The 1,153,433-nt window shown below is 42.5% G+C and overlaps 2 protein-coding genes across 4 annotated transcripts; one reads left to right on the top strand and one right to left on the bottom strand.

Moving 5' to 3' along the window:
• Positions 1-530,650: 530,650 nt before the first annotated feature.
• On the bottom strand, positions 530,651-1,044,788 carry BBS9 (Bardet-Biedl syndrome 9). 3 transcript variants are annotated; one of them, XM_040353183.1, is made up of 23 exons: positions 1,044,715-1,044,788; positions 1,038,286-1,038,408; positions 1,025,984-1,026,106; positions 1,020,956-1,021,106; positions 998,678-998,742; positions 995,203-995,316; positions 929,254-929,428; positions 916,968-917,052; positions 891,561-891,744; positions 885,751-885,880; positions 830,853-831,034; positions 819,972-820,048; positions 806,148-806,201; positions 799,013-799,115; positions 796,209-796,313; positions 786,837-786,851; positions 766,405-766,545; positions 764,615-764,710; positions 755,632-755,804; positions 740,022-740,174; positions 614,974-615,156; positions 541,715-541,937; positions 530,651-531,707 (listed from the first exon to the last, which is right to left on the bottom strand). In XM_040353183.1, the coding sequence occupies exons 3-23, from the start codon at positions 1,026,093-1,026,095 to the stop codon at positions 531,664-531,666; spliced, it is 2,565 nt and encodes an 854-aa protein (XP_040209117.1). In that variant the 5' UTR covers positions 1,026,096-1,026,106; positions 1,038,286-1,038,408; positions 1,044,715-1,044,788; the 3' UTR covers positions 530,651-531,663. The 3 variants fall into 3 exon arrangements, with proteins under 3 accessions (XP_040209117.1, XP_040209116.1, XP_040209118.1); XM_040353182.1 differs by lacking the exon at positions 1,044,715-1,044,788 and adding an exon at positions 1,044,451-1,044,566; XM_040353184.1 differs by lacking the exons at positions 786,837-786,851; positions 1,044,715-1,044,788 and adding an exon at positions 1,044,451-1,044,566.
• Positions 1,044,789-1,044,944: 156 nt separating this feature from the next.
• DPY19L1 (dpy-19 like C-mannosyltransferase 1) lies at positions 1,044,945-1,133,951 on the top strand. The gene is made up of 23 exons (XM_040353181.1): positions 1,044,945-1,045,037; positions 1,049,850-1,050,115; positions 1,055,408-1,055,432; positions 1,059,997-1,060,084; positions 1,066,835-1,066,972; positions 1,070,290-1,070,410; positions 1,070,487-1,070,580; positions 1,079,863-1,079,920; positions 1,091,973-1,092,064; positions 1,093,438-1,093,537; positions 1,094,869-1,094,946; positions 1,095,760-1,095,846; positions 1,096,027-1,096,083; positions 1,103,134-1,103,214; positions 1,106,073-1,106,174; positions 1,110,199-1,110,270; positions 1,118,010-1,118,068; positions 1,121,958-1,121,982; positions 1,125,064-1,125,183; positions 1,127,898-1,128,066; positions 1,129,304-1,129,403; positions 1,130,744-1,130,869; positions 1,132,952-1,133,951. The coding sequence occupies exons 2-23, from the start codon at positions 1,049,878-1,049,880 to the stop codon at positions 1,133,103-1,133,105; spliced, it is 2,184 nt and encodes a 727-aa protein (XP_040209115.1). The 5' UTR covers positions 1,044,945-1,045,037; positions 1,049,850-1,049,877; the 3' UTR covers positions 1,133,106-1,133,951.
• The last annotated feature ends 19,482 nt before the right edge of the window (positions 1,133,952-1,153,433 follow it).

The raw sequence follows: 1,153,433 nt of genomic DNA, 5'->3' as shown, positions 1-1,153,433 counted from the left end.
GAGGGATATCCCTGGAATCGCCCAGAAAGCCACACATGAGACAAGCTTACTGCTTGAACAACACAGACTTTAATGTTATAACACACACAGCTTATATGTCATTTCCAAAACTGTTACAATGACAAATCTCCGCCCCCCTCACACTGGGGCTTCCATACAGATGAGTAGGTAGACACGACGGGGCCGATGCTGAAAACACATTTTCTTTAGACAATGACATCAATGACGCTGAGCACTAGCTGTACTGAATACATTAACCAGACCGCTCGACCCCGCATATAGAGAGATAATTACCACAATGAAGCAATCAGAATAATTAACACAAGCCACTTAAACCCAGCTCTCCTTCACACAACACAATAGATCAATTAACCTTTAGAAATAGTGAGGGGACATTAGCACATCAATAACCTGGCTAGCAGGGAGCAGTAAACTGAGACATATAGGCAAATGTATCACAATGGCCCCCCTTTTTGCTCCCTGCTCCGGCAAACCCGGTTGGACCTTCCCTGGTCCAGTAGGGTTGACGGGTTCAGAGCTATTAGTCAGAGGTTAACTCCGTTTGGCATGACTGACCTCCCTTGGCAACTGCTTCAGACTCAGGTATGTCACCGGGTCGTCAGATCACACGCCGGTCAGTCCCCAAGTCTTTGTGCGATCTGCAAAGTCACCAGAAGTCAGTGTGAAGACAGCGAATGGGTCTGTGCGCCGCCGTCTAGGTGTCCCGCTATGGGAGGGGGCAGGTTATGGCTCTGAAGTGACAATCCCAGGAGATTCATAAAAAGAAAAAGTTATATTTGTTGAAATGCTGTAGCACTGGTGCTCAGAGTCCGGGGGGGGGGGGGAATCAGAGCCCCATAAGGTCAGCCACCCCCTGCTCCCTCCGCAGCCGCCGGTTCTCCTCTTGGAGCTTCTCCAGCTCCATCTCCAGTTCATGCTGCTGTGACCTCAGGTGGTTGTTCTCCTCCTCCATGCGGCTTATGCACTCCTCCAGCTCTATGTACTCACGGATCAGCTCCTGCTTGCTCATGTCCTGCAGGCTCTCCACGTGGTCCTTCATCATCAGGAACTGGGTGGTGGTGTAAGGGGCCACCGGTGGGCCCTTGGCGAACATCTCGGCACGCATCTGGGACGCCCGCTGCGACTCCCTCTCCTCCAGTCGCTTCTTCTCCTCCCAGGTCAGCTTGTTATACGGCTTCCAGGACCTCTTCTTCTTGAAGGGTGGCCGGCGGTGCCTCTTTCTGCCCAGCTCCCTCCAGGGCCCCTCCGGCTCAGGGCTGTCGCCCATGACCAGCTGACAATGGTGTTCCCTGTTGTCCGTAATAACAGATTGTACCATGAGGGCTTCGTAAGGGGTGCCCAATGGTTCTTCCTGACCCAGCTCCTTTGGATCCCAAGCCGAGTCTACACAATGGGCTGCTGCTGGTGGGCGGTACCCAGGTTGAGACCAATTTGACCTGGTGTTGTCATTCATGGGGCAATTCTGCTTGAAGTGACCCAGTTGTTTGCACCGGAAGCAGCGTTGTTCGTTGCCCTCCTGGCGATGATAGCGAGGGCTAGATGTCACCGGTCTGTTAGGAGGTTGGTATCTAGCGGTTGGTGGGTGTGAGGGCACCGTTTGTGGTGGAGGTTGTTCCTGTGGTGTGACCTGGTTCGTCTTGCGAGTATCTGCATATTCATCCGCCAACTTCGCGGCCTCTGGTAGAGTCATGGGCCTGCGATCTCTCACCCAATCCTTGACGTCCGTCTGGATGTGATTGTAAAATTGCTCCAGGAGCATTAGTTGCAAAATGTCCTCTGCGGTGGTGGCCTGGCTGCTGTTAGCCCAGTTAGAGGCCGACCGGGACAATTGGCATGCCCATTCCGCATAAGAGTCTTTCGTGGTTTTGCGTGAGTCCCTGAACTTCTGTCGGTGGGACTCTGGGGTTACTGCATAACGAGCCAGGAGCGCTTCTTTAACCCGGGCGTAGCTATGGATATCCTGATCTGGCACGGTACGGAAAGCATCAGAAGCTTTGCCTGACAGTTTGCCTGACAATATTGCAACCCACTCTCCTCTAGCTATTCGGTGCAGGTTACATTGTCGCTCAAAATCCGCCAGGAAGTTATCAATCTCACAGTCCTTTTCATCAAAAGCTTTAAAAGCGCTAAACGGAATCTTCCTTGCGTCTGCTGTGCTGTACTCACTGTTTGGAGAATGTGCGGCTGCTTGTTGGACTGCTGCCAGTTTTAACTGTAGTTCTGCGTCCCTTATTTGTTTAGCCTCCTCCGCTAACAGGTCCATCACTCTCAGCACCACATCTGCCGTTGGGTTCGGGCCGAACCACGCTAGCTTCTCTCTCATTAGCTTGTTGGCTGGCGATTCCTCCTCCTGAATCACTGGTGTCTCCATCTCTTGTACTGCTGGCGTTGCTGCAATCCCGTCCTCCTGGTCTAGCTCCATTGATTCTGCTATGATGACCCGCTTGGTTTTGTTGCTAGCAATCCTTCCACGAACTTCCAGTAGTTCTTCCAGTGTCTGCTTGGAATCCGGGTGTGAAGGGGAATAGAAGGGAAAAATCCCACTGCTACCAACCAATTGTGACGGTATCGGTATGATATCCCCGTCAACGTTCCCTTCTTCCCATAACGAAAATCACCCCAATATTCCACGAGGAGGGATATCCCTGGAATCGCCCAGAAAGCCACACATGAGACAAGCTTACTGCTTGAACAACACAGACTTTAATGTTATAACACACACAGCTTATATGTCATTTCCAAAACTGTTACAATGACAAATCTCCGCCCCCCTCACACTGGGGCTTCCATACAGATGAGTAGGTAGACACGACGGGGCCGATGCTGAAAACACATTTTCTTTAGACAATGACATCAATGACGCTGAGCACTAGCTGTACTGAATACATTAACCAGACCGCTCGACCCCGCATATAGAGAGATAATTACCACAATGAAGCAATCAGAATAATTAACACAAGCCACTTAAACCCAGCTCTCCTTCACACAACACAATAGATCAATTAACCTTTAGAAATAGTGAGGGGACATTAGCACATCAATAACCTGGCTAGCAGGGAGCAGTAAACTGAGACATATAGGCAAATGTATCACACGGATGTTTGTGGGTAGAGCGTTCCATAGCCGTGGTCCTTGGACTGCGATTCTTCGTTCTCCTTTGGATTTGTAGCGGGACTTGGGGATGTGGAGGAGATTTTGATTATTTGATCGGAGGGCGCGACTAGGGGTGTAGTGTTTTATTTTCTTGCATAAATATTAGGGCGCATTTCTCTGTGTGCATTTGTGGGTGAGGCAGAGGGTCTTGAATGTAACCCGATCCTTTACGGATAGCCAATGGAGAGTCCTCAAGGCTGGGGTAATTGATTCCCATTTTTTTTTCATGTTATCAGTCTTGCTGCTGTGTTCTGGATGACTTGTAGATGAGAAATCTGGTATTTGGGTAGACCTAGGTAGAGGGAGTTTGTCTAGACGAGTCGGGAATTGATGAGTGTTCCAACTACTACTGCTGTGTCCTTTTCCGGGATGAATGGGATGAGTCTGCGCAGCAAGCGAAGAAGATAGTGAGATCCGCTGACTACTGATCCTATTTGTGCTTCCAAAGTCATGTCTGAGCCAAGGAGGCCCCCGAGGCTTTTGACTTTGGTGCTTGGGGTGATAGTTTGTCCAAGAATGGTGGGTCGTGTCAAAGTCGTCCTAGAGTTTGTCTTTCGGTTTGCGTGGAGAAAGAAAAGTTCTGTTTTGGATCCATTGAGTCTGAGGGAGCTCTCCGTCATCCAAATATCTATAAACACTTTTGTTAGGGTAGAACTGTAACCATAGATATACCGCTCTCTCAATGAGAATTGGTGTTCCCAACAGGTAAAAAAAAAATTTGCCCATCCTTTTTTGGGCCTACAGCAAAATCAGTGAAAGCCTTGTTACCTTTTAGATTGGCATGTACATATTGTTCCAGGCTCCTTTGGTTGTCACATTTTATAGAAATCTGCAATGCATACAACTTTCATATAGAGGTTCAACCAATTACCATACCAAAGACTGAGAATACAATACAAAACATTTATATTTTTGGAAAAAAAAGTGATTTATCTTAAATTGTATTATAATAATGTGTCCATACTTTCCTATTAATGTGCCCATATATGACCTGACTATTGGACAGTAAAGGTTATTTTAGAAGTGTATTTATGGGCTGCCCAAGATCAAGCCAACAGACGTCTTCTTGGATATGGCTACAGTAATGATTGTACAAGAGCTGCACCTGCACATGAATGCATCTCTTGTACACTCATATATTATCCTCAGGATGGTACTGGTGTCTGATGTGAACATCTTTTATATCTCTCTGATTTGATTATCACTGTGTACAGCCATATCTATTGTAAATGAGGCCATTCAAAGCCAAGAACAGCAATTTTCATGCATGCAAACATTACAAAAAGTTAAATTCTGTGAAATGTTTTTTACACATTGGTGCAAAAGTAATACGCTGCATGGAAAAAAGGCAATACAATAAGTTACCTGTTGCCTGTATGTTTAATAAAAGGCTGCAGATTGTTCTAACAAAATACTAAAAATAAGTACAACAAGCAAGTGTAGAGAGAATTAATAAATACAGTTCCAGGGAACACGTTTTAAGGCTTTCATTAGAGAATAGCAAATACTCACCAGAACATTACACATATCATCTTAAAGCTCATGTGGAGCTCCATGATTCTGTCTTCCAATATTTCTTTGTGGTTTTGGCTACATTATCTGGCTTGCATAACAGAATATAAGCCCACTACACCAAGGTAACTTTCAATTTCCAAAACACATTCATGTGATACATCTGGGATTCTGTATGTCTAGTACCATTTTATTAAATAAGTCTTTGGTATTAGGATTGTGTCTATAAACAATAGAGAAATAAATTATTGGGGAAGTAAAGGTGCAGGTTGAAGCAGCTTGCCTTGTAATATTTCATTAGACATACATGCTACAAATTGTTGTAGGGGCTATGTGCTTGATTTGGAAGACTAGTTTGATAGCCTGCTGAACAAAATAAACCTATATAATTATGATGGTGGTGGTGGTGAAGAAGGGATTTTTAAACTCCATTTGTAGTTAAAAAATAAAGTAATTGTGCATAAAAACAGGGGTTTGTTTATAATAGAGTGTGGATATCGCTATCTGTGTATACATGCCACTCTTATGCCGCTTACACACCATCACTTTATGTGATGAAAAAAAAATGACATTTTTAAAAACGTCAATTTAAATGACCGTGTGTGAGGGAAAACGTCGTTTTATGTCTTGTGAAAAACGACCCAAAAAAATTGAAGCATGCTTCAATTTTATGTGTCGTTTTTTAAAACGTTGTTTTTTACTTCACAGAAATTGACCGTGTGTAGCAAAAAACAACGTTTAAAATTACGTTTTTAAACCCGCGCATGCCCAGAAGCTAGTTATGAAGCAAGCTTCAATGGAAAAAAGTGGTGAACGTAACCTCGCTTTGCTAGAGCATTGTGAAAAAACGATGGTGTGTAGGCAACTTCGTCTTTGAAAATTGAAGTTTCAAAAACGTTGTTTTTTACTTCACAGAAAATGTAATTTTTTTTCATCACATAAAGTGATGGTGTGTACGCGGCATTACAGATTGTTAAAGACATCTTTTTTGACTGGGGCCGAAAAAAACAAAAAACAACAGTAGGGGTGTATTTATAAAGCAGTGCATGTGACATTCACTAAAGATTCACTGTAAAGTTGGCCATAGATGAATGGAATTTCCATCCATCTGTGACCATTCCCGTTCCAGAGAACTTGATCTAATGATCGATTTTTCTTAACCTGGCTTGCTGGAAAATATTCCTTTAACCAGCGCTACAGCCAGCTCTGGCAGGGAAGGAGTCCCCACTGTCAGAATACAACAACAAAGGGATAAAAACGGATTCATGTATGGCCAGCTTTGGTGAATCTACCTGGAGTATTTTACATTACAGGTAATGATGAACGGCTTATGAATGTTTTATGGATGTATATGAGTATAAGTTTTCCACTTGCATTCAGCACTTAAGAGGAAAATTAAAAAAAAAAAAGCAGTGACTCTGGCATTCACTAAAACACTCACTGCAGGTGAATCTCATAGATGCTTTTGTTTTTTAACTGACAGTAATTGATTCACCACCAGTGAGTGTTCTTTGGAGTCATCACCAGGGGTGACCTAAAGTGGTTCTAAAGCCTCAAGTTTTTTTTACCTTGATGCATTCTATGCATTGAGGTATAAAACCTTCTGTGCTACAGGAGCCCCCCAGAACCTCCCCCCTTTTTTTTTGATCTGAGCCCAATCCTATCTAGCAACATGCAGATTGGGCAGGTTAATAGCAGCGACAGCCATAAAGGAGCGGGCGGGGGGGGGCATGGCTGAGTCACCCAGTCTGTGTCAATAGGGCACTCGCTAAAGTGGAGGGGCCTGGAGCACTTGCGGGGGGGCCCCCCAAAATCATTGCACAGAGCAGGCAAGTATAACATGTTTGTTATTTTAATTGAAAAAAAAAAAAGAGTTTAATGTTGCTCTAATGTTAACACCAATGGAACTGATTCTTAAAGGGTTTTCTCAGTTAAAATATTTGGCTTGGTACCCATTTTTTACTGAATGGGTACTAGATCTATCAACTTAGCATAGTGATTAGTGGATGTGGCTGCTGTATTTTAGTGTGCATGTGCAACAGCTATACTCTCCTCTGTCAAAAAAGTCAGTAACTTACATGACTGTACATGGAATCTGTTTTAAAGGGTAACTCCACTGTTGTCACAGGGCCATCCAAAGTGTTGCTATCTGCATCCTCCCCTGTCACAATGAGACTTTGTGGCCATGTGGAGGGAAAGGGGGATAGCTACTGACACAAGTTACAGCTGTGGCCACTAGAAGTCTGTGAAGGGACCATTAGACGTGAGAATAGTTGTGACTGGATGCATCCTCAAACTGAGGAGGAGACCTCAGCCCACAAGTTGGAGGATGGGATAAAGGCAGTGCATGTTGGCAAGCGAAATTATGAGGGAAGCAGGCTGAGGAAGACTGTGTGGGACAACAAGTCCTAGTTGAACATTTATTTGCTCTTATAACGGGTAATTCAAGCTTAAAAATAGCATAAACCAATACCCTAACCCAACAAGACCTTAAGCTATGGCACAATAACTCTTCTCCCTAATAGCACACACTTAAAGGTATTATAGTTGCTATGCAGAATTCCTGAACAAAATTTAATATTTCCTGTCTCTTCCAAAGAAATACATTCTTCTTAGGCCACGTACACATGGTTGATCCATCCGATGAGAATGGTCCAACGGACCATTTTCATCAGTTCACCGCTGAAGCAGAATGATGATCTGATGTGCGTACACACCATCAGTTCAAAACCTGATCGGGTCAGAACGCGGTGACGTAAAACACACGACGTGCTGAAAAAAATGACGTTCAATGCTTCCAAGCTTGCGTCGACTTGATTCTGAGCATGCGCGGGTTTTGAACCGATGCTTTTGTGTACTAACCATCGGTTTTGACCGATGGTCAGCCGTCCATCGGTTCGATTTTAAAGCAAGTTCTATAATTTTTGTCCGAAGGACAACAGACCGATGGGCCGTACACACGGTCGGTTTTCATTGGTTTGGACCAACCGTGTGTACGTGGCCTCAGGCCTCGTACACACGACCGTTTTCCTCGACAGAATCCATCAAGAAACTTGGTGGCAGAGCTTTGTTGCAGAGGAAAACGGTTGTGTGTATGTTTTTCATAAAACTGTTGTGTGTATGTTTTGTGGAACTCGATGAGAAAAAAAGAGAACAAGTTCTCTTTTTCCTCATCAGGAGACTCAATTTCCTCGTCGTGTTCCTCGTCGGGCTGGTTTTCGGCGAGAAACACGTTCGTGTGTATGCTTAGAAACCCGCACATGCTCAGAAGGGTGGCACCAGTGGAATCAAACTTCCCCTTTATAGTGCTGTCGTACGTGTTGTACGTCACCGTGTTTGAGAACGACGAGATTTTGTCTTGACGGTGTGTAAGCAAAGAATGCTTGTCAAGATTCTCGACAAGCCTGACAAGGAACTCGTCAAGGAAAATGATGTTTCATTTATGACGAGTTCCTCGGTCGTGTGTACGAGGCCTTACATGACTTTCATGTTTTTAAAAAGAGCTACAGTATTTGCTGCCTTTGCTTTCAATTTCCAAAGGAAATAACACATTGTCATGTTTGGCTGACATCTATCTGCTGTCCATATCAGGATTTAGTTCTAGGATATGCCCTGATTGGTGATATCTATGATGCTCTGTACAAAAGGTTGTCCTTTCAACGATGGTCTCCTATCTAAGAAGCAGTAGATAAGGCTATTAGTTTAAAAGGTTGTTTCCTTTCTCATGTGCCTTTATCAGACATGTTCAGTATATTATCTGTTGGAGAAAAATACAAGTGATTAAAAAAAAATTATATAAATATTAAAACATATTAAACAAACTTCATGTTAGGCACAAGTATTCTAAGCAGTGCGCAGGTGTTACGCTTACAAGCAAAAAGTAAATGCTTTCTCTTGCCTGCAGCAGACATAATAATTTTATCTAAGGCAGGTAATACATGATTCATTTTCTTTTGTTCAACCACTGGGTTGAACAAAAATAAATGAATCAATTCCTCCATCCACACATTTCAGGTGGATGGGGGAATCCACCATCAGAATACACTTGTCACCACCACCAGCTATAACTGGCAGCACTGATTGAGCAAACATTTTCCAACAGGCTGGTTGTACAGACATTGATTGAGAGATCACTTGTCGCCTGTCCATAGATGGATCACAATTTGGCTTCGATCCATATGGCCGGCTTTATTAAACTAGGCTTTAACCTAGGCAAAATGACTTCCTTGGAACCTAAGGACTCCTTTACAAAAGGTAGATTTAAAAAAAAATGCAGAGTTTTTACATACAGAGCCATGTCAAGTATATATTCATGTAGACTTACAAAGTTGCTGATAGGCTCGCTTTAAGAAAGAGGTATATGGTGAAAACTCTTTGCCAAAATAAATATATATGGAGTAAATTAAATAATCAAGCTGCTCCCCTAGAAGAGTGATGTGCTCCTAGTGATATGTGAAAAATAAAGGGGGCGCTAGTAGATGATTGAATGACAAGGATTAATAAGTTCAAACTGCTTGAAACAACCACTCCTTAGTTGGTCAACCAATTGGTACAAACATGTAAAATAATGAGTGAATCAATAAAAATCATACATTATTTAAACAAATAAAGTGAAAAAAAACAAAATTAAAAAAGTGACCAGTCCCAATAATTGGACCAAAATGACTGGTCAAAGTCCATCAACAAATCAGAACATCCATTTCATGCTGCTGTGATTGACTTCTATAAACGTGTTTCTTCACCAGACTGTGATAAGACACCCAAAGTGACTATGGGCCAGATTCAGTAAGGAGATACGACGGCGTATCTCCAGATACGCTGTCGTATCTCTGAGTTGCGGGGTCTTATCTATGCGCCTGATTCATAGAATCAGTTACGCATAGATTTCCCTAAGATCCGACCGGCGTAAGTGTCTTACACCGTTGTATCTTAGGCTGCATATTTACGCTGGCGGCTAGGTGGCGTTTCCGTATATTTACGCGAGGAATATGCTAATTAGGTATATACGCCGATTCAGAAACTTACGTCCGGCCGGCGCATTTTTTTACGTCGTTTACGTTAGGCTTTTTTCTGCGTATAGTTACCCCTGCTATATGAGGCGTATCCTATGTTAGGTATGGCCGTCATTCCCGCATCGAGTTTTGAAAATTTTACGTCGTTTGCGTAAGTCGTTCGCGAATAGGGCTGGACGTAATTTACGTTCACGTCGAAAGCAATGACGATTTGCGGTGGAATTTCGAGCATGTGCACTGGGATTTTTTCAAATACGCGGGGTCACAGTTAATATACATAAAACACGCCCACATCATCCACATTTGAATTAGGCGGGCTTACGCCGACACAGATACGTTACGCCGCCGTAACTAAGGGCGCAATTTGTTTCTGAATACAGAACTTGCGCCCTAAATTACGGCGGCGTAACGTATCTGAGATACGTTATGCCGGGCGGATAGATACACCATTGTATCTGAATCCAGCCCTGTATATGTAGTCTGCTTACCAGAAAGCATTGAATTCGTTACCCAAAAAGAAAGTCAATATAGGCTTGTGCAGAATAGTGTCTGCTCACATAGATTGTGTTTGGAGATAATGTACACCTTCCTCCTCATAGGTATCGGCCGACTATAAAATGATAATGGAAAACATCCATAGCATAATTCCGTTTATTTAAAAGAGCAATAAAAAAGATAGCCAAATGGCTACTTAAATTTAAAAGTGCCTAACCCGGCACTGGGGCTGCTAGCTCGTAAACTAGTACTGTGGGGATCTGCCGTGTTCCCACCGCCTCCGTGGATGGCGTGCGTTCCACCTGCTCGAGTCCGACAACCACCAGGGCCAGAAATGGCATGTATAGCGTGACCAGGTACCTCCTCGACGTATGTTTCGTGAGTACGTCCTCAGGAAGCGTATCTGGTCACTATAGGTCACGATTTAAATAATAAAAGACTGGGAAAAATTTGCATGCGCAGCCTCAGTGACGGTTTCGGCAGTACAATAGACTTCAACATTCAACCGATTGTCCAAAATGCTGTGCATCATAACTTGAAAAAAATGCCTAAATTTGAAGCACCCATACATTAGCATACCATGTAATAACATATGCATGACATTTGGAAACTGAATATTAAATTAGCCCTGAATTATTTAGAATGCAATATTATTCCTCTATGATATGGAAAATAAATGACTGTTAAATGACTGTTAAACTCTACCCATAGATGATTCCTATCTATGAATAATGGTCCCAAAAGGCAACTCCATCTTTATCTCCAACCCAAAGGACCACCATATAAATGGATGAATATACTGGACCTTAGATCGAAATGATCTAATAATGAATGAGAGTGAAAATAAAAAAATACATATAAAAAAATTCTTAAGAAACTAGTCATAATAGCATTAGTTTTCTATACATTTAATAATTTTTCTTAACATGCTTAACAGTTTACTATTTATACTTGTAAACATGTATACATATATGCAATATAAAGTTGTGCTTTGTATAATGAATGTATTCATGCTGTTGGACTATTCAATGCTGGCGCTGTTAGATTTTTCTAGTGGATCATGAAGGTGCAGAAGCCTCCATGTGTTTCCAAGTGTTCCCACCACAAGGTTACCACAAATCAGGAAAATCATATTCTCTAATTCAACTGTGTCATGTGACATTCAGAACTACTAGCTTTTAGACAGGGAAAAACAAATCTGCACAAATCTCTTGTGGCTTCAAATTAGTGGATCATATGACAATGAGTAGGCGGAGATCTTGAAACCAACACATGTGGCCACATCCTTCCAAGAATACAATTATAATACATCCGGGACAAGGAAATCTCACCCAAAAAAAGCAATAGCTTAATAATAACTTTAGCGTGCCTAGCTAAAATGTAACTAAAAAGCGTGTAATGTCAAATTCTGTTTGCACTTCCAATTATATTACATTTTAGAAGTAGCCTAATAAAAACCATTAACCATTTGCTCCCGTATTACTATTTTATAGCTTCATTTAACATTTTTGTTTCCTTCTAATGGGTTTAGAATTTGTTCATTGCATTAAAGCAACATATTTGTCACAATGCTAAGATTAAGGGCCCTTTCACACGGGGCGGATCAATAATGATCCGCCTCCGTGTGTCCGTCAGCTCAGCGGGGATCCTCCGTAAAATCCCTGCTGAGCCGTCGGCTAACAGGGCGGTCCCCGCACACTGTGCAAGGACCGCCCTGTCTTTTCTCCACTCTCCCCTATGGGGGGATCGGATGAACACGGACCATGTGTCCGTGTTCATCCGATCCGATCCGCAGACGGAAGAAAAAATAGGATTTTCTTCCGTCCGCAAAATCGGATCTTTGCGGAGGCGGTGATTACGGGTGTCAGCGGATGTTCATTAGCTGACACCCGCAATCACATAGGGACCAATGTATGTCCCGTTTTCATCCGCAAACAGATGGATGAAAATGCAAACATACGGTCCGCACATGTGAAAGGGGCCTAAGACTACAGGATAGAAGTAGTGTAGTAAGGCCTGAGTCCAGAGAATTTTAACAAATTATACAATTATTTCTAGGCAGGATTACAAATTTCATAACTATAATAAGATTTAAATATAATAATAAAAAATATAGATTGTGTTGTGAAGGAGATTATTACAGAAAAAGATAGATGATTACAGATCAAACTATACAAGTCTACAGTGTAGAAACTGTGGATAGCTGCCGATTCTGCAGTAAAAGTAGGTGACTAGGGATGAGCCGAACACCCTCTCGTTCGGTTCGCACCAGAACCTTCGAACTGACCGAACGCTTTCGCGCAAACTTTAGAACCCCATTGAAGTCAATGGGACTCGAACGTTCAAATTCAAAAGTGCTAATTTTAAAGGCTAATTTGCACGTTATTGTCCTAAAATGGGGTTGGGGACCCGGGTCTTGCCCCAGGGAACATGTATCAATGCAAAAAAAGTTTTAAAAACAGACGTTTTTTCAGGAGCAGTGATTTTAATGATGCTTAAAGTAAAATAAAAAATTGAAAACTTCCTTTAAATATCGTACCTGATGGGTGTCTATAGTATGCCTGTGAAGTGGCATGTGTTTAGAACTGTCCCTGCACAAAATTACATTACTATAAGAAAAAAGTCATTTAAAACTGCTTGCGGCTTTAATGTAATGTCTGGTCCCTGCAATATGGATGAAAATCATTGAGAAAAATAGCATGGGTTTCTCCCCCTCCCCCCAGGTCATTACCAGCCCCTTTGGCCCTATATACTTTGAACAGCAATATACAGGCGGTGCAAACAAGATCAGGACTGTAGGTTTGTTGTTAAGTAGAATCTGTTTGTAATTTTGAACTGGTACTTTTTTAAAGTGTAGCTCCAGCCAAAAAATCTATTTTTAAGCTTTTCAGAAAACATAGAGAAGGGTTATCACCCCTGTAACATTTGTTTTGCTGTCTGTGCGTATCTATTCAGAAGATTGCACCTCACTTTCTGTCCCAATGACAAATGATTTTTTGAAAATTTGGATTTTTTAGTGAAACAAGGATTGGTGATAAAGCATCAGTGGACAGGAAACACCTCTTACAGAAGACAATTTCCCTTCCTAGGGGTAGACAGTGCACCACGTGAAATTACTTGCAGAATGATCCCCTGCCTGTGGTATTAATATGAGCAGATCCCTGCCTCTAATATGAGAAACACCAGTTTTACATAGCTTTAGGTGCACACTGTGCACATGACACAGACAGTACACCACATGAAAGTACTTGCAGAATGATCCCCTGCCTGTGGTATTAATATGAGCAGATCCCTGCCTCTAATATTAGAAACACCAGCTTTACGTAGCTTTAGGTGCACACTGTACAGAGGACACAGACAGTACACCACGTGAAAGTACTTGCAGAATGATCCCTTGCATGTGGTATTAATATGAGCAGATCCCTGCCTCTAATATGAGAAACACCAGCTTTACGTAGCTTTAGGTGCACACTATACAGAGGACACAGACAGTACACCACTTTAAAGTACTTGCAAAATGATCCCCTGCCTGTGGTATTAATATGAGCAGATCCCTGCCTCTAGGAATAAATATGAGAAACACCAGCTTTACGTAGCTTTAGGTGCACACTGTGCAGAGGACACAGACAGTACACCACTTGAAAATACTGCAGCTAGCCTGCCTGCCTGCCTGCTCTATCTAACTGAAGAAAATGATACTCTCTCTCTCTGTCTCTCTCGTCTCTGTAAACCACCGCAACACACTATACAAGGCTGCCAGGGAGGCGGCCTTATATAGTGAGGGGCGTGTACTAAACCCCCTGAGCCATAATTGGCCAAAGCCACCCTGGCTTTGGCCAATTATGGCTCACCGTTATTTGCAAGCTGTGATTGGCCAAGCATGCGGGTCATAGTGCATGCTTGGCCAATCATCAGTCAGCAATGCACTGCGATGCCGCAGTGAATTGTGGCCCGTGACACGCCACTCAAATTTGGTGCGAATGGCCCATAACGTTTATTCTTCGACGAACGGTCGAACATACGATGTTCGAGTCAAACATGGGTTCGACTCGAACACGAAGCTCATCCCTATAGGTGACTATGCGGTTAATTTACTGTAGCACAAATAGGATCACGTGGTACATTAAAATAGCGCCCAATGTTGCTAAACTGCCTTACAGAGGTAGCTGGAGTTGCTGACTCGGATCTACCCTGGTTTTCCTCATTCCTGGAAAAATGATTCCAGACAGTGAAACTAGGACCTTTCACGTCTGAATCTCGTAACGTGGCTTGCGGAGTCCCCCAAGGGTCACCCTTATCTCCCAATCTTTTCAACATTTACCTCTGCCCACTCTTAAAAACTAATAGTAACCAAGGCCTTCTCTATCACTCTTACGCGGACAACACACAACTTTATTTTCGTATCAAAGAACCAATACCCCGTATTAGAACAATGCCTTAGTCAGATAGACAACTGGATGACGGATAGTCACCTCAAACTCAATGGAGCAAAAACAGAACTCCTTCAACTCCATGCAAACCGGAAATGACTGGCCAGGACTACCTGGCCAGTCATGGTTTGTCCCATTCTGAGACAAACCATCACCGCTAGCACCAAAGTCAAAAGCCTCGGAGTAATTTTTGACTTGGACATGACAATGGATGCACAAATAGGATCAGTAGTTAGCGGATTTCATCATCTTCTACGTCTCCTATGAAAAGTTGTTCCCTTAATCCCGAAAGAAGACATAGTAGTGGTGGTAGGAACAATTATTAACTCCAGGTTAGATTATGCAAATTCCCTCTACCTTGGACTCCCAAAATACCAGATTGCCCATCTCCAAGTCATCCAAAACACGGCGGTACGGCTGGTAACAGGGATAAAACCCTGGGAACCAATTAGCCCATGCCTGAGATCCCTCCATTGGCTGCCCGTAAAGGACCAAGTCCCATTCAAGGCCCTTTGCCTGATGCACAAATGTGTACACGGAACCGCCCCACAATATTTAAGTGAGAAAATAAAACACCAAAACCCCAATCGCGTTCTGCGATCAACTAATCATAAACTACTACAAATTCCAAAAGCTCGCTACAAGACCAAAGGAGAATGACGATTTGCAGTCCAAGGACCGCAATTTTGGAATGCATTACCAACTAACATCCGAACGGAAATTGATCACCTGGCCTTTAGAAAAAACTCAAGACCCACCTATTCTGAAGGTTAAACAGAATGATAAAAATAGATGCCAAGTGCCTTGAGGCGATTTAGTTCGCATTTGTAGCACTATATAAGTTATTCACTCACTCAATTAAGCCAATTAGGAGATCAAGTGGGAGCGAATGCCTATATGCGAAGGCCTATATGCAAACAATTGGCCAAAAAAGGGGTGTGGGGGTCTTGGTTCTGTCCTGGGGGTCCCTTTAGTCTGCCTGTAACGTGGCTCATCTGGCCGATGTGTAGAACAGTGCCTCAGCAAAAGGACATTTCTAAAGGAAAAATTGCTTGTGGCTGTAATGTATTGCCGGTTCCTGGCAATATAGAAGAAGAAAAAAATGAAAAAAATGGCGTGCGCCCCCCAGTCCAGTTAAAATTTTTTGGCATGGGGTCCCACTAAAAATCCATACCAGACCCTAATCCGAGCATGCAGCATGGAGGGCAGGAAGGGGAGGGGGACTAGTGAGCAAGCACCCCCTCTGAACTGTACCAGCCCACATGCCCTCAACATGGGAAGGGTTCTTTGGGTTCCCCCCAAAGCACCTTGTCCCCATGTTAATAGGGACAAGAGCCTTTTCCCAACAACCCTAGACTGTGGTTGTTTGGGTCTGCAGGCGGGGGGCTTATCGGAAACTGGAAGCCCCCTTAAACAAAGGGGCCCCCAGATCCGGTCCCCCCTATGTGAATGGGTATTGGGTACATTGTACCCCTCCCCATTTACCAAAAAAGTAGTGTAATGTGACAAAGACAAGATACTAGATACACTCTTTTGTCGGAGAGTATAGAGCGGAAACGCAAGGGAAGTTGCTGGAGTGGACAGTCCATTGGTTGAGAGCCACTGTTCAGAGATCGTATTTGTGTTTGCTGATTCTTGGAGAGAGCTGACTGATTACAGGCATACATTGATCCTCTGTCATGGGGGATCGTAGCAAGCTGGTAAGCAGTAATTTCTGCTGATTGGTGGTGGATTCTACACGATTGCTTTTTGGATACGTTATCTCACAATATACAGTATGGATGTCCTTCACAGAGCATTGGTGTTCAGTTTATTAATTTGAGCTCATATGCACTAATTTTATGGACATTAACTTCTTTTGGTTTCACGTATCAACACTTTGAATATTTTTCGTTTTATATATTTTATTCATTAATTTTTTAAGTTTACATTTTTTTAAGTTTATGAATTTATGTATGGGTCATCTATTAATACATTTTTTGGTGATCTTATTTGTATTTTAATTTTAATTTGAATGATCACTGGGTTAGCGCGATTTATTTTTAATCATATTATAATTAGGGGCGGGGCATGCGTGTGTAGGCATGTCTTATCCAAAAAAATAAAGTGTAAAAGTAGCGCGCCGCAAAAATGGCCGTGGTTTATATAAAACAGGGTACGTGGCTTAAATGAGCGTGGCTCAAATGTGGTGTGGTTAGAGTCTGAGATGAATGAGGGATGGAGAGGGAAAGGGGGAAAGGGGGGAGAGGGAGATGGATGGAGGGACAGCAGCCCCAGATCCTACACCACAATAGAAATGTGTATTATGGTGTCAGGATGATTAAAGCACATTGGCCCAGATTCAGGTAGATTTGCCCATTACTTACACATGAGCTGCTCAGCTGAATTTCTCTGCGCTGGAGCAATTTTGCCAAATTGCCACCTGATTCAGGAATCGTTTGTTCAGTTAATTTGCTCCTGTTTAAGGCAAAGCTGAGGGCGCAAGGCCGTGCAAGTCAAAGTGGGTGTGCCCCTATGTAAATGAGGAATTTTCGGCTCAGCAGAGGTTTGCGCCGGGCGCGCGCATGCGCAGTTAGAGCGCTGCCGTCTGTGCATGTGTCAAACTGCGCCTAGCATAATTTCAGGGCAAATCATGCTCAGCTGCTTGCATTGAGCAAATAAATAGGAGCAGACTTGCGCAGGTTCTTTGCTGAATTTCATCCTGCTTTTTCCTACCCCCCCTGAGCAAGGAAATTCAGCCCATTTTCAAGAGATGGCACCTCCTAAAGGAACCAAAAAAAGGAAGGCAAACTTTGTGGCTGCGGAGATGGACATCTTAATTGCTGCACTCCAGCAACATAAAGAGCTTCTATATGGTGCCCAGCGGGCAAACACCACCGTTGCCCAAAGGAGGGCTATATATGAAGCCATAGCCCTGGACATCAATGCCCTGGGTAATGAAGAGCGTACCTGGGATGACATCCAGAAAAAGCTCAACGATATGAGGCCCAGGGTCCGGGATAAACTGGCTCTTATCCGAAAATATACCGGTGGCACGGGAGGTGGCCCACAATGTAATATCCGCCTCAATCAGGAGGAGCAGCTTATTGCCCAAACGTTTGTGCAGGAGCAGGTGGAGGGACTTGAAGGGTACGACTCCACTGTCGGGAACTTGGGGACTGGTAAGTTATTTTTGTTTCATATCTGCTGTGCATCATGGGAGGGGGTAGAAGTGAACATATTTGTGGGTAGAAGTGAAGATGGAAGTATTATTTTTGTTTCATATCTGCTGTGCATCATGGGAGGGGGTAGAAGTGAACATATTTGTGGGTAGAAGTGAAGATGGAAGTATTATTTTTGTTTCATATCTGCTATGCATCATGGGAGGGGGTAGAAGTGAACATATTTGTGGGTAGAAGTGAAGATGGAAGTATTATTTTTGTTTCATATCTGCTGTGCATCATGGGAGGGGGTAGAAGTGAACATATTTGTGGGTAGAAGTGAAGATGGAAGTATTATTTTTGTTTCATATCTGCTGTGCATCATGGGAGGGGGTAGAAGTGAACATATTTGTGGGTAGAAGTGAAGATGGAAGTATTATTTTTGTTTCATATCTGCTGTGCATCATGGGAGGGGGTAGAAGTGAACATATTTGTGGGTAGAAGTGAAGATGGAAGTATTATTTTTGTTTCATATCTGCTGTGCATCATGGGAGGGGGTAGAAGTGAACATATTTGTGGGTAGAAGTGAAGATGGAAGTGTTATTTTTGTTTCATATCTGCTGTGCATCATGGGAGGGGGTAGAAATGAACATGTGAGAAGTGTGTTGCACCAGCAAAATATTTCGTTTTGGTGTCATCCACAGGTGGTGATGAGGAAGATGAAGCTGGGGGTCGACCCAGCCCATCCATACCAGAGCCAGGGGTCCAGTCAGGCCCCATGGACATTCTGTCTATGCTGGTCCAGGAGGAGATCCTACCGGGGCCAAGTATGGAGGAGGAAGTGGTATTGGAGGAGGATTCCTTTTTCCTCATCCAGGAGGAATCTGGCTCCCTCCAGGAGGATACCACCATCCCTGGGCAACCCACCACCCTCCCGCCCAGCACGTCATCCCCCTCCAGGGCAAGCCCCTCCAGGGCAAGCCCCTCCATTGTGGACCCCTCCCCTTCTCCCTCTGTCCGTGCCCGAGCCTCTCCTCCCAGGAAGGCTCAGTCCAAAACGAGGCATATATCCTCCAGCCTTCGTGGCGGTCTGCTGGAGGAGCAGGCCCTGCAGACCCGCCATATAGGGGCCATGGTGGGAGAGGTGCGTCGTCTGGCGGACAGCATGGCATCCACCTCCACCTCTGTGCAGCATGCCCTCACCCTGCATGCGGACCGGGACAAACATGTCTCACAGAGCCTGGGGAAAATTAGTGGCAACTCCAAGGCCATAGTCACCTGCTTGGTGGCTCAGGAGACCACACCCACTTTATTAAGCAGGATGACAGCTGCGGTGGAGGCCAATACCGCTGCTGTGCAGGCCAACACCGCTGCAGTGCGGGAGGAGGGGAGAATGACACGCCGTCATAAGCGGGATACCACCACCCGCCAAATGAGGATGTTGGCCCAGACCAACACCATCCTCGCCCGCCTGGCCAACGCCATGGAGGGCATGCAGCCACCACCTGCACGGAGTGTGGAAGTAGGGGTTGATGCTCCTCCCCCCCTCAATCCCCACCCCATGCCTCCTCCGCACCACAGAGATTGAGGAGCCAGAGCCGGGGCACCCTTGGCCCAAAGAAAAAAACCAAAAAATTATTTAATGTCTACATTTTTTTTATGCACAGAATATGATTTTATATTATTTTTTATATATGCTCAGGATATGAGTTTATTTTTATTTTATATGCTCAGGATATGAGCTTATATATTTATTTGTAGTCCCTACACACAGTGAGGAGTGTATACTACAGTGTGACTGGTGTGTGAATGGGGGGGGGTGGCACTCCTGCTGGAAAAGGGGTGTCACCCTCTGCCATGTGAAAGGTGTATGAATGGACAGCAACATAATTGGAGCCTTGACGCGGCGTTGCTGCTCCCTAATACCATGGGGTATTGTTGGGTCTAATCCAATTTTGGGTGCATGTGTCGGGTGTGTGCTAGGGACTACAGTGGTGTGCATACATGCAATATACTTGTGACAAGGTCAGGGCGTGTTTAATGTGCAAAGAGACGTTCCACAAGACCATTCCGGATTGCTCTTCCCTCAGAAGATCTGGTAGTGTTTCTTGGGGGGGGGTTGTGTGGTTCGGGGGTAAGGTCATTGCGTAGCTCAATGTGCATGCCCCTTCTTTGAGCTAAATTGTGGAGAATACTACATGCCCCGACGATTTGGCACACAAAGTTGGGTGAATACAACAGGGTCCCCCCTGATTTATCCAGACATCTGAATCGAGATTTAAGGATGCCAAATGTGCGCTCCACCACCGCACGGGTACGTGCATGGGCTTCGTTATATCTTTCCTCTCCTGGTGTTTGAGGGTTACGAAATGGGGTCATCATGTGAGGACCCAGGGCATATGCAGAGTCACCTGGAAGGGAAAAGACAGGAGGATGTTAGTCGTGCATGTGCCCCTTGTGATGTGTGCATCATGGGGGGGCAGTCATACCTGACACCCATGTCACTCACCAATCAGCCAGCTGTCTCCATACATGTTCTGGTCAAACTCGGTTGGGATGGGGCTGTGTCGGTAAATAAAACTGTCATGGCTTGACCCTGGGTGTTTGGCACGGACATGCCATATGAGGCCATGTGCATCCACAATCATCTGCACATTTATCGAATGCCAATGTTTCCTGTTGCAGTAGATATGCTCGATGCTCGAGGAGCCGGGGGGGGGGGGCGTAGTGCCACATGGGTACAATCTATTGCACCCACAGTGCGTGGAAATCTGGCTATTCCATAAAAATCACTGATTGCCTTCTGCCGCAGGTCATTTGATAAGGTTTGATAAATTGTGTGCCCATGCGTCTGAGTATTGCAGGGATCACTTGGTGGACACACCTGCTCATGCTGGATTGGGACATCCCCGCCACCATTCCACCTGTGCGCTGAAATGAGCCACTTGACAAAAAATTAAGGGTTGCCACTACCTTCACCAGTGGCTGCACTGTCCCCGATGGGTCGGGCTGCTGATGTCATCCTGCAGGATTGTTACCAACTCAAGGATGACTTCAGGGCTGAAGCGAAACATGCGATACACCTCATTATCACTCATCTGAAAAAGGTTGTAGCGCCCTCTGTAAATCCTCTCCCGTGCCCTCCTACGAGTCGGCTCAGTCAATAGAATATCAAGAACCATAGCTGCCCCTGGCATGTTGGTGCACAGATGTGAGGTCCCTAAAATGTGGGTGCTCTGCTTGTTCAGCTCGTCTGTCTAGGTGCTGCTGAAGTTGCGCGCTCCTTCAGATGACATTTGGCCATCTTTTGCTAACTTGCCCCTGCTTTTAGCAGGAGCAAGTTTGCCCAGGGAAAAAAGCTTGCGCGCTTCCAGCGCAAGATGCGCATCACACGCGCATGTTTCTGAATCATCGGCAGTACCTAATTTGCATATTCGCTGAGGGAATTCCATGAAGGCGCAACTTACACCCCACGCAAAATTGCGCGAAAAATGCGCAGGAGCAGCTAGGCTGCGTGTGCGGGAAAATGGCCGCATTTCAGGCTTAACTGGTTTATTGAATCAGCCGCAAATTTGCATGGGAGCAAATCAGTACTTGCGCGGCGCAAATCACACTTGCTCCCGCGCAAGTGCTTCTTGAATCTGGGCCATTATTTCTATTATTACATTGTAATATAAAATTAAATCATTCAACTCACCATAATACTGAATCAGTAGGACCCCTGAGCGTGTCACCTGCCACGTCGCCTACCACCAGCAGAGTCTGTCCTTGCATCAGGTGCCCCCAGCAAAGTCCGTCCTTACATCAGGTGCCCCCAGCAGAGTCCGTCCTTGCATCAGTTGCTCCCAGCAGAGTCTGCCCTGGCATCAGGTGCCCCCAGTGGAGTCCGTCCTTGCATGAGGTGCCCCCCAAGAAAGTCCGTCCTTGCATCAGTTGCCCCCAGCAGATTCCATCCTTGCATCAGTGTCCCCAGCAGAGTCAGTCCTTACATCAGTGCCCCAACAGAGTCAGTCCTTACACCAATGTACCCAGCCTCAGTCCTTACACCAGTGTCCCCAGCCTCAGTCCTTACATCAGTGTCCCAAGCAGAGCCATAGTTAGCCCCCTGTACTTAGTTACCCCTGTCCCCCTAGTTACCCCCTGTACATAGTTACCCCCCTCCTTGCATCAGGTGCCCCAGCAGAGTCCGTCTTTACATCAGGTGCCCCCAGCAGAGTATGTCCTTGCTTCAGGTGCCCCCAGCAGAGTCCGTCCTTGCTTCAGGTGCCCCCAGCCTCAGTCCTTACATCAGTGTCCCAAGCAGAGCCATAGTTACCGCCCTGTACATAGTTATCCCTCTCCCCCTAGTTACCCCCAGTACATAGTTACCCCCTGTACATAGTTAACTCCCTCCCCCTGTACATAGTTACCCCTCTCTCCCTAGTTACCTTCTGTACATAGTTACCCCCCTGTGCATAGTTACCCCCTGTGCATAGTTACCCCCCTGTGCATAGTTACCCACCCCTGTACATAGTAAACAGCCTGTACATAGCAACCCCCCTGTGCATAGTAACCCCCACGTGCATAGTTACCCCCCTGTGCATAGTAACCCCCACCCTGTACATAGTTACTCCTCTGTACATAGTAACCCCCCTGTACATAGTTACCCCCTGTACATAGTTACCCCCCCTCCATGCAGAGTTACATTGCTGCAGAACTGGGCTTTACACCGAGAGGGACATTGAGAGCAGAGAAAACTCCATGAGCGGCACCGTGTGTTCAGTGGAGAGGAGAAGGGCCGATCCGCGCAGCTAACCCCAGGTTCAGAATTGTGAAGAGAGAAGCCGATTCATTGGCTGCAAGGATTAAGCCCCCTCTCCTCTCCACTGAACACAAGGGGAACGATCTAGTGGCGGCACCAGCAGCCAATTTGTTGGAGCCAACTGCTGCAAAGCCAATCATTCCTGATTTTCCTGGGTAAAAAAGGCAAAATCCTGAATCGGGATGACCTCCGATCGGGATGTAGGGTCCCGAAATCGGGATTGTCCCAGGAAAATCGGGACTGTTGACAACTATGCTGCTGATGAAGTCATATATATACTGTATATACACTGCTCAAAAAAATTAAAGGAACACTTTGAAAACATAACTGCCTGTCAGATCTCAATGGACAAAAATCTCATGCTGGATATCTATACTGATATGGACTGGGTAATGTGTTAGGAATGAAAGGATGGCACATCATTTGATGGAAATGAAAATGATCCACCTACAGAGAGCTGAATTCAAAGACGCCCCGAAAATCAAAGTGAAAAAATTATGCAGCAAGCTAGTCCATTTTGCTAAAATTTCATTGCAACAACTCAAAATGGTCCTCAGTAGTTTGTATGGCCCCCAAGTGCTTGTATGCATGCCTGACAACACCAGGGCATGCTCCTAATGAGATAACCGGTGGTGTCCTGGGATATTTCCTCCCAGATCTAGACCAGAGGATCACTGAGCTTCTGAGCAGACTGAGGTGCAACCTGGCAGCACTAGATGGACCAAAACATAATGTCCCAGAGGTGTTCTTTTGGATTTAGGTCAGGTGAGCATGGGGGCCATTAAATGGTATCAATTTCTTCATCCTCCAGGAACTGGCTACATGCTCTTGCCACATGAGGCCAGGCATTGTCGTGCACCAGGAGGAACCCAGGACCCACTGCACCAGCGTAGGATCTGACAATTGGTCCAAGGATTTCATCCCGATACCTAATGGCAGTCAGGATGTCATTGTGTAGCCTGTAGAGGTCTGTGCGTTCCTCCATGGATATGCCTCCCCAGACCACCACTGACCCACGACCAAACCGGGCATGCTGAACAATGTTATAGGCAGAATAAAGTTCTGCGCGGCTTCTCCAGACCCTTTCACCTCTGTCACATATGCTCAGGGTGAACCTACTCTCATCTGTGAAAAGCATGGGGCACCAGTGGCGGACCTGCCAATTCTGGTGTTCAATGGAAAATGCCAAACAAGCTCCACAGTGTCCGGCAGTGAGCACACTAGAGCACACCATGAAGTCTGTTTCTGATTGTTTGGTCAGAGACATTCACACCAGTGGCCTGCTGGAGGTCATTTTGTAGGGCTCTGGCAGTGCTCATCCTGTTCCTCCTTGCACAAAGGAGCCGATACCGGTCCTGCTGAAGGGTTAAGGACGTTCTACAGCTCTGTTTAGCTCTCCTAGAGTAACTGCCTGTCTCCTGGAATCTCCTCCATGCTCTTAAGACGGTGCTGGGAGACATGGCAAACCTGGCAATGACACATATTGATGTGCCATCCTGGAGGAGTTGGACTGCCTGTGCAATCTTTATAGGGTTCAAGTATTGCCTTGTGCTACCAGTAGTGACACTGACCCTAGCCAAATGCAAAACTAGTGAAAAACAGTCAAAGAAGATAAGTAGGGGAAAAAATGCCACACACCTCCACCTGAAAAAACATTCCTCTTTTGGAGGTCGTCTCATTGTTGCCCATCCAGTGCACCTGTTGTTAATTTCAATTAACAGAAAAAGCAGCTGAAACTGATTAACAACCCCCTCTGCACACACCCCTCCCCCTCTGCTACTTAACTGACCAGATCAATATCCTGGGAGTTCTGATTCAAAAGTGTTTATTTAATTTTTTTGTGCATGTACTTTGCAAACTCTTACTACATTTCTTTGGAATAACAAATGGTTAAAGGAGAACTACAGATGAAGGTGTTGTCTCCCCCCAGGGCACAGTTTGTCTCCAGAGGGGTGTTCAGGGGTGAGGACAATACCCATTACCATAGTTATCGGCAGAGTAACTTTGTTTATTGTTTCTTTATGCTTAATTTTTCTACCCTGTCATATGTATTCACTAGATGAGTCTTGTCAAAATATCATAATGTATGACAGTCAATGTCTGTTGTTTGTTTTTCTTGATACACCCCAATAAAACTATTGAAACAATAAAAGGTTTTGTACTTCTCTTTTGATTATATATTTTTTTAAGAAGGTAGAAGGTAGTCAACAGACCAGTGAACAACAGATACAGTTGGCTGACTTGAATGAATTAAAGGGTGCTGACAACCTGAGGGACTGCATTGAATGCCTTTGATGTAACTTGGTGAAGAAAAGAAAAATGTTTGTCTTTTTTTACCACACTTTAAAGAAAATCTGGTGCTTTACCCTATATGGGCACGGCACAGGTTTACTTTAGGGCTCATGTTGAGGTACTTTGGGCCAGATTCTCAAAAGAGATACGCCGGCGTATCGCCTGATACGCCGCCGTATCTCTGAGTCTGCCCGTCGTATCTATGCGCCTGATTCATAGAATCAGTTACGCATAGATAACCATTAGATCCGACAGGCGTAAGGCTCTTACACTGTCGGATCTTAAATGCAATTTTTTTTTCGCCGCTAGGTGTCGCCGACGTCGTTTTTCCCGATCGAGTATGCAAATTAGCAAAATATGCAAATTCCCGAACGTACGCCCGACCGACGCAGTGAAGTTACGGTGTTTACGTAAGATTTGCGACGCGTAAATTTGCCCCTGCTATATGAGGCGCAGCCAATGTTAAGTATGGCCGTCGTTCCCACGTCAAAATGTAAAAATGTACCACGTTTGCGTAAGTCGTCCGTGAATAGGGCTGGACGCCATTTACGTTCACGTCGAAACCAATGACGTCCTTGCGACGTCATTTAGCGCAATGCACGTCGGGAAATTTTAGGGACAGCGCATGCGCAGTACGTTCGGCGCGGGAACGCGCCTAATTTAAATGATCCACGCCCCCTACCCGGATCATTTGAATTAGGCGGGCTTGCGCCGGGGGATTTACGCTACGCCGCCGCAACTTTACAGGCAAGTGCTTTGTGAATCAAGAACTTGCCTGTAAAACTTGCGGAGGCGTAATGTAAATCAGATACGTTACGCCCGCCGAGTTTTACACCGCTATACAAGAATCTGGCCCTTTGTTTTCATGTGCTTCAGTTGCTATTAATACAAATGCATGAGTTTGAATTTCAAGTGCAGTATTTGTCCTGCTTTGCTTGTAGTTCAAATGCACATCAAAAAGGCAGACATGCAGCCCAATTCAAAGCAGGTCAAACGCAGCCACTGTACTGTTAATATCAATGTCATTATTTCTTATAAGCAATTGTATGCGTAGTACTAAAAATAGATGCAGCATTTTACATTGTGCTTTCACATTCGTTCCTGCCCTCAAAGAGGCTTTCAGTCCAAGGTCCCTATTTCACATACAATATATACACATATTAGTGCCCGTTTAGACAGGCCCAAGTAACGTACCAACAGTGTTGAAGTTTGGAGTGTGGGAGGATTTCCCTATCCACAAGGAATCCTTCTCACTTCACTACTGTTTTCTGAGCGTAGGACTCCTCCGCTGTCAGAATACAATGATCAGCACTGCAGCTGACTGGCTGAAAATGTTTCCAGATTCCCGTTCGAGAGAAGTCGATCCTTAGAACTTGTTCAATTTAGCGGGAATGGCCAAAGATTATTCAAAACTCAGCAGGTCCCTACTGAACTGGTGAACTTTTGGTCTGTCTATGGCCAGCTTTTAAATTGAAGCCCTCACTTCTGTAAGGCAGAAGTGTTAGCCTCTAAGGCCCCGTACACACGACCGAGTTTCTCGGCAGAATTCAGCCAGAAACTCGATCGGAGCTGGATTCTACCGAGAAAATCGGTCGTGTGTACACTTTTCAGCGAGGAAGCCAACGAGGAACTCGTCGGGCCAAATGGAGAACATGTTCTCTATTTCCTCGTTGTTCAATGAGGAAAGTCGGCCCGCCGAGATCCTCGGCGGCTTCAACACTGAACTCGTCGAGGAACTCGATGTGTTTGGCACGTCGAGTTCCTCGGACGTGTGTATGGGCCTGAGCCAATGTGCTGCACTTTTGCTGACCTACATTTTATTTGTATTACAAATGCATATCAAAAGAAGAAATACAACGCTGACCGACTTGAATCCATACGTTTTTACTTTGTATACCACAAATATAATAGACCCCTATGAACTTTGCTAGTGGTTTACAAAATAGTCATAGTAGCTTTCTGCTGGATAGCCTAAGTAACCACAAGCCTATTCCTTTTTTTGGACATTTCAATAAAGGTTACATAGATTCATCCTCTTTTCCATGTTTCCAATATTCGGGCAACCAAGTGAAACTTTTCTTCCCCTAAAAAAGTAATATTCAATGGAAGATAAAAGGTGCCATTATGAAGCCAAAAAAGGGATTTTTCTCCCTGCTGTAATTTCCATGAAGCAAAATATATTTTTTAACCAGCAAGACTGAAACACTTCCCAATGGGTGCACTAGGATAGCAAAGTTGGAAACCTTATGATCTCAAGAGCCAATAGGTTGTTTAAACTGTCAGAAGTGCCCTAAAGTTGAAAGTGTATGCAGTCATAAGTATTTTAATGAAGATTCAAAAACAAAAAGCCATTATTATCATAAAATAGTGGATGAATTTAAACAGGAATCACATTTTACAAAAAAAGTACAATTTGTTCAGCAACACCATTACAAATGACTTTGTTATTTTTTAATTGCTTTACTGAAGTATGTATTCAGTATGGGCTAGATATAAAAAACAGCATCTGCCGGTTAAATCAATTGTGTATCATCCAGACATTACTAAAACAGACAGAACACTTGTTAGCCAAGAAGGTCTGCTACTCCAGGCTAACACTCTTTAGTTCACTTATGTAGCCTTTCAGTGTATCAATATATACATATTATATATATATATATATATATATATATATATATATATATATATATATATATATATAAATACACAGGGTACATATATATAAAAGCCCAAAGTAATGTAAATGCTAGATGGTTTTCGCATACGAGAAACCTTTAGAAATGACTATTATAGTATCAATCACATTGGTGATTCCCATCCTGTGCTTTATCTATCCTATAAAATCATTAATATAACTTATCAATTTGCAGTCCCAGTACAGCCTTATCTGAATTATTATCTGAATTTAAAAAAATAAAACAAAAATAAAACGATATATGTATATATATATTTACAGTGTATATATATATATATATATATATATATATATATATATATATATATATATATTTACAGTGTACATCATAAGGTAATGATTTTTTAGGATAGATAAAGCCCAGGATGGGAATCACCAATGTGATTGATACTATAATAGTCAATTCTAAAGGTTTCTCGTATCTGAAAACCACCTAGCATTTACATTACTTTGGGCTTCATCACCACAGTAACCAAAGACAGGAATCCTGTCCTTTCCGCTATAAAACCTGTTCTTCAGCTTAATAATGGGAGTACAATAGCTCTAAATTCCCATCTGTGTTATAAAAAGGTAATAAGTAGCCTCTCATCAGACTTATTGGTGGGTGGAAGTCCATCAAATGCAAGCAGATAAAAACCTATGTTCCATTTCTATGCAAAATGAAAAGAGCGTTGGTCTGCCAAAGGTTGCAGACTAGAAAGCAATTGCTGCACTTCAGCTGGACTGAGCTTGGAAGACTTGGCTGGCACGACATATTAGTCTGGAAATATCTGAAATGACCTTGCTTGTATTTAGCAGGTGGATCATGTGTACTGGCTTTGGAGAATGCAGTCTCTGGCAGAATTATTGCATTGGATGCTTGCACAACTGAAGAATTAAAGTAATACATTATATTTTCACCTTGCAATAGCAAGCGCTTTAAAGGATAATGATACTTTCAGAGAAACAGTTTCACTCCTCCTCTCCCCCTAGGCAGCCTCTCCATCTCTGCAATCTTCTGGGACATGTCACAGGTCCGAGAAGATTGCCTGGCCACTAGGAGAGTGCAGCGTGTCTCGCGCATGTGCAGTGTGCACACGGCTGTAAAGCTGCAAGCTGCAACAGCTGGGTGCCTGCAATGATGGAGCCACGGAGAGGAGGGGGGAGAAGAGCGAGGCATCATGGGGCTGCATTGCTGAACTATGGGACAGGTTAGTGTCTGTTTATTAAAAGTCAGCAGCTACTTTTTTTTGTTGCTGCTGACTTTTAATAAACTTACAAATGAGTGGAACTCCACTTAAAATCTCATACTCCCAACAAATGGAAGCATGAATGGAATTTTAGGAGAGCAGTTTAAATCCATCAGTGTTTAATCAACATTGGCATTGACTACCAAATGTGTATATTTTATAAATTTAAAAACAAATTGGATTGTTTTGTGTAAGATATTTAATTTCTGTTTTGTATATATATGCATTATATAATATATTTTACATTGCATGAGATCATTATTTTAGCCAAAGCAGGAAGAGGAGGAAATAGAAGCACAAAATCAGAAGGGACAGAAACAATCATAATAAAGTCCACTGTGATAAAAGAACACAATTCCAATCCAAAGATTATGAAATTGCCAAGATTATAGCCATGTTATAAAAGGGTGAATTTAGCTGGTATGACAGGGGTTAATTATCAAAAACTGGAGAGTGCAAAATCTGGTGCCGCTGTGCATGGTAGCCAATCAGCGTCTAACTTCAGCTTGTTCAATTACGTTTTGGCAAAAAAAAAACAACAACCTGAAAGCTGATTGAATACTATGCGGAGCTGCACCAGATTTTGCACTCTGCAGTTTTAGTAAATCAACCTTACAGTCTATTAAGAGATTTACCATTAATCTGACTAGAGAGTAAATACAGCCATGGAAGTGGAGTGAACAAAGTGAAGAGCAATGCATAATGCAGTGAGATAAACGAGTACAACATATATTCCAGACTTTGCATGCACTTCCTTAGAGGGTAGAGTCCACAGGGCTATGTTGTTTTTGTCTGAAATTGATCAAAGCTCCACACTGGATGAAGTGGTAGCTCATTTACAATGCCATATAGAGAAGTTGCCTCTATTTCTGAACCACCAAAAACATTCTTAACCCGAAGCCAATATGACGATGGGTCTGGCTATTCAGCAGTAGTCAAACCTGATTAGTTTTATCCTTAAACCTTTTATGCCAACATCACGTATATATGCGGTGGCAAGGTGGGTGGTCCCTAATGCCCAGCTGGCACATATTTGTATTACTGTCTTGTTCTAGGTTGAGTTCCATTGGTACCTCAAGACTGTGCCCAAGCTGTCACAGGCAACTCAAATTCAACTATAGATGACTTGGAGCTGGTAGTCCACTTGCACCTCAGAGAAGGTTTAGGTGATACACCTGCCCCCACAGTGAATGCTGGTATTGCCTCCACATGAAGAAATTGTCTTCTCTATGAAAATTGGACCTAAACAATCAAAAATAGGAACGTTCATATGAGCAGAGCATATAAAAGCCTTGATGTGACAACTGAATGGCTAGTGGCTAGAACCTTGTCCACTGTTTGGAAGTGTAAAACCTTGTACACACGATCCGATTGTTGGCAGGGGATTGTTTGATGACAGACTGTTGGCCTAAAATCCAACGGTTAGTACGCTCCTTCAACTTCCAATGTCCAACTTTCGGCCAACAAATGTTGGATGTCAGGTTAGTAAGTTTCCCCCAGACAGCGGTCTGTTGTCAGATTTTCGTATCATCTGTACACAAGTCTTTCACACAAAGTTAAAAGTACAAACACGCATGCTCGGAATCAATACTCACCAAACACGACATTAGTAGAAGGTGCCCAAAGGTGTTTGTTGACCGACAATTGTGTGCCATTAGTATGCAAGACAAAGTCCAGGCACACGCCCTTTTAACAAAAGTCTGACGCACGGTTGACCAACAATCTGATCATGTGTACCAGGCTTTAGGACATACACATACACTTGTTCCCAGTCCTGCTCATGCCCTGTTTTTGTCAGCTCCCCTTCATTTGTATATAGTGTATTCAAGATGTAGTTAGGTTTTGGTTTGGGTTTGTTTCGCATTTATTCTTAGCTTTTGCTTTGCTTATGGTTTGTTGGTGTTGGATTGTCTGCATTACTAAACTTTATTGTAATTCTGCTCAGTCTGATTACAGTTTTCTAAGTACAGTTATACTGATCTGCCCATCCCTGCTGCCACTGAATACCTGCACTCATTATCCCTTACAGATAACATATTGACCCAAAATCCCCAGACAAAAAACTGGATGCAAAAGGGGAACCAAGGGGGTAATCCACAAAAGGGATACGCCGGCGTATCTACTGATACGCCGTCGTATCCCTGTTTCTATCTATGGAACTGATCCACAGAATCAGTTTCACATAGATAGACAGAAGATCCGACATGTGTAAGGGACTTACACTGTCGGATCTTAGGATGCAGTACCTCGGCCGCCGCTGGGGGCATTTCGAGTCGAAATGCCGCGTCGGGTATGCAAATTAGCACTTACGGAGATCCACAAAGCTTTTCAGCTTCGTTTTTTCTCCGTAAGTATTAGTTAGCTATCGCAAAATTAGGGCTGCTTTTACAAGGTGTAAAGTTAGTACACCATGTAAAAGTAGACCCTTCTTTCCCGCGACGGTGTCTTTTTTTTTTTTTCCCCGCCGCAACTCGTATTTTTTTTTTACGCCCGTCGCGATTCTCAAAACCCAGCGCAACGTAAAACCGTACAAAGCGCGTCGGGAAAATGACGTCGGGAGCCTGCGCAGTACGTCCGGCGCGGGAGCGCGCCTAATTTAAATGGGACTCGCTCCATTAAATTAGGAACGCCTTTCGCCCGACGATTTTAAGTTACACCGCTGCAAATTTCAAGGTAAGTGCTTTGTGGATCGGGCACTACCTTGTGCAATTTGCGGCGGTGTAACTTAAATGACAAAAGTTACGTTGCGCCGGGTGTTTGTGGATTACCCCCCAAGTCTATATGTCACGTAGAACAACAACTGTTACCTGACTGCCCAGTGTATGATAAGGTTTTGTAAATGGAAGCTGGACTCTGAAAGTGACTAAATAAAAATCATCAATGCCCTTGTGTGTTTGCTTCAGGCATAGTGCTGCCTCAGTCAGAATCAACAGATGCTGAATTATTATTAGAGTGGTATTGAGCTTCAATAGAAAAATCTATTTCAACTGTTTAGTACCCGTTAAGGAACCAGGGTTTTAAAGTATTGGGAATACCAGAGCTTTTTTGAAAGGATTTCCTGCACAATGCCTGGCCTTCATGGAAGACTCAACTTCTGGCGTGGCCTCCTATTTTGGGAAACTGTGAGTTCTGGTGAAATATGTTGTAATATAAAGCAGACTGAGAATTATTGTTTATAAAAGTTAAAGGTCACAGAAGGTTGGAGCTTAGGGGAAGCACTCTTTGTCAGTGGCGAAGCGTGGGTTGTCAGCGCCCGGGGTGAGGTGAGTAATTTGCGCCCCCCAGACCCGCAGATTTACCTATTTCCAGCTAGTTCCAGTCTGGTCACATGATCCCCTGTGTGAGATAGCAGTGGCTGTAGGGGAGAGGAGAGCTTGATAATGACTGGTAAAGCCTACATAGGTTCCTATGTCCCATCTGTTGTTGACGCTCCCTACATACACCCTACATATACCACTGACTCATACAGGGGATAACATGACTGGACAGCCTGAACATAGGTGTTTACATCTTTTCTACACAGGTTAGCCATCATAGGCATTAGGAGGGGGGATTTAGTAATTATTCAGTTAATGGGAGCAACATATGTCATATTCACACTATAATAGTTGTTGCAGCACCGTGCAGATTGGGTCAATACCCAGTAGTTTTTTATATGTATATATTTTGGTATATAAATCTATATATAGATATCTATATATATATATATATATATATATATATATATATATATATATATATATATATATATATATATAGAAAAAAATCAAAAAGGTTAAATACAAAACCCTACTGGGTATTGACCCCAACTGCATGTTGCTGCAACAAGTATTAGAGACATTGCAAACAGAGAAGGTAAGGGGGGGGCTGGGAGAGGGGCCTGAGGGGGGGATGAGAGAGACTGCTAGCCCTACCCTCCATTCCAGTCTGTCTCTTTGATCTGGGGGTGCTTTGATTCTTCCAGTGGGTCCCAGGCAGCGTGCGCCTCCTCGCCCATCCTCTGGGTCCCCACTCAGCCTGTTCTCCGGGCCTCATGTTACTGCAGAGAGGAAGTTGGAGCAATCCATGCTCTGGAGGCACGGGAGATGCTGCGCTAACTGTTTCTCATCTTCGGGGCGGGGTCAGGGGGCTAGGTCATGGAGTAGGCGGCCACAGTGGAACTATTCTCCCCAGTTTCGGACTCTCAGGCGGCCAGCCTATCTGTCATCGGCTCGGCCCCTCGCTGATCACCACCGTTAGATGGATCCCCCAGCCGCCCGCCTGTACAACCAAGAAAAGCCGCTGTTGCTGAACAACGTGGACTCTCCAGCATCATAAGTTTAACAAGGGCCTTTTATCCCCATGCTAGACAGTCCACACTTTATTAGAAAATAAATAGTTAGAAGAATACCAGATATCTGTCATAGTTTTCTACATTCTGATAAAATGCTTCTTGTTTACAACTCTTGAGTTGTGTTGCATTTCTCTCTGAGTACCACCCATGTGTGCCAACTGGTTATAAGAGAGCAAAATGTAATTGAGGGTACTTCTTTACCTGTGTGAACTCTCTCTCTCTCTGTTTACATTTATCTTTGCTAATGATTGCGAATACATGACAGCATATGAATGAATGAATGAATGAAAAACTTATATAGCGCGGCACATGCAAACTGAATCGCCTCTGGGCGCATGATGTTTCATGTCTCATGACATCAAAAGAGCAGAGTTTTAATCCGTCTTCTGAAAGTCAGGTGGTTTTCCTCCAACCGAACGCTGGTTGGTAAAGCGTTCCATAGTCTCGGACCTTGAAAAGCAAACCTTCTTTCTCCTTTGGACTTGTATTTGGTTTTTGGAACCTTGACCAGATTTTGGTCAGTGGATCGCAGAACGCGATTAGAATTGTGAGGTTCTATCTTGTCGCAAAGATATTGCGGCGCCTTCCCATGGATGCACTTATGTGTCAGGCAGAGTGCTTTAAATACAATTCTGTCTTTTACTGGCAACCAGTGGAGGGTTCTCAGCGAAGGTGAGATTGATTCCCATGTCCTTTTCCCAGTCACCAGTCTGGCGGCCGTATTCTGTACGACTTGCAGACGAGCGATTTGGTACTTTGGGAGCCCGAGGTAAAGGGCATTTGCATAGTCCAGTCTGGAATTCACGATTGTTCCCACCACGACTGCTACGTCTTCTTTGGGGATAAATGGAATAAGTCTGCGTAGTAGGCGCAACAAATGGTGCGATCCGCTGACTACTGACCCTATTTGTGCGTCCATTGTCACGAAGGTGTCAAAAATGACTCCTAGACTTTTGACTTTGGAGCTAGGGGTGATGCTTTGGCCCTAAATGGGCGGCGGTGTCCAGGTTGTTGCCAGTTGACTCTTTCGGCTGGCGTGAAACATAAGAAGTTCTGTTTTGGAACTGTTGAGTTTAAGATAACTCTTAGTCATCCAGTTTTCTATCGAAGAGAGACATTTCTCTAAACTGAGATGATGATCCTTTTTGTTGCAGATGCGAAAATACAATTGCGTATCGTCTGCATAAGAGTGATAAAGTAGTTCTTGGCTACTGATAATATCAAAGAGAGGGCGAAGATAGATGTTGAACAGTACCGGTGACAGGGGGGATCCTTGGGGGACTCCACATGGCACCGTGCGTTTTTCCGACGTGAAAGATCCCAGTTTCACTGTTTGTGATCGGTTTTCAAGAAAGGAGGAAAACCATGGTAAATCACCTTCTGCGATTCTGGCTACCTCGGCCAGTCGCATCAGTAACAGTTTGTGGTCTACTGTGTCAAAGGCTGCGCTTAGGTCCAGCAGAACCAGGAGACAGGATTCTCCCTCGTCTGCGGCCTCGAGGGCATCGTCCCATATTTTGAGTAGGGCCGTTTCTGTCCCGTGTCCGGGACGGAAACCTGATTGAAATGGATCGAGTAGATTGTGGGTATCCAGATGCTGTTGCAGCTGTTGTACCACTATTTTCTCCATTATCTTGGAGAGAATATTTAGGCCTGTTATGGGGCGGCGGTGAGTTGGGTCCTTGGGATCCAAGTTAGGTTTTTTCAAGATGGGCTGGATTGTGCCCTCTTTCAGCACGGATGGCACTATGCCTTCCTTAAATGACTGATTTATAAGCTGTGTGATGGGAGGCGCCAGAATGTCGGCGCATTCCTTCAGCAGCTTGGTGGGAATGATGTCATTGGGTGCTGTGCTGTTCCGCAACGCACCAATGATATTTTTGGTGGTATCGATGGAGATGGGTTCCAGAGTGAACTTAGTTGATTGTAGAAGGTTTCTGTTGGTGTTTTGTAGTTGATTGAAGAGGGGGCTGAGGGGGGTTTTATTTTGCAGAATACTTACCCGGATTCTTTCGATTTTGTCGATGAAGAAATCCGATAGTTCATTACAGAACTCTTGGGTGTCTGAATTGGGGACTTCAAGACATCCCGGATTCATGGTCTGGGTGACCATCTTGAAGAGTTCTCGGGGGCGGTTCATGGCGCTGTTAATCGTCATAGAAAAATGATGTTTCTTGGATTTGAAGATTTCTTTATGATATCGTGTTGTTATTGCCTTGTAGATGATGAGGTGATCTTCTGAAGGGCTTCTTTTCCAGGCGGCTTCCGACCTTCTGCGCTCTTGCTTCAGTAGGGACAGCTGGTTGTTGAACCAGCCAGACTTTTTTTTCCGGATGCGGGTTTTGCGTTTCGGTGCTACTAAGTCGGCTGACTGTAGCAGAGCTGCATTTATGGCATCCAGTGTATCTGAGGCTGTTAACTGAGGATGAACAGTTTCGATTCGGTTTCCCAAGGTAGATTTGAAGAGTTCCGAATGGAGCTTCTTCTGAGATCTAGCCCAGTGTATTGTCACCGGCTTGGGTGCTTTTATAACTGGTGGAATTTTGGAAATTATGAAACTAATTGCATGGTGGTCTGTCCATGGCAAAGGTTCATTTCCCAAAATGTTTATTTTCAGATTTTGTCTGAAAATTAGGTCGAGTGTGTGACCTGAAGCATGTGTGGGTCCGCATATAAGTTGCTGTAGTCCTAATCCTTCCAGGTGATCGATGTAGGCATCCGCAATGGGATCCTGTGAGGAGTTGGCCCACAGATTGAAGTCCCCGAGCAGCAAAAGATGTTTGCTGTTAAGGGTATAAGTGGATATGAACTCCGTTAATGATGGTAGAAGCTGCGATTTTGGCCCAGGTGGCCTATAGCAGAGGAGAATGTGAACAGTCTCCTGGGGGTTAGTTTGAAGTTGAAGAGTAAGGCCCCATACACACTATCAGTTTTCCTGCTGGTTTTCTCTTCAGGTTTACCAAAACCATGTAGTACAAGGGCCTGCCTGATTGCATTCAAATTGAAACGCTTAAGGTTTAACCCCATATTAGATGGTTTTGGTAAACCTGAAGAGAAAACCATCAGGAAAACTGACAGTGTGTATGGGGCTTAAGGGTTTCCATAAATGGAAGAGGATTTTGAAGGACCGGCTTAGTGATTGCAATATGAAACTTATGGATCACCGCCAGGCCTCATCCTCTTTGCCCTATTCTGTTTTCCGTTATGATGCGATAATTTTTTTTTTTTTTTTTTTTCATTCAAATTTAAGTTTATTTTCAATAAAATAAATACATACATTTGTATTAAATTAGCAATAAATAAGTCAATAGCACGCAGAAATATAATAATTTAAATACATTTCAATTCATAATAATCATTCCTGTCTTATTAACTGCCACTTATATCTATCCATCCTATATGCTCTACACCGGGGATATGCAATTAGCGGACCTCCAGATGTTGCAGAACTACAAATCCCATGAGGCATAGCAAGACTCTGACAGCCTCAAGCATAACACTCAGAGGCAGAAGCATGATGGGACTTGAAGTTTTGCAACAGCTGGAGGTCCGCTAATTGCATATCCCTGCTCTACACCATGTGGTGAAAGTAAGGCAGTTCACATAAGCTAAATTAAAAGACTATTTCAAAGTAATACTTTTATAGTATTATATAATTATATATTATATATATAATTTTCTGGCACCAATTCTCCAAGAATGGTGTTGCAGTCGTCTGAAAGCCAGCTTTCTGTGATAAAGAGGCAGTCTAGATCGTTTTGTAGTTTTGTAGTGATCTGCCGATCTTGTGTTGATCAAAGCACATGATATGTGCTTGAGCTGGGTTAAATGGTTGAAATTTTTGATGGTCGATCGTCGATCGAATCTCAAAAGTTGGTCTATTTTTAAGGCCTTTTTGGTGACGGCTGGTAATACTGTTGCGAATTGTCTCAGACCCCAAATCGTTTCTGCAGAGTATCGCAGTTTAACCATTGTTGCCAGTCACCGGGGGGGGGGATTAATTGCAATAGAGGGAAGATTCGCTGAATCCTCACGCTTGGCCTTGGTCCAGAGGAAGGCAAAAAAACCCTGGCAGTGCTAAGCCAATGTGCTGCCGCAGGGAAAAAAATTCCTTCCTGATCCCTGAAAGGCGATCGGACGAAACCCTGGATCAAGTACTGTTTGGAATGGGGGGGGGGAGGGGGAGAAGAAGGGTGTCACTGTAGCTGAGGAATACCAAGATGGCCGCCGACCGGGCCACAGGCCTCAGGTTTGGGGGCTGTTTGGCTTGGTGGGTATGAGCTGGTTGTTAATCCAGGGGAGGATGGGATCCTCCAGGGATAGGGGGATGATCCCTGACAATTCCAGGAACATTTCCAGGCTGTCAGTGCTCCTTTTTGCGGCGCGCCGCTAGGCAGCGGCTGAAGCCACGGTCTTTCCTAATTGCGGCGGCCGCGAATAAGGCCTGGTCTGGCGTGGATGCGGGAAAGAGCCGCAGATTGCCAAAAAAAAGCGCTGCTATGCGCGGCGGGTGGCCGGGGTGATTATGGGTGACTGATTGGGGTGCATGCGGCTCTAAGAGAAGGTAAACAGCCGCAATTTTGATCGCTGGAGTGGCTGTCCTGAAAAGGACGGTCACTAGCGATTCCTGGGGGTGGAAAGATGGCCCTGAAAGACAGGGGCTTACCTGAAGAGAGGGGCCCACGAAGGGAAGGAAGGAGCCGGTCCTATGGGCTGCAAGTTGATTCATGCAGCAAAGATTGTAGGAGCCTGCCTGCCTGTCTGCGGTGTCTAGCTGGCTATCTGTCTGGTCCCTGGAGAGAGCAGACTCGTCGGGAAGCGTCCTACTCCCTCACTGAACTGACACTGACTGATTATGTTACCATAAGATCAGCTGTCAATGTAGATCTACCCGTTTATATCCAGTTAGTTGTAACAAACAGGTTGTGTTTCTAACCCTTTAAGTGGTAAAGACCCAATAGGCAAAAGACCTCCTCAGAATGCCATCCACAATGGAAATACTAATTGATTATACAGTTTTAATGTAATTTTTTCCTGCCCAGGCCAATTTTTAGCTTTCAGCGCAGTCGTACTTTGACAATTGCGTAGTCATGCACCACTCAAATTTTAATCATCTTTTTCATCATTTACAAATAGAGATTTCTTTTGGTGGTATTTAATCACCAATGTGTTTTTTCTTGATAATTAACGAAAAAAGGCCAACATTTTGAGGAAAAAAATATGTTTTTCTTTGTTTATGTTATAACATTTTGCAAATAAATAATCTTTCTTCAAACATTTAGACATTTTATTGGGTGAAAATAACTCAAATCAGTGTATATTATTTAGTCTGTAGGAAACTAGTGTATAAACTAAAAAAAAGAGACAAAGTAAAATCATTTCAGAACTTTTTCCACCTTTAATGTGACCTATAAACTGTACAACTCAAACAAACTGAAATCTTTTAGGTGGAGGGAAGTAAAAATAAATAACGAAAAAAATGTGGTTGCATAAGTGTTCCCCCCACTTAAACAAATTTTTTGTTGAAGCACCTTTTGATTTTTTTACAGCACTCAGTCTTTTTGGGTATGAGTCTTGGGTATGAGCATGGCACATCTTGACTTGGCAATATTTGCCCACTCTTCTTTGCAAAAACACTCCAAATCTGTCCTATTGCGAGGGCATCTCCTGTGCACAGCCCTCTTCAGATCACCCCACAGATTTTCAATTGGATTCAGGTCTGGGCTCTGGCTAGGCCATTCCAAAACTTTAATCTTCTTCTGGTGAAGCCATTCTTTTGTTGATTTGGATGTATGCTTGTTGTCATGCTGTAAGGTGAAGTTCCTCTTCATGTTCAGCTTTCTAGCAGAAGCCTGAAGGTTTTGTGTCAATATTGACTGGTATTTGGAACTGTTCATAATGCCCTCTACCTTGACTAAGGTCCCTGTTCCAGCTAAAGAAAAACAGCACCATAGCATGATGCTGTCACCACCATGCTTTACGGTGGGTATAGTGTTTTTTTGGTGATGTGCAGTGTTGTTTTTGTGCCAAACATATCTTTTGGAATTATGGATGTACTTTTGCAATGGAAGGGCGTATGTTTGGGCGTATTTATGCACTAGGCGTATCTCACTAATTACACCGGGCCTAGTTCATATCTCACTGAGCATGCGCAGAGAGGCGCTGAACATAGTCAGCGTCATGTGCGCATGCGCAGTCCGGCCGGCCCTTCATTTGCATGGGGTCACGGCTCATTTCAATGGAACACGCCCACTTCCTTCCCACTTTCAATAACACCGGCTTACGCCTCGTAATTTACGTTACGCCGGCGCATATTTGGACGCAAATACTCTGTGGATACGGTACTTGCCTCTCTAAATTGAGCCGGCAAAACGTAAATGAGATGCGATACGCTGGTCTATATATGCGCCGATGTACGTGGATCTACCCCCATATATATATATATACAGTATATATATATATCCTGATGTACTTACAGCCTTTCTTGAGACCCGAAAAATCCAGGACAGTACAAATATCCCCTAAATTACCTTTTTGTAAAGTGGACAGTTTGAGGTATTTAGTAAGAGGCATGGTGCATTTTTTAAAGATGTCATTTTTTGTCACAATTTTTTAGGAGATGAAGAAAGATTTTTTTTTTTCTAATTGTTTTTTTTTTTTTTTACATACTGTCACCAGTGCAGTAGAGCATCATCATATAACTGGTGTGGGGGTGACCAGAGACACTGATTGGTGATAGTATGTTAAAAAAAAAAAACTAAATATAACAAAAAAATTGAATAATAGTTTTTTAATTAATTTTTTTATTTTTTATTACATTTTTTCTAAAATATTGTGACCAGAGCAATACAGTTTTTCCATAGTAAGACTGTACCAGTGAGTTAATCAGGATTTCTATTTTTATTTTTTACATACTATGCAGTATACAGCTGCAAGTCTTTTTGGGGATGTCTCTACAAGCTTTGCACATCTAGAGAGTGACATTTGTGTGCATTCTCCTTTGCAAAATAGCTCACGCTATGTCAGATTAAATGAAGAGCGTCTGTGAACAGCAATTTTAAAGTCTGGTCACAGATTCTCAATTGGATTTAGGTCTGGACTTTGACTGGGCCATTCTAACACATGAATATGCTTTGATCTAAACCATTCCATTGTAGCTCTGGTTGTATGTTTAGGGTTATTGTCCTGCTGGAAGGTGAACCTCCGCCCCAGACTCAAGTCTTTTGTAGACTCTAACATGTTATCTTCTAATATTGCCCAGTATTTGGCTCCATTTGCCATTTTGAGTTGGTCTATCACAAAAAATCCCAATAAAATACATTTACGTTTTTGGTTGCAACATGACAAAATGTGGAAACTTTCAAGGGGTATGAATACTTTTTGAAGGCACTGTATAGCAGTGAATGTCACTGCTATGAGCACATACTGTATTTTTTGTAAATTACAGTCTCCAGATAATGGGTATTGTTGTAACTATCTGTGATTGGCCACAGCTAATCAGATGGTACAAATGGGCTGTGATTGGCCCTGTCTGTACCATGTGATCAATGTGACCAAGAATAGCTAGCAACACAATGGTATGCATACAATGGATGACATTAAAGGAAGCCATCCATTGTTTACAATTGTCATGTGATCTGCTTTGATTGGTCACAGAGTTCACATTACACTGGCAGCGGGAAGTGCAATGATCAGTCATTCTTTGTGTCACAGCATGTGACAGATCGCGCTAGAGTGCGGCCCAGAGAAACCACGTGAGAATCGTTCTTGGGAGGACGTCATATAATGTCCTTCCAGAGCAATAGGGTTCCCGCCAATGGCTTTGGGTGGGAAGCAGTTAAATATGGTGTAAAATGACTACCAACTTTAAAAAGATTCCTCATTTTTAAACCTGTAGACCAGGGATATGCAATTAGCGGACCTCCAGCTGTTGCAGAACTACAAGTCCCATTAAGCTACCATGGACCGATCATCATGCCATTAATTTTAAAATCACCATCAACGCCAGCCCAAAAAAACGACTAAACCGGTGACAAGTCACTGGACCAGATCGCAAAAGAAGCTCCATTTGGAACTCTTCAAAACAATACTAGGGAACAAAATAAAAACAATCCAACAAAAACAAACAGCCACAGAAACTCTTGACGCCATCAACAAGGCGCTGCTACAGTCAGCTGACCTAGTAGCACCAAAACGCAAAACTTGCGTCCGAAAAAACAACTCCAGCTGGTTTAACGACCAGCTGACGTTGCTAAAACAAGAGCGTAGAAGAGCAGAAGCTGCCTGGAAATGGAGCTCCTCTGACAAAAACCACAACATTTACAAGACAATAACAAAGAAATATCATAAAGAAATCTTTATGGACAAAATAAATCACTTCTCCAACATCATCGCAAATGCCCTAAACCGCCCCCGCGAACTCTTCAAGCTGGTTTCGCAGATTATGAACCCAGCTTGTTTAGAGGCCCCCAATTCTGATTCACAAGAATTTTGCTACGAATTATCGGATTATTTCATCAATAAAATTTAAAAAATCGGGAAAAGTATTCAGCAAAATGGAGTCGTCACTAACCCTTCCCTAAATCCCAAACCAAATACCCACATAAACCCGGCGCAACCCCCAAAATTCACTCTAAAACCCATTACCATCAATACCACAAAAAACCTCATCGGGACTCTGCGTAATAGCACAGCACCCAATGACATCATTCCCACTAAACTCCTGAAAGAAAGTGCCGATATACTGGCACCAGCTATCACGCAGCTCATAAACCAATCATTCGAAGAGGGCATGGTGCCCACCTTGCTGAAACAAGGTACAATAAAACCAATCCTAAAAAAAAACACCCTTGACCCCAAAGACCCAAACAACAGGAGGCCAACAGGTCTAAATACCTTCTCCAAGGTAATGGAGAAAGAAGTTGTACAACAGCTGCAACTGCATTTAGACACCAATAAATTACTCGACCCGTTTCAATCAGGCTTCTGTCCTGGCCACGGAACAAAAACGGCGCTGCTTAAAATATGGGATGACGCTTTAGAGGCCGCAGATGAAGGAGAATCTTGTATTCTGATCCTGCTGGACCTAAGCGCGGCTTTTGATACTGTAGACCACGGACTACTACTAGCTAGGCTAGCTGAAGTGGCCGGAGTCGCGGAAGGTGATTTACCCTGGTTCTCCTCCTTCTTGGAAAACCGATCACAAACAGTGAAACTGGGACCTTTCACTTCTGAAAAACGCACGGTATCATGCGGAGTCCCTCAGGGATCTCCCTTGTCCCCCGTACTGTTCAATATCTATCTCCGCCCTCTCTTTGAAATCATCAGTAACCAGAAGTTACTCTACCACTCCTATGCAGACGACACACAACTGTACTTCCGTATCTGCAACAAAAAGGTTCATTCTCTTGGACTAGAGAAATCCCTCTCTCTAATAGATAGCTGGATGACATCCAGTTATCTTAAACTCAATGGTTCAAATACAGAACTTCTTCTGTTCCACGCAAACCGGAAAAGTCACCCTGCGTCAACATGGATTCCCCCGCCCATTCTGGGCAAAACCATCTCCCCTAGCACCAAAGTCAAAAGTCTTGGAGTCATTTTTGACACCTACATGACAATGGATGCACAAATAGGGTCTGTAGTCAGCGGATTCCACCATCTGCTGCGCCTACTACACAGACTCACCCCCTTTATCCTAAAAGAGGACATTGCAGTCGTGGTGGGAACAATCATCAATTCCAGACTTGACTACGCAAATGCCCTCTATCTAGGACTCCCCAAATACCAAATCACTCGTCTACAAGTCATTCAAAATACGGCCGCTCGATTAGTGACTGGCAAAAAAACATGGGAGTCAATCTCACCTTCGCTGGGAGCCCTGCATTGGTTGCCAGTAAAAGACAGAATCACTTTCAAGGCACTCTGCCTAACGCATAAGTGTATTCACGCCCCCAATATCTATGCGAAAAAATAAAAGCCCATAACCCCAATCGCATAATCACAAATCAAAACCTACTTCAAATACCCAAAACCAGATACAAGTCCAGAGGAGATCGAAGATTTGCAGTCCAGGGACCTCGGCTATGAAATGCGCTACGAACTACCATCCGACTGGAGTCAGACCACTTGACCTTCAGAAGAAAGATTAAAACCCATCTCTTCTGAGGTCATGAAATGCGCTACCAACTACCATCCGAATGGAGTCAGACCACTTGACCTTCAGAAGAAAGATTAAAACCCATCTCTTCTGAGGTCAAGGGGCTTCCTTACCCATGAAATGGAACCAGCGCCCAGAGGCGATTCAGTTCGCATGTGTTGCGCTTTACAAGTTTCTCACTCACTCACTCAAGCATAGCAAGACTCTGACAGCCACAAGCATGACACCCAGAGGCAGAGGCATGATGGGACTTGTAGTTTTGCAACAGCTGGAGGTCCGCTAATTGCAGATCCCTGCTGTAGACTATCACCATAATCATTAATGGCAAAAAAAAAAGTACTGTAAGCCAAGTGAAAGAACAACACTTCTTTTAAATAAAATTAGACTAACCAATCTGGATATTTGAATAACTTCTCCTAAGACCCAGTCTACTGCTTGCATGCATTCTTGCTACCAGATCAGAAAATAAACAGTTAGAAAGGCAACGCAAATGTATTAGGAAGACTGATAATAAAAAGTATTTATTGCATCAACTAAGACATATATGTTACTCTTACTGTAGAGCTATTAGTGTTTTCCTTTTATCGCCAAGTACCTGCCTATATTTACACTGTCCAGGAACAATCTATAAACCAGCTGTTACTGGAAATCATTATACACCTTTGCTTTTGTATTAAGTAAATACTATAACTGCATTATAAATACAGGCTATTAGTTCATTTTAAATATGGTCAGAGACCAATAAAGAGGGGAATGACTTTCAATGGTGTAACTAAATTCGGTTAATCATAGGAAACCACCATTATTAGTAATTATTTGAATTTGGATGTGTATGATTAAATAGATGCCAAAGTGGTTGTTTCCACTGCACTAATGTTGAGTGGGAACTGGAGAGAAGATTGAAAAAAAAACTTTGTGTACAGTGCATACAGGTCTCTATTTTTGTCAAGAACCCATGTTCTTCAAATATAACGGCATCTTATTTAAACAAATGCAGCACTGTTGGATAGCAAATTTTTAAAAAGCGTTGCTTTTTACTAGGGTTGTCCCGATACCACTTTTTTAGGACTGAGTACAAGTACCGATACTTTTTTTCAAGTACTCGCCGATACCGAATACCGATACTTTTTTTTAAATGTGTCCCCAAATGCAGCCATGTCCCCCCACATATGCAGCCATGTCCCCCACATATGCAGCCATGTCCCCCACATATGCATCCATGTCCCCCCACAGATGCAGCCATGTCCCCCCACAAATGCAGCCATGTCCCCCACATATGCAGCCATGTCCCCCCACAGATGCAACCATGTCCCCCCACAGATGCAGCCATGTCCCCCCCATATATGCAGCCATGTCCCCCCCATATGCAGCCATGTCCCCCCAAATCCAGCCATGTCCCCCCCATATCCAGCCATGTCCCCCCCATATCCAGCCATGTCCCCCCATATGCAGCCATGTCCCCCCATATGCAGCCATGTCCCCCCCATATGCAGCCATGTCCCCCCATATCCAGCCATGTCCCCCCATATGCAGCCATGTCCCCCCCATATGCAGCCAAACTGATACGGAACGCACTTTGTTCCGTATTCCACGGTACCTTATTGGTGTACGTCACTTTCATCATGTAGTGACTGTCTGTGCGTCGGCGTCCCCTCCCCTCCGCCTTCTGACCAATTCCGCAATGCCGTGCCGATGACGTTGTGACGTCACGACGTAACCCCTCCCTGCGTTCCCCGCCCGGTGCCCACGGTACCAAGAAGAAGAAGAGAAGAAGAAAGAAAACGAAGAAGAAAGAAAACTAGCTGCTGCTGCAAGAAAGCGAGCAGAGCACAAGAGAAAAAAAGGTCAGCAGATAAGAGGAAGGAGAGTATCAGGAGAGCAAATAAAATGGGAAGAAGAGACAACAAAATGGGACAGAGAGCAGAAAAAAGGGAAAGAGGGGCAGAGGGAAGAGAGCAAAGGGAAGGAGAGCAGAGAAAATGAAAGGAGATTTAAAAAAGGGGAAGAGGAGCAGAGAAAGGGATAAGAGAGCAAAGAAAATGGAAGGACAGCAGAAGGAGCAAAGAAAAAGGGAAGGACAGCAAAGAAAAGGGGAAGGAGAGCAAAAAAAGGGGAAGGAGAGCAAAAAAAGGGGAATGAGAGCAAAGAAAATGGAAGGACAGCAGAAGGAGCAAAGAAAAGGGGAAGGAGAGCATAGAAAAGGGGAAGGAGAGCAAAAAAAGGGTAAGGAGAGCAAAAAAAGGGGAATGAGAGCAAAGAAAATGGAAGGACAGCAGAAGGAGAGCAAAGAAAAGGGGAAGGAGAGCAAAGAAAATGGAAGGACAGCAGAAGGAGCAAAGAAAAGGGGAAAGAGAGCAAAGAGAAAAGGGGAAGGAGAGCAAAGAAAAGGGAAATGAGAGCAGAGATAAGAGAAGGAGAGCAAAACATGGGGAAGAGGAGCAGAGAAAAGGGATAGGAGAGCAAATAAAAGGGGAATAAGAGCAGAGAAAAGGGAAGGATAAAAATAAAAAGGGGAAGGAGAGCAATAAAAAGGGGAAGGAGAGCAAAGAAAATGGATGGACAGCAGAAGGAGAGCAAAGAAAAGGGGAAGGAGAGCAAAGACAGGGGAAGGAGAGCAAAGAAAACAGAAGGACAGCAAAGAAAAGGGAAAGTGCAAAGAAAAGGGAAGGATAGCAGAAGGAGAGCAAAAAAAGGGGGAAGAGTAGCAGATAAAATGGTAAGAAAAGCAAAGAAAAAGTTATGGAAGTATAATTATATAAAGATATTTGCACTACACTTCCTTAAAATGTTGTCTTATTTTTTGCACAGGAAAAAACATCCCCACCTCGCCCACGCCGTCCGTATTACCCAAGAAGCGGGGATGCAACGGGATGCGGCGTGGCGGCGGCGGGGGGGGGGGGTAAAGTATTCTATTTAGGTATCGGGGGTATTTGCGGGAGTACAAGTACTCCCGCAAATACTCGGAATCGGTCCCGATACCGATACTAGTATCGGTATCTGGACAACCCTACTTTTTACATCTACTACCATATGTTCTAGATGCTGTGCATTTAAAATAAATTTTTGTCCACAAATTAGACATAAACTTGCAGCACAATTAATGCCGTAATTTGGGTTTGAATTGTGCATAAAATATATAATTTAACCACTTCAGCCCCGGAAGAATTTACCCCCTTCCCGACCAGAGCACTTTTTAAAATTAAGTAAAACAAATAATAAAAACATTTTTTTTTTAAAGAATTTACCCCCACCCGACAAGCTTGTGCACAGAAGCGAACGCATACGTGAGTGGTGCCCGAATATGAAAACGTTGTACAAACCACGCAATCATTAGAGCCAGAGCAATAATTGTAGCCCTAGACCGCCTCTGTAAATCAAAACATGCAACCTGTAGAATTTTTGAAACGTCGCCCATGGAGATTTTTAAGGGTAAAAGTTTGACGCCTTTCCATTAGCGGGCGCAATTTTGAAGCATGACATTTTGGGTATCAATTTACTCGGAGTAACATTATCTTTCACAATATAAAAAAAATTGGGCTAACTTTACTACTGTCTTATTTTTTTATTCAAAAAAGTGTTTTTTTTTTCAAAAAAAGTGTGCTTGTAAGACCGCTGCGCAAATACGGTGTGACAAAAGGTATTGCAATGACCGCCATTTTATTCTCTAAAAAATGTATACTGTTTGGGGGTTCTAAGTAATTTTCTAGCAAAAAAAAGGCATTTGCCCTTTTTATATACAGATTTGCAGGCTCTCATTTCTATTGTCTATTTCTTAAGCAAATGAGGGAAGGTTCAGGAATAATGTGATTGGCTTTAGCAGTGGCCAATGACAGTCCTCCGCCTGGAAACAGGGGCCGCCCCCCCCCCCTAGCAGAACTGCACCCAATCTCTTCCCCATCAAAAAAGCTGACGATCGCAGCTACTGTAAAGAGAATTAAATAATGTTTCCCATCTTTTACAATATGTGGGGACACAGTGCCTCTCCCTCAGTGCAGGTGCGGTGCGGGGAAGTCTGAAATTGGAATGCATTAGTGTCCCACTGACACTTGCCTGCACTGCTCTGCTGATGGGTAGGGAGTCGAGTGCCAGCAAAAGAGGCTTCGCGTGTTGCTTGCGGCCCCAGTGCCGGGGGTTACCTACCCCTGCTCTAGTGCTTGGGAAGATTTTCTCTGTTCTGAAAGGCCCATGGCATTTTTAAATTATGGAAATGTTGTAAAAATAAGCAGGTCTATCTGCTTTTAACCACTTAAGGACCGCCTCCTGCAGATATATGTCGGCAGAATGTCACGGCTGGGCACAAGCACGTACCTGTACGTCCTCTTTAAGTGCCCAGCTGTGGGTCGCGGGCGCACGCCCGCGACCCGGTCCAAAGCTCCGTGACCGCGGCCGCAGGACACGCAGACCCGATCGTCGCCGGAGTCCCGCGATCGGAAACAGTGGCTGCTTCATTGATGGTGTGTTCCCTGATATAGGGAAACACGATCAATGACGTCACACGCCCAGCCCGCCCACCTACAGGTAGAAAAACATACGAGGTCACACATAACTCCTACAGCGCCCCCTAGTGGTTAACTCCCAAACTGCAATTGTCATTTTCTCAGTAAACAATGCATTTTTGTAGCATTTTTTGCTGTGAAAATGACAATGGTCCCAAAAATGTGTCAAAATTGTCCGATGTGTCCGCCATAATGTCACAGTCATGAAAAAAAATGCTGATCGCCGCCATTAGTAGTAAAAAAATTTTTTATAAAAATGCCTTAAAACTATCTCCTATTTTGTAAACGCTATAAATTTTACGTAAAACCAATCGATAAACGCTTATTGTGATTTTTTTCTTACCAAAAATAGGTAGAAGAATACGTATTGGCCTAAACTGAGGAAAATAAATATTTTTTTATATCTTTTTGGGGGATATTTATTATAGCAAAAAGTAAAAAATACGGATTTTTTTTCAAAATTGTCGCTTTATTTTTGTTTATAGCGCAAAAAATAAAAAACGCAGATGTGATCAAATACCACCAAAAAAAAGCTCTATTTGTGGGGAAAAAAAGCACGCCAATTTTGTTTGGGAGCCACATCGCACGACCGCGCAATTTTTAGTTAAAGCGACGCAGTGCCGAATCGCAAAAACTGGCCAGGTCCTTTACCTGCATATAACTGACTTTGATTGGAAGCAGTGGGAGCCAGTGGCACCGCTGCTGTGTCTCAGCCAATCAGGAGGAGAGTCCCAGATGGCTGAGGCACTTGTGGCCATCGCTGAAGAGAGATGGGGCTCAGGTAAGTACTGGGGGTGCTGGGGCTGCTGCTGCTCATAACCCTACATTGGACTTGGATTCCAAAGGATAGCCCACTGCTGGAAAGGAGGGCAGCTGGAGAATCAGAGTTTGCTGGAGGGATTGCAGGGGGAGTAGAGGATCAGGTAAGCAAAGTCTTTTTGCTGTTCTCTAGACTAAAATAGCAGCTAACCCTTTCGGTGAAGGTGCATTCCCACTGCTACGGAAGACTTTTTAATTTTCCAGAGTAAAGCTTTGTCTTTATTTCCTGTCTGGTAAAAAGGTTGTCCCGGGACAGAAAGTAGGAAAAACATCTGTAAAAGCAACATAGACAGAAGTAAAAATGTTTTGTTTGTTTTTTAAAGTTATACAGTCCTGATCAAAAGTTTAAGACCACTTGAAAAATGGCAAAAAATCATATTTTATATTGTTGGATCTTAACAAGGTTCCAAGCAGAGCTTCAACATGCAACAAGAAGAAATGAGAGTGAGACAAAACATTTTTTGAGCATCCAATTTAATGAAAACAACGAAAAAACTGAAACATGCTGTTTTTCAGCTGATCAAAAGTTTAGGACCACACCTCCAAAAAAAAACCTAAACCCCCCCAAAACAGAAATCCAACTTCCAAACATGAACTCAGTAATGAGTAGCTCAGCCGTTATTGTTGATCACTTCAAAAATTCGTTTTGGCATGCTTGATGCCTCACGTTTCCATGAGGTGAGTGGGAACATTTCTCCAAGTGGTGAAGACAGCCGCACGAAGGACATCTACTGTCTGGAACTGTTGTCCATTTTTGTAAACTTCCCTTGCCATCCATCCCCAAAGGTTCTCAATTGGATTTAGATCAGGGAAACACGGGGGCATTGTGTACTGTAGCGTTGTCCTGTTGAAAACCCAGTCATTACCACACAGACGAGGGCCCTCAGTCATGAGGAATGCTCTCTGCAACATCTGGACATAGCCAGCGGCCGTTTGACGCCCCTGCACTTCCTGAAGCTCCATTGTTCCACTGAAGGAAAAAGCACCCCAGACCATTATGGCGCCCCCTCCACTGTGGCGCGTAGAAAACATCTCAGGTGGGATCTGCTTGTCATGCCAGTAACGTTGGAAACCATCAGGACCATCAAGGTTACATTTTTTCTCATCAGAGAATAAAACTTTTTTCCACCTTTGAATGTCCCATGTTTGGTGCTCTCTTGCAAAGTCCAAACGAGCAGTTCTGTGGCGTTCAAGGAGACAAGGTTTTTGAAGACGTTTTTTGTTTTTGAAGCCCTTCAGTCTCAGATGTCGTCTGATGGTTATGGGGCTGCAGTCAGCACCAGTAAGGGCCTTAATTTGGGTCGAGGATCATCCAGTGTCTTGACGGACAGCCAATTGGATCCTCCGGCTCAGTGCTGGTGGAATTTTTTTGGGTCTTCCACTTGACTTTTTTGTTCCATAACCCTCAGGATCATTTATGAAATTCCAAATGACTGTCTTACTGCGTCCCACCTCAGCAGCGATGGCGCGCTGTGAGAGACCCTGCTAATGCAGTTCAGCAACGTTCAAAACCGACCACGTTCAAAAAGGGAGAGTTTTTTTGCCTTTGCCATCACAACGTGTGACTACCTGACAGAAAATGACAATGAATCCACATCTTTGCACAGATTTGGCCTTTTAAAGGCATGTGGTCCTAAACTTTTGATCAGCTGAAAAACAGTCTGTTTCAGTTTAATCGTTATTTTCAATTAATTGAATGCTCAAAAAATGTTTTGTCTCACTCTCATTTCTTCTTGTTGCATGTTGAAGCTCTACTTGGAACCTTGTTAAGATCCAACAATATAAAATATGATTTTTTTGCCATTTTTCAAGTGGTCTTAAACTTGTGATCAGGACTGTATAAAGGGATGCTAAAAACTCTGTCAGCTTTTTTTAGTTGTCTGTTTCCCTGTTTCAATGGCCTGGTTGTAAAATGTCCTACGACAGAAAGTGAAGGTAAATCTCTCTGAAGGAGCCCAAGATAGCAGCACAACCTGAAAAGAGTTCTAACCATTACCCCTTCCACAAGTAACAAAAAAGTATTAGGTATAAATATACACTTTTACAGGCACTAGCTCAGTTATTATCCAATATTATTCTTACATAAAGTAGTGCAAAGGACACTAGGGGTGGACTGAATGAACCCCTGTTCGGTTAGCACCAGATCTTTCCAACACCGCGAAAGTTCAGACCCGAATAACGAACCCCATTAAAGTCAATTGGAGCCGAAGTCAAAAATCAAAAGTTCTAATTTTAAAGGCTTATATGCAAGTAATTGGGATTACAATGGTTATGGTGTCCGGGGCCTGCCCTGTGGGACATGTATCAATAAAAAAAAAAGTTTGTGAAAAACGTCATTTTTAAATGAGCAGTGTTTTTTTTAGATTTTAAAACAAATGCGTAAAAATGAAAAATTCCTTCTAATATACAGTTGTATTCAAAATTAATCAACCCCCACTGAAATTGATTTTTTTGGCCAGTTTGACATTGATTTTGATCATTCAGTCATCCTGCTTACAATTAAATCAAAGAGGCACGTGTAGGTCAGACAAATATAACATAACATTTTAACAAAAAAATGAAATAACCACAAATGTATTTTCTGTGCTCACATCATTATCAGTTTTATTCAACCCCCAAGTGGCATTCAATCTTAGTACTTAGTACAACATCCTTTTACAGTTATAACAGCTTTTTTTTTTTTTTTTTTATTGTTTTTATTTGAGAAGTTTTCATCAAACATACATTTGGTGCCAAGGTAGCAAACATACATACACAATACGGCAGCAAGGGAGCGGCCCCACACAATGGGACCACGACCCAATTGCCCATTACACTCCTATACAATATAACAAATTTCCATTATATGCATCCAAGGACACCAATGTGAGCAACTCAGAATAAATTGTTAGACCCTTCAGTTTATCAGTCCTCTATTGAGGTGGGATGAGATCGACAAAAAAAGAAGGTGCTAAAACCATAAGAAGTAAAACATGAAGAGAAGAAAGAGAGAGGGGAAACAGAGGAGAAGAGAGGAAGAGAAGGGGAGAGGGGGAGGGGAGGGGAGGGGAGGGAAGGCTGGGAGGGTGAGGAATAGGTTAGTAGTCATAAGTAGAAAGTCTTGATCCGCTTTTACGGGAGTAAACCGAATACCAATAAGTCAAATATCAGTTTTTAACCATATACCAGGTAGTCCATATCTTCCACAGGGCATCAAATTTACGTCGTACCCCTCTTCTATTGGCCAAAAGAGACTCAAAAGTGTATTGCGTCTGTGTCATAGGGAGGACCTCTGACGCATTTGGGGCAGTTATAACAGCTTTTAAACGTGAAGCATAGCTTGACACAAGTGTTTTGCAGCGATCTACGGGTATCTTCGCCCATTCGTCATGGGCAAAAGCCTCCAGTTCAGTCAAATTCTTAGGCTTGCGCACTGCAACTGCTTTCTTTAAGTCCCACCAGAGGTTCTCAATCGGATTTAAGTCTGGTGACTGCGATGGCCACTCCAAAATGTTCCAGCCTTTAATCTGCAACCATGCTCTAGTGCAGTGGTCATCAACCCTGTCTTCAGGGCCCACTAACAGGCCAGGTTTGCAAGATAACTGAAATACATCACAGGTGATATAATTTGCTGCTCAGTGATTGCAGTATTCTAGACTGCATCTCCCCAAGGAAATACATAAAACCTGGCCTGTTAGTGGGCCCTGAGGACGGGGTTGATGACCGCTGCTCAAGTGGACTTGGAGGTATGCTTGGGATCATTGTCCTGTTGAAAGGTCCAACGTCTCCCAAGCCTCAGGTTTGTGACCGACTGCATCACATTGTCATCCAATATCTCCTGGTACTAAAGAGAATTCATGGTACCCTGTACCTGCAGAAGCAAAACAGCCCCAAAGCATGATTGACCCTCCGCCATGCTTCACAGTAGGCAAGGTGTTCTTTTCATCATAGGTCTTGTTCTTCCTCCTCCAAACATAGCGTTGATCCATGGGCCCAAACAGTTCTAATTTTGTTTCATCAGTCCACAGAACACAATCCCAAAACTTCTGTGGTTTGTCCACATGACTTTTGGCATACTGCACTCGACTCTTTTTATTCTTTGGAGACAGCAAGGGGGTGCGCCTGGGAGTTCTGGCATGGAGGCCTTCATTACGCAGTGTGCGCCATATTGTCTGAGCAGAAACTTCAGTACCCACATCTGACAAATCTTTTCTCAGTTCCTCAGCAGTCACACGGGGACTTTTCTCCACTCTACGCTTCAGGTAGCGCACAGCAGTCGAAGTCAGCATCTTCTTTCTGCCACGACCAGGTAGCGTTTCAACAGTGCCCTTTGCCTTGAATTTGCGAATGATGCTTCCTATGGTGTCTCTTGGTATGTTTAACATCTTTGCAATCTTCTTATAGCCATTGCCCTTCCTGTGAAGAGATATCACCTCTTCTCTTGTCTTCCTGGACCATTCTCTTGACTTCACCATGTTTGTAACCACACCAGTAAATGTCTAGAAGGAGCTGAGTATCACAGTCATTTTAAAGCTGCCTAATTGGTGCTTATTAGGCTTTATTGCTGCTCCCTGACATCCACAGGTGTTTTCAATACCTGATTGAAAACACTTCAATGAACCTCTGTTCTTCAGAGTGGTAGTCTTTAAGGGGTTGAATAATTGTGTAAATGAAGAATTCACAAAATAAACATTTACTACTGTATTACAAAACCAATTGATGTCATTTTAGTTGCATATGGTTCTTTAAGAAGTCCTTGTAGGATTTCATTCTGAATACAATTACAAATGTACACTAAATTCCCTAAAACCCTTTACAGCATTGGGGGGTTGAATAATTTTGAACAAAACTGTAGTGCCTGTGGGAGGGGGGGGGGTCCTCCTTAGTCTACCTGTAAAGTAGCAGATCTGTACCATGTCTAGAATCTGCTGCAGCAATTATTGCATTTATAAAGCCCCAAAAAAATGAAATTTTACCTTAAAGCTGCCTTTTTTTTCTCAGCAACAGCTGGTGAGCCAGTGTGTATGATTAGGCCACTATGTAGTGCACTGGGAACACAATTAGAGATTTTTTGGATACATACTGGTGTCACTTTGACTGGATAGAAGTGACAGGTGCGCAAAAATTGCTCCTTGGGTGTCGGTGGTGCCTTCCCACCGTAACCCTATAGGGGTAATGTTAATGAAAGCAAAAATTGGCCTTGCTGTTAAAATTGCAATGATATGCACCTGTCAAACAGGTGCAAATAAAGCAAAATTAATCTTTGGGTGTCAGGGGTGCCTTCCCACCGTAACCCTATAGAGGTGCTCTTGATGAAGGCAAAAAAAATTGCAATGATATGCACCTGTCAAACAGGTGCTGAAAAATTGGTCTTTGGGTGTTAATTGTGCCCATGAAACCTATATCAAAAACATTCTTCCAGATGAAATGATTGCACACCCTAAAAGCTAGGCAGCCTCGAAATCCTGCAGAGATTCCACATTCCAAAAAATACTTATTTAGTGATCAGGGGCTTCATAGCTGGTAATCCAGGACTTATTCATTTTTTTTATAAAAGTTAAACTGTCTACAGAGTCTGTGGACAGACACATTCTATGATCAGTAATGAAACCTCCTGCAGCACTGAATGTCTGTTCTGAAAGCACACTGGATGCAGGGCAGCCCAACAACTCAATAACATACTGGGCAAGTTCTGGCCAGTGGTCTATTCTCATGACCCAGTAAGTCAGTGGATCGTTAGATGGAAATCTCTCAATCTCTGATTTGACCCGAGTGGCAAGGACTAATAAAATTCCAAAATGCCTCACTTAGGCAGACAACTTCTCCAACGCTCCTTTCTTGACCAACGGAAGACTCAAAGCAACGTTTTCCACCACTGTAACCTACTAGAGTCAGGAAAAACGTTCAATAAAATCCTCTTTAATGTGTCCTCTCTGTGGGGACAGGATGAGTTCAGAGACCTTCCCCTTATAAGGGTGGTCAAGGAGGGTTGCCAACCAGTAATCATCTTTCTCCTTTATGCCACGTATTCTTGGGTCCTTTCGCAGGTTTTGAAGCATGAGTTTGCCCATGCGCCTCAAATTTGCAGAGGCTTGAGAAGCAGACTTGGGGTCACTCAGGATGACCAGCATCTGGAACTTCCTCCTCCCAGCCACGTACTACTCCCAAGGACCATGGGGATTGAAAGCCATCGCTTACAGATTGACACATGTCTTCCTCTTCTTCAAAGCCTATAAAAGTGCCAGAATCCTCCTCCTCATCCATCCTCAGAGGTTACAGCTTATCCTTACCGCTCTCTGGCTGGTTGCTAAAGGTTACAACACATACTTTCTGCTTTCCGATTGGTTGCTAGAGGTTACTGCACATGATTAGCACTCACTGATTGGTTGCTATAGGTTAATGCACATCATTACCACTCACTGAGCAGTGGAGCAATCCCAAATAATTGAGCAAGTAAAGCGGCACATTAATGCACATACTACAGGAGAGGGTCAGAGAGTGCAGACATAATGCAGGAGATTACCAAAGACTGCAGACATACTGCAGGAGATTACCAGACTGGACACATACTGCATGAGATTACCAGACTGCGGACATACTGCACAAGATTACCAGAGACTGCGGACATACTTCATGAGATTACCAGACTGCGGACATACTGCATGGGGCTCATCCCTACTCATTAACAGTGTATTTTTTAAAGCCTAAGTTTGGACAAAAAAAAAATGAAATCAGCAAAAGGTGCATAACTTACTGAAGTGTAATTACATTAGCAACAAAATTACAACTACATTATTAGGGCTTCGGCCGTTCCTTATACAGTGAGAATTTCTTGAACTGTGCCATAGTCAATAAAACTCAACCAAAACAAGGAAAGGTATGCTATCCAAATTATACATATATACATATACATCTATCTATCTATCTATCTATCTATCTATCTATCTATCTATCTATCTATCTATCTATCTATCTATCTATATATATATATATATATATATATATATATAAACAGTATACTGAGCAAAATTATAAATGCAACTCTTTTGCAGCCACTGTGCCCTTCAAATGTAGCTAGTGTGCCCAGCAATTGCCGCCACTGTGCCATCAAATGCAGCCACTGTGCCCATAAAACGCAGCCAATGTGCCCATCAAGCGCAGCCACTGTGCTCATCAAACGCAGCCACTGTGCCATCAAATGCAGTGCCCATGAAATGCAGCCACTGTACCCATTAATTGCCGCCACTGTGCCATCAAACACAGCTACTGTACCCATCAATTGCTGCCAGTGTGCCCTTTAATTTCTGCCACTGTGCTCATCAATTGCTGCCAGTGTGACCATCAATTACCGCCACTGTGCCCATCAATTTGTGCCAGTGTGTCCATCAATTGCCACTACTGTGCACATGAATTGCTGCCAGTGTACCCATCAATTGCTGCCACTGTGCCCATCAATTGCTGCCAGTGTGCCCATCGATTGCCGCTTCCGTGCCAATCAATTGCTGCCAGTGTGCCCATCAAATGCTTCCAGTGTGCATCCCCAGCCCGCCCGGCACTTACCTTATCTCGGTGGGGCAGCGGGTCACAGTGGCGGTGTCCTCTATGCTCCTTGATGTCTTCTCCCATCCTCTCTTCCCATCCTCTGCTATGATTGGATGCCTGATAGGTGTCCAATCACAGCGCCTGTCGTTTCAGCCAATCAGGTGACAGGTAACAGATCTCAGCACCTGATTGGTGGTTCAGTGTTAGAAAAGCAAACATTAATTTGCTTTCCTAACACAAAGCTTAGTGAACTGCGAGCGCCCAGCATGGCACCCGCTGTTCACCTTTTTGGATGCCTTTTAGCGCCTACGGCTCTAATCAGGTGTTTCAAAAATACCCCGCTGCTGTAATTCAGACTCCCGGTGCCCGAAAAGGGGTCGGGCACCTGAATAGGGGGTGGCAGCAGCGACTATAGATAGATTCATGCAATGCATGAATCTATGGTGATAGAGGATTGACAGGAAATAGGGGGCGGTGACTGTGCACCCTTTATGGACGCACCGCCACTGCTCAAGTAGGTTATGATGACGAACTGCAGTCAGGTCGAGACCCAGATGAGGACAATGAGCATGCAGATGAGCTTCCCTAAGACGGTTTTTGACAGTTTGTGCAAAAATTCTTTGGTTATGCAAACCGATTGTTGCAGGAGCTTTCTGGGTGGCTGGTATCAGACGATCTTGGAGGGGAAGATGCTGGATGTGGAGGTCCTGGGCTGGTGTGGTTACACGTGGTCTTCGGTTGTTAGGCCGGTTGGATGTACTGCCAAATTCTCTTAAATGTATTTGGAGATGGCTTATGGTAGAGAAATGAACATTCAATTCAAGGGCAACAGCTCTGGTGGACATACCTACAGTCAGCATGCCAATTGCACACTCCCTTCAAACTTGCGACATCTGTGGCATTTTAGAGTATCCTTTTATTGTAGCCAGCCTAAGGCACACCTGTGCAATAATCATGCTGCCTAATAGACATGTGCACACTGAAGTATTTTGTTTCGGAATTTTGTTTTCGTCTGAAAAATGTATTATTTAATTACTCCCGAAATCCGTTTTTATTTATTTTGTTTCGTTAAAAAATGCATTCGTCCTAAAATCCGAATTAAGATCAAATCTGTCTGGCTTATGGTGTCTGTCGAATGTTCTAAGAAGATTCGATGAAGCAGCTAAAAGATTTGAACCCACAATCGTACATTTCCTGTCAAATGCTCCGCCCACAAGCTATAGTAGAATTCTAACGTTGCATAACTAGTAATAATGATATATACAGTATTAATTATTATTACTAGTCAACCAACATTAATATTCTTCTATAGCCTATGGGCCGAGCATTTGACCATAAATGTCCGCTCGCTGCAATCGTATGTTTTTAGCTGCTTTGTCGATTCTTCATGTCTCTATAATGTTGAATCTTTTCACTCTATGTCGAATAATCTTGGACTAATAGAGTTAGGTTAGGCACATTTAACCGCAGGTTCGATAGACATAGATCACTATTGTCACTGTCATGTTGAATCTTCTATCTATATCGAACTGTTGTCACAACGAAACAAAAATAAAGCATTTTTTATGTCGGATCTTTTGGATTTTGGATTCTGCACGTTCGTTATTGTTTGTTAAAACCCCGGAAATTCGAATGAAAATGCATTCGGACGAAAACGAATGCACATGTCTACTGCCTAATCAGCACCTTGATATGCCACACCTGTGAGGTAGATGGATTATCTCAACAAAGGAGAAGTGCTCACTAACACAGATTTGAACAGATTTGTGAACAATATCTGAGAGAAATAGGCCTTTTGTGTACATTCAGCTCATGATAAATAGGGGCAAAATCAAAAGTGCTGCGTTTGTAATTTTGCTCAGTGTATATATATATCAATACATGATATTAGTTTAAAAGGACAGCGCTATGAATGAATGAATGAATGAAAAATTTATATAGCGCGGCACATGCGAACTGAATCGCCTCTGGGCGCTTGTTGTTTGTGTCTCATGCCTTTCAGAAAAGCAGGGTTTTGATCTGCCTTCTGAAGGACAGGTGGTTTTGCTCCAACCGAATGCTGGTTGGTAAAGCATTCCAAAGCCTGGGGCCCTGGAACGCAAACCTTCTTTCTCCTTTGGACTTGTATTTGGTTTTAGGAACCTTGACCAGATTTTGGTCGGTGGATCGCAGAATGCGATTGCAATTGTGCGGTTTGATCTTGTCGCATAGATATCTAGGAGCCTTCCCATGGATGCACTTATGTGTCAGGCAGAGTGCTTTAAATGCAATTCTGTCTTTCACTGGCAACCAGTGAAGGGATCTCAGTGAAGGTGAGATTGATTCCCAAGGTTTTTTCCCAGTCACCAGTCTAGCGGCCGTATTCTGTACGACTTGAAGACGAGCGATTTGGTACTTGGGTAGCCCGAGGTAAAGGGCATTTGCATAGTCCAGTCTGGAATTCACGATTGTTCCCACCACGACTGCTACGTCTTCTTTGGGGATAAATGGAATCAGTCTGCGTAGTAGGCGCATCAAATGGTGCGCCCCGCTGACTACTGACCCTATTTGTGCGTCCATTGTCATGAAGGTGTCAAACGTGACTCCCAGACTTTTGACTTTGGAGCTAGGGAAGATGATTTGTCCCAGGATGGGAGATGGTGTCCAGTTTGTTGTCGGTTGTTTCTTCCGACTGGCATCGAAGATAAAGAGTTCTGTTTTAGCGCTATTGAGTTTGAGATAACTCTTAGTCATCCAGTTTTCTATTGAAGAGAGACATTTCTCTAATCTGAGATGATGATCATTTTTAAGGCAGATGCGAAAATACAACTGCGTGTCGTCTGCATAAGAGTGATAGAGTAGTTCTTGGCTACTGATAATATCAAAGAGAGGACGAAGATAGATATTAAACAGCACCGGTGATAGGGGGGATCCTTGGGGGACCCCACATGGCACCGTGCGTTTTTCTGACGTGAAGGATCCCAGTTTCACTGTTTGTGATCGGTTTCCGAGAAAAGAGGAGAACCATGGTAAGGCATCTTCTGAGACTCCGGCGACTTCTGTTAGTCGACTCAGTAGCAATTTATGGTCTACTGTGTCAAAAGCTGCGCTTAGGTCCAGCAGAACCAGGAGACACGATTCTCCTTCGTCTGCGGCCTCGAGCGCATCGTCCCATATTTTCAGTAAGGCCGTTTCTGTACCGTGTCCGGGACGGAACCCGGATTGAAATGGATCGAGTAGGTTGTGGGTGTCCAGATGCTGTTGCAGCTGATTTACCACCACTTTCTCCATTATCTTGGACAGAGCATTTAGACCTGTTATGGGACGGCGGTGAGTTGGGTCCATAGGATCCAAATTAGTTTTTTTCAAGATCGGCAGGATTGTGCCCTCTTTCAGCAGGGAAGGCACTATGCCTTCCTTAAATGACTGATTTATAAGCTGCGTGATCGGAGGCGCCAGGATGTCGGCACATTCCTTCAGTAGCTTGGTGGGAATGATGTCATTGGGTGCTGTGCTGTTGCGCAGCGCACCAATGAATTTTTTTGTGGTATCGATGGAGATGGGTTCCAAAGTGAACTTAGTTGATTGTAGAGGCGTTCCGTCGGTGTTTTGATTGAAGAGGGGGCTGAGTGGAGTATTGTTTTGCGGAATACTTACCCGAATTTTTTCAATTTTGTTGATGAAGAAATCCGATAGTTCATTGCAGAACTCTTGGGTGTCTGAAGTGGGGACTTCAAGACATCCCGGATTCATGGTCTGGGTGACCATCCTGAAGAGTTCGCGTGGGCGATTCATTGCGCTGTTAATCACCATGGAAAAGTGAAGTTTTTTGGCTTTGAAAATTTCCTTGTGATATCGTGTTGTTACTGCTTTGTAGAAGTTGAGGCGGTCTTCTGAAGGACTTCTTTTCCAGGCGGCTTCCGCCCTTCTGCGCTCTTGCTTCAATAGCGACAGCTGGTTATTGAACCAGCTGGACTTTTTTGCCCGGCTGCGGAGTTTGCGCTTTGGTGCTGCTAAGTCGGCTGCATTTATGGCATCCAAAGTATCTGAGGCTGCTAGCTGAGGAGGAATAGCCCCAATTCGGTTTCCCAGGGTAGATCTGAAGAGTTCCGAGTGGAGCTTCTTCTGAGATCTAGCCCAGTGTATTGTCACCGGCTTGGGTACTTTCATGACTAGTGGAGTTCTGGGAATTATGAAGCTAATTGCATGGTGGTCTGTCCATGGCAAAGGTTCATTTCCCAAAATGTTTATTTTAAGATTTTGTCTGAAAATTAGGTCGAGTGTGTGACCTGAAGCATGCGTGGGTCCGCATATAAGTTGCTGAAGTCCTAATCCTTCCAGGTGGTCGATGCAGGCCTCCGCGATGGGATCCTGTGAGGAGTTGGCCCACAAATTGAAATCCCCGAGCAGCAAAAGATGATTGCTGTTAAGGGAGTAAGTGGAAATGAACTCCGTTAATGCTGAAATCAACTGCGATTTGGGCCCAGGGGGCCTATAGCAGAGGAGAATGTGAACGGTCTCCTGAGAGTGAGCTTGAAGTTGAAGCGTAAGGGTTTCCATAAAAGATAGAGGATTTTGAAGGACCGGTTTAGTGATTGCAATATGAGACTTATGAATCACCGCCAGGCCTCCTCCTCTTTGCCCTATTCTATTTTCCGTTAGGATGCGATAATTTTCTGGCACCAATTCTCCGAGAATGGTGTTGCAGTCGTCTGACAGCCAACTTTCTGTAATAAAGAGGCAGTCTAGATCGTTTTGTAGTAAGAAATCATGGATTTCTGAACGGTGTTTAACTGCCGATCTAGTGTTAAGCAACGCACATGATATGTGCTTGAGCTGTGTTGAATGGTTGAAATTTTTGATGATCGATCGTCGATCGATTCTCAAAAGTTGATCTGATTTTAAGGCTTTTGTGGTGACGGCAGGTAATATTGTTGCGAATTGTCTCAGACCCCAAATGGTTTCCGCAGAGTATCGCAATTTAACCATTGTTGCCAGTCACCGTGGGGGGGTGTGCGGGTGTTTGGTGAGAGAGGATTCGGAGAATCCTCGCTCTCAGCAATCCTTGGTCCAGAGGAAGGCAAAAAAACCCTGGGCAAGCTGGCCAATGTGCTGCGGCAGGGAAAAAAATTCCTTCCTGATCCCTAAAGGCGATCGGCTCAAGCCCTGGATCAAAGACTGATGACTTAATGAGGGGAAAAGGGGGGGGGATGCTGGGTGTCACTGTTGCTGGGGTGCACCAAGATGGCCGCCAGGCAAAGACACAGGACCCAGGCTGGGGGGGCAATCAGGTAGGTAAGAAAATGATTCCACCGATCTGGTTGCTAATAGGGGGGTGGAGGGGACCTCTAGGGGTGCAGGGGCGATAAACAAAGAGAACTGCACTGTTGGTGGTAGGTGCAGGGAGAAACGGTCGGAGCGCCGGTAGGCCGCGGCTGAAGCCGCGGACTTTCCTGAGGCGCGGCGGCCGCGAAAAGTAGCAGGCTGGCGCGGGCGTGTAAAAACGCCAAAAAGCGCCGAAAAATACACCCAGGGGGGGTGTCTGGGGGCCACCACAATCGTGGGTGGCCGTGCGAGTGAGGATGCCGAGCAAAAGACGGAAATAGAGAGCCGCAGTGTGGGGTCTGTGTGACGGCTGCCCTGAGAAGGACGGCCGTCAGTGGTTCCCCAGGATGGTAGGCCCTGAGAGACAGGGTCTTACCTGCGGAGAAAGAAGGAGTCCACGAGGAGAGGAGAGAGCTGGATTCCTGGTTCCTAGGAGCTGTTTCTTGTGCAGCACAGGTAATGGAAGTCTGCCTAGTTTCTGACTGCCAGGTCTGGGTGGGAGCAGGCTCGTAAGCGGAAGGTCCGAAGCACCCTACTCCACCTCTGACACTGACTGACTGACTGACTGACTGACTGCTATCATTGTGCGCTATGGAGATATCATATTCAATACCCTTAAATCCTGTCAAAATATAATACGCTATCATTTTTTATTTATTTTTTGGAAACGTTTTTATTGTAGTATTAACCTTCCTGGCGGTGTTCCCGAGACTGACTCGGGGTTAGATTTTCCTGCTACGATCGGTAACCCCGAGTCAGTCTCGGGCTTGCCTCGCTAGATCCACAGGCACTTTTTACTTACCTTGTCCCTGGATCCAGCGATGCCACCGCGCTGTGTGAGCGAGCGGGACCTCGCTCGATTCACATAGTGCCTCCGTGTGACGCCGATCTCCGTTCCCTGCGACGTTACGACGCACGGGGACGGAGAACGGCGCCAAATTCAAAAAACGTAAACAAACACCTTACATACAGTATACTGTAATCTTATAGATTACAGTACTGTATGTAAAAAAAACACACCCCCCCTGTCCCTAGTGGTCTGTCCTGTGTCATGCATGTCATTTTATATAATAAAAACCTTTTTTTCTCCCTGCAAACTGTAGATTGTCCATAGCAACCAAAAGTGTCCCTTTATGTCAAAAATAGTTTTAGATCAGCTAAAAAACAGCGATAACAATCACTTGCAGAATTGTGCGATAGCGATTTGTGGGGAAATTCGTCATAAAAAAAAAAAAATAATGACAGCAACAATTCTGCAACTGAGCAAATTTCAGTGATTTTAATTTGATAACATTATTGAATAATTTTTATTATAATTATATTATTATTTGTTATAATTATTTATAATTATTTATTATATTATAATTTATAATTTTGTTTTTAAAAAAATGTCATACCCGGGATGCCTATTAGAATCTTGTTTGGTCAGATTTAAGTGAGTTATTTCTAAAAATTACAGACCTACAATATAAAACGCCAAATTTCCTTGCAAATAATGGTACCGCTTTCAGCATGTTTTTTCCGAAAGAATCATACCGCCAGGGAGGTTAAAAAGGCAAAACAAAAACAAAAATAGAAATTATATAGAAAGACATCAAATAAGCATGTAAAATTTGGAGATCCGCTAATGTAGTCAGGGAGTTGGATTTCCACCAAACAAAATTCTCGGGGATATGAAATGCTAAAGGAAACAATGGTTCTCCAAGAAAGGACAAGCCTGGAGGGGAGGGTGAAATTAATCCAAGTTTGTTTTTATAATGGTGCCAAAGGATAAGAGCATGGGAAACAATTGAGTTTGGGGCGCAAGCTTATGTATAACATTAGAGGGCGACCATAATATAGATGAGAGGCAATAGGGCAAGACGGAGTCAGCTTTGAATTTAACCCAGGGTACTTTTGATTTTGGAATGTTCCATTGCGCTATCTGGGAAAAGCGGGCAGCTAGAAAGTAAAACCAAAGGTTGGGGAGACCCAGACCTCCAGTGGGTTGTGATTTATAAAGAATATTCTTTGCAAATCTGGGGCGTTTATTCTGCCAAATAAATCTGTTAACATCCTGTTGAAGCTTGTCTATAAATGCTTTAGGGATATTGACAGGGAGGGAACGAAACAAAAACAGAAGCTTCGGTAAAAAGGTCATTTTGACCGCCATCACTCTACCCAAGAATGAAATACGATACAAGCTCCAAGTTCTAGGTAGGCTTCGCAACCGGGACACACAAGGTAAATAATTGGCAGCAAAGATAGACGAGTATTGTGGAGTGATAAAGACGCCAAGATAAGGAATCTTAACCTTTGACCATTGAAATGGGAAAGATCCACAGAGAGCCTCACACTGGGCAGAGGGTATATTAATGGGAAGAGCTGTAGATTTAGTCATGTTCACTTTAAGTCCAGAAATCGAGGCAAATGTATCCAAAACAGTGAGCAAATTAGGAAGGGAGGTTTGGGGCTGGGTCAGAAAGATCATTACATCATCAGCAATACATACAGAGTTTAGATTGGGGGGATTCTAAGGGATAACCAGCAATATCTGGGTTTAATTTAATGGCAATTGCAAGGGGTTCTAAAGTTAGGGCAAATAATAGGGGGGATAAGGGGCATCCCTGGCGGGTACCCCTGCCCAGTGTGAAGGAGTCCGAGTTGCATCCCGGTAACTTAATTCTCGTTTTGGGTTGGTGATAGAGGGCCTGCACCCCACAAAGAAATTCATCTTTGAAACCCATCTGTCGTAGGACAGAAAACTAATAAGGCCAGAGGACACTATTGAAGGCCTTATTAAGGTCAAGGCTCAAAAGGAGGACCTGATTGTTGTGTAGATTAGCATCTTGAAGGACATTCAGGGCCAAGCGGATATTATCTGTGATATAGCCTATTCGGGATGAAGCCCGATTGATCCGCGGAGGTTAAAGTTTCAATAATGTTAGCCAATCTATCTGCCAGGGCGCGACTGAAAATTTTAAGGTCATTAATAATGACCAAAATCGGTCTGTAGTTTTGCGGGAGTGTGTGATCCTTCAAGGGCTTTGGTAACAAGGACATATTTGCCAGGGTGAGATCCTAGGGAAAGTGTTCTCCCTTGAGGATTTTGTTAAACATGGCGGTAAGTCGTGGGGTTAAGATGGGGGCATAATGTTTATAATAGCTAGCTGTGAACCCGTTAGGGCCAGGGGCGACTGACCGTTTCAGGGATTTAATAACTTTTTTCAGCTTCTCCTCCGTAAATGGTGCATTCAGGTTCTCTATCTGAGTGGATGTTAGGGAGGGTAATGGTAGGGAGGATAGCCAGTCATGAGTTGATAATATGCTATCATTAAAGTGCAAAAGTATGTGTTCTCACTATTCTCATCAAACAGCCTCTGGGAGATGTCTGATGACAAAATGCGTAGGGAGGGGTTTGAATGTGACATCACCCCGCACGCTGCGATCCTGTTCGGGGATTTCAGCTTTTTCAGCCAGAGGCTAAATAGCATTTTTTGCTGAAGTTGTGTGTGTTCAATACTTTTTTTTATTAATAAAGAATCTTAAAGCGGGAGTTCACCCAAAAATCAAGTTTCTGCAGTTAGATCCAGCATACTGCTGACATCTGCAGTATGCTGGTCTTTTTTATTTTATTTTGGTACTTATCGTTATAGCAGTATTTTTTCTATGGCTCCGAGCGGGGAATCCTTCGGGGAATGGGCGTTCCCGAAGGCAAGCAAGTTGATTGACGGCCTTCAATAGCGCGTCACGGCTAACCCGAAAACAGCCGAGATGACACTTGGCTGTTTACGGCGCCTGCGCCTGCCGTGAGAGCTGACTGTGCAGGCGACGTAAATTGCCGAGCGTCACTCGTGTATCTTCGGAAGCCGTGACGCACTATCGAAGGCTGTCAATCAACTTGCTTGTCTTGAAGGGAACGCCTATACCAGGAAGTAATCCCTGCTCGGAGGCATAGAAGAATTACTGCTATAACGATAAGTACCAAAATAAAATAAAAAAGACCAGCATACTGCAGATGTCAGCAGTATGCTGGATCTAACTGCAAAAAGTTGATTTTTGGGTGAACTCCCGCTTTAACATGGTTTTTACTCTATGAGAGCCTCCTTTCTCTTTCCTCTTCTTGTTTATTTTAACCAGGCAGTCTCCTCAGCATTAGCCGTGTGTGCCTATGGCAATTTTTAGCAGGGCTTCTTGTGTCAGGGGTGTCAGGGAGTGCTGTTGCATCGGGTCCCAGGTCCTCCTCTGTCTCCCGGTGGAAAGATGAATTTGGCTGCCTTTAGAGGCCTGTCCTCAGCGGCGCCTTGACGACTCCCACTGCCATTTTGCTGAAGCCATTTCCGGACCTGAGCAAAGAATCTGAAAAGTTTCTAAAAAGGTGCGGCACTTCTCTCCGGGACATTAGGTGTTGGAGAGGCAAGGGGGTGTCCTTGCAGGCACAGACAGGATGCTGGGACTCGGGGATGGGCCATAGATCTCACAGCTTGGAGTGGAGCTATGAACTCATGCAGCCATCTTTTTTTCACAAGAAATCTCACGCAGCCATCTTAGTTGGCAGTCGCCACGTCCCCTCCTCCTTCTGGATGGAAGCTGTGAATTGCTATTCCTATATTGGTGTGCACTTTTTGCTGGTTTATAAGCTTACCAGTATTGTGCTCTGGTGAGTGTAATTAGTACTTGGTGGAGAGTCCTTTTTGGTAAATATTAGAAGAATTTAAGAAGAGCACATTTAAAATGCATGCTTGTTACGTGGGACAATTATGAATTATTTGCATGAACTTTAGTAGTTTTTCAGGACAGTTACAGTATATGTATTGATGTATTATTTTTTTGCACAGACATTTATATATTTTTATTTAGTTTTTTTGCACAGCGCTAAGTACTTTTTAAATTATTATGTTGCACATTTGGCATTTTTGCACATTGATATACTTTATTCTTTGTGAATAGAGCTATGTTTGGGGAGAGGAGTGAGGACACACAAATTTTTACTTTGCTAATGGCATATTATGTTTTCATGATATGAATTTAAGGGTATTGCATAGGATATCTCAATAGCGCTGTCGTTTTAAATTAAGTTTATTTTTTTATACAGTATATAACAAGTCTCTACCTTAAAATCTAAAGATCAAGTGGCAGTCATATGAGTGCACACATGCACACGCTAATGCTGCTTTCCTGCTAGAACTCAATAGACTTAAATTTCTAATATCTTGGAGTTATGATACGCACACAAAAGAAAACCTCAAGGGCCCATTCTCATCATTGGCAATTATCATAAACTTGTGTTATATCTAGTTTTAATGCAAGTGCCATTGCAATAGATCACCCTGGTGTGAATGGGCTCTAAATTCATACAAAAAACACACAGAATCCAAACTCCAGGACTTTGAGTATTAGCCACTTATTACACTACTCTCTTTAATACCAGGCTTACAAATATAATTATATGTTTTAGTTTTTATGAACTACAGTTTTCCATACACTATTGAAATTCTTCACTGCTTTTTCTATTATGGTCTTCACATGCAGAAGTTTCATTTTACACTGTCTGAAAAGTGTACAGCAAACTTTACGGAATTTAGCAACTTACGTTTCTTAATTTATATTTTCTAGATAGAAAAACTTTGTGAGTCATATAAAAAAATTAAAACTTGAACCTTTTTTTAAAAAAAACAATACAAGGAATAATTTAAGAGGATTTAAGTGAAAAGCAGCTTTGTAAATCTCAATCTGCATAACCTTCTTTTTATGGTCTATGCTAGGCTTTATAAAAGTGTTATAACACATAATGAAAGGTGTTTAATGTATTGACCTTTAATAGCTTGGAAGCCATACAACCATAAATTTGGAAAATACCAATGAGTTGAAAGTCTAGATTTAAAATTAGATTTTTTTTCATTTATTTTCAATAATGTGAACGTATAAAATTATTTTTCCATGAAAGTTATTCTTTGACTGGAGGTTATTTTGTATGTGAGTGTACACCACAAAAAAAAGACTGAGTTAGTGGCTTATAGCATAAGTCTGTATTAATTACCAAATTCAATCCAATGACAACAAGCTCTAGAAAGATGTTTCTCAAAACTGCCAAAATGTAGCAGCATGTGAACCTAATACATCAGTAATTACTCAATTAGTAGAATTTAGGGGCAGACATGGCACTACACAGCTCTTTAAATTAAAGGAATACTGTTCTCTCCTTGTATTTCACATAGTAACAAAATTTACTTCTAGAGATAGAATATAGATTTCTCTGCCTATTGCAGATTATCTGCAAACATCTAATAATATCTACTGTAATATCTAGCCAAAAACATAATATACTTTTTTTTTTTGTGTCTAACAAATAGAACATCTGTTACGTTTTTCACTTTCAATTGGTCTTTTCTTTATTAAAGATAAATGGTATAACCTGTACAAGTGTTCAAATGTAATCAACATTGTAACAAAAAAAGTACAGAGCTGAATACATTAATACACAGAATACAGTAACGACTATGATGATACAAATCAATAAGTATGGCATTGATATGCATTAGGTTTACATTAACAATACACTTATTATACAGGGATAGACAGGAAAGGGGAGGTTGAAGGGGAGGGGGGTCAAAAGTGTAAAGACCGTAAACTGGGAGTAACTCTCGAAGTAGATATGGAAGTCAAGTCTTGCACAGAGGATAATCAAGAGACTAAAGGTTCGTACACACGGTCGGACATCCAACAAAATTTCCCTTGGATTTTTGACTTAATTGATTTGTCCGATCACACCCATAGCATACACACACTCGGACTTTTTCGGCAACCAACACGAACGTAGTGACGTTTTAACATACGGCCACGCGATTCAAAGAGGAAGTTCAATTTTCGTACGTCACGCGTTGCGTTCCATCAGCTACTATATAGTTAGTTGACGTTTCGTGTGAGTGCTTTCCCGATTTCCATTTTCGTGCCTTTTTGGTCGTTACTTTGCGTGCGTTCGCTCGTTAACGATATGTTGCGGAATCCAGCGAGAGAACGGGCTGTTTATGGTCTTGGAGTTCTGGCTATTGCTCAAGCCCGGACCATGACCAGGAAGAGGAGGACTGTTTGGACCAAAAATTGGTTGCTTCATCGGGACCAATTTTCCCATATGTCATTGCTGAGGGAGCTGCAAGAAAATAATCCGAATGATTTTCGGAACTATCTTCGGATGTCAGATGCCTGCTTCCAGCGTCTTCTAAACTTGCTGTCCCCATATATTAGCAAGAAGGACACCTGTATGAGGCCTGCTATTCCTGCAGAGCAACGGCTCATAGCCACTTTGCGTTATTTGGCCACAGGAAGAAGTCTCCAGGACATCAAGTTCACCACTGGGATCTCTCCCCAGGCTCTGGGACACATAATTCCGGACACTTGCTGTGCCATTATTCAAGTCCTGCAGAAGGACTATATTCGGGTAAGTTGTTTTCTTTGTTTTCACATTTGATACATTTCATGATTTCTCCAAAATATTTTATTTGTACTTTGTCTTATTTGTATATATTATGTTATTGTCTACCCTCTGGTGTGACAATCACAAAAACCCAAGTCGGTTGCAACCTGATCCTTCATTGGTTCACCATATTGGTCCCATGGAAAAGGAGAGAGTTCTTAACACTTGCCAAGCTTTAAGCATTCAACATTATCTACCCAAAATGTATTTAATCTGCCACCAGAGGGAGTCAGGAAGCATATTATTCGCTCTGCTTGTTAATTTTTATTCCACAAATGTTTGGATATATTTTAGTGTTCTCTTGCCCCTATAATGTATGTATTAAAAATGCTGATATTTTGTGCTCAAGTATTAACTAATTTTTCTTTGCTTGACTTCACAGTTTCCTTCAAACTCTGAGGAATGGCAGGATGTTGCGGCCCAGTTTGCCAATCAGTGGAATTTTCCCAACTGTGGGGGTGCCATTGATGGCAAACATGTCCGAATTGTTCCTCCACCGGCCTCAGGCTCTTATTTTTATAATTATAAGGGCTTTAACAGCATAGTTCTGCTTGCTATTGTTTCTGCAAATTATGAGTTTTTATATGTTGATGTCGGTATGAATGGTCGTCATTCTGATGGAGGTGTCATCGCTCATACCGAATTCTATCAGCGTCTTACGTCTGGCACCTTACATTTGCCACCTGCGCACGACAACGTGGAGGGCCTCAACTTTGTTTTTGTGGCAGATGAGGCGTTTGCTCTTGGGGAACATCTTTTGAAGCCCTTTCCAATGAGGAACCTCACCCCTGAGCAACGGATATATAACTATAGACTATCTCGTGCCAGAAGGGTGGTTGAAAACGCCTTTGGCATTTTGGCCTGTCGTTTTCGGCTTTTTCTGACTGCCATTCACTTGGCAGAATACAAAATTAATCATGTGGTGTTGTGCTGCTGCATCCTCCATAATTTTCTACGGAGGAATGCTGCTAACTACATAGGTTCCGGCCATACTGATGACCCCTCAGGTGGACGGCCAGCTGAAGACGCAGTGATGCCAGCCCTGCAACAAACTAGACCTGCTGTCTCCTCCCAGAATGCCCGTCTGGTGCGGGAGCAATATATGGACTATTTTGTGGGTATAGGGGCAGTGCCTTGGCAGCAAGATCTCCTGTAGTTTTTTGAGAACCTTTCTGATGTTCCTTTTGAAAACCCAAAATTCATTTTCAAGATGCTGTTATGTGTGTTTATTAATATTATTTTACTGATTAATGAAATGTTGCTGTGATTAGCATTAAATATTTTGAACCAAGCAAATGTTGAATTAGCCTTTCTAAAGTTACAAACAGCTATGTGTATTATTATTATGCCTTTTGGTTCTGCTACACCCCTTTTCCATATGCAAATATACTGGTAGTAGTGATCAGATAAATAATAAGCCACAAAATCTTTGGAAAAATATAATTGTTCAATCCTACACAATCCAATGTCACTTTTTGGCAGTTTACAAAATCCAAAAACATTGGTAGTTCAGGAATAACACAATTGTGTATTTTTTTGGTTAAACGCTAAACATGCATCTTTTAAAACTCAGCCCTAGACATTGTCAAGTGTTTTGAGAAGAAATGTAACCATTTTCAGCTTTCTTCACGCAACAAAATCAAATTTACTAATGTAAATGTCTGTCCAGATGCACTTTTGTTCATTCTGTGTTCTATTTTTGGGTGTGGCAAAAATGCATGCACAGTGGTCTCTATGTGCTCCGTGGGTTGTGGTTGGCTGTAGCTCACAACATGTAGTCATCCTTATCACCGGAAACGGACTACCATGTTGTGAGCTAGAGCCGACCGGAACCATAATGGAGTGCATGTCAAACACTGTGCCTGCATCTTTGTCACATACAAAAATGCACACCAAAATGAATGGAAGTGCGTCTGATGTGAACTGACCCTTAGCACAGTCTTTATCAACTCTCCTTCTCCTGGTGCAATCCCAGGGTCAGAATGACAAGTTGTTCCACTTTTGTCCTCGATACATTGGGCATTTCTGTATGTGCATTTTTGTCTGATTTTAAGGTCAAGCCCTTAAAAAATTACAAAATTACATTTGTAGGCACCAGGAGAAGAAGAGTGGATAAACACTCAGCTGAGACCCAGAAATCACACATAAAGATTGTCATTTTGTGGTAATGACCAACCAATTAAAGTTTTGTTTTGGCGAAAAAAGACACATTGTCAAAAATGTGCGTAGTGCAAATAGAATTAGTGCAAATTCTTTGAATTCTCACAAACTGAGCATGTGCAAACAAGGCTAATTACAAATATTTCCATGATAAAACCTTGAACACGAGGGAACATTTGTAATTATAAAAGAACGATAGAAAACAACTACAATTTTGCTAACAGGTCGTAATAATCCCGGATTCGTCTCTGAACACCAGTGGCAGCCTCCTTGAGATTTTCCAGCTCTGTCATTGCCTGCAGCATTCAAAAACAACAAAAAAACGCGCTGGTGTCCCCCCCAACCCTCCAATCCCCGGCAGCAGCTGGCGTGCGAAAACACAAAACAAAATGAACAAAAGAAAAAGCCGAGCCACAAGAGTCTATTAGGTCACTATCAATAAAGATGTAATAAGTCCGTGGTTGATCAAATGGCACATATACGGTCACAGGTATTCTGATACAGTCCTTGCAATGGCAACTCCTACGTTCCACACCACCCAGTGACACATATGCATGAAGTGACCCTCCACCGGAAAATGGAAAGCCGCTTACCGGAAGGCAAGCGGTTTAGGGCAGATGGCTATAACCCAGCCTAGGCCTTTAATCCTCGGATATTTCCACCAGGAAGCTCTCCGTCCCCTGAGCGTGATGTACTCAGCACCACCGTTTAACTTTATGTCACCCGTCTCCTGAGTCTCATTCTCTGAATCGTCCTCTCCCGACTCAGATGGATCTCTGCTACGGAGATCAAATGGGCTCAGCATATGGAGGTTAATCCGACAGGCTCAGACTCTAGAGGGTTAATCCACAGCAGGAATCCTTTTCACCTCTCCAAGGGATATCACAGGATCTCAGGGTCAGCTGGATCTCTCACCCAAGGATACACACTCTCTGCTTGTTGGCCATTCACTCTGTACTACAATTCCCATAGTGCCTTGCAGAACCTCCGGTTGTCTCCCCTGTTCTCTCCCCTGTTGGAGCCCGGCCAAGGGAAGCCTCCCTTTGTCCCCTGTGGTGTCTTTCTCTGTGCCTTTGTCCTGTAGAAAAAATTAGAATACAGTATATTAAGGATTTGACAAAAGTAGCCAAGACATAATAAAAACTTTACAATTGTAATGAACTGCTTTTAAACTTCCATTAACTTCTTCTGTAGGCCCCACCAGAAAAAAAATCATTACATTTCATCCATCTATAATGTACAGACAAATAATTCTCTAATTACATGTACTTACTTCTTTTGATAATGGTGCGGTGAATGGCTTCAAAATTTTCTTGCTCTCTGTGCTTCAAATCTGACCATCGTTTGCGGATTTGGTCTTTCGTTCGTTGGATACCATAATCTCCTTCCAATACCGCGAGGACCTTCTCCAGAACCCAGTCTTTATGGCTGTTGGGCCTATCATAATTTTCGAGTTTACAATCGTAATCGTACTTCTCAAAGATGCAAACCATCTCCACCATCTCCCCCTTGCTCATGGGGGTGGCCTCCACTGCGGAGCCTATTCGTTTTCGTGGGTTCCGCCATCACATTCTCCCTCACACATCCCAGAATGTCGCATGAAGAAAAAGGATTGTGGTCCCGCCCCAGCGTCATGACGCACGTAGAGCGAAGCTTCACGCATGCGCAGGCTATATAAATCAAGAACGAGCGCTCGATGTCACGGACGCATGCACGAACCATGTCACGGAACGACTCTACGTGCAGCCGAAGGTATACGCGGAACGAAGGTAGGTGAATACATTGGGACACTAGTGGTTACTGCATGATTTAGCTTAGAGCAAACAGAGATTGTATAAGCAGGTTAGGAAGTTACAGCAAGCACTTATTGGTTGTATTGTATCCTTTATTGCAGATATCTCCTAAAAAACATGCCTAAAGCAAAGGGTGGAAAGCTGAATTCAAAAGCCTTCATCACAGCTTTTATTGATCTCTATAGATCTCACACATGTCTGTGGCAGGTAACCAATAAAGACTACTCAAATAAAAATAAAAGGCAGGCAGCAATTGATGAACTGGTGGCAGAAGCAAAGACTGTGTACCCCAGGGCCAACGAGACCCAAATAAAAGCCAAAATTGGGAGCCTGAGGAGCACTTTTCTGAGGGAGCTCAAGAAGATTGAGGGTTCAAAAAGATCGGGAGCTGCAGCAGATGATGTGTATGTGCCCAAGCTATGGTACTTCAGCAGCCTGATGTTTTTAAAGGACCAAACTGAGCCACGAAAACATCTGTCCACACTTGCATCCGCATCAGCAGAGGCCACAGATACTGAGGCTGAACCAACTCAGGATGAGGAGGAGGAGGAGGAGGAGGAGCTCAGCTTGACACAGGTATAGTATTCCTGAAAATATGTGCATTCAGATATACTATGATGTTAATGTGTTGTTATGATGGCAAGAAAAAAGAAATGATGCTCCTTTTTCAGACACAGGACATTGGCAGCCAAGAAGAGGCTGGGCCCAGCAGACAGTCCACACAATGTAGAATCCCTACACTGAACCCTCCTAGGAAAAGGGCCAAGAAGAGGCAACATCTGGATGATGCCACGGCGGAATCTCTGAGTAGGGCCACATCGGTCATCACCACAGCACCCGATAGTGCAGAAGGGTTTGGCTGTTTTATAGCAAACAAACTACGGGAAATTGATGCCGATCAAAGGGAGCTATGTGAGGGGATCATGGTCCAGCTCCTTAGCAAGGCCAGGAAACGGGAGCTAACCCCTATTTCACATGTCTGTGATTTCGAACACGCACCTCCAGCCAATGTACAACAGGCCTACCAAACACAGACAGCCTACCAACCCCAGACAAGCTTCCAAGCACACCCAGCCTACCCACACCAGCCAACCTACCCACACCAGCCAGCCTACCCACACCAGCCAACCTACCCACCCCAGCCAACCTACCCACCCCAGCAAGCCCACCCACCCCAGCAGGCCCACCCACCCCAGCAAGCCAACCCACCACAGCAAGCCAACCCACCACAGCAGCATGGGGGTCAGTGGCCAACTCAGAGCCCAGATTTTAGGGGATACTAATTTTTATTGAAATATTATGATTTGGAACATATTTTTTCTATTATTTGTAGTTGAGTATGTAATTTTAGGTTTGGCTTACCAAAAAATGCTAGAATAATGGCATAAAATCTTTAGTTTTAATCTATTATTGTTTTTTGTATTGTGGTGGGAGTGCAAAAAAATATAAGGCCTCAGCTGATGAGGTGTGAAGTGTGGAGAGTGTTGGTCGTGGTTCAGTTTGGTATGCAGAAATATCAGCCTGTTGAAGTACCACAGCCTGGGCACATATATGTCTGCTGCTGCTGCTCCCCATCTTTTGGAGACCACAATCTTCTTGGGCTCCTTATATTTAAGTTCATGCTCAGGTCCCCAAGTTTGCTGATTCTAACATAATATATGTATGCCCTGGGGTACAGGGGCTTTGCCAAGTCAACCAGTTCTTCAATTGCTGCCTTCCTGTTGTTTTGTATTTGGATCTGTCATTCTTTTTCCCATTTTTTTTTAAATAAAAGGATGATGCTAAAAACTCGTGGATTATGTGTGGAAAGTCAAATGTCAGTTTGTGAGTAGGCAGGCCCTTTGCTAAAATTGAAGGGACACAAATAGAGTAGTTATTACTTTGCCCAGCATAAAGAATTGGGGATATTTTTTGGTTTGGAATTTAAAAGAAATATAAAACAAAAGGCTGGATTCATATCAAGAAAATACACTAATCCAAAGTAAATACATTTGTTTTTAATCCGTCCGTATCACCAGTTGAGCAGATGTACATATTAGGACATTATAAAGAAAAAGAGAATATGCGCTGCTATTTGAGATTTCGAAACTTGCCGCGTGACGAATGAGCATTTTCGAATACGAACGCTAGTTTTACTAGACAGATGGCTTCCGGGTGCTCTTTATTTCGGGGCATGCGCATTTAGATTTTTTTGTAAAGTCCGATTGTTTTCTGTACACACGGTCGCACTTTGCACAATCGGACTTTTCGGAACAGAAAGTTGGTCCGTTCACAGACCCAACTTTTTGTCCGATCTAAGCCAAAAAAGTTGGTCCGATGGAACGTACACACGGTCGGAGAAATTAGAAAAGTGCCGGATTTTGAAGTTGGTTGGCCGAAAATCCGACCGTGTGTACAGGGCTTAAGGCTGCTTTCACATTGAGGCATGCAGCCGCGGTGATGGTATAGCCGCGCTATTTGTAGCGTGGCTATACCATCGTATTTACCGCGATATTCGGGCGCTAGCGGTGAGGTCTTAACCCCCGCTAGCGGCTGAAAAAGGGTTTAAACCACCCGCATTATTTTTATTTATTTATTTATTTGTTTTTGTAAATGTCACTTTTGTTGTAGCACATCTTGAACAGAGTTCCCCTCAAAATTCATACCAGTCGCTTTGAGTCTGGTATGAATTTTAAGGGGGTAATTCATGGAAAAACAAAAACAAAATTAAAATCCGACGGTCGCATATATCGCGTCACAAGTAGCCGAAAGAAGCCGAACGTCGGTGCGGCTCTATACGGCGCCTGCGCACCGACGATCGGCTACTTTCGGAAAATCGTGAAGCGATAGATGCGACCGTTGGAAGCCTGTCGGAAGCCTGTCAATCAAGTAGGAACGCCCAGTCCCGCAGCCCATACCCGGAAGCGGCGGAGAAGATGCATCTCTAAAACGGTAAGTACGGCTTTGATTTTTAATAAACTACTTGATTCCCCTTGACAAAATGAGCATGAATCTAAGGTTAAAAATTAACATTTCCGGGTGAACCTCCACTTTAATATTGTTTCAGGGAAAAAATAAACACTTTTAGGCTTCATTTAGATATGTGTTTGGAGGGCAGCAAAAATGTGTGTTTACATGCTGCGGGCATGAAGCATTCTGACATTTAGCAATCAGTGGGTGGCAAGCCCACCAAATGCTACACATTCTAACAAAAGGAAAAGCACCTCAAACTCCCTGCAACTGCATGCCATGCGCATGATTGCAGCGTGTTTTTTTTCAGCAAAAATAGGGTTAGGATAAGCATTGCTTCCTCACCACCTGTCAGTAGCTTCTGAAGCACAATCCACATGCAGATTGGGCTTCAGAGGAAAGGCAGATTTAGAAGCACATCTAAATCTACCCTTAGGTTGATCTCCGTTGTGCAGGCAGATGACAGGTCCGTCTTCGCTCGCTGTGCAGAGAAGAAACTGATAGAGTCCTGCTCTCCTCTATGGGGAAATTGTATGAAAACGGACTGCCCATTTTCATCCGATCTGATCTGCCAGATGGATGGAAAATAGGACCATCATCCAACAGGATCAAATCAGAAAGCAGCATGTGTCAGAAGACATGTCACTGCTAACATCCACCGCTCCATAGGGGTGAAAGGATGGTCCAATCAGACCCATCTGAAAAAATGACAGGTGGACCTGATCGGACAGCCCATGTGAAAGGGGCCTTATTGAGTATTGAAATCTTTAGCAACATTGTCAGCTCTGCCTGCTAGACTACAGAACTTCACCTATCCCATCCCATTCTGATCCTCACCACATGTATTCAATGATTTCTTTCCATGAAAAAAATGTTGGTACCTTTGCTCCCTAAAGCCTGCCCACACACTGATATTGATTAGCAAATAGACTGCTTGTTTTGCAAAAGAAGTTGCACATCACAAGGGAATTTTTCCCAGAGCTTAGTTGTATAACTTAAACGTTACCCAGTCACATGCAAGGAAAAAATGTTTTTCTGGTGTTTTATTGGATGATAAAAGGCTGCAGAGCTTCAACTCATTCATTGAGCTCTAGGGAAAATGTCCTTACGAAATAAACATTCTATTTGCCTTTTGCAAATCAACTCCATTGCGTAAAGGGTCAATAGGAAATAAGCTCCCAGCATCTGCCCCTGCAAATGTCTGGTAATAGTCACAGGGAGTTATAAAAGCTGTTTCTCACTACAGGAATAAAAGAAAAAATGAACGCTGAGACAGGATCTAGAGAGATGTTTGGGGGTAAGTCTGGGTCATGTCTCTACATATGCTTAAGCTAGATGTACTGTGCATGCATTAAAATACAGAAAATTACTAGAATAATTGAATCTTTTATTCCTAAAAAGAAAAAGAATGAAAATCCATAAATTAGCTATAAGCATATGGATTAATAATAGGAATCTGGCAACCATTATAGCTAAAAAAATCTATCAAAGTTAAGTTAATAAAAAAAGACTGAGTTTGGGGTCAAGTGGTACTGTGAACCCATCAAGTCATAATGATATTATTTGTGTTCAGAATCCTGTTATTACAGGACTTACCTAAAGAAATTAAGTATCAGAGGCTAGTGAGATTTAAGTATCAGAGGCTAGTGAGATATTGCATATGGGACTTTTCATTTGCCATAAAGTTGTAATTTTTTTATCCCAACTCAGCAATTTTTCATCTTACCTCTTGATTTTTAAGAAAAAATGCTTAACACAGACATGGCTCTATTTTTCAATACACATATATGGCATTCCTTTTCATTTCTAGCTGAATTGACAAGGAAGGATTAATAGAACTAGAACCTTCAAATTTATGGAATTAAAGACCAGCCAACAGCCACATCCCATTACTGTATCTTACCATTAGGCGCAACATTTTTCATTAGATGTCTTCATTGTGGTCATGTAGACCTTAGGGCCAGCCAATGTACATATATAAATATCCAAGCCAAACTAAAATTTGCCAGGCTTGGGAAATGTAAGGTGACATAGTACACTGTATCAGTAACAGTATCCAAAGGAACCTTTGAGAAAGTTGACCACACTTATTGGTATGTCTGAAACAGAACCTGGTCTAATCATTGCTGCCTTTCATTGACAAACACTCCGTTATATGATGAACTGTTTGGCACCTTAAATTCCATGACATAATGCAGAAATAACAATAATCTAGACAGTGGCTTAAAACATTAAGGGCAATTTTAAGCTGTTTATTAGCTTTGGCTTCCACTGTGCAATCTATTCTTAGTCTACCTAATAGTGTTTCAAATGTACAAACGTTAAAATCATCAATTTACACTAATTTAAATCTGCAAAAAAGGGCAGTTATGTTTTTTTATGAGCTGAAAGACTGAAACCAACATGTGTGCCAAGTGGACAATTTCGTGTTCCTGCAGTAAAAGTTCCACTTTCCTTTAAACTTTTGTGTTTGGGTTCTTTTGAGTGTCTGAGTACATTCTCTATTTTTGCAGCTTTTGTTAAGTAAGTGAAAAGAAACTTAAGGACAGAGGCATGTTGTATGGGCTTAAACAGTCAATCTTACTGATGGAAGTGGCAATAAATTCTGTATGTCATGGTAATTAAAATTAAAATATAGTGCACTGATAACACATCCTTAAATGTACTATTGTACATAAAGTATACTAGACATATGGCCAAAGCTTAGAGAGGCTGGTTTACAAATATACAGAGTACAAATCAACCATTATTGACCACCAACAGCAAACATTGTTTAGAGTAGCTAAGCCCATAAAATTGCAGCACATATGTGTCTACAGTTTGTGCTTTTGAGATAATTGTCAATATGCAACAATAAAAAAAAAAAAAAAGTTGCCGAATTGTTTCAGCAATTACATTTTTGTAATTATATTTAAAAAAATCCAAGGTGTCTATTTATAAGGGTTTTTAAGAGTATCATGCTCAGGAAATAGCCAATGGCTATTTTCCCAATTAACATTCAAAGAAATTTCACATCAGTTTCTGCCTGTGTTCTCTTTATTTACTGTACAACAGCTGCTGCCTGAATAATTTCCAGTATAAATGTCACTGGAATGTGTAAAGTACAATGTTGGCTATTTTTGGGGGTAAATACTTAGTGAATGTCACACAATACTTTTTTCACTCATTGAATGCTGAGCAAATCTCTATTAAAATAAATAAAGTGAATATTTAAAATCTTGGGTAAATATTCACCAAACTAGAAATTTTTCTTTAAATCTGTAATACATTTACCCTTTGTGTGGTGGTTATAATATAAAATACGTGGATTGGCTCAACAAGTATTTGTAAATGTATACATCAATAAACTTTCAGTTAGATATTTATTTTACAGCCAGATTACATTTGTGGTGAGAAGTGAATTACGACAACGTTTTATAGAACTTTAAATTTGTCCTTAGTGACAACTAATATTACAATCATATTTAAAAAAAAACAGGTTGTGTTGAACAGGAGATTCTGTTTAAAAAATATAAAATCAGGATATGAGTCATGAGAAATCATACTCACTTTAATTGTGGCTTGTAGTAAAAACAAGCAGTTTAAGTTGTCGATCCATTTTGTTTTTTTAGCACAGGCCAGTAAGCGTTTAATTAAGCAACCTTCAAACACAAGAAAGTTATAGAAATTGGCTAATTGGGGAAAAAAATATTGAAATAGGAAATGCAATTACTCTAAATGAAATTAATGAACACTTTTAGAAACAAGGTTTGCATAACTCTTACCAATCTGAGCCCTGAACTAAATCTCTAACAGCTTAGAGAGTTGATAACTCACCAAGGTCAGGGTGGGTCCTAAGGTGCCACAACCACTAGGTATAAAAATAATGTGTAGATATAGGAATGAAAGAATATGAACATACTCGAGTCAGCTAAACTGTTTCGCACAATAAGAATCATTGAGCAAATCTAAATACCAGTTTCTCTGTTTACTTGGGAATTGCACCTCCTTTCTCACTAGGGTGTATCTACTGTTTATATACACTTCCACTCAAGCAAACTGAATAGACATAGTCAGTGCTTGCCCAGTCCAGTACTGCAGGAAAGGCCACCACGTTATGCCAAATGAAATGTTCTGTCCAAATAAGAGCACGTTGAGAACACTAAGTTAGTTTTAGTGGAACTGTGCTCCATTTATAAAGAGCATTTCTGTCACATAAACAGTGTGAACTTCTACTGTAAACAAAATGCATAGTACGTATGTTTTAGAGGCATTTCCATATTCACAGTAGTGGATTTATGATTTAAAGGTCAGGATCTTTACATTAATAAACACTATCTGCTTTTTAGGCACAGTATTCCAGAATAATGGACAACTTTCTGCTGTTCCTAAGTTACGAGCTTTCCTTTATACTAGTGAAGTCTAATGCTGGTCACAAGCACAGCAATTTGCTAGCAGTTTCAACCATATTTTGATTACAAAAACAATTAAAACCATAAGGCAACTTCTCACAAAAAATGCATATATTTGTACAGTTATTTATTGTTGTATAGCAGAAATAATGGTAGGTTACCTGGATCCATTTGACTATCTTCGTTATTAAAAGTTGGGAAAACTGATAGAAAACATTTGTGTATATATAGCCAGCATATCAGTGATAAAAAAAAATTGTGCTTTGTGAACATCTCCTATTGAGACACATTTACTGTTTGGAGAGGCAGCAATGAAACCTTTCCAAGTGAATTAAGACAGAACTAAAGTTACAAAAAATGGTTAAAGGTCGAGTTTTCTGACTCCGTGGGTTTGATTTACTAAAGGCAAATAAGCTGTTCATTATGCAAGGGAATTTAAATATAGCATTCCTGGCACCTATAATATGCCAAACTATGTATCTCCTGTACGCATGAGGTATGTAAACAATGGCCACATATTGGTTAAAAAGAGAAGATTTCTGTACTGGGAGAACACTGAGAAAAGATGCCAGAGGCAGTGACAGAGCAATGAGAGGGAGCATGGACTTCACATTGCTGAAGGAGGCCATGGTAAAAGTTACATTTGCCATAATGTGCAAGTGCGCTTTGAGTGGTGACACATGTGGATACAATTTCACTTTAAATAAAATCTTTACTGAGAGAAATATGCAGACTGCCATTGCTAAGCTCCTTCTGAAAATGCTATATGCCTGGAGATCATGCTGTTGGGAAACGTCAATACTTTTTGAGTCAGTGGCCTGGAACAAGCATGCAAATCAGAAGTTCCAAATTCTGTTGACTTTGTTCATGACACACTTACACAGAAATGTATTAAGATTGGAGACAGGCAGAAAACAAGCATCTTTAAAAAAAAAGGAGAAACAACTGCCCCTATTTGTGTCTCAATATTGAGATCTTTCTTGTATGGGATCCTTATAGGGGCTCTATTACCTTAAAATCTGTGGGTTTTTCAAAATAAAAGTTGTTGGGCTAGATTCACATAGATTAGCAGATCTTTAGATCCGCGTAATCTATGTGATTTACGATCCGCCGGCGCACTTTTGCGAGGCTAGTGCAGTATTCACAAAGCACTTACCTCCAAACTTGCGCCGGTGGATCGTAACTCCCCTGGCGGAATTCAAATTCCGCAGCTAGGGGGAGTGTACAATTTAAATCATGCGCGTTCGCGCGCCGATTTAACTGCGCATGCGCCGCCGGCGATATTTCCCAGTGCGCATGCTCCAAATGACGTCGCTAGGACGTCATTGTTTTCGGCGGCAACGTAAATTCCGGCAATCCGTATTCCCGACCGACTTACGCAAACAACGTAAAAATGTGAAACTCGGCGCGGGAACGACGGCCAAACTTAACATTAGCTACCCCTCATATAGCAGGGGTAACTATCCGCCGGAAAAAGCTGAACGCAAACGACGTAAAAAAAAGCGACGGGCGGGCGTTCGTTTCTGAATCGGCGTATCTCCTCATTTGCATATTCGTCGCGAGTAAAACACGAAAACGCCACCTAGCGGACAGCGGAAGATTGCAGCCTAAGATCTGACGGTGTAAGTCACTTACACCAGTCGGATCTAAGGGAGATCTATGCGTAACTGATTCTTATGAATCAGTCGCATAGATCCGACCATCAGATCTCAGAGATACGACCGCGTATCAGGAGATACGCCGTCGTATCAGGAGATACGCCGTCGTATCTCTTTGTGAATCTGGCCCGTTGTGTTTTGTGTTGGAAGAATATGAATTGCCAGTTTTTGGTAGAGATCCCAGCTTTGTATATTTTTTGCAATATTAGGTTAAACAGAAAAGAAGATTCCTTTAAATTGGTAAAAAATGGTTTGTTTTGCTGATTTATATCCAATAAGTAAAGGGTGGATATGTAACAAATGGAATGTAAGATTGAGGAAAAAAATGATTGTCCTATCCATCAGCATATATGATCAAGGACAGGAACAAGCAACCAGATGTTTCAAAATCGAAGATTTTCTGGTCTATGGCCAGCCTTAGCTGTCAAAATAAAAACAACTATTATATTTTGACCTCTAAATTCAGTATATATTAATACATTTTTATGATAGGAAATGTACTGTAATTTAAAAGGGAGAACATTGTACCATTTGACGTATTGGAAAGTAATGTAAAACAAAAGGCTTTTCATCTTGCAGACACTATACATGTTGCTCCCCATTTCCTTACTGGCACTGTATTTATTGGCTTTAAAGCAATGAAATAATATATGAATTTTTCCAGAAGCATTCACAGTCTTCTATCCTTAGCATCACGATACTTATCCCTCAAAATTGGTCTTGATGTATTAAATGGGAATATTATTCATTGTTTTTATTTAATTGTTTTACAATATGTCGCCTATGTGACACATTAATGCGAGTGTTGAAATCGACCAATCTAAAAAGAATGTGCTGTTTGGATGTAAAATAAATCTCTACCTCCAGAAGTAGTCAGAACCGGGATTTAAGTGTGATGCTTGTAATCTCTGTAATTTATTTTAGGATGGATTTATAGCAACCAAATACGTTTGTGGGAAAGCAAAACAAGTCAGCTCTCTTTCCTTTAAATAAAAGTGCATCATAAAACAGAATTAGGTGTACTTAAGGAAGAATTGAAAAACAGTGCCTCAAGGAGCACTAAATTTATAATACAAGCAAAAATGACCTACTAATAACACAGGAAAACATATACAAGGTGCTTATCAGGATTAAGGATACTGCAAATGAAATGATGGATACAATGTATTATCATTACTGAAACTGACAATAGCAGTATTTCTAAACCAGCTTCACTGTAATATATAATCAGTATCAGATATCTGAGGATCCCTGAGTAAGACCTACATGCTGATAAAATAACCAATTGTTGACATTGGGCATACTACCCATGGTCAAAAAAACTTGACCGAAATACACAGGGCATACTGTATGTAATACACCCTCTACTTTTGTCTTACTGCCATTTACCCCCTCACACTTGCTGGCATTTCCTGACTGTCTGACAGTCAGGAATGTAATAGAAACCTTTTGGAATTCAACCAGGCCATTGCAGTGAAATTAACGGTGCTTGAGCCTGACTCATGTACCAAGTCAGAGACAGGTACATGAATCTACTGAAACCTAGACTATAAATACTGGACACTCCTTCCTCAATGCTCTCCCTTCCAGCCATTGCACCCTTAATACCAACAGGCACATGGCAAAGGAACTTTGTAATGTGGTGGGTGGAACCTTATGGGGATCTGAGAGACTAGTTCTCCACCAGGTCTGCCTTGGTGGTGATTGACAGTGGATGGCAGTCAGTGAATCACTTAACTGCTATTTAGTGCAATAGCAGATTTCTAATGTGTCCACTGCCATCTGCCATCAATCAAAAAAAAGGTAGACTTGATTGAGAACTAGTCTCTTAGTTCTCCATCAGGCTCTGTCTGCCCAGTGACATAAGTAATTTCTAAAATATGGTCATTGATATATTTGGGTGATGGCATCACCACTATCCCTGGCCCCTTTTATTTAAAATTAGCTTCCAACCAGGGCATCTCTGGTTAGTGCCCTTTGTGGGAACCTGTCACTTTATTGACAGCTTCCCAGCACAGACATGCTCTACTTTGAGTTCCGGTGTACTTTTGTATGCCAGCTCAAAGCCAATCTTTATTACCACAGGTTTCTTAATCTGAGAATAGGTGGTTATTCTTCAAGAATCTGTTTTAACCATAGTGACAGTTTCTTTAAGTGATGGGAAGAAGAACTACCTAAATTTGTTGCATTTGTCGGTACTTGTACCGCACTCATGATTCCTGCCAATTTTTTTCTCTGTTACCTGTCTTGCCTGTTATCCCTGACCTGATGGACTTCCTGTTTTGACCACCTGTGTGACCTGACCATGGTTTTGTTGAAGTTCAACTTCACCCAAAAGGGGACATTCCACTTGTCTGCCTCCTCCTCTTTAAGTTTTTGACAGGTATCCGCTCCCACTTCCGGTCCCACTTCCGGTCGGATTGCCACGGTGATGTAAGCAGAAGTTCACCCCCCTTTTCCTGCATGTCCCATGTCCCAGGTCCCAGAAGGCTACGGGACCATTTACAAAGTGCAGGGCAGCGGAAAGCCAGCTGTTAAACCACAAGCAATCACATACAGCTTCCAAAGTAAACCTGCCAGTGCCAGGGAACTGAACAGCCATCTCAGGTGAGGACTGTGCTGGATCATTGGAAGGGTAAAGCCTGGTATACATGGGCCGAATATGGACCGGTATCGGCCATTTGAACAGAAACCTGCCGACATTCAGCCCGTGTGCCAGCCGTACAGGCATGCTGGAAAATCAGCATCCAATCGGCAGTTGTGCTGGTGGAGGGGTGGCAGCCCAGCTGTCAGACCACAATAGTTCAGCAGAGAGACCGATGTACTAACATCAGATAGTTAGTACAACATGCTCTTCCCAAGCTCTTCAGTTTTTGTTCAGCCCTCTGTTGAACGAAAGAATCGAATAAGAAATGATAGTGCCTACCAGCCATAAGTGTCCAGCAACTACAGTATTTGTTTCTAGAGTGAAGAACCACTTTAATGACCAGTGCTGGATTACACAAAGTAAGTATGCAGGGAGCAACACTGGAGAGGAGGGGAATATGTCAACAGCTGCTGAAACTTATATTTTTATTTCAGCAAAAAAAGGTGGAGTCAGGCTTTACAGCATTTTTTTGTAAATTAACATATACTACATGTTCATCACAATTTAAAATTGTATATAATATATATATAATATGTAATATTATATATATATTATAATAATATAATATGTATGTGAGCCCCCTCACATTTGTTTTTGTCCCCAATTATTCCCAACATATTTTTTATGTATTTGGTAGAAATTGGCTAGCATCAGGACTAGGGATGGGCCAAAGGTTCAGTCTGAACACAGGTTCAGACCAGTATTTGCTTGTTTGGGTGTTTAGTCCTTTGGGAAGGAGATAAGTGTTATATAAAACAGCAGTTTTTCTAATGCTACTATATATGACAGCTTCCTTCTTTCACTGTCAAAGGTAGTTAAGAAAGTAGAAGGTGCCAGCACTCAGAATGTCCTTAGCAACCATTTGTAGTGCTTACTCCCCCAGGAGCTGCTGGTGATGATGGGTTCTCTGTTCTGCCACGACTCTCTAAACTGCTTGGTCTCCTCTGACACACTTGATTATAGGCTAGAGACGATTCACACCTGTGTGACCTAAGCATTAGTAAGCTACCACTTCATAATTAAGTACAGAAATTAGCACACAAGTAACTTGGTGGTAGATATATTGAATGTATTGAAACAATTAAGCTAAACAATGAATAAATCATACAACAGACACGTAAACAGAATAAAAAATGCTATACTCGATAAATTAGCACTAACTTATAAGCTGTCAATAAGTTTAGCTGTTACAATATTTTTTTAATTCCAATAACTTTTTATTGTTTGCATAGAAAATATAAAAAAAAATTACACCAACGTGCATAACCAAACATATTTAATATACAACTATACTTTTTCTCTTGTTTCTCCTTTTATAGCACTGTGAGAGTAAGAAACCTCCCAGTTCACAATTATCTTCGCTCATTTACACCCACCCCCCTGCCCACCCTTCTAACCCTCCCCCTCCCTCCCCCCTTCCCTTCCCGCACACTCTAGACACATTTTTTTGTGTGCACACTTTGCATACAGCCCCAATAGCTGGTGGACAAATGTTTTCCTGATGAGGGGCACCCTTGGAAGTGGTGGAAAGGTACCTGGCGCCTAATTGTGAGTGTTGGCTGGCTTTCATTTGGGCCCTTCTGTAGGTAGTGAATGTGTAGCTGCCGCTTTAAGGGTATGCAGCAGATGACTTGTAGATTGCTAAATAAGGGGGAGTCTCCACTGCATTAACCTCCCTGGCGGTCTTCCCGAGACTGACTCGGGGTTAGATTTCCCTGCTACGATCGGTAACCCCGAGTCAGTCTCGGCTCGCCTCGCTGAATCCACAGGCACTTTTTACTTACCTTGTCCCTGGATCCAGCGATGCCACCGCGCTGTGTGAGCGAGCGGGACCTCGCTCGATTCACATAGTGCCTCCGTGTGACGCCGATCTCCGTTCCCTGCGACGTTACGACGCACGGGGACGGAGAACGGCGCCAAATTCAAAAACGTAAACAAACACTTTACATACAGTATACTGTAATCTTATAGATTACAGTACTGTATGTAAAAAAAACACACACCCCCTGTCCCTAGTGGTCTGCCCAGTGTCATGCATGTCATTTTATATAATAAAAACCTTTTTTTCTCCCTGCAAACTGTAGATTGTCCATAGCAACCAAAAGTGTCCCTTTATGTCAAAAATAGTTTTAGATCAGCTAAAAAACAGCGATAATAAATTATAATCACTTGCAGAATTGTGCGATAGCGATTTGTGGGGAAATTCGTCATAAAAAAAAAAAAATAATGACAGCAACAATTCTGCAACTGAGCAAATTTCAGTGATTTTAATTTGATTACATTATTGAATAATTTTTATTATAATTATATTATTATTTGTTATAATTATTTATAATTATTTATTATATTATAATTTATAATTTTGTTTTTAAAAAAATGTCATACCCGGGATGCCTATTAGAATCTTGTTTGGTCAGATTTAAGTGAGTTATTTCTAAAAATTACAGACCTACAATATAAAACGCCAAATTTCCTTGCAAATAATGGTACCGCTTTCAGCATGTTTTTTCTGAAAGAATCATACCGCCAGGGAGGTTAACTGTCTCGGTGTTGAGATAAGCACAGATATTCAGCTCACCCTTCCTGGTACACAGGGATCTGATCCAGAACACTTGGCAGTCTGTTGTCCTCTGAAGTCATGTCCCAGCAGCTCAGTCTCTCAGTTTGGATCCCCCACAAGGCTCAGTCTCTTAGCTATGGGGTAGGCACTAACAGCAGCGGATCTCTCAGATCTTGTCCAAAGGCAAGTAATTCCTCTATGGCTCAGTCCTCAAGCTCTTATGGACAGAGCAAGAGCACCTGGTCTCTGTACAGGCTCAGCATAGGCAACACATCTGTGCAGCTTGGCTTCCTCCTGCAAAAGACCTCACTTTCACCAGATTTGCCTGCAAATGCTTGGTTCTCTTCTCCTCTTGTTTTGCTGGGCATCCTGGATATTTTAGTTCAGATCCCATCTACCTCAACAGCACAGTGCCTATGGTGAACCACATCCCCCAACACCTTTTGCACCTTGCAATATCCCCTTGCCACTGATTGGGGCCAAGTGATGGCTGCCAGGAGGGAGGGGGAAAGAAGCAGGATCAAGCAGCTTCACACAGCCCACTCAGTCACAGCCAGCAGTGAAGCCTAGTCACTCCTCTCATCTGGCAACTTAGTGTTGGGGGGGGGGGTGAGAGAGGGTTCACAAAGGCACCCAAGCCGCCGCTACATTGAATGCGTATGATGATACCATATTTGTGAGATTTTTGCTGACTAGCTGCATAAAAGGTACCTAAATTCCAAGGAGCTCCTTCAAGTTTTCAAGGGACATAAATGGAGTATCTGATTTCCCAACTGCCTATCAATTTTCTGGAGGGCTGATAGCCAAGAACCATACTTACAATCTGAAAAAAGCCCCTTTTTAGAAAGCAGATACCTCAATGTACGGTATTTACCAAGAGGCATTGTTGTTAATTTAGCAAGCTATTTCTTACCCAGAGCATGGACATATGCAGAATAGCACTCTAAATTGTATTCTGCTACTTCTACCAAGTATGGGGATACCACATGGGTGAGACTTTTCCTTTTAATAAAAAGGTTAGGCGGTTTGTCGCTTGCCAAGGTGAGCTGTCAATATGAATAAATCAAAATGTGCAGCGCTAAGGTGAAACAGTAAATTCAAAAGTGTTAGCCAAATAAATTCAACAATAAACAAAATAATGTGAATCACAGCCAAAATTCACATTATTTGGTTTATTGTTGAATTTATTTGGCTAACACTTTTGAATTTACTGTTTCACCTCAGCGCTGCACATTTTGTTTTATCCTTTGTTATACAAGTTCTATTTGTCTGTGCTGGCTGCTTCATGTACCAGATAGCGTGGTAATATCCTTCCATACAATATAAATAAATCCTCTAAAAACATTTAAATTAGAGAACTAAGAGGTAAGAAAATACAGTAAGTCCCTGTACACACGACCGGTTTTCTCGCCAGAATTCAGCAAGAAACTCGATGGGAGACGTATTCTGCCGAGAAAACCGTACACTTTTCGCCGAGGAAACCGACGAGGATCTCATCGGGTCAAAAAGAGAACATGTTCTCTATTTCCTCGTTGGGCAATGGGAAAATTTGGCTCGCTGAGATCCTCGGCGGCTTCACAAGGAACTCGACGAGCAAAACAATGTGTTTTGCCCGTCGAGTTTCTCGGACGTGTGTACGGGGCCTAACAGGTTTTATGTGACAGTCAGGGCAAAAATATTACATTATACGTTTTTTTCTGATTACGACACATCTTTTTTTTTGGGTGATTCTGCCTGTTTGGAATATTGAAAGTGTCTCTAATGCAAGCTATTTTCTATAGCAGATTGAAGCCTTTGAAGCATAAAGTTTGATGAATTATCATTGTTATCATTTTTTTCCAGATTTGTTTGGCAGGCCTTCCTGCAGGTGTAAAAATGATATACAAAATAAAAAATAGTTCACTAGTCCCGCTGGATATACCTGGAGTCAGTTTGGGGCAGTTTTGAACATTACTAAATTTTAGGAGCAGAATCTAAACCTCCTAAGGTCAATAGGAGCCGAATGTTAAAAAAAAATTATAATGGTCATTTTCTACCCTAATAGGCAATTGGTTGTCAAACAAATGACGAGGGGCTAGGCACTGCTCTAGCGGACATGTACCAAACCAAAAAAAAAGACAAAAATTCTGTTTGATGGGGAGCAGTGATTTTAGAAATGCTTAAAGTCAAACATTAAAAATTTAAAATTCCTTTAAAAGGATTGCCCTGGGGAATACCCTGACCCCTGATTATGTAGTGATGCAGCTATGCAATGTATGCAACCTACTATGGCAGGGATCTGCAACCTACGGTCCACGGGCCGCACCCAGCCTGCCGCCACTAAATGTCTGGCCTGTCAGTGCATTTGATGAATTCAATGCGGACCGTATAAACAAAGTGGCCTCGGCTTAAAGGGGTTGTACCAGGGTGATGCCTGCACCTGCAGGCATTACCCCGGTACTGTTTTTTAGAGATGGTGATTGACTTTCTTGGGATAACAACCGTTGCCGCTAGGAAGCCCAAGCAGCTGGAGGGAACGTCCCCCCTCCCGCTGCCTTCAGCGGCTCGCCCAGGCTCTCCCATCCATCCCGTTCATCCCGTCCTGCCTGAGCGACCCGAAGAAAGTCAGAGTCGGCTTCAATCGGGTCTCGGATCTAATAACCCGGAAGCAATGTCATGACATCACTTCCGGTTTACAGAAGATACACCAAATTTTAAAAAAGACAGTATTTGGCATTTTGAATGCTTTTACCACTTAACCCCCGGACCATATTGCTGCCCAAAGACCAGATCACTTTTTGCAATTCGGGACTGCGTCGCTTTAACTGACAATTGCGCAGTCGTGCGACGTGGCTCCCAAACAAAATTGGCGTTTTTTTCCCCCACAAATAGAGCTTTCCTTTGGTGGTATTTGATCACCTCTGTGGTTTTTATTTTTTGCGCTATAAACAAAAATAGAGCGTCAATTTTGAAAAAAAATAATATTTTTTACTTTTTGCTATAATAAATATCCCCCAAAAATATATAAAAAAACATTTTTTTTCCTCAGTTTAGGACAATACGTATTCTTCTACATATTTTTCGTAAAAAAAATCGCAATAAGCGTTTATTGATTGGTTTGCGCAAAAGTTATAGCGTTTACAAAATAGGGGGTATTTTTATGGCATTTTTATTAATATATTTTTTTTACTAGTAATGGCGGCGATCAGCGATTTTTTTCGGTACTGCGACATTATGTTGGACACTTCGGACACTTTTGACACATTTTTGGGACCATTGGCATTTTTATAGCGATCAGTGCTATAAAAATGCATTGGATTACTATAAAAATGCCAGTGGCAGTGAAGGGGTTAACACTAGGGGGCGGGGAAGAGGTTAAGTATGTCCCTGGGTGTGTTCTTACTGTGGGGGGGGTGGCCTCACTAGGGGAAACACTGATCTTCTGTTCATACATTGTATGAACAGAGGATCAGCATTTCCCCCCCTGACAGGACCGGGAGCTGTGTGTTTACACACACAGCTCCCGGTCCCCGCTCTGTAACGAGCAATCGCGGGTGCCCAGCAGCGATCGCGCCCGCCGGGCACACGCACGGGAGTCACGGACGAGCGGGGGGCGCAAAGAGAGCCGACGTAGTATGACGGGCTCTCGCCTGCCGACCAGCCGCCCAGGAGAGCGGCTGGTCGGCAAGTAGTTAAGTGCAAAGGAGGGATTTATGGTCTTATAGACCCCAGATCCCTCCATAAAGAGTACCTGTCACTGCCTATCAGTGTCACAAGGGATGTTTACATTCCTTCTGACAGCAATAAAAGGGACAGTGTAAAAATAAAAAAATAAAATAAATAAGAAAAAAAATTAAAGTGCCCCATTCCTCCATGCTTACACAGCTGGGGGGGGCTGTGTAATATTCATGGGCTGGGTAGGGGGGCTGTGTGATGTGCAGGGGGTGTGTGTAATGTAAAGGGGTTCAGAGGTGCAGGGAGATGTGTAATGTAAAGGGGACCAGAGGTTAGGGGGCTGTGTAATGTAAAGGGTACCAGAGGTGCGGGGGCTGTGTAATGTTATTTTTATTTATTAGCATGTGAATGCGGCCCACCATACATTCACATACATTGAATCCTGCTCTTAAGTGCAAAAAGGTTGCTGACCCCTGTACTATGCCAATACTGGCATTTACAAAGAAAAAAGTGTGTTTAAAATGCCAGCAAATTGACAGGTCCCAACCACTTCATTCTGTTTGTAAACAAAGTGATTGGGAATTTCATTTATCTATACAATATGTGTACTTTAGATAAGGGTAGCATGGGGTCCCCCCAATTCATACCAGGCTCTTTAAGTGTGGTATAGATTTTAGGAGTACCTCAACAAAAAAACAAGAAACAAAATTGTGGAGTCCCCCCAAAAAAACAATACCAGATCCTTATCTGAGTATGCAGCTTGGCAGGCATGGAAAGGGGCAGAAATGAATGTGTGCCCCACCTCCCGAACCATACAATGCCACATGCCCTTAAGATGGGGGGGGGACCTTGCCAAGGGCGAATCTCCCTAGAAAAGCACATTGTGCCATGAACCATGAATGCCAACATGTACTGTGACATACTGAAGCAGAGCATGATCCCCTCCCTTTAGAGACTGGGCCACAGGGCAGTATTCCAATGATTACGACCCCAAACACACCTCAAAGATGACCTCTGCCTTGTTAAAGAAGCTGAGGGTAAAGGTGATGGACTGGCCAAACATGTCTCCAGACCTAAATGCTATTGAGCATCTGTGGGGTATCCTCAAAAGGAAGGTGGAGGAGTGCAAGCTCCAGCTCTGTGATGTCATTATTGAGTGGAAGAGGACTCCAGTGGCAATCTGTGAAGCTATGGTGAACTCCATGTCCAAGAGGGTTAAGGCAGTGCTAGAAAGTAATAGTGGTCACACAAAATATTGACACTTTGGGTCCAATTTGGATATTTTCACTTAGGGGTGTACTCACTTTTGTTGCCAGTGGTTTAGACATTAATGGCTGAGTTATTTTGAGAGGACAGCAAATTTACAATGTTATACAAGCTGTGCACTCCCTTCTTTACATTGTTGAAAAGTGTAATTTCTTTAGTGTTTTCACATGAAAAGATATAATAAAGAATTTACAAAAATGTGAGCGGTGTGCCCAATTTTGCAAGATACTGTATGTGTGGATTTTGTAAAAGAATACATTTAGGTCTAAATGTATGAAGAAAGGCTATTTTTACTGTATATGTTTTATAACAGAAAATATGGGAAACAGTTTTTCAAAAATGTTGGGCCAGTTTTCCATTTATATAGTAAACATTAAAACGTGGTAATCAAATAACACCAAAGGAAAGTTCTTTTTTTAGCAGCGCACAGTATATATATATATATATATATATATATATATATATATATATATATATATATATATATATATTATATATATATATACATATATATATATATATATATTATGCACTATAGGATAACAGACTTGGGACACCTTTGGGTGTTCCAAAGAGAATAGCAATGAGGCGTGCTTAGTGCCCCCTCAACCTCCTATAAGGCCCTGTCTGAGCTACATTTATGTCTGAATAATGTGTACGGGATTCAGGGGGGGCTGAAATCCGGACCCATGATTCAAAACCCAGACTGTCCGGACAAGTGGCAACCCTAGATATATACACAGTAGTACTCAAACAGGTAAAGTGGACCTAAAGTGAAGATTTGCTATGTTATAAAGAACTAAAAATTATATTTGTGTCTAAGCCAAAAAAATAAAATTTGTACTGAAAATTATGGCCCGGATTCACAAAGCACTTGCACCGACGTATCTACAGATACGCCGCGTAAGTGCAAATATGCACCGTCGTATCTGTGCGCTGTACCCACAAACTAAGATACGCCTAAAAACAGGCTTCATCCCACCGACGTAACTTGCCTACGCCGGTGTAGAGTGGGCGCATATTTACGCTGGACGCATGTGGCGCTCCCATTGATTTTCTATTCAAATATGCAAATGAGGGAGATACTGCGATTCACAAATGTACATGCGCCCGACACAGGCTAAGCAATGTGCGCATAAGTTGTACGTCCGGCGTAAAGTTAAGCCCCATAAAGGAGGTGTAACCCAGCAGCAGACATGCAAAATTCTGCACCAGGGAACTCAAGCCGGCGTATTTTACGCTGTTTATGTTGGACATGAATATGGCTGGGCGTAGGTTACGTTCACGCCGTAGGCAGTGATCCGGCGTATCTTAGGCAGTTGTTCTGACATGGTTATGAGCATGCGCAGAGGGATGCGTCCTCGTCTCGGCGCATGCGCAGTTGGTGATACGTATCTGTCTGGCGCTCGGCGCATCATTTGCATAGGGTCACGCCTCATTTGCATGGGTTTGCATGGGGCAAGCCCACTTCCACCTACGCCAGCCTGCGCCTTCGAAACCTACGCCACGCCAACGCAGCATTGGGAGCACTGGCTTCCTGAATTCCATGCTTGCCTGCGTCGGCGTAGCGTTGGTGTAGCATTGGTTTGCGCTACAGCGGCGTAATGTGCGCCCGCTCTCTGTGAATCCGGGCCTATGTGCTTTTGGTAAGCTGCTGTGATAACATCTAGGACTTTTTGGCCCACGTGTATATCTATGCCTTAATTTCAGCTTTGTGGGCCATAGTGGATTATTCTAATCTATGTTCCCCTTGTTCAGCAGGACTGTGTGGGCTCACTATCCCCCAGCTCCTAGGACAGACACCCTTATGTGGCTACCATAAACAGGATATTCTGGTTTTAATTTTTCTTTTGAATCTGGTTTACATCCTGTCAGTAGCATCCACTCCTAATGAAGGGAATTAATGTTAATGAAATACATTAGGATTGGGAGGCGATTCGTCCATCTACTGTTTTTATTTTGCAAATTTTTTTATTCAATTTTGAACATGTTTGAAAACTAAAACATGTGTTTCTATAGTTACTGTATATATCGGAATAGAGTGACAGCAGCAAACTACCTATTTTTGTTTTATTTCAATTAGAATTTGAGATTTTTTTGTATAAGAATATATATTTAACTAAGTGGATATTTATTAAAACAAAGATTTTACATATGTTTATTGTGCAGGTATGCTTCTGTGTCTTGGGCATCACAATTAACTGGACAGAGGGTAGGGACAGCAAATCAATTTAACCCAATTAATACAAATCTGTCTGAAAGTTACCCTTGCAGTGACCCCTCCTGCCACTTAAATGATCGCTAAATCTAGGAGGTAGAGAAAATGCTGTAATCATTTTTTTTTATATACTCTCTCCTCTTCTGTCCAATGCTAGAGGTGTGGTTAGGACCTAGGTGCAGGGCCGCTATCAGGGGGGTACAGGCATTACACCTGTAAGGGGCCCGAATTTTCCCAGGGGCCCGGGCGCCCCCCTTCTCAGCTCGCGGCTGAGAGGAGAGGAGAAAACTTTAATTTCTGTAGTCCCCCTCACATGTCGCGGCGAGAGGAGAGAAAACACTTGCACATTCAATTCGCTGCCGGAGTAAGAGGTGAGCGAGATGGCAGTGTCATTTTTGGCCCCCCGGTTCTCAATTCGCGGCAGCACACCCCATCCCCCCTGGTTCTCAATTCGTGGCAGCATCTCGGGGGGGGGGGCATGCCTGAAGCTGTGTGAGGCCCCCCAAAAATTTCTGATGGCTGCTCTGCCTAGGTGTACTCAAATACAATGCAGGACTACTTGATCTGCATTGTACTTGATATGACCACCAGCTGGGGTGCCTTATAGAAGAGGCAATAGGGGGACAGGTCACACAGATGGAGGGACTTTAATAATTTCCCATTGTTCTCACTATCTGATTGCTGACTGGGGTGTTTCCAGTTATGATTAGGGTTCGCTCCACACTTTTTCTAGACCCTAGGGTTTGCTGCTCACTTCTTCTAGCCCCTGGAGCACAGGTGGACTTTTGTCTTTTTTTTTTTTTTATTGTATATGCACTGCCTATCTTTTTGGGATAATGAATATAACATTCTTAAGCCGGTATTTATTGCCCTAAAAGATGCATACATTGCTATTGTCAATATCTTGTAGGATGCAAATCCTTCTGAGTAGAAATGGTAGGAGTTTGGGTCACAAGTTTATAATTTGTGAGTTCTGGCAGAATGTGTGTGTTTTCTTGGATTGGAGGACTTTTCAAAATATACATTTGCTGACAAGTGTGTAGAGACTCATCGATTTCTAGATCTGATGAAAGCTGCTATACTCTTTCTTCTACTGCAATTGGCTATCAATAACTAAATGAACATACACTATGTTACCAAAAGTATTGGGACGCCTGCCTTTACACACACATATATTTTAATGGCATCCCAGCCTTAGTCCGTAGGGTTCAATACTAAGTTGGCCCACCCTTTGCAGATATAACAACTTTAACTCTTTTGGGAAGTCTGTCCACAAGGTATAGGAGTGTGTCTTTGGGAATGGATGACCATTCTTCTAGAAGCACATTTGTGTGGTCAGGCACTGATGTTGGACAAGAAGGCCTGGCTCGCTTTCTCTGCTCTAATTCATCCCAAAGGTATTCTATTGGGTTGAGGTGCAGGCCAGTCAAGTTCCTCCACTCCAAACTCGCTCATCCATGTATTTATGGACCTTGCTTTGTGCATACCTCCCAACTGTCCCTGATTTCGAGGGACTGTCCCTGATTTGGAGCAATGTCCCTCTGTCCCTCATTCTCCTCATTTGTCCCTCATTTTGGTCTGATCTATACAGATGTATATAAAATGCACTTTTTATCTATCAAAAAGTGTTTCCCAGAGCTAAACCTTTCATCTGATTTCTAAATTGCTGCATTTGTAAATTCCAAAAGCCAATATAAAGAAATAGTAGTGGTAAAAAAAGCACGTGTGGGTTTAACCAATCTTATTTTTTTGTACAATTCTCCATTAAGGGGGTGTGGCAAGGGGTGTGTCCTATGCCTACATACTTTTGCTGATAGGTGTCCCTCATTCCCATCTCAGAAAGTTGGGAGGTATGCTTTGTGCACTGGTCCAAATCATTTGGTGGAGGGGGGATTATGGTGTGGGGTTGTTTTTCAAGGGTTGGGCTTGGCCTCTTAGTCCAGTGAAGGGAACTCTTAAGGTGTCAGCATACCAATCAATTTTGGACAATTTCATGCTCCTATCTTGGTGGAAACAGTTTAGGGGATGGTCCCTTGACTGTGCACCAGTGCACAAAGCAAGGTCCATAAAGACATGGATAAGCAAGTTTAGGGTGGAGGAACTTGACTGGCCTGTGTCCCAATACTTTGGGTAAGATAGCGTATACATAATGAAATCCGCTATAATTTGGAGTTTTACCACTGTGGTTTAAAATTCATATGAAAGTTGAGCTAATTGATTTGTTCTTCTAACTACTTATAAGTACTGAAATATATGTTTCATATGATAAATAGTTGTAGCCTGATTTCTTTTTTGTGTCTAATTGAAATCTTTTATTTTAAAACAGTTCACATTCACATTACCTTTCAAACATTCTTTACAGGCCAATTAGATAACAAGAGCACAGCCAAAACTAATAAACAAACAAATATTACAGCATGGGAAAGAAATAATCCATATGGAAAGTGCAACGATGGGGAAAGTAAAATTTAAAGAGAAGGAAATAATTCATAATTGGTTCTTTTTCAAGATCAGTAGTTTCATCTTAGAAACATGTAAACCCAAATACCATAAGGGGTGATAACCTATTTTATAATCCTCTTTTTCATCTTTAAATGTTTTATAATCAAGATAAAGTTTACAGAGTACATGTTGAAAGTTAAGCTTAGTTTAAATTCTGTTCATAAAATAAGGGCTCTTTCATCCATAGAATTTGGTTAAAGCTCAGTCTCTTATTTCTGCATAGTAGAGTTTGCTGTAATCCAAAAATGCTTTTATGTGGCAATGCATGTTTAAAGCAAACTTAATAGATGGGGACCTCAAGTGTCTACTCAGATACAAATGTTTTGATGAATTCCCTAGACATACACATGTAGAAACTTCCTTAACCCATTAATGTTTACAATGTGTGATATGAAATTTCTATGCAGTACACTTTTACAAATACCGTATTTATTGCGGTATAACGCGCTCCCGCATAAACCGCGCACCCCTAAAGTTGCCCCCGAAATTCCTGTAAAAAAAAATGTTATATGATTTCATTACTTACAGTTTTGGTGTCTTCCCAGTGTCCATCGTCCGGTCCGGCGTCCGTCTGCGGCCTCGATGGTGTTCTCCCGGCTTCTCCAGCGCGCGCCTCAAGTTGAGTCCCTGCTTCCCGCGCTCAGTTTGAACGCCTCCGCCGACATATACCGAGTGCAGTACACTCGGTACATTCGGCAATGCTCGGGGTCGCTTGCGCTCACGCTCTGTGACGTTTATGCGTGAGCACGAGCGAAGCCGAGCCTGGCCGAATGTACCCGAGTGTACTGCACTCGGTATATGTCGGCGCAGGATTTCAAACTGAGCGCGGGAAGCGGCTATCGGCGTATATCGTGCACCCACGATTTTCCCCTTATTTTAAGGGGAAAATAGTGCGCGATATACGCCAATAAATACGGTAGCTTTCACTGCTTAATGTAAGGATGATGACGTATGGTGATCCTGCTGGTGACAATTTCTCAAAATTCGCAGTGGCAGGATTGCTGAGTTCTAACTGTTTAGTCCCCACAGAATTGTTCCCCCTGTAGTGTAGCCACTGTAACATTTGTGAATCTTGTCTTGGGAACATCTTTATGTATTGCAGCCTCTTTGTGGTGCACATTGAATGTAGAGCCTACTTCAGAGGTAGTTCCAGGGAATAAAGGGCATAATGTAACTTAGCCCTTTTCTACTAGAATTCTTCCTAGCTATAAATCTGTAATGGTTCTCATTTATCCAGGTCATGGTATAGCTAATAGTACTACTCATCTTTAGCTTAAATGAGTGCCACAAACTTATCCCAGCATTTCTAGTTACTTGCGTAACTCAGTCACCTTATTCTAATCAATAGGAAGAAAAGTTTTTATGAAATCCATTACAATCTAATCATTATGGTGCTATGAAATCAGAGACAGGTGTTGATTATTTGAGTCACATGACTAATGGTATGAATTGTTATCAAATTTCCTCCTACCATGGGTTGCCGTAAAGAAATTTACACAATTCCCGCATCAACACAGATAGTGTTGACAGGGGAATCAATTTTGCTGAGCAATTGTCTTCTCCCAGTGGGTGGGGGTGGTCAGGGAAGGCCGGTCACACCAGGAGAGGAGAGTGACTATCTCAGTGATGATCTCCATGACTAAGCTCCGGGAGTGGAGCTAAACACATTGAGGGTGTGGCCTGGTCGGAGTTCAGGCTGAGGTTGCCACTCCATTTACAGTACCTTCCTAGGATCTCTTGGATGTGCGGCATCAGGCGATACCCCTCTTCTCCTTAAACAGTGATTATTGCTAGTGGCTATAGCAGCCGCTTGCGATAATCAGAAGCGAATCCGGCAGGCTGGTTGTACCCAAGTTAATCTATTGATTATCTACATTCAGCCGGCGCATTAATGGTTCGAATCCAAACAGTGTGTGGCCACCGTTACCTAAATCCTCATTGGGTCTGAACTTTATTACTAAGAACACATGTTCCTAGACACTCAGAAGGGTATGAAAGCATCTAAGCATATCAAGCATCTTTGTCTTGGTAGGACAGCCCAATAGGTACTAAATGCAGGACATGAAAACTATGGAAATATTATGGTTAGGCTAAATACATTTATCTATATGAATTGTTAATTTAGTTATATTTTATTATTTGAGGTACTTATATAGCACAAACAATTTACGCAGCACTTTGCATATATATTGTGCATTCACAGCAGTCCCTGTCCTCAAGGGACTATGGGCCAGATTCACAAAAGAGATATGACGGCGTATCTCCTGATACGCAGTCGTATCTCTGTTTCTATCTATGCGACTGATTCATAGAATCAGTTACGCATAGATATCCATAAGATCCGACAGGTGTAATTGTTTTACACTGTCGGATCTTAGGATGCAGTACCGCGGCCGCCGCTGGGGGAAGTTTGCGTCGTAAACCAGCGTCGGGTATGCAAATTAGGAGTTACTGCGATCCACGACGGATTTTCGCGTTCGCTACGTTGCCGCTAGTCTAGTTTCCCGTCGCAAAGTTAGTCGTCGTTTCTGGTGCCTTAACTTTACACAGCAATTGTATTGCTGTATAAAGTATGGCCGTCATTCCCGCGTCGAAATTTTAAAATGAACGTCGTTTGCGTAAGCCGTCCGGTAATACGGAATTACGCTACGCGCGTCGCCGTTCGAAAAAATGACGTCACTGTGCGCAAAGCACGATGGGAATTGCGAAACGGAGCATGCGCAGTAGGTCCGGCGCGGGAGCGCGCCTAATTTAAATGGCACACGCCCATTTGAATTGGCCCGCCTTGCGCCGGACGTCTGTACGATACACCGCCGCAAGTTTCCAGGTAAGTGCTTTGTGGATCGGGCACTAAAACTGAAAACTTGCGGCGGTGTAACGTAAATGGCTTACGTTACACCGGCGCTATTGTACGTGAATCTGGCCCTTACAATTCAAGGTTCATAATTCACTTCACATGCTAGGGTCAATTTAGACAAGAGCCAATTAAAGCGGTGGTTCACCCTAAAAACTACTTTTTCTTATTTCACTGCCCCCACACATTACAATCCGATTAAGGCTCTTATTATTTTTTTCATGCTGTACATACCTTAGTACAGCATATTCACCCGTGCATCCGGGTTGCGAGTCCCGCGGGAGTGGGCGTTCCTCACATGTGTGTGATTGACATTTTGCCCAAAAACGAGCTCCCCCCGTTGCGTAAGCCGCGTCACGATTGGCGAAAGGAGCCGAACGGCAATGCGCATGCGCAGTATAGCACCGACTCGCCGTTCGGCTCCTTTCGCCAACCGTGACGCGGCTTACGCGACGGGGGGAGCTCGTTTTTGGGCAAAACGTCAATCACCGGCATGTGAGGAACGCCCACTCCCGCGGGACTCGCAACCCGGATGCATATGCTGTACTAAGGTATGTACAGCATGAAAAAAATAATAGGAGCCTTAATCGGATTGTAATGTGGGGGGGCAGTGGAATAAGAAAAAGTCGTTTTTAGGGTGAACCACCCCTTTAACTTACTAACATGTCCTTGGAGTGTGGGAAGAAGCCAGAATACCCAGAGGAAACCCACACAGGTACAAGGAGAACATGGAAACTCGAGGCAGGTTGTGCCATGGTTGGGATTCAAACCAACAACTCTAGTGCTGCCAGGCAGAAATGCTAACTACTAATCCAATGTGCTGCCCACTGTGTTTTATGGTTGTCAAGCCCCATGTCAATTCAAGATGAACTAGAGTGTCTTGCATCATGGTGAGTGCATCTATGTACATTAAATGGGCTAGTTTACACTTGCTTCAAAACATGGCTTCGGGCACGCTTTGTTAAAGCTCTCTGAACGCAAGTCAAAGCCCTGTCACTAAATAAAATGGTTAGCTTACAGTCCTGTTTACACCTTGCTTTTGCTTGGTGCTTTGATGAGGCTTCAATGAGGCTCTGGTAGGGCTTCAATGAGGCTTTGGTGAAGCTTAGATGAGGCTTCAGTGGGGCTTTGTGAGGCTTTGGGGGGCTTTGATGAGGCTTTAGTGGGGCTTCAAGCGAGCTTTGCCATAGACTTCTATGGAGGCTTTTAAGACGCTTTGAAGCACCATTAAAGCTACATGGGGAATAATTTTTGAAGCAAAGCCAAAGCAAAGCAAAAGCAGGTGCAAACAGGACTGTAAGCTAACTATTTTATTTAGTGACAGGGGCTTTGTGTGTTGAAGCCGAAGCCGAAGAAAGTGTAAATGAGCCCTAATATGCATTTGTTGTTTTATTATTAAAGTCTCAACCACTTGAAAATATTTTTGGTATTGGAGAACCCTAATTGGCTTAAAGCGGAGTTCCACCAATATAAAAGTCAGCAGCTACAAAAAGTGTAGCTGCTGACTTTTAATAATTGGACACTCACCTGTCCCAGGTTCCAGCGATTCGGGCGTACAAAGCCCTGCTTGTCTCCCCCTCCTCTCTGCGGCGCCAGCATCGTGACTGTGGGCGCGTGGCTGAGGCTTCACAGCCGGGCACGCACTGCGCACACGCGAGCTGTGATGTGCGCCGTGATTGGCAGGGCAATCATCTGGGACCTGTGACAAATGCCAGATGATTGCAGAGAGGGAGAGGTGAACTTCCTTTCCGGCGCTGCGGTGCCCCGGGAGGAAGTGGGAGCTGGAAACCCTCTAAAAAGAGGGTTTCCACCCCCCCCCCGCCCAAAAAAATGACATGTCAAATGTGGCATGTTAAGGGGTCACCTTCCCTTAAAGCGGAAGTTCCATTTTTGGGTGGAACTTCGTTTAATCAGCCTCTGATTCTATGTATTTCAGCATCTTCTGTGGTATTCACCATAAAATAAAACAGGCACAGAAATCCAACAGGAAACGTTGACTCACTCAAAATGGCCACATGCACAGACTCCAGAACTCAGGGCATAGATCTCACTGGTAATGTTGCCAAGAGAGAAAGAAAACTGTCGGGTGGCTTAACGCTTTAGCATCTACCAAAAACTAATATACCAGTTTTGGGTGGACTAACCTTCTATTTTAGAAGGAAAGAAATGTTTTATAATACTATGTTTTATAGTACTTTCACACTTCATTACACTGATGAGACCAGCTTAGTTTGACTGCTTTTTTATTAAATTTTTTCTTTGTCCTTACAACTCAAGTATGTCAATGTTTTATGCTTTTGCAAGCTGCATTATCCTGTTTTTCATTTGTTTAAGATAAATGCTGCTTAATGACAATCATGACCTGATGTGACCCATTCATTTTTTAAAATCAGAGCAGTGGCTTCTGGGTGAAATTTAGCAAATACGCAACACTGCATTTTGACCAGTTGAACTTCCAGTTATAGAAAGTTAAAAGGTGTAATGCCGTGTACACACGATCGGAAATTCCGACAAGAAAACCATGTATTTTTTCTGACGGAATGTTGGCTCAAACTTGTGTTGCATACACACGGTCACACAAATCATGTCTGAAATTCTGACCGTCAAGAACACGGTGACGTACAACGAGCCGAGATCAATGAAGTTCAATAGGCAGTTTAGCTCTTCTGCTTGATTCTGAGCATGCATGTTTTTTTGAGCATGGGAATTGCCTACAGACGAGCAGATTTTCCCATAGGAACTTTTTTTAAACTTAAAAATAGTGAAAAATAGAAAACTTGCTCTCAATCTTTTGTTGGCGTAAATTCTGACTGCAAAAGTTCGATGAAGCATACACACGGTCGGAATTTCCATCCAAAGCTCACATCAGACTTTTATTGTTGGAATTTCCGATCGTGTGCATTAGTTTACAGTAGGGTTGATCTCTGTCAGACATTTGTGAATACACACAGGAGATTGGAGCCAGCTTCAAAGAATTCATTTTTTGGGGGAAAAGGTCCACTTTGAGTTTTATTCATAACCAGCAGAGGTAAGGCAAAGGGAGAATTTAAAAGAGTTAGCTCTCCAGATCTAGAGTACATAAATTACATTTTATTTGCAAGCATGGTTAAATACCCTGCGTAAAAAAGTATTTCCTTTTTAAACAACATTGAAAATCTTTTGTGCTTTTAGCATGCTACTTTTTTTTACTTCCTCCAGTAATCATACATCAACTCTCATTACACTACCTATTTCATCAAATCAAAATAGTAAACTAACAATGACTGCACCTGCAGGCAAAGGCACACAATACGGTACAGAGACACATTTGAGTTAAATAAGCTGAAATGAGAGGTACTATAGGGGGAAACCTCAGGATGTATCTATGCTTGGTGTACCGCTCCATTTTGTGGTTTTGTTGGAAATACACTAATCATAATTAGACAATGTAACTCTTTACTGGAATGCTATGTAATAACACTGAACTTCCTTTAGAATATATCCTTAAGTACTTACAAAAATGAAATGGAATCACAAAGCTTTTACTCAGCGGTGGTGTAACCTAAACTAAGAGCATATACATATACAATTTAAATCACATGTTACAGGATCAGTGCACCAGCAAACATTTCTAGACTAATTGTCAGACAGATCACTAGAAAGAGGCCCTCCATTCAGATTTGGGAACAGTAACAGGAACCAATGAATGAGAGGTAATGGGAGGTGTGCTTTAACTAGGAAAAGCAGGAAACAGCTGTAGTAACTATATAGCAGTGATCCCAAATATAACTGGAGTAAGAGTTTAAAAAATATATGATTACTGCATTCTTACATAATCAGATCTAGAAAAGTATGTAACCTCCCCCAGGAAAAGTAAGTAGCTAAAAAAACGTACGGTCCATTGTTATTTCAAATGTTTGCTGTGTCTTTGAAACTTAATTACATTCTAATTATCCAATTCACCAATTTTTTTTTCCAGTTGCCAACAATTTTAAAATAACAAACACATCATACGTACCTGCTCTGTGTAACGGTTTTGCACACAGCGGCCCCAGATCCTCCTCTTTTTAGGTCCCCCATCGTAGCTCCTGGCTCCTCCCTTTGCCAAGCGCCCCCATAGCAACCCACTTGCTATGGGGGCACATGTACATGCTCATTCTCGAGCCCCATTTTGTGTGTCCATTCACATGCAGTGAGTGGCTCAGCCCCACCCCTGCTCCCCGCTCACTGGCTGTGATTCACAGCGGCAGGAGCCAATGGCTTCTGTTGCTGTGTCTGAGTAAATTAATGCATTAAACAAAATAACATTTTTTGAATGTTAATGTTTAAAAAAACCTGCAGTACTCACTGCAATACTCACCTTGTTTTCAATGCTGTCCCCCCAGAAACTCTGTTCCACCACTGGCTGCCCATCATCTTTCAGGTGGAATGATGGACAGCAACATTCATCCTATTTAATGTTAGCCTAGGCTGTCAAGGACAAACCTCTGGGGGTGTGTCAACACATTGGCTTAGACCCAGTACAATAATGTAGTGTGAAGGGCTGATGTCATAATGTCAGTGTCACTTTCTGCAGTATTGAGGAACATCCACTGGAGGTGGTATCCCAAGGCGTCACATTACTTATAAGAAGAATGCTTGTTTTAAGGTATTCATTGGGGGAATTTTTAAAAACATGTGTGCATGGGCAGGTGCAAGGTATGATGAATGGGAAAATATTTGTATATATTTTTTATATGATATTAATAAAGATTATTTAAAGATATTAATTAAATGTGCATAATGAGACTTAATGACAAAAGCGCAGACCACAAAATCTGTCTATTACCTTTATTGAGCAGAAAAACTATGCCCATCTCAGATTTCGTTTTACCTTAATATCTGGACCTGATTTTCCCAGATTGTATAGCTAAAGCTGGCCCTAAATGGATCACAATTTGGTTTATTCAGCACAGCATTTTGCTTAACTTTGATCCATGTATGGTCCACTGATCCACTTCTGTACAACCACCCTGCTGGGAAATTTCCTCTCGATCAGATCTACAGGCAAAGTCTGCAGTGCTTCTTTGTGTATTTTGATAGTGGTAAAGTCTCCCCGCTGTGAGACTACATTGACACAATGGGGAGGATTCCCCCATCACCTTGCGAATGTGTGGATGTGGGAATCGAGTCAGTTTTTTTTGTTCAATCCGCTGGTTGATTGAAAAAACTGACCCATCTCATCTATGGCCAGCTTTAGTCCTGCCAACTGTCAGCCCCCTGTTCAATGCGATTGCCTTCCTTAGTGGCTGGTAAAAGCATTCTCTTTGAATAGGGAATGGACAGCAAGTGGGTCTTATGCCTTGCACACACTGCCAGTTTTCCCAGCAGGAAAACTGCCATGAGAGCTTTTGGCCGGGAATCCCAGCCGTGTGTATGCTCCAGGAAAACTGCGGGGAAAAAAAAGAGAACATGTTTTCTTTTTTCCCGCAGGGATTCCAGGCGGACTTTTTCCCGTCGGGAAAACCGGTCGTGTGTATGCTTTTCCAAGGGGAAAAAAAAATTCCATGCTCAGAATCAAGTATGAGACGGGCGCGCGTGTTCTGGTAAAACTAGCGTTCGTAATGGAAATAGCACATTTGTCACGCTGTAACGGACTGAAAAGCACGAGGCTGAAAAGCACAAATCGTCTCTCACCAAAATTTTACTAACATGAGGATCAGCAAAAGCAGCCCAAAGGGTGGCGCCTTTATAGTCCCGTCGTATGTGGTGTACGTCACCGCGCTTTGAACGGTGACCTAAGCATGTGTATGCAAGGCAGGCTTGAGAGAAATCCCGTCTGGATATTTTTTTTTTCCTGCCGAGAAAAAAGGCTGTGTGTACAGGGCATTAGGCATAGAGTCAGGGAAAATCCAGTCCCAGTAACTAAAGTGAATCTGCTACAACTACAATTTTGCATCATGTGGTGTCTGTCTACTCTTAGTTAGTACTTTTTCTTTTTAAAAAGTGTAACATGAAGTAGAGGCTCACTTTAATTTGACCCTGCACATTTGAAAAAGGTTGGCTTTAAGGTAGTCATGACACCACTGACTTTTTTTTTTTAGTGCATTGTACTAATCGGGAGACAATAAATAGTTTGAAAAAATCCAATTACTTTGACCCTCATCTTAATTCTCTACTCTTTAGAGCTATGTTTTATTAATGTTACATACAATTTGTATAGATTACTATTGTCTGTTTTTTGGCTCCTGGACATTTTCTTATGTGTACTCTTTTTGGTATGCCATTTTGCTTTTTGTACCACCATTTTGTACCAAATAAAAAAGTTTGTAAATGAAAAAAAAAAAAATGAAAAAATCCAATTACCTTGTGTCAGTCATGTCCCACAGTAGTGGACTAGGGACTTCATATACAGTACCTATGAGAATGTTGATTCTCAGAAACTTCTCTGTCTTAAATGAGCTAGGAATAATGGTTACCAAAGAGAACAGTCATAATTTTTGTTAAAGCAGATGGCCAATCAAACACTAATTAATCATAAACCTACTCCCCCCCCCCATTCTAAGCCCTATCCTAACTACCATGTAAAGGAAAGATGTGCATACCGTGTTTCTCCGAAAATTAAGAACGGGTCTTATATTAATTTTTGCTACAAAAAACACACTAGGGCTTATTTTCGGAGTAGGGCTTATTTAATTACGGCATTAAAGTGGTTGTAACCCTAAAAAAAAACAGTTCCTTTTAAAGCATGATGGATAGCACAGTGCATGTGCTGCATCATTTACCCCTCTCCATGTTCTAAAAATCAATCATGAATAAATCAATAAAAAAGTTCCTGTGTCACCTCCCCCCTCCCACTGTCAGATTCAGAAGTCAGAAGAAAAAATCTTGCTTAAAATCCTTATCAAATACTTTTAATAAAAATATTATACTGGTACATTAGTGTGTCAACTAATCCACTGTCCACAGTTGTATACCATAAAAATACCTTTTAGAAGCTTCCCTGGGCATTCACGTGTGATCTGCTCTTCTTCTCCGAGATCCCCGCTGACGTCAGCCCGCTCTGAGTACTGCAGACATCAGTGGGGAGGAGAGGAAGAGAGAGAAGAGCCAAGATCCCGCAGACGTCGGCCCCCTCCACACACTGAAGAGGAAGGGGCTGCAGACATCAGTGCGGGGGAGAGGATGAGAGAGAAGAGCCGCGATCCAGCTGACGTTAGCGGGGAGGAGAGGATGAAAGAGAAGAGCCGAGATCCCGCTGACGTCAGCCCGCTCGATACACAGAAGAGTACAGGGCTGCAGACATCAGCCGGGACGAGAAAAAATGACCTCCGGTGGCTGTAAAACATTACATTATTAAACAGTAATACACGGAGACACTGCACCAGTATACAGTAATGGATTACAGTTTTTTTAGTGAAGTTTGATAGGGCTTATTTTCGGGGTAGGGCTTATAGTGCAGCCCACCCTGATAATCGCACTAGGTCTTACTTTTGGGGTAGGGCTTATTTTCGGGGAAACACGGTACTTAGCTTATCTAAGGATGCTCCGATCTGATCATCAGCTTCAGTGTACGAGGGACATTGGATAATAGATGCCCTATAGTAAGTCTATGAGTTGCATCATTGCCCAGGCTCTGCAGCTGTTGCTCTTGACCTCTATTATCCCCTGAAGCCAGCCACTGCTTCCTATACAGGGTAGTAAGCAGCATAGGGCTTAGAATGGACGTGGAAGTAGACCTAAACTCAGTTCGTTTTTGACCAGACTTCCACTTTAAATATAGTAACATTTAAACTAAAACTTGCATGTGTGTGTGAAAATGAATGCTATGTTATTATTGGAAAGCAAAGTTATACATTGTGCTTTGACATACATCATCAGATAATTTCTGTTGGTTTTAATGAGATATGATATGGATAACTGTAGTGAAATCTTAGATTATACTTGAGCATAGGGATATCATGTCTTCCCTAATGAGTCATTAAGCATTTTTAATTTATATTATTTATATTCTACCCAGCTGGTCATTGCTGGACTCTGGTTTATGTAGGGATTTGGCATATCATTAAGTTTTAAAATGAAATATCTTTAAGAATTTAAAGGATTAAAGGTATACCTTTCATTTTTGACAGTGTCAGCTGCACATGATTGTTCTGCACCAGCTTCCTGTCAATGGTGCAACATACCTGTTCAATGCGTGTTAGCACAGAGTTGTGCATGTGACAAAGGTACAAAGCACAAGCAAAATTGGGGGTTACTTGCCATCATATAAGAACAAATGCCTAAACAAAAACCTTCATGGCAGAATAACTAGATATTTTGTTACTGACAGTTACATATTTATAAAAAAAAAACATAAAACAATTACTTTTGATATTACATTAATATATTACAGCTTTTATGAGATAAAAAAAGAAAGGAAAGGATAATAAATATTCCCCATTCTAAACAATCAGAAAAATGCTAAACAAACATAAACACATATCCTCAAATATGATTAATAATAAAATTTCATGTATCATATAAATTCATGTCATACAATCCAATAATGTGCTACAGTGCTTAAAAGTGAATAACATTCTATGTGCAAATCATGCTACATAGTGAAAGTCCATCATGTAGTGATAAACTTTATGCCAAAAGATAATCCTTGTGAAAGGTGCTCCAAACTTCAAAGAAAGTGCCAACACTCCAGTGCTCCCCCCTTTTGTAAATGCCCTCACCTCAGGGCGTGTGACCGCACAGTGAAGTTGTGTTTATTTACTTTTTTAAATTTGGCGCCGATCTCCGCCCCCGTGCATCATAACGTCGCAGGGAACGGAGCTTGGCGGCACTCGGCACTGTGAATCGAGCGAGAAGGACACAGCTCGATCACACAGTGGGGAGGCATCGCAGGATCCAGGGACAAGGTAAGTAACTTGTGGCTGTGGACGTTTGCGAGGCGGTCCTGAGTCTGACTCGGGGTTACTGCTTTTGGTCCTGAAATTCCACCCCGAGCCAGACTCGGGAATACTGCTGAGGGGGTTAACTGAGGTCTGTAGGCATAGACCATAGGGTTTTTACATGGATAGAATATTGGTCACAGGGGCAGGTCCAAAGGGTGGTGATAAATAATGTGTATTCTACTGTGTAGAATGGTCTGGAGTGGTAAGTGAGCTACCCCAAGGCTCTGTTGTGGGACCAATTCTGTTTAATTTATCCATAAATGATACAGAAGATGGGATAAATAGCTCAATACCAGTGTTTACTGACGATACAAAGCTAAGCAGGGCGATAACTTCACAGCAGGATATAGAAACTTTAGAAGAAGACCCCAATAAAAAAGAAACTCTAGCGGATTCCAGGATGGAAAAAGATCTGGGGGTTCTGGTAGATGACAAGCTCAGCAATGGCACGCAATGCTAAGCTGCAGCAAGAAAAGGAAGCAGAATATTAGCATGCATAAAAAAAGAGTATTTACTCACGAGATAAAACTATAATCCGGCCACTCTATAAAACTCTAGCTTAGCCACATCTGGAGAATGCTGTCCAGTTCTGGTCACCAATTCTCAGGAAGGATGTGCTGGAGCTGGAGAGAGTCCAGAGAAGGGCAACAACATTAATAAGGGGACTGGAGGACCACAGTTATGAGGAACAACTACCAACATTAAACATATTCTACCTGGAGAAGCTTGAGAGGAGATATGATAGTGATATACAAACACCTTAATGGTGATTCCAGCATAGGGAGGAAACTATTCAGGGAGTATAGGAAGAGCATCTTAGCGAGCACATTATACAGGGATATGGTATATAATTTTTTATATGAGCGCGCACACACAGGTTGAACTGGATGGACTAGTGTATTTGTTCAAGCTTACCAACTATGTAACTATGTAAAGGAGAGGGATGCCCTCTGGGGAGCAAGGAATAGGGTAAGTTCAGTGCCTTGAAAAAGTATTTATACCCCTTGAAATTTTCCACATTTTGTCATGTTACAACCAAAAACGTAAATGTATTTCATTGGGATTTTTTGTGATCGACCAACACAAAGTGGCACATAATTGTGAAGTGGAAGGAAAATGATAAATGGTTTTCAATTTTTTTTTTTCAAACAAATATGTGAAAAGTGCAGCGTGCATTTGTATTCAGTAGCCCCCCCTCCCGAATCAATACTTTTTAGAACCACCTTATGCTGCAATTATAGCTGCAAGTTTTTGGGTATGTCTCTACCAGCTTTGCACATCTAGGGAGTGAAATATTTGCCCATCCTTCTTTATAAAATAGCTTAAGCTCTGTCAGATTGGATAGAGAACATCTGTGAAGAACATTTTTCAAGTCTTGCCACAGATTCTCAATTGGCTTTAGGTCTAGACTTTGACTGGACCATTCTAACACATGAATATGCTTTGATCTAAACCAGGGGTGTCCAAACTTTTTTCAAAGAGGGCCAGATTTGATGAAGTGAACATGCGTGAGGGCCAACCATTTTGCCTGACATTCTTTGAGCCATTAAAATTCTGTCTAAGTGTGTTCGTTCAAGCACTAATACACTGCCCAACAAGAATTCTCCTGCTTTTGTGGCTGTGTGTGGTGAAGAGATGAGCTTGGGCGTGTTATTTTTGATATTTACCGACATATAACACGCACCTTCACATTAAGAGGTAGGTTTCAGGAAAAAATCTTACATTTTAAATAAAAAACTGTGAAGCAAAATAAAGGTCAGTGCCCATCTGCAGCCTCACAAGTGCCATGAATGCAGCACCCCCCTTGACATGAATGCAACACCCCTCGTTGCCATGAATGCAGCACCCCCATTGCCATGAATGCAGCACCCCCCGTTGCCATGAATGCAGCACCCCCCCCGTTGCCATGAATGCAACACCCCCCGTTGCCATGAATGCAGCACCCCCATTGCCATGAATGCAGCACCCCCCGTTGCCATGAATGCAGCACCCCCCTGTTGCCATGAATGCAGCACCCCCCATTGCCATGAATGCAGCACCCCCATTGCCATGAATGCAGCACCCCCTGTTGCCATGAATGCAGCACCCACATTGTGATGAATGCAGCACCCACCATTGCCATGAATGCAGCACCCCCATTGCCATAAATGCAGCACCCCCATTGTCATGAATGCAGCACCCCTGTTGTGATGAATGTAGCACCCCCTTGTCATGAATGCAGCACTCCAATTGTCATAAATGCAGCACCCCCTTGCCATGAATGCAGCACCCCATTGCATTAATGCAGCACCCACATTGTCATGAATGCAGACTCACCATTGACATCAGTGCAGCCTGATTCATGCCCATATGCAGCCTCAGAGGAGACAGGGAGGGGGCGGGATGAGCGCCAACAGACATTCAGGAGAAACTCCTGTTTTCTCGGCGGCCTCTTTATTAGAAAGTCCCGCCTCATATGATGGACAGAACAGTCGTCCAATGGCAGCGCAGGAGACGGTATTCCTTTTACAGAGGACGCCATGTAAACAGGAAATACTTCTCTCCTGTATGTACGTCACTCATCCTACCTCCTCCTCATCCCCTCCAAGGCAGCCAGTATGATGTATATCTTTTGTGGCCCCCAGCGCTTGGGGATTTGTTGGGGGCCACAAAAGATATACATGTCAAAATTACCAGGCGGGCCGTCCGAAACCGGAAGGCTGGCCACGATTGGCCTGTGGGCTGGACTTTGGATATGCCTGATCTAAACCATTTGTAGCTTTGGCTGTATGTTTAGGGTCATTGTCCTACCGGAAGGTGAACCTCTACCCCAGTCTCTTGCAAACTCTACCAGGTTTTCTTCTAAGATTGCCCTGTATTTGACTCCATACATCTTCCCACCAACTCTGACCAGCTATCCTGTCCCTGCTGAAGAAAAGTATCCCCACAACATGATGCTGCCACCAGGATGTTTCACAGTGGGGATGGTGTGTGCAGGGTGATATGCAGTGTTAGTTTTCCGCCACACGTAGCGTTTTGCTTTTTGGCCAAAAAGTTCAATTTTGGTCTCATCTGACCAGAGCACATTCTTCCACATGTTTGCTGTGTCTCCCACATGGCTTCTCACAAACTGTAAACAGACTTCCTATAGTTTTCTTTCAACAATGACTTTCTTCTTGTCACTCTTCTATAAAGTTCAGATTTGTGGAGTGTACAACTAATAGTTGTCCTGTGGACAGATTCTCCCATCTGAGCTGTGGATCTTTGCAGCTCCTCCAGAGTTACCATGGGCCTCTTGGCTGCTTCTCTGATTAATGCTCTCTTTGCCTGGCCTGTCATTTTAGGTCGACAGACATGTCTTAGTAGGTTTTGCAGTTGTGACATACTCTTTCCATTTTTGGATAATGGATTGAACAGTGCTCTGTGAGATGTTCAAAGCTTGGGATATTTTTTTATAACCTAACCCTGCTTTAAATTTCTCCACAACTTTATCCCTGACCTGTCTAATGTGTTCCTTGGCCTTCATGATGCTGTTTGCTCACTAAGGTTCTCTAACAAACCTATGAGGGCTTCACAGAATAGCTGTATTTATACTGAGATTATATTACACACAGGTGGACTCTATTTACTAATTAGTTGACTTCTGAAGGCAATTGGTTCCACTGGATTTTAGTTAGGGGTATCAGAGTACAGGGGGAAGATTATAAATGCACACCACACTTTTCACATATTTATTTGTAAATAATTTTGAACAACATATCACATAAAATCAGAATAAAGTACATTTATGTTCTTGGGTATAACATGACAAAACGTGGAAAAAGGTGTATGACTACTTTTTCAAGGTTCAACAAACATTAGACCCTTAAAACATAGGGGGGAGGGGAAATTCACCCATATGTACCCAATGTCTTAAGTCAAGTTGTAGCCCTTTAGTTTTCATATTTTAATATATATAAATCTGACTAGGTGTCAAGTTGTTGTTTTTTTTACATAAAACACAGATAAAAAAACAGTCTGGATGAAGAATCTTCAAACACTTTTATTACAAAAATATATATCTGTGGTAAAAAAAGTGAAAGTTTCCCCACCCTTTAAAGCCCTAGTTCCCATCATTAAACCCACTTCTCTGGCTCAGGGATGTATCTAGCTGCTGACAGTTACTTTTCTTGTAAAGAACTAAACTATGTCTAAAATGCACAGTGGTTCTGTACAGAGCCGGTCACAACTGTCAGAGGTAATGTACCTGTGAGAAGCTGCAACTGACAACATCTGAGCTGTGAGTCCCACTCAGGCACATCAAACTGAGAGAGAGCGCGCTGAAGATAGAAAAAAACAAACAAACCTGTTATGTTAAACTGCCCTCGACGTTAGGATAAATTCATGCTACCAGATTGCAGTAATGCAGGGCAAAGTATTACGTTTACTATAAGGCCGTGTACAGACGACTGAACATGTCCGAGCGGGCAGGATTCCAGCGGACTGTTTTAAAACAAGTCCAGGAATATTTGTCCGCTGGGAAAAGGCCCGGCAGGCAAATGTTTGCTGGAATCCTGCACACTCGGGCCTACACACGACCGAACATGTTCACTGAAACTGGCCCGCGGACCAGTTTCAGCAGACATGTTTGGTCGTGTGTACGGGGCCTCATACATACCTTCTTATCAGAATATAATTACCTTCCTTTTATCCTAAGGTGCCTCTTTTAGCCACTGTGCAAAAGAAAGAATTACATAATCTAAAAGTTGGCATGGGACTATGAACTGGCCATGTGACAGTGCTGTTGCATGAAGTGAATCGTGTGAACTCTGAACCTTTGGCTTCTGGTGCTGAACAGAGGGGATGGAAAGTAAAGTAACGGAGGTAGATGCTACTAGGGAGGTAGGAGAATTAAAACAAATGTATTGCTTTGCCCTGAATATGCAAACCAAAAGTTTGCTTCAATTAAAAATAATTAAAATCTAGTTATAAGCATATCATAGCATTACATTTTAAAGTCTAATACATCTAAAGTTCTGTTGATCCTTGGTTGCTCGCTTCTGATTACAGAACACCTCACCCTCTTCTTGAATCCAAAATATAGAGGGGGTATGCTATAGTCCAGAGAGGTATGTTTGACAGGTCAGATAACTAATGGGCTGAGTACAGCAATGGTGGAGAGCCAAGGATGTTGTGAGCCCACTGGGTTTATGCCAGGGTCAACGTTTTTTTTTATTATCATATAAATATAACAAAACAGTTTTATTGGTATTGTATCACCACCCCCTGCAAGAACTGCTTGGTAATCTGTTCTACACCTCGACTCCAAGAACCACTTCAGCCCCTCTGGCACACCTGGTTGAATGAAAGTCACTGCAAGCACATATAAGAACACAAGTATAGATATCTTTACCTCAGCTGTGAATTAGCACCAGGAAGAAGACACAATGTCCCCTGAGAGGTACCTCTTAACATAAGCAATAGGCAACAGTCTCTGTGTTACTATCGTAAATAGACAGTCTTTAGTCCTAACTCCTCATCCGGCTAACGTCGGGGCGCAGCTGTACCATTGGTGCACCGGAGAATAGTTTGGTCTGAGGATGTGCCAAATGCTGGGTCAACTGCCAGTTGGTCCTCCCTCCTGAACATAAGGATATAGGGGGAGCTCTCTGTACTGTTATAGGCATGTACAATTGCTGCAATATGTCAGCTACAATGTTGTTTCTTCTTTCTAATAGAGTGAAATTGAATTGTTCTGGCTGTGGGTCCCTTTGTGGTTAGTAAGGAGCTGTTCTGTACTTCTGAACGCCTAGTTAGTATAACATTCTCTTAATGAGTCTACTCTCAAAGCCTCTTCCTTGGTCAGAGTGAATACCCCAGGTTCACTACTAGACCTTTGGTCACAATAGTTGCTTGCTGGTCTTTGGTTGGGAAAGCCTGGGCATACTGGGTGAAGCAATTGATCACCAATTCATTTGGGGGTGGTTTGCTGGGTAAAGTCTTTCTCAGTATACATCATATGCAAAGGTGACAATTTCAGACCACACGTAGGGCCAATAGAGTTTGAAAGTTTGTTTGGGCCCTAAGTGACCATGATTAGCATGCAGGACAGACAGCACAGTCTCTCTATGTTTTCATGGCAAGAACAGCTGCAACTTATGTTTATGTAACTAACTGCAGCCAATTCCCTTATTTGTGAACTAAGCATACATAATTTTGAAGTGGCCACTGGCTACACCAGCTACTCCAATCTCAGAAACAGATTCTCTTCTTACGCTCTTTTTCTTGCTCCCCAGCATGGCTCTGCTCGCACAGTTCTGAATAATTCTCGTCACTAGAAGGCACTGGCTATTTCCTTAAAAAGACTCTAAATTTTCAGTGCCAAAATTTACCAATTTAATTACATGTTGACATTTAGCCTCAGATATATTGTAATATGACAGAGATGCATGATGAGCCTGAATGGTAATTACTTTGTAATCATACAGACGTCATTCTGCTTGAACCAGTAAAAAAATGACAACTTTAGCATTTTTGTATACTTAAAGCTAGCATAACCCAAAAGAAAGACTTCAAAATTTAACTTCCGGAAGCCTTTTTAAGATGTACAGAACCCAGGGTTGTTGATGATGATGTAATCCTTCTTAGTCTAATCTTTAATTGCGCACACAAACCATGAATAAATCCTCAGTTGTGAGCATCGCACACCCATAACAGTACATCCTGTTGAAAGCCTTAACAAGTTTATTATTTCAAGTCATTCAAATGCCTGCTGTAGTCTACCAACTTGAGTTTTTGTCAAAGCGTCTCAGTTCCATATGCTACCATGTGTAAGGAAATCACTTCTAAATTTATGTATTCCTGCCAGGTTTTACATCTGGCACATTAAATCCTTTTAGCCAGTTGCTTTGATTTTAATTAAAAATATTCCTAAATCACAATTCACTAATGCAGCTTTATCATAAAAGTTCCTCAGATTGCATACCTATGTCCAGTGTATATCACATTCTTAAGGAGGAACATACCAAGGGATTTTGAATATATCATTAAAAAAGGATGAGATTATCCAAATTAAAACCAGAGAACAATTCTGAACATATTATGTGTTTAACTTAAGTCTAGATTTGTTTTTCTATCCACAGAGTTTGAGTTTTATTAATAATTTAGGTATACCTATGTTTTCAGAGCAGCTATGTAGTATTAATTCCCATTATTGAGACTTTTGAACGATCCAGTAGGAGATATCTGGTCAGGGTTAAACGTCCCTGTCGACAGATCATTTATTTTAATAACAATTTTCTCTTTAGAATATATGTGCATTTAACATATGTTATGCATGGCTTTTACCTGTAAAAGCTGTCTTTGTGTAGACATCCAAAAGCCCTGAGACTGCTGCTAGGTGCCAACACCTTGAATGTGATGGTATTAGTCCCAGCAGAGCAGTCACTCAAGTGGCACTCTATAGCAGTGGTCATCAACTCTGTCCTCAGGGCCCACTAACAGTCCAGCTTTACAAGATAACTGAAATACATCACAGGTGATATAATTTGCTGCTCAGTGATTGCAGTATTCTAATCTGCATCTCCCAAGGTAATACATAAAATATGGCTCTATAGTATTCAGCTTCTCTCGTCCCTTAACAGATAAATGAACAGCTAGTTTGATAGATGAGGGGAGAGGTGAAGAAGTTGGGCCAGCACAGACAGAAGTTAGATACTTCCAGATGGGGAGAGAACATGACCAGTAATTAATGACAATGACAAAGAGGTAGCCAAAGATCAAGGCCCAGAAATGTCAAAACCAGAAAATTAAATATAGAAATCAACACAGGAATATGGAAGGTAGACCTGGCACCCAATCTAGAGAGACCCACGTTTGAAGGAAAATGCAAATGTAGGACAGTACATGGTCACATCCCTGTCTTACTAATTATTCTGCTGAGTATTCTGCTTCTTTTTCCTGTGACATCGGAGAGTACCAAGAAAGAGACACACGTGGATTAGCACAGGCTTGACAGAGAGTGTACAAAGAGACAGGCTGACACTCACATTATGCCTATAGAATATACTGTATTTATCAGCGTATAACACACATTTTTTCCCACTTAAAATCAGGGGGAAATCCTGGGTGCGTGTTATACGTCGATCCCCATTGTCTGTGAGGGGAAGAGGAACGAGCGCCGCCGATATACACATAGACAAGTGTACTGTGTACTCAGCTAGGCTTGGCTCCACTCACAGTCACGCCCAGTCCCGCCATTGGACCTGTGTTATGTCCATCATAGGAGCCTGGGCAAGGGGCGGGACTGCGAGAGGAGCAGAGTACAGCTGAGTACACAGGACATCCGGTTCTGTCTACCTCTGCGCCGCGGCAGTAATTTTAAATGTTCAAGGTGCAAGGACACTGGGCAAGGCTGCAAGGACACTGGGCAAGACTGCATGGACACTGGGCAAGGCTGCATGGACACTGGGCAAGGCTGTATGGACACTGGGTAAGGCTGCATGGACACTGGGCACGACTGCATGGACACTGGGCAAGGCTGCAATGACAATGGGCAGGGCTGCAGATGGACACTGATCATTCTGCAACAATGGACAAGGCTGCAGATGGACACTAATAAGGCTGCATTGATGGGCATTTAAATGTAAGTTTTTATCCTTAAACTTCCCTCCTAAAAGTTTTTTTCCTTAAAATTCCCTCCTAAACTTGGGGTGCATGTTATACGCCGACACGTGTTATACGCCGATAAATACGGTAATTTAAAATTTTATGTTTTTAGAATGTTTGTTTTATTATCTAAGAGTTAAAGGGACAATTTGACAATCAGTTTCAACCACAGTAAGCAAAAAAATCAAACGGCAAGGATGAATTTTTTTTGCTGAACTTGATGGGAACAATCAAATTTATAAGCATCAAATCAAATACGCATCAAATAGCCAAGAAAAATTGTAACTTGTCTTATGCACATGTAGTTATTCTGAAAGTAGAATGGTTAGGGTTGCCATCTCATCCCTTTAAAACCGAACACATAATAATTAAACAGGTTCTGTGGCTTATTAGGTGGTAATTAAACTCACTTAGTGCCTTATCTGCATTAAATTCGCCTCAGAACCTGTGTAATTAACCTGTGTTCGGTTTTAAAGGGAAGAGGTGGCAACCCTAATGCCGCGTACACATGATCGTTTTTCAGCATGAAAAAACGACATTTTTAAAAACGTCATTTAAAATGATCGTGTGTGGGCTTCAAATCGTTTTTCATGTTCTGAAAAACGACAAAAAAAATCCGAACATGCTGCATTTTTTAACATTGTTTTAAAAAATGACGTTTTTCGAGTTGTAAAAAATGATCGTGCGTGGGCTAAAACAAAGTTTTAAACTCGCGCATGCTCATAAGCAAGTTATGAGACAGGAGCGCTCGTTCAGGTAAAACTACCATTCATAATGGAGTAAGCACATTCATCACGCTGTAACAGACAGAAAAGCGTGAATCGTCTTTTACTAACACGGAATCAGCTAAAGCAGCCCAAAGGCGAATAGAACTTCCCCTTTAGAGTGCCGTCGTACGTGTTGTACATCACCGCACTTTGTTCATCATTTTTTTTAAACGATGGTGTGTGGGCAACGTCGTTTTTAATGATGAAGTTGGAAAAACATTGTTTTTTGGACATGCTGAAAAACATCGTTTTTTTTTCATGCCGAAAAACGATCGCGTGTACGCGGCATAAGAATTGTCTTTAGTAAGCAAGACCATTCACTCCTGTAAAATAAAGGCATTGGCGTGGTACTCAAATGAAAAGTTGTTCAAAAATAGTTGAGTCCATGAAGATATCATTGAGTGGTCAAATGAGTGATCTTTATACTTTTTCCTCAAATGTTCAAATTAAATTTTACAGGTGTAAGGCCAGCACCAGGCTGGAAACAGAACAAAAGGAGACATACAGTAAAATATACTTGAGGAGTTAACTGTGATGAAAGGCAAACTAATGATGCATGAATAGGATAACATAGGGAAACAGACTGAGAAACTATGAATGAGGCAAGAGGCATGCAGTGCCTCTTAAGACGAGACAGAACAAACAGAGGAGTGGAAGCTGAGACGGGAAACGCAACCAAGATAAAGCTCACCAAGCAGTGCCAGGCAAACAGGGTCAATGCCAGGGCCCAAACAGCAATATAGACAGAGAACCAGTTATACCACAGAGGTAGGGATAGCCCACAAGAAATTAGGTGAAAGGTTGCCAGGACAGGATCAAACAACTGGCAAACATGGAGACAAGGGCTGAACTAAATGCACATTAAGTCACACAGATCAATATTGATGTTCAGTTTAACAGCACTGGTTGCTAAAAAAAGCTCATACATTTACAAGCACTACAGTACCATTGGACAGACAAGCAAAGGAGAGAAAAACAGCAAATAAAGGTAAAGATGCGGCAGTCTGATAGGCAGGAGAAATGCAACTATCAGAAGGTAAATCAGGGGCGGGGTAAGCAGGAGTGAAAGCACAACAAACAGGGAAAACAAAGAATCAGGGAAATATTACAGTCTGTTTTTTCCGCTTGTACCTACAATTTGGCTTATAATACAGCTTCCCTCTATGTACAGTAAATATCTCCTTAACGTGCTCTGAGATATTCCCATTTGTAGCAGTCAGTGATGTTACCGTCGCATGTGCACTGTGCTCTGAATGGATGGCACATTCGAGCGTGACATTCATTCAGAACACTGTGCCATGATTGTGACATCTGTGGGCATAAGTTGCCAACCCCCCCCAAAGTGAAATTTACTAACATGACACCCAAAATTTACAAACAGCACCAACCTTTTACTGGCAAAAATCATGTAATCCTCCCATCCCTGTATGTATCTTTTCAGGCAGCGATTCTGTACACGGCAAAAGTGATCTGATTAGCCACTCGATCACTTCTGCAGGTGGCCAAAGGGGGTCCCACCCCCTTCCCATTGCCTCTTCCAGGCTCTCTGGTCCCATTGCAGGGGCCAGGAGAGATGCAGCCAGCGGCAATAGCTGTCCTGTACAGAGAGAGAGGAACTGACGTTGTTCCCCTCTCTCTGCCACTCCGTGGAGCAGTTTGTCACTTCCGGTCCCACCCCTTTGTTAACCTGTCCAGCAACGGCCAGGTAAATTGCAGATTAGAACGATCTGTGTCTGATTGGCTACATGAGAGGCCAGAAGAGAATATAGTACAATGTAGGATAGAGTATATGTAGCGATACCCCCGAAGGAGCTGCTTAAATTGTTTCAGTGCGTTACTCTGCCTCTCAAACCCCAGGAATGGCCTCAGCCCCTTTGGCACACCTGGAAATGTGATTAATAGAATACCACAGTAATGACACACTGACACAGTTCAAGTATGTTTTCTTTCTATTTATTTAGGCAGCAAGAACTCAAAACAGTATTGGTCAGCCAGATCCCGGACAAACAACCAGGATTCGGTTGAGTGACAGATAATCCGTAAATACCTTCTTAAAAACTATTGGGTACTTGTAGATATTACCAATACTAAAGGGGTACCCCAGGCCAAACTGTTAACCATTAAGGCCGCGTACACACGATTAGTCTAAACCGATGAAAACGGACTGAAGGACCGTTTCATCGGTCCAAACCGACCGTGTGTGGGCCCCATCAGTCAGTTATGCTTCAGTCCAAAAATTTAGGCCCTGTACACACGATCAGTCCATCCGATGAGAACGGTCCGAAAGACCGTTCTAATTGGTTAACCGATGAAGTTGACTGATGGTCTGATTTGCCTACACACCATCAGTTAAAAAACCGATCGAGTCCAACGCGGTGATGTAAAACACAACGACGTGCAGAGGAAAATGAAGTTCAATGCTTCCAAGAATGCGTCGACTTGATTCTGAGCATGCGCAAGTTTTTAACCGATGCTTTTGCATACTAACCATCGGTTTTGACCTATCGGTTAGGCGTCCATCGGTTGAATTTTAAAGCAAGTTCTAAGGCCGCGTACACACGGTCGGTCAAAACCGATGAAAACGGACTGAAGGTCCGTTTCATTGGTCCAAACCGACCATGTGTGGGCCCCATCGGTCAGTTATCCCTAACCGATAGGTAAAAACCGAAGGACCGTTCTCATCGGATGGACTGATCGTGTGTACAGGGCTTAATAAGAGATCTGACTTAAAGGTAGTGGTATGAGGGCCCTTATAGCAGCAATGACAGTAATGTCCTCATTACAGATCTGATTGTCTATAATACGAAAACCTCTAAGGTTGGGATTGTGTAGGCAACAAAAAATATTTTCAAAAAGTATTAAAAATATATATATTTAATACACATAGTGTATTTTGTGTATTAAAAATATATTTTTTATACTTTTTGAAAATATTTTTTGTTGCCTACACAATCCCAACCTTAGAGGTTTTCGTATTATAAATTTCCAAGGGATGATGGCAACTACATGGTCATCTGTATAGGCTGGTTTATTTGCAGATCTGATTGTCTTCACTGGCATGAAGGAGCTCATAAGTTTTTAACCAATAAGGTGTAGTAGCAAGCAATAAGATTCTCAAAATGATGAGAGCTAAAGGTGTCTCTGCACAGTGTTCAAAGTAGGTTCAGTAAAGTATTCCTAAGATAGAGATGTCTGTGCAAAGTGTCCCAGTGAAACTGTGAGGAAGGATTTGTAAATGTGGGCGACTGCCCTCTCCCCAACGACCAAATTTTTATCATTTTGTTTCCACAAATAGAGCTTTATTTAGCTGGTATTTGATCACCACTCGGGTTTTATTTTTTGTCAAACAACCAAAAATGTTGAAAAAAAAAAAAACGATTTCTTTGTTTCTGTTTTGTAAATAAGTACGTTTTCTCCTTCACTGATGGGCACTAATAAATTCTCAAAATTATCTCATAAAATGACACTTACATGTTTTATGCCGAAATAAGTTACAAACTTTATCAGTGGAGCCACACCTGTGCCCACCATTGCAGCCTCTGTCCACTGTGCCCACCATTGCAGCCTCTCCCCACTGGGCCCACCATTGCAGCCTCTGCCCACTGTGACCACCATTGCAGCCTGTGCCCACCATTGCAGCCTCTGCCCACCATTGCAGCCTCTGCCCACTGTGCCCACCATTGCAGCCTCTGCCCACTGTGCCCACCATTGCAGCCTTTGCCCACCATTACAGCCTCTGCCCACTGTGCCCACCATTGCAGCCTCTGCCCACTGTGCCCACCATAGCAGCCTCTGCACACCATTGCAGCCTCTGCCCACTGTGCCCACCATTGTAGCCTCTGCCCACTGTGCCCACCATTGCAGCCTTTATGCACTGTGTTTACCATTGCAGCCTTTACGCACTGTGCCCACCATTTTAGCCTTTACTCACTGTGCCCACGATTGTAGCCTCTGCTCACCTGTGCAGAGGATTGCCCCAGGGGAAGAGGAGCTGGGAGTGGGGGGGAGCGCGGGTACCGCCAGCATGCAGGGATTGATTGGGAGCCGTTCTCCCATCGATCACCCCGGGGAAGAGAAAAGCCATGGGATTACATAGCTGATAACCCGCTGTTACAGCTGACTTTACATTGCAGCTCGATCCCTCCGCTCTGCTCGCGGTTACACACAGCCCCGCCTCCTGACCCCGTTCCTGTATCAGATTGACATAATGCCAGTCCAATGCTGGGACGTGTTCTGTCTATATGATACAGACGTGGGGTCAGAAGGCGGGGCTGTATGTAACCGCGAGCGGAGCAGAGGGAGCTGCAATGTAAAGTCAGCTGTAACAGCTGGTTATCAGCTATGTAATCCAGTAGCTTTTCTCTTCCCCAGGGTGATTAATGGGAGAACGGCTCCCGATCAATCCCCACATGCTGGCGGTACCCACGCTCCCCTCCCCCCTCTCCCAGCTCCTCGCCAGAAATGATTTTGCACTCGCAAAATGCGAGTATGCAAGGGGAAATTTTGAGGACTGATATACATGGTGGTAAATGACACTCCCCTCCCTCACTCCCTCCTCCATGTCTTCCTATTGCTAAACACTATGGGGGGTGGGATATAGTCTGCTGACTGACTACATTCACTAAGAGACCCACAAAATACTTTGTAAATCAGTATTAAAGCTGTAGTAAAGCCTGGTAATTTTTTTTCTTTTTAGGGACCCACTGCGGGTATATGCCATAATGTGCTAGTATGCACAGCATATTTAGCACATTATGGCAGACTTACCTGTCAAAGAAGCCCTCCAGCGCTACAATGTGATGGATATGGTGGGTCACAGGTGCTTTCATCCTCACCCAGTCCTCCTTCTGGGTTCCCTGTCTTCAGCCAATTGATTGGCTGGACCAGGATGACATCACTCCAGAAATCTCATCATCGCGGCACAGATCGGGGGCCATAAATGTACACTGAGCTGCACATGTGCGGCTCAGTGTATATGATGGCTGACTGGCAAAAGGAAGCTTTTCTGACAAAAGAGACCAACGGGGGTCTCTTCTATCATAAATATCCTACCTGTCAGCAAATTTTCAAAACATTGCTTTGCTTCCACTTTAAATATATCAAATGCAATAGTAATACCCGTAAAGCAAAAAAAAAAAAAAAGCCTTGACTGCAAATTCTGTCTAAACAAAATAAAAGCTAGTGTCAATCATCACAATATTAATGCACAAAAAAATAAACATCTGGGGCTGGATTCAGATACAATGGTGTATCTTTCCGCCCGGCGTAACGTATCTCAGATACGTTACGCCGCCGTAATTCAGGGCGCAAGTTCTGTATTCAGAAACAACTTGCGCCCTTAGTTACGGCGGCGTAACGTATCTGTGTCGGCGTAAGCCCGCCTAATTCAAATGTGGATGATGTGGGCGTGTTTTATGTATATTAACTGTGACCCCGCGTATTTGACATTTTTTATGAACGGCGCAAGCGCCGTTCGTGAAAAAATCCCAGTGCGCATGCTCGAAATTCCGCCGCAAATCGTCATTGCTTTTGACGTGAACGTAAATTACGTCCAGCCCTCTTCGCGAACGACTTACGCAAACGCCGTAAAATTTTCAAAACTCGACGCGGGAACGACGGCCATACTTAACATAGGATGCACCTCATATAGCAGGGGTAACTATACGCCGAAAAAAGCCTAAAGTAAAAAACGTAAAAAAATGCGTTGGCCGGACGTACGTTTCTGAATCGGCGTATCTAGCTCATTTGCATATTCCTCACGTAAATATACGGAAGTGCCACCTAGCGGCCAACGTAAATATGCAGCCTAAGATACGACGGTGTAAGACACTTACGCTGGTCAGATCTCAGGGAAATCTATGCGTAACTGATTCTATGAATCAGGCGCATAGATACGACCGGCCAGACTCAGAGATACGACGGCGTATCTGGAGATACGCTGTCATATCTTCTCTGTGAATCCACCCCCTGATGTTTAATAAAGATTGTGGGCCAGATTCACGTAGAATCGCGGCGGCGTATCGTATCGTAGATACGTTACACCGCCGCAAGTTTTCAGCGCAAGTGCCTGATTCACCAAGCACTTGCGTGAAAACTTCCGCCGGCGGCCTCCGGTGTAAGCCCGCGTAATTCAAAGGGGCGTGTGCCATTTAAATTAGGCGCGCTCCCGCGCCGGACCTACTGCGCATGCTCACTTTTGAATTTCCCGCCGTGCGTCATTTTTTCCTCCCACACGCCAAAGACATGCTGGTAGGTAAATTGGATCTTGTCCAAATTGGCCCAGTATATAAATGTATATCTGTGTGTATGACTGTGTCCCAAGCGTGTCACAATCCTACGGGGCAAAATGACCGCACCAGCCAAGCAGACTCTGGCTGGAAAAAGCGCCCAGAGGCGATTCAGTTTGCATGAGTTGCGCTATACAAGTCATTCATTCATTCAAAAAATATATAAAAATGTCATATGGGTACAGTGTTACATGACCACGCAATTGCCATTCAAAGTGTGACAGCGCTGAAAGTTGAAAATTTGCCTGGGCAGAAAGGGTGTGAAAGTGCCTTGTATTGAAGTGGTTAAAAGAAAAAACAAATTCTAATATTTTTTGTTCAATAAGGTTGATTTTCCAATCGTGTACAGCTAATATGATTTGTTGGTATGGTATGAAAACAGCACCATAAAGCAGAACTTAAAAAAAAAAAAAAACAGGCAGGATTTTTAGTTCAGAAGAGACATACTTGCCTGTCCACATCGTATACTCAACAGTGCATACACATTTCGGCGTAGAATTTTAGCGGAGTCAAGATTACTGAACTCCTTCTAGATTGTGAGCTCTAACGAGCAGGGCCCTCTGATCATTCCTGTATTAAATTGTATTGTAACTATAATGTCTTCCCTGATGCTGTAAAGCGCTGCGTAAACTGTTGGCGCTATATAAATCCTGTATAATAATAATAATAATAATGCACGTACATTACATCATCTTGGCCCAGCCAATGAAAATGGCTGAGGATTAATACCTTGAAGCCACCAGGATGTTGGCAGTCGGCTGGGAGCTCTAGTACATCACAATGCTGGAGAGAAGGGGAATATAGCTCTGTTGTAAGGATGTCAGCAAATCTTTCTTGGTAGTATCAATTGCAAGTTTATTAAGTAGGAAAGGCATTGACAGAATAATTAGGTTTCCATGCATCCTTTAATTGTAGGCTGACCTGAATGTATTTGATTTATTAAAAGCAATTTATTACAAGCAAATTGTCTTTTCATTTTGCAAGGGGATTTTTCCTTGTATTGGTGAATGTGGTGAAATGTAGCTTTACAAAGAATATTCACATGCAGGGCAAAAGAAATTTTAAATTTTTCTTGCATGAGTTTGGATGATTGAAGTCAGCAGAGCTTTACCTCATTCACTACGCTCAGGGAAAATGTCCTTGCAAAGTGAAACTTCTCTTGCAATGTGAACAGCCCCAGTGAGTCCAGGTTGTAGATCTGCCATGCAGGACAATGTTTCAGTTGGGTTGCCTGTAGAGGGGGTGCTTGGTGCCATAAGGTAAACTGCATGATTACCAACTGTAGAGCAACAGGGGGAGAAAATGGATGCAACATTGACGGCTTACCCATGCCAATGTCCAGGCACAGTACATAACTTATCTTCTGGGGCCTGGACCCATTTTAACTCTTGCAGGCCATGATGCACAATTTGGCAAGAGTTGTTTGCAGTAAACTCACTGGTCAGGTAGCCTCATATCCCTCTCCCTAATTCAAATGTTTTAAAATATGTGAGAAAAATCTGTATATACTCCTAGAAATGTTATTTATTTATGCATGAATGAGTCCTAAATGTAGTATAAGTGTGTTGTTGTTACAGGTCAGTCTGCACCGATGCTGCAAAGTTAAGGGCTCTTTCACACGTCCGCTCAGTTTTTTTGATCATTTTCTTTTTCATCAGTTGATCCGTTTTTTCATCTGTTTTTCGTCCGTTTTTCGTCCGTTTACATCCGTTTCCGATCCGTTTTTCGTCCGTTAACGTCCGTTTTTCCATCCGTTTTTTCCATCCGTTTTTTCATCCGTTTTTTTTTTTTTTTTTTGGGCTTTTTACATATTTTGATGAAAAACGGATGTTAGCGGATCGGATGGTAAACGGATCGTCCGCTAACGTCCGTTTTTCGTCCGTTCCGTTTTTTTGACGGAAGAAAAATAGGGTTTTCTTCCGTTCAAAAAAACGGAGCTTAACGGAGACGGATGTTAACGGACGTTAGCGGATGCTCATCCGCTAACGGACGCTAACCCATAGGAAAGCATTGCAGTCCGTTAACGGACGTCCAAAAAACAGACGAACGGAACAGACGTGTGAAAGAGCCCTAAATCTTCGTCAGATTTTTTACACCCAATCTAATACCCTGCTAGATTTTAAGTAAATTGAAATTGTATATTATGAAAACGAGTTTAAAATTAGTGAGAGCACCCCAAGGTTGGTAGGAACACCCAAAATGTTAAATTGAGGAGGGAAAGAATCAATATAAATTGCAGATTATTGTCAACATTGAAATCCACAAGGATCCCTCATTAAACGTTACCAAACATGATTTTTTATTTTTTTTGGTGGACTGGAACTTTATTACACAGATGACGCAATAAATCTGAAGAAGTGGTCTGTATTTTTGGTGGATGCTTCAAAGTTGATGGAATTTATTTTAAAGAGATTAATCAAATGCACTATTATAAAGAAACTGACTTGCTTGCCTAATACAACATTCACATATTTTTTTCATAGTTTAAAGACCCTGCTACAGGCAATTTGTATTTTAGTCCTTTTGTGATTTGCAGGGAACATGTTATTTAGTGCTTCTGTCACCTGCTATTGAGTATGCGTCAGTAGTCTGTGTTCAGAGTTTTGAATATTTATTAGCAGTCAATCATAGAGAAGCTTGTTCCAATGAAGTGACCTAGGGAGATGATAAATAATTGGGACCAATGTCTCCAATGATTCAATTATTCTCTCCTCTAGGTTTCTGTTGAGGAGTCTTGCCTCAGAGCGATTTCTGTTAAGATGCTGATTGCAAAGTCCCTTCAGCCTTGAGGCTGGGTTCACACTGGTACAACATGACAGTCATACGACTGTGGATCTGACTTTGCCCTGCGACTTAAAGTCTGACATCCGTCTGACTTCAATGAACAGGAATCTGAGTCCCGACAATGCCGGTGATCTGACGATCTGGTTCCGGCTAACGAGCTGGTTCCTGTAAGGACTGCGCAGGCACAATCCTTGCCGACGGAAATCACCGAACCTCGGCTGGCATCCAGGGCGACGTGGAATTTGAGGAAAGTGGCCAGTCGGCTTCGCTCGGATGGCTCGCTCCGCTCGCTCGGCCTCCTGGCTCTTTTTTTAACATCCTCCAATCCACGGGATGTTAAAGAATGAGCCTGGATGCTGGCCGAGGTTCGGAGATTTCCATCGGCAAGGATTGCGCCTGCGCAGTCCTTACAGTATCCAGCTCGATAGGGGAACCTTAATGACAAGTCACCGGCACTTTGTGTGTGGTATAAATCTTTAGGGGGAACTCCAAGCCAAATAAAAAAAATGTCCCTTCTATCTGGTTTGGTCAAAATCCATACCAGAACCTTATGCCAGCATGCAGTTCGGCAGGGCAGGAAAGGGGTTGGGGCCGAGTGAGCCCCCCGAACCATACCAGTCCACATGCTTATCGGAATCTGGAAGCCCCCTTTAAGAAGATGGGCTCCAGATCCCATCCCCCACCCAATGTGAATGAGTATGGGGCACGTTGTACCCTTACCCATTCACCTAAAAAAAAGTATCAAAAATAAAACACAGCTTCTGTTCCGATTTCTTATAGCCCTCTCTGTTTCTTCTGCCTCCTCTGTTGATGTCTTCTACCTCTGCTGGTTCTTCTCCCCACTCTGGATCTTCTCCACTCTCTGCTTATGTCTTCTAGTCCTCCTGGGGCATGATGGGTGATGACGTCATAAGGGACAGGGCTTCCGGATCATGTCACCTGGTGACCCCCCCCCATGCCAATAAATGTAGTGGCACACCACGCACCCAGCATTAGAGCGGGAGATAGCACCAAGTCAACATCGGAAGAAGGACAGAGGGAAAAGACAGCGGAGTAGACCAGGCAAAAGAGCAAGAAGACAGCGAATGAGACCCGTCAGAGGCAGAAGACAGCAGACAGAGGGAGAAGAACTGGAGAGGGCTAGAAGACATCAGTGGAGAGCAGAGAAAATCCAGAGAGGGGAGTAAAACTGGCTGAGGCAGCAGACGTCAGCGGAGGAGGCAGAAGACCCCGAAGAAGGGAGAAGAAATTGGAAGAGAGGCCAGAGCTGTTTTAATAAATTACTTTAAAAACGTGTGTACTGTGTTTTTTTTGCACTTTTTTTAAAGGTTAATTTGTAGGGGTACAATGTACCCTATACTCATTCACATAGGGTGTGGGCCGGGATCTGGGAGCCCCATTGTTAAAAGGGGCTTCCATATTCTGATAAATCCCCTGCCCACAGATCCCGACAAACAATGGCCAGGGTTGTCGGGAAAAGGCCCTTGTCCTCATCAACTTGCCTACCCCACCATGTTGAGTGCATGCGGCTACCCCGCCATGCTGCGTGTTCTGATAAGGGTCTGGTATGGATTTAGGGGCACCCCATGCTGTTTTTTCAGGGTGGGGTTCCCCTTAAAATCCATGCCAGACCGAAATGCCTGGAATGATCTTGGAGGGGAACCCATGTCGTTTTTTTTAATTGGCTTGGAGTTCCCCTTCTTTAGAGCACAAGTCGTATGCCAAAAACGGATCAGTTAAGACCACAATCCAACTTTGATCCGACTTTAGTGATATTCATTGGGCTGAAGTAGGATCAAAGTCAGACCAAAGTAGTGCAGGGAGCATTTTCAAAGTCGCACTAACTTGTAAAAGATGATACCGCTCTAAAAACTGCTGATCCCTTGGCTTTGCTTTCGTCCCACTAAACCAAAAGGGTGCTGGCTATGCACAGGTGCATTAGATAGAAGAAGATCATGGACTGCCCTGACTTGTGTCAGACCAGTTAAGACGGTTTTAATAAGGAAACATTGATTTTCACACGTCATGCGACATGAGCTCCCATTTTCGGAGCGTTTTTCGTACCAGTGTGAACCCGGCCTAAGAAAACACTTACAGCTGCCCCCCACTTGAAAAAGAACTTTAGTGCTTTTTGAGAATTTGCTGGTACAGTAGTAGTGTTTTATCGCAAAAGAAACAATGTATGTCTCGTCTGCAATAAACATTCCTTTCCTCCCTGCCTTCTTATTGTTAGGTTGCTAGTTCAACTAGACCCGGGTTTTAAGGACAATCTGGATGTATGGAAGCTCCCCAATGCATTGGTAGTGAAAACATCCACACGCACATATGGTATGTCCAAAACTAGACTTTATTTCAAATGCATACTTTTTCATAATCAAAGCATACAAGAAAGGAACGCCCTTGTCCCAGCCAATTAGGTTATACAAGTAATATTTGTCACAATTATACACCGTGCATAAAATATAGCAATCTTCTTTGTGCCTGACAGACATCTCGTTTCTACTGCAGCTTATCTAATGTTATGCTATTTGCCTAGGACATAATAATATTGCCAAGGTTCCTGGCTTCTTCTAGAAGCTCAAGGATACATAATCATACAAGCATTAATCACTATGGGGGAACTCTAGCAAGCCTTATAATGCATTCATATCTATGGGGAACTCTAGCCTTTCACTTATGTTCTACTAAATATACACAAAGGGCCAGATTCACAAAAGAATTACGCCGGCGTATCTATTGATACGCCACCTAATTTTAAATTTCTCGCATTGTATCTTTGTTTTGTATCTACAAAACAAGATAAGACTTCATCTGAGATCGGTCTTAGTACGCCGTCGGATCGTAGATGCATTTTTTCCGCCGGCCACTAGGTGGCGTTTCCGTCGAATTCCGCGTCGAGTATGCAAATTAGCTAGTTACGGCATATAGTTACCCCTGCTATTATGAGGCGTACTCAATGTTAAGTATGGCCGTTGTTCCTGCATCGAATTTTGAATTTTTTACGTCGTTTGCGTAAGTCGTTCGCGAATACGGCTGTACGTCATTTACGTTCACGTCAGATTCAATACGTCCTTGCGACGTAATTTGGAGCAATGCACACTGGGATATTTTACGGATGGCGCATGCGCTGTTCAAAATAAAAATAAAAACGTGGGGTCAAGTCAAATTTAAATAAAACACGCCCCCAACATCCCCATTTGAATTACGCGGCCTTACACCGCAACACATACATTACGCCGCCGTAAATAAGGGCGCAAGTTCTTTCTGAATACAGAACTTGCGCCCAACGGCGTAACGTATCGGGGATACGTTACGCCAGCAGAAAGATCCGCTGATCTTTCTGAATCTGGCCCAAAGCACCCATGACCTTCTCAGTGTACTTTCTCTGATTACCTTGACACCAGACCAAACCAGAACAAACTAACTTTTGTGTACAAATGTGGGATTAATGCAATTTTTTTTTTAAATGGCAGTTTTTCGGGAGCAATGATATTAATAATGCTTAAAGTGAAACAATAAAAGTGAAATATTCCTTTAAATTTCGTACCTGGGGGGTGTCTAAAGTATGCATGTAAAGTAGCGCATGTTTCCCGTGTTTAGAATTGTCCCTGCACAAAGTGTAATTTCGTGAGGAAAAAAGTCATTTAAAACTACTCTTCATGCTATTCATGAATTGTCGATCCCAGCAATACCAAGAAAAGTAATTGAAAACATTTTTTCAATTACTTTTATCTGTATTGCCGGGACCTGACAATTCATTGATAGCGCGAGTAGTTTTACATGACTTTTCTTTCCTTCAAAAATTACAATAATAACTAAAAATAAAAATGTGTGGGGGTACCCCCAAAATCCATATCAGGCCCTTCAGGTCTGGATATTAAGGGGAACTCCACGCAAAAAAAATTTAATGGGGTCATGTTTTCAGGTTTTCCCTCAGATGAACCGGCTGTGGTTATTACTAAAGCAATGAAAGGTCTGGTATGCATATTAAGGGAAACCCTGCACCAAATAAAAAAAAATGGCGTAGGGGTCCTCCTCAAAATCCATACCAGACACTTCAGGTCTGGTATGAATTTTAATGGGAACCCTGTGCAAAAAAAATTGCGTGTGGTTCCCCCAAAAATCCATACCAGACCCTTATCAGAGCACGTAACCTGGCAGGCTGCAGGAAAAGAGGGGGGGACAAGAGAGTGCCCCCCTCCTGAACCATACCAGGCCACATGCCCTCAACATGGGGAGGATGTCCCCATTTTGATGGGGACAAGGGCCTCATCCCCACAACCCTTGCCCAGTGGTTGTAGGGGTCTGCAGGTGGGGGGCTTATCAGAATCTGGAAGCCCCCTTAAAGGGTACCCCCAGATCCCGGCCCCCATGTGAATTGGTAACAGGGTACATTGTACCCCTACCCTTTCATACAAAAAAGTGTCAAAAAAAGTTAAAAAAACACACACAGCTTGGGACAAGTCCTTTAATAAAAAATAAATAAATTCAGTGCTGTAATCCTTCTACAACCCGCCGCCACAAACGATACAGCCTCCATAGGAGGTGCCCGGGCCAAATGACACATGACCCGTCTGACAGCTCTTAAATAACCGAGGGTGGCCCCACCCATGAGGTGTACGGGTGACCCTGCCCCCTCTGACGCAACAGGGTTTCTGTTGCGTCAGAGGGGTTTTTAAATAATGGCGCGGGGTTCCCCTTAATATCCATACCAGACCTGACAGGCCTGATGTGGAATTTGGGGGAACCCCCCGCTTTTTTTTTGTTTCGGGGAACCCCTGCCATTTTTTCAATGACTTTGATCTGTATTGCCGGGACCTGACAATTCATGAACAGCCACGAGTAGTTTTAAATTACTTTTTTTCCTTTTAGAAATGACATTTTATGCAGGGACAGTTCTCAACACAGAAAACATGTGCTACCTTACAGGCATACTATACACACCCCCCATGTACGAAATGTCACTTTAAGTATTATTAAAATCACTGCTCTCAAAAAAAATTCAATTTTTAAAACTTTTTCGGCTCATCCCTAGCCGGGACCCGACAATTCATTATAGCCGCGAGTAGTTTTAGATTACTTTTTTTCCTTTAGAAATGTCATTTTGTGCAGGGACTTTTCTAAGTACAGGAAACATGCGCTATTTTACATGCATACTATAGACGCCCCCCAGGTGTCCCAAAAAAAGTCAGTTTTTAAAACTTTTTTTGCATTGATACATGTCCCCTGGGGCAGGACCCAGGCCCCCAAACACTTTTTATGACAATAACGTGCATATTAACCTTTAAAATTAGCACTTTTCATGTTCGTAAACCATACACTTTAACGGTGTTTCGTGTGTTCGAACAATTTTTTTGGCCTGTTTGCATGTTCTGCTGCAAACCGGAGGGTGTTCGGCTCATCCCTAGTTGCTATGTGCTAAGGCACCATGAACACCACTAATACTAATATATGCATGGATGCTTCATTCATTCAACTTCCAGCATACTCTCACTACCATGGGAAAGACTGATCACTGATCCAGCACTAAGCACAGAATACAGAACAGCTTGCATGAGCCCAGAATGTACAGTCTGTATGTAATAGCGAGGTCCAGAAGATGAAGCAATGGTGGGCAAATAGAGAAAAGACAGACACCAGAAAATGAGGTGTGAGTGATCATGAATATGTTAGCTGAATGTTTAGCTCTCAAATGTTCCTACAATTAAAATCTTTCCAAATATAATAAATACACAAAATAAATGATCTGAAGTATATTTGCAAACTGGGCACAGTCCTGCTATCATGGCCATGGGTGTAAACTAAAGTAATAAAATATGTCTAGCAAAGTGCATTTGGACCAAATTTGTCAGTTACCATATCACCTTGTTTCTGAATATACATGTATTTAATATCCTACTTAGTAAGATGACACAGCATTTGTTTCTCTGCCTTCAGCCAATACAAAGTCTGTATTAAGTAATGACAAACATTCAGTGGATATAAGGAAACATTTCAGTGAGTTGGAAGTCTTGTTCTTTAACCCTATGCTGAGGATCAGTTTAAGGGCATCTGCCACCAGATTATAAAGTTAATACTTACCGTATTTATCGCGGTATAACGCGCTCCCGCGTATACCGCGCACCCCTAAAGTTGCCCCCTGAAATTCCTGTAAAAAAAAGTTATATGATTTTATTACTTACAGTTTTGGTGTCTTCCCAGCGTCCATTGTGTAGGTCTGGCGTCCGTCTCCGGCCTCGATGGTGTCCTCCCGGCTTCTCCAGCGCGCGCCTCAAGTCGAGTCCCCGCTTCCCACGCTCAGTTCGAACGCCTCTGCCGACATATACCGAGTGCAGTACACTCGGGTACATTCGGCAAGGCTCGGCGTCGCTTGCGCTCATGCTCTGTGACGTTTATGCGTGAGCACGAGCGAAGCCAAGACTAGCCGAATGTACCCGAGTGTACTGCACTCGGTATATGTCGGCGCAGGATTTCAAACTGAGCGCGGGAAGCGGCTATCGGCGTATATCGCACACCCACGATTTTCCCCTTATTTTAAGGAGAAAATAGTGCGCGATATACGCCGATAAATACGGTACCTACCCTGCCACCTATGTTGCCAATGTTCACTAAGAACCTGAATTTCACTTGGTATCAGCTGGTTGCAGTCTACTGTAGCATATGTACAACAGAGCTTAGAGAGGGGGAGGTAGGAACAGCACAATAATCTTCTCTGTTATCATGCAGTGCATAGAGTCTGCTTCTTATAGGAGGAGAGAGCAGAGTGACAGAGAGGTAAGATATTTAGTATGATGCTTCTCTTTTCATTGTCCGGTCACGGGAAGGGTAAAAGAAAGATCAGTTCTCATCCTCTGTTAACCACTTGCCAACCAGTATATATACTGCAACAAGTTGGCACGTGCAGGCAAAATCACAAACTTGTACATAATTTTGCCTGATCGGGCTAAGGGGGCGTTGCATGCTTCCCCCCTGCACCTGCTGTGTCCACCAGTACTTGGCGCAAGGTAATCATGTGATCACTATGTGATTACATGATCACAATGTCAACACAGCTGTTATGAATGAATTCATTCATAACAACTGTGTTGACTATACTGTGATTCACCCACATCTATCACATGGTACCTGGGCCAATCACAGCACCCTGCACCATGTGATTAGCTGTATCCAATCATTAGTGATCTCAGCTGTCATGAATGGTTAACCCATTCATTTAATTTTTTTTTACAAAAAGTTACAACTTGAAAAAACTCACAATGCCTCTTACTAAATACCTCAGACTTTCTACTTTCCAAAAAGGGGTAATTTGGGGAGAATTTGTGCTGCCCTGGCATTTTAGGGATCAGGATCAAATATATAGTATATACCGGGGATAAGCAATTAGCGGACCTCCAGCTGTTGCCAAACTACAAGTCCCATCATGCCTCTGCCTCTGGGTGTCATGCTTGATGCTGTCAGAGTCTCGCTATGCCTCATGGGACTTGTAGTTTGGCAACATCTGGAGGTCCGCTAATTGCTTATCCCTGGTATATACAATAGTTTGCAGATGCTATAACTTTCACCCAAATCAACTAATATACATTCATTTGGAATACATTTTGGCCTAAATTTATGAGGAAATTAGAGTTTATTGTATATGTTTTATGACAGAGTAGAACGTTCTTTTTTCAAAATCTTTTTTTTTTTTTTTTTTAGTTTATATAGCAAAAAAAAAAACAGTGGTGATCAAATACCACCAAAAGAAAGCTATATTTGTGTGATAAAAATGCTAAAATGTAATTTGCGTACAGTGTTTCATGACCACGCAATTGTCAGTTAAAGGTCATGAAGGGAGTAAAACCTTCTTGAGCTCAAGTGGTTAAACAGAACTGAACTGGGTGATAGAGCTTTTCAACCACATCTGGACCACCCGTCCTCTTTATACGTCGGTACTTTGACGTTAAATATCGGGGTTATAGCAGCAGATAGCTGCCATAACCTGGTTATTTTCTTAAACGGCGGGTGGTCCGCTTTCAGATAAAAGTGGTCTCCGCAGCAGATTCACCACCAGATCACTTTTATTGGTGGCAGGAGAGGTTCCCCCCTCCCGCCATGTTTCGGTCCTCTCCGCCGCTTACCGGAGCCTTCGGTAGAGGTGGAGTTGATCCGATCTGATCCTTTCCCCTCAAAGGCTGGAAGTCGAGTGAGGCCTGGTCCTTGTGGTTAAAATGTCAGTAATTGATGGACAGAAGTAAAAATCATTTGGCATGTAAAACAGCAACTTTATATGTATTTTATTTGTGCATTTAGCTGATTACCTGATTATATTATAAGCTGATTATATTTTAACCTAGCAACATAATTTCGTTAAGCTGCTTTCCATATACAAGGCTATTGTAAGGAATGTGAGAACCAGTTAATGTTGCAGATTGTAATATTTTCAGAGTGCATGGTATGCACAATGTTCACAGAAAATATTGAATAGTAAAGATGGCATGCAATGAAAATGAGGAGAGGAGTAGTGTTTGTTATTTAGAAATATGATCTTCAAGCTCATCAGGTTCTAAATTCCTGTACTACCTGTTTTTTTTTCCTTTTGAAATATTAACCCAATATTGATTGGCATATGGGCTAATAAACATATAATTGCTGCATACTGTCTTACATACTAACGCACATATAGCCAAATATGCAAAAAATATTGGTTCACAAATATTGCAATATGTTTTCTTAGTTGGCCAAAGGCATGATCGTGGTGCCTCTCTGGCCAGTCCATACTCCAGCAACAAAATGGCAAATATATTCTGCTAAATGGAGATAAAATTCTATTACGGGTTGCAGTGGAAAAAAACACCATATTTCCCTACTTGGCCGGATCGCTTCAATTAAGATGACGATTCTCCCGAAGCTCCTTTACCTTTTTCAAAAGTTGCCCATCCCTGTCCCCTACAAACACCTGAGAAAACTTCAGGCTGACCTACTTAAATTTACATGGAATTACAAAAGACATAGGGTAGCCCAGACAGTACTAATGGCAGCACGTTCGGACGGAGGCCTTGCGTTTCCTAACCTTGTCAAGTACTACCAGGCCACGCAACTTCGCGCAATAGCCTCTTGGTTCACTCAACGGTCCTACAACAAGTGGACGGAGATTGAGAAATTGTGGTTAGCCCCGACTCACCCTAATAACCTACTTTGGAGCACGGATGTGGAGGTTCCCCCTGATCGCTTGCTAAGTTCTGTGTCTCAGCTTCGACGACTATGGCGTCGACTGTCACGACCATGTGGACTGTCATCGGAGCGCTCACTCTTGACTTCATTCATGTACAATCCCAAAGGTGCCAGATAGCCTCACCCACCAAATGTCTCATCTGTGGACATCACGGAATCTCTTTCATTTTGGGAACCTAGTGGATCCCCTGTCACGCAAACTCCTGCCCTTCTCTAGCCTCCAAGCTAAATTTGATCTCCCTAAGACAGTATTCTATAGTTATTTGCAAATTCGCCACTACGCTCTGTCCATAACACCTAATCTGCAATTCTCCCCTCCAACACCCTTTGAAAGACTGGTCCTGGCCGGATCGACCCAGAAAGGTCTAATCTCTGATATATATATAAAATACTAAGGGCCAGATTCACAGTTGTAATACGCCGGCGTATCTACTGATACTCCGGCGTATTTTCAAATTTGCTGCGTTGTATCGTTGTTTTGAATCCTCAAAACAAGTTACGACATAACGCACGTCGCCGTTCAAAAAATACGTTGGGGCGCTGTAATTTCGCGCAAAGCATGAGCAGCGGAGCATGCGCAGAACGTTCGGCGTGGGAACGCGCCTAATTTAAATGGCACACGCCCCATTTGAATTAGGCGGGCTTGCGCCGAACGCATTTACGTTACATCGCCGCAAGTTTACAGGCAAGTGCTTTGTGAATCAAGCACTTGCGCTGAAAACTTGTGGCAGGGTGTAACGTAAACGAGATACGTTACGCCGCAGCGCAGGTACCTGAATCTGGCCCTAAATGCCTACCCCCTGGAATCCTTAGGCAAACACTCCTACATGTTACGGTGGGAAAAAGCCCTTAATGAGGAAATACCCCTGGAGCAATGGCGAACTATTTGGTCCCAAGCAGCTAAGAGCTCACTCTGCACTTTATACAAAGAAAACACATATAGAGTCCTTTTTTTTTGGTATATGACTCCTGACGTGCTTCATGCCATATATCCCGCTAGTTCTGATCGCTGTTGGCGATGCCAAGGAGACAGGGGCTCCCTCTTTCACATCTACTGGAGCTGCCCATTGATTACCCCCTACTGGACCGCGGTGCAGCAACTGCTGAGCCGCCTCCTAGACGCTCAGGTCCCCATGTCCCCCAAATTCTTCCTTTTGGGCTTATCCCCCTTGAGGATCTCCACACCTTGCAAAAAGTTGTTACGCCACGTCCTCACAGCTGCCCGCTGTCTGGTTGCCCTGAACTGGAAAAACCACTCCCCCCCTACCCCTGAGCCTTTGCACGCCAGGATCAAGGATGTGGAGCTGATGGAGAGAATGACCGCCAGGATGCAGGACAGGTTAGAGGCCCACGACATTGTCTGGGAGCCATGGCGCCTTCGGGAGGACCCACAATGACTAGGTAACTGAGCTAATCCGATGATCTTCTCCCCCTCCCCCTCTCCCTACCCCCCCCTTCCTTTTTTCTTTTTCCCTTTTCTTTCTCTCTTTTTCCATTCTTTCTTTTTTTCTCCCTCCTATTGCGAGTACCTTCATGACCCGTCCATGTTTAAAGTTTTGCAACATGATAACATATGTCGCTATGATATGGCATCCTCAACCTCAGTTATGTGCCTGTTATTGTATAGGACCGTGCAGGCGGTCCATATTCATTACTATCTGCATTGATGTAGCAAAAAAAATCAGACCTGTGCCTTATCTCTTTATCTCTCCTCATGCTGTATCATGTGGTTCTGTATATTGTAAGAAATGTACTCCTTTTTTTTTATCTTCAATAAAAAGTTATTTATTAAAAAAAAAAAAAATTTATTACGGAGTACATTTGGAAAAACCTCAATCCCTGTTTGACCACAGACCTGCGCTATAATAACACTGAACTAAGAGTATGTGCTTCGATCCAATATCATATATAACATATGAAGTGCCACGTGTAACAACAAGATATATTCTCAATGAACCTTTGGCACACTACTTTACACCCCATCCAACCTTTATCAAACAGTGATTCTCGGTTCACAGTGTAGCAGAATGAGCATATATTGCAATATTTACAAACAAAGAGACCCTGGGCTAGATTCAGATAGCCCTACGTAATGTTGTGCGGGCGCCGCCGTAAATTATTGCGCAAGTTCCGTATTCATAAAGAACTTGCGCCCTACGTTACGGCGGCGTAACGTATGTGCTCCGGCGTAAGCCCGCCTAATTCAAATTTTGATGATGTGGGGCGTGTTTTACCTAAATTTAGTGTGACCCCACGTATTTGACATTTTTTACGAACGCCGCATGCGCCGTTCGCAAAAGAATCCCTGTGCGCATGCTCGAAATTCCGGCGCAAATCGTCAATGCTTTAGACGTGAACGTAACTTTCGTACAGCCCTATTTGCGAACAACTTATGCAAATGACGTAAAAAAATTAAAATTCGATGCGGGAACGACGTCCATACTTAACATTGCGTACGCCTCATATAGCAGGAGTAACCTTACGCCGGAAAAAGCCTAATGTAAACGATGTAAAAAAATGCGCCGGGCGTACGTACGTTTGTGAATCGGCGTATCTACCTAATTAGCATATTTCTCGCGTAAATCTACGAAAGCGCCACCTAGCGTCCAGCGTAAAATTGCAACTAAGATACGACGGCGTAAGAGACTTACGCCGGTCGGATCTTAGTCAAATCTTTGCGTAACTGATTCTATGAATCCGGCGCATAGATACGACGCCGAAACTCAGAGATACGACGGCGTATCTGGAGATACGCCGTCGTATCTTGTACCTGAATCTAGCCCCCTGTGTTTAAAGCATCCAAAGCCCAAACAATTTTTTGATAGATTTTTTTAGTTTCTGTTAAAGTTAAGAGATTCCCATTTACTTCCCGTTGGGTGATATGGACAAGAAGAGAATGAAGATCTACTAAAAAAGATATAAACAACAAATTAAAAAAATACTTGTCATGTGTTTTCAAAATTGCATAGGCTATCCCAAAGAAAAAAAAAGGGCTTGCTTGGTTTATTCTGGTGAACTCCTAGGAATCGAGAAATCATACATTTTTGAGTTGTCATGAGAGCAAAAGGTAGCAGGAAATCTTCCGATGGGAAGGAATGTTCTGGTGAACACTGCCTAAAATGAGAATTCTCCTCACATTGGGAACTTTTCTGTCAATTTCTGTTGTGTCTCAAAACAAGGAAAAGATAGAAAGTCTTTTTAGTAGGACACAGAAAGTAAAACATAATTTTATGGGGGGTTCAACCCTTCCCTACTCTAGCGAAAGCTAAAAAAAAGTTTTGTCTATACATACTCTTTAATACAAGAGTATAATTGATAACTTATAATATTTACCCAAAACCATTCCAGTGTAAAGATGGTTATACACTAGTAGAATTCTGTTTAAAAAAAAAATATTTTAAGGATGTTCATTTGATTTTCAAATTATTAGTGGGGTCAAACAGACAATCATTTTCAAGTACAGTGACAACAAAATTCAAAAGAGCAAGGTGGAATTTTTTTCACTGTTAGACACATTTCTAACAGTGTATGTGATTTTAGTTTGGAAAATTCAATTAATTCCGAAATCGAATGTTGAAACAAACACAATTTTGAATATAATTCATCCACCCATTCATCATAGAACTTCCAAAGAAATTTAGTAAGAAACCCAGTATTTCCCGACAGTTATTGTCATTACCCAAACAAAACGGTGGTTTAGCCTTACACGATCCTATGCAATATTATTATGCTGCACACCTTGTCAGGCTTTTTGACTGATGCCGACATACAGATCTTAAACTTTGGCCACACATTGAACAGGCACAATTTAACATTCCTCTTCGTGGTGCACCCTGGTGCTTTGCTGACCTTCCAGTCTTACTTCAGTCACATCCCATAACTGGCCCCACTCTACCCCATTTTGGAAAATTCACGTTTTCCTCTAGGATTACCGCATGGCCCATTTCAATACCTGCTTCAATCCCATTGTTATCAAGCATCTCACTTCCTAGAATCCTCCAGATGGCCTTCTGCTATCTCCCTTCAATTACTCCCTCCCCATGTCTTTCAGAGACCATTATGTCCTCTGGAAAAATGATGCTCCGACAAAGGACAGATACATTATTCACTTTCCTTAATGTACTCCCTATTGAATACCCCATCTGATGATTATAAACCTAATTATATTCGGAAATGGGAAATCAACTTAGTCAAAACTTTTGATGACAAAGTATAACTAATTATCCGATTCTCACTCAGGTCTTCCGTATCTACCAGAATACATGAATCCAATGTTAAGATTCTAGCAAGATGGTATCAGACCTTTTCAATTCCCCATACTCTCTTTCCTTCTATCTCGGACCATTGCTGGATATGCCAGAAGGACAGAGGAGATCTTTTACATTTATTCTGGTCTTGTCCTAAGCTGACACATTTCTGGAAAGAGGTATAGAGGATATCTTAAAAAATTACTGAATATGAACTTCCCAATGACCCCTCATTTTTTCCTCCTACATAACTCAAAAATACCTATTAAAACCTACAAGAAATCTGTTTTGTGGCACCTCATCAATGCCGCTAAATCCTGTATTTCTTCAAAATAAATAGATCCACACCCTCCCACTCTGTCACTATGGTTGTCAGAGATTGAAGAAATTATTGCAATGGAAGACCTATTATTTTCCTCCCATAATCAAACTGAAGATTACAGTAAAACATGGTTTCAGTGAAATACCTTTAAGTACTCAGATGAGGGAAAGGCTTTACTTGAAACTAGTTACTGAATTGTGACAATTATTACTCTAGATGATCACTACCTACCTTACTCCTTATTCCATACCTTGTGCCCCCTTCTCCCCTCTTATTTATTTATTTATTAATAATTATTTTTACTTTTATGTTACTTCCCCTCACTTGTATTATTATTTCCATATCTGATTTATGCATTGATATCAGTCTTGGGAATTACACATATAAAAAGAAAGAATTTTCACACAAGTATTCATTTAAAAATCTACTAATGTATAGCCAACTTAAAACAAGCCAACATCTGTCTCTTAAATTGGACACATACTATTAAATGTGTTTGTACGTACGATCTCTGTAAAATCTCATTTCGAATTTCAAAAACGAAACCATCCATTTCATTTATTTTATTACAATCACATTGTATATAGTGTATAGTCAGATTTAGGCAATTAGCAATATGAAAAGTTCAGTATCACTGAACAAACATTCATATGTTGTCTTTCTCAGATCTTACTACAGTAGAATACATTTAAAAAAAGTTACAGGTTATTGCACTTTCATTCATTCTCTTTGCACTGTCCTTTTTTATAATTCTCAATCACTACTGACCTTATTTAACAAAATAGAGTTTGGCTTTCAGTTGTTCCTCCATGTATCTATTTGCTTGTTAAATTCACTGTATTTTACATATGCTACATTAAAGAATGTGAATTGAAGAGAATGCATATATATTTTAAAAACATTTTGTCTCGGGTAATTCAACTTACATTTTTTTAGTTTCAGAAGTCAATTAGATTTATTTTTAAAATGATAGTATTGTACACCATTTCACGAAAAAAAGAGACACTGCTTCTAGGTTAATTTTTCATGGTTGTCCTGTGGTGGGTCTTTGTGAATATTATATAGTGCAGTACAGCCTACCAGACCACAAATCTACAGATAAAAATCCAGACAATATTCTGTTTGGTAAAAACTTCAATGTGGGTAGATAAAAGAGTCTGTTTACCTCACACTAAACTCTGTCCTGGTATGACATATGAATTTGGGACAGACAATAACAAGTACTGGTAGATGAAAGCAAGAAAAATTATAGCTCAGAAGCTTTAAAGGGACAGTTCCTTTTCACTGGTGTTTGGAAAATTCACAGGAAGCCAGTATCCATTATAATCTTGCTGCAAACTATAAATGATATCTGTTTCTAGCATCAGAAGGCAATGGAACAATATAATATGACTTAATAATAATAATTTATGAATGTGACTTAGGGGTCCATGTGTTGTGTTCAGTATATTGCATATTTATTTCGAAATATTCTGAACAACAAATGTTTGGCTGTCTGTAAACTAGGTGATTGCAGAAGATAAAAGGATACCTCGAAGAAAAAGAACAAGTAATAAAGAATTACATTGAAAAACAAATACATAGAGCTTGCTGTTTGGAAAGAAGAAATATGTTTTATAAAGCTTTGAATAGGGATGGGGTATGGATTTGGTGATACCACAGAATCCTGTAGGTTTTAAAACATACAGGGCTCAATTCACAAAAAAATTGTTCAGGAGATAATTGAATCAGGTGACACATTTTCTCAAATTATCTCATGAGATGCTGAAAATGTCAATTCACTATCACCTCATGAGTTATTTACCTCACAAACCAAAAACATGAGGTAAATAACTCATAAAACAACGGCGCTAAGGAAATAAAGAAATAAATGCATGAGGTAAATAAGTTGTGGTCCAGGCATGAGGTATTTAAGGAATGTAAAAATATACTCGCCAATTTGAAGTAGTGTCTTCCTTTTTGGCTCAGTTTCTCAACAGTACTGCATAGAAACCTAAATATGGAAAAACACAGAATCATAAGGGCTAATTTACTTAAAGTATAACTAAAGGCAAAACATTTTTTTTCCGTTTTGGATAAAGAGGATTAGCACCCCTGTTTTATTGCTGTCTGCAATTAGGGAGATTCACCCTTTCTATTTGTCCTGTTTACCATTGTCATTGAAAGTGACAGAAAATACCATATTTTGGGTTCTCCCCAGAAAAGTAATAGAGGGGAAATCTTCCAATAGGGACACTAGTTCTGTTCATTTGTAGTGATTTCCTCTCACTTCCTGGTTTGGCTATGGGACAGAAGTGAAGGCAAATTTGTCCAATGGCAAAGCTGTCTTTTTATTGGCAGAAAAACAGTATTTATATATGTGTGTTATTTTTTATGCACCATGTGTGTCCTGTGAACACAGCTTCCCTTTGACTGGAATTCTAGTCATCTTTTTTTCTTTTATAAACAAAAAAAAATTTTTTGCGCAGATATACAGACTAAATATAAAAGTGCAAGCTGCTGGCAACAACACAACAGGACCAATCGTGATAAACGTGAAACAATGAAAAAAAACATTGAATAAAAAAGTGCCCATAAAGTGTGAACAATTGGTGCTTTTCTAAATAGTGCAGATGAATTCCTAAATAAACATCCAGTAACAATAAATATAATTGATGTGCACCCAGGCCCGGATTTACTCCCTTTGCCGCCCCAAGGCCGGGTCCTTCAATGCCGCCCCCGCCTGCACAGTACAGGGGGGACATTATCCGCCGGGGGACTTTTTTGGCAGGACACTGGGAAGCAGGGGGGATGCTGCTGCCGAAAATGACATTCAGAACTGGGGGGGGGGATGTTGCTGCCAAAAATGACATTGATCATTGGGGGGGGGGGTTCTGCTGCCGAAAATTACATTGAAAACCATCTCACCTCCTCTTCCCTCTGTTTTCTTTCCTCTCACCATCCGTGACATGACAAGGGGGGAAATAAAAGTGTCCTTTCCTGTCAGCTGCAGTGCCGCCCCTGCACCCACTGCCGCCCCGAGGCCTGGCCTTGTTGGCCTTGTCTGGAATCTGGCCCTGTGTGCACCTCCACCGATATTGATATAAAATGCCTCCTTACCAGAGGTCTAGACTCCATATTATAAGAGTCTAGACAGGTGGGATATACAAGTGAAGAAGATCCAATCAGCTTCCTCTATTATATTGCATTACATAGTAGGGCCCATGAAAGATAAAACAGCCACATAGTGTAAAACTGCTTAACAGTTTATTAAAAGAAATCAGTGCTAAACATTTACAGAAATCTGGAAAAAAAACAAGCATTAATAGATCCAAGATATCCTAGAAGTCGATTGACCAGTATACAGGATTGGCGCACGTGGAACCTCATGGACATGGACTCCCACTGACGCATTTCGTTAGAATTAACATCATCTGGGGCATTTTTATTGTTTCATCGATTTTCTTTTGTATTAATACATATGCTGCAGGGAGCGCACTGAGTTTTGAGTTGGTATATTTCTACAGTTTAAACAATTTTAGCACTAAAAAACTACAGGAGTTCTAATCCTTCTCCACTGTATCCATCCCATCATGTCATGAAATAAAATAACACATGGTTTCATGAGTAAAAATACCTCACATTTTGATAAAATAACTCATGCTTTTTTTTGTAGCATTTGTTTGTTAAAAATCTATGAGTTATTTTAGCTCAGATTTTAAGAGTAAAACAACTCTTTTTGGATTGAGCAAACGGTCCTGGGGAAGTCTTTTTTGTTTCACACCATAATGCATGGCATGGCCTTTAAACCATGAACAGCAAGTTTAGAAGAGTCAATAGGGCTTTTCAATAAGCCACCCCTCTCTATAAAAGGGGGGCTCATAGTAGTAAAACTATCAGTGTATTGAAGCTGCTTTAGTGAAAGGATAAGGTGAGATTACAAACTGCATAGGATTAGGGTCATTTTTTGAATTGCAGTGTTGGGGTCTTGTTTGTCTTCCCAAAAGTAAAAAACATATTTTCTACCTTTTGCTATAATAAATATCCAAAAAGTAAAACAAACTAATTTCTTTATCAATTTAGGCCAATATGTATTCTACATATTTTTCATAAATTTTTTTTATTATTATTATTATTATTATTATTATTTTTACTAGTAATGGCGGGGATCTGCGATTTAGTGGGACCTCGACAGATTAGACACTTTTGACTATTTTTGGGACAATTGACATTTATACAGTGATCAGAGCTAAAAATAGCCACTGATTACTGTATAAATGTCACTGGCGGGGAAGGGGTTAACACTAGGGGGGGTGATTAAGCGGTTAAGTGTTCCCTAGGGAGGAGTTTCTAACTGTGGGGGGAGTGTACTGACAGGGAGTAGAGAGAGATCGCTGTTGTTGATCACTAGAAACAGCAGATCTTTCTCTACTTCCCTGACAGAACGGGGATCTGTCTGTTCACATTTACATATGCAAAAATATAAATTATATTTTCTAATTAACACAACTGGAGTAAACAGTTTTTTTTTCTTTGCCAGGTATTCAACTTTAAAGGGTAACACTATTTGCTTGCCTTGCTTTTATAGGACATATAAAGTTAAGCCCTTTAAAGTGTGTTGCTGACAGTTTTTATTATTTTATTTTTATTTTATTTTTATCAATGAAAATAACAGAGCAAAAATGTGTCCATAGCTTTCAAAGTGCATTTAATGTACAAAATGCAGGTTAAAAATAAATAATATGTTACAATTACACACTAAATAAAATTGCCCAAACAGGGAGCCTTTCATCTCTCAGGGCCTGTTTTTGTTGATACATATGGAAAAAATTAAGTCCAATTATATGTTGTGTTTTGGCTTGAGTGCTCCCGCTTCTCCACAGGCTTATTTTATTCCCAGATATAGCATTACACTCCGCTCTACTTTTGAACATTTGAACTCAAACCTTTAAACACTAGTATTTTTGTTGCTTGAACTTACATAGTCTTAGTTAAACACCATAAGACACTGTAGTTCAGAATTAGAAGGTTACGGAAAGGTTAGTATTTAGACACCAATAAAAATATATACAAGCAGGGAACTAGGGGCCGCAGTGTGTGCAGAAGCACAAATGAAGCATCGTAGCTTAAACTTTTTCTATGTAAACAATATAGTACACTTACTAGGGTAAATAATACAAAATAAAAGCATATTCACCTTTAGGACTCATGCACACCGAAGCTCACAAATATATTTATCCCTACATTATTACAATATAAATTAGATTAATTTGAAAAAAAAAAATTAAACATCGTAGCTGGTAAAGCTAGCATGTTGCATGTGAAGAGTTCAGTTAAAGGGGTTGTAAAGGTACAATTTTTTTTCCTAAATAGCTTCCTTTACCTTAGTGCAGTCCTCCTTCACTTACCTCATCCTTCGATTTTGCTTTTGTATGTCCTTATTTCTTCTGAGAAATCCTCACTTCCTGTTCTTCTGTCTGTAACTCCACACAGTAATTTGAGGCTTTCTCCCTGGTGTGGAGTGTAGTGCTCGCCCCCTCCCTTGGACTACAGGAGAGTCAGGACGCTCTCTACGTTGCAGATAGAGAATGGAGTTGTGTGTTAGTGGGCGTCCTGACTCTCCTGTAGTCCAAGGGAGGGGGTGAGCATGACACTCCACACCAGGGAGAAAGCCTCAAATTACTGTGTGGAGTTACATACAGAAGAACAGGAAGTGAGGATTTCTCAGAAGAAATGAGGACATTTAAAAGCAAAATGGAAGGATGAGGTAAGTGAAGGAGGACTGCACTAAGGTAAAGGAAGCGATTTAAGAAACAAAATGTGTACCTTTACAACCCCATTAGGCACTTTTGTGGTTGTAGTTTCCTTTAGAACTACCTGTATCTAATTCTACCACACATTTACACCAGTTTCAGTAATATTACCATCATCTGCGTCAAATTCAGGTAGTGCTACCACCATTTTAATAAACTGTTGCTATGGCAGTGACGTATTCTTAACCGGTTGCCGACCGCCGCATGTACATGTACGTCCACAGAATGGCACGTACAGGCATATGGGCGTACATGTACCTCCCCGATCGGGACACCCCCGGTACGTGCGGCGGTCGGTAACCCGCGGGGAGCGATCCGGGACGACGGCGCGGCTATTCGTTTATAGCCGCCCCGTCGCGATCGCTTCCCGGAGCTGAAGAATGGGGAGAGCCGTATGTAAACACGGCTTCCCCGTTCTTCACTGTGGCGGCTGCATCGATCGAGTGATCCCTTTTATAGGGAGACTCGATCGATGACGTCAGTCCTACAGCCACACCCCCCCTTCAGTTGTAAACACACACTAGGTGAACCCTAACTCCTACAGCGCCCCCTGTGGTTAACTCCCAAACTGCAACTGTCATTTTCACAATAAACAATGCAATTTAAATGCATTTTTTGCTGTGAAAATGACAATGGTCCCAAAAATGTGTCAAAATTGTCCGAAGTGTCCACCATAATGTCGCAGTCACGAAAAAAATCGCTGATCGCCGCCATTAGTAGTAAAAAAAAAAAAATAATAAAAATGCAATAAAACTATCCCTTATTTTGTAAACGCTATAAATTTTGCGCAAACCAATCGATAAACGCTTATTGCGATTTTTTTTACCAAAAATAGGTAGAAGAATACGTATCGGCCTAAACTGAGGGAAACAATATTTTTTATATATGTTTTTGGGGGATATTTATTATAGCAAAAAGTAAAAAATATTTAATTTTTTTCAAAATTGTCGCTCTATTTTTGTTTATAGCGCAAAAAATAAAAACCGCAGAGGTGATCAAATACCACCAAAAGAAAGCTCTATTTGTGGGGAAAAAAGGACGCCAATTTTGTTTGGTAGCCACGTCGCACGACCGCGCAATTGTCTGTTAAAGCCACGCAGTGCCAAATCGCAAAACCAGGCCTGGGCATTTAGCAACAAAATGGTCCGGGGCTTAAGTGGTTAAAGAGTTACCACTGGTTCTAAGATTTATAAACTGGCGAAGAGTTACGTCAAATGGGCTGTGCACTTTGCAAGTAGAGTTGCACTCTTTTTTCTTAGTAAATGTAAGTGCGGCTTCACTTTGTAAAGAATAATCAAAGGTGGAAGAAAAAAAAAAGCACTTTTGCTTGCACATGATTTGATAAAAGAAATCAGCAGAGCTTTACCACGTTTACTAAGCTCAGGGGAAAATTAGTGCAACTGAACTTGCAGAGTGCCCAGTCTATTTGCCTTCAGTGAATCAACCCCTATGTGACATTTTCTTGCATGCCCCATTCAGCTATTAGCCAAAAAAAAAGGATGAAAAAGACTACTTACTTTCCATACATTTCAGGCCACTATGAAAATATATTATTGCTTCAGGGTAAAATTCATACACAAAAATCTTTGGAAAACACATATCTACTGTTTAACATACTGATTAAAATACAAAATATTAAGGCCCCTTTCACACAAAAGGACCGATCGGGTCTGCCTGTCAGTTTTTAAGGCGGACTCGATCAGACCCTCCATTGCTCTCTGCTGAGCAGCGGATGTCACTGGACATGTATCCGCTGACAACTGCCAAAATCTGATCATGTCCGCTAAAAACAGACGGATGGTAATCTGCTCCCCATCCTTCCAGCAGATCGGATTGGATGACAGTCGAATAGAAATGGACCGTTCTATAGCTGCTTGCCGACCAGCCGCCGTCATTCTACGGCGGCAGGTTGGCTCTCCTGGGCGAGAGCCCGTACATTGACGTCTGCTCTCTTTGCTGCACTAGGGGCGCGTGCGCCCCGCCGGCGACGCGAGCGCGCCCCCCGCTCGCCCCCGACTCCCGTGCGTGTGCGCGGCGGGCTCGATCGCCGCCGGGCACCCGCGATTGCTCGTTACAGAGCGGGGACCGGGAGCTGTGTGTGTAAACACACAGCTCTCGGTCCTGTCAGCGGGGGAAATGCTGATCTTCTGTTCATACAATGTATGAACAGAGGATCAGTGTTTCCCCTAGTGAGGCCACCCCCCCCCACAGTGAGAACACACCCAGGGACATACTTAACCCCTTCCCCGCCCCCTAGTGTTAACCCCTTCACTGCCAGTAGCATTTTTATAGTAATCCAATGCATTTTTATAGCACTGATCGCTATAAAAATGCCAATGGTCCCAAAAATGTCTCAAAAGTGTCCGAAGTGTCCGCCATAATGTCGCAGTACTGAAAAAAAATCGCTTTTTTTAGGACAAACCAGGCCTTCTTTTGGTATTACTAACTAGCAAAAATGATTTGAATTGTTTATGCAATCCATAGACAATAAATGTAACAAAACTAAATAGGACGTAATTCTTTCTACTTTGAACAGGGAGAGCATAAAAAAGAAAATGTGTTATTGTGGATAAAGTGTATACATTTATTCTATCATTTGTCCTACAAAATACAAATAAACAAAAAAATAATAATAAGGAAAAGAATAGTTAAGAGTCGGTTCACACAGGGGCAACGCGACTTCCAGCATGACTTTGGGAGGCAACTTGGACACGACTTGAGTATGAATCATCAGGAAAATTCAAGTTGCCTCCAGGACAGTACAAGACAACTTCAAGTCGCCTCCAGGACAGGAGACTTTCCAGTGGCCAATCAAACAACAATCAGCTCTGGGGAGGGAGGGGTTTGCCTGAGAAATGTATGTTCTCTTCCTGTAAAGTTGCTTCAGTTAAGACAGTGATCAGACTTCTGAGGCAACTTCCATTGAAATCAATGGGTACAAGTTGCCTACAAGTTGCCTACAAGTCTGATTGAAGTAGTACAGGAACCTTTTCTGAAGTCGGAGCGACTTCAGTAGTGTGTATTAAGACGGCTCCATTCACTTACATTGATTTTCTCAACCACACGACTTGGGACGACTTGGGGCAACTTCAATTCGGATACCAGGTCGTCCCTGTGTGAACGGGCTCTAAGAGGAGAGGAAAAGGGTTTGAATTGTGTTTGAACAGTGTTTATAAACAATGTACCAGAGGTTCAGTCTTTTTACAGAAGTGGCCTTTGTAAAAGCAAAAGTAACTGGCGCAACCAAAGTGTGATCAAAAACATGAAAGTCCTTAAAAATAAACACCTGTACCTACAGGCAATAAAAAAACTGTCCTTTAAATAGGCTGGGGTGAATCCGTAAATCTAATATAGGGCTAGTGGTGACAGCTGTTCTCAGAGACATGCCCCATGTTCTCAACTGGTTAACTGGCTTTGAAGAGTTAGAGAAGCTAATTGTAATCATTAATGCGTTCTTTTGCTAAAAAGATGGCTTCTTGGTTTCATGTTTTACATTTTTGTGAACAAAAAAAAACATACAGCAAAAAAAGTAAAACAAGGAGCCCCTATGTTGGCCTGCAATATTCAACTTCTATATAAAAAAAGTTGCACTACTAAGTGGAAAAGATGATATATGTGAAAGCAGCTAGCATTAACAATATAGACATATGTAAGTGAAAACAAAAAATGCAGCGCTAAAAAATGAGTGACAACGAATGTAAGTGACTAAAGGTTATTAAAAACAACATCAGTAATGAACAGATTGGATATCCTGGTGCTAGATCAGAGTCAGATAAGAGATATGACACAGTTTTAATCCCATAAATGTGCAACAAATTATTATTTTATAAAGAATTGTCCATATAATAATTATACTTGGATGAATAATCAACAGAATAGGCATCCTACATAGATAAGTTCATATAAACAAGTATCAATCTTGTAATTCGCCAATGTGAAATGGTGAATTGTTGAAACACTTGTAGATGCAAGAAGTTATCAGCAAATGTGACACCTGGGACAGTGACTCCGGCACCTGGAGGGGGGGGGGGGGACGAATACGCTTACCCCGTGTCATGGACACACACGCCGAACGGCGGTGGGTCAAACGAGCAACGTCAAATCCTATCTGGCAGGTGAACTGTCTGAAACTCCTATGAAGGGAAAGTTCTGATGTCCACGTCCCACAGGCGAAGGTTAAAAACTGTAGCTACACAGACCACAGTGCAGCAAAACTTGGACTTCCAAGTAGGAGTAAACACCATATAAAGACAGAAGAAAGCTCCACATAGTGCAGGCAAATCCGAAAATATGATAAAAAAAATAGGCTTGTTTATTCCAATAAGATTAAAAAGATACAGGCATCGTAAAAAAGCTTGTAGATGGTGATCACAAAATAAAGTTCCATAAGGCATAGTGTATAGGGCCAAAAGCAGGCTATGTACCTGACATGTTTCGCACTAATGTGCATCACATGGTGTACTGTCCTGATTGCAATATCACTGAAAGCGAAATAAAATGAGAAATTTTGGGTTGCCCCCAGAACACCAATAAAGGGGAAATCATTCAATGGGGACATTAGTTCTGATGACCTGAGGCCCCCCGCAAGGGATTCATTTAATTTGCTGGGGCTTCCTCTCACTTTCTATTTTGGCTATAGGACAGAAAGTGACGGCCGGCTCTGGCACGTCACGCTTCTCCGGAAATAGCCGAAATAGGACTTGGCTCTTCACGGCGCCTGCGCATAGTCTGTGCGCAGGTGCCGTATAGCGCCGTGAAGAGCCGAGACCTACTCCGGCTATCTTCGGGGAGCGTGACGTGCCATAGCCGCCCATCAATCATCTTCTCTCTGGATAGGAACGCCCATTCCCCGCGGGGAGTCGGAATCTTCACTATAGGATTGCACAGTGAGTACGGGGCAAAAAAAATAAATAAAGGCATACTGTAGCTCGCGCAACTATGCTTAATTTAATGCTAAAATGTTGTTATTGTGAACCACCGCTTTAAGCATGAGCTACTGGAATGTATCCCCCCAAAACATGAGCCTATTCGGTAGCAGAACTCAAAGAAAACATTTTTAAATAGCCTCTCTAAAAAAACATTGTAGGTAGGAAAAACTATGCATGAAAAATGTCATCTTCATATTAAATTACAGCATTAAACCTGCACGGCAGTAAAAAAAAAAACATATGAAGTGACTGACTGAAATGAGTTCCTTTCTTTCGGTCTGTAAAAAAAAAAAAAAATTAATGTCTGAAATATATATTTTCTTAAAACATATAATTTACTTAATTTCCCTGCATTGAGAAGGTGTCACCTCTGTTCCTTTGACCTGGTGATCCATATTTATCAGCGGAAACCAACTGTAGCTTGAAAAATGTCATCTTAATATTGCAGAAACTGCTATAATAATGCTGAAAGGCAAGAATGATCACTTTCCATGGCACTGACTTATGCCGCGTACACACAATCGGAATTTTCGGATGAAAAAAGTCAGATGGAAATTCCGATCGTGTGTGGGCCCCATCCAACTTTTTTCCATCGGTGTTAAGAAATAGAACATGTTTTATTTTTTTCCAATGGAAAAAAAAATGATAGGAAATTCCTATCGTCTGTTGTCAACTCCGACGGAGAAAAAACCCATGCATGCTCAGAATCAAGTCGACGCATGCTCGGAAGCATTGAACTTAATATTTCCTCGGCTCATCGTAGTATTTTACATCACTGCGTTTTGGATGGTTGGAATTTGGTCTGACAGCTTGAACGGAATTCCGACGAAAAATTCCATCGGATTATTGGCCATCGGAAATTCCGATCGTGTGCACAGGGCATTACTCCCCCTTTCTCAAAAAAAAGAGAGAATCTGTATATCATCTTGTCTCTAATATGCTATTCTTTAAATCCTTTTTTGCTTGCTGAGGTTTATGTTGTGCTCCAGACATTTTTGTTTATTAAAGTCTTATTTACACAGGCATAAAGTACAGACATTTTAAACCGACACCTCACATTATTGAAGCGTTCAGAATATTTTGTAAAGTCATTGCCCATTCTATGAAATAAAAAATGACCAGACCAGTACACATAAATTTCAGAATGCAACTGACAACTTACAAAGCTTGTCAAACACCTTGATTCAAGCTAAATGACAGCACACCCTAAACACATGCCAAGCATGCCTTAAATGCTCATAAGGCATTCATGAGGCTTTTGCATTTAATTGATTTATTTCAAAAACGTTTTTTTTAACAAAGCATTCTGAAAACTATAGACAATGGGCCAGATCCACGAAGCGCGGCGCTTCTCTCCACCTGGCGTAGTGTATCTCAGATACACTACGTCGCTGTAACTTACTTTTTTTGTATCCTCAAAGTTTTCCCGCCGTAAGTTACGGCGGCGTAGTGTAACTTAGGCGGCGTAAGGGCACGCAATTCAAATGTATGTGATGGGGGCGTGTTTTATGTTAATACATCGTGACCCGACGTAAATGACGTTTTTTTTAACGGCGCATGCGCCGTCCGTGGGGGTATCCCAGTGCGCATGCTCGAAATTAAACCGGAACAAGCCAATGCTTACGACGGTGACGTCATTCTACGCAAAGCCCTATTCGCGAACGACTTACGCAAACGTCGTAACATTTTCAAAATTCGACGCGGGAACGACAGCCATACTTAACATAGGATACGCCTCATATAGCAGGGGTAACTATATGCCGGAAAAAGCCGAACGCAAACAACGTAAAAAAATGCGCCGGCCGGACGTACGTTTGTGGATGGCCGTATCTAGCTAATTTGCATACTCGACGCGGAATTCGACAGAAACGCCACCTAGCGGCCAGCGCAAATATGCACCTACGATCCAACTGCGTACTAAGACGTACGCCTGTCGGATCGAGCCCAGATTCCGTCGTATCTTGTTTTGTGAATACAAAACAGAGATACGATGAGGGAACTTTGAAATTACGCGGCGTATCCATAGATACGCCGGCGTAATTTGTTTGAGGATCTGGCCCAATCAGTTTACAAGCAACTACTACACGCACTCCAATACCTATTGCAATTCATAAGTGTCTTATCCTGTTTTTTAAATTAAAATTATAATTATTTAACCACTTAAGAATCAGAAGGATTTGCCCCCTTAATGACCAGGCCATATTTTGTGATACGGCACTGCATCGCTTTTACTGACAATCGCGCGGTCGGGCTAAGTTGTACCCAAACAAAATATATTGTATTTGATCACTTCTGCCGCTTTCATTTTTTGCGCTGTAAACAAGAGTGAGAATTAAAAAAAATATATATATATATTTTAACTTTTTGCTATAATAAACCCCCCCCCCCCCAAAAAAGAAAACGTATTTATCAGTTTAGGGCAATATGTATTCTTCTACATATTGTTAGTAAAAAAAAAAAAAAAAATAAGCGTATATTGATTGGTTTGCACAAAAGGTATAGCGTCTACAAAATAGGGGATAGATTTATGGCATTTTTTAATTTCTTTTTTACTAGTAATGGGGGCGATCTGCAATTTTTAGCAGGACTGCAACATTGTGGCGGAAAGATCTGACACTTTTGACACATTTTTGGGACCATTGACAATTTTACAGCGATCAGTTCTATAAAAATCACTGATAACTGTGTAAATGTCACTAACAGGCAAAGGGTTAACACTAGGGGGTGATCAAGGGGTTAAATGTGTACCCTGGTAGTTTCTAACTGTGGGGGGATGAGACTGACTGGAGGAGAAGAGGGATCACTGTTCCTACTCACTAGGAACAGCAGATCTCTCTCTCCTCCCTTGTCAGAACGTGGGTCTGTCTGTTTACATTGACAGATCCCTGTTCTGGCTCTCTTTGGAACCATCGCGGGTGGCTGACACCCATCGGGCCAGATTCACGAAGCAGATACGACGGTGTATCTCAGATACACCATCGTATCTCAGCTTTTTTCAGGTCCTATCTATGCGCCTGATTCATAGAACCAGTTACGCATAGATAGGGCTGAGATCCGACAGTGTTACACTGTGTTACACTGTCGGATCTTTTTTTTGAATTAAAAATGGCGCCGGGGGCGTTCCCGCTGATTTACACTGAATAATATGTAAATCAGCGAGATACGCGAAATTCACGACCGTACGCGGACCCGACGCAGTGTTCTTACGTCGTTTCCGTAGCGCGGTACCCGTCGTATACTTACCCCTGCTAAAAGCAGGGGTAAGTATTGTTAAGTATAGCCGTCGTTCCCGCGTCGAGTTTGAAATTTCCTACGTCGTTTGCGTACGCCGATTCACGAACACGCGCGTCGCAAGTCTAGCTCCCGTCGCAACCACTGACGTCCTATTGACGTCAGTGGGAGCAATGCACGCCGGGAAATTCCCCGGACGACGCATGCGTATTTAAATCGGCGCGGGAGCGCGCCTGATTTAAATATGACACTCCCCTAGCCGCGGAATTTGAATTCCGCTGGGGGATTTAGGATCCGCCGTCGCAAGTTTGGAGGTAAGTGGTTTGTGAATTAGCCACTTGCCTCCTAAACTTGCGGGAGCGGATCTTAATTCACGTAGAACGAGCGGATCTATAGATCCGCTGCGCTACGTGAATCTGGCCCATCGTGTCCACCCATCACATGCAATGGCTCTAGTGGAGCGCAAGCGTGCACGCCCCCCCCCATCGCTCCTGAATCGGCCGACGTACACCTATGACAATTCGCCCAGAAGAGCCAACCTGCTGCCGTATTAGGATGGCGGCTGGTCCTTAAGTGGTTAAATCGTGTTATTATTGTACTCTTCCAGAGGCCCTGTATTTAATTTAAAGGTAAACTTTTTTTTCCTTTGTAGCTGTTGCACTTGTTTTGCCATGAGGAAAATATCTTCCTCTTTTTCAGTGTAAGTTGGCCCCAATTTGGAGCACTTTACCAGTTTTCTCAACAAACTGACCCATGCGAAGTACAGAACAACTGATTGAACCAAATGTATATTTAGAGAGCACAAGCCTGGCCAACTATGAGTTCTAATTTATGTAAACTGGTTCAATCTTCTCAATTTTTTTTTTACTGGGACTGATCATGCGGCTATATCAGGATCACACTCAGCACTCACAAAGAAGGAAGTGGCTTCAGGAAATTGTACATAGAAAAGATCTTTTTTTTCTAAAAATCTTTGTAATTACATTGGTCACAAGACAGTTAGGATGTTTAATTTTAGTCGGCTTGAAGAGATACTGTCACCTGCCCATGGAGGCAGGAGACCTCATCCAGTAAGCAAGGTGTGCTCACAGATCCATGATTCCTTACCACGTCCATGCTGTACAGTTTTGGCCAAAAGTTTTGAGAATGACACAAATATTATTTTTCACAAAGTTTGCTGCTAAACTGCTTTTAGATCTTTGTTTCAGTTATTTCTGTGATGTAGTGAAATATAATTACACGCACTTCATACGTTTCAAAGGCTTTTATCGACAATTACATGACATTTATGCAAAGAGTCAGTATTTGTAGTGTTGGCCCTTCTTTTTCAGGACCTCTGCAATTCGACTGGGCATGCTCTCAATCAACTTCTGGGCCAATTCTTGACTGATAGCAACCCATTCTTTCATAATCACTTCTTGGAGTTTGTCAGAATTAGTGGGTTTTTGTTTGTCCACTCGCCTCTTGAGGATTGACCACAAGTTCTCAATGGGATTAAGATCTGGGGAGTTTCCAAGCCATGGACCCAAAATGTCAACGTTTTGGTCCCCGGGCCACTTAGTTATCACGTTTGCCTTATGGCACGGTGCTCCATCGTGCTGGAAAATGTATTGTTCTTCACCAAACTGTTGTTGGATTGTTGGAAGAAGTTGCTGTTGGAGGGTGTTTTGGTACCATTCTTTATTCATGGCTGTGTTTTTGGGCAAAATTGTGAGTGAGCCCACTCCCTTGGATGAGAAGCTACCCCACACATGAATGGTCTCAGGATGCTTTACTGTTGGCATGACACAGGACTGATGGTAGCGCTCACCTTTTCTTCTCTGGACAAGCCTTTTTCCTGATGCCCCAAACAATCGGAAAGAGGCTTCATCGGAGAATATGACTTTGCCCCAGTCCTCAGCAGTCCATTCACCATATTTTCTGCAGAAGATCAATCTGTCCCTGATGTTTTTTTGGAGAGAAGTGGCTTCTTTGCTGCCCTTCTTGACACCAGGCCATCTTCCAAAAGTCTTCGCCTCACTGTGCATGCTGATGCGCTCACACCTGCCTGCTGCTATTCCTGAGCAAGCTCTGCACTGGTGGCACTCTGATCCCGCAGCTGAATCCTCTTTAGGAGACGGTCCTGGCGCTTGCTAGACTTTCTTGGGCACCCTAAAGCCTTCTTCACAAATGCAGTGGAATTTTTTTTATGGGATTAAGTTAATTTTCATGGCAAAGAGGAACTTTGCAATTAATTGCAATTCGTCTGATCACTCTTCATAACATTCTGGAGTATATGCAATTTCCCATCTCAAAAACAGGCAGCAGACTTTGTGAAAATTAGTATTTGTGCCATTCTCTAAACTTTTGGCCATGGCTGTAGTAGTCCATCATGAGTAAGTGCTAGTGTCAAATAGTGTCAGACCTTACCCAAGTGGATAACTTCATTTCCAACCCGCACGTGACAGTGCTGAGGGAGCATGTGATTATCCGTGTGACAGTTCTTAGGCCTGAATACCAAACACCAAAATGAGAAGAAGGTGAGGGAATAAACAAAGTGATGATGTCTCTTTAACCACTTACCCCCCGGACCATATTGCTGCCCAAAGACCAGAGTACTTTTTGCGATTCGGGACTGCGTCGCTTTAACAGACAATTGCGCGGTCGTGCGACGTGGCTCCCAAACAAAATTGGCGTCCTTTTTTTCCCACAAATAGAGCTTTCTTTTGGTGGTATTTGATCACCTCTGCGTTTTTAATTTTTTGCGCTATAAACAAAAATAGAACGACAATTTTGAAAACAATGAATATTTTTTACTTTTTGCTGTAATAAATATCCCCCAAAAATATATAAAAAAACATTTTTTTTCCTCAGTTTAGGCCGATACGTATTCTTCTACATATTTTTCGTAAAAAAAATCGCAATAAGCGTTTATTGATTGGTTTGCGCAAAAGTTATAGCGTTTACAAAATAGGGGGTATTTTTATGGCATTTTTATTAATATTTTTTTTTACTAGTAATGGCGGCGATCAGCGATTTTTTTTTTCGGTATTGCGACATTATGGCGGACACTTCGGACATTTTTGACACATTTTTGGCACCATTGGCATTTTTATAGCGATCAGTGCTATAAAAATGCATTAGATTACTATAAAAATGCCACTGGCAGTGAAGGGGTTAACACTAGGGGGCGGGGAAGGGGTTAAGTATGCCTGGGTGTGTTCTTACTGTGGGGGGGGGGGTGGCCTCACTAGGGGAAACACTGATCTTCTGTTCATACAGTGTATGAACAGAAAATCAGCATTTCCCCTGCTGACAGGAACGAGAGCTGTGTGTTTGCACACACAGCTCCCGTTCCCCGCTCTGTACCGAGCGATCGCGTGTGCCTGGCGGCGATCGCGCCCGCCGGGCACACGCACGGGAGTCGGGGGCGAGCGGGGGGCGCGCGCGCGCGCCTCCGGCGGCGCACGTGCGCCCCTAGTGGCGGCTAAAAGGCAGGACGTCCATTTACGTGGTCTCGCCTAGGAGAGCCACCTTGTGGACGTATAATGACGGTGCGGCGATGGCAAGTGGTTAAGTAATTCACCTTTGTGAGTATAGCATTCTGGAAACAGATTACAAATGTAGCTGGCTGGGCTTTTGCTAGTTGACAATTTCTCTTGTAGCCCTGTTGGAAGACCCGTGGGAGAAACAAAAATGATGTCCAGTGCACTAAGGAAAATTAATTGAAATACCAGTAGGCAACTAAGCTATGATGGTCTATATTTTCTAAAATATTCTTAAATTAGTAGGCCTGGATTTTAATGGAGGGCATAAAAGTACAAATTGTTTAGGTTCTTATGAATGTAATCTAACATTTCTAAATTTTGTAACTGTCAGAATGTTTTCATGTAAATTTAGACCTTGTTGATATGTATAGTAAATTGTCATCATACTAAATCTTGTTCGTAGTTCTACGTAGAACTGAACTTAAGCTGACAGTCTCGGTAACAGTTTTCCACAAAGTGCTTGCTTCGACCTTGATTCTTATCAAGGCTGAGTATCTGAGATGTGTGGAGAAACTCAATAGGAAAAGGAACTAAAAAGACAAACACAGATGCAATGCCAGCAGTTTTTATTTCAGGTAATTGCTATTCGGTATCTGATTTTGGCACAGTGTTCAGTACTTATATAGTATACGGACTTATAAAGCTGAGAGAATTTCAAATATAACAATTGGCCCATTTCAAGTGATTAATCCATCCTCTGAAAAAGAATGATTCTCAAGAATGCGAACAATGTAAATCATCAAAATGATTGAAGAGTCTTTTGCTAAGAGGATGGCTTCAGATTGTTGAAATGAGGATGAGGCAGGTTAACACATCTTGAAAGGATTTTAAACATCCATGCAAGTGTATTTATGTTAATAGTTATTTCGTTTCCTGTCTTTCAAGTGGAAATATTGGTTGAGGCTCTGATCTTGGCAGTCTGTATAGACAATTAGTGATAACATCAAATGTTCTATTCTTTTCAGAATTTGTCTAGGGGTTCAGTCTGCCACTTGTAAGCTTTGTACACATATAAAAGATGAGAAGATATACTAAACAAAATGTACCTCTCTTTCACAAAACAGCATCTAAGTACCAATCAACTGAATGAAATAATGCAAATTTTACAATATGGCACAAAGACAGCTGTGATGCATAAAATATTTAACTACTGAATATGACTTCTTTTACATTGAATATTTTCCACTAACTTCCAGGGATGAGTTAATTGAGCAAATTTTGGTCCTTCAGACCCAGCAAGAACTTTGAATACTCCAAACCTTTTCTGGGAACCCTAATGAAGTCCAAGCTAGGCTGGCCATACAGGGTTCAAACTTTTAATGGAAAGGCTGAATGTACCCAGTTGATCGAGCGATCAACTTAGGTACAACCTGCCTCCTGGATTATTTTGTGATTATCACTAACGAAAGAAATTTCCAGTGGTCGCAGGAAAGAAATTTGCATTGTGTATGGCCAGCCTAACCTACTATCTATTGATTAAAAATGTGCATGAGAAACATGGCTAGAGAAACAACGAGCATATAAAATAGTAATCATGCGGGAAGTGGAGACTAGACAGATCTTTTTGCGACAGTCCTCCTTTGCAGAGGGTGAAAGTGTTGGAAGGATGCTGGCGCAATTGGTGAAGTCGAACTCCCCTCCCTCTGATATTCCGTCTATTAGAACAGCAGGAGGGGCAATAACATCAGACAACTCAGAAATAGTGCAGACCTTCCAGGGGTACTATGAAAAGCTTTATACCACACAGAAGGTGGGAAGGGACGTAGAAATGGAGGGCTTTCTGGGGAGGTTAGAGATCCCGTCTATTACACAAGCAGAAAGTGATGAGTTAGAAACTCCAATATCACTCGCAGAAATCCAACAGGCAGTAGCAGATATGGCAAATCAAAAGTAGCCAGGTCCAGATGGGCTCCCGACGGAAATATATAAATAATTCTGAGAAATATTACTACCAGAGCTCATAAAAGCATTAAATGGAGCGGCCGCTGAGGGAAGACTCCCAGCGTCAATGCTGGAAGCAACTATTATAGTTATACCAAAAGAAGGCAAGGACCTCTTAGACCCGGCAGCATATAGACCAATTTCCCTCTTATGCTCCGATGCCAAGATAGTAGCTAAAGTTTTGGCATCGAGGCTTAATAGGTATATCTGAAAAATAATCCATACAGAAACAATATACAATAAATATTTATACAATTCACCACGCTACCTCAAAAGGCATATAAATGGCAGCCAACACAACAGAACTAGATCAGTCCCGCAGGTAAGAAACAAAGAAAACAAAAAAGTGTAGCACTAAATATATACATCAAATGAATAAGAGACTATCAAAATTCAATCTTATAATCATAAAAAGTTAACACCAAAGTGCTCCAAATATCTCAAAAATTATCCATCCAGACCAGACGGGATTCATAGCCAATAGATCTACCAGCATGAATATAAGAAGGACTTTTTTAAACCTACAAACCCTGACGGAGACTGAGGGGACAAGAGCCGTATTTTCACTGGATGTGACCAAAGCGTTTGACAGCGTAGAATGGGGCTATATTTGGAGGGTGCTGGGAAAATTCGTATTTGGTCTGAAATTTACTGGCAAGATAAAAATGCTTTATGACAATCCCAGCACCAAACTTAGAATTAACAATGAATTCTCAAAAAAAGATTCTATTGGAGAGGGGGACGAGACAGGGGTGCCCTTTGTCGCCCCTGCTCTTCATCCTACCGATGGAACCGTTGGCAATTGCCATCAGGTCAAGCACTGAGATAACCGGATTCCAAAGGAAGATGGGAGACGAAAGAATCGCGTTATATGCCGATGATATTCTCCTATACCTGGGGGATACGGAACAGTCACTGGTAAAAGCAATAAGTAGTAGAGGAATTTGGTAGCTTTACGGGCCTAGAGATAAATTGGGAAAAATCTGAGTTATTACCGGTAGACCCAATTGGTGAAATTGTGGCACTAGGAATGCCACAATTGAAGTTGAAGGTGGTGGACACACTAAGATATCTGGGGATATTGGTGACGAAAGACCCCAATCAATATATAGATAAAAACCTAATCCCCCTACTGGCTAAATTTAAACAACAAAAATTATATTTGGAAACGGCTCCCCCTATCAGTCGCTGGCAGATACAGCTTAATTAAGATGATTTGGTAGCCACAATTGTTGTACATAATGCATAATTGTCCCGTTTGGATTTGTAGAAAATGGTTCAATAAAATTGAAACACTTTTCAGAGAGCTAATATGGAGAGGGGGTCAACCTAGGATTCGACTTCCTACATTGCAGCTCCCGGTAGTGGAAGGAGACCTGGCATTTCCCCACCCTGAGAGTTATTACTTATCAGCACAACTACAACAACTAATGGGATGCAATATCCCAGGGGGGCACCCATAACGGGAGAATAATGCTGAATGGTGCTGTACATGACTCTATTATTGAAGTATTAGAAGCAGATGCCTTCAGATATAGGACCCCAACAATAAAAATGATAACTAAAATATGGAAAATGGTTAAAAAACTGATGGGTTATACTTGGTTCACTGAGTACACCCCTCTGTGGAATAATATTAACCTACAGGAAATACTCCAGATAGGAAAGGCGGGGGAATGTGAAATGTATGGTATCAAAAGGCTGAGACAACTGTATAAGGGAGATAGGTATAGGAAGTTCCTGGATTTGAGGGAGGAATTTAATATCCCGCAACACTCATTTTTTACTTATCTCCAGGTAGGGCACGCCCTTGAAGCCCAATTCAGGACACAAACCCTAGTGTGGAATGAAATGCCTTTATTTCAAAACCTAGTTTAAGTTGGCCCAACAAAGGGTCTCATATCTGAAATATATGGACAGATAATTAAAAAGATCAACACAGGGTCAAACCTCCTTAAAGTAAGAGAGAGATAGGAGGAGGACATAGGGGAAATAACACAGGAACAGTGGAAGAAAATCCTAGAGATGGGATCGAAGGTTTCAGTTTCACCCCCCCCCCAGAAAATCTCCTACCTGATGCTGATAAATAGAGCCTATTACACCCCTAAGTGCCTGTTCAAGTATGGTAGAAGATCAGATTATTATTATTATACAGGATTTATATAGCGCCAACAGTTTGCGCAGCGCTTTACATGTCCCAGATGTCAGGGGACTAGAGACCTAGTGCACATGGTGTGGCGCTGCCCGAAGCTGTTTCGCTATTGGGACGGAGTGCTCAGTATTTTGAGAGATATATTTGGAACACCGTTGGAGATGGAGGCCACACTATGTGTACTGGGCTACAGGAAGGAACGAGAGGAGAAAAGAAGCATTAGGCCCCGTACACACGACCAGTTTCCTCGGCAGAATTCAGCTTCCGACCGAGTTTCTGGCTGAATTCTGCCGAGAAACCAGGCCGTGTGTACACTTTCGGCCGAGGAAGCCGACGAGGAGCTCGGCGAGGAAATAGAGAACATGTTCTCTATTTCCTCGTTGTTCTATGGGAGCTCTCGCCCCGCCGAGCTCCTCGGCGGCTTCAGTGCTGAACTGGCCGAGGAACTCGATGTGTTTGGCACGTCGAGTTCCTCGGCCGTGTGTACGAGGCCTTACAATAGCAATATTGAGATGTTTGTTTCAAGCCAGAAAATTAATAGCCATGAGATGGCAGGCGACAACACCACCGGCGGTAAGAGAATGGACCAGGATAATAAACGAGTCAATCTGTAAAGAAAGAGCAACTTATATAAAAAGACGTAATCTTAAAAGCTTTGAGGGAATGTAGAAGCCATGGTTGGAGAAAAAGGGTGCTTCTATATAGGGGGGAAGAGTACAGGCGTGGTAGAAGATATGGGGGAGGGGAGGGGAAAGGAAAAAGAAAAAAAGAGAAAAGGGGACTTAAACTACACTAGTGTGAACCCAGCTCTAGGAACCCTTCACATTGCTCTGTAGCAAGATTGCGGTTGAGAACGCATACACGGTTCTGTTGTCACAACCTTGCTGAGTCACTGATGAGTTTCCACTGCATTTTTGGTGCGTTTTTTTTTCTTTCTTTTACTTCACACCTGTGAAAAGAATTAGGTGACTCAAATGCACCAAAGATACAACATGGTGCGTTGATGGGATATCTTCTATAAATCTCAATAGGCAGCATGCAGGACCTCTCAAAACTAATCACACCCGTAGTGCAGTGGTGGGAAGAGCCCCGTGGGACAGATCAATACTATATGGCCAGCCTGGTTATGTAGCAGTCCGTGAGCTATTGAGTTTTTTCTTTTGAATACACATGTATATACTCTATTGAGACTATAAGGTAAAAGATGTAATATCTTTGAGGAGTATTTTGTTGAAAAAATAAACAAAAACACTATGGAAGAAGAAGAGTGGGGGAGGGAGGGGTGGGAGAGATAAAGAAATTGAATAAATGTATATAATTGAAAAGATTATGCTTAATAAGCAAAGATAATATCAAGATCTTATATTAATGTATATTAATGTATATTTTATATTAATGTAACCTGTTTTTTTATACAATGGAGAAAACCAATAAAAAATATAAACAAAAAATGTGCACGAGCATAGTGCTTGGTGCTATACAGTAATGTAGGACATGTATTAATGCAACAAAAATATTAATACAGCTAAGACTAGGTTCTCTCAACCACGCTGCTCTTTAGCAGAGGTGCAGGGGTGTCATGAATTCTTAACAGCACCCCCATGCAGCACATTTTCAGATTTAGGAAACTGCATGGTACCCAAGCACCATCTGGTTCCCTGTAGTTGTCTTGAGGGTATATTTAAGGTAAAGGTTTGGGGACATTTTCCCTGCATTTCCCACAGGTACAGCAGACTAAGCGTATAGCCTAAAAGGCTTCTTTGAAAATACACGAATTCCTGGACATAGAGTTACAGAACAGTTAGCGTTAACCATTTAAAAACGATGCTTCCTCATGAATATGTGGTCATATGTAGTTTTTGCTTCTACTGAAACCCATTCAACCCTAGAATGAATGTAGAAGAGGAGTGGTAAAGTCCAGTGTTAACATTCACCTTCCAAAGGTAAGTGTGTGTCAGGTTTGTGCAGATAGAGTTGGTGCAACGACATCCTTTTCACAGATTAGCGATTGTTAAAATCCTAAATTACATTGATTAGCAAACATGTCATGAAAAATCATCCAGTTTTTGGTGATCTGGGGTTAAAGTGGTTGTAAAGACAGAAGGTTTTATGCATTCTATGGATTTAGGTAAAAAAACGTATGTGTGCAGCGCCCCCTCATACTTACCTGAGCCTGATCTTGAGCGGATGCTGTACCCGAGAGCAGTGGCTCTCTCTGCTCTCTCACTCCTCACAGGGCACAAAGCCATAGACATGTGCAGTTTGTTTCAGATGAATTTTAAATTTTTGGAAATTTGGATGTATCCGAATTTTCAGATTACAATAGTACTGAATGCAAACTAATCCGAAATAATGGGAAAAAAAATCTGATGAAATTCAAAAAGATTTTAATAGTTTTCAAATCAATTTCAAACTGTTCGAATTCAAAAAGTTTTCAAATTCGAAAAGTTCTAGATTTGTTTTGCAATTTCCCGAAAATAATAAAATAGAATAGAAAATAAAGGAGTAGAAAAATAGAATAGAATAGAATAAAAAAAATTGTATAATACAATAGAAAGAATATAACCATCTTCTGTAATTTTGAACTTCAAATAGAATAGATTTGGATACATAAGAAAATAATAAAATAGAAAATAATAGAATTAAAAAAACAGTAGAATAGAATAGAATAAAAAGAATATAACCATTTCCCAAAATTCAATAGAAAATAACAGAATAGTATAAAAAAAACTGAATAGAATGGAATTGAACGAATATAACCATCTTCCGAAATTAGATTTTTGAATAAAATCAATTTGAAATTGAGTAAAAAAGAATAGAATTGAATAAACGAATAGGAAAATAACAGGATTTAAAAACCAATAGAATATAATAGAAAGAATATAACCATTTTCCAAAATCCAAAACAGCGGTGAGAGCCTGCAGTGCGGTTGATGGTCTATGTGGACAGCTTTACCGTCTCTTCACTTTTATACTGTGTAGCTCCTGCTGGATTGTGTTTCAAAACACCTTGTGGATGCTTCCATTTGTAGATGGGAATTGTTATAATATTTTTATATTGACTATAAATGGAAGGATTTATAAATAAATGGTTGTGGAACAAATCTTTTGAGTTTCCATTATTTATTATGGGGAAACTTGCTTTGATATAAAAGTGCTTTGGATTGCAAGCATGCTTAAGGAATGAATTATGCTTGCAAGGTTTTACTGTACTCTGGTTCATTGATCGTATTTGTGCTATGTTTTGTGTCGGGATGCACATAAAGTGATAAAGTCTGCACAGGGACGCTTTCTGGTTTGAGTTTCTATTTAACTATAGAGGGTCAAGAGGCAATCTTAATCGCTATCATTTAGTTTCCAGGTATATATTTGATTACATTAATTAAAAATGAATGGCCAATGATTCTACAGCCTATTTAACCATTATGTAGCATACAGAAAAAGCTCTGAACAGCAACCTGCACTTTTGTATTTTTGAGCAACCCAAAATAGTGGGAAAAACGCCACAGAAATAGTTTGTTTGTTTTTAATCCTCCTATTAATTTTGGATGGGGTGTTGGACTGATCCTTATTCAATTTGTCTACTCCATGCAATTATCGAGGTCATTTGAATCCATTAGGTTGCAAGTACATGTATGAAGCATATACAAATATATAGGTTACATACAGGTGGTCCGCTTTGTGCGTTGGGTACATCCCTGGCTTTATTCAGTGGAACTTTCTATGATATGACCCCGATGCTTTAACCCTAGAAGGGATGACTGTTTTTGGTGTGGGACCTACACTGTCCTCCCATTTACAGTATATGTCCACCTTGGGAATGTCTGACCTCCGGCTACCTTCTTTAGCTGTCCCAACAACATTGCTTTATAGGGCTATTTTTTTTCTCTCTCTCATTGGATCCCAAGATAAGAAGCTTTTATGAGAAAAGCATTGACCTTGTGGATGTTAATAACAAGGCCTACTACCTAAACCGGGCACAATGTTGTAATGATGAAGTTTGAGATATTTGCATTGAACTTTGTGGGAATATTTTTTCCCTTATATAGTAGTGAAGTCCGTTTTTTCCATCTTTTTTAATTCTGTGGATATAATATTAGGATGCGGTACACATTTCTAATATGGTGGTACTTTATATGATATAAGGATGAAAGTAAAGCAGATACAAAAACGGCAAAGGAAGAGCAAAAATCCTTATAAAAAATATGGAAAAAATAATCTCTTAATTCATGTGCCCCTAGGGCAATTGCATCCACAATATGTATGCAATAAAACTTCCCCTATATGTGCTAATCTGATTTGGTGATTAAGTCAAAGAATATAAAATATAATCTTTGTTTTACAAATACAAATTTAGTGTATGAAAAAGGATCCCTAGGGCACTATGGGTTAGCTAAAAAGCACAGTAACTATTGCTGTCTACTTTGAGGCTTGGTTTGACTGATTAATGTGGGGTACACACTATAAGAAAATCAGGCGAACAATCATCCGGTTTTCCTCAGTGTTTCACAGCAAATCGGAACTGATGAACAAAAATGTGTATGAAAATTCTCATACGACAAGGGATTTTTTTTTGTTGTTTATTGCTTCTGATCAGGGGCAGTCTTTCTTTTCAGATTCTTACTGTACGAAAATCATACGAAAATGGTGCACATTAAACGAAAACCATTCATTCTGTTCCTATACGAGAAAAATTTGGAAGTTTGGCGTACGAAAAGTCTGAATCGGTTGTCGAATGTTGTTTACACACAATACGAAAATCATACAAATACGTTCTTTGGACGAAAATGTTTACCCAATTTTCTTATAGTGTGTACGAGCCTTAAGACTTTGGTCTAAGCCATGTAATAAGAATTTATATATTTATATATATTTTGGGGATATTTATTATAGCAAAAAGTAAAAAATATTGATTTTTTTTTCAAAATTGTTGCTCTTTTTTTGTTTATAGCGCAAAAAATCTAAAATCGCAGAGGTGATCAAATACCACCAAAAGAAAGCTCTATTTGTGGGAAAAAAGGACATCAATTTTGTTTGGGAGCGACGTCGCGTGGCCGCCCAATTGTCAGTTAAAGCAACGCAGTGCCGAATTGCAAAAAGTGGCCCGGTCTTTAATCACCAAAATGGTCCGGGCGGTTAAAAATAATATATTTTTTAGTCCCGACGTCAATAAATAAAGGCAATATGTGCAAAGCACTATATCTTCTATATAACAAGCCATTAGGGAAAGCAACCTTACAATATATAAGCTTGCCACATAAAAATTTAATCTTTTGCAGAACTTTTTCTTTAAGAGACTTGCTTATATTTGTAAGGGACTGTTTCCTGAAGTTACTCTACGTGTCTCTAGTTCTCTGGTGTATTTGTCTGTAGTAAGTTTAACTGTATATACATTCTCCAAAAATATAGATGGATGTATCAATCTAACCTAACTACAGTGTTTTTTTGATTCTCAGCACTACAGATGATGGGCAGACGTATCATTCTTGAGGACGTATCTGGCTAGTTAGAGACCCTTTATATATACAGTGTTGTAGAATATAATTCCAAAATATATTTAAAACACAGCGGTAAAAATACATATTTATTCTACAAATGTTAAAGTATTCAGCTGAACTGTTGTGATTTCATTTTATCCAGTGTAATAAATCCTAATACGTTGTTTGCCTTTCCTGGACACATACATATTTTTCTCATATATCAATGAAAAATGTTTAATGGAGTTTTCTTCTTTTTTTTTTTTTGTGGGTTTAGCTTTTCAGTACAGCTTGATCCAAAAAAATGAGTTTCTGAAGAGGGTTTATGTTGAAAAAAGAGGGATCAGACATTTGATTTAGGCTTACCAGGAAGTGCTGAGTGAAGTGGGATTAGAGGAAGTCTGAAGAAATCCTTAGCAGCTTGTTTTAAGCAAGTGTTGCCAAAGTGTCGAAAATTCAACACCTATCTGTTCCTAGATCTGGAGAGACTTTATGACGTGCTATAACCCACTTTAGTTCATTAAAAGGTCATTATATATCATTTGACAGTATCGCTGCTTTCTGATCATTACACAATAGAATGTTAATATTGGTTTCAAAGCCCACACAAAGCAGTACAGTTATGTATTTGACCAGGCAGCATAAAGCACCCTCAGTAAGTGGATACAGTTGGTGTAGCTTATTAGTTAAAAATGCAGCAGGATTGTATCTCTAGGCAATCTTTAATAAGACACCGTGAACCTGGAAAAGAAGAAGTTTTTATTTAATGAAATAGAGATCGCTGAATTGCTTCACAAAGACCATACAGCCATTTCATGCAGAGAAGAACACACAATATTACAGCTATTTGAGCATTGCAGAGCCTGGGAAATTTCATACACAAATAATAAAGGCTCTATAGAATCCCACCATGTGGCCAGGCTTATATTTCCATAAAAATATTTACATCAGTCTTTAAATTTGGCCAAATACTATTTTCAAGTCAAATAAAAATATATCTCTGCTTCTTATCTTCAATAACATATCATTTTATTCTCTGTCAGCAGTAAAAGATCCGTACAGGAACCATAGCATATCAAAACTAGGAAAGGCTGGTCCTATCATGCTGGGAGTGTATAAGAATGATGTAACAGCACCACTCAGATCAGAGCAACACTCCAATGTAATAAACACAAGGTCAACTCAGACCCAGAAATTGAGCATTGCATCGTCTCAGACGTACTAGTTGATCATGTGATTATGAATGCCAAAATGTGTTATGATCATTTTGCCAAAGTCAATACTTTTTTTGGCTCTTAAAATCATTCAGATTAACTCAATCAGCCAGTAGATATCAGTTAAAAAACTATACTAGGAGAAAAAAAATGGTCGCTGCCATTGATCTTTTTTTTAAAAGTCTAGTTCTTCGACCTCTGCTATGTTCTTTATTTATGAGATACTGACCTAGAACAAACATACAGCAATACATTTAGAGTGAAGTCAGAACTCCTGATCTACAGTTTTTTTAATGTCAGTGGTTCAGAAATTATTGAAGTTATTGGGTCAACAAAACAACCACGCAACCAGCATTTTAGATGGGAAAGTCAGCATTGTCAGACTCCATTTTCTCTTAGTTCAAGTTTTCCTTAATATTTTCTGAAATAATAGATTTATAGATAATGGATTCATTTATAAAAATTTTATTATTTGGCCTCAACACCAAACCATATGTCTGGCGGAAATCCAATACAGCTCACCATTCAAATAACATAATTCCTACAGTAAAGCATGGAGGTGGTAATATCCTGTTATGGGGATGTTTCTCTGCAGCAGGGATTGGAGCACTTGTCAGGATAGAAGTAGAATGGATGGGGCAAAATGCCATCATTTACCTTCCAACATGACAATGACCCAAAGCACACAGCAAAAGTCACACTATAATGGTTGAAGGAGAAAAAGATGAATTTCCATGCATGCCTTAGTCAGAGCACAGACATAAACCCAATTGAAAAACTGTGGAATGATTTGTAGACTGCAGTCCACTGACTTGAGCAGTTCTACAAAAAAAATATTGCAAAGTCTAGATGTGCAAAGTTAGTAGAGACATATCCCAACAGACTAAAGGCTGTCATTAAAGCAAAAGGTGGTCCAACAAAATACTGACAAACGATCCTTTTTCCAACTCAGTAATTCTGTTTAAAATAGTCATAAAAAAAATCTGACATATTGGTGTTATATCTTTCACTTGGATGCTATAAGTTGAATGAATTAATACCCAATCGTATGATGAGTTTCTTAGTGCCGACTCCTGAGGACCATGTTTATAGTCAGCCCACACTGCACAACTAGCCAGGGAGAGTAGGTGAGCACTGTGGGGGGGGGGGGCAGAGAAGGGGATTAACAGAGGAGCATGGGGGTACCTGAGGTGCAGGGGGTACCAGAGGAGCATGATGGGGACCAGAGGAGCTCAGGAGGGACCAGTGGAGCATGTGAGGGACCAGAGGAGAATGGGGGGATAGAGGAGCATGGAAGACCAGAGGAGCATATGAGGGACCAGAGGAGCATGGGGGAGAATAGAGGAGCACGGGGGACCAGAGGAGCATGGGAGGGGCACCAGAGGAGCACAGAGGGGGACCAAAGGAGCATGTGGGGGACCAGAGGAGCATGGGGAGGAACAGAGAAGCACAGGGACCAGAGGAGCAAGGGGAAGAACAGAGGAGCGGGGGGCGCCAAACGTATTATTTGCCCCGGGTAAAAGAATGTCTAGCATTGCCACTGTATATAATGTTTATTTTTCTGTATATATATATATATATATTTTACAATTAAAGTGTATGTAAAACCTATTCATGAACCTCTCTATTTTCTATCCCTTTGTTTGTGTAAGAGGAACAGGTTCAAGTGGTATTGGCAGTGATAAATCGTGTATCTAACGATACACAGAAACAGTTCAAGCAGGTTTGCTCTGCACTTTTATTCAGCAATTCAGTAAACAAACACAGTTAAAATGCAGGAGGGCTTTGTACAGTGAGTCCATAGCATACATAAACAAAACATCTGCTTGTCTAAACCAGTAACTAAACTCTGGTCAGTTTTTGACTAACGTGGGTAGGGACAGCGTGGTGGCACCTGACCGGAAACACTCACAGGATAAAAGCGATGAATAGAAGTGGAAGGTTTCAAATGTGTGCCAACAGCATCTGTCTCCAGAGGTGAACTGCGGCCTAACCGTTCTGAACCCAAATGGGGAGGCTTCCAAAAGGATGGTGTGTCCCTATACTTTCCTTACTCCTCTGGAACCTCTTCCTGATGCTAAGCACTGTCCCTGCTAGATGGATGAACTGTCCCTGCTCTAGCCACACCTGAAATACACACCAAGCCGAGGTACCAGGGTCTTAAATAGACCACCAAAGTCACATTGGGTGCCAGCATCCATTCAGACAAGCCCCTTATCATGTGTATGTGAGAAAATTAGGTAACATATTCACACTGCCCACAATCCTGCCAGCTAGTGCCTCACCTTTACCCCCCTCTTACATACAGGAATTTAATACCCAAAATAAAATAATGAAAAGCATAGCTGAGCCAGACCATTGTGAAAAGAGACGGGAGTACCAAGAATCCAATGTGACCGGGTTGTTAAGAATCCCTTTCTCAAGAACCTCCAGAATGGGGAACCATCAGCTGCCTCACAACATGCTCCCTTTGCTTTCTACACAAAACAGTAGGTCATGGCATACTGTAAATGAGAGTATACCAGGCTAACTTCTGGTTGCTGAGGTACCCCATTTATGACATTTATATTTTTTTCCATGTATCTGCCAAATTGGGTTTCCGCAACTGTGTGGTCATAAAATCCACTCGTTTATCACTTAATGCTGGCACTGGGGCAATTTTCCCTTTTCATTCTAGTCTCAGGTCCTGGGGTGCTGCAAAAAGAGCACCCCAGGATTGATTTCCCAAGGTCATTTTCCAAAGGTTCATGTAATGGGGCAATTGGCAGCCACATGTTCATGTATATCTGGCAGCCATGGGTGTCTCACCTCCCCTCCTTGGAAATCTTTTATCCCCTTTGATAAAAAAGGAGGAGTGTTAAGAAATACTTGTGTCTTCCTGTTTCCAGGGGTTACTGACTTGCAGGATAATTACTGGAAGGTGGTCCTTTGTAGAAGAATGTTACTCTACATGGTACACCAGCTCATCCTCACTGGTAGCATCAGTCTACTGTTCCTTAGGTTGCTTCTCACATTCAGTGATTCTCTCAAAGCTAACAAGGTAGTCTTCACCATCATATTCCAGGTAGGCTCAACTAGGATTGTTAGTGGTTTACCATACATGTGACAGTGACACCCAGGAACAATCCAAATGGAGTCCTCCACTTTTATCCAGGAGGCAGTAAATGAACAGTTTTTATGCTGGAAGGCTTTATAAAATAAAAACCATAGCATAAACACACAAAAAATCTGCTTGTCCAAGCCACTATCTAATCTCAGGTCAGTTCCTGGAAAACAGAGTAGTTCCAAATGGGATCAGCAAAAAACACACAGGCAGCACCTATAGTATTTAGGTGTTCTGTTAGCAGTAAGCCTTTTTACACAGAAGTAGGCTGCCACAGCAGAGAGGAATAGAGTGAGCCCTGAACATCAGTCAGCTCACATATACAGTACAAGCTACAGCTGGGCTTCAACAAAATTAGGTCTGGTTACCAGATAAGTAATAGACCTAGGAATAAAGGCTTTAATCACACCTACAGTAAAGCCTTAGAAAGTCTGTGGGTTCTAGGTCTCAGAAAATATATTTTCTTTATTTTTCAACATCAACCCAGTGACACATACACTTTATCCACAATACTGACAGCCAGTACCTCACAGTCTGTTAACTATACAACGGAAAGTGTTTTGTTATATCTGCTCAATTAACACAAACATACCCATTGATTCTTTAAGAATTCCAGTGAGCTTGTTGGTTCCTGAAGACTGCATTCAGTCCATTGGTACTTGCCATTGGGTCCTTTGACCCCAGCAGTCAGTAGTGGGAATGATTATTTTGTAAATGGGTATGTGGTGGCAGTGATCTTTTTCAATCTCATGTAACATTTTCCCAGTCTCTAAAGCCCTGTACACACGATCAGTCCATCTGATGAGAACGGACTGAAGGACCGTTTCATCGGTTAACCGATGAAGCTGACTGATGTGCCTACACACCATCAGTTAAAAAAACGATCGTGTCAGAACGCGGTGACGTAAAACACAATGACGTGCTGAAAAAACGAAGTTCAATGCTTCCAAGCATGCGTCGACTTGATTCTGAGCATGCACAGGTTTTTAACCGATGCTTTTGTGTACTAACCATCGGTTTTGACCTATCGGTTAGGCGTCCATCGGTTGAATTTTAAAGCAAGTTCTAAATTTTTGGACCGAAGGATAACTGACCGATGGGGCCCACACACGGTCGGTTTGGACCGATGAAACGGTCCTTCAGTCCGTTTTCATCGGTTTAGACTGATCATGTGTACGCGGCCTAAGTGTCTCCTACAGCATATCCCTAACCACACCTGTAGCATGTCATTTGTCTTTTTCTTACCCTTCTCTGTAGTACACCTGCTGTCCATGACAGCCTTCTGTAGCATTATATAAACTGAATATTATGTGCTGTGGTTTGGTAACATCAAGACACTCTTTACCTTGCAAGTTGATAACCTCTGCTTTACATGTGGATTTTTTTATGCATTTTTTTTTATTTTAACCTTTTTCCCTTAAAACTATAATGTCAGTAGGTTCTATGGACAGGAAACATAATTTGAGAATGGTTGGCTTTTTTTTTAATTATTTTATTCATCACCACAACACACATTACACGCTCATATTTTCTGATCTCACATGCTGATGCAATTTAGGAGGTACCCAAACTTCCTGCACTGACCTAATCCAATGGAAACAATAGTAATCAGCCCAAGAAAACCTTGGGACAATCAGTAGTAGTTGCTTCTAGCCATATAGACACTGACCATCTCATGCTAATGGTCACCTTAGTCTTACCAAACAATATAAGAGACAAATGAATAATGATTTTTTTTTACTATTTAAAAAAGTGTCAGGATCACTAAGACCCCTTTCACACTGAGTAGTTTTTCAGGCGTTTTAGCGCTAGAAATAGCGCCCAAATACCGCCTGAAAAACTCCTGCCCTGCAGTCTCAGTGTGAAAGCCCGAGTGCTTTCACACTGAAGCGATGAGCTGGCGGGACCGCTCCAAAAGTCCTGCTAGCAGCATCTTTGGAGCGGTGAGAAGCGGTGTGTTTACCGCTCCTCCACCGCTCCTTCCCATTGAAAACAATGGGACACCGCGACTATACCATCGGCAATGCGCCTCTGCAGAGGCGCATTGCCGGCGGTATTAACCCTTTTTCAGCCGCTAGCGGGGGTTAAAACCGCACCGCTAGTGGCTGAATACCACCACAATTCCCTGGCAATTCTAACGGTATAGCGCCGCTAAAAATAGCGCCGCTATACCACCATCGCACCTCCCGCCCCAGTGTGAATGGGCCCTTAGTGCTAATGCTACTCATTCCAACATCCAGGTGTTGGCTGTTGCATTCCCCCTGTCTGTGTTCACCCGGAATTTGATTGATCTGGTCAGTCACCTGATATAAGCAAACCAAACACTTTATCCCTTGCTTGTGATAGAGACAGAGTTACCTGCATTGTTTTTGGTCAAGCCTCCCATTTTGTCTGCCCGGCTTTGCTGTTGGATTTCCCTGTGTATGACCCGGATCGGATAGTGGATTATTCCCTGAACTCAGCCTGCCTTTTACCTAGACTGTCATTGAATTGGATATTGGACTATTCCATGAACTCAGCCTGCCTTTTGCCTGGATTGTCATAGAACCATGCTATCCGTCTGCTGAACTGCAAGTAGTCTGTTGTTTGCTCTGTTCGCGTCTGCCCTGGTGTGGTGGCCAGGCACTATAGCATTGTGCATAAGTCCTGGGGGCAACCAAGTACCGGTAGGCCTGCTTGCCTTAAGGGAAAAAGGGCTGCTATAGGTGAAGCACACAATAGCTAGCTATAGAGTCTGACCACCTGCATTGAGGTAGACGTGACCTTTGTGACAAAAGGGAACCAACACATTTAGTAAGACTTTTCTTTACATTTTATTTTACAAGATTGGTAAGCATTTTTTTAGGTTCCTCTGATAGCCTCATACAATATGTGTGGCAGACATATACAGTATATTAAGTTACAACCAAAGGTTGTTTTTTATATGGTGGTAAATAATTCATTAGATCCATAGGTGTGCACAACCTATTACATTAGGGTGTGCACCCCAAAGCAATATGGCAATGGACAGTGTCGGTAGAGCAGTGGACAATGTGAAAAGGGCAGAGACTGGGGGTCAGTTTATTTTTTATATTTTTTTATTATTACTTTTTTACAATTTTATCATTTTTTTTTTACAATATATTCAGTTTTTTTTACAATATTATTAAATTGTTTACATTTTTTTTTGGAGCCCCATGGTGGCCTAGGTGAAATATTAGGGGTCTAAACAGACCCCTGATGTCTCACTTTTGAGACAGAGAAAGAAAAGGAGGAAAGAGATTCCCCAGTTCCTTTATCTGCAGCCAAGGAGCAGGGGGAATCTGCCCAGCACAGGGTCATTAGGTTGTGCCAGGGCACACCTGGCACACTCTGTGCGCACACCTATGATTAGATCATAGCTTGCAGCCTACCATTAATACGTGTAAAACACGCTTCTTTATGACAAAAAAACATTTTTTTACTCACAGTTATGGTGTTATATTTCACATCAATGGTTGTATGCAACCAGAATATTGCCACATGCAAGTTATCATTTGGGGAAAAAACATTTAATCAGAATAATCGTTTTAGCGCCTCATTGTCAGCAAGTATTAATGGTTATTAAGTATGTGCTTTGATGATGTGGTAGATTTAATTCTTCATATAAATCCCCAGAGAAGGCAAACAATTACAAAAAAGAATGGAACAAATAAACTATTTGTGTCTAATTACCTAAACCAAAGGTTGATACCACAGATTTAAATTATCATAAGATTAAAACTATGACATACAGTAATTCATCCTTCAGTAAATGTTTGTTATTTAAAGTGGAACATTAGTCAGAAAATAAAGTTCTGCTTGATCAGGCCCCTTTTGCAGGTATAGCTATATAAAACATTAAACATAAGTGCTATTACTGTTTAAAATTCAGTAATACACTTTTACCCTGTTCTGCACATGCTCAGCTTCCCTCTATTTTGTTGGCACTGTGCCGAAAGTCAGAGCCACTAGAGATCAATCGGCTGACAGCCTAAAGATTTACTGCTGCTCAGGGGCTCTGGGCGTCAGCAAAATGACAGCCTCCAGCAAGAAGAAACAGGAGCAATGCTGGAAGCAATTTATGGCACACACTAATTTTGGTAGCACAGTTATTAATATGGAACGTATGTTCCTTACTAAAGAACATCTTTTTTTTATTAAGTTGTTATGGGTAAAATTTTGCTTTAAGTAATAACTGTGTAAATTGCATAATTATAGAGATAGAAATCCCTATATTAGAGTGATTAAAACCGATGAAGCAATTATTTGGCTTGTAAGATGCTTTATTAACCACTTCCATACAGGGCACTTATACACCTTCCCGCCCAGACCAATTTTTAGCTTTCAGCGCTGTTGCACTTTGAATGACAATTGCACGGTCATGCTACACTGTACCCAAACTAAATTTTTATCATTTTGTTCCCACAAATAGAGCTTTCTTTTGGTGGTATTTGATCACCTCTGGGATTTTTATTTTCTGCCAAAAAAATAAAAAAATTACTGAAAATTTAGAAAGAAAAAGTTTTTTCTGTTTCAGTTATAAAACATTGTAAATAAGTACGTTTTCTCCTTCACGGATGGGCACTGATGGTACTGCACTGATGGGCATTGATAAGGCGGCACTGATAGGGGACCGATGAGGTGGCACTGATGTGGTGGCATTGATGGGCACTGATGATGGGCACTAATAGGCGGCACTGATAGGTGGCATGGATGGGCACTGATAGGCGGCACAGATGGGCATGGATAGGTGGCATGAATGGGCATGGATAGGTGGCATGGATGGGCATGGATAGGCGACACAGATGGACATGGATAGGCAACATAGATAGGCGGCACTAACGTACTAATGTATGTGTTGTACTAATGGATGCCAATCAGTGCCAAACAATGCCTGCCAATCAGTGATGCCCATTGTGGGCACTTATTGGCATCCATTGTGGGCACTGATTGGCATCCATTATTTGTGATTGTTATCCCTGGTGGTCTAGGGTGGCATACCTGTGGTGGGCATCCCTGGTGGTCTAGTGGCATCTCTGGTGGTCCAGTGTGGGCATCCTCGGGGGGCTGTGCTGATAATCGATCAGCACAAACCCCCCCTGTCAGAGGAGCAGCCGATCGTCTCTCCTCTACTCGCGTCTGACAGACGCGAGTGAGGAAAAGCCGATTACTGGCTTTTCCTGTTTACATTGTGATCAGTGTCCAATCACGGCTGATCACGTGGTAAAGAGTCTCCGTCGGAGACTCTTTACCTAGATCGGTGTTGCGGGGTGTCAGACTGACACCCTGCAACAACGATCGGCGCGATGCGCGCCCCCTGGGCACGCAGCGGCTCAATATCCTGAGGACGTCATATGACGTCCACTCAGGATGTTGAAACCACTTTGCCGACGTCTTTTTGCATAAGGCGGGCGGCAAGTGGTTAAACCAGTATGGTGAAAATTCTAGTGTTAGCCTGTTTATGAAAGTATTACTGACAATTACTAATAATTACTAACAACTCAGTTGACTTCTTGTGACATGGATGTCTAGATAGACTTGAAATCATACCTTTTTATTTACAGTTAGGCTTCATTTACACTGCCATAGAAAAATACATTTACAAGCATCCTTTATTTATGGATCTGAACGCAGCTGTTTTCCTTGGTATTTGCCATGTATTTTTTAAACACACAACCAACCAAGCAGAACAGATAGTGGCTACTAAAGAGGGGTTGATTTACAGTTCTAATGGCAAACAAGCTGTTCACTTGGCAAGTGACATTGCAGTTTGCGGGGGAATACCTAGAGCTTAGTGAAAATGTGTCAATAACCAATTATGTGCAGAGATAATAAAAAAAAAACAGCAAATTTGCTTGCATATGATTTGGTGATGGAAATTGTCAGAGCTTCACCTCATCAACTAAGCTTTGTGGAAAATTCCTATACAAATTCCCTTCAAAGTGAACAGTCTATTTGCTTTTAGTAAATCAAGCATAACGCATCTCTCTCTTGTATAAAATTCTACTTACTCTGGACCATACAGGACCCATCCTGTGTGGCCAAAAGGGTGGGAGAAGTCGACCAGAGGATCTCTTCAGAAAAAATAATCATGATCTTGAAACTAGTACATTTATTCATGATAAACATTTTTACTACAGATAGTAATAATTGATTGCTAACAAGGTGGTAATACACTCTGAGGCCCAGATTCACTAAAGAGATACGACGGCGTATCTCCTGATACGCCGTCGTATCTCTGTTTTAGGGTCTTCTTAACTATAAATAACTATAAATAGAATCAGTTACGCATAGTTAGCCCTAAGATCCGACAGGTGTAATTGTTTTACACTGTCGGATCTTAGGATGCAATACCGCGGCCGCCGCTGGGGGGAGTTTGCGTCGTAAACCAGCGTTGGGTATGCAAATTAGGAGTTACGGCGATCCACGACGGTTTTTCGCGTTCGCTACGTCGCTGCTAGTCTAGTTTCCCGTCGCAAAGTTAGTCGTCGTTTTTGGTGCCCTATCTGCCATTCTGCGCATTTTGTTCCGACTTAAGAATATTTTCTAACCCGTTCGTAACTCGGGGACTGCGTGTAAACCACATGGTGATAGGATCTAAAATAGGATTGCCTTTGCATATAGTATAAGGTGCTTGAACATAATATATTACAGTACCAGCACCAGATCTATTCTAACATGTTAAAGTGGACCTAGATTCTGGCAATCTTATATGTCAAACAGTTCAAGATAGGACAGTTAGTTTTGTCATTCATTCATTAATATGGCTCAAGATATTAATGGATATACAAGCTATCACCAGGGATCTCCTCATCCTCCTGGACCTCATCAGTGACGATGCCATCAGGCCTCGTTCACACGACCATTTCCTCGACAGAATCCATCAAGAAACTTGGTGGCAGAGCTTTTTTGCAGAGGAAAACGGTCGTGTGTATGTTTTTCATCAAGAAAACTGTCAAAGGGACTTGACGAGAAAAAAAGAGAACAAGTTTTTACTCGTCGGGAGTCTCAATTTCCTTGTCGTGTTCCTCGTTGGGCTGGTTTTCGTCGAGAAACACGTTTGTGTGTATGCTTAGAAACCCGCGCATGCTCAGAATAAAGTATGAGACGGAAGCGCACCTTCGGTAAAAGTAGCATTTGTAATGGAGATAGCACATTTGTCACGCTGTAACAGACTGAAAAGTGAAAATAGTCTCCTACCAAACATTTACTTAACACGCAGTAACATGAGATTAGCAAAAGCAGCCCCAAGGGTTGTGCCAGTGGAATCGAACTTCCCCTGCCGTCGTATGTGTTGTACGTCACCGCGTTTGAGAACGACGAGATTTGGTCCTGACAGTGTGTACGCAAAGAAAGCTTGTCAAGTTTCTCGACAAGCCTGACAAGGAACTCGTCAAGGAAAACTGTTTCATTTACGACGAGTTTCTCGGTCGTGTGTACGAGGCCTCAGAGTTATCATTGGATAATGCCCTGCGACCAAATTCACATTGGAATTCCGATGGAACTCTATCAGAGTAAAATAGAACATGTTTTCTATGTAAACTCCGATGGAATTCATCAGAAATTCCGAAGGAATTACTCCGATGGGGCATACACACGGTCAGAATTTCCGATGGAAAAATGAGGCAGGATTGAGTTGAATTTAATTCTGATGCAAAAGGCAACTTTGGGGTTTGGAGAACAAAGGGATCCTAGACTTTGCCACGTGTAAGCTGTGTTCTTTGTCTTTAAATCAGAAATGATACCTAATATAGACATTTTTTTACTTTATGATTTATCACAATAAATTGTGATAAATATAAATTATCTATAAGCATAAGACTGTTTTATTAATAAAGAATTTGCAAAGAATTAGTGACAGAAGATAGAACACATACATCTTGCATTTTACAGGACTGTGCATTTCCCCTGACACCTGTACTCTGGCTAGAACAAAAAATATATATACATATATATTTTTTTTTCTAAACCACATTTTCGATAACTAGCCTAGCTGTGTAATGCACTCCAGAAGATCTGTACTCACTTGGAGATAATGCTAAACACCAAGCACAAGACTGATAAGTGTTTTTCAGTCTGCTAAAATTACTGGCTGATGATAAAAAGCAGAGCCAGGAAAGTATGACCCAGTGCAAGGAACTCCTCGCTCTGTTAGCACCACTTACTTTACACCTAGCCAGCACATTTGTTTTGTTAATCCAGACAGCACAAAATCATGTTCACATTACATACAGAGATGGAAAGCAAATTACCCACAAGTCTTTGAAAGAGTTTAGTAAAAAATAAGGGACAAAACATTAGTAATGATGTATAACACCATTTACTTTCACGTTTAATATCATGTGTGACTTTGGAGTTAGTTCAGTAACCCTTCAGTAACACATAATTAAAATACATACAATTTTTCAAGACGTACCAATTCTATAAATGAGACATACCAAGACCACAAGAGAGACCAAAGTATGGCACTCATTTGGTAAGTTTGTTAGCATGTTTGTCAACCCAAGTTCATCCTGCTTCCAAGTGGTCAGTCTTATTTCAAGTGTTACTTATATCTCACTCCACATGTAAGTTTCGATCCCAATTCTGTAGCCACAGACAACAAAAATGAAAATACCGTATATAGATATACATTTTTGCCTTTATTCCTGAAGTCCCAATAATGAGATTCATCTACTTTCATTTCTTGAAACCAGTGCAATTATAAATATGAACCTCCTGTATTCTGATAAAATGATAACAATAAAAGGGCAGTTCCATGTCTCCATGCATTATTTTGCTGAGGAATCACTCCCTAGCATTTTTGACCATGGCCATCTTGAATAAGGGCAGACGATTCATGTAGCATTACATTTCTGGAATTCATCTGCCCTTCACTCAGGAGGGTGTGCTTACCTGAGGAAACCCTTTCTCCCCTCCTGAAGACTTCTGGAATACATGACATCATTTTGCACAGAAATCGGAAGTTACTGAAGTAATGTAAAAAAAAAAAAAAAAAATTGTGTAAAACATGCAAATATAGATATATTCTTTTCTATCCATTTAGTAATGCTATCCGCATAAGGATTAACCACTTCAATACCGGACACTTTTACCCCCTTCCTATCTAGGCCAAATTTCAGCTTTCAGCACTGTCGCATTTTGAATGACAATTGTGCTGTCATGCATCACTGTACCAATGTGAAATTTGTATAATTTTTTTAAACACAAATATGGCTTTTTTTTTTGGTGGTATTTAATCAACACTGTTTTTTTTTTTTTTTTGCTAAATAAATGAAAAAACACTGGACATTTTGATAAAAATTCTTCAATTTTGTTTTAACCACTTGCCGACCGCGCACTGCCGAAATACGTCCACAAGGTGGCTCTCCTAGGCGAGAGCACGTAATATGACGTCCTGCCTATTAGCCGCCACTAGGGGCGCGCGCGCGCGCCCCCCGCTCGGTCCCGACTCCCGTGCGTGTGCCCGGCGGGCGCGATCGCCGCCGGGCACACGCGATCGCTCGGTACAGAGCGGGGAACGGGAGCTGTGTGTGTAAACACACAGCTCTCGTTCCTGTCAGGGGGGGAAATGCTGATCTTTGGTTCATACAATGTATGAACCGAGGATCAGTGTTTCCCCTAGTGAGGCCACCCCCCCCACAGTAAGAACACACCCAGGCATACTTAACCCCTTCCCCGCCCCCTAGTGTTAACCCCTTCACTGCCAGTGGCATTTTTATAGTAATCCAATGCATTTTTATAGCACTGATCGCTATAAAAATGCCAATGGTCCCAAAAATGTGTCAAAAATTTCCGAAGTGTCCGCCATAATGTCGCAATACCGAAAAAAAATTGCTGATCGCCGCCATTACTAGTAAAAAAAAATATTAATAAAAATGCCATAAAATACCCCCTATTTTGTAAACACTATAACTTTTGCGCAAACCAATCAATAAACGCTTATTGCGATTTTTTTTACGAAAAATATGTAGAAGAATACGTATCGGCCTAAACTGAGGAAAAAAAATGTTTTTTTATATATTTTTGGGGGATATTTATTACAGCAAAAAGTAAAAAATATTCATTTTTTTCAAAATTGTCGTTCTATTTTTGTTAATAGCGCAAAAAATAAAAAACGCAGAGGTGATCAAATACCACCAAAAGAAAGCTCTATTTGTGGGGAAAAAAGGACGCCAATTTTGTTTGGGAGCCACGTCGCACGACCACGCAATTGTCTGTTAAAGCGACGCAGTCCCGAATCGCAAAAAGTACTCTGGTCTTTGGGCAGCAATATGGTCCGGGGGGTAAGTGGTTAAGATTTTGCAAATAAATCATCTTTCTTCATTAATTTAGGCCAAACTGTATTCTATTTCTTTGGTGAAAATAACCCAAATCATTGTCTATTACGTAATCTGTAGGATTTTTATTTAGAGTCCACAAACCCCTTTTTTAAGGCCTACAAATGCCAGAACAAATATATGACCTCTTTTTGGAAAGTAGTCAGTCCAAAGTATTTAGTAAGAGGCATTATGATTTTTTGGAAGTTGTTATTTTTTTCAAAATTTTTGGGAAAATTACGTTTTTTTTTCTTTTTTTACTAATTTTTCTTTTTTGTTTTACATACTGTAACCAGTGCACTACAACATCACCATATATTTGGTGTGGTGGCAATCAGGGACACTGACTGGTGACATTTTTAAAGCAAATGGTTATTTTTATTTTTGTGACCAGAGCAATACAGTGTTGCCATACCATAGAAACACTGCAGTGACCATGATTTTTATTTATTTTTTTACACATTATGATTGCTTTAACCGGTGAATATCACTGTTATATGCAAACATTTTTACTGAATGAAATGGATTTATTCAGTATTTACTATTGTAGATAGCTGTGATTGCCCACAGCTAATCACATGATACTGATAGGCTGTGATTAGCCCTGTCTGTAGCATGTGATCAGGACATCATATGATGTCCAAGAATGTCCTGCCAGCCCTCATTTGTCAATAGATCAGGCAGGAATTGGTTAAAGATAGTCAATGTTAATTGAAAGAGTGAAGTTCTGCTTTAAAGGAGAAGTATGGCAAAAGCTTTGTTTGCCCAGGCTTCTATGGATCACAATAATTCAGTTCTGAACTACTGTGACCGTTTTTTTTAGCCAAAGGTGGGCAAAAGCCTCACTCACTATGGTCAGGATCCACCCAGATGTCTAGACTGGCACCTGGCTCAGCCAAAGTGATTTGCTGAGAGCCTGAGCCAGCCTCTTCTGCCCCTTCACAGCCCAGCGCTCCTATGGCACTGGAGGGAAAAGCAGAGAGCTGCTGACTGATAGTCATAGCTCTCTACTCAGAGAGGAGGGGGAGAACTGAGTGATCAATGGTATTTAATCACTCAATTCTCACTGCAGAGCCGGCGGGAGACAGATGAAGCATTGGATCGATGCTGCATCCACCAAGGTGAGTATAATTGTTTTTTTGTTTGTTTTTTTAAATCCTGAACTTTTCTTTTAATATGGAAAAAATAATAATTTCAACGGTGGTAAATACACATTTTTGAGTTTTCTGTAATCTACAGATTACATTGTACAATTCTCATTTAACTCTTCGATTTTACTAGAATAATGGCTTTTTAATTCTATGTTCACAATATTTTGCTATTGAGAAAGAGTTAATGATTTCTTTCTCTCTGTTGGTCAAAGGGAAATGGTGTGAGCTATTTGGATATTTGTCCAGCTTCACAAAAATTAGTACATTTCTCTCTGCTAAATTTAATGTTACATTACTGCATTTGGTAAACATTGCTGGTGAATTGTTTAATGTGCGAATATCAATTAGAAAGTATTTAATGGCTCAGAAAAAATATTGTGTTCAGTTTTAAACTTTCAGGTTGTCTAATATATGAATTAAAAATAGAGATTTTTTTGCAGATGACAGCACAACACAGAGACCATGTTCCAACACTATTATGTCAGCTCATGATACAGAACACTCATATGGTTCACCTTGAAAGTGTCTTTTCTCACCCCCAGGTTACTATACGGCTTCCATAAGACCATATACTGTACATTATATAAGTAAATGTATGCTGCATTCTGGAATGTCACTTAAATATTATAGGTTAAAACATTAATAAAAATGTTTTTACAAAAGCTGATTCGTAGCTAGTAACACATTTCTGCCTCAAACCATTGGTCTTCACATGTGCTATGGTTATCTAGCGTAGTTCTGATTTAATTCATATTATTTTAGAGATGATAGCGTATTAACATATGTTTTTACAATTTCATGTAATTGTTTTTTTACATATTTATAAAAATAATAATTTGCTGGTTGCTAAGAAATCCAAGGTTTATTGATCAACAAGATATTATGTTAATTTTATGAGCAGACAAAATATAATTATAATTATGTGAACATTTTCTTTGTAAGCCATTTTTTTTTCCAAGAGAAAAGCTTATTTTGTTAAGGAAAACAACTATGACTACTAATTCCTATCTGTTGTCTGATGTAATCTTTAAACCAGAGGTGTCAAACACAAGGCCCGCGGGCCGAATCAGGCCCTCCAGGCCATTTCATGTGGCCCGCGCACCTCTCCTGCAACTGCAGGAGAGCTCAAGCCCTTCCCTGGTCCTACTTCCAGACCCTTAATTTCTGCTTTCAAGCAATGCATCAATCTTCTTCCCAGAAGCAGCATAAGGAAAGGGGGGTGCACTGTGATGTAAGGGAGAATGAGGGACTTAACTTCTGATAGTGGGGTGGCTCTTGACATCTAATGTAAAGGGGAGGGGATGCGCTGGACATCTAATCTTACAGATACAACCGGCCCTTTTGAGGACAATCATAATGCTAATGTGGCCCACAATTAAATTGAGTTTGACACCCCTGCTTTAAACAGTATATTTTTCTTTGGTTTTTAGCTTATTCTTACTGTAGACTCTAGTCCTTGCAAAAGTCTGTAGGCCATAAATTATGCTGTAGGTTTCCTTTTCATAGTATACAACATGGGCAAATAAAAAAACATCTCTACTTAGTAAGTAGCTTTCACAAATATTTCTGATAAAAGCAATATTGATACACTGTTTTGAAAAGGGCGCATCAAGAAATGTACAATTCTGCTTCTATGATTGACTTTAAGCTTTACCCAAAAGTCAGTACATTGTTTTAAGTGAAAGTAGAATTACACCCTTAGCAATAAAGTTTTTTACTGGTGACTTATTTTGTGAGTTTTATCGATCCAGGAGCTTCATTTGCCTATTTGCAACGCAAGAGAGATACATAGTTAAATAGTTAATCAGGTTAAAAAATGGCACAAGTCCATCTAGTTCAACCAATAGGAGAGAGGTAGTCCTAAACTTTTATAACTTTAACTTTTGTAGTCCAAAACCCACCTTCTGCAAGCATCTTCTAGTGTCCTATGTACAGAAAGCTGACGTATCAAAGTGTTAGTACTACAAAGTATCTCACAGCCACCAATTATAATTAAACCCACCCCTGAATGTTGAATTTGATTGGCAATACATGCAGCACAGAGAGGTAGGAAATGACACAGCAGATGAGTCAGGAAACAGGCACACTCATCCCACATATAAAGATCTCTCTGTTTTCTGGGTACAATGGTTCTGTGACAGGAGTCACTTTGGGTGGGGGGCTTGTGAAACCAGTTTACCTTGTAGAGCACTGGAAGCTCCTGGTCCAGCTCCCATGGCCCCTCCTATGTGTAAGTCACCCTGTGTCCATTCGGGGGACAGGGTGACCAAGAACTCCAGTTGGTTCTGCCTAACCCAACTCACCGTACAACCACACCGGACTCAGAAATTCCTTTTGGCACTGTTACCCTGGATTCTGTAAGTGTGGTTTGTGCTGAAGAAGTGAAGGGGATCTTTTCACTTAAGACATTAATGTTTGTAAACAATATCTTTCACCTTTAAGACTACTAGACTCTTGTAAGAATATTTCAAAGACCGGGGGCAGGGCAAAGAGGAAAAGTCTGTCAGAATTTCCGATGGAAAAACTTAGATGGGGCACACACACGGTCGAAATATCCGATTAAAAAATTCCGTCTGACTTTTTTCATCGGAAATTCCGATCGTGTGTGAGAGGCATTAGAAGAAAACCTGTTAGAGTCTGCAAAAGACTTGAGACTGGGGCGGAGGTTCACCTTTCAGCAGAACAACGACCCTAAACATACAGCCAGAGATACAATTAAATGGTTTAGATCAAAGCACAATCATATGTTAGAATGGCCCAGACCTAAATCCAATTGAGAATTTGTGGCAAGACTTGAAAATTGCTATTCACAGACGCTCTCCATCCAATCTGACAGAGCTTATGCTATTTTGCAAAAAAGAATGGGCAAAAATGTCACTCTCTAGATGTGCCAAGCTGGTAGAGACATCCCCAAAAAGACTTACAGCTATAATTGCAGCGAAAGGTGGTTCTACAAAGTATTGACACTTTTCAGATATTTATTGGTAAAAAAAAAATTAAACCATTTATCATTTTCCTTTGACTTTACAATGTACCACTTTGTGTTGGTCTATCACATAAAATTCCAATAAAATACATTTACGTTTTTGGCTGTAACGTAACAAAATGTGTATAATTTCAAGTGGTATGAATACTTTTTCAAAGCACTGTACCTAATACTTTGATCGACTTAGCATGTCAGATTTTTAGTATGCAATTATTGCAATTACTGCTATAGCCGCTAGCAGTAATCGCTATGTTCTCCTGGCAGGGATGGCTCCCTGCACCCACTGGGAGAAGACTATAACTCCACAGAAGGGATTCCCCCATCAACACTGACTATGACTGAAGGAAAAAGAATCGGATAATCTATGGCCTGCTTAAGTTTTAGCTTGAACTGATGAACCCTGTAAACAACAGATTATTTTTTTTAACTGAAGGGCTAGAGAAAATGGTATCCAATATTTCATATTTACCTGACTGAAAAAAAAAATATATTTTAAAATATAATTTATATTTATGTTTTTTAGTTCTGACTATCTTATTTAAAGGAAATACAGTAAAACCTTGGTTTGAGAGCGTTTTGCAAGACAAGCAAAATTTTTCAATAAATTTTGACTTGATATACATGCAATGTCTTGATATAAGAGTAGCGGCATGTCACAACTGATTATAAAATAGAAGAGAGGTGCCTCTAAGTGTAGCAATATGGTTACATTTAATGAAGGTATAACATTTAGAAACTTACATGGTTGATGATTAAAACAAGCACATCTAAGTATGCAGACATCCAGGGTAAAGCTGTCCACAAAGACCATCCTCCGCACCACCATTGATGCCGTCCCTTCCACAAGCAGTTCAAGCCTCGCTTTCAGATTGCTCTACTGCAGGGTAGTCTTCCTGGTCACGATTGCAGACTGACAGCGGTGAGAGGCGGCGGTGCGGAGGACGGTCTATGTGAATCACTTTACCCCAGATGCCTGCATACTTAGATGTGCCTCTTTTTTTTTTTTTTTTCCTTTCTTTTTTTTTTTTTTTTTTTATTAAATTTTCAAAATTACAAGCATATATTGTCAATAAACATAGACATTATAAATAGTAGCAGTTAAGGAGAACACAAGTTAGATATTTACATTAAGCTCCAGTGTTTTTTAGAAGGCAACAACAAAAGAAAAAAAACAGTAATTTGAGTTTAACATATGTTGGCCATTATCTGGAGACTTGCTAAAATATATGCTTAGTGTTGAATTTAGTAATTAAAAACCAGATATAGTAATATATTAACAGTGTAAGGTAATATGAGAATACATAAAGAAATCTAGACCTTGTATAATGTTGGGGTAATATATAATGAAGATAAACAGGGATTTATTGTATAGACATTAGGTTTGTACTGTTTCAATGGAGCTCTAAAGCTGAAATATACTGATAAATAAAAACATAAAAAAAAAAGTAATGCTGCTACCATTTTTGCATATAATAACAATATATGCTAAGAAAGAAAAAACAACAAAAACAACTAAAGAGGCAAGATAGAATAGAGGGAAGGGGAAGAAGAAGAGAAAAAGAGAAAAAAGAGAAAAAAAAGAGAAAAAAAATAAAGATAGTACGTAGATAAGATAGAAAAGGTCAAAAGGGTCCCCGGGGTATCTTATTATGTTTGTCTTATGTTATTAGCATATTAAATAGCTATTAGTAGTTATGTTACCAAGGTCTTAATAATGTGATGTCAAAGGTGGGAGGGAAAAAATGAGTCACCCAAGGATTCCAGATTTTTTCAAATTTTGCAATATTATCATTGGTAATGGCTTCCGTTTTTGAGTGGGTCATGGCTTGGTTTATTCTGGTTTTGGTTTCTGAGATCATTAATGTTGGGGTTTTCCACGCTTTGGCGATTGTCTGCTTTGCTGCCGTAGTGATTTGTAGAAGGAGTTTGAATTGAGTGTGGGAAATAGAAGTCGGTTTTAGATTTAGTAGTGCAATTGAAGGGTCAGGTTTTATTGTTTTTTTGAATAAGGTGGAGAGGATTAGAAAAACCTCTTTCCAAAAACATTTTGTAACCGGACATTCCCAAAATATGTGTATATGTGATCCTAGTTCACCACAGCCACGGAAGCAGAGTGGGGAGTATTGCGGAATATATTTCGCAATTCTGACAGGAACCAAGTACCAGCGCAAAAGTACTTTATAATTTGTCTCTAGAGCTATTATATTTTGTGAAGATGATTTTGTAGTGGTCCAAATTTTATCCCAATCAGATGATTCCAACTGAAGTCCAAGGTCTCTCTCCCATTTTTCCACGTATGATGGTGGATCTGCAGTAGGCAAAGTAATAAGGTGTTTATATATTATTGATATGAGACCCTTAGAGTGAGGTTCGCGTTTACATATACGTTCAAATTGCGTGAGTTCATCGAGTTTACTCATATTTTGTATATATGGCATGAAAAAGTTTTTGATCTGCAGATATCGAAAAAGTTCTGATTGGGGGAGTTGATGTCTATCACATAGTTCAGGAAATGTTTTAAGTGAGGTAGATGTTGACATATCACAGAGTTGAGTTATGTCAGAGGAAATCCATTTTTTAAATGAATTAGGGAATGTGCATGCTGGGTAGAATAGTGGGTTTCTAATAAATGATAGAAGGGGAACATGAGGAGATTGCAGTCCTTTGATAAGTTTAAATTTATCCCAGATGGTAATTGTGTGTTTGGTAATCTTATTTTTAATATTTTTACGATCTGAGGGTTTGGACCAAATTAAATTTGTTATAGAAAATGGATCACAGTCAATTGCTTCAATTGCAACCCAGAGTGGGGTTTCGTATTTTGCGTGATATTTGGGGATGCATGCTATTTGAGCTGCATGGTAATAAGAGGCGAAATTGGGGAATCCTAGTCCACCTTTAAGTTTGGAAAGGTAAAGTGTCTGTTTAGATACTCAATGTTTTAAAGAGCCCCAAATGAACGCTAGTGTTTTGCGTTGAAGATTTCTAAGAAAGTATGTTGGAACTGAAATGGGCAAAACCCGAAATAGATATAGTATCTTGGGTAAAATGGTCATCTTTATTATGTTTATTTTACCAATCCATGAGATTGGTAAAGAGGACCATTGTTTAAGGAGATTGGTAATTTGCTTTAGTAATGGCGGAAAGTTAGCCGAGAAGAATTCAGTTAAATTGGGAGTAAGAGTAATTCCTAGGTAGGTCAGGTGCGATGTAGACCAAGAGAATGGGAGGGAAGTTTGTGCTTGTTGTAAAGTATGGGAAGGTAATGAGATATTTAAGGCTGTAGATTTTTGAGAGTTGATAATAAGTCCAGATAGCTGTGCAAAATGATCAAGCTTACTAATAAGGTTGGGAGCAGAAATATGAGGGGAAGACATAAATATTAGTATATCGTCAGCAAACAAACATAATTTGTGCTGATGACCTGCTAAGTCTATCCCTTTGATTGAAGGGTCAGATCGTATAGCCTGAGCTAGGGGTTCAATAAGTAGGGCAAATAAAAGTGGGGAGAGTGGACAACCCTGACGTGTTCCTCTATTTATGTTAAAGCAACCAGATTTATATCCAGCATATTTAATATAGGCTTTGGGATTATTATATAGTGATGAAACCCAGTTAAGAAAGTGAGGACCGAACCCCCATTTTTGTAAGGCAAAATGTAGATAGGGCCATGATACTGTGTCAAATGCTTTTTTAATATCTAACGACAGAAGACACATAGGTATTTGTCGTGTTTTAGCTGTTTGGATTAATAACGTTGCCCTACGTACGTTATCAGCTGCTTGGCGAAAAGGAATAAAACCAACTTGGTCTTTATTTATTAATGAACCAATAATATTGTTCAAACGAGTTGCTAGAATTTTCGCTAGTAGTTTGATATCAAGATTAAGTAGGGATATGGGCCTGTAATTAGTAGTGTTGAGCAGAATATGCCATATTCGATTTCGCGATATATCTCGAATATATATTCGAATATTCGAGATATATTCGCTAAATTCGAATATTCGTGATATTTTATCGAAATTAATTGAATGCGATTTTTCGCTATTGCGAATGCGAAAATAATTGCGATTTTTTAATAACTGCGGTAGGAGCGCTCTGATTGGCTTAGAATATTCGTGATATTTTATCGAAATATCGCAACATGCGAATGCGATATTTATTGCGCAATTTCGAGATATGCTGGAGGAGCGCTCTGATTGGCTCAGAATATTCGTGATATTTTATCGAAATATCGCAACATGCGAATGCGATATTTATTGCGCAATTTCGAGATATGCTGGAGGAGCGCTCTGATTGGCTCAGAATATTCGTGATATTTTATCGAAATATCGCAACATGCGATTGCGATATTTATTGCGCAATTTCGAGATATGCTGGAGGAGCGCTCTGATTGGCTCAGAATATTCCTGATATTTTATCGAAATATCGCAACATGCGAATGCGATATTTATTGCGCAATTTCGAGATATGCTGGAGGAGCGCTCTGATTGGCTCAGAATATTCCTGATATTTTATCGAAATATCGCAACATGCGAATGCGAAATTTATTGCAGATATTTCGAAAACTGCTGTAGCAGCACTCTGAAATCGAATATGTATGATATTTTAACCAAAATACATATTGCGATTGCGATTTTTCGATCGCGCATGCGCAATTGCGCGAACAACACGCGACCATTTCCTGGAGCCTTGCCAGTTTCCCAATATTACAGCAACATGGTGGGAAGCAATTTCTCAAAGTCTGAGGAAAAGTTGCTGATTTGTGTAAGTATTTTGACCACTGTTATTTCATCATCTTCAACTGCATTTAAGTCTAGTTTAAAAGTTAGTATATATGATCAGATATTAGTATTTAACCAAAAATGTGTCTCCTGCTTTTACAAAACTACAAGTCCCAGCATGCCTGGACAGCTGCAGACACCCTGGTTGGCAAATGTGTATTTAGGCACTTTTCCTTGTTATTTAGCATAATGAATTTAAAATTTTTTTGGACATAGGACGTATGCGAACGTCCTGACTTCAGTGTCCTCAAGGCCCAAGGACGTTCGAATACATATTGCCCTTTAGATGTTGCAGAACTACAACTTCCAGCATGCCTGGGAATGCTGGCACTTCTAGTATTGTAAGTTCTGCAGGCCCACATTTTTCAGGCCTTTATGCACGGGTCTCTAAACTGTGGCACCCTAGATGCAGCAAAAGTAAAATTCTTAGCATGCACTGACAGACCGTGGCTGATGGGAGTAGTAGTTTTGCAACAGCTGGAGGTGGACTGGTCTTGAAACCCAGAGTTAGGTAACAAACCCGTAGTGTTTTGCAACCATTCTGCCTCCAGCTGGTTATTTTCTGTTGAAAAGCCTGTGGCGTGCAAAACACAACCCAAAAACTCCACCCGGTGCAAGGAAAAATTTGCACACACCTAAAGAGTGACATCACAAAAAACTGCGACGGTTGCATACGTCAGTGGTCCTCCGAAAAGGTCCCGTCTCTGACCCCCCGGGGCGTTAGGCTCCTGACAGGGAAAAGAGTTACTGTGGTCCATACAGCCGAAGCCATATGGACCCATCTCGGTCCAAGCAGCGCAATCAACACGCGAACAACACGCGACCATTTCCTGGACCCTTGCCAGTTTCCAACTTTATGATCGCAACGCAATCGCAGAGCAAGATGGTTGGAAGTAATTTCACTGTATCTGAGGAAAAGTTGCTGATTTGTGTAAGTATTTTGACCACTGTTATTTCATTATCTTCAACTGCATTTTAGTCTAGTTTAAAAGTTAGTATATATTCATAATTATGCAAATGATAATGGCTGCTATATTTATGTAAAAAAGGTGGCGACGGAAATGGCAGTATATAAAATCTGTCATGTTACCCCTGTCATTGATTAATAAGGCGAGAATGCTTCCAATTGTTGAATAGCATACATTTATGTCATATATCCATAAGGCTGTCAACAAAAGTATTACAATATACTTTGTTCTTCATCTTGCAGAAGTTCCTGGAAACAGGATACGATGAGCTGCGGAGGCAGCAAGAAAAACAGGGAGTTATAAGCTCCCTGATTGAGGAACTAGGCGAAGAACACACTCGCATGGCGATCCTCAAAAAGTGGTCCGACCTGAAGAGGCGCCAGATGAACCGGGTCAGGCGTATCCGGAATAAATATCATCCTGGTAAGTTATTGGTCACAGTTATGTTTTTTTTTCCCTAAAGTGTATTTTGTGCGTGTACTCGAGAGAGGAGCCGGACTGCAGGAGTTGGGAGTAGGCAGGCCTCCCCCAGAGGTAATCTGCCACCTTTCTCCATGCCCCGGGTGGCAATGGCGGGTGTGAGGGGGTCCTCCCACACAGACCGTCCTACCTGCTCCGCTTCGAAGCCCCACGGGGCAGAGGGACTCCCTATAAGGGAGTGAGAGGATTTGCCCGCTCAACCAGCCCCGTTAGTCCTTCGCCTCTCTTTTTAGAGACCGCATGGTCAGAGTGCGTGCATGTTAACCCAATTGCGAGTGCGTGTGTAAGTGTGGTGGTTTTTGTGGGAGGGAGGTGGGCATACTAAGCGCAGGCTTACCTCGCATAGCACACCCACCGGGGGCCGAGCTGAGACCACCAAACTCAATTCACATGTAGCCGAGAGCGGGATCCGAACCCCTAGCTGCAGAGGTGAATGGCTTGTCAGCGCAGTGGCAATCGCGTTGAGCCAGCCCGGGTCCCTTGGGGACAGTTATGGAAGGTCATATGTAATTAATGTAAGGTCAGATGTTGTTAACCAAGACGCCATGTTGTTGTAACATATATCACCACCAGCCAAGGTATTCATAGTACTGTTGGAAAAAAACATGGGACAGCAGACAGGAACACAGAAGTTATGTGGGAACATACTTTTCCCATTGCTTTGCATGGGACTTTAAACAAAAAGCCCGACCCTCACCAATGGGGTTAGTTAAGGGATAAATTAACGATCCTATACTTTAAGTGGACGTATAGATAACATGTGACCAAGTGTTATCGAAATATCTACAGCTGTTATGAAATAACATGTATTTCCCATAGAGTTGAATGGGACTTTAAAGAAAAACCCTGACCAAGGCAAATGGGGGTGGGTATGGGTTAAACCACCAATCCTATATTTGTGGCTGACATATAAGTAACCTGTGTGCCAAGTTTCATGTAAATATCTTTAGCCGTTTGGACGTGATGGTGGAACATACATACATACATGCACACACACGTTGAGTTTTATATATATAGATTCCCACTAAATTCCTGTGTTAGGCGTGGGGTTGTTATAGTAATCCTGTGTACTCCATCAAGTACTTTTTTTTAACATGAGATCGTCTGAACAAAACAAAGGAGACAAAAACAGCTCATTTTACCATGGTGGCAGCCCAGCTCACGCTCAGTCCCCTGTAGTGCCCACAAGACCCTTTAATATAACATTGTCCCATTGGTTAACTGTCTATATAAATTAATTTGTATTCATATACAATACAGTAGAGTACACAGAATTTGCATACGTCATTAGAAAACATTTTTATAATATATGAACATTGTGTTATTATAGGAGCTCCGCTACCAACTGTGCGCCCCAAGCGCACAAGGCGACAGGCCGCAGAGGAGGAGCAGGAGGAGGATGTGGAAGAGGAGGAGAGGGATGAGGAGGAGCAGCCAGGGCCATCCACATCACCACCCCCAGTTCCTGTGGAGGAGCAAGAGGAGGAGCTGCACCCCCCCCCCGAAACTTCTGGTGGAGTAGTGGGTGACGAGGAAGAGGAGCAGGATGAGACGGTTAATTATACCGTCAATCAGGAGGGTAAATATGTGCACATATATTAATAAAATTTCAACAATAAAATGTAGCTCTAAAAATGGACAGCATTTAAAGCAGGGCTGTGGAGTCGGTAGATAAATTTTTCGACTCCGACTCCTCAGTTTTATGTACTTCAGACTCCGACTCCCCGACTCCCCGACTCCGACTCCTCTGTATTAATATGCGAATGTATTTTATAGATTCCTTGAGGGAAAGAAACGCAAACTACCACAGGACTACTGGCTGGGAAGCCAACAGTCTACTGTATTGCACAGTTTAAGCAAAAGACAAACACAATGAAAACAATCAAGTGACTGGATAGTAGCAGCAGGCTTAAACATCAGGAACATGATCTTTAACAGTTCAAAAATACAGACCACATTATTTGGCTGTTTTAGAACCAAAACAAAGCTTATCTATAATGAACCCAAAAAAAAAAATATGAAAAACCTAGAAATGGTTTATATTAATCTTGAAATGTAGTTCTAGGCTTAGCAAATGCAAATAAATGCAATGTAGAGTTCTAAGGAAGAGAATTGCCTCTGCCAGATCCTCTTTCATAGAGTCTCTTAAGTCAGACTTTATTATTTTTATGGCTGAAAATAATCTTTCGTAACGGTCTTTGAAATCCAAATGTTTTTTTCTTATATCCTAACAGTTCTAAAAAAGCTAGAGGTGAAGCAAGCTGCCATGAAAAACCTCACGAAGAGAGTAATGGCAAATGAGCAGCAGATACTGTTTTTGATGCGCCAAAATCAACAACTGGTGCAACAACTGGCGAAAAACATGGATGAGGTGACAGAGCTTCAGAAGTTAATGTCCTAATTTTTTTTTTTTTTTTTTAATAAAAAATGTTATATTTTGCAAAGGTTTCATTTCTTATTGAAATTGTTAGTTTTTTAAACACATCTAACTTCACATCTAACTTCACATCTAACACATCAACATCAACATCAACACATCTAGCTTAATAATAACCGAAAACATTTTATACTATTACTAGCTGAATACCCGGCGTTGCCCGGTCTTCCTATCTTAACCTTTTGGGGAGGAAAATCATAGTAATATAAATATACCCATCTTTTATATAAGGGTGTTGGTAAGGGTTAATTTAACTGTTATATATTTTTATTTGGCATATAAGTAATATGTATAGCGGGTATTATTGAAATATCTCCAGGCGTACAGAAGTTATGTGGGAACATACATTTTCCATTGATTTGCATGGGACTTTAAAGGAAAACCCCGACCCTCACAAATGGGGGTAGTTAAGGGATAAATTAACTATCAGTGGTATCAGTGAACAGCAGTGGTAATAGGAGTATATATAGAGTGGGAATTAACTTTTTACATAGGTGTCTTGACAGAGCAGCAGCAGCAGCAGTAGTAGTAGTAGTAGTAGATACAGAGTCATATCACTTGGGCAGGAGGTGCCATGATGAACAGCAGTGGTAATAGGAGTATATAGAGTGGGAAATTACTTTTGACATAGTTGTCTTGACTGAGCAGCAGCAGCAGCAGCAGCAGCAGTAGTAGTATTAGCAGTAGTAGTTGATACAGAGTCATATCACTTGGGCAGGAGTTGCCATGATGAACAGCAGTAGGAATAAGAGTATATAGAGTGTGAAACAACTGCTGACATAGGTGTATTGACTGGGCGGCAGCAGCAACAGCAGAAGCAGCAGTAGTAGTATTAACAGTAGTAGTTGATACAGAGTCATATCACATGGGCAGGAGTTGCCATGATGTACAGCAGTCTTAATAAGAGTATATAGAGTGTGAAATAACTGCTGACATAGGTGTATTGACTGGGCGGCAGCAGCAGCAGAAGCAGCAGTAGTAGTATTAACAGTAGTAGTTGATACAGAGTCATATCACATGGGCAGGAGTTGCCATGATGTACAGCAGTCTTAATAAGAGTATATAGAGTGTGAAATAACTGCTGACATAGGTGTATTGACTGGGCGGCAGCAGCAGCAGCAGAAGCAGCAGTAGTAGTATTAACAGTAGTAGTTGATACAGAGTCATATCACATGGGCAGGAGTTGCCATGATGTACAGCAGTCTTAATAAGAGTATATAGAGTGTGAAATAACTGCTGACATAGGTGTATTGACTGGGCGGCAGCAGCAGCAGAAGCATCAGTAGTAGTATTAACAGTAGTAGTTGATACAGAGTCATATCACATGGGCAGGAGTTGCCATGATGTACAGCAGTCTTAATAAGAGTATATAGAGTGTGAAATAACTGCTGACATAGGTGTATTGACTGGGCGGCAGCAGCAGCAGAAGCAGCAGTAGTAGTATTAACAGTAGTAGTTGATACAGAGTCATATCACATGGGCAGGAGTTGCCATGATGTACAGCAGTCTTAATAAGAGTATATAGAGTGTGAAATAACTGCTGACATAGGTGTATTGACTGGGCGGCAGCAGCAGCAGCAGAAGCAGCAGTAGTAGTATTAACAGTAGTAGTTGATACAGAGTCATATCACATGGGCAGGAGTTGCCATGATGTACAGCAGTCTTAATAAGAGTATATAGAGTGTGAAATAACTGCTGACATAGGTGTATTGACTGGGCGGCAGCAGCAGCAGCAGAAGCAGCAGTAGTAGTATTAACAGTAGTAGTTGATACAGAGTCATATCACATGGGCAGGAGTTGCCATGATGTACAGCAGTCTTAATAAGAGTATATAGAGTGTGAAATAACTGCTGACATAGGTGTATTGACTGGGCGGCAGCAGCAGCAGCAGAAGCAGCAGTAGTAGTATTAACAGTAGTAGTTGATACAGAGTCATATCACATGGGCAGGAGTTGCCATGATGTACAGCAGTCTTAATAAGAGTATATAGAGTGTGAAATAACTGCTGACATAGGTGTATTGACTGGGCGGCAGCAGCAGCAGCAGAAGCAGCAGTAGTAGTATTAACAGTAGTAGTTGATACAGAGTCATATCACATGGGCAGGAGTTGCCATGATGTACAGCAGTCTTAATAAGAGTATATAGAGTGTGAAATAACTGCTGACATAGGTGTATTGACTGGGCGGCAGCAGCAGCAGAAGCAGCAGTAGTAGTATTAACAGTAGTAGTTGATACAGAGTCATATCACATGGGCAGGAGTTGCCATGATGTACAGCAGTCTTAATAAGAGTATATAGAGTGTGAAATAACTGCTGACATAGGTGTATTGACTGGGCGGCAGCAGCAGCAGCAGAAGCAGCAGTAGTAGTATTAACAGTAGTAGTTGATACAGAGTCATATCACATGGGCAGGAGTTGCCATGATGTACAGCAGTCTTAATAAGAGTATATAGAGTGTGAAATAACTGCTGACATAGGTGTATTGACTGGGCGGCAGCAGCAGCAGCAGAAGCAGCAGTAGTAGTATTAACAGTAGTAGTTGATACAGAGTCATATCACATGGGCAGGAGTTGCCATGATGTACAGCAGTCTTAATAAGAGTATATAGGGTGTGAAATAACTGCTGACATAATTGTCTTGACTGATCCAAAGGAGTCATGGGAGAAAATCATGTGGTCAGATGAGACTATAATATAATTTTTTGATCATAATTTCACTAACCGTGTTCGGAGGAAGAATAATGATGAGTACCATGCCAAGAACGCCATCCCTAATGTGAAGCATGGGGGTGGTAGCATCATGCTTTGGTGGTGTTTTTCTGCACATGGGACAGGGTGACTGCACTGTATTAAGGAGAGGATGACCGGGGCCATGTATTGCAAGATTTTGGGCAACAACCTCCTTCCCTGAGTTAGAGCTTTGAAGATGGGTCGAGGCTGGGTCTTCCAACATGAGAATGACCCAAAGCACACAGCCAGGATAACCAAGGATTGGCTCTGTAAGGAGCATATCAAGGTTCTGGCGTGGCCTAGCCAGTCTCCAGACCTAAACCCAATAGAGAATCTTTGGAGGGAGCTCAAACTCCGTGTTTCTCAGCGATAGCCCAGAAACATGACTGATGTAGAGAAGATCTGTGTGGAGGAGTGGGCCAAAATCCCTCCTCCAGTGTGTGCAAAGCTGGTGTAAAAATAAAAGAAATTTTTGACCGCTGTAATTGCAAAGAAAGCCTACTGTACCAAATATTAACATTGATTTTCTCTGATGTTGAAATAGTTATATTCAGCACTGTAAATACATCAGGTCCGGGGCTTCATCAGGGAATGCATGGCAAGGGACCCTTCAGCGCCCTGAACCGACGACGGGTGCCAGAAAGTCACCGCCGATCCAGGACTCATTCATCTTTATGAATGTGAGTCTGTCCACGGACTCTGTGGACAGACGGGTCCTCTTGTCCGTGACCACCCCACCTGCCGCGCTGAATGTCCGCTCAGATAGTACGCTGGAGGGGGGGCAAGACAATAACTCCAGCGCATACTGAGCGAGCTCGCGGCAGGTGTCCAATCTGGCAACCCAGTACTCCATGGGGTCGTCGGTGCTCATACTGTCAGAAGCACCGACGGACGCCATGTAGTCTGCCACCATGTGGGCCAGCCGCTGGTGGTGACTGCTGCTGCTGCTGCTGGTGGTGGTACTGGGTCGCTCGGTTTGGAAGAACATCCTCATCTCTTCCATTAGGTCCCCTGCTCGGCTGCAGCTGGGTGCAGCCACCTGCTGGGTGAGATGAGGGGGGACAACTGGAGGCCGGGGAGTTGCCTGCTCCAACCGTCTGACAATGGCTGCCTGCAGTTCCTCCATCCGGTGCTGCCTCCGGCTGGCTGGGATGAACTGCTCCAGTTTCCCCTTGCACCTGGGATCCAAAAGGGTGGCCATCCAGAAATCATCCCTCGTCTTGATGGTCTTAACCCGGGGGTCCCTCCTGAGGCATCTGAGCATGTGGGCAGCCATGGGGAAGAGCACAGCCCGCTGTGACTCCTCAATGCTGGCCAGGTGAATGAGGTGCGACTCTTCTTCCCTGAGGCGCTGCTGGTCAAACTCAGACATGCCCAACCCCCGGACTATCGGTGCCCCCAACACCGGCTCTCCCTCCTGACCAGGCCCTGACTCCGGGACGACACCAGCAACCACCTCCTCCTCCTCTTCATCATCATCCTCCTCCTCCTCCTCCTGGTCCTGGCCCTGGTCTCGGTGGAGCATTGCTGACTCCTCCTGCTCCACCAAGGCACTCTCCCCAGCCTCGAGCAGGCGATCTAGTGTCCTCTCCAGCATGAACAGTATTGGCAGCACGCTATTGAGGCCAATTTGCTCACTGCTGACCATCTTGGTCGCCTGCTCGAAGGAGGACAACACTTGGCAGACCTGGTTTATCTGCCCCCACTCCGCACAGGCGATGAAAGGGAGTTGTGGTGAAGCCCTCTGAGTGCCTAGTTCCATCAGGTACTCCCTCACCGCCCTTTGCTGCTCCCACAACCTCTTCAGCATGTGGAGGGTGGAGTTCCACCGCGTCACACTGTCCACAATCAGCCTGTGAAGGGGCAGATTGTACTTCCGCTGCAATTTGGACAGGGACGCGGTAGCGGTTGGGGAGCGCCTGAAGTGGCTGGCAATCCTACGCGCCTTTGCCACAATGTCACTCAACCCTGGATAAGTGCGCAGGAACTTCTGCACCACCAGGTTGAGGACATGTGCCAGACAGGGCACGTGCGTCAGACTGCCAGCATGGAGGGCGGCGAGTAGGTTGCTGCCGTTATCGCAGACAACCATACCTGGCTGGAGCCTTCGGGGTGTCAGCCACTTCTGGACCTGAGCTTGAAGTGCTTTCAGCACTTCTTCTGCAGTGTGTCTCCGGTCCCCTAAACTAACAAGCTGGAGCACGGCCTGACAGCGCACGTGCCCCACACTTGAGTAGCTACGGGGGCGCTTGCTGGGAGGCTCAGCAGCTGCGGAGACAGTGGCTTGAGGGAGACCAGCAGTTCTCCCCTGGACACCCCGGGGCGGCACCACAAGATCGGTTGCCGACGATCCCTCACCGACGCCTCGGAGGGAAACCCAATGGGCCGTGAAGCTGATGTAGCGTCCCTGCCCATGCCTGCTGGTCCAGCCATCCATTGTCAGATGAACCCTGTCGCTGACAGCGTGATCCAGCGACAGGGTTACATTCTGAACAATGTGCTGGTGTAGGGCAGGGACACCAGTCCTGGCAAAGAAATGGCGGCTGGGGACACGCCATTGGGGTTGGGCCTGCTCCAACATCTGCCTGAAGGGGTTGCTGTCAACTATGTTGAAGGGCAGCAGATGTTGGGCAATAACCCTTGCCAGGAGCCCATTGAGGGAACGCACACGTCGGTCTCCAGGGGGGAAGGGAGTGGTGCGGTCAAAGGCGTCTGAAATCGACGCCTGGCGCCGGACGGCAGTGCGGGACACAGACGTGGAGGGTGCTGTGGAAGTAGAGGTCTGGCTGCCGGTACCAGTACCTCTACTAGAGGGAGCGGGGGGGCATGACCTGCTGGAAACAGATGAAGATGTGGCAGGGGCTGCTGTACCCTGCTCACTTGTGGTGGTGGCGCTGCTACCACCACCACGCTTCATCTCCTCATACAACGCCCAGTGGTTTATCCTGAGGTGCTGGTTCAGGGCTGTGGTACCCACCCGAGCCAAACACTTCCCTCTCTTCACCCTCACTTTACAAATCCGGCAGATGGCCACGGTAGGGTTGTCTGCCACCAGGGTAAAGAAATTCCAGACAGGTGACTTCAGCACCGCCCTCCTGTCAGATGGGGTGACGCTTACTTGCACCTGCTGGGATTCGGTGCGCACAGGTGGAGCTGCCTGCTGCTGCTGCTGCTGCTGCTGCTCCTCCTCCTGACACCTCCTGCTGCCATCACCAGTGGAGACCCTGACGATGGTCTCCCTGGTGGTGACCTGGCGCACCGTTTCACCAGGGTGCCTACCTTCCCCGTCGTCACTGACGTAGTGAGCCGACGCGTCAGATGGCAACCATGATGGGTCACCCTCTTCGCCCCCAGAGATGTCAGACCAAGGGCTGAGATGTGTTGGTCTGAGGGAACCACGTGACATGGAGCCTCTAGCCTGGCTCCGCTGTCCCCTCACCCACGCCTGGGTCTGACTAGGTGCTGCTGTTTCCTGCACCAAAACAGCAGCACCAGTTTGAAGGGATGTCTCTGGGATACTGCCAGCAGGTATCCCATCCTCCTCATCCATCCCTTCAAAAAGGTCCTGACCATCAGGACAGAGCTGGAGGTCTGCCTGATGCATGGCCTCCCCCAAGAGATCCCTATCACTGTCGCTGTCGAACAGTAAGATGCTGGACTCTTGGGGGCTGGGGGGGGGTAGTACAGGCAACGGTGTAATGGTGGTACTACTGTGAGTCGGGACCGACGACTCAGTGGCACTGCTGTGCCCCATGTAGTCCACCACTACTTGAGCCTGAGATGGCAATATCGGGCGGCTGCCCGATGGGAAGAACTCCCGGATCAGGCGTACTCCCCTTGCACCCGATCCTCTACCACTAGTAGGGGCACGAGAGGTACCCCGTGCTGGCAGCGATCCAGCACTGGGAGTAACTCCCCTACCCCTACTGCCACGGCCACGGATGCCGCTCATAATTGCTGATATGTGTGTGGGGGGGTTAAACTTTATTGGGGGGGAAAATGTGAACAAAATGTGTTTTTGTGTTTTTTTTACAAGACAGGCACGCAGACAAAGACGTACACAGACAGCTACTAAACTATAAGAAAAGTAGTACACCAGACAAGGACTACAAAATTAAAGAAAAAAAAAAAAAGCACTAAACAAACACTAACTTTTTTTTTTTTTTTTTTTTTAAACACAGACACTAAACACACACTAAGCTAAGCTAGATGAAATAAATGTACACTAACAGTGTGTACACTTACTACACAAAATTTAACTAAACTGAACACAAAACTTAGCTTTTATAAAAGCTCTTTAGGGAAAACTAAACAAAATTTGAACTGAGATGCCTATCAAATATCACTGAACAGTGAACCTGCAAGATCTGACAGTAACACAAGATGAACAAAACTTAGCTTTTAGAAAAGCTCTTTTATAAAGCTCAGATCAATATGTGTTCTGAAATCTCTTGCAAATATAACTGAACAGGGAGGATTGCAGGATCAAACAGTAACACAAATGAAAAAAACAGCACAAAACAGCACAAAACGTAGCTTTGAAAAAAGCTCTTGGGTCTATTGCTTTGAAAAAAGCAGTTGATATACTGGAAAAGATCCACTGGAATCACTAAATAGCAATGCTGGTGATGATCTAAATCAATCAAGAACAAAGACACAGGAAACCAGGAAACCAGGAACACAGAAACAGCCTCCACACTCTATAGCAAGCTTCTGAATCTGCAATGAAATGGTGCTGGGAGTGAGCTTATATAATGTCCATGCAGGCAGGTTCCTATTGGTTGCTAACCTGTGACGAGTGTGGAAGGAGAACTCTGATTGGCTCTGATGCAAAAGGGCGGAGCAAATAATCGCGCAATATTCCTATTGCCGAATATTCGCATTGCGAATATTCGGCAATATAAAATGATCGCTTCAGCTACTCGGCCCAATGGCTCTAATCATACCAGCAATGCTTTCAGACGTCTATGGAGATCACTAGGATGTGATCTGTTTTAAAAATGAAACTGTAAAAATCGCTCTGATGCGGAAGATCGGGGCGAGGAAAATAATCGCGCGATATTACGTTTGCCGAATAATCGCATTGCGATCTTTCTGGAAAATTCAATGAACGCTTCAGCTACTCGGCCCAGGGTCTCTAATTATACCAGCAATGCTTTTAGACGTCGATGGAGATATCTAGGATGTGATCTGATTCAAAAAAAAAATTGTAAAAAATCGAATATTCGGAATTGCGAATATTCACCGCGAATTTCGAAATATAGCGCGATTTCTCGAATATGCTATATTCGAGTCGAATATTCGCAATGCGAATATTCGTGAGCAACACTAGTAATTAGCACAAGATGAGTCATCTGAATGAGGTTTGGGGATCATTGTGATTATTGCTGTTAAGGTTTCAGGACGAAAGGATTGGTTGTTCAGAAGTGAATTGAAACCATCTTTCAGCAATGGTGCAAGAAGAGAAGTAAATTTTTTGTAATATAGGGCAGAGAAGCCATCAGGACCCGGGCGTTTATTTGGTTTAAGTGATTTAATGGCTAATTCAACCTCAGCAGATGTAATGGGACTTTCAAGATGTTCATGTTGAGTTAAAGGAATCATTGGAAGTTTGATTTGTGAGAAAAATAATTCTGCAGAGGATTGGTCAAAAGATCCCTGATTGTTGTAAAGAGATGTAAGGTGTTTGTGGAAGGTTTGTAGGATTTTTTCTGGATTACTGGTGTAAGTATTATGAGGTAATTTTAATCGAATCGGCTTGTGTGGGTTGTTTAATTTTTTAAGTGCTCGAGCGAGAAGCGTGCCAGGCTTGTTAGCTTTGATATAAAATTTATGCTTGGATTTGCGTATGGTTTTATCTGCGGATTCAGATAGGAAAAGATCAAGATTTAAGCTAGCTTCATCTAGTTGATTTTTTGTCACAGGGGTAGGATTCGCTTGAAAATTTGCGTGGCAAGTGTTGAATTTTGTTTCTAATATTAGTTGTAGCTTGTTTTTTTCTTTTTTAAGATATGATGCTTGGCGTAAGCAGATTCCTCGAAGGACGGGTTTGTGTGCCTCCCATAAGGTTAATGGAAAAATATCAGGGGTTTTATTATTTTTCAGATAGTCTTTTATGGCTAATTCTAAGTCTGTAGAGTGTGATGGATGGGATAGGGTTGAATCATTTATGTGCCATGTGGGGTCTTGATTTTTAGGTATGAGGGAAGTGAGAGTAGAAAGTATTGCACAATGATCAGTCCATGTAAAGGGTATTACAGAAGATGTGAGCAATTCCGGGGACATACTAATAGAGATCAGTATATGGTCGATACGGGAAAAAGACTTATGTGGATGGGAATAGAAGGAATATTGACGTTTCGTGGGATTGATTTCTCGCCAGGAATCTAGCAAGGAATGTTGTTGTAGAAGTCTTTGGAACCTACGAGATTGAGAATTGGAAGTGATAGGAATTGGGGACTTATCTAAATAAGGGTATAGAACTTGGTTCGAATCTCCACAGATCAAAAGCGTGCCCATTTTATGAGTCTCTATTACCTGGAACAAATGGGAGAGGAATGCTGTTGGATTTTTATTAGGAGCATAATAGGATACTACTGTGATTGGTGTATCACATAGATGCCCTGTAAGAATGAGATAGCGACCTTCTGGGTCTTTGGTTTCTGTCAGAAGAGAGAAGGGTGTAGCTCTATGGAATGCAATTAGCACTCCCCTTTGTTTAGTTTTAGCGGAAGCAGTAAAAACTTGGGGATAAACTGTACCAAAATATTTAGGTGTCGAGGTTTCAGTGAAATGGGTTTCTTGTAGGCAAATTATATGCGCCTTTGAAGAAGATAATGATCTAAAAACTTTGGTTCGTTTTTGTGGAACATTTAGACCTTGGACATTTAAGGTAAGGATATTTAAAGGAGCCATAATGATATTTTATAGAGAATATTATAAGACATATTTAAAAACAATTGAAAATCCATACTTACCCCGGGGAGGAGCAAAGAGAAAAGGGAGAGTGGAGACAGAATGTTGAGAAATAAAGAGAAAATGAGAGTCATTATTAAACAAATAATTAACAAAAACGTTTAGAATGCAAGAAGGTAAAACGTTGGCGTTCCGGGCGTGCAAAAGTGCAAGCTCGGAGGCACAGAGTCTGACCAGGGAGGCTCCTCACACAAAAAGGTGTGTGGGAGAGTCCAAGGACAGAAAAATGGAGGGAGCAGTGACAGTTTCTCGAGTCCCTCACGACCAAAAATATATCTAGAGAAGAAAAAATATATTATGACACCCATACTGGAAGTAAGCAAAAATAAATCAAATCTAAGAAATATTATAATATTTTCAACATTAGTAGATGTAAAATTTTAATCTAACAATTGTGTTTTATGTTTTCACGGGGAGAGTGTTAGATTATAAATTTTGTTGAATTATACAAATTACCTCTGGGTTGCCAGTTGTAGGAGAGGCAGTAATGTCATTAATAATTAGGATGAGAAGAAATAAAATACCAATTATTAATAATATATTAGTAATATTTACTTCTATTCAGTAAACAGTTTTGTACAAAAATAATATAGAACCCTTGTTGTGGGTAAAAAAGGATCAGGGGAAAGGGGCGGGGAGGAGGGGGTAATATGAGGGAAGTAGAAGGGGGTGAGGCGAGTAAGGATGGGATGAGGATGGAAGGGTGCAATAGGAATAGGAAAAAAAAAAAATTTGGACAATTTAAAACTTCAATTATCCTAGACCAAAAAGGGGATAAAAATTGGAATTAAAAAAAATATATAATAATAATAATAATAATAAAAAAAAAGGACAATAGCCTGCTTAGGGGAAGTAAATTCAAGATGGTTAAATGACATTAAGTGTTTAGCATCCAAAAAGTGGATGAAAGATCAAAAATATTTAGTGAAATTCAATTTGATATGCAAAATGTATTCAGTCCATTGAGTCCGGAGTATCTTGGTTTGGAGAGTTGAATCGACCCCTCTTCGATGAGCTTTGTCTGGTTCTGTCATTTTGGACTTTGGAGAAATTTTGTGGAGAACTGGATGCTGTACGTCGGCGAGGGCTGGCTGAAGGTCTTTCGCAGAGATTAAGTTTTTGTAGGGTGTTCTGTAGTTCATCAGGGGTTCTGCATGAGTGCTTGGTACCTTGATATGTGAAGCGAAGTGAAAAAGGGAATCCCCATTGGTATGGGATCTGATGTTGTTGTAGGTTTTGTAATAAGGGTTTCATTGAGCGCCGTTTAGTGACTGTTATTGGGGAAAGGTCAGCAAAGATCTGATACGGGTGGCCTTGGAAGATAAGGGATTCTTTGTTCCTTGCAGCGACCATAAGCTGTTCTTTGGTGTGGAAGAAATGGAATTTCGCAATTATGTCGCGGGGGGGACCTTCAGATTTGCGCGGTGCTAATGCTCTATGTATTCTGTCCATTTCCAGTCTCTCAATTGTAATTGACGGTGATAACTCTTGAAATAGGGCAGTAATTGTTGATTGTAGATCAATAATAGACTCCGGTATACCTCGTATGCGAAGGTTTGAGCGACGTGCGCGATTTTCAAAATCTTCTAAACGAGTTTGCAGCGAGAAATTTTCATCTTTAAGTGTGTCCAATTCAGTTTCATGAATCATTACATTAGTTTCTATGTCATCCATTCTGTTTTCTAATTCAGCCGTGCGCTGACCTAAGTCACGTATTTCTTTTGTTAATTTCTCAGTAATATGGTCAGAGGTCTGCTTTAATGCTTTCTGTAGCATTTTTTCTATTTGAGTTAGAAAATTTGGGTGTAAAGAGCCTGTCTGTTGTGGCTGGCAGATGGTGCTGTCCTCACAGTCTGTATCATTTAGTTCATGAGGTAACTGCAGCTGCTGCTTGGCAGCGTGAGGTAAAACTGTGTGAGGAGATTTAGGCATTTTACTGGGGCCTCTAGATGAATTATCCCTGATGGGTTTCATCTTATTTTTTCCCCGGACAGCTCCATAAACCATCTTAAAATGTTCCCAGGGTACTGAGGAAGACCAGGGTAAGCTTTTGAAATAATTACCCTTCCATTCAGGTGTGTATGCTGGCCGTGAAGTCCTGAGAAAAGGGGAGCCTCAGCAGGACATGTCTGTCTCTGTGAGCTCCACGCATGCCCCCAGATGTGCCTCTTTTAATCACCAACCATGTGAGTTGCTAAATGTTGTACCTTCATTAAATGTAACCATATTGCTACACTTAGAGGCACCTCTCTTCTTTTTTATACTCTGTAGCTCCTGCTGGATTTTGCTTCTAATCCCCTTGGGGAGGCTGCCATTTATGGATGGACATTTTATGGTTCCACTTTATCACATTGCTATAATCTTTTTATATAGACTGAAGGACTTATGAATAAATGGTTGTGGAACGAATCATTTGAGTTTCCATTATTTCTTATGGGAAAATGTGCTTTGATATACAAGTGCTTTGGATTACAAGCATGTTTCTGCAACGAATTATGCTCGCAATCCAAGGTTTTACTGTATATACAAAACCACAATATATTCCCTCCACATCATAATAATAAGGTCATTCTTTAACAGACTGCACAAAGAACAGTTTAGGTTATCATATCATATTGAACAGCCTCATCTTCAATCAATCAAAACTATGAAGGGAAAAATATAAAAAATCCTATAATTAGTAACTAGTGAAATCTTTTTTACTGGCAATACCCTTAACCAAATGCATTCTATAGCTGCTGCCAAGATCTGTATGCTTTGTCTGCATTTTATGGAATAGTTTAAAAAAGAAATAGAAGCTCATTAAAATTGCAGCTTGGATATGGAATCCAGCAATGCTCTTCTTTGATTATATACATGGACACTTTTTAGTGTACTGTGGTTTAAACATGCACATTTAATCATAAAAGTAAGAAAAGTTGGCAGAAAGTTTGATGTACAAATATTATTTATACCTCTGATGTGATGATAGCAAAGTCAGGGCGGTTTAATTTAGTGTCCTATGTATACAGATCTACTTAGTATATAAGCAAATCTTGGTCCAGTTCTGTAAACAAAACTGATTCACTTTGTGTTTTTCTGGGATAGCTTGTCAGTATGACCCAGAATGTCACAACAGTTTATTAGAAAGGATTGCACTCTTGTTTGCTCATTCTACCCTTTTTTTTTAAATCAAGATGCTACTGCATTCTGCAGTAGAATTTTCGAAGGCAATTTGGAACTCAGGTCTGCGGTGAATCATGCGACAGCAAAACAGACACACAAAATAATACATCCAGCATGCTTCACAGTTGGTATGAGGTTTTCAAATAATGTACTGTTTTAACTTCTCCAAATATAGGCTTTTTATGTTTGCCAAAACAATTCTCATTTGTTAACACATTAACCTGCATTATTAAAACAAAAATAATACCCAGAAAGGGCTTTGTGAATGCAGGAAAAATCTGGGATTAAAATAAGTTAGTCTAAGGCCCCGTACACACGTCCGAGGAACTCGACGTGCCAAACACATCGAGTTCCTCGTCGAGTTCATTGTTGAAGCCTATTCGGGTTTCTGGCTGAATTCTGCTGAGAAACTCGGTCGTGTGTACGGGGCCTAAGTCAGCCTTTTTCAACCAGGGTGTCCATGCACCCTGGGGTGCCTTCAGGTTTCTTCAGGGGTGCCTTGGCAAAATACCTAAAAAGTGATCAAAAATTGTATACAAGCCAGCAGGGGGATCAAGCCTGCCTTTTAGTTACACAAAGCCACAGGTTTTCATTAGACACCATTACGACTTTCTAGACATTGGCATCCTAACAGCCAATGATATTATCAGTTAATAAGGAGGATGTCTGTTGCATGCACACCATCCTTGTTTGACCCTCCTGTGCCCCTCTCCCTCAACACTGGGGTGACATTAGCTGTCTGATAGAGAGAAATTGAGGGAGAAGAGAAACATTGGAATACTAGTCAGTACCAGTGTGCAAAAGTGTATTTGCTTTGGAAGAATAAATGGCATCTAATGTTGGATGTCCTACGTGTGGATGTTACTGCATTGTGTAAAGCTATTAGAAAATATTTTTACATTTTAGAAGGGGGCATCGAGACTGTCCTTAATTTTAAAGGGTGCCTTGAAATTGTCTATATTTTTAAAGGGTGCCTCGACTGATAAAAGGTTGAGAAACACTGGTATATATAAATCACTAATATACTAAAAAACAAGAGAGGTTGAAAGCCACTAGAGGGCACTATATAGCACTCTCAAGTCCCTCAAAAACAGTGAAACAGTGATAATATTGATAATGAACATCAATTTTTTTTAGATCATATCATTAGATCAATAAATATTAACCAAATAAAAATATATATAGACATAAAAATAAAACAAATATTGTAGCAATAAAGTCCATAAATGTTTAACACATGAAATGCCAAACACCCGAGCTCTGTGCCAAGTTCCAAAATCAGTTGAAAACGTGTCCAAAGCAAAGTGATGTATCCTCCACCAAACTATAGATTGGCTCCTTACCAAATCGCCATGATCCTTTATGACAGGGGAACATGCACAGCATATAATAGGTAGTCACTCCCAGTCTTGCAGTTCAGACAGATACGATCCTTAACATTGGGTCTCATCCACAAGTGATTAAACTTCACCAACATCAATGCCCACCCTGCATCCTCAGCAGCTCTTCCTGCACGATCTTCTTGAGTGTCTGGCGCTCCTCTGCAGTCAGAGACGGTCGTTTACAATGATCCAGGAACTTGAAGTGCACCACAGACTGGGAGAGGATGCTGAGATCCAGACTGCCTTGGAAGAACTGCCGGAAGAAGGGCCGCATCTAAGAGGAACATGTTTCTCGTCGTAAACCAGCCTGATGAGAAACACGACGAGGAAATTGAGACTCCCGACAAGAAAAAAGAGAACATGTTCTCTTTTTTTCTTGTCGAGATCCACAACAGTTTTCTCAATGAAAAATATACACACAACCGTTTCCCTCTGCAAAAAAGCTCTGCCAGCATTTTTCTTGATGGATTTTGTTGAGGAAAGCGGCCGTGTGTACGAGCCCTAAGATTTGCAAAAGACTTGAGACTGGAGCGGAGGTTCACCTTCCATCAGGACAATGACCCTAAACATATAGCCAGAGCTACAATGGAATGGTTTAGATCAAAGCATATTCATGTGTCATGCCGCAGACACACAACTGTTTTTCATGCCGAGAAAAATGCAATTTTTAAAAATGGTCATTAAAAACGACCGTGTGTAGGCTCCAGAGCATTTTTCTTGACGAGAAAAATGGGCATTAAAAATGTAGAACCTGCTCTATTTTTTCTCGTTGTTTTTCACGTCGTGAAAAACGGTCCTGTGTTCGTTTTACCAACGGGGAAAAAAATGTGCATGCTCAGAAGCAAGTTATGAGAAAGGAAATTTGCATAATCAGCCCAAAGGGTGGCGCCATTCGAATGGAACGTCCCCTTTATAGTGCCGTAGTACGTGTTGTACGTCACCACGCTTTGCTAGAGCATTTTTTGCACAATCGTGTGTATGCAAGGCAGGCTTGACAAGAATCACATTGAGAAAAACAACGTTTTTTCCATGACATGAACAATGGTCGCGTGTACGCGGCTTTAGAATGGCCCAGTTAAAGTCCAGACCTAAATCCAATTGAGAATCTGTGGCAGGACTTGAAAATTGCTGTTCACAGACGCTCTCCATCCAATCTGACAGAGCTTGAGCAATTTTGGAAAGAAGAATGGGCAAAAATGTCACTCTCTAGATGTGCAAAGCTGGTAGAGACATATCCAAAAAGACTTGTTATTGTAGTGAAAGGTGGTTTTTACAAAGTATTGACTCAGGGAGAACCATTTATCATTTTCCTTCCACTTCACAATTATGTGCCACTTTGTGTTGGTCTATCACATAAAATCCCAATCAAATACATTTATATTTTTGGTTGTAACATGACAAAATGTGGAAAAGGGGTATGCATACTTTTTCAAGGCACTGTATACTGTCACTGCAAAGTGAGGTGTCCCTGATAATGCCATGAAATGACCTTGACTTCAGTTCCTGCAACAGTTTCCTAAAGCCAGATCTCTCCTAACATCCGCCATTACCTTGATTAACCGCTTGAGGACCACTGGGCTGAGCACAAGGGCGTACATGTACTACCCTTTAAGATCCCAGCCGTGGGTTGCGAGTGCGCCGACGCCGACGACCCGGTCCTCTTCTCCATGACCGTCCCCACGGGAACAGTGTACCCGATCGCCGCTGGTATCCTGCGATCGGGTCACAGAGAGGAAGAACGGGGAGAGGTAAGTGTAAATAAACCTCTCCCCGTGCTTCCTAGTGAGCCTGTCACTGATCGTCTGTTCCCTGTCATAGGGAATGACGATCGGTGACATCACATGTTCAGCCACGCCCCCACAGTAAGAATCACACATTAGGGCACACATAACCCCTTCAGCGCCCCCTCCTTTTTAACCCCTTCACTGCCAGTGTCATTTTTACAGTACCCAGTGCATTTTTATAGCACTGTTCGCTGTAAAAATGACAATGGTTCCAAAATAGTGTCAAAAGTGTCCGAAAGTGTTCGCCATAATGTCGCAGTCACGATAAAAATCGCTGATCGCCGCCATTACTAGAAAAAAAAATAATAACAAAAATGCAATAAACTATCCCCTATTTGGTAGACGCTATAAATTTTGCACAAACCAATCAATGAACGCTAATTGCATTTTTTTTTACCAAAAATATGTAGAAGAATACGTATCGGCCTAAACTGAGGAAAAAAAATGTTTTTTTTTATATTTTTTGGGGATATTTATTATAGCAAAAAGTAAAAAATATTGCATTTTTTTTTTAATTGTCGCTCTATTTTTGTTTATAGCGCAAAAAATAAAAACCGCAGAGGTGGTTAAATACCACCAAAAGAAAGCTCTATTTGTGGGAAAAAAAGGACGCCAATTTTGTTTGGGAGCCACGTCGCACAAACGCGCAATTGTCAGTTAAAGCGACGCAGTGCGGATTCGCAAAAAGTGGCCTGGTCTTTAAGCTGCATAATGGTCCGGAGCTTAAGTGGAGAAGAAAGTTAAAGCCAATAATAAAAAAGTAGACATAAAATATAGGAATTTACGGCATTCTAATGTCCATCAATTGCATGCTGAGACTCTCTACACCCACTAAAAATGACTATAAATTATACTTCCTCATTTTATCTGTCACACATATCCCAAATAGAATTCTATGAGTTTTTAGACAGACTAATAAATATTCTCTGTTAAAACTGACAAGCTTGATACCCCCATTTTCACAAACATTGAAACATACACCCAGTGTTTTACACATGCTTTGTAGGTAATTGTGGAGGGTTTAATGCTGGCCCACACACAGGCTGTGCACACAGAAACGATTGAGAAGAAAAGACTAGAGATAAAATAAGCACTGTTAATTTTTCTCCAATAGCTCTAAATAATTGCACCATAGTTAAAAACCTAACTGTGTAATGGCATAGTTAAGTGCACACTATTTACATTATGTAATGCCTACTTAAAATTCCCCTTTGAACAGAAATGTTTAGTCATTATATCATATGCAAGCAATTTTTCACCTATTCACTAAAATTACATAAAATGATGGCAAGTAAAATTGGTGTAATAAAAAAAAATGTAAAACACTTTTTTTTTTACTTCTACACATAAATACTGAGTCTAGGATTATTCCTCATATGGTCAGTGCTTGGCAATCAGTTTTTGACAAGTTAAAGTTGGAGAGATGACCCTTTTCCACAGACCACAAAGTAAAACTTCCTGAAAATTATTTCTGGTGACATGCATCTCTCTATGTCTCCTATTTCTGCATGCCTGACCTAAGGGCAGGCATGCAACCATCTTGCATAAGTTCAAATGATTCATGTAGCAGAACTCTGCACTCTGTGCACAGCACACCCCTGAACTCTGCACTCTGTACACAGCACATCCCTAAGCTATGCACTCTGTAGATAGCACACCCCTGAACTGTATGTAATGCAATCCTAAACCCTGCATTCTGCACATAGCGCACCCCTGAACTCTGCACTCTGTACACAGCATACCCCTGAACTCTGCACTCTGTACACAGCACACTTCCTCAATGTAAATAATTAATTAATTTAAATAATGAAAAATTGTGCCATTGTAGTACAATTGTACCATATTTAATGTTGTACACATGTAAATGTTTATGCTAATGTTTACATGCATACATCATTTAGCCTAAATTTAGCCACATTTTTGCCACCCTAGGCAAAACCTAATTTTGCCACCTCCTCATTTTGGCTCCACCCCTGACTCCATTCCCTTTGCCCTGCCCATGTAACCCATGTGACCTACCTGACCATTACACTGACCTACCTGTCCCCTACACTAACCTACCTAACCCCTACACTAACCTGGTCAGTGTAATGCTCAGGTAGGTCAGTTCAGGAATCAGGTAGGTCAGTGTAGGTTGGTCAGAGCAACCTACACTGACATACCTGACCCCCTACACTGATCCATCTGACCATTACACTGACCTACCTGAACCCTACACTAACCTACCTGACCATTAAACTGACCTAACTGACCCTTGCTCTGACCAACGTACACTGACCTACCTGACCCCTACACTGACCTACCTTAGCATTACACTGACCTTTACACTGACCTATCTGACCATTACACTGACCTACCTTACCCCTACATTGACCTACCTGACCATTACACTGACCTACCTGACCCCTACACTGACCTACCTGACACTTACACTGACCTACCTGACCATTATACTGACCTACATGACCCCTCCACTGACCTATCTGGCATCTACACTGACCTGACACCTGAACTGACCTACCTGACAATTGTACTGACCCACCTGACCCCTTCACTGACTTAGCTGGCACCTACACTGACCTTCCTGATCACTACATTTACCATTACACTGACCTACCTGACCCCTACACTGACCTACCTGACCATTACACTGACCTACCTGACCCCTACAATGACCTACCTGGTCCCTACACTGACCTACCTGACCCCTACACTGACCTACCTGACCATTACACTGACCTACCTGACCATTACACTGACCCACCTGATTCCTAATGCAATGTCAGTGTTCTGAGACCAGTGGGAGATGGAGAGTATGGAAACCAACGGGCCAGGCACCCTAGGTACACACAGAACAGCTCAATAAATAATTAGCATCCCAATCTGGAGAAGGGGCAGACAGGAGTATTAACCCCATAGACTGGTCCCACACCCATACGGCAAAAACACAAACTAAGGCCAAAAAATGCACACATGAAAAAAGGTTAAAAAAAACACCGTACCAGATACATGGAGAAAAAAGAAAAAACAATCTATAATAATATAAAAAATAATACAATCTGTAATAATAGGCAAGGAGATATTACCAAAGGTGCAGATCCCGGTCCCACCTGAGGTTTAACCCCTGTGGGCTGAAACGCATCAACCTTTGATGTATATTGAATTTACCCTTCTCTTGATAGATCTGTAATAGATTATGCAGATTTTTTGCATATATCATACCGTGTTGGTGGACCTTCATTTATCTTCTACATTACCTGACGGTGTGTGTGCAGCTGTGGTCCAGGCACGAGTATGTGATTATCCAGAAATCTCATTAACTATCAAGGTTGTAGCATTACATTTGTTTATTTTCACGGTTGGAGTTCTTTCCCAGTGACTGCGGTCATCGTGGCAAATACCTCGTAGGGACACGGACAGTAATTGAAGCTAAACAGTAGTTCTAACCTCTCATTGTTTTATTCGAATGTAATAAAAAAACGTTTTGGCTTTAGATGCACTCATTTCTGAGAGAAAATAGCTTTATCTTTATAAAAAGGACCTTAGTATAGGCATTGAAAAGCAGAAAGATTAAACGGTTTAACAGTTTTTTCAGCATGCAAAGTTTAGGGTGTGTAAGTATCAGCGACACTGAATTATTTTAGCAGGCTTCCAAGCTACAGCTTACCACCTACTAAAAACCAAACAATGAGAAGGAAAAGGAAAATCTGTTAAAAATCCAGTGTCCTGTACTTACTCCTGAGCTGTTCTGGGTGTCCAGTTGTGCACATGTATTGCCAGGCAAAGAGACAAGTAGTCAAGGCTCAGCAAATGTATTGGGCTCAGACTTAAACTGCTCTTCAGCAGGTAATGAGAAATGCATTACAGTCCTATACACTTACAAGCACGGTCCAGAGTTTGAAGATTTTTTAAAACAGTTTACATTCTAAAAATTTAAAAGGAAACTTTTTTTTGCTATGAAAACATTTGGCCAGATCCACATAGAATTGGATAGGCGCAGCGTATCAGAGATACGCTACGCCGCCGTATCTTACCTGGCTTTAAGTCAAATCCAGGAAGATTTCACGCGTAAGTTACGGCGGCGTAGTGTATTTCTGGCGGCGGAATTCAAATTGGCGGGTAGGTGAACTGCGCATGCTCCATTTCGAAATTTCCCGCCGTGCTTTGCGCGAAATGACGTCGCAACAACGTCATTTTTTGAACTTAGACGTGACTTACGTCCATCCCCATTCACGGACGACTTACGCAAAAAAAAATTCAAATTTTGACGCGGGAATGACGGCCATACTTTAACATGGCAAGTCTATCTATACGCTGCAAAATAGCAGCTTTAACTATACGCCGGAAAAAGCCGACTAGAGACGACGTAAGAGAATGCGACGGCCGCGCGTACGTTCGTGGATCGTCGGAAATAGCTAATTTGCATACCCAACGCGGAAAACGACGCAAACTCCACCCAGCGGGCGCCGAAGTATTGCACCTACGATCCGAAGGCGTACGAAGCCGTACACCTGTCGGATCGAACCCAGAAGCCGTCGTATCTTGGTTTGAGGATTCAAACTAAAGATACGACGCAGGTAATTTGAAAGTAAGCTGGCGTATCAGTAGATACGCCGGCGTACTCGCTATGTGGATCTGGCCCATTGAATTTTCAGGTCAGTGATGCACATTGCAAGTATTTTAGAAATCTTCATTAAAGCTAAACTTCAGGCTTAATACACGGATACACTATATTACCAAAAGTATTGGGACACCTGTCTTTACACGCACATGTACTTTAATGGCATCCCAGTCTTAGTGCGTAGAGTTGGCCCACCCTTTGCAGCTATAACAGCTTCAACTCTTCTGGGAAGGCTGTCTACAAGGTTTAGGAGTGTGTCTATGGGAATGTTTGACCATTCTTCGAGAAGCACATTTGTGAAGTCAGGCACTGATGTGGGCGAGAAGGCCTGGCTCACAGTCTCCACTCTAATTCATCCCAAAGGTGTTGAGGTCAGGCCAGTCAAGTTCCTCTACCCCAATTTTGCTCATCCATGTCTTTATGGACCTTGTTCGTGCAGTTGTCCAAACCATTTATTGGAGGGGGGAATAGGGTGTGGTGTTGTTTTTCAAGGGTTGGGATTGGACCCTTAGTTCCATTGAAGGGAACTCTTCAAACATTAGCATACCAAGACATTTTGGATAATTTAATGCTCCCAACTTTGTGGGAACAGTTTGGGGATTGCTCCTTTCTGTTCCAACTGCACATCAGTGCAAAAAGCAAGGGGCCAGATTCAGAAAGAGATACGACGGCGTATCTCTTGATACGTCGTCGTATCTCTGAGTTCCGCCGGTCGTATCTATGCGACTGATTCAGAGAATCAGTTACGCATAGATATCCCTAAGATCCGACAGGTGTAAGTGTCTTACACCGTCAGATCTTGGGCTGCAATTCCAGGCTGGCCGCTAGGTGGCGCTTCCGCAACGAATATGCAAATGAGGATTTACGCCGATTCAGAAACGAACGACCGCCCAGGGCTTTTTTTTTACGTTGTTTGCGTTCGGCTTTTTCCGGCATATAGTTACCCCTGCTATATGAGGGGTAGCTAATGTTAAGTATGGCCATTGTTCCCGCGCCGAGTTTTGAAATTTTACGTTGTTTGTGTAAGTCGTTCGCGAATACGGCTGGATGTAATTTACGTTCACGTCGAAACCAATGACGTCCTTGCGAAGTATCTGAATCCGACCCCTGGTCTATAAAGACATGGATTAGAATGTTTTGGATGGAGAAACTTGACTGACCTGACCTCAGCCTGATAGAATGCCTTTGGGATGAATTAGAGCGGATACTGCGAGCCAGGAATTCTCGTCCACATCAGTACCTGACCTCACAAATGTTCTTCTGGAAGAATGGTCAAACATTCCCATAGACACACTCCTAAATCTTGTGGACAGCCTTTCCAGAAGAGCTGAAGCTGTTATAACTGCAGAGGCTGGGCCAACTCAAAATTGAACCCTACGGATTAAGACTGGGATCCCATTAAAGTTCATGTGCGTGTAAAGACATGCGTCCTAATACTTTTGGTAGTATAGTGTATAATATATATCAGAACACTAATGTGCTCATCATTATGTCCCTCTGCTCTATTTCCCTATCATCAAGGCTCTTTGTAAATAGCACCTCTTACTCACACCTTGTGCTGCTCCTCCCTCCCACTCTTTGAGCTCTGCTGTACATACTGTAGAGCAGACTTGCAAGAAGCTGTAACAAACTCATATTTCAGAACTTACTGTACACTTCATGCATTTAAAAATCTATTTATTGAGGTATTAATGATTACAGAGTTACATTAATTTGTGAGGTCCAGCCTGAAGCAACCTAATGTTGCACAAAATGAAGCATAGATTCTAATCATTTCACACTTTAGGAATGCTTTGAACAAAAATAAATTACACAGATGGGGGCTTACCAGAGAGTGGTACAAAAATAATGCTTGCCCCACTCTTCTAAACTTAGAAAAAAGAGTAGATGTTGCTCCTAATTAACAAAATGTGCAAAAGTCCCTATGTTAATTTGGACTGATATGCTCCATGCTCTATGGAAGACACGGCTCAGAGCAGTTAAAGGGGTTGTAAAGGTCCTTTTTTTTCCCCACAAATAGAGCTTTCTTTTGGTGGTATTTGATTATCTCTGCGGTTTTTATTTTTTGCGCTATAAATAAAAACAGAGCGACAATTTTGAAAAAAATGCTATATATGCTAATAAATATCCCCCAAAAATATATAAAAAAACATTTTTTTCCCTCAGTTTAGGCCGATATGTATTCTTCTACCTATTTTTGGTAAAAAAACAATTGCAGTTTGGGAGTTAACCACTAGGGGGCACTGAAGGGGTTAAGTGTGGTTTAGTGTGACCTCGTATGTGTTTCTTACTGTAGGGGGGCGGGGCTGGACGTGTGAAATCATTGATCGCCTTTCCCTATAACAGGGAACAGACGATGAGCTGCTAGCACATTCAGAGGTGTCATCACTGAAGATTTCATTTGTGCACGTTGCATTTTTGGTAGAGGTGTTTCATCTAGACACTGTTCTGTGGAGGAATTACTGGACTAATAGATTTGATCCTTATTTATGGACAGGACTTTATCACATGTGTGATTTTTGATAGTTTTGCACTTTTTTCCACTTATTTTATGCTAGTTTTGGTGTTTGTATATGTAGTAGCCATTTTACTATGTATTTTCACTGTTAAATCCTTACAGGATTATAGGTGTTTGTTCACTTTCATCTGTATTGTTCATTGTAGTATCATCAGATACTTTTTTTTTCTCTCACTGTTTAGTCTATCCACGATCCCTTTTCTTCGCATTCCCTTTTCACGTCCACCTTCCCATTCCCTCCCCCACAGCGCAGCTATTATACTTCACATTATTATCACTTTTTCTGTTAGGATCTGATCCACAGGTGCTGCTGCAGTCCCCCCCAGTCCATCAGACAGGGCCGGAGTTCTCTATTTCTATATGAATTCGTGAAATGTTCCATCAGTTGTGGCTCAACTGAAATTTTCAAAAATGTGCTAACCTCCAACATTTCAGACTTGGGGTGGGGGTCCCAAAGTTATTGACCCCATTGTTAAAATAAAAAATAAATATATTTTCATTGTATACAGTATATGGTAAACTATTTTTTTTAATATATTTACTTTATTGAACGTAGACTTATGGTGTGTTTATTAATGTAGTTTCACAGAGCTTGAGGAAGTGGAATGCATGGGATGCATGTAATGACCATTGACATCCCCTCCTGTTATTACTATCCAAAACTTTAAAAATCATCTGGCTTGGAAATAACAAAGGCCATAAGAACTTTATTGCAAGGTGAGGAGTCGATAGTGTACTGTAAAACATATGTTTTACTGTGGAGCACAGTAACAAAAAAAACATCTTGGGGAGAACATGCAACAAGTGCATAAGTGGATGCCCCCTTGGACTTTGTATGGCAGGAAAAAGAGTAATAAAGCTTATAGATAAATATAAAAGGCACAAAAGTGCTGACTTTATTAGGTATAGAGAAGATAAAAAGTATATTGTGGGAATACACACTTGGACTTCAGTTACATATAAGAACAGTGCATTTATACATCATCGTAACACAAGATATGCTAGAATAGCTCAGACCTGGTTAATCCAAGGTGCTGCTCAAAAGCACATTGAGATCAGCTGTGTGGGTTGTCTCATAGAACATGATGGTCCAGGGAATCCCAAATAGATGTAGAAGGGTTGTTTCATATAATAGAAGAAAAAAACGGCCACATAGTGTAACTCTATATTACATATCAAAAGTTTAATGAAGTCAGAACACTTACAATTGTGATGATATTCAAGCGCTTTGTATAAAATGTGCCAACAATGGAGATGCGTTTCGTCTGCTAGATGATGTCCTAGCGGATGAAACGCTATGTGGCCATTTTTTTTACCCATTGAACGTAGGTTCTCTAGGGTCCATACATTCTGGTAAGCCTTTTACCTGTGGGGCACTGGGGTGGTTCCCTTCACTTCATCACTTCTTCACTTGCACAGATCTGCATGGTTTGAAGTTGTCACCATATTGTCAACACCGACGTTTGATCACTCTAAGAACAGATAGGGCCAGATTCTCGTAGGAGCGTGTGCGCCGTCCGTGGAAATTTCCCAGTGTGCATTGCTCCTAATACGCCGCAAGGACGTATTGGTTTTGACGTGGACGTAAATTCCGTCCAGCCCCATTCACGGACGAGTTACGCAAACGAGGCAAAATTTCCAAATTTCGTTGCAGGAACGACGGCCATACTTAACATTGGTACGCCGCACTTACGCCACCATATAGCAGGGGTAACTATACGCTGGGAAAAGCCTAACGTAAACGGCATAAGTGCACTGCGTCGGCCAGTCGTACGTTCGTGAATTTGCGTATCTAGCTGATTTACATATTTTGGCGCGTAAATCAGCGTACACGCCCCTAGCGGCCAGCGTAAATATGCAGTTACGATCCGACGGCGTAAGAGACGCCTGTCGGATCTAAAGTAAATCTATGCGTAACTGATTCTAAGAATCAGGCGCATAGATACGACGGCGCAACTCAGAGATACGACGGCGTATCTGGAGATACGCAGTCGTATCTCTTTTTCAGAATCTGGCCCATAGTCTTTGTATTTTTGCACCGGTTTTGAATTTTCTGCATATACACTCTCATAGTGTGCTTATAGGGACATTTTTATTTACATTGTTCACTATCAATATTTGAGCACTTTATTTATCATGTTTTTACGTATTTATTCATTTTAGTTTTCACGTATTGATTTATTTATTTATATATTTTGATTAACGCTACACTTTTTTTTCCCACAATGATACTATGAATAGCCAGAGTATACAAAAAAACAAAGCTACTTACATATGTTTTTAATTCACAGAGATAAGAGTGAGTGAAAAAACTGATGCAAATCAGCTTTGACAAAAAGAATTGGAAGCTGATTGGTTTCTTTGCAGAACTGCACCAGGTCTTGCACTCTCCAGTTTTAGTAAATTAACCTCATTCTATATTTGCAAATGAGTTACTATGGCTGAAATGTAATGTATTTTTAATGTTTTAAAGAATTTGAACATATTTTTGGAATTTTAATTGTGGTGTATTTTGTATACATACCAGAGCAACCTCAAAGTGTCATATATGTTGGTTCTTTGCAATTTCGGCAGTGTATATTTATATGATCTTATAATTTGATGGTGGGGCTAAATAAAACAGTCTAAGCCACTTCCCATGTAAGTCTATGGCCCCGTACACACCATAGAATCCATCCGCAGATAAATCCCAGCAAATGGGTTTCAGCGGATAGATCCTATGGTGTGTACACGCCAGCGGATCTTTTTCCACGGATATTTCTCCCCTGGGATGGATTCCAGCAGATCGGATATTTGCTGACATGCAGAACATATCCATCTGCTGGAGTCCATCCCAACAGATGGATCCGCTGGTCTGTACAGACTCACCGGATCCATCCGTCCGAAGGGATCCCCTGCATGCATCGTAATGATTCGACGCATGCGTGGAATTCCTTATATGACAGCGTCGCGCACGTCGCTGCGTCATAATCGCGGCGACGGCGCGACACGTCATCGCCAGAGGATTTCGTCGCGGATTTCAATGCGATGGTGAGTACACTCCATCGCAGAGAAATCTGCTGAAATCCTCGAGAGGATTTATCCGCGGAAATGGTCCGCTGGACCGTATTCGCGGATAAATTCTATCGTGTGTATGGGGCCTATGAGGGATAACAATAACATTATTTTCAAATCTAACATTATGGGAATTTCTAAATTTACTCTACTACCCAACTCTCTTGGATGCTGATCACCCTATAGATGAATTAGGCCTGCCAACTTGTGCTAATTAACATTAGTTATTTGGACTTTAGGAGACATCAAGCTGTGATAGTGTCACAAAAAATACGCATGCCCTGTTGCTGTCATTGTGTCAGAATTGTACTACAAAGATATCCATTGGTAAAAACTGCTTATATTTTCTTGCTTTCTCAATATCTTGATTATCCTGCCATTTCTACAGTGTTCCTCAAATTTCTTAATTTTGTGTGATTTAACCTCTTCCCACCAAGGCTATAGTAATATGACAGCTGGGAGGGATCTCCCTGGTTCCAGGAGGATATCATATGACAGTGATGGTGAACCTTGGCACCCCAGATGTTTTGGAGCTACATTTCCCATGATGCTCCACTATACTGCAGAGGGCATGAGCATCATGGGAAATTTAGTTCCAAAACATCTGGGGTGCCAAGGTCTGCCATTACTGTCATATGACATACTCCCAGGCCGTGTACCTCCTGCATGCTCTGGTAGCCGCACTTCAGCTTGATCTGTCACTGGACAAAGTGGATGACAGATCTGTGTACAGGGCCAGCCCCAGTATCATGTGATCGCTGTGACCACATGAGAGTTGTACACAATTAGCTAGATTCAGGTAGAGTTAGGTCGGCGTATCAGTAGAAGTTTAAGTGTATTTTCAAACAGAGATACACTTAAACCTATCTAAGATACGACGGCTTGCGCCGTCCTATCTTAGGGTGCAATATTTAGGCTGGCCGCTAGGTGGCGCTTCCATTGCGGTCGGCATAGAATATGTAAATCACTAGATACGGCAATTCACGAACGTACGCCCGGCCGACGCAGTACAGATACTCCGTTTCCGTAAGAGATAGGCAGCCTAAAGATAAAGATGCCCCCTAGGTGGCGTAGCCAATGTTAAAGTATGGCCACCGTTCCCGCTTCGAAATTCGAAAATTTTACACCGTTTGCGTAAGTTGTCCGTGAATAGGGATTTACGTCATTTACGTCCACGTCAAAATCAATAGGACCGTGCGGCGTACTTAGCGGCAATGCACACTGGGAAATGTAGGCGGACGGCGCATGCGCCGTTCCAAAAAAACTTCAATCACGTCAGGTCAAAGCATATTATCATAAAACACGCCCCCTCAGCCTATTTTGAATTAGGCGCGCTTGCGCCCGCCGCATTTATGCTACGCCGCTGTAAATTAGGAGGCAAGTACTTTGAGAATACAGTACTTGCCTCTCTGACTTAAGGCAGAGTAGCGTAAATACGATACGCTACGCCGCCTTAAAGTTGCGGCAAACTACCTGAATCTAGCTAAATGAATGGCTTTCATTCATAACAATTCATTGTGTAGTATTGTGATCTCTGTGATTGGTCACAGTGATCATATAGGGCAAATTACAGCACACTGTACCATGTGATAGCAGTGGCCAATCACAGCTATCCCAATAATACATAATGGCTATGAATGAATGCCATTCATAACAAATATTGCTTATACCAATGATCATCACTGTTATAAGTAATCATATTGTTACAAAAAATCCTGATCAACTCCCCATAGTAGTACAGTGTCACTATGGTAACACTGCACTGCTCTGATTACAGTATGAAACAAAAAAGAAAAAACTATGGCCCTAAATAATATGCACTGGTTTGGGTTTTTCTTACTAAAGAAATGTAGCAAAATTGTTTTTTTCCTAAATGTATTAAGAAAGATTATTTATTTGCAGAAATGTTATAAAAAATAAAAACCCAGTGGTAATTTAATACCACCAAAGGAAAGGTTTATCTGAATCAGGAAAATTATAAAATTTAATTTGGATACAGAGTTGCATGACCGAGTATTTGGCATTTAAAGTGTGGGAGCGTTGAAAGTTGAAAATTGGCCTGGGCAGGAAAGGGGTGAAAGTGTCCATTATTGAAGTGGTTTAATGCAACTTGTTTTTTGTTTATCATTAACTATGATATTCAAGCACAGATAAACAGTATCTATGGTGCCATTCCAAAATTAACGATTTATTACAGAAAAACATATCCTCCACATTAAACTTCTACAGTCATTTTCAGCTTTTGTGCCAGGTTTATTAAGCATACCAGGATGTAATAAAATGTATTATTGATCCTTTTGGTGATTATACCTTCTATGAAAATTAATAACGCAAACCATTCGCTCAATAGTTCAGGAAGGACAAAAAAATCTATCTGATATATTAACCGCATGTTCATGCACTGTCTGCAGAATGATGTAATTGCGAGCATATTCCAACAACATGCAAGAAATAGAATTTAACTGGAAGATTAATATTTGAATTTATGAGACTGAAATTGGCACAAGTTTGGGAATACATAAAACTTTTTCTTTTTTGCAATTTGTTTCTCCTCCAAATACCCTCTTCTTTAGATAATTTCTAAAACTGTACAAATGACATAAACATCTTACTTGTAGCACAGCTTTCCCTAGAGGCCTGTAAACATATCAGTGCACTTGAATATAAGTTTAAACTGGTGGCAGTGCCAAAAGAAGGCTCCATGTGACTCTTGGTAAAGTTGTAATAGATGACCTCTTCTCTGACTTCTAATGTCAAGTATTCCAAGTATAGGGCAACAAGGTCTTCATCAGCAAGACATAACATCAACAAAAATAATGGGATCATAAAGTAATAATGAAAGTAATCATGCTGTGTGCATTTCTCAAGTTTGGTATAACATATGACTTATGTCAACTCCCATCTTATATAGTACTTCTATCATATGTTGGACAAATTGCAAATGTTTGGTCATCTTTAGGGGTTGGGTTTTGGTCCACTATGTCTCCCTATCCTCTGACCAGCATATGTCCCATGTTGTAGTTTACATGAAACGACTGAAACCTCTCTATGAAAGTCTATGCTGCAAATGGACCACTAAACCTAAAACCACATATTATGGTGAAATGCTCAATTTTGACACTTGTGTATAAAGCTTCCATGATTTTACTTTTTGGGCTTTAAGACATTTGTACGATTATGTTCATATATGTGATACTATAGGATAGGGACAGAAATGGCCTTAGGCTGGATTCACATCTATGCGATTTTAGTGCTTTTTGCATTTTGCAGATTTGCACTACAGAACGGGTCATCATTTTTTGTTTCTCCACTGAGTGCAGTCATATTGGTCTAATCATATAAATACAAATATTGAGCACTGGAGTATTTATTGATGATTTTGTACTTGGTATAACACCACATTTTTCAGCACAAGCTAGCTTTCAACAGATCTTCCCTCTGTCAGTGTTTTATCAACTCTAGGCTGCCAGACATGATGAAAGGGAATTGACGGCTCAAAGGCTTGTGCTAAAATATATTGTGTATCCAAACAGAAGAGCAACAGGACAGCAATACTGCTACACTTTCAATTGAGCAAAGGATCCAGATCAAGCTAAGCAATGACACTGAATATGATCTAAATCAGGGGTAGGCAACCTCTGAGAGGTGAGACCTACCTGAACAACATGAAAGAGATAAAAGATCACTGAGGTTTAGCACTAACTAAATGTGTCAGTGTCAGTAGGAGAGAGATTGGATTGTGTGTGGATGGTGTTGGTATCACAGTGGATGCCTGGCTACAGCTGCCTGTTCTCTAGCCCTCCTGGCTACTTCTCCACAGTCTTCCCAGACTACTCACTCATTAGCCCACACATCTGACTCTCCTTGAGAACTACTAGATGTGCTGACCTGCTCCTGCTGTCCTTTTCTTGCTCTTGTGCCTCCAGGAAAGATCATCCGCGTGTTTTAGAGGTCAGTAGAGCAGTGGACAGTGTCAGCATGGTAGTGGTCAGTGTCAATAGAGCAAAGGTTGGTGTCAGTATCAGTAGGACAGTGGATAGTGTGTGGACGGTGTCAGTAGGGCAGTGGATGCCTGGCTGCAGCTGCCCTTTCTCCAGCCCTCCTGGCTACTTCTCCACAGTCTTCTCAGACTGCTCACTCCCCAGCCCACCCAGCTAACTCTCCTGGAGAACTACTGGGCCTGCTGACCTGCTCCTGCTGTCCTCTCCTTGCCTACAGGAAAGATCATCCGTGTGTTTTAGAGGTTTGTTTTAGGCCCCGTACACACGTCCGAGGAACTCGACGGGCAAAACTCATCGTTTTGCTCGTCGAGTTCTGTGTGAAGCCGCCGAGGATCTCGGCGAGCCAACTTTCCTCATTGAACAACGAGGAAATAGAGAACATGTTCTCTATTTGGCTCGACGAGGAACTCGTCGGCTTCCTCGGCCGAAAGTGTACACACGCCGGGTTTCTCGGCAGAATTCAGCTCCGATCGAGTTTCTGGCTGAATTCTGCCGAGAAACTCGGCCGTGTGTACGGGGCCTAAGAGTTTAGTAGAGCAGTGGACAGTGTCAGTATGGCATTGGACGGTGTAAGTAGGGAAAAGGTTGGTGTCAGCGTGACAGTGGACAGTGTGAGTAGTTATTTATTGGCTGAATGCCAGAGGGAGAGAGAGGAGGAGAAGTAGGCATTAAATTACTGCAGGGAGGAAAATACAGCCACTGGTTCCAACAAATGCCTCTAAATGCCACCCCTGCCCTGTCAGCAACCAAGGAGCCAAATTTACCCATCAGCTGCCTGTGATCGATGGGTAGATCATGATTGACAGGTTGCTGACCCCCAATCTAAATGTTCAACAGAGTATCATAAAATACACTGAGGTATGTTACAATGGTATATGTAAAGAAACAGGGCCAAGGGGGTACCACACCCATATAAACTATAAATAAGAAAAGTAGCACTTAAGGGTGAACTTTAAAGGTACCAGAAAAGGAATCAACATAAATAGAAAAATATATACCATATTTGTCTGTGTATAAGGCGACCGGGCGTATAAGACGACCCCCTAATTTTACGTTTTTTTAAGATTTTTTTGCCTGTACTCACTGTATAAGACGACCCACCTTCCGAGGCTTCCGTCGCTTCACATTTCTTCCTTCTGGAGCCATATTCTTCTTGCTGGAGCCAATCACAGCGAGCGATGTATTCTATTAATGAATACAAAGCCTGCTTGGATTGGCAGAGGCTGTAACATCATTAGCCCACGCCTCTCTGACTCTCAAAGCCAAACCGAGCAGGCTACTGTATGTAGCCTACTCAGATTGGCAGAGGTTGTTACTCCAATCCGAGCAGGCTCTGTATTCATTTGAATACATCGCTCACCGGGATTAGCTAAGCAGTATATACTGTATGTACCCAAAGCTACATGCAGTATTACTGTACATCCAGCAGGCATCTGAGCAGCTGACTCGGCGTATAAGACGACCCCTGCTGTTTGGCCAGTTTTTGTAAGTGTGAAAGGTAATCTTATACGCCAGCAAATACAGTAGTTTTAATATACATAATTATAAAAGTGAACAATATAACATTAAAAACATGGATATCAGACTCTCCAAAATAAGAGCCATGCAATATATACAAATCCCTATTATTGTTATAACAAAGAATAGTTTACCCTGAATGGTAGTGCCGCTACAGCTGAAGGAACTTGGTAATCAGCTGTTTTTGGTGCTGCTGGTCAGCCCTATTTAAATCCATACATCTTATAGCAGCTCTAGCGGTGGCATGCCTTGTAGATTCATCATGACAGGTCTGTGTATCTATCAAATTTTTCTCTATATCCACCCTTTTTTCTTGGGACTTTATATATGTGCAATATAGTGGTGGGATCCCTTAAGGAACTGACATGACTGCTTTGAATTTACAGACTGGCTGTTGGGAGCTGCAAAATCTTTTGTATTAACCAGGGCTTTTTTCAGGGGGAACTTGGGGGAACTCAGTTCCACCACCTCTGGCTCTGACCATCTGGTGCCTGCTCACCACATTCACTTGTAAACACAGAAGTCTGGTTTCTGTGTTTATAATGACATCTCTGCACTCTGTGGGTAACCCCCCTGAACTCTGCACTCTATGTGTAATGCAATCCTGGTATTTAATGCCCCTTTAAGACCCTCCTACTGTTTGTGAAATCTGAACGGGTCGCGGTTAAGTTCCTGCACCTTTTTTCTGAGAAAAAAAGCTCTGGTATTAACCATCTGTGCCTGATCAATTCTGGACCCCAGTGTACACTGATTAGTATATTCTTGGTGAGTCTAGATCTAGGCAATACAGATTATAATATTTTTATGATTATCAAGTCTGCATGCATCCATTTTTGTGGACTTCTCAGTCTGTATTATTTATTCTTATAGACTGTCACACATTGTGCCTTCTGTACCAACATCTACACATGCGTCCCATTATTGGTCTGAGGTATTTTTTGTGACTTTATAATTGAGTCGATATTTGGTCACTTTAAAGTGACTGCATTTTTTTATCTTTATCTCCACAGCAACTGTCAGGCTACTGTCTTGTAGTCTAGACATCCTTTTTCTGCACGCTTTAGACCACACTCTCATATATACAGCATCAGTCTAGCCCAGTAAGTATTATTAAATAGGCCCATAGGATATGGTTTGCCCAATATATTACTATTCTTGCTTACTTCTCTACAATATACATCCTTTTATATAGATTTCAGATCTTGCTCCTGGAGAGACTTGACCACCATTGCAGACTGGCCACCCTGAGATGGTATAGGGCATGTAGCGCATGCAAGAGTTCCGCCGATACAAGTAGGTGGTCCTATCTACACACATTTTTTCTGTCTATGTGGGAAACCCTACCCTTGAGAGATAAACATCAATGTTCATTGTCTCTGTAGAATACTGACCTTTCTTTTTTTTCTTACACAGAATCCCTTTATTTTTGATATTGACAAATAAGTCCTAAAGAAGCAAGTAAGTGAAACGTAAAGCGTAGACTATGCTTCATCATAACAATAATAGAGATTTGTATATATTGTATGGCTATTATTTTGGAGAGTCTAATATCCATGTTTTTAATGTTATATTGTTCACTTTTATAATTAGGTATATTAAAATGATATATTTTTCCATTTATGTTGATTCCTTTTCTGGTACCTTTAAAGTCCGCCCTTAAGTCCTACATATATTACAATGGATTGAGTAACATTATAAAGAAGTCATATTGATGTTTTATGTTCTTGTAATATATTAGTGTTTGCACGTGACATTTACTATTGGCAGAATGATAATCAGAGCAGAAATTAGTTTCATGTGTTTATGGCATTTCATGTCATATTTTGTTTTGCCGAAATAATATTTGTCCCAATTTCAAGGTTACATCTATTACCATAACTGCAAGGCAAAAAACAATCATAAACATGTTATTGATAAATGTTAAACATTGAACATTTCATGACTTAATTAGGGTAACTCATTTATCTTAAAGATATTCACAAATAGCATACAAATAACAGAAATGTCTGAAACTGTTACAGTGATGGTGCATTTGGACTGCTCTATGTTAAAGTAATGTCACAACAAACCTGCACAGTTTAAAGAATTATAAACAATTGAATGTAGCACCCTCTAGCTAGGTGCTAGTGTACATAGTTTTTAGTGTAGGTAAATTTGGCTTGGTTGGCAGCCAAGCCTGGGTTTAATCATCTGGGTCAGGGCTGAGTGACTAGGGGAGGCTGGATGGCCAGCAAGAAGCACCTATGGTAACTCCCCCTGCTCTCTGAAACCTTGGAAGAGCTTCCAGAAGTAGAGGGTGGAGTCTAGGAGGGGCTGCTTGGAGAATTGATGAGGGCCACAGCCAATCCCTAGCAAAGTGGGTTGGCAGGGGGCAGTTACCTCATAAATACTCATGGGTCATGCAAGCAGGGGCAGTCAGGTGGAAGATGCAGAAAGAGTGCGGAGGAGGCTGTCAGTGGCCCTTGAGTGTGCCCCATAGTCTAAGGGGGTGACCTGGGTCTGGGGCTTGGGTGCTGGAGGGACTCTCTATAACACACAGAGGATATCCTTCCTGGAGACACTGAGCAAGGAGAGGACAGCAGGAGCAGGAGCAGGTCAGCATGTTCAAGAGTTCTCCAGGAGAGTCAGCTGGGTGGGCTGGTGAGTGAGCAGTCTGGGAAGACTGTGGAGAAGTAGCCAGGAGGGCAAGGGAAAGGGTCAGCTGCAGCCAGGCAGACTAGAGCAGTGCCTGAAGAGGTGGTGCTGGGATCAGTAGCCACAGGGATGTAAAGCTGGACACTGACTTTTTGCTACACATTTAAAAAGGGGCCTCAGGTTCCTGCCTGCAAGGGGCTATTGCTTTTAAAATCTGACTAAGTGCCCTTTGTCAGATCCACAAAACAGTGTGCCAGTGGAGTTATGGAAGAAAGCTAGTGCTGGAGGAAGAGAAGGAGTGTACATAGACTGTATACAGGAAAGTTGTCCCTGACATTAATAACCGTATTCCCCATCCAAGTTTTATCCCCTCAATAAAATACAAAAAATTAAGTGCTGCACTGTTTTCCAACTCTGGGAGACTGTGAATATTCTGTGTGCTTTGCTGTTCAAGATGGAGGGTCCCTTTTAATCTGCAGCTCCTACGTGGGGGGCGCTACATAAACAATTAGCAAAAATTATACAATTATACTTTTAGCAAAAAATTTAAGTAAAAACAGTCAGTAAATAAATAGATATACAGTAGGTGCTGAAGTTATATGTAAAGCTCTACTATCACTTTTATAGTGTATCTTAGTTCTCTACCATCTTCTATCTTGATCCCCTAATTGGACAATGAGGCTACCCATCATATTAAAGGCCAACAGGGAGGTTTTAAAAGCAAACAGGTTGATATCTGCTATTAGAACTTTAGCAGTCCATATTTATGGATATATATATATATATATATATATATATATATATATATATATATATATATATTGTATATGTAAATAAGCTATTTATGTATTTTAGGACCTACTTATTGTAACATTACACTAATGCAAAGAACCTGTTCAAAAGACAATCTGTAAAAGGTTCTCACTTATCCAGGCCACGGCATAGCTTACATCTTCAAGTCCAATTTAATGTGACTAACTACAACAAGCTGTCCTAAAGGCATATACTGTATACAGTAGGACAAAGAGGAGGAGGCCTAGCAGTGATCTACAAATCCCACCTCGCTCTCACCAAACCAACTCTACAGAACTCACTGCCCTTTATGGAAACACTCACCCTGCAACTTCAAACAACACCCGAGGAAACCGTCCACATACTACTATGCTACAGACCACCCGGACCAAAGACGCATCTCCTCACACCCTTCACCGAATTCTTCTCGACGTACACCCTGAAAACCAAAAACCTGCTGTTACTTGGGGATTTCAACCTCTGGGCTAACTCAACCCAGGATCCCATCGCTACCGCTTGCATCGGCCAACTCGAAGAACTTGGTCTGCAGCAACTGATAAAGACGTCAACACACGCCTCAGGTCACATTCTGGACCTCATCTTCAAACAAAACATGAATATTAACACTCTGGACAATAGACCTTTACCTTGGACGGACCACCACGCCATCAAATATTAACCATCGACACCATCCTTCAAAAACCCAAGCTCCCAACAACAATACACTGGACAAGATCGCAGAAGAAACTACACTCTGAGCTCTTCAAAACCACACTAGCGACCAAAATAGAAGTACCAAACCTGAACCACTCAACGGATCAAACACTCAACGCCTTAACCAAAGCATTACTGCAAACAGCCGACACAGTCGCTCCAAAACGCAGAGCTCTCAGCCGGAAAAACAACTCGGGCTGGTTTAACGACACTCTCACTCTACTGAAACAGGATCGCAGAAGAGCTGAAGGAGCCTGGAGGAGGAACCCATCAAAAGAAAACCTCACAAAGTACAAAACCCTCACCAAGAATTACCACAAAGCAATCTTTAAAGCCAAAAAAGAGCACTTCGCAAACACCATCTCAAAAGCCCTAAACCATCCACGGGAACTTTTTAAACTAGTCGCTAAGACTATGAACCCCGCATGCTTGGAGCCCCCTGCAAGTGAGACTCAAGAATTCTGTAACTAATTATCTGACTTTTTCATCGACAAAATATAAAAGATTTGGCAAACAGTGCAACAGAAAAAAAACATTAACCCCACTCAGATACAGCAAGAATAAGCAATCCACATGAATAGTCCACGATCAACGATTTTCGAACTGGTCCCAATTACCATCGACACCACAAAAAACATCATCGGAAGCCTCCGAGACAACACATCACCAAATGACATCATCCCTACAAAACTCTTGAAAGAATGCACGGACATCTTGGCACCCATCATAACGCACATCATAAACCAATCGTTCAGGGAAGGGATGGTTCCGAGCACCCTCAAGCAAGGCATAATAAAACCCCTCCTAAAGAAACCCAACCTCGACCCTAAAGACCCAAACCATCGCAGACCGGTAACAAGCCTGAACACCATCTCCAAGATCATGGAGAAAGCAGTAGTACAACAGCTTCAGCCCCATCTTGACGACCACAAACTACTAGATGCCCTGCAATCAGGTTTTCGCCCAGGCCACGGCACAGAAACGGCTCTCCTCAAGATATGGGATGACGCTCTCGAAGCAGCAGATGACGGAGAATCCTGTCTCCTAGTGCTGCTGGACCTTAGTGCAGCCTTCGACACGGTAGACCACAACATATTGCTCACGCGACTCAAAGAAGTAGCCGGAGTCTCTGACGCGGCCCTACCGTGGTTCGCATCTTTCCTAGAAAATCGCACTCAGACCGTGAAACTTGGAGATTTCACATCAGAAACACGGACCATCACATGCGGAGTTCCTCAAGGATCACCCCTCTCACCTGTACTCTTCAACATCTACATCCGCCCGCTCCTCAAAATCATCAGCAAACAGGACCTGTGCTACCACTCCTATGCGGACGACACGCAGCTGTACCTTCGAATCACCAACAAACAAGACCAATTCCATGAACTAGGAAAATGTCTTACACTGATCGACAATTGGATGACGGAAAGCTCCCTCAAACTCAACGGATCCAAAACAGAGCTACTCACCCTTCATGCAAATAGGAAATCTATCTCCAGGACCACATGGACACCACCCACCATCCTCGGACAAACCATTGCGCCAAGCAATAAAGTCAAAAGTCTCGGAGTCATCTTTGACGCAGACATGACGATGGATGCACAAATAGGATCAGTCCTCAGCGGTTCTCATCATCTGCTCCGCATGCTACGTAGACTCATCCCCTTCATCCCGGAAGAGGACACGGCAGTAGTGGTTGGAACAATCATCAACTCACGACTCGACTACACAAATTCACTCTATTTAGGACTACCGAAATACAAGATTTCGCGTCTACAAGTTGTCCAAAACACGGCAGCCAGACTGGTAACAGGTAAAAAGCCGTGGGAACCAATCTCCCCGGCCTTGAGGTCCCTCCACTGGCTGCCCGTACAGGACCGGGTGACATTCAAGACACTCTGCCTCACCCACAAATGTACACAGGGTAAAGCTCCTCAATATTTAAGCGAGAAAATAAAACCCTACGTCACCCAGCGCGTGCTCCAATCAACCAACCAAAACCTTCTCCAAATCCCCAAATCTCACTACAAATCTAAGGGAGAACGTAGATTCTCGGTCCAAGGACCACGGCTCTGGAATGCTCTACCCACGACCATCCGCTTGGAAGAAAACCATCGGGTTTTTAGGAAAAAACTGAAGACCCACCTCTTCTGAAAGACCTGTACAACTTTGGATGCCAAGCGCCTTGAGGTGATTAAGTTCGCATTTGTTGCGCTATATAAGTTTCTCACTCACTCACTCACTCACTCACATTGGCACCAACATTATGGAAAAGTCCCAGGTATTCAAAATGATAAAAAGCCAATGCCTACAAATGTGTTGTTTATCATTTGAACACCATTAAATTCCATTGACCACCTCAAATATTCTAGGATATTTCTTAAATGCCTTAAAGGGGTTGTAAAGGTTCATGTTTTTTCACCTAAATGCATTGTATGCATTTAGATGAAAAAACATTTGGCAATTGCAGATCCCCCAGCCCCCCGTTTACTTACCTGAGCCCTCGAAAGTCCCGCGTCGAGAACGCGATTGATGTCAGCTGGGTCTTCTCTGCTGTTCTCAGCTCTTGATTGGATAGATTGGTAGCAGGGCAGCCATTTGCTCATACTGCTGTCAATCAACTCCAATGACGCAAGGGCCGGGGGGCTAGACCGAGTCCTGTAGTCGGCGACTTATGGACACTGGATACAGGACTCGGGAGCATGCCCGCAAACTAACCACCTTGGGAGAGAGCTTCCCAGAGGGGGTTAGCTGATGCGGGGAGGAGCCGAGACAAGCGCAGAGGGACCCCAGAAGATGTAGCTTGGGGCCACTCTGTGCAAAACGAGCTGCACAGTGGAGGTAAGTATGACATGTTTGTTATTTTAAAAAAAAAGTGAACCTTTACAACCCCTTTAAAAGAGAGTACCTGGCTTCTTTATTAATGGTAAATGTAGTTGTGAAGTTGTATTTCTTATGCACCCTGGTAGACAATCTTAGAGTGATTAGGTGCGACTGAGAAGACTTATATAAAAGCAATGTGTTGTCAATTTATCAGGCTGCGGGTGGGCTAGACTGAGCTATTCACTGATAGGGCTATCAAGAGTGCCAGCATCTAGGAAGCTACAGAAGCAACAATGTAGACAATACTGCAGTGATTTCACTGCTGAAGGAAGAATGTTTTCACATCAAAGGCAGTGCCTATTCAATTGTTCTTCTGGTAGGATCAATAGGTGTTTACAAAATGTTCCAGGAGGTACTTAGAAAAACAGAAAGCCCACCTTAAAGCCGGCCATAAATGATTGATTCTCGGTTGGTTCAGCAGGGACCGGCCAAGATTTAAACCAATATGGGCAGGCAAATTGTACCCAAGTTGATTGCTCAATCAACTTGGGTACAACTAGGCTGTCAGATTTTTCATGCGACTATTGCCAGCCATATTCACTGTGTGTTCTCCCGGCAGAGACGGCTCCACCTGCCTCCCCACCCAGAAAACACAATAGCTTGGTGGGAGGAAAGAAAGTGACACCCTCTATAGCCGGCTTTACTGATATGGGCAGCCTACATCGTGTATGTGGTGTTATAGATTGAGCATAGTTCAACTTTTAAAGAAATGAGCAGTTGTTGTTTTTGGTTCATCTAAACTGTCTTTAAGGTATAGGTATATTCGTATGGTCTCTATCCATTAGAGTTTGCCAAAAGTAAGTAAAAATTGTGGTAAATTATAAGTGATCTATAAAAATTCAGGTAGTATAGTCTCTAGCACAACATCAAATGGATGCAGTTTTACAGAGGCATTGTACTGATGTTTCACATGTGAGCATACAGTGGGTCTGTGTAGATGAACTTCTGTTCACCCCAGAAAGGCTTTTCTGTCCATACAAATTAACGCAAATTCAAAAGCAGTTTAATACAGCTTAAAACATCACCTGGAACTCAGAAATCAGTATACTTACTTCTGTACTTGGTAAATCATTCTGTTTGGTACACAGATTTGCTATGCTGCACACAAGGCAGGTAAAAATACTTTTCCAGATTCAGCAGCGTAACTTTATATATCACTATATATCACTATCACATCTCCGGCCTACTTATTGGGCCATGGATCAACTTAATCACCTCTATCCAATGAGCAGGTAGCTTGCCAAGGAAGCAGTTAAACTTTAATTTACCTCTAAGGTATATGCAGGTTGTAATGAGTATATGCCAGCACAGTCTGTTTTTACTCACTTGTATATGGCTGTTACCAGGCAGCTTTCTTAATCCGCCTAGTTCCTAGTCCACGGTGGTTCAACTTCCTGTCCTAAGACCCCCCATTGCCTCCTGGGAAATTATGACACTCATTTCCCAAGAGTCTCTGGGCATTACTGTGCCTAAAAATCCCAGCATGCACCTCTTTAGGGAAATCCAAGAAGACACAGGAACTGGGCTTCTCATGCCCACAGCTAACATGGAAACGGCCACAAGATCGCTGAGCAGATATCAGGTAAGTGTTTAAACTGTTTTATTTTCCCGATTGTGTTTTTTGATAATTGTAGTAAAATAATATTGAATGTAATGTATTTTTGATTGCAAAAAAAAAAACTATGCCGGGAATCCCGCTTTAATGTGATGCATGATGAGATGCACTACTGTGGTGCTCAGGCTGGTTTACCATGTCAGGAAATGAAGACTGTATGCACACTTTTAGAGCACCGGGCGATGTAAAGACAAATAGGTTCACTCATTTTCAAGGACCATTTACAGCACTTTGACATTGCACATTCTACTTTTCAAAATTGTGCAAAGGCAGTTTTAGACCAGATTCTAGCTCTTATAACCATTATTAAAAACAGTCTAACATTGGCTGGTATGAATTTAAAAAACAATGCTGGCATAACTAGTTTTCATGTTGCTGCTCTGCTAAATTACAACCTCATCTAAATGTATTATATTAACAAATTTTGAAACAAACGAGGACTAATAAAGAAGGTCTGGTCTGGCTCTTAGAAAAAACATGGGTTTGATGTATTAGGACTTTATTCCCGTACTCAATGCCAATCTTAAACATGTAAGATCATTTAAACCTAAAATGCCAGGCTGGAATAAAACAAAAAACAGTGTGCTTATGGAACTCTGGAAACGTTCATATGCAAAAACTAATTTTCAACAGACATGGAAAAAAGTCCTGGTATTTTTTTATGGTTTGTTATTAGATTGCAGGTTTAAATATTTATTTTATTTGCTTTCTTTATTCAGAGGGTTGTGCAGCACATAATATACTGCAAACTCAGACAAGAGGACATCATTTGCCATTACACACACCCACCCCTATGCACAGAAAGGGTTTTGAAGCTTTGTTGACCCATTCCCGCAAAGATCTACTATATACAATATATTGCCAGGATTTGAGCAAACTATATTGCTAATTCCAAAAACGCTCCTAACAGCTTTTTTAAAGCATTTTTTTCCTTCAAGTACTGTAAAAATACTATTAAAATGCTATTGACAGTGCTTTTCAGACAGTGTTTTTTCCAGGGTTTTTTGAGTTTATAAAAAACTCTAGTGGGGGGGCGCATGTGCAGCATGATGTGGGACAAACGTGTCTGATCACAGCTCCATCTGACCCGGATTGCCAGTCATGATTCCCAGGGCTATTCCTCATAAAATCCTCCTGATTTCTTCCATCACCCCTGTGAGATATCCTCATGCATGCTTACAGGCAAAAAGGGGCACACTCGCTGTTCCCAGCAATTGCTAACCAACTACCTACTCAGCGTTGGAAAGTCACAGGCAAGATGACCCAAAATTGCACCGGCTCACATGTTGCCTCAAGCAGCTCCACGCCGGAACATACCTTATCACCAAAGGACTGTGAGTACAATCACCCGCTTTTTAAAACTGATTTGGATGCCAGCCTATCAGCTATATATGAGAAGTTGGTAGACAAAATACAGCTTGAACTGCATAAATACACAAATGGTTTAACACAGGAGATAGCAAATATAGGAAGACACACTGACATACTTGAGACGAAACATGATGAACTTTCTCTCGCCCACAATGATCTCATGAAAGATTATGAAACATTAGCAGATAGCTTCTCATTCATGCAAGCTCATGTGGAAGATTTGGACAATAGACATCGTTGTAACAATATAAGGGTATGTGGTATCCCAGAGTCTGTTACTGATCTCACACCAGCTATATTTAAACTCTTCCATAAACTTCTGCCTGATAAACCCCTGTCTGCCTTCTTGGGAATATTCTCATCCTTCAAAAAAAATCTCCTCTCTGGACCACAAACTTAGTCAACAAATTGCTTCTATTATTGAACCCTGTACTGACCTAGAAATAATTAATATAATTAAATCTCTTCAAACATCCACCGCCCCGGGTCCTGATGGTTTCACGACTTCCTATTACAAAAAAATTGCACCCCTATTAGTACCCAAACTAACCAAATTATTTAATCATATCTTACTAGGTGGCCACTTCCCTGATGATATGTTCTTAGCTAACTTATCTCTAATACCAAAACCACTCAAAGATCATACCCTCCCACAAAATCGTTGCCCCATTTCAGTCCTCAATAATTATCTTAACATTTTTGGCAGTTTATTGGCAGATAGACTTGCGACAGTCATCACAACCTTAATTCACACAGACCACACTGGATTCATCCCAAGCAGACAGATAGTAGATAATATCAGATTGGTCACAAACATCGTCCAAGATGCTAATCTTCACTCTTGCCCAGTCTGTCTGCTCAGCTTCGACATTCACAAGACTAATGACAGGGAAAACGGGTCTTACCTTAATCACTTACTCCCAAATTTGGCATCTCAGATACATTTATACATGGATTCAATGCTCTCTACCATTCCCCCCAAACAAGAATTAAAATCCCAGGTAACAACTCTGAATTCTTCCCCTTAAAGCGGAATTCCAGCCTTTTTGATGTTTATTAAAAGTCAGCAGCTACAAAAAGCATAGCTGCTGGCTTTTAATAAACATACACTTACCTGCTCCACTGTCCAGCGACGCACAGAGCTCCGCTCCCCCCCCTCTCCGCCGGTGCCTCCATCCTAACTGTGGGCACCCGGCCATGACAGCTTTCGGCTTCACGGCCGGGCACTCACTGCGCATGCATGAGCGGCGCTGTGCTACCTGATTGGACAGGCGATCGCCTGGGACCTGTCACCAGACAATCGCCTACAGGGAGGGGCCGCCAAAAGACGATATGACGTATCGCCTTAGCGGTTCCTGGGGGGAAGGAGGAAGCAGGACAGGAAGTCCCACTCCTCCTGAAGCCCCCACTCCCCTCCAAAAAAAAGACATGCCAAATGTGGTATGTAAGGGGGTGAGGAGTGGATTAAGCAGAAGTTCCACTTTTGGGTGGAACTCCGCTTTAAGTAGAGGTACTAGACAAGACTGCCCTCTTTCTCCACTTTTATTTGCATTAGCAAGCAATAAGGAAGAATATAACAATTAAAGGATATAACGAAGGCCCTAGCGAATTTAAACTGAGCCTTTACGCTAAGGATGCCCTCCTATTTTTATCACACCCACTCATCTCCATACCCAACCACCTTACTGAACTTAACACATTTCATAAGCTTTCTGGTTTAGGGATCAACATAAATAAATGTTCGACCCTACCCATTAATTTCTCCCCTAACATGATTTACTTATTGCAAAAAAATGTACTATACTATATAAAACCAACTACCCCCCCACTTTTCACTGATATAAACTTCCTACTTAAACTATGGTCTTCTAACCACATCTCCTTCCTTGTAAGAATCTGTGTCATCAAAATGACAATTCTCCCCAAACTCCTTTATTATTTTTGAGCTCTCCTTATTAATATTCCCAAAACCAGAATAGAAGCTCTTCAAAGAGAGATTACTAGATTTATGTGGTCTGATCAAAAAACCTAGATGTAGCTATTCTCTCATGCATAGACCACAAATGAAAGGTGGACTTGGCCTTCAAAATATTTGGCACTACTTCCTTCCCGCCAGACTCACACAGCTTGCCCAATGGTTCGCCCCTACTTACAATATCCCCATGAATACATTTAAGTCTACTTTAATTTCCCCATTACATTTACAAGGCATTTTATGGTCTGGTTTAAAATCTCACCACACAATCCTCAAACTAAAAACAAGAGTAGCTCATTATCTTCAATTGTGGCTCAGACCTAGAGATACCTTTAAGCTATCCACCTCTTACCTTTTTCCTAGACTTTAGATTTACACAAGTCTACAAAGATAATAGCTAATTTTCACTATGGCTAAACAACAACCTGACCACACTAAGATCATTAGTTATCAATATGAAATTTCCCTCCATTACCTGTCTCCAATCTAAATACAAACTTCCTTCCTTTGAGTTTTCTCGCTACCTCCAAATTAAAAACTTCTATGTAGAACATTATTCATTATCTATCCAATCCCCTGACACATTATTTAAACACATATGTATAAACTCCTTGAGAGATAGAGGACTGATTTCTCAACTTTATGGATACCTCAATAACTTTACTATGCCTGAAAAGTCTGGACCAATGCTGCACTGGGAGGCTGATTTAGAATGCTCTGTTACCATGGGGACATGGAATACTATGACAGATAACCTTCACAAGAGCAATTTCATTAAGAGAATACCTAGTGAAGCTATTTTCCAGATGGTATATGACCTCTACAAAAATTCACTCCTTCTACCCTGCAGCCTCTCCCAATTGTTTCAGGGGATGTCCTGAATGAGGAACTTAGGGCCAGATTCACAAAAGGGATACGATGGCGTATCTCCTGATACGCCGTTGTATCTCTGTTTCTATGTATGCGACTGATTCATAGAATCAGTTACGCATAGATATCCCTAAGATCCGACAGGTGTAATTGTTTTACACTGTCGGATCATAGGATGCAGTACCGCGGCCGCCGCTGGGGGGAGTTCGCGTCGTAAACCAGCGTCGGGTATGCAAATTAAGAGTTACGGCAGATCCCCGACGGATTTAGTTAGTCGTCGTTTTAGGTGCCCTAACTTTAGTCAGCAAACGTATTGCTGTCTAAAGTATGGCCGTCTTTCCCGCTTTGAAATTTAAAAATGAACGTCGTTTGCGTAACAAGTCCGGGAATACGGAAGTACGCTACGCGCTTCGCCGTTCGAAAAAATGACGTCACGCCGCCCAAAGCACGACGGGATTTGCGAAACTGAGCATGCGTAGTAGGTCCGGCGCGGGAGCGCGCCTAATTTAAATGGCACACGCCCATTTGAATTTGCCCGGCTTGCGCCGGAGGCCGCCGGCGTAGTTTTCATCGCAAGTGCTCTGTGAATCAGGCACTTGCGATGAAAACCTGCGGCGGTGTAACGTTTCTACGATACGTTACGCCGCCGCAGTTCTATGTGAATCTGGCCCATATTTACAAATCTTTTGGAGCTGTAAATATCTTGAACCAATATGGCAGGCTGCAGCTAGTAGAATTGAGATAGCGTCAAACCAAAATATTGCCCTTTCACCACAAATATGCCTTCTATATGCTACTATACCAAATACACCTTCATCCTGCAATATATTGTTCCACTCATTATTCAGCTCTATTAAATGGATGATTGCTCTGTCTTTTTATGGTCCTTTTATGGTCTTAGATTTTGTCCAGGATGGAAATGCTCAGACTGTCTGAAAGAATTCACCATACCTTATATGACAGTATGCAAATTTTCAACAAAAAAATGATCTATTGGAATTTATCATAAATACCTGTAAACATGTGATGCATTTCTAATATAGAACCATTTGCAGTCATACCAGTTTACCCAACTTCTATTTTACTATCTGCTACATATCATCTTATGACATAACACTGTATTATTATAATATATGTTATGTCTATAACACAATTTGAAAACCAAAGAATCAATACCACTTATTGTATAACCAATGTACAACATGGTAATACCGAACAATATCACCCTCATGCCCCGTACACACATCCAGTTTTCCTGTCGGAAAAGAAAACTGCGATGAGAGCTTTTTGTCAGAAATCCCAACCGTGTGTATGCTCCATCTGACTTTTTCCCACAGGAAAACTGCCAGGAAAAAAGTGCAGGATCTATTTTTTCCCATCAGGAAAAATCCTAGCGGGAAAACCCTTCGTCTGTATGCTTTTCCGACGGGAAAAAACCTCACTTGCTTGGAAACAATTTGACGCATACTCGGAAGTATAGAACTTAATTTTGATGGCTCTATGTAGTCTTTTAAGTCACCGTGTTCTTGGCAGTCAAAAGTTCACCGGACTTTTGTGTGACCGTGTGTATGCAAGGTAGGCTTGAGAGGAATTCCTGCCGGGAAAACCATTGTTTTTTCTTCCGAAGGGAAAACCGCTCGTGTGTACGTGGCATCACTGTATTAAAATTTTTCTTGTGTCTTCCGTTTAGCAAAGGCCCATTACAGGCAGGAACTTGCAGTCCCTTTTGACAAAGTAGCACAAATGGAGTGAACAGCATCTCCTTTTGCCTTCTTGTTGCCAGTGATGCCAGTTCCACTAGCTTGCAAAATGCTAGCCCACCTAGTTGCCACCAGCTGAACCTGGCTGCTTTTCTTCCCAGTCTTCCTGACTGGCTCTCTGCCCCAGCCTTGCCCAACTGACACACACACACACATGGAGATTCCCCAGGGCAAGGTTGGATGAAGACTGCACACCACTGTCGTCAAGAGAGACCTGTTACAGATGCCAGTATCTCCCCTTGTTTGTCCCTGCACTCTCTCTCCGCTGCCTCTCTGGCTTGAATCAGTCCAACTGCCTCCTGTGGTGGGATCCTTTTAGGCCAGCCTCCTGCACGGCTTCTCCATCTTCCACCTGAATTCTCCTGCCGGCATGGTTTTCAGGCCCACTCCTGAGGATTTGTTGAGGGCCCATAAATGTTCAAGGTAGCCCCTCCTAGCCTCCACCTACATATTCTAGAATATTCTCCAACATTCTAGAAACAGAGGAGGGCACCCGAGAGCTGCCAGGATGAGTCATCCAGGTCGGAAATCTTGCAACCCTGACCCAATTACTGACCTATAATGTAACATTAGCCAGAGTATAGTTTACCTACTCTCATTACTAGTAGCACACACACTAGAGGGTGCTGCACTCACCTCCCTCTAAATATCTGACTTAAAAAACTGACTTCTGCACCCAGGAGCAAGGGCATCCCAAATGTAAAAGGGAAAGGGGGAGGCAAAAAACTTGGAAAGGGTTAAGTACAAATAAATTATGTGTATCAAAAATATGAATGTACAAAATTATATATATATATACAGCAAATATACATCCTAACTACAGATCCCTGCAGCTAGCAATCACAACATATTTACATGTGTTCTCACAGGCAAATGTTTGCTGGCACACCTCCTCATAAAGGGAAGCCCTCTCAGCAATTTAAAACAGACAGAAAAGTTAATGAAGTCCATTCACTTGAGCAGAAGGACAGCCATCCTTGAAGATATCTGCAACATAGGAAAACACAGTCCTCACACTGAAAACTCCACCTTCTGTTAGCAGGAGGTTATGAGCCTCCTGGCAGAAACAAAACTTTTTTAAACAGTCTCTGAAAAGAGGGGCCCCTCCACAGCATTACGCTAGGACTTACCACCTCTGTCTTCTCTAAGGTCCACACCTGGAAAGGGTGGTGGTAGGGATTGGCCTAGTCTGTTCAGCAGGAGAAAAGTTCCCCTAAAACATCAGCTGCCTTGCTTCGGGCTGGAACACTGTGTCAGCCCCTTTGCTCACAAGTACATATATGGCAGTCTAATGACTTCTCCATTGGGACCTCTCTTGGCAATAGAGTAGCTCCGACTAGGCCATCCATTCTTTACAACAACCACTTGGTCCTTGTAGATGGCTCGCCCCATGCTCCACTCCCTTTGGATATCCTTCGAACTTGGCTCAAGCGTCTTTGTTGTGAGGTCCCCTTTGGGGTTTAGGAATATGCAAGTAGTCCCAGATAAGTCCCTCTTGCCAGTTGGTGCGGGAGATCTCAATGATCATCCTGCGGAACATAGGGAAAGTCCAATCCCCACTCTAGAGCAGTCCTTCTCTGTACCTCCCTCTCGAACTGGGAGAACTGGGGAGCTCCCTGGACTTTCTACATCCAGGTAAGACATAGGTCTGTGAAGATCGGGCAATCCACAGTTTGTAGACCGTGTCTCGTGTCTGAAACCAGCCCCTGGTGAAAACTGTCTCTGACTGGACCGGGGATGGGGCAGGGGCACAAGGGGGCTGTGGATTTGTTACTTGTCTGCCTGTGCAGGTGGGTGTGGGCTGTTGCTTCTCCTCCACAGCCCACTCTGCCTCTTCAGGGGTAACAGATCTCTCATCCCGCTCTCCCTCAGGTATTTCTGCTGGCAGACTTTCAGCTTGCTGAGCTCCACTCTTCACCCAATTACAGACTCACCATTTAATAGGAGCCAGAGTATAGTTTACCTTTTTTCACGACTAGTAGCACACACTAGAGGGTCCTACATTATCAATTGAGTTTTGTCCAGACTTGTTTTAAGACTCATTCACATCAGCTGCATTGAACTGTTTTGGACAACATTGCCCAACACAGGTGCAATGCAAGAACAATGTAATTTGCCTCCTTTCCTATAGCTTCAGTTCACCGTAATATGCTGCATTATAATGCTGTGTAGTGCATAATAATTACATATACTGTAGCTTGAAAAAAAATGCATTGCAGTGCATGCCAGTGCATGCACAACCAAAACCAGCAAGCATGTGTTATGTACACCTTAATGTGTGCCCACTGGTGTGAATGAGCCCTTAAAGATCATAATCAATGCTGCATGATTAAACCGGTGTTCCACCAAAAAAACACATTAAAAGTCATCAGCTACACATACTGCAGCTGCTGACTTTTAATAAATGGACACTTACCTGTCCTGGAGTCCAGCGATGTCGGGTTTCCATTAGCTGTCGGGTGCTCCGCCGCCATTTCGGGAATGGGAACCCGGCAGTGTAGCCTTTCGGCTTCACGCCAGGAACCCTACTGTACATGTGCGAGGCCCCGCTCCTATCTCCTATTGGTCCGGAGGCCGGAGGAGGAGGAGGGAGCCCCGTGGAGACGTCACAGCTTCGTGGCAGGGATTCCCAGAAGTGGGGAAGGATACCTGTCAAAGACAGGTATTCTGTCCCCCCCTCCCCCCGAAAGGTGCCAATTGTGGCACTGGAGGGGGGGGGAATAAGATGAGCAGTGAAACTTTTGTGTGGAACTCCACTTTAAGATCTTTTTAATTTCCTTCAGGATCAATGGCAAATTTAAATCTAAAGTATTTCTTTGCTTGCCACAGAGTTTTTTTTTTTTTTTAATTTAAATCCATTATTGATGGAAAAGGATAACAATTTATTTTTCTTTAATTCACACTAAAAATGTATTTCTTTAGAAATAGTAACCCTAGTAAAAAGCTTGCTCTAAACCTAGTCCCAAACTTTGCCAAAGCCTAAGGTGTATCTATCTCGAATCTTAAATCTAATACCAACCCAGCCCCCAACCCAACCCACCATTGTGTCAGTAACAGAACACCTGGCCAATCAGTGCCTTTACAGCAGGAGGAACAGGGATAATTGACTGGTGCCTAATTATTGGGAATTTAAAGCAATCTTAGCTAATAAAAGGTATCAAGATCACCAATATATTTTGCTAAACATTCCTAGTATTATTGGTTATATAGCTAGTACCGATACATACAACAAGCATCTCTACTGAACAACAAAAATGGCCAATGTTTCAAGAGCACCTAAAAGAACTCTAAGGCCTTGTACACACGATCGGAATTTCCGATGAAAAAAGTCAGACGGAATTTTTTCATCTGACTTTTTTCCGTCGGAGTTTAGAAATAGAACATGTTTTATTTTTTTTGATGGAAAAGAATCCTATCGGAAATTCCAATCGTCTGTGTGGAACTCCGATGGAGAAAAAAACATGCATGCTCAGAATCAAGTCGACACGTGCTCGGAAGCATTGAACTTAAATTTTCTCAGCTCTTAGTACTGTAGTGTTTTACGTCACCGCGTTTTGGACTGACGAAATTTGGTCTGACAGTGTGTATAAAAGACAGCTTGAACGGAATTCCAACAGAAAATTCCATCGTATTTTATCCCATCAGAAATTCCGATCATGTGTACAGGGCATAATACTAATCTTTTTAGGATTTGCATTGTTTGTTATAATTATACTAACATCCTAGACATCTGCAATTATTCATGGCTTACTCTGCTACTACAAATATACTTCACCTTTAATATGAACTACAAGTGTGTCTTTTGCCTACATCATCATTTAAATGGTCAGTGTTACACAGCTGTTCCATTCCTTGAGCTTATAAAGTTTAAAATGTGAATTGGCTGCCCTACATGTGATGAATCACGTCTGGCCTCAACTTTTTCCCTAGAGTTGGACGAAAAGCAAGGAGCCTGGCAAATGGATTCAGGAACACATATTGTAGGAGTTCATAGATCACTGGTCATTCCTTTTTTGTGAACAGGCCAGTTGAATATTATTGCACTGATGAGAAAGTCATTATAACTAAGTGGACATAATTTTTTAATGATAAATAAATCATGGTACTACAATTCATGAAAGAGTATGTTGTTTTAGAAATGAGTTATTTGCTGGGATGAAATAATTCCCTATTGTATATTATTTCTGCTTAATGGTAGGCATGTCTTAAAAATAAATAGTTTTAATTATCATTTAGATATTTGTAGTTTTTATAGACAAAATGCAGTGACTGAATTGTGCTAAAGATTGTTTTTGTAGGTTTTAGATAACAACAATATAAAGGAAAAATGCCCTGGCTGTAAAAAGCTCTTGCAATTATTCATTCTCAAGCTGTTATATTTACCTTTCTCAATCTGTTTTATTTAAAGCTAAAACAACATCAATTAATGCAATATATTTTTTTATTACAAATCATTAAATAGAGTTTTAATGTCAAAGAGTATTAGTATAATACGTCCAGCACTATGCCCTTCTATTAACCACATCCCGCCCAGCTTACAGTGAAGTGGATGACTGATTATTATTATTATACACGATTTATATAGCGCCAGCGGTTTACACATCGCTTTACAATGTATAGGAGGGATAGCACAATTACAGTATCATTCAATACAGAAGGTACAGGATCAGAGTGATCAGAGTACTGGCTCACTGCCGGTACCATGGAACCACTGTGACTATTCATAGACAGCTGTACACAATGGATGGCTTCTTTTCATGCAATCCATTGTGTGCAATTGTGTTGCTAGCTGTGATTGGTCAATTTGATCATATGGTACAGACAGGGCCAATCATAGCCCATCTGTACCATGTGATTACCTTTGACCAGTCACAGTTAATCACAACAAAACAAACTAAATGATTCAGTTATATTCACTAAATTGCTTTCTTATAGCATTGCTAATTCACTGATATAAACAAACATAAAAAAAATCCTGATCACTTCCCCAGAATAGTAATTGTGTAGCTTATACACAATGAGAATGACAGGCCACCCCCCCCCCCATGCCCACTAACCAGCTAAACACAATGGGGGTGGGATATTACATGTTGATTCATGGAGGCTTTACCTTCCTGTTATTCAAAGACACATGTTGTAGGAGTGTGACATAGTATGTGACATGGCAAGTGCTTTCTGAATAAAGCACTTGCCTCAAAAACTTGCGGCGGCGTAACGTAAATCACATCTAAAGATCCGCTGACCTATGTGAATCTGGCCCTGTGTGTTTAGTATCTTTTTAAAGCGGGATTCCACCCGCATTTAAAAAAAAAAAGTCAGCAGCTACTAACACTGTAGCTGCTATCTTTTAATAATGACACTTAGGCCCCGTACAGACAAACCGAACATGTCTGCTGAAACTGGTCCGCGGACCAGTTTCAGCAGACATGTTCGGTCGTGTGTAGGCCCGAGCGGGCAGGATTCCAGCAAACATTTGCCCGCCGGGCCTTTTCCCAGCGGGCAATTATTTCCGGACTTGTTTTAAAACAGCCCGCTGGAATCCTGTCCCCTTGGACATGTTCGGTCGTCTGTACAGACCTACCGTACATGTCCGAGCGCCCGCCATCCCTCGCATGCGTCGAATGACTTCGACGCATGCGTGGAAGCATTTAACTGGCAGGGCCGCCACGTCGCCACGTCATCGTCGCCGCGACGGCGCGGACACACCCCGCGTATTGTTTACGCGCGGATTTCTGTATGATGGTGAGTACAGCCACCATACAGAAATCCCCGGGCATACATGTACGGTGAAATCGGTCCGGCGGACTGGTTTCATCGTACATGTATGCTCGTCTGTACGCGGCATTAGACACTTACCTGTCCTACTCGCCCACGCTGATGCCCCCCTGATGCCGATCCCTCGATTGGTGCAGATCCTGCACGGCCATCCATTACACTATAAATCACATCAGTGCTGCTTTTTCCATGTGATTTTATCATAATCTTAAAACAAATATGGTAAGTTTTATGAGCAGTTTAAAAATGACACAAATAACAATGCAATCTTATAGTTAAGTACCTTATTAAGAATAAACCACCTAAATATTTTACACCATTTTACATGGCATAAATCTGTTATCTTATAAACCAACTATTGCATTACTCAATGTTCTCGTATATTTTCTAAATGAGACAGACCTTTAGTAATATAGTATATATTGAAATCTAAAGACAGAACACAGAGACATGACTTTAAACTATGAGTATGAAAGTTCTAAAATAACCATAACAAGTATTTTTTTACTTAAAGGGTAGTTGATCCTTGGAATAGTGAGTCAGTCAACAGTAAGTGGATTCAAACATGCATGCATATGTAGCACCCTGGAGTTTAGGCAGGGATACTCCTCACAGATTTACTTGCCAGGTGTAGTTATCCTGGTTGATTGTTAGAGATCTATTGATTTCTCCCTAAGTTTAGCCTTGTTGCATTTTTTTCCTCTACCACTAGGTAGCCAGGTACTTCGTGGTATTAGATATGAGAAGGGCAACTCAAGGTCAGGTTATGGGTATATGGCGTATCTCAGCCAATGGGTAGGGGTTTTCTTAAATCCCTTGGCATGCTGGGAGAGCCTATATATTCGGGTGGAGTCAGGTGATCTATGTTCTGTGCCACCTGGAAGGCTGTCTGGGTGGAGGTGTGTCCTGTTGCCCCGGGCTAGATTCGGTCTATCCCAGGTGTATCTGGCTGCTAGGCTGTATGAGGGCCTATCCATAGGCAAGAGAGCAGCGTAGGGTTGGGATTGTGGCTTGCAGTTCAACCAGAAGTGATAGTTTTGCCGGCCAGTGAACCTGTCATTGGTCGGAGGTGGAAGGGAAGCTGTCGCCACAAAGGGACCAACCACATTATTACCAGGGACCACAGTGAGTAACTGAAGCAAGTCCTGGAGCAGTATTCTCACCAAACGTGCACGGTGGACAGTCAGGAAACTTCAGGCGGTGATCAAGTCAGGGACCCAGCCAGTGGAGGTGACGCCTGCAGAACAGCCTTGTGTGTCAAGCCAGAGACAAGCAGGCCAGTGCGGCGAAGCTTGAGAACTATCGGGAGTGGGGGCATGTCCAAGATGGCCACCTGAGCGGCCGCATATTACTGAGCTCTGCCGGCATTCCAGCCTTTTATCCTTCTTCTGGGCTCTCCGTGCATTCGAACCAGGTAGGATCTCACCCGGATGAGACGCCGATTGGGCAGGGTAGCTGCTGACAGGGGTAAGAGGCTCCGATTTCCGCTGCCTGAGGAGATACCGACCCCTCCGCCTCCCGCACGTGTGCAGGCTAGAGCCACGAGGGGAACAAACATGGCATCACAGACGGAGCTGCCGGAGCCGGACGCCTCTCCTCACCCAAGCTATGTGGCTGACATAATGTCGGCGATCGCCCTCTGCCAATCTACACTTACAACGAAGATTGAGGCAGTGCAGTTGGACATGGGCATCATGAGGCAGGATGTGGACAAGATTCGGTCACGTGTAACAGAGGTGAACAGCGCATAAGCAACGCGGAGGATGAGGTTACTGAACACTCCTCTGCTATCCGCACACTGCAGAGCAAGTTGAAAGCCCTAGAGTACAAAACGGATGACGCAGAGAAGTATCGGGAGTGCCAAGCTATTGACCCAGCAGAGAGGCAGGGGTGATGCTCGAGGAAGATACCACTGTTAAGATTGGAGGAGTTCAAGGGATTCAGTGACAGTGAATCAGTGGGTCTAGTGAGAGACCGGGAGCTCAGTGGGCTGAAGAACTACAAGGAGAAGTTGTAGTGAAGGTGAAAGAACTGTTACGTTTTGTGTTAGGCCTCGTACACACGGACGGACTGTCCGATGAAAACGGTCCGCCGGACCGTTTTGATCGGACATGTCCGCTCGGAGATTTCTGTCTGATGGTTATACACACCATCAAACAGAAATCCGCGCGGACACGAATGCCTCCTACATTCAAATACCATATGAACCATGTTATACCAGTTCACTTTTATGCCAGCAGATTGAGAATTTAGCCAATAGAGCAAATAACTGGGTCTATGTTGCAAAATGGCATCTTCCTTACCTCTCAAGGCCCCCTTTATCCAGACAGTGTTCCTGCTTGCCCGCCTATCACAAAGGAAGAGGATGAGGAGGAGGAGGAAGAGGAGGATTGTGTCAGCATGGAGGTGGAGCCTAGCACTCAGCATCAGCAGCAGTCTTCAAGGGATCAATTACAGTCCCAAGAAACCCATGGACTTGTACGTGGCTACGACGAGGTGGCTGCGGATCCTGTTGTCCTCAGTGACCCAGAGGACTCCGCACCCAATGCCTCAGCAAACCTACGCTGTATGGCTTCCCTGAGCCTGCAAAGCCTGCGGAAGGATCCTTGTATTAGTGCTATCAAGGAGAGTGATCATTAGTGGCTGGCAACCCTCCTTGATCCACGTTACAAGAGTAAGGTTGCGGACCTTATCTTGCCGGCGCAGAGGGAGCAGAAGATGAAACATCTTCGGGAGGCCTTGCAGAAAGGTCTGTGCAACGCGTTCCCCCAGAGACTGGGAGGTTACAAAATCCTGGTCCTGAACAACTTGTTGCTGATGCGTTCAGACAATTTTTTAGTCCGCAGCCCCAAGGTTTGACCGGTTCCAGCAACCATCGCCAGCGTCTGTTTTACATGGTGCGGGAATACCTAGGGGCAAGATCAGACTTGGACACCTTTCCCACCGAAAATCCTCGGACTTACTGGGTCTTGAGGATGGATCACTGGCCAGAGCTTGCACAGTACGCAATTGATTTACTGGCCTGTCCTGCATCCAGCGTTCTTTTAGAATGCACATTTAGTGCTGCTGGAGGCTTTGTAACCGATCACAGGGTGCGCCTCTCCACCAACTTGGTCAATCGACTGACCTTCATAAAAATGATTTAGGCTTGGATCACCACCAGCTACCAAGCACCTGATGCTGATGTAACTGAATAATTATTTTTGAAATGTCAGATCCCTTCAAGACTGCCTATGCTGATGCTGAGTGACTATCCTGTTATGCTGAGTGACTATCCTTTTCCTCCTCAATGATCATGCTGATAGCTTGTAAGAACATTTTTGGTTCTAGGCAATGCCACCAGTGCCCAAGGCCCAATTTTTCTACCCCTGTTTAACATTGGCGTGTAATTACAATTTTTGATGCAATACTTTGCAGCGGGATCATTCCTGCGCTCCAACTAGAGTATCTGTGAGGGGTTGCAGTGTTGTGGCACCAGCACAAGTGCCTAAGGCTCAATTTTTCTGCCCCTGTTTAACAGGGGCGTGTAATTACAATTTTTGATGCAATACTTTGCAGGGGGCTCATTCCTGCTCTCCAACTAGAGTATCTGTGAGGGGTTGCAGTGTTGTGGCACCAGCACCAGTGCCTAAGGCCCAATTTGTCTGCCCCTGTTTAAAAGGGGCATGTAATTACAATTCTTGATCTAATATTTCACAGCAGGGCCCATTCCTGCGCCCACCAAGAGTAACTGTGATGCCGCGTACACACCATCACTTTATGTGATGAAAAAAAATGACATTTTTAAAAACGTAAATTTAAAAACAGTCTGTGGCGGAAAACATCGTTTTATGTCTTGTGAAAAACAACAAAAAAAAAATTGAAGCATGCTTCAATTTTTTGTGTCGTTTTTCAAAACGTTGTTTTTTGTTTCACAAAAATTGACCGTGTGTAGCAAAAAACGACGTTTAAAACAACGTTTTTAAACCCGCGCATGCCCAGAAGCTAGTTATGAAGCGAGCTTCAATGGAAAAAAAGTGGTGAACGTAACCTTGCTTTGCTAGAGCATTGTGAAAAAACGATGGTGTGTAGGCAACCTCGTTTTGGAAAATTTAAGTTTCAAAAACGTTGTTTTTTACTTCACAGAAAATGTCGTTTTTTTTTCATCACAGAAAGTGATGGTGTGTACGCGGCATGAGAGCTTACAGTGTTGTGGCACCAGCACCACCACCAACAAAGGCCCAATTTTTCTGCCCCTGTTCAACAGGGGCATGTAATTACAATTCTTGATCTAATATTTTACAGCAGGGCCCATTCCTGTGCCCACCAAGAGTAACTGTGAGGGCTTACAGAGTTGTGGCAGCACCACCACCACCACCAACAAAGGCCCAATTTTTCTGCCCCTGTTTAACAGGGGCATGTTATTACAATTCTTGATCTAATATTTCACAGCAGGGCCCATTCCTGCGCCCACCAACAGTAACTGTGAGGACTTACAGTGTTGTGGCACCAGCGCCAGCACCAAAGGCCCAATTTTTCTACCACTGTTCAACAATGGCATGTAATTACAATTCTTGATATAATAGTTCACACAGTAGGGCGTTCCAGCGCCCACCAAGACTAACTGTGAGGGCTTACAGTGTTGTGTCAACACCAACACCTAGGGCCCAAATTTCTGCAGAGTATATACGGCAGGCCCCTACTTTCAAACATCCAACCTACAAACGAATCCTACTTGCAAATGGAAGGAGACAACAGGAAGTGAGAGGAAATCTACCCCTAGGAAGGGAAATTCTCTTCTGTATGGGGTGTCTCCTGTCCACTGATGCTTTATCACCAATCCTTGTTTTACAAAAAAAAATAAAAAATAAAAAAAATCATTTGTCATTGGGACAGAAAGTGAATTGCAATCTTCTGAACAGATGCACACAGACAACAAAACAAATGTTACAGGGGTGATAACCCTTCTCTATGTTTTCAGAAAAGCTTAAAAATAGATTTTTTGGCTGGAGCTACACTTTAAAAAAGTACCAGTTCAAAATTACAAATAGATTCTACTTAACAACAAACCTACAGTCCCTGTCTTGTTTGCACCGCCTGTATACTGCTGTTCAAAGTATATAGGGCCAAAGGTAATGACCTGGGGGGAGGGGGGCGGGGAAACCCATGCTATTTTTCTCAATGATTTTCATCCATATTGCAGGGACCAGACATTACATTTAAGCCGCAAGCAGTTTTAAATTACTTTTTTGTTATAGTAATCTCATTTTGTGCAGGGACAGTTCTAAACATGTGCCACTTCACAGGCATACTATAGATACCCAGCAGGTACGATATTTAAAGGAATTTTTCTAAAAAAAATGTTCACTTTAAGCATCACTGCTCCAGAAAAAACTAACGTTTTTAAAACGTTTTTTCCATTGATACATGTTCCCTGGGGCAAGACCCAGGTTCTCAAACCCGTTTTATGACAATAATTTACATATTAGCTTTTAAAATTAGCACTTTTGAATTTGAACGTTCGAGTTCCATAGACTTCAATGGGGTTCTAAAAGTTTGCGCGAACGTTCGGTCCGTTCGAAGGTTCTGGTGCGAATCAGGGGGGGGGGGTGTTCGGCTCATCCCTAATTGATACCAAAACCATACATTTGATACAACAATATATGTTGGATGCTTTAACCTACTTTGTTACCAAACTAAGTGAGATGTTAATAATAATATTTACATTTTTGGTGGTCATCTAGTGTAAACATCTTTGTTGACTCTACAGAGGACAAGCACTTTGAATATTGAAAAATAGAAAAGATACATGTTTTAAAGGAAAATGTTCTGTGTTGAATTATATTGTATTGATTACTGTGGAGTACCACAAACTGGGCACCTTGCAGCAGTTTTAAGGGTTTTTAAGGTTTATGTGTAGGAAGTCATGTTTTTACATGGTATATTTTTAGCAATACGCAAGATTGGCTTCCTGAATGTATTGATCTTATAGTTTAGACATATATTTATGAGCTTATTATTTAAAAATCTGATACCATAAAAGTCCACTATTATTGCTTTTGGGCATATTTGGATTAAAGGAGCCAACAGATTGTAAGGCCTTAAAGGTCATTACCCATCTGCCTGCACATTATTACATTGTCTATGCAGTTGAGTTGGAAGCTGTTTAATTTCAAGCTACATACTCATCTCACTTAGAACATACCGGTAGTTCCCATTTAAATCTGTTGTCCTGTTTCTTTTTTGTGCCAATTAATATGGTATGTCTTTTTTAAAACAGCAGTGATGTAAGCGCTATATACAGTATGACCCTCATCTTAGTATTGTGAATATGAGGCATTCGGCCATAGAAATCTTAGGTATTTGCCATATACAAAGTTGGTGGCTGTAAGCTTTAACTTTACTGAATTATTATTTGACAGAGCAATAGTGTTATAAACACACATTATTATTTTAAATTAAAATGAAGCAATGGGTGGACATCCCTGCAGTTGCCCATGAACCTGAAATCCAGTCTCAAATAGGGAAGTTCACCTTTGGGAACATGTTACATGTTCCTCCGGTTTTACTTGAATTTTGGTGTTCTTTGTGCTGAGCTACTTTTTTCTGCATCCGCCTTGAAGCTGCATGCAGACATCCTCTAGAAGTGGATATACGGACATAGCTGTACATCAAAATTAATTTGACTTGCATGCAGGAGCAGGTATACAGATTTGAGTGAATGCTGTCTGCAAGCACACATGATATCCATCTGAATGAGCCCAAAAAAACACTGCTACTCTCTTTCCTGGTAAAGAGTGACTGGTGCTGTATCCACCCCAACAAATTCTTGGCCAATCATTGAATGACTTGCTTGGTTCTACCCAGTAATGTATTTAGGTTTTGTGCTGCCCTAGGCCTGACTAAACTCGTGCACCCCCTAATTTAAATATGACCCACCCCTTCCTGTCAATGCCACTCCCCTTTCTGTTTAAGACCCACCCTGAAATTTTCGAGTAGGGACACTAGTTCTTAGGGCCTGGGGGTGGGGGTAATAGATTCCCTTAATCTGCATAGATTTCCTCTCACTTCCTGTTTGGCTATGGGGCAGGAAGTGAAGGGAAATCTCTGCGATGGGACAGGGATGGTAAAATATAAACTGACAGGGACTATAACCCTCCCTTACTTTATCCAAAACAAATTAAAAAAGTGTTGCCTATAGTTCTACTTTAAGCAGAAATTTATGATCATTTTATAGAGAGGACTTAGAAGATATAACCATGCCAATGGTGCAGCAGAAAACATATAGCACAGTGAGGAAGGTTTGTGGTCTATGATGATAGGACAGTCAAAATTAGAAGCAGCTTGCGTTACACTAACAGTGTAGCACAAGCCGACGGGGACTCTTTCCGTGCTGCCCCCCTGCAAAGTGCTGCCCTAGGCCTGGGCCTTGTTGGCCTAGGCCAGGATACAGCATTGGTTCTACCCATAGCTCTGCTCTCTGCACAGACTATGTACAGCATGTTTTTTATAATCTTACCACTATTTTTTACAAGTTAACTGATTAACAGGATTTATATCCTTTGTGGCTATTGGAAAATATGTTGTAATTAACATTTTTTAGCTGGGCAGGGTCAGTCAACTAAGGAGGAGGAAAGCAGTGGGCCTAGGGTGGCCTACATTGTAAATACATATGTGTATAAATAGGAGCTTCCAGAAGGATCAGCCTTGCTGTGCTACTCTTGTACACACATTATTTCCCTAAAACATATCTTAATGTTATCGGAAACATTTTATCCCTTCAGTGCCTATGTCTCCTGAAAGGTTATTTCTGCTCAATAGAAAAAAAATACCCATTGCTAACTTTGCACAACTACCTCGCTCTACTTCCTGAACTTTGACTTTCATGCACAAGCCCAAGCTTTTTAATCATAATCCATCTAAGCAGATCTATTTGTGGTATGTTTACATAAGATAACTCTTGTGTAGAATGGGATCAAAAGATTTCAGCGGAACAGGTATAAAAAAGAAACATAATTTCCATTGTCTATCAACTTGCAACTTTAATGAAAAAACATTTAACCTTTACATTATTTGTGAGAACACTATAAATAGGGGGTGCGTTTCTACTACATGCCTGACTTTTGTCTCAGTAAGCTCTTGAAAAACATAATCTTAACTAGCCATTCTGTTATCAACAAGAAGAGATAAAACGTAGGTGAAAAGAATTGCTGGCTTACCTATTTACATAAACTGAAGTTTTACAGTGCCTATATGTCAATATATATCATGTAGGATACAATGGGGATCACAATGCACAAGAATGGTAATTGAAATACATTACTGAAAAGACACAAAAGTATTAAGTTTAAAAAAATTAATTATGATTGCTGTGATTACCCTATTGCTCAGTGCCTCCTTAATTTCCAAGGAAAGGTCATTCATAAAAACCCAAGAACAAAACATTAAAGGGTCCACTCTTGTAGAAAAATAATATAGCAAATAAAAAAAATATATAGCATATAGTATACAATTGCAACGCAAGCCATGCTGTTATTTAATAGTATTACAAATTACCTTTCCTTTTCAGTCTTCAGCACTGTAATTTTCTGTAAAAAGCAATACAATATGGCAATCTAGAGACGTTCTTCCAAAAGTCAGAATTTAGGCATCCTCTGCAACAGAATTTTCATTTTTGTTGAGATAATTAATTAGGATAGATAATTATGTCCAAAGGGATGAAGACACTGCAACTTTCCTCTTCAGAACACTGAGAGTTTCCCAGGTGATAATAATAAACCAGTCCTCTGCAATAGTTTGCACAGAACATCGTAAGTATAAGGGGCCAGATTCATGTACAATTCCGGCGGCATAACGTATCCCATTTACGTTACACCACCGCAAGTTTTCAGCGCAAGTGCTTGATTCACAAAGCACTTGCCTGTAAACTTGCGGTGGCGTAGCGTAAATCCGTCCGGCGCAAGCCCGCCTAATTCAAATGGGTTGTGTATCATTTAAATTAGGCGCGTTCCTGCGCCGAACGTACTGCGCATGCTCCGTTTTGTAATTTCCCGCCCTGCTTTGCGTGAAATGACGTCGCACCAACGTATTTTTTTGAACGGCGACGTGCGTTACGTCCTTTCCTATTCCACGACTTACGCAAAAAAAATGTAAAATTTGACGCGGGAACGACGGCCATACTTTAACATGGCTGGTCTAAATATAAGCCATGAAATAGCAGTCGTAACTTTACGACGGGAAAAGCCGACTAGCGACGACGTAAGAGAATGCGACGAGCGAGCGTAGCTTCGTGGATCGCCGTAAACAGCTAATTAGCATACCCGACGCAGAAAACGACGCAAACTCCACCCAGCGGGCGCCAAAGTATTACACCTACGTTCCGAAGGCGTACGAAGCCGTACGCCTGTCGGATCGAAGCCAAAAGCCGTTGTATCTTGGTTTGAGAATTCAAACTAAAGATACGACGCGACAAATTTGAAAATATGCCAGAGTATCAGTAGATACGCCGGCGTAGTCGACTGTGAATCTGGCCCAACATGTCTGTTATTTTTATAGAAAAAAAAACAAGACTCTACAATCACTTTAATGTGCATACAGATGCATCAAATTTTGTCCACTTCAGCAGAGACCGGATGATAGATCGACTTCTGTCAAATGGCCACACTGGAAAACGTTTATTCGGTCAGCGGCTGAATCTGCTGATTAGTGTATTCTGACAGCAGAGGAGTCCTGTTGTCAGAATACCAGGGCACAGCAGAGAGGATTCCTCCATTCACCTCGCAAGTGTGGAAGGGGAATCTGTTTGTTTTTTCATTCAGAATACAAACTGAACAAATAAAAAACCCCTAAAAATGTGTATAACGAGCTTTAAATAGGGAATTATAAAAATAAAAAGTGCTAGTGATTGTTTTAGTGGTTTTGATATATAGCTTAGATATCAGTATAACTGTGATACATTCACATATACATTGTTAGTATTGTTTTACCTAAGCAATCCATTGAATTTTTATTTAGTTAGACAGACTTTTGTATTACATATTTGTTGGTAAAGCTAAAAGATTGTTGAATCAGATTTCAAGGTCTATGGTCAGCTTTAAACTTTAAAAAGTTATTTGAAGCATGGACATGACTTGATCATGACATTAACCAACCACCCTCAGGATAGTATTTCTGGTTGCAGGATGCTCCACAAACCCTGTAAACTGACCTAAGTTCATGTAACTAGAATGAAAAGTATATAAAAGACTGCCACCTCAATCAGGTCAAGTTTTCTATCCTATCTGATTCTTCTTTCCCTGTCAGTGGTTGGTGAACATAAACTACAGGCACCATCTAGAAATAAGTAAGTCATTTGATCTGGCCATATACAGCCATGTTGTGTGCCTGTCATCTGTTGTCTATGGGTACTTAAACCCACTATCAATCAAGCAAATATTCAGTCAATCAATCTAAAAGATAATTTAATCAGAGGAACTACTTTCTTTCTCATATACCCAACATTCATGCTACTTCATTTAACCACTTGCTGACCACATAACACATATATGGGTTGGCAGGGGAGGGTAGGCCTTAACATCGACATGCCACATATGTATCCATGGGGTCAAGGTTTCTGTGCTGAAAGCATGCTCACTGTGCACTGCCAGCAGAGTGACTGAGTTTTCACAGACAGCTCCCAGTCTCTGATTATGATTAGGAGATGGATTGATGACAGGGTGACAGCCAATCACATAGATCATGTGACCAGGAAGTCCATACCTCTACCTGGTGTTATGACCCAGTTAAAGGGCCACTGGGAGGGGACTGGAAGAAGTTAAACCTGGTACACACTACTAGTTTGGTCAACCCAGTGGGCAGAATGAAAAAAAAAATCTGACAGCTTCAGATGAGCCACCGTAGTAACAATCCAATGTTAGTACAGCAATCTCCCCTGCTGTGTTATTGTGTCCTGACAGAGGTGGCGGCCCCCCTGCCAGAACACTCCAGTTGGCGCTCTCAGTCATTGGCTGAGAGCCATAAACGGATGCCAATCAGCAGGTCGACATGTCGAATGGACGGCTTTTGTCAGACCAGCTGCAGCACACACAGGCCGATTGATGGCTGGTTTCTATTGAACCATCTGATGCCGCCCAACATTCAACCTGTGTGTACTATGCTTTAAACAATATATATATATATATATATATTGTACAGGACACCGGGGGTGGGTCCTGGACGGGTGCTATACGGCACTACAGTTTGGACTATGGTCCATTTAAATAGAGGTAGAAGGTTCAGGGGGTCACCCAAAAGTGGGTGAAAAGTTCCAGGCAGGCGCTAATTCAGAGAGGACTGGCTCGCAGTCTTCTCTATCTTAATAAAGTAGTTTGGGGCCTGGAATTTTGGAGGCTCCAAAGTGTTATTTGGGTGGGATGGAGCCTCCACTCCTAAACCCTGGAAGCCAGCGCACAAGGGGTTAAAATCTCACAGACAACCACCCATTAAAGCAGGAAGTGATGCTGGAGGGAGTGAGTGAGTTGGGAGAGTGCACCTGTGAGGACAAGATGGAAGTCTGCTAGCTGCTCAGAGAGGACTTTTGAGTAGTTTGGAAGTGAAGCTGTGTCTGCAGGGAAGGTCTGGAGGACTTCTTACTAAAAACGTATGTGCCTTTCTTTTGGTTGTTTTTCTGAAGAAAGACTTTTTTTCCTAATTTATGCTGGAAACAAGCAGGACTTTTGTTGTGACGTTTTGGATGCTGAAGAAAAGCTTTATTTTGTTTTGTTTGGTCACCAATAAAGACCCTTTGCTTTACTGACACGGTTTTACGCACTTGTCTCGCGGAGCTTAAAGACCCCCAAAGTTTACAATTGGTGTCGAATGCGGGCAAAGTGCATTTGCAGGCGCAAAAAAAACGTTTAAAACTGACATTTAAAGAGACAGTATACTTATGGCATGTCTTGGGTGAAGTCAGCCCAGGCGTTACAAACAGCAGACAAAGGCATGGAGGAGGTCGTTAAGGCTTTGGCACAAGCCACTGTGACCCAGCAGCAAGCCACTGTGACCCAGCAGCAAGCCACTGTGGCCCAGCAGCAAGCGTCAGCAGAGTCAAACCGTCGCCATGAGGAAGCGATGGCTCAGCAGCAGCAGGCCCTGGCACAGGCTATAGCTGCGCAGCAGGAAAATACACGGCTGCTATCCGCCCAGTTTAGGGCCCAGCAGGAGTCCACTCAAGCACAGGTGGCTGCCTTGCAGGAGGCCGTACAGCAGCTGGCTCAGGGACAAGCGCAAGCGGTCGTTGCCGTTAGCAACCCAGTGTCTGTTAGAGCCAGCCATTTCTTGCAGAAACTAACACCCAGCGATGACGTGGAAGCCTTTCTTACCACCTTTGAAAGGATAGCAGAGAGAGAAGCGTGGCCCCGTGACCCATGGGCCGGCATTATATCGCCTTTTCTCACTTGTGACCCGCAAAAGGCCTATTTTGACCTCCCAGCTGAGCACATCAAAGACTATGAACGTCTAAAAGCTGAAATCCTGGCCCGCCTGGGAGTGACCACAGCTGTCCGGGCTCAGAGGGTGCATCGCTGGCGGTACAAATCGGACCAACCACCCAGGTCCCAGATGCATGAACTAATTCAGTTAGTTAAAAAATGGCTGCAGCCAGAAAAGTTGTCAGGTCCACAAATGGTGGAACGAGTGGTGATGGACCGGTACCTACGGTCCCTACAAGATGACCTACAGCGCTGGGTAAGCCATGGAAACCCTACTAATGCTGACCAGCTGATCGAGCTGGTTGAACGGTATACCGTGGTGGAGGACCTGCTTGGGCCTGCCAAGCGTCGAGAACCCACGCCAAGGACACCCAGACCAGCCACCAACCTGAGGAGAGAAGCCTTGCCAGATGTTGGCGTCCGCAGGTTTACACCATCTGCCCTAGAACCACGGAGGTCGGTTCCTGTACCAAAGATGGGAGACATACAATGTTGGCGATGTCGGTCCTGGGGGCATACCCGGGCACAATGCCCACTGCAGGAGGAGCCTATGGAGTGCGGAACTGGTCGGAGAAGCTCCTTCTATGTGCGAAGTGTGTGTACCACTCATCTTGACCTGGCTGCAGGACGGTTTGAGTGTGAAGTGTGGGTGAACCACCTTCCTGCCAGGGCCCTACTGGACTCTGGTAGCATGGTAACATTAGTACATGCCAGGGTACTTGGGAGGCTTAGACCAGTGACTAAAACTCTTCGGGTGGTATGCATTCATGGGGATACCAAGGAGTACCCCTTGGTTCCGGTGACTTTCTCTTATGGCCATGCCTCAGTTACACAGGAGGTCGGGGTGGTAAACAGTTTAATTCATGACATCATAGTGGGGCGGGACTGTCCACTATTTCTGGAACCATGGAACGAGGTGCAAATGGCACCACCAGGGGAACTGGGGGCACTGGGCCTGGAAGGGACAGGGTCCGAGGGGTCCGGAGCTGAAATACACCCCTCTGATATAGAAATACCTACCATTGATAATGAAGTCGCAGGGAATGCTAATGTGGAGGATAATGCCCCTGACCCAGGTCTTAAACCCGGGTTGATCTCTGAGGTGGGGGAGGTCTTCCCATTACAAGTCATGCTGGGGGAGGATGACGAGGAGCTCTCCCCGGTTGAGGAGGATGAAGGGGAAACATCCTCAAGGCCAGTACATACAGATCTAGACGTGTCCAGAGGTGCATTTGGTACCGCCCAATTACGGGACCCTGCCTTGGTCAATGCTCGAGAGCAGGTTTCTGTTGTTGATGGGGTCCCACAAATGCCAGATGCAGACCAGAGGTTCCCTCACTTTGCGTTGAAGGGGGACTTACTGTATCGAGTGGCTGAGAGCCGAGGGGAAACTATAGAGCAGTTGCTGGTTCCCCAACCGTATAGGCGGATGCTCCTCGATCTAGCCCACAACGATGCACTGGGAGGACACCCGGGGGCGGAGAAAACAGAGGCCAGGATAAACGACCAGTTTTACTGGCCAGGGTTGAAGGCCGAGGTTAAAAGATACTGTGCGTCTTGTCCCATTTGCCAGTTAACCGCCCCAGTGCCACACTATAGAAACCCTCTGGTGCCCTTGCCGATTATCGAAGTCCCGTTTGAACGGATCGCTATGGATCTGGTGGGACCCCTGGTAAAGTCGGCACGGGGCCACCAATACATATTGGTCATCCTAGATTACGCAACTAGGTATCCAGAAGCTGTCCCTTTGAGGAAAGCCTCCTCTAAGGCCATCGCCAGGGAGTTGTTTCAAATGTTCTCACGAACTGGGTTCCCCAAAGAGATCCTGACAGACCAGGGTACGCCTTTTATGTCAAAGGTAATGGCGGACTTGTGCAAATTGTTTCAAATTAAGCAGTTGCGGACGTCTGTCTACCACCCACAGACCGATGGCCTAGTCGAAAGATTCAATAAAACCCTAAAATCCATGTTGAGAAGAGTAGTCCAGAAAGATGGGAAGGATTGGGATATGTTACTCCCTGCCCTGTTATTTGCTATCCGGGAGGTCCCGCAAGCATCCACAGGTTTTTCGCCATTTGAATTAGTGTATGGACGAAGGCCCCGGGGGTTACTCGATCTGGTAAAAGAGACATGGGAAAGTGAGTCCTCACCACACAAAACGGTGGTAGAGCATATCTCTCAAATGCGAGAGAGGGTGGCTAAGGTGATGCCACTGGTGAAGGAGCACATGCAGAAGGCCCAGGATGCCCAAAGAAGAGTGTATAACAGGTCGGCTAAAATTAGACAGTTCCAAGTAGGAGACCGGGTGGCTGTTCTAATACCCACGGTAGAGAGCAAATTCTTGGCCAAATGGCAGGGCCCATTTGAGGTAGTAGAGAAAGTCGGTGAGGTGGACTACAAGGTACACCAGCCAGGGAAAAGAAAACCATACCAGATCTATCACATCAATTTGTTGAAACCCTGGAGAGACAGAGAACAAGTGTCAGCGGTAGTAGGGGTACAGTCAGGGGACCATGCAGGGATCGACTTGGTGCAGGTTGCTGCTACCCTGACTAGACCTCAAACCCAGCAAACAAAAGAGTTTCTACAAAAAAATAGAGATATGTTTTCAGAGTTGCCCGGTCGCACCAACGTCATCGAGCATGACATTGTGACCGAGCCCAATGTAAAAGTCAGGTTAAAGCCTTACCGTATCCCAGAAGCTCATAGGGTGGCAGTGTCCGAAGAAGTTAAAAGAATGTTCGAGCTTGGAGTCATTGAAGAGTCGCAGAGCGAATGGTCAAGTCCAATTGTGTTGGTACCCAAGCCCAACGCCACCCTCCGCTTCTGCAACGACTTCAGAAAGCTTAATGAAGTCTCCAAGTTCGACGCATATCCCATGCCACGAGTAGATGAGCTAATTGAAAGGTTGGGGCCTGCCAGGTACATTACCACGCTAGACCTCACAAAAGGGTACTGGCAGATTCCCCTGACTAAGGAAGCCAGGGAGAAGACAGCCTTCTCTACCCCAGAAGGCCACTTCCAATATAAGAGGATGCCATTTGGTCTACACTCAGCCCCGGCCACGTTCCAAAGGGCCATGGACAAAACTCTGCGTCCACACCAACGGTACACTTCTGTCTACCTAGATGACATAGTCATCTTCAGCACTGATTGGGAGTCCCACCTTCCCCGGGTTCAGGCAGTCGTAGACTCCTTAAGAAGAGCAGGGTTCACCATCAATCCCGAGAAGTGTGCCATTGGGATGGAAGAAGTAAAATACCTAGGGTATATTGTGGGTAGAGGGCTGGTGAAGCCCCAAATGAGTAAGGTGGAGGCCATACAGGACTGGCCCCGTCCCCTAACCAAGAAGCAGGTCAGAGCGTTTTTGGGCATAGTTGGCTATTATAGGAGGTTTGTCCCCAACTTTGCCACTGTTGCTGCACCACTGACCGACCTGACCAGAGGCAGAAAGTCAGTGATGATAAAGTGGAACGCCGAGGCCGAGACGGCTTTTCAAAAGCTTAAGACAGCTTTGTGCCAAGATCCGGTGCTTGTAGCTCCAGATTTTACAAAAGATTTTGTAGTACAGACAGATGCTTCAAGCAAAGGGTTGGGAGCGGTCCTGTCTCAGGAAATCAATGGGGAGGAGCACCCTGTGGTCTTTCTTAGTAGGAAGCTGACGGCAGCTGAAAGAAACTATGCGGTGGTGGAGCGGGAGTGTCTGGCCATCAAGTGGGCTCTAGACTCCCTGCGATATTTCCTCCTGGGCAGAAAGTTCCGCTTGGTGTCAGACCATGCTCCGCTTACCTGGATGAGACAGAATAAACACACCAATGCCAGGGTAACAAGGTGGTTCCTTTCTCTCCAGGAGTTCAATTTCATGGTAGAGCACAGACCCGGGAGACAGCATCAGAATGCCGATGCCCTCTCCCGAGTCCATTGTATGGTGTCTACTGTTGCCTCCAACACCTCCGCGTTGAGGCAGAGGGGGGGATATGTACAGGACACCGGGGGTGGGTCCTGGACGGGTGCTATACGGCACCACTGTTTGGACTATGGTCCATTTAAATAGAGGTAGAAGGTTCAGGGGGTCACCCAAAAGTGGGTGAAAAGTTCCAGGCAGGCGCTAATTCAGAGAGGACTGGCTCGCAGTCTTCTCTATCTTAATAAAGTAGTTTGGGGCCTGGAATTTTGGAGGCTCCAAAGTGTTATTTGGGTGGGATGGAGCCTCCACTCCTAAACCCTGGAAGCCAGCGCACAAGGGGTTAAAATCTCACAGACAACCACCCATTAAAGCAGGAAGTGATGCTGGAGGGAGTGAGTGAGTTGGGAGAGTGCACCTGTGAGGACAAGATGGAAGTCTGCTAGCTGCTCAGAGAGGACTTTTGAGTAGTTTGGAAGTGAAGCTGTGTCTGCAGGGAAGGTCTGGAGGACTTCTTACTAAAAACGTATGTGCCTTTCTTTTGGTTGTTTTTCTGAAGAAAGACTTTTTTTCCTAATTTATGCTGGAAACAAGCAGGACTTTTGTTGTGACGTTTTGGATGCTGAAGAAAAGCTTTATTTTGTTTTGTTTGGTCACCAATAAAGACCCTTTGCTTTACTGACACGGTTTTACGCACTTGTCTCGCGGAGCTTAAAGACCCCCAAAGTTTACAATATATATATATATTTTTGTTCAATATGTTCCAATTTTCTACTTTCGTGCTCAACTTGAATGTGTAAATAAAACGAGTCCTACTGGACATGCCAACTATGCCTCTTTTATCTTTTGAACATATCAGCTACTTGCTTGGTCTATATTTCACAAAGCTTTTCAGTAAAATCTATCTGTCATAATTTATATACTAGTAAAACATATAAATACACATATTTGTAATAATCACACAGCACAAATCTGTAAAATTCCTTAGTCCTGTGACTGTAACATGACTACAATCTATGCTGGTCCTTCCAATTACATACAAGTCTTTCTCAAATGACCCTCAAAAGTCATACAGTTGTTTATTTACTACAGGCAGGGTGTGGATATGCATATAGTACACATAGTCATAATTGTGCTGCCCTTTGTTTCAGATAAATAAAAAAGAGACACAACTATGCCATGTCTTCTAACAAAAGCACTCCCTGCTCAAAGGACAGAAGTCAAGGAAAGTTTGATTGTAAAGTCAAAATATCCTTCTCACTTTGTTATTTTAGCCTCCCTTTCTTCCTCTTGATTGCTTTACTCAACTTAATCTGTAGTATTCAGTGATAAACTTGCTGGCACACGATTTATAGACTAACCTAACTCTTTTCCCTTACTTATCTTCCTGACCAGTCAAAGAAAAGCTATATTTAGTGTCTCCTTGGCGTCTATCCTCTTTTCTTAACCTTCATTTGTTCTGCATGAGTGAGGCCTTTTATATACGTATTTTTCAGGCAGGATAAAAAGAAAGATAGCCATGTAGCCTCACCCCACATGAATTCTGTAAATACTTTTCACATTCAGAGTCATGGACAGTTATGAATGCATGGATAACAGCTAAAGACAAACTCACTCTGATAACATCACCTTATTTCATGACATGACATATCCGCTGTAGTCAAAAGGCCTTTGTTATGTCAAATTAAATTGCTGGAGGTCAAAGGAAAACCATGTAGCTTGCACCATATTGGTCCCATTGTAGCAGAACTGTTGTGGCTCTTCCAGAGTTGATAGTAGTTTATTTTAAAGACCATAAATCACCAGAGTAGACTTAAGAAGAAATCAGCCTAATCTGAACAATCTTATATGTCTTAAAGAAGAACCCTGGGCAGATGTTAAAGGGGCCTCTTATGGCTAATGCTGGCTATACACAGTTTAGCCCTGTACACACCACTGGGATTCCCGGCGGTAAAAAGTCCGGGGGGAAAACCGAGAACCTGCTCGGTAACTTTCCCCCTGTACACACCAGAGGTTTTCCCGTCGGGAAAACTGCGGTGAGAGCTTTGGCCGGGAATCCTGGGCCGTGTTTATGCTCCACTGCAGTGTTTCCCATAGGGAAACTGCCAGGAAAAAGACCGCCAGGAATCACAGGAAAAAAGAGAACATGTTCTAATTCTTCCTGCCGTGATTCCCGGCGATTTTCCTGTTGGGAAAACTGCCATGGAGCATACACACAGCCAGTTTTTCCAGCCAAAATCTGTCATGGCAGTTTTCCCAGATGGGAAAACTGGTCGTGTGTACGAGGCTTTAGTTTTCTTTCCGTTGAGTCACCAGTGGGTGCTGTTGGATTGAGGCATCCCCCGTGCTGGGATATTGTATATTGACAGTGGCACCCACCACTGTCAGAATACATTGATAAGTGGTTTTAGCTGATTGGTTGCAGCTGCTGATCCATAATTTTTTTTTGAAAGTCAAATATTTGACTTCTGTCAAGCAGGAATGGCCACATACTGATCAAAACCTGCCTGGTCCCTGCCCATTTTAAATTAGGGTGTGGCCAGCCGAAGCCCTGGCCCCTGGGTTTTAGGCAACTGGCCTGTCAGTCATTGTCCCTGGTAATGTGTCATTTAGGAACAAGTGGATGGGGCTAGCCAAGGGAGAGGGAGTCAGGGTGTAAACCCTGAGAAAATCAGGTAGGTTTCCCCTGTCGCAATGCAATTTAATCATGCTGCATCAGGAGCAGTGTATTCCACATTCGAAGGACTTACGGTGTGGTACGAGAGGCCCTCCTCTACATGTCAGGCTCACGAACCAGGTACGTAACAGTAGGAATTAGGAGCTTATGCACTGTGAGGCAATCTGGCTGTATTGTGTTGCATAATTCTGCCAGGTTCCATGTACTGGTGCTCAGAGGTATAACTAGAACCTTCAGGGCCCTGGTGAAAAAAACATAAAGTGCCTCCCCTGACCCCTGGCTCGGGCCCTTTTCTCTGGGTTGGGCCCTTTACTCCTATCGCTGGGACCTTTATTTTGGTCCCATAGTGGGCCCCCTTATTGCTGTCTTGGGGCCAACCCACGATGGGAGAATGCCAGGGCCCAGTCGTAAGGGCAACCTTTCCTACCCTGCAGTTCCTGCCACTGATGCCAGTAGTTTTTATTTTATTTTTGTTGTCAAAGTTTTTATTATAAGAAAACATATTCAGAAATAAGAACATGCATACATGGAGAACATGGAATAGTGTGGACGCAGCCGCCAACAAAATAATAACAGTATACCAATTATAGTATGCGGAAAAAGTGAAAAGCTTACAATAAAATAATGTAAACATGAGGCGGTATGAGTTGTTATACGCATTGTTCAACCATTAGACAAACAATAGCTCATCCAATTTCACCAAATGTTTATCAATATCTACAAACAATAATAACAAGTAACATCAGGTGTAGATATTATAAATAATAATTAAAAAAAAAAGGGTAGTGAACGGATTATATCTGACAATATAAAAAGAGGGGGGGAGAGGAAGAAGGAGGAGTCTGCCACAGCTCTGTCAATCAATGGAAATGAATTTAATCAACTCAAGAAATACATGGTCGCGTATTTTTGTATTCGTCAGTGGAAACTAAGTGTATCCAGCATGACCACGTATTATTAAATTTTGACTGGGTGTCCCTTGCTTGGTGGATTAATTCCTCCATGTCCATAGTTCTTTGGATACAATTAAACCAATCCAAAATAGAAGGGGGTTCGGTGGAGCGCCATTTGATTGGGATACACATCCTGGCCGCATTGACTAGGTGCATGGCTAGAGAGCGGTGATAACCAATTGATGGTGCGGTTGAATGGTGGAGTAGAAATTGGTCCGGTGTGAAGTCTAAAGTATAAGTGGTTATTTTGGAGATAAGCCTATGAATGTCATTCCAAAAAGGTTAAATAAAGGGACAAGACCACCAAATATGTAGGAATGATCCTGTTTCCCCTCCACATCTCCAGCAGAATTTTGGAAGTGAGAGATTGATATGGTGAAGCTTAAGGTCATGTACCATCTGGATAGAATTTTAAATGCATTCTCCTGTATTTGAACATTTATATTTTTCCCACTCTGAGTCGGAGAGATTAATCGAAAGGTCCTGTTCCCATTGTTGGTTGGCCCAATTAATTTTAGGAGAGTGAGTGGAGAACAGTAGGGAATAAGTAGAGGAAATCAGGAGTCTCAGGGGTTCTTCACATAAGTATAAATCCTCAAATTTAGTGGTACGTCTAGACCAATCAGGTCGAGGCCTAGAACTATTAAAGAAATTACGTAATTGAACGTATGTCCAAAAGGGAAACGAGTCTATGTTCATTTTGGCAGCTAGGGCATTTTGAGGTAAAAGACGACTGTCGTCAAAAAATTGCATTGCTCGAATGGAAGGATGAGGCCAGCCTTCAGCCAAAAAGGAGGAATGTGTTCCTGGGGTGAAATCCAGATTAAATCTGAGTGGTGTCATTGGGCCATGTATGGAAGAGATGAAGTGTCTGTTACTGTACAAGTATCGCGAAAGGCAGGGAGTGTAGGATTAATGAGAGGATGAATTTTACATACAAGAGGGACATTTTTGGAAGTGATCCATGGACTAATGGACTGGGTGAGAAGGATTGTTCCAGTCTGACCCAATCCTTGATACCATGGTGTACATTCCAATCTATAATTCTAGTTAGGCAGCATGCATGGTAATATTTGCGAATATTGGGAAGGCCTATGCCCCGTTCGAGTTTGGGGGCTGTAAGCCTGTCATAACTCAATCTCGGACGAAGTTTATTCCAGATAAAGTCTGTGCAAGCTTTCCTATAAGAGGAGAAGAAGGATTATGGGCAATATGTTCATTTTAACAATAGCAGCCCTACCAAACCATGAGAACAAACCAGAAGACCACTTTTTCAAGTCACCCAATCTATTATTTAGCAGGGGGATATAATTCAGTGAGTATAAGTTTGGCAGAGAAAACGGGTAGTTGGATACCTAAATAAGTGATCGCACGATCGTTCCAGGTAAAAGGAAAATTGGCTTGGCATAATTTACACGTTTCAGCAGATAGGGAAATGTTTAAGGCAATGGATTTTGAGAAATTTTTTGAAAGTTAGTCAGCTTACGGAAGGCATTAAAGTCTTTGAGTAAATTAGGTATCGTCGTAAGTGGTTTCCTAAGAAAAAGGAGAATGTCGTCAGCAAAGGCAGCTATTTTGTGAGTGCGGCCCTTAACGTCGATGCCTTTGACATCTGGATTGTTTCTCAGACGGTTCAGCAGAGGTTCGAGGGTAAGGATGAAGATTAATGGGGAGAGGGGGCACCCCTGACGCGTACCATTCGAAACAGAGAAGGCGTCTGACAGGCAGCCATTCACTCGGACTCTCGCCGTGGGACCAGAATAGAGCATTGAAATAAAGTTTGTCATAGTTGTAGGAAGGCCAATGGCCTTTAAGGTTGCCATCATATAGTCCCAAGCTACCCTGTCAAATGCCTTCTCCGCATCGAGCGATAAAATAAATCCCTGATTTTGGGTGGACGTGAGCCAGTGGTAGACATTTATAGCTTTAAGGGTGTTATCCCTAGCCTCCCTGCCCGGGACAAAGTCAACTTGGTCAAGGTCTATCAGATGGGGAAGGAAAGGGAGAATTCTGTTAGCTAGAGTTTTAGCGTACCATTTCAAATCCACATTGAGTAACGAGATGGGTCTGTAGCTCGTGACTATCGAGGGGTCCTTACCCGGTTTTGGGATCACTACAATGTGAGCCGTCAGAAGATCACAAGGCGGATTTGTAGGGCTAGCAAAGGTATTAAAGGCAGATAAAAAGAACGGTGTGAGAATCCCTGTGTAAGTTTTGTAGTAACCCGTTGTTAATCCGTCGGGACCTGGACTTTTATCCGATTTCAATTGATGAAATGCTAGGTCCACTTTCTTTTTAGATATTGGGGCATCTAGCTCACGTTTGGTGTCCTCCGATAGCGGGGTGGGTCTATATTGTTTTAGAAAATCCTCAATCATTTGTTGTTGATATTCGATTTTTCTGGGACAGTCGTGGGGAGGTTTTAGAGTTTTGAGTAGTATTTTACAAATTGTTTTGCTATGTCCAAGAAGGTGTTTAGTCTATGTCCCCTTTTGTCAGATATCAAGTGTGTCGTCGTCATATCCTTCTTTTTTTGCAAGGCATGTGCAAGCATTTTGCTAGCTTTATTGCCAAATTCCTAAAAAAAATTTGGGCAAGAACATATTTGCGTTTTATCTGTTTGCCTAAGAAATCTACTAATTTGGATCGTGCTATAATGAGGTCATTTAGGGTTGCTAATGCTTGAGAGTGTTTGTGGACACTTTCCAATTTCCGAATCCGGTCAGTGAGGTCATTATAGAACTTTTTTCTATCCTTGTTACGTTTTGCGTCCGCAGCTATAAACGTACCCCCAATCACGCATTTATGGGTTTCCCAATTATTAATAGGAGATGTATCCGTAGGATAATTTTCTTGAAAAAATTGTGCAAGGCAGGTTTCCACCTCTGTAATAACAGAGGGGTCTGTAAGCAAGGAGGGATCAAGTCTCCACGTTTGCGGGCGAGGGAACGTTTCCGGGAACATCATTGTGATAGAGATGGGATGATGATCCAATATGAACATGGGCTCAATGGTTGCGTATTTAAGTAGAGGTAAGTCTTCTTGCTTTATGAATAAATAATCCGATCTAGAGTATCTATTATGCAAGGCCGAAAAAAATGTATAATCTTTACCGACAGGGTTTAACGTACGCCAGGTGTCATGAAGCAACAAATTGCGAAGATGGGATTTGATTTTCCGTAGGGTCGCATAAGGGAGTGAGGATGTTCCCGTAGAAGTGTCTTGAACTGGGTCAAGCGGGGCATTAAAATCACTGCCTAGTATAAAAGTACCTTCTGTGAAAGTGGACAGTTTGTCAGATAGGGAGTTAAAAAACAAAATTTGACGGCTATTCGGGGCATATATGTTAGCTAATGTAATTTTTCGATTCAAGTAAGAACCTTTCAGAAACAAATATCTACCTTCTGCATCTATAAGTGAGTCGGTAATTTGGAAAGGGCATCGGTTAGCTATCAGAATAGAAACCTCTTTCTGTAGGGTTGTAGGGTTGGTTGTGTGATAAACTGTCGGGAAATGATAATTATATAATTTCGGCGTTGAGTCAGTACGAAAGTGAGTTTTATGTAGTAATATAATGTCGGCTTTATTACGGTGCATAGATGATAGAAGTTGGGAAAGTTTTTCCGGAATATTGAGTCCCTTGGCGTTAAGAGAAATAATTTTAACTGGGGGTTTGGCGGCAACAATTTTCGAAGTAACCATTTTATATTTAAAATAGTAAGATCTCAAATAGTATAACGAGAACCATGGCAGGCTAGAGCGAAACGAAAAGGTAATGACCACAAAATAAAAAAGGTGTGTAGGAAAGACCTAAGGTCCAGGTAGGAAAACAGGGAGAGGGTATTCCGGCAACAGATGAGGTCTCACTCACTAATCAATAAGAGTGAGTACTACTCAAAAAAAGGGGGGGGGGGGTACCGGAAATAATCAGCGGTCTAGATGTGAAGGGAATGTTTCTAGACTCAGTTACGTGTATAGAACCACTGAGTGGGGGTTGGTCTGACAAGTGAAAAAAAGTTGAAGAAAAATGTAAGGATACAAAAGTACCATCCATCTCTATTCAAGCCTATGCGCAAAAAGCCAGTAGCGATTAGGGTATATGTGTACGTGGGAAAAAAGAGGAATAGTAACATCAACTGGGGTTAAGATGATGGCACGCAACAAAAACCCTGAAGCGCCCTTAGACAACGACTGTTTATGTCGAAACCGGTCAGGGTGGAGCTATGCACTGACGTCATCACGTCGTAACGTGACCCCGGAAGCATGGGCGCACGTTTGTTTTTATCTTGTTCTATCATTTTGTCCTGTAATTTTTGTACCCGTGGAGTACCATTGTATTGGATACACACATTTTTTTAATAAAACCGGAGTTTGCTTTAGCGGTACTTCACTATTTTAGTATTTATTACTTCTGGGTACTATATGGTGTTTGGAGCCTTGAGGTGAGCTGAAGGAAAACCGGGATCTGTACAAATTAATGAGCGCTGCAGTCTCTTCTTCCTTTCCCCTGGTGGAGTGGATCGCTATGCTGTATATATTTGGCCATCTGGTAAGAGTTTATTACCTACCTTTTGCCTGGTGGATTCTCTACATTCTGCTCAAACTTTACTCCGATCGGTGGTGGAATTCTTTCATCTGTATTCCTTTCAACCTGCATCTGTGAAATAGATTTTTTCATCCATGGACAATTGTTTTTGGGAGTTTTTTTTAAAGTGTGGGGTTAATTACCCTGAGTTTTCACTTTTTTAGTTTGGACTGAATCTGATTTATTATATCTTGAGTTAATATGTGAAATACATGCCTTTCTTGATATGTTGATACATGAGTATATTTTTGATTATTTTTATTATTTTGTTCATTTAGTGAACAATCCTATATACCTGTGTGTTGGTTTTCACTAACTAGTTTGTGACATTTTTTAGCGCAATCTTATTCTTTGTATTCTACAGAACTTTACCCTCAAAAATGTTTGACCCATAATTGGGTCCTCACATTTATTATCCAACTATGTGCTATTCACTAAGTTTTCTTTCTACTCTCCTGTTAGTTTTGAGTTACATAGAGTTATGTAAATATAGACATGTCTCTACTTATTATATATGTATCTCATAATATGTTGCTTATTATATTTTTTTTTATTTTTTTTCTTGTAAAACTCAATAAAAATATTAAACAAGAAAAAATGTTCCGGCTGTCGGAAGATGATTACATCCGAAGGTATACATGGAAAGAGCATCCTAAATTGTAGATTAGCATAACAAGTTTCGAGGGACACAGGCATTCAAGAGAAAAAACTCACTCCTCCGCACAAAAGTCTGGCAGCCAAAAGAAGAGATCAGTTCGGTAAAGCGGTTGTGGGAACAATATAGGTCTACAGCGTAAAGTCCTTAAATCGTAGTAACACTGAACAAGCAAGGAGAGTAGGGGGGGAAGGAGATGGAACCTCCGTACAGCATAGACAGAACTCGGGAATCTCAGAGCGATTAGTTGGTAAGATGAACAAGGTGCAGGGCAATCAGCAGCATATAATATCAATGAAAAATACTCTCCAAACTAAAGAAATTCCACTAATAATAAGTGACTGGGTCGCCTCATCACATTATAAGCTAACTCAACGAGGACCAGAATGTTGATCCCTGCGTGCTCTACGAGTCAGAGGTGCCGCTAAAGGGCTGTGCAGTGGTGGTTGATTCTGTACGGCAGGGTTGAATCTTGGGGTAGAGGGCGATCGTCTTCTATGGAACCTAGAATTCTGAGCCTCCATCGGTTCCTCTTCTGGGGCATTGCGGTGCATATCCGTTATCATAAACTCTGCGTACCAGTCTGGGACACTAACATACGGCAAGTCCAAGTGTTTGCAGAAGGCATTCAGTTCTTCAGGTACTCTTAATAGGGCTGAACGACCCTGGTGAGAAGCAAAAAGGCCAAACTGAAATTTCAAGTGGTAACGGATCGCTCTGGCTCTCAGAACATCGAGGAGAGGACGTAGGTCCCTGCGGTTTTTAAACGTTATTTCCGAAAGGTCTTGGTATATTTGAAGCTGATGGACTTCAAAGTCTAGCCGGTCTTTCTCATGGGCTTTCTTAAGAACCGCTTCCTTAACTGTCTCTCGGGGGATCAGTGTCTTTACCCCGAGGACGAAGAGCTCTATGGATATGCTCCATTGCAATCTTTGTGTGTTGAGGCCTGTCCAGTAGGCGATTAAATATGTCAGAGACCGTTTGAGGGATCTGGTCATTGTCAACTGTCTCAGGTAGGCCCCTTACCCTTAGGTTGTGACGTCTTCCTCTATTGTCGAGTTTCTCGACATGGCGTTGTAGATCACGGAGCTGTCGGGTATGGGAATCTACCCAGTAATTAACGTGTTTTATGTCCGTTTGTTGAATTGCTGTAGTGTCTTCCACTCTCTGAACTCTTCCCGCCATAGCTTGTAGCTCCAGGCGGAGGTCAGCAATGGCAGCCCAAAGCACCCTTCCAATGTTGAGGGCATGTGGCCTGGTGAGGTTCAGGAGAGGGGGGCTGCACTCTTTTCTGCGGCCAGCCAGGTCAACGTGCTCGGATAAGGGGTCTGGTGTGGATTTTAGGGGGAACTCCACGCCATTTTTTTTTAAATTTGGGGTGGAGTTCCCCTTAAAATCCACACCAGACCTGAAGGGTCTGGTTATGGATATTTAGGGGGAACCCCATGTCATTTTATTTTAAATTGACGGCGGGGTTCCCCTTAATATCCATACCAGACCTAAAGGGTCTGGTTATTGAATTTGGGGGGACCTCCGCGCATTATTTATTTATTTTTTTACTAAAAGTCCGTGTCCCATTGACTTCAATGGGGTTCGGAGTTCGGGTTAGGGTTCCCGAACCCGAACTTTTTATTTAAAGTTCGAAACCCGAACATCCAGGTGTCCGCTCAACTCTACTTACAACCTGTAAAATGTCTCCCTTGAGATGCTGGCCACTGCTTTAGTTGAAGCCTTCCATCCTCCACCCCCCATTCTACCTCCACAGCCTTTAACTGTGGCGAAATCAAGGTACTGGTCATATGTACTCATCAAGAGTGCCCAAATTTGCCTGCCATTTTTGCCCACCTCCTTCATTCATATAATTTGTGCTATAGCTTCTATGAATGAATGAAAAGTGATCTAATATATGATGGAAATTGGGTGAATTTACTAAAAGATTTTTCATTTATAGAAGCTATAGGACTCTATTAACCCCCATGTGACTGAAAGATTACATTGATGGAGGTATGTGGGGGATTGGAGGATGGAAGATTTGAACTAAATTTGCAGCCAACAGTACAAGGAACCTGTCACATTGACTGAAGTCATGTTCCCTGTGCTTATTTTTTTAAGTTTTTGACTAAATTTAAACCGGCCATAGACGGTGGGATTATTTTTCTTGCAGCCATGAGTTGCAGGAAGGTAGTTCACATGATTCCCCCATCAGCGCAGACAGTGCTGACAGGGGAATCTCTCCTGCCGAGACATTGGGGAAGCCATCCCTTGCCGGGAGAAAACAGTAATAATCAGAAGCGAATCCGGCAGGCTGGTTGCACCAAAGGTGATCGATCAATCAACTTGAAACATTCAGCCTGTCCATTAATGGTTCGAATCTCAGCCAGTTCCTGCTGTACTGGCTGGGATTCGAGCAGTGTATGGACGGCTTTAGGCTTTAAATTATTACACCTTGGGGGGTTTATACAGTAATCACTTTCAGCTATAAATGTGTACAATTGCTACAGTTATAGAGTTTGCAAATATTAGCTGAAATTTCCTGTTTGACCAAGATGGACCTCTTCATCTGAGAGACAAGTCAGCCCTTCCTACTGATAAGCCATGCTGTGTGTGTTGTACTGTGGATTGCATGTTGTACTAAGCTTATAAGAGGTTTTTAGAGAACTGCTCTATATTGTATCTGTCACAGTAAATCATATTAGTACTTTTCCTGCCTGTTTAACTAAAATACACATAAAGGAATAATTTACTTTTGTATAGTTTATGAGGTACTTATGAGGTTTGGAAAGCATCCATCTTCCTTTCAAAACACTGTCTTTAAACAAAGAGATCAAGATATGTTTGTATCAGAATGTTGACCCAGTAAATTCACACATATCAAGAGGTCTATTTCTGATGTGTGTTTATGGATTATACGCAAAGCATTTAGCCTAGGCCTATTGTAAATGCCTATTTTTGCTGTCTGATACATCACTGGAACCTGCATTTTTAAAATGTAAAACAGCTTGCAATCTATTTTATTTTTAATTTGCTATTACCTCTGTGCATCTTATGTCAGCAAATAGCAGTAGCTCCTGCAATGCAAGCCAACATGCCGCTATTGCATTAGACTGTGCTACAGATCCCACATTTTCAGGAGCATGACCAGATATTTTAGGCAGTGTATAGGAGGAATGGAGCACAGTTTACACCTAACCATTGTGATGATGCAATGCTGAAGGCTAGATTCACACCTTACGATGTGCTTTTTTACATGCATTTTTAACAATAATGCCTTTTTGGGCACTGCCATTGTCACTAAAAGGCCCTTATAACATGGGTTAGTGCATTAAAAATGGACAACCCACATCAATGCATCACACAAGACTATTTCAATAAATAGCTGTTCTATGTACATGGTGCATAGATACATACTAGGTGTGAATGAATCATAATATTCTACTCAAAGCTGCAATAGGAAAATAATGTGGTTAGACTTAAGCAGGAACCAGAAGACTTTCAGTCCATGTGTATGGCTGACTGTTGAAGGGTCATGCTGTGAAGTGTGTAACACAGCAGTGTCTACTCACAGGGCATTGTGAATACATGTCACAGAATTTAATGAAAGTAAACGTGTGGGATTCTTCACAAAGTAAGTCTACAAACTTCAAGGTCCTTCAAATTATAACCCAGAATTCTGCAGGAGGCAAAGGGAAAGGCCTGAGCTTCTACTACAATCGCCTAGGCAATCAAAGCAGAAGTGGGAGTGGGTATCTGTACCCCCCCCCCCCCCCGAAAAAAAAATGTGCTAAATGTGGTGTGGGGAGGAGGACAAAAAGCAGAACTTCCACTTTTGGGTGAAGTTTCGCTTTAATCACTGTTCCAAAAAGAGGAAAAAAATTAATGAATAGGCATAAACGATCATATACTTGACAGAAAGTGACAAGGGCACTGCATTTCTGGCAAAATCAACAACTATATTTTGTACTTGCTGAAAACATTGAATGCAGCTACTACATCTAGGGACTGGTAAGTTGCAATGCATTAACTGTATGTTTATAAGTTTAGAGATCTTTAACTTATTTATTGAATTTTTTTGTGACTTTTAGTGCCTTGTCATCAAAAGCAAGATATCTCATCCTGGGTTACAGACAGGGCCGTCTTTAATATGGTTTGGGCCCAGGGCAAACATTTTTTTTTGGGCCCCCCTCCAGCTTATTTTGGGCCTGGCTGGTTCACATGTATGTTTTGGCGGTCCTCATTTGTGCAGGTACAGCAGCCCATTGATTTGAATGGGCTGCCATGCCTTTGTTTCCTGCAGAAAAAGGTGCATTCAGCATTTTAAAAATACAGTTGCCTTGAAATCCATTTTGCTTTTGCACCATACTACTTACCTGCAGTTCTTGCACACACAAACGCACTGTGTTTTTAAAAGCGTGACCTAAACATCTAAAAATGCAGCAAGTTTGACAGTGCGGGAACTGCAGATAAGTCACAGCAGACAGCAGAATGGACAGACAGTGCTGTATTTCAGTGCTTGATGGGCATAGGCGTGCCGTGTGCGCAGCCTATTACATGAGGCATGCGCTTTTCTTTGCAGGAAACGCAGGCATGGCGGCCCATTCAATGAATGGGCTGCTGTGCCTGCGCAAATGTGGGCCGCCAAAACACATACATGTGAACCAGCCAGGCCCAAAATAAGCCCATCAAGCAGTTAAATACAGACAGTAATGTCATCTGCTCTGAGGCTTTACTCAGCCTGGACTGCAGGTCTGGTCTGTTATTTAAAAAGTTCCTCTATTTTACACATGGCATGGCATGGGGTCCCATGGTGCTAAAGCAGAATGGACAGACGGTGCTGTGACCCCATGCCATGCCATGTGTAAAATAGAGGAACTTTTTAAAACACTGACCAGACCTGCAGTGAATCATCAAATATTATAAAGACTTTGGGCACACTCTACAGAAAACTTCAATTTACAATATAGATTAGCAAACAGTGACATACCTTGAGGAGCAGGACATGAAGAAGTCAGCCTCAGGAAGAGCAAACTGGGGATGTTATAAAATCACATTCTAATTCACTTTTATATGCAAGCAGCACCCAGTGGCAGGAAGGGAGAAGTGCGCATCTAAAGGGAAGCCAGGGGTGCTGTACATTTTAAAACACTGGGAAGGGAAGCAGTACTGTCACTGGCTGCGTGCCGCTGATGATTTTCAGCCTGATTTGTGGGCAGCACAGGGGCTTAACGGGAGGCAGGGCCGCCATCAGGAATTATGAGGCCACTTACACAGCTTCAGGCATGGGCCCCCTGGAGCAGAGAACCGGGATGGGGGGTGCTGCCGCCTGAAATTAATAAAGCAGGGGGCGGGCTGCCGCAAATTTAGAAGCGGGGGACCATTTACAAAAAAAGAAATAAAGAAAGAAATAAAGAAAAATATATATAAAAAAGGGGTGTAGCCATACGGGGCCCTGGGGACCTCTGGGCCCTTTAATAAAAAGAAAAAAAGAAATAAAAAATATATATAAAAAATATATTTTAAAAAGGGGGTTGCCATCTGGGGCCCTGGGGACCTCTGGGCCCTTTAATAGTTTTTTTTTAATAAAAATAAATTACAAAAAAAAGGTGGTTGCCATCCGGGACCTCTGGGCCCTTTAATAAAAAATATATATAAAGAAACATTTATAAAAAAAAAGGGGGGGTTGCCACCCAGGGCCCTGGGGACCTCTGGGCCCTTAAATAAAAAATAAATAAAAAAATATATAAACAAAAATAAAAAAATAAACATTTATAAAAAAAATAAAGGGTGTTTGCCACATGGGGCCCTGGGGAACTCTGAGCCCTTTAATAAAAAAAAATTATATATATATATATATATATATATATATATATATATATATATATATATATATATATAAAAAGAAAAAAAAGAAATAAAATATATAAAAAAAATGTTTTTTATAAAAAATAAGGGGGGTTGCCATCCGGGGCCCTGGGGACCCCTGGGTCCTATAATAATAATAATAATAAACATTTATATATATATATATATATATATATATATATATATATATATATATATATATATAAATAAAAAGATTTTTTTTATAAAAAAGGGGGGTTGTCATCCGGGGCCCTGGGGAACTATGGGCCCCTGGGGACCCCCAGACCTCTAAAAAAAAAATTGGCCCTTTAATAAAAAATAAAATAAAAATATATTAAAAAATTGTCCGTTTAATAAAAAAAAAAAAAAAAAATTTAATTTAAAAATAAATAAAACAAGGGGGGGTTGCCATCTGGGGCCCTCCGGGCCCCTGGGGGCCTCCGGACCCCTAAAAAAAAAAAAAAAAAAAAATTTTTCAAAGGGGGTTGCTTTGGGCCCCCAACAGTGACAGGGCCCAGGGCACCTGCCCCATTTGCCCTGCGGTTAAGACGGCCCTGGTTACAGAGAGCAGTGGATAAAACCCCCAGAAAAAATGCCTAATGGTGATTGAATCTCACCTATGTCAAAGAAGTTTTTGCACTTTGGGAGATTCTGGATGCAGACCTGATAGCTTCACCGGACAACAACCAAGTTCTCCCATTTAAAGTGAAAATCCTCCCTTGAGCAAGAAACTAGAAGGAAGGCCACAACACCTCTCTATCTGGTAAAAAATTACAGTAGTACTATCTTCATGTACAAAAAACTCAAGTCAGAGACCTGTCTAGCTGAGAAAATCACTGCAAGAAAAACAATATTTAGGTTAAAGTGGAAGTTCAGCCTAAAACTAAAGTCTCTAAATCTAATCGCAGCCACAAAACTAAGATTAACCTACTGTGCCTTAAAAGAGTATTCATACCCCTTGACATTTTCCACATTTTGTCATGTTACAACCAAAAACTTTATGTATTTTATTGGGGATTTTATGTGATAGACCAACACAAAGTGGCACATAATTGTGACGTGGAAGGAAAATGATAAATGGTGGTCAAATTTTTTTTACAAATAAATATCTGAAAAGTGTAGCGTGCATTTGTATTCAGCCCCCCAATACTTTGTAGAACCACCTTTCGCTGCAATTACAGCTGCAAGTGTTTTTGGGGGATGTCTCCACCAACTCTGCACATCTAGAGAGAGAAATTTTTGTCCATTCTTCTTTGCAAAATAGCTCAAACTCTGTCAAATGGGATGGAGAGCATCTTTGAACAGCAATTTTCAAGTCTTGCCACAGATTCGAACACATGAATATGCTTTGATCTAAACCATTCCATTGTAGTTTTGGCTGTATGTTTAGGATCGTTGTCCTGCTGGAAGGTGTACCTCTGCCCCAGTCTCAAGTATTTTGCAGACTCTAAGGCCCCGTACACACGACCAAACATGTATGCTGAAACTGGTCCGCGGGCCAGTTTCAGCATACATGTTCGGTCGTGTGTAGGCGCGAGCGGGCCGAATTCCAGCAAACATTTGCCCGCCGGGCCTTTTCCCAGCGGGCAAATATTCCTGGACGTGTTTTAAAACCGTCCGCTGGAATCCTGCCCGCTCGGACATGTACGGTCGTCAGTACAGACCTACCGTACATGTCCGAGCGCCCGCCGTCCCTCGCATGCGTCAAATGACTTCGACGCATGCGTGGAAGCCTTTAAATGGCAGGCCCGCCCACGTCGCCGCGTCATCGTCGCGGCGACGACGCGGACACGCCCCACGTAGTGTTTACGCGCGGACTTCTGTACGATGGTTAGTACAACCATCGTACAGAAGCCCTCTGGCAGGCATGTACGGTGAAAACGGTCCGACGGACCGGTTTCACCGTACATGTTTGCTCGTGAGTACCCGGCCTAACAGGTTTTCTTCTAAGATTGCCCTGTATTTGGCCAGTGTGAAGTGACCAGTCGGGTCACTAGAAGAGCCTGCCTGTTTCAAGGATGTTCGTTTGGGCCTTGACCACTGGGTTGGGTGAGAAGGCTTTTGCACATTTGCAGGAAACAAGGACACTGCACACAGATAGAGTTATATGGATACTCTATACAGACATTATTGCTGTTAGTCACCTTGCTGACACCTGTAGTGATGCAGGACACAAGGCCATTCAGATACAGAGACACTGTATACAGACACCATTTTTTCTTTCAACTTGTATTCTTTACTTGATTTTACTAAGATCCTGCATTCTTTACTTGATAATCTGGGCCAGTGGTGTTGTTTGGCCCTGCTATTCAGGAGTTTAAGTGTACCAATGAAAGTGGCTAGCTGAAGATACAAAGCCTAATATTTCTTCAAAGGGACTGAAGCTACTAGTGCGCACACACACACACACTCAGGACTCTGTATATGCAGTGGGTGTGTGGGACAGTTAATCTGGGAAGCTAAGCCATTAAATATTGATTTGAATACAGTGTTTGTCCTTAGGCCTGTGGTTTCAGGAGACAGAAGAGAGAGGTCTGACATAAAGGGGGTCAGTCTTCTGCTCTCCTCCTGCCTGGACTCATAGAGCCAAATTTGAGTAGAGGTGACCAATCTGATATATAAAGTGTCATATTGTGATTTATTTGCCATTTAGGTGTGCCTCTGCTCTTGGGGACATTCTCAGGTTTGGAATCCACTGAAAGCAGCCTGAATATAGTATTGAGCTATATTGCTCCAAATCTCAGTTGATTACTTGAATATATATATACACTTTTAGAAAAATTAAAAGAACACTTTGAAAACATATCAGATCTCAACGGGCAAAAATCTCATGCTGGATATCTATACTGATATGGACTGGGTAATGTGTTAGGAATGAAAGAATGGCACATCCTTTGATGGAAATGACAATTATCCACCTACAGAGGGAGGAATTCAAAGACACCCGAAAATCAAAGTGAAAAAATTATGCAGCAAGCTAGTCCTCGGTAGTTTTTATAGCCCCCAAGTGCTTGTATGCATGCCTGACAACATCAGGGCATGCTCCTAATGAGACGACGGATGGTGTCCTGGGGTATTTCCTCCCAGATGTGGACCAGAGCATCACTGAGCTCCTGAACAGACTGAGGTGCAACCTGGTGGCACCGGATGGACCGAAAAATTATTTTGGATTTATGTCAGGTGAGTGTGGGGGCCATTCAATGGTATCAATTTCTTCATCCTCCAGGAACTGGCTGCATGCTCTCGCCACGTGAGGCCAGGCATTGTCGGCACTAGGAGGAACCCAGGACCCACTGCACCAGCGTAGGATCTGACAATGGGTCCAAGGATTACATCCCGATACCTAATGGCAGTCAGGGTGCCATTGTGTATCCTGTAGAGGTCTGTGCGTCCCTCCATGGATATGCCTCCCCAGACCATCACTAACCCACCACCAAAATGGTCATGCTGAACGATGTTACAGGCAGCATAAAGTTCTACACAGCTTTTCCAGTCCCTTTCACTTCTGTCACATATGCTCAGGGTGAACCTACTCTCATCTGTGAAAAGCATGGGGCACCAGTGGCGGACCTGCTAATTCTGATGTTCAATGGAAAATGCCAATTAAGCTCCACAGTGTCCGGCAGTGAGCACAGAGCACAGAGGACATCGGGCCCTCAGGCCACCCCCATGAAGTCTGTTTCTAATTGTTTGGTCAGAGACATTTACACCAGTGGCCTGCTGGAGGTCATTTTTTAGGGCTCTGGCAGTGCTCATCCTGTTCCTCCTTGCATAAAGGAGCAGATACCGGTCCTGCTGATGGGTTAAGGCCCTTCTACAGCTCTGTCCAGCTCTCCTAGAGTAACTGCCTGTCTCCTGGAATCTCCTCCATGCTCTTGAGATTGTGATGGGAGACACGGCAAAGCTTCTGGCAATGACACGTATTGATTTGCCATCCTGGAGAAATTGGACTGCCTTTGCAACCTTTATAGGGTCCAAGTATCGCCTTGTGCTACCAGTAGTGACACTGTGTAACAGGCGCTCCTCGCGCCATCATAATGCGTTCCAGGGTGGAGTGCATACGCCGACCACGCAATGATGTCATTGCGCGGCACCGCGTGCGTTCCACCGTGGAACGTGAAAGTGCGCCGCAACTTACGGCGGTTTCCTTTAAATCAGTGCTTATGCACTGCACCTGCCTCGATGCTATAAACAGAGCGGTGTGCTGACTGCACACCATTCTATTATTGTCAGCCAAAGCTCGGCCACGCTACAAACAATGGTGCCATCGCTCCCCATGCTGCAACTCTGACCAGCCTGCAACTTCTGCATTAATGCTGCTACATTAACTGCAACAGACTGCCATTGCCGGGGACAACTTTTGAATGAATGAATGACTTGTATATCGCTACACATGTGAACTGAATCGCCTCTAGGCGCTTTTTCCAGCCAGTGTCTGCTTGGCTGGGTCGGTAATTTTACCCTGTAGGATCTCGAAACGCTTGTGCATTTGAGACCTTCCTTGCTGACACCCACCCTACACTACAGAATCCCTTGTTGCTACACTGAAGCCCTGCAAATTGATAAGTAGCAATTGTGTCACTTGTAGTACTATAGAAAGATCTGCTGCATACTTTCCACCTAAAACAATTGCTGTTATTTATTATGGCTTGTGGCTATTAACATACTACTTGGGATAGACTGTTGTGCCTATGACTGTTTGCTAAGGAATATCTTAAAGGGACATCTACTCTCAAATTGCCTGAGCTATATTTGCCTCTCATATGCAACTATTAGTTGATTATACATTTTATATTTACTACGTGCTTGACATAAGTGTTATTTGCTTATAGGCCTTGCCCTAAACTTGCTGAACATGTTCGCTCTAACTTTTATATGCTAAGGGTTGATGGTATTTTCATACCAACTCCCTAAGTGGCCTAATGCATTACTATATGTTTAAGTGATATGATGTAGGGAACCCCCAAACTCCTGTTTGTGTGGAGTGACGCCTGGGGTCCCGTACTGATAATCACTTGCATATAGAAGTGCATTGGAATCTTTAAGTGTATGCTATAATTTTAAACGCTAAGCTCTGGTCGCACGTTGTAATGCGTCCAACCTTAGTAGCTCAACGCCTTTCTATATGTGAGAGAGAGATGATGTAGAGAACCCCCAAACTCCTGTTTGCGTGAAGTGACACCTGGGGTCCAATACTGAATTCTCACATAAAGAAGTGCATTGAAATCCTTGCTAACTGCAGTTGTGGTTCACTCCGTTCACCAGAGCTGTTATACACTGACCCCAGCCAAATGCAAAACTAGATGAGTAGGGAAGAAAATGTCAGACACCTCCACCTGAAAAAAACATTCCTGTTTTTGAGGTCGTCTCATTGTTGCCCATCTAGTGCACCTGTTGTTCATTTCAAATAACAGCAAAGCAGCTGAAACTGATTAACAACCCCCTCTGTATACACCCCTCCCTCTCTGCTACTTAACTGACCAGATCAATATCCCAGGAGTTCTGATTCAAAAGTGTTCCTTAAAATTTTTTTGAGCAGTGTATATTGTTACTGTCTGTTACTTTTCCGCAGAAAAATTGCAGTAAAGACAATTTCTGTGTTGTATCATAACGTGTGTGTTTCTCAATGGTCCTTGCACTTACACTATTGCCAGGTGTGCCAGAGGGGGCGAAGACTAGTATTGGGGTTGAGAGAGCAGAGTATGGAACCAAACATACTTAAGCTGCTCCTGCAGGGGTAGTGCTACACCAGTAAAAGTGAAGTGCATTTCCTTGTAACTGAACCTGGAACCTTACTGTGTTTTATTTAGCTACCAGGCAGTGAACTTGTCATTTAGCATTTTAAAGAGCTTTGCCTCCCTTTCCTGGCAGACTTTTTCTGTATTAATATTCAGCCAATGGGAGAGTCAACACATTGACCATAATAAAAAGCTATTCCATATCCCCTTTCTTATTAATTTATTAAGACTACATCATCTACTAACCCTTTCAAATGACTTTTTCTTCAACGGTTTGCTAGTTTATGAATACAGCTGGGCACAAAATTTGGGAAATTTAGTTGCTTTAAAACTCTGGCTAAAGTATAAAGTCATTAAAATTATGAAATGAGCATAACCAGCCCTTATTTTCGAAGCTATGTGTTTGCTTTATGTAGTAGCTTGATAACTTGTTTTTATGACTGTTACTTTGTAAACAAGTGGTAATCATAAAAATGTTTTAGTCCATGAATAAGGGCGTAAGGGTATAATTTAGTTTGCCAAGATGATTGAAAATTAAAGTTTTCTACTCAATTTTGGGCAAAGCTTAAAACAATTATATGGACAGTGTAACCAAGCCAAAGATCTCTGCCATGCAGTGTAAGCAAGCTTTAAGTAGTCAACTGAGTAAAAATGAATTGTTTAAAAACTTGTTTAAAGTCAACTTAATCATTACTGACAGATATCAAAAACATGCACCATGCATCATTTTCTGCTTCACATCCAATTCAAACTAATTTGTAACTTTCAATAGCCAAGTGTCTTCAAAGACCATTCACTCCAACAGTCCTCACTCTGAGAGGTATAGTCTGTGGTTACAAAAAGATGCTATTGCTTATAACAATATGTTTTGAAGTAGAGCTGGACCTTCACTGCCAGGTTCATTAACCCTTTACTCTATCTCTTCTGAACAAAAGCACCGTAGAAACCACCCAAACCAGCTACTTACATTGGATGGGCGTGAACCAGAAAACAATGCATTGCACTTTTTGGCAAGTTTATGATATACATGTCACTACTGTATCCTGTAATGAGCGGAACCAGTGGGAGCTGCAGGAGATCCAGGAGATATACACTCCCACAAATGTTGCTTCCGTGTGGACTTCAAAAGAAGATTTCTGAGAATTATGCCTAGTACACACGATCGGTTTTCCCGGTGGTCAAAAGTCTGCCGGGAAAACCAAGGGGAAAACCGAGAACCTGCTTGCTTGCTTTTCCACGTGTACACACGGCCGGTTTTCCCAACAGGAAAACAACCATGACAGCTTTGGTCGGGAAAACCGTCCGTGTGTATGCTCCACTGCAGTGTTTCCCATAGGAAAATTGCCGAGCAAAAAAAATGCAGAGAATCGCGGCGGGAAAAAAGAGAATGGAGCATACACACAGCCGGTTTTCCCGACCAAAAGCAAACATGGCAGTTTTCCCATCTGGAAAACCGGTCGTGTGTACGAGGCATCATTGTAGCATTCATTGGAACGGTCATCAGAAAAGGTAAGTATCTACTGTCTTGTATGGCAGATATGCCTCCATCTAAAGAGTATGCTATAGTGACAGGGTTGCTTCAGCCCATGCTATTTGACTTTTTTGCTATGCAAATAGCACTTTCTCGTAATACAGTAAATAACTGACTCACAAAGTATACAAACTGCTGGATTACTTGACACTGTATCTTACAAATGTTTCATATTGTGCCAAGGTTTTCAGCTATAGGGAAGAAGAATTAAAGATGTGCTTACAGCCAAAAAAATGATGACATGTAAAGTCAAGGTCCATAGAGAGAAGGGAAGGTGCAGCTGGATTCTATATATTGTCATGTACGACCTACCCTTCCCTCTCCTCTGAGTGTTCTACTACAGTGTAAATCACCTGCCACTTATAATCAGTCCCTTTTAGCAATTTTGGCTCATCAGTCAAACCTCAAATGATCTATTACATACAACAATCTTCTCTTAAGCTCCCCCTAGATAATTATTTTTTGTTCAGTCGGCAAGTTGACAGAGTCCTCCATCCCCACAAATGAGGGATATTGTGTTGTGACAGTGGGACCCAGCACTGTCAGATCACACAATGATCTGCAGCTGCTGATCTACAAACATTTACCAACGTGTTCATTTGACAGATCCATCTATGGTCACCTTTAGACACCACCAAACTGTGACAGGATATAAAATATTTCTAGAAATCTGTGTGACTTCTGTGTCACAAACCTAAGTAACTAAATTATGCGAAGCAAAGTATTGAGCTAAAACTTAAATCATAAGTGTCAAATATAGAAGTGAGAAACAAATCTAAAAAACACTATACTGTAAGTGAACAAAGTCCAAGTCATGTAAAGTCAGTTGCTGAATAAAGTGCTTAAATCCAAAATCTTCATATTTTCATATGTATGTGAAATTCAGCGTCAACACCCGTGCAGTAGATGAAATGAGGGTTTACCAGCCCACCGTTACCCCCTTACTCAGAGTGGTTAGAAATGACAACAAATAGATCAGCGGCAGTGACATGGAATGCCAAGATGAATGCCTGAACTCAACAAAGGATAACTTCCTCCGGAGTTAGATCAGCATTTGTCGCTATAGCAGTGTTTCTCAATTCCAGTCCTCAGGCCCCCCCAACAGGTCAGGTTTTCAGGATTTCCATTATTTTGCACAGGTGATTTGATCAGTTTCCCTGCCTTAGTAATCACCACAGCCTTTTCATCTGAGGGAAATCCTGAAAACCTGACCTGTTGGGGGGGCCTGAGGACTGGAATTGAGAAACACTGCGCTATAGGGACAGAAAGGGTAAAAAAATACACTTACAAAAGTAAAATCACAATGTATATTGTACAAAATCGCAGCTGACACATGAATCGTAGTTCCAGTAATTTCACGGTACGTGATGACGTGAAGGGAAGGCTCAACCAGATGCGTTTTGTCAGCAAGAGGACATCTTCTGTGCCCCGGATTTTGAGTTGAAGCCCTTTATTCAACATCTGACTTAAAGGGGTTGTAAAGGTAAAAAAAAAGCCCTAAATATCTTCCTTTACCTTAGTGCAGTCCTCCTTCACTTACCTCATCCTTTGATTATGCTTTTAAATGTCCTTATTTCTTCTGAGAAATCCTCACTTCCTGTTCTTGTGTCTGTAACTACATGCAGTAATGCAAGGCTTTACCCTGGTGTCGAGAAAGCCTCTTGAGGGGGCGAGCAGGAGTGTCAGGACACTCTCTACTTTGCAAATAGAGAAAGGAGCTGTGTGTTAGTGGGCGTCCTAACACTCCTGCTCGCCCCTCCCCCCTCAAGAGGCTTTCTCCACACCAGGGAGAAAGCCTTGCATTACTGTGTGTAGTTACAGACACAAGAACAGGAAGTGAGCATTTCTCAGAAGAAATAAGGACATTTAAAAGCAAAATCGAAGGATGAGGTAAGTGAAGGAGGACTGCACTAAGTTAAAGGAAGCTATTTAGGGAATTTTTTTTTTTACCTTTACAACCCCTTTAATATTAGAAGGGATATTTTCTATTTGTGTTTGCAGCTTTGTTTTTTTTATTTTTTTTGCACTATATAAGTGGTTTCCCCCCTAGATAATAGGTAACTAAGTTTCCTGGAGATTTATTATCCTGACTGCCCTCTCAGATATTACAAGTCAGGACACAAGGACAAACAATGCTAGGAAAACATCACTGCTGGGAACTGAGCAATGAAAATACATAATATAGTAATTTTTCGGCTGCAGGACCATGGTTAAGAATACATTGTGCATTCTAAACCATGGTCATTATAAGAGAGTGAGCATTTGCAATTTACATCCATTTCATGTCATCTAATCACTACGTCACCTTCAGCATATATTTCCTCACAGTTCATTTACCCATTCATTTTCACAAATAACTATGAAACCATATACAAAATCTACTAATTGTTTCACTTTTTTAATGCATCGTACGTATATTCTACAAATGTTTGTGTTATGTTCCTGTCACATGGATGCTGGAGTATTTCCATCCCCAAATAACTTGTATGAATGAAACAATCTTATGTCTGCTCCATACTTGAAAGAGCTCATATCTCATATTTCTCAGTCCAAAACAATGAAGCCATTACAGTGTTCAAACAAAAAAGACCTCAGCACTCAGTGCCAATGAGTTAGTCAGTATGTTCAATGCCATAATTTAAAAAGACAAATATTAAATTTTGGTGGAAATAGTGAGGTACTTAAGTAGCTTACCATCATGTTACATGGAACATGGCCATTTCAGAAATGGCAATTACTTTCTTAATGATTTAATAAATAGTGAGTGGAAAATGTAATTGATGAATTGAGTGCTTGAAGGAAGTCAGGGGCCAAGCAACTGTGGGTAATCGTCAATGAATTAAGCGCAACAATGTTACTATTTATGAAGAGACTATGACAAAAGCTGCTTTATTAGTTAGTCTTTGGCTCCAAATGCCTAAAATTCTAATATATTTCATAATGTGTGGCAGTCTCGATCACCTACCCCATGCCACAAAACTGTCTGCCTATATTCCTTTATGACCTCAGCTTTGACCTGTGACTCAGAGATCAATTTGATATGGCTTATGACAGCTCAATTACAAACACGTTTCATCACACAAAAAAACCTATGTAAATCACAAGCAATGTTAGGTTTAGGAAATCAGTCTTTGCTGTTTATGACTGCTTACTTGTCATGGAAGTACTTGGAGGGCTTCACGTTTATTTATATTTCTGAAGGAGAAAATGACTTTGTGTACAAGAGGCCTTTGTATCTGAAGTTCCCCTTGAGCACACCACTCTTTTTAAATAACAGTTGGTAACTTATTAGCTCAGAGGAAATAAAGGACTAGGAAACAAAAACGTTGCACTGTCTAAGGAAACATGTTCTTTCAATAGAAAAGTGAATCTTGAAAGAAAAGCCTGGAAATGTTCAAATAAATCTGCTAAGTTCACAAAGAAAGCAATGTTTTAGGTTTCAAAGACATAGTTGCAAGTTGAAAGGTACACATTACAATTGGAGAAATGTCCAACAAATGCCATGGCTGTGCCATTCATTATGTACAAGAACATAGAAAGAAACAGATCGAGCAATGACTAAACTAGATGTTGCCCTTCCAAATTCCTACTAAAATTTCCCCTGCCTATGCCTCCCCTGCAGTTAGTATTAAAGTACTGTATATGCCAGGGCAAAAAGAAAAAAAAATGCTGTATGTCTCTACAATACATGCACATTTGACCTTGTTTTATCCTTTTAACCACTTCCCCCCAGCCTATAGAAAAATGACAGCCGGTTGGTGGTTCCGTTAGGTAGGTACTAATAGGTGGCAGTGATGGGCACTGATATGTGGCAGTGATGGGCACTGATGGGTAGCAATTATAGGCACTCATCAGCACTGGTAGGTGACATTGATAGGCAGCACTTCTAGGTGGCACTGATGAGGCACTGACTGGCATCACTGGTGGGCATTGATAGGTGGCAGTGATGGGCATTGATAGGTGGTACTGATTGGCACTGACAGGTGGCACTGGTGGTCACTGTGGGCACTGGCAGGGGGTCCTGGTGGGCACGAATCTGGGGGTCCCCTTTGTTAAAGGGGGCTTCCAGATTACGATATGCCCCCACCAGCAGACCCCCACAACCACCAGACAAGGGTTGTGGGGATGAGGCCCTTGTCCCCATCAACATGGGGACAAGGTGCTTTGGGGGGTCACGGACCCCCAAAGCATTCTCCCCATGTTGAGGGCATGTGGCCTGATACGGTTCAGGAGAGGGCGCTTTTTCGTCCCCCCTCTTTTCCTGTGGCCTGACAGATTGTGTGCTCAGATAAAGGGTCTGGTATGGATTTTTGGGGGACCCCACACCATTTTTTATCATTTTGGCGTGGAGTTCCACTTAAAATCCTTATATGGATTTTTTGGGGGAACCCCACGTAATTTTTTTTATTAATTACGGGGGGTTCCCCTTAAAATCCATACCAGACCTGAAGGGCCTGATATGGAATTTGGGGGGACCCCCACACATCTTTTTTTTTATTCTGGTTCCCTGCACAAAATGTAATTTTTGAAGGAAAAAAAATGTCATTTAAAACTACTCACGCTATTAATGAATTGTCGGGGGCCCGGCAATACAGATAAAAGTAATTGAAATAATTGCATTTTTTTCAATTACTTTTCTCTGTATTGCCGGGACCGACAATTCATGAATAGCTGCTAGTAGTTTTAAATGATTTTTTTTCCTTCAGAAATGACATTTTGTGCAGGGACAGTTCTAAACACGGGAAACATGCGCTGCTTTACATACATACATTACACTTTAGAATATTTCACTTTTATTGTTCCACTTTAAGCATTATTAAAATCACTGCTCCCGAAAAAAGTTAGTTTTTTTTAAAAAAATTTGCATTGATACATGTCTCCTGGGGCAGGACCCGGGTCCCCAAACACTTTTTTAGGACAATGACTTGCATATTAGCCTTTAAAATTCGCACTTTTGATTCCTCACGTTCGAGTCCCATAGACTTTAACGGTGTTCGAATGTTCGCGTGAACTTTTGGTCTGTTTGCATGTTCTGCATTCCTAGACAACACTGAAGAAATTACACTTTGCTACAACGTAAAGTAGTAAGTGTACAGCTTGTATAGCAGTGTAAATTTCCTGTCCCCTTAAAATAACTCAACACACAACTGCTGGCAACAAAAGTGATTACACCCCTAAGTATAAATGTCCAAATTGGGCCCAATTTCCCATTTCCCTCCCCGTTGGCATGTGTCTCATTAGTGTTACAAGGTCTCAGGTGTGAATGGGGAGCATGTGTGTTAAATTTAGTGTTATGACTCTCATGCCGCGTACACACGATCATTTTTCGGGTTGTAAAAAACAAAGTTTTTTAAAAATGTCATTTAAAACGATTGTGTGTGGGCTTCAGAGCATTTTTCGGGTTCTGAAAAACAACCAAATTTTTTTTCGAACATGCTCTATTTTTTCACTACGTTTCAAACAATTTTCGGGTTGTAAAAAAGGGTCGTGTGTGGGCTTTAACGATGTGAAAAACCCACGCATGCTCAGAAGCAAGTTATGAGACGGGAGCGCTCGTTCTGGTAAAACTACCGTTCGTAATGGAGTAAGCAAATTCATCACGCTGTAACAGACAGAAAAGCACAAATTGTCTTTTACTAACACAAAATCAGCTAAAGCAGCCCAAACGGTGGCGTCATCCGCATGGAACTTCCCCTTTATAGTGCATCGTACATGTTGTACATCACCGCGCTTTGCTAGAGCATTTTTTTCCATGATCGTGTGTGGGCAACGCCGTTTTAATGATGAAGTGGAAAAAAAACGTTGTATTTTCTAGAGCCTGAAAAACTTCATTTTTTTACAACCCAAATAATGATCATGTGTATGCGGCATCACTCTCTCATACATGTCACTGGAAGTTCAACATGACACCTCATGGCAAAGAACTCTCTGAAGATCTGAAAAAATAATTGTTTCTCTACATAAAAGATGGCCTAGGCTATAAGAAGATTGCCAAGACCCTGAAACTGAGCTGCAGCATGGTGGCCAAGACCATACAGCGGTCTAACAGGACAGGTTCCACTCAGAACAGGCCTCACCATGGTCGACCAAAGAAGATGAGTGCACCTGCTCAGCGTCATATCCAGAGGTTGCCTTTGGGAAATAGACGTATGAGTGCTGCCAGCATTGCTGCAGAGGTTGACGGGATGGAGGGTCAGCTGGTCAGTGTTCAGACCGAATGCCGCACACTGCATCAAATTAGTCTGCATGGTTGTCGTCCCAGAAGGAAGCGTCTTCTAAAGATGATGCACTAGAAAGCCCGCAGACAGTTTGCTGAAGACAAGCAGACTAAGGACATGGATTACTGGAACCATGTCCTGTGGTCTGATGAGACCAAGATAAACGTATTTGGTTCAGATGGTGTCAAACGTGTGTAGCGGCAACCAAGTGAGGAGTACAAAGACAATGGTGTGTCTTGCATACAGTCAAGCATGGTGGTGTGAGTGTCATGGTCTGGGGCAGCATGAGTGCTGCCGAAACTGGGGAGCTACAGTTCATTGAGGGAACCATGCCAACATGTACTGTGACATACTGAAGCAGAGCATGATCCCCTCCCTTCAGAGACTGGGCCACATGGCAGTATTCCAACATGATAACGACCCCAAACACACCTGCAAGACGACCACTGCCTTGCTAAAGAAGTTGAAGGTAAAGGTGATGGACTGGCCAAGCATGTCTCCAGACCTAAAACTCTATTGAGCATCTGTGGGGCATCCTCAAACGGAAGGTGGAGGAGCGCAAGGTCTCTAACATCCACCAGTTCTGTGATGTCATCATGGAGGAGTGGAAGAGGACTCCAGTGGCAACCTGTGAAGCTCTGGTGAACTCTATGCCCAAAAGGGTTAAGGCAGTGATGGAAAAAAATGATGGCCACACAAAATATTGACACTTTGGGCCCAATTTGGACATTTACACTTATGAGGTGTACTCACTTTTGTTGCCAGCGGTTTAGACATTAATAACTGCGTGTTGAATTATTTTGAGGGGGCATCAAATTTACACTGTTTTACAACCTGTACACTCACTACTTTACATTGTAGCAAAGTGTAATTTCTTCAGTGTTGTCACATGAAAAGATATAATAAAATATTTACAAAAATGTGAGGGGTGTACTCACTTTTGTGAGATGCTGTGTATATATATATATATATATATATATATATATATATATATATATTATCACTCTGTGTGCAGGCAGGGAGATGGGAATGATCTCCCTCTTATCTTATCTGGTCTGCCATCAGAGAAGTACTTACACACTTCCTTTCACTGCGCCAGCATTGAGATCAATGAGCCAGGACCATATATAAATAAATATATGGTCCTGGCTTATTGATCTCAATGCTGGCGAAGTGAAAGGTAGTGTGTAAGTACTTCTCTGATGGCAGAGCCGATAAGATAAGAGGGAGATCATTCCCATCTACATACCTGCACACAGAGTGATATTGCTAATGCGCACAAGGTGATTAGGGTGTGCCCACACCAGGCACACCCTGTGCGCAAGCCTATGACAGTGCCCCTTATACACCCAATCATGGCTAGTGCCTGATTACAGCCAGTGCCAGTTTTTCAACATTGCTGATTATAGTCTGTGCCAGTGTTACTAATCATAGAACGTGGCAGTGTTTCCACTTTGCTAATCACAACCAGCAGCAGTGTTTCCAGTTTGCTGATCACAGTAACTACCAGCATTTCCAGTTTGCACATCATAACAGGCATCAGTGTTTCCAGTTGACTGATCACAATCAGCAGTTTCCAGTTTGCTGACCACAGTCAGTGCCAATGTTTCTGATCACAGCCAATGCCACTGTTTCCAGTTGGCTTATCACAATCAGCAGTTTCCAGTTTGCTGATCACAGTCGGTACCAATGTTTTTGATCACAGCCAGTTTGCTGACCACAGTCAGTGCCAATGTTTCTGATCACAGCCAATGCCACTGTTTCCAGTTGGCTGATCACAATCAGCAGTTTCCAGTTTGCTGATCACAACCAACACCAGTGTTTCCAGTTTGAAGATCACAATGCATGCATGTGTTTCTAGTGTTGCTGAACACTGTCAGTTCTATTGTTTGCACACAGATTTTTGCTGTGCTACTCGAAAGTCCAAAAAAGTAGAGTAGTAAGAAGTGATAGAAAATTCTGGGTTTGACTGATGGGAATATCCGAGAGACCACATATTCAGAATCTGAACCTATAGAAAGCAGAGGTACAATAATCTCTGAATCAGAGGAGGAAGAGTTCCCTGTGAAAATAGTCAAACATAGGGTGTCACCAAGCATTAAATATCCAACTAAAATGTACAATGCGGTACATCCTAGTGGAGTGCATGAGACAAGCACTAGCAGTGGGGTTTTGGAACATCAGACATGAAGAATTAGAGCACTATAGTCTCAGAGAGCCAGTACTAGCGTCCCAGAGGCACTTTTAAATCCATTGGGGTTACAATCCAATTTAATAGTGACTGCCACCCCCCATTTACAGTCCAACCAGAAATTAAGGTGAAAAAAATTTAAATTGTACTCCCAAACTAGTTTTATGCCCCGTACAAACGATCGGAATTCATGATGGAAAAAGTCAGACTGACTTTTTCCATTGGAAATTCCGACCGTGTGTATGCCCCATCTGAGTTTTTCCATTGGATATTCTGAGAAATTCCATTGGAGTTTAGATTGAGAATATGTTCTATTTTACTCCGGTGGAATTCCGTCAGAATTCCGATGTGAGTTTGGCCGGGCAAAAGCCAGTTTGTGTGTACGGGGCATAATTGTTATTATTATTAGATTTAATTGTAGAACAAGTACAAATCTTATGTCTGACAGTTCATTGCCAATAATCCGGATTCCAGTTACACCAAATGATTTCAAGGGAAGCCTATCACTGTATCAGAATTTAAAACATTTCTCAAAACATGGAAATCACAAAAAAAAAAAAAACTGCAATCAAATTGGTCCACATGCCCATATATCCTTCAGCCATATTCTTTAGTTATAAAATAATAATGAGATGTTTGCATCTTAGTGACAATTCCCTGTGCCCTGTACAGCTGACACCACATATAATCCACAAAATTAGGATACTCATCAATTTTGGGGGGAAAAAATCATAAATGTATACATCTCACAAAAATGTCTGTATCGATGAGTTCCTCATTGGCTTTACAGGCGTACTTTATATTAACCGCATGTCCTCAGTAAATGTGCCATGTATGGGAATATCTTTTTCTTTCTTCATAAAATTTCCCAAAAAATATTGGCAACAAAATTAGATCTTTATAAAAAACTCACCATTTCTTTTAGAAAATATCTTGTATTGCTTACTTTCAAAAAAGTGGCAATTCTGTGAGGTTTTTTTTTTTCCTTTGCTGTCATGGCACTTCAGGGCCTCTGAAAATAGATAGTCATGAAGTCAGATGATTTATTTTTTGTCTCTTGAAAACTTGAAGGTGATCCATGGATTTTGAGTCCATCTCTGCAGCTAGACTGCAAAAAGGTCTTATGTCGCGTACACACGATGGAAAAAAACAATGGGCCAGATTCTCAAAGAATTACGCCGGCGTATCAGTAGATACGCCGACGTAACTCCGAATCTAAGCCCGTCGTATGGTTTAAGTGTATTCTCAAACTGAGATACACTTAAACATGCCTAAGATACGACGGCCTGCGCCGTCGTATATCTTAGGGTGCAATATTTACGCTGGCCGCTAGGTGGCGCTTCCATTGCGGCGTAGAATATGCAAATTAGTCGTTACGCCGATTCACGAACGCAGTACATTTACGCTGTTTCCGTAAGATATACGCAGCGTAAAGATAAAGCTGCCCCCTAGGTGGCGTATCCAATGTTAAGTATGGCCGTCGTTCCGCGTCGCAATTTGAAAATGTTACGTCGTTTCCGTAAGTCGTTCGTCAATGGGGCTGGACGCCATTTACATTCACGTCGAAACCTTGCGACGTCATTTACCGCAATGCACATCGGGACGGCGCATGCGCAGTACGTTCGGCGTGGGAACGTGCCTAATTTAAATGATCCACGCCCCCTACCCGGATCATTTGAATTAGGCGGGCTTGCGCCGGGGGGATTTACGCTACTCCGCTGCAACTTTACAGGCAAGTGCTTTGTGAATCAAGCACTTGCCCGTAAAACTTGCGGCGGCGTAACGTAAATGCGATACGTTACGCCGCTGCAGATCTTCCTGAATCTGGCCCAATGTTTTTATCGACGTGATTCTTGTCAAGCCTGCCTTGCATACACACGATCGTGATAAAAAATGCTTGAGCAAAGCGCCGTGACGTACAACACATACAACGGCACTATAAAGGGGAAGTGTCATTCGAATGGCGCCACCCTTTGGGCTGATTATGCTAATTCCCCACCTCATAACTTGCTTCTTTTTTTTCCCGTCGTTAAAGCGTACACACGACCGTTTTTCACGTCGAGAAAAACGACGAGAAAAAATAGAGATTGTTCTAAATTTTTAATGCCCATTTTTCTCGACGAGAAAAATGCTCTGGAGCCTACATATGCCCGTTTTTAACGACCAATTAAAAAAATTGCATTTTTCACATCATGAAGAACGGTCGTGTGTACGCGGCTTTACATACATGATATCTTCATACTCAGAAGGAGTAGCAGAATGATTTGGGGTGTCATTTTAAGTATGCCCATGCTGTGTATGAGAATATGAAATATATAAAATGAAATATCTTATAAAAATAACAACTTTGTTAAAAAAAAAAAAAAAACTTGTGGCAAATAAATTATATTCAACATACTCACCGTATCTTTTAGCAAATACCTTGGGGCATCTGTTTTTAAAAATGTGTTAATTTTGTGGGTGTTTCTCCTGTCCTGGAACTTTGGATCCTCCAAAAATGATATATTAAAGAAATCAGATATGTAATGTATGCCCCCTTTAAAGCCTGCAGATGCTCCTTGAAATTAAAACACCTCTAAACAACTAGGAAATGAAAGACTCACACATGTGTAATCTCCATACTCAAGAGAAGTAGCAGAATGTGTTTTGGGGTGTAATTCTAAGTATGTTCATGCCTTGTATGGACAACCACTCCATCATTTTGACAACTTTATGAAAAAATACATTTTCATTTTCTTTCTTCATTTTCCAAAAACTTGTGGAAAAAAAGTTGATCTTTAAAAGACTCACCATGCATCTTAGCAAATACTTTGTGTTGTCTCCTTTTCAAAAGGTGGTCATTTTGTGAATCCCCATGTATGTGAGGAAAAATAACTTGTTAAAATGACAACTTTGTGAAGAAAATAAAATAAAATGTTATTCACTTTTTCATTTTCCAAAAATCTGTGGAAAAAATTAGATCTTCAAAATATTCACCATTCACTTACTAAATATCTTGGGGTCTAAAATGAGGGAGGTGTTTGCACTGCCTAACATTTTATAGACAAAAATATGTGATAGGCAGCAGAGGCGGCTCTCTAATTAGGCAAATTAGGCGGTCGTCTAAGGCCCCGTACACACAGTCGGTTTGGTCCGATGAGAATGAACCGAAGTTCATTTTCATCGGACCAAACCGGCCGTGTGTATAGGCTATCGGTCTGGTTTCCTTCGGTCCAAAATTTCTAAACATGCTTCAAAACCAAACCGATGGACCGCTGCCCGATCGGACCAAACCGATGGTTAGTACAGAAAAGCATCAGTTCAAAACCCGCGCATGCTCAGAATCAAGTCGACGCAATCTTGGAAGCATTGAACTTCGTTTTTTTCAGCACGTTGTGTGTTTTACATCACCGCGTTCTGACCTGATCGGATTTTGGACTGATGGTGTGTACGCATATCAGGCCGTACGGCCACTTCAGAGGTGAACCGATGAAAACGGTCCGACGGGCCAGTCTCATCGGTTTGGTCCGACCGTGTGTGCAAGGCCTAAGGCCTCGCACTCACAGGGGTCTCCTGGCCGCATAATTTACGTGTGATCAATACTAATGTCGGAGTCATCGGATCTCTCTATTACCCCTATCTCTTTCTCACCTCCCCCTTTCTCCCCCCTCTTGCATTGACTACATATGTCTGATGGGTGAGGAGGTAGTCCTGGAAGTGGTGCTGATCACCTGTGTGCTAGATCCCTGCATTTTCTGCAGCCTTTTTTCTTGCTTGAATTATTTTTCTTATTATGAGCGTGAGTGGGGCCTCATGTCTAAGTTTTGCCTATTGCCTAGTACACACGATCGGTTTTCCCATTGGGAAAACTGCCGTGTTTTCCTTTGGCTGGGAAAACCGGCCCTGTGTATGCTCCTTAGCAGTTTTCCAGACAGGAAAACTGTGGTTTAAAAAATTAGAACATGTTCTCTTTTTTCTCGCCGCGAATCGTGGCGTTTTTTTTCCTGCAGTTTTCCTATGGGAAACACTGTGAGGAAGCATACCCACGACCGGTTTTCATAACCAAAGCTCTCCTGGCAGTTTTCCTGTCGGTAAAACCGTCCGTGTGTACAGGGGAAAAGGAACCGAGCCGGTTCTCGGTTTTCCCGGCGGTCTGAAAATAAAAATCCAGTGGGTCTCAAAAAAATTATAGAAAATTGTCATTTGGGTACAGTGTTGCGTGATGATGTAACTGTCAGTCTAACTATCAGCAATGAAAACTGAAAAATGGTCTGGAATGGTAGACGATGTAACATGTTGGTATTTAGGTGGTTAAAGAGAACAGAGCACGTTTCAGGTCAAATGCCACTTTACTATCAAAGGCTATGTATACCTGAATTCATTTTCTGCTTGCTTGAAATTGTAAATCTGAGTGACATACGTGTGCCAGATGGGTCCAATAAGCATGTGGGAGCAGAAAGTCATAACAGATCAATTGTTTTCATGCTTTGAGATTATGGAAGCTACTGTTAAATTATATGTAGAGTAGCAGATCCCCACACAAATGAATCACTGAAAGCGAACATAGTGGACCGCATATAAATAAATACATGCAAACAAAAAAAAAATGATTCCAGCAATACATTTCTGTAAGAAAAACATTCTTAAACCACATTACAAAGAGAATTCTTTTTATGCATAGCTGCCTCTTTTGTACATATATTGCCATGTAATTCTATACTGAAGCTACATCACTACTGTGGTGCACCAAAAAATTATTTACATATGGCTGCAGAGCAGGGTAGACTAAAGACAAGAAAATAGAATTACTACTGACAGAGTTTGATTTGTTTACTGATTAGAAATAAACTGACAATTTTAAGTTACATTAGATGTGGTTACTTAGCAATGCCAATGTCTTTAGATGCAAGAAGAAACAAAAACACATGATTTACAATGTGTAATAACAGTGCTTTATAATTATAGGTTGACTTTTTCATTCTCATGGCAGAAGTGATTACAATGCAAATTCTATACTAAACACATTCTAAATGGATAGCTGTGATAGTCATCCCGCGTACACACGATCGTTTTTCGGCATGAAAAAAAAACGACGTTTTTCGGCATGTAGAAAAACAACGTTTTTTCCAACTTCATCATTTAAACGACGTTGCCCACACACCATTGTTTTTTAAAAATGCTCTAGCAAAGCGCGGTGACGTACAACACGTACGACGGCACTATAAAGGGGAAATTCCATGCGCATGACGCCACCCTTGGGGCTGCTTTAGCTGATTCCGTGTTAGTAAAAGACGATTCACGCTTTTCTGTCTGTTACAGCGTGATGAATGTGCTATCTCCATTATGAACGGTAGTTTTACCAGAACGAGCGCTCCTGTCTCATAACTTGCTTCTGAGCATGTGCGGGTTTTTAACGTCGTTTTAGCCCACACACGATCATTTTTTACAACCCGAAAAACGACATAGCATGCTCGAAAAAATTTGTTGTAGTTTTTCAGAAGCCGAAAAATGATGTGAAGCCCACACATGATCATTTTAAATGATTTTTTTTTAAAACAACAGTTTTTTCATGCCGAAAAATGATCGTGTGTACGCGGCATCACATACATTATTGAGCCATCAGGGAGGCCGAGGCTGGATATGGTGGCGCTAAGCTTTTTAATTCTCAAATTGGTCAACATTTGCATAATACATTCATGCAGACAACTCACACAGAGTCACTTTAAAATTAGTATCCTCTTATGGGATGTGTCTTTAAAAATGATGCATAGATAAATGTGAGGTGAGCCAGGCATGTATCCTAGATCCCCATACTACAGTACTCTCACTGAAAAGTCTGCCACCAACCAATTTATGGGGCATTTATAACTGCGGCACCATCCAAAAACCCAAGCATTGCACACAACGTGTGGAGGACATGGGGATGCAACAGGACAATGCCAGAGTCAGGAGGAAAGTAACAGTAATTGAAATAATGTATTCAATCACGTATTCTCCTTAACAACCCCAGCACATCTGGACCAAGCTTAGATCTACGCATGCTTTTAGGTTCAATATTTGTTCACAGAAGGCACTTTTTATTTATTTTTCACTTGTTGATCATGGGCATTTGCACTGCACATACAGTTTGTTGCTTTTTTGTATGCAAAGAGATGGAGAGTACAGGTTATTTCCCTGATGTTGGGGGAGGTTGACTCTGTAATTTCTCTCTGGGCCTTTTGCCTCCCCTAACCAAAGGTTCTCTCTTCTGGAGAGCCCCTTACCAAGTACTTGGTGGCCTGGCTTTGGCTGGGCACCTAGTGTTTGACTTTGGTAGACCATGACATACCTTGCCCTTGTCAGGAGCCTAGTGCCTCGGGGGGTTAAGGGTTAGGCCCCTTTCACACTGGGGCGGGAGGTGCGGTGGCGGTAAAGTGCCACTATTTTTAGCGGCGCTTTACTGTCGGAATTGCAGTGGTATTCGGCCACTAGCGGCGCGGTTTTACCCCCCGCTAGCCTCTAAAAAAGGGTTAATACTGCCCGCAATGCGCCTCTGCCGGTGGTATAGCTGCGGTTTCAATTGGAAGAAGCGGTGGAGGAGCGGTAAACACACCGCTCCTTCACCGCTTCAAAGTTATGGCTAGCAGGACTTTTGGAGCACTCCTGCTAGCGCACCGCTCCAGTGTGAAAGCACTCAGGCTTTCACACTGGAGAAACAGCAGCCGCTGTTTCAGGTCGGTTTGCAGACGCTATTTTTAGCACAATAGCGCCTGCAAACTGACCCAGTTGAATGGTGCCTTAGGGTTTTGGCCATTTCTGTACACTCTGGGCCAGATTCATCAAGGGGATATGACGGCGGGTCTCCTGATCCGCCGTCGTATCTCTGAGATCCGACGGTCGGATCTATACGACTGATTCATAAGAATCATTTCCGCATAGATCTCCCTTAGATCCGACTGGTGTAAGTGACTTACACCAGTCGGATCTTAGGCTGCAATCTACCGCCGGCCGCTAGGTGTCGTCGCAGTTTTTTTTACGCGTCGGATATGCAAATGAGGAGAACCGCCGATTCAAGACCGAACGCCCACCCGTCGCTTTTTTTTTACGTCGTTTGCGTTCGGCTTTTTCCGGCGGATAGTTACCCCTGCTATATGAGGGGTAGCTAATGTTAAGTATGGCCGTCGTTCCCGCGCCGAGATTCAAATTTTTACGTTGTTTGCGTAAGTCGATCGGGAATACGGATGGCCGGAATTTACGTAGCCGCAGAAAACATTGACGTCCTAGCGACGTCATTTGGAGCATGCGCACTGGCAAATTTCGCCGGCGACGCATGCGCAGTTAAATCAGCGTGGGAACGCGCCTGATTTAAATTGTACACTCCCCCTAGCCGCGGAATTTGAATTCCGCCGGGGGAGTTACGATCCGACGGTGCAATTTTCGAGGTAAGTGCTTGGTGAATCATGCACTTGCCTCGCAAAATTGGACCGGCGGATCGTAAATCAGATAGATTACGCGGATCTAAAGATCCGCTAATCTATCTGAATCTGCCCCTCTGTGTCTATTTTTATATGTGCTGTGATTTGACGGTTCACTTTTTCTGTTCACAGAGATTTGCTAAAGCACAGCACTGCAGAGTTCTGTAAAATAAAGTTAAAAAAAAACAATCTTCACAGAAGTATATAGATAAAGAGGGTAATAAAAGTCTCCTATATAAAAAAGTGATTTATGACCATGGAGGTTTCCCCAAAAATGTAAGAAAATTGTGAATTATGCAAAAAAAGTACTTTAAAGTTAGGACAGGAAAATAACAAGAAGTTAAGATTGTTTAGTTAGGATATAGATCGACTCATATCTACCCAAGAAAGGCAGACAAGAAGATATCAGTCCATCCTTTTTCAAATTAAACAAATGACAGGACCCACTCAGAGGCGGATCCAGAGTTTAGTCTCTGGAGGGGCACTGCCAGAAAATATGTTTTTTTCGCAGGCAATTTATCTGGGCAATGGTTGGTGTTAGCGCTTTCATCATCACTGCACCATGGTTCATATGGTGTCAGGATGATTGAAGCTCATTATTTCTATTATTACATTGTAACATAAAATTAAATGATGCAACTTACCATTATGCAAAATCAGTGGGAGCCCCGAGTGTGTCACTTTCCTTCAGATGCGGATTGGCACTTGCCAAGTCTCTGCCACAAGTTGCGGATGTTCACTTGCCTGCCACCAGATGTGGATTGTCACTTGCCATAAGTTGTGGATTGTCACTTACCACGTCACCTGTCACCAGATGGGGATTGTCACTTGCTACACATTGCTGATTGTCACATGTCATGTCACCTGCCACACGTTGCGGATTGTCACTTGCCACGTCACCTGCCATACGTTGCGGATTGTCACTTGCCACGTCACCTGCCACACGTTGCTGATTGTCACCTGCCACACATTGCGGGTTGTCACTTGCCACGTCATCTGCCACATGTTGCTGATTGTCACTTGCCACTTCACCTGCCACACGTTGCGGATTGTCACTTGCTACATCACCTGCCACTTGTTGCTGATTGTCATTTGCCATGTCACCTGCCACACATTGCTGATTGTCACTTGCCTGCCACCAGATGTGGATTGTCACTTGCCACAAGTTGTGGTATGTCACTTACCACATCACCTGTCACCAGATGGGGATTGTCACTTGCCACACATTGTTGATTGTCACATGTCATGTCACCTGCCACACGTTGCGGATTGTCACTTGGCACGTCACCTGCCATACGTTGCGGATTGTCACTTGCCACGTCACCTGCCACACGTTGCTGATTGTCACCTGCCACACGTTGCGGGTTGTCACTTGCCACGTCATCTGCCACATGTTGCTGATTGTCACTTGCCACTTCACCTGCCACACGTTGCGGATTGTCACTTGCTACATCACCTGCCACTTGTTGCTGATTGTCATGTGCCATGTCACCTGCCACACATTGCTGATTGTCACTTGCCTGCTACAAGGTGCAGATTGTCACTTGCCTGCTAAGATGCAGATTGTCACTTGCCTGCTAAGATGCAGATTGTCACTTGCCTGCTAAGGTGCAGATTGTCACTTGCCAGAGTAAAGACAGGCAGCAGGGAGATGATGTAATCTCTCTGCTGCCTGTGGCTGCACAGTGAGCGTGAAACTGTAGTGATGCAGGGTGGGCGTTGAGAGATGATGTCATCTCTCTGCTCCCCCGCCCACTGGCTTGCTGACTGGCCAGCACCTCCTCTCACCTGCCGACCCACTCACTCACCTGTCGACCCCCCTCACTCACCCGACGACCCACCCCCTCACTCACCTGCCGACCCCCGCTCACTCGCCTGCTGACTGGCCTGCCCGCTCGTTAACCTGCCCGCACACTCACCCGCTGACTGGCCTGCCTGCTCACTAATTTCTCAGGGGGGGGGCAATTTCCCTATCGCCACTCCCCCCTTTGGATCCACTTTATTTCTCACACTATCCCAACAGCAGCCCATATGCAGTAATTTGTATTCTCCTTTCCTTAGAAGTATGAAGGTTCAGGTAATGATTATAAAGAGAAAGCTAACGGACTGGAAATTCTTTTTGTGCAATAAGCTTCTTCAACTTCTTGAAAATTGGGCTTTATATGTATGATTAGTTAAACACTACAGTATGCCCAACATTCAATATCACATACACCCTTTTGGGAGGATTCTCCATTTAATACTGTGACTCTGACACCCTGTGACTTTGGAATAGAAAATAAGGGATATTCTCCCTAGCCAAAACACTTAAAGAGGAGCTCCAGTCTAGATTTTTTTTTTTAAAGTGAGCAGCTACAAATACTGTAGCTGCTCACTTTTAATATAAGGACATTTACCTGTCCAGGGATCCCGAGATGTCGGTACTCTAAGCCAAATGGTCAATCAGCTTCAGGTGCAGGCGACGGCATTGTAAGTAAGCTTTCAGACTTCACTGCCGGTTTCCTACTGTGCATGTGCGAGTCGCGCTGCGCTTTCTGAATGGTCCCAGAAGGGAAGGGCCAGAAATACTCGGAGATCACCGCAGCGATCTTACCTGGAAGTGGGAGCAAGTACCTGTCAAAACCAGGTACCCATCTCCCCCCAAAAAAAGTGCCAAATGCGGCAGTGGAGGAGGGGAGGGTGCAAACAAGGAGAGCTTTCCCTTTTGGGTGGAGCTCCACTTTAAGGAAAATCCTCACATAACTTCTATTCCTTACGCTAAATTCAGATCACAGATAAATGTTTAAACTGAAATTGAGCTTTAGCAAAAGAGAAAAGGTAGACAGTAATAATTAAACAATAGTCTCTGCTTAGGAGCTGGACACAAGTAGAGTTAAAACATGCATGGGGAAAAGAATAGATAGTTACTAGATGGACCCTCTATCACTTGGCTTTGTTATTATTACATTATGGGTAAGTGCAACCAATAGAAACAAGATAATACAGAGATTAGAAAGGTAGACTTGATCTTTTAACCTTTTTCTTTTAAAGCTTTTTTTTTATTATTTTGCTGACCTATCATGAAGGCTAAATAGCTAAGCAACTTTTATTCTGCTTTAGTCAACAGGAAAGTAGGAAGGAAAGTAGGATTTAGCAGACAAAGGCTGTACTCCTACAGCAGGAAATCTCTGCTTTGGACAACTGTCGAAAACAGGTTTTATTAATGCACAGTAATCCATACTGCTGTGCTTGTGGTTTTGCCCACATTTATTTCCAGTTAAAGCTGGGTGTTAAGGCCTGAAATTTTTAACCTAAACTAACAAGAAAATCCATAAATTTCAAGTATTGTTCTACTTTTGCAGCCAAACTGAGATAACTCCTACTTTTTATTTGTTACATTTTCCCATTCACATAGCATAACAAAAATAAAATAAAAAAATTAACTGCCGCTAACCATTCTAGATGCTCCTTAAAGCGGAGTTACAGTCTTTTTTTATGTTTATTAAAAGTCAGCAGCTACAAAAAGAATAGCTGCTGCCATTATAATAAACATACACTTACCTGCTCCACTGTCCAGCGATGCGCCGCCCAGAGCTCCGCTCCTCCCCCCCTCTCCGCCGGTGCCTCCATCCTAACTGTGGGCACAAACTGTGGGCCTAACTGTGAAGCCGAAAGCTGTCACAGCCGGGCACTCACTGCGCATGTGCAAGCTGCGCTGCATTACCTGATTGGACAGGCGATCCCCTGGGACCTGTCACGTGTCCCAGGTGATCGCCTACAGGGAGGGGCCACTGTAGGCGATATGACGTATAGCCTAAGCGGTTCAAGGGGCGGAAGGAGGAAGTGGGACAGAAAGTCCCACACCTCCTTAAGCCCCCACCCCCACCAAAAAAATGACATGCCAAATGTGGCATGTAAGGGGGCGAGGATTGGTTTAAGCGTAAGTTCCACTTTTTTCCACTGAAATATTCTATTTAGTTTTCTTTGTTTATGAGGGGGGTTGGGGATTTGTGTTTGCTATAATTAACTCATGCCTTTACTGGCAGATATTATTATCAGTTGTAAACTAGATTTCAACATTGTCTAAAAAAGGTTTAAATATGTAAAAGCCAGACTTCTCCATTACACATTAATGAGAGCTAGCTTAACCTGTCCTAAGCCTCTCCATTGGGACAAACCCATCTTGAACTTGCTTTAAATGGTTGCAGTTAGTGACACCTCTTAAGAAAAATCTAAAAGGTAATATATATATATATATATATATATATATATATATATATATATATATATATATATATATATATATATATTGTGACAGGAAGTCAGGTAAATCTGTGGGTGTTGTCACAGTCGGGACATACATTTCTGCCTTGTTAGGCAATACACCAATCATTATTAGGCGTCGGCTGCCAGAAATAGCCAGGAAGACTAAGGGCCGTTGTAAGACTCCAGCTGTTCAGAGTGAGGCAATTAAAGGCCTCTATAAAGTAGCCCAGAGGATAACCACTAATCGGCTGCGTCACTCCTAAGGCTGTGTGAACAGGAGAGCAGTGCCAGAGAGTCTCCTGATGAGGTGAGGAGACCATTGATTTTTCTGTGTGATAAAAATCAAAAGACTATTGTGTTGTGCTGTATGACCAGCACTGTCTATCCAGCGGTAGGCTGTGTTAGACTTCATAGATAGGTTCCTGCGTGGAAGGTAGACGCCCAACGTGGCTAGGATTTTTTTTATGTTTGGTTTTGTTTATGCTGTTTGGATGCTTGCAATTATCTTCCAGCAAGATGGAAAAATAAACCAGAAACTTTGTTTTCAACCGTCTTTGACTGCCAGTCTGTATAAATTCAGTGTGTGGTGAACCCATCCAAGGGGTCACACACCCCGCTACCGAGCTAACCCCTCACAATATACATACATACATATATATATATATATATATATATATATATATATATATATATATATATATATATATATATATATATATATACACAGTATATTTAAATTTTATGTATGCTGTGTGGATGGGAATACATAGCATACATATAGTGGTTTTTTTTACATTTGACTGCAAAAGTGGAAATACATTACATAAAATGGACATGCTTACACCACTATTTGCAACTTGTTTCTGTTTTTCTAATGCTGATGAAACTCACTGCCTAAAGCCCTGTACACACGCTCGGTTTTCTCGGCAGTAAAAAGTCCACCGAGAAAACCGTGGGGAAAGCCGAGAACCCGGCAGGAAAACTGCCATGGAGCTTTGGCCGGGAATCCCGGTCATGTGTATGCTCCATCGGCACTGCCTCGCAGTATTTTCCATAGGTACGTAGTAGTTCTGGCAGGAAAAAAAACACTGGGAATCCAGGCGGGAAAATAGAGAGCAGGTTTTCCCAGCTGTTTTCCTGATGGAAAAACTGCGAGTAAACATACACACGTCCGGTTTTCCCGGCCAAAAGCTCTCCTGGTAGTTTTCCTGCCGAAAAAAACGGTTGTGTGTACGAGGCTTTAGTCAGTGCTAACAGAATAAAACATTGTTTCATTAACTGCTTCAGCCCTGGAAGATTTTACACCCTTCCTGACCAGAGCACTTTTTACAATTTGCCACTGAATTGCTTTAACTGACAATTGCGCAGTCGTGCGATAATGTACCCAAACCAAATTTGCGTCCTTTTTTCCCCTCAAAAAGAGCTATCTTTTGGTAGTATTTGATCACCTCTGCAATTTTTTTTTAATTTTAAACAAAAAAAGAGCAACAATTTGGAAAAAAAAACTATATTTTTCACTTTTTGCTATAATAATCAACCAATTAAAAAAATAAAAATAATTTAGTATTAGGCCAATATGTAATGAAAGGTGGAGGAGCGCAAGGTCTCTAACATCCACCAGCTCTGTGATGTCATCATGGAGGAGTGGAAGAGGACTCCAGTGGCAACCTGTGAAGGTCTGGTGAACTCTATGCCCAAGAGGGTTAAGGAAAGTGCTGGAAGTGCTGGAAGATAATGGTGACCACACAAAATATTGACACTTTGGGCCAAATTTGGACATTTTCACTTGTTTCACGTGTGTACTCATTTTAGTTGCCAGCGGTTTAGACATTAATGGCTGTGTGTTGAGTTATTTTGAGGGGACAGCAAATTTACACTGTTATACAAGCTGTACACTCACTACTTTACATTGTAGCAAAGTGTAATTTCTTCAGTGTTGTTACATTAAGATAGAATAAAATATTTACAAAAATGTGAGGGGTGTACTCACTTTTGTGAGATACTGTAGCATCAACATACAGTACAAATGTAAAAGTAATATATAGTATATATTACTAATTTCTGTACTCAGAGGAGAGAAAGAAGATAAATATTATAGCTTTACAACCCTGCAGAGCACCTTTTTCCCAAAACACTAATTTTAGATGCCCAAGAGTTGGGTGCTTGGCATTGGCTTAATGCGGACCTTCCATGATAAACAGGAGGTCTGCCTTTTTGTACCTGGCCCACCCAATGCAAATGGCTTTCAAAAAAAGATCTGTAAACAAACTATTTGCTAGAAAATATATACTTATCTCAGCTTTGGCCTAAGACACTTCTAGACACCAATGACATCACCTTTCCTTCCAGTAGAGCTGTGCCCTTCAAATACCACAAGAATGCATTCCAGCCCATTGCAAGGGTGCATTATTGAGAGATTTTAAGATCCTAGCTCTGTCAGAGGGCACAGGACATTATTTTTTCTTTTTCTGGCAAATTAACTTTTGTTTTACCTTATTAGTCAATGATGTAAATGACAGTAACTGTTAGGAATCAGGATAATGTTTTCCTTTATGAGACTATCACAGTATTCACTCTAAACCCTGCTCCATTGTGCACTGAAGAGTCGGGATGAGGTTGTGGTTCACTGCCAACATGGGCATGCGCATAGTTGATGTTTGCGTTCCCAACAAAATAATGTATAAAATCAATAAACAAAATTCTTTGCTATCATAATGCACTAGGCCTTCTCTGACAAAACAAATGTGTCAGGGTAGGCTAGGACCGCAAACACATATTGTGCCATCTCCAGCCAATAGTATATCATTGGCATACAGTAATCCATTGGAATAAATGCTTATAAGCATTTTAATTACAGCCTTGTGCTAGCCTGTGTTTGCTTGACCAGGTTAGGGACAGACTTGCGAGGAAAAAATAAAAATGTATTAAAAAGAATAAAGAGAAGGGAGGTTAAGGACTAACGGAGGAGGCTCTTTATAACAGTTCTTCAACATAGCTCAGTATAATCCAAAGTAAATGTTGCATACTGATAATGTCTTTGCAGGCAAAACTTTAAACAGCTAGCAGTTCTTGGAGAGCTAGAGCAGTGTACTTTTGACTACAAACTATAAGTTCTTTAGCATGTTTGATTCATATGGCAATTTTCACCATGTCACCCCAGTCCTCAAGAGCCTATTCTTTACCATAATCACATAGGAGGGGGAGTTAAGGAAGAATAGATGAAGGAAGAAGGGCAGGAAAAAAAGTTAGAAAGAGGAGGAGGAAAAAGTGAAAGCAGAAGTGGAGAAGAAAAAGAGGAAGAGGAGAAAGTGATGAAAGAAGAAGGCGAGGAGGGAAGAGGTGGAGGAGGACATAAAAGGGAGTAGGATGAGGAACAGGTCACATTAACAAGGATTTCCACTGACTAACTCCATGTAGCAGTAGTTCTACCTGTACTTTTAGGCTTCTGGGGAATGACGCGCATCATATGTCCATAGGACTCTGCATTAACTTTTTGCCACTGTATGCCATTCCCCCCTACATTTGCTGCTGCCTGCCCTTCCCTCTGTGTTGTGGAAAAGCAATCAGTACCTGGCCATAGCATTTCCTTCAGCAGCTATGGCCCTAGAGTCCTGACTATGATGAAATAAATAATGAAAAGGAGTACCACAAATGGCAGCTTTAAGAAGAAAGATTATGCTGGTAAAGCAGAGGAATTACAAACATGCAGTGTAATCAATATATACAGTATATCTATATATAAAACACAAAAAAATCGATGGATGCAAGTTAATTTGATTTAATAAAAAATTGCTATTTGCAGTATACACTGGCACCACTTCTTCATGACTTTAAGTCCAAAAGCAAAACCTGGTACTCCTGTCAGCTGTGGGGCGTGCAAATCTTATAAAGATGATTTGTGCCCCTCAACTTTTGTATATATTGCATAACTCGCCTATCTGGATACCTTACAAGTGGTTTTCGAAAAATACATACCATCTTTTGTGCTTTAATATGGAAGGGTAAAAACCACAGAATTAAGTTGACGATCTTACAACTCCCCAAAACGGAAGGCAGACTAGCTGTTCCCCATTCCAAAGTTTATTTTCTCACCTCCCAACTTCAACATTTTGCTGGGTGGGACTCATCCTGTCCAAATTTTCCTATTGGCGCTTTCTTCTATGTATAGCCTTTTAGCACGACTGTAGTCTGATGCCTTCGCTGGTATCACTGTGGGCCCAACTCTCACACTTATGCACTGAGGTATTATGCACTATGATGGGGTATAGGTGTACACACCCCCAATGGTGGAATTCCAGATTAGAGGAGGTGGATAAGCTGGATAGGTTCCTTTATTGGTACTCTAAAGTTGTAAGAAATGTTGCCCAGATGTTTACCCAACACTTTATAAGATCTTATCAGAATCTGCAGGAGACATATTAATTACCTGCTTCCCGACTTTTCCAATAACAGTTAAGATGGCTCAATCTAAGAAAACAAAGCTTTCTCTGCAAATAATGCCGCTAATAACTTCCCTGGAGGCTAATTCCGGAAAGACAGGTCTATTATCTTCCTTATATAAACAATTATTGGAACAAATACAAGAAAGTAATCCAGTATAGCTTTAAAAGTGACAATATTATAGAACAAATCTTAAAGAAAATGAATGAGGGGAAGAAAATTAAAAAGAGTATCAGAGCCAGGATAAAGAATGGAACAAAGTGCAGAGAAAGAGGTATAGTGAAAATATAAAAAAAATATTATAGATTGCAAGAGAGAGATCAATAAAGAGAGTAGAGGTTATACACAAATGGAGGAAAAGAAGGGGAACAATGAGATATATACCAGGAAAGAAAGAAATATAAGGGATGGAGGGATCAACATGAGAGGAGAGGACCATGGAGAACCCCATAGAAAAAAATGGGAAGACTGGAGGGGAAAAGGGGAGAGAAATAAGTTTGAACCATTGACGCAGAGAGAGGATTAACATTGGCTAATCACTACTAAAACAATTTAGGATTGTTCAAAATGTATGACATTAAAAACTAGATCCACATTTACTCCATCACATATCATTGCTGATTGTATAAATTTGTTTAAAAACTAGTATTAAAACATCTGGTAATAAAAAAGCAAAAACATTACAATATTACACTAAAAGAAAAGTAAGCAAAAACAAGGACTACACAATCGTTATAAAGCTTGCATTAATAATAATGGATAAGGATAAATATGAGCATGAAATAAGAAATCAAATAAAAGATGAAAGCATATATTAACTCCTTAAGGGTGATCCAGCTAGTGCAATAAAAAAAACTCTAGTGAACATTTAATGTAATAAAATGTCATAGTAGGATACACAATTGGTCTGTAAATTAGCATATATATATATCTTAGCACCTATGCAGCTCTATGCGTTTCCTGGATCCTAGTAAGGTCGACTCATCAGGAGTCTGATGCGACAAGATGTCCATAACTATAAATCAAAAATAATAATAACAATAATATCATGTAAGTTTGTAAAAAAGGGAAAATGTAATATATGAGTCTCCAAAAAAAGAAAGGGAGAATTCCGAACGAATAGCCTTACTACTTACATGTCAGCTCAGAATGGGCCCAGTGTCTGGTTGGGGAAAATGGAGGCGCCAAAACAGATGTTTATCCCAGGGTTGAGGCGGGAATAAGATGCCCAGATCCAGCCAAAGGGGGAAGCAGTCGAGGGCAAACCAGGACATCTGGTGTAATGCAGGGAGTGTGTAAGCACATGTGGACCAAACAATTCTAAAAGAAAAATGTGTATTAGGGTATATGACATAACAAAATATTTGTTGGTAGGTCTCAAATAATGTGTTTGGTGGATCCAAGAGAGTCACCAAGGTGAGAGTCTCAGGCCCAGTGGGAAGTGGGAGGATCTGCCTGGACCAGCCTGTCCACGAGTCACGAGGTGCGACCTGACATCTCCTTCCCTCCCCTGTCTCTGTCTCCATATGGAGTGTGGGCGGGTGTAGTCACACTGCACATCAACTTCATGCCTCTACGCCTGATACTCAGCAGTTTTGGTGTTGCGTTATTAGGGCGAGTGTCTTCCATTTGACGATACAGGGCAGACTGGTGTGACCCATTTCCAGTGCTTGCACCGGATGCAGGATCTCTTCACTCGCTCTACATACTCTCCTTTCTGATGGTGGTTATCAGGACCTTATTTAGCACTTACAACAAACAGACATTACCCTGCCGGGTGGTTTTCCACTCTCATCATATTTTTCGTATTCCTTTCACTTTTGCTTGTCTTTTTTCCACTATGGTGTTCTTGTCACTTGGTTAAATGGTTTGAGCTTTTTTGCTTTATTTTTACTTTTTACCCTATTCTTATTAATTGGCTACACAGATGCTCACTCCACAAAATCATCCTCTCACCTTGGTGATTCTCTTGGATCTACCGAACACATTATTCGAGACCTACCAACAAATATTTTGTTAAGCCTTATACCCTAATACACATTTTTCTTTTAGAATTGTTTGGTCCACATGTGTTTACACACTCCATGAATTGCAACAGATGTCCTGGTTCGCCCCCCGGATGCTTCCCCCTTTGGCTGGACCTGAGTGGCTTATTTCCACCTTCACACTGGGATAGACGTCTGTCTTGGCGCCTCCATTTTCCCCTCCCAGACACTGAGCCCATTCTTTGAGCTAACATGTAAGTACAGTAGTAAGGCTACTCGTTCTAACATTCTCCCTTTCACTTGTGGGGGAATCATATATTAAATTTCCACTTTTTTACAAACTTACATGGAATTATTCATTTTTATTTATTTATTTATATTCATAGACATCTTGTCTCATCAAACTCCTGATGAGTGGACATTACTAGGATCCATGAAATGCGCAGAGCTCCATAGATGCTAATATATATCTGCATATCCCTATGATTATTTTACTGCATATGTTTGTATAATTATTGCATATCTTTTTAATGTATTTCTGTACATTATGGAATTTATAATAAATCATTTAGGCCGCGTACACACGGTCGGACAAAACCAATGAGAATGGACCGAGGTTCAGTTTCATCGGTCCAAACCAACCGTGTGTATAACCCATCGGTCTGTTGTCCTTCGGTCCAACATTTTAAAACATGCTTTAAAATCGAACTGATAGACCGCTGACCGATCGGGCCAAACCGATGGTTAGTACACAAAAGCATCGGTTCAAAACCCGCGCATGCTCAGAATCAAGTCGACGCATGCTTGGAAGCATTGAACTTAATTTTTTTCAGCACGTCGTGTGTTTTACGTCACCGTGTTCTGATCCGATCGGTTTTTGAACTGATGGTGTGTACACACATCAGACCATCAGGCCACTTCAGTGGTGGACCGATGAAAACGGTCCGTCGGACCATTCTCATCGGATGAACCAGTCGTGTGTACAGGGCCTAAGGGTATCCTAGTTATATTTACTTAGTGACCTACCTCATTTAAAATCCTATAACCATTGCCTTGTTTTTTGTTCTCATTACTGTACCACCTTGTTTGTTTTTTACCCACTGTCTGCACAATCTGATTGTACAATCTCCTTTAGATATCCCATCAGTTATGTAGTGCAAGAGCCTGTCTCATTTGATACAAATTGAATGGATTGTTCAGGTGTGTCCTCCTATTCCATAGTTCTGGTAAATCTAAATGATTTCATTGGGCTGCCCTACATGTGGCAAATTAGCTAATGGGACATTTTGGCGTGTAGCAGTTTGTACATTTTTAAAATGCATTTTGATGCATTTGTCCCTTGCATTTTCACGTGGCACAATGTGTGTTTATTCCTGAGTTTGGGGTGCCATTAACAATTAATGGCACTGAAAGCACAACTAGTTAATTTTAGATGTATAAAAGTGGCCATACACCATACAATCTGTATGATCTCCTTTATATTTACCAATACTAAATAATAGGAGGACACACCATCTATCCAATCACTCCATATCCTACAGGCAGGCCCTTGCACTACTTAGTTGTATAGTGTATAGTAAGCTTTACTGAACCCAGGAAATTTTCTCTGATTGCTCAGCTCTTGCACACTCTGCCAAATGAATGATCTATGCAAGATGAAAGTAAAGCAGAAAAAAATGATGGTTGTGTATTATTGGGATTGGTGATCAGTGATTGCATTGGAAAACTATGCACCTATGAGGAGGTGAGTGGAAGCTATTTCCCAAAAGGGGTGGGCAGCTGCAAGGTGTGTGCTAATCAAGTCACCTGGTGAACTCCTTCCTGTTTCTTAACAGTTTTTTCTGCCTTAAAGAGGAAGTAAACCCTAATGGGTTTAACTTCCTCTTTGTTTCCCTGCAAAGGCAAAGCATAATGGGCTACTATACATCGCATAGTAGCCCATTATGTGTCACTTACCTGAAACCGAAGACTGCAATGCTCTGTCCCCTGTTCCACGAAGCGTCTATCTTTTACCCTCTTCATTTTATGCGTGCAGGAGCCGCCAGTCATGGAACGATCTACTTTAGAAACGACACGATCGTCGTATACATCGGTGCCTGCCTCTTTTGTAAATATCTCCTAAACTGCAGAGGTTTAGGAGATATTTTGAGCACCTACAGGTAAGCCTTAAAGCGGAGCTCCACCCTAAAGTGGAATTCCCGCTGATCGGAACCCTCCCCCCCTCCGGTGTCACATTCGACACCTTTCAGGGGGGTGCTAATACCTGTCTAAAGACAGGTATTTGCACCCACCTCCCGCCACACAGTCTCGGGCAGACTGCAGGCATTACGTCACCTCCAGTCCCCCCTCCCTGTTGTGTTCTGGGAACACTCGTCTCCCAGTACACAGCGGGAGCCAATCGGCAGGCGTAGCACGACTCGCGCATGCGCCGTAGGGAACCGGGCAGTAAAGCCGGAGCGCTTCACTTCCTGGTTCCTTCACCGAGGATGGCGGGGGGGCAGCAGAGTGACGAGCGTTCGCTCGTCCTCTGCTGCAGACGGCGCTGGACTCAAGGACAGGTAAGTGTCCTAATATTAAAAGTCAGAAGCTGCAGTATTTGTAGCTGCTGGCTTTTAATATTTTTTTTTCAGTGGAGCTCCACTTTAATCTAGGCATACCTGTAGGTAAAAGTGATTGTAAAGGGTTTACAACCACTTTAAGTAATGGAGACGTTTTTATACAACAAATTGGACACTGAGGTAAGGGCTGTGTAGGATAAATAGAAAGCTTTTTCTTTTCTGCAAAAGACATACATTAATGCTTTATTGGTACATAGGGGAGATGGATTTTTTTTTTAACTTAGCTTTTTGCCGAACAAGCTGAAGATAGAGGCTGATTGGTTGCTAAGCACATCTACTACAGGTTCTGTCTACGCCAGTTTTGATAAATTCCGGTCACTGTGTTTTACATTTCATACTCCTGACCACTGCACTCTAAGTACATTACTCCTAAGGCCCCTTTCACATGGTGCAGGCTCCACCAGGAGCCCGCTTGCTCAGCGGGAGATCTGTCCACTGATCCCCTTTGAGCAGGTGGCTGACTGGTCCACGTCCACTCTGTTTATGCAGAGTAAATAGATCACCTGTCCATTTTTCTGCTACTGCCACCTGATCCAATCTGCTATATAGAAGGGTCAGATGGAATGTAAGCAGGTGTAAACAAACACATGTCCATTTACACCCAACTCTTCATAGAGGAGAATGGAGGGTTTGCGATCAGGTCCGCCTGAAAAACAGACAGGAAGACCCAATAGGACAGCTAGTTTGAAAGGGTCCTAAAACTGATTCTCTAGGATAGGCTGTATGTAGAAAAACATGTGTACTAGGACTATTTTAGTTTACAAAAATTATTGTGCTAAGGTTTCTATGTGTCTGTTACTCTCTTGCTTGCTGCACAGTCATTAAAGCATATTTTGAGGATAAAAGGACTATGGCATGTGTGTGCTGAGTATAGGGTATTTTTAATGAGCAATGTCCTTTTAACCAATTGCTGACCAGCCGCCGCAGTTGTACTGCGGCAGGATGGCTCGGCTGTGCTAATCGCCATAGATGTACGTCTAGCTTGTACACGATGTTGTGCACCTGCGGGGGAGCCAATCATTCCCTGCAGTGACAGAATGGGAATTTGCCATAGCAAACAAGGCAGATATCTGTTCTGTCAGGGGATTACATACAGATCCTGTCTTTCTGCTATTGAGAAAGACGGATCTGTGTGTTGTCCCAGGCAGCCCATCCCCCATACAATTAGTAAACACACTGAGGGAACACATCTAACCTCTTGATGTTAACCCCTTCTCTGTCATTAGTACAATGTCAGTGAATATTTTTAGCACTGATCACTCCAATAATGTCACTGGTCCCCCCAAAAAAGTGTAAAAAATGTCAGGCTTCTGATCTGTCTGCTGAAACGTCGCAGCCCCGCTAAAAATCGAAGCTCACGGCCATTACTTGTAAAACATTTTTATAAAAATTGCATAAATCTATCCCCTATTTTGTAGACGCTATAACTTTTGCACAAACCAATCAATATACGCTTATTGGAGGTTTTTCTATGTAGCAGAATAAAAATTGGCCTAAACTGATTTTTATTTATTTTTTGTAGCAGAAAATAAAAAATATATATATATTTTTTTCAAAATTGTTGGTCTTTTTTTGTTTATAGCAATAAAAATAAAAACCGCAGGGGTGATCAAATACCACCAAAAGAAAGCTCTATTTGTGGAAAAAAAAGTACATAAATTTTGTTTGGGTACAACTTCGAATACCTTCACAAATGTCAGCTAAAGCGACGCAGTGCCGTATCGCAAAAAAATGGCTTGGCCAAGAAGTGAGTAAATCCTTCCGGGGCTGAAGTGGTTAAGCTCCTCCCACTGACAATTTGCAACTGTGCAATTTGACCACACCCCCAATTTGATGCAGTACTCTCTGTGTGATGCTTTTTTTTTATATTTTTTATTTGGGAGGGGTGTATAAAAAATGATTAGTCCCAGGTGCCATGATCCTGCCTGATCCTAGCCAGTTTTTACCAAAAACATACCTAAAGTCTAGATTTTTAATATTTTCGTAATAGTTGGGGATATGGGGATGGGAGGAGGTTTGTGCAATATAGCTTGTAGTTTTGAAGTATTGACCTTTTCAGAAGCTGCAGTTTATTACTGCAAAAAAAAAAAGTTCATAAATTGTAGAAGAAAACCATTTTGGTGCTGGCCAATTTATTTGAATTTGAGGGCTTTATATTTTAGGAGTAAACTTTTCTATTACCTTTAGATCTGTTGTGATTGTTATTTCCAAAGCTGAGTTCATGCCTATTACCACTAAACAGACCTGGGGTGCTGCTGTAGTTAAGCAAAGTTGAATGTAAAATTTTAAAAATCTATTAGGCCTCATACACACGACCGAGGAACTCGTCGGAAAAGACACATCGTTTTCCTCGACGAGTTCCTTGTTAGGCTTGTCGAGGAACTCGACAAGCTTGCTTTGTGTACACACGGTCAAGACAAAATCTCCTCGTTCTCAAACGCGGTGACGTACAACACATACAATGGCAGGGGAAGTTCGATTCCACTGGCACAACCCTTGGGGCTGCTTTTGCTAATCTCATGTTACTGCGTGTTAAGTAAAAGTTTGGTAAGAGACGATTTGCACTTTTCAGTCTGTTACAGCGTGAAAAATGTGTTATCTCCATTACAAACGCTACTTTTACCGAAGGTGCACTCCCATCTCATACTTTATTCTGAGCTTGCGCGGGTTTCTTAGCATACACACGCTCGCGTTTCTCGTTGAAAACCAGCTCGACAAAGAACATGACTAGGAAATTGAGACTCCCGTTGAGGAAAAAGAGAACTTGTTTTTTTTTTCCTCGTCGAGTTCCTTGACAGTTTCCTCGATGAAAAACGTACACACGACCGCTTTCCTCGGCAAAAAAGCTCTCCCACTAAGTTTCTTGATGGATTCTATCAAGGAAAACGGTCATTTGTACGAGGCCTTACACTTTCAAAATATGTAGGGCTGGTTTTCCTCGTGTCACCCTGGTGATCTTTATTTTATTTTTTTTAAGCTCCCTTTTTTATATCAGCTTGTCTATTATGCTTGCAAATGGCAAGATTTAGTATCAAGATTCACCCCAATAGACTTCAATGAGGTTCATTGATAAGTTCAGGTTTCAAAGATTCTAAAAAGAGTTTGATGACCCTCCGCTCCCACAAATCAAAATCAAAGCATTGAAAAAGAATCAATTCTAATATAAGGATGGCAAACTTTAAAGCATAAAATATGTTCTGAAACTAGTACATTTAAGCTCAAAATTTTACAGGGAACTTAGAAAAATCTACCCTTAAGCACAAGGATAAAAGGTTACTCCTATGTCTGATAAAATATCTGAAGCAAATAAAAACATAAAGTGTTAACACTGTGGATTTTTTTTTTTTTTTTGCTTTTGAAGATCACTTAATCCTGTCTTGAAAAATGTTGACTAAGTAACAGGAAAACAAGAAACAAGTAAAATGAGATCAACGGTAAATTTGGAAATACTTGGTTTTTAGAAATACACAGTTAAAGGATAAGTCAGTACATAACTTTACAATTCTCTGTGTGTGAGTAGTGTAGATTTTCATCAACATTAACAAAAGTATTTATACTGTTGATATTTCGGGAGCCAGCTTGTCTGTCATGTACAATTATTTGGAATTGGAATAGGATGCTATAACGTAGACAGAAAATTTCCTGTTGGACAAACTCGATGACTGATTGAAGTTTGTTTTATCATACTTACTGGAGAGATGCTGAAAAGGAGGAGACAAAGTCGACACAAATGTTTTTCCAGACTAAGCGTATACCAAATTTCTTCCACAAACAAATCCGTGGCATTTTTTTTTCTCCTGAATTTACTATGTATGCTTTCCTACCAAAATTATATTTAAACTCAAAACAGTAAAAATAAATTTAGGACATGAGACCTAGGTCAGAAAAATATGTGCTAAGTTAGAAATACTAACTACATGTTTCTGTCTGATTTTCCTTCACCATTGATATACATATGTATGTTAAAGTGTATATCAGGGCAAAATAAAATAAAAAAAAACATGTATGCAGCACACCTTTAAAAATACATCCATATTTTCCTGTGCTTTATCCTATACAAATCCTATAAAAAGTGGAGAAAAAATAAACGTTGATCTGCCAGCAATGCACATGTCTCTTCTTTTACCCTTGTGAGCTGACAACACGTAGTATTTCTGTGGCCTGAATGGTGTCAGTCTGCCCAGATGTATTTTGCTAAACTACTGAATCCCTCCCTTTGTTCCTATCACCACAAAAAAGCAGTTGATTGTTCTGTAGTCCACAATAACAAGTGGAAGGGTTAATTAGACTCAACAAGAAGAAAAATAATGAGGGTCTCAGAAACTCTACCAACATTTGTAAACCTTTGTGTGTATATCCCATGACTTAAAACGTTATAATAAGGATGACATTTTTATTTTTCACAGATGAAGAGATAGGCCTATGCTGCCTTATACTCCATTTAGGGTCTGAGAAATGCACAACTAAATGCAAATTGTAGATTATCAAACATCAAGGCCTCTGGCCTGAGTTGATCCCATGACCCGTGTCTTTCCATAAATTTTCTGTTCATTGTGTAGTGGACTTAGCAAGTCTATGACTGTTTAAGTATTTCTTAATGAAATTTGCAATGTACAGCAAGTGTCACACTCATCAGCACTTGGGGCCAGATTCACGTAGGTGAGCGGCGGCGTAACGTATCGTAGATACGTTACACCGCCGCAAGTTTTCATCGCAAGTGTCTGATTCACCAAGCACTTGCGATTAAAACCTACGCCGGCGGCCTCCGGCTCAAGGCGGGCCAATTCAAATGGGCGTGTGCCATTTAAATTAGTGTAGCGTAATTCCGTATTCCCGGACGGCGTTCATTTTTAAATTTCGACGCGGGAACGACGGCCATACTTTAGACAGCAATACGTTTGCTGACTAAAGTTAGGGCACCAAAAAAAAACGACTAACTTTGCGACGGGAAACTAGACTAGCGGCGACGTAGCGAACGCGAAAATCCACCGGGAATCGCTGTAACTCCTAATTTGCATACCCGACGCTGGTTTACGACGCAAACTCCCCCCAGCGGCGGACGCGGTATTGCATCCTAAGATCCGACAGTGTAAAACAATTACACCTGTCGGATCTTAGGGATATCTATGCGTAACTGATTCTATGAATCAGTCGCATAGATACTCTGAGAGATACGACGGAGTATCTGAGATACGACGGAGTATCTGAGATACGACGGAGTATCTGAGATACGACGGAGTATCTGAGATACTCCGTCGTATCTCAGCTGTGAATCTGGCCCTTGGTCTTTTCCCCTGTATGAGGCTACTGGCATGCAGCCAACAAAATCTATACCCCCCTTCCGGTGAAGACAAGGCAATTCCTTAGAATTTCTGTCTCCATCCTTCTAATGCTGCGTTCCCACGCAGTGTCTGTTCAGTAGTTAGGAAACACTCGTAATTCAAGTTAGACTCAAACTAAACATTTATGTCTGGCATGCATTATAAAGAAGAGCTTATTTTTGAACACCATATGTATATTAGATTTTAGCTGTTCTTGAATTATGTAAAAATCCTTTGCAAGGTTTAAACCCTAGCAGAACTTTGGACTTAACTATACTCATGGAAAAAGAGAGAATGAGGAGGCAAGACAAAGCCCCCAAGTAGCTTTTCATTTTGGACACCATTGTAGTAGGCCACAGTCTTGGAGTTGGAACAGCAAATAAAGCATGTAGAGCCTAGGGACTTAGCTGAAACACATCTGTTAGCCGTCCTGTAAAATATTAAAAAAATAGGGGGATTTTGAATAACAATAATGTTATGAAAACACATTTAAGTATTTTCTTTTGTCTTCCTGGGAGATTAGAAATGTGCTTCTTTTTATTCCAAACAGGAAAGTTATGTATAATATCCTTTCTCAGAGCTGATTGGCAGAGGTCTTTAACAAAACATATGGAAATACAAGCTTTGAAACCATCATTATCCATCTATCTTTTCTTTTAAGTTGGCTAACTAAAACAACAGTGCAGGATTCCACAAGACAGTGATGGAAGAGGTGGAATCCGTCATTACTTATTCTCTGATAACACACAACAATCCATGGAGCTATTTTCTTCCTAAATGTTATGTTTTGTTATCATTGCAGCTTTATATGCATGCATATGTTAATTTAAATTCTTAATATTTTCATATGTTTGTGTGTTATGGATTACTTTAGACCTCAGTTAGAGTAAAAAATGTATAATTTTATTTCCAAATTGTCTTTTTTTTGGGTTTATAGCACACAAAATAAAAAACGCAAAGGTGATCAAATACCACCAAAATAAAGCTCTATTGGTGGGGAAAAAAGGACATTCATTTCATTTGGGTACAGTGTCACACGACTGCACAATTGTCAGTTAAAGTAATGCAGTGCCGTATCGTAAAAAAGGGCCTTGCCATGAAGGGGGGAAAATCTTCCAGATTTCAAGTAGTTAATTTCAGATTCATCATAAAGCAGTGGCAGTGCGCCGATAGCGGGAACAGGAGCGCTGCCCCCTCTCTCTCCTGCACCGTCACTCAAGTCAACAATACATAGATTCATGCATTGCATGAATTTATGTATTGTCGCCGGTGCCGCTGTCGCCCACTATTCAGATGGCCGACCCCCTGGTGAGCACCGGCCATCTGAATAACAGCAGTTGGTTGGCTTTGGAAGTGTCTATCAGAGCCAGAAACTGTAAGAAACTGTTGCAATGTTTTACTCCCACCAGAATTGTAAATATGCTATACCACTTGTAGTGCAAAGTGTATTTGTATTTGCCTTTCGTAAATAACCCCCAGAGTGTAGGAGTCATAAGTAGACGTTGTAAAATTCAGAGGTCAGGAATAAGTAATGCAGAGTGCAGAATTTAGAAATAAGTAACACAGAGATCAGAGGTCGTAGTATGTTACACACAGTACAGGAGTCCGTATTGTAGAGTTTAGAAGCCAGTAGTGCGTAATGCAGAATTCATGATTTAGTAGTATGTATGAAGCCTCGTACACACGGCCGAGGAACTCGACGGGCGAAACACATCGATTTGCTCGTCGAGTTCCTTGTTAGCCTGTCGAGGAACTTGACAAGGCAAGTTTCTCCATTCCTGTCGAGGAAAAAGAAGACATGCTCTCTTTCCTCGACAGTTTCCTCGTCGAAAAATGTACCCACGACCGGTGTCCTCTGCAAAAAAAAATCCCAGCAAGTTTCTTGCTGGTTTTTGCCGAGAAACTCGGTCGTGTGTTCGAGGCCTAAGAGAGTGCAGTGCTCAGGAGTAACTAACAGAGTTCAAAGGTCATAAAAAAAAAAGCAGAATCAAAAAATATATATCCTGTATATTTTTTATATGACTGTTAAAAGAATCACATTTGTAACAACACGATATGTATGTTATTTGTTTATTATTTGTATTTAGCAAGCTGGTAAGAAGTAATTTCTGCTGATTGGCGGAGGATTCATCAAGTTTTTGGACACGATAGTTATCAGCTTATGGACTTTTTGCACTGAGCACTGGTGTTATTTGGTGTTCATTAATATTAATTATTCATGGACTATATTTTTTTAAATCATGGTCTTTTGAATCACATTTATTGGTTATTTTTTTATTATTTTTAATCAGTTTCATTTTTCACAAGATCATTGTATTAATGGTAATTGATGTATTTATGTCAACTGACACAAGTTATTCATTGGTTTGGTTTGGAGTATATATATTTTTTTTGGGTGATTTATTTTTTCCAATTTATTATTTATACCACATGGTTAGGGGGTCAGTGCGATTTATTTTTCTTTCCACATTTTGTAGTGGTGAATGAGGGACAACATTTTAATGCTTTTTGAAGTTTCTCAGAAGAATGACAGAGAATGGATTTATACATTAAAAAAAAACCATAAAAATTAATCATATGTACTAATTTGACTGGGACCAACAGTAGATGGAATGTCCACAAATGTGAGGCAGGGTGAGGAAGAAAATGGACTGGAATACCAAGCAAGAGCCCAGAAACCTGTAACCATAGGTGTGCGCAGCCTATTGCATTAGGGTCTGCACCCCAAAGCTCAAACACACATTCCTGTGTGTATGTATGTATATATATAACACTTTATAAATAAAAGTAAACAAACATTTTAAAACATGGACAGTGTAAGAAGGCCAGTGGACGGTGTTGGTAGAGCAGTTGATGTGTCAGTAGGACAGTGGATGGTGTAAGTCAGTAGAACAGTGAATGACGTCAGTAGCACAGTGGACTTTGGGGAAATCTGCACTGCACAGGATGATTAGGGTGTGCCCAGACACCATCGGCACACCCCCTGTGCAAACCTGTGCCTGTAACTTTAACACATGGGGTTAGATGTAATAAAACTGGTGCACACAGAATCTTACCCACCTGTGCATAGTAACCAATCATCTTCTAACTTAAGCTTGTTCAAGGAAGCTTTGACAATAAAAACCTGAAAGCTGATTGGTTACTATGCACAGCTGTACAAGATTCTGTGTGCATTCGTTTTAGTAAATAACCCCCATGGTGTATCTATCCTATTAACATAGAAATCGTACTCCCAATAAATAAAGTTACCATCTTTTAATTGGGGCAACCAATTTGATGTATTATGGGGTGAAAATTGCTAGGAAGAATGAAAAGTCTCCCAACCATATTCTATGGTTCTAATGCCGCATACACACGATCGGATTTTCCGTTGGAAAAACCTTGGATGGTTTTTCCGACGGAATTCCACTCAAGCTTGGCTTGCATACACATGGTCACACAAAAGTTCTCGGAACTTTCGACCGTCAAGAACGATGTTCTTGAATGATGTACAATACTGCGGTGAATCGAGAAAACTAAGTTCAATGGTTCCGAGCATACGTCAAATTGTTTCCGAGCAAGCGTCAGAATTTTGCGCGTCGGAATTGCTACAGACGATCGGATTTTCCAATAGGAATTTGAGAACCTGCTCTCAATCTTTTGTTGGCGGAAATTCCGACAGCAAAAATCCAATAGAGCATACACACTGTCGGAATTTCTGTTTCAAAAGATCACATCGGACTTTTGCTGTTGGAATTTCCGATCATGTGTTTGAGGAATTAGTGTTGGGAATTTTTTCAAGCTCTCTGTTGTTACTAGACATCCAAAAATTATTATGGTCTACCACTAAGGATTATTATTTTTTTGGCACTAAAGCAAAAACATGTAGATCCAAATTACACTCAGAGCTTAGTCCTCTGACTGTAGAATATTCTAAATAATAATAATATGTCTAAAATTGAAGTCTAAAAAATGTTGTCCCACTCCGATATTAGCTCTTCTTGCTGTATTTATTTGGCTATCAGCAATGTGATTCTATACATCATGTCTTCCTTGTATATTTGGGCTATATTGAAGACCGCTACTACTATTATGTAAGTATAATAATAATCCATATATAAAAATAAAAGATTATCCAGATTACCTTCTAAGAGTCTGTTGGGAAATAACAAAAAAACAAAAACATTAGGTAGTGAGTGATAGAACTTTCCCAAATAACAATATAAACTAATCAATGTTCTGCAACAGAATAGGATATAAACAGGTATCAGCCACGATTGTCTTCCCTTTATCATCAGTTTGCAAACGTGTTGGTCAAGAAATTCAATTACCTGTAATGGGCTTGTAAAAGGGCAAGAGACCCACAAGGAAAAGGTAAAGATTCCTCTGGATGATATTTTTAAGATTCTAAGGCCCTATACACACTATTCGATTTTCTGGAGATTTTTGTCTTGCCTCATTGCATACAAATTGAAACTCTTAAGGTTTGACCTCATATTATATGGTTTTGGTAAATCTGAAGACAAAAACCTGCAGAAAATCTAATAGTGTGTATGGGGTCTGAAGCCTCGGACACACGACCGAGGAACTCGACGGGCGAAACACATCGTTTTCCTCGTCGAGTTCCTTGTTAGGCTGTCGAGGAACTCGACAAAGCAAGTTTCTCCATTCCCGTCGAGGAAATAGAGAACCTGCTCTCTTTTTGGCTCGTCGAGTTTCTCGACAGTTTCCTCAACGAAAATGTACACACGACCGGTTTCCTCGGCAAAAAAAAATCTCCCAGCAACTTCCTTGCTGGTTTTTGCCGAGAAACTCGGTCGTGTGTACGAGGCCTGAAGAGATCATTCTTCAGTAGCGGGTCGCCTTTTTTAAGCTCCTGTGACAATGTGCTTTTGAAGCACTTTTGAGGTGCTGCCCATTCATTTCAATGGGCATGGGCATTTTTGGAGCACTTTTTACAGCGCTTCAAACACATCCCAAAGATGCTGCGCCTAAAAACTGCCCCAGTGTGAAAGTGATCTAAAGCTTGTACACAAAGATACCTGGTGCAGCTGTCAAGGCTTAATTGAATAAGCTAAAGTTAGAAGCTAATTGATATACTATAACTTCACCAGTTATAGTAAATCAACCCCAATGTGTCTCTGGACTCCACTTAAAGGAGTTGTAAACTCCTAGAATGCATTAAGGTGAAAAACTTTATGCATTACAGCTGCCCCACAGAGCCCATTTTTCTTACCTGAACACGATTGTTCCAGCGAGGAGCACAAGCCCAGCAGCTCCAGCCGCTGTCTCGGGTCCTCATTAGATAGATTGATAGCAGCCCAGCCATTGGTTCCTGTAACAGGAGTGACTTTAGGGGCACAGGGTGAATGAGAACCCCACTATGGTCTGTGCTAGTCACATTTAATGCGGTCAGATATTGTATATATATATATTGTGTGTTGGCTGATGTATACTAGTAAGCTTGCTGTGATGAAAGGGGTGGGGTGTGATTGCATTCCATTGTCTATTGTGGTAATTAAGTCTGCTATGTGGATTGGAGCTTGGTAGGCAGTCTGAATACCTATTATGGGATGTTAAAGTGTCTTGCTGTGAGGAAAGGGGGGGAATCACTCCAGCAAACCCCCCTCCCCTGCTAAGACTGTTTACTGAAGGAGAAGTTTGAACACACCTGACCGGTATCACCATTGTCATTGGACAATTTAACCCACCCTGTTTCCCAAGGGTGGGAGGGATGTATTTTGAAGAGAAATGTGTTACCATGTGCAGATAATAAAGATTCATTCCCTGTTTTGAACCTCAACCAGAGCTGTGTGTCTCGTTTCTGGGGGGAATGGAATATCGTGTACGGATTTAACCCCTGTCCCATTTGGGGTTCCGTTACAATTGTTGGCAAGCAGTGAGATGATCCCACAGCCTTAAAGGACAGCTACAAGGACACAGGACAATGGAGACACAGTAGGAACGGCTGAAGCTCTCTACCCTCAAGGACTTACTGGAGAGCCGGGGCAGAGCAGCCAGAAACCATAAGAAGATGGACGTGATCACAGAACTTGTCCAAATGGATGGAGCGGAAAGACCCAACATAACGGAAAGGCCCAGCGTAACAGACAGGACCCCGGAGGAAGAAAGTTTTGATCGGGCTGTTAAGCTAAGACTGGCACACTATGGTCCTAACCCTCCACCGGAGATCATAGACCGGGTTATAGCTGCTGTGGACGCAAATTGGCTACGGCAAAGACGTTCTGCAGCAGCAGAAGTCACAGCAGCACCAACTGAAAGGAGAAAGATACATTTTGCTGCTTTTAAGAACTTCATTGAAACTGAAGGGGAGATTGATGGGTACCTTGCTGATTTTGAACGGCAATGTGCCCTACACCGGGTGCCCACAGAGGAATGGGTTACCATTTTGTCTGGGAAATTGTCCGGCCGGGCCAGTGAAGCATTCAGGGCCATTCCAGACAAGGATATTATGAACTATGGACTGGTAAAAGAAGCACTTTTGGCCAGGTATGCCGTCACACCAGAGGCATACCGGAGGCGGTTCCGAGAGACGAGCAAGCAGACTGGAGACTCATATACCGAGTGGGCATGCCGCCTACACCGCACAGCATCCCACTGGGTCGATGGATGCCAAGCAGAATCCGGGGAAGAGGTGCTGCAGGTGTTCCTGCTGGAGCACTTCTTTGACAAACTGTCCCGGGAAGTCAGAGAATGGGTCCGGGACAGAAACCCTTTCTCCTTGTCTGAAGCAGCTCGCCTGGCGGACGAATACACAGACGCCCGCAAACTGGACAACTCTGTGGTCAAGACCACAGCTCGGGTGGATTATGGATCAGCGGCACCCCCGCCGCCTATTGCCTACAAACCCCAGTCGGACCGTCCTACAACACCACCTCCAGCGGCCACTTATCCTCAGAAGCCTACGTTCAACTCCCAGGACTACTCACAGTCCATCAGGTGTTTCGGGTGTAAACAGCTAGGACACAGAAAGCTAGACTGTCCATTGAATCCACCCAGGCAGTCACAGTCATGGAGACAGCCAGAAAGGGGGAACCCCCGCACACCCATGCCTGCGGCCCACTGCGTTGAGGAGGAAGAACATTGGGACGTTCTGCACGAGGCAGATCCGATACAAGCAGCTAACCAGGACAACAGGCAGCAACACAGGCAGACTGTCTGGGTCAATGGAAAGGTAGCCAATGGACTACGCGATTCTGGGGCCACAATGACCCTGCTACAGAAGAAACTCATCCCAGAGAGCCAGCACACCGGAGACACCGTAGCCGTAAGAGTAGCGGGAGGCACCGTCTTCCGGCTACCCGTTGCCCGGGTTCACCTGGATTGGGGGGTTGGTTCGGGACACGTGAATGTGGGGGTGATGAAGGATTTGCCAGCAGATGTACTACTGGGGAATGATTTGGCCCCCCTTATTTCTGCGTACGCCCCGATGTGCCCCGCTGAAGCCCACACAGTGACTACCTGTGCCCAGACCCGCGTTGCTGGAACCAACTCGCTTGCTGCTGAGACCCGGGTAAGACTACCTTCCCCGACATGTACTGTAGATCCGGCACAATATCACAGTCTAAAATGGGAATGTGACAAGTTGGCCAGTGAGAAATCAGAGATGCAACGACACTATGTCATGTATTATGAGATGTCCCGTGGCTTGAACATTGAAATGCACAAACAGGCGGAAATTGTCAAAAGATTAAATGGGATTTGCATCCAGGTGGTGCCTTATCTGTCCCAAGAGCATCAGCAACAGGTTTTGGGAGCCATTGAGAGAGCAAAGCAAGTGACTGTTCCAGAACTGAATTCCATTATTCACCGTCACCATCAGCTACCGATCTGGTAAGCCAAATGGCAATGCTGATGGTTTATCCCGGCAAACAGATGTTATCCCGGCCTCCTAGTTCCGGACATCCCCAAGTTGACCCGAAAAGGATCAAGCCGGGTCTGCCAGAGTGTTCCACAAGGAGGGAGCCATGTAACAGGAGTGACTTTAGGGGCACAGGGTGAATGAGAACCCCACTATGGTCTGTGCTAGTCACATTTAATGCGGTCAGATATTGTATATATATATATTGTGTGTTGGCTGATGTATACTAGTAAGCTTGCTGTGATGAAAGGGGTGGGGTGTGATTGCATTCCATTGTCTATTGTGGTAATTAAGTCTGCTATGTGGATTGGAGCTTGGTAGGCAGTCTGAATACCTATTATGGGATGTTAAAGTGTCTTGCTGTGAGGAAAGGGGGGGAATCACTCCAGCAAACCCCCCTCCCCTGCTAAGACTGTTTACTGAAGGAGAAGTTTGAACACACCTGACCGGTATCACCATTGTCATTGGACAATTTAACCCACCCTGTTTCCCAAGGGTGGGAGGGATGTATTTTGAAGAGAAATGTGTTACCATGTGCAGATAATAAAGATTCATTCCCTGTTTTGAACCTCAACCAGAGCTGTGTGTCTCGTTTCTGGGGGGAATGGAATATCGTGTACGGATTTAACCCCTGTCCCATTTGGGGTTCCGTTACAGTTCCCACTGCTCAATCAAATCCAGTGACACGGGAGACAGGAGGGGGCCAAGTCCTGCTGTCTGTGTCAATTGACGCAGCAGCAGGACTCTGGAGCACGCCTGCATGGGTGCCCCTATGGAAAGTGCCTCTCCGTAGGGGCACATGATATAGAGGAGCCCACTCTGTGCAAAACCCTTGCACAGAGCAGGTGAGTATAACATGTTTGTTACCTTACAAAAAAAACCTTTACAATCACTTGAAGGAGCCCTAGGGTACCCCCTGGGTACCAACCTGTACATATATTCAATCAGGCCAAAATGGCTGATCCAGATCTGTTGATCTACCAGACAGGGCTGTGCTGTTTTGCAGAACTGTAGATCTCAGGACTGGGTAGACAGTAATACAAATTCTTTGGCAGTTAAAACAACTCACATGTATGGATTTCATCTCTGTATTTCTTAATGATATTCAGTAATCAAAGTCAGCTAATGGGGTTTGTGTAACAGGATATTCAGTGTTGTTGTTTATATAATATATATACAATGACCTATGTCTCGGTTTTATAAGGCTTTCATTTTAGGGGGCCTATGTAAGTTAAGACATCCTGTTGAAGATGCAACATAAAAGCCATGTAAATATGGAACAATATGGACAACATTAGTCTGAAGTATAATGCTCTACCCTGTATGCTTGACCAGTTCTCTTCTCTTTATTGAGGCAAAACGTTGAAAGTAGTGAGGGTTATCATAACATAGGGACATGTAGTTATATTGTGTCATTGATTGTAGCTTATTACCGGTCCTATAAACTAAATGTGAAATTGGATAAGCTCCAAATGAAATTGCAGAAAGCCGGATCATTCATATAAAAAGTGTAAAGCCGAGTAACTTTGATCCTTGCTAGAACTTGCGCCTAGAATGACTGAAATAATTCATTGCAAGAAATAATTTTAGTCTTGGAACTTAATGAAAAACCAGCATGTAAGATTTATAGGGCAAAAAAAAAATAAGTTCTCATTTCTAAGGTCATAAAACAAAAAGCCCCAGGAATCCTCAGAAGGAGCGTTTTTGCAGTTCATGTGGATGTTATAACATTATATGCTTCAACCTGATTTATTAAGTTTCATGGGAAAGGTTTTTCTATATTTTCTTCTTTGCATCATGTGACATTTATTATGCCCATCAGACTGTTTCACACTGTGCAGACATAAATAAGTATGTGTCAGTGTTATGGTGTCTACAGACAAAAGATCAATTCTCAGCCCAGCTTGTTATGGTGTGATTGGGCAATGATCATTTATCCGTATGGCTTCCCTAACCATAACATACATCCTCTGGCCAAGATTTTGTTTTGGGGGAGGATTCAATTGACTGGGTTGATTTTTCCCTGCTAATCGGCTTTACCTGTGGTAAAGCTGGTAAAGGCAGGGTTTTGTTTCTTCATGTCAGAGCCTCCAGAAAGTAGAAAATTAGGCAAAACATATTGACAACACATAGTGACATGAAAAAAAATCCCACTTCAAAACTCCTAAAACTAACAGTCAGAGACTGCAGTGCCTTAGATTCTATACTGCAGATAGGCACCAAGAAATGCGCTGCTATTTTTTAATAGGAATTCAAGACAAAAGGCACATTTTTAGCGCACTTCTTAAGCACATTTAGAATTTTTAGATGTTCCTTTATAACATAGCAAATCGCTTTTTGAGTTTATGTGTTTAATAAATGCCATAAATAATTTCAGAATATCTTTTCTATATCCAGTTAACAACAGAATTAGCACAAAATTAGCTCTAAAGGAGCAAATGTACCTTTGTTTTTATTTTTTAGATGGAGTATGGTTTAATCCCATGAAAGTTTCTGGTTTTTTTTTTTGCAATTTTTGTCCCATTAGGAAATAGGAGGAAATATCTCTAAAGTGGGTTGTGTAATCTCAGTCCTATTCGCCACTCTTCTCTCCAATTAGTAGACAAGAGACCAGTCAAGTGATCTTGCTCTTTGCAGACAGCAGGAGCCGAGAAAAAGTTACTACACATACATGCTAACCAAAAATATAATTACATTTAATGTTTTTTTTTTTAAATAGTTCCCTAATGAATAATAGGGCCCTCTTTATATTTTGAAACAAGATCAACTTTACAGTACAGTGTGGTATTGCCCATCTAAGTGACACATTTATGATAACGTTAAAACTAAGTTTTCTGAGGTTTGCAGTGTAGCAACCCAGAGCAACCAATCGGTTACCAAGGTTACCAACATACTTTTTGTTAAAAGATGAATTATTATTTATGTTATGGATTATTGCATCTTGTCTTCTACAATAAGGATCAAAATGCTTTCCTCCTAAACAAAATAACATCAGCATAGTTTCTACATAAACACACAATTTTGCAAAAGATTACCGGTACTTCTCTGCCTATTTAAAAGATGCTATCATAAAAATGAAAATTAGCAACGTACCTGACCCAAGTTTTTGGAAGCAACATTTTGTATTTGTGCAAATAAATAGGAAAACATATAAAGGTCAAAGCTACAATTCAAATCTCTGTCTTCAACATCTACATAAAAAAGTAATAGCAAACATCAACTCACTGACACTAGGATGTAAAATATATATATACTGTATATATATATATATATATATATATATATATATATATATATATATATATATATATATATATATATATATATATATATATATATATATAAATGTTTTTTTGTTTCACATATTCCGGATAACTAATATTGTTTTGTAGTGTAGAGAACCTTTTCTATGGCTTTGCCTCTATGTTGTGTTTTAGAATTGCGCTTTACCACAACCATTTTAGTTAAAAAGTAAGTAATAAACTCCAGCATTACATTAGTCTATTTCCTGGTTTCTGTTGATTTATATAACACCTTGAATGTGCAATATTACTTTTCCTGTACACGGTGAAACATGTACATTAATATTTTTGGCATCTCTGCAGTCGCAAAAGGCTTTTCATAATCACGTACTTCAAATAAAGGAAAATCATAATAACGTGAACCAGTTTTTATGATTTTATAAATCAGAGGATTGAAGTTCTAGTGTCTTCACGCCTTCATAGTAAGTATCAAGAAATAGTTAACCAGTAATATCCTGCTAAATTATATCAGAGCTGAGAACTGCCATTTTGCCTGTTAAATAACATGTATTTTTTCAAGCACACTAGTTGTAGGTAGCACAACTGCTCCTGTACCTCAAGCGATGGATTAATTCAGAGAGGGTTTAAACTGTGGCACCAAAGTCGTGCAATAAGTTTGGATGTTGTATGCACCGGGAAAGCAAGAAGATGGTAGATATATGACTACACAGGGGTTTAGTCCTTGCTTCAATCTTGGATTATCTTACTGGCCATAGCAATTTTTCCATTTTGTTGATTCAATGGTTTTGGGCTAAATAGCATTTTGTATTTGTAATCTATTTTAATTAATATATCTCCGTGATAGATAGATTTTATGTAATCAAAGCAACAACAAATATTTAGTGTAAAGGGTTATCATCTAAAAGAGCCCATAGACCTGAACTGGGAGTTGCCCTATTTAGGCATTTTTAGCCAAGTTGAGCAGAGATCTATGTGATTTTTATGTTTTCATGGATGCATGTTTGTCACTCAGGTTGGGGGGGGGGGCATCCTTCATGCAGCTCTACAGCAACAGAGCTCAATTGATTAGAAGCACAAGCTGTGACCCCAAAGAGCCCAAGTGGAAGCAATAGCTTTTATTTACTAAAGGCAAATTGACTCTGAAAAAGAAGTTGCACTTTGTAAGGGAATCTTCCCCATCATTTAGTGAATGAGGCGAAGCTCTCTTAACATCCATTATCCAACCATGTGCAGGCAAAGATGCTGTTTTCTGTATTCTCCTTGTATGTTTTTGGGTATTCTTTGCAAAGTGAAATTTTACCACTTTCACTAAGCTCTGAGAAAATTCCTTGCAATGTGAAACTTCCTCTGAAAAAGTGAACAGCTTTTTTGATTTTAGTAAATTAACCCATTTCTGGTGCCCTTCCCGTAAAGTGTTTAATATCTTATAAATTAAAGTGGTTGTAAAGGCTAATTTTTTTTTAAATAACAAACATGTCATACTTACCTCCACTGTGCAGTTTATTTTGCATGGAGTGGCTCCAATCCTCCTGTTCGGGGCCACTAGGTACGGAGAGTCAGTTGCAATATGGTTCTATATTGCACTTATTTACTGTGGATTGCAGTGTGGTGGGCAACATATTCTTGTGTCATTCCCCTTCCCCTGTGTCTACAGTTGAGAGACCCAACAACCCTTTTGACAACTACTTGTTTGTGTGTCAGCAAAATCTATAGTCAGGCCTCGTACACACGACCGAGGAACTCGATGGGCGAAACACATCGTTTTTCTCGTCGAGTTCCTTGTTAAGCTGTCGAGGAACTCGACGTGCCAATTTTCTCCATTCCCGTCGAGGAAAAGGAGAACATGCTCTCTTTTTGGCTCGACGAGTTCCTCGACAGTTTCCTCGTCGAAAAATTTACACACGACAGGTTTCCTCGGCCAAAAAAAAAAACAGCAAGTTTCTTGCTGGTTTTTGCAGAGAAACTCGGTCGTGTGTACGAGGCCTTATTGTTTATCTGCCTTTAAGTGGTTGTAAAGGTTCATTTAAAAAAAAATAACAAACATGTCATACTTACCTCCACTGTGTAGTTCGTTTTGCACAGAGTGGCCCGATCCACCTGTTCTGGGGTCCCACGGTGGCTCTCGCAGCTCCTCCAATAGCTAACCCCCTCTGGTAAGCTCTGTCCTGAGGGGGTTCCTTTCTGGGCGCGCTCCCGTGTCATACAGTCAGCGTCCATAGCCGCCAAATGTATGACTTGGCCCCGCCCCTGGCATAGGATGCATTAAGGTGAAAAAACACAAACCTTTACAACCCCTTTAAATGTGAAAGCATTGTAACTGGGTTGTAGTCTGCAGGGTGCTCTTACTTATCACAATTAAAAACTTGCTACTTCTATCTGAATCTAACTGTACAATCTCTTTTAGAATAAATAGGCTGCTTACCTAAACAATCTATGTAATTTGTATACAATCAGACAGGCCTCAGCACAAAACTATTGCTGAATCTAAAGGAAACTGTACAGTCAGATTGCAAAATGTATGCTCTTCTACAAGTGCATGTACATGCCTCTGGGCACACTGATGTTTTCATGCATGTGGGAGTGCATGATACATAGGCAATGTATACTAGTTGATAACTGCCTCCTTCAATGGGGTTCTGAAGCAAGAGTTTGCTTCTATTTAACTGAGTTCTATTTATTTAAGACTAGCTGAATACCAGGCGTTGCCCGGTCTTCCTATCTTAACCTTTTGGGGAGGAAAATCATAGTAATATAAATATACCCATCTTTTATATAAGGGTGTAGGTAAGGGTTAATTCAACTGTCATATATTTTTATTTGGCATATAAGTAATATGTGTACCAGGTATTATTGAAATATCTCCAGGCGTACAGAAGTTATGTGGGAACATACATTTCCCATTGATTTGCATGGGACTTTAAACAAAAAACCCCGACCCTCACAAATGGGGGTAGTTAAGGGATAAATGAACTATCCTATAGTTTAAGTGGACATATAAGTAACATGTGACCCGTTTGGAAGTTATGAAGTAACATATATTTCCCATAGAGTTGAATGGGACTTTAAAGAAAAACCCCGACCATGGCAAATGGGGGTGGGTAAGGGTTAAACCACCTATCCTATGTTTGTTGCTGACATATAAGTAACATGTGTGCCAAGTTTCATGTTAATATCTTTAGCCGTTTGGACAATATGTGTACCAGGTATTATTGAAATATCTCCAGGCGTACAGAAGTTATGTGGGAACATACATTTCCCATTGCTTTGCATGGGACTTTAAACAAAAACCCAGACCCTCACAAATGGGGGTAGTTAAGGGATAAATTAACTATCCTATAGTTTAAGTGGACATATAAGTAACATGTGACCAAGTGTTATCGAAATACTGTATGTACAGCCGTTTGGAAGTTATGAAGTAACATATATTTCCCATAGAGTTGAATGGGACTTTAAAGAAAAACCCCGACCATGGCAAATGGGGGTGGGTAAGGGTTAAACCACCTATCCTATGTTTGTTGCTGACATATAAGTAACATGTGTGCCAAGTTTCATGTTAATATCTTTAGCCGTTTGGACGTGATGCTGGAACATACATACACACACACGTTGAGTTTTATATATATAGATTATAGATTGACAACTGATGCCAGCAGAACTGTTCTGCCAGAACTCTTTCTTTTACTGATATCCTCATCGATTATGACCTTTTTTCTTATTATTCACCTCATCTCTATCTCTTTTCTAGTATTCTTCTTCAGTTTTTGGACTTTCTGATAAATGACCCAAGGCCTTGACACCAAACCTGCCTGCTTTTTACTACACTTCATTCTGATTTTCCAGTTTCACACCAGGAAGGTCAAGCCAAGATTTTTACTCAACGAGTGCTGCCACACAAGATCCAAATACATCATAAGGGGTTCTAGTGAAGACCAAATACCCTTTGTTTTGATTGAGAACCTTTTGTCAATCTTCCGGTAGCCAAAATGATGAGGGTTCTTTACAAATGTGGCCTGAGTGTACAGTTCTGAAGTCAGTATTAACAAACAATGAAGAGTTTTGACAAAATAGCTCACAGTTCTGGTGTAAGAATATATAATTTCCTTTCAAAAACTAATAAATATTTAGTTTTTAACTCAGATGAGGAGAATTTGTTAAGAAAACACATTGTTGGTGTTGCCTTAGAAGCATGACACTGGCTGAGGTGAAAAACATAAAATGTATGTACGTACTTTATACATTAACCTTTTGACGATAGTGCATTCATTCTATGAGCTTGAAATAAGGCGGTTACATTATAGTGTAACATAGGGCTATGTGTAAAACCATCACCCAATAAATACACACTGTACTCTCCTTCATGAACACAGGATCCTATTAGTAATGCAGTGTCAACAAACTGGTTAAATAAGCCCAACTACTGAATATATAACTCACTAGTGAATTTATGAAGCTTAAGTAATTGAAAAATAACTAACTTAGCATATGGAATGAAAAACCCCTTTTTTGTTCCCAACCTGCATCAGAAAACTGGTTGAAGTGTTGGACAAAAAGTATGCATGACATTTAGATAGATGAACTAAGGAAAAGATCTTCCACTGATGCAGTTACTAGTATGAGCTGGAAGCTTTCACTCTATTCACAACCAGTCTAGCTGACTGAGGTCATAGTAAATCAGTTAGTTTCAGAATAAGAAATCTCATTATCTTGATGTTTGACTTTTATATGATCTATCTGAGTTTAATAATTATGTTCCATACCAAAGCAAGTTTTATTCTAGGCTATAAGGACCAGGCTACAGTATATTATATAAAAACCTACATTCAGTATTCATACAGTATTTGGTGAGTACAATAATAAATGTATTCATTATTAATTTAGTTAGCTTTCTAATTCCAAGCCCCAAACACATCTGAGTTAATTTACCAAAGGCGTAGAGACTGGCTTAGCAAAGTGTATGGTTCCTTAGCCTAGTAAAAAAAAGTGAAGCTCTTATTAATCATGTGAAAGGAAATTTTTCACATTATTGGGTTTTTAAAGTGTATTCAACATCCTTTTAATGACTAAGCAAACTGAACATTCATTGGTAAGTGATCAGTCTCTACTACTGAATAGGGGATAAGATTCAGATTTACTGCACAGTGGATTCACACCAAATCCAAGGATTTTGAGGTTTGCATTGCTGACAAATATAAAATATTTAAAGGACCCATGGGGTTTATTTACTAAAGCTGGAGAATGCAAAAGCAGGCTCAACCCTGAATAGAAACCAATCAGCTTCTAACTTCAGCTTGTTCGATTAAGCTTTGGCAATAAAACCTGGAAGCTGATTATTTTCTATGCAAAAGTGAGCCTGATTTTGCACTCTCCAGCTTTAGTAATTAAACCCCATAATGTCCTGCCTGACCTTTCAACTGTGGGCAACAAGGCTAGAATGGTCAATATTGGGGGCTTGTCACATACCTGGTGATAGAGCCTGATGTGCAGGGAGCGGCTACTCTTGCTCCTCTGACTCCGGAACCCCTGGTAGTGTGGACAGGGAGCGCGGGAGTACAGAGTCACACAAGTGCCTGGCAGGAACGCTGTGCAGGAACTGAGGTGGACTCCTGTAGACTCCAGGGAGATGTCAGTGATGCCAGGAACAGCAGGATAACAGGTAGCTGGAGCTTGGTGCAGGAAGCCGGGATCAGCAGGATGACAGGTAGCTGGAGCTTGGTGCAGGAAACCAGGATCAGCAGCAGGATGACAGGTAGCTGGAGCTTGGTGCAGGAAGCCGGGATCAGCAGCAGGAGGGAGGTGTACTGTAGTGCTGGTACAAGCAGGGTCAGGCAGGCCAGGTCAGACACAGGCGGGCGGATCGGGTACAGAGGGAGAAGCAAGAGCGAAGTCGTGGTTCAGGCCGGATCAGCAACAGGCGCGCAGCAGTCAGTTTGAAGGAGAAGGCAGGGACAAGGTCAGACAAGCCGGAGGTCAGGGCAGGCGGAGGTCAGGGTGATCAGAGACAAGCCGGGTTCACAGGAACTGTAGTCAATCGGGTAACAGGTGTCAGGTGGGTAACGGGAACCGCTTAAGACGATGAGCCCTATTAAATAGCCTGAACTGGTGGCAAAATGGCGTCAGCACGTGCCTGCGCGCCATTGCCGCGATTGCGAATGCCCGTGCACACCGAAGTGCCGCGATTGCGCACTCCCATGCGCGCTGATGCGCCATTGCTGCTATTGTGCACTCCCGTGCGCGCCAATGCGCTGCTAGCGCCACCTAGTGGCCTGCTTCGTCCATGGCAGGGCTTCATGTACCAACTGCCTCACTATAAACAGTGCAATTCTCAGCATCCATTTGTCATTATGTGATTAATTAGTTAAGGGAGGGCTGATAGTCTTTGTATGGAGAGTCAGTTGTAATATGGTGCTATATTGCACTTATTTACTGTGGATTACGGTGTGGTGGGCTACATATTCTTGTGTCACTCCCCTTCCCGTTTCTACAGTTGAGAGACCCAGCAACCATTTTGACAACTACCTTTTTGTGTCAGCAAAAACTATAGTTATTGTTTAGCTGCCTTAAAGTGGTTGTAAAGGTTAATTTAACCTCTTGGCGGTATGATTATTTCAGATTTTAGGTGCTGAAAGCAGTACCATTATTTTGCATGGAAATTTGGCATTTTTTATTGTAGGCCTGCAATTCTTAGGAATAACTCACTTAAATCTGTCCAAACAAGAGTCTAGTAGACATCCCAGGTATAATAAAATTTGAAACACAAAATCATAAATTATAATATAATAAATAATTATAACAAATAATATAATAATAATAGAAATTATTACTTAAAATTTTTTGATGACGAATTTTCCCACAAATCACTATCACTCAATTCTGCAAGTGATTCTAATTTATTATCGCTGTTTTTTAGCTGGTCTAATACCACTTTTGACATAAAGGGACACTTTTTGGTTGCTATGGACAATCTCCAGTTTCCAGGCAGAAAGAACAGTTTTTATTATATAAAAGTGCATGTAGGACACTGGGCAAACCACTAGGGACAAAGGGGGGGGGTATTTTTTTCATACAGTACTGTAATCTACAGTACCTGTCACCGAGAATGTGTTTACAGCACGACGGCATCGCGCTGATTCTCTGCGACATGGTGCCGACATCTCGCACTCGCTGGAATAGGAAAAGCACATTCCAGTGAGCGCGTCATAGAAGCGACGGGGATCCGACTTGGATTCCCGCCAATTCTAGCCGCGGCGTTTGGTATAAATCATGAGGGGGAACTCCACGCCAAATTTTAAATAAAAAACCGGCATGGGTTCCCCCCAAGGGGCATACCAGGCCCTTAGGTCTGGTATGGATTGTAAGGAGAACCCCCTACCCCGAAAAAACGGCATGGGGGTTCCCCCACAATCCATACCAGACCTGTATCCAAGCACGCCGCCCGGCCGGTCAGGAAAGGAGTGGGGACGAGCGAGCGCCCGCCCCCCTCCTGAGCCGTACCAGGCCGCATGCCCTCAACATGGGGGGGTTGGGTGCTCTGGGGCAGGGGGGCGCCCTGTGGCCCCCCACCCCAAAGCACCCGGCGGAGGCTCTTTACCACGTGATCAGCCGTGTCAATCATGGCTGATCACGATGTAAACATGAAGAGCTGTTGATGGCTCTTCCTCACTCGCGTCTGACAGACGCGAGTAGAGGAGAGCCGATCGGCGGCTCTCCTGACAGGGGGGTTCGCGCTGATTGTTTATCAGCACAGCCCCCCCTGGGATGCCCACACTGGACCACCAGGGAAGCCCACACTGGACCACCAGGGAAGGGCAGAAAAAAAAGGGCAATAAAAAAAAAAGGCAGTAATAAAAAAAAAAAAAGGGCAGTAAAAAAAAAAGAATAGATGCCAATCAGTGCCCACAAATAGCCACTGACTGGCAACATGGACCGCTCAGTGATCATCAGTGCCACCCCTCAGTGTCCATCAGTGCCACCCCACAGTGTCCATCAGTGCCCATCCATGCCCAGTGCCCGCTTATCAGTGCCCATCTGTGCCACCCATAAGTACCCATCAGTGCCACCCATAAATGCCGCCCATGAGTGCCCATCTGTGCCGCCTATGAGTGCCCAGTGCCGCCTATGAGTGCCCATCAGTGCCGCCTATGAGTGCCCATCAGTGCCGCCTATGAGTGCCCATCAGTGCCGCATACCAGCGCTGCCTATCAAAGCCACCTATCAGTGTCCAACAGTGCCGCCTCAGCGGTGCCCATCAGTTTTGCCTCATCGGTGCCCGCAATCGAAGTAGAAAACATACTTGTTTACCAAAAAAATTAGCAAAAAAAAAAAATCAAAATCTTCTGTCTTTTTTTAGTTGTTGCGCAAAAAATAAAAATCGCAGAGGTGATCAAATACCACCAAAAGAAATCTCTATTTGTGGGAACAAAACGATACAACTTTCATTTATGTACAGCAGGGGTCTCCAAACTTTTCAAACAAAGGGCCAGTTTATTGTCCTTCGGACTTGAGGAGGGCCGGAATGTAGCCAGCAGGGGCAGAAAATGTCACATGTCCGGCATGAGTGAGTATAAATATGGCCTTAGGATTGGTTCTCAATAGGAGTAGGAGTAATGTCCCTATTAGTAGGAAAAATTGTATCCCCTTGTTGGTATCGGTGGAAGAAAAATTGCCCCATTGTTGGTGTCATTGGGAGGAATAGTACCCCAAGGGCCAGGTAAAGGCTAGCAAAGGGCCACATCTGGCCCTTGGGCCGCAGTTTGGAGACCCCTGATGTACAGTGTAGCATGACCGCGCAATTGTCATTCAAAGTACGACAGTGCTGAAAGCTGAAAATTGGCTTGGGCAGGAAGGTGCGTAAGTGCCTGGTATGGAAGTGGTTAATAATAGAAATGGGGGTATGAGAAAAAGGTGGGGGGAGGAGAGGGAGAGAAAGAAAAAAAAAGGGGGAGGGGTAGAGGGTGGAGCCCTAGGAGTGTAAAAGAGGTAGGTGATAAGTTCAATACCAAAGACAGTATGGGCCAGATTCACAAAGAATTGCCCTGGCGCAGCGTATCAGAGATACACTACGCCGCCGTATCTTACCTGGCAGAATTTCGAATCCAGGAAGATTTTGCGCCGTAAGTTACGGCGGCGTAGTGTATTTCTCGGCGCGTATTTCAAATTGGGCGGGTAGGGGGCGTGATTCATTTAAATGAAGCGCGTCCCCGCGCCGATTGAAATGCGCATGCTCCTTTTCGAAATTTCCCGCTGTGCTTTGCGCGAAATGACGTCGCACCAACGTAATTTTTTGAACGTAGACGTGAGTTACGTCCTTTCCTATTCACGGACGACTTACGCAAAAAAAAATTCAAAATTCGACGCGGGAACGACGGCCATACTTTAACATGGCAAGTCTATCTATACGCCACGAAATAGCAGCTTTAACTATACGCCGGGAAAAGCCGACTAGCGACGACGTAAGAGAATGCGACGGCCGCGCGTACCTTCGTGGATCGACGAAAAAAGCTAATTAGCATACCCGACGCGGAAAACGGCACTAACTCCACCCAGCGGGCGCCGAAGTATTGCACCTACGATCCGAAGGCGTACGAAGCCGTACGCCTGTCGGATCGAAGCCAGAAGCCGTCGTATCTTGGTTTGAGGATTCAAACTAAAGATACGACGCGGCAAATTTGAAAGTACGCCGGTGTATCTGTAGATACGCCGGCGTACTCTCACTGTGAATCTGGCCCTCTATGTTTACATAGCGAAATTAGATATTTATATATGCATTAAGATTTACATAAGACGGTTTCAATTGTCAACACAGATTATACCAGTAGGATAAATCCTAGAATCTATTTGTTAAAAGTACATACATTGAGCTTCTCAAGTTTTCAACATTTGGTATTCATTAGAATATACAAATAATACCCATGGTTGCCATAGAGTATGGAAGTTCTCAGTGTTTTCCTTCTTCATTGCTACAATCTTGTCCATTCTGTAAATATACTGGACTCTGTCTAACCAATCTTTGACTGTCGGACTTCTGGTAGTTTTCCAATGTAGTGGTATAAGTGTTTTAGCTGCTGTCAATAGATGCCTTGTCAGGGTTTTTTTATACTTACTGATTGTAAATTGGTTGATATGTAGTAGACAAGCAGCTGCATTTAGAACACTTTTTGTGTCAGTGATGTGTTTGATCCATTTTATTATGTGCTTCCAGTAGTCAAGGATTGGGGGCATTGCCACCAGATATGCAAGAAGGAACCTACTTCCTTATAACACCTCCAACAAACATCTGACGAGATGTTCGACCATTTTTTAGTTTTCTGCGGAGTCATATACCACTGCGTAAATTTTTTTTAGGAGATTTCCTGGTACTTTGAGCTAAGAGAGCATTTGTGAGCAAAAATGCAAGCTTTTTCCCATTGAGCATTACTCAATGTAACACCAAGTTCTTTTTCCCAGTTACCTTTATGTTTGCTATTTCATTCAGTTTGTGCTTGGCTTAGCCAGGAGTAGGCCAGGGAGGTTGTTTTCAAGACCTGGGTTCTAGAATAACATTTATGTTCTAATTGAGTCAAGCTGTTATAGTATGCTCTTTTATGCTTGCTGTTGACCAGGAAATCTTTCAGTTGTAAGTGAAACCAGGCTCCAGGGAATGAGTCTCCAAAGTCTCTTTTAAAGTTTTGAAGTGTTTTAATTTTACCCTCTTTTAGGCAGTGTGAGACTAACAATTTGTTTGTGTTGGTAGAAGATGGAGGAACTTTTAAGTTTTCACCCGGAGAAAAATCAGGGTTATCAACTCCCGGGGTTAGTGGACCAGGTATTGTCGCTAGTTTATACTGGGAGGCTGAGTAAATTTTGAGTATAGCCTCAAGTTAATTAATTAAATAATCGTAGTATAGCAGTATAGTAATAACAACGGAAAACCGTGTAGTATCTGTTGTTGTGAGGTAAGATCGAGGGAGACCTCTACCGGTTTTGCGGAAGTACCGCTTCTTCAGGAGGTAATCTATATAATGAATAACGAATAATGAAATGTTAATAATGTTATTCATTATACAGATTACCTCCTGAAGAAGCGGTACTTCCGCAAAACCGGTAGAGGTCTCCCTCGATCTTACCTCACAACAACAGATACTACACAGTTTCCGTTGTTATTACTATACTGCTGTAATTAGTCTGAGGTTGATTGTCATGGTTCTGTTTTTAAACTGTATATTGTTTTATGTATAATAAATTCTTTTTTTACCGCACTTACCTGTGTCATCAGTACAGAGAAAGTCCATATATAACAATTTCTTGGGGTGATAGTCATTTGGGGTTCGCGGTACTAGCAGCCGCTACCACTCTATCCTCCAGTCCCCTTTTTCTCTATACTGGAAGGCTGTCTTATGCCAAATATCTAGCATGGCTGCTACTAAAGGATGGGATATCGTTTTGGTGAGTTTGGAAATGGTGGACATGGGGTAATAGGAAATCAGTTTCATGTGGTGACCACATTCTAAATGAACCCAATCTTTATCTTTCCCGTGACAGTGCCAATCAATCAATCTAGTGATGTGCGAAGCAATATGATACTTTTTGAAGTCAGGCAGTCCAATACCACCACTTTTAGGTAGCGTAAGTAGTCATATGCTTATTCTTGTTTTTTTGCCGGCCCATAGAAAAGATTTTCCTTGTATGTTTTGCAATTTACAGAAAAAGGAGGAAGGTATTTTGATTGGCAAAGCGTTGAAAAAATAAAGTAATCTTGGGAGGATAGTCTTTTTCAAGACCGATGCCCTACCGAACCAGGAGTAGGGCTTAGAGGTCAATTTTTGTAAATCTTTAGAAACGGAATTTAAGAGAGGGATAAAATTGGCTGAGAAAAGTCGTTCAATGGATGGAGTTAGTTTAATGCCTAGGTATTTTAGGTTTTCCCGTTCTCATTTTAAATTGTGGTTGTTCTTTAGTAAATCATATTTTCTAGGGGAAAGGTTTAAGTTGAGTGCCTCTGATTTTGTTTGGTTGACTTTAAAATTGGAGATATAACCAAAAATGTTTAAAAAATGTGAGATTGGGGATAGATATGTGGGGTTGTGTAATAAAAAAGAGGAGGTCATCTGCATAGGCAGCTACTTTATATTCCCGATTATGAATTGTAAATCCTTTAATGTCTTGGGAATTATTTATGGTTTTGATTAAAGGTTCCAGGGATAAAATAATTAATAGGGGGGATAGAGGGCAGTCCTGAGGTGTACCAATGTTAATTCTTATAGATTCTGAAAATGTATTATTAATTTGGATTTTAGCTTGGGGGTTGACATACAGAGCCTTAATCCAGTTCAACATGTTTTCACCTAAACCAATATGAGAACAAGTTGCTAACATGTAGTCCCATGAAACCCTATCAAAGGCCTTCTCTGCATCCGTGGAAAGGAGAAGGCCCTCGGTCCCCATGTGCTTTGCATAATGAATAAGATTCAGGGACTTGATAATATTATCTCTGGCCTCTCTTCCAGGCATGAAGCCTACCTGCTCTGGGCCAATGACTTGTGACAAAAGTGGCTTCAATCTATTGGCCAAAATGTTTGCTAATAATTTTATGACAACATTTAGAAGCAAAAATGGTCTGAAATTCGCACATTTTGTGTGATCTTTATCAGGTTTAGGGACTACCACTATGTGTGCTGAGAGTAGGGAATTAGAGCTATGATTATTTTTTGCCAGATAATTGAAAGCCTTAAGTAAGGGATTGGAGATTAGTTGTGTATACATTTTATAATATTGTGAGGTAAATCCATCTGGACCGAGGCTTTTTCCTACTTTAAGATCTTTAATCGCCACTTGTAATTCAATTGTCGTGATAGGATCCTCTAGAATTGTTACATCGTCCTTTTGAAGTGTGGCAATTTACTATTTAGTAGAAAAGTCTTCATAGTTTCATCTTTATGAGTCATTATGTGGGGTGATTTATGTTGGGCTGGTAAATTATAAAGTTTGGAATAGAAACCATGAAAGATCTTTGCTATGAGTTCTGGTTTGTGTTCAAGTGTACCCTGTTTATTGTGAATAGGGTTGAGCGAACCTCGGTACGGACTTTGGGTTTTTCCCGAACCCGGACCCGAACCCGAATAATTGGAAAAAGTTTGGGTCCGGGATCGGAGTTCGGGAAAAAAATCCTTGGAGGTCCCCGCAAATTCAATAACCAGACCCTTTAGGTCTGGTATGGATCTTAAGGGGAACCCCGCCGTCAATTTAAAAAAAAATGACGTCTAAAAGTCCATGTCCCATTGACTACAATGGGGTTCGGAGTTCGGGTTTCGGAACCCGAACTTTTTCTTTTAAGTTCGGGTTCGGACCCGAACCCGAACATCCAGGTGTCCGCTCAACTCTAATTGTGAATAGCATAAACCTAATTTGTTGTTATCGCGTCTTTCAGGGCTCTAGCCAGTTGTTTCCCACTTTTGTCTCCATGTTCATAAAATATATTTTTCCTAAAGAGAAGGGATTTTTGGGTCTATAAATGTAATACTTGTTTCAGAGCTTTCCAATTGTTGATGAGTTCCTCTTCTGCCTTAACAGAAAGTGATTTTTTTGTGTTGTAATTCTAACCGAGCTATTGTATTTGACAAATGAGTGATTTCTCTATCTCTCTCTCTCTCTCTCTCTCTCTCTCTCTCTCTCTCTCTCTCTTTTTCCTAAAACAATTCTAATTAAAGCTTAGTATTTCAGGGTTTTGTGGAATGTATATTTTATATTATGATGCTGGGAACGTTTTTTCCTTCAGGGTTAATAGCATACAGCTAAAGCTGCCCTTTGTTTGTAGCATGTTATCGTATACTTGTGTAATAAAGTAATGTGCACCTAAGCATCACATATTTAATTATTTCCACAGCTATCATTATATAAAGGGCAATCCCCTTTGTTAAACAAAATGTCAGGTAGGTCTAAAGTAAGGCTCTGCATGGAGATAGAAGGTGGTGAGCAGATTCTGCAAGATAAAACAGTGGTGGGGCCATACCACCTAGGGGCAGGGCCCATCTATCTGTTCTATCCTAATGTGGTCCTAATGTACAGCAGTGGCCAACTACAAAAAATATATAAATATTTTCCATCATTACCAACTCCTGCCACCTCTGCTGGTCTGTTCAGACAATTCAGCACTGTAAAGGTACCACACCATGGGCCAAATTATCAAAAAACCTGCCTAACTTAAATTTCAGCAGTTAAGTTACACTGACTTAAAATTTCTACCTAAGTGCCCGATCGTCAAAGCACTTACCTAGAAATTTCAGGCCGTGTAACTTAAGTGCCGCCGTCGTAAGGCGGTCCTCCTCTCCTGGGGGCGTTCAAAATTTAAATGAGGCGCGCTCCCGCGCCGGCCGTACTGCGCATGCGTGTGACGTCATTTTCCCGACGTGCAGCGCGCGAACGTAATTAACGCCGGGCGGCTTTGAGAATTTCGACGGGACACTAAAGTTGCGATGGGTGAAAAAAAAAAGACGCGCCGGGAAAACAAATAATTATAAAAAAAAATGACAGCGTCGCTCAGCATGCATTCCTGAGAGGGAGAACTCCATGCCAATTTTCAAAGAAAAAACCGGCATGGGTTCCCCCCCAGGAGCATACCAGGCCCTTAGGTCTGGTATGGGTTGTAAGGAGACCCCCCCACGCCGAAAAATTTACGTAGGGGGTCCCCCTACAATCCATACCAGACCCGTATCCAAACCACGCTACCCGGCCGGTCAGGAAGGGAGTGGGGACGAGCGAGCGCCCCCCCCTCCTGAGCCGTGCCAGGCCGCATGCCCTCAACATGGGGGGGTTGGGTGCTCTGGGGCAGGGGGGCGCACTGCGGGCCCCCCCACCCCAGAGCACCCTGTCCCCATGTTGATGAGGACAGGACCTCTTCCCGACAACCCTTGCCGTTGGTTGTCGGGGTCTGCGGGCGGGGTGCTTATCGGAATCTGGGAGTCCCCTCAAATAAGGGGGCCCCCAGATACCGGCCCCCCACCCTAAGTGAATGGATATGGGGTACATCGTACCCCTATCCATTCACCTGGAGGCAAAAAGTAAAAGTTAGTAAACACACAACACAAGGCTTTTTAAAATAATTTATTATTCTGCTCCGGATGCCCCCCTGTCTTCTTTATTAGCTCTATTTCCAGGGGGGGCTTCTTCTTCCGCTCTCCGGGGGTCTTCTTCCACTCTCCGGGGGGGGGTTTCTTCTTCCGCTCTCCGGGGGGGGCTTCTCCGCTCTCCGGGGGGCTTCTTCCATCTTCTCCCCTCTTCCGCTGTTGACTCGGCGAACCCCGGTTCTTCTCCAGCTGTCCGTAGCCTTCTTCTTCAGCGCTGGCTGCCTGCTATGTTTGTGTGTTAGCTCAATTAGTAACAGGCAGCCGGCGCCCACGTGGTGGGTGCACGTGGGTAGGCACCCACCACGTGGGTACCTACCGGAGCATGATGGGACGGTGATGCCTATATAAATGTGATGCAAGGCGCGCTTCCATCATTACAGCGACAACAGGCGACGAGTCAACATCGGAAGAGGGGAGAAGAACAGAAGACCCTGACGTCACAGAAGACCGCGCCGGCTGCCTGTTACTAATTGAGCTAACACACAAACATAGCAGGCAGCCAGCGCTGAAGAAGAAGGCACCGGACAGCTGGAGAAGAACCAGGGTTCGCCGAGTCAACAGCGGAAGAGGGGAGAAGATGGAAGAAGCCCCCCGGAGAGCGGAGAAGCCCCCCCCCGGAGAGCGGAAGAAGAAACCCCCCCAGAGAGTGGAAGAAGAAGCCCCCCCTGGAAATAGAGCTAATAAAGAAGACAGGGGGGGCATCCGGAGCAGAATAATAAATTATTTTAAAAAGCCTTGTGTTGTGTGTTTACTAACTTTTACTTTTTGCCTCCAGGTGAATGGATAGGGGTACGATGTACCCCATATCCATTCACTTAGGGTGGGGGGCCGGTATCTGGGGGCCCCCTTATTTGAGGGGACTCCCAGATTCCGATAAGCACCCCGCCCGCAGACCCCGACAACCAACGGCAAGGGTTGTCGGGAAGAGGTCCTGTCCTCATCAACATGGGGACAGGGTGCTCTGGGGTGGGGGGGCCCGCAGTGCGCCCCCCTGCCCCAGAGCACCCAACCCCCCCATGTTGAGGGCATGCGGCCTGGCACGGCTCAGGAGGGGGGGGGCGCTCGCTCGTCCCCACTCCCTTCCTGACCGGCCGGGTAGCGTGCTTTGGATACGGGTCTGGTATGGATTGTAGGGGGACCCCTATGTCAATTTTTAGGCGTGGGGGGGTCTCCTTACAACCCATACCAGACCTAAGGGCCTGGTATGCTCCTGGGGGGGAACCCATGCCGGTTTTGAATTTTAAAATTGCCGTGGAGTTCTCCCTCGGGAATGCATACCAAATGCCGTCGCTGGAATGGGCCTTTACAATGTGTGACTAACTTTCCACATTATAAAACCAGCCCTAGTTTTGCGCAGGCAAATTCGGAACTTAGGCAGAAATCACAGTGATGAAATGCTTTGAAAATCTGCTTAAGTCCTCATTTGCATACGCAAAGCTGCATTTCAATGAGAAATGCCCCCAGTGGCGGATGCGGTACTGCATCCTAAAATCTGACCGTGTAAGTGTCTTACACATGTCAGATTTTCTGCCTAACTTTGGAAAAAGCCTTTTGAAAATCGTTTCCAAAGTTAGGCACAGGGATACGCAGGCTGAACAGCAGTTAAGTCTGCGTATCTCTTTTGAGAATCAGGCCCCATGTTTCTACAGCTCATGCTGAATTGCAAAATTTATATTTCAATTGTTGCAGGGTAAAAAGTTTGCAGCCTATTACAGTTCCCAGGCACTGTAAAAGTGCTGCACAATGTTTCTGCGGCTGGACCTTTAGCTGCAAAAATTCTAACATTTGCTGCAGGGTAAATCTTGTGTTGCCCTTCAGAGTTTGTGGCCTATTCTAGTGATCTGACACACAAAAATAAATGTGGCTATTGTCTCTCGGATAATAAACAGTAATGTATATTTCTCTCCCTCTCATATTGCAGCCTAGCCAAGCTGCCTACATACTGTCTAGTCAGTGTACAATATGTGTGGCTAATGTATATCAGATAATACATCACAATTTGTATTTCAAGATAAACCTTCCTTGTCTCTCCCTTATAGGCTGCAGCCTAATTCAGGTGCTTGCATACTGTCCAGCCACTGTACAAAATTGTCCGAGCTCTTCTACTGGATCGGACTGCATGGGGCAGCCTTAGCTTCCCAAGTGCATCAATAAGCCTTGACTGCCTATGATCCTGTCACTAAATCACTAGTGTTTCTTTCTTGGACCACTTTTCATTAGGTTCTGAACACTGCAGAACCAAAATATCCCACAAGAGCTGCAGTTTTGGAGTTACTATGATCTAGTCGTATAGCTATTACAGTTTGGTATATGTTAAAGCCGATCAAATCCTTAAGCTTGTCCATTTTTTCTGCTTTTAACACATCAACTTCAGGTACAGATGTCATTTTAAGGAGATAATTAATGTTATTTTTACTTTTACTGAAGGAGTTAAATGTAGCAAATTAACTTATTTCAGAGACATCTTCAATACACATTCTTGTACAAAGTCCTTTAAGTGCCCTCTGGTTGGGCCCCTGGTGCTTCCTTTTGCCGCATAAGGTATTCATACCTAAAATAGGTGAGAAAGTATTTTAGTCTTAGTCTATTCATCACACGTCCATACCCTTGGAAGCCTGACTGGGCTCCCAGCAGGGGTAGTAAGTGACAAAGTGGTAATTACATCTTCAGCAGCACCCCCCTCCTCATACCCATACCAAGGCTATACCAGGGGATCCTTCACCTAGATACAGTTTTCCTTTTTATATATTTTGTCCAGTGTAGGGCAGAATCTTTCAGAAAAGTCCAGGAAAACCTTGCCAGCAGTGTTAACTCTTACCTCTCAGGTAGCACAACTTCTGCTGGGTGACATTAACAAAATACCTTATTAAAGAGGAACTGCAATCTGCTCACATAATTTCAAATAAAACATCTTTGCCATTCTAAAGCTTCCCTCCAACCACTGTGCATATTATTTTATATATGCTGTGATTCTGTACAGTACTTGCCAAATATGCTGCAGAAATCTCTCTCCACTGAGTCTGGTTGTAATCATTTGAATTGTGGGCAGCTGAAGCTGCTGTCTGTTCACTGCCTGGATTCATACAGAGGCACACCTCCAGCTCTGCAGCCATACAGCTCTCATTGGTCCTCTTATGACTCATCCCCCCATTCCTCCTTGGCTAACATCCTGACAAGAGTGAGAGAGAGAGTTGTGCATGATGTCATAAGCCTAGGCTTTTTACCAGACTGGAAGCAAGCTGTATAAGGTATTTACTGGCAGAAAAAAAATGTTTTACTATCCAAAATTAAAAAACAAGGGCAGAAGATTTAATAGATAGAAAGATCAAAAAATGACTGAAGTTACGCTTTAAGCACTACTTACAACCAAATCTAATCATTGGTAAAATGCAATATATTACAGTTTTGGATTTGTGTTTAACCAGTTCCCGACCTCCTCATGTACATTTACGTCAGCAGAATGACACGGACAGGCACATCCACGTACCTGTACGTCCTCTGCTAGACGTGGGTGGGGGGTCCGATCGGGACCCCCCCCAGTACATGCGGAGGTCGGGTCCGCTCGGGGAGCGATCCGGGACGACGGCGCGGCTATTTGTTTTTAGCCGCTCCGTCGCGATCGCTCCCTGGAGCTGAAGAACGGGGAGAGCCGTGTGTACACACAGCTTCCCCGTGCTTCACTGTGGCGGCGCATCGATCGAGTGATCCCTTATATAGGGAAGACTCGATCGATGGTGTCAGTCCTACAGCCACACCCCCCTACACTAGTAAACACACACTAGGTGATCCCTAAATGTTACAGCGCCCCCTGTGGTTAACTCCCAAACTGCAACTGTCATTTTCACAATAAAGAATGCAATTTAAATGCATTTTTTGCTGTGAAAATGACAATGGTCCCAAAAATGTGTCAAAATTGTCCGAAGTGTCCGCCATAATGTCGCAGTCACGAAAAAAATCGCTGATCGCCGCCATTACTTGTAAAAAAAATAAAAAATAAAAAAATGCAAAAAAACTATCCCCTATTTTGTAAACGCTATACATTTTGTGCAAACCAACCGATAAACGATTATTGCGATTTTTTTTTACCAAAAATAGGTAGAAGAATACGTATCGGCCTAAACTGAGGAAAATTTTTTTTTTTATATATGTTTTTGGGGGATATTTATTACAGCAAAAAGTTAAAAATATTGAATTTTTTTTAAAATTGTCGCTCTATTTTTGTTTATAGCGCAAAAAATAAAAACCGCAGAGGTGATCAAATACCACCAAAAGAAAGCTCTATTTGTGGGGAAAAAAGGACGCCAATTTGTTTGGGAGCCACGTCGCACGACCGCGCAATTGTCTGTTAAAGCGACGCAGTCCCGAACTGTAAAAACCCCTTGGGTCTTTAGCCAGCATATTGGTCCGGGGCTTAAGTGGTTAATATCAATTTACCGTAAGTTAGGGTTTGCATCTATAGTGAAAAATGTATGTTCTTTTTAAATTTGAATTAGATTCAAATTATCTAAATTAAAATAATGTCACATTATATGCTAAAGAAAGCACATATCTGTGGTTATCAGCTTTTATGCTATTTATAGGCCACAAGAAAAGAAAATAATTACATAATTGTTATTATTTTGACTATAAGTCAAGAATTTTCAGATTTCATTTAGATAAGCATTACATGGGGGGGGGGGGGGTTTTGTTGGGGAATATGCCATCTGCGATGGCACGGTTATATATTCCCGGTCATGTCAACCGATAGTTAAGCTTGGCGGTGTGCCAAGGAATGTTTTTGTTGTATGTGTATAAAACCTTTAATAAACAGAAATTTAAAAAAAAAAAGATAAGCATTACATTTCCCACACTATATGTGCTATGGTGTGAAGTTCTAAAAAAAACAACAATGTTAACGTATATGACGCGTATGTAAACACAAAAGGTTGTAATACATTTGAAAGTGCAAGTGATTGAGAAACACTCCTAAATGCATTTAAAAAAAAAACACACAAACAGCATTTTTTTATTTTCTTCCACTTGCTACTACATGCTGAGGAAAATGAATGTCAGATTTACGAGCAGTAGAAGACCAATGTTATGTAATAATATCAGCCTACAGAAATTGTGTTGGTTTGAACTTTTTTTTTTTTTTTGCTATCACTTTAAGCAGATGAATAGCTCACTAAGGCAAAGCATTGCATATTGCCCTGCTTGTCAAGTTCAGATCCTGGTCAAGTATGCTGAACTATGTTTACAGAATCGTGGTCATTGTAATTCTGTATGAATGTAAAATGCGGGTACTTAAACCATTCTTTAATGGGTTGTCTAGACATCGGTTCTATTTGCAAATGAGAACATCAAAGTTATTTAATTCTAATACACAGTTATTGACTACTTGCCTGGCAGCAAAACTGAAAAGTGTTCCACTTCACGTCAAAGTCAGATAAAACAAAATCAAGAAAATAAATGATACATTAGGTAAATTGATAGTAGTATATAATAGCAAAGGCAATATATACTTTTTTAATTGAATTTGTCACATATGAAGCAAGATGGTTTTGAAGCTGATGGAGAAAGCACTGAAATCCCATTTAAAGAAATAAAATATTGGTTGGGTTAATTTTTTATTAATTTTTTTATCTTTAGATGATTTGATTTTTAAACTGGTAAATAGAAAAAATTTACCCCCAAGTACTATGGGACTTTAAGGGCAAACTATAGTAAATGCATAATATTTAAAATATTGAAAAAAGTTTATTAAAGTGTTAAAAACATATTGATGCAAACATCACCACGGAAATACATAATCCATGATACAGGTCATCATACCAAGCTCATAGAGAGCTAGTAGAAGACATAGTGGTTGCTTCTCATGCAGTCCGACGCGTTTCAGGAATCTTGAAATATATCTCTTCTTCAGGGTCAAAGAGAAGACCATACGTTTAGAGACATTCTAAAACAAAGCAGAACACAGCTTGAGAATATATAAGGCCTCGTACACACGACCAGTTTCCTCGGCAGAATTCAGCTTCCGACCGAGTTTCTGGCTGAATTCTGCCGAGAAACCCGGCCGTGTGTACACTTTCGGCCGAGGAAGCCGACGAGGACCTCGGCGAGGAAATAGAGAACATGTTCTCTATTTCCTCGTTGTTCTATGGGAGCTCTCGTCCCGCCGAGCTCCTCGGCGGCTTCAGGGCTGAACTGGCCGAGGAACTCGATGTGTTTGGCACGTCGAGTTCCTCGGCCGTGTGTACGAGGCCTAACAGGACATCAAATACGCACACATGTACATTGTGATAGCCGTGAACTCATATACATACTAATACTGTATCATAACAGAATCTGAAAAAAAAAAGGGTTTGAAATTGATCTGGATAAGATGGAGAATTCCCTGTTGGTATGTCACCCAAATAAATGTGGAACCCAATGATCCCAAAAGGGTGATTTTTAAACTGATGTTTTATATCTACTTTAGGTATGCCTGTATGACAAAGTATTCCTAGAGTAAGCTAAATGCATTGTCTTATTGAAATTTTAGACTAAGCCATCCAATACATTTAATTTAGGTTCAGACATTGTATTAAATTGTTGTAAATAACAAGGGTTTATTAGACCCCTTTCACACTGGGGCACTTTGCAGGCTCTATAACGCTAAAAATAGCACCTGCAAAGCGCCCTAAAACAGCCGCTGCTGTCTCTCCAGTGTGAAAGCCTGAGGGCTTTCACACTGGAGTGGTTGCTCTAGCAGGAAGGTAAAACAAAATCCTGCTAGCAGCATCTTTGGAGTGGTGAAGGAGCGGCGTGTTTACCGCTCCTCCACCATTCCTGCCCATTGAAACCAATGGGCGCCACGCAGGGGTCAAGTCCTGGGGAAAAAAGTGTGGGAACTCCCACCAAATATCCACTTCCCCACCAAAAAATAAATAAATGATACGCTCATATGCATAATTACTAAACCGCATTTTTTTTAAGCAACTTCTTTCTAAATCCCGCGGTTATCGCGGCAGAGTTCCGCAATGTCTCTTGGGAACAATGAAAAAAGCTCCCAGGAGACATTGCGGCATCAAGGAAGTGACGGAATACCGGCACACTACCCGATGAATCCATATACAGGACGCAGCCAGTAACATAAAGGATTACTAAGGTTCGCCTGCCCCTGACAGTGAATTGAGTTGGGCATCGCCGCTTAGTGAAGGATTGGCTCGGGCGGCTGAGCTGCTCTAGTCCTTCAAAGGGAACTGCGTTCCTGCTGTGAAAAAAGTGCAGGAACTCCGTTCCCACGCGTTCCCGCAGGACTTGAGCCCTGGCACCGCCGCTATACCGCCGGCAAAGCGCCTCTGCAGAGGCGCTTTGTTGTGTTTTTAACCCTTTCTCCCACCGCCCCAGTGTGAAAGGGGCCTTATAGCAGGTGATAAAGAGTATGAGTAAGTAAAAAAAGGAGCCTAACTGACACTTACTGGTTGGACTACAGAATACCCAGATAAAATATTTAATAGTTACTTAACTTCTTTATTTAATTTTTAGTCCTGTGCATAATCAGTAAAAAAAGAAATAAAGATCACTATGCAAACCTTTAAAATAGTTCTACTATTTCTAAGAAATCTAAAGTTTTGATGCTTTTTAATTTTAGATTAGATTTAATTTTAGATTTCCCATATCTTTGCACAAAACAGCATAGAAACTTCAAAATATAATTCCAAGAATGAACCAAAGTAATTTTTTTTATAGTAAATTGAAATGCATTTGCAGTCTGATAGGGTATGCAAAATGTTTATAGTATGCTGAAGAATTTTAGAACCTGATGGGCTAGGCAGAATGTTACATTAGCAATTTAATGAATTTACAAGCATTGTTTTTGGTTGCAACAAATTTGCTTTAAAATAAATATAAAGAACCAAAACAGCTTGTTATAGATTCCATCATGTTTTACTTTCTCAAAATGTATGTTAAAGGGGGTGAAATGAGTGGGCAGTCCTAATCGTGATGCACCAAAAAGCGCAAAAGCATGCATGCACCATTGCATCTGCATAGGTGTGAATAGAGCCTTAAAAGGTATTCCACTCTCATGGCAAAAAATTGTAAAAAAATTATAATATAGCGTATACAATTGCTACACAGGCCATTTTTTTAATCTAGTGTTATTATAAATGATCTTTCCTTTGCTGCAATTTTCTTTAAAATTCAATGCTATATGGCAGCATGGAGGCCCTCTGTACCCAGCCGGTGTACAGAACATCACCAGAAACATTAATTTCTGCTTGTATGAATGGCTCACTGGTTTTCCCAGAAGTCTCCACTAAAATACAAATCAAATTTTAGGAATCAAAAATCACATTTTTGGTGAGATTCTCACAAAAGGTTAATCAATTTAGGGATGGAGACACTTTAACTTTCCTCATTAGAACACCCCAAGCGCATCAGCCTTTTAACCACTTAAGGGTCGGGCCTGTTTTTTAGACTCTGTGTTTACAAGTTAAAATCATTTCTTTCTGCTTGAAAATTACTTAGAACCCCCAAATATTATATATATATTTTTTCCTAATATTCTAGAGAATAAAATGGCGTTTGCAATACTTTCTGTCATACCATATTTGTGCAGTGGTCTTAGTAGCTCAGGACTTGAAATTGTGAGCCCTGTTATAGGGGACATCTAGGAATGTTAATTGTGCCTAAGCAGTACCCTGAAAAATCTGCATTTTTTTAATTCCTTCTGAAAGATAGCAGTGCACATCCTGGTATACAAAAGTGCCTAGGCACTCTGTACCTACAGCTTTATGGTTGTCAGGAAAGTCCCGGGCAGACCAATATTCGCCAGATGTGAACGGTTATGCGCATACATGCACATTAGCCATTTCTGAATTGGTGCCAACGTGCCATATATAAGGGCAGCAGCTGCACTAGTGCAGTGCTGTCTGATCTGCAGCTTTACCTGAAATCTGTTCCTGTATCTGTATTTGATTACCGGTGATTGACCCAGCTTACTTGACTATGCTTGCTTATCTCCAGTTGTGACACCGACTTGCCTTAACCATACTATACCTGCATTTCTGCCTGATATCCTGCTGCCAATCTCTACCTGCCCCGTTTATGCCATATCTGATTATCTGTGAAAGAACAAGCATTACAAAAAAACAATATAAGAAAACAATGATCCCACACTTATTGACTGTAGCGAAGGGAATAATACCAAAAAAATGGCTAGACCTGGAAGAACCAACAATAAAAGAATGGTTTGAGGGAATAGACTTCATTTATAAAATGGAATATTTAAATAGTAGAGAAGAAGGCCAGGTAGAAAGATTCAATATTGTGTGGGATAAATGGATAGAGTTTAACAAAACAAGGAAATATACAGAAATGTGGATGTAATAGGCAGTGGAAAGGAAGAGGGGCAGGGGGGGAGGGGGGAAGATGAAGGGAGATACGAACGACCGACGTAGGGGGGAGGGGTGGAAAACATTTATATGAGATTAAAGGATCTTATTTTTTTATAACTGTTTATTGAAATAACGTATTCTATATAAATGTTGTTTATAATATAAACGCAAAGCTTTGAGATTATCACTTTTGGATATGATACACTGGGGGTTATTTATGAAAGGCAAATCCACTTTGCACTACAAGTGCAAACTACAAGTGCAAAGTGCACTTGAAAGTGCACTGAAAGTGCACTTGGAAATGCAGTCACTGTAAATCTGAGGGGTAGATCTAAAATGAGGGGAAGCTCTGCTGATTTCATCATCCAATCATGTGCAAGCTAAAATGTTGTTTTTTATTTTCCTTGCATTTTCCTCTCAGATCTACAGCGACTGCACTTCCAAGTGCACTTTCAGTGCAATTTCAAGTGCACTTTGCACTTGTAGTTTGCACTTGTAGTGCAAAGTGGATTTGCCTTTAGTAAATAACCCCCACTGTATCGTTACAATGTTGTTTATAAAGTTGTATTGCGATGTGATAATAATGACGCTATAGGATTTTATAAATTTAAGCTAATAATAATAATAGATTTGTATTTTTAGACAAAACATGTGCCCTAAGAGCCGGTTTACACTGGGGCGACTTGCGATCCGACTTCATGTCGCCTCAAGTCGTCCCAAGTCGCGCTGTAGAGAAAAACAATGGAAGTGAATGGGAGCGGTGTTAATACACACAACTCAAGGCGATCCGACTTCAGAAAAGGTTCCTGTACTACTTCAATCCGACTTGTAGGCGATTTGTACCCATTGATTTCAATGGAAGTCGCCTCAGAAGTCGGATCACTGTCTTAACTGAAGCAACTTTCCAGGAAGATAACATACATTTCTCAGGCAAACCTCTCCTGCCCCCCTCACTCCCCCTCCCTCTCCCAGAGCTGATTGTTGTTTGATTGGCCACTGGAAAGTCTCCTGTCCTGGAGATGACTTTAAGTTGTGTTGTAAATCACCCCAGATCGCCCTGTGGTTCATGTTCAAGTCGTGTCGGAGTCACCTCTGAAAGTCGCGCTGGAAGTCGTGTCGCCCTAGTGTGAACCGACTCTAAAAGTCACATTGAATTTTTTGTCATTTTATAATATGATGAGCTGCAGCCAGGGAAGTAGCCAGGTTTGTAAGCATTAGCCTAGCATCGTCTTTAAAAAGATGTATTTTATTTTGTCTGTGATTAAATGTAAAGCCAGTGATCCTAGGGTGGAACTGGATAGATTCTGCCAAAGGTTCTTTGGAAGTTAATAATTAAGGAGGAGAGTGGGCAACCTTGGTGGGTTCCATTGGTTATAGGGAAGGGCTTAGACAGCTTTTTAGATGTGTATACTTGGGCAGTTGGAAAGGAATATAAGGCCATAATTGCTGTAAGTATTGTGCCTGAGAATCCATATTTTTGGAGAACCTAAGTAAGCTATGTCCAGTGTATTCTTTGAAATGCATTCTAGACATCAAAAAGCAGAGAAGGCACTTTGATAGCTTCTAAATAGTGTAATATATTAGGGATTTTACAGGTTGCATATAATGCATGTCTGCCTTTAGTAAGTCCAATTTGGTCCAGTAACATTAGAGTAGGGATAACTTCCATCAAATGCTGGGCATTCATTTTTGTTCAGTAGTTATTTAGGGTGAAAACCAGCTGGGTAACCAACTCTGTCCCTGGCTTGGGGATGGTAACAATAATTAAATTTCTTTCAGCATGTCGGAAGGAAAAAAGACACAGCTTATTAATAATATTGTATATAAGATTCAGGTATGGGCCTAGGACATTTTAAAGTGTTTATAATACTTACTAGAAGAACCATTGGGTCCAGCGGATTTACCCTTAGGTAAAGATTCTAGTGATTTTTCTGATATAGTGAACGGTGCATTTAAGCTCTCTAATTGTAGTTCAGAAAGTTTAGGCAATTTTGGTTTAGCAAGGACTGTAGGTATGGTCAGTTTCACACTGCCCTGGTGTGGTTACACTGCGCTGTGGTAAAAGCTAAGATGCAGCATGCAGGAGCTTTTAGTACACTTTCTGAAACCGCACCAAAGTTACAGAACCTCATAAAAATCTATAGGAAAGCCATTGTCTCCCCCCCCCCCCCGCCTCCCCACAGCGCTCCTGGCTCTTCCTCTTTGGCAAGTGCCTCCATAGAAGTCCACTTCCCATGAGGGCTTGCATGTGGGCTTGGTCCAGAGCCACCCTATTTGCATCTACAGTATATAAACAGACAGCATGGTTCAGCCCTGCCCCCGCTCCCTCATCACAAAATGTGATTAACAGTAGTGGAAGACAATGGCTCCTGCTGCTATCAGTCAGCCCTGTGAGGAGGGAGAGAGCAGAGAAAGCTGCTGCTCTCATGCACAGCTCTGGATTGAAATCAGGCTCAGGAAAGTATAACAAGGGTGAGGGGGAAGTCTTAGCACAGAACGTTTTTACCTAATGCATAGAATGCATTGAGGTAAAAAAAACTTTTATGCTTTAGAACTGCTTTAAACGCATGGTGGTAAATCAAAATTGTTGATAGTTGTTGACTTACATTAGTTTCAAGATGCTGGATAGTAGATTGGAAGTTTAACTAGCTGTTGACAAAATAGATGTAATTTGTGAAACCTCGAGATGCAAAGCTTGTGTATATGTCTTAAACTGTAGTAAAAATAGAAACAACAAAAAAAAGAAAGAAGACACAAGAGGTAATGAAAACAGGCCATAGACTGAAACCAGCGCTTTCCATGTGTCTTTTATTTGCCTTAATATGTGGCGCTTCACACCATGAAGAAGAGCATATTCATAACATCTGTATTGCTACTTAATTCAACATAGCTTATATGCTCTTTCTCACAAATTATTAACAGGATAGATCTGATTATGTTGTTGGAAAGACTTTTCCATACACTACAGTATGTGACAATATGCCCCTTTTTATGGCCAACACTTGTTTTTATCATAACTTGCTCTTTTTTTATTCTTATATTTGTTTCTCCTTCTGGAATTTCTGGTTACTCAACTTGTTTTTGCGGTGTATGGTATACATGGCTATTTGATTACTTTTGCCATTTCTTTTGTTTTTTTGTTTCCTCATGAAAGCTGTTGTACTTTCTGTTGGAGTTGCTTTTTTGTATGATATGTCTTTGACCTGTGTTATATGTTTTATATTGTACCTTATCTTTACAAATAAAAAGCTTGTAAACCCCCAAAAATAAGAAAAGATAGGTAACAAATGCATAAAAAAGAGATCAAATAAAGGATCTGTACGCAGTAGAAACTGAACATTATCCTTTGGGGGAAAACAAAAACATCAAGTTCAGTTCCAATAGGCTGGAATTTTGATGAGAAATTGTCAGACAGTTAAAGTTTTCAGAAAGGGTGACTCCAGTAAAAGTTTCCATTCACATAGAATTTTGAGGTCTTCATACTAAATGTCACTACATGTCTGGGATTTGATCTGGGGACCTGGTGTTCTGTGGATGGTTCCCTGCTGCCTGAGCCACTGGGGATCTTTTGTCTCTGTAGATCCCTTGTTATGCCCTGCTCCTTGATCTTGGACCCTGGCCCCATCCTTTACAGGTCATGCTGCTGCTTGCCTGGGTCTGTGAAAAGCAGGCAATGATGTTACAGCGTCTTAAGGCAATGCTAGTGGGATGTAGAGCTAAAGGATGCAGAGCTCTCAAGCTGTGTGACCATTCAGCTCATGCACTTGCCAGGCCTTCCCCTGCACATTGTGTTTTTGAAGTGAACGCAACCAAGTATTTAGTAAATCTACAGTAGTGCATTTTTCTTGTTTTTAGTTATACATCAGTGCTTTTGTCCCTGACATCCCTTACAATATAGTAACCTGTTTGGATAAACAGGCACAACTGAATGGGTAGGGGACCAAAAGAAAATGGTAGTTAAAGTGTTTGTTACCCCAACATTTTATATTACTTATATGTGCCTGCTGTACCTGTATGAGAAGGTGTCCTCTGCCCTTTGTATGGCTTCATTTGTGTGAAAGTGCTGGTGTTCCTGCCAGTCCCTCTGCTTTCCTATTAAAAAATGACTGCACTAAGCAAGAGAGCACACCATAGGCAGTTCTCTAGTTGTGCTGGGAACTTGGCCTGCTCTCCTCCAATGATCATACTTGTGCTGACATGTCTTTTTTTTTTTTTTTTTTGACTGCAGGGCTGCTTAAATTTTGCTCATTGCTATGCTAATCACACAAAATGGTCCTCAGTAGTTTTTATGGCCCCCAGGTGCTTGTATGCATGCCTGATAACATCAGGGCATGCTCCTAATGAGACGTCAGATATTGTCCTGGGGTATTTCCTTCCTGATCTGGACCAGAGCATCACTGAGCTCCTGAACAGACTGAGGTGCAACCTGTTGGCACCGGATGGACTGAAACATAATGTCCCAGAGGTGTTCTTTTGGATTTAGGTCAGGTGAGCGTGGGGGGCATTCAATGATATCAATTTCTTCATCCTCTAGGAACTGGCTGCATGCTCTCGCCACATGAGGCCGGGCGTTGTCGTGCACCAGGAAGAACCAAGGACCCACTGCACCAGCGTAGGGTCTGACAATGGGTCCAAGGATTTCATCCCAATACCTAATGGCAGTCAGGGTGCAATTGTGTAGCCTGTAGAGGTCTGTGCATCCCTCAATGGATATTCCTCCCCAGACCATCACTGACTCACCACCAAACCGGTCATGCTGAATGTTACACGCAGCATAAAGTTCTCTGCGGCTTCTCCAGACCCTTTCATGTCTGTCACATATGCTCAGGGTGAACCTGCTCTCATCTGTGAAAAGCATGGGGCACCAGTGGTGGACCTGCCAATTCTGGTGAATGGAAAATGCCAATCGAGCTCCTCAGTGTCCGCCAGTCAGCACAGAGCTCACCCTCAGGCCTCAGGCCACCCCCATGAAGTATGTTTCTGATTGTTTGGTCAGAGACATTCACACCAGTGGCCTGTTGGAGATCATTTTGTAGGGCTCGAGCAGTGCTCATCCTGTTCCTCCTTGCACAAAGGAGCAGATACCGGTCCTGCTGATGGGTTACGGACCTTCTACGGCTTTGTCCAGCTCTCCTAGAGTAACTGCCTATCTCCTGGAATCTCCTCCATGCTCTTGAGACTGTGTTGGGAGACATGGCAAACCTTCTGGCAATGACACGTATTGATGTGCCATCCTGGAGGAGTTGGACTGCCTGTTCAACCTTTATAGGGTCCAAGTATCGCCTTGTGCTACCAGTAGTGACACTGACCCTAGCCTAATGCAAAACTAGTAAAAAATAGTCAGAAAAGTTGAGTAGGGAAAAAAAATGTCAGACACCTCCACCTGAAAAAACATTCCTGTTTTGGAGGTTGTCTCATTGTTCCCCATCTAGTGCACCTGTTGTTAATTTCAATTAACAGCAAAGCAGCTGAAACTGATTAACAACCCCCTCTGTATACACCCCTCCCCCCCTGCTACTTAACTAACCAGATCAATATCTCAGGAGTTCTGATTCAAAAGTGTTCCTTTCATTTTTTTGAGCAGTGTGTATATATATATATATATATATATATATATATATATATATATATATATGTAACGGGGTATCACACTTTTGATGTGATTTAAAAGACTACTATTGCTGATCGTGAAGGATCTCAGCTCCCTCTTGTGGCCGAGATGGGTTTGAGCCACCTGTTGTTTACATTTTGTTCTGGTACCGCAGAGAATGTTGGGGAATTGAGTTCAGGAGGAGAAGAGACTACATTTGCCCTGACCTGTAATAAACGACATTACCCAGAAACCAGCTGGATAACCCCAAGATGCTTTGCCTTCCGCGCCGCCTGCTGGGGAAGGTAATTTAAGGGAGTGGACGTGTTTGGCGCGCTCTCTGGGGACCGCCTCTTCAACCCAGGAGGACACTGCCAGAAGTGTCTCCACGGGGAGTAGGCCGCAGCTGAGGCCTACATACGCCTGGGCGGAGTACCTTTGTAGAAGGAGAGACGGAACCTCTGTCGGAGTGATTGGACGGGCCTTCAGTATCCCTGCGACCTGTCTGAGAAACGGAGGCTGCCGGCTAACAGGACTGTAACTGGAGATCGGGGATGGAGTGCCACAGAAGGACAAGATCTGAACCGGTTGGGTGAGACGGGCACTTGCCCGAGAGTACTGGCTGTCTTGCAGGAGGGCAGTATGCTGATATCCATCTTTGCGGTTTGACTGTTCAGGGAACTTTCACCAGTTTACTATTTCCCTTTTGGATTATAAATTGCTCTTTGCGCGTCAATGCATGCCAATGCACAAGTGCACAAACTGTTAGTACAAAGTTGTATTGAGGTTAGGCCTGGGACGCCAGGCCATTACGATTAGCTATAGCTATAATACTTAAGGACTATCAATTTAGTGTTACACGCTGTTAATATTCATTTTATTGCTCGTTGATCGAGTAATTGGTTTTATTACATTATACAGTATTGTAGAGAGACAGAGAACTGGGTGAGGCTTGGCAAGGGGGCGTTTCAATGTGTATGTTTTGTTGAAGGAGTTCCCCTTGCTGTGTGCTTACACAGGTCTGTATGACATTATAGTCTAGCTCACACCTATGCATCATTATTGTTACTGATCTTGCAGGGCGCTGCAATAAATTTATCACGGTTTTACTCATGTTCCTTTGTTTCCATTTCAAGTAAAGTATTACTTTGGTTATCTTGAAGTTTGTGTGCAGCCTGTCTTTCATTCTGCAGGATCCCTTCCATTTAAGGTACCCCTTTACTTTGTATAATCTGTTGTGGTGTAACGGGATATTGTGCTTCCCCACAAGTTAATAGGGTCCACAACTCCCATATTACCAGTTGTGTCAAGGGAGAGTTTTGAGCCACTTTAAGGGGTTGATCACAGAGCGTAGACCCAAAACAACCAGCAGCTCCTCCGGGGGTAGTGCTACATATATATACCTTTTTATGAGTGATAACATGGCCTCCTTTTTCAGCTGTATAAAGGGCTTAGAGAGCTGGGGATAGAGAATGCAGGGAGTGTGTCAGCAAAGCAGGGGGCTGGCTGGATCACCAGGTATTTCACACAAAGTAAGCAATGCAAAGAGAACATGATACTTTTTCATACAAGTACATGGTACAACAGACATATATCAGAAATATGAATTGTTGGGGTAACATATACTATAAGGTTACTAAACACCATTTTTTAATTTCCGGCCTCCGTTCCCAGTTGAAGCCATTTTTGGGGAAACGCGTCCGGTGCAGCATTAGTTCCTAACGCCATCAAGCTCATAATATTCAGCCTTTAGGTTTGATCCTTGGCTGGTTTACAAAGATATTTTTACGTTGTGTTCCATTTTATACTTTTTTAATATATATTTTTTTCTACTCTGTCATGAACATTTGCCTTGGAATTTATATATTTTTACTTGCTGTGACACTTGAGTGTGTTTTTTTTTTAAATAAATAATCTTTTTGGACATACTTCACCATGAGGATTCTATTGTTTTTTTTCTACTGAGTTACCAGAGCCGGCAGGCTGATACACACGCTATACTGATCTCCTTAACCCGAGGTCCTTATAGTTCGGTAAGAGGCAGTAATATCACATCTTTTGGCTGAAAATAAGATCCAGGCTTCTTCTAGATAATTTATCGAATATTACAGCGAACATTGGATTAATCCCTAGAAGTGTCCAACTTCTTATAATTTCCTCATTTTATGTTTGGGACTTTATTTTATTATCCTTTTTTCACATTGGTTATTTAACACTTGGTAACATTTTGTTTTATATATACCTTTTTTTTTTCACTGTCATATATAAAAAAAAATGTATATATTTTATATGCACTAGTATTTTGAGCTAATTTCACCTAAATATTTGGTTTGGTTGCGCGTTTGTTTTGTTTGTATGTTTCTTTGGGCTTTAAGTATTTAGGCTTTCACGAGCAGCAGCACCACCTTTTGAATAATATATTTTTTCACTCACTTCACAAATATTTTTATATTTTCATTCAATTTATCTTCACTTTATATTGGGTTAAGCGCAGAGTTCTCTTCTCTTTTTTAATTTCCGGGCAGCATAATTGCAAGTTCAACAATACTGTTGAACTGTGCTGAACTCTATGGACAATGCCGCAGATACGCATGATGCCTTGACATAGATCTGTGTTATTTTTACTAGTTTGGGGGGCAGCTTGTAAATAAAAATAATGGTCACCAGTGCAGAAATTTCACATGCTGTGAATAATTTATGGGGCAGCCATAAAATGGAAGGTTGCATTTATTTCTGCTACAAAGGCTCGGTAGAAACAGCTAACGTAAAAGCATTATATATTTCTCCAAAACACATTTGTGAAAGTTTATAGGACAACAACGCTCTATAAACCTTCAAACAGCTGCACGTTTTTAGACTGATATAACTAAGCTATCACGGGATGCAGATGAACTATAAATAATATTACGTTTTCCAGAGTTGTTTTATTCAACACAAGTGTGAGCCATAAAATCACCCTGATTCAGCCTTGTGGTTACTCACGCGTTACTACTTATTATCACTCAGTTTTACATATTCAGGTTATTACTACGGAAAGCTAATCAAGGGGAGATTTGTGATTTTGACCCTCCAAAAGGCTTAACAAATTGCTGATTTTCCAGTGCCACTGTTAAAAACACACATGGCAATTCAAGTAAAGCATTCTTGTATTATGACTGAGAGGACAGTAGCAAGGAAGTTCACATAGGGAAAGTTTACGCTTTCCAAATCTGCTTTCCTCATTCATGCAGTGGGTTCCTTTTTAAAGGATATTTTCTATTAGAAGAGCTTTCTAAAAACTGAAATCAACTCCATCCTGAATACTGAAGCTTATAGTAAACACTATTTAAACAGTTTAAAGGGGTTGTAAAGGTTCGTTTTTTTTATTTTCTAAATAGGTTCCTTTAAGCTAGGGCATTGTTGGTTCGCTTACCTTTTCCTTCGATTTCCCTTCTAAAAAATGTTTTTCTTTGTTTTCTTTGTCTGAATTTATCACTTCATGATCCTCCTCAGTAAGCTGTTCAGTAAGCTGTTCTGACTGACTTTCCACCGCTCAGATGATGGTGGAAAGCTTACTGTGGAGGAACAGGAAGTGAGAAATTCGAACAAAGAAAGAAAACATTTAGAAGGGAAATCGAAGGAAAAGGTAAGTGAACCAACAATGAACTAGCTTAAAGGAACCTATTTAGAAAATAAAAAATGAACCTTTACAACCCCTTTTCCTTTCTTTGTCTGAATTTCTCACTTCCTGTTTCTCCTCAGTAAGCTTGCCCCCATCATCTGAGCGGTGGTTAGTCAGCCAGAACAGCTTACTGAGGAGGAACAGGAAGTGAGAAATTCAGACAAAGAAAACAAAGAAAAAAAACATTTAGAAGGGAAATCGAAGGAAAAAGTAAGTGAACCAACAATGCACTAGCTTAAAGGAACCTATTTAGAAAATAAAAAACAAACCTTTACAACCCCTTGAATATTCCAGTGGTGGAGTATCCCTGTCTCTGCTAATTCAAAGCAATGGCATCACTCTCTTGCAGGTTTAGTTTTATTTTTATTTCCTAAAATTATTTGTAATGCTGAACTCAAATATTTTTACAGTACATAGTTTGACAGATGATTCTTTACCTTTAACCACTTCAGCCCCGGAAGGATTTACCCCCGTAATGACCAGGCCATTTTTTGCGATACGGCACTGTGTCGCCTTAACTGACAATTGCGCGGTCATGCAACATTGTACACAAACAAAATGTATTTATTTTTTCCCCACAAATAGAGCCTTCTTTTGGTGGTATTTGATCACCACTCCTGTTTTTATTTTTTGCGCTATGAACAAAAAAAGACTGTAAATTTTGGAAAAAAAATATATATTTTTTACTTTTTGCTATAATAAATATCCCAAAAAAATATAAAAAATCTTTATCAGTTTAGGCCAATATGTACTCTACGGGCCGGATTCAGCAAGAATTTACGCAGGCGTATCTATAGATACGCCGCGTAAATTCAAAGCTGCGCCGGCGTATCTTCTTTCTGTATTCAGAAAGCAAGATACGCCGAAATTAGGCTAAGATCCGACTGGCGTAAGTCTCTTACACCGTCGTATCTTAGGGTGCATATTTACGCTGGCCGCTAGGTGGCGCTTCCGTTGTTTTCGGCGTAGAATATGCAAATGACCTAGATACGCCGATTCACAAACGTACGAGCGCCCAGCTGGATTTTTTACGTTGTTTGCGTAAGGCTTTTCCGGCGTAACGTTGCTCCTGCTTCTATGAGGCATACGCAATGTTATGTATGAACGTCGTTCCCGCGTCGAATTTTGAATTTTTTACGTCCTTTGCGTAAATCGTTCGTGAATAGGGCTGGACGTAATTTACGTTCATGTCGAAAGCAATGACGATTTGCGGCGGAAATTTCGAGCATGAGCACTGGGATTCTTTCACGAACGGCGCATGCGGGGTCAACAATAATTTAAATAAAACACACCCACATCATCCCCATTTGAATTACATATGTTACGCTGCCGTAACTTAGGGCGCAAGTTCTTTATGAATACAGAACTTGCGCCCTAATTTACGGCGGCGTAACGTATCGAAGATACGTTAAGCTGGCACAATATTACGCAGGGCTACCTGAATCCGGCCCGTAGTATTTTTGGTAAAAATGCAATAAGCATATGTTGATTGGTTTGCACAAAATAGGGGAAGTTTTCTATTATTATTTATTTTTTTACTAGTAATGGCAGTGATCAGCGGGACTGTGACATTGCGGCAGACACTTTTGACACTTTTTGGGAGCAGTGACATTTATTCAGCCATCAGTGCTAAAAATAGCCACTGATTACTGTGTAAATGACACTGGCAGGGAAGGGGTTAACACTGGGGCGATCAAGGGGTTAAGTGTTCCCTGTGAGGTGTTTCTAACTGTGGGGGGAGTGGATTGACAGGGAGTAGAGAGAGATTGCTGTTTCTGATCACTAGGAACAGACGATCTCTCTCTACTCCCCTGTCAGAATAGGGATCTGTTTGTTTACATTGACAGATCCCCATTTCTGGCTCTCTGTGAAGCGATCGTGGGTGGCCAGCGGACATTTCAGCTGCCAACCACAGGCATCGGCTCCGGTGTCATGCCACGGGCTATTGCTCCTAAAGCGTCCGACGTACACCTACAGCGATTTTGCACAGCCGTGCCAACTGGCCACAGTATAATGATGGTGGCTGGTCAGCAAGCTGTAAGCAATGTAATTACCGTATTTATCGCGGTATAACGCGCTCCCGCGTATACTGCGCACCCCTAAAGTTGCCCCCGAAATTCCTGTAAAAAAAAATGTTATATGATTTTATTACTTACAGTTTTGGTGTCTTCCCAGCGTCCATCGTCCGGTCTGGCGTCCGTCTGCGGCCTCGATGGTGTCCTCCCGGCTTCTATAGGGTTAGGGTTAGGTTAATTTACTAAATCTGGAGAGTGCAAAATCTGGTGCAGCTACTGTATGCATAGAAACTTTCAGTGTTTTTTTTTTTTTTTTTGTTAAAAAAGCTTTCCTACACATCCAAGTCACTGTTAAGGTTATCCTATGCCATAGCAAGTCTAAGCAGTTGTTAATTAGTTATCTTATTGTTTCTTGATTTATCCTTGACTAATACCATCCTATGGCCATGTACTTGTATGGCCCTATTGTGAATATATGATACACTACCATATCTAGAGGTTCCATGGGCAGTGGTTGACTATGGCTATATACATGAGTCCCTATATCCACTGTATCACTTGATCCGCACCTGGTCACGGTTCTGGCCCATGCACCAGATGTTTACATTATTATGTTTTTTGTATATATGTATTTATTGCATGTCATATATTAGTTTCTTATGTCGAATTTTCATTTTTTCGGAGCACATATTCAAGCTCCTGAAGAAGTGTTTTGTTGTGATACATGTAGAGCTGATATTGAAAGAGGGGTGTTGCGCAAAAACTCCACGCTCCAGAAATATATAACGGTGATGAGTGATGAAATGTGCAAAAAATATGTGCAAAAAATATACAAATACATAAAGAGAAAACTCTAAATGGTATATAATGAAATAGAGGTGGAAATAAATGATAAGTGTCCCATATGTAAAGATGACGAGCTGCCAAATGGAAATAAAATGACGTGCTGCCAAATGGGGATAGGGATAATGCTGAATGTCCACTAGGCCAGGTAAAATTGAATGGCTGACAGATGAAGGGTCTCCCAAAACTCTCACCTCAATGACAGAAGTATAGGGCATCAAAGATATCCTTAGTGTCAACCAACTCCTTATAGCTACAGCTTCCTCCCACCTGTCACACTTCAGTGGAGCTTCTCCTCGATGTATCCCTAATACACACTCCGGTCAGAGGAGGGGGAGAGAGAGAGAACAAAAGAGCCTCCAATGGTGTAGTATGTGAACACAGGGGGGAAATTAGAATAACCTGCGCTTACATCAAACTTAAAAAATAGTGCAGTAACATAAAACAACCAGCGGCGTCCTCTGCGCCTGCTTACGTCACTCCAGGTGTACGTCCGTCCAACCCTACGCGTTACGACACGATCACGTGTCTTCATCTGTAGAGCTGAGCTTCATTAAGCTACCTTAACCACTTAAGACTCGGACCATTATGCAGGTTAAGGACCTTGCCCCTTTTTGTGATTCGGCACTGTTTCGCTTTAACTGACAATTGCGCGGTCGTGCGACAAGGCTCTCAAACAAAATTGGCGTCCTTTTTTTCCCACAAATAGAGCTTTCTTTTGGTGGTATTTGATCACCTCTGCAGTTTTTATTTTTTGCGCTATAAACAAAAATAGAGCCACAATTTTGAAAAAAATGCAATATTTTTTACTTCTTGCTATAATAAATATCCCCCAAAAATATATTTTAAAAAAACGTTTTTTTTTCCCTCCGTTTAGGCCGATACGTATTCTTCTACATATTTTTGGTAAAATAAATTACAATAAGCATTTATCGATTGGTTTGCGCAAAATTTATAGCGTTTACAAAATAGGGGATAGTTTTATTGCATTTTTATTAATTTTTTTTGTACTACTAATGGCGGCGATCAGCGATTTTTTTCGTGACTGGACATCGGACAATTTTGACACATTTTTGGGACCATTGTCATTTTCACAGCAAAAAGTGCTATAAAATGCACTGTTACTGTGAAAATGACAATTTGGCACTGTAGGGGTTAGGTGTGACCTCATATGTGTTTCTAACTGTAGGGGGGCGGGGCAGGACGTGTGATGTCATTGATCGTCTTTCCCTATATTAGGGAACAGACGATCAATGACACTGCCACAGTGAGGAACAGAGAAGGTGTGTTTACACACACCTCTCCCCTTTCTTCAGCTCCGGTGACCGATCGCGGGACACCGGCGGCGATTGGGTCGGCGGGTCCCGCGGGCGTGGTCACAGAGCTTAGGACTGGGTCACGAGCGCGCCGCCGGCGGCGCACTTGCGAGCCCACGGCTGGGCTTAAAGAGACATGTACAGGAACGTGATTGTGCCCAGCCGTGCCATTCTGCCAAACTATATATCGGCGTGAAGGGGTCCTTAAGTGGTTAATACACGCCAATCTCTTGTGGACAGAGAAAGTCTTACATCCATTGGCTGAGACATTTACACCTGTGTAGGATTGATGTGGGCCTATTAGCCTCAATAGTAGCTTTATTTTGAATAGTGGCATTGTATATGATTTTAGACAGATTTGATGTTTTTTAAGATGTGAAATAAATTTCGTAATTTTAAAGAAACTTTTAGTTGTGTTGGTGCCTAAAAAGTCCATGGTTTGTTCACTTCAATTTATTTGCATTATTGGGACGTGGCACTTTGCTATCACCTCATACATCCACAGTACCACCCCGTGATGATGTAATTTATCTTATTCTCATATGTGAACAACTGAACAAGTTGAAGTTAGAAGCTGATTGGCTACAAAGCACAGCTGCACCAGATTTTGCCCTCTCCAGTTTTAGAAAATCAACCCCTATTTCAGTATTCTATCCACTGAGTAATAACATTTTTTCACCTTAATAATGAGTTTTTTTTTTTCATGTTTCCTTTTGTTTCAAAAGACCAGTGGTCAGTAATCTAACTCCTTCCCTGGCCACCATTCCTGTAACACCCCTGTGTAACTCATTCACAGTGTAGGGCCGTAGTCCCAGTTTGACCTGCCCACTGTGTAGTTTATTCATTAGAATAGTGGCAGGACCCAGGTCTTGATAGAACCCTCCACTAAGTGTAGTTAATTTACAGTGTAGTGGATGGAGTTGGGTCCCAGTCTGACTCAGTGTAGTGAAATGACCCAGGTGCTGGTCTGACTTGCCCACCACTAGTGTAATTGAATTGACAGACCAATGTTGTTTTCTGAGACCTGCCAAATATCCTTAGGATGTGATGTTGGACACCTCACTGATCGTACCTCCTAGTGGCTGAGCATAGCGGAAGGACCTAAAGAGGCTGTGACTTATTCCATTTACACCTGACACCGATTTATCAGAATAGAGGTAAGTATCAGAAAAATTATCGGTTTGCATTTACTGTGCATAAGGAGAAAAAACTCAGGGGGCCTTATTAATCATGCCCCCCCAAGGTTCATTGTAGTAATATACTACATTCATGTCAGACCCTTCGGGTCTTGTATAGATGTTGAGGAGCCTATGCACAAAAAAGCATGGGGTCTCCCATATTCCGTAACAGAGGATTATCTGAGCATGCAGCTTGACCAGCCAGGAAAAAGGGGTATGAGCATGTACCCCCTATTTGAACCATACCAGGTCACATCCCTCCAACAATGGGAGGGTATACTCCCAAGTGGGACCCCCTTTGCATTGCTTCTCTTCTCCAAAACCCTACCCTGGCGGTTGTGGAGATCTGTAGGTGGGGGTGGGCTTATTGGAATCTGGGTGCACCCCTACTCTTTCAGTCAAAAATAAATAAATAAATAAACACAAGGACATACTTTTTTATAAGTCCTTAATGCAAAAAAAAGTCTCATGATGTAACCTCATCCAGCAATGCAGATCCCGCCAATCATAATGAACACCCGCCAACCTGCCAACATGTCCCATACTGCAACACACCCTGCAGTAAAACATAAAAAGGGGAGGGGCACCCCCAGAGGATGATCCAGGGCACCTTGCAAAGAATAGAGGGCACATGCTCTGGATGCTTGGTGCTAGAGATGCCCATGACCTGTAGGAAGAGCTACGGAAGTTAAACTGGCTAAAAAAAGAGAGGAGACACTAAAACCTCCTAGTTGACCTGCAGTGACAGACAGAATTACCAAGAAAACACCTTAAGGCCCCTTTCACACTGGGGCGGGGGCGGCGTCGGCCATAAAGCGCTGCTATTTTTAGCAGCACTTTATCGTAAATTTTGCGGCGCTATTCGGCCACTAGCAGGCGCTTTTACCCCCCTGCTATCAGCTGAGAAAGGGTTAAAACCACTGCATAGCACCTCTGCAGAGGCGCTTTGCCAGCGGTATAGCCGCTTTGCCCCATTGATTTCAATGGGTAGGAGCGGTGGAGGAGTGGTATACACACCGCTCCTTCACCGCTCCAAAGATGCTGCTACCAGGGCTTTTTTTACCGTCCTGCTAGCGCACCGCTCCATTGTGAAAGCCCTCAGGGCTTTCACACTGGAGAGACAGCAGCGGCTGTTTCAGGTCGCTTTGCAGGCGCTATTTTTAGCATTATAGCGCCTGCAATGTGACCCAGTGTGAAAGGGGTCAAAGTGGCTTTAAGCTATTCTTGAAGAAGTCATTGGTGTTGAAACAGACTGTTGTCAGAATATACTTTTGTTTTGGATACAATGGGCTGGATTCAGAAAGCACTTACGCCAACGTATCTTCTGATACTCCGCATAAGTGCACGGATGCGCCGTTGTATCTCTGCGCCTGATTCTTGAAATAAGATACGCCTGAATTTTGGCTCCATCCGACCGACGTAAGTCTCCTACGCCGTCGTTTCTTGGATGTATATTTACACTGGCCGCAAGGGGCGCTTCCATTGTTTTACGCCTCAAATATGTAAGTGAGCGAGATACGCTGATTCACGAACGTACTTATGCCCGTCGCAGTAATCTATGCCGTTTACGTAAGGCTTCATAGTTTCATAGTTAGTCAGGTTGAAAAAAGAAACAAGTCCATCCAGTTCAACCACAAAAAAAAAAAAAAAACACAGTACAATCCTATACACCCAACTCCATACCCACAGTTGATCCAGAGGAAGGCAAAAAAAACCAGCAGAGCATGATCCAATTTGCTACATCAGGGGAAAAATTCCTTCCTGATCCCCCGAGAGGCAATCGGATTTACCCTGGATCAACTTTACCTACAAATCTTAATACTCAGTTATATTCTGTACATTTAGGAAAGAATCCAGGCCTTTCTTAAAGCAATCTACTGAGCTGGCCAGAACCACCTCTGGAGGGAGTCTGTTCCACATTTTCACAGCTCTTACTGTGAAAAAACCTTTCCGTATTTGGAGGTGAAATCTCTTTTCCTCTAGACGTAAAGAGTGCCCCCTTGTCCTCAGTGTTGACCGTAAAGTGAATAACTCAACACCAAGTTCACTGTATGGACCTCTTATATATTTGTACATGTTGATCATATCCCCCCTTATTCTCCACTTCTCAAGAGTGAATAAATTTAGTTCTTCTAATCTTTCCTCATAGCTGAGCTCCTCCATTTCTCTTATCAGTTTGGTTGCCCTTCTCTGCACTTTCTCCAGTTCTCCGAAATCCTTTTTGAGAACTGGTGCCCAAAACTGAACTGCATATTCCAGATGAGGTCTTACTAATGATTTGTACAGGGGCAAAATTATATCTCTGTCTCTGGAGTCCATACCTCTCTTAATACAAGAAAGGACTTTGCTCGCTTTGGAAACCGCAGCTTGGCATTGCATGCCATTATTGAGCTTATGATCAACTAAAACCCCCAGATCCTTCTCCACTACAGATCCCCCCAGTTGTACTCCCCCTAGTATGTATGATGCATGCATATTCTTAGCCCCCAAGTGCATAACTTTACATTTATCTACATTAAACCTCATCTGCCACTTAGTCGCCCAATTAGACAGAGCATTGAGGTCGGCTTGTAAATTGGAGACATCCTGCAAGGACGTTATTCCACTGCATAGCTTGGTGTCATCTGCAAAGACAGAAATGTTACTTTTGATCTCAGACCCAATATCATTTATAAATATATTGAAAAGTAAGGGTCCCAGCACTGAACCTTGGGGTACACCACTGATAACCTTAGACCATTCAGAGTAAGAATCATTAACCACGACTCTCTGAATTCTGTCTTTCAGCCAGTTTTCTATCCATTTACAAACTGATATATCCAATCCTGTAGACCTTACCTTACACATGAGCCGTGTGTGCGGAACTGTATCGAACGCTTTTGCAAAATCCAAATATATCACGTCCACAGCCACGCCTCTGTCCAGGGTTTTACTTACCTCTTCATAAAAGGAAATCAGGTTTGTCTGACAACTTCTGTCTTTCATGAATCCATGTTGTCTGCTGCTTAAATAGTTTTTTTCCAGCAAGAACTCATCCATGTGGTCTTTTATTAAACGTTCCAGTATCTTCCCAACTATAGAAGTTAAACTAACAGGTCTATAGTTACTTGGTAAAGACTTTGTTCCCTTTTTAAATATGGGCACCACATTGGCCCTGCGCCAATCCAGTGGTACTATTCCTGTCTTTAATGAGTCCCTAAATATTAGATACAGTGGCTTTGAAATGACAGAGCTCAACTCACCTAGGATCCGTGGATGGATGCCATCAGGTCCAGGTGCTTTATCCACCTTTATTCTGTCTAAATATTTCTGGACCATATCACTTTTCAGCCATTGTGGATTTGGGGCTGTGTCACTCCCACCCCCATTTTGGACATGAGCTCCCCCATGCTCCATTGTATACACAGAGCTGAAGAAAGCATTTAATACATTTGCCTTCTCTTTGTCCCCAGTCACCCACAAAGAGAAGGCAAATTTATTAAATGCTTTCTTCAGCTCTGTGTATACGTCCAGCGTAAAGTTAAGCCTCATAAAGCAGGTGTAAGTCATGTTAGGGTATGGACCAGGGAACAGCCATCGTATTTTACGTCATTTACGTAAGTCGTACGTGAATGGGGCTGGGCGTAGGTTACGTTCACGTCATAGGCATTGAGCCGTCATATCTTAGGGAGTATATGCGACGTGATTCTGAGCATGCGCACGCATGCGCCGTTCGTTCGGCCCTTCATTTACATGGGGTCACGCTTCATTTTAATAGATCATGCCCACTTCCTTCCTACTTTGAATTAGGCGGGCTTACAACGGCCAATTTACGTTACGCCGGCACAACAAAGGGAGCAAGTGCTTTGTGAATACTGTTCTTGCCTCTCTATGTTACGCCGCTCTAAAAATGCGCCGATCTACGTGAATCCCGGCCAATGTATTCTCATCCTCTCTCCTGTTAGTGCCGGTTCACACAGGGGCAACATGACTTCCAGCGCGACTTTGCGAGACGACTTCAGGGTGACTTCAGCACGACTTGGAGCGACTTGCAATGCGATTTCAAGTCGCCTCCATGACAGGCGACTTTTCCAGTGGCCAATCAAACAATAATCAGTTCTGTGGGAGGGCGGGGTTTGCCTGAGAAAACTATTTTCTCTTCCTGTAAAGTTGCTTCAGTTAGGACAGTGATCCGACTTCCACTGAAATGAATGGGTACAAGTCGCCTAGACGTCGCCTTGAAGTAGCACAGGAACCTTTTCTGAAATCGAAGCGACTTCAGTAGTGTACATTAAGACGGCTCTCATTCACTTACATGTAATTTCTCATGTCGTGCGACTTGGGGCGACACAAGTCGGATCCCAAGTCGAGGTAGTGTGAACTGGCACTTAAGTGCATCAGCAATATAGCTTGATAAATTACTGCATTTTGTGATTGACTGAGTCAGTCTTGTGATTGGCCTACTACAGGCAAAGGATTCTGCCTTGAAAGCTGATGTTCCAGGTGCTACAATGAAATACATGAACATTTACATTTGGCATTTACAGTTCTTTGAAAAAGTATTCATGCCCCTTGAAATTTTCTACATTTTGTCATGTTACAACCAAGAACGTAAATGTGTTTTTTTGGGATTTTATGACCAACACAAAGTGGCGCATATTTGTGAAGTGGAAGGAAAATGATATATGGTTTTCAAAATGTTTTACAAATAAATATGTGATAAGTGTGGCGTTCATTTGTATTCAGCCCCCCTGAGTCAATACATTGTAGAACCACCTTTTCGTTGAAATTATAGCTGCAAGTCTTTTTGGGGATGTCTCTACCAGCTTTGCACCTCTAGAGAGTGACAATTTTGCCCATTCTTCTTTGTAAAAAAGCTCAAGCTCTGTCAGATTGGATGGAGAGAATCTGTGAACAGCAATTTTCAAGTCTTGCCACAGATTCTCAATTGAATCTAGGTCTGGACTTTGGCTGGGCCATTCTAACACATGAATATGCTTTGATCTAAACCATTTCATTGTAACCCTGGCTGCATGTTTAGAATTGTTGTCCTGCTGTCAGTCTCCAGTCTTTTGCAGACTCTCAGGCCCCATACACACGTCCGAGTTCCTCGACGTGCCAAACACATCGAGTTCCTCGTCGAGTTCTGTGTTGAAGCCGCTGAGATCCCGGCGGGCCAACTTTTCTCATTGAACAATGAGGAAATAGAGAACATGTTCTCTATTTGGCCCGACGAGTTCCTCGTCGGCTTCCTCGCTGAAAAGTGTACACACGACCGAGTTTCTCGGCAGAATCCAGCTCCGATCGAGTTTCTGGCTGAATTCTGCCAAGAAACTCGGTCGTGTGTACGGGGCCTAAGGCGGCTTCAACACAGAACTCGACGAGGAACTCGATGTGTTTGGCACGTCGAGTTCCTCGGACGTGTGTACGGGGCCTGACAGGTTTTCTTCTAAGATTGCCCTGTATTTGGCTCCATCCATCTTCCCATCAACTCTGACCAGCTTCCCTGTCCCTGCTAAAGGAAAGCATCCCCACAACATGATGCTTCCACCACCATGTTTCAAGGTTGGAGATGATTTGTTCAGGGTGATGTGCAGTGTTAGTTTTCCACGACACATAGTGTTTTGCTTTTTGGCCAAAAAGTTAAATTTTGGTCTCATCTGACCAGAACACCTTCTTCCATATGTTTGCTGCTTTGACCACATGGCTTCTCGCCTACTGCAAATGGGGCTTCTTATGGCTTTCTTTCAACAATGGCTTGCCACTCCTCCAAAAAAGGCCAGATTAGTGAAGTGCATGACTAATAGTTGTCCTGTGGACAGATTCTCTCACTTGAGCTATGGAACTTTGCAGCTCCACCAGATTTACCATGGGCCTCTGGCTTCTTTTCTGAATAATGCTCTCCTTGCCTGGCCTTACAGTTTAGGGGGAAAGCCATGTCTTGGTAGGTCTGCAGTTGTGCCATACTCTTTCCAATTTTGGATGATGGATTGAACAGTGCTCCATGAGATGTTCAAAACTTGGGATTTTTCTTATAACCTAACCCTGCTATAAACTTCTCCAAAACTTTATTCCTCACCGTCTGGTGTGTTCCTTGGCCTTCATGATGCTGTTTGTTCACTAAGGTTCTCTAACAAACCTCTGAGGGCTTCACAGAACAGCTGTATTTATACTGAGATTAAATTACACACTGGTGGACTCTATTTACTAATTAGGTGACTTCTGAAGGCAATTGGTTCCACTAGATTTTAGTTAGGGGTATTAGAGTAAAGGGGGCTGAATAAAAATGCACGCCGCAATTTTTCAGATATTTAATTGTAAAATAAAATGTAAACCATTTATAATTTTCCTTCCACTTCACAATTTTTTGTGCCGCTTTGTGTTGGTCTATCACATAAAATCCCAATAAAATGCATTTAAGTTTTTGGTTGTAACATGACAAAATGCCAGGGGTATGAATGCGTTTCAAAGCACTGTGTGTGTGTGTGTGTGTATATATATATATATATTCAGATTCCCTGTGGGCATGCTCACAACTACGCCGGCCCAACTTCCTGGGATACGCCGAGCCACCGGCTTACGCCGAGCGCATAAATACACCCAGACATGCAAAAGTACATCCTGCTTTTTTTCCCCCCATGAGCAAGGTACTTTTGTTCTGGGATGCCTGCTAGAGTTTCCACCACCGACAAGAGGAAGAAGAACTTCTCGCCAGAGGAGAAGGCTGGCGTCATATCTGCCATTGAGAGGTATGACGTCTTCCTCCATGGTGCCCAGAGTCGGGATACCAGCCGGGCCAGGAAACAGGTCATCCTGGAGACCATTGCCAGTGATGTCAGTGCCCTTGGCAATGAGTCCGGGTCCGCCAAGGACATTAATAAAAAAATTAACGACCTGAGTCGCAAGGTTCAGGATAAGATGGCCACCATCAGGAAGCACCAGAGGGGCACGGGTGGCGGACCACCATGTGATGTGACCTTGCCCCCCTAGGAGGAGGTGATTTCCCGGTGTCTGTAGAGGTAGCAGTTGGAGGGCCTGGAGGGCTTTGATTCCCTTGATGAGGCCTCGAGGACAGGTAAGTGTTTTGTATCCCCTATCCGGTGTGTAGCATGTGAGGGGGTGGAAGGGAACATGTGACAAATGTGTGGGTCCACCAACATATGTATGCTTTGTGTCATCCACAGATGTGCAGGAGGGAGCTGGGCCATCTGATGCCGGTGGCCATCCCACGCCATCTTCCCTGGACCAGCCTCAGCCTGACCCCCTAGGAAGCCAAGATCCATCGGTGGAGGGGACTGGCCACACCTCTCCTCTCGAGGAGGTGGTGGAGGGGATGGTGGACCTTGGCCAGGTTTGCCTCTTTATAGAGAAGGCCTCTGTTGTGCCCGTGCCCACTCACACCTCCCCCATCAGGGTAAGCCCCTCTGGCTCAGGCCCCAGCAGGGCAAGCCCCTCAAGGGCCTCACTCTACAGCCGGTCCCAAGCGTCTTCTGCCCCCAGGAAGGCGTCACGGAAGACTAGGGGTGTTCCTGAATGCATGCAGGACCAAATTGCCAGGGACCAGGCCCAGCAGACCCGGCATATGGGGGAAATAGCCGGGCACCTGCACCGGGTGGCTGACAGGCTGGCGTCCTCGGCACAGATGTATGATGCAGTGCAGGATGTCAGCGGGAATTGTGCTGCAGTGGTCACCTGCCTGGGGGAGCTGCAGACCACCACAGCCAACCTTGTTTCTGAGGTTCAGACCCTTACTGGGGCGGTCCAGGCCAACACGGCTGCCATCCAGGAGGAGGGGAGGCAGAGGCAGCGCAACCAACGCCATAACCTCACCCGCCAGCTGAGGATGCAGGCCCAGACCAACTTGTACCTCAGCCGCATAGCTGTGGCCTTGGAGGGCAGGCAGCCATCACCTGCCAGGAGTTGCAGACCTGGGGATCAGCCACGTCCAGATGCCCCACCCCCCCCCCACCCGAGGCTCCCCCCAGGCAGCTGAGGAGCCAGAGAGGTGGCACCAGGTGCAGCCCATGTCAGGCCAAATGAGTGCCATATTTTTTTTGGTTGTGCTCAGGATATGAGTATTTTTATTTGATTTTCTGCTCAGGCTATGAGTATTTTGATTTGTTTTTTTTGCTCAGGATCTGAGCCTTTTTTTTATCTATTACTGCACACGGTCAGTAGTTCAGGCTATAGTGTGACTGGTGTGTGAATGTGGGGGTGACATACCTGCCAGTAAGGTGTGTCACCCTGGGTCATCAGGGAGAAGTTATCCCCACGACCGTGTGAATGTGGTATGAATGGACAGCAACATAAATTGGGGCCTTGGCGTGGCGTTGCTGCTTCCAAGTCCTGCATTGTGGACTTCGGCTAATCCAATGTGATGTGGATGTGGTGTGTGTGAGCTAGGGACCACAGTGGTGTGCATGCGTGCATTGTCCGTGTGCCATGATGAATGTGTGTGTTTAACGTCCAAAGATGCCTACCGCGAGGCATCTCCTGACTGCTCTTCCCTCAGCAGACGGGGTTGCCTCGGGCAGGGGGGTACTGTGTGGTTCGGGGGTCAGGTCATAACATATGTCAATCTCCAGGCCCTTTCTCATGGCGTAGTTGTGCAGCATGCAACATGCACCGATGATCTGGCACACAAAGTTTGGGGAATACAACAGGGTCCCCCCGGACTTATCCAGGCATTGGAAACGGGACTTTAGGAGGCCAAATGTGCGTTCCACCACTGCACGGGTACGTATGTGTGCAGTATTGTAGTTTCTCTCTCCTTTGGTTTGGGGATTCCGGTATGGAGTCATGAGATGGGGCCCAAGTGCATATGCAGAGTCACCTGGAAGGGAAAAGACAGGAGGATGTTAGTCGTGCATGTGCCCCTCGTGATGACTGCATCATGGGGTCGGACAGTCATGCCTGACACCCATGTCACTCACCAACCAGCCAGCTGTCCCCGTACACGTTCTGTTCAATTTATTTTGGGTTGTTGCTTTTACGGTATATGTAGCTGTCGTAGCTGGACCCGGGGTGTTTGGTACGGACGTGCCATATGAGGCATTGGGCATCGGCTATCGCCTGTATGTTGATGGAATGCCACTGCTTACAATTACGTTATATATGTGCTCTGTGGAACGGGGGGGGGGGCCGTAGTGCCACATGTGTGCAATCAATGGCCCCCACGGTGCGTGGGAATCCTGCAATTCTGAAGAAATCACGCATTGCCTTCAGCTGTAGATTCTCATGGGTGGGTCTGATGATGTGGTGGGACATGCGTCTGAGGATTGCGGGGACAACCTGGTGCACACATCTGTTCATGGTGGATTGTGACATCCCAGCCACTACTCCACTTGTACGCTGAAAAGATCCACTTGCAAGGAAATGCAGTGTTGCCAGTACCTTGACCAGTGGCTCCACTGCATGTGCACGATGTGTCTTGCTGGTGATGTCTTCATGCAGGATTGTTGCTAATTCCAGGATGGCATCAGGGCTGAATCTGAAGATGCGATACACCTCTGAATCACCCAAGCCAAAGACGTTCATGTGCATGCGGTATATTCTCTCCCGTGCCCTCCTACGAGCCGGTGGACCCATTAGTAATGCTAGGACCACGGCTGCCCCTGGCATGTTGGCAGACAGATGTGTTGTCCTGCAAGTGGGGTTGCTCAGCTCGTCCATAACAGTGCTGCTATAGGTGCCCTCCAGCTGACCTGTGCACGTCTGGTGCAGAGATAAACCAGCTTTTTGATGGAATAACTTTAGGCCGGACGTACAACTTACGCGCACCACACGTAGCGTGCGTCGGGCGCACATACATGTGTGAATCAGCGTATCTCCCTCATTTTCATATTTGAATAGGAAATCAATGGGAGCGCCAGATGCGTCCAGCGTAAATATGCACCTACAATACGCCAGCGTAGGAAAGTTACGTCGGGTGGAAGAAGCCTATTTTCAGGCGTATCTAGTTCTGTGGGTCCGGCGCACAAATACGACGGCGCATATTTACACTTACTCGGCGTATCTGTAGATACGCCGGCATAAGTCTTTCTGAATCTGGCTAATAATGTCATTTTTAGAATCTGTCTGCTAAGAAACATCATACACGAAGGCTGTCGGTAGTTTGGGGAGGCAAAAAGACTTGGTTGTAAAGTATGAAGGCCATAATCTTGATGTATGCAAAAAAGAAGTACTTCTAAGTGACTTTCCACTAACAAAGTTGGAACATTAAAATAGTGTCATTAGCCACAAAGTAAAACCTGGCGGTAGAAGAAGGAACCTTTTTTTTAAATAATGACCTTGTGTTATAGTTTATTGTAGTTTCTAGTTATGAATAGAATATGTGTTTAATTCCACACTGAAGTCCATAAAAACAATTTGGTACTAAGCCAACAACAACAGGTTTATATCTCAGCTTATAAAAACCTTTGAAGTACATTTCCAATACATTGCTCTGGAGTTTATGCAAATACCCGCAACTTCAGGGTGTTTTATAGTGGGAAATATGTGTAACAATGCTTATCTTGTACTTATTTCATGTCTGATTAGAATAGATTTAATGGAAAGTTGTGGCATTTAATTCAGTCTCTTGTTTGATGAAGTTAATAGAAGTTCAGGTACAAAAAAAATGCCCGATATGGCTTATTTTAACTGAATGGAACAGTTAAAATCTAGTGGAACCAATTGCCTTCAGAAGTCACCTGATTAGTAAATAGAGTCAGATAGAAGAATACCTATTAGAGTCTGCAGAAGACTTGAGACTGGGATGGAGGTGTGCCTTCCAGCATGACAATGATCCTAAACATACAATGGAATGGTTTAGTTTAAAGCATATTCATATGTTAGAATGGCCCAGTCAAAGTCCAGACCTAAATCCAAAATTGCTGAATTGCAAAATGTCACTCTATAGATGTGAAAAGCTGGTAGAGACATCCCAAAAAAGACTTGCAGCTGTAATTGCAACGAAAGAGGGTTCTGCAAGGTATTGACTCGGGAGGATGTGCTGCATACACATGCACCCCACACTTTTCACATATTTATTTGTGAAAACAATGGAAAATCATTTATCATTTTCCTTCACAATTATGTGCCATTTTGTGTTGGTCTATCACATAAAATCCCAATAAAATACAATTAAGCTTTTGGATGTAACATGACAAAATGTGGAAAATTTCAAGGAGTATGAATACTTTTTCAAGGCACTGTGTATATGTGTGTGTGTGTGTGTATATATATATATATATATATATATATATATATATATATATATATATATATATATATATATATATATATATATATATATATATATATATATATATATATATATATATATATATATATATATATATAGTAGGGATCAAAAGTTTGGGTACCCCAGGTAAAAATTTGTATTAATGTGCATAACGAAGCTAAGGAAAGATGGAAAAATCTCCAAAAGGCATCAAATTACAGATTAGACATTCTTATAATATGTCAAGAAAAGTTAGATTTTATTTCCATCATTTACACTTTTAAAATGACAAAAAACAAAAAAATGGCTTCTGCAAAAGTTTGGGCACCCTGCAGAGTTAATATCTTGTACTGCCCCCTTTGGCAAGTATCACAGCTTGTAAACGCTTTTTGTAGCCAGCCAAGAGTCTTTAAATTCTTGTTTAAGGTAACTTTGCCCATTCTTCCTTACAAAAGTCTTCCAGTTCTTTGAGATTTCTGGGCTGTCTGTCATGCACTGCTCTTTTAAGGTCTATCCATAGATTTTCAATTATGTTGAGGTCAGGAGATTGTGAAGGCCATGGCAAAACCTTCAGTTTACGCCTCTTGATGTAATCCCCTGTGGATTTTGAGGTGTGTTTAGGATCATTATCCATTTGTAGAAGCCATCCTCTCTTTAACTTCAGCTTTTTTACAGATAGCATCACGTTACCATCCAAAATTTGCTGAAATTTTATTGAATCCATTTTTCCTTCTACTCGTGAAATGTTCCCTGTGCCACTGGCTACAATACAACTCCAAAGCATGATTGATCCACCTCCATGCTTAACAGTTGGACAGAGGTTCTTTTCATTAAATTCTGTGCCCTTTCTTCTCCAAACGTACCTTTGCTCATTCTGGCCAAAAAGTTCTATTTTAACCTCATCGGTCCACAGAACTTGTTTCCAAAATGCATCAGGCTTGTCTATATGTTCATTTGCAAAGTTCAAACGCTGATTGTTGTGGTGAGGACGTAGAAGAAGTTTTCTTCTGATGACTTTTCCATGAAGACCATATTTGTACAAGTATCTCTTTATAGTGGAATAGTGTACCACAACTCCAGTGTCTGCCAGATCTTTCTGGAGGGATTGTGCAGTCAATTGTGGGTTTTAAATTGCTTTTCTCACAATCCTGCGAGCTGTTCAGTCTGATATTTTTCTTGGTCTTCCAGATCTTGCTTTAAATTCCACTGTTCCTGATGACTGCCATTTCTTAATTACATTCCGAACAGAGGATATTGACATCTGAAAACGCTTTGCTATCTTCTTATAGCCTTCTCCAGCTTTGTGAGTGTCAACTATTTTCAGTTTCAGTTTTCTAGATAATTGCTTAGAAGAACCCATGGTGCTGATTGTTGGGGCAAGGCCAGATGAGTCTGGGCATGTAAAACCTTTGAGATTGACATCACCTGGTCTTCCCAGACGATGACTGAGAACAATCCATGACACTGGCAGGTCTCAGATTTGCAAAGGGGGCAGTGCATGCTATAAATTCTGCAGGGTGCCCAAACTTTTGCAGACGCCATTTTTTTGTTTTCTGTAATTTTGAAAGTGTAAATGATGGAAATAAAATCTAATAGCTGGATTCCTGTAGGGCGGCGTATGTTTCAGCCGGCGTAGCGTATCGTATTAATTCCCACCCCCAATCCTTTTCTGACATCATGTGGTTACTTTTCTGTATTTTGACTGGATGTTAGTGATCATAGCAGAATTTAGTGTAAGGGATACGCAGGACAAAATGCATGCTGACAAGGGGAGTATAGAGGTGGGCGAGGAGTCTCCTGACATCACGACTCCACCCTCCGAGCTCCAGACAACAGACCCGCCCACAGAATCTGAAGTTTTTCAGTTCTTTTAACAGACATTTGACAGGTAAGGATACATGCAGGAGGCATCTATATCCTTATAGATCAGCACTATGGCAGTAGTTTAGAAATGATGCGAGTGGGTTTACATCCACTTTAAGCAGACCAGCCTATGGAAGGTTGGATAATCTTGGGAGTACAGTCTTTTTATTATGATAATGATCTGAGACCTAAAAGCTAATGCAGGACCATCTTTAACGCAGAGCTAAAGGGGCAGCTACCCTGGGCCCAGACATTGTTGTGGGGCCCAAGCAACTTGAGCCTGCGCTACCTGCAAATAGTTGATAAGGGAATTTGGGTGAGCAAAATTTTTTTTTCCCAGGGTCCAATCAATATTAAAGATGACCCTGAGCTAATATAATGTGTTTTAACACTCCTATTCCCTGTTACTAATTCTAATACCAAGTTCATAGACTTCTTAGCTTAACTTAGCTTTTTTGTACAGTCCCAGAACAGCTAGAAGAGGCTAGAGTTTAACTAAAAACTTTTACATTTGATTAATTAAAGTGGATGTAAACCCACTCTCATCCTTTCTAAACTACTGCCATAGTGCTGATCTATAAGGATATACCGTATTTATCGGTGTATAATAAGCACAGGGGTATAAAACGCACCCTAACTTTAAGAGGGAAGTTTCAGGAAAAAAAACTTTCCACAGCCCCCTGCTTATAACACGGGTAAAAAAAATGAGTGTTATACGCCAATAAATACAGTATATGCCTCCTGCATGTATCCTTACCTGTCAAATGTCTCCCCTCTGTCTGTTATAAGAACTGAAAAACTGCAGATTCTGTGGGTGGGTCTGTTGTCTGGAGCTCTGTGGGTGGAGTCGTGATTTCAGTAGACTCCCGCCCACCTCTACACTCCCCTTACACTAAATTATGATCACTAACATCCAGTCAAAATTCAGAAAAGTAACTACATGACTTCAGAAAAGGAGTAGGAGTGGGAATTAAAAAATAATGCCTGTCTCCAAGCTAGTGTATGAGATATGTAAATAACCTGTCACTCACAGCAAGGGGGCGGAACGGACTAAGGTTTTTCTCTGTAAGTCCGTTTTATTTCACTGAACAATAAAAGAGGATTTCTCAGAGCTGGATTAACTCTGTGTGGCAATACTGGGCACAGATCATAGGAAATATTATACTGTACATTGTGACAGCAAAGAATACATTTTTTTTTTTCGGGTTTACATCCACTTTAAAAACCGATTGTCTCTCTGAGGTGCTGCATTATTTGGATTAATACACTTTTTTATATATATATTAAAGACACGTTAAACTTGTAAACATTTCACTGCTGTAATATGTTCCATGAGAATATAAAAATAATAGTATTCCTCTGTATGACTGCTTTGTCTCATTGTTGTTATAAGTTCACCTTGTTCAAACATCCTTGATTATTCAAAGGGATGAAAAGCAAGTTAGAACAAAAGTTAGACACAGGTATGACTGAAAAGCATAAACACCGTTCACCACAATCTTGTTCTGTACCCAATCATTTCTACATTCAAATTAATTTTGGAGTCAATGGATGGCTCTCTTTAGGCTTCCCGGCCACTGCCTTTGAACTTCTGCCCACAATAAGCCAGTAAACCAGTGTCAATTACAACATGCATTAAATTAATTGAGCAAAGTTGGGAGGAAATATGTGGCAGAGGTAACCTGTCAGGGATATAGTAAGGGCTTATCTTTGAATCCGGGCAGATGGGACCACCTTACAGGTACTAATTTCATTGCCTGTAGCTAATGTTAGTGGAAGGCATTAAACTGTCGGTAGTGGAATCTTGATGTTCTCAGATTCTAATGTTCTTCCTCTTGTGCCTAGCGTGTAAGACATGCTATAGCATCACCATGACTTCCCTAGTGATTACAAAGATGAAACATTGTACATACAGTACACAGCAATACAATTTCAGCTTATAAAAACATATCCTGCAAGTTTTATTTTTAAGTGTAACTTAAATCCACTGTGAATAGATAATATTACAGAGAGAAATGATATGTTGCTAGACTAGAAAACCAATGTAAGCAATGACTTTAGGTTGTAACTATAAGCTGAGCTAAATGTTACATTTAGAAAGATTGAACTGCGGTTTTAATTTAGCAGGCTGTGACCAGACAGAAGTTTGGCTGAAGGAAAAAAAAGCAGCTTGAGTTAATGAAGCATGTTAATATAGGACGGTCGATTAAGCCAACCTGAACTTGAGATTTCTTTAATCTCCTATATTAGGAGTAATTACCAGTGCATACAGAGATCACAGAAGCAATTATTCCTTCACTAAGCATATAACTCATCTCTCTAGTAACTGTCATTACTGTGCAAATTCTGTAAGTGGTTTGCTGTGGCCGTATGACAGTAGGAAATTTCCCTTTGTCAAAATATTACATACATATATAAAAAACGATTCATAAGAATTAAAAATAAATGTCTATAAATGAGACTGCTTCTTAAACTGAAAAAAATATGTTTTTAAAACTTAAAGCCGAACTCAAACTTTCTTTTTACTAGAACTGAATGAAATTTTCAATCCCAGCATAGATCATACCTCTGTATCATATTGCTCTATTGTCTGCAGATCCCCTAATATTCAGGGTTTAGTTGTGGCTTTGTATCATGTGACCCTCTGTACATCCTGCTGATAGACTCTGTCCCATCCACATCCACTTCCTGCAGATGCTAGAGTCTGTAACACTCCTCTTTGTAGTATTTTAGACTCTGCAAATTATGTAAATTCCTTAACAGCTCTGATGGGTGGGATTAAATATATCCTAATTAGCATTCAATCCTGCCCAGTCACACCAACAGGAAGAGTCCAGATCACCCAAGTCCCACCTGACAGATCACAGCATTATTCAAGAAGGAAACCCCTTCATACACACTATGGAGGAGTTCCCCAGTGGGGCTTTTTGGCAGCGTTGTCAAAAAAGTAGGATATTAATTGCTATATGAAAGTAGTATTTATTAGCAAAAAACTCGAATGTCACAATGAATAAAAGTTGCAGTGTATGAAAGCAAGTACAGTGGTAAAATATCACATTCCATGGTGCAGTAGACATAGACCGTTACACATATTGTTATATTCCATATTGTTATACAGTGTTGATCCCCAACGGGTTTCGACCTGTTGGAGGTCTCTTCAGGGGATAGTTATTTCTAAAAAATATATATTACATAAGTATAAGGTTAATAAATTAGATAAAACGAGCATGTCAGCATACATCACATAGATTCTACCCCTTCTTACACAGCCTGTTCTGAAAGCTAGCTGTGCTGCTGCTAGGCAGGATTGAATGGATTACAATTAGAATTCAATCCTGCCCAGTTAAATATGCCATCCAGTGTGAATAGTTAGAGTCCCACCCCTCAGATCCCGCCCTCTCAGAGCCCTGCTCTCTGTGAAGTGATTTATTTACATATGAATGAAACATTACAGACACAGAGACCTTCTGTAAATAGCTAAAGGAGGTAAGTTATACATAAACTGACAGTAAGGGCATGATTCATTTACATGCACAATGCACCTGTTGTGGATAGAAATAATTATTGCGCTTGCCCTAAACTAAACAAAAAAGGAGAGCTGCTACGCAAGAATGTGACAAAAATTCTAAAGTGCTGAAAGTGAATGTGTAGCGCTAAATATGAAAATAGTGAAATATGTATAAGTCACTAAATGGTATATATCCAACTGGGTACAACAGTGAAATAGTATACTAATAAGTCCATGTGGAAAACAAAGGCAAATGAATTAGAATATTAGGTAGTTCCAGAATAGCAAGTTGGATGGACATTTTCTTGCTATTCTGGAACTACCTAATATTCTAATTCACGTGCCTAAGAAATAACCACATGATGCCTTCAGTTATTCCTAGGAAATAGTTTTTTTGAGTTTCTCCATTGTGCCTTCAAGGGGTTTTGCTTACCTGAACCTGCTTTATACTGCCTGAAAGTGTCGTGGATTTCCCGGGTTGCTTGTCCCTTCTGCACGTTTGGGACACCAACATCAGAGCGACCTTAAGCCGCAGACTGTCGGGTCCATGGGCTACAGTCCAGCCTATACCACCGAGATTCTCCAGATAGCGGAGTCTACTTGCCGATTAGGAATATCCATGCTTGATTGATCCGTTGTCGCAGACAGTCGGATCCAACAGTTCCAGAAAGCGTATTTAGTCATACCATACTTGAAAGGAATTTCCATGTGATGGTTTACACAGCTATATGACATATTTACTGTGATACTCATCATCCTATTGTGATGGACATGTTTACTTGTATTGTCTTTGTTTTCCATGTGGACTTATTAGTATAATATTTCACTGTTGTACCCAGTTGGGTATATACCATTTAGTGACTTATACATATTTCACTATTTTCATATTTAGCGCTACACATTCACTTTCAGCACTTTATTGCACCTGTTGTTTTGGGAGGAAAAGCTGGAGTTCTTCTTTAAACTCAACCCCAGACCAAAGGAATTATTTTCCAGGAGAGATGCCTCTGTATATTTGTATACAATCTGTAATAATGCAAACTTCGGAGTAAACAAAATATATTCTAATTTCCAAATTTGAATCATGAACATTTAAAAACAACAAACTTTCAGCAGCTGTAAAATTCTGTGAAAATTAGCTTTACCTTCAGAAGTCTGCCTGGATACAATGCCATTGTCCTCTTTTTCCCGCCGGCCCAAATTATTCTTTTTATTTCTATTGACTAAAAGCTTACTGTGCTATAATCAAAAATATATTCCAGCCAATTAGGAACGGAGACATGATATCATTGAATTTTGGAAGAGTTGCAGTAATATACAATACTCCACATCTGACTGCTAAGAGTAAAGTTGATTTTTACCTAATCTCACAGCTGCTGTCTGGGGACTGTGACAGAGAGGGTATCATAAATACCTTCTCCAGTGTGATGATTCCACTGTGCCTCATCCTGTGCAGAGATTTTCCAAATCTTAGGACCACAATCTAAGCACCAGCAGACTGAGAGTAACCTACAATAGGGAAGATTAAAGAGGAGATCCAACCAAAAGTGGAACATCTGCTTTAAGGCCACCTCCCTGGCTCCTGTTTGTGAAACAAAGCTTTTGGGGTGATGGGGGGGAGCGGGTACCCGATCTTGACAGGTACCTGCTCCCATTCTGGTCGCCTTAGGCGATCGGAAGCAGAAGTTCTCCTTCCCCCCCTCCCTCCCGAAGTCTTCTGGGACTGCATGCACAGTGGGCACCAGGTTGTAAAGCCGCAAGCTGGATGTCCATAGTAGAGATGCCAGCGCCGCCGAGGGAGGACACAGGGAGAACATGGCTGGAGTGAGTGCACCACTGGATTGTGGGACAGGTGAGTGTGTGTTTAAAAGTCAGCAGCTACAGTTTTTGTAGCTGCTGACTTTTAATAAACACAAAAATGGCTGGAACTTTGCTTTAATTCCACTGTCAGCCCTACACACACACCAAAATTAGTTTTAACCATTTAAGGACCAGCTCATGTACATATACGTCGGCACTTTAAAGATGAATATCTCTGCCACAACCGAGATATCCATCTTTTCCGTGGCTGGTCCTGTAAACAACAATGGTGGTCTCTGCGGCAGATTCGCTGCAAGATCACCGTTATCGGCGGCGGAAGAGGACCCCCCGTGGCTCTCCCGTGCCCTCTGCTGCTTACCGGAGTCGTCGTTAGCGGTGGAGGCGATCAGGTCCTTCTTGCTGCTTGCCATGGATATGAGTGAAGGGAACATGGCCCCCAACTGTTAAAGGCAAATTTTTTGTTGTCATTTTTTTAAATGACAATTTCTTTTATTTTTATTGCATTTTAGTGTAAATATGAGATCTGAAGTATTTTTGACCCCCAGATCTCATATTTAAGAGGACCTGTCATGCTTTTGTTCTATTACAAGGGTTGTTTACATTCCTTGTAATAGGAATAAAAGTGACCTATTTAAAAAAAAAAAAAAACTGTGTAAAAAGAAATAAAATCAATTTAAATAAATAATAAAACCAAATAAATACATTTTTGAAGCGCCCCATCCCGACGAGCCTGTGCGCAGAAGCGAACGCATACGTGAGTAGCGCCTGCATATGAAAACGGTGTTCAAACCACACAAGGGAGGTATCGCCGCAATCGTTAAAGCGAGAGCAATAATTTTAGCCCTAGACCTCCTCTGTAACTCAAAAGATGCAACCTATACAATTTTTTAAACGTTGCTTACGAAGATTTTTAAGGGTAAAAGTTTGGCGCCATTCCACGAGTGGGCACAATTTTGAAGTGTGACATGTTGGGTATCATTTTACTCGGTGTAACATTATCTTTCACAATATAAAAAAAATTGGGCTAACTTTACTGTTGTCTTATTTTTTAATTCAAAAAAGATTTTTTTTTTTCAAAAAAAGTGTGCTTGTAAGACCACTGCGCAAATACGGTGTGACAAAAAGTATTGCAATGACCGCCATTTTATTCTCTAGGGTGTTCGAAAAATATATATATAATGTTTGGGGGTTCTAAGTCATTTTCTAGCAAAAAATAAAGGTTTTAAACTTGTAAACACTGAGTCTGAAAAAACAGGCTCGGTCCTTAAGTGGTTAATGGAAGCTCCAACCATTCACAGCAGAACTGCTGTTCCAATTTTGACCTTTTAGAAAAAAAAGGAATCACTCTGCCAAACCCCAACAGTATGTAACAGTTTACAATACAGTAGTATACAGAATGCTAATTTCCTTAAAACCACAGCTTCTTCCAATGAAAAAAAACTGCTTTTAATCAATGGCTTCCTGCAAAAGAAGACTTGGGCAGCAGCAAGTCCAAATACATCAGTCTTCCAGTGATGCAGTCTTCAACAAATTCATTGATGTTCAACAGTTCCAGGTGTATGCAGGCAGGTTTAAATGCATGTAGTTAGTTCCTGCAGCCGACTCTGCAGGCTGGGAAAGACGTTTAAACATTTTGGGTTCTGTTTTCCCAAGCTTTTTTATTTTGGCAGGCCCAGCTGTGGTTATAAAGAGGATGACCGCTCAGATCAGAAAGAATAGGGCAATAGAGTAATTGTGGTAGAAGTCTCCTTCAGAAAACTCTATAAATCTTGGCCACTGAGGTACAAGAAGATACCGGATAGCTTCCAAGTCATGGAAAATGCCTACATTGACTCTCCCTTCAAGGAGATATGCCTGGGCCACTACATCATGTTAGTTGGGATTAGGGAAAGGACATTGTTTATGTTGTATTATCATTCTGCATTTCAACAGGAAAATTATGGTAACCATCCTACACCTGGTCGGAAGAAGTAACAGTGCTACACAAGGTTAACTCAGCAATATAATAAAGTGGAGTGTTGGTGCCATAGGTAACCAAGTGAAAGAACAGCTACAGCAAACAGTCATTAAGCATGGTACCTGGTAAGTCCTCGGGTAGCAAGGGGGTCAGCGTTCTGGCTCCCTCTATAGCAGTCTGTCTTCTATAGCAACAAGGAGAAGACTAGCGTTACAGAGATCTATTGCCTGGTCACGTGGTACCGGAAGGGCAGAGAAAGTGAGAGCACACATTAAGGTCCACACTAGGTGCTCAGTGCAACCCTGTTATGTGACTTGGAGTGAGGTAACAGAGGTATGCTGGACTGGTGGAATGGGTGCAGGCTCAGCACGTCCCTCCTAATGCAAACATACAAGTTACAGTGTGTAGTGACATGGGACAAGTTGATTTCACAGGAACTCTGCACTTTATTGCTGCACACAGTGAAGGCTCATCTCTAGGTCAGGGATCTTAATGTTAGATTCTTCACATGACTGCAGTCTCTTCCTGGTCCCGGGCATTGATGGGTGTGCTCTGCGCGAGTGTTACCCCATGTGCACGGGCACAGTAGACCCCGCCCACATGTATAAAATGTCTGTGTCCACCAACATGCACCTAGGTTCCATTCTCTTACTACTTTGTAACTTCAAGACTCTGCAGTGACATAGGGGGCCAATGGGGGAAACCACAACATGCAGTGGAGGATACACACATTCAAAAATTATGCAAGTGATGAATGCTGAAGAGTTTGCTGGAGTCTGAAAGACAGAGGAGTAAAGACTTTCTTGCTTCATCAAAAGGGTAGGTACTCACAGTCTTCTACTGCCGATTTTCAGAATCTGCAAAGTTGCTTTAAAATTCTTGGACAATAATTTCATAATTATTTCCTTGTCAAAGTATTTTTATTGAATTGATAAAGAATTGTACAAGCATAATAAAAAGAACGAGTTACAAAAAGAAGAAACAAACAAACATAGTCATTGTACATTGCAAAAGTAGCTTATTTCAGTCAGTTTAACAAGGTATACAGAAAAAATATTGATTGAATAACTGGCCACCTAGGTTCATTTTGCATTACTTCTATTAACCATTGTGAACTAAAATGAATCTAGGGCCATGTCTTTATGTATACTCTTTTGGTGCAATCGTTGGGAGTTTCAACGATATTCAACATTGTAACCTTAGTTGCGGAAACAAAATTTTAAGGCTAAGAACATGTTTCTAAGGAAGGGGAGAAAAGAAAGGAAGAGAAGGGAAGGGTTGAGGATAAGGGGGTCTGCAGGAGCAATCTGAGTTCTGATGTCATAGCAGTAGGTTGTTAAATTGGCTGGGCTACCACGGCTGTAAAACATCATTATTAATTGCATTCGGAATTACATATGTGAACCAAGGCTTCCATATTTTCTCGAATCATTTCATAATTATTTCAACCTCACAAAAGAATGTTTATGGTTAAATGTATGCTCAAACATTAACCTGAACGGTAATATAGTCAGATTTATGTCTATTATCATCATATACGTCTTATCTTTTTTTTTTTCAGGATAAAATGTGTTTACCGATAGCAGTTCTGTATATTTATTTTGAACCTGATGAATTACAAACATACATTTGTTATATATTTTCTTTACTATCAGCATATTTCTACAGTTATGTATAGGAAATCCACTTGGTTTTAAAAGAACACCTTGGTTTACTGTCAAAATGTCACTTTTTACTAATGAAAAGGATGATTTATGAGACATAATGAACCCATGACTGGGAATTTCCTCATTTCTGACTACATGATTGAGAGTGTTTGCTTAATTATTTTTAAAAGCTACTACATATGTCAACAGAAGGTGGCTCATTAAAACAGATATTAAAAAAACTCTAATTCTTAAAACAACACATTTTTAAGATAATCCTTCCTTCCTTTTCATACTGATGAAGGGAAATCCACACAATCAGCAGATACACTATCTGGTGAATTCCCAGGACAGCAGTCTGCAGTGCATGACACAGGGCCTTACTAGAGGTCTTTTTGCTATCTATGACACAGGAAACGTCAAAAATGACAATATCATTTCCTACAGCATATCTGCATTAAGAACTGAATATCAAAACTGTCCCATGTCTAAGTCATGTGGCCTAGGAATAACTGTTATTTCCTCTTATTCATTAACTGCAAGATAGCATGATAGGCTTATTGCCGATTGTCTTTAATGGAAAGCATAGCTATTATCAACTTTTAGAGTGTATAGTTGATAGTTGGGAAATTGTGTATGCTACACTAAGATTTTTTTTAAGGAGACATAAGGATTCATGCTATAATGTCAAACCTGGGCTCTGTAGCTTTCTGGCGTGTCCTGGATAGTTCCCCAAATGTATAACGTCTGATCTCTGAATTCAGTGTTATCCCAAGTACCTGTCTTACAAGATGCAGTTGAATTAAAAAAACAATAGATTCCATATCACTTTCCAGAAAACACAAACACCTTTATTATTTTTAAATGTTTTCTGTTTAGCCTGCTTTGATTGCATTCTCATAACTCCTCCGTTAAGACCCCATTTACACCTGGGCATTTTGACTCTTCATTGCCAAAGCGTGACAATGCTTAGGTTGAAAACTTCCATTATTCTCAATAGGGGAATTAATATCTAGGCACAATGCCACCTATTGCCTGTTATGTGAAACTTTAAGACATTCAGCCTGTGCCTGATAAAGGTTTTGTCTAATACCTAGCTGGATGCCCCTCTGTATTGCCTTCTGCAAACGACTTGGATTGTTTTTGCTTCTTCCTGACATTTTCCATGGCCTTTTATAATGTCTTCTAACCTTGTTTGTCTGCTGGCTATCTCAACCATCTGCCAGTTTAATTTGATTTTGCTTCATGTTTGAGTACTATGTTCGATTCTACTAAAAGTGGACCTTCCCAGTGGTCAGAAGGTGAAGCAGACTTGAGAACGTGATCATGAAGAGGTCATCTACTATATGTACCTTCTGTAACATATTAACTGGCTAGGGTGATTTTTAAATACTGCTTCTTCCTTCCATTGTGCCATAAAAAGGTTGACAACACTGGGAGCAAGTAACTAATATTTTGGAAGAGTTTCCAAGATTTGGATGATGTGTTACAGAAGGTACATAGATGACCTTTTCATTATCTGGGAAGGGGATTCAGCCAGTCTTGAACTGTTCATTGAGAAACTTACATATTGCCTTGACCTGGAATATTAACTGTGAGCAGATGGTTTTCTTAGATTTGGAAGTATATAAAGAGGGTGACCGGTTTACAACACGGAATTACTTAAATCTTACCGATATGAATGAGTACATTCCTTTGGGCAGCTGTCATCACAAGACCTGGCTTTGTAACATTCCCTGGGTTCAAGTTGTCCTATTAAGGAGGAACTGTCCCTCAGAGTCAGTTTATGACACAATCTCAAGTGTTGGCAGAGAGGTTCTACCAAAAAGATTATTTAAAGGAGGATATAGAAGGAGATATTCAGAAAGTTAATCGTTTGGATTCGACCACTTTAATATCTGACACCCAGAAAGTATTCACTGATAATAAACATGAGTATAAACTAGTTCTAGATTACAATATCCAGCAAAAAACTATTGAAAAATAGCGTCCAAACACTGGGACATCTTGTTGAAGGACAGGATATTAGGACCAGTTCTTCCCAGCTGCCCCAGTTTATTTATAGGCAGACGACCACACTTAGGGACATCATTGCCTCTGGGGTGGTTGGCACCCATGTTGAAAGACAATCGTCTATTCTCTTTTCTTGCTGGTTTTTAGATATGTTGGTGGTGCGTGACATGTAGGCAGGCTAAATCTAATATTAAAAGGTGAAAGGAGTTCTCTTCCTCTGTTGCAGCCTAGGTTCACATTGAAGCGATTTGGCATGCGATTTGACAATGGCACCGCCCAAATCAATTCCCAAAAGTCGTTTCTGTACTACTTTTGGTAAAATTGGGGTGAGATTTCCATAGACATCTGTGCAGCAACCTACACAGATATCTCTGAAATCCCCCCGAAGTCGGGACTGACATACGGAAATGAAATTGTGCAAGTTCAGCTGAACTTATACAATTTAATTCGTCCTGTTAGTGTGAACCTGGGCACAAATAAAAAATACATAATTAAAGATTTTATCACTTTCAGGACTCAGGGAGTAGTTTATATGTAGTTTAACCCATTCAAGGCACCTCCTGGTGGCACTTTAAATGAGCCTTAATTCTCTACATGATACAGCAGGCACATACTGTATCAGGAATATGAATTGTTGGGTTAACAAATTATTTAATACCATCCACCCTGGATAAGCATCATGCCATGCCACAGTGCGCCCACTGAGAAACACTGTTTTAAACCAATGGCAAGAACAAAATACAGTAATTTCTTAGTGATCTGAATATTTATTGTTTTACAATTGTAAACGTCTAGCTATTGTTACAGCTAAATCACGCACTTCCATTCTAATATTTCTTCTAGTTTTCTTTTTTTATAAGGACTTTTGCAGACAGTTGTTCAGTTGCAGACCTAATCCAAGTTTGTTTCAAAAGTGACTAATAAGGGCAAAATGTTAAGCGCAAGTGAAAGTTTCTACAATAAGCTCTTCTGACATAAAACATTTGTAAAGTTTTTGTGTGTGCTGTTTTATTATGCCACTGCCAGAAAAAAAAATCCCAAGCACCATCCTTAACCACTCAATCAGAAAAGGTAAACATAGAATGTTTTTATAAGACTTACCAGACTGTCACTGCTGTCACTAAATGAACCCTCCAATATAAGCAGTTACACCACATAAGTCTCTTTTCTTTTCCTGATTATTAATGTATAATAAAAGTCGAGCCAAAGTAAACAAATGCAGGGATTTCTAAGTCAGGATCTTAAGCCGTGCCTTATATACATAGCATCTGCTTTATAAAACATTGGTGAGTTTCGGCATTACATTTAGAATTGCTGTATGGCTAGTATTTAACCTAGTTACAGAATAGAAGTTAACTGTTTTAGAACTAATACAGCTAGAGATACTATTGTGCATGGGGTACTCGTTTAGAACAAAACTTTAAAGTGCTACTAAACCCACAACAGTAAAATCAGTCTGTATATGCAGTAAAGTAAGGCATGCTTGTTATACTTATTGTGGAATCTAAGCGGTTAATCCTCTGCAATGTGTAATAAGACATTTTATTGTGTCTTCTCTAACCTTCCACTTCTTCAACTGTCCCCAATCCATCTGCTGATAGAACAGAGGCTAGGGGACAAGCTGCACATGCTCAGTTTGGTGTGTATTGCTAGAGAGATTTTTGTTTTCTTGGGAGGGTCGGGGGGAAATAACAAATCCTCCCACAAGCTTTAACCAGACACTGATAGAAGTCACAAGACTGCTCTAACTGCTGATAAGAAAAGGTATTTAGCAGTTTATATTTACTAAACTAATTCCATGTCATGTTCTGTGTACTGTAGGAGACCAGATATAGCGAATGCAGGGTTTAGTAACACTTTAAGGGCCAATTCACACCAGATGCAGTGCAATGCATTTATGAATGCATTTCACCTGCTTAGACAGTCCAAAATCCATGTTAGCTAATGAGCGTGGTTAACACCATTGTATTGCATTGATATGCTGTGAAAAACAAATACAGTAGCTGTATTTTTACAATGCAACCATGCATAACAACATATAAATGCAACACATGTAAACTCTGAGAAAAAGAAAGTTTGAATTCTTTGACAACCTGATGTTTCCCATGCCAATCTTAGAAGAAATGCACTTAAATACATATAAATGCATGGCAAACATACATAAATGCACATGTGGACATGAATGTTTTCTGGTGTGAATGGGCCCTAAACTTTACGACAGACCCAGCCCATCTGCCTGAGTTTTACAACCCAGGAAAGCTATAGAGCAGCAGACTCTACATGTAAATACATGTACACAGTGCATAAGGCACAAAAAGACTAAAACGGTCACCTCCTTTTCCATGGGCAAATTGTATTCCCTTAAAAACTATATTGACTCTAATTCCAAATCACTAATATATGTTTTGGAATGTAGTGCCTGTCAGATGTAATATATAGGTTGCCTTCTCCACCATTTGCGAACTAGGATATCAGAACAAATAAAATGTATCCAAACATTTTAAAACAGTGCATGGAGAGAACCTCGATTAATTTTTTTTTCTGGTCTTGAACAGATTAAAAGAGCTACAAGAGGGGAAGAGATACAACACAGCATGCTCCAACATGAGGTGTGCTTCATCCTGCTTCATATGAATAACGGGATGGATGTCAATCTTTTTTTTTAAATAACCCATTCAATATGTTATGTAAATGGTTAATGTTTTGTATTGCTCCTTGAACGTCCTTGTTTAAATAGCGATCATGTCAGAGACCATGAATCAGACCGAGACAGAAGTACAGTTAAATCACACTTGTTTAATAATAAAAGTAAATAGAACAAACGTAGTCAAACATAGCCAAAGTTCGGTAACCGGAATGGATAGTCAGACAAGCCAGAAAGTCAGGAAGCCAGGGATCAGCGTAGTGGCAGCGAGCAAGATCTGGAGCCATAAGGAATGTCAGCCAAGCAAATCTTTCACAGGAACGCAGGAGATAGTCTTTGTGATGTTGACCAAGGCGAAGGCAGAGATCATCTGGGCTGCATGACTGTGGAGAGATAGGAGCTGACAATTAGATTAAAGCTGAGGGGCCAGCTGAGAGAAGAAAGGTCTGGCCCAGCCCTAACAGATCATCCCCAAGTGTTATCAATTGATTTAATGATTTTTAATTAAGTTTATACCACATCCTTATTTCAGGGGGTTGTATCTCTATATATACTTGATTTCGAATTTTATTTGTACACGCATTAGGTTTTATGGAGTTTCCTGTTGCTGTTTTGCTCTAATAAAAGTTTTCTAACGAAGGACATAAGGACATAGAGCAGCAGGCCTCCTTACCCCTGTAAAGTTCCTTGTTCCCGAAAAACTGTTATATTTGGAACACCAGTTTTTGTTGGATTAGCATTTATAGTTCGAGCTATGACCTGCCTCCTAGAGCTTACCATGCACTGCTCCTAATTTCCATGTGCTCTCTGTACCTGTTATGCCACATACACACGATCGGTTCATCCGATGAAAACGGACAGATGGATTTTTTCATCAGATATCCGATGAAGCTGACTTTCATTAGTCTTGCCTACACACCATCAGTTAAAAATCTGTTCGTGTCAGAACGCAGTGACGTAAAACACTACGACGTGCTGAGAAAAATTAAGTTCAATGCTTCTGAGCATGCGTCTACTTGATTCTGAGCATGCATGGATTTTTAACCGATGGACTTGCCCATAGACGATCGTTTTTTTCTATCGTTTTTTTAACCATCAGATAATTTTAAAACAGGTTCTACGTTTTTTCACCGATGGGAAAAAAAACGATAGGGCCCACACACGTTCGGTTCATCCGATGAAAACGGTCCGTTTTCATCAGACGAACCGATCATGTGTACGCGGCATTACACCATGCCCAGGGCTCCTATATCCTGTTGGTCCTACTTATGTATCCATGCATATCTGTTGTCAGTTAGTAGACTGGAGCAGTTCTGACTAAGAATTTGACTAATGCCGCGTACACACGATCACTTTTTGTGATGAAAAAAAATGTAATTTTTTATCATAAAAAAAAAGAAAATTTTCCAACTTTATCATTAAAAAAAGGTGTTGCCCACACACCATCGTTTTTGAAAAATGATGAACAAAGTGACGGCACTCTAAAGGGGAAGTTCTATTCGCCTTGAGGCTGCTTTTAGCTGGTTACTTGTTAGTAAAAGACGATTCGTGCTTTTTTGTCTGTTAACCCCTTAACGCCCGCCGCACGACTATTTACGTCCGCACAATGGCACGGACAGGCAGAAGGACGTATATATACGTCCTTGCCTTCTAGCGGGTGGGGGGTCCGATCGGGACCCCCCCTCTGCGTGCGGCGGGCAGATTCCCTCGGGGAGCGATCCGGGACAACGGCGCGGCTATTCGTTTATAGCCGCTCCGTCGCGATCGCTCCCCGGAGCTGAAGAACGGGGAGAGCCATGTGTAAACTGTGGCGGCGCATCGATCGTGTCATCCCCTTTATAGGGGAGACACAATCGATGACGTCAGACCTACAGCCACACCCCCCTACTGTTGTAAACACACACTAGGTGAAGCCTAACACGTTCAGCGCCCCCTGTGGTTAACTCCCAAACTGCAACTGTCATTTTCACAATAAAGAATGCAATTTAAATGCATTTTTTTGCTGTGAAAATGACAATGGTCCCAAAAATGTGTCAAAATTGTCCAAAGTGTCCGTCATAATGTCGCAGTCACGAAAAAAATCGCTGATCGCCGCCATTAGTAGTAAAAAATAAATAATTAATAAAAATGCAATAAAAATATCCCCTATTTTGTAAACGCTATAAATTTTGCGCAAACCAATCGATAAACGCTTATTGTGATTTTTTTTTACCAAAAATAGGTAGAAGAATACGTATCGGCCTAAACTGAGGAAATTTTTTTTTTTATATATATATATATGTTTTTGGGGGATATTTATTACAGCAAAAAGTAAAAAATATTGCATTTATTTCAAAATTGTCGCTCTATTTTTGTTTATAGCGCAAAAAATAAAAACCGCAGAGGTGATCAAATACCACCAAAAGAAAGCTCTATTTGTGGGGAAAAAAGGACGTCAATTTTGTTTGGGAGCCACGTCGCACGAGCGCGCAATTGTCTGTTAAAGCGACGCAGTGCCGAATTGTAAAAACGCCTTTGGGCATTTAGCAGCATATTGGTCCGGGGCTTAAGTGGTTACAGCGTGATGAATGTGCTTACTCCATTATGAATGGTAGTTTTACCTCCCATCTCATAACTTGCTTCTGGGCATGTGCGGGTTTAAAACGTTGTTTTTGCCCACACACGATCATTTTTTATGACACAAAAAATGACATTTTAAAAAATGACATAAAAAATTGAAGCATGTTCGAAAATAAATTTGGTGTTTTTTCAGAAGACAAAAAATGATGTTTAGCCCACACACGATCATTTTAAATGACGTTTTTAAAAATGTAATTTTTTTTCATCACAAAAAGTGATCGTGTGTACAGGGAATTAGACTAAGAATTTTTCAATGTAATACATGACACTGATATTTAGAAACAATCACTACTAGTCCATAAGTATAGTGTCACAATAAACATGTAATTCTAAGTTTCCTCTGGACAAGGCTGACAAGATAGAAGAATTAAGCAAGTTCTCAATATAGGATGGTTGTTAGTTGTGGTTGATTCACCTAAAATTTTCTGTTGGTATACTAAGGGCCAGATTCACATAGAATTGCCCTAGCGCAGCGTATCAGAGATACGCTACGCCACCGTATCTTACCTGGCTCTAAGTCGAATCCAGGAAGATTTTGCGCCATAAGTTACGGCAGCGTAGTGTATTTCTCGGCGCAGATTTCAAATTAGGCGGGTAGGGGGCCTGGTTCATTTAAATGAAGCGCGTCCCCGCGCCGATTGAAATGCGCATGCTCCGTTTCGAAATTTCCCGCCGTGCTTTGCGTCGCACCAACGTCATTTTTTTAACTTAGACGTGAGTTACGTCCTTTCCTATTCACGGACGAGTTACGCAAAAAAAAAATTCAAAATTCGACGCGGGAACGACGGCCATACTTTAACATGGCAAGTCTATCTATACGCCACGAAATAGCAGCTTTAACTATACGCCAGGAAAAGCCCACTAGCGACGACGTAAGAGAATGCGACGGCCGCGTGTACCTTCGTGGATCGACGGAAAAAGCTAATTAGCATACCCGACGCGGAAAACGACGCAAACTCCACCCAGCGGGCGCCGAAGTATTGCACCTACGATCCGAAGGTGTAAGAAAGCCGTACACCTGTCGGATCTAAGCCAGAAGCCGTCGTATCTTGGTTTGAGGATTCAAACTAAAGATACAGTGCAGCAAATTTGAAAGTACGCCAGTGTATCAGTAGATACGCCGGCGTACTTGCTCTGAGAATCTGGCCCTAAGGCCCCGTACACACGACCGAACATGTCTGCTGAAACTGGTCCGCAGACCAGTTTTAGCAGACATGTTCGGTCATCTGTACGTCCGACCGGACAATTTTCCAGCGGATCGGACAGGTTTCCAGCCGACAAATGTTTCTTAGCATGCTAAGAAACATGTCCGCTGGAAGCCTGTCCGTCGGACATGTTCGGTCGTCTGTACAGACTCACCGGACATGTCCGCTCGGCCGAAAGCCCTCGCATGCGTCAAAGTGATTCGACGCATGCGTGGAAGCATTGACCTTTCAGGGCCGCGCACGTCGCTGTGTCATCATCGCGGTGACGGCGCGGCCACGTCACCGCGTATCGTGTCCGCGCGGATTTCTGTTTGATGGTGTGTACAACCATCAGACAGAAATCTCCGAGCGGACATGTCCGATGAAAACGGTCCGGCGGACCGTTTTCATCAGACAGTCCGTCCATGTGTACGAGGCCTAAGTCCCAATTGTTGCACTTTTTGTTTTCTATAGTTCTCAAAATATGTATTGCTATACAGTACATGCCCTCTAGCTGAAAGCTTACATAGTTTTGACAAGAATCACACTTTTCAAAGGTACTTTGATAAAGCACTGTGTGTCTTTACATGTATTTGTAAATCTATGCAACAGAAACCTCTGTTTTTAACCTGAGTAGTGAAATAGTTTAGCTAGCTAGCTGGAAAGTGTGCTGTGACCCTTTGTGTCGCCATACAAGGTATAGCAAGATTGGGGATAGAAAGAGATTTTTTTCCCAATCTATGTTTGTGTGCCTAGAACCAATAATAAAAGAGCATTGCAAATAGTGCCCTACCCTGCTAGGGATTTTGTTACAGGTACACAGAAGCAGTCTTAGCAAACTGTATACAAATAATTCCTTATTCCACCAGTAGTCATAAACTGGCAGCATTCATAAAACTTTTATTAAGCAGGAGAATGTGTTACTGGTGGTAACATGATGTATCTTGCTTCTAATTTTGCCCTTTATTTGCTTCATCCTTGAAAATAGTTGCTCACAAATATAGGTGCTGCCAAAAAAAATTACATTAATAAGTTGTGATTGTGAAGAGTGTGTTATGGTCACAGCCTACATTTTCATGTCCAAAAGACAGTTGGAGCACCCCGAACATAAAATACAAACTCATTTTCTGGGCACATCAGCCATACTCTGTAGTATTCACAAGACATCAACCTACAGGGCATTACAACCCTTGCTCAGTATGAAAAAGAGGAATCACCGCTATAAGATACTAATCAGAAAGTCTCGTCACCTGCTAGTCTCCTAGTAAGCTATGAATAAGTACTAAAGTTTGGTGTGAAACTCATCAGCCTTTTACCCCATCTGCTGTGGCATGCTTTTTGTTTTTTATTTTAAAATAAAAGCAATTTATTTTTGGAGTTTTTCCTTCATTTTGCATCAACCCTTGCTCAGTAGTTTTCTCTCTCTCTTCCTAATGCATAGGTGGGGGCTGGTGACCAGGTCTTCTGCCCACCCTCCTGGTTGCACAGTTGTAACCCGTTACTCCCAGGTTGCTGGCCCATTGCTCTCAGGGTTCAACAACTAAGTGGCATCCTGTAACTGAACTCACTTCATGTGATAGACCATCTGAAGAATTTACACAGAGGCCACATTTTCTTCTTTACTGAATTTTTACAGCATATATTACCAAACCCTAGGCCAAGCTGTAATGCCCCGTACACACCATCACTTTATGTGATGAAAAAAAACGAAATTTTCTGTGAAGTAAACAACAACGTTTTTGAAACTTCAATTTTCAAAGACGAAGTTGCCTACACACCATCGTTTTTCTCACAATGTTCTAGCAAAGCGAGGTTACGTTCCACCACGTTTTTCCATTGAAGCTCGCTTCATAAGTAGCTTCTGGGCATGAGCGGATGAAAAAACGTCGTTTTAAACGACGTTTTTGCTACACACGGTCAATTTCTGTGAAGTAAAAGTTGACGTTTTGAAAAACGACACATAAAATTGAAGCATGCTTCAATTTTTTTGGGTCGTTTTTTAGAAGACATAAAACGACGTTTTCCCCCACACACGGTCAATTAAAGTGACGTTTTTAAAAACGTCATTTTTTTTCATCACATAAAACGACCGTGTGTATGCGGCATAAGAGTCCAGGGCTTACTATGCATGCACCAATGGCATGTTGCCGCAAGAGGAAATCTGTGCCAACTGAGCATGTGCCAAAGACGCCTCAGTGCGCCAATCTGCGCAGAAGACCCGCTGGAAAAAGGCAGGAAAATGCCCAGGAGGCACACACAGGAAGTGACCTCAACCTGGTGGAAAAGGGCAGGAAGATACCCAGGAAGTGACCTCAAACTTCCCTATATAAGTCTAGCCCAGACACTGCCAAATTGCTGGATTATCTTCAGTCCCTCCTTGTTCCTGTGCTAATGTGTGATCTGTCTGAACTTGTTGTGACCTGGAAACCTATTTACCTACTCTTGATTGCTGCTTGCCTTTAACCTTGTATTTGTACCTTGATCATTCTACTTATTTGCCCCTTTTGTACTCAGCTGCCAGATTGTAACCGACCCCGGCTTGGATCTCGGCCATTCTTCTTCCGATTAACCTTTTTGTAGTTTGTTGCCAGAGTGGAATTGACCTCGGCTCGGATCTTGGATTATGGCTTGCACGGTGCTCCGCACCCCTGGCACCCGTGCCACTCAGTGTCCACCAAGTCTCTGTCTCCATCTCCAGAAGCTTCAAGGACCAGAGGTGCAAGGGAGACCTCCCACTACTTCGGTCTCACCTCAGGTATGTGGCCCTCATGACACAAGCACAGTCCTACAGCAATCTCCAAAAGACATTGGATGCTAAAAGTCTCTCTAAAGCAAGTGGAATGTAGTCAGGCTCAGCTAAGGGGAACCCCCTCATAGGGGCGCCCTTAATAAAGTACAGATCTCAGGTGACCATACTCCTCACAGCAAACCCTTCCAATGGCCAAGGCTCTACTCTCTAAAACAAACTCCTCTCACACTATCTATTACAGGATCGTGTCAGGCATAAAGTGAAATCACCTTCCTTTCTGGAAGGATTTAAAGGGCATCTCTGTTAAGTGGGCCACAAAGTGGTGGACTCTCACTGACCCAGTTTTTATTGGGAAGATAAAACTTATAAAAGTCCAGTAAAGAGACACTGTCAATTTTTTCTTTGGCTGCATGTGTTCGCTAAGTGTAAAAGCATTTTTAAATAAAATTCGCCCGTAAAAAATCAAAATGTTTAGGTAAGTTCAGAAGTGACGGCTGGTGCTTCATTTTTTGTGGGGGCAGCAAACACCCCCCCCCCCCCCACCAGGTCTGCACTTATCCAATCCAGGCCGTGGCTTCCCCCGGTTTCCCTGGCTTCTCCTCCTGGCCAATCAAGTCTTAAGTCCCACTTCCTGTCCTGAATGGCTCGGGAGGAGAAGCTGGAAGACAAGAGCGATATTGAACCTGTTTAAAGCCAATTAGAGCCTCAGGCTCTGTGTTGTGTCACATTCAAAGCCATCTTGGGCCACATGCGGCTAATGAGCCAAAGGTAGGACACCCCTGCTCTAGATTGTCTAAGAATGTCTCTTGCCCAAACTTAAGAACCATTTATGTCCAGAAAACATTGTTCATTCTTTTGTTCATTTTATCTATTTACATCTGATCATCAGGGAATGTTGTCATCAATATTCACAAGTCTATGGGCTTGTAGTACCAGCCAGAGGGTGTTTTTAGAGAGCACCTACCCAATACTGTACACATCTATTGTCTTTACACAGTGCAGTCAGTCACAGATATAAGTATTATTGCCAGTTCATCCTGTTGTTCCTAGAGAAAGGAAAGATGGCTACATAGTAATTTCCACATTGGATAATGGAACTACTTTCCACTGAATATCACCAAAATCCCCCCTGACCTCATCTTGAGATCAGGGGGATCAGTAGATCTGGCTCAACACAGCTAAAACTTCTGGTACTAATAGTAAAAAGTAGAGATTTAAGAGTCTGGATTGCATTATTCCAAAAATATATACACAATTTCATAAACATTTTTCTTTAAATGACACATAATAGAAAAAAAAATACTGTATGTACACATTAGAAATATGCTGTTTAGGATAATTAAAATATTTAATAACAAATAAATGCACTGTGGTGCTTTGCACATCTTTACTGAATTATTTCTGAATATGATTGCTCAGTCTGGGACAACCTAATGAGAAAGGTAACCTTACTTTAAAAAATAAAATTCATATTTTATTCTTCACAATACCACACTGCATATAGAATATTAGGTTATAAAATAAGTTGCATCATTGTACAGCCTTCATAAATAGTTATGAGCAATCAGCATTTTGTTCCACTTTCTAGTTAGCAAAGCATAAATGGCAACATATACTAGAAAGCCAAAATCATCAAGTTTTATAGGATTTAAGGTATTAGTATAAATTCATAGATACATGTCAATTTGTAATTCTGTCGATTCACCTCATATATCTTGCTCATTAAGCTGAAGTACATGACAGGGTGTTTTTTTATTTGGCCTTTTAAATAAGCTTTGGGTGATTTGTGAGACACCTGGGTCAAAGGCCCAGTACCTTTAACCACCCGGAGAGTGGTTTAACAAGATCAGAAAAAAACATGACCTAGGCTTTCGATTGGCAAGAATAATGAGGTGATGCTCAGACTGATGATGTCATAGCAAAGCTCAGTACGAGGCAAACACATGATTCTTCAGTACTAACATGACCACATGCAGCTTTGTTTTAGGTAAGACCAAGCCAAAAGCTTACACAAGATATTAAAAACAAAATATGATTCACATGGTAGTGGTTGGAGAGTTATCATAAGTCCTGGTTGAACTATTTTTAGCTATGCTTTGGCTAACAAATGCAACATCAAACAAGTACTGTATATGATCATTTACCAGTGGATGACAAAGCATAGCAAAAATATAATCTGCTTACTTTACTTTGGGCCATGTAGACAAAATGCACCTCTGTGTCTGACATGGGTACAAAATTCTGCATTTTCAACTTGCAAGTAAAAATTTTCAGACATCAGGTGAGATTTGTAACTTGCTAGTAAAGTGTGTGTTGGGAAGTTAAGGTGCATTGTTTAAAACAGGGGTTTTTAAACATTAATATCAATACCCTTTAGGTATATAAAAACCAAGGGCCAGATCCTCAAAAGGGATACGCAGGTGTATCTGCTGATATGCCTGCGTATCCCTGTTTCTATCTATGCGACTGATCCACAGAATCAGTTACGCATAGATATTCCTAAGATCCGGCAGGTGTAATAGTTTTACACTGTCGGATCTTAGGATGCAGTACCTCGGCCGCCGCTGGGAGCATTTCTCGTCGAAATGCCGCTTCGGGTATGCAAATTAGCACTTACGGAGATCCACGAAGCGGTTTCCCTTCGTGAAGTCTCCGTAAGTTGTTAGTTTTCAAACGCAAAATTAGGGCTGCTTTTACAAAGTGTAAAGTTAGTACACTAACTTTACAGTCTGTCTGTCCGGGGGTGAAGTGCCCCCGGACAGACTCCTATCACAAGCCTGGCAGCCAAAGTGTCACTTTAGATTGCTGGGAGGAACAGATCTCTCTCACGGACCTGGCTCTAGGGCCACTGCCACAGGCCTATTACTTGAATGAACAATATGAGATAGGGTGGGACTTTAATTGAGACATGCACCCCAGGAGAACAACAATAGCAATAGAATTTGGACAGTTGAGTGATCCAGCAGAACCGGGCACATAACATGAAAGCATTGCATGACAACAATAAACAGTCAGTTATTTGATAGTAAAAATTATTATATATAACGTGTAGATACAATAGTAGCATGGTAGATCTGTTACAATAATCAAAGAAAATTGCATACATTCCAACAATTCATGGTAACAATAGTCAAGATAAATATAATAGGTTCATGCTGGAAACAATATCAAAGAAAGCCAAATCATTGGAAAGTGTTTCCATGGTAAGTAAGTATTGGTACGTTGGTACACTCCACTGGTGAAAAAGGGAATGATGGGGAACTATATGTCATATGTAAACAAGGGGGGCCTCTAATGGCTCCTAGCAATATATATTGAATACATAATGCGGACATTAGATAAAGTCCGAATCGTTGGGATAACTCCATAGTCGTAGTAGCCATGATCGATCAAATAATCGACATGTATAATAATGATTAGTACTTTAACAACAGGCATGGAGGAGGCCATCTAGTGGCTCCTCCATATAAGTGACAACCATAGTTGAAAGGTATATAAAATACAGTCGATATATATATAAAAGATTAGGTACAGGTACAATGGTAATGAATGCGAAGGGGGGGCATCTATTGGCTCAACGCGTTTCGTGGCTACTGCCACTCTTCAGGAGCAGGGTATGAGGTAGATGTCTGTAAATATTAAAAACAATATGATGTGAGATGAGAGTATAAATAAATAAAAGATCCAGTTATGGAGAAGAGGGGAAAGGATTACAGTAGTAGCTAATCCCCAAAGTACTTACGGGTGTGTCAGAAACCAGTAAGTACTTTGGGGATTAGCTACTACTGTAATCCTTTCCCCTCTTCTCCATAACTGGATCTTTTATTTATTTATACTCTCATCTCACATCATATTGTTTTTAATATTTACAGACATCTACCTCATACCCTGCTCCTGAAGAGTGGCAGTAGCCACGAAACGCGTTGAGCCAATAGATGCCCCCCCTTCGCATTCATTACCATTGTACCTGTACCTAATCTTTTATATATATATCGACTGTATTTTATATACCTTTCAACTATGGTTGTCACTTATATGGAGGAGCCACTAGATGGCCTCCTCCATGCCTGTTGTTAAAGTACTAATCATTATTATACATGTCGATTATTTGATCGATCATGGCTACTACTACTATGGAGTTATCCCAACGATTCGGACTTTATCTAATGTCCGCATTATGTATTCAATATATATTGCTAGGAGCCATTAGAGGCCCCCCTTGTTTACATATGACATATAGTTCCCCATCATTCCCTTTTTCACCAGTGGAGTGTACCAACGTACCAATACTTACTTACCATGGAAACACTTTCCAATGATTTGGCTTTCTTTGATATTGTTTCCAGCATGAACCTATTATATTTATCTTGACTATTGTTACCATGAATTGTTGGAATGTATGCAATTTTCTTTGATTATTGTAACAGATCTACCATGCTACTATTGTATCTACACGTTATATATAATAATTTTTACTATCAAATAACTGACTGTTTATTGTTGTCATGCAATGCTTTCATGTTATGTGCCCGGTTCTGCTGGATCACTCAACTGTCCAAATTCTATTGCTATTGTTGTTCTCCTGGGGTGCATGTCTCAATTAAAGTCCCACCCTATCTCATATTGTTCAAAATATCGGGGATGGAAGCGCTTGGCTCTAGGCCTTGCACCTCATTTAAAGTCCCACCCGTTTAGTCTCTTCCATCTACATGTTTTCGGGGATGGATACATGCACCCATACAATTACATACCATATATGTTGGTACTCTCCCTCCTTTAGACTACCTAGCTGTCTGCTTATTTATTTTTAAACTCTATGATTGTTCTATGTCCACCAATTTTTTATTACACCAGTTAGGTCTCTAGGGGTTAGTTTCATAGTACCCCTCACATCGTTACCCACGATGTGACCCTCGGATGTGTCATTGCCTCACAGTGGGCCAGCTCGTGGTTAGGCAGAGTATATCAGCCGGCTTGTTCAGTCCCGGGAGCTGCGATGCGCTCTTGGGGCCCGCCCTTCCTCGTCCCTCCCACTGTCCTTGGGGGTGTGGCTGGGGTCGGGTGGACGTCCAATTGCGCATCGACGGCACGCTTCTCACGTCATGTCTGCTGCGACACCACGTGCGACGCCAGCACACTGACGCTGATGATTTCCATCTGGCAATCCTTCACGAGGCAGCTAGTGTGGGGCGGCGGGAATACCCGCTCCCCCTCGCTCACCTGCTGCCTCCTTCCCTTGGACTACCCACGTGCCGTTGGTGAGCCATCCCCCACCTCAGTGAGTATTCATACTCCCTCCAGTACACTGGTTCTCCTCATGGCTGTTACTTCGTGGTCTTGGCTGTCTTTTGGCACTTACCTTACTCACCCTCAGGTACACATGTAATGTTTGTTACCCGACTATACTTACCACTTACCCCTCCCTTACACTATGTCCCCATGTCTGCATTGGTATCTGTGTTTGGTATACTACCCCATTGTCTGGGGTCCATTTACAGCTTCCTCATATACGGTTGTCACCACTATTGGGACACAATGCACTTTACGTAGACTTTTTGGTTACAATATATGTACTTGTTTACCCCTTGGCCTATATCCTATGACAAATTTTCACATCTTTTAATTTTATTATTATTTTTATATTCTGGTGTTATAATGTCCACGATATTAGCTATTATTAGCTCTTATCTTTAATTTTCACAGATCATTTATATATGTGAGATACACTAACCTCCATGCATCCATGAGGCCGCTCCCTTTGTGGACATCTAGCCCCTTACTGGATCGTTTCCATCCAATTGGTGGGTTTGGCCCACCTCAGCTCCCGTGGGCTGCTACCTTCCCGGCTACTCTTCTGTCCTCCTAGTCTGTACCCCTGGTTTCTGACACACCCGTAAGTACTTTGGGGATTAGCTACTACTGTAATCCTTTCCCCTCTTCTCCATAACTGGATCTTTTATTTATTTATACTCTCATCTCACATCATATTGTTTTTAATATTTACAGACATCTACCTCATACCCTGCTCCTGAAGAGTGGCAGTAGCCACGAAACGCGTTGAGCCAATAGATGCCCCCCCTTCGCATTCATTACCATTGTACCTGTACCTAATCTTTTATATATATATCGACTGTATTTTATATACCTTTCAACTATGGTTGTCACTTATATGGAGGAGCCACTAGATGGCCTCCTCCATGCCTGTTGTTAAAGTACTAATCATTATTATACATGTCGATTATTTGATCGATCATGGCTACTACTACTATGGAGTTATCCCAACGATTCGGACTTTATCTAATGTCCGCATTATGTATTCAATATATATTGCTAGGAGCCATTAGAGGCCCCCCTTGTTTACATATGACATATAGTTCCCCATCATTCCCTTTTTCACCAGTGGAGTGTACCAACGTACCAATACTTACTTACCATGGAAACACTTTCCAATGATTTGGCTTTCTTTGATATTGTTTCCAGCATGAACCTATTATATTTATCTTGACTATTGTTACCATGAATTGTTGGAATGTATGCAATTTTCTTTGATTATTGTAACAGATCTACCATGCTACTATTGTATCTACACGTTATATATAATAATTTTTACTATCAAATAACTGACTGTTTATTGTTGTCATGCAATGCTTTCATGTTATGTGCCCGGTTCTGCTGGATCACTCAACTGTCCAAATTCTATTGCTATTGTTGTTCTCCTGGGGTGCATGTCTCAATTAAAGTCCCACCCTATCTCATATTGTTCAAAATATCGGGGATGGAAGCGCTTGGCTCTAGGCCTTGCACCTCATTTAAAGTCCCACCCGTTTTGTCTCTTCCATCTACTATTACTTGAATGAGCTAAATGGACGAATTGAGCGAATCCTCCCAGTAGGTTTTAGCATAGGTCACTGGATGACAGCAAAGCGTACCTTTTGGACAACCTGCCTCCAGGTTCTCCTCAAGCCGACCCCCCAATCGAACGGCATCCAGCCTGGGATCCTCTCAATAGAACTGGGGACCCAGTAAGTCTCACTGGGGTCCCTCTCAGCAACATAGAGCTCCGCGTAGCATTTGACCCTGGCCTGGAAGGCCATCACCGGGGTTCGTTGGATGCGCGCACCCTAAAGGTGGATGCCGCACCTGGAACCTGGAACCCACGGGAAGAACCAATAAAGATGGCGTCTGCCACAGATATACTCTCCCCCAGCATGCCCCGCGAGGGAAAACTCCTCTAATTGGCTGCTGGGGAAAATTGCTCTGCCAGAACCCCTCTAATGCCACCTGTCGCCCAGGGGTGGAAACAACACCCCTGGAGCGCAGGCTGACCTACAGGACATTTCTGGAATGACAGCAGCCCAAATTTGAAAAATTGTGAATGGGAGCAAGAATAACTCTCCCATTCCCCACTAACTTTAGCGTAGTGCCCATACTGAAAGTAAGGGGGCGCTACATATATATTAAGATATTTAAAGTAAAACCAAACTATTGACATCACTTGAAGTAGATACATCCATAATAGGACCGATAATGATGACAAATTTGATTATTACTTCTGGTCAAGGGGATATGGGGATATTCTGGGCAACTATTTGTGCAATCTGTAGTCGTAAAGTAATAATAAATCTTCAGGCTTTAAAACAATTTTTTTTATATACTTACCTCCTCTGTGCAGTGGATTTGCACAGAGGAGCCCAGATCCTCCTCTACTCGGTTCCCTCTTCATTGCTCCTGGATCCTCCCTCCTGTCAAGTGACCCCACAGCAAGCAGCTTGCTGTGGGGGCACCCGAGCTGAGCTGCAGCTCCGTGTGTACATTCAGACATAGAGCTGCCATTCGGCCCTGCCCCCTTTCTCTTCTGATTGGCTAACCGACTTTGATTGACAGCAGTGGGAGCCAATCAGGAGAGGGAGTCCCGGGTGGCCGAGAGACTCATGGACATTAATTATATATCATACTATTTAGCAGGTTAATTTTACCTACTGTATATTTGCTTCAAAACCCACAAACAAACATGGAAGCCATTATCATTTGCATAGTAGCACCACTGAAAATGTCTCATTTAGTAGAATTCTACAGTTGTGAAAATTTCATTTTTTTTTAAATTGGACATTTGTGAAAAGATGGAACAAGGAAGAATGGACAAAGTAGCAGATTTGCCAACACCCAATCCCTTCAGTTGACATTGATAAGTAGAGAAGCTGCTCCATTTGCCTTGAGTGCTGGCTTAGCCCTATGAGACATCAACTGGATACATGTGTATTCTCCCTTGTGAAATGACAGGCAGTTGCACAGCTTTGACAATTTGTGCCATTCTATTGGTTAACCAATGAAAGATTGTAGCCGGGTCCTTGAATGCCCACAAGGCCCATTGCTTTGTCAGTGACCCAACTCTTCATTTGTGTGCACAACCATATTTTTCCATCATTAAAAAGAACAGGACCTTGTGCAAATTCACCCTCATATGTTGCTAAAAAAAATAATTATAGGTTTCATCTTTCCAATTTCCCTGCCTCCTAAGACATGCATTTTTTACCTAGCAAGTATTAGGATCTGAAAGAGGATAGGGATGGGTTTGGCATAATAAAAATTGAGCAAGTTATTATCTCCTATGTCCCTTCACAATTTAGAAAGGAGTTTCGGTGAAACAGCCACATCATTTTTTTCTCAGTTTAGGTTTATGTAATAAGACAAGTTGACTGCTATTGAGTAATCATTTGTACAAAAACAAAAACATACTCACATTTAATCAAATATTTTAATATGAGGTTATTAAACTGGTTTACAATGTCAACGTTGGTTAATAGAGATTCTTTGAACAGATTCCATGCAGGCATGACGCTATACAAACACTCTATTTAGTTTTCTTTAAAGTTGTCTCACTATATGCTATAGTGGGCACTTGGCACATAACCCAACAATACTCCACTTTCTATTCAATAGTAGTTTTTTTTCACCAAAAATAATGTAATAATAAATAATCACATTACATTTTTTTTTATATAAATATATATTGTAATTCCCAGCATAGAAATAAATGTAGTAAGGTCCTGCAGTTTTAAAGCAGGTTCTGTATTTGTGTCCCATGTGATCTTTTCTTCAGCCCTGTACACACGCTTGGTTTTCACTGAGGTAAAAAGTCCACTGTGAAAACCAAGGGGAAAGCCGAGAACCCGGCAGGAAAACTGCCATGGAGCTTTGGCCAGGAATCCCGGCCTTGTGTATGCTCCATGGGCCCTGCCCCACAGTGTTTTTTTCCATAGAGTATTAGTAAATCTGGCGGGAAAAAAGCCACCGGGGATTCCGGCGGGAAAATAGAGAGCAGGTTCTCTATTTTCCCGTCGGGATTCCCGTCTGTTTTCCTGACGGCAAAACTGCGAGGAAGCATACACACGTCCAGTTTTCCTGGCCAAAAGCTCTCCTGGCAGTTTTCCCGACAGGAAATCCGGTCTTGTGAACGAGAATTTCCAGTTCAGTTGGAACCCAGCTAAATCTAATGTTTTTTTCTTCACAGATTCTTAAGCTTCGTACCCTCGACCGGTTTTTCAGCTTTGCATGCTGACACATTTAGCCCATGCTGTCTACATTTGGGAAAACCTGCCGAATGGTCTGCCTTAATTAATCAAATAGTTCAAATGTTTTATGGCAAACGCTATCTGTAGAAGTCATCCACTGTAAATTAGCCATTCGTGTTTTCTATAAAACCTATAGTAGCCAGGGACAGAATAGGTCTCTGGGGACCAGCGGAGAACACTGTCCCTGTAAACACAAAATGTGAACTTGACGGATGGGCACAACTATAAGCATCTTCAGAGGCACTATTAGTTCCACACTGACAAAAGAGAAACAAGTTTGAAAAAAAAATCAGCACCCTGCTAACAGAACCAAAAACCAAAATGAGTCACTTGTAAAATAACACTGGGCTATAAAAGAATAGCATGTATAATTACCTTTTCATTGGTCTGTATCTTCAAACATCAGTGCTTTGCAGCTCCCCAGCTGCAAGTATTCCACACCTCCGGGTGTGTTGGATACCTCTTTCTTCTACCTCACACTGTGGTTCTTCTCACTGGCTCATATGTCACTGCAAGATATACAGTAGGAGCTGGCAGAAGGAACCACCGCCTGTGGTGAGGAGAGCAAGTATCCAACACAAATGTGGATATATCTGCAGCAGCTGTGGATAAGCAAAGCAGTAACTATCAAAGTGGGTGCTGGAACGGTAAAAAATGTGCATGCTATTCTTTTCGGCTGGATTCACGCCTATGCATTTTTTGTGCTTTTTGCATTTTGCAGATTTGCACTACAGATTGTGTTCCATAGGAAACCATGTTAAACGGCCTGTAGAGCAAATCTGAAAAATGCAAAAAGCACTAAAACTGCATAGCTGTGAATCCAGCCTTACAGCCCAGCTTTCTTTTTACAAGTCAGGCTTAAAGTGGTTATAATCTGCTGGATGTTTTTTTTTTTTCTTACCCTGCAAGTTTAAGGCATAATGTGCTAGTATGCATTACATACTAACACATTACGTTAAACTTACATTAAGACAAAGCTCTTTCAGCGCTGAGATGTCAGCACTGCAGACGCTCCCATTTTCACCCGTTTTGCTTCCAGGTTCTAGGACTCTGGCTCTGTGACTGGCCCGAGCCACAATGATGTCACTTCGCACATGCGCATGGGAGCCGCTAATTACGGCACAGGGCTCTGAAGGAAGGGCATTCCTTCAGAGCGCATGCTCCAGTGAAGTCACTGGCTGCACGTACAGTAAAGATCTCCTAAATTGTGCCAGTTTAGGCGATAGCTACACTACCTGTAGGTAAGCATTAAAGGCTTACCTATAGGTAAAAGTGATGGAAGTTTACTTCCACTTTTAGGCCTGTTTAACACCTATGCATGTTTAGTGCTTTTGCATTTTGCAGATTTTCACTACAGTCCATTTAACATGGTTTACCAATGAAACACGTTCTGTAGTGCAAATCTGCATAATGAAAAAAGCATAAAAATGTATAGGTGTGAATCAGGCCTAAAGCCTCGTACACACGCATTTTGCAGATTTGCACTACAGATTGTGTTCCATAGGAAACCATGTTAAACGGCCTGTAGAGCAAATCTGAAAAATGCAAAAAGCACTAAAACTGCATAGCTGTGAATCCAGCCTTACAGCCCAGCTTTCTTTTTACAAGTCAGGCTTAAAGTGGTTATAATCTGCTGGATGTTTTTTTTTTTTTCTTACCCTGCAAGTTTAAGGCATAATGTGCTAGTATGCATTACATACTAACACATTACGTTAAACTTACATTAAGACAAAGCTCTTTCAGCGCTGAGATGTCAGCACTGCAGACGCTCCCATTTTCACCCGTTTTGCTTCCAGGTTCTAGGACTCTGGCTCTGTGACTGGCCCGAGCCACAATGATGTCACTTCGCACATGCTCATGGGAGCCGCTAATTACGGCACAGGGCTCTGAAGGAAGGGCATTCCTTCAGAGCGCATGCTCCAGTGAAGTCACTGGCTGCACGTACAGTAAAGATCTCCTAAATTGTGCCAGTTTAGGCGATAGCTACACTACCTGTAGGTAAGCATTAAAGGCTTACCTATAGGTAAAAGTGATGGAAGTTTACTTCCACTTTTAGGCCTGTTTAACACCTATGCATGTTTAGTGCTTTTGCATTTTGCAGATTTTCACTACAGTCCATTTAACATGGTTTACCAATGAAACACGTTCTGTAGTGCAAATCTGCATAATGAAAAAAGCATAAAAATGTATAGGTGTGAATCAGGCCTAAAGCCTCGTACACACGCTCGGTTTTCTCGGCAAGAACCAGCAAGAGAACTGCTGGCAGAGCTTTCTTGCTGAGTATACCATGCGTGTGTACGTGGCTTTGAGGTTTCTCGTCAAGAAAACTGCCCAGAATCTAGACGAGAAAAATAGAGAACCAGCTCTCTATTTTTTCGTCTGTTTTCCTGCCGAGAAACCCAAGCGTCTGTATACTTACCTGTTGCCGTGTAAACCCGCGCATGCTCGAAATGACTTTGACGCATGCGCGGTAGCTTCCAAGGCATAGGTAGGGTAAAGCAAGATGGCGGCGACGGCATCGAATGTGACGAGCGCATGCTCTTCGTAGTCAATAACGTCACCGCATTCGCGCCATTTAAAAGAATGGCGGTTCTCTTGAAAGGAGTGTGTGTACACTCGGCTGGCAATAGAAGCTTGCTAAGAATCTCGTCAGGAAAAACGACTGTTTTTTCCTGACGAGATTCTGGGCCGTGTGTACAGGGCTTGAGGCCTGATTCACACCTATGCAACTTGCAATTTGCATATTGCAGGTGCATTTTGCATTTTTCAATACATGTTTTCATCCATTGAAGTCTATGGAACCAAAAACCAGAAAAAAGTCCCTGGCCCTTTCCATAAAATGCAGAGATGTAAACTACATCCATAGTAAACCATGTTAAATGGACTGTAATGTGTTTCTTCAAAACTGAAAACGCATAAAAAAATGAATATGTGTGGACAAGGACTTACAGCTCTGCACGTTTGGCTTCTTTTGGAAACGCCGTGACTCGTGCGCTCCTACGCAATACGGGGGGCAGGGGGCCTTATCCGCCGGGGGGAATGGACGTCAATTATCTGGGCGACCTCCCAGATGACATTCCTCCTCGGCAGAGAAACGCCTACTCCCGCGGGGAGAACTACCCGGAAGCCCGGGTGCAAACATAGGTTACAAGGTACGTACAGCCAAAAAAAATTAATAAATTGCGGACTGTACTTGTTACAAGTATAAGGAAGTTGGTCTGATTCAATTGTTATTAGGGTGAACCTCCGCTTTAATAAATCCCCCCCATATTTGACAAAAGATCCTTGTCAACTATAATATGTAATTTGTTTGCTAAATAATTGGTCCTGTTACAAATACAGTTTTAGCTCTTTGTGGTAATAATAAAGTTACATCACTCCATATGTATAATGTTTACACCAGCACAATAGCACTCCAGGGCCATCGTAATAGCATAATGGGCCCCTGGGCAAAGCAATGCTCTGGGGCCCCTACAATGGAGACAGCACAAGTAAACAGACATCAAGTAGGTAGGAGGCAGAAAAGCGGAGCTTCCCCTTTTGGGTGGAGCTCTGCATTAACTACATGAACAATCATTCTGTACAGCAAAGAAACATTGGGAGCTCTACATACATACATACATACATACTACATACATAAAGTAACAAAGCATATAATATATCTGCTAGAATGATGCTCAGGACAGTTGTAACAATAAAGACACAGCCGCCAAAAAAAATCACAAGGCACCATTCAGCTTGACAGGGCCTCAGATACCCCCAACATTGTAACCCCCTCTACATCTTGTATACATCCAGCACTCCTAACTCCACACAACCATCCCCCCCACACACACACCAGGTTTCCCCCTACCATTATTATCCTGTTACCACCTCCACACCTCTGGATTCTCAACAAATAAATAACTCCCCAGCACTGTGACCCCTCTACATCCGAGATATCCCCCCAGCACTGTGACCCCTCTACACCCCAGATATCCCCCAGCACTGTGACCCCTCTACACCCCAGATATCCCCCCAGCACTGTGACCCTTTACACCCTAGATATCCCCCCAGCACTCTGACCACTCTACATCATAGATATCCCCCTAGAACTCTGACCGCTCCACACCCTAGATATCCCCCTAGCACTCTGACCCCTCTACACCCCAGATATGCCCCCCAGCACTCTGACCCCTCTACATCCCAGATATCCCCCCCCAGCACTCCGACCCCTCTACACCCCAGATATCCTGGGCATTACAAGCCCTTCAGTGAAAACAGTGCTGGACAGCTGGGCTCACCATGACACCATCCACAATGCCACTTCCGCAGGTGGTCTCTCAGTGCTCCCGACTCAGCATCTCCCACTTCAGCTCCTACCCCGCGGCCTCCGATTCCCGAGCACTTAAGCTGCATGGGGCAGGGTCAGAGTATCACTGGCACTCCCGTCCTGCCCCTCCCTGCTGGCTGTGAAATAGGTATTGTTCCACACAGCACAGCGCACCGCTGCCTGCCCGCCTCCCCTGTGTATCCATTATCCATCATGGGGCTGTTGGCTCCCACAGCTAATGAGGGCTGCTAGTGTGTAAGCGCTCATGCAGCGATCGCCTGTAGGCAGTTTGCGTCCTGGGACAATCTCTCACAAGTGATAGCTGCATGAGCAGTTACATGCCAGTGGCCCCAATTAGCTGCAGGAGTCAGTAGCCTCCCATTACTTCCAATGGGGGTTCCTCCCACCGCTAATTGTAGGGAATGTAATCAGTGTAGGGAACATTTGCAGGCCTATTTTAAACAGGTGTAAAGAACAGGTGTTTGAGCAACATCAATAAAACTTTCTGAACACAATGCAAAGCTAATGGCTGCAGTTTAAATTGACAGCAAGTCAAAATTCCAGCCCATTTGCATCACTTCATTCCACATTGTGTTGATTTTGATCTGCTCCGCAATATTTGGCAGGTGTTCAAAAAAACAAAAACAAAACAAAAAAAACGCAACTAGAGCACAAGTCCCAACTTGCCAACTTCCAGTCAGCCAAGTTCAAAGAATCAGCTTAGATGAGGGTACACATCACAAGGAATTGTCTCTGATAGGCTTGTATTTTCAGATAGACTGCAGCTTCTCATGAAATCCCAGGTAGATCCAAAACAGCTTAGATAAGCAAAGCACAGTCCCAATGAAATCTACAAAGTTGTTTATTAAAATGCAAAACATAGAAGTTGCAATCACGTAAGGAAAGAGATCACTATTTTCTGTCTCAATGTGATTATTAAAGTTTTATATTCAAAACAATAAATCCTAAACTAGTAAATAGTAAAGTTTCTTAGTAATCCTGCAAGGCAGGTGGAGAATAAAGTCAAAACCGACTAGGAAAGATATCACTATTTTCAAGGAATAATAACTTTCCTATCATTCTCCTCTCCCCTACGAGATTTTCTAAAAACCTTGGAGTCAGCTGAGCTTCCATGGGCACCAGTGTCTATAGAAACTAAATTATAATTGCTATCCATAAGGACCATCAGTACCATGAAGAAATATTTCTTGTAGTCAGAAAATGTTTTGCCACTATTTATGCTTGCCATCCAATGCTCCAATACAATAATGCAACGTTGCTGTTCAAATTCTTTGCTAATTTCCATTCAACACTCCTCTGTTGGCTCTGGCATTCCAAAACACTCCAACAGGCTTCAAATAGCATCCCAGGTGCACAATGTACTATAAAGTGCCCAATTTGAACTGGAAATACAATGAATAGAAGGAAATGTCTGTATATATATATATATATATATATATTGTAATGTTTGGGGGACCAGCTTGATCGCAGGACACAGGCTTCTTAAATCAAAACTATGGTTTATTAAACTTAAATGGCTTAGCAGCAGCAAAAACAAAAGAAATAACAGTCTCACCGACTTGTACAGCTCAGAACTGCTATCGCAGTTAAACAGTCCTTCCAGGTAAGTCCTTCAGTAGCAGGTTTTTAGGCAGGACACTGCCAAGTCCTTTCACAGCTTTTCATAGCTTTTCATAGCTTCCACAGCTTTCCTTGTCCACCATTCACCATGCATTGGACTCTCCTACACTCCTTCCCTCTCACCTGCACTTCCTGTCTGCTTTAAACTACTTCCTTATACAGGTGCGTTAACCCTTTCCATTCCCTTAAAGGCACCACAGTCCAAACAGAGGGGAAATATAACGTCCTTCCAGGACCCAGCCATGGCGTCCTGTACATATCCCCCCCCTGTGCCCCAACGCCAAGGAGGTGGAGGCAACAGTGGAGCTCAAACAATGGACTCGGGAGAGGGCATCTGCATTTTGATGCAGTCTCCCGGGCCTATGCTCCACTACAAACTTAAATTCTTGGAGCGCCAGGAACCAACGTGTAATCCTGGCATTAGTCCCTTTACCCTGCCTCATCCATGTTAAAGGGGCATGATCAGAAATGAGCCTAAACTTCCTCCCCAAGAGGTAATACCTGAGGGAATCCAGAGCCCACTTAATGGCCAGACACTCTCTTTCAATAATAGCGTAGTTTTTCTCCGCTGGTGTCAACTTTCTACTGAGGAAGACTACTGGGTGTTCCTCACCACAAACAACCTGTGACAACACAGCTCCCAATCCTACATCGGAAGCATCAGTTTGGACAACAAACTCTTCTGAAAAATTGGGCGCTATCAAGACAGGGTGTTGGCACAGTGCTGACTTGAGCACCAAAAAAGCCTTCTCAGCGTCTGCATTCCACTCCACCATGACCGATTTCCGACCCTTAGTCAGATCGGTCAATGGAGCCGCCAATGTGGCAAAGTTGGGTACAAACCTCCTGTAGTATCCCACCATGCCCAGGAATGCACGTACCTGCTTTTTTGTGAGGGGGCGGGGCCAACTCTTTATAGCCTCTACCTTGCTGACCTGAGGTTTCACCACCCCTCTACCCACAATATAGCCCAGGTATTTCACCTCCTCCATTCCCAAAGCACATTTTTCAGGGTTTATTGTAAACCCCTCTTTCCAGAGAGAGTCCAGTACTGCCTGGACTTTGGGCAAGTGTGACTCCCAGTCTCTGCTAAAAATGACTATGTCGTCCAAGTACACTGAGGCATACTCCCGATGAGGTCGTAAAATCCTATCCATTGCTCGCTGGAACGTAGCTGGAGCAGTTTGCAGTCCAAAAGGCATTCTTTTGTACTGAAAACTCCCCTCTGGAGTAGAAAAAGCAGTTTTCTTTTTAGCAGCCTTAGTTAATGGGATTTGCCAATACCCCTTGGTAAGGTCTAATGTTGTGATATACCTAGCTGGACCTAGTCTCTCAATAAGTTCATCTACCCGGGGCATGGGGTAGGCATCAAACCGTGAAACTTCATTAAGCTTCCGGAAATCATTGCAGAATCGCAGAGTCCCGTTGGGCTTTGGTACCAACACAATCGGGCTCGACCACTCACTCTGCGATTCCTCAATGATCTCCAGGTCCAGCATCTTCTTTACTTCCTCTGAAACGGCCTTCCTTTGAGCCTCTGGGATGCGGTAGGGCCTGACAAAAACTTTTACTCCAGGTTCCGTGATAATATCATGCTCTATGATACTAGTTAGCCCCGGCAAGTCTGAAAACTTCTCTTTATTTCTCTGCAAGAACTCCTTTGCCTGCTGACTTTGGTATTTAGATAGGGTATTTGCTACTTGGACACTCTCCACCCCAACCTGTGGCTCAAGCCTTGCACTAGCCAGGGAGGTCACCGGTTCCCTGTCTGTCCAGGGCTTTAACAAGTTGACATGATATATCTGATACGGTTTCCTCTTGCCTGGCTGGTGGACTCTATAATTGACCTCTCCCACTTTTTCCACAACTTCAAAGGGTCCTTGCCACCTGGCTAAGAACTTACTTTCCACAGTGGGAATTAGCACCGCTACTCGATCCCCCACTTGGAAGTGCCTTATTTTAGCAGCCCTGTTATAGACCCGTCGTTGAGCCTCCTGGGCTTTTTGCAAATGCTCTTTGACTAGCGGCATCACGGTTTGGATCCTTTCCTGCATTTGGGATACATATTCCAGGACACTCTTATGCTGAACAGGTTCACTTTCCCACTCCTCTTTAACCACGTCAAGAAGTCCGCGAGGTCTCCGCCCATATACCAACTCAAAGGGCGAAAAACCCGTGGAGGCCTGGGGCACTTCCCGGATAGCAAACAGGAGAGCTGGTAACAGGCAGTCCCAATCTTTCCCATCCCTTTGTACCACTTTCTTGAGCATAGATTTAAGGGTCTTATTAAAGCGTTCCACCAACCCGTCCGTTTGGGGATGGTAGACCGATGTGCGTAGCTGTTTAATCCGGAACAGCTTACACACATCGGCCATAACCCTTGACATAAACGGGGTACCCTGGTCTGTGAGTATTTCCTTGGGGAAACCAGTCCGTGTAAACATCTGGAATAATTCCCGGGCAATGGCCTTTGAGGAGGTATTCCGCAGGGGTAGCGCCTCAGGATATCGGGTGGCATAGTCAAGAATCACCAATATGTAGGAGTGACCTCGAGCTGACTTTACCAAGGGACCCACTATATCCATGGCTATCCTCTCGAATGGGACCTCAATTATGGGCAGAGGGACCAAAGGGCTCCGAAAATGAGTCACCGGAGCGGTCAACTGACAGGTCGGACAAGAGGTACAGTATCTCTTTACCTCTGCTTTCAGACCTGGCCAGTAAAACCGGTCGGTGATCCGTGCCTCCGTTTTTTCAACTCCCAGGTGTCCCCCTAACACATCGTTATGGGCCAGGTCCAGAACCTTTCGTCTATATTGTTGGGGTACCAACAATTGCTCTACCACATTTTCTCTCTCCTTGGTAACCCGATACAGCAATTCATTATATATTGCAAAGTGTGGCCACCTCTCATTCGCACCTGGCTCTTGGGGAACCCCATTTACTACTACCACTTGTTCCCGTGCATGGGCCAAAGTGGGGTCCTGCATCTGAGCAGTCCCAAATGCCCCATGGGGAACACCCAAATCCGGCAGCGCAGGGGTAGAGGCCACTTCCTCATCCTCTTCCCCCAGCATTACCTGAAGTGGGAAAGGCTCCTCCCCCTTAGTGTTTTGGTAGGTCTGTGGACCACATATCTTGACATCCTCAATAGTATCAATACTACTTTCATCACCATTAACCCAATCATTAGCATTTTCCCCATCTGGGTCCACATTAACGTTTGGCAGTTCAGGGTTATCCCTCTCAGCAGCAGGAACAGGGGGGCTAGTTTCTCCCCAGTCTCTGAACTGTTCTCCTTGTTCCCACAGTTTTGTAAACAATGGACAGTCTCGTCCTATTATAACATCATGCACCAAGTTCTTTATCACCCCCACCTCTTGAGTAACAGTGCCACATGCTGAGGAGATAGACAACGTGATGAGCGGGTACTCTCTAGTGTCCCCGTGAATGCATACCACCCGTAAAGTTTTTCTTACCGGACCGATCTTCCCAATCACTCTAGGATGAACCAGGGTTACCATGCTTCCAGAGTCCAACAAAGCCCGGGCAGGGAGGTGGTTCACTTGGACTTCACACTTAAACTTTTCCTCATCCAGGTCGAGGTGTGTGGTGCACATTTTGTGGGCACAAAAAGACCCCCTCCGAAGAACCCCGCATTCCATGGGCTCCTCTTGCAGTGGGCAGTGTGCCCGGGTATGACCCCAGGAATGACATCGCCAACATTGTACATCCCCTCCTCTCCGAACAGGAACAGAACGCTGCGAAGGTACCGGGAGTGTCTCTTGGCCTTCCGGGGTGTTTGTCCCAGGGCTCCTTGGAACATCCTTTCGAAGGGCAGCAGTTGGTCGAACAGGCCGTGGCAGACTAGGCCCTATGCGCTTGGTAGGTCCGAGCAGGTCCTCCACCACTGTATATCGTTCCACCATCTCAACAAGGAGGTTTGCTGTTTTGGGGTCTCCATGGCTGACCCACCGTTGGAGGTCATCTGGCAGGGACCTCAGGTATCGGTCCAGCACGACCCGCTCCACAATTTGGGGGCCAGACAACACCTCAGGCTGCAGCCATTTTTTTACTAGTTGCACCAGGTCATGCATTTGAGACCGGGGTGGCCGATCTGGACGATATTTCCATTGGTGTACACGTTGGGCCCGAACGGCCGTAGTCACCCCCAGACGAGCCAGAATTTCTGCCTTTAGCTTTTGATAGTCTTTAGCATCATCTGGTGGCAGGTCAAAGTAGGCTTTTTGAGGATCTCCAGTGAGAAAAGGAGCAATGAGGCCGGCCCATTGGTCCTGAGACCATTCTTCTCTCTCCGCTGTCCTCTCAAACGTAGCAAGAAATGCCTCTACATCATCGCTCAGGGACAACTTCTGTAGAAAATGGCTTGCCCTCACAGTCACCTGGTTGCCAGGGGCAACAGCCGCTGGCTCCTGAACCTGAGACAGCTGTTGCACCGCTTCCTTTAAGGCAGTCACCTGAGCCTGCATAACCCCCTTGTTGGGCTGCTTGCTGGGCTGCTAACTGGGCCACCAACAGGCGAGTATTTTCTTGCTGCAGAGCCAGCGCCTCTTTGTGGTAAGTTTGCGCTTGTATGTTAGCCAGGGTCAGCTGTTTAATTAGCTCCTCCATTGCTTCAACTTTCAATGTTTGTGCAGCTTTAACCCAGGACATAAATTCAATGTACTGTCCCTTTAAATGTTAGTTCAATATAAAGTCCAATGCAACAGAAAAAAAAAACGTTTTTTTTTTTTTTTTCTTCTTATGCCTGTTATTCAATCCTGCCCGCATTCTCCACCAGTGTAATGTTTGGGGGACCAGCTTGATCGCAGGACACAGGCTTCTTAAATCAAAACTATGGTTTATTAAACTTAAATGGCTTAGCAGCAGCAAAAACAAAAGAAATAACAGTCTCACCGACTTGTACAGCTCAGAACTGCTATCGCAGTTAAACAGTCCTTCCAGGTAAGTCCTTCAGTAGCAGGTTTTTAGGCAGGACACTGCCAAGTCCTTTCACAGCTTTTCATAGCTTTTCATAGCTTCCACAGCTTTCCTTGTCCACCATTCACCATGCATTGGACTCTCCTACACTCCTTCCCTCTCACCTGCACTTCCTGTCTGCTTTAAACTACTTCCTTATACAGGTGCGTTAACCCTTTCCATTCCCTTAAAGGCACCACAATCCAAACAGAGGGGAAATATAACGTCCTTCCAGGACCCAGCCATGGCGTCCTGTACAATATATATATATATATATATATATATATATATATATATATATATACAGTATATATATATATATACAGTATATATATATATATATATATATATATATATATATATATATATATATATATATATATATACAGTATATATATATATATATATATATATATATATATATATATATACTGTATATATAAAATGAGAGATATATCTATCTATATATATATATATACATATATATATATATATATATATATATATATATATATATATATATATATATTAAATAAGCACTTCAGCTCTGGAAGATTTACCCCCCTTCTTGACCAAGCAATTGTTTGCATTACGGCACTGCATTAATTTAAGTGACAATTGTTAAGTCATGTGACACTGTACCCAAAATAAAATGTATGTCCTTTTTTTCCCACAAATAGAGCTTTCTTTTGGTGGTATTTGATCACCTCTGCGGTTTTTATTTTCATGTCACGTTTCGTATATGAGCCTGCTGTAGTCACTGCGTTTATATAAGATATGAGACCCCCAATAACAAAACTGCTAACCTGTGATTGCAATTAGCACTTCCATCGTCTTGTCATTACACTTCCTGGTTGGCCAAAATGGCGCTGGGGCATGCATTACAAGCCTTACTCTGAGGTGAGATAAGTAATCCATTGATTTGTGTAGAGGCAGGCTAATGCGGGTGAAGCCTCGCAATGCTCTATATGCAAAATACGCAAATCAGCTAACATGCAAAATGTCCCATATGTGCATCTGCGTCAATCTTGCCCTGATCTCCTCTGGATTGTCTGCGGTTCAAGCCTCAGGTCATAGTGTATGACCTGTGACATGAAACTGTCTTCTACAAACCCACCTTAGTAGCAGAGTTTGGCTGTTTCTCACTCCTTATAATTGGTTAATCATCTACCTTACTTAAATCCTACAAAATCCCTGCCTTTGTGCAAGTGTACAAAGTGTCTAAGTGTAAGAAATCATTCTAATTTGAAGCCAAAGGGTAGTCACGCGAAATATTGATTTGATTTAGATTTTTCTAAATTAATAAAAATAAACAATTACAATTCATACTGTTCATACTGTTAAATACATTCATACTGTACAGCATTTTAATACACCTGCCTACAAAATGTGCACAGTACTGTGTGTGTATATATATATATATATATATATATATATATATATATATATATATATATATATATGTGTGTGTATAGTAATATATATAATTATATAATATATACCCTAAATATTATTATAAGGATAATCGCCATAAATCAACACAGTGAGTTTATTTCCTTTTATGTTTATGTCTAGTTATGTCTGTACTAAACTACTTTTGGTGACAGAAACGTTTTTACAATCAAAAATGTTCTTACTTTGTATACCTTATTATCGATGTTATCTTCATTTGGTTGGATTCACCCTTAGTTCTTTATCACCGCCAAAGGCTGTATTAGATGAGAATAGATGAAGGATTGAATGATACCTGCAGCCTTAGTTGGGTATATTTGGCAAAGTACCCCTTAGTATGTAGTTTGTCACAAGTAGATTTGTTGGCCACACAAACAACACTTTTTTTCAAGCATGATTAGGAGGATGCCTCAGCGAGGATACAGGGGGCAAGGCTTGGGCAATGATTTTTAAATTAAATCTATACAGATGATTAGGCAGTGGTCCCATTATCTCAGTTGAAAGAACTGCCTAGACTCTGATCCTTTCTTTAGCTAATGGCCCATTTAGAGACTTGGAGAACACTTTCTTCTTTTGTCACTTTTGATTTTAAGGAATCAGGGTGCCTTATTTTGCTAGTGGGTGGTTTTTAGTATATGAGGATATCAGAATGAATAATTTGAACCAATACATGAGCTTATGCGTTATCAGATTTTGTCTAGGTAGAAAAAGGCTGCCACTGATTTCATTTCCTTGTTTAAGAAACTTATTTCAGATATCCTATAAATGTGTTTCAACAGTTTTTATGGATGCAAAAACATGGTAGATTTCAGTTATAATTGGAAATGAGTTCTGTCTGTCATTTTATTGTAGTCTATGCTTGCAACAAAAGACATTCATTTGTTATAGTCCATATAAAATGTACTTCCTCCAAAATCTATAATTTCATTTTAATGGATAAATAAACAATGACTTGATTTGCAAGTCATTCATAATTTTTTTTTTTTTTTTTTTAAACAAAAAAGTAATAAACCTAAAATATTTAATTATTCGTTTTGTTTTACAAGGTTTGGGTATTATCTGGTTCCCCAACTCTCTTTATAGCTTCTCATTAATTTCTCAATACTTATCATGCGACAAGTGTTAAAAAAAAAATATATAAAATGTATTGAAACATCCACCTAAAATCATATAAATCAGCAAACATTCTTTTCCATTAATACTACAGTATTTGATCCAAGATTGTCTCTTCATTGGCAGCCTGCACCCATATTCTCAACATGTTTCACCAGCATTGACTTATTCAGGAGAGTGTTGCTGTCAAGGTATACTGTATCTATTAACTAGAGACTGGTATCAACCCTCATAAGACAGTCTTTCTATTTACTAGAAACTGGTGACAACACTAATAATACAACAATACAACCTACAGTATCTCACAAAAGTGAGTACACCCCTCACATTTTTGTAAATGTTTTATTACATCTTTTCATGTGACAACACTGAAGAAATGCCACGTTGCTACAATATAAAGTAGAGAGTGTACAGCTTGTATAACAGTGTCCCCTTAAAATAACTCAACACACAGCCATTCATGTCTAAACCGCTGGCAACAAAAGTGAGTACACCCCTAAGTGAAAAGGACCAAATTGGGCCCAAAATGTCAATATTTTGTGTGGCCACAATTTTTTTTCCAGCACTGCATTAACCCTCTTATGCATGAAGTTCACCAGAGCTTCACAGGTTGCCACTGGAGTACTCTTCCACTCCTCCATGATGACATCATGGAGCTAGTGGATGTTAGAGACCTTGTGCTCCTCCACCTTCCATTTGAGGATGCCCCGCAGATGCTCAATAGGGTTTAGGTCTGGAGACATGCTTGGCCAGTCCATCAATTTTACCCTCAGCTTAATTAGCAAGGCAGTGGTCGTCTTAAAGGTGTGTTTGGGGTCGTTATCATGTTGGAATACTGCACTGTGGCCCAGTCTCCGAAGGGAGGGGATCATGCTCTGCTTCAGTATGTCACAGTACATGTTGGCATTCATGGTTCCCTCAATGAACTGTAGCTCCCCAGTGTCGGCAGCACTCATACAGCCCCAGACAATGACACTCCCACCACCATGCTTGACTGTAGGCAAGACACACTTGTTTTTGTACTCCACACCTGGAGGCTGCCACACACGCTTGACACCATCTGAATCAAATGAGGGGAAATGGCTAATTGGGCCTAATTTGGATATTTTCACTTAGAGGTGTACTCACTTTTGTTGCCAGCGGTTTAAACATTAATGACTGTGTGAGTTATTTTGAGGGGACAGCAAATTTACACTGTTATAAAAGCTGTACACGCACTACTTTACATTGTAGCAAAGTGTCATTTCTTCAGTGTTGTCACATGAAAAGATATAATAAAATATTTACAAAAATGTGAGGGGTGTCTTCACTTTTGTGAGATACTGTGTATATTCACTAGATACTGATAACAACACAAATCATACAACATATTTCCTCACTAGAACCTGGTAACAGCTCTAACAATACAGCCTATCCATTTAATAGACATCCATGTTATTGCTGAAAATGCAGTCTACCCAGTCATACCCAAGTAGAGACAAACATTATACCTAAGCATGCAGCCATGCTACAGACCAGTGTGAGGCCTCGTACACACGACCGAGTAACTCGTTGGGCGAAACACATCATTTTCCTCGTCGAGTTCCTTGTTAGGCTTGTCGAGGAACTCGACAAGCTTGCTTTGCGTACACACAGTCAAGACAAAATCTCCTCGTTCTCAAACGCGGTGACTACAACACATAGGACGGCAGGGGAAGTTCGATTCCACTTGCACAACTCTTGGGGCTGCTTTTGCTAATCTCATGTGTTTGCGTGTTAAGTAAAAGTTTGGTAAGAGACTATTTGCACTTTTCAGTCTGTTACAGCTTTAAAAATGTGTTCTCTTCATTACAAATGCTACTTTTACTCCCGTCTCATACTTTATTATGAGAAAGCGCAGGTTCCTTAGCATACACACGCTCGAGTTTCTCGTCAGAAACCAGCCCAACGAGGAACTCGACGAGCCAATTTGACTCCCGTCGGGGAAAAAGAGAACTTGCTCTCTTTTTGGCTCGACGAGTTCCTCAACAGTTTCCTCGATGAAAAATGTACACACGACCAGTTTCCTCCGCAAAAAAACTCTCCCACCAAGTTTCTTGATGGATTCTGCCGAGGAAACTGGTCGTGTGTACGAGGCCTAACACATAAGATCCATGGTTTGGCCTCAGTAAAACTATACTAAAGCACAGCATTCTGACATGTAGCCCCATACTTCTACAGCAGACTTATAAGCCATATAAAGGCAATTGCACCCTTAAAAACCACCAAAAAAAGTTTTGCCTTCCCCTCTAACTTTAAGGTATTTCATGTAAATGGTAAACTTTCACCAAAATCTCCCTATTTTTACTGAAATTTCAATGATATGAAAACTTTCAGCTTTTTTAATCCCCAGACATCCGCTTATCCGACCACCCTTTAATTCCCATGGCCAACTTTTAGATAGTTGAATTGAAAGATCAGACGTATAAAGCGATTAACATTGTGCAGACAAAACACAGTTAATGAAAGAAATATTCTAACCTTTTAAGAATGTTATTGTTTAAACACAGCATAAATTCTCACAGAATTGAAAAGATCAGTTACATAATTCACAACTAGGATTATTTCAGAATTCCTTCTGGACAAATGACTGGATTTTCCATACCTCCTACGCAGAGTCTACCCTGGTAGCCAAATTTCAATGATCTCAGCATTAGTGTCTGTTGGCTGGTGAGTTCTCATGCAGTTTTTTTCTAAATGAATAAAATAAACCTGCAAGCATCATAGGTGCGATAATCCTATGACAAGCTCATATTTGTATGACAACTGATATTTAGTAAAATAGGTGCAAAAGGAAAAGAGAATTGCCATGGAAAATTACATCTGCATGAACAACTTAAAGCGGTATTAAACCCAAAAACAAAAATGGAATATATTCCAGATTACTGATCCTTAAATGTGGTTGCTGCAATAGTTACAGTCATGCTCAAAGGTTTGCATACCCTGGCAGGAATTGTGAAATGTTGACATCAATTTTGAAAATATGACTGATCATGCCAAAAAACTGTCTTTCATAGCAATCACATTCATTATCACATTGTTTTTTGGATCTTTTTTAAATCATAATGATAAAAAAAATCACTCAAATGTCCATGATAAAAAGTTTACATACCCTGGAATGTTTGGCCTTGGTACAGGTTCATTTTCCACATTTGTGGCTTTTTAAATCACAATTAGTGTCTGTGTATAAATAGTCAATGAGTTTGTTAGGTCTTACATGGATGCACTAAGTAGGCTAGACACTGAGCCATGAGGAAGTAGAAAAGAACTGTCAAAAGACCCGTGTAACTGTAACAGCTCTTAGAAACGGAACGGGAGTGAACCACAACTGCGGATGCAAGGATTTCCAATGCTCTTCTCTATGTGAGAATTTAGTATTAAGCCCCAGGCGTCACTCCACACAAACAGGAGTTTGGGGGTTCTCTACATCATCTCTCTCTCACATAAAGATAGGCGTTGAGCTATTGAGCTTGGATGCATTACAACATGCGACCAGAGCTTAGCGTTTAAAATTATAATATGCACTAAAAGATTCCAATGCACAACTGCATGCAAGCGATTGTCAGTATTGCACAGCATTGTGCATTAGGCAACTAAGGGAGAAGGTATGTAATACGTCAACCCTTAGCATATGAAGTTTAGGCGAACATGTTCCGCAACTTTAGGGCATAGGCCCATTTACAAGTAGCACTTATGTCAGCACGTAGTAAATAGTCATTATAATAATTGCATCTAGGAGGCAATATAGCTGGTAAATAGGAGTTGTTGCGACAACTAATAATTGCATAAGAGTGACAATTATAGGTCAGGTAATAATAATTGCATATGAGAGGCAAATATAGCTGAGGTAATTTGAGAGTAAATGTCCCTTTAAGATATTCCTTAGCAAGAGCCGAAGGGACAACAGTCTATCCCAAATAGTATGTTGATAGCCACAAGACATGATAAATAACAGCAATTGTTTTAGATGGAACACAAGCAGTAGATCTTCCTATGGCACTATAAGTGACACAATAGCTACTTTTCCGTTTATAGGCTTCAGTGTAGCACAGCCTTCAAAAAATCCACTCGCCTGCTCGCATTTTGCGAGTGGATTTTGAGGTCTGGCGAGGAAGGGCTGCCTGGGAGCGGGGGGGGCGAGCACCGCCGGCAGCCTTTGTGTAATGGGAGTTCTTCTCCCAGTGACTGCGGAGCTGAAGAGAGAAAGAGCTGCCCGGGTGTTTAGAGCGCAGCGCGGGGAACAGAGGATAACAGTTTTCATTTTAATTGCAGTGTTCCCAGCCGCTCGCTGTCAGATCCAGCCCCACCCCCTGGTCCCGGGACTTTGACAGACAGATCACCCGTCCAATCCTGGTGACGGGTGATCTGTCAATCAAAGTTCCCTGGCCAGGGGGCGGGGCTGAATATGACGTTGAGCGGTGGGAACTCTGCAATTAAAATGAAAACTGTTATCCTGTGTTCCCCCCCGCTGCGCTCTGATCACCTGGGCGGCTCTCCTGTTCCTCTCCTCCCCTGCACAGGTAGGCTACATGTGGTGGACAAAGGCTGCATGTGGTGGACACGGGCTGCATGTGGTGGACACAGGCTGCATGTGGTGGACACGGGCTGCATGGTAAACACAGGCTGCATGTGGTGGACACGGGCTGCATGTGGTGGGTATGGGCTGCATGGTAAACACGGGCTGCATGTGGTGGACACGGGCTGCATGGTAAGCAAGATCTCTTTAGGGGGTGCAGTGTAGATGCAGGAGAGGATGGTTTCCAGCCTGGGATTTATGGTTGCAGGGGATGCCATGCAGTTCAGGGATTGCTGGTACCTGTAGTTCTTCTGTAGCCTTAATAGTGGATGCCTGCAGGCCCAGGAAAGGCTAATAGCCGAGCTGGCTACGGCCGACAATAATAGAACAATGTTGTAGGGTAAATTAATGCCTTTATAGGCTGGAGAGGGGCGTATGGCAGCTGCAGTGCATCAGCACTGAATTCAAAAGACCGCCGTACTCCACGGCGCACTTCCCGGTTCCACGCTGGAACGCACCACGGTGACGGGCGTTGACGTCATTGCGCGTGCGCCGTATGCATTCCAGCATGAAACGCATCACAGCGCTGAAAGCGCCTGTCATTAGGAGAGAACAGGCGGCGCAACGGCGCCTGTTACAATAACAAGGTAATGAAACTTTACAAAGATGAAAAAGAATATAAAAAGATATCCAAAGCCTTGAATATCCCAGTCAGTACTGTTTAATCCCTTATTAAGAAGTGGAAAATTAGGGGCTCTTTTGATACCAAGCCAAGGTCAGGTAGACCAAGAAAGATTGCAGCAACAATTGGCGGAAAAATTGCTCAGGATGCAAAGAAAGACCCACAGCTAACCGTAGGAGAAATACAGGCTGCTCTCCAAAAAGATGGCATGGTTGTTTTTAAGGAGCACAATTCAACGATACTTAAACACAAAGAGCTGCATGGTTGAGCTGCATGGTTGAGCTGCCAGAAGGAAGCCTTTACTGCGTCAATGCCACAAAAACGCCAATTAGGCATTTCAAGGTGTTGTTGGGCATATTGTAACCAGGCTTTTTTGTGGAACTTGTACAGTAAAGGCTTCTTTCTGGCAACTTGACCATGTAGCTCTTTTTTGTTCAAGTATCATCGTATTGTGCTCCTTAAAAACAACCACACCAGCTTTTTCCAGAGCAGCCTGTATTTTTCCTGAGGTTAAATGTGGGTTTTTCTTTGTATCCTGAACAGTTTCTGTGGCAGTTGTGGCTAAAATCTTTCTTGATCTACCTGGCATTGGCTTGGTATCAAGAAATCCCCCAAATTTCCACTTTTATTAAGTGATTGAACAGTACTGACTGGCATATTCAAGGCTTTTGATATATTTTTATATCCTTTTCCATCTTTGTAAAGTTTCATTACCTTGTTACGCAGGTCTTTTGACTGTTCTTTTCTACCTTCTCATGGCTCAGTGTCTAGCCTGCTTAGAGGATCCATGTGAGAGCTAATAAACTCATTGACTATTTATACACAGACATTAAAGTGGAGTTCCACCCATAAATATAACATTACATCAGTAGTTTTAAAAAAATGTCATTAGTCCTTTACGAATTTATTTTTATTTTTTTAGATGCCTTCAAAGTGTTGTTGCTAGGCAGAATAGTTAATCTTCCCACTTCCTGCACCTAGGTGCTTAATGCTTCCTAACCTACACCGCACAGACTCCTGGGAATGTAGTGGGTGTAACTTTCCAGGAGTCTGTGCATTCCCCAGTCTCAAAGAATCATGTGATTTCGACAGCACAGGTGCTGAAACCTGATCTGACACTGCTTGTGCAGCACTGAGCATGTGCGAGATTTGCAAGGCTGAAATCCAGGAAGTCATACAGTCTGGTTTCATGATGCACACACTTAAGATGGCCCCAGTCAATTTCTATTTTATAAAGTGTCTAAATGCTGTAACAACCTAACAAAACGGACCTTAGTTTACAGACTAACTTTACTAGAATACATTAAGCTTGTGTATTACAGGGGTATTTATATTTAAAAAGTGAAATTGTGTCCGGAACTCCGCTTTAATTGTGATTTAAAAAGCAACAAATGTGCAAAATTAACCTTTGCTATGGTCTAGCAAAGAAAGTTCTGGTGCTAGCTGCCCTCTTTGGTGGACCACTGATCTCAGTCAGCCCTTTGCAGACCCTGACAGTCCTCCCCACTGCAGTGGCCCGACTTCACTGCCAGTAACATCTCAGTCCTCCCGCTGCCTCTACATTCATCTCAGACTGCACACTCCCAGTCCGCTCCAGCATGCCTCTCCCAGCTCTCCCGACTGTGCCTGTCACTCACCAACACCTGATGGGTCCCTCCTGGAGACTTGCCCGGCAATATTCCCCACTGTCCTCTTCTGCTCCTGTTCATTTGTGATTACTTTCTGTTATAAAACTTTGGAAATAAATAATCTCTCTTTATAAGTTCATGCCAAAATGTATCCTGCTAAATTTCCTTGGTAAAAAAAAAGGTGTATGAATTAGTCTGTGTGAAAGCTGTAGAGTCTACAAACCATGGTGTATATATATAGTATATTTATATCTAATTTCTTGAGGCCCTAAAATACCAAGAAAGTACAAATACCCACAAAATGACAGTCCAATGCAATTAGTAAAATGCATGGTGAGTTTTTTGAAGATATAGGGCCAGATTCACAGTGAGAGTACGCCGGAGTATCTACTGATACACCGTCGTACTTTCAAATTTGCCGCGTCGTAGCTTTAGTTTGAATCCTCAAACCAAGATACGACGGCTTCTGGCTTCGATCTGACAGGCGTACGGCCTAGTACGCCTTCGGATCGTAGGTGCAATACTTCGGGGCCTGCTGGGTGGAGTTCGCGTTGTTTTCCACGTCGGGTATGCTAATTAGCTCCACGAAGGTACGCATGGCCGTCGCATTCTCTTACAGCGTTGCTAGTCGGCTTTTCCCGGCGTATAGTTAAAGCTGCTATTTCGTGGCGTATAGATAGACTTGCCATTTTAAAGTATGGCCGTCGTTCCTGCGTCAAATTTAAAAAAAAAGTTGTCGTCCGTGAATAGGAAAGGACGTAACTCACGTCTACGTTCAAAAAATGACGTCGGTGCGACGTCATTTCGCGCAAAGCACGGCGGGAAATTTCAAAACGGAGCATGCGCATTTCAATCAGCGCGGGGACGCGCTTCATTTAAATGAAGCACGCCCCTACCCGCCCAATTTGAAATACACACTGAGAAATACACTACGCCTCCGTAACTTAAGGCGCAAAATCTTCCTGGATTCGAAATTCCGCCAGGTAAGATACGGCGGCGTAGCGCATCTCTGATACGCTGCGCCAGGGCAATTCTTTGTGAATCTGGCCCATAGTCTTTTCTCACAATTTTTGGGGGAAAATTTAAAATGTTATAAAATTTGTTTTTTTTTTACAAAGTTGTCATTTTAACAAGTAATTTCTAACACACAGCATATGCATACTTACAACTACACCCCAAAACACATTTTGCTACTCCTCTCAAATTTTGTGTGAGACTTTTTCACAGCCTAGACACATAATGGGGCCAAAATACCAAGGAGCACCTTTGGTCTTTCAAGGAGCATACATTATGCATCTTGTTTCAGAGTACCTATCATATTGCTTGCTTTCATTAACTCCCCTGGCGGTATTCCCGAGTGTGGCTCGGGGTGAGATTTTTAGGCTACGATCGGTAACCCCGAGCCACACTCGGGATTCCCTCGCTGAATGCAGAAAGAGGTGACTTACCTTTTCCCTGCGATCCAGCGATGTCTTTCCCCAGTGCACCGCGGCCGGATGTCCGCCCGATGCACTGTGTTCCTCCGATTCCCTTCCCTGCGAGCGTCGCGACGCAGTGGGGCGGAACGGGGGGGGGGGGGGGGGGAATGCCCCGAAATTCAAAAAGTATAAGTAGAAACAAAGTAAAACACACTGATACAATTGGATTAAAATTAAAAATAATATACAGTGACCTTTGATTGCCCCCCAGTGCTTTCTCCAGTGCCCTGTCTGCAGATTTACTGTACCTGTGTCTGCAAACTGCACAGTGATCATGGCAAAGCGCGCCTCTACCTCAAAATCGCTATGCGACCTGCTGCAAAACAGCGATACGGATTTGCTTGCGGAAGAGCTGAGTGACAGCGACGTGTGGGAAAGTTCGTCATCAGACGCAGAAAGTGAAATGAGCGACGATACTGCGACTACGCCCAGCGATGTGCGGACTTGGTGTGCAATTGATTGCGGTGCAGAGCACGTAGCGCCCCCAAGATTTCCATTTACAGGAGCACCTGGGATAAAAGTGGACGTTAAGGATAACAATCCACTGGAATACCTCCAAATTTGTTTGACCGCTGAAGTGATCGCCAAAATAGTTTTGGAGACAAATCGATACCAGGAACAATAAGCTGCTACCCATCAGTGATTTTCAAGGTGCAGAAAATGGGAGCCTGTAACCAGCGACGACATCTGGAAGTTTATGGGCCTCATCATTTTACAGGGAGTGGTGGGGAAACCCCTGCAAAAATGGTATTGGACAACTAATAAATGATTGGCCACACCTTTTTTTGGAACCGTGATGTCGGAGTACAGATTTTCATTGATCATGAAATATTTGCACCTTGAAAATAATGAGGACTTTGATGAGCGTTCTCATCCAGCTCCAAAGCTGAAACAAATTTGGGAGGTTTACCAGCTTATTTTGCAGAACTTCCAGCGGACCTATATTCCTGAGCGAGACATTATCATTGATGAAAGTCCCATGGCCTACAAAGGTAGGCTCAGCTGGATACAGTTCATCGCATCAAAGCGCGCTCGCTTTGGCATAAAATCATTTATGCTATGTGAATCCAGCTCTGGATATATCTGGAACTCAGTCCTGTACACTGGTAAAAGGACCAAATTCTGCGAGCGATTCAGCGGTTTTGGGATGGCAACCACTTCCGTTCTTTCATTGATAGAGCCCTTGCTGAACCAGGGCTACTGTGTCACCACAGACAATTTGTATACCTCCCCAGAACTGTACAAGTTCCTTATCCTAAATAAGACCGACGCTTAAGGGACCGTGAGGCCTAACCGGCGTGACATGCCGTCAGCATTTGGCAACAAAAAGCTTGGGAAAGGAGAAGTAGCTGCATGGCAAAAAGGGAAAATGTTGGCACTGAAGTGGCGGGACAAAAAAGACGTTTCCCTTATGAGCACAGTCCATAACACCTCGACTGTCATGGTGCATACCAAAGGTGGCAAGGATTTTATGAAGCCACAGGTTGTGTTGGACTACAACCACACGATGGGAGGTGTGGACAGGGCTGACCAGGCCATGACCTTTTACCCAGCGATGAGGAAGCAGCAGAAAAAGTATTATAAAAAAAATTTCCGACATCTTTTGGAACAATGCCTCTGGAATGCCTTCATCCTGATGAAAAAAAAAAGTGACAGGTCTATGGTCCATGCGAACTTTGTGTGGAAGGTGGCAGAACTGATTTTTCTGAAGCACCAAACGCCAACGGCGGTAAACCGATCTGGACGTCGGGCTGCTGGTGTTGTGAACCCTGAACGACTGACTGGTCGTCATTTTTTGGACCACATTCCACCCACTGAAAAAAAAACAGCACCCACAAGGATGTGTGTGGTTTGCTGCTTTAAACACGACAACAACGGAAGAAAAATACGTAAAGAAACGCGTTTCTACTGTCCCGACTGCGACGTTGGACTTTGCGCTGTACCTTGCTTTAAAATTTTTCATACCCGAGACGTTTACTGAATGATGATTTTGCACCCTTGTTTGACCCCCCAAAAAATCAGAGTTTCTGAATATATTATCTGTTAAGATTTATTGAATACAAAGTATTGTTATTATTAAATTATTATTTGTTATTATTTATTATATTATAATTTATGATTTTGTGTTTCAAACTTTATCATAGTCTACTAGACTCTGGTTTAAACAGATTTAAGTGAGTTATTCCTAAGAATTACAGGCCTGCAATCTAAAACGCCAAATTTCCATGCAAAATAATGGTACCGCTTTCAGCACCTAAAATCTGAAAGAATCATACCGCCAGCGAGGTTAAGTATCATGGCAGAAGAAACACCCACAAAATTACCACATTTTTGAAAGCAAATACCCCAAGGTATTTTCTGAAAGGCATTGTGAGTCTTTTGAAAATGTAATTTTTTGCCAAAAGTTTTTGGAAAACTCTCTCTCTTTCCATCCCTCTCTCTCCCCCCTCTCTCCCCTTTTCTCTCTCTACCTCTTCTCCCTCTCTCTCTCCCTCTCCTTCTCACTCACTCCCCTCCCCTGCCTCTCCCTCCCCAGCCTCTCCCTCCCCAGCCTCTCTCGCCCTCCCTCTCTCCCCGTCTCCAACTCTCCCACCACTCCCCCTCTCTCTCTCCCTCTTTCTCTCTTTCTCCCTCCCTCTCTCTCCCTCTCTCTCTCGTTTCCATGCACTGAAAGAGAACTGGTGAATTTTTCACATGAACATCTGTAATAATTAATTAAATTAATTTGCCTCTCTTAGAAGGACCCTCCCACCAAGACCCCCAGACATAGCATGGGAGGGGAAGAGGAGGTCTTTGGCATTTCTCTGTCAGGGCTGGGCTCTCAGCCCTCCCTTCTCTGTGCTCAGGTTGCTCAGCTGTCGGTTAATTGCCAGTACTTATCATTCCCCATTGCCCCACAGTCAGTCCCTTCTTGCTATTTAAACTGCCTGGTTTATTTCTTCAATGCCCCTTCGCCTTGGTCAACATATCTAGAGACTCTCTGCTGTGTTCCTGTTGAAGACTTGCCTGGCTGACGTCCCTTCAACCATGAACCTAAGTTCAACATGCTACTATATGCTCTACAGTTGTGAACCTATAGACTGTTCCAGTCTAACCTATCTGTTCAAAATCCTACTCCATGTCTCCAGCCGTGAACCTATAGACTGTTTCAGTCTAGCTTATCTGTCCTACAAGCTACTTCATGGTCTCCAGTCATGAACCTATAGACTGTTCCAGCCTAGCCCGTCTATTTTATAAGCTACTTCATGGTGTTCAGCTGTGAACCTATAGACAAAGCGAGAAAAAAAAAGCGATTAGAGAATTGTCCTATGAAAATTGTGCTGAAGCATTTTTGGAGTAATCCACACCACCCCAAATCCTATGTTCACCTTTTCTGAAAAAATAATAAATGCCCATTTTTTTGCAGGTAAAAAAATGGGCATTTTTTTTTTTTTTTTGCAGGAGCCTGTAAAGCATTGCACCAGCGATCAGCAGATCACTGATGCAATGCAGGTCTCCTGCAGAACTGTCAGTGTATAGGCTTTCTCGTACCTCGTACAAGGAAGCCAATACATGCTGACAGGAAGAATTAATTAACTACCACAGTGCTCACAGTGCCGTGGTAGTTCATTGAAAAAAATTTGAAAGCCGCAAAGGCTGCCGGGCCTTGTAGTTTTCCATTCACAGAGCGTTGTGATTAAGTGACATGGCTAGTTGGCCAGAGCACCGCACAGCCCATTTTTTTTGACAGCTAGCGGGTGGATAAGATCCCTGCTAGCTGGCACAACAGGTGAGAGGGAAGTGTGGGGGCCAGTGCATTCCTAACATGTGTGACAGCAGGCAGGTAAAATCGCCTAGTTGCATCCAGGATGGAAAATATGTATGTCCAAGATTCAGACTTTATGCCGACTTATACCACTAGGGGAAAGTGCTGGGAGTCCTCCAGGGGAAGAGTTAATGAGCCCAGCTGAGCTAAGTGGGCTCAATAAGACTTCTATAAAAAAAAACAGCATGCTTAGGAAGATGCTCCATCCTGAAACCAGTTCTGTGTTTGTGTAGACTGGGAAGTGTTGTATCTGTCCCGTGCGGTGAGACAGTAAAACAGGGAGATAGTGGCTGGGACAGCACAAGGCTGCACCTAGTTGATAGATAGGGAATCTACATGTGTAGTAAGGGGTCAATCTGACCAGGATTTCTTTTCATGTTTCTTTTTGTTTTGCTGTTATATTTTTCATTGTATATAGTATAAATAAACTGCACCTTTGTTTTTTTCACCTACAACGCTGTCTGCTGTGCCTGATTTTGTGTGGTGAACCCCTTCACACATGTTACACTCCAAATATGGTGTAACATGTTATGAAAGGTGAACTTATCCTTTAAGCATTAAATTACAGAAAAAGACAAACCTGAGCGGATGGATTGCTACTGTGTGTCTGGCTCCCTCTGCAAGGTAGTGGAAAAGATTTTGATTTACCATGTAGCTATTGCAAAGAATGCAAGGGATGGGTCCTGGACAGGAGGTATATTGCCCCACTATTTGAGTTGCGGTCCCTTTAAGGGAGAGTTAAATAGACATTTTAGTACTCAAGGGTTCTCACACATGTAGGGGTTCTGGGGTAGTATGGTGGAACAAGAGGAGACTGATTTCAGTACTCTCTGGATTGGTTTCCTCATTTGAGACCCAGAATTCAGAGGCTCAACAATCCTTACCTACTTTCCCCATCATTCCCTAAAACCCATGCCACCTCCACACCCTTTTAAACCCTACCTGTATTCTACCAAATACATGTCCACTATTGTGGACATAATATGCAAATAATTTAGGTTTCACCACAAGATACAGAAGGAAACACCAAATGGCCAGCTTCTCACCCACCCACACAAAAAAACAATGGTCCCCAAATAAGTATATGGTACGGTTTTAAGGTATTAGCCCAATGAATGGGAAAGTTGTTGGACTAAGTGCCTATGAGGTTATCCGCCTTTGGTTGGTATATGCAAGATCATTTGTTAGCTTAATTGCATTACCATTACAAGTGTCAGAATTAACATAACTATAGCTCAATTCTGGTGGGGATTTGGAGACATTGCCCACATCCCTAATAAAGCATAGAAACAGCAAGAACAGAAACCCTCTGGCAGGACTTTAAAAGGCAATGAGTCCAAAAGTAGTGTATACAATAATGGTTTAAAAATTATATAAGTTTAATAATACAAATCCTAAAAACAAAGATGCATGGAAAATTTGTATCTCAAGTTTACAAGTTCAATAATCTGTATCTACATGAGATCATGACAAACCACTTAATTTACATCACTCTTGTGCAAATGTACAGAATTAATATAAAGGACTGTGCATTTATCTTAAGCCCTGTACACACGATCGGTCCATCCAATGAAAACGGTCTGATGGACGGTTTTCATTGGTTAATCGATGAAGCTGACTGATAGTCAGTCGTGCCTACACACCATCAGTTAAAAAACCGACCGTGTCAAAACGTGGTGACGTAAAACACAACGACGTGCTGAAAAAGTTCAATGCTTCCAAGCATGCCTCGACTTGATTCTGAGCATGCGTGGATTTTTAACCGATGGACGTGCCTACAAACGATCGTTTAGGTACCCATCGGTTAAAGTTAAAACAAGATTGCTTTTTTTTTTCCTATGGATAAATAACCGATGGGGCCCACACACGATCGGTTTGGTCCGATGAAAACAGTCCATCAGACCGTTCTCATCGGTTTAACCGATCGTGTGTACGCGGCCCAACTGGTATCGTTTGCATTAGTTGTACAGATTTTGTACAGATTTCTATGGAAACTGCTGAGGCCTCAGTTTGTTGTTTTTAATTAATTGGTGTGATGTGTTTTGAAGTAACATATTATTATTATATTTTTTATTATTTTCAATGTGTTTCCAGAACTCTCTCTTTTGTGTATCTTTGATGTCAACACTAAAGATTACAGTCTAGCCATAATAATTTTATTAAATGTTGGTGCCCGAAAATTGTCTGCTGAAGTAATTCATATCTCAAAAACAGCCTGATTGTTTTCATAATTCAGGAAAATCACAGGGGTCAGATGAGGACCAAATTTTGTCTGAGATGTTGTACTGCAAACAAATTCATTAAGCACCAGACCCTAAAAACACCACTGGTTGGGGGCGCACAGCTATCAGTGATACTGTATTATAGCTCAAAATATAGAAAACATCAACACTCCATGTCTACCCTTTGCAATGTATTGAGCTCACATCAAAAATGTTGCAAACAAGACATGTTCCCCCTCCATTTCTACTTTAATTCCATTTCAGGGCATCATCAGACCCCTTTCTCAAAGTGACAAGCCAACGTATGACACTTAAACCTTTAAATATATACACACACATTGATACTGACTGCATCTCTGTCTATGACTTTCTTTCTTCTCCTGTTCTACTGACTGGTTATCAGAATAAATTAATAAATATAAACAAACGAGTAGTTGTACTGGCATCCAACAGAAAGAGCCCATTTTTGGCCCTCCACCAATCTAGTCTAGCAATAGATTAACGATATGTGGACAGTTATCGGTTTTCTTTAGCTTGTGAAAAATTTGTATGGAAATCCAACAGCACAGGGGGAGAAGGAATTCCTCATTAATAAAAGCAGAAAGTCTCCTGGGAATTTCTAAACCTGTGGAGCCAACACTTCTTCTCTATATATCTTTAATTCAAAGGCTTACAGAGTTTTCAAAACGTATGTCCCAGAGTGGCTGTGATATCATGGTTGAAACTGAGCATTATGGATGTGTATCTTAAAACACAGTGCCTGTTGTAAGTTTCCTGGTTTACAGTAATGAGCAATAACATGGCCTAGGAATCAGAAGTATAGCCTGCAGCAGTTTGCATGCAATAAATATAACAAATGGAGTGACAACAACCACCTGCAGTCTGAGAGCTGGAACAGTCCTGAAACACATCCTCTTCCTGGCCCGGCTCTGAGAAAAATTAGATGTTGTCTGAGCTATTGATTACAAGTACCAGATTCCTCTACGCTTCTCTTTATGCACACTGAAAGCTGTAATGATTTCACCTCCAGCACTCATAAAAACCACATTGCACAGGGGAATCCACAAAATATGTTTCTCTTTTTCTGTTTTGCAAATTCGCCTGAGCATTTTCTTTCTTAATGTGTCGTATCATATTGCTAGGCTTTGAAACAATGCCAAATAAAACCAGACAACAATAACAGCTAAGTGCCATCTAGAAGTAGATGATTCTTGTTTTTCTTTGTTTTTCCTAGTAAAGTTATATTCAAAGTGTTAGCACTGCTTCATTAAGCGAGGATTGAGTGAGTCCGCCAAAGCTGACAATTTTATTGCAGCAAAGCAGTTCCCGAGGTTCCTATCTACAGAATGCTGGAAGCATCAAGCTCATCGTGGCACAGATCTTCAACTACAAAGAAAGTTAGGCATGAAAAAATATAGATGTTCTATAAAAATGAAAAAGAACTGTAAAGTACTTGTGAGGGGGTAAAAGAATGCTACCAACAGGCCACAAGTTAGACAGAAATATCTGTCTAGAGCAGGGGTGCCCAACCTTTTGAAGAGCGAGGTCCACTTAAGCGACTTGGTTATCAGTCGTGGGCCACAATGAGCGGAGCGCGTGGGTTGCATGTCTATGTCTGCTCTGCATATATAAGAGATGCCCATATATATGCTGATTATAGTAATAAACTGACCTTTTAATAACAGTATTCTATTCCATCCCAAAGTAGGAGGCTGCGGGCCACATCACAGGGCTCTGTGGGCCACTGGTTGGGCACCCCTGGTCTACAGGGTAGATATAATAGGTAAAAGGTAATGTAAACAAGATTGGTGATTGCTGAACATAGTGCAACAGAAGATTGTGTGAACAGAATGGGATGTAAGGAACTGGCTGCCTGCTATTACCAATAGCCTATTTTCTGCCCTACTTTATTTTCAGTTTGTTAAGGGCTGATTTTAGCGTAGAATGGAGTATGCCTTTAACTTTCCATTTAATATTGCACATTTTATTCCACGATTTCATCTAGTAACCTTCTGAAGGGTGCTTTATATAGCAGAAAAAAATGCTATTAATGCCTTCTATTTATGCATTTCACATGCTCTTTATTAGTAGCCCATCTAGTACCTATAAATGGGTGCAAAGGGTCAGCAAAAGAAGGTAGGGTTCAGCATGAGCATTTTCGAAATTTCTGCATGCAGGATGAAGTTGGGCCACCTCCACAAAGAAAAAGAAAATGTTTGTCTTAGGCCTTGTACACACGGGCAAACATGTACGATGAAAACGGTCCGCCGGACCGTTTTCAGCGTACATGTCTGCCCGGGGATTTCTGTATGATGGCTGTACTCACCATCATACAGAAATCCGCACGTACTCGATACGCGGCGACGAGGCCGTGCCGTCGCCGCGACGATGACGCGGCGACGTGCGCGGCCCTGCCAGTTCAATGCTTCCACGCATACGTCGAAGTCATTCGACGCATGCGAGGGATGGCGACCGCTCGGACATGTACGGTAGGTCTGTACAGACGACCGAACATGTCAGAGCGGACAGGATTCCAGCGGGCTGTTTCTAAACAAGTTTGGAAATATTTGCCCGCTGGAAAAAGGCCCGGCGGGCAAATGTATGCTGGAATCCTGTCCGTTCGGCTGTACAGACGACCGAACATGTCTGCTGAAACTGGTCCACGGACCTGTTTCAGCAGACATGTTCGGTCGTCTGTACGGGGCCTTAGTTGGCCACATTTTGGGGGCCAGACTTGAGACACTGTCGCTAGTGTACAGTTTTCCTTCTTTGTCTTGTCTCTCGCCCTACTCCTCTTTTTACCCCTTTTTCTTTTCCTATACTTTACCTTTCAACTTCACAAGCTGGTGTCCCAGCTTTTCACCCTTATACACAAGTAAAGATAGGGGGGGGGGACTTTGAATGAGGTAAGTACACATGGCTAGAAGATGAGTCAATTTCAAAAACATGTTTTTATTGGTAAAGCAAGGAACATGGCAAAATTACACGATACATGCAGCAATAAATAAAATTATCCATGACATATTACAGACACAAACATTAGTAGCAACCAGCCAACCACTGTGTGGTATGGAACAAATCCTGGATGTAATAAAAAACACTTAAAAATACATTGTAGGTGGTGAACTCAAGATATTGTAATGAGTAGAGGCGTCTGCATGAGAATAAGTGCATCCAAATTATCCCGACACGTTTCATGGATAACGCCAATCTTCAGGGGCTGCCCAAATTGTCTGTACTGGGAGCTGTGGAATAGGCATTGTTGGTTAAAGTGGAGGCTCCGCCGGAATTTTTTTTTTTTAAAAGCCAACAGTTACAAATACTGCAGCTGCTGACTTTTAAAATATGGACACTTACCTGTACAGCGCGCCTGCAATGTCGGCAGCCGAGGACGAGCAATTGCTCATCCCTCGGCTACACCCGCCGCCATCCTCGGTGAGGGAATGGGGAAGTGAAGCGTTGCGGCTTCACTGCCCGGTTCCCTACTGCGTATGCGCGAGTAGTGCGGCGCGCCTTCACTGGTCCCTGCTCTCTCCTGGGAACAGTGTGTTTCCCAGAAGACAGCTGGGGCTGTGGATAAGGGCGTGGTTGCAGCACTAGTGTATTACCGAAAGTGGGTGCAAATACCTGTCTTAGACAAGAATCTGCACCCCCCTCCCTCCGAAAGGTGCCAAATGTGACACCGGAGGGGGGGAGGGTTCCGAAAAGCGGATGTTTTTTGGGTGGAACTCCGCTTTAAACAATACTAAGTTGATAGTAAGAGATTTAACATGTACCAAGAAAGCTTTCCCCAAAGCATTATATTGCCGCTATATTGCCGCTATCATCAAAATGTTGACAAAAGACAGGATGGATCCATGCTTTGCACATCAGATTCTGACCTCATCATTACTGCACCAGAAATCAGGATTCACCAGAATAAAATATTTTTTTTAAATTTTTCACTACCAGTATTTCACCTTTTGTAGCCTCATCTTTCTGTTCTTAGTTGATAGCAGTAGAAACAAAGTACCCCGTTGCTGTTGCAGCTCATGTTCAACAAGGTTTGTCAAGTTGCACGTTCTGAAATGCCCTTCTGTGCATTGCCGTTTAAGCTATTGTGGGCTGCCTGTCAGCTCAAACTAAAGTCTGGCCTTCCTCTTCTGACCTGTTTCATTACCAATAACAGTGATGTTTATCAATATTAACCTAGTAATCAGTTCCTTCTGCCATATCCAACTTGCTTAACATCAAGTTGTGCTGGGTGGATCTCCATGCACCCAGCACACTTCACTTATTTAATATTCACTTATTCAACATGTGCTGGGTGGATCTCCATCCACCCAGCACACTTCACTTATTCCACTAACTAATATCTGTGTACTGATACCCTCCTTCTAAAACAACTACCCTCATAGCAGCCGCTGCATAGGTTTGGTCCTCTGTTTACCTTGACTTTCTCAAGAACCTCAGCCCCTTTGGCACACCAGGTTGAGGTACAAACATACTATATATATATATTATTTAAATAACAAACATGTTATCCTCCCAGGATTCTCAGCGCTCTGCATAGAGGTCTATGAGCTTGCTTGGCTTTAGCTCTTCCCTGGTTCACTGCTGGAGGAGGATGGTGCAGCATAACATCAGTATCTCAATAGAGGAAGAGAAGAAAAAGGGCAATGTCGCCATCTCCATTCTGCTGTAGTCCAGTACCTGGCTACACAGTGTAAATGAGATTGAAATTCAACCCTCCAGGTTTTTACATGCTACTGTATGTATGTTATGGTCATAACCCAGCCAGAAAAGTGGTACTTTTTGTCTTAAGTGCAGTGTTTAACCACCTTATTACCGGACACTTTTGCCCCACTTCCTGCCCAATTTTAAGGTTTTCAGTGCTATCACACCTTGAATGACAATTACTCTGGTATTAATGGTGTTTATGTTTAAAAAATTATCAACCCTGATATACTGACTTATTTTTAATTTCTTGATGCTCTACAATGGTATAACAGTACAAATACGCTCCAAATTACTCATTTTTGAAAGTAGACAGTCCAAGGTAATTCTAAATTGGCATGGTGAGTTTTTTGCAGTTGTAATAATATGTTACATTTTTTTTGGAAAATGAAGAAATTACCTTTGGCTTTATAGGAGCATAAATTACACATCTAATTTCCTACCTTTCACATTTTTGGAGGCCCTGGAGCACCACACAAAATGACTCTATTTTGGAAAACATTCACCACAAGGTATTTTCTAATGCCGTGTACACACGATCGGTTTTACGATGGACTTTTGGACAAACCGATCATGTGTGGGCCCCATCGGTCTTTTTTCCATCTGTGTTAAAAAATAGAACATGATTTAAGTTTTGAGAAAAATCCATGTATGCTAAGAATCAAGTCGACGCATGCTCGGAAGCATTAAACTTAATTTTTCTCGCCTCGTCGTACCGTTTTGGATGGTCAGAATTTAGTCTGATAGTGTGTATGCAAGACTGATGAAAGTCAGCTTCATCGGATTTCCGATGAAAAAATACATCGGTTTTTAGACCATCAGAATTACGATCGTGTTTACAGGGCTTAAGAGGCATCATGAGTCTTTTAAAAATGTAATTTTTTGCCACAAGTTTTTGAAAAATGCAGGAACGACAACTAAATGATTTTTGCCGGTTAACAAAATATTTCTAACATACACCATAGTCATACATAATTACACCCCAAAACGCATTCTGCTACTCCTCCCACGTGTGTGAGACTTTTCCACAGCCTATCCACACTCCTACCCAAGGAGCACCTTCAGGCTTTCTAGGGGCAAAAAATATGCATCTAATTTTCTGGCTACCTATCACATTTTTGAGGGCCCAGAACAGTGGGAACACATAAAATGTCCACATTCTGGAAAGCAAACAACACAAGGTATTTTCTAACATACATAGTAAGTCTTGCAAAGACTTCATTTTCCACAATTTGCTTTTAAAATACAAGATAAAAAGGATTTTTTTTTTTACGCAAGGTTGTTAATTTTAATAAGATATTTATTACACACAGCATGGGCATACTTAGAACTACACCCCAAAACACATTCTGCTACTCCTTCTGAGTATGGCAATACCACATATGCGAGACTTTTCCAATGTTTTGGCTCATGTGGTGCTTAATACATTTGTTAGTGTGCCTGCACTAAAGAGTTTATATGGGCTTCTGTTGTTAAACCATTTATGTTTCTGTGCCACGAAGACACAAAATGAGAAGTAGAGATGTGTCACTGGTGCAAGCAGAAACCCTTCTCTAACCACAACTGGAAAATCTTTGGCTAAAGTTTGGCTTTAACAAGACCTTTTCGCTTAGAGAGCTGCCACCCTCCACATGTTTGGTTGCTTTATTCTCTGGTGACTTTCGTGCACAAAAATGCCAGGCAGTCAGAAGTTACTCATATACTGCAGTCATCATTCTTTGCATTAATAACACTTGGGTCATGCATCTGCGTTATTCCAGTTTTTGGTGGAACAACTGATACTCTTGCGTCCCTTAGGTATTGAGTTGCAGGGAGATTATTTTTTCTCTGGCTAACTGAGCTGTCAATCAGTTGTACAAAATGAACTATTATGTCTGTGTATAAGCCTGGCTTTATTATAGCCTAATTTGTCCATTAAGCAAAATGATGAACTCCGTGGAACTGGAGCAGGCAACAACAGATTTCTTTCTAAAATGTGAAGTTTGAGCTCCCCATTCATACCTGAGACCTTGTAACACTAACGAGTCACATGACACCGGGGAGGAAAAATGGCTAATTGGGCCCAATTTGGACATTTTCACTTAATGGTCTACTCACTTTTGTTGCCAGCATTTTAGACATTAATGGCTGTGTGTTGAGTTACTTTGAGGGGACAGCAAATTTACATTGTTATACAAGCTGTACACTCACTACTTTACATTGTAGCAAAGTGTAATTTCTTCAGTGTTGTCACATGAAAAGATATCATAAAATATTTACAAAAATGTGAGGGGTGTACTCACTTTTGTGAGATACTGTATGTGTCCGGTTTGCCTTTTGATATTAAATACACAATACATCTATAAATAATGATGCAATGTTTATGCACTAATTAATCAAGCGTAACAGAGACAACATGCCATAATGAAAACACATTACACCCAGTGTTCTGCTTTCTAATCATTATTGCTATCATCACATTTTGCACTACTTCCTGAGCTGTGAATAGTTATTAAATCATTCTCAGCGTGCTTACGGAGAGGAATATTTGAGGAACATATCAAATATTTAACAGGGCTTAGAAACACTTCCATCACCAATCCAAGGTCATTCAACATAAAAGGAATTATTGGACTCTAAAGCTACTAAATGCAGGAATGAAAAATGTAACTCCTATTTGCATAGTCTACAGCTTAAATCATTTTTCAAAGTAAAATAGCTTAAAAAAATATTGCTTTTTCCATCAGACTGTGACTACATTTGGTGTAAATCCATCTTTCTAGACAATTGCTTAAGAAATTATATATATATATATATATATATATATATATATATATATTGCTATGCAAAAGTTTTAGGCAGGTGTGGAAAAATGCTATAAATTAGTAATGCTTTCAGAAATAATGGAAGTATTAATAGTTAATTTTTTTATCAATTAACAAAACTAGAAAGTAAACGAACAGAAGAGAACTCCTTCATCCAGTTCTTTGTTTAAATGCATAAAACGTAGAAACAAGGTTAGGCAACTCAACTATGCACAAAAACATAGGAACTGGGGTGGAGAAAAATTGCAGCAGGTGCTCTGGACTGAGAAGTCAAAAATGTTAATATTTGGCTGTAGCAGGAGGCAGTTTGTTTGCGAAGAGCTGGAGAGTGGTACAATAATGAGTGTCTGCAGGCAACAGTGAAGCACGGCGGAGTTATAAATAAAAAATAAATAACACACTAGTGCCGTGCTACACAATATTACCTCTTCAAATTATACACTGTGATAATATACCTCAAACTCAAAAACTATAAATATAAATATGACTTAAACAGCATAAAACACATAAGGAACTACAAATTAGTCCCATAAATTACCGCTGCATGTGATAAAAGAAATGAAATCACTGCTAAATGTGATTTAAGAAGTAATAGTAACAATGATAAAAGTTCTTATAATTCTTCTACTAATCCACCATTCAGTGCCAAAAACACTTCATGCGATAATTTTATTTGATTTAAAACACATATATATAAGAGTGTAGTAGGTGTGGGCAATTCACAATTGATTTATTAAAGTAGAAGTTCAGTTTAAAATTAACTAACTCTAAGGCTGGATTCACACCTATGCATTCTCAGGGCCAGATTCTCGTAGATCGGCGTATCTTTGTTCCGGCGTAGCGTATCCTATTTACGCTACGCCTCCGCAACTTAGACGGGCAAGTGCTGTATTCTCAAAGCACTTGCTCCGTAAGTTGCGGCGGCGTAGTGTAAATAGGCCGGCGTAAGCCCGCCTAATTCAAATTTGGATCAGGGGGGCGTGTTTTATGTAAATAACTTGTGACCCGACGTGATTGACGTTTTTCACGAACGGCGTATGCGCCGTCCGTGGAATATCCCAGTGTGCATTGCTCCAAAGTACGCCGCAAGGACGTATTGGTTTTGACGTGAACGTAAATGACGTCCAGCCCCATTCAGGGACGACTTACGCAAACAACGTAAAATATTCAAAATTTGACGTGGGAAGCTGTCAGTGGCGGCTTCTGTGTGTAGGTGTGCGCAGATGACAGAACTGACAACGGAAGCCCCATAGTAACTCTAAGGGCAATGTCACTTCACTTCAGAAAAGGTATGTATAGCGATTTTTTTCTTTACAGGGTTAGATAGGTTAGTCTTAGAATTTGGCTGTGAATAGATTTAGAGATAGTTTGTTTTAGGCTAAACTTCTGATGTTAGTCTGGCCCAGGGGTCAAATGCCCCTCTAAACCCACCCTAGTCCTCCCCTGCATCTAAGCCCAATCAACCTGGTCAAATCCTATCTAGATTAACCATGTTGTATTCACCTTCCCTGTGTAATGGTTTTGCTCAGAGCAGCCCCAATCCTCCTCTTCTGGGGTCCTGTCAGGAAAGGCATTTCAGTAGTCTGCCTAGCAACAGCAGTGTCAGAAGAATGCCCGGAAGAGCCGTTTGGCGCATGCGCGTGCGCAATAGCTGTTTAAAGAGATTAGACACCTTGCTGCCTTGCTGTCTGTTCCTGAGACCCCTGTAATTCTAATTGCTGACTTTGTTACCTGATCCAGCTTTACCTTGACTACTCCTGCTTGCTACCTGTCTCTGATCTTGGCTTGTCCTGACTTTGCTTCTGCTTCTCCTTCTAACCTGATTGCTGCCCACCTGATGAACTGACCTGGCCTGGACTTTGACTATTCTCTGGATTCTGCTCCTGTACCTGATCTGCCCGCTTGTGTTTGACCCGGCCTGTCCTCACCTGCCTATCTTCTGTTACACGAGTGCCGTGCCACTGTCTACAGTTCTCAGTCTGCTGCCTGCATCCTGCTTTGGACTACAGTACACCTCCCTGCTGCTGCATACAGCCCTCTACACCAGCTTACCTGCCAGGCACTTGTGCCCCTTTGCGCACTCAAGCTCCTGTCTACTCTACCAGGGGTTCTTGAGCCAGAGGTTTACAATAGGCCGCTCCCTGCACATTGGGCTCTACTACCAGGTACATGACAGGTCCCCCACAGGTGCACCTGGCTCCTCCTCTTTGTAGAGTGTCCCCATAGGAAGCTGCTTCCTATGGAGGCACTCATGCAGGCTTGCTTCTGAGCCCCACTGCCTTCCTTCTCAATGGCTCCCACTGCTGGAATTTTCCCCAATGGGGAAGGAGAGAGCAGAGCGAGCTGCTACTCTCGTGCAGAGCGCTGGATCAAGATAAGAGGCACAGAAAAAGTTTTTTACCTTAATGCAGAGAATGCATTAAAGTAAAAAACATTTTACCATTAGAACCACTGTAATTTTAACTGGCAAGTGTAATGAGAACGCAAAAATCATTTTATTTTTCTCTTTTATGCATTAAAGAAAGCCTGTGAGCCTATGAAAATGCCTAAACTAACAATAGTAGCAAGGAGCTGTCAATATTCATTATCAGCTTTTTCTACCTGCCCAAAACTGACCTTATTTCTCTCCACTTCTTGATATGAAGGTTAGACATGCCCTCATTCCACGATACGATTCCCAGTACCTAAGCAACTTAACACCCCGTCTCACCATTGTCAAATTAGAAGCATGCCTATGTAATCAGTGATTTTGAGAGAGCCCTTGCCTGCATAGCTGAAACAGCAGGGGTCTTAGTAACTCTGTGGGAAAGAGCTCAGATGTAGAGGTACCTGTTGACAGATTATACTGTCAGCTTGCTATTGCTGTCAGTTTAACCATTTTATTGGGTCCACTGTTTCATTTTAAGGTTTTTCAATGAGCAGTGATGATGTGATTTCTGCTACCCTAATCAAACCTTTACTGGCTGAATGTCTGTAAATGAGGATGATCCTTCAATTTTACTTGTATTTCTCTTTTATTTTCAAAGGGAACCAGTCAGTGTTGCAGCCCTCCTACCATGTTCCTCAGATATGTACTGATGACCGATCTGGAGCCCAGTTAGTTTATTTAGAATGCTTTTTGGACAGAGCAACCAAACACATCCAAGATTTTACAGATTTCAATAGACAACGTATTTTTGGATTCAGAGGCGGCTCTAGGCTTTGTGAGGCCTTAGGCAAAACTTAACATGGGGCCCCACTCACACGCATGATGCGAAAATAATTCAAGGACAAGAGCCTCTTCCCCACAACCCTGGCTGGTGGTTGTGGGGGTCTGCCGGTAGGGGGCTTATCGGAATCTGGAAGCCCCCTTTAACAAGGTGGCCCCCAGAATCTGCTCTTTAATAACTAAGGGGCGGGGGTCACCCGGTAAACCCGCCCCCTTGTGACGTCATTGACTGAGGGCATGCTGAGTCATTGACGCCACAAGCGGTGGTGTCACCGATATTCACTGGTTGTTAGGGACACTGGCGGCCCCGCTCCTGAGTCAGGACTCTTAATGCTGCCAGAGCACAGCAGCATTAAGGTCCCCTGTCCCTAAAAACTGGGGTAATGCATTGGGTAAGATAGGGGGCCACGAGGCCCCTGTGAGTGTGAGGTCTTAGGTGACCGCCTAATTTACCTAATTAAAGAGCCGCCTCTGTTTGGATTCTATATAGTATAGGCACAGTAATTAGGACCTATAAAGCTGAAGAGGATCACAAGATCCAAAACATTGTTCCATAAATCCTTGTTTTACAGTGGAGATTGTTTTCTTCATCCCAAGAATACACACACACACCTTAAGAATAAAGCAAAAATAACTATACATAAGTTAAACATGCATTGCTACTGTGTTTTTACATATTTATATCATAAAACATATATTGTGTGGTGGAATTCAATATGGAACAAGCACTTTTAAAATAATAAAATATGACAGCTAGACACAGTATGTGTGGCCTAACAAGTACTTTACAAAGGCTGCAAGTAACAATGTCATATTAGAAATAAACAAAAGTGGGGTCTCCAATGTACAAGATTAGCATTTCTCCTTTAGAACTTTAAACTATTTACAGCTTCGTATACCATGAGAGTTATGATCATGGATATCAAATGAATACATTTGCATAGCACTGTTTATAAAAAAGAATTGCTGAGGAAGCTCAGATCTCTATATCATTAAGGGCATTAAGAGACAAAAAAATGCTCTAGAGTTGTGTTTACACGAGGAACTGTGTAATTAAAAACACAATAGCCAGAACAAGCAAACTAGATACATATACAAACAGGTTGCTTCTTCCTGGTATTTTTAAGTTTAATAATTGATAACGATCTACAGAAATGAAGTGAACAGTTCTTCTTAACAATTAAAATGGAAATTATTAAAAAATATTAAAAATGTCTCCCCATTTAAACCTGAAGCCTTGTACACATGATCGGTTTTCCCGGACGTAAAAAGTCCGCCGGGAAAACCAAGGGGAAAATCAGGAACTTGCTCGGTAGCTTTCTCCCCCTACACACGGACGGTTTTCCTGCTTTGGTCGGGAAACCCGGCTGTGTGTATGCTCCACCGCGGGCTTTCCCCATAGAAAAACTTCCGGCTTAAAAGCCGCCAGGAATCCCGTCAGGAAAGAAGAAAACATGTTCTCATTTTCCTGTCGGGAAAACTGCCATAGAGCATACACACGGCCAGTTTTCCATATGGGAAAACTGGTCGTGTGAACGAGGCATAAGAGTTTTGTAGCTTGCGCAACATCCAAAATCCCATGGTTTTCAACTCTACTTGTTCACACTTGAGCGTAGGGTGGCTTGAAGTTTGTAGCTCAAAAAGTGCATGAACTTCTAAGCTACAAATTTCAGGCTTCAGGCATTTTTGGCCCCAATAGACTTCAGTGAGCCCTCCTGAAGCGACCACATTTCACAAATTTTCTCCCTAGCTTTCTTTTCTGGGAATTAGAAAAGATTCTCAAGCCTCCTATGCATGCAGAAATGCCTGTAAACAGTCTCAAAAAGAAAACCTACAATATTACCAAAGATGCTCAGCACAAGTGTAAATGCAGACTAAATTAACTTTCCATTATATGTGCGAGTGATTAGATCAGGGGTGCCCAACCTTTAAGAAGAGCAGGGGCCACTTAAGCGACTTGGTAAGGAGCGGATGGATGGCAGCCCACTTGGCTCTATAGAGCCCACTCTACTCTTTTTTTTCCAGATTGGATTGTAGGTAGGCGTTTGTAAACAGACACAATTCCATTTACATCTTCCACTCCTTAGAGGTGAATGGAAGGTCCGATTGTTCGGACTGACCATGTGAAAGGGGCCTAAGGCTGCTTTCACACTGATGCACTGTTGTTTACCCGCATCACACAGGCAGCACAGTTCACCTGTGGCTTTCCTGGAGGTTAGCTGCACTTTGCCATAGACTTCAATTATATCCTGTAGGTGTTTTGCACTTTCAGAAAGCACACCAAACTCACAGGTAATAGAAGTCTATGGCTCAGTACAGGTAAGCCGCAGGTGCTCTTCTCTGCACCTGTGGATCAGTTTGAAAGAAGCCCAGTAACCACTGCAGAACAGATATGCCCATATATACACTGTGATTTTAGTAATTAACTGACATTTAATAACAGTATTCTATTCTATTTTATCCCATCCCAGAGCAGAAGGTCGCGGGACACATCAGAGGGCTCCGTGGGCCACATGTGGCCGCGGGCCACTGGTTGGGCACGCCTGGATTAGGTCCTTCTCACTTCAAAGGATAGGAACAGCAAAGATTTACATTTCCCACCCCTTCCTTTCATATCAATGCTCTCCCTTTCCAGGATGAAGAAGATTTATATCTTAAAGGGGAGTCTCAGGTGAGATCACAAAGAATTCTACTATATGGCCCCAGTTAATATCCCCTTTTTACTTACTTGCGACCTGGGAAGTGGGAAGAAGCAGATAGTGGTCATAAGAGGAAGAGGACACCAAGGAAACAAGATCAGAAAGATTCCAAGAAAAAGCAGATATTGATATGAACAATATCAATTTTATGAATTTGATTAATCAGCCTAGACTAGAATTATTTATTAGCTAAATTGAAATTGGAAATTTTCATTCCCCCAAAATGTCAGCAAAAATCACGAAATATTGTGCAATTTTAATTTTGCAGTTTTATCAAAATGTTGTGGAGTCTATTGTTACTCGAAAAGTCAAATGTTGTTTTCAAAGGTTCAAAGGGCTTTAACCACTTAAGGACCGAGCCTGTTTTTCAGACTCGGTGTTTACAAGTTTAAAACAGTTTTTTTTTGCTAGAAAATTACTTAGAACCCCCAGACATTATATATATATATATATATATATATATATATATATATATATATATATATATTTTTTTTTTAACACCCTAAAGAATAAAATTGCGGTCATTGCATTACTTTTTGTCACACCGTATTTGCGCAGCGGTCTTACAAGCGCACTTTTTTTGGAAAAAAATCACTTTTTTTAATTAAAAAATAAGACAACAGTTAGCCCAATTTTTTAATATTGTGAAAGATAATATTACGCTGAGTAAAATGATACCCAACATGTCACGCTTCAAAATTGCGCCCGCTCGTGGAATGGCGTCAAACATTTACCCTTAAAAATCTTCATGGGCGACGTTTAAAAAGTACTATAGGTTGCATCTTTTGAGTTACAGAGGAGGTCTAGGGCTAGAATTATTGCTCTCACTCTAACGATTGCGACGTTGTGCGGTTTGAACACCGTTTTCATATGCAGGCGCTACTCACATATGCGTTTGCTTCTGCGCGCGAGCTCGTCGGGACGGGGCGCTTTAAAAAAACATTTTGTTTGTTTTTTGTTTTCTTATTTATTTTACTTGATTTTATTTATTTTTACACTGTTTAAAAAAAAATGGGTCACTTTTATTTCTATTACAAGGAATGTAAACATCCCTTGTAATAGAAAAAAGCATGACAGGTCCTCTTAAATATGAGATCTGGGGTCAAAAATACCTCAGATCTCATATTTAGACTAAAATGCAAAAAAGAAAAAGTACCTTTAAGACGCAATGGGCGGAAGTGACGTTTTGACGTCGCTTCCGCCCTGCTATGCTATGGAGACGGGTGGGGGCCATCTTGCCCTCACTTGTATCCACACCAAGCAGCGTAAAGGACCCGATCGCCTCCGCCGCTGCCGACGGGTCCGGTAAACCGTGGAGGGCGTTGGAGAGTGGCGGGAGGTTGGGCCGAAGACCAGAGACCGGCCACGGAAAAGATGGATATCTCGGTTGTGGACGCAGCTGCTGCTGTTACCGAGATATTCATCTTTAAAGTGATGACGTATATGTAAGTGAGTCGGTCATTAAGTGGTTAAATTGCTTCTAAGTGTTGTGGAAGCTCTTTTTAACTATCCTAAATCTGTCTGGTGGGCAAGGCCCCTCCCTTGCTTCATTATTTTTATTTTTACAAAAAGAAAAAAAAGTGAAAATGGCAAAATAAATATAAAATAAAATAAATAAATATAAATAAAAAAGTGTCAGTGCACAGATACTGCCATTACAGCATTTGGTCAGGAAAACTGGCTGTGTGTATGCTCCATGGCAGTTTTCCCGACAGGAAAATGAGAACATGTTTTCTTTTTTCCTGCCGGGATTCCTGGTGGTTTTTAAGCCGGCAGTTTTTCTATGGGGAAAGCCTGCAGTGGAGCATACACACGGCCGGGTTTCCCGACCAAAGCTCACAAATGGAAGAACTTCCACCAAAAACACAAAAAAATTGCAAATAATTTTTACTTATGCAGCTCACTGAGCAAAAACTGAAAGTTTTTCCTACACAACAAAATTAGTAATACATTTTGGCAAAATCACTCCACTCTGCTATGGGCAGTTCATGTTTGCTAAAACAAAACGAGGAAGCCAAAGAATCGATTTCTGTTGTTTCAATGGTTTTATGATAGCGTTGCTGATGTTGTATCCCTATTTCAGAATATCAATTTTAAATTGATTCAATTTATAATACATTATAAATTGAATATATATATATATATGTATATATATATATATATATATATATATATATATATAGTTACATAGTTACATAGTTAGTCAGGTTGAAAAAAGACACAAGTCCATCCAGTTCAACCACAAAATATATATATACAGTGCCTTGAAAAAGTATGCTGGGCACTGATAGGCAGCACTGATTGGCACTGACAGGTGGCATTGATGGACACTAATAGATGTCACTGATGGGCAGCACTAATTGGGCAGGTACTGACAGGTGTTAATGCTGGGCAGTGATTGACACTATGGTGGGCACTGATTTGCACTGTGGTGGGCACTGATTGCCACTTTATTGGGCACTGACAGGAGGCTATGATGGGGAACTGATTGGCAGCTACTGGGCACCGATTGGCAGCTGATGGGTACATTTAATGGGGGCTGTGCTGATAATCAATGTGCTGATTATCAGCACAGACCCCCCTCTGTCAGGGAGAGAGCCAAATTCTATACCAAAATATTCAGGTCTGGTATGGATTTTAATGGGAAACTCCACACAAAAGACAAGAAACAAGTGTGAGTGACCTCCCCAAGATCCATACCAGACCCTTATCTGACCATTCAACCTTTGTGGCCAGGAAAGAGGGGTAGGACTTTCAGACCCCTACACCTAAACCATAACAGTCTACATGCCCTCATGTTGATGAGGACAGGGGCCTTTTCCTTACAACCATGGCCTAAGGGTGGAGGGCTTATTGGAAACTGGAAGTGCTCTGTATAATTAAGGGTCCCCCAGGTACCACCCGCCAGTGTGAATCAAAACATAGCACCCCTATTAATTATATTAAAAAAAGTTATTGGTAAATAAAACACATGCTTTTTGACAAGTCCTTTATTTTAAAAAAATGTTTAAAAAAAATCCACAAAAAAAGTTCCTCAATATAAATCTATCATCAATCCTGTTGTCCAGCAATGCAGGTTCATATAAATCATAATGAATGACAGTAAACAACAACCACCAACCAGATCTGCTCACAACGTCTGCTTTCCGCAAATGTGAGCTCCCACTCCCCCCCCCCCCCCCATGGAATGTAAACAAAGGGGCAGGGCATCTCGTGTGACATCAACAGTACAGGAGGGTATGTTTGTTTTTTTGCAGAAAAGAAATTGTATTTCTCTTCTATAATAAAAGGCTTCCCAGCTTGCATTTTTTTCTGAGGGTTTAGTTCCACTATAAAGTGTATGTCAAGCCTAAATGATTTTTTTTTCCTTTTGATAAGATTGGAGAATGATTATAATCTGTGATCTGTTTTTACTGCTATCCAAAGCTCTATTAGAGAGATTTCCCCAACTTTTTCTTCCAGTGATAATGGGCCAGATCCACGTAGGGCGGCGTATTTTTAGGCAGGTGTAGCGTATCGTAGCTACGCCGCCGCTACTTTGAGAGGCAAGTGCTGTATTCACAAAGCACTTGCCTCTAAAGTGACGGTGGCGTAGCATAAATCTCCCGGCGTAAGGGCACGGAATTCAAATGATGAACGGGGGGCGTGTTTTATGTAAAACAAGCTTGACCCCACGTAAATGACACTTTTTTCGTACGGCGCATGCGCGCGCATGCTCAGTATCACGTCGGATTTTTAAATTAAATTACGCCCGCTCAATGCCTAGACGACGTGAACGTAATTTATGCAAAGCCCCATTCGTGAACGTTTTACGGCAATTGACGTACACGACGGAAAATTCTACACTGGGCCGACGTCCATACTTAACATTGCGTATGCCTCATAGAGCAGGGGTAAGGTTACGCCGAAAAAAGCCTTACGTAAACGACGTACGTTTGTGGATTGGTGTATCTAGCTAATTTGCATACTCAACGCGGAAATCAACAGAACGCCACCTAGCGGCCAGCGTAAATATGCATCTAAGATTCGACGGCGTACTAAGATGTACACCAGTCGGATCGAGCCCACATTCAGTCGTATCTTGTTTTGTGGATACAAAACAAAGATACGACGGGGCATCTTAGAAATTACGTGGCGTATCAATAGATACGCCAGCGTAATTTCTTTGTGGATCTGGGCCAATGTTTTTTCTGAAACCAACACTTTTAAAAGTTCAAAAAGGAGCACAAGTTTGCCTTAACTTGAAACCTAACTATTGAAAAATGAAATAGATTCCCTTGAGTTTACCCACAGGTAAGCTGCAATCCTAAAATATCAAAATGTTTCGACCTTAGGTATAATGTCAACAGCAGAGCATAGTTGATATATCAAAACAAAAGATGTGAACATCCTGAAAATGGATCTAAAGATGCTCATTAGGTTCTTACACAATAGCCAGGGAATTTTGGCTTTCAACTCATTCAAAATGGGATCCAGTTAAAAGTTCTGGTAGCATCAGCATATCAGCAAATAATTAGTGGTACAAACTGTATCATGCAGAAAAGTGAGCTATTTACTTAAGTCAAGAGTAGCTCATAAATCCGAGACACTGGAGGAAGTCCAAACTTGTGAGGCTCTCCAGATGTCCCTATGTAAACAGATTCTCCATAAAGCGAATTTCCTCATTTATTATTGGCAAGAAAAGCATCTGTATGTCTAGTGTAGTATTTATCACCCCTTTGGATTCTGCCACATTCGGTTATTGTTAAGTACACTGTATCTTTTCATCTCATCAGATAAGTAAGAGCCATCTTGTGCATACTGCATACAGGAAATCTGTTTCTGATGGAATATGACTACAGAAATACCTCACCCAAAAACTTTTGAACTTTGTCCACTGGAGAACCTGAAAGAAACTAAACCATTCTTCAGGGGTATACATCATTTATTTTTCTAACACATATCTTGGTCTGAATCTCAATAACTTGGAATGAAGCAAGCAGTGACGTTACTATATCAATTGTTACTGAGACTTTACAAAATATAGACAGAAAATGACAGCAGAGGATTAATAGTTGTTAGATCCCAAAGAAGAACTCCAGACAAAAAGAAATGAATTAAAGCTGAACCCCAGGAAGATGTAATGTAAATTCTACGAAATGCAGTTATTTATTCAATACAAAAATAATAAAATGTATACTTCAATGCACTTACCGTAAATAATATTATTCACCTTGGTTTTAATCCCCTGTACTTTAGAGCAGTGGTCTCCAAACTGCGGCCCGAGGGCCAGATGCCCTTTGCTTGCCTTTATCGCTCCCACTGATACGAGACACTATTCTGCCATCTGATACTGACAGTGGAGCACCATTTCTACCACTAACAATACTAATGGGGCACTATTAGCACTATTCCTCCCTATGATACTAACGATGGTGCACTATTCCTCCCCTAATACCAGATGTTTAGTCCCACTGAGGACAGGAAAATTTCCACCCCGCTGGCCAAAGTCCGGCCCTCCAAGAGTCTGAAGGACAATAAACCGGCCCTTTGTTTAGAATGTTTGGAGACCCCTGCTTTAGAGCTTTGAGAGGGGTGGTGTGACAGACCCAACCAGGACAGGGGCTTTTGGAAGGGACTGCAGGGTAGGTTTTTGCCTACGAACTATGGGCCCTGGCTTCAGGGTAGCTTCTGGCCTACTGACTATTGGTCCTGGGTTTTGCGGGGATCTATTATTTGGAACGTGTGTGCCTGGGGCACATTTGGAGTGGTTTTGCTTCTGATTGGGTCCATGTCTCCCCAAAACACACAGACTATGGGAACCTAGGATCTGGATACAGATGTGGGGTCCCTGTGTTTTGCTGGGGTATGGAATCATCCGTCTTAACTGCTTCAACCCCCTCCTAGACCTAAAGACTCACAGTAGAAGATTATAATCAGTTCAAAGAACCTGATGCTGGTGTCTCATGATGCTTTGTGTAAATCTGTTTATTAAGGTTGTGTCTAGTATTGTGTCCACTTTACCACATTACCAAATCATTGTTAGATGTTTATGTGTTTATGTTTGCTCTTCATTAGATGTACTGTTAGATGTACTAATGACATTACTGTTTAAAGTTTGCATTGTTTAGGATATTGTGATTCAGAAAAAAGGGGGATTATATGCATCCTCACATGTAGTGAGCATGTGGATACATGGTAGTAGTACGTGTGCCACGTCCGCGATAGATTCAAACAAGGAAATGACCTAAGGGCAAGTCATGGACTTTGAGGGCACTGTGAACAGGTAAAGATAGTAGTCACAAGAAAGGGATTTTATAAAAAAATGAGGACCACCAGGAATTGGTAATTAAACATAATCACATAAAAATAGATAATTAATGAGAAGGTATTGATATTAGAGGCGTAACCTCCAACCGCTTGTAAATTGTATAACTCCTGGAGAGGAACCGAAGACTCATAGACTGGAAGTCTAGACAATGGCAAATATAGCGCTGTGGCCTGACATGTTTCGCGCTAAAGGCCTTTTTGTTAGAGTGTGCTACAATAATGGAGAAAGAACATAAGTCACAAATAACACATTAAACATACATATATACAGTGCTTTAAGTGGGCCAAAAGAGGTGCCGGTACTCTATTAGGCGCCGGTGCTCCCCCCCCCCCCAAAGTACAAAGTACTACCTTAAAAAAAAAAAATGTTTAACAGCAGAATCTAATGGGACCTGGAGGGGGGTCTTTTTCTAACAGTGTCCCACGGACAGTCTATTAGAAAGTGTCCCCTCTAGGCCCCATTAGAGACTACAACAGAGTCTAATGGGACCCCCTCTGTGTGCCATGACTCTCACCCCTGCCCAACCTCTCACAAAGTAGAAATAAAATTGTAGCGCTACTCTTACCTTAACTGTGGGTGCTGTAGCTGTGGCTGGCTCCCACATCCTCTGTGGCTGGTTCCTGTGGGTGGCTAGCTGGCACCTGTTGGTGTCTGGCCTGGCTCCCTGCTGTGGGTCAGTGGCTGGCTTGCACGGTGCACCCTGCTGTGGGTCAGTGGCTGGCTTGCATGGTGCTCCCTGCTGTGGTTGGGTGGCTGGCCTGGCTCCCTGCTGTGGGTCAGTGGCTGGCTTGCACGGTGCACCCTGCTGTGGGTGGCTGGTCTGGCTCCATGCTGTGGGTCAGTGGCTGGCTTGCACGGTGCTCCCTGCTGTGGGTGGGTGTCTGGCCTGGCTCCCTGCTGTGGGTCGGTGGGTGGCTGGCACAATGCACCCTGCTGCAGGTGGCTAGCCTGGCTCCCTGCTGTGGCTGACAGAAAGGGGGTGGGCTGACAAAGGGAAGATGGGCTGATAGAGGAGGGGTGGGCTGACAGAGGAGGAGTGGGCTGACAGAGAGGGGGGTGGGCTGACAGAGGAGGTGTGGACTTACAGAGAGGAGTGGGCTGAGAGGGGAGCTGACAGAGGGGAGCTGACAGAGGGGGGGATGGGCTGACAGAGAGGTGGGTGGGTTGACAGAGGGGGGTGGGCTTAGAGGGGGTGGGGGCTGACAGACGGGGGGGTGGGCTGACAGAGGGGAGATGGGTTGGCAGAGAAGGAGTGGGCTGAGAGGGGGTGGGTGCTGACAGAGGGGGGGTGGGCTGAAAGGGGGGGGTGGGCTGACAGGGGGGGTGTTCTGTGGGCTGACAGAGGAGGGGTGGGCTGACAGAGGATGGGTGGGCTGACAAAGGGGGTGTGGGCTGCCTGACATAGAGGAGGATGCCTGACATAGAGGAGGTGGTTTGACAGAGGAGAATGGCTTAAACGGGGGGTGATGGTGATAGAGACCTCAGAAATTCAAAGCGCCCTAGGCCGAGAGGCGGGACTCCAGCAAGTGGTCACGACCAGCCGCATCCACACGTGACCAGCTCCGCCTCCGTCGATGATTTGCAGGGCGCTCGCAACACAAATGCCCTGTGATTGGCCAAACAGGGTCATGTGCGGCCGTACGCTGTGGAATTCTGGGACATGTAGTCATGATGCGAGGCTCTGATCATGACTCATGCTGCGAGCCTCACATCATGACTACATGTCCCAGAATTCCACAGCGTGCGGCCGCACATGACCCTGTCCGGCCAATCACAGGGCTTTTGTATGGCTGCCGCCTACTGTATTGAAGTCGACTTCATCAAAGGGAAAAAAAAAAAAACGGCAGCGAGAGCGACACGGGCGCCAGTATTTTGTGCCCTCCCCCAATGTTGCGCCCGGTGCGATACGCCAGTGCGTTCCGGTATGGGAAACCCACGTACTGGGCGCATGGAGAGGTGCTGGTACTCTCCAGGGCCATTTTTGGAAGTGGCGGTACTGAGTATCGCCGCGTTCCGGCACAGTTAAAGCACTGCATATATAGTATAATATAACAAGATAGGATAGCTGTGAGTGCAGGCGACCAAAAACTGTGCGTGCAGATTTTGGTCGCCTGCACTCACAGCTATCCTATCTTGTTATATGTTCTTTCTCCATTATTGTAGCACACTCTAACAAAAAGGCCTTTTGAAGAAGCGCCAAGTTTAGCGCGAAACATGTCAGGCCACAGCGCTATATTTGCCATCGTCTAGACTTCCAGTCTATGGGCCAGATTCTCAGAAGAGTTACGACGGTGTATCTCAGGAAACACCGTCGTATCTCTGTTTCTGAGCCCGGGTATCTATGCGTCTGATTCTTAGAATCATTTTCGCATAGATACGCCATAGATCCGACAGGTGTAAGTCACTTACACTGTCGGATCTTAAATGCAATTCGCCGCCGGCCGCTCAGTGGCGTTTACGTTCAGGTCTCATGTGTTTATGCAAATGAGCCTGATACGCCGATTCCCGAACTAATTCGCGTCGCGTAGCCGTCGCTTACATCGTTTGCGTAAGCGTAAGGTTACCCCTGCTATATGAGGGGTAACCTTACGCCAGTCCGCCGTATGCCATGTTAAGTATGGCGTCGGGTCCGCGTCGTCTTTTCCCGTCGGGTACGTCGTTTTCCTAAGTCGTTCTTGAATACGACTTTACGTCAATGACGCACACGTCGGCGTCATTGACGTTTTCCGTCGAGAACTGGAGCATGCGCACTGGGCTATTTTAAGCCTGGCGCATGCGCAGTTCGATCGGCACGGGGGCGCACTTAATTTAAATACAAGCCGCCCCCTTTGAATTACGCGGGGATACGCCGGGCCTTTTACACTATGCCGCCGCAAACTACGGAGCAAGTGCTTGAGGAATACGGCACTTGCTCCAGTAAGTTGCGGCGGCGTAGTGTAAATGGCTTACGCTACGCCACCGCACAATCTTAGAGAATCTGGCCCTATGAGTCTTCGGTTCCTCTCCAGGAGTTATACAATTTACAAGCGGTTGGAGGTTACGCTTCTAATATCAATGCCTTCTCATTAATTATCTATTTTTATGTGATTATGTTTAATTACCAATTCCTGGTGGTCCTCAATGACTATTGAAACGCTGTGTAATTTTGTCACTGTGTGAATTTAAATGTATGGAGATTTTATAACCGTTTAATATATATTTTTGTAATAAATATTTTTTTTAGAAAATCCCCTTCTTGTGACTACTATCTTTACCAGTTCACAGTGCCCTCAAAGTCCATGACTTGCCCTTAGGTAATTTCCTTGTTTGAGGATATTGTGATTAACCACTTGCTTACTGGGCACTTAAACCCCTCTCCTGCCCAGACCAATATTCAGCTTTCATAGCTGATGTATTTTGAATGACAATTGCGCGGTCATACAACACTGTCCCCAAATGGAATTTTATATAATTTTTTTCCCACAAATAGAGCTTTCTTTTGTTCTTTACAGCACAAGTCAATGAATCACAAGCTCCAAGCGGAAGCGGCAGTGATAGCTAAGCTAATACCCTGTACACACGATCGGTTCACCCGATGAAAACGGACCGATGGATTTTTTCATCAGATATCCGATGAAGCTGACTTTCATCAGTCTTGCCTACACACCATCGGTTAAAAATCCGATTGTGTCAGAACGCGGTGACGTAAAACACAACGACACGCTGAGAAAAATGAAGTTCAATGCTTCTGAGCATGCGTCGACTTGATTCTGAGCAATGCGTGGATTTTTAACCAATGGATTTCCCCACAGACGATTGTTTTTTTCTATCGGTTTTTTAACCATCAGATAATTTTAAAACAATGGGGCCCACACACGATCGGTTCGTCTGATGAAAACAACCGTTTTCATCAGACGAACCGATCATGTGTACGCGGCATAAGAGTTTTAGAACAAGCTGCTACTGTGAGTCAATTAGACAAGGGCAACTCATGCTTGTAGCCTAGCTGTAGGCCCCCACACCACTTAGGAGTGTCCGGATCAGAGTTATGGCAGCCCAGAAGCTTAAAGCGGAGGTTCACACAAAAAGTGAACCTCCGCTTTTTTTATCCCTCCCCCCCCTGGTGACACATTTGGCACCTTTCAGGGGGGAGGGGGGTACAGATACCTGTCTGAGACAGGTATTTGCACCACTTCTGGGTTCTGATCCCCACGGGGAATCCAGCCTGTGACGTCACCCCCCGCTGTCTTCTGGGAAACACTGCTCTCAGGAGAGAGCAGGGACCAGTGATGGCATGCCGCAATCCTCATGCATGCGCAGTAGGGAATCGGGCAGTGAAGCCGCAAGGCTTCACTTCCTGATTCCCTCACCGAGGATGGCGGCGGAAACAGCCGAGGACTGATCGATTTCTCAGCTGCTGATATCGCGGGAACGATGGACAGGTAAGAGTCCATTTTTTTAAAGTCAGCAGCTGCCGTATGTGTAGCTGTTGACTTTTAAAAAAAAAATGGGGAACCTCCGCTTTAAGAAGATGCCATGTTCAAAAGGTTGCAAGATTTTCCTAACATATCTGCTAAGGATTATCAGATTGTGAGGAATTTGAGTTTCAAGAACTATGTTGCCTTTTGCATGACCTACAACTTGCTATAGCAGATTATTAGTGAATAGGTCTTAGCTATCTAGACACCAATTGCAGCATTTCAAAGCTGCTGTCCAGCACATAGGAGAAGTGGTCATCTGTGGGTTCAAGGTACAAGAAGAAAGATCAATTTTCCATTGCAGAAACTTAAACGTATCTAATTTTTATACACAATGGGCCAGATCCTCAAAAGAGATACGCAGGCGGATCTGCTGTTCCGCCTGCGTATCCCTGTTTCTATCTTTGGAACTGATCCACAGAATCAGTTTCCAAGAGATAGACAGAAGATCCAACATGTGTAAGGGACTTACACTGCCGGATCTTAGGATCTTAGGAACGCCTTGCGCCGGCGGAATTTAAGTTACACACCCAAAAATTTCTAGGTAAGTGCTTTGTGGATCGGGCACTTAGGTAGAAATCTTGCGGCAGTGTAACTTAAATGAGAAAATTTAAGTTACGGCGGGTCTTTGTGGATCTGGCCCAATGAGCCTTTCCCCCAGTGCCCAGCCTTTCCCAGTACAGAAGTGTTGGTCATGCTTTCCTGTTCTGTCTAAAAGAGACTCTAAGCATAGGGGTGTTACTTAGGGTGCCAAATGTTATATACCTATGGGCTCCAATGATGGAAATCTGACCCCACTGTGAATGAAGTTCCTATACTGTGAAGCAAGTAAGCCACACGTTTTTCTTAACTTAGCAATAGTAGAAGAGAGGTAGTTTAGAAGGATCTTCAGGAAGGAGATTAACAAGGAGAGGTTCAATAATAGTCCAATGAGCAGACAGAAATTGGGGAATACAGGCACTGCAGAGCTGCTGGTTCAATATAATAGTGTCTCACTTTGGCTACAGAGTTTGTTAGGTAGGAACTTAATTGAATAACAAATGCTTTGGCAAGTAAAAGAGTTCAACCATATTTACTGTATTTCACATTTGCATTAAGCTGTGTGAATGGCTTTTCACTTTAAACAATTCTGAAATCCCTGCAGTTATCATTTAGCTCATAATGTTAACTTATATTTTCCACTGTAGTCTTTTAATGCCAACTGTATTATACGTTGATCTATATAACATTCATCAATGATACATTTCTGAATATATTATTGGACATCTGTACAACATACAAATATGTTTAATTTAAAGAAAACCTATTGAGTGATTACATTTTTTTGTTTACTCTAGAACAGGATACATTTAGGATGTTTTAATTCCTATACCTAGCAATTAACTGTTAAGTGGGATAAACTATAAAAACGTATTCTTATCATAAAGGAAATGAATGGAAGAACTCCCCCCACCGGGACATTGCATTCTGACAACAGCTCCCGCTGCTGTCAGAACACACTGATCAGCAGCAGCAAGTGATTGGCTGCAGCTGCTGATCAAGAAGGTTTTCCAACTTGTCTGTCCAACAGACGTCAATCAAATGATTGACTTCTGTCTAGCAGGAATGGCCACACTGATCATGATTCGGTCAGTCCCTGCTGAACTGGCTGGAATTCAATCAGTGCATGGCTAGCTTAAAGGGTCACTAAAGGAAAAAAAATGTTGCCTAAAATTTATGTCTGAAAGGTAGACAGACAGAATAGTGTAATGATTCTGTTAAAAAAACGAGTAAATACCTATTAAATTCCTTCATCTATATCACCTCCGACATTTTAGTTTCTGTTCTCTCATTTGCTTCCTGGTTTGCATCGCTCGTTCATGTAAGAACTACATTTCCCAGTATGAATTGCGGCACACCCAGTAATTCACACCTCCTTGAAGTCTCTAAGGCCGCGTACACACAACCGGTCCATCCGATGAGAATGGTCCGACGGACCGTTTTCATCGGTTCACCGCTGAAGCAGACTGATGGTCTGATGTGCGTACACACCATCAGTTCAAAAACCGATCGGGTCAGAATGCGGTGATGTAAAACACACAACGTGCTGAAAAAAACGAAGTTCAATGCTTTCAAGCATGCGTCGACTTGATTCTGAGCATGCGCAGGTTTTCAATCAATGCCTTTGTGTACTAACCATCGGTTTTGACCGATGGTCAGCCGTCCATCGGTTTGATTTTAAAGCAAGTTCTCTAATTTTTGTCCGAAGGACAACAGACCGATGGGGCGTATACACGGTCGTTTTGGACTGATGAAACTGAACTTCAGTCCGTTTTCATCGGTTTGGACCGGTCGTGTGTACGCGGCCTTACACGTAGAGAGCGTCCTGCCACACAGATGTAGTTCCCAGGAGGGGGTGAGCACGTTACTGACCACCGCATCACGTGGTCAGTAAAATCAGACAAGCAGGAAGTGAACAGAACAGAGAAGAAATAGAGCAACTTCTGAGCAAAAACGAACAATGAGGAAGTGAAAAGAGGAATGACTGCAGATAAAGGATGCTTATTATGAAAAACACATTTTTCCTTTACAACCCCTTTAAGTGTTTACTGAAATAGAACAGTAAGAAAACAAAGAGAGGAAGGCCTCCCAAATGTAGTAATAGGACATATTTATTTGTAAAAGGACAATTGGCAACTCACGTGCATAAGATAAAAACGCTGGCTCTTCAAATGGTAAAAACCGATACATCCAATCCTGTGCCCGTCTCTCTGGAGCAGCTGCCCGCTCAGTTTGTCTGACTCCGGCATTGACAGGGTACTTTGTCACTTCCAGAAACACGCAGGAAAGCTTTAGCCTTGCCGAGTGGAGATGACATCACAATGGGAGGATAGCAGGGTGTGGCTATGCATTTCGGAGCATGCACACTCCTTTCTCAAGCCATGTGAGTAGCCAATTGTCGTTTTACCAATAAATATGTCATAATACTATACTTAGGAGGCAGTCCCTTTTGTTTTCTTGTTCCCCTCTGCAGAGATTGCTTCTACTGTGGGGTCAGTTGCCACAAGTGCCACGTACATTATGAATTTATATTTTAGAGACTTTTGGACTTTTTCTCCTATTTGTTAAACAATTCACTTGGTGGTGCCTGTGTCCCTAAGTTCCACCCACCTTCTCTCGAAAAAGATTGATAGACTATTGTATGGACAGACTAGATTTCTATGTTGAAGACTACTTTCACCACTGATATTAGAGTGAACCTGTAGCAAGATTATGCACATGAACATATTTACATATTCCTAACAAGCAGTACAAGTATTTTAAAACGATCCCTCATTTATCTCTTTATCTATAAGAATTGAAAATAAATGAATTTTCAATGTTTTTCCATGAAAACACAATCTTGGCAGGCTTCCAGTCCTCCTACATAAAAAAAGGTGTTTCTATGCTGTTTGAAAGTGACTGAAGCTAAATTCTTTCCTTGTGATCTTTATTAAGCAATAACTTTGCATTAAAGGCTCGTTCACCCTATTTTCTGTGACTGTTGTCTTTCTGTACTGAATGAATATTAAAAAAGGGAAAAAACTGCGCTAATCTGGAAATATAAAGTGAGCAGCTACACAAGCAATATGACAAAAATTGAAATAGAAACAGTGAAAAAAATATGCAGCACTAAAAATTCTTACAAAGATACAAAACATGCGTCAATGTGATAGGATCACAGTAACCTGTGAATGAGTGTCCATTTGAAATGAAAAACACAAAAAAACACAAAACAAAAAGTCCATCAATAGGGGGTGTATGACCACATCCTCATCATTGGAAAAACTTTCTGCACGATAAAATCAGGAGTAGATGGAATACTCTTACCAGATGACGTGGATCTGCTTGTCAGCGACAACAGATCATAAACGCATGGAAGGACTCCACTCGAATCTGCTCGGCTGGACGATGGCACAATAGTAGACTCACCACGGGATATCCTAATGGATGGCTGTAAGCCTGGACTGGAACCTCACCGTAGGTGTACTTGCTCCAACTCCGATTCGTGGACAGGAACAGAAGGTCAGCTTGTTTCAAGCGACAAACGATGATGTAGACAGTGGTGTCCACTGATGCAAGGTGCACACAGACATGGAGTATGAAAAACTTTGTATCCAAGCAGGTCATGCAGGGGAAAGAAAGAAAACAATGCTCCGGATGGTGCAGGTAAAAGAGGATAGGTTTTATTGTAATAAAACCAAATAACATAAAAGTGATCACTTCAGTATAAAAAAGAGAATAAAAGCAATATGGGGTGCAGGTATAGCAAGCCCGACGCGTTTCGTCCAAGTGGACTTCAACTGGGGCATCTACCTTCACCCCCATATTGCCACATATATATAGTAAAAGTGCTTAATCAAACTGAGTAGGCGGACCAATCAAGCAAGCTCAGTGATTAATCGATGTAATTGGATGCAACAGGTCACATGATGCATGTGGCCTGTGACCCTTCTACATAGCCAATCGGATCAGGCAGTACTCCTGACCCAAATGGCTACCAATCATCAATCGGTTTTTAAAAGGACAGGAGATGGATCATGTATCAACAAAACCATATCGCAAAACATAACAATAAAAGGAAAAAAAGAGAAACATTCCACCATTCCTAGTGTATGACCTATATCATTCCTATGTTATATAGATTGCCTTAAACATAAACAGGAGGAGGGGGGTAGAGAGTGAAAAAGGGGTGTTGACCACTTGCATCGAGACTGTCCTCAGTGATCGCCACCCATTTGTTACATCCACCTAGGTTTAATCTATATTGGATCTCCACTTGGAGCCAGGCTGGCCTACAGGGATACAGGAAGCATCCAAAAATGTTCTGTCTGGGGACACCAGCCAGAGCGCCGCTCGATCCTCCATGCAGCGCAAGCCTAGCGTCCCCAGACGTCCAGAGACCACCCTGGAACGCAACGCCACTGTGCAAGTCGCGCCGCGCATGACGTCATCGCGCGACGCGAAAGCACATGACGCTTGATGGCCAATAGGAGCGCGGCCTGTCCGGCGTGCGGATCTAACTCTGAAACGCCGCACGTCCGCGCTCATCGAGACCAAGTCATGTCGCGATGTACTGGCAATACTGCCAGACAATCCGCAGACAGGACGGAAAAATGAAATTACACAGGAAGTTTCATTTATATATATGGCCAATGGGATAGCCACCCCTGTATGCTCCTAACATGCAGCACACAAGGGGAGTCAAAAGAGGAATGTCGCCCTCAAGGGGGGAAAAAAGGGCAACACACCACCAAGACACATTGAACCATAAATGGGGAAAGAAAAAATATCTTTAGATGCAAAGAAATGGACATAAATCTATGGGCTAAAAATATATAGCCCAAAAAACACTAAAGACAAAACACAGTTCCTGGATCCATATAAGGTCCCAATTAGGTTGGAAAAAGTATGTCTATAATTTACATTGCGGGGGGAAAATAAAATCAAAAATATCCCCCATCAGTAACTACATTAGGCCTTATTAATAAATGAATTTATATCCCATTCCACGTTCATACCAAATGGTTGGTATGTGCGTAGTTCATGTATCCAGTATGTTTCCAACTGTGATACACCCCGTACACGGGATTCGCCTCTCCAATGGGGTACAAAACGATCAATCACCAAAAACTGGGTCCCATGGGGGTTTTTATTATGACATTGTAAATAGTGTCGTGGAACACTATGGTTAGTTTTGCCCGACAGGATGTTGGCTATATGCTCGTTCACTCGAACTGTGAAGGTTCTGATGGTCCGTCCGATATATTGTTTCTTGCAAGGGCAAGTTAAAAGGTAAACAACATATCGGGTGGCACATGTGGTGAAGTGTTTCATCTGGTATGTTTTTGAGGTGGTCGTAGACTGGAAAGTTTCACTTTTGCGTCTGCCGCTCGTGTTATGCAAACACACATTACACTTGCGGCAGGGGAAGAAAGCCTTACAGTCCTGAAAAAAGGTGACCTGTTTCGGGGGGTCAATAACATTCGGGGCTATTTGTCCTTCAATGGATCTAGCACCCCTAAAAATGACACCCGCCTTGTCTGGTAGGGCTGGACCCAAAATTTTATCATTTCGTAGAACACCCCAATGTTTGGCTAGAATCTCTTTGATTTGTCTAGACTGAACAGAATATGTGGTAAAGAAAGACCACCGGAACTTGTCGTCCGTGGCCTTCTTTGGGCGAACCTCCAGAAGCGAACTGCGATCAATATGTAAAGTTCGCTCAATTTAAGCTTCTAGTTCGCCCACCTCATATCCCTTCTCTACGAATCTGTCTTTCAGAACCATGGATTGAGCAATAAAATCCTCAGTTTTAGTACAGTTCCGCCTCAGGCGCAAAAACTGGCTCCGAGGAACTGATTTTAACCACTGCGGATGGTGGCAGCTGTCCAGCGGGATATAACCGTTACGGTCGGTCGGTTTGAAATATGTACTAAACTCAAGATGTTGTTCAACTACTTTAATCTCCAAGTCTAGAAAATGCACAGAGGTAGAACTAGCCTCATGGCTCAGTCGAATACCTCTGTCATTGTTGTTCAATATCGACATGAAATCATTAAGCGATTCTTGGTCGCCTTTCCATAGGAGGAGGATGTCGTCTATATATCGAGCCCAGAGAACCAATTCTGGTCTCTTGAGGGCATAGACGACATCCTCCTCCCATTTAGCCATGTAAAGGTTGGCCAAACTGGGGGCAAATTTGGCCCCCATGGCCACACCCCTAGTTTGCAAATAAAAAGTGTTTTGAAACCAAAAATAATTATGCTGAGCTGCAAAAATGAGGAGCTGCATAATAAAAGCACATACAAAACAACTGTTTTATTTATTTAAAAAAAATGCATAAAGTGTATGTTAACTCTAACAACTAACTTCTATTTTTCGCTCTGCTAAATATACTATTAAAGGTATTTTTTCATATCTATTCAATAGGTTCAAAATAACATGTTGATCAAGCTAAAAAGCTAATGTGCTTGTAACTTCCTATGGATTTTTTAGCATAATCTCAAAGTTTATCTATGGTGAAAATGTATAACATATATTAATTTCCATGTTGTATTTCAATTATTTCTAGTCTACTCCTCAAAATCTGAACAATGTTGAAGTTTGTAAACTTACACGTTTACCTTCTTGAATTCTATGACATGTGTTCACTATGCCAAGAAGTTATGGGTGCCAAATATTGTATACCTATGGGCCAGTGGTGTATTTAGGTTTTGTGCTGCCCTAGGACTGACTAAACTCGAGCGCCCCCTAAGTTAAATATGACCTAACCCTTCCTGTCAAGGCCACACCCCTTTCTGTTTAAGACCCGCCCTGAAATTTTCGAGTGGGGACACTAGTTCTGAGGGCCTGGGGGAGGGGGGGCATTGGATTACCTTAATTTGCATATATTTCCTCTCACTTACTGTTTGGCTATGGGGCAGGAAGTGAAGGATAATCTCTGCAATGGGACAGGGATAGTAAATAATAAACTGACAGGGGCTATAACCCTCCCTTATTCATCCAAAATGAAAAAAAAAAGTGTTGCCTATAGTTCTACTTTAAGCACAAATTTCGGATAATTTTATGGAGAGGACTAAGAAGATATAACATGCCAATGGTGCAGCAGAAAACATATAGCACAGTGAGGAAGGTTTGTGCTCCAAGATGATAGGACAGTCAAAATTAGAAGCAGCACTCCCCCCCCCCCCCCCCCCCCACAGTTGCGGAATTCTGGCCACCCTGCATACCGGAAGCAGTGCGGTCACTTTATGGGGGCGCTAGACTAATTTGCCTCTCAGCCCAGTCCGCCCCATTAGACTGCCGCTACACTAACAGTGTAGTGCAAGCCAATGTGGACTCCTTCTGTGCTGCCCCCCTGCAAAGTGCTGCCCTAGGCTCCAATGATGAAAAACTGTCCTGCAGACAGATTTTTCAAGTAAGCTTATATTGGGTTGTCAATAAGAACTATTGCTCGAATTGCTATTACAATGCTGAGGTTATAAAATTAAAGTGTATGCTGTGACCTTCAAGCAGTCTTGTTAGCCCTGAGCTTCCCACACCTCCCTAGAGGGACAATGCTGCAACTCCATAGATACAGTACAGTGAGTAATGCCACGTACACATGATCGGAATTTCTGACAACAAATGTTCGATGTGAGCTTTTGGTTGGATATTCCAACCGTGTGTATGCTCCATCGAACATTTGCTGTCGGAATTTCCGACAACAAATGTTTGAGAGCTGGTTCTCAATTTTTCCGACAACAAAAGGAATTCCAATCGTCTGTATGCAATTTCCGACGCACAAAAAACTATGCATGCTCGGAATCAATTTGACGCATGCTCGAAATTATTGAACTTAATTGTTCTCGGCTTGTGGTAGTGTTGTACGTGACTGCATTCTTGACGTTCGGAATTTCTGACAACATTCGTGTGACCGTGTGTATGCAACACAAGTTTGAGCCAACATTCCATCGGAAAAAAATCCACGGTTTTGTTGTTGGAATGTCCGATCATGTGTATGCGGCATAAGAGTTGTCACCCTAGAACAGGTCGTGCGTTACAGGCCAGAAAAAAAAAATCCAGTCACTACCCCTTGATAAGCTGTAATATACAATTTTTGTTTTTGGGTTTAGATACATTTTACAAAGGAACGGTACAGGATAACCATCATTTCAAGTATGAGAGCTAAACACAACATTGTCTTTACCACTGTCCTAGACAAAGATCAATGTGGTAGCACAGAGGATGAAGCAAAGACTGGAAAGTTGGAAAGCAAAAAGAAAATTTTAAAATGAACTTAAACAGGATTACCTCACAATCTTTTTGTTCTCAGGCCCCCCTAGCTGAGTTGGAAAGTGCTTCAATATTAACCAGTATTCCAATAGTTTCTGGCGAAACAAATAAATTCAACAAGATGTTTACAGTTTTCCGTCTTCTTAGGTGGTAGCGATTGACTGTTTAACCTCTTCTTGCCCAGCATCCCTTTATTAGAGACTGTACGTCCGAAGGGGCGGGAAGGATTAGTGATCATGTGACCATTGTGGCTATCAAAGAGGTCACATGATCGGGAGCCAGAAAAAGTGACTAGACCTGAACCTAGTAGGTCTCCCCCATTTTATGTCTGGTGTCTGTTTGCCCCATGTTGCCATTGTGTCCACCGCAGGCTTTGCATTAGCAGAGAAGGACTGGCCATAAGAGGGATTACTTTGTGGCAGTTGGCCAGCCTAAACATGTATTGCAATATGTGTTAACTAAAAATCCCTGTTTTTGATTTTAGAGTTTGCTAGAAAGAGTATATATAAGAGTGGGCAGAAGGTTATCCACTATTTTTAATGATTAGGAGCCAGTCACACCTTCTACCGATTGTTTGGGGGATCGAGAGCTGTCTTTGACAGCTTGGTCTCTGCGCTGGATCGTTCAGTGAGCACGTTCTATACACAGAAACATCAGACACTTATGTGAGGGGTTAAAGCCCACCCCTTTGCTGCCCAAGGGCCAGATAAAGGCAAACAAAAGGCAACATCAGGCAAGCAAATTTTGGAGACCCCTGCATTAAACTGTGACTGTAAACATTATGTCAAGTGACATTAAGAAACAGATGAATAAATATATGGTCATGTTTATGATCTGCTTCATATTTGATGTGTCCCCCAACATGTTAGTTAACCCACCGATAGGACATCATATGATGTCCTTGACTTGAAGTAGACATATTTAGATGATGTCTGCAGCTACTGGCATCTTGCAGATCTTTCTTTTCAGCTGGCAAAACCCTCTCATGTAAAAGCCATCCAAAAGTCTGATTTGCTGCTGGATTGCTTTTATAGGCAGTGGGAGGGGACCCTGTAAAAAAGTTTAAAGTGTCACCCATGGAGAATTTTAAGTACCGTAGTGCGCAATTTTAAAGCATGACATGTTAGGTATCTATTTACTCAGTGTAACATCATCTTTTTTATTGTACCACACAATTGTGTTTTATATTGTGTTTTTTGCATTAAAACATTTTTTTCCCAAACCTATCACTGAGCCGAACTTCTCCATTACCTCTACAACAGAGGTTTTCCTGTACCTAACCATGAACACATATACTGTGATTTGTTGGACTTATAGCTAATACTAATTGGTCTTTCATATAAACTCAGTTTATTAATTTTGTTTTTTATTAGCCTTTAATGTAATTATTAGCATTGCAATGTATTCTACAGGTACTTTTATAATCTAATAAGACTTTATTCTTCTTATATATTTGACAAGACACTTGATTTACATTTTAAAGCCAGTAAAAACTTTTTGCCAGGTCAGATCTTTGGTGCATAATGCATTCACAACTGTCAACTAAATTCAATAAATGCACTTAGTCTAAAAGGGAAACATTTGTGCCTGTTTACTTTCAGAATATTGACTGTAAAAGGCTGAGAGGGATTAACATATTTGCTATTTATATTTATCATAATATCCTGCTGCTTTAGGAGTGGCAAAGCATGCATCAAATCTTCACATCCCATATTTCCTGTTTAGCTAGCATTCCATTGCAGTGAGCATGCAACAGAATAGAATAGAAGGGAGAGATAAGGAGGCATTTTCTATTGGGAAATTAAAATGGAATATTGGCAGATAAAGTAACAGGACAATCAATAGTAAGAAATGTAATTCCATATGATGAAAATATCACTAATGTTTATTTTAACAAAATTTTATTTCAATTTATCCTCGGCCTTAAATTAAATTATGATCTCACTAAACATCTAAAAAAAGGTTACCAATTTGATTTCAGATCAGCTCTAGAATTTGTACTGTAAAAACTTGAATAGAATAATTTAAGGCTGCATCCTAAATCTTGGGAAAAAAATATATATATTTTTTATCAATGTTATTCCTTCCTGTGCAACACCAATACATGTTGAGTTAGCAGTTACAGTTGGTCTTTGCAGTTATACAAAATAGGCTAAATTCACAAAGTTTTAACACAAGAATCTTTATTCTAGCCGTGTTACTGTAATTACTAAATCTCTTCGTAGAGATTTAGTAGCTAAAAAAAAGTCTCCTTTTTGAAAAAAAAATAAAGATTCTTCTCCTGGTGTGTTAGCTTTGTAACTTAAGCCTTGTGTCAGCCTACACTGTGCAGTTTTATAGCAGGACAAGCTACTACACACAGCTTGTAAAATATTGCAGCAATGTTTTGAGTTGAAGTAGAATGGTGTTATTGATGTGCATGCAGGTACAATCTTGCAAAGCTCAAGTGATGGTAACCATTTCCTGGATGCAGGGCCTGTAGCTATAGCTACCATAAGCCAGAAGCCTGCTTTTCTTTCTTTAGTTAGCAGCCAAAGGAATATAGTCATCTCATATGCATATGAGTTTATTTACCCATTTAATAATTCAGTCTCACACCCTACAGACTGATGCTTACAGGCAGCATGATATGATGGATGAAACCAGGGGTGTCACTAGGCCTGGGCTTGGAGGGCTGGAGCCCCGAATGGGACCCCGAAAAGCCCCAAGTCTATTGAACGATGCTTTGTATTGTTGGCCCCGAGCGCCGGGACCGATCTGATCGTGGGCTGTGGCCGAGTGAGGCCGAGTGTGGCCGAATGTAGCTGGGGCTGAGTGTGGCCGAGTGAGGCTGGGGCCGAGTGTGGCCGAGTGAGGCCGAGCGCGGCTGGGGCCGAGTGCGGCTGGGGCCGAGTGTGGCTGAGTTTGGCCGAGTGTGGCTGGGGCCGAGTCTGGCCGATTTCGGCCGAGTGCTGCTGGGGCCGAGTGTGGCCGAGTTTGGTGCCATAGGTCCCGCCATCTGAAGCCTGCAGCGCCAATGCCAGGAGGACCACGGGACGTGTGACGTGCGTCCATCAAAGCCTGCAGAGTCTCCAGAAGGCGGGGAATTTCAAATGCAGCCGCCGAACAATATCCCTGCTCGGGCGGGCGGCTCTCCTCCCTCTCCTCCTCGGCATGGCAGCTCCTCTCCTCCTTCTTGGCATGGCAGCTCCTCTCCTCCTCCACAGCATGGCAGCTCCTCTCCTCCTTCTCTGCATGGCAGCTCCTCTCCTCCTCGGCAGCTCCTCTCCTCTCTGACAGTGATGAGTGACTAAATGCCTGCTCCCTGCTGTGACTGCACACCACAGCTGAGCTCAGATAAGTCAGTGTGTGTATCTATGCCATTATCAGTAGGTCAGTGTGTGTTAAGGTCATGCAGGTCAGTGGTCAGTGTATGTAGGTCAGATAGGTCAGTGCAGGTAGGTCAGTGCCAGCCCCAAAAAAACGCTACGTCACATACAACACCACTAATCCCCCCCGGTTCCAGCCTTGGACTTCGGGCTGAAGCCCCTGGTCTTTTTGCCACCTAGCAACGCCCCTGGATGAAACAATGAAATTGAGATAACGAATAGATAGATAGATAGATAGATAGATAGATAGATAGATAGATAGATAGATAGATAGATAGATAGATAGATAGATAGATAGTATCTCACAAAAGTGAGTAAACCCCTCACATTTTTGTAAATATTTTATTATATCTTTTCATGTGACAACACTGAAGAAATTACACTTTGCTACAATGTAAAGCAGTGAGTGTACAGCTTGTATAACAGTGTAAATCTGCTGTCCCCTCAAAATAACTCAACACACAGCCATTAATGTCTAAACCCCTGGCAACAAAAGTGAGTACACCCCTAAGTGAACATGTCCAAATTGAGCCACTTGGGCATGGAGTTCACGAGAGCTTCACAGGTTAGCCCACCCCCACCCCTTCATTCTCTGCAGCAATGCTGGCAGCACTCATACGTCTATTTCCCAAAGACGACCTCCGGATATGACACTGAGCTTGTGCACTCACTTTCTTTGGTCAACCGTGGCGAGACCTGTTCTGAGTGGATGTAAACAGCGGCATGGATGAATCCATGGGAAAAAAAACATGCTTACTTACCGACCAGCTCGCAGACAACCAATTAAACCTGTCTAACAGTATGCGTTAAAAAAGCCAGAAAATGAATAGCTATGAGATGGCAGGTGACAACGCCACTGGCGGTAAGAGAATGGACTAGGATAATAAACGAGTCAATTTGTAAAGAAAGAGCAACTTATATAAAAAGAGGTAATCTGAAAGGCTTTGAGGAGATGTGGAAGCCATGGTTGGAGAAAAATGGTGCTTCTATATAGGGAGGAAGAGTTACAGGCACGGCAGAAGATAGGGGGGAGGGACAGGGAAAGGAAGGGGAAAGAAGAGAGAAGGGGTCTTAAACTATACTAGTGTGAACCCAGCTGTAGGAATTGTACACATTGCTCTGTAGCAAGATGGCGGTTGAGAACACATACGCAGTTCTGTTGTCATAATAGTGCTGAGTCACTGACGAGTTTCCAGGGCATTTTTTTTTCTTTTTTCCCCTTTTTTTTACATTGCATCTGTGAAAGGAATTAGATGACTTAAATGCACTAAAAAATACAACATGGAGCGTTGATGTGATATCTTCTATAAATTTCAACGGGCAGTATGCAGGACCCCTCAAGACGAATCACACCCGCAGGGCAGTGGTGGGAAGAGTCCCGTGGGACATGAAAGGGCACAGATCAATACTATAGGGCCAGTCTGGTTATGTAGCAGCTAGTGAGCTATTGAGTTTTTTCTACTGAATACACAGGTATATACTCTATAGAGACTACGGGGCAGATCCACATACCTTTGCACCGGGCGCAGCATATCTAAGATACACTACGCTGCCGTAACTTAATTATTTTTTTTCGAATCCTCAAAGAATTTGCGCCGTAAGTTACGGCGGCGTAGTGTATCTTTGGCGGCGTAATGGCGCGGAATTCAAATGGATGTAATGGGGGCATGTTTTATGTTAATACGTTGTGACCCGACGTAAACAACATTTTTTTTTAACTGCGCATGCGCCGTCCGTGGGGGTATCCCAGTGCGCATGCTCGAAATTAACCCGGAACAAGCCAATGCTCACGAAGGTGATGTCATTCTACGCAAATCCGAACGAACGACTTACGCAAACGACGTAAACAATTCAAAATTTTACGCGGGAACGCCGGCCATACTTAACATTGAGTACGCCTCATAACAGCAGCTTTAACTAGACGCCGGAAAAAGCCGAACACAAACGACGTAAAAAAATGCGCCGGCCAGACGTACGTTCGTGGATCGCCAAAAAATAGCTAATTTGCATACTTGACGCTGAATTCGATGGAAACGCCACCTAGCGGCCGCCGAAAAATTGCAGCTTAGATCCGACGGCGTACTAAGACGTACGCCTGTCGGATCTAGCCGAAATGCCGTTGTATCTTGTTTTGAGGATAGAAAACAAAGATACGACGCGCAAAATTTGAAATTACGCGGAGTATCAATAGATACGCCGGCGTAATTTATTTGTGGATCTGCCCCTACAAGGTAAAACATTTAAAATCTTGAAGGAGTATTTTGGTGAAAAACAAACAAAAACACTGTGGAAGAAGTAGAGGGAGGGAGGGAGGGGTGGGAGGGAGGGGAAAAGAAATTGAATACATGTATAAAATTTAAAGGTCTATGTCTAATACGCAAAGATAATATCAAGATCTTATATTGATGCATGTTTTATATTAATGTAATCTGTATATTTTTATACGAGGGAGAAAATTAATAAAGAATATAAATGAAGGGAAAGAGAAAAAAAAAAGAATAAAAAGCAGGAGTTTAGTCCGCATGCATTTGCAAATGTATGTGTGAGCCACAGAGCCATAGTACCTAACAATAACTAATGAGTGTCCACACAGTGGAGGCACATGCATACTGATGGATAGGTGTGGGCAGATGGACTGTGTATTGGTCAGGCAACACACTGACACCTTTGCAGCCATTGAGCTACTTGCTGGGTGCTCAGTGTGCTCCTGTACCTTTAAGAAGGGGGGGCTCCCCTTCAGTCCACCTGCCCACACCTATCCATCAGTATGCGTGTGCCTCCACTGTAGGGACATTCATTAGTTAGTGTTAGGTACCATAGATACCAGGGTGCCACAGTGTGGCTCTGTGGCTTACGCATGCATTTGCAAATGCGTGCGGACTAAACCCCTGTTTCTAACGCATACTGTTAGACAGGTTTAATTGGTTGTCTATGAGCTGGTCAGTAAGCAAGCATGTTTTTTTTTTTCATGGATTCATGGTTTATATCTCATGTAGCCTTCCAATGCTACTAACTGCGATGGCCAGCTATAGATGTGGGCAGTGGTGTTTTTTTTTGTATCACTGTTCTGAGTGGAACCTGTCCTGTTAAACTGCTGTATGGTCTTGGCCACCGTGCTGCAGCTCAGTTTCAGGGTCTTGGCAATCTTCTTTTAGCCTGGGCCATCTTTATGTAGAGCAACAATTCTTTTTTTCAGCTCCTCAGAGAGTTCTTTGCCATTAGGTGCCATGTTGAACTTCCAGTGACCAGTATGAGAGAGTAATTTAACACACCTGCTTCCCATTCACATCTGAGACCTTGTAACAGTAATGAGTCACATGACACCAGAGAGGGAAAATCGCTAATTGGGTCCAATTTGGAAATGTTTTACTTAAGGGTGTACTCGCTTTTGTTGCCAGCGGTTTAGACATTATTGGCTGTGTGGGGGGGGGGGGGGGGACTGACCATTGAGTCACTCGGGCACTGCCCGAGGGCCCCATGTCACTAGGGGGCCCCATCAGGGTTGCCAGTATGTACAAATCTATGTTTTATTTACATATGTCCCTGATATGTCTGAAACCAACATGCTTCTGATATGAAAATCCCAAGATTTTAGCTGTCCCGCCTCTGCACTGCCTCCTGGCGTGGTGGCCATCTGTAAGCCCAGGGGCCCCATAGTCTTCTATTGCCCGGGGGCCCCATGAGTTGTCAGTCCGCCCCTGGCTGTGTGTTGAGTTATTTTAAGGGGATAGTAAATTTACACTGTTATACAAGCTGTACACTCACTACTTTACATTGTAGCAAAGTGTCATTTCTTCAGTGTTACCATATGAAAAGTTATAACATATTTACAAAGTGTGAGTGTCTACAGCAGGGGTCTTCAAACTACGGCCCTCCAGGTGTTCAGGAACTACAATTCCCATAATGCCTTGTCATGTCTGTGAATGTCAGAATTTTGCAATGCCTCATGGGATTTGTAGTTCCGCAACAGCTGGAGGGCCGTAGTTTGAGGATCCCTGGTCTACAGCAAGGGAGAGGAAGGAAGTCCTAAAAGTCACACATCACAGCACAACCATGTGAAGATGTGTATGACAGCCTCAGCCTGGGCTCCAACCAAGCCACGCCCCAATACATTTCACTCACCCCCCAAAACTTAATCATAGGGAGACCATGGGAGAACTAGCGAAGACCAGATCTGAGAGCCTTCTAAGGACCTGTTTGGAAGGCCTGAGTAACCAGGTCCTGGGTCCCTGAGGACAGTACATCACTAAGTGGTCTGGACCAGACTCCTGTGTACAAGGAAGGGTGAGCTAAACTATCTGTGCTGATCTCAATACTAGAGACCGTTTCTTGTTTAGCAGCCTATCAGTCATCCATTGCACACTCTTAAAGGAACAGAACTTTATGAAACGCCAATTTGACATTTCAAGAAAGTTTGAACAAAAAAGAGGTACACAGTGTGGGATTGAGGCATCAGCACTGTTCCTGTCAGTGCACGCCTGCAGCCATGCAGCCATCAGTGTGGCTATGTGAAGTAAATTAATACTAGCAAAAAAAGAAAATACAGCAAAAATGGTCCAGCCACCTGAAGTGAAAAATGGGAGGCTGAGCCACGCAGTAAAAGATTTAAGGTAAAACATGTGGCTTGCAAATAAGCAGCTAAATAGCATATGAGTTACGCAGTTAAGTAATGTAGACACTTTATTTAGCAGAGCCTTGTATTCATACAATAAAAGCACACACCAACCTTGAGAAAAAGGAAAAGTTTTTTAAAAATCTTGCATTAAAAGCAACTTTGAATCTACACAGCTTCAAATGTAAAACACTTCATACTTGTGATGTAAAACAAATATAAATGTAGTTTACTGTGCATAATGCACCACTCAGGACCACTCAATACTAATCCAAAATCAATAAAACACTAATCCAACCTCAACCATTAATACTAATTATTGCGGGATTAGGGACCAACAGACAGCTGTCAGATGGAGGTCTTAACACATAAATCTATATAAAAGGGCACTTTTCACCCATTTTTATGTGCCTAAAATGTTTAACAAAAGGTTTCTCTCGAAAGGCTAAAAACTAAAGTGTCCTAAATCTAGCAAACAGAAAACATGGTTTTTAGCTTTAGCTCACTCCCAGCCTGTTGGAATGAAAGGCAAAAAGAAAATCAATTAAGTAAATTGAATTTCCCAAATCACTGTGGTATAATCAATTTACAAACCATGGTGTAAGCCACTTACACTACATAGACCATAGCAGAAAAAAGGGAAAAGGTTACCGTTAGTATAGGAAACCAAAGAGGTTAATTACTTAAATGCTGTTTAAAGTTAAAAAAAATATATAAATACATTTTATTTAGCTAGCAATAGAAAAACACACTCCAGTTCACATTTGCCAAAGTTAAAAGCTGACAACATTGACAATTAAAACACCTCTCCTGGACAAGGCGGATATGTGGGCAAATAACTTGTATGTGCATTTATTATGGTATAAGTATCAGATATATGATGAAGTTCACCTGACTAGAACTCATTATCCATCCAGTACAAAACGTGTATCTGCTTTTCAGTTTAAGTCTGTCAAAACCATCATCTTCCTTTGAAACCTTATTGACTCTTATTGAAGAAATTGCCAGACCCATGACAACAGTTATTTCCTTTCCCACAAAAACTCTCTGGCCATCTGGGACTCTCTGTCATTTCTTTGTACATAAGTATTAATTGTTATGCTCTTGGTCAAAATATAATTTCCCTGCATGCACAACATTTTATATTGTTAATGCTGTTAAAGTTCATAAATTGACTATTTTGGATAGTTACATTGGTTCAGCCTGGAACAAGTATATATGTGCCATACCTGGCTAATCTCCGTGGAAGCTAGAAAGACTGTAGTAGGCACCACCAGCTTTCTGGATCCAGAGCCACCAGCTTCCCTGCTGCTTAGTGAACATAGGATGCCGCTCACTCGACACAGGTGCCATTTAGAGAGTACCTTGCATCTTCTCAATGGGCTAAATTCAGAGACAGTTACGCCGGCGTATAAGTAGATACGCCGTCGTAACTCTGAATCTACGCAGTCGTAAATTTAAGCGTATTCTGGAAACCAGATACGCTTAAATTAGGCTAATATACGAGCGGCGTAAGTCTCCTACGCCGTCGTATCTTAGGGTGCATATTTACGCTGGCCGCTAGGTGGCGCTTCCGTTGAGTTCGGCGTAGAATATGCAAATGAGCTAGATACGCCGATTCAGAAACGTACGTGCGCCCGGCTGCATTTTTTTACGTAGTTTACGTAAGGCTTTTTCCGGCGTAAAGTAAGTCTAACAAATAGCTGGCCTAGCCAATGTTAAGTATGGACGTCGTTCCCGCGTAGAAATTTGAAAATTTTACAATGTTTGCGTAAGTCGTCCGTGAATGGGGCTGGATGTAATTTACGTTCACGTCGAAACCAATATGTCCTTGCGGCGTACTTTGGATCAATGCACACTGGGATATGTCCACGGACGGCGCATGCGCCGTTCGTTAAAAACATCAATCACGTCGGGTCACGAGTCATTTACATAAAACACGCCCCCCTGTTCATCATTTGAATTAGGCGCGCCTACGCCGGCCCATTTACGCTAAGCCGTCGTAACTTAGGAGGCAAGTGCTTTGTGAATACAGCACTTGCCTCTCTGACTTACGGCGGCGTAGCGTATATGCGATACGCTACGCCGCCTCAAAAGTAAGCCAATCTACCTGAATCTAGCCCAATGAGTGTAAAGTGTTTTTTGATTGGAGGTGTAAGAGCATGGCAATCCAATCTCGTCCAATCAAAAAACGCTTTGCATTTATTAAAAAGATGCAAGGTGTTCTCTGAATGGCGGCTCTGCCATATAAATAAATAATCATTTGTACGCTGCTTTAAGAAAATACTGCTTTAAGAACAAACTATCACTGATCCTTTGGCCAGTATTGTACAATAATCTGATATAATATTTGCCCAAATCCCAAACTGTTTGCACCACTCAGTATTGATGAATAGACAACACACTTAAAAGGTAAAATATAACTTTAATGAGCAAATAAAGACTTTGACACTTCATTACATTTTTCATTTCACCTGCAATGATTTCATTTTACAGAGGGAAAATCTTAACTAATTCCTGGCTTTAATGTTATTACAAGGTAAAATTAGTTCTGCAGATGAGAAAAAATTATTCTGCATAACAAATTTAAGAAAAGTGCAGACAGTGAGTGTGTGAATAATGGGCTGGTCAGAAGAACAGCAAACTTTCATTTGGAAAATGACACATTCGGGTTTAACAGCCACAGATCAATTTCTGTACTACATTATAATGGTTCCGTGTTTGGTTATACAAGGATCCATTGCCCTTCTCTCCTGAAAGTAGCAGTCTTCACGTGGAAAACGTGTCATGTATTGCACTGTTTCCCATGGCAATCTGTCAACCTGAACTCTTCAAAAACACACATAGCCAACTATATGTAAAGTTATACATGCATGTGTGTACATTGCATCATAAAGTGGACATATTTAGTGCACATGGTTCGTGTTACAAATGAGGAAACTTCATGATGTAAGGGGGAAAAAAACAGGTTATGTTAACAGTAGGAGGATAGGGAGAACTCTACCTACTCTTATTCGAATCACATGGTTCGTGTTACAAATGAGGAAACTTCATGAATGAACGAATGACTTGTATAGCGCATAAGTAGCGCTATACAAGTCATTCATTCATTCATTCATGATGTAAGGGGGGGAAAAAACAGGTTATGTTAACAGTAGGAGGATAGGGAGAACTCTACCTACTCTTATTCGAATCAAAGATCTCAAATGTTTTTCTTTTAACTTGTGAGCCACAGTGGAACAGGTCAGGTATTAGTAGTAGCATGCAACATGTATAAAAGGGTATGAGACCAAAGCAGCATTACATATAGAACATTGCTTTTCATTTATCACTTAAATTCCTTTACATACTGTGGTCCATGTGGAAGTATAAAAACGAATTCAAAACATAACAGAAGAGAATATCCATACAATAATATCCTAGCGTGGCACTTGTATCAAATGGCTTAAGTACAGAAATGGTTAACTGTTTGCAAAATATAATGCCTGGGAACTAGGCAGGGGCTGCAGTCATGCCAGTATCAGCATTAAGGCAGCAGGTCAAACTTAGAAGCTTGTTCGCCTTGCATAGATACACTCAGGCCCAGATTCTCAAAGGAGATACGACGGCGTATCTCCAAATACGCTGTTGTATCTCTGAGTCTGAGCGGGCGTATCTATGCGCCTGATTCTTAGAATCAGTTACGCATAGATTTCTATTAGATCCGACCGGCGTAAGTCTCTTACGCCGTCTGATCTTAACTGCATATTTATGCTGGCCGCTAGGGGCGTGGACGCTGATTTACGCCTAGAAATATGTAAATCAGCTAGATACGCAAATTCACGAACGTACGCCCGGCCGACGCAGTACAGATACGCCGTTTACGTTAGGCTTTTCCCGGCGTAAAGTTACCCCTGCTATATGGTGGCGTACATGCGGCGTACCAATGTTAAGTATGGACGTCGTTCCCGCGTCGAATTTTTAAAAATGTACATTGTTTGCATAAGTCATCCGTCATTTACGTTCACGTCGAAACCAATACGTCCTTGCGGCGTACTTTGGAGCGATGCACACTGGGATATTCCACGGCGGCGCATGCGCCGTCCGTTAAAAAAGTCAATCACGTTGGGTCATGGTTAATTTACATAACACACGCCCACCTCTTCACAATTTGAATTAGGCGGGCTTACGCCGGCCTATTTACGCTACGCCGCCTCTCTTTTGAGAATACGGCACTTGACTGTAAAAGTTGCGGAGGCGTAACGTAAATAGGATACGTTACGCCGGCACAAAGTTACGCGCATCTACGTGAATCCGGGCCTTAATATACAAAGCACTTTACTATGAAATACTCTTCCTGTGACACAGCACAGCTTCCTTCCCTAATGCAACATTATGAGGGGACACCACAGAGCCACTCCATTAGCTCAGCCATGACTTGCCACCTCACTCCCAGTGAAAATGTAGAACAGCAATAACTCTTTTTTATTAATATTATATTATTATTATGATAAACATCCAGGCATGTGTCCAAGCTAGTGCATGAGATATGTAAAAACCTAGGGCCAGATCCTCAAAAGGGATACGCCGGCGTATCTACTGATACGCCGTCGTATCCCTGTTTCTATCTTTGGAACTGATCCACAGAATCAGTTTCCAAAAGATAGGCAGAAGATCCGACATGTGTAAGGGACTTACACTGCCGGATCTTAGGATGCAGTACCGCATCCGCCGCTGGGGGCATTTCGAGTCGAAATGCCGCTTCGGGTATGCAAATTAGCACTTACGGAGATCCACAACGCTTTTACGCTTCGTTTTTTCTCCGTAAGTATTAAGTTGCATGTGTAAAATTAGGGCTGATTTTACAAAGTGTAAACTGTTTACACCTTGTAAAAGTAGACCCTTCTTACCCTTGACGCTGTTATTTATTTATTTATTTTATTTTTTTCGCCGTATCTTTTTTTTTTCCCGACGCAACTTTTTTTACCCGGCGCGATTCACAAAACTCGGCGTAACGTAAAACCACGCTATGCACGTCGGGAAAATGACGTCGTGAGCATGCGCCGGACGGATTTAAGTTACTCAGCCGAAAATTTCTAGGTAAGTTGTGGATCGGGCACTTAGGTAGAAATTTTGCGGCAGTGTAACTAAAATCAGAATATTTAAGTTACGGCGGCTCTTTGTGGATCTGGCCCCCTGTCACTCGAAGCAAGGGGACGGAAAGGACTTTTTATTTTGATTTTTATCTGGAAGTCTGTTAATTTTCACTGAACAATAAAAGTGGATTGCTCAGAGCTGAATTAACTCTGTGTGGCAAGACTGGGCACAGATGATAGGAAATCTTATTCTCTACATTGTGACATAATTTTTTTTTTTGTTGGGGGGGTTTACATCCACTTTAATTTGTTTTGGACATCTGATTTATTCCCTCCTAGCCTTTCCTTTACCCTACAGTGGGCAACCTCTAAAAAAGCTAGTGATGCCTTGTGTCACAGAAGTGTATAAGAAAAGACAAATGATGAATCTCACTGATCCAAGGCAGCAAGATCCACAAACCTCTGCAGTTCTGACCAAGGCCCAGCAAGCTATGGCAAAAGTATTTAAAAGCCACATGTGGATCATCCACCACAGGCTTGATACGTCTGGTTTACATGGTATAATAAAAACAGACATAGACAGAAGGGACTTTTTAAGATCAGTTAATGAAGTTAGCAATCCAGATGTTTCATAGAAAGTGTCATTAAATTGTGAAATTTACCATCTAATATTATGGTATTTGACAAGGCAGAGACTCTTTAAGGAGCCTGTTCTTAAAAGCAGTTTGTCTTATGTCAAGAAGCTATTACAGTGGTAATGTTATCCATATTTAGTAATTTATTGGCTGCAGTAAAGGTTATACCACTGTTTAAATGCTATATAGATAAGTATCCTTAACACTGAGTGCTTATTGTCTGATTCCTGCAATTACAATACATTTACATAAATGTATGCAGTCTGTCATCCTTCGGAAAATGTCAGTGGCTAGAGAATTGAAATTGTTCTCTGGTGTTCATGAAGTTATTGTCATTGCATATTATGTGACCATTAGGTATGTAGTTAAAATGGAGTTCAAGTCCCCAATTACATTTATTTAAAAAAAGCTCAGTTTTTACCACTCCCACTGCAACATTAGGATACTGTCAGTAATGTGTTTTTTTTTTCTTAAATCACTATAAATGAACCTTATCTCAGAGGCAGGCAGGGTTCATCGCTGTTGTGGTCATCTGAAGCCCGCTTATCTTCATTTCTGGGATTTGGTGTAGTTGGCTAACCAGCATGCACCTCCCGAATTCGTGCCTGCGCAGTAATGCCACTGCGTGGCAATATTTCTTACTGACAGGTTGCCATTGCAATAGCGGCATCAGCAGAAGTTCCGTTCCGTTGTCATGACAACCTGTCAATCACAGGAGATCTCGGAAGGTAATTGAAGATGGGGCGCCTAACTCCTCCTGTTCGTGACATTTCCTATTTGGAAATCAGGTAAGATTTTGGTATTAGGCAATTCCCATGGACTCCTGGGATAGATGATGCCGATATAGCTGGAGTCCATGGGCTTCACCTTGTGACATAATCACCCACAATTTCTGAAGAAAAAAAAGGGTATTTAGAAAAAAAAATGATTGTTATTTAGAATAGCAATGTGGATAGCCATGGGAATGATTGCACATTAGAAAAATGAGGGTGAATTCCGCTTTGATATCTAATACGTTCTAATATCTACAGATGCCAAACCAAATTAGTGCAATTTTCACTTGTGTTGATAAAACATTTTTGTAGAGAAAAGGGTCTATTATGTCATTGATTCCTGTCAAATGTAGATAATATATTTATCCTCATCAATTCATTAACCACTTCCCTACCCGCCCATTGTCAAATGACATCCACAGATGGAATCTCCCATCTTGAGTGGACATCATATGACATCTTGGGCTTCCCGGCCGTCTAGGGCACGCGCGTGCCCGCGACATCGCTCAGGACCCGGTGCCGTGCCCGGCGGCCGCGATGACCGCCGGGCACCCACAATCACAGCAGGACCGTGGATCTGTGTGTGTGAACACACAGATCCACGTCCTGTCAGAGGTGAGGAGACCGATGTGTGTTCCGAGTACAGAGGAACACAGATCGGTCTCCTCCCCTTGTGAGTCCCCTCCCCCTACATTTACAATCACTTACTAGGGAACATATTTAAACCTTTCAGTGCCCCCTACTGTTAACTCCTTACCTGGCAGTCATATTTACACAGTAATCAGTGCAGTTTTATAGCACTGATCGCTGAATAAGTGTGAATGTTCCCAAAAATGTGTCAAAAGTGTCCGCTATGTCCGTCGCAATGTCACGGTCACAATAAAAATCGCAAATCGCCACCATTACTAATAAAAAATAAAAATGCAATAAATCTATCCCCTATTTTGTAGATGCTATAACTTTTGCGCAAACCAATCAATATACGCTTATTGCGTTTTTTTTTTTTTTACCAAAAATATGTAGAAGAATACGTATCGGCCTAAACTGTGGAAAATTTTCTTTTTTTTATAGATTTTTTGGGGGATATTTATTATAGCAAAATGTAAAAAATATTGAATTGTCATCAAAATTGTCACTGTATTTTTGTTTATAGCGCAAAAAATAACAACCGCAGAGGTGATCAAACACCACCAAAATAAATCTCTATTTGTGTGTCTATTTGTGCAACGCAGTGCCAAATCGCAAAAAAAGTGCTCTGGTAAGGAAGAGGGTAAATTCTTCCGGGGCTGAAGTGGTTAAAGAATAACTCCAGGCTTGGTATTATTTTACATAGTTCAATAGTGCCCATGCTGAGCAGCCGACCTCCTGTATTCACAATGCATCAGGTCAGCCACTCAGCACACAACTCAGAAGCAAGTGGAGATGACCGGAGTAGAGGCGTCTACTTCAGTGTTTTCCAGCTTTAAAGGGCACTGGCCCAGTATGAAATACACATAGTTATATTGTTCCAAGCTGAACCAATGTAACTAAAGCCGCGTACACACGATTAGTCCATCCGATGGGAACGGTCTGATGGACTGTTTTCATCGGTTAACCGATGAAGCTGACTGATGGTCCGTCGTGCCTACACACCATCGGTTAAAAAAACGATCGTGTCAGAACGCGGTGACGTAAAACACAACGACGTGCTGAAAAAAACGAAGTTCAATGCTTCCAAGCATGCATCGACTTGATTCTGAGCATGCATGGATTTTGAACCGATGGTTGTGCCTACTAACGATCGGTTTTGACCTATCGGTTAGGAATCTATCGGTTAAATTTAAAGCAAGTTGGCTTTTTTTTAACCGATGGTTAAGTAACCTATGGGGCCCACACACGATCGGTTTTGACCGATAAAAACGGTCCATCAGACCGTTGTCCTCTGTTTAACCTATCGTGTGTACGAGGCCTTAGTAAAAATTATACCATGCTTGGAATTCTTCTATAAATAATGGGAAGAATGTTAACATGAACTTTAGTTATGTCTACATGTTCTTTGAAATGTTAAGATGCTCATTGATATAAAAAAAAAAAAAAAAAAAATCCTAACAGCAATCATTCTGTTGAAAAAATTGTGCAATAAACATTCATATTGGCCAAGTGTATATGTCTTTGCACTGACAAAGCATCCCTGATACGGACCTTATCTTTGGGGATCTACAGCAACCACCCCCAAAAATCCAGAAGTTGTCTGCAGAGGCCTTAGCGTTCCCATAGACATACATTATTGATCTAAGCACAGTCAGTGGGATTGTATTATGGTCATTTCAAATGTATGGCCATCTTTGTTCATAATCACAGTCAGGCCTCGTACACATGACCGAGAAACTCGACGGGCGAAACACATCGTTTTCCTCGTCGAGTTCCTTGTTAGGCTGTCGAGGAACTCGACAAGCCAATTTTCTCCATTCCCGTCAAGGAAATAGAGAACATGCTTTCTTTTTGGCTCGTCGAGTTTCTCGACAGTTTCCTCGACGAAAATGTACACACGACCGGTTTCCTCAGCAAAAAAATATCTCCCAGCAAGTTTCCTGCTGGTTTTTGCCGAGAAACTCGGTCGTGTGTACGAGGCCTGAGAGAAACATTTTTGAGGGCAGAATGGTAAACAAAGATAAGGCACCGAGAGAACATTCCCAAGCTGTTAAATGTTAATTCTCCTGCTGGATGAGATCATGGACTTATATTTAGCTCTGAGATAACTGCTTCACGTTTTATTTCCACATTTAGTCACTTCTGCCAGGAAATTTAGCAATAAAAGCAGTAGTTTAAAAAAGTCTTTTTTTAGATGCTGTGATGATTTGCTGTGGTTTGACTCAGTGATTTTGGCTTGTTCATATTGCTCAGGAAACTTAGAGTAGTTGGCTCTTGTAGAGGGAAGAAGGGGGGAAGCCTAAGGACAAATATTTTGTCACTAGGGAGCATTCTTTATGTGAGAGTTATTCCCACCAAGATGATTACATAAGCCTTATGAATCATTTGTGACCACTTCTGCTAAAGTATGATGCATTAAACTTTAATGAGTCTTACACCAGACCCAGTGGCATGACTCTTGAACACCAAAGCGCTAATGTGTTGATCCTAATTGCACTTAGATGAGGCAAATCGAAGTAGTACTTATGCCAGCCAGCAACATCAGATACAATGAATCCAGCTTCCCTACATGGTACTCTTAAATAATATATTATTTATGATTTTCATCTATTACTTATTCATCAAGCAATGACTTATTGTTTCATCCTGGTAAATGTGCTTGTTCTGCAAACTGGAGTAATGGACTGTTATAGTGACAAATTTACCTTGATGAGGTGAAAGGTTTCCATAGTCTATGGCAACCTGTTGCTTACTATCCTTTCGGTAAGAGGGACACTCTTTGTATACTAATCATGGGAAAGATATTATTTTCTGAATTGTTCATCAATCAGGTTATGACCATAAAAGTTTAGAGTGTTCTAATGTTCAAAAACACATAAAATGCACAAAAAAACGGACTATCAATCTTATGCTGCGTACACGCGATCGAAAATTCTGACAAGAAAAGTTTTTGTGAACTTTTGGTTGGAAATTCCGACCGTGTGTATGCTCCATCGGACTTTTGCTGTCGGAATTTCCGCCAACAAAAGATCGAGAGCAGGTTCTCTATTTTTCCGACGGATAAAGTTCCTATCGGAAAATACACTCGTCTGTATGCAATTCCGACGCGCAAAAAAACATGCATGCTCAGAATCAAGCAGAAGAGCCGAACTGCCTATTAAACTTCATTGATCTCGGCTCGTCGTACGTGTTGTACGTCACCGCGTTCTTGACGGACAGAATTTTCAACAAGATTCATGTGTATGCAACACAAGTTTGAGCCAGCATTCCGTCAGAAAAAATCCACAGTTTTCTAGTCGAAATTTCCGATCGTGTGTACGCGGCATTACAAATTTTACATTTTTAAGATTGTTTGAAATATCCAAGATTAGATTGATTAATTGACACTTCACTGACACCCCTTGAGCAAATCTTAAATCACCTAGGGGCTTATGTATGAAGAGTGTACTAACAATACAATTTTTTTTAAATCCATCAGCTTTCAACTGTCATTTCTAATCCATGTCTGTGTCTGAATATGAAAATAGGATTCTGAATGATTGCTGTGGGAAATAATAAATTTTCCTTCTTACATAGGCCATATTCATGAAGGATAGTGCATTTGTATCTCTTTTTTTATTAACTGGTGTCCACAAAGAAAACATTAAGGGGTTGGTTTACTAAAGGCACATACAGTGAGGATCGAAAGTTTTGGCACCCTAGGTAAAAATTTGTATTAATGTGCATAACGAAGCCAAGGAAAGATGGAAAAATCTCCAAAAGGCATCAAATTACAGATTAGACATTCTTATAATATGTCAAAAAAAAGTTAGATTTTATTTCCATCATTTACACTTTCAAAATTACAGAAAACCAAAAAATGGCGTCTGCAAAAGTTTGGGCACCCTGCAGAATTTATAGCATGCACTGCCCCCTTTGCAAAGCTATGACCTGCCAGTGTCATGGATTGTTCTCAATTATCGTCTGGGAAGACCAGGTGATGTCAATCGCAAAGGTTTTAAATGCCCAGACTCATCTGACCTTGCCCCAACAATCAGCACCATGGGTTCTTCTAAGCAGTTGTCTAGAAAACTAAAACTGAAAATAGTTGACGCTCAGAAAGCTGGAGAAGGCTATAAGAAGATAGCAAAGCGTTTTCAGATGTCAATATCCTCTGTTCGGAATGTAATTAAGAAATGGCAGTCATCAGGAACAGTGGAAGTTAAAGCAAGATTTGGAAGACCAAGAAAAATATCAGACAGAACAGCTCGCAGGATTGTGAGAAAAGCAATTCAAAACCCACGTTTGACTGCACGATCCCTCCAGAAGGATCTGGCAGACACTGGAGTTGTGGTACACTATTCCACTATAAAGAGATACTTGTACAAATATGGTCTTCATGGAAGAGTCATCAGAAGAAAACTTCTTCTACGTCCTCACCACAAAAATTAGCGTTTGAACTTTGCAAATGAACATATAGACAAGCCTGATGCATTTTGGAAACAAGTTCTGTGGACCAATAGGGTTAAAATATAACTTTTTGGCCGGAATGAGCAAAGGTATGTTTGGAGAAGAAAGGGCACAGAATTTAATTAAAAGAACCTCTGTTAAGCATGGGGGTGGATCAATTATGCTTTGGGGTTGTATTGCAGCCAGTGGCACAGGGAACATTTCATGAGTAGAAGGAAAAAAGGATTCAATAAAATTTGAGCAAATTTTGGATGGTAACTTGATGCCATCTGTGAAAAAGCTGAAGTTAAACAGAGGATGGCTTCTACAAATGGATAATGATCCTAAACACACCTCAAAATCCACAGGGGATTACATCAAGAGGCATAAACTGAAGGTTTTGCCATGGCCTTCACAATCTCCTGACCTCAACATAATTGAAAATCTATGGATAGACCTTAAAAGAGCAGTGTGTGACAGACAGCCCAGAAATCTCAAAGAACTGGAAGACTTTTGTAAGGAAGAATGGGCAAAGATACCTCAAACAAGAATTGAAAGACTCTTGGCTGGCTACAAAAAGCGTTTACAAGGTGTGATACTTGCCAAAGGGGGCAGTACAAGATATTAACTCTGCAGGGTGCCCAAACTTTTGCAGACGCCATTTTTTTGTTTTCTGTAATTTTGAAAGTGTAAATGATGGAAATAAAATCTAACTTTTTTTGACATATTATAAGAATGTCTAATCTGTAATTTGATGCCTTTTGGAGATTTTTCCTTGGCTTCGTTATGCACATTAATACACATTTTTACCTGGGGTGCCCAAACTTTCGATCCCCTCTGTAGGCTGCCTAACTTTTCATGGGAAGGTTTCCTTATCTTAGTGAGTGAGGTGAAGCTCTGCTGACTTCTATTATACAATCATGTACAACCAAAAATGCTTTTTTTTTCCTTGCTTGTGATTGGGCATTCTTTGCAAAGATTTTTATTTTCATTTACTAAACTAAGTGAATATTAGCCTTGCAAAATGAATTATTTGCCTGAAGGTAGCTTTCAGCTAATTCCAAACTTCCAGATTTAGATCAACAAAACACATTGGCCCAGATTCACGTAGCTGGGCGCAAAATTGTGCGGGCGTAACGTATCTCATTTACGTTACGCCGCCGCAAGTTTTTCAGGCAAGTGCTTTATTCACAAAGCACTTGCCTGTAAAGTTGCGGCGGCGTAGCGTAAATCACCCAGCGGAATTCAAATTCGATGGGTAGGGGGCGTGTATCATTTAAACGAAGCGCGTCCCCGCGCCGAACGAACTGCGCATGCGCCGTCCCTAAAATATCCCAGTGTGCATTGCTCCAAATGACGTTGCAAGGACGTCATTGGTTTCGACGTGAACGTAAATGACATCCAGCCCCATTCACGGACGACTTACGCAAACGACGTAAATTTTTAAATTTTCGACGCGGGAACGACGGTGATACTTAAAATTGGCTGAGCCTCATAGACCCAGGGGCAACTTTACGCCGGGAAAAGCCTAACGTAAACATCGTAACTTTACTGCGTCGGTCGCGCGTACGTTCGGGAATTTGTGTATCTAGCTAATTTGCATACTCGACGGGGAAATCGACGGAAGCGCCACCTAGCGGGCAAAAAAAATTGCAGTTAAGATCCGACGGCGTAAGAGACTTGCGCCTGTCGGATCTAATGGATATCTATGCGTAACTGATTCTAAGAATCAGTCGCATAGATACGACGGCGCTACGCAGAGATACGACGGCGTATCTGGAGATGCGCCGTCGTATCTCTTTTGAGAATCTGGGCCATTAGCTCCTTCACAGAACCCTTGCATATGCTGTGCTTAGACTAGAAGAAACAAAACGTAATTAATACATGAAAGGAAATATGTTATAGTTTGTTCCCTAAGTAAAAAAATTAAAAATAAAGTTTCAAAAATAATATACAATAATATGTGCAATATATACAATATGATAGCTACATATATTTTAAACTGATGCCTGCATAAAACTATCCAAAGATTCATAAATCTGCAAGAAAAATTGGTCAGCTTGAACAATTCCAATTTAAATTTCAAGAAAGCTGCTTAGGGACAGTATAACATTCCCAAATCTGTCATCTGCAATCATGTAATAATTTATAGTGAGAACAAATTTCATTAAGCGTATCAGAATCCACACACAAATGAGTCTATTCATCAAGCTTCTCATTTTTCTTACATAAGACAAATAGAGAACCTTTCACTGTTATTCTATGAAGGTTATTCATCAGCCAGAAGCTGCAGGGACTTTGATGAATAAGCTCCATAGAACAACTTAGGAAGGTGATGTATTTACCTTACTCAAGAGAAAGGATCCTTTAGTGAGCACAGTTTAAAATGTTATATATATATATATATATATATATATATATATATATATATATATATATATATATACACTGCATATTTGATGTCTTCAGGGGTAGGGACAGACTCAAATATATTTAGGAAATTACTTTTTAATAAGCTTATTTACTATTGCTTTCACAGTAATGCAAAATCTGCCTCCAAGGTAACCCCACTTAGAGGTGCCGAAATTCACAAGTTTGGCATGTAGCATATTTCTGCTGAGTCTGTCAGTTTCCAGATTTATGTAATAATGTACTAAATTTAGCATGGGAAAAGCCTTTTCTGAATAATTATATGTGGGATCAAGAGACTCAAGACATGAGGCCAGAGCTTTTTTTCTCAGAAAATAGGTGCAGGAACTCAACCACGACCCTGTTCAGTTTTCACAAACAGCAGAAGTGTCTTAAAGGGGCATTAAATACCAGGATTGCATAACACACAGAGTGCAGAGTTCAGGGGGTTACGCACAGAGCTGTCACTTGTAAACACAAAAACCGGACTTCTGTGTTTACAAGTGATTGTGGTGAGCAGGCACCAAAGGGTCTGAGCCAAAGGTGGTGGAACTGAGTTCCCCCAAGTTCCCCCTGAAAAAAAGCCCTGCATGAGGCAATGCTCCCATGATACATTGAGCCTTACCATTTGGACGTACAGTATGAGGATCAGCTCACACTTTCACCTGTATAGCTGACACTCTGAGGGGCATACGAGTTTGTCACTCGTGGATTTATGCCCGCTGTCCTTTCATTCATGTGAGTGCATTTTCTCAAATCTTTACCTGTTCGAGGTACCCTCACAGTGTCACGCTATATGCATTGCATATATCTTCTCTTTTCCATGACACACATTGGCCGCTGAGAGCTGTCTTAGGAGTCAGGAGGAGGTGTTTTATCAGCCCACTCATCCAGCTGCGATCAGGATCTCGGTTTGCTGTTTGGATAAGCAGCCGTGAGGTGAGCAGCCAGCACATCAGAGGTGTCATCACTGAAGATTTCATTTGTGCACATTGCAATTTTGGTGGAGGTGTTTTATCTAGACACTGTTCTGTGGAGGAATTACTGGACTGCTAGATTTGATCCTTATTTATGGACAGGACTTTATCACATGTGTGATTTTTTGATCGTTTTGCACATCCCCCCCCCCACTTATTTTATGCTATTTTTAGTGTTTGTATATGTAGTAGCCATTTTACTTTGTATTTTCACTGTTAAATCTTTACAGGATTATAGGTGTTTGTTCACTTCCATCTGTATTGTTCATTGTAGTATCATCAGATACCTTAATTATCTTTTTATTTTTTTATTACACTGTTTAAGTTCACCCACGATCCCTTTACTTCGCATTCCCTTTTCACTTCCACCTTCCCATTCCTCCTCCCACAGAGCAGCTACCATACTTCACATTAAAAAATAACAATAATAATGTAAAAATACAAAAAAATACACAATAAATACAATATATATATATATAGGGGTTAGCTCGGTAGCAGGGGTGTGTGACCCTCATGATGGGTTCAATACACACGGAACTTATACAGAAAGGCAATCGAAGACGGTTGAAAACAAAGATTTTGGTTTATTCTTCCATCTTGCTGGAAACAAGTGCAAGCATCAAAACAGCATAAACAAAATCAAACATAAAATAAACCCTGGCCACTTTGGGCGTCTACCTTCCACACGGGAACCTATCTATGGAGTCTAACACAGCCTACTGCTGGGTAGACACTGCTGATCATACAGCAGAAAAACAAAAGTATTTTTGATTTTTATCACACAGAAAAATCAATAGCACCTCACCTCTTCAGAAGTATTTCAGCTCACTGCAGTCCTTCACTCAGAAAGCCTCAGGATGCAGCAATCAGTAGTAATCCTCTGATTTACTTATAGAGGCCTTAATTGCCTCATTCTGAACAGCTGAGGTTTTCCAACGCCCTTAAACCTTTCTGGCTACTTCTGCAGCCAACACCCAATAATAATTGGTGTATTGTCTAAACAAGACAGAAATGTATCTCCCGTCTGTGACAACACCCACAGATTTACCTGACTTCCTGTCACAATATATATATATAAAAAGATTAAATAGTGTTCACTGTCAACAAATGCCGCTCTGCACATCACTGTGAAAGTGATTTCGCAACCTTTGAATGTACCAATATAAAAAGAAACAGTGTAACGCAGCAATATTTATAAACAGTCTCAAAAGTCCACTCTACAAAGGAATAATATGAAGCAATTCTTCAGTGTAAAAACAACAACTTCTACACTACATGCCTAATCTCTTCACATTCCATACACATCCATCACCTGGTGAAGGAGCTGCTCACCTCATTAAACTTAAAGAAAAGCATAACACACAGATCAGGCAGTTCGTTCGTTTCCTCCTCTCCGCAGCAATGAGATAAGGAATTCTCCAAACTCCAATTAAGTGGAACTCACCTTTCCTCCTCTCCACATTGAAGGAGCAAGGACTGCTCACAACTCCCCACAGGCAACCAGTTATTAGGTTTAGGGGGCAATTACTTGTTCACATAGTGGCAGGCAGGTTTGGATAGCTTTTTCCCCTTAATAAATTAAATTTAAAAAATGCATTTTGTATTTACTCTAGTTATATTTGTGTAATATTAAAATTTGATGATCATATGAATCATTTAAATGTGACAAATATGCAAAAAGATTAAAAAAAGAAAGGGGGCAAATACTTTTTCACAGCACTGTACATATATATTGAAACTTCATATGTAATGCTTAACATCTGGACAGAGTTAGTTCTTGTTTCATGAAAACTGATTTTGAAAGTTGTGTTTCATTGTTTTGGGAGGAAGGACTCAACACTTATTAGAACAAAACATTTTTACTTGCTAATGCCCAAGAACTAGAGAGAGCCTGGGAACAAGCATGAGGTCAAAGTTCAAAGCACCCAAAGGTAAAGAAACATTACATTTTGCTGAAAAGTCTTCCAATGGTAATGAATGTTTACATTTTAGTATGCTGGCAATGATTGGATTTTCCGGGATCATGTCAACCTTTCAATGCTGTCTATTCTTTCTACTGCTATAATACAACATTGGGCATATTTAACACTATCCAACAATTCTCAATATTTTATGCTTTTGACTTATTTTTATAACTCTTATTTGCTATGTTATACTAACATAAGCCAAAATGTCGTTTTTTCATCCAGAGCCATCTTCAGTTCAACAAGCAAAAAATTAGATAGCAATTTCAAATTAATTCTTTACCTGATCGCTTAGTGATTGCAATTGAGCCTATAATCCCCACTTTATTTGGCATTTCCTTTGGTTTGTAGGTTTGATTTTCACTTATTTATTTATACATTCATATGTCAACATATATATACATTACTAAAGCTGCTTGAACACCAGAATAAACACAGATAGCTGATTTAAACTTTCCCAAAGGTCTCGCTTTTCAAGCATCAGATTACTATCTTGTCTATCATAGCGCTACTCTTTTACCAGGGTTGTGTGGGTATTGTGGTCAATAGATATGAGCTTTGAGTTCATATTGATCATGAGTTTGACCTGAAATCAAGTCATTTGTAGTTTAGGAATATGCGAATGTGTAAATTTGCTGATATGGTAACAATTTAGGCTTCATGTACACTGCTGCTGGTAAACGGACGTTTAGTAGCATTTGGGTGTTTTTTTCATCTGCCCCTGAACTCTCCTCTATGTTATCTTATCAGTACATGTACAAAGGGTCATTCATAGTCGTTTACAGGCAGTCGAGTTTAGAAGCAATTTTTGGAAAGCAAAACAATGCGTTCAGAAGCAAATACGGCATGTAAACGCAGCAAAATGGATGTTTTTAAATGTTGGTTACTATCTGTCAAGTTAAACAGTTCAGGAGAGGTTTCAAAATGTCCTGTGTACATTAAGTCTTAATGACCTTGCACTTCCTCACATTTAAACTGTAGTTAGGTGACTTTGAAGGTCCAATAGTGGGAGTTTTCTCATGTGCTGAACCCTTCATATAAAAGTCAGAGTTCTCAGCAACCTTTTGTCAGTGTTTGTGGAGATAGATTTTTTCATCGGATATTCCGACCGTGTGTGGGTCCCATCGGATTTTTTTCCGTCGGAGTGTAGAAACAAAAAACATGCATGCTCAGAATCAATTCAACGCATGCTCAGAAGCATTGAACTTAATTTTTCTCGGCTCGTCGTAGTGTTTTACGTCACTGCGTTTTGGACGGTCGTAATTTGGTCTGACAGTGTGTATGTAAGGCAGCTTGAACGGAATTCTGACGGAAAATTCCATCGGATTTCATCCCATCGGAAATTCCGATCGTGTGTACATGGCATTAGAGTAGATAGAAACCACTTACATGGTGTTATTTGCAGGAGGAGATTGTTGCTGCTAACCTGTGCCTTATACAGCTGTTTTTTTACAGTGAAGCACAGTGTGTTAATGGATCAGTCATTTTGGTACTATATGCATGATGAGACATTATTCTTCATCGCAAAGCACACAGTGTGAGCAGTGCATGAATCATACCAGTTGCCAGCAAAAAGCCCGCCCTTCTTTTCCTCCTGGCCTCACCATGTCCACCTCTTCTCTTACTCCACATGGATTTTCCTTCTGTCTGTTAGACAGAAACAGCAGCAGGCAGAGGAAAAGTGTAAGGTGGAGGGTTGGGGATCCACTTAGACCTTCCAAACTCTAAAAGGTGTACATTGGTGGAGTGAGATATATGAGAACACTGTTGTCCCCAGCAACACTGAGAACAGAAAAGTGCCTGTGCGAGTACCCCAGAATTCAAACCATGAACGAGAAGGACCTTTACTGGTTGACCATCCTTTTGGATCCCTAATACATAGAAAAAATGGCAGATCTCATATTGCCAAACCAAGAGACCCTATGGACATTTGGGTGTCAAGCTGGACCACTGGTCAGGGCTTGCTCAGTATGCAATAAAGCTGTTGGTTTGCTCTGTGGTCAATGTGCTGTCAGAGAAGGCATTCAATGCAGTGGGCATTTAGTAACAAAGAGACAAATCTGCCGGTCCACTGACACAGTGGACAGGCTAACTTTTATAAGAAATTAACCATTACTGGATCAGCAACCAGTACATTTTTTGCATTCATACCATCTCCACCCACCACTACTGACCTGCCACCATTATCATTCCTGCCACCATTTCAAAGTCCTTCCATTGCCTTCCTCCAACCCCAGCTCCAGCCACCATTACTCCTTTCACCTCTGCTTGTCTGACATTTTTATCAGTTTCTGCCACAGCTTCTGGTATGCCACCATTACCATCTCGGGTATTTCATGATTATCAAATATCAGCGACTATTGTCTTTCTGAAATAGTGCACTCTAACCGAATAAGGCCCCTTTCACACTAAGGAGCATTTCAGGTGTTCTAGCGCTAAAAATAGCGCATAAATAACGCCTGAAATTCTCCTGCCCCAGCATTCTCAATGTGAAAGCCTGAGGGCTTTCACACTGAGGCGATGCGCTGGTGGGAGAAAAAAAAATCTCCTGCAAGCAGCATCTTAGGAGTGGTGAGAGGAGTGGTGTGTATACCGCTCCTTCCCATTGAAAACAATAGAAAACCTAGGTATTACCGCCGGCAATGCGCCTAACCCTAGCTAGCTAGGCCAACCCTAGCTAGGCCAACCAATGGGACGTCAGCATAGAGAGATATACTCAACAGCACAGAAAAATGGAGCTCACTTTATGGAAGGATGGCTTGAAGGATGAGTCTAAAGGGTAAATATGGTATAGGCATTTTATACCTACATGTAGCAACTGCACACGCTTGTAATCTAATGTTTTAGAGGAATATGCTCTATATTCCTTCATGTAAATGTATGTATTTTAACCTACGGTCTTTGTGTAATTGTATGTATTTTAACCTACGGTCTTGTTTGAGACTATAGATAGGTTCTGTGTGTTAGATTAGACTTTGTATAAGCTCTAATAAATGTTTATTATATTGAATCTTTCAATTCTGGTCAAAAGAACTCTTACTTAACTCTTATAGCTTTGAGATATTAAATCTTAAAATATAGAATCAATAGTTAACAGAGTTGTGGTAAAGAAAAGAGAACCCTTTATACCAAGCTGCTCCTCTGGAGGTAAGCGCTGAACCCTCCATTCTGTTCAGCCACTGGGACCAAAGACAATACAAGGCACTTCAGGCATGGTTTAACATGTGACAGCACTGGTACTTGGTGATTGCTCCAGTGTTGTCCCATAGGGTGGGAGGAGAGTTCACAGCCCTGTGTAAGCTCCAACTAAAGCAGCCTAGAGCTTACAAAGAACGTCCTTTCTTCACTCCTGGTGGCTACTGGAGTAACAGGGGAGAGGAGAAAAGGTGAACATGTGGTGCTAGGAAGAGGGACACTAAGCAAAACGTTACTTTTGCTTAAAAAAGTACAATACATTTCTACAGTGATGTTGTCCCTTCATGCAAATTGCAATTAACCCAGTTACAAGTTTATATTTTTTCAAAAAAGGCAATTATTGAAATAAATCTGTGTTGTAGAAAAAACAGGAAAGTTCTCACAGCCTTTTTAGAAAGGCTTAAACAGACATGGTTTCAGTGATATTGCACCCTAAATTACATGTGGAAAAGTTGTTGTAATTTGGCAATGTCACTTGGATTTCAGGCTGTATTACAAACCATAATAGAAGTTGCCAAGTTACACAGTGAAAGAATGAATGCTCTTCAATCTCATTGTGCTTATTAAATTCCTGTTGATTATATATGTTAACACTAATTTGGTATTACATTGCATTAGCTACAAATTGTATGATTTATCTACACCACAACATTTTCTGTTTGTGCAGTTAGTGGATAAATGATTGCTTTTCTGAGACAAGTGATGTCATCAAGCTTCTTACAGAAAGCAGAATTTATAGGGCTGTTTTGACTTGGCAAGGTAATGTTCTGTTTTAAAGACCTTGGTTTTCAATGGCATTAGGAAGCCTTCTGTAATTGTAGAATTCAGTCTGATTGAGCGTTCAAAAGAATTCAGCTAACCATTGCAGTGTATTTCAGACATAAGCATGCTTTCATAAAGAACGTATGCTAAAAGAAAGGGGCTGCCATTCTGGCTGTGATGCTGATCTAATGCTTAATGCTGATCCCACCCCCCACCCCTTACCAGGTCTGGTATATTCTTTCATCCTTTGTACAAAGAAAATATAGAATGTTAGTGCCGGTTCACACTACAGCAACTTGGGATCTGACTTGTCAAACCTCAAGTTGCCCCAAGTCGCTGGACATAAGAAATTCCATTGAAGTGAATGGGAGCCGTCTTAATGCACACTACTGAAGTTGCTTCGACTTCAGAAAAGGTTCCTGTACTACTTCAAGGTGACTTCTAGGCAACTTGTACCTATAGATTTCAATGGAAATTGCCTCCAAGCCGGATCTCCATCTTAACTGGAGCAACTTTAAGGGAAAAGAAAATAGTTTACCAGACAAACCCCTCTCTCCCACAGAGCTGATTATTCTGTAATTGGCTACAGCCAAAGTCGCCTGTCCTGGAGGCAACTTAATTTGCGCTGTAAGTTGCTCAAAGTCACGCTGAAGTCGCGCTGAAGTCGTCTCCATATTGTCTTGCAAAGTCGCGCTGTAAGTCGGGTTGCCCCTGTGTGAACTGGCACTTATACTGTATACCAAAATGTCTTCTTTTGTTTACAAAATATTTGGCATATATTCTTGATATGCCACATTTTAATTCTGCTGCTTCCTTTACTTTGATTTTTTTATCATATCTTTAGACCACAAATTGCAGAAACAGCACCAGATGTACTTGTAGGCTGTAGACATATGCGCTACATTCCAAAAATGTTACATTTACCTCATGACATGTTCTACGCTGGATGCTTTTAGATTAGGAATGGTCTGCTGACTTTTGGAAGGACACCTGTCATGGGAGAAATATGGAGACTAACATTGATGATCTTCCTTTGCCCTTGTTGCCTGACTGTCTCTGGATACCATACCTTGAATCACAAATCTGGAGCAAGCATGCAGTCAGTAAAGGCAGGGTAAAATCAAGATTCCATATCTGCATACTTGTGGGTCCATAGCCTATAGCAGACACTGGATCAAGGTGATAGCCACATGATTTGTTCATTACAATCTTAAATGTCAGATATTTCGTATCAAATAGATAGGTAGTCACAAGGCTTACTCTAAATATGCTGCTCATAGCATGCAATACAAAAATAAAAAACAGATATGGCAGATATACTTGGTAAAATGAATCAATTAAAAAAGCATATAAAATATAGACAGGTGACTGTTGGCATCTAGTGGCACTCTACGCGTTTCCTGGCATTTCAGACATCCATCAGAAGAGTTATAAAGTAGTATATATACAGCCTCAAGACCTGGTCCTGATTTAGCAAGGGGGAAGCCTCTCTAGTGCCCTATACTGTATGTATTTTAATTATTCTTGGAAAAAAAGGCAAATGGTTTTCTATCCAATGTCAATGCGTGCAAAGAAAAGGCACTACAAAATAATAAGCTGCGCAAAAAAATGAGTCTATCCTGATATGCTTGGTACTATGGTGCAACCTTTAACCACACAATTGCATATCTGACAACATGCAAAGTCCAAAATGAATCAGAAAATGCTTGAGTTCTTCAAATTAAATTGTTAGTTACTGCTCAATAGAGTCCAAGAAAATCCCAAAGGATATTGAAGGTGATAGTGATAAACAAATGGGTGTATATCGAAAAAAAACTTCAAATGTAATGAAATGTACAGCGAAGCAAAAATGTTGATGTTAAAGTTCTCGGCAGGTTAGATTATCACACCACAAAACACCCTTGAACAGTGCTGTGTAATAGGAAAGAAATCCTCCACCTTCAACTCAACTGCTGCTTACCAGAGGAAAAGATCCCAACTAGAGATCTCTGTTAGCAAATGGCCTATACCCCAGCCTGGGTCTCTATGTAACCGGATTAGATGTCTCCACTCCAGCACAGCACAGCCGCCGTTCTCAACCTCTCTCATATGTTCTCATGTACTCAGAGTGTGGAGGGGTGCGGGGTGTAGCAAAGAAAAGGCACTGCCACCCTTATAAAAGCTGAGCTCAGAGAACCACAGTACCAGGGAGCCACTGGACCAGGAAAATAGGCCCTACAATTTCTTGGTCAGTTATGGCTTTGTATGTATTGTGGGGGAGATGATCTTACCTGGCTTTTATTTAAATAAAATACATTTACAAAACTGCAACTTTACTTTAGCTTTAAAAACACTACACATAAATTTATTTTAAAAACCCACACAATTTTTCTCACAAAAGAATGTATAAATAAATAAAACGATTCATTGACATAGTGTACTTATTCCCACAGGAAACATTATGTATTAAAAAATAGTTAATGTAAGCTACTCTTGTTGTGGTGTTTGCTTTTTACATGGGTCTCTCATGACAAAATAACTGAAGAATCCAAAACATCTTCAAAGGGATTCGGGAGTGTTACTGGCGATGAAAGCAGATAACATCACTTAAAGCCTAACTCCAGGCACACAAATAAAATAAAAAATATCCTTACATGGCACTGCAAGGGTCGAATGTTCAATATGTCTAGAGGTGCTGTAATGAGAAGAAATACTTACCCAATTACGTACTTCCAGCAGATTCTCTACAGTATTGTTACTGGGTTGCTACAGACTCTTCTCTAACCAAGACTGCGGTTGTACACTTGCCTTCTCCGAGTACAATACAGGGTTAATAGCTCTGCATTGTACATTGTAACACCGGAGGACCACCCACAGACCAGAGCTTCGGGGAGAAGAGGACAACACTGGAGCATAGTTATGACTGGTACACACATTCAGTTATTTTTTTGTTCAACCAAGCAGGCTGAACAGAATAAAATCTGTACTGAGATGTTAGTGCAGTGATATATCCCAGTCAGAATGAGACAGTGACTCGGTCCGTATTCAGACAAGGGTCCACCATTGAGTAAATTAGTGATGAAATGATACATACTTTTTTTTCCAAGACAAATTGGGCTTTCATTTGGTGGAAAATGGTAATGGATATCTCCTAATTTTTTTATCATCATAAGAAAATTGGCCTAAAATAGTAAAAAAATGTATAATTTGTTTTAAATTTAGCAGTATTTTTCTTGCTACTACCATAACCTATCACAAAAAACAACCAATAACCCCTGTGCTATATTATGTACTCCTTACCCCTGCTCTCTGTGCACACACTCCTGGCCCCTACAATCTGTATGCTATGCACTACTGACCCCTGCTTTCTGTGCATTGTGCACTCCTGACACCTGCACTGTGACATATGTTACTGTGTATACAGTGAGTAGGCTCAGGTGTAATGCCTCTGCCACTGTTAGCACAATTTGGCCACACCCACAACTCACATTTTTCTCCTCATGAGGCTACTGTAGGTCTTTTTACAATCCTAGTGATTCTTCTGACTACAATAATGACAGAAGAAAGCTGACAGAACAGGGTTTTAACCTACTTCAGGCTACAGGACACATTCATTAACAACTTGACCACTGGGCACTTAAACCCCCTTCCTAACTAGACCAATGTTCAGCTTCCAGGGGTTTTAACAATTTGAATGACAATTACTCAGTAATGCAACACTATACCCATGTGAAATTTTTGTCCCTTTTTCCCACATATAGAGCTTTCTTTTGGTGGTATTTAATCACCGCTGGGGTTTTTTTTTTGCGTTATAAAAGAAAAAAGACTGAAAACTCTGTAAAAAAAATGAATTTTTCTGTGTTTCTGTTATAAAATTTAGCAAATTAGTAATTTTTCTTCAAAAATCTTGGCCAAAATTTATACTGCTATATATCTTGGTAAAAATTACCCAAACGGGTGTATATTATTTGGTCTTGAGACCCTAACATGCCAGGAAAGTGCTAATACCCTCCAAATGATCCCTTTTTGGAAAGTAGGAATTCCAAGGTATTTAGTAAGAGGCATGGTGAGTTTTTTGATGTTGTAATTTTTTCCCACAATTCTTTGCAAAATCAAGATTTTTTTTGCACAAAATTGTCATATTAGCAGTTTATTTCTCACACACAGCATATGCACCCCAAAACACATTCTGCTACTCCTGAGTATGGCAATACCACACGTGTGAGACTTTTACACAGCATGGCCACATACAGAGGCCAAACATGCAGAGAGCACCATCAGGCGTTCTAGGAGCATAGATTACATATCTAATTTCATGACTACCTCTTGCACTTTTGAACAATGGAAACGCCCCCAAAATTACCCCAGTTTGTAAAGAAAACACCCTAACGTATAATCTATGAAGCATAATGAGTCATTTGAACATGTAATTTTTTTCTAAATGTTTTTGGAAAATGTGGAAAGAAAATGAAAACGCATTTTTTTTTACACAAAGTTGTCCATTCATACAATATTTCTAACACATAGCATGTACATACCAACCATGAAACACCAAAATAGATTCTTCTACTCCTCCTGAGTATAGTGATACCACATGTGGGAGACTTCCACAGCCTGGCCACATACAGAGGCTGAGTACATCTGGGTATGGCTGGGTATGGCCGAGTACGGCCAGGTATGGCTGGGTATGGCTGAGTATCACTGAGTATGGCTGGGTATGGCTGGGTATCACTGAGTATGGCTGGGTATGGCTGGGTATGGTTGAGTATGGCTGGGTATCAACGAGTTTGGCTGGGTATGGCCAAGTATGGCTGGGTATCGCCGAGAATGGCTGAGTATGGCTGGGGGTGGATGGGATTGATGGCTGAACATGACTGAGTATGGATGGATGGATGAGTATGACTGAGGGATGGCTGAGCATGGAGGGAGGAATGGGAGAGTATGGAGGGAGGGATGGCAGAGTATGGAGGGAGGGATGGCAGGCAAAGTATGGAGGGATGGCAGGCAGAGTATGGAGGAATGGCAGGCAGAGTATGGAGGAATGGCAGGCAGAGTATGGAGGGATGGCTGTGGCTGCAATTGTAACAGAGCAGTGCTGTGTGCACTACACATCCAGCCCACATCCTGCAACCATTCTCTCCCCTCTCCACTGACACTGTACCGATCGGTACAGAGAGGGGAGAGAGGAACCGGACATGACGTTGGTTTGTTTACAAGTGATCGCTCTGTCAGCGGCCATTTACTGTGATCCATGGACCCAGCTGTCATGGATATTCCCGTGTGCGTGCCCCAGGGGGGAGTTATTGAGCTTTGCTGTAGCCGTAATTTCTGCTATCGTGCGGTCGGTAAGTGGTTAATATTAATGTGAAATGTCTGCACAGTGGGCAGTTGGCCAGAGGTACACTGTGACACAGACGTCGGGTGCTCTGTAATACTTTACGTGTCCCTGAGAGACATTTAGCTTATCGGCCACCCCAGTCCTAGATGGTCCTGTCGCAGCCAACCCAAAATGTAGCTAGGGGTCTGTATGCACTCACTGGCCAGGCTGGTGGTGAATACTGGATGTTGAATATCCAGCATGTCACCCGGCCCAGCTGTTGATTTAAGATCTTCACAGGAAAAAATCCCTGGAAAAAAGAAAATAAGGAAAAAAAACACAGGTCCTAGCAGGGGACTACTGTAAGTCTTTACTCCTCCACACTAAGCAGAAAAAAACTGAGATACCTAAAGAAGAGAGGTGATTCGTGAGAGAGTTAGGACTGCCCATAGGCGGTGCTGTGCTTTTTTTTTCTGCCTAGTGTCCTACTCCTGAAGGTGGCACTATAAACTTACAGTTAAGAATAATGAAAATCTGTGTCCTTCAATAAACATACGAGAAATCCTTTTTTTGGTAATTTCTACATCCCTGAATTAATCAGAAAGATTCTGGAACAAAACACTCTCAACACATAATCACCACCATTTCTGGCGTCTTCAGTCTCCAGTCTCCAAATATAAAAATAAGAAAAAAACTGTGCCAACAAACATTTACTAGCAACCAAAGGCTAGATAAAAAATGCAGATGTAAATATAAATTTAAACCACATAAATAAAAATGAATTAATTAAATTAAATAAATAGTGTCCCAAAAATGTGCTGAATAAATCTCCTTGGTATCCGTAATCAAAACAGACAACACCACAGTGAGCTTGACATCCATGAAGACCGCCACCACATGGAAAGCCGCTTACCACATTGACAGGGTAAACCAGCAGTGTAAAATGTAATATCGGTCCACAGGTTAAACACTGAGTTAACAGGAGCCTCAACAGTGTATCCTCCGATCGTGAAACCGCTACACCCTTGTCATACATGTGGTCCGTGGATCATAAATTGAAAAGAGCGGACCATAGCATAATAACGTTTGGGCAAGTTTATTAAAAAAATAGATAATTGTACTTACAAACATAAATTCGTAAAAGCGTATAAAAACAAATGCCAGCTGGCACTATAGGAGCCCTTCTTCCTTCACATTGAGCGCGGTGACGTCACTGTACGCCGTCCCAGACGCGTTTCCTCATAGGTTGACGTTTTCAATGGGGATTCTCTTTATTTGTGTTTATACCACCTAATTACAGCCTTCTGGTTCACCATTTCCTAATTTGTTTATTTGTTGGGTTAGTGCAGTTTTTCTTGTACCATAACTCCAAATATAAAGCCTCATCCACATGGCCAGTTTGTTAGAGCAGCTCTCTTCATATCAGGAGGTTCAGGCTGGGTTCACACTGTGTGCGGATGTGGCTCTGAGCAGGGGTCCGGTGCGTCCATGTTCTCCGTTTCAGGGATGAATCAGGCCTGAATTTTTGCCTGAATTTGGACCTAAAATGGAGCCAAACACGCACAAGACCCCTGTGCAATGCACTCCTTGGCCGCCCCAGAGATGTGTGACCTGGCTCCATTGAGAGTTGGTCACAGTCTACTGTCATGCAAAATGGATGGGGGTAAATCTGCATCTAACTTGCATCAGTGTGAACCCAGCCTTAAGGTAGGTTTTCTATCTAGGGGTCACTTTTCCGTATAATACAATTAGTACACTGTTGGCTCCAATATTTTCTTCTCCCTGTTGGATATTTATAGAACTTCCCATGTTCCTTGTGGATATCAGGCTGTGTTCCTTTCCACACTACTTCCCAAAGTAAGGGAGTATCCATATTTGGCTTGTCTGGAGTCAGAAAATCTTAAGGTTCACACAATATTCACATACTCATTGATACCCCCATTTTGGACAACAGTTGGTATTAATTCCCTTTTTATATATTGTAATTATAGATGGTTTATCTTAGAGCAACACTCTCAATATACTTTATTCTACCCAGGATACATATAATCCGGCCTAGGATTTTCAAATTAACACCAAGTACTGCTGTGCTATTGTAAATATGGGTATTCAGTTGTTTATAATATGTTCCATCTTTTGTTGGCTCATATGAAATATAAGTTGATGGTAATTATATTTGCATTTTCTTTGATAAGGGCTGGTATATGCTATCAACTTTACACTGGAAGAATTTTGAATACAATATGAGGACTTTCTAGCCCCTATGTCCACCCACCAGGCTTAAACCACATGCCGCTATATTGTATGTGAGTGTTATATAGATATAATTTAGAATTTTGTAAGTGGAACATGATATATGTACATAATTAGTACTATTCATTTATTAGAAAAAGATAACCAATGGCCAGGTCTTATGACGCAAGGAAATTTTCTCATTCCCTACAATCTCATGATCTGGTAGACCTCTGGAGGGAGTTCCTTCCACTGAGTGAAGATTACACTTATTATGCCCATGCCTATGATTCCCATATCGACCATATGTTTATGTTACGAAAACATCTTTCCCAGGTATGCTCCGCGTCCATTCTTGCTGCTGCTTGGTTAGACCATGATCCTGTTCTAGTAGTTTGCCGTTCTCAATTATCTAAACCCCAGTACTCCTCTTGGGTTTTGAATGATTTGCTTTTGTCTCTTAAATATAGATTCAGGCTTACAATATGAATCATATAGAGATTATTATTATTATTATTATTCAATATTTTTTACTTTTTGCTTTAATAAATATCCCCAAAAATATATAAAAACATTTTTTTTTCCTTAGTTTAGCCCGATACGTATTCTTCTACATATTTTTCTAAAAAAAAATCGCAATAAGCCTTTATTGATTGGTTTGCGCAAAAGTTATAGCGTTTTACAAAATAGGTGATAGTTTTATGGCATTTTTATTAATATTTTTTTTTTACTAGTAAAGGCGGCGATCAGCGATTTTTATCGGTACTGCGACCTTATGGCGGACACTTCAGACACTTTTGACACATTTTTGGGACCATTGGCATTATTTTAGCGATCAGTGCTAAAAAAATGCATTGATTACTATAAAAATGCCACTGGCAGGGAAGGGGTTAACACTAGGGGGCGAGGAACGGGTTAATTATGTTCCCTGTGTGTGTTATAACTGAAGGGGGGGTGAGACTGACTAGGGGAAATGACTGATCGCTGTTCATACATTGTATGAACAGACGATCCGTCATTTCTCCCCCTGACAGGACCGGGAGCTGTGTGTTTACACACACAGCTCCCGGTTCTCGCTCTGTAACGAGCGCGCCCCTATTGGCTGAAACGCAAGATGACGTATAGCTACGTGATCTCGCGCAGCCGAGCCGACCTGCTGCCGTATAACAGCGGCGGGTGGTCGGAAAGTAGTTAAAGCCCATTTTTATTCTCTTTAATAGCCACCCAGGTTTAACCTTCATTCTTCTACATTTAGTGGTCAATGGAATGCACTGGGCGATTTTACTGGCCTTATGGGCGTAATGCTTTTAAGGTTTGTATACGCAGTGGCGTTTCTTTTACTATTGAGTATAAATAAAGCCTGCTGTTTTATTAAAATGATTGTGTATGTCTCATGTGGGCGCCATTAAAGTCCATATCATGGCAGAATATATTTCTGATTGAATCTGCTTTCACCATTTAATTTTAGGATGTGGTAAGTGGGTGTCCCTTTTTAAAAACAAAAACAGTAAGTACTTTTTACTTAAAAAAAATTCTTAGTGAATTTACACCATAAATATAAATTAAACCTTCAAAAACCCCATTATGGTAATTAACAAATATGACATTGAGATAATGCAACACCTCAATGATTATGAGGTTTATAAGAAACTTGTTGGAGATACTATTCCAGATTTTTATTTTCAGGCTTTAAATGAATCTTTCATGTGTGATTTCATTTGTTGAATTTCTTTAAAAACCTGCTTTTTAACACATGGCTGTGTTATGATCCATAACAATTGATTCAATCCAACTAGTTGACCTTTGGCTACCCTTCTTCGTTAAGCAACTGTGGACGTACACTAGCATAGCACATAAGAATGTATTAAAAAAGTCACTGAGTAGTAGCTGATGTGCTTTTTCTTTTCTTGCTTGAAGTCATCTGGTAAAAGAATGTGGCCCAGATTCAGGTAGGGGCGCGTACTGATACGGCGGCGCAGCGTATCGTTTTTACGCTACGCCTCCGTAAATTACTGGAGCTACGCTGCATTCACGAAGCATTTGCTCCGTAATTTGCGGCAGCGTTTCGTAAAAGGGGCCGGCGTAAGCACGCGTAATTTAAATGATCCCATAGGGGCGTGGATCATTTAAATTAGGCGCGTTCCCGCGCCGAACGTACTGCGCATGCTCCGTCGGGAAAATTTCCCGACGTGCATTGCGGTAAATGACGTCGCAAGGACGTCATTGGCTTTGACGTGAACGTAAATGGCGTCCAGCGCCATTCACGAACGAGTTACGCAAACGATGCAAATTTTGAAAATCGCGAAGCAGGAACGACGTCTATACTTACCATTGGCTGCGCCTCCTAATAGCAGGAGCAGCCTTACGACAAAAACGACATACGCAAACGACGTAAAAAACGAGCGCCGGCCGTGCGTACGTTTGTGAATCGGCGTAAGTATGCAATTTGCATACTCTACGCTGACAACTACGGGTGCGCCACCTAGCAGCCAGCGTCAGAATGCACCCTAAGATACGACGGCATAAGAGATTTATGCCAGTCGTATCTTAGGCTACAGTCGGCGTATCTAGCTTTCTGAATACAGAAAGTAGATACGCCGGCGCAACTTAGCAATTACGCTGCGTATCTATGGATACGCAGGCGTAATTTCTTTCTGAATCTACCCCTGTGTTTTTTGTGCACTTGCAGAGGACATCAATGGGATCCAATACTGCCCAATCTTGAACAGGCACATTTATGGACTGGTATGAGCATACTTTTAGCCACTATATGGCTTGATGGCAGTACACAGGTGATGTCTTGTACTAGGGTATCTGTTGATTCTATTCTTTTTTTCTATACAGTAGATAACAACACAGTTCCATTTGTAAACTGCCGCGTACACACGATCATTTTTCGGCATGAAAAAAACGTTATTTTTAAAAAATGTCACTTAAAATGATCGTGTGTGGGCTTCACATCATTTTTCGGGTTTTGAAAAATGACAAAAAATGTTTTCGAACATGCTGCATTTTTTAACCTTGTTTTAAACTATGTTGTTTTTCGGGTTGTAAAAAATGAACGTGTGTGGGTTAAAACAACGTTAAAAACCCGCGCCATGCACAGAATCAAGTTATGAGACGGGAGCGCTCGTTCTGGTAAAACTAGCGCTCGTAATGAAGTAAGCACATTCATCACGCTGTAACAGACAGAAAAGCGCAAATCGTCTTTTACTAACACGGAATCAGCTAAAGCAGCCCCAAGGGTGGCGTCATCCACATGGAACTTCCCCTTTATAGTGTCGTCGTACGTGTTGTACTTCACCGCGCTTTGCTAGAGCATTTTTTTAAAACGATGGTGTGTGGGCAACGTCTTTTTAATGATGAAGTTGGAAAAACTTAGTTTTTTCTACATGCCGAAAAATGATCGTGTGTACGCGGCATAATATTGAGTTAGAAAACAGTTTGTCAATGGTCTTAAAGGGTAACTCCTCTTTTGTGGGGGGGGGGGGAGAAACTAATATAGCATGTGTACAATTGCTAAACAAGTCATATTGTGATAGAATGTTTTAAAAAAAATACCTTTCCTTTTTAATCTGCAGTGCTGTAATTTTCTGAAAAATGCAATTCACTATGGAGTACCTGTAGTGCTGTGTACAGAATGCCCCCCAGCAACATAATGTTCTGCTTGTGTGATTGGCTCACTGATTTTCCCAGAAGTCTGCACTAAAATACAAGTCAGAGTTTGATCAATCCCCTGCAACAAAAATTTTATTTTTGGTGATATACTCACAAAGGGAAATTACGTCTAAAGGGATGCAGACCTTACCGGGACCTTGTAGGAGGAATCTGCAACAAAGTTTGTTAAAATCTTAGCAATGTACAGTTGTGGCCAAAAGTTTTGAGAATGACACAAATATTAGTTTTAACAAAGTTTGCTGCTAAACTGCTTTTAGATCTTTGTTTCAGTTGTTTCTGTGATGTAGTGAAATATAATTACACGCACTTCATACGTTTCAAAGGCTGTTATCGACAATTACATGACATTTATGCAAAGAGTCAGTATTTGCAGCGTTGGCCCTTCTTTTTCAGGACCTCTGCAATTCGACTGGGCATGCTCTCAATCAACTTCTGGGCCAATTCCTGACTGATAGCAACCCATTCTTTCATAATCACATCTTGGAGTTTGTCAGAATTAGTGGGTTTTTGTTTGTCCACCCGCCTCTTGAGGATTGACCACAAGTTCTCAATGGGATTAAGATCTGGGGAGTTTCCAGGCCATGGACCCAAAATGTCAACGTTTTGGTCCCCGAGCCTCTTAATTATCACTTTTGCCTTATGGCATGGTGCTCCATCGTGCTGGAAAATGCATTGTTCTTCACCAAACTGTTGTTGGATTGTTGAAGAAGTTGCTGTTGGAGGGTCTTTTGGTACCATTCTTTATTCATGGCTGTGCTTTGGGGCAAAATTGTGAGTGAGCCCACTCCCTTGGATGAGAAGCAACCCCACACATGAATGGTCTCAGGATGCTTTACTGTTGGCATGACACAGGACTGATGGTAGCGATCACCTTTTCGTCTCCTGACAAGCCTTTTTCCTGATGTCCCAAACAATCGGAAAGAGGCTTCATCGGAGAATATGACTTTGCCCGAGTCCTCAGCAGTCCATTCACCATATTTTCTGCAAAAGATCAATCTGTCCCTGATGTTTTTTTTGGAGAGAAGTGGCTTCTTTGCTGCCCTTCTTGACACCAGGCCATCTTCCAAAAGTCTTCGCCTCACTGTGTGTGCAGATGCGCTCACACCTGCCTGCTGCCATTCCTGAGCAAGCTCTGCACTGGTGGCACTCCGATCCCGCAGCTGAATCCTCTTTAGAAAACAGTCCTGGCGCTTGCTGGACTTTCTTGGGCACCCTGAAGCCTTCTTCACAAATGCAGTGGAATTTTTTTTTATGGGATTAAGTTAATTTTAATGGCAAAGAGGAACTTTGCAATTAATTGCAATTCGTCTGATCACTCTTTATAACATTCTGGAGTATATGCAATTTCCCATCTCAAAAACTGAGGCAGCAGACTTTGTGAAAATTAGTATTTGTGTCATTCTCAAAACTTTTGGCCATGGCTGTACATAGATTACCCAGAGGGGAATGTTTTTTTCTCACAAGTGGAATCAAGGGCCATACATAATAAAAACAGCTGAATTCCAGGCAAACAACTAAATACAAAGATGAAATACTAAGATTGGAGCTTTTTCTTGTTCTTACAGTACTTTCCGAAGGATTGTATTACTTTATTGCAGGGATTATATAGCACTGACAATTTAAACATCGGTTTACATGCTGTACATTCACATTATTCCCTGCCTTTAAAGAGCTTACAATGAATACAAGGCTTCCTCTGATTGGCTGAGGTGGGGAGCTGGGAGGATGACATCACAATTTACACCCCAGCCAGAGAAAGCTTTGCATTCATTCATAAAAATACAAAGCTTCCTGTGAATTGCTATGCAGTGATCAGCCCAAATCAATTTTGTTCATGCATTAAACAAGAAGTTCCCGTATCGCTGCTGGACAGTGCAGTATACTGTGAGAGTTTAGAGAGCACTGAGGTGTCACAAGTAGGGTTCAGCGAACCCGAACTGTAAAGTTCGGGTTCGGTACGGACTTTGGGTTTTTCCCGAACCCGGACCCGAATAATTGGAAAAAAGTCGGGTCCGGGATTGGAGTTCGGGAAAAAAAAATGCGCAGAGGTCCCCGCAAATTCAATAACCAGACCCTTTAGGTCTGGTATGGATATTAAGGGGAACCCCGCCGTCAATTTAAAAAAAAAATGATGTGCGGTTCCCCCTAAATATCCATAACCAGACCCTTCAGGTCTGGTATGGATATTAAGGGGAACCCCGCCGTCAATTTAAAACAAAAATGACGTGCGGTTCCCCCTAAATATCCATAACCAGACCCGTTATCCGAGCACGTTGACCTGGCCGGCCGCAGAAAAGAGGGGGGGACAGAGTGCAGCCCCCCCTCTCCTGAACCGCACCAGGCCACATGCCCTCAACAAGCCCAGAGTCTTCCCTCTTCCTGGGCTTCCCCAGTGACGTAGCAGAGGGTACGTCAGAGGGTGCGGGGTCACGTGACGGGTGGCCCTGCCTCCTCTATATAAGTAATGTCACAGCTTCAGCGCGCCATTCGCTGGGCTGTGTCCAGCGGTGAGAGGAGGTCGGAGATGCTGCGCTCCAGATGGATCTTCTCATCGCTGGAGCGGAGATCACCCGGCCATCGCCAGATCTTCTCATCGCTGGAGATCACCCGCAGCCGTTGCAGGATCGGGACAACGTTGGAGCAGGAAGTCGGGAACGAGTGGATTATCACCGCTGGAGTTTTTTTCTTTTTTTTTTTATTAATAAAGGACTTTATTCTACGGTGTGTGTGTGTGTTTTTTTTTACAAGACTTTACACTTCCTTTGTGAAATGGTAGGGGTACAGTGTACCCCATTACCATTTCACACAGGGGGGGGGGGTCAGGATCTGGTGGTCCCCTTTGTTAAAGGGGTCTTCCAGATTCTGATAAGCCTCCCGCCCGCATACCCCCACAACCACCAGGCAAGGGTTGTGGGGATGAGACCCTTGTCCCCATCAACATGGGGACATCCTCCCCATGTTGAGGGCATGTGGCCTGGTGCGGTTCAGGAGAGGGGGGGCGCACTCTGTCCCCCCCTCTTTTCTGCGGCCGGCCAGGTCAACGTGCTCGGATAACGGGTCTGGTTATGGATATTTAGGGGGAACCGCATGTCATTTTTTTTTTAAATTGACGGCGGGGTTCCCCTTAATATCCATACCAGACCTAAAGGGTCTGGTTATTGAATTTGCGGGGACCTCCGCGCATTTCTTTTTTCTAAAAGTCCATGTCCCATTGACTACAATTGGGTTTCTGGTTCCTGAACCCGAACTTTTTTTTTTAAGTTTGGGTTCGGACCCGCACCCGAACATCCAGGTGTCCGCTCAACTCTAGTCACGAGTTGATTGATTTCAGAAGAACTTTGATTAATTGCACAAGGTATGGGATTTTAAGTGCACAAGAAACAATGTTAAATGTGATGGACATTGAGAACATGTTATAATCACCTTTAATGTACATAATTGGTTGATAGATTGTTTGGATTTTTCATTGCATTGCGGATGTCACTTGATAATATGATTTATGGTATTAGATCAGTATTCAACAGGTACATCACGTTGTATGTCTTGGTGTAATTTGCACCCATTTTGTGACAAATTGTAGCACAACACACTTATTTATTTATTTAATTGCATCACTTTGTGCTAACACATTTTTGTTTGCAGCAGCATTTTAAGCCCATTTGCACCCAAGGGTAAAAAAAATCTAAATGCCTAAGCCCAATTTTTCAGTTTTGACATGTATTAGTAAAACAGTACATACAGTGCCTTAAAAAAGTATTCATACCCCTTGACATTTTCCACATTTTGTCATGTTACAACCAAAAACTTAAATATGTATTTTATTGGGATTTCATGTGATAGACCAACACATAGTGGCACATAATTGTGAAGTTGAAGGAAAATGATAAACGGTTTACAATTTTTTTTTTGACAAGTACATGTGTAGTGCATTTGTATTCAGCACCCTTTACACCTCTGATACCCCTAACTAAAATCCAGTGGAACCTAATTAGTCAATAAAGTCCACCTGTGTGTAATTTTTTTTCAATATAAATACAGTTGTTTTATGAAGCCCCCAGGAGCTTGTTAGAGAACATTAGTGAACAAACAGCATCATGAAGGCCAAGGAACACACCAGACAGGCCAGGGATAAAGTTATGGAAAAGTTTAAAGCAGGGTTAGGGTATACAAATATATCCCAAGCTTTGAACATCTCACAGAGCACTGTTCAATCCATCATCCGAAAATGGAAAGGCCGGGCAAGGAGAGCATTATTTAGAGAAGCAGCTAAGAGGCCCATATTAACTCTGGAGGAGCTGCAGAGATCCACAGTTCAGCTGGGAGAATCTGTCCACAGGACAACTATTAGTCGTGCACTCCACAAATCTGGCCTTTATGGAAGAGTGCCAAGAAGAAAGCCATCGTTACAAGAAAGCCATAAGAAGTACCACTAAAGAAAACTAAAGACTAAAGACTAAAAGAAAAAATGCTATGTGTGGTAGAAAACTAACACTGCGCATCACCCTGAACACACCATCCCCACCGTGAAATATGGTGGTGGCAGCATCATGTTGTGGGGATGCTTTTCTTCAGCAGGGACAGGGAAGCTGGTCAGAGTTGATGGGAAGATGGATGGAGCCAAATACAGGGCAATCTTAGAAGAAAACCTGTTAGAGTCTGCAAAAGACTTGAGACTGTGGCAGAGGTTCACCTTCCAGCAGGACAACGGCCCTAAACATACAGCCAGAGCTACAATGGAATGGTTACGATCAAAGCATATTCATGTGTTAGAAGTCAAAGTCCAGACCTAAATCCAAATGAGAATCTGTGGCAAGACTTGAAAATTGCTGTTCACAGACGCTTTCCGTCCAATCTGACAGAGCTTGAGATATTTTGCAACGAAGAATGGGCAAACATTTTACTCTCTAGATGTGCAAAACTGCTAGAGACATCCCCAAAAAGACTTGCAACTGTAATTGCAGCAAAAGTTGGTTCTACAAAGTATTGACTCGGGGGAGGGGGGGACACAAATGCATGCCACACGTTTCACATATTGATTTGTAAAACATTTTGAAAATCATTTATCATTTTCCTTCCACTTCATAAATATGGGCCACTTTGTGTTGGTCTATCACATAAAATCCCAATAGAATACATTTACGTTTTTGGTTGTAACATGACAAAATGTGGAAAATTTCAAGGGGTATGAGAACTTTTTCAAGGCACTGTATCATCACAACTACTTTGTGCATTCAGGTAGATTATACCACATTTTTTTCAGGACAAATTAGGTTTTTACTTGGTGGTTGTCACAAACTACGGTGAACGGGAGTGAACCACAACTGCGGTTAAGGAAAGAATTCAATGCACCTCTCTATATTATGTGAGATTTCAGTACTAGGCCCCAGGCATCACTCCAATCAGAGAACAGGAGTTTGGGGGGTCACTGCATCATCTCTTTCACATATAGGAATGCGTTGAGCTACTAAGGGCGGAGGTATTACAACATGCCTCCAACCGCTAGCGTAGAAAATTTACAATAAGGATCAACTAACGCAACTGCATTATATACTCCAATGCAGGCACTCTATGTATAGTGATTATCAATACGGGACCCCAGGCATCACTCCAATCAGAGAACAGGAGTTTGGGGGTTCTCTACATCATATCACTTTAACATAAAGGAATGCATTGGACTACTAAGGGAGCAGGTATGAGATACCTTTGAGCCTTAGCATGAAAATGTTAGAGCGAACATGTTCAGCATTTTAAGGACAAAGCACATATACATTTAAGAACGTATGTCAGGCACGTAGCAATTTAGAATACTGTATGCAATTAATATTTGCGTCGGAGAGGCAAGTATAGCTGAGCTGAGTTGAGAGTGTATGTCCCGTTAAGATATTCTACAGCGGACAGCTAAAGACACACTAAGTAATCCCAGGCAGCAAGTTAGTATTCAATAATCCAGATTTAAATACAGTACTTGATAAGGGCAAAATATGAAGCAGGTAACTCTAAGCAGTATAAATGACGTAAAGATACTACTTATCCGTTTGCAGAGGATGAGTGTTGTAGAGTATTGCAGCAACAATAGGATTCTTTTATGGAGGGTCTCCTGGTGGTGGATAGCTTGGGGTGTCCGCAGCAACTCAGGCGAGGTTGGCAGCGCAGCTCCAGGCGTGGGATGGCCTCCAGTTTAGGGACACATGGTAGCTGTAGTTGAATAGTAGCCAAGCCGGCTATGGCCGACAATAGAACGCCTTTTCTATGTAAACTGAATGCCTTTATAGGCAGGAAACAGGTGCATGAAGAAAACGCCGGTGATCCGCGGCGCACGTCCGTGTTCCATACTGGAACGCACGTGGCGCCGAGCGATGACGTCATTGCACGGTCGCCGTATGCATTCCAGCGTGGAACGCAACACGGCGTAATTGAGCGCCTGTTACAGTGGTAAAGGGTAATTGTTACTCCTGGTTTTATTTTTATTATCAAAGGAAAATTGGCCCAATATAGAAAAAAAAATTTTTTTTTGTAGATTTAACTGTATATTTCTTGCTACTACTATAACCTACCACCAAAGAACAAATAAATTCTCCTGCTCCTGACAATCGCAGTGATACCACATATGTGTATGTTTGTTTTTGTTTGCATCCGTAGTACAGCCCAGAAACAATAGTGTGCATTTTGCTTGTTTTTTTTTCTGCCCAGAAAATACTAACCCTGACCTTTGACCCTGACCCAAACACTAACCCTGGCACTGACCTAGTTTAAACCTTGATCTGGGTATTTTATTTTTTATTATTTTTTTGTTCTTTACACCTTTTTTTTTTCTATCTCTCCAAGGACAGAATGATACAATGCATCTCTTTTGTCCATTCACAGAGATAGAAAACACAGGCGCAGGCTTCCCAGTGACTGATCACTGTGATGGCCACTCAGAGGCTATCACAGTGATCAGGTGACCTGGAACCGTTCTATGTCCCGATCGTTAGAACATGGCCCTGGGCTCTCGGGGAGACCCCGGTCTCTGTGCTTGGAGCGCACTGTGTAGCATGCTCCCATCACAAAGAGAGATAAGAAAATATGCAGTTCCTCGGAAAAAAGCCCAGTGCAGGGGGGTTCCATATTTGCACATGGTCGGCGTGAAGGGGTTAATTATAAAGACCACTCACAAAGGCCAGTTCAGGAGGTTATTCATTTAATATTGGCAGTGCACTGTATGTAGCTGATGCAATATATGTACAGCGTTGACAGGGGTCGCATTTCTTAAAATGGAAATCATTTATTGGGGTTAGTGTGACACGAATGAACTGTTTAAAATTAAATGAAACCAGGCGTTGGGTTTTAAATGGAAACTAAACTTTGCAAAAAAATATATACTTGCCAATCATCTGAAGTCCTTAAGATCCCTTGCTAGCACCAACATCTTCTCTCTAGCATATTCTGGGTGCTGAGTAATTGGCAGTTTTGATTGGGCATTATAGCATGACGTATCTCCTATGCATGCACAGCTCATTCATTTATCCCAACACCAAGGCACCATGCCAAGGATGTACCCTGAGCTGCAAATGCACAATTTAGTGAACATTCTAAAGAAGGCTGCAAACAGGAAGGTACCTATAAGTTTGATTTACTGTAGAAGACACAGAGAAACAGCCTGTATGCTTTCTTTTCTTTTTTTCCATTTTAGTCCCACTTTAATTGTATTTATACTAAGGTGCATTACTGTGCTCAGCCTGGCTCACAATGAAAATACATCACAATACAAAAAAACGAAATGCATACTACTAGATCGCTGGAATGCTTTTAAGACACAGAACTTTGCAAGGGCCTTTTCCTGACAGTCACAGTGCTCATATTTACTGTACACAGAAAACTGTGTAAAACATGGTTTTGAAGATAGAAACCTAGATAAGATATGAGAGCTATAAAATAGCTTTTGGCTGGCATTTTGGACTTTCATTTACAGTGGGGGAGAAATCTCCCTCCATAATGAATTTCAATTACTGCAACACTACATTGTGAGGGAACATTAAGCTGGACAAACACATGTTCAAGTTCTAGAGAATGGGGCAGATCCACGTACCTTCGCGTAATCTTCCGCCGGGCGCAGCGTATCTAAGATACACTGCGCCGCCGTAACTTTTTTTTTTTCGAATTCGCGCCATAAGTTACGGCAGCGTAGTGTATCTTTGGCGGCGTAATGGCGCGCCATTCAAATCTCTGTGATGGGGGCGTGTTTTATTAACTGCGGATGCGCCGTCCGTGGAAGTATCCCAGTGCACATGCTCGAAATTAACCCGGAACAAGCCAATGCTTCCGACGGTGACGTCATTCTACGCAAATCCCTATTCGCGAACGACTTACGCAAACGGCGTAAAAATTTCAAATTTCTACGCGGGAAGGACGGCCATACTTAACATTGAGTACGCCTCATAACAGCAGCTTTAACTATACGCCGGAAAAAGCCGAACGCAAACGACGTAAAAAAATGCGCCGGCCGGTCGTACGTTCGTGGATCGCCGTAACTAGCTAATTTGCATACTCGACGCGGAATTCGACGGGAACGCTACCTAGCGGCCACCGAAGAATTGCAGCTTAGATCCAACGGCTAAGACGTACGCCTGTCGGATCTAGCCGAGATGCCGTCGTATCTTGTTTTGAGGATACAAAACAAAGATACGACGCGCAAAATTTAAAATTACGCGGCGTATCAAGAGATACGCCGGCGTAATACCTTTGTGGATCTGCCCCAAAATGCCTATGCAGGAAGGGGGTGACCCAGTCACACTGCTAAGAAAGGGATGAGGAAAATCAAATAAGGATTCTAACACAAATTGTTTTTGTAAATGCTGATTTCTTCTTTTCACTTTAAATTTTTTTTTTTTTTACCATACTGGAATGTTTGTTCTTTCTGTTTTTTCAAAATGAAGGTATTTATAGAAGATGTTTTAATGTTTTGAGAACAGTTTTTCTCTCTCTCTCTAAAAAAAAATGCTATATATCTATACGGTTATGGACTGGGTAATGTGTTAGGATGCCACATCATTTGATGGAAGTGAAAATTCTCAACTTACAGAGGGCTCAATTCAAAGACACCCTGAAAATCAAAGTGAAAAAATGATGCAGCAGGCTAGTCTATTTTGCTGAAATTTAATTGCAACAACTCAAAATGGTACTCAGTAGCTCGAATGGCCCCCACGTGCTTGTATGCATGCCTAACAAGGTCGGGGCAGCATGCCCGGTATCGATTCCTTCATCCTCCAGGAACTGGCTTCATACTCTCGCCACATGAGGCCGGGCATTGTCGTGCATCAGGAGGAACCCATGACCCACTGCACCAGTTTAGGGTCTGACAATGGCTCCGAAGATTATATCCCAATACCTAATGGCAGTCAGGGGACCATTGTGAAGCCTGTAGAGGTCTGTGCATCCCTCCATGGATATGCCTCCCCAGACCATCACTGGCCTGCCACCAAACCGATCATGCTGAACAATGGTACAGGTAGCATAACGTTCTCCACAGCTTCTCCAGACCCTTTCACGTCTGTCACATGTGCTCAGGGTGAGCCTGCTCTCATCTGTGAAAAGCACAGGGCAACGGTGGCAGACCTGCCAATTATGGTGTGCCGGGCATTGAGCACAGGGACATTTACACCAGTGGCCTGCTGAAGGTAATTTTGTAGGACTCTGGCAGTGTTCATCCTGTTCCTCCTTGCACAAAGGAGCAGATACTGGTCCTGCTGATAGGTTAATGACTTTCTATGCCTCTGTCCAGCTCTCTTATGCCGCGTACACATGATCAGTCCATCCGATGAGAACGGACCGATGAACCGTTTTCATCGGTTAAAAATGATGAAGCGGACTGATGGTCCGTCGCGCCTACACACCATTGGTTAAAAAAACGATCGTGTCAGAACGCGGTGACGTAAAACACAACGACGTGCTGAAAAAAACGAAGTTCAATGCTTCCAAGCATGCGTCGACTTGATTCTGAGCATGCATGGATTTTTAACCGATGGTTGTGCCTACTAACGATCGGTTAGGAATCCATCGGTTACATTTAAAACAAGTTGGCTTTTTTTTAACCGATGGTTAAATAACCGATGGCGCCCACACACGATCGGTTTTGACCGATGAAAACGGTCCATCAGACCATTCTCATTGGTTGAACCGATCGTGTGTACGCAGCATTAGAGTAACTACCTGAAACTCTCCTGAAATCTCCTCCATGTTCTTGAGACTGTGCTGGGGATACGGCAAACCTGCTGGCAATGGCACGCATTGATGTGCCATCCTGGAGGAGTTGGACTGTCTGTGCAATCTCTATAGGGTCTAGGTATCGCCTCATGCTACCAGTAGGGACACTGATCCTAGCCAAATGCAAAACTAGTGAAAAACAGTTAGAAAAGGTGAGTAGGAGTTTTGGAGGTGGTCTATTTTTTTCCCATTTAGTGAAACTGTTGATAATTTCATTAACACCAAAGCAGTTGGAACTGATTAACAACCCCCTCTGCTACTTAACTGACCAGATTAATATCCCAGGAGTTTAATTGACTTGATGCTATACTCTGATTAAAAAGTGTTCCTTTAATTTTTTGAGCAGTGTATATATCACTGATTTAAAAGTTGGTTTGCCAGAACCAGCCCCAAACAAGCCATCTAGGAGGAATAAGGAGCAATCTACCTGCAAATTTAATTGTTTATATATATATATATATATATATATATATATATATATATATATATACACACACACATATTACAGTGTTTCCCAAAACCCACCTGAAAGTGTTTGTAAAGGCAGAAGTTTTTTTTATCTTTAGTGCATTCTATGCATTAAGATAAAAAAAACCTTCTGTGTGCAACAGCCCCCCTCAGCCCCCATAGTACTTACCTGAGCCCCATCAAGATCCAACAATGTTGCAGGGGTGTCTCGGCTGCCCAAGACTCCCCTCCTCATTGGCTGATTGGCTGAGACAGCAGTGCAGCGCCATTGGCCCCAGCTGCTGTCAATCAAAGTCAGTCAGCCAATGAGAAGAGAAAGGGGGTGGGTCTGGGTTGCGGTTCCATATTTGAATGGACACGGAGCTGTGGGGGCACTAGCTGCTTGCTGCGGGGGCACTAAACAGGAGGGGGGCACGAGCACTGAAGAGGGACCAGAGAAGAGGACGATCTGCAAAACCACTACACAGAGCAGCTAAGTATAACATACTTGTTATTTTTAACTTAAAAAAACAACAACACTTTACAATCAATTTAAGTTCTTCTAACAGTTCATGTTCCTTAATACAAGCCAAGTGATATGGCTGTTTTTTTTTCTCCTGAGAGAGATTGCCCCTCAGGAGACACTTGAAAAGCCCTTTTGAGAAACGTAGAGTTTTAGGCGCAAGCCCCAATGAAGGGGGTTTCTTGATCCCATGAATGAGTTCGCTAGCACTGTTCTGTTTGTTGTCATATTGCTTTCACGAGTTAAAGTAGAACTATATGCAAAACTGATTTTTTTTTTTCATTTCATTTTGGAAGGAGAAAATGAGCGTTATAACCTATTAGATTGTCTTCCCGTTACCTGTATCCCATTGCAGAGATTTCACAGCCAAACAGGAAGTGGGAAGAAATCCCTGCAAATTAAGGGAATTCCTTGGGAACCCCTAGGTCATCATTAAAGGTTTCGCCACATTTTCTTTTACTTTCAATTTCAATGATAATGGTAAACAGGATCTCATGATTTCATAATAAAAAATTACCACCACCTACATTGTTTTAGTTGTGCTTTATATGTATAGTATTCACTCTGAATTATGAGCTAGGTTCATACTATTGCAGCTCTGTATGGGAGCGTTTGCACGGGTATAGCAGCCCATTCATTTGAATAGTTTACTGTACCTGTGGGAAATTCAGGGGAAAGGTCCCTGAACCCTTTTGCAAAACACACCAGCTGCAGCACCATGTAATTTCCACAATGTGCTGCGGTTTCCGATGCATGGGGGTGCCCATTAAGAACTGATGAATTAGAGATTAGGAACGCATGCAATTTACACACTCTTCAGAATCCCCATTAGTGTGAACCTAGGGTTACAGAGCAGTAACTGATTACTGTTTCCAAGGTAAATAAAATAATGTTAAGAATGTTTTTGAAGTATAGAAAGCGACACAGTAATCGCTGTAATCCTTCTAACTCTACAAAGAGTCTATAAAGAAGGCACTGTCATCGTGCACATCATTCACTGACATTATAAACTCTGTAATCCTCTTAAGTATGTAATTACATGGCAGTAACCTAATAATATCTAATCTATTGAAACATCTGCTGAATAATAAAGACTGTTAAAGCGATATTAACCACTTCAATACAGGGCATTTATACCCCCTTCCTGCCCAAACCAATTTTCATCTCTCAGAGCTCTCACACTTTGAATGCCAATTACTCAGTCATGCAACACAGTCCCCAAACAAAGGGGTAGATTCAGGTAGCTTTTACGGCGGCGTATCTCCAGATATGCCGCCGTAATTTGAATTCTGCGCCGGCGTATCGTTACGCCGATTCTCAAAGGCTGCTAGGGGCGCTTCCTTTGTTTTTGGCGTAGAATATGCAAATTACCTAGTTACGTCGATTCACGAACGTACGTGCGCCCGGCGGTAGTTTTTTACGTCGTTTGCGTAAGGCTTTTTCTGCGTAAGGTTGCTCCTGCTATTAGGAGGCACAGCCAATGTTAAGTATGGACGTCATTCCCGCTTCGAAATTTGAATTTTTTACGTCGTTTGCGTAAGTCGTTCGCGAATAGGGCTGGACGTAATTTACGTTCACGTCGAAACCAATACGTTGTTGCGCCGTACTTGGAAGCAATGCACACTGGGATATGTACACGGACGTCAATCACGTCAGGTCATCATAAATTTTTCATAAAACACGCCCCCCTTCCACATTTGAGTTACGTGCGCTTTTACGCCGGCCCCATTTTCGCTACGCCGCCGCAACTTACGGAGCAAGTGCTTTGTGAATACTGCACTTGCTCCTGTAAGTTACGGAGGCGTAGCGTAAATACGAAACGCTGCGCCGCCGTAAGAAGAAGCGCAGGTACCTGAATCCACCCCAAAATTTTTATCATTTTTTTCATACAAATAGATCTTTCTTTTGTTGTTTTTTTTTGTGCGACATAAGTGAAAAAAGAACGAAAATTTGGGAAAAAAACAAAACACTTTTTTTTAGTTCCTACGATACAATTTTGCAAATAAGTAATTTTTGTTCATAAATTTGGCCCAAAATGTATACTGTTCCATATCTTTGGTAAAAATAACCCAAATAAGTGTATATTTGGTCTGTGTGAAAGTTATAGCGTCTACAAGCTATGGTGCAAATCATTGAAAATTGATCACACCTGATGTACTAACGGCTATCTAATTTCTTGAGGCCCTGAAATGTCAGGAAAGTACAAATACTACCTAAATGACCCATTTTTGAAAAGCAGACAGTCCAAGGTATTTAGTAGGGGCATGGTGAGTTTTTTTAAGTTGTCGTTTTTTTACCACAATTTTGGAAGAAAAATTTGACATTTTGTTCTTATTTTACACAAAATTGTCATAATAACAAGTTATTTTTTCACACACAGCATACAGTATCTCACAAAAGTGAGTACACCCCCTCTAATTTTTGTAAATATTTTATTATATCTTCTCATGTGACAACACTGAATAAATGGCACTTTTCTACAACGTAAAGTAGTGAGTGTACAGCTTGTATAACAGTGTAAATTTGCTGTCCGCTCAAAATAACTCAACACAGGAGGCATTAATGTCTACACCGCTGGCGACCCCCAAGTGAAAATGTCCAAATTGGGCCTAATTAGCCATTTCGCCTCCCCGTTGTCATGTGATGCCGCGTACACACTATCGGATTTTCTGTCGGAAAAACCATACAAGAACGCAGTGACGTACAACACTATGTCAAGCCAAAAATGAAATTCAATGCTTCCGAGCATGTGTCAAATTGTTTCCGAGCATGCTATGGAATTTTGCATGTCGAAATTGCTACAGATGATAGGAATTTATTCCGTCGGAAAATTTGAGAACCAGCTCTCAATCCTTTGTTGGTGGAAATTCTGACAGCAAAAGTCTGATGGAGCATACACACAGTCGGAATTTCCGTTCAAAAGCTCACATTGGACTTTTGCTGTCGGAATTTCCGATCGTGTGTACGGGGCATTACTCGTTGGTGTTACAAGGTCTCAGGTGTGAATGGGGAGCAGGTGTGTTACATTTGGTGTTATCGCTCTTACGCTCTCATACTGGTCACTGGAAGTTTAACATGGTACCTCATGGCCAAGAACTCTCTGACCTATTACACTTTTGAAGGCCCTGGAGCACCAGGACAATTGAATTACCCACAAAATTACCCCATTTTGGAAAGCAAACACCACAACGTATATTCTATGAGGCATAATGAATCTTTTGACTGGTTCATTTTTTCCCACAAGTCTTCGTAAAATGTGGAAAGAAAATGAAAACCTATTTTTTTTTTACACAAAGTGGTCAATTTAGAAGATATTTCTAACACATAGCATGTACATAGCAAAAATGACACCCCAAAATATATTCTGCTACTCGTCCTGAGTATGGGAATACCACATATGTGAGACCTTTACACAGCCTGGCCACATAGAGAGGTCCGTCCAACATTGAAGTAGTACCTTCAGACATTCTAGGAGCATAAATTACACATATAATTTCATTCCTTCCTATCACACTTTTGAAGGTCCTGGAGTGCCAGGATAGAGGAATTACCCACACAATTTCCCCAATTACGGAAACCAAACACCCCAACGTATATTCTATGAGGCATGGGCTGCAGATAGGTTCTCGGATACTCTGATGGGCTGGTGACAGGTACTCGGGTACTCAGATGGGCTGGAGACAGGTACTCGGGTACTCAGATGGGCTGGTGACAGGTACTCGGGTACTCAGATGGGCTGGGGACAGGTACTCGGGTACTTTGATGGGCTGATGACCTTGCAGTACTACTTAACCTTGTTTTCATAAATTGACAATAAACATGAGTACACAAAAAGATTCTGGGTCACTGGACTACTGATCTAAAGAGCAAAGTCTGCTTAGTTAGTGAACTAGTAAAGTAGTATTTTTAAGTATAGAATGTAATAATGATATTAAATGTTTCTTTTTTGGCAGTGATGCAAAGGTTGGTGTCTCATGAACCACAAATCCACACGCCTTTGTTCAATCAGTATAATATACTAATGAGTAAGTAAAAAGTGCAGCGCTGAAAATGTACAAGGTAAGTCAACCTAACAAGACCTTAAAAAATGCTAAATAATTAAAACAATAAGGTGTAAAAAATCTGTCTCTCATAATAAAGAGTACAACATATGCATATCATATAATGATTATATGAAAAGGACCTCATGCGATATAAAGTCGCGAGAAGGTCACAGACACTAAAACAAAAAAATTGCTAGCAATGGTGATATAGTAAGTGACTGTAAAAAACACAATATCATACTTCAAAACATAAATGTGAAAACATGAATATTGTGATATTAGTAACTATGTTTAGCAACACAAACCCATGTGTGACCATAGATATGTAAGCAATCAGACACAATGCTAATTCCAATTGTAATAAAAGCTGAAAACGTGGTAGTCCATGAGGTGTCAGAGTTAAACAGTGACATGTGAGGAGACCACACTGTTGCTGCAGATATCTTCCAGTCTCTTGGATAAATGTTATGAACAGTGGATAAATACACCCAAGAGTGCCTTCGCCTACCAGGGATGGGGAGAGAAAAAGGATACTCTTACCCGAAGAAGTGAACCCAACTTACCATACAGCGTTTATTTTACTGTTTGTGATATTGTGGTTTTATAGTCATTTACCATATCACCATTGCTAAAAAAAAATTGTTTTAGTGTCTGTGACTGTCTCGCGACTTTATATGGCATGAGGTCCTTTTCATATAATCAATGTATGATATGCATATGTTGTACTGTTTATTATGAGATTTCTTAATTTACATAAAAAAATTAAATACAAGATAGGAATTCTGACTTACCTGTAAATTCGTTATCTTTGAGTACAGTATAGGAACTGGACTGATATTCTTAGACCATTGGTTATATGCCAGCTACCTTCAGGTAGTGGTCTTCAAGATCCGGGAACCATAAAAAAGGACCACAGCACTGGACCTGTATAGCGTCCTGCAGCTAACTTTACACATTGCACTTTGTGCTAAGGTGAGCACCTAACGCAGTATCCTGTGATTGAAGCAAATATTGCAGGCTGGTCCAATACAGTGGGGTACCTCCACTGGTACACACTGAGGCTAACTGATTTGGAAGTCAAAAAACAAAGAGAAAAACTCTTCTAGAGGAGAACACATACATAATCTAGGGACACAAGCTAAAAAATTGAGCCTCGTGGAGTGGATAGTATGGGTACATACTATAGGCAGTCCAGTTTTTGCATGGCCAAATCACCTAAAGATGCATATAACCCATGGTCCAAGAACACCAGTGTTGTGTTCTCTACTGTGCAATTAAGATATATAGATAGATAATATATAGGAAACACTAACTGTAAAAAATTTAGCTATTGTAATAGATTGCCTGTGAAAAAAATGCATACAATTATTAAATTGCTTAAAAAAAACAACAAGACATTATTTTTTTACCCTTTTATAAAAAGGCAGTATACACTGGCAAAATGGATTTCACCGTAATATAGCAAAAACAAAGTGTGAAATTCCAAGGAAAACATTTTATTTTTATTACAGGTGGTTAAATGAGGTAAAAAGGGGCTAGAAACGACAAAGCAACAGATTCCTATTTTGATTTTACCCTTTTATAAACATGTTTAATAGCTCAATCAACAAACTCTAATTTTCTAAAAGAAAGTAGCTAAATAGGTGTTGGTAAATTTTTGGAAATGAAAGAAAACCAACAATGTACTGTATATAAATATTACAAAACAGTCTATTAAGGATCTGTTTTAGCTCCATTTTGCCCAGTAGTTTATAGTCACACTGCTAAACATTTAATAAAAATATATAAACATTTACATATATGACACCTCGTAAACTGATTGCACAGCATTTTACTATTGCCTGGGATAAGAAAAAATATGGCTCCCGGCAATCTTCGCAATGTAGAACATTGCTCTAAATCAAAAAGCAGCTGACATATGGTGATTATAATAAACTATTGATTACTGGAAAAAATAGCAGATACAAAACTACATGTTGGCTAATGGCAAAAGTGTACAGACGATTTGGTGGCCCAGGGGACAGAGTAAGTAGCCATCTGTATTGCACAGATGGCTTGCAAAATATGGTCCCATTTCATACACAAACCATATAAAATTGCTATGTAACATTTCAGTTTAAAACTACAAAATATTTTAGCAACATAGAAAAACAAAATAAAGATTGCTCTATAAATCTGTGGTTGTAGCTAACATGACCTGAAAATGTATAAAATATATTTTATGACACCATTTTTAAAATGTAGTTGTCCCTCTTCTGCCCATAACCACTCCATAGCAGCATCTTGAATGTTTCCATTTTGTGGCAGTCCACATAGGTGACATCAGAAGCTAGTGTGAGCTTGTTCTTCTTCATTTTCATCTTGCGTCTCCACATTTTTTCCTATTGATGCCAGTGCATGATGTTAGGACATGAGATAATGTCACATTGCAATTCTCACCTTGCTTAAACTGAAAACAATACTAATAATATATTACAAAACTATGGAGCTATGCATTGCCAACTGCTACTGGTGGGGGACTGGATGGGAGCCCTAAAAAGAGAAAATAAAAAATAAAACTTAAAAGAGAATCAAGCAATTCTGATTACAACCTTTAAGAATGTATTTACAGAATCAATATACAGCAATGATTTCTATACTGTACATCTTTGAAAATGTTGTATTTTACAACAGGCTGTATGGACAAGCAGTCAATATTAGTTTAACCACTTCAATACTGGGCATTTTCACCCCTTCCTGCCCAGGTCAATATCAGCTTTCAGCACTGTCACGCTTTGAATGACAATTGCGCGGTCGTACGATGTGGCTCCCAAACAAAATTTCCTTCTTTTTTTAAATAGAGCTTTCTTTTGGTGGTATTTTAACATCTCTGCTGTTTTTATATTTTTTGCGCTATAAACAAAAAAAGACTCATAATTTTGAAAAAAAAACACAATATTTTTACTTTTTGCTATAATAAATATCCCAATTAAAAAAAAAAAAAATATATATATATATATATATATATATATATATATATATATATATATATATATATTTATTTATTTATTTTTTCTCAGTTTAGGCTGATATGTATTCTTTTACATATTTTTGGTAAAAAAAAAAATCGCAATAAGTGTATAGCGATTGGTTTGCGCGAAAGTTATACCGCCTACAAAATAGGGGATAGATTTATGACATTTTTTTTTTGTAATGGCGGTTATCTGCAATTTTTGTCAGGACTGTGATATTGTGGCGGACAGTTCGGACACTTTTGGTCACTGCAATGCATTCTGGGTGTTGTATGGGATGATGACTGTAGATGGCCTGGCCCAATCTCCCTCAACTGTATCTGGAATTTGGCAATGACTATACATCATCTCAGTATACATTTTCTCTTTACCTGATACATTGATTTGTACTTTTTTTTTCAAAAGGCTATAAAGTGTATTTCTCATAATGTTCAGGGTTCTAATTCCCCACAAAAGCAAAAAAATTCAAAATATATATTGTTATCAATACAAACGTTTGATAGCTAAAGTAATTCTGTTACAGGAAAGGCATTTTGCAAATTCTAGTTATCCTGAATTTTCCTATAGGTCATATAACTAATTGTTTATTTTTTTTTTCAAATATACGTTTTATTAGGTACGCACCAAGGGGAAAAAATCCCATCATTACAATACAAGTACAGGTGTCACCACACACAGGATACATGGAAATTGCAAACAGTGAACCCGCTGCGTCAACATCATCAATGCATGTGTAGAATATTGATGTACAATATGTTACGTGTGAACATGGTAGAATACGGGATATTCCCCAAATCTTTTTCTTTAATAACACTAGCTTGGGGATAGCCAAACTATAAAAGGGTGGAGAATAAGTCAGAGAGAGTGGGAGGACTGCGACAGAGCGAGGGCATGAAGAGGTGTTGCCACACCGGGGCACTATAGTTCTATATCCCTAAGAGGGCGATCCCCCTCATGGGAGTAAATAAAAATATTCCAAAGGCTCCAGGTCTGTGTATATTTCTCAAGGTTATGTTGCGCCATGAGAATCAGGTCTTCCATTTTTTTCATTTCCTCCACCTTTCTCAGCCAGCATCCAATGGTTGGAGGGCTCTGCTGTTTCCAGTAGAGAGGTATGCATGTCTTAGCTGCGTTTAATAGGTGTCGTAGTAGTGATTTTTTGTGTTTTGACTGAGATCTTGGATAGGTGTAGTAGGAAGAAAGATGCGTCTGAGGGAATTGTATAGTCTGTAAACCTTTGCGTTATGTTGCGTACGTCATGCCAAAAGCTCTGCAGTCGGATTCCGAACAGTAGTCCTCAAAAGTCGTCTGTAGACGAGAAAAGGAATGTGGGTTCGAGATTGAATGCAGGAAGTGGTGCAGTTGGGCTGCCTTCCAGAAGGGAAGACGGTAGTTGTCTGACATATCAGTTAATTCCACAAGGGATAACCAGCGGCCCAAAGTCACAAACTTGGAGGCCCGCTCTCAATCCATTTCCCTCAGGTTTGTGAAATCTGTGTGTTGTAAACCCGGTGTAACCTAAAATTACCTAAGATTGGATAAAGGGGTGAGGTTTTCGTCATCAGCTGTGTTTTCATGGCTACCTAAGTGCCATGCCGCAACGTGGGCCCTATCAATGGGTGGGATTTCAATCTCGGAGGTAGAGAGTCGTAGCACCATAAAGCGCTTTTCAGGGGGATTATAGTCTGGGATTGTCATCCACAGTTTGTGCGATACATTCCGTCCCCAGTCTAGTATCCTGCCCAAGTGTGTGGCTTGGTAGTATCGCCGAACATCTGGCACCGCCAGGCCTCCGTTATGTTTTGGAAGTGACATTTGTGTACAGCTTAGCCTGGGCTTCTTTTGGGCCCAGATGAAGCGGGTGAAGAGGGCCTGCACTTGTTTGAGGAAAGGGGTAGGAATTTGTATAGGGAGGGCCTGAAACAGATATATGAACTTAGGAAGGATGCACAATTTTATTAGATTGCATCTGCCAAACCAGGAGTGTAAGCCTTTATGCCAATTTTCCAAGAGGGAACATGTCTTGTTCAACTGGGGAGGGAAGTTGAGGGCGAACGTATGTGGTATGGCAGGAGGGATATATGTACCTAAATATTTAAGGGCCGAATTCGTCCATTTAAAGTGAAAATTTGATTGAATGGTCTATATGGAGTGAGGGGTGATCGCGATACCCATAGCTTCCGATTTAGAAAAATGTATTTTTAGGTTTGAGAGGTTTCCATATATATCGAACTCTTTCATGAGATTGGGTAAGGAGATTGTGGGATTCGTCAAGCTAAATAGCAAATCGTCAGCATAAGCAGAGACCTTGCATTGTGAGTCTCAGACATGAAGGCCCTGTATGTCGGGGTTCAGCCTTACTGTACAAAAGAAAGGCTCCAGCGAAAGGGCAAAGAGGAGGGGTGACAACGAACATCCCTGCCTAGTGCCGTTTCCAATAGGGAATGAGTCTGACAGCAGACCATTTACCTTCACCTGTGCCGTTGGATCGGAATACATTTTTTGTATCCACCGAATCATCCGCTCTCCCGCCCCTGTGTCTAAGAACAGAGAACATATAATTCCAGTTCACCCGGTCGAAAGCTTTTTCTGCATCCGTGCTGACAAAGATGCACGGAATCTTTTTTGTATTTGCTATATGGACAAGATTTAGGACTTTGATAGTGTTGTCTCTCGCTTCTCTAGTGGGGATAAAACCCACCTGGTCCATGTGTATCAGGGATTATAACTAATTATTTTATACATGATATACCACTAAGAGCAGGGGTGTGACCATCTTCATTGATAACTCTCTTTGATGTTATGTACAATATGTGTATCATGACAAGCATAGCAGATTTCTGATTCTTAAAGCGCTGATAACAGGCCAAAAATATACTATCGCTAATGTATACTTATTTTTTCAATATTTTTTTAAAAATCCTTGACAGATACCATTCCCCAAATTCTGTATGTTGAGGACTTTAACATGGTAGTCCTTGCTTCTCTGGCTAGGAGTAATTCGATCTCCTCTTTCAGACACTGCATCACTAGTGTCTCTTCATGTAGAGGGGAGATGCCAGCCTCCTGCTCTCTAGCTCCCTTGTCACCTCCTCCAATGCTCGCCTCCTGGATTTCTCCAGAGCTTCTCCCATCCTTTGGAACTCCCTACCCCAATCTGTCCGACTGTCCCCTAATCTATCCATATTTAGACGATCCCTAAAAACTCTTATCTTTAAAGAAGCCTATCCTGCTTCTAAACCAACACTGTTTTACTTCCTCCATCAGCTCATCCCTCACAGCTATTACCTTTTGTATCAATTGACCCTCACTTTTTAGATTGTAAGCTCTAATGAGCAGGGCTCTCTGATTCCTCTTGTACCAAATTGTAATGTAACTGTAATGTCTTCCTTTATTTTGTTAAGTGCTGTGCCAACTGTTGGCGCTATATAAAATCTGTATAATAATAATAATAAAAAAGTGTGGGATACAAAAAAAATGGTCCCGGGCCTGTGTGCAGCCAGACGCCATTTCTTGTAGTCTAAGCTGAGCCTGACAAGCCTTACATCCCGACCAGCTCCAGCATACAGTGTTACCAGCCACAGGTCTCACCTACTGGAGTATTAAAGTGGAACTGTTTAAGTTCAGCCTACATCAACAGTGTACTCAATGATACTCAAGATTCCAGTGGCAGGTGTAGCTCTGAACAGCAAAGATTGGAGCCACTGGAGTCAGGACTGGTAAGTATTATTAATGTAGCTTTATAGGCTACATTTTTTTTTTAGTTACAGAGTTGCTTTCAGTTTCAGCTTACCAAGAAGTTGAGAACTTGAAAATAAAGCAAAGCATGTTCATTTTAAACAAACTTTAAGCCAAATGGACAATTAAAATGAGTATGACTGGGTTCACACATGCTGCGACGACAGGCTCATAGCAGGGGTCTGGTACATCCCTGTTTATCGATTCAGGTGAGAATCAGTTCTGCATTTTTGCCTAAATTCACACCTGAATCGGAATGCACAGGACCCTTTCCAAATGCCGACCGTGGAAACCCCCGAAGGTGTGCGAACCAGCTTCATTGCGAGCTGGGTAAACTCTTCTGTTATGTGAATTATATGCGGCAAAACCCACATACAATTTGCATGAGGGTTAACCCAGCCTAACTGAAAAGATTGAAATTGCATGTTTTAAAAAAAAAACTTTGTTGACACTGTAAAAATGATTTCACGTTTGATTGTTAGACATCAAATGGCTCCTGAGGGGGTAGCGCTACATATATATTTTGGAATTCTATCTGAACAGATGGGAGGAAATCTTCTTCTTTACATTCTAAAATTGTATCAAAAATTTAAAGTTATTTTGCTATGTTTTCTTTTAACACAAAACTCATAATTTTTCCTTGCCTTTATGGATGGCTAACATTGTATAACACTGCTAAAAAAGGACAGTACACATTTAAAAAAAAAAAAAAAAAAAAAAAAACTTATTTATTTTACTATAAGCCTACGAAATCTACAGCTATCAAGTCAAGGAATGAAACAAGTATCACTTTCCTGAAAAAATATATTTTATGAGAATGGCTTAAGCTTGTCCATAAAGACCCTGAATGTCTACATTGTGAACTGTCAATGTGTAAACAGCAGAGAAGGGGTTTTACAATCCCAGGAGGATGTTGACTCTTATCGCGGTCATTACTCTCTAAACATAGTTCAGTGAGTATTATTTACAAGTTCTTTGACGTTTTAGGCCTATGAAAAGCAGCCAGAGATTGACCCATTCTGGTCTAGCAAAATGTGGAATGTGTTCCACAAAAGCCTTCACTGCTTATTTTATATACCAGAAAAAAACGGTGTTTTCTTTCATTAGAACCTAATCGTGACACCTATGAAAATGAAATCAGAGGCAATAATTCTAAATATAGTGAATTTGTATAACAAATGAGAAATTATAGCAATACTAATGTAAGGGAGGTAAACTTAAAGGAAAAAAATGTTTTGCCTAAAATTAATGTCTGCAAGGTAGACAGACAGAATAGTGTAATGATTCTGTTAAAAAGTAAACACCTATTAAATTCCTTCATCTATATCACCTCCGGCATTCTAGTTTCTGTTCTCTCATTCACTTCCTGGTTTGCATCGCTCGTTCATGTAAGGACTACATTTCCCAGTATGAATTGCAGCACGCTTGGTAATTCACACCTCCTTGAAGTCTCTAACACGTAGAGAGCGTCCTGCCACACAGATGTAGTTCCCAGGAGGGGGCGAGCACGTTACTGACCACGGCAGTAAAGCCTAACATCACGGTGGTCAGTAACAATCAGACAAGCAGAAAGTGAACAGAACAGAGAAGAAATAGAGCAACTTCTGAGCAAAAACGAACAATGAGGAAGTGAAAAGAGGAATGTCTGCAGGTAAAGGATGCTTATTATGAAAAAAATAAATTCCTTTACAACCCCTTTAAGACATTAAAAATCCCTTTTTTTCCCATCAAACAAAAACGAAACACACAGATTAGAGTGAGTACGTTTTTCATGCTAATCTAAGTATATACCTACAAATTAGGAACATTTCCAGTAAATATAATTTTCAAATATCCCTTTATACCTATATAGGAACTTAAAGCTCTAATTATGCCAGCAGAAAACATCTGTTTCCAGACATTTTGTTCTAAATAAAGACCTCTAAGGTTTTTACTGATACATTCTGGGGAGATATCACTTATATTTCCTGTCCAGGTGAGAGGGGGTTAGTGGACAGGATGGGAGATCTCGCTAATGGGACCATAGGCAAGAAAAAAGTTGCCTGCTATTAATTCTTTTTCCAGAGTATCCCCTCTCTCCCTTGCGTGTTTACCTTCATTTTCTAAAGTCAGCTACACACGTACCCAAATTCGACCAGTTCTGTAGTAACCAAGCAAATTTTGGTCTGTGTGTACCCCTGTCTGAGCTGATCATTAGACCAGCTTCTGTCAAACGGTCATGTTGGTAAACCAGAATTCAATGTGCACATACAGCCAATGGCTGCAGTGCTGATCAGTGTGATTCAGAAAGCAGTGGGAGGGGAGCTGAAGTTGCACTCTGATCAGTGAGAGCTGACTGGAGGGAAGCGACAACCCCCTTCACATAGGAACAGAGCTGAAACTGTCAATCACAGTCTGTGTGCTGGAGCTCCCTTCCCTGTTACTTTTTTTACCTCTTGATGTTAGGAAGACATGTCAGAAGTGACTCATGCAGATAGTAGAGTAACAAGGCATCAGACAGAAACAACATTTAGTTCTCTGAACTAGCAGCCATCTTGGGTCAGGAAGAGCCAGGCTTGGTGCGCATTTTGCGTGTGGGTATTGTGGGAACAGGTCCCCTGTCTGAGGGATAGTTATTAGTGGCAGGGAGAGGGTCCAGGCGAGTAGGGAAAGGATAGGGACATGCCACCTTTCTGGAGACCTACCCGCTTGGGTTCAGACTGGCCAGGTCACATTCCACCCCTCAAGACAGATGCTGTCGGCAAATCTGAGACCTGTTCTGCTACACATTACTGGCACATGCTGTGAGTGTCCCCAGTCAGGTGCCTTCCAGTGAGTTACTGTATTCTGCTTTAAAACAAGTTCTGTTCTCTGCATCTGGACACTGTGGCCTGGATTCACAGAGAGTTGGGCGCACATTACGCCACCGTAACGCAAACGCTGTATGCCACGCCAACGCAGCGCAGAGAGGCAAGCATGGAATTCAGGAAGCCAGTGCTCCCAACGCTGCGTCGTTGTGGCTTAGGTTTTGAAGGCGAAGGCCGGCGTAGGTGGAAGTGGGCTTCACCCATGCAAATGAGGCGTGACCCCATGCAAATGATGGTCCGAGCACCAGACAAGTACGTTTAAGGAACTGCGCATGCGCCGTGACGTGGACGCATCACCCTATGCATGCTCACAACCACGTCGGAACAACTGCCTAAGATACGCCAGATCACTGCGTACGCCATGAACGTAACCTATGCCCAGCCAGACACACGTCCAACGTAAAATACGCCGGCTTTGCTGGCTTGTGTTCCCTGGTGCAGACCTTTGCATGTCTGCTGCTGGGTTACACCTCCTTTATGGGCCTGTGTCGGGCGCACTCAGGTTCGTGAATCGCTGTATTTCCCTCATTTGCATATTTGAATGACTAATCAATGGGAGCGGCACCATGCTCCCAGCCTAAATGTGCGCTAACTCTACGCCGGCGTAAGCAAGATACAACGGCAGGGTGTAGCCTGGTTTTAGGCGCATCTCTGTTTGTGGGTCTTGCGCACAGATACGACGGCGCACATTTGCACTTAGGTCGGCGTAACTTGTTATACGTCGGCGTATGTGTGTTTACTGCCACCGAACAATTCTGCACCTCCCCACACTCAGTCAGCCGGATGTGCCCCTTGTGCTGATTCCTTTTTATTTAAAATTCATAGAAGCTGCTATAACAGCTAGAAGGGTGGGGGTGGTCCTCGGGGGCAGGGATGTGGGGAAGAATTTCAACTAAAGGAAGAGAAATCAGGCTAAAAAAAGCAGTATAAATGTTATCTTTTCAGTCTTGTTCCACTTTGTGAAATGGTAAGAAATGTTGACATACTGACGCCCCCGTGCTTATCAAGCTTCAAAGGAAATAAAGCATAATGCCGCGTACATACAATCATTTTTCGGCATGAAAAAAACGTTGTTTTAAAAAAATGTCATTTAAAATGATCGTGTGTGGGCTTCACATAATTTTTCGCCTTCTGAAAAGCGACAACAATGTTTTCGAGCATGCTGCATTTTTAACGACGTTTTAAACTATGTTGTTTTTCGGGTTGTAAAAAATGATCGTGTGTGGGCTAAAACGACGTTAAAAACCTGCGCATGCTCAGAAGCAAGTTATGAGATAGGAGCGCTCGTTCTACTTAAACTACCGTTCATAATGGAGTAAGCACATTCATCACGCTGTAACAGACAGAAAAGCGCAAATCGCATTTTACTAACACGGAATCAGCTAAAGCAGCCCCAAGGGTGGCGTCATCCGCATGGAACTTCCCCTTTATAGTGCCGTTGTACATGTTGTACTTCACCGCACTTTGCTAGAGCATTTTTTAAAAACGATGGTGTGTGGGCAACGTCGTTGTAATGATGAAGTTGGAAAAACTTCGTTTTTTCTACATGCCGAAAAACAGTTTTTTTCATGCCGAAAAATAATCGCGTGTACGCGCCATTGGATTAAAGTTTGTATGAGTATGGGGAAAGTGTGGCCCGCAGGCCAGACTTTGGAGACTCCTGTTCTAGTTCATAGAAAAAAATCTCACAATATAATTTCACTGACTAAAAAATAATAATTAATAATAAAAAATAATAATTAGGAGATGGGTGGTCAAGTAGGAGTTTAATACACAAGACTAGATTTTTTTAATCTCACTTCAGTGATAATGAGTAAAATTATATTTTTTTCCACTGGGGGACATCAACAACAAAAACTTGTTTTCAACCTGGGGTCGGGACCCCCTCGGGGGTCAAATTATGATTTGCCAGTGGTCCCCGAATCCTGGGCTGTTCTTGAAGCCCGCACCACTCTTCCTGCCTTTTTGTGGCCGCCCAGCTGGGCTGTCCCTGGTGCCCGTGGCCTCCCACTCAGCCTCTTCGCAGCCGCCCATTCAGTTCACAGCATGGGTGGGGGGGGGGGGAGAGGCTAGAGGTCAGCTGACTGGTGAGGAATGTGAAGTGGGAGGGGCTGGAGGAGACCCTATCTCCTGATTCTCGCATAGGTGCCACTGCTACGAGATGCCACAAAGTAGGAGGCACAGTGAGTAACACTACCTGAGATTATAGTTGCCATTAAAAGTGCTCACAACAGTTCTAAGATCAGCAGGTGACCTTGTTCAAGAGCATCTAATCCACTCATCCCACCAAAGAGTAAGAGAAGGAATAAAAATAAAGAATACATGGAAGGGAGAGGAAAAGAGGGGAAGAACAAAGAAAAAGGGAGAGAAAGAACAAGAAAGACGGCTAGAGAGAGATATGGGGGAAAACAACAATAAATTTGGATAGAGAGAGATAAAAGGGAAAGAAAGTAGAACAAAGAGAGTAGTACATCCGAAAATGTACCATAAGGGGTTTTAATACTGTACAAGTGGAAGGGACTCAGGGAGAGCTAAATGTCTGTGGGTTAGGGGTGCAAATTACTTGTCTTGCCCCGGGTGCTGACAACCCACGATACAAAAATAATTTTACTGTTAGGGGGTCCCCACAACTTGGGAAATGTTATCAAGGGGTCACGGCACTAAGCAGGTTGAGAACCACTGCTCTACACTCTATCCAAAACTAAAAAAAGTTTTGTCTTTAGTTGTATTTTAAACTTAGTAGCAAGGGTATAGCTAAAGTACAAGTTTTAAAAATAAATACATACATAAATGTAAAAGAAAAGGGCCAACTGACAGTCTGCCTATAATAAACATTTAACATTCAATTTCAGTAATATAGTTTTGATTTGAATTTGCGTTAATTCCACTTGGCATTCGTGAATTTTACAAATCTTCACAGTCACATGTATTAATCATGTATTACCTGGCATTACAATGGCTTGTTGAGATCCAGAGTCCGCACTTAATGACAACCTACCACCTTTGGCCAGCCTGTCGCACAGCAAAGTGATGTGTTTCTTCAGCCTAGTAGTATCTTTTGGGATGCTGAGTTGGCTAGTGAGGTTTAGAGCCTGTTCTTTAGAGCTTTTGGACAGACATGTCCTTAAAAGATGAGACAGTGCTGCATCCACAGTCTCCTCCCAACCCTACAGGAAAGGGGAGGAAGAAAACACAACGGTGTCATTATAAATTGGAAATTCAAAAGCATATTATTTTTGAAATATAAAGCTATATTGATATATTATACATTACATACTTAGAAAATAAACCATTTTTATTCAGTCCACATAAACAATACAAGCAAATTATGAACATACCTAATGACAAAAGACATTTTAAACTCTCCGGGGAGACACCAAATCTCAATGCCCGTAAGAACAATGTGACTTAGGGATGAAAATCAACTTTTTTCTGGCCAAAATCAAAGATGCTAAAAAACGCTCTAGATTATCTCATTTACACATCAGAGGTTCTCCTGAATACAGATTCTGGTTCTGTCTATTTCCCTTTGAACAATTGGACAATGAGATGGTCCAAAGGGCATATTTCAGAAGATGCTGGGATAGTGCATCCCCCCCCCCCACACACACACACACACACTTCCCAGGGCCTTAGTTGTAAAGCTCCTATACTTTCGTATAAAAAAATGAATGCTTCCAATAGCAGGTGAGCAACAGAAGTTATGCTTTCAAAGACACTCTTACCAAACTTTTGGAGATCTGTAACCTTCAACCATCACTAACAATGAAGCCTGTGCTCCAGGTCCTGGAACAGAACCAACTTGTATATAGATGAATCTTTCCCTTCTGCCTCACCTTCAATTTTAGAGGCAAATGCATAGGAACATCACATGAAGAAATGCAGAGCCACCTAACAGTGCTTTGCCTTGAAACATTGCATCCATGCTCTGCTCATTCACTGCTCTCAACCACAATACCAGCCAAGAGAATACAGTCCAACAATTACCTTTAGCCATGGTGCTTCTTCCAAATATGCTAGGCTATATATGGATTCTTCACCATCCAGCATTGTTCGAACAGCATATGCTGAAGGACATTGTCCCTCTTACCAGTAGGCATGAGCTCCGGCATGTTTGCAAAGTCCGCGTGCAGAGCTCGCCAGGAAGTCACCACTACGCTAATCACAGGCAGTGAGACATTTCCGGATCTCTGCAGCCATCCCCCGGGACAATGTCTCCCTGCCTGTGATTAGTGCAGCGCTGTGCCGACTTCCTGGCGGGCTCTGCACGTGGAGTGTGCGAACACGCTGGAGCTCATCCCTACTTACCAGCTTTACAATCAGGGCCATGCTACCTGTTTTACCACAACAGGATGTACCAGATAAGTACTTTGCAGTGTTAACTTTTAGCCATCCAGCTAGCACAACAGCTTTGCTGGTGATACCCTCTCACCCACCTGTGCACTTGAGGGGGCATGCTGGGGTGACCTTTAAATGAAAGTAAACTCTCTCATTCAACAATAACACTTTTTAATCCTTATCCTGCTAGCATTAGTAAATAATTAGGAAGGTGTATATATATATATATATATATATATATATATATATATATATATATATATATATATATATATATATTACTCAAGATGGTAGCGGCTAGAAATGCTTCTCAACAAAATAAAGCCTGGAAACATGAATGGATAGATGAGTTTGAATATTAAAATTGAATTGAATGGGGGGTTTCAGTTTGTGGTGCTCTGGTACAGTTTATTACCCTTTTAAGTAAGCATATGGCTACTTGCAAATTTGCTCGGATCATCTATTTGTGTCCCGAGCTGGCAGGACATTATTAGGTCTTGAAGTCCTCATGTTACAGATCTACTTCAACTTCTCTGTTTAACAAATTTGCTAGTTACTGAAATTGATAACTGGGGCAAACTCTTTTAGCTTTCAACGGGACATGGGGGCACACCCTGCTTTAAGATAACATTTTTGTCATCTCCGCACTTTAGCTTTTAAGAGATCATGACCCTTCATACTATGGTTATATCACATATATTACTTATCATAGCTGGATAAATTATAGATGCTTTAATTCTGATTCAATACTGCCAGATGTGCCACACTCTCTCCATAATACCACATTCGACTGCATTTTCCTGTTACTGTGATAATGTAATGCCTTGTATTTAAGCCAGCACTTTGGGCTCAAGCTCCTTCTCTTGTAAATGTGCACTAGTGCCTTGTTTTTCTTTTATCTAAGGCTCCAATTCAAATGATGACGCTGCTCAGGACATTTTATTCTTCATATGTGTATGTTTCTGCTCGTTTGTCTAACAAGTTTTGCTTACCCAGCGGCCCTGACCTTCAGGTCTTCGTCACTGGAGAATTATAAGTTTGCTTGGGAAGTCTCTTGGCATTATAGAAAATAGGTATTACCAGATATTCCTTGCTGATCTTGTATTGAGGTATTATAAATGAAGACATTGTATTGTGCTGTTCATTGTTGCTGCCAGTTATCCAAAAGTTCAGAGAGAAGGTGCGCACACCCTACATCTAGTCCCTGTAGCTCCATTAACCTGGGTTAAACCACTTAATTTCACACAACTAAACTGCTCTCTTACTGAATGTAAAGAGGAAAGGAACCACACACCCTGATGCATTTTGTCACACCCACCGGGGCTTAGTCATAGCATACCCTGGATTGGTATTAGGACAAGCTGCCACTACATGTTTTGTGACACAGGGATATTCTTTCACCTCTACTTTGAGTGGCACCAAACATTATCAAACTGCTCTCACCGAGTTAAGATTAAAGTGTTACTAAACCCACAACAGTAAAATTAGTCTGTATATGCAGCATATCATGCTTGTTATACTTACTGTGGAACTTATAGGGTTAATCCTCTGCATCGTGAAAAAAAAGGTTGTTTTATTCTGTATCCTCCCCCTCCTGCACTGTCTATATGGGGAAGGCCAGCTAACACAGGCAGAGAAGCCGACCTGCACATGCTCAGTTGTGTCTTTTATGCTGGAGAGAACAGTTGCTTGTTCTCGGAGATAACCACCTCACATGATATTGACATCACACAGGCTGATCTCCTCCTTCCTGAACTCTTAGCACTGGAGAAACTCTACAGTTTATCATGTAATCGTGGTATACTAATCATCCAAAGAGGTATACAGTGGCAGTATTTTAATGTTCTAAGAAGATTTATAAGCCGTGGGTACTCTGTGTGTGTGTGGGGGGGGTGTAAACTATTTTCATATTATTGGGTTTAGTAACACTTTAATTTCCAACACAGTCTTTAGATCTTGAAGGTTCTGTGGGCCTCTTCTATAAACTCTGGTCTTGTTTGGGCCATTCTAGCAGCTATATTTTCTTTTTTAAAACCAATTGAGAGTTTCCTTGGCATTGTGTTTGGAATCATTGTCTTGATGAAATGTCTACCCTCGTTTTATCTTCATCATCCTGGTAAATGGCATCAGATTTTTATCAGGAATGTCTTGGTAAATTTTTACATTAATTCTTTCAATGATATGAAGTTTGCTAATACCATATGCTGAAAAACAGCATCACACCATGATGTTCCCACCTCCAAACTTAACTGTTGGTATGGTGTTTTTGGGGGTGATTTGACCTCTAAACATGGTGTGTATTATTGCATCCAGAGAGTTACATTTTGGTCTCATCTGACCAGATTATATTCTCCCAGTATCTCCCAGGCTTGTCTAAATGTTTTGCAGCAAACTTTAAACAAGCTTCAACATGCTTTTTCTTCAGCAATGTGGTCTTGCGTAGTGAGCATGCATACATATGGCTATGGCGGTTGAGTGCATTACTTATTGTTTTCTTTGAAACAATTGTATCTGCACCAGGTCGTGCTGAAACTCTTCACAAGTGGTCCTTGGCTCTTGAACAACTCTTCTGATAATTCTTTTCACTCCTCTGTCAGAAATCTTGCGAGGAACACCTGGTTGTTGCCAGTTTAAGGTGAAATTATGTTCTTTTAATTTCCAGATTATGGCCCCAACAGTGCTCACTGGAACATTCAGAAGTTTAGAACTCCTTCTGTAACCAATGCCATCAGTATATTTTGCAACAATACGTTTGCTAAAGTCTTGAGAGAGCTCTTTGCTTTTACCCATCATGAGATGTTTCTTGTGTGACACACTTTTATAGGCCATCAGTTGAGACTGAACCAGCTGATATTAATTTGCACTGACAAGGGGCATGATTGTTTTCTAATTACTAAAAGATTTCAGCATTCAGTGTCTTGGCTTTCCATGCCTTTTTTGCACCTCCCTTTCTTCAAGTGTTCAATACTTTTCCCCTGTGTCATTACATTTTATCACACATACCGGTAACTTAATTTTTGAACTTATTTGTTTTGGTTACTTTCTATGTATGAAATGCATGGGTTGTTACTGATGTGTGGTGAAAATTTCATGTTAATAGCACTTTTGAAAATATACATACCTAGAAAAATGGTGATGTGTTCAATACTTATTTTACTCGCTGTGTATTTTGGCCTCCCATGTTACACTATCCACAATTCTTTCTGTTCAAAGAAAGGAAGTGTCCTAAATAGATCATAGCATGGCCATTATATCTTTTGCTTTCATACGAATGAAAAAATACTGTATTTATTGGCGTATAATACTCACTTTTTTACCCTAAATATAGAGGGTAAACTGTGCCAGCGTGTTATACGCAGGGGGTTGTGGAAAGTTTTTTTCCTGAAACTTCCCTCTTAAAGTTAGGGTGCGTGTTATACGCTGATAAATATGGTAGATCCCTCCAGGCAGTTAAACAACTCTCTCGGCCAAATTCCCAAAGCTTGACAGTGTGACAGGGTCTAATTTGACAGTATAAAAGAGCCCACAAGGCTGTATTGAGAGGCAAATACATTCAGTTAGCTACAAAACTAAAAAACGGAAGACAAAACTGAAAGCACAAGAACTAGACTCCCAGGATAAATCCAAAGATTTTCCAACTGGGTACTTTGACCCCAAATAAGCCCCTTGATAAAAGTGTGCAGGAATTTGTCAAAATATTGATTTCCATCAAAAAGAATATACAGGAAGTATTTATTGCACTGAAGCTCTGCAGAACATTGGTGTGTGGGTACCTGCTTGTGGCCCATGCACTCTAAGATACCCCACGTGGCTGATATTTTCCCCATAAGGTCATGCATTGTAGCAGAAAACTCCTCTCCTAATTAGAAATAAGAGGGGGTTATAGAAGCCTCTTAGGAAAGTAGAGACTCAGGCTGTAAATAGTGGTACAGAGATTTCGGTGTCAGGACTCTAGGGGGTGCACTGAAATCCCTCTTTGAGATGCTAACCGATTGTAAGCTGGCAAGACCCACAAGCAACCACCATAGAAAGCATACAATAGAAGTGAGGGATTTACACAAGGGGAATTCTCGAGACAATGCCATAGCAGAAAAAATGAATGCCATCTGTCACTGCAGGCAGAAAAGTGCATGATTATGGCCTGGAAGTTCATAGGCCCAGATTCATAAAGGAGATACGACGGAGTATCTCAGATACTCCGTCGTATCTCTCAGAGTATCTAAGCGACTGATTCATAGAACCAGTTACGCATAGATATCCCTAAGATCCGACAGGTGTAATTGTTTTACACTGTCGGATCTTAGGATGCAGTACCGCGGCCGCCACTGAGGGGAGTTTGCGTCGTTAACCAGCGTCGGGTATGCAAATTAGGAGTTACGGCGATCCACGACGGTTTTTCGCGTTCGCTACGTCGCCGCTAGTCTAGTTTCCCATCGCAAAGTTAGTCGTCGTTTTGGGTGCCTTAACTTTAGACAGCAAACGTATTGCTGTCTAAAGTATGGCCGTCGTTCCCGTGTCGAAATTTAAAATTTCACGTCGTTTGCGTAACACGTCCGGGAATACGGAAGTACGCTACGCACGTCGCCGATCGCAAAAATGACGTCAGTTCGCGCAAAGCACGGCGGGAATTTAGAAACGGAGCATGCGCAGTAGGTCCGGCGCGGGAGCGCGCCTAATTTAAATTGTACCCGCCCATTTGATTTGGACCGCCTTGTGCCGGACGTATTTATGATACACCGCCGCAAGTTTCCAGGTAAGTGCTTTGTGGATCGGGCACTAAAACTGAAAACTTGCGGCGGTGTAACGTAAATGGCTTACGTTACACGGGCGCAATTGTACCTGAATCTGGCCCATAGTGCTGGAGTAGCTGAGCAGATAATGAAAGAGAGCAAGCTGGTTTTCTCTCACTGCTAGACTGTGACAGAAAATTGTCACAGCCGGCACTCCTAAGATTAACCCTTTACGGGAACAGCAAATCAAGGCTCACAAAAGTCAAAGCCCTTACCGCAGTGGTGGTCCTAAGAATTCCTGCAGTCCCCACAAGGCTGATAGGACAGATACAATTCACATTCCGCACCCAGAGGTCTTTGCTCTCCAAGTGGGATACTTCCTAAGGAGCCTTCAAAGACAGGGATTCCCAGGATTGGTGGACCGTGGCCTTGAACTTGTAAACCACTTTGTAGCCAACCCAGCTTGCTACACCCAGAATGCCTAGATAAGTGCCTAAGGCAGAGTCCAGTGCCCAGAAAGCACATTTGAGGCCGTCCCCACTTCTTCTTCAGAGCAGGGTCAGGATGCAGTCTCAAGGGCTAAGCCTAGGATTTAGAATTCAGAAGCTGCAAAAATGAACACCAGTGATTGCAGAAGCTTACAAATGTGTTGTAACCCGAAAATTATATAAATTTAGGGCTAGATTCAGCATTGAATTACGCCGGCGTATCTATAGATACGCCGCGTAAATTCAAAGCTGCGCCGGCGTATCTTCTTTCTGTATTCAGAAAGCAAGATACGCCGACATTAGCCTAAGATGCGACTGGCGTAAGTCTCTTACACCGTCGTATCTTAGGGTGCATATTTAAGCTGGCCGCTAGGTGGCGCTTCCGTCATTTTCGGCGTAGAATATGCAAATGACCTAGATACGCTGATTCACAAATTTACGTATGCCCGGCGCTATTTTTTTTACGTCGTTTACATTAGGCTTTTTCGGCGGAAGGTTGCTCCTGCTATTATGGGGCGCACGCAATGTTAAGTATGGACGTCGTTGCCGCGTCGAATTTTGAATTTTCGCGAGTCGTTCGCGAATAGGGCTGGACGTAATTTACGTTCACGTCGAAACCAATGACGTCCTTGCGGCGTACTTTGGAGCAATGCACACTGGGAAATTCCACGGACGGGAAAAACGTCAATCATGTCGTGTCACCAAGAATTAACATAAAACACGCCCCCTCATCCTCATTTGAATTACGCGCGCTTACGCCAGCCCCATTTACACTACGCCGCCGTAACTTAGAAGGCAAGTGCTTTGCGAATACAGCACTTGCCTCTCTAACTTACGGCGGCGTATCGTAAATACGATACGCTGCGCCGACGTAACAATGCGCACCCCTACCTGAATCTAGCCCAAAATGTTCTTCTGTCAGAAGAGAGAAGTACATTTTCCTAGGAGACTAACAAAATATGGAGGCATGCTGGGAGTGAGAGGGGTTATACTGGGCTGTCCTTACAGCTGTTTTTAGTTCTCTACCAAAAAGAAAAAAGTTATGGGACTGAGGAGTGGATGTGTAATACATTTACCAAATACATAAGAGCCAAATGACCAATGTGATGCAGAAACAGCTTATGCAAAATCAAGGAAGATGATAAAAAGTCCCTTGCTTGTGGCCTACCACCATATGGGTGACCATTATGAAGTGCAATGCAGCAGAAAAAGACCACCTACATTAAGCATTATTTTAGGTTCTATTCCAAAAATTCATATGATTTTATTAATATAATGTAAGTAGCAGTATAAACATCACCATATACAGTTTAATTACAAGCAAAAAAAGTCACCTCACACAGACCGAACTATAAACCCTGCTATTTCATATGATGTTAGATTTCTCAAGGCAAATGCAGGCATTTTTTGTTCATATGGTAAAGCAGTAAATTCATTTTTATGGAGTAAAAATATACCCATGTAATTATACCTGAAGTGTAAACATTTTGAAATATGTATTGCTTTTGCCTGTGATGATCTACTTCACGGCTAAGGAACTTTATTCACCTTCACTATTCTGGAAAAAACGAAGTCTATGAAAAATGCCATTCACTAGTTTATATTTGGAGTAGTTTAAAAGTTGAGGCCAGATGTGAAAAAGCTGGAGGAAAGGAAGTATGTCTCCATAACCCATAGCATCCAGTGGCTTTCTGTCATTATTCTTTTTTATGTGTGCTATAAATGAGAGTTGAAATATACAGTGCCTTGAAAAAGTATTCATACCCCTTGAAATTTTCAACATTTTGTCATGTTACAACCAAAAACAGAAATGTATTTTATTGGGATTTAATGTAACAGACCACCACAAAGTGGCACATAATTGTGAACTGGAAAGAAAATTAAACTGTAAATGGTTTTCATTTTTTTTTTACAAATAAATATCTGAAAAGTGTGGGGTGCATTTGTATTCAGCCCTCTTTACTCTGATACCCCTAACTAAAATCTAGTGGAACCAATTGCCGTTAGAAGTCACCTAATTAGAAAATAGAGTCCACCTGTGTGTAATTTAAGCTCCGTATAAATACAGCTGTTCTGTGAAGCCCTCAGAGGTTTGTCAGAGAACATCATGAAGGCCAAGGAACACACCAGACAGGTTAGGGATAAAGTTGTGGACAAGTTTAAATCAGGGTTAGGTTATAAAAAAATATCCCAAGCTTTAAACATCTTACGGAGCACTGTTTAATTCATCATCCGAAAATGGAAAAAGTTTGGCACAACTGGAAGACATGGCCATCCACCTACACTGACAGGCGGGGCAAGGAGAGCAATAATCAGAGAAGCAGCCAAGTGGCCCATGGTAACTGGAGGAACTATAGAGATCCACAGCTCAGATGGGAGAATCTGTCCACAGGACAACTATTAGTCGTGCACTCCACAAATTTTGGTCTTTATGGAAGAGAGGCAAGAAGAAAGCCAGAAGAAATCCAGTTTGCGAGAAGCTATGTGGAGGACACAGCAAACGTGGAAGAAGGTGCTCTGGTCAGATGTGACCAAAATTTTGGGCTAAAAAGCAAAAGCAAAATGCGATGTGTGGCAGAAATCTAGCAGTGCACATCACCCTGAACACACCATCCCCACCATGAAACATGGTGGTGGCAGCATCATGTTGTGGGGATGCTTTTCTTCAACAGGACCAGGGAAGCTGGTCAGAGTTGATGGGAAGATGGATGGAGCCAAATATAGGGCAATCTTAGAAGAAACCCTGTTAAGCCCTGTACACACGATCGGTCCATCCGATAAAAACGGTCTGATGGACCGTTTTCATCGGTTAACAGATGAAGCTGACTGATGGTCAGTCGTGCCTACACACCATCGGTTAAAAAAACGATTGTGTCAGAACGTGGTGACGTTAAACACAACGACGTGCTGAAAAAAACTAAGTTCAATGCTTCCAAGCATGCGTCAACTTGATTCTGAGAATGCATGGATTTTTAACCGATGGACGTGCCTACAAATGTTCGTTTTTTTTTCCTATCGGTTAGGTATCCATTGGTTACATTTAAAACAAGATTGCTTTTTTTTAACCTGTGGATAAATAACCGATGGGGCCCACACACGATCGGTTTGGTCCAATGAAAACGGTCCATCAGACCGTTCTCATCGGTTTGACTGATCGTGTGTACGCGGCATTAGGGTCTGCTAAAGACTTGAGACTGGGGCGGAGGTTCTCCTTCCAGCAAGACAGGGACCCTAAACATACAGCCAGAGCTACAATGGAATGGTTTAGATCAAAGCATATTCATGTGTTAGAATGGCCCACTCAAAATCCAGACCTAAATCCAATTGAGAATCTGTAGCAAAACTTGAAAATTGCTGTTCACAGACACTCTCCATCCAATCTGACAGAGCTTGAGATATTTTGCAAAGGAGAATAGGCACAAATTTCACTCTCTAGATGTGTAAAGCTGGTAGAGACATCCCCAAAAAGACTTGCAGCTGTAATTGCAGTGAAAGGTGGTTCTACAGTGGGCTGAATACAAATGCACACCACACTTTTCAGATATTTATTTGTAAAAAAATGTTAAGAACCATTTATAATTTTCCTTCTAGTTCATAATTATGTGACACTTTGTGTTGGTCTATCACATAAAATCCAAACAAATAAACATCTATGTTTTTGGTTGTAACATGAAAAAATGTGTAAAATTTCAAGGAGTATAAATACTTTTTCAACGCACTGGAACTGTCTGTTATGAACAACAAAAACACTTTTCTTCTTCTCTATCACTCTAACTGTAGCTTTATGGTACTTTAGAAAACCTGGCAGTTAACAGCATATACTATATGTATCAATACACTTTGGGTTCATAGGGATTCTGTCAGCTTTCTTGGTACTTTTCAATCATAAACAATTGTACATGGGGCAAGAAGAGATCAACAGATCCATATGTTTTAAAAAAAAACATCTATAGGGATTAATCAGGGCCACTGATAAGGCAGTACCAGCCAGCCCTTTTGTATTGGGCCTGGGCCCCATCAGTTCAAAAGGGGGGCCCGGGCACCTGCTGAGTAGGAGGGCCAGCTGTACTGTCTTATTGCAGACCCCGATCCTCCTCTGCCTCCCCTGCAGCACTGCCAGCTTCTCCTCGTATTTCACCCTCTGGCTGCACTGTAGGGGGATTGATTATAGTAGATGCCAATTGCTGTTCGGGCCACCCTGTGTGCCCCTTTCCCTCGCAGCGCTGCTAGCTGTCCTTCTCTCCTATCCTGCTGGCAGCTGCTGCAGGCACACAGATGAATGTTTTAGGATGGGGGGGGCCGGGGAAGGGTCCAGTAAATATGTCGTTTTCTGGCCCCTTCCTTTCCTGAAAGTGATATTAAAGTATTGTATTTTTTTGTTTAAAAATAACAAACATGTTATACTTACTGCTCTGTGAAGTGGTTTTGCACAGAGCAGCCCCCAGATCCTCCTCTTCTCGGGTCCCCCACTGGTGCTCCTGACCACCTCCCTCCTGCCTAGTATCCCTAGAGGAAGCAGCTTGCTATGAGAGGACCTGAGTTGAGTGGCTGTTCTGTGTCTATTCAGCTCAGCCCTGCCCTCTCTCTCTTGGGTCACTGAGCCAACAGTGTCCACTGCTGTCTCAGCCAATGAGGCAGAGTCGCTGGACAGCTGAGGCTCTTGTGCAACATCACTGGATTGAGATGGGGCTCAGGTAACTATTAGGGGGCTGCTGCTTATAGAATGCTTTAAGCATTTTTCCTTTAAAACCACTTGCAGCTGAGGTTGCAGAGAAAGGAACTGATAAATCTGTGTCCTCACTTTCGGGGGCCTGTCAGGTAGACTGTATGGGGCCCCATGATTTCTAACAGCAGCCCTGATTCCCAATCATGTGATATGTCGGCTCTGACTTAGTGATCACACGCAGGCTGGATGCCTCATGAATGAAAAGGGAAGCCTTCAGCCAACAGCTGGCACCTTCAAACTGCAGTTTTGTATTTATTTAATAATGTGTCTTTCTGATAGTTATATACCATATAGTTGGATACAAGAAAGTTGTTGTTAAGTTAACTGACACATACTGACAATGACAAATTTGGGGTCTAGGCACCAGTAACTGCTGGTCACAAAAGGGATAAAGTATAATAGGATCAACTGACCCAAACATGTCTGCAATGCTTTCTTTTTACATCCCATATTCTATCCCAGATTTTCTGTGGACTGTATTTTCTATTCAAGTGACATTAAAGTAACTGTACAAAAATTTGATTTAACCTCAAAATTATAAAATAACACTTGTTTGATGTAAAAAAAAAAAAAACGTTTCTCAAATATTTTTCTTTGTGCACGAAGCAGGCCAGAATCTCTCAAGCACATAAATGTTCATGCAATGTTTAATGATTTAGTCAGTCTGTTAAATAAGGTCAAAGCAGCTGCTTCAAGTAAAGAAAAAAATATTTTTCATTTTGAACTTGGTAATAAGGGGCCAGATTCACATACATTTGCGGCCGTGTAACGTAACCCGTTTACGATACACCGCCGCAAGTTTCCAGTTTTAGTGCCCGATCCACAAAGCACTTACCTGGAAACTTGCGGCGGTGTATCGTAAATACGTCCGGCGCAAGGCGGGCCAATTCAAATGGGCGTGTGCCATTTAAATTAGGCGCGCTCCCGCGCCGGACCTACTGCGCATGCTCCGTTTCGCAATTCCCGTCGTGCTTTGCGCGCAGTGACATCATTTTTTCGAACGGCGACGCGCGTAGCGTGATTCCGTATTCCCGGACGGCTAACGCAAACGACGTTCATTTTTAAATTTCGACGCGGGAACGATGGCCATACTTTATACAGCAATACGATTGCTGTGTAAAGTTAAGGCACCAAAAACAACGACTAACTTTGCGACGGGAAACTAGACTAGCGGCGACGTAGCGAACGCGAAAATCCGTCGTGGATCGCCGTAACTCCTAATTTGCATACCCGACGCTGGTTTACGACGTGAACTCCCCCCATCGGCGGCCGCGGTACTGCATCCTAAGATCCGACAGTGTAAAACAATTACACCTGTCGGATCTTATGGATATCTATGCGTAACCGATTCTATGAATCAGTCGCATAGATAGAAACAGAGATAAGACGGCGTATTAGGAGATATGCCGTCGTATCTCTTTTGTGAATCTGGCCCAAAGATCTTTGAAGCCTACATAATTATTGTATGTGGTAGGACAAGGATGCACGAAGGAGAAACTAATATTAATTTCGAGAAAAATCAACAAAACAAAAAGCTTTCATATGTATAAATATATATATATAACTTTTTTGTCTACTTTTAGACAGCGTAGGAAATGTTTTTTTTTTTTTTACCTACTGGTGAGATGTCCCCTCACTTTCAGTCCTGGAAGTGAAACCATTGAAAGATATTCCCCAACACCAGCTCCTGTGACAACTGTTGGATTTACCAAAACTTTTTTTTACGATGGTCACCAGATCAAACAGAGAGGATTAATCTGCCATCTGATATGCCGTGTACACATGACCGTTTTTCATGACGAGAACATTTTAAAAAATGTAATTGGTCGTAAAAAAATGGTCGTGTGTAGGCTCCAGCACATTTTTCTCAATACGAAAAATGTCCGTTAAAAATCTAGAACCTGCTCTATTTTTTCTCGCAGTTTTTCACGTGGTGAAAAAAGGTTGTGTATACGCTTTAACGAGGGGGAAAAAAACACACATGCTCAGAAGCAAGCTATGAGACAGGGAAATTAGCATAAGCAGCCCAAAGGGTGGCGCCATTCGAATGGAACTTCCCCTTTATAGTGCCGTCGTACATGTTGTACGTCACTGCGCTTTGCTCCAGCATTTTTTTTCACGATCGTGTGTATGCAAGGCAGGCTTGAGAGGAATTACGTCGAGAAAAACATATTTTTTTCCATGACTTGAATAACGGTCGTGTGTACATAGCAATAGAGGCCCAGATTCACAAAAGAGATACGACGGCGTATCTCCTGATACGCCGTCGTATCTCTGTTTTAGGGTCTTCCTAACTATGCGACTGATTCATAGAATCAGTTACGCATAGTTAGCCCTAAGATCCGACAGGTGTAATTGAATTACACTGTCGGATCTTAGGATGCAATACCTCGGCCGCCTCTGGGGGGAGTTTGCGTTGTAAACCAGCGTCGGGTATGCAAATTAGTAGTTACGGCGATCCACAACGGTTTTTCGCGTTTGCTACGTCGCTGCTAGTCTAGTTTCCCGTCGCAAAGTTAGTCGTCGTTTTTGCTGCCCTAACTTTACACAGCCCACGTATGGGCTGTATAAAGTATGGCCGTCGTTCCCGCGTCGAAATTTGAAATTTTTTTGTTCTTGCGTAAGACCGGGAATACGAAAGTACGCTACGCACGTTGCCGTTCGAAAAAATGACGTCACTTTGCACAAAGCACGGCAGGAATTTCAAAACGGAGCATGCGCAGTAGGTCCGGCGCGGGAGCGCGCCTAATTTAAATGGCACATGCCCCTTTGAATTACGCGGGCTTACGCCGGAGGCCGCCAGCGTAAGTTTTCATGCAAGTGCTTTGAGAATCAGGCACTTGCGATGAAAACTTGCGGCGGTGTAACGTATCTACGATGAGTTACGCCGCCGCGATTCTACGTGAATCTGGGCCAGAGTTCCTAACCCTTGCCTTACTCTGTCCAAAAATCACAACAAAACTAATATGTCTTGGCTCTAGATATATTATATCTTAATGTAAGCATTTATAAGTAAATATTTTATCACTGTTAAAGATTACTTTCTGTTCCGTTCAAATTTCAATTCAGTTTTGGTAAAGGTTTTTAATAAACAGTTTATGGGCAGCAATGTGAATTTTAGATTTACAAATGGCCACTATTGTTGAAGGTTTCCGTAGAAACTAAAAAAAAAAGACTTCTGTGTTACTTTTTATTTCCAAATGAAAAAAAAAAAAATGAATGCTAGTTTAACTGGTGTTGTAAAATGAAGATAAAACACAACAGTAATGTGGACAGAAGAAACAATGTGCCAAAAGGAAACAAAGAAAGAAAGCATATGATTCTATAAACTAAGGCCAAGCTTCAAGTGTCCAAAGCCAGGCGTTAACTATAAACTCTAGCTTAAAAACTATGCCAGATGGATTAATTTAACTGCTTCATTTTACAAGACATATAGAAAAAAGAGTACAGCTTTCACGTCAGTAATGGAGGGGCCTGCTATACATTTCCAGAAATCCATAGCAGGCCCCCATTGGCACTTGCAGGGGTAAATCACACCTTTTTTGTGGGTGACCTGCTAAAATTCATTTAGTGGAGACCATAAAATGGTAAAGAAAAATGAAAAGAAAGGTTATCTGGTTTCACATTGGCTGTAAAACTCTGTGTGCACTGTCATAACAATAATAAGGTGAAGAAATGTACATGCCAAACCACTAGTAAGGAACCAGTAAATTCCTCTGGAGGCGTTCTGAGTGACATCATAAGCCACATGAGAAGAAGGCTGGAGTGGTCGCAGCAAGCAATAAGTAACTATTTACAACCATTTATGACATTTCTTATAGACTTGGGGAATATTAGGTATACTTTTTTTCTTTTGTATTTTATGTCATTAACATAATCTTGTTTGCAGGCCAGCGGCGGGTACAAAGTGGCGCTGTACACACTAAAGGCTTATAAATTCCATGAAAGGAATTTGAAGTTGCAAGATTACACCTTAACTTTATCCAACTAACCCATTGTAATTGTTTTTAATATCTGTTTTATGCAGGAAATTCAGATACTTTGATGGTCTTACAAAGGTTTACACTAAAGCAGTGGTTGTCAAACTGTGGCATTACAGTGCTTCGAGCTAATGTAAGTAGGGTTACCTCCCGGCAGGATATGACAGGGTCAGCTGGATGTGTTGAAGTGAGACATTCCCATGTACTCGCTGCCTGCAGCTTTGGTGAAGATTGCACCATAAAGATTGATGTGTAGCTGGCCAGAGGCCGGGGCAGAGAGTGGGATTATCTCCCAAAGTTGTAGACAATGTGGATTTCTAATCTGATGCATAGTACACACGAACCATGAACAGGCTTTCCCCCTGTACACACGGCCGGTTTTCCCAACAGGAAAACTGCCAGGAGAACTTTGGTCTGGAAAACCGGCCGTGTGTATGCTCCCTAGCAATGTTTCCAATAGGACAACTGCGGGGAAAAAAACGCTGCGATCCGCGGGGTGAGAAAAAAGAGAACATGTTCTCATTTTTTAACCCGCAGTTTTTCTGTCAGGAAAACTGCTGAGGAGCATACACACGACCGGTTTTCCCGGCCAAAGGAAAACACTGCAGTTTTCCTGATGGGAAAAACAATCGTGTGTACTAGGCATGACACTTTAGCATTGATTTAGGTGTCCACATTCTGGGCTTCTGTTGCAGGTGACTGAGGGAGCATGTACAAGACAGGACAAAAAGAGGCATTGTCCCCATTGGCCATTTACATTTTTGTTTTATTTTCCCAGAGTAACTAAAGTGAAAAAGAAGGGGTTGATCTTGGCAACAAACCTAACACAGGTTTTACTTTACTGAAGTTCATATATTATTTTTTTAAATGTCTTTTTCGTCAAATATTTTTCTTTATCGCAATCTCACTCTTGTAATGTGCCTGCAGTCTCTAACCATCTCCCATAGAATATGTGTAGCCTTTGACCATTTCTGGTAGCATGCCTGCAGACTCATTATGTCATAATTGTTTGTTTCTATGCTTCTTTCAGTATATATTTTCCATGCTAATAATTTTCCTCCTGTAGCATTTCAGCTGATTATGACCACCTCCTATTGTATGTGTGTATATATATATATATATATATATATATATATATATATAGATAGATCTATATATATATATATATATATATATATATATATCTAGATAGATCTATATATATATATATATATATATATATATATATATATATATATATATATATATATATATTTATAGATAGATAGACGTATCTATCTTTCTATATATATCTATATAGATATATAGACTGTAGAGAATGTATATATATATATATATATATATATATATATATATATATATATATATATATATATATACAGTCTCCTGTAGCATGTTCACAGTCTCTGATGTTCTTTGGTTGGTACTGTCATGGATATGCAATAGTCTGGCAGCTTACCTGTTTTTCCATCTGTTCATTAGAGGCCTGACCCTGTTTTGGTTCCCTTTTTTGTTAATTCCTCTTCCTGTATGCCCCCCCCCCCCAGGCAATCACAGGAAGTCTATATTAACTGTTGCACTACAGGTCTGTAGTGCTGTTCAATAGTGTAGTTTGCTAAGTTTCCTGTCTGCAGTGTGCTACGATCATCTTCCTGTGTACCGTTTTTGGCTTGTCCCTGACTATTCCTTGTCTGCCTGTTGCCCTGACCTCGGCCTACCCATCCTCACCGTTTGTCCTGCTGGCTGCTTCCCCTCTCTCCCTGCGGAGTGTGACCTAGGGGATACCGGGGGTCGTGACCTGGATCCAGTTGTGGCCAAGGCCATCCTTACCACTAGAGGCTCTGGTGAACACAAAGCTGGGTCTTAGACTCCACGCCCTGGGTGATCTTGGGTTCACGCTTCCTCCCTGCTAGCAGCAGTCGGCTATAGGGTTCACTACCCTGTGGTGCATCCCTGACCCCAACGGGGTGCACTTGTCACTTGGCCACGGGTGACCTAACAGGTACGTGTTCTCTGACCACATCCTAAAGTGTGTCAAGTTGGGGTAGGGGCAATGTAATTTAAATTGCATTTAAAAGGGGGCATTACAGGAAAAAAATCACTGTACTAAAGTAGCCACATTGCTACTGGTCCATAAAATGCAATACCATTTAAAAAAAAAAGTTGTACTGTATATATAAAAGCATTGTATGCATATATGGGACCTAAGCAAACAGCTATAATTTTTCTATAGCAGGTCTGAAGATAGAAGCAACTATCTGGCTGCAATCAATTCCAATATTTTTTACATTGCAGTTAACTAAATATTAATTGGCATGTTGTAAAAGTAAATTCTATCTTGCTAAATTGTCTATTGAAGTTTAAAGGAGAACCCAAAATCTGATGGTGGGAAAAAAAGTGAATCCATCACCCAGGACTCCTCATAAGGAAGAGAGGAAGCCACTTCTGTAAATACCGAAATTCTGCAGAACATGAGACAGTAAAGCAACCATTATGACAGTTATGCTAGGCATAGTGCATTTATTAACCTTGTGGCCACAAAGTTCATTAGGTTTTAAAGTTGTGACTTCTTTTAAGGATGAGCTACACCTTTAGTGTGTCTAAACATTATCTTAGCTACAGGTTCCACTGAGCAAGCACAAGGTTTCCTCAGCCACCCAGACATAGGATGTCCAAAAGTGCTCAAATTACCAATTATGTACTGGATGGTCATACTGTGAAGGAGAAAAATTCCATGATAACGAACGCCAAACATTTAAAAAAGGAACAGCCACAGTGTAAACACAATATGCTCTTCATCGTGCCAGGCTCTTCTGAAATATTAGTATTTAGTCCGTATTCATATAGTGCATATCATAAAATTAGAATAGCATCAAAAAGTAAATTTATCTCAGCAATTCAATTTAAAAAGTGAAACTCATATATTTTATATAGATGCGTTACACACGGAGTGATATATTTCAAGCAATTCTTTCTTTTCATTTTGATAATTATGGCTTACAGCTAGTGAAAACCCCAAATTCAGTATCTCAGAAATCATAATATTACAATAAAAAGGATTTTTAATACAGAAATATTGGCTTGCTGAAACGTATGTCCATGTACAGTAAAGTATGTACTCAATACTTGGTCAGGGCTCCTTTTGCATGAATTACTGCATCAATGTGGTGTGGCATGGAGGTGATCAGCTTGTGGCACTGCTGTGATATTATGGAAGCCTAGGCTGCTTTCATTGCAGCCTTTAACTCGTCTGCATTGTTGGGTCTGGTGTCTCATCTTTCTCATGACAATACCCCACAGATTCTCTTTGGGGTTTAGGTCAGGCGAGTTTTCTACCCAATCTAGCAAAGTAATACCAAGATCATTAAGCAGGTACTGGTACTTTTGGCAGTGTAGGCAGGTGCCAAGTCCTGCTGGAAAATGAAATCAGCATTAAGCTCGTCAGCATAGGGAATCATGAAGTGCACAAGAATTTTTTGGTAGAGGGCTTGGACTTGATAAAATACAGTAGACCAACACCAGCAGATGACATGGCTCTCTAAATCATCACTGACTCTGGAAACTTCATACTGGACCTCATGCAACTTGGTATATGTTCCTCTCCACTCCTCCTTCAGACTCTGGGACCTTAATTTCCAAATTAAATGCAAAATTTTCCACAGTCCGTGATGATTTGGGGAACCAGGTTATCGGCTGGTGTTGATCCACTGTGTTTTATTAAGTCCAATGTGAGTAAAGACCTCTGCCAGGAAAATCTTGAGCACTTTATGCTTCCATCTGCTGACCAGCTTCATGGAGATGTTGATTTCATTTTCCAGCAGGACCTGGCACCTTCCTACACTGCTAAAAGTACCAAGACCCGGTTTAATGATCTTGATAGCACTGTGTTTGATTGGCCAGCAAACTCGCCTGAACTAAAACCCATAGAGAATCTGTGCGGTATTGTCAAGAGAAAGATGAGACACACCAGACCCAACAATGCCGACAAGCCGAAGGCCACTATCAAAGCAACCTTTACTTCCATAACACCTCAGCAGTACCACAGGCTGATCGCCCTCATGACACACAGCATTGAAGCAGTAATTTATGCAAAAAGGACCCCAACCAAGTATTGAGTGCATACTATACTGTACATGGACAGTAAGCCAACTTTTCTGTATTAAAAATCCTTTTTTTTTTATTGGTCTTATGTAATGTTTTAATTTTCTGAGATACTAAATTCTGATTTTTTTCACTAGCTGTAAGCCATAATCATCAAAATCTAAAGAAAGAAATGCTTGAAATATATCACTCTGTGTAACGCACTATATACATATGAGTTTCACTTTCACCTGCAAAAAATACCGGTAATTCAAATGGTGTAGTAATTTACTGAACTTTGGAGCTCTGAGCATTTTGCTTGAATAGCAACTCTGATCACTGAACTTGGATACGTATATCTGAAGTGGGTAACAAATTCCATTCATCATAAATGTTCCATTAATGCATAGCAAAGGTTTACAGAGAAAGCAAGTTTACGGTCTTTTGTCCCTTAAAAATTGACAGCTGTTACCTGTATGAAACCCTTAAAAAAAACGATAGCACTGTTTGCACCATTTATACCTCCAAATAATGGTAAATTTTATTAAACTATGAACATTAATCTTAGCACTATTTCTCCTCCACCAGATTTCAAAGAGAATCTGTGCCAACAAAATTGTTTCCAAAATGGAAAACCTGTGATTTGAGGTAAAACTAACTATCAATGCAGTACAAAAAATGTGGAATTTCGCAGACATATCCAATTTTACTCTAAGATGACTAGTTTGTTTTTCTTGAATTCTCACGTTTTCTTTGCTTGACTGAAATACAGCCAGTAAAGAAGTTCCCAGACATTACCAGTCCCTTCTGTAGCCAAAGTACAATGTACATATGTTCCCACATTTATCATTCACTACACTCCCGTCCATGTGCCTCTGAATGCCTGGACATATGAAGCACTGAATTCGGACTATATGTTGATGTTTAGAAAAAAAAGAAGAGGTATTGTGGGTGCCACGTCTGTCAACACTTTAATTTCATAGTAATTTGGTGTTCTGTAATCAATTTAGCTATTCTGACAGATGTCATGATTTGCAAAGGTATGCATTTCCCAACTCTAAATATAAGCACTAATGCTTTTGCTTTCAACACTACCTTAACCCTCCAAAAAATGTGTTAACAGACCCTGATGCAGAGGACAACAAAACAGCTGTATGTTATTACACAATATGTAGGTTACAACATGGTTAAAAAATAACTGTTTAATTTTTACCAAAGTTCATTGGGGCTCCCAACAAACAAAAATGTAGTAACAGTGAGCAGGGATATTCAAAGGTAAGAACAATGCCACATATAAATATAGTTCCGCTAAGATGAGATTCTAACAGTAAACTGTGGAAAACGACTTGCATAGTCAGGTAATATATTTTCTCAACCTTTTTACTCCAGAGGAACCTAAAAATTATTTTCAGGTCTCTGGGAACCCTTACTAAAACTGATTATTTTGAGTGGTGGTTAGAACACCACCCAAAAAAGGACAAATATACGGTAATCATCCGTGTCATTCCACTGACTCTGCCAAGTGGCACTGGCGCTGAAACTATGCAGGCACCATCAGATGGGAGGTCAATTAACCAAAGATAAAGCAAGCCCTAGCAACCTCTTATGCCCTGTACACACGATCGGTTTTCCAAGCTTTTTCCCCCTACACACGGCCGGTTTTCCTGGCAGAAAAACTGCCATGAGAGCTTTGGTCGGGAATCCCGGTCATGTGCATGGTCCAGCGCAGTGTTTCCCATAGGAAAACTGCTGGGAAAAAGACCACGGGAATCCCGGCAGGAAAAAAGAAAACGTGTTCTCATATTTTCCGCCGGGATTCCCAGCGGTTTTCCTGTCGGGAAAACTGCCATTGAGCATACACACGGACAGTTTTCCCATGGGAAACCTGGTCGTGTGTACGAGGCATTAAGGAACCATAGGGTTCCACAGAATACTGGTTGAGAATGATGGATCTACAGCAATATCTTCTAGAGGCAAATTCATATAGATGTGTTACACAACAGGATGAAAACAGATTTAGAGAAATATTTTCTTTCATTTCATTTTGGAGTGTCTGTTGGTATGTCCATTCTGGTCAGAAGCCATGATATTGCCATCACTTTTGCTTTGCCTAACATCACTAATCCAAAAGTGTGCATTCTGGGGTAGGATGGTGAATCTAACCATAACAGGAATTTATGCTCACAAGTTGCAGGCTAATACATGGAAAAAGTGAATAGTTTTCTAAATGCTCCCTGCCCTGTTAGAGAATTACCTTAAAAAGGTAGAGGGTGCCCCTCTAAGTTTGACTTCACTTTTCTCCACTTCAGTTAAACAATGCATCTTAGTCACCAATTCATCCCACATTTGCTGCATAGACAGTGAAGGATTATCACCACATTTATAAGGGCCTCATCTTGGTTATTACCCTGCTCACTCTGCTTTCTCCTGCTGTCAGCACATTCCTAGTGCTAGACTATCAGTACTCTAAAATGCAGACAATAAAATAACTAATTTATCTGAGCACTGGTGTGCAGGGAATTGCATGTAGCTAAAATACTGAATGACAGGCTCAATCTACCTCTATAATTGTACATCCAAACATTTGCATGCATACGTGAATGGATGAGTAGCCCCGGAGACAGACAGTTTGCATCCAGGGCCTCTTATCCATCCCTATACACATGCAAATGCAGAGTGTGCAGGTACACTTATACAGCCATAGCTTGTTATTGATTTGTACAGGTGACTGTATGTAAACCCCAGTCATTTCCTGGTGATCCTGGGCCACATAAACGCACACCTGATAAACACTGTACAGCCCACTGTGCCCGTGTGAATTAGGGAAAAAACGTTCAATGTTTGTTGGCACATAAAAGCCCCTTTTAAAAGCATATTTTCACCTTCTGGAAAGCTGGGAATGTTTATGAAGAGGGAATAAATGCAGCTAGACAATGATCACAATTCAGCCAGCTCAGCAGAGACCAGTCTAATTTGATCAGTGTGTGGCAGATCCCACTTAACAGAAATCAATTGTTTGATCAACTTCTGTCTAAAGCCCCGTACACACGGTCGGACCTTTGTCTGACCAAAATCACATCAGAATTCCATGTAAACTCAGACGGAATTCATCGGAAATTCGATGGAAATAATCCAATGGGGCATACACACGGTCGGAATTTCCAATGGAAAAAGTCTGTCTGACTTTTTTCCATCAGAAATTCCAATCGTGTGTACGGGGCATAAGGGACATGTTGGTAAGGCAACCATGAACTAAATGTCCCACTATAGTTACATAGGGAATAATTTACTAAAGGTAAATAGGCTCTTCACTTTGCAAGGAAAGTTGCACTTTGCAAATACGTTTTCTCTACAGCTTAGTGAATAGGGAGAAGCTTTGCTGACTTCCATTCGAACCAAAAACAAAAAATTTTTTAACATGTTTCTTACATGTAATTGGGTTTTCTTTGCAAATTAAATTTCACCACATTAAACAAGCTCTGGGAAAAAACTTCTCCTGCAAAGTGAATACTTTACTCGCAATTATAGTGGTATTCTTTAAGTGGACAGTTTACATATTAATTTTATTAATATTATTGATATTTAAAGTGATATTAAAATCAACTTTTTAACTTTGCCCTATATTACAGCAAAGCTCCACCCAAAAGGGAAAGTTATGCTTTAAGGACTTGTCCCTTTGCTCCTCTCAAAGAATTGGTACTTTTGAGGGGCGTGGGAAGCATGTGCCCGATTGTGACAGATATCCACTCCTACTTCCGCTCCAACTGCCTAGGCGATCGGAAGCAGAAGTTCTCCTCCCTCCTACACAGAAGACTTCAGAACCATTCACATTGTGCAGCAGTGTTTGTGCATGCCACCTGGCACTGAAGCTGTAAGCTTCACAGCTAAGATACCGGTGCTGAGGAAAGAAGACAGCAGGTGAAATCGGTTGGGGGAGCACACTGCTGGATCCTGAGACAGGTGAGTGCCTGTTTTTTAAAAGTCAGCAGCTACAGTTTTTGTAGCTGCTGCCTTTTAATTCTTTCACAGTAGACAGGGCAACCCTTTTAAACATTATAATAAGGCCTCGTACACACGATAGATTAAACAGAGGACAACGGTCTGATGGACCGCTTTCATCGGACAAAACCGATCGTGTGTGGGCCCCATAGGTTATTTAACCATCGGTTAAAAAGAAGCCAACTTGCTTTAAATTTAATCGATGGATTCCTAACCGATAGGTCAAAACCGATCGTTCGTAGGCACAACCATCAGTTAAAAATCCATGCATGCTCAGAATCAAGTCGACGCATGCTTGGAAGCATTGAACTTTGTTTTTTTCAGCACGTCGTTGTGTTTTACGTCACCGCGTTCTGACACGATAGTTTTTTTAACTGATGGTGTTTAGGCGTGACGGACCATCAGTCAGCTTCATCGGTTAACCGATGAAAGCGGTCCATCGGTCCGTTCTCATCGGATGGACTGATCGTGTGTACGCGGCATAAGACTTACTTGTCTCTGGCTGATGATGTCACTTAGCTTGGTCGGCTCTGATGGACGTCACACGCACATGCCAGTACACTGTGTATTCATGGCACATGGTCTGTGCCATGACTGCAGACAGCTCTGTGCCACAATGGTGTCTCCCATGCCCATATGTGAGAACGACATCATTGCAGAGTAGCCATTTAAGCAGCCAGAGAGCACAAATCTGGAAGGAAGACTAGGTGAAGATGGAAGCACCGGGAGGGCTTTGTTTCACAGGTAAGTCTGTCACAATGTGCTAATATGAAGTACATACTAGCACATTATGGCATTAAGCACCTGGGGCCTGTTTAAAAAAAAAATAAGCTTAAACACTTAAGGACCAGCCACCACAGTTTTATTGTGGCAGGTTGACTCCCCTGGGAGAATCGTTGTAACTCTACGTCGGCCGCTTTAGAAGCTCTAGGGAGCCAGCAACGCTTGTCGGCCATCCGTGATCGCTCCTGACAGAGACAGAATGGATGTGTACATAGACAGATCTCTCTTCTGTCAGGGGAGGAGAGACATATCTCCTGTTCCTACTTATTAGGAACAGCAATCGGTCTCCCCCTCCAGGCAGTCCCATCCCCCACAGTTAGAAAAACTCCCTCACATGTAACCCTTTGATGTCCCCTTGTGTTAACTCCTTCCCTGCCAGTGACATTTACAGTTGTGCTTATAAGTTTACATACCCTGGCAGAATTTATGATTTTTTTTGCCAATTTTTCTGAGAATATGAATAACACTAAAACTTTTCTTTCACACATGGTTAGTGTTTGGCTGAAGCCATTTATTATGAATCAACTGTGTTTACTCTTTTAAATCATAATGGCAATAGAAACTAACCAAAGGACCCTGATCAAAAGTTTACATAATCCAGTTCTTAATACCGTGTATTGTCCCCTTTAACATCAATGACAGCTTGAAGTCTTTTGTGGTATTTGTGAATGAGGCTCTTTATCTTCTCAGATGGTAAAGCTGCCCATTCCTCTTGGCAAAAATCCTCCAGTTCCTGTACATTCTTGGGCTGTCTTGCATGAACTGCATGTCTGAGATCTCCCCAGAGTAGCTCAATGATATTGAGGTTAGGAGACTGAGATGGCCACTCCAGAACCTTCACTTTATTCTGCTGTAGCCAATGACAGGTCCACTTGGCCTTGTGTTTTGCATAATTGTCATGTTGGAATGTCCAAGTATGTCCCATGCGCAGCTTCCTGGCTGATGGTTGCAAATGTTCCTCCAGTATTTTTTGATAACCTACTGCATTCATCTTACCATCAATTTTGACCAAATTTCCTGCGCCTTTGTAGCTCACACATCCCCAAAACATCAGCGATCCACCTCCGTGTTTCACAGCAGGAATGGTGAACTTTTCATTATAGGCCTTGTTAACTCCTCTCCAAATGAAGCATTTATGGTTTTGGCCAAAAAGCTACATTTTGATCTCATCACTCCAAATGACTTTGTGCCAGAAGGTTTGAGGCTTGTCTCTGTACTGTTAGGCGTATTGTAAGCAAGATACTTTGTGGTATTTGCATAGTAATGGCTTTCTTCTGGCGACTTGACCATGCAGCCCATCTTTCTTCAAGTGCCTCCTTATTGTGCATCTTGAAACAGCCACACCACATGTTTTCAGAGAGTCCTGTATTCCACCTGAAGTTATTTTCCTGGTAGTTTTGGTTGGTCTACCTGACCGTGGTTTGGTTTCAACAGAACTTCTCATTTTTCACTTCTTGATTAGAGTTTGAACACTGCTGATTGGCATTCTCAATTCCTTGGATATCTTTTTATATCCCTTTCCTGTTTTATACAGTTCAACTACCTTTTTTCCACAGATCCTTTGACAATTCTTTTGCTTTCCCCATGACTCGGAATCCAGAAATGTTAGTGCAGCATTGGATGAAAATTGCAAGGGTCTGTCAGGAGTCCAGAAACTCATTGACCTTTTATACATAGACACTAATTACAAGCAAACAAATCACAGGTGAGGATGGTTACATTTAATAGCTCTTTGTGTGAACTTGTGTGCATGTTATCAGGCCAGACCAGGGTATGTAAACTTTTGATCAGGGTCATTTGGGTAGTTTCTGTTGTGATTATGATTTAAAAAGAGTAAACACAGTTGATTGTTAATAAATGGCTTCAGCCAAACACTAACCATGAGTGAAAGAAAAGTTTTTGTGTTATCATTCATATTCTCTGAAAAATGGCCAAGAAATCCTAAATTCTGCCAGGGTATGTAAACTTATGAGCACAACTGTATACAGTAATCAGTGCCTATTTTTAGCTCTGATTGCTGTATAAATGTCAATGGTCTCAAAAAAAGTGTCAAAAGTTTACGATCTGTCCGCCGCAATCCCGCTAAAAAACGCAGTTTTCCACCATTACTAGTAAAAAAATAAAATAAAAAAAACATAAATATATCCCCTATTTTGTAGACACTATAACTTTTGCGCAAACCAATCAATATACACTTATTATGATTATTTTTTATCAAAAATATGTCGAAGAATACATATTGGCCCAAACTGATGAAAAATAAAAAATAAATGGGATATGTATTATAGCAAAAGGTTAAAAATACTGTGGTTAATACTAATTTGAAAGATTGCTATAATGTGAATTACTGTATTCATGTGCAGCAATTACCAATAAAGATAGACTTCCATTTATTCATTCTTTTTTATTTCACATGCCTTTATTTATATTCTTCTCCACACCTAGTTGTGGGCCATAATGTCTAGAAAAGCAATGCCCCGTAAACACACGATCGGAATTTCCGTCGGGATAAACTCAGATGGAATTTTCTGACGGAATTCCGTTCAAGATGTCTTGCATACACACTGTCACACCAAATTCCGACGGTCCAAAACACGGTGACGTACAACATAACGACGAGCCGAGAACTGCAAACTAGAACAATGCCAAGGGTGCATAAGCTGTTTCTGTACCGTTTTCATTTAAAAATAACTTTGAACCATGTAACTTAAAGAATGTTTAAGGTTTCCCTACCAGTGTTATAGCTTTCTCAGGAATGGTTACTTTTCCAGTTTGACTTGGACAATATTGCACATTGAGAGAGATATATAAATAATAGCATATGAAATTAGGAAAAAACAAATCAGATACCACATTTATTGTATTATGCTGCGTACACGCGATTGGTTAAACCGATGAGAATGGTCTGATGGACCGCTTTCATCGGTCAAAACCGATCGTGTGTGTGGGCGCCATCGGTTAGTTAACCATCGGTTAAAAAAAAGGCAACTTGTTTTAAAATTAACTGATGGATTCCTAACCGATAGAACAAAACCGATCATTAGTAGGCACAACCATCAGTTAAAAATCCACGCATGCTCAGAATCAAGTCGACGCATGCTTGGAAGCATTGAGCTTAGTTTTTTTCAGCACGTCGTTGTGTTTTACGTCACCGCAGTCTGACACGATCAGTTATTTAACCGATGGTATGTGTTGGCGAGACGGACCATCAGTCAGCTTTATCGGTTAACCGATGAAAACGGTCCATCGGTCCGTTCTCATCGGATGGACTGATCGTGTGTACATGGTATTAGCTGCAAGCTCTTATCAGAATACAATATTTTTGCAATAGTCCTTTAATAAAAGTAAAGCTTCCTTACTTTTTGGGAAAAGTGCTCAATACGAGGAAATTAACACAACCACAGCATATGTTTGGTAATAAATACAGGCCTTTCATTTACTGAAATATATTGACACAGCCCCAAACATATGCCACACTTTAAAACAAACAGTAACACTGTTTATGGGGAAAGATATGTAAATCTGTCACTTTTACCTCCCTACACATACCACTGTTATTGCTGAACACACTGAATACCTCCTCTTCAAGTCTAGGACATAACCCTAAGAAAACATGCCATTCCAGGCAATTAGGTTATTGGTGAAAATGACACGGGAATGTAATGAAAACCACAATTTGCTTTAGTTCATTAAGTGTTTCTTTGCAATGCTTCAGGTGTATTTACTTTGTATAAACATATGCACTACAAAGGGTTTTTGGTTTAATCCCTCTTCACAAAGGACAGAAAAAAAAGGATAAAAGAATACAATATGGGGTTACACTTACTAAATCTACCATGGAAAGTATACAATTTCCAAGGGCTTTCTATGCTATCTCACATTCCATGAAATCTGCAGTGACCGAGAATAGGAGCCATTCTTGTGCTACGTAAATTACCAGACTAAAAAAGGCCATTTCATCATGTCAACTTGTTTTAGGCATCCTGCATTTATTTACAGTGTCTGCAAATACCTATGTTTACATTGATAAGATTTGGTGGTAAAACATGTCATGTGTTATGTTAAAATAGAGCACTATTATAACAAATCGATTATCTTTTCTTTCTATAAAGCGGCAATTTTAGCAATCTTTAGCAATCCGCGTACACACGATCAGTTCGTCTGATGAAAACGGTCCGTTTTCATCAGACGAACCGATCGTGTGTGGGCCGCATCGTTTTTTTTATCCATCGGTGAAAAAAATAGGAACTTGCTTTAAAATGATCTGATAGTTAAAAAAAACGATAGAAAAAAACGATCGTCTGTGGGCACATCCATCGGTTAAAAATCCACGCATGCTCAGAATCAAGTCTACGCATGCTCGGAAGCATTGAACTTCATTTTTCTCAGCACGTCGTTGTGTTTTACGTCACCGCGTTCTGACACGATCGTTTTTTTAACTGATGGTGTGTAGGCAAGACTGATGAAAGTCAGCTTCATCGGATATCTGATAAAAAAATCCATCAGACCGTTTTCATCGGATTAACCGATCGTGTGTACAGGGCATTAGTCAGCCTAATGATGGAATTGTGTAAAGATAATTATTTTTCAAGAAAATAGGGCCAGATTTACAGAAGAGATATGACGGCGTATCTCCTGATACGCCGTCGTATCTCTGTGATCCGCCCGTCCTAACTATGCGACTGATTCATATAATCAGTCACGCATAGATAGCCCTAAGATCCGACAGGTGTAATTGACTTACACCGTCGGATCTTAGGATGCAATTCTAGGCCGGTCGCTAGTTGGTGATTCCATAGCGGTCGGCGTAGAATATGCAAATGACTAGTTACGGCGATCCACGAAGATCTGCGCGTTCGTCGCAATCTCGTACGTCGTCGCTCGTCGGTTTTTCCCGACGCAAAGTTACACCTGCTTTAACATGGCTTATCTTTAGATCAGCCATGTTAAAGTATGGCCGTCATTCCCGCGTCGAATTGCGATTTTTTTTTTTTGCGTAAGACGTCCGGGAATACGAAACGCCGTTACGCATGTCACAGTTCAAAAAAAACTTTGGGGCGCCGTAATTTCGCGCAAAGCACGTCGGGAAATTTGAACACGGAGCATGTGCAGAACGTTCGGCGCGGGAACCTTCTATATACGCTATGCCGCTGTAACTTAGAGAGGCGAGTACCGTATTCAGAAAGAACTTGCACCCTAAGTTACGGCGGCGTAGCTTAAATGGGCCGACGTAAGCCCGCCTAATTCAAATTATCAAGGCAGTGGGCGTGTTGTATTACAATGAGCCGTGACCCCATGCAAATTAGGGGCCGAACGAACAGCGCATGCGCGCACATGCTCAGAATCACGTCGCAAATACTCCCTAAGATACGTCGGCTTAATGCTTTGTTGAGGTGAACGTAACCTACGCCCATCCCCATTCACGTACGACTTACGCAAACAACGTAAAATACGAAGCTGTTTCCAACGTTTCCGACGTCCATACGTTAACATGACTTACCCCTGCTTTATGAGGGGTAAAGTTACGCCGGTCTTACGCCTTACGTAAACAGCGTATAGTAATGCGCCAGGCGCAAGTACGTTTGTGAATCAGCGTATCTTGCTCATTTGCATATTCGATGCGTAAATCAACAGAAGCGCCCCTAGCGGCCAGCGTAAATATGCACCTAAGATACGACGGCGTAGGAGACATACGTCGGTCGTATTAAGCCAAAATTCAGGCGTAACTTGTTTTATACCGCGCATTGATACGACGGCGCATCTTTTAACTTACGCGGCGTATCAATAGATACGCCGGCGTAAAACGTTCCTGAATCTGGCCCCATATGTTTTTGGTTTCCAGTATTTTCAGCTGAGAACTTCAAATCCTGCACTACTAAGAATTCTATGCAGACTTGTTTGAATAACATATTAGGATATTAACAGAAAAAAAGTCCAAATGCAGACATTGAAGGAAAAACATTCTGCTGATTCTGATTAACAACTGCTAAATTTAAAACATTAATGAAACTTTCAAGGTGCCCTCATGTAATATTAAGGCCGGGTTCACACTGGTACGACAAACGCTCCGACATTAGGAGCTAATGTCGTATTACGTATGAAAATCAATGTTTGCCTATGGGAGCCGTCTTAACTGGTCCGACACATGTCGGTCCGACTTTGAAAATGCTTCCTGTACTACTTTGGTCCGACTTTGATCCTACTTCAGCCCATTGAATATCATTGAAGTCGGATCAAAGTAGGATCCTTGTCCTTACCATCTGACTTTTGACATCCGACATGTGATTACAGCAGCAGTAAAAGGAATTTATCTCACACTGGGATTTTTTTTATTAGTCAAAGAACAAGTCAGACTATCACAAAGTCGGATCAAAGTAGTATCCTGTTCATGAAAGTTGGATGGATGGAGGACCAATGTAGGACCAATGTAGGACCGATGTCGCAGAGCAAAGTAGGATGAAAGTCGTACTACTGTTGTGTAGTATAGTGTGAACCCAGACTAAACCATTTTCAGACCTAGTTCCCAACATGAATGGTTGCAATGGCCAATCAACAAGAGGACGTTATTGGTGGATCTTCTAGTGGTGCAGAGGGCATGAAGTTCCAGACTCTAATTGTTGCGCTCCTGCAAACATGGCTGGAGCATGGGTCGGAGCTCCCAAGATACAGCCCTCCATACTGACCAACTGGCAGTAGCTGACAGGTGACAGGACGGCGAATATCAAAATCAAAAAGGGGTGTTTTAGTCGAGAAAGTTTAGTACAGACAAAGTGGAAGATCCAGGCAGAAAATTAGGACAGGCAGCAGTTTGGCAGAATTTATAACCAAGAGCAAAAGTTTGGATGAGAATAAGAGGAAAATATGGGGGTAGATTTACTAAACCTGGTGCACAAAGAATCAGGTGCAGCTTTGCATAGTAACCAATCAGCTTCTAACCTCAGTTTGTTCTATTAAGTTTTAACAATAAAACCTAGAAGCTGATTGGTTACTATGCAAGCCTGCACCAGACTCTGAGTGCACCAGTTTCAGAAAGGCAGGGCCCACACTTATGCAAATTCACATGACAGGAGAGTGTGACTGGCTCTCAATGGATCCGGTTCACACACCTCCGGGGTGGCCACGGAGGGTCCTGTGCGTCTTTGGCTCAGTTTCAGGTCCAAATTTAGGCAAAATGTGTGTGGGCTCCAGAGCATTTTTCACGATGTAAAAAATGGGCATTAAAAATTTCGAACATGCTCTAATTTTTTCACATCGTTTTTAACGTTGTCGTTTTTAACGTCGTAAAAAATGGTTGTGTGTGGGCTTTAACGACGTGAAAAAACCGTGCATGCTCAGAAGCAAGTTATGAGACGGGAGCGCTCGTTCTGGTAAAACTAGCTTTCGTAATGGAGTAAGCACATTCATCACGCTGTAACAGACTGAAAAGCGCGAATCTTCTTTTACTAACACAAAATCAGCAAAAGCAGCTCAAAGGGTGGCGCCATCCGAATGGAACTTCCCCTTTATAGTGCCGTCGTATGTGTTGTACGTCACCGCGCTTTGCTAGAGCATTTTTTTTTTCACGATCGTGTGTAGGCAAGGCCGTTTTAATGATCGCGTTGAAAAAAAACGTTTTTTCTAGACCATTAAAAGTGTCATTTTTTACAACCCGAAAAACGGTCGTGTGTACACGGCATTATTCTTTGATTATTTATTTATTTGCACTTTATCTTTTGATGATTTTTAAATAATTTACACTTTATTCATGTTGAGATCATATGCCCCTTTTGTAGCGCTGCTTTTTTTGTTGGCTTAGATTAAGAAAACATTAAAGTTGTATGTCATTTAGGAGGGATGGTTCCATAATTCCTCACTACTCAAACATTCATTGGATCAGTTTGTATAATTTTAACCTAATAATGAATGCCATAGGTCAGGATGTTTTATTATCTAATAACTGTTTCATCGCTTATTGACATCTTTGAGGTTTGGGCAGGGGTTATGACAAGTGATTTGCTGATGCTGTCTTCATGTAAAAGAACAACTAAGACCACCAACTTTTTTATTTCAGGTCATTTAACTTTTGTTCTACAGCAGCCTGAGGGAGGATTAACTAAGTAACAGAGAGGTGAAAAGATCACTTTAGGGTTTACTTAATGAATAGCTCTATTCATGAGGAATGTCAAGTCAATGAAAATCGCCTCCATGTCTGCACTTTATTCCGTCTGCAAACAGCCTGGCAGTAAAACCTTGTTAGACATGGTTTGCAGACCCCATACTAGGAGAGCTGAAGTGTAGTTGTGAGACTATTACAATACCATTCACAGTTAATGACAAAGCTTGGCCTAGCCTGGGACCATGCATACCAGTGCAATCCCTTCAATTGATGATGTATAAAAACATATTACTGCTTATCTTGTATTTACTTTGAGCTTTATCTGGCAAACATATAAAACAACTGAAAACGAATTCTGGATTTTTAATAAAAAAATGGGGCACATGTAACTCTTTTAAAAAAATACCATTCACTAGTTTTCAACAGTGCTTCCTAATGCTTTTTTTTTACAGCCATTTGATTTATCATTTATTTTAATAAATTATTAAACTATTGTACTTTCAGTGCCAACACAGCTATAATAAGCAGCTCTTTTAACCACTTAAGCCCCGGACCAAAATGCAGCTAAAGGCCCAGGCCAGGTTTTGCGATTCAGCACTGCGTTGCTTTAACAGACAACTGCGCGGTCATGCGACGTAGCTCCCAAACAAAATTCACATCCTTTTTTCCCCACAAATAGAGCTTTCTTTTGGTGGCATTTGATCAACTCTGGGGTTTTTATGTTTTGCGCTATAAACCAAAATAGAGCAACAGTTTTGAAAAAATTCAATATTTTTTACTTTTTTCTATAATAAATATCCCCCAAAAATATATAAAAAAACATTTTCTTTCCTCAGTTTAGGCCGATACGTATTCTTATACGTATTTTTGGTAAAAAAAAACGCAATAAGCGTTTATCGGTTGGTTTGCGCAAAATGTATCGTGTTTACAAAATAGGGGATAGTTTTATTGCATTTTTATGAATTTTTTTTTTTTTACTACGAATGGCTGCGATCAGCGATTTTTTTCGTGACTGCGACATTATGGACAATTTTGACACATTTTTGGGACCATTGTCATTTTCACAGCAAAAAATGCATTTAAATTGCATTGTTTATTGTGAAAATGACAGTTGCAGTTTGGGAGTTAACCACAGGGGGCGCTGAAGGAGTTATGCTTCACCTAGTGTGTGTTTATAACTGTAGGGGGGTGTGGCTGTAGGTCTGACGTCATTGATTGTGTCTCCCTATAAAAGGGATGACACGATCGATGCAGCCGCCACAGTGAATCACGGGGAAGCTGTGTTTACATACGGCTCTCCCCGTTCTTCAGCTCCGGGGAGCGATCGCGAGGGAGTGGCTAGAAACGAATAGCCGCCCCCTCATCCCGGATCGCTCCCAGATGATTTACGACCACCGCATGTACCGGGGGGGGGGTTCCGTCCTCCGTCTAGGCAGGGACGTACGGGTACGCCCATCTGCCTGTACGTGCCATTCTGTGGACGTACATGTACATGCGGCGGTCGTTAAGTGGTTAATAAATAAACTGACCAAGGCAAGAGAGCCCCTACACAGGATGCTTTAAAACTTGCTGTGCAAAGTCTTTATTTGTTTCTTCTGCCACAAGAAAGGGTACAGGACTGGATTTCTGGCAGGATCAACAAGCATAGAGTGCCTTGAAAAAGTATTCATACCCCTTGACATTTTCCACATTTTGTCATGTTACAATCAAAAATTTAAATATATTTAATTGGGAGTTTATGTGCTAGATCAGTGATGGCAAACCTATGGCACGCATGCCACAGCTGGCACGCCAAGCCTTCTCTGTCAGCACGCCAGGGGAGTCCCCCAGCCAGGTAGTCACGGAGGAGCTGGCTCCCTTCCTTGCATCTGTGCCAGTAAAGTCGGCAGGGGGGTGGGCAGCCAGTCATCTTGTCCCATATGCAATGTTTAGGGGGGTGTAAAATTCTTCCTCCATCATCCTGGCTCTGTTCTGTAGCTTATTGCCTCCCCCGTACCCATACACCTCCAATGAGGCATTCAGGGCATTCCTCTCTGCAGGCACCCTTTTCCAGCTCCCCCTGCTCCAGGACGACTTTGGTTCAGTCTATCCCTCTTGTGCAGCCTGTGAAAAGTAGAGGGGGAGGGGTGGTGCTCGGATAATCTATGGCCATGGGGAGAGGTGCAGTGGCTGCTAGCTGACCTCCCAGCAGCGAGGGATATTGAGGAGCGATATCAATACTGCCCAGGGAGAGCTACATTGTACTGTGTGTGGGTGGATGGGGATGTGAGTGGTGCAGGAAATATGTGTCAGGTAGGTGAGTGCATGTGTCAGGTAGATAAGTGTAATGGTCAGGTGAGTGGATGTGTCAGGTAGGTGAGTGTAATATGTCAGGTAGGTGATAGTGTAATGGTCAGGTGGGTGAGTGTAATGGTCAGGTAGGGTAGTGCATGTGTCAGGTAGGTCAGTGCATGTGTCAGGTAGGTGAGTGTATGTTGCACAGTGCATTCTGAGCACAGCACATTTCTGATCCCTGCATTCTAATTTCAATATTTCTTTATTTCTTTATTGAAAGTTTAACATGGCAAATTACATCAAATCAACAAAGCAATAGGCTGACTCATCGTCAATTTTAGGTAGCACAATTAAGAAGTATTCAATCTCTATGTATTGGAAAACTTAAAAATAGTTAAACAGTGTAATCTACTGATAGTTTCAATGCTTATACGCCATATTAGTGAAAGGTTTTCGTATACCACCTTTAAGCAGTGTGTTGAAGTCCACAGAGAGAAATATTCCCAGTGAGCAGAAAGAGTCATAAAGAGAACCAAATAAAACAGAACAAAATAAAACATATAACGAACAAAAAGTAAACTCCCCTCGCCAGAGCATACCCCAGACCCAAATCCATTGTCAGTACCAACACTACAGCATCAACATCAGCATACTCCTTTAGTCCCGGCAAACCATTCTAACCACGGCTTCCACAATGTGTTAACTCTGTGGAGATACCCTTGTGCAGAGGCATACATCAGCTCATATGTGGCATGAGTGTGTGTGGTGGATATGACCTCTTGAATTGATGGGGGCAATTGTTGCTTCCAGTGGCGAGCTAGCACCAATCTAGCGCTCAACAGAATATGGGTAACTACTGTTCTGAAGGCAACCGGGAGATTGTCAATAGTCAAGGATAGAAGAGCTAGTCCCGGCTCCACTGGGATATCAAGTTTTAAGACAAGATGAAATAAATGGAATACCTCTGTCTAGTAACTGGATAAGGCGGGACAGGACCATAATGTGTGAAAGAGAGTACCTACCTCTCCGCAATTCCTCCAGCATAAGGCTGAAGAGCAGGGAGCGAATTTAGCAATTCTAAACGGAGTCAGATACCACCTAAGCGATATCTTATGGGTCAATTCCCACAAGTTCACACACTTGGTGGCCGCAAATGATATTTTGTAAGCTCTGCACCATTGTTCGGAGGTAAACTCAGCCCCCAACTCCCTCTCCCACGCAACCATTGATGAGGATTTGACAAACACATCTTTGTTATTTAGCAGTAGATAAAACATAGAGATGCCCTTGGTTTTAACCGTAGTAGTATGATAAAATCTCTTAACGAACCAGGGCAAAGAAATGGCTGCCACCTTGTTTGATCTAATGATGTGGGTTAACTGTAAATAAGTGTATATGTCTGTAGGAGTCAGGTTGAACTCTACCTGAAGGGACCGAAAGGTTTTTAGGGCGGGGCCCACCAATAAGTCTGTAATATCTCTGATACCCTTGTCCACCCATCCCCCAATCCTCAGATCCGGTAAAACACAGGTCAAGCACTGCACTGGGAGGGGGAATGAGACGTTGGCTGTAGAGCTAAAGGGGGAGTTAACCAGTAAATCCCAAGCACTAAGAGATGCTAACACAGTAGGGGATAGTTCCCTTTGGGATGGCATATTAAAGCAATGAGCAAGAAGACGATAGTACAAGTTATGACCAGGTATCTGTGAGCTCTCCAATTCCACCCACCGCTTCTGCACTGATGTGGGAAACCAGTCTTTAATTTGAGCTAAGAGATTGGCTGTGTAATAATCTCTCAATAACACCATCCCCACCCCCCCTACCCCTCTGGACTTAACCAATTTAGAGAAAGCGCACCTTGCCCTCTTACCCTTCCATAGGTATCTGTTAACGATAGAGTGAGCTGTTTTGAAATAGGAGTTGGGTACTGGTATTGGCAGTGTCCTAAAGAGATAAATTAATTGGGGGAGAACAATCATTTTGAATGCTGCCAATCTCCCTGACCATGAGAGTTCTACCTTCGCTAAGTCTTGGAGTTTAGATCGTAATTTGTCGAGGAAAGGGACATAATTAGCTCCATATAGTTTAGCTGAGGAGGGTGTGAGGGTGATGCCTAGATATTTTATCCCATTGTGGTCCCAAATGTATGGATAGGTGGCAGCCAACTTCCTTTCTACTTCCCGTTTGACATTCAGACCTAGGATATATGATTTGGTGTCATTTACTTTATAGTAAGAAAGATGACTAAACATCTGCAACACCTGGTGTACCGAAGCCAGGGAATTCTCCACATCTGTGAGCATTAATATAACATCGTCGGCAAATAGACTTATAACATGTGAAGATCTAAGGGACTTAAACCCAGTTATTCGAGGATGGTTGCGGATGTGACACGCCAAGGGCTCCATTACCAAATTAAAAATCAAAGGGGAAAGCGGGCATCCCTGGCGCGTCCCATTCGCAATGTCAAAAGGATTCGATAGGGCACCGGAAGTATAGACCTGCGCTGAAGGGCACGTGTACAAGGCCATGATAGCTGAAAGTATGGGACCTGAGAATCCAAAAGCAGTCAGCACCCTGGCCAGGTATCCCCAATGCACGCGGTCGAACGCCTTCTCTGCATCCAATGCCAGGAGCAGAGAAGGCGTCCCTGACCTATTAGCACCGTGTATGACGTTGACTAGCCGCCTTGTGGCGTCGGAAGTCTGGCGTCCCTTTGTAAAGCCCGACTGATCGGGATGGACCAGGTCCGGGAGAACCTCTGTCAGCCTACGAGCAATAAGCTTTGCGTACAGCTTCAGGTCCATGTTGAGGAGCGAGATTGGCCTGAAATTTTGAGGGGCAGATGGGTCTTTTCCCGGCTTAGGTAAGGTGATTATCATTGCTTGTAACATTTCACGGGAGAACGAGGAAGAGGCAACCGCACCGTTGAACACACTAACCAGATGGGGCGACAGAATGATTTAAACTCTTTATAGTACTCGCCCACAAACCCGTCGGGGCCAGGGGACTTATTGGAAGGGATCGAGTCTATAGCTAAGTGGACTTCTGACAGGCTAAAAGGTGCATTAAGGTCCTGAAGCTGGAGTGGGTTTAGTTGGGGTAATTGTAAATTAGACAGAAACTTGTTTATCCTCTCAGGGTCAGGTTGTGGAGTTAAAGGGTCTCTGTTTAAATTATAAAGGGTCTCATAATAGGTACTGAAAGCGTCCGCATGATCCCTGCATTCTGAGAGAATCTGGAAGAATCATACATTTTTGGTCCCTTAGGGCTCATTCAGAGGGATGATCAGTCCCATCCTCTGTACAGAGCCGCTGCTAAGTTTAATTCTGTGTTGGCAGTTTTAAAGAAATAAGTTGGTTTTGCATCACAGTTTGGGCACTCGGGCTCAAAAAGGTTTGCCATCACTGTGCTAGATCAACACAAAGTGGCACATAATTGTGAAGTGGTAGGAACATGATAAATGGTTTTCAAAATTTTGAACAAATAAATCTGTGAAAAGCGTGGCGTGCATTTGTATTCAGTCAATACTTTGTAGAACCACCTTTCGCTGCAATTACAGCTGTAAGTCTGTTTGGGTATGTCTCTACCAGCTTTACACATCTAGCGGGGTAACATTTTTGCCCATTCTTCGTTGCAAAATAGCTCAAGCTCTGTCAGATTGGATGGAGAGTGTCTGTGAACAGCAATTTCCAAGTCTTGCCACAGATTCTCAATTGGATTTAGGTCTGGACTTTGAGTGGGCCATTCTAACACATAAATATTCTTTGATCTAAACCATTCCATTGTAGCTCTGGCTATATGTTTAGGGTCGCTGTCCTCCTGGAAGGTGAACCTCCGCCCCAGTCTACAGTCTTTTGCAGACTCTAATGCCGCGTACACACGATTGGAAATTACGACAACAAAATCGTGGATTTTTTTCGCACTGAATTGTGGCTCAAACTTGCCATGCATACACACGGTCACACACATGTTGTCGGAAACATCAAGAACGCAGCGATGTACAACACTAGCCAAGAAAAATTAAGTTCAATGATTCCGAGCATGCGTAGGATTTTTGTGTGTCGGAATTGCATACAGACGATCAGAATTTCCGACAAGAACATTTTCTGTCAGAAAAATTGAGAACCAGCTCTCAAATTTTTCTTGTCGGAAATTCCGACAGCAAATGTCCGATGGAGCCTACATATGGTGGGATTTTCCAACAAAAAGCTCTCATCGAACATTTGTTGTCAGAATTTACGATCTTGTGTACGCAGCATAACAGGTTTTCTTATAACATTGCCCTGTATTTAGCTCCATCCATTTTCACATTAACTCTGACCAGCTTCCCTGTTCCTGCTGAAGAAAAGCATCCCCCACAACATGATGCTGCCATCACCATGTTTCACGATGGGGATGGTGTGTTAAGGCTGATGTGCAGTGTTAGTTGCTTCACATGGGTTTTAGCCTTTTAGACTAAAACGTAAAGTTTTGGTCTTATCTGACCAGAACACCTTCTTCCACATGTTTGCGGTGTCCCGCACATGGCTTCTCACAAACCGCAAACGGGACATCTTATGGTTTTCTTCCAATAATGGCTTTCTTCTTGCCATTCTTCCAAAAAGGCCATATTTGTGGAGTGCACGACTAATAGTTGTCCTGTGAGAAGATTGTCCCACCTGAGCTGTGACTCTCTGCAGCTCCTCCAGAGTTACCATGGGCCTCTTGGCTGCTTCTCTGATTAATGCTCTCCTTGCCCCGCCTGTCAGTTTAGGTGGACGGCCATGTCTTAGTAGGTTTGCAGTTGTGCCATACTCTTTCCATTTTCAGATGATGGATTGAACAGTGCTCTGTGAGATGTTCAAAGCTTGGGATATTTTTTAAAACCTAACCCTGCTTTAATCTTCTCCAAAACATTATCCCTGACCTGTCTGGTGTGTTCCTTGGCCTTCATGGTGCTGTTTGTTCACTAAGATTCTCTAAAAAACCTCTGAGGGCTTCACAGAACAGCTGTATTTATACGGAGATTAAATTACACAAAGGTGGACTCCATTTACTAATAGGGTGACTTCTGAAGGCAATTGGTTCCATTATATTGTAGTAAGGGGGATCAGAGTAAAGGGGGCTGAATACATATGCGTGTCACACTTTTCACATATTTAATTGTAAAAAATGTTGAAAACCCTTTATCATTTTCCTTCCACTTCACAATTACGTGCCACTTTGTGTTGGTTTATCACAAATCCCAATAAAATACATTTACGTTTTTTGTTGTAACATGAACATTTTGGGAAATTTCAAGGGGTATAAATATTTAGAGAAGGCACTGTATATTTGCACTTCAAGGCTAAGTAATAGAATAATTGCACATATTTTTGCAGGAAGCCTGCCAATCATTGCACTAGAGATCAGTGCAAGTACGTCTGACTTTGCGATCGTGTGTACGAGGCATTATTCTATCTAGGGTTAGCAAGGATAATATTTTGATATAAAATATATAAAATTGTCATTCTAGTTCAGTTTGCTTTATCTGTAATACTGTAGCTGTGTACTAAACATGTTGCTTTTCCAATGCAGGGCAAAAGCAACAGGTTCATTTTAATGTAGTCCTCCCCAGAGGATACACTACTTTCCTTTCTTCTGCTGCTTCATTTTTCTGCACAAACCAAAGAAAGACCTGAGTAAGATAAGAGTTGCTGGAGGGATGCAACAGCACCAATTGTTTTAGCACTGCCACATGGAGTGAGCCATATGCTCCTACATATAGAGAAGAACTTGGTTTTTCCTTTGCCTCCTTGTACTAAATAGAACATTGGGGAGTAAAAGAAAGGTAAGTATATGCTGGAGGCTAAATGTGGGTTTAAAGCTAAATCTGTTGCTTTCCCTAGAATGTACAAAGTACAGGTTTGCTTAAAAGCACTACTGAGGCCAGAGAAAACAAAAGAACCTACTAATTTTACAGTATCGTGGCTACCTCCAAATGCCTAGTCAGATATCCTATACAGCAACCTTCTTCCACCTGAATTTGCTATTCAACTTATCTGATTCTTTAGCCCTACCAGCACGCACCACCTGCTCTTTAATACTGGCCAATCATCATCCACTAACCAATATTGAGGTGCTAGATAGTTTGTTTTTTAAATAATAGTGGGGTAGATTCAGAGAGAATTTACGCCGGTGTATCTATAGATACGGCGCGTAAATTCAAATCTGCGCCGGCGTATCTTCTTTCTGTATTCAGAAAGCAACATACGCCGACATTAGCCTAAGATACGACTGGCATAAGTCTCTTACGCCGTCGTATCCTAGGGTGCATTCTCACGATGGCCGCTAGGTGGCGCTCCCGTCGTTTTCGGCGTAGATTATGCAAATTACCTAGTTACGCCGATTCACAAACGTACGTGCTCCCGGCGGTAGTTTTTTACGTTGTTTGCGTAAGTCGTTTTCGTCGTAACGTTGCTCCTGCTATTAGGTGGCACAGCCAATCTTAAGTATGGACGTCGTTCCCGCTTCGAAATTTGAATTGTTTGCGTTGTTTGCGTAAGTCATTCGAGAATAGTGCTGGACGTAATTTACGTTCACGTCGAAACCAATGACGTCCTTGCGACGTCATTTGACGTCATTTGAAGCAATGCACACCTGGATATGTACACGGACGGCGCATGTGCAGGGACCGCCCTGTCAGATCTCCGCTCTCCCCTATGGGGGATTGGATGAACACGGACCGCCTGTCTGTGTTCACCCGATCCACTCTGCAGACGGATGGAAAAATCGGAGGATTGCGGTCACTGATGAGATCGGGTGTCAGTGGATGTTCATCCGCTGACACCCGCTATCTCATAGGGATACATGTATGTCCCTTTTTCATCTGTAAACGGTTGGATATAAAAGCAGACATACGGTTCACAGGTGTGAAAGGGGCCTAAGTATAATCCCTCTTCTTACTTATTAATTTGTCATTACTCACAGGATCCCAGAAGACAGGCAGCAACCATTGATGATGTGGGCATCTGAAGCCCGTTCCTATTTGCTTCCGGGATTCCACACAGCTGGCTCACGCCTGTGCAATAAACGCGTGGTGTGTTGTTTAAAGAGTGCCAAAAATATGGCGGCATCGGCAAAATTTGTAATGGCAACCTGTCAATCAACACAGAACTTCCTGTTTCAAAATACCACAAGATTTCACTATTAGCCCTCCCAGGACTCCTGGTATAGATGACACCGATATCCCAGGAGTCCTAAGGAATCGACAAATTATAAAATCGCCTATGTGGCCAGGACAGGAAGTGCAGAGTAAAAAAAGGTATTTAGCAATAAAAAAAAAAAAAAAAAAATGACTGTCATCACATACTGCTCTGTGGGTGGGCACTGTCTTGCAAGGATCATGAAAAACTGGGTGGAACTCAGATTAAATGTTTTCCTAAAGTTGAGGCTGAGGTAGTCAGTGTGTATCCATTGGAGTACCACCGTTTTCCCAGCATAGCACAGAAGTAATCTCAAGAATTTCTTTTTTAAAAGCACTGATATCCAGATCCTCAAATATACCCAGAAGACACCATTTTGGATTACAAATGTTGGGTATATCAAAGTGATGGGAAATGAAAGCAGTAATTTGGGACCAGAATGGCCTATCCATGTCACATGTCCAAATCATATGCAATAAATCCCCTTTAGCTTTTTAACACTTGTGGCAAGTCGATGTGTCTCTTTTATGCATTTGAAATAAACAAAGTGGTGCGTAATAGACTCTGTGAAAATATCTTAGTTGAATGAGTTCATCTCTAGCCGAAATGGTTGTATTGAAATATGAGTTGAAGAATTCCTGCACGTTAATCTAAGTCTGCCCATCCTGACAAAACTTTGATGTTGCTAGAATTGGATACCTTGTGAAAATGCTAGTTATGTGGCAGCCTCTAATTTCTTTGTTTTCGGTCAAACTGATCTAGAACAGTTACGCAGGGGTAAGTCAAAATGAATTTAGAAGATCTGATTTGCATGTTTCCCGGTGCATGTTTCCCGGTAGGTGATATAAAAAAATACAGAAGCTATTGGATCATCAATTTGCAGAACAACGTGACCTGGATTATTGGGCTCAATGGAGGCTTTAAATATCAACAGAAGCAACAAGGAGCTTTATTAAGGTAGCCACTATAAAAGGCAAATAAGGCCCTTTTCACACTACAAAATAAATCCGTTTTAATAATCCGTTTTAAAATCCGTCAGATAATGTTAAAAAACGGAAGTTATACGTCCTTTATAAAATATCATTAAAGTCTATGGGATTTTTTTATGTTCCGTAAAGATCCGTAATAGTCCGTTATAACGTACGGACGTTAGTTATAACGGAATATGTGACGGGTCTTGCACTATTTTTTGTCCATTTTTTGTCCGTTGCAAATAACGGATATATTAACGTCCGTTATATTTTAACATTGAAGTCTATGGCGCACGGACGTTAGTAAATGTCTCCGTAAATGTCCGTTATGTTAACGGACGTTAATTTTACTGAGCATGCTCAGTAAAGACTTCTGGAGCTGGACTTCAAAAAAGGGTGAAATGGTTTTTATTAACGGACGTTAAAAAGGAATGATATAACGGATGTATACGGATAAACATTATCCGTTTTCAATAAAGGAAGAATGGTAAAATATTTATCCGTATGTATCCGTTATTAAATCCGTTAATAAACGTCCGTTAATAGGTGTAATACGGATATTATAAAACGGACATACAATCCATAGTGTGAAAGAAGCCTAACAGTTTTATAACTTTAGAATGCTGAGATATGTTTTATAGTTATATAGTTATATAGATAGATAGATATATAAGTCGTGAAGATATACAGTATATGCCAAAACTCTTAATAATCCAGAAGGTTAATAATGTTTGTACAAATGAGACTTTTAGGTAATTATCTGCAAATTATCTGCAAATTTACAGTATAAATACAACTTTAATTATAGGGTAACTGTATCCTTACACATGCTGTAAAATGAGAGCTTCCACAGTCGGGGCTTTATTACAATGGTCTACAATGCGCCAGGAACTTTCTGACAGGCATGTGTTTTCCAAAACCAGAATGATCAAAGGTACCCTTGAATATCTATATTAAAAAGATGACAGTGGAACATATGCCACAGAAGGTAAACATAGATGCATGCCAAACTAAAGGAAAATCATCATTAGGATTGAAGATTATAACAGCGATATTTTATTTCTAGCCACAATGTAAATGAAGGTGAATGAGCTAATGGCAGACTGAGTAAAAGCCACATTGTTTGCAGTTTCTTTTGACAGTTGATAGAAGAGAAGTGAGAACAATACAAAAAACACATTGTTACAGTGGCAGGTGAACACTGTCTCCCGAAAGTCTGCTCCAGAGACAAAACCAGGACTCATTTCTGTACTTTGGCACACGCTTTGTATATAAACATATATTAGGCATATTAACGAACAAGATGCTAACAGTCAGTTCATTTATTAGAATGTCTTCTATTTTTCTATCCAAGCCACATCTTAATGTCTTATCTGTGATAACCTCATGATTTATTACAGTTCCTAGAATATTTATTACAATACACCTGACCATACATATAAATGTTGCTTCATTTTGAGTTACGTGAACGGAACAATGTTCTTTGTAAAGCCCAGGAATATAAATGCCATTGCTATAAAAATGACTTGAAAATTACAGAATGTCTAGTGTTGAATCAGATTGGTGGCCATGGGGCAATTCTTTACAGACCCTGTGAAACACGGCATCACCACAATTCAGAAGCATATAAAACACTACCTGCACCATATCCTGGTAAAGTCTCTTTAGTAGACCTTCTCTACAATTGTCATATGCTTGTAATGCAAGTTCCTGAACCACAAAGGCTCTGGAGAAGATGTGCTGCTTTGCAGGTGTAAGAAAATTATATATATTTTTGGATAGTGGTAGCATCATATAAAAAAAATAAAAAAAACATACTAAAAAACTACTAACGTTCTTAGAAAGGCGGACATAGCTTTGCTAGCCATTAAAAACAGGGGGGGGGGGTTGCTCAATAGGGTAATATAATTGCTTTGTAATGTATTTATTTTCCTAGATTAACAGTACTTTCCCCCCATTTGTGACATCCAGAATTTTACATGTGCACATCATACGTCACTTTTATGTCCTTGGTTTTGCGCCAGATCTGTTACGATCCTAGCAACAGGCCTGTAGGTGGGAGATTCTATATCAAAGCATAAAAATGCTGCCAATCTGGACCAGTAGCAACAATATCCACTCCAATAAATTAGTAACACAGCAGCCTCTACAACATGACAATCCATGATAAAAAGAGATTTTTCTAGTATGTTTTCTGGCATGTTGGAAAAGCCTTTACAGCTAATCGATTTAGGGTTAGCCGTGATGAATGATGGCCCTAGAATTATTGCTCTTACTATAGAGTGCATGCTGATGCCCAATACATGTTCTGCACTGTTCTGTTCTGCATTATGTTTTAATGGGGCTTTGATACCTTTTTGGAGGGTGGTTTTCTTTTCCAAAAAATGTATTTAATCAAAGGGCATGGTACAGAGACATACGGCAGGCACTATACAATCTTAACCCACCATACAACAATGTAAACCTACATTACATCATATGAAACGTTATACAACCTATATGGCTATACATATATTGGCTACCTAGGAAATCATGTAAATTTCACATTTTACAAATCATTTCCCAGGCCCCCCAAACCATCCACTGAGCCCCCCCCCCCTGTAACCAGCCCCCATCGATTTATATTTTATATATAGATACAAAAAGATAGAGCTACAATGGCGTTTAAGAAACATCCTGTCAAAAAAAAAAAAAAAATAATGACAGTATAATGTTAGGAACAACAAAAAAAAGGGGGGGGGAGTGAGGGAGAAGTAAGTACACATTCCAGGGCAAATATAACCATCGGCAGGGGAGTTGGTAGCCCCAGCCTCAAGGTATAAAGAGGGACTTCCCTTCCTCTGGGACTTTAAATATATTTCATTGAGCCCACGTTTCTAAATAAGTCTCATGACGGTTTTGGGACGATAGTAGCAAATCCTCCATCTTATTCACCTCTTCAATCCGTGTAAACCATACAAAGATTGTTGGAGGTCTCGTATCTCTCCACTGCCGTGCAATACATGCTCTGGCGGCATTAATAAGATGTCGCAAAATCGATTTGCTGGTTTTCTTTTATTAAACTTTAAAGTGGTTGTAAACCTCAGACATGAAATATGATATGTTTTTTTTTTCTTCCTTCCTTGATACGCTAAGGGGTAGGGGGTTACTGGGTAATGTCTTTGTCTTGTGTGTTTAATAAGATTAAAATAACAGGAGTATGGATATTATATTAGAAATAGATTTATACAGAAATAAGAGGTGACAGCAAGACCTTCCTATGAGGCGTAAGTAGGGCCGGAAATAGACCTGCTATTGGGATATATTATTTATATGACATATATATATATATATATATATATATATATATATATATATATATATATATATATATAGTGAATATACTATGTGTTGTTGTACTTGTTTGTATGTACTCCTGTAAGAAATAAAGAATAAAAAAAAATATATGCAAAGCAGACAATCGCCAAAGCGTGGAAAACCCCAACATTAATGATCTCAGAAACCAAAACCAGAATAAACCAAGCCATGACCCACTCAAAAACGGAAGCCATTACCAATGATAATATTGCAAAATTTGAAAAAATCTGGAATCCTTGGGTGACTCATTTTTTCCCTCCCAACTTTGACATCACATTATTAAGACCTTGGTAACATAACTACTAATAGCTATTTAATATGCTAATAACATAAGACAAACATAAAAAGATGACCCGGGGACCCTTTTGACCTTTTCTATCTTATCTACGTACTATATTTATTTTTTTCTCTTCTTCTTCCCCTTCCCTCTATTCTATCTTGCCTCTTTAGTTTTTTTTTTGTTGTTTTTTCTTTCTTAGCATATATTGTTATTATATGCAAAAATGGTAGCAGCATTACTTTTTTTTTTATGTTTTTATTTATCAGTATATTTCAGCTTTAGAGCTCCATTGAAACAGTACAAACCTAATGTCTATACAATAAATCCCTGTTTATCTTCATTATATATTACCCCAACATTATACAAGGTCTAGAAATTATGACCCTTAATTTTTTTCTTTATGTATTCTCATATTACCTTACACTGTTAATATATTACTATATCTGGTTTTTAATTACTAAATTCAACACTAAGCATATATTTTAGCAAGTCTCCAGATAATGGTCAACATATGTTAAACTCAAATTACTATTTTTTTTTCTTTTGTTGTTGCCTTCTAAAAAACACTGGAGCTTGATGTAAATATCTAACTTGTGTTCTCCTTAACTGCTACTATTTATAATGTCTATGTTTATTGACAATATATGCTTGTAATTATGAAAATGTAATAAAAAAAAAAATATATATATATATATGAACAAAGCATGTCCCCCTATAGTGTGTACTTGTCTGAATTAAGAGCACTAAGTGTCATTTTTTTCTGTTGCCTTGTTCCTCTACTATCGGCATAAATAATGTCTGACAAGTTTTACTGACACCAAGAGAAACATGTTGACAAGTGAGAGAGCTCCAGCTAACTGACAGCCTCAGCTCTGTTCCTGTGAGTTGTGTGGAGGGGGGGGGGGGTGTGGTACTCTTCCCTTAAATCAGCTGCGCTCTCCTAACTTAGGTCTAAAGTCTGTAATTTCTTCCCCTTTTTTTCTGAACTCTCGAACAAACAAACTAAATGCTGGACTGATGTAGAGAAGACTGCATATAGGCAAGTACAACTGATGTAGTAGGATTTGTTTCATCTCTGTGCATCACCTGAGGCCAGTCATTTCACTGGGTATATGTAAGGGTTTACAACCACTTTAATTTTAAAACCTAACTTTATTGCTATCACAATTAGTCTGATAACCCCCTATGTGATAGCATAGTGCAAGCGACAGGCTCTCTTTAATAAAACATCAAGGGTCTGTTAGAACCCTGTTGTCACCCCTGCACTCTATTGAAGCCATACAATATTAGTATGTTTGATTAAAGATTTAAAGATTTAGTAATATTTACTGAACATGTCTAACAAGCTTTCTTTTGGGTAACTGCTAAGTTGCTGGGTTTAGTTACGCATTCGATTTTTTGTTTATAAACCAGTGTACTTTCCACCAACCGTTCTGCAAGGATACCAGGCTTGTAAAAGCCAATTACCCCATGGACAGAAAGTCACAAACATACAAGCACCGTTTCAAGCTAAGAACATTCAGCAATGCCTTTGTTTCTCCCATTCATAAAGGGTCAGTCCACCCAAAATTATTATTTTCAATTTTAGCATATGATGGAGAAAATAACTGTGTCCTTCTGCCCTATCCTGTTTGTAAAATGAATTGATTTTAAATTTCTTGTGAAAAAGAAACTAGTGAAAAAAATAAAATGCACCGATCTCATATAGTTGTGTTAATTAAGGTGCTGCTCACATAAACATGTGTTCCCACATATAGAAAAAAATTATGAAAAACAAAAAACGTGGCGCTCCTCTTTCTAAATATATATATCTCTAATAACTTCAGTAAATATATAATAACGTCAAGATAAACAAATATACAGATAAATAAAGAAAGAAACAAATGTGCACATAGATAAATCAAAACACAATCATAATTTTCCTGTGATTGTAATAAAAAATCATGCAATAATGTGTTGTCTTCTTTCCAATATGACACCTTTTACGCTCATATGCGCTTACCTGTAAGCATTGATCAAACAAATAATCAGGTCTTGCTGCACTTTTGCCACTTTTAGGCCTCTTTCACACTGTAGGACCGCTGAAACTTTGCTAAAGTGCCGCAAGCGCGGACTACAAGAAAATGGCCGCCGAGTGCAGAAACACAAAAACAGCGGCGGAGCTGCCAAAATGGCTGCCGGCTGCGTGTGGTAGAAAGAAAACACACACATTAGGCAGCGAACACCCGGGCCCCCTAAAGAGAAACCCCCCTGCACACAACAAGCAAACAGCACCCCGAGGAGAGCAGACCCACTGTGCAGCCCCCAGCCAGAGGATGGAGCCCCAGGTGAACCCCCAGGACACGCAGCCAGCTTGGTTTCCCAGAGCCTAGAGAGGAGGGGAGGAAGGGAGAGAGGAAAGGAAGGGGAGACCCCCTATCGCCCTCCCCGGGAGTGCCCAGCCGTGCCACCCTGCCGAAGCAGGGGGACTGCTACTTACCCATCCTGCAAGGACTAGCTGACGGCATTCCAGACAGACCCAATGTCCGCGCAGTTACGGCATGGCGGTGGGCCCGACACACTGTGACACCGACATATAGCCCGGTCATATGTGTGCCCCAGAGCATATAGCTCACCGGCCACCCCTGGAGCGATAGGGCATGTCGTGGATGACCCAGCGTGTAGCTAAAAGTCGGCACACGCTCGATGGCCGAAACTGGGGGGGACTACAAGGGTCTGATCAATGGCAGTTGATAGTAGATCTCAGGAACAAAAAATATTTTAGAAAAAAATTACACAGGCCCATGGGCCCACTGGGAGCAATGTCCTTCTCCTATGCTAGGCAGGAAAAAACTGAGCTGCTGCTGTCAGGAAGAGGGGTTGTACCTAGAGGGACCGCCCCCTGGGCGGTACTGTACAGTTTTTGATTTATTTTTAACTGTTTCTGCCTAGTCAATCTCCTAATAGAAGGCTAATACCCTATTGTCAAGATTGCTGCCGTGTCTGTCCATGAACAGAAGAGAAATATGCACTGTCACTGCTCTAATGACACTGGCTGGGAAGACATTAACATCAGGGGCAATCAAAGGGTTAACATGTGCCTAGCATGTGTTTTTTTTACTGTGGGGGAGGTGCTTGTACTAGGGGAAGGCATGGATCCATGTCCCTGCTTTGCAAAAACACAGGATCACTACCTTCCCTACTGACAGAACAGAGATCTGCCTTGTTTACATAGGCAGAGCGCAGTTTTCCCTCTGTACCAAGGGATCGGCAGGTACCGGCGGACATCGAGTTTGCAGTACACGCCGATCAGCTACAGCTGTGTATAATTACAGAAGGAGCATGCCCCAGACCCAAAAGTGTCGGATCACATTTTAGGTATGTGATCAAGTACAGCTGTGCCACTTTGCCGCCGTATATCTAAGCTATATGGTTGGCAAATGATTAATGGAAGACAGGCATTATGACCAGGGCTTTTTTCCTCAAACAACAGGTGCTGGAACTTAACCAAGACCCCACAACCCCCCCACCACCACCACCATACACACACCCTCCAAATTACATCAAATAGTGGGTGGGGTCATTCAAATTTCACAGACAGTAGGAGGGTCTTAAAGGGGCATTAAATACCAGGATTGCATTACATGTAGATTGCAGAGCTGTCACTTGTAAACACAGAAACCGGACTTCTGTGTTTACAAGTGATTGTGGTGAGCAGGCACCAAAGGGTCTGAGCCAGAAGTGGTGGAACAAATTCTCCCAGAAAAAAAGCCCTGATTATGACTATACCATTATCTTGCTATCATTTAAAACAGAGACAACCAAGTTGCACAACACAACTCATAGAACAACTTTTTTCATATTTTACAGTGATTTACTGTTTGAAAGAGAGAAAAAGGATCTCAAGACATGGGACCAGGGCAGCCATCACAAATTTTGGGGCCCCTTACACAACTTTAGGCAGGACCCCCTGGAGCAGAGAACCGGGGGGGGGGGGCCTCCTCTCTCCTGCCGCGAGAGACCATCGAGCCCCTTACAGGTGTAATGCCTGTACCCCCCTGATGGCAGCCCTGTGTGGGACCCTTGGCTCCAATATGCCCTGCCTTCTTTATACCTGGAGAGCCTAACATCACTTTAACCTTTCATCTCATATTTTATCAGATAGCGCCAGGGGTCAAGTCCTGGGGAAAAAAGTGTGGGAACTCCCACCCAAGATCCACTCCCCCACCAAAAAAAAAAAGATACGCTCATATGCATAATTACTAAACCACATGTTTTTTTTTTAAGCAAGTTCTTTCTAAATCCCGCGATAACTTGCGGCAGACCTCCGCAATGTTTCCTGGGAACAATGACAAAAGCTCCCAGGAGACATTGCGGCATCGAGGAAGTGACGGAATACACGCACACTACCCGATGAATCCATATACAGGAAGCGGCCAGTAACATAAAGGATTACAGGATGACAGTGACTCGAGCTGGGCATCACCGCTTAGTGAAGGATTGGCTCGGGTGGCTCGGCTGCTCTCGTCTGCTCTAGTCCTGCAAAGGGAACTGCGTTCCTGCTGTGAAAAAAGTGCAGGGACGCCGTTCCCACGCGTTCCCGCACGACTTGAGCCCTGGATAGAGCCCAAGCTTTGTGAGGACTCCTATCCCCCAGCTTCCCCCTTTACCCCACAAAACCCCCCTTTTGTCCCTCTTGGTTATTGCTTGTCTTCTCTCTCCTTGCTCTTCTATTCTCCTCTATCCCTCCACATTGATGTGTCTACCTAATGTTAATTCAGGTAGAAGATGGGCATGACAGTTGTTATGTTTGTTCTTTTCTCTGAAACTTCAATAAAATCCTTGAACGTGAAAAAGGGAAAAAAACAGCTATCAAAAACAATTAATTGCAAAAAATAAATGTTAAAATAAGAGGAGTTTTCTAAAAACATCAGGGAAAAAGCTGCACCTTCAGTATTTCAATACTGCAAAATACATATTCAGTTGGCTGCAGTAACTCTTTAGAATCATCACTATATACACACAACTCTTTATAAAAGTGCTAAGCAAAAAAAATGATCAGGTATCTTGCTTACTGGGGGAATTTGAGGTTATGGCTTATGCTCCTTTGCTGTGTTTTCTTATTTTTAACATTAGATAGCCAAGCGGTCTGTATGTAATTTTCAATGATGTCAAGAGAAACTGAGCACAGACTTCCAAGCCAAAGTCTGAAAATCCCTGCAGTAAATATAATAAGAAAAATCAGACCATCTACGCTCACTGTGGACAAACCACAGATATATTTGTTTGAATTGTTCCTAGCAAAGCAGTTTTCATTATGTTCTCATATGTGTACTGATGTGTGCCTCCAATTTGGAAACATCGCTAGAACACAGCACGTTTATTTTGATCTGAAGGCATACGTGGAGTTACTCCAGACTGACATAAAGGAGCTAGTATTTGACAGATGAAGACTATGGGGGGTGCTTGCTCTTGGTTTTAAACAGAGCCACATTTTACATACATATCGTTTTCTAAACTGCAGCTAAAAAAAAATTTGGACAGTGTGTGGTATTGGTTTTAAATTACTTTCTGTGTCCTCGTTGGAAATATTTCCTCTTACACCCTGTGTCAGTGGGACAGGAAATTATTAGAAATATCTCCAATGAAAACAGAGACAGTCACAAAAAAAAAATTCTTATGGGAAGATTGAGCAAACGTCTGCCATGTTTTTATTGCAGTCTGTCTTTCTGCTCTGGAGATGCCACTTTTCTTACCCTGGGGTCACAGGGACAGGAAGTGAAACCTTCCCAGTGGAGAAACAAAAAGCAAAAAAAAACCTGAAGTTTTAACTCTTCTTTTCTGTACTAAAAAATAGTTGGAGTTGGGTTTATTGGTGGTATGGGAAACGGCTTTTAATGAGCTTAGCCGACAAAATTGGAAATCCTAACAGTTCTGCGGTCAAATACAGTAGCGTTCTTTATAACTTTGCCCTTCTGTTGAAAAGAGCCTGTTACTTAAAGAGGAACTGCAGTCTGCTCACATAATATGTAATAAAAACACCTTTTCCATTCTGAAGCTTCCCTCCAACCACTTTGCATATCATTGTATATATACTGTGATTCGTACTTGCCATTATGCTGCGGAAATCTCCCTCCACTAAGTCTGGCTGCAGCCATTTTAACTGTGGGCAGCTGAAGCTGATGCCTGTTAACTTCCTGGATTTACACAGACACACAGAGGCACACCTCTAGCTCTGCAGCCTTCATTGGCCCTCTTATTACTCACCCCCTCCCTTCCTGTCAAACTCTCACAAGAGTAAAGCCCTGAATACACGACCGGGATTATCAGCAGTATAAAGAACCTGCTCGATAAGTTTCCCCATGTACACTTGGCCAGGTTTCCTGTTGGGAAAACTGCGGGGAGAACTTTGGCCGGGAATCCCGGCCGTGTTTATGCTCCCTCGCAGTGTTTCCCCATAGGAATACTGCCGGGTTTAAAACCGCCGGGAAGCAGGTTCTCTATTTTCCCGCCAGGATTCCCGGCAGTTTTCCTGTCGGGAAAACTGCGAGGAAGCATACACACGGCCGGGAATCCCGACCAAAAGCTCTCCTCGCAGTTTTCCTGTCAAGTCGTGTGTACGAGGCTTGAGAGAGAGCTGCGCATGATGTCATAAGCCTAGGCTTTTTACCAGACAAGATACAAGTGGGCTGTGTAAGGTGTTTACTGGCAGAAAAAAAATGTTTTACTATCCAAAGTTAAAACAACAAGAGCAGAAGATTTAATAGAGGGAAAGTTGAAAAAATGACTGAAGGTCTGCTTTAAAAAGATCAATAGCTCAAACTCAAACTGAAAGTGGAACTGAACCCAGCTGATTTAAAGTGTAACTAAACCCAGGACCCTGCATTTACTATATCTGGTCTCCCACAGGACACGGAAATGCAATAATTTTAGTAAAGATAAACTGCTAAATACCTTTTCTCATCAGCAATATATATAGCAGTCTTGTGACTTTTATTAGTGCCTGATTGAAGCTTAGAGAGGAGTTTTTACACTGCACTTGCTGACCTATCAGAATTCAGGGCCACTGACCCTCTGTCTGGACAGTGCTCATCACATGCACTCTTCCAATAAAAAAAGCAAACTGAGCATGTGCAGCCTAACCCCAGGAACTCAGGACATGTTTTGGAGACAGTGCAAGAGGAAGATCTGCGCATACAGGATCAAACAGTCTTTTTACACAATGCAGAGGATTAACCCCTTAAGTTCCAAAGTGAGTATAACAAGCATGCTTTACTGCATATATAGACTGATTTTACTGTTGTGGGTTTAGTGAGAGAGAGAGAGAGAGACTTGTAAAGCGTAACACATGCAAACTGAATCGCATCTGGGCGCTGTATCCATTTCATGGGTAAGGAACCCCTTGACCTCAGAAGAGATGGGTTTTAATCTTTCTCCTGAGTGCCAAGTGGTCCGACTCCAGTCGGATGGTGGTTGGTAGTGCATTCCACAGGCGAGGTCCCTGGACTGCAAATCTTCGATCTCCTTTGGACTTGTATCTGGCTTTGGGTATCTGGAGGAGGTTTTGATTGGTGGATCGCAGATTGGGGTTATGGGCTTTTATTTTTTCACATAGATATTGGGGGGCGTTGCCTTGAATACACTTATGTATTAGGCAGAGTGCCTTGAAAGTGATTCTGTCTTTTACTGGCAACCAATAAAGGGATCTCAGTGAAGGTGAGATTGATTCCCATGTTTTTTTCCCAGTCACTAGTCGAGCGGCCGTATTTTGAACGACTTGCAGACGAGTGATTTGGTATTTGGGGAGTCCTAGATAGAGGGCATTTGCGTAGTCGAGTCTGGAATTGATGATTGTTCCCACCATGACTGCAATGTCCTCTTTCGGGATAAAGGGCGTGAGTCTGCATAGTAGGCGCAGCAGATGGTGGGATCCGCTGACTACTGACCCTATTTGTGCATCCATTGTCATGTAGGTATCGAAAATGACTCTGAGACTTTTGACTTTGGTGCTAGGGGTGATAGTTTTACCCAGAATGGGTGGGGGAGTCCATGTTGACGCGGGGTGATTTGTCCGGTTAGCGTGAAACAGGAGAAGTTCTGTTTTCGAACCATTGAGTTTAAGATAACTGTTTGTCATCCAGTTATCTATTAGAGTAAGGCATTTCTCTAGTCCAAGAGAATGATCCTTTTTGTCGCAGATGCGGAAATACAGTTGTGTGTCGTCTGCATAGGAGTGGTAAAGTAACTTCTGGTTACTGATGATTTCAAAGAGAGGGCGAAGATAGATATTAAACAATACGGGCGATAAGGGAGATCCCTGAGGGACTCCGCATGACACCGTATGTTTTTCAGAAGTGAAAGACCCCAGTTTCACTATTTGTGATTGGTTTTCCAAGAAGGAGGAGAACCAGGGTAAAACACCTTCAGCGACTCCGGCTACTTCAGCTAGCCTAGCCAGTAGTAGTCCGTGGTCTACAGTGTCAAAAGCCGCGCTTAGGTCCAGCAGTATCAGGAGACAAGATTCTCCTTCGTCTGCGGCCTCTAGAGCGTCATCCCATATTTTGAGCAGCGACGTTTCTGTTCCGTGACCTGGACGGAAGCCTGATTGAAATGGATCGAGTAATTTATGGGTGTCTAAATGCAGTTGCAGCTGTTGTCGAGGGTAGTTTTTTTTTTTAATTGGTTTTATTGTACCTTGTTTTAGCAAGGTGGGTACCATGCCCTCCTTGAATGATTGGTTTATTAACTGCGTGATAGCTGGTGCCAGTAACACTTTAACTTTCCCAAAACTGTTATATTTAAGGCATGATGTAAATGACAACTGTCAAAGTTGCTTGTGCTCACAACCAAATTATCAAGCCATCAAATGGCTGGTATCATAACTGATCACATGCAGCACCATGACTTCTGCAGATCAAACAGAGGCCAAGATGGTAGCTCCCATGGCTGTAAAGGATAAGAGGGATTAATTTCAGTTTAACCCTACATGGATCTTGAGTTCTCAGGGAGTCCTCATGATACATATAGAAAGCAATTGGCAATAAGCAAGATCATGGTGCCTACTGTACAGCATTATACTGTATGTGCTGCCTATAAACATGTTCCCTTTTATGCCTTGTATACACGATTGGAATTTCCGATGGAAAAAGTCAGACAGATTTTTTTCATCGGATATTCCGACCGTGTGTATGCCCCATTGGACTTTTTCCGTCGGAGTTAGAAAGAGAACATGTTCATTTGTATGGAACTCCGATGGAGAAAAAGACACGCATGCTCAGAATCAAGTCGACGCATGCTCGGAAGCATTGAACTTAATTTTTTTTGGCTCGTCGTACGTGTTGTACGTCACCGTGTTTTTGACGGTCGAAATTTGGTGTGACAGTGTGTATGCAAGACAGCATGAACGGAATTCCATCGGAAAAAACACATTGGAGTTTATTCCGATGGAAACTCAGACCATGTGTACAGGGCATAACAGTATCTAATCTATTTTCAACAGCTTGCTCATTCTAATGATGATTACAACTAAGGCTGGCTGGTTCAGCAAGAGCCGTTAATGGGCAGGCCAAATGTACCAAATTGATCGATTGATCAACTTAGGTACAATCATCCTGCCAGATTCTCTTGAAATTATTGCTACAGCAGCCCCTAGCGATAATCCCCCTGTCTTCTCCCTGCAGGGTCGGAAGACAATGGCCCAGCAGGAGGGATTCCTGCATCAACACTGTCTGCTTTGGTGGGGGAATTGAGCAAATTCTTTCCTGCAACTTGTGGTTGCAGGAAAGAAATTTGCTCTGTGTATGGCCGGCCTAAAGCCTCAATTCAGACTATTTTCTTTTGTTTATTGATTTGAATGCTGTACAGTAAGGAAAAGATAAATATTCTGTCTGTTTTCTTAAATTGGTCAGATGTTTTATCTCTTCCCCACTCTACTGTTTTTTTTTTCTTTTAGTGACCCTGTTGTAGAAATTTTCCATCACTTACTATCTTGACCATAAGTGAAGGAATATCTCCACAACAGGGAGACCAACATAAACTCTAAAAAATTCACTACTCTATCAAAAATTTAATAGAAAATATTGGTGGAATTATTAGCTGAACTCCAGACCAACTACCTAATATACCAGTGAAACACATACTGTACATTGGAGCCATTTGTCTGCCAAAGGAATTTCTGTCAATCCAATCCTAAAGCCTCATACACACGGCCGGTTTTCCCGATGGGAAAACAGCGAGGAGAGCTTTTGGCCAGGAATCCTGGCCATGTGTATGCTCCTCGCAGCTTTTCCGATGGGAAAACTGCCCAAAAACCGCCAGACAAAAAAAAGAGAACCAGCTCTCTTTTTCCCACCAGGAAAACGTCCCACTTTTGCCCGGTGTTTTTTGGCAGTTTCCCTATGGGAAAAACTGTGATGGAGCATACACACGGCTGGGATTCCCAACCAAAGCTCCATCGCAGTTTTCCTGACTGAAAAAAAACGGCCGTGAGTTGGGGGAAACACTGCCCGAGCAGGTTCTCGGCTTTCCCCTCGGGAACTTTTCCCCTCAGAAATCCCGCACGTGTGTACGGGGCATTAGAATTACACAGCTCTAACTCACAGCACTGCCCTGTCTAGCAGATTATTTTTTTCTCAGTGCTAGTTTTGATCTCATTTACACGTTTCCTACCAACTCCAACGTTGTGAAAGTGAAAAGAAAAGCCGCACACTGATGAGTTAATTTCTCTGTTACTCTGCGCTCTCCACATATTCTTGAGTTACAGCAAACCTCTTTGGCTCTTAATGTTGCTTCTCCCCCCTTACTGAACAATAGACTGCAAGAGAATAATACTAACTCAAATGTAGGGACTAACATGCATTAAAAATATATATTTAATGATGTATAATGAATACAAAGTTATAGGGGTTGTAAAGGTAAAACAAAAATTCCCTAAATAGCTTCCTTTACCTTAGTGCAGTCCTCCTTCACTTACCTCATCCTTCGATTTTGCTTTTAAATGTCCTTATTTCTTCTGAGAAATCCTCACTTCCTGTTCTTCTGTCTGTAACTACACACAGTAATGCAAGGCTTTCTCCCTGGTGTGGAGAAAGCCTCTTGAGGGGGGAGGGGGCCAGCAGGAGTGTCAGGACGCCCACTAACACACAGCTCCTTTCTCAATCTGCAAAGTATAGAGTGTCCTGACACTCCTGCTCACCCCCTCCCCCATCAAGAGGCTTTCTCCACACCAGGGAGAAAGCCTTGCATTACAGTGTGCTGTAGTTACAGACAGAAGAACAGGAAGTGAGGATTTATCAGAAGAAATAAGGACATTTAAAAGCAAAATCGAAGGATGAGGTAAGTATAGGAGGACTGCACTAAGGTAAAGGAAGCTATTTAGGAAAAAAAAATGTACCTTTACAACCCCTAAAACTAACTTTTTAATAGTCATAATAGTGATATAATTCATTAGAAGTAAACAATCATGTCTTTCATTTTTCTTTGTGTAAACTAACTACCAACAATGGCTATCATATGTCTCTAGGTATTCGAGACTGTTAACCTCATTTACACTTTTCTAAAAAAAAATTCAGTGAGTATTGTACTTTCCTTTAATGTGACATCCTGAAGATGTTTTTTTTATTTTTTGTGCCGCACGGCCTAATGTTTACAGTGCAGCTACAAAGAAAGGTATTCAGACCTCCATTAATCACTTGTAATTACAATCTTTAATAATAAAGAAAGCACTGTTGTGGCTGCTTGGCAAGAAATTTTAGGAAGCAGAAATGTAATAAGCACCAAGATAGCAGTATTCTAATTTACATTACCGATGGTATTTTTATGACCTAAATTACTGTCCAAAATGTACACGCTAAAGGCATAATGGCAACGGGTTCAGTTTAGTGCAATAAGGCCAGCTCTTTTTTTTTATAATTTTTTTTATTAAATTACAATTGTCAATAAACAATGAACAAGTACAGCAATTCGGCTTCCAAAGTGTTCATTTTCGCAATGCTTTACAGACAGTACTGCAAGACAAAGCAGAATTACTAAGATTCTATACAATCTCAGATGCTGAAAAGGACAGGGAGGCAAAGGGAGGGCAAAGGGAGGGCAAAGGGAATGTAATGGCAGCCAAACTAAAACATACTTACTAGGAAATTCAGCTTTAATTTTCTGCCCCCTAAAACCACAAACCAATGGCAGGACAAGGCAATCCATTGCTCAGGGTGAATATGTCATATTGAAAAAAAATTCCATTCCTCAATGTGCACAATAATTTGTCTTTGGCAGCTGGAATCCCATTTTCAGCTGTTGCCATGTTTGTCTGTACTCCAGGTCTGCCATTAGGGTTTCGCATGGAGCCAGAAGCGTGCCTCTGCCATGGTCTCCTTGCACCAACTGTACATAATACTGAACCAGTCAGAGGCAAAACAAAAGGCAGGGACCCTGGTGTCTTCATTACTAAGGGTCTCTGACTGGTTGCCAGAGGCAACACCACCAGTTACCTTATAGTAGCTCATGTGTATCCGGCAGACATTAATTACCATCAAAATTGCCACTTAAATATCCAGAAAACAAGCATTAACGCAGTATTAAATCCAAAAATCGAAGATGTGACATATTGCAGCTTACCAAACATTAGGTGTGGTGGCTGCATTAATCAGAATCAGGGGGTGGGTCCAGGGGCCCAGAGAGAAAAAGAGTACCATATGATCCGATGCGGGCACTATTTTTCATGTGACAACACTGAAGAAATTACACTTTTCGTATAACAGTGTACATTTGCTGTCCTCTCAAAATAACTCAACACACAGCCATTAACCTCCCCGGCGGTAATGCAGAGTCTGGCTCGGGGTGAACTTTCATTACTAAAAAGCGGTAACTCTGAGCCTTCACTCGGGATTGCATCGCAGTATCCTGAGAAACTTACTTACCTTGTTCCCAGGATCCTGCGATGTCCTTCCACTGTGTCTGCAGGCTGTGTGCTCTGCTTGATGTACAGTGTGTTAGGCTCCATTCCCTGCGAGCGTCGCAAAGCATGGGGACGGAGCCCAGCGCCAAATTCCAAAAAAAACCCACATATAAGTACACTGTAATCTTACAGATTACATTACTGAATCAAATCATTTCACATCCCTTTTGTCCCTAATGCTTTGTCCAGTGCCCTGCATGCAGTTTTATATTATATATACTATTCTTTCTGGTTGGAAACTTGAGAATGTCTATGGCAACCAAAAAGTTCCCCTCTACGTCAAAAGTTGTTTTAGACCAGCAGGAAAACAGTGATAGCAAATTCAAATGACTTACAGAATTGAGCGATAGTCATTCGCGGGGAAATGCATCATCAAACACTGAGGCCGCGTACACACGGTCGGTCCATCCGATGAGAATGGTCCGAAGGTTAACTGATGAAGCGGACTGATGGTCTGATGTGCCTACACATCATCAGTTAAAAAAACGATCGAGTCCAACACGGTGACGTAAAACACAACGACGTGCAGAGAAAAACGAAGTTCAATGCTTCCAAGCATGCGTCGACTTGATTCTGAGCATGCGCGGGTTTTTAACCGATGCTTTTGCATACTAACCATCGGTTTTGACCTATCGGTTAGGCGTCCATCGGTTCAATTTTAAAGCAAGTTCTAAAATTTTTGACCGAAGGATAACTGACGGATGGGGCCCACACACGATCGGTTTGGACCGATGAAAAGGTCCTTCAGTCCGTTTTCATCGGTTTGGACCGACCGTGTGTACGCGGCCTAAAAGTGACGACAGCAATAATTTTGAAACTGAACAAATTTCAGCGTTTTTGATTTGAATACATTATTTAATAGATTTTATTATTATTATATTAATATTTGTTATAACTATTTATAGTTATTTATTATATTATAATTAATGATTTTGTGTTTCAAACTTTATCATACCCGAGATGTCTACTAGACTCTTGTTTGGACAGATTTAAACAAGTTATTCCTAAGAATTACAAAGAAAACAATGTACCGCTTTGAGATGCAAAAATGTGACCTAATCATACCGCCAGGAAGGTTAAACCACTGGCAACAAAAGTGAGTACATCCCTAAGTGAAAATATCCAAATTAGGCCCAAAGTGTCAATATTTTCCAGCACTGCCTTAACACTCTTGGGCATGGAGTTCACCAGAGCTTTACAGGTTGTCACTGGAGTGCTCCTCCACTCCTCCATGACAACATCACAGAGCTGGTGGATGTTAGAGACCTTACGCTCCTCCACCTTCCCTTTGAGGATGCCCCACAGATGCTCAATAGGGTTTAGGTCTGGAGACATGCTTGGCCAGTCCATCACCTTTACCCTCAGCTTCTTTAGCAAGGCAGTGGTTATCATGGAGGTGTGTTTGAGGTCGTTTTGTTGGACTGCCCTGCCCTGCGGCCCAGTCTCCGAAGGGAGGGGATCATGTTCTGATTCAGTATGTCACAGTACATATTGGCATTCATGGTTCCCCCAATGAACTGTGGATAAATAAGATTGTTTCAAGCATGTGATGCTCCTTAAAACTCACCTGGGGCAAGTAACAGGTGTGGGCAATATAAAAATCACACCTGAAAGCAGATAAAAAGGAGAGAAGTTCACGTACTCTTTGCATTGTTTAGAAAGAGGAGAAGAGAACTGTCTGAGGACTTGAGAACCAAAATTGTGGAAAAATATCAACAATCTCAAGCTTACACATCCATCTCCAGAGATCTGGATTTGCCTTTGTCCACAGTGCGCAACATTATCAAGAAGTTTGCAACCCATGGCACTGTAGCTAATCTCTCTGGGCGTGGACTGAAGGAAAAAATTGATGAAAGGTTGCAACACAGGATAGTCCGGATGGTGGATAAGCAGCCCCAAACAAGTTCTAAAGAAATTCAAGCTGTCCTGCAGGCTCAGGGAGCATCAGTGTCAGCGCCAACTATCCTTCGACATTTAAATGAAATGAAACGCTATGGCAGGAGACCCAGGAGGACCCCATTGCTGACACGGAGACATAAAAAAGCAAGACTACAGTTTGCCAAAATGTACTTGAGTAAGCCTAAATCCTTCTGGGAAAATGTCTTGTGGACAGATGAGACCAAGAAAGAGCTTTTTGGTAAAGGACATCATTCTACTGTTTACCGAAAACGGAATGAGGCCTACAAAGAAAAGAACACAGGGCCAGATTCACAAAAGAGATACGACGGCGTATCTCCTGATACACCGTCGCATGTCTGTGATCCGCCCGTCGTAACTATGCGGCTGATTCATAGAATCAGTTACGCATAGATAACCCTAAGATCCGACAGGTGTAATTGACTTACACCGTCGGATCTTAGGATGCAATTCTAGGCCGGCCGCTAGGTGTCGATTCCATTGTGGTCGGCGTAGAATATGCAAATGACTAGTTACGGCGATTCACGAACGTACACTTTACCCGTCGCTCTAAATTTACGTAGTTTCCGTCGAGATACGCCGCGTAAAACTAAGGTTGCCCTCTAGGTGGTGTAACCCATGTTAAGTATGGCCGTCGTTCCCGCGTCGAAATTTTAAAATTCACGTAGTTTGCGTAAGTCATCCGTGAATGGCGCTGGATGCCATTTACGTTAATGTCAAAACCAATGACGTCCTTGCGACGTCATTTAGCGCAATGCACGTCGGGTAATTTGACGGACGGAGCATGCGCAGTACGTTCGGTGCGGGAACGCGCCTAATTTAAATGGTGCCCGCCCCATTTGAATAAGGCGGGCTTGCGCCGAGCGGATTTACGTTACACCGCCGCAAGTTTACAGGTAAGAGCTTTGTGAATCAGGCACTTACGCTGTAAACCTGCGGCAGTGTAACGTAAATGGGATACGTTAGGCCGCCGCAGCGTAACGTATTTGTACCTGAATCTGGCCCACAGTACCTACAGTGAAATATGGTGGAGGTTCAATGATGTTTTGGGGTTGTTTTGCTGCCTCTGGCACTGGGTGCCTTAAATATGTGCAAGGCATCATGAAATCTGAGGATTACCAAAGGATTTTGGGTCGCACTGTAGAGCCCAGTGTCAGAAAGCTGGGTTTGCGTCCTAGATCTTGGGTCTTCCAGCATGACAATGACCCCAAACATACGTCAAAAAGCACCCAGAAATGAATGGCAACAAAGCGCTGGAGAGTTCTAAACTGGCCAGCAATGAGTCCAGATCTAAATCCCATTGAACACCTGTGGCGAGATCTTAAAATTGCTGTTGGGAAAAGGTGCCCTTCCAATAAGAGAGACCTGGAGCAGTTTGCCATGGAATAATGTTCCAAAATTCCGGGTAAGAGGTGTAAGAAGCTTATTGATGGCTATAGAAAGCAAGTGATTTCAGTTATCTTTTCCGAAGGGTGTGCAACCAAATATTAAGTTAAGGGTGCCAAGAATTTTGACCAGCCCATTTTTGTGTTTTGTGTGACATTATGTCCAATTTGCTTTTTTTTCCTCCCTTTTTTGTTTTGTTCCAATACACACAAAGGGAATAAACATGTATATAGCAAAACATGTGTTACCGCAATACTTTTCTGTGAGAAATACTTGATTTTCTGGAGAAATTTCTGGGGTGCCAACAATTTCCGCCATGACTGTAACTAGTCACTTAAACCAGCCTAGGTGGAGTGCACACAATACTAACAGACAGACAATGTTGTGAATAATCAGACAATATTTGTTCCAATTAACAATTAACCATGGAATCCACATTTAAGCAATGATTTGATTAATGAGGAATTGCAGACGACATGGCAATGGTCTACAACAGGTTATGGGGCAAAGCTCATACAATTTCCCATTTGAAGTAATCCAAACAACATTCTCAGTGTCCATTAAGTAGACAACATGTACCCCTAATAGACACAGGGTAACTTACAAATAATAGGGGCATGGAGAGCTAAGAATGGGGTTTCCTGACCTCTCAAAGGTAACATGGGTTCCACAGGCCGACCTACCCTGCATTTACTTTCCCCCTAATCCCCGCCCCAACCTGCCCTCACCCCAGCCTCACCCAACTCCCTATCTCCCCCCACCTCCCAAACCACCCCAAGCCAGCTATACTTTTACTTCAGCAGTTACTGGATGAATTTTGATCCATGTATGGGGCCCCATGGTTGTACAAAAGTCAACTAGTAAATGTCACTGGAACATTTGTTCTTATTATATTATTTATCCTCAGTTCTTGATCTGTAAACATTTTAGATTTTCCCTCACTGTCATCATGGCTACAGTATGTTCCCCAGGACACACAGATGGGTTAGTTTGCCCCATCAGGGACACAGATAGCAAAAAATTATAGACTAAGGCCGCCCATACATGAATCAAAATTTGATCAGTTCAGCAGGGACCAGTCGAATTTCGACCCATGTATGGGCACCCTGGTTGTAGAGAAGTGAATCTATAGATCGCTTTTGTACAACCAGCCTGTAGGGTATTTTCCTAATTGATCTGTGACGCTGGCTATAGCACTGATCATTGTATTCTGACAGCGACGAAGGCTCCCCACCATCAGAACACAACAGCACAGGGGGAGAATTCCCCTATCTACATTGAATGTGTGGATGAGGAAATCAGATAATTTTGAATGATGAATGAAAAAGGGTGCCTAATATATTATAATACAGTCCCCTTAAAAGTCAAAATCTTCACCTACTATTTGTTAAAATGAAAAAATATATATACCGTATTTATCGGCGTATAACACGCACTTTTCCCCTGAAAATCAGGGGAAAGTCGCAGGTGCATGTTATACGCCGACAGCGTACCTTGGAGGAGAAGGAGGAGGACAAGTGCCGCCGGAATCCAGGAACTGCCATCTCCTGTTTACTAGACTCTATCTAACTCAGCTCTCGTTGGCTCTCAAGTCTCACACACATACAGTCCTGCCTCTGCCACTCACATTGGACCAGTGTTCTGTCTATCACAGGAGCTAATCCAATGCCGATGGCAGAGGCGGTACTGTGTGTGTGAGAGCAGAGTAAACATGATGTGACTAGCTCTGTGATTTCCTGAAGTTCAGGCTGCTTAAATAAGGTAAAAAAAGAGCATTGATACATTGATGTGCTGCATTGGGGACATCGATCCTGCTTGCATTGGGGACATTGATCAGGCTGCATTGAGGACATTGATCAGGCTGCATTGGGGACATTAATCAGGCTGCATTGAGGAAATTGATCAGGCTGCAGATGGACATTCATGGGCACTGACCCCTAATTTGCTTCAAAGTTGTTTATTTAATGGTCAGTGTTTGTTGAGGCAAAATTCTGTAAAATTTGTAACTGCTTCAGTTTGGTTTCCTGCCACTATATAAAAAAAAGTACGTTACCAGCCTATATAAACCTGGAAATTCATCACTTTAATATGTGTCTCCTTTGCTCTGAAGCATTAAGTAAACTAAAGTATATATAAATATAACAAAACAACGGTTCACCAGTAAAATAAACAGATGTCCAGAGCTTTTCTTTGTTCACTCAGCACAGCTTTAGTTAAGTGCATTTTGTGGAAAACTGAAAACTGTTTTTAGTTTGCCTGTTTGATGGAATAAGGAGCTTCTGTGGATACTGTCAACATAACTCAAGTGCTGCTTGTTGCAAATTGTCTCCTTAAATTATGATCAAATTACTTTTCCTTTCACACTACCATGAACGAAATGGACACAAGTATTTGGTACATTTATAATCTGGATACCCATAGCAAAGCACCTAACAAATGTACTTCTGAAATAATTTACCATCTTTCACATGCACATGTACTTAAAGCGGAGGTCCACCCGAATTTTTTTTTTTTAAAAGTCAGCAGTTACAAATACTGCTGCTGCTGACTTTAAAAAAATGGACACTTACCTGTCCAGCGCGCCTGCAATGTCGGCAGCCGAGGTCGAGCAATCGCTCGTCTCTCGGCTGCCCCCGCTGCCATTCTCGTTCGGCTTCCACGTTGTGGCTTCCCTGCTGCACATGTGGGATCTGTGTGGCCGTCCTCACTGGTCCCCGCTCTCTCCTGGGAACAGTGTGTTTCCCAGGAGACAGCGCGCGGGGGGGGGGGGTGTCGTGACTCCCACGGGAGTCTATGCCCGGAAGTGAGTGCAAATACCTGTCTTAGACCGGTATCTGCACCCCTCCCCCTGAAAGGTTCCAAATGTGACACCAGAGGGGGGAGGGTTCCGAAAAGCGGAAGTTCCATTTTTGGGTGGAACTCCGCTTTAAATGTAATCTATTAACCCAATTTTATTATTATTATTTTATTATTAATAATATAAATATACATTTTTAGAGATGCCACTTGGCATTGAGTGGTATTGCTTAGCTTAACTATAATACAGGGAGTGCAGAATTATTAGGCAAGTTGTATTTTTGAGGATTAATTTTATTATTGAACAACAACCATGTTCTCAATGAACCCAAAAAACTCATTAATATCAAAGCTGAATATTTTTGGAAGTAGTTTTTAGTTTGTTTTTAGTTTTAGCTATTTTAGGGGGATATCTGTGTGTGCAGGTGACTATTACTGTGCATAATTATTAGGCAACTTAACAAAAAAAATATATATACCCATTTCAATTATTTATTTTTACCAGTGAAACCAATATAACATCTCAACATTCACAAATATACATTTCTGACATTCAAAAACAAAACAAAAACAAATCAGTGACCAATATAGCCACCTTTCTTTGCAAGGACACTCAAAAGCCTGCCATCCATGGATTCTGTCAGTGTTTTGATCTGTTCACCATCAACATTGCGTGCAGCAGCAACCACAGCCTCCCAGACACTGTTCAGAGAGGTGTACTGTTTTCCCTCCTTGTAAATCTCACATTTGATGATGGACCACAGGTTCTCAATGGGGTTCAGATCAGGTGAACAAGGAGGCCATGTCATTAGTTTTTCTTCTTTTATACCCTTTCTTGCCAGCCACGCTGTGGAGTACTTGGATGCGTGTGATGGAGCATTGTCCTGCATGAAAATCATGTTTTTCTTGAAGGATGCAGACTTCTTCCTGTACCACTGCTTGAAGAAGGTGTCTTCCAGAAACTGGCAGTAGGACTGGGAGTTGAGCTTGACTCCATCCTCAACCCGAAAAGGCCCCACAAGCTCATCTTTGATGATACCAGCCCAAACCAGTACTCCACCTCCACCTTGCTGGCATCTGAGTCGGACTGGAGCTCTCTGCCCTTTACCAATCCTGCCACGGGCCCATCCATCTGGCCCATCAAGACTCACTCTCATTTCATCAGTCCATAAAACCTTAGAAAAATCAGTCTTGAGATATTTCTTGGCCCAGTCTTGACGTTTCAGCTTGTGTGTCTTGTTCAGTGGTGGTCGTCTTTCAGCCTTTCTTACCTTGGCCATGTCTCTGAGTATTGCACACCTTGTGCTTTTGGGCACTCCAGTGATGTTGCAGCTCTGAAATATGGCCAAACTGGTGGCAAGTGGAATCTTGGCAGCTGCACGCTTGACTTTTCTCAGTTCATGGGCAGTTATTTTGCGCCTTGGTTTTTCCACACGCTTCTTGCGACCCTGTTGACTATTTTAAATGAAACGCTTGATTGTTCGATGATCACGCTTCAGAAGCTTTGCAATTTTAAGAGTGCTGCATCCCTCTGCTAGATATCTCACTATTTTTGACTTTTCTGAGCCTGTCAAGTCCTTCTTTTGACCCATTTTGCCAAAGGAAAGGAAGTTGACTAATAATTATGCACACCTGATATAGGGTGTTGATGTCATTAGACCACACACCTTCTCATTACAGAGATGCACATCACCTAATATGCTTAATTGGTAGTAGGCTTTCGAGCCTATACAGCTTGGAGTAAGACAACATGCATAAAGAGGATGATGTGGTCCAAATACTAATTTGCCTAATAATTCTGCACTCCCTGTAGGTATTTCCAGGTATATTTTCACTATGGAATTACATTTGAAATGCAGGCAGAGATTCCACTGGCATGACCTAGTGATTACACTTGCAATCACGAACATTACATTTCATCTGCCATTTAACCACCCTTGAGGCCATTTCTGTAGTGTGTTACTATCCTGCTAAATTGTGTCATCAGCAAAAGGGACCACCTTGTTTACTCTGTTCCTTATGCCAAATTACTGATGATTTTATTTATTTTTTCCAAAAGCACTAAACCCAATACCAATCAACTGAAAGTTTTGGTCTATTTGGAATATGTGCAGGTGGAAAACAAACCCTTTGTTTTCTGTCCTCTAGTCCCTTTAGTACATACATATATCTTCCACTAGTCCATACAACATCTACTTCTGGACTTGACTAATTTGAGACACAGGGTAAAATGATTTAGGGAGATTCAACTTTATTACTCAAGCAACATTTCCAACATCCATATTTAAACTTCCTTCTTCATCACAGCTGATTATATTAGACATGCTCTTTCATGAATCTATGCCGATTCTGCAGTATATTTCTGTTCATTATCCCTTAACCACTTCAGCTCCTGAAAGATTTGCCCCCTTGCTGGCCAGGCCATTTTTTGCGATACGGCACTGTGTCGCTTTAACTGACAATTGCGCGGTCGTTTGACGTTGTGTCCAAACAAAATTGATGTCCTTTTTTCCCCACAAATAGAGATTTCTTTTAGTGGTACTTGATCACCTCTGCAACTTTTATTTTTTGCGCTATAAACAAAAAAAGAGCTACAATTTTGAAAAAAAAATATATATATTTTGTACTTTTTGCTATAATAAATATCCCCCCAAAAAATGTAAAAAAAATTAATTTCTTCATCAGTTTAGGCTGATATGTATTCTTCTACACATTTTTGGCAGAAAAAATAGCAATAAGCGTATATTGATTGGTTTGCGCAAATATTATTGTGTGTACAAAATAGGTGATAGATTTATGTAATTTGTATTATTATTTTATTTTACTAGAAATGGCGGTGATCTGCAACATTGCGGTGGACAGATCGGACACTTTTGACACTTTTTTGGAACCATTGACATTTATACAGTGTTCAGAGCTAAAAATAGCCACTGCTTACTGTGTAAATGTCACTGGCAGGGTAGGGCTTAACACTAGGGGGCGATCAATGTGTTAACTGTGTTCCCTAGGTTTGTGTTCTAACTGTGGAGGGATGTGACTGACTGGGGGAGGACATATTGCTGTTTCTATGTAGGAACACACGATCTGTCTCTACTCTCCTGACAGAACCGGGATTTGAGTGTTTACACACACAGATCCCCGTTCTCGTTCTGTCAGAAGCAATCGTGAGTGCTCGGTGGACATCACATTTGCGCATCGGCTCCAGGGACACACTGCAGGTGAGCGTGGTCCTGCTATAGTGTCTTAAAGAGCCGATTTATAGTTATGGCAATTTGCGCAGCCATGCCAACCTGCCGCAGTATAACTGCAGCGGCTGGTCAGCTAGCGGTTAATATCCTCATTTAAATACAATGTAAGTCAGGCTTACTGGGTCTATAGTTTAAAGCAGAACTATAGGCAAAACTTTATTTTTCTCATTTTGGATAGAGCAAGGTATGGTAAAACCCCTGTCAGAGTTTTTCTTTTTCGCCATCTGTTTCCTATTGTGGAGATTTTCCTTCACTTGCTATGTCATAGCCAAACAGGAAGTGAGAGGAAATCCCTGAAAACTAAGGGCCAGATCCTCAAAAGAGATATGCAGGCGGATCTGCTGTTCCGCCTGCGTATCCCTGTTTCTATCTTTGGAACCGCGACCGCCGCTGGGGGCATTCATCGTCGAAAATTACGCGTCGGGTATGCTAATGAGGAGTTACGTCGATCCTCAAAGCTTTTTTGCGTTCGCTACGTCGCCGCTACGTTAGTTTCCCGTCGCTTAGTTACACTTTTGTAAAGCAGCCCTACTTTTACACAGCAGGCGTACTGCTGTGTAAAGTATGGCCATCCTTCCTGCGTCAAATTTTTTAATTTTACGTCGATTGCGTAAGCCGTACGGGAATACGGAAATACGATACGCGCCGATCAAAAAATGACGTCACGTCGCGCAAAGCACGTCGGGAAATTTGCATCACAAGCATGCGCAGTACGTCTGGCGCGGGAGCGCGCCTAATTTAAATGGGACTCGCCCCATTAGATTAGGAACGCCTTGCGCCGGACGGATTTGAGTTACACCGCCGCAAATTTCCAGGTAAGTGTGTTGTGGATCGATACCTAACTTAGGAAATTTGCGGCAGTGTAACTTAAATCTGTTAAGTTACGTTGCGCTGCGGGGCTGTGGATCTGGCCCTAAGGGAATTCCTTGGGGACCTCCAGGTCTCCAGAACTAGTGTCCCCATTGGAAGATATGCCCTCTATTACTTTTCTGGGGACAACCCATAATTTGGGATTTTCTTTTACTTTTACTTTCAATGATAATGGTAAACAGGACAGATAGAGAAGGCAAATCTCCTGAAAAGGTGAACAGATTGCAATAAAAAGTGACAAGTATTCTAATCCCTCTTCACTGTATCCAAAACTAAAAAAAAGTTTTGCCTTTATTTATATTTTAAGCTATGTACTCTCTTCTGTATGCGAGACTTGTAGAACAATTCTGGCCAAAACCCGAAGCAAATAAAAATGTCAAGCTCCATAAACACAAAATCAGAAGGATTAACCATGTAAACATCCACCGGACCATACTGTGTAAATGTCACTGGCAGGGAAGGGGTTAACACTAGGGGATGATCAATGGGTTAACTGTGTTCCCTAGGTGTGTGTTCTAACTGTGGAGGGATGTGACTGACTGGGGGAGGAGACATATCGCTGTTCCTACATAGGAACACACGATCTGTCTCTACTCTCCTGACAGAACCAGGATTTATGTGTTTACACACACAGATCCCCATTCTCATTGTGTCAGGGAATCTGTTCGGGAATCCGACAGTGGGAGGATTCCCCCCCTTCAAAATACAATGATTACTGCTGCTGGCTACAGCTGGTGGCAGTAATCGTAAGAAAAAAACCTGATTGACTAGTTGTACTGAAGTCAATCAATAGATCGACTTTAGTACAATTTAAACCAGCTAAATTTCTATTTGTGTATGGCCAGCTTAAGAATGGACACAACCCCTTCCCTCTACTAGCTTGTATAGTTTACAGCATAGCCGTAAATCACTGCAGAAAACTTTGAGTCTACCTCTAGCATAGTAGTGGTAAATATGAAAATTAAATTACAATTATTTCCTGAAAAAAAAAAAGATCCAGGCTTATATAAATGTAAAACTGTCTAAAATAGTGAAAAAGCAGCCCCATAACAAAAAAAGGAAGATCCCACTCAAATACAAGACTGTGCATAAATTCGGTAAGACTTGTTGATTTAATCTAAACTAAGGAAGGTCTTCATGCCGAACTTCTGGCCAAAACCCGAAGCAAATAAAAATGTCAAGCTTCATAAACACAAAATCAGAAGGATTAACCATGTAAACATCTACCAGACCATACTAGCAGTTGAAAACCTCCCATAAGACTCAAGAAGGAACAGTCACACTCACATTTCATGGCTGTGATTGTAAATATTTTGTTTGGTTACACTGGAGAATACTGGTGGATAAACTGGCTGATTGTACAGTGTATCTATCTGTACGATGGAGCTGCTGTTTCCACTGAGTAAACTTTCCAACATGTGCATATGATATGAAAAGTTTGTAGGTCGTGAGAATACATGCAGGGAGGTTTATGAAGACAACCATTCTAATGTCTTTAAGATTAAAACCACACCTTAAATTAGCTTCTTTATTGATTGGTATTACTTTATTATTCTCCACGGCAGTTTATTTATTTTTCCAGTTACACAGATTCAGGTTTAGTTAAATGCACAGGCAATTGTAATTCATGCTGAGTTTGGACTTTTTGCATACAGCATCTGTAGGTTTTTTTTTTTTCAGCTTCACTAATTTCCTCATATATCAGAAAATGAACTTTTGCCATCCTCCCACTGAGCATTTTGATCACCTAGCTAGAACTATGTCACACAAAGATATTTCTATGGAAAGTTTATGTTTGGAAATGTTATCCACAGCAACGCGCAGCTGCCTAGGCTTCAGTTTTCTCTTTCTTTCACCAAAAACTTAAGGACGCTGTTTATTTCCTAGTATTCCGAGAGTCTTGATCCAATAAATTAGCAGATCAACTAAAAGAAACTTGCTCTGGGAGAAATACTGTATGTAGGTGACAAATTTGATCTCCTTAAAAAAAACAATTGTATAGTTATCCATATGCGATACGAGTGTTGCTGGCGCAAGTGGAAACCAAAATTATTCTATAATGGTGGGTGTGCTGCAATCAGAAAAAAAGGGGCAAGACATCCAATGAAGTCTCGTCCTTAAAAATGAATGTGATATGTGAATTACGCTCCCCTGGTGGTTAATCTATCGCCACTTACTTCTGGGTAATATTTTTGATTATTAACCCCAATACATATTACCTCCGTTGACAATACACCAAATATGTATAAATGTGTATAAAAGTGTTTATATACAAATATTCTTCTCAGAAAAATTGCAAAAAACATACATATATATATATATATATATATATATATATGTGTGCTATACACGTATTAAATAGTGCTCTTATAAAGCATGCATTCCCCCTATATCAGATTCAAAGAATCGCTACCACAGAAACAAACAAATATTATAATAGCCACAAAAAAAAATTGGAAATATATATGTGAAAAATATGTATGTGACAATTAGATAGAGGATTTCTAAATTAGTCCTCTTCTCATTAAAGTCCCAATTACTATCCAAGTGCTTATAAACCGATCAAAGTTTATACCGTGAGATGTTAATCCACAACGTAATTTCACCACTTCATTAATATTCCAAATTCCAGAAGAAAATTAATAATACAACCCCACAGTGATCTTTCAAGGGATACTGTGCTGGTGCTTTTTAAATTATACAAAACTGTGAATAGAATATTATTAAACAAAGTCTAGCAGTGATCTTTCAAGTGATGCTGTGTCAGTGCTCTTTAAATCATACAATTGTGCTCTGTTCCACTTGTGCTTATGGTGCCCTTCATGGACTTTCATTCATTACATGGTAGTGACCAACTATCGTTGGTATGGTCTATTGCGCTTGTGGTGCATTCCCCTTACTGATCACTGTCACATGAATAAATCCACCTCCACTCGTTATGTCTGGGTAGTCACTCAGATAGAAGGATGACAGTGAGAGACCTCATCGCGTAAAACCACTTAATAAATTTTATTTATAAAATAGGGTAGAGATACACTCACAAAAGTGCGTTTTGTACCTAGCACCTGGTGTACACAGCATTTGTAAGCGGTGGGTATCAGCCGACGTCCATTCCACTATCCGAAGTTCCATTTATTTTGTATTCCTTTACAGCACATATCATTACTGCAGCTGACAATAATTAATTTATTGATTTTCACATTAAACTAAACTAATGAGCAGAGTTTTTCATATATATTTCTTATTGGGTTTTCTTTGGATGTCTGTAGTATGCACATCCTGTAATGAGTTGACAATTGTTTCCCAATTGTGCTCCTGCGCTGTCAGCTTGTCATATGCAGACCTGTCGGATACTACAACCAACCTGCTAATAACATTGCATGTTTATGGGTCACCATTATCACAATCAGTAAATTGGTCCACAGAAATCCATTTCTGGAGCAAGGACATGTAAACAGAAAGCGACTGAAAAAGGATGGTGGAGATCAACAGTGCTTAGATGCAAAGAAGGATACAAAAGTTGAACACTGTATCTTATGAAAAAGAATCAACACAATTGTTTATCACATGTAAGTGTGTTGACAAGCTAAATATTGTTCAGCTAGGATTTTGATAAATTTTTAGAATATAATGGCTTGTTTGAAAACATTTACAGTATATATAATTAGGAAGAAGTGATGTCCAGGGCTCTTTGAGATACACAAAGAAGAATCCTGTATACATTAGCTTTTGAGGAGAGTTATATACTATATAAAGTTGGAAAACACTTCAATACAACATCAACTTACCAATTCTTGCCCATCCTGTAAAAGTGGCAGAAATGTGGCTTCCAAAATGGTGATCTGGTCTTTACTAAGTTTCTGCCACAATCCTATCAGCAGAATTATCAGCTGTGTTGCACTTTTCAGCTTTGTGAAAGCCTGGAACAGACTATTCTGCAGTTCTTCAGCTGCTTCTGCTATACCAATAACCTGTAAGATATACATAAAAATGCCTCCAGTTTAATAATGCATTTTGAGATACACAAACTGTTCAGCTCATTTTGCCTACTGTTTTTGGTCTATTTTATTTTAACATTGAATCTTATTCAAAAAAGATGTTCTGGGTGTATTAAACATATCAGTGTATTATAAATACAGTATTAGTATATGTTACACAGAGGTGTATATAATAATATAAAGTCTTTGAATCTGCTGAACCTAAAAGCCGAACTGGAAAAATACTATAGACAAAATGTTTTTCAAAAACAAAAAGTAAATAGGGTTTAACATGAACTATAACTCACTTCTGTAGCTACAGACACTGTGGTGCACTCTATCCTCACACAGCAGAAAGCACTTTCACTTTTATTTTGGTAGCTTCCGCTTGCCCTTTTCACAAGTGCCTTAAATTCTTTTATATTCTCTAATGTATACACAGAGGAGGTGCAGCAGGGATGGAGGGAGAAAGCAGAGTGCCGAGACCCGACTTGAAGGACTTCACTGCTTCTTTTGTGAATTTTGAGGATGAGCTTTGATAGTGTAGCTATAGAGGTCAGTGTTTTTTTTTTATTTTCAAAGCGTATTTATTCCTCTTTAGGAATATGAAAATATTTTAATCTCCGCAGCCTGACCACATTTCTACTTTAAGCAAAAGTGTTTTTATATACAGTGTGTATATACATACACACACACACACACATACACACACACACACACACACACATATATATATATATATATATATATATATATATTTATTATATATATATATATATACATACACACACACACACTGTAACAGCCATAACATTATAACCACTGACAGGTAAAGAGAATATCTTGTTAAAATGGCATCTGAAAATTGGTGGAATATATTAGGCAGCAGGTGACCATATTGTCCAGGAAGAAAAGAGGAAAAACATGGGCATCACAGTTTGTTGTATATGGGGCTGTGAAGCCCATGTTGACCCTGTCCACAGCCAAAAGCTTCTACAATGGTCACATGAACATCAGAACTAGACTACAAAGCAATGGAAGAAGGTGGGCTGGTCTGGTATATATATATATATAATAAATACCACCCTATTTTGATATACAAATATATATATAGAGTATGCTCTATGTCATCTTTTTTTTTTTTCATTCAGATTTCCTAAATTCATTATAAGGTAATAGATTTGTACCAATACTTATTACAGCATTATAAAATGCCAAGACTAAAGAATGCCTATGACTAGCGGTGGGATACCTCGGACGCATGCCTATTCGCTTTCTGATAAAAAGGATTTAGAGCCACCAAAGTGTTCAAAGCTATTGGACTGTGTTCATCATGCTATAGTTCCTGCCCTTAAAACTAGTAAGACACAAAAAGCTCTAAGGGCCAGATTCTCATACCTGCGGCGCAGCGTAACGTAACCCGTTTACGTTACACCGCCGCAAGTTTTCAGTCTAAGTGCCCGAACCACAAAGCACTTACCTGGAAACTTGCGGCGGTGTATCGTAAACACGTCCGGCGCAAGGCGGGCCAATTCAAATGGGACGGGTACCATTTAAATTAGGCGCGCTCCCGCGCCGGATGTACTGCGCATGCTCCGGTCGCAAGTTTCCCGACGTGCTTTGTGAGAAATTACGACGCGCCGATGTGTTGAGAATCGCGACGTGCGTAACGTACTTACGCCGGGAAAACAAAAAAATTCAAAAGCGACGCGGGAAAGACGGGCATACTTTAACATGGTGGAGTAATTTTACACCATGTTAAAAGCAGACCTATCTTTGCGACGGGAATCTAAAACTTGCGACGACGTAACGACAGGAAAAACCTTTGTGGATCGCCGTAACTGCTAATTTGCATACCCGACGCTGGTTTACGACGCAAACTCCCCCCAGCGGCGGCCGAAGTATTGCATCCTAGGATCCGACGGTGTAATTCAATTACACCTGTCGGATCTTAGGGCTAGCTATGCGTAACTGATTCTATGAATCAGTCGCATAGTTAGAACGGCCCTAAAACAGAGATACGACGGCGTATCTCTTTTGTGAATCTGGCCCTAAGTTCTCCAGAAACCCGGTCTGTTTTATACAGCCGATGTACAGCTGATTTACAGCTCAAGTGTGAAGAAATTAAGTTTGGCATACAACTATGTCATGAGGTCATGTGACATAAACAAAATGCTGGGCTATGAAAGAATTTACACAGTAACATAGTAACATAGATGGTAAGGTTGAATAAAGACAACAGTCCATCCAGTTCAACCTGTGTAGGTGTGTGTGTGTGTGTAGAAAAATAATTTCCTATATCCCCTCAAATTGTTTACGTTAAGATGCATGTCCAAGAGTCTTTTAAAACTATCCATACTTCCAGCTGACACCACCGATTGTGGAAGAGAGTTCCACATCCTTAACGCCCTGACAGTGAAAAAAAACACTATATAGCTTAAAAGGGGTTGTATGGGTTCAGTTTTTTTTTTTTTAACAAACATGTTATACTTACCTCCACTGAACAGTTAGTTTTGCACAGTGTGGCCCGATAATTTTTTCACATTAATGCATCATAGGATGCATTAAAGTGGATGTAAACCCACTCTCATCCTTTCTAAACTATTGCCGTATTGCTGATCTATAAGAATATACATGCCTCCTGCATGTATCTTTACCTGTCAAATGTCTCCCCTCTGTCTGTTATAAGAACTGAAAAACTGCAGATTCTGTGGGTGGGTCTGTTTTCCGGAGCTCGGTGGGTGGAGTCGTGATGTCAGTAGACTCTCCGCCCACATCTACACTCCCCTTGTCAGCATGCATTTTCTCTTGTGTATTCCTTACACTAAATTCTGCTATGATCACTAACATTCAGTCAAAATCCAGACTTAAGAAAAGGAGTGGGGGTGGGAATTAAAAAATAATGCATGTCTCAGGCTAGTGCATGAGATATGTAAATAACCTGTCACTCAAAGCAAGGGGGAGGATTTGACAAGATTTATCTCACTGAACAATAAAAGAGGATTGCTCAGAGCTGGATTAACTCTGTGTGGCAAGACTTGGCACAGATGAAAGGAAATCTTATACTCTAAATTGTGCCAGCAAAAAATAAATAAAAAAAATTGGGGTTTACAACCACTTGAAGGTGAAAAAACACGAAGCTTTACAACCACTTTGAGGTTAAACCACTTCTCTTCCAGTCTCAACGTGTGGCCCTGTGTCCTCTTACACTCCCTGGGACTGAAAAGTTTCATACTTATGCTGAGATCCCCATTGAGATATTTCTACATCAAAATCATATCTCCTCTCAAGCGTCTCTTCTTCAGGGAGAATAAATTTAGCGCTTGTTCCTCATAAGTGAGGTCCTCCAGTCCCCATATGAATTTAGTTGCCCTTCTCTGAACTTTCACCAGGTCCAGCACATCCCTTCTGAGGATTGGTGACCAGAACTGGACGGAATACTCCAGATGCAGCCGAACCAAAGTTTTATAAAGTGGCAGAATAATTGTTTTATCTCTGGAGTAAATTCCCTTTTTAATGCACGCTAAAATTCTGCTGCCTTTGGTAGCTGCTCTTGACACTGCATGCTATTTCTCAGTCTGTCTTCCCAATTTGAATGCGTAATTATAAGAAAAATTGTTTAAAAGAATGACATGTGCACAAAAGATAATTGGATAAATGCTGCAAGATGATATTGATATAGTATAAACCTCATTAAAATGTTGTAAATATATTTTATGCCTATTCAAGGTAATATAGAAAATTTCTTGCCGTGACTTTATAAAAGGAGAATAAACAGGTTCAATCTCAGGTCTTAAAAATCTCCAGTGTACGGAAATCAGGGGAGGTCAAGCCTGCTCTTTTAAAGCAAAATCAGTCACTTGTGTGACTTATGAAGGCATACACCTGCTAACCTAAAAATGATATGAAGGCCATATTGGGTAGCAATAACTACCACAGGGAATCTTGGGCCATGACCTCCAAAGAAAACATGTGTTTGCCACACTAGACTTCTCTATTTGTCTATGGTTCTTTGACATCAGTGCAGTAATAAACTTGCAATATGGATCACAGTCATGTATGTTTGTGTAAGACAAGTACGCAGATGCATACACATATATGGAATAAAAAAATATTCAAGTGATCTTTTAATTTGTCTATGGATACATTGACAAATATTACATGTAAATTAAATAATTTCCTATGAGAGTCAATAATACTTATAAATAATAATACATCCCCCAAATGACAATAAAAAATCAAGGGTCCGGATTCAGAAACATCTGCCTATCTTTAGGCGGGCGTAGCATATCTCAGATACACTACGCCGCCGTAACTTAGAGCGGCAGGTCCCGTATTCAGAAACAACTTGCGCTTTAAGTTACGGCAGCATAGTGTATCTGACACGGCGTAAGCCTGCCTAATTCAAACTAGGCTGGTAGGGGGAGTGTTGTATGTAAATGTTTGGTGACCCAACGTAAATGACGCTCATGCTCAGTATCACATCGAATTGATACTGCCGCTCGTACGTTCGTGAATCGTCGGAAATAGCTAATTTGCATACCCGACGCGGGAAACGACGCAAACTCCACCCAGCGGACGCCGAAGTATTGCACCTACGATCCGAAGGCGTACGAAGCCGTACGCCTGTCGGATCAAACCCAGATGCCGTCGTATCTTGGTTTGAGGATTCAAACTAAAGATACGCAGCGGGAAATTTGAAAGTACGCCGGCGTATCAGTAGATTCGCCGGCATACTCTCACTGTGGATCTGGCCCACAGTATCTCCCAAAAGTGAGTACACCCCTCACATTTTGTAAATATTTTATTATATCTTTTCGTGTGACAACATGAAATTTGGTATAATGTAACGTAGTGAGTGTACAGCTTGTATAACAGTGTATTTGCTGTCCCCTCAAAATAACTCAACACACAGCTATTAATGTCTAAACCTCTGGCAACAAAAGAGAGTACACCCCTAAGTGAAAAAGTCCAAATTGGGTCCAAAGTGGCAATATTTTGTGTGGCCACCATTATTTTCCAGCACTGCCTTAACCCTTTAGAGCATGGAGTTCACCAGAGCTTCACAGGTTGCCACTGTAGTCCTCTTTCATTCCTCCATGATGACATCACAGAGCTGGTGGATGTTAGAGACCTTGCGCTCTTCCACCTTCTGTTTGAGGATACCTCACAGATACAGTAGGTGCACGCGATATTGTGTCAATCTCGCTCCCTTTCTCGGCGAGATTGAGCACCTACGAGCCCCGTCGCGGGAGCCAGCGCCGAGCTGGCTTGCCGCGATAGAGACAAAGCCGTCATAGAAGCGACGGGAGATCCGACTTGGATTCCCGCCAATTCTACACGTGTGCGGCGTTTGTTATGAATCCTGAGGGGGAAGTCCCCGCCGGATTTTAAATAAAAATCCGGTATGGGTTCCCCCCTCAGGAGCATACCGGGCCCTTAGGTCTGTTATGGGTTGTAAGGAGAGCCCCCCCTACGCCGAAAAAACGGCGTAGGGGGTCCCCCTACAATCCATACCAGACCCGTATCCAAAGCACGCTACCCGGCCGGCCAGGAAAGGAGTGGGGACCAAACGAGCGCCCCCCCCTCCTGAGCCGTACCAGGCTGCATGCCCTCAACATGGAGGGGTTGGGTGCTCTGGGGCAGGGGGGCGCACTGCGGGGCCCCCCCACCCCAAAGCACCCTGTCCCCATGTTGATGAGGACAGGGCCCCTTCCCGACAACCCTGGCCGTTGGTTGTCGGGGTATGCGGGCGGGAGGCTTATCGGAATCTGGGAGCCCCCTTTAATAAGGGGGCCCCCAGATACCGGCCCCCCACCCTAAGTGAATGGATAAGGGGTACATCGTACCCCTAACCATTCACCTGTAGGAAAAATGTCAAAGTTAATAAACACACCACACAAGGGTTTTTAAAATAATTTATTTTTCTGCTCCGGAGGCTCCCCCTGTCTTCTTTATTAGCTCTGTTTACCAGGGGGGGCTTCTTCTTTGACGTCTTCGGGTGGGTGGGGGCCACCGTCTGGTTCTCTTCCACCGCCGGGGGGGGTCGCTTTTAAAAAAGCCCCCACCCCCCGGCGGGTTTCCTCCGGCGTCTTCGGCGGGGGGGGGCTTCTTCTTCCGCTATCCCGACGGGTCTTCTCCGCTATCCGGGGGGTCTTCTCAACTCTCCGGGGGTCTCCTTCTATGTTCGCCACTCTCCGCTGTTGACTTGGCGCACCCCGGTTCTTCCTCTCGCTGTCCGGTGCCTTCTTCTTCCGTGCTGTATGTCTTCTTCTCCTTCCGTGCTGTGAGTTCTTCTTCCGTGCTGTGACGTCATGTTCTTCACTTCTCTTCTTCTCCCGATGTTGTCACGTCGCCTTTCCTCGCTGCAATGAAGGATGCACGGCTTGCATCGGACCTATATAGACCTCACAATCCCATCATGCTCTGGTACCTACCCATGTGATAGAAGCCCCCCCGCCGAAGACGCCAGAGGAAACCCGCCGGGGGGTGGGGCCTTTTTTAAAAGCGACCCCCCCCGGCGGTGGAAGAGAACCAGACGGCGGCCCCCACCCACCCGAAGACGTCAAAGAAGAAGCCCCCCCTGGTAAACAGAGCTAATAAAGAAGACAGGGGGAGCCTCCGGAGCAGAAAAATAAATTATTTTAAAAACCCTTGTGTGGTGTGTTTATTAACTTTGCCATTTTTCCTACAGGTGAATGGTTAGGGGTACGATGTACCCCATATCCATTCACTTAGGGTGGGGGGCCGGTATCTGGGGGCCCCCTTATTAAAGGGGGCTCCCAGATTCCGATAAGCCTCCAGCCCGCATAGCCCGACAACCAACGGCCAGGGTTGTCGGGAAGGGGCCCTGTCCTCATCAACATGGGGACAGGGTGCTCTGGGGTGGGGGGGCCCCGCAGTGCGCCCCCCTGCCCCAGAGCACCCAACCCCCCCATGTTGAGGGCATGCAGCCTGGTACGGCTCAGGAGGGGGGGGGGGGCGCTCGCTCGTCCCCACTCCCTTCCTGGCCGGCCGGGTAGCGTGCTTTGGATACGGGTCTGGTATGGATTATAGGGGGACCTCCTACGCCGTTTTTTTCGGCGTAGGGGGGCTCTCCTTACAACCCATAACAGACCTAAGGGCCCGGTATGCTCCCGAGGGGGAACCCATGCCGGATTTTTATTTAAAATCCAGCGGGGACTTCCCCCTCAGGATTCATAACAAACGCCGCACACGTGTAGAATTGGCGGGAATCCAAGTCGGATCTCCCGTCACTTCTATGACGCGCTTGCTGGGATGTGCTGTCACTATTCCAGTGAGTGCGAGATGTCGGCGAGATCTCGGCACCATGTCGCCGAGAATCAGCGCGATGCTGTCGTGCTAAAAACACAATATCACAAACTCCTACTGTACTTAATAGGGTTTAGGCCTGGGGACATGCTTGACCAGTCCATCACCTTTACCCTCAGCTTCTTCAGCAAGGCAGTGGCCGTCTTGGAGGTTTGTTTGGGGTCGTTATCATGTTAGAATACTGCACTGTGGCCCAGTCTCCGAAGGAAGGGGATCATGCTCTGCTTCAGTATGTCACAGTACATGTTGGCCTTCATGGTTCCCTCAATGAACTGTAGCCTCCCAGTGCCGGCAGCACTCATGCAGCCCCAGACCATGACACCCCCACCACCATGCTTGACTGTAGGCAAGACAAACTTGTCTTTGTATTCCTCACCTGGTTGACACCACACATGCTCTGAACCAAATAAGTTAATCTTGGTCTCATCAGACCACAGGACATGGTTCCAGAAATCCATGTCCTTAGTCTGCTTGTCTTCAGCAAACTGTTTGCAGGCTTTCTTGTGAATCATCTTTAGAACAGGCTTCCTTCTGGGATGACAGCAGTGCAGACCAATTTGATGCAGTGTGCGGCATATGGTCTGAGCACTGACAGGCTGACACCCCCTCCATTTAACCTCTGCAGCAATGCTGGCAGCACTCATACGTCTATTTCCCAAAAACAACCTCTGGATATGACGCTGAGCACGTACATTCAACTTGACGAGGCCTGTTCTAAATAGAACCTGTCCTGTTAAACCACTGTATGGTCTTGGCCACTGTGCTGCAGCTCAATTTCAGGGTCTTGGCAATCTTCTTATAGCCTAGGCCATCTTTATGTACAGCAACAATTCAGATCCTCAGAGAGTTTGTTGCCATGAGGTGCCATGTTGAACTTCCAGTGACCAGTATGAGAAAGTGAGAGCGATAACACCAAATTTAACACACCTGCCCCCCATTCACACCTGAGACCTTGTAACACTCATGAGTCACATGACATCGGGGAGGGAAATGGCTAATTGGGCCCAATTTGGACATTTTCACTAAGGGGTGTATTCATGTTTGTTGCCAGCAGTTTAGACATTAATGACTGTGTTGAGTTATTTTAAGGGGACAACAAATTTACACTGTAATACAAGCTGTACACTCACTACTTTACATTGTAGCAAAGTGTCATTTCTTCAGTGTTGTCACATGAAAAGATATAATAAAATATTTACAAAAATGTAAGGGGTGTACTCACTTTTGTGAAATACTGTATTGTTACTTTTCAAATCTATATATTTAAGATTTAATATCTCAAAGATATGATATGGGTTAAATAAGAGTTCTTTTGACCAGAAGTGAAAGCTTCAATATAATAAACATTTATTAGAGCTTATACAAAGTCTAATCTAACACACATACTATCTATCGCCTTGAAGAAGCAGGAAATAGTAGTTTAAAATACAAAGTATTTACATGGAGGGATATAGAGCGTATTCCTCTAAAACATTAGTACAGACATATTTAGTTACAGGCACCACAGACCCTTTTCCATAATTACCCTTTTAGAACCATCCTGCAGGCCATCCTTCCATAAAGTGACCTCCCTTCTCCTCCCCTCTGGAGTATATCTCTCTATGCCGATTGTCTCATTGGTTGGCCTACCTTGGATCAGGATTGGAGGCCTTACTACATAAGTCAGCCCCCTTTCATGCAAATCCTGCTGACTATATCCGGGCAGGATATTAAATTGAATTTTCCCAGGATTAAAGGGCGGGGCTATCTTCATTGCACATCACAGCATGGGGTCAATCACAGAAGTGGGTTTAACACAATGGAATTGTCTCTCCAATCTTGGCGCTCCACATAGTCTAGTCTTAACAAAAGGGCTTTCCTAGGTGCTAAATGACATATATTCAGCACGCTAAATGAACTATATTCAGCACGCTAAATAAAATATATTCATAATTACAATATAAATTCATATATATATATATACACAGCTATTTAATTTAGATTACCCATAAAACCATAAGGCAACAGTATACAGGTATAGTAGAAACAAAACCTTGTGACCATTGCAAGATACTGTATATTAGTACATTTGTTCTTTAAGTCTTTGAACTACCGTATTTATCGGCATATACCGCGTGCCGGCGTATAGAGCGCACCCCAACCTGAGAAGGGAATTTTAGGGAAAAAAAATACTTTTTGGATGCTAAGCCTTGTCGGTGTACGTCTGCTGTCGGCGTCCATCGGCGGCCTTGTCCGGCGTCCGTCTGCGGCCTTGCGCGGGGTGCGTCCAGCCTTGTCGATGTCCATCTGCTGTCTTGCCCGGCGTTCATCGGCAGCCTTGTCCGGCGTCCGTCTGCAGCCTTGCGCGGGGTCCGTCCAGCCTTGTCGGGGTCCGTCGCGTCCGTCTGCCGGTCCATCCAGCCTTGTCGGTGTCCGTCGCGTCCGTCTGCCGGGGGTTGCAGCGTTGAATTTGGCGCCTTGGTCGAGCTGTGCAGAGCCAGATTTCCGGTGTGTTCGGCTTCTCTCGGCTCCTCTCGCGTGGCTGCGGGCGGAGGCCAAGCCTAGCCGAGTGCGCAGTACACTCGGCTCGGTCTTTGTCGGGCTTTGTCGGCGGCGCTCAGAGACAGCGAGGATCGGCTGTCTCTGAGGAGGATCGGCGTATATCGTGCACCCACAATTTTTCCCTAATTTTAAGGGGAAAAAAGTGTGCGGTATACGCCGATAAATACGGTATTTAACAATGGATACCCTAATTTAAAGCACCTGAAGAACTACAGTACTTGCGGTCTCTCATCTCTTCATTCTCTTATCCAAGACAAGCAAGAAAGAATCTGAATGTTTGCTTTTGGCAACAAAAATAGTTTTTACTTTAGACACTTTCAATCATGCAAGCCAAATAAGATCTTAAAATTCTAAGAATTTTTTTTTGCTAACCTACTACTTCCTTGGACAGGTTTCAGAAAACCAATAAACAATCTGATGGAGCAATATAAGAGAAAGCACACAGGTTAGGTACACACAGCCAATCATTCATAAAAAAATAAAATCCTGAAATAAATCCTTTTTAGGTCTGCTGAAAGATAAAGGAAAGTACGTCACTAAAAAAACCTAACGTTTGGTAGGAAAAAACAGCCCCCGTGTGGAATACAACTTTATATTCTTCCCCTTTACAATGTGCTACATTTGTGTGATATCATGAGCTGTTATAGCCGGAAAAATGTTTCCTATATTAACATTGTAAATTTGATGTGAATATATATACAATACAAGGTAGAATACAAATGTTTTAAAGTTTTGTAGAAGTTATAGGAAGCCTTTAATGCATACGATTCCAGACGAAGAACCACAATGGATATGTAAAGATCACCATCTAGCATTGTTGGAAACCAAACTCTGCTTGCACAGCATCAGGCAAAGAAGTCCAATCAAGAACCCCGAAATTTCAGTTTAGTTTTATTTTTAACCGATTGAGGACCGCCGCACGACGATATACGTCGACAAAATGGCGCGGCTGGGCACAAGGGCGTACATGTACATCCCCTTTAACCACTTAAGACCCGGACCAAAATGCAGCTAAAGGACCTTGCCCCTTTTTGCGATTCGGCACTGCGTCGCTTTAACTGACAATTGCGCGGTCGTGCGACGTGGCTCCCAAACAAAATTGGCGTCCTTATTTCCCCACAAATAGAGCTTTCTTTTGGTGGTATTTGATCACCTCTGCGGTTTTTATTTTTTGCGCTATAAACAAAAATAGAGCGACAATTTTGAAAAAAAAACAATATTTTTTACTTTTTGCTATAATAAATATCCCCCCAAAAAATGTTTTACTCAGTTTAGGCCGATTTCACGTCGTTTTCACGGTCGAGTATGCAAATTAGCTATTTCCGACGATCCACGAACGTACGAGCGGCCGTCGCATTCTTTTACGTCGTTTCCGTTCGGCTTTTTCCGGCGTATAGTTAAAGCTATCTCAGATACGGTGCGCCGGGGCAGATCTTTGTGGATCTGCCCCAGTATATCTGATACACATTAACTACCCCTTCCGTGCTAACACCTGCTAAGACCCTCCTGACACCCATATAGTTGAACCCTTAATATTCTAGGCCTAGTACCAAAGTTCCCTCTTGGGAAACCTCACTATCGGAGACGAGTAGCACATTCTCCTTTCATAATTTCTCCAAATGGAGTGGCTGAGCAGTAATGTTTTGCTGTTTGTATCTTTGTTTTTGTTTTTTTTTTGTTGTTTGTTTAGGCAGATAACCTGTACCGATTCACGTGGTACTTTTTGAGCCAGGGAATGCCCAAGGCTCTGTTTTTGTAAATCTATTAAAAATCAAAAAGGGAATAAAAAAAACATGTGCCTAAGCAGTACACTAAAAATGTTACCCTTTGTGTCGAATCTTAAATCTTAAAAAGTAGCAGCACTTTCTAATGTGACTGTGCTTGGGCTTTCCTCTTCCTAAAAACATACAGTAAAATCTTGGATAGTGAGCATAATTTGTTCCAGAAACATGCTTGTAATACAAAGCACTTGTATATCAAAGCAAATTTCCCCAAAAGAATCAATTCGTTCCATTTATTGATAGATCCTTCAGTCCATATAAAAAGATTATAGCAATGTAATTCCTGCCCGGACCAATTTTTAGTTTTCAGTGCTGTCGCACTTTGAATGACAATTGCGCTTTGAATGCAACACTGTACCCAAATGAAATCTTTATGGGTTTTTTTCCCCACAAATAGAGCTTTTGTTTCGAGGCATTTGATCACCTCTGCGGTTTTTATTTTTGCGCTTTAAAGAAAAGAAGAGCGTACATTTTGAAAAAAAAAAACACAATATTTTTTACTTTTCGATTTAATAAATATCACAATTTGTTTTTAAAAGTTTAGGCTGATACGTATTCTTCTACATATTTTTTTCCTCCGTTTAGGCCGATACGTATTCTTCTACATATTTTTGGTAAAAAAAAAATCGCAATAAGCATTTGATTGGTTTGCGCAAAAGTTATAGGGCTAGATTCAGGTACGATTTACGCTGGCGTATCTATTGATACGCCGCGTAAGTTAAACGTTGCGCCATCGTTTCTATGCGCAGTATTCTGGGAAGAAGATACGCCAGAATTTTTGCTTCATCCGACCGACGTAAGTCGTAGTACGCCGTCGTATCTAGGGTGCATATTTACGCTGGCCGCTAGGGGCGCTTCCGTAGATTTACACGTAGAATATGTAAATGAGCTAGATACGCCGATTCACGAACGTACTTGCTACGCTACGCCGTTTACGTAAGGCTTACGTCCGGTGTAAAGTTATCCCTGCTATATGAGGTGCTGCCAATGTTAAGGTTTGGACGTCGGAACAGCCGTCAAATTTTACGTCGTTTATGTAAGTGGTACGTGAATGGGGCTGTGCGTAGGTTACGTTCACGTTGAAAGCATTGAGCCGACGTTTCTTAGGGAGTATTTGCAACGTAATTCTGAGTGCGCATGCGCCGTACGAACACCCCTTCATTTACATGGGGTCAAGGCTAATTTAAATGTAGCACGCCCACTACCTGCCTAATTTGAATTAGGCGGGCTTACGCCGGCCCATTTTCGCTACGCCGACGTAACTTTAGGAGCAAGTGCTTTGTGAATACAGCTCTTCCTCTCAGAGTTACGTTGGCGTAGCGCAAATGAGCTGCGCTACGCCGGAACAAGGAAGCGCCACTCTACCTGAATCTAGCCCATAGCATCTACAAAATAAGGGATAGATTTATGGCATTTTTATTTTTTTAATGGCGGCGATCTGCGATTTTTATTGTGACCGTGATATTGCGGCAAACAAATCGGACACTTTTGACACGTTTTTGGGACTATTCACATTTATACAGTGATTAGTGCTATAAAACTGCACTGATTACTATGTAAATGTGACTGGCAGGGAAGGGGTTAACACTAGGGGGCGATCAATGGGGTTAAATATGTTCCCTAGGGAGTGATTCTAACTGTAGGGGGAGGGGACTCACAAGGGGAGGGGACTCACAAGGGGAGGAGACAGATCTGTGTTCCTCTGTACTGGGAACACACATCGGTCTCCTCACCTTTGACAGGACATGGATCTGTGTGTTTACACACACAGATCCATGGTCCTGCCGTGATTGCGGGCAATTGTGAGTGCCCAGCGGACATCGCGGCCGTCGGGCACGCGCATCGGGTCCCGAGCGATGCAGCGGGTGCGCGCTCCCCCCCTAGCCTCCCGGGAAGCCCAGGACATCATATGACGTCCACCCGGAGGGAAGGGATGGTTTCTGCCGACGTCATTTTACAATGACTCGGTAAGGAAGGGGTTAAATGTAACCATATTGTTACACTTAGCGGCGCTTCTCTTTTATACTCAGTTGTGACATGACGCTACTTGTATATCAAGACATCGCTTGTATATCAAGTAAAAATGTATTAAATAAATTTGCTTGTCTTGCAAAATGCTCTCAAACCAAGCTATAACTGTATAGCTTTATATCTGCAGTGGGAGATCTCCAAAGGCACTGCTGCCTCTGACTGCTAGTCTCGCTAGAGTCAAAGTGAGATTTAGTAATGTCTCGAATGTGATGCTCACTTCTCTCTTGTTGGAGAGAAGACTTTATCTAAAGACCTGCATTGCAAGGATCTCCATGCTTCTGCTCCACTCATTCTGTAAACATGTGCTTTCAGTACCTCTCCTGCGGCTTCTTGAATAATCCATTACCAGTCATCATAGGTGTGCGCACAGGGTGTGCCAGGTGTGCCTGGGCACACCCTAATCACCCTGCGTGGTGCAGATTCCCACCCTTGATATCTTACCATGCCCCCTAACGGGGCTTCTAAAAAAAATTGTAACAAAAAAATGATTGAAAAATAAAATTATAAAAAATAAATAAAAACTACTGAAACCATCCACTGCCCTACTGACACCATCTATTGCTCTACTGATGCTGTCAGTATATGTACACATGCACGCACAAATTCATGCACGCATATGTGTTTGATTTTTGGGGTGCACACCAGGGCTAAAGTCCTGCGGGAACGCGTGGGAACGGAGTTCCTGCATTTTTTTCACAGCAGGAACGCAGTTCCCTTTGCAGGACCAGAGCAGCCGAGAGCAGCCGCCCGAGCCAATCTTTCACTAAGCGGCGATGCCCAGCTCGAGTCACTGTCAGGGGCAGGCGAACCTTAGTAATCCTTTATGTTACTGGCCGCTTCCTGTATATGGATTCATCGGGTAGTGTGCGGGTATTCCGTCACTTCCTCGATGCCGCAATGTCTCCTGGGTTTAGTAGTTATGCATATGAGCATATCATTTTTTTTTTTGGTGGAGGAGTGGATCTTGGGTGGGAGTTCCCACACTTTTTTCCCCAGGACTTGACCCCTGGTGCACACCCTAATGCGATAGACTGTGCACACCTATGCCAGTCATTCGTTGGCTGCTCTGGCAGCAGGAAGCAAGGCCCTGCCTCTACCAAGGTGGCTGCCTCCATACAGAGACACACGGTGCAGAACAAGTTGTCGAAAGGCAGTAATGGGAAAAAGATCAATTGCAGGGAGCCCACATGCAATACCAGTGACTAGTCCTTTGTCCCCTGCTTGCCTTTGTAGACCAAAGCATTCACAGTTCAGGTGCTCTTTAAACATACATTATATGCAGATATGTCTTTATCTTCTATGTAATTCAAAGAGCATGTTTTGGTTAAATAGGTGTGTTACTAGAAAATCTGTATTTCTGCTGGTCGTTATACAGCTGTTATAGCGAGAGAAAAGCTTGTAAAACAGCCAAGTTTTAACGGTGTTTCTGAAGATGAGCAGGATGGAGATTTGGGCTTTATTTTATCAGTGGTTACACGAGTCAGCCAATTTTCTTGCGTTTGGGTTCTAAATTCCAAAGGCTTTACAGAGATAACGTATCACTGTGCCACAATGGTCCTTGTAAAGTGTATTTGATCCAAGCAAGAATAGGTTCATCTGATCTATACCTGGCTGTGCCTGAATGACTTGCTTTGTTAGGTGAAAACTGTCTGCTGCATAATATGTCCATGTTTTGTAAGTAATAGAATGGCGCCAGTATGACAGTGCAGCACAAAATGTCACAGTGTAAACACTTTTTTGTTACAATGTTTTTCATTCTTTTAATGCTGCGGAATCAGCTCAGGTGGAATTCCAGAGACCAATGGACACAGATTGTTTTCTGATAAAGCACAAAAACATTTAAAGAATCCCGATGAGACCTTTAATCGCAAGCTTAGCTAGGTCGCTGGATGTATTTTGTTGCTTTTTGTTACAAAAATTCACTTTTTACATGATACAGTCATCAAGTAAGGAAAAAAAAAATGTGAGAAGTGGGAATTTTTTTGTAGTTTTAGTAGAGGCCCCTACTTAACACCTCTGACTTCCAGACTTTATACAATTATATAAACAGTACAATTTTGAGCACCCTATTACCCGGGGCTTATGCCCTGTACACACGATCGGGATAAAATCCGATGGAATTTTCCATCGGAATTCCGTTCAAGCTGTCTTGCATACACACAGTCATACCAAATTCCGACCGTCCATAACTCGGTGACGTAAAACACTACGACGAGCCGAGAAAAATGAATTTCAATGCTTCCGAGCATGCGTCGACTTGATTCTGAGCATGCGTGTTTTTTTTCTCCGTCGGAGTTCCACACAGACGGTCGGAATTTCCGATAGGGTTTTTTTCCAACGGAAAAAAATAAAACATGTTCTATTTCTAAACTCTGACGGAAAAAAGTCAGATGGGGCCCACACACGGTCGAAATATCCGATGAAAAAAATCCGTCGGGCTTAAAGGCATTTAAATATGTCTCCATTCTTTATCTTATCTTGATGAGAAATAACTTTAACCACTTAAGACCCAGGTCATTATGCAGGTTAAGGACCTTGCCCCCTTTTGCGATTCGGCACTGCGTCGCTTTAACTGACAACTGCGCGGTCGCGAAACGTGGCTTCCAAACAAAATTGGCGTCCTTTTATTCCTACAAATAGAGATTTACTTTATGAAGATCCCCATATATTTACTTTCTTGAGTTTTGCGACACGTATTCATTGTGCCCTGTCGGTAAGCAGTGCTGTGGCACGTTTCAGAGAGCCTTCTGAACTACAGAGGTGTTGAGAGGAGGAGTTCCAGAAAGAGTCAGTGCAGGAATCAGCTTGCAGGCAGCAAAGTACCATGGGATATGTAGTCTTTGAATTTGAAACCAAACAGCAGAGAAGAAGATGCAAAGAATCCAGAAAGTTGTGTAATGAGATGCCAGCAGACAGGCGTACGCAACATGAACGAACATTTTAGAAAAGTTATATTGGATTGTCAAAAATAACTATTATTTGTATTGCTACTACAATGCTGATGTTATATAATAAAATTGTACTGCATGAGTGCTCTACCTGAGGCCCTTTAGCTGTTGCAGAACTACAACTCCCATCATGCATCTGCCTTTGGGAGTCACGGTTGTAACTGTCAAAAGCGTGCAATGCCTGATGGAACTTGTAGTTCTGCAACAGCTGGAGGGCCACAGGTCGAGCACCCATGGTGTACTGTAGATACTGTGACCATAGAACACCCGTAAAGCGTAACAGACTCACCGTACATGTCCAAGCGGCCGCCATCCCTCGCATGCGTCGAATCACTTCGACGCATGCGTGGAAGCATTGACCTTCCAGCGTCGCGCACGTCGTCGCGTCATCGTCGCGGCGACGGCGTGGACACGTCACCGCGCTGTCTGTCCGCGCGGATTTCTGTCTGATGGTGTGTACAACCATCAGACAGAAATCTCTGAGGGGACATGTCCGCTGAAAACGGTCCGCGGAAGACGGTCCCTCGTCTGTACGAGGCCTTAGAGTGCCGTTGTACGTGTTTTACGTCACCGCGCTTTGTTCATCATTTTTTTTAAACGATGGTGTGTGGGCAACATCGTTTTTAATGATAAAGTTGGAAAAACTTTGTTTTTTGGACATGCTGAAAAATGTTTTTCTTTCATGACGAAAAATGATCGTGTGTACGCGGCATAAGTGTTGATCCGTAAATATAAAGTGCTCCTAACTTCCTTTAGTGAGATGACACTTCTGCATCTGCTTACCTGAAATCCCAAGCAGTGTTGATATTTTTGCTTGAGTTCTCCCCTGTTGGACTACAGAACACTTCCCTTTTTGTTGTGAATATGGGAAGGGGGAGCCGTTCTGTAATCCATCCGGGAGAACTCAGGCAGAGCTGACAACACTTCATTTTCAGTGATGCAGCCAAAGATTTCAGGATTTTCAGGATTTCAGTGCAGCCAAGGTAGCATTGTCAGCTCACTACAGGAAGTTACAAGATCGTTGAATTTCTGGCAGATGAACAGGTACTTTCCTGTACTTGTTTACAGAGACAGCGCATGGTGAAAAATATATGTATTGCAGAGTTGTAATGAATTGTCTTTTTTTTATTATCTGCCCAGACTCTTTAATTTTCTTTTTGAGAAATGTTAATTGTGCCGATGATCTAGTGACATTTTTTTATTTTAAATGGAGGCTAAAGTATATAACATTTAAAAGAGTTGAGGAATCTGTTTTTGTTGAAGAATCATACTTACCTAGGTGGATGCATCTGTCCCCCACCGGCTCTAAGACTGAGAACAAAGTGATCAAACACTGCTGATCGCTCAGTTCTCAGAGCTTTGTGAGCAGAAAGCTGGTGACTGTCAAGCCTTGTACACACAACCAGTTTTCCCAGCAGGAAAACTGCCAGGAGAGAATCCCGGCCGTGTGTATGCTCCCTAGCACTATTCCCGATAGCAAAACTGCCGGAAAAAAATTGAGAACCTGCTCTCTATTTTCCGTCGGGATTCCTGGCAGAGAGTTTCCTATTGAGAAAACTGGACGTCTGTATGCTTACCTGAAGGGGAAATAAACCGTGCATGCTCTATAGCGATTCGACACATGCGTGGTAGCATATAACTCAATTTAGCCGGCTCGTCGTAGTCTTTGACGTCCCCGCGTTCTTGCCATTCAAAAGAACGTTGGGTCTTTTGTGTGGCCGTGTGTATACATGGCTTTTCAAGGCAGGCTTGGCAGGAATCCCGTTTGGAAAACTGATGGTTTTCAAACAGACGGGATTCCTGGCCGTGTGTACAGGGCTTCAGTCACTGGCTGTCTGTTCTGTTTCCCCGCGCTCACTGGAGTGCTGGGCTGTGCAGGGGGTGGGGGCAGCTGGCTTAGGCTCTCAGCTGAGCTGGATGCTGGTCCAGGGATGTGGGCAGATCCTGACCATATTGTCACGATCTTGCCCCAGCCTGGACCGGCTCTGTGACATCAGCCGACAGCGAGCTTCAGCCTGCTGTCTGCTGAAAACCGGTCACAGGGGTGCAGAACAAACTGCACTCCTGTGATCAACAGGAGAAACAAGCTTTGGCTGTACTTCTTTAATTTGATCCTACATTTCATGAGGTCATTTTCATTTCAAAAGGGCTTAATCTAAACTTACTTTACTTCTGCTTTAGATGCTAACACAACATGCACATAATTAACATATGGCCCTAACACAATAAACAAAGGATCATAGAAGCATGATTGTACTAAGCATACATTAGCCTGCTACCACGTATAAGATGTTGTAGATTAGTTGATGCTACTGAAATAATGAGAAGCGTACTACAATCTATATATATAAAACTCAACGTGTGTGTGTATGTATGTTCCAGCATCACGTCCAAACGGCTAAAGATATTAACATGAAACTTGGCACACATGTTACTTATATGTCAGCAACAAACATAGGATGGGTGGTTTAACCCTTACCCACCCCCATTTGCCATGGTCGGGGTTTTCCTTTAAAGTCCCATTCAACTCTATGGGAAATACATGTTACTTCATAACTTCCAAACGGCTGTAGATATTTTGATAACACTTGGTCACATGTTACTTATATGTCCACTTAAACTATAGGATAGTTAATTTATCCCTTAACTACCCCCATTTGTGAGGGTCGGGGTTTTTGTTTAAAGTCCCATGCAAATCAATGGGAAATGTATGTTCCCACATAACTTCTGTACGCCTGGAGATATTTCAATAATACCTGGTACACATATTACTTATATGCCAAATAAAAATATATGACAGTTAAATTAACCCTTACCTACACCCTTATATAAAAGATGGGTATATTTATATTACTATGATTTTCCTCCCCAAAAGGTTAAGATAGGAAGACCGGGCAACGCCGGGTATTCAGCTAGTGCATGATAAAATACTACCATGTGTTATTGTGCGATGCTTTGCAAAAATGATTGTTTTTTAGATGTTGTGGTGCATTGCTGTCCTGTTAATTTGAATGGGCTACCTTATATTATCACTAAAGAGAATTTTTTTTTTTTTAAATAACATTTTATACTTACCTTCACTGTGCAGCTCCTTTTGCACAGAGTGGCCCCGAACCTGGTCTTCTGGGGTCCATCGGCGGCTGTCTTGGCTCCCCCCCACAAGAACTTTCCACCTTCATGCGAGCTCTCTCGCACAGTGGAAAGTTCTTGCGGTGTGCTCCCGTGATACAGCCGGCAGATATAGCCGCTCACTGTATCACTTAGCCAACGAGGCAATGGCTGCACTGCTTTCAATCAACCATTGAAGGAGCCAAGAAGCCGATCGAGAAGCCTGTGCATTCACGGCACGGGACTTTCAAAGGGTCAGGTAAGTAAACGGGGGCTGGGGCGCTAATGCTGAGATGTTTTTTCACCTTAATGCATAGAATGCATTAAGGTGAAAAAACATGTAGCTTTACAACCCCTTTAACTCAAGTTAATGGAATGCACCAGGATGCCAAGGTCTGAATGGGTCCAAAGACATTGCCCTGGAACACTAAACGCAAATAGACTGCGCATTTTGCAAGTGCAATTGCACTAATTTTCCCAAGGGCTTAGCAGTGTTAATTTAGTCGACTAAAACATTTTAGTCGACTAAATGAATACTATTTTAGTCGTCCAAAATACGACTAAAACAATTGAGATGACTAAATTATGACGAAAACTAACATGGACTAAAACTAAAATGACATTTTAGTCAAAAGACTAAAACTAAATTGAAATTTGACTTCAAAATGTTCATACCTCAATACCATAAATAATAACATATTTGCTTCTTCCCTTTAGCAGTATATAATGAGTTTGGAAATTGTAGAGAAATGTTAACTAATGCATTACAATTTAATTACATTTTCTCGACGTGATTCTTGTCAAGCCTGCCTTACATACACACAATCATGAAAAAAAAAATGCTTGCGCAAAGCGCGGTGACGTACAACACGTACGACGGCACTATAAAGGGGAAGTTCTATTCGGATGGCGCCACCCTTTGGGCTGCTTTTGCTGATTTCATGTTAGTAAAAGTTTGGTGAGAGATGATTTGCGCTTTTCAGTCTTTGTGCTTTTCAGTCTGTTACAGCGTGATGGATGTGCTATCTCCATTACAAATGCTAGTTTTACCAGAACGAGTGCTCCCGTCTCATAACTTGCTTCTGATCATGTGCGTTTTTTTTTCCTGTCGTTAAAGCCTACACACGACCGTTTTTCACGACGAGAAAAATTAGAGCATGTTCTACATTTTTAATGCCCATTTTTCACGACGGTCTCCAAACATTCTAAACAAAGGGCCGGTTTATTGTCCTTCAGACTCTTGGAGGGATGGACTTTGGCCAGCGGGAGTATACATTTTCCTGCCATCATTGTTGGTGAACATCTGGTATTAGGGGGAGGAATAGTGCCCCATTGCTGGTATCATAGGGAGTAATAGTGCTCTATTAATTGTGTCAGTGGGAGAAATGGTGCCCCATTGTCGGTGTCAGATGGCAGAATAGTGCCATGTATCAGTGGGAGGAATAGTGCCCTAAGGGCCGGATAAAGGCAAGCAAAGGGCCGCATCCGGCCCTCGGGCCGAAGTTTGGAGACCACTGCTCTGGAGCCTACACATGTTTTTTTTTTAATGACCAATTAAAAAAAATGCATTTTTCTCGTCATGAAAAACGGTCGTGTGTACGCGGCATAAGACTAAAACGAAATTGAAATTTGCTGCCAAAATGCACACTGGGGCTTAGTAAATGCGGTGAAGCTTCACTTTGTAAAGAATACCCAATCTCGTGCAAAGAACATAAAAAAAAACAGCATTTTCCTTGCATATGATTGGATGATGGAAATCAGCAGAGCTTCACTACATTCAATAAGCAGTGGAAAAAATGAGTGCAACTACATTTGTAACGTGCACAGTCAGTTTGCCTTTAATAAATCAACCCATATAGCTTTCACAGACTCCTAAGTATATTAAATGAACATTTCTGTTACCATATCAGCAGGCTTCTAAGCATCAGAAATTGAGACAACAGTTTTAAAAAATGATATTTAAAGACCTATACAGATCTACAATTAGGGTCTATAAAAAAAAATTGTGTATGGACCGGAGTTCTTTCTTAAAGCGGGGGTTCACCCTAAAAAAAAAAAATGTGTCTACCATGCCATCAGCATACTAGCGTGAGCTACAGTATGCCTTTATTTTTTTTTAGCTGTACTCACAGTTTAATCCGTTAGTTAAGTTTCAGACTCCCCGCAGGGAGTAGGCGGTCCTATGAAGAGGGGAACATGATTGACGGCCGGCTATGGCGTGTCACGCTTCCCGAAAATAGCCGAAATAGGACTTGGCTCTTCACGGCGCCTGCGCAGTCAGCTCCTAGTCTGTGCGCAGGCGCCGTATAGCGCTGTGAAGAGCCGAGTCCTACTCCGGCTATTTTCGGGAAGCGTGACGTGCCATAGGCGGCCGTCAATCATGTTCCCCTCTTCATAGGAACGCATACTCCCCGCGGGGAGTCTGAAACGAAAACTGTGAGTACAGCGCAAAAAAAATAAATAAAGGCATACTGTAGCTCACGCTAGTATGCTGATTGGCATGGTAGAAAGTTGTATTTTAGGGTGAACCCCCGCTTTAATATACAAACTGCTTTAATATGTCACAAACATTCTCTGTATCTGCTATGACTCGGTCTCTGTGTTTAACTATAATCTCATTTAATAAAGTAGCACTATAATATATCTTGTGCCCGTAAGACATACAGCTTATCTAAGCTTTTTTGTCTATGTGGTAAAAAATGTTTTTTAAATGAGTACAAATGCATAACCCTTTCACCTTAAACCAGACATAGATGCCAGAAAATGGTTGTTTGCTAAGATCATTGAAATACCACAGACGCTTATAATCTCTTTTGCACACTTCATATGTTCTATATAAAGCTTGGCCACAAACATCAGACAGAAGCTGAATTTTAGGGACTCATTTGACTGCCAAACAATGCCTTGATACCAGCTTCACCTCAGGGTATCAAATGAAATAGTTATGAAAATCCATCCTGGCCAGCTTATATTCTCCCTAGAAATACCGGGACCTAAAGAGGACCACAGATAATGTGATCGAGGCCTGAACCTGACAAAACCTTTTCATTTAAATGTCCCAAAGGAAACCTGCTACAAAGATTTGCACCCGATCCACTGTCCTTAAAGTAAATCTAAAGCCAATTTTTAATGTTGGATAAAGATGGGAAAGGTTATATTGACTGTCAGTTTTTGCAATCTTTGTCTCATTAGGGAGATTCCCTTTATTTTCTGTCTTGAAGATTCAACAGGAAGGGATAAGATATCTACCCAATGTGAGAGAAATTCCCTTGTAGTCCCCTTTCAAATGACCATTTGGGTTCAGTCAGTTTTTCAGGTGGACCTGATCGGACAGTCTATTCATCCCCATGAACAGGATAGGTTCCACTCAGAACAGGCCCCGCCATGGTCGACCAAAGAAGTTAAGTGCACATGCTGCGCGATATATCCAGAAGTTATCTTTGGGAAATATATGTATGAGTGCTGCCAGCATTGCTGCAGAGGTTGAAAGGGTGGTGGGTCAGCCTGTCAGTGATCAGACCATATGCCGCACACTGCATCAAATTGGTCTGCATGGCTGTCCTCCCAGAAGGAAGCCTCTTCTAAAGATAATGCACAAGAAAGCCTGTAAACCGTTTGCTGAAGACAAGCAGACTAAGGGCCATGGAATACTGGAACCATGTCTTGTGGTCTGATGAGACCAAGATAAACTTATTTGGTTCAGATGGTGTCAAGCGTGTGTGGTGGCAACCAGGTGAGGAGTACAAAAACAAGGGTGTCTTGTCTACAGTCAAACATTGTGGTGGGAGTGCCATGGTCTGTGGCTGCATAAGTGCTGTCGGCACTGGGGAGCTACAGTTCATTGAGAAGAACCATGAAGGCCAACATGTATTGTGACAAACTGAAGCAGAACATGATCACCTCATTTTGGAGGCTAGGCCGCATGGCAATATTCCAACATGATAACAACCCCAAACACACCTCCTAGACTACCACTGCATTGCTAAAGAAGCTGAGGGTAAAGGTGATGGACTGACCAAACATGTCTCCAGACCTAAACCCTATTGAGCATCTGTGGGGCATCCTGAAATAGAAGGTGGAGGAGCACACGGTCTCTAACATCCACCAGCTCCATGATGTCATCATGGAGGAGTGGAAGAGGACTCCAGTGGCAACCTGTAAAGCTCTGGTGAACTCCATGCCCAAGAAGGTTAATGCAGTGCTGGAAAATAATGGTGGCCATACAAAATATTGACACTTTGGGCCCAACTTGGACATTTCCACTTAGGGGTGTACTCACATTTGTTGACAGAGATTTAGACATTAATATAAACAAAAAAGTCAGTGCTACTACCCATACATCACATAGAAAGCAGAGCTCCCGGGTGCACGATCCACAGTCGCTGGCTGCGTAGAATAATGAGGAAAAGATGATCCACACTCCGGTCGTTGCTCCTAAACAATTGACGTATTTATTGACAAGCCACAGTAGACAAACGCAAATAGGAAATGTTGACGCGTTTCAGCCTATAAGGCCTTAGTCATAACCACCAGCCATGTAGACATTAATGGCTGTGTGTTGAGTTATTTTAAGGGGACAGCAAATTTACACTGTTATACAAGCTGTACACTCACTACTTTACATTGTAGCAAAGTGTCATTTCTTCAGTGTTGTCACATGAAAAGATATAATGAAATATTTTCAAAAATGTGAGGGGTGTACTCACTTTTGAGAGATATTGTATATATTATATATATTCTTTTAATGGTGGGATGCTACCTTAATATTACTTTACGTGCATAGATACAGAACATGAAAATAAAAATTCTTATTTACACATAGACAATGATAAAAAAAAATAGGACGTATCTTTAAAACCTGACTATTAGCTGGATTCAGAAAGCTTTACGCCGGCGTATCAGTAGATACGCCGTCGTAACTCTGAATCTACGCCGTCCTAAATTTAAGCATATTCTGGAAACCAGATATGCTTAAATTAGGCTAAGATACGAGCGGCGTAAGTCTCCTACGCCGTCGTATCTTAGGGTGCAATATTTACACTGGCCGCTAGGTGGCGCTTCCATTGAGTTCGGCGTAGAATATGAAAATGACTAGATACGCCGATTCACAAACGTACGTGCGCCCGGCGCATTTTTTTTGCGTCGCTTACGTATGGCCTTTTCCGGCGTAAAGTTAGTCGAACAAATAGCTGGCCTAGTCAATGTTAAGTACGGCCGTCGTTCCCGCTTCGAAATTAGAAAATTTTACGTTGTTTGCGTAAGTCATCCGCGAATGGGGCTGGATGTAATTTACGTTCACGTCGAAACCAATACGTCCTTGCGGCGTACTTTGGAGCAATGCACACTGGGATATGTACACGGACGGCGCATTCGCCATTTTTAAAAAAAGTCAATCACGTCGGGTCACCAATCATTTACATAAAACACGCCCCCCTCATCCTCATTTGAATTAGGCGCGCCTATGCCGGCCCCATTTACGCTACGCCGCCGTAACTTAGGAAACCAGCGTGACCCCTGCAGATGTGGTGGACAGCCTCCCCCCATGCAGCTAGGGTGACCCTGGGAGGAGTAGATGATGCCCCCCCCCCATGCTGCCAGCATGTGCCTGGGATGAGTGGGTAGATGCCCCCCTGACGGCAGCAAAAGCCATGGAAGAGTGGGTGGATGCACTCCCCCCCCCTTGCCTCTCTGACTTACGGCGGCGTAGCGTAAATACGATATGCTACACCGCCTGAAAGATGCGCCGCTGTACCTGAATCTAGCTATATAACTTTTAGCAAGTAGGAATATTTTAGTGCAGGTTGCATCCTGACAGCTTATTATGTTTCATTGGGCCTGCCTGACATATGTATATTCACACTGAATTGTTGCACACACCCCATCTACTGAAAGGTAGAACAAATATATTTATTACATACTGTACACGTTTGTATGCATGTATCTTATCTGACTAATGTAACATCTGTAGCAAATTATACAGAATGGAACATGCCAGTGAATTAAAATGAATCTGTTGCAGATGCTGCTGTTATATTAGCAGAGAGATGTGCCAAGCACAAGATAAGCAAGTATAGTGGAAAGTGAGCACTGGGAAAGTGAACTTGCACCTTCCATTTATCCCCACTGGATGTTTGCCATGGAAATCACAATAAATGGGAGATCATCAAAGATATGTGTATGTGATCTGTGCTTTTATATAGCACTTTGGTGTTTTAGCTGCTGAATGGGCGACTTGTTTATGACATTTCTGACATGTTAAGGTTGTGAGAATTCGATTCATGGTTGATAAGGATTGGAAAGGCACCTGTGAGGAGCAGGTATTTCCCTCCCCGTCTGACAACTTGAAACATGCTCTTCTTGAGATCAAACACTGCTCTATGAAAACTGAAAGCATCCATATGTGATACTGCTCTTCATCCACCGTAGACAGCTACAAGGCATGTTGAATTTTATGTAAATCTTTGTCTATATATCGCCATGCAGTATTTTTTCAACACATAAATATATTTTCTTCAGCTGTTAAAATGCTAAAAAGCAAGGTTACATGGACCATTTTATAAAACAGGTACCACATTTAGGGCTCCTAAAAAAGTTACTTTAGAGATGCACATAATTAGTAGAACAATTAAAATACCAAAAAAAAAAAAACTATGGGGATTATTTACTAAAGGCAAATTCACTTTGCACTACAAGTGCAAACTCTGGGCCAGATCCACGTACCTTTGCGCATCTATACGTCCAGCGCAGCGTATCTCAGATACACTACGCCGCCATAACTTACAGCGTATTTTCCGTATCCTCAAAGAATTTGCACCGTAAATTACGGAGGCGTAGTGTAACTGTGTCGGCGTAAGGGCGCGCAATTCAAATGGATGAGATGGGGGCCTGTTTCATGGTAATTCCTATTGACCCCACGTAATCGACGTTTTTTTGAACGGCGCATGCGCCGTCCGTGGGGGTATCCCAGTGCGCATGCTCGAAATTAACCCGCAACAAGCCAATGATTTCTACGTGAACGTAATTCTACGCAAAGCCCTATTTGCGAACGTTTTACGCAAACGACGTACACAACGGAAAATTTGACGCTAGCCCGACGTCCATACTTAACATTGCATACGCCTCATAGAGCAGGGGTAACGTTACGCCGAAAAAAGCCTTACGTAAACAACGTAAAAAAAAGCGCCGGGCGGACGTACGTTTGTGGAATGGCGTATCTATCTAATTTGCATACTCGACGCAGAAATCGACGGAAGCGTCACCTAGCGGCCAGCGGAAATATGCACCTAAGATCTGACGGCGTACTAAGACGTACGCCAGTCGGATCGAGCCCACATTCAGTCGTATCTTGTTTTGTGGATACAAATCAATAGATACGCCGGTGTAATTTCTTTGTGGATCTGGGCCTACAAGTGCGAAATGCACTTGAAATTGCACTGAAAGTGCACTTGGAAGTGCAGTCGCTGTAGATCCGAGGGGGACATACAAGGAAATCAAAAAGCAGCATTTTAGCTTGCACATAATCGGATAATAAAATCAGCAGAGCTTCCCCTCATTTCAGATCTAAGGCGACTGGACTTCCAAGTGCACTTTCAGTGCAATTTCAAGTACACTTTGCACTTGTAGTTTGAACTTGTAGTGCAAAGTGGATTTGCATTTTGTAAATAACCCCCTATATGTCTACATAATTGGCTTCTGTCTAAAATTAGCCCTAGTATATGAATGTGAATTAGGGACATTAGATTGTAAGCTCCTTGAGGGTAGGGACCGATGTGAATGTACAATATATATGTAAAGCACTGCATAAATTGACAGCGCTATATAAGTACCTAAAATAATAATAATAATAATAATATTGCAAGCACAAGACACCAACATCCATTTACAGCACAAATACAAAAACTACTAAAACTTATGTCAGAGTAAGTTCAGATACTGTTCACAAGCATGCACTTGTGTGGAATTGCTGAACCCAATCGAACTACAGTATAGCAGATGAAAATGAATAAAGCTGCAGTGGTTTTGCCCACTTGTACGGTTTGCAAATTACTCATTTATGATTATGGGGGAAAAAAATGTCAAAACCTGAGACTATCCTGACATATCAAGAGTCCTGTTTCAGTCAGGAGCTTAGAAACACCTGCTGGTTGATTATATTAGAGCTGTCAGGCTAAGCGCTAAGAATTCAATGTCTGTGTTGTGAACTTTAATTTTGTCACAATGCTTATAGATACAGAGATAACTGGAGGCTTTGTTTAACATTAAGCCTAGGTTAACACTAAAGCCTCATACACACGACCAGGAAAACTGCCAGGAGAGCATTTGGCCGGGAAAACCGGCCTTGTGTATGCTTCCTTGCAGTTTTCCCGACAGGAAAACTGCTAGGAATCCCGGCGGGAAAATAGAGAACCTGCTCTCTATTTTCCCGCCGGGATTAACAGCGGTTTTAACCCTGAACTCGCACGATTATATTCTTGCATGTGAGTGGGTTCTGAAGCCGGGAATCCCATCAGGAAAAAAACGTTGGTTTTCCTGACGGGATTCCTGGCAAGCTTGCCTTGCAAAGCCGTGCATACAAACGGCCACTCAAAAGAACCGCTGTTCTTTTGAATGGCAAGAATGCGGTGACGTCATCGACTACAACGAGCCTGTGCTCGTCACATACGATGCTGTCGCCGCCATCTTGCTACACCCTACACTAACCTTGTAAGTCTTATCGAGCATGCGTGGGTTTACCTTCGGACAGGTAAGCATACAGACGACCGGTTTACTCGGCAGGAAACACTCTGCCGGGAATCCCAACGGGAAAATAGAGAGCAGATTCTGTCGTGACGTAACGCATAAGGAACGAAACAGACGTAACCGGAAATGACGCGCAGCCCCGTTCGCCCGACCGGAAGTGTCTGAATTGGCGTTTTTTTATTCACATGCTTGTAAGCATATTTTAGTCCTATTAAACCCCATTGATTTTGACTTATTTCACAATGGGAGTTTTTATTTCTTCTCTTTGATGACCCATATTCATCTGTATCTCGGGGAGAGCCTCCATATTATTGAAGACCAGGACCCCGTATACAGCTGAGAGGACGGTTCAGTTTCACACACTTGGATTGAGGATCTGTCTAGGCGTTTTTCCCACATCAGGGAGGTAAGCTCTCTGTGAGCTCAGTATATGTGAAGAACTCATCGTTATCATTACATCTTTCAGTCTCTTTGGCAGTTGTTTTGGATGGGACTTTTTTGATTCATCTACGATTTATGTTTATATTGAAGTTCTTTTTATCTTATGAACTTTAGTTCACGGTTTGTGAACGCAGTCACACTTTTTGAGTTTGATATCTCTTTTTTGCATGATTTAAGGGATTCACCATTTATTTGGTTCATTATTGGTGTTTGTCACATGGTTATATTTATGTTTTGTTTGCATATTTAATCAGTGTTACACTGTTTACAGTGCTACTCTGTCATACATTTAGTGCATTAATTGCGCTCATCACTTTACCTATTCTCACCACCAGTATTCCCATGACCTACAAGACACAGAAGGCTGGACTAAACCACTGATATTTATTTAAACTCAATGCTTTTGGTGGACTTCCCACCTAACCCAATTAAACTAACTTACCGTGTGCCAACAATGACAATATAATTTTCACAACCGAAAGCCTTGAAACTAATCCAGCTTCCTAGGAAGTTTGCGAGAGGGTCAAACAACAGATACAGTAGCACCAAAACAAATTGCAAAGGAAAATAATTTTTCACATTTGCAGCACACATTTTTCAAAGTTACAGTTTAATGTAAACAGCCTTCCATTACTCAATAAACCACTAAGCGGCTTTCTTTATTTGCGATGAAATAATATAAAAAGTATTAGGAAAGAATTCCATCTGGCCCCATTTGTGGTATTTGCTGTGTAGTAGTTATAAATATGCATACTCTGTGAATCTTCTGAGATTAACAAGAAAGAAAAACAGATTCAGTACAAGAAATATCTTCCCAAAAATAATAATACAAAAAATCTGATCTTGAAATCATTAGCGTCACCTCCAGACTTACAGAGGTACAGCGTTTGGACTGTGAACTGTTTTCTAGCCAGCTTTCATAGAAGAAAATAAACTCTGTAACTGGATTGAGTATACAAAGGATTAATATTATATTGCAAAAATAAATGTAATTGCAAAAAAAACGTAGCAGAACCAAAACGGGAAGCCAGATATAATTCCAGGTATAAACATATTTCTTATATTTATATTTTGCAGAGGCACAGTTATGAAGCAGACTTCCTGCAGGAGCTTACGTATCACCTTCAAACTTGCAATTAACTGAACTGAGCTAGCCAGGAAAATGATTATGTTAACAGACATTTATTCTTAAACTCTAAGTTGCCCATACAAGGGAATATTGACCATGCATCCAACAATCACAGAGTATTTTATGTTACCACCACCAGACTTAAAACCTTGATCACTAAAATTGGACATCACTCTAAAAATGTCCAACCTCTACAATTTTTTTCAGACCTATGCAAACCTCTGCTTTTTCATTTATTAACCACTTAAGGACCGGACCAATACGCAGCTAAATGACCCAAGGGGTTTTTACAATTCGGCACTGCGTCGCTTTAACAGACAATTGCGCGGTCGTGCGACGTGGCTCCCAAACAAAATTGGTATCCTTTTTTCCCCACAAATAGAGCTTTCTTTTGGTGGTATTTGAATACCTCTGCGATTTTTATTTTTTGCGCTATAAACAAAAATAGAGCGACAATTTTGAAAAAAATGCTATATTTTTTACTTTTTGCTATAATAAATATCCCCCAAAAACATATCTAATTTTTTTTTTTCCTCAGTTTAGGCCGATACGTATTCGTTTACCTATTTTTGGTAAAAAAAATCGCAATAAGCGTTTATCGATTGGTTTGCGCAAAATTTATAGCGTTTACAAAATAGGGGATAGTTTTATTGCATTTTTATTAATTTTTATTTTTTTACTACTAATGGCGGCGATCAGCGATTTTTTTCGTGACTGCGACATTATGGCGGACACTTCGGACAATTTTGACACATTTTTGGGACCACTGTCATTTTCACAGCAAAAAATGCATTTAAATTGCATTGTTTATTGTGAAAATGACAGTTGCAGTTTGGGAGTTAACCACAGGGGGCGCTGTAGGAGTTAGTGTTCACTTTGTGTGTGTTTACAACTTTAGGGGGGTGTGGCTGTAGGACTGAGCTCATCGATCGAGTCTCCCTTATATAAGGGATCACTCGATCGATGCGCCGCCACAGTGAAGCACGGGGAAGCCGTGTTTACATACGGCTCTCCCCGTCCTTCAGCTCCGGGGAGCGATCGTGACGGAGCGGCTATAAACGAATAGCCGCGGCTTCGTCCCGGATCGCACCCCGAGGGAACCCGACAGCCGCAAGTACCGGGGGGGGGTCCCGATCGGACCCCCGACCCACGTCTAGGCAGGCACGTACAGGTACGTTGATGTACCTGTCCGTGCCATTCTGCCGACGTATATGTACATGAGGCGGTCGGGAAGTGGTTAAAGTGCATTTTTGAGACATAGAATGTGAAGTACTACTCCTCTGGTCTCAAGCAAGCAGGATTTTAAAACAGTGCTACATTAACCACTTTGCGCCCAAAGGAATTTCATATGATGTCCTGGACTTTGAGTGGCGATATCTGAATGATGCCTACAGCTGTAGGCATCATTCAGATATCTTTTTTTCAGCAGATGATTCCCTGCAAAGTAAAAGCCATCATAGCAGCTGTTTGGTTGCTCGATTGCTTTTGCAGGTGGTTGGAGGGGACTTCCCCCCCCCCCCTCCCTCCGGTGCTTCTCCCGGCTTGCATGTGCGATCAGGGAGCTGGAAAATGAATCCACCGGCGGCATTTTTCGCGCCGGAAGATCGACTTTTTTTATGTCATGCTTTCCAACATAGAGGAGAGATCTGAGGACTTATAGACCCCAGATCTCTCTGTAAAGAGGACCTGTAATGTCCTATTTATATTACAAGGTAAATTTACATTCAGCGATCAAAAAATAAAAAAATGAAAGGGAAAGTGGAAAAATCTAAATTAAAATAAAATAAACAATATATATATTTTTTTTAAAGTGCCCCCATTCCCTTTGCACTCGCATGCAAAAGCGAACGCATACATAGGTTGTGAGTGAGTAAGTGAGTGAGTGCAGAAGCACTTATAATAAAATAGTGAAAAATATTATAGATGCGCTAATATTAACTTATTATAAGGTGCTAACGTACAAAAAAGTTCAAGGAGAACCAAATCTCCATATAAAACAATAGCTGTGAACAAATGTGATACTAAATAAACATCCACCATGTGTCAATTCCTCAAACTTATACACAGTAATCAACCAATAAGATAGTCCCAATCAGGAAAATCATACGATGCCTCTCCTTCACTCAAAACCAAATCCCAGCACTCCAGCTGTTGCAGTTCGGTGTTCGGGCACTCAATGGCAAATATGTATAAGAAAAGACAAAGAAGACCTCATTGCGCAATATGAAGGATCAAATGGAAAAAAATGAGCCTATACATCAGCATATACTGTACACTCACGAATCCTCGCTTGTATTAAGCATGATACGCAGCTCAGCGTGCAGTCTCCTCAGTCGGATCCGATGGCCTCGGATTCGATCCCGTCACTGTTCTATTTCTGACTTGGTATCACTCAGATTGCAGCTGTATTATTTAGTTTTTTATATTTGTTTTTTTTCTGTAATATTAATTTAGTAGCGCTGTAGTATATTCTATATACTTATAATAAAATGTTGCAGCACATATTTTTTGGCTAGCACTTCTGATTTGAAGCACTAGGGTCCTGAAACACTGTCTGCATTGGGTTTGGGTGTTTTCCCTGTGCTTGTATGGGTTTTTCTCTGGGTACACCTGTTTTCTCCCACATTCCAAAGACATGACACCACATTAATTTGCTTTTGTTTAAAAGAAAATTGACCTTAAAGTTGATGTCACAATGTAGAGAATAGGATTTCCTATCATCTGTGCCCAGTCTTGCCACACAGAGTTAATTCAGCTCTGAGCAATCCACTTTTATTGTTCAGTGAAAATGAACAGACTTCCAGATAAAAACCTGTCTAAATAAAAAGTCCTTTCCGTCCCCTTGCTTCGAGTGACAGGCTTTTTACATATCTCGTGCACTAGCTTGGACACATGCACATTCCTGGATGTTTATCATAATATGGGGGGTGATCCACAGTTCATTGTGAGAGGTAATGTATGTCACTCGAAGCAAGGGGACGGAAAGGACTTTTTATTTAGACAGGTTTTTATCTGTAAGTCTGTTAATTTTCACTGAACAATAAAAGAGGATTGCTCAGAGCTGGATTAAATCTATGTGGCAAGACTGGGCACAGATGATAGGAAATCTTATTCTCTACATTGTGACATCAAAAAATAAATACACATCCACTTTAAGCTGGCTACACACTATACAATTTGTATACAATTTCCTGTACAACTTTCCTTTAGATTTACCAAAACCATATAATATGAGGTCAAACCTAAACACTTTCAAATTGTGTGCAATCAGGCAGTCCCCTGCACCACATAGTTGAACGGTAAATCTAAAGGAAATTGAAAAACAAAAATTGTATAATGAGTATTTAGCTTTTGTATGTGTGAGCATGTATGCATGTGAGATAGGGACTTTAGATTATAAGCTCCTTGAAAGCAGGGACAGTATGTAAAATTATGAGATGTTACCAGCACTATGTTGGAAACATATATACTAATTTATTAGTTCAATGTCATATCAGCCAAGTAAGCCATAATTTCAGAGCCACAGAAGGTCTCTTCCTCAAACCGACATAGTGACACGGTGCCACCCTTAATTGGTTGTAAAGACAAATGTTTTTTTTTTTATCTTAATGCATTTTCTGCATTAAGGTAAAAAACTTTTAGATGCAGCTTCCCTCCTGCCCCCACTAAACACTTGCCGGGGCTTGATCTCAAACCAGCACTGTGCCCGAGAGCCGCAGCACTGCTCTCTCTATCCCTCTTTAGTTGACTCAGAGCAGCAGGTGCCTTTGGCTCCTGCTGCTGTCAATCAAATCCAGTAACAAGAGAGTGGGGTGGTGACATGTGGCACTGGGTGTATTAACAGGAACACACAGTGCAGCTCGGGATCGAGCCTGCGCGAGTGCATACCTAATAAAAAGCTTGCTAGGAAGGCAAGAGGAGCCAGAAGGGCCAGCGGGAGACCCCAATAGAGGAGGATCAGGGCTGCTTTGTGCAAAAAACAATTGATCCTTTACAATCCCTTTAAGGAAGGGCCTTGCGTGGCCCCGAAATGTTGACTTACTTGACTAATGTGACATTGCGTTAATAAAAGATTGTATATGAAACAAAGTACTGACGACGTCTTATCTTTTCACTGTGGTTAGTGCAGAGCCATCCACTACAGTCTTCACAAGCAACCATCTATTAACAAGGTCAAACACTGGAAGGAGTGCAGTCTTCATCCTCTGATTCATGCAGTGTCTGTAAAGTGCTAAGTAAATTGTCGCCGCTATATAAATAACTAATAAAATAAAAGATTTTATGTTTTTTTGGGCATTTCCATTTCAGCATGAATGTTACTATTTTCACGTAACTGTCCCACTGCTTTCTGGATGATAGAACAGCCTCTATTGCTGTACAGGAACCTTCAGTTGTACTTTATGGGCCCAGTGACGAACCCTTGTCCTCAACAGGACTATGTCCCCTGTAAATCCTTTCTCTGTCCAGAATCAGCACTATCCAAGTCCCTTTAGCCCACCCAGTCACCAGCCGTACTTCAGTGTAGGGTGAAAAACATCAAACTCTCTTTATTCAAGCACATATTACACAGATATATAACTTAGAGACACTCCCCCCACCCTTGGATTTAGGGCGGGGTAAACTGTCCAATAACAATAGACGCACAGGTCATACACATCCCATAAAACACTTTTCTTCCAAGGCAGACAGACACAATAAAACAATGGAATACAACCACACCCCAAACCATCCCAGCAAAGAGTACACAACAGCATGAGACAACACACAACATATACATATATACAACATTCCAGTGTGGCTGTACAGCGAGTCCGACTAGCACAGATCATAGTGGGGTTCTCAGTTACCCTGCGTCCCTAATGGACACAGGGTGATTTACACATAGGAGGGGCTGGGGAAGCTGGACACTGAGTTTCCAGAGCTCTACAAGATAAGCTGAGTTCCACAAATACCCCACCCAAAGTGACTCCCAGCACAGGCCCATTCTGATCTAACTGCTTTGCTAGGGTGCAGTAAAGTGTGCTGCATTAAGGCAGATAATGAATTTATAATAAATTGGGCTGTACATACACAATCTTATACTGAACATAAGACAGACACAATTTTTCTTCTGGCAAAGTGTACCACAATGTGCAATAGTGTACTACCATGCATTGTGTTATGCTGCAAAGCAGGTGCTTTACTTTTGTTATAGTGCTATTAAAAATGAAAGCATGCATGATGCATTGCTGTGGTTAACCATAACACATAGTTGGGAATGGGCCCTAAGATGTTAGTTGCAGAAGTATCAAACAAAATAACACCGTGGCAAGTATGTGGACTTGAGATTTTTTAGCGGTTAGGTACCATTTCACATCAACCTATCTGATTAATTCTCCAAATTTGCCAACCAGTAGGAAAAGACCTTCACATTTGACTGACTGTGTTTAAGGGCGATTTCAGATGTCAGATGTCTATTGAATTTGCAACCGAAGTCGCCAAAAGTAGTACGGAAAACTTAATTTGCGATTCGGACGGTTCCTTTGCCGGCATTAGCCGCCGATTTAGCATGTGATTTGACAAATCGCGTGCCAAATCACATCAATGTGAACATAAGCTTAGAGAACAATACTTAATGTGACCTTTCTGAGTTTTAATTTGGTTAGGGAAATGGTGCTGAATAAAAAACAACAGACCAGGAAACACGACTTCACAGATAAAATCAATAGCAATAAAACAAAGGCAACCATTTTTCACATCCAAAGATCTAATCATCTATTTAAATATTTTAGTTTGATTAAAGAAATTGCTTGCCAGTTATACACAAAATGAAGCAATGTTTTAGTAATTTAATATACATCCATTTCAGTGACCAAGGTCATAAATGGCACTGCACGCTGTATACATCAAAAACAGACTTCTCACTTTTTACCTGTTTGTGCATATTAAAGAACAAGCAATCATCATGGCACCAGTGCTCTATAAAAGCTGACATTGTGGAACTAATAAAAGTCTGTATAAAATGAATATACATCACTTTCACACCTGTGAATAATTACAGAGTACTTCTCACATGGCATTCTTTATGTGTATGCCCAACCAGTGCTGATGGGTAATATCTATCCTAATATCGCATACCTTTTTATGATATTTTTTTAAGAATGAATGCAGCAACAAAATGTAATAATATTACAGCAAGTGATAGCTCACAAATGCCATTTTCTAGATGTGTCTAGCCTTGACCATACATAGGAAGATCTGTCATTGATAAAGAGGGGGGTGTAATGCCACGTACACATGATCATTTTTCGGGTTGTAAAAAATTTTTTAAAAGTTTTTTTTTAATGTCATTAAAAACGATTGTGTGTGGGCTCCAGAGCATTTTTCGGGTTCTTAAAAACGGGCAAAAATAAATTCGAACATGCTCTATTTTTTAACAACGTTTTTAACGTTGTCGTTTTTCGGGTTGTAAAAAATGGTCGTGTGTGGGCTTTAACGACGTTAAAAATCTGCGCATGCTCAGAAGCAAGTTATGAGACGTGAGCATTTGTTCTGGTAAAACTACCGTTCGTAATGGAGTAAGCACATTCATCACGCTGTAACAGACAGAAAAGCGCGAATAGTCTTTTACTAACACAAAATCAGCTAAAGCAGCCCAAAGGATGGTGTCATCCTAATGGAACTTCCCTTTTATAGTGCCGTCGTACGTGTTGTACGTCACCAAGCTTTGCTAGAGCATTTTTTTTTCACGATCATGTGTAGGCAAGGCCGTTTTAATAATCAAGTTGAAAAAAACTTAGTTTTTTACAACCCGAAAAATGATCGTGTGTACGCGGCATAAGAGATTTGGCTTTTATTGTAATCAGTGCCACAACTTTTTTTTTTTTTGTCCTAATCAGTGAATATTTTACCGTAGTACCTGTGAGTGAAAGAACAGTGGGCCATATTCTCAAATAATTTACACAGGCGTATCAGCAGATACGCCGACGTAAGTCCGATCCTATGTTTAAGTGTATTCTCAAACTGAGATACACTTAAACATGCCTAAGATACGACGGCCTGCGCCGTTGTATCTTAGGCTGCAATATTTACGCTGACCGCTAGGTGGTGGTCAGCGTAGAATATGCAAATGACTAGTCACGCCGATTCTCTAACGTACGCTTGCCCGCCGTAGTGTTTTAATGTCGTTTCCGTAAGCGATATGCGGCGTAAAGATAAAGATACCCCCTAGGTGGCGTACTCAATGTTAATGTGTGATAGGTAGGGGGCGCTAATTTAACAAAATAGGTGTCTTAGCTAAATGACAAAAATAATGTTAGACGAAAAATCTATTCGATAAGTGATAGCAATTACAAAAATCATGTGATATCAATTAAAAAATAAACAAACACATATCAACCAAAACTAAATTGCAAAGACCTAGTTAGATCAATAGTGAAAGAAAAAAGATTCACAAGAGAACCTCTATTGGAAGAGTGATGTGCTCCCAAAACCATAAATCAAGAAAAAATATATTTTAAGTGATAATGATAATGTCCATAAATTTCTATAGTAGTGATGAACCACTGATAAATACAGGAGTGAATCTTTGCAATGGTCCAGAAAGTAAACAGGCAATCTTCTCATGGACAGCAGTGCTTCAAATTCTTCCACCAATTCCGCAAAACGACACCCAAAAGTGTAAATAATAAATGCGCTTACCAAAGCGCTTTGACTCCTTTAGCTAAAAAGAGAGTCAAACACGCTTGTGCAGTTGTTAATGTCTGCAAACATATAGTGCGTCCTCCAGTGGTTGACACAGGCAAATCTTCTCCCAGTAATCTCAGGAATGGAATACAAAACAGAAATACTCCATAGTGCAACCGGTTTTTATTTAAAAATAATAAAACAAATCATGGGCCAAGTGGCCACTTACATTAAAAGGTGCCCATCCCGGCACTGGGTCTGCGGGCCTTTAAATAGGGGAGGTAGCACCTCAATTTGCGTGTGGCGTGTGTCTATGTTAAGTATGGCCGTCGATCCCGCGTCGAAATTTGAAAATTTAACGTCGTTTGCGTAAGTCGTCCGTGAATGGCGCTGGACGCCATTTACGTTACAGTCAAAACAAATGACGTCCGTGAGACGTCATTTAGCACACTGCACGTCGGGTAATTTACCCGACGGAGCATGCGCATTACGATCGCCGCGGGAGCGCGCCTAATTTAAATGATCCACGCCCCCTACCAGGATCATTTGAATTAGGAGGGCTTGCGCGGGTGGACTTTACGCGACGACGCCGCAAGTTTACAGGTAAGTGGTTTGGGAATCAGGCACTTGCCACTTAAACTTGCGGCGGCGTAACATAAAGGACATACGTTCCGCCGCCTCAGATCTATAAGAATATGCCCCAGTATCCTTATCTGTAGGGCCCCATTCACACCTGAGCATAGTGTTTTTAGGCAGAAAGTCGCGCGATTTTGCCATGTTTTTGATGCAATTTTGCTATGATTTTGTACAGGTCAAAAGGTCAGCAATGTACAAAGTGGAAATCTGTCCAAAAAAAAGAAGTTCCAGAATTTGTTTGAGCTTCAGGCGTTTTTGCGCTTCTGGCTTCAAGCGTTTTGGAGTGGAGATATGAACCATTTCCATAGAGAATTGATTTTTTCTCCTCCAGCGTCTTGTAGGTTCAGGCTTCAAGCTACAAAACGCTCAGGGGTGAATGGGGCCTAAGTACAGACAAAAGATTTGGAAGTATATTACTAGTCAGAGCAAACAACTCAGATTCTTTCAAGTACAGTAGTTACCACTTCAATACCGGGCACTTTCGCCCCTTCCTGCCCAGGACAATTTTCAGCTTTCAGCACTGTTGCACTTTGAATGACAATTGCGTGGTCATGCGACACTGCACCCAAACAACATTTTTAGAATTTTCTTCCTACAAATAAAGCTCTCTTTTGGTGGTATTTGATCACCTCTGGGTTTTTTATTTTTTTTGCAAAACAAACTAAAAAAGACCAACATTTTTGTCAGGCATTCCCTGAAATCGCGGCAAAATCATGGCAAAATCGCAGTAACATTTTGCAACTTTCAAGTCGCGGCAGTGTGAAAGGGGCCTTAAGGCTCTACATTTCACAGTACCAAGAGGCTAGGGTTTTTTTGGTCATGTCCATTACAAACTAAACAAAGAGGCTAATGCCTCGTACCCACGTCAATTTTCCTGATGTGCTTCCTGCCTGCCTTGCATACAGATGTTCATGGCAAATCCCGCCCGACCAAAGTGCGATGACGTACAACACGTACGACGGGACTATAAAGGGGACGTTCCATTCAAATGGCGCCACCCTTTGGGCTACTTTTGCTGATCCTTGTGTTAGTAAAAGTTTGGTGAGAGTTGATTCACGCTTTCAGTCTTCATGCTTTTCAGTCTGTTACAGCATGATGAATGTGCTATCTCCATTACGAACACTAGTTTTACCAGAACGAGCGCTCCTGTCTATACTTGATTCTGAGCATGCATGTTTTTGCCTACAAACAAGTCGTTTTTGCGGCAGGAAAAAAACAACGGGAATCACGGCGGGAAAAAGGAAAGCTGGTTCTAACATAGCAATTGTCCCGTCGGGAAAATCGGTTGTGTGTACGAGGCATAAGGGGGGTACTTTCAGACCTACTTTACAACAAATTTGTTCTTTTCTGTTCTTTGTGTTTATTTGTATATTGCTAATTAAACCAGAAAGGGTGATTTATATTTTTATGTAAGTCTATTTTATTACATCGACAAATCACCAATAATTTAAGTTGTCCATATTAGCCACCAGGAAAGGGATCTATTATGTAAAGCAAGGGGGAGCATATGATGTCTAATTTAGGAGCTAGAATTCAAAAGCTGGTTTCTGCATTGTCACCTTTAAACAGGTAAGTATGGGGTTGTACTCTCTCTCTCTTCTAAATACCCATTGATCCAGTAAAGATAATAATAGACAATCAGACATGAGTAGGCAGAATCATCCAAATGTTTATTTTTTAGTTGACTATGACATAATTGTAGTAGGCCTTCCAAGAGGTGGCAGAGTCCAGTGGGGAACAGACTGTATTAATGTGTTAGTAAACCCCTGATTCCTTGTACACGCGACCAGTTTTCCCGTCGGGAAAAGTGCCATGATAGTTTTGGCCGGGAAAACTGTTTTTTTCCCAACAGGAAAACCCCTGGGAATCCCGGGCGAAAAATAAGAACATGTTCTCTTTTTCCCGCCTCGATTCCCGGCGGTCTTTTTCCCGGCAGTTTTCCTATGGGAAACACTGCAGTGGAGCATACACACGGCCGGGTTTCCCGGCCAAAGCTCTCATGGCAGTTTTCCTGCCTGGAAAACCGTCCGTGTGTAGAGAGAAAAAGCTGGCGAGTCGGTTCTCGGCTTTCCCCTTGGGTTTCTTGGCGATAAAAAGTCCGCCAGGAAACCCGTACGTGTGTACGGGGCATGAGAGTTGAACAGGGCATACCTTTTACATTGTGTACTAGCCACAGTCCAAAGCACCTAATGTTATTTCTGTCTGCTCTCTCCTTCTGCTATCTGCATGACCAGGGGCGGACTGACCATTGAGTCACTCGGGCACTGCCCGAGGGCCCCATGCCACTAGGGGGCCCCATCAGGGTTGCCAGGCTCAGTAAAACCAGGGACAGTATGTAAAAATCTATGTTTTTTTTACATCTATCGCTAATATGTCCGACACCGACATGCTTTTGAGATTTTAGCTGCCCCGCCTCTGCACTGCCTCCTGGCGTGGTGGCCATCTGTAAGCCCAGGGGCCCCATAATCTTCTATTGCCCGGGGGCCCCATGAGTTATCAGTCCGCCCCTGTGCATGACTAATTTTTGTCAGCCTATGCCAGCTGGAGGGCTGTAATTTGAAGATCTCTGGTCTATGCTGACATCACAGAATCATAGGGAATGCCCCGCCATCCCTCCAGCACAGAACAGGCAACGGTCAACCTCAGCTGTGCATGTTTCCTTTTGAGACTGTGTATAAGGGATGTGTCCATGCCCTCCAGTCAGGTCACACTCAGCTCCTAGCTCTGTGTGCAGTGTGTGACATTAGATCCCTGCCCTCAGCCTACTGTAGCTGAGAAATAGCATTTGATATGTGTTTTAGAAGGAGGTAGAAGAAACAAGGCTGCAGAAAATCAGATACAATGTATGTAGGAGGATGTTTTTTTATTACTGTGTATCACCTGAGGATTGTCACTTCAGTGAGTCTATGTAAGGGTTTACAACCCTATGAGACTGTATAGAGGGGGGTGTGTCTATTCTCTCCTCTCAGGTCTCAGGTTATACTCATATCCCTGCTCTATGCTGTGCAGTGTGTGACATCAGGGGCCAGATCCTCAAAAGAGATACGGCGGCGTAACTGCTGTTACGCCGTCGTATCCCTGGTCCTAACTATGGAACTGATCCACAGACTCAGTTTCCCATAGTTAGGACGAAGATCCGACATGTGTAATTGAATTACACTGTCGGATCTTAAGGATGCAATTCTAGGCCGGCCGCTAGGTGGCGAGGCCATTGAGGCCGGCGTAGAATATGCAAATGACCAGTTACGGCGATCCACGAACGCTCCGACGGGCCCGACGCTCTAAATCTACGTCGTTTACGTCGAGTTCCGCCGCGTAAAACTAGGGCTAAGCCCTAGTTGTCCTAAGCCATGTTAAGTATGGCCGTCGTTCCCGCGTCGAATTTTAAATTCTACGTCGTTTGCGTAAGACGTCCGTGAATGGCGCTGGACGCCATTTACGGTAACGTCTAAGCAAATGACGTCGGAGCGACGTCAGTTAGCGCAATGCACGTCGGGTAATTTACCCGACGGAGCATGCGCAGTACGTCCGGCGCGGGAGCGCGCCTAATTTAAATGGGACTCGCCCATTTGAATAGGAACGCCTTGCGCCGGACGGATTTAAGTTACAGCGCCGCAAAATTCCAGGTAAGTGCTTTGTGGATCGGCACCTAACTTTGGAATTTTGCGGCGGAGTAACTTAAATCAGAAAAGTTACGTTGCGCCAAGGCTTTGTGGATAACCCCCCAGATCTCCAGGCCCCTGCCTGTTGAAGCTAATAAATAGCCTTTGATATGTGTGTTTTAGAAGACTGTTGAAAAGAAAGCTGCTGCAGATAAACAGATCTAACTTTTGTAGGAAGATTAGTTTCATCTTTGTGCATCACCAAGGGCTTGTCACTTTAGTGGGTATATGTAAGGGTTTACAACTACTTTGAGAGTGAGGGTTTTCCTCTGCACGATGTAGATTAAGGCAGATGTTAGATTCTTCATAACAACTTGAGGCACATTTCACTTCAACCAATCAAAAGCAGCACAGCAGATGGGTACCATAGGTTCTAGGGACTAACGCAGAATGCTTCCCATGTCATTAGTCAAGACCTACTAAGCTTCAAATACATAATTGCTTCAATAGTATCTCTCCAGTTTGTGGGTGGCAAAGGTACACCTCACTCTCTGGGGAACTCATGGGAGCAAAGGAGCCTTATCCATCACCAGCCACCAAATCTGCTAAACTCCACACTCAAACTCCCCTTACTTTGCTCATTCTCCTCTGAACTTGACTGTCCCTTCTTAGCCTCCTTCAACCTCCTGATTGGCAGTTGGCCAGATAACCTTTAAGTGGATTCTTTCTTATGGTGAAATTAGAAAAAAAACCTGGAGTCCATGCAATTGCTTTTTATTCAAAGAATATAAGCCCCCTTTAAAGCAAAGTCTCTTTCACACATCAATAACAACAAGCATTGAACATCATCGTTTAGGCTTCCATAGTAAGTGCACAATATGAACACTCGCAATCCCCCCAGGAGAGCATGGCCATCACTGTCATACTCCCCCAGAATGAAGGACACCATACAATGTCTACATGGTGACTCCCCATCCGCATTCTTTTGCCTCGTACACACGACTGTTTTTTCCGATGGCAAAACTGCACAAAAACCGCCGGACAAAAAAAGAGAAACAGCTCTTTTTTCCCGCCGGGAAAACCGGCGGACTTTTGCCCGGCGGTTTTTGGCAGTTTTCCTATGGGAAAAACTGCGATGGAGTAAACACACGGCCGGGGTTCCCGACCAAAGCCCAATCGCAGTTTTCCTGTCGGGAAAACCTCTTGTGTGTAGGGGAAAAGACTAACCAAGCAGGTTCTCGGCTTTCCCCTCTGGATTTCCGACCGGGAACTTTTCCCGTGGGAAATCCTGCACGTATGTATGGGGCTTTACTCTTGTAAATGTCACACTGTAGTAAACAATCGACATTGTATGTCATGTTGACTATCTTCCTCCTTTGGGTGTGTACAGGATGTTAAAAGATAAACTCAGCCTGGTTTTGCTGGTAACTATATAGTTTGTTTACCATGGTCTATAATTGTCTAGAGAAGTAGGGCGGAATGTCATCTTATGCTTTCCATTTCCTTCTAGCTGGATGGAGGTAAGTTCCTGTTCCTTATGATGAAGCGACAGGTGATGACAGATTACAAGGGCCATTACACTCCTTGCCCCTTGTCTTTTCTTGAAATGCCACAGATATGCAGTTGGTAATAGGAAAACACGCAGGTATTGGAGCCCTTAACCACAAGTGTGCATGTTACATTCAGTGAAACATGCCTTAAAATACGGATGCTGATGCCATATACATATGCAGTATAGCTGAAAGATGTAAATGTTTATACTTCACTTGAGGTTGAAGTTGGACAAGTTGATGGAAGCAGTTGGAAGCAACCCAGGGAACAATGAGTCACTGACCCATAGTAAAGAGAAGCTAATACCTCCTAGTTCACAGATAATGCGCTGAAACGGAAGCCTTTCAAATATCTCATATTTAGGTACATTGCTCCATATGGCTTCCGCTTCTACAAAGTCAAGAACAGTTTGTTTAGTGTGGCCCGAGCAGCCAAGAAATGTATCCAAACCAAAATAACCACATGAGTTTTTAATTCCCCTTCGAGGCATTTTTAGTTGTATATTTGGGTTTGGATTCATGTGCAGCGAGATCTAAAGTTAAACAATTCTGGTCTGCAGCAAATTAAAAATTTCCCTAACAATTGGGGAGTATGAATATTTCCTTTTCTCACTGAAACCAGACTGTCTACCTAAAATGTGTGTGTACCACATTTGCTGAAAAGAACATCAAAGGTCTCTTGTAATGGACAAGAATAATGGATTTATTATATTCTGCGTCTCCCACTCTAGAGAGTAAAGACAGCAGAAAACACTTACTTACTTTCAGACTCGGCTGTGTTTGGAGGGATGGAAATGTCCAGAAGGGCCTGCAGTTGTTAAACCACGTTATCATCACTAACCTCAGACATACATGCATAATGCTTTGAATAAAGCACATCATTGAGATTTTAGAGAGGTTTTTGGTAGAGCGGCACATTATTCACTTATGTGTCATCCACAGGAAAAAGAAACATAGGTAACCCTGAAACCTGAAATTACCTCCGGGACTGTATTAACTTGGCAAATAAATTGAGACATTCACAGGCTGCAAAGTACAATGAGGAACAAATAGCCCTCTTGTGGTCACTACTTAGTTGAGCAGAAAATGTCCAGACGACCAGAATTTGTTTTAAAAACAAATATCTTTTATCTCTGTATGCAAAAGAAGAAAGATATGGACAGCCGCACTCCAATTTCTTAAAAAAGACGTGCCCTTTATTGGGTAAAGGAAAAATGCACTACAAGTATCAGCACACAGTGGGAAAAACAGCTGATGCGTTTCGCATTGGATATCAATGCTTAGTCGTAGCTATGACTAAGCATTGATATCCAATGCGAAACGCGTCAGCTGTTTTTCCCACTGTGTGTGGATACTTGTAGTGCATTTTTCCTTTACCCAATAAAGGGCACGTCTTTTTTAACTGCTTGCCGACCAGCCGCCGTCATTCTACGGCGGCAGGTCGGCTCTCCTGGGCGAGAGCACGTCATACTACGTCGGCTCTTTGAGCCGCCACTAGGGGCGCGCGCGCCGCCGAAAAAGGCGCACGCCCCCGACTCCTGTGCGTGTGCCCGGCGGGCGCGATCGCCGCCGGGCACACGCGATCGCTCGTTACAGAGCGGGGACGGGGAGCTGTGTGTGTAAACACACAGCTCTCGGTCCTGTCAGCGGGGCAAATGCTGATCTTCTGTTCATACAATGTATGAACAGAGGATCAGTGTTTCCCCTAGTGAGTCCACCCCCCCCCCCTCCCACAGTAAGAACACACAAGGGACATACTTAACCCCTTCCCCGCCCCCTAGTGTTAACCCCTTCACTGCCAGTGGCATTTTTATAGTAATCCAATGCATTTTTATAGCACTGATCGCTATAAAAATGCCAATGGTCCCAAAAATGTGTCAAAAGTGTCCGAAGTGTCCGCCATAATGTCGCAGTACCGAAAAAAAATCGCTGATCGCCGCCATTACTAGTAAAAAAAATATTAATAAAAATGCCATAAAAATACCCCCTATTTTGTAAACGCTATAACTTTTGCGCAAACCAATCAATTAACGCTTATTGCGATTTTTTTTTACGAAAAATATATAGAAGAATACGTATCGGCCTAAACTGAGGAAAAAAAAATGTTTTTTTATATATTTTTGGGGGTTATTTATTATGGCAAAAAGTAAAAAATATTCATTTTTTTTCAAAATTGACGCTCTATTTTTGTTTATAGCGCAAAAAATAAAAACCGCAGAGGTGATCAAATACCACCAAAAGAAAGCTCTATTTGTGGGAAAAAAAGGACGCCAATTTTGTTTGGGAGCCACGTCGCATGACCGCGCAATTGTCTGTTAAAGCGACGCAGTCCCGAATCGCAAAAAGGTCTCTGGTCTTTGGGCAGCAATATGGTCCGGGGGGTAAGTGGTTAAGAAATTGGAGTGCGGCTGTCCATATCTTTCTTCTTTTGCATATCGCGTGCATTGCCGGCACCCATTGGTTCCTGAGTGGACATCGATTGTTCTAGTGTGCTCACCTGGAGCGGCAGCCTTCCTACCTATCTTTTGTCTCTGTACTGTAAGGCTGGCTCATACATTAGTCTTTTTTTTTTACATTCAAAAATGACCGATTCCACTATCCACTTGATGTTGATAGGGGAGTCCTTCCTGGTGAGCTATTGCGTTTTGACAGTGGGGAGATCTCCCTGCTGCCAGAATACACTGGGCTAGATTCAGGTAGCATTTACGGCAGCGTATCTCCAGATACGCCGCCGTAATTTCAAATCTGCGCAGGCGTATCTTTACACCGATTCTCCAAGGCAGATACGTCGAAAAAATAGGCTTCCTCCGCCGACGTAACTTGAATGCGGCGGCGTATAATTGTGTGCATTTTTACGCTGGCCGCTAGGGGCGCTTCCATTGTTTTCGGCATAGAGTATGCAAATTACCTAGCTACGCCAATTCACAAACGTACGTGCGCCCGGCGGTAGTTTTTTTTTTCGTTTGCGTAAGGCTTTTTCGGCGTAACGTTGCTCCTGCTATTAGGTGGTGCAGCCAATGTTAAGTATGGACGTCGTTTCCGCTTCGAAATTAGAATTTTTTACGTCGTTTGCGCAAGTCGTTCGAGAATAGGGCTGGACGTAATTTACGTTCACGTCGAAACCAATAAGTCGTTGCGGCGTACTTGGGAGCAATGCACACCGGGATATGTACACGGACGGCGCATGCGCCGTTCGTAAAAAATGTCAATCACGTCAGGTCATCACACATTAACATAAAACACGCCTCCCCTTCCACATTTGAATTACGCATGCTTACGCCGGCCCCATTTAAGCTACACCGCCGCAACTTACGGAGCAAGTGCTTTGTGAATACTGCACTTGCTCCTGTAAGTTGCGGAGGCGTAGCGTAAATACGATACGCTGCGCCGCCGTAACTATGCGCGCCCCTACCTGAATCTAGCCCACTGTGTACTGCTGCCGACTATATTGGGTGGCACTGGCCGATTGTGAAAAACCTGACCAGTTGGTTGTACAGAAGTTGATGGGTAGATTGAATTCAGTACAACCAGCCTGCCCATAGATGGATTGAAATTTGGCCAGGCACTGCTGAACCGGTCGAATTTTGATCCATGTATGGCCGCCTTAACTACTAAAATAGTTTTTTGTCCAGAAACACATATTACATTTTTGTGATGAAGCAGAGATTTAGAAGAAAAAAGCCTGTAAACACAAAAATGGTTCGTAGGATCGAAAATAATCCCATACAGGGCAAAGTAAAAGGGTAAATTAAAGGGTCAATTAAATCCTCTTCTCACTAGCATATACTCGCAATTCTTCTCTGCTACGCCACTCCCTTCTGCTACTGAAACTAGGCAGAAAGAGCCCCGAACCAAATTTCTGGAGCTTACACAAAGCTATAGACTCCTTCTTTGCCCGCAAGTGACAGCCCAACTGCCAGGCAGAAGCACTGGCAAATGAGAGAGAGGAAACGATTGACAAAAAACAAAAACTCTGTGCACTACCACTAAATTGCAAAGTGTATAAAAATAAATAAGTAAGGCCCCTTTCACACTGGGGCAGTGGGTGCGTTGGCAGTAAAGCGTCGCTATTTTTAGCGGTGCTTTACAGGCAATTTTGCGACGCTGTTTGGCCGCTAGCGGGGCACTTTTACCCCCCGCTAGCGGCCGAGAAAGGGTTAAAACCACTGCAGAGGCGCTGTGCCGGAGGTACAGCCACAGTGCCCATTTATTTCAATGGGCAGAAGCGGTGGAGGAGATGTAAACACACCGCTCCTTCACTGCTCCAAAGATGCTGCTAGCAGGACTTTTTTTTACCATCCTGCTAGTGCACCGCTCCAGTGTGAAAGCCCAGAGGGCTTTCACACTGGAGAGACAGCAGCGGCTGTTTCAGGGCACTTTGCAGGTGCTATATTTAGCGTTATAGCACCTGCAAAGCGCCCCAGTGTGAAAGGGGTCTAAGACACTAGCAAGACCGCTCCAAAAGTCCTGCTAGCCGCATCTTTGGAGTGGTGAAGTTTACCACTCCCCCACCGCTCCTTCCCATCGAAAGCAATGGGAAACCGCGGCTATACTGCTGGACTGCTGGCAATGCACCTCTGCAGAGGCGCTTTGCGGGCGGTATTAACCCCTTTTCAGCCGCTAGCAGAAGGGGGTAAAACTGCACCACTAGCGGCCACAATTCCGACGGTGAAGTGCCGCTTAAAATAGCAGCGATTTGCCGCCATCGCACCTCCCGCCCCAGTGTGAAAGGGGCCTAAATGATAATATGAATCTCTTAATCAGTTGCAGCAAAAACACTCAATGGGGGTTATTTACGAAAGGCAAATCCACTTTGCACTACAAGTGAAAACTACAAGTGCAAAGTGCACTTGAAAGTGTACTGAAAGTGCACTTCGAAGTGCAGTCGCTGTAGATTCGGGGGGGGGGGACGACGACATGCAAGGAAAATAAAAAACAGCATTTTAGCTTGCACATGATTGGATGATAAAATCAGCAGAGCTTCCCCTCATTTCAGATCTACCCCTCAGATTTACAGCGACTGCACTTCCAAGTTCACTTTCAGTGCAATTTCAAGAGCACTTTGCACTTGTAGTGCAAAGTGGATTTGCCTTTCGTAGCTAACCCCTAATGTGTTCCCATGCTAATAGCAGTATATAATGATAAATAGTGTTGCGCTACTCAGTGATATATCTACTGGTAGTAATTTATGTACTGAAGATATATGACTGAGTAGAGCAACACTATTTATCACTATATAAAAGCGACTAATAGGCTCACCCAAATTCAAAAGTGTATTTCACATTGCTCCAGGAAGCTGAACGGAATGGTAAGTGGATGAGTAAAGGTGAGTTTGAGATGCTGGGGAGGGGGGAAATTAAGTGACAGCATTAGTAACCCTTTGATTGCACTTCGGAAGTTCCAGCACTGTAAAATCCTACTCGTTCTCTTTGTTTATGAGGGGCCAGGGTAGCTGTGTTTGCTATTGCTAACCCTATCTGTACTGAGCAGGCACATCGTAATTATCAGTTGTAAACAAAGGGTTAACGGTTTTATAAGCTTGGCTTTTTGCATTGTATGTTAATACTTGATATACTTGAAGTCAGCCATAACACCTTCTCCTGAGAAACATCTAAAATCTGTATAATATTTTAAGTTTTTTTGTATTCTGTGTAAATGGGAAGACATAAGGCCCTGTACACACGGCCGGGAATCTCGTCAGGAAAAAACGTTCGTTTTCCTGACAGGATGCCTGGCAAGCTTTTCTTGCCAAGCCGTGCATAAAGACCGCCGTTCTTTTAAATAGCAGTAACGCGGTGATGCCATCGACTACGACGAGACGGCGCTCGTCACGTTAGTTGCCGTCGCCGCCATCTTGCTACACCCTACACTATGCCTTCTATGCTACCGCGCATGCGTCGAAGGCTTATCGAGCATGTGCGGGTTAACCTTCGGACAAGTAAGCAAACAGACGACCGGTGTTCTCGGCAGGAAACACTCTGCTGGGAAACCCAATGAGAAAATAGAGAGCAGGGTTCTCTATTTTCCCGTCGGGATTCTCGGCTGTTTTCCTGACAGAAAAACTGCTAGGGAGCATACACACGGCCGGGATTCCCGGGCCAAATGCTCTCCTGCCGGGAAAACCGGTCGTGTGTATGAGACTATAAGATACATATAGTGGGTTTTCTCAAATTTGACTACAAAAGTGAAAATACACATTAAAGTTGATGAGAACTTTAGCTATACAGTAAATATATTAAATTTAAAGCCACATTAGCATAAAATTACACTACTAAAACAGGAAAATAGCAGATAATTCCATGTAACATTACAATGATCTGCAGATTATATTTAGCTTGTAAAAGCATACTCCCAGGAAATATATAACTTGCAGATACAATCCTGATGATGTTTTATAAAATGCATATAAGAAAGTGTGACAAGCTTTTAACACTACTCATGGTGTCCTCGAGGAATGTAGAACAAGCAGTGTTAGAGAATACACAGATGTTGCCTCTTCTCTTCCAGCTTGGAAGATGTGTTATGTTAGAGTAAAATAAAACAGATTTTGGATCATAAAGACAACTGAGCACCTTTTTTTCTGGAACCAAACAGAGGAGCACATGTAACAATTGTAGATTCTACTTTGCCAAAAATGATTTGGAACACTTCTTTGTTAACAAACACTAGCGATGCATAAAGTGATTTGAGCGAACCAGGATTCGACCCAAATCGCACCGATTCGCTGAAGGTCGGCAAAGGTTTGGTGGTTCACAATTTCTGCTGTTCTTATTTTGGGTTGCCCAGGCTGATTGCAAGTACTGACTATTCGTTACTAGCTGTCAATAGTTTTTTATCACTTTCCATTCTTTGCTATAAGTAGATGAAGGACTGGTGTCATGCTACGTCACAAAAAGCAAACTTCAGGAGTCGGGCATTGTCAGCTTGAGGTCTTTTAGCGGCAAAGTGTCAGCGTTAAGAAGCAAAAAACTGGAGGATACAGTATATGAACAAGGTAAGCAATTTAGGAATGATTAGCTGTTATGCCCTGTACACACGATCGGTCAATCTGATGAGAACGGTCTGATGGATTTTTCCATCGGTTAACCGATGAAGCTGACTGATGATCAGTCGTGCCTACACACCATCAGTTAAAAAAACGATCGTGTCAGAACGCGGTGACGTAAAACACAACGACGTGCTGAAAAAAACGAAGTTCAATGCTTCCAAGCATGCGTCGACTTGATTCTGAGCATGCGTGGATTTTTAACCGATGGACGTGCCTACAAACGATCGTTTTTTTTTTCTATCGGTTAGGTATCCATCGGTTAATTTAAAACAAGTTTCAAATTTTTTAACCGATGGATAAATAACCGATGGGGCCCACACACGATCGTTTTGGTCTGATGAAAACGGTCCATCAGATCGTTCTCATCGGATTGACCGATCGTGTGTACGCGGCATTAGTCTTGGGAGCAGTAAATTAAAGAGAGTTGATAAGATACGTAAAAAAGTAAGTAGCCGTTACTGGTTTTTGTCATAGTTGAACAATAATCACCAAGCATGTTGTAAGCTTTTAATCAAAATACAGTGTTTTATTCTAATTATACATACTGAATTTCACAAAAGTGATTACACTCCTCACATTTTTGTAACTATTTTATTATATCTTTTCATGTGACAACACTGAAGAAATTGCACTTTGCTACAATGTAAAGTAGTGAGTACAGCTTGTATAACAGTGTAAATTTGCTGTCCCCTCAAAATACCTCAACACACAGCCATTAATGTCTAAACCGCTGGAAACAAAAGTGAGTACACCCCTAAGTGAAAATGTCCAAATTGGGCCCAATTAGCCATTTTTCCTCCCTGGTGTCATGCTACCGTTAGTGTCACAAGGTCTCAGGTGTGAATGGGGAGCAGGTGTGTTAAATTTGGTGTTATCGCTCTCACTCTCTCATACTAATCACTGGAAGTTCAACATGGCACCTCATAGCAAAGAACTCACTGAGGATCTTAAAAAAAGAATTGTTGCTCTACATAAAGATGGACTAGGCTAGAAGGGGATTGCGAAGACCCTGAAAATTAGCTGCAACACAGTGGCGAAGACCATACAGCAGTGTAACAGGACAGGACTCGCCATGGTCAACCAAAGAAGTTGAGCGCATGTGCTCAGTGACATATCCAGAGGTTGTCTTTGGGAAATAGATGTATGAGTGCTGCCAGCATTGTTGCAGGGGTTGAAGTGGTGGTGGGTCAGCCTGTCAGTGCTCAGACCATATGCCGCACACTGCATCAAATTGGTCTGCATGAATGTTGTCCCAGAAAGAAGCCTCTTCTAAAGATAATGCACACGAAAGCCTGCAAACCGTTTGCTGAAGACAAGCAGACTAAGGACATGGATTACTGGAACCATGTCCTGTGGTCTGATGAGACCAAGATAAACTTATTTGGTTCAGATGGTGTCAAGCGTGTGTGGCAGCAACCAGGTGAGGAGTACAAAGACAAGGGTGTCTTGCCTACAGTCAAGCATGGTGGAAGTGTCATGGTCTGGGGCTGCATGAGTGCTGCCGACACTGGGGAGCTACAGTTCATTGAGAGAACCATGAATGTCAACATTTACTGTGAAATACTGAAGCAGAGCATGAACCCCTTCCTTTGGAGACTGGGCTTCAGGGCAGTATTCCAACATGATAACGACCCCAAACACACCTCCAAGACGACAACTGCATTGCTAAAGCTGAGGGTAAAGATGATGGACTGGCCAAGCATGTCTCCAGACCTAAGCCCTATTTAGCATCTGTGGGGTATTCTCAAAAGGAAGGTCTCTAACATTCACCAGCTGTGTGATGTGGTCATGGAGGAGTGGAGGAGCACTCCAGTGGCAACCTGTGAAGCTCTGGTGAACTCCATAACCAAGAGTGTTAAGGCAGTGCTAGAAAATAATGGTGGCCACACAAAATATTGACACTTTGGGCCCAATCTGGACATTTTCACTTAGGGGTGTACTCACTTCTGTTGCTAGAGGTTTAGACATTAATGTCTGCGTGTTGAGTAATTGTGAGGGGACAGAAAATGTACACTGTTATACAAGCTGTACACTCACTACTTTACATTGTAGCAACGTGTAATTTCTTTAGTGTTGTCACATGAAAAGATATAATAAAATATTTACAAAAATGTGAAGGGTGCACTCACTTTTGTGAGATACTGTATATATGTCTGAAACATGTAGCAGACCATTGCAACTCAAATTGGACTTTTTTTTTTACTTCTATATTGTTGGAAAGGGGCCAAACAGCATTAAAATGTTGAGCATCTGAGAGGACAAAACAGAGACAGGCAACAGTGGTTGAGGGGTTTAAATCTGTGCTGTGGGGTGCCTGTTACTCATCCTTGCCACTTCTTTCCAGAAAGGTTGGGCTTGATGTGACCTTCAAGTTGCCCCACTGGCAACAAAATACAGTCAGGTAAAGTAACCAGAGGACACTGAGATATAACATTAGGTGTAGTATAGAAATGATCTGTAAATTAATAGGCTATAAGCAAGTAAAAGACAAGCAAAAGTGAAGTAGATACATAAAACTTGGTTGCAAAAAGGTAAAAATTCAGAAGGCAAGCCTAGTTATTACCAAGATAAAAAACAGAGTATTACTCTAGGGGTGGATAAATACCACTGGTCCAGATATAGTATATAGGTAAAGAACAGAAGCCAAAAGGTAGCGATATGCCAAAAACGGGAATAGAAGACTAAACCTGAACCATTTTAATTATGAACCTTAACCCTTTTTTAATTAAGAAAAAAAAAAGGAGCAGGAATACACAAAAGAACAGGTAAAGGACTCTGTATCAAACTAACCAGACTCTAGTCTAGACTGAGGACACAACCATCATAAGAGGACGGAAGGAGACTTCTAAAAAATCGCAAGGATTGCAAAAACAAAGCACAAATTAAAAAGCTCAAGCCAGGTAAATAGATGATAGAAAAATTGGGAGCAATACAGACTAAAATAACAGCACAGATGCAAAAGAAATACAAAGCATAATAGGAGGCAGGACGGTACTCAGTGATGTGCGACTATTTCAACATTAAGGTGCCATGTAAAAGGTTTATTTCTTGTGATGTGTCATTGTTCTTACACTGTGGGAAAGGGTTGGCCATTTAAGAAAACTTATTTAGAAAGTAGTAAGACAGTAGAACTGAGACAGTACATTCCAGCAACACCTCAAACCACAAAATAAAAGCTGGGAATCCTAAATAAGATTAGGACAACAGCTGTAACAGCAGGAAATGTTGATGTTCTTAACTATTTACAATGTACATGCAAGCCTATTTGCCCTTAAATTGGGAACTATGGGGCCAGATCCACAAAGAGCCGGCGTAACGTAAAAATTCCCATTTAAGTTACACTGCCTTAAAATTTCTACCTAAGTGCCCGATCCACAAAGCACTTACCTATAAATTTTCGGGTGTGTAACTTAAATTCCACCGGCGCAAGGCGTTCCTCTTCAAATGGGGGCGATTCCCATTTAAATTAGGCGCGCTCCCGCACCGGCCGTACTGCGCATGCTCGTGACGTCATTTTCCCGACGTGTATAGCGCGAAATTACATTACGCCGAGCTTTGTGGATTGCGACGGGTCAATAAAGTTGCGTCGGAAAAAAATAAAGATACGGCGAAAAAAAAAAAATTTAAAACAAAAAAAAAAACGCATCGCTGGACAGAAGGGTCTGCTTTTACAAGGTGTAAACAGTTTACACTTTGTAAAAGCAGCCCTAATTTTACGATTGCAAACTAAAACTTACGGAGAAAAAACGAAGTTGAAAAGCTTTGTGGATCACCGTAAGTGCTAATTTGCATACCCGAGGCGGCATTTCGACGCGAAATGCCCCCAGCGGCAGATGCGGTACTGCATCCTAAGATCCGGCAGTGTAAGTCCCTTACACATGTCGGATCTTCTGTCTATCTCTTGGAAACTGATTCTGTGGATCAGTTCCAAAGATAGAAACAGGGATACGACAGCGTATCAGTAGATACGCCGGCGTATCCCTTTTGAGGATCTGGCCCATAATTTCTCGCTTTAGTAGTCCTTTGTGCCCTAGCTAACATTTTACCTAGTTTATTACCGTATTTATAATATGCTCTTGTACATAGACTCAGTTGTGCTTTTGTTGTGTCAGTGAGCACTGCATTTAAGCAAATCCTCAGGGCCTTTAATTTTTTTCGAGGGCTAGGGAGTTTTATGGGATTGATTAGAAGTATTCTAATCTGGGACAATAGAGAGTCAATCTGTTTTGTGAGCTCTGTATTCCCAGCTTGATTGGGGTTCCTCATTTGTGGGATTCCCAGTGTATTAGTGGTGAAGTGTCTTCCACTGTGTTTATTACGAAGAATAGCGCAAATTCTTGTAGAACCTGTGAGTTATATATAGGATCCTAAATCAAACTTTCATTTAATTTTGCCTTGTTATACAGTATATTTTCACTTAAGCTGGCCATAGATGGTTCGAATCTTGGTTGAGCAGGAAACGGCTGAAATTTGAACCATGTATGAGCAGGCTGAATGTACCCAAGTAAAAATGTTCTCAATCTTTGGCCAGCCTTAAAGTACACTATGTATAATTAGCAATCTTTTGATCATGGTACCGTACAGCTGAGAACCGCTACAACTTAGCCAAAACTGATGATCACTCAGTCTCAAGAGTAACATTTTAGCCCTAAGCAGTTCAAAGAGCTTTGATAAGAGTGAAGAAACCCATAGGAATCATTCTACACTGAAACTTAAAGTAGAAGTTCAGTCAAATCCTAACTATATATAAACATGCCCCCATTCCCATCGAACTACCCTGTAAAGGAAAAATGTGTATATTTACCTATTCTGTGGACACTCAAGTTAGGTCTCATGAACTCCTCAGGGGCTGGCTTCAGTCAAGAGGAAAGATCACCGCCAATGACTGCAATCTTATACAATGGCATTACATAGGCTTGCTATGGGGCATCCTTTGTCAGCTGCCCTGCCTATACACTGAAGGTGTCGCTGGAAACCGATCATGTGACCGGACCAGAGTGCCCTCAGAATAGGTAAATACAGACATCTTTCCTTTACAGGGTTGTAAGAATAGGCTTAGAATGGGGATAGGAGTAGGTTTAGGGATATAGGGATTTGACTGGACTTCCACTTTAAGTACTAAAATATGAATTCAGGTTACTGCATTGCAGGTGGATCATTAAGCTAACAAGAATTTTAAGAAATGACAACCTCAGTGAACATACAGAACATCAGTTTTCAAAGGTTCTTTATCATGCATACAGTAACACAAAGCTAAGAATAAAACAAAATAATAAATTAACCAAGCCAGAATAGGCTACAATAACAAAAGAAAGGCTATTTTCAGATTTTTTACACACAAAAAAATAAAAAACCCACAATTCAGAGTAGTTTGACATTTATTATTTGTATAATCCATTCAGTGAAAGAAGCAGTTTAACAAGTGTGTTTCTGGACCAACGCTTTTGTTGCAAACTCTTTTCTTTAAGCACTTTCCTTTTTAGTAGGACACAAAAGAAAGTTGTGTAAGACACTAGGGACAATAGAACGCACTAACTTAAGTAGCAGTTTAATTAAAACTGAACAGCAAGCTGCCACTCAACATTTTAAACGCTTGGGTTCATTAGTCAAGCTGAATGACTTCCATAAGATTTGGAATCCAATCCTTTTTTTTTGCAAGCTACAGACCAGTGGAGACAATATGTGCTAAAAGGATTGACATAATATATACAAGAGCACTTCAGTGGAGAGATAAAGTTGTCTGTATCTTCTCAATAATCACTCTTCCATAAAATGTACAAAGTGATGTCCCCAATGCTCCCCTTGGGCAAACACCTGTTTACAAAGGGACAGATGACATTATAGAGGGAATACATCTCATCTCGTGATCCCTTTCAAATTGAGTGTTGTTTTACCGGCCAGTGTCAGAGTGGATAATTTAATCTCATGTTCTGGCCAATTAACCAGAAACCATTTGCTTTCTGTAAGGCTGACTCTAAAGTATTTAAATATATACTAAAAAAGAACACTCATATGTGAAATCTGTTAAGCAAAGATAGATTTGATTAATCATACTGTAGTCTATTTGCAATAGCTCAGAAGCTGGAAAAAAGACAAGGAGGGGGAAAAAATCATAATAAATTGATCACTTTCATGATGGTGTTCATACACGCTAGGATATATCTTCTCTAGATGAGAACAATAAAAAAAAAAATCTATTTAATATGTGATTGAAAAGGAGTTGTAAAGGCAGAATTTATTTTTTATTTTTTATCTTATTGCATTCTATGCATTAAGATAAAAAGCCTTCTGTGTGTAGCAGCCTCCTCAGCACCCCCTAATACTTACCCTACTTACTTACCTGAGCCCCATCTCTGCGCAGCGATGTCCACGAGTCCCTCGGCCATACGGGACTCTCCCTTCTAATTGACTGAGATACAGCAGTGGCGCCAATGGCTCCTGCGGCTGTAAATCGAACTCAGTTAGCCAATCAGGAGAGTAAGGGGGCGAGGCCTAATGGCAGCTCTGTGTCTGAATGGACACACGGAGCTGCAGCTCGACTCAGGTGCCCTCAATAGCAAGCTGCTTGCTGTGTGGGCACTCGACAGGAGGGAGGGGCCAGGAGCAGTAAAGAGTGACCCAAGAAGAGGAAGATCTGGGCTGTTCTGTGCAAAACCACTGCACATAGGGAGTAAGTATAACATGTTTGTTATTTTTTTTAAAAAGAGAGACTTTAAAATCACTTTAAGCTAAGCATAAATGAATGGAAATGAAGCTGGTTTAGCAGGGACCAGCTGAATCTCGTTCCATATATGGCTGTCTCGGTACGGCAGAATTGAGGTCCAACAGTTCAATCTTGATTTCATCAGACCAGAGAATCTTGTTTCACACAGTCTGAGAGTCCTTCAGGTGCTTTTTTGCAAACTCCAAGCGGGCTTTCATGTGTTTTGCACTAAGGATTGGCTCCAATCTAGTCACTCTGCCACAAAGCCTAGGTTGGTGGAGGGCTGCAGTGATGGTTGTCCTTCTAGGTTCTTGGTCACCTCTCTTACTAGGGCCCTTCTTCCCCGATTGTTCAGTTTGGCCAGGCAACCAGCACTTGGAAGAGTCTTGGTTGTGCCAAACTACTTCTATTTGGGAAATGTGGAGTCCACTGTGTTCTTGGGAACCTTAAAGTGTTTCTAAACCCAGGCCGCGGCACACTGGTGTGCAGTCAGAGGTTCTCAGGTGTGCCGCGGTGTCGGGGGAGAGAAGGGCTGTCAGATGAGCCTGATCTCCTGCCGAACTATACATCAGCACTGTGAGAAGCTCAGTCGGCTTCAAAAGTGAAAGTAAAGTGCAGAGGAGTGTGCTGTGCCCTCTGCTTCCCCCTAGAGTGCAGTACCCGAGGCTTCAAAAGTGAAAGTAAAGTGCAGAGGCGTGTGCTGTGCCCTCTGCTTCCCACTAGAGTGCAGTACCCGACTGAATGAGGAAACTGGAAAGGTACCGAGCTAGAAGCTAGATTCCTTTTAACCACTTAAGCCCCGGACCAATATGCTGGCTAAAGACTCAAGGTGTTTTTACAGTTCGGGACTGCGTCGCTTTAACAGACAATTGCGCGGTCGTGCGACGTGGCTCCCAAACAAAATTGGCGTCCTTTTTTCCCCACAAATAGAGCTTTCTTTTGGTGGTATTTGATCACATCTGCGGTTTTTAGTTTTTGCTCTATAAACAAAAATAGAGCGACAATTTTGAAAAAAATGCAATATTTTTTACTTTTTGCTATAATAAATATCCCCCAAAAACATATATAATTTTTTTTTCCTCAGTTTAGGCCGATTCTTCTACCTATTTTTGGTAAAAAAAATCGCAATAATCGTTTATCGGTTGGTTTGCGCAAAATTTATAGCGTTTACAAAATAGGGGATAGTTTTATTGCATTTTTATTTTTTTTATTTTTTTTACTACTAATGGCGGCGATCACTGATATTTTTCGTGACTGCGACATTATGGCGGACACTTCGGACAATTTTGACACATTTTTGGGACCATTGTCATTTTCACAGCAAAAAATGCATTTAAATTGCATTCTTTATTGTGAAAATGACCGTTGCAGTTTGGGAGTTAACCACGGGGGGCGCTGTAGGAGTTAGGGTTCACTTTGTGAGTGTTTACAACTGTAGGGGGGTGTGGCTGTAGGTGTGACGTCATCGATCGTGCCTCCCCTATAAAGGGGATGACGCGATCGATACGCCGCCACAGTGAAGCACGGGGAAGCCGTGTTTACACACGGCTCTCCCCGTTCTTCAGCTCCGGGGACCGATCGCCGCACTCGAGCGGCGATCGGGTCCGCGGGACCCCTGGTCCCGGTCCCGGAGCTTCGGACCGGGTCGCGGGAGCGTGCCCGTGACCCACGGCTGGGTACAAGTACAGGACGTATATATACGTGCTTGTGCCCAGCCGTGCCATTCTGCCGACGTATATGTGCAGGAGGCGGTCCGGAAGTGGTTAAAGTGGCTTTATACATGTGTCCGTGCGTGTGCATGTACAGTAGGTGCCGCCGATTTTGTGTCAATCTCGCCACTGCTAGCGGCGAGATTGACCACCTGCGATCCCCGTCGCGGGAACCAGTGTCGAGCTATTGGGGGTGGTAAAAACAGCTCAACCATGTGGTTTTACCGCCCCTATGACAGGGCTCAAAATTTCAAGTCCTGAGCTACTAGCCAGGCCTCAAGAGTTACTCGCCACCAGTTGCCCCACCTAATTCATACACTGCCCTGCGCCTAATTGCACCCGTAAAAACGCCCTCGTAGATTATCTCATGGAATGACAATGTTTTATGCAGAATCAAGTTACAAAATTAAATATTACCAACAACAACTTTAACAAAATGGGACAGGGCACTGGGGGCAGACCAGAGGGACAGGGCACTGGGGGCAGACCAGAGGGACAGGGCACTGGGGGCAGACCAGAGGGACAGGGCACTAGAACTGTGTCTTTTCCCCATTCTCTTGCTGTCTCCTCTGCAACTCCCATCCATCCTCTCTCTCTCTCTCTCTCTCCCATTCATCTCATCATCAGGAGCCTGTGTGTGCGGCTCCGCGCTTGCATGTCCCCACTTCCCCCTTTTATTCAGGCTGGCAGAGAGGAGAGGAGCTGCAGCACAGCGGGAGAGAGTACAATCCAGCGCTGAGATCCACACAACTGCACAGCCATTGACACCATAGCACAGCGCACACTGACAGCGCACAGCACACATTGAGACCAGTCTGTTCACAGTGCTCAGGCTAAACTTACATAGAGCACAAGGAGAAGAAAACTGCACAAACTAGAAGGTTGCCGCTCTCATGTCAGGGCAACTTTCAGTGAGCGCTGCACCGGAGTGGTAATTTTTGCAATCCTCCACCTCACTCATTACTTTCTGCTCTCCAGCTACATTGGTCGGGGCCCGGGGGAGGGGGGCAGGCTCAGAGAGGTCATACTGTTAGGTCCCATGGCTTAATGAGAATTGTAAGGAGAGCACCTGTGTACCGCTCTGCCTGTGCGCGGCTCACCAGACTACTTTTCCCGAGCATGAACCTTTCCTCTTCGGCCGCCAATCTCATTGGGACTCTAAGTGTAGGCACAGATTGGAGGGAGATTGGTCATGCAGCCCTGTCATCACTCGCCCCCAGCTTAAATCCACTCGCCAAATGCTAGTAGGCGAGTGGAAATTTTGAGGGCTGCCCTATGACATGTGAACAAGCCCTTGGTTCACATCTGTGTAGCTGCGTGTAGGGCAGCTCATTCATTTCAATAGGCTTCCGTACCCACAAAAAAAATGCAGGAAAACAAGTCCCCAACCTTTTTTTTTTATTACACTGCAGCAAAAGCACCCCACATTTTCAAATGTTTGGGGTACCATTAAGAATTAATCGTACCCCTAAAGAGCAGAGCATTTGTCTGTGTCAGGAACGAGCGCGATTTTGCGCATGTTCTGTGACACACTGTAATGTGAACCAAGCCTTAAACTGGGGTGCCTCAAGACTGAAAATACTTTTAAAGGGCGCCCCGACTGGAAACAGGTTGAGAAACACTGCTCTATATTCACTATTTCTGGTCTCCCACGGTACACAGAACATTGAAATGGAATTATTTTAGTAAATATAAGCTGCTAAATGACGAAACGCATCAGAGTATGACTCCTATCACACGACCAGAAGCACTGTGAGCGTTCCAAGGACCAGGAACAAGGAAGTCTGCAGGAATACTGGTAACAGAGCGACTTCATTGTCATGGGGACCGGAGCAAACACAGGCACAATTAACACAATACATGCTTGAGATTGTTTGTCTTGGGGTATGCATATTTGTATAAGGGGTACCTGTGGGGTTTGCAATAAACGTTTTAAACGGTACTGCACTATATGAATTTATTTCTTTATATAGGATTGCGGTCTACAAGTGAAAGCAAGTGGTGGAGAGTGCAACATTCAGGACAGATGCAGATGATTGTTCCATGCTGATTTAAATTCACTTTTGGCGAGTGCGTCCCCAAAAGGAGAGAATATCCCCCCACGTGGTGATTACCCCCTGGTGAAAGGAGCACTTGTTAAGGAATATTGTGATCAACGACATCTTGTTTACCTGCACCATTATTGGTTCATATATGCACTACATATAGAGGTCTTTCAAACGGTGGTTTGAGAGTAGCGCTACTACAGTATTACACTGGACTCTGGGACTATTAAGAGTTTTTTTATTACTGGATGTTTGATGTTCTATATATTTTAAGCAGCTGCTCGTTTTGTATATTCACATTTTACATTCTGTTGCCAATGATCTTTATTGCTTAATCTGAAGCGCTGAGCAGTGCTAATTTGTAGGTAGGGCGATACTAGCACTTATTTTGGATAAGCTGCTAAATACCTTTTCTCATCAGCAGTATATAGCAATCTATTGACTTCTATCGGTATCTGGCTCAAGCTTGTAGGAGGAGTTTTCATTCTCCTCAGACCATCCTATGCGGCTGCAGGATCCCTGCTGATCACTTGGGAGGGTCCCAAGAAAAAAAAAAGCCCTCTAGCAATACACACCAAACTGAGCATGTGTAGAGTGACTCCAAAGTCTTTGTACTATCAGTAAATGGATTGGGGACAATGGAAGAAGGGGAGGATCAGAGAAGACAGGATTAAACAGCCTTTTTACACAATGTAGGTTGATTAACCCTTTAGGTTCCACCATGAGTATCGTTTAATAACACTTTAAGTGCAGCAGAAATAATTTTGTAGCCTTCCCCAGATCTGTGCTTTGCAATAAACCTGTTACTGAGCTCTGCAGGCAGTTCCTTTGACCTCATAGCTTTTGCTCTAATACAGTATGCATTGTCAGCTGTTAGGCCTTTTTAGAAAGGTATGTGCGCCTTTCCAAATCAAGTCTAATCAATTTATGTAATTTACCACAAGGGGACTCCACTTAATGTAGAAACATCTCAACAACGATCAAGAGAAATAGGAGGCACCTGAACCAAATTTCAAGTTTTGTTGCGGAAGGGTTTCAATATGTCTGCCAATATTTTTCCTTTTTTATACATTCTCGGACATTTCTAAAATTCTGTCTTTAATGGAAAAAAAATATTTAACCACTTCCCGCCCGGCCTATAGCAGAATTACGGCCCGGGGGTGGTTCTGTTATCCTGACTGGGCATCATATGACGTCCAGCAGGATAACAGCCGCCACGCGCCCTTGGGGGCGCACATCGCGGTGATGCGGTGTGTCAGTCTGACACACTGCTACACAGATCTCGACGGAGACTGTTTACCACATGATCAGCCGTGTCCAATCACAGCTGATTACGATGTAAACAGGAAGAGCTGTTGATCGGCTTTTCCACACTCACGTCTGACAGATGCGAGTAGAGGAGAGCCATTTAGCTGCTCTCCTGACAGGGGGGTCTGTGCTGATTGTTTATCAGCGCAGCTCCCCCTCGGATGCCCGCCCAGGACCACCAGGATGGCCACCACACTGGACCACCAGGTATGCCACGCTAGACCATCAGGGATATGCCAATCAGTGCCCAAGCAGCTGCCAATCAGTGGCAATTAAAAATGCCTGCCAGTGCCACCAGTGATGCCTATCAGTGCAGTCTATCAGTGCCAGCCATCAGTGCCCATCAGTGCTGCCTTTCAGTGCCCATCAGTGCCGCCTTTCAGTGCCCATCAGTGCCGCCTATCAGTGCCCATCAGGGCCACCCATAAGTGCAGTCTTTCAGTGCCCATCAGTGAAAAGTGAAGGAGGAAACTTACTTATTTGCAACATTTTATAACAGAAACAAAAAAAACTTTATTAAAAAAAAATCAGTATTTTTTATTTGTTTAGCAAAAAAGAAAAACCCCAGAGATGATCAAATACCACCAAAATAAAGCTCTATTTGTGGGAGCAAAATGCAAAAAAATTAGTTTGGGTACAGTGTAGCATGACCGCACAATTGTCATTTAAAAAGTGACAGCGCTGAAAGCTGATAATTGGCTTGGGCAGGAAGGTGCGAAAGTGCCTGGTATTGAAGTGGTTAAACAACTGTAGTATCAGGCTGCAGCGAAATTTTTTAAAAAGTGAAGGGGGTCTGAATACTTTATGAATGCACTAAAGATATACAGGGGGGTAAAATCAGTAGTGAACACGTCATCATTTTTCTGAGTAAATATATTTCTAAAGGTGCTATTGACATGAAATTTTCACCACATTCCCCTTTGTGCTTCCGTGGATGCTCTCAGGAGGGTACAATGGCACATGTCTGGTGGACCCGCCCCAGGGTATGCAGATTGTGGGTGAGAGTTTATGCGTTGCTCCGCAACTTCTTTAATACCAACTTAAAGAGGGACCCTTTTGAGGCCTTTTTATGGAAACCGATCATGGAGCTTCTCCGCCCTGAACGCCAGCTGACGGCGCATGTTTTTACTGCAACTAAATTGACCATAGCAAGGGACTGGAAGACCCCGGTCCTCAGCTTCGAAGCAGTTAAAAACTGCATTAATGATATTATGGTTAATGAGAAACTTACTGCTGTGTTAGCGGATACCCACGATAAATTCCTCTGGGTATGGCAACCCTGGGTGACCTACAACCACCCTTCACGATTTGACCCAACAGTACTTTCTCTTTAATGAGCCTCTGTTCCCCCCGCCCCGTGGACCCTTTTCTTTCTTTCTTTCTTCCATTTTATTTTCTTCTTATTTTTCTTTTTTCTCTCTTTCTCTTCAATGCTATTTGTTCATGCTACTTTTCTAGCTGGTTCTCTTTCTCCTCATCCTCCCTTTCTTCGTTATTTGTGGCTTGGGCCCACAGGCTTGGTCCTGTTGGTCTTGGACACATGATGCATTCTTTATTTTTACATTTTGGATAATGCTATCCTCTGCTATGTGCCTGTTTGAATAATTATTTTTTTATTTTTGTAATGTGTATCGAATAGCTATTTCGCTTTTAAGTTATACATTTACTCCGGTGTGTTAACCGGTATGTTACCTAAACCAGCATTAGGTCGATTTAGCAGGCTACTTGAGATTGGGACATTCTATTGCTGGTCTTCTGGATTCGCCTCTGGATTCCTAGGTGCTGGATCAATCTCAGGTCTACAGACTAACTTTTCTGATGCCTTCAGTTCTTTATATGATAGCTCATGGTGTGTCCACCACTGCTTTTTCTTTTGTATTCTTTTTTTCTGTTGATGTGTTTTTTTCAATAAAACTCTTTGTACAAGAAATTTTCACCACATATTGGTTACAACCCATGCAAGCCATACATGCAAAGAAACAAAATCAAATAAGTTAGGAAATAAAGTTAGGTGTAAGAAAATTTAATTACACAGGGAAAAAGTATTGAACACGCTAACTGAAATCGATTTTATACTTGGTAAAAAATCCTTTGTTGGTAATGACAGCTTCAAGATGCCTCCAGCATGGAAAAACGAGTCGCATGCGTTGCCCAGGTGTGATTTTGGCCCATTATTCCATACAGTCTTCAAATCTTGAAGGTTCTGTAGGCTTCTTCTATTAGTTCTTTACATCGATTTTCTATTATATTCAAGTCAGGTGATTGGCTGAGACATTCTACCAACTTTATTTTCTCTCTTTCAAACCAATTGAGAGTTTCATTGTTTTTTTTGTTTGGGATCATTGTCTTGCTGAAATGTCTACCCTTCATCTTCATCATCCTGGTAGGTGGCAGCAGATTTTTATCAAGAATGTCTTGGTACATTTTTACATTTATCCTTACTTCAATGATACGAAGTTTGCCAGTACGTACGCTGAACAACAGCCTCACACCATGATGTTCCAACCTCCAAACTTCACTGTTGATATGGGGGTGTTTTTGGGGTGATGTGCAGTGCCATTTGACCTCCAAACATGGTGTGTATTATGGTATCCAAAGCGTTCAATTTTGGTCTCATCTGCCTAGACTATATTCTGCCAGTATTTCACAGGCGTGTCTAAATGTTGTGCAGCAATGGAGTCTTGCGTGGTGAGTGTGCATACAGACCATGGTGGTTGAGTGCATTACTGCATCTTCTAATAATTCTTTCCACTCCACTGTCAGAAATCTTGCGAGGAGCACACGGCCGTGGCCGGTTTACGATGAAATGATGTTCTTTCCACTTCTGGATTATGGCACCAAGAGTGGTTGCTGGAACATTCTGAAGTTTAGAAATCCTTCTGTAACAAATGCCATCAGTATTTTTTGCAACAATGAGGTTGCAAATGTCTTGAGAGAGCTATTTGCCTTTACCCATCATGAGATGTTTCTTGTGTGACACCTTGGTAATGTGACACCTTTTTATAGGCCTTTGGTTGAGACTGAACCGTCCGATATTAATTTGCACGGACAAGGGGCAGGATTGCTTTCTAATTACTGATAGTTTTAGGCTGGTGTCTTGGCTTTCCATGCCTTTTTGCACTTCCCTTTCTTCAGGCATTCAATACTTTTTGCCTGTCTCATTCCATTTTATTACACATAACTTAATTTCTGAACGAATTTGTTTGGTTTCTTTGTATGTATGGATTTTATGGGTTGTTATCGACATGTGGTGAAAATGTCATGTCAATGGCACCTTTAGAAATATATTTACCTAGAAAAATGGTGACGTGTTCAATACTTAATTTACCCATTGTGTGTGCGTGTACCTATATATATATATATATATATATATATATATATATATATATATATATATATATATATATGTCTCTATATATATATATATATATATATATATATGTCTATATATATATATATATATATATATATATATATATATATATATATATATATGTCTATATATATATATGTCTATATATATATATATATATATATATGTCTATATATATATATATATATATATATATATATATATACACAGTATATAAATATAATGATCTCTAGATATATATATATATATATATATAGATATATATACACACATCCAAACACATACTGTATATTTACACACACAAGCTTGCTACATTTTTCATGTTTGCCTATTGTCATTGCACAATCATTTCATTGCAGCAAGCAAAGCAAATTAATACACCACTGCATATAGACACTTTCAATTGAAGCATAAATAATGTAAAATTGGTTACAGGGATGTGAACTCTCCTTTAAGGGCACATTGGTTTTCACATTCATGACCCCAAACTGAAGGGAAGTAAGGTTACTTTCACCTACAAATCACTGTTAAAACTAGTTTGATATATACTTTTTTCATACTAAAGGCTCCCCCTAGTGTCCACTAAGCTAAATTTTGTAGAAGCAGTAATTTCTAAAAATGACTTACTTAGCATCAGAAAACTTCATAAAGTTGGTAAATAATATGACTGTACGCATTAATACATACATACACTCTCTGCTCATGAAATTATTGCATTGCAATATCCATGCAAACTTTTGGTCTAATTTTAAATTAAAAGAAAAAGCAAGGTTATTCACTATAATAGTATACAGTATATATTAAATGGAACTGGACATATGAAGTAGTGCACTCTATTCAGGCAACCTAAAGAAAACCGTCTTCAGTGAATTACACATCAGTTTTTTTTTTACTTTAGAAGAAAATAAACTCCAGTGTATTCAGTTCAATCTTCAGTTTTTGTTAATGACTATGTTAAATGTGCATCACTGCAAAAGAGAAGTATTTTTTTTGTGTGCTTCACATCTATATTTAGATGTAAACTTAAGGCCCATTGCATACAAGGCATCTGCCTGAAATCCCAGTGTTTTAGTGTGGCCGGTAGGCACAGTTGCAGTCTTCCAGCCCTGCTGCCTGCAGCCTGTCAAAATCTATGGCAGACATACGCTGTGGCTGGTAGTAGGTTGAAATCTGTATCATATGGTACTCGTGTTTAGAGCCCCATGCATTCATGGAAAAATGTGGAATGCAGGCATTCTGTGTTGCAAGCATTCGTCCCTATACCTGTGAGCCCCAGTGCACTCCAGGACAACTTCCAGCTTTCTGTATCCATGTGCCCTCTGTACTCCCAGTGCTGCTACACACCATACTCTTGTGTTCCCAGTGCTGGAAGAAACTCCCATTCCTGTGTTGCCGGTACCTCAGTGATGGAAGAGACTCTTCAGTGTTCCCAGCACTTAAGTGATGTAAAACTCTCACCCTTGCGTTCCAGTGTTTTAGCACCCCAGTTCTGAAACAGGCTTTCACTCCAGTGTCCCTGTTTTTCCAGCAACACAGTGCTTCAAGAGACTCTAATTCCAGTGTTACCAGCATCCCTGTGCCACAAGTGACTCTGCACTCCAGTGTTCCCAGCACCCCAGTATGTACACGTCCAATAAAGTAAAAAAAAATTGAATTTTGACTTGTAAATTTCTTATCTTGGAGTAAAGTACAGGACACAGGACTTTTATATGTAGCTGCCTCCGGGAGACTGAACAATGGCAAAAAAAAATACTTGCCAAGGCTGACACCAGCGTGCACCTTATAACCCCACCAAACCAAGTTTTTAGCAATAGCAATAAGGAGTGATCAAAATACAGTGGATAAGGTCTGGGTCCTGTGCTGTATTCCAAGATACCGAATTTACAGGTAAGTTGAAGTTCCTATTATCTTAATCATACAGCAAATCACTTATGATCATAGACCATGGGACGTACCCAAGCAGTAAGCTGTGGGGTGGGCAACAACATAGCAAACAGAACTGCTGAGAGGCCCACAACAAAAACAAGGGTTAAACTACCTGAATGAAAAGTCAACAGAGCACAAGGTGGTACTCTAGCAAATCTGGTAACCGGATGCTTGATTATGGGAAGCCCTAGAAACACAAACCGCATTGGTGGAATGGGCTATGATAGGAGGAAAAAGAGGAACCCTTTCTTTAAGGGAGTCTGCTTTGGAAATTAATTACCTGATTCACATAGTAATAAAGCAGCGGGAGGTAGGTTCCCGACAGGGAGTACACAGAGGGACTCCGTCTTGCGAATACAGGCTTAGAAATTAGCTCAGCAGCTAGGCACAGCATCCAGGGTGTAGGGGGTGGATAGGGGGCTTTGGGGGGGGGGGTGCAACTTAGATCTGGGGGGGCAAAGCCATGTGACATTGTTTTAGCAATTACTGAAGGTTTCTCTGTCAGTGTTGGCAGGTGTTGGGGGAAGGTCACTTACCAGGCCGCGTACACATGACCGGTCCATCCGATGAGAATGTTTTCATCAGTTCACCGCTGAAGCAGACTGATGGTCTGATGTGCATACACACCATCAGTTCAAAAAACCGATCGGGTCAGAACGCGGTGACGTAAAACACATGACGTGCTGAAAAAAACGAAGTTCAATGCTTCCAAGCATGCGTCGACTTGATTCTGAGCATACACGGGTTTTGAACTGATGCTTTTGTGTACTAACCATCGGTTATGACCGATGGTCAGCCGTCCATCAGTTCGATTTTATAGAAAGTTCTCTAATTTTTGTCCGAAGGACAACAGACCGATGAGCCGTACACGCGGTCAGTTTGGACCGATGAAACTGAACTTCAGTCCGTTTTCATCGGTTTGGACCGGTCGTGTGTACGTGGCCCCAGAGGTGTGTGTCTTTTCCCCAGTTGTCAGGGAAGTGGGGTAAGCTGACATCCCCAGGTGGCGGGTACAGAGAATCCCAGCTGGTGACTAGGAGACACTGAGTGGTGTCTTACCTCACCAGTGACATTTGTCCTAGCGTGGCTACAGGACAGCACTCTCCTATTAACTCACTGAGCTTGGTTACCATTCCATGTTGCCAGCAAACAGCACAGATACTTCCTCATCCTGGGCTGTTCTCATTCCGTGTTCCTCTCCATTCAGGAAATGTCTTACAGCTTCTTCCCAGCCAATGAGAACAGAGGGTTGTGGACTGTGGAAGGCAAAGTGGAAGCCCAGTATGGGAGTGTGGCTGTGGGGCTTTAGGGCATATCGGAGCTGGACTTTGTGGAAGATATGATAACATGACAGGGAGGCTGCAGGAGCCCCCTGGAGCTAGGGGCAGGGTTGCGATTGTGACCCCCTGCAACCCCTTATGCTACGTCCATGACCTTGCATTCTTGTGCAGAAAAAGAAAGAGTGACTCAACTTCCTGTAATTGCAGCAAAGTAAATCTTTCATGTGCAATGTCGAATCTTGTGGGAATTTATATTTCTTGCTCTGAGTAGGGTGGGAATAACAGTCTGAAATATCCCTATTCTTTAGGACTTGTCTGAAATAGGCCAGGGCCATCCAACAGAAGTCTGAGAACGACTGCTTACCACTTTCTTCTGTGCCACTTTGGTGCAATGGGAATCAGCAGAACTTTTTCCTCTTTCATCATGGACAGCAGACGAGGGAGGATGGTCATATCCCTGGTCTTGACTACAATCTTGTTCAGCTTGTTGTTGAACCTGGAGGCCAAGATGTCCACATCTGATTTTTCCCACCCTATCTCCCCTACTACCAATTATCCACTCCATGTGGACATCCAAGACATCTGGATAATGAGCTTATGCCCAAGAGGATATTAGGCTTATTTCTTTCAGGACAGCCCGACTTTTGGTGTACTCCTATGGCAAATCACTGTGGTGGAACTGTCTGACTGACTATAACCTGATTAGATCTGTTTGTTCCAGGTTGAGAGTATGTTATTCTTATTTGGACTATCGACCACTAACTACCCAGGTCATAGAGATTGTTCTTAGCAGATCGAAGAACCTTCCAGAAGGTTGACGTGTTTTTAGGGGAGATCCCATCTTTCTGTATGTTTGGAGGTTGAGGCCTGGGAGTAACAAAAATAACACTCTTGGTCTCAAATGATGGATAAGTCTCATTCTTGATGAGGACATATAAGGAAGTTATAAAAAAGATGCTGTCCCTCAAAGGGCATACACAGTAAACACCCTTTGCATGCCTGTTTACTCAGAATTTTAGCCAAAGAGTTCTCCACAAGCTTACTGTCAGGAAACTCAAATGGGCAATACGAAGGGTGATATTAACTAACCCATCAACAGAACAGCCTAATAAGGCTAATGGCATGAGCTCAAACATTCCACAAACAAGATTAATGTGGAGGGAAACAGAATTTCAACCTTTGGCCCAAGTTCAGCCAATTTAAGTTGTAATGCAGGGCCAGCCAAAGTAAGAAAAATTTAAAAGGATATCCAAATGCTTATCGATGGCATCCTTAAAAAACAGGCACATCCTCTACAGGAATTGATAGTGCTTTAAAAGATGGGATATTACTGGGTTCACAGTAGGACAAGCCCATTTCTTAGGAAAAAATAACTCATGTGGGTAAAGAACTGCCAAACATTTAGTAGGGACAAAAGCCTCTCAGGGGTGTTCCAATCACTATTAAGTACATCTGGGACTAACACATGCACTAAGAGATCTTAGACATGTTACAGCACTGGTAGAAGCTGCAGGCTGTTCTTCCAATTTCAAGGTGGTCCGCACAGCATAAACCAGAGCTAAAACAGTTTCTTTAAGCCTGAGAGTAATGGCAGCTGATTTAGGCTCTCCAAAGGTAATATCAGTCATCAAGGGTTTTTGACACTCTTAAGTGGCCACTATAGTTACAGAAGCACCGATATAGATTCTGTGGGGGAGGGAATGGTAGTACACGTTTGGCCTTTGTGGTGAGAGTCCTGCCTCACAGGAGAGAAAAACCAAGGAGGGAGCCATACCTGGTGGTGTTTTGGAAGATCCCGAGGAGTATTGGGATTCAAGCAGAGGCTAACATTCAAGGCTGTTAGTGATAGGTCGTTAAGAGGATGCACTGCAGACAGCATTAAAATGGTTCCAAGGGCAGAAGTTATTTTTACCTTACCTTTTATTCTACCCCCCAGCCCATCCTTCTGCTTACCTAAGCCTGACCCTGATCCAGAGATGTGCATGAGAGAAGTGGCCCTCCCAGGTTTCTCTTGTCACTAGCCTGATGAGGGGGGCCCTGCATTGCTCTGAAACACTGACCATGTGATCATGAAAATAAAGCTTTGGACCCATTTTGAGCAATAAACAAAGAGTGGGGACAGGGCCATGCTCTGTGTGTGAATAGACACTCACAGGAGTGTGGCTCGGGAACAAGCTTGCTATTGGGGACACTCGGCAGGGCGAAGGAGCCAGGACTGCCGATAGGGGCCCAAAAAAGAAGAGGATGGGGGCTGCTCTGTTCAAAACCATTGCAGAGTGCAGGTATGTATTACATGTTTGTTATTTAAAAAAAAAAATCCTGCCCTCAGAATCACTTTAAAGCCTATAGTGGATTGAGTGTTTGAGGGACCCATTACAGCAGAACTGATGCCTGTATGTCTGGGACCTGACATGTCAGGCAGGGACTTCATAGCCCAGGGTATAGGGTTACTCTTTGGGTACTCAGGAACCAGCTGCTGGAAGCAGGTGAGGTTCAGACAGCCATAGGTGACCAAGTTACTGTATGCAGACAGCAAAAATCCAAAAAAGAAAAGCCTTGTGTCATGTTCAACTAGCAGCAGTAGTGAGAAAAATTTCTTAATCACTTGCCGACCAGCCGCCATACTTATACTGCGACAGGTCGGCTCTCCTGTACGAACCGACATAACTGTATATCAGTCCATGCATTTGAGATTGCAGGCACACACCCTCCGACTGCACGCTTGCACGCCACGGGAGAGTGCCCGTGGGTCCGGCAGACTCGATGTCCGCTGGCCGCCCGCGATCACTGTATACAGAGGCAGAATGGGGATCTGCCATTGTAAACAAGGTGGATCCCTGTTATGACATCTCAGAGATCGGCTGTTCCCAGTGATCGGGAACAGCCATCTCTGTCATGTGCCAGGCAGCCCATCCCCCCTACAGTTAGAACACGCTAAGGAAACACATGTAACCCCTTGATAATCCCCTAGTGTTAACCCCTTTTTATAGCACTGTATGTAGAAGAATACATATTGTCCTAAACTGATAAATAAATTATTATTTTTTTTGGGATATGTAGTAGAGGTGATCAAATACCACCAAAAGAAAGCTCTATTTGTAGGGAAAAAGGGACATAAATTTTGTTTGGGTACAACGTCGCATGACCGCACAATTGTCAGTTAAAGCGACGCAGTGTTGTATCACAAAAAATGGCCTAGTCATTAGGGGGCAAATCCTTCTGGGGCTAAAGTGGTTAACTCTGAATTAGTGCAAGTCCATGACACACACCTAAACTAAGTGCATCTTCTCTCAGTCATTTAGTTAACCTTTACTATGAAAACAACACAAAATAGGAATTATAAAGGTGCCCAATGATCTTAATTGTTGGACTGCGTAACTCAGAAGCTGTGCCCTTAATACACTCAGGTCTGGAAATTGCCACAATGCAGATCCCAGTGTCCTAAGAAACATTCCAGCCTAACCTTTAAAGGGGTTGTAAAAGTAAAATAGTTTTTCCCTAAATATCTTCCTTCCTACCTTAGTGCAGTCCTCCTTCACTTTACCTCATCCCTCGCTTTTGCTTTTAAATGTCCTTATTTCTTCTGAGAAATCCTCACTTCCTGTTCTTCTGTCTGTAACTACACACAGTAATGCGAGGCTTTCTCCCTGGTGTGGAGAAAGCCTCTTGAGGGGAGAGGGGGCGAGCAGGAGAGTCAGGACGCTCTCTACTTTGCGGATAGAGAAAGGAGCTGGGTGTTAGTGGGCATCCTGACCCTCCTGCTCACCCCCTCCCCATCAAGAGGCTTTATCCACACCAGGGAGAAAGCCTCGCATTACTGTGTGTAGTTACAGACAGAAGAACAGGAAGTGAGGATTTCTCAGAAGAAATAAGGACATTTAAAAGCAAAATTGAAGGATGAGGTAAGTGAAGGAGGACTGCACTAAGGTAAAGGAAGCTATTTAGGGGGGGAAAAAATTACCTTTACAACCCCTTTAATCGTCTAGTGCAGTGTCATCTAGGTACAACCTCCAAAGCTATTGCTGAGGATACTCAGATCTGGATAGCTGCATATAGAGGCCAGCTCCAGCAACTTGTACGGAAATGTTGAAGGAAAAAAAAATTCTTAAAGAAAAAAGAAAAAAAAAATGGTTAGTAAAAATATTTAAAAAAAATTCAGCAGAGAAAAGATATCCATCCTCTTGCATAAGAATTAGGGCTTATAGCTACTGGTCACATTTCTTTTATTTGCGAATTGTCTAAATCCTCCTTTATATGGCAGTATAACCCAGTTGTCTCTGAATCCTGTGTCATTCAAAGAACGAGAACGTAAACGAGTTACCGAATATACAACCAGAAAAAAAAGTCTGTCTTAGCAAGAGACTGTCTATTTTATTTAATAAAATAGAAAGAGGAAGGAGTCAGCAGTAGTATTAACTACACTGGTTGATGCTGGCTCTCAGAAAGTTCATACAAATTCTGAGATATGATCTAGGATGTTAACTTCATCCAGCTGAAATGTGTATCAAAGCCTTCAACAGAGTCCCTGAGGCAGGCTACATTTTACAGCTAAAAGGTTACAAACAAAACCTTATTCAGACCACTTAGAGACAACTGTGTATAGGAAAATGTAAAAGTGATGCACAAAATAGATTTGCAGTGTGTGTTACCAGGACTTTTAAACCTACTTGAAAACCAAAAGCCTTTGATTTCACAGTCTGGTGCTCCCAAGCTTTCACCATACTATGTAGAGCAGAATATAAACAGGATCTAATCTACTAAAAGAGCGAGAAGCACGCGTCATTAACTATTACAAAGAAAAAAATTATGTTATTGTCAAACTATGTTATGAAATTATTACACAGCAGTGTAGAAAGGAGAACCAAAAAGTGTTTAGAAAAAACACAAAAAAAATAAACGTGCCCGAGTAGTAGAAACAAGGGGCCAGATTCTCAAAAGAGATACGACGGCGTATCTCTGAGTCTGGCCGGTCGTATGTATGCGCCTGATTCTTAGAATCAGTTACGCATAGATTTCTATTAGATCCGACCGGCGTAAGTCTCTTACGCTGTCGGATCGTAACTGCATATTTACGCTGGCCGCTAGGGGCGTGTACGCTGATTTACGCGCCGAAACATGTAAATCAGCTAGATACGCGAATTCACGAACGTACGCCCGGCCGACGCAGTACAGATACGCCGTTTACGTTAGGCTTTTCCCGTCGTAAAGTTACCCCTGCTATATGGTGGCATAAGTGCGGCGTACCAATGTTAGGTATGGCCGTCGTCTTCCCTTGACGAAATTTGAAGATTTTACGTTGTTTGCGTAACTCGTCCGTGAATGGGGCTGGACGTAATTTACGTTCACGTCAAAACCAATATGTCCTTGCGGCGTATTAGGAGCAATGCACACTGGGAGATTTCCACGGACGGCGCATGCGCCGTTCGTGAAAAACGTCAATCACGTCGGGTCACAGAACATTTACATAAAACACGCCCCCCCCTGCTCCAAATTTGAATTAGGCGGGCTTACGCCGGCCTATTTACACTATGCCGCCGCCGCAACTTACGGAGCAAGTGCTTTGAGAATACAGCACTTGCCCGTCTAAGTTGCGGAGGCGTAACGTAAATAGGTTACGTTACGCCCGCACAAAGTTACGCAAAACTACGAGAATCTGGCCCAAATAGACTACAACGATCCAGCCAAAGAGACCTATTGTGTATGAGGACGGGGTGCAAGATCAATTTTTACTCTCATTCCACTAATTTGTAGAAATAGGGGTACATCAAAACTGGGACTTTAATTATACCCCCAAGGGTGTACAGTAGTATAAGCACAAAAATATACAAATCTAAAATATTAACACTTTTGGACCATTTAAAACCAAATATACAAATTAGCCATCCAAAGTTTACAGCATGCATGGTCTTGATATCAACCCTCAAGGTCGACACATGTTGCGCGGGGAACCCTGCTTCATAAGGACCTGAGATCTCAATGTAAAACTGCTTGAAACAGACTTGCTGATAAGTGGCTAGTGGCAAGGTCTGCCAGGCCTGTGGGGAGATGCTAGTTTAATCTCGCTACACACCCAAAAAAAAGGGGGTTGTATATTTCTATAAACCTATAATTGGCCTTTATCTCATTTATGCTTAGAAGCTTGCAATGGAGGGAACTAAAATGTACAGTACATGAACTGGGATACTGCTCTTAATGTCACTGTAACGGTCACCACCGTATGTCAAAGATGGTGTGAACCAGCAAAGTAACTAAAACTAGTCATACAACATATGAGGATAATATTTGGTCACATCACCAAGTATAGCAACGTTAGCAATAGATGAGATGCATATGATATACTGTTCATGTGAATGCATACATAGGGTGGGTGTAGAGGCACACTTTTTTTATGAAAGAAACATGGTGGCCTGATAGCTGCCTAAAAAAATAAAAATAAACAAAGAGCGAGCCCCACTCTAAAGCCTCGTACACACAATCAGAGTTTCCAACAGGAATTGTGTGATGACAGACTATTGGCCTAAAATCCGACCGTTTGTATGCTCCATCAGACAATTATTTTCTAACTTTCCACCGACAAACGTTGGATGGCAGGCTAATACATTTTCCACAGTCTGTTGTCAGATTTTCCTATCGTGTGTACACAAGTCCGTCACACAAAAGTCCAAAGAACAAACACGCATGCTCGGAATCAACGCTCACCAAACACGACATTAGTAGAAGGTGCCCAAAGAGTCACGCTCAAGTGCTGAAATTTCACGTAGTACGTCACTACATGTGTTTGTTGGCCAATAATTGTGTGCTGTTTGTATGCAAGACAAGTTCCTGGCCAATGCCCTTCGGACAAAAGTCCTAGGCTTTGGCTGCAGAAAATCCGATCGTGTGTACAAGGCTTTAGTGTAGCATTTTTATTGTCACAAGTAAACAACATATTGCACCCCTATTTCATAATATAGGCTCGCAGTGGCAACTTCCCCCTCTAGATGAACAGCCTCCTTGGGACTCAATGCCTGGTGGAACATAACCAATGGATCATGATTGGGGAAGTTCCAGTCATAGAAGGAAACAATGTTCAAGCCTCAGAAAGGAAATGCCAGTGCTAGAGCTATACTAAACCACATAGGGACTTGTGAAGTGGGTGGAGTCCCGTGATGATGTCATATGTCAGAAAGTGGGTGTGGCTACATGATTTGGGGGGGCGGGCAGCAAGTTAAAAATATACTGTATCGAAAGCCAAAACATTTTCTTGGGGGTTTTTGGATAGAATAGTGAGAGGTAAGGTTGTTATTGCTATCTGTGAACCCTATTAGGGAGAATAACTCCGGAGCTGGAGATTACTGTCACCAAAACTGAGTGGGACACCTAAAAGTTGGAGTTTAGTCCCCCAAACCAGACTACAAGCTTTAATACTTTTTGAGTCACTGACCCAGAGCAAGCATGTAGAGTAAGGACACTGGTGTGCTGCAGTTTGTGCTGAATGAGTGGTTCCAGTGCGTTTACCTGCGGTCCCATTGACTACGGTTAGGTCGCTCGTTTTTGCCAGGTTTTCTGAATGTGCACCAGAAGTCCCGCATGCTGCTTTTTTGGTGCACTATCAGAGAATGTACGCAACCTAATAGAAGTCCTAGCTGTGACCGCAGATAAAAACACAGGTATAATACACGCAAACCATGCATGCACCTGTGCTATGGCCAAACCACAGGGCACCCGACCTACAGCCTGAAATTTGACTCCCTATCTGCATACTTGAGACTCAGAAAGCAGCATAATAATTATGTATCTAACATTTTCATAAGAGGTTTCCAATGACAGTTTCCATGTTGTCTGAGTACAGGTTTACCAGAAAAAGCTGGAACGATACACTACATTAACCTATATAAATCAGGTAAAACATATAATTAAGTCTGAAGTTTATTTGATTTTAAAATACCTCAGAATAAATATTTTTGAAATATCGTTTTTCCCTGAATTACCGGCTCTAAAATAGTCTTGTTCTAATTTTATGACTGTAAAATAACATTCTTCCCTCATTATATTGCATTTCAATGTGTGTGATGATATAATTTTACAAGTTAAGTCATAAACAGTATGTTGTGTATGCAATCACACATTTGATCCTGGTTACTTTTTATTTGAATTCTTTATATATTTTATATATATATATATATATATATATATATATATATATATATATATATATATATATTTCTATTTTGAATTCCCTTCTAATGACCATGTAGGATATTTCTATATCACTTTATTTGCAGTGGTTATCAGTCATATAAAATGTTTAAAGTATATTTAATGCTCATAGGAGCCATATTAGTAATTCATGTTCTAATGCAGGTCAGAAAAGTAAAATCTTGCAGTACAATTTAGAAAACAGGGGCCTTCTTGTTTTATGCTTTTACACCCAGCAGGAGGGAGGCATTTTTTTGCTATATGGCACTGCATTATTTTAACTGACAATTGCTGTCATGCAAAGCGGTCCATGAATGAAATTTATGTATTTTTTCCCCCCCACAAATAGAGCTTTCTTTTGGTAGTATTTGATGACCACTGGGTTTTTAATTTTTTTGCACTATAAACAAAAAATAAAATAATAATTTCTGCTATAAAACATATCCAATATGTGTGTGTGCGCGCGGTGACGGGAGCAGTCATGCTGTGACCGAGCTCCGCACATCGCTGACGAAACCACAGCTATAACTAGCGCAGGAGGACCGGGAGACATCCTGTGATCAGCAGTGGGTCACTGCAGGACTGTCATGCTGCGCCGGACCTCGGGACAGGCAAAGAAGTGGCAGTATTAGCGGCGCAATCAGCAGGGTCAGGCACGGCCCCCTCCCCCAGGACAGACTCCCTCACCTAAGATGGCACCGGGTAAGCCAGAGACACGCGGCCAGCACAGCAAGCAGACCCGCTCACCACAGGCTGCAGAAACAACTGCCAGGGAGTACTTATGAGACCCCTTCTCCTCACAGTCTTCAGGGGATCAGGATGGGGACCTCCGAGGTGAGTGCCTCTCCCTGCCATCGTCCCCCAGGTCACCCCAGGATCCATTAGAGCATGCAGGCTCCCCTGGCTCCTCACTGAACAGAACTGGCTGATACTATATTCAGCCAAACTAGCCCTGCTCAGGGAGAACTCTCGCCTCCATCTGTTCCCTATGCAGGAGACACGGAGCTGCTGGCCTGTTTATCTACACTGCTGCAGCAGGAACTTTTTAAATCATGTTCCATCATAACCACGGACATAAGCAAGACATACAAAGTTTTGGGCTCAGGCTAGACACCATTAAGAATAAGGTGGAAGGATTGGTGGCCAGAATCAACCAGAATACCAGAGTTGTTGCTGAACTCCAAGAGCGATTGAATAAGGCCCACTCAAAAATTGAAGACGTGGAGAATCGGTCTCGCCGATACAATGTGTGGGCCAGTGGCCTACCGGAAAGTCACACAGATCTAGAAGGTGCAATGCAGGCTGTCATGACAGAACTGATTCCGGATATTTCACCCCATCAGCTGGAGATAGATAGGGTCCATAGGACCCTGATGGCCCCCAGATCGGATGGGCTTCCACGAGATATAATATTGAAACCACACAACTACAAGATTAAAAAAAAAATGATGATGGCATCCAGGAATCGCCAGGATCTGATGCTGTTTGGGACCTCTATTTAGTTGTTTGCAGATCTGGCCCCCTTCACGGTGCAAAAACGCCGTAATCTGAAACCCCTCTTGCAGCAGTTGCTGAATCGCCAGATAAAATATCGATGGTCTTTTCCGTTTAGGCTGTCTTTTTCTTATAAGGGCAAACACTACTCCTTTACAACCTTCCACGATGGAGAAGATTTGCTGTTGGAGTTGGGCATCATCTCGAGGGACCAGCCTGCCCCCTTTTCTTCGGATCAGACTGCCCCTTGTCCCCGATCTGGCACACCCAACGCTCTGGTCGGGGGAAGAAGTCTCCACCACCACCTACCTGAGCAGCCACAGTCCCCCCCCATTTTGTTTTGGAGGGGATTGTCTTCCCATTCTGGTTTCCTTCCCCCTCCCCTCTTGATTTCTGACAGTGGGGCTTGCCTCTGGATGGATCACACCGTGACCCGAACCGGGAGGTCAGAGGGACCCGACCGTTTTGGCTGCTGTTAAATTGCCAAGGTCCGGCTCAGCCGACATGACTATCTTTTTGGTTTTATTTGTTTTAGTTTGAGTTCCTGTTTTATGATTGTTGCCCTATAGTTACTAGGTCAGCTGCACTGTTACCTAATATAGTAGAGTGACCGGGTGGCCCGACCCGCCGACGACCCCCCGGGATACCCGGGGGTGGTGGCGGCATGGGCTAGCCCTTGTTGAGTTTTCTCACTTATTAGGATGTTTCTATGTTTGCCTATCCTCCTTTAGACTTGTAGCTAGCATGGTTAGAGTCAGGGTGGACCCGTAAGCCACTCGAGTGACCTTGCCCCTGTCTTCCGATGGGAGCAACCTCATGATCGACTCCCCGGGATCATGACCCGGGAAGGGATTCATCCCGCTGTTGTTTATATTGTTTAGCAAACGTATTGTTCCTAAGTTTAGGCATTTGGCCTTTCAATTGTCTACAAAATCTCATTACTCTTTTTTCTTTACATTTCTTTCTTTTGATCCTGACCTCATGCTCTGATCCTGTCGTGATCTTAAGGATTCCTGGGATGACCTGGTCCATCTGCCACTGGAGCTGGGGGGCTCTACATCAATGTCAAGGGGAGTGTGCTCTGCCAAGCCGCGATGATGACTGACTACTCCACTAAATACTCCATAATCACACATAATGTACAGGGTTTTAATTCTCCCCCTAAGAGAGCGAAGGTGTTCCATTACTATTAGATCAAACATTAGATAAATCATCTCCTAACAAATCCTTATTCAAGCATATACCCAAAAATAGTAGTAAATTTGCTCGACTGTTACATAGCAATGACTTAATCGACGCCTGGCGGGAGGATAATCCTTCCACGCGCGACTACACCCATTATTCACACGTATACAGGACCTATTCCCGGATTGACCACGTTTTTATAGCCTCCTCACTGATACCTTATGTGACCTTGGTTAAAATTTTGGCTATTCCTTGGTTAGGTCATGCTCCGGTACAGTTATCCCTCTTGGACCTTTGGAAGAAACCATGTCCCTCCCCGTGGCGTCTTAATGCGTCTTTGTTGAATGACCCAATAATACTGAAAGAGATAGAGATGGAACTGCGCACATTTTTCCGCGAAAACTTGCTGTTGGCCACATCCCCTATTATCAACTGGGTAGCGCATAAGGCCACTATCCGCGGTAAATTAATACAGATAGCAGCAAAATTAAAGCGAACCCGCGAAAGTACAATTACACAACTGGAGACTGAATTGACTACACTTATAGCGGAGCAAAGGGCATCACCGCGGATTGACATCAGGCACAAAATTGATACGGCCAGATTATCATTGAACTTAAGTTTCACCACACAAGCTGAAAAATGACTACGATGGTCACGTCACAGGTATTATACATTAGGGAATAAACCTACCACTCTATTAGCTAGAAAAGTAGCCCCTCGCCCCTATACACCAGCCCTACCTAAACTCAGATTAAACAATGGTCGTTCGACCCAAAACCCGGAAACCATTGTAGTAGAGTTCAGCAAATTCTACTCTACACTATATAGTAGCTCAGAGCAGAGTAACCAATATAAAATGGATGACTTTTTTAGCGACATTCCCCAACCCAGGTTGACTAAGGACCACTCGGATCTCATGGATATGGAATTTACAGAGACAGAGGTTGGACAGGCTATAAAAGCTTTGAATCCCTCCAAAGCTCCAGGCCCGGATGGGTTCACTGGCCAATATTATCATAAATACCAAGAGATCTTGACCCCACACCTGTGCGCATTTTTTAATGCAAGTCAGAGGGGCATTTGTCTCCCGGCTTAGGAGAACAGTGCCTATATCCATGTTATACCGAAACCAGGGAAAGACCACAGGCTTTGCGCAAATTATCGCCCCATTTCGTTGATAAACACTGACCTCAAAATTATTGTCCAAAGTCTTGGCAGCTAGACTAAATTAGTTTCTTGCGCAATATGTCCACCCAGATCAGGCAGGGTTTGTCCCCGGACGCCAAGCTTCAGATCAGACTAGGAGAGTCATAGACGCCATTTCAGCTATGCATTCAGATTGGGATAATGGAGGACCCAGGCGGGGGATGTTGCTGTCTTTGGACATGCACAAGGCTTTTGATTCCTTGTCGTGGGAACATAGGTTCTGACTAGGCTGGGCTTTGGGTCGAGATTTCTGTCTATACTACGAGTTCTCTCTATGATTCTCCTACTGCTTCCTTAATGGTAAAGGGATACTCATCTTGCCCTTTTTCTATACATAGGGGGAATCGTCAGGAGTGCCCCTTGTCCCCGTTACTTTTTGTTATGGCTCTAGAACCGCTCGCTATAAAAATATGCAATTCTACTGACATACAAGGCATTACATGTGGCAATCATGAACATAAATGTATCCTTTTCACGGACGATATCTTAATGATCTCGTCGCCGATCACCACCCTCCCTAACTTATATGCAATACTCAAACCATTCACAGCAATTTCGGGTCTTAACATAAATCACGATAAGTCTCAGGCTATGAACGTCTCGCTATCAGAAAGTACGCTCTTGAAACTCAAATGCTCCTTCAATTTCATTTGGCACACGGAGTCACTCCCATATTTAGGAATAAACCTCACCCCGACATTACGCACTCTGTACTCCCAAAATTACCCAGCATTATTCCAACGTTTGACAGCTGACTTGGCCAGATGGTTACTTCACCCACCGTCGTGGTTTGGCAGACTACACTTTGTAAAGATGCGTAAATCTGCACAGAACAGCTGCCCTGTAGCAGTAAATCTGCTATAGGGCAGGCGTGAACTGGTCAAAGTGACTGTCAGCACAAGGTTGAAAAGTGAGCTATGTACAAAGCGCAAGTTTGAGGAGTGTGCTACGTAGAGAGAGCAGGGTTGCAGAGTGCGCTATGTACAGAGAGCAAGATTGATGAATGCCCTATGTACAGAGTTGGGGAGTGTGCTACATAAAGAGAACACGGTTGGGGAGTGTGCTACGTACACAGTGCAGGGTTGAGGAGTGCACTGCATACAGAGTGCAGGTTTGAGGAGTGTGCTACGTAAAGAGTACAGATTTGAGGCGTGCGCTATGTACAGAGTGCAGGGTTGAGGAATGTGCTACGTACAGAGTGATGCTGCGTACAGACGGTCATTTTTTGTGATGAAAAAAAATGTTGTTTTTCAAAACGTCATTTAAAATGACCGTGTGTGGGGAAAACGTCGTTTTATGTCTTCTGAAAAACGACAAAAAACAAAATTCGAGCATGCTTAGATTTTTTTTGTCGTTTTTCAAAACGTCGTTTTTTGTGTCACAAAAAATGACCGTGTGTAGCTAAAACAACGTTTAAAACAACGCATGCTCAGAAGCAAGTTAGGACGTGAGTTTGAATGGAACAGAGTGCCGTCGTACGTGCTGAACGTAACCGCGCTTTTCTAGAGCTTTTGGAAAAAACGATGGTGTGTATGCTACGTCGTTTTTGAAACTGAAGTTTAAAAAACTTTGTTTTTTTTTTTCATCACAAAAAACGACTGTCTGTACGCGGCATTAGAGTGTATGGTTGAGTGCACTACAGACTGCGGAATTGATGAGTGTGCTATGTACAGAGTGCAGGGTTGATGAGTGCTCTATGTAGAGTGCAGGGTTGAGGAGTGCTCTATGTAGAGTGCAGGGTTGAGGAGTGCGCTATGTACAGAGTGCAGGGTTGAGGAGTGCACTATGTACACAGCACAGGGGTGAGGAGAGTGCTATGTACAGTATGCAGGGCTGAGGAGAACACTACATATACAGTGTAGGGTTTAGAAGTGCGCTATGTAGAGAGTGAAGGGTTGAGGAGTGCCCAACGTAGAGAGTGCAGGGTTCAGGAGTGTATGATCAGGACCCGAAACTCCTGATCCTGGGTCACCTGATCGCTGTAGTAGCCTCTGATTGGCTTACAAAGTGATAAGTCACTGTGAAGCCCACCCCTGTGTTGGAGAAGAACGATACAATGGGGTTGATTTACTAAAGGCAAATCCACTTTGCACTTGGAGGTGCAGTCGCTTTAGATCTGAGGGGAAGATCTGAAATGAGGGGAAGCTCTGCTGATTTTATAATCCAATCATATACAACAAAGATACTGTTTTTTATTTTCCTTGCATGTCCCCCTCAGATCTACAGCGACAGCACTTCCAAGTTTACTTGCAGTGCACTTGTAGTGCAAAGTGGAATTACCTTTAGTAAATAAACCCCAATGTGTCCTTCTCTTTCCTTGCAAAGATAAAAAAAAAGTGGCACATAATTGTGAAGTGGAAGGAAACTGATAAATGATTTTCAATTTTTATTTACAAATAAATATGTGAAAAGCATTTATATTCAGACCCCCTGAGTCAATACTTTGTAAAAAAAACTGTCGCTGCAATTATAGCTGCAAGTCTTTTTGGGGCAGATTCTTAATTGGATTTAGGTCTAAACCATTCCATTGTAGCTCTGGCTGTATGTTTAGTACCATTTTCCTGCTGGAAGGAGAACCTTCGCCCCAGTCTCAAGTCTTTTGCAGACTCTAATGCCTTGTACACACGATCGGAATTTCCGATGAAAAAAGTCAGACAGAATTTTTCATCGGATATTCCGACCGTGTGTGGGCCCCATCAGACTTTTTTCCGTCGGAGTTTAGAAATAGAAATTCCGATCGTCTGTGTGGAACTCCGACGGAGAAAAATGCTCAGAATAAAGTTGGTGTATGCTCGGAAGCATTGAACTTTTTTCTTGGCTCGTCGTAGTGTTTTATGTCACTGCGTTTTGGATGGTCGGAATTTGGTCTGACAGTGTGTAAGCAAGATAGCTTGAACGGAATTCTGACGGAAAATTCCATCGAATGCTATCCCATCGGAAATTCCGATAGTGTGTACAGGGCATTACATGTTTTCTTCCAATATTGCCTTATATTTGGCTCCATCCATCTTCCCATGAACTCTGACCAGCTTCCCTGTCCAGAAGAAAAGCAGACCCACAACATGATGCTTCCACCACTACGTTTCACGGTGGGGGTGGTGTGTTCAGGGTGATGTGCAGTGTTTTAGTTTTTCAACACACAGGGCCAGATTCTCAGAGGAGATACGACGGCGTATCTCCAGATACGCCGTCGTATCTCTGAGTCTGGCCGGTCGTATCTATGCGCCTGATTCATAGAATCAGTTACACATAGATTTCTATTAGATCCGACCGGCGTAAGTCTCTTACGCCGTCGGATCTTAACTGCATATTTACGATGGCCGCTAGGGGCGTGTACGCTGATTTACGCCTAGAATATGTAAATCAGCTAGATACGCAAATTCACGAACGTACGCCCGGCCGACGCAGTACATTTACGCCGTTTACGTTAGGCTTTTCCCGGCATAAAGTTACCCCTTCTATATGAGGCGTATATGCGGCGCACCAATGTTAAGTATGGCCGTCGTTCCCGCAACGAAATTTGAAAAATTTACGTCATTTGCGGAAGTCGTCCGTGAATGGGGCTGGACGTCATTTATGTTCACGTCGAAACCAATGACGTCCTTGCGGCGTACTTTGGAGCAATGCACACTGGGAAATTCCACGGACGGCGCATGAGCCGTTCGTGAAAAACGGCAATCACGTCGGGTCAGGGTTGATTTACATAACACACGCCCACCTCTTCACAATTTAAATAAGGCGGGCTTACGCCGGCCTATTTACGCTACACCACCGCATTTTTCTTTTAAGAATACGGCACTTGCCTGTAAAAGTTGCGGAGGCGTAACGAAAATAGGATACGTTACGCCCGCACAAAGAAACACCATTCTACGTGAATCTACCCCACAGTGTTTTGCTTTTAGGCAAAAAAGTAACATTTTTGTCTCTTCTAACCAGAGCACATCCTTCCACATGTTTTCTGTGTCCCCCACATGGCCTCTTGCAAACTGCAAACATGACTTCTTATAGTATCTCAATGCCAGCTTGTCCCCAGGTCTCCAGTCTCTTCTGGGCCATAATCTATGGGTAAGAAGCCAGCCCACAGTCCCTTCCAAAACACACAGTGACAGTGGGTTCTGTCACATTTCTCCCCTTTTAAAAACAGACTAACCAGGTTCCTGACCCTCAACTGGTCTGGACCTGTGTTAGTCACAAACTTCCACCCCAGGCAAACAGGAAAAGTAAAAATTATTAGGCAGATTCATAAAGACTTACGACGGCGCATCAGTAGATACGCCGTCGTAAGTCCGAATCCGCGCCGTCATATCTTTAAGCATATGCTCAAATTGAGATACGCTTCTCTGTTGCTAAGATACGACCGGCGTAAGTCTCCTACGCCGTCGTATCTTAGCTGCATATTTACGCTGGCCGCTAGGGGCATGTACGCCGATTTACGGCGAGAATATGCAAATGAGCAAGATACGCCTATTCACGAACGTACGCACGCCCGTCGCATGTAAGATACACCGTTTACGTAAGGCGTTTTCAGGCGTAAAGATAAACCACCAAAAAGATGGCGCAGCCAATGTTAAGTATGGACGTCGGGACAGCCGCTGAATTTCACGTTGTTTACGTCCTTTGCGTAAGTGGATTCAGAATGGGGCTGGGCGTAGGTTACGTTCACGTCAAAAGCATTGACTATTTGCGACGTGATTTTGAGCATGCGCACTGGGATACGTTCACGGATGGCGCATTGCGCCATTCGTTAGGTGCGTCATTTACATGAGGTCACAATTCATTAGCACACAACACGCCCACTACAGCCTACTTTGAATTACGCGCACTTACGTCGGCCCATTTACACTACGCCGCCGTAACTTAGGACGCAAGTTCTTTGTGAATACTGTACTTGCCTCTCTAACTTACGGTGGCGTAGCGTTTATGAGATGCGCTACGCCCGCCTAAAGATAGGCGGCTCTACCTGAATCTGGCTATAAGACTCTGGCGCTGGGGAGAAAAAACGCATATACGGTCTCCCGTGAATAAAAACAACCGCTGCAGAGTGGGAACAGCTGTCCGCACTCCCCTGATCCGGGGCTGGGTTGCAGATATTGGGGGGAGCTGAATAATCCTCTGCCCCAATGCCAGCGCTTCAGCTGGTAGGGAACGTAGGCTGGTAGTGTTATGTAGTTGGGGAGGAAAATCTTGCTTTTTTCCTGGTGTAGTTACCAGCCGCTGAAGAGCTATCTTGCAGGGACTATCTAGTGGACTCTCCATCTCTTTTTCTGATGCTGGGCAGAGGCCAAACAGGGCTCTGCCCCTTAGCCAGCCCTTCTGCTAGGGGAACATATACAACATTAGAGTTTAGCCGCTGGAGAGGGGGAAGGGTTTTCTCCCCTCCTGGTTCTGTGACCAGCTGCTGAGGCGACTTCTAACAATGCACTCCGCGCCCATAGTTTTGCATAGGGAGATACCATCAGCCAAAAAGAGGGAACTCCAGGTCTGAGTGGGCGGGTACCATCCGCACACATAGCTGATGTACTATAGGCTGGAGCGCGGATGGACACACCAGCTCTGCCTATTTAAATTCGGAGCCAGCGTTGTGTAGCTACGCCCTCTGAAGACGGGAACCAATCCCGAAACGCGTCAGGGCGTGGCTACACGACGAGTCTACACCCATACAGACAGCAATTGTATAGAACGAGCAACTTGTCAGCTAGAGCTGAGCTGACAAGCAACATAGCTACGTGAGCTAATAGTCCTAACATCTGATGTGCCTGTATTTTTCTATTACATTGTAAGCATAACATTTTGTGAGGGGCTTGGTTTGAATACAAAGCAATATCACACTATGTTCCTTTCCTATGCTTATTTTCCATGATCATACTCTGCCCTTGATTACCCATCCACTCCACTGAGAGACGCTGGTAATAGGAGGAAAGATATTTAGAGTCTTCCAGGATACATCCTAGGCATACCATTTGAAGGAGCCCAGCAGGATCACAGGAGTTCTCAAGGCTGATTACACCATAGGCATCTGGTGAGTAGAACTCCTAAGGGAGATCTGTATGTGAAGATCTTTGTGTGGACACTTCAGGAGTATAACAACGCACAGGAATTACAATGATTTTAGAGACTTTTTTATGCTAATGCGTTTTTTTGGTAAATGGACTTTGTATCATCGTTTCTTTTGCAATTTCAACCATTATCATTTCAGTGAGGTTTTGTGCTCTTCTTTTTCACTCATGGTATATGATTGATTTGGAGTGACAATTGCTCTCACCAAGGGTGAATATCTATCACCATAAGCAGAGGGGTAATTTTAGATTTTTTTCTTTTACCTGAGCGCTGTTAGTGTTTCCATATAGAGACACCTTTCCTGACTTCTAACAGGGGCTGTCTCCAAAACCCTCCAAAAACATACTGAGGGCTGGGTAGGGGCTAGCGGCACACTGCCATGCAGCCAGCGCTTCTGCTGGGGGGATAAACACTGCGGTAGTGTCCAAGTGCTAGGCAAACCAGCTCACTGAGTTCATCCCTCTGACTCCCTGGATCTAACTCTGAAGGTGGGCAGAGGCCAGCGGAACACTGCCCCGTATCCATCGCTTCTGCTGGGGGAATGAACATTGGGGTAGTGTCCAATTGCTGGGGAGGGAGACTTGCTTCCTCCACTCCGGTGGTGATATCTGCTGTTGGGGAAACAGCTCACGAAGATCATCTCTTAGACTCTCCGGATCCAACTCTTTTTCTGATGCTGGGCAGAGGCCAGCAGACCTCTGCCCTGTAGCCAGCTCTTCTGCTGGGGCACCAGATGCGATACTCTGGCCTTGCTGCTGATCACCATTTACCAGCCTTCCAGCGCTCGTCTCAACTCCCCCTTCTGAGACCTTTATGCTATTAGCTTGTCTCACTGCCTGGGGAACCTCCGGTGCGTTCTGGCATTCTAGCACTCGCAGTGCCCTCTGTATCATCGCCACTTCTTCCATTGCGGTTAGGGCGGGAAAACGTAGGGGCACCCCTGGACCAATTTGCCCCGCATTTTCGTGACTGTCAGCTATTTCTTCTGGACAGTCCCAAGCAACGGGAGCCATGCCAGGCTGCTGATCACCATCAAACAGCCGCTTGTAGGCAATCTCGAGCTCCCATTCCTTCTCAACCAGGAACTCCAATTCCTCCAGGTCACACACCTCTTCGGGGAGGTCCAGCACCTCTTCTCGAAAGTCCAGAATGTTTTCCAGCTGTTACTCCTCATCGCTCCCAAAGTCTGGGTCTCCGTACATTTTTTGATGGAACAGCCCCACACCGCCGTAGCCAACGCCTTCTGTCGGGCTGCCATCTGCTCTACCTGGCCACAGTTGAGCCGCAAATCACTGGAGGGCTCTGAAGCTGGAGTCCAGCCTCATCTCCTCCAGGACCAATCTTTCGAGCTCCGTCTTCCACTCATCTCGCGGTCGTTCCCTCAGGAACACCTCTCGCACACGGTATTGCATCCAGTACATCTCTGTGGAGGAGGGAAGGATCTTCCCCTGATGGTGCCGCTCGTGACTTAGCGTTTCATGCCAGAGTTGCTGGTGGATCACATCCCCCCAGCCAAGCATGGTGTGCTCTGTAGCTGGTCCCCGATGTTGCTTCCACATTCCTTGCAGCCTCCTCCCGAACTCCGCTCTCATGCTGGCTGGTCCCCGTTTCGCTCCTCGACGGCTGGTGGTGGTATGCATAGCATACTAGCTCATTATGAAGTACTTACCTGAGATCGAAGCCCCTGCAGCAGTGCTCGGTCACCTCCTCCGTCGGCGCCATCTCTCCACGATTCACTTCCACATTTCGCGGGTCAGGCGCTGTGACTGGCCGGAGCCGCGATGACGTCACTCCAGCTCATGCGCGCGAGTGCCGCCACTAATGGCATGATCTCCTTTAGTAACGACACGCTCAGTGCGCCTGCGCGCCGTTGTCTACGGCGCAATCGCCGTAGACATCGGTGCCTTTCTTTTGCAAATATCCCCTAAACCGTGTAGGTTTAGGAGATATTTGTTGCACCTACAGGTAAGGCTTAATCTAGGCTTACCTGTAAGTTAAAGTGGTCTGTAAGGGTTTACAACCACTTTAAGCAGTACTTATATCTTTCACTCAGAGAATGGAAGGAATTCAGCCGCAACTTGCACATTGTTTCCCTGATGCACAAACTGATGCTGATATTGCAAGCACTGTAGGCCGATGCAAGGGGGTGTGTCATCTCAGCCTGGATGAGTGTTGTGCTCTCAAATACTGTGGTGCACCGTGGCTACAAAGCAAAGAGCGTTGTCACCTTATCACAAGAAGTGGGAAGTCAATGGTTCTGCTGGTAGGATCAGGTACAGGTACAAAAACAATGTTACAGGAGAATTTTACTGTACATCTTATTAACGCAAGCAGCCTGCATAACATAACCTATTTTTACTTTTGACCATAGATAATTGCACTTTATTTAATGATAAAGGGGATTCCCTGATTATACATTGTTTTTTTTAAGCAATATAAGCTTGCATTTGGTATAATTTTGAAGCTACAAGATGAATTCCATGCCAAGGATCTATTTGTTATTGTTGTTTCTACTTTTGCATAATGAGTGTTGGCTCACTGCACCATAAGGCACAATAAAAGTCACTGCATTGGTCAGTTAATGGTCTGTATGACATGTATCTGTTTTTGTTAGCAGCCTTCCAAGTTTTCAGGAAACAGAGTAGGAAAGTGTCTACACAAGCGTTATTTATATAGTTCCATATCCAAGCTACCTGCACGCCACTATGCAAAGGAAATAAAAATAGAAGGGAACCCTTTCAGGACAAGTGCCCACCAAAGCCAGTGTAGTCTTTATATCGTTGGGTAACTCTGAACACCATTTCATGGGAAAATATTGTATGATGAGATTCAGGTCCTTACAGCAAAGGTTATATATTACAAATATCCTGCACACCACTGTAACCAACACATCATGCTGAATTAGGTGAGAAATAAAATATTGAAGCTAGCAAAAAGCCTCTTTCTGGAAAGCTTTTGGAACCAGGCTTTACAGAGAATATGTTCTGAACAGAACTCTTGTAGTTAATCATTGTGCTGGTGTTGTCCTTCCGTTTCTGCTATTGTCATTTCCCAAGTGCAGGAAACATTTTTGGCATCTTCGGAAATGTGCTAAGAAGATCATACTGCTTATTGTCACCTCATCTATGCCAGAATTCCTTGCAAAACAATAAACATTTTTAAACAGGCTTGGGAAAGAGTCCCTAGTGTAAGTCAGGACAGAGCGTATTTTTTGCAGCTGATTCGGTTACTCTCCTTAAGAAATATTAGCAGAGAAGCAGCGATTATGGGTCATGTTAACACAGAAAAATATGGAATCATACAATCAGATGTAATATTAACATAACAGGTGGGAAGTTTAGCAATCAAACAGGATGCAAAGGCTTTCCCACCTGGGGACCTACGATCAACGATCTCAACAATTAAATCAAGACTTTACCAAGGTCAAGACTTTATAAGGACAAGGTCCTTAGTCTACAGAACACATGTACAGTCCCTAATGTATAATCAAAGCAACACACCTAAAACCATCATGCTTTTTATTCCAAATACTGTATATAACAGAGGTTTTAATATATCAGGCATTGGTATCTATATATTTGGGTACCAGAATAAAGAGCAACTGTTTTAAAATGTGTATTCTTCTTTTTTAATATGTGTATGGAACTTCAGCAAAGGGTTTAAACTTTTTAAGTGATAAGCATTGAAATCCTTAACCATTATTATGCTGACAGGTACTAATGTTTGCCTCATATAACCTCTTAATACATTTATAAGAATGAAGGCATATTAAAGTGGATTTTCCCCCAAAAATGGAACTTCCACTTTTTGGAACCCTCCCCCCTCCGGTGTCACATTTGGCACCTTTTTAGGGGTGAGCAGATACCTGTCTAATACAGGTATTTGCTCCCACTTCCTTGTATAGATCACCTATGTGATCTACGCCACCTCTGGCGCCTACTCTTTGCCCCCGCTGAATTCTGGGAGACATGCAGCTCCCAGAACACAGCGGAGACCAGTGATGACGCGCAGAGCTACTCGTGCACGCACAGTAGGGAACCGGGAAGTGAAGCCACAACACTTCATTTACTGACTCCCTCACCAAGGATGGCGGCGGGGGCAGCCGAGAGCCAAGCAAGTGCTCGGCCTTGGCTGCCAACATTGCGGGCACCATGGACAGGTAAGTGTCCATGTATTAAAAGTCAGCAGCTGCTGTATTTGTAGCTGCTGGCTTTTAATATTTTTTTTTTTAAGTGGGACCTCCGCTTTAACAGATTTTTTTTTCCACTTGCTTCTTCAAAGTGCATTATGCTCTGTAAAAACTTTTTTTTTTTAAATATTAAAAGCCAGTAGCTACAAATACTGCAGCTGCTGACTTTTAATATTAGGACACTTACCTGTCCTGGAGTCCAGCGACGTCGGCAGCAGAAGACGAGCAATCGCTCGTCACTCTGCTGCCCCCACTGCCATCCTTGGTGAGGGAACCAGGAAGTGAAGCATTGCAGCTTCACTGCCCGGTTCCCTACGGCGAATGCACGAGTCGCGCTGTACCGTGCTCACTGGTCCCCCACTGTGTTCTGGGAGACGAGTGGGGGGATCTGACGTTCTGCCCGCAGTCTACCCGCAGACTGTGTGGCCGGAAGTGGGTGCAAATACCTGGTATCTGCACCCCCCTCCCCCCTTCAACGTGCCAAATGTTACACCGGAGGGGGGATAGAGTTCCAATGAGCAGAAGTTCTACTTTAGGGTGGAGCTCCGCTTTAAGACAGCTGACAAACCTTTTTTTTTGGAGACAGAAGGTATGATGTATAGTAGCAGTAATGAGGTTCACAACATAACAGCTTGGATCTCTGAGCACCCATATCTCCCAAATGCCTAAATATATGTAGCCCCAGGGAAAACCAACAAACTGTAGATATAATGACTAAAATGCACTGCTCTTACAGTATGTTTTTAATTACAAAGGTTTAGGGATGTTTTAAATGAGTGGTATTATACTGAACTACCAAATAATTTTTAAACTCATTCTCAAGATAACTCAACTTCTATTGTATATTGCTAATGTAAGAAGGTTGTGAAAGAAATTTGTGTTATTTACATTAATGTGCTGAGGAGTATGAACAGCAACTGGACATGACACACAGAACTATACCATTCGCTTACCTACTATTGCATTGACTCTGGAAAAAATAGCCACAAAGGACTACTGTAGACCTTGACCACTTGCTGACTGCCCTATAGCCTGCAGAGGATGCGTGCCGCCAGCAGACCGCTTCTGCTGTGATTATTCCCAGCAGAAGCCTATCTGCGTCAGATTGTCCACCGCAATATCGCAGTCCTGCCAAAAGTCGCTGATCGGCGCCATTACTAGTATACATTTTTTTTTAATTCATAAATATATCCAATAGCTTGTAAATGCTATAATGTTCGCGTAAACCAATCAATATACGCTTATTGTTTTTTTTTTTTTTACCAAAGACATGTAGCAGAATACATATTGACCTAAATCTATGCAGAAATTTTATTTTTTATATGTATTGCCTATGTTTTATAGCAAAAGTAAAATATAAATATATATATATATATATATATATATATATTTTAAATTATCTGTCTTATTTTGGCGTTCATAGCACAGCAAATAGCAAAAAAACTGTGCTGATCAAATACCTCCAAATGAAAAATCTATTTGTGGGGAAATAAGACACACATTTTATTTGGGTACAGCGTTGCATGATTGTGCAATTGTCAGTTAAAGTAACGCAGTGCCGTATTGCAAAAAGTGGCCTTGTCATGAAGGGGATAAATCTTTCGGAGGTCAAGTGGTTAAACTCCAGACAGATAAAAACAGTAATGGGTGCAGTTATGTATTTAAACAATCATTACATTTTATTTTAAATACAACTAGTATACGGAACAACATTTTACCATCTTGTAATCTCTTGCCCAATAGACTGAGAGAAGAAGGGGCAGTACTTAGAGCCCATCAGATGTCATGCATACAAATATATTGAAGGAACACAATGACAGGGGGTGAGAGCAGATAAACTCATCAGTCTACCGCTGCTCCTTTAAGCCTCATACACACGATCAGTCCATCCGATGAGAGCGGTCTGAAGGACCGTTGTCTTAGGTTAACCGATGAAGCTGACTGATGGTCCGTCACGCCTACACACCATAGGTTAAATAACCGATCGTGTCAGAACGCGGTGACGTAAAACACGACGTGCTGAAAAAAAGTTCAATGCTTCCAAGCATGCGTCGACTTGATTCTGAGCATGCATGGATTTTTAACCGATGGTCGTGCCTACTAACGATCGGTTTTGTCCTATTGGTTAGGAATCCATAGGTTAAATTTAAAGCAAGTTGGCTTTTTTCAACCTATGGGGCCCACACACGATTGGTTTTGACCGATGAAAACGGTCCATCAGACCGTTGTCCTCTGGTTAACCTATCGTGTGTACGAGGCCTTACTGTCCAATCACAGGCCAGGGGCCGGGAGGTGACCTAGCAGTGTTGCTTAGCTGCAGCAGAGAAATGTCAGGTTACCAGACTGGCTGTGTTATGTAGCAGAGTTGGGTAAATCTCAGAACTAAAAAGACAGAAATACAAAACAGATTTGATTAATTTCAATAGCCTATTAAGCCTTGTTTGCACTTATTAATACAAACCAATCCTTAAGATTAAAAAGTAACACTTCTTTTACATTGGGGCGATGACTACAAAAAATAAAATAAATGCTAAGTAAAGGCAGGCTAATTGAACAAAGGTCACTTTAAACTTCTATGCTGTAAGCTATATTTATTAAAAACAGACATTTTACTGCATTAATTAGGCAAATCAGGAAAACAGAAAACATTTACTGGAAATTAAAATTCAAACCTTTCCTGTTTATATTTTGTTTATGTTTCTTCTCTTTCACTACATTGCAAATAATTTTGGTGATTACATTTTGCAAAATAAAACATAAACACTGACCGGTGTTAAAAAATGTGTGTAAAATTGTATTTGCTTTTGTATCTAACCCAAATAATCCTAAATCTTTTGGATCTGTTAGTCCTGCTGGAAAGATCTTGGTGATGCGTTCTTTCAGCGCAAGACCTCATGCTCAGAGCACAGGCTCCCAACACAGGATAAGGCAAGTATGCTGGACGTTTCATGCATTCCTGTGCCTTTAGGCTCTATTCACACCATGGCGCTTCATTTTGTGGGCGGAATAGCTGCGATTCTGCCCGTGATTCGGAAACTTCGCAAATCGCAGTACGCCTTTGCGATCCCTGTTACTTTAAATGTCACCCAAATCGGGATCGCCCTGCGATTTGCAAGCAGAATCACGCCCATTTCAACCTGGAAAACGGAATGCCATAGTGTGAATGGAGCCTTAAGGAGGGGTGGGCTCCCTCCAGGCAAACCTACCCTTAATCTATCCACTGCTATATGTGCTCCAACTTGGAGAATCTGAAAATTATAGAGTTAGGACCACAGTACACAGAGGAGCCCTGACATAGGCACTAAGGGCCAAATCCTCAAAAGAGATATGACGGAGTAACTGCTGTTACTCCGTCGTATCCCTGGTCCTAACTATGGAACTGATCCACAGAATCAGTTTCCCATAGTTAGGACGAAGATCCGACATGTGTAAGGGACTTACACTGTCGGATCTTAGGATGCAGTACCGCATCCGCCGATGGGGGCATTTTGCGTCGAAATGCCGCCTCGGGTATGCAAATTAGGACTTACGGAGATCCACGAAGCTTTTCAGCTTCGTTTTTTTCTCCGTAAGTTTTATTTTGCAAACGCAAAATTAGGGCTGCTTTTACAAGGTGTAAACTGTTTACACCTTGTAAAAACAGACCTTTCTTGCTAGCGACGCGATTTCTTTTTAATTTTAAAATTTTTTTTTGGCGCCGTATCTATTTTTTTACCCGACGCAACATTATTGTCCCGTCGCGATCCACAAAGCCCGACGTAACGTAATTTTGCGCTATGCACGTCGGGAAAATGACGTCACGAGCATGCGCAGTACGGCCGGCACGGGAGCGCGCCTCATTTAAATGGGAATCGCCCCCTGGAGAAGAGGAACGCCTTGCGCCGGTCGGATTTAAGTTACACCGCTCAAAATTTCTAGGTAAGTGCTTTGTGGATCGGGCACTTAGGTAGAAATTTTGCGGCGGTGTAACTTAAATAGGAAAAAATTATGTTGCACCGCTTCTTTGTGGATTACCCCCTAAGTTTACACTATTTGCAAATGTGTGCAATTTTTTTAACATAAACTGTTAGACAGAGTCAAATCGGTTTGTTTGCAGGTCAGCTGGCAAGTGTGCTGGGAAATCTTGGTTTGTGAAGTGTGTTGCCCTTCCATGTGTACCCTACTGCAAAGTCTTTATATAGGCTATTGTGGTTGCCACTTTTTATTGCAAGAGAACAGTGCCTAATTTTGTATTAGAGCTTAATTTAAGGGTTAGATTAGCGTTAGGGGTTCAGTGTTGGGGGTTAAGTGTTAAGAGTTCTCTTTTGAAGTTAGTTTATAGGGTTAGAGAGGGTGATACTAAAGTCAACTTTATTTTGTTTTGTTTTTTTTTTACAAAAAAGAGGTTATACTTAACTGCTCTGTGCAACAATAATGCACAGAAAGTTCTATTTTCTCCTCCTCTGGCAGTCCCTTTCAGCACTGTCTACTTGTACTTTCTTCAGGTGCCTTCCTTGGCATGCTGGGTCCCAAGGAGGTACCTGTACATGCGCAGATATGATGCTGGCTATGTGCGTTCATAGCAACACAAAGTGATGCCTTCACTTCTTCCTCACAGTAGTTTGACTGAAGGCAGTCAAACTCCGGGAAGTAAGGGAAGTAAGGGTGGTGGTGCTAGAGTGGTGACATGGAGAGGTACATGTTTAGTGACACAGGTGGGTAGGGCAGGTAGTGGGGCATTTTTTTTTATTTCCTTGCCTTTGCAGCTGTCAGCTTGTAGTTTTCAATAGACTACCACAGCCCTGTGGAGTGTCATGGTAGTTCATTCATGCTTCCTTTTAGATTGTATCTGCTTACCCATACCAGATGTATGGGAAAGCAGATACACTGGCAGATCTGCTGGAGGCCTGCATGGCCCCAGTGATCTGCTGATCACCAGTGCAATGCTTTACAGGCTCCAAAAAAAAATGCACACTTTTTTACCTGCAAAAAAATGTGCATTTATTATTTTTTTTCCAAAACGTGAACTTATCCTTTAAACAGCAACTGATATTTTTATAAGATAGTGACTGAAATGAACATCTGCTTTTACTTCTTGATATGTTTAATGTACATATGAATCTGAGTGTGACAATATACAGTGGATATAAAAAGTCTACAAACCCCTGTTAAAATGTCAGGTTTCTGTCATGTAAAAAAATGAGAAAAAGATAAATAATTTCAGAACTTTTTCCACCTTTAATGTGACCTATAAACTGCACAACTCAGTTGAAAAACAAACTGAAATCTTTTAGGGGAAGGGGAAGTAAAATAAAAAATAATAATGTGGCTGCATAATGCCGCGTACAGACGGTCGTTTTTTGTGATGAAAAAACCCGACGTTTTTGAAAACGTCATTTAAAATGACCGTGTGTGGGGAAAACGTCATTTTATGTCTTCTGAAAAACGACAAAAAAAAAAATCGAACATGCTCGAATTTTTTGTGTCGTTTTTCAAAACGTCGTTTTTTATGTCAATGAAAATGATAGTGTGTGGGCAAAACGACGTTTCAAAACGACGTTTTTAAACCCGCGCATGCTCAGAAGCAAGTTATGAAGCTAGCTTCAATGGAAAAGAGTGCTGAACGTAACCGCGCTTTGCTAGAGCATTTTGAAAAAACGATGGTGTGTAGGCAACGTCGTTTTTGAAAATGAAGTTTCAAAAACGTCGTTTTATTTCATGATTCAAAATGTCGTTTTTTTTTCATCACAAAAAACGACCGTCTGTACGTGGCATAAGTGTGCACACCCTCTTATAACTGGGAATGTAGCTGTGTTCAGAATTAAGCAATCACATTTAAACTCATGTTAAATAGGAGTCAGTACATACCTGCCATCATTTAAAGTGCCTTTAATTACCCCAAATAAAGTTCAGCTGTTCTAGTAGGTCTTTCCTGACATTTTCTTAGTCGTATGCTACAGCAAAAGCCATAGCCCGAAGAGAGCTTCCAAAGCATCAGAGGGATCTCAATGTTAAAAGGTTTCAGTCAGGAGAAGGGTGCAAAAGAATTTCCAAGGCATTATATATATATATATATATATATATATATATATACATACATATAACACAGGGAAAACAGTTATCATCAAGTAGAGAAAATATGGCACAACAGTGACATTACCAAGAACTGGACATCCCTCCACAATTGTTGAAAAGAGGAGAAGAAAACTGGTAAGGGATGCTGCCAAGAGGCCTACAGCAACATTAAAGGAGCTGCAGGAATATCTGGCTGTGTGGTACATGTGACAACAATCTTCCTTACTCCTGTATCTCCTGTACAATATCCCATATTGTTCCGATATCTGGGCAATGGTATGGAGTGGAAAGACAAGATGTTTTTCTTTCTTCCTTTCTTCTTGGATGTTTTTATTTTTTACGAAGAAAAACATCCAAGCTATTTTTGAAAAAAACACATCTGAAGTCTCCCAAAAGCATGTGGGAATATGTGTTATGGTCTGATGAAACCAAGGTTGAACTTTTTGGCCATAATTCCAAAAGACATATTTGGCGCAAAAACAACACTGCACATCACAGAAAGAACGCCATACCCACAGTGAAGCATAGTGGTGGCACCATCATGCTTTGGGGCTGTTTTTTTTTCAGCTGGAACAGTGACCTTAGTCAAGGTAGAGAGAATTATGAACAGTTCCAAATATTAGTCAATATTGGCACAAAACCTTCAGGCTTCTGCTAGAAAGCTGAACATCAAGAGGAACTTCATCTTTCAGCATGACAACGACCCAAAGAATACATCCAAACCAACAAAGGACTGGCTTCACCAGAAGATGTTTAAAGTTTTGGAATGGCCCAGCCAAAGCCCAGACCTGAATCCGACTGAAAATCTGTGGAGTGCTCTGAAGAGGGCTGTGCACAGGAAATGCCCTCGCAATCTGACAGATTTGGAGTGTTTTTCCAAAAAGTGGGCAAATATTTCCAGGTCAAGATGTGCCATGCTGATAGACTCATAACCAAAAAGACTGAGTGCTATAACAAAATCAAAAGGTGCTTCAACAAAGAATTCGTTTAAGGGTGTGCACACTTATGCAACCATATTATTTTATTTTTACTTCCCTCCACCTAAAAGTTTTCAGGTTATTGTTCAACTGAGTTGTACAGTTTGTAGGTCCCATTAAAGGTGGAATTCTAAAATGATTCATCTTTGTCTCATTTTTTTACATCACAGAAACCTGACATTCTAACAGGGGTGTATAGACTTTTTATATCCACTGTGCCTATCCATGGAACACAAGATGTGCCAATGTGTGACAGCTTCACAAGGTTTTATTTTGTGGCGCTTTCCAAATATGTCACTATGGCTGCAAGAAATTCATCAGGAAATAGTACCATATCGGATATATGAAAACTGGAGATAAATCAGACCGTTCCATTTTGTTATAAAAAATTCTGGGATATTTTTGCAATACATTCATTTACACATTTCTGTTAGTTATGTTATTCTGTCACACGCACCAACATTTGTTGTTCGGCATGACACTTATAAAGACTATTAGAAAATCATGAATGTCTACAGATAAAAAACGCAGAAGAATTTTAGCTAAAAATAAATTACAACACTGCTTTTGCCAGTAACATAATTAAAATTGATAAAAGCTAAATAATATAACACATGATGCATACATTATTACTTGGTAATCATTAACCTTGCTGCTAAAAAAAAAAACACTGGGGGAATCTTCCCATATCATACATATTACTTTTTTCACATAATGAAAATACACATAAAAAAAAAAACTCTTTACTGAGTATATTCTAAACATAGCAAGCCATACACTGATGTTTTAATCATTAAGATATGTATAAGTATACAGTATGTATATATATATTCCCGTTCTTCAAATTTATATCAGCTTTAAAATGGACAAAAGCAAGCTTTTTATTAATATTTCTCGAATGTGGGACATAAATGCTATGCTACTTCACATGTACGCATAGGTGTGCGCAGCCTTTGGCATTAGGGTGTGCACCCCAAAGCTCAAACACACTCTACCAATCATTTACGATGTTCATTCAGAAAGGGAAGGGGCTGGTAAATGGCATATTTACTGGCCCCTTCCCCCACTCACACTAAAATCCACAGCAACAACCGGTGGGAGAGGGGGAAGCCGGCATTGCTTTGGGGGAAAGGAGGGGGAGCCAGGTCAGTAGGGGGAATCTGTTCTTCCCAGGGTGATTAGGGTGTGCCTGGCCACACCTGGCACACCCTGTGAGCACACCTATGCATGTACGGATCAAAACTTGGGAGACACCAAACAAATTAACACCTCAATATTTTTATAATATTATAAAATATCATGGAAGGGCATGCATATGCTCACAGGGTGTCTCCACAAGACTGCTGCAAACAAAGTAGTATATTCCAATGCAGCAGAAAAAAAATACAAAGCTTCAGGCTGACACTTTTATGATATCTTGTAAAATAATGCCGCGTACACACGGTCGTTTTTTGTCTTGTAAAAAAACGTATTTTTTTATCATGAAAAAAAACGACATTTTTCAAGCTTCATTTGAAAAAAGGACGTTGCCTACACACCATCGTTTTTTCAAAATGCTCTAGCAAAGCGTGGTTACGTTCAGCACGTACAGGGGCACTCTGTTCCATTCAAGCTCGCATCATAATATGCTTCTGAGCATGCGCGGGTTTTAAAACGTAGTTTTAAACGTCGTTTTAGCCCACACACGATACATTTTTTATGACACAAAAAACAACGTTTTGAAAAACAACATAACAAATTAAAGCATGTTCGAATTTTTTTTTTGGCGTTTTTCTGAAGACATAAAACAACGTTTTTCATCACCAAAAACGACCGTGTGTACGCGCCATAAGAAAGCATAAGCAGCATACATAGTTGATGCAGAGCACTATTATGTTAGATATTCTATGGTAGCTTGGAAATAATGCATACAATATGCAGCATGAGCAGGACACAGCAGTACCTCACAGGACGCTAAAGCACTCAGGCCATGTTATTTAATTTCTGTGGTAAACCAGAAGTATAATTTACAACGTTTGTGTCTGATTGATGTCACATGCCTTCCATTTTCTCATTTGGAATACATAGCATGTAACCCATATGGACATATATAGAGCAATAAAATGTATCCATGAAACCAGAAAAATGACCCCCCACTCAGATAGACTATGTAAGAATTTCTATTTTACATGTTGGGTTTTTAAAAATAGTACTTTAACAAGCTAATTGGTATATGCATATATATATATATATATATATATATATATATATATATATATATATATATATATATATAAAAAAATAGTACACAAGAAATAAAGACAAATAAAATAAAGGCCAGTTCTATCAAATTTTCAGCATACATGGGTCAAAAGAAAACAATATGTATTTACTATGGCTCCAACCATCTTTGAATGATGGTACAGATCAGTGCTGTCCTATTAGGTAGCTGTCCTAAATTTGCCTGATGTATCTAGAATATGTAATTTCTAGTCATGCCCTGAGTACTCCCCTGAGTATTTGGGATATAGGATGAAACATTAATAATCTGAATTAAAGCCCACATCCAGATAAAACTATTTATTTTATTTGTTTACAGTTGATTAGTCAGCTGGACAAATTCCAGTACCTCTGCATGCATGCATCCTGTATGTAGTCAGTGTCTATTTACATAACGTTGTCTAACTATTTAAATGTTTATATTGGGTGCTGGTATTGGGTGTCCAAGTGTCTGAATTGATGTGATTGCAATTTTTTGTATCAATAACCCACTTTTTATGCAGGATGGCCCACATTTGGCATCTTTATCTCCGGGAGGATACATTTCCTTTGTTTTTTCCCCCCGGCGGGTCTTTTTTGTTCTACAGTTGATTCAGATGTGGGATTGGGGCACCACCAATACAGAGCTTGCTCAGGAATGGCAGCAGGAAGGTGTGAAGGTATCTCAATGCACAGTGAGGTGAAGACTTTTGGAAGATGGCCTGGTGTGAAAATGGGCAGCAAAGAAGCCACTTCTCTCCATGAAAAACATTAGGGATGCACTGATATTGTGCAAAATGAACAGGGATTGGACTGCTGAGGACTGGGGTAAAATCATTTTCTCTGATGAATCCCCTTTCCGATTGTTTGGGGCATCCCGAAAAAACCTTGTCCAGAAAAGAAAAGGTGAGCGCTAACATCAGTCCTGTGTCATGTCAACAGTAAAGCATCCTGGGACCATTCATATGTGGGGTTGTTTCTCAGCCAAGGGAGTGGGCTCACTCAGAATCTTGCATGAGATCACTGCCATGAATAAAGATTGGTACAAAAACATCCTCTGAGAGCAACTTCTCCCAACCATCTAAGAACAGTTTGGTGACGAACAATGCCTTTTCCAGCATGATTGAACACCTTGCCATAAGGAAAAAGTGATAACTAAGTGGCTTGGGGAACAAAACATTAACATTTTGGGTGCATGGCGAGGAAACTCCCCAGACCTTATTCCCATTGAGAACTTTTGGTAAATCCTTAAGACGCAGGTGAAACAAAAAACTCCCACCAATTCTGACAAACTCTGAGCATTGATTATGCAAGAATGGGCTGCCATCAGTCAGGATGTGGCCCAGAAGTTCATTGACAGTATGCCAGGGCGAATTGCAGAGGTCTTGAAAAAGAAAGGTCAATACTGCAAATATTGACTCTTTGCAAAAACGAAATGTAATTGTCAATAAATGCCTTTGAAATGCTTGTAATTATACTTCAGTATACCATAGAAACATCTAAAAAAAAAAAAAAAAAAAAACACTAAAGCAGCAGACTTTGTAAAAATGTATATTTGTGCCATTCTGAAAACATTTGGCCACGGCTGTATATTCAAGTTTACATTTGACCAAAAACCATTGTTCTCTTTAATAACGCCTGGAAAGAATTACTAGAGTAAAGTGTTGTTCATTTGTTTAGCCAAAACGAGCAGGGGATGGGTAAGACCCCTTATGTACACATGATCAGTCCATCCGATGAGAACAGACCGATGGACCGTTTTCATCGGTTAACCGATGAAGCTGACTGTTAGTCCATCGCGCCTACACACCATTGGTTAAAAAACAGATCGTGTCAGAACTCTGTGACGTAAAACACAATGACGTGCTGAAAAAAACGAAGTTCAATGCTTCCAAGCATGCGTCGACTTGATTCTGGGCATGCATGGATTTTTAACCGATGGTCGTGCGTACTAACGATCGGTTTTGTTCTATCGGTTAGGAATCCATCGATTAAATTTAAAACAAGTTGGCTGTTTTTTAACCGATGGTTAAATAGCCGATGGCGCCCACACACGATCGGTTTTGACCGATGAAAACGGTCCATCAGACCATTCTCATTGGTTTAACCGATCGTGTGTACGCAGCATTACTTTTTTGTCTATATCGTTTTAGAGGGATTACTCTTCACTTCAGTTTTCTCCCTCCCCCTCCTTTATTTGTATTTACTTTAGATGTATAGGTGTACCACTGATCATCTTGGTGACCTCCCAGTCCTACAGTTTGTACCCAATTGGGGTAGGCTGGCCTAGGTCGCCGAGTACCGTATTTTTTTTCTGTTAAATGTTTGCCTGTACAAGATGATTATACTACTTAAGTTGTATATTAAATGCAACTACCTCAAGTTTTGTAAATTGATAAACCCAATAAAAATGTATTGATAAAAAAAAATATATATATATATATATATATATATATATATATATATATATATATATATATATATATATATATATATATATATATATATATATATATATATATATATATATATATATATATATATTGGGGTAAACATTTTTAAGTAATGCTTGTGTCTATAAAAAATTATAATACTATTTTTTAAATGGTAAACAGTGTAGCAAGAAAGATATCATGTTGAAATTATAAGAGAAAATGACAGAAAGAAAAAGAAAAGTATATGATATTTGTTGCAAACCTTTAGGGATTAGGGGTTTAAAAAATGCTGGCACTAAACTTTACAGAATTATAGGCTAAAGTAATATTAAGTGATGTTTCCAAAACCACAACCATTAACTCTATATAAAACCCTGATGAGAAGTAATAACTTGATTTCCAGGAAAATATTAGCATGTCCTTTAACTAACACGCCTATCAACACTAAATATTCGGCAAATCATTAACCTACATATAATGAAATAGGCATGAAACGGCCAGTCATCTGGTTGCTAAGTAAGGGTTTGTGGCATGCACATAAATCTTTTATTTAACTTGTTTCCAGATAAGTTTCTGGCTATATGCAGTAGGTTTACTCGGTGTAACCAATTTCAAGGTACTTCAGTCTATAGCAGTGAAAAATGGAAGACACATACAGTACACAATATACAGTAAATAATACATGTGTTAGAACAATAAAGAGTTCATGTTTCAGAGTAATATTTTTAACCATCCGGTTCCGTGGCCTGTCATTACAATTATATTGGTAATATTTTTTCTCATGGTATGTTGTAAAAGGTGCATACAGACATTACATAATAGTCTACCTATCCGGCAGTTTTCAGCTGGGCAATGGTACCCTCAGACAGCGCCACGTGACCAATCTCAACATTTATGGCTCCCAAAAGTTAGACTTTGGTTTTAACTTATATAGGATATTTCCTACATGAAAGTGTATTTTGCCTATATTGACTATTATACATTACACACTTTCAGACCAGCGACGTATGCACACGTCACTGGACTTCAAGTGATTATACCTGGATGATGCCTGCAGCAGTGTTTTTAGAACCGTTACCCGGCTCTCTTGTAAAAGCAAACATATCGGCTAACTAGCCACTGGACTGCTTTTAAAAGCAACCAGAGGGGACGTCTCCTGCCTTCCCTGGATTTCTCAGGCTCTCCAGTCCTACCAGGAGACCCAAACGACCAACCGGTGTTTCAGACAGCTGGTCAGAGATCAGAACAAAGCCTGGTTTGGCTTTGAACAGCTCTCGGCCATGGTAACCCAGAAACTATGACCTGACATCACTTCCGGTTTCTGCGGATGCAAACAGCACCATTTAAAAAAAAATCAAAAGCATTTGAACACAGATCTTGGTGTTTTAAATGCTTTTAAGGGTAGAGGAGGGATTTGGGGTCTTATAGACCCCCCTCAGGCCCCATACACACGAGAGGATTTATCCGCAGATACGGTCCAGCGGACCGTATCCGCGGATAAATCCTCTCGAGGATTTCAGAAGATTTCTATGCGATGGCGTGTACACACCATCGCATTGAAATCCGCGCAGAAATCCTCTGCCGATGACGTGTCGTGCCGTCGCCGCTATTATGACGCGGCGACGGGCGCGACGCTGTCATATAAGGAATTCCACGCATGCGTCAAATCATTACGACGCGTGCGTGGAATCCCTTTGGACGGATGGATCCGGTAAGTCTGTACAGACGAGCGGATCCATCCGTTGGAATGGATTCCAGCAGATGGATTTGTTGAGCATGTCAGCAAATATCCATCTGCTGGAAATCCATCCCAGGGGAGATTTATCCGCGGAAAAATATCCGACGGAGTGTACACACCATAGAATCTATCCGCAGAAACCCATTTGATGGGATTTATCTGCGGATAGATTCTATGGTGTGTATGGGGCCTCACTCATGTGCAAAAGCTTGCAAACAGCGATAGTCCCACATATGTGAGGTATCACCACGAACATCAGATAATGGGCAGTAATACTAGCACCAGACCTCCTCTGTAAATCTAAAGTGGTAACCTGTAAACACTTTTAAAATATCGCCTATGTATAGTAAAATTTACGCACCATATCACAATTTTAAAACGTGATGTTTTTTCATCTATTTACTCAGCATAAAATCATCTTTTATATTTTACAAAACAAATGGGTAATGGTGTGTATTTTTTTTTACATTAAAGCTAAAGTATTTTTTCCAAAATGCGCAAATGCTGCGTGACATAAAAAAATGCAAAACCCATCAATTTATTCTCTAGAAAATATATAATGTTTTTCTAGCAAAAAAATACTAATTGTTACATGTAAAGGTGCAAGAAAAGTCTTGGTTTGGAAGTGGTTACACAATGGCATGTCTTCCATTTAGACCACCTATCTACAAAGTACAGACTGCCCTCACTAACAAAAATGTCTGTGCTAGCACATTAAACTGGTTTAAATTTATATTCATTATTCATATCTTTAACCATCCCAGTAGAATGGTGTGTGACTGCAACTAAAAAATTACTTTCATGACCAATCAAATGAATATATAAGCAATACCACTGGCCTTAAAAAAAAAATATATATATATATATATATATATATATATATATATATATATATATATATATATATATATATATATATATATATATATAATTAATATCACATGACATATTTTGCTAAAAAAAATATTTCCTTCATCAATTTTAAACAAATTCCACCATCTAAACACTGTTGCTTCACTATCATATTCCCTTTGGTAGTTTACTGGTGGCATGCCATTTGTTCTGTTTAGAGCCTTCATCCAGTCAAAAATGTTTTTAAATTGATTAGTTTTGCTTTACAGTCCTCAGAGAGCAATCACAAGAAGAAGACTAGAAGGCTGTTTTACTGTCAGTTCCATCAGCTGTGACCACGCTGATTAAACTACCTAGCATATATTATTCTAAAAAATTCAGAACAATATGAAGCAGCTGTGCATACCGAAGACATTGCTTTTCGCCTCTAGAACATGGAAATATGCAGATAAAGCATTACTTACATAAATATAAATCACTTACAAAAATGTAAAAAGCTGTAGTTTTTGTGCTTTTTAGGCTAAAAAATACTATCTGCGATACATTTGATGCGTCATCCTTATTGAACGAAGGCTTCTGAGGAACAACAATTTTAGAAGTTAAACATTAAAGCTTGGTGTAACAAAACAACTACCAAGGTTTTCTCGTTGTAATGTACTATTTTCATAATTTTTTTAAAAATTTGCATCGTAAAGCTGCTGATCTTCTACAGTTTCTTTCAGCCACTTTCTATCTACATGAACTTACGCCAGCAAGTACATTTTAGCACTGGACTGGCTTCCTGAAAGTGACAATGTTGGACCATATCCTGTAAGTAACAATTCTGTGAGTCACAATTAAACCCTATGGAGGTACCTGAACAAGGACTTTTGTGGCAATAGGCTGAAAACAACATTTGGAGTTACTTAACATTAAACATTAGCTTTGGTAAGTAAGGATCTACTTTGAAGTGGAACTCAATGGAAATCTTGATTTATATATATTTTTTTATTTAGATATATTGGGGAAGGGTTAGACAGACTATAAATCTGTTATTGCTGCCTGTGTCCCTAATGGGTACAAAGACCCCCACTTCCAGAGACAACTAATGGCATGTCTCTAGGACAGGAAGTGTGGACAATTCACCCTTCTTGGAATGCAAACAGCAATGCTCAAAAAAGGTTATAAACCTTCCCCAGTCTATTAAAAAGTGCTTTTTCTGCTGTTTGTATTGGATAGATTTTCCCTTATTGCCTATTTTGGTGAACAAGGACACTAGAAGGGAGACTAACAATAAATACTTAGTAGATGTTTAAAGCCTTCCCCACTTTTGAAACGCAAAGAAAAAAGTTTGACTGGCGTTTCATTTTAAACCACACAATAAAGGGTTTTCAGCACATAATACAAATGCTTTTAAAGTGGGTTATCAACCACAAAGAAAAGTAGAGTCAGCTTCTCAGTCATATGTGATAGATGCAACCTACTACATTCCAGAACACTCAAAACCTTTGTTAACTTTCTTTAGCATGGGAAAAGTTTGCTACCTTAACTGATAGATTTTTTTTTTTAACCTGAGTTGAACACATATGCTCTTTATGTAAGGTCCACTATTTGCTCCTTGGGCAAGTAATTTAATTATGACAGGTGAAAACTTTCATAACTCTATCTTTTCTGAAAGGCCTGTGACATGTGGTAAACTCCTAGTCACATATACAAATAATAAACCACTTTGTAGCATAATGCACATTGCTACTTTACAACATGAAAAGAATAGGTTTCAACCTTATCTTCTGCATAGCTGTTAAGATAACAATTACATAACAACAATCAAGAACAGTCAAGAGAATAGAGCAGCAGAAGCCTTGGTATGATATAATTGCCCTGTCAGAAGACAAGTAAAATATTAAAATACAGTAAACTATAGTAAAATATGGAAGGAATGGAATGGAAGGTGAAACAAAAACTCAAGATTTAGGCTGGGTTTACACTATTTGCGGAGCAGCTCACAGCAGACGGTGTGGTGCATCCCTATTCTCCATTTCAGGTCCAAATATTTGCCTGAATTCAATTCAGACCTGATGTGGAGCCAAAGACACACAGGCCCCTGCTGCAGTGCGCTTTGTGGCCGCCCCAGGCATGTGTGAACCGGCTCCATTGAGAGCCAGTCACACTCTCCTGTAATGCAAATTGGATGCAGGGAAACCCATATCCAATTTTCATAAGTGTGAACCCAGCCTTATGCCCTTTACACATGATAGGAATTTCTGATGGGACAAAATCCGATGGAATATTCCGTCGGAATTCCATTCAAACTGTCTTGCATACACACTGTCAGACCAAATTTAGACCGTCCAAAACACAGTGATGTAAAACACTACGACGAGCCGAGAAAAATTACCGTATTTATCGGCGTATAACACGCACTTTTTTCCTCTGAAAACAGAGGGTAAACAGTGCCTGCGTGTTATACGCCAATATCATGTTTCACCAATAGGGGGCGGGGTTCGTGTAGTCCGCCCTGGGAGCCACCCATTGGGGGGGTGTCATGCTGGCTGTGCCGCATCCCCTGGCCCTGGAACAATGCTCTCTGCAGGTTGAGGAAAAAAAAGTCACTTGCCAGCCCCTTCTACAACGCTCCTCCTGTGTCAGTGTCATTGTAAAACGAAGCTTTTAAATATCTTTATAGCATGGTTTTTTTCTGGCTGCTCTCCTCCTCCTCTGAGTGTAGCTTTGATTGGAGAAGGAGAGCAGTCACATGACCTACTGTGTAACATCAGAGGAGAGCAGTCATGTGACCAGGTCAGTGAAAAAAAACTGAGCTATTGAGTTCAGTTTGCAATAGGAGTGACACAGGAGGAGCAGTGTGGAAGGGGCTGACAGTGATTTTTTTTTTTTTACTTAACTGTAGAGAATGCTGGCAGCACTGTCCCAGGAGACTGGGTGTCTCATGGGAGTGCAGTGTGGCTGTGTACTGGATGGGGGAATGTATAATGGATGGGGGGATGTATAATGGATGGGGGATGTATAATGGATGGGGAGGCTGTGTACTGGATGGGGGGATGTATAGTGGATGTGGGGGAATGTAAAGTGGATGGGGGGCTGTGTACTGGACAGGGAGATGTGTACTGGATGAGGGGCTGTATACTGGGGAGAGGGGCTGTAAAATGGATGGGGGATGTATAACGGATGGGGGATTGTGTACTGGATGGGGGGGATGTATAATGGATGGGGGGGCTGTGAATTTTTTTTTCCTTAAACTTCCCTTTTAAAATTAGGGTGCGTGTTATACGCCGATAAATACTGTAAGTTCAATGCTTCCAAGCATGCGTGTTTTTTTCTCCGTCGGAGTTCCACACAGACAATCGGAATTTTCAATAGGATTTTTTTCCATCGGAAAAAAAAAAAACATGTTCTATTTCTAAACTCCGACTGTCATCTACAATGACAAGAAGCTAGAGTTTGTATCTGATAAAACTGAATATTTCACTGAATTCTGCATTTAGGATGATACATGATAATTAGATATAAACTGAATTTTATAAATTACTGAACTTGAGGCAAATTTGTCTATTTCCCACCAAATATGTAAATAAAAATACAGAGGCATAACTGATTAACACAATCCAATTATTATTTTTGACTCTCAACCATTCCTTGAGGTTGAAATAACTGCATAATTTAATAACACAAATATTTTGTGTTCTTTATGCCTTTCTAACTCTGTGCAAAAAATTAGCGATCACTGACCCCTAAATGCCCACTTCCTGCTTCTTTAAATGCAATAGTACTGAGTAAAAATGCTGTTTTAAATGTAACATAATGAATTGGGTCTTATAGTGTGAGCATTTATATTTTTACACCATAAAATAAACCAATAATTCACCTCTGACTATATATATATATAAATCAAACCAAACAAACATGACCGGTATGCCTAGTGCCAAATACAGTATGTCCTTCTTCTTAGCATCTTTATATATTAGTTAAGCATATTGCAAGACAACTTGTTATAGCAGATAACCCATTGTTTTAGTAAAAACTAATCAGCGATAACGACTTCTTGATTAGATCATTTAAAGAATGTTATCATATAATGTAATTGTTATCTAAGCTGAAAAACATTCAGAAAATGTAGTTAGAATTAGATTTTGATCTTGTAATACGATCTCTCTTGTTAAAGGTACTTTCCGACTCAATTTACAATTTTAATTGGAAACAAGCAATGACATCACAAGATGCATGACATTTAAAATTAAATTCAAGCTCATTTATCGAGTTAGGAAGTATAGTGTTATAACAGGACGGGATCACCTGCAGGTCTTTTATAGGCGTTCCAGTGTTTTTCATTTCTGACCCTCTGTGACTTTACTTGATTTAATAAATAGGCTGGCTCATACAAAATGGATTTAAAGTGAAGCAGAAAACACACATTCAAATATGGTGCTGAAATAGAATAAACAAGGATATAACTCAATTTCTTCTTCGGTTACAGACATTTGCGGCAAGCTTCCTCTTCGTCATTCTGGCCAGTTGGCAGAGCAATATGTGCTAAGTAGCAGTTAAGTGTGTGTGTAGAATACAAATAAATTGGAACCTCTGGCAGGAAAAAGTGATTTGCTTGAGACACACGTACAAGCCTATATTCATTGGTGGAATTACCACTGTGGAGTAAATATTCAGATGGGGAAAAAGTAGCCTTGTGTTGTGACTTGCACAACTGGCAGGTATCTGTGTCCTTCTTACAAAAATGACAGATTGGGCTGAAGAATGATGTCAAAACTCAGTGGGCTGGGGTGGAAAGAGCTGTGCCATCTTGCATCTGCAGTCATTTAGAAGCTTTCTATCTTTACCAGAGATCTAGTATTATCGAGCAACTAGAGTATAATTATTTTGTATCCAGGAAATCATTTCTGACTCATTTTGGGTCAAAGAGTGATAGCACTCACAAGGCAGAACATGAACTAGTAGAAATATTGTGCAACTATTCCTAACAGTCTTTAGTTTCAGCCTTTCCATTGCAAAATATTCCAAAGTATTATCACACCTTCAGTTTCTGCCTACAATCAGGATGATTAATAAAAAATGAAACAAAAACTTCATATTTCATTCAATGGAAAATTTTTACTTGGACCTAGGTGCTACAGTCTGCAGCTCTAAATTTTCTGCAGTAGTCTTTCCTTTTATACTGTTTTTCATAATTCATTGATTCTTTAAATTAGACAAATGCTAGCAATATTACAGAGACATTGTATGCCTCCTGACTTTAATAGGTAATACAGCATTTCAAGTTCCAAAAGGGCCAAGCTTATTAAAAGTGAATGTGACCTGACAAAATATTATTAAAGGAAAAGTACAGCCAAAGCTGTACTCGTTCTGCACTCCTGTGACCCATTTGCAGCTGATGTCGCGAAGCCGGTCAAGGCTCGGCAAAGGTTGTGATCTGCCCACATGTCTGGACTGGCACCCAGCTCAGGTTCTCCCGCCACCTCCACAGCCCAGTGCTCCAGTGGGCGGGGGGGCAGAACAAACAGCCGGTGACTGACAGTCACCAGCTCTCTGCTCAGGGAGATCTGAGAACGATTGGCGATGTTTGATAGCTCAGTCTTAGAGCCAGTGGGGGATCGGCTCTAAGGGCTGGCGGCGGACCTAGGTAAATAGGATTCCAAAAAAAGCATGGCACCCTACCTGTCCAACAACCTTTCTTCTTTAGTGTGTGTATACAAAATACAAAAATGAAAAAACATAAAATACATTTTTAAACATTTTTAAAAGCAACCCAATTGCTCCGCACACACATGGGTATGGACAATTTTGGGTACTATAGGTAATTTTAGTACTGTAGTTGTAGTAATTCACAGGCACATGCAACATGTGACATGTGTAGTATCTATTTATTTGACACAACTCCGACTTTTACCAACAAATTGCTATTCTATTTTGCTTGTTTGTGTGCCCCAAAATTTGTTTAAAGCCTCGTACACACGATCAGTCCATCCAATGAGAACGGTCTGATGGACCGTTGTCGTCGGTTAACCAATGAAGCTGACTGATGATCCGTCGCGCCAACACACCATCAGTTAAAAAAACGATCGTGTCAGAACGCGGTGACATAAAACACAACAACGTGCTGAAAAAAACGAAGTTCAATGCTTCCAAGCATGCGTCGACTTGATTCTGAGCATGCGTGTATTTTTAACCGATGGTTGTGCCTACTAACGATCGTTTTTTTCCCATCGGTTAGGAATCCATCGATTAAATTTAAAGCAAGTTGGCTTTTTTTAACCGATGGTTAAATAACCTATGGGGCCCAAACACGATCGGTTTTGACCGATGAAATGGTCCCATCAGACTGTTGTCCTCTGGTTAACCTATCGTGTGTACGAGGCCTAAGTGTATTTTTATTTCCTGGAAATATAGATTAAACAAATTGCTCCGGACACAAAGTGATTAAAATAATACCTGGGGATCTGCCATGCATATCTTTGTTCAGGCACTTTCTTTTATTGCGTGACAACACACTGTCCTTGATTCCCAGATGGGCCGCTGCATTGTCACCCTGTCAGAAAGGCTTCAAATGGATATTACGAGTGACAGTTTCAACACACAAGTTACAGGCATATCACCACTAGGGGAGACATGCAAGCATCAATGGACTGTATGCATGTAAGCAGGAGGTTGCTGCAATAATACAGCAGGAGATTAGTAGCACTTTGATGCAACAAAAAATAAAAGAGGAGAAAATCAAAGAATTTATGAAAAAGGCAACTGTTTATCATACAAAGTGACTTAGCAAACTACACATTATTCAGTTAGGGTTTCGATTTCTGTAAATAATAAATTTAAGTGTGAAATCCTCTACTAGCATAAACCTCATAAATGACTGCTATACCAAACAAGCTTAAAATGGTAAAGCAGAACAGTGTGGTTGTTTCTAAAAAGCGACAAGCCTAAATATATTTTTGAACAGCAAAAGATATTATTCATAGTTTTATTTCTATGCTGTTAGAAGAACAGCACCTGTCAAAACCAGTAACTTGCCCAGGGAGGAACTACTATTGGGTGGTCAGCAACTCAAATTAGTAAGTATTTACACAAATAGTAACTTTTGGTTTTTGCGGCAGCAGATAATCTAAATCAAGCCGTCAGCAAATACTTAGCAAAATAAAGAATACCCATATTTTCTTTCTGCCAGTTGGCATAGTTCTTGGCCCACACATATTGTAAGCATTCTTCCAGCTTCTTCTCAAACTATCAGAAAGATTCTGAAAGAACAGTTTCTTAAAGTATACAAGTATAACTTCCTACACTTCTTTAGACACAGAAATGTAAAAAGTAATTTGAAGTTTCTATAGTTCAAGCATTAATATCTATAGAGCACAAATAAAAACATATCTATCTTAGAAAAACTGCTTTTTTTGGATTTGAATGTAAGCAAAAATAATATTTAGTAGATGTAATAAAATAAATTAATTTAAGGACAAAACATAGGTCACTTTACTGTACAGTTTAACATGCTCCCTTAACATCACACACATGAAGAAGAAATGTTTATATACTTGACTTTCGAGTAGATTAATTATTATTCTGTAGCTTAAAGTGATTGTAAAGTCTTGTTTTTTTTTTTCTATACAAATACCAAACATGTTTTTCCTACCTACCCTGTGCATTGGTTTAGTACAGAGCAGCCCCGATCCGCCTCTTCTCAGGTGCCTCTTCTGTGCTCCTGGCCCCTCCCTCCTGTTCAGTGGCACCACAGTAAGCAGCTTGCTATGGGGGCACCCAAGCCGAGTGTCTATTTAGCCCGCTTATATTCCTGATTGGCTAACTGACTTTGATTGACAGCAGCGGGCGCCAATGGCGCTGCTGCTGTGTCTCAGCCAATCAGGAGGGAGAGTCTTGGATGGCCGAGACAGTCGTTGACATTGCTCCACAGGAATGAGGCTCAGGTAGGTATTAGGGGGAGCCGAGTAGGCTGGTGCATACAGAATTTTTTTAATCTTAATGCATAGAACGCATTAAGATAAAGAAACCTTCTGAATTTACAATCTCTTTAACCACTTAACGCCCGCCGCACGCCTAATTACGTCCGCACAATGGCACGGACAGGCAGAAGGGCGTATATATATGCCCTTGCCTTCTAGCGGGTGGGGGGTCCGATCGGGACCCCCTCCGCTGCGTGCGGCATCCCTCGGGGAGCGATCCGGGACGACGGCGTGGCTATTCGTTTATAGCCGCTCCCCGGAGCTGAAGAACGGGGAGAGCTGTATGTAAACACAGCTTCCCCGTGCTTCACTGCGGCGGCGCATCGATCGAGTGATCCCTTATATAGGGAGACTCGATCGATGACGTCCATCCTACAGCCACACCCCCCTACAGTTGTAAACACACACACAGTGATCCTTAACTCCTACAGCGCCCCCTGTGTTTAACTCCCAAACTGCAACTGTCATTTTCACAACAAACAATGCAATTTAAATGCATTTTTTGCTGTGAAAATTACAATGGTCCCAAAAATGTGTCAAAATTGTCCGAAGTGTCCGCCATAATGTCGCAGTCACGAAAAAAATCATATTTATTTAATAGTAGTAAAAAAAAAAAGATTAATAAAGATGCAATAAAACACTATGTAAACACTATAAATCTTGCGCAAACCAATCGATAAACGCTTATTGCGATTTTTTTTACCAAAAATAGGTAGAAGAATACGTATCGGCCTAAACTGAGGAAAAAAAAAATTTATATATGTTTTTGGGGGATTTTTATTATAGCAAAAAGTAAAAAATATTTAATTTTTTTCAAAATTGTTGCTCTATTTTTGTTTATAGCGCAAAAAATAAAAACCGCAGAGGTGATCAAATACCACCAAAAGAAAGCTCTATTTGTGGGGAAAAAAGGACGCCAATTTTGTTTGGGAGCCACATCGCACGACCGCGCAATTGTCTGTTAAAGCGACGCAGTCCCGAATCGCAAAACCTGGCCTGGGCATTTAGCTGCAAAATGGTCCGGGGCTTAAGCGGTTAAACTATTCCCCAGGAGCTCCTACAAAGATTGTAAAAATATAAGAAATACCCAAAAAAAAATATGTACATTGATCATCCAGAGGGGATTGTTCTTTCTCAACAAAAGTGGAGCTACTCTTTGTGATATTAAAGTAATTCATTTTATTTTTTAAACAAACATGTCATGCATACCTGCTCTGTGCAGTGGTTTTGCACAGAACAGCCCTGATCTTCCTCTTCTTGGGTCACCTGCTGGTCCTCCTGGCCCCTCCCTCCTGCCACGTGCCCCCAGAGCAAACAGCTTGTAATGGGGGCACTTAAGCAGGCTTGTTCACGAACTGTGGCTCTGCATGTCTATTCATATACAGAGCTACGGCTCGGCCCCACCCCCTCTCTCTCAACATTGGCTCACTGGCTGTGATTGTCACAGTGCTATATACTTTGACCAGGTAGCACAAAAGGCCTTAAGCAAAGGTCAAACTAAAAAGTTAGCTGTGGCACATGGGAGAATCGGGTGTCCAAATAGGATAATAAATATTAGTACCATAGGAGGTGTGTAGTCAGTAGGACATGCAGGGATGTGGAATCAGTCAGCAGGCAAAAGGCATGATCAGTATATAAGCATGAAGTTAGTCTATGCCGCATTCATCAGAAGTGATCAGTAAATGGGTATAGGTCACTCCATGCGGCGCAAAAGACAGGAGCAGTAAACAGAAGTGGGCCCATGCAGGAAACATGGACAATGACAGACAATGGTCAGTTGAAGTCAGATCAGGATACAGGTGAATGGGTAGTGGGGGACATGGAGAAACCTATCACAAGCCTCAGACATAAAGATAGTGAGATTTAAATCAGTAGCCAACAGAGTGCAGAACCAATAGAAGGTGAGAAGGGAGGCATTGTCTGGAAACAGGGAGGCAAGAGTCTGGGCTGCAACTGTGTTGCCAGGATTTAGGACAACGGCCAATAGGAAGTCATGAGGAGGAGCCCAAGGTGCAGGCATATGGCTTGGGCAGCAGAACACTAAGTGGCATGCTGCATGCTGAAGAATGTAGTGAGCAGGCAGGTAGGTGTTTTTTTATTGCAGAAGAGACACTGAATGTCCCTTCTACAACAAAGAGCCTTTAAAGCATTTTTTTTTATTATTTCTTTCACTTGGAGCCTGAAAAGCATTGCACCTGTGGTTAGCAGATTGCGAGTGCCATGCAGGACTCCTGCAGACTTCTCACTGTATCTGTCTGCTTGTACCTTGTACGGGCAGGCAGATACACACTGACAGGAAAAGACAATAAACAAACAGAGCACTCAACAGCGCCATGGTAATTCATTGAAACTACAAATAGACAGCCGCAAAGGCCATTATGACTTGTAGTTTCCCATTCACAGAGGACTGTGAATAAATGACGTGTCTGGGCGGGTGGAGCCCCGCAAGGCCACGTCATTTTTAAACAGTGACAGTGGGTGCCTGGAGAAGCTGCCCACCCGCTTTCACTAGGGGGGAGGGAGAGAGGCTAAAGTTGTGAGAACATGCTACATGTTCCACCCTAAATACGGGGTGGAATATTTAACATGTTCCAAAATGTGAACTTATCCTTTGAAGGTAACATTTTTCTACACAATAGTTATAAATGAAAATATTTTTCCCCTTTGTTCTGCTTTAATTCTTCACTCACAGTCTGTTAAGCAAAATTGACATATAGAATTTGTTAAAAAAAAAAAAAAAAAATGTTTTGTGTTAAAGGGTTTGTAAAGAAATAAAAAAAAAATAACAAACATGTTATACTTACCTCCACTGTGCAGCTCGTTTTGGCCCCCGATCCACGTCTTCTGGGGTCCCTCGGTGACTGTCTCTGGTCCTCCCCGCAAGAACTCCACACATTCATGCAAGCTCCCTCGCATTGTGTGGAGTCCTTGCAGGCACGCTCCCGTGATACAGCGAGTGGCCATAGCCGCTCACTGTATCACTCGGCCCCGGCCCTCGGCGCGCCGTGTCATTGGATGCGATTGACAGCAGCGCAAGCCAATGGCTGCACTGCTTTCAATCAATTCGCTCTAGCCAATCAACGGCCAGGCTGAGCGGTGAAGAGGATGTCGGGGCTGAGCGCAGGACTTTTGAGGGGTCAGGTAAGTATAACGGGGGGGCGTTATAGTCGGACGTTTTTTCACCTTCATGCATACAATGCATGAAGGCGAAAAAACTTTTACCTTTAAAACCCCTTTAACTGACCAACAAATCAATTTCTTTGTAATTTTTTTCTATTCAAAATAGGCACAGTCTAGATAAGAAATCTTTGAAACCAATAGCCAAAATTACATACTCTTGTATTCTAACATCCTGAAGATGTGGAGATTGGCAGAATATCATTCCGGTCATTTCAGTTGAAATAATTATTATATATCCTTCTAGTGGAGCACAGAGAAAGTAACAATCAATGGTTTTGTAAGTAGTGGTCACAGAATAGGCCTAAGTCCTATCTCCTATTTCTTTTCTAAGAAAAATAGGTCAGTGTCAAGTGTAGGCAGCACAATAGGAACTGATCTATCGGTCTCCTTCTCAAGTGTAATTACAATAACTGGTACATAAGTAATAATTATAGTGAACAAAATTAAGCTTAAACACACTTCAGTTTTGTTTTCTAAAACAAAACTTTCTTACTTTATAAGGATGAGAGATAATTCCTTCAAAAAACCTTTTCAAGGTAATATTCAATAGATTCACCTTGATGCTGTTAACGTATAGATATTCACTGTTGTCATATGTTTAGAATACCTTCCAGTGGGTGAGAGCTGATTCTAAATGCTGACAATTGTTGGTTGTCAACGTTTTTTTTTTTTTGTTTTGTTTTCTGAATTCTGTCACAAAATTATGCCTGCTTTCCTAACAGTTCATAAAAGATTTATACAGAAAACTGCAATATCTAAAAAAAGTAATACATGTAAAATGTAGCAAAAAGTGTAACAAAAAGTAAACTATGCAAAAATCCTTTGTAAAATCTCTGTACAAAAATCAAAACATCTTTAGAAATTATTATTCAGGATTTATATAGCGCCAACAGTTTGCACAGCGCTTTACAACATCTGGGGAAGACAGTACAATTATAATACAGTTCAATACAGAAAGAATCAGAGGGCCCTGCTTGTTAGAAATTAAAGACATCATGCAAATTATGGTAAGAATGTGTGGAGAGAATACTGAACTGGGCGAATACAAGATAATTTCAACAAAAAGATAAACGTTTCATGTCATAAGGACTTCATGATGGCTTTAGTGGTCATCTTGTGGCAGGACAGGGTTGAATTAAAATTATGGGGACAGGATAAACAATGATTGGCGCAAAATGCAGGTGCTAAGTGTAAGAAAAAGGGCAGTCTATAGGAAATATAGGACCATTGAGATATAAAATGCTCAGTGGAAGAGCAAGAAGCAAGTCTGGTAGACAAGCAAGAGAGAAAACACAAGCGCGTTCTACGTGCAGCATGAAGGGAGTTTAATGTTGATAAAAACAAGTGTTACTCACAAGAGTTAAAATAACACAGATGTGCAGCACTGTTGATAAGGTCCTTGACATCACAGTCCTAGGGGTACCCTATAAATGGAACGGCTGTGTCCGTGTAATCAGGGAGCATTGGTGAAGAAGGACTGAAGAAGCACATGCTCCACAAACGCATCGCCAGTATCCATACATCACATCCCAAAAGTGACATCAGGGAGGCGCCACAGTGCGTTCCACGGACCCAGGAAGCATCAGAGTCCACTGATGCTCCCGGATCACACGAACACAACTGTTCCATTTATCTGGCACCCCCAGGACTGCGATGTCAAGGACCTTAGCAACAGTGCTACATGTCGTGTGTTATTTTGACTCTTGTGAGTAACACTTGTTTTTATCTACATTAAACTCCCTTCAGGCTGAACTTAGAAGGCACTTGTGTTTTCTCGCTTGCTTAAATTAAAATTATGCATCCACTAATAATTTTAAGGCCCTTGCTGACAGAAGAGGTTCACTGCCTAGTTCACTAATAAACCCCCTGGGTGGATCTTTAGGGCTCATTCTTCACATCATTTGGTGGACGCATGTCAATTTTGGACCTACCCCTTGCTCTCCAACTGATGGACTTCATCCACCTGATATAACAGTGATGTCTGCTATCAGCTTCCTGTGGGGCCATTCACGGTTTGACTTTTACATTGATCCCTCCTTTTGCTTATGGTTTAGCATTTGGGGTGTCCATTGTGTCACCAATTGCACCTCAGTCCTTTTTCCTTTTATTGTGCTCCTGGGCCCTTAGATAGCACAGGGGTGCCTGAAGTTGCCACGACCCTGCCACAGCCCTCCCCTTTACAACATCTTTTATTTCGCATTCTGGATATACAAGTGGCTCCATCTCTGACTGTGTTTGATTCATGGTTTTTGGTTGTGGCACTGTCTACTTGATGCCTATAATGTTGATGTCCTACACACTGGGCCTCAAGATAACCCCCTGTGTAAATTGTACAAAAGAGGTTGCAGGTCCTTCATGAAGGCCCCCTAGCCACGAAGATTCTTGTCCAACCTCAGTATGAGATCACCCTATTTTGGGTGCTACTTTAAAAAACGAAATATTTTTTTTAACCAACTTGAAGCTGGATTCTCTGATTCTCTTATTAACACCAGATTTTGATCATTTATAAATGGTAAAAAATTCAGGCTAAAAGACTTTCAGGAAAACCGACGTTAGAAATCTGTCCCAAACATCCAGTTCATGCTCATCATATTAGACAATATTTACTCTCTCTGCAGCTACAGCCAGCCTCAATCCCACCACCCACCTCTTTTGAACATGATTGTGTCTCAACCACAACTCTAGGACACGGCCTCTCCATTGCCTATGCCAAGCTAATCTTCCCTCTGAAAAAATATGTCCCCTCTTTCTTTGCTGAATGGAAGGATTTGGCCCTACATTTGTCCTTCATCTCTTCAAGGCTCCAGGAATCAGGCTATAAGCTACTCACCCAGTGGTATAGGGTCCCAGGGAGACTACATCAAATATTCCCAGACATCAGTCCCGCCTGTTGTAAATGTGGCATAGCTTGGGGTATGCTATCACAAATCTTTTGGTCATGTCTGAGAATCTGCCCTTTCTGGAGAGATGTGCCTTAATTCATGACCTAACTAGTCTGTCCCTTTAACAGTACCCAGCTGCATGCCTCCACCACCTTAGCCCGCTATCTAAGCAAAAGTACTGCCACTCATTGATGAGGCACCTCCTTAATGCAGCCGGGGCATGTATACTGGCACAATAAAAATCTCGGTCTCCCCTCATGGTGTCATAGTGAATGAAATCGACAAATGAAATAATGAGCATGGAGAACCCTACTTCATCCTTGAGGAAACAAGCAGCCTGCTTCCACAAGACACAATTTAACTGGACTCGGTTTAGTTTTTCTGAGAGATACCTATAACTCATTGCCTCTATCTTGGGCAATCAGAGATGTGGAGGGGACCATTTTATGCCCACCCGCCATTCCCAAATACTACCCCTCACCTTTTTTTTTTTTTTAATTAATCCCTACTTCACCCATTTGCACCCCATCACTCACTCTTAAATTTCTTTTTTTTATTCTCTCTTATGTCTCTTTGAAAACATAAAACCCTTTAGTGGGAAGTCAGATTTCTCACCTAGGACTTGTGTCCTAGCCGGCTCTCATACCTTTTTACTTTTACCTATCCATCTTGTATCCATCTTGTACTCAGCAAATTCACTAGCTTGGTTTGTTGCCAATTACTGATTGCTACTATTTTTATGAACCACTCTGATTTTGGTGAATTATGTCCGTAGTCTCCCATGTTCATTTGAAAACAGACCTGTTGTAGTAATGCCAACTTTGTGTATTTCTTTTGTGCACATTGGGCCAGATTCTCGTATCTCCGCGCAATTTTGGGCAGGCGTAACGTATCTGATTTACGTTACGCCTCGGCAACTTACACAGGCAAGTGCTGTATTCTCAAAGCACTTGCTCCGTAAGTTGCGGCGGCGTAGCGTAAATCGGCCGGAGTAAGCCCACCTAATGCAAATTTGGATCAGGGGGCGTGTTTTATGTAAATCTACTGTGACCCGACGTGATGGACGTTTTTCCCGAACGGCGCATGCGCCGTCCGTGGAATTTCCCAGTGTGCATTGCTCCAAAGTACGCCGCAAGGACGTCATTGGTTTCGACGTGAACGTAAATGACGTCCAGCCCCATTCACGGACGACTTACGCAAACAACGTAACTTTTTTTAAATTTTGACGCGGGAACGACGGCCATACTTAACATTGATGCGCCGCACTTATGCCACCATATAGCAGGGGCAACTATACACCGGGAAAAGCCTAACATAAACATCGTAACTTTACTGCGTCGGCCGCGCGTAGGTTCGGGAATTCGCGTATCTAGCCAATTTGCATACTCAACGCGGAATTCGACGGAAGCGCCACCTAGCGGTCAAAAGAATCAGTCGCACATATACGATGGGTCAGATTAGGACTTATGACGGCGTACATGGCGCTGCGCCGTCGTAAGTCCTTTGAGAATCTGGGCCATTGTCGCTAAAATAAAGAATATGAAAAAAAAATGCATCCCCTTTCAACAACAAATCTGGCACCATTATTTCAATTCCCGCCCACACAAACCATAATTTTCCAGTGGGACCTCCTGTTAGACACCTATAGTCAAATAAAGGGCTTGCAACCTTGTTATTCACCTGCTGTTTCATTTGTTGCTCACTAAGACAACAGCTTCTCTGAGTATGATGGCAGTATATATAATTTTAAACCTATTCAAATGGATTTCATTCCATTGGGTAGTGTAAATGAAAAATAAATGAATGTTGTAGCACCCTGGAAATTGTTTTCCATGGGGCTGAGATATTCAGGGGCACCTTTGTGTTAATGCAGAGAGGTGCCAAATTACCTGGAGGGGGTTCCCAAATTATTTAAATGCACATCAAAGGAAATAAAAATAGCATAGACGAATTATAACAAAACAGTCCGATAGCTGGCATGCAGTTTTACCAAACGGGACTACTTAAATATACCAAAAGTACGTTAACAATAATATTCTTTTGATGTGCTCAAAGAGGGCCGAGAAAGGGATACTAGGGGAGGGACAGTTAAACAAGGAGCAGTACTACAGAGATATCAGGTTTGTAATAAAAAGAGATTTCATGATCACGCTGTTCCCAGTACTGAACCCCTGCCCCACAATAATGAAAGCCTATTCTTTTTTGGATATTGTTTTCAGAGGATCACATAAATCAATACACTTGGGGGATTCTTTCATTGCTTGATTGTTCATTTTGATTTAGGATGACAAGAGTGCTGGCAGGTGTGTATAAATCTTGCACGTTCTCCATTTATTAAACAGGTGGTTAGCATAAGAGTGACAGTGATGTGATTCATTGCACAGAAGGGAGGGAAATCACATGGGATCCATATCTTCCTTTGAGTCTAAAAATCAGAATTTTATTTCATCAGTGGCCCTTTTCTTATTATCCTTTGGCGTGGAAACTCTAGCCTCCCCAAGCAAACTTTTCCATTTTAACTGCGTAATTCTCAGGAAAGGTATAAGCGTTTTTTAAAGGTTAAAATTTGGGCAAATTATCGTAATTATATGTACTGGGCAGTTGATGATAAAGGGACATGAACTGCATAGGTTAAAATGGACCAAAGCAAATTTATCCCTCTTTTCGACCAGTTATCTTTTGGCATCATTTGCCATCTGAACATGGATTTGATATTCAGGGCTCAGAATACTTTATATAATGGCAAACAAAATAAACGGATGAATCACCAAGCATGAAAAACAATTTTATTTTAAGTGTTACTAAACACAGGGACCCTGCATTTACTATATCAGTCTCCCATGGTACACAGAACATGGAAATGCAATGATTTTAGAAAATCTAAACTGCTAAATGCCTTTTCTCATCAGCAGTATATAGCAGTCTTGTGACTTCTATCAGTGTCCAGCCGAACACTGGTTAAAGCTTGTAGGAGGAGTTTTCATTCTCCCCTGATTGACCTATGAGGCTGCAGGACCACTGACCCTCTGTCCTGACAGTGCCGATTGGCGCTATGCAGAACACATGCACTCTCCCAAAGGAAAAAAAAAAACTCTCTAGCAATACACACCAAACTGAGCATGTGCAGAGTGCCCACACGACTCTGTTCTTTCAGCAGATAGATTGGGGACTGTGGAAGAAGGGGAGGATCAGAGAAGACAGGATCAACCAGCCTTTTTATACAAGGTCGAGGATTAACCCCTTGGGTTCCACAGTGAGTTTAACAGGCATGGTTTACTGCTTTAACAGACTGATTTTACTGTTGTGGTTTAGTAACACTTTAAAGGCAACCATTTGCCATTTGTTGCCATACTAGTTGCTTGGCTGTTATGCTGACCTTTTTATATAAATACTTTGAGTCACTCACAAAACAAATATACAAATAAGAAATTATGACTCTTCCCTGACTTTGCTGTTCTCCACATTAGTGATTTCGAAAGTTCCTAAGCCAGAAGGAAAACATACCGTATATAATCAAGTATAAGCCAACCTGAATATAAGCCAAGGTACCTAATTTTACCACAAAAAAATGGGAAAAGCCTAGGGTGAGAATGCAGCAGCTACTGTAAGCAGAAAAAAGGGTCAACAATGCCCATTTGCACGCCTCACTGTGCCCATTGCAGCCTCACTGTGTCCTTGTCAGTGTACCTGAAATTATTGACGGCGTCCAATTAATTGTTTAAAAGTCGTGGTCTCCACCTGGTGATAGGCGTTTCTCAGCAGACACAGTTCCGCCTATCACGGACGTTCTCTTATCCTCGGACTCAGTTTCCCAGTAGACACTGTGTTCAGTGTTCCTTCAATCACGGATGTCCTCTTGTCCAAGGATGAAAGGAAGTCCGTGATTGGTAGAACAATGAACACAGTGGGCCAGATTCATTAATAGATACGCCGGCGGATCTCCTGATCCGCCGTCGTATCTGTGAGACCCGACGGTCGGATCTGTGAGATCCCACGGTCGGAGCTATGCGACTGATTCATAAGAATCAGTTCCGCATAGATCTCCCTTAGATCCGACTGGTGTAAGTGACTTACACCAGTCGAATCTTAGGCTGTAATCTCCCGCCGGCCACTAGGTGTCGTCGCTTTTTTTTACACGTCGCATATGCAAATGAGGAGAACCGCCGATTCACGTCTGTACGCCCGTCCGTCGCTCTATTTCAACGTCGTTTGCGTTCGACTTTTTCCGGCGGATAGCTACACCTGCTAATATGAGGGGTAGCTAATGTTAAGTATGGCCGACGTTCCCGCGCCGATTTTTAAATGTTTTACGTCGTTTGCGTAAGGCAATCGGGAATCCCGATGGCCGCAATTGACGTACCCGCCGCTAACAATGACGTCCTAGCGACGTCATTTGGAGCATCCGCACTGGGTTTTTTCGCCGGCGGCGCATGCGCAGTTAAATCGGCGCGGGAACGCGCCTGATTTAAGTTGTACACTCCCCCTAGCCGCGGAATTTGCATTCCGCCGGGGGGAGTTACGATCCAACGGTGCAATTTGCGAGGTAAGTGCTTTATGAATCATGCACTAGCCTCGCTAAATTGCACCGGCGGATCGTAAACCAGGTAGATCTAGCGGATCTAAAAATCCGCTGAGCTACATGAATCCGGCCCACTGTCTGCTGGCAAACTGAGTCAGAGGATGAGAGAACGTCCGTAATAGGCAGAACTGTGTCTGCTGAGAAACCCCTATCATGGAAGGGACCAGGAGGAGACGGCGATTTTTAAACAATGGACGACAACAGCCTGTCAATAATTTCAGGTACACTGACTCGAGTATAAGCTGAGGGGGGTATTTTCAGCCTTAAAAAAAAAGGGGGGCTTAAAAACTTGGCTTATACTCGAGTATATACGGTAACAGCTAGGTAACTAAAATTTTTAGGATTTTAGCAATAGCAGCTGCCATGTTTCACTTAGGCAAGGTTTACTTTCATTAAAAAAATCATATAAAAGTGTCTTTAATCATTATTACCAGTCCAACTCTGATTGCATTTACAGTGTTCCTTTTTTTTAACCTTTTATTTCTAAAACTTCAGTTAAATGTGTAAGTGTTTTTGGACTTTACTAACGGTTTCTAAGCATATCTGAGCTGCAGATACAGTGGAAGCCACATCAGAACAGTTCCAATGTTGTTACCTTCCCTCCACCTTCCTCTGCTTAGCCAGTCACAAAGCACGGCCACAGTAACATTACAGGCTGGATTTTGTCCCCTCTGCCATAAAGCATTTTACATGCAAGCTAGCAAACCTCTTTAAATTTTACATTGAGCTGTGCTGCAAAAAATGAAACTGCCTTACCTGCCTGTAGGTCCCATCCAGCAAGGTATCTAGATTTTGGAGTGGAGCAGGTGTCTTGTCCTTGAACCTGGTTAAAAGGAGTCTCTGGATTGCACGAAACTGTACTGCCCGTTCTGATAACAGATTTTCATACTTCTCTGTATTCATTCTCAGCTGGAATTAAAAGCAAACAGAAACTATGATTACATTTTTATTGCATACTATGGCCACATACAGCTCTTTTTGGAGCTCTGCCAGCTTCAGAGCTTACCCGCATCTTCTGGTAAGGCCTTATCAGACAAGTAAACTTGTATGTAGCTGCTCTCTCACTGGCTGATCCAGCCAAATGTTGTTTCTTTGCTAGCCAGTAACATTCTACAGCCTTCCAGAGCAGCGAGAAAGCAACTTTTTAAAGGGAAATGATTGCCACAACAAAAATTCCAAACAAACAGCATCATGAAGCCTGAGGAACACACGAGACAGGTCAGGGATAAAGTTGTGGAGAAGTTTAAAGCAGGGTTAGGTTATAAAAAAAATATCCAAAGCTTTAAACATCTCAATCCATCATCCAAAAATGGAAAGAGTATGGCACACCTGCAAACCTACCAAGACATGGCCATCCACCTAAACTGACAGGCCGGGCAAGGAGAGCATTAATCAGAGAAACAGCCAAGAGGCCCATGTTAACTCCGGAGGAGCTGCTGAGATCCACAGCTTAGGTGGGAGAATCTATCCACAGGACAACTATTAGTCGTGCACTCCACATATCTGGCCTTTATGGAAGAGTGGCAAGAAGAAAATGTATTGTTGAAAGGAAGCCATAAGAAGTCTAGTTTGTAGTTTGCGAGAAGCCATGTGGGGGACACAACGTGTGTTAGAAGGTGCTCTGGTCAGAAAATTTTACTTTTTGGCCTAAAGCAAAACGCTATGTGTGGAAGAAAACGAACACTGCACAACACCCTGAACACACCATTCCTACCATGAAACATGGTGGTGTTAGCATTGTGTTGTGGGGATGCTTTTTTTCAGCAGGGACAGGGAAGCTGGTCAGAGTGTATAGGAAGATCAATGGAGCCAGCCAAATACAGGGAAATCTTAGAAGAAAATCTGTTAGCGTCTGCAAAAGATTTTAGACTGGGGTGGAGGTTCACCTTCCAGCAGGACAGGGACCCTAAACATACAGCCAGAGCTACAATGGAATGGTTTAGATCAATGCATATTCATGTTAGAATGGCCCAGTCAAAGTCCAGACCTAAATCCAATTGAGAATCTGTGGCAAGACTTTAAAATTGCTGTTTACAGATGCTCTTCATCCAATCTGGCAGGGCATGAGCTATTTTGCAAAGAAAATTGGGCAAAAATATTTCTCTAGATGTGCAAAGATGGTAGAGACATCCCCAAAAAGACTTGCAGCTGTAATTTCAGCAGAAGGTGGTTCTACAAAGTATTGGCTCAGAGGGGCTGACTACAAATGTACGCCACACTTTTCACAAAATAAATCATTTATCATTTTCCTTCACTTCACAATTATGTGCCACTTTGTGTTGGTCTAACACATAAAATCCCAATAAAATCTATTTACGTTTTTGGTTGTAAGGTGACAAAATGTGGAAAATTTAAAGGGGTGTGAATACTTTTTCAAGGCACTGTAATAATATTAAATCCAAAGGAAACCAAAAAAGCCCTCCACAAAAATGATGTGAAGCACATTAGTTGTTACTCCTTTTTTGTATGAGACAGACATGACATATATGCCAAAAAAGCAAAAAGACAGTGGGGTAGATTCAAGTAGGAGAGCGCAATACTACAGCGGCGCAGCGTACCGTTTTTTACGCTACGCCTCCGTAAATTACTTGAGCTAGCCTTTATTCACGAGGCATTTGCTCCGTAATTTGCAGCGGCGTTTCGTAAAAGTGGCCGGCGTAAGCGCGTGTAATTTAAATGATCCCGTAGGGGCGTGGATCATTTAAATTAGGCGCGTTCCCACGCCGAACGTAGTGCGCATGCTCCGTCGGGAAACTTTCCCAATGTGCATTGCGGTAAATGACGTCGCAAGGATGTCATTTGCTTCGACGGGAACGTAAATGGCGTCCAGCGCCATTCACGATCCACTTACGCAAACGACGAAAATTTCGAAAAACGCGACGCGGGAACGACGTCCATACTTAGCATTGGCTGCGCCTCCTAATAGCAGGAGCAGCCTTACGACGGAAGCGCCGTATGCAAACGACGTAAAACTCGAACGCCGGGCGCGCGAACGTTTGTGAATCGGCGTGAGTATGCAATTTGCATACTCTACGCTGACCACTACGGAAACGCCACCTAGCGGCCAGCGTCAGAATGCAGCCTAAGATACGACGGCATAAGAGCCTTATGCCAGTCATATCTTAGGCTACAGTCGGCGTATCGAGCTTTCTGAATACAGAAAGTCGATACGCCGGCGCTACTTAGCAAATACGCTGCATATCTATGGATACGCAGGCGTAATTGCTACCTGAATCTACCCCAGTGTAACAAGTAGGATCACGGTAGAGTGGGCCAAAGGGAACTAAAAAGCCCTCAATACTGTGCCTTCTTAAAGTGGAGGTTCCACCTGAAAAAAAATATTGCACCAAAAATCAAAAAAAAAATTAAAAAAATTGTACTCACCCTAAATAGCTGTTGCTATGCGGAAGTGACGAATCTGCCTCTTCATCCACCGCGGTGGATTCTTTTCCTCCTCCTACACTGGGTGTCTTCTTGTGAATGGGGCGCGCTGCATTCTGGGAACTGTGTGTGTCCCAGAAAGCAGCCGGCCCATTCACAAAGCGCCGCTCTGCTCACGCATGCGCAGTACGAAACGGGCAGTGAAGCCGTACCGCTTCACTGCCTGTTTCCCTTACTGTGGATGGCGGCGCTTGGAGCTGCTAGGATCGAGGATCAGCCTCGGCGGGGGCAGACATCGCTGGCGGCTAGGACAGGTAAGTGTCCTTATTAAAAGTCAGCAGCTACAGTGTTAGTAGCTGCTGACTTTACATTTTTTTTTTTTTTGTAATGGAACATCCGCTTTAAACTCACCACACACCTTACAATCAGATTGTACAATCTCCTTTAGCTCTACCAACACATACTGGACGTAGTGCACTAACTTGCCCAATTGAATACAAATTGATTGGATGGTTTAAACAGGTCTTCATATTAAATAGTTTTGGTGGATCGAAGGTTGATTGTACAGATTGCATTGTCGGATTGAAACATCTATTGTGAGCTTTACAAAAATATGTATTTATATGTGATCACATACAATGCAACCCAAAAATATAAGGTATAGTCTGCTTTTAAAGTGCACCCGGTAACTAAGCTCTGAGAAATGTAAGTATTTACATATCCTTGCCTTTTATTCTGACCTCTTTAGCTGCATGTACTGTGAAGTAATTAATACTTAAAATATCCTCAAATATCACAACAAAGACTCAAAAGTTGGGTTTTGGTCTGTTCTCCAAAAGCTTAGAAATGAACTATGCAGGTAAGGGGGAGGGGCTTGTAGATGGAAGCAAACTGTGCAACTTTGACCAGTTGAAGAATGCCCTCGTTATAGGTGTTGGCCATTTACGTATCTCCCAAAATATGGTCTGAAAAAACTCCCAAAGAAGACATCTCTATGTCCTGCCTTGTTCCCAGGATATTGCCAAGACACTCCCAGCAGTTACTGCTCACCCCCTCCATCACAAGAGTGATGTGTTCTCACGATCACAGTGACTCTAAGCTCAGCGATGCTGCGGAGGACAAGATAATGAAAACACGTGTTGGGGTTTGAGAGCCCACACCTGTAATGGTGGGGGGTGAGCAGTTACAGCTGAGAGTGTCTTAGCATTGTCCTAGCAACAACAAAAAAACAGGGAGATGCCATCTCTGGGCGTTTTTCAGCCAGGCTTCAAGAGGTACACAGATGGCCTACAGCTATGGCAAGGGCATTATTCAACTTTAGCCAAAGCTGCACAGTTTGGCCCGGATTCACGTACAGCGGCGTATCTGTGAGCGGGCGTAACGTATCCTATTTACGTTATGCCTCCGCAACTTAGACGGGCAAGTGCAGTATTCTCAAAGCACTTGCTCCGTAAGTTGCAGCGGCGTAGCGTAAATAGGCAGGCATAAGCCCGCCTAATTCAAATGTGGAACAGGGGGGCGTGTTTTTATGTAAATCACTCGTGACCCGACGTAATTGACGTTTTTCACGAACGGCGCATGCGCCGTCTGTGGATATATCCCCGTGTGCATTGCTCCAAAGTACGCCGCAAGGACGTATTGGTTTTCGACATGAACGTAAATTAAGTCCAGCCCCATTCACGGACGACTTACGCAAACAACGTAAAATTTTAAAAATTTGACGCGGGAACGACGTCCATACTTAACATTGGTACGCCGCATGTACGCCTCATATAGCAGGGGTAACTTTACGCCGGGTAAAGCCTAATGTAAACGGCGTATCTGTACTGCGTCGGCCGGGCGTACGTTCGTGAATTTGCGTATCTAGCCGATTTACATATTTCTAGGCGTAAATCAGCGTACACGCCCCTAGCGACCAGCGTAAATATGCAGTTAAGATCCGACGGCGTAAGAGACTTACGCCGGTCGGATCCAATACAAATCTACAGTATGCGTAACTGATTCTAAGAATCAGGCGCATAGATACGACGGCTCTCATTCGGACTTACGACGGTGTACATGGCGCTACGCCGTCGTAAGTCCTTTGAGAATCTGGGCCTTTGTTTTTAACTACAGGTGCCCCTTCCCTGCAAAGGCAGTTGTTTGATAAAGGTGAACTAACCCTTTATTACCCAATAGGAATCTCCCTCCCGCGGATAGAGTGTCTGTATGGCCTTATGTACCTATTTGAGTAATATAACTTTTTTGTGTAATATTTTTATAATAAAAGTAAAAGATGGCAACATAAAACTAGTATGATATTTGACACTGTTTTTAATAAACAAATGCATCAATATTTGGTTTGATGTATGTAGTAGGAGTTCTCAATAAATACTCAAGGTGGTAATTATGGTAGATATTTTTGCTCTAATTTTGCCCTTCATGTGCATCATGATGCAATAATTGCTCACAAATATAGGTGCAGCTGAAAACTGATGACATGAATAATACCCCTTTCACACTGAGGGCGCACTGCAGGCGCTATAACGTTAAAAATAGCACCTGCAATCCGCCCTTAACCACTTAAGCCCCGGACCAATATGCTGGCTAAAGACCCAAGGGGTTTTTACAGTTCGGGACTGCGTCGCTTTAACAGACAATTGCGTGGTCGTGCGACGTGGCTCCCAAACAAAATTGGCGTCCTTTTTTCCCCACAAATAGAGCTTTCTTTTGGTGGTATTTGATCACCTCTGCGGTTTTTATTTTTTGCGCTATAAACAAAAATAGAGCGACAATTTTAAAAAAAATTCAATATTTTTTACTTTTTGCTGTAATAAATATCCCCCAAAAACATATATAAAACATTTTTTTTCCTCAGTTTAGGCCGATACGTATTCTTCTACCTATTTTTGGTAAAAAAAATCGCAATAATCGTTTATCGGTTGGTATGCGCAAAATTTATAGCGTTTACAAAATAGGGGATAGTTTTTTTGCATTTTTATTTTTTTTATTTTTTTTACTAGTAATGGCGGCGATCAGCACTTCGGACAATTTTGACACATTTTTGGGACCATTGTCATTTTCACAGCAAAAAATGCATTTAAATTGCATTCTTTATTGTGAAAATGACAGTTGCAGTTTGGGAGTTAAACACAGGGGGCGCTGTAACATTTAGGGATCACCTAGTGTGTGTTTACTAGTGTAGGGGGGTGTGGCTGTAGGACTGACACCATCGATCGAGTCTTCCCTATATAAGGGATCACTCGATCGATGCGCCGCCACAGTGAAGCACGGGGAAGCCGTGTTTACACACGGCTCTCCCAGTTCTTCAGCTCCGGGGAGCGATCGCGACGGAGCGGCTAAAAACAAATAGCCGCGCCGTCGTCCCGGATCACTCCCCGAGCGGACCCGACCTCCGCATGTACCGGTATAGCAGAGGACGTACAGGTACGTGATTGTGCCTGTCCGTGCCATTCTGCCGACGTAAATGTACATGAGGAGGTCGGGAAGTGGTTAAAGTGCTGCTCAATAGCCTGAGGGCTTTCACACTGGAGCGTTGCGCTAGCAGGCCGGTAAAAAAAGTCCTGCTAGCCGCATCTTTGGAGCGGTGAAGGAGCGGTGTGTATACCGCTTCTCCGCTGCTGCCCATTGAAATCAATGGGATAGCGCGGCTATACCGCCCGCAATGCGCTGCTTCAGCAACGCATTCCAGGCTGTTTTAACCCTTTCTCAGCTGCTAGCGGAGGTTAAATGCGCCCTGCTAGTGGCCGAAATGTGCCGCAAATCTGCCCATAGCGTCGGCGGTAAAAATAGCGGCATTTTACCGCCAACGCTATGGGCGGCTCAGTGTGAAAGGGGTCTAAGGTGTGATTATGAAGCGTGGGATAAGAGGTGGGGGGGTGTTGGTGGGACAGAGGAAGATTTCTACTGAACAGAGAAGAATAAACACAAGGGACACCTCATACTAAGTGTAAGTTATGTTCCCTGTGCTTGAGACAGATACAGATTTCTTTTGTTGGTTATGTTAAACAAATTAAATAAGACCAACAATTTTTTTTTATTTTTATATAAAATTTGGTAAAATAAGTAAGTTTCGCCTTCACTGATGTGCACTTATGAGGCTGCACTGATGGGCATTGATGAGGCAGCACTGATGAGGAAGCAATTATATGAGGCACTCATGGGCACTGATAGGCAGCACAGATATGGAGCACATATGGGCACTCATATGTGGCACTGATGGGCAGCCTTTATGAGCACTGATAGGCGGCAATGATGGGCACTGATAGGAGTCACTGATGAGGAGGTGCGGACAGGCATCACAGATGGGCACTGAAAGGCATCAGTGATGGGCACTGACTGGTATCACTTCACCGATTGGCACCACTGATGAGTACTGGTGGCCATCGCTGATGAAGCTGCACTGATTATCAGGAGAGTCGCTTATCGGCTCTCCTGTACTCATACCCTGTCAGCGTGAATAGAGGGATGCTGACAACCAGCACTTACTAGTTATGCTGTGATTGGACACAGCTGATCACATGTTAAAGGGCCTACATCATAGGTTCTTTACCATGATTGGAGATTCCATGTGTTAGAGCAACACACTGCACTACCGATTGCCACGCTGCATGCCTCCGGGAGCGTGCATGAGCAGTTCGTTCTGGAGGACATAATATGATGTCCAGCTAGAACAGGAGAGCCAGTGCCTGGCCATCATTTCCTTATGGACTGGGCGGGACGTGGTTAAACTTTTCTATTATAGCCAAAATGTGTAAGACAGACATTTTAATATTGTTAAAGTAAACCTGTGTAACCCCCCCCCCCCCCCCCCCCCTCAGTATATCAGGCACACTTTAATGCCTTAATTCACCTTTCCTGATCCTGCCCCTACTATGTCCTAAGTACTTTTATTTTTGGGCAATAGGGAGCACAGGATATTTTTTCTGCCCTGACACAGGGCAGGACAGTGTTTAGGTAAAAAATCGCCAAGCCTAGGTGCTTTCACATGTAATAGGTGGTTTACTATAATACAATATCCTGGAAGATATCTTTTTTAAATATCTATTCAATAGGCCGGGACAAACTTGAGGGCTGTGATTTGGGATATCATGGAAAGAATCTCAAACCTTGACCAAGTTTATGAAATACTCTGCCGCTAGTTTATCGTGAAATTGTTTTAATGGTGCTTACTAATCCAACTGCTCTCTAAAGTCTATGGGCGGCCTAAAGTTGTCGCCACAGGAAGGGAGATAAGTTAATTTGATACACCTGACTCTTCTCCCTTCACGCCATTCAAAAATGTTACACTTGGTCAACCCAATTACCACAACATCAAACTACAAAGATAACACTGTAACAGTTTAAATCAAAATAATTTTAATTGCACATAGGTAAAATGATAAAGAAAAAATTGAAATTGAAAACAGTCATCATAAATGTACAGTTAATCCCATTACTAAGCCATTTAATTCTATGTTGCAGTTTACTTGACTTGGCAGTTCACCCAGAACTAAAGTCCCACTGTGGACCAAAAAACGATTTCTAATGAGTAAAGAATTTAAACTGGACTTCCTCTGAAAATATGTGCCAGAAAGTAGTAAATGTTTTTAAGTGCATGACATTCCATGGGTCAGGCATAAAACAAAGATTTATGTTTTGTGGATAGCTGATAACCATTTTCACAAGCCCCAAACACACAGTGCAAGCATCACTCCAGTATGTTTAGAATTTATTTTCCACTAGTCACTGGTTCTCATAGCACAGTTTGAAGAATAAATCTTACAAGGAATTTGCCAGCACAAAAAGCTACTGGTGGCTTAAGTCAGCCAATACTTGGTGAAAAAAGGGTCAAATGAGGTTTTCACAATGCAATTTAATATTTTGATAAAATAAAGACTAGATTAATGCACACGTCCATATGAACTTGGTAGGCACTCCCTGACAATTGCAATCTAGTTAGCGTTACCCTCCCTAGACACTAATAGGTAGATTCAGGTAGAAGAGCCTAAACTTGCGGCGGCGTAGCTTAGCGTGTTTAGGCTACGCCGCCGTAAGTTAGCTAGGCAAGTACATGATTCTCAATGTACTTGCCTGCTAATATACGGCGGCGTAGCCTAAAGCGGGCGGGCGTAAGGGCGCCGAATTCAAATGTGTTGGAGGGGGCGTGTTTTACGCTAATGAGGCTTGACCTCACGTTTTTTATTTAATGTGCATGCGCCGGGCGCCTACATTTCCCAGTGTGCATTGCGGCTAAGTACGCCGCACGGGCCTATTGATTTAGACGTGGACGTAAACGACGTAAATCCTGTTTCGCGGACGACTTACGCAAACAACGTAAAAAATTCGAATCTCGCGGCGGGAACGGTGGCCATACTTTAACATTGTTATTCCACCTAATAGATGGAATAACTTTAGGCCTGCTAATGCCTTACGGAAACGGCGTAAAACTACTGCGGCGGCCGGGCGTACGTTCGTGAATCGGCGTAGAAACTCATTTACATATTATACGCCGACTGCAATGGAAGCGCCACCTAGCGGCCATCCGAAAAATTGCAACCTAAGATAGGACGGCGCAAGCCGTCTTATCTTAGATATGTTTAAGCGTATCTCTGTTTGAGCATACGCTTAAACATAAGTCGACGTAGATTCTGAGTTAGGTCGGCTTATCTACTGATAAGTCGGCCTAACTCTTACTGAATCTACCTATAATTTTCCTAGATAGTGTCCTATTTACCATGATTAGGAAATTAGCTTCTGCCACCATATCCCCACACCAAAAATTATTATTATTATTATTGGTCCTCCTTTGCTTAAAATGTATGTGAACCCTAAAGCCTCATACACACGATAGGTTAACCAGAGGACAACGGTCTGAAGGACCGTTGTCATAGGTTAACCGATGAAGCTGACTGATGGTCCGTCACGCCTACACACACCATAGGTTAAATAACCGATCGTGTCAGAACGCGGTGACGTAAACAACGACGTGCTGAAAAAAACGAAGTTCAATGCTTCCAAGCATGCGTCGACTTGAGAGCCATGATTAAGCACTAGCAAGAGTGCAAAACTAGTCGGCTGTCCTGGTTTATGGTTGTGGTGATTATGCATGTTCCTGCTTGAAAAATAAAAGACAACTTTTTTGAAAAGTTATTTCGGAGTGCGGCTGTCCATCTCCTTCCTCCTATTGCTACATGCGTCAACTTGATTCTGAGCATGCGTGGATTTTAACCGATGGTCGTGCCTACTAACGATCGGTTTTGACCTATCGGTTAGGAATCCATAGGTTAATTTTAAAGCAAGTTGGCTTTTTTTTAACCTATGATTAAATAACCTAAATAACACACGATCGGTTTTGGCCGATAAAAACGGTCCTTCAGACCGTTGTCCTCTGGTTAACCTATCGTGTGTACGAGGCCTAAAAAATAACTTCTCTAATTTGCTCCCTTTTGGTCTGTTAAACATACCGAAGAAAGCATTTTATCAGTTTGATAAGTGCAAAAAACACTTGTTGATTTTGTCAGAAATTCAGAGCTGTCCCATGTCCTCTGCACACTAGGGTGTTGATTTATAAAGAATTTGCATGTGCATTAGCCCAATAGAAGTGCATATACATTCATTGGGCCAGATTCACATAGAATTACGCCGGCGTATCAGCAGATACTCCGACGTAAGTCCGAATCTAAGGCCGTCGTATGTTTAAGTGTATTCTCAAACTGAGATACACTTAAACATGCCTAAGATACGACGGCCAGCGCCGTTGTATCTTAGGGTGCAATATCTACGCTGACCGCTAGGTGGCGCTTCCATTGCGGTCGGCGTAGAATATGCAAATTACTAGTTACGCCGATTCACAAACGTACGATTGCCTGTCGTAGTGATTTTGCGTTGTTTCCGTAAGAGATACGCGGCGTAAATATAAACATGCCCCCTAGGTGGCATACTCAATGTTACGCATGGCCGTCGTTCCCGCGTCGCAATTTGAAAATTTTACGTCGTTTACGTAAGTCGTCCGTGAATGGCGCTGGACGCCATTTACGTTAACATCGAAACCAATGACGTACTTGCGATGTAATTTCGCGCAATGCACGGTGGGAAAATTCGAGACGGAGCATGCGCAGTACGAACGGCGCGGGAACGCGCCTAATTTAAATGATCCACGCCCCCTACATGGATCATTTGAATTAGGCGGGCTTGCGCCGGTGGACTTTACGCTACGCCGCAAGTTTACAGGCAAGTGCTTTGTGAATCAAGCACTTGCCCGTAAAACTTGCGGCGGTGTAACGTAAAGGAGATACGTTACGCCGCCGCAGTTATACAAGAATCTGGCCCATTATGTGCAAATTGAGCAAAATACACATTTAAAAGAGGCTATAGTCTGTGCTGTTCATTTAAATGTTTCAGTATTAAATGGAATTAAACTGCATTTACCCAATATATGAAAGTATGTCGTTTATTAAATTCCTTTCAGATCTAATGCCAACTAGTGTTCAAATGCAGTATTTTTGGTTTTAAATTTCGAACAGCACAGGATATAGGCTACTTACATTAATTTTTCCCCAAGCCCAATTCAGTGTACATTTTTGACAGTATTCTAGATTGAAAGCTGCTGCAATCCCTTTGTTAATTACATATGGGATTAACAAAGGGATATTTCACTCTGAAATCGAAACTGATGAGGTGATGCGGATAAACTTGAAACAGGTCTACTTTGTTAATGTGGTGCACAGCATATTTGCCAGTTTCCTGTGCCATTATAAAGGCATGGGAAGCTTTGTTAATTCCCCCCTAGTTAATAAAAAATAAAAATAAAAGGAGATGCAAAAGAATCTTCTGTAGTATTTTTCTTTAGCAGAACATGGTTCCACTGAATGATCCCTGAATGAAGGGCAGAGGTAGCATGTTACCTGCAATGTTTATAAGGCCCAGGCAAAAATGCTTGGGTAATATCCACAAATGTTTGCTGGATGAAAATTGGACCAATCAGCATATTATTTTAACTACTTAAGGACCGCCTAACGCCAATATACGTCGGCAGAATGGCACGTCTGGGCACAATCACGTAAGGCGTACGTCCCCTTTAAGTGCCCAGCCGTGGGTCACACGCCCGCGACCCGGTCCGAAGCTCCGTGGCCGCGGGACCCGCGGACCTGATCACCGCCGGTGTCCCACGATCGGTCACAGAAGCTGAAGAACGGGGAGAGGTGTCTATAAACACACCTTCCCCGTTCTTCACAGTGGCAGTGTCACTGATCGTCTGTTCCCTGATATAGGGAAAAACGATCAATGACGTCACAAGTACAGCCCCGCCCCCTACAGTTAGAAACACATATGAGGTCACACTTAACCCCTACAGCGCCCCCAGTCATGAAAAAAATCGCTGATCGCCGCCATTAATAGTAAAAAAAAAATTATTAATAAAAATGCCATAAAACTATCCCCTATTTTGTAAACACTATGGGCCAGATTCACAGAGCAGATACAACGGCGTTTCTCCTGATACACCGTTGTATCTGTTGTTCTATCTATGCGACTGATTCATAGAATCAGTTACGCATAGATAGCCATAAGATCCGACAGGTGTAATTGTTTTACACTGTCGGATCTTAAGATGCAATACCGCGGCCGCCGCTGGGGGGAGTTTGCGTCGTAAACCAGCGTCGGGTATGCAAATTAGGAGTTACGGCGATTCCCGACGGTTTTTCGCGTTCGCTACGTCGCCGCTAGTCTAGTTTCCCGTCGCAAAGTTAGTCGTTTTTTTTGATGCCTTAACTTTACACAGCAATCGTATTGCTGTATAAAGTATGGCCGTCGTTCCCGCGTCGAAATTTAAAAAATAACGTTGTTTGCGTAAGCCGTCCGGGAATACGGAATTACGCTACGCGCGTCGCCGTTCGAAAAAATGACGTCACGGCGCGCAAAGCACAGCGGGAGTTCGGAAACGGAGCATGCGCGGTAGGTCCGGCGCGGGAGCGCGCCTAATTTAAATGGCACACGCCCATTTAAATTGGCCCGCCTTGCGCCGGAGGCCGCCGGCGTAGGTTTTCATCGCAAGTGCTTGGTGAATCAGGCACTTGCGATGAAAAATTGCTGCGGTGTAACGTATCTACGATACGTTACGCCGCCGCTCATCTACGTGAATCTGGCCCTATAACTTTTGTGAAAACCAATCGTTAAACACTTATTGCAATTTTTTTTACCAAAAATAGGTAGAAAAATGTGTATCAGCCTAAACTGAGGAAAAAAAAAGTTTTTTTATATATTTTTGGGGGATATTTATTATAGCAAAAAGTAAAAAAATATAGATTTTTTTTCAAAAATGTCGCTCTGATTTTGTTTATAGCGCAAAAATAAAAACTGCAGAGGTGATTAAATACCACCAAAATAAAGCTCTATTTGTGGGGAAAAAAAGGACGCCAATTTTGTTTGGGAGCCACGTCGCACGACTGTGAAATCGTCAGTTATAGCGACGCAATGCCGAATCGCAAAACGGGGCAAGGTCCTTTAGCTGCATATTGGTCCGGGTCTTAAGTGGTTAAATGCAATGGACCAATTTATTTATTTCTGATGTCCACAAAACATGGTATGTTAAAAGGTATTGCATCCTCTTTAAAGTATAATAAAACCCCAAACTTTTCTTTCAGTTTGGACAACATTTCTTTCTTTATGTCCAATTAGAAGAGAGATTCTTGCAATTCCTGTTGAAAATCGGGAGGTGAAAGGAAATTGGCCCAGCAAAATTCTCTCACAGGAGCAAGTTTCAACAGTGGGAAAACGTTGCTACTGTTCTACGTTGTAAGAATACTTGACAAAACAGTTACTATGGACTCTGATCTTAACTATTTTGCAGAGTTCCACCCACCAACCACTATGACACTATTGTGTCCCTGGAAAATTGCAGTGGCCGGAGTCACTTCAAAACCATTTGTTTTTACATTATGAACGATAAGTTTCATACCTTAACATTTTTTCTTGAAAGTGAATACTGTTTTGACACCACGCTTATTCTGTTATATCACCTGTACTGGCACAAGACAGTGGGGGTGATCCACAAAACTAGAGAGTACAAAATCCGGTGCGCTATGCATGATAGCCAATCAGCTTCTAATTTCAGTCTGTTCAATTAATCTTTGGCAATATAACCTGGAAACTGATTGGTTTCTATGCAGAGCCCAACCAGGTTTTGCACTCTCCAGTTTTAGGAAAGCAACCCCCTCTGTATTTATTGGGGTAGATTTGACCGAACAAAAAAAAATCAAGTTTTTGATGCCTTGCCTTATGTAAATTGCTGCTGTGGATACTTTTCATTTACATTTTTTTAATTATCTTTAGCAGTTTTAAATCTGCCTAATCTGTTTCTTTAAAATTTGTACTACCTTGCTTTAATGCCCTGTACACATGATCGGTCAATCTGATGAGAACGGTCTGATGGATTTTTTTATCAGTTAACCGATGAAGCTGACTGATGATCAGTCGTGCCTACACACCATCAGTTAAAAAAATGATCGTGTCAGAACGCGGTGATGTAAAACACAACGACGTGCTGAAAAAAATGAAGTTCAATGCTTCCAAGCATGCGTCGACTTGATTCTGAGCATGCGTGGATTTTTAACCGATGGACGTGCCTACAAACAATCTTTTTTTTTTCTCTATCGGTTAGGTATCCATCGGTTAATTTTAAAACAAGTTTCACATTTTTTAACCGATGGATAAATAACCGATAGGGCCTACACACGATCGGTTAGGTCTGATGAAAACGGTCCATCAGAACGTTCTCATCGGATTGACCGATCGTGTGTACGCGGCATAAGACTCTGCTATTCTTTGCTTAGTAGGATAAATAAAACCGCTACTAAATTAAAATCCTATCCACCATAGAAAAGATTATGTGTAAAATTTCAAGGTAGACTACAAAAACTAAAAGATTAATAACAGGAGTACTGTTAGGAGCGAACACAGCTACATATTTACTGTTTGACATTCCTATATCATCGGAAAAAATATAAAAACTCCTTATTGAGACATTTGCTGGTGGCAGCGAGGGGGTGTATCCCTGCCCTGTGGAAGTGTGAGAGCTTCCCATCAGAAGCACAGTAGTTTGCGAGAATTGCAGAAATTCAACAAATGGAAAATCTTACTCTGACGATGAAGGATCAAGATGGGAGCTATCGAAAGACATGGGTCCCATACATGGCACATAGGGTATATGAGTAAGGGACTATGCTGGTCGGTGGAGAGGGAGGAGCGGGGCAAGACAGAGGAAGTATGTTTCCCCCCCCCCCTTTTCTTCTGTTTGGGTAATGGGAGGGGGTGGCAAGGGTGGAGGGTAAGGAAAGGGACAGAGGAGCTTGTAATAAACTAAGTAATAACTTAGGAAGTGACAAAATGTATATAAAATAATAGAATGTAATATAAATGTCACAACAAGATAATATAAGATTAATTGAGATTTTGTGAAGAAATATATGAAAAATACAGAATTTATAAAAAAAAAAGATATATAATGCTGCACAGAGACATCTCTAAAATTATCAAACTTCTCTGTGATTCCAAAGGGTTATAAGGCGAAAAAAGGTCAGGCATGCAAAAGGTTAAAAGTATAATTGAAGGCTATAGTTCCCTCATACCAAGTGTTTTACGGTGCATTCTAAGACTGATTTTAGGATCATCCAGTAAATACTCATTCTATATTTAAAATCATAATAGAATATTATACTGCATAAAACAGTTATGATAAAAAACACTAATTAAATCATTTTATGTCTAAAAATCTAGCTAGACCAGTCACCTTTTTATTAAGTATGCAAAAGTCTTAACACAGCAGTGAGAACATATTGTGCTAGTGACAAAAAAAAAAAAACAGAGCACTTTGTTGCATTCCATCATATATACCTTGGTCACATCCTATTAGAGCACAGCTGTCTAGAAATACAGTAAACTTAATCCCATTTACCCTGGAAAACATGTTTTCAGTATTACCGCATGACCACAAATGGATATAACATACCTCAAAATGTTGATCTATAAGTTCAAAATATTCTTGCAATGGAACTTGTCCAGAAAAGGAGCATGTGAAGTCTTTAATTCCTTGTTTCAGGAAATATTCCTCAAAACGCAAGATGAGCTCTTTTGTAATAAGCCATAGATCCTCAAATTGTTCACTCTGGATCCTATATCTCTCTAAAAAATGGAGTAAGAAAATAAATATATCATAATAGTTAATGCACTGTAAATATGTAAATAACACTCTTAGGCCCCGTACACACGACCGGATCTGTCCTCTGGGATTTATCCGCGGATCAGTTCCAGCAGACAAATCCGGTCGTGTGTACGGCCTAGCGGACATTTTTCGGCGGACATTTGTCCAGCCGACTGTTTTCCAGCGGATAAAAATTTCTTAGCATGCTAAGAAATCTATCCGCTGGAAACCTGTCCGTCGGACTTATCCGGTCGTCTGTACAGACTCACCGGATAAGTCCAACCGATCCCCATCCCTCGCATGCGTTGAAGTGATTCGACGCATGCGTGGAAGTATTTAGATCAGCCATCAGATCAAAATCCGGAGCAGAAATGTCCGATGGAAACGGCCCGGCGGTGTGTACAGGGCCTTAGGCCCAACCCTGGGCATACAGGGTTTGCTTACAACAAACATTCAATTCAAAGTAGCAGCTCCTTAGAGCCAGTTCACACTGGGGCGACTCGTCAGGCGACTCAGCTGCCTGACAAGTTGCGTCCCATTCTATTCAGTAGAACGGTTCTAATAGGAGCGACGCAAGTCGCTCCGACTTAGAAAAAGGTTCTTGTACGACTTTGGGGGCGACTTGCATTGACTTCTATACAGAAGTCATTTTGCAAGTCGCCTCTGAAGTCGTCTTCAGGATGCCTTGCGGAGTCGCCCCCGAAGTAGTGCCGCCCCAGTGTGAACCAGCTCTAAAACAGTATGGTGACCTTTAAAAAGTCAAAATAAAAATACTAAAGCTATAAACATTTCCCTTAGATTTCAGACAGTAAAGAGAATTTCCCTTCCAATGGGCAAACTTAAGTACTTTATGAAGCTAACTTCTACCCCCTCTTAGCTTAAAATCCATGCACACCTCCAGAATCTGCACTCGTTAACACCCATATGGTAGGGAGAAGCAATGCCTTCAAAATGACCACAAATACCATATATTGTTTCAGATGCTTTGCATTTGTACTCCAAAGTCCTCCTTCTCAAATGTCTGCTCTGTACTTTTAAAAAAAATTTATGACAACAAACCCTCCAGTATATGCTCATTTCTTTTTACATTTCCATAACAAGTGTGTAAACCCTCCCAATATACAGTGCATCCAAAATGTATTCACAGCGCTTCACTCTTTCCACATTTTGTTATGTTACAACCTTATTCCAAAATGGATTATTATTATTTCCATCAAAATTCTACAAACAATACCCCATAATGACAATGTGAAAGAAGTTTGTTTGAAATCTTTGCAAATATCTTTTGATCAATAAACCTGTCTAATACATTAATACACTTGTTAAGAGGCACAAGAGGAAAGGGCTGCCAAAGCACTGTAGAACATCATTTAGGACAGTGTTCCCCAACCCCCGGTCCGCGGCCCACTACCGGGCCGCAGCCCTTCTGCAGCCGGGCCGCGAGTGCGAGCAGGCGGCATGAGACTTTTCTTCCTCCTGCCATCGCTCTGTAATCCTCACAGAGCCGACAGCGGGAGGCGGAACAATTCTGGGTGGAGGGCGGAGCTGCCCAAGGTTATCAAACAGGCGATTGGCTGCTAGGACTGTCCTTCATCCTAGCAGTCAATCTACTGTTTGTTACCTCGGCCCTCCATCCAGAACTGTCCCGCCTCCCTCCCTGCAACGCCTCTCCTCAGTCTCCTGTCCCTATCTAGACATGCTGTGCACAGTCCTCTCTACTGCCCACATCGGCACCGCCTCCTTCGGCACAAGCAGGGACTAGTGTGACTGTGATCTCTCGGCAGCATGGAGAGGGTGTGACAGCAGCAGGGACATGGTCGTCTGGTGTCTGTTTTGTGTACCTGATGGATCGGATCAACGGCTGCCGACCGAGTTCCCGACTCCTCCTCCTCCCACCCATGGCCCAACTCACTGAGAGACCATACACCAGAGGGTGTGAAAGGTAAAGAAATAAGTCACACAGATGGACACTGATGAAGGTGACAAGTGAAGTTACTGAGGGGAAGGTTATACAGGGGAACATGGGTGGCAAGTGACATGGCTGCAGGTGGCAGGCTATGGTGGCAGGTGACATGGCGGCAGGTGGCAAGTGACATGGTGGCAAGTGACATGGCTGTGGGTGACAGGCTGTGGTGGCAAGTGGCAGGTGGCAAGTGACATGGCTGCAGGTGGCAAGTGACATGGTGGCAGGGGCAGGCTGTGGGTGGCAAGTGACATGGCTGCAGGTGACAGGCTGTAGGTGGCAAGTGACATGGCTGTAGGTGGCAGGCCTGGAGTGTGGGGGGGGACTGAGGACTGTAATGTGGGGGGGCCTGAAGAAGTTAAATTGGGGTGACCAAGAACTGTCATGTGAGGGGGGCTGAGTATATTAAAGTGGAGGTTGGGAATGTAATGTGGGGGGGTAGGCTGCCACTGATTCTGCATTATCATGGGTTTAACTATTTAATTTATTACTACAATGTAATAGAAATAATGAGCTGACAAATTGCCCGCGAAAAATCGCTTACCCCCCGCATGCCATCCCCAACCTCCCCCCAACCGGGCCTTGGCAAAATTTCTTCCACGCAGCCGGTCCCCGGTGCCAAAAAGGTTGGGGACCACTGATTTAGGATATATGCAGGGACCTATGGGTCTTACAGTAGTTTCTTTGGAAATTGACTGGAGTAGAATATTGTGCTCCCTGCCAGCAGAGAAAATCCATAGCTCTCCTTGTAAAAGCAGTCTTTTCCCTGCAAAAATCTGACATGCATCCTACTGAGTAAAAACCATTGGACTCTCGCTGTCAGCAAGTAATTAGTAGTAAATTGAAATATACCTCAATAGCTATCCAAGGCAACGAGAGGCCACAGAACAATGATTTCAGATTGACCAATCCCACACAAATACAGGTACCGGTAGTTGCATCACTTTTGGCCCTACTGTTTAGTGTAGTCTTTAAAAAAACAGGTTGCTGGACTTAAAAAGCATTTCAATCTAAAAAGTTTGAGTCTCTGGGTTAAATGAAGATTACATTTGAAGCAAAGGCTTAAATTAAATTAAAGTGGATGTCAACCCTCTCCTATACCCAGTGAAGCGAACAGCCTCAGATGATACACAGAGATGAAACAAATCCTCCTACATAAGTTTTACATGTATATCTGCTGTCTTTCCCTTTCTACACTCTTTGGAAAGTGCAGATTGTGTTAAAAAAAACGTTCTTCCTGTTTCAGGAGCACATAAAGGTGGGAGTGGAGTCTGGTAACCTGTAGACATTTTTAAAGCGTTGCCTATGTCGATTTTTAAAGTGTTTTTTAACCCCCTAAAAAATACACATCCTGGTCCTTTAAAGCAGATTAAACAGCACATTGCTTTTGCTGTGTAATCTGATCCCTTCTAAACTGTAAAAAAAACTCCCTGAACCTGCCACTTCCTGTATGCCCTCTCTATACTGACCACGATAACCAGGGCTACTCAGCCCTGATCACTGAGGTTAGAGTGCGTCCCTCTATCATACGCTGCCCTGCTCTGCTCTCCCCCTTACCCGCTCCTTCCTGACTGTAAGCACACTCTCTGTGTCTGTCACCGCTCTGCCCCGCCCCCTCGTCGCTATTATCTAAAATTAAAAAAAACTACAATGGTCACTGCTAGCCCCTCTATTAGAGGCTGCCATTCCACACTTGTAAATCCTTTCTAAAAATTAGCATTCTAATAAGCTTTTTACAGCTGTCTTCATGCTGATTACGTGACTTGCAGTCGCTTTACAGCTCCAAGACTCTCTTTCTTTCTGATTTTTACTTGTAAACACCATGTGTCAGAAAAAGGCCTGGTCCTCAAGTGGTTAACAAAAAATGGTGAAAGGAAACCCCCATGATTAAGCCCTGCTGTGGGTGAATCATGTTGGGGGCATTTCTTAGCGTGGGAGTGAGCAGTGTGCTTTCACTGCAATAAACCTCGGCTGGAGTTGACCATCTTCCGTGTGCGTTCTATTAGTGGACTACTGTGGAGCAAGAGGAAACTCCAGGCCTTGGCACCTGGCTTACATTTCTGCAGGAAGAACACTGCTTTTACAAGGAGAGCCAAGGATTTTCTCTGCTGGCAGGGGGCACAATATTCTACTCAGGATGAGATCACATTCCAAAGAAACTACAGTAAGACCCATAGGTTCCTGCATATATCCTAAATTATGTTCTACAGTGCTTCGGCAGCCCTTTCCTCTTGTGCCTCTCTACAAGTGTATAAATGACAGGTTTATTGATCAAAAGATAGTCATGAGGTTTCGAGGGCTCAAGGACAAAGTGCTGACTTTCGAAAGTAGTCCATACTTGTATATTAAAATGCCCTAGGTTTAGTACTCCTTTGTGCCTGCAGCCTACCAGTTTTCATTTTAAGAACATCAAACAACAAAAATGTATTTATTTTACTACTGAATTTGCCCAGGATATTTTTGTAAAAAACTGTAGTAATTATTTTTTCATTTTACAGCAGGTAATGGTCAAGAACGAGAAAACGTCCTTCTTAAAATGGGAAATAAAGCCTTGTTTTAGCCTTCTTTCACACCTTAGCAGAGCTTATTTCTGGTGATTTTAAAGCTTATTTATAGGTGTTTTACAGGTGTATTACACTTATTTTTGAATGCCTATAAAGCTTTAGGTGTTTGTTTCCTCAGCTCGGCAATTGGAGAAGAGCAGCTCTATTGGAGGCGAGGAGTTTTTCTCCTACAGGAAACACATGAAAAACCGTGCACATTAAAACACATACGAATGCACTTAGCACTCCCACTGATGTCTAGGGGGCCAAAAACTCCTGATTGCCTTTTAAAAAATCTCATATTTTCAGCATAGGGCATAGAGACCATGGACCAGCTGAAGGTATAAATGGGCACAGTGACTATGAAGCTCAATTCCCACACGAGCATAAGGATTTACTAGTGTTTTTCAGGCATTTTATTTAAGAATTTTTGCAGATTTTTTGCCTAGGTTCACACTGTAGCGATGTAGGATCTAGTGCAATTCCAGAAAGCACTGGGGTAGGAAAAGGAGAGTAAATTAGGGGTGAAGAGCTGCTGTTTCAGCAGAAAACAAGCAACAAAACGCTTGTAAAATGCTTAACTCAGGCATTTCTATTGAAGTCTATGTGGCCAAAAATGCTTGCAATCTCCCAAAAATAAGCTTGTGTATTTTTTTGAGTATCAGGTGTTTTGCTTCAGGTGATAGAATGCTCAGATATGAACAGGGGCCTTTTAAATGAATGTGATGTGGCTTGTTGAGCGTTTTAGAGCTACAAGCTTCAAGCAGAAGATCGCTCAGGTGTGAATGGGGCCTGAGAAAGAATGGAATTCTGCATGTTGAGCATAGTCAGGCGTAGGGAAAGGAGCATTACAATGCCCAAGTGTGAATAGTGCTTTATCTTGCATTATTTGCAAACATGGCAAAGTCAACGAGCATCTACTGCACCTCAGGATGAACCTCTGAAAATGAGGAGGAACATAAATATGATCGGAAGCTTTTTCAAGGGATGAAGCTGTAACAAAAATCAGCAGCAGGAAAACAAGATACTTGTTTATTTCAGGTCAGGTCCCTGTGTAGTAAAAAAGTATTTGATTCAATCATATGGCAGTTTCTTAGGGAGAAGGATATTATGGAGCGTGCTGCAGAGTCTTGGCTTCAAGACTAAATAGGCTCACTCGCTGTATGCAAACCCCCAGTTATTCTTATGCTTCAGTTCCATCATAGACAAAAAGTGCAGGTGTTAGCTTTAACAGCTGTCTTTGCAAAAACCATTACTGGTCCTAGCTATTTTGATTGCTCAAATAAAATATGCAGTTTGTGCATCAGTGAGTTTATTAATTAATAAAAAAAAACTGGTACAAATCTAAAACATTTACACTTCCATTAGTCATTATGTTTATAGGCAGAATGCATTGCAATTTTTCTACTATAATATGGCCAGTTGTTAAAACAGGAGCTTAGACCAAAATGTCTGCCACTTATCCCTAGATTTATGGTATTCACATAAATACAGTATATGTAATATATAATTTACAGTGTTTGTATTATACTTCCTGAATGTACATTAGTAAACTCTACTGTATAACATACTGTATAGTGTGGAAGATGAACATTTAAAGTGAAATTGAACTCCAAAAACTAAAAATCACTGACAGGTAGGGATGAGCCGAACAACCCCCCCCCCCCCCCCCCCCCGGTTCGGTTTGCACCAGAACATGCGAACAGGCAAAAAATTTGTTCGAACACGCAAACACTGTTAAAGTCTATGGGACACGAACATGAAAAATCAAAAGTGCTAATTTTAAAGGTTAATATACAAGTTATTGTCATAAAAAGTGTTTGGGGACCTGGGTCCTGCCCCAGGGGACATGTATCATGTATGCAGTTTTTTCAGGAGCAGTGATTTTAATAATGCTTAAAGTGAAACAATAAAAGTGAAATATTCCTTTAAATTTTGTACCTGGGGGTGTCTATAGTACGCCTGTAAAGTAGCGCATGGTTCCCTGTCTGCAGAAAATGAAATTTCTAAATTTCTAATTTAAAACTACTCGCGGCTATAATGAATTGTCGGGTCCCGGCAATACAGATCAAAGTAATTGAAAAATAAAAAATGCGTGGGGGTCCCCTAAATTCCATTACCAGGCCTGGTATGGATATTAAGGGGAACCCTGCGCTTAAGGGTTCCCTCCAAAAATCCATAACAGACCCTTATCTGAGCATGCAACCTGGCAGGCCCGCAGGAGAAGAGGGGGGACGAGAGAGCGCCTCCCTTCTCCTGAACCATACCAGGCCACATGCCCTCAACATGGGGAGGATTTCCCAATGTTGATGGGGACAAGGGCCTCATCCCTACAACCCTTGCCAGGTGGTTGTGGGGGTCTGTGGGTGGGGGGCTTATCGGAACCTGGAAGCCCCCTTTAACAAAGGGTGCTCCAGATCCTGCCCCCCCATGTGAATTGGTAAGGGGTACATTGTACCCCTACCATTTCACAAAAAAGTGTGAAAATGTTAAAAACGACAGGAGACAGCTTGGGACAAGTCCTTTATTAAAAATAAACAAATAAACAATTCCAGTGATGTAATCCATTCTCGATCTCCAGCGATGATCCATTCTCCAATGATGATCTCTATTCTCCAGCGAGGAACGATGCACGCGGAAGCTGGTTAACAGCTCTTTTATAACCAAGGGCGGGGCCACCCGTGACGTGTGACCCTGCCCCCTCTGACGTGTCACATGAAACCCCCGTTGCATCAGAGGGGGGCGGGGTCACCCGTCCACGCCCCGCCCTCAGTTATAAGAGAGATGTCAAACAGCTTGTGCGTCATTCAATCGGGTGCCTCCGGGGAAGGCGGTATAGTTCGTAGCTGTGAGTCTGGGACCGGGATCATAGAATAATTACATCGCTGAGGTTTTTTTTCAATTAAAGGACTTGTCCCAACTTGGTGTGTGTGTGTGTGTGTGTTTTTAACATTTTGACACTTCTTTTTATGAAATGGTAGGGGATAAGCCGGAGGCGCTCTCTCGTTCCCCCCCCCTCTTTTCCTGTGGCCTGCCAGGTTGCATACTCGGATAAGGGTCTGGTATGGATTTTTGGGGGTAACCCCCACACCATTTTTTTTTTTTTTGGTGCAGAGTTCCCCTTAAAATCTATACCAGACCTGAAGAGTCTGGTATGGATTTTTGGGGGGGAACCCCACGCCATTTTTTTAAAAAACTGGCGCAGGGTTCCCCTCAATATCCATACCAGACCTGAAGGGCTTTACAGCCATACTATAGACACCCGAGGTACGAAATTTAAAGGAATATTTCACTTTTATTGTTTCACTTTAAGCATTATTAAAATCACTGCTCCCAAAAAAGATTGCGCTTTTAAAACTTTTTTTCCATTGATATATGTCCCCTGGGGCAGGACCCAGGTCCCCAAGCACTTTTTTATGACAATAACTTGCATATTTTGCAAACATATTTCCGTCCTCTCCTTGGTGGTGGCCCAATCCATCACGCATTCCACTCTTTCTGGGGGTGACCCCCTGTTGTGTGGAGCAGAGCTCCTTGGTGTGGATGCACGCCTTTTGACATCCAATTTTCGGACTACTACCGGGAGATTTCTGTTGGATACTCCCACTCAGCATAGAGCATCTATATGATTGTAAAAAATGGGTCTCCTCAAAAATATAATTTATTATAATTTATTACTATTAAAAAATTCATGTTATGAGATTTTAATCTATGTGTGTTCCCTTTTAGTCACAATAAATCCTCTGAAGAAGACCGATAAGGTCGAAATGTTAGGAATTATTTATACTGCCCTACAATCATTGGCCGTATGAATGTAATATTGTGTACTGTTTGTATATCAATGTAAATTGTGTCTCTGTGCCATGCCACAACCTATGTTCCTATTTGTAACCAACTAGTGCCCCATTCTGTTTAACCCCCTCCTTTTTTATACACGTGAATAAATACTTATTTTTAACTACCCTGTATTATTTTTTACTCTGAGCTGCCAAAAAACCCCACTGGGAAAATTTCGTTATCATAACTTGCATATTAACCTTTAAAATTAGCACTTTAGATTTCTCCCATAGACTTTTAAAGGGTGTTCCGCGGCTTTTAACACCCCAAATTGTTTGCTGTTCGGCGAACAGGCGAACAGCCAATGTTCGAGTCGAACATAAAGCTCATCCCTACTGACAGGAAGGGTCTTTTATGACAGAGGGGACCCTATTGGTCTCTTCTGTCATAATTGCTGGCTTTGATTCTCACTATAGTTTTGCTTTAGTACACAAAACATTGCACTTACGTGATGTTTTAGAAGCAAGTAGTGTGACCTTGTGCCCAGCAAGGAACTGGAATCCTAAAACACTGATCTGGTCATCTTCTGTACGCTCTATAAAATCTAAAAAATAAAGTAATCTGTGTGATTAAAAGCCTTAACACAAAAACAGCAATTCCAAAGAACAAATTAAAGCAATTCATGAATTGATGGTGCTGTTTAGTAAACACCATAATTGTGCTTTGAGAAAGCCAACTATACAGTCAATTCCTTAGTCTGTGTTCTATAAAATTTGCAATCAAATTTTGCAGGATGCAGCGTGGCGTGCTTTCAAAATTCCAAGGCAGGTTTGAATCTGATTAGGGACTGTGAGAGACTTCTTGGGCCATATGCACACTGGGGGGCAAATCCACAAAGCGAGTACGCCGGCGTATCTACTGATACGCTGGCGTACTTTCAAATTTCCCACGTTGTATCTTTGTTTTGAATCCTCAAAACAAGATAAAACGGCATCTGTGTTAGATCCGACAGGCGTACGTCTTCGTACGCCTTCGGATCTAAGATGCAATTCTTCGGCGTCCGCTGGGTGGCGTTCCACTCGGTTTCCGCGTCGAGTATGCAAATTAGCTATTTCCGACGATCCACGAACGTACGAGCGGCCGTCGCATTCTTTTACGTCGTCTCTAGTCGGCTTTTTTTGGCTTATAGTTAAACCTGCTATTTGGTGGCGTACTCAATGTTAAGTATGGCCGTCGTTCCCGCGTATCATTTGAAAAAAAAAATTGTTTGCGTAAGTCGTCCGGGCTGGACGTAATTTACGTCCACGTCAAAACAATGACGTCCTTGCGACATCATTTAGCGCAATGCACGGCGGGAAATTTAGGGACGGCGCATGCGCAGTTCGTTCGGTGCGGGGACGTGCTTCATTTAAATGAAACACGCCCCCCTACTCACCGATTTTAATTAGGCACCATTACGCCGCGAGAGATGCACTACGCCGCCGTAACTTACGGCGCAAATTCTTCCAGGATTCAAACCAAAAAAAGTAAGTTACGGCGGCGTAGCGTATCTCAGATACACTGCGCCGGGGCAGATCTTTGTGGATCTGCCCCTGGGTGTTTAACACCAATGCATAAGGCACCAGCGCTTAGATGCGGATGAAAGGTACAAAACGCACTGTCCAGCTTCACTGCAAACAACCTGTCAAACTCTTTGAGAGGCTGACATCTGCTTGGACGCAGCTGGATAGTGCACCAAGCATGACTTGTGTCTAGCATGTATTTGCCCTGGGACGAATGCTCAGGGCACAGACTGCTTGTTTTTTTTTAGGAAATCATCCCTGAGCGCATACTGCCCTAAATGTAAAGTGCTCTGTCCAGCCCCGCCCAGTAGCAGCAGCTGTCACATTCTCATCTACATACAGTATACAGCCTAGTGGACCAGGTTTAAGACAAAACCTTCCCATCACACACCTAGAACAAAAGAGTCAGGCTGAGCGGTGCTCAGCCATTCATAGGCAGCTTTGTATGCAGTGAATATGTACAAAGCTTTCTCTGACTGGATGAGGCAGGGAGGTGATCTGATGACATAATGATCTCTGCCTCAGCCAGTTTGCTAATTATTTCTCTCACCTGCCTAATCTATAAAATACTTATAATACATTTAGTGCCATTCCCCAAATTGTCCCGTTACTGTGGAAATTCACTGGCTTTTCTAATGTATTCTTTATATTCTTGTTACTTTGGTTTTCGTATTGTCCTCTGTATTATACTAAAAGGAAGAGTTATAGAAAAAAAAAACTTTGACCAAAAGCTCACCTGAAAACATGTTGATGAGGTTGACGGGAGGTTTGTTGGTATCAATGGTCAGCTTATGATTTGCTGCTTTAGATGGCTGGACGGGGGAACAAATTAATCTTAACGGTAGACGAAATTTACACTGTGCAATGCGGGGAACACCTGGTATGAAAAACAGAGTACAATGGATTTACATGCACAGCTCTGATCTGTGAAATGGTTTACTGTATGACAAATAGCTTATTTCCTAAATAACTCAAATTAGTATACAGCATCTCACAAAAGTGAGTACACCCCTCACATTTTTGTAAATATTTTATTAAATCTTTGCATGTGACAACACTAAAGAAATTACACTTTGCTACAAGTTAAAGTAGTGAGTGTACAGCTTGTATAACAATGTAAATTTGCTGTTACTCAAAATAACTCAACATACAGCCATAAGGATACTTTCACACTGGGGAGCTTTTCAGGCGTTTTTGCGCTAAAAATATCGCCTGTAAAGTGCCTGAAAAGCGCCTCTCAAGCCACCTGCACTTGCAGGACGAGAAAAAAAAGTCCTGCAAGCAGCATTTTTGGGGCCTTGCGGGAGGGGTGAATTCACTGCTCCTAAAATGCCCCTGCCCATGAATTCAATAGCCAGTGCTGTGGCAGCAGCGCTTTGCGGGCATTTTTAACCCTTTGTTTGGTCACTAGCGGGAGTTAAAAACACACCGCTAGCGGCCGAAAAGCACTGCAAAAACGACGGTACAGTGTCACTAAAACTAGCGCCGCTTTACCACCAGTGTGAAAGTGCCCTTGATGTCGATGGCAACAAAGGCGAGTACACCTCTAAGTGAAAATTTCCAAATTAGGCCCAAAGTGTCAATATTTTGTGTGGCCACCATTATTTTCCAGCACTGCCTTAGCCCTCTTGGGCATGGAGTTCACCAGAGCTTCACAGGTTGCCACTGGAGTCTACTTCCACTCCTCCATGATGACATCACTGAGCTGGTGGGTGTTAGAGACCTTGCACGCCTCCACCTTCCATTTGAGGATGCCCCACAGATGCTCAATAGGGTTTTTATTGGGAGATATGCTTGGCCAGTCCATCACCTTTACCCTTAGCTTTTTTAGCAAGGCAGTGGTTATCCTGAAGGTGTGTTTGGGGTCATCATCATGTTGGAATATTGCCCTGCGGCCCAGTGTCTGAAGTGAGGGGATCATGCTCTGCTTCAGTATGTCACAGTACATGTTGGCATTCATGGTTCCCTCAATAAACTGTAGCTCTCCAGTTCCGGCAGCACTCATGCAGCCATGACCATGACACTTCCACCACCATGCTTGACTGTAGGCAAGACACCCTTGTCTTTGTACTCCTCACCTGGTTGCCACCACACACGCTTGACACCATCTGGACTGGTCTTGGTCTCATCAGACCACAGGACATGGTTCCAGTAATCCATGTCCTTAGTCTGCTTGTCTTCAGCAAACTGTTTGCAGGCTTTCTTGTGCATCATCTTTAGAAGAGGCTTCCTTCTGGGATGACAGCCATGCAGACCAATTTGATGCAGTGTGTAGCCTATGGTCTGAGCACTGACAGGCTGACCCCTTCAATCTCTGCAGAAATGCTGGCCACACTCATACTTCTATTTCCCAAGGACAACCTCTAGATATGACGATGAAGCAAAACTTATTTAGTCGACCATGGCAATGCCTGTTCTGAGTGGAACCTGTCCTGTTAAACCGCTACATGGTCATGGCTACTATGCTGCAGCTCCGTTTCAGGGTCTTGGCAATCTTCTTATAGCCTAGGCCATCTTTATATAGAGCAACAATTCTTTTTTTCGGATCCTCAGAAAGTTCTTTTCTATGAGGTGCCATACTGAAATTCCAGGGACCAGTATGAGAGATTGAGAGCAGTAAAACCAAATTTAACACACCTGCTCCCCATTCACACCTGAGAACTTGTAACACTAATTAGTCACATCACATTGGGGAGGGGAAATGGCTAATTGGCCCCAATTTGAATATTTTCACTTGTCTACTCACTTTTGTTGACAGCGGTTTAAACATTAATGGGTTATTTTGAGGGGACAACAAATTGACACTGTTATACAAGCTGCACACTCACTACTTTACATTGGAGAAAAGTCTATTCTTAATGATAATTATATTATAATTTTTTTCAAACAATTAGTGTAGTGGAATTTTACTTTTTTTTGCCAAAAGGGGCAAAAAGTGATTAATTCATTCATGGCGCCTTATACATCTCAAGGACTCCAGAAGCAATAACCTATGCACTTGAACAGAAGCCAGAAAGTTACTGAGAGCTCTACCAAAGGTGAAATATGAAGATTTGATGAGCGCAGACAAGAGCAGTACAAGTATTTTAAAACTGAGACTTTTACTTTGAGCATCAGTATATTAATAGGTTTTATAAATCAAAGAGCAGACCTAGCACAAAAATACAAAGTCAGCTTTTTTATTAGTGGTCCACGCCTATGTAAACATGCAGCAAAATAAAGGATCTGGAATCTATCTGTAATAGAGAAATATATATAAAAAATACAAATATCCCAAATTCGACCAACACCAAAGAAATATACATGTACATAGCTAAAAATACAATGGGACCCCATACAAAAAATTATGTAAATTCATACAGCATATGTAGTAGAAAACTGTAGATTGTGCTGCCCAATGAGCATCTGGAGGGTTCTTAAAGTTTATCAATGAAATAATACACCCTATAAGCATGGAGCGGTTGCTCCTAAGAGTCTTCATAATGGTGTCAATACATTTTATAAAGATGGTGATTATCCACATACATGTCCATATGTTTGCAGAATCAGATAATGCTTTCAACCTATTACTGAAAAGTAAATTATATTTACAACAATATTATTATTAAATTAGAAAAAAAAAAAAAAAAAAAAAGGTATTCTACACTCATACACATGGACCAAATATCTTACGATATTGGCTGGTTCAATAGAAACAGTGACCGCTGACCGTTGTGTTCAGGCGGGGGGCACATCCCCCTGTCAGAACACAATATTAAGCCTGTGTGTACAGCCCTTAAGAGAAAGTGATGTCACTGTCCCTCTAGTGACATCCTGAGAATGCGGAGGACCTCACATCTCTTATGAAGATGCTTCAGCAAAGTGCAGGACAAACTTTTGTTGATCTAGATCCTCAGGATGTAGTCACAGGGCCAGTGACACAAGTAGTGCCGGTTCACACAGGGGTGACCTGTCAGGCAACTTAGCTGACTGACAAGTCGTGCTCTATGCAGTGCAATTGAACCGTTCTAATGGGAGTGACTCAAGTCGCTCCGACTTAAAAAAAGGTTCCTGTACTACCCGGGGGTGACTTTGGAGCGGCTTGCATTAACTTCTATTAAAGAAGTCGTTTGGAAGTCGTGCTGAGATCACGCTGTGCGGGGCTTCAGAGTCAGACGACTTTGAAGCCACCCCAGTGTGAACGGGCACGTACTGTATATGTTTTCCTTTACTCTTGTTTTTCTTTCACGTTTTCCCTTTTTATCCTTTCTTGCATCACAGGACTGCTGATCTCCTTGCAGCTACGTTCTGTCTAAATGCATGCATTCCAGTGATGGAAGCCTGTGCCACAGGGTGACAATGCAGCAGTACAAATGAAACATAGGGACAAAAAGCACTGTCACCCTATAAGAAAAAGTGAAAAACAAAGAACTTCAGAGCCGGTTCACACAGGGGCAACGCGACTTTCAGCGCGACTTTGGGAGGCAACTTCAACACGACTTGAGTATGAATCACAACGCGACTTGGGGCGACTTCAGCGCGACTTACAACACGACTTGAAGTCACCTCCAGAAGGGGGAACTCCACGCCAAATTTTAAATAAAAAAACATCATGGGTTCCCCCTCCAAGAGCATACCAGGCCCTTAGGTCTGGTATGGATTTCAAGGGGGAACCCCCCCTATGCCGAAAAAACACACACCCAGCATTACAGTGGGAGGGAGTGTCGAGTCAACATCGAAGAAGAGAAGAAGGCAGAAGGTGACGCAGAAGACCGGGCCCCCGCTGGTAAAAGAGCTGAAAGAAGACAGCAGTGGTGCCCGGCAGAAGGGAGAAAGAACCGGAGAGCGGGAGAAGACCCCCCGAAGTCGGAAGAAGACCCCGAAGTCGGAAGAAGGGAGAAGACCGGGCCCCGCTGGTAAAAGAGCTGTAAGAAGACAGCGGTGGTGCCCGGCAGAAGTCGGAAGACCCTCGAAGTCGGAAGAAGACCTTTTTCTTCCACCAGGTGAATGGGTAGGGGTACGATGTACCCCCATACTTATTCACATAGGGTGGGGGGCCGGGATCTGGGGGCCCCCTTATTAAAGGGGGCTCCCAGATTCCGATAAGCCACCCGCCCGCAGACCCTGACAACCAACGGCCAGGGTTGTCGGGAAGAGGCCCTTGTCCCCATCAACATGGGGACAAGGTGCTTTGGGGTGGGGGGCTGCAGGGTGCCCCCCTGCCCCAAAGCACCCACCCACTCATGTTGGGGGCATGCCGCATGGTACGGCTCAGGAGGGGGGGTGCTCGCTCGTCCCCACCCCCTTTTCTGACCGTCCGGTCTGCGTGCAAGGATAAGGGACTGGTATGGATTTGGGGGGGACCCCCACGCCATTTTTTCGGCATAGGGGGGTTCCCCTTGAAATCCATACCTGACCTAAGGGCCTGGTGTGCTCTTGGAGGGGGAACCCATGCGTTTTTTTTATTTCAAATTTGGCGTGGAGTTCCCCTGTGGAAGGGAGAAGTTTACCTTAGAACAGGCTCACACTGGGAGGCTTCCTGTAAAGTTGCCTCACTGTGAACGGGGATGCGACTTGGAGGCAAAATCCATTGAAATCAATGGGTACAAGTCGCCTATAAGTCAGATTGAAGTAGTACAGGAACCTTTTTTCAAGTCTGGGCGACTGCAGTAGTGTGCATTAAGACGGCTCCATTCACTTACATTCATTTCTTCATGCAGTGCGACTTGAGGCGACTAGGGGTGACCTGTGTGAACCAGCTCTCATGGAACAATTAGCAAGTATTATTTTATTAAAGCTGTGGATTTAGAAAATATTGAAAATTACTTTTGAAAAAACCTCTATGGGATGTTTAGTAACAGTTTTCATCTACTTTAAGAATTGTCTGTATTGCTCTCAGCTTCGATCACTTAAGTTATTTCTATAAATTTATTAATTTTTCTCTATTACATACCAGGAATTTGAAAGCTTAGTATTTTTATCTGCTGATGTCGAATTGGGTATTCAAACATTTCAATAGCATTTCCTCAAATGTTTTTTATCTGTAATTGGGGCAACTGATAACAGATAATTAATAACAGTTTGTAACAAAGCCTATAGGCAAAATTATGTAGCACAGTGTAATTATTGGGTGTTAATGCTGTTCAAAATACTGTAATTAATTGTTGTGGCCGCAGGAAGACACTCTGGTCTCCTATCGTCTGTGTCTTAGGTATTAATCAATGGAAAAGTGTTGTGCCACACTACATTTCCCTTTGTACCTAACTACTACTAAAGCCATCTGTAGTTAGATGGAGCCATTTGCTCTAACATATGAAGCATAATTTTGATCTGAGTCACATTTGCCAGCAGCATTTATTAGACGCCCTTTCATCCCATCATTAGACATGTAATGCAGGTCACTAAAGGGCAGAGGTGAGCTCTGTCTAACTCACAAATGCTTTGAAAAGGGGCAAATATTTCAGATGGCTAATTTTTAACTTGGACACACTTTTCAGGCTTTTTTAAAAGAAAAAAAAAAATCTAGTGAATATATATATATATCTACACAGTTCAGATATAGGCCCGGATTCACATACATCAGCGCATAATTATGCCACCGTAGCGTATCTCTTTTACGCTACGCCGGCGCATCGCACAGATGCAAGCACAGTATTCACAAGGCACTTGCCCCCAGTCGCAATCAAATCTACGCTGGTTTCCTCAGCGTAAGCCAGCGTAGGTGGAAGTGGGCTCGAGCCATGCTAATGAGGCGTGACCCCATGCAAATGAAGGACTGAGCGTCATAAAGTTACGAATAACGTACAGCGAATGCGCCGTCCCATGGACGCATCCCAGTGCGCATGCTCAGAATTACGTCGAAACAACTGCCTAAGATACGTTGAATCACTGCCTACGACGTGAACGTAACCTACGCCTAGCCCATTTCACATACTATGTAAACAGCGTAAAATACGACGGCTGTGTTCCCTGGTCCATGACTTGCGCCTCCTATATGGGGAATAACTTTACGCCCGACGTATGACTTACGCAAACCGCGTATATTATGCGCCGGGCGCAACTACGTTCGTGAATCGGCGTATCTCCCTCATTTGCATATGTGCATAGAAAATCAATGGTAGCGGAAAATGCGCCCAGCGTAAATATGCGCAAGTTACGTCGGTCGTAGGAAGCCTATTTTTAGGTGTATCTCAGATTGTGGGCATGGCGCACAGATACGACGGTGCATTGATAGACTTTCGCGGCGTATGTCGAGATACTTCGGCCTAAGTGCTTTGTGAACCCGGGCCATAGTGTGTACATGTAAATACACACAAACACGCCAGAGAGTCAAAATGCTACAGTAGAATCCATTGGGCCATATTCACACAGTTGTGTTACAGGAACACGTTTAAACCCGCAGACTTGTCTGCACTACGTTACGGGACAAAGCAAATTATGCGTGTCAAACCTGTGCATCACGCAAACACATAGTAAAATGCATTTTCAGATATGTTAGAACAATGTACAACACTCCTTGTGGTGCGCTGCAGAGCCATTCACGTACAATACCACCCCAATGCACAAGTACAACACCACCCCAATACACACTGCAGCACACCACTTTGGTTGTGGTGTTCTGCATTAAAAAAAAGTAATATATAAAATAAAAATAAAATAGATAAAGGTCGCACTATTCAATTATGTATATACAAATGAAAAATGAAATGATTAGAACAGTCCACAAGTGATGTGAAAATAAACCCTGACCACCATCCACCACCGTAGTGATCTTAAATATCAGTGCCTCCACCAACAGCTGAAAGGCACGCTTACCAACACCTATTGATCCCTCATTACAAGGGATCGTTGGCGCTTGTGGCTTTAGCCCAGCCAAGGCCTTTCTCCAGGTCCAGATGGTCTCCCAACAAGATCACCCCTTGGCACCATATATGATGTGAAGATTTCTCACTCACGCATCTCCTCCAGGCTTTTTCTTTGCGATACAGCACCAAGTTATTTTAACTGACAAATGCGTGATTGTGCCACGCTGTACCCAAATAAAATAGAGTTCTCTTTGTGGTATTTGATCACCTCTGCAAATGTTTTTTATTTATTTTTTTGCACTATAAACAAAATAAGAGCGACAATTTTAAAAAAACAATCTTTTTTACTTTGTGCAAACAAACATGTAAAAAAAAAAAAAAAAATTTCTTCATCAATTTAGGCCAATATGTATTCTGCTACATATTTTTGGTTAAAAAAAAATTCCATTAAGCGTATTTTCATTGGTTTGCACAAAATTTATTGTGCCTACAATCTATGAGATATTTTTATGGCATATTTATTTAATTATTTTACTAGTAATGGTGGCAATCAGTGATTTTTAGCAGGACTGCAACATTGGGGCAGACAAATCAGACACCTAACTTTTGACACTTTTTTGGGAACCAGCGACGATATTACAGTGATCAGTGCTAAAAAATATGCACTGTTACTGTACCAATGACACTGGTAGGGAAGGGATTAACGTATGGGGCGATCAAAGGTTTTCGTGTGTCCCTAGTTGGGGCTTGATAACTGTGTGGGGGATAGTCTGACTGGATGAAGACAGAGATCCATGTTCCTTCTTAGCCAGAACACAAGATCTCTATCTTCTTCCCTGTCAGAACGACAATCTGCCTTGTTTACATAGGCAGATCTCTGTTCCGACTCTCTGGGGAGCGATCGCAGGTGGCCGTCAGACATTGTTTCCACCGGACCAACTGATTTGCTCCCCCTCTGTCCAATTAACATGCTGTCTATTGCACTAAAAGACATACAGGTAGAGCTGACCTGCCGCAGTATATCTTAAAATATATCCGATCATTTGTCTCCTCTCCCCCCTCCGGTGCCACAATTGGCACCTTAAAGGGGGGAGTGGATCAGGATACCTGAATTCGACAGTTATCCTGTTCCCACTTTCGGGAGTCCGCGCCGCGGCCCATGACGTCACCGTGGGGCTCCCTCCTCCTCCCCCTGTCGCCAGGCCAGTAGGAGAGAGGAGCGGGACTCCAGGGCAGGCAAGTGTCCTATTAATAAAAGCCAGCAGCTGCAGTATGTGTAGCTGCTGGCTTTTAATTATTTATTTTTTTGGGCGGACCTCCGCTTTAAGTCATTAATAACTTGAGTCATTGATCCCGAGCAAGTATGCACATAAGGACTTCTGACTTTTTTTCTGCCTATTCTGAAATTCTGACATTCTGTTAAAGGTCTATGTTTCTCAGAAGACATTGGCCCAGATTCACAGAGAGCAAGGCGCACATTACGCCGCCGTAGAGCACACACCGTACGCCACACCAACGTAGCGCGGAGAGGCAAGCATTGCATTCAGCAAGCCAGTGCTCCCAACGCTGCACCAGCGTGGCGTAGGTTTCGAAGGCGCATGCCATCGTAGGTGGAAGTGGGCGTGCCCCCATGCAAATGATGGGCTGAGCGCCAGACAGGTATTTATCACGAACTGCGCATGCGCCGTGATGTGGACGCATGCACAGCACCCCCTGCGCCTGCTCACAACCACGGCGCCACAACTGCCTAAGCTACGCCGGATCATCGCGTACGCCATGAACATAAATGTACACCCAGCCAGACACACGTCCAACACACAATACGCCGGCTTGTGTTCCGTGGTGCAGACCTGTGCATGTCTGTTGCCGGGTTGCACCTCATATATGGGGAATAATTTTACGCCGGACGTACAACTTACACGCATCTCGCGTAGCATGCGCCAGGCACACGCAAGTTTGTGAATCGGTGTATTTCCCTCATTTGCATGTTTGAATGGCTAATCAATGGGAGCAGCACCATATGTCCAGCCCATATGTGCGCCCACCCTACGCCGGCATGTGCAAGCTACGTCGGCGGGGTGTAGCCTGTTTTTAGGCGCATGTTGGTTCGTGGGTCTGCCAAACACATACGCCGGCGCACATTGGCACTTACGTCGGCGTAACGTGTTATACATTGGCGTAAGTGCTTTGTGAATCTGGGCCATTGAAACTAGTTGGTCAGCATAACATAATTCCTTCAAGGTCATAAGCAATAGTAGCTCCCAGTTTTTACATTAAACTTGCCACACACAGAAAGCTTTTTTTTATATTTTAGGAAACAAATGTGTGCTTTCTTGGGATTACAGTTTACATCAGGAGATCTGTACAAAATAATGCCCCCCTTGCTGCTCCACTAAATGACATAAGCAAAGGAAAAGTCACAGCTATGATTAAGTGGTCACCAGAAGCTGAGAAAAGCACAGCAGGTTCTAAAAGAAGCCTTGTATGTTCAGACTGCTCAAGATTTCAAAAAGGAGCTCATTGTCCAAACAGATGCATCCAATATAGGTGTAGGAACGGTGCTTTCACCAGTCTGGGATGGGGAAGAGAAACAGTCATGAAAGAAAATAAGCAGTTGTTGAGAAAGTATGTCTGGCCATTAACCAGGCACTGGAGTTTCTCCAATATTACGTTCTAGTATGGCACATTAATCACACCCCTCTAAATTGAATAAGAAGAAAGAAAAAAACAGAAGGCCCACCATATGGTTTATAGTCTTATAAGACTACAAATTTATAGTGGAGTATGGACCAGATGTCCATATGAAGGATGCTCTTAGGCACTTTGCTGAGAACCCTCCTTACCGTCACGCTGTAGGCCAGCCACTGGGCTGAAAAGAAAGGATATTGGCAGAATTTATATACTCTATATAAAGGTGGCTATCTTCTAGATTGTAAGCTTTACTAAGCAGGGCCCTGCGATTCCTCTTGTATTTAATTGTATTGTAGCTGTACTCTCCGCCCTCATGCTGTAAAGTGCTGAGCAAACTGTTGGCTCTATATAAATCCTGTATAATAATAATAATAATAATAATAATAATAATAATAATTTACAAATAAATAGTAGCGAAGGTTAAAATTGGGAAAAAGTGTGTATTTTATTCTCTGGAAAAATGAAACAAGGGTCTTATTCCCTGGTTCACACCTAAGTGCTCTGGAGCACTTTTCTAGAAGTTCTTTAAGGCTCAACCTGAAGATTTCAATTGTATTTTTTTGCACCCATTCACACATGAGCCTTGTGTCACTTATTAAAGTGGTTGTAAAGTCACTACTGACAAATCCTGTAATGTGAAATGTCGCCGCTCTCCATCCCCGCTCCAAGCACTACAGCGAGAGGGGCCAAGATTCCTTGCTGACATCAGCCATGAGGAGAGAAGGAGAGCGATGGGAGGTCACATGAGCACCCAGCTGTGCTGTAAATAAGGTAATTTGTGCAATAATTTAAATAAAGAAAACTCAGATACCACACATGATATATTCCTGTGAGAGAGGATTACAGGATTTGTCAGTAGTTACAGCAATAGCAGCGGGAGGGGCAGGGAGGAAATGGATCACACACAGACACACCAAGCTGACAGGCAGGGAGGGAGGGGGAGAGGGGAGAGCAGTGGGCTGACGGAGGCACGTCATGATTACGGTGGTCAACACATTAAGAAACACAGGAACAGGCAGGATCAACCAGGTTTTTTAAAACATAGAGAGTGACAAATGACACAGCACAAGCACTATGCTGTTAATACTGCTTCAAAGGATCAGGATCTTTTTTTTTTTTGTTGGGAGGGGGAGGGTTACAACCACTTTAAGCTCAAAAAGTTCACTAGGAGGCAGAGTTGTGCATTTTTGGTACTTATAGACTTCGATGGGAAAGCCTAAAAGGCACTTTTTTTGCACAATTTCTTGCCTCCCTTTTAGTAACTAGCTTTCCATTGACAAAAACATATATATGTTCATGCCTGCATATGCCTGAAAAACACATGCGCATAAGAAAAAAAGTTCTAATGAAGCTTGAACAAGCTTAAAGGGGTTGTAAAGTCAGCAGCAGCAGCCACCCTCAGTCCCCCCTAATATTTATCTGAACCCCCTCTCTATCCATCGATGGCAATGAGTCCCTAGGCTGTCTGGACTCTCCCCCTTGATTGGACAGATATAGCAGTGGCACCATTTGCTCCCGTTGATGTCAATCAAAGTCAGTTAGCCAATCAGGAGAGAGAGGGGGAGGGGCCAAACTACAGCTCTGTGTCTGAATGGACACAGAGCTGCAGCTTAGCTCGGGTGCCCCTATAGCAAGCTGCAGGAGGGAGGGGCCAGGAGCAGTGAAGAGGGACCCGAGAAGAGGAGGATCTGCACTTCTCTGTGCAAATCCATTAGCAGGTAAGTATAACATGTTTTTTTTTGTTTGTTTTTTAAATGAGATTTGACAAGCACTTTAAGTGTGAACCTAGCTTATGTGTCACCATAGACAACTACTTTAGCTCCAATCTATTTTTTTTTTTTTGTAGAAAACCTGCTCTTCTTCCTATTCTAAACATGACTTTGTAAAATTGTTTTTAAAGCAATCATAAAGCACTTTAAAGTGGAAAACCAGGAAAAAGATATGTTTTGCACAAATGAAATGATTTACCTCAATGCTGATCTCCTAATGCCAGCTGGCTCCTGGCTACTGTATAAATCTTAGTTTCTTACGCAAGTTTTGGATACAGCAAGACAGTGTTCTTCCAGTTCAACCTTCAGACAGTTGCAGCTACAGTACAGTGTCATTACTCTCCCCTTCCCCTCCCCTCATCCATTCAACCCAGGGGCAAGCCAGGAATATGATAATCAGCAATTAGCAGTAAAATTATTACCGTTGTAAATATATAATTAGCCACTCATACAGCCGAAACCCGCAAACCCAGAAGGAAGGCCGGGGGAAGATGGAAGCCCTGCCAGCGGTGACAGCACGCCGCTGGAGGGCTTTGTTCTAAGGTAAGTATTTCATAATGTGCTAGTATGCAATGCATACTAGCACAGTATGCCATTGCCTTGCAGGGGATTTTTTATTTATTTTTTATTTTAATGCTGCAGTTTACCGCTTTAAAACCTAACTAAGCTTAAATATACCCCTACCCTAATTATATGCCAATTCTATCTACCCTGTAAAAGGAAAGATCCCTGTACTTACCTATTCTGAAGTTTTTCCAGTCCGGTCATATGATCACTCAAGGCTTGCTTTTTAATGAGGTCCTAGTCCCATCGAACCCCCCCCCCCACCCTGCAACAAAATGGCAGTACTATATAATACATTGCATAAAAACAGGTACACTTACTCATGTCCATACTGCCTTTAATTCCAGCTGGTAACCATGCTATTTTGCCACCCTTTTTAAAAATATGCCATGTATGTGTGAAAGGCACCTGTGCACCTCATCTCATGCATGTGCCATATTCGATCACACTCATTTGTTTTTAAAAATAAAACGGTACCCTGATTTTTTTTTTCTTTAAAGCAAATTAGTTTAATGCCATACGATACATGCGCAGGATGAAGCGCATGACATTATGCACCTCATCACGTGCATGCGTAGTATCAGAATACTGCGAGATCTGACAGCTTAAAGGGATTGTAAAGGAAAAAAAAATCCCTAAATAGCTTCCTTAACCTTAGTGCAATCCTCCTTCACTTACCTCATCCTTCGATTTTGCTTTTAAATATCCTTATTTCTTCTGAGAAATCCTCACTTCCTGTTCTTCTGTCTGTAACTATACACCGTATTGCGAGGCTTTCTTCCTGGTGTGGAGAAAGCCTCTTGAGGGGGGAGGGGGCGAGCAGGAGTGTCAGGATGCCCACTAACACACAGCTCCTTTCTCTATCTGCAAAGTAGAGAGTGTCCTGACTTGCCTGCTCACCCCCTCCCCCCTCAAGAGGCTTTCTCCACACCAGGGAGAAAGCCTTGCATTACGGTGAGTAGTTACAGACAGAAGAACAAGAAGTGAGGATTTCTCAGAAGAAATAAGGACATTTAAAAGCAAAATCGAAGGATGAGGTAAGTGAAGGAAACAGCACTAAGGTAAAGGAAGCTATTTAGGGGGAAAAAAAATCCTTTACAACCCCTTTAAGTATCGGATTTTCCTGCAGGCACTTGTTATGTTACTGTCCCAGGGGGGCATCTGTGCAGCCAGGCCTTTGTCACTAGTGCCTTCAGGGGAACCAGGAAGAAAAAAAGGTATCCTATTGGTAGATTTCCCCTCTATTCCTGTTCTGGTGGCACCCAAAATTTTGGGATTTACCCTCATTTTATGTCTAAAGACACTGGTGATCAGTAGACATGTGCAATTTGTTTCGTTTCAAATTAGTTTTTCAACGAATTTCGACATATTCGTTAATTCGGAAATATCTGATTTAACGAAAACCTGTTTAACACATTTTTCAGAATATTCGGAAATTTAAAAATTTGCAAATGTGAAAATTAAAAAAATTTGGAAATTCTGAAATTTTCAAATCTGAATTACTAACTTACTAATACTAACTTAACTATTACTATTAAATTATAGGTATTGGAATTTCCTTTCAAACCTAGCTGTTAGTGAACAAAACGAAAACGAATTATCCAACATAATTAATGTCATATCTAAACAAATGGAACTAATTAATAATAATAAATAACAACAATAATAATAATAAAAACTCTTTATTAATATTATTATTATTTATCATTAATTTGTTCCGTTACATTTGTTTAGATGAGGCATTCGTTATTTTGGATAAGTCGTAACTTTGGATAAATTCATATTCATTACGTTCACTAATAGCCAAATTTGAAAGGAAATTTCCATACCTATAATTTAATAGGTAGTTATTATTAGTTAGTTAGTTAATTATTCTTTTAAATTTTGACCCAAAAATCGAAATAAAATAACTAATGAAACAAAAACTAAAACAAACCATTTTTTCGGCAGTGCACATGTCTAGTGATCAGGACAATTGGAAATGGTGAATCGCCACAGACAGCCATAAAAACCTTACAAAAGTTCTGTCCCCTCACCAATATATACAAATCTAAAAGTACATTTTTTCAATTGTTTATACATTATATGTAAAAAATATATACTGTATTTATTGGCGTATAACAATCACTTTTTTACCCTGAAAATAGAGGGTAAACTGTGCCTGCGTGTTATACGCAGGGGGCTGTGGAAAGTTTTTTTTCCTGAAACTTCCCTCTTAAAGTTAGGGTGCGTGTTATACGCCTGTGCGTGTTATACGCCGATAAATACGGTAAATACTGTATAAAACCAAATAAATATATTTTTGTCTCCTTTCATTTTTTTCTAATTATATGACTGTTTTATGCTATGCCTGTGTTGGTATCCAAGTAATGAACAGTACTAAATAAAATATGATTAAATTGCAATCAACGCAGATTACGAAGAGAACATTCTGATTAGCAAAAAAATATATTGGCTGCCTTTTTCATTGCTTTAAAATGCTGTTTATATTTTAAAACAAAATTTTAGTGAAGAGATGACTTGTTTACAAAAAAAGTCAGCAACCTAGACAGAAACCATTCCTTGGATATTTGAGGACGCCTATTTAATGCAGCAGCTGTTTCGAAGGAAAACACCACTTAACATATTTAGTTATTTTAAATTATTAAAAATAGGAGGATATTTATCCTCAGATCTGGGGTAACTCTTATTCTTACTCGTCACTTGGGAAAAAAATATCACCAGGATTTTTTGTAACATTTAGCTTAGGAAAAAATAATTCACATACAGATCTGCAGCACCCTCTAGTGTACTTGTTGTAAAGCTTAACCCCCTTAATACAATAAAGTATTCACATTGATCCAGTTGTAGAATGTTACAAGTCTTATAGAGACAAATTAAAAATAAAATCATCAAGCATACACTACACCAGCAAGAAGTAAATCTGCAAATGTGAACATCTGAGAATGTGGTTTTATAAGGCCGACCATACACACACCTATTGCCTAGTTTGTGAGATGCTACACTTGATTTGGTACTTTATAGCAGGGGTCTCCAAACTTTTCATACAAAGGGCCACTTTATTGTCCTTCAGACTTTAGGAGGGCCGGATTGTGGCCAAAAGGGGCAGAAAATGTCACAAACCCAGCATCGGTGAGAATAAATATGGCCTCAGGGTTGGTGGTCAAATGGAGGAGTATTCCCCCTAATAGTAGGAGGAATAGTATCCCATCGTATCCGTGGAAGATATAGTGCCCCATTGTTGGTGTCAGTGGGAGAAATAGTGCCTCATATCAGTGCAAGGAATTGTGCCCCAAGGGCCGGATTAAGGCTGGCAAAGGGCCACATCTGGCCCTTGAGCCGCAGTTTGGAGACCCCTGCTCTATAGCATTGTTTCTCAACTCCAGGTCTCAAGGCGCCCCAACAGGTCTTGTTTTCAGGCTTTCCATTATTTTGCATGGGTGATTTGATCAATGTCACTGCCTTAGTAATTACCACCGCCGTTTTATCTGAGGGACATCCTGAAAACATGACCTGTTGGGGCACATTGAGAAACACTGCTCTATAGCCCTGACTTATATTGGACTTTGTTATTGGAGTCGTAAAAGACTAGTAAAGACTGTGCCTTTCTACAGGATGTAAATGAACAGTTTATTCTGCTATTGTACACCCCTATGAGACCTGGGGTATGATTGTACTGCATAACTCCTAAATAAGGCATGACAGCTTTGATTTCCAGACACTAATGCCTTCTACACACAAACAAAATTTCCGATGGAAAAAGTCTGACAGAATTCTTTCATCAGATATCGGATATTCCGACCGTGTGTGTGCCCCATCTGACTTTTTTCCGTTGGAATTTAGAAAGATAAATTCTGTTCGTCTGTAGGGAACTCCGACTGAGAAAAAAACATGCATGCTCAGAATCAAGTCGATACATGCTCGGAAGCAGTAAACTTCATTTTTTTCCCTTACTTGTAATTTGCCTAACTCAACACAATGTGGTAGTTTGTTGTATATTATCTGTTATGCTATTTGTTGATCTTTTTAATTAAGTATTTAACAAGGAAAACAATTAAATACATTTTATATACACACTGTATATATATAAATATATATATATATATATATATATATATATATATATATATATATATATATATATATATATATATATATATTGTGACAGGAAGTCAGGTAAATCTGTGGGTGTTGTCACAGATGGGACATACATTTCCGCCTTGTTTAGACAATACACCAATTGTTATTAGGCGTCAGCTGCAAACGTAGCCAGAAAAGGTTAAAGACTTCAGCTGTTCAGAATGAGGCAATTAAGGCCTCTATAAGTAGTCCAGAGAGTTACCACTAATTTGCTGCATGCTGAGGCTTTCTGAGTGAAAAAGAGCAGTACTGAAAGTCTTCTGAGGAGGTGAGGAGAGGATTGATTTTTCTGTGTGATAAAAATCAAAAGACTATTGTTTTTCTGCTGTAGGACCAGCACTGTCTACCCAGCAGTAGGCTGTGCTAGACTCCATAGATAGGTTCCTGTGTGGAAGGTAGATGCCCAAAGTGGCTAGGGTTTATTTTATGTTTGATTTTGTTTATGCTGTTTGGATGCTTGCACTTCTTTCCAGCAAGATCGAAGATTAAACCAAAATCGTTGTTTTCAACCATCTTCGACTGCCTGTCTGTATAAATTCAGTGTGTGGTGAACCCATCCAAGGGGTCACACACCCCGCTACTGAGCTAACCCCTTACAATATATATATACTCATATATACATACACACATAAAATCACGCAGGAGAGATTTACTAAAACTGGTGCACACAAAATCTGATGTTGCACAGCTGTGCATAGTAACCAATCAGCTTCTAGTATTTATAATCACCTGTTGCTAAACCCACTAGGGCTGCAACTAAAGATTATTTTTATAATCGATTAGTTGGCCGATTATTGTTTTGATTAATCGATTAATCGTATAATAGCCATAAAAAAAAAATTAAATGTTTTAATTTTTTGGGGCCAATTTGTTGTTGGGCAGATTACAAAACACAAATTGCCACAAAAACACATTACATGCTTTTCTGCAGCTTCTCCATTGAAGTATATTGAACCAAAAAAAAAAAAAATAGCACCGTTTTGCATTAAAAAGTCCTTGCCCTTTGCAAATACGCAGCAGCTGAAAAAAAATCATGGATGTGAATGTGTCCCCTAGGAAAACATGTAAATGAATTGTAGTGTGTTTCTGCAAAAAGTACAAAAAAACAGAGGTGTGAACCCAGGCCTGAGATGTTTAGTAACATACTGTAATAGGGTTAAAAAAACTAAAATAAGTACAAAAAGAGCAAATAATCGCTACTGTAAGGGGTTAATTTTTTTACTGTGGGACAGTGAAAGTAATATTAACAGTAGAGATTTGCTTTCTTGTACTATAAAGGGCTAATTTTAGTTTCTTTAACCCCATTATGTTACTGGCCGATTAATCGATTATGAAAATTGTAATCAATTAATTTCATAATCGATTAGTTGTCGATTAATCAATTAGTTGTTTCGGCCCTAAAACACACAATAGTAAAAATCAGTCTGTATATGCAGTAAACATGCTTGTTATACTCACTGTGGAACCTAAGGGGTTAATCCTTTGCATTGTGTATAAAGGGTGTGTGACCCTGTCTCTCTGATCCTCCCCTTCCTCCACTGACTCCAATCCATCTCCTGATAGAACAGAGCATTAGGGCAGTGGTGATCAACCCTGTCCTCAGGGTCCACTAACAGGCCAGGTTTTATGTATTACCTTGGGGAGATGCAGACTAGAATACTGCAATACTGCAGAATACTGCAATCACTGAGCAGAAAATAATATCCACATTTGTGTCCCTATATGGGCTTGCAGTAATGTTCACTCAATCTGGTATGACAGAGGGGCTGAGGTTGTTCTTGGAGTAAAGGCGCATAACAGGGAACCCAAACTACTAAGAGGCTCCTTCGGGGGTAGCGCTACACACATTTTATTTATATATATATATATATATATATATATATATATATATACACACACACATACAGTATCTCACAAAAGTGAGTACACCCTTCACATTTTTGTAAATATTTTATTATATCTTTTCATGTGACAACACTGCATTGTGACTGCAAATAACACTTTGCTACAATGTAAAGTAGTGAGTGTAAAGCTCGTATAACAGTGTAAATTTGCTGTTCCCTCAAAATAACTCAACACACAGCCATTAATGTCTAAACTGCTGGCAACAAAAGTGAGTACACCTCTAAAACCTATTGAGCATCTGTGGGGCATCCTCAAACAGAAGGTGGAGCAGCACAAGGTCTCTAACATCCACCAGCTCTGTGATATCGTCATGGAGGAGTGTAAGAGGACTCCAGTGGCAACCTGCGAAGCTCTGGTGAATTCCATGCCCAGGAGGGTTAAGGCAGTGCTGGAAAATAATGGTGGCCACACAAAATATTGACACTTTGGGCCCAGTTTGGACATTTTCACTTAGGAATTCACCAGAGCTTCGCAGGTTGCCACTGGAGTCCTCTATCACTCCTCCATGACGATGTCACGGAGCTGGTGGATGTTAGAGACCTTGTGCTGCTCCACCTTCTGTTTGAGGATGCCCCACAGATGCTCAATAGGGTTTAGAGGTGGAAACACTTTTGTTGCCAGCGGTTTAGACAATAATGGCTGTGTGTTGAGTTATTTTGAGGGAACAGCAAATTTACACTGTTATACAAGCTGTACACTCACTACTTGAGGCTGGGTTCACACCTATGTGAATTGGATGCGGGGAAACTCGCATCCAATTTACATATCAGGAGAATGTGTGTATATATATATTTATATTATAGTGACAGTGCTAGGCCCTGCCACCACCTCGAAGAGAAGACCAGCTTTTTTGTTTCCTCCGGGTTTGGTAGTTTAAGATCAGAGTTTGGAGCTTGGAGACTTTAAAGTGAGTGGGAGGAAGTCTCCAATGCTATGTTCAGGTCTTCCTGGGGGCCTGCAGGTTGTGTCAGTATGCAGGTGTGCATGCTCATTATAAGCTAAGTCTAAGCACAGCTCAGAGGTCCCATTTTGGTGTTCTTGCCAGGAGACTTCCTCATGTTGGGGGAATTCCTTGCCCAGAGAACTAGGAAAGTCGGCACAGCTGCGCAAGTCTGAAAACAGGGAAAGCTGAGGCGGTTAGCGAGTCCAGGGGGCTGGAGAAAATCTATAAGTCTCTGGAGGAGTAGCCAGGGGTACTAGGAGAACTCTATCTATAGGCCAGGAGTGTACCAATGGAGTGAGGTGTGGCAAATGAGGTGCTGCTTACTCACAGATAGACCACAGCAGGCTACACACTGAGCTCTGATGGGTTGCATGCAGCCCTTGGGCTGCATGTTGAGATTCACTGATATACAGTAGATGGCAAAGCAGCCTACAGCCACTGCAAAAAGTCTGAGTATAGGGCGCAAGCACAGACTCACAGAGAGTGTGTTGGACCTCAACAGAGAGGGCAGCTATTTACACAAAGTACAGCAGTCTAGCTCTGCTGTACGACAGACTTTTTACTATGGCTGTGGGCTGCTTTACCATATAAACAGACTTAAGACTCTGCTTTCTTAGAATTATAAATGTACAAGGAAGCTATCCTCACATTTCCATAGGATTTATTTAGGAGGAGATATTTTACAGATTTTTACAATAAACAGGATGTTTTTAATAAAAACCAAAACCAATATTTTCCTGCATGCCAGCAGTGACAGGGATGGAAAGACGAAAAAAAGGTTATTTCCAACAGCGAGGAAAGGGCTCACCAACCCATATATACAAAAGATGATGATGAGGTGAACTGCAATGTACAGCACCTAATTTAGCCGTTTTTAAATACTTTCTAGAAAGCAGAATCCTTCAGAACTGAACAAATGCTCCTAAAAAAAATAAACGGATTTATATAATGATTAATACCATACTCAACACATTTCTAGAGTGCTATATATATATATATTAGGGCAATAGCTACAGGATACAGATAGCCCGTTAAAATAAACTGCACACTCTAGCCCCAAATTCAAGATAACATATAAGAGTATTTTTGCAACATACTGTAAGTATATCAAAATTAGAAAATATGAATTTATTGAGAGGATCAGATAATATGACGTAATCCAAAAAAACATGCTGGTAAGTTAGTTGACTCCTGTCTAAATAGGCACTAGTATGTATATGCATGCACGTGACAAAAAAAATGTACACATAGAATCGACCACCATAGCGTCTAGCAATGCTTTTTTGTCTTTGTTCTTACTACTGGGTGCTTACTATTTAACAACGATGTTTGGTAACTCACACAACTAATGTCCAACACTCATTCCTCTTACCTTCAGGGTTCAGTTCTAAAGTCACAGGCAGCAAATAAAGGGAAAAATAAATCAAGAAATAGTAAGAAATGTTTCATAAAAGTACAGCTGTGTAAACTTTTGGGCACTTTAACTGGAAAATTGCATATTCTGTTGGAATATTGTTAATCCAATAAAGATCAGCAACTTAATGGAAATTTAATAAGCAACAGCACAATGAGGTAAATAGGTTATGAACAATTTTCGCCTTCCTCTTACAGAATAATCTGTAGGGTACGTCCAAAATCTGGCCCTCTAGCCACAGAGAACTGCACCAAATCATGATCCCATAGCATTTTTATTGACATGTGGACGTGAGCCTGTTAAATGGTTCCATAGTGTTATTAGAAGCATACACTTCTGTTACGTACCCATATGATCATGTAACAGTACTGGAAGCACATTTCCATATTATTATATTATTACATTTTCAAGAGTAACTTTGATATGTATCTGCTGAACAACCCTTTGGCTCTGGTTTGACCTCACATCACATTTCAAATGTGATTTTGAAGGAACAAAATTTAAAAATATGGAATTATTTAATATATATATATATATATATATATATATATACTGTGTGTGTATATATATATAGATATATATCTATATATACTGTATATAGATATATAATTTATATATATATATATATATATATATATATATATATATATAAATATGTCTCCCTCTCTCTCTCTCTATATATATATATATATATATATATATATATATATATATATACATATATTACACACACATAGCATCTCACAAGCGAGTACAACCTTCACATTTTTGTAAATGTTATATCTTTTCATGTGACAACACTGAAGAAATAACACTTTGCTACAATGTAGTGAGTGGACAGCTTGTACAACAGTGTAAATTTGCTGTCCCCTCAAAACAATTCAACACACAGCCATTAATTTCTAAACTGCTGGCAACAAAAGTTAGTACACCCCTAAGTGAAAATGTCCAAATTGGGCCCAAAGTGTCAAAATTTTATATGGCCACCATTATTTTCCAGCACTGCCTTAACACTCTTGGGCATGAAAAAAGTGATGGTGTCTGCCCTGTGTAACAAAGGAGCGGGGATCGTGAAGAAAGAGGAAGGGAAATAATGTGATCAGATCAGAATGCACTGAATGCATAAACGAAGATTAGCCTCAGAAGACCACTAAATGGTCCAAATTAAGTGAATATGCGTCATAAATATAAATCATAAACCACAAACGTAACCAATGTTACGGTGTAAATACATAAATGTCTATATATGCAAAATATAGAAAATAGTATACACAACAAAATAAATAAACAGCACATGTACATATATAGTGAATCTCTTGGGCATGGAGTTCACCAGAGCTTAACAGGTTGCCACTGGAGTCCTCTTCCACTCCTCTATGACGACATCACAGAGCTGGTGGATGTTAGAGACCTTGCGCTCCTCCACCTTTTGTTTAAGGATGCCCCACAGATGCTCAATAGGGTTTAGGTCTGGAGACATGCTTGGCCAATCAATCACCTTTACCCTCAGCTTCTTTAGCCTAGGCCGGGGATATGCAATTAGCGGACCTCCAGCTGTTGCAGAACTACAATTCCCATGAGGCATAGCAAAACTCTGACAGCCACAAGCATGACACCAGAGTCAGAAGCATGATGGGACTTGTAGTTTTGCAACAGCTGGAGGTCCGCTATTTGCATATCCCTGGCCTAGGCCATCTTTCTGTAGGTCAACAATTCTTATTTTTTTCAGATCCTCAGAGTTCTTTGCCATGAGGTTCCATTTTGAATTTTTAGTAACCAGTATGAGAGAGAGAGTGATAACACCAAATTTAACACACCTGTTCCCCATTCACACCTGAGACCTTGTAACACTAATGTGTCACATGGGGAGGGAAAATGGCTAATTGGGCCCAAATTGGAAATTTTGTGTACTCACTTTTGTTGCCAGTGGTTTAGACATTAATGGCTGTGTGTTGATTTATTTTGAGGAGACAGAAAATTTACACTGTTATACAAGCTGAACACTCACTACTTTATAGTGTAGCAAAGTGTAATTTCTCCAGTATTGTCACATGAAAAGATATAATAAAATATTTCCAAAAATTTGAGGGGTGTACCTACGTATGTGAGATAAGGTGTGTAGAGAGACAAAATGTGAGGTTTGTCAGTGATTGTTTTTTTAATCTCCATAATTATAAAGTACAGCTTTTTTAAATCTCCATCTCTTAACTGAGGGGAGCCATAAAAACCATTAGTTCAAAACAAAAATGAATTGCTACAGTTTTTACCAGTGGTCTCCAAACTGTGGCCCTTATGCAACCTTTGGGGCACTGTTCCTCTCGCATTATTTCCTTCTACTGACACCAATGATGAGGCACCATTCTTACACCAAGACTGAGGCACTATTCCTTCCACTGACATCAAAGATGGAACATATTCCTCTACTGACACCAGTTAGGCCCCGTACACACGACCGGATCTATCCGCTGGAACTGGTCCGACGGACCAGTTCGAGCAGGACCGATCCGGTCGTGTGTAGGCCCGAGCGGACAATTGTCCGGTGGATCGCACAGTTTACAGCGGACCAAAATTGCTTAGCATGCTAAGCAATCTGTCCGCTGGAAACCTGTCCGTCAGACGTGTTCGGTCGTCTGTACGGACTCACCGGACACGTCCGACCGACCGCCATCCCCCGCATGCGTCATACTGAATCGACGCATGCGTGGATGCTTTGAACTTCAAGGCCGCCCACGTCATCGGCACGGCCACGCCCCGTGTATTGTTTACGCGCGGATTTATGTCTGATGGTGTGTACAACCATCAGACAGAAATCCGGCAGCCAGACGCATTGGATCTGTCCGCTGAAAATGGTCCGGCGGACCGTTTTCAGCGGATAGATCCGATGGTGTGTACGGGGCCTTATGGGTCACTATTCCTCCCACTGACACCAATGACAGGTCACAATTCCTTCCACTGACACCAATGACTGGTCACTATACCTCCCACTGACAACAATGATGGGGCATTAATCATCTCACCGACACCAACAATGGGGCACGGTTCTTCCATTGATACCAACAATGGTGTACTATTCCTTCTACTGATACCAATGATGGGGCACCATTATTCCTCCTACTGTCCACAGATGCTATGTCATTTTGTTTACTTGCACTGTCCACCAAGCCTGTGGCATTTTCTACTCCCACTGGCCACAATCCGGCCCCCCTAAAGTCTGAAGGACAGTAAACTGGCCCTTTGCTTAAAAAGTTTGGAGACTCCTGGTTTATACCTTATAGATCGTGCTGCTTATTTAGAGATGCCCATAAACACAACCAGTGGAAAGAAATCTGAAAACAAACATTTACAGCAAATATATCTCTTAAATTTGGTTACAGTGTCTTAGCAAGGAGTGCCTAGATAAATAAGTAAATGTAAACTTAAACTTAATTTTGCTGACAAAAATCAAGCTGTGCACATTATTCACAGGTCACAGAATGGGTGTCACAAACTAAAACTGAACTTTTAAGACAAAATTTTAAAAAAGGATCACCGCGTGGAATAAAACTGGCCGCACAACTGAACACTACCGTACATCGGCTTCTGGATAAAAAAGGCCAGGAACACCTTGTGTTCATAAAAAAGTAATAACACATTTCATTTTATAAGTCTTCCAGAAGTACAAACATATTACATTGCCAGTATACAATGATTTTGCAGTTTGGCACTCAAGTTTCTAATACAAGCTTATAGTAAAAGCACATTGTATGGCTGAAGTCAACAGATATTGAAAACCCTATTCAAGAAACTAGTTAATGTCAAACAGTTGTGATCATAAAATTTTATTAAAGCAGAGCTTGTTCCAAAATAAGATACTTAAGTTTCTTGTAGATTCACCTACCAGTTTCTTACGCTCACTGGGAGCTCCAGTGGAAATATCTATGCATTATTGCAAAGGGGACCTGGAGCAGGTGGAAACTCCAAAGCACAAAGCTCTTTAAACCTGAGTTTCAGATAGGTAAGCAAATTGCTGGGTGGCTCAATGAACAAATTCCTACCATTTAAAGTGCAGTTTTCAGATTCAGCCACACATTTACTGGGAGACCATATTAAAACCCATTCTCTATCCCTACTCAATAGCAAGCAGAAGCGTGTCATACCTAATTTCTTTAAATATCTTAGTATTAAAAAAAAAAAAAAGATATAATTTTGCCCCTGTTTAAATCATTAGCAAGACCTCATCTGGAATATGCAGTTCAGTTTTGGGCACCAGTTCTCAAAAAGGATATCAGGGAACTGGAGAAAGTGCAGAGAAGGGCAACCAAACTGATAAGAGGCATGGAGGAGCTCAGCTATGAGGAAAAATTAGAGGAACTGAATTTATTCACTCTTGAGAAGAGGAGATTACGGGGGTATATGATCAATATGTACAAATATATAAGGGGTCCATAGTGAACTTGGTGTTGAGTTATTCACTTTACGGTCAACACAGAGGACAAGGGGGCACTTTTTACGCCTAGAGGAAAATAGATTTCATCTTCAAATACGGAAAGGTTTCTTCACAGTAAGAGCTGTGAAAATGTGGAATAAACTCCCTCCAGAGGTGGTTCTGGCCAGCTCAGTAGATTGCTTTAAGAAAGGCCTGGATTCTTTCCTAAATGTACATAATATAACTGGGTACTAACATTTATATGTAAAGCTGATCCAGGGAAAATCTGATTGCCTCTCGGGGGATCAGAAAGGAATTTTTTCCCCTGCTGTAGCAAATTGGATCATGCTCTGCTGGGGTTTTTCACCTTTCTATGGATCAACTGTGGGTTTAGATTGGGTATATGGGATTGTATGATATCATTTAATTTTTGTTAGTTTTTTTATGGTTGAACTGGATGGACTTGTGTCTAACTAACTATGACTAACTATGTATATACATAATTTCCCCCCTGGAACTGCTACAATTAACCCCACAGCTCATGCTGACATTAGGCACTGCCAGGTGCTAGCTGGTACCAGTTATTTTAAAACCTTTAGGTTTGGCAGCTTGTAGTAGAAAATTAGGGCAATGGACCCCAGAGTCCCAGTAGAATATCAGAGTAAGGCCTCCAGAGCACCCCACAAAACAATGCAAGGCATAACAACCTGCCAAAAGCACAAGCACAGCACTGTGGGATGCATTTGACGTTCTCCTTAAGCGCTGATAGCTCTAAATCCAGGAATCTGACGACATCCAGGGCTTCAGGGGCTCAGGGGTTGCATTTCAGGTATCAGATCAAAAATACCTGGTAATGACTGGCACCAATGCCTAATCATTATCTGTGTATATGTTAGAGCTGGCATTTCAACAAAGGTGTGCTCTCAGAGAAATACAGAGGCATCCACTACCAACCCCAATCCGAACTCCCAATCCATTTCTTTCTGAATATGGAACCACTGATTCAGCATCACAGCCAGACGGCTGGCATTTTCATAAGCAAAAGTTAGTCTTCATACTTCCTCGGTTAACGCTTTCTTTAACAACTGGCTTAAGATTTACAGATCTAAATAAACACTGAAGTGTTTTTAAATCATCCCATGCAGTGCTTAAACTCTAAAGAATGCTGAAAATACAAATACAGCTGCTTATTGCATTTATCATTTGTAATATTTATTAAAGGCGATTTAACTTGTAGACTCAGGGGAAGCATTTGTAGGACTCTTAGCATAACCAAAAAAGAAAATATGATGCCAAAACAAGATGCTTGTTGTCCATTCACCCACCACAGGTCTCATCAGCCTGATAAACTGCTGTGTTCAATTTGAAACTGTACTCATAATTCTTCATAGAATGATGCTGAAAGCAATAACTCTATTTCTCTTGGAGAAGGGGAGGGATTGTTAGTTTTGTTGGAAGGTGGTGAAAAAACAAAGCCAAGAATCCCCACACGAAGCTCCTTATGCTTATTTTGGCAGGCAAAGCAGAAGATGTATCTGGGACCAGAAAATCGCAAAGTGGTTTAATGCACCTGATCATTTGCACAAATGTCAGTCTATTATCAGAACAAAATACTACAACTCCTAAGATGTGTCTATAAAATAATAATAATATTCATTATAATAATTATATTAACAATGATAACGATTTTCAAGGGATAAAGAATTCTAGAGTCAGGATTAGATTTTGACTTCCTGCTCAACTAGATCAACTACATTGTGCCACGTCCTTCCTACCCTGGTTTGCTGACAATATCAGGTGGTTTTGCTACACAAGGCAAACTGGGTTTGCCAAGGGTATGACAGCAGGTAGTATGTAGGTAAACCACCTGGCCTTCAGGAGAAAGATCAAGACCCATCTCTTCTGAGGGCCCAGGGAATGGATACCAAGCGCACCCATCTCTTCTGAGGGCCCAGGGAATGGATACCAAGCGCCCAGAGGCGATTCAGTTTGCATGTGTTGCGCTATATAAGTTTCTCACTCACTCACTCACTATGTGCTGGACAGCAGTGCAAAAGGTATGACAGAGTAAGGGTCCTTTCACACGAGCGGACCGTTCGTCCGTTCATTACAATCCCTATGGGAACGCGTCCGTTAGCGGATGGAGCATCTGCTAGCGTCCGCGTCAGTCGGGATCTGCTTTTCCGAACGGAAGAAACCCTATTTTTCTTCCGTTCGGCGGAACGGACCGGATGCAGACGGACAGACGGTCCGTCTGCATCCGGTCCCCCATAGGGGACAGCGGAGCAGAGACAGGGCGGTCCCTGCACTGTGTGCGGGGACCGACCTATCCGCCGACAGCTCAGCGGGGATCGCCGCTGAGCTTTGGCGGACACACGGAGCGGACCCAGAAACGGTCTGCTCCGTGTGAAAGAGCCCTAAATTGTGTGCAGAAGAGGATTGCAGAGGATATGATGGCAGGCAGTATGGGCAGAAGAGAAGTAAGATGAATCTATCAGCAGGCAGTATGTACAGGAGAGGAGCATAGGGAATATGATAGCAGGCAGTATGTACACAAAAGGTGTACAGGCAGTATGTGCAGGACAGGAGTGCAAAGGATATGATTGCAGCCACTATGTACAGTACTATGGAGTATATGATGGCAGGCAGTATGTATAAGTATATACAGGAGAGGAGTATAGAGGATATGATGGCAGGCAGTACGTACAGCTACGTACAGGATAGGAATATACCAGCAGGCAGTATGTTCAGCTATGTACTGGAGAGGAGTATGGAGGATATGATGGAAAACAGTGTGTACAGGAGCGGAGTATGGAGGATATGATGGAAAACAGTTTGTACAGGAGCGGAGTATGGAGGATATGATGGAAAACAGTTTGTACAGGAGCGGAGTATGGAGGATATGATGGCAAACAGTGTGTACAGGAGTGGAGTATGGAGGATATGATGGCAAACAGTGTGTACAGGAGCGGAGTATGGAGGATATGATGGCAAACAGTGTGTACAGGAGCGGAGTATGGAGGATATGATGGAAAACAGTGTGTACAGGAGCGGAGTATGGAGGATATGATGGCAAACAGTGTGTACAGGAGCGGAGTATGAAGGATATGATGGCAAACAGTGTGTACAGGAGCGGAGTATGGAGGATATGATGGCAAACAGTGTGTACAGGAGCGGAGTATGGAGAATATGATGGCAAACAGTGTGTACAGGAGTGGAGTATGGAAGATATGATGGCAAACAGTGTGTACAGGAGCGGAGTATGGAGGATATGATGGCAAACAGTGTGTACAGGAGCGGAGTATGGAGGATATGATGGCAAACAGTGTGTACAGGAGCGGAGTATGGAGGATATGATGGAAAACAGTTTGTACAGGAGCAGAGTATGGAGGATATGATGGAAAACAGTGTGTACAGGAGCAGAGTATGGAGAATATGATGGCAAACAGTGTGTACAGGAGCAGAGTATGGAGGATATGATGGAAAACAGTGTGTACAGGAGAGGACATATTCAGACTCATCTACGTATCAGTCACATAATAATAATGCCAATTTCCACAGCGACCGACTTCTTTCCCTGAGCAAAGAGCTCCAGGAATATAGCGGTAACCAGAACAGTGCTGCTGAGTGCCTGCGTATGTAAGTGTAAGAGGGAGAAGGGTGGGGTCAAAGTCGGAAACACGCTGTACATGTGCCAATGTTTCTGTGTTGTAAATTTTGGCTAAAGGCAACTGTAGATGGCAGCTTAAAAGCCCTCCTTTTGAGCTGTAATCATACCTGGAGAAGACCACTGTCTACTGCTTATACAATTCACTAAACCCTACAACCATCAGTCCCACTGTGCACAGGCATGTGCATGTTTTTATTCTAAGCACAATGCAAAGCATCTCAACAGAATTATGGGCCAAATCCACAAAGACCCGGCGTAACGGCGAAATTCTAATTTAAGTTACACTGCCTTAAAATTTCTAGCTAAGTGCCCGATCCACAAAGCACTTACCTAGAAATTTCTGGCCGTGTAACTTAAATTCCGCCGGCGCAAGGCGTTCCTCATTTCATGGGGGTGATTCCCATTTAAATGAGGCGCGCTCCCGCGCCGGCCGTACTGCGCATTCTCGTGACGTCATTTTCCCGACGTGCATATCGCGAAATTACGTTACGCCGGGCTTTGTGGATTGCGACGGGTCAATAAAGTTGCGTCGGGAAAAAAAAAAGATACGGCGCGAAAAAAAAAAAATTAAATTCGAAAAAAAAAACGCGTCGCTAGACAGAAGGGTCTGCTTTTACATGGTGTACTAACTTTACACCTTGTAAAAGCATCCCTAATTTTACACATGCAACTTAATACTTATGGAGAAAAAAACGAAGCTGAAAAGCTTCGTGGATCTCCGTAAGTGCTAATTTGCATACCCGAGGCGGCATTTCGACACGAAATGCCCCCAGCGGTGGATGCGGTACTGCATCCTAAGATCCGGCAGTGTAATTCAATTACACATGCCGGATCTTCTCCCTAACTATGGGAAACTGATTCTGTGGATCAGTTCCATAGTTAGGACCAGGGATACGACGGAGTAACAGCAGTTACTCCGTCGTATCTCTTTTGAGGATTTGGCCCTATATCTTTTTGGGAACTGTTGCACTGCACTTTACAAAACAATCAAGTGAAGGCAGATGCAGTTGGGACTAAGACAACCTTTCAAATGGTGGTCTACACCAAGTCTAAGAAAAATCACATTGGATTGAAGTGATGGTTTTGTTTTTGCATGACTGGTCAGCTAAACAAGAGTTCTAAAATCAACTTATCAACCACTTAATTAACAATTTGGCCGATCTCTAGGCTTCTTACCTTTCGTTTGCTGCCTTTTTATTCCTAATTGATATAAATGTTAAACAATAAATATGTTGGTTCAGCTTTAGGTACTTGCCTGTTGGTGTACTGTATGATGCCACAGCACTTCCTTCAAGGTCTGCTGGTAGACATTTACCCTTCAGGAAGACCGAAATGCTTGCTGTTTTAGGTATGCCTTGGTCTGTAGTAAAAAAAAATGATTATTGGAAGAGAAATATGTGCAACTATGGCTACAAAAGGTTGGCAAACTAAATATAACTGCAAAATCACACAAGTATGAAAACACAAGAGTAGTATGATAGCACAAATGAGAGATATTACAAATGGGTGACATTACACAAGTATAGCTACAAAACAATGACATCCATAAGACAGACAGACAGACAACACACATGAATAGCATTACACAAAACAGCCAAAAAAATCACAAAAAGTGACACTGCGCCTCATTGGTTTCTATCTCATCTCTTTCTGTTTCTGTTGCTTAGTGATGAAAAACTGTGTAGCTCTTTTATTTTCCCTTCCTCCCCACAATCTTTTTCAAAATGTTCGCATAAGAACATTGCAGTAGGCAGACTTTCTGTCTGATGACATCAAGCCTCTCACAAGACCTAATGACTGTCATAGGCAGGCTCTCTTGGCTACAAGAGGTGTCAATTTGGGCTGCTGCATCATCAGTGGCGCACTCAACTTGCACAGAGGCAACTTCATCTGGCTGGGAAAGGGTTAACTGTAAAGCATGTCTCCAGGGCCACCAATAGGGGTAGGGGCATACAGCAAGCCCTACTGCGTCTTCTCTCCACGCGTCTCCTCCCTCCTCCTCCCAACATAGCTTCTCCTTTCGGCCAATTGGGAAACGGGTCTCCTGTTTGGATGGGAGGAGAATTTGTGTGACACTAGCGAATATTCACTAGTGTCACACAACTGGATGGGATCGGACAGCAGTGCTCTTCCCCCCCCCCAAGCCCACCCTATTTTGAAGCCTATTAGAGCCTCTGGCTCTAATCATGTGCTTAAACCCCACCCCTATTGGAATCCAATGCGTCCGGCATCCTGTATGCAGATTAGGGGCCAGACGGATGGATATGGACGGGCCGCCACTGACCTTTTGTCATTTAATGTGCGCTTAATGTGCGCTGTAGTGTGCTGGTTCATGGTGAATAACACCCCAGTGCACCTTACAATGAATGTGCATTGCACTGCCAAATAATAGTGTGTCATATTTTTTGCCAGCACAATGAACTTCCATTGCACAGAATGAATGAATGAATGGCACTGTATTGTACCAACAAGCGCATGTAACATGGTGGGGGAAGATCCTGTCAGTTAGGCTGTTATGCATTTAAAACTGTTGTAATGTCAATCACAATTCCCCCCCCCTATTGCTTGGACACAGTGTAGCAGTCTGTCTATCTGCTCTGTAAAGAGATAATAAACCCTTAATTTTCTAAACACTTTCAGCATCTGATTTAATCATTAACTAAGTATGCAGCTTCTTTATCTTATAATTCTTGCCTATGTTTCTTTTTAGGTTTGTGATCCAGGTTTCCTGTTTCAGGGTGGCTCCTTCCTGCTGCTGTGTCCTATGGAACCACCCTTGTATGCAGAGATTAAGCTGGCCATGGTTAGATCGAAATTTGATCGGTTCAGAATGGACTGGCTGAATTTCGATCCATCTATGGCCGTTCCCGTTCTCAACTCCTTTCATACAGGTCTGTTTGAAAGTTTTGAGCGATCAGAGCATGCAGCCAATTAGCTGCAGTGCCGATTCGTGTAGTCTGACAGTAGAGGGGTCCCACTGTCAGAATACAATAGCACAGTGTGGAGGATTCCTTCATCAAACTCAATTGTAAGGATGGGGGAATCCGATCACTTTTTTTTTTTGATCAGCTAACTTAGCTGAACAGAAAAAAAAATAAAGATCCATCTATGGCCAGCTTTAGAGCTGTATCTCCCTACATTATGTGCATCATTAGAAACACACAGCACCTACCGCATAGGATAGCAAGACATTCCCTTAGGCCTCGTACACACGATAGGTTAACCAGAGGACAACAGTCTGATGGACCGTTTTCATTGGTCAAAACCGATCGTGTGTGGGCCCCATAGGTTATTTAACCATCGGTTAAAGAAAAGCCAACTTGCTTTAATTTTAACCGATGGATTCCTAACTGATAGGTCAAAACCGATCGTTAGTAAGCACAACCATCGGTTAAAAATCCACGCATGCTCAGAATCAAGTCGACGCATGCTTGGAAGCATTGAACTTCATTTTTTTCAGCACGTTGTTGTGTTTTACGTCACCGCGTTCTGACACGATCGTTTTTTTAACCGATGGTGTGTGGGCGCGACGGACCATCAGTCAGCTTCATCGGTTAACCTATGACAACGGTCCTTCAGACCGTTCTCATCGGATGGACTGATCGTGTGTATGAGGCTTTACTCTTCCCTCCTCCAAGCTATCAGTCTGACTGAAGACTGCACTGTCCACTGTTAACTCTAATGCTGTGAAAACTAGAAATTCAGCACTGATAGCAGGAACCTGCAGCACATGTACACAGGTTTTGTTTATGAATGTCACTATTCACAATCAAATGCAGTTTTACTCAATAATACTGTATGCTTCTGAGCATAAAATGCTGCAGAGGCTTCATTTGACCTGCTTTGTTTGCTATGAAAAGAGATCTATGGGACATGATGTGTGCAAATACACAGAAAGCAGAGAAGGCCAAGGGTAGGGGCGAGTAAGAGAAAGTGGAAGGGGGAGGTAATGGCCCAAGTGTAGTACTTTTTGAATTATGTAATACTGAGAAAAAAGGTGAATACAGCATTATAAGGCTACACATTGAAATGGAATATGAAACAAGTTTGTTTACTCACCAATAGAATTGAATATGAACTGGTCCTGAGTAGTTGCTAGAAATGATGGGACTGTAATGGAGAGTACCGTCTTCTGCACTTGCCGTTTTGTTCGTATGCAGAACTATTCAGGGATCAAGAACCCAAAAGTACAACATTTTAGTTACTTGTTCAGAAATGTTAAAACAATTAGCCAGATTCAGATAGACTGGCTTAATTTTCAGGCAGCGTAGCATATCGCATATACGCTACGCCGCTGTAAGTCAGAGAGGCAAGTGCTGTATTCACAAAGCACTTGCCTCCTAAGTTACGGCGGCGTAGCGTAAATGGGCTGGCATAAGCGCGCCTAATTCAAATGTGGAACAGGGGGGCGTGTTTTATGTTAATGACTAGTGACCCGACGTGATTGACGTTTTTAACGAACGGCGCATGCGCCGTTCGTGGACATATCCCAGTGTGCATTGCTCCAAAGTATGCCGCAAGGACGTATTGGTTTCGACGTGAACGTAAATTACGTCCAGCCCCATTCACGGACGACTTACGCAAACAACGTAAAATTTTCAAATTTCGACGACGGGAACGACGGCCATACTTAACATAGGCTAGGCCAGCTATTTGTTCGACTAACTTTACGCCGGAAAAAGCCTTACGTAAACGACGTAAAAAAATGCGCCGGGCGCGCGTACGTTTCTGAATCGGCGTATCTAGTCATTTGCATATTCTACGCCGAACTCAACGGAAGCGTCACCTAGCGGCCAGCGTAAATATGCACCCTAAGATACGACGCCGTAGGAGACTTACGCCGCTCGTATCTTAGCCTAATTTAAGTCTATCTGGTTTCCAGAATACGTTTAAATTTACGACAGCGTAGATTCAGAGTTACGACGGCGTATCTACTAATACGCTGGCGTAACTGTCTCTGAATCAAGCTAAATGTATTTATCTGAACCCTAGAAATAAGAAAAGCATAAAACATTTTCAAAGACAGTTTTTCATCTATGTTTATTAAAAATATATATATATTATTTATATCTATATTAATTTAAAAAAAACTATGGAACAGAGCAAAAAAACTTGAGAAATAAAGTTTTAAGAACGTATTAACATTACCTTGTTAGACTTCTTAATTTTCTAGAGAATAAAAAGTTAAATCTATTTAGACACTAGAAGGGAAAAATATTTTCTCCACTGTTTATGAAAAGGTCCATAATCCTACAGTTGGGGGGCTACTTAAAGGTATTTCTCGAAACCCACATTTATTTTCATATGATTACTGTTTTTTTGAGAACAAGTTGGCTTAATTGTATTTCCTGTCCAAGAAATAGGACAACAGGGACAGCAAGTTAGGGGAAACCTCTCCAGCTGGCACCCAGACCACAATTAAAACCCAATAAATATTCTAATCCTTTCTCTAAAGTTTGCATTTACACTTAAACAAGAAAGAAAATAAAGAAATGATTGGTGCTTTTGTTTCTTGTTGGAGTGATATGGCTTAACTATGTTCACTGAACTATGTTGCAGTAGATGTTTAAAATATATAACAAGTCTTTAAAAGAGACACTAAACAAAATCCGATAAGCCCACTGCTCATACAACCCCACAACTACAGCCCAGGGTTGTGGGGAAGATGCCCTTGTCCCCATCAACATGGGGGGGCTTTCTCATCCCACTCATTTCCTGGCCTGCCAGGCTGAATGCTTGGATAAGGGTCTAGTATGGATTAGAGATCGACCGATATATCGGCCGATATTTGGCCTTTTTTAAGAAATCGACATTGGCGGATTTTTGTGCAAATTCGACCGATTACTGACTCCACTCTTCCCTTTCCCACACTCCACTGCCGCTCAGTGTGCGAAACTGACATTTGTAACTGAATGCAGACAGAGGAGCTGTCAGAATTCAGCGGTGATGTCTGGGGTGGGCAGGACCCGGGGTGGCGGGGACCCAGCAGCTATCAAACATCTCTGCCCCCTTTCTTAAGCAGCTTAATTTTTGGCTGGTGATTGATAGCTGCAAGGCCCCGCCCACCCTGGGTCTGGCCCACCCCCAACATCACCACTGAATTTTGACAGCTGGTCTCTCTCTGCATTCAGTGCCACCTGCCAGTGCCAATCAGTGCCATATGCCAATCAGTGCCAACCAGTACCACACGCCAGTGCCAACCAGTGCCACCTGCCAGTGCCAACCAGTGCCACCTGCCAGTGCCAATCAGTGCCAATTGCCAGTGCCAACCAGTGCCACCTGCCAGTGCCAATCAGTGCAACCTGCCTTTGCCAATGAGTGCCAACTAGTGCCACCTGCCAGTGTCAACCAGTGCCACCTGTCAGTGCCAATTAGTGCCAACCAGTGTCACCTGTAAGGGCCAACCAGTGCCACCTGCCAGTGCCACCTGCCAGTGCCAATCAGTGGCAACAAGTGCCACCTGGCAAAAAAAATGTAATCAGTCTAAGATATCGGCCCTGAAAATTGGCATCATATATAAGCCAACGGCCACCCTGATTTCTAAATATCGGCATAGGCCAGAGAAAAACCCATATTGGTCGACCTCTAGTTTGGATTTGGGGGGTTTCTTTAAAACTTTTCTCAAAATCAAAACTCGTTGCAGAGCAAAGTCGGAATCTACTTTCATATTGTACCAGTGTGAACCGGGCCGCAGCACACACGGTCGGAATTTCCCATGGAAAAAGTCAGATGGGAACTTTTCATCGGATATGCCCCATCTGACTTTTTCCGTCTGAATTTCCAATAGACTTAGATAGAGAGCAGGTTCTCAATTTTTCAGCCGAAAAAAATTATTAAAGGAAAATCCGTTCGTCTGTATGAAATTCGGACGGGGAGAAAACACGCATGCTCGGAAGCATTGAACTTAATTTTTCTCGGCTTGTCGCCGTGGTGTACGTCACCGCGTTCTTGACGGTGGGAATTTGGTGTGACCGCGTGTATGCTAGCCAAGCTTGAGCGGAATTCCATCGGAAAAAACATCCAAGATTTTTTCCAACGGAAAATCTGTTCTTGTGTACGCGGCATTGGTCCCTTGTCCAGCTTGAGCAAGAGAAAGTGGCTACATTGCTACATACAGTGGGATCACAAGCAGGGGTGGACTGACAACTCATGGGGCCCCTGGGCAATAGGAGATTATGGGGCCCCCAGGCAATAGATTATGGGGCCACACAGTATACACACACACATACAGTATACATACACAGTATACACACACAGTATACATACACACAGAATAAACATATGCAATCACTGAAAAGGTACTGAAGTGGCGGGGCAGCTATATTCTTGGGATTTTTAGACCAAAAGCATGTTGGTAAGGGACATTTCAGGGACAGATGTAAAAAAAGACAGATTTTTGCATACTGTCCCTGGTTTTGCTGAGTTTGGCAACCCTGATGGGTCCCCCTAGTGGCATGGGGCCCTCAGGCAGTGCCCGAGTGACCGAATGATCAGTCCGCCCCTGATCACAAGGTTTGGAGGGGGCTGAGAGCAACAGAAGGTATCTTCGAGTTAAGAATACATACTTGAAAATAACTTTCTTTTTTAAAGGGCTCTTTCACACGGAGCGGACCGTTTCTGGGTCCGCTCCGTGTGTCTCCGTCGGCTCAGCGGGGATCCCCGCTGAGCTGTCGGCGGATAGGGCGGTCCCCGCACACAGTGCAGGGACCGCCCTGTCTCAGCTCCGCTCTGCCCTATGGGGAACCGGATGCAGACGGACCGTCTGTCTGTCTGCATCAGTTCCGTTCCGCCGGACGGAAGAAAAATAGGGTTTTCTTCCGTCCGAAAACCGGATCCCGACGGACGCGGACGCTAGCGGATGCTCCATCCGCTAACGGACGCGATCCCATAGGGATGTATTACAAGTCCGTTAACGGACTTGTAATAACGGACAGGCGGAGCGGACGACTGAAAGGGGCCTAAAACATAGTTTAGAGTCACTTTGAGTGCAATTTGGGAAAAAGAAACACTGGGCTTGATTTACTAAAACCAGAGTGCAAAATATGGTGCAGCTCTGCATAGAAACCAATCAACTTCAAGTTTTTTGTCAAAGCTTAACTAAACAAGTTGAAGTTGGAAGTTGGTTGGCTACCCTGCACAGCTGCACCACATTTTGCACTCTCAAGTTTTATTAAATCAACCCCTATGTCTAAAACAAAATGTAATCCTTCTATGAAATTACCTTTCCTTATCTTGTAAATTACAAGGCAATATATATTTACAGAGCACATTTAAGTCTTTCAGAATATATCAGTGGTAAACCTTTGGCAGGACATTTTGGCTTACTAGCCCCAGTGACAGTCTGTAAAGAAGAAAAAGTAAGGGGAGCGTATTTTATTTCCCGAGAATGTGCAGACATTAGTCAAGGTGCACAGCAACACGATTTAAGCAGAGGGTTTTAAATTGGTGATTACAGCAAGATTCCAGAATAAATCAAATCCTAGACCAGGATACACATGAATTTAAGCTTTCTGTTAACCGGTTATCACAGTAATCTGTCTTCATATACATCTCCTTCTTCACACACAACTATGTAGTGGAAAATAAACACCTTTTGTAATTCCCGATGTTACAAAAGGCCTCCATTCATGAACAGTCACCTCATATACCCTTTTACTTTACTGACCAATATAAACTGCTTTCAGATAAAAAAATAAAAAATATATTTGTTCTGGGCGTGTTGAGTAATTTTATAGTCGTGAATGCAGATTTTAACTAAAAGGTACAAAAGTTATGTTTTTGATAAAAAGTCGCTTTCAAAAAAACAAAAAACTTTATTTGAAGGTTCCTCCAAAGCATACAGTTAATACAGTTGGCATCACACTGCCAGGGCCGAAATGGATAACATTGTTAACACATACAGTGCCTTGAAAAAGTATTCATACCCCTTGAATTTTTCCACATTTTGTCATGTTACTAGAGCTGGGCGATTTTTTCCCCTAAAACAAATCTGCGATTTTTCTTTAAAAAACTCGATTTAAGATCAGGATTTTTTAGGTCAGGCCGCGGCTTTGGCCTAGTCTGAGGCATTCGGCTTTGCGAACTAGGCCGAATCCGTGGCCTCGCCTAAAAACTCCTGCCCGCAGCTCCTCAGGACCGACGCGGTGTCAGCACCGGTCCTGGAGATTTTTTTTTTAAATCGATTTTGTCAAAATCTGAATCGATTTGACCTACCAACTCGATTTTTTCATCAAATTGATTTTTTGCACAGCCCTACATGTTACAACCAAAAATTTAAATGTATTTTATCGGGAATTTATGTGATAGACCAACACAAAGTGGAAAGAAAATGATAAATGGTTTTCCATTTCTTTTTACACATTAATATTTGAAAAGTGTGGCGTGCATTTGTATTTAGCTCCCTTTACTCGGACACCCCTAACTAAAATCTAGTGGAACCAATTACCTTCAGAAGTCACCTAATTAGTAAATAAAGTCTACCTGTGTGTAATTTAATCTCAGTATAAATACAGCTGTTCTGTGAAGCCCTCAGAGGTTTGTTAGAGAACCATAGAGACCAAACAGCATCATGAAGGCCAAGGAACACACCAGACAGGTCAGGGATAAAGTTCTGAAGAAGTTTAAAGCAGGGTTAAGTTCTAAAAAAATATCCAAAGCTTTGAACATCTCAAGGAGCACTGTTCAACCCATCATCCAAAAATGGAAAGCGTATGGCACAACTGCAAACCCACCAAGACGTGGCCATCCACCTAAATTTACAGGCCAGGCAAGGAGAGCATTAATCAGAGAAGCAGCTAAGAGGCCCATGGTAACTCTGGAGGAGCTGCAGAGATCAACAGCTCAGGTGGGAGAATCTGTCCACAGGACAACTATTAGTCGTGCACTCCACATATCTGGCCTTTATGGAAGAGTGACAAGAAGAGAACCACTGTGGAAAGAAAGCCACAAAAAGTCCCACTTGCAGTTTGTGAGAAGCCATGTGGGGGACACAGCAAACATGTGGAAAAAGGTGCTCTGGTCAGATGAGACCAAAATGTGTGCTGGAAAACTAACGCTGTACATCTTGAAAACACCATCCCCACGTGAAACATGGTGGTGGAAGCATCATGTTGTGGGGATACTTTTCTTCAGCAGGGACAGGGAAGCTGGTCAGCGTTGATGGGAAGATAAATGGAGCCAAATACAAGGCAAACTTATAAGAAAAACTGTTATGCCCTACACGATCGGTTCGTCTGATGAAAATGGACCGATTAATTTTTTCATCAGATGTCCGATGAAGCTGACTTTCATCAGTCTTGCCTACACACCATCGGTTAAAAATCTGATCGTGTCCAAAGCGGTGACGTAAAACACTACGACATGCTGAGAAAAGTAAAGTTCAATGCTTCCAAGCATGCGTCAACTTGATTCTGAGCATGCATGGATTTTTGACCGATGGATTTCCCCACAGACAATAGTTTTTTTCTATCGTTTTTTTAACCATAAGAAAAATTTAAAACAGGTTCTATTTTTTTTCACCGATTCGGAAAAAAAACGATGGGGCCCACACACGATCGGTTCATCCGATGAAAACGGTCCATCGGTCCGTTTTCATCAGACCAACTCATCGTGTGTACAGGGCATTAGAGTCCGCAAATAACTTTAGACTGGAGCGAAAGTTCAATTTCCAGCAGGACAACAACCCTAAATATACAGCCAGAGCTACACCACATCTTTCAGATATTTATTTGTAAAACATTTTAAAAACCATTTATCATTTTTTTTCCACTTTATAATTATGTGCCACTTTGTGTTGGTCCATCACATAAAATACATTTTGGTTGTAACATGACAAAATTTGAAAAAATTCAAGGGGTATGAATACTTTTTCAAGGCACTGTATTGTTACACAAATATATATGTTTTGTTTAGGGAAAATACCTGATATGTGACTGAATGGGGGGGTACAAAGCGTTGTTTTAATACAACGCAAAAAAAAAATGAAAAGGTTTACATACAAATTGTTAAAAAAACGTCATAAAAAAATCGCAAAGGGAAGAGAGTGATGAAGGCAATAACAACAACGAATTAGGGCAATTGCATAAATTGCGAAAAAGCCTGAAATTATTACAGCAATGGAGTAATACAAACATAAAAAATGTGTTGCATAATACCATATAAAGAGCATAAGCAAATTCAGAAAAATAATTCATACCTTAACTGTTACTGAAGGGACAGCTTCTGACTCCAAAGCAATGTCAACCGCTTGCTGATGAAAATAATCCATAGTAAATTAGTATGAAGCCAAAAAACTGAAAATCTAAGCAATAAAATGAATTATATATCAGACAGGAGGCTCATATCTTATGCATTATCTTTCTTTATTAATGCCCATAGCAGAAATACAACTTTTTCAGTAATTTCAAGTAGAAAAACGTTTAACTGAAAGAAAAAGAAAAGACTACAACACCCAGCAGCCCTCAGGCTGGGTCTGCCAATCATGAGGCAGGACAGCCGGTATATAAGGGGCTGCCTCCTTAGACCCTTCCTCTTTCTTTCTGCTCATGGCAGAGCATACAAGATAAGTACTTCATGGAACTTTATTCTTTGATTTGTTTATATATATATTGTCCCTGATACCGAATGTGGTGTCAGGTAATTTTGCTGAATCTTTGATTGATATATTTAAAATATATATTGGGGGTTTCTCCTTGTATTCTCCCCGATTTTACGTTTTTCATACCTGTCTCCCTGATACCGGATGTCACGGTGTCAGGTAGTTTTGTTGGAAACTTTGACTGTTTTATTTGGGAAGTGTGGAATATGGGGGGTTCTCCCTGGTATTTCCCGATTTTGCGTTTATTATATCTGTTTCCCTGACACCGAACGATGTCAGATAGTTTTGTTTGAGCCATGGTTGAAATCTTTCATTGATTTGTTTTACTCGAGGTCTCCCTGACTTGGGCTTCCCCCTTCCTTGGCGCCGGAACACTGCGGCGTCCTCCGTGCGGGGTCAGTGCTGTTCCCCTCGCTCCCTCAGCAGGCGCCATCTCTGGGCAGCTGTCCCTCCCCTCCTTCTTCCCCACGCTCGCTTCGCGCGCTCAGTCGGGGTCTCCGCCGCGGCCGCTCCTCTCCCCTCTCGCCGTCAACGGTGCCTCTCTCGTTCCCGGGAGTCACCTCGGCGTCCCCCTGATCTCCGAGCTGGACGGGAAAGAGCGGGTCTCAGCGACCGCTCTGTCCCTCACACGCTCGGCGCAATAGTGACTCCAGAGGCCGTAGTCTCGCGAGACTTCGCCTCTGGAGTTGAAGTCTCGTCAGGCTCTCCTCTCCTCCCACCGCAAGCTGTCTTACCCAGCGGTGTGGAGGCAGGAACCTGCGATCGTTCTCACTAGCAGGATTTACTTCCCATCTTGTTCCCTATAATTACACAATTAAATTAAATCATCTCAATAATCTTCTAGATATATAAATAAATATATTTATTCTCTTCAGTTCATGTTTCTGGGGAATCTTCCCTAGAATTTATACCTCATCAGTTCAGGTCTCTCCAATAAATAAATAAATAAATAAATTAAATTAATTATCTAACTATCTACATCTAATTAAATGAATATATATATATATATATATGATTTAGTTCATGTTCTGGGGAATTTATTCCCTAGAATAGAATACTTCATTTATCCGAATAAATAATTAATAAAAATATGGATAAACCAAAATCTGATAAATAAATAAATAAATATTTATATAAATGAACAAATAAATAAATATATTATAGCATGTTCCTGTACATGTTTTCCATGTTACTGTGCTGTTTTACGGTGCTGTCCGCAGACAGCAGACTCTTCTCCTGTGGCTGACGACTGGACCTTACCCCTGTTAGCGCCCCTGTCGGGGTGGACACAGTCCTGGCAGGCCGAGCCTACCTCAGTGCGGCACAGGTTCAAGAACTGATCAGTAGGTCCATCCAGGCTACCGTGGCGTCGGTTCCAACCCGCCTGCTCCCCCCTATGTCCGGACCATCCGGCAATGGTATACCACCCCTAAGTAGGGCTAGGTGTCCCAATGACACCGCCACGTTAATGTGGCCTCCGACTCCCTGACAAGGGAAGTAAATAACATGTCCCAGGCAGTACCCTCCCAGGACTGCCGACCCACTGCCCTCCCAGACTCCAATCGACCCCCGAGCCTCGGGGAGATGCACATGCAGAGGCAGCGGTCCGCTGGACGGACTAGGCCAGACTCATTCGTGGATTCTTCTAGAGTAGTCCGCGGAGTCCGAGACGGCTAATACCTTGAGTCTGAGGACGATTATGAGAGCAGTGGGCACATGGCGCTTCATGACGACGCCGACCCTGTGTCCCAGGGTGAACCATTATTGGACTCTCGTGGAGAGCCATTTTTCGATCAAGGGGCGATTAGCCATCCGCACTCCGGTGACTGGGCGCCCCTACCTGAGGCGGCCCAATTTATCGAATACTGGACCCGGAGATCGGTCGGTAGAGCTAACCGGTGCAAGTTGAAGGCGGAATGCCCGCCCTTCCATTGCCAAATAAGGTCGTGCACACTCCCGAGGTGGACCCATACTCTTGAGGTATCTCACCAAGCACGGGAAGTATTTCTAGAAGGGAATAGAGAGGGCCTTTTTAGGACCACACAGGACAGGGTCTTAGTTTCTTTTGGACCTATCACCATACTCTACGCCTTAGTGAGCAGGCTACCGCCTCTGTACAGCCGGTTGACCTAGCCCAATTTAGGGGCTGGGCCCAACGGGCAGTTTGCCTCCTGGGATGCGCGTACACTACGTGTTCGACAGAACACCGCCGCTCAATCCTAAGGAAGCTTGTCCCCAGCTGTCCCACCTGACCGAATCAGAACCCGGATCGGCCGCCGATGGCATGTTTTTCGGGATCACCAGACATGGACTTGATCCCCCATCCCATTCGGGTTTTCTAACTTGTTCACCGTCCTAATAGCCAATGAGTTGCAAGACCTTGGACCAAACAAGCAATAATAGAGGTGGACCCGTTCCCTCCGGGTTTTTCCTCAGCAACATCTTCCTGGTCAGGGAAAAGTGGGGCGGTTATCGCCCAATGTTAACTTGTGAAATCTCACCAAATTACTGAACCCTGTGGAACAGGGGTGAGGTGGATCATCTACTTGCACGACTTACTCTTAATGGCTCGTTCTCCTCGCCTGACGAACTAACACGCCTCCTGGATGGTCGGATCGCTTCAGGATCTGGGACTCCTCATAAATCACGGGAAATCCGTTCTCTCCCCATCTCAGGAGATAGGGTTTTTTGGGGTTCTTGGTGGACACCAACCGAGCGATTCTTCGGCTGCCCATGACCAATTAGCCGCCAGCTGCAAGAGATCAGTATCGAGCTGGGCAAACAAAGGGTGTCCTTACGCGGACTGGCTCGCTTAGTCGACCTGTAATCGGAGTCTATCCAGGCCATTTTCCAGCCCCTCTTCACTATCGAGCCCTCCAGAGACTCGAAGCTCTACACCTTCGCTAGGGGTTTCGCTATGCGGACGAAGTCGCTTTGGTCGCAGAAGCCAGGGTGGAACTACGGTGGTGATTACGTCATGCCGTCGAACGGAACGGCGAGACCATCTTCAATTCTACACCGGATTTCGTCATAGGGTCGGATACCAGCCGCCTCGGCTGGGGTACTCGGTGCAGCCCCTCGTCCACAGGAGGGACGTGGGTCGCAGAGGAACCTCTGCTGCACATCATCGCTAGAAATCCTGGCGGCCTTCTTGCCATCAGGAGTCTACTGCCACACACATCAACCTGCTGGGTATTCTTGCGTATAGACAACGTTACCGCAGTCCAGTACATCGATCACTTGGGGGGCCCCAGACCCAGTCCTAGCGGATCTAGTAAAGACTTCGGGCCCTTCTGCCTGGAACGCAGCATCGTTCCGGTTGCGGAATATAGTCCAGGCTATTCCAATATGGGACAGATTGGAATTCTCGTTACCTGACCGATTCCAGCGATTGTCGACTGCACCGACCAGTGTTACTGGCCCTCGCTCACTTCAGGGATCCTTCTCTATGGACCCGTTCGCCTCTCGCCTCATCCATCAGCTCCCGCGCTTTTACAACCGAGGACCGGATACGGAGGCGCACACTGTGGACGCCCTCGGCCAACCTGGTCACAGGGGACACATTACGCGTTTCTCCCCGTTCCCGATGACCCTCAGGGTCCTCCTTCTCATAGCAAACCAGAGAGCATCAGTCGTGCGGTTCATTCCGCGGTGGCCGACACAACCATGGTTTTCCCCTCCTTCTGGGGATGACTGTGGATCTCCCCAGCTTGCTTCCTCACCCCCCTCATCTCCTTGCCGGTCAGAAAGGGGATCGGCACCCTCTACTCACGAAACACATCCTAACTCTCTTTGCAGGGTTGGTTTCGGGGTGCCGGTCGCGGACAGCGACTCTTCAAGAACGACTAGGGACCCCTTGCCTTGGCCTGGACCCGGGACTAGATCGGCATCTCGCTCAACCGGGGGTCTCTGGGTTACTTGGTGTGATCAACAACAGGTTGATCCCGTTCAGGCGCCTGGGTCTGTAGTGGCCAATTGTCGGGCGGACTTTTGATTCCGGGAGACCCTATAGCTCCCTTAACGTCTATCGCTCTGCGATCTCAGCCTACCGCCCCCTTGTAGACTTGTCCGGTGGGTAAAACATCCATCGGTGTGCCGACTTGGTAGGCGTTAAGTTTGTCACGCCCATCTCGCCCAAAGTATCAGCACTCTTTGGATGTGACCAAGGCCCTGACCATGTCCTCGGACTGGGGGGGACAATGACACTCTGTCTTTAAAGGTTATTGCCTTTCAAGCCTAATTTCCTCTCGTATCTGATTCCGTCTAACGGGTGTCAGGCGTCCAGACGTTGGACATTCCAGGCGTCGGTTCTCGCCTCAGAATCAGGTTTTCCGGCGTTCTTAGGACATAGACGGGACTTAAATTGGTTTTCTACCCGCTCTTCTCCGCGCATCCACGCCTGTGCGTGATCCGCTGTCCACGGACTTATGAGTCCTTGACGGCCCGCTGCGATCTTCGCAATTCTCCCTACTCCTCGTTCCTACGTTAAACCTCATTCCCGGTTTCATCGGCTACGCTAGCCAGAGGGGTAGGGTCGGTCATGGGAATAACAGGGTTTGACATAACCCTGGTTACTGTCCACTCCTCCTGAGGGGCGGTGGCTATTAAGGTCGTCACCTCGGTAGGCTCTCTCTTGGACCTACTGCTAGCGGCAGGCTGGTCGTCCCGACCACCTTCCACCAATTCTGCTTTAGACCGGAGGAACACATATCTATGTCAGTTTTGTAGTTCATTTCGACTGTTATCGTTCATATATACCTTGTTGTAGCTTTGAACTTGCATAAGATATGAGCCTCCTGTCTGATATATAATTCAAGATTTTCCTAGCTTGTGACGGAAAATATTAATTATATGATGACAGGAGGCGAGTATCTTCCCTCCCAACCCAACCCTATCACGGTGTTGTCTCTCTCGTTCTAGGTCATTGCATCACGCATCCTACAAGTCGAAAACTGATACGTTCCGGGACTTCGCTTTTCCATATCACCGTTGGGATTACGATTCCCGTTTCGATCCATGGGTTTTAGTCCACCACAGACTGTAAATGGAGGTTCCTACTGCGTTCCGGAGCATGGATGCCGTCGACTGAATCCTGTACAGAAGTTCCAGTTTGCCAGGCTCCCGGTGTTTCGAACTGTTTTTCTATTCCAGGTTCCCTGCCGATTCGCCTCAAGAAAGAGGAAGGGTCTAAGGAGGCAGCCCCTTATATACCGGCTGTCCTGCCTCATGATTGGCAGACCTAGCCTGAGGGCTGCTGGGTGTTGTAGTCTTTTCTTTTTCTTTCAGTTAAACGTTTTTCTACTTGAAATTACTGAAAAAGTTGTATTTCTGCTATGGGCATTAATAAAGAAAGATAATGCATAAGATACTCGCCTCCTGTCATCATATAATTAATATTTTCCGTCACAAGCTAGGAAAATCTCGAATTTTCAAAGGGTGGAAATGACAGTTATGCCCTGTACACACGATCGGTTCATCCGATGAAAACAGTCTGATGTATTTTTTCATCAGATATCCGATGAAGCTGACTTTCAGTCGTGCCTACACACCATCGGTTAAAAAAACGATCGTGTCAGAACGCGGTGACGTAAAACACAAAACATGCTGAGAAAAAAGAAGTTCAATGCTTCCGAGCATGCGTCGACTTGATTCTGAGCATGCGTGAATTTTTAACCGATGGACGTACCCACAGACGATCGGTTATTTCTATTGTTTTTTTAACCATCAGATAATTTTAAAACAAGTTCCTAGTTTTTTAACCAATGGATAAAAAAAGCGATGGAGCCCACACACGATCGGTTCGTCTGATGAAAACAGTCCATCAGACCGTTTTCATCAGACAAACCGATCGTGTGTACGCGGCATTACTTGACTCAAAATCTATTGGTCATATTTTACAAAGATAATTATTATTTTGAACCGATAGTAATTTTCTTTCTATGCAGCATATATCTCATTGGCTTATACATCCTAAAATAACAGTTTTCACTTGGAGGTGCTATAGCACCAATCCATGTTAAATCTGTAGTGAAAATTTAGGTAATATACAGTTGCAAGAAAAAGTATGTGAACCCTGGAATTATATGGATTTCTGCGCAGTGCAGTCTGCGCTGTGCTCTGGTAGTCACCTTTACAGGACGGCCACTCCTAGGGAGAGTAGCAGCAGTGCTGAACTTTCTCCATTTATAGACAAAATTCGTCTTACTGTGGACTGATGAACAGCAAGGCTTTTGGAGATACTTTTATAACCCTTTCCAGCTTTATGCAAGTCAACAATTCTTAATCATAGATCTTCTGAGAGCTCTTTTGTGCGAGGCATCATTCACATCAGGCAATGCTTCTTATGAAAAGCAAACCCAGAACTGGTGTGTGTTTTTTATAGGGCAGGGCAGCTGTAACCAACACCTCCAATCTCATCTTAATAATTGGACTCCAGTTGGCTGACACCTCACTCCAATTAGTTCTTGGAGATGTCATTAGTCTAGGGGTTCACATACTTTTTCCACCTGCACTGTGAATGTTTACATAGTGTGTTCAATAAAAACATGGTAACATTTAATTATGTGTGTGTTATTAGTTTAAGCAGACTGTGATTGTCTATTGTTGTGACTTAGATGAAGATCAGATCACATTTTTGACCAATTTGCGAAGAAATCCATATCATTCCAAAGGGGTTCACATACTTTTTCTTGCAACTGTATGTAGTCTGTGAATAACACAAAACTTTAATATTTGATGATTCTGCTAGTATTTTAAATTTTTTACTCTCAGTAACAGGCAATACTATCCTGCAGAGTGTCACTTACAAGTGTTGAGATACACCATTTAACACCAACCGGGGTACTTAAAATGACTAGCTTTTAATTTGCTGGATTAAAGTGGTTGTAAACCCGTTCATATATCCAGTAAAGTGAATAGCTTCAAGTGATACACAGAGATTAAACAAATCCTCCTGCAGAAGTTTTACTTGTTAATCTGCAGTCTTTTCCTCCTTACATCCCTTCAAAAGTGCAGAATTAGGATAAAACCCTTCTTGATCTGTCAGGAGCAAAGAGGAGGGGGTGGAGAGCTGCAGTTACAGTGTGTGAGAGCTGATTGGAGGAAAGGGACACACCCACTCCACACACTGCATAGGAATGACAGAAGGATACAGAGCTGTGTGCTGAGCAGGGAGCTATTCATGTGTCCAGAAAACTTCTTAGGCCTCGTACACACGATAGGTTAACCAGAGGACAACGGTCTGATGGACCGTTTTCATCGGTCAAAACCGATCGTGTGTGGGCCCCATAGGTTATTTAACCATCGGTTAAAAAAAAGCCAACTTGCTTTAAATTTAACCAATGGATTCCTAACCGATGGGAAAAAAACGATCGTTAGTAGGCACAACCATCGTTTAAAAATCCACGCATGCTCAGAATCAAGTCGACGCATGCTTGGAAGCATTGAACTTCATTTTTTTCAGCACGTTGTTATGTTTTACGTCACTGCGTTCTGACACGATCGGTTTTATAACTGATGGTGTGTAGGCGCGACGGACCATCAGTCAGCTTCATCGGTTAACCGTGGTCGTGCCATGTTGCTAAAACATGGTGCGACCCGATCTCTGTAAAGAGCCACACCCCTTTAACCATGTGATTGGCTGTGTCCAATCACAACCAGTCATATGTAAACACGGAAATGCCGGTAATCGGCTCTAATTGCCTCTAATCTCCTCGCAGGGGATATCCAGACATGTATTCAGGGCACTGATCATCAGTGCCCTGATTACAATACAGCGCAACTAGTGCCAGCAATCAGTGCACACCAGTGTCACCAATCAGTGCCCACAAGTGCCACCAATCAGTGCACATTAGTGATGCCAGTCAGTGCCGCCTATCAGTGCCCTTCATTGCTGCCCATCAGTGCCACCCTTCAATGCCCATCAGTTCCACCCAACAGAGCCACTAAGTGCCGCCTCAGCAGTGCAGCCTATCAGTGCCCATCAGTGCAGCCTATCAGTGACCATCATTGCTGTCTCATCAGCACACATCAAAGAAGGAGAAAAATTACTAATTTACAAAACTTACTGACAGGAACTATGAAAAACTTATTTTTTCAATATTTTCGGTCTTTTTTTAATTTTCTTAATAAAAAAAAGACCAGCAGTGATTAAATACCACCAAAAACTCTATTTGTGTGAAGAAAATGATAAAAAAAAATCACATGCATAGAGTGTAGCATGACCACGCAATTGTCATTCAAAATGTGACAGCTCTGAAAGCTGAAAATTTACCTGGGCAGGAAGGGGGTGAAAGTGCCATGTAGGCAAGTGGTTAAGGACCATTTAAAACTACATGTCCATCTAAAAGTATCTCCTCCAAAAGGGAGAAAATGCTGCTGCACCACTTCAATGTGGGACAAACAGTTTTGTCACCCTTTTACAGAAAAGGGGAAAAATCTGGCTAGATTGACATGTAATAAAATTTAGTTATAGTGGTGCTGTGTTACTGCTAATAACAGACTGCATTATATATGTCATTTTTATTATTATTAATATTTGTTCATAATTGCACATTAAAAAGCAAAAGAGAGGCCTTACAGCCAGGTTTTAATTATGAACACAGATGTCCTTGAGCAAAATCATCACATGAAAAGGGAGACAAATAGACTGGAAAACATTTTATGTACATGAAATAAGCTGTTATCAAGGGCAGTGGACATGCACGGTTACACAAGCGTGGTCATAAAAAGAAATCCTTGGGTTGTTGGACCAATTCCCAATGTCCCACCAAGCTGCTTTTCATCATTATGAAGACTTTCAATGTATCAGTTAATGTGATATGATTGCTTTGCTAAAATTATGTTATGTAGCATTCATTTATCTTTATTTAAGAAAATGTAAAAGTTTACCTTAAAGTACCTTAAAGTATAACAAAAGGCAAAGTTTTTTTATTTCATTTTGGATAGCGCAAGGGAGGGTTATAACCCATCAGACTTTTTTTTTTTTTTACCATCTGTGTCCCATTTAGGAGATTTCCCCTCACTTCCTGTCCCATAGCCAAACAAGAAATGAGAGGAAATAAAATTAACCACTTCAGCCCCGGAAGGTTTTACCCCCTTAATGACCAGGCCATTTTTTGCGTTACGGCACTGCGTTTCACGTCGACTAGGCATTGAGTGGGCGTAATTTAATTTGAAAGTTCGACGTGATACTGAGCAAGCGTGCGCATGCGCCGTTCGTTAAAAATGACAATCACGTCGGGTCACAATACATTAACATAAAACACGCCCACACTAGCCTACTTTGAATTACGCGGGCTTACGCCGGCACAGTTACACTACGTCGCCGTAAGTTCTTTGAGGATACGGGACCTGCCTCACTAAGTTACGGCGGCGTAGTGTATCTGAGATACGCTACGCCCACCTATAGATAGGCACTTTTTTGAGAATCTGGCCCATGGTAATTAGGTGTTGATTTTATATATACATATATATATATATATATATATATATATATATATATATATATATATATATATATATATATATGTTTTTCTTATAGCACTGGATCACATAATCATATTTTTGCTTTTGCTGATATATATTTTTTAAGATATATTTTATGTATACTTAGAATTACACCCCAAAACACATTCTGCTACTCCTTCAGAGTATAGCGATACCACATGAGGTATGTCGGTGATCAGGGACACAGTGACTGGTGTGGCGGTGATCAGTGACAATATGACTGGTGTAGCGGTGATCAGGGACACAGGAACATGTGTGTCGGTGATCAGGGACAACCTAACTGGTGTGGCGGTGATCAGAGACAAAGTAACTGGTGTGGCGGTGGTCAGAGACAAAGTAACTGGTGTGGCGGTGATCAGAGACAAAGTAACTGGTGTGGCGGTGATCAGAGACAAAGTAACTGGTGTGGCGGTGGTCAGGGACAAAGTAACTGGTGTGGCGGTGGTCAGGGACAAAGTAACTGGTGTGGCGGTGGTCAGGGACAAAGTAACTGGTGTGGCGGTGGTCAGGGACAAAGTAACTGGTGTGGCGGTGGTCAGGGACAAAGAGACTGGTGTGGCGGTGGTCAGGGACAAAGAAACTGGTGTGGCAGTGATTAGGGACAAAGTAACTGGTGTGGCGGTGGTCAGGGACAAAGTAACTGGTGTGGCGGTGGTCAGGGACAAAGTAACTGGTGTGGCGGTGATTAGGGACAAAGTAACTGGTGTGGCGGTGATTAGGGACAAAGTAACTGGTGTGGCGGTGGTCAGGGATACTGTAACTGGTGTGACAATGATCAGGAACAATATGACTGATGTGGCGATCAAGGATGCTGTAACTGGTGTGGCTGTGATTAGGGACACTGTTAATGGTGCAATGGTGATTAGGAACACTGCTATATATGTATTATGTACAGTATATAACTATCTCTACACATACACAACATATATACAGTAATATACACAGTGTGGGAAAAAAGTATTTGATGTCCTGCTGATTTTGTACTGACAAAGAAATGATCAGTCTGTAATTTTAATGGTAGTTTTATTTTAACAGTGAGAGACAGAACAACAAAAATATCCAGAAAAATGCATTTAAAAAAAAAAAATTATAAATTGATTTGTATTTTAATGAGTGAAATAAGTATTTGACCCCTTCACAAAAAACGTACTTAGTACTTGGTGGCAAAACCATTGTTAGCAATCACAGAGGTCAGACGTTTCTTGTAGCTGGCCACCAGTTTTGCACACATCTCAGGAAGGATTTCATCCCACTCCTCTTTACAGATCCTCTCCGAGTCATTAAGGTTTTAAAGGCGGATGTTTGGTAACTCCAACCTTCAGCTCCCTCCACATATTTTCTATGGGATTAAGGTCTGGAGACTGAATAGGCCACTCCAGGACCTTAAATGTGCTTCTTATTGAGCCACTCCTTTGTTGCCTTGGCTGTGTGTTTTGGGTCATTGTCATGCTGGAATATCCATCCACGACCCATTTTTAATGCCATGGCTGAGGGAAGGAGGTTCTCATCCAAGATTTGACGGTACATGGCCCGTCCATCGTCCTTTTGATGCTGTGAAGTTGTCCTGTCCACTTAGCAGTAAAACACCCCCAGAGCATAATGTTTCCACCTCCATGTTTAATGGTGTTCTTGGGGTCATAGGCAGTGTTCCTCCTCCTCCAAACATGGTGAGTTGAGTTAATGCCAAAGAGCTTGATTTTGGTCTCATCTGACCACAACACTTTCACCCAGTTCTCCTCTAAATCATTCAAATGTTCATTAGCAAATTTCAGATGGGGCTTCATGATTTCAGTCCTTCACAGCGTTATGTGTTACCAATTGTTTTCTTAGTGACTATGGTCCCAGCTGCTTTGAGATCATTGACAAGATGTTCCCGTGTAGTTCTGGACTGATTCCTCACCGTTCTCATGATCATTGAATCTCCACAAGGTGACCAGACCAAGGGAGATTGACAGTTATTTTGTTTCTTACATTAGTGAATAATCGCACCAACTGTTGTTACCCTTTCACCAAGCTGCTTGGCGATGGTCTTGTAGCCCATTGCAGCCTTGTGTAGGTCTACAATCGTGTACCTGACATCCTTGGACAGCTCTTTGGTCTTAGACATGGTGGAGAGATTGGAATCTGATTGATTAACTGCTTCTGTGGACAGGTGTCATTTATACAGGAAATAAACTGAGATTAGGGCACTCCCTTTAGAAGAGTGCTCCTTATCTCAGCTCATTACCTGTATAGAAGACACCTGGGAACCAGAAATCTTGTTGATTGATAGGCGATCAAATACTTATTTCACTCTTGAAAATGCAAATCCATTTATAACTTTTTTGAGTTGCTTTTTTCAGGATATTTTTGTTGTTATTCTGTCTCTCACTGTTAAACCTACCATTAAAATTATAGACTGATCTTTTATTTGTCAGTGGGCAAACGTACAAAATCATCAGGGGATCAAATATTTTTTTCTTCACTATACTGTATATTTATTTATACTTTGTTTGTGTGATATCCAATATAAAAGACAAAATGCGGAAGGGCCCTGATTTGCATCTCATTTTGTCTTAAAGCGGGAGTTCACCCGAAAAAAAAAAAATTAACATTAGATTGATGCTCATTTTGTCAAGGGGGATCGGGTAGTTTTTTTAAAATCGAAGCCGTGCTTACCGTTTTAGAGAGCGATCTTCTCCGCCGCTTCCGGGTATGGGTCTTCGGGACTGGGCGTTCCTATTTGATTGACAGTCTTCCGACAGACTTCCGACGGTCGCATCCATCGCGTCACTAGTAGCCGAAAGAAGCCGAACGTCGGTGCGGCTCTATACAGCGCCTGCGCACCGACGTTCGGCTACTTTCGGCTACTCGTGATGCGATAGATGCGACCGTCGGAAGCCTGTCAATCAAGTAGGAACGCCCAGTCCCGCAGCCCATACTCGGAAGCGGCGGAGAAGATCGCTCTCTAAAACGGTAAGTACTGCTTCGATTTAAAAAAAAATAGCCGATTCCCCTTAACAAAATGAGCCTCAATCTAATGTTAAAAATTTACTTTTCGGGTGAACCTCCACTTTAAGCCTCATATACACAATCAGACTTCCAATGGACTTTTCATTGGTCTTTCTCCGAAGGGTGTGTCCGTGAACTTGGTATGCATGCACGTGGTAGGATTTTTTCAGCCACCAAACACGAACGTAGTGACTTAATAGACATACTGCATGTTTTTTCTGCTCTTTACCGCCACCATTTGGGCAACTTCTGCTATTGTTGTCTGATCTTTAGCATTGGTTCTGAGCATGCATGTTTGTACTTTGGACTTTAGTCCAATGGACTTGTGTACACACGGTCGGATTAGCTGACATAGGACAATCGTTGCCGGAAAGTTTGTCTGTTCACACAGTGAACATTTGTCCGATGAAAAAGCAAAAACGTTTGTCCGATGGAGCCTACTATTAGTTCCCCTTAATTTTTGAAAAAATTACAGTTTTTTTAGTTTGTTTAGCAAAAAATAAAAACCCCAGTAGTGATCAAATGCCACCAAAAGAAATCTCCATTTGTGGGAAGAAGATTATAAAAATGTTGTTTGGATACAGTGTTGTGTGACCTTGTAATTGTCATTCAAGGTGCGACAAGGCTGAAAGCTGAAAATTGTCCTGGGTAGGAAGGGGGGAAAGTGCCCGTTATTGAAGTGGTTAAGCACCCATAAGCTCCAATGTATGGCTCATAAGGGAATACAAAACATTAATATGAAATATTTCTAATATACACCAAAATACTTATTTGTACAAAACCACTATGCATTCCCTTTAAGCTTTTATTTCCTAAATATGGTAAAGGTTGGTGCAAGGAACTCACAAAATCACAGAGACAATGATCACATGTGAACATAAGCACAATAATTAAAAGGTCAACACGTTTGGATTTAATACTTACAGACACAGCATCAAGCGTAGAAGACACAGTAGCTGATAAAATCAAGTCATCTTCTTTTTCAGCCTTTGGTAAAATATCTAACAGAGAATGATTTAACAGATTATGATAGAATATATAAATATTATAAATTATAATAATACACTATAAGAAAACACTAATAGGCAGATTCAGAAAGATTTAGTCAGAATCTGCGCCTGACGCAAATTTAAGCGTATTCTGGAAACCAGATACGCTTAAATTAGGCTCAGATACGAGCGGCGTAAGTGTCTTACACCGTCGTATCCTAAAGTGTAATTTTTAGGCTGACCGCTAGGTGGCGCTTCCATTGCGGTCGGCCTAGAATATGTAAATGAGTAGTTATACCGATTCACGAACATACGCTTGCCCGACGCAGTAAAGATATGCCGTTTACGTGACGCATTTCAGGCCTAAAGTTATTCCATCAAATAGCTGAAATAGTAATGTTAAGTATGGCCGTCGTTCCTGCGTCGAAATTTGAAAATTTTACGTCGTTTGCGTAGGTCGTCCGTGAATAGGGCTGGACGTAATTTACGTCCACGTCGAAACCAAAAGGACCGTGCAGCGTACTTTTCCGCAATGCACACTGGGATATGTACACGGACGGCGCATGCGCCGTTCGTAAAATACGTCAATCACGTCAGGTCACCCCCCAATAACATAAAACACGCCCCCTCAGCTGAATTTGAATTAGGCGCGCTTACGCCGGCCCGATTTACGCTACGCCGATGTAACTTAGCAGGCAAGTACTTTGTGAATCATGTACTTGCCTCGCTAACTTACGGTGGCGTAGTGTAAACACGATACACTACGCCGCCGCAAAGTTAGGGCGGTCTTTCTGAATCTGCCTATAAGACTAGAGAAAATATACCTTGAATAAGTAAGGCATAAGCAAAACAAATAATCAGTGGAAATTATAAGAGATATTAATATACAGGGGGAAATCAACTACATGGTTTAAATCAAGCAGCCGATTCTAAATCCAGTATGTACAGTTAAATGATAATTTGTTTGAGTATATGAGTTAATGTATAATATTTGATTTTCTAGTCTGAAAAATACAACCTATTTTGCTAAAAATAAATATACAAGGCTAAGTGCCGGTTCACACTACAGCGACTTGTGATACGACTTGTGTCGCCTCAAGTCGCGCGACATGAGAAATTCCATTGAAGTGAATGAGAGCCGTCTTAATGTGCACTACATTAAGTCGCTTCGACTTCAGAAAGGGTTCCTGTACTACTTCAACGCAACTTGTAGGCAACTTGTACCCATTGATTTCAATGGAAGTTGCCGCCAAAGTCGGATCACTGTCTTAACTGAAGCAACTTTACAGGAAGAGAAAATGGTTTTCTCAGGCAAACCCCTCCTTCCCGCAGAGCTTATTGTTTGATTGGCCACTGGCAAAGTCGCCTGTCCTGGAGGAAACTTGAAGTCGCGTTGTAAGTCGCTCCAAGTCGCGATTAAGTCGTCTCGCAAAGTCACGCCAAGTCGTGTTGCCCCTGTGTGAACTGGCACTAATAGATCTTAAGTGTGAAATGATACATTGTTTATGCTAAAATGTTGATAAACCCTGCACATTTGGGGTGTGTTTTATAAATGATCACCAAGTTATGGATTGGTTGTTCTATACTAGGAAAATCAAGCTATAGAATGGTTCTATTTTTAGGTGATTGCCACTCAGATTCGTCAATACATTATGCCATTTTCTCCAGTGTCATTGAGAATTGCTGTGATCTATCTGCCTCCTGGACCGGTATCAAGCTTCCTTGACTACGTCTCTGCCGGGCTACGCTACTTTCTCTCTTCTGGAATTCCTACAATCATTCTTCGTGATTTTGAATCCCTGTTAATCTTAACACTCCAGCTACTTCTAAACTGCCGAGGCTAACCTCCTCTTTTGACCTAAAACTATGCACTCCGTACATCCTCTCCAACATTTGATTTTCTCTCTCCGATCACCACCTTATTAGTTTCACTCTCTCCTTATCTTCCTCCTCCTTGCCTTCTAACTACCAAACTATTACCCGTAGAAACCTTCACCATCTTAACCCTTCTCTTCTTTTTTTCTGCTACAGATTGTCTCTATGACAAAATCTCACCTGTGTCCTGCCCCAACTTGGCCACTTCTGTCTCCAACAGTTCACTGTCATCCATCCTGGATACCTGGCCCCCCTCTCTACACACAGAATCAGGCCCAGACTGCTACAACCCTAGCAGACAGACAGTACCAGAAGCTTCAAAAAACATAGCCACGCTCTTCAGCATCTGTGGTGTAATGCCGCGTACACACGGTCGTTTTTTGTGATGAAAAAAAAAAAAAAATTTTTAAAAACGTCATTTAAAATGACCGTGTGGGGAAAACGTTGTTTATGTCTTCTGAAAAAAGACAAAAAAAAAAATTCGAGCATGCTTCAATTTTTTATGTCGTTTTCCAAAACGTCGTTTTTTGTGTCATAAAAAATGATAGCGTGTAGGCTAAAACTACGTTTAAAATGACGTTTTTAAACCCGCGCATGCTCAGAAGCAAGTTATGATGCAAGCTTCAATGTAACAGAGTGCCGCCGTACGTGCTGAACGTAACCGCGCTTTGCTAGAGCATTTTGAAAAAACGATGGTGTGTAGGCAACGTCGTTTTTTAAAATGAAGTTTGAAAAACTTTGTTTTTTTTTATGAGAAAAAACAACGTTTTTTTTTTACAAGACAAAAAACGACCATGTGTACGCGGCATAAGACTAAGTCACAGCAAGATTTCAGCCAATATAAATCTGCCCTACAAAAATACCATTCCTGCCTCCACACTGCCAAACAAACCTACTTTATCACTCTCATTAACACCATCTCACGCAGTCCCCGTCAACTTTTTTCTACCTTTACCACTCTACTTTGTCCTCCATTACCTACACCCACTAACTTACTCACTGCCCAGGAGATTGCTAATCGCTTCAAAAATAAGATTGAGACAATTCGCCTCGAGATCTCCACTCTACAGATATCTTCCTCACTTTACACTCCTTGTCCTCCTGCACAATCAATACTTCCCTATATTAACCCAGGTACCTTTAGAGAAAGTCACTAAACCTTTCCTAACACCCGCCTAACCTCCTGCCCCCTGGACCTTCTCAAATACTACGGTCACCCTCTGGCTCTAGCCTACATTCTTTAACTCATATCTTCAACCTCTCTCTCTCTACTGGCATCTTCCCCAACCCTCTAAAACATACGCTAGTCACTCCCATACCAAAAAAGGCCTCACTGGACCCCATCAATCTTAACAACTTAAGACCCATCTCTTTACTCCCTTTTGCCTCCAAACTCCTTGAATGTTTAGTCTACAACCGACTGAGCGACCACCTCATTGAGAATATCCTTCTTGATCCCCTTCAGTCTAGATTTCGCCCACAGCGCTCCAAAGAAATTGCCCTCCTAAAACTCACAAATGACTTACTAACAGCAGTCATTATTCTGTACTATGCCGCGTACACACGATCGTTTTTCGGCATGAAAAAAAATATGTTTTTCAGCATGTCCAAAAAACTAAGTTTTTCCAACTTCATCATTAAAAACGATGTTGCCCACACACCATCGTTTTTGAAAAATGATGAACAAAGCGCGATGAAGTACAACACGTACAACGGCACTCTAAAGGGGAAGTTCTATTCGCCTTTGGGCTGCTTTTAGCTGATTCCTTGTTAGTAAAAGACGATTTACACTTTTTTGTCTGTTACTGCGTGATGAATGTGCTTACTCCATTATGAATGGTAGTTTTACCTGAACGAGCGCTCCCGTCTCATAACTTGCTTCTGGGCATGCGCGAGTTTAAAACGTCATTTTTGCCCACACACGATCATTTTTAACAACACGAAAAACGACATTTTAAAAAACGACGTGAAAAAATGCAGCATGTTCGAATTTTTTTTTTGGTAGTTTTTCAGAAGCCGAAAAACTATGTGAAGCCCACACACGATCACTTTAAATGACGTTTTTTAAAACGGTGTTTTTTTTAATGCCGAAAAAAGATTGTGTGTACGCCGCATTACTCTTGGACCTTTCCGCTGCCTTTGATACAGTTGACTACCACCTCCTTCTCAAAAAACTCAATTTGCTTGGTCTCCATGGCTGCACTTTCCATTGGTTCGAATCTTACCTATCTCACCACACCTACAGTGTCACTTACAACTCCACTTCCTCCTCTCCAACTCCTCTTACCAATGGGGTCCCCCAAGGTTCTGACCTTGGACCTCTACTATTCTTGATGTACACGTCCTCCCTGAGTCAGCTGATAGCCTCCCATGGCTTCCACTACCATGTATGTGTCAATGACACCCATATCTATCCCTCTGCCCCACTTCATCAGTCATCTCACGTATCACTGATTTACTAACAGACATATCAGCCTGGATGTCAAACCACTTCCTCAAACTGAATCTAAAACCAAGCTCTTAATATTTTCTCCCCCACATGCCCCTATCCCCTGACTTGTCTGTCAAAATCAATGGCACATCTGGGTAACCTTAGTCTCTGAACTGTCCTTTCAGGTCCACATCCAATCCCTGTCCAAATCATGAGCTTTCACAACATTTCTAGAATACGCCCCTTTTTAACTAATGTCACCACCAAGCTTCTAATTCACTCCCTTTGACTACTGAAACTCCCTCCTCATTGGATTACATTTACATAGACTTATCCCCCCTCAGTCCATTATAAATGGTGCTGCAAGACTCATCCACCTTACCAACCATTCAGTGTCTGTCCTCTCTGCCAATCACTCCACTGGCTTCCACTCACCCAACAAATACAATTTAAAGTACTAACAATAATTTACAAAGCCATACATAACTCTGCCCCCAGCTACATCACTAACCTAGTCCCAAAATACCAACCAAGCTGCTCTTTTTGGTCATCCCAAGACCTCCTGCTCTCTAGCTCCCTTGTCACCTCTTCCCATGCTCGCCTCCAGAACTTCTCCAGAGCTTCTCCCATCCTTTAGAACTCCCTACCCCAATCTGTCCGACTGTCCCCTAATCTATCCATCTTTAGACAATCCCTGAAAACCCTTCCCTTTAAAGAAGCCTATCCTGTTTCTAACTAATGCACTGTTTTATTTCCGCCATCAGCTCATTCCCCACAGCCATTACCCTTTGTATCAATTGACCCTCCCATTTAGATTGTAAGCTCTAATTAGCAGTGCCCTCTGATTCCTCTTGTACTAAATTGTAATGTAATTGTCTGCCTTCATTTTGTTAAGCGCTGCTAGAAAACTGTTGGCGCTATATAAATCCTGTAGGTCGACTAGGTAGACATTTAGCTATCTGTGCTGGAGTAAAGTGCCAACGTGACATGACCTTGAACAAATTTTCCAAGGCAACAACATTATGAGACCAGCTGCCCACATAGCATTCCAATCTTCGGGAGTTTGAGCTGCATTGAGATCACTTTCCCATTTAGCACAATACAATGGGGTTTGTGTAATCGTATTGCTCTTGATGTTGGGAGTACAGCAGAGAAATTAGGGTTTGAGCGATATTTGGACTCAAAAGCAGTGTTGGCTATGGACCAGTCATGATTCATAAGAAGGGACTCTAAAAAGTTGGACATTTGTTGCTCAAAGCTCATTTAATCTGGGTCTAGTGGGACCCCAAATAAACTGAAGGACAAATTGCTGTAGAGTGTGGAGAATATATGCCGGGATAGGAATAGGGAGGACCCTAAATGGATATAGGAACTTCAGAAGGAAGGACATCTTAATTGCATGGACGTGGCTGAGCCTGGAAACATGAGACCCATCCCAGGAATTCAACATGTGCTTCAAAGATTGAATAAGAGGGGGATAATTAGCTGCTTACAGGGAACAAAAGGAGAGTGTAGGATGTATACTTTAAAGAGCACCTGTCATTTCAGAACCATCATTGCAGCGCCTGTTAGCGGGCATCCACTCACCTGCTGCCGCCATGTCCCTCACCTTGTTGTGTCACTGCCCCATCACCAGCCGTCCCATTAACATCAATGGGACTGTTGGTGAGTCAACTTCTGGACAGAGACGACAGTTGCTCTTTAAAAATTATGATTTCACATCCAGTTGATTTAAATCAAGCCTTTTTACTAGTGATTTAAATCATGATTTAAATTGACATTTGACCCTAATCTTGTCCCCAACTCTGATCTGGCTATTTTGTATTTTAGTATATTTTTTACTAATATACTTTTCCTTTAGCAAGTAAACAAGATGCAATGAGAGGGATTTATCAAAACCTGAGCAGACAGAATCTAGAGCAGTTGTGAATGGAAACCAATCAGCTTCTATCTTCAATTTTCAAAGCTTAAATGAACAAGCTGAAGATAGACGCAGATTGGTTGCCATACACAACTGCTTCAGATTCTGTCTGCTTCAGTTTCAACAAATTCCCTTCAATATATCTTTTCTCCATTCAAAGGAGAAAGAACACAGGAGAAGGCTGTACAGTTACGAATCACTGTGATAGCTTATTACAGGCTATCACAGCAATCATGTGATCAAGAACCCAGAGCTGTCGCTGACAGCTCAATCTCCCAGCACAAACATAGATATAGATACATGCGACCCTATGGAGTAAGAGCCACTTCAGTGAGGGCACATATAGGTGTGCACTCGTCAAAAAGGGCTCCCCCTCTCCCCTGCTACATTTGCCACCTTTTGGGTGGGAGCGGGTACAAGGTGTTGACAGGTACCTTCCTGGTAAGATCGTCAGACGGCAATCTACGTAATTTCTGGCCCCTCCCCTTTCCCCCCGTTGCATTCTGGGACACACAGAGATCCCAGAAGATGGCGGGACCATTTAGAAAGCGCAGCGCGACTCACGCATGCGCAGTAGGAAACTATACGGCGCTATACTGCCGGAATTGCCGCGGGAATCGGCCGCTAGCGGTGCGGTATTACCCCCCGCTAGCGGCCGATAAAGGGTTAATACCGCCCGCAATGCGCCTCTTCAGAGGCGCATTGCGGGCTGTTTTGCCGCGGTTTCCCATTGTTTTAAATAGGAAAAAGCGGTATACACACCGCTCCCCTCACCGCTCCAAAGATGCTGCTGGCAGGAGATTTTTCTCTCCCGTCCTCGGGCTTTCACATTGAGTATGCAATGCAGGAGTTTTTCAGGCGGTATAGCAGCGCTATTTTTAGCGATGTACCGCCTGAAAAACTCCTCAGTGTGAAAGGGGTCTTACTACAGATACTGGCGCCTGCACCTGAAACCGATTTACGAATCGGCTAGGGGTGCTGACATTGAGGAATCCCTGGACAGATAAGTGTCCTTATATTAAAAGTCAGCATGTAGCTGCTGACTTAAATTGTTTTAGGTTTTTTTTGTTTTACAGACTGGAACTCCTCTTCAAGGTGTACCTATCAATACAAATCACACTTCACATGAATCAATAGGGTACATGTTGGCATTACAAAATCTATTTGAAAGGACACAAGTGCTCTAAAGTCTTAATATAACAACTTTTAGCTACAATGTTAGTGCATTAATTACACACACTGATGTGATTATTGACATAAGACAGGATAATCTTTTTCCCATGTAAACCTAAAAAAAAATTTAACTTTCATTTTACTTTAAATTACTTTTAATTTTTACTTTGCATTTTATTTATTTTTTATCCAAGACCATTTTAAAAAAAAACGTTTAGAGCCGGTTCACACAGGGGCGACTTGAGATCCGACTTGAAGTCGCCCCAAGTCGCACGGTTCAGAAAATAAATGGAAGTGAATGAAGCCATCTTAACCACTTAAGCCCCGGACCTTTAGGCAGCTAAATGCCCAGGCCAGGTTTTGCGATTCGGCACTGCGTCGCTTTAACAGACAATTGGGCGGTCGTGCGACGTGGCTCCCAAACAAAATTGGCGTCCTTTTTTCCCCACAAATAGAGCTTTCTTTTGGTGGTATTTGATCACCTCTGCGGTTTTTATTTTTTGCGCTATAAACAAAAATAGAGCGACAATTTTAAAAAAAATTCAATATTTTTTACTTTTTGCTATAATAAATATCCCCCAAAAACATATATAAAAAATTATTTTTTCCTCAGTTTAGGCCGATACGTATTCTTCTACCTATTTTTGGTAAAAAAAATCGCAATAGGCGTTTATCGATTGGTTTGCGCAAAATTTATAGCGTTTACAAAATAGGGGATAGTTTTATTGCATTTTTATTAAATTTTTTTTTTTACTACTAATGGCGGCGATCAGCGATTTTTTTCGTGACTGCGACATTATGGCGGACACTTCGGACAATTTTGACACATTTTTGGGACCATTGTCATTTTCACAGCAAAAAATGCATTTAAATTGCATTGTTTATTGTGAAAATGACAGTTGCCGTTTGGGAGTTAACCACAGGTGGCGCTGTAGGAGTTAGTGTTCACCTAGTGTGTGTTTACAACTGTAGGGGGGTGTGGCTGTAGGACTGACGTCATCGATCGAGTCTCCCTATATAAGGGATCACTCGATCAATGCAGCGCCATAGTGAAGCACAGGGAAGCCGTGTTTACATACGGCTCTCCCCGTTCTTCAGCTCCGGGGAGCGATCGCGACGGAGCGGCTATAAACGAATAGCCGCGCAGTCGTCCCGGATCGCTCCCCGCGGGAATCCGACCGCCGCATGTAGCGGGGGGGGGGGACCCCCCACCCGCTAGAAGGCAAGGACGTACATGTACGCCCATTTGCCTGTACGTGCCATTCTGTGGACGTACATTTACATGCGGCGGTCGGGAAGTGGTTAATACACACTACTGAAGTCGCTCCGACTTCAGAAAAGGTTCCTGTACTACTTTCGACTTCTAGGCGACTTGTACCCATTGATTTCATCAATGGAAGTCGCCTCGAAGTCGGATCACTGTCTTAACTGAAGCAACGATACAGGAAGAACAAATTGTTTTCTCAGGCAAACCCCTCCCTCCCACAGAGCTGATTGTTTTTTGACTGGCCACTGGAAAGTCGCCTGTCATGGAGGCGACTTGAAGTCACCTTGTAAGTCGCCCCAAATCGCGCTCAGGTCGCGTCTAGGTCACCTCGCAAAGAGTCGTATTGCCCCTGTGTGAACCGGCTCTTATAACACGGCTCTTGCCTCCCAGTGTGTTATGTTGTTGAGGCTAACATGTTAAATCTGGTGCCTGATTTAATAATGTTTACTGTCTAACTGGAGAACATTTTAAGACAACATCAGTACTTTAAGTCTGACGTGAGTCAGGGTGAGGTTGCTATCTTTCTTTTTTTTAATAAAAGGGAAATTGGAGTGGCTGAAGTCCAGCTACTATTCATCACTTCCATTTCCTGAAGTAGATGATATAGCACTACGCTATATTAATATTTTTAACATTCTCTGCAGCAAGTCACACAGGGGCTACACTTTCCTACACATAGAATGCCAGTGTGCTAATATGAGAATAGCCAATGCCATGAGTAACTGGGATCGAAGACCAGCTTTGTTCTGACTTCAAAACTCTTTATCTGTGCCAGCAGGCTGCATTCTGTTTCCGTGCTGGTAACTTATGCTCGCTATACTGTAAATTGGTAGAAAGGGGCTGAAGAAAGCAGATGCAATTGATACCATTTCATGATTCATATTTTTATTGGCATGTGCACCTATAAAGAGTAAAACTTATAAAAAATATATACTGCCCTACTGAATCAGAACATTATACTAGAACTATGTTACGTCTTTTATCAAATAAAAAAGTAATTTCAGGAAACAAAATCAAACATAAAGCACATACTGTATATATAGCAATGTGTTAGAATTCCAAGAAATATTGAATTAGTGTAGCATAAATAACTACTTACTGTAAGTTAAGTTTTGATACTTATAGTCAAATCATACTAATGTCCAAATGATCTTACTGGGATTTCTTTTGGTAAACCAAGGTATTATGTTAGTGCCGTGCCAAGCCGCAGGCAGGGGAGTAGGGGCAGTTGTGCTAGAGCTGCTCCACCGGTGCCCGGGGACAGGGGTTTGTTTGCTGCCCCCCTCTCTAGCACAACTGCCCCTACTTCCCTGCCTGTGGAATGGCACAGCACTAACACCCCCAGCAAACCCCCCCACTACCACTCGCTGTCCTTACCCTGGATGAGGGCGATGAGAGCAGCGGTCGGAGCTGATGCAGCCATCTTCCAGCCCTGTCCTTAATTGTTGCAGGCTCGGGGAAAGCTGCTCCAGTGTCCTCTCCTTTCCGGTGCATCTCCTCTCTGCTCCTCCCGGCGCTAGGCTTCCAATAGGATTGCCTGACGTTTTGGCCAATTGGGAAACGGGTTTCATACCTGCTTCCCGATTTGCCGGGAGGAGAATGAGTGTTGCAACAGCGAATATTCATTCGCTGGTTTAACACACCTGGGTGGGCTCTGGTTGCATCCTCTGAGACCTGAGACCACTCTATTTTGAAGCCTATTAGAGCCTCTGGCTCTAATCAGGTGCTTCAAAAACAAATCTGGCCACTGTAATTCATGCGCTTGGTACCCTGAAAGGGGACGGACACATGAATAGGGGGCAGCCGCGGATAGATTGACGCTATGTATATATCTATCCACTGCATATAGGGGGCGGCGAGAAGAGAGGGGGCGGCACCCAGGCGCCCCTAATGAATGGGCTGCCACTGGAGTACTACAACATATTATATGATGTAATGTGTAACATAATAAGTATTAGTAAAACGGACAACATTTTGAATATATTAATTCACCAAATGTCACAACTTTATACAGTACCATATTTCTTACAAGCTCCCAATTTACTTGCACCGTAATAACAGCAAACAAGGGTTGTGAATGAAAATGACAATAGTTGTAAAATAACAACCGCTAGAATTTACATTATGATGCCTTTTGGCAAAATTTTACCTTGTGTTTTTGAAGCTTCCTTAATTATTTTCTGGAGTTCTTTCATTTCCACATCCAGTTCTTCATAGTTAATGTCACGAGATTCCACCTTAGGAGCCTGGAAGAGTGAAGGGTCAGTACCCAAGTAGGAGCACTGTAACTGACCACTGTCACTGAGTGTCACTATTATCCCTTTCATGTCCCTGCAAGAAACACAAATATACTCATATTTTAGAACTAGAATTATAAAAAAGACATAAATCAGCAGAGTATTTATAGACCAGAAAGCACAAAAAAAATTTTTTCCCTTGAAAATTAAAATGTTACTAAACCCACAACAGTAAAATCAGTCTGTATATGCAGTAAAGCATTCTCGTTATACTCATGTTGGAACCTACGGAGTTAATCCTCTGCATTGTGTAAAAAGGCTGCTTGATCCTGTCTTCTCTAATCCTCCCCTTCTTCCACTGTTCCCAATCCAACTCCTGATAGAACAGGGGCTAGGAGATAAGCTGCTCATGCTCAGTTTGGTGTGTATTGCCAATCAGCACTGCCACACAGTAGGTCAGGGGTCCTACAGGCTCATAGGACAATTAGAGGAAAAAGAAAACCCCCCCTACAAGCTTTATCCAGACACTGATATAAGTCACAAGACTGCTATATTTTGCTGACAAGAAAAGATATTTAGCAGTTTATATTCACTCAAATAATTGCATTTCCATGTTCTGTGTACTGTGGGAGACGAGCTATAGTGAATGCATGGTCTTAGGTTTAATAACACTTTAAGGGTGAAGAGGTCCCCATTTTCAAACCAAATTGTTACGGTTCCTTGTACTTAACAAGACAACAGAAGGTAAAAAGTTGCTCATTGGTAATGGCACCCTCAATCTCAACTACTGGCATAAGTAGAGCGGAAATGATTCCATCTTCAGCAAGATCTTTTAGAAACGTTTAAATTATCAGGTTCGGCAGAGTTATATGTTATTCACATCCAGTGCAATAAAAATCACCTGTAAAGATTCCACTGTTCTTTTCGATAGTGATGTCCATTTCAAGGAATTGTGCAGAATGCAAATCAAAATTGCATTACTGTGCATCAAAGAGATTTTGTCATAAGACATCAAAATGAATCGTAAAAGAGGTATGGACTGTCATTGCAGACATACTTCTAAAAATGCTAGATGCCTGGCCAGGGCCGGATTTGCTCTCCCTGCCGCCCCAAGGCCAGGTTCCACAATGCACCCCCTCCTCGCCAAACAAACCCCCCCCCAAATCAACGGAGAATGTGCGGCACGGTTAGTTCAAATATGTTTTGTTTGTTTTTAACTTTATCACTTTTTTTTTTTATTTGTAGCTTGTCGCTTACTTTTTTTAATTTTTGTATCATTTTCTTATTATTTTTCTTATTCTTTACTTTTTTTATTTTATTAATTTATTATTTCTTATAATTTATTTATTTTTTATCAATTTCTTTACTTTTTTGCTATCACACAGGAGAAAACAATTTCCCGTGTGATAGCAATTGGAGGTGACATGTTCTCTTTATTGACCCTGTCACCTCCAAAACAGGAGTCCTAGCACTGTGCTAGAACTCCTGTCACAGCTGAGATGGGAAGAGCACAGCTCTCCCCTCTCACTGTGTACATCGGCAGCAGGGACAGTAACAGACTCGGTGGCGGGGGGAGGACAGAGCCAGCAGAGAGAGGTATGTGGGGTGGGGGGGGGGGAGAGGGGAGGACGGACGGGAGCACATATTTTACAGGTGATTTTGGCGACATCACCGCAATCACTTGTTAACGAGCAAGCGGGTTCCCCCATAACTTACCGCCCTTAACTGTATGTTCCGGGCGTCGGGGGACTCCATGCCACTGCCGCCCCTTGGAGCCGTGCCGCCCCAAGGCCTGGCCTCATTGGCCTTGTGGGAAATCCGGGCCTCTGCCTGGCTGTGTCTCCTTTCAGTACGTTAATCACAGACCAGGAACAAGCATGCTTTAAAAGAGTTTTCAGAAAAGTTTTAGAACTGCTTATCTCTATCTTCTATGGGACTGTATACAGAAATTGGCAACTTATAAAGAATGCCCAAATACAATATAGTGGGGTAAACTTGGCCGCAGGCCTTTATTATTGGTATTTACCATATAACAAGTTTATTTCATCAACATATACCATTCATAGTCACCAATTGTAAACACAAGTAACTTAATCACTTAAAACTACGCTCATTAACCAACCCAGCCACTACGACTCGGGTCGGTACACTTATACTATTTTAAATAACCCCCTTTTGTTAGAAGATAAAACACAAAGGGGTTGGTAACCACATAATAAATAAGGCCGCGACAAGGGAGGGGGGAGGGGAAGCTCACAAGGTAGGGTCCTGAGGAAACTGGTCAGAGCGGGCTTGTTTCACTGACCAAAATAACCTTTCCCCTTTCTAGAATGTTCTCTGGAAACATGTGACCTAACCTCTGACCTACCATTGGTTCCCTGGCTTACCTCATGACCCTATTAACCTTACAGGTGAGGGATAACGAACACGCCCCCTAAGCTAACTTAAAGGAGTTGTAAAGGAAACATTTTTTTATGCTGAAATGACTGTTTACAGGGTATAGAGACATAATAGTTAACCGATTCCTTTTAAAAATGATTAAAAATAGATAAACATCAATCATATAATGTACCTACAGTTTCAGTTTTGTTTTTGCATGCTGTTTCCTGCTCTGTGATGTACAGAGACACAGAGCCAATACAGGGCAGTGATGGTTTGTAAAACGAAAGCGATTGGTTCTGAGGGGTTTTAGACACACAGTAATCACACCTCCTTGATCACAGAGAGAAAGCTCACATGACTTTTTTCATCAGGAAACAGACAACCAGGAAGTGTTCAGAACAGAGAAGGATTAGAGCAAAAACGAACAACGAGGACATGAAACCAGGACTGCAGTAAGGTAAAGGTAGCTATTTAGCTAAACAAAAAAAAATCCTTTAGTGACCCTTTAAACTCATTAATTAACAGATGTGTGGAGGGGGACCTTGAAACCTGCCTTCTGTAACACTCCCATGTGCTCGGGGGGCCTTAAAACAGCCCCCCTCACTCCCATTCTATTTCAGTGAGCAATGAAATCAAAACATCCTTATGACAGCCAGGGAACTAACATTTTAAAGGAAAGCTTAGTAACTGTAATTCTAAATCTTTCATGGCAGTGTCCCTTTAAGATTGGTGCACTCTAGAAATAAAACACAAGACAGATCAGTTCGTATTCATCAATTCTAGATGAAACACACACATTTGGTGGGAGTGCCCAAAAATAAAAGAGTATTGGCATAGTATCCTAGATTACATTGAGGAAATAACCGAGGAAAGGATCTCTCAAAATGCTTGGAACGTTTTGTTTAACGGGACAAATAAAACCAAAAAACAATATAAAGAAACGTTGGTCCCTCCCCTGCTCAATGCTGCAAAGGCTCTGATCCCAAAAGAATGGCTTCAAGTAGAGAAGCCATCTATACAAAAAAATGGATTCAGAGAGTGGACTACATATGTGAGATGGAGTACTTGTGCAGCAGGGAGCAGGGAAGGGAGGAAAGACACAGAGGCCCAGATTCTGAAAGGGCTTACGATGGCGCAATGCCATGTGCGCCGTCGTAAGTCCTAATCTGGGCCGTTGTATCTATGCGACTGATTCTTAGAATCAGTTACGCATAGATAACCATTAGATCCGACAGGCGTAAGGTTCTTACGCTGTTGGATCTTAAATGCATTTTTTTTCCGCTGCTAGGTGTTGCATCCGTCGTTTTCCCGATCGAGTATGCAAATTAGCAAAATACGCAAATTCCCGAACGTACGCGCGGTCGACGCAGTGAAGATACGACGTTTACGTTAGATTTGCGATGCATAAAGTTGCCCCTGCTATATGAGGGGCAACCAATGTTAAGTATGGCCGTCGTTCCAGCGTCGAAATTAAAAAATGTACGTTGTTTGCGTAAGTCATCCGTGAATGGGGCTGGACGCCATTTACGTTCACGCCAAAACCAATGATGTCCTTGCGACGTCATTTCGTGCAATGCACGTCGGGAAATGTTAGGGACAGCGCATGCGCAGTACGTTCGGCTCGGGAACGCACCTAATTTAAATGATCCACGCCCCCTACCCGGATCATTTGAATTAGGCGGGCTTGCGCGGGGGGATTTACGCTACGCCGCCGCAACTTTACAGGCAAGTGCTTTGTGAATCAAGCACTTGCCCGTAAAACTTTGGGGCGGCGTAACGTAAATGAGATACGTTACGCCGCCGTAGTTTTACTCCATTCTACGAGAATCTGGGCCAGAGTAATTTGGAAGATATGGAGTGAGTTTAAGCGAACAGAGAAATATGCAGAAGGTATGATAGAACTGGATGGGCCTGAAATAAGTTAAGATGACAAATATAGCAGATCTAGGGGGGGAATAGAGGTGGGTTAGGTTTAGTAAATATAGGATGTATGGAAGATTTTTAAAATGTAAATTAATTTTGTACTGTTTGTTGAAATATTTCCTAAATAAAATAAAATTTGAATAAAAAAATAAATAAATAACAAATAAATCAAAAATAAAAACACACCATGGGCATGTATGTTGCTTATGGGGTTTAATAAAACCCCATCGAAATTTTTTCCACACTCTCTAGTCAGTAAAATCAGTCTTTGTACGACAGCATTAATCCATAAAAAAATAAATGAAAAAAAAAAACAATATTTCTTTAAAATCGCCTTAGAAAATAGAGTAATAAACAGCTTTCTTAGTAGAAAAGCTTAAGTTTCAATACCCCACAGTCTCACAGAACTATTAATGAAAAAAATTGACGTCTTGTGTATTGGATGACTTGAAAGAAAATCATTTTTGCCGGTGTAATTCTATTTCTGCTCCAAAGTACAAACCATCCGTGCTCTATTTCATGAAAGGAAACACAGTGTACCAAGTCTAATGAGCACCATATTACTGCCACACTTCCTATTAAATGAAATTTACTAAAAATAAATTTCCATTCTGAAAACTGTGGAAAATACAGTTTTTCCAAATTTCTATCTTATCTTATACAGCTTAATTTACAGTGTGCCCAAAACTTACTACTGAGTTTCTGCAAAATGTATTACTATATCTGGCACTAAAGAAATGACACCTGCAATTTCAATCACCTTTCCACAAGATTTTTTACAAGGAATAATTCCGCTGTCTAAAGCGCCACCGTCCCTAAGTGCCATATTTTTATGAGCCACTTCAGGTAACAAATCTGCAGTATTTTTCAAAAGACCATAATCAGTACTTATATATTCACAATTTCTCATGACATAGAGGGGTTCTAAAGTTTAAACACAATTCCCAGCTACTTCTGAATAGCACAATTTAATTGCAAGGAACATGAGAACCCGTCTCTCTGCTGTTTATACTGATTTATGAAGTCAAGCCACTGTGTCTGAAAGGAAGAAACACAATACCAGATTTTATCTTTAGGTGGCAATGCATGTAAAATGTGAAAGTGTGGCTCTGAATAAAGTTGGAGGAGTCATTGCGGGAGAGGGCCTTCTCGTGTTTGTACATAAAGTAGTGAAAAGCATGAGATAATAGCTAGATGATGCCAACTTGTAGGGAGGATATGCTACATAAAAAAAAATCTATACCAGAAGGCCAACTTAACATGGCCTGGAGTAAATTGTGAGATTTTCCTTCAAATAGAGAGTCTTCCAAGGAGTCACTCGTCTCTGAAAAATGCATTTTAGGGTTTTCTACCCACTTTTATTAATCAAAACATCAACGTAGCACAGTGTCATGTTCAAGGACCCTTTCTCTACTAAAACACATTCTGTCCACATCTTTAAACAGGGACACACCTCCCTCCCTATTTAAACCTCTGCATCAGATCACACAAACCCCAAAAGCAATGATCAACTTCTCCTAAATTTACTCTCTACTAGGGATGAACTTCGAGTTGATAGTCGAACTCATGTTCGACTCGAACATAGCCTGTTCGTCCGTTCGCTGAACAACAAACAATTTGGGGTGTTCGTGGCAAATTCGAAAAGCCGCGGAACACCCTGTAAAAGTCTATGGGAGAAATCTAAAGTGCTAATTTTAAAGGCTTATATGCAAGCTAGTGTCCTAAAAAGTGTTTGGGGACCTGGGTCCTGTCCTAAGGGACATGTATCAATGCACAAAAAAGTTTTAAAAACTGATGTTTTTTCGGGAGCAGTGATTTTAATAATGCTTAAAGTGAAACAATAAAAGTGAAATATTTCCCTAAATTTCATACCTGGGGGGTGTGTATAGTATGCCTGTAAAGTAGCGCATGTTTCTCGTATTTAGAATTGTCCATGCACAAAGTGTAATTTCTGAAGGAAAAAAAGTAATTTAAAACCACTCGCGGCTATAAAGAATCCCCCTGTCCCTGGCAATACAGAGAAAAGTCATTGAAAAAAATGGCAGGGCCCCCCCCCTCCAGTACATTACCAGGCCCTTTGGGTCTGGTATGAATATTAAGGGGAATCCCTGACGTTTTTTTTAATTACTTTTATCTGTATTGTCGGACTGACAATTCATTAATAGATGCAGTAGTTGTAAATTACTTTTTTTCCTTCAAAAATTACATTTTGTGCAGGGAACCAAAATTAAAAAACCCTGCATCAAAAAAAAAAAACACCCCCTCGTGCGTCATTGGCTATTCCCCCAGCAAGCGGGTAAAGCCGGGGCTTACCTATGATGTGACGGGTGACCCCGCCCCCTCGTACGTCATGGGGGTCTCATGTGGAGTGGAGACTGGAGGAGACTGCAGCGCTGGACATCGGATCACCATGGGACATAGAGAACAACGATGGGCAGACAGTATCTGTGGTTTTTTTTTACAACTTTTTTTTACTCTTTGTGAAATGGTAGGGGTACAATGTACCCGCTATCAATTCACATAGGGGGGGCCGGAATCTGGGGGTCCCGTTTGTTAAAGGGGGCTTCCAGATTCCGATCAGCCCCCTGCCCGCAGACCCCCACAACCACCGGGCAAGGGTTGTGGGGATGAGGCCCCTGTCCCCATCAATATGAGGACATGGTGCTTTGGGGTCCAAACCCCAAAGCATCCTCCCCATGTTGAGGGCATGTGGCCTGGTATGGTTCAGGAGGGGGGTGCTCTCTCGTCCCCCCTCTTTTCCTGCGGCCTGCCAGGTTGCGTGCTGAGATAAGGGTCTGATATTGATTTTTGGGGGGACCCCAGGCCATTTTTTTTTTTTGGTGCGGAGTTCCCCTTAAAATCCATACCAGACCTGAATGGTCTGGTATGGATTTTTGGGGGGGACCCCACACCTTTTTTTTTATGCAGGGTTCCCCTTAATATCCATACCAGACCTGAAGGGCCTGATATGGAATTTGGGGGGACCCCCACACATTTTTTTTAATCTTGGTTCCCCTGCGTAAAATGTCATTTTTGAAGGAAAAGTGTAATTTAAAACTACTGCATCTATTAATAAATTGTCGGTCCGACAATACAGATAAAAGTAATTAAAAAAAACGGAAGGGGTTCCCCTTAATATTCATACCAGACCCAAAGGGCCTGGTAATGTACTGGGGGGGGGGGGGGGCTGCCGTTTTTTTCTATTACTTTTTTCTGTATTGCCGGGGACCCGGGGATTTTTAAATTACCTTTTTTCCTTCAAAAATTTAATTTTGTGCAGGGAACCAAAATGAAAAAAAATGTGTGGGGATCCCCCCCCCCCCCCAAATTCCATATCAGGCCCTTCGGGTCTGGTATGGATATTAAGGGAAACCCTGCATCAAAGTAAAAAAAAAACGCCCCCTTGTACGTCATTGGCTATTCCCCGGCAAGCGGGGAAAGACGGGGCTTACCCTTTGATGTGACGGGTGACACCGCCCCCTCGTACATCATGGGGGTTTCGTGTGCAGTGGAGACTGGATGAGACTGCAGCGCTGGAAATCGGATCACTGTGGAACATAGAGAACAACGCTGGACAGACTGGATTACATCGCTGGAATGTTTTTTTTATTTTTAATAAAGGACTTTCCCAACGGTATCTGTGTATTTTTTTACAATTTTTTTTACTTTCTTTGTGAAATGGTAGGGGTACAATGTACCCGTTACCAATTCACATAGGGGGGCCAAAATCTGTTAAAGGGGGCTTCCAGATTCCGATAAGCCCCTTGCCCGCAGACCCCCACAACCCCCGGGCAAGGGTTGTGGGGATGAGGCCCTTGTCCCCATCAATATGGGGACATGGTGCTTTGGGGTCCAGACACCAAAGCATCCTCCCCATGTTGAGGGCATGTGGTCTGTTACAGTTCAGGAGGGGGGGCGCTCTTTCGTCCCCCCCTCTTTTCCTGCAGCCTGTCAGGTTGCATGCTCAGATAAGGGTCTGGTATGGATTTTTGGGGGGATCCCACGCCATTTTTTTTATTTTGGTGCGGAGTTCCCCTTAAAATCCATACCAGATCGACCCCACGCCATTTTTTTTTTTTTTTATGCAGGGTTGCCCTTAATATCCATACCAGAACTGAAGGGCCTGATGTGGAATTTGTGGGGAACCCCCCACGCATTTTTTTTTTTTTATATTGGTTCCCCTGCACAAAATGTCATTTTTGAAGGGAAAAAAAGTCATTTAAAACTACTGCATCTATTATTGAATTGTCGGTCCAACAATACAGATAAAAGTCATTAAAAAAACGGTAGGGGTTTCCGCTTAATATTCATACCAGACCCAAAGGGCCTGGTAATGTATTGGGGGGACCCCTGCCGTTTTTTTTAATGACTTTTCTCTGTATTGCCAGGGACCCGGGGATTCCTTATAGACACAAGTGGTTTTTAACCTCTTGACAACTGCGCCATAGCCGAAAGACAGCTACAGCGTGGTCGAGTTATTCTGAGAAGACGTCCCTGGGGCGTCCTCCCAGAATCTTGCTCCCGCGCGCCCCCTTGGCCGATAGCGGCCGTTTACCTGGTGATCGCTCCGTCAAATGATGGAGCGATCACTTGTAAACAAATCGGCGTCATGTGATGACGCCGGTTCCTCACTCCCCTCTCTGTACAGTGTGAGAGGAGAGGGGGAAAGATTGGATGGCAGCAGCAGTGCTATGGGCTGGATCTGTGACAATTGCAGTCACAGATCCAGCCATCCATCCATCCATGCTCAGCCATCCCTGTGCAATACTCTGCAATACCCTGTGCAATACTCTGCAATACCCTGTGCAATACACCGCAATACCCTTTGCAATACTCCGCAATACCCTGCCAATACTCTGCAATACCCTGGGCAATACACCGCAATACCCTGTGCAATAGCCTGTGCAATACTCCGCAATACCCAGTGCAATACTCTGCAATACCCAGTGCAATACTCTGCAATACCCAGTGCAATACTCCGCAATACGTCCCCCCCCTCCTGCCACCCTCCGGTGCTTCTACCAACTCACCGCTCCGATCAAAGCCAGAATCATTTTTTTGTATTTTTTATTTCAGGCTTCCCAGCCTAGAGGTGAGATGTGGGGTCTTATTGACCCCACATCTCTCTGTAAAGAGGACCTGTCATGCTATATTCCTATTACAAGGGATGTTTACATTCCTTATAATAGGAATAAAAGCGATCAAAATAATTATTTTTGGGGAAAAAAGTGTCAAACTAAAATAAATAATGTAAAATGAACAATACATTTTTTTATTTATTTTTTAATCGCCCCTGTCCCCATGCGCTTGCATGCAGAAGCGAACGCATACGTAATTCCCGCCGACATATGAAAACGGTGTTCAAGCTACACATGTAAGGTATCGCTGTGAACGTTAGAGCGAGAGCAATAATTTTGGCCCTAGACCCCCTCCGTAAATCAAAACATGTAACCAGTAAAAATATTTTTAAGTAGCGAAGTTTGGCGCCATTCCACGAGCGTGTGCAATTTTGAAGGGTGACATGTTAGGTATCTATTTACTCGGCGTAACTTCATCTTTTATATTATGCAAAAAAACTGGGCTAACTTTACTGTATTTTTTTTTTTTTTTAAGCACAACATTTTAAAAATTCAAAACACGGGAAACATGCGCTGCTTTACAGGCATACTATACACAGCCCCCAGGTACGAAATTTAAAGGAATATTTCACTTTTATTGTTTCACTTTAAGCATTATTAAAATCACTGCTCTTGAAAAAACGTCAGTTTTTAAAACTTTTCTTTGCATTGATACATGTCCCCAAACACTTTTTATGACAATAACTTGCATATTAACCTTTAAAATTAGCACTTTTGATTTTTCACGTTTGTGTCCCATAGACTTTAACGGTGTTCGAACTAATTTTTTGCCTGTTCGCATGTTCTGGTGCGAACCGAACCAGGGGTTGTTCGGCTCATCCCCACTCTCTACGCTCTTGGATAGAAAACATTGGCCCCTTTCTCAGAATGTTTTTGCCATCTATCACCCTCATTATGGGTAACCATTTGCCTTTCTTTAGTCCTATCCTGACAAACATAAGGCTACCCATTAAAGGTCCCAAATGACTTCTCCCCTAAATTCTTTGTCCCGTGCCTTTTCAGACTGGGGATACATCTGCTGGCACAGATGCCCACACAGTATGTAAAGGGGAGCTCTTCAGTATGTGAGTCAGAGGTACATACGCTGCCACTACGCTGACATACGTTCAGAAGGGAAAAGTCAAAAGCTTCTTCACAGTACATTAAAAAGCCATAGTGCCATATTTAAATCAGGGCATTTTTAAGGCATAGTACCTTTGTGGGTAATAACAAGACTCCTAATTGACATTCCCAGTGATATTACTCTGTAAGCTTTTTATCTATATGGCTTTAATGGAGTCCAGCAGTAGCATTACTCTGCATGTGCTGACCAAGCTTTGAGCATCTCTAGGGTAAGTATACTTACAAAGCTCACAATGGGACATTTTCTTTACCCCAAAATATATACTTTTATTCAGCTATGAGTTATGTTTTCAATCACTTTACCAAAAGCAGGTATGGGCTGCTCTAATTCGGAATTAATGTCCTTTTTGTCCATTGCCACTAGCAATATTGAGAGGAGAAGACGTTTAGCAATTTCATCCATTTCATTAAGCATATTTTTAAAAGACTCACTACTTCCAGATCTCCCCTTAAGCTCTGCCTCAGAGAGCGAACTTCTTCAACCTTTGAACTATAATGCCGCGTACACACGATAATTTCGGCATGAAAAAAAAGTTTTAAAAAAATGTCATTTAAAATGATCGTGTGTGGGCTTCACATAATTTTTCGGGTTCTGAAAAACGACATTTTTTTTTCGAACATGCTGCATTTTTTAACGACGTTTTAAACTATGTCGCTTTTCGGGTTGTAAAAGATCATCGTGTGTGGGCTAAAACGACATTAAAAACCTGCGCATGCTCAGAAGCAAGTTATGGGACGGGAGCGCTCGTTCTGGTAAAGCTACCATTCGTAATGGAGTAAGCATATTCATCTCGCTGTAACAGGCAGAAAATCGTCTTTTACTAACAAGGAATCAGCTAAAAGTAGCCCAAAGGCGAATAGAACTTCCCCTTTAGAGTGATGTCCTACGTGTTGTACGTCACCGCGCTTTGTTCATCATTTTTCAAAAAACGATGGTGTGTGGGCAACGTCGTTTTTAATGATGAAGTTGGAAAAACATTGTTTTTTGGACATGCTGAAAAATGACATTTTGTGTGTACGCGGCATCAGACTCACTCTAATGCCCTGTACACACGATCGGTCCATTCGATAAAGACGGTCTGATGGACAGTTTTCATCGGTTAACCGATGAAGCTGACTGATGGTCAGTCGTGCCTACACACGATCGGTTAAATAACCGATCGTGTCAGAACGAGATGACGTAAAACAAAACGACGTGCTGAAAAAAATGAAGTTCAATGCTTCCAAGCATGCATCGACTGGATTCTGAGCATGCGTGGATTTTTAACCGATGGACGTGCCTACAAACGATCGTTTTTTTTCTATCGGTTAGGTATCCATCGGTTAAATTTAAAACAAGATTGATTTTTTTAACCTATGGATAAATAACCGATGGGGCCTACACACGATCGGTTTGGTCAGATGAAAACGGTCCATCAGACCGTTTTCATCGGATAGACCGATCATGTGTACAGGGCATTAGGCTCCAAAGTTTCCAAAACGGTGGTACAGCCTTCCCCAAATTAACATCCTGTACTCATGCAAGGCTTACCCTAAAATATACAGTACTGTACCACCCGTAGTTTCCATCTCCACTTTTGCTGAGGAGTAATTACCTACCACACTGCAACTGTCAGTCCCTTCTAAAAATCAGACTGATATTTGAGGCTATTTTCACCCAGGATAACTAGATTATTTGGGCCCAGCAAATACTTACGTTCTCACCATCAAACATAAAGACAACCATTTGTTATCCTAACTGTAGAGGAAATACACGCAGCTTAGCAACCTTGAAAAAAACACTGACTCACCTCTTATCAAAAACTCTGCAGGCAAATCTCCTTTCATCTGACATTTACTATAGGCAACCAGGTCCCTAGCTAGACCTGTATCAAGTGAGAACCATTCTGGCACAACTTGCCAGTCTCCATTTACTGCTTCCTGCACTTCAGGAGCTTTATTTGGTTTACCATAAAAAATGCACTTTTGAGACCTCCAACTCTTCATTCACACCAGTGCACACTCGCCAATACCTTTACTCACACCTCTGTGTTTATTTTTGGAATTTTACAGTCTGGATAAGAACTATTACAATTACACGCACATAGCATAAGTCACTAACCAAATGGGTTAAAGCTAAAACACAGGGGAAGTGAACATTCCCTCCATAAAGTTAGAGGTGCTACAAAAAGAAATGCATACAATTGTACAAATTTGACAGCTCAAACAGGAATGCTATAAAACGGTTAGTTCTATCTGCTCCAACATTAGGTCCAATACTTTATTGAATTTCTCAAGACAAGTCCTGATAAATTTCAAGAGTAAGGCCTCGTACACACGACCAAGTTTCTCGGCAAAAACCAGCAAGAAACTTGCTGTTTTTTTTTTTTTGCCGAGGAAACCGGCCGTGTGTACATTTTTCGATGAGGAAACTGTCGAGGAACTTGACGAGCCAAAAAGAGAGCATGTTCTCTTTTTCCTCGACGGGAATGGTTCCTCGACAGCCTAACAAGGAACTTGACGAGCAAAACGATGTGTTTCGCCCGTCGAGTTCCTCGGTCCTGTGTACGAGGCCTAAGGCCTCGTACACACGGGAAAGAATCTCGTCAGGGAAAAAACGTTGTTTTTCCTGGGGAGATTCTTGGCAAGAATCTCTTGCCGCCCGAGTGTACACACACTCATTTCAAAAGAACCGCGGTTCTCTTGAAAGGCAAGAACGCGGTGACATCATTGCGTACGACGAGCATGTGCTCGTCACATTTGATGCCGTCGCCGCCATCTTGCTTCACCCTACCTATGCCGTGGAAGATACCGCGCATGCGTCAAAGTCATTTCGAGCATGTGCACATTTCGAGCATGTGCAGGTTTCCATGGCAACAGGTAAATATACACACTCTTGGGTTTCTCGTCGGGAAACAGGCCGAGCAGGATCTCTATTTTTCTCGTCAAGATTCTGGCCAGATTTCCAGAAGAGAAACCTGAAAGCACACACGCTCCGTTTACTCGACAAAACCGAGCGTCTGTACGAGGCTTAACTCCACTTTTGTTGATAACAAAAAAGAAAACATTCCCTTCTGGTTGATCTATGTATATTGCAAGGATTTTAACAAACGTTGTTGCAGATATCTACCGGTTTCAGCTCTGAAGAAAAGCTGTTTGTTCTTCTATGTCTTTTGGAAACTGATTCTGAATGGGACTGGCTTTTTCATTATTGATATGGTGATGCACATGCAGTGCTCCAATGAGGAAAGTGGCAAGGCCTGCATCTCTTTAGAAGTGGTTAACCCTTTAGGAGCATCTCACCAAAACTGAATTTTTTGTTAAATGCCTAAAATCTGGCTTTATATTTTAGTGCAGAGTTCTGGGAAAATCAGGGAGCCAAATCACACAAGCAGAAAATTACATTTCTGGGGGCGTTCCATGTACCAACTGTGTACGGAATGCCTTTAGGTTGCCACGCTGCATTGAATTTTACAGAAAATGACAGCGGTGAAGATTGAAAAGGAAAGATACTTTTTAATAACTTGAAAATAAAATATGGCTTGTGTCACAATTGTTTATGCCATATTTTTTTTATTGCTTAAGATTTTTTTTCCCCACAAAAGTGGAGTTACCCTTTAAAAATTTGCAAAGCATCATTAATCAGCTTAAAGAACAGCTGGTTATTTGGAGGTTTTGCATCTCTCCAACCCAACATAGTAAGATTAGCTTTCGAACAAAGAAAAAAATCCAGAGTTTCCAGTTGTAGGAGCCCAGAATACAATTAAAAACATACAGAGCAGCACTTTCGGAGAAAAGGGTACTATGAAGGCCAGTGTTTGCACCAAGAAAAAGTGTATTGCTTTCCAATTAATTTGAAACACCTCATCACATGCTGCTGCTGAGTGTACAGAGTGTGATCGAATAGTGTCATCTTGGAAAGCTGTGTGTAGTGTAGTCCATGGAGCAGTTTAAACCAACTCAATTTGTCCATAGTAGTGATGTCAGCAAATCTGGTTTGCTGCAGCTCATCTCATAGGTCATCTGTTAGGGAAAAAAAGAGACAAGAGCTCTCTGCATCAGATAATATAGGTTAGTAACCACCTTTTTGGTTCTGAAGCAGAGTAGTTGTCAGTTAGCGCAACTGGCAAGGTGTGCTGCAACAAGAGGTGGATCCTGTTAGGAATATCATGGTTATCGTTTAGATATTGAAAAATGAAAAAAGATGCCATTGACAAACAAATGAGACAGGCATTTGATATCTTTGGATGTGCACCACAAAGAGTCCGGGTGCCAGTTTAGCTCCTGAAGGTTGCGCTTAAACCACTGAGGCACATGAGATAAGGGCAGCTCCTATTATAACCCAGCAGTGTCAAGCCAGTACAGAGGTAATCAAAAGAGATTTATTTAGGCTGGAGCGGGTAACAGATATCCTGTTGATCAGGTTCCATAGTGGATCAAGGGACCCTACAAGGGACCCTACTGCCTCCATAGAAGTAACTGAATTTTTCAGTGAAGGAAGTCAACCACTCCGGCATTAATGCTAATTGTGAGGTTAACAAATATTAATAGAACTTAGCGTGAGAAAGGCTGCCACCTGCAAGTGCGGCCTGTAATGTGGGCTTAACCGTGCAGAAGTATTGTTCCAAATAAATGAGAATAAGGAAGAATCAAGTTTGTTGATATAATCTCAATCAAATTAAAGGGGTTGTAAAGGTAAACATTTTCCCCTAAATAGCTTCCTTTACCTCAGTGCAGTCCTCCTTCACTTACCTTGTCCTTCGATTTTGCTTTTAAATGTCCTTATTTCTTCTGAGAAATCCTCACTTCCTGTTCTTCTGTCTGTAACTCCACACAGTAATGCGAGGCTTTCTTCCTGGTGTGGAGTGTCGTGCTCACCCCCTCCCTTGGACTACAGGAAAGTCAGGATGCCCACTAACACACAGCTCTTTTCTCTATCTGCAACATATAGAGCGTCCTGACTTTCCTGTAGTCCAAGGGAGGGGGCGAGCACGACACTCCACACCAGGGAGAAAGCCTTGCATTACTGTGTGGAGTTACAGACAGAAGAACAGGAAGTGAGGATTTCTCAGAAGAAATAAGGACATTTAAAAGCAAAATCGAAAGATGAGGTAAGTGAAGGAGGACTGCACTAAGGAAAGTTTGACATCTTGTAAGTATACCAGAAAAACATCGGCATACAAAGAGATGCACTCTTCCAGGAGCCTCTTCTGGATGCCACTAGGCAGACATGAATGCCAAATACTACATGCAAAAAGCAGTTATAAAATGGGGCAACCCTGATGGGTACCCCTTTACAGGGGAAAAACAGCAGAGACATCCTGACTAGTAGGTATCCTCTCTAGTGGTTCAGCATATAATAGTTTAGCTCAATGTAGAAAACTACAGACCTATACCAAATGCCTGCATAGCAAACACATATTGCCAGCTGACTGAATAAAAAACTTTCATTATATAAGTTGACACCACAAAGCCGTTACTCTGTTGACACCATGTCTGGTGTATGTGTAAGAATAGCCATCTAAAGTTGCCATATGTGCTCAAGAATGCCCTGAGTAAATAATATTTAATACTGCACTACTTTAGCAATTTGATGGGCCAGCACTTTAATAAAAAATGTTCTATTACTATTAATGACCAAAATAGGGTGATAGGATACACATTTCTTTAGACTTTTGCCGGGTGTGTATAAAAAAAAAAAAGTAATCAGCAATTTAGTTATGGAATGAGGCAGTTGGCCTCAAAATGATCATTATAAACTGTAAGTAAATGAGGCACCCAGAACAACAGGCCATCCATCCTCAGAGGTATTTTTTTTAGCTGGGAAGGAGTGGAAGGCATCTAGAATTGTGTCAGGGAGTTATCCAGTGAAGTACTGTCCTCCTGTGACAACTGGGGGAGGTTAAAGGGGTTGTAAAGTCAGAAGTTTTTTTTATCTTAATGCATAAAAAGCTTTCTGTGTGCAGCTGCCCCCCTCAGGCCCGCTAATACTTACCTGAGCTCCCTCTCTATCCAGTACTGTTGTAGGATTGTCTCGGCTGCCTGGACTCCCCTCCTCATTGGCTGAGACAGCAGCGTGGCACCATTGGCTCCCGCTGCTGTCAATCACAGCCAGTGATGCCAATGACAAGAGAAAGAGGGCAGGCCCAGGCTGCAGCTCCATGTCTGAATGTACACAGGGAGCTGTGGCTTGCCTCTGGTGCCCCCATAGCTTGCTGTGGGGGCACTCGTCAGGAGGGAGGGGCCATGAGAGCCAAAGAGCAACTTGAGAAGAGGAGGATCTGGGCTGCTCTGTGCAAATCCATTACACAGAGCAGGCACGTATAACATGTTCATTATTTTTAACAAAAAACAAAACAAGACTTTACAATCACTTTAATTGTGTGGAGGAAATCGGATAAATCTTCATCTAAAACACCACCACAGACTGAATACAGGTCCTGAAAGAAGGATGCGAATATGTCATTAGTAGACATCAGATGGGTGAGCAGGTTGCCATTAGCAGACTGAATGTGAGGAATGGAATTTACTGGAGAGTCCATGCATGTAAAAAAAAGGACTCTATCATTCACCACAATGTTCTTGATAGAGCAGAAATTTTGCTTACAGGCATTCTATGTAGTGAGAGGATGTGTTAGGCCTCGTACACACGATAGGTTAACCAGAGGACAGCGGTCTGTAGGACCATTTTCATTGGTCAAAACCGATCGTGTGTGGGCCCCATAGGTTATTTAACCATAGGTTAAAAAAAAGCCAACTTGCTTTAAAATTAACCTATGTAGGCACAACTATCGGTTAAAAATCCATGCATGCTCAGAATCAAGTCGACGCATGCTTGGAAGCATTGAACTTCATTTTTTTTAGCACGTCGTTGTGTTTTACATCACCGAGTTCTGACACGATCAGTTATTTAACCTATGGTGTGTAAGTGTGACGGACCATCAGTCAGCTATGACAACTGTCCTTCAGACCGTTGTCCTCTGGTTAACCTATTGTGTGTACGAGGCTTTAATGTACTATGACTGTACCAAAGGGAGATCATTTCACACTTTTTTTCTGTGTCCACTACAGTCCCACTACACGCCCATGACAATTATTTACTAAAATTATTAAAATTAGACTTTGATCAGAATGATGCTACTTGTTCTTTTGGCCTCTATACATAATATCCCAGTAATTTCATTTAAAAGTGCTTTTCTTCTGAGCTATTTAATGCACTTGGGACTATCACCTTAACACCACTGCCAAAAACAAACAATAAAGCAAACATTAATCCACAGTCCTGGCTAAAAACTGATAAATATTTTATCAGAAAATAGTGATCAACTGACATCACGACAAGTAAAGTCTTTTTTGTTGCCAAGAGATTGCACAAAAAAGCTTTTAACGGGCGATTTGATGACAATACACTTATCCCTGTAGGTGTTAGCAGTTCATATTGCACAGGTTATAGGTAAACTCAGGTTCTTCTTGTATTGTTATTCAAGCATTAGCAAATCCCAGAGAATTGTATTTCAGATTACTGGCAGTGGTTCATCTTCAAAAGCTAGATGGGTCACTTGCTGTGAAAGAAGAGAAAGTGGAAATATGGCTTGTAATGCTAAAACTTCAAAAAAGAGAAGAACTTTCAAGTGACACTTAGAATCAAATGCAGTGAACAAAGAAATCTATTAGTATATACAATGGTAGCCTAAAACTGAGAACAATACAAGATTTAAGTTCCCTTTTGACACAGGGCAAAGCATTTTTGTGTGATATAATAAAATATGTGTAGCCAAGGTTTGCTACTGTGCTTATTATTAAGGGACAGTGTGTTATATATATATGAGTTTGGCTCCCTCTAATGCAGTGGTTCTCAACCTGGGGGTCGGGACCCCCATGGGGGTCAAATGATGATTTGCCAAGGGTCACCAAATCCTGGGCTGTTTTCTGAAACCTGTACCGCTCTCCCAACCTTTTCATGGCTGCCCATCAGGGCTGTCCCTGGAGCCCGCAGCCACCCACTTGGCCACTTCACAGCATGGGTGGGGGGGCACAAACTATAGGTCAGCTGACTGGTGAGGAATGTGACGTGGGAGGGGCTGGAGGAGACCCCATATATTGATTTGAGCATAGGTGTCATTGCTGCGAGACACCACAGAGCTGGAGACACAGTAAGTAACAGCACTGACACTCATCCAATTCCCCCCCAACCAAGGAGTAAGAAAAGGAATAAAAATAGAGAATACACAGAAGGAAGATTAAAAGAGGGAGAGAAAGAATAAGAGAAAGAGCTAGAAAGACAGCTAGAGAGAGGGATGGGGAAAAAAGAAAAACAAGAAATTAGGATAGAGAGAGATAAAAGAGAAAGAAAGGAGAAGAAAGAGAGTGGTAAATCCTAAAATGTACCATAAGGGTTTTTAATACTGTACAAGAGGAAAGGACTAAATATCCGTGGGTTAGGGGCGCAAATTACTCATCTTGCCTTGGGTACTGACAACACACGCTTCGAAAATAATTTTACTGTTAGGGGTCCCCACAACTTGGGAAATTTTATTAAGGGGTCCCAACCCTAAAAAGGTTGAGAACCACTGCTCTAATGCATGCTGGACTCTATGGGGCAGATCCACGTAGCGGATCGTAATTTTATTCCGGCGTAGCGTATCGTCGTTACGCTACGCCGCCGCAACTTTGAGAGGCAAGTGCTGTATTCACAAAGCACTTGCCTCTAAAGTTACAGCGGTGTAGCGTAAATCTGCCGGCGTATGGGCGCGGAATTCAAATGTTAAAGATGTGGGTGTGTTTTATGTTAATTTTACTTGACCCAACGTAAATGACGTTTTTTCTGAATGGCGCATGCGCCGCCCGTGGGGGTATCCCAGTGCGCATGCTCGAAATTTACCCGCAACAAGCCATTGCTTACGACGTGAACTTCATTCTACGCAAAGCCCTATTCGCGAACGACTTACCCAAACAACGTAAAATTTTCAAAATTCGACGCGGGAACGACGTCCATACTTAACATTGAGTACGCCTCATATAGCAGGGGTAACTTTACGCCAAAAAAAGCCTTACGAAAACGACGTGAAAAAATGCGCCGGCCGGACGTACGTTTGTGGATTCGCATATCTAGCTAATTTGCATACTCAACGCGGAATTCGACGGAAGCGCCACCTAGCGGCCAGCGTAAATATGCACCTTAGATCCGACTGCGTACTAAGACGTACGCAAGTCAGATCTAGCCCAGCTTCAGGCGTATCTTGTTTTGTGGATACAAAACAAAGATACGCCGGAGCAAAATAGAAGTTACGCGGCGTATCAATAGATACGCCGTCGTAACTTCTTCGTGGATCTGCCCCTATGTGTTTTTTTCCTCCTGTGAGAATGACCAGAGCAATGCATTATGGAACATGTAGTCCGGGATGAGATCTATTTTATCTAAAATGTCTTTCCGTTATAATAATTGGATTATTAGAAAAACAACAAATTACTGTCACTTTTGCTACATTACTACACTAACCACCTGATATTACTATTACTGCCATAGCAATTAATATGCAATACTGCTGGTATGAATTGGTTTAGTTAAGATTCTGTATGAGGGGCATTGTAATTTAAATAAAGGTGTCTTTATAAAGTATATGCAGCATACCTTAGATCTCTCTCACTGGATTATGGAAACTGAAATGCTTTATTTACCAACAAATTACCCTAGAAAAGAACTATACAATTTTTTACTGCTATCATTTACCTACATTTTTTTTTTTTTTTTTTTTAACAGATAAAACCTACATATCTTTAGCAAGTTTTTCCAAACAAAGATGACCTATGCTTTAGAATCTGATGACTTTCAGATTCCAGTTTTTTTAATTCCATTGTAGCAGACACCAATGCCCACCCATCCATGAATTGCCCTGTTTTTTAAACAAATTCAGGTATGAGTAAATCAGAATAAATGAATAACTCATTGTCAGCATAGCACTTAAATGTGTACTGGCATGCAATGACTTGATAACACTAATACAAGTTCTACTAAATAATATCTGGTGCAGCTACCAAAAGGTGCAGAAGATCACTTCTGCACAGGTAAGTATTTAGAGGGGCGTGGGGGGAATGAACAAAGAAGGTTTTTTACCTTAATGCAGAGAATGAATTACTGTAGGGTAAAACAACTCCCTCTACCACGTTTCTCAAAATATTGTCTTCTCCTTAAACTTTCATTCCTGTAACCTTCTTCTCCACCCCACAATGTATACTGTATATAACCCTAACTCCTGCCCTCTCCATATTACTGCACTTATAACCGCCTGCTTATTCTGAATCCACATGCAGACATATCCTCTAGGGTCACATGCATCAATATAAATTTCCCTCCCCTCATCCTCTTGCTTTTCCTGACCTCGTGAGATATTTTTACCTATCCTAGACCTCTTCTGTTCAACTTTCACCCCCACATCTGGCATCCTTCTTCCTCCTGCAGCAGTCACAATCCACTAACTTTAATTTCTACTGCCCTGCATCCTCTGGGATGCCTGTTCTGTCTGTAACAAGCTCATCTCTGTCCATGACAATTTAATCTCCAACTTGCTTAACCTAGTTGCCGTTGCTTCAAAAATCTGACTCTGCCTTTCCAGCTGACCTCTCCTATGGTGGCCTCTGCTAAACCAAACCCAGTGGACAAATAGGGGGTAGAGTTGGAATCCTTCTATTCTCACAAAGCTGTTTCCAAGTTCTTCCTTCACCTCCATCTCTATCACTCTTTTTTGAATCTCACTGTATCTGCATTTTTTTCTCCAGTTTCCATGGTTTATTGGCCTCTTGGACTGGACAGGCTTGCCTGACAGTTTCTCTATCTAGCTACCCTACTTTCTCACCTCTGCAATTCCCAATATCATTCTTGGTGACCTCAACATCTCTGTGCTAAGTAAACAAGCCAGCTACCCTTTCATTTCTCAAACTAACCTCATCTTTCAACCTAATGCAATGCACACACACTTTTACTTACTCTGACGGCCCCTGTCCTTGTTTATTTTCTGCAACCTCTCAGGCCGCGTACACATGGTCATTCCAAACCGATGAGAATGGTCCGACGGGCCATTTCCATCGGTTCACCGCTGAACTGGCCTGATGGTCTGATGTGCGTACACACCATCGTTCCAAAAACAGATCGGGTCAGAACGCGGTGACGTCAAACACACGACGTGCTGAATAAAACAAAGTTCAATGCTTCCAAGCATGCGTCGACTTCATTCTGAGCATGCACGGGTTTTGAACCGATGCTTTCTGTACTAACCATCGGTTTGGACCGATCGGGCAGCGGGCCATCGGTTCAAATTTAAAGCATGTTTTCAAATTTTGGACCAAAGGACAACAGACCAAGGGCTATACACACGGTCGGATTGGACCGATGAAACTGAACCTCGGTCCATTCTCATCGGTTTTTGTCCGACTGTGTGTACGCGACCTCAAAGACCACTTTTCCTCTCTCCAATAACAACCTGGTCAGTTTCACTCTTATCCTGTTTTCAACTTTCTATGCCTTCAACCAGCAAACCGTTACCATGTACAGGGAGTGCAGAATTATTAGGCAAGTTGTATTTTTGAGGATTAATTTTATTATTGAACAACAACCATGTTCTCAATGAACCCAAAAAACTCATTAATATCAAAGCTGAATATTTTTGGAAGTAGTTTTTAGTTTGTTTTTAGTTTTAGCTATTTTAGGGGGATATCTGTGTATGCAGGTGACTATTACTGTGCAGAATTATTAGGCAACTTAACAAAAAAAAATATATACCCATTTCAATTATTTATTTTTACCAGTGAAACCAATATAACATCTCAACATTCACAAATATACATTTCTGACATTCAAAAACAAAACAAAAACAAATCAGTGACCAATATAGCCACCTTTCTTTGCAAGGACACTCAAAAGCCTGCCATCCATGGATTCTGTCAGTGTTTTGATCTGTTCACCATCAACATTGCGTGCAGCAGCAACCACAGCCTCCCAGACACTGTTCAGAGAGGTGTACTGTTTTCCCTCCTTGTAAATCTCACATTTGATGATGGACCACAGGTTCTCAATGGGGTTCAGATCAGGTGAACAAGGAGGCCATGTCATTAGTTTTTCTTCTTTTATACCCTTTCTTGCCAGCCACGCTGTGGGGTACTTGGACGCGTGTGATGGAGAATTGTCCTGCATGAAAATCATGTTTTTCTTGAAGGATGCAGACTTCTTCCTGTACCACTGCTTGAAGAAGGTGTCTTCCAGAAACTGGCAGTAGGACTGGGAGTTGAGCTTGACTCCATCCTCAACCTGAAAAGGCCCCACAAGCTCATCTTTGATGATACCAGCCCAAACCAGTACTCCACCACCACCTTGCTGGCGTCTGAGTCGGACTGGAGCTCTCTGCCCTTTACCAATCCAGCCACGGGCCCATCCATCTGGCCCATCAAGACTCACTCTCATTTCAGCAGTCCATAAAACCTTAGAAAAATCAGTCTTGAGATATTTCTTGGCCCAGTCTTGACGTTTCAGCTTGTGTGTCTTGTTCAGTGGTCGTCTTTCAGCCTTTCTTACCTTGGCCATGTCTCTGAGTATTGCACACCTTGTGCTTTTGGGCACTCCAGTGATGTTGCAGCTCTGAAATATGGCCAAACTGGTGGCAAGTGGCATCTTGGCAGCTGCACGCTTGACTTTTCTCAGTTCATGGGCAGTTATTTTGCGCCTTGGTTTTTCCACACGCTTCTTGCGACCCTGTTGACTATTTTGAATGAAACGCTTGATTGTTCGATGATCACGCTTCAGAAGCTTTGCAATTTTAAGAGTGCTGCATCCCTCTGCAAGATATCTCACTATTTTTGACTTTTCTGAGCCTGTCAAGTCCTTCTTTTGACCCATTTTGGCAAAGGAAAGGAAGTTGCCTAATAATTATGCACACCTGATATAGGGTGTTGATGTCATTAGACCACACCCCTTCTCATTACAGAGATGCACATCACCTAATATGCTTAATTGGTAGTAGGCTTTCGAGCCTATACAGCTTGGAGTAAGACAACATGCATAAAGAGCATGATGTGGTCAAAATACTCATTTGCCTAATAATTCTGCACTCCCTGTAGTAACCTTCACCACGGCCACCTTTTCTCTTCTCTAATCTGCTACTCTATGACAAAAGCTTATCCCTGTCCTACCCTAACCACTTCTGTCTACAACAGCTCACTCTCATCCATCACTGAATGCTCTTGCTACATACAGAATTAGGTCCTGATCATGTTAACAAACAAGTGACACTAAAAGTCTCAAACAATATAGCTGCACTTTTAAGCGCATCTGATGTAAAACTAGATCCATGCAAGACTTCACCCCATATAAATCTGTCCTCCTAAACATAATTCCTCCATGAGTGCTGCCAAACAGATTTATCACTCTCATTAACACGCTCTGATCCAATCCTTGTTATATGCAATTTGTGATGAGATTGCCACTGTTAAAACGGAGCTCCATTCAAAAGGGGAAGTATCACTTTAAGGCCTCCTCCCCCTCCAAACACCTAGGCAATCCAAGCTCCTCTCCCCTTCCCTCCCCACAGTGATCAGTGACACGTCACAGGTTCCAAAAAACTGCGGGACCATTCACAATGCACAGTGTGGCTTTCACATGTGCAGTGGGCACCCAGCTGTGAAGCTGCAACGTGTCAAAGCTGGGTACCCACAGTTGAGATGCTGGCGCCGGGTGTTTTAATAAACACAAAAACTGACTGGAGCTTGTCTGTTATCTCCCCGAATTATCATACCTTTTAGCACAACACTATACTTAAAAAGCTCTTCTTGCACCCCATCAGTCTGAACAACCTAAGACCCATTTTCTTGCTCCCATGTACCTCCAAACACCTAAAGTGCTTAAGGCTGGTACAGATGGGCCACATATAGGCCGGTTCAACAGAAACCGGCTTTTATCAAACGTGTGTGCTATCAGTGGACCAGCATCTAATCAGCACTTGCAGCCAATGGCTGTGAGAGTTGATCACTGTGTTCTGGTGGTGGGGGACAGTCGCCCTGTCAAAACACAATAGCTCAGCGGGGCATGTTGTACTAACATCGCTTGTATTATTAAAGCAAAATATCAGTATTTTTTCATTCAGCCTGCTAGGTTGAATAAAAAAAGCTCCCTGTGTGTACCTGGCTATGATTAAGCACTAGTCAATAGTGCGAAACGCGTAAGCGGGTCACCACTGTGTCGTGTGCTGTGACTTGTAGTGCAGCTTTCCTTTTTTAAATAAAGACAACCATCCTCTTCCTACCTGTGTGTACCGTACCTGGCATTAGTCTTCAACTGTCTGCAATGTTATCTTACTGATAACAATTTTAATGATCCTGTACAGTCTAGCCTTCAGTCACAACACTCCAGAGAAAACGGTCCTTTTAAAACTTACTAAAAACTTATTGCTACAACCAATGACCACTACTCAGTATTCTTGCCATTAGACCTTTCGGTTTGCTTCAACGCAGTTGACCATGCACTTATTGTAAAAAAAAACCTCAACTTCCTTGACCTCCAAGTCTCTGCTCTTTCCTGGTCCCTACCTATGTACACACTTCTTTTGTGTTATTTACATATCAACCTCTTCCTCTCATCTTTCTTTTTTGTGTTTTAAATAACAGCGATTGATATACAAACAGAGAATGTTTGGTGAAAGTCACATTCAATGCTTTAAAATCGGAAAAGTAATAAACAGAACTAAAAAGAATTAAAGTTGGTTGTAAACCTGTACATATTGTAAGGGGTTAGCTCGGTAGCGGGGGTGTGTGACCCCCTGGATGGGTTCACTACACACTGATTTATACAGAGAAACAGCCGAAGACGGTTGAAAACAACGATTTTGGTTTATTCTTCCATCTTGCTGGAAACAAGTGCAAGCATCCAAACAGCATAAACAAAATCAAACATAACATAAACCCTGGCCACTTGGGGCGTCTACCTTCACCACACAGGAACCTATCTATGGAGTCTGGCACAGCCTACTGCTGGGCCGACATTGCTGGTCCTACAGCAGAAAAACAAATAAATAGTCTTTTTGATTTTTATCACACAGAAAAATCAACAGCACCTCACCTCTTCAGAAGTATTGGGCTCACTGCTCTTCTTCACTCAAAAAGCCTCAGGATGCAGCAATCAGTAGTAATCCTCTGGATTACTTATAGAGGCCTTATTCTAAAAAAAACTACCCTCGACCCCAAAGACCCAAACAACCGGAGGCCCATAACAGCTCTAAATGTCTTCTCCAAGGTAATGGAGAAAGTAGTTGTACAACAGCTGCAACTGCATTTAGACACCCATAAATTACTCGATCCGTTTCAATCAGGCTTCCGTCCGGGTCACGGAACAGAAACGGCGCTGCTCAAAATATGGGATGACCTCTAGAGGCCGCAGACGAAGGAGAATCTTGTCTCCTGATACTGCTGGACCTAAGCGCGGCTTTTGACACTGTAGACCACGGACTACTACTGGCTAGGCTAGCTGAAGTAGCCGGAGTCGCTGAATGTGTTTTACCCTGGTTCTCCTCCTTCTTGGAAAACCGATCACAAATGATGAAACTGGGGTCTTTCACTTCTGAAAAACGTATGGTGTCATGCGGAGTCCCTCAGGGATCTCCCTTATCGCCCATATTGTTTAATATCTATCTTCGCCCTCTCTTTGAAATCATCAGTAACCAGAAGTTACTTTACCACTCCTATGCAGACGACACACAACTGTATTTCCGCATCTGCAACAAAAAGGATCATTCTCTTGGACTAGAGAAATGCCTCACTCTAATAGATAACTGGATGACAAACAGTTATCTTAAACTCAATGGTTCGAAAACAGAACTTCTCCTGTTTCACGCTAACCGGAAAAATCACCCCGCGTCAACATGGACTCCCCCACCCATTCTGGGTAAAACTATCACCCCTAGCACCAAAGTCAAAAATCTCTGAGTCATTTTCGATACCTACATGACAATGGATGCACAAATAGGGTCAGTAGTCAGCGGATCCCACCATCTGCTGCGCCTACTACGCAGACTCACGCCCTTTATCCCGAAAGAGGACATTGCAGTCGTGGTGGGAACAATCATCAATTCCAGACTCGACTACGCAAATGCCCTCTATCTAGGACTCCCCAAATACCAAATCACTCGTCTGCAAGTCGTTCAAAATACGGCCGCTCGACTAGTGACTGGGAAAAAACCATGGGAATCAATCTCACTCTGCCTAATACATAAGTGTATTCAAGACAACGCCCCACAATATCTATGCGAAAAAATAAAAGCCCATAACCCCAATCGCATTCTGCGATCCACCAATCAAAACCTCCTCCAGATATCCAAGGCCAGATACAAGTCCAAAGGAGATCGAAGAATTGCAGTCCAGGGACCTTGCCTGTGGAATGCACTACCAACCACCGTCCGACTGGAGTCGGACCACTTGGCCTTCAGGAGAAAGATTAAAACCCATCTCTTCTGAGGTCAAGGGGTTCCTTACCCATGAAATGGATACAGCGCCCAGAGGCGATTCCGTTCGCATGTGTTGCGCTTTACAAGTCTCTCTCTCTCTCTTAATTGCCTCATTCTGAACAGCTGAAGTTTTCCAACGCCCTTAAATCTTTCTGGCTGCTTCTGCAGTGAACACCTGATAATAATTGGTGTATTGTCTAAACAAGGCAGAAATGTATCTCCCATCTGTGATAACACCCACAGATTTACCTGACTTCCTGTCACAATATACTCAGTGAAGTGACTAGCCTCAGGTGATTAAACAAATCCTCCTACATACAGTAAGTTGTACATATTTATTTGCATTCTTCTCTCTCCGTTACAGCCTCCTAAAGCACATATTTTACATAGCAGTTCTGAGCTTCAGGAGGCAGGGGGTAGAGAGCCAATGTCACACACTGCACAGCATAGAGCAGGGAGCAGAGTGTCTGCATGTAATCTGAGACCTGCGTGGGAATGGACACACCTCTCTACACAGTCTCATTGGGAAACATGCACAGTTGAGGTTTTCAATCACCTTCTGTGAGCTGGAGAGGGGGTGAGGCCATCTCCCAGGATTACCTGGTGTCGTCATAGACTGTCAGAAATTACTAATGCTGATAGCAGAGGAATAACAGAGCAGATCTAGGCACTTTGGATCACGGCAAGTACACACTATAGAAGGATATACTTTGTTCAATCTGTATTTCAGAGGTGTAATGCGTACAAATAAACATAAATGGCCTTGTGCAAGCTATGTTCATTATTATGAATATTTGTACATTTTCTACAAAAGCGGCTAGCAGTTACATATATATATATATATATATATATATATATAGAGTATAATTCATGTAACTGAATTTTATCTGACCCTAGTTTGTAGAGGATGTCCATAAACTAGCTGGCACAAAATAAAAATCCACAGCATAGTTCTCAGCCAAAACAAAAACCTAATTTAACAGCTGTTGACAGACTAACGCTTTAATGTCAAATAATACTACCATTAAAAGTAAACCAAAGGACACAGAGAAAAGAGACTAAGTGATCTGTGAACTTGAAGTGCTTTAAAATAGGTTACTTTTTGAAGGTGATGATATTTAGGCAACTCTGGATAAGAACTGGGGAGCCATTTAAGTGCTTCACTCATCTGAATAAGCCTATTGTAGAAAATAGAAGGAATATCATGCTCCTGTGTGCTACACAAGACGTAGATAGAGTGGATGTTATTGTGAATCATCAATCATTCAAATCCCATTCATACACCTATTTCTAAAATATATATTTCTGCATGGGAAAGTAATTCACTATGCTACTTTAATGTAAGGATTATAACATTTATGGTTCATTCTTTCCACCTTGTATGACTCGATTTAGCCATATATAAAATAAGCTATATATGAACCTATAGGAATGACTGTCCAAAGAGCAGTCCTCTTTATATGATGTTACTTTATAAGTGTATTCCCATATTTTGATATACATTATGAGGTTGATTTACTAAAAGGCAAATAATTAAGGCTTCCCCCCAAGGATTAGATGCTCACTTATGTCTAGGGTACCAGGAAAAAGGACCTTTTACTTACCTTATCCCTGACTCCCCCAGCAGCCAGCACTGTCCTTCTCACCCTCGCAGGACCCCTTCGTCAGGCATGTGATGACGCCTGACAAAGGAGTCCTGCGAAGCTCCGAAAGGTTGCACTTGCTACTTTGCGATGTGATCATTCTTTAATAAAAGCTTTGGATGATACTCGAGGTGTGCCTTAGACCCCGTACACACGGTCGGACAAAACCGATGAGAATGGTCCGACGGACCTTTTTCATCGGTTCACCTCTGAAGTGGCCGTACGGCCTGATGTGTGTACACACCATCAGTCCAAAATGCGATCGGGTCAGAACGCGGTGACGTCAAACACACAACGTGCTGAATAAAACAAAGTTCAATGCTTCCAAGCATGCGTCGACTTGATTCTGAGCATGTGCGGGTTTTGAACCGATGCTTTTCTGTACTAACCATCGGTTTGGTCCGATCGGGCAGCGGTCCATCGGCTGGTTTTGAAGCATGTTCTAAAATTTTGGACCGAAGGAAAACAGACCGATAGCCTATACACACGGTCGGTTGGGTCCGATGAAAATGAACTTCGGTTCATTCTCATCGGACCAAACCAACCGTGTGTACGGGGCCTTAGAGAAAAGGATATGGGGTCAGTCTTATGGCACAGAGGGAGCCTGCAGGATTGAAGGATTAGGTAATCAAAACACCTATGTAGGAAAGAACACTGAGGTTGATTTACTAAAACTAGAGAGTGGAAAATCTGTTGTAGCTATGCCTGATAGCCAATCAGCTTCTAACTTCAGATGTGTCAATTAAGCTTTTGCATCAAAACCTGGTAGCTGATTGGTTTCTATGCACAGCTGCTCTTTTTAGTTTTAGTAAATTAACCCCACAGTGTTCACGGTGAGATAGTCTCCACCTAACAGGAAGGCTCATGCTGCGTACACACGACCGTGTTTCATGATGAGAAAAATGCAATTTTTTTAATTGGTCATTAAAAACGACCGTGTAGGCTCCAGAGCATTTTTCTCGACGTGAAAAATGTCCATTAAAAATTTAGAACATTCTCTATTTTTTCTCGTTGTTTTTCACATCGTGTGTAGGCTTTAACGACGGGGAAAAAACGCGCATGCTCAGAAGCAGGTTATGAGAAGGGAAATTTTCATAATCAGCCCAAAGGGTGTTCGCCAATCGAATGGAACTTCCCCTTTATAGTGCAGTCGTACATGTTGTACATCGCTGTGCTTTGCTCCAGCATTTTTTTTTAAACGATCGTGTGTATGCAAGGCAGGCTTGACAAGAATCACGTCGAGAAAAACGTTTTTTCCATGACATTAAAAATGGTTGTGTTAGTGAACAAACAGTGTGATGCTGCAGAGACTGTGATAGCAGTACCTGTCAAGCCATGGTACAGAGGGGGAAAAAACAATCAGTGTGCATGGCAGTCTAGCACTGGGCCTCATTGGGTCAGTAGAAGGGCTAGTTCAGGCTGGAAGTGCAGTGCTCAGACCTACATGTGATTAGCTCATCCCTCACAGGATTGCATCTGTTGAGACTGTTGCCCTCGAATGTGCCAATGAGCAGGATTTGTTCTAAATTTCGTTGATTAATGGCTGTTGGTGTGGCTTTTCACAGAATGCAGCAGAGAGGGTGGGGAACAATTAGGGATGGGCAAGACTAGACCCAAGGACCTGCCTGTGGTGGGTTTGGCAATATGTGGCAGGGGGACAATTGCCTTGAGTACAGGTGTAGTCTGTGCAGAGAAATCCGGTCACTTGATGATGGAAAGGACATCTGCAGTGAGTGCAGTTTTCCATAAGTCCTGTAATAATGTTCTGTGCTGTGACAGTCCATGGCCTGTGATTTGTCTGTAAGGGATTTTAGCCTGATTAATGATGCATGTATCTGAACATCTGTGGCATTCCTTACACATATTGCACTGCTATTACACATGTGTAACAATGAGAAATCATGTTCTTCATTTATCATAACACTGTCCCAATTGGGGTCCATGGGGGAGGTGGGTGGCTCCACCAGGTAGGCTGCACGGGCCCAATAATTTCTAATGGTGGCTCCACCAGAAAACAAAAAAAAATCACTTTCTAGAGCTGGCATACACAGTGACTACTGTCAAGCCACAAAGTAAACTGTGCAGAGCAGGACACAGAGGAACTGCAGGGCTGAGTGAGTGAAACATTGTCCCTTTTCACATCAGCAGCCTGAACCGAAGAAGAACCAGGTAGCAACAGTAGGCAAGTACCAATTTATTGAGTGTATGTAACACCCTAATTTTCTGTCCAAGTAGATCTTCCCAATAGAAGACTTATACTTTTTAATTTACTTCATTCATGAGAAATATCTGAATTGATCCTGCCAGGCCCCCTTATTCCTTCTTGTAAACTGATCATGCTGTGCTTGCATGCTCAGTCTGCATTCCTGGAATCAATGAAGGGACTTGCAGGACGCCATGCCAATGCAGTGTGTCGTTATCTTCAGTAGGCACCCCCCCCCCCCCTCGCCGTGTTGATTACTCCCTTTTAAATATATATTTTGCCTTTTGCCTATACATTTATTCCATGAGTATACAGTGGGGAAAATAATTATTTGATCCCCGTGCAGATTTTATAAGTTTGGCCACTTAACAAGAATCTAAGGGTCTGTAGTGGTTATCATAGGTGTATTCTAAGTTCTAGAGACAGAATATCAACCAAAAATCCAGAAAAAAAACACAATCATAATTCTGGCTCCCACAGACTGGCTATAGTTTGTGCTCATGTGGTACATAGATTAGTCCTATCAATTTAAGACAACTTGTTATGTGTATAAAAGTCAACTGTCCACAGAATCTCTTTCTTTCATTCAAACATCACCATCATGGGCAAGACCAAAGAACTGTCAAAGCATTTCAGGAACAAGACTGTAGATATGCACAAGGCTGAAATGGGCTACAAGACCATCAGCAAGAAGCTTGGTGAGAAGGAGACAACTGTTGAAGCGATTAGTCGCAAATGGAAGAAATACAAAACAACCATCAATCGCCCTCGGTCCGGAGCTCCATGCAAGATTTCACCTCATGGGGTAATGATGATCATGAGAAAAGTGAGGGATTAGCCCAGAACTACACGGAAGGAGCTTGTGAATGATCTAAAGGCAGTTGGGACCAGAGTCACCAAACCAATGCTAACACAATACGCCGCCATGGATTGAAATCCTACAGTGTCTGCAAGGTCAACCTCCTCAAGAAGTCACATGTACAGGCCCATCTGAGGTTTGTCAATGAACATCTAAATTATTCAGAGGTAGATTGGGAGAAAGTGCTGTAGTCAGATGAGCCCAAAATTGAGCTCTTTGGGATTAATTTGACGTGCTGTGTTTGGAGGAAGAAAAATGTTGACTATGACCGTAAGAACACCGGGCCATATTCTCAGTGAAGTTACGATGGAGTAAGTCAGGATACTCCATCGTAACTCCCTTTTTTGGCCAGTGTATCTATGCTCCTGATTCTCAGAATCATTTTTGCATAGATACACTTAAGATCCGCCATCTGTAAGTCACTTACACTGACGGATCTTAAATGCAATGACGCCGGCCGCCGCTAGATGGCATTTACGTGAAGGAGTCATTTGCGTATGCAAATGATCCTTCTACGCCGATTCCCGAACGAGTTCGCGTCGCGTAACCGTCGCTAACGTCGTTTGCGTAAGCGGAAACTTACTCCTGCTATATGAGGGGTAAGTTTCCGCAAGTCTCGCGTAGGCCATGTTACGGATGGCGTCGGGTCCCCGTCGTGTTTTTTCGTCGGGTACGTCGTTTACGTAAGTCGTTCTTGAATACGACTTTACGTCAATGACGCACACGTCGGCGTCATTGACGTTTTCCGCCGAGAACTGGAGCATGCGCACTGGGCTTTTTGCAGCCCGGCGCATGCCCAGTTCTTTCGCATCGGGGGCGCGCTTCATTTGAATAGAAGACGCCCCCTTGGAGATCCGCCAGGCTACGCCGGGACACTTACACTCCGCTGTCCCAACTTATGGAGCAAGTGTTTGGGGAATACAACACCTGCTCCAGTAAGTTGGGACATCGGAGTGTAAGTGCCCTAAGCGCAGCAGGCGGATATTTAGAGAGAATATGGCCCACCATCCCTACAGTCAAGCACAGAGGTGGAAACATTATGCTTTGGGGCTGTTTCTCTGTTAAAGATACAGGCTGACTTTGCAAGCATTGAGGGGCCAATGGATGGGGCCACGTATTGTAAAATCTTGGATGAGAACCTTCTTCCCTCGACCATAACACTGAAGATGGGTCATGGATGGGTCTTCCAGCATTACAATGACCTAAAACATACCACCAACGCAACAAGAGAGTGGCTCAAGAAGAAGCACATTAGGGTCATGGAGTTGTCTAGCCAGTCTCCAAAACCTTAATCCTATAGAAAATGTATGGAGGGAGCTGAAACCTCTATTTGCCAAGCCGAGAAACCTTAAGGATATAAAGAAGATCTGTAAAGAAGAGTGGACCAAAATCCCTCCTGAGATGTTTGAAAACCTGGTAACCAATTCCAAGAAACGTCTTACCTTTGTGCTTGCCAACAAGGGTTTCTCCACCAAGTCATGTTTTGCTTGGGGATCAAATACTTATTTTATTTACTGAACTGCAACTCAATTTATAACATTTGTATTTTGTGGGTTTTCTTCTGGATTGTTGGTTGATATTCTGTCTCTATTATTTGAAAAACACCATGATAAATATTAATAGAGCCTTAATTTCATTGTAAGTGGGCAAACTTACAAAATCTGCAGGGGAGTAAATAATTATTTCCCCACTGTATGTATTATTCTTTATTTTTTGCCCTCTTATTACTGTTGGGGTGTAGAAGCTTTTCAAAAGAATTTACATGGTTGAGATTAATGGTTATAATTAAAATGGTTACAATGAAGTGTCCACACAGGGACAACAGCAGTAACAGGTGAAATTAACAGTGCAGTCATGATTCATAGTCACATGTTACCATCTAAAAAAAAAAAGGCACGCTTTCCTAAACCAACACTTAAATCCATACGGTGACTCTAATGGTGAACTATTTTTTATGGTTTGAGCTGGCTGACAGTAGTCTCCCCCCTTGCCAAATTGTTCTTGGCAACAATAAAAAGCTTATTAGTGGCAAGTACACCAAAAAGCCAATTTAATAATTGAAAGCTGCTACATTTTCAACTGTGAAAATCTGTTTCAGCAAGTGATTCTAACATTGAAAAAGCAAATACTTCTCTTTAGGGAAGCCTGGTTTATTGTAGTGAATATGTAAAATATTGAAGATTATTTTCAAAATGGATCATATTAATAATGAAAATGTTGTAGTTTTCAGTCAATATTTGTGTACAATCTTTTTAGATCAGCTATGTAGTGCAAGTGCCTGCCCAATTGGATACAAACTGGGGAGCCCTGAGGATTGTGGCTGCAGTGGCCCCATTGAATTAGATTGTTAGTCAGATTAGGATAAAGGGGTTGTAAAGGCAAAAGTTTTTTTTTATCTATGCATTAAGATAAAAAGCCTTCTGTGTGCAGCAGCGCCCCTAACACTTACCTGAGGTCCCTCTCTGTCCAGCGATGGCTACGAGTCATTGGCGCCATTGTCTCCCGCTGCTGTCAATCAAAGCTAGCTAGCCAATCAGGGGAGAAAGTGGGCGGGCTAGGTTGGGGATCCATGTCTGAATGGACACAGGGAGCTGTGACTCGGCTCGGGTGGCCCTGTTCCATCAGATTAGGCGACCCATCGGAATTGATAATGGAAGCAACATTTTGTTGCGCCATCTTGCTACACCCGCACTCCTCCACAGTAACGATGCACAGAGAAGGGGGCAAGCAGACATCTTGTTACACCCACCGGAGTTGTGCATGTCACAGTTATTTTTAACAGGAAACTGAGCATATATGGTGAACTACAGTATTTAGAAATCCCTCGGACTGTTACATGTTGAATTTTAAATTAAACATGTAAAGAGTCTGTCGGATTTCTAAATACTCTATTTCACCTCATAAGCTCTGTTTACTGTTAAAAATAACAATGAAATGCAAAACGCTGGTGGGTGTAACAAGATGTCCGCCCACCCTTCTCGGTGTATCGTTACAGTGGAGGAGTGTGGGGTGTAGCAAGATGGCGGTGTAGCAAGCTGCTTGCTGTGGAAGCACCGAACAGGAGGGAGGAGCCAGGATCACAGAAGAGTGACCCGAGAAGAGGAGGATCCGGGCTGCTCTGTGTAAACAGAGGCGTTGCTAGGGGGGTGCGGTTGGCACCGGGTGACACCCGCTAGAGGGGTGACACGATCCCGTTTTTTTTTTTTTAGCTGACATGCCCAGCCTGCCCTGTGCAATCCCAGCCTGCCCTGTAACACCCCAGCCTGCTCTGTGCCACCCCAGCCTGCCCTGTACCACCCCAGCCTGCCCTGTATCACCCAGCCTGCCCTGTACCACCCCAGTCTGCCCTGTACCACCCCAAACAGCCCTATACCACCCCAGCCTGCCCTGTACCCCCCAAACAGCCCTGTACCACCCCAGCCTGCCCTGTTCCACCCAGCCTGCCCTTTACCAATCAGCCTGCCCTGTGCCACCACAGCCTGCCCTGTACCACCCCAGCCCGCCCTGTACCACACCAAACTTTCCCATGCCACCCCAACTTGCCCTGTGCCACCCTAACTTGCCCTGTACCACCCCAATCTGCCCTATGCCACCATAACTTGCCCTATATCACCCCAACCTGCCCAATGCCACCCTAACTTGCCCTGTACCAACCCAACCTTTCCCATGCCATCCCAACTTGCCCTATGCCAACCTAACTTGCACTATACCACCCCAACCTGCCCTGTACCACCCTAACTTGCCCTATACCACCCCAACCTGCCCTATGCAACCCTAACTTGCCCTATACCACCCCAAACTACCCTATATCACCCCAACATGCCCTATACCACCTTAACCTGTCCTATTCCACCCCACTACACCAACCTGCCACTATACCACTCTATACTACCCTAACCTGCCACTATACTGCCCTATACTATCATTTACAGGGGCTGGTTTGGGGTGCGCCCCATGCCCGTGCGCTGCCTGCTTGGTGCTGGGCAGCCTAGACAGAGGGGGGGTGACACCATGTTTTACCGCACCGGGTGACACCAACCCTAGTGACGCCACTGTGTGTAAATCCACTGTAACAGAGCAGGTAAATATAAGGCCTCGTACAGACGGGCAAACATGTACGATGAAAACGGTCCGCCGGACCGTTTTCAGCGTACATGCCCGCCCGGAGATTTCTGTATGATGGCTGTACACACCATCATACAGAAATCCGCGCGTACACGATACGCGGCGACGAGGCCGCGCCGTCGCCGCGGCGACGTGCGCGGTCCTGGCAGTTCAATGCTTCCACGCATGCGTCAAAGTCATTCGACGCATGCGAGGGATGGCGGCCGCTCGGACATGTACGGTAAGTCTGTACAGACGACCGAACATGTCCGATGGACAGGATTCCAGCGGGCATGTTTCTAAGCAAGTTTAGAAACATTTGCACGCTGGAATCCTGTCCGCTCGGCTGTACAGACGACCGAACATGTCTGCTGAAACTGGTCCGCGGACCAGTTTCAGCAAACATGTTCGGTCGTCTGTACGGGGCCTAAGATGTTTGTTATTTTTATAGGGGGAAAAAAACAAGACTTTACAATAATTTTAATTTAGTAAACATTTTAACTTTAGTCTGCCTGCATTATTTGCACAGCATAGCAGTTTTCTAATTAGTTTCAGTTTTAGTACAAAACTGCTCTTAGAAAACCAATAGTGCACATTTTGCACACATCATAACTACATTAGAGAGTTCATGTCACCACAGAATGGCTTTAAAACACAAGGCAGTCTGTAAAATAAGAGTGAATATAGTTACCTTTCTGGTGGCCTGTTTAAAAGCCACAGCTTCACTGTTCCCTAGCTGCTGCAGTCATTCAACATTTCGGGAGTATCGAATACTTGCTAACTCACTAAACGCTGTGATTCCTCCCGACAGCTTGAACATTTTGTGGTGACATACAAGCTGGCAGGAGGAACTACAGCGTGCAGGGGGAGCATCTATTTTACACACACACACAGAATGAAAAAAATAAATTATGATGTGGCCCTAGCTTCCCCCTATTTAATATTGTTGCTATAACCTTTCTCTTATGTAAACATTCAACTTAAATAAAGTGTACAAATCCATAGTTAAACAATTCAAATCAATAAAAACTATATGTTGTGAAGAGGTGCTGATAGCGCCAAGTGCACTACAAAACAACCCCCTTAATTGTGCCTTAACCACTTCAGTCCCAGACCATTTGGCTGCCAAATGACTGGGTCACTCTTTGTGATTCGGCACTGCGTGAAGGGGTTAACCAGAAGAGGCGCTGAAAATGTTAAGTGTGTCCTAGGGAGTGATTCTAACTGTTAGGGGCGTGGCTTACTGTCACATGTCACTGATCGCTGCCCCCGATGAGAGGAAGCAGACGATCAGTGCTGTGTCACTAGGTAGAATAGGGAGATGTCTTGTTTACAAAGACATCCCCCTGTTCTGTCATTCCATGACCAAATCGCTGGACACCGACATACATCGAGTCTGCGGGTCCCGTGGGCACGGTCATTCTACCAACATATATCTACGTGAGCCGGTCGGCAAGTGGTTAAACTAAATTAAAATGGATATAAACCCTCAAATATACCCAGTGAAGTGAACAGCCTCAGATGATACACAGAGATGAAACAAATCTCCCTACATACGTTTTACATGTATATCTGCTGTCTTCAGCTTGCTATATTCTTTAAAAAGTTCACATCATGTTAGAGATTTTTTATTCCTGTTCAGCACTGGGTGTGGATTATTGGCATACACTGTGTGACTGCTTTCTGGTTGGTTTTATCTGCTGTATCATCTCAATTGTAAATCAACTGTCGGATTATCTCAGTTATAAATCAATAAAGTGCAATAATCCAGCAATATTAAACAAAAAAACACAATAAAGTGCATGAAATCAATAAGCAATGCTAGAAGTCTCTTTGTGATAAAAAAAAACATTGTGCAATAAAGTGCATGCATCCAGCAAACAATATTGTGAATCTCAATATTAGTAAAGTGCTCTGTAAAACGTTTCTTGTGCTGATAAAAGTGCTCCAATATAAAGTACAAGGAACCCACAGGGCTTGTTGCATCACTTTTGCTTTCATACTTCCGGTCCTTTCAGCGCAGGAGGCTACAGGAAGTGTTCACATGTGCTTTAGCTTGTAAACGTCCAAGCGATACATTGGAGTAAGTGTATTTTAAATGTTTTTAAATTGACAATAAATGCAGATTTACACTATAGGAGGCTGCCTCCATGTGTCTTCCATTTCCATGTACATCTATAATCCATAGGGGTCTTGGAGCTCTGGTGAGTGTGGTTTTCAAGAGGGGACCACTTGGTGATCACAGAAAATGCTGGTCGCAAAATAAGGACACTAAAATTCATTGCACTTTATATTGGAGCACCTTGATCAGCACACAAGACTTTCTACAGAGCACTTTACTAATACAGAGATTCACAATAATGTTTGCTGGATGTACATGTACTTTATTGCACAGCGTGTTTTATTACACAGATGCTTTTATCATTACTTTTTGGATCTATGCACTTTATTGCAGTGTTTTTATTGCTTTAAATTGCTGGATTATTTCACTTAATTGATTTATGAAGTTTATTTAGTTAAAGTCACAATTAAGCGAGGTGTAGGACAATTGGTGCTATCAGCGCTACCAGCACAGGGTGTTTATTGATTTGAATTGTTGAACTATTGATTTGTGCACTTTATTAAAGTTGGGTATTTACATAAGGGAAAGGTTATAGCAATAGCTAGCGCCACACCATATTTAAATACATTCTCCATCCATTGTAAAAAATCTTCAATAAACATACAATTACAAACTTTAAAATGTAAAAAAAAAAATCCATTCTGGGTTATATCCTATTCATAGGATTTAAGCAAGGTGGACGCAGATGCACTTGATAGTACAGGGTGGGCCATTTATATGGATACACCTTAATAAAATGGGAGTGGTTGGTGATATTAACTTCCTGTTTGTGGCACATTAGTATATGTTAGGGGGGAAACTTTTCAAGATGGGTGGTGACCATGGTGGCCATTTTGAAGTCGGCCATTTTGAATCCAACTTTTGTTTGTTCAATGGGAAGAGGGTCATGTGACACATCAAACTTATTGGGAATTTCACAAGAAAAACAATGGTGTGCTTGGTTTTAACGTAAATGCATTCTTTCATGAGTTATTTACAAGTTTCTGACCACTTATAAAATGTGTTCAATGTGCTCTCCAGTGACATGCGGCGAGTGCTACGCTGTGGGCTCTTGCTGAATGAAGCTAGGACAGCCACTGATGTTTCTTCATTAGACCCCTTTCACACTGGATACGCCTATAGCGGAGCAGTAAAATCGCAGTAAAATCGTGGTAAAATAGCAGTGTTTTACCACTCTGCTATAGGCGTAACCAGTGTGAAAGGGGTCTAAGGAAGAAACATCAGTGGCTGTCCTAGCTTCATTCAGCAAAAGCCCACAGCGTAGCACTCGCCACATGTCACTGGAGAGCACATTGAACACATTTTATAAGTGGTCAGAAACTTGTAAATAACTCATGAAAGAATAAAGTTACATTAAAACCAAGCACACCATTATTTTTCTTGTGAAATTCCCAATAAGTTTGATGTGTCACATGACCCTCTTCCTATTGGAAAAATAAAAGTTGGATTCAAAATGGCCGACTTCAAAATGGCCACCATGGTCACCACCCATCTTGAAAAGTTTCCCCCCTCACATATACTAATGTGCCACAAACAGGAAGGTAATATCACCAACCACTCCCATTTTATTAAGGTGTATCCATATAAATGGCCCACCCTGTAGATCCATAGCGCAGAGTATTGAACTGGTTCCACACACCCAGAAGTGTGGAAATATCTGCAGCAGCTTGGGAGCAGCTATGATAGAAAATAAATATGGTAATAATAAAAAGGCATCCAAATAAGAGGCCACATGCACCCATGAGTCTTTCCTCCTTTCTAATACAGTCTCTGGCAGAGGAGAGAAATGACTGTCTTTCAACCACAAATCAGTGCACTATCAATAGTGGGACAGCAGTGTAATGAAGAAAACCTTTTGTAGTCCAGAGCAGCAACAGATGTCTTCCTGACAATCAGACCGCAAAGGTAAAGGGGTTGGATGTACTGGGCATCATTCATACAAGAACTGCGGCAACCATAGACTTTATAGCAGCCAAATTACAGGTACACTGGTATGCCGAGGATGGAGTACAGCAAAAATTCATTCACTTATGGGATATTAGAGCACTTTATGATGAATCACTGTAAACAATGTCTGATCTACATTACTATTAAAAGTACCTAAATAGTAGCCAACAGCTATTAAATAATATAGCAGCTCTGACAAACGGATATTTGCATAGCAGACCAACATAGTCAGTGGTCATCTACCAGTCTTACTATTAGTAAGATAGCTGCCTTAACTGCAATGAACAAAAGACTTGCTGCAAGCATTTTAGATGGTGGATTGTGCTCAGCCTGATATCAATTGTGCCATGGCAGATGTAGCTACACCATTTGGAGACAATTAAAACTTAAAAACACTGTCTGAACAGTAAAAATGTATGTACAAAACAACTGTGTACAGCCACAATCAGGGCAGCCATCACAAATTGTGGGGCCACTTACATAGCTTTAGGCAGGAACCCCCTGGAGCAGAGAAGGGGGGTAAAAAAAAAAACAAGTCTACCCTCTTCTCTCCTGACCTCCTGACGCAAGATAATAAGCGGGGAGGGGGGGCTGGGGACCACTGGGCCCCTAACAAGTGAAATGCAAAAAAAATGGGAGGGGGGGCCAGCCGGGCCCCTTACAGGTGTAATTGCTGTACCCCCCTGATGGCGGCCCTGGCCACAATATAAGTCAACCACGGGTCACTTTGAATAATATGCACATAAGCTTCTATCAATGAAAAGCAGTGTATGGTTGGGTGGACAATGCTGTCTCTGCTCCACATTCATGCTATTTAGCATGGATGCGAGAATCTATAGGTTTCTCTAGTTTAGCCCAGAAATATTTACATGTATTTTCAGCTTAAGATAAAATGAACAAAGGTTTAAGTGGACATAAACAGATCAGATGGGTCAGAAGGTTTGTGATAAAGGAATACTGACTGGCATCTGAACATTCTTTTGCATATTAAAATATGCAAAAATGTCTTCTGAAGCAGCCAGCAACAATCAATACAGACTGAGATAGTTGTTCTCTCAAATACCTTGATAAAAAAGGTCAAAGGTAGTTCACCATTAAATTTGAGCAGGCAATGCCAAATGGATAGCAAAGCTAAATGAGAATTAAACCCTGACATCTTTTCGCTTTTTTTACTTCAATAATTTCTAAAATAAGCCAGAGTCATATCATGGAGTTAATTTCTTAATTATTTCCAAATAAAAGCAGGATGAAAGGTTGCATTTGAACTGTTCAGACTATTAGAACACAATGTGAAAGCTTAGACTGACAGCACTGCATGGGATATTCATTGCTAGCTAACAGCTCATCAAGAACCACCAAAATTATGAACACAGTAACACACCAAACCCAAATTGCAAATTACTATTTCAAATTATCAACATTAGTTTTAATGCCCTAAAGCCAAGTCAATGGGAACAAAACACTCTAAGGACTTCAAACACATTATTCTATTAGTCCTTTCCTTTCCTTTTTGGCATAATTACCGTAATTTGCATATTATAAAAAGAAAGAAACAGCAATGATTAAGCACATGATACTGTGAGAAACATGTCTGCCTTGATTGTCGTTTTCCCTTTGGTGTGTCACTTAGATGGATTAATAAAGGATTCATATTCATCATCCTGGAGTGCAGCCGTTTTTTCCTTTTTGCCGTTTGTATGGTGGGCGATCCGTGGCGAGCACCCTTGAGACGAGTCCTTCAATTCACTTCACTTATTCATTTATCTGGATTCACCCACCAAGTGTTCCTTGTTTTTTTTTTACCAACTTACATATTATGCCAAGAGTTCTCTTTCAAGTGAACCTATGTCCACACTATGCACACTAAAGCAATAAACAAGTGGTAAAAGTATTTTAAAACAAGCCTTCATTCATCTCTGTAACTATAGGTATTGTGGAGGATTTTTTTTTCAAAGTTCACAACAGATTTACTGCAATCTCAGCTTTTTCCATATTGCTTTGTATTATACCAGAATCTTGGCAGCCTCCTAGCCATTCAATGCTATAGAGGTTATTGAAGGCCTGGTATAAAGAACCAAAACAGGAGTTTACCGATCGTGTGCATTAACCACTTGAGACCCGCGCTTTAGACGAAAGACGTCCACAGCGCAGCTCTCAAGTGCCGGGTGGAAGTCCCTGGACGTCCTTCTATTTGCATTCCCCGCGTGCCGTTGGGGGTGCGCAGCGGGGAAAAACTGTGCCCGGGGCATCGCTGAGAAGCCGATGCGCGTGCCTGGCGGCCGCGATGTCCGCCAGGTACCCGCGATCGGCGTTGACAGCAGGGACGTGGAGCTCTGTGTGTAAACACAGAGCTCCACGTCCTGTCAGGGAGAGGAGACAGATGCTGTGTCCCTTGTACATAGGGACACAGCATTGGTCACCTCCCCCAGTCAGTCCCCCTCCACACACAGTTAGAATCACTCCCAGTTTACACATTTAACCCCTTCCTCACCCCCTAGAGTTAACCCCTTCACTGCCAGTCACATTTATACAGTAATCAATGCATTTGTATAGCACTGTTCGCTGTGTAAATGTGAATGGTCCCAAAATAGTGTCAAAAGTGTCCAATATGTCCGCCGCAATATCGCAGGCCTGACAAAAAAAAAATCGAAGATCACCGCCATTACTAGTAAAAAATAAAAATAAATCATAAATCAATTCCTTATTTTGTAGGTGCTATAACTTTTGCGCAAACCAATCAATATACGCTTATTGCGATTTTTTTTTTACCAAAAATATGTAGAAGAATACATTTCGGCCTAAACTGAGGAAAAAAAATCGTTTTTTTTTTTCAAAATTTGGATACTATTATAACAAAAAGTAAAAAATTGAGTTTTTTTTCAAAATGTTGTCTTTTTTTGAATATAGCACAAAAAATAAAAACCGCAGAGGTGATCAAATACCACCAAAAGAAAGCTCTATTTGTGGGAAAAAAATGATAAAAATATCATTTGGGTACAGCATTGTATGACCGCGCAATTGTCATTCAAAATGCGTTAGCGCTGAAAGCTGAAAATTGGTCTGGGCAGGAAGGGGGTTTAAGTGCCCAGTAATGAAGTGGTTAAAATTAATATATAAAAACAATAACTTTATACACTTACATTGGGGTAGTAGAAGCAGCACTTGTAAGCCGCCCTGAGGTCCACAATATAGGGCCGGATTCACAAAGAGTTACGCCGGCGTATCACTAGATACGCCGACGTAACTCGTAATCTAAGCCCGTCGTAAGTTTAAGTGTATGCTCAAACTGAGATACACTTAAACCTAGCTAAGATACGACGGTCTGCGCCGTCGTATCTTAGGGTGTAATTTTTTAGCTGCCCGCTAGGTGGCGCTTCCGTTGATTTTGGCGTAGAATATGTAAATGACTAGATACGCCGATTCACGAACGTATGCTTGCCCGTCGCAGTAAAGATACGCCGTTTCCGTAAGAGATACGCCGCATAAAGATAAACCTGCCCCCTAGGTGGCGTAGCCAATGTTAAGTATGGCGCGTCGAAATTTGAAAATGTTACGTCGTTTGCGTAAGTCGTCCGTGAATGGGGCTGGACGTCATTTACGTTCACGTCGAAACCAATGACGTCCTTGCGGCGTATTAGGAGCAATGCACACTGGGAAATTCCACGGAGGGCGCATGCGCCGTTCGGGAAAAACGTCAATCACGTCGGGTCACACAACATTACCATAAAACATGCCCCCCTGTCCCACATTTGAATTAAGCGGGCTTATGCCGGCCGATTTATGCTACGCCGCCGCAACTTGCTTTGAGAATACAGCACTCGCCCGTCTAAGTTGCGGAGGCGTAACGTAAATCGGATACGTTACGCCGCCGCAAAGATAGGCGGTTCTACGTGAATCCGGGCTTTAGCCTACAAACTATGGCTAGCGACGGGGGTAAAAGTTGAATATTCCAAATGTTAGAAAACTGCGATGTGTTTTGAGGTAAAGGACATGTCTGTTGCAACTAGGGATGAGCTTCGAGTTCGAGTCAAACTCATGTTCGACTTGACATTTGCTCGTTCACCGAACAGCGAACAATTTGGGGTGTTTGTGGCAAATTCGAAAAGCCGCTAACACCCTGTAAAACTCTATGGGAGAAATCTAAAAGTGCTCATTTTAAAGGCTTATATGCAAGTGTTTGGGGACCTGGGTCCTGCCCCAGAGGACATGTATGAATGCAAAAAAAAAAGTTTTTAAAAACTGACATTTTTCGGGAGCAGTGATTTTAATAATGCTTAAAGTGAAAAAATAAAAGTGAAATATTCCTTTAAATTTCGTACCTAGGGGGTGTGTAAAGAATGCCTGTAAAGCAGCGCTTGTTTCCCGTGCTTAGAACTGTCCCTGCACAAACTGTAATTTCTGAAGGAAAAAGGTCATTTAAAACCACTCACGGCTATAATGAATTGTCGGCACTGAGAATACTGAGAAATGGCATTGAAAGTCATTGATAAAAAAAAAATGCGTGGGGGTCCCCCCAAATTCAATTACCTGGCCCTTCAGGTCTGATATGAATATTAAGGGGAACTCCACCCCAAATAAAAAAAAATGACGTGGGGTTCCCCCCAAATATCCATATCAGACCCTTTATCCGAGCACGCAACCTGGCAGGCCGCAGGAAAAGAGGGGGGGACGAGAGAGCGGCCCCCTTCTGAACCGTGCCAGGCCACATGCCCTCAACATGGGGAGGATGCTTTGGAGGTCTGTGACCCCTCAAAGCACCATGACCCCATGTTGATGGGAACAAGAGCCTCATCCCCACAACCCTTGCCTGGTGGTTGTGGGGGTCTGCGGGGGGAATCTGGAAGACGCCTTTAACAAAGGGGACCCACAGATCCCGCCCCCCTATGTGAATTGGTAACCCCTACCATTTCACAAAGAAAGTGTAACAAATTGTAAAAAAAAAACACAGACACCGCTGGTTTTAAATAACTTTTTTTCCTTCAGGAATTACATTTTGTGCAGGGACAGTTCTAAGCACGGGAAACCAGAGCTACTTCACAGGCATACTATACACACCCCCCAGGTATGACATTTTATATAAAGTCCCTGACAAAAGTCTTGTCGCTTCTCTATTTTGTAGAAACTCCTGCTATTAACCTGACATTTAATTAATCAATTGGTGTTAGAAATAGCTCATATGAAAAGCTAAAGACCTCCCAAATGATGTTTAATGCACTGAAATAAATTAGTTTAAATGAAAAAAAGATTTATCATTTAATCAAGACAGCAAGGTCAAATTTTGGCAAGACAAAAGTTTTGTCGCCTATACAGAAATTGAACAACTTTACTGAAAATCCAAAAATATGTCAGCAAATTAAGTAGTGGTGCTGTGAGATCCAAATTTTATATCTTGTATGACTTCCATGAGCTTGAAGGACAGCATCCATGCGGTTTGGCAAGGATTCATACAATTTATTGATGAAGTCATCAGGAATAGCAAAGAGTCTTGCATGCCTCCCAGAGTTCATCAATATTCTTTGGTTTCGTTTTCCATGCTTCCTCTTTCATCCTACACCACATATGTTCAATGATGTTCATGTCTGGTGACTGGGCTGGCCAATCCTGGAGCATCTTGATCTTCTTCGCCTTAAGGAACTTTGATGTGGAGATGGAAGTATGCGATGGAGCACCATCCTGCTGCAAAATTTGGCCTTTTTTATGGTTGGGAATATAAGAGGTAGCTAAGATTTCTTGGTATTTTAGACTATTGATGTTGCCTTCCACCCTGCAGATCCCTCGCACACACCCATATTGGATGTAACCCCAGACCATGATTTTGCCTCCACCAAACTTCACAGTTTTCTGGGTAATTCTCGGCTCCATACGGGTTCCAGTAGGTCTCCTGCAATATTTGCGGCGACTGTGTTGTAATTCAACAGAAGATTCATCTGAAAAATCCACCTTCTGCCACTTTTCCAAGAGTCCATCCTTTTAGCTGGCTGTGGCTCTTGGCAAATGCCACACGGTTTTTCAATTGTCTTTTGTTTAGTGCTGGCTTATGGGCACTGATTCCGACATGGAGGCCATTTCGAGACAGAATCCGACAAACTTTTCTGGTTGACACAGGGACTTCAGGTGACCAGGTCTCGTGGAGCTCTGCTGCAGTGAAAAATGGTCTGACCTTGGATTTTCGAGCCAACAAACAAAAGGTCCTCTCGAGCAGTTGTCTTGCGGGGTCGGCCTGACCTGGCCTTGTCCAAAAAGTCTCTTCAAATCTTTTTGTTATCCTCTGAACTTGACGCTGAGACACATTGAAGGTGTCTGCCACATCAGCAGTGGATCTGGTCTTCAGCCTCTTGATAATCAACACTTTAGTCTCCGGGTGAATCTTAGGCATGTTTGCAGAGGTCTAGTTGCAGTTGAGAAGGTCTAGTGTACTGGTGTTCTTTTTATACACACCTGAGACCTAATTGATCCATTATTAGTCACAGGTGAAGCTCATATAACAAGGCGACAACACTTATGTCTTGGCAAAAATTGACTCAATGGGCTTTACCAAGCTGTGAATATTAGAATACTTTCTGTCAGTTTCGTTTAGCAATGAAACATTATTACAAAAGCTGTTGGGATTAAAATGACCCATTTCTTGTAACAAAATCTTGATTAGAAATATATTTTAGCGGCACTTCAGCTCAATTTGTACACAAGCGACAAAACTTTTGTCAGGGACTGTATTTCCAATGTACAAAATAACAATTACAAAAATAAAATAAACTGGTTCAGTTAATTCTATAGTTTATGTTATGAACTATTGCATTTAACCTGCCAGAACCTATTTATAACTAAATGATGAGGTACAGTATATATAGAGTCCAGGGAGTATAATATCCAATGTGTTTGTCTCAAGTACGGCAGCCCATGATGAGTTTTTGTACAGGCATTTGGAAGTTCAAAAGGTCACCAATGTAAAATAATTAAAATGCCCGTAATCTACCAAAAAACAAGCTTGTGTACTTTTTGAGTGATGAGCGTTTTGCTTTAGGCAACATGAATGGGATTTGTCTTGTTGGGCGTTTTTAAAGGTGAGGTGCAGAAAGACACCCAAAAACACTTAGGTGTGAACAGAGCCTTAGGCTGTGTACACACGGTTGTAATTTCTGACAACAAATGTTTGATGTGAACTTGTTGTCGAAAAATCCGACGTGTGTATGCTCCATCGGACATTTGCTGAAGGAATTTCTGACAACAAATGTTTGAGAGATGGTTCTCAATTTTTCCGAAAACAAAAGTTCTTGTCAGAAATTCCGATCGTCTGTAGCCAATTCCGATGCACATAAATCCTATGCATGCTCAGAATCAATCAGACCCATGCTCGGAATCATTGAACTAGTTACAGACAGAAGAACAGGAAGTGAGGATTTCTCAGAAGAAATAAGGACATTTAAAAGCAAAATCAAAGGATGAGGTAAGTGAAGGAGGATTGCATTAAGGTAAAGGAAGCTATTTAGGGAAAAAAGATTTTACCTTTACAACCCCTTTAATTTGTCTTGGCTCGTCATAGTGTTGTATGTGACCACGTTCTTGACGTTCGGAATTTCAGACAATATTTGTGTGACCGTGTGTATGCAAGACAAGTTTGAGCGAACAATCCGTCAGAAAAAAATCCACAGTTTTGATGTTGGAATGTCCGATCGTGTGTACGCGGCATTAGAGTGTTTTTTAGGGTGTTTTTTCAGTGTTTTGAGATCCAAATGTCACCAATGTAAAATGCCTGTAATCTGCCTATAAAGAAGCTCATGTACTTTTTTGAGCTTCAGGCATTTTGCTTCAGGTGACAGAACACTCAGATGTGAACAGGGGCCATTTAAATGAATGGGATTTTTCTTGTTGGGTGTTTAGAAACTTTTGAGATGAGCATTTTATGAGCCGAGAATGCTCAGGTGTGAATGCAGCCTCAACCAGCGGGTTAAATGAAAAAAAATCCTCCCCATTGAGCTATTGTATTCTGACAGCAGGAAGACTTCTATGCTAACAGACAATGTTGTGGTGTAACCTACATACTGAAGACTACAAGGACACTCCAGTACACAGGGTAGCTTCACAGGAAATAAATGTTCTCTGTTTTCTAGGATTAGTTCCTACCACTCTACAAAGTAAACATCTTTCACAAAAAAAACTTTGTTTTCCTTCAAAGAAAGTTGGTTTTCTTTCTGGCAGATTAATAATATTATGAACTGACCTCATTTTAAGAGGCGGGTCCTTCTGCATATAATATTAAAGAATTGGTCAATATTTCCCAACTATTTTATATCCCAACAACAAATCAGTGATAAAAGCATATTCATGATTAGAGCCCTGTTTTGTTTTCTTTTTCTTAAAAAAAGGGACTCTTTCATTGTCATTGCCATTTACCTAAACATTTTCCCTAGTTGTTCTTTGCCTTTCTGTTCAAAGTTATTAAAGCGGGAGTTCACCCATTTATTAAATTTTTTTTTTTCCCCTTAGATTCCTGCTCGTTTGGTCTAGGGGAATCGGCTATTTGTTTTAAAATATGAGCAGTACTTACCGTTTTCGAGATGCATCTTCTTCCGTCGCTTCCGGGTATGGGTCTTCGGGAGCGGGCGTTCCTTCTTGATTGACAGTCTTCCGAGAGGCTTCCGACGGTCGCATCCATTGCGTCACTCGTAGCCGAAAGAAGCCGAACGTCGGTGCGGCTCTATACTGCGCCTGCGCACCGACGTTCGGCTTCTTTCGGAAAATCGTGACGCGATGGATGCGACCGTCGGAAGCCTCTCGGAAGACTGTCAATCAAGAAGGAACGCCCATTCCCGCAGCCCATACCCGGAAGCGACGGAGAGGATGCATCTCGTAAACGGGTAAGTACTGCTCATATTTTAAAACAAATAGCCGATTCCCCTAGACAAAACAAGCAGGAATCTAAGGCTAAAAAGTGCTCTCTAAGGGTGAACCTCCGCTTTAATGACACCAGTTTGGTTTCTAAATCCTCTATTTTTTCCTAATAGACAGACCAGAGCAGACAGCTCACAGTAACAGTCCTCCCTAAGTACACGTAGCTCAAAAGTTTCAAAGAGCCAGCACTTGTTCTCAATCCTAACATTACATATATTTAAAGCATATCAGAATAATAACTAAATATACTTTGCCATGTTTCAGCCAATCGAGCCCTTAGTCATAGTCGCAGCTAAAGCCAGGATTGGCCAAAACATACCAGCGTGGATGCCTACTTTTATCCTGATATGCTTAAAATAAATATATAATTTGGTTCAAGAGGAAGTGCTGGCTCTTAAAATTTTGAACTTCAGGGTACAAAATACAAAAAGTCTAACGTATTAAATGAATTAATGAAAAAGCAAAAAATCTACCTAATTCAAGTAAGACTAAAATGAAGCACATTAAAGTTGTTCTAAATGCACAATGTTTTCCCTAATGCATTGTATGCATTAAGGTAAAAAAAAAATTCTGCATGCAGCTTCCCTTTCAGACCCCCCTGTACTTACCTGAGCCCGATCCAGTGTTGTACACAAGAGCAGCAGTTCTCTCTGCTCTCTCACTCCTCATTGAACAGGGAGGCAGCAGTGAGAGCCATTGGCTCCTGCTGCTGTCAATCATAGCCAGTGAGGAGAGAGCGGGGAGAGGGGGCTGAGCTACGCTTTATGTGTCAATAGACATGTAGATCAGGCTCAGGAGCAAGCACACATGATTTGCCCCCATAGCAAGCATCTTGCAATGTGGGCACTCGGCAGGGAGGAGGAGCCCAGAGTGCTGGCGGAGGACCCTAAAAGGTAAGTATAACATGTTTGTTATTTGACAAAAAAAAAAAAAAAGATTATATTTAGAATCACTTTAAGTTGTATACATTTTTTGCATGATCTCTTGCAGCCAAATTAGGCAGGGATTGATGGGATGCAAGTTATCTTGACATAAAGGAAAGTGGTCAGTCCAGAGGAGGTTAAATGGCATGAAGAATATCCATTCTTAAAAAAGTAAAGCAAGAAACATAGGGAAATAACTCTTAAACCAAATAATTAAATACTACGACTTATAATTCAATCATTGCAGTTAATTAAAGTTGAGAGTCAGTGTTTTTCTTGAAATTAAATCATAGCAGAACAAATTTTTCCATTATTAAAAAGTCAACCTCTCTTGTTCTGCACTAGTGCTTTAATGATAGGCTGATGGCAGTTACATTGAGGAACTGCAGATGGGATGGAGGGGAGAACAAATATTCTTATTAAAACTGAATGGAAATGCTTAACAGTGCCTTTATTCTAAAGACCCTTTGTCACCTCGCCCACTTAACTTTTTTTAATGTCACATTATTACAGCACCCATTTAAACTTTTTTCACCCTCCTATGCTGCACAGACCGGGGGGTTTGACCAGGGTACTCACCACCCAGCCAGAACCTGTTCAGCGCCGCTGCCCATTCTCCTTTCACACACAGCGTGTGTCTAAGGAAACTCTGTGAGGTGAATAGCGATGTTTGCGCTGTTCAGGAAGCTGGTCCAGCACTAGAGGCCAAAAATCCACTCCAAAATGGCCGCCGAAATGCCTTAGAGAAAATGGCTGCCCGCAATACAGACCTGCATCACAGCGCAGCCATGGCAAAATGGGCGCCAATGGGAATTCTAAGGATAAACATAGGCTATAGAAAAATGGCGTGGGTGCTACCAAAATGGCGCCCAAACGCTGCAATGTGGACAAGAAGGCGGCGGTGGAAGCTTCCAAAGAAAAAGACTACCCCCCACAGAGAGCAGGCCTGGACACCCCCACAGCTCCCAACCGGGACCCGGAGTCCCACAAAAATATATCCCTGTCGCAGCAAGCCCCGCAATGGAAGGAGGAAAAAGGGTGACAGAGGGAGAGGAAGAGGAGGACATGAGAACCCCCTTCCTAGGAATGCCCAGCTGTTTCATCCTGCTGAGGCAGAAAGAACCGTACTTATCCATCCCTGCGAGGACCTGCTGGTGCTTTCCTGACAGACCTTCAACCGAGAAGTATGGAGTAGCTGTCGGCCCGGTCCACTGTGACTGAGACAGCAAGCAGCCCAGTCATATGTGAACCCCAGAGCATATAGCTCACCGGCCACCCCTGAAGCCATGGGGTATGTCGTGGCCGACCCAGCGCGCAGCTAAGGCCTGCTCACGCTTGATGGCCGGACTGGGGGGACTACAAGGATTTATATATTATCCAGTCTGTCACCCAGCCGGCAGATTCTCAAAATAAAATCATAAAATAATAAAAATAATTAAAATTTCTTCAGGACCCTGAGCCCAAAGGGAGCCAGGTCCTACTCCTCTACAAGGCAGAAAAAACTGAGCTGCTGACTGCAGGGTGAAGGGTTATGTCTGAAGGGACTGCCCCCTGGGCGGGGCTGTTCAACTCTGTTAAAGTAACATGTATTTAAATCTAACATGTTCTGCCTAGTCCTCTCCTATAGAACAGGAACATAACCCAAAAGTCAAACTTTTTTTTGTATGACGTTTTTTCTACAAATAAATATGTAAAAAGTGTTGCAAGCATTTGTATTCAGCCCACTTTACTCTGATACCCCTAACTAAAATCTAGTGGAACCAATTGCCTTCAGAAGTCACCTAATTAGTAAATAGAATCCACCTGTGTGAAATTTAATCTCAGTATAAATACAGTTGTTCTGTAAAGCCTGCAGAGATGTGTTAGAGAACCTTAATGAACAAATAACAGCATGAATGCCAAGGAATGCACCGGACAGTTATGACATAACATTGTAAAGAAGTTTAAAGCAGGATTTGGTTATAAAAAAATATCCCAAGCTTTGAACATCTTACAGAGCACTGTTCAATCCATCACCGAAAATGAAAAGAGTATGGCACAACTGCAAACATAGCAAGACATGGCTATCCACCTAAATTGACAGGCCGGGCAAGAGATCCACAGGACAACTTTAAGTCATGCACTCCAATAATCTGACCATTAAGGAAGAGTGGCAAGAAGAAAGTCATCATTGAAAGAAAGCCATAAGAAGTCCTGTTTGCAGTTTGCAAGAAGCCATGTGGGGGACACAGCAAACATGTGGAAGAAGGTGCTCTGGTCAGAGGAGACCAAAATGTAACTTTTTGGCCTAAAAGCAAAACGCTATGTGTGGCAGAAAACTACCACTGCACATCACCCTGAACACACCATCCCCACCATGAAACATGATGGTGGCAGCATCATGTTGTGGGGATGCTTGCCTTCAGCAGGGACAGGAAAGCTTGTCAGAGTTAATGAGGAGATGGATGGAGCCAAATACAGGCCAATCTTCAAAGAAATCCTGTTAGAGAGTGTGCAAAAGACTTGAGACTGGGGTGGAGGTTCTCCTTCTAGCAGAACAACGACCCTAAACATACAGCCAGAGCTACAATGGAATGGTTTAGATCATTTGCTTTCCAACAACAAATGTTTGAGAGCTGGTTCTCAATTTTTCCGACAACAAAAGTTCTTGTCGGAAATTCCGATCGTCTGTATGCAATTCCGATGCACAAAAATCCTACGCATGCTCGGAATCAATTTGACGCATTCTCGGAATCATTGAACTTTATTTGTCTCGGCTCGTCGTAGTGTTGTACGTGACCGCGTTCTTGACGTTTGGAATTTCCGACAACATTTGTATGACCGTGTCTATGCAAGACAAGTTTGAGCGAACAATCCGCCGGAAAAAAATCCACGGTTTTGTTGTCGGAAAGTCCGATCATGTGTACGTGGCATTAGAGTGTGCAAAGGACTTGAGACTGGGGCAGAGGTTCACCTTCCAGCAGCACAACGACCCTAAACATACAGCCAGAGCTAGATGTAACAAGGAAGGGAGAAGGGACACTAGGAGGGAAAGGGGAGGATGTATATAGACCTGGATAACAAAATAATCTTGGGACTATGAGTGAGACGGCAGCTGGTAAGCTATGCCATGACCTCTAACCCTATTTAATGTAAAAAGGATAGCATATATGGGGAAGGGAAATCTTGTTTTATTGTTTTATTATATTCACAGATATACCCAGGCCATACTTGCTCCTGATGAGTGGAAATTATCCACGAAACGCTTCAAGATTTTTATTGATGTTCTGTCACAGTAACTACATCTTACTATGTATTTTCTACCTCCAAGAAACATGAATCAATGAATTTTATATCTTGCTAACCAACAGCATGTTCATCATGTTTTTCAGACATTGGTCTATATATTTTTTATTGTATATCATTACAACAAGTTGGACACAGCAATGCATATGATGTTACACCATAGGTTTATTTATGCTTCATGCTATGTAATTTATGATTTACCAATCATGCCTATTATTATTTGTACAGTAGCCATTGTTATATATGCTTATTGCTTGGTATGCTTTGCTGTATCCATTAAATGTCTTTGTAAATTCATTAATTGATTCATTTTCCGGTGGTGTGTTTCATTTTAAAGTCCCACAATTCCCGCTTCCCGCCTTCCCGGTTATCCCCGCCCTTTCCTCTTTTTCCCTTCCCCATATATGCTATCCTTTTTACATTAAATAGAGTTAGAGGTCATGGCATAGCTTACCAGCTGCCGTCTCACTCATAGTCCCAAGATTATTTTGTTATCCAGGTCTATATACATCCTCCCCTTTCCCTCCTAGTGTCCCTTCTCCCTTCCTTGTTACATCAAACTACCAGGGATGGAGTCATTGGCTTATTTATAGCCACTGCCTCACTGAAAGTCCCAAAACATACCAAACCTCCAATACAGCCAGAGCTACAATGGAATGGTGTAGATCAAAGCATATTCATGTGTTAGAATGGCCCGGTCACAGTCCAGACCTAAATCCAATTCTGAATCTGGGGCAAGACTTGAAAATTGATGTTTACAGATGCTCTCCATCCAATCTGACAGAGCTTGAGGTAGTTTGCAAAGAAGAATGGGCACAATTGTCACTCTCTAGATGTGTAAAGCTGGAAGAGACATATCCAAAAAGACTTGCAGCTGTAATTGCAGTAAAAGGTGGTTCTATAAGTCTTAAAACTGCATTCAGTGCAAATGGACACAATGCCATATCTTCTGTGATTGTTTGAAAGACTACTTTATGAGCCAAGGGAGCACTGTCACTGTCAAAAGTTATATAATTAGAAAGACACCCCAAGATCACATACGGTATAGACATGCCACTTCTTTTAAAGCCTAAGATGCATGAGTAAGCACAGTGTAGCTGTGCAAAACTAGTCTACCTCTGTCCCGGCTACTGCAACTGTGGTGTGTGTTATTATTTGCATGGAATATACAATAAATGGACTTCAAACACGTCGGTGTGCAGCCAATTTCTTCCTTCATAAAGTCTAAGGTCTGCCATAGACGGTGCAAACAAAACTGTGGTTCCAGGAAATACATTTTGCCTGATTCCCCCATCAACACTGTCAGTACTGTGTCCCTCCTGCCTAGCAATTGTCTGCCGCCTGTCAGGGGCGTGCAGGGGAAGCTGTCCACACAGGGGGAAGACAGTGATAACCGCTAGCGGCTATTGCAGCTGCTAGCGATAATCACAAGGGAATTCGGCAGGCTGTACCCAAGTTGATTGATCAGCTTGGTAATCTCAGCCTGTCCATTAACGGTTCGAATCTCGGCCGGTTCCTGCTGAGATTCGAAACGTGTATGGCCAGTCTACGTTTAGTCAAACGTGTTTTTTTTTTAAATCAGCACAGGCGACATTACATACAGTCACTGCAATGTTTACCTTGTGCTGCTAGCTACTACTTAGTTTAAATCTATCGTCCACTGATTCCACCCCCCTTCACCCCCTGCTACTATAAACTTCCAGTTCGGAGGAGGTTAATAGAGCCAAGGGATAGTCATACCTACGTGAAGATATAACATTTGTTTAAAACAGTAGTAAAACTAAGTATGTGGTTTATCACAGACACTTACTGGAAGTTGGCAACTTTTACTGCAACTGGAACATGTGGAACCTGCGCTGCCCACTTTAGTGTCACATCCTGATACACAAGCAGCATGTTATTATGGTTTCCGACCAAAGAGTTTATTGTTCCTTCACTCACTGTTGAATGACAAGAAAAGGTTGTAAGAAAATGCCTAAGTATAACAAGACAGAGACCTCACATTTTCTTATTTCCCATTTATTCACATAATATCCAATACAAACAATAATCAAAGAAGCACTGCAACTGCACACAAAGAAAAAGCCATATAAACTTTGCTTATTATGAGCTCTATTATCAAATCATGAATGATAGAGCCTAAAATACTAGTCAGACTTGATATATATATATGATGCATGTCAAATAAAGAATGCAAAATCAAATGCAGAGGAATGCTGCAGCACGTCTGACAGTTGTCGCTTACCAACATAGATGTTCATAATTCCTAAATACACATTGAAGAAGGTTCATATAAAGAAAAGTAAGAAAATCAATTCAGGGAAGAGTTTCCCTTTCCAACAGTCCCAGAAAACACACTGATTTTTTTTTTTTACACAGTGTTAAAAATACACAAGCAAAAACTTTTAGCTAACAGCATAAACTGTCACCAAGTACCTTTTAATCCAGCTTCTGACCACCAGTGCTACCCAGCATCATGGCCACCTAGGTATGAAAATAATAGGATTTTTTGTACTCACCGTAAAATCCTTTTCTCTGAAGTCCATGGACGGACACAGCTCCTTAAATCTTGACAAGTGGGTTATGTTCCCTGTTTACAGGAGAGGACTAGGCAGAAACATGTTAAATAGTTAAATACATGTTACATTAACAGAGTTGAACAGCCCCGCCCAGGGGGCGGTCCCTCCAGACATAACCCTCCTCACTGCAGCATGCAGCCTCAGTTCGTAACAAGCAGTACAAACCTAAAAAGGAGGGGTGGGAGCTGTGTCCGTCCATGGACTTCAGAGAAAAGGATTTTACGGTGAGTACAAAAAATCCTATTTTCTCTTATCGTCCATGGACGGACACAGCTCCTTAAATCTTGACAAGTGGGACGTCCCCAAGCAGTGTCAAAAAACGAGGGGTGGGAAATATATCAGTAAAAACTATATTTAACTTCACCCCAAAACAAGCAGAGCTCCTCAACGGAGGAGGTGCAACTTTAAACAGCCGCCGGCAAAAACTAGCGGCTGAAAAAAACATCATAAGATGCACTCACAGCAACCATGTAAATTCTGGAAAAAGCCTGAACGGACGAGCAAATCGCCGCCTCGCACACCTGTGAGACCGACGCATGATGTCGAAAAAAAAAAAAAAAACCCCAGGAAGCACCAATTGCCCTGGTCGAAAATTCCCGTGACCGGAAAGGGGGGCCCGCCCCTTAGGAGCATAGGCCTGTATGACGGCCTGCCTGATCCACCGAGAAATGGTGGTCGACGAGACCGCCAGGCCCTTTTGTGGACCAGACACCGACACAAAAGAGAGTCAGAAGCTCCGAAATGGAGATGTAGTAGGCTGGCATACCCGCAAAGCGCGTACCACGCCTAAAGTATGAAAGGCCGAAACCTCCTTCGGAAGAAGGGAAGGTCGCGGGCGCACCATCACCTAATCCTTATGGGGGATCAAGCATGGCGGCTTGCAAGACAAGACCGCCAACTCAGAAACCCCTCTAACAGAGGTAAAGGCCACTAAAGGGGCCACCTTCTGAGATAGTGTCAAGAGAAAATCTCTCTGATGTTTCCAAAAGGAAGGTTCCTGAAGAACCGAGAGCACCAGAGTCAAAACTCATGGGGGAAGAGATGGGCCAAGAGGGGAAAGTATATGACAAACCCCTTGCACACAAAAAAAAAAAAAAAAGTAAAATAAAATAAAATAAAATAACATTTCTCCTCAGGGCGCTGGGCCCAAAGGGAGCCATACGTCCTTCTCCTTGCTAGGCAGAACGAAACTGAGGCTGCATGCTGCAGTGAGGAGGGTTATGTCTGGAGGGACCGCCCCCTGGGCGGGGCTGTTCAACTCTGTTAATGTAACATGTATTTAACTATTTAACATGTTTCTGCCTAGTCCTCTCCTGTAAACAGGGAACATAACCCACTTGTCAAGATTTAAGGAGCTGTGTCCGTCCATGGACGATAAGAGAAATACACTTTCTGAAGGTTGCTATTGGCAAGTGCATTAATGATCCAACACGGGACCACAACCTGGCCTGTCACCAACCGCTAAGACCTTTGTAGTGTAGGATGGGGGCAGAGACTGTGTCTAATCTCCACTACACATTCACAGAAGGATTTCAGGGTTCCTCTGGGTAGCGCTAGTGGGCACAAGCTGGATGCAAACCTACCCCCTGACAGGGTATACTGTCACTATAACAGACAGCTATATATCCATTGATGAAGCCTTGCCAAAAGTAATTGAAGTGTGTCTATCATTTATCAGTAAATGCACTAACGTTGCTTGCTTTGAAAAATGAATAGTTGCAAAGTTCAATATAAAAATAATCCTGTTTTTGTAATTTTTATAAACCACACAGATCCACGTCCTGTTAGTGGTGAGGAGACAGAAGTGTGTTCCCAGTACAGAGGAACACAGATCGGTCTCCTCCCCTTGTGAGTCCCCCTCCCCCTACAGTTAGAACACACTTTAGGGAACATATTAACCCCTTCCTCGCCCCCTAGTGTTAACCCCTTCCCTGCCAGTCACATTTACACAGTAATCAGTGCAGTTTTATAGCACTAATCACTGTATAAATGTGAATGGTCCCAAAAATGTGTCAAAAGTGTCCGATATGTCCGCCGCAATGTCATGGTCATAATAAAAATCACAGATCGCCGCCATTACTAGTAAAAAAATAAATAAATAAAAGAATGCCATAATTTATTCCTTATTTTGTAGATGCTAGAACTTTTGCGCAAACCGATCAAATACGCTTATTGCGATTTTTTTTTTACCACAAATATATATATATATATTTTTTTTTTTAAATTATGATATTTATTAAATAAAAAAGATAGTATTTTTTTCAAAATCATCGCTCTTCTTTTGTTTATAGCGCACAAAATAAAAACCGCAGAGGAGATCAAATACCACCAAGAGAAAGCTCTATTTATGGGGAAAAAAAGGGCGTAAATTTTGTTTGGGAGCCACGTCGCACGACCGCGAAATTGTCATTCAAAGTGCAACAGCGCTGAAAACTAAAAATTGGTCTGGGCAGGAAGGGGGGTGAAAATGCCCTGTATTGAAGTGGTTAATACCATTCAATTACAATATGACTTGTGTAACAATTGTATACGCTATATTATTATTTTATTTTTTTGCTATTTTTTTCCAAGGAAGTGGAGTTAATCTTGAAGTAATGGATGTGTATGACATTTTTTTGAATAACAATATTGTTAAGTGTCACCCTAATGGAATGGCACTTCTGTTCAGGAAATCGCTCAACTGAAAAGTTTATTTAACAAAGGTTTTCAAACATAATTTGAAAATACATTATATTTAAAAGTGTTTTTACTTCCAAACGGAGCCCTCTGCTCTCCTTGGGCACTTTGATTTCAGGAAAGACAAAGGCAATTACAGCAGCCATATTAAAGAAACATAACTGCAGGCTTGTCATAAAAGTAGTATACACGCTAAATGCTTCTAACTTGGCAGTCCAGTACAGCTGCTCATAAAAAATATGCTGAAAAAATAAAGCTCCTTGCAGAGAATAAACTTAACCATTCTATAAATACCTACAGAAACATTTTTTTATTTTATTTCAGCATATTGGTTTCCAAAACTAGGGGCTGAAAGTAGAAGGCAAAAAGTCAGCCATTAAACCCTATGACCAATGTCTCTTTATATAGAGTTCAATGGAGACAACAGACCTGCCTAATATAAGGGAAATAGATGGGTAGCAAACCTTTAGTTGGGCTTATTGATTACATTAATTTGTTGCCAACAGGATGTCTGTAAATTATCGGGGGGGGGGGGGCAGTGTATGCAGACAGCATATTATGCTATTTATAAATCTGAACATCTAGACCAGGGATCTCCAACTTTTCAGGACAAGGGCCACATCGTAAATTTTACAAATATTCGCTGGTTGAAAAGAAATCAGTTTTATAAATGAATAAATAGGTTTTACTTTGAGCATCCTAGTAATACGGTTTTCAGTCATGTTCATGTTACCCAGCTTCTGATACACATCTTGATCATGTTACTGACCTGGCTTCCCCTCTGACTTTGCTCTCAGATGCTCTCTGGTTGTTCATGTTCACTGCCTGTCTCCACTACTGGCCCCAGCCTTTACTTCTGACCACACTTTTGCCTAGAAAATCTGTACCTTGCTGCCCTCTTGTTCTCGACTTCTGACAGTTTCTGACTCTGAGGCCCCGTACACACGACAGAGTTTCTCGGCAGAATTCAGCGAGAAACTCGGTCAGAGCCGGATTCTGCCGAGAAACTCTGTCGTGTGTACACTTTCGGCCCGATGGAGCCGCCGAGGAACCCGTCGAGAAAATAGAGAACATGTTCTCTATTTTCTCGTTGTTCTATGGGAGAACTCGGCCCGCCGAGCTCCTCGGCGGCTTCAGGGCTGAACTCGCCGAGGAACTCGATGTGTTTGGCACGTCGAGTTCCTCGGTCGTGTGTACGCGGCCTGATTCTGCTTACTCCATGGTGTACCTCCATTTGGCTATCCTTCAACCAGGTTTGGGACCTGATCCCAATCTTTAACTGGTCTTGGAGTCTCCACGATGCATCACCAGCTGCACTTTTGCTAGTCAGGTACAAGCACTCCCTGCTCACAGTGTCTACACCTTGGCATTGTGCAAGAGGCCACTCATGTCACAGTGTCTACACCTTGGCATTGTGCAAGAGGCCACTCATGTCATCTCAGGCTCTGCATCCAGGTACATGACACCCCCTCACTTCACATCAGAGTCCCCCTTACATCAGAATCCCCTTTACATCACAGTCTATATCAGAGACCCCCTTACATCACAGTCCATTTCAGATTCTCCTTAAAGGGGTTGTAAAGGTAAAACAAATGTTTCCCTAAATAGCTTCCTTTATCTTAGTGCAGTCCTCCTTCACTTACCTCATCCTTCGATTTTGCTTTTAAATGTCCTTATTTCTTCTGAGAAATCCTCACTTCCTGTTCTTCTGTCTGTAACTAAACACAGTAATGTGACACTTTCTCCCTGGTGTGGAGAAAGCCTCTTGAGGGGGAGGGGCGAGCAGGAGTGTCAGGACACCCACTAACACACAGCTCCTTTCTCTATCTGCAAAGTAGATAGCGTCCTGACCCTCCTGCTCGCCCCCTCAAGAGGCTTTCTGCACACCAGGGAGAAAGTGTCGCATTACTGTGTTTAGTTACAGACAGAAGAACAGGAAGTGAGGATTTCTCAGAAGAAATAAGGACATTTAAAAGCAAAATGGAAGGATGAGGTAAGTGAAGGAGGACTGCACTAAGGTAAAGGAAGCTATTTAGGGGGAAACAAAATTACCTTTATAACCCCTTTAATAACACAGCCCACATCAGAGTCCCCCTTACATCAAAGTCCATATTGGAAATTCCCCTTACATCAGAGTCCCCAGCAACGTCCCCCTTAAATCAGAGTCCACATAAGAGTCCTGCCTTACATCAGGGGCCCCATCTGGGTTCCCCTTATATTGGGGTCCCCATCAGAGTGGAGACTGCGCTTGTCAGCTACGGCCCGGAAAAATCTTGTAGCGGGCCGCATTTGGCTCTCAAACATTAGCCTGGAGAAACCTAATCTAGACCCTAATAAACCATTGAGTTTCATTGCTCGAACTCACCTGAGCAAAATGGAAGGAAGCAGCTTGGATGGTATTCAAGTTTTTTCATGAAGCGGATTTGCCCATTCTCTTTGAGGCAGAAGAAATTTCGTTCACCAAGAACAAATATTGAGAAAACTGTGTTATTAAATGAGACAATACTGATATCCAGTGCCTGCTCACCAATGTTCAGAGTCCAGTCTGCCTGTAGTGGGGTAAGAAAAAAAATGCTAAGTAGTCACATAAATAACCTAGAAATAGAGCAAAATGTATCTACAGAACCATACAAAATGTCTTGGTTGAGTTTATTAAATGTTTATGCAATCTATAAAGATTCAGTCACTAATATGGTACATCTAAAGCCCAAACTTGTTTTTTCCATTTTGGATTGAATAGGAAATGAATGTTTTTTGTCATTTGTGTCTTATTCAAAAGATATCCTCTAATTTTCTGCCTTGCAGACACAACAGAAAGTAAGAAAAATATCTTCAAAGGGAGGGAAATCCCCTCTTAAACAGTTGTTACTGGAACAAGTGTCCCCTTTGGAAGATGACTCCCCTATTCCTGGTTCTGATTACCGTTCAACATTTTTGGACAAATAGAAAAAGAACCTCCCTAGCAAAGATACAGACAGCAAAAAAAACAAAAAGACAGATTCTAATGCCCTGTACACACGATCGGTTCGTCTGATGAAAACGGACTGTTTTCATCGGACGAATCGATCGTGTGGGGGCCTCATCGTTTTTTTTCCCATCGGTGAAAAAAAATAGAACCTGTTTTAAAATGTTCTGATGGTTAAAAAAACGATAGAAAAAAACGATCGTCTGTGGGCACATCCATCGGTTAAAAATCCACGCATGCTCAGAATCAAGTCGACGGAAGCATTGAACTTTATTTTTCTCAGCACGTCGTTGTGTTTTACGTCACCGCGTTGGACACGATCGGATTTTTAACTGATGGTGTGTAGGCAAGACTGATGGAAGTCAGCTTCATCGAAAATCTGATGAAAAAATCCATCGGTCCGTTTTCATCGGATGAACCGTTCGTGTGTACGTGGCATAACTCTTAAGGCTTGTACACACGCATTGTTTTCTCGGCAAGAACCAGCAAGAAAACTGCTGGCAGAACTTTCTTGCCGAGTAAACCGTGTGTGTGTGTACGAGGCTTTGAGGTTTCTCGTCAAGAAAACTGCCCAGAATCTAGATGAGAAAAATAGAGAACCTGTTCTCTATTTTCTCGTTGTGAGAGTCTCAGCCGAGAAACCCGAGCGTGTGTATACTTACCTTTCCATGGAAACTCGCGCATGCTCGAAATGACTTTGACGCATGTGCGGTAGCTTCCAAGGCATAGGTAGGGTGAAGCAAGATGGCGGCGATGGCATTGAATGTGACAAACACATTCTCGTCGTAGTCGATGACGTCACCGCGTTCGTGCTATTCAAAAGAACGGCGGTTCTTTTGAATGGCCGTGTGTACACTCGGCCGGCAAGAGAATCTTGCCAAGAATCTCGTCAGGAAAAACAACGTTTTTTTCGTGATGAGATTTTGGGCCGTGTGTATAGGGCTTTAGCCACACTATTAAAAATGTAAAGTTTTGGCTTTGAATAAGGCATAGCCTTTGCAACATTTTGTACTCGCTCTTATTATTTCCTCCTTTATTGGCATTCTGAAAGCCATTGCTGTATCTGCTACTAAGCATATTGGTTCATAACCAGTGGCTTGTGAGTAGGGTTGAGCAAACCCGAACTGTAAAGTTCGGGTTCGGTACGGACTTTTGGGTTTTTTGTACCTGGACCCGAACCCGGACAATTTGCTGTAAGTTCGGGTTCGGGTCCGGTGTTCAGCAATGTAATGGCGCGCTGCAGGGCAGCCAATCACCATTTGTTTTACTCCTGTGACCTAGAATCCATCACAGCCATGCCTACTAATGGCATGGCTGTGATTGGCCAGTGCAGCATGTGACCCAGCATGTGTCCCAGACTATATATAACTAGAGGGACATAGCACAGCTCGTCACTCTGCTTTAGATAGGGTAGGGAAAGGCTGCTGCTGATCTGATCTGAGGGAGAGAATTAGATAGGAGTCAGACTGTCCTGCTACAGAAATCATATTACACCAGCGCTGCATATGTTCCTGTGAGATACTCTGCATTAGATACTTTAGGGAAAGGTTCCTGATTGTTCTTGTAGGGAGAGAAATATATAGGAGTCAGTCCTGCTTCAGAAATCATATTACACCAGCACTGCATATGTTACTGTGAGATACACCCTTTATATACTTTTCTTCTATTGTGCTATTCAAAAAACATCCATTTAGGGAAAAAAAAAAAAAATTTTGAAGTGTTTCCTCCATATCTGTACGTGTGAGATAAACACTTAAGCCAGTGTTCTTCCATTGTTCTATTCAAGAATCACGCATTTAGGGCAAAAATATATATTTTGCAGTGTTTCCTCCAGTGTTTCCTCCATATCTGTACGTGTGAGATAAACACTTTAGCTACTGTTCTTCTATTTTTCTATTCAAAAAACACCCATTTAGGGCAAAAAAATATATTTTACAGTTTTTCCTCCAGTGTTTGCAGTCTTGCCTGCATATCTGTATGTGTGAGATACACACTTTACATGCTGTTTTCTATTGTGCTATTCAAAAAAAATATTATTTTGGGCAAATAATATTTTTTTTTGGTGCGTTTCTTGCATATCTGTAGGTGTGAGATAAACACTTTAGCTAGTGTTCTTCTATTGTTCTGTTCAAAAAACACACATTTAGGGCAAAAAAATATATTTTACAGTTTTTCCTCCAGTGTTTGCAGTCTTGCCTGCATATCTGTATGTGTGAGATACACACTTTACATACTGTTTTCTATTGTGCTATTCAAAAAAAAAAAATATTTTGGGCAAACAATTTTTTTTTTTTGGTGCGTTTCCTGCATATCTGTAGGTGTGAGATAAACACTTTAGCTAGTGTTCTTCTATTGTTCTATTCAAAAAACACCCATTTAGGGCAAGATCCTACATTTGAGAAATATGAGGAGAACGTCAAATAAGGGACGTGGCCGCGGTCGTGGTGGAGCTCCTGTTACAGGGAGAGGACGTGGTCGATCTATGCCAGCTACACGCACAAGTGAAACACCTTTCTCAGGTGCGAGTAGGCGACAGAGCCTGCAGCGGTATTTGGTGGGGCCTAATCCGGCTCTACAAATGTTGAAGCCAAGAGCAGAACAGTCTTGTGCTGAAAGATCAGAGTTGGCACCTGCAGCCGATGTCCATCAGTCTTTCACCTCACCCCCTTGCAAATCAGCCAAGCAGTCTGAGCCCCAAATCCTGCAGCAGTCTTTTCTGCTTTTTGATGACTCTGTTAGCATGCTTTCCTAGGACCATCCACCTAGCCCTGCCCCAGAAGTGGAAGAGATTGAGTGCACCGATGCCCAACCACTTATGTTTCAAGATGAGTACATGGGGGGACCATCACAGCCCGTCTCGGATGATGAAGAAACAGAGTTGCCAACTGCTGCTGCTTTCGCAATTGTGCAGACCGACAAGGAGGGCAGTGGTGAAGACTGGGTGGAAGATGATGTGGTGGACGAGGAGGTCCTCGACCCCACATGGAATCAACCTCATGCAGATGACCCATGTAGTTCGGAGGAAGAGGTGGTGGTCGCACAGAGCCACCAGCACAGCAGAAGAGTGAGCAGGGTGCCAAAGCAGAGCATCCGTCCCCTAGACAGTACGCCTGCTACTGCTCAACGCAGCAAGGGACCGAGCACACCAAAGCCAGGTCCAAGGAGTTCACTAGCGTGGCTGTTCTTCACACAATGTGATGATGACAAGACACAAGTGGTTTGCACGCTGTGCAATCAGAGGCTGAAACGAGGCATAAACGTTCTCAACCTGAGCACAACCTGCATGACCAGGCATCTAAGTGCAAGGCACGAGCTGCAGTGGAGTAGACACCTCAAAAACCAAGAAAGGTCTCTGGCGCCTTCTATTTCCTCTTCTGCTTCAGTCTTGGGCCTCTCCATCCACCTCTGTAGTGACAGTGCCACCTGCCACCCAGCAATTAGAGGACCAACACGCAACACTACCACCTGGGTCACCAAACATCTCCACAATGTCCCATGGAAGCATTCAGCTCTCTATCTCCCAAACACTGGAGCGGAAGAGGAAGTACCCCCCTACCCACCCGCGATCCCTGGCTCTGAATGCCAGCATTTCAAAACTCCTGGCCTTTGAAATGCTGTCATTCAGTCTGGTGGAGACACAGAGTTTTAAAAGCCTGATGGCATTGGCTGTCCCACAGTACGTCGTGCCCAGCCGCTACTACTTTTCCAGGCGAGCCATCCCTTCCCTGCACAACCAAGTGGGGGACAAAATCAGGTGTGCACTGCGCAACGCCATCTGTGCCAAGGTCCACCTAACTACGGATACGTGGACCAGTAAGCACGGTCAGGGACGTTATATCTCCCTAACAGCGCACTGGGTAAATGCAGTGGCGGCTGGGCCTGAGGCTGATAGCAGTTTGGCGCATGTCCTTCCACCACCAAGGATTGCAGGGCGCTTCAGTTTGCCTCCCTTTGCTAACTCCTCCTACTCTGCTTCCTCATCCTCTACCGCCTCCTCATCCGATCAGCGTAACACATTCACCACCAACTTCAGCACAGTCATGGGTAAACGCCAGCAGGCAGTTTTAAAACTTTCCTGTTTGGCGGAAAAACCACACACCGCGCAGGAGTTGTGGAGGGACATGGAACAACAGACCGATGAGTGGTTGGCGGCAGTGAGCCTCAAGCCGGGCCTGGTGGTGTGCAATAACAGGCGAAATCTTGTAGCAGCTCTGGGCCTAGCCGGTTTGACGCATATCCCTTGCCTGGCGCATGTGCTGAATTTGGTGGTGCAGAGGTTCCTTAAAACTTACCCCGATATGCCACAGCTGCTGCAGAAAGTGCGGGTCGTCTGTGTGCACTTTCGGCGTTCTCACCCTGCTGCTGCTCGCCTGGCAGCGCAACTTCGGCCTTCCCGCTCACCGCCTCATATGTGACGTGCCCACAAGGTGGAACTCCACCTTGCACATGCTGGCCAGACTGTGCGAGCAGCAGCAGGCGATAGTGGAGTTTCAGCTGGAGCACGCACGCGTGAGTCGCACTGCGGAACAGAACCACTTCACCACCAATAACTGGGCCTCCATGCGAGACCTGTGTGCCTTGTTGCGCTGTTTCGAGTACTCCACCAACATGGTCAGTGCCGGTGACTCCGTTCTCAGCGTTACTATCCCAGTTCTATGCCTCCTTGAAAAAACGCTTTGGGCGATGATGGAAGAGGATGTGGCACAGGAGGAGGAGGAATCGGGATAATTTCCAAGGCTTTCAGGGCAGTCATTCACAAGTGGCTTCGAGGGTGGGTTCCTGCACCAACAAAGGCCAGGTACACAATTGTCCAGCAAGGGCACAGTTCTGGAGGATGACAAGGTGGAGTATAGGAGGAGGAGATGGAGGAGGAGGAGGAGGAACCATGTTCACAGCAGGGTGGCACCCAGACCAGCTCATGGTCTTTACTGGTGCGTGGATGGGGGATACAGAGGACACAGACGATACACCTCCCACAGAGGACAGCTTTTCGTTGCCTCTGGGCAGCCTGGCACACATGAGCAATTACATGCTGCAGTGTCTCCGCAACAACCGCTGTGTTTCGCACATTTTAACAGGTGCTGATTACTGGGTGGCCACGCTGCTGGATCCCCGTTACAAGGACAATGTACCATCCTTAATTCCCTCAGTACAAGCACACGCTGGTAGACGCGCTGCTGGTGGAATTCCCACCTGACAGCGGGGGCACAGTGGAAGCACAAGGCGAAGGCAGAGGAGGAGGAAGAGGTCGCCAACACAGCCGGGGCACCGCCAGCACCTCAGAAGGCAGGGTTAGCATGGCCGAAATGTGGAAAAGCTTTGTCAGCACGCCACAACAACCAGCACCACCAGCTGAGATGGAACATTTTAGCAGGAGGCAGCATTTCACCAACATGGTGGAGCAGTATCTGTGCACACGCCTACATGTACTGAATGACGGGTCTGCCCCCTTAAACTTCTGGGTCTCCAAATTGGGCACATGCCCTGCAGCCAGTGTATTATCTGAACGTGTATTTAGCACGGCAGGGGGCGTTATCACAGACAAGCTCATTGTCCTCCCCAGTGCCTCAGGCAGAGTAGCCAGAAGCCAGTGAGTACTCAGCAGATTCTCCCTGTTTCCTTTTGGCTGATCTAGCAGCTGAAGATGAGGAAATAAGAGATGGTAGCCTTGAAAGTCTTCTATTTCCAAACACGTAATAAGTGACTAACTGCCATACCACTACATACTGCTCACTGAATGCCCAGTCACTGTACACTGCTCACTGACCATCGCTACATAATGCTCACTGACTGCCCAGTCACTGCATACTGCTCACTATCTGCCCTGTCACTATATACTGCTTACTGACTTCCCTGGCATGACATACAGCCCTACCCTGCCACTACATACTACTCTTTGACCACCCTTCCACTACATATTGGTCACTGACCACCCTGCCACAATGTACTGCTCACTGACCACCTCCTGCTACATATTGCTCACTGACTGTTCTGCCACTACATACTGCGGATTGCCCAGTCACTGTACACTGCTGACTGACCACCACTAAATACGGCTCACTGATTTCCCAGCCACTGTACACTGCTCAGCACTGCATACTGCTCACTGACTGCCCTGCCACTATATACTGCTCACTCACCTGCCAATATATACTGCTCACTGACTGCTCTGCCACAACATACTGCCATACCCTGCCACTACAGACTACTCGTTGACCACCCTGCCACTACATATTGGTCATTGACTGTCCTGCCACTATGCACTGCTCACTGACTGCCTCCTGCTACATATTGCTCACTCACTGCCCTGCCACTGCATACTGCTCACTGACTACCCTGCCAGTACATACTGCCCATTTTCAATTATCAAAAGGTTCATCCATTGCTTGCAGACGTGCAGAAAACTAATGCTGACATCACTGGGTCTAAATTAGAGGGGTTGTAAAGGTAAAAAAAAAAATCCTAAATAGCTTCCTTTACCGTAGTGCAGTCCTCCTTCACTTACCTCATCCTTCGATTTTGTCCTTATTTCCTTATGAAAAATCCTCACTTCCTGTTCTTCTGTCTGTAGCTACACACCGTAATGCAAGGCTTTTTCCCTGGTGTGGAGAAAGCCTCTTGAGGGGGCGAGGAGGCAAGTCAGGACACTCTCTACTTTGCAGATAGAGAAAGGAGCTGTGTGTTAGTGGGCTTCCTGACACTCCTGCTCGCCCCCTCAAGAGGCTTTCTCCACACCAGGGAGAAAGCCTTGCATTACGGTGTGTAGTTACAGACAGAAGAACAGGAAGTGAGGATTTCTCAGAAGAAATAAAGAGATTTTTAATACAGCTTACCTGTAAAATCTTTTTCTTGGAGTACATCACGGGACACAGAGCAGCATATTCATTACTATATGGGTTATATGGAGTACCTTCAGGTGATGGACACTGGCAATCTCAAAAACAGGAAGTGCCCCTCCCTATATAACCCCCTCCCATAGGAGGAGTACCTCAGTTTTGTAGCAAGCAGTATGCCTCCCAAAATGGTCCCCAAAAGAGGGGTGGGAGCTCTGTGTCCCGTGATGTACTCCAAGAAAAAGATTTTACAGGTAAGCTGTATTAAAAATATCTCTTTTTCTTTATCGTACATCACGGGACACAGAGCAGCATATTCATTACTATATGGGATGTCCCAAAGCAATGCTTACAATGAGGGGAGGGAGAACATCTTCCCAAGACAAAAGGATTTAATTTAGAGATATACTCAAATCATAATAAATCCAACTTAGTTGAGAAAAAATAATTTTAAATTTTAAATTTAACTCAAAAGGGAGCCCCCGGAATCCGAGGGTCTCAAACTGCAGCCTGCAGCACTGCCTGCCCAAAGGCTGTATCAGTATTGCTTCTTACGTCCAACTGGTAGAATTTTGTAAACGTGTGGACAGAAGACCAGGTTGCCACCTTGCAAACTTGAGCCATAGAGATCTGGTGGTGTGCTGCCCAGGAGGCGCCCATGGCCCTAGTAGAATGAGCCTTTAATGATAACGGAGGAGGCAACCCTTTCAAGCCGTAGGCCTGAGTGGTTAACGGTTTAATCCACCTCGAGATGGTGGATTTTGCAGCTGCCTGCCCCTTCTTGGGCCCATCCGGTAAAATGAACAACACATCTGTTTTCCGGATCTTCTCTGTAGCTTTAAGATAGGCCTTCATGGCCCTGACAATATCCAAGGTATGCAGCAACCCTTCCTTTCTGGAAGTAGGTTTAGGAAAGAAGGATGGTAATACCAAATCCTGGTTTAGATGAAAAACTGGATATAACCTTTGGTAGGAAGGAAGGATGAGGGCGGAGAACGACCCTGTCCTTATGCAAAATAAGATATGGTTCCTTACAGGATAAGGCTGCCAGTTCCGATACTCTTCTGGCGGAAACTATGGCGACCAAAAATACTAACTTCCTTGTCAGTAAAACCAAAGGAATTTCAGCCAACGGCTCAAAAGGTTGTTTCTGTAAACTTGACAGAACAAGATTTAAATCCCACGGGCAAAGCGGGGATTTAACTGGAGGATTAATACGTAAGACCCCCTGCATGAAGGTCTTAACCAGCGAGTGGGTGGCCAGCGGCCGCTGAAACCACACTGACAAAGCTGAAATCTGTCCTTTGATAGTGCTTAATGCCAGTCCTTTATCCACTCCTAGCTGGAGAAAACGTAATACTCTATCGATGGTAAACTTACGAGAAAGCCATAGCTTGGACTCACACCAGCCTACATAGGCCTTCCAGACCCTGTAATAAATCACCCTAGAGACCGGTTTCCTGGCTCTGATTAGGGTAGAGATTACTTTCTGAGACAGACCTCTACCCCTGAGAATCAGGGATTCAGCTTCCAGGCCGTCAAATTTAGATGCCGTAAGGCAGGGTGGAGGATCGGACCTTGCGATAGCAGGTCCGGCTGTAGAGGAAGAGTCCAAGGGTCTCCCACTACCATCTTTAGGATTAGTGAATACCATGCCCTTCTGGGCCATGATGGAGCTACCAGGATGACTGGTATGTGCTCCACCCTGATCCTGCGCAGCAGGCGGGGTAGTAACTGGAGCGGGGGAAAAGCATAAAGAAGTTTGAACTGATGCCATGACGTCCACGTCCGGCACTCCCCATCTCTGGCAGAGTGTCTGAAAGACCTGTGGATGTAGAGACCCTTCCCCCGGCAACAGAGTCTGGCGACTTAAGAAGTCCGCCTGAAGGTTGTCCACTCCTGGAATGAATATTGCCGATATGCAGGGCACATGAGCTTCTGCCCATAGGAGAATCAAGCTCACCTCTCTCTGAGCGGCTTGACTCTTGGTTCCCCCTTGGTGATTTATGTATGCCACAGCCGTGGCATTGTCCGATTGAATTCTCACCGGGAACCCCTGCAACTTGGCCGTCCAAGCCCTGAGGGCTAGTCGAGCAGCTCTGAGCTCCAAGATGTTGATGGGCAACTGCTTCTCTGGCTTTGCCCAAGTGCCTTGGCGAGTGCAACCATCCAAAATTGCTCCCCAGCCTGTCAGGCTGGCGTCTGTGGTTACTATCTTCCAAGCCACTGGGCTGAAAGACTTCCCCTTCAGTAGATTCTGAGGGTCTAACCACCAACACAGACTTTGTCGGACTCTTGATGAGAGCGGCAAAGGGATATCTAAGGCCTGTGGCCTCCTGCTCCATGCTGACAGGATGGCTGCCTGCAGGATGCGAGTGTGGCTCTGGGCGTACGGTACCGCCTCGAATGTGGCCACCATCTTGCCTAGTAACCGCATACATAGGCGAACAGTTGGTTCTTTCTTGCTTAGAACCAGTAGGATTAATTCCTTGATGGCTTTGACTTTTATCAGAGGCAGAAACACCCTCTGTTGTTCTGTGTCTAATCTCATGCCGAGATATTCCAACTGCCTTGTGGGCTGGAATGCTGATTTTTCTCGATTTAGGACCCAGCCGAACCTCTCGAGGTACTGAACTGTGAGGGCCACTGCTCGTTCCAAGCCAGGAGACGAGTGATCTATGACTAGGAGGTCGTCCAGGTATGCTAGGATCGTGACCCCTTGGATCCTTATATTGGCTAGGATTGAAGCTAGGACCTTCGTAAACACCCGGGGGGCCGTAGCCAACCCGAAGGGAAGCGCCACAAATTGGAAATGACGTAGAGCCACCGAGAAGCGTAGAAATCTTTGATGTGGCTGGTAAACTGGAACATGAAGGTAAGCATCCTTTATGTCTATGGATGCCATAAAATCGTCCTTCTGAAGTGCGGCAGCTGCTGACCGCACGGATTCCATCCGAAATGAGCGGACCTTTAGGTATGCATTCACCATTTTTAAGTCCAAAATTGGCCTGACATCGCCGTTGGGCTTTGGGATGATGAATAGGTTGGAGTAGAAGCCTAGCCCCTGTTCTTGGACTGGTACCTCTACTATTACCTCCTGAGAGAGTAGATGATTCAATTCCGCTATTAATGCGGCTCCCTTCTTCGGATCGTTTGGTACTCTTGACTCCTGAAAATGAGGAGGAGGAAACTTTAGGAAGTCTAGTTTGTAGCCTGTAGCCACGGAAGACCGTACCCATCTGTCGGGAATGCTGGCCTCCCAAACCTCTGCAAAGAGACGCAGTCTTCCCCCCACCTTCGTGGGTGGGGGCGCCCCTTCATAAGGCCGGCTTGGGGGCTGGCTTTGCTGGCTTGCGAAACCACTGCTTCTTGCCTCCGGCGGCCTGTCCCTGCAACTTGTCAAAGTTTGATCTTGCAGGAGGCCGTCGATACTGTTTGGTATTGGAAGGCCCCTGCCCAGGGGAGTACTGTCGTTTAAACGCAGGCCCCCGAAACTTTTTCTTGGTGGGCAACAGAGTACTTTTTCCGCTTGAAATGGTCTGAATGTATTTATCCAGGTCTTCTCCGAAGAGTCGTCCTCCATGGAAGGGGAACCCTACCAAGAGCTTCTTGCATGGGGGCTCTGCCTCCCAGCTCTTTAACCATAAGAGTCTTCTCATATGGATAAGGGATAACGATAAACGTGACGCTTGCTGGATAGAATCCTTAATCGCATCTACCGTAAAGCGTATGGCCCTAGGGACGTCCGAAAATTCTTCTGCCTGCTGGGCAGGAATAAGTTTAAGCATCTGCTTAGCTTGATCCGATAATGCTTGTGCAACCCCAATTGCAGCCACAGCTGGCTGCACTACTGCCCTTGCAGTAGTGAAGGAGGTTTTAAGTAGCGTTTCCAAGCGTTTATCAAATGGAACCTTGAACACCTGTATGTTTTCTACAGGGCATGTTAAAGATTTGTTAACACATGAGATGGCTGCGTCTACAGCCGGGGCTGCCCATCTCTTGGAAAATTTCTCTTCCATAGGATATAAGGCAGAGAATCTTTTTGGTGGTACAAAGATTCTATCTGGCTTGGCCCAATCTTGGAACATAACTTCCTCTAGTAGAGGATGGATCGGAAAAACCGCATTGGTTTGAGGCGCTCTTAGTGAGCCCAAAGCTGAGACCGTTGATACTTGGAGATCTGGTACTGGCAAGTTGAACGTCCTATGGACCAAGTCTGTTAAAACTTGAACCCACCAGCTCTCCCCTTGGGAGGCTGCGCCAGACTCCTCCGTACCCGGATCCTCGATCCCTGAACCTACTTGGTCCTTGTCCAAGAGGTCTTCCAATTCCCCTGCGGAAGGGACCTCCTCATCTGAGGGTTCACGCTCGGGCGACGGAGATCTATTCCGTTTTTTGCCCCGCATAGCCTTGGCTATCATCTTTTCTATTCTTTTTTCCATCTCCTTTAGAGAGGTGGACAGTACCTCGTCCGTGACCACCCTAGGGTTGGACTGACCCGTGCCAGCTCCAGCCCCAGATCTTGATGGTCCCACTAAGGCTCCCTCTGGGGAAAGTAGCGGCATGACTTTGTCCGAGACCTCAGACCCTCTGGGGGAATCCCCACCTCTTGTACCCTCTGAACCAGATGCCATGGTACAATACCGAGGTACGCCCGCTACTTAACGGTGTTTGGGAAAATAAATAGTTGTTGCCCAAAAAACCTTTCTGGGGGAAAAAATGCCTTCTTTCTTATTAACTTGGTTTGTTTTTCTTTTTTTTTTTTTTAAACCAAAGAAAGAAAAACCATTCTGTCCCCCTTTAGTAGTATTTGCCAAAAAAAACTGCTGAAAAAGAAACCCTATCTCTAGGGTAAAGGACAGTCTTTTTGAAGACTGTAATACTCTTCTTTGGCCACTGTGTGTCCTCGGCGCCCCACGCTGCCGCTCTGGTCCTTCCTCTCTCAGTTCCAACACTTCACTGAGCTGGGAACTTTTTGGAAGGGCCGCCCCTTCCTTTTACCTACAGGCCCGCCCTTCCCCTGTCAGCAAACGGCGCGAAATTGCGCCCATATCACGGGGACGCACGCGCGCCCGCCGGGGGGGGGGCACACGAGGAGGTCAGAGGCTGATCCTGCCGTCCAGGCCAGGATCCAAGGAGCGGCATTTTTTCCTGCAGCAACCGCCTGGACCTCTCTGAGCAGGCTTGCAGGTAGGAGCATTCACTCCTTTACATAAGAAACCTCAGTAGATTCCCAGGGGCTTCTCTTAGAGAGAATTGTCACTATACCCACAGGCCCTTTTTCAATGCTTTCTAGCACCAGTTGCAATACTACCAGGGAGGTCACGATTATGGGGAATATATACATACAGAGTCATCCTATCCTAAGATATGTGACTCACCTTGCCAGATGCAGCGCATAAACCATAGGCATGTCCCACTGTGACCTTCCCCCAGAAAAAACCTGCTGCGAACCAAGTTCCGCAAGTTCCCCCTTTCACTTACCTGCTCCATGCCGCAGGACTTTGCACAGCAAGAGGTCCAATTTTCCCCCATCTCCGTGGGGCGTCTAGACCTTCAGGCCCTGGGTTCCTATGAAGGATCCACTGTCCTGGGCCCATATAGCACCCTGGCAACAGAAACATTAGGCCCCCAAAGGTTTCTAAGTTCTGGGCCCAGAGTCCAGCTCTCTGTGACAGAAAGCATTATGGGCTATACCCCAATGGTTTGGGGTCCGGTTGCTGACCACTTTAGCACTGAGGCCTTTGGACAGAACCGGTTAGCCCACCTTAATCCCAAGGATGTGGAGGCAAGCTAAACCATGACCAACACCTAAGACACTGGCGTAAAAACTGAGGTACTCCTCCTATGGGAGGGGGTTATATAGGGAGGGGCACTTCCTGTTTTTGAGATTGCCAGTGTCCATCACCTGAAGGTACTCCATATAACCCATATAGTAATGAATATGCTGCTCTGTGTCCCGTGATGTACGATAAAGAAAAGGACATTTAAAAGCAAAATGGAAGGATGAGGTAAGTAAAGGAGGACTGCACTAAGGTAAAGGAAGCTATTTAGGGGGAAAAAATGTACCTTTACAACCCCTTTAAAGAAATATGAAAATGGAAAGTTTTTTTTTTTTTGCTAATGTCATTGGGAAGTGGAAAAAGAACCAAGGAAGGCAAAATATAAGCAGATTAGGCTTCGGCTTTAAAAAATACTGGGTGCTTTTAAGCAAACAGTACTAATTTACCTTGACTGAATGCAAACTGAAATGATTTATGAAGGAGAAGTTGGGGAAAGTGTGAGTTATTATAAAAGAGAGCTGCCAATAAAACAAGCTGCGTGTGACAACTAGAAAGAAGTGTTGAATGATCAGACCAATAATACACTGGCAGCAGAACAAAGCTGTGCTTAGCTACAGATCATTACAAGTGTGTTATTTTTCCAAAAGTACACAAGATATGAGAAAAATTGATTTAGCAGCTAGACAAGCTTTCTATGCAACCAGGGATTTTAACAGTTATGATTTTACTGGCAAATACAATCGATGCTGCTATGTAATGTTTCGTACATTTTTGCAAGCTTTTTATATATTTTTATTGTTTACAACAAAGAGGTTAAAAAGTGAATGTAAACCCCCAAAAAATGTTTTTTTTCTTTAATTAAAACTCATATCTGTTACAGCAGAGGATGTCATTTGATCTGTGCCCAGTCTTGCCCTGAAGAGTTAGTCCAGCTCTGAGCGCAATCCTCTCATCTTTCTTCCGAAAAATTAAAATAGACACACAGAGAAATAGATGTCCATTATTCCCCCTTGCTGTGAGTGACAGGTGATTTCCTTTCATGCACGAATGTGAGAGGCATTCTGTGTACTTCACTCTCCACCCCCCCCCCCTTGCTTCTCCAGCTCTCCTGGGACTCGCTGCTACACAACTAAGCATGATTGGGCATGTTGAAGTCATGTGGTGACTTTCCTGGGTTTTGACTGGATGTCAGTGATCATGGGGCATAATCCACGAGACCAGCAGAAGTAATTTAGAAATTGTGAGAATGGGTGTACATAAGTGAAATTGTCCTATATATTGCTCAACATAAAACATGTTTAACCATTTGGGCACTTGCACCTGTATATCATATTTAGTCAGGTTCAAAAAAGACACAAGTCCAGCTACTTCAACCAACAGAAAAATAAATACACACACACAAATAAAAAACCTCCATATACACAATAATATACCCACAGTTGATCCAAAGAGGAAGTAAAAATAAAACCCCAATAAACCATCATCCAGTAAGCTCCAGCAGGGGGCAGCCTTTTTCTTTGTCCTACAGGTCGGGGCTCATTGTGATTGACATGGACTTTTTTTTGTAATAAGCCACTTGTCAAAAACTGCGTTGGCTGTGTTGGGGGGGGTAGATCTGGGGGCTCCCTTACTTCAGGGGGCTTCTAGATTCAAATAAGTCACCCTGCACCCTCACAATCACCCGACCAGGGTTGTGGGGAAGAGGCCCATGTACTCATCAACATTGGGACAAGGTGCTTTGCCAGTGCCCCCCTGCCACCTGGCAAACTACCCCCCCCCCTGCATGTTAAGAGCATTTGGCCTGGTTTGGTTCAGGAATGGGGGACATGCTCATCTCTCCCCCTCCTTTCTTGGCCTGCCAGGCTAATTGGCCAGATAAGGGTCTGGTATGGATTTTGGGAAGGACATCAAGACATTCTTTTTTTTATTTTGGTGTGGGTGTTCTTAAAAACGATACCAGACCTGAGAGTTCAAAGATGGCCGCATGAACTAGGAGCTCCGTGCCTCACCAGACCAGCGACGCCCACAGCACCCTCTCCCGTCAAGCACGGATGCCTGGAGAAAAGGGACTCGTCCCCCCACAAAACCTGTGCTCACCCCCGTAAGAGCAGACCGGGCACCATGCAGGCTCAATCTAGAGCCGGAATTTGCCGCCTCCACCAGTCCCATGTGTACCAAAATGGCCACTGCGGCTGCAGCATCCTCACAGCCTCATGCCTCTGCCTCAGAAAGGTCACTGGAACACAGGAAAGTCCTGACCCCTGCTCTTCATAACTATACCCCTGGGACTCATGGCTATGGGCAGCAGGCCTTGACACCCTCACCTGCCCCCACGCAATCCCTCCTCAGTCACTCATTTGGGAATCAGGCCTACTCTCCTGCAGGGCCTGTAGAATCCACACACACAGACATCCCTCCTCATGGCGCCACAGGGCCAAATCAATACTTTAATGCAGCAGATCTGTACCTTAAACTGTATACCCTTCTGGAGAAAGGCCTAGCCTCAACATCAGATAAAATCACAGGGGACATTAAAGCGGACCTCCAAAACATAGGATCCAAGATGGACGCCATCAAATGTAAGCTGGATCAGACTGCTGCTGTTTCCCATCAGAACTCTGATCTCATTCAAACCCTCCATGACCAACTGGGCACTGCCTTTTCCTGCATAGATGACCTGGAGAACAGGACCAGGAGATAGAATTTTAGAATCAGAGGTCTACTGGAATCATTACTAGATGTTGCAACGGCCACACAAGACCTTATGAGGTCTCTGATCCCAAACATCCCTCTGACCTGTCTGGAGCTGGACAGAGCTCATAGAGCACTGGTCCCCACCAGGAAGGATGGCTCCCCCAGATACATCATCGCATCATGGCTCCATAACAGCCAATTCCTTATCGCTGCTGTCAGAGCCATGGTATCAAAAACACATTGCATAATCACACTAAAAATTTAATCAAATTCCGGTGTGTCCAGTATGTTTATTTCCTATGATCATCAACTCCATCTAGTGGCCAACATGTGGTGTTTGCCTGATTGAGGTATTTCAGAAAAATCTGCATTATTTGATGATAACAGGAAATTAACATATTACAGAAAAATACAATATTATTTGTGACAGCTTGAGACATTCACACAACAAGTTTTTTTTAATAAATAAATACCAAAGTATTTTTCTGTACTTGCACAAAATGCACTTTTAAAAAGAAAACTAATGCAGCCATCACATCTAAGGGCTGGTAAGCTGTATGCATAACATTTTTCTTCTAAGGTTTTAATATCCGTTAAAAGAAAACTCTACGTCTTTAAACATGTTGGTATATGTAATTATTTCAGAAGAATTTCTCTAAGCAAAGGTTATCTGGATTACCTTTCCAATTCAGTCTGAATTTACCAAGACGTTCTAAGACAATTCAATTGTTGGCAACCTGGAGGCATTCTGTCACAGGAGAAGAGAGAACATTTGGCCCAGGAAACAAAACACAACCACCTGTCTCTTTCATGGTAGGGGCTGCTTCTTGTACACTGCTTCAGGTAGCCATAGTGAGATGCGGGTCATGTCTTGGAGAACATGGTCTATTGTAACATATTGCTAGAGTAACGGCTTGGTTACACGCACTTCAAAATGTGGCATTTAACACACTTTAAAGCACTCTGAATGCTAATCACAGCACCTGTCACTAAACAAAATGGTTAGCTTACAGTCCTGTTTACATGTTGTGTTTGCTTTGTTTCAAAATTGATACCCCATGTAACTTTCTTGGTGCTTCGAATAGTCTTCAAAGCCTCCATAGAAGTCTACAACATTACTCACTTACATCACCTGCAGCTTTTGGAGAGGCTTTCATTCAGGTTTAGCTTCACTTTATTTTGCAGGTATTCATAAGTCCCAACTTTTTGAGATAGGAACGAGGGACACCTATTGGCAAAAGTATGTAGGCATAGGATACACCCCCTGCCACGCTCCCTTAAAGGAGAATTATACGAAAATAAATGATTAGTTAAGCCCACAAGTGTTATTTTTACCACTACTATTCCTGTATACTGGCTTTTGAAATTTACAATGAGAAAAGGGGGTATTTTGTTGAAATTTACAAATGCAGCAATTTATAAACTGGATGAAATGTTTAGCATTGGGAAACACTTTTTGAAGGATAAAAGTGCTTTTTATATACAGTACAACTATATAGATCAGACAAAAATGAGGGATAAATGAGGAGGAAAGAGGAGCAGGGGGACTTTGAGACAGTACCTCGAAATCAGGGACGGTTGAAAGCTATGGGGATTGTAGGTATGAAATATCCCAGAATGCACTGGTAAACCAACAAGCGAACCAGAATAATGTCATCAGCAGTCACTTCCAGTTTATGTGTATATATTCTGGGAGTGTCTTGTGCAGACATCACATCTGGTGTGCAGTGTGGAACAGTAGGAAGGTGAACAGGGTCTTAACTGGAGCAGAGCAACTAGGAAACGGCAAACGTGGTGTGAAACATAGGAACGCTATAGTGGAAGATGTGTGGGGAACGGAGAGATGGGACTGAGTGCCAGAGAATTAGCAGAGCCGGGGGACCAGAGCAGGAGAAACTAGCAATGTCACATGTGGTTTGCAGCTTAGGAGCAATATAGCAGGAGATGAGTGGGGAGCAGAGAGAGAGAGAGCAGGATCAGCAAACCAGAGAATCAGTAGGGGTTACTACTTATTTGGGCATCAGCAAAGCTGGGGGTACTACTGAGCAGGGCATGTGCTAAATGAGGATACTAATGAGCTGGGGATCTGCTGAACGGGGGTACTACAGAGCCCCTGGTGGCCATAGACAGATACCTCTATAAGGAAGATGATTGGAAAGATATCAGCGCAACATAGAAAATGCCATTATCTGTTACCTGTGCCTGCCTTGCAACTCAGCCAGTGGACAGAAGCACACATGTAACTACATGTCAAATGACAAAAGTAGCACATATGACTATAACAATCACACTTCAACCCCTACTCTTATTTAAGAGGAAGAATCCGCTCTAAAAAGTTTGCAATTTAAAAAATCTCTAAAAGTCACACCCTAGGCCAAAAATAATCCCAAATAGTTTGAGCCTCACATATCAAATTGAGAGTAGTTTAGGGCCGTTTATTACTATCCTTGCGCAGTTAGTGATTAGGAAATAACATGAAGTGTACTCTTCTTTTCTTACTCAGACAACCAAATTGACAGCCCTGAAACAACTAACTTACATTCATTTACTATAAAAATGCTAGGCATGGTGCAACCAGAAATTCTGAAATTTTTGGTACCGTCCTTAAAGCGGAGGTCCACACAAAATATGAACCTCTGCTTTTCGCAACCCTTCCCCCCTCCGGTGTCACATTTGGCACCTTTCAAGGGAGTGCAGATACCTGTATAATACAGGTATTTGCACTCACTTCTGGGCATAGATAGCCACAGAATCTACGGGTATCTACGCCACACCCCACGCCCCCCCCCCCTCGTCTTCTGGGAAACACACAGTTCCCAGAACACAGCGGGGGCAAATGAAGATGCGAAGCGCGACTAGCACATGCGCAGTAGGGAACCGGGCAGTGAAGCCGCAACGCTTCACTTCCTGATTCCCTCACCGATGATGGCGGCGGGGGCAGCCGAGAGACGAGCCATTGCTCATCTTCTGCTGCCAACATCGCGGGCACCCTGGACAGGTAAGTGTCCATTTATTAAAAGTCAGCAGCTGCCGTATTTGTAGCTGCTGGCTTTTAATATTTTTTGTTTAGGTGGAGCAGAGAAATCAGCAGATGGGCGCGGTGCTGGATCGATACAGAACTGTCCCAATAAGAGTGGTGGAACCTTTGTGTCCCATGATGTACTCCAAGAAAAGGATTTTACAGGTAAGCAGTTAGAAAAATCTCATTTTCTTTTTTGTACATCACAGGACACAGAGCACCATAGTCATAACTATGTGGGATGTCCCAAAGCAATGCCATCTGAGTGGAGGGAGACACAAAGCATAAAGACATCGATGGGTGAGTTTGGGGTGAAGGAACTTGACTGGCCTGCACAGCGTCTTGATCTCAACCCAATAGACAACCTTTGGGATAAATTAAAGCCAAGACTGCGAGCCAGGCTTTCTTGTTCACATCAGTGCCTGACCTCATAAATGCGCTACTGGAAAAATGGTCAAACATTCCCATAGACACACTCCTAAACCTTGTGGACAGCCTTTTCAGAAGAGTTAAAGCTTTAATAGCTGCAAAGGGTGGGCCAACTCAATCTTGGACAAACACTGGAATGCCAACAAAGTTCATGTGCGTGTAAAGGCAGGTGTCCCAATACTTTTGGCAATATGGTGTATGTCTATATAAAGATAAATACTTGAATGTTAAACTATGTGTCAGGTCACCTGTGGCCAGGTGACAAGTGCACCCCGTTGGGATCAGGGATGCACCACAGGGTAGTGAACCTTATGGCCGACTGCTGCGATTAGAGAGGAAGCGTGAACCCAAGATCGCCCAGGGCGCGGAGTCTAAGACCCAGCTTTGTGTTCACCAGAGCCTCTAGTGGTGAGGATGGCCTTCACCGCAGCTGGATCCAGGTCGCGACCCCTGGGATCCCTTAGGTCACGCTCCGAAGGGAGAAAGGGGAAGCAGCAAGCAGGACAAGCCGAGGTCAGGGCAACAGGCAGACAAGGGTAACCGAGGGACAGGCAAAAGGTCAGGATCACAGGCAAACAGGAAAAGTCAGGGACAAGCCAAAAATGGTACACAGGAAGAAATCGTAGCACACTGCAGACAGGAACTAAAGCTAACAACACTTAAATCGCAAAAAAAAAAAAAAAAAAAAGCTAACAACACGGTTGAACAGCAAAGCAGACTAGCAGTGCAGTGGTTAATATAGGCTTCCTGGGATGGCCTAGGGTGGAGCAATACAGGGATGAAGGTGATAAAAGACAGTCAGAAGGAGGGTCAGGCCTCTAATGAACACATAGAGATCAGGTAATCTGCCAGACTTTATTGCCTATCCATGACATTATGCTTTGCTTTAATAAGCACCATAGAAGCATATACTCGCCTATTTACTGTATTTCTTTAGTGCTTGTGTTTGGTGAATGTCCCAGCACTGTCACATAGGGGCAAGAAGAGTTTTTTTTCAGTGAAACAGAACTTACACAGGGCTGTCTATTGGCAGCTGAATGGAGAGACGGGTGAGCGAAGAAAGGTGAATTTATGCTGCTAGTCAGGAAGATATAAAAGTGAACCTGTTGCTTTAAACTACATGGGCAAAGCAGAAATTCACATTAAAGGATGTTTCGAAAATATGAGGAACAAATACCATGAAAATAAGCAAAAACATAAAACTGTAATATATTCTAAGCCAGCTTGTCAATTGTAGTGAATGTTTAGTTATGGTCGGTTTCTTTAGCAATAACATTTAAACTGTTTTTGCAAAGTCCCGATCAACCTAAAAATCACAGTGGAATACATCAAGGAGGAGACATTGATGACAAGCATAGAATTTTTATCTCATCGCTATACTTGCAGCATTAAAGCATAGAAAGCTCACCTAAAGATCATGTGAAAGACATAAAAAGTTGGGACCATATTGTGATTAGGTGAAAATCCCAAACAGCGCCAGCAATATGAACATAAAAGAGTCTCCAGTGTGATCAAGCAGGAGACAGTAATACATACTCACTTTAATATGATGAGCAAGGGAATATTATATCAATTTGAAGGCAAAAAAAAATACAAAAAATAAGATTGTTCCTTTTATGACCGAAGGGAGTTTTATAAACATGTGATAGAACTTAAAATAAAGCATTCCCTGCCATATGCTCTAAAGCAATTATCTGACACAGTGTGTCTGTAAAACAGCTGCGGCTGGTGAGCAACCCTCAGAGAGTCTATTAAATATATATCCATAGAACAGTAATACCGACCGAGAAATCATATTCAGTCTTTGGATTCAACGCAAAAAAAAAAAACGCAGCAGATGCTATTTTAGGAAAGCGTGTTCTTGTCTGCTGTGGAATAAACTGAATTTCCTCTTTATGACAAAAGTGTAAGTTGCAGGAGTTGTGAATGACGTGGATCCCAACACACCATGTCATTACAACAGATGTGCAAGCCGCAGGCCAACTTGCTACCTCTACACCATAAAATTAGCCACAAAACTTGCTATACTGAAAATAAAACCAAATGTAAACACTGAAAATGTCAGGATATACTACATTACATTTGATCTTCTTTCTTAAGCCTCCTTCAATGTGATCTGCTTCACAGCTTGTGTTGGTGTAAACTAGAATACACCACACTTGCAGGGGTAAATATTCACTCCCCCCATTTCCCCCCAACTAGAAGCTCCATGCAGCAGTTTTACCAGCCCTAAAGTACCGTATTTATCGGCGTATAACGCGCACTTTTTTCCCCTTAAAATCAGGGGGAAATCGTGGGTGCGCGATATACACCAATCCCCGCTGTCTCTGAGTGCCGCAGCCTGGAGCCGAGCTGAGCCGAGTGTATCGCGCACTCGGCTAGGCTCGGCCACGCTCGGCTCCACCCGCCGCAGCCTAGAGCCGAGCCGAGTGTACTGCGCACTCGGCTAGGCTCGACCACGCTCGGCTCTGCCCGCAGCCACGCGAGAGGAGCCAAGACAATCCGAGAGGAGCCGAACACACAGGAAATCCGTCTCCTCTCGGCTCAGCCGAGGCGCCAAATACAAAAACAAACACCGCTGCAACCCCGGGCAAGGTGCGGATGGACTCGCAGATGGACACGCTGGACAGAGACGGACACCTGGATGGAGGCCACAGACAGACACCTCCAAAGCCACAGCCGAGTGTACTGCGCACTCGGTCCGTCCACCCATAAGGCTGGACGGACCCCGCGCAAGGAAGCCGCAGACAGACACCCAAAAGGCTGGATGGACCCCGCGCAAGGCCGCAGACGGACGCCGGACAAGGCCGCCGATGGACGCAGGGCAAAAATTGTAGTTTTCTTTTTTTTTTCCTTAAACTACCTTTCTAAGCTTGGGGTGCGTGTTATACCGATATACCCTGATAAATACGGTATATGTTTGGTGATGTTTTGATCCATGTATAGGCAAGCTAGTTGTACAGAAGTTGATCTACTGATCAACCAGCCTATCAGATTTTCCCTGGTTGATCAGTGATACTGGCTATAACTGGCAGCACTGATCAGTTGTTGTTTTTTTTTTTTATGAAAAGGAAGTTTCCCACTGTCAGAATACAAAGACACAGTTGGGAGGATTCCCCTATTCACCTTAAAAAGTGTTACTAAATCCACAACAGTTACTGTTACTGGCTTTACTGTATCTTCAGTAAAGCCAATTTGTTATACTCACTGTGGAACCTAAGGGGTTGATCCTCCACATTTTGTAAAAAAAAAAAAGGCTGTTTAATCTGGTCTTCTCTGATACTCCCCATATTTTACTGTCCCCAATCCATCGGCTGCTAGTACAGAGCTTTGGAGGCAGTCTGCACATGCTCAGCTTGGCGTGTATTGCTATAGAGTTATTTGGGAGGGTGCATGAGATTAGCACATGGCCAATCAGAACTGTCCAGACAGAGGGTTAGGGGTCATGCAGCCTCATAGAACAGTCAGAGGAGAATGAAAACTCCTCTTACAAGCTTTAACCAGTGCTCAGCCGGACACTGATAGAAGTCACAAGACTGCTGATGAGAAAAGGTATTTAGCCATCTATATTTACTAAAATCATTGCATTTCCATGTTCTGTGTACCATGGAAGACCAGATATAGTGAATGCAGGGTCCGGGGATTATTAACACTTTAAGTGTTTGAATGGGGAATCAAGTATTTTTTTTTTCTTCTCTAGCGGAAAAAAAAGACTAATCTATGATTACTGATTTTGGGCATATATATTTGTAAAAATCACTGGTCTTGCCATACAGACTGTGCTGTGAATTTGAGAAAAGCCAGTCAATAAAAGTGACAGTGTTCCTGTAATGTCTGTGTATTTGTACCCTATTAACTTGTTCACTCTGTTTTATATTGGCTTTCTAGTTTGTAATAATTGTACCAACATTTGTTTTGTTTTATAATGGTAACTGTAATGCAGGATTAGACTGCAATTATTTTCACAATGTCTAACATTTAAAGGGCCCTTGAAAACAGACAGACATTCTCAACAGAGGCTGGTAAGGTTTTTCTAAAGTGGATGTAAAACTGATTCATGAAATTTGACCTAAACACATACATCTGCAGGGTTTTCTTATCTCTCTCCTAAGCCCTAAGTCTAGTGTCTTTCTGCTGCTTCATTCTTCTGTTATCAGCATGATAACTTCTGACGAGTTCTCTGACAACCAAGGTAAAACCAACCTGAAATTTGTGTCGGGGTAAGTGCTATAAATAGATTAGCAGATAGCTGGTCTATTTACATAACAGCTCTGCACCTTCCTTCCTTCATCTGTGGATGGGGAGTGTGTGCGACTTTCCGCCAATCAGCTGTCACACAGTGTATGCCAAGACTTCACTCCCAGTACTGAACAGGAAGACAAATTTCTAACACAATGTGCACATTCTAAAGAATATAGCAAGCTAAAGACAGCAGGTATCCATGTAAAACTTATGTAGGGAGATTTGTTTCATCTCTGTGTATCATCTGAGGCTGTTCACTTCACTGGGTATATGTGGGTGTTTACCTCCACTTTAAGACAGGAAATAACCAGGTCAATGACAGAGACCGACTTTTTCTTTAGGAATCCCTACTTAATAAAGTATTGCAAAGCAAGGTGTTTGAAATGGATGAAGATTTTTTCATACATTGGTCATATCAGCTGTTCCTGTACTGAATGTATCTTCTGTAACTATCTTTCTCAGCATCTCTGTAGTTCAGAAGTCAGGTTCTGTGATTTCTGTGACAGGGCATAGTGTAAACGTGTCACAGAATTCAAGGAAGTAAATGTATGGGAATTGTCTTAAAGCAGAGATCCACACAAAAGTGGTACTTCCGCTTTAAGCACTCCTCGCCCCCTGACATGCCACATTTGGCATGTAATTTTTTTTTATTGTGACTTCCTGCCCCACTTCCTGCTTCCTTTCTTTGGCCACCTAGGTGATTCCTCCTCTCGTCCTAGGCAGCCCCTCCCTGCCAGCGATCTTCTGGGACACAACTCAGGTCCCAGAAGATCAGCTGGCCAATAGGAGAGCACAGCGCGACTCACGCATGCACAGTGCGCGCCCGGCCGTGAAGCCGTAAGCTGTCATGGCCAGGTGCCCACAGTTACTATGATGGGACAGAGGAGAGGAGGGGGGAGAGGAGCGAGCCTACGGGTGGCCGCATTGCTAGACCGTGGGGTAGGTAAGTGCTGGTTTATTAAAAGTCAACAGCTATGCTTTTTGTAGCTTGTAACTCTGCTTTGTAGTAAATTTACAAACTACACAATTATTTTAGATTAACTGGAGCAGGCTAGGAAAAAAAATACAAAGTGCAAACCAATATTTAATTTTACATTTTTACCGCAGATATAATCTCAGGCCCGCCTGCCCTGCTGCCGCAAACATGCATTACATGGTGGGCAAGAGGTTAAAGTATATGTCAAGGCAAAAAAAAAAAAAAACATATGCAGTAGATTTCTGCAATGCATGCACATTTTTCCATGTTTTATCATTTGCAAGTAAAGAAAAATGCCTCCTGATCTGCCAGAAAATCACCCAACCCCTAACTCCTGTTGGGGGCTGACAAAACATAGCATTTTTGTGGACTGAGTAGTGTCAGATCTGCCTAATGTCTTCTGCCAAACTCAACCACTCCTACACGATCGTCAGGGTTTTTCTTTTGCACTCATCAAACACCAAAAAACAAAGCACTCTCAATGTTTTGTGAAAAACTAAAAGGGAGAAATTTTCGAAAAGTTCATTGTTAGAGTTTACATACACATACAAGTCAAATAAAAGCCACACAGCAATTAGACTTCATATTAAAAAGCAGCAAAGAAATGGATTGTTTTTTTTGTTTTTATTTTATAGCTTTTTTGTACACCAATCTGTGTTATACCAGGACTCTATTTTCCAAGCATATTATCCTGAATCCATAAAGAAAGAAAAGGAAAAGGCATATGTGACTCACCAATAATTATCCTTCAACAGTTTTACAATTTGTAAGACTGAGATGATTTCCAGAAAGAAACAACCATTTTACTGTTATGAATGAAAAAATTCTTACCAGCAGCTTCTTCCCAGAACCTATTTTCTGCTGCTCGGTCTCCTTTTTCGACTCAGCATCTGTTGCTACAGCAAGAACCTGGTATCTGTTAGAGGATAGAACCATATCATGGTTAAACCGTTTCTCTTATATAATTTTGAATTAAACAAAAACCAATTAAGAATGACAAATCAGACAAACATGGCATTTTAACCGCTTGCCAACAAGCCACTGTCATTATAATGCGGCAGGTCAGCTCGTTCCCGCAAATTTCCGTACGTGTATGTTGGCTCTTTTAAGAAATATAGCAGGCACAGTAAGCGTTGTCCGCCAGTCACCAGCAATCACTCCACAGAGAGCCAGAACGGGGATCTGTCAATGTAAACAAACAGATCCCTGTTTTGACAGGGGAGTAGAGAGTGATCGTTTGTTCCTAGTAATCATGAACAGCAATCTCTCTCCTCCTCCAGTCAGTCCACTCCCTCCACAGTTAGAAACACGTCCCAGGGAACACATTTAACCCTTTGATCACCACTAGTGTTAACCCCTTCCCTGCCACTGTCATTTAAACAGTAAACAGAGCATTTTTATGTAAATGTCAGTGGTCTCAAAAAAATGTCAAAAGTGTCTGATCTGTCCGCCGCAATGTCACAGTCATGATCACCGCCATTACTAGTAAAAAAAAATGAATAATAAAATTGCGATAAATCTATCCCCTATTTTGTAGATCCTATAACTTTTGCGTAAACCAATCAATATACGCTTATTGCAAAAAAATCTATGTAACCAAAAATATGTAGAAGAATACATATTGGACTAAACTGATGAAGAAATTTGTTTTTATTTTTTTCTTGTTGGGAATATTTATTAAAGAAAAAAGTTAAAAATATATATTTATATATATATTTTTTTTTCAAAATTGTCGGTCTTTTTTTGTTTATATTGCAAAAAAATAAAAACTGTAGAGGTGATCAAGTACCATCAAAAGAAAGGTGTATTTGTGTGAAAAGAAGGACGTCAATTTTGTTTGGTTACAACAGCGCAATAGTCAGTTAAAGCAACGCAGTGCCGTATCACAAAAAATGGCCAGGTCATTAGAGGGGAAAATCTTCCGGTCCTTAAGTGGTTAAATAACTGACAAAATGTTGTTCTGTATAAAAACACTGAATTGATAAAATACTTTGTCATATTTAGCTAATCATTTTTCTTAAATGTTGCTTACTTAGGTACTACAGAACAAAAATAACAGAACGGTAAACTAAGTTACTAAAGTAAAGATAGTATATTGTACAAAAGAGCTTATGAGAACTGAAAATAAAAACACACACGTACAAAATGTACGGTATGCTTTTCTTGAATCTGAATCTCTTGATGATAATCTATTTCTTTCCATGAAGTGAGAATGTTATATTATATGGAGCACACCCAGAATTGGCAAAACAAAATTCTCTCCTGACGTCCACATCCCCACTTTATCGTTATTTGCTGAAAGGGGAAACGTGCGTACATGAGAACCTTGACTTAAGTGTCTCCGGAGTACTGGAACCAGGTAAAGAGGCTTCATATTTAACTAGGATGTGACAAAGGTTTCCCTGGGTCCTCACATCATAAATAAAAAGAGGAGCATTCCACAAAGCATTTTTCTAAACATCACGTTTACAATATTTAGCTAAAATCTTACATTTTAAAGGGATGGCAATTTTTAGCATTCTTCATGTGTTTCATGGTGGAATGTATGCTGGTCATAATCTTGCACAGCAAAGTAGTGGAGACATGCCAACTACAGGGGTGTGGAAATAAAAAATAAATAAAATAAATTGTCCAAGGGACTAAATTGGGGTCTCAAAATAAAGATATACTTGTCCTGATAAAAAAAAAAAAAAAAAAAAAAAAAACGTATTTAACCACTTCAGCCCCTTCCTGACTAGGCCATTTTTTTGCGATACAGCACTGCATTACTTTAACGGACAATTGCACGATCGTAGGACGTTGTACATAAACAAAACTGATATACTTTTCTTCCCACAACTGGCAACTGGTTAAATAAGGTTTTAACATTGTGCTGTTTTTCTCCTACTCACCTGCTTGCACCATACCCAGGGACTAGCAAGGAGGGGAGAGACCTTGCAGTGTAAAAAGCACAGATTGGGTGCTCATTAGGAAAGGGGAGTGTCAGACTCTTTTAACTGTTAGCAGAAGTGTATCTGTTGAGCAAGTAAATGAGCCCCAAAGAGAAGGATAAAAAATGTATTCCTTCAGGTTACCTTCGTACACAGAAGCACTTGGGTGCTCCATACAAGTACATACTGAGCAGCCAAATTACACTCCGGTGTCAGCTCTGTAATGCTCCATTCACACCCTGAGCACATGTGACAGACGTGAAAGGGTCTGTAGAAGCCTTGGAGAATGTTATGCTGCCTGTAACATCGTTCAGCATGACCAGTTTGGTGGTGGGTTAGTGATGGTCTGGGGAGGCATATCCATAAAGGGATGCACAGACCTCTACAGGTTAGACAATGGCACCCTGACTGCTATTAGGTATCGGGATGAAATCCTTGGACCCATTGTCAGACCCTACACTGGTGCAGTGGGTCCTGGATTCCTCCTGGTGTACGACAAAGCCGGTCTCAAGTGGCGAGAGTATGCATCCAGTTCCTGGAGGATGAAGGAATAGATACCATTAAATGGCCCCTACGCTCACATGACCTAAATCGAATAGAACACCTCTGGAATATTATGTTTCGGTCCATTCCACGCCACCAGGTTGCACCTCAGTCTGTTCAGGAGCTCAGTAATGCTCTGGTCCAGATCTGGGAGGAAATATCCAAGCACACCATCCGTTGTCTCATTAGGAGTGTGCCCCAACATGGTCAGGCATGTATACAAAGCACATGGGGGGCCATACAAACTACTGAGTACCATTTTGAGTTGCTGCAATGAAATTTCAGCAAAATAGCCTGCTGCATAATTTTTTCTCATTTTTTTGGGGGGTGTCTTTGAATTCAGCCTTCTGTATGTTGATAATTTTCATTTCCATCCAACGATGTGGCATACTTCCGATCCTAACATATTACCCAGACAATATCAGTATAGATATCTAGTCTGATATTTTTCCCCATTGAAATATGATGTGTTTTCAAAGTGTTCATTTAATTTTTTTGAGCAATGTCTAAAATGTTAATAAATATTGTGTTCATAAGTTTACATACCCTGGCAGAATTTATGATTTCTTGGCCATTTTTCAGAGAATATGAATGATAGCACAAAAACTTTTATTTCACACATAGTTAGTGTTTGGCTGAATCCATTTATTATCAATTAACTGTGTTTACTCTTTTTAAATCATAATGACAACAGAAACAAGCCAAATGACACTGATCAAAAGTTTACATACCCCAGTTTCTAATACCATGTATTGCCCCCTTTAACATCAATGACAGCTTGAAGTCTTTTGTGGTATTTGTGGATAAGGCTCTTTATCTTCTGAGATGGTAAAGCTGCCCATTGCTCTTGGAAAAAAAGGGATTTTTAATACAGCTTACCTGTAAAATCCTTTTCTTGGAGTACATCACGGGACACAGAGCGGCATATTCATTACTATGTGGGTTATATGGAGTACCTTCAGGTGATGGACACTGGCAATCTCAAACAGGAAGTGCCCCTCCCTATATAACCCCCTCCCATAGGAGGAGTACCTCAGTTTTGTAGCAAGCAGTATGCCTCCCAAAAATGGTCCCCAAAAGAGGGGTGGGAGCTCTGTGTCCCGTGATGTACTCCAAGAAAAGGATTTTACAGGTAAGCTGTATTAAAAATCCCTTTTTCTTTCTCGTACATCACGGGACACAGAGCGGCATATTCATTACTATGTGGGATGTCCCAAAGCAATGCTTACAATGAGGGGAGGGAGAACATCTTCCCAAGACAAAAGGATTTAATTTAGAGATATACTCAAATCATAATAAATCCAACTTAGTTGAGAAAAAATAAATTTTTAAATTTAACTCAAAAGGGAGCCCCCCGGATCCGAGGGTCTCAAACTGCAGCCTGCAGCACTGCCTGCCCAAAGGCTGTATCAGTATTCCTTCTTACGTCCAACTGGTAGAATTTTGTAAACGTGTGGACAGAAGACCAGGTTGCCGCCTTGCAAACTTGAGCCATAGAGATCTGGTGGTGTGCTGCCCAGGAGGCGCCCATGGCCCTAGTAGAATGAGCCTTTAATGATAACGGAGGAGGCAACCCTTTCAAGCCGTAGGCCTGAGTGATTAACTGTTTAATCCATCTCGAGATGGTGGATTTTGCAGCTGCCTGCCCCTTCTTGGGCCCATCCGGTAAAATGAACAACACATCTGTTTTCCGGATTTTCTCTGTAGCTTTAAGATAGGCCTTCATGGCCCTGACAATATCCAAGGTATGCAGCAACCCTTCCTTTCTGGAAGTAGGTTTAGGGAAGAAGGATGGTAATACCAAATCCTGGTTTAGATGAAAACTGGATATAACCTTTGGTAGGAAGGAAGGATGAGGGCGGAGAACGACCTTGTCCTTATGAAAAATAAGATATGGATCCTTACAGGATAAGGCCGCCAGTTCCGATACTCTTCTTGCGGAAACTATGGCGACCAAAAATACTAACTTCCTTGTCAGTAAAACCAAAGGAATTTCAGCCAACGGCTCAAACGGTTGTTTCTGTAAACTTGACAGAACAAGATTTAAATCCCACGGGCAAAGCGGGGATTTAACTGGAGGATTAATACGCAAGACCCCTTGAAGGAAGGTCTTAACTAGCGAGTGGGTGGCCAGCGGCCGCTGAAACCACACTGACAAAGCTGAAATCTGTCCTTTGATTGTGCTTAATGCCAGTCCTTTATCCACTCCTAGCTGGAGAAAACGTAATACTCTATCGATGGTAAACTTGCGAGAAAGCCATCGCTTGGACTCACACCAGCCTACATAGGCCTTCCAGACCCTGTAATAAATCACCCTAGAGACCGGTTTCCTGGCTCTGATTAGGGTAGAGATTACTTTCTGAGACAGACCTCTACCCCTGAGAATCAGGGATTCAGCCTCCAGGCCGTCAAATTTAGATGCCGTAAGGCAGGGTGGAGGATCGGACCTTGCGATAGCAGGTCTGGCCGTAGAGGAAGAGTCCAAGGGTCTCCCACTACCATCTTTAGGATTAGTGAGTACCATGCCCTTCTGGGCCATGCTGGAGCTACCAGGATGACTGGTATGTGCTCCACCCTGATCCTGCGCAGCAGGCGGGGTAGTAACTGGAGCGGGGGAAATGCATAAAGAAGTTTGAACTGATGCCAAGGGCAAACTAACGCATCGGTTCCGCAGGCCCTGGGATCCCTTGTGCGGGACATGAACCTGTCTAGCTTCTTGTTCAGTCTCGATGCCATGATATCCACGTCCGGCACTCCCCATTTCTGGCAGAGTGTCTGAAAGACTTGTGGATGCAGAGACCACTCCCCCGGCAACAGAGTCTGGCGACTTAAGAAGTCCGCCTGTAGGTTGTCCACTCCGGGACTGAATATAGCCGATATGCAGGGCACATGGGCTTCTGCCCACAAGAAAATCAAGCTCACTTCTCTCTGAGCGGCTTGACTCTTGGTTCCCCCTTGGTGATTTATGTATGCCACCGCCGTGGCATTGTCCGATTGTATTCTCACCGGGAACCCCTGCAATTTGGACGTCCAAGCCTTGAGGGCTAGTCGAGCAGCTCTGAGCTCCAAGATATTGATGGGCAACTGCTTCTCTGCTGCTGCCCAAGTGCCCTGGCGAGTGCACCCCTCCAACATTGCTCCCCAGCCAAACAGGCTGGCGTCTGTGGTTACTATTTTCCAGGTCACAGGACTGAAAGTCTTTCCCTTCAGGAGATTCTGAGGGTTTAACCACCAAGATAGACTTTGCCGCACTCTTGGTGAGAGTGGCAAAGGAATTTCTAAGGCCTGAGGCCTCTTGCTCCATGCTGACAGGATGGCTGCCTGCAGGATGCGAGTGTGGCTCTGAGCGTACGGAACCGCCTCGAATGTGGCCACCATCTTGCCTAGTAGTCGCATACATAGGCGAACAGTTGGCCTTTTGTTTCTTAGAATTATTTGTATTAGCTCTTTGATGGCCTTGACCTTTAATAGGGGTAGGAACACCTTTTGTTGTTCTGTATCCAATCTCATGCCGAGATATTCCAGCTGCCTTGTGGGCAGGAATGCTGACTTGTCTCGATTTAGGACCCAGCCGAACCTTTCGAGGTACTGAACTGTGAGGGCCACCGCTCGTTCCAGGCCAGGAGACGAGTGGTCTACAACCAAGAGGTCGTCCAGATAAGCCAAGACCGTGACTCCTTGGGTCCTTAGATTGGCTAGGATTGGGGCTAGGACCTTCGTGAATACCCGGGGGGCCGTAGCCAACCCGAAAGGGAGCGCCATAAATTGGAAATGACGTTGAGCCACCGAGAAGCGTAGAAATACTTGATGTGGCTGAAAAATTGGCACATGAAGGTAAGCATCCTTTATGTCTATGGACGCCATAAAGTCGTCCTTCTGGAGCACGGCGACAGCTGACCGAATAGTTTCCATCCGGAATGAGCGGACCTTTAGGTACGCATTCACTCCCTTTAAGTCCAAAATTGGCCTGACATCGCCGTTGGGCTTTGGGATGATAAACAGGTTGGAGTAGAACCCCAATCCCTGTTCCCGGACTGGTACTTCTACTATCACCTTTTGGCATAGCAGATGATTCAATGCCGCTATCAATGCGGCTTTTTTCACAGGGTCGCCTGGTACTCTTGACTCCTGGTAATGAGGAGGAGGGATTTTTAGAAACTCTAGTCTGTAACCTGCGGCCACAGTAGACCGGACCCATTCGTCGGGGATGTTGGCTTCCCAAACCTCTGAAAAGAGGTGAAGCCTTCCCCCCACCCTCATGGGTGGGGGCGCCTCTTCATAAGGCAGACTTAGGGGCTGGCTTAGCTGGTTTGCGATACCAAGGTTTCTTGCCGCCAGAGGCCTGTCCCTGCGATTTGCTGTTAAAGTTTGATCGTACAGGAGGCCGTCGGTACTGCCTGGAATTTGAGGGCCCCGAAGCCGGGGAAAGCTGCCTTTTACATGTAGGCCCCCGAAACTTCTTTTTGACTGGTAAAAGCGTACTCTTACCACTCGAAATAGTCTGAATGTATTTATCCAGATCTTCTCCGAAGAGTCGCCCTCCATGGAAGGGAAAACCTGCCAGAAGCTTTTTGCACGGGGGCTCGGCCGCCCAGTTTTTTAACCATAAGAGTCTTCTCATATGCACTAAAAATAGTGATAAACGAGACGCTTGCTGAATAGAGTCCTTTATAGCATCCACCGCAAAGCATAGAGCTCTGGGTATATCAGATAGCTCCTCTGCCTGCTGGGCAGGGATGTCCTTAAGCATCTGTTTAGTCTGGTCCTTTAAAGCTTGACAGATTCCGATAGCAGCAACTGCTGGCTGTACCACTGCCCCTGCCGTAGCAAAGGAAGCTTTTAAAAGAGTCTCCAAACGTTTATCAACCGGGTCCTTAAACATTTGAATGTTTTCTACCGGGCAAGTTAGTGATTTATTCACACATGAGATGGCAGCATCCACAGCTGGGAGCGCCCATCTTTTGGCAAACTTCTCTTCCAACGGGTAGATAACAGAAAATTTTTTAGGCGGCAGAAAAATTCTGTCTGGTCGTACCCAATCCTGGAAAATTAATTCCTCCAAAAGAGGATGGACCGGAAAAACTGCGTTGTTCAAGGGCGCCCTTAAGGAGCCCAAAGAGGAAACTACCGGACCCCGGCGCTCCGGTAAAGGCAACTTAAATGCTGAGTGAACCATATCTGTCAAAGACTGGACCCACAGACTCTCCGCTTGGGAGGCTGAGAATGGTTCTTCAACAGTAGATTCCTCAATTTCTGAACCCTCTGGATTCTCGTCCAGTATGTCCTCCTGAAACTCTAATTCCTCCGGTGAGAGAATTTCAGCATCTGAGGATACAAATTTAGGCGAAGGGGATCTAGTCCGTTTCTTGCCTGGTAAAGACTTAGCGAACATAGCCGCCAATCTTTCCTCTAGCCCACTCAAAGAGGCAGCTAGCATTTCCTCTGTGACAAACACAGGGTTGGGTGGATCTGGGTAAGCCGCCTCACCAGACCCCCCTATTGGCTCAACCAAGGCGGCCACAACTTGGCTATTAGGTGGGGAGAGTACCGGCATAGCCTGACTCATGTCCTCAGAATCCGAGGGGGAGCCCTTTTGTTTCTTGGCATTTTTTGCCCCTTTTGATCCCGAGCCTTTGGGAGCCATAATACAATACCGAGGTACCCCTGCATGCAACAACTGACTGTTTGCAGCTAGGAGTAGTTAAGAGGTTTAGGGAACAGCAGGATTACTAGTGTCCAAAAACCCCTGGTGAGGCCGAGTATGTTTATTCAAAAAACAAAGGAAAAAAAAATCTCTTTTTTTTTTTTTTTTTTTTTTTACTATGATATTATGTTCCTTTAAATAAAATGTATATATATATATTCTTTTTTTTTTTTTTTTTTTTTTTACTATGATATTATGTTCCTTTAAATAAAATGTATATATATATATTCTTTTTTTTTTTTTTTTTTTTTCTTTTTTTAAAACATACGGCCCCACCAGATATCCTTTGCGGCCTCTAACCTGCTGCAAAGGGGAATTTTTGGCTGTAGAAAGAAAATAGGCCAAGCCTAGGATGTACTACCCCTTTCCTGCCACCGGGGGTCACCGGAGTGCCGCTCTGCGTCCCCTCTCCTCCAGCATCAGCTCAGACTGAGCCCTGAATGCAGCCTGTCTGTTCTTTAACAGACGCGAAGGCACGCCTCTTCCTGCGCTCCCTCCGCCCCCTCCTCCCGAACGGCGCGAAACAGTCTATTTTGGCGTGCCCGCGCACGCGCGCGCGCCTGTCAGGAAGGAGAGAGACACATGGAGACGCGCGCCAGGCGCTACAGAGGCAGGGAGAGAGGATCGAGCCGTCGGCTGCAGGGCGGCAAATTTGAACCCCCGGACAGGTAGGCAACTAACAGAGACTCTTAAGGACTCAGTTCTTTGCCCAGAAGAGATTCAAAGATGACCCTATCTGACCAGCAGGGCAGCAGGTGGCCAGCAAAGACTTACTTGGACAGGGGAACCAGAGATGGGGGGGGGGGAATCCGACCATCCTGTCTACACACAGACATAGTGACCAAGGTGCCTATGCAGAGCATACTTAGGCTACCCCCCCTTTTGATCACCCCTGGGGAGCCCGCTGTCGAACCAAGTTCCGCAGGCTCCCCACTTACCTGCTCCATGCCGCAGGACGTTTGCAAGCAAACATAGTCCAATCTTCTCCCATCTCCGTGGGTAGTGTAGTAGACCATCAGGCACTGGGGTCCTAGAAGGAACCGCTGTCCTGGACCTATATAGCACCCCGGCAAGCAGGATACTTTTGGCTTTGGAAAAAAGCACCAAGTCCTGGGCCCGGGGTCCAGCCCTCCAGAGAGGGCATTATAGGCAAAACCCCATGGATTTTGGGGCCCGGGTACTGTCCACTTCGGCACTGAGGCACTCTGGACAGATCCGGTTAGCCTGCCAAAATCCTAAGGATATGGAGGCAAGCTATTCCGTGACCAACACCTAAGACACTGGCGAAAAAACTGAGGTACTCCTCCTATGGGAGGGGGTTATATAGGGAGGGGCACTTCCTGTTTGAGATTGCCAGTGTCCATCACCTGAAGGTACTCCATATAACCCACATAGTAATGAATATGCCGCTCTGTGTCCCGTGATGTACGAGAAAGAAAAGCCTCCAGCTCCTGTAAATTCTTGGGCTGTCTTGCATGAACTGCACGTTTAAGATCTCCCCAGAGTGGCTCAATGATATTAAGGTCAGGAGTCTGAGATGGCCACTACAGAACCTTCACTTTATTCTGCTGTATCCAATGACAGGTCGACTTGGCCTTGTGTTTTGGATCATGTTGGAATGTTCAAGTATGGTACATCCCATGCGCAGCTTCCTGGCTGATGAATGAAAATGTCCATCCAGTATTTTTTTAATACATACTGCATTCATCTTGCCATCAATTTTGACTAAATTTCCTGTGCTTTTGTAGCTCACACATCCCCAAAACATCAGCAATCCACCTCTGTGTTTCACAGTAGGAATGGTGTACCTTTCATCATAGGTCTTGTTGACTCCTCTCTAAAGGTAGCATTTATGGTTGTGGCCAAAAAGCTACATTTTGGTCTCATCACTCCAAATTACTTTGCGTCAGAAGGTTTGAGGCTTGTCTATGTGCTGTTTGGTGTATTGTAAGCAGAATACTTTGTGGCATTTGCGTGGTAATGGCTTTCTTCTGGCCACACAACCATGCAGCCCTTCTTTCTTCAAGTGCCTCCTTATTGTGCATCTTGAAACAGCCCCACCACATGTTTTCCTGTATTTCACCTGAAGTTATTTGTGGGTTTTTCTTTGCACCCTGAACAATTTTCCTGGCAGTTGTGGCTGAAATTTTAGTTGGTCTACCTGACCGTGGTTTGGTTTCAACAGAACCCCTCATTTTCCACTTCTTGATTAGAGTTTGTACACTGCTGATTGCCATTCTCAATTCCTTGGATATATTTTTATATCCCTTTCCAGTTTTATATAGCTCTTTTCCCGGAGATCCTTTGACAATCATTTTGCTTTCCCCATGACTCAGAATCCAGAAACGTCAGTGCAGCACTGGATGAAAGACGCAAGGGTCTGGTCAGGAGTCCAGAAACTCATTGACCTTTTATACATACACACACACACACACTGTCATTCAAACCCCTTTTGTGTCAACAAAGCAGGTTATCAGGCCAAAATCACCAGGTTATGTAAACTTTTGATCAGGGTCATTTTGATAGTTTATGTTGTCATTATGATTTAAAAAGAGTAAACACAGTCGATTGATAATAAATGGCTTCAGCCAAACACCAACCATGAATGAAAGAAATGTTTTTGTTTTATCATTCATATTCTGTGAAAAATGGCCAAGAAATCTTAAATTCTGCCAGGGTATGTAAACTTATGTTATATAATTATTTATTTATTTGTATCTTTTCATGAATTGCCTTGCATTTCGAACAGGCTATTAACATATACTGTGTTTCCCCGAAAATAAGACCGGGTCTTATATTAATTTTGGCTACAAAAAACACACTAGGGTTTATTTTCTGGGGATGTCTTATTTATTTACGGTATGTAAAATGACTATCTTAAGTGGTTGTAATGCAAAAAAAAAAAAAAGCATGTTCCTTTAAAGCATTATAGACAGCGCAGTGCTTGTGTTGTGTCATTTACCCCTCTCTATGGTATGTTCTAAAAGTCCTGGAATAAAACAATAAAAACATTGTTTCTGTTCCTGTGTCCCCTTGTCTCCCCCTGTCAGTTAAGAAATCAGTATTTTGACATCATTTAAAAAAAAAAACATCTTGGTTAAAGTCCTTTCAAAATGATACAATCTGTTTTATAAAAAGATTATACTGGTATAAGGTGCAGTGTGTCCCCCGTTTTATGGAGAATACCTTTTTACAGCTCCCCTGGGTGCTCACGTGATCTGCCTTCCTTCTCCATTTTGAGATCCCCGCCGACATCAGCCCACTTTGAGCACTGAAGAGGGAGGGGCCGCAGACATCAGCCAGGAGGAGAAGAGTGAGTGAGTAACTTGTATAGAGCTACAAATGTGAACTAAATCGCCTCAAGGCAAGAAGAGGGAAGACCCGAGATCCCCGCTGACGTCAGCCCCCTCAGTGCACTGAAGAGGGATGGGCCACAGACATCAGCCAAAAGTAGAGAGGGAAACCACCGGTAAATATGGTATTTTTAAATACAGTTACAAGGGGAGACACACTGCGCCTTATACCAGTATAATCGTTTTACAAAACGGATTACGGTCTTTTTCATTAACTTTACTAGGGCTTATTTTTGGAGTAGGGCTTATATTGCAGGCCTTCCACGATAATCATGCTAGGTTTTATATTCGGGATAAGGCTTATTTTTGGGGAAACACAGTAGTATATACTATATGTAAAACTGCTGGTTCAGAATGAGTGCAAAAGATTAGTATGCAACATTTTATATTTACTGTACACAGTTTAGAAAAAAGTGTGGAAATCTGTGTTGTATGGCTAGGCCTGGATATCGAATCAAAATAAATGTTACCATTGCAAATGGACTTTTAACCTTAGCCTTTTTCCTTTCTTTAATGGAAGACACCCATGTGTGTGTAATTATTCCCAATGTACTGTTCTAACTGTATAGAAATAAAGCAATACTTACTTATAACATTCAACCTGTTGACAAGAAGAGACCGTAATGAAAGAGTCTGTTCTAGGACTGTATCTCAGAGGGCCAGGTAAAAGAAACCCTGGTAAGTATCGTCCAAACGTATAGCTTTCCTGTTCAAAGAACATCAGCATTCCATCCATTGACTGAATACAAATCAGATCCCGGCCTGCAGAGAGGAAATAAAATATTTACAAAAGGCTGAGCAATCTGACCTAACTTTGTTTTCAGGTTCTTCTTTTGTCTCTGAAATATCTGTAGAAAGTTCAAATATATACTCAGAGCCGGATTTATACTTAATAGACCCCTTAGGCCATCTGTTTTGTGCAACCCCTATACCAGTCAAGTATCTGTCTCAGATCAAACTGATGAGCTCAAACAACCTAGTCATACAAGGCAAATTGTCGCTCTTCTTTTGTTTATAGCGCAAAAAATAAAATCTGCAGAGATGATCAAATACCACCAAACGAAAGCTCTATTTGTGGGCGAAAAAGAACATAAAGATTTAATTTGGGTACAGTGTTGCATGACCGCGCAATTGTCATTCAAAGTGCAACAGCGCTAAAAACTAAAAATTGGTCTGGGCAGGAAGGGGGTGAAAATGCCCTGTATGGAAGTGGTTAAAGCGGGGGTTCACCCAAAAAAAAAAAAAAAATTTGATTCAGCCGAGTTGTCAGAATGACAATCGGCTGTCTTTTTTTTTTTTATCCCCGTACATACCGTATTTTCACTGCTGCTTCCGGGTATGTCTTCTGCGGGACTGGGCGTTCCTAATTGATTGACAGGCTTCCGACTGTCGCATACAGCGTGTCACGAGTTGCCGAAAGAAGCCGGACTGCGAGTCGGCTCTATACGGCGCCTGCACATCGACGTTCGGCTTCTTTCGGCAACTCGTGACGTGCAGTATGCCACGGTCGGAAGACTGTCAATCAATTAGGAACGCCCAGTCCCGCAGAAGACATACCCGGAAGCGGCGGTGAAAATACGGTATGTACGGAAAAAAACAGTCGATTGTCATTCTGAATCTAATGTTAATTTTTTTTGTTTTTTTTGGGTGAAACCCCGCTTTAATAATGACATAACATGCACTCAAAGAACTGGAAGAAGTAAAATGGCTTGTCATTAACCAGGGAGACAGAATCAAACAGCTTGCCATGGCCAGCGCTGGAGCTGTATGGGCCGGGAAGTCCATCTGAGATTCTGGTTTGCTGGTAAGATGGCGATTTGGCTGAACCTGCCTTTTGCTGACATGCAGGAGTGTTCTGCAAAGTCTTGCTCAGATCAGTACAGAGGAGCCCTGACATTGCCAAGTTGCGTGTTTCAGGGGCTGCCCCCTCTTGGTTTAACAAAGGGTAAGGAGCCCCCAAAAAAAGGTAGCAACATAAGTCAGAACAGTTTGTCTGATCTGAGCCCCAAGGACTTTTCAGGACAACACCGCACCCCAGTAACTGACTGGTCCAGTGAGAACGCTATCTGACCAGTCAGCCAGAATCCAAGATGGACATCCCAATTGTCATGGACCATGACAATACAGAAGTGTTCCTCCTTGAAATCTGTTACACAGTGGGGGTCTTCTGCCCTGTCTTAAGGCTCCAGATGGCTCCATTGTTCTGTGTCTGGCTATTGTGTACATTGATTGCCCCCTGGGGCTTCTGTCTCATTACACATAACAGTCCTTCTAATCAAGCTATCGGACCAATCCCTGCCTCGTTACACCAATCTATACAGCTCCACCTCTGGCCACGGAAAGATGCACGATTCTGTATACTAGGATTGTGACAAGCTGTTTTACCTCTTCCTTTTCTGAATGCATGTTATGTCATTATTAATGTACATACACTTTACTACTGCACTTTGGTCATTGCACCCGGTTTATCGTTTTATTGCTTTACTCAATTATTACTCATACATCTTGGCCAAAAAGCCAGCCACTACAAGAAACATTTTTAGCTTGAATGAACATAAAAAAATCTGGTTTTGCTTTAGAAAAACACGCTAAAATAATCTTAACCATCAACAACACGACTGTGGTCTTCAGCTTTCTTCTGATGAAAACCATTTCGAGTGGAATTTCTGTGGCAGAACTGGCATTACTAAGTTCCAGGCTCATGGTCCAGAATGGTCACTTGGTAACAGTGACAACACAAAGTGTAAACCACTGAATAAGGTTTTCCATTAGCGTGTCACAAATTAACAGCGCTAAATCTTATATTTGTTGAAAAGGAACAGCCTCTGAATATACTGTCCTTTGGTGAAATAGGAAACCAAGCAATGAAGTAGTAGACACCTGGAAAACAACCAAAGAGAAGCTTATCGGGAACTGTGGCCCCGTTCCAAAAAACGCAGCCTTGCGCAGCAATGGCTTCTTTGCTTTTCAGTAAGCACAATAAGAAGGCATAAAATACAATTTTCTTGTGGCACCGACCACCTGAGCCTTTGGCAACATGACTAACTGACCATGAAAGCCAGACCATGAGTAATAGATGTAAACTCTATTTAGGTCTGGCACCATGACAGAGTACTCCACCCAAACCACTTCATTAAGCTAAAGAAATATTTAAATATATCGTTCAGACATCAGATAGAATAATCAGGTTAACTAGAACATGTAACTTACTGAAAACCATAAGGCTGGCAGAAAGAATGGCAATGTGCCTAAAATGGAACTGCAGATTGGTTTGAAGCTTTGAGTAAAGACTTTCAATGTGATTTTATTTACACTGACAGGCAACCGTTTTAGCCAGGCTGTACCAATTATGCAAGCACATATATCAAACGGAGGTAGCAATGCAGAACACTGTTCAGGCCTTTGCCACTGGGGGTTTCAAATATTTCTTATAGGCAAATATATCAACTACATACAAATCCAGAATTACTATTAACTCAAGTGACTCACTAAAAATGTCATTGAGGTTTATATACCATCTCAGTTTATGTAGCTAAATAGATCACAATAACCCAGCATAACCAGCTATAGAATAACATACAATGCAGGAAAAAAAAAAAACACATAAGTGATGATAACATGTATTTTACTCAGAAAATACTCAGTATTTTCCCTCTAGACATTTTCTGTACTTTCCCTTAAAATGAGGCCTCGTACACACGATAGGTTAACCAGAGGACAACGGTCTGAAGGACCGTTGTCTTAGGTTAACCGATGAAGCTGACTGATGGTCCGTCACGCCTACACACCATAGGTTAAATAACTGATCGTGTCAGAACGCGGTGACGTAAAACACAACGACGTGCTAAAAAAAAAATAACTTTAATGCTTCCAAGCATGCGTCAACTTGATTCTGAGCATGCGTGGATTTTTGACCTATCGGTTAGGAATCCATCGGTTAAAATTTAAAGCAAGTTGGCTTTTTTTTAACCGATGGTTAAATAACCTATGGGGCCCACACACGATCGGTTTTGACCGATGAAAACGGTCCTTCAGACCATTGTCCTCTGGTTAACCCATCGTGTATACGAGGCCTCCGTTTAAGGGAAAGTACAGAAAATGTCTAGAGGGAAATTACTGAGTTATTATTGCAGTATCTAAATATTTTAATATGACTTTCACACCTCTTTTTATTTTATTTTTTAAAATGATTGTCTTTTAAAATAGTTATTGTATTTTATACAGAGTTTTTTTTATTAACCACTAGAGGGAGCTCTGTATTTGTTTCATTACTCTACTGTCTTTTACTGATGTATGAATTGGAAATAGAACCATAGTTTACTGTATTGGACCAGGTATCCAACACACCCAAAAAAAAAATCTGTGAAAAGTTTCTTCAGCAGCAATAGCACATCAAGCCGGAGGACAGAGAAGATCAGTAGTGCGGGTGCTGGGACCAGGGCCGGCCTTTGGGGTGTGCGAGCTGTGCGGCCGCACAGGGTGCCATGGGCAACAGGGGCGCAGTGCGTCCATCACAGCTCGCAGAATGTGAGTCGCAGTCAGTTACTCACATGATCATCACTCCTACGAGTCACAGCAGCAGGCGCTGCCAGGTCCCCCTGCCCTGGGACTGGGTGAAGAGCAACGCATCGACTGCGACACCTGAAAAAGAAAATGGCTGCTGCTGGCCCCCTACAGGCACACTGCACATGCGCCGCCACTGCTCGGGAAAGCCCCAAAAACACTTGGCTATTCTCAGGCAGAAGGTGCATGTGCAGTGGTGTCTTAGCGCCGGGCAGCGCCATTTTTAAATGCAAAGCCGCACCGTCCCCCGAAAGGTAAGTCATGCATGCATCTACTTTTTCAGATAAAAAGAAAAAGTATTTACTTTTTATAGCCAGCCTACACACAGAAGGGGAGGAGGATATAAGGGACTTAATATTTTTTTCCTCTTTGTGTATGTTTAGGTGACCAGGGGGCGGGGGGTGAAGATGGGGGGGGGCGCCACAAGATTGGCTCGCAAAGGGCGCCTGAACACCTAAGGCCGGCCCTGGCTGGGACACTCCGTATGAAATATCTTGTCACGGATCAGGCGTCGGACTTGAAGACTAGTAGCTATAGCAGTTGCAGGACAGGTATACAGGCAGTCACTTCTAGCAGATGACACAGGCTCACCTGAGGTGCGGACTCTAAGTACTAGCCGGTATTCACCAAAGCTCCTGATGGTGAAGATGGATTTTGCTGCGTATTAGTACCAGGTCGCAGTCCTCAGGTTTGCCCCACCAGGGTGTGAGCAAGCCGGGTCCAGTAGCGGATGAATAGACAAGGGTTAAACAGCAGCGTGATCAGTAAGCAAGCCAAAAGGTCGGTAACGAGTAGTTGCAGGTTGGGATCAGGCAGTAGAGCGGTCAAGGAACAAGCCATGGGTCAATCACGAGTGGTAGCGAAATACAGATGGCAGCAGGAAAGTCAATTAGCAAGGCACTGGCTGGGAAGGCACAATAATCTGGCAAAGAGGCAAGGGGTTTATAGGACGTTCATGGGAGGAGCAAGGAGTTTAAGGTTCAACAGCAATCAAGACACAAGGCAGAGTTGTCCAATGGATCAGATAGGATCAGGCAGGGAGCTGTCCAGCATCCCAGATAGCTCAGTGGGAAGCATCAGTGCCAGACACATAAGAGGTCCCAGGTTCATGCCCAGGTCCTGACATATCTTCTTTAAAGCATAAATTTGATAAATTAAAAAAAAATCAGCACAAGGGACAGTACTTCCACTTAATGAGAAGTGTCCCTTGGGCTGGTGACTGCTGCCTTTGTTGAAATCATCCACCCTCTACCTCCACCCCATACTCCTGCAGTGTTAATCTATCAGTGCTGCTGAGGTTAATAGAGTCGCTATACCCATCATAGGCACTTGGCAAGACTGCAGACTATGTCCACCCTTTCCTCTCCCCTCCTCCATGCACAGAAGCTGTACTATAGCTTATAGCAATGAAAAGCACTATATACTAGGAGGACGAGCAGATGAATGAAAGGTCCACCTCCTCTATTCATGGAGCGCTTTTCATTCATGGAAGCTATAGTACTGCTACAACTTCCCACACTGGCACCATTCCCAGATGCAAGGTAATTCTAATGCAGCAATGTAGTGTTGCTAGTCAGTGTCAGTCTTCTTTTGCTAACAGCACTGCTGAAATGCCTATTCTGGATCCTGAGAGAACCACATCATTGGATAGCCAATAGGAGGTGTCCATGTCCTGTAGGCACTGGGGTGAAAACCCAAAAAAGAAAAGAAACCTGCCTCCTCTACATGTCCTGATAACATTCAGGACTGGAACCAGGAATTAGAGGTTAGTCTTTTCAGCTTTAAAGAGAACCCAACTTGAATTAAATATGCCAAGGATAAGAATAGTGATGAAGTACAGGCGGGCCACTTCCTTTCATTCAACTGTAAAATGTCAATGATTAAATGGGCAGTAGAGTCTCAGGCACCCATACAGCCTGGGTTTAATGTCCAAGGGGGCCCTACAGCATTTGATGAAGACGTTACTAGCACTATAGCATCATTGTTGACTCGGGACCAGTGATTACAGTGCCTTAAAAAAGTTTTCATACCCCTTGAAATTTTCCACATTTTGTCATGTTACAACCAAAAACATAAATGTATTTTATGTGATAGACCAGGGGTGCCCAACCTTTTGAAGCGCGAGGGCCACTTAAGCGACTTGGTAACTGGTCATGGGCCACAATGAGCGGAGCGTGCAGACGGTAGGTATGTCCACTCTGTATATGCAGAGCGGACACGGACACAGCCCACTCTACTTTTTTTTGTGGATTGGATTAGAGGTAGGAAACAAATGTACATCTGCCACTCATTAGAGGTGAATGGAGGGTTCAATTGGGTCGGACTGACCGTGTGAAAGGGGCCCGTGGCTGCTTTCACACTGATGAGCTGCGGTTTACCCGCACCGCGGGTGCATCAAAGTGTACCTTTGGCTTTTCTGCACTTTGCCATAGACTTCTATTATATTCTGCAGATTTGGTGCACGTTCAGGAAGCTCACCAAACTTGCAGGTAATAACAGAAGTCTATGGCTCAGTGCAGGTAACCCGCAGGTGCACTGCTCTGCATCTGCGGATCAGTTTGAAAGCAGCCCAGTAATCAGAAGAATAGATATGTGTTTGCTGTTTAAACAGTGCTGTGTTAGGGAATCGCTTTCCTAACACTGACCCGCCTCTCAGCCAATCAGGTGCACTGGGTCTGGTTACGGGTCACCTGATTAGCTGAAGCGGCAGGCGCTGTGATTGGACACCTATCAGGCGTCCAATCACAGCGTCACTGTGTCATAGCAGAAGACTGGGAGGACAGCTTTGACCGAGACAGGTAAGTGCCAGACGGGGGGGGGGGGGGCACACTGGCGGCATTTGATGGGGCAAATGTGGCAGCACACTGCCGGCATTTGATGGGGCAAACTGGCAGCAATAGATGGGGCAAATCTGTCAGCACAGTGGCAGCATTTGATGGGGCAAATCTGGCAGCACACTGGCGGCATTTGATGGGGCAAACTGGCAGCACACTGGCGGCAATTGATGGGCACACTGGCAGCATTAGATGGAGCAAACTGGCAGCACACTGGCGGCATTTGATGGGGTAAACTGGTAGCACAGTGGCGGCAATTGATGGGGCAAACTGGCAGCACATTGGCGGCATTTGATGGGGCAAACTGGCAGCACACTGGCGGCAATTGATGGGCACACTGGCAGCACACTGGCAGCATTTGATGGAGCAAACTGGCAGCACACTGGCGGCATTTGATGGGGCAAACTGGCAGCACACTGGCGGCATTTGATGGGGCAAACTGGCAGCACACTGACAGCAATTGATGGGCACACTGGCAGCACACTGGTGGCAATTGATGGGGAAAACTGGTGGCACACTGACAGCAATTGATGGGCACACTTGCAGCACACTGGTGGCAATTGATGGGCACACTGGCAGCACAATGGCAGCAATTGATGGGGGCACACTGGAAGCAATTGATGGGGCACACTGGCAACAATTGATGGTTACAGTAGCTGCGTTTGATGGCACAGTGGTTGCGTTTGATGTTTGTTTGTTTTTTTCAGTTTGTTTGCACCCCCCAAAAATTGTGAGCATCTGCCGCCACTGGCCAGGGATAATATGCTGGCAATAGCAAGGGAACAGAAGGTAAGTATTTCAGGTACCTTTGAAACAGAGGTAAGTATTACTGCCTTAAGTTCCGTTATAAGTTGATAGTAGAGGCTCAGGCATTTAACAGTTGAGGGGACAGCCTAATCTTGATTTGGAAAGAAGTTGAGGCTCTGTGTACAATGTAGGCTTAGAGTCTATAGGGACCTTACAGCTACACAAGCTTTGATCCGTAGACTAAGAAGTTGCCTGCATTACAGCAATGTCGTTACCTCTGCCACTTTTTAAACTGGGTTCACCGTAATATTTAACGTCAGCAAACTCAAGCCAAAGTAGGCTACTTAATGTAAGTCTGGCTAAACGCCATACACATTTAGCATCCAAAGATTGCATTTGAATATGTCAATACTAGTTTGATTCGGCTATTTTTGCACTACATATATTTATCTTTAATATTTTAGTTAAAATTGTAGGTTTGCTTTTTCACAGCCAGAATGTCCACTTCATAACAGTTCACTGCCGCCAGTTGGCTTTGTCACTGACATATTTATATAGTAAAAATACAACCTGTTTTGATTTTCAGTGGATCAGATGGAATCATTTAGCTCACTCTATAGTTTCAGCAGTTGCTGCCTCAGGAGACCTGCCATTCAACCCAAGTGTTACCTTCAAGCATCCTGCAAGCTACTGTTGGTCCGTGGCCTTAACTTACTTTTGGAGAATATCAGTTTTTTCAACATGATAGGAAAATCAAATTCACAAAGTTTAACTAAACAGATGTTGCGGAGGTATAGCAGCCAGGGATTCAGGAGCTGTGATCACTGTTGGGACCCAGACCCCTTCTCATGGAATAATGAAGAATTCAGTTTAAAGTGGTAGTAAAGTGTTGAAACAAATAATAAAAAAGAAAATCCCCCCGCAAGCCAATGTTATTTTGTACTAGTATCTATCTCTATCTGTAATTGATTGTCTTTATTACTAGGCTGCAGAAGAGCTCAATTCTACAGAGGCCGTGCCCATAGTAGCAGACATGGGCAGCGCCAGCGGGGCCTGGAATATCTATAGAACAGGAGCAGCAGATTGTTATGCCTCGTACACACGGCCGGACTTTCAGAAAAAAAATGTCCGACGGGCTTTTTTTCTAGGAAAGTCTGGCCTTGTGTGTAGCCTCCATCGGACATTTTTTGTCGGAAGTCTGATGGACCTTAGATAGAGAACCTGTGTTTTCTATCTTTCCGTCGGACTTCCGACGGACTCACGGCGGACTTTTTCATGGTCAAAAGTCCGACCGTGTGTACGAGGCATTAGAAGTGTGGCAAGAGAGGAGATCTGCAGATTTATTTCTGAATCCCAATAACCCCCGGGCCATCTTTTGTTGCAACCTCTACCAAACGTTGGAGGACGTTGGTGGGGACCTTGAGAAACAGTACATGGGTTCCATTTATTCTATAGCCATGCAATATAGGGCAGCTAACCTGAGTGGCATGCTACCATCCACCTATCCATGCACTAGTTCTCTAGGTCCACCCATGTACCCCGGGACATCAGCTGGGCCATTTCCCCCTTTATATCAGCATGCTCCCGGGACCCCTGCTGGGCCATCTCCCTCTTTCTATCAACTTGCTCCCAGGAATTCCACTGGGCCATCTGCCTCTTCCTATCAGCATGCTTCACCACAGAAGCCCCCACCACCAACACGCTTTATGAAGCCACCAGTCCAATAACACCAGATTGCCCCCCAACCCCTAGATATAGATATTATTTTTCATTATAATTTTCCTGAATTTTTTGCCACTTAACTTAGATAGTGACATATCTGTGCGAGCATTTTTGTTATATATTTGCCATAAAAAAATAAAATAGAAAAAAATGCTCAATTTTTAGTTGCCCTATATTTCTCTTTTTTTTTTTAGCCTTTCATTAGTGGATTTGCTAGTGTTAGCTCAGTGGTCTCCAAACTGTGGCCAGTGCGCTGGGTTTGCCCTGATCACTTTATCTGGCCTTTTGGGGCAATATTTCTCTCAGTGGACAGTATTCCTCCCACTAATACCAATGATGGGACACTATTCCTCCCACTAATGCCAATGATGGGGCACTATTCGTTCCACTAATACGAATGATGGGGCACTATTCCTCCCACTAATACCAATAATGGGACACTAGAACAACAAAAAATGTGAAATGGGATTTTTTAGTCACTAGAAATCTGTTTTTTTAAACTACAAAATATTTTATTATCCAACAATCATAAAAGCACAATTAATATAAATGCATTCGACTGATAAGCAGTTAAATGTTACATCAAGACCACCCTTGATAAGCCATACATAGGCTTTTATAATTGCCATAATTGTATAGATAAGCTCCAACACATTTTGATTTGAAATAAATCTTCATAAGGGGTTATGGTTGTCAATACGAATGTTTCAACATCATTAACACTGTTCAACGATGTGGTGAGATATATATCGATCTGTCCTCAATTGTCCTTATAGTGTGGCAATCAGAGGAACACAAAGGACACTAATTCTCCAAAAAAAGGTGATTAGAGGATAAGGCAGGACATACACAGAGCAAAAATTCAGCAGGCTGGTTGTACCCAAGTTGATTGATCGGTCAACTTGGGTACATTTAGCCTGCCCATACATGGTTAGAATCACAGCCAGTTCCTAATGAACTGGCCAAGATTCAAACCATCTATGGCCGGTCTAAGTCAATTTAATTAAATGGATCTCATCCTGAATCACAGAGATACTAACCCTTTTTCTGTCAAGACGAGCGATAGAGCCAGCCACTCATGTCATCCAAATTTAAAAATAGAAGAAACTTGCCAGAGGGGGAGTAAAGGGGCTGAAAAATCACTTGGAAAGGCTCCATAAACAACCACTCTAAAGAACCTTCCTCAAGAGCTCATATAGAAACACATGTGTCCTGACAAGGTGGCAACCACACCCAAGATTGGATGTAAATTTTCCACCCACTCCAAATTTGTAGAGTAGGGTACCGAAAGGGCCACCTAGTACTCAGAATTCCAGCTGATTTAGCAGGGTTGGCAGAAATTCGATCCTTGTATAGCCAACATAAGGTTTCATGTACACTGGCAGCTCCTGATTGCGGCCTATACGAAAACACCAAAAAAAAACACACGTTTTTGCCGTAATTTTACATTTACCAGCGGTCAAAGCGTTCCTATCTTGAAACTGATTCTTCCGCGTTCAGGAGAGGGAGGTTCAACCTTACCTAAACATAGCAGCTCCAAAACTCCGCCAAACCCATAGGCTTTTATGGAGTTAAGATTAGGAGCTTTGGAGCCAAAAGCTAAGAACGTCGGGAAAACTGCCAAGCTTTTGGCCGGGAAAACTGTCCGTGTGTATGCTCCATGGCAGTTTTCCTGACAGGAAAACCGCCTGGAATCCTGTCACGAAAAATGAGAACCAGCTCTCTTTTTTCCCGCCGGGATTCCTGGCGGTTTTTAACCTGGCAGTTTTCCTATGGGGAAAGCCTGCGGTTTCCCAGCCAAAGCATTCATGGCAGTTTTCCTGCCAGGAAAACAGAATGTGTGTAGGGGGGAAAAAAGCTACCGAGCCGGTTCTCAGCTTTCCCCTCAAGTTAAGCAGGTGGGAGAATGGATGGACAGCCGCACTCCAAAAAGTCTTGTTGAAAAAAGACGTGCTCTTTATTGTAAAAAGGAAAAAATGCACAGCACACAACAGCATACAGTGGGATAGACAGCTGACGCGTTTCGCATTAACAACTAATGCTTAGTCATAGCCTTTCCCCTCAAGTTACCCGGCGGTAAAAAGACCGCCGGGAAACCCGTTCATGTGTACTAGGCAATAGAAAATACATTGTTTGCCTGCTCTGTGTCTGTACACCCAGAACCAAGGACTAATAATGGCAACAGACAGATCAAAATTTAGCTGCTTCAGCAGGGACTGGACAAATTTTGATCCATGTGTGGTCGCTGCGCTTAAAAGAATTTGATCTATCGATCGACTTCCGTTTAAATCGGAGCTGTTGGAAAAAAGCCTCTTAATCGGTGACATCTGCGTTGATCTTTTTTTTTTTGACAGTGGAGCAGTTCCACTGCTATCAGAATATCATAGTGAAGTGGAAATGAATACCCCATTCACCTGTATTGTGTGGATGGGGGAAATTGGTTCACTTTTTTTTCATATAGCCCTTTGCCTGAGTGGAAAAACTGAGCCATGTATGAGCAGCTTAGGGCAGTAGTAAACCCAAAACTGTAATATATTGCAGCTTACTAATCATTAGATATGGTGGCTGTGTTCGTTTTCCTTTTATTTTTAGGCTTTTTTTAACTGGTGATCTGGTCAGTAACACACCTCCTGTACTAGAGTGCCGCACTCTGGATGAAGGAGCACAGGGGGCACCAGTTGACTATAGCATTGTCAGTCTGAGGGGAGGTGATTGTTAGATGTACTAGCATATTTAAATACACTAACAAATTGAAGCCAAACTCCAACTAACACTTTATAAGCAGTTACAGCAAACATTTTTTTTTCTTTTGGGATAAAGGTTTTACATAAATAAATAAAATCTGACCATTGTAAGCACCCCTGCCAGTGGTAAATTGTTTTCTCAACCCTCTAGCACAGTTGTCTCCAAACTGTGGTGCAGGGGCCGGATGTGGCCCTTTTCTTGCTTTTATCCAGCCCTTGGAGCACTATTTCATCCACTATTACCAACAATGGGGCCCAATTCCCCCCACTGAAATAATCAATGGGGTACAATTCCCCCCACTTCCACCAATGATGGGGCACAATTCATCCCATCACACCGATAATGAGACACAATTTCTCTCAATGACACCAATGATGAGACACAATTTCTCCCGACATCACCGATGATGGGGCACCCTTCCTCCCATTGACACCAATGATGGGGCACACGTTCTCCCATGGACACCAGTGATGGGACACAATTCCCCCCGCTGACCCTTATGATGGGGCACAATTCCTCCCACTGACACAAAAGATGGGGCAATGATTTTTCCCCACTGATGTCGGGACCTTTTTCCTACTCAAAAGGGCCACAGTCCAGCCCTCCTGAAGCCTGAAGCACAGTAAACCGGCCCTTTGTTTAGAAAGTTTGGAGACCCATGCTCTAGCAGTTGCCGGATGTGGCCCTTTGCTTGAATTTATCTGGCCCTGGGGGCACTATTCCATCCACTGACACCAACAATGGTGCACTATTTCTCCCACTCACACCATCAAAAGTATACAATCCCTGCCAATGACACCAACAGCAGGGCACAGTTCCATTCACTGACACCAAAGATGGACCACTATTTCTCCCACTGACACAAACAATAGGGCACTATTCCTTCCACTGACAACAATGATGGGGCATGATTCCTTCCACTGAACCCAATGATGAGACGCTTGTCCACCCACTGACACCTAGATAGGGCCTTTTTTACTCCCACTAGATGTCAGGAAATATTCTACCCACACTGGCCCTAGTCAGTCCCTCCTAAAGTATGAAGCACAGTAAACTGGCCCTTTTTTTAGTTTGTCTGCAAGACAGCTTGTTCTGCTGAAAAAAAAAACTGATTTACTGGCAGGATGACCAGGTAAAAAAAAAAAAAAGAAGGAAAAAAACGCCTAAAAAAGAAAACAAATGCAGCAATTACATCAAAGAATCGTTAAGCTGGAATATAATAAATATTTTCTTTTGGGTTTAATACTGCTTTAACCACTTAATCACCGCCCTATAGACGAAAGATGTCTACAAGGCGGTTCCTTAACTCTGGGAGGACGTCCATGGACGTCCTCCCAGAATCGCGCTCCCGCGCGCCCCATGAGACGTGCACACGGGAATGTCCGTGACCGCCGGGTCCGCATTACGGATCACGGTAAATCGCCGCTGATAGCGGCGGTTTACCACGTGATCGCTCTGTCCAATGACGGAGCGATCACTTGTAAACAAACCGGCGTCATGTGATGACACCGATTCCTCTCTCCCCTCTCTGTACCGAACGGTACAGTGTGAGAGGAGAGGGGGGAGAGCGGATGCAGCACGAGTGCTGTGGGCTGGATCTGTGACAAATGCAGTCACAGATCCAGCCATCCATCCATCCCTACATGCTCAGCTATCCCTGCCCATACTGTGCAATACACAATACCCTGTGCAACACTCTGCAATACCCCACAATACTGTGCAATACCCCACAATACTCTGCAATACCACACAATACTCTGCAATACCACACAATACTCTGCAATACCACACAATACTCTGCAATACCACACAATACTCTGCAATACCCCACAATACCCTGCAACGTCGCCTATAGGGATTTTTAAGTAGCGAAGTTTGGCGCCATTCCACGAGCGTGTGCAATTTTGAAGGGTGACATGTTGGGTATCTATTTACTCGGCGTAACTTCATCTTTCACATTATGCAAAAGAATGAAGAAAAAATACAAAATTTGCTACATTTTATAACATAAACAAAGAAAAATTCATTTTTTTTACAGAATTTTCAGTCTTTTTCCTCTTATAGAGCAAAAAAATAAAAAACCCAACGGTGATTAAATACCACCAAAAGAAAGCTCTATTTGTGTGAAAAAAAAGGACAAAAATGTAATTTGGGTACAATGTTGTATGACCAAGTAATTGTCATTCAAATTGTGAGAGCACCGAAAGCTGAAAATTGGTCTGGTTATTAAGTGGGTTTACGTGCCTGGTGGTCAAGTGCTTAAGGGCTCATTTAGACTTGCATTCAGAGGGGGCGTTAAAAACAGGCGGTTGAGACGTGTATTTACCTCCCCCCAAACTGCCTGCCCATAAGCGGCAAAGGGAAACTGGAAAGGGGTGTGCTCATGCCACAAAATTGCAACAAGAACTCAACCTCCACAGGTCACATTTGATTGGCCGTACAGCCATGACCAATTCATGTGTATGGCATTTACAGGGTTAAAACAGCAGCACCTTCTGTCAAATACCTCTGAAAAGCGATTTACCACAAATCGATTTTTAGAGGGGCGGCATAGCCTAAAAGAGGCTAAAAACTCTTGGATTTCTTTGGTAGCAGGCCAGAGTTCATGAGATGTAAAAAAAACACAGTCTACTATTCCATTAACAAAAATGTCAAACTGTGCAGGGCCTGTGTAACAATGAGATGCCAGCCAAACCGTTTCTGCAGACAGGGCAATAATCAGGAACCTTTCATGATAAAAGGGACTATGTTACTAACAGTCAGCAACATAATATCAAACCAGGACATGACCTATGTAAAGCAGAGTTCCAGCCTGGAAATTTTTTAAAGTCAGTAACTACAAATACTGTAGCTGTTGATTTTTAATATAAGGACACTTACCTGTCCAGGGAGCCCACAATGTCCGCACCCTAAGCCCATCCATCCATCAGCTGCAGGTGCCGGCATTTAAAGTAAGAGAAACCAGCAGTGAAGCCATCAAGAGAAAGTAAACACTAATGGGTTTTACTTCCTCTTTTGTTCCCTGCAAAGTAAAAGCATAATGGGCTAGTATGCATTTCATACTAGCCTATTATGTGCCACTTGCCTGCAAACAAAGCCTGCAATGTCCCTGATGTTCCCGCTGGTGGCCGCACCTCTTCTATCCGGGGCCACAGACACCGACTGTATGTCTAGTTAGAGTCGTGTGACGTCACTCCAGCTTATGTGCACGGGAGCTGCCGGTCACGGCACGGACTCTTTAGAAACAGCACGATCATGCCCTTTCTTCAGCACCCATGCGACGCAAGGGTATATGGTTAATATCTCCCAAACCGTGCAGGTTTAGGAGATATTTCCGGTACCTACAGGTAAACCTTTTTCTAGGCTTACCTGTAGGTAAAAGTGGTTGAAACTAGGTTTACAACCACTTTCAAGCTTCACAGCTGGTTTCCTACAGCGCATGAGCGAGTCACTTTCTGAATGGTCTTGTTGTCTTCTGGGACACACACAGGTCCCATAAGGCACCAGGGGGGGGAGGAGGAGGGCCAGATAAAACCGTGAACCCCCTCGCTATGGCAACATGGGACGGAAGTCCAGAAGAAAACATGCAAAAAAGCTATGAAAAAGAAAAAATATATACAAAAAATGAGGGGGGGGGGTCAATTGTTTGGGGCAGAGTTCTCTTTCTGCCTGGAACTCCTTAAAGCGAGGGTTCCACAGGTTTTCAGGTTTTTTCTTTTGGATCGTTCTAACGCTCTTACCTTTTGTACTCGGCAACCCGTGTGTCCCAATCGTTTAGCCGGCTGGATCCGTTTTGTCCCGCAAACTATATTTTATAAAATCCAGCGATGGACGTTTCCATCTTAACTGTGGGCACTCTGAAGCCCACAGGATAGTCTTCCGGGATACGGTGAATGCTCCCCTACCTAAAATGGAGAATTATTAGCCGCCCACGTCACATGACCAGCTTGCCGACTCACATGACCCGCTTGACGAGTCACGTGACCCGCGAGAACGCGGTATTACAGCACAGCGCGTCTCCTGGGAGGATCAACACTCTTGGGGAAAATTAAATACACGTCCACTCCCGCGGGGAAAGAATGATTGACAGCACATTCAATGCTGAATAACAAAGGTAAAAAAACGTAAAAAAAAAAAAAAATGTAGTGCGCTTACACGATGGCTGGTTGTTAGATTGAGATAAACATGTAATATAGGGCGAACCTCCGCTTTAAGAAAATATCTGGTCCTGTCTACTACACCGAGGCATGCTGAATCATAAAAGTGATTTCCAGTTTCCTTCAACTTAAAAATAAAAATCAATCAGAAATGATGTGTCCATTATCAGCGCAAACTAATTTACTAAAATGGATGTGTTGGAATACAAAGCATGTTTAAGATAATGCAAAACAGGCTGAGTATTTTTCAATGCCAACCGATTCTTTACCCAGAACACCATGCTTGCTGAACAGCACAATTAAATTACCAGGACAGGTTGTTCCAAGCAATACAGACACATGTGGATGGAACTAAGCGCTATTTACCCATCTGCTTTCTGAACTATAGAGCTAATATTTATTTAGCTGTAAAATGGATGACTAAATGAAAATGTTTATTAAAATTGAAGAATATTTTCTGTAGAGGTCCAAAAGTCCCTCTGTTATCAAGACGTGTGATAATCTATTACTTCTGTTAAACCTCATTTTGCAAAGTCAAACCCATTTTGGTATCCAGCCCACATAAACCCACAACGTGCTCATTTTTGTAATGTTTCCAACCCAATCGTAAAAGTCATCCTGGCTGTTGTACTTGTCTTACTCAGCACATTAGTCTCTTCTGCTAAGTACATTTGACAACGAGTGTTATTTGGAAGCAGTGGCACATTTCAAGATGATGCTGCTGGAAAAATAGCAATGCAACAGTCAACAATAATTGATAATAAAAGCTTCTCACGGGGTGTGTCTTTTTCTACTCCCAAAAAAGAATTCCACATTAAGTTGTGTAAATTTAGATTCACATTTATACTTAAAGTGGTTGTATACCCTTTTTTTATATTTTACCTACAAGTAAGCCTATAATAAGGTTTACCTGTAGGTAAAATTAACCCCTTCCATACAGGGCATTTTCACCCCCTTCCTGCCCAGACCAATTTTTAGTTTTCAGCGCTGTCGCACTTTGAATGACAATTGCGCGGTCGTGCAACGTGGCTCCCAAACAAAATTGTCACCCTTTTTTTCCCACAAATAGAGCTTTCTTTTGGTGGTATTCGATCACCTCTTTGGTTTTTATTTTTTGCGCTATAAACAAAAGAAGAGCGACAATTTTGAAAAAAAACACAATATCTTTAACTTTTTGATTCAATTAAATATCATAATTTAAAAAAAAAAACGCTTTTTTTCCTCAGTTTAGACCGATACGTATTCTACATATTTTTGGTAAAAAAAAAAAAACGCAATAAGAGTATTTGATCGGTTTGCGCAAAAGTTCTAGCGTCTACAAAATAGGAAATAGAATTATGTCATTTTTATTTTTTATTTACTAGTAATGGCGGCGATCTGCGTTTTTTTTTATTTTTATTGTGACCGTGACATTGCGGCGGACATATCGGACACTTTTGACACATTTTTGGGGCCATTCACATTTACACAGCGATTAGTGCTATAAAATGCACTGATTACTGTGTAAATGTGACTGGCAGAGAAGGGGTTAACACTAGGGGGCGCTGAAGGGGTTAAATCATTACACTATTCTGTCTGTCTACCTTGCAGACATTAATTTTAGGCAAAAAAAAAATTCTTTTACAACTCCTTTAATATCTCCTAAACCTCAGCTGACGTCAGCGGCGCATCCGCTGTGAAGGTCCGGCTGAAAGTCCAGCAGACGACATCGCGGCTCCGGCCACTCACATCGCCGGAGCCACAAATGCAGAACACACGCAGAGGGGAAATGTCAGCTCCCTCGGCGGTGACCAGGATCAACTGCCGACGCCTCGTTCTATGGTAAGTATCTCATAATGAGTTGGTATGCGGTGCATACTTGCTTAAAATGTCTTTTGCCTTACAGGCTTTTTAAAAACATTTTGTGCGGGTATACAACCGCTTCAATTAATCGCTTCCATACGGGGCCTATTCTGGCACTCCTCTCCTACATGTAAAAATCACAGTTTTTTGTTAGAAAATTTACTCGGAGACCCCAAACATTATACAAAATGTTTTTTTATGAGAGACTCTAGGGAATAAAATGGCGGTCGTTGCAACTTTTTACGTCACACAGTATTTGCACAGCAATTTTTCAAACGCATTTAAAAAAAAATGGAAAAGTTAGCCCAATTTTTTTGTATAATGTGAAAAATGATGCTACACCGAGTAAACAGATAACCAACATGTCACGCTTTAAAATTACGAACACTTGTGGAATTGGCGCCAAACTTTGGTAGTTAAAAATCTCTATAGGCGACATTTTAATTTTTTTTTACAGGTTACCAGTTTAGAGTTACAAAGGAGGCCTTGGGCTAGAATTGTTGCTCTAACGCACATGGTGACACGTGTGGTTTGAACGCCGTTTACATATGTGGGTGCGATTTACGTGTGAGCCGGCTTCTGTGCCTTGAGCACGCGTGGACGGGGAGCTTGAAATATTTTTTTTTTTTTTATTAAATTTTATTATTTTTACACTTTCTCTTAAAAAAATGTTTTGGATTACTTTCATTTCTATTACCAGGAATGTAAACATCCCTGGTAATAGGAAGGAATAGTGCATGGTAGGTCCTCTTTATGGAGATATGTGGGGACCCTCAATATATAGAAGAACCAGTGTATCTGATGGTTCAGATCTCTGGCAGAGAGTACGCGACTCATTTCATACCAACTAAAGAAGCGCCTAATTTTTAGGTTTATGGTGAGTTTGGGGGTGGAAAGTTGAATTGATTTTTGGCAAATAACAAAAGAGTTAATACTAATCCTCCGCGCGTTGTCCATATGTTTATGCTGGTAAATTGTGGGCAAAAATGTATTAATTGGATTAGAACATGGCATTATCATTCTGTCTGGAACAAAGATGTGAGGGCAATACAGAATGGGTATAATAGTGTTTGTACACTATACTTAAAAACTCTTAGTGCATGTCCCCTGTAGTCCAAGACAAAACATGGTCACTGACCAGGGCCTAGAAATACAGAAATGAAATACATACTGTGAGGCACTGGCTCTTAGGATTGCGGATTTATATGTCACATAGATTTATCACCTATACAGGGTGAAGGATACCAGGGTTAGTGTCTGCTATGACGATAACAAGCTATTAGTTTTCCCTAAGCTTGTAAGTTTAGTAAGTTCTGGTCCTGGAGTCTGGAGACTTTGCAGAGCTTTGGGTGGGATAAAGCCTCTATTCCTAGGTTAACATCTTACCTGGCAGCCAGTCCATATTATAAGTCAGCTGCGCACAAATCATTTTGTTTGTGAGCTAACGGGCTCAGTGCTCCCCCCATGCCAAGAGACATCTGTGTTGTAAGGGAGAAATTCTGTGTGTACAGACAACAGACATACATACATATCCACTTAAGCTCTTCAAGATTTTACCACCTTCATTGCCAAGCCATTTTTTTGTTATTCAGCACTGCACTATTTTAACTGGCGATTGTGCAGTCATGCAATGCTGTACGCAAACAAAATGTATATATTTTCCCCCACAAATAGAGCTTTATTTTGGTGGTATTTGATCACCTCTGTTTTATTTATTTTTTTTATTTTTTTTTGCGCTATAAATGCAAGAAAATAATAAATTTTGGAAAAAAATAATAATAATATATTTTTTAACTTTGTTATAAAACATATCCAATAACAAAAATAAAAATGACATATATATGTACCCAAAAAGGTATTTACACTATGGTGACCAGATTATTGTACCTTTCTAGAAACCTGATTGCCCGATTATGGTTGGCAGCCACCGTGCCTACCAAGGCGCAGTATATCACCTGTTAACTCCCTTCTACCTAGAGAACAATTAGCTTACCACCATCGAAAAGTCGTTATATTCTAACAATGGCGGCAAACAGCGACTTATAGCGGGACACTGGGTAATCTGACACTAACTGACACTTTGTGGGAACTGACAAACTGCCACTGACATCTCCAGTGACACCAACATAGTGATCAGTGCTAATAATATACACTGATACTTTACTAATGACACTGGCTGAGAAGGGGTTAACATCTGGGTGAATCAAAGAGTAAACATGTGTAATGTGTGCTGATTTTACTAAACAATGTGCCGGTTTTCATTTCCTGCTCTGCAGGGAAACAAAAGCTAGTACATCGCTGCTGTCAGAAGAGAGCTCTGTGTTGTTTACACTACATACACCAAGCTCTCTCCTTTCACTAGCTTGAACAGAAATCATTGGCCGAGAACCACTGATCGGCATGTACTGGAGCCATTGAAAGCACAGCCGGGCTTGGTGGGTGCATGCATGCACCCCCTACCTGGAAATGCAGAATCACATACAGTGCCTTGAAAAATTATTCATACCTCTTGAAAATTGTTCCACATTTTGTAATGTTGCAACCAAAAATGGAAATTAATTTTATTGGAATTGTATGCGATAGACCAACACAAAGTGGCACAGAATTGTGAAGTGGAAGGGAAATTATAAACCCCTAACTAAAATCTAGTGGAACCAATTGCCTTCAGAAGTCATCCAATTAGTAAATAGAGTACACCTGTGTGTATTTTAATCTCAGTATAAATACAGTATACTGTTCTGTTAGAGAACCTTAGTGAAAAAACATCATTATGAAGGGGGGCGTGGCTTGCAAGCGCTCGTAATAGCAGCCTAAGCCGAGAGCTCTCCACAGCCAACCGGAGTCTCACATCAATCTGACGGGAATCCCACGACTGCCGACCCGCAAACACTGACCTGACCTCCCTCCCGACCATGTTCCGCAAGCAGAAGGACGGACGATGCCCGAATAAGCTAACGGCATTCTTCCTCCCAGGACTGGGCCTCCTCAAGATGGCGCCACAGCACAAGCCTCGCATTCTCCCGCCTCTTACACCGACCTCCCTGACGCTGAGCCAGATGCTCAAGACGTTGGATTGGCAGCTGCAACTCCTCTCCACAGCCCAACCTCCTTGAGCCCTGCTAAAGCAAGAATAAGGATGGATCCTCACCACCAGCCCGAACCCAAAGTGAATACGGAGCACCTCACAGAGACTCCCTCATTACACCTGCAGTCACCCATAGCAGCCTTCCCCACCAAAGGCCAGCCTGTCCTAGACACAACCATGAAGGACATGCTGCATTCCTCCCTCATGGCAAATTTCTCCTCCCTTATCAACAAGTTTTCTTCTGACGTGCAGCATATAGATCACAGAGTACAGTATATTGAAAGCAAAATGGAGGAGTGTACTGATACTGTCAATGATCTTGTAGATGCATATACAGAACAGAAGAATGACAGAATGAGGATCAAAGCGAAAATCGAATACCGCTCGAGACGCAACAACCTCAAAATACGCGGGGTCCCTGAATCCGTTCACTCCACTGAGCTCCAAGCTTACGCTACCAGCATTTTCTCTGCTCTTGTGCCTGAACGGACACCTATAGAGCTTACTATTGACCGCATACACAGGGTCCCCAAACCGCTGCATCTGGAGGACTCAGTTCCCAGAGATGTCCTTATGAGAATTAATTTCTATCAAGTCAAAGAACTGATTCTTTCCAAAGCACGGGTGATCGCCGCCCTTCCCGCTCCCCTACAATCATATCCAGATTTACACAGATCTTTCTCAACAAACTCTCCAACTCAGGAGACAACTGAAAACGATCACCAAAGCCCTCAACAATCACAAGCTGACCTGATCACCTGAAATGGCGCATCCCACACAGTCTCCGACATAGCTTGAGGCATGAAACTCCTCCACTCATGGGGAATCATTCTGGAGCTCCCAGAGGACTCCCGACTCGCCTCTGCATCCACCAAACCACCACGTTACGGGCAACACCGTCAATAAAACCTCAAAACCGACCATAAATGACTGTTCCTGTCTATCATATTTCAAGCCAGCTAAATCTCCGGTTCGGCCAAATGCTTGAACTCACACAGTTTCGGAACTTTTCCCCTAGTTTTGTCAGCGACTCTCTGAGTCTACTACTGCTGACCGTTCTCTTATTTTTTTTTGTACCCACGTTTGTTCGTTTTTTTTTTATTTTTGTTCTGTTTTGTTTTGTGTTCTTTCTTTTCATTTTTCCTTACAGGACGCCTAGTGTGTCAGGAGACCACCCTTAACGCTACACGGTGCACTACTACTCCTCCTAGTGGTGACTTACCGCCGTTTCCACCCTCAGGAACCACGGACTGCCATCTGACCGACCTCCTCTGCACCTTATCTGGATCCACCCCAACAAGAACTAATTCCCGACTGCCTATCTGCCACCTGGTCACACATCCTCTATGTACTCTACAAGCGTAAGTCCTCTCACATCTACACACGGCCATCAGTTTTCAGACCATGGCTTTCTCTATATCCCTCAATGCAAAGGGCCTCAACCACCCAGTCAATTGTGCCTCAATGTGTCAGACAGCCTTGTCGCTTAACTGTGATGTCCTCTGTATACAGGAGACCCATTTTGCACAAGCTGCAACACCTTCTTGCACCCATAAAAACTTTCCCCATATATTCTATTCATCCTACGCGAAGAAGCAGAGAGGGGTGCTCATTGCTATTCGAGACTCTCTATCGTTCCGATTGCAAGACTGTATCACGGACCACGATGGTAGATTTATTATTTTGATATGCTATATTGACAATACTCAATACACATTGGTATCCATATATGCTTCCAACCATCGACAAATGTCATTCCTGAGATGGGTAATCAAGAAAGCAAGGTCCATCCAACAGAGCCATCTCCTACTTTGCGGAGATTTTAATCTAGTACCAGATAATAAAATGGATTCCACCAGGCCCTAAGAGATATGTCTCACCCCTGAGCAACTATATGGCTGCCAACGGCCTATACGACGTGTGGAGATGTTGTCATGCTGACAAACGGGATTACACATACCTCTGCCCGCATCACAACACCTACTCACGGATAGACCTTTTTGTAACAGATAAGTGGCTATTGCAGAACATATCTGCCTCCACCATCCACACTGCAACGTGGTCGGACCACGCTCCCATCAGCATTACCCTGTCAAACAAAACCTCCCACCCCCAACACCTACCTTTGGCGTGCCAATAACCTCCTCCTTCAGGACCCCACGTATGCACCTATAATCAAAAAAAGCCTTGAAGACTTTCTCTCCCTTTATGCTGACTCTGTAGCGGACCCAGCGACAGTGTGGAATGCCCATAAGGCAGTAATAAGGGGTACCTTTATCCAATTGGGATCCCGGGCAAAAAAACAGAGGGCGCAGCGCCTAGACCAACTGACGGCTGACTTGGCAGCCTCAGAATCCCTTAATAAGACAAATCCTTCCTCGCTGCTCCAAAACAAAATCTTCTCCCTATGTCAGGATCTCAGATCCCTATTGCTAACATCATTTGAAAAAGCCCATAGGAAACTTAAAGCTAAAATGTACTCCGCAGGTAACAAGGCAGGGAAAGCTATGGCCTCCAGAGTTAAATCTAAAATACACTTCCTGCACCACCCGACTACCAATGAAAAACTCCTCAAACCCCAAGCTATTGCTGACGCCTTTAGCCTGTACTATAGTTGTCTGTATAATTTACAAGATGACTGCAACACCCACCAACCCACCCATGAGGACATCCAGGCCTTCCTCAACCATATCAAACTACCGTCCCTATCCCGAGAACAACTTAATTTTCTCAATCAACCCCTTACTGACCAAGAAATCTTACAAATTATTCATAATCTCCCAAGCTCCAAGTCACCAGGCCCAGATGGATTCACTGGGAAATACTACAAAAAATTCCAGCACACGCTAGCCCCACTGTTATGTAAAGTTTACAACGCTGCTGCCTCTTCCCCTTCTGAAATGCTTAATGCACTTGTAGTGACTATACCCAAGCCGGGAAAAGACCCTACATCCCCAAAAAACTTTGGTCAAATTTCCCTACTTAACATTGATTTAAAAATCTATGCAAAACTCATAGCAGAAAGATTGATTGATATGCATCCCTCCCTAATTCATCCTGACCAATCTGGATCACTAAAGGATGGCAAACATCTGATGCAAAACGTTGACTGATTGATATCGGCCACCACACTGAGACCTCTGGAACGCCTTCTCTGCTCTTATCTTTAGATGTGGAGAAGGCGTTCAACAGGGTTCACTGGAACTACCTAGCCTCAGTGCTGGCCAAATTTGGTTTCCAGGGCCAAATCTTCAAGGCAATTATGGCTCTATATACAACACCATCAGCACAAGTATACACCTCAAACATCCTTTGTTCCCCCTTCCTAATAACTAATGGAACTAGGCAAGGATGCCCCCTATCACCCCTAATCTTTAACTTAGTAATGGAGCCCCTAGCAGAGCATATCAGGACCAACGCACTGATCTCCGGTGTCCCCATCAATACATGCGACCACAAGATCAGCCTATTCGTTGACGATGTAATCCTAATGATTGCAAACCCCTTGACCTCCCTACCGGCAGTGCAAAAGACTCTTTCCTGGTTCAGCGAAGTCTCCTACTATAAAGTCAACGACACAAAATCCTCTATCCATAATCTGGGTATTGACGCAACATCTAGCAACCTCCTCCAAACACTCTATCCCTACGAATGGGTGGACGATAATATACCTTGGGTATACATCTGACTAAATCCACTAAAACTTTATTCCAAACAAACTATATTCCTTTCCGCAACAAACTACAACAAGACCTCACAAACTTAGCAAAATTTGAATTCTCATGGATAGGAATGCTTGCGGCAATCAAAATGCTACATTTACCCCAACTTCTATACTTATTCAGAACCCTAGCAATTCCACTCCTACCTATCTTAAATCACTTTCATCTATACTCACCAAATTTATATGGCAAGGTAAAAAATCCCGCTGCGCTCATGCAAAGCTCATTAAGCATCGCTCAGTTGGAGGCACAGGCTACATTGAAACTGACAAACTTATGGTCGTCTTCATTTAGACTCATATGCCAAATCGCTAAACACCACATATTACCCTCTCCTAGCCTCGCACTCCTTTCTTTGAAATTGATTTACTTCCGTATCACACCAGACACATAACGACACATATTTTGTTAGCAGCTAAACTTAATATCACCAGAAGATTGAAAAACCCAGAACCTCCCACCCTATGGGAAGTTCTGGATCTAACCCAATTACACTTTGACTATGAACGAATCACAGCATCCCACTCAAACAAACTAAATCAATTCACTTAGAAGTGGCAACCTTGGATAGCCTGGAAAATACTCAATCAATGAAATGTGTCCACAGTGTACTCCTGTAATCTCGTTATTACTCCTGTTATAGTCCTGTTTCCCCCTCCCTTCCCCTTCTTCTATGTATACTACCACATGATCACCCAATTGGGGTGGATGAGGGTGGTCCCCTTCGCAATTAACAGTGTGTTCCCATTTTGTTGCTTGCGGAGGGAGAAGACACCCTTCACCCTTCTCACACTCAGTAATTGAATGTGATCACAGTGAACATGCATATAACTTTGCCCTTAACATCAGTATTCAGTTGCTGTATACCTCTACTGTACTCTATAACAGTTAAGGTCTAGACCTAAATCCAAATGAGAATCTGAGGCAAGACTTGAAAATTGCTGTTCACAGATGCTCTCTATCCAATCTGACAGAGCTTGAACAATTTTGCAAAGAAGAATAGGCAAAAATGTCACTCTCTAGATGTGCAAAGCTGGTAGAGACATCCCCAAAAAGACTTGCAGCTGTCATTGCAGTGAAAGGTAGTTCTACAAAGTATTGACTCAGGGTGGCTGAATACAAATGCACACCACACTTATTATTTCCATTCCACTTCACAATTATGTGCCACTTTGTGTTGGTCTATCACATAAAAGCCCAATAAAATAAATTTACATTTTTGCTTGTAACATGACAAAATGTAGAAAACTTCAAGGGGTATGAATACTTTTCCAAGGCATTGTATATTTACACATAATTCTGCACAGGAGGCCCACACTGTAGCAGTAAAACTACAGTGCAAGGTCGGCAAGTGGAGACATATATATACACACACACACACACTAATATATATCTATATATATATTGTAAGGGGTTAGCTCGGTAGCGGGGTGTGTGACCCCCCTGGATGGGTTCACTACACACTGAATTTATACAGACAGGCAGTCGAAGACGTTTGAAAACAAAGATTTTGGTTTATTCTTCCATCTTGCTGGAAACAAGTGCAAGCATCCAAACAGCATAAACAAAATCAAACATAAAATAAACCCTGGCCACTTGGGTACCTTCACCACACAGGAACCTATCTAGGGAGTCTGGCACAGCCCAGTGCTGGGCAGACACTGCTGGTCATACAGCAGAAAAACAATAGTCTCTTTTTGATTTTTATCACACAGAAAAATCAATGACCACCTCACCTCCTCAGAAGACTTTCAGCTACTGCTCTCCTTACTCACAAAGCCTCAGGATGCAGCAAATCAGTGGTAATCCTCTGGATTACTTATAGAGGCCTTAATTGCCTCATTCTGAACAGCTGAAGTTTTCCAACGCCCTTAGACCTTTTCTGGCTAATTTTGTAGCCGAAGCCTAATAACAATTGGTGTATTGTCTAAACAAGGCAGAAATGTATGTCCCGTCTGTGACAACACCCACAGATTTACCTGACTTCCTGTTACAATATATATAGATATATCTATATATATATATATATATATATATATATATATATATATATATATATATATATATAGATATATATATATATATAGATATATATATATATATATATATATATATAGATATATATATATATATATATATATATAGATATATATATTATAGTTGGAAACCGATAAAAGGGGTTGTAAGCACACAGAAATGTCTTCTACTGTAGAATTCTTATGATGTTCTTAAACACATGCATTTTTTTTTTTTAAATTGTCTTGTTCAGTTATTTAAGATGACCTAATACATTTGTAATCATTTCATGTTGAAAGAAAAACGCTATGTACCCCCAAACCACATTTTACGGCCCACTGAATTGCAACAGTTAACATCATGCTTTGTTAAAATTCTCTGATAAATTGTAGCCAAGCTCTGTAAGAGGGCTGACTATGAAACATGGCAGTAAGAACTATTTAACCTTCAAGGACATAACCCAGCTGATAATTTTTTTCTTCCTAGCACCTAATAAAACTGTTTCTTGCAGAATTGTGGAAAAGTTAAGTACAGTCCTGTCTTATTATAAGGTTTCCTGTTACAAGGCTATATGGTTTACACACATGTTATGTTTCAATATAAAGGGGGAAAAAAAGTCCTCCGTATAACGCACTCTTTGTTGCAATGCTCCCTACATTTTCCCTCATGGCAAAGTGTGTAATGAAAGTAAAAAGGAATCCAGAAAACTAGCTGGTCTCTTTCCTGTCCTTTGTACCGTCTTGGTTTTCTACTTCCTCTTGTTTTTACTTCCTATTCTGACCTCCTGAGCTAAGGTTCCTATTCCATCTAAGTACAACGGGCCATTATATGATGTGAAAAGACAGCTTCTTGATGCACCGGGGACTGGCGGACAATTTGGACAACAATAAGCTCAAGAGGCACAGATCTCCGGTTACACATGTGTCAATAGAAACACCTACTTGTGACATATCTGGCCCAAAATTCCTCCATTTCAAAGGTCTAGTTCAATCAGGTAGCAATTGAGCTTCTCTTTCTATTTATCCTTGAAAGGAAATATCTCTTGGCAACAAGTTATTAATAATTACCATCACATATACATTTACTTCTTCTGTCATGGTTGTGTTGTTCTTAACGATTATGACAATTTACAAAAATTTGAAATAACATAGAAAAGTTGTTTTTCTAACTGCTAACTGGACCTGATTTTTCATGTATCCAAAAAAAACATTTAAATATTTCTCTCCTGGTTAAATGTTTTTTCTGCATTGCACGCCTTTAAAAGAATTGCGTTAAAAAAAAAAAAAATTCTTCTGGTGTACCATTTATAAAAAGCTTTTTTACATTGTATTTGGGCTGTGTGAAAAAGCTTGGAGGAAAATGTGTAATGCCGCGTACACAGTATCACTTCATGTGATGAAAAACGACGTTTTTAAAAACGTCAATTAAAATGACCGTGTGTGGGGAAAACGTAGTTTTATGTCTTGTGAAAAACGACAAAAAAAAATTGAAGCATGCTTCAATTTTTTGTGTCGTTTTTCCGAAACGTCGTTTTTTGTGTCATAAAAATTGACCGTGTGTAGGCTAAAACGACGTTTTAAACAATGTTTTTAAACCCGCGCATGCTCAGAAGCAAGTTAGGACGTGAGTTTGAATGGAACAGAGTGCCGTCGTACGTGCTGAATGTAACCGCGCTTTGCTAGAGCTTTTGGAAAAAACGATGGTGTGTATGCTACATCGTTTTTGAAAATGAAGTTTGAAAAACAACGTTTTTTTTAATCACATAAAACGTCGTTTTTTTTCATCACATAAAACGACCGTCTGTACGCGTCATAAGGAATAGGGGACAATCACTACCCACCTATCATCCATGTTCATTCCACAGTAATACTTTTGAAATTTCTCTAGCCTGCTGTTAACCAATTAAGCCCCGGGCCACTTTTTGCGATTTGGCACTGCATCGCTTTAACTGACAATTGCGCGGTCGTGCGATGTGCCTCCCAAACAAAATTGGCGTCCTTTTTTTCCCACAAATAGAGCTTTCTTTTGGTGATATTTGATCACCTCTGCGGTTTTTATTTTTTGCGCTACAAACAACAAGAGAGCGACAATTTTGAAAAAAAATATATATTTTTTACTTTTTGCTATAATAAATATAAATATCCCCCAAAAATATATAAAACATATTTTTTTCCTCAGTTTAGGCCGATACGTATTCTTCTACATATTTTTGGTAAAAAAAAAAAAAAATCGATTACAGGAAGCTGTGTACACTGTCCTGTCACTACGAAGACTGGGGAAATGCTTGTTTATAACAGCATTCCCCCCTTCTTCCTCACCGTGACACGATCGTGGGTATGCCCGTGTACATCGAGTCCGTGGGACCCGCTGTCTGAGTCACGGAGCTACCGACATGCGCGCACCCACAATGCCGGCTTCTTAAAGGGGGACGTATATATACGTCCATCCGCCTGTCCGTGCCATGCTGTCGACGTAAATAGTCGTGCGCTGGTCGGCAAGCAGTTAAATTAGGAGACCAAAGCCCAACAAGGCACATGCATTAAAGAAGTCAGCATCAACTACACAGTGGGCTGGTCCAAAAGCCCAAAAGCAGACAAAGGCCTTGCTGTACAGCTCTACTGCATATTATGAAAGACTGTCAGCTGCTTAGGTCACAGAGGGTTGCACTGATACCGATACTAGTATTGGTGCCGATACAGAGCATTTGCACGAGCACGTGAACTCGTACAAATGCTTCAGTGCTTAACCCGATACCTGGCAGGTTGTTTGGACCTGTTACGCTTTGTGTCTTGTGTGACTAATGTAGCAGAGGGGAGGGGGAAGTGCTGCAGAGAGGAAGTGCTGCAATCTTATAAAAGGGACAGTCCGTGCCGTGGGCCGGGTAAATCGCCTTGGCGGGCCGTATGCGTCCCGCGGGCCGTAGTTTGAGGACCCCTGCTTTAGGGCATTACTTGGTCATCAACTATTCAAAAACATTAACAACTAACAATAGAAGTGTTTGGTAAGCATTTCCAAAGCATTTGTGAGAGATTTTATAAGAATTTCTCTCTGGCATTCTATGAGCCAAAACCTAGGTTACATTACTTCTTCCTACCTTAAATCCTTCCTGATATCTACATCCCCATGGAACTGAGTGTAGCAAACAATCACTGGCACACTTATTAGGGCCCTTTCACTTGGGCGGATCAGTAATGATCCTCTCCGTGTGTCCGCAAAAGCTCAGCGGGGATCCTCCGTAAAATCCCTGCTGAGCTGGCAGCTGACAGGGCGGTCCCTGCACACTGTGCAGGGACCGCCCTGTCTTTCCTCCGCTCTCCCCTATGGGGGATCGGATGAACACGGACCGTATGTCCGTGTTCATCCGATCCGATCCGGCAGACGGAAGAAAAATAGGATTTTCTTCCGTCAGCAAATGCGGATCTTTGCGGAGGCGGACAATTACGCTAATGAACACTAAACTTACTGCAAAGCTACTGCCGTTTTTATAACGTTACTTTAACGTCCAGTGTACATGAGGCCTAAATGTTACTTTGGTCTAGAAAACTCTTTCCTCTCCTGGTCCATCATCAGATGTTCCTATAAGCCTGGTCATGTACAAGAATTACAAGCAAAGATTTATTTTTTATTTTTTTTATGCAAAAAATATGGAAATAAGTTGTTGTTTTTTTTTTAGACAAATATCAGCATAACACAACCAAGTAACACCTTACTAATAATGTTGCAATGTACAAATGTCATGTGTGACATGTCTTGGAGGGTTTGGTGCCATATACCAGATGGTTGGCATCACCAAATGCTTTTTTTGTTGTGCAATCACTTTAGATGAGATACTAAACTTCTGGACAGTTAGCAACCCTGAACGATGCTCTTGAAGCTTTAGTAATTAACAACCAAATGCAATGAGTCATGACTAGCACATAGAGACTTGCAATCTGCTGTGTTATATAATATGAGATTGATCAGTGCATTCATCCAAGGCTTGGTCAAAAGGCTTATTTAGATGAGCAATTAGCTGCACTTTCATTTTGGTCGGAGCTCCCTGTGCATTGAAACAGCTTTCCTGCATGAATGACGGCTATATTTTTCTCATCTATGGATGAACTGAGCTATGTTTAATGGGAACTCTTAAAGGGGTTGTAAAGGTAAAAACATTTTTCCTAAATAGCTTCCTTTACCTTAGTGCAGTCCTCCTTCACTTACCTCATCCTTCCATTTTGCTTTTAAATGTCCTTATTTCTTCTGAGAAATCCTCACTTCCAGTTCTTCTGTCTGTAACTCCACACAGAAATGCAAGGCTTTCTCCCTGGTGTGGAGTGTCGTGCTCGACCCCTCCCCTGGAATACAGGAGAGTCAGGACGCTCTCTAAGGGCCCTTTCACACGTACGGACAAACGGTCCGTTTATTACAAGTCTGTTTACGGACTTGTAATGTATCCCTATGGGATTGCAGACGTTAGCAGATGATGCAACCATCCGCGTCCGCAAAGATCCGCTTTTGCGGACGGAAGAAAACCCTATTTTTCTTCCGTCTGGCAGAACGGATCGGATGAATACGGACACACAGTCAGTATTCATCCGATTCTCCATAGGGGAGAGCGGAGGAGAGACAGGGCGGTCTCTGCACTGTGTGCGGGGACCGCCCTGTCCGCCGACAGCTCAGCGGGGATTAACGGAGGAATCCCCGCTGAGCCAAACGGGCTAACGGAGCGGATCAATACAGATCCGCTCCGTGTGAAAGAGCCCTAAGTTGCAGATAGAGAAAGGAGCTGTGTGTTAGTGAGCGTCCTGACTCTCCTGTATTCCAGTGGAGGGGTCGAGCAGGACACTCCACACCAGGGAGAAAGCCTTGCATTACTGTGTGGAGTTACAGACAGAAGAACAGGAAGTGAGGATTTCTCAGAAGAAATAAGGACATTTAAAAGCAAAATCGAAGGATGAGGTAAGTGAAGGAGGACTGCACTAAGGTAAAGGAAGCTATTTAAGAAAAAATAAATTACCTTTACAACCCCTTTAAGTCATAACAAGGATAATTACAGATCTGTACAGAAGCAGTAAAGAAATGTACAGAAACTAAGGTGCATTGTAAGCCTAAAACATTTTTTCTTTATCGTACACCACGGGACACAGAGCCTTAAACCATTACATAATGTGTTGCATGGTCATCAGAGGTGATTGGGCACTGGCACAACCAATCAAAGACAGTTTCCCTCCATATAACCCCTCCCATCAGGGAAGTACCTTCGTCTGTTCGCCAGTTTCTAAGGTGTTGGATGCAAGGAAAATGTGCTGAAGTAAGCTCTGCCTAAGAAGCCCTATGAGGGTAGAGAGCTACACTGTGTGTCAATCCAAGGCGCTTAATTATATTACGCCAATGGTATCCGGACCTCATGGATGAGGTGTCTCCTGTAATGTCTCTCTCCGGAGGACTGGGCTCTGGGGTCCAGCACTTTCGCTCTATACGCTAAAAGTCCTGGTAAGAGTCTTTTACAAGGCTCAGGGAAGAGGTCTCCTTTAAGTAGGAACCCATACCCCTGAAGGTTGGCACGCAGACCCCAATGGGATGGGGGAAGATTGGAATCTGCCTGACAGAAAACCTGCGGCAGGGGCAAAGGTGAGTTAGGAAAAAGTCTTAAACTTAAGGGGCCGGATTCAGATACAATGGTGTATCTGTCCGGCCCGCGTAACGTATCTCTGTTACGTTACGCCGCTCTAACTTTGGGCGCAAGTTCTTTATTCAGAAAGAACTTGCGCCCAAAGTTACGGCGGCATAACGTATGTGTTGCGGCGTAAGGCCGCGTAATTCAAATGTGGAAGGGGGTGTGTTTTATGTTAATGTGTGATTACCTGATGTGATTGACGTTTTTTTACGAACGGCGCATGCGCCGTCCGTGTACATATCCCAGTGTGCATTGCTCTAAATGACGTCGCAAGGACGTCATTGGTTTCGACGTGAACGTAAATTACGTCCATCCGTATTCGCGAACGACTTACGCAAACAACGTAAAATTTCAAAACTCGGCGCGGGAACGACGGCCATACTTAACATTAGCTACCCCTCATATAGCAGGGGTAACTATACACCAGAAAAAGCCGAACGCAAACGACGTAAAAAAAAAGCGCCGGGCGGTCGTTCGTTTCTGAATCGGCGTAAATCCTCATTTGCATATTCCTCGCATAACAATACGGAAGCGCCACCTAGCGGCCAGCCTGGAATTGCAGCCTAAGATCCGAGAGTTTAAAACACTTACACCTGACGGATCTTAGGGATATCTATGCTTAACTGATTCTCTGAATCAGTCGCATTGATACGACCGTCGGAACTCAGGCCTCGTACACACGACAGAGTTTCTCGGCAGAATTCACCGAGAAACTCGGTCAAAACCCGGATTCTGCCGAGAAACTCTGTCGTCTGTACAGTTTTGGCTCGATGGAGCCGCCGAGGAACTCGACGAGAAAATAGAGAACATGTTCTCTATTTTCTCGTTGTCCGCGTTGTTCTATGGGAGAAGGCGGCCCGCCGAGCTCCTCGGCGGCTTCATCCCAAAACTCGACGAGGAACTCGACGTGCCAAGCACGTCGAGTTCCTCTGTCGTGTGTACGGGGCCTCAGAGATACGACACCGTCGTATCTCTTTCTGAATCCGGCCCAAGGACTTTTTCTATTTAGAGTGGGTGTAATTTTTTAAGCCGCCACTGGAAGGAGTAAAGAGCTGAGTTTTTCACTCACCAAGCTCCAAAGCAGTGTCAGTCCAAACGACAAGCACGCTCCTTTTGCTGCAAGCTCTGCATTTCCCTCCTCCCTCTTTCACAGAAAGCTGAATGAGCTCCAAACACAGGAGAACGCCATGAACCGCGCAGGGGTGCGGAGGATGCCCCTAGGACACGCGCACAGGGGGGCATGCTTTATGGAGATCTCAGTAGGAGGGGGGAGGGGCGGGCCCGAATGGCACGCTTTTAATGACGGTGAGACAAGAAGGAACAAACCTCACATGTCTGGAGCTTCCTTGCAAGGGACACAGCAGCGTTTAAGGGCACGTAAGATCTCCATGTGGTTGGCTGAGCACTCCCCAAGGATAAGACACCCACTCAGGCATGAAACTGTGTGTTATTAGTTGCATACTTATATGTAGATTGCTAAACTAGCACAGTAGTATATGCATTTGTTAGTACCTTGGCTTTGCTTAGCATTATGTCTTCCCAAAGAAGAGGCTCTGGGAGAAGCAAAAAAGCATCACCGCCAGAGACAGGAGGCTCTAGCCGTGCCTGCTCGGTACCCTCATCTCCTGTAATACCTGAAGCATTTATACAGGATGAGCCATGCCCTCTATCAGGAGTTGCAGCCTCTCCTGTGGTGCCGGTGCCTGCATATGTCACTGAAGACACTTTGGCAACAGCCCCAAGCAATGTAGAAGGGAGAATCGCTGTGTCAATCGCAAAGTCCAATCGCAGTGTCCAATCACCTCTGGTGGACATACAACCCATTATAGGCTCTGTGTCCCGTGGTGTACTCCAAGAAAATGATTTTACAGGTAAGCGGTTATAAAATCCTATTTTTCTAGTTTTGGATAGAGCGGTCAAGGATTAGAACTCCTGTTGGAATTTTACTGCTATCCAGGGCACCATTAGAGAAATGTACCCTCACTTCCTGTCCAAATGACAACATTTTACCAAACATGAGGAAAGGATATCTCTCCAAACGCAGCTCAGGCAGAAATACAAATCTGGATAGTTTATGTAATAGGTGCTGGATTCTCCGTTTAAATATTTCTTAAGTATAAAAGGTATTCCAATATATGGAGCCCACTAACTTAAAAGCTTCCATAAATAAGGATGCCCCCAGGGCAGTGGTGGACCATCCATATGGATGCCTAATTTACATGCAGGGCGCTGGACGCATGGATTCCAAAGGTGTTTTTTTTTATTTATTTTTTTTAGAAGCACACGATTAAAGACGGAGGCTCTAATGGGCTTCAAAAAAGGGTGGGCTCGGGCGCAGAGAACTGCGCCCCAAGCCCACCCAGTTGTGTGACAATAGCAAATTATTATTCGCTATTGTCTTCCGGATTCTCTTCCCGGCCCATCCCAGCTCAGGAAGCAGGTCCTAAGACCCGATTGGTCTGAGAGCGGAAGCGATCCTATTGGCCGCCGAGAAAAAGCAGAGGAAGCAGGAGACGCAGCTCGCCATCCGGAGGAAGCCCGCAACCTAGATGGGGTAAGTGCAGGGACAGACTGGGGGGGTGGGAGTTGCAAGAGACCCAATCAACTGACCTCTGGGGGGTGTCGGCGGACACATTGCCCCCCCAAAAAAATATACCACCAGCCTGCACTGCCCCAGGGTAAAGATCCACAGATAGAAAAAAGGCACCAAACCAATACAGAATAAGTCTGTCCAAAGGGGTCTTTAGTAGTTCACATTGATTAGCCAACACGTTTTCGGGGGAACTTAATCAGGGATCAAATTCTGTAAGACTGCTTACAGGATGCTTGTTTATTCCAGCCACTGATATAGTATCCTTGGTGAGCGTCAGCTTACCTATCCTTCCTGAAAAACATTTCATTCATTTTAAGTCCTTGCAAAATTCAAGCCAAAAGTCAGAGAGCCCCTGAAACACAATGTGTTTCATTTACTAAAGGCAAATATATTGGGTACTTCAAGTGCATTTGATCTAGATCTTAGTGGAAGCTTTGAAATGAGGGGAAGCTCTGTGGATTTCTATCATTCAATCATGTACAAGAAAAAAAATGTTTTTTATTTTCCTTACATGTGATAAAAGTGTTACTAAACCCACACAAGTAAAATCAGTCTGTATATGCAGTAAAGCATGCCTGTTCTACTCACTGTGGAACCTAAGGGGTGAATCCTCTACATTGTGTAAAAAGGTTGTTTGGTTCTGTCTTCTCTGATCCTTCCCATGAATAAGTCACGTGACCAGTGACGCAATGCGTGGGGGAGGAGCTTGAGTGACGGTACGCACGGATGTGCCGAATGTGGAATCCGAGGAACTGAGCTGCATACACGTCGTTTTAAAACCGAGGATTCGTGAGTGATATCACTGCAAATTGCCTGGTTTCCTTTGCATATGCAGTATTATGCTATGTCGTTTTTTCCTCTTTTTTATTTCATATGCCTTGTGAACATCTGAATGTTGGTGGAGTGGTCGCACTGGTCTGATCTCTGACAGTTTATATCACTCTCCACCAAGACACAGTGACTGTGTGGTGGTGGAGAGTATCGCTGTTTGGATCTCTGATAGCAGTGTATTTAGGACTGGCGATCAGTAACATGAACTGTTAACCCTTTGATTTACCATCAGGATTTACATCCCCACATAATACTGATGCAATTTATCACATAATTAGTTGATTTTAGCGCAACATATATTTATTTATTGTCACTTTTGGTTTGGTTCACCTTTTTCTTGCTGCAGCTTTTATCATTTGTTTATTAATTGTGTATTATAATTATTGATTAGTAGTAGCGCTGTAGTACATATTTAAACTTCCCTTGTTCTACTGTCCCCTAACCATCTCCTGACAGTACGGAGCCTTGGGGACACTGTGCACATGCTCAGTTTGGTGTGTATTGCTAGAGAGTTTTCTTTTCTTGGGAAGGTGCATGTGATCGGCACAGGGCCAATCAGCACTGTCCAGACAGAGGGTCAGGGGTCCTGCAGCCTCATAGGACAGTCATGGGAGAATGAAAACTCCTCCTACAAGCTTTAACCAGACACTGATAGAAGTCACAAGACTGCTATATACTGCTGACGAGAAAATGTATTTAGCAGTTTATATTTATTCAAATAATTGCATTTTCATGTTCTGTGTACTGTGGGAGACCAGATATAGTGAATGCAGGGTCCTGGGTTTAGTAACACATTAAGTATTCTTTGCAAAGTGAAGCTTTACCTCCTTTACTAAGCTCTGGTGCAAGTGCAGTGCACGGTATATTTTTAGTAAATCAACCCCAATGCCTTTTAATAGTCATCGCAATATGAAATAATAAAAGTCGCTTTTGGACTCTTTCACTATTGGTCTCTTATTTTATATGTAAAGAAAAAAAAATCTGACAGGGGCTCTCGTCTACCCTCCTCATCTCAATATAAGAGAAGACTCTTTTGGACTTTTTCACCATTGGTTTGGTGTTTTTACTTTTTCTGTGGAAAATAAACAAATCTGATAGGAGTTTCAGAATTTACATCTGAAAAGCATATTCATAACTTGTATTGATAATGGGGATTTCCCTCTCTTCCTGTCCGATAAAACATTGTCAGCAAGACAAGAAGTGAGGATAAATCTCTGTAATGGAGCCTTGATTAGCAGTAAAAAAAAAGGATAGGGATTCTAACCTTTCCCCACACTATCCTAAATTTAAAAAAAAAATTGGGCTGGACATACGCTTTTATATTCTGACAGCTTATACCCAAGGCTGCACCCTTTTGCCCTGTGCCCAAATAGCAGCTTCATTTATTTATAGCCTACTTTAGTGCCACGGGAGCTCCGAACAAGAAGGAAAAAAAAATGAAATGTCTACAAGCTCAGAAGAATTTTATCAGCTTCAGGATCAAAGCATATATGTTTTACCTGAGACTAACCCTTTATTTCCTATACTACCCAACCTGACTCTAAAGGCCCCGTTCACATTGAGCAGTTTTTCAGGCGGTACAGCGCTAAAAATAGCGCTGCTATACCGCCTGCATACTCAATGTGAAAGCTCAAGGGCTTTCACACTGAGGTGATGCGCTGGCGGGAGAGAAAAAATCTCCTGCCAGCAGCATCTTTGGAGCAGTGAGAGGAGCGGCGTGTATACCGCTCCTTCACATTTAAAACAATGGGAAACCGCGGCAATACCGCCCGCAATGCGCCTCTGCAGAGGAGCATTGCGGGCGGTATTAACCCTTTATCGGCCGCTAGCAGGGGTTAATACCGCAACACTAGCGGCCAAATCCATCAGGAAATCCGACGCTATACCGTCACCACGGCTCCCGCCCCAGTGTGAAAGGGTGGGAACAACTGTTCTGTGGAGGAGTTCTTATTCTATAACTGAGGAGGAGTCTGGCGCAGTGCTGAGCCGTCTGCTGCCTGCTGTTAACCTTTAAAGCTTGGAAGCGTCCTTATACTTACCTTGGAGGTTTTTCAAAAGTTTTGTGACCTAGCCATGGTCGAATGGCTGAGGTGAGGGGCCATCTTTAGCTATTGGTGGAGGAACCTTCCTGTAGATCACAGATTTTTAGATTTATCACAATTAGTCACTTCATTATTTGGAGCACCTTTTGGACTTTTTTCACTGATGCACTTTATGGATTTCTTTTTCTGTTATTATCAGAGTTATATTTATATATATATTTATATATATATGTTTGTATATTTTATCTGATCACCATTTTTGTTATTGTTTAATTTATATGTCTTTGCGCTGCACTTTATTGTTATTGATCACTATTGGGATTTCTATTTGAATTTATCCTCCAGTGCTGGCTTGCATTTTTTAGGTTTTTTTGTGTATTTTCCAGTGCGGAATTTCTTCTCTAATTCCAGTGTGAAAGGGGCCTAAGACAAAGTAGATCTGAGGCCGTTAAATAGTATCTACTAAGAACATTCAAGGTTATATTAGCATTGTTGCTGCTTTTCAATGAAAGCCATGTGTCCGATCATTGTCCCTGGGTGTCTCCTAGATATATTTTTGGTGTTACAATAACCATTTGCATGTGCTGTTGATATACCCCAAACACAATGCAACTACCAACTGGCTTATATTATCTTTGAGTAATTGTGTATATATATATACACACACACACACACACATATAAATATCTACAGTGTGTGTATATATATATATATATATATATATATATATATATATATATATATATATATTATATATATACACAATTACTCCACGTGGACCACGCTATGTTGATTGCCAGGCTTCGGGACGAGTTTCACATTACCGGCTCCGCTTCACATTGGCTTTTAGACTTTCTCACCCACAGGACCTTTCAGGTTAAAACCGGTCCTTTCCTATCTGCCATCAGCACCCTGAGTTGTGGGGTGCCTCAGGGCTCTGCCCTGTCACCATGGCTGTTTAATGTGTATCTTCGGCCGCTTGCGAGTCTGCTGGACACCCATGCAGTGTTTAATCGGATGTACGCAGACGATGTCCAGTTGGTCGTTGACAGCCTATCCAACCCTGCTCCTGGCCTGCAGCTTGCTTCCTGTCTATTAGACATCAAACAATGGATGGATCGCAATTCCCTTAGTCTAAATGCTAAAAAGACAGAAATTCTCATCTCTGGACGTATTGATCCAGCTGTCTTTTTGGGAAAATGGCCCACGAGCCTTGGGCCGTGTCCGGTTCCAGTGAATCAAGTCCGCGTCCTGGGGACAATTTTTGACTGTAATCTGAATTGGATACCCCAAGTCAATCAATGTATCCGCAATGCACTGTATTACATCAGGTGTTTGAGAAAGGTCAAAAATTTGTTTTCTCAGTACCACCGGAAAGTCTTGGTTCAATCTCTCGTCAACTCCCGGATTGACTTCAACAATATTGTGTATTTGGGTATGCCTCTAAAGTGGCTGAGGAAAATCCAGCTCGTCCAGAACCAGGCCGCTAGACTAATCTCCGGCTTAAATAGGCAGGAGCATATTACCCCTACCCTGCGATCACTGCACTGGCTCACTGTGGTAGATCGCATTGAGTTTAAGGCTCTCTGTCTCGCCTATCGCGCTTATCATGGGACGGGCCCACAATACCTGAATTCCTTGATAACGCGATACACCCCTGCACGAGGACTTAGATCACTTACAGCTGGTCTCGTCACTTGTCCATCTGCTCGCCTGCTTACCTTCGGGGGTAGACGCTTTTCTGTGAGAGCAACGGCCCTATGGAATAGTCTCCCTGTTTCTATCCGGTCTCTCCCCTCCATTATGGCCTTTCGTAAAAGGATAAAAACTTGGTTTTTTGAAGGAAAAGCAGGCTGAGTCACGTTAGTTTTCCCTGTTGTTCCTTGGTAGTTTGCTTTTTTGTGCTCTCCTTTTTTCTTTTCCTTCTATTTTCTTTCCCTGACTTGATTTATCTATTTACAGGTATGTCTTCTGCGCTTAGACGCTTCCCTGACGGGTCAGTATTTGGCGCATTACAAATCCATTAAATCAATCAATCAATATATACACATACATACATACACACTATATATATATATATATATATATATATATATATATACATACTTATTGTGAAAGTGAGAGCCCCTGTCTTGGTGAAAATTTGTATAAAATGGACACAGGACTCTCAAAGAGGCAGTTTGAGAAGTTCCAGCAGATAGATGATTGGTGAGCAGAGAAAACTATGCTTTAAGTTTTCTCTGTAAGTCTGGATTGGGGCTGAAAACTTGAAGACTTCAAAGAGTATTGGGAGGGATGGAGTCTTCATTCTTGTGTCCGGGTTTTCCAGAAGTTCTGCAGGTTGTGTGTGTGTCTAGGTGCACATGCCCATTATAAGGCACAGCTGAGCATGGCTCAGAATGTGGGTGGGGAAGGAGTTGGTGTTGGAGCAGTTGCTGCAGACTGGACGGAGTTGCGCTACAGGCAATACCCTTGAGATGGCACTCCATGTGGGAGAGGTTCCAAGTCGGTGGACTGAGAGAGTTGGCCCAGCTGAGAGAGTCGGCGAGACCATAGCTGAGACAACTGAAAGAGAGAGTCTTGGGGACCAAAGGGGACCGTGAGTCTCGGAGGAGTGTGAAAGCCTGGAGTGTCAGGACATCCCCTTCCTAGAGGCCAGGAGTAGGCCTGTGCAGCAAGGAACTGCGCCCAAAATAACTCAACACACAGCCAATAATGTCTAAACCGCTGGCAACAAAAGTGAGTACACCCCTAAGTGAAAATGTCAAAGTTGGGCCCAATTAGCCATTTTCCCTCCCATGTGTCATGTGACTCGTTAGTGTTACACGGTCTCAGTTGTGGTCTCATACTGGTCACTGGAAGTTCTACATGGCACCTCATGGCAAAGAACTCTCTGAGGATCTGAAAAAAAGAATTGTTGCTCTACATAAAGATGACCCAGGCTATAGAAAGGTTGCCAAGACCCTGAAACTGAGCTGCAGCACGGTGACCAAGACCATACAGCAGTTTAACAGGATAGGTTCCACTCAGAACAGGCCTCGCCATGGTCGACCAAAGAAGAATGCACATGCTCAGTGTCATATCTAGAGGTTGTCCTTGGGAAATAGAATTATGAGTGCTGCCAGCATTGCTGCAGAGGTTGAAGAGGTGGGGGGTCAGTAGGTCAGTGCTCAGACCATACACCTCACACTGCATCAAATTGGTCTGCATGGCTGTTGTCCCAAAAGGAAGCCTCTTCTAAAGATGATGCACAGGAAAGCCTGCAAACAGTTTGCTGAAGACAAGCAGACTATGAACATGAATTACTGGAAGCATGTCCATTAGACTGATGTGACCAAGATACATTTATTTGGTTCAGATGGTGTCAAGCGTGTGTGGCGGCAACTAGGTAAGGAATACAAAGAGAAGTGTGTCTTGCCTACAGTCAAGCACAGTGGTGAGAATATCATGGTCTGGGGCTGCATGAGTGCTGTTGGCACTGGGGAGCTACAGTTCATTGAGGGAACCATGAATGCCAACATGTACTGTGACATACTGAAGCAGAGCATGATCCCCTCCCTTTAAAGACTGGGCCGCAGGGCAGTATTCCAACGTGATAACTACCCCAAACACACCTCCAAGACAACCACTGCCTTGCTAAAGAAGCTGAGGGTAAAGGTGATGGACTGGCCATGCCTGTCTCCAGATCTAAACCCTATTGAGCATCTGTGGGGTATCCTCAAATAGAAGTTGGAGGAGCGCAAGGTCTCTAACATCCACCAGCTCTGTGATGTCATCATGGAGGAGTGGAAGAGGACTACAGTGGCAACCTGTAAAGCTCTGGTGAACTCCATGCTCAAGAGGGCATGTGCTGGAAAATGATGGTGGCCTCAAAAAATATTGAGACTTTGGACCCAATTTGGACATTTTCACTTAGGGGTGTACTCACTTTTGTTGCCAGCAGTTTAGGGGGCAGCAAATTGACACTGTTATACAAGCTGTACACTCACTACTTTACATTGTAGCAAAGTGTCATTTCTTCAGTGTTGTCACATGAAAAGATAGAATAAAATATTTACAAAAATGTGAGGGGTGTACTCACTTTTGTGGGGTACTGTTTTTATATATACACAGTATATATATATATATATATATATATATATATATATATATATATATATATATATATATATATATATATATATATATATATATATATATATATACACACACACACACACACAATACATTTATATAATACACAGTTTTGACTTAAAGTGACATACTGAAATGTAAAACAATTTAGCTCAAGTACTGTAAATACTTATTTATAGCATTTATCAAATTAGAGCTGCAGAGCCACCTAGTGGTTTAAAAATAAAAAAGGTTAAAAAAATTATAATAAAGGAACGTCACAAAGACAAGTAAAATTAAACAGGTAGCCGGTTACTATTTCTGTTATATTACAAGATATGAACTGTGTGATGCATTTCAGGTAATACCATCACTGGGCACAAAGCATGACAATGGTTTATCTCAAAGTATACACAACCCTGATCACTAAAAATCATATACCGGTAATCTTTTATGCATTAATGTTGTTTTGAAAGTCACTTTCTTTTTTTATTAAATCTTCAACTTTTAGTTTTATGAAGTTTCCCTTGGTAAGGATCCCGGCGCCTGCATCAGAAGCCGATGGTCGAATCAGCTAGGGGTGCCTTTTTCAGTTACTTTCTGTTATAAGGTGACAACACTCTATACACGTCTTCCAATGTCTCTGCTGCCTTGTCACCCTGTCACATGAGCTTTCAATGGAGACTATAGGAAGATGTGTTTAGGCTTGTTGCACTGGCATAGTCCACTAATGGGCAGTAACAGCAGCCACTGCTGGATTGCATGCATATAGAAAGGAAACGGTTGAAAATAAGATGCAGGAGATCAGCAACATTATAATGAAAAACAACAAGTATTTAGGCAAACGAAAATAAAAACATGGTAGTATTTATAATACAAAGTTTTAGAAAACTGTCAACTATATGAGAGCATATTAAGTGAATAGTAAAAATAATAATGATAATAATAATATTATTAAATAACAACAATAATAATAAAGTAATTAAGGTAAGCTAGTACCTTAAAGCGGAGGTCCTCCGAAAAAAAAAAAATATTAAAATCCAGCAGCTACAAATACTGTAGCTGCTGACTTTTAATATATGGGCACTTACCTGTCCAGCATGCCCGCAATGTCGGCAGCCAAAGCCGATCTGTGTGTCGGCTCTCGGCTGCTGCCTCCACCATCCTCGGTAAGGGAATCAGGACGGGAAGCCGTGCGGCTTCACTTCCTGGTTCCCTACTGCGCATTCGCGAGTCGCGCTGCGCATCCTCACTGGTCCCTGCTGTCTTCTGGGACCTGTGTGTTTCCTAGAAGACAACGGGGGGGTGACAGTGTAGGCACCGCACGTGGCGTAAGTCACCGTGGTGATCTATGCCAGAAGTGGGAGCAAATACCTGGATTGCACAGGTATGTGCTCCCTCCTCCCCCCTGAATATACAAGCAGCGTCATGTCACAACTAAGTGTAGCAATATGATTACATTTAATGAAGGTATAACATTTAGCAACATATTGCTACACTTAGGCCTCGTACTCACGACCAAACATGTCTGCTGAAACTGGTCCGCAGACCAGTTTCAGCAGACATGTTTGGCCGTGTGTTGGCCCGAGCGGACCATTTTCGGGCGGATCGGACAGGTTTCCAGCGGACAACTGTTTTCTGGACTTGCTTTAAAACAGTCCGCTGGAAACCTGTCCGCCCGGACATGTACGGTCGTCTGTACAGACCTACCGTACATGTCCTGCCGCCCGCCATCCCTCGCATGCGTCGAATGACTTTGACGCATGCGTGGAAGCATTTTAAAGGCGGGCCGCCCACGTCGCCGCGTCATTGTCGCGGCGACACCGCGTCATCGACCCGGCGACACCGCGGACACGCCCCGCGTATTGTTTACGCGCGGACCTCTGTTCGATGGTGTGTATAGCCATCGAACAGAAGTCCCCGGCCAGACATGTCCGATGGAAACGGTCTGCAGACCGTTTTCATCGGACATGTCCTGCCGTGAGTACAAGGCCTTAGAGGCGCCTCTTATCTCTTTATACTCTGTAGCTCCTGTTGGATTTTGCTTCCATTGGCTTCCATTTTTGGATGGACATTTTATGATTACACAACCTTGATTGATTTAATCTTTTTATATGGACTATAAAACGGAATCACTTATGAATAAACGGTTGTGGAACGAATCATTTGAGCTTCCATTATTTCTTATGGGAAAATTTGCTTTGATATACACGTGCTTTGGATAACAAGCATGTTTCTGGAACGAATTATGCTCGCAATCCAAGGTTTTACTGTATAGGTAAATTGACATTTGCCTAGTTCTCTTTTGTTTAAGAAAAAAAAAAAGCATAAAAATGACCTGGTGAAATCTTTCCTGCTCATTTGGTATCTAAAATTGAATGGAAGTTAATAATCATATAGTAATATAGTTTATACAGTATATCGCAATAGCCAATATTAAAGTGGAGCTCCGCCCAAAAGTATAAGCTCTGCTTGTTTGCACCCTCCACTGTCAAAACCAGGTACCTGCTCCCACTTCCAAGTAAGATCGCCACACAACGATAGCAGCCATCTACAAATTTTCCAGACCCTCTTTCTCTCTCTCCCCCCCCCCCCCCCCCACTGCCTTCTGGGGGACCCACAGGTCCCAGAAGTAAGAAAGACTATTCAGAAAAGCAGCGCAACTTGCGCGTGCCCAGTAGGAAACAGGCTATGAAGCCGCAAGGCTTCACTTCCTGTTTCCCTTAGTAAGGATGCCGGCGCCTGCACCCGAAGCCGATGGACGAATGGGCTAGGGGTGCTGACATCGTGGGATCCCTAGACAGGTAAGTGTCCTTATATTAAAAGTAAGTAGCTACAATATTTGTGGCTGCTGACTTTTAATTGTGTTTTTTTTTTTTTTATTATAGTCTGGAACTCCTCTTTAACATGCTGCTTTGCTTTTCACATTGGTGTTTAAGCAGAACGTGGTTCCATTAAGGAAATTTGTACTCTGATTTGATTACCAAGACTGTACCGGAATACGATTGGGTTAAAGCGGAGTTCCAGTCGTTTTCAAGTTTAATAAAAGGCAGTAGCTACAAAAAGTGTAGCTGCTGACTTTTAATAAACACACTCTCACCTTTAAGACTTTCATCCGTGTCTCCTGTGGAGTATTTTTTTTTACATTCTAGTCCCTTCCTGAGCAGAGGTGGCTCTCCAATTAGACAAATAAGGCAGTCGCCTAAGGTTTCGCACTCACAGGGGTCACCTCTGCTGACAACAATGCTGCTGCGGCGTTAAGCGCCAGCCAGCAGCGGTTTAAAGCAGAGGTTCACCCAAATAAAATTTTTATCAGAGCAACTTCTTTAGGCTTGTAACATGTACAGTCCACAATTTTGTTTTATATTTTTTAGGCTGTACATACCGTATAATGTAATTTTCCAATCTGGCTTCCGGGTACTTCTCCCTGCGGGAGTAGGCGTTTCTATTCTGAGGAGGCATGTCATCTGGGAGGTCGCCCAGATGATTGACGTCTTTCAGGTAAAAGTTCCCCCCGACGGTTAAGGCCCCGCCCCCCTATTGTGTAGGCGTGTCTGAGTCACAACGTTTCCGAAAGAAGCCGAACATGCAGAGCTGCTAGTCAGCTCTATACGGCGCCAGATTGGAAATATACATTATACGGTATGTACAGCCTAAAAAAACTAAAACATTGCGGACTGTACATGTTACAAGTCTAAAGAAGTTGCTCTGATAAAAATGTTATTTGGGTGAACCTCCGCTTTAACATTTCCTGTGTGAGAGCGCTGACACCAGCACAGTGATAGACAGCACTGACACCAGCACCGTGATAGAGAGCGCTGACACCAGCACCGTGATAGAGAGCGCTGACACCAGCACCGTGATAAAGAGCGCTGACACCAGCACCGTGATAGAGAGCGCTGACACCAGCACCGTGATAGAGAACGCTGACACCAGCGCCGTGATAGAGAGCGCTGACACCAGCACCGTGATAGAGAACGCTGACACCAGCACCGTGATAGAGAACGCTGACACCAGCACCGTGATAGAGAGCACTGACACCAGCACTTTAAAGCTCTTAATTATTTTTCCCATTATGGACATGAGTTGGGCCTCATGTCTAGGTTTTGCTTAAGGCCTCACAAAGCCTAGAGCCGCCTCAGTTCCTGAGTCGCCATTGGAGTGGATTTATACCATTAGTGGAATCAATTTGGTGTTCCCAAAGCGTTTTTTTTCATTAATGTGCACATTTAAGTTTGATGCAGTTTTCTGTGTGCCAGTTTTTTACATGAACATGTATAGCGCCTTATTCTTTATTTTATAATTCTACATACTCTCACCCAGTGCCGATCCTGACCTCCCTGGGGCCCTAAGCAAAATTCTGCTAAGGGGCCCTCTACCTGACCATTAGCCTTGTGCCCAGTGCACACCATGCAGCCTTGTGCCCATCGCACACCATGCAGCCTTGTGCCAAGCGCACACCATGCAGCCTTGTGCCCACCATGCAGCCTTGTGCCCAGTGCACACCATGCAGCCTTGTGCCCAATGCCCACCAAATGCAGCCTTGTGCCCACCATTCAGCCTACCGTGCAGGGGAGGAAAGGAGAGGAACAGGAGAGCCACCCAGATGATCAGTGCGCAGCGCAGGGAACACAGCGATAACAGCTTTCATTTAAATTGCTGCGTTCAAAAAAAATTACCTGCCAAATGTGGCATGTAAGGGGGCAGGGAGTGCTTAAAGCGGAACTTCCACTTTTGGGTGGAACGCCGCTTTAAGTATTGGAACATTGTTCTCCATAAAAATAAAATCATCCGCTTCTTCAAACAGATATATATTTATGCAACGGCCCTTGCAAATGATACAGGATTTTTCTGCTGACAAATTTATATATCCCAAGTTACAACTCGGTGCCAATACCTTTGCAATAAAACCCAGCAGGGATTATTACTTTTACTCAAACAATTCCAATTTATGATGAATTTTCATGCGGTGGTTTCAATATGAGTGGATTTACATCCTGTCACTCTGTTTTTCCCATCTCAGAATTCCTCCATTTTTAATAAGATGATTTTTTATTATTAATTTTTATTTTTTTTGTATCCTCTTCGTTATTTTGGCCCAGAGTCTTTGCTCTGCAGAGAGCAGATGATAACAGCTGAAACTCCAAGTAAAACCATTTGTTATACTGAATCCGTTACACTTCTAATGAGACGGGATCTGTAGGATTTGGTATTAATTAGTCAAGGCATTTTTTTTTTCTAGACTGAATATTTATACTCCCAAGTCCGAAGAACTACCCACGCGTCCATATTTCATAGTTAGATATTTAATAGCTGGAAAGCCAGTGTTCTTGAAGCCACTGAGTTCTCTCTAGCTCACCTAGCTGAACGTATTAAAAATTTAGGACCGGTATGAGCAAGAATGTCTCAGACATCAATAAAGTGTTAGATATAAATATCTATGTTTACTGGAAAAGGCCCGGAAAAAAAATGAAATAAAAAATCCTGCTTGTCCTTTCAGTTGTGCCAGATGCCACTTTTACGCTGCAATTTCAGATTCAATCTGTTCTTGCTTCTGGCTTGTTCTCTTGATTATGTATGCCTGCCTGCACAATGACTTGTAATGCCCCGTACACACCATCACTTTATGTGATGAAAAAAAATGACGGTTTTAAAAACGTCACTTTAAATGACCGTGTGTGGGGGAAAACGTCGTTTTATGTCTTGTAAAAAACGACAAAAAAAAAGCATGCTTCAATTTTATGTGTCGTTTTTCAAAACGTCATTTTTTACTTCACAGAAATTGACCGTGTGTAGCAAAAAAACGTTGTTTAAGCCCTGGTTCACACTGGGTACGATTTGGAACGATTTGAGATGCGATTTGACATGTCAAATCGCATCTCAAATCGGCGGCATTTGCCGGCAATTGTCGGCAATGGCACTGTCCTAATCAGTGCGACGCCGCATCTGCGATTTCAAAAAGTAGTTCCTGTACTACTTTTTGCGATTTCGGGCCGCGATTTACATTAAATTGCGGCCGAAATCGCGGCAAAATCGCGGCCGCGAAATCGCAGTAAATGCGATTTTGAATTCGCAGCAGTGTGAACCTAGGCTAAAACAAAGTTTTTTCACCCGCTCATGCCCAGAAGCTAGTTATGAAGCGAGCTTCAATGGAAAAACGTGGTGGACGTAACCTCGCTTTGCTAGAGCACTGTGAAAAAACGATGGTGTGTAGGCAACTTCGTCTTTGAAAATTGAAGTTACAAAAACGTCATTTTTTACTTCACAGAAAATGACGTTTTTTTTCATCACATAAAGTGATGGTGTGTACGGGGCATAAGGCAAAGGCAAATTAGCAGCTAAGATCTATTTACTACTGAGGGATGCAACCTACCCTCGGCCTGATTCACACCTATGCAGGTTGCAGTTTGCATATTCCAGGTGCATTTTGTTTTTCAATACATGCTTTTTAATCCATTGAAGTCTATGGAACCAAACAAAAACCACAAAAAAAAGGCCCCTGACCCTTTCCATAAAATACACAGATGTGAACGTGACCCATAGGAAACCATGATAAATGGACTGTAGTGTGTTTCTGAAAAACTGAAAATGCACTAAAAAAATGCCTAGGTGTGGGTCAGGCCTAAGGCAGTACACTGTTACTGGTAAACGGACGTTTAGGAGCAGTTGGGCATTTTTTTTTCCAACTGAATGAATAAAAAACTTTATATAGCGCGGCACATGCAAACTAAATCGCCTCTGGGCGCTTGTCTCTCTTGATATCAAAAGAGATGAGTTTTGATCTTTCTTTAAAGGTAAAAAAAAAAAAAAAATCCTAAATAGCTTCCTTTACCTTAGTGCAGTCCTCCTTCACTTACCTCATCCTTCAATTTTGTTTTAAATGTCCTTATTTCGTCTGAGAAATCCTCACTTCCTGTTCTTCTGTCTGTAACTCCACACAGTAATGTGAGGCTTTCTCTGTGGTGTGGAGTGTCATGCTCGCCCCCTCCCTTGGACTACAGGAGAGTCAGGATGCCCACTAACACACAGCTCCTTTATCTATCTGCAACGTAGAGAGCGTCCTGACTCTCCTATAGTCCAAGGGAGGGGGCGAGCACGACACTCCACACCAGTGAGAAAGCCTTGCATTACTGTGTGGAGTTACAGACAGAAGAACAGGAAGTGAGGATTTCTCAGAAGAAATAAGGACATTTAAAAGAAAAATCGAAGGATGAGGTAAGTGAAGGAGGACTGCACTAAGGTAAAGGAAGCTATTTAGGAAAAAATGTTTTACCTTTACAACCCCTTTAAATCGTTCAGGAGAGCTTGTAAAAACGTCCTGTGTACATGAAGCCGAAAACAAATATTGTACTAATGAAATAATTGTTAACAAGCAGCTAAAGTACTACCAAGTCCCCTTTCACATGGACTTTCCAATGAAGTCTGACTGTCAGGTTTTTAGGCAGGCCTGATCAGGTCTGTGTCCTTTTCCATTTTTCCAGACCTAAACGTGATGGATTGGATGTAGCCTGAGGTAAACACACAAGTCTGTTTACATTCGGCAGCCCATAGATGCAACACATATTCGCCGCAGTCCACTGTCAATATGCAGACCAAGAAAAGTGACATGTGTCCTATTCTGCTCTGCAGCAGAGAATGTCTGTGTGAAAAGATCCTACAGGCTTCTGTAATAAGGTTCATGCAGATAGGCGTACAATACACTGTGTTCAGATTGGTCCTTTATGACCGCATCTTATGCTGTACATATGGTACTAATGCTTACATGCATATAGGGTTGCCACCTTTTCTTCTAGTCAAACCCAAACACTTTAGCGGTGCACAGCATTTTTTTTTTTTTGTAGTATAAACTATGCATACATTTTGTGTTGAAATCACAACGCATAGACACGCACCGGACCCCAACAACAAACCCAAAGGTACATATGTGAATCCAGCCTCAGGGGTTGTACCTTTGACAGCCTGGGCTCAGTGGGTTAAATTATGCTGGGCGTCATTCAGCAATGTACCCCAAGTATATTTTTATAATTTTTTCATACAAATATAGCTTTATTTTATATTAAGCCCAAAAACCACTTCACTACTGGACAACTTTTACCATATTTTACTCTAATGGGGGTCTGTATGGGGGGGGGGGGGGTGCTTATATAAGGTGACTGATATTATGGTGGTAAAATCAGCAGTCAGCATCCCCCATTAGTTCAGAGTCACCTTATATTAGCAACAGTGGCGACCATAGTGTAAACAAGCCCCCCCCCCCCCATAGCAACGCTACAGTGTCGCACTGCTGGTGGAACTCAGGAGAGAGCGCAGTCAGCTACAGGAGGGGGGGGGGGGGTCCTGCTGGTGCTGGAGGGCTGGTGGTATGAACAACCACTTTCCACACTGGCTGGAGCCTATATTGCTGTGTCAGGGTTTCAGGAGAGAAACCCGGGCACAGCTGTCAAAACCCAGACTGTTCAGGTCATGCCCGTACTGGTGGCAACCCTGTATGCATACAGTGAATTACCCTATGCCCTGCCGCCACTGCCTAGTGGATTCAGGGCCAACATGTAACCATAGTCATTGTTTAGGCAGTGCAGATCAATGTTACCAACCTACCAAATTGAAATTTACAGACGAAAAAAAAATGTATATGTAGATCAGGGGGCTGGACGCATGGATGGGGGGGGGGGGGGCGGCGGCGCCTGTGCGCCCTCTATAGACGGGCCACCACTGATTAGGTATGTGGTACACAAATTCCAGCAGCCAGCTCTAAGTTATAATAATAATTAAAGCTACATTAAACCCCAAAACAATCTTCAGCTGTGATAGCTGCATTGGTTTAGTTTTGTAAGCTTTTTTTTCACCTAGTGGTCCAGCCAGTGGCACACTTCCTGCCTTAGGCTGCATTCACACCTGAACACGGCGTATTTTACCGCGATTTGGCGCGACAAATTGCAGCGTTTTGTCCCGTGATTTGCCGCGATAAGACGCGGTAAAATACGCCACAGTAACATACACAGGAGGGGTGATCAACATTGTCGGCTATGGCCGAACGCCAAAAGCCACCTGAAAAAAAGGTCCGGGACTTGTTTTGAGCTTCAGGCGTTTTGGCGTTCGGTGTGGAGATGTGAACCATCTCCATAGCCGACAATGTAAAATCACCCCTCCAGCGTATTGCAGGCTGCAATAGCGGCGGGCGTGAAAACGCCTAGGTGTGAATGCAGCCTTAGAATGTCTCAACTCCGGAGCAAGGAGCCTCAGAGACACCTCTGGACAGCAGCATTGACACTCTTGGGAGAGGGGAGTGTTAGATGAAGTAGCAAATTTAGATGGACTTGACTAACAAATATAAGCTGAACTCCAGATAACACTTTATAAGCAGTTACAGTAAACTTTATTTTCTCCTTCTGGGATAAATGTTTTACATAAACAAACAAAAGTTGACCATTGTAAGAACCCCTGTCAGTGGTAAATGGTTTGTATTGACGCTCTAACTGCCACTTTTGGTGGAGAGTGTGGTATGTTGGAAGTTAAAAATAACAGACTGGCAGGTTACATAACCAGGTAAAAATAAAGTAAAAAAACCTAAGGGCCCTTTCACATGGACGTGTCCGTGTACGGGCTCCGCTTTGCTTAGCAGGGATCGCTCTGTCGATCCCCGCCAAGCAGGCAGATGACAGGTCTGTCTCTGCACACTGTGCAGGGACCGACATGTCAAAGCACCGCTCTCCTCTATGGGGGAATCGGATAAAGATGGCCCGTAGAGTCAGTTTTCATCCGATCCACAAGACGGATGGAAAATAGGGTTTTTATCTGTCACACTTAGCAAATCGGAGCGGGTCGGATGTCAGCGGACATGTCACCAATCCTTGATGCCTCCCAAGATAGGATCCTCAGCAGCATGAGCATAATCAGGCCACGCCCCTGAAGAAGTTAGTGATGACAAAAATAGTAGGGAGGAGCCTGTAATGTGTGACGCAACGCTTGTACTGGGACACGCCGGCCATCTTTATAGTTAGGAGCACTGGACGTGCAGCGTCCCACTCAGGACATGTGGGAACTGCAAAAGTATTACTTCTTTGTCATTGCTATATTGCATGTCATTTTGCATTGCTACACCTGTGGTATCCCTGTTCATAGGCTGGTCAAGTGTGCTTCATACTTCCCACCACAAGATGGGGATAGCACCACTCTGGGATATCTATCCCAGCTCAGGTTTATCTGTGGTCAGTTGTTCAGTTCAGGAAGTCAGTGTGCGAATAGAAAGCAGAATGTCAAGGTGAGAGAAGGTCAGTCCAGAGAAGGGACAAATTGGAACTGCTCAAATCAAAGGGCAAAAGCCACCAACCGGCAGCAAAGACCTTTGAGAATAAAGGTGAATGATTTCTTAGCCACCGGCAACCTCACCAATGTCACTGGATTCAAGCATTATACTGAACCACAGCCTGAGTCCAGGATTACTAAAGCCTATTAACAGTGGATCAGCAGAATTCCTCTATTTACCCGGAGACTGTATTCTAACTGTATGTTTGTACTGCAACCAAAACCAGTCACAGTAAAAGTTGCGAGTTGTATCCTACCACTGTCTACCTTATTCTTCAACATTGCTACTACAACTGGTTGTACCACCATTAACGGTACTGGCGTCACAACAAATACCATCAAGGGACCCAACCGCCACAAGCACTCTTAACACCCCTGTCATCACGGGCAGCTCAACCACCATCTTGGCTGGCGTTTCCCTATCACAGAGCGTGCCCCAGAGGATTTCGTGCTGTCTTCCCTTTCACTGTGTAACCGGCCCAGGGAGGCTTTCTGCTAACCGTGAGTAAACCGATGAACTGTATTATTGCTGTCTCTCAGCGGCCCACCGTGCACCTCACGTGTCCCCCCTGCGGTTCTGGCACGTCGCAGAGGTTTTTTTTGTTTTTTATCTGCTTGATATTTACTTCATAAATGTGAGTGTATCAACTTCTTTACCCTTTATTAAACTACTTCTTGGGATGTCTGCACTATGAAGTGTTTTCTTTTCTTTGCTGGGTTCTCCACTAACGAGGTTGATTAAGGGCCTGATTATGCTCATGCTGCTGAGGATTCTCTCTCGGGAGGCATCCAGGATTGCTTGTACTAAAGGAGCTGCTGCCCATTCTCTACACCCTTTGCTGTTGAAGAGCCACTATTGATATATTGTCTTGCAAGTTCTTATTTTCCTTTTGGTAAGAAGCAGTGTGTTTGGGTGTTGGTGGCAGTGTTCGAACCAGTGATCTCCACAAGAATTTTTATATGGACTTTATTATCGTTCAATTACATTTAATGGTGTTATGAGTGATTCAGTTCCCATATAAGAGTTGCACCATTTTCTACATAACTCCATAGACCTGCATGGAGCGTCCGTTCGGGTCCGCCTAAAAAACTGACATGGCCCGCCCATGTGAAAGGAGCTTTAAGAAGAAAACTACTGCAGAAGCAACATCTATGTATTGGTAAGCTGCAGTATATTACATTTTTATTTATTTTTAATACTTTTAATGCTACAATAGGAGTCATGACCAATACAATTTTATTGTAGCTCAGGTCACAGCAGTAACATTGACCTGTCTGTCTGTGGTGCATATATATACAAATTCATATACAAACATAGTCATATACAAATTATATTCATATTGCCAAGAAACATAATTTCCAGAAAACGCTTATGATGATTAACATGGAAACAATAAAAAATAGCACATCTGGTGAGTAACAAGGCTATTCCCAGCCACCAGATCATAATTTCTATTTGCCAGATGAAATTGCCTTATCCCTGTGGAACCCTCGAGTTGTCCAGCCATTGGATTTATGCATTTTTAATTACATAATGTTTGAGCCATTTAATTGCACTGTTCCAAAGCAAGGTAATATACAATGAAGTGTATTAAGAAATTACATGTATAGGTTGATTTACTAAAGGGTTTGAGAATGTTTACACAATTAAAGGTTTAAAGATTCATTTCAATTGACTGATCAGATTTAAAGCTTAACTCCAAAATATTCCCCTTTTGGCGATCTATGTACGTTACAAGGATTTTAACAAACTATGTTGCAGATTCCTACCTTTTGTTATTCTGAAGAATTCACTGTTTGTTCCTATGATCCCCTGGGCTGAGTGAGTCTAATGGGAGGGGTTTCATAATTATCAACCAGCTGTGCACCTGCAGGGCACTAATAAGGAAAGCTGCTGGACCTGCATCTCTTTAGCCGTGATTTTCTATTGGGAGCATCGCACCAAAAATTAAATTTTTGTTGCAAGGGATGCCTGAAATCTGACTTGTATCTTTTGCATTTCTGGGAAAATTGGTTAGCCAATCACACAAGCAGGAAATTAATCTGTACACAGAATATGTACAGAACACCTCCAGGTAGTCATATTGCATTGCATTTTAGAAAATTACAGCGGCTGCAGATTGAAAAGGAAAGGTCATTTTAATAACATTCAATTAGAATATGACTTGTGTCACACTTGTATATGCTATATTATTTTTTCCTTATTTTCAATTTATTTCCCCCACAAAGGTGGAGTTACCCTTTAACCTCTTCCCAACCGAGTCATAGTAAAATGACGTCGGCGGGAACCTCTCGTCTTTCAGACTGGATGTCATATGACGTCCTTGCTTTTCCGGCCGCTAGGGGGCGCGCGCTGCTGACTGCACGCGCTAGCCCCCGCCGCATTGTTTGGGACCCGGTGCGCCTGCCCGGAGGCCACGATGTCGGCCGGGCACCCGCGATTGCCCGCAATCAAGGCAGGACCATGGATTTGTGTGTGTAAACACACAGATCCATGTCCTGTCAGCGGTGAGGAGACTGATGTGTGTTTCCAGTACAGAGGAACACACATCGATCTCCTCCCCTTGTGAGTCCCCCTAACAGTTAGAACACACTTTAAGGAACATATTTAACCCCTTCAGTGCCCCCTAATGTTAACCCCTTCCCTGACAGTCACATTTACACAGTAATCAGTGCAGTTTTATAGCACTAATCGCTGTGTAAATGTGAATGGTCCCAAAAATGTGTCAAAAGTGTCCGATATGTCCGCCGCAATGTCACGGTCACAATAAAAAAAAATCGCAGATCGCCGCCATTACTAGTAAAAAAATAAATAAAAATGCCATAATTATATTCCCTATTTTGTAGACGCTAGAACTTTTGCGCAAACCGATCAAATACGCTTATTACGATTTTTTTAACAAAAATATGTAGAAGAAAATGTATCGGTCTAAACTGTGGAAAACATTTTTTTTTTTTTTAATTATGATATTTATTAAATCAAAAAGTAAAAGATAGTGGTTTTTTTTTTTTCAAAATTGTCGCTTTTCTTTTGTTTATAGCGCAAAAAATAAAAACCGCAGAGGTGATCAAATACCACCCAAAGAAAGCTCTATTTGTGGGGGAAAAAGGGCGTCAATTTTGTTTGGGAACCACGTCGCACGACCACGCAATTGTCACTCAAATTGCGACAGCGCTGAAAACTAAAAATTGGTCTGGGCAGGAAGGGGGTGAAAATGCCCGGTATGGAAGTGGTTAAAGAAAATTCCTGTTTACCTATATCATCTGCATGTGATTGGATAACTGAAGGGAATATTCACACATTTTATTGTTTGAAAATTCTCAAATCCTTTAGCAAATAACCCTTATACAGTAAATAAATATGTAGGTTGCTACACCAATACTTTAGGATGCCTATTTGCCAAGAGATTGAAGTGTCAACAACCTGAGCTGAAATCTGTAGATAAGATAATAAAGACGCTCTCCAGGAGGTGAGCGTATCATTGTCAAAGTGTACAATCAAGAGAAGACTTCATGAGAGCAAATACAGAGGGTTCACCACAAGGTGCAAACCATTCATAAGCCTGAAGAATAGAAAAGCCAGATTAGAACAGCATTCTTTGGACGGATGAAACTAAGATTAATCTGTACCAGAATGACGGGAAGAAAAATGTGTGAAGAAGGCTTGGAACAGCTCATGATCCAAAGCACACAACGTCATCTGTAAAACATGGTGGAGGCAGTGTGATGGCATGGGCATGCATGGCTTTCAGTGGCACTGGGCTATTGGTGTTTATGGATGATGTGAGAGAAGACAAAAGCAGCCGGATGAATTCTGCAGTGTTTATAAATATACCGTCAGCCCAGATTCAGCCAAATGCAGCAAAGTTGATTGGATGGTGCTTTACAGTACAGATGGACAATGATCCAAGAAACACTGCAAAAAGAACCCTGGAGCTTTTGAAGAAAAATAAGTGGAATATTCTGCAATGTCCGAGTCAATCACCTGATCTCAACCCAATTGAGCATGCATTTCACTTCCTGAAGGCAAAACTAATGGCAGAAAGATCCACAAACAAAGAACAACTAACAAGAGCTGTTGTTAGAGCCTGGCAAAGCCTCAAAAAGGAGGAAACCCAGTCTGTGGTAATGTCCACAGGTTCCAGACTTCAGGCAGTCATTGCCAGTAAAGAATTTTCTACAACAAAATATAAAAAAATAACATTTTATTTATGACTATAACTGTATTTATACACACACGCACACACATATATATATATATATATATATATATATATATATATATATATATATATATATATATAGAGAGAGAGATAGATAGAGAGAGAGAGAGAGAGGGAGAGAGAGAGAGATTTATATATATATGTAGAGAGATAGAGATCTCTATATATGTAGAGAGAGAGAGAGAGAGAGAGAGATCTATATATGTATAGATATAGATCTATTTATCTCTATATATCTCTCTATATATATATATATATATATATATATATATATATATATATATATATATATATATATATATATACACCTAGGGCTGGATTTACAAAGAGTTACGCCGGCGTATCAGTAGATACGCCGACGTAACTCGGAATCTAAGCCCGTCGTTTGTGCGTGATTCTAAAGGGTGCCTTGACCGAACAAAGGTTGAAAAACACTGACCTTACCCACCACAGGACTCTAGTCTCAGTTTTGAATGTAATTATCCAACGCAAGGCTATGGTTAGTGAAGAATTACTTGTTTTCCAGTAAGAACTTGATAATGTTGTAGGAAGTGATTTAGAAAGTTCTTGCTAACACGAGTCACTGCATAAAGTATTAAAAGTATTTGAACCATAGAACAAGTCCCAGTTTACAAAAAGTACATCAAAATGTATGTGCTATTAGATTTATTATAAGAAACTGTAACTGTTATCCTTAGTGGAAAAGGAATATTAGTAGGTGCTGGCGCCTTCCTAATAAATTATATATGTTATCCTTAGTAACAGTGTCCTTGGAGAAAAGATTAGAACACTAGCCAATATCTGGTTATTTTTGTACTATTTTATGACAGTTTATTATAGGCTATTATAGCGTTTGCCACAGAATGACAAAGCATTTCCCTACAAACCCAATTTATTGATCATGTAACTGCCAGTAGTGGCTAACATCCAGCAGACAAACCTGCACCTGAAAGATCGGAGATATCTGATGTAGAAATAAGCTTCTCATACTGAAGACTGCTGACTGGAAACATAACATGGAGGCCTCCTTTTACATTCCAACAATTGCACTGGGGATTGTTCACAAGGTAAGCTAATACACATTGATCCCATGTTCTGCAAGTATTATTGGAGTGTGCTCATTGTGCTCTGGTGTGAACCCAAATAGTTCCTGACAACACTCATCAACATGGAATTAGACTAACATATTGGAATTGAAAGTTCACACCCCCCAAAATGTATAAAATGTGCTGCCCCTATTCTTTCTGATAGAGCCATTTTAGATCTCAGAAGCCTACAGGAAATCGTACATTTATATCCCCACCTATCAACATATTCCACATTCTAAACCACAATCCTTTAGGCTGAAAAAGAAAGACAGGATGCAGGCGCCACTTTAGTAAAACTGTATGATTTTAATGTGTAGAAGCATCAAAACACTCAGGCCGCGTACACACGGTCGTTCCAAACCGATGAGAATGGTCCGACGGGCCATTTCCATCGGTTCACAGCTGAAGTGTCCTGATGGTCTGATGTGCGTACACACCATCGTTCCAAAAACCGATCGGGTCAGAACGTGGTGACGTCAAACACACAACGTGCTGAATAAAACGAAGTTCAATGCTTCCAAGCATGCGTCGACTTGATTCTGAGCATGTGCGGGTTTTGAACCAATGCTTTCTGTACTAACCATTGGTTTGGACCGATCGGGCAACGGTTCGATTTTGAAGCATGTTTTAAAATTTTGGACAGAAGGAAAACAGACCGATGGGCTATACACACGGTCGGTTTGGACCGATGAAACTGAACTTCGGTCCATTCTCATCGGTTTTGTCCGACTGTGTGTACGCGGCCTCACTCTTAAGTTTCTTTAAGCAGGAATATAGAAGTTCAGTCAGACGTCCACCTCCGCTCGCATTAGCATTCTCCAACCAGTAAACTCTTTCTATGCTGTGCTGGATGCAGGGGAGCCGGTGTGCTGTCCGAATGGATGACTTCCGGGTCTCGATGCGGTATTCCAGAACGAGGCCTGGAGCGCAAGCCTAGGAGTCTGTGCTGGGTGCTGGGGCGCGGCGTGAAGCGGGATGACGTCAGGACCGTGATGCTATGCGTTTCGGTGCATGCGCAGTGAGGAAAATAGGAATCACACGCGCACATTTCTCAAGCGCTTGAAAGAGTTTACTGGTTGGAGAATGCTAATGCGAGCAGAGGTGGAAGTCTGACTGAACTTCTATATGCCTGCTTAAAGAAACTTAAGAGTGAGTGTTTTGATGCTTTTACACATTAAAATCATACAGTTTTACTAAAGTGGCCCCTGCATCCGGTCTTTCTTCCTTTACATGCCCTGGAGTTCAGCTTCAGCTCCCCTGGCAAGGCAGCCCTGAGTATAAAGACTGTCACCTCACTATAAGAGCAGCAGCTCAAAGGACTTTTATGGACTAGTTTCCTCTATTATATTTCAGTATGCACCACTATCTTGTATACTTTCCTTAGGCTGAAATAAATGTACCTTCTCCTGCCTTTTTAGAGGTTCCAGACTGCTTTACCAGGCTTATTTTACCCATTTGACCTTCTTGCATGTCACACCCAAATTTAGCGTGTAACCCCACAGCCATGTCACTGACTTTCAAAGATCTGTGAATGAATTAACTACAAGTCCCTTCTGTCACCTCAGCAGATATGTAGTGATTATTGCACTTATAGTCCATTAACACTTCCTCCAGCTCAGCAACTGAAAGTCTGTGCCTCGGTACAGACCTTAGCTGGAATCTTCAGGAACCTGTTATCCACTGACTGCAATAGCAATGCTTTGCAGGCTCATTTGCAAAAAAAATAGAAATGTTGCTGCAAATATGGGTACATGCAGGGATCAGCTAAAATTTGATCAGTGGCACCATAGTGCCCAGTCAGCAATGGCGCTTTTTGACTACTGTACTGTATGTAAGCGGGGTCGGGGTGTGACGATTCACAGAGGGAGACACACGTAAGTTCTCTGAACAAAACAACATTTATTACCGTGGAGCGGTAGTGAAAACAGTCAATACAATCGTACAGCGAATGGTTCCTCTCTAGGCCTGGAGACACAACTATGCAGTACAGTTATTGTTGCTCTAAGCGACGTGGATTTCTGAATTGCACAGGCGCTTTCCACTTAATGGCACACTATATACCCCAAACGTTCCTTTTCCGCACTACAGCGAGTCACCGGTATGGCCGGTAGCAGCTGGGCATCTTTCACCAGACCAGGGTTAACACTGCAGGGCTACGGAGGACCCCTGATCTCCCACACGCAGCAGGATCTCTGTCTTGCTCCGCCAACGCCTGGGAACTCCCCCACACGTGCCAGAGCTTTTCTATATAAGGAAAACCACCCCCAAAATGGCCGCCCAGATCTCTCGAGATCTCATGTGTCCTATCAGGACACCGGCCTCCTCTAAAATGGTGTCGGAGACACTCCAGAGGTCAGTAGTGTTAACATAAGTACATACATAAACATAACAACTCGACTGCAATGTGAATACATACAATTATCCAACCACTGCGCTTGCAGCCAACTAGGCTGCCTTATCACTGGCAGCTGCCTACATCCCCCCCCCCCTTTAAGAAGTGCAATCCCTTGCATTACCTAGGGAGAGAAATTTACCACAGTGCGAAATGATAACAAGCAAATCAATAAGCAACACAACAATTCAAGGCATAATCAGCATAGCGGACAGGTTTCAGTCCCCGTGTCATAAGCTTTGGGAAGCGAGGCTCCAGGTCCCCCAATAACCATCTCCATCAGCGGCAGCAGGGCACAGTTCCTCACCCACAACAGAGTCAATAGGCCCTACTTCGTCCATAAGAGGTTCATCCTCCTCTGGGATGGGGTAACTTGCGCATCTGGTTCCCTCGCTGGCAAGTCCCGTTCAGTTGCAGTAGCCTGGTTCTCTGTAGCTCCTTCAGCTGGGGACAAGTTCTCTACTGCCGGCAGAGGGGGCAAACACCATGTTGCAGAGTCACTGTTGAGGACTTCCTGGCCGTAGTTCCGTCTAGCAGACGGTGGGAAGACAGGAACCGGATTATCCGTTCGTGACTCCGCACTGAACACACAGGGACGAAGGAGATTACGATGCAGCCTTTTATGAGGTCCATCTGGTTTTTCTGAGACCAGATCATACACAGGCCGCCCCCGTAAAACATTGCTGTTCGACTCCCACTTAGCCTCCAGCTTGCTGTCCCTCAGGTGTTTGGGATTTCTCACCAAAACTCTGTCTCCCGGCGCAAGTGGCAACAACTGGACAGCACTTTCCTCGGGCAAATCCTGGTGTTTTCCCAGCACTATTTGTTTGGCTCGATCCAGGCAGTGCCAGTGATCTTGGACCCATTCATCTGGGGTCCTTGACGTAATAGGCTCTGGGGTTTCCAGGAGTAAATCCACCAGCAACCGGCCGTAACGCCCAAACATCAGAAAATGAGGAGTATAACCAGTGGCTCGATGCACAGTCTGTAAGCCCAAACGACATCTCCTACATACTGCTGCCACAGTTCTCGATGCTCTTTCTCGAATTTCTCGATGCTCTTTCTGCGAATTAATCCCAACAAGGTGCGAATACAGTGTTCACAGGCCCCATTCCCTTGGGGGTGGTAAGGAGTAGTATGCGACTTGCGAATACCACTAAGACGACACAGTTCAGAAAACACCTTAGACTCAAAGTTCGGCCCTTGGTCCGAAAGAATCCTTTTGGGGCACCCATAAGGCTGGACTACATGGATCCAGAACAGTTTAGCCGTGGTGGCGGCAGTCTGATCTTTAGTTGGCACCACGATAGCGAACTTAGAGAAACGGTCCACAAACACCAGGGCATAGTGATACCCTGACGATGTGTCAGCCACTGTCAGGAAGTCCATGGTCAGTAGTTCAAAGGGTTCACCCGTCCTCACCACCAGAGGGGTAGTTTTCTCTGTTCTCCCTTCATGGATGGCACAACTCTGACACTTTTGACATGCCTTTTGCACCCACTTAGACAGTCCCAGACAAAATATGTACTTACGAACGAAGGCCTCCATCCGTTCCGCACAGAAGTGTCCTCCAATCTGGTGAAAGACTCGACAAACCTCCAAGGCCTCCGATTGGGGGATAACCAGTTGATGAATAACTCGAAGCTCTCCAGGAACCCGTGCTTGTCAGTATAAGAGACCATTATATCTTTCCAGCAGATCCCACTGTTTTAGAAGCTGGCACAACGTCGGTGAGAGCCTCCTTGGCTCCTTGGAATCTGGCTTCCGATTCCTGTCCCAATATCTAATGAGCTGATCCATGTCAGGATCGTTCCGCTGGAGTTGCATCCATTCTCGAGGAGTGTGAATTTCCGGCCCTCCGGGTGGGCCCCGATTACTCTGCAGAGTCGTTGACGCCAGTTGTCCCTGCATGTTGATTCCGGAGGGAACGACCTCATCCCCTTCGAGTTGTTGATCTAGATCATCCTGAGGACGGTCAAAGGGGAATTGAGACAGGGCGTCAGCATTACCATTGGAGCGCCCTGGCTTGTAGTGAATGGTATAGTTGAACCAGGCCAGTCGTGCCACCCAGCGTTGCTCCAAGGAGCCCAGTTTTGTCGTCTCTAGGTAGGCGAGAGGATTGTTGTCCATATATATGTCCACCCGGCCACTCACTAAGTACTCAGCAAACTTTTCGGTGATGGCCCAGACTACCGCTAACAGCTCCAGTTTGAAAGAACTGTAGTTGACTGGATTACGTTCGGTAGGGCGCAAGCTCCGACTTGCATAAGTGATCACGCGCTCAGTTCCATCTTGCTCCTGAGCAAGCACAGCCCCCAATCCTTGAAGGCTGGCATCGGTGTACACACAGAAGGGTTTACAGTAGTCCGCATAGGCCAAGATGGGTGCAGAAGTCAGCTGCGTCTTGAGGGTCTCCAGTGCCTCACTTTGTGCTGCCCCCCAACTGTCACTGATACTGGGAGAATATTTACCCTTCCGATGAACAGGCAACTGGGTCAAGGGGGCCGCGATAGTAGCAAAGTTCGGAATGAATCTGCGGTAGTAACCTGCAAGTCCCAGGAAGGAGCGTAGCTCTGTTACCGTTTTAGGGCTTGTCCACGCCTGTACAGCCTGAATTTTGTCTGGATCGGGGGACACCCCCTTTGCCTCGACCACATGCCCCAAATACTGGATTTTGGTTCTCATAAGATGACACTTTTCCGGTTTGAGCCGAAGGCCATACTGTGCCAGTCGCTGGAGGACTTGATCCAGATGTAGAAAATGGTCCTTAAACGTTCTGGAGAAGATGATAATGTCATCTAGATAAATCAGGACAGATTCAAAGTTCAAGTCTCCCAAGCAAAGTTCCATTAGCCGTTGAAACGTACTGGGGGCATTGGTCAGGCCAAAGGGCATCCGATTAAACTCGAATAGTCCCAGAGGGGTGATGAAAGCCGTTTTTCACGATCTTCCCATTTACGGGGTCCTGCCAATATCCGCTGGCCAAGTCGAGCGTGGAGAAATACTGTGCCTGCCCCAAGGCCATTAGGGATTCTTCGACCCGGAGCAGTGGGTAAGCATCCCGATGGGTACAGGCATTCAATCTGCGATAGTCCACACAAAAACGTAAGCTGCCGTCCTTCTTTCGCACCAGAACTATGGGCGCAGCCCAGGGGCTACGACTCTCTCGAATCACCCCCCCTTTCAGCATACCACGCAATAGGTCTTTGACCTCTTGACAAAGAGCGGGGGGTATATTACGATATCTTTCCCGAACAGGAGCTGTGTCTCCAGTGTGGATGGAATGATCCAAAGCATTAGTACAGCCCTTATCCTCAGGACCTTGAGAGAATGTCATCATATGTCTGTGAACTAGTTGCTGGAGCTTGTTGCGTTGTTCAGGAATCATTCCCGAAACCGGAAGTGCCAGTTGTGCTAAAAATTTCGGAAGATGAGCATCTGCTGAATCAGGTAGAGCCATTTGCAAAGCAGCGCAGGCGGCCTCCACCCCAGGGCAGGGGTCAGTGATGCAGCTTTTGGGTACTGTATATAACTCGGCAATGGCCACGTCCGTGGGCACTTGGATAGGGGTGGACCCCAAGTTAACCAGTTGCACCAACACCTGTCCCTGGACGAACAACAGACAAAGTTCTGGCTACCAACCATTCACCTTTGGTTTCCAGATTGCGTTGTGGTTCTAACATCACAGTGGCCCCTATTATGTGTGTTCTAGCCACCACAGGAAGGGGGCACACTAACTCTTGGCGTGGGGGTATAATAACCCGATGTCGGGCAGAGAGGCGGATGAGCCCCACTTTCTCAGTATGTTTATGACTCTGCGTCTGAACTGTCCGACAAGCGTTCATCAGATTCTGCAGCTGTGGTTCCGATTGCCCAGATGCTTGTGTTGAAGCCTCTGAAGGAGGCGTGTTAAGTCCAGTTCCTTTAGGGCGTTCATTGTGGACGCGCGCCCGCCGCAAGCTCCGTGAGCCCGACCGCGAGTCCTGTGGACTCGATCGCCGTGGGCATACCCGCGATCGTCTCACGGTAAGGAAGAACCGGGAGATGCTGATGTACACAAGCATCTCCCAGCTCTGCCTAGTGACAAGGACAGTGATCACGCTTCCTGTAATCGGAAGCGGTGATCACTGTCTTGTCACGTGTAGCCCATATCCCCATCAGTAAGAATGACTCACTAGGGCACACTTAACCCCCAGTGCCACCGAGTGGTTAACCCCTTCACCGCCAGTGTAATTTTCACAGTAAACAGTGCATTTTTATAGCACTGATCGCTGTAAAAATGAAAATGGTCCCAAAAATTTGTCAAAAGTGTCCGATGTGTCTGCCATAACGTCACAGTCACGATAAAAATCGCTGATCATTACTAGTAAAAAAAGTATTAATAAAAATGCCATAAAACTATCCCATTTTTTGTAAACGCTATAACTTTTGTGCAAACAATCAATAAACGCTTATTGCGATATCTTTTTACCGAAAAGAAGAATACCTATCGGCCTAAACTAAGGAAAAAATATGTTGTTTTTTTATATATTTTTTGGGGGATATTTATTATAACAAAAAGTAAAAAATATTGCTTTTTTTTTTCAAAATTGTCGCTCTATTTTTGTTTTTAGCGCAAAAAATAAAAACCGCAGAGGTGATCAAATACCACCAAAAGAAAGCTCTATCTGTGGGGAAAAAAAAAGACATTAATTTTGTTTGGAAGCCACATCGCACGATCGCGCAATTGTCAGTTAAAGCGACGCAGTGCCGAATCGCAAAAAGACCTCCGGTCTTTAAGCTGACAAATGGCCCGGGGCTGAAGTGGCTAGTAAACATTTGTAACAGTGCACAGGTGATCATTTTGGACAAGGTATTCCGCAGAATAGCTTTAGCCTAGGTTCACACTGGGTACGATTTGAGATGCGATTTCACATGTCAAATCGCATCTCAAATCGCCTGCATTTGCCGGCAATTGTCCTAATCGGTGCAACGCCGCATCTGCGGCGCTGCACCGATTGCAAAAAGTAGTTCCTGTACAACTTTTTGCGATTTCGGGCCGCGATTTACATTGACATCTGTGCAGAAACCTGCACAGATGTCTCTGAAATCGCGAACGAAATCGGGACTGCCAGCGGGAGTGAAATTGTGCGAGTTCAGCTAAACTCGCACGGCTTCACTCCCACAGCCCAGTGTGAACCTGGGCTTAGGGTATCAGACGATATAGTTGAGGATCACCAATATGTACTGGGGACCTCAGCTTTTACAAGTGGGCCTACCAAACCCATGCCTATAATGTTTAAACGGACTTTCAACTACAGACAGAATTCAGCTTTCAACCCTGGCCAGTTGACCTGGTCAGTGATGCATGACTATGTTTTCTCAGTCCCCATATATATATAAATGTATGAAACATATCTGCTGAAGAGTATAGAATTTAAAACAATTAAATCAGAACAACAGCAATATTACCATAAAAGTATCAAAATATAGCAAAAAATTTCTTTCATATCAGTTCTCCGATTTTTGTTTTAGCCTATGGGTAAGTCTTCTAATTACTGAAAAGGCCTGTTAACCCACACTTAATCTTCTAGTTATATGCCATTATATAGCTGACAAACTGTCTCATCAATCTATATACACAAGTCTAATTTATGATTTATATCATAATGGTTAAATCAACTAAACAAATAGCAGAACGCAACATTCCAATTAAAATTGACATATTCATTGTTATGGTTGTCCTTGAGAAGTGGTAAAATAAATAAATGCCCACACGCATTCTTTTCAATCGTTTTTGTATATTTTATATTATATCAGTTGTGCTACAGTGGAAGGTTTAAATACATGCAATACATTTTACTAGTTGTTGAAAAAATACCTTTTACTCCTCCAAATGACCCATGAGTCATGTTGCAAGCTGTTCGTTGAAGATTATGTTCATACATCAGTTTAATCTGATACTGATTGCCATGCTCCACATTTCCTAATGTACCTTAAAAAGACAAACGGGAGAGATATATTGTAAAATATATTAGTAAAAAAAGGAGGCAAATTTGGACCTAATGAGAACAGTCTGATTAAAACTGGGGCTTGTTTCTTGGAGTGTAGAGGGAAGCATGAAGTGCTCTAGAATTTTCTGGTAGAGGGCTGTGCTGACTTTAGACTTTATAAAACACAGTGGACAAACACCAGCAGATGACATGGCTCCCCAAATCATCACCGACTGTGGAATTTCACACTGGACCTCATGCAACTTGGATTCTGTACCTCTCCAATTCTTCCTCCAGACTCGGGGACCTTGATTTCCAAATGAAATGCAACATTTTACAGTCAGTGATGATTTGGGACTCCATGTCATCTGCTGGTGTTGCTCCACTGTGTTTTATCAAGTCCAAAGTTATCAAAGCCTTCTACCAGGAAATCCTAGAGCAATTAATGCTTACCTCTGCTGACCAGCTTTATGGAGATGCTGATGTCATTTTTCAGCAGGACTCGGCACCAGCAGGACAGTGCAGCATCATCATATGACCGGTATGGCGGTGATCAAGTTTACCTACTGGTGACAGTATGAAGAAAACATTTTTTGTTGAGTATTGTTTAACCTTTTTTTTTACAAGTTTGTTTTTACATACTGTGACCAGAGCAATACAGTGTTACTATGGGGAAGTGATCATGATTTATTTTCTATTTTTAACACTATGATTGCTTAGAACAGTGATGATGACTGTTGTAAGTAATCATTATTATGAATGGTATCCATTCATTCATAGTCATTCTTTGTGTACTATTGTAATAGCCATAGCTATCACATGGAACATATGCACTGTGATTGGCCATATCTGTAACATGTGATCACTGTGACCAATCACATAGATCATCACAATAGTACACAATGAATGGCTATGAATGAAAGCCATTCATAGTGTACAGCTGTCATGTGATTGCTGTGATTGATCACAGCAATCACATGGTACTGGGCAGGCCCTTTACAATGATCTGTCTTTCGGACAGGTGGACACAGTGAGTGACAAATCGTACTGTGCCATTTGGTGTCAACCCAAGATGGGAAAGCTCCCACTCGGCCTCCTTTTGTCTATAGGCCATGCAGGAAACAGTTCAACAATGTCGTTAGGGCCTACGTCAGCCCCAGGCAGCGTCAGATTAGTGCCAGTAGTGCCAACACCCACGCATGGACCATACACCTTCCTTAGTACTATAGTGTCTGAACGGATCAATATATTTGATCTGATCAGATCTATACTAGCGTCCCCAGTAGTTTAGAGTTCCCAAAAATGCAGTGTTAGCGGGATCAGCCCAGATACCTGCTAGCCCCTGCGTTTAGCCCCTCAGCCCAGCCCAGCCCACCCAAGAGCAGTATCAATCAATCACTGTCACTTACAAAACACTAAAAACATAACTGCAGCGTTCGCAGAGTCAGGCCTGATCCCTGCGAACGCTTACAGGTTTTTTGGTAGTGTTTGAAGCAGTCAATGACAATCAGGTGCTCTTTTTTCCTGTGAGTTTCACTAGCTGAACCAGTAAATTTAGAGGCCACAATGTCCAATCGAAGGTACACTAGTGAAGAGGCCCACACGTTTCTGAGTATGACAGTATGAGAGTGAAGACAAAGTCACCCAACTGTCATATTCAGGCTCAGAATACGAACCAGTAGACAACATCAGCACCCTGACAGATAGCTCTGATGATGGAATAGTGGTCCCTGCCAAGGTCAGGCGTACCCGACCCCGTTCTTCTTCTGTTGTTGAGGTGTTGTTGAGGTGCAAGAACCGCAGGGCTTTCGTATGGAGCAGAGAGCCAGTACTAAGTGCCACTCATCCTTCTGGTGAACTGGCAAACACCAGCGGCCTAGAACACCCTGGTCGTACATCCAGCACTGCAGTATAACTTGGTGATGTGGCGAGTCCCATAAGTACAGTTCAAGCTGGTGCAGTGGCTAGCAGAGGCCCGTCGAGCCCATAGTGCCCTTCCCGCTGCATTTGTCAATCAGATCTCGGAGCCCACCACTTCTGCAGCGCCCGTACTTCCCCCATTTACTGGCCAACCCGGAATTCAGATGGAAACAGTTGATTTTACGTCACTTGATTTTCATTCGCTGTTTTTCATTGAAGATCTCTATAGATTTATTGTGGACCAATGCAATTTGTATGCCGGTCAATTAATCACTTCTAATCCCGAGTTGGCCCTTGCCAGAGAATTTAAGACAGTCATATTGGTTCACTGACCCAATTCATCATATGCTCATGTTCTCTGCTTCCATGACCAGGACGCGATATGAGCAGATCTTGCGGATCTCGCATTTTAATGACAATGAACTCTGTCATCCTCGGGGTGACCCTGAATTTGATTGGCTCTACAAAATTTGGCCCCTCGTAAACCACTTCAACCAACATTTTTCAGCCTTGTGTACTCCCGATCAAGTTATCTGTGTTGATGATCTAATCGCCGGGGCTTCCCCAAACGGCTTGTAGAGTCTTGACTATGATGGGGGGAAAGAGCCTGCTTGAGATTCAATTTGCTCACAGTGAAGTGGAGGGAGGGATAATCTGAATGTTTTCGTTCTGTCCTCCCTTCATGCAGATACGACAGTCAAAATTCCAACGGTGACGTGTGTTGTGTAGAAACCCCTCTGTGTCCATGAATACAACCTTTACATGGGAGGGGTGGACCTCAATGACCAGATGTTGGCGCCGTACTTAATTGCCCGTAAGGTCAGAAGTTGGTACAAAAAAGTTTCTGTATATTTATCCCAATTGGCTCTGCTGAACGCTTATGTGCTATACAAAGCTTCAGGACAAACTGGATCCTTCCTAAAATTCTAGGAAGAGATCATCACAGCCCTTCTGTTTCCAGACGGTGCTGTGCCCCAACTTCCCAGCGCCAATGCAGTGAGCCGGCTGCATGAGAGGCATTTTCCCTGCTTTGGACTTGATGATGTCAAGACCTTAGACCACTAGAGAATGGTGGAGAAGACGCTTTGGGGATTGGTCTAGCAGTGCAGAAGACAAGACCATGTCCGCTAGACCTATATGAGCAGTTGACCTATGCAGTGCAGGTGCAGCCCTACTTCAATGGAGAAGTGTCCTGTTTTTTAGGCTTAAATAGCAAGTGGCTTTCTCACGAATCGGCCGTAGGCAATTTTTCAATAAGACACACAAAATTCTGTATGTGAATCAGAAGCAATGGCCACAATGATCCCTGTCCCTGAGCTGTCTCACAAAGAACATGGTTACACATAAGATCTATTTGCCCACGACAGGCCTTTTAAATATCACTTTATCACTTTAAATATCACTTTATTTTACAATTTGATATGTAAATAATTAAATAATTACCTGAGACAGAATATACACAGAGTTTTCTTGGATGTAATACAGCAAGATGGAGAAGTTCAGTACCCCTACAAGAGACAGACATATATATATAAATAAAATTCTATATGATAAGTTGTTAAGCAAAGGAAACATTACAAAACGGGTACTGTATTGGTTTTACATGAAAACACACAAAAAAAGGATTTTATCTTTTTATCAGCAAAAATAAACTGCAAGCTGAATACAAATCAGAAGGAGCTAATTCAATTTACAAATATTGTGCGCAAAACATCTATACCCATTCAAAATCTGAGATACTGGTCAAGGTACAGTAGAGATATTAGCTAAAATGTTGAAGTATATGTTAACCCGAATAATGAACTTTACTCATTTGCCCCTATTTGGTTTGTTAACCACTTGCCTACTGGGCACTTTCACCCCCTTCCTGCCCAGGTCAATTTTCAGCTTTTAGTCACATTTTGAATAACAATTGCGTGGTCATGTAACGTTGTATCCAAACAAAATTGTTATAATTTTTTTTTTTGAGACAGCTAGAGCTTTCTTTTGGTGGTATTTATTCACCACTGGGGTTTTTATTTTTTGCTAAACAAATGGAAAAAGACTGAAAATTTAGAAGAAAAAAAAATAGTTTTTCTTAGTTTCAGTCATAAAATTTTGAAAAATGTATATATTTATAAAATATTTTTTTTCCTTTACTGATGTGTGCTAATGAGGATGCACTGATGGGCACTGATAGGCTGCACTGATGAGGCGGCATTGATGGACATGTATAGATGGCACTGATAAGCACTAATGATAGGCATCACTGACAGGCATCACTGGTGGGCACTGATTGCCAGCAGTGGTGGGCTGGGCACTGTTGGGATTGCCATGATCATCAGGACATTGATGATCAGTGCCCTTATTATTCGTGTAGATGTCCCCTGTGTGGATTTGCCGGTTATCGGCTCTCCTCTCCTAACTCACTGTCAGCATGAGGAGGGGATTGCCAATGGCAAATCCTGTTTACACTGTGATCAGCTGAGATTGGGCACAGCTGATCACATGGTAAAGAGCTACTGTGATAGGCTCTTTACCCCGATCAGCGATCACAGGTCACTGCTGATGCGTGCCTCCTGGCAAAGTGCGACCATGCTGTAGCCATCATTTAGCTATAGCGCGTATATATGAACAGTTTAAATATGCCATTGAGACATTTTGTTATACCATCAAAACATGGGGGGGGGGGGTCTTCTGTAGTCCTAAAACACTACAGCTACAGGCATCATTCAGATATCGTTTTTTTAGAACCGGCGATTCTGAGCACAATAAGGATCATCAGCCACTTGATCATTCTTAGCGGCGACGGGAGGGAACGGGGCTTCTCCGGGCTCTCCCGTGCAATCGGGGTACCAAAGAATATATCGTCTGGCACCGGAAGAGAGGCATAGAGATTTTGGAGAAACAGATGGTCCCTGGCAATCTCTATGATCCTCGGAGGCCTGGGCACATCGTTATGACATCACGTCCAGGCCGCAAAAGTAAACAAAGCCAAGTTCTCGGCTAGAAAAGCATCAGATCATCATTTTTTTTTTGATCTGATGCTTTCCAGCCTGGAAGAGAGAGGTGAGGTCTTACAGATCCCACATCTCTCCATAAAGAGGACCTGTCAGGCACCATTCCTATTACAAGGGATGTTTACATTCCTTGTAATAACGTAGGAATAAAAGTGATCAAAACATTTTTTGTTAAAGGGGAAAAAGTGTAAAAATAATATATTTTTTAAATATAATAAACAATAAAAAAAATTAAAATAAAGTGCCCCCGCAAGCTCGCACGTAGAAGTGAACGCATACGTAAATTGTGCCCGCATATGTAAACAACGTCAAAACCACACATGTGAGGTATCACAGTGAAAGCAACAATTCTAGCACTAGACCTCCTCTGTAACTCTAAACAGGTAACCTGTAAAAAAAAATTAAACTGTCGCCTATGGAGATGTTGAAGTACTGAAATTTGGCACCATAACACGAGTGTTTTAAAGCCTGACATGTAAGGTATCGATTTACTCGTCGTAACATCATCTGTCACATTTTACAAAAAAAAAAACTGGGCTAACGTTACTGTTTTGTTTTTATTTTATTCATGATTTTTTTTTCTTTCAAAAAAATCGCCTTTGAAAAATTACCGCACAAATACCATGTGATATAAAAAGTTCCAATGACCACCATTTTATTCCCTAGGGCAGTGATGGCGAACCTGTGGCACGCGTGCCACAGCCGGCACGCCGAGCCCTCTTGGTGGGCACGTGAGAAAATCCTGTACTGACTCGGTATATCGCGTCCACAGCTCCCCTTCACATAGAACTACATCTCCCATAAGTCTCTGGAGCCAGGGATGATGTGTCTAGGATGGGCGTGGACGAGATGAAGGGTTGCTCCGGGTTGGATGGCAGACGGAACATGTGGTGGGGATTGAGCCAATGGGGGGCTGTGTCTAGGATGGGGCGTGGACGAGATGAAGGGTTGCTCCGGGTTGGATGGCAGGCGGAACATGTGGTGGGAATTGAGCCAATGGGGGGCCGTGGTGGTGCCTACTGAAGCTGCCCAATCACAGGCCGTTCTTATGCCCGGGAACTGACTGAGTCGGCTGATGCATTGGAGTGCTGTGGCAATCGTTAAAGTAAGTGTACATGCTGTGTGGGGAATAAATGTGTTTAGCTGTGTACACTGTTACTGTGCCTCTTCAAATAGAATCTATTCCTTGGGGACTTTTTTTTTCTTCTTGTTCCCAACATTGCCACAAAATATGGAATTGTATGGTCAGAATAATGTTGTTTATATGCTGTCTGTGTTACAGCAGATGTCTCATGCTTTGTGTTGGCTATTCAGGTTTATCTGGCTGGGAATGCCTGCTAGATTTTGCAGAGATCACTGCAGTACAGTGTGAGATGTAAATACATATAGTTTTTGTCCCTGACACCCCCCTGTATTTCATGATACCAGAGTCACATGACAGACAGTCCAGAATCACTGGCATTTAGGGTGACCACATTTCCAAACTGCCATTCAGGGACACCCCCCCCCCCCCCAAAAAAAATACGTTTTTTTACTAATTTTTTTGCCAGTTTTGGGGGCAGGGGCGTATCATGAAATCAGCGGGCCCGTGACAGAGGGCTGGGTGACAGGGGACTGGGTGACAGAGGGCTGGGTGACAGAGGGACTGGGGGACAGGGGACAGGGTGACAGAGGGCTGGGTGACAGAGGGACTGGGTGACAGGGGATTGGGTGACGGAGAGCTGGGTGACGGAGGACTGGGTGATGGAGAGCTGGGTGACAAGGGGCTGGGTGACAGGGGGCTGGGTGACAGAGGGACAGAGTGACTGAGGGACAGAGTGACTGGGTGACAGAGGGACTGGGTGACAGAGTGACAGAGTGACTGGGTGGCAGAGGGACAGAGTGACTGGGTGACAGAGGGACTGGGTGACAGAGGGACAGAGTGACTGGGTGACAGAGGGACTGGGTGACAGAGTGACAGAGTGACTGGGTGACAGAGGGACAGAGTGACTGGGTGACAGAGGGACTGGGTGACAGAGGGACTGGGTGACAGAGGGACTGGGTGACAGAGGGACTGGGTGACAGAGGGACTGGGTGACAGAGTGACTGGGTGACAGAGGGACTGGGTGACAGAGGGACTGGGTGACAGAGGGACTGGGTGACAGAGGGACTGGGTGACAGAGGGACAGAGTGACAGAGGGACAGAGTGACAGAGGGACAGAGTGACTGGGTGACAGAGGGACTGGGTGACAGAGTGACAGAGTGACAGAGGGACTGGGTGACAGAGGGACTGGGTGACAGAGGGACTGGGTGACAGAGGGACTGGGTGACAGAGTGACTGGGTGACAGAGGGACTGGGTGACAGAGGGACTGGGTGACAGAGGGACTGGGTGACAGAGGGACTGGGTGACAGAGGGACAGAGTGACTGGGTGACAGAGGGACTGGGTGACAGAGGGACTGGGTGACAGAGTGACTGGGTGACAGAGGGACAGAGTGACTGGGTGACAGAGGGACTGGGTGACAGAGGGACTGGGTGACAGAGGGACTGGGTGACAGAGGGACAGAGTGACTGGGTGACAGAGGGACTGGGTGACAGAGGGACTGGGTGACAGAGGGACTGGGTGACAGAGGGACTGGGTGACAGAGGGACAGAGTGACTGGGTGACAGAGGGACTGGGTGACAGAGGGACTGGGTGACAGAGGGACTGGGTGACAGAGGGACAGAGTGACTGGGTGACAGAGGGACTGGGTGACAGAGGGACTGGGTGACAGAGTGACTGGGTGACAGAGGGACAGAGGGACTGGGTGACAGAGGGACTGGGTGACAGAGGGACTGGGTGACAGAGGGACAGAGTGACTGAGGGACAGAGTGACTGAGGGACAGAGGGACTGGGTGACAGAGGGACTGGGTGACAGAGTGACTGGGTGACAGAGGGACTGGGTGACAGAGGGACTGGGTGACAGAGTGACTGGGTGACAGAGGGACTGGGTGACAGAGTGACTGGGTGACAGAGGGACTGGGTGACAGAGGGACTGGGTGACAGAGGGACTGGGTGACAGAGTGACTGGGTGACAGAGGGACTGGGTGACGGAGTGACTGGGTGACGGAGTGACTGGGTGACAGAGGGACTGGGTGACAGAGGGACTGGGTGACGGAGGGACTGGGTGACGGAGGGACTGGGTGACGGAGTGACTGGGTGACGGAGTGACTGGGTGACAGAGGGACTGGGTGACAGAGGGACTGGGTGACAGAGGGACTGGGTGACAGAGTGACTGGGTGACAGAGGGACTGGGTGACGGAGTGACTGGGTGACGGAGGGACTGGGTGACGGAGGGACTGGGTGACGGAGTGACTGGGTGACGGAGTGACTGGGTGACAGAGGGACTGGGTGACAGAGGGACAGAGTGACTGGGTGACGGAGTGACTGGGTGACAGAGGACTGGGTAGAGAGAGATTATACAGTCTAGATTACAATATGCAGGGGCAGCAAAGGTGACAGAGAAAGGGGGGTGCACCATGCAACCCCCCCCCCCTCCCCCCTCTCTCACTGTCACCTCTGCTGCCCCTGCAAATTGTAATCTGGACTGTATAATATCTCCCCCCATTGCATGGTCAACCCCCCCCCCCCTCCCCTGCACCTACCTTTTCTGCCCCTGCTCCAAGGATGGCCGGCGCGGCGCAGCGGAAGTCGGGACTCGCGGGAGGTCGGGACTCAGTCAGGATCGAGTCCAGCTGAGCAACCGAGGCCTGGAGGGGAGGAGGAGGAGGTCTTGGTCTGTGCCGCGGTACTGGTAGGTGACGGTGAGAGTGACTCACTGTCTCTCTGCCTGTTACGCTGGCGCTGCTGCTCTCTCTGCATCAAGAACAGCGGCTGGCCGTTGGAGGAGGAGGAGGTGGGGGTGGAGTCGGAGCCGCAGAGAGAGTGGGACACGGTGACGTCACTGGTTGCTACAAGCCAAGCGGGGCTTCCCTAGCAACCAGTGATTTAGAATCATTTAATTACAGCGGCAGTGAGTGTGGCAGGCAGTTGATTCCGGGACTCTCTATTGTCCCGGTTTGAAGGCTCCCGGGACACGGGACAAAAATGTATATTACGGGACGATCCCGGGCAAACCGGGACACGTGGTCACCCTACTGGCATTAGAGGTGTAGAGATGCTGCTGGAAGTTTGCATTTGACGTGCATTGAACTGCACAGGCATTGTGAGTGAACCATTGGTAAAGCATTGCTACAGTTGTCTTTGAATGTTCACTTTCAGAAGGATGTTTCCTGGACATTGAGGTCTATGAAGATGGTCAGGAATGAGAGATTTTCTAAGTAGTCTTCTGCTACAGCAATGCAGGGCAACCAGTATGTCTTCAGCTGGAGTAGAACTACAGATCTCAACATGCCTTAACCAAAGAGAGCATAATGTGTGCCAGCAGGGAATGGGGGGACTGGGAAGTTCTGCTGCATTGGAGAGTTGCTGGTTGCATGTCACCCCCTGTAACAGGATTTGTTTATCATTCAGCCAGTGCTTCTACTGAACAACTAGTAATTTAAAGTACACCTGTCATGCAACTTGCGTGTATTGAATATTAATGTATAGTGATACTGGAATTTGATTGCACAATGCTAGGACAGCTTCCAAAAAATGTAACTTTTGTCAAATGTGTTCTAGTTTTAGATCTTGTACAAAACACTGACTACATAGTGAATACACAATGATTTCTGATGTGTCACATGTTCACCCCCAGACATCATATCCCACGCTCATCAAGTTCTGTATATGTTGGCACTTTGGAATGAATACGTTGATTTTGCGTTGCAGTTTGGGCACTCGGGCTTAAAAAGGTTCGCCATCACTGCCCTAGGGTGTCTGCTAAAAAAACATATATAATGTTTGGGGGTTCTGAGAATTTTTCTAGTAAAAAAAATCATGATTTTTATTAGGATTGGGGAAATTAAAGATTAATTCCTTGATTAATCTTTAATTTTTTTGATCGATCAAAATTATTTTGCTGGATGCGAGCAAACTGCACCCATTGGATTGAGGTACTTCTGCATCTGTGGAGCAGGAGGATGCATCTGGCTCCATCAGGGGAAGGGGGCAAAAATAACCATCGTTTTCCTGTCCTAAGCAGTTTTGTGCAGACAATTCTTTGTGTATCGGCAACATTTGTTCCGTGCGAAAGACTGTTCAGTTCTTCAGGGTATATTGTCAATAAAATGTGATCATGTCTGCCTCCAGAAAATGTAAACACTCTGGTATGTCTGCATGACTGGCTAAAGTGATGCCTACTTGCCTACTATAAAGTGACTGACAGTCAATATACTAGATACATTTTAGAATTAAAGTTAAACTAACTTTCTACGTTTTTCTTAAAGTTTAATAAGAAAAAATTACTTGCGTCAGTGCTACAGTTTGAATTTAAAACGTATTTGTGTGAACTGTGAAGTTAAGTCATGGATTGTGGAAACTAACTAGTGTCGGGTGATTGTATATAGTGTATACCACATTTACCACTGACCAATACAGAGTTGCAATGCAAGGAGATCAGCTAAAAGTAGTTGGATCTGTATGTGCGTTATAATTAATCGAAATTAGTCGATTAAAAAAAAAAAAATCGATTAACCACTTAAGCCCCGGACCTTTAGGCAGCTAAATGCCCAGGCCAGGTTTTTTTGCGATTCGGCACTGCGTCGCTTTAACTGACAATTGCGCGATCGTGCGACGTGGCTCCCAAACAAAATTGACGTCCTTTTTTTCCCACAAATAGAGCTTTCTTTTGGTGGTATTTGATCACCTCTGCGGTTTTTATTTTTTGCGCTATAAACAAAAATAGAGCGACAATTTTGAAAAAAATGCAATATTTTTTACTTTTTGCTATAATAAATATCCCCCAAAAACATATATAATTTTTTTTCCCTCAGTTTAGGCCGATACGTATTCTTCTACCTATTTTTGGTAAAAAAATCGCAAAAGGCGTTTATCGATTGGTTTGCGCAAAATTTATAGCGTTTACAAAATAGGGGGTAGTTTTATTGCATTTTTATTATTATTATTATTTTTTTACTACTAATGGCGGCGATCAGCGTTTTTTTTTTCGTGACTGCGACATTATGGCGGACACTTCGGACAATTTTGACCCATTTTTGGGACCATTGTCATTTTCACAGCAAAAAATGCATTTAAAATTGCATTCTTTATTGTGAAAATGACAGTTGCAATTTGGGAGTTAACCACAGGGGGCGCTGAAGGAGTTCCGCTTCACCTAGTGTGCGTTTACAACTGTAGGGGGGTGTGGCTGTAGGTCTGACGTCATCGATCGAGTCTCCCTATAAAAGGGATGATTCGGTCGATGCAGCCGCATTGAAGCCGTGTTTACATACGGCTCTCCCCGTTCTTAAGCTCCGGGGAGCGATCGTTAGGGGGCGGCTAGAAACGAATAGCCGCGCCCTCGTCCCGGATCGCTCCCTGAGGCTTAGCGACCGCCGCATGTACCGGGGGGACCCCCGACCCGCGGAAAGGCAGCGACGTGCGGGCACGTCGTTCTGCCTGTCCGTGCCATTTTGCCGACGTATATGTACATGTGGCGGTCGTTAAGCGGTTAATCGAACATGAAAATTTTAATCGGTAACAGCCAGAATTTTTGCATGTAGGAGAGAAGTGTCAGAATTTGGGCGGTATGGAAGTGGTTGAGGAGTCTCTCTCCTCGCACTAAACACACACAGGGCGCTTTTTTTTTTTTTTTTTTTTATGCAGCATGTTTGGACTGCATGTATGTGAATGGCCTCTACTTACTTCACTTGTCATGCGAATCAATCCATTCTGGAGTGCATCTGAAATTGCATCAGTGTGAACCAGAACTTAGTAGGGGTTCCATACTAAAGGCCTTCAAATTAATTTAGCGGCTCCTCTGGGGTAAAAAGGTTGAAAAAGAGTAGTCTACTAAAGCCGTGTACACATGATCAGTTTGTTCGATGAAAAAAGACCGATGGACTGTTTTTATCGGACAAACCGATCGTGTGTGGGCCTCGTCGGTCTTTTTTCCATCGGTGTAAAGAAATAGAACATGTTTTACATTTTTCCTATGGATAAAAAACCAATAGGAAATTCCGATTGTCTGTGTGGAACTCTATCGGATAAAAATCCACGCATGCTCAGAATCAAGTTGACGCATGCTCGGAAGCATTGAACTTCATTTTTCTTCGGCTCGTCGTAGTGTTTTACATCACCGTGTTTTGGCACGGTCGAAATTTAGTCTGACGGTGTGTAGGCAAGACTGATGAAAGTCAGCTTCATCGGATATCCGACGAAAAAAATCCATCGGATTTGATTCCATCAGATATCCGATCGTGTGTACAGGGCATTAGACCCCAGGACACCACTGTCAGGTAAAATAATGGGAAGACTGACTGGAAAAGATTCTGCTTATTTTCCATTTTATTATAAATGCAGATATATGCCAACCTGCCGGCTCATAGCCTACCAGGTTGTAATGCTATAAATGCCAAAAAATATTCATCTTGACGTAAATGTAATTCATTGCATTCACAAATAAGAAATAAATCCTGATGTAAGAACTGCTTAGCATTGATATCAGACTAACTTAAAAAATGCATCAATCTCAGTGCAGACATCATGTCCCTATTCCTTCCAATTCCCATGACAGTTGTATGATTAATTATTTTGACTGTACAAGGCCGTATGCAAGCTAAAGGAAAATAAACTACTTTAAAAGGGAATGTATAATGTGATTATGTCTTGTATTATGCTAGATCAATGCTAAAGTAAAACCAGCACTTTGATCTTGTATACAATTTCTATATATTCCAATACTAAAAGAGGGGTGTACAGGACTGGAGCCCCAGGAATGTGTTCTTATTCCAACCATGCGTCCGTCTTGCCTAAAGTTTCATATTTAAAAATAAGATATGAATCCAAGTTATTTTCATGTGGACGTGATTTACGTATGCGTTTGTTTCTGCGTGCGAGCACACGAGGACAGGGGCGATTTAAATGTATTTTTTTTTTTTATTGTTAATTTTACCTTTATTTTTCTGATCACTTTTATTCCTATTACAAGGAATGTAAACATCTCTAGTAATAGGAATAAGTATGGCAGGTCCTCTTTACAGTGAGATATGGGGTCAATAATGGGAAGCCTAAAATCCCCCCCCAAAAAAAAAAAAAAAAACTATCTCGGCTTCACGTTAACATCACACCCGTCCTCCTAACGATCATAGAGACTCCGGGGACCATCTGGTCCACCGGAAATCTCTATGGTCAGCATCCGGGGACAGCGGATCCCTTCTCCGACTCACCGATGGCAGGGGTGAGTCGGTAGAAGCACCGGAGGGCGGCAGGAGGCAGGGCCATCTTAATAGCATCATAAGTCCCTGGGCAAAGTAATTCTCTGGGGCCCCTACAATGATGACAGTGCAGGTAAACAGACATCAAGTAGGTAGGAGACAGACTGCCTCCCCTGTGTATCTATCACTCTCAGTGCCCCCAATTTCGGGGGAAACGTGGGCTCAAGGACCAGCTGCTTTAAGGGATTGTGCAGGGCCCCCCATGCAGCTGGGGCCCCTGGGCAGTGCCCAGGTGTGTCCTCTCATTAAGACAGCCCTGGCAGGAGGATCGACAGGGACATCCCCTCTCGCCTGTCCGTAAAAACAGCTGCTTTGATCATTCTTATGGTGTAGGGAATCGCCGGCCCTAAAAGACAATGGCCCGGATTCAAAGAGATTTGCGCATTATTTACGGAGGCGCAGGGCAACGATTTTGCCCTGCGCCCCCGCAAATTTGCTCTGCTGCCCTTGATTCACGGAGCAGAAGCTCCGTGAATTGCACGGGCGCGTCGGCAAAATTGCCTGGCGCTAGAGCACGCAATTTAAATGATCCCGTAGGGGGCAGGAATCATTTAAATTAGGCACGCTCCCGCGCCGAGCGCAGAGCGCATGCTCCGTCGGGAAACTTTCCCGACGTGCATTGCGGCAAATGACGTCGCAAGGACGTCATTTGCTTCCAAGTGAACGTGAATGGCGTCCAGCGCCATTCACGAATCACTTACGCAAACGACGTGAAATTCAAATTTCGCGACGCGGGAACGACGGGTATACTTTAGCATTGACTGCCCCTACTATTAGAAGGGGCAGCCTTACGCTAAACACGCCGTACGGAAACGACGTAACTTGTGTACGCAGGGCTCGCGCAACATTGTGAATCGGTGTTAGTATGCAATTTGCATACTATACACTGAGCACAATGGGAGCGCCCCCTAGCGGTCATCGCAAGAATGCAGCCTAAAATATGCGTGGCATAAAACACGCCCACATCATCCACCTTTGAATTAGGCGGGCTTACGCCGGACCACATACGCTACGCCGCCGTAACTTAGGGCGCAAGTTCTTTCTGAATACGGAACTTGAGCCCTAATTTACGGCGGCGTAACGTATCTGAGATACATTACACCCGCAGAAAATTATGCCGGGCTCTCTGAATCTAGCCCATTGTATGTTTATTAGCTTGGGCAAACTGCAGGCTACATCCTTATCATGCTAAGCTAAATGTTAATGCCATACTTCTGCTTCTAGCATACAGAATATGTTACTTCTCATTTATCCTAGTAAAACATAAAGGGGTACTCTTACAGAACCTTACAAAAAACATTCATCATTTTCTTTCCACTTCACAATTATGTGCCACTTTGTGTTGGTCCATCACATAAAATCCGATAAAATACATTTATGTTTTTGTTTGTAACATGACAAAAGTTGGAGCATTTCAAGGGGTATGAATACTTTTTCAAGGCACTGTATGTGTTAACAATTTTATCCATTTCAGCCCTGGCAGTGTGATGACAACTGTATTAAAGGGGTTGTAAAGGTAAATGTTTTATCACCTTAATGCATCCTAAGGTGAAAAAAACATCCGACGGTACCGGCCCGTTTTACTTACCTGACCCCTCGAAAGTCCCGCGCGCGTCCACGTGATCCTCTTCGGTTCCCAGCCTGGCCGTTGATTGGACGGATTGATAGCAGCGCAGCCATTGGCTGGCGCTGCTGTCAATCACAGCAGATGACGCTGCGTGCCGGGGAGCGGGGCCAAGTGATACAGTCGGCAGCTATGCCCGCCGCTGTATCAGGGGAGCGCGCTTGCAAAGGCTTTCCACCATGCTCGCTCGCTCGCATGAAGGTGGAAAGCTTTTGCAAGGAGGAGCCGAGACAGCCGCGTAGGGACCCCAGAAGACAAAACGAGCTGCACAGTAAAGGTAAGTATAACATGTTTGTTATTTAAAAAAAAAAAAAGTTTGCCTTTAGTGTTCCTTTAACTGTATGCTTTGGAGGAACCTTTAAATAAAGAATAAAAAAAAAAAGTATTTTTATCTAAAAATATAACTTTTTTACCGTTAAAATTCACAGCTATAAAAATGACTCAAAACGCCCCGAACATTATATATATTTATATTTTTTTCTTTTTTTTATCTGAAATTCTGTATATGAAGACAGATTACTGTGATAACCGGTTAACAGAAAGCTTAAATTCATGTGTATCCTGGTCTAGGATTTGATTTATTCTGGAATCTTGCTGTAATCACCAATTTAAAACTCTCTGCTTAAATCGTTAATAAAGCCATTTTTGCATTAAAGGAGAAGTCCAGCCTGAGCTTTTTAGGCTGGGCTTCTCCTGAGGGTCACAGGAGTGCAATTCGTTTAACCACTTGCCGACCAGCAGCTGCAGTTATACCACGCTAGGTTGGCTCGGCTGCGCAGATTGCCATCATTGTACGTTGGGTATGTACACAGTGATCTGTGCGCGCCGATTAGCTAGCGGGGGAGCCAATCAGCGGGTCCTGCAGACACCCGCGATTGCTCTACAGAGAGGCAGAACGGGGATCTGCCAGTGTAAACAAAGCAGATCCCCGTTCTGTCAGGGGAGTAGAGTGAGATTGTCTGTTCCTAGTGATTAGGAACAGCGATCTCTCTCTACTTCCTGTCAGTCCACTCCCCACAAAGCTAGAAAGCACCTCCCTAGGGAACATTGAACCCTTTGATCGCCCCTGGTATTAACCCCTTCCCTGCCAGTGTCATTTATACAGTAATCAGTGCATTTTTAAAAGAACTTATTGCTGTATAAATGTCACTGGTCCCAAAATAGTGTCAAAAGTGTCCAATATGTCCTGCCGCAATCCCGCTAAAATTCGTAAGTCACCGCCATTACTAGTTAGAAAAAAAATAATAAGAAAAATTACATAAATCTATCCCCTATTTTGTAGATGCAAAATATTTTGCACAAACCAATCAATATACGCTAGTTGGGATTTGTAGAAGAATATGTATTGGCCTAAACTGAGGAATACATTTGTTTGTTTGTTTTTTTGGATATTTATTATAGCAAAAAGTAAAAAATATTGTTGTTTTTTTCAAAATTGTCGCTCTTTTTTTATTTATAGCACAAACAATAAAAAAACGCAGAGATGATCAAATACCACCAAACTATTTCTGAAAAAAAAAAAAAAAAGGACACCAATTTTGTTTGGGTACAACGTCACACAATTAAGCAGTTATAGCGATGCAGCGCCGTATCGCGAAATAATGGCCTGGTCAGGAAATTGGTAAATCTTTCCGGGGCTGAAGTGATAAAAGCAGCTGCCAAACGTGTTATACTCGCACAAATCAAGTCTGTTGTGCTACTTTTTTCTGCACACTGACGCACATGTATCGATGCAAAGATAGCATTTGTGTGCAGTGCTGTGAAGAAAAATGCAGATCAATAGACATGGGGCCAGATCCACATAGCGAGTATGCCGGCGTATCTACTGATACGCCAGCTTACTTTCAAATTACCCGCGTTGTATCTTTAGTTTGAATCCTCAAACCAAAATACGACGGCTTCTGGGTTCGATCCGACAGGCGTACGGCTTCGTACGCCTTCGGATCGTAGGTGCAATACTTCGGTGCCCGCTGGGTGGAGTTCGCGTTGTTTTCCGCTTCGGGTATGCAAATGAGCTTTTTCCGACGATCCGCGAACGTACGCGCGGCCGTCGCATTCTCTTACTTCGTCTTTAGTCTGCTTTTTGCGGCGTATAGTTAAAGCTGCTATTTTGCGGCGTATAGATAGACTTGCCATGTTAAAGTATGGCCGTCGTTCCCGCGTCGAAATTTGAATTTATTTATTTTTTGCGCAAGCCGTTCGTGAATAGGGATGGACGTAAGTCACGTCCAAGTTCAAAAAATGACGTCGTTGCGACGTCATTTCGTGCAAAGCACGGCAGGAAATTTCGAAAAGGAGCATGCGCAGTTCAATCGGCGCAGGGACGTGCTTCATTTAAATGAATCACGCCCCCTACCCGCCGATTTGAATTCCGCCGCCAGAAATACACTACGCCGCCGTAACTTACGGCGCAAAATCTTCCTGGATTTGACTTAAAGCCAGGTAAGATACGGCGGCCTAGCGTATCTCTGATACGCTGCGCCTATCCAAATCTCTGTGGATCTGGCCCATGGTGTGTGGACAAGCCTTAAAAAAAAAAGAAAACAAATGCAGCTACCACATCTAAGGACTGGTAATCTGCAAAAAAAAAATCATTTTTGTTTTAGTGCTTAGATATGTTTTCAGAATATGGAGACATGCAAGCATTATAAATTCATCTGAAAACACAGTAGACTGAAAATGTATTACAGACAGCAGTGGTGGGAAAAGTCTAACTCTGGAAGTAGGTTATTCTGAAATTTGCACATTAATAGGGTACAGTGCTTCATCTTATTATCTAGTATGACTGCGGAGCAGAAAATCCTAAAAAGCAATTCAAGCTTCGTGAAGAGAAGAGAAAAGACCAGTGAATGCAATATGCTAAAATCTGAAGGCTGGAAAAACAAACGCCTGGATAAATGCGAATGGATAACAATAGTGGGGGTTGGTTATGGCAAACATAAATTCAGACTGATGGTAATATGATAGCACAAAATGTGTTAGAATATAAAAAAATATAAAAGAAAAAGAAAAGGAAAAAAAAAAAGTAATGAAATGTTTTAGGATACGTCAACATGGTTGACAGTCTAAACCAGTGATTTGGCACCCCAGATATTTTGGAACTATGGGCCAGATTCACAAATGAGATACGATGGCGTTTCTCCTGATACGCCGTCGTATCCCTGTTTCTATCTATGCGACTGATTCATCGAATCAGTTACGCATAGATATCCCTAAGATCCGACAGGTGTAATTGTTTTACACTGTCCGATCTTAGGATGCAGTACCGCGGCCGCCGCTGGGGGGAGTTCGCGTCGTAAACCAGCGTCGGGTATGCAAATTAGGAGTTACGGCGGATCCACGATGGTTTTTCGCGTTCGCTACGTCGTCCGTAGTCAAGTTTCGCGTCGCAAAGTTAGTCGTTTTTTTTGGTGCCCTAACTTTAGTCAGCAAGTATATTGCTGTCTAAAGTATGGCCGTCGTTCCCGCGTCGAAATTCAAAATTTAACGTCGTTTGCGTAAGCCGTCCAGGAATACGGATGTACGCTACGCGCGTCGCCGTTCAAAAAAATGACGTCACGGCGCGCAAAGCACGGCGGGAGTTAGGAAACGGAGCATGCGCAGTAGGTCCGGCGCGGGAGCGCGCCTAATTTAAATGGCACACGCCCATTTGAATTGGCCCGCCTTGCGCCGGAGGCCGCGGGCGTAGTTTTCATCGCAAGTGCTTGGTGAATCAGGCACTTGCGATGAAAAATTGCGGCGGTGTAACGTATTTAGGATACGTTACGCCGCCGCGATTATACGTGAATCTGGCCCTATATTTCCCATGATGCTCATGCACTCTGCAGTGTAGTTGAGCATCATGAGAAATGTTGTTCTAAAACATCTGGGGTGCCAAGGTTCGCCATCACTGGTCTAGACTCTAGTCCAGGGGTGCCCAACCTTTTGAAGAGCAAGGGTGACTTAAAGGAGTTGTAAAGGAAAACATTTTTTTTGCTGAAATGACTGTTTACAGGGTATAGAGACATAGGGCCAGATTCTGGTACTTTCTGCGGCGGCGTAGCGTAAGCCATTTACACTACGCCGCCGCAACTTACTGGAGCAAGTGCCGTATTCTTCAACCACTTGCTCCGTAGTTTGCGGCGGCGTAGTGTAAATGGCCCGGCGTATCCCCGCGTAATTCAAAGGGGGCGGCTTGTATTTAAATAAAAAATAGCCCAGTGCGCATGCTCCAGCTCACGACGGAAAACGTCAATGACGCCGACGTGTGCGTCATTGACGTAAAGTCGTATTCAAGAACGACTTAGGAAAACGACGTACCCGACGGGAAAAGACGACGCGGACCCGACGCCATACTTAACATGGAATACGGCGGACTGGCATAAGGTTACCCCTCATATAGCAGGGGTAACCTTACGCCTACGGAAACGACATAAGCAACGAGTACGCGACGCAAATTTGTTCGGGAATCGGCGTATCAGGCTCATTTGCATAGTCAAATGAGACCTGAACGTAAACGCCACCTAGCGGCCAGTGGCGAATTACATTTAAGATCCGACAGTGTAAGTGACTCACACCTGTCAGATCTTGGCCGTATCTATGCGAAAATGATTCTTGGAATCAATCGCATAGATACCCGGGTCAAAAAACAGAGATACGACGGTGATTCCTGAGATACACCGTCGTAACTCTTCTGAGAATCTGGCCCATAATAGTTAACTGAATCCTTTTAAAAATTATTAAAAATAGATAAAAATCAATCATTAAATGTGCCTGCAGTTTTAGTTTCGCTTTTCATCTAGTTTCATGCTTCTGTGAAGGACAGAGACACAGAGCCAATACAGGGCAGTGTTTGTTTTTAAAATGAAACTGATTGGTTCTCAGGGGTTTTAGACACACAGTAATCACACCTCCTTGATTAGAGACCACAGAGAGAAGCTCCCAGTACTTTTTTCATAAGGAAACAGACAACCAGGAAGTGTGCAGAACAGAGAAGGATTACAGCAAAAACGAACAATGAGGACATGAAACCAGGACTGCATTAGGGTAAAGGAAGCTATTTAGCTAAAAAACAAAATTCCTTTAGTGACCCTTTAAGCAACTTGGTAACCAGTCGTGGGCTACAATTAGCGGTGCGGACGGATTACAGGTCACGGCTACTCTATAGGCCCTCCGATCCGCTCAGATGGAAGGGGACAAATATTTTTCGGATTGGAGGTAGGCGGTCATAAACGGTAATCGGTCACTCTATAGAGGTGAATTAAGGGTCCCATTTGGTCGGGCTGATCGTGTGAAAAGGACCTAAGACTGCTTTCACACTCATGTGCTGCGGTTTACCCATACCGCGAGTGCAGCTGTGCCTGCTGGTTAGCTGAATTTTGCCATAGACTCGGCCTGTGGCAAAAGCTGGCGCTGTAGAGGAAGCATTGGCTTATGGGGCTCTGCTCCGCACCCGCTTTCTTCCTCTACCACCAGCTTCATATCACAACACTGATGCTGTGGTATGGCGGGTCGGCAACCTGTGATCTTTGCATGCCAACCCACCATTCCAAAGCTGGAGGTCGCGAGCCACATCAGAAGGCTTTGCGGGCCACTGGTTGGCCACCCCTGCTCTAGTCTATTACCTCATGGACTGCTCATGTCAGGATTGATGTTTTACAACCTTTTTTTTAGCTTTAGACAGACTGAGGTAAGATTAAAAAATCTAGGCTTGGTTCCCACTACTGCAATGCGACATTGATGCAATTTCCAGTATGATTATGTGGTGCGACTTTGCATATTCTATGGGGCCAAGTTGCACTTTAAATTGCACCAACGTAGTGCAGGAACCTTTTCCTAAACCGCACCGCTCTGAGTCGCATTGATTAGAATGGGCACCACTGACAACAATGAGCATTCCCTGGTCATGTGATTCTGTGTTTTACATTTTTGATCCGGGTTTGTGTTTGCCTCTTTGGAACCTACCCAAAGTCAGCCAAAAAGTTTTATACTAGGTGTTAATAAAGTTGGGACTGATGTTTTTCCCCTTAATTTTGGCGATTTCTCTTTACGAAGGCCTGATTCACATCTATGCATTTTTAGCGCTATTTGCATTTTGCAGATTTGCACTACAGAACGTGTTCTATAGGAAACCATGTTAAATGGACTGTAGTGCAAATCTGCGAAATGCAAAAAGCACCAAAAATGCATAGGTGCGAATCAGGCCTAAAACACACGAAAAGAAAAGTTCGATGTGAGCTGTTGGTCAGAAATTCCGACCGTGTGTAGGCCCCATCGGACATTTTCTGTCGGAATTACTGACATCAAAAATTTGAGAGCTGGTTCTCAAATTTTCCGACGGAAATTCCGATCATCTGTGTACAATTCCGACGCACAAAAATCCTACACATGCTCGGGATCACTGAACTTAATTTTTCTTGGCTCGTCATAGTGTCGGACGTCACCACGTTCTTGATGTTCGGAATTTCAGACAACATTTGTGTAACCGTGTGTATGCAACACAAGTTTGAGACAAAATTCAGTCGGAAAAAAATCCACGGTTTTCTTGTCGGAAATTCCGATCGTGTGTACGCGGCATTAGAAAGAAAAGTAAGCGAGAAAAAATCTCCCTCCTTCCCATCTATTTGACCAATATAAGATGGAACCCTGGAAGGAAGATGAAATCCCCAAACAATAAAAGCATATTTTCAAGAAGAGCGAGGAAGGTTTAGACTCTTTTTATGATTTAATTAAAGTTTATAACCTCATGAGAGATATTTTTATTGATTTTCTGTGGTGATAGGTATCAGACAGTGAAGGAATTGAAGTGAAATCCCTTTAACAGGGGCACAGACAGCATTGAGAGCAGTGCCAGGACACGCCATCCAGTGCCCAGGGCAAAGATGACAAACGGCGCCTCCCTCCACTGTTTACAATGTGTAAGCTTAGGGGATCCTATTCCCAGCAGTCATTCTCTTGTCAAAAACACTGTCACTATAACTTCTCCGGTCAGCCTTGTAACAGAAGGAAGGAGCCTGCATCCTTACAGTAAACCATTGCACCCAAGGCAGCTTCTCTTCCTGCCCACCCCTTGTCCCAGCCCTGCCTGACAGAAAACCCTCCACAGCATTATACAGACAGTATTAAAAAATCTGAAAGAGGGTCTAAACCTTCCCCATTTTATAAATAAAATCTTCAGTTGAAATCGAAGTAGAAATGGTTCTAAGCACTGCATCTTATGTAATTATAAATGTTCAGGAAGGATAAAAGATATGACAATGAGTTCAGAAGCCTAAATCTGAGTTTTAGCTAAAAAATGCATATAATGTTGTATACATTGTGCAAGTAGCTGGATCCTGGATAAATCTTCTGTGCAGGGAATGGATGGCCGGGCTTCTTCCCGTCTCTGAACTTCTGGCACTGCATTGACTGACCCAGGGTGGCCAACCAGTGGCCCGGGGCCACATGTGGCCCGCGACCTCCTGCTCTGGAATGGCAAGTTGGCCAGCAAAGATCGCATGTTGCTGTCCCGCCATACCACAGCATCAGTGTTGTATTATGAAGCTGGTGGTAGAGGAAGAAAGCAGCTGCGGAGCAGAGCCTCATAAGCTGATGCTTCCTCTACAGCGCAGGCTTTTGCCACAGGCAGAGTCTATGGCAAAGTTCAGCTAACCCACAGGATAGACACAGCTGCACTCGCGGTATGGGTAAACCGCAGCACATCAGAGTGAAAGCAGTCTTAGGCCCGTTTTACACGATCAGCCCGACCAAATGGGACCCTCAATTCAGGGGGCATGTGCCTTTCGTACTGCTCTTCTGAACAAAGACCTGGAAGTTCAGAGACAGGAAGAGGACAGGCCATCCTTGCAAAGAAGATTTCTCCAGGATCCAGCTGCCTGCAAGATGTGGGGTATACTTCATTACAGGCGAATAAAGACAGTAAAGCTGTAAGGATTTTTTTTATATATATATATATATATATATATATATATACACACACATATATATATATATATATATATATATATATATGTGTATTTATCGGGGTATACCGCGCGCCGGCATATAACGCGCACCCCAAGCTTAGAAAGGTAGTTAAAGGAGAAAAAAAAAACGTACATTTTTGCCCTGCGTCCATCGGCGGCCTTGTCCGGCGTCCGTCTGCGGCCTTGCGCGGGGTCCGTCCAGCCTTGTGGGTTTCCGTCTGCAGCTTCCTTGCGCGGGATCCGTCCAGCCTTGTGGGTTTCCGTCTGCGGCTTCCTTGCGCGGGATCCGTCCAGCCTTGTGGGTATCCGTCTGCGAGTCCATCCGCACCTTGCCCGGGGTTGCAGCAGTGTTTGTTTTTGGATTTGGCGCCTTGGCCGAGCCGAGAGGAGCCGGATTTCCTGTGTGTTCGGCTTCTCTCGCGTGGCTGCGGGTGTGGCCGAGCCTAGCCAAGTGCGCAGTATACTCGGCTCGGCTCTAGGCTGCGGCACTTAGAGACAGCGGGGATCGGCGTATATTGCCCACCCACGATTTTCCCCTGATTTTAAGGGGAAAAAAGTGTGCGGTATACGCCGATAAATACGGTATATATATATATATATATATATATATATATATATATATATATATATATATATATATATATATATATTAGGGTTGTCCCGATACCACTTTTTTAGGACGAGTACTTTTTTTCCATGTACTCGCCGATACCGAATACCGATACTTTTTTTTAATGTCATGTGACAGTTTTCAAACCACAATACAGACTAATATATATATATATACCGATTCCCAGTCCGATACTTTTTATGGGAGAGCGGGCGGAAAGCGAGGTGGTGACCAAGCGGAGAGCGGGCGGAGAGGGGCGGGGGCGGAGAGCGGGTGGTGAGAGGGGCGGGGGCGGAGAGCACAGCGAGTCCTCAGGCGGGTAAGTAGAATTGAATTGTGACATGCACACAGACCTGTAAGGAGCATTCTTCTCACTGACCACCAATGTAAGGAACATTCGTCTCACTGACCTCCAATGTAAGGAGCATTCTTTTCACTGACCACCAGTGTAAGGAGCATTCTTTATATCATATGTTAGCTAAATCTCAGATTTAGGCTTCTGGACTCCTTGTCATATCTTTTATCCTTCCTGAACATAATTACATATGATGTAGTGCTTGGAACCATTTCTACTTCGATCTCAACTCTGGCCAAGATTTTATTTATAAAATTACTGCTTTTGATTTAAAATCCCAAGCTATTTCGGGTTCACATTTGTTTCATGCCATCTCCACATTTTAGTCACAAACAATTGAGTAAGCAAGACCAACATGCTTGCGTAAACAATACTATAAAAACACTCTACAATATACAGCGCTGATCTGTTCACCTCTCATTTGTGAATCAATGAAAGTGTTTATTACCCCCAAATTTTACATTCCTGATATGTGCCTGCTGTACCATGTACAGTTGAACCTCGGATTACGAGCATAATCCTTTCCAGGAGTATGCTCTTAATCCAAAGTACTCGCATATCAAAGCAAGTGTTCCCATTGAAGTCAATGGAAATGAAAATAATTTGTTTTGCATTGACTTTAATGGGATGCAATAATGAATGCGGCCATAGGTGGGAGGGTGCCAGAGAGACGCCGAAAACGTCCGAAAAGGCCCGGAGGACACTTTGGCTAGTTTCTTGCTCCGCGTACCTCAGGCCAAATGAGGTACTGCAGGCCAATGTTCGGCTTTTCTCAGCTTCTGTGCCCCCGTACCTCAGGCCAAATGAGGTACTGCAGGCCTATCTTCAGCTCAGCTAAGCTTCTGTGCCCCTGTACCTCAGTCCAAATGAGGTACTGCAGGCCTATTTAGCTTGAACTCTGCTTGTCTTGCGAGTTAACACTCACAAACCGAGTCAGATTTTTTTTTAAAAAGTTGCTCGCAAATCAAAACACTCTTAAACCAAGTTACTCTTAAACCAAGGTTCCACTGTACTTGTATTAGCAAGTACAGTATCCGGTTCTCTTTGTATTGCTCCCTTTATGTGAAATGCCTGGTGTTCCTGCAAGTCCCCTTGCAGGAGAACTCCCAGTTTATCTAGGGTATGGAGGAGCTTGTGATTTGCTTTCCTTCCTCCCATGTGGCAGCACTGGTGCTTGGTGACTGGCCCAGGGCTGTCAACAACCCTTCTTCTAGATGAAAAAAAAATTATCATAAAGACTCCTGAAATCATCTTGGCCTAGGCCAGAAACCAGAAAGGAAATAAAAAATAAAAAAATTAAATTAAATAAGTAAAATATCCCTTTCCTATCTATTTACTAATGCTAGCAGCAGAAGGATTTAAAATAGTTAATGTTGAGACTCAAGATAGCGATGCACATAAAAGAACAGATTTTAAAAGCAACGATTAGCTGTTTTCAATCACCAATCAAAAAGTATAATTTTATTACAAATCAAAAAGCAGCCGTTTTGCCAGCGGGAAGCTAAACTGCTCATCAGCATTAGCTTAACATTTCCCATACACAGCTCTGAAATCAATGCCAATATTCATTCATTAAATTAAAAAGCATTTGCATACAGTTATGATATACTTCATTTTAGAAACATTTATTCCTTCTTCTCAAGCAATGTGAATTCCCTAGTCAGCTTGGGATGTTAAGCAGTATCATGGGAGGAGATACTCGTTACCGTGCAACAGCTACCCAGCTAACAACGTCCTTCACAAAAAACAATGCAAACAAAACGGCCTCAAAACTCAAGACGCTCCAGCTGTTGGAAAACTGAGGATTATGGGAGATTAGTTTCATAACAGCTAAGAGCTTTCATATGTACTTACGAAACAAACTTCCCCACTTCCACTTGGAGTATTGGATCCCTTAGCTGAACCTCGAGCAACAAATCTTCTGCCTGAATGGCGTCACCAGTTTTCAGAGGATGGGGAGAGAATATACGGAGGTATCCATTGTAACTACCAACAATGATTTTGTCTAGGGAAATAAATAAAAAAATATTTTTTGGTTATTTATTACAAGAAGAGTGTGTTGTTAGAGCAGTAAGTTAATAGTGAAAAAAAAATTCTTTCAAATGCTGCTTATAATTTTCAAAAGCTAGTCATGCTGGTGGCCACTTCCACCATTTGGATGCAAAAACTGCAGTAAAAAAAACAGTATACAAATATGTTGACGCGTGAAACTGACGCTCACCATAGCCAATCCTAGTGCCACAGTTTGGGCTGTGCCACTGTTCAGGCCATGCCCTCTGACATGTTTCGCCCCACCCACCGGGGGCTTAATCATAAAGGTGGGCGGTGACAAAACATGTGTCAGAGAAACATATTGGATTCTGAACACTAGATGGCAGCAAAGTTGTCAGTGGGAGCTGTCAAAGAAACCTTCAGCTGCAGACTGACTGTCACATGACATGCACCACATGACTTCCACATGACTTCCTGGCTGCCTATAAAGCTGAGCAGATGCCCAAAGGAAATTGTTGGTTTGTGTTCAGCTTCCTGTACGTGAGTTCCTGTTTCCTGATTGATTACCTGCTGTGACCAGGATTGACCCTGACTTACTCTGATCTTCTCCTGGACCCGACCTCGGCTTGTTTTATGGACTTTGTTCCTGCCTCCTGTGTTTGACCCTCGGCCTGTGACCCGGATTCACCCTCAGTCTCCTGTGCTTTGACCTTCTGCTTGTGTCCCGGTTTTGCCTCCTGTCTCCAGTGCCTTGACCCCCAGTCTGTATCCTGGATTGTCTGCTTACCTGTGTTTGAGCCTCAGCCTGCTCTGGACTTTCTACCTGTCTTCTTCTGCTGGACCCTGATACCCATTGGTCCCTGCTCCAGTTCTACAGGACTTCCACGCAAGCTCTACCCTGCCTGCTGGTAGCTTGTGCCTCTTGGTGCCATCCACCCTCTGTACCACCTCCAGGGGGCGGACTGCGCTTAGTCGCAACAGCGAACCGCTCTCGGCATCTCGGCCTTGGTAAGTACCCTATTCTGATAACATGTCAGGGGGCATGGCCAAAGGTGTGGCATTGACTGAGGCTATCACATGTATGCATCCACACAAGGATCGGTTATAATGAACAGCAACTTCCAGTCCACGATACATCACATCACATCACAGGACAATTGGAAATCCAACACCAACGCATTTCAAGTACTTGCCCCTTGGTTGGATTTGAGGAAGAGACAAGTTCTTGAAACGTGTTAGCCTGTTGGATTTTCAATTATCCTATAAAGTGATGTGATGTATCATTGACTGGAATTTGCTGGTCAATATGACATTTATGTACCTGTCAGTTTGTGAGTATATTACTTACCACTCTTTTATGAATTAAAGATATACTTTGAGAATAATGTACTAGGCCAGTGCGCCCTCGGTTTTGTTTTATGGTTTCAGCGTTTCCACACTTCCTCAGTCTTATGAGGGCAGTAAGGCGAGGCATATCCAGTAAAGCCAGGATGGAAATATAGGCAACGGTCATCTCTGGGCCCACTCTCGAGCGCAGGAGATTTTGTGTTTGTTATCAACTTGGCCCTATACCTCCGCCTGGAGCAGCACCACCAAGCACTAATGGCCTTATTGTGAGTATACAGTGAGTAAACAGTCGTCCTCAAAGGGTAACTTCACTTTCATAAAAAATAATATTAAATCATATAAAAAATGTAGCAAATAAAATATAACATATATAATTGCTATACAAGCCACGCTGTAATTTAATAAAAATAATCTTACTATAAGATTCATTGCAACAACCTGTGTACATAAAGCCTACAGAAATGTAATTTTCTGCTTATGCAATTGGTTCACAAATTTTCCCTGAAATCTGCATTAAAGGAGTTGTAAAGGCAGAAGTTTTTTTTTTTTATCTAAATGCATTTAAGATAAAAAAAAACTTCTGTGTGTAGCAGCCTCCCCAGCAACCCCTAATTCTTACCTGAGCCCCATCTCTATCCAGCGATATCCACAATATCCTCGGCCGTCCGGGACTCTATCTCCTAATTGGCGGAGACACAGCAGCGGGACTATTGGCTCCCACAGCTGTCAATCAAGGTCAGTTAGCCGATCAGGAGAAAGAGGAGGCGGGGCCGAATGGCAGCTCTGTGTCTGAATGGACACATGGAGCTGCAGCTCAGCTTGGGTGCCCCCATACCAAGCTGCTTGCTGTGGGGGCACTCGGCAGGAGGGAGGGGCCAGGAGCAGCAAAGTGGGACTCAAGAAGAGGAGGATACAGGCTGCTTTGTGCAAATCCACTGCAACAGAGCAGACAAGTATAAAATGTTTGTTATTTAAATAAATAAAGAGAGACTTTACAATCACGTCAAGTCAAATTATAGGGACCCACTGCAATAGAAATGTTAGTTTTGGTGAGGTGCTCTCAAAGGGGCAATTACTTCTAAAGGGATGAAGACCCTGCAATTTTTCTCAACAGAACACAGAGATTGCATCAGCTGATTATAATGAACCAGATCCTACAATTCAGAATCAGTCTGCAAATGACACAGTGAAACAAACAGTTTTTTTTTTTTTTTCTTCAGAGCAGCAACAAAGTTTGCTAAAATTTCTGCAATTCATCAGTCACCCAGAGGCGACTGTTCATTTATCAACAAAAGTGGAATTCCATTTTAAAGATACCCTGGAGGGAAGGAGGGAACAAACTGCTGCAAGTATGAGATACCTGAACATTCTTGCAGCAGTCTCCCACATCTTCCTGCCTGTTCAAATGCCAAGCCATTCTGGCAGGCAAAGCTTCAAGTCTTCCAGGTAAAGTTGGAGATTAATGTCCTATGCCTACGCATTTCTACTGGTCTGTCACTCTATAGGGCAGCCTAACTTGCTAACAGAAGAAAGGGTGAGAAAGCTTTAACATTTTCATGGAGGCAGAATATGTTTTCTTTAAGAGATGAGGTTCCAGGGAATGCCTAAAGGCAGATTGAGTAGCAGAAAGCTGGACAGATTGGGGTAGGAAATTCCAGAAGATGGGAAAAACTCTGGAGAAGTCCGGGAGTCAAGCATGGAAAGAGGTGACAAAGGGAGCTAGAGAGCAGGAGATCTTAAGAGTAGTGGAGAAGATGTTTTGGGGTAGTATTTTGAGATAAGGTTGATGATGTACCAGGTAGAAAACCAGTAAAAAACCCAACCAACTAATAAAACCCACAAGATATAGAAAGATAGAGTACCATAGCCTTCCATTCTGCAAGGCAGCAATGTTAACAACTGTGCCACAAAGCCGATGACTGCACATTATTTATTTCATACAACAAGCTCAATTCAAAATGTGTGCAAACATCTAATGCATACATACATACAAGGGTCGAATTCCAAACGATTTGTCGATAGAAAATCAAAAATTTGTACTTTTTGTAATCCGATGGTGCCACCTTTGATTTCGAAATTTGACCAACCAAGCCTCTGATTTCACCTCATGTTGTTACGGAAAACAATATTCGTGTCTTCTTTTCTTTCCAGGTCACAGTTAATGCACATTACTTTTTCGATTAGGTTTCTCACACGATTCTCCCATCATTGATTAGAAATTTGTCTGTTTATCAAAAAAATGACAACATGCTTGATCACGCAAATTCGACAAAGGCAAGAAATTTGGCTGTTGCTGTGGCCCCACTAACGGTTTAAAAATCAAACCAACGATTATTGAACGGTGCGATTTTCAAATTGGAATTCAACACGTGCGTGGCCAGTCTTAAGCCCCAAACACACGATCGGAAATTCCGACAGCAAAAGTCCGATGTGAGCTTTTGAATGGAAATTCCGACCGTGTGTATGCTCTATCGGACATTTGCTGGAGGAATTTCCGATCGTGTGTTCGGGGCTTAAGACTGGCCACGCACGTGTTGAATTCCAATTTGAAAATCGCACCGTTCAATAATCGTTGGTTTGATTTTTAAACCGTTACGTGTTGAATTCCAAAAGGTTTTCAGTTTGGAAATCACACCATTCAATAATCATTGGTTCGATTTTTGACCATTAGTGGGGCCACAGCAACAGCCAAATTTCATGCCTTTATCAAATTGGCAAGATCAAGCATGTTGTAAAATGTTGAAGCAAAAGATTGAGAGCTGGTTCTCAAATTTTCCAACAGAAAGAATTCCTTGCGGAAAATCCGATTGTCTGTAGCAATTCCGACGTGCAAAATTCCGACGCATTCTCAGAAACAATTTGACGCATGCTCAGAAGCATTACACTTAATTTTCTTGGCTCGTCGTAGTGTTGTACATCACCATGTTCTTGGTGGTCGAAAGAGAACTATGTGTGACCGTGTATATGAAAGCCAAGCTTGAGCGGAATTCCATCAGAAAAAACATCCAAGGTTTTTCTGACGGAAAATCTGGATCGTGTGTACCGGGCATAAAGCCCTATATTTGCAGCCATGCGACTGCAATTTCAAAATCTCAACTGAAAACAACTGTCACCTTTTAAAAAAATAAAAATCCTTATCTTGGTTTTTGGAATTGATCCTAAAGTATAAAGAAGAGACTGGCATTCTTTACCAATAGAGTTGTAAAAGTAAAAGGGGGTCGAGGTGGCACACAACTGAAATCTACTGTTATACTTCCATGCTGGATTTTACGATGATGTGATGGAATGTAGCAAGGGTTGAATAAAGTCTGACAGCCAAGTGATTTCCCTCACTGACCCACGCCTGGGAGGCAGCACACAGTTGCTCCAAGTCAAGCTGTCCTTGGGACTACAGGTAACAAGTCTCATTTTTTGTTTATATACTGCATCCTGAGATCAAGAGTATCACAAAAAAATCATGAACATTTGATGAAAGATTGAAAGAATTGCACCACACAAAGCCATATTAAAAAGAACAGTTTTATGAATCCCAGATGTGTTTACCTTGTCCAGACTCACTGTTGTCAACATCAGCCACTGACAGACATCCTTGGTCAAACTCCTCGTTTTCTCCCAGTGACGCGGACCACCAATCTCGAGCTTTAAACAGTGACATGTCTGAGCTCTCTGGAAAGTAAAATGTACAGTTTACAAAGCTGAAATAGGAAGAATTTCTTCAGCACGCAGCTACAAAAAGTCTACACACCCCTGTTAAAACCTGTGAAAAAAGAGACAAAGATAAAATGATTTCAGAACTTTATCCACCTGAAGGCCAGGTTCACACCTATGCGAATTGAGTGCGGCTTAAACCGCATCCAATACGCAGAACATTTCTAAATACATTGTTTTCAATGAGGCTGGTTCACATATGTGCGATGCATTCGCACTGCGCATTGCAGTAAAACCGTGTGCGTCTCTTAGGCATTGCGGGGAGGCTCAGGTGCGAATTGAAGCCCATTATCTTCTATGGGTACGCAGCTGATTCGCAGATGTGTTCAGTTCTCTTCAGGAATTTCTCTCATTCAGCTCAATACACTTCTCCCCCACTCTCCTCTCACCCGTAACTTCTCCCAGGTCTCCAAATTTGCATCTAAACTGTTGCTAATGCTAATCTGCTGAACACTTCTCTTATCTCTCTGCAGAGATAAGAGAGCTGAAATTCGCACCGCACTAGTGTGATTCCGGCCTTAATGTGACCTATAAACTTTACAACTCAGTTGAACAAGAAACTGAAATCTTTTAGGAGGGAAGAAAAAAATAAAAAAATAAAATAATATGGTTACAACCTTAAAGTGGATATTTTTTTGATGTCACAATGTACAGTATACAATTTTCTATCATCTGTGCCCAGTCTTGCCACACAGAGTTAATCCAGCTCTGAGCAATCCTCTTTTATTGTTCGGTGAAATAAAATGGATTTACAGAGTAAAACCTTAGTCCATTCCGCCCCCTTGCTGTGAGTGACAGGTTATTTACATATCTCATGCACTAGCCTGGAGACAGGCATTCTTTTTTAATTCCCACCCCCCCACTCCTTTTCTGAAGTCATGTGGTTACTTTTCTGGATTTTGACTGGATGTTAGTGATCATAGCAGAATTTAGTGTAAGGAATACACAGGAAAAAATGCATGTTGACAAGGAGAGTGTAGAGGAGGGCGGGGAGTCTATTGACATCACGACTCCACCCACAGAGCTCCAGACAACAGACCCACCCACAGAATCTGCAGTTTTTCAGTTCTTATAACAGACAGAGGGGAGACATTTGACAGGTAAGGATACATGCAGGAGGCATGTATATCCTTATAGATCAGCACTATGGCAGTAGTTTAGAAAGGATGAGAGTGGGTTTACATTCACCTTAAACTAATACTTTGTCAAAGCACCTTTTCATTTTATTCAATATGAGTCTATCAGCATGGCACATCTTGACTTGGCAATATTTGCCGACTCTTCTTTGCAAAAACACTCCAAATCTGTCAGATTGCAAGGGCATCTCCTGTGCAAAGCCCTCTTCAGATCACCCCACAGATTTTCAGTCGGATTCAGGTCTGGGCTCTGGCTAGACCATTCCAAAACTTTAATCTTCTTCTGGTGAAGCCATTCCTTTGTTGATTTGGATGTATGCTTTGGGTTGTTGTCATGCTCAAAGATGAAGTTCCTCTTCATGTTCAGCTTTTTAGCAGAAGCCTGAAGGTTTTCTGCCAATATTGACTGGTATTCGGAACTGTTCATAATTCCCTCTACCTTGACTAAGGCCCCCATTCCAGCTGAAGAAAAACAGCCCTAAAGCATGATGCTGTGTCCACCACCATGCTTCACGGTGTGTATGGTATTCTTTTTGATGATGTACAGTGTTGTTTTTGTGCCAAACATATCTTTTGGAATTATAGCCCAAAAGTTCAACCTTGGTTTCAACAGACCAGAATACATTTTCCCAAATGCTTGTGGGAGACTTCAGATGTGTTTTTGCTAAATTTAGCCAGCCTTGTATGTTTTTTTTCCTAAGAAAGGGTTTCTGTCTTGCCACTCTACCCCATAGCCCAGACATATGAAGAATACAGTAGATTGTTGTCACATGTACCACACAGCCAATACTTGCCAGATATTCCTGCCACTCCTTTAATGTTGCTGTAGGCTTCTTGGCATCCTTCCCGACCAGTTTTCTTATCTTTTCATCAATTTTGGAGGGCAGTCCAGTTCTTGGTAATGTCTCTGTTGTGCCAAATTTTCTCCACTTGATGCGAATATTAATTTCAATTTATTTAATTTAATTTTATATTTATTTTTTCTGTGGATTTATTTTTTCGTGAATCAATGCGTTTTTTCCTCACCAGTATTCCCACTGCGGTGGAGCCTACACACGGCCGGTTTTCTCGACCAAGAGAAAACCGGCCGTGTGTAATACGGGGAAAAGGGACCAAGCCGGTCCTCGGTTTTCCCCTCGGGTTTCTCGGCGGTGTTTTCACCGCAGAGAAACCCAATCGTGTGTACGCGGCATAAGACTCACAATATCAGTGAGTCTTATGCCACCAACTCTGCCTCCAAACACATCTCGCCCACCCTTGACCTTGTGAGCGTTTTCTTTGCACAAGCTCTGCCCAATCTCAAGCAATTTTATAGGTCCAGGTAGGAGAAACTGAGAAATCATTTGTGTCAGCAGCCAGTGCTGGAGTGGAAAGGATGAAAGGGATGGAATATAAAGGAGGATTAGGATGGAAAAAAACACAAATCTGCCATTGTTCAAGGTTATGTATTGGCCTTAACGCACCAATCCTAGAGTTATGCATTATTCATAAACCAGTCAAAATTCCACTTGCTGTCATCTGGCAATACACGGCATATCGCTGACACTGGGAGCACAAATGGTTAAAAAACGTCAGGAATGTCCTTGCATGCAGCGATCGGAATACTCCTACTAGTAGCAGAACAATAATCTACTTAATGCTGCTCAACTTGTCAGCCAATCCTCTTTACAACGTTCCCTTCTGCTGACAAAGAGGGAAGAGACCAGTGAGAAAGATGGCACTTTTAATCACCCGAGACAAAAACACTTCATATGATACAATCAGCCTTATTAAAAGTAATAAAGGAATATGAGCAATACGTATAAAATTCATATTCAGCTTGAGTGTTGTGCTGCAACACCATTTATTAGATGCTAAAACTGTCATTTCTAGCAAAGTGGTCACATTAAATAATATTGCTTGATTTATCAACGAGTGAAGATCTTCAGACATTAATACGAACAATTTATTTAACTTGGAGATGTTAAAGAGGAACTGCTCACATAGTTTGTAATAAAAACATCTTTGCCATTCTGAAGCTTCCTTCCAACCACTTTGCATATTATTTTATATATGCTGTGATTCTGTACTTGCCAAATATGCTGCAGAAATCTCCCTCCACTGAGTCTGGCTGCAGCCATTTTAACTGTGGGCAGCTGAAGCTGATGCCTGTTCACTTCCTGGATTTACACAGACACAAAGAGGCACACCTCACACCTGTTTTTATTCTTTGTTTTAATTTCTCACTTCCTGTTTCTCCTCATCATCCGAGCCGTTCTGGCTGGGGGTTAACCAGCGTGCTCGCCCCCTCCCTTGGGACTACATCAGAATTCGACAAATTCCGGGCGCCAGGTCGCCGTTGCGCCTAGAATTATCGACCTGGCGCCCATGGCAGCAGAGCTGGGGTATCCTGAGAGCGCATCCCCCCACAACCGCGTTTGTGCCGCTAATTGAGGCCGCGGCTTTGCGGCCTATGCATCGGGCGGTATGGATAACTGTCATGTAGCCGATGATACAAGCAGAGGCTGCGGGTGGGGGATTGGGGAATTTCTCTGAGGGGGCGGTGCCACGGGGAGTCACAGGAAAGGAGCGGGCCGGAGGCTGCACATGCTGTTCGCGCTCTGTGAGATCAAGGTTAAAGGTAAGGGGAAAAAAAGACAATACTTTTAAAACCATAACAGTTATTAGTGTTGCTAGTGTGAACCATAAGTGCAAAAAAAGAGATTTTTAATACAGCTTACCTGTAAAATCTTTTTCTTGGAGTACATCACGGGACACAGAGCGGCATTCATTACTATATGGGTTATATGGAGTACCTTCAGGTGTAGACACTGGCAATCTTCAAACAGGAAATGCCCCTCCCTATATAACCCCCTCCCATAGGAGGAGTACCTCAGTTTTGTAGCAAGCAGTATGCCTCCCAAAATGGTCCTCAAAAGAGGGGTGGGAGCTCTGTGTCCCGTGATGTACTCCAAGAAAAAGATTTTACAGGTAAGCTGTATTAAAAATCTCTTTTTCTTTATCGTTACATCACGGGACACAGAGCGGCATTCATTACTATATGGGATGTCCCAAAGCAATGCTTACAATGAGGGGAGGGAGAACATCTCCAAGACAAAAGGATTTAATTTAGAGATATACTCAAATCATAATAAATCCAACTTATTTGAGAAAAATAATCTTAAATTTTAAATTTAACTCAAAAAAAGAGGAGCCCCCGGAATCCGAGGGTCTCAAACTGCAGCCTGCAGCACTGCCTGCCCGAAGGCAGTATCAGTATTCCTTCTTACGTCCAACTTGTAGAATTTTGTAAATGTGTGGACAGAAGACCAGGTTGCCGCCTTGCAAACTTGAGCCATAGAGATCTGGTGGTGTGCTGCCCAGGAGGCGCCCATGGCTCTAGTAGAATGAGCCCTTAATGATACTGGAGGAGGCAACCCTTTCAAGCCGTAGGCCTGAGTGATCAATTGCTTAATCCACCTAGAAATGGTGGACTTTGCAGCTGCCTGCCCCTTCTTGGGCCCATCCGGTAGAATAAACAGCACATCTGTTTTCCGGATCTTCTCTGTAGCTTTAAGATAGGCCTTCATGGCCCTGACAATATCCAAGGTATGCAGCAACCCTTCCTTTCTGGAAGTAGGTTTAGGGAAGAAGGATGGTAATACCAAATCCTGGTTCAAATGAAAACTGGATATGACCTTCGGTAAGAAGGAAGGATGAGGGCGGAGAACGACCTTGTCCTTATGAAATATAAGATATGGTTCCTTACAGGATAAGGCTGCCAGTTCCGAAACTCTTCTTGCGGAAACTATGGCAACCAAAAACACCAACTTCCTTGTCAGTAGAACCAAAGGAACTTCAGCCAACGGCTCAAACGGTTGTTTCTGTAAACTCGACAGAACAAGATTTAAATCCCACGGACAAAGCGGGGATTTAACTGGAGGTTTAATACGTAAGACCCCTTGAAGGAAGGTCTTAACCAGCGAGTGGGTGGCCAGCGGCCGCTGAAACCACACTGACAGGGCAGAAATCTGTCCTTTGATTGTGCTTAATGCCAATCCTTTATCCACTCCTAGCTGGAGAAAACTTAAAACTCTATCTATGGTGAACTTGCGAGGAAGCCATAGCTTGGACTCGCACCAGCCTATATAGGCCTTCCAGACCCTGTGATAAATCACCCTAGAGACCGGTTTCCTGGCTCTGATTAGGGTAGAGATTACTTTCTGAGACACTGGCGTAAAAACTGAGGTACTCCTCCTATGGGAGGGGGTTATATAGGGAGGGGCATTTCCTGTTTGAAGATTGCCAGTGTCTACACCTGAAGGTACTCCATATAACCCATATAGTAATGAATGCCGCTCTGTGTCCCGTGATGTAACGATAAAGAAATCCTATATAGTTATGCCATAACTATATAGGATTTTTGCACTTATGGTTCACACTAGCAACACTGAGTTAGGGCACAGCACAGGCATATTGATAGTGTTCACTTTGCAGCCACTGTGCCCATCAATTGTCACTACTGTGCCATGCCATCAAACATAGCCACTGTGCCATCAATTGTCACCACTGTGCCTTGCCAAACTCAGCCACTGTGCCCATCAATTGTCACCACTGTGCCATGCCAAACGCAGCCACTGTGCCCATCAATTGTCACCACTGTGCCATCCCATCAAATGCAGTCACTGTGCCATGCCATCAAATGCAGCCACTGTGTTTAATCAATTGTCACCACTGTGCCATGCCATCAAACGCAGCCACTGTGCCATCAATTGTCACCACTGTGCCATGCCATCAAACGCAGCCACTGTGCCATCAATTGTCACCACTGTGCCATGCCATCAAACGCAGCCACTGTGCCATTAATTGTCACCACTGTGCCATCCCATCAAATGCAGTCACTGAGCCATGCCATCAAATGCAGCCACTGTCCCATCAATTGTCACCACTGTGCCATGCCATCAAACGCAACCTGGCTCCTAACTTTTTTAGCTGGCTCCTAGATTTCAAGCAAATTTGTCAAGCCCTGGACTACATCCTACATGCTGTGTTCACAGCGTCTTCCCACTGGTATGTAGTCCCAAGGGAGGGGGCGAGCACGCCGACTAACCTCCAGGCAGAACAGCTCAGATGATGGGGGCAAGCTTACTGAGGAGGAACAGGAAGTGAGAAATTCAGACAAAGAAAAAAACATTTAGAAGGGAAATCGAAGGAAAAGGTAAGTGAACCAACAATGCACTAGTTTAAAGGACCCTATTTGGAAAATAAAAAACAAACCTTTACAACCCCTTTAAGGCTCCATTCACACCTAGGCATTTGGAATTGTGGGCGGAATCACTGTAATTCTGCCCACAATTACAAATCGCGGCAAAACACAGAACGCATTTGCAATGCCGTTACTTCTTAATGGCATTGCAAAAGCTTGCCGCGATTTGGAAGCCCAGGCAGAATTGCAGTGATTTCAAACGCCTAGGTGTGAATGGAGCCTAGAGTGTTACTAAATCCAGGACCCTGCATTCACTATATCTGGTCTCCCACAGTACTCAGAATATGCAAATGCAATACGTTTTGTAAATATAAACTGCTAAATAGATTTTCTCATCAGCAGTTAGAGCAGTCTTGCAACTTCTAACAGTGTCTGGTTAAGGCCCCTTTCACACTTGTGGGACTTGGGAATACAAGGTCACATGACCAGTCGTACCCCATGATTTCCAATGAGTACCATTTATATCTGTGTAGCTTCAAGTCACAGGCACTTCAAAGTAGTCCCTGCACTACTTTGATCCGACTATGATGCTACCTGAGGTCCATTGACCTCAAGATTAAACAGACATTTCTTCAATACGTGTCAAAGTCGTAGGAAAAATTGCGGCAAAGTCACGTGACTTTCAGGTCGCACAAGTGTGAAAGGGACCTAAAGCTTGTAGGAGGAGTTTCATTCTCCTCTGACTGTCCTATGAGGCTGCATGACCCCTGATCCTCCATCTGGACGGTGCTGATTGGCCCTGTGCTGATCACATCCACCCTCCCAAAAAAAATTAAAACAATACACATAAACTGAGCATGTGCAGAGTGCCCCCAAGGCTCTGTACTATCTGTAGATGGATTGGGGACTGTGGAAGAAGGGGAGGATCAGAGAACACGTGATCAAACAGCCTTTTTACACAATGCTGAGGATTAACCTCCACAGTGAGTATAACAAGCATACTTTACTGCATATACTGTACAGACTGATATTACCGTTGTGGGTTTGAATAATTGCTGGTATGGTATATTTTTACATAGTTACGTTAGTCCAACTTCAACCAATGTCACTCTGTATAGACAACACCTGGCCAATATTCCTGAAAGTTGGAAATCACTGCTGTAGACACCGCTACTCAAGTGGTCTCCACTAGCTCCCTGATCCTGTGCTGAGCAGATGGATTCATTGGGCCATATTCCCGTAGTTTTTGGGCGGGCGGCGCGTAAGCCATTTACACTACGCCGCCCCAACCTACAGGAGCAAGTGCTGTATTCCCCAAACACTTGCTCCGTAGTTTGGGGCGGCGTGGTGTAAATGGCCCGGCGTATGGCCGCGTAAATCCAAGGGGGCGGCTTGTATTTAAATTAAGCGCGCCCCCGATTCTAACGAACTGCGCATGCGCCAGGCTTAAAATAGCCCAGTGCGCATGCTCCAGTTCTCGGTGTAAAACGTCAATGACGCCGACGTGTGCGTCATTGACGTAAAGTCGTATTCGCGGACTACTTAGTAAAACGACATACCCGACGGGAAAACACGACGCGGACCCGACGCCATACTTAACATGGCCTACGTGGGACTGGCGTAAGGTTACCCCTCATATAGCAAGGGTAACCTTACGCCTACGCAAACGACGTTAGCGACGGTTACGCGACACGATTTCGTACATGAATCGGCGTATCAGGCTCATTTCCATAAACAAATGAGACCTGAACGTAAACGCCACCTAGCGGCCGGCGGAGTAATTACATTTAGGATCCGACAGTGTAAGTGTCTTACACTAGTCGGATCCGAGCCTAAATCCGGCGTATATTGTTTTGTGAATACAAAACAATGATACGCCGGCGGGAATTTCGAATTACGCCGGTGTATCAGTAGATACACCGGCGTAACTTGTTTAAGAATATGGCCCATTGTGAACACAGGAGGCCGGTCACTCGACTGGACGCCATTCAGAGAATGCTTTGCATTTTCTAAATGAATGCAAAGCATTCTCTGATTGGATGAGGTGGAGAGTGTGAGGTCACCACTCCACCTTGTTTAAAGTGTTGGTAAACTCTCATAATTATACAACATTTGAGCAATATGTAAATCCAACTAGTTGTTTGCAGTCAACAAGCAACAAACAATATGCTCCAAAATCTTTCTTACTGTTATAAATAAGTCCTTTGCAAACGCTCCGGCTTGCTGTTGGCCGTCGCAATTGCAACTCAGGTGTTCTGCATATGTCCAGTACTTCATTTCCGCCCTCAGTAGGTTTCCCTGGCCATAATCCTGCGCATGCGCATTACTCGCCGTATCCAAGCCTCTCGCTCCATCTTCAGCTCCATAGCTCCCTGTGATGTAGCGAGTCACAAGGGGTCCAGCATCAGCTTCCCAACGAGGAAGGAGTAGGAAGGAGTAATGTGGGATCTCTGGGCTGACGCCAACACTAGGAAATTACGCAGCCCCGGCATATACCCACCATTTTTCTGTCTGTATTAAGTTTTCTCCTTCACTGATGGGAGCTGATGAGGCTGCACTGACAGGCACTGATCAAATAAAACTAACGGGCACTAATGAGGTGGCACTGATGATGAGGCACTAATATGCAGCACTGATGGGCACTCATAGGTCGCACTGATAGGCAACACTGATGGGCACTGAAATGTCGCACTGATGGGCACTTATAGATGCCACTGATGGGCACTCATAGGTCGCACTGATAAGCGGCACTGATGAGCACTGATTGGCACCTCTAATGAGCACTGATTGGCAACCCTGGTGGTCTAGGCTGGGCATTCCTGGTGGTCCTGGGTGGGCATACCTGGTGGTCCTGGGTGGGCATCCTCGAGGGGGGAAGGTGGGCTCTGGGCTGCACTAATAATCTATCAGCGTCTGTCAGTACGACTCCGAGTGGAAGAAAAGCTGAATAAACGACTCTTCCTGTTTACGCTATGACCAGCTGATCACATGGTAAACAGCCTACGTTAGATGGATGGGGGGGCAGTGGCGTAGATAGGGGGACGGCTCCGTGCGCCAATAATGGATGGGCTGCCCCTAGTTAATTGGCTCCCCTCTAAATTGGCCCTAGTATATGAAGTAGGGACTTTAGATTGTAAGCTCCTTGTAGACAGGAACTGATGTAAAGCACTACATAAATTTCCGCAGGCTGGTGTTGGGCTCTTCCCTTAAGCCACTTACACACGATCAGACTTTCTGTGGACAAAGCGTACAACTTTTGTCTGAAGGGCGTTGGCCGTGAACTTGTCTTGCATACAAAAGGCAAAGAAATTGTCAGCCAACAAACACAAAACTTTGTGTTTTTTTCAGCTCTTTAGCACCACCCTTTGGGCAACTTCTGCTAATGTTGTGTTATGGTGAGCATTGCTTCTGAGCATGCATGTTTGTACTTTGGACTTGTGTGTGTCGGACTTGTGTACACACGATCGGATAATACGATAACACACATTTGTTGGAGGACAATTTATAAGCATGATATCCAACACTTGTTGGCGGAAAATCCAACAACAATTGTCCGATGGAGCGTACAAACGGTCAGATTATCCGACAACTTCTGGTCATCACAAAATTCCCGTCGGGTTATCCGATCGTGTGTACAGGCCTTTGATTGTCTAAAAGCATACTTGCGCATTCAAGGGAAACCTCACTTCCCCTATAACTTTTTCGCTGTGTTACCTACAAAAAACTTACATGCCCAGTGGGGTTCTGTATTGATTCAGCACTCCGCTGCTTTACTCCAGGTCTTGCACTGAAATCCTCTACTCTGAAGTCATTGGGGGCCAGCTGCATCTTCCAGGATCTTGCAGCCAGCCCCCTGATGAAGTGCATGCGCTGCAGCAAGTTATCAAGAGGCCGGCTGCAAGAACCAGGAAGAGACAGCTGCCCCCCCCCCCATGAGGAGCAGTGGCACGTGTGCAGTAGAGTCCCCTGAGGCAGCCTGGGATGCATGACATGGGTACACGAGAGGGCTGCAGGTGTCAGGAAAGCTTGTCAAAAGTGATTCATGCGACAAAACCGTGGATTTTTTTCCGACGGAATGTTGGCTCAAACTTGTCTTGCACACACACGGTCACACAAATGTTGTCGGAAATTCTGATCACCAAGAACGCGGTGATGTACAACACATACGGCACTATAAAAGGGAATTCCAGTACCAAGTGCGCCACCCTTTGGGCTCCTTCTGACAATCTCGTGTTTGTAGAAGTTTGGTGAGAGACAATTCGTGCTTTTCAGCCTCGTGCTTTTCAATCCGCTACAGCAGGGATCTTCAAACTACGGCCCTCCAGCTGTTGCGGAACTACATATCCCATGGGGCATTGTAAAACTCTGACATTCACAGACATGACTAGGCATGATGGGAATTGTAGCTCCTGAACAGCTGGAGGGCCATAGTTTGAAGACCCATGCGCTACAGCGTGACGAATGTACTCTCTCCATTACGAACGCCAGTTTTACCAGACCGAGCGCTTCCGTCCCATACTTGATTCAGAGCATGCGTGGAATTGTGTGCATCAGAATTGTCTACACGTGCTCGGAATTTACGAGAACGGATTTTGTTGTCGAAAAATTTGAGAACTAGCTCTCAAATTATTGTTGTCGGATATTCCGACAGCAAATGTCCGATGGAGCCTACACACAGTCGGAATTTCCGACAACAAGCTCCCATCGAACATTTGTTGTCGGAAATTCCGATCGTGTGCACGCGGCATTAGTGTTCTGGATTGAGACAAGTACACACTATAGAGCAGGGGTCTCCAAACATTCTAAACAAAGGGCCGGTTTATTGTCCCTCAGACTCTTGGAGGGCCGCACTTTGGCCAGCAGGAGTGAAAACTTTCCTGGCATCAGTGGGAGTAAACATCTGGTATTAGGGGGAGAAATAGTGCCCCATTGCTGGTATCATAGGGAGGAATAGTGCCCCATTGCTGGTATCATAGGGAGGAATAGTGCCCCATTGCTGGTATCATAGGGAGAAATAGTGCCCCATTGCTGGTATCATAGGGAGGAATAGTGCCCCATTGCTGGTATCATAGGGAGGAATAGTGCCCCATTGCTGGTATCATATGGAGGAATGGTGCCCCATTAGTGGTGACAGTGGGAGAAACGGTGCTCCATTGTCAGTGTCAGATGGCAGAATAGTGTCTCGTATCATTGGGAGAGATAGTGCTCCAAGGGCTGGATAAAGGCAAGCAAAGGGCCACATCCGGCCCTCGGGCCGCAGTTTGGAGACCACTGCGATAGAGGAATATGCTTTGTTCATATTTCATGTCATATCTGGGATTTACAACCACTTTAATCTGTCTTTTTTTTTATATATATAATAATGGGTAGCACAGTGGTGTAGTGATTAGCACTCTCGCCTAGCAGTAAAAAAAGTTGCTGGTTCGAATCCCAACCACGACACTACCTGCCTGGAGTTTGCATGTTCTCCCTGTGCCTGCGTGGGTTTCCTCCGGGTACTCCGGTTTCCTCCCACACTCCAAAGACATGCTGGTAGGTTAATTGTCTTCTGCTTAAATTGGCCCTAGTATATGAATGTGAGTTAGGGACCTTAGATTGTAAGCTCCTTGAGGGTAGGGACTGATGTGAATGTACATTGTATATGTAAAGCGCTGCGTAAAATTGATGGCGCTATATAAGTACGTAAATAATAATAATAATATGTCTGGAGTTGAGCATTAAGAAATGTCTCTGGACAATTTTTAAGCAATAGCATTTCAAAGACAGAGGAGAATGAGCCAAAACCATGAATAATCAACAGTCTCAGGGGCACTTACCACTGCGAATGAGAATGAAGCAGAAAAAGTAGTATTTCTGTGGCACTTGGTTATTGCAGGATAAAATGGATTATGCAAAACCTGTCATTGTGTTCTCAATACGTATCCAAGATACAGGGATTTCTAAACAAAAGACAAGGAAACAATATTATTGCACAAATAAATATAAACAAAAATATTAGAAACATATACTATACAAGTAATTAGGGTTGTCCCGATACCAGTATTTGCGGGTGTACTTGTACTCCCACAAATGCCCCCGATGCCTGGCCGAATACTTGTCCCGCCGCCGCAACGCGCCACCGCCGCAAACCCACCGCCGCTGCATACCGCAAAGCCGCCGCCGCGTTAATCTGCGTGCGGGGAACATTACAGCTTTTGTTTGAATAGCTGTGTTCACCGCCGCGTATAGACACTCCCCCTTGCTCGGGATTGGACGGGTGATCTGTCCAATCCCGAGCAAGGGGGAGTGTCTATACACGGCGCGGCGGGGAACACAGCTATTTAAACGAAAGCTGTAATGTTCCCCGCACGCTGATTAACGCGGCGGCGGCATCATCTAGGTATGGGGGACATGGCTGCATATATGGGGGACATGGCTGGATATATGTGGGGGACACGGCTGGATATATATGAGGGACATGGCTGGATATATGTGAGGGACATGGCTGGATATATGTGGGGGACATGGCTGGATATATATGAGGGACATGGCTGGATATATATGAGGGACATGGCTGGATATATGTGAGGGACATGGCTGGATATATGTGGGGGACATGGCTGGATATATGTGGGGGACATGGCTGGATATATGTGGGTGACATGGCTGGATATATGTGGGTGACATGGCTGGATATATGTGGGGGACATGGCTGCAATATGTGGGGGGACATGGCTGGATATATGTGGGGGACATGGCTGGATATATGTGGGGGACATGGCTGGATATATGTGGGGGACATGGCTGGGTATATGTGGGGGACATGGCTGGATATATGGGGGGGACATGGCTGGATATATGGGGGGACATGGCTGGATATATGGGGGGACATGGCCGGATATATGGGGGGACATGGCTGCATATGTGGGGGACATGGCTGGATATATGGTGGAACATGGCTGCAATATTTGGGGGGACATGGCTGCATATGTGGGGGACATGGCTGGATATATGGTGGAACATGGCTGCAATATGTGGGGGGACATGGCTGGATATATGGTGGGACATGGCTGCAATATGTGGGGGGACATGGCTGCAATATGTGGGGGGACATGGCTGCAATATGTGGGGGGACATGGCTGCATATGTGGGGGGACATGGCTGCATATGTGGGGGGACATGGCTGCAATATGTGGGGGGACATGGCTGCAATATGTGGGGGGACATGGCTGCAATATGTGGGGGGACATGGCTGCAATATGTGGGGGGACATGGCTGCATATGTGGGGGACATGGCTGCATATGTGGGGGGACATGGCTGCATATGTGGGGGGACATGGCTGCATTTGGGGACACATTTAAAAAAAAGTATCGGTATTCGGTATCGGCGAGTACATGAAAAAAAGTATCGGTACTTGTACTCGGTCCTAAAAAAATGGTATCGGGACAACCCTACAAGTAATGATTCATTAAATGTAGATGAAGCAACAAGACTGTGCAAATATTCTAACACAGAACATGCTGATAGTAGGAGAGATCAAACAGAGATGACCTCATCGGTTTCCTACTGCTCTATCATGGTCCAATCAGCAGGCTGGGAGTAGATAGAAGACACACTGAGCCAGCTGCTGGTCAGGAATCTGGGTGGGTCCCGACATCATTGTTGGGATCTTATTGGGCTGTGACATCAGCTGACAGTAGACTTTAGCCCGCTGTCAGCTGATTCTGGGTCACAGGAGTGCAAAATTAGTGCACTCCTATGACCCACATAAAAAGTATAGCCAAACAAGCTTTTACCAGACTTCTCTTTTAGGTTCTATTAACCACACCGTGCTCAAAAAAAAAAATGCCATACCTTACTTCAGTTTGTACTATTACAACACAATGGCATGAACTAGCCTGATAGGAAACCAGGCATTTTGATGTGGGACTGTGCTGGGCAAGGCTGCCAGGGGCAGTCCCACAGCACCTGGTGTGAATGGATCCTAAAGTTAGGCCCCTTTCACATTGGGGCGTTTTTCATGCGGTACAGCGCTAAAAATAGCGCTGCTATAGCGCATGAAAAATCATGCCCTGTAGTCTTCAATGTGAAAGCCCGAAGGCTTTCACATTGAAGCGATGCGCTAGCAGGAACGCTCCAAAAGTCCTGCTAGCCGCATCTTTACCGCGGTATAGGAGCGGTGTGTTCACCGCTCCTATACCGCACCTTCCCATTGAAATCAATGGGAAAGCGCGGTAATACCGCTAGCGGGGGTTAAAACCTCACCGCTAGCGCCCGAGTATCGCGGTAAACACGATGGTATAGCCGCGCTACAAATAGCGCGGCTATACCGTCACCGCGCTGCAATGTGAACGCAGCCTTAGTCTCAACTACTGAGGTGCACTAAATTAAAACAAACACATAACGCCGAGCGGCAGTTTCACATCAGTCCCTGCCCTAAAGGAGCTTACAATCTAAGGTCCCTAACTCACATTCATACATACATATTCTAGTGCCAATTTACCGACCAGCATGTCTTTGGAGTGTAGGAGGAAACCGGAGAACCCGGAGGAAACCCGCACAGGCAGAACTCCAGGCACACAGTGCCGTGTTGGGATTTAAACCGATGAGCCGAGTGCTGCCAGGAAGATGTGCTAACACACATGTGTCCAACACAAGGCCCGTGGGCTGAATCCAGCCTATCAGACCATTTTATGTGGCCCTTGCACCCAGGGCTTTATTTCAGCTGGAGGTGGTGAAACCCTGCACAGTGTGCATAGCGCACCCCTAAATCCGGCATTGTGTCTGTAGCACACCCCTGAAATCGTCACTCTGTACGTAGCACACTCCTGCACTCTACAATTTTTACATAGTGTACCCCTAAACTCTGCACTCTGCACATAGGGCACCCCTGAACTCTGCGCATAGGGCATCCCCGAAACTGCATTTTGTACATAGGGCACCCCTGAACTCCAAACATATCGCACTACTGGTATTTATTGTCCCTTTAAGCTCCTCCTACTAGTGCAATTTGGCCTCACTCACCGCTCGATGCCAGTGGCGGTGCATCCATAGTGGGCGCAGGAGCGCCGCCCCCTCTCTCCTGCACCCGTCACTCAACAATACATAGATTCATGCATTGCATGAATCTATGTATTGTGGTCGCCACTGCCCACTATTCAGGTGGCCGGCCTCCTGTTGAGCACCAGCCATCTGAATAACAGCGGTGGGTGTGTTTTGGAAGTGTCTATCAGAGCCAGGGGGGGGCAATCTGGTGGAATTTTGGGGCAATCTGGCTGCATTTTTCGGGGGAAACTGGTGGCATTTTACAGGGCAAACTGATGGCCTTTTGCGGGGCAAACTAGTGGTATTTGAGGGGGCAAACTGGCAGCAATTGATGGGCACATTGTCGACAATTGATGGCACAGTGGCTGCATTTGATGGCACAGTGGCGACAATTGATGGCACAGTGGCGACAATTGATGGCACAGTGGCGACAATTGATGGCACAGTGACGACAATTGATGGCACAGTGGCGACAATTGGTGGCACAGTGGCTGCATTTGATGGCACAGTGGTGACAATTGATGGCACAGTGGCTGCATTTGATGGCACAGTGGCTGCATTTGATGGCACAGTGGCTGCATTTGATGGCACAGTGGCTGCATTTGATGGCACAGTGGCTGCATTTGATGGCACAGTGGCGAAAAATTGATGGCACAGTGGCAACAATTGATGGCACAGTGGCAACAATTGATGGCACAGTGGCGACAATTGATGGCACAGTGGCTGCATTTGATGGCACAGTGGCTGCATTTGATGGCACAGTGGCGACAATTGATGGCACAGTGGCGACAATTGATGGCACAGTGGCGACAATTGATGGCACAGTGGCTGCATTTGATGGCACAGTGGCAACAATTGATGGCCACAGTGAGGCTGCAATTAATATTTTTATTTATTTTTTTCGTTTATTTGCGCCCCCCCCAAAAATTTTGAGCACCAGCCGCCACTGCTCGATGCATTTCGCCAGGGAAGCGTAATTGAGTTCCTGCACCTCTGAGATAAAATGTATATAGTCTTACAGATACGACTGGCCCTTTGAGGGCAACCATAATGCTGATGCGACCCTCAATGAAATTGAGTTTGACACCCTTATGATAACCCCTACGCCACTCTGCGCAATTATTTATAAGCTCCGCCTTATTCAACCTATTTAAAATAGCTAATGACTCAGTAACACAGAAATCAGACCTGCAGCGGTTTTGAAAGCGCACCACAAGGCAGGATATACATTTCTAGATACTTTTAGCCAGATTCAGGTAGACGTGCGTAACTTTAGGCAGGCGTAGCGTATCTCATATAAGTTAGAGAGGCAAGTACAGTATTCACAAACAACTTGCGTCCTAAGTTACGGCGGCGTAGTGTAAATGTGCCGGCGTAAGCGCGCCTAATTCAAATGTGGAAGAAGTGGGCGTGTTTTATGTAAAGTAAGCATGACCCCACGTAAATGACGTTTTGAACGAACGGCGCATGCGCCATCCGTGGACGTAACCCAGTGCGCATGCTCCAAATTACACCGCAAAGACTCATTGCTTTCGATGTGAACGTCAATTACGGCCAGCCCCATTCACGGACGACTTACGCAAACGACGTAAAAATTTTAAAATTCAACGCGGTTCCGACGTCCATACTTAACATTGGCTGGGCCATCTTTTTGGTGGTTTATCTTTACGCCTGAAAACGCCTTACATAAACGGCGTATCTTTACTGCGACGGGCAAGGGTACGTTCGTGAATAGGCGTATCTCGCTGATTTACGCATTCTAGGCGTAAATCTGCGTACACGCCCCTAGCGGCCAGCGTAAATAGACAGCTAAGATACGACGGCGCCGGCGGTCGTATCTTAGAAACATTTAAGCGTATCTCAATTTGAGAATACACTTAAATATACGACGGCGCAGATTCGGAGTTACGACGGCGTATCTCTACCCGTATCTGGCTATTTATATATAGATCCCAGGGAAGCCCAGAGATTGCTATAAGTGGACTGTAATGAGGTTCCAGGGGGGACACCTACCTCTAATGACAGGCAGGATCACCTGTCACCTCTATACACATAGAGATCCCAGTGATCAGGAAAGTCCCCATAGAGATGTACCATCCATTCATCACCCACCTGGATAGACATTACTAGATACTTTATATATAGATCCCAGGGAAGCCCAGTGATTGGTATAAGTGGCCTGTAATGAGGAGACACACAGGGCTGACATCCAGGGACATCTACCTCTAATGACAGGCAGGATCACCTGTCACCTCTATACACATAGAGATCCCAGTGATCAGGAAAGTCCCCATAGAGATGTACCATCCATTCATCACCCACCTGGATAGACATTACTAGATACTTTATATATAGATCCCAGGGAAGCCCAGTGATTGGTATAAGTGGCCTGTAATGAGGAGACACACAGGGCTGACATCCAGGGACATCTACCTCTAATGACAGGCAGGATCACCTGCATAGGCATGTGCACAGGGTGTACCAAGTGTGCCCAGGCACACCCTAATCACCCTGTGAAGCACAGATTCCCTCTACTGCCCTGGCTCCCATCTTTCCCCCTGCAGCACTGCCAGCTTCCCTCCTCTCCTATCGGCTGTTGGTGCTTGGGATGTTTTAGAAGTGGGGAAGGGGCCAGTAAATATGCACTTTACCAGCCCCTTCCCTTTCTGAATGAACACTGTGGGCGATCGGTAGTGTGTGTTTGGGCTTTGGGGTGCACACCTATGATCACCTGTCGCCTCTATACACATAGAGATCCCAGTGATCAGGAAAGTCCCCATAGAGATGTACCATCCATTCATCACCCACCTGGATATACATTACTAGACACTTTATATATAGATCCCCAGGGAAGCTCAGTGATTGCTATAAGTGGACTGTAATGAGGAGACCTCCAATGACAGGCAGGATCAGCCATACAGACACACGATCGGCCAGGTATACACGAGCCACCTACCTGCTCCCCTGTGTGTGCCCGGACAGGACAGTTTATTGTCACCCGCAGGCTCATCACCTCCCGTCCATTCACAGACGAGCTGATGACGTCAGGCTGAGAGACCCCCGCCCCCTCTTCCCAATCAGCCACTCATAGCCTTTCCATCTCTCCGCTGCTTGTCCCCAGTTCATGTGCACACACAGCCCCCCCGCTTCATTCATAGGCCTGCTCCCCCCCAATGTCATGTATATGGTACCCTGTACAGCCGTCCTGCGCTCCACCCACCTTACACCGAGTCCCCCTGTGCGTTCCACGGCTGCCCAGCGACTTCCCGTTGCCATAGTTACGCGCTTGCGCACATAGACAGCAAGGAGAAACCGCTTAGGGAGCGGCGGCCATTTTCTCGTAGCACAGTGATTACTACGTTTACTTCATGTTATAAACGAGTGAAGTGTCATTCAAACGCTAGACCGAAAAATAATGGGCGCAAATGACTAGCGGCGGCCATTTTGTTGTAGCCCGGAGGGGGAGGAGGAAAGGAGCTCTAGTAGTGGCAGAGTCCTCCTGGAGTGGGTGTTACTGTGGACTGGCAGCACAGTGAGCAGGAGGTAATGGTGTTTGTGTGATGATAATACTGAGGGGATTTAGATGATGAGGAGAGCGGCGGGGGGGAAGCTTGTAGGGCTGAGTGAGGGGGGGTCATGTGACCTTGTGAGGCGGGATGCCGGGTACAGCGCCCTACACAGGCAGGGGATGGAATTGTTCTCAGCTCGGTGTATAACGGCTTGTTAGTTCTGTACCATGTGATCATCCATGCATGCCGTTATTACTGGGCACTGCCATGCCGGGGCTTGCTGATTACTGCTTTTCATACATTCCATTGAAAATACATCTAAAAACTGCTTTACATCTCATCTGAGGGACTTGATTAAAGCTGAACTCCAGGCTACAAAAACTTTAATTGAATTGTATTCTTAATAAGCCACAAAAGATATAAATTCACTTTGTGTGCTCTGATTGCCTTTAAAAACCCAGATATTACCTTGTTAAAGTAGCCGTGACATCATGACTGTACTGTATATGGCCTGAGCAGAGCTGTGGGAGGAGCCACTAGGTCCCACCCACTACAGACTGCCTGAAGAAAAAAACTACAGGAGTGGGCGGAGTCAAGACCAGCCACTCTGCACAAGGGTGGAGGGCGGTAGTGATCGGTCTTTATTACAGAGGTAAATATTCACACTGGATTACTGCACAGATCTGGAAGAAATACACAGATTTATGTAATGCACATCATTCTTGTACTTAGACAATATTTGCTTGTCCCAGAGTTCAGCTTTATCAACTTAATTTCGCTGGTCAAAGACCAGGCCACTTTTTGCGATTCGGCACTTTAACTGACAATTGCACGGTCGTGTGACGTGGCTCCTAAATAAAATTTACGTCCTTTTTTTCCCAACAAATTTTGAAGAAAAAAAAAAGCAATATTTTTTTTACTTTTTGCCATAATAAATATCCCCCCAAAAATATATAGAAAAACAATTTTTTTCCTCAGTTTAGGCCGATACATATTCTTCTACATATTTTTGGTTAAAAAATCGCAATAAACGTTTATTGATTGGTTTGCGCAAAAGTTATAGCGTCTTCAAAATAGGGGGTAGTTTTATGGCATTTTTATTATTTTTTTTTACTAGTAATGGCGGCGATCAGCGACTTTTATCGTGACTGCGACATTATGGCGGACACATCGAACACTTTTGACACCATTTTGGGACCATTGTCATTTTTACAGCGATCAGTGCTATAAAAATGCACTGATTACTGTAAAAATGTCACTGGCAGTAAAGGGGTTAACCTGTAGGGGGCGCTGAAGGTTAAGTGTGTCCTAGGGAGTGCTTGTAACTGTTAGGGGGTGTGGCTACATGTGACACGTCACTGATTGCTGTTCCCGATCACAGGGAACAGACGATCAGCGATGGTGTCACCTAGGCAGAACGGTGAGATGTGTTTACACTAACATCTCCCCGTCAGGGGCGGAATGAACATTCAGGCACTGCCCGAGGACCCCATGCCACTAGGGGGCCCCATCAGGGTTGCCAGGCTCAGTAAAACCAGGGACAGCATGTAAAAAAAAAAAAAAGCAATTTTTACATCTGTCCCTGATATGTCTGATACGACATGCTTTTGATATGAAAATCCTGAGATTTTAGTTGCCCCACCTCTGCACTGCCTCCTGGTGTGGTGGCCATCTGTAATCCCGGGGGGGCCCCATAATCTTCTATTGCCCGGGGGTTCCATGAGTTGTCAGTCCGCCCCTGCTCCCCATTCTTCAGCTCACGGCAGGGTCACGCGGTGGCACGCATGCGACCACACGGCTCGTAACTTAAAGGGGATGTACCTGTACGCCCATTTGCGCAGCCGTGACATTCTGTCGACGTACATACTCGTACGCCGGACGGGAACCGGTTAACAGTTTCAAAAAGTTAGGGTTAGTTTACACTTTGCTTTACTAGATTGCCGGCAATTTGACGTGTCAAAACGACCCGATGTGAATGTGGGGTTATTGTCAGGTTGTCCGCCGCACTATCGCAGTCCCGCTATAAGCTGCTGATCATCACCAATACTAGTATTACAAAAATTATAATTCCAGGAAAATATACCATAGTTTGCAGGCGCTAAAACTTAGATAGAGAGATAGATAGATATATAATATCTATTTATCTCTATCTATTTATCTCTATCTATTTATCTCTATCTATTTATCTTTATCTATCTCTATCTATTTATATTTATCTATCTCTATCTATTTATCTATCAATATCTCTATCTATTTATCTATCTCTATCACTATCTCTATCTATTTATCTCTATCTATTTATCTATCTCTATCACTATCTCTATCTATTTATCTATTTATCTCTATCTATTTATCTATCTCTATCTATTTATATCTCTATATCTATCTATTTATTTATCTCTTTATCTCTATCTCTCTCTATCTATTTATCTCTCTATCTCTATCTATTTATCTCTATCTATATCTATTTATCTATCTATCACTATCACTATCTCTATCTATTTATCTCTTTATCTCTATCTATTTATCTATCTCTCTTTATCTCTATCTCTATCTATTTATCTCTATCTATGTATCTATCTATCTATGTCCATCTATCTCTCCCCCCACAGCTATTACCTTTTGTATCAATGGACCCTGTCTTTTTAGATTGTAAGCTCTAATGAGCAGGGCCCTCTGATTCCTCTTGTACCAAATTGTAATGTAACTGTAATGTCTGCCTTTATTTTGTTAGGTTCTGCGCAATCTGTTAGCGCTATATAAAACCTGTATTATAATAAAAATGTTTTTATTATATATATATATATATATATATATATATATATATATATATATATATATATATATATATATATATATATATACACAGGGAGTGCAGAATTATTAGGCAAGTTGTATTTTTGAGGATTAATTTTATTATTGAACAACAACCATGTTCTCAATGAACCCAAAAAACTCATTAATATCAAAGCTGAATATTTTTGGAAGTAGTTTTTAGTTTGTTTTTAGTTTTAGCTATTTTAGGGGGATATCTGTGTGTGCAGGTGACTATTACTGTGCATAATTATTAGGCAACTTAACAAAAAATATATATATACCCATTTCAATTATTTATTTTTACCAGTGAAACCAATATAACATCTCAACATTCACAAATATACATTTCTGACATTCAAAAACAAAACAAAAACAAATCAGTGACCAATATAGCCACCTTTCTTTGCAAGGACACTCAAAAGCCTGCCATCCATGGATTCTGTCAGTGTTTTGATCTGTTCACCATCAACATTGCGTGCAGCAGCAACCACAGCCTCCCAGACACTGTTCAGAGAGGTGTACTGTTTTCCCTCCTTGTAAATCCCACATTTGATGATGGACCACAGGTTCTCAATGGGGTTCAGATCAGGTGAACAAGGAGGCCATGTCATTAGTTTTTCTTCTTTTATACCCTTTCTTGCCAGCCACGCTGTGGAGTACTTGGACGCGTGTGATGGAGCATTGTCCTGCATGAAAATCATGTTTTTCTTGAAGGATGGTGACTTCTTCCTGTACCACTGCTTGAAGAAGGTGTCTTCCAGAAACTGGCAGTAGGACTGGGAGTTGAGCTTGACTCCATCCTCAACCCGAAAAGGCCCCACAAGCTCATCTTTGATGATACCAGCCCAAACCAGTACTCCACCTCCACCTTGCTGGCGTCTGGAGTCGGACTGGAGCTCTCTGCCCTTTACCAATCCAGCCACGGGCCCATCCATCTGGCCCATCAAGACTCACTCTCATTTCATCAGTCCATAAAACCTTAGAAAAATCAGTCTTGAGATATTTCTTGGCCCAGTCTTGACGTTTCAGCTTGTGTGTCTTGTTCAGTGGTGGTCGTCTTTCAGCCTTTCTTACCTTGGCCATGTCTCTGAGTATTGCACACCTTGTGCTTTTGGGCACTCCAGTGATGTTGCAGCTCTGAAATATGGCCAAACTGGTGGCAAGTGGCATCTTGGCAGCTGCACGCTTGACTTTTCTCAGTTCATAGGCAGTTATTTTGCACCTTGGTTTTTCCACACGCTTCTTGCGACCCTGTTGACTATTTTGAATGAAACGCTTGATTGTTCTATGATCACGCTTCAGAAGCTTTGCAATTTTAAGAGTGCTGCATCCCTCTGCAAGATATCTTACTATTTTGGACTTTTCTGAGCCTGTCAAGTCCTTCTTTTGACCCATTTTGCCAAAGGAAAGGAAGTTGACTAATAATTATGCACACCTGATATAGGGTGTTGATGTCATTAGACCACACCCCTTCTCATTACAGAGATGTACATTACCTAATATGCTTAATTGGTAGTAGGCTTTCGAGCCTATACAGCTTGGAGTAAGACAACATGCATAAAGAGGATGATGTGGTCAAAATACTAATTTGCCTAATAATTCTGTAATATATATATATATATATATATATATATATATATATATATATATATATATATATATATATATATATATATATATATATATATATATATATATATATATATATATATATATATAATTTGTTTTCTTCTTTTTGTTTGTTCAGCAGAAAATAAACACAGTGGTGATCAAATACAGTACCAACAAAAGAAAGCTCTATTTGTGTAAAAAAAAAAATAGAAATAACAATTTAGTTTAGGTACAGTGTGTATGACCGTGCAATTGCCAGGTAAAGTAGCCCAGTGCTAAATAGGAAAAAAAATGACCTGGTCATGAAGGATGTAGAATCTCTGAAGTAGATATTAAGTGCCATGCGGTATTGTATAGAAATAACAGAAAAGAATGGAGATTCTAGTTCTGACGGTTAAGTTGTATATCTCTTTTTCAGGAGTTTTGATTTGCAAGTGGTCCATATCATGGCCGTGGAGGGCAGGCCCCGGCTCAGAGATTCCCCAAACAAGTCTGGTGAGCAGAGTGGAGTGGCGGATGGTCAAGTGAGACATCGTCATCGGGGGGTCACTTCCCCTAAGGGGAGAACTAGGAGCCACCACCCAACCGAGACCACCCATCACAGGAATAATAAGGGAGCCAAGGAGCGCCTCTTCTCTTACCTCAGCCCGGCCAATGCAAAGGTTGGGTTCCACCTGGTGATTGGTAAGCTTTCCCTGTGGTCTAATATTGTATTTATGGCAGTCCTATACAAGGTTTAACGAAATGGCGATTAGGTAAAAGCTGGTCAACTTTCTGTTTTGGATCCATATCCTTCTTTCTCACTTACCATCTAACATCACTACAGTTGGTCACATTCAACTGGATGTATTCTGTAATGGTGAAGACATTTCACCGCTCATTCTCAGTTCAGTTTGAATAAGTCCAATTCGATGCGTCAAACTACTATTGGCTACACAGTGATCGGAATCAAAGGAAACCTCCTACTTTCTAACCATAGGTGTGTGCAGCCTATTGCATTAGGGTGTGCACCCCAAAGCCCAAACACACACTACCGATCAAATAACGATGTTCATTTCCACTCTGTCTGCACCATCTTCTACCCACTCTGTCTGCACCAGCAGCATCAAACGGGTGCACTTGTGCGCGGGAGCCGCTGTTCCCACCATAGGTCTCTGAAGGAACGACATTGGTGGCCGTTCCCTCAGAGTGCATGCACCAGTGATGTGGGAGGGGAGTGAGAACTGAGCCATCAGCGATGCTCGGTTCTCAGTGCAAAGACGCCGGGGAACAGATGTAGCATCAGTCTGATGCTCCATCCACCAAGGTAAGTATGACTGGGGGGTGAACCTTTACTTATCTTTTAATGTATAAGCTCTTGACACGCCTAAACGCGTTAGATGCGTTTTATTCTACCAGGAGGAATGGCGTCCAAGAGACTTGGCAAAACGTCCAGTATGAACAAGTCAAAGCTCTTTGCAATATTCTTTCATATTTTGTTTGCTTAGTTTTTTCCGGCAATTGTAAAGAGATTCTGTTACTTTGCTCATTCAGCCACCAACCCATTACTATTAAGGTCTGTTAGCTGCTGCCTTTTAGCTTCCCATTAGCAATGTATTTACTTTGTAGTGTACTTTGTATCATGTCTTGCTTTCCTATGTACGCATGCTCATGTTTGATGACTGCTTTTGTGTAAAGTTTTTAGAAAAATACAGATTGCAAAGATTTCCCCACAGTGCTCTGACCAGTAAAGTAAGATGGAACGCTCATAGACGGCTGTTTTTAATTACATGGTTGTTCATTTTTTGATCTTTCTAAAGCCCCATACACACAGACTTTTTGACAACAAACTTCAAAATCAGCAGGATTTCAAAAAAATCAGACCGTTTTCATCAGACAAAAGTTCGCTCTGTAAACGGACAAACTTTTTGGCAACAAAAGTCCTGCGGTGCAAAGTCCTATCGTGTGTACAGAAGTTCATTGGTCTTTTGTCCAAAGTACAAACACGTATGCTCAGAACCAATGTTAAAATCAACCAACAATGGCAAAAGTTGACCAAAGGGTGGCGGTAAAGAGTTGAAAAACCACTGGATTTTGGGAAAGTTTGCTGAAAAAGTCCTGCCGTGTGTATGCATACCAAGTTCACAGCCAACGCCCTTCAAACAAAAATCCACGGAAAAGTTTTGTTTGAAGTCAGTCCGACCGTGTGTATGAGGCTTAAGGCTGGCTTCACACATTTACGTTGCAGTAACGCACTATGCACACATTGTTGTGGTGCCTTTTTCTTTTTGAATGGAATCCCAACACGCTAAAGCAATGCTCTCTAAAGTGGCAGTTTACCCTTCTTTAGACTTTAGCAGGGCCGAATTGTGGGCAGTGGGGGTAGAAAATGTCCCACTTCCTGCATCAGTGGGGGAAAAAAACAATTGCCTCATGTGGTGCTCAGTTGCGTAGTACCTGTGATCAGTAGGAGGAAGAAAAGTGCCCCATTGCTGGTGTCAGTAGGAGGAATAGTGTCCCGTCACTGCTATCAGTGGGAGGAATAGTGCCCCATCGCTGGCTTCAGTGGGATTAATAGTGCCCCATCGCTGGCTTCAGTGGGAGGAATAGTGTCCAGTCACTGCTATCAGTGGGAGGAATAGTGTCCCGTCACTGCTATCAGTGGGAGGAATAGTGTCCCGTCACTGCTATCAGTGGGAGGAATAGTGTCCCGTCACTGCTATCAGTGGGAGGAATAGTGTCCCGTCACTGCTATCAGTGGGAGGAATAGTGTCCCGTCACTGCTATCAGTGGGAGGAATAGTGTCCCGTCACTGCTATCAGTGGGAGGAATAGTGTCCCGTCACTGCTATCAGTGGGAGGAATAGTGCCCCATCGCTGGCTTCAGTGGGATTAATAGTGCCCCATCGCTGGCTTCAGTGGGAGGAATAGTGTCCCGTCACTGCTATCAGTGGGAGGAATAGTGTCCCGTCACTGCTATCAGTGGGAGGAATAGTGTCCCGTCACTGCTATCAGTGGGAGGAATAGTGTCCCGTCACTGCTATCAGTGGGAGGAATAGTGTCCCGTCACTGCTATCAGTGGGAGGAATAGTGTCCCGTCACTGCTATCAGTGGGAGGAATAGTGTCCCGTCACTGCTATCAGTGGGAGGAATAGTGTCCCGTCACTGCTATCAGTGGGAGGAATAGTGTCCCGTCACTGCTATCAGTGGGAGGAATAGTGTCCCGTCACTGCTATCAGTGGGAGGAATAGTGTCCCGTCACTGCTATCAGTGGGAGGAATAGTGCCCCATTGCTGGCTTCAGTGGGAGGAATAGTGTCCCGTCACTGCTATCAGTGGGAGGAATAGTGTCCCGTCACTGCTATCAGTGGGAGGATTAGTGTCCCGTCACTGCTATCAGTGGGAGGATTAGTGTCCCGTCACTGCTATCAGTGGGAGGAATAGTGTCCCGTCACTGCTATCAGTGGGAGGAATAGTGTCCCGTCACTGCTATCAGTGGGAGGATTAGTGTCCCGTCACTGCTATCAGTGGGAGGATTAGTGTCCCGTCACTGCTATCAGTGGGAGGATTAGTGTCCCGTCACTGCTGTCAGTGGGAGGAATAGTGTCCCGTCATTGATGTTGGTGGCAGTAATAGTGCCCCACTGCTGGTGTCGGTATTGAGAATAGTGCCTCAAATCAGTGGGAAGAATAGTGCCCCAAGGGCCAGATCAAGGCTAGCAAAGGGCCACAATTTGGAGGCTACAGTGCTGAAGCAATGCACTACAATATGGTATGTTTCCAGGAAAAAAATGGTGAAAAAGGGCCTTTCATATGTTGGCTTATTTCCTCACATATTAGGACTTTGAGAGACAGTTTAACATTAATTACATTGTATCTGAAGTCAAAACATTATTATTTTTGTTCGTATGTTACTTTTCTTGTGGTTGATCTAGTTGGCAGTCAGATGCATAATTGCTTGTGGTCTATATTTATCGCGTTTGTAGCTTATTTCTCAGACTTTTCGAGTGACAAGAAGGGCTATCTAAGGCTAGGTGCACATCTATACATACATGGCTGATGCATTTTCCAGCATGTTTTGCATTTTTTTCCATGTGCGTTTTTGATGCATTTTTTGGGAAGTGTTGCTATTTGTAAGAGGAGTTGTCTGTCTGTCATGTCAAAAAACTGCATCAAAAAACACAGCTACATGCATTTTTATTGCAATTCCATTAAAGTCTATGGAGCCAAAAAAATACACCATGCTCCAAAAAAAAAAAAATGTCCTTGCTCCTTAAAAAAAAATGCATAGTTGTGAACGGGACCCATAGGAACTAAGGTTAAATTTAACACAACATGTCATGTAGTTGACAGGTTCATTTCCCATGATGCTCATGCTCTCTGCAGTGTAGTTGAGCATTATGGGAAATGTAGTTCCAAAACATCTGGGGGTACCAAGGTTCGCCATCACTGACCTTGACCTATCGAGGGTGATCTTCAAAAGGCGTATGGGTTTTGAACACCGAATCATGCGCATAGGAATTTTTTCTAAATCATAATATTATTTAAAGCGGAGTTCCACCCAAAAAATAACTTTGCAGAAATCAACAGCTTTTATGCATCAGCAAAAACATTTGGATTTTTTTTTTTTTACTCACCCCTTCAGCACTGTTGCTATGGGGTCCTTTATATTCTGCCACTTCCTCTTTGTGGCGCCTGATGCAAATTTCCCTCAGTGCTGGTGCTCCTGGGAGATGTGTGTCATAATTTTCCAGGAGTCAGTGGGCAGCGCTGAGGACTTTGTTGCCCTCACAATGGGGCGGGCATTTTCAGCGACAACGCCAGTTGTGATGGCAATGTCTGAAGTGGAGCTGGGAGATTTTGGCCCCCAAAAAAATCTGTGATTTAAAAAAAAAAAACTTGATTCACGATTCGAATCAAGTGTTTTTTTTTTTTTTTTTTTTTTTTTTTTTTATGGACACAGCGCCATTCCTAAGGAGCTGCGGGCAGGAGTTTTTAGGCGAGGCTGTGGCTTCGGCCTAGTCTGCCGCGATCCTGGGAAAAGGCTGCGGACTAGGCCAAAGCCGCGGCCTCGCCTAAAATATCCTGCCCACAGCTCGCTGCGGTCCTGGGAAAAGGCCGCGGCTTTGGCCTAGTCCGCGGCGTCTGGCCTCGCGGCCTTTTCCCAGGATCGCAGCGAGCTGCAGGCAGGATTTTTTAGGCGAGGCCGCTGCTTCGGCCAAGTCCGCGGAGCGCGGGTCCTATGGGGGGAAAAAAATCGATTTGGTCAAAAATCTGAATCGATTTGACCTCCCCAATCGATTCAAGATTCAAATCGATTTTATTTTTCCCCAGCTCTAGTCTGAATTGTACGGCGCTGTGAGCCGTACATACTACACATGCACAAGAACGGGCAGTGCATGCCGCAAGATGGAAAATACCAGCAAAGCAGAATATAAGTTATTTTACTTTGTGAAATCAGCAATCGAGCGCTGATCTATCTGTAAAACGTGAGTGCTATAAATAAGTTTATTAAAAAAAACAATATTCATGCAAAAGAAAATTAAACAGTTGGAACTCCGCTTTAAGTTAATCAACTTCTGAAAATTTGTCATGCCAGCTTTTAAATGTTCTGACCTCTTGCTGTCTAGCTCCCATGTCACCTCTTCCCATACTCTCCTTCAAGACTTCTCCAGAGCCTCCCCCATCCTCTGGAACTCCTTACACCAATCTGCCTGACTATCTCCTACTCTATATACCTTTTGGACGATTCCTGAAAACCCTTCTCCTTGGAGAAGCCTATCCTGCCTTTTACCTAAGGATTGAACTTTTATTTTCTTTATCATCTCATCCCGCACAGTCCTTTTGTATCACCTGACCCTTCCTCCTAACAAGCAGGGCCCTCTGATTCCTCTTTTATTGATTGTATTGTAAATGTAATGTCTGCACAAACTGTTGGTGCAATATATAAATCCTGTATAATAATGAATGGTTCTCAATTTTGGTATGTTTCCTTTTCAGCTGCTTTATTTGGTCTTTTGCACTGGTAAGATTTTTTTTTTCTTCTTCTTTATTGGTGTACAGTTTATCTTTTTTCTTGCTTAACTGTTTTTTCAGTTCTTGGTAGGTTTTGTCAGTTTGGATTACGCTCTATCTTTTTACATCTCTTGGGATTGCTATAACAAAGTCTCAGATTCTTCCCACTTGCCATGACCACTATGAGGGAGCTATGACTCTCCGGATATTTTTACATTTATGTTACAATGTGGAGATTGTGGTGGTGGCACCAGAGATAGACATTTTGATAAGGAGGCCCTCATCCTAGTGGGGTAAATGGTTGAGTGACCTGACTAATGACTACCCATAACCAATTTGTTCTGGATCAAAATGCTACACGTGCCCAAGTTTCAATGCATGGGGATCCCAAAACACTGTTTTCTTGCCTCCTTACACATGATTGGTGTATGTGTTCCTATCGTAAGAGAAACATGGTGGCTGCCAGTGCTGACCCCCGCATATTTCTCTTGTGACAAGTTTTCTTTTTAACCACTTGCCACCCAAGGACGTCATATGACGTCCTGGACTTTCAGTGGGGATATCTGAATGATGCCTGCAGCTACAGGCATCATGCAGATGTCACTATTTTCAGACATTTGCGATTTTGTGCACCATAAGAACGATCATATCGGCAGTTCCGCCGCTTGATCATTCTTATAGGGGACGTTCGACCATCCCCCCCCCCCCGCTGCCATCGGGGACCCAGAGAAACGATCGGTCAGCGCTGGATGGGAAAAATAGAGATGACTGGTGACCAGATGGTCACCAGTCATCTCTATGATCCTCGGCCCGGACATGACGCCACGCCCGGAAGTAAGCTAAGCCACAATTGTGGCGGTCGGCAGACCAGTGAATTTTATTTTTTTCACAATCTCCAGCCTGAAGGAGAGATGTGGGGTCTTATTGACCCTACATCTCTACATAAAGAGGACCTGTCACAATATATTCCTATTACAAGGGATGTTTACAGTCCTTGTAATAGGAATAAAAGTGATCAAAAATATTTTGCACTGATGTCAGTTTATTTTTCTATGTTTGAGTGTATTGCCTAACGTTTATGACCAGGTTGTCTGGTGTTTTTTTTTTTTTTTTTGTATGTTTTTCTGTTTGTTGGTTTGTCTTAAACCTAATAATAAAAAAAAATATATATATATATATATATATATATATATATATATATATATATATATATATATATATATATATATATATATATATATATATATATATATATATATATATATATATATATATATATATATATATATATATATATATATATATATATAATGATCAAAAAAATTAAAATGTAAAAAAAGTGCAAACATAAGACAAAATTAAGTAAAAAAAAATATAAATATATATATATATATTTAAATGCCCCTGTCCCCGGTAGCTCGCACCCAGAAGTGAACACTCACGCAAGTCCCACCCACATATGTAAACGCCTTTCATACCACACATGTGCGTTGGAGCGCGAGCAACAATTCTAGCACCTCCTCTGTAACTTTAAACTGGTAACCTGTAAAAAATATTTAAGAGTCGCCTTTAAAGCGTAACATGTTAGGTATCTATTTACTCGGCGTAACATAATCTTTCACATTTTACAAAAAAAATTAGTTAACTTTACTCTTTTTCGTTATTTTTTTTTAATTTATGAAAACGTTTTTTTTTTTTTCCAAATACAAAGGCATTTGAAAAATTATTGCGCATATACCATGCAAGATAAAACGTTTCAATGACCGCCATTTTATTCCCTAGGGTGTCTGCTAAAAAACAAAAAAACATTTATTATATATATATATATATATATATATATATATATATATATATATATATATATATATATATGTGTGTGTGTGTGTGTGTGTGTGTGTGTGTGTGTGTGTGTGTGTGTGTGTGTGTGTGTATATATATATATATATATATATATATATATATATATATATATATATATATATATATAATATGTATATGTGTGTTTGGGCGTAATTTTCTAGCAAAATAAATGATAATTTTTGCATGTAGGAGAGGAGTGCCAGAATAGGCCCGGTATGGAAGTGGTTAATTTCTCCAAGAGCTCAGTAATTTACACCTAAGAGTTATAAATAATCCTGTTTATTTCAAATGTACTGTCCATTGTTTACACCCATATACAGAAAATAGAATTGCATGGAGCATGATCTTTTGTACCACCTGCGTTAGCTAGTCTTTTCTCTTCTCTATATTCAATGCCAGCCATGTAGACTGCATTCAGTAGATGTGTTTAGCCCTCCAATTAAGCAGTCTGATTATCTTGATTACTTGCATACATCAGTTTCAATGGCAATTATTGTCTTGGCTTCCCATGTAGAAAACAAATTATAGGCACTGCATTCAGGAAAACAGAGCAAAAAGAAACAACATTGTTTCCATCTGCAAGCAGTAATGTTACTATTTTTGTTTTCTAGGCCACACTAGGTGACTTCTGGAATGTGGTGCGATTGGCAGTCTTATGCCTTCTTTTAAACTATATTCCATACAGAATTTTTAAAAGGGCTTAATTTATAGAAGCGCTGCGTGTGTGCGCTCGCGCGTGTGTGTGTTTAGGGTACAACTTGTTAGTAAAGAGCAGCCCTGCACCCCCTCCCAATCCGCCATTGTTACAGCAGGCGGGGTATCCTTGACCTGCACACACTGTCACAATTTTAAAACGGCGTGGCTGTGCAGGGCTTCACCCTTAAAGCCGTGTTATTCATTCATGGAGTGAATGAATGACGCATGTAAAGGCAGGCGTCCCAATTCTCTTTGGACAATGTAGTGTCATTTCAGACAGCTTGCAAACATAAAGGGATACAAAACACAATACACTATAGCGCTATCTCTGTGCCAATGCCTTGGTCATAAAATAGAATTAAGCAACTGATTCTAAAAAAGGCTTAATCCCGGAGGTATAGGAATAAATGTCAATAATGAAAAGACAACATAGATGCTTGCAAGGCTGCCTTTAGAAGTGGGTTGAGAATCAACAATCTGAAATCCCCCTTCCCTCGAACATAAAGGGATGCCAGTGCTGCAGCTTTTTTTTTTTCTTTAATTATTAAACCACTGGGACTGATCATGTTATTATATTAAACAGAGGTTTTCTACTCGAGGGGGAAAACAAATTAAAAGTAGATGTGCACCGAATGGAAATTTTGGTACCCAGAATGCAGAATGCACTTGGCGGTAAATGGAAAATGACCAGCGAAATGTGGTAGAGGAAAGAAAAAGGATTACTTAGACCCTTTTTGCACACTGAGGTGCTTTTTGGGTGCTTTTAACCCTTTTTTCGCCCGCTGCGGGGGGTTAAAAGCGCCCCGCTAGCGGCTGAAAAGTGCAGCAAAAAAGACAGTAAAAATAGTGGCATTTTAGTGCCGACGCCCGGACGCTTTCAGTGTGAAAGTAGCCTATAAGCCACACACACACACACACACACACACACACACACACACACACACACACACACACACACACACACACATATATATAATGTGTGTGTATATATTATAATTTTTTTTTTTTTTTTTTTTTTTTTATAGCTTTATCACTAATGTCACTCGGTTGTGACATGACGCTGCTCTTATATCAAGACATAGCTTGTATATCAAGGCAAACGTTATTAAAACATTTTTCTTGTCTTGCAAAACGTTCTCAAACCAAGTTACTCTCAAACCAAGGTTTTACTGTATATTTAAACCATAACAATTAACTTGTTTGCTCCCTTTTTGATCTGTTCAATATACCATTGAAAGTTTTTTCTTATATCTGTTAGGCCGCGTACACACCATCTGTCCAAACCAATGAAAACGGACTGAAGTTTAGTTTCATCGGTCCAAACCGACCGTGTGTACGGCCCATCTGTCTTTTGTCCTTCGGACAAAAATTAGAGAACTTGCTTTAAAATCGAACCGATGGATCGCTGACCGATAGGTCCAAACCGATAGTTAGTACACAAAAGCATCGGTTCAAAACCCGCGCATGCTCAGAATCAAGTCGACGCATGCTTGGAAGCATTGAACTTCCTTTTTTTCATCACGTCGTGTGTTTTACGTCACCGCGTTCTGACCCGATCGGTTTTTGGAACGATGGTGTGTACGCACATCAGACCATCAGTCTACTTCAGCGGTGAACCGATGAAAACGGTCCGTCGGACCATTCTCATCGGATGGATCGACCGTGTGTTTCCAAAATGCCCATTGATCCTGCTATAAATCATGTGAGCTGATAACTTCCTGTATTTTCTACCTTATCAGTTGGCATTGTCTCTAGTAAACTCTTGCTGAACTACAAAACACTCCCAAGTTATAGAGGAGAGGGGGATGTGCTCTGTAGGTTAAAACCAATTACTTACCTAGCATGACAACGCTGCTTCCCTATAGATGGGGTAAGCTGCAATATTTTTTTTTTCCTTGGGTTTAGATGCGCTTTGTCACACAGGTCAAACAGCAGTTAACCACATTTGTTTGTTACTTTTGTCACAAATATAAAGTGCTTATGGTAAATTTGTTTACATGTGTCCTTTTTATCTGTAGGAGTTACATATCTACACTCTTTGAGAATGACCGTCATTTTTCTCACCTGTCAACGCTGGAACGAGAAATGGGTTTCCGCACTGAAATGGTTTGTTTTTATTCAAAATGTATTAATGTGACCATTGTCTTTTATATTTGAGTGATTGCTTTAGCATATGTCTTTTCAATACTGATAAACGCAAAAACTGTACATATCAGATTTAAAAAGGCAAAAATTATATATATTTATAATATTTTTTTTTTTTTTCAAACTTCTCTCTCTTCAGTCTTTTATATATTTATGGGGCCAGTGGCTAAGGCAGCAGGAGAAGGCAGGGGAGGGGGTAACCTTTCATGTTTGTGCTAAAGGCTTAATTCAACAAAGGATTTGTAAAGGGCTTAGGAGATGTTGAGAGGAGTTTGAAGACTCTCTAGTATTCAATAAATACGGAACCAGCCCTGATTTCTCTTGTTTGTTAATATGTATAGTTGAAAAGTAGCTGGGAGTGCAAAACAGACTTTTGTCCTTCATGATCAGAGTTTTTTCATTTACGTAGACTTTAGCTTGCAGTTAAGTATCTGTTCTCCATTTTTGTATATTTCCTTTTGTAAATCGGAAACAGTTATGACTCTTAAAGGAGCATTATAGTGTAGTTCAGTGAGTGCATATTTTAAGATACTATTTCAGAAATTTTTGGTATGACTGTTCACGTTTGTACATGCTTGCTCTTTCCTGTAATTATTTTTTTTTTTTTTTTTTAAATAGGATCCTTTCAGGAGTAGCACCCAGGAAACAATACATATTAAACACATTTATGTAAAAACATTCCTAATTTATTTGTATAAATCTATAAACTAGTGCAGCGCTATTCTCAAAAAAAATTCTTCAGCACGTGTGCATTATTATTATTATTATTATTATTATAATAATAATAAATACAATAAAAGAACATAATTCAATCACAAAATAATAAACCAGCTTAAAAAGTAAGAATTGGAACATTAAAGTGGATATAAACCCTCCATACACCCAGTGAAGTGAACAGCCTCAGATTATACACAGAGATTAACCAAATCTCCCTACATAGGTTGTATATGTATATCTGCTGTTTTCACATTTATATACAGTTTAGAAAGTTGAGATTGTGTTAGATTTTTTTTAATTAGTTTTCCAGCGCCATTTTTTGCTGAGTTGCAATGGTAGGAAACGGTTGACTCTTCCACTCCATGACACTCATGTAAGAAGGAAGACCATAGTGTTCACAGCATTTTTAATAGGGCACCAATCACTGTTAATAACACTAATGCCTTGTACACATGGTCGGACTTTTGACCGTGCAAAAGTCCGCCGTGAGTCCGTCGGAAGTCCAACAGAAAGAGAACAGATTCTCTATCTAAGGCTCGATTCACACCATAGAATCTATCTGCAGATAAATCCCATCAAATGGGTTTCTGCGGATAGATTCTATGGTGTGTACACTCCGTCGGATATTTATCCGCGGATAAATCTCCCCTGGGATGGATTTTCAGCAGATGAATATTTGCTGACATGCTCAACAAATCCATCTGCTGAAGTCCATCCCAAAGGATGGATCCGCTCGTCTGTACAGACTCACCGGATCCATCCGTCCAAAGGGATTCCCCGCACGCGTCGTAATGATTTGACGCATGCGTGGAATTCCTTATATGACAGCGTCGCGCCCGTCGCCGCGTCATAATAGCGGCGACGACACGTCATCGCCAGAGGATTTCAGCGCGGATTTCAATGCGATGGTGTGTACACGCCATCGCATAGAAATCTTCTGAAATCCTCGAGAGGATTTATCCGCGGATACGGTCCGCTGGACCGTATCTGCGGATAAATCCTCTTGTGTGTATGGGGCCTTAGGCTCGATTCACACCTATGCAGGTTGCTTTTGAGCGTTTTTGCGGTGCTTGCTGCGTTTTTTGACACGTGTTTTACCGCAATTTTTTCTATTTCTTTTTTTATTATTTATAATTTTTTTATTTATTTTTTAGCCGGCAATTTTTTTTTTTTTTACATTTCCTTTAACAACCAGTTATAAACAGGTTAAAAATTTGCGTTTTGGATGCGGGTCCATTGAATTCTATTAAATGCGAAACGTTGTTTTTTGCAGGGGGGGAAAAGTCCCCGACCCTTTCCAAAAACGCAGAGGCACAAAAATGCATTGATGTGAACATGTTCCATAGGAAAAGGGTCACTAAAGGAATTTTTTTTTTTAGCTAAATAGCTTGCTTTACCTTACTGCAGTACTGGTTTCATGTCCTCATTGTTCGTTTTTGCTTTGAAGTAGCTGTAATTCTGCTGTGATCTCCACACTTCCTGGTCGCCTGTTTCCTTGTAACCACAGTACTGGGAGCTTTTCACGGTGGTCTAAGCTGTCATTACTGTGTGTCTAAAACTCCTCAGAACCAATCGGATTCATTTTAAAAACAAAACACTGCCCTGGATTTGTTTGTTTTTGTTTTGTGTGTCTTCCCGACTCACCTCTCGCCCGGAACTTCATGTATGTACCTTTGAAAGCGAAAGTGAAACTAGAGGCACATTATATGATAGATTAAATTCAATTTTTAATCATTTTTAAAAGCAATCAGTTAACTTTTATGTCTCTATACCCAATAAAAAGTAATTTCAGCAAAAAAAAAAATTCCTTTAGTGACCCTTTAAAAATGTCCCTGCATTTCTGCAAAATGCACCAAAAAACGCATTAGTGTGAATCGAGCCTAAGGTCCGTCGGACTTTCGTCAAAAAAAGTCAGATGGAGGCTACATGTGGCCGGACTTTCCGAGGAGAAAAAAAAGCCTGTCTGACTTTTTTTCTCGGAAAGTCCGGCATTATAATACCTAAACGCCTATACAATGAGTAGACTGCAAGAAGGAATATGAGAGATACAGTGATGAAGAAATACCAGACAACTCAGAACTTGCAGTCGCAAATTCCCTGATTTACTGGAATTACTGATGCCGCATACACACGACCATTTTTCGGCATTAAAAAAACTTCGATTTTAAAAAATTTCATTTTAAATGATCGTGTGTGGACTTCACATCATTTTTCAGGTTCTGGCTGCAACAGGCTGCATTTTTTAACATCGTTTTAAAGAATGTCGTTTTTCGAGTTGTAAAAAATTATCGTGTGTGGGCTAAAACGATGTTAAAAACCCACGCATGCTCAGAAGCAAGTTATGAGACGGGAGCGCTCGTTCTGGTAAAACTACCGTTCATAATGGAGTAAGCACATTCATCACGCTGTAACAGACAGAAAAGCGCAAATCGACCTTTACTAACAAGGAATCAGCTTAAGCGGCCCCAAGGCGAATGGAACTTCCCCTTTATAGTGCCGTCGTACGTGTTGTACGTCACCGTGATTTGCTAGAGCATTTTTTAAAAACTATGGTGTGTGGGCAACGTCGTTTTAATGATGAAGTTGGAAAAACTACGTTTTTTTTTTTTCATGCTGAAAAATGATCGTGTGTACGCGGCATCAGACACTTGCATCAGCATAATGACTTTATTGGGGTTTCCGCCCCTTGTACGTATGTTCCAATCAGGACTTCTTCAGAAGGGGTCTGATGAAGTTCCAGCCTTCAGAACACATCATGGTCTTCATATGCTGGGTGGACTTTCTATTTAATTTTATGCAGGACAAGATGCTAAGAAATGATTCTACTCATTGAAGGTGATTTCCCTAGAACTTTATTGAGGTGGGGCACATTTGTGTTTTCCCAGCCATAAGCCAAGGTGAGCAGAATAAATCTGTTGATTTTTAATCGTGAGTTATCTGGTCCTCTTATGCCTTGTACACACGATCGAAATTTCCGATGAAAAAAGTCAGAATACATTTTTCATCAGATATTCCAACCGCGTGTGTGCCCCATCTGAGTTTTTCCTTCAGAAATTCCGACAGACTTGGAAAGAGAACATGTTCTGCCGGAAAAAAATTCTATCGGAAATTCCGTTCGTCTGTATGAAAACATGCATGCTCAGAATCAAGTCGACGCATGCTCGGAAGCAATGAACACTAGTTGTGTACGTCACCGCGTTCTTGATGGTCGGAATTTGGTGTGACCATGTGTATGCAAGACAGCTTGAAAGGACTGTCTGAGTTTATCCCGACGGAAATTCCGATCATGTGTACGGGGCATAAGAGGCGCCCCTTTTTCTTTGTTTTCATAGTACTTTTAAAATCATGACCGTTTCAGTTATCATTTCTATCCATTGATGATCCGCGAAACTTATGCCGGCTAGATCAAGATCTCTTGGAAAAAGAATGCTTCTGCTTTTTGTAGTATGTTCTAGTTTGTTGGCCTGATTAGAATACGGAATACAGCATACTGTATATTTAAAGGAAATGTGGCTACCAAGAGAGAAGGTGGACATGCAGGGTTCCTCTAATTGGACAATGTAACATTTTTTCCGCTGCGTCTCTCAGTGTTCATAGCAAATTGTGCCCACTGAGGCACAGAAAACATTGAGCTGGAGACACAACGGGGAATGTGCTGCAAACCTGTACACACAGAGGTATTAAAAAGATAAAAATAAATGAATAGGCTTGGTGTTCTGAAATATTTATTTTTGTCGCATACCTAGATGAACGTTCTGCGATTCCCATGCTTGCTTTAGGGAGGAATATACATGTAAGCTAGTATAAAGCTGAGTGCATTTGCTGTGGTGATAATATATACAATGATCAATGGATCCGGCATATACCTATTATTATACCATTACTGCACTCTGCCATGTACTATATTTTTTACTTTGTTTTGTAATTTTACATGCTTGCTCTTTTATGTTATTATTTTAAATGTAGATATTAGTCATTTTGGCAGGCTGCAGGCTGGTTAGATTACTGATACTATAGGGGTGGTTTATTAAAGCATGTTCACTTCGTAAGGCAATTTTCTCATAGCTAAATGAATGCGATAAAGATCACTTTGCAAAGAACACCCAAAAGTAAGGAAATTAAAAAAAAAAAAGATATCTATATTTTTGCTTACACAAGATTAGATGATGGAAGTCAGCAGAATTTCACCTCATTTTCTAAGTTAAAGTGGTTGTAAACCCTTTCAATCCACTTTTTGCTACAGCAAAGGATATAATAAGGCTTACCTGTAGCTACCCCGGATTCCTTCTAAACCTAAACGGTTTAGGAGATATCCCCTGTATTTGCATGTACCAACGCCATGGGCACATGCGCACTGAAGCAATGGCATGTACGTGCCGTTGCTTCAGTGAGTGTGCTGTTACCGGCGGCTCCCGAATCTGAGCAAAGCGCATATATATTGTTTGCTTATCTCTCCCCAAAGCTCTAAGTGTCGTTTCTCTCTGGTGCTTTAGTTCCTCTGTTAACAGCATTAATCATTTCAACATTTTCCCAATCCAAGATACATTTGTGTCAGGGAGGGAGATAAGCGTGGAGCTTGTTTATTCAGACTACAGCTCTGCATGTTCCTTTGTTCCTCTGCCTATGGGGGGGGGGGGGGTGTCACTTTCCTCCAATAAGCTATCTTACACTGTAACTGCAGCCTCTCTGCCCCCTTCTCTGTGATACAGACAGATGCAGAAAGATTTTACCACTATTCAGCCCTTTTGAATGCATGTAGAGAATACTGCAGATAAACAAGTTAAAACCTGAAGGGAGATTTGTTTAGTCTTTGTGTATTGTCTGAGGCTGTTCACTTCACTGGGTATATGTGAGGGTTTACATCCGCTTTAAAGTGGAGTTCCACCAAAAAAATAAATCATTTAGAGTTGGCAGCTACAAATACTGCAGCTGCTGACTTTTAATATATTGACACTTGCCTGTCCTGGGCGCCCACGATGTCGGCACCCAAAGCCGATCTGTCCCTTGGCTCTCGGGTGCTGCCGCTGCCATGTTCGGAAAGGGAATCGAAGCCTTGCAGCTGTAATGGTACATTTTTTTTTTATCTAAATAGCTTTTTTTACCTTTTAGTGCAGTCCTCTTTCGCTTACCTCATCCTTTCATTTTGCTTTTAAATGCCCTTATTTCTTATGAGAAATCCTCACTTCCTGTTCACACAGTAATGCAAGGCTTTCTCCCTGGTATGGAGTGTCGTGCTCGTCCCCTCCCTTGGACTACAGGAGAGTCAGGATGCCCACTAACACACGGCTCCTTTCTCTATCTGCAACGTAGAGAGTGTCCTGACTCTCCTGTAGTCCAAGGGAAGGGGCAAGCACGACACTCCACACCAGGGAGAAAGCCTCGCATTACTGTGTGGAGTTGCAGACAGAAGAACAGGAAGTGAGGATTTCTCAGAAGAAATAAGGACATTTAAAAGCAAAATGGAAGGATGAGGTAAGTGAAGGAGGACTGCACTAAGGTAAAGGAAGCTATTTAGGGAAAAAAAATTGTACCTTTTACAACCCCTTTAAAGCATGATATTAACATGGGCATAGCTGTGTTAAAATTACTGTAAGGTAAAGAAAAATGTTATGTGGGTAAAAAAATGTAAGATCTTTTTACAGAATTTCATAATCGTTTTTCTTTACATAGAGATATTGTTCGTTATTGACAGATTCGATCTAAAGTGGCATTCTCCGCTCTCCTCAGAAGTGCTCTGTATAGACTTCAATTTGGGAACAAAAGCGCTTTCTGTTAAACCGCGCATTTCCATCTTTTCACTTGTATGCAAATTTTTCATTTAACCATGGAAATCGATCAGACATTTGCTTTGTGCCTAACAAGACAGATAAGTTAATTGCTGATTGTTATTATCTAAATGTACTTTGGAAACTTAATGCGTTTTATATTAATTATGGCTTTTACTTTGTGACATTGTTTGTAAGGTCCATACATAATTTTTAATTGTTTCCACAGGGCCTGTATTATTCTTACTTCAAATCCGTCATTAAAGCTCCGTCATATTTTTCGGGATTGCATCATATCATGAATGATAATGTTACAGAATATCCCAGTGTTATAAATACTTTGCAAAGATTTAATCTGTATCCAGAGGTAAGAAATGTGTGTGTGTGTGTGTGTGTGTGTGTGTGTGTGTGTGTGTGTGTGTGTGTGTGTGTGTTTATTTAACCACTTAAGACCCGGACCTTTAGGCAGCTAAAGGACCTGGCCAGTTTTTGCGATTCGGCACTGCGTCGCTTTAACTGACAATTGCGCGGTCGTGCGACGTTGCTCCCAAACAAAATTGGGCGTCCTTTTTTCCCCACAAATAGAGCTTTCTTTTGGTGGTATTTGATCACCTCTGCGTTTTATTTTATTTATTTTTTATATTTTGCGCTATAAACAAAAATAGAGCGACAATTTTGAAAAAAATGCTATATTTTTTACTTTTTGCTATAATTAATATCCCCCCCAAAATATATATATAAAATATATTGATTGTGTTTCCCTATAAAAGGAAACGCACAATCAATGACGGCGCCACAGTAAAGAACGGGGAAGCTGTGTTTTACACACAGCTCTCCCCATTTGTCAGCTCCGGGGACCGATTGCGGGACTCCAGTGGCGATCGGGTCCCGCGGTCACAGGCCCGCGACCCACTGGTGGGCACTTAAAGAGGACGTACCTGTACGTGCTTGTGCCCAGCCGTGCCATTCTGCCGACGTATATGTGCAGGAGGCGGTCCTTAAGTGGTTAAAAAAAAAAAAGAACCTTTTTAATACCACTTTAACCTTCACCTGCCATATAGGGAAATGACAGCAGGCCAGATTCCCTCTCCGCAGCATGGCGATTGCAGGAATCCTGTGTCCCTAGGACAGAGGGCGATCTCGGTAAAGAGCCGATGACACTTTATTGTGAAAAAAAAAAAATAGCCGATGACGCTGCTCTCTACCCATGTGATCGGCTGTGTCCTATCACATGTAAATGTGGAAATGCCATTTATATGCTTTCTTTGCCTCACACTGACGGAGTATGAGGGGAGGAGAGCCGATCAGCGGCATCTCCTTGCAGGGGAGACTTTACAGGTAATCAGAGCACTGATCATCAGTGCTTTGATGACAGTGCAGCCCCAACAGTGCCCAGCAAGTGATGCCAATCTACCAATCAGTGCGGCAAATTAATGCCTCCTCATCAGTGCCACCTAATCAGTGCCCTTTAGTGCCGCTTCATTTGTGTCCATCACTGCAGCCTCATTAGCACACATCAGTGAAGGTAAAAATGACTTATTTACAACTTCTATTTTTTTTTGCCCTTTTTTTTACCAATAAATAAAAAGTCCAATGGTGATTAAATACTACCAAAATAAAACTCTAAGCTTTAATTTGGGTACAGGGTTGTATGACCGTGTAATTGTCATTCCAAGTGTGACAGCGCTGAAAGCTGAAAATTGGCCTGGGCAGGAAGGGAGTGAACATGCCCTGTATTGAAGTGGTTAAGGGGGCCATAAATTATTTTTGTTTTATTTTTTTAATTCTTTTTTGATCAGCCAATGGGCAGTCTGTAAGTGTTTGTTACTGCTGATGTCTTTCATTGCCTGTGTACTTGTAAACTGGGGCTTATTATAAGAAACCACTGACTTCCTGGATTAAATCACCGAAAGGGGAACAGCCTGCTTTTTTTTTTTTTTTTTTATTTTTTTTTTTTTTTTTTTTTTTTTAGATAAATATAGCCACAGATATATAGTTTTAAGGATATGAAGGTTTTTTTAATTAGTAAAATCTTTTTTAAATAGTCATGTGAATATATATATAAAGGATTCAAATAAAAACGGCTGCTGCGACGTAGGAATCCCTTGCTGCTGCATCCCTTCTTACAGTTTGATACTTCTATGTAGTGTTTCCATCTCTCATGCCGCGTACACACGATCGGAAATTCCGCCAAGAAAAGTCAGATGTGAGCTTTTGGTCAGAAATTCCGACCGTGTGTATGCTCCATTGGACTTTTGCTGTTGGAATTTCTGGCAACAAAAGATCGAGAGCAGGTTCTCTATTTTTCCGTCGAAAAAAGTTCCTATCGGAAAATCCACTCGTCTGTATGCAATTGCGACACGCAAAAAAACACACGCATGCTCAGAATCAAGCAGAAGAGCCGAACTGCCTATTGAACTTCATTGATCTCGCCTCGTTGTACGTCACCGCGTTCTTGACGTTCGGAATTTCCGCCAAGATTTGTGTGACCGTGTGTATGCAACACAAGTTTGAACCAACATTCCATCAGAAAAAATCCACGGTTTTCTTGTCGGAGATTCCGATCGTGTGTGTGCGGGATTAGTGCTATGCTCTGTGCCTGAGAGGTGAATAGCAAGGCTGGAGAAGTTTCACATGGGGGCTGAGGGTCATGCTTGGCCATATGCAAATTCTTACTTTCAAATTGTCTGAACAGGATTTTAGAGATCCAGCAGTGAATTTATATGACTCTCTTTATATTCTTTATGCAGGTCCACTATGGGAATGTAGGATAGACATATAGGCCTAGATTCACGTATGGCCGATCTACGTTGCGCGGGCGTACCGTACCGTATTTATGCTACGCTGCCGCAACTTAGAGAGGTAAGTGCTGTATTCACAAAGCACTTGCGTTCTAAGTTATGGCGGCGTAGCGTAAATGGGCCGGCGTAGGCTGGTAGGGGGCGTGTTGTATTTAAATGAGGCTTGACCCCATGTAGATGCATGGCCGAACGAACGGCGCATGCGTGCGCATGCTCAGTATCACGTCGTATTTACGCCCAAAGGTATGTCGGCTCAATGCCTGTGACGTGATTATGCCCTATTCACGTACGACTTACGCAAACGACGTAAAAAGATACGCTTGTTTTGACGTCCATACTTTGCATGGGCTGCGCCACCAAGAGACCAGCTTTATCTTTACGCCGGCGTATGTCTTACGTAAACGGCATAACTAATTGTGACGGGCGTACGTAGGTTCGTGAATTGGCGTATCTTGCTCATTTACATATTCAACGCGGAAATCAAAGAAAGCGCCACCTAGCGGCCAGCGTAATTATTGCAACCCAAGATACGACGGCATAGGAGACTTACGCCGCTCGTATCTTGGCCAAATCTATGCGTAACTGATTCTATGATTCGGGCGCATTGATACGTCGGCGGCCATTCGGACTTACGACAGCGTATCTGGAGATACGCCGTCGTAAGTCTTTGTGAATCTGGGCCATAGTGCAAAGTATAAATAAGGTTTTATTTCTCAACCTTCTTTCTTCTGTGTTGCATAGCTACAGAAAGGAATAATTCTTAGATTTTAGTATTTTTGCACAGTTGGAGATTTTCCCACCTTTTCAGTTTATTCTTATTAAACAGAAACATTTGCATTTACAATCTTGTTGCCAATAGCATCAAATCCTTTTCTCAATGCAGGTGATCTTGGCCAGCTGGTTCCGTATTTATACCACAACAATGAAATTTGTTGGCATTGAAACAAAACTCTGCTGGACAGTTAATCGAGGAGATGATCTCAGTCCCGTTGAAAGCTGTGAAGGTAACTGAAGATGACATTTTGGCTAGAAATGTTCTTTTCACTCCTGAGAGTCATTTTTATTGTTTTCCTTCTTCAGGTCTTGGTGATCCTGCCCACTTTTATGTCACCTTTATATTCCTTTTAAATGGACTAATGATGTCGTTGTTTTATATTTATGGGACATATTTAAGGTAAGCAATTCACCACAGAATTATTAGTGTAAAAACTGTAGTATACCACCGAGTAAAACTTATATAAAGTGAAACTCCTATAGCAGGACAAAAAGAAAAACATTGTTTTAAAAAAGGGATTTTTGTTAACAGCTTACCTGTAAAATCCTTTTCTTGTAGTACATCACGGGACACAGAGCAGCATAGCCATTACATATGGGTTATATAGTGTACCTTCAGGTGATGGACACTGGCACTCTCCGACAGGAAGTTCCCTCCCTATATAACCCCCACCCATAGTGGGAGTACCTCAGTTTTGTAGCAAGCAATATGCATCCCAAAATTCCCCATAAGAGGGGTGGGAGCTCTGTGTCCCGTGATGTACTACAAGAAAAGGATTTTACAGGTAAGCTGTTAACAAAAATCCCTTTTTCTTTATCGTACATCACGGGACACAGAGCAGCATAGCCATTACATATGGGATGTCCCCAAGCAATGCTCCATGAGGGGAGGGAGACAACCAGAAAAAAACAAACAAGAGGTGCCACCGGACAAGAGGAGATTAAACTGCGGCCCGCAGTACCGCCTGCCCAAAGGCTGAATCAGCGTTCCTCCTAACGTCCATTTGATAAAATTTTGCAAATGTGTGGACAGATGACCAGGTTGCTGCCCTGCAGACCTGAGCCATAGGGACCTGGTGATACGCTGCCCAAGAGGCACTTATAGCTCTAGTGGAATGAGCCTTAACCGATAAGGGTGGACTCTTCCCCTTCAGGCCATAGGCCTGAATAATCGTCTGCCTAATCCACTTAGCAATAGTGGCCTTAGACGCTGCCTGGCCCTTCTTGGGCCCTTCCGGCAGAATGAATAAGACGTCCGTCTTACGAATCTGGGCTGTAGCTTCCAAGTAAATCTTTACAGCTCTAACTACATCCAAGGAATGTAGTAACCTCTCTTCCTTAGAAGAAGGCTTTGGAAAAAATGATGGAAGAATCACATCTTGATTAAGGTGAAAATTTGATACCACCTTAGGCAGGAAGGACGGAAGCGGCCGCAAAACGACCCTGTCCTTATGCAATAATAAATAAGGTGCCTTACATGACAAGGCTGCCAACTCCGACACCCTTCTGGCGGATGCCATGGCCACCAGAAACACTAGTTTCCTAGTCAAAAGGACCAAAGGAATCACGGACAAGGGCTCAAAGGGCTGCCTTTGCAAGGCCGATAGAACCAAATTTAGATCCCAAGGATACAGGGGAGCTTTAATCGGGGGATTCACCCGAATAACACCTTGTAAAAAGGATTTCATTAAGGAATGGGCAGCCAACGATCTCTGGAAGAAGACCGACAAGGCAGACACCTGCCCCTTGATTGTGCCGACCACCAAACCTTTTTCCACTCCCAACTGTAAAAACTCCAGGATTCTCCCAATAGTATATTTGCGGGGATCCCATTTCCTGGTTTCACACCAGGTAATATAGGCCTTCCACACCCTATAGTATATTAACCTGGAAACTGGTTTTCTTGCGTTTATAAGGGTAGAAACGACCTGCCCTGAAAGGCCTCTGTTTCTGAGAATCAGGGACTCAGCCGCCAGGCCGTTAAATTTAGGGCCTGTAAGGCAGGGTGGCAGAATGGCCCTTGTGAGAGGAGGTCCGGACGTAGAGGGAGGACCCAAGGCTCCTCTACGGTCATCCTTTTTATCAAGGAGTACCAAGGTCTTCGGGGCCACGCTGGGGCCACTAGAATCGCTGGCTTGCGTTCCCTTTGAATTCTGTGAAGAAGACGGGGTAGCATCCGTATTGGAGGGAAGGCATAGATTAGCGCAAACTGATGCCAAGGACACACCAAGGCATCTGTCCCGCAGGCCAATGGATCCCTCGTTCGAGAGACAAAGTTTGCTACTTTGGCATTGAATCTGGACGCCATAATGTCCACCTCCGGAGTACCCCACTTCCGGCAAATGACCTGGAACACTTCGGGATGGAGGGACCACTCCCCTGGGGACATCTGTTGACGGCTGAGGAAGTCCGCTTGCCAATTGTCCACCCCGGGGATAAAGATAGCTGAGATGCAGGGGACATGGGCTTCTGCCCATGAAAAGATCCGATCTACCTCCCTTTGGGCTGCCTGACTCCTGGTGCCACCCTGGTGGTTTATATAAGCTACGGCAGTGGCATTGTCGGATTGTACCCTTACTGGGGAGCCCTGCAGAACCTCCGTCCAGCCCAAAAGAGCCAACCGAGCTGCTCGGATCTCTAAGACATTTATGGGTAGGGCTGATTCTGCCCTTGACCATTTCCCCTGTAGGGTTAAATCGTCTAGGACTGCACCCCAACCTGATAGGCTGGCGTCCGTGGTTACTATCCTCCATGAGGGGGGATTGAACGATCTTCCTTTCAGAAGATTTTTTGTGACTAGCCACCAACACAGGCTCTGCCTTACCGCATAGGGAAGGGAAATGGGAAGATCCAAGGCCTGGAGTCTTTTGTCCCAGGCCGCGAGAATTGCTCTCTGTAGCCTCCGAGAATGGATCTGGGCATAGGGCACTGCCTCGAAGGTGGCCACTAGCTTTCCCAACAGGCGCATGCAGAGGCGTATAGATGGCCTTGTGCTGCTTAGGACTATGTGGATTAACTCCCTTATCGAGTCCACTCTGGACTGGGGCAGGAAGATCCGTTGTTGTCTTGTATCTAAAATCAGACCTAGATACTCCAACCTTCTTGTGGGCTGTAAAGCCGATTTGTCCCGGTTTAGAACCCAACCCAGGGACTCTAGGCAGTTTACTGCTAGCAACACTGCCCGATTTAGACCGGCCGCTGAGTGGTCGACTACCAGAAGATCGTCTAGGTAGGCCATGATCAGAATGCCCTGTTCCCTTAGGATGGCTAATACGGGGGCCAGGATCTTCGTAAAAACCCGAGGGGCCGTGGCTAGTCCGAACGGAAGAGCCACGAACTGATAATGCCGATAGTTTAGGGCAAAACGCAGATACCTGTAATGGCCTGGGAAAATCGGAACGTGCAGGTATGCGTCCTTTATATCGATGGAGGCCAAGAACTCCTTTCCTTGGAGGGCGGCCACCACCGAACGAATGGACTCCATTCGAAAAGACCGGACTCTTAAAAAGCGGTTTAATAACTTTAGGTCCAGAATAGGCCTGACGTCGCCGTTTGGCTTCGGGACAACGAAGAGGTTTGAGTAAAACCCTTGTCCTTGCTCCCCTGCTGGTACTTCCATAATCACTCCTTGAGATAGGAGTCGCTCTAGGGCGGACAGAAGCGATGCCTGTCTCTGAGGGTCGCCTGGAAGTCTTGACATTTGAAAGTGAGGAGGGGGGAACTCCCGAAACTCCAGCTTGTACCCCTGAGTTACTGAGGACAGAACCCATTGGTCGGTAACTTGGGCCCCCCACAACTCCGAGAACAACCGGAGTCTTCCCCCCACTCGAGAGAGTGGGGGCGCCCCTTCACAAGGCTGCCTTAGGGGCAGCCTTAACCGGCTTACGGTTCCACGGTCTCTTGTTCCCTGCAGCTTGCCCCTGGGGCCTGTTTGCAGCTGCGCGTCCAGGAGGCCGTCGATACTGCCTAGAGAATGAGGGCCCTGGAACTGGAGAGGTTGGGCGCTTAAAAGAGGGACCTCGGAACCTTTTCTTAACCGGCAAAAGGGTGCTCTTACCACTAGAGATCTTTTGAATATATTTGTCAAGATCTTCTCCAAACAATCTCTCTCCTTGAAAGGAGAATCCTGTAAGGAGTTTTTTGCAGGGGGTTTCTGCAGACCAGTTCTTTAACCAAAGTAATCTTCTCATGTGGACCAAATACAGGGATAGGCGGGACGCCTGTTGGATTGAATCCTTGATAGCGTCTACCGCGAAACATAAGGCTCTAGGTAGATCGGCTAAGTCCTGAGCCTGTTGAGCCGGGAGGTCCTTTAGGGCCTGCTTGGCCTGGTCTTTTAAAGCCTGGCAGACGCCAATGGCAGCTACAGCTGGCTGGACCACTGCCCCCGCTGTGGAAAAGGATGCCTTTAGTAAGGTCTCAAGCCTTTTATCCACAGGATCTTTGAACATGTGAATATTGTCCACTGGACATGTTAAAGCTTTATTGACACATGATATGGCTGCGTCAACAGTGGGGACAGCCCATTTTTTTTGAAAACTCCTCCTCTAAAGGGTACATAACTGCGAACCTTTTAGGAGGCAAAAAAAAAATCCTGTCTGGCTTAACCCAGTCCTGAAATATCAGGTCCTTTAACAAAAGGATGGACCGGGAACACCAGGTTGGCTTGGGGCGCTTTTAGGGAGCCCAATGAGGACACAGCGGAGGCCAGAGGCTGAGGCAAAGGCATTTTAAAAGCTGACCGCACCATATCCGTTAAGGACTGAACCCACAATTTTTCTGCGTGAGAAGCTGAAAAAGGTTCTTCTATAGTAGAATCTTCAGAACCCAAATGGTCCAGATGATCCTCAGCCTGGTCTCCTGTATCTTCCAATTCCTCAGTGGAAAGGACATCTTCCTCAGGAGATTCAAACCTGGGAGACGGGGACCTAGCCCGCTTCTTCCCGGATAAAGAGGCCGTAATAAGAGCGGCCATCCTCTTTTCAAATCCACCCAAGGTGGAGGCTAACATCTCTTCCGTGACATAGGAAGGAGTTGGTTGAATAGGGCCCGCCATAGCACCTAGCAACCCCGATGGCTCACCCAGGGCAGCAACCTCCGGATCCTCCGGGGAGGTAGGGGCAGGTGGATTCTGGGAAATATCCTCCGAGCCCGATGGGGAACCCTTCGGCTTTTTAACACCTTTAGCATTTTTAGCGTTCCCTGCACCCTTAGGAGCCATAATAACAAATCTGAGATACTCCGCTAATATACAACTAACTGTAATAGCTGGAGAAAAACACACATTTAAATAAATGAGGAAAAAAATTTAGGCTAGGGTAATGTTAGACAGAAACTAAACTTCCCAAAACCTAACAAGAGATAGCAATATTGAGCCCCAAGGGCTTAATCATATCCTAATATTGCTTCCCTTAATGCTGGGCTAAGAGAGTACCAAATACTAAGTACTCTGACTGCTACTTAGTACACCGGCTTTTCAGAGAAAATATGAGCTTAAACAGCTCTTTAGCAAGGTGTGTACAAAAAAACGGCCACTAGGTGTCACTGTGTCAGCATAACATAGGCAAACCTATCCTGCTCAGCTCAGCATCGCTGCTCCGTGTCCCTTCACAGCCTTCAGCAAACTGACAGGCTAAATAGAGTTTTTCCCTCTGATGTACAGAGGGGAGGGAACTCCCTGGGCGTCCCCCGCCCCTCCACGCAGCGTCGGCGCCTATAACAGCGCGCGCGCGCTCCCGACGCCGCTCTCAGGAAGCAGGAAGCAGAATCCATGTGGGGAGAGGAGCCCGGGAGCTGCTGGAGACACACAGACATCAGGAAGTAAGTAATTTAAACCTGACATGCTCCCTTTTACATTTCATGGAGCAAAACACCTTGTAGCAGCAGCAGCAGTCTATTAGCCCAGCCAGAGGAACAGTATACCTGGGTGTTTGAGCCATCCAGTCATGCAGACTTTGTGGTTTCTCTTTTAGCCCATGCACAGAGGCATAAAAAAGGCTTTTCCCCAGAGTCCCCTGTGGGGAGCCCACTGACAAACCAAGTTCCGTAGGCCCCCCGCTTACCTTTCCACGCCGCAGGGTATTGCTCATGCAAGAGGCCCAATCTTCCCCCTTCACCGTGGGTATGGTCATAGACCTTCAGGGACCGGGGTCCAAGTCAGGAACACCACACACCTGGACCTATACAGCACTACTGGCAGCAGGTATTCATAGGTTAAAAAACCCAGTCCTGGAACCCAGAGTCCAGCCCTCCAAGGAGAGGCATTATAGGCAAAACCCCATCCACGAATTGGGGCCCGGGTACCGTCCACTTTGGCTATGAAGCACCTTGGACGGATCCGGTCGGCTGGCCCTGGTCCCAAGGACAAACTGCAGGCACAACCTTCAACGTGCACCAACACCTAAGACACTGGCGAAAAAACTGAGGTACTCCCACTATGGGTGGGGGTTATATAGGGAGGGAACTTCCTGTCGGAGAGTGCCAGTGTCCATCACCTGAAGGTACACTATATAACCCATATGTAATGGCTATGCTGCTCTGTGTCCCGTGATGTACGATAAAGAAAGTGGGTCTATTGAGGCGCATCATTTACAATAAAATGCTAATCTTTTTTTCCTCCTTCTTTTTTTTTTTTTTAAGTCAAGATGAATAAAATACTCTTCTTTGTACAAAATGCCATACAACACCATAATACAAAACAAACATTAAAAGCATGGTAGTGACTGAACAGTGTATAGCAGGGGTATTGAATTAAAATTCACGGAGGTCCGATTATTAAAATTTTCTTTCAGCTGAGGTCCGAATCGCAGTTTTGTGCAATTACTCCGATTCTTTACATCACAGCCCAGGCGCGACACACAATTTGTTTGAATGGGTTGCTGTGCCTGAGTTTTCTGCTGGGAAAAGGTCCTGGCATCTTTTTAAAAATGCAGCCGCATGGAAACTGCATGATGAGTTTGTACCATGCAATTTACATGTGTGGGAAATTGCACCTTGCATTTCAGTGCATTTAGGAGTCACGTTTTCTGTGCAGCACCTCATTTTGTGCACAGCTGCTTGTCCCCTTCACATCTTCCTCAATACAGCACTGTCCCCCTTCACATATCCCCCCACACAGTATTACCCCCTTCACATATCCCCCCACACAGTAATGCCCCCCTTCACATATCCCCCCACACAGTAATGCCCCCCTTCACATATCCCTCACACAGTAACGCCCCCCCCCCCCTTCACATATCCCCCCACACAGTATTACCCCCCTTCACATGTCCCCCCCCACACAGTATTGCTCCCTTTCACATATACCCCCACACAGTAATGCACCTTCACATATCCCCCCACACATTATTTCCCCCCTTCACATATTGCCCCCCTTCACATCCCCCCCACACATTATTGCCCCCCTTCACATATCCCCCCACACATTATTGCCCCCCTTACATGACCCCCATCACATACCCCCCCCACACAGTATTTCCCCATCACATATCCCCCCACACAGTATTGCCCTATCACACCCCCCCCCCCCTACACAGCACTACCCCCCCCACCCCCACACAGCACTGCCCCCACACACACAGCACTGCCCCCCACACACACACACACACAGCACTGTCCCCACACAGCATTGCCCCCCCCACACACAGCATTGCCCCCCCCCCCACACACACACAGCACTGCCCCCCACACCCCATCCATCACATTTCCATATATTTTCCTCCCTTCCCTCTCCACTCCTACCTTTCACAGAGCGTAGAGCAGTAGGCAGGACAATCGTGAACCGAAGGCACAGCAGCACTGGGAGGGGTGCGGGAGCTGGCGGGTTGAATTTTCTGTGAACTGGTGATTGGCTGCTAGGATTGTCTCCTAGCAGCCAATCATATCCTGAATAACGTGACAGGCACCTACCTCTGGTCTAGCCCCCAGTCCAGAATTGTCCCGCCTCCCGCCGTCCACTCCTCTACTCATGATAGCGGAGGACATGGCGCGATCGCTGCGGTCCGTGAAGAGCAGCAGCTCGGGCCGGACGTGGGCCGCCATTTAGTGATGGCCCGGTGTATAGTATCCCATCACAGTATACTGATTTCTTGTGGCCTGATGCGTTTCATGGACATTCGTCACTTCTTCAGGAGCCAACAGTATATTCATTCTTAAAGACATCTGTACAAAAATAATCATATATATATATATATATGTGTGTGTGTATATATATATATATATATATATATAATATATATACACACACAAAATTATTATTCCCTCATATTTATCGCCAAATAGAAACGGTGAGCGGGGACGCACCAGACCCAGCTGTAAGCCGCTTGTGGCAATAGTGTAAACCCAGCTTTAAAGTAAGGTTTTATTTATATGTTTATTTTATACACATTATTACAGATCAGCATTTAATATGGGGGGAAAAAGGATCCCAAGAGAACTATGGGTTAGCAGTAGTTTTCTATTTTTATAGCTGGTCTGCCTGAAAAACTTTGGACTGGACCATTCCATAATGGTTGAGTCATTTTTCTGATGATTCATTCAGCTGAATAAACGGTAAACCGTAAAAAAAATTTGGTTAAGAGAAACTTTTACAGCAGTGGTGGTCAACTTACAAAATATAGGGGGCCTCAAGTGTGGCCCCTAAAATGTCCAAAGGGTTGCCCACCTGTTTGTGCATGTGCTCCTATTACTAGTATAGTAGCAATAAGCTTTCTACTGTTTTTATGGACAAACTGGAGTTCTTCTAATGCCGCGTACACACAATCGGAATTTCCGATGGAAAAAGTCAGAAGGACTTTTTCCATCGGAAATTCCAACCGTGTGTATGCCCCATCGGAGAAATTCCATCGGAAATTCAGATGAATTCCATCGGAGCTTAAATATAGAACATGTTCTATTTTACTCCGATGGAATTCCGATGTGCTTTTGGTCAGGCAAAAGCCAGATCGTGTGTACGCAGCATTAGTTGTTGCTTTTTTTAAGTGTTTTTTCACTGCCAGCTTCTTCCCTGCTGGCTGTATGACAGAGATGTTTCTGTTTAGAAGATATTCTTGCCTCTTACAGCATTACATTATTACTGCAAATTATTAGAATGATCTTAAAATAAGATTAGTTTGGGTTTGTGTGGTCAAAACATTAGCACAACAGTGACGCTTTCGCATGTTTGCGATCATTAATATTCTGAAAAACATTGCAATCACTCACACAGATGTCATGGCACTTCCACTTTAACATGATGCAGAAGCCTTGTATTCTGTTAGAGGGGGCTCTGCTAAAGTGCTCTGTAGCAGGTAGGAACCGCCATGGACTGTGGCTTTCCCTGACTGGTTTTGATCCCAGCGCTATACCCCATCAGAGCCACTGGCACTCATTGTGCAGCCCGCTATGCTTCAGAACTGAACTGAGCTCATGTTGGACATAGAGCTTCACTTATTGGCTGGATTAAATACTACATAAAGTGCAGCATTTAATATTTATCTGACTTAAAAAATAATTCCTTTTCACAACTTTTATTTTCTAGCCTTGACTATAATAAAGATAATGTGTACAAAACCACTAAAATGTCCTTTTTACCACAATAATGTAAAGAGCAGAAATTTGATTTCTGCATACCACACCTGATACCCTATATAGGACCCCTAAAATCCAGGGTAAATAAACGTTTTTCTGTGTGTTCATTTTCTAGTGGCAGTTTACTTGGAGGGTTTGTCACAGCCATCTGCTTCTTCTATAACCATGGTGAGGTATGTACAAATAATTATTAAACATGCCAGTATACAGTAAATGTTATATATTCGAATCGCCTGAATAAATCTACCGTATTTGCCGGTGACTTGTCGTTAAGGTTCCCCTATCGAGATGGTTCCTGCAAGGACCGCGCAGGCGCAATCCTTGCCGATGGAAATCTCCGAACCTCGGCCGGCATCCAGGCTCATTCCTTAACATCCCCGTGGATTGGAGGATGTTAAAAGAAAAAAAAAGAGCCAGGAGGCCAAGCGAGCCGTCCGAGCGAAACGAGGATGTGAGGCCAACTGGCCACTTTCCTCAAATTCCATGTCGCCCTGGATGCCGGCCGAGGTTCAGAGATTTCCGTCGGCAAGGATTGCGCCTGCGCAGTCCTTACAGGAACCATCTCGATAGCCGGAACCATATAGTCAGATCACCGGCGTATAAGACTAGGCGTATAGGACGACCCCCTAATTTTTCAGCTAAAATTTTGTTTTTGGGATATACTCGCTGTATAAGACGACCCCCTTCCTACTAGTCATGCCTCACCTCGCTGTGCCACCATTACGTGCCTCGCTGTGCCACCATTACGTGCCTCGCTGTGCCACCATTACGTGCCTCGCTGTGCCACCATTACGTGCCTCGCCGTGCCACCATTACATGCCTCGACGATCCCTTACCTTATCCCTAACATGCAGAATCTCAGTCAGACCGTGGGCGTCCATTTTTCAAAAGCCGCACCTCCTCCTCATGCTGTTCTGCGATAGGCGGAACACTCGGTTTCCCAGCAGACACTGTGTTCAGTGTTCCGCCTATCACGGATGCCCTCTCGTCCTCGAACACTGAACAGAGGCTCTGCTGGGAAGCTGAGTGTTCCGCCTATCACGGAACAGCATGAGGAAGAGGCGCAGCTTTTGAAAAATGGACAGCCACGGTCTGCCTGCAAGTCTGCATGTTAGGTAGCGGCGTATAAGACGACTCCCGACTTTTAAGAAGAATTTCTTGTGTTTAAAAAGTCGTCTTGTATGTCGGAAAATACGGTACTTATCCAATTTTTTTTGGGGGGGGGGGGATTTATTAAATCTGATTTGCATGCTGCATTTGGTGTTTTAATTTTTGTAAAAATGTTTAGCTTTTATGGTCTTAATTGAGCTCCAGTCCCATTAGAAAATGCTGTGCTCCATTCGACTTCAGAAGCAATACTGCTGCTCTGTGGGTAAAAGTATTCTCTCTGCAGTGGTCTGACATTCCTCCACTTAGTCAGACTTGCTGCTGTGCATTCAGCAATGCTCACTTTCCAAGCTTTAATGTACAATGTACTGGACTGATAATGTAAGCTCGAAGAAATCCCGTTACTAAAGAACATTTATAAAAATAGGAATCTCGCTCTTAATTTTTTCACCTTTCTGGTATTCGTTGGCAGCAAACGGCTGTTTCAGGCAAAGTCACGCTGGAAAGTGCTTGTTGACCGAGCGTGAAGACCAGTAGGTGCGAGCTGAAGCGCACGCTGCCAGAATAGGTAAGGGGTTCCAGGTCAACTCGGCAGGAATCGGCTCTCCACTCGGATGATGTCCCTACATACAGTGGGCATGGGTACGCATTTCAGGGCACCGCCACTTTGTCAAATTGAAGGGAAGAAGGAGCCCTCGGTCATCCAGCAGCTTTCTGGTGCAAATCTGCCTTTACCAGTTGCTTGCTGCCGATCTCTGCAGTCCCTTAGATGACCACACTTCCTAAGATGACATGCTTAACTATGACTAAGCACTAGTGTGAAACGCGTCAGCTGCTCATCCCTGTATTTTTTTGCTGTGATTTGTAGTGCAATCATCCTTTTTAATAGAGACAACCATCAAGGTTTTTTGGAGTGCGTCTGTCCATATTCTCTTTTCTACTAATGACATGCTTAACACCAACCAATATCTAGTGAGTGCAATATACAGTATTTTCATTCCTTACTTTAACTTTATTCTTATGGATTACACTGAGATGGAGGTGCTTCCTTGTGCTTGCTTTCTTATGTGTATTCGGCCGACAATCGTGGTAAAATCGCTCAAACAGAATCGCAGGTTGCCTGTTGCCCAAAAGAAGCTCTGTTACTTCTATTGGGCATCCCACGATTCTGTTTGCCTGATTTTACCGCGATTGTTGCCCGAAGAATCGCGGCAACATCGCGCCGTGTTTGGGGTGCTATTGGAAGTGACAGGGAACGCACGGGCATCCCATGTTTTCCCGCCATTTTGAATTGTGGCATTTTCGGCCGCGATGCCGAACGTGGAGATGTGAACGGAGCTTTAAGCCGCGTACACACGATTGGATTTTATGACGGGAATTGTGTGATGACAGGCTGTTGGCGGAAAATCCTACCATTTTGTATGCTCCATTGGACAATTGTTGTCGGATTTTCCGCTGACAAGTGTTGGCTGGCAGGCTTTTAATTTTTTTGCGAACGGTCTGTTGTCGGATTTTCCGAGTGCGTGTACACAAGTCAATTCGACAAAAGTCCAAAGTACAAACACACATGCTCGGAATTAATGCTCACCAAACGCGACATTAGCAGAAGGTGCCCAAAGGGTGTCCCTCAAGAGCTGAAATTTCACGTAGTACGTGACTACGTTTTGCGTTTGTTGGCTGACAATTGTGTTTTGTATGCAAGACAAATTCCTGCCCAACGCCCTTCGGACAACAGTTCGAGGCTTTGTCTACGTAAAATCTGATTGTGTATACGAGGCTTTAGTGTCCTTTTTTATATATAAGCTGCAGAATGCTAGAAAATCCTGCTTCTTTGTTCTGTTATCAGGGAGAGATTTTTACAAGTCCAAATGAGGACAATCGTCATCGTGTTAATATGGAGATCTGCCTTTTTTTTTTTTTTTTTTTTTTTTTTTCACTGGTTGAACCAAAAAATTTCAGTTTTATAACCCTGCTTTAGCGCTGATGAACTGATATATATATTATATATATCTCATCATTTATTTTTTTTCTTTTATATTGATGCACTTTTAATATCCTAGATTAGCTAAAATTGTGAGGCGTTTACATTGATTGTGTTTTACAATAAGTGCCAGTCATTTCATGCCTCCCCCTTTTTTTTTTTTTTTTTTTTTTTTTTTTATAGTAAGTCTTGTTTCAAGCCCAAAGCAGATCGTTTCTGGGGTCCATTGTCATGCAGCTTCCTGTGATTGACACATAGAATTCACCTGATAATATGACATAGAGACAAAAGGAGCTAAAAGGCAGTAAGACCTAAAATTGACACATAGAATTCACCTGATAATATGACATATAGACAAAAGGAGCTAAAAGGCAGTAAGACCTAAAGTAGGCAGTAAGAACTAAAAAGTAAACAGTGTAGGAATTTACTCAATTTGTTAATTTGAGGACATAGAAGTCAGAAGTAAAAGGGAGAAAGACAAATAAAAAGCAGGAGGTGTAAACAAGGCACAGTACCCAACCTAAAAAGTACAGCAGCTACAAGTCAAATAACAGTGTTGCAATTGCTAAATATTAAAGACAAAATGGTTTAAACGCAGCATTCCAAGCACAAACCTTGAGGGTAGTGAATCCACGAAAGGTTCTTGTAAACTGCAGCTATTTTGTTTTTTTTGTAGTAACACAAAAGCTCAGAGGAATTTATAGGTCTGAAGTCTTAATGCACTTTCTCAGAATGCCCTCTGCCTGCACTCAACAGAGCCGCCAGCAATTTAACACCACTCTTTTGTATAAAGCTTTTTCCATACCATTTTATACCATTTCAACCTTTAAAGTTCATCTTAGCCCAAGAACAAAAATGTAATATTGAAGTTTGTCAGTCCTTCGATGCGGTGGCAGCCTTGGTTACGTTTTATGATTTTTTTATTTTTTTCAAGCTAAGTATCTTTTTTGCAAGTAAAGAAAACCTATTGATCCGATTTGGCAAAAAATCTTGTGCCCTTGTAACTATCTGATCTGAAATGTCAGACAGTTTTCTAACCGATCTTTTGTAAACTACAAAACAACTCCCCCCGTACTGTAATGGAGATAAGGAGGGGGGTTAAGCTGCCCTACATGGATTGAAATTCTGCCAGTTCAGCAGAGACTTTAAGCAATGCCAAAAGCAAAATAACATTGCGAATAATCGTAATTTTTTTTTTTTTTTTTTTGATGGATCAAAATTCTTTTGATCTGTACTAGTGGTGCAACGGGGATCGTAAAGGATCCGTGATCCAAATGGGTCACCATATGCGGATCGGCACACCACGTGATCCGCGGAGCTCTGCTGCTGCCTCCGCCATAGAAAAGGCAGTGGCTTCGACCTAGTTCCTGGAGCGGCGGCCATCTTGGTCCACCCGGTTGTGGCCTAGGTGAGCCTAGAGCGGTGCGCTGACGTCATCACCCGGCCTCGGCTCCTCGTGTTCGGCCGGCTTCTCTGGTAAGACTAAGCAAGCGCTAATCTTCCTATACAGTGGGGGAGATGTGGACCATATTATAGTGGGGGAGATGTCTGTGGATATTACAGTGGGGGAGATGTCTGTGGATATTACAGTGGGGGAGATGTGCGCTAATATTCCTATACAGTGGGGGAGATGTCTGTGGATGTTACAGTGGGGGAGATGTCTGTGGATGTTACAGTGGGGGAGATGTCTGTGGATATTGCAGTGGGGGAGATGTCTGTGGATATTACAGTGGGGGTGATTGTGGATATTACAGTGGGGGAGATGTCTGTGGATATTACAGTGGGGTTGATGTCTGTGGATGTTACAGTGGGGGAGATGTCTGTGGATTTTACAGTGGGGGAGATGTCTGGATATTACAGTGGGGGTGATTGTGGATATTACAGTGGGGAAGATGTCTGGATATTACAGTGGGGGTGATTGTGGATATTACAGTGGGGGAGATGTCTGTGGATATTACAGTGGGGGACTATATATGGTGGTGATCCGAAAAATGTATGTGCGTTTATAATTAATCGAAATTAGTCGATTAATCGAATAAAACAAATTGATTAATCGAACACGAAAATATTTATTAGTATTGTCTGCAAATGCAGAGATTGCACTGCTTACCCCATCCTCCAGGTTTATGAACAAATTAAACAGTATTGGTCCCAGCACAGAACCCTGGGGGACCCCACTACCCAACTCTGACCATTCTGAGTAATTAACGTTCACACTTTGCTCCTTCCACAGTTTTGAGTAATCCTCTTGGCCTTCCTTATCAATTCCCTTTTACCAAATGTCACTTAACTCACCATTCACACTTTTACTTAAAGTACTTAACTGACACCTTTTGTTCTGACAAATGTAAAGCAGGGATCATGTTGGTATGCAGCCAAAACTTTTTATTTTTTTGGAGCAAACTTTCCCTGAATAAGTAACATGTTATAGAGAACCTGTTCATCCAGAAATACCCACAGGCTTTAAATCCCTCCTCTTCCACCATGGCTTCAGTTATTGTGTTTCCTCCGCCATGGTGGAAGCATCAGGTTGGAGCCAGGGAACTGCGTTTCTCTCCAAGGTTGGAGACAGGCTTTTCCCTCAGTTTTTTCTTTTGGTGCACTAACCATCCCAGCTCCCCCACTGTACCTTTAAGGGGGGATGCTCCGGAGTCCTCTGGTCTCGCCTGCTCACGGGAGCTTTAGGGATCCATAGGGGATGCCGCGTCTGATGCCCGGGGTCCGCAGGTTTTGGCCCTGGTGGTCGGGCAGGTACCGTTTCTTACAAGAAACATGTCCAGCATGTCGGTTCCGGGTCCCGGTCTGGCGGGTGACGTCACGGCGGCGACGCAGAGTTTCCTGTGGAGGCGTGGCGCCTGTGGCTCCTGGCGCCTGGAACGCAGGGACTAGAGGGCGGGTTCTCTGACCGGCGCTTCCGTTTCCGGCTCCTATTGATGACGCGGAGCCCGGGAAACTCAAAAACCCAGCAATTCCTCTACAGCTGTCTCTCTGCAATGGAGGAAAGAGCTACAGCGATGGCGGATGCAGGCGCCGTTAGCACCGGTCAGGCCCAGGTAAGAGGGGTACAATGGTGCCTTTATTCTGATCCTTATGGGCTTACTTTGTGTATTATGGTTACCTCCCTAGGGAGCCTGCTCTGCTCTGATGGAAGCTTGTGCTGGGCCATCTGGCAGTAATTTTGGTGGTTGCTATGTTTTTATCTTTCTTTTTAAAGGGGACATTTTCACTCTGGTGGTGGTATCAGCACGGTAGTGGTTTTCTCTGGCTTAGCTAATAGAGCTTTTTGATTTAAATCAGTTTAATCTCTCGTTTCAGGAGAAAACTGCTAGTAAAACTAAACCAGCAATTCCACCAAGCCAAAGGAAATGTCCTTCCTGTAAAAACCCTCTGAGAGACTCTTGGCAGAAAGCAATGTGTAGATCATAGAAAAAAGAGAAAATTGTTGCGCAGACCCAGCATATAGTGCAAAAAAATAAATTAACAGCCACGTCTTAAGTGTGCCATACAGCACAAACAAGCATAGTAAGAAAAAAGAAGTCGCGCTAATTCAAATAAATAAAAAATATGGTGAAAAACCAGTGACTACTAAAATCAAATAATTATATATATGGTGATAAGCACCATTAATGAAAAAGTGCAAATTATATATAGCTCCTAGTTAGCATAAATGTCTCTATAATTAATATGAACACATTGACAGTCCAAGTAGGTCAAGAGGTTTAGAAGCAGTCCACAGGTGTGTGATGGAAAAGAATCTTTTTGGGTAACAGTGATAGCAACCACGCTGTGTTTAAACCAACAGGAGACCTCCACCACAGATAGTACTGACTCTTACCAGAATTCAGTAAAAACTAGGCATGAAATCAAATCCAGCAGCAGCACACAGGATAATCTTCAACCAGCGGTATCCATATATTGATAATCACCTTTACAATCCAGGCGTAACTATGTTGATAATTAGACATATCAGATGTACTGTGTTATCTTCTAGTGGCTTTAGGCTGAGCATTTGATTCCTTCCGCCTGTTTCTAGACGAGACTCTAGACTCTTCTAGAAACAGGCGGAAGGAATCAAATGCTCAGCCTAAAGCCACTAGAAGATAACACAGTACATCTGATATGTCTAATTATCAACATAGTTACGCCTGGATTGTAAAGGTGATTATCAATATATGGATACCGCTGGTTGAAGATTATCCTGTGTGCTGCTGCTGGATTTGATTTCATGCCTAGTTTTTACTGAATTCTGGTAAGAGTCAGTACCATCTGTGGTGGAGGTCTCCTGTTGGTTTAAACACAGCGTGGTTGCTATCACTGTTACCCGGAAAAAGGTCCCTTCCTACCTAAATCTCTTACGAGAAGATTTCCCTTTGAAAATAAAGAAACCGAAGTTTGGAATAAGAAACCCAGAGTGGATGCTGCTTTTTCACAGGTTTCTAGAAGGACAGATCTGGCCTTTGAAGACATGGGGGTCTTGAAAGATGCGATGGACAAAAGAGCAGATGCTCTCCTTAAAAAAGCTTGGGATTCCGCATCCGCCAGCCTTAAACCAGCCATGGCTTCCACGGTGGTAGCAAGAAACCTGGAATGCTGGGTAGAGAAACTGAAGGGCCACATTGAAGCAGGCACCCATAGGAAAGACCTTTTAGAGTCCTTTCCTCTAATTCTTAATGCAATTAAGTACATGGCTGATGCATCAGCTGAATCAATTAAAATGGCAGCCAGATCCTCAGCACTTGTCAATTCAGCTAGGCGTGCAGTCTGGCTAAAGACATGGTCAGGGGATACAGCCTCAAAGATTAAACTTTGTGGCATCCCTTTTTCAGGGGATTTTCTTTTTGGGCCAGACCTGGAAACAGTCTTGGATAGAACGGCCGATAAAAAGAAGGCTTTCCCAGCCAAAAAGAAACAAGCATTTAAAAAGAATTTTCGTGCTGTTCAACAACCCTACAAAAATAGAGAAGATTTCAACAAAAAACGCTGGGTTCCTCAAAAGGGTAGGGGAAGAGGCGGAGTTCTCTTCAGATCTCCCCCAGATCAAACCCCTAAAGACAAATGACAAAACTACTCCAGTAGGGGGAAGATTGTCATCCTTTCTCCCTCAGTGGAGTCAAATATCCACAAGTCCTTTCGTAAAGAACATCATTTCACAAGGTTACAAACTGGAATTCTCGGAGTGTCCGCCAAGCAGGTTTTACATTACAGCCCTCCCAAAAGATCAGGAAAAGGCTTCTGCCATGATGAACCTTTTACAGGATCTGATTCAACAAGAAGTCATTGTCCAAGTCCCGAAACAACAGGAGGGTCGGGGGTTTTATTCCCATATATTTCTAGTAAAAAAACCTTCAGGCAAATACCGGTTGATTCTGAATCTAAAGATCCTGAACAGATCAATACGGTACAAACACTTCCGTATGGACACAATTTATTCCATCACAAAACTGTTGTCTCCAGGCTGCTTCATGGCATCCCGGGACCTAAGGGATGCCTATCTACATGTGCCAATAGCACCAGCTTCCCAAAAATTCCTTCGCCTGGCCATCAATCTGGGAGCATCAGTCTGGCATCTCCAATTCAGGGCCCTACCATTTGGCCTGTCATCTTCCCCCAGAATTTTCACAAAAATAATGGCGGAAGCCCTGGAACCCCTAAAACTGAGAGGGATCTCGGTCGTACCATACCTGGACGACCTATTATTTTTCGCAGATTCCAGGGATCAGCTTGTGACGAACCTCCAAACGTCACAGACTCATCTCAAAAGTCTAGGTTGGATTTTGAATCTAGAAAAATCGCATCTAGATCCTTCTCAGGAGATGAGGTTTCTAGGTTACATCCTAAACTCAGTAGTACAAAAAGTGTTCCTACCTCAGGAAAAGATAGAAAAAATCTTTTCAGCAGTGGGTCAGATCCAGACGAACCTTTCAGTACCAGTCAGAACAGTTATGTCAGTTCTGGGCCTTCTCACAGCTACAATTCCAGCAGTCCAGTGGGCAAGACTACACTCCAGACCACTCCAGGAAAACATCTTACAGGTCTGGTCACATCAGGTGCCGTTCGAAAAACGTTTCAAACTATCTGTGAAAGTGAAACGAGCACTATGGTGGTGGAGGGACTCTTCCAATCTAACGAAGGGTCTCCCATGGATTTTTCCCCTGGACAAGCGTCCAACAACCGACGCAAGCTCCTGGGGTTGGGGAGCCCATCTGGAGGGTCAAACCGCTCAAGGCACGTGGTCAAAGATAGAGGCAAAAAAATCGTCAAACTGGCGAGAAATGAAAGCCATTCATTTGGGCCTGCTCGCTTTTCAACAGGAGGTCAAGGGACATCATGTACAGATTCTGTCAGACAATACGACAGCAGTGATCTATGTGTTGAAACAAGGGGGGAACCAGGAGCAAAGGGCTCATGGATTTAGCCAGTCAACTCCTGTTATGGGCAGAAATAAATGTGGCCTCCCTATCGGCAGTCCATCTGAAAGGATCACAAAATATCCTAGCAGATCTGCTAAGCAGAAAAAGAGTGGTGGAAGCAGAATGGAGTCTGAACCAGGAGGTGTTCGATATGATATCGGAGGAGTGGGGACATCCTCAAGTGGACCTGTTTGCAAGTCAACAAAATACGAAGGTTCAGAAATTCTTTTCTCTACACAGAATGGATCAGGCAGTGGGTATAGACGCCCTAGCACACCCATGGAATTACCGGCTGTGTTACGCCTTTCCCCCTTTTCCACTAATTCCTCTGGTCCTAAGGAAATTCAGGGAGGAAAACACCAACTTTCTCCTGATCGCTCCTTTTTGGCCAAAAAGGCCTTGGTTTGCAACACTTTTGAACCTGGCCACAAAACCTCCCTGGAGATTACCATACAGGAAGGATCTATTGACACAGGGCTCTGTGTGCCATCCGGAAGCAAGCAGGTTACATCTAAGTGCTTGGTTTCTGAAGAAGACCTTCTAAAATCTAAAGGACTTTCTGATAAAGTAGTTAAGACTCTACTATCAAGTAGAAAAGAGGTAACTAGGTCCATCTACCTCAAAGTATGGAAGAAATTTAACTCTTGGTGTTCTTCCAAAAATTTCGAAATCAAGAGTACTATTTCAGTTCTGGAATTTCTCCATGAAGGAATAGAGAAAGGTCTAGCCGCCAGCACCCTGAAAACACAGGTAGCGGCTCTCTCAGTTTATCTTGAAAGATCTCTATCCAAAGAAACTTTAATTTCTAGATTTTTTAGGGCTCTTGCTCGAAATAGACCGATAGCCCTCAAAGTTTTCCCTTGTTGGGACTTATCTATTGTTTTGCAAGGTCTCACGGGAGCTCCGTTTGAACCATTACAAAGTACATCGTTAAAAAATTTAGTTCTCAAAACAATTTTTTTAGTTGCCATTACATCAGCAAGGAGAATCGGTGAGCTCCAAGCTCTAGCAATTAAGGAACCCTTCCTTAGAGTTTTGCCAGACCGGGTGGTCCTTCAAACGGATCCAGCCTTCCTACCGAAAGTGGCCTCAACTTTCCATCGGTCGCAAGAAATAATTTTACCAACATTTTCCGCAGTTCCGGCTAATGCAGGAGAATAAGCTTTCCATACACTGGATGTAAGGAGATGTTTGTTACAGTTCCTTTCCGTCACCAAGGAGTTCAGAAAATCAAACGCTCTTTTTGTGGTATTCTCCGGTTCCCGCAAAGGGGAAAAAGCTTCTAAGAGTACGCTAGGTAGGTGGCTTAGACAAGCAATTTCGGAAGCCTATCAAGCAAAGGGAGAAGTCCCTCCTTCAGGAATCGCTGCTCACTCAACAAGGTCAACCGCAGTTTCCTGGGCCGAGAGGGCCGGTGCTACGCCTGATCAGATCTGTAAGGCTGCTACCTGGTCCAGTTTTTCAACTTTTATCCGGCACTACAGGTTGGACTTGCTGTCGGCCGCAGATCAAGCCTTCGGCAGGAAGGTACTGCAGGCAGTAGTCCCACCCTAGGGTAAGTTACTTGGTTATCCTCTCCAAGGTTGTCCTGAAAGGCGATTTGAGAAAGGCCTAGTTAGACTTACCGGTGACGGTATTTCTAAGAGCCTTTCAGGACAACCGCTATTTCCCTCCCTAAATGTATATTAAAAAAGTAAAGTATGTGTCTATCATGGTGTTGTGGTTCTCTGTGCTTTGTTTTCCAGTGCCGGAGGCCACACAATAACTGAAGCCATGGTGGAAGAGGAGGGATTTAAAGCCTGTGGGTGTTTCCTACAGAAGAGGCGGAGCTGCGCTCTCTCCAAGGTTGTCCTGAAAGGCTCTTAGAAATACCGTCACCGGTAAGTCTAACTAGGCCTTTCTCCGTTCCTCTTGCCAACACTGTGGCTTGGTGATTCGTGCTGCATTATTGGGGTTAGTCACATGCTCCCCATACCTGAACGCATTTATCTAGTATGTATTTTTGGTCCAGTTGGTGGAGTTTAGTGTTAGGGGAGTGATTGAATGGTAAACAGGCAGAGAGACATTTTAATTGAACCTGTTGCCTTTTCCTAAACGGTCAAGTCATTGGTACACTTGCATGTAATTGGTAAGTGGAGGATCAACGTAGGTAAGGACTTTTGTTGCACATGCTTTGACCTTCTGAGGCGTAATCTGCAGTGGAAAACTTTTCAGACAGTCAGTGATGGGGAATTTAACCCTTAAATATCTGCACCCGGTCATGCAGTACTGCTTACTAAACGCATAACATTTTTTTCCCATGTGCAGCTGCCTTTGCAGGGGAAGCAGTTGGGAGGAGGTAAAATGACGGCTCAACTCCCCCTATGCTCTGGCAGTAGACTGTCCTTTGGCATTCTAACCTCCAATGCAGGACTATGGGCTCTGCATTGGACTTGATTACGTCAGAGAACCTGCATCTATCGGAGCATAGGGGAGAAGAGGCCGCGGGTATCAGTCTTGCAGCCTAGAGGAAACCTGCATTAATGGCAGACTAGGTAAGTAAAAGCACTGGTTCACTAGCACTAAACGTGAATTTAAGACTTGAAGTGTGGGGCAGCCCTACTGCAAAGGGGATTTTATTTTATGTTTTCCCTACAGCTCAGTTTTAATCTTATTGTACTTTTTCCTTGTTTATACGTTTTTTCTCTTTCTCCTATTTGAGGCGTAATTTAATCTTTTTGTTTATAGAGCACAAGAGTAATGTGGACTCCGCCACTGCGTGAAAGCTTTTCATATCCATTCCTTGTTCTGCAGATGGTACTGCTTACGTACATTTTAAGGTACGGATCTTTACAGATATTCTGACGAAACAGAGAAAACTACATTTTAACTAGAACTGTAATTAAAGGCCTAGGTATCTGTTTAGGCCCAATCTCTGTATTATTTTTTAGTATTTTAGTGCAAAAAAATTAAAATAATTGTACTCTCGCAACCTTTTTATTTGGCAAGGGCTATTGCATGATGGCATTTCCTGTTCCTGTTTCTACTTTTGTGCAAAAACATATTTTAGCCTCCTCTAAAGAGGAATTGTCACTGTGCCTATTCATAGCAAATTCAGGGTCTGTGTAAAGTTCAACCCCTAACTTCTCCGGCTGTGTATCGATGCAGCTTCTTTTGTCAACAGCTGCCACCAAATTACCCGGTGTTGGCACACAGGAGGAGTAATGATGTCGCTGTGCTAATGACACTGGTTGGGAAGGGATTAAACCTCAAAGGGTTAAATGTGTGCCTAGCCAGTGTTTTTGTGTACACTGTGTGCTGCTTTTACTAAGGGAAGTGATGGATTTTCTTTCCCTGCTTTGCAGCGAAAGAAATCCCATCACTTTTTTCCTGTCAGAATGGAGCTTTGCCTTGTTTACATAGGCAGAACTCCGTTCTGTGTCTTTTTTCCCGACGACCAGCGGACATTCATTCGCTGATCGGCTTTGGCTGTGACAAATCACAGCAGAAGCGGCACGTGCGCGCCCCCTACCCAGCAGTACAGAATCGCATATATGTACTGTGTGTGTGTGTGTGTGTGTGTGTGTGTGTGTGTGTGTGTGTGTATATACAGTGTCTCACAAAAGTGAGTGCACCCTCACATTTTTGTAAAAAAATCATTTTATCTGTTCGTGTGACAACACTGAAGAAATTGCATTTTGTTACAATGTAAATATGTGTGTGTGTATGTGTGTATACATACATACATACTATCTCAAAAAAGTGAATACACCCCTCACATTTATAAAACAAAGATTTGGAGATGCAATCTTAGTCTTTGCAATATTTGTTACCATGTTCTTCATCAAGCTGTGAGCTTGATCATAATTTGTAACCGTGTATGTTTTCACTTAAGAAATTCCATTCGTAAGAAAATTGAATACTAAAGGCAAACAAATTTTAAAGTACTTGCGAAGGACATTTGTCAAGTCTCTCATGGCATTATGGAATGTATTGTTGGGATTTTTTTGGCCAGCTTTGGCCTCTTCTTGTAACCTACTAAACCCAGAATTCGAGACCATACAGAACAGGGTATTTTAGCACCAAATGTCTGCTTTTGGCAAGATTCAGAGGTTTAAAATGCTGACAGTATAATTTTACATGTCCTGTATTATATATATTTCTCATTGTAAGATTATGGTGATAAACCAGTAATTTGGTGTTTGTTTTATAGGACAACCAACATTGGTAGAAGAAGCCTGATTGCACTTTGTGCTTCTAATGTCTTTTTTATGCTTCCATGGCAGTTTGCCCAGTTTGTTCTTCTAACACAGGTAAGCTTTCCAAGGGTATACCTACAGCCCTATATTGTTGTTCTCATGATGAAAGTAGATAATGTTCTGTCTCAAGGACATTCAGCTAAACCTTCTTATCCTATAAACTTCAGATACCATATTTCTTTGATCTCAGGTTTATTAAAACAAGCCAGGTGAAACTACAAAATAACAGAAATAGATCTCAATAAGTACACTATTGCATACAATACAGCATACATAGCAGAAACAACGATATACAATACAAGAGGAGATAGTAAAAACATACTTTTTTTAAGTTCTCTCCAAGGGGTGATGGCGATAGATTGAGAAAGACATGTCCTGCTCCCTGCAGTGTCTTCTCAGAGCATGGTGTCTGTTTACTTCCTGTGAAGATTCTACCCAGAATTCCCTGCTTGCTAACAACTTTTTTGACATACAGCAATTAAAGGGGAGTTCCAGGCTTTTTTAATAAATGGACACTCACCTGCTCCACTTTCCAGCGACGTGCCGCCCGGGCTCCGCTCCTCTCCCCCCCCTCTACGGCCGGCGCCTTCATTCCTAGTGTGGGCACCCGTCCGTGACCGCTTTAGGCTTTACGGTCGAGCACTCACTGTGCATGCGCAAGCGGCGCTGCGCTATGAGTGATCGCCTAGGACCTGTGACGTGTCCCAGGCGATCACCTACATGGAGGGGCCGCTGTAGGCGATATGACGTATCGCCTAATCGGTCCCTGGGCGGAAGGAGGAAGTGGGAAAGGAAGTCCCACTCCTACTGAATCCCCCACTCCCCCCCCCCCCCCCCCCCCCCAAAAAAAAATTACATGCCAAATGTGGCATGTAAGGGGGCAAGGAGTGGTTTAGGCGGAAGTTCCACTTTTGGGTGGAACTCCGCTTTTAAATAACAGAACTGAAGCAATACCAAAAAAGAACACTAGATGGAGCCTGCACTCTCTTAAATGTTTCAACAACTCAAATGCAGGTAATCAGAATATAAGTCTGGTGCACAGAACAGATATTCATATACACTAGTATTAGTGTATATGAATTAGTGCAAATAAACTGCATAAATATGTTTTTTTAACGTTTTTATGGCAAAACTTGATTGACATTACTTTTTTTTTTTTTTCAACTTGCATAGGGAAGTAAAGTGACAGTAATAACACCACTGGATCTAAAATAAGTTGTTTTAATGATTTTTTTGATTTTTTTTTTTAATGGTTTAGTAGCATGTTGGTGGAGCGGGGAAAGGAGGAACCAGGGGAAGGAAAATATAAGCACACTAAACTATGGCTTTAAGACATATCTGTAAATCCAACAGTATCATGATCTATATTAATTGACATTTTCCAGATTGCCTCACTTTTTGCTGTATATCTCATTGGCTGCCTGGATTCAGACAAGTTTTTGAAAATTCTCTATACACACATGGTAAGGAGTGTTCTATTATGCATTTATAACTATATTATTATTATGTTGGCAATCGGACCGATAGACCATGTTAATAAAATAGTGAACGTAAGACTGGGATAGGAAGTTGCTTGCTGGCTTTATTTAATATATTTGCATAATCTCTATACAGAATGATCTAGATTTATATTACTCCATACAGTGGATTAAAAGTGTGCTTGAAAACCTAGATTATCAGTTCTAAAATACTGTTAAACTATATTATAGTATTTTTGCAGCATCATTTATTGTTCCGCTCCTCTGCATGACCTTTAGGCCCCATACACACGAGAGGATTTATCCGCGGATACGGTCCAGCGGAATCCTCTTGAGGATTTGCGCGGATTTCCATGCGATGGAGTGTACTCACCATCGAATCGAAATCCGCGTCGAAATCCTCTGGCGATGACGTGTCGCGCCGTCGCCGCGATTATGACGCGGCGACGTGCGCGACGCTGTCATATAAGGAATTCCACGCATGCGTCGAATCATTACGACGCATGCGGGGGATCCCTTCGGACGGATGGATCCGGTGAGTCTATACAGACCAGCGGATCCATCCGTTGGGATGGATTCCAGCGGATAGATTTGATAGCATGTCATCAAATATTTATCCGCTGGAAATCCATCCCAGGGGATAAATATCCGCGGAAACAGATCCGCTGGAGTGTACACACCATAGGATCTATCCGCTGAAACCCATTCGCTGGGATTTTTCAGCGGATGGATTCTATCGTGTGTATGGGGCCTTACATTTATTCCACGTTAACAACACTTCTTTTGACTTGTCTACAGGTGTCATTGGCACTGTGTGTAATACTGATGTTTGGAAATTCCATGCTGTTGACATCCTATTATGCTTCATCCTTATTGATTATTTGTGTAAGTATTTGGAAAATGGAATGGCATTTACTCCTGTTCTTCATAGTTTTTGGTGGTCTGTTTTTTTTGGGGGGGGTTTTGGTGACCAAGCACTGCTATTATGGTGCACTCCAATAGCTTTTACAGTGAATTTGTCACTTACAAATATGTTTGCATTCTAAAGACGCTTATATTTTACAGCTGATTGTTAGGAAGAGGAAAATTGCAAGCCTTGAAATAAATACGTTTGTGAGTTGGGTAAGCTTTTGTACAACTTTTCGCTTTTTGTTTTAAATTACTTTAATTACTTGTTTTAATTACTTTTTTTGTGTATTTTATATCAGTAGAGTAATAGACTGCTATCCCGTATTATTTTTATGTACTATTGGAATAGAATATGTAGTAAAGTTGATAGTGACTAGGAAGTACCCGGAAACATCTTCCTTTTACTTTGAATTATCATTCAGAAGTTGCAGTTGTCCTGCTCTTTTTATCTGCAATGTGAGATTTCTAGTGGTATATCTTGCTCACTCCTGCCTTTCATAAATATTAAAGTGGTTTGTAAGCCTTTGTTATAAAAAAAACATGCCTATACGTACCTGCTCTGTGCAATGGTATTACAAAGAAGCCCTGATCCTCCTTTTTGTGGGTTCCCCCACCAGCGCTCCAGGCCCCTCCTCTTCATCAGGTGCCCCCAGGGAAAGCCGCTTTCCTTGGGGTCACCCGTACAGGCTCGTTCCCGAGTCCACTGCTGCATCCATTGACACAGACAGTAGAACTTGGCCCCGCCCCCCGTGTTGCAGGATTTGATTAGGCAGCGGGAGCCAGTGGCTATCAATCTGCCCAATAAGGAGAGAGGCAGCGTCTGGAGCAACTGTGCTCGTGCACATCACTGGATCAGATCTGGCTCGGGTAAGAAAAAGGGGGGGGTCCGGGGGAGGGAGCTCCAGCACAGAAGGTTTTTCACCTTAACCGCTTCAACCTCGGCCCATTTTGGCGGTCAAAGATCAGGCGGCTTTTTGCGATTCGCCACTGCGTCGCTTAAACTGACAATTGTGCGACGTGGTTCCCAACCCAAATTTACGTCCTTTTTTTCCCACAAATAGAGCTTTCTTTTGGTGCTATTTGATCACCTCTGCGATTTATTTATTTTTTTTATTTTTTTTTTTTTTTGCGCTATAAACAAAAAAAAGAGCGTCAATTTCGAAAAAAATTCAATATTTTTTACTATATTAAAATATCCCCCAAACATATATTTAAAAAAAAATGTTTTCCACAGTTTAGGCCGATACGTATTTTTCTACATATTTTTGGTAAAAAAAAATCACAATAAGCGTTTATTGATTGGCTTGTGCAAAAGTTATAGCTTTTACAAAATAGGGGACTGTTTATGGCATTTTTATTAATAATTCTTTTTTTTTACTAGTTATGGCAGCGAGCAGCGTTTTTTTTAATTTTTATCTCGACTGTGACATTATGGCAGACACATCGGACACTTTTGACACTATTTTGGGACCATTGTCATTTTTACAGCGATCAGTGCTCTAAAAATGCACTGATACTATAAAAATGACACTGGCAGTGAAGGGGTTAACCACTAGATAGAGCTGCAGGGGTTAAGTGTTCCCTATGGAGTGATTCTTACTGTTAGGGGGCGTGGCTACACGTGACACGTCACTGATGACCGTTCCTGATCACGGGGAATGGTCATCAGTGACAGTGTCACTAGGCAGAATAGGGGAATGCCTTGTTTTACAAAGGCATTCCCCTGTTCTGCCCTTGCCGACCGCAATTGCGGGCCTCCCGGGAACCCGCGAGGCACGCGACAGCGCCCACTGGGTGGCAAATTTAAAGGGACATACCTGTAAGCCAATTTGCCTGCCCGTGCCATGTTGTCGGCGTAAATAGTCGTGCGGCGGTCGGCAAGTGGTTAAAGTATAACTAAAGGCAAAACCTTCCTTTTTTTTTTTTTTTTGGATTGGAAAAGGATTAGAACACCTGTCAGTATTGCTGTATGTGCCCATGTTAGGGAGATTCTTACTCTTTGTCCTGTTTTACCTCATTATCCAAAATGAGAAAAAAAAGTTTTGCCTATAGTTCTACTTTAATGCAATAATGTGAAAAACGTTGAGGCTTTAGAACCACTTTAAGTCTCTGTGCATGCTAGTTTATGTTTAAGCTCCAGCTTTTAGAAGCATCAAAGAAAACGATTTTTTTTGCGTTTTTGGGAGCGATTTGCTATTACCCTCTGCTAAGCATCGGTTTCCAGCATTCTTTTTTTTTTTTTTATTAGCCAGTGGCCCGCTGGCATCCTTATCAACCAGTAAACATGGTTGTTAAGGAGCAGTCGGCTGCTGCATCCTTAACAAATGGATGAGTCATCAGCTGTCAGTGGGCTTCCCCGCTGACAGCTGAATGTAAAGAAAAGCCTTCGTCGGGTTTGGGGCACAACGTTCAAAGTATAGGTTCACTTATCTTAATTGTATGCCCTTTTTTGGCATGTTTTAATGTTGTTGGGCAAAAACAAACCATGTTTCTTAAAGTCAGTTTGTTTGTTTTTTACCTTAATGCATTAAGATAAAAAGCCTTCTGTGTAGCCCCCCTAACACTTACCTGGGGTCCCTCTCTGTCCAGCAATGTCCACAAGTCTCTCAGTCGTCCGAGATTCTCCCTCCTGATTAGCTGAAACACAGCAGTGGTGCAATTGGCTCCCACTGCTGTGAAAGTCAGCTAGCCAATCAGGAGAGAGAGGAAGCGGGGCCGGGACACAGGGAGCTGTGACTCGACTCAGGTGCCCCCAAAGCAAGCTGTTGGCTGTGGCGGCAATCAACAGGAAGGAGGGGCTAGGAGCACAGAAGAGCAAGAAGAGGAGGATCTGAGGTGCTCTGTGCAATCCACTGCATAGAGCAGGTAAGTTTAACATGTTTGTTATTTTTATAGGGTTATCATGGCTAGTCTCAACCTTCGGCTCAGCATCTAGGTAAAAAGTGGAAGCCACACTTCCAAAAATAGTATCTCAGAAATTGTTCTTTAGCAAAATGGTGGCCATCTGCACACAGACACTGATTCCCTGTTGCATAAATGTAATGTGATGGGTAAAAGATGGCTCCAGCACCTGTTCTCCACCTCTAGAGAACTCCGCTGATGCATTTCGCCCTTTTTGGTACTTAATCGTAGATATATTTTTTTCCCCCTAAGCTGCGTCATGCATACCTGTCTTAGTCAAGCACACTAAGCTTTTTGTTATTTTATGCTTATTAGGCAGAGATATGCCAGTGTTACATTTTGAACATTTTCTAACATTCTTTTCCAGTGTAGGTGCCTATGGGGATTAAACTGTCTTAAATTTTTATTTAATTTTTCTGTCACTAGTGATAGGCCTGAGCTATTCCAAAATGTGAGGACTAAATATTAATAATTAATACGCACGTGGAGATTCACTTTTTGTTACTTGATACTTCTTTAAGTCATTGGGCTAGATTCAGATCGGTTACACGGATCTTTAGATCTGCGTAACCTATCTGATTTACGATCCGCCGGCGCAAGTTTTTGAGGCAAGTGCTTTATTCAGAAAGCACTTGCCTCTAAAGTTGCGCCGGCGGATCATAAATCCCCCGGCGGAATTCAAATTCCGCGGCTAGGGGGTGTGTAACATTTAAATCAGGCGCATCCCCACACCGAACGAACTGCGCATGCGCCGTCCGCTAAATTTCCCAGCGTGCATTGCTCCAAATTACGTCGCTAGGACGTCATTGGTTTCGACGTGAACGTAAATTACGTCCATACGTATTCGCGGACGACTTACGCAAACAACGTAAAAAATTCAACCCGGGAACGACGGCCATACTTAACATAGGATACGCCGCATATAGCAGGGGTAACTATACGCCGGAAAAAGCCAAACGCAAACGACGTAAAAAAAAATGCGCCGGGCGGTCGTTCGTTTCTGAATCGGCGGAAATCCTCATTTGCATATTCGTCGCTTAAAAAAAACGAAACGCCACCTAGCGGCCGACCTGGAATTGCAGCCTAATGCCGCGTACACACCATCACTTTATGTGATGAAAAAAAATGACGTTTTTAAAAATGTCACTTTAATTGACTGTGTGTGGGGGAAAACGTCGTTTTATGTCTTGTAAAAAACGACCAAAAAAAATTGAAGCATGCTTCAATTTTATGTGTCGTTTTTCAAAAGTGCACTTTTTACTTCACAGAAATTGACCGTGTGTAGCAAAAAACGTCGTTTTCTAAGACGTTTTTTCATCCACGCATGCCCAGAAGCTACTTATGAAGCAAGCTTCAATGGAAAAACGCGGTGAGAACGTAACCTCACTTTGCAAGATCATTGTGAGAAAAACGATGGTGTGTAGGCAACTTCGTCTTTGAAAATTGAAGTTTCAAAAACGTCATTTTTTACTTCACAGAAAGTGTCGTTTTTTTTCATCACATAAAGTGATGGTGTGTATGCGGCATAAGATCCGACGGTGTAAGTCACTTACACCTGTCGGATCTTAGGGAGATCTATGCGGAACCTGATTCTATAAATCAGGGGCATAGATACGACGGACGGAACTCAGAGATACGACTGCGTATCAGGAGATACGTCGTCGTATCTCTATCTGAATCCGGGCCATTGTGTTTTCCTCACAGGATTTATATTTGCTGTCTGTCTGTCTGTCTGTCCGTTTCCCTTTTTAGCCAGTAGATGGCAGTAGCACCCCAATAAGAATAGTATGCCGATACCAGAAAAGATTCTTGCAATGTAGCCAGGACTATGATCGGCCAATGCAGGAAAATCAATCAAGTTCTTGTTCTTCCTAACTAAATAATCAAAATCTTTGTGTTCAGGTAAACAAAATTACCTGAAGATATTAAGAGGGCTGCTAAAATTTGGGTTTTACCTTTTTTAATTTCAATATATTTCTTTATTGGTATATATTATAATGTTAATACAGAGGAGAGAAATAAAAGGACATTTGGGATATTGGTTGCCTTATAAATCATATACGATGTTACAGGTACATTATTAATCAATCTGTGTTCATACATCATGTGAGACCTCTGCTCAGTCTATTTATTATATCTACATATGTCCTAAATGAACCTCAATTTAAACAATTAGGGCTAGGGTGTTTAGAGAGAGGGAGAAATGTAAAACTTTTGAAATATGTGTTTCAGTAACATAACGCAGTCAAACAATAACAGAACTAAACAACACAGTCAATATATGTAAATTACGGTTTTGGCATGGTTATGGAATAAGATTAAAGTGGATGTAAACCCCATTTTTTTTTTTTTTTTTTTTTTTTTTGCTGTCACAATGTAGAGTATAAGATTTCCTATCATCTGTGCCCAGTCTTGCCACAAAGAGTTAATCCAGCTCTGAGCAATCCTCTTTTCTTTTTTCAGTGAGATAAACAGACAAACAGGAGAAAACTTGTGTCTGTTCTTCCCCCTTGCCAGGTTATTTTAAAAATCTCATACACTAGCCTGGGACGGGCATTATTTTTTAATTCCCACCCCCACTCCTTTTTCTGATGTCATGTGGTTACTTTTCTGGATTTTGACTGGATGTTGGTGATCATAGCAGAATTTAGTGTAAGGAATACACAGGAGAAAATGCATGCTGACAAGGAGTGTAGAGATGGGTGGGGAGTCTACTGACACCACGACTCCACCCACCGAGCTCCAGACAACAGACCCACCCACAGAATCTGCAGTTTTTCAGTTCTTATAACAGACAGAGGGGAGACATTTGACAGGTAAGGATACATGCAGGAGGCATATATATCCTTATAGATCAGCACTATGGCAGTAGTTTAGAAAGGATGAGAGTGGGTTTACATCCACTTTAAGTCCTAAAGAATGGGTTTTACCTTTTTAATATTGGATCCTAGTGTTATGGACTGGCCAGCCAGACTCTAAAGGAGAGACAGATATGTAGTGGAAAGCCAGAATATTTAGTAAAAACTGTGAAATTCATTGAACTCCACATGTTTTATGATTGCATGGAGCAAAAATGTCTCTATCTCTGGAACTTGCCTGTAAATCATGGTTATCTTTAACTTTCAAATGCAGTAGATGCTTTTTGCATTGACATTCAGCTGCGAAAGAAGAAACAAAAGGTGTTTCCACCAGTGGCGGCCCATCCTTAGGGCGCCGCCCCCCCCCCCCCCTCCTGTAGTCCTAAAAAAAAAGGGCCCTTTTAAGGCTTTTAAAATGTCGTTCTGCAGCGCGGCGCAAATAACATACACTCATGCATTGCATGAATGTATGTTATTGTGGCCAGCAGCCGCTGGTCTATTCAGATGGCCGGACATAGGGCGCCGGCTATCTGAATAACGGCAGTTGGTTGGCTGTGCGGAAGTGCCTATCAGAGACATCGGCTCTGATAGGCTTTCCGAGTACAGCCCTCGGCTCCCGGATGTCTCTTGGATAAGACTGACGGCCGTCTCAGGTTCACTGATTCTGGTTATCAGTAACCTGATTGGCTGAAGCATCATCAAGGGCGGCAGAAGACATTGAGGGACCGTGGAAGAAGGATGGCGAACCCCAGAAAGGTAAGTGCCGGCGGGGGGGGCAATCTGACTGGCAGCATTTTACAGGGCACAGTGGCTACAATTGATGTGGGGACAATTGATTAGGATATAATTAGGAGAAAATAAAACGCTTCTACTTACCTTACACCTTGTGTGCACAACACCTATGTGAGGGTGGCCTCACAAGCCTTCTGGCAGCTTTAATTCAATGCATAGAAGAGCAATGGTTACCCAAAGACATGAGACGGTGGTCAAATTCAACCTCTGGATATTTCATAACATAAACATGCAACTTTAGGTTTTTATTTTTGCCTGGTGTTTGTGTGTGTGTGTGTACGTTTGTGTGTGTGTGTGTGCGTGTGTGTGTGCACTGAGCAACAACTTATAATGCAAAACAATTGTCTTCATTTTCCCCTAAGGTACTTCAGCCCTAATTGGATACTTGTACAGTTATTTTGGAAATGTAGTTGTTTTCTGAGCTCTATGTATCCAGTCAGATTGTGTGACAATCATCCATTGTTTCCCTTTCTTCTGAATGCCGTTTCATTGAAATCTTCCTCTCCTGTCTGCTGAGAAGCTGACACTTCTTGGAGTGTCGATCTCATGGTCCTGTCGCTGTACTCCTTCTTCCAACCTCCACGTCACTACCTTGGTTGCAGCTTGTTTTTACCTTACGCTTTTAAGTTATTGTTGGCCTTGCTTTTTTGGTATTTCTATTTTTCTTGGGTTAGTGCTGCCCTGATACCTATCTATTATTTTATACTTCTAGATTTTGCAGGTCTTGGCTTGGATTTTTGGTACCGTAATCCTAAAAGCACTCATTTCTAGGATACTGGGTGTTAGAGATGATGTAAGTATTAAATGTTATCACGTGTGCTCGGTTAAAGCGGAGGCCCCGCTATCTGCTACAAATACTGCAGCTGCTGACTTTTAATAAATGGACACTTACCTGTCCAGGGTGCCCGCAATGTCGGCAGCCGAAGCCGGGCAATCACTCGTCTCTCGGCTGCCCCCGCCACCATCCTCTGTGAGGGAATCAGGAAGTGAAGCATTGTGGCGTCACTGCCGGCGTCACTGCCCGGTTCCCTTCTGCACATGCGCAAGTCGCAAACTCCAAAGTACAAACACGCACTCTCAGAAGCAATGCTCACCATAACACAACATTAGCAGAAGTTGCCCAAAGGGTGGCGCAAAATAGCTGAAAAAACACGTAGTTTCGCGTTTGTTGGCCAACAATTCTTTGCCGTTTGTATGCAAGACAAGTTCCTGGCCAACGCCCTTTGGACAAAAGTCCCACGCTCCGATCGTGTGTATGAGGCTTAAGGCTTAACTAGTTTATCTTCGAATTCTTCAATAAACGTTCTTCCAAAAAAAAAAAGCTTGGCATCCCCCAACATATGCAGTATCCTTTCCAAACACACTTTGAAATGCCTTAGGATAGTGAAGGGAATAACTTCAAATTTACCTTTAACCACTTAAGACCCGGACGATTATGCAGCTAAAGGACCCGGCCACTTTTTGCGATTCGGCACTGCGCAGCTTTAACTGACAATTGCGCGGTCGTGCAACGTGGCTCCCAAACAAAATTGACGTCCTTTTTTTCCCACAAATAGAGCTTTCTTTTGGTGGTATTTGATCACCTCTGCTGTCTTTATTTTTTGTGCTATAAACAAAAATATAGCAACAATTTAAAAAAAAATCAATATTTTTTACTTTTTGCTATAATAAATATCGCCAAAAAATATATAAAAAAAACTTTTTTCCTCAGTTTAGGCCGATACGTATTCTTCTACATATTTTTGGTAAAAAAAAAATCGCAATAAGCGTTTTTTGATCGGTTTACGCAAAAGTTATAGCGTCTGCAAAATAGGGGACTGTTTTATGGCATTTTTATTAATATATTTTTTTTAATAGTAATGGCGACGATCAGCGATTATTATTATTTTTTTTTTTTTTAATCGTGACTGCGACATTATGCCACTTTTGGCAAATTTTTGGGACAATTGTCATTTTTACAGCGATCAGTGCTATGAAAATGCACTGATTACTGTGAAAATTACACTGGCAGCGAAGGGGTTAACCACTAGGTGGCACTGTAGGGTTAAGTGTTCCCTAGGGAGTGATTCTTACTGTTAGGGGGCGTGGCTACACGTGACGTGTCACTGATGACCATTCCCGATCACGGGGAACAGCCATCGGTGACAGTGTCACTAGGCAGAATAGGAGAATGCCTATGCAAAGGCATCCCCCTGTTCTGTCCTTGCTGACCGCAATCGTGGGCTGCCCGGGAACATCGAGTTCCCGGGACCCGCGAACACGCTCACAAGGCACGCGGCAAATTTTAAAGGGATGTACCTGTACGCCAATCTGCCTGCCCTTGCCATTCTGTCGACTTACATCTGCGTGCGGCGGTCGGCAAGCGGTTAAAGTGGTTGTAAACCTCGGACATAAAAAATAAATAAAGCATATCCCTCTATATTGTGTACTTGTCTCAATTAAAAGCTTCTGACAAGTTTTCCTGACACCAAGAGAAAAGTGGTGATTGGGGAGGGATCTCCAGCAGATTGCCAGTCTCAGCTCTGTTCCTGTGAGCTGGGTGAGGAGATGTCTCTTCCCTACAATCAGCTCTCAGAACTCTCCTCACTAAACTCTGTAGCTATGTGGGAGGCAACTTGCAGGACACACTATATATTATTGTGGAATGTGTGTTTCTTGTCAAAGAACATTATTGTTATCAAGTTGTTATGGGTCAAGTTTTGCTTTAAATCCATGATTCCAGATTGATGAGCAGAAACTGACCACATTTCATTTAATATTGTATTACTTTATATAATACCTCCATACCGTATTCCACAGTTATTGACATTAACAGTTGAATCATTTAGGCTTCTGCCCACAAAGGGGAGTTGTATTATAGTACGAAGCCAAACAGACACAAATTACAGAGCTCAGTTGATCAAAATGTTTTGGATCACGGGTAAAACCAGCAATTACCGAGAAATGCATAGAAAATGTGAGATTGCAACTTTATTCTGACATGGCCCTGATGAGACTCCAGCTCTGCAAGTATTGTACACTCTTAAGCCTCATACACACACGATCGGATTTTCCACAGACAAAGTGTAGGACTTTTGTCCAAAGGGCATTGGCTAGGAATTTGTCTTGCATACAAACGGCACACAAGTGTCGGCCAACAAACACAAAACAATGTGGTTTTTTAGCTATTTAGCGCCACCCTTTGGGCACCTTTGCTAATGTTGTGTTTGGTGAGCATTGCTTCCGAGCATGCGTGTTTGTACTTTGGACTTGATTGGAAAATCCGACAACAGACAATTGTTTGCAGAAAATTTTAAAGCATGCTATCCCACATTTATGCGCAGAAAATCCAACAACCGATGGAGCATGCAAACAATCAGATTTTCCTTCAACAGCCTGTCATCACACAATTCCCGTCGGAAAATCTGATTGTGTGTATGAGGCTTTAAAATAAAGATTCCATCTACTAAATGAACACGAGATGTCTTCTAAGTCTAGAATATATACTTTTAGACCAAGGGTGTCAAACCCAATTTCATTGTGGGCCGCATCAGCTTTGATTGCCCTCAGGAGTGAATGATTGCCACCCACTGAGAAGTTATGTTCATAATGACTTTTAAATAATATACTGGAATATTTCACTGTGCGTACTGTTTTTTTTTTTTTTTTCAGGCACATATATTCAACATACTAAAATCAAAGTTTACCAGCTACAAGGATTTTGACACTTTGATGTATACCTGTGCGCCTGAGTTTGACTTCATGGAGAACGAGGTACTCTGTTCTTACTTGCTGTTTTGTATAAAATATTCATGTAGATATTATTTTTTATTTTATTTTTCATTTTTTTTATAACAAAGAAATTTTCCTAGCTGAAATCTGCAAAACCTAAAAATGCTGCCGTCCAAAAGGTGTCTGCGTTACTACTTAATCCAAATTGTAGATACCCCAAGATAGAAGTTTTATGATCAAAAGAAGGCCGGAATTTGCTCTAACGCTTCACCTTTATTTATCCTTCATACAAAAGTCATCACAGACAGTGCAGGGTACAGTATATGTTGACATGTTTCGTGCTGTAAGCGCTTACTCATAACCTGGTTATGAATAAGCGCTAATCACTGCGTTAAACATGTCAACTTTTACTGTACCCTGCACTGTCTGTGATGACTTTTGTATGAAGGATAAATAAAGGTGAAGTGTTAGAGCAAATTCCGGCCTTCTTTTGATTATAAAACTTCTATCTTGGGGTATCTACAATTTGGATTAAGTAGTAAAGCAGACACCTTTTGGACACCAGCATTTTTAGATTAGGGAGAGGATAGTGTTAAGCCTTGTACACACAACCGGTTTTCCCGTCTGGAAAACTGCCAGAGCTTTTGGCCAGGAAAACCGGACGTGTGTATGCTTCCTCGCAGTTTTCCCATCAGGAAAACAGACGGCAATCCCAACGGGAAAATAGAGAACCTGCTCTCTATTTTCCCGTCGGGATTCCCATCGGCTTTTTTTCCCGCCAGATTTACTAATACCCTATGGGAAACACTGCGAGGCAGTGCCCATGGAGTATACACACGGTCGGGATTCCCGGCCAAAGCTCCATGGCAGTTTTCCTGCCGGATTCTCGGCTTTCCCCGCGGTTTTCACGGCAGACTTTTTACCGCCGTGAAAACCGAGCGTGTGTATGGGGCTTTAGATGTAATAGCAGATTTAGATGGATTTGACTAACACATTAAAGCTAAATTCCAGCGATCACTTTATAAGCAGCTACAGAAACCATTTTTTATTTTTTTTTATTTGGGATAAAGATTTTTACATGAATGAATAAAACCTAGTCATTGTAAGCACCCCATCAGCGTTAAATCATTTTGTATCAACCCTCTAACGGCTATTTTGAACGGCTTGGTCTGTTCAAAAAAGTTGAATACATACTTACAGGCAGGATCATCAGGTGAAAATAAAAAAAAAACGCATAAAAAAAAAGAAATAAAATGTAGCCACCATATCTTAAGAATTGGAAAGCTGCATTAAAAATCCTGCCTGTCTGCCCATTTTTTATTTTCTAGCCTAAAGTTTCACATTTAGGGTGCCATTAGCAATTAATGGCACTGCAATCGCGACACGTGGTTTCTGAGTGTTTCATAAATGGGCATACAAACGTATGATTTTGCACGCGTTCATAAAATTAATGAATAAATGTGTGGTTGTGTGCACATTTTTTTTTTTTTTTTCTAATGCATAGAATGCATGCCGTTTAGAACCACTGTACCACCCTATCATTTCATTCTGGATATGTTTCAATATTTTTATTTTTCTTAATAAAGTTGCCCACTGATTAAAAAAATATATTTTCAAAATACTGTTTACAGAAGAGACCTAAGGAGTAAGGCCTTGTACACACGATCGGACCAAACCGAAGTGGCCGTATGGCCTGATATGTGTACACACAGTCAGTCCAAAATCCGATCGGGTCAGAACACGGTGACGTCAAACACACGACGTGCTGAATAAAACGAAGTTCAATGCTTCTGAGTGTGCAAAAACAATAAGGATATGGACAGCCGCACTCCAGTGACTTGAAAAAAGACGTGCCCTTTATTGGGTACAGGAAAAAATGCACTACAGGTATCGGCACACAGTGGGATGAACAGCTGACGCGTTTCGCATTGAGTGTCAATGCTTAATCATAGCTATGATTAAGCATTGACACAATGCGAAACGCGTCAGCGGTTTATCCCACTGTGTGCCGATACCTGTAGTGCATTTTTTCCTGTACCCAATAAAGGGCACGTCTTTTTTCAAGTTACTGGAGTGCGGCTGTCCATATCCTTATTGTTTTTGCACATCCTGTGCATTGCCAGCACCCATCTGCTTCTGAGTGGACATCAATTACCCTAGTGAGCTCACCTGGAGCGGCAGCTCTCTTACCTCAATGCTTCTGAGCATGCGCGGGTTTTGAACCAATGCTTTTCTGTACTAACCATCGGTTTGGTCCGATGGGGCAGCGGTCCAAACCATCGGTTTTGAAGCATGTTTTACAATTTTGGACCGAAGGAAAACAGACCGATGGCCTATACACAAGGTCGGTTTGGTCCGATGAAACTGAACTTCGGTTCATTCTCATCGGTTTGGTCCGACCATGTGTACAAAGCCTAAGGCTCCGTTCACATCTTGGTGTGCAATCACAGTAAAATCGTGCAAGTACAATCGCAAGATGCCCGTCGCCCAAAAGAAGCTCATGTACTTCTTTTGGGCGACAGGCATCCTGCGATTCTGTTGGTGCGATTTTACTGATCACTGCGTTTGGGGTGCTATTGAAATTGACGGGCACCGCACGGAATGCACATGTGTCCTGTGATTTGCAGCTATTGTGAATAGCGGGCAGAATTGCGGTAGTTCCATCCACGATTCGGAACGTGGAGATATGAATGGAGCATTAATTAAGAAGGAATACAGACACAAAAAAAACAGGAGGGATTAATAGCAAATGCTTATTCAACCTTATTAAAAGAAAACCACTAGTCTTGGGATACCCCTGGGCATAGGCAGTTGGAAGTACAGGCACAATTTGACCACCAAGTAGTTAAAATGCGCAAGTTCTGCCCACGCAGGCGCTAGCATTGAAGTTGGAACAGGTAAGGGCAAAAATAAAGTAGAAAAAATGCAGCAGTAGTAAATTTAAGTGAATGCTACCATCAGGATCCAGGGGTCCCAGAGAGGCTCCCCATAACTACTGGTTACCCTCTAGTCCCCCCGAAACCCAAAAGGTGGTGCAATGTACAGCCCAAACTGAACTAACAAGGATAGAGGAGCAGAAAACGGAAGAAAGCTAGGCAGAAAGGTGGAGCTAAAGAGAGGGAGGACGCTCAGAGAAGCTAGAGAAGAGATAGGGAAGTCTAGGGAAGAAGGGATGTTAGAAAGATGGGGACCAGGAGTTGGGGGGGGGGGGGGGGGGCCTGGGGATCATCCAGACCATCCATCACTGGTGGCCCAAGCTAGCTGAGGGGAGAGTAGCAAAGACATATGACCAACACGGTTCCCAAATTTTGAGGAACTTGGCATGAGTGTCCATGCGGATGCTCGGCATCTGTTCATTAAGCATCAACGCAGTCATGCGACTTTTTTTATTTATTTTTTTCACCCCCTGAAAGGGGGCAGGTGCCTTTTTTCCAGGCTTGGGCAATAGTTCTTTTGACTGACAGAAATAGGTAGGAGGCAAGTTTCAGCTGATAAGAAAACAAGCCTGGAATTGGACAATGTAATAAGGCAAACTTGACCTCTTTTGGTTCGGGCAGGTGAAACAACGTGAATAGGAGGCTAAATACCCGAGACCAGAAGCCAATTAATCTAGGACATTTCCACCATATAGGTATAACGCCCCCCATGGCCACAACCATGGAAGCAGTGGTCACTGTGGGATGGATTGGCATGGACAATGCGAGCAGGGGCTTAGAAGCACCTTGTATGCTGCCTCCAAGGTGGCTGTATTAAATGAGCATTTGGCCACAGAACACCAGGCCAAGTCTATTTCGGTCGCCAGATCCCATACAATTTGACCACCTTTAATACATGTAACATTTGATGCTTTCATAGATGCGTTTGACTTGGTCCTCAGAAGGACCAAAGACAATCGGGACATGTTTTCTAACTTGTCTAACAAGTGTTACACCTGTATCCTGGAGAGTAGTTTTATTATTATGTTAGTACAGGTACACTTTAAACTAATGCAAATTCTGTGTTTTGTATACCGGTATGTTTTGAGTATGCTTAATCCATTTCAAACCTCATTTCTGTTTAATTTCAGACACCATGGAGATATTTAAAGACCCTTTTACTTCCAGTAGTCCTGCTGGTATTTATCTTCATTTGTGCTCGGGTATGTATTTGGAATAATATGATAGCATTCAGTCATGCATAGAAAAGCAAACTTGAAGGTGCTCCAATTCACAGCGTTGTACAGTGAGGCTGATGTTGAAAAACTGTAAGAAAGTTATTGTGTTGCCAACACGTAGAAGCAAGTGAGTTTATATTTCTGCTCTGAATTGGAAACTTGGCAACTGGGATTTAAGTTTATAAAGGAAAAAACGTACTTTTATTCTACGTTTTGCACAACACCCCAGTGTTTTGTATGCATGCATTCAGGTTCCAAAAGGGCTCTCAAATATATTGTCGCATGCAGATTTATACTTGTTTAACGCTTTCTCTGCCAGAGCAGTTTCTGTGTTTTTTTGAACATATGTTTAAAAAAAAAATTAAGCCTTAAGATTAGTTAAAAGCCACATACATTATATATTTTCTGAAAGCAGACTCCCTAGAAAATATATATATATATATATATATATATATATATATATATACATATATACAGTTGTGTTCAAAATTATTCAACCCCCCAATGCTGTAAAGGGTTTTAGGGAATTTAGTGTACATTTGTAATTGTATTCAGAATGAAATCCTACAAGGACTTCTTAAAGAACCATATGCAACTAAAATGACATCAATCGGTTTTGTAATACAGTAGTAAATATTTATTTTGTGAATTCTTCATTTACACAATTATTCAACCCCTTAAAGACTACCACTCTGAAGAACAGAGGTTCATTGAAGTGTATTCAATCAGGTATTGAAAACACCTGTGGATGTCAAGGAGCAGCAATAAAGCCTAATATGCATTAATTAGGCAGCTTTAAAATGACTGTGATACTCAGTTCCTTCTAGACATTTACTGGTGTGGTTACAAACATGGTGAGGTCAAGAGAATGATCCAGGAAGACAAAAGAAGAGGTGATTACTCTTCACAGGAAGGGCAATGGCTATAAGAAGATTGCAAAGATGGTAAACATACCAAAAGACACCATAGGAAGCATCATTCGCAAATTCAAGGCAAAGGGCACTGTTGAAACGCTACCTGGTCGTGGCAGAAAGAAGATGCTGACTTCGACTGCTGTGCGCTACCTGAAGCGTAGAGTGGAGAAAAGTCCCCTTGTGACTGCTGAGGAACTGAGAAAAGATTTGTCAGATGTGGGTACTGAAGTTTCTGCTCAGACAATACGGTGCACACTGCGTAATGAAGGCCTCCATGACAGAACTCCCAGGCGCACCCCCTTGCTGTCTCTAAAGAATAAGAATAGTCGACTGCAGTATGCCAAAAGTCATGTGGACAAACCACAGAAGTTTTGGGATTGTGTTCTGTGGACTGATGAAACTGTTTGGGCCCATGGATCAACGCTATGTTTGGAGGAGGAAGAACAAGGCCTATTATGAAAAGAACACCTTGCCTACTGTGAAGCATGGCGGGGGGTCAATCATGCTTTGGGGCTGTTTTGCTTCTGCAGGTACAGGGAAGCTTCAGCGTGTGCAAGGTACCATGAATTCTCTTCAGTACCAGGAGATATTGGATGACAATGTGATGCAGTCCGTCACAAACCTGAGGCTTGGGAGACGTTGGACCTTTCAACAGGACAATGATCCCAAGCATACCTCCAAGTCCACTAGAGCATAGTTGCAGATTAAAGGCTGGAACATTTTGGAGTGGCCATCGCAGTCACCAGACTTAAATCCGATTGAGAACCTCTGGTGGGACTTAAAGAAAGCAGTTGCAGTGCGCAAGCCTAAGAATGTGACTGAACTGGAGGCTTTTGCCCATGACGAATGGGCGAAGATACCCGTAGATCGCTGCAAGACACTTGTGTCAAGCTATGCTTCAAGTTTAAAAGCTGTTATAACTGTAAAAGGATGTTGTACTAAGTACTAAGATTGAATGTCACTTGGGGGTTGAATAAAACTGATAATGATGTGAGCACAGAAAAGACATTTGTGGTTATTTTATTATAAATGTTATGTTATATTTGTCTGACCTACACGTGCCTCTTTGATTTAATTGTAAGCAGGATGACTGAATGATCAAAATCAATGTCAAACTGGCCAAAACAATCAATTTCAGTGGGGGGTTGAATAATTTTGAATACAACTGTGTATATATATATATATATATATATATGTGTGTGTGTGTGTGTGTGTGTGTGTGTGTGTGTGTGTGTGTGTGTGTGTGTGTGTGTGTGTGTGTGTGTATATATATAGATATATATATATATATATATGTGTGTGTGTGTGTATATATATATATATTGTGCTTTTTTTTAAGGTCATTTTTACCCGCACAGTAATTTTATTTTGAATTCTTTTATAACGAAGATTTTTTTAAATACAGGACAATCTATATGACATAGTCTATAATATGAAACTTATTCGCGGAGATGTATGATCATACAAAATAGCTAATTTATTGGTAGACAAAATATGAATATTTACATGAAATTCAAATACCAGTTGCATTAACGACTTGAAAATCAATAAAATACCCCCAAAATGGGCATGCAATAACTTTAATCTGTGTGTCATGGTAAGTTCTCAAAATAACTTTATGTAAATGACAATGAAACAAAAGCGTCTATTTCACATGTCCAACCGTTACTATCCTGCAGGTAAGTAAGTGGTTAACAATGTGAAATATATTGGACGTTTGTTTTGTCAGTAAAATTAGAACTATGTAAAAATAAACCTATAATAAAAGTTGTACTCTTTAAGGGAAAATTACCAGTTATTGATTATGAGAACAAACCATAACTACAGGATATTCAATATTTCAACATTTCTAGGGAACAACGATAGATTTCAGATAAAATCAAAAATGGCATAATTACCGATTCCCAAAATGGCTATTTCCTACTGGCAAGTGACCAGAGCTAAAATCGTTGCAGTCTTCATGCATTGTGCAAGTGTGCCCCTCCCCGGAGTCAGTCCTCCCTGCATCATATTTCAGTCATTGCTTCATTCCTGCTCTCATGGGGCGCTCCTATTGACGGGCTCTTCCTTCGGGGTCTTTTTCATTGATCTTGGGCTCTCTCTATCTCCCATTATATATCGATCAGAACAATAGGACTATAAAAATTTTACCAAGTTCTGCATATTCAATATACGGCAGGTTCGTGGCACATATGGGAGTTCCTGTCAAGATGTGTCTGGTTTCTATTGGCTGACAGCTTAATGTGTAACTTGTTCTCTGGGCTTTGAGAACCTCAAGGTTCTTGAGGTTCTCCCACACAGCCCGCCCCACCAGCTCCGCTTTGAAGCCCAACGGGGCAGAGGGACTCCCTATAAGGGAGTGAGAGGATCTAGCCCGCTCAACCAGCCCCGTTAGTCCTTCGCCTCTCTTTTTTAGAGACCGCATGGTCAAAGTGCGTGCATGTTAACCCAATTTCGAGTGCGTGTAAGTGTGGTGGTTTTTGTGGGAGGGGGGTGGGCGTACTAAGCGCAGGCTTACCTCGCATGGCACACCCACCGGGAGCCGGGCTGAGACCACCAAACTCAATTCACATGTAGCCGAGACCGGGATCCGAACCCCTGGCTGCAGACGTGAATGGCTTGTCAGCGCAGTGCCAATCGCGTTGAGCCACCGCAGCTCCTTGCAAAATAGTTATTAATGTGGATACATTAATTATTTTGATATGTGTTTGATGGATATGTGTTACAGGTTAATTCACATTTTTATAATCACAATGTGATATCTTTCATAATGTTGATTAGCTTCTTTAATGCACTTCTATTTATAAAACAAATTTCTCGTATAATTCTTTCTTCTAACAAAGTTCTAACTTGACGGATATATTTCCCTCGGTCCGAAGATGTCATTGATAATCTAAACATTATTTCTCATTATTCTCTTATCTTATTTCATATCGACATATATTGTTTAAATACCATGTGTATTTATACTGCAAGTCAAACTTGTACATTGGTTTGTGAGGATCAGACTTTGGCAGCATTCAAGGATATTTTTAAAGTGACACAGCTTGTTTAAACAGTTCCTCACTTTAACACAATGGTTCTTCTTAGATGATTGTTTCCGTGTCATAAATGTTTAGTTAGTGATCTGTGAAAACTTTCCCTATAGCAGGAGAACTTAACCAAGAGTGAAAGTACACATCTTCTTGTTTATTCACCAAGTTGGGACAACAATTCTTTGTTCTGTGGCTTTTGAGAGCTCAAAACACCATTTCGATACCATTGTTCAGATCATTCTGAGTACATATCAGGCCTGGCCTTTTGTTTCCAAACAGGGCTCATAAAAATTAGAAGATGGCTAATCCCCTGACCATTTGGAAAGCATGTCTCATAGTTCATCTAAGCGAATATCACAAATATGTTCTAGTAAATATTACATTCGTATTTTTCCCATGAATATGAAAATATATATATATATATATATATATATATATATATATATATATATATATATATATATATATATATATATATATATAATATTATTATTAATAATCACATGATATTTGAGCAAAGGTTTATACACTAAATAAATATAAATAAATAAAAATACATGAAAGCTTGTGTAGGGCACAAATAAAAACCCAACATATTATGCAGAGTTTGGTAAAATACTAAATCTCAAGTTACTCTGAGTTAATAGATACCCAACATAACCAGCTTCAAACTTGCACATGTCCGCAACAGGATGATGAAGTTCAGCGCCCTATATATTCCATTTAAAAGTCTTTTACAGGTCATCAGTTTAGAGTTAACCCTGGATAGTGAGCCCAGAATTATTGCTCTCACTCCGGCGTGAACGGCCATATGTAACATGGGCATCACAAGCGATTTTTTTTTTCCTATAGCGATGCTCCAGACTAATGCGTTTTCCATTTGTGTGTGTGTGCATATGTGGGGCAGAGTAGGCTAAAAAAACTTTTTTGTAGGGGTTTTTAAGTACTTGGATATAACTTTATTATTTATATATATATAGTCCTCCCTGCAGTCATGCCACCCCCCATCACAGTCCTCCCTGCAGTCATGCCACCCCCCATCACAGTCCTCCCTGCAGTCATGCCCCCCCCCAATCACAGTCCTCCCTGCAGTCATGCCCCCTCATCACAGTCCTCCCTGCAGTCATGCCCCCCCATCACAGTCCTCCCTGCAGTCATGGCACCCCCATCACAGTCCTCCCTGCAGTCATGGCCCAGCCATCACAGTCCTCCCTGCAGTCATGGCCCCCCCATCACAGTCCTCCCTGCAGTCATGGCCCCCCCATCACAGTCCTCCCTGCAGTCATGGCCCCCCCATCACAGTCCTCCCTGCAGTCATGGCCCCCCCATCACAGTCCTCCCTGCAGTCATGGCCCCCCATCACAGCCGTCCCTGCGGTTATGGCCCCCCCATCACAGCCGTCCCTGCGGTTATGGCCCCCCCATCACAGCTGTCCCTGCGGTTATGGCCCCCCATCACAGCCGTCCCTGCGGTTATGGCCCCCCATCACAGCCGTCCCTGCGGTTATGGCCCCCCATCACAGCCGTCCCTGCGGTTATGGCCCCCCATCACAGCCGTCCCTGCGGTCATGGCCCCCCATCACGGCCGTCCCTGTGGTCATGGCCCCGCATCACAGTCCACCCTGCATTAATGCACCCCCCCTTCCCCAATCATAGTCCTCCCTGCAGTTATGCACCCCCTCCCCCTCCAATCACAGTACTCCCTGCATAGTGCTATTCCCTCATGCTTCGGCAAGAGGTGAGCCCTGTCGCGGACCGCAGTATAGTTAGCAGCCTGTATGTCCTGTGTGTATTCTGTCATTTCTCCCGAGCGGCCGACAATGTCAGCCTATTGGCAAGGCAGGGGGCGGGACGGCTGCAGATTGTGACAGAGAGCGAGAGACTCTTAATAATAACAAGTGGGCAATCGAACGCTTGTTAATATAAGTTTGGCAGCTCTCGCTCTCTGTCACGATCTGCAGCCGTCCCGCCCCCTGCCCTGCTAATAGGCTGACATTGTCGGCCGCTCGGGAGAAATTACAGAATACACACAGGACATACAGGCTGCTAACTATCCTGCAGTCCTTGACAGGGCTCACCTTCTGCTCTGATGGCGGCCCGCTCGACAACAGGCCACGGACCGGTACTGGTCCGCGGCCCGGAGTTTGATGACCCCTGATCTAGAGGGTCTCATTCTAGGGCAGTGATGGCGAACCTTGGCACCCCAGATGTTTTGGAACTACATTTCCCATGATGCTCTGGCACTCTGCAGTGTAGTTGATCATCATGGGAAATGTAGTTCCAAATCATCTGGGGTGTCAAGGTTCGCCATCACTAGTCTAGGGTATTCACTTTTTATTTACATTGAACACATTCTGTTTTATTTAAAGTGATTTTTTTTCTTTATGTTAATGCATTCTATGCATTAAGATTAAAAGCCTTCTGTGTGCAGCAGTCCCCTCCCCAGCCCCCCTAATACTTACCTGAGCCCCATCTCTATCCAACGATGTCCACGAATGCCTCGGCTATTCCGGGACTCTCCCCTCTGATTGGCTGAGACACAGCAGTGGCGCCATTGGCTCCCACTGCTGTCGATCAAACTCAGCCAATCAGGAGAGAGAGGGGTGGGGCAGACTACAGCTCTGTGTCTGAATGGTTACACCGAGCTGCAGCTTGGCTCAGGTGCCCCCATAGCAAGCTGCTTGCTGTGGGGGCACTCAACGGGAGGGAGAGGCCAGGAGCTCCAGCCAGGGACCTGAGAGAAGGAGGAGGATCCAAGCTGCCCTGTGCAAAACCACTGCACAGAGCAGGTAAGTAATAATATGTTTGTAAAGTTTTTTTTTTTTCTATTAAAATAACAATCACTTTAAGCAAGGATGATGCACACTATTTTGTATTTTATAAAAGCGCTGCACATTTTTTTATTTTACATTTGCTTGTTGTATGTAAGTGAAACCCATTACTGTGCTAGCTGGCTCTTTATGTTAGGGAGGCTGCATGGGGGACACTATATATTATATTGTATTGGCCCGCTCAAATGAGTAAGCTGACCAGGCTGGTTTGAATAGACCCTTAGGCCCCTGTCAGTTTTTTCAGGCGGACCTGAACGGACGCTCCACGTACCTCCTATGGAGCACCGGATGTTTTTAGCGGTGACGTGTCCGCTGACATCCGCTCTGCTAAGTCCATGTGGTTGGAAACCTTATTTTCCATGCGTCTGGCGGATCGGACAAAAACGGGCAGGCAGTCTGTTTTCATACAATCTCCCCATAGAGGAGAGTGGAGATTTGACACAGTGAGCGCAGACGGACCTGTCATTCGCCGGCTCAGCGGGCTTTAGCGAAACGATCCCCGCTGAGCAAGCCGAGTGTGTGAAAACGGATCCGCATGTGTGACATGGGCCTTATTATACAGCCTTCAAAATTGGGGCAAAAGGGTATGGGCTGTTCTTATTCTCTTTTCTGTATTTATACAATAATCGCAAGAGTCTCCTATGATTCAAGCATGGTCATATAACATTGCAAGGTGTATTGCACTTGGTCCAGTCAATCCCGACCAGAGTGCATGGAGATTTTATAGAACTTCTAGAGAAAAGTAACTTTTTAGCTCATGCTTCATTGGATGCATTATTATAACCCTTTAAATATGTTTTCCATGAAAAAATGGCTCTTTAAAAAAATTTGACTCAAAATTTAAGAATAACATTAAGTTGCGCATCCATTTTATTTTCTATTTTATGTATTTATTGATTTACTTTATGTTGTAAATTGTTCTTCTTCTTTTCTTTATTTTTTCAGGCTCTTAAACATATGTTTTACGATAGCCAAAGTGCTATTCGAAGAGAAGAAAATGAGAGGTATGTTTTGTATTGTGGCAGAACAGTTGGTCATTTTAAAGGTTTTGTCTTCCTTCAGCATTGTGCATTGATTATCTATAAAGTGTTCAGACTCCACTGTACTATTTAGTGGTGTTTAAAGCGGAGCTCAACCCAAAAGGGAAAGTTCAGTTTTAAGAACTCGTCCCCCGTTTCTCTCAAAGAACTGGCACTTTTGAGGAGGGGGGGGGTGGGGAGCGGGTTTAATAGGGATCCACTTCTGCTTTGACCGCCTAGGCCAGGGGTCCTCAAACTTTTTAAACAGGGGGCCAGTTCACGGTCGCTCAGACTGTTGGGGGGGTCTGACTATAGTTTAAAAAAAATATGAACAAATTTCTATGCACACATCTTATTTGTAGTGCAAAAAACAGGAAAAAACTATTTAATATTTAAAATAAAAAACAATTTTAATTAACTTCAACTTATTATTATTTCACAGATCCCCCCCCCCCCATCACAGAACCCTCTCCGCATCACAAAACCCCCTCCTCACAGATTTCCCCCTCCTCACAGATTTCCCCCTCCTCACAGATTTCCCCCTCCTCACAGATCCCCTTCCCATCACAGATTTCCCCCCCCCCATCAAAAAGCTCCCATATCAGGTCATCCATCACAAAGCAAAGCCCCTCAAAAAAGATCCCCCAACACAAAGCCCCCCCCCCCGTAACACACCCCCATCACAGACTCCCCCAAAACAGACCCCCCCCCCTTATCTATATTGCACTGCCGCCCCTTTTATAATATAACAGCAGCATCCCCCCGCTGCTACCTTAATCACTCAAGACATGAAGCAGGGCAGGTCCGGACAAAGGTCGGGACTTTCCAAGTGAAAGGCAAGTGATTGATTGCTGGGACCGTCCGCTGTAACCAATCAACCGCTTCTTAATTCAAAAGGTCCCGCCCTTTGTCCGGGCCTGTCATGTTTCTCATCTTGTGTGATAAAGATAGCAGAGGGGAGGGGGGTTGCTGCAATGTTAAAGGGGGAAAGTGGGGTTTGAGGACCCCTGGCCTAGGCAATCAGAAGTTCTGGAATTTTTTATAAAAGCACAAGTAAGCACCATTTTTTTTTTTTTTTATGATGTGCTAATTTGAAGTAGGTGTTCTCCCAATTCGACTTTAGAAGGGGAAATACTTTAAAACTCCTATTGCTATGTATGGTTAATGCTGTGCTGCCAGATGGCATTGTCAGCTGTAACCTAGATTTGAACATTGTCTGTCCTTACAAAGGGATAAACCGATTTCAAGGCCTGAGTTGTACATTATACGTTGATGCTCTTTTTCTCACTTTGTCCCTCTAATTGCACTTGAAATTGTTCAGAATAACTTGCAAACTGCCTATAGAGACCCATGTTTCTTCCTGCTTCAAAGAAACTACTGGAAAGATAATACATATCTTTTGATTATCTTAACTATGCTGGGAGCGCACAGCGAACAAAGTGGGGGTATAAAAATGTAAATGCACTTCAAAGCAAAGGACAGGAGCAAACTAAAAATATCCAGTTAGAGAACAATGAGAGTTTACCTAAAGTGGTTCCATTTTCTCAATTTTTTGAGAAGCTATCTATCAGAGCTTCAGCAAAAGTAAAACAATAATCACCCCCCTTTCACTGCAGCTACTCACCCTGCTGATGATGCACTCGCTTAGATCTACATTTCCCTATAGCCTACTTTCTGCCAAAAATCTTGTAGTGGAGATGTACTGCACTCCAGGCTGGCTCAAGAGAAAGGCAAAATACGCAGTCTATACCAGTCTCTTTTAGTTATTGTAGCCAGGCATTTAAGTACATGATAGTAACTATACTATATTACCAAAAGTATTGGGACACCTGCCTTTACACACGCATGAAATTTAATGGCATCCCAGTCTTAGTCCGTAGGGTTCAATATTGAGTTGGCCCACCCTTTGCAGCTAGAACAGCTTCAACTCTTCTAAGAAGGCTGTCCACAAGGTTTAGGAGTGTGTCTATGAAATGTTTGACCATTCTTCCAGAAGCACATTTGTGAGGTCAGGCACTTCTTCCCAAATGTGTTTTATCGGGTTGGGGTCAGGCAAGTTCCTCCACCCCGAACTCGCTCGTCCAGGTCTTTATGGACATGGCAGTCGTGGTAGGAACAATAATCAATTTCAGACTCGACTATGCAAACGCCCTTTACCTCAGATTCCCAAAGTACCAAATTGCTTGTCTAAGTCGTCCAGAATACGGCGGCACTTCTTGTAACAGGTAAAAACCCTGGGAATCTATCTCTCCCTCCCTTAGGTCCCTCCACTGGTTGTCAGTAAAAGACAGAATAACGTTTAAAGCACTATGCCTAACACACAAATGTGTACAAGGAAGTGCCCCCCAATATCTATGTGAAAAATTAAAATGTCTTACAAATGCGCTTCTGGAAGAATGGTCAAACATTCCCATAGACACACTCCTAAACCTTGTGGACAGCCTTCCCAGAGGAGTTGAAGCTGTCATAGCTTCAAAGGGTGTGCCAAATTACTATTGAATCCTACGGACGAAGACTGGGATGTCATTAAAGTTGATGTGCGTGTAAATGCAGGTGTCCCAATACTTTTGGTAATATAGTGTAAACAATATAGGCAATATGCAATTCAAGTATCACTTATATTGATTGGGGCAGGTACATGTTTTAGTTTAGTATTTAAAATAGGATTTTAAACCTTGTGTTTTTTTTTTTTTACCTTTTTAATTTTAAAGTGGTTCTACAGGCTCAAGTTTTTTTTTTTTTTTTTTAGCTTAAAGTGGTTGTAAACCCACTATTTTGACTTTTACCTACAGGTAAGCCTATAACAAGGCTTACCTGTAGGTAAGGAGAATATCTCCTAAACCTGCACGGTTTAGGAGATATTCCCCTCGCAATGCGGGTGGCGCATGCGCAGGGGGAAATCCACGGCGAAAGGACCGGCATCCGCCGGACCCTGCTGATTTTAAATCTCCCGCACGCACGCGCGGGAGTGATGTCATCGGCGCTCCAGCCAATCACAGCGCTGGAGCGGCGATACCCGGAAGACACGCCGGAGCAAGATGACATCCTGCTCGGCGTGGACCAGGTAAGTGGTGGTCACCTCGTTGACCAGGTAAGTATTTCATAATCGGCTAGTATGCGGTGCATACTAGCCGATTATGCCTTTTGCCTTGCAGGTTTTAAAAAAAAAAAAAAAAGTTTATGCGGTTTACAACCGCTTTAATGCATATCTACATCCTTACCTGAGCCCGATCTCAACCCAGCGCTGTTTCCAAGAGCAGGCAGCGATGTGCTCTCTCTCCCTCCTCACTGGACATGGTGGCAATTCGCTCCCACTGCTCTCAATCAAATGCTGTGAGATGAAAGTCGGGTGGGGGTGGGGTGAGCCACACTGTGTGTGACGTACACAGCCCAGCTGGGGATCAAGCCCGTCTCAGTGAACCCATTGCAGAGCACCAGCAGGGGACCTCAGAAGAGGAGGTTTGTGGCCATTGCACAGAGCAGGTAAGTATGGCCACTTTTACACTGTTACTGCCCCGCAGTAAAGCACCGCTCGTTTTACTGGCGCTGTGTGGGCAGTAGCAGGGCACTTTTAACCCCAAAGAGGAGCAATTCGGCAGCGCTGCCCATTGATTTCAATGGGCAGGAAGTTTTGGGAGCGGTCCATACACTGCTCCTGCACCGCCCCAAAGATGCTGCTTGCAAGCGCACCGCCCCAGTGTGAAAGCACTCTGGCTTGCTTCCACACTGAGGAGGCATGATGGGCACTTTCCATGCACTATTTTTAGCGCAAAAATACCTGAAAAGCGCCTCAGTGGGAAAGAAGCCTATGACATGTTTGTTATTTAAAAGAAAAAAAAATTACAATCACTAAACGCCCTTTCTCTATTTTCAGAGGGGAAAATTCTGTCGGTGGAGAAGTAAGAAATTTTTATTATACTTTTTTCTTTTATGGTTCTACTAAACTTACTGAACTCATTTGATTTCCACAATTATATTCTGCCAGTATATACATACTGTACATATACAGTATCTCACAAAAGTGAGTACACCCCTCACATTTTTGTAAATATTTTATTATATCTTTTCATGTGACAACACTGAAGAAATGACACTTTGCTACAATGGAAAGTAGCGAGTGTACAGCTTGTATAACAGTGTAAATTTGCTGTCCCCTCAAAATAATTCAGCACACAGCCATTAATATCTAAACCACTGGCAACAAAAGTGAGTACACCCCTAAGTGAAAATGTCCAAATTGGGCCCAAAGTGTCAATATTTTGTGTGGCCACCATTATTTTCCAGCACTGTCTTAGGGCCCTTTCACACAAACGGACCGTATGTCCGCATTTTCATCCGTCCGTTGCGGATGAAAACGGGACATACATGGGTCCCTATGTGATTACGGGTATCAGCGGATGACCATCCGCTGACACCCGTAATTTGTCCTCCGCAAAGATCCGCATTTTCGGACGGAAGAAAACCCTATTTTTCTCCCGCTTATCGGATCGGATGAACATGGACATACAGTCCGTGTTCATCCGATTCCCCCATAGGGGAGAGCGGAGGAAAGACGGGGCGGTCCCTCCCTAGACATTGTGCGGGGACCGCCCTGTCAGCTGCCAGCTCAGCAGGTATTTTACGGAGGATCTCCGCTGAGCTGTACGGACACACGGGGTGGATCATTACTGATCCGCCCCGTGTGAAAGGGCCCTTAACCCTTTAATTGGCAGTTATTAATACCTTACTCATGCTTGGTTTGGTATCATAATTGTGGTTTGTATTTTGTACCCATTATGCATTACTCTGTAAGTGGCAATAGATTGCCCCAAAGGTTATTGAGGCTGCATTGCCACCTGAGCGTTTTCAGCTCAAAAAAACGCTTGTAAAAGGGCCACAAAAATGCCTGAATAACACCCAACAAGCAAAATCCCATTAATTTCAATGGCACCTGTTCACATCTGAGCGGTTTCAGCTCTTAAAACGCCCCCCAAAAAACTTCTGAAAAACACCCAACAAGCAACATCTCATTCATTTCAATGCTACCTGTTCACATCTGAGGCCTCGTACACACGACCGAGTTTCTCGGCAAAAACCAGCAAGAAACTTGTACATTTTTCAACAAGGAAACTGAGGATCCCTTCTAGCCAAAAAGAGAGCATGTCTTCTCTTTCCTCGACGGGAATGGAGAAACTTGCCTTGTCAAGTTCCTCGACAGCCTAACAAGGAACTCGACGAGGAAAACGATGTGTTTCGCCCGTCGAGTTCCTCGGTCGTGTGTACGAGGCTTGAGCGTTTGTCACCTGAAGCAAAACACCTGAAAAACGTCTTATGCTCATAAAAAAACATGAGCTTCTTTGGGGCAGATTACAGGCATTTTTCTGCTTTTTACAATTGGTGACCTGAACAAAAACGCAGCAAAAAACGTGCAACTTTGAAATGCTCAGGTGTGAATGCAGCCTTAAAGTTTGGGTGATATTTAGATACCAAACATCCATAAATGGATGCTCCTCAACTGCCCCATGGTTTTTACATCAACACATGAAGGTTTCTGTTTACTAGAGAATGTTTTGTTCAGAGCTTTTCTTCAAAGTTCTTTTCATTGTCGATTTTTCTTAATTGTCATAGTATGTTAAAAATAACAGAAACACCTGAAAATCCTTATTATAACCTTTACTTTTGCAGTCAGCCGTATAAAGTGAAAGTCTATAATAAACCTGACCAGTTATTGCTCCTGACACAACAACACCTTAATTGATAGGAAACTGTATTTTTTATTGTTTTTAAATGTGTTTAAACTGTTTTTTTATTTATTTGTTCAAATATAACTTAATATATATATATATATATATATATATATATATATATATATATATATATATATATATATATATATATATATATATATATATATATATATATATATATATATATATATACCGTATTTTCCGGCGTATAAGACGACTTTCTGGATGCAAAAAAATGCATCCAAAGTCCGGGGTCGTCTTATACGCCGGGGACGGTCTCCGTGCTGCTGCGAGCGTCAATGATTTAAAAGACGCTCCTTCTCCTCAGAGTATTCTGTGATAGGTGGAACACAAATCTTCCCAGCAGCGCCTCTGTTCTGTGTTCCTCCTATCACAGATGCCTTCTCATCCTCGGGCGAGATGAGAAGACGTCCGTGATAGGCGGAACACAGAACAGAGGCGCTGCTGGGAAAATTTGTGTTCCGCCTAACACAGGACAGTCTGAGGAGAAGGCGCGTCTTTTAAATCATTGACGCTCGCAGCACGGAGACTGTCACCGCCTGCTATTCAGAAAAAAGTGAGTAAATGCACAGTTTGCAGTGATGGCACAGAGGGGGGGCAAGTGATGGCACAGAGGGGGGGCAAGTGATGGCACAGAGGGGGGGCAAGTGATGGCACAGAGAGGGGGCAAGTGATGGCACAGAGAGGGGGCAAGTGATGTAATGGCACAGTGAGGAATGTAATGTAATGGCACAGTGAGATTTGAAAAAGCCTGTTTCTGTCAGCGGTTCTGGCTACCCCTCAGCTTCCAGAAAGACTAGTAAGAAGGGGGTAGTCTTATACAGTGAGTATATCCCAAAACCAACATTTTTCCTGGAAAATTAGGGGGTCGTCTTATACAAACAGTCGTCTTATACGCCAGAAAATACTATAAAAAATTATATATATATATTTCACGAAGCATTGCTTCCATATTTGCAGGGCATGCTGGGCTGCTTTGTGCTGGGAGAAGAGTTGAGGCTTGTCCCTCTGACCCTTTCACGTCTATTTTTGGCAAAGCAGCGGGCTACTGGCTGCCCGCAGTAAATATTAAATGGCCATATGCAGTATTCCCTATTTTAACCGCTTGCCCATTGGGCCAATTTCGATTTTTATTTACTTGGAACCCCCAAACATTATACATTTTCTGAAAGCAAAGTTCATACATTACAGTGCACCAATAATAAAGTGGTGTTTTTTTGTATATTTTTACAGCTGTTATATCATGCCCTTCAGCTGGTGGCGTTTGCTGTTCTTGCCATTTTAATAATGAGATTAAAATTGTTTCTTACACCTCACATGTGTGTAATGGCTTCCCTCATATGCTCCAGACAGGTAAGAGGCCTTGTGTGTTAAGCTCTTGAAACTTATTATTGCATGCATATCGCATAGATGGGGGTCCAAAGTACATCAAAATGCATAGTAGGAATAAGTATGGTACAAATGTGTAAAATATATATAAACATGTGTATACCGCAGAAACTTAAGACATTTGGCTGGCATCCACTGAATAATAATAGAAAATGAGGTGTAGCGCTAAAATAATACAAAAAAAGTTCTAATAAATCACTCCAGTATATTGCAATTGAAGCATGAATCCAATCCAGAAAATCCAGGGAAAAGAGGAGATTGAGTGTAAAGGGAATAAGAGAGCCGCCACCAACACCCAAACACACTGACCCTTACCGTCAGTACATGGGCAATGCACATGTAGGATATCCCAAAACAAGGAACATGGAAACTCTCAATTCACCAGATAATCCCTCTCCCAGAAAGATCTTCCACCAGTCCTCTCTCCACAGACTAATCAAATTTAGGTATACTTGGATATCCACAAGGGGTTAACCAGAGTATCTCCAATAGCAGACCAATGATAACACGTGTAAAAAATAAGAGACAACTCATTGTGCAAACATCCCATCAATTAAAACATTTATTTTCAAGATAAGTATGGATCCCCTCGCATGTTAATAGAAAATAGCAAGCATGTATTCAGGAAAGCTACCCATCAGATGGCGCTCATCCGTCCCTCCAACAGCAATACGTCAGCTTTCCTCCTCTTGCCCGACGTTTCTCCACTAACCTGTGTCATCAGGGGCGTGGCTATGACGCATTGCGTTGTTGCTTAAATAGGAGGCGAAAATTAGTTAAAAAACGGAAGTGGAGTGCGTTCCAAACGGCGGAAGTAAACACTTTATCGCCATTGAAACATTAAACACGAATGTTGGACATACGCAGCAATGGCAAAAAAAATATATAATCTGCCAAGACTGCCGCAATTAATGGGATCAGTGTAAAAATGTAAAAGGGGATATCAATGGGACATATTCCTTACACCTTAGGCAAGGAAAGAGATCCACAACATGCAGAAGATGGGCCCAAATTATTTAAAATAACAAGAACCATAAAAACGATCCAATAAAATGAAATCAACCAAAAAATAAATCGTTTAGAACGATTATAAACGAATGAGTAGAAGGGAGCGATTGCGGTTGGGAATTGAAAGGATTAGCGCCATCTAGTGGTTACATAACAAAACACCATACAATGTTATCCTTACAAAAACGATAACGTGAGGGATCAGCAAAACTAAATAAGAATGCATAAAATCAAAATACATTGATATAAATAATAACTGTTTAAAGGGGGGAAAAAATATATAACAAATAAATTAAACGATATGAATGTAAACCAATGAAATGAAACTAGGGATGTTCACCTTTATTGATAAATGCGTTAACATCCCATTCGATGTTCATGCCATATGGAGTATGTCTCGGCCTGGTAAATCCACTTGGCTTTGAGGCGCGACACTTCTCTGGTCATATTGCTGCCTCTCCAATGACCCAAGAATTTGTCAATGCCCAAAAAACTGAATAATAGACGAATAAGAAGCTTTTCTTATAAATTTTGAATAAAACGATAAGACTATTGATCTGGTTGATAATAGTTTTAAAGTATCCAATAAAAAAGAATCCAATTTTTTCACTAGACCTCCTCTGTAACTCTAACTTGGTAATTGTAAAAAAAAGTCGCCTATGGAGATTTTTATGTACTGTAGTTTGTCGCCATTCCACGAGTGTGCGCAAATAGCCACTTGCCTGTTCCACAATCCAGCGACGTGGCGACCCGAACCCTCCATTCTCTCCCCTGTCTGTCCACAGCGCTGGCAATACTACTGTGGGCATCCGGCTTTGATCTCTGTCTCTCTCTCTCTTTTCCCTGCCATCAGAATACAAAAATCACTGCTGGCAGCTATAGCCAGCTGCAGTAATCTTATGAAAAAAAAAGTGTACAGGCCTGTTGCACTGAAGTCGATCAATAGATGGACTTCAGTACAACCAGCCTGCCCATAGATGTCTGCAATTTCTGCATTTCAGCTCTGCGTGCAGACAGGCATATAAGTAGCTTTAAAGGGGTTTTAAAGGTTTGTTTTTTTATTTTCTAAATAGGTTCCTTTAAGATAGTGCATTGTTGGTTCACTTACCTTTTCCTTCGATTTCCCGTCTGAATTTCTCAGTTCCTGTTCCTCCTCAGTAAGCTTTCCCCCATCTTCTGAGCCGTTCTGGCTGGGGGTTAGTCAGCGTGCTCGCCCCCTCGCTTGGGACTAAATCCCTGCGGGGAGACGCTGTGTTCACTGTGACTAACCCCCAGCCACAACGGCTCAGATGATGGGGGGCAAGCTTGCTGAGGAGGAACAGGAAGTGAAAAATTCAGACAAAGAAAAAAAAACATTTAGAAGGGAAATCGAAGGAAAAGGTAAGTGAACCAACAATGCACTAGCTTAAAGGAACCTATTTAGAAAATAAAAAACTTTTTTTTTTTTTTTACATCAGCACAAGGGATATTGCCTTCAGTGCAATGTGTCCCTTGTGCTGCTGTCATCTGGTTTAGTATAAATCTTTCTCGTGATAGCGGCTACTGTGAACCAGCCCTAAAAGATCCCCAAATACAGGAATATGGTTTGGGACTGAAAAGCCATTTCTGTACAACATGGCAGGGGTTTTTTCATATATTATTTTTTTTTTTATTTTTTTTTTTTATTATAGCTGTTTGGGTGGATCAAAAGATTCCAGTATCCAGTGGTTATCCTTCTATTGGCATTGATGTCAATACAAGGCATCGGCAACATTCAAAGCCAATTAAATATAAAAGGAGAGTTCAGCAACATAGCTCAGGAAGATCTACTGGAATGGATCAACTCCAGTACAAAACCAAGTAAGTCTACCCCCTTTTTTTTTTTCTTTTTTTTGCACTTTCTTATTAGGCTTCATTTCCACTGGCGTTTTTACAGCCACTCTTGTTAGCCTTTTTTACAGCTTAAAAACGCCTGTCCATGTTTATTTTTTTATTTTTTTTGTGAGCCCAGGGCTCAAAAACGGCGCGGTAGCGTTTTCGCGCGTTTTTTTATGTCTGGCGTTTTTACAGCTCTACTCTGGAGCTTCAGAACGCCCTGGTCCTGTGTTTTTTTTTTTACAGCTCAAAAACGCCTATGCCATTTGCAGCTCAAAAATGCCTATGTGGGCATGATGCCATAGAATAACATGGACAGGAACCTAATTGTAATGGTTTCTTAAACCCTCTTAGGTATGTTATATGGAGGATGGTTTTGAAGTTGTCCTCTTGTTATCGGGTTATTCTTATTATCTATTAAAAGAGAGGGGGGATGATAGGGGTTATTCTGCCTCTTAGGGCACAGAGTGATCCCATTAGGGGTGTCGGGGGGTGGAGTTTACCCTAGGCATCTATCCTCCTTATAGATCTAAACAATCTATTATATTTTTTTAAATTTCATGGGTCTGGATTGGATTATACGGATTATAGTATCTCTGGAGGTTGGGGAGGACAATTGGGTTGGATTTTGTTTTCTTCAATATATTTATTCTTTTTTGTTATTCACAATTTCTTTTACGTTTTAATGGTACTTTGTTTCAATGTGGAATGGAAGGGCAGGAAATGAACTAAATGTACCTTGTTGTTTTTGACTGTATTCCACAATGTAATAATTTTAATTGATGTTCATTACATTGTACTGATTTATTTTTTCTGAAAATAAACTTAAACTTGAATGAAAAAAAAGAATAACATGGACAGGCGTTTTTAAGCTGTAAAAAACGCTCAGAAAAGTGGCTGTAAAAACGTCAGTGGAAATGAAGCCTTAGAGTTACAGTCACAAGCATACTAGGTTCTGCAAATTAAAAAACACACTTCTGTTTAAAAGTATAAAACAATAAAATGTGCTTCTCTGGTCTTGTGTTCATCTGAGTAAGACATTGTCACATGAAGCTTGGATATTTCCCTTGTGCTACTGTGTGTTATAACTATGGACAGTAGTTTTCTTTTACAGCTTAAGAACTTACTGAGCAGGTAAACTGACATTTGCCCAAAAATTGTCCATACTATATAAGCGTCTCTAGCAAGGAGAAATAATAATAATGTATTTTCTGTAACCCAGATGCTGTATTTGCTGGCGCAATGCCCACTATGGCAAGTGTTAAGCTATCCACAGGACGCCCCGTAGTCAATCACCCACACTATGAAGATGCTGGTTTAAGGTACGTTTTTTTATTTCTTTTGGTAGGGATTTTCAGTAGATTGATCAGCAGAGTTACTTTTTTCAATTATACCGGTGATGTTAAAAAAAATCAGATGTTATGGTAGCTCCTGCAGGCCCCATAAGCTCAAGCTGTAATACCAGAAGCTAAAACAATCGGCTCTGGGGTTACGATCATTTTACTTCTCTTCCCCTCTTTTCCATACAGCAGTAGACCACTGCTGTAGCGATCTGTATCCATCTGCACTTAGATCAGGTATGCGGGTAGGAGCGTGTGCTTAAGGGGTTGTAAAGGTTTGTTTTTCATTTTATAAATAGGTTTCTTTAAGCTAGTGCATTGTTGGTTCACTTAACTTTTCCTTCGATTTCCCTTCTTTTCTTAGTTTTCTTTGTCTGAATTTCTCACTTCCTGTTCCTCCTCAGTAAGCTGTTCTGGCTGACTAACCCCCGCTCGGATGATGGGGCAAGCTTGCTGAGGAGAAACGGGAATTGAGAAATTCAGACAAAGGGGAAAAAAAACATTTAGAAGAGAAATAAAAGGAAAAGGTAAGTGAACCAACAATGCACTAGCTTAAAGGAACCTATTTAGAAAATAAAAAACAAACCTTTACAACCCCTTTAGCTGAGAAAACCACTCTTCCCCTCCTGAAGACTCCTGGAATATATGACATAATTTTGCCTAGGTCTGGAAACCAGGAAGTAACAAGAAATGTTAAAAAAGGTTTAAAGCGATCTTAATGCCTTGTTTCTTTGTAAAAAAAAAACATGTATACTTACCTGCTCTATGCAGTTGGTTTTGCACAGAGCAGCCTGTATCTCCCTCTTCTTGGGTCCCACACCTGCGCTCAGGTCTCCTCCCTCTTGCCTGCTGCCCCCACAGCAAGCAGCTTGCTCTAGGGCCACCCAAGCAGGCGAGCTCCAGCTCCAGAGCGCGGCTCGGGACCCCCGCCCTCTCCATCCATTCAGACCCCCCCAGTCCATTCAGACACAGAGCTGTGGCTCGGCCCCTCCCCCTCGGTCTCTTGATTGATGGCTCCCACTGCTGACTAAAGCCAATCAGGAGTGCGAGTCCCTGGAGAGGCAAGACTCTTGCGTACATTGCTGGATCGATAGGGGGGCTCAGGTATGTATTGGCTGCTGCACATAGTAAGTTTTTTACCTTCATGCATAGGATGCACCTTTACAACAATATAATATACCTTCCTATCCACTTGGTAATGCCAGCAGCATAAGGATTACAAATAGTCAATGTGAAGTTCCGCTTTAAGCAGCTAAAGTTGGAAATCATATGTACATGTTTTGCTATTTATTCTCAGTGAATGTTTCATTTTCATTTTTTAGAGAGCGAACAAAACAAGTTTATTCAATGTACAGCCGTAAACCTGCTAAAGAAGTAAAGAAAATCCTGATGAAAATGGGAGTGCATTACTTCATTTTGGAAGATGGATGGTGCACACGAAGAACAAGGTAATGTGAGGAAAAAGGAAGAAAAGGTGTGTGTGTGTGTGTGAGAGATGGATAAATAGATGGATATACACAACTGTGCAAAAAGTTTAGGCAGTGAATTAAGAAAGCTTTCAGAAATAGAAGTGTTACTAGTTTATTTTTTTATCAGTTAACAAAATGGAAAGTAAATGAACAAAAGTGAAAATCAAATCAATATTTACTGTGACAACCCTTTGCCTTCAAAACCGCATCAATTCTTCTAGGTACACTTGCACATTTTTTCTGAAAGAACCCGGCAGGTAGGGTATTCCAAACATCTTAAGAAGAACAGCAGTGTGCAATCTGAGCATAAAATATTAATGTATTTATTGCGGTGAAAAGACAAGTGTGACAGGTAAAATCAGGCTCATCACATAGTAAGGTCTTCTGTTGGACAGTCTCAGGGAACCCCACAGACTAGGATAGGAACACTGGGTAGATGGATGGATACACCTGCAGGACCTAGAAAACACACCAGGGGGCACCAAACTAAGTGCAGCATTAAATGTACTGAAAAACACGAGTAAATTGGCAATTCACATAAAAAAAAATCACTTTTTGAATGTAATCTATGAGAAGCCTCTTTCTAAAACTTGCAGCCTGGAAAGTCCAGACATCAGGCTGGATGACAGCTTAGATAAGAAAGTGGACTGCTCATGATTGCATACAAAATGTGAATATATTTTTGAAAACATCCTTACTTCACAGCATTTCTACACACCTGAGTAAGACTTTTGCTTACTTGTACTGTGCAATATGAATTCTGGTTGGGTCGTGTGTGTGTGTGTGTGTGTGTGTGTGTGTGTGTGTGTGTGTTTTTTTTTTTTCTTCAACAGGCCAAAGGTACATTATTTTAGGCTGTACAAGGCTAAGGGGGTATCCTTTTATCATGAGAAAGTACACCTATTGTTTACGGTTAACCACTTAAGCCCCGGACCATTTTGTAGCTAAAAGACCAGGCCACTTTTTGCGATTCGGCACTGCGTCGCTTTAACTGACAATTACGCAGTCGTGCGACGTGGCTCCCAAACAAAATTGGCGTCCTTCCCCCCCCCCCCCCCCCCCCCCCATAAATAGAGCTTTCTTTTAGTGGTATTTGATCACCTCTGCAGTTTTTATTTTTTGCACTATAACCAAAAATAGAGCGACAATTTTGAAAAAAATTCAATATTTTTTACTTTTTGCTATAATAAATATCCCCCAAAAATATCTAAAAAAGAAAAAAAATTCCCTCAGTTTAGGCCGATACGTATTCTACATATTTTTGGTAAAAAAAATCGCAATAGGCGTTTATTGATCGGTTTGCGCAAAAGTTATAGCCTTTACAAAATAGGGGATATAGGGAAAAAAATAGGGGATAGTTTTCTGGCATTTTTATTAATATATATATTTTTTTTACTTGTAATGACGGCGATCAGCGATTTTTATCATGACTGCGACATTATGGCAGACACATCGAACACTTTTGACACATTTTTGGGACCATTGTAATTTTTACAGCGATCAGTGCTATAAAAATGCACAGATTACTGCGAAAATGACACTGACAGTGAAGGCGTTAACCACTAGGTGGCGCTGTAGGGGTTACGTTTGCCCTAGTGTATGATTCCTACTGTAGGGGGCGTGGCCTGGTGTGACAAGTCACTGATCATCGTTCCCTATGACAGGGAACAGACGATCACAGACACTGCCACTAGGAAAAACGGGGAAAGGTTTGTTTACACTTGCCTCTCCCCGTTCTTCAGCTCTGTGACCCAATCCCAGGCCACCGGTGTCGATCGGGTCTGCAAGTCCCGCGGACACGGTCACATAGCTCAGGACCGTCGGGCACGGGACCCACGGCTGGGATCTTAAAGGGGACGTACCTGTACGCCCTTGTGCCCAGCCGTGCCATTCTGCCGACGTGCATCGGTCCTTAAGTGGTTAAAGTACATCTAAAGCCAACTTTTTTTGAGAAGAATGATATGTACCCTATTTTGTCATGTAAAGTGTTGTGTTTTTTGTTTTTTTTTAAATGGGTTTAATTCTCCCAGCAATGTAATTGACTGTATGTGTGTCTTGCAGGACTGGGTGCAGCATGTCAGAGATTTGGGATGTTGAAGATCCATCCAATGCTGGCAAGGCTCCATTGTGTTCTATTTTATCCAAGGAGTCATTGCCACACTTTTCCACTGTTTTCGGAAATAATGTTTACAAGGTTTTAAAAGTTGGCATTTAAGTTTAAAATGGAGAAAAACAAAAGTTCCTTCAGGATTGCTATGTTTTTAATTTTATTGTAAATTAATTTTACAGATATTTGTAACCTGACATTTTTGTAACATAAACTATTGCTATGCAAACCTTTATTGCTAAGAAAAACTTTGAAAAAACACATTACATTCTTATTGTTCCCGAGAGCTGCAATTGTTTTGCTTGGTGTTGCTGATTCCACATGTAAAGAGAAGAAAATCTGCCTTAAATATTTTCAACTGGCAGAACCTTTAACGTTTTATTGACTAAGCACCAAAGAGAAAATTCAGTGTATATATGTATGGAAAAATATGATGTTCTATTCCAGCAATGTTTTATGTAGCCTTGTAATATTTTGAAGCAATGTATATATTGAGCTGTAGAGATCCCATTTAATGAGTGGTGTTATAGAGAAAGGGACTATTTGTACCATAGTGCCAAAAGAGGCCGAATGGTAACAAGAATACATTTCAGTGCCAGTTATAGAGCAGAAATGGCATTATGCATGCTATCATGCTCTGTACACAAATCTCCTTTAATTCTCAAAAGGTTTATTTTATGTTTTTTTTGTGTTTACGAAGAAGCCACCACAGGTTTAAATGATCTCATTGATTTGAACCTGTGAGAAGTGCACATTACTCTTGTCTTAAACCTTACAATCTTGCAGTTGTGGATTAAAAAGAATCATACCTGAGAAACACCTATTTATTATGCTATAGTTGCCATTAAGATATAATTTGTACTGACCTGCTGAAAGGTGGTAGCTGTAGCCAACCACACAGTACGGCTGTTTATACCCTCTTTCTAATAAAATGCTTGTTGTGCAATTATCACATATTGATTGGTAAAGAAAATAGTTTCTACGACGCAAGAAATTTGATATTGGGATAAAATGACTCCTATAGTGAACGATTCATGGCCATCATAGGCTGCTTTAGACCTAATACGCCATTAAATTCAGCACAGGGAGTTAACTTGACTATGTGAGTATAAATAAAAGAAAATCTTCTGCGCTGGCCAAAATGAATAATAAAGGATCTAAACCAGGGAAAATGTGTAATCTAATGGGAATGCTGCTCAAATCTAAAGCCTCGTACATACAACCGAGTTTCTCGGCAAAAACCACCAAGAAACTTGCTGGGATTTTTTTTTGCAGAGGAAACCGGTCGTGTGTACATTTTTCGACGAGGAAACTGTCGAGGATCCCGTCGAGCCAAAAGGAGAGCATGTCTTCTTTTTCCTCGACGGGAATGGAGAAACTTGCCTTGACGAGTTTCTCAACAGCCTAACAAGGAACTCGACGAGGAAAACTATGTGTTTCGCCAGTAGAGTTCCTCGGTCGTGTGTACGAGGCTTAAAAGTGTACAAAACACACAAAAAAAAGAGTGATGAGCGCAATCCCCTACACACTAAACGTGAGAATTTCATGGCCATCATAGGCTGCTTTAGACCTAATACGCCATTAAATTCAGCACGGGGAGTTAACTTGACTATGTGAGTATAGACAAAACTTTACATGTCTTTGAGACTTCAGAGAGGTGAACCTATTTGTCTTGTGGATAATAGGTGTGGCCTTTTTGGCTGTGACAGTACTGCAGCCTGAATAAAAATGGATCTTGCACATACTAGTTTATTCACCAAATCCTCTGTTCATTCCAATCAGTACATATACAAGGTATTTTTCCAGCTGTACATGCATTTATTTTGATAGGTTTTTGAGTATTTTTTTTTAAAATGAACTTTTCTTAGTTGGTATTAGACACAGGATCTTTAGTCATTAAGATGGGTAAACGGCAAAAAAAACAAAAAACGGTTGGCTTATCCCCTATATAGCCCCTCCCACTCTCAGCTAGCCTTCATTGTTTTGGTGTGATCCTTGAGTAATTGGCCTCTTCTCTCCCTACTGAGAAAAGCTTACCTCATTCCTATGGAAGTGCTCTCCGATGATTTTTATTTCAAGCGCTGGTGTCGCCTCATTCTTGTGTTTGGTTAATGAGTCTGCATACCAAGCCTCTTCCTTTTTTTAGGTGTGCTTTCCAGCTATCAACAGCTCCCAGCCCTCCTCTATTGGCACAGTGATACCACTTCCTGGCTCACTCAGTAGTAGAGGGCAGGAGTACTCCCCTGGGGACATTTAATGGTGCACGGCAGATCACAAGTGTAAGGGAAAAGGGTCAGATGGCGTCACTACCTCAGACTCGGGTCATAGTTCCAATAACGATGGTAGATTATCTACACAGGGCCCAAGTACCCTTTATTCTAATATTTGCCTTCTATCTGATTCCCTGCTGTCCTCTGGCTATTCTGCTGCACTGTCTGTCACACAGGTTTCCTCTTTCTTATCCGAAGACACATTTTCTGCCACAGTATCTTATTTCAAGGGCAGAATCTCAGGTCTTATAGAGGCAATTGATGGCAAGGGTTGCAATCATGCCTCGCATTCTGAATTGGTATTTGAATTTGCCCTTAAGACAGGCACACATTATCTAAGAAGGTAGCAGTAGTTTAGGAATCAGATCACAATGAAACATCTGGAGTAAAGATTTCTTGCAAGCTTAAATATATCACTGGTACAGGGCCATCTTAATAGCATCATGGTCCCCTGGGCAAAGTAATGCTCTGGGGCCTCTACAATGGAGACAGCGCAGGTAAATAGACATCAAGTAGGTAGGAGGCAGACAAGGAGAGCTTTTGGGTGGAGCTCCACATTAACTACATAAGCAATCATTCTGTACAGCAAAGAAACGGTGGGAAAATACTACATACATAAAGTAACAAAGCTGTCCTGTACATATATCTGCTAGATTGATTCCTCCCCATCACTAAGGCCCCTCTACACCCCAGATATACCCCCAGCACTCCAATTTTGGGGCAGCGTGAGCTCAAGGACAAGCTGCTTTGGGGAAAGTGCAGGGCCCCCCATGCAGCTGGGGCCCCTGGGCAGTGCCCACTCATTAAGACAGCCCTGCACTGGTATCCTTAGGGTTTATACACATGGATGCTGTACCCAGCCCTTGCTAGTATTACACAAGGGCAAGGTTGTTTAGAGGCCAAAGGGCTTTTTCATAATTAAAGTGGAAGTAAACCCTCCTATTGTTTTTAGCCAAGGAAGCTGCCATCTTGGCCTCTGTTTAATCTGCAACTGCCATGAAGCTGCACATGTGATCAGTTATGAAACCAGCCATTGGATTGTTTGACAGTTTGGTTGAGAGCACAAGCAAATGTGACAACTAGCATTTCCGGCATGCCTGGAATTTTAACTGTTTTTTTAAACCATCAAATCGATGGGTTTACTTCCACTTTAAGGAGGTCTCTTTCATCCATATCAACCAGTACATTGCCATTCCTTCCTGATGCTCTGCTCCAAAACCTCCCAAAGGAAACTTCTCTCTGCAGTCTTGACGTGGTACCTGCTGTACCTCATAGCTACTGCCTCTTTTAGGGAATTGAATTTCCTAATTTTTCTTCCTAAAAGATGCTTTCTGAGTCTGTCAGGCCTTTCTTGACCCATTTGTTTACTTGGGTCTGTTGGCATTTGTTTGCTGTTGGACTGCTTTTGTATGTCCGATCATAATGACTAAAGATCCTGTTTCCCACACTGTACAACTAAGGCCCTTTTCACACTACAAAATAAATCCGTTTTAATAATCCGTTTTAAAATCCGTCAGATAATGTTAAAAAACGGAAGTTATACGTCCTTTATAAAATATCATTAAAGTCTATGGGATTTTTTTATGTTCCGTAAAGATCCGTAATAGTCCGTTATAACATACGGACGTTAGTTATAACGGAATATGTGACGGGTCTTGCACTATTTTTTGTAAATTTTTTGTCCGTTGCAAGTAACGGATATATTAACGTCCGTTATATTTTAACATTGAAGTCTATGGCACATGGACGTTAGTAAATGTCTCCGTAAATGTCCGTTATGTTAACGGACGTTAATTTTACTGAGCATGGATATTCAGGGGAACCCCGCCGTCAATTTAAAACAAAAATTACGTGCGGTTCCCGGTAAATATCCATAACCAGACCCTTCAGGTCTGGTATGGATATTCAGGGGAACCCCGCCGTCAATTTAAAACAAAAGTGACGTGCGGTTCCCGGTAAATATCCATAACCAGACCCTTCAGGTCTGGTATGGATATTCAGGGGAACCCCGCCGTCAATTTAAAACAAAAATGACGTGCGGTTCCCCCTAAATATCCATAACCAGACCCATTATCCGAGCACGTTGACCTGGCCGGCCGCAGAAAAGAGGGGGGGACAGAGTGCGGCCCCCCCTCTCTCCTGAACCGCACCAGGCCACATGCCCTCAACATGGGGAGGATGTCCCCATGTTGATGGGGACAAGGGTCTCATCCCCACAACCCTTGCCCGGTGGTTGTGGGGGTATGCGGGCGGGAGGTTTATCAGAATCTGGAAGACCCCTTTAACAAAGGGGACCCCCAGATCCTGACCCCCCCCCCCCTGTGTGAAATGGTAATGGGGTACACTGTACCTCTACCATTTCACGAAGGAAGTAAAAAGTATTGTAAAAAAAACACACTGACACAAAAGAATAAAATCCTTTATTAAAAAAAAAAAAAAAAAAAACTCCAGCGCTGAAAAATCCACTCGTTCCCGGCTTCCTGCGTTGTCCTGATCCTGCGACGGGTGCGGGTGATCTCCCGCGATGAGAAGATCCAGCGTCGGGTGATCTCCGCTTCGGCGATGTGAAGATCCATCCATCCGGCGCAGCAGCATCCCGGACCTCCTCTCACCGCTGGGCACAGCCCAGCGAATGAGCGGCTGAAGCAGTGACATTTCTTATATAGAGGAGGCAGAGCCACCCGTCACGTGACCCTGCCCCCTCTGACGTACCTCTGCTACGTCACTGGGGAAGACCAAGAAGAGGAAAGGTCTTTCCTCTTCTTGGTCTTCCCCAGTGATGTAGCAGAGGTACGTCAGAGGGGGCAGGGTCACGTGACGGGTGGCTCTGCCTCCTCTATATAAGAAATGTCACTGCTTCAGCCGCTCATTCGCTGGGCTGTGCCCAGCGGTGAGAGGAGGTCCGGGATGCTGCTGCGCCGGATGGATGGATCTTCACATTGCCGGAGCGGAGATCACCCGACGCTGGATCTTCTCATCGCGGGAGATCACCCGCACCCGTCGCAGGATCAGGACAACGCAGGAAGCCGGGAACGAGTGGATTTTTCAGCGCTGGAGTTTTTTTTTTTTTTTTTTTTTTTTTTTTAATAAAGGACTTTATTCTTTTGTGTCAGTGTGTTTTTTTTACAATACTTTTTACTTCCTTCGTGAAATGGTAGAGGTACAGTGTACCCCATTACCATTTCACACAGGGGGGGTCAGGATCTGGGGGTCCCCTTTGTTAAAGGGGTCTTCCAGATTCTGATAAACCTCCCGCCCGCATACCCCCACAACCACCGGGCAAGGGTTGTGGGTATGAGACCCTTGTCCCCATCAACATGGGGACATCCTCCCCATGTTGAGGGCATGTGGCCTGGTGCAGTTCAGGAGAGAGGGGGGGCCGCACTCTGTCCCCCCCCTCTTTTCTGCGGCCGGCCAGGTCAACGTGCTCGGATAATGGGTCTGGTTATGGATATTTAGGGGGAACCGCACGTCATTTTTGTTTTAAATTGACGGCGGGGTTCCCCTGAATATCCATACCAGACCTGAAGGGTCTGGTTATGGATATTTACCGGGAACCGCACGTCATTTTTGTTTTAAATTGACGGCGGGGTTCCCCTGAATATCCATACGACTTCTGGAGCTGGACTTCAAGAAAGGGTGAAATGTTTTTTATTAACGGACGTTAGAAAGGAATGATATAACGGATGTATACGGATAAACATTATCCGTTTTCAATAAAGGAAGAATGGTAAAATATTTATCCGTATGTATCCGTTATTAAATCCGTTAATAAACGTCCGTTAATAGGTGTAATACGGATATTATAAAACGGACATACAATCCATAGTGTGAAAGAAGCCTTAGGAATAAGGATTTTTGACTTGTCGGATGCTGTGGACTCAGGGATAGGGTTATTGTCTGTAAAATCTGTCCCCTCTATTCAGATCCCTATTACTTACTACAAAATGTTGTCTAGCTGGGAGTGGGAGGCATTATATAAGGGGTGTTACAGCAGCCTTCTTTTTGCAAGTGTCCAGTCACCTGAAGGTAGCTGTATGAAACCCATGACTAAGGATCCTGCGCCCCATAATATATTTTAGAAAAAAGTATTTTACTGGTAAATCAAAAATCCTATTTTATTTATTTAGCGTTTATATACTTTAGCCTATAAAATGTTACTTGGGATGGGGGGAAGGGGTAATGTAATTGTAAAGTGATTGTAAAACTTCAGGCATGAAATATGAAATAAGCTCACCCTTCCATACTGTGTACTGGACTCTCTCTAAAGCAGTGATGGTCATTTCTCCCTGATGCCTGGTTCCTCTATTAGCATGACACCCTTCTGGTAGCTTTTCCCGACACCATCAGTTAAAATGGTGCCTGGGGACAGAGCTGCAGCACTCGGCCTTGTTCACCATACTGTGTGATGTGTCTCTTCCATCCAATCGGGGCTCAGAGCTGTTGGATGTGTGAAGACTTCAGAACCCCAGATACACAGCTACAACTTACATAGGAGGATTTGTTTCATCTCTGCGTTCGACCTGAGGACAGTCACTTCTCTGGGTGCATGTGAGGGTTTGCAACCACTTTAAGCATCAGCTGAGGTCAAGCTCTAGGTGAGGCAGGTAATGGCTCATTGGGGAAAGGCAGCCAAGCTGTGATCCTGGCTCACACACTGCCCACTTTTGGTCTAATCAAAGCGCGGGTATGACATCAGCCAGTTGGTTTTAACCCAAAAAGACAGGTGGCAAGTATTATTTTTTTTTTTGGGGGGGGGGGTGATTTAGTTTTATTTCCAGGCAGTAGCAAGGGGAAACCGCAGGCCAGTGTTTTGTCTTTGAAATACAACTAAGGTACTAAGTAGAACAACCATTCCGAAACACAATAGGCTAGCATACATAGTCGTAGGAATTTAGTTTTGGTTTCAATGTTTTGCTCTACAGTCATTGCTGTAATTCCATGTACTATACAAATAACAAACCATAGAAAGTAAATGAGACCTGTGTTATTTCACCATGCAATTGTACATATTAACCATTGATATTTATTTACCTTGATAAAGACCTTGCAGATTTATTTTGTTGGTTTTACAGTATTGACCATTTCAGTAAGTGGTAGGTAGGGCCTTTATTTAGCTCTCCTGTCTAGTATGATATCTCCTGATAAAGGGGATTTTACCCTTTTTCTTCAGTATAGGTATAAATTTTTTATCCCTGTGTGCTAAATCTGGCATATACCCCTTTCCTTCCCTTCAGTGCTTGCTGTAACCACACTATCACACAATTTGTAGCTGGTTCTGCTTTGAGTGTTTGTTATGTAGGCATTGACGTAAAACCTGTGTCATTATAAAAAGAATAGCAATATGTGTCATTTAGTTAATTGCGTATGAGAGGAGTGGTGAGTAGTTGGGGCCACTTTTTTTTTTTTTTCGATAAGTAAAAATCTTTAACTGCTATTATAATGTTCTAACTTCCAATGGATACTGTGGCCAAGAATATAAGCAGATATAGTTAGTGTCGGTAATGCATTGGGGCAGCTAGGCAACCCGTTTTGGGCTTACCTGTGAAGATTTAGGCTGCATTCACACCTGAACGCAGCGTATTTTACCGCGATTTTCCGAGACAAATTGCGACGATTTGTCCCGCGATTTGCCGCGACAAAACGCTGCGTTTTTTAAGCCTAACATACGCCGGAGGGGTGATCAACATTGTCAGCTATGCCGAACGCCGCCTGAAAAGGGTCCGGGACTTGTTTTGAGCTTCAGGCGTACGGTGTTTCGGCGTTCGGCGTGGAGATGTGAACCATCTCCATAGCCGACAATGTTAAATCACCGCTACAGCGTATTTCAGGCTGCAATAGCGTCGCGCAACAGGCGACAAAACGCCTAGGTGTGAATGGAGCCTAAAGGACTAGTTTTGTACAGCAATCTAAATTCAGAGCTTTATGCTCCATCTGTTTTGTAAAATCTGTGTATATTCAGTATAAGCAGAAATATACAGGTAGAGTTAACGATTACTATACATAAATGGCAACATTACAACAGCATATGTGCAATAATGAAGAATTTTCCTGCTTTGCCCAAATCTAAATTTATATACCGTATTTATCGGCGTATAACGCGCACTTTTTTCCCCTGAAAATAGGGGGAAAATCACGGGTGCGCGTTATACGCCGATCCCTGCCGTCTCCGAGGGAAGAGGAGGAACGAGTGCCACTGAATTACAGAGCCGCGATCTACTGTGTACCGGGCGCTCCGTGACGGAGCACCCGGTACACAGAAGATTGCGGCTCTGTATTTCAGCGGCACTCGTTCCTCCTCTTCCCTCGGAGACGGCAGGGATCTGACACTGGTGAGGCTGCAATGATGGCAGTGTTTCCAAGGTCAGTGTTTCCGGAGCAGTGAGTGGGTGCTGTGAAAGACAATATAAGGTGTTCGGGGGTGTGGGCTTTATCCTAAATGGACAAGGTCTCCTTATTACATGGACTTTATTATAATACAGTAGATACTTCAAGCTGTTCCTCCAGGAAAAGAATACTAAAGCATTTTGTTTATATGTCACTCGTGGTCTAATTCAGCGGCACTCGCTCCTCCTCTTCCCTCGGAGACAGTTCAAAGTTCTTTATTTAAAATGTTTTTTTCCTTAAACTTACCTCCTAAAATTGGGGTGCGCGTTATACGCCGGTGCACGTTATACGCTGATAAATACGGTATATATACAAATTTTCTCTTTTAGCTAGATTTTCCCCTCACTTTACTGTAATGATGATGACGGTTTCAACCAGACAGAAGTGAATTGATATCTGCAACAGAGACACAGGCAGAGATGTATAAAAAAAAAACTGACAGGGTTTCTAGCTTTCTCTACTTTACTAAAAATATATTTATGTCTGTGTTGCTGTTCAGTATTGTCTTTGGATAGACAATGGGGGAAATTTACAAGGAAAAAATACTGCACTCTGCAAGTGGAGTTGCACTCATTTTCCCCAGAGCTTAGTAAATATGGTAAAGCTTCACTTTGTAAGGAATACCCAATCGGGTGCAAGGAAAATAAAGTTGTTTTGCTTGCACATGTGTGGGATGATGGAAATCCAGCAGAGCTTTGCCACATTTATTAAGCTCTGGGCAAAATGAGTGCAACTGCACTTGGAAAGTGCAGTCTTGTGCCTTTAGTAAATCGACCCCAATATGTCTTGTTGGATAGCAGTACAACCTGACAAGGGTTTTATCCCTTCCCCACTCTGTCCAAAACTAAAAGAAACGGTTTTGACTGGGGATGCAATGTACTCTGTGGCCCTGTATGAATGTATGCAATATAGCAGACAAGTGCATAAATATGCCTAATGAGTATTTACTAAAGAAATGTTGACTTCCATGTGGCCTTTGATCTGTGTCTATTAAAGCTTTTTGCTTTTCATATGACCAGATTTCATGTAACAGATTTTAAGGATATTTGCTATTAGGATTAGGGAGATTTTATGTTTTTTTTTTACATTGGAAAGGTTAAGCTTTGGGTGCATTTGGGGTATCTCTAGAGAGCACATACATATGCATTGTTATTCACATCTGTGGGCACGAAAATTTATTTAGCAGGAATAGCATTTGTAATATTGTGTATGCTGGTGCCAGTTTACAATTTATGTTTAAAATCATTTTATTAATAATATGCTGTAACTTTATTCTTTTTGGAAATATTTACTGTTGTGCTAATTGTACTTGGTGTTAGTAGAAGTGAAGCTGTACCCTGATTTTTATTTTTTTTCTACTTATGTATATATTTTTACGTAAGACTCTAGATCAGTGGTTCTCAACCTGGGGGTCGGGACCCCCTTGGGGGTCAAATGAGGATTTGCCAGGGGTCACCAAAGCCTGGGCTGTTCCTGCAGCCGCCCACTCAGCCTCTTCACAGCCGCCCATTTAGTTCATGGCATAGCTGGGGGGCAGGGACTAGAGGTCAGCTGACTGCTGAGGAATGTGAAGTGGGAGGGGCTGGAGGAGACGCTATCTGCTGATTTTAGCATAGGTGTCACTGCTACGAGAAATCACAAAGTCGGAGACACAGTGAGTAAAACTACCTGTGATTAGAGTTGCCTTTAAAAGTCCCCACTACAGTTCTCAGATCAGCAGATGACCTTGATCAAGAGCACCTAAGTTGGCTGATCACAACTCCCCCAGCACTGCCACTGATCCCAACTCCCCACCAGGGAGTAAGAGAAGGAATAAAAATAGAGAATACATGCAAGGGAGAGTAAAAGAGGGGGAGGAACATATAAAAAGGGAGAGAAAGAATAAGAGAAAGAACAAGAAAGACGTCTAGAGAGGGATGGGGATAACAAACAAGAAATTATGATAGAGAGAGATAAAAGGGAAAGAAAGGAGAACAAAGAGTGGTACATCCTAAAATGTACTATAGGGGTTTTAATATTGTGCGAGTGGAAGGGACTCGGTGAGCGCTAAATGTCCGTGGGTTAGGGGCGCAAATTACTTGTCTTACCTTGGGTGCCAACAACCCACGATAAGAAAATAATTTTACCGATAGGGGTCCCCACGACTTGGGAAATTTTATCAAGGGGTCACGGCACTAGATAGGTTGAGAACCACTGCTCTAGATGGTGTACTCAAGCTATTTTGCTTTCATACATATGCTTCCTATTATGTGTCATTTATAGTTCTAGAAAATATACTGTGAATGCCCCTTCCACTTGGATCATGCACAACAGCCTTTGTTGGACATTTTCTTGTATCCATTGTATAGGTGTACTGCTGGGCATAAGCAGGGAAGTGTGGGGCTTTAACATTTTATACTATTCAGATGTAGTAATGGCTTGTAACACCATTACATAATTAGTGTGAATTTTTAAATTTTTATGGTGCAAAATAGATGCTGCTTGAAGCAAACGTTTACTGTTGCCCAGCCTGAATAAAGTAACAGGCATATTGGGGAGCAAATAGAATAAGGCACCTCACCAGCATTTCATTATTGTTCCAGTTTACCACTATAGCCCTAAGCAATACCCGGTACTTCAAGGTGTTGGCGACACCCCCCCTTTCCCAGTTTATTAAGTATTCAGTGCCTGAAGAACAAATTGCCATGCCTCAGTCCTGTCCTATGTGGCTTTCATAAAGCCAGTAGCTGCGTAGGAATTTTAAGGGAACGGGCTGTGAGGCCTCGTACACAAGACCGAGAAACTCGATGGGCGAAACACATCGTTTTGCTCGTCGAGTTCCTTGTGAAGCCGTCGAAACTCGACAAGCCAATTTTCTCCATTCCCGTCAAGGAAATGGAGAACATTCTCTCTTTTTGGCTCGTCGAGTTTCTCGACAGTTTCCTTGACGAAAATGTACACACGACCGGTTTCCTCTGCAAAAAAAATCAGTCGTGTGTACGAGGCCTGATTTGCAGATTGGGGTAGTGGGCAAGTAAAGTAGAATCGGGCTCATTATGGTGCCATTATGGTTTTTGAAGTCCTGGTTCATTTTTAATGTGAAATCTCATATATTCTCACAAAATTACAAATGTGTCCAGTGCTAGGGTCGGAAGCTTTTTCGGTTTCCTATTCATTTGTGCCACTGAATAAGGAAGGAAACTTGTGATACTGCATTTTACCACTATTCGCTTGTGTTTCTTTAGGTACAACTGTTTTGACACTGCCTTCACCACTATTTAATGATCTCACAATTACAGCATGTGCGTCAAAGGCAGCATTTACTGGACAGATTATTCCTTAATGAATAACTAATGGCACCAATCTCTTGCCCAATCATTTTTACATTATTTGTGATTCCAGGAATGAGCAGAGCTAGTCCGAACTTCCAAGGGCAGTCGGACATTCAGGCATGATCCAACTGCCAAATTTTTTTTTCTGCAAACATGCCAGATGCCAGGATGATCTGTGTGTGCATGTTTATTACTATGGAACAGGAGACCATCTCCTGTAAATCTCAGGGATAAACCATACAGATTGGCAAGGAAGATTCAGCCAGGTCACAATGGCCAGATGCAATGGTCGATCCTTTGGAGAGTCTGGACCTGCTGCTGTTTTTAATGTGACCCACTAAATAAACTGAAGCTGTGCACATATGGTTAAGGCCTTCCTTCCCTCTGTTCACTTAGAAGAGGCAAAGAATGACCAAAGTGCACAGAGGGTACCCTTAAGTTTCATATCGGGCCAGGATTTGGCCTTCTAGCCAGTTGTACCTGTGTGAGCAAATGAACAGGGAGATTCTGGAGTTACATGGTACTGACCAGATCAAGCAATGATCAACTTGGATCTTGTTCAGTAAAAAGAATACTTAAGTACCACTATGCTGAAATCCAGTCAGTTTAGCATGTATTCTGATTTGGTTGCTGTGGGTTTTCGTATTCAAGATTTTATCACTCCTTATAGAATAAAGCCTTGTGGTGTTTTTGGGCACCTTGGGTTCCCCATGATTAAGCACCCCTAAGTGGAGTGAAACATTTGGGGGTGTGGCCTTGTTAGAGCCTGGGCTGAGGCTGTCATACACCACCTTACAGGGTTTTGCTGTGATGTGCGACTTTTAGGACTTCCTTTTCCTACTAGATGTTTTGAGCTGGGACGGGCTCTGTCCTTGTCTGCACTCCTATGGTTTGTCATGCAAGAGCACCTGGTTGAGCCTTGAGTGGCACCTGTCAGTTTTGTTGTGGGTAACTGATGATGGTTGCTTGAAGTCAACCCTTATGTGTGATCAGTATATCGGAGACTGACTGGTAGGAGGTGTTGCTGTATCATATGTAGGCTTTTCAGTTCTTCATCCAAGGTCTAGGACTGTTACTACATTTGGAATGCGCACATCACTGTGGGAAGGTCCCGTATGTTCAAAATTAGTACTAGCCAGGAGTTGGATGATGGAACACAGTTCAGTAAAACTATAAACCTCAGCTGTCATAGATAGGAAGTAATGGATTTATTTTAAACAAAGTCTTAATATATGAACAGCATTGGCCTTTTAAATGTTGGAACATTACATTTTCTTAAAACTACTACATTGTTACTATTATTATACAATGCAGAGTATGTAATAAATAGAAGGTATTAAGAAATCAAATAAAATGTATTGTTTATTAACTGCATTCTGTTACAACTAGTAAAGAAAAAACCCAAAGAATGTTTACTGTAAAATCAGCTGTGTTGTTCATGTTCTTGGTGGTGCCATCTTCTCAATTGTGAGAGACAGGACCTAGTTTCTTTCTCTTGGCAAAATGGCATGGTGTGACAGAAAGAGGTATGTGATGGTGAACAAGGGTCACGACTTGCAGCCAACAGCAGTGACGGCTGGTGCTATTTTGGGAGGGGGGGGGGCAGCAAACAATCCCTTGCGGCGACTTCTCCTTGGTGGCCAATAAGATCGCTTCTCCTCTCGGCCAATCGGGTGACTGGTCTTATGACCCATATGGACACCCTGGCTTTATAGCAGAAAAACTGCAGAAAATAAAAAAAAAAAGTATTTGAGTTTGCTTTATAAATGCAGGGGAATGCTTTGACCAGGCCATCTTCTTGGAAGGCAACTAAGCTCACCATTGTACTACCAATAAAATATTGCTATGTCAAATATCCTTCTAGTATTTACAGAATATAATTGATGAAACTTTATAGTTAAGTTATACAGTACTTGATTTCAGAACTTGTTTTCTTCAAGCCTTAAAACCAATAGTTATTTTTTCTCAAAGTGGAATTCTGGGATATACGCAACTAATCTTAAACTGTCCCTCCCCCTCCTAACACCTAGTCTGAACAACCTGTGTAAGAAATATCTGTATACTTACCTATTTTAGGCTGCTCCAGTCTGGTCTTGTGATCTCCCTGTGTCAGCCAGCACTGCAGGAAAAGGAGAGAACAGCTGGCAATGCCTGGGAGTGGTGACATCACCCATAGGCTTCTTATTGCCATCTATTGTCGGCGCACCTCTCCCGTGTAGCCATTGCCACTGACCCAAGAGGCAGATCAACATGACTGAACCAGAACCTAAAAATGGATAAATATGCAAACCCCCCCCCCCCAATTCATATTATTATTATTATTATTATTATTATTATTATTATTTTTTAACCCGCTTACCAGGTGGTTAAATTGTGCACATTTCAGATACTTGCCCACCCAGAAGATCCTGCATTGTCCCACTGAGATCCTCTTGTCGTCTGCCACCGCTCGGTCCTGTGATGCCATGTTGCATGTGATTGAGAGGCCCGCCGTATCTTCTGGGTTTACCTGGCACCCCTCCCAATGACACCACGCTAAGCACACCCCCCGCCGCCTCCTTTCAAAATGAACAGCTATGCCTCCTGGAATATGCAAAGTGCATATCCCACGAGGCAATCATGCACGCCCTAGGCAAGAGACATGCATGAGGAGGGGCACATTTTCATTAAAAGGTTAAACAACAACAAAAAGACAGCGCTATTCATGTAGTTGGGGGGGAGAAGAACAGGTTGATTGGAGACAAGTTCCCTCGGGGTGTAAAGATCCGCTGTTTTATAATTTCAGATTTCAGGATAAACCCAACTAATCTATTTTAAGCATTCAGTTTTTTTATGTTGTTATATATTTTTTTTGTCAGCTGACAAACGTTTTAAAACCAATACAGTAAATTCAATATGTAGCTTAAATAATGTATGTGTTAAAATGATATTTTTGTTACACTTAATGACAAATATTGAGCTGCTCTTTGCAACTATTTGCATTTAAAAGCAAAGTTTATATTTCTTGTGTTTTATTAGTGCAATATAGGTCAGATGTATTTTTTTTTATGTTCATATCTCCTAAGTGTTCTCATTGTGCAAACTTTATATATATATATAAAATAAATAAATACACATTCTATTAAGTAGGCTTCAATTTGCTCTGAATAATGTGTTACAACGTTCGGCAAAGGTTTTTGTTATCGGAGTTTGTTTCATTTCTAAAAATGCCAAGTGGTTGTCAGCTGGCTATTTTGTTAAATGTTACATTGATTATCTATTAATGATATTGACTGTATGTAATATTCTTAGAGGCCAATACACTGTCTGACTGAATGCTGTTTAGTTAAAATGCGCTTCAATAAGGAATGTGTTATCAATAATACAAGAATATGATGCAGGCAATACAAAAGGTGCTTTTTATTTTAGTTGTCTCTTTAACAAGTATTTTTAATGACTTTTGTGCATGTGCCAGAATGTGTATTATTTTTTTTTTCCTTCTTTTTTTTTCATTTATATTGTTTTACATGGGACATCATTTTGCATGCCTTTTTTAAATATATCCAAACATTTTAATTTGTGATGTTAATACAAAGTAGAGCCTGTTTAGTTAGTGCTGGACAAAACAAACTGCTGCAGGAGAAGTGGTTAAGGGAGGTGCATATGCTATTTTTTTTCTCAGATATGTTGGCTTTCAAGTGTATTTTCACTTTTGTTTCAAATTTGAGAAAACGCCACGTTGGTTGTTCCCATTCACACAGCATGCCAAAAAAAATATGTATTGTTTTACTTTTTTTTTTTTTTTTTTTAGCTGTTTTATAGGAGAATGCCTCATTTCTGCACAGGGATTTTTAAACAATTTCAGAGCGAGTCTGTACTATGGACAGGTTAAAGCGGGATTCCACCTGCGATTTATTTTTATTAGTCAGCAGCTACTAAGGACACTCATCTGTCCTAGGCTTTGAATAAGGACACTTACCTGTCCTAGGTGCCCGCGATGATGAGCCCCCGACAGCGATCGCTCGGTCCTGTCGCCTCCATCCTGACTAAGGGAAACGGGCATTGAAGTCTGAAGAGGGTAAATTTCCCTATTGGGAGCGCAGACGGCAATAAAACCTGACAGGTGTTCTAATTCATCTCCACTCTGTCCAAAACGAAAGAAAACGATGAAAGAAAACAACTTTTGCCTTTTTAGTTTTTCTTTAAAGGGATTCTAAAGGCAAAATATTTTTTATCTTAATGCATTCTATGCAGAATGTAAAACACCTTCTGGGTGCAGCTCCCCAGCCCCTCTTATACTTACCTGAGCCCGATCTCGATCAAGTGATGTGCATGAGAGCAGTGGCTCTCCCGGGTCTCTCTCTCCTCATTGGCTCCTTTTACTGTCAATCAGTCAGCCCATGGCTTGGGAGAGAGCCAGCTAAAGTGCCCCCCATAACAAGAGGTGTGTAAAGCCTCGTACACACGATAGGTTAACCAGAGGACAACGGTCTGAAGGACCGTTGTCATGGGTTAACCGATGAAGCTGACTGATGGTCCGTCACGCCTACACACCATAGGTTAAATAACCAATCGTGTCAGTACGTGGTGACGTAAAACACAACGACGTGCTGAAAAAAAATGAAGTTCAATGCTTCCAAGCATGCGTCAACTTGATTCTGAGCATGCGTGGATTTTTAATCGATGGTCGTGCCTACTAACGATCGGTTTTGTCCTATCGGTTAGGAATCCATAGGTTAATTTTAAAGCTAGTTGGCTTTTTTGTAACCTATGGGGCCCACACATGATCGGTTTTGACTGATGAAAACGGTCCTTCAAACCGGTGTCCTCTGGTTAGCCCATCGTGTGTACGAGGCCTAAGGTTTATGGCATTTTGTTTTTTTTTTGTTTTTGTTTTTTATTGTAACTTTTACAATCACTGCATGCACAGCACAAACACGGCTAATTTTAACAAACATAGATGTCCAGCCCTCCAATAAACAAAGAGAACTAGTAGGATTTGACAGTGCTGGGTTTTCCAGAACAGAACATCTAAAAAAAAAAGGTAAACTGCACTTTTTTAAATATTATTATTATTTTTTTTTTCCATGTGAATGAGAACTTGTAACAAACTCAAAGTAGGTCTTATGCGAATTTTGCTTTTAAAAGTGGAAATACACTGCCTAAGTGTCTCTTTAAAGATAACCGTAAGCCCGGTCTCATGTGTTAATTGACTCCCATTTCTGGTAAACTCCAGCAGTTTTATTAACCACACGCACACAAAAAAAACTGATGTAGAGGGGTTTGTTTTCAGGGTGATGCCAGGAGGTGCTGAATGATATTTTTAACATGTCATGCCTACCCTTTCACAACCTGTCTTGGTTGCCTTGCCATAAGAACAGGAAAAATGTTATAAAGGCATAATACATTAGAGTACTTCTAAAAATACAAAAGAACCAAGTCAAGTGTCGGGCTTCGCTAACCTCTTCTTTTCCAGCATTTGTTTAGTACAAATGTGGTTGTATGTTTTTTTAAAAGCATTTCATGTATAGTATTTAACAATATTACATTTTAAGAAATGAAATCTGAATTAAAAGCAGTATTTTCAGATTGAGATTTTACAGAACATTTTAAACGTTTGCATATTTTCTATAATTGTGTATAGATATTTATTTCTGCCTCAAGGTGTTAATCCACTACAATAATATCCCTTGAGTCACATAGCTCAATTTCGAGAACATTTAGATAACTTGGACAGAAGCAGAAACCTTGAAATATATATGTGTATTAAGCATTTACACATTTTGCTACTGTAGCAGAAGAGTATTTTTATGAAATATGTAATAGTTTGCATATCTGTATTAAAACATCCAATAAAATGTCTTCTTTCTAAAACTGTTCTTTTCTTTCATCAAATAAAGTGAAATCTTACTGCTTATGACTGACTACACTTCACACAACAACCTTGCCCTTTACACTTTTATTATTTAACCACTTGAGATCCGCGCTATAGACGAAATACGTCCGCAGCGCGGCTCTCAAGTGCCAAGTGGCCGTTTAAAAACGGCCTTTATGTGCATTACCCGCGGGTAAAAACTGTCCCGACGCATCGCCGAAGACCCGATGCGTGTACCTGGCGGCCGCGATGTCCGCCGGGTACACGCGATCGTCGGTGACACGGTAGGTGACAGCAGGAACGTGGAGCTCTGTGTGTAAACACAGAGCTCCACGTGCTGTGAGAGGAGAGGAGACCGATCTGTGTCCCTTGTACATAGAGACACAGCATCGGTCCCCTCCCCCAGTCACCCCCCTCCCCCCACACAGTTATAACACACCCAGGCTACACAGTTAACCCCTTCCTCACCCCCTAGTGTTAACCCCTTCACTGCCAGTCACATTTATACAGTAATTAGTGCATTTTTATATCACTGATCGCCGTATAAATGTGAATGGCGCCAAATTTGTGTCAAAAGTGTCCGATACGTCCGCCGCAATATCCCAGTCCCAATAAAAATCGCAGATCGCCGCCATTACTAGTAAAAAAAAAAATAATAAAAAAAATCATAATTCTGTTCCCCATTTTGTAGGCGCTATAACTTTTGCGCAAACCAGTCGCTTATTGTGATTTTTTTTTTTTTTTTACAAAAATACGTCAAAATACGTATCGGCCTTAACTGAGAAAAAAAATAGTTTTTTTAAAAAAAATTGGGATATTTATTATAGCAACAAGTAAAAAAAATATATATTTTTTTTAAATTGTTGCTCTTTTTTTCTTTATAGCGCAAAAAATAAAAACCGCAGAGGTGATCAAATACCACCAAAAGAAAGCTCTATTTGTGGGGAAAAAAGGACGCCAATTTTGTTTGGGAGCCACGTCGCACGACCGCGCAATTGTCAGTTAAAGCGACGCAGTGCCGGACGCTGAGATTTCGCCTGGGAACGAAGGGGGTTTATGTGCCCAGTAAGCAAGTGGTTAACCACTTCCCAACCGCCCATTGTAAAAATGCAATAAAACTATCCCCTAGCAAACCAATCAATATACGCTTATTGCGATTTTTTTTTTTTTTTTTAACAAAAACATGTAGAAGAATACGTATCGGCCTAAACTGAGGGGAAAAAGTTTTTTTTTATATAGATTTTTTGGGGATATTTATTATAGTAAAAAATATTGCATAAATCACTTTTTTTGTTTATAGCACAAAAAATAAAAACCGCAGAGGTGATCAAATACCACCAAAAGAAAGCTCTATTTGTGGGGAAACAAAGGAGAGCCACGTCGCAATGGCGGCAAAATTGTCAGTTAAAGCGACGCAGTGCCGAATAAGTGCTCTGGTAAGGAAGGGGGTAAATTCTTCCGGGGCTGAAGTGGTTAATCTATTTTTTTTATAATTTATAGGTCACCTTCTTGTAAAGAGCAGGCAGATTAATAAATATGATATGTGCATTTTAATTCATGGAGACTTCTTCCAAATATTCCAGCCCCATCTTATTGATTATTGGTGTATTAATTCCCAATTTATGGGATTGTCATAAAAAAGCAAAGCCCTTCTTTTCTGCCAGGATAGCCGTCTTCGCACAGAGGAACAAGACATGATAGGTCGGAAAAGGCTGTAGACCTACAGCACACTGGGCCTTTAAGACACTCCTTAAAGGAGCATTTGACTTTTTTTTCTGCCTCTAACTTGCCCCTTGATGTCAGCTTATGGCAGGGGGTCTCCAAACTGCGGCCCGAGGGCCGAATGTGGCCCTTTGCTAGCCTTCATCTGGCCCTTGGGGCACTATTGCTCCCAATGACACCAACAATGGGGCACTATTTCTTCCACTAACACCAATGATGGAGCACTATTCCTGCTCCTACTGACCACCAACACTGAGGCCATGTTTATTCTCACTGATGCTTGGCCCGGGGCATTTTCTGCCCCCACTGGTCGGAATCCGGCCCCCCTGAAGTCTGAAGGACAGTAAACTGGCCCTTTGCTTGAAAAGTTTGGAGACCCCTGGCTTATGGGGTTGATTTACTAAAACCAGAGGGTGTAAAAATCTGGTACAGCTGTGCTTGGTAGCCAATCATCTTCTAACTTTAGCTTGTTCAAATAAGCTTTGACAAAATAAAAACTGGAAGCTGTTTGATTTCTATGCAGAGCTGCACCAGATTTTGCACTCTCCAGTTTTAGTAAATCAACCCCTATGTGTCCATGCACCCATAGGTGTTTATTTTTTTTCTGCCTCTAAACTACCAGCGCATTTGGCAGCATCAACATTTTCACAGAGAAATGCTTGACACACCTAAACTTGTGTACACAAGCGTTAACGCTAGGTGTTTGAGTATTATTCAATAATTATACTGCGCCTAAACGTGTTTACAAAAAACGGCTTTAGGCATGCCTTTGATGCTGTTCCTTTCCTGCCAGGAGAAAGGCTTTCAGGAGAGCTAGGCAAACGCCCAGTATGTATGAGGTCATAAGATTAGCTGTAGGCAATACTGGTGATTAGTTGTTTGCTTTTTGGGG

This window comes from Rana temporaria, chromosome 5 (genome assembly GCF_905171775.1).
Source record: "Rana temporaria chromosome 5, aRanTem1.1, whole genome shotgun sequence".
Lineage (NCBI taxonomy): Eukaryota > Metazoa > Chordata > Amphibia > Anura > Ranidae > Rana > Rana temporaria.
Note: the sequence above shows the minus strand (reverse complement) of the source record. Positions and strands in the feature narration are given on the sequence as shown.

What these genes read in the sequence shown, in the direction of transcription:
- BBS9 (XM_040353183.1), bottom strand. Translation starts at nt 1,026,095, where the DNA reads ATGTCACTGTTTAAAGCTCGAGATTGGTGGTCCGCGTCACTGGGAGAA. An exon ending in CAACAGTGAGTCTGGACAAG is followed by an intron (nt 1,021,107 to 1,025,983) that starts GTAAACACATCT and finishes TTATTTCCCTAG; the next exon opens with ACAAAATCATTGTTGGTAGT. An exon ending in GAAGTGGGGAAGTTTGTTTC is followed by an intron (nt 998,743 to 1,020,955) that starts GTAAGTACATAT and finishes TGTCTCTTGTAG; the next exon opens with GGGTACTGAACTTCTCCATC.
- DPY19L1 (XM_040353181.1), top strand. Translation starts at nt 1,049,878, where the DNA reads ATGGCCGTGGAGGGCAGGCCCCGGCTCAGAGATTCCCCAAACAAGTCT. An exon ending in TTATCTTCATTTGTGCTCGG is followed by an intron (nt 1,110,271 to 1,118,009) that starts GTATGTATTTGG and finishes TTATTTTTTCAG; the next exon opens with GCTCTTAAACATATGTTTTA. An exon ending in CCCTCATATGCTCCAGACAG is followed by an intron (nt 1,125,184 to 1,127,897) that starts GTAAGAGGCCTT and finishes TTTTTATTATAG; the next exon opens with CTGTTTGGGTGGATCAAAAG.